Below are 1,153,433 nucleotides of genomic sequence, written 5' to 3'. Positions count from 1 at the left end.
TTGTATTATCGTCATAACATTTATTCATGCAACTACATCATGTAACTTCATCACCCATCCCATCGCAGTCAACACATCTTCTTCACCATCACCTCTGTGGTCCATTGCTATGTATGTGAGGAGCCATATTTAAAAGGTCCTACCAGCTGGAAAACTAAACCTAAGGGGATAAAAACAAACTTTTAAGTGTGTCCTTACTGACATGCTTAGAAAGTACAATGCCAAGAGTATAAAATACCAGATTATAAGTGGCGACCCATGTGTCTTTCCAACAAATTGTGGTGAGGAACTCAACACAGCCAATACTTAGAGTCAGATCTTCATCCTGGACATCTGTAGGAATGAAAAAAGTTTTGCCTTGGATTATTTTCATCTTAAATGTGTGAAATGAAGCTTGCAACTACTATATAGTCCATTATATAGGGAATGATGTACGAGATGCTTTCTTAGGATCTCCAGCTTGGCCGAGGTTGGTGAACATGGTGCTCATTATACATGTTTTCTATAATGTAGAAACTATTGACAATGTCTCTTACAGACTCTAATTCTTCATACATTAGTGCAGGTACCCAAAGTAACTGTTCACAGAAGAAGACAGTGATAGAGAAGAGCTAAGCATCACTGAATAGACTTAGGCACCTGTATCCTAAACAATGCAGCTTCTTCGTGGCCTCGGGCAAAGTCTACCAGAGTCACAAGGTGTCAACCTCAACTGAATAGCAGGTGGAGAAGTTACTGAGAAGTCAACAACATGATGAGCGCCTGCAGCCTTCCTCTATGATAGTGATGGGTCAAGGCTCTAGTGTAATTTTTCCTTGTTTTAAAGGTTTAAAGTTTAGACTTGTGTGCCGATAAATTATCACACAAAGTGTCGAAAAACTGTTTGAGATGTTAGAATCTGAAAGATTTGGATAAAAGAATCTGGAAATGTTTCTAAGTAAGAAATACCAGATTTTGTAGATACAAAGAAAATCATCACATTATATTTGAAATGTCCTAATTATGATTTCGAGGTTGATTTGATGTCGGGGGTGGAGAGATGTTATCACTGACTTTGTCAGCCATGAAAGTGACTGATTAACAGGACCTGAGTGTAATGATATAGAATGTCATTTACTATCCCTTCATACAAAGAACCCTTTATATATTAAAGCATTAGTGTTACATACCTGTGTCTAATGGGATTGGTCTTCTCTTGAAGAGAGGTGGGTAGCAAGAAAAAAAAGACTCTGGTTCCAAATTCTAGTTTTAACTTGTCTTAAATTTTGAGAATTCTGCACCATTTTTTCCTGTAAGTTATATACTATACTCATTAAAGTCTTATTCATTATTTGATTTGCTTTATATAGAGGGAAAAATTAATCAAATGACCCATACTTGTCAAATCTAAAAGAGTATAAAAATAATAATAATAATAATAATAATAAAATACAATTTCAAGTTTCTCCTCCCCATTAGGGCTTATTCACACAACCATATTTTCAGTGACCAATTTTATTTACACGCTTCACGTCGCGATCAATTTTAGTTTTTTTCATTCATTTTTTTTCCTCCCATTCTTTCGAAAGAGTCATAACTTTTTTTAATTTTTCCTTCCACACAGACATATCAGGGCTTGTTTTACTTTTGATGGAGACCATTAGTTTTATCATGTAATTCACTGGAAAGCAATACAAAAAAAATCCCAAGTGTGTTGAAATTGCAAAAAAAAATTCCAATTGGACAATTGTTTTGGGGATTTTTATTTACCATGTTCATGATATGAGAAAACTGACCTGGAATTATGATTCTCCAGTTTAGTACAATTACACAGAAACCAAACCTAGTTTTTTTGTTTTTTAAATTTAAGTGGTGAAAAATAAATTTGGAAAATTGGAAAAACAAAATTTTGCTCATGTCGTGATGTTTCAAAACCCATAACGCTTTCAAATTTTGGAATATGGGCCTGTGTGAGGACTTAGTTTTTGTACTGTGAGCCGACATTTCTAATGATACAGTTTTGGGCTAGATATACTTTGTTCGCCTCTAATTTGTCTAATTTGTTCGCCTCTTTTTGTTACACCATTCACAAATCAGATTCATTTATTTTGATAGACTATACTTATACAAACTCAGCGACACCAACGTGTGTTTTTAATTTATTTTTAATTGCTTTATTTTTAATGGGGCAAACATGCGATGATTTTAACTTTTCTATATATATTTTTTCATTTTTTTGCAATTTTTTTAAAACTTTTTACTGTATTTGTTAGTCCCCTTAGGGGACATGGAGCTGTAAACATCTAATCGCTTTTGCTATAGATAAAAATTCTATGTATAGTGAAAATCACGATCTTCTATAAATGCCAGCTAAACTCGTTCACCCTTTTCTGCAACTCTGAATGATTTTTCTATACACTTGCGTGAACCTACCCTTTAAACAGTAAAAAACTGACAGCACGCAGATGATACACGGATGGCGTCTGTGCGCTCTACTTTTTTTTCCCCCACGGACCCATTGATTTGAAAGGGTGAGTTTATTTTGTGACACTGATTAAATAATTTTTTTTTTTTGTGTTTTATTTTGCAGCCATTCGGTTGCCAAAAACACAGACATGTGAACAGCCTCATAGAATTTAAAAGGTACGTGTTCTATATAGACATATGAATACAACATGTATGTGAAAAACTAACGTCTGAATGAAGAATAACCCCAGATTTTGCAAGAAAATTAAAAAAAAACACTGGGTTTGGAGAGTCCAATCAGTTATACCATGTGTGGGAAAGTATAAGTAAGTATTCAATTTCTTCACAGCACCCCAACAGGGGAAACAAGGAATTACAGTCTACTTGTAACGCATGAACATACTGAGTCCTGCACAATGAGATGTTTTCTTATTGCCATCTTTCACTCTTGCTAATAGATAAGTGTCCTGCAGTTCTGACTTTTTAAAGAAAAAAATTTGCGGAAAACTTCAGTTTCTCGAAGAAACCCCAACAGATTATTGGGAGGGGCTGGTGAGGACCCAGCGGTCATGGTGCACATTGGCACTAATGACAAAGTTAGAGGTAGGTGGAAGGTCCTTAAAGATGATTTCAGGGAATTAGGCTGCAAGCTGAAAGCAAGGACCTCCAACGTGGTATTTTCCGAAATACTGCCGGTACCACGTGCCACGCCAGAGAGGCAACGGGAGATTAGGGAGGTTAATAAGTGGCTCAAGAATTGGTGTAGGAAAGAGGGGTTTGGGTTCCTGCAGAACTGGGCCGACTTCTCAGTTGGCTACAGGCTCTACGCTAGGGACGGGCTGCACCTCAATGGGGAGGGTGCAGCTGTGCTGGGGGAGAGAATGGCTAGAAGGTTGGAGGAGTGTTTAAACTAGGAATTGGGGGGGAGGGTATTCATTTTATAGGAGGGGAAGATAGTGCAGACAGAGTCCTGGGCACAAATAAGGAAGTTGGGGGTGGCGGTGGCATGGGGGGTGGGGTCAGAACAGTTTATAATTTAAGAAATAGAAGTACAGAGAGGAACATAAAGTGCATGTATACTAATGCCAGAAGCCTCGCCAACAAAATGGACGAATTAGAACTAATGTTGTTGGAGCATAATTATGACATGGTGGGGATATCTGAAACGTGGCTGGATGAGAGCCATGACTGGGCTGTTAACTTGCAGGGCTATAGCCTGTTCAGAAATGACCGTACAGATAAGCGAGGGGGAGGGGTGTGTCTATATGTAAAATCATCCTTAAAACCCATCCTGCGCGATAATATAGGTGAATTTAATGAAAATGTAGAATCCCTGTGGGTGGAGATAAGGGGAGGGGGAAAAAATAATAAATTACTGATAGGGGTTTGTTATAAATCTCCAAAAATAATGGAAGCAATGGAGAATATCCTCGTAAAGGAAATAGATGAAGCTGCGACTCAAGGAGAAGTCATTATTATGGGGGACTTCAACTACCCTGAAATAGATTGGGGAACAGAAACCTGCAGTTCCAGCAAAGGTAATCGGTTTTTGACAATTATGAGAGACAATTACCTTTCACAACTGGTTCAGGACCCAACAAGAAGGGGGGCACTGCTAGACCTAATATTAACCAACAGGCCAGACCGCATATCAAATATAAGGGTTGGGGGTTACTTGGGAAATAGCGATCACAAAATAATACGTTTTCATGTATCCTTTAAAAAGATGTGTAGTAGAGGGGTTACAAGGACACTAAACTTCAGGAGGGCAAATTTCCAACGGATGAGAGAGGATCTTGGTGCAATTAACTGGGACGATATCCTGAGACACAAAAATACACAGAGAAAATGGGAGACGTTTATTAGCATCCTGGATAGGACCTGTGCACAGCATATACCGTATGGGAATAAACATATTAGAAATAGGAGGAAACCAATATGGCTAAATAGAGCTGTAAGGGGCGCAATAAGGGACAAAAAGAAAGCATTTAGAGAATTAAAGGGAGTAGGTAGTGAGGAGGCATTAAATAAATACAGAAAATTAAATAAATTCTGTAAAAAGCAAATCAAGGCAGCAAAGATTGAGACAGAGAGACTCATTGCCAGAGAGAGTAAAAATAATCCTAAAATATTCTTTAACTACATAAATAGTAAGAAACTAAAAAATGATAGTGTTGGCCCCCTTAAAAATAGTCTGGGTGAGATGGTGGATGAGGATGAGGAAAAAGCCAATATGCTAAATGACTTTTTTTCATCAGTATTTACACAAGAAAATCCCATGGCAGACAAAATGTCTAGTGATAAAAATTCCCAATTAAATGTCACCTGCTTAACCCAGCAGGAAGTGCGGCGGCGTCTAAAAATCACTAAAATTGACAAATCTCCGGGCCCGGATGGGATACACCCTCGAGTACTGCAGGAATTAAGTACAGTCATTGATAGACCATTATTTTTAATCTTTAAAGACTCCATAATAACAGGGTCTGTGCCACAGGAACGGCGTATAGCAAAAGTGGTGCCAATATTCAAAAAGGGAACAAAAACTGAACTCGGAAACTATAGGCCAGTAAGCTTAACCTCTACTGTGGGTAAAATCCTGGAGGGCATTCTAAGGGACGCTATACTGGAGTATCTGAAGAGGAATAACCTCATGACCCAGTATCAGCACGGGTTTACTAGGGACCGTTCATGTCAGACTAATTTGATCAGTTTCTATGAAGAGGTAAGTTCCGGATTGGACCAAGGGAACCCAGTGGATGTAGTGTATATGGACTTTTCAAAAGCTTTTGATACGGTGCCACACAAAAGGTTGATACATAAAATGAGAATAATGGGGATAGGGGAAAATATGTGCAAGTGGGTTGAGAGCTGGCTCAGGGATAGGAAACAAAGGGTGGTTATTAATGGAGCACACTCGGACTGGGTAGCGGTTAGCAGTGGGGTACCACAGGGGTCAGTATTGGGCCCTCTTCTTTTTAACATATTTATTAATGACCTTGTAGGGGGCATTCAGAGTAGAATTTCAATATTTGCAGATGACACTAAACTCTGCAGGGTAATCAATACAGAGGAGGACAATTTTATATTACAGGATGATTTATGTAAACTAGAAGCTTGGGCTGATAAATGGCAAATGAGCTTTAATGGGGATAAATGTAAGGTCATGCACTTGGGTAGAAGTAATAAGATGTATAACTATGCGCTTAATTCTAAAACTCTGGGCAAAACCGTCAATGAAAAAGACCTGGGTGTATGGGTGGATGACAAACTTAAATTCAGTGGCCAGTGTCAGGCAGCTGCTACAAAGGCAAATAAAATAATGGGATGCATTAAAAGAGGCATAGATGCTCATGAGGAGAATATAATTTTACCTCTATACAAGTCACTAGTTCGACCACACTTAGAATACTGTGCACAGTTCTGGTCTCCGGTGTATAAGAAAGACATAGCTGAACTAGAGCGGGTGCAGAGAAGAGCGACCAAGGTTATTAGAGGACTGGGGGGTCTGCAATACCAAGATAGGTTATTACACTTGGGGCTATTTAGTTTGGAAAAACGAAGACTAAGGGGTGATCTCATTTTAATGTATAAATATATGAGGGGACAGTACAAAGACCTTTCTGATGATCTTTTTAATCATAGACCTGAAACAGGGACAAGGGGGCATCCTCTGCGGTTGGAGGAAAAAAGGTTTAAGCATAATAACAGACACGGATTCTTTACTGTAAGAGCAGTGAGACTATGGAACTCTCTGCCGTGTGATGTTGTAATGAGTGATTCATTACTTAAATTTAAGAGGGGACTGGATACCTTTCTGGAAAAGTATAATGTTACAGGGTATATACACTAGATTCCTTGATAGGGCGTTGATCCAGGGAACTAGTCTGATTGCCGTATGTGGAGTCGGGAAGGAATTTTTTTCCCCAATGTGGAGCTTACTCTTTGCACATGGGGTTTTTTTGCCTTCCTCTGGATCAACATGTTAGGGCATGTTAGGTTAGGCTATGGGTTGAACTAGATGGACATATAGTCTTCCTTCAACCTTAATAACTATGTAACTATGTAACTATGTAACTATGTTATGTTTTTAGGATTTCAGTTTAGCATGCAGTTTGCTTATATAGTACAAATGAATATCTTATCTTAGGTTTTGTCTGTTAAATGGCCACGGTATGAACGTGCTCTTACGCATTTAACTAATACCAACTTATGTTCCGGCTCATTTTTTTTGGTTTTGAGTAGTTTTTTTGTATATTGTACAAACAGTACCATGACTTTTATGCCTTGTTGATGAAAATACTGTTAAATAAGTACGTATGTTAAACAACAACTAACGTGAGAAAAGCTCACTATAATGTATCAACATTAGTATAGAATATTCACGGAAAACAATAGTAAACCTACTCAGAAATAAGTGAAGAAAACAGAAGAAAACAAATAAAAAATAAAGTTTTATTGAATCATGATATTTAAAAACATATAAGATGCGGGAAGCCAAAGAGCAGCATCAAGAACCATAGTACAGGATAATTCATTAGTGGGACTACTGACCAAGTAGCATGATTACATATATTGAAAATTCCATATAAATTATCTATATAGTGCAAAAAATCTATTAGACAAGCATGTAAAGTAAAGTGCATACAAAGCATAAAGAAAAGGGATACTCATACTCCTTGAGAAAGCCGCTGGGCAAAACGTGCGTTGGAGTCACAGGTGCCATGGGTTACTGACTACTGGTAGATATTAATATATCATATCCCTTTTCTCTATGCTTTTACACAGATATATACAGTATATAGTATAACATCCTTGGCTGCAGATGCCTCTCAGAAAAAGGGAGGTTTCATAAAAAGCCACAGCACCACCCATAGGCAAGAAAGTGGCACTGTTGTACAAGGACTTTATTAGGCTAGGGGTACTCCAAAACTTTTTTTTAGCACAACTTTTATATATATATATATATATATATATATATATATATATATATATATATATATAAACTAAAAAAGGATCAAGTACCTATTCAAATGATATTCTTATTATTCCATGAAGGAAAACATATATACTACTTTTTATAAAACCTCTCTAAAGTGAGCAATTTTCAAACTACTCAATGCATTTCTATGGATAGTGATTTGTGAGTGTTTTTTTTTTTGTATCCTTAACCCCTTAACAACCAGAGATATTTTTGTTTTTGCATTTTCCTTTTTTGCTCCCCTTCTTCCCAGAGCCATAACATTTTAACGGCGCTGAGAAATAAGGTTAGAGCGCCCCCCCCCCCCCCCCCACCAGCGTCAGAAAATCTCGGGGGTCTCGGCTACCAGGGGTAGCTGAGACCCTGTAAAACAGTGTTCCCCAACTCCATCCCTCAAGGCCCACCAACAGATCATGTTTTCAGGATTTCCTTTGTATTGCACAGGTGATGCAATTATCACCTGGGCAAGACTAAGGAAATCCTGAAACCATGACCTGTTGGTGGGCCTTGAGGACTGGAGTTGGGAAACCCTGCCATAGAACATGATTCTGGTCGGTTGTTACTGTCTCCAGTCTCGTGATCACCGTTATTCACGGAATAACGGCAATAGCAAAATAAAAAGTCAGATTTTCCATTCATTTCTCTCTCCCCTGATATGATCCGGCATATCAGCGGAGAGAGAAATGGGGTTCCTCAAGCTACCCCATGACCTTCGGTATCCCTGCACCCTCTGGCTCTGGTCCCCGGCGTCTTCTTCCTGGAAGGAAATGGCTGGCGCAAGCACAATGCGCCTGCCGAGATCTGCCGGCTGGCACCCGGCAACAATAAAAGATTTTTTTCCTATTGGTTAATTTTGATCACTGTGATAGACCCTATCACAGTGATCAAAATAAAAAAATAGAAAATCAAACCCCTCCTTTGTCCCCTTTAGTTAGATAAAAATAATAAAATAAAAATATATATTTTTTCCATTCTTTGCAGTCAGGGTTAGGGTTAGGGTTGGGGCTTGGGTTGAGGTTAGATCTAGGGTTAGGGTTGAGGTTAGAGCTAGGGCTAGGGTTGGGCTAGGGTTGGGGTTAGGGTTAGGGTTATGGTTGGGGTTAGGGTTAGAGCTGGGGTTAGAGTTGGGCTAAACTTAAGTTTAGGGCTAGGGTTGGGGTTAGAGCTAGGGTTAGGGTTGGGGCTAGAGCTAGGGTTAGGGTTGGGGCTAGTGTTAGGGTTGTGATGGGTTTATGGTTGTGTTGGGGTTATGGTTGTGGTGTTGGGGTTAGGGTTGTGTTGGGGTTATGATGGTGTTGTATACACATTTGACTGTTGAGCGATCCAATTTAATCAACCAAATTTAATGGAAGCCTTTCCCCAACTATTCCCTTCTCCTAGACTGCACTATATTGCCGGAGCTTTCCAAAAGTCTGCTGTATAGAATTTTAGAGTTGGAAGGGACCTCCAGGGTCATCGTGTCCAACTCCCTGCTCAATGCAGGAGTCACTAAACCATCTCAGACAGATGTCTGTCTAGCCTCTGTTTGAAGACTTCCATTGAAGGAGAACTCACCACCTCTCATGGCAGCCTGTTCCACTCATTGATCACCCTAACTGTCTAAAAGCTTTTTCTAATATCTAATCTGTATCTTCTCCCTTTCAGTTTCATTCCATTGCTTCTCCTGTTTCCATGTGCTAATGAGAATAATGATGATCCCTCTACACTGTGACAGCCCTTCAGATATTTGTAGACATCTATTAAGTCTCCTCTTAGCCTTCCTTTTTTGCAAGCTAAACATTCCCAGATCCTTTAACTGTTCTTTGTAGGACATAGTTTGCAGTCCGCTCACCATCCTGGTAGCTCTTCTCTATACTTGCCTCAGTTATAGTATACCAACAAGTTTTGGTAACCACATTTTAAGGAACAACTCTTTTTGCCTGTTTTCCATACATTTCTTGTATGATTTGTTAAACCATTTTCTGTCAGACATGAACAGTAGACAGCAAAATCTATGCAGGATCTCTGGTAAGATGAGCATTTAAAGAGCAGTGACGTACACAAATTGTAACCATAAAGTACATGTTGGTCCTAGGAGAATTCTTTGATGGCTACGAATCTGTGACAACATTTAGTCAACTCATAGGAGCTGAGCAGCAGTACCAGGGAGCGCCCAATAACAGCGTCCGGATCTGCCCTGTTCTGCTCCGACTCCCACCTCTCTAATATTAATGATCTATTGTAAAAGTAGGTGATCAACATCAAACTGGCGAACAACCCATTTAGATTAGTATGGCGGACTAATCCAGATCAGAAAGGCAACTGCCAGCCCAATTTACACACGTGGACTTGAATGCCCCAAATTACTCTTACGCGAAGCATCAATTTAAGTTGTAGTTACACTTTTCTGCTACACACAATCATAGTATAATTCGGTCTACTTAGAAGGGATTGTCATGTCATACGATACCTGCCCACCTGCCAGAGGATTACCTGGTAACACCATGTACAAGAGACCGAGCTCATTGGCAAATTGTCACAGATCCACTTCATTTGTTCAATTAATTGCAGAGATATGACGGTAAAATCCTCAGCCTCTTATTTTCAGCAAGTGAAGCGTCACACATTACAGAGCTGAGCTTACTACTCGGCCATCTGTTGGGTATGGATACCTGGAAGCGGGAAGTGTCTGCAAAGACCCCAGTGCTTGGATAATCCTTACTAAGTAATGATGAGTTTCAGAAACTTTTATCAAATAAATCCATGATTCTTCTTGTCTCAGGGAATGGACTAATAGACTTTCTGTGTTGCATATATTGTGTTCTATCTATCTATCTATCTATCTATCTATCTATCTATCTATCTATCTATCTATCTATCTATCTATCTATCATCTATCTTTCTATCTATCTATCTATCTATATATTAAAGTACTGTAGATACTCAGTTGTGCAACACCAGTGGAAAGAAAAGGGTGCCAAGCCTCGCTGCCAAAAATAATTCTCCAAATATAAAAAAAAATTGTGGTAGCACTCCAATGTAGAAAATTACAAATAACGTGGAAGTCCATAATGAAGATGTTAAGGTCCATATGTGGACCTTTGCCAGGCCTAAAGTGGCCCAAAAAGGCCCAAAGTGCCTAACAAAGGAGACAGTGAATGAAAGGGTTAATCATGGGTTGAGCAAGAATATTTCTGAACCGTCTTTTTAAGACTGCGTTTAAGGTGGGGGCAATGGATTATAGAAGGAGAAGTGACACATGGTGACTTATCTTCTGCCACCTTGTTGAGAAGAACTGCATAGGTATCCCTTTGTCCTGTGAGATACAATGGTTCTGCAGCATTTGATCTTGCAGAAGCTGTCCCAGGAGTATCCTGGGTGGGTGGACCAGATGTTGGACATGGTTGAAGCTTTAGGGCTGTGGGACCACCAACTGCTGATATGAAAACTTGGAAACAGGAAAGAGGTAGGACCCAATAGTACCCCCACCCTCCCTCTGATGTTAGCCCCAGCTCAGTGGTCTATGTGAGAGTTAAGTATGTTCAGACAGTGGATTAGTTCCTTTGCCACATCCCACCAGTTAGGCTACTTTCACACTTCCGTTTTTTTTAATCCGTCACAATGCGTCCGAGCGACGTATCGACGAATGCATCAAAAATAGTGAAAAACGGATGCAACGAATCCAGTATTTCGACGGATCCGCTAGACGGTTCCATCGAAAAACTGGATCCGTTGCATCCGTTTTGTCCGTTTTTACCATCTGTTTCATCCGTTTCTTTGACGGATCCGTTTTCCATGCCTAAAAATGGGAGTCTCCCAAATGTGATTGGCTACTGGAAAATAGGGAAAACCAATATATTGACCGGCTGGCTGTCTTCAGGCTGGCAGGAGTCTTGCTGGCACATTTGGGGGTGACGCCCCAGGCCAGGTTTATATAGATTTTGGGCCTGTCTGGCCAATTGGCTACAAATTCCTGATTCTGAGCATGCTCAGTGTAAAAAAACGGATTCCAGCGCTGGATTCCGTCATACGACATGTCACGATGGATCCTGTGTCCATAGGCTTCCATTCTAGTCAACAACGTATGCCGCAGGATCCGTCGAGACGCGTTTTCCCGACGCAAACAAAAAACGTTACATTGAACATTTTTTCCAGACGACAGTCCGCCAAAACACGACGGATCTGTCACATGACGGATGCGACGTGTGGCCATTCGTCGCGATCCGTAGCTAATACAAGTCTATGGGGAAAAAACGGATCCTGCAGACACATTTGCAGGGTCCGTTTTTTTCCCAAAATGACCCATTGCAACGGATCTGAAAAGACGGAAGTGTGAAAGAGGCCTTAAAGATGTTAGTATTGCTTCCTCCGTCTTTAGGGTTTTTCCAGTAAAGCGGAGAGAGTGAAAGAGGATAATAATAAATAAAGTTGTATTTCTATAGCACAGTGTTCCCCAACTTCAGTCCTCAAGAGCCACCAACAGGTCATGTTTTCAGGATTTCCTTAGTATTTCACAGGTGATGGAATTATTGTCTGTTAAGGGGATGCAATTATCACCTGGGCAATACTGGCCATTCCACTGAGACTGCCCTGACCAAAATTACTAACGACTTACTTACAGCCAAAGCTAACAGACAATTCTCTATACTCCTCCTCCTAGACCTGTCCTCTGCCTTCGACACAGTTGACCACTGCCTCCTACTACAGATCCTCTCTTCTTTTGGTGTCAAATAAGTTGCCCTACCTTGGATCTCCTCATACCTTGCCAACCGCACATTTAGTGTTTCCTACTCCCATACTACCTCTTCATCTCACCCCCTCTCTGTTGGAGTCCCCCAAGGCTCTGTCCTAGGACCTTTACTCATAAGGTCCTATGGCTTCCAGCACCATCTATATGCCGATGACACTCAGATCTACCTCTCTGGCCCAGATGTCACCTCTCTGCGCTCCAGAATCCCAGAGTGTCTATCAGCCATATCCTCCTTCTCTTCTCGCTTCCTCAAGCTCAATGTGGACAAATCTGAACTCATCTTTCCTCCATCACACATATCTTCCCTACCTGATCCAGCTATCAAAATAAATGAAATCACACTTTCCCCTGTCCCCAAAATCCGCTGCCTCGGAGTAACCCTTGACTCTGCCCTGTCCTTCAAACCGCATGTCCAAGCTCTTGTCACCTCCTGTCGCCTCCAGCTCAAAAATATTTCCAGAATCCGTCCTTTCCTCAACCCTCACTCTACCAAAATGCTCGTGCATGCCCTAATCATCTCCTGCCTCGACTACTGCAACATACTCCTTTGTGGCCTACCTTCTAACACTCTCGCACCCTTCCAGTCCATCCTTAACTCTGCTGCCCGACTAATTAATCTCTCTCCTCGCTACACTCCTGCTTCACCTCTTTGCAAATCCCTTCACTGGCTCCCAATTTCCCAGCGTATCCAGTTCAAATTACTAACAGTAACCTTTCTCCTCTGTATATTTCCACACTAATCTCTCAATATCTTCCCTCACGTAATCTCCGGTCCTCCCAAGACCTCCTCCTTTTCTCCACGCTTATTCGCTCCTCACTCAATCGCCTCCAAGACTTCTCCCGAATATCACCCATCCTCTGGAATTCAGTGCCCCGACACATCCGGTTATCCACTACTTTTAGATCCTTCAAAAGAAACCTGAAAACCCACCTCTTCAAGGAAGCTTACAGCCTGTAAAGACCACATGGCCATCTCAACACCATTGGAGCTACTGCAACCCTCGACCTACTATCTCCTTCCCCATAATCCTGTAGAATGTAAGCCCGCAAGGGCAGGGTCCTCTTCCCTCTGTACCAGTCTGTCATTGTTAGTTTTGTTTACTATAAGTGATATTTGTATTTTGATGTAACCCCTTCTCATGTACAGCACCATGGAATTAATGGTGCTATATAAATAAATAATAATAATAATAATAATAATACTAAGGAAATCCTGAAAACATGACCTGTTGGTGGCACTTTAGGACCAGAGTTGGGGAACACTGCTATAGCACCATCATATTCCGCAGCACTTTACATCTCAGAGGAGACTTGTACAGACAATAAAAGTAATTACAGAATAACAGAACTCAGATACAAAAAGAGCGAGGGTCCTGCTCCTCACAAGCTTACAATCTATGAGGAAATAGGGGCGACTCAAAAGGTAAATGGTAAAAAGTGCTTGTATAGAACGGTCCAGCCATCAATATTATAAATAGGGCATTTATCTAATACTGCATGAACCGGTCGACAGCCAGTATGTGTACAGTACAGGGAGCTATTAAGGTCATAGAGGGTGTGAAGAGATGCTACAATGGACCAGATTTGGAAGAAAATTTTGGGAGGGAAAAACTGGAATAGTTAGATAAGTGAGGTGGGCGATAGGCCAGTCTAAAGAATTGTGTTTTTAGGGCACTCTTAAAACTGTGGGTATTGGAATTAATCGAATAGAAAATGCACACTCTGACTGGTAGGACCTGTGGACTCTGGTCATGTTACCGTAATGACATCATCACAGGTTCTTCTTCACTTCTATGTTGCAGCCTGCTTATGACTGGCTAGCGTCATACAAGAGGCAGAAGTACACGCCCCCAGTCAAAACTAATAACACCAACTTGGACTTATCGAAAGTTAAGTAATTAGTTATAATTACAAACAGAATAACAAATCTGCAGGTGGTTGGGCATTTAGGAAATAGCGACCACAATATTGTGCAGTTTCACCTGTCTTTCACTAGGGGGACTTGTCAGGGAGTCACAAAAACATTGAACTTTAGGAAGGCAAAGTTTGAACAGCTTAGAGATGCCCTTAATCTGGTAGACTGGGACAATATCCTCAGAAATGAGAATACAGATAATAAATGGGAAATGTTTAAGAACATCCTAAATAGGCAGTGTAAGCGGTTTATACCTTGTGGGAATAAAAGGACTAGAAATAGGAAAAACCCAATGTGGCTAAACAAAGAAGTAAGACAGGCAATTAACAGTAAAAAGAAAGCATTTGCACTACTAAAGCAGGATGGCACCATTGAAGCTCTAAAAAACTATAGGGAGAAAAATACTTTATCTAAAAAACTAATTAAAGCTGCCAAAAAGGAAACAGAGAAGCACATTGCTAAGGAGAGTAAAACTAATCCCAAACTGTTCTTCAACTATATCAATAGTAAAAGAATAAAAACTGAAAATGTAGGCCCCTTAAAAAATAGTGAGGAAAGAATGGTTGTAGATGACGAGGAAAAAGCTAACATATTAAACACCTTCTTCTCCACGGTATTCACGGTGGAAAATGAAATGCTAGGTGAAATCCCAAGAAACAATGAAAACCCTATATTAAGGGTCACCAATCTAACCCAAGAAGAGGTGCGAAACCGGCTAAATAAGATTAAAATAGATAAATCTCCGGGTCCGGATGGCATACACCCACGAGTACTAAGAGAACTAAGTAATGTAATAGATAAACCATTATTTCTTATTTTTAGTGACTCTATAGCGACAGGGTCTGTTCCGCAGGACTGGCGCATAGCAAATGTGGTGCCAATATTCAAAAAGGGCTCTAAAAGTGAACCTGGAAATTATAGGCCAGTAAGTCTAACCTCTATTGTTGGTAAAATATTTGAAGGGTTTCTGAGGGATGTTATTCTGGATTATCTCAATGAGAATAACTGTTTAACTCCATATCAGCATGGGTTTATGAGAAATCGCTCCTGTCAAACCAATCTAATCAGTTTTTATGAAGAGGTAAGCTATAGACTGGACCACGGTGAGTCATTGGACGTGGTATATCTCGATTTTTCCAAAGCGTTTGATACCGTGCCGCACAAGAGGTTGGTACACAAAATGAGAATGCTTGGTCTGGGGGAAAATGTGTGTAAATGGGTTAGTAACTGGCTTAGTGATAGAAAGCAGAGGGTGGTTATAAATGGTATAGTCTCTAACTGGGCCGCTGTGACCAGTGGGGTACCGCAGGGGTCAGTATTGGGACCTGTTCTCTTCAACATATTCATTAATGATCTGGTAGAAGGTTTACACAGTAAAATATCGATATTTGCAGATGATACAAAACTATGTAAAGCAGTTAATACAAGAGAAGATAGTATTCTGCTACAGATGGATCTGGATAAGTTGGAAACTTGGGCTGAAAGGTGGCAGATGAGGTTTAACAATGATAAATGTAAGGTTATACACATGGGAAGAGGGAATCAATATCACCATTACACACTGAACGGGAAACCACTGGGTAAATCTGACAGGGAGAAGGACATGGGGATCCTAGTTAATGATAAACTTACCTGGAGCAGCCAGTGCCAGGCAGCAGCTGCCAAGGCAAACAGGATCATGGGGTGCATTAAAAGAGGTCTGGATACACATGATGAGAGCATTATACTGCCTCTGTACAAATCCCTAGTTAGACCGCACATGGAGTACTGTGTCCAGTTTTGGGCACCGGTGCTCAGGAAGGATATAATGGAACTAGAGAGAGTACAAAGGAGGGCAACAAAATTAATAAAGGGGATGGGAGAACTACAATACCCAGATAGATTAGCGAAATTAGGATTATTTAGTCTAGAAAAAAGACGACTGAGGGGCGATCTAATAACCATGTATAAGTATATAAGGGGACACTACAAATATCTCGCTGAGGATCTGTTTATACCAAGGAAGGTGACGGGCACAAGGGGGCATTCTTTGCGTCTGGAGGAGAGAAGGTTTTTCCACCAACATAGAAGAGGATTCTTTACTGTTAGGGCAGTGAGAATCTGGAATTGCTTGCCTGAGGAGGTGGTGATGGCGAACTCAGTCGAGGGGTTCAAGAGAGGCCTGGATGTCTTCCTGGAGCAGAACAATATTGTATCATACAATTATTAGGTTCTGTAGAAGGACGTAGATCTGGGTATTTATTATGATGGAATATAGGCTGAACTGGATGGACAAATGTCTTTTTTCGGCCTTACTAACTATGTTACTATGTTACTATGTTAGTTGCCACATTATTAATTGCTAATTAGTGATGAGCGAGCGTGTTATCCGAGCACGCTCGTGTCCTAATTGAGTATTTTCGGCGTGCTCTAAAAAATGCTTCGGCTGCATGTCTCACGGCTGTTCAACAGCCGCAACACATGCAGGGATTGCCTATTAGGCAAGCCCTGTATTAGGATACGAGCGTGTTCAGATAACATCTTATCCGAGCACGCTTGCTCATCACTATTGCTAATATGTCTGCAATGGAAAGGTGAAATGAAAAAAAAATGTTTTATTCCACTCGGCAGCCACTATTACATGGTATGTTCAGCTCAATATGAAAAATTTTAGTAGAGCCAGCACCACCTCACCTACTAAAAAATATATAGTGAAATAGCTGACATACAATAATGCCGGCATTTCCTACTGGTACAGTCTACTTGGATATATACTTGCTTGTGTTCCACAGAGATATATATGATCTTTGTCCCCCCCCCCCCCCCCCCCGCCTCTAGAAAACTGTCAGACAAATAGAAAACAGATTTAGAAAATGACTTCATGCTTAACCCCTCTGTGACCTTAGACGTACTATCCCGTCGAGGTGCCCTGGGCTTATCTGACCCTGGACGGGATAGTACGTCATAGCCGATCGGCCGCGCTCACGGGGGGAGCGCGGCCGATCGCGGCCGGGTGTCAGCTGCTTATCGCAGCTGACATCCGGCACTATGTGCCAGGAGCGGTCACGGACCGCCCCCGGCACATTAACCCCTGGCACACCGCGATCAAAGATGATCGCGATGTGCCGGCGGTGCAGGGAAGCACCGCGCAGGGAGGGGGCTCCCTGCGGGCTTCCCTGAGACCCCCGGAGCAACGCGATGTGATCGCGTTGCTGCGAGGGTCTCACCTCCCTCCCTGCTCCCTCCAGCCCCGGATCCAAGATGGCCGCGGATCCGGGTCCTGCAGGGAGGGAGGTGGCTTCACAGAGCCTGCTCAGAGCAGGCACTGTGAAGCCTGCAGCGCTGCATGTCAGATCAGTGATCTGACAGAGTGCTGTGCAAACTGTCAGATCACTGATCTGTGATGTCCCCCCCTGGGACAAAGTAAAAAAGTAAAAAAAAAATTTTCCAAATGTGTAAAAAAAATTAAAAAAATATTCCAAAATAATGAAAAAAAAAAAAAAAAATTATTCCCATAAATACATTTCTTCATCTAAATAAAAAAAAAAACCAATAAAAGTACACATATTTAGTATCGCCGCGTCCGTAACGACCCGACCTATAAAACTGTCCCACTAGTTAACCCCTTCAGTAAACACCGTAAGAAAAAAAAAAAAAAAACGAGGCAAAAAACAACGCTTTATTATCATACCGCCGAACAAAAAGTGGAATAACACGCGATCAAAAGGACAGATATAAATAACCATGGTACCGCTGAAAGCGTCATATTGTCCCGCAAAAAAAGAGCCGCCATACAGCATCATCAGCAAAAAAATAAAAAAGTTATAGTCCTGAGAATAAAGCGATGCCAAAATAATTATTTTTTCTGTAAAATAGTTTTTATCGTATAAAAGCGCCAAACCATAAAAAAATGATATAAATGAGGTATCGCTGTAATCGTACTGACCCAAAGAATAAAACTGATTTATCAATTTTACCAAACGCGGAACGGTATAAACGCCTCCCCCAATAGAAATTCATGAATAGCTGGCTTTTGGTCATTCTTCCTCACAAAAATCGGAATAAAAAGCGATCAAAAAATGTCACGTGCCCGAAAATGTTTTCAATAAAAACGTCAACTCGTCCCGCAAAAAACAAGACCTCACATGACTCTGTGGACCAAAATATGGAAAAATTATAGCTCTCAAAATGTGGTATTGCAAAAAATATTTTTTGCAATAAAAAGGGTCTTTCAGTGTGTGACGGCTGCCAATCATAAAAATCCGCTAAAAAACTCGCTATAAAAGTAAATCAAACCCCCCTTCATCACCCCCTTAGTTAGGGAAAAATAAAAAAAAATGTATTTATTTCCATTTTCCCATTAGGGTTAGGGCTAGGGTTAGGGCTAGGGCTAGGGTTAGGGCTAGGGTTAGGGCTAGGGCTAGGGTTAGGGCTAGGGTTAGGGTTAGGGCTAGGGTTAGGGCTAGGGTTAGGGCTAGGGCTAGGGTTAGGGCTAGGGTTAGGGCTAGGGTTAGGGTTAGGGCTAGGGTTAGGGCTAGGGTTAGGGCTAGGGTTAGGGCTAGGGTTAGGGTTAGGGCTAGGGTTAGGGCTAGGGTTAGGGTTGGGGCTACAGTTAGGGTTGGGGCTAAAGTTAGGGTTAGGGTTTAGATTACATTTACAGTTGGGAATAGGGTTGGGATTAGGGTTAGGGGTGTGTCAGGGTTAGAGGTGTGGTTAGGGTTACCGTTGGAATTAGGGTTAGGGGTGTGTTTAGATTAGGGTTTCAGTTATAATTGGGGGGTTTCCACTGTTTCAGCACATCAGGGGCTCTCCAAACACGACATGGCGTCCGATCTCAATTCCAGCCAATTCTGCGTTGAAAAAGTAAAACAGTGCTCCTTCCCTTCCGAGCTCTCCTGTGTGCCCAAACAGGGGTTTACCCCAACATATGGGGTATCAGCGTACTCAGGACAAATTGGACAACAACTTTTGTGGACCAATTTCTCCTGTTACCCTTGGGAAAATACAAAACTGGGGGCTAAAAAATAATTTTTGTGGGAAAACAAAAAGATTTTTTATTTTCACGGCTCTGCGTTATAAACTGTAGTGAAACACTTGGGGGTTCAAAGTTCTCACAACACATCTAGATAAGTTCATTGAGGGGTCTAGTTTCCAATATGGGGTCACTTGTGGGGGGTTTCTACTGTTTAGGTACATTAGGGGCTCTGCAAACGCAATGTGACGCCTGCAGACCAATCCATCTAAGTCTGCATTCCAAATGATGCTCCTTCCCTTCTGAGCCCTCCCATGCGCCCAAACGGTGGTTCCCCCCCACATATCGGGTATCAGCGTACTCAGGACAAATTGGACAACAACATTTAGGGTCCAATTTCTCCTGCTAACCTTGGAAAAATACAAAACTGGGGGCTAAAATATAATTTTTGTGGAAAAAAAAATATTTTTTATTTGCATGGCTCTGCGTTATAAACTGTAGTGAAATACTTGGGGGTTCAAAGCTCTCACAACACATCAAGATGAGTTCCTTAGGGGGTCTACTTTCCAAAATGGTGTCACTTGTGGGGGGTTTCTACTGTTTAGGTACATTAGGGGCTGTGCAAACGCAATGTGACGCCTGCAGACCATTCCATCTAAGTCTGCATTCCAAATGGCGCTCCTTCCCTTCCGAACCCTCCCATGCGCCCAAACGGTGGTTCCCCCCCACATATGGGGTATCAGCGTACTCAGGACAAATTGGACAACAACTTTTGGGGCCCAATTTCTCCTGTTACCCTAGGGAAAATACAAAACTGGGGGCTAAAAAATAATTTTTGTGGGAAAAAAATTTTGTTTTATTTTTATGGCTCTGCATTATAAACTTCTGTGAAGCCCTTGGTGGGTCAAAGTGCTCACCACACATCCAGATAAGTTCCTTAGGGGGTCTACTTTCCAAAATGGTGTCACTTGTGGGGGGTTTCAATGTTTAGGCACATCAGTGGCTCTCCAAACGCAACATGGCGTCCCATCTCAATTCCTGTCAATCTTGCATTGAAAAGTCAAACGGCGCTCCTTCCCTTCCGAGCTCCCCCATGTGCCCAAACAGTGGTTTACTGCCACATATGGGGTATCAGCGTACTCGGGACAAATTGGACAACAACTTTTGAGGTCCAATTTCTTCTCTTACCCTTGGAAAAATAAAAAATTGGGGGCAAAAATATAATTTTTGTGAAAAAATATGATTTTTTATTTTTACGGTTCTGCATTATAAACTTCTGTGAAGCACTTGGTGGGTCAAAGTGCTCACCACACCTCTAGATAAGTTCCTTAGGGGGTCTACTTTCCAAAATGGTGTCACTTGTGGGGGGTTTCAATGTTTAGGCACATCAGTGGCTCTCCAAACGCAACATGGCGTCCCATCTCAATTTCTGTCAATTTTGCATTGAAAAGTCAAACTGCGCTCCTTCCCTTCCGAGCTCTCCCATGCGCCCAAACAGTGGTTTACTGCCAGATATGGGGTATCAGCGTACTCAGGACAAATTGAACAACAACTTTTGAGGTCCAATTTCTTCTCTTACCCTTGGAAAAATAAAAAATTGGGGGCAAAAATATAATTTTTGTGAAAAAATATGATTTTTTATTTTTACGGTTCTGCATTATAAACTTCTGTGAAGCACTTGGTGGGTCAAAGTGCTCACCACACATCCAGATAAGTTCCTTAGGGGGTCTACTTTCCAAAATGGTGTCACTTGTGGGGGGTTTCAATGTTTAGGCACATCAGTGGCTCTCCAAACGCAACATGGCGTCCCATCTCAATTCCTGTCAATTTTGCATTGAAAAGTCAAATAGCGCTCCTTCCCTTCCGAGCTCTCCCATGCGCCCAAACAGTGGTTTACTGCCACATATGGGGTATCAGCGTACTCAGGACAAATTGGACAACAACTTTTTGGGTCCAATTTCTCCTGTTACCCTTGGTAAAATAAAACAAATTGGAGCTGAAGTAAATTTTTTGTGTAAAAAAGTTAAATGTTCATTTTTATTTAAACATTCCAAAAATTCATATTAAACACCTGAAGGGTTAATAAACTTCTTGAATGTGGTTTTGAGCACCTTGAGGGGTGCAGTTTTTAGAATGGTGTCACACTTGGGCATTTTCTATCATATAGACCCCTCAAAATGACTTCAAATGAGACGTGGTCCCTAAAAAAAAATGGTGTTGTAAAAATGAGAAATTGCTGGTCAACTTTTAACCCTTATAACTCCCTAACAAAAAAAAAAATTGGTTCCAAAATTATGCTGATGTAAAGGAGACATGTGGGAAATGTTACTTATTAAGTATTTTGTGTGACATATCTCTGTGATTTAATTGCATAAAAATTCAAAGTTTGAAAATTGCGAAATTTTCAAAATTTTCGCCAAATTTCCGTTTTTTTCACAAATAAACGCAGGTACTATCAAAGAAATTTTACCACTATCATGAAGTACAATATGTCACGAGAAAACAATGTCAGAATCACCAGGATCCGTTGAAGCGTTTCGGAGTTATAACCTCATAAAGGGACAGTGGTCAGAATTGTAAAAATTGGCCTGGTCATTGACGTGCAAACCACCCTTGGGGGTAAAGGGGTTAAAAAAAACTGAAATAAAAAATTAAATAAATTAGAATTGATAAGAATTAATGTTTCGGAATTAACAGAACGAGCAAATGAGACCTCGGAAGTTACTTTTCCAGATTCATCATTGGTCACTGATCAGCATACATTCTCATCTTGGTCTGATTGTCTCCTGAGCTCCGTCCAGCATTGATGGGCAGATTGCAGGAATGCTCTGACTCCACTCATTAGTCTAACCTCCTGCCAGGCCCTGGCTCTGGGTGTCCTGCCGAGCCTGCCCTTGATCTGTGATGTATGGGATACAGTGATAGGGCAGACAGACATTATGTCCACATGGAGCCTCCATGACCTATGCTTAACCATTAACTGCGCTTCTTTGAACTGAATATAATCACTCTAATTGCCCTCTCTGATATTTGTATTTGCTTTTATCATTGTCCGTCTTATTATTATCATTCCTAAAAATGATCCCTTTTGGAAAATAATAAAGTTCATTTGATCACTTTTGTAGAAGAGAGCAACCCCCTTACTGGTGAATATCACTTCTACACGCCTCGGATATGTACTGAAATCCCAAATAAACCATTTATAAAAACAAAAATACTTTTATTCCTTACAAGGACCTTACAAAGGACCTGGGGACATTTGTTATGTGTGTATGAATTCTATTCTGGCATCTAAATATAAAAGGGTTCTTTACGGTTAGAGCAGTCAGACTGTAGAATACCGACAACAAGAGGTAGGAATGGTGGACACTATATCCGCATTTACTACATAGAAGGGCTGGATAATTTTCTAATATCAAAGGCATTGTGTGTGTGTTAATGTATGATGTGGAGAAAGGATGAACTTGATGGACTGGTGTATTTTTTCAACCTATATCACTAACATATTATTCATCCACGTACTTGCATGAGTTGTGAACACCCATGGCACCCAGCAACCTGGCCACACTGTCACAATCAATTCCTGGATTTGTAACAGCTCTGGATCTGCTTTAATTTAAACATTGTTTTTTGCTTTCGTGCCAGCAAGGATTAATGTCAGTTTTCCTTGCTGCAAGCTGTTGAGTTGCTAGGTCAGCTGATATAGGTGGTTGTTGTGAATTCTGTGGCAGAGTTCACTCCTGTGGTCACAAGTGGTACTTCGGCTGATTCTCTCTGGGATCTTCCGTTTGTGGAGGAAAGTGGTACTGCAGCTTCTGAGTTTCCTCCCTCAGGTGATCTGGTGAGCTCGTTAGCTTCTTCTCTACTTAACTCCACCTGATGCTTTGATCTATGCTTCCTGTCAATGTTTCAGTGTGGGACTTGTTTTTTCCCTGGATCATTCCTGTGGCCTGCTGCTCTGCAAAGCTAAGTTTTGCTTATGTTATTTTGTTGCTATTTTTCTGTCCAGCTTGCTTTATTGGTTTGTCTCGCCTGCTGGAAGCTCTGAGACGCAGAGGGACCACCTCCGTACCGTTAGTCGGTGCGGAGGGTCTTTTTGTCCCCTCTGCGTGGTTTTTTATAGGTTTTTGTGCTGACCGCAAAGTTATCTTCCCTATCCTCGTTCTGTTCAGCTAGTCGGGCCTCACTTTGCTAAATCTGTTTCATCTCTGTGTTTGTGTTTTCATCTTACTCACAGTCATTATATGTGGGGGGCTGCCTTTTCCTTTGGGGAATTTCTCTGAGGCAAGGTAGGCTTATTTTTCTATCTTCAGGATTAGCTAGTTTCTCAGGCTGTGACGAGGCGCCTAGGTTCTGGTCAGGAGCGCTCCACGGCTACCTTTAGTGTGGTTTGATAGGCTTAGGGATTGCGGTCTGCAGAGTTCCCACGTCTCAGAGCTCGTTCTATTATTTTGGGTTATTGTCAGTTCACTGTATGTGCTCTGACCTCCATGTCCATTGTGATTCTGAATTGCCTTTCATAACAGTACAGGAAGCCAAAAGTACTAATGATTCTCAATAGAGGGAAAAAAGAAGTTCTGAGACCATTTTTTTTTCTTTGCACTGTGTTTTGTCTTTCTTTTCCCCTAGACATTTGGGTGGTTCAGGACACAGGTGTAGCAATGGACATTAAAGGTCTGTCTTCATGTGTGGATCAGCTCACGGCAAGAGTTCAAAATATTCAAGATTTTGTGGTCCAGAATTCTTTGCTTGAACCGAGAATTCCTATTCCAGATTTGTTTTTTGGAGATAGAACTAAATTTCTGAGTTTCAAAAATAATTGTAAACTATTTCTGGCTTTGAAACCTCGCTCTTCTGGTGACCCAATTCAACAGGTTAGGATCGTCATTTCTTTTTTGCGCGGCGACTCTCAGGACTGGGCGTTTTCTCTTGCGTCAGGAGATCCTGCATTGAGTAATATCGATGCGTTTTTCCTGGCGCTTGGGTTGCTGTACGATGAGCCTAATTCAGTGGATCAGGCAGAAAAAAATTTGCTGGCTCTTTGTCAGGCTCAGGATGAGATAGAGGTATATTGTCAGAAATTTAGAAAGTGGTCAGTGCTCACTCAATGGAATGAATCTGCGCTGGCAGCAATATTCAGAAAGGGTCTCTCTGAAGCCCTTAAGGATGTCATGGTGGGATTTCCTATGCCTGCTGGTTTGAATGAGTCTATGTCTTTGGCCATTCAGATCGGTCGACGCTTGCGTGAGCGTAAACCTGTGCACCATTTGGCGGTATTACCTGAGCTTAAACCTGAGCCTATGCAGTGTGATAGGACCTTGACCAGAGTTGAACGGCAAGAACATAGACGTCTGAATGGTCTGTGTTTCTACTGTGGTGATTCCACTCATGCTATCTCTGATTGTCCTAAGCGCACTAAGCGGTTCGCTAGGTCTGCCACCATTGGTACTGTACAGTCAAAATTTCTTCTGTCCGTTACCTTGATCTGCTCTTTGTCATCATATTCTGTCATGGCATTTGTGGATTCAGGCGCTGCCCTGAATTTGATGGACTTGGAATATGCTAAGCGTTGTGGGTTTTTCTTGGAGCCCTTGCAGTGTCCTATTCCATTGAGAGGAATTGATGCTACGCCTTTGGCCAAGAATAAGCCTCAATACTGGACCCAGCTGACCATGTGCATGGCTCCTGCACATCAGGAGGTTATTCGCTTTCTGGTGTTGCATAATCTGCATGATGTGGTCGTGTTGGGGTTGCCATGGCTACAAGCCCATAATCCAGTATTAGATTGGAAATCCATGTCGGTGTCCAGCTGGGGTTGTCAGGGGGTACATGGTGATGTTCCATTTCTGTCAATTTCGTCATCCACTCCTTCTGAGGTCCCAGAGTTCTTGTCTGATTACCGGGATGTATTTGATGAGCCCAAGTCCAATACCCTACCTCCGCATAGGGATTGTGATTGTGCTATCAATTTCATTCCTGGTAGTAAATTCCCAAAAGGTCGATTGTTTAATTTGTCCGTGCCTGAGCACACCGCTATGCGCAGTTATGTGAAGGAATCCCTGGAGAAGGGGCATATTCGCCCGTCATCGTCGCCATTAGGAGCAGGGTTCTTTTTTGTAGCCAAGAAGGATGGTTCGCTGAGACCTTGTATAGATTACCGCCTTCTTAATAAGATCACGGTTAAATTTCAGTACCCCTTGCCATTGTTATCTGATCTGTTTGCTCGGATTAAGGGGGCTAGTTGGTTCACCAAGATAGATCTTCGTGGTGCGTATAATCTGGTGCGAATCAGGCGAGGCGATGAATGGAAAACTGCATTTAATACGCCCGAGGGTCATCGTCATCGTCGCCATTAGGAGCAGGGTTCTTTTTTGTAGCCAAGAAGGATGGTTCGCTGAGACCTTGTATAGATTACCGCCTTCTTAATAAGATCACGGTTAAATTTCAGTACCCCTTGCCATTGTTATCTGATCTGTTTGCTCGGATTAAGGGGGCTAGTTGGTTCACCAAGATAGATCTTCGTGGTGCGTATAATCTGGTGCGAATCAGGCGAGGCGATGAATGGAAAACTGCATTTAATACGCCCGAGGGTCATTTTGAGTATCTCGTGATGCCGTTCGGACTTGCCAATGCTCCATCAGTGTTTCAGTCCTTTATGCATGACATCTTCCGAGAGTACCTGGATAAATTCCTGATTGTGTACTTGGATGACATTTTGATCTTCTCGGATGATTGGGAGTCTCATGTGAAGCAGGTCAGAACGGTTTTTCAGGTCCTGCGTGCTAATTCTTTGTTTGTGAAGGGATCAAAGTGTCTCTTTGGTGTGCAGAAGGTTTCATTTTTGGGGTTCATCTTTTCCCCTTCTACTATCGAGATGGATCCTGTTAAGGTCCAAGCCATCCATGATTGGACTCAGCCGACATCTCTGAAAAGTCTGCAAAAGTTCCTGGGCTTTGCTAATTTTTATCGTCGCTTCATCTGCAATTTTTCTAGTATTGCTAAACCATTGACCGATTTGACCAAGAAGGGTGCTGATGTGGTCAATTGGTCTTCTGCTGCTGTGGAAGCTTTTCAAGAGTTGAAGCGTCGTTTTTCTTCTGCCCCTGTGTTGTGTCAACCAGATGTTTCTCTTCCGTTCCAGGTCGAGGTTGATGCTTCTGAGATTGGAGCAGGGGCTGTTTTGTCGCAGAGAGGTTCTGGTTGCTCAGTGATGAAGCCATGCGCTTTCTTTTCCAGGAAGTTTTCGCCTGCTGAGCGTAATTATGATGTGGGCAACCGAGAGTTGCTGGCCATGAAGTGGGCATTCGAGGAGTGGCGTCATTGGCTTGAAGGAGCTAAGCATCGCGTGGTGGTATTGACTGATCATAAGAACTTGACTTATCTCGAGTCTGCCAAGCGCTTGAATCCTAGACAAGCTCGTTGGTCGTTGTTTTTTGCCCATTTTGACTTTGTGATTTCGTACCTTCTGGGCTCTAAAAATGTGAAGGCGGATGCTCTGTCTAGGAGTTTTGTACCCGACTCTCCGGGTTTATCTGAGCCGGCGGGTATCCTCAAGGAAGGAGTAATTGTGTCTGCCATCTCCCCTGATTTGCGGCGGGTGCTGCAAAAATTTCAGGCTAATAAACCTGATCGTTGCCCAGCGGAGAAACTGTTTGTCCCTGATAGGTGGACGAATAGAGTTATCTCTGAACTTCATTGTTCGGTGTTGGCTGGTCATCCTGGAATCTTTGGTACCAGAGAGTTAGTGGCTAGATCCTTTTGGTGGCCCTCTCTGTCGCGGGATGTGCGTGCTTTTGTGCAGTCCTGTGGGATTTGTGCTCGGGCTAAGCCCTGCTGTTCTCGTGCCAGTGGGTTGCTTTTGCCCTTGCCGGTCCCGAAGAGGCCTTGGACACATATCTCTATGGATTTTATTTCTGACCTTCCCGTTTCTCAAAAGATGTCAGTCATTTGGGTGGTCTGTGATCGCTTTTCTAAGATGGTCCATCTGGTACCCTTGTCTAAATTGCCTTCCTCCTCTGATTTGGTGCCTTTGTTCTTCCAACATGTGGTTCGTTTGCATGGCATTCCAGAGAATATTGTTTCTGACAGAGGTTCCCAGTTTGTTTCGAGGTTTTGGCGAGCCTTTTGTGGTAGGATGGGCATTGACTTGTCTTTTTCCTCGGCTTTCCATCCTCAGACTAATGGCCAGACCGAGCGAACCAATCAGACCTTGGAAAATTATCTGAGGTGCTTTGTTTCTGCTGATCAGGATGACTGGGTGTCCTTTTTGCCTTTGGCTGAGTTCGCCCTTAATAATCGGGCCAGCTCGGCTACCTTGGTTTCACCGTTTTTCTGCAATTCTGGGTTCCATCCTCGTTTCTCTTCTGGACAGGTTGAGTCTTCGGACTGTCCTGGTGTGGATACTGTGGTGGACAGGTTGCAGCAGATTTGGACTCAGGTAGTGGACAATTTGACCTTGTCCCAGGAGAAGGCTCAACTTTTCGCTAATCGCAGACGCCGTGTGGGTCCCCGACTTCGTGTTGGGGATCTGGTTTGGTTATCTTCTCGTCATATTCCTATGAAGGTTTCCTCTCCTAAGTTTAAACCTCGTTTTGTTGGTCCGTATAGGATTTCTGAGGTTCTTAATCCTGTGTCTTTTCGTCTGACCCTTCCAGATTCTTTTTCCATACATAACGTATTCCATAGGTCATTGTTGCGGAGATACGTGGCACCTATGGTTCCATCTGTTGAGCCTCCTGCCCCGGTTTTGGTGGAGGGGGAATTGGAGTATATTGTGGAGAAGATTTTGGATTCTCGTGTTTCAAGACGGAAACTCCAGTATCTGGTTAAATGGAAGGGTTATGCTCAGGAGGATAATTCCTGGGTTTTTGCCTCTGATGTCCATGCTCCCGATCTTGTTCGTGCCTTTCATGTGGCTCATCCTGGTCGGCCTGGGGGCTCTGGTGAGGGTTCGGTGACCCCTCCTCAAGGGGGGGGTACTGTTGTGAATTCTGTGGCAGAGTTCACTCCTGTGGTCACAAGTGGTACTTCGGCTGATTCTCTCTGGGATCTTCCGTTTGTGGAGGAAAGTGGTACTGCAGCTTCTGAGTTTCCTCCCTCAGGTGATCTGGTGAGCTCGTTAGCTTCTTCTCTACTTAACTCCACCTGATGCTTTGATCTATGCTTCCTGTCAATGTTTCAGTGTGGGACTTGTTTTTTCCCTGGATCATTCCTGTGGCCTGCTGCTCTGCAAAGCTAAGTTTTGCTTATGTTATTTTGTTGCTATTTTTCTGTCCAGCTTGCTTTATTGGTTTTTCTCGCCTGCTGGAAGCTCTGAGACGCAGAGGGACCACCTCCGTACCGTTAGTCGGTGCGGAGGGTCTTTTTGTCCCCTCTGCGTGGTTTTTTATAGGTTTTTGTGCTGACCGCAAAGTTATCTTCTCTATCCTCGTTCTGTTCAGCTAGTCGGGCCTCACTTTGCTAAATCTGTTTCATCTCTATGTTTGTGTTTTCATCTTACTCACAGTCATTATATGTGGGGGGCTGCCTTTTCCTTTGGGGAATTTCTCTGAGGCAAGGTAGGCTTATTTTTCTATCTTCAGGATTAGCTAGTTTCTCAGGCTGTGACGAGGCGCCTAGCTTCTGGTCAGGAGCGCTCCACGGCTACCTTTAGTGTGGTTTGATAGGCTTAGGGATTGCGGTCTGCAGAGTTCCCACGTCTCAGAGCTCGTTCTATTATTTTGGGTTATTGTCAGTTCACTGTATGTGCTCTGACCTCCATGTCCATTGTGATTCTGAATTGCCTTTCATAACAGGTGGTGTCCACTCGCACCATACTTTAAATAGCCACATAATGCATCCGCTGACTGTTGCTAATAGAGTTTGCTATGGAGACCAGCTTTGGAGTTGCAGCTCTCTGGTGTCAGTGCTGAATCTGCTACTTCTGTGGATTTGGGATCCTGTTTCCATGTCTTCTGTGGTGTGGAGCTTGGCAGTGGTGCCTGGAGCTAAGTTACTTGTGTGTCTCACGCTTGTCACTATCCCCTGTGCTTGTACCATCTGCGATGGTGATGCTAGCGTCCTTGCCGGCCAGTGAACTAGCCAGGCTTAAGTGAGGTGACAGCTAGGGACCAGGTTCGTGATGGCGACAGGGGGAAGGACCCTCACAGGGCATTAGAGGAGCTTAGGGATAGGAACAGGCTGAGTTAGGAGGTGTTCCATCCCTCGTTCCCTACTATTAGGGACCTCCTCCCCCTTTTCCCATCCCGTTGTTGGTATTTGATGTGCCGTCCGCTGGACTGACCCTTGTGGTTGTGACACACACACCCTGGTTTTCCTATTTCTCTCTATTTATGACTAATGTACATGACAGGAGGCTGCCGAACCTGTTACAAAAAAAATTGTTCGGAATAATGAGAATTTTTGTAGGACCTACATCTGTTGAGAGGCTCCAGAAATTGAAACATGTCCAGACCGGATGCAAGGCTCTTGACCCAACCTCATATATACCTGAGTTCAGGTCGGGAGACTGATGGCCATCCAGACAATGCAGTCAGTACTCAATTTGTAAATATCGGATGTGTGAAAGGAACCAGATGATCCAGGCCATACCGGACATTGTGGTTCCTAAAGCTGTCGTAGCCATGTGCTACTGTATGGTGTAAAGCTTCTGATTTTTGACATATTCTCCCCAATAATCAATGTGTTATCAAAATGAGCATCCAAGATTTGTTTCATATGAAAATCAAGAGAAAAAAACTCTGTGTACATCACCATGAAATTGGAGCTGTGCGGAAGTATAGAGAGCCATTGGCATGTGACCCCTTACGGAGCCCCTGTCAAACACTGTACTGTTGAGATATTTTCCAATAAACAATGTTTTGGAAAACTGTAGTATGTTGTCCAAATGAGCATGCCAGGAATTTTATCTATGTTGAAATCCTTCACAAATGTGCCACTCTTTGACATTCCAGCCGTTCTGAGTTACATGAGGGGCCGTTGACTTCCATTGGCTCTGTAAGACAGTTATCTGTGGTAACATATGAATGGATGCAAATCCTGAACGATTAAGAAACAAGGCAGAAGAAGAATCAACACCTTCTAAGTATGGTGCTGGAGAAAGATGTGATCAGTACCATGGAAAAATAGTTGAAGAGGAAGACCGGAGACCCTATGGCTTGATACTATCAAGATAATGGTGGAGAAGACCCTGGTGGACCTCTCTAGGCTTACACAAAATCGATCTTCCAACAGAGCGTTCATCCATCTTGTCACCATGGCCTCAAGACCGAGCCGAAAGCCGTTAAAAAAATGATGGTTATCTGCGTTATGGAGGTATTCCAGTTCAGGAAATGTATGGCTTATCCGAAAGATGTTTGATAAATGTCGGCACCTAGTGAAGTGGCCTTTGGCTTAGGCCTCCGCTTAATTGTGGCTCGTGACATTCACAAGCTGGTTTTGACATAGACATAGGTGGATAGTAAAGAAAAAGACCACAAGGTATAGTGCACACAAGGCAATAATATATCAAATAAGGCTTTATTACAACAGCAATGCCAAAACAGACAGAAAATTGCAATAAAAAAAAAATTAAAATCATGATGGAGCGACATGCAAGATAATGAAAGGCAGGTGAGTAAGAAATGTGCAAAAATACAGAAATATTCAAGAATTACAAAAGCAGTCAATATTGTAAATACATGACAAATCTGATATAAAAGAAGCAATGAAAGGATTCCCAGGGGGGGAGGTAATATCGGATGTGTATGACTAAGAATAAATATCAATCAAGGACAAAGTGATGTCTATCAAACTATATAATATGTCAAAAAATAAATAAAATGTTCAAATACCTGTCCTGAACCATAGGACCACTCTCCCTGAGAACCAAATCATACATAATTGGGTGCCAAACAGTTGCCGTATACAGAAAATGTATACATGTACAAGTCAAGATATAAAATCATAGACCAGAAGAATGGAAGCAGTACATCGGTGTCTCAAACACACATGTAAACATACTTAGTGTGTATATCACAAAATAATAAGGCAAAAATAGGCCAGATAAAGATCACATATGTGAACAAGTCACCATAATGAGCTGAAACCCATAAAGGTCTCAATAAAGACTGCACAAATACGGAAACATACTTACTAAATCAGCATGCCCTAGCTCTGCCCAACGCGTGTCGCTGCCTCAAAGCAGCTTCATCAGATTCCCCTGTGCACGAGTCTCTGTCTCCAACAATAGTGTTATATTGTCAATAATACATTGTCTAAAAAAAAAGAGTACCAGGATGTTTCAGCTCACTGTTCACCCTGTGTGTAGCTGGAGCACATTCTACTTTCACTTTACAAGCTAGCAGACGAGATGCTAAGATCCCGAACTAGTAAAATAACTTGTAGGAAAGAAGCGCAAATAGTGTCTTATGTCACAAATTATAGAGGATTTACCTGTAAAATTAAATGCTCACCTGATGTAGAATATTCACAAGCATGTATTGCCAGCTGCCGCAGATCCACCGGTAGGCATGCGACCGTAGTTAAATCGCTGAAAAGGAGGATTTGGTATGATCCGCGCTGCCAGCACATCTTTTGGTATTTCCTGAGGAAGGAGTCATGTATACTCCGAAACACGTAGAATAAACCACTGTTCAACTATACAATTGGTCTGTTTTTGGATGTGCTGGCAGCACGGATCATAACCCACAAATCCTCCTTTTCAGCGAAGATCCCAAGCTGTAAATAAGGCGGTGACACGATCCATTTTTGGATTCGTGGCAGCTCTGGTTCCACTTTGACTTAAATGGAGCTGTCCCTTGTGTTGTTCCATCTGTAGTGATGAGGCTACCACCCTTGCAGGCCAGTGCACTAGCCAGGGCAGTGCTAGGTGACAGCGAGGGATGAGGTTCCTGACGCTGATGGGGGAAGGACCCACTTAGGGCATTAGGGGAGTGCAGGGTCAGTCTCAAGTTCGAACAGGAGGTGTCGATCCCTCATTTCCCTATCAGTAGGGCCTTCCTCTCCCCATTTGCGCAGGTAACACCATCATTAGGAGGGCTGCCTGCCTGTCCACTTTATTGGGCAAGTATCCTAATTGGATGAAAATCCTGATACAATATTTTTCAGGCTTTTTCCCTAAATCCAACCCTTCTAAATCACTTAGCACAGCTTGTCCATCACTGGCCCCTACATGTATGTCTTTGAAGCATGGGTGAAGGCCCAGTCAAGCACAGGGAGAACATGCAAACTCCTTGCAGATGTCATCCATAGTGGGATTTGAACCCTGGATTCCCATGCTGCAAAGCACCAGTGCTTTCCACTGAGCCACCATGCTGCTCAGAAGATAACCTTTTTCAAAGTAATTGATATTACTACTGGCACCTATGGGAAGATCAGGAAAAACTAGAGCTGGTCCATTTGCAATTTCTAAAGTAGACCTGTGAGGAGGAATTACTCCAACCTCAGTCAGAGTAGAACTAATGACTCAAGCATTGAAAGGTAAGGGAGCTAACCACTGAGACAGCGTACCATTACCTGATGGCTAGGTCATCAATATGACTATCAATACCCATCAACAGGTCATGAAAAGGAAGAGCAGGTTTCATTTGAGGTCTCTGATTTCATTTTCTAAGATGTGTCTGAGAGGAGAAATCTCATGGACCTCAGTCAGAGTTGAGCTAAGGACCCAAGTATAGGATGGCAGTGGAGATAACTACTGAGCCACTGTGCTGCCTGAGAGTTTATTTCTGGCCAGATCATCAATAGGACTCTCGGCATTTATGGGAAGGTCAGAAGAAACTGACTACAATTTCTAAAATACACCTGAGAGGAGGAACCTCATTGTCCTCAGTCAGAGTTGAACCCAGGGCACCAGCATTGGACAGCAGCAGTGCTAACCACTGGGCCATCATGCTGCTTGAGCACTAAACTCTGGGTAAGTCATCAATATGACTTCCGGCACCTATGGGAAGGTCAGGAAAAATGGGCATAGCTGCCCAACACATCTAACCAATCCGTTCATTGATTTCATTTTCTAAAGTGAGGTGGATAGGTCCCACATATCCTACGCAGTCTGCAATAAATGTTTGTGATGGAACACCCCTTTAAGCATAGTGAGTATATTGGTTTCCTGGGACTAAAACTTTCCAGCTAATGAATGCTGGTTCCAGAAAATGTCAGCTCCTGGTATGTTTGGGCATTGGGTAGACTTCATTTTTGTATGAGTGACCATGACTAGATTACCATTAATTGCTTCTGCTTTTGTCTCTCCCCTAGTCCTCGGCCTTGTGCAACACTTAGGTCAGTGAAGATCAAGTAATAAAAGGTTTGACTTAGCCACTTCTTAGTGGTACAATTAAGGGATTGTAAGGATTAAGAAAGGTAAAATTGAATCGGCCATGTCTGAATCCTGCCTCTTAAGCAAGCTGTGCCATTATGTGCTACCTTTACATGGATTAAGACTAAAGCCTTTGTGAGACGCGTTTCTGTTCTATATCACATGATAAAAACTTAAACAGATTATTTTCTTTGATGCTTTTTGAATAATGTCTTTTATTTTGGCAACTAGACTGAAGATTGCGGCTGAAAACTTTACCAAACTGTTTTGAAAAGTGATGTATTTTCATAATGTTGAGTGATGGGATCTTAATGACTTTATTTAGTAAATGGTGGCCTTATCAGAAAGACTTAGAATCTATCATCTGTGAATGTAACACTACAATGATCGACAACATCTTATGTACTTAAGTTTTACAAAAATATGTAACCTTTGATATAGGAGGCCTTGACATCTGCACAATAATCAGTCAAGGTTACAGTCCAGACTATTGAACCTATCCAAAGGAGAAAGTACCAAAAAATACCAAAAGTGAAAAATATACCAAAGTATACTGATTGAAGACACAAAAATTCCAGATACTGCTATAAGATAAACAAATAAATATGAAATGTTAATCAATAATTATGATTTTAGTAGTGCAAAATATAAAACAAGAATAACATAGCTCGAAGACATGATTAAAAGTTTAGGATCAGCAAAAAGAAGAGGGAGAAATCACCGGTTGCAGAAAATTAATACAATAGTACATATGAATTTAAAAAAATCAGACCAGTGTAGATTGTTCTCAATAAATTATAAGATATGAATATGAAAAAAACATTTGATGTGTGAAACTAAATAAATTATTTAAGAAAGTAATTAAATTTGATATGAATTATAAAATAAATAACTACAATTAATATTAATTTATAATAATAAAATCCAATCTAGGGGCGTGCTGAGCTGTCGGTATGGTGATCGACAGCTTAGCTGTCCAATCAGGGCCAGGGCGTGCAGAGCCTTACTCCATGTGTCTCCTGTTTGTAGTAATTACCTGGTTATTTAGCTGATTCTCCGCTTTACATTTCTGCCAATTGTAGCTTTGATCAAGAGATGTATATTTGCTCTGTGCTACTAGTCTTGTATTCTGTTCTTTGCTGCCCGACCTTGGATTTGCCATAAACCATCCATTTGCCTAACCCTTTTGTCATGATCCTCTACCTTCTTGGACTTCTGACCTCAGACTGTTACCTGACTATGCCTTTGTCTCACCCCTCTGTCTGGACCATACGCTCCTGGCTTTTGACCTCGGACTACGCAGCCTCAAAGCTTGTCACATGTAGCTGCACTCACATGAGGTAATAAGCTAATCACTTTTTTAGGTTGTTTTATTTAGCAAGTATTTTTGGATGCATTTTTGCCCATTCTCTTTTTTATGGTGGAGGCGTGAACACTGACCTTAACTGAGGCAAGTGAGGACTGCAGCTCTGTGGATGTTGTTGTGGGGTGTTTTGTGACCTCATCTTGGGTAAGTGATTGTTGCGCTTTGAGGTAATTTTGGTCGGCCGTCCTCTCCTGGAAAGGTTCACTGTCAATCCATGTTTTCGCCATTTGTGGATAATGGCTTTCACTGTGGTTTGCTTGGGTCCCAGAGCTTGAGAAATGGCTTTATAACCTTTTCCAGACTGATAGATCTCAATTACTTGTTTCTCATTTGTTCCAGAATTTCTTTGGATTGCAGTATTATGATTAGATTTTGAGAATCTTTTGGTCTACTTCACGTTGTCAGGCAGGTCCTATTTAGGTGATTTCTTGATTGAGAACAGGTGTGGCAGTAATCAACCCTGTGTGTGGCTAGGGAATTTGAGCACAGCTCCCCAAAGATGTGGTAAACCACAGTTCCCCTTTTAATCAAACTTGGAATTATCCTGACTGCTCATATAATAATTCAAAGCTGCATTTATAATTCTGTTGGTTGGAATTGGAAACAGTCAGCAAGCTTGTACACAAATATTACCCCTAACAGATCAGCCGATCCCCTACACTACTTACACTAAGAGAGTAATACCCAAAGGACGGCCGCATTTGTAAAGAGTTAAAAAAAATTCTGAATTCAAGGAAGAACTGCAGAATTGTGAATGCAGCTCTGGACTATAACGCCAGCTCAGTATAAGAAAGTATCAGGATATCAGTATGAGAAAAGTGATGCAATTTACTCACAAAGTGATCTAACTTTTTAGGTTCGTTAATTCTTCTGTCTGTGTGGTGCCCTCGCAGTTTCGGTTATTCTTCACGGTGTTATTATGGGGCTAGGAATGAGTCCGATACGATTCTTCGATGAACTGCTGCTTGTATCATTATGAACAAGGCAAGAGGGGAAAATCATTGTATGCTGCTGACGTTTCTCCAGCAGAGAGACTGATGAATGAGGGTCCGAGCTCCCAGTGACATCCCTCTGTCTGCTGTCACTTCGCAGTGTGAGGATTTAGTGGCCTGGGGGCCTCAGTATGTTCTGGCACCAAGTCTATTCAGACCAACCGCCTGTGCCCCTGTCAGACGTCTATCTCCTTCTTCAAGGGATTCTAGAAAGTGGATATGGCCTAGTATGCTATGGAATACGTGATAGACCACAGGTTTCATTATACCGTTATTATGTGTAGCAGAAAAGAAGAAATATGAAATATAAAGAGAGACTGAAGTTATTTCTACCTACAACTCAAAACTTCCCCAAAACTTTCCACTATAGCACCTCATCCCATTGATAGTATCCTTCTTTCTGGTTGATTTTGGCCTCATTTACACTTCAGTTTTTCTCATACAAGGGTGCAGGTTTCAGACACCACTATGCCCATCCCCAGCAGCTCTGCCTTGGGAAGGGGACCAGAGTGGATGTATATCTGCAACAAGAAATGGCAACTCCAGGAGCTGTACCAGCTTCGAAGGATTGAATACCAATGTGCCAGCACAAGACTCAGCTTATTGCTGAGAGTGACTTTTTTATACACATAGAACCTCACACAATTTTTGCAGGATTCACTATGTAACACTAAAGGAGCTGCAGGTCGGTCTCATATAAGTTCAGTTAAGACACGCCCTTCTGCAGCTGGACTATTGCAGGTAAGTGACATTCTTACACAGAAATTATTATTATTATTTATTATTATTATAGCGCCATTTATTCCATGGCTCTTTACATGTGAGGAGGGGTATACATAATAAAAACAATATTCAGAGCAGACACAAGAGTAGGATTAGGTGTTGCCAATACAAAATAATCAATCTCAATGATCTATTCCCAAATAAAGTACCAAACAGTAAACCAATCCACCACTTGTGCCAAAAAGGAAATAGTGAAACCACTACAAGAATGGAGAAAAGCATGCACTGAATATGGATCAAGCCAGAAAAGAAAAACGGATATCAGGGAGTACATAGAATAAATCACTTTTATTTATGTGCAACAGACAGTAACCAAAAATATATATTTATTATATATGTTAAAATAATGTATATGTATACTTTTAAAATACGCTTTTTTTACGTGCACATGTCAAAGAAAATATAACAAATAGTTCGTACTAGGCAGGTCAAACAATGTATATTATTACATAAAATATACTGGATACCCCAAAAGAAATTAGTAAGCATAAAAAATAGGGATCGTATATAGGAGAAAATAATAGTAATAATATGGATCATAAGTGAAAAATAAAATAAAAATTGTAAAAATATGTATGTATAAAAACCTATAAAATATAGAGGAGAGCACAAAAAACACTAATGTAAAAAAATATATAATAACTAATGAGGTGTAAAAAAGTGTGTAAAAAATTAAATAAAGAAAAAAGAGAAAAAATATATCTGTATCACAAATTATTAAAAGTATATATTGCCTCACAAATTACGTGATATAATTCATATATTGTGATATTTACGAAAAGTGCTGCGTGCTAATAATAAGGTGCTATAGGCACATAAGGTGTGCAAAATATAAGTCAGAAAGTGCAATGTGCCATTTTATATCAAGTATGGTATATAGCATGTGCCCAGCAAGGTCTCCTTCAAAGAGAAAGGAAATGCTTAGTAAATATATGATCCAATACTACTTACTTATAATCAGATAGGGTACATATATCCAGGACCGCCAGTAGGGACTGCACAAAAGCTGTTCTACCCTGTATGCACACATGGATTTTTCCTCTCTGAACCCTGTTCACACAGGTAATATACAGATGATCAGGTTTTTAAATACATCAGATAGGGATTGCATACATTAGTTAGGACTGCTCTGATAAGGGTATACCGTGAAGATTGGTAGAGCAGCTTAGTATACATTTTTTGCAAAAAACGTATCAACCAAATACCCTGTTTTTTTACATCTTTTACTAGCACTTGCGGATTACTGCGATTTTTTTTTCAAACTGAGTGTTTTTGGTTTTACTATTCTCTTTTGTGTCTTCAGGTTTCTTGGTGGTGTGTGAACATGTTCCTACAGACTTGTTCACTGTGCAGGTAGCCCATGTGTTCCTGTTTCCCCTTTAAAAACATGCAAAAAGGTTGTGTATGCTTTATGGCCAATGTGAACATGTGTTTATGTGCTTCATGTACATCAACTTAAACCAAGCTCAATTTTTGTGTTTTTTTTCCTTTAAAAACATGAAAATAAAAATTAAGTGGCAGTGCCGTACTCCGTGTGCTGTAGATACTGATGGATCAGGTTTGTACCATATTCAAAGTACAGTCACATACTGTATTTGCCATCAGCAAGAAATCCAGAACATATGACTTTGTGGTCAGGAAGCCCCCCATGGTCAGCAACGCCTGTGTCAAATCTCTAGAGCTACAGGATACAGCAACTGCCTCAGCAATGTTCATGGTTTCAGGATATGAGCAGGCTATGTCAGGTAGGACGCATATCAAATTTGTAGAGTATGTTCCAAAAACCTTGTTACTCACTGGATATTACATCTTCCAAAGTATTTTTTACTTAAATGCATGTGTTTCAGGCAAAAAATAATAAAAAAAATACAAAAAATGTTGCAATACGTTTTCATTAAAAATATTAGATCCTTTGTCTTCTGACGCCTTTTGTGTTTCACAGTACGTAGGAGACTTCAGGATGACCAGCCAGTGAGTCCATCAGTGAGCTCATTCTCACGGCAGGGCCTGTAATTCTTTGAAACAATCTTCTAAGGTGATTTATGACTAAATGATAAATTAGCGTAACTCTGTGGTCATTGATCAGCTTGGAAGAATTTGAGGGAGGACAGAAAAAGGTTAGAAGCTCTGCCGTCAGGTGAGCTCACTGACGCATTGTGTGTGTGGATGGTGCGTCCTACGTCATCCACACAGTCTAACATGGCTTTGCGCTCCTGTTCAGGCGTACTTCTCTGCCATACTGAGAGCAGAGCAAAATACTGTAACGCGCATGCACGGGGAAAAGCCAAAGAGTGTCGGTGTATGTGGGCTACTTAATTATTTGTACTAAATGTCCAACTGGGGGTCTGTATGTGGGGGAGACAGGGCAGAAACTGAGAACAAGGATGAACTCTCATCGCCATACAATAAGAGAAAAAAGAATGGATCTACCTGTGGCAATACATTTTTGTCTCCCCGATCATAGCATTATGGACATGAAATGACTTCTATTAAAAAGGTAACTTCAAATCTCAGAGAGATAGAAGAGTCTGGGAATATAAGCTGATGACGACCTTTGACTCTCTCAGTGCAGGAATGAATGTGTCGCATGGATTTATGTCTTTTTACATCAACTAAGGAATTTTCTCCTCAGACCATGCGGGGTCATCATAACATAGAACCAGACCCCAATCAGAGGGCAATAAAACATTCACACTCGTAATCTATGAACTGTTCCAATATTTATGGACATAACTGTTTATCACTCACATAATGGTAATTCTGCTTCACGTCACCTGTCTTATCTATGGCATTTTTCTGTTCAGTGTTGTGCATAAATATGAGATTCTTCAGAATTTCTATTAGTCTATGCCTGATGAAGAGACCTGTGTAGTCTCGAAAGCTGCAATTTGTTACCATCTTTTCAGTTAGCTATTAAAAGGTATCAACCACTGAGGACTCTCAATTCTAAATATTTTTCTTGCAGTCTGCAATACTTTCCTCTGCATTTGGGAGGGCAGAGAAGTACACCTGTGTAGGAACGCGATGCTGGAGTCACTGTGTGGATGACGTAGAATGCATCATCTACACAAAGGAAGAAGGAGGATGGCATGACAAGAAGAGAGGAGGCGCCGGGTCAAGAACAGCGACTCCCATAGGATCGGACCTTCCTGTAGGTAAGTATAATGAAAGCTATTTTTTGTTTCATGGAGAGCTCATTGGGGCATACAGTATAGACAGCATTCTAGAATAGGGCTTACAGGTCCTGGCCTTACCTTATATGAGATAAACCTGGTGACAGGTTCCATTTAAAGAGTAACTACATTTTCTTCCTGATTTTTCATATTTAGCAAGAACTTGCATTGTCTGCAGATATGTGTGGGTCCAGATCCTGAGTAATCCGGATTGTGTGTGCACTCAGACAGGAACTGTGCTCTCCTGTCTGCTTATCTAGACACTTCTCAGAGGTCTCTTGTGTGATCGATCGGTGAGCCTCTCAGGACCCGGATCTCCAGCAATCTGCAGGCAATTCAAGTGCCTGCTAAATAGGAAAAATCTGAAAAACGTTTAGCTACTCTTTAAGTAAAAAAGTTGCTCCAGAAGGTGTCAATGAAGCAGATCCCTCAGGATGCCGCACATAACCCTGTAACAGTGTTTCCTGAACTCCAGTCCTCACAGCCCCAACAGATCATGTTTTCAGGCTTTCCATAGTATAGCGCAGGTGATGGAATTATTATCGAGGCATCAGAAATGACCACAGGTTCTCTCACTTGAGCAATTCTGAGGAAATTCTGAAAACCTGATATGTTGGGAGCCCTGCGGACTGGAGTTTGGGAAACACTTCATTATAGGTTTGTTTCAGAATTAAAAGCTGTCTCAATTCAATATAAAAATGACCAGGTTGAGCCAAGACCGAAGGGATAAATAGGAGGTAAATGGGACAATTCACTTTTAAGGTACCTAGCTGACTCTGCGACTATATGATCGTTTGATGGACGATATAGTGGCTTCGGTAGCCTAACAACTTACTGAACCCAAACTGAAGAGGAGGTGATGAGCATATAAGGCATACTTGCTAATTCTCCTGGTATGTCAAGTTGGCTCCTGGAATAATGGGAGACGGTTTGGACTCCCAGAAAGTTGGAAAATCTCTGAGGCGCTGAGAATTCCCAAAAATCTATGCTTCGGAATGGTTCTTATGTGTGACGCTGAGATGCCCCTTTTTCTGATGGAGTCCTGGGCTCCAAACTCACACTCACAGGAATGTAGGATACATAGAAGCACAGAGAGGCATGAAAATGTGGAGGGAGCATAGATATAATTACTGATCTGTGCAGATGATGTGCAATGGAAATTGAATGTGGATCACTGGAAGCAAATGGAAAACAAGAAAGCAGAGTGTATGCTAAAATAATCAATTTAGCCAGTTCTGGATCGCCCATAGACTTTAAACGTCAGGACGTTTCACACTTTACTCTACATTGGCGCTCTAAAATGTCGTTTTAGAGTAAGCTGCTTGCACAACATTGACCGACACAGCCAGACTCCGCATAGAGAATGCAGAGATGGTTTATTACCATCTCTGCCTGTTTGTTGTATGCACAGCTCTGTACAAAAGGAGAAAATGACCTGGTTCTGAACTGGTTAATAACCAAAACTGTAGGGGTTTATTGCCAAAAACAGACCCCCAAAAAACAAACAAAACCAAAGGGGTAACATTTCTCCTAGTGGAGAGTGAGGAGCATTGCATGGCCTATTATTCTCCTTACACTGACATGTCCAGGCATGTCACTCTGCATAAGGAGAAATGTTACCCCTTAGAAACATGTAAACATGTATGAAATATTTAGTAATCTAGTAATATGATACCATTTTAATTGTGCTGAGATCACAGCAGTTTAATAATAATAATAATAATAATAATTATTATTATTATTATTATTATTACTAGATGGTGGCCCGATTCTAATGCATCTGGTATTCTAGAATATGTATGTAGTTTATTTATGAAGATTTCAGAATAATGCAATGAATACACAGGATTCGGCCGGCCGGGCGCGACCAATTAGCGAAGCGTGGTTCAAATCCCGCACCAATTCGTGGCCGGACTGCGTCTGTCGCTGATTGTTCGCAGCCGGCCGGGCGCGACCAATTAGTGAAGCCAGGGCTGGATCCAGGTTTTTGAGGGCCCCGGGCGAAAGAGTCTCACAACCCATGTAGCATATAACACAGCCCACGTAGTATATAGCACAGCCATGTAATATATAACACAGCCACGTAGTATATAGCACAGCCACATGGTATATTGCACAGCCACGTAGTATATTGCACAGCCACGTAGTATATTGCACAGCCACGTAGTAAATAGCACAGCCACGTAGTATATTGCACAGCCACGTAGTATATTGCACAGCCACATAGTATATAGCACAGCCCACACAGTATATAATACAGCCCACGTAGCATATAGCACAGCCCACGTAGCATATAGCACAGCCCACGTAGTATATAGCACAGCCCACGCAGTATATAATACAGCCCACGCAGTATATAACACAGCCCACATAAATAGCACAGCACATTTAGTATATAGCACCGCTCACGCAGTATATAGCACAGCCCACATAGTATATAACACAGCCACATAGTATATAGCACAGTCACATAGTATATTGCACAGCCACGTAGTATATAGCACAACCCACGTAGTATATAGCATATAGTGATGTAGTATATAACACAGTCCATGCAGTATATAACACAGGCCACACAGTTTATAACACAGCCCACACAGTATATAACACAGGCCACATAGTATATAACACAGCCCACGTAGTATATAGCAATGTGAACATCATATCCCTCTTAAAAAAAAGAATTAAAATAAAAAATAGTTATATACTCACCTTCCGGCGGCCCCCGGATCCAGCCCAGGCCTTTAGCGATGCTCCGTTCCTAGTAATGCCTTGCGGCAATAACCCGTGATGATGTATCGGTCTCTCGAGACTGCTACGTCATCTGGAGTCATTGCCGCAATGCATTCTTGGGACCGGAGCGTTGCGAGGAGCGGGAAAGGCTGCCGGAAGGTGAGAATATATATATTTTTTATTATTTTTAACACTATATGTTTTTACTATTGATGCTGCATAGGCAGCATCAATAGTAAAAAGTTGGTCACACTTACAGGGGTAATGGAAGCGTTAACGGACTGCGTTACACCGCATTATGCCGCGGTGTAACGCAGTCCGTTTACCGGACAGCTAAAACGCTATGTGGGCGCTGACTGGAGGGGAGTATGGAGGGGGCACTGACTGGAGGGGAGTAGGGAGGGGTCAATTAGCGGCCGGACTGTGCCTGTCACTGATTGGTCGCGGCTGGCTGGGCGTGACCAGTCAGCGACGCGCGATTTCCGTGACAGAGAAACAGACAGACAAATAGACAAAGAGACGGAAGTGGACCTTAGACAATTATATATATTGATTATTATTATTATTATTTTTATAGCACCAGCATATTCTGCAGCATTTTCCAATTTTAAAGGGGACTTGTAAAGACAATAAAGACATTACAGAAAAAGCACAACTCAGGTATCAAAAGGAATGAGGGACCTGCTCGCAAGCTACAATCTATAAGGAAATAGAAGAGACACGAAAGGTAAATGGTAACATGTGCTTATGTTGTACAATATATCCATAATATACTAAATACAGTATCCACATAACGCTGCATGAACTGGTCACCAGCCAGTAAGTGTACAGTACAGACACAGAGGGCTATTAATTGTAAGGAGGATGTGTGAACAGATGATACAGGGATCATTATTTTGAAGAAAATTTTGCATGAGCAATTGTCCTGAGTAGTGCATTCCAAAGAATTGGCGCAGCTCGCGAGAAATCTTGGAGACGGGAGTGGGAGATTCGGATTATTGAGGATTTTAATCTTACATCATTAGCAGAATGAAGGGCATGGATAGCTGTTATGTTTGCTAATGACAGGTGTTATGAAGGCAATCCAGAAACACAGTGTGCTTAGCGATCAGAGCGCACACAGTGATCTGACAAATACCCAAAAATACCAGAACGAGCTCTGAGACGTGGAAACTCTGTAGACTGCGCACCTGATCCTATCCTAAACACAACTAAAAGCGGCTGTGGATTGCGCCTAACAACTACCTAGGCAACTCGGCACAGCCTAAGAAACTAGCTAGCCTGAAGATAGAAAAATAGGCCTGACTTGCCCCAGAGAAATTCCCCAAAGGAAAAGGCAGCCCCCCACATATAATGACTGTGAGTAAGGTGAAAAGACAAAACGTAGGGATGAAATAGATTCAGCAAAGTGGGGCCCGATATTCTAGGACAGAGCGAGGACAGTAAAGCGAACTTTGCAGTCTACAAAAAACCCTAAAGCAAAACCACGCAAAGGGGGCAAAAAAAACCCACCGTGCCGAACTAACGGCACGGCGGTACACCCTTTGCGTCTCAGAGCTTCCAGCAAAACAAAAGACAAGCTGGACAGAAAAAAAGCAACAAAAAAGCAAAAAGCACTTAGCTATACAGAGCAGCAGGTCACAGGAACAATCAGGAGAAGCTCAGATCCAACACTGAAACATTGCAAGGAGCAAGGATAGCAGCATCAGGCGGAGTTAAGTAATGAAGCAGTTAACGAGCTCACCAGAACACCTGAGGGAGGAAGCTCAGAAGCTGCAGTACCACTTGTGACCACAGGAGTGAATTCAGCCACAGAATTCACAACAGATAGCGTGGTAGATGGAGACGATGGAGGAGATGTAGGGTGGTGCTGAACCGTGGAGCTCTTTGTGGGTGAGAGTGATAAGTTTATATCGAACTCTGTATTGGATGGGTAACCAGTGCAACGACTGGAAAACGTAAGAGGCATCGGTGTAGTGGTTGGCAAGGAATATGTGCCTAGCTTAACCTTTGGTTTAACCCCCTTAGATTCTGCCATCTGTATTTCGCAGCATCCATACAGTTTGCCATAAGGAGGTGGCCTGTTGTGAATTCTGTTGTCGGGCTCCCTCCTGTGGTCATGAATGGTACTTCGGCTGGTTCTATCCATGGAATTCCTCTGGTGGCTGTGGGTGTTTCTGAGTTTCCTTCCACAGGTGACGAGGTTAATTCGTTAGCTGGCTGCTCTATTTAACTCCACTTAGATCTTTGCTCCATGCCACCTGTCAATGTTCCAGTATTGGTCTTGTTCACTCCTGGATCGTTCTTGTGACCTGTCTTCCCAGCAGAAGCTAAGTGCCTGCTTGTTTTTCTCTGGTTTGCTATTTTTCTGTCCAGCTTGCTATTTTGTTTGTTGTCTTGCTTGCTGGAAGCTCTGGGACGCAGAGGGAGCGCCTCCGCACCGTGAGTCGGTGCGGAGGGTCTTTTTGCGCCCTCTGCGTGGTCTTTTTGTAGGTTTTTGTGCTGACCACAAAGCTACCTTTCCTATCCTCAGTCTGTTCAGTAAGTTGGGCCTCACTTTGCTAAATCTATTTCATTTCTGTGTTTGTATTTTCATCTTTACTCACAGTCATTATATGTGGGGGGCTGCCTTTTCCTTTGGGGAATTTCTCTGAGGCAAGGTAGGCTTTATTTTTCTATCTTCAGGGCTAGCTAGTTCCTTAGGCTGTGCCGAGTTGCATAGGGAGCGTTAGGAGCAATCCACGGCTATTTCTAGTGTGTGTGATAGGATTAGGGATTGCGGTCAGCAGAGTTCCCACGTCCCAGAGCTCGTCCTATATTATCAGTAACTATCAGGTCATTCCGTGTGCTCTTAACCACCAGGTCCATTATTGTCCTGACCACCAGGTCACAACAGTCGCCCTTGTCAGCCGCCCCATAATGTAACAGCAGTGTGCTGTTGGTTTTGTCACGGCAGCCGGGTGGCCAACTGAAGGTCTCAGTGCCGGTCATGTGAGTAGTCACAAAAGGAGTGGACACAGACAGAAGAGCAATAAAAGGTCTCTTTTCATTCTAAAAGTTCATCATAATGCAAAATTTCATCTGCTTTGGAGGTGGACGAGGGCTCCTTTACCTCTTGGGACCCTGTGCGGCTGCAGAGGTTCATGCACCAATGGTATATATGCCCCTCATCTCAAACACAGCTTGTTTGCAAACTATAAATACACATACATATATATTTCTATAACTACTGCCTATATATACACATGTGTGTGTATTTTGGATTGGTTGATTCCCCTCCTCAGTCCTCCCGCCGGATAATCATTTCTCCTTGGCAGACAATGCCGGCACCCCCAAGTGATTGACTGATGGCACCAAATAAGCTAGGTAAGGGATTTCATTCAATTAAAAAAAGTGAAATTTCCCCTGCCTTCTGCTTGCCCTCATGTCATCAGCACCCTCCTGCCTGGTTTAATCAAACTTCTTACTCATCCAATAAGTTTTTACCAGCAGGTCTCCAGGTGCTTGGAGAAAACAATATAGACACAGCGGGGGACCATTCTGGTAATGTGAGGTCATGCATCCATCCAGCGGACTCCTGAGTTAATCCCAGGATGACAGGAGCCAGGAGGCAGCTGGGGTCTGTGGCCGAGCGTGTGACAGAGCACTGACCTGGGGCTGCGTTCTTTCACTCTTGGGGGCGCTACATTCATAAATCAACTTACATTTAACAGTGCAAACACAGCAATGGTAGATATAGAGATATCTAAAATAATATACGACATTCTTCTATTTTCCATAAGTAGGAAGTAACGAAAAGTTGTGAAAACAGTTATTTTAGGCAGGTAGTGGCTCTCATTCAGGAGACTAGTTGTGATTGGGTCTTATTGGCAATAGTCCTTGGTAATAAAAAAAAACATGCTGATTTGCATATTAAAACATTTGTAAAAGTGCAAGAAAACTAAGCAGTGGCATCGCTGCCAGAGCATGCCTTAACATGTAAAGATGGGCATCCGGCAGGCGGCTATGTCTCCCAACTCCTCCATACACATGAGCACTTGACTTGGCCGAGCGTTCATATGTACTCATTGGGGAGGAAGGAAAAAGCCGCTGTCAGACACATATGGCAGAGGCTTATCTCCCCTGAAAATAAAAAACAGGAATAGAGATTACAAATGCCATATCCTTTCGGATATTGGAGTAGGATCGGGACGCCGCCATACAAATAGTCATCTATCTGGTCTTGCATAAATCAGCAGGTTTGACAAACTTATCCTATATGTATAGTGCTCTACAGTACTAAGTATGTGCTGCTATACAAGCTGAGTAAACATTATTCTCTCATGTGATCAGGTGCATAACGATTACGTTAGCGGAGGGTGCGATCACGACCAAGCCCGTGTGGCATGGGAGCCAGCCGACACCAGCGCCTAATTCACCTGGATGTGCATCTGAGGACCCACATTCAGCCGAAATGTATTGCGGCACAGAGACCCGCTGGCTCCCTGCACTCCAATACACGTCATTGGCCAATCAGAGGCCAGCAGCTGACGTCGGCGTGCCCACCACAGGAGGCACATGGCAGAGACATCAAGCACCGTGCCAGTCAAGTCAAAGTCAGCTGCCCCGCGCATCGTGAGATTTGGGGAAAATAAGAAAAAATTGTTGTTTTTTTTTTTAAATGTGTTGTTATGGAACAGGGAATATCATTACTGGAAATGGCTCAAGATGGAGGACATTATACCAGGGGCTCAGGATGAGAAACATTATTACAGAAAGGGGCTAGGATTGGGGACATTATTATTCAACGTCAAAGAAAATCAGATCTGTAATAGGGAAATTATAAACTGTGTAACATATTATCCCCTTAAAAAATATAATTTTAATTAGATTACCTTAAAAATACCAATACCCAGTGAAACACAAAAAGAATACTCAAAGAATCTAGTAATGCACCTAGCCTAATACAATGACCCTACGCTTAGCTGCTATCCCTTCCTAGCAGTGGAGGTTGGCACTAAAACCAATGTTTTAGTCTCCCCGAGGCCAATCATCTGTGCCTTTATAGCCTTTTTACTAGGCACTGCTCCTAATAGCCAGATTCCTACTCCACACTGATGAGGGGCAAAAACCCCGAAACAGCAGTCTGTGGATGGATACCATGCTTGGCATAGGTGGCTTTCCTTCATAGGATGCTGCCCTTCCCGTGGTTGTTCCTTCCCAGGGAAAGGCCTGGCTATTCACTGCTTGCGTTGAGAAACACGTGATGGTGTCTCCGCAGCTTCTTTACTTGCATCTGCATATTTCCCATAAGGGATGGGGGCAGTGTTCTGGAATCACTGCGTTGAGAAACACGTGATGGTGTCTCCGCGGTGTTGGATGTTTTAGTCTCCCCGAGGCCAATCATCTGTGCCTTTATAGCCTTTTTACTAGGCACTGCTCCTAATAGCCAGATTCCTACTCCACACTGATGAGGGGCAAAAACCCCGAAACAGCTGTCTGTGGATGGATACCATGCTTGGCATAGGTGGCTTTCCTTCATAGGATACTGCCCTTCCCGTGGTTGTTCCTTCCCGGGGAAAGGCCTGGCTATTCACTGCTTGCGTCGAGAAACACGTGATGGTGTCTCCGCAGCTTCTTTACTTGCAACTGCATATTTCCCATAAGGGATGGGGGCAGTGTTCTGGAATCACTGCGTTGAGAAACATGTGATGGTGTCTCCGCGGTGTTGGATGTTTTAGTCTCCCCGAGGCCAATCATCTGTGCCTTTATGGCTTTATATGACTAGAGCTGATGACATCATGGGATACCATCGGATTGTCACGGCACTGGATACGTAGGAATAGAGATGGTACCAGCCTTAACATTCATTGCCTGAACCCAAGTTAGGTGAGTGATACTAAATCTTTGCCCTGGGTAAGAGAAAACCTCGATGTGACTATGACGCCCAGTTCTGTGCTATGGTTAGTGAGACCCCTAAGGGGCTTTTACTGATTGAATGTTAAGCCATCATTCCCGACCATTGCCCATTGTAAATCTGTCCACACATCAAATGAGAAGATTCTTGTTCATTGTTGATCCCATCCTTTGTGGAGTTGCAAACTTGGCATTGGTTGGCAGCACATGCCATCGAATAATCAGGGAATGTGCTGCCGGTAATAATGGAAGTCAGGGGGAAAGGAACCATGGTAAGAGCCCTCTCACAATCATTGTAACATGTAGATGACTGTTAAGACATCTTATAGCTCCTTGAATGAATATCAGATTATTTTAGAAGAGAAGATGATTCTGAGTGATGGAGATTTGGTTTCAGGTGGATGTTTTTATGTGAAATGTGCAGTCCAGGTCCAATTGTAGACAGACGTGTAGGGACCAGTTTAGTAAATCAGAGTAGCCTAATATTGCCCAAAGGGATCACTGGTTACTGACTTAGATGAGAGAATTTTATGTTGCTGCCTTTGACCTACGTGACCTAGATGACCCCAGTTCACATGTTAGGGTCAACCTTCCATGACCCATCCTAGGGCAAAGTCTCTGACTTGGAGTTCATATACAGTACAGACCAAAAGTTTGGACACACGTTCTCATTTAAAAAAATTTCTGTATTTTCATGACTATGAAAATTGTACATTCACACTGAAGGCATCAAAACTATGAATTAACACATGTGGAATTATATACTTAACAAAAAGTGTGAAACCACTGAAATTATGTCTTATATTCTAGGTTCTTCAAAGTGGCTACCTTTTGCTTTGATGACTGCTTTGCACACTCTTGGCATTCTCTTGATGAGCTTCAAGAGGTAGTCACCTGGAAATGGTCTTCCAACAATCTTGAAAGAGTTCCCAGAGATGCTTAGCACTTGTTGGCCCTTTTGTCTTCACTCTGCGGTCCAGCTCACCCCAAACCATCTCGATTGGGTTCAGGTCTAGTGACTGTGGAGGCCAGGTCATCTGGCGTAGCCCCCCATCACTCTCCTTCTTGGTCAAATAGCCCTTACACAGCCTGGAGGTGTGTTTGGGGTCATTGTCCTGTTGAAAAATAAATGATGGTCCAACTAAACGCAAACCGGATGGAATAGCATGCCACTGCAAGATGCTGTGGTAGCCATGCTGGTTCAGTATGCCTTCAATTTTGAATAAATAGCCAACAGTGTCACCAGCAAAGAACCCCCACACCATCACACCTCCTCCTCCATGCTTCACGGTGGGAACCAGGCATGTAGAGTCCATCTGTTCACCTTTTCTGCATCGCACAAAGACACGGTGGTTGGAACCAAAGATCTCAAATTTGGACTCATCAGACCAAAGCCCAGATTTCCACTGGTCTAATGTCCATTCATTGTGTTCTTTATCCCAAACAAGTCTCTTCTGCTTGTTGCCTGTCCTTAGCAGTGGTTTCCTAGCAGCTAGTTTACCATGAAGGCCTGCTGCACAAAGTCTCCTCTTAACAGTTGTTGTAGAGATGTGTTTGCTGCTAGAACTCTGTGTGGCATTGACCTGGTCTCTAATCTGAGCTGCTGTTAACCTGCGATTTCTGAGGCTGGTGACTCGGATAAACTTATCCTCAGAAGCAGAGGTGACTCTCGGTCTTCCTTTCCTGGGGCGGTCCTCATGTGAGCCAGTTTCTTTGTAGCGCTTGATGCTTTTTGCCACTGCACATGGGGACACTTTCAAAGTTTTCCCAATTTTTCAGACTGGCTGACCTTCATTTCTTAATGTAATGATGGCCACTCGTTTTTCTTTACTTAGCTCCTTTGGATGCAATAGTGTTTTTGGTTGTGCAAAATTGCTTCAGATATTGTGAAATTTTCAAAAGTACTAATCTATTTTCCTAGATATAGGTTATACGTTGCCAGCAATAACTTTTATTACCCTGGCCTTGACCTGTTTTCTCTCTAAATAGTCCAGGTACATTAAAAACATGGCAAAAATTGATTTAAAAGTACAATAGTACACATCACAACATGTAGAAACACTCTCCTTCCACTTAGTGTAAGGAAGGACACAGACTAGAAACGTTTTTTATGGTTATTGCTCCATTAAGAGAATTTGAGAAAGTGTTCCCTCCTCCAATTCTCTGGGTTGTTTAGTTGCCTCCAGGTTACCCATAAATGACCAGGACGAGCTGACGACTGACTACAAGTCTCCATTTAAAATGGCACAAAAGAGAAGTGGCAAGTTATGACGCTGAACTAATTGATGACGATCAATCATCTTTCAAATAGAAAGTCTGCTCCGAGGACGGACTGAAAAAGTCTTTTGTTTCAATGATGTACAGAATAATTTTCTATAATGGACCCGTTGCTTGTACAAAAACATGAACTCAAGGCAGATTTCAGATACTATTGAAAAATTAAGGGCGCAAAGAATTTTTCATTCAATACTGCATGATGTACTGCATTTGGCACAGATAGCGTAAGGCTGTGTTCACATCTGTGTTGGAGTCTCCATCACAATTTTTTCCAGTAAAATGATGTAGACCATGATGGAAACTCAGTAGACATTGGATGAGTCAATGAGGTCCATTGGGCACCATTGGAATCCATTATGTGATGGATCCATTACAGAAAAACTAATACCTTAACTATCTCTTCCCTGGTCTTGAGCTACCCAGAAAGACGTGGCTTGAAATGACTCGCTTTGAAAAAAAAATTCCTGTTACTCTATTGAGTGTTAGATATGTGTCTCATAAGAATGTATTGGGTTGGGATAGGTCTTCAATATAGGATTTGAGAGGGTCTGGCAATCAGCACCACCCCACTAACTGGCCAAGATCGGATCTGGTGACGACTAGGTGAAAACAGTGTACAGAGTGGAGCACTACAGCGTTTGATCAATACCTCCTCTTCCAAGAAGATGCTTCATAGTTTGGAAGCGCACTGGTGCTCTCGGCATTTTATGATTATATCATCTTTAGCGGACTTACTAAATCCTTAAAGGGCTGTCTCACCAAGACAACCATTTTTCCTTTCCCCGTCGAAAAGCTCGAATGGATGGAGAAAGTCATACTGTGGTCACTGTAGGACCCAATGAGCAGGGGCTTTTCTTTTACAGAGGTTCTCCTTTTGACCTCATCTCGAACCCCTCCATGATATCCATCGGCTGCAATAGGGCAAAGGGGCGCGAATTGTCATTGTGAGAAACCTTCTTTAAACATAAATAATCCATGTTCCTAGTTGCTTCTTAAGGGTACTTTACAACGTTTGAGCACTGGTTCTCTGACGCTGTTCCTGGTCCTTATTGACATGGCTGCAGTGGTGGTGTCATGACTACAACATTGGACCACTGCAGCCAATCACTGGGCGCAGAGGTCATCAGGTTTGTCAACTTTATTTTTTTTTTCTTTCTCAAAAAATCACGGACAGCCAACTTTTTTTTCAGGGACACATTAGATAGCCATACTAGATCAATAAGATTGTAAGTGACCCATGTCTACAGGCCATAAATCCTTTATGAAGACATCTGCTGCATTCACTGTGAATGGAAAAATGATGAAAAATACAGTCATAAAAATCTGCTCCACTCTCTCCAGCTTGAAAAAACTCACAGATGCATCATTTTGTTTATTACGGACTGGGGAAAAAATGTGCTCTAATTTTACGGACTGTCCAGAAATTTCTGGACAGTCGGCAACCTTGGCGGTGATGCCAAAGTCGACTTCACGAGACTACTGAGCTCAGTGATTGACTGCAGTGGTCATATGCTGTAGTCGTAATTTCGTTGATACAGCCATGTTAACAAATACCGGGAGCAGCAGAGGGATAACACTGGAGCAGCAGGTGGAAAATAAGGCTGATTTCGGTATTTTTAACAGAACCTGTCATTAGACTAAAATATGAATGTGGCATATCCCTTTAAGGGTTACTATAGAGAATCCATATGAACATAATGAACGTTAAGGAATAATCCTATATATCTGTATGTTGTGCTCACGATTCTTGAAATGAATCTACAGCATGGAGTATGGCATCATTGATCAGTAATTCACTGGGTATCCATAGACCCACCACATCCAGACCAACACTTTCTCCTTGATCGGTTCCTCCGAGACACATGGTATTATTGTATATGATTGTGCTTTTTTATGTTACCTACTCAGATTTATGACCTCCACGGTCAACACTGTTATGTTTGCTCAGAGACTGATTTATTGGTACTGCCCAGCTGACCCTGATGGTGAACATTATTCTTATGGACCTAAATCTATTAGATTGGCTTGTGTATTTGGGATTTCCCGCAGTACAACATAATATATCTAATTTATGATGCCTCAATGGGTGAGATTCGCTAGGCACCAGTGTCAGGCCTCACAGCATGTCCATGATGCATGTCATTCAGGGATGGTTTGTAAGATATTGCCCATCCCGACTAACAAACCACCCAATGTCATCATGCAACAATATAATTCATAGGTGCATGCCAAGATGAAGGACAGAAGATGACCTTTCTGTGGCAAGAGAATGTTGAACTTCTTGGCACTGGTAAACGTTCTTTATAATTGTAATATATAGTCTTGCATGTTGGTGGTAAACGAGAGAGGTGGAAAGTTTACAGGGTTATGTAGAGTTGTACTAGGATTCCACACTTTACATAATGATCTATGCTTCATATGATATGATCCTACAAGATGGAGAGGACCTTCAGATACAAGGAAACATGAATCTAGCATCTAGGAGAAGGCAAACGAAAGTGTTATCTTATCTAGGGGCATATTTAAAGAACTGGTGGCAATCTATTAGAAATTTGTCATGGCTTTTTTAGGGTTTCAATGCAATATCTGTGATAGGATCCACCACCTACTGAAAGATATTAGGGGAACACTCAACTGACACATCAGATTTCAATGATAGCAAGATTCAAGTTGATAAACTTTGCTTATATAAATTGTGTACTTCGTTGAGAACAAAATGACATGAAAAGGTCAACGAACACAGTAAATCCATCAGGTAAATGATGGCTGGATCCAAAGCACTCCAAAAATCTACGGTAAGTAAAAAAATGGAAATAAGCGGATTGAAGTTGCATGAATTTCATCACGTCAACTCATAGTGTGACTCTGAAGTGTATATGGCCGCCACGTGCCTGTATGCAGTTATCACAATATCTAGGTATGCTACTGAGGAGATGCAGAAGAGATGGCACCCAATGAGTGCAATGCTATAGAACCTTTGTGGGTCGCTGAGGATAAGGTCTAAAGGATGATAGGTCAGCAAATGGTAAAAAATAAATTAATGACAGATTAAAAAATGACAGCAACGTGTTGCAGCAAATAGATCAATGGCTGCACTCAATTTTACTGTACTAAAGCAAGGAAATGTGCGATACATGAAATGTGAATAGCATAATGGCTTGTGAAATCTATGAAAAAACACATGAGATGCTTAGCACAAGAATTGGCCAAAAATTGTGAGCCCATTCACCAAACGTGAAGAGGAAGATCATCTGCAGCCACGACTTCCTCTTCATGTTCAGTTTGTCCAAAGGCGGAGACAGTGACGCCACCGCTGACTGGGTGCTGGCGTCACGTTCACAACACTACATCACAGCCCCAGGGAGAGCTGGAATGGCCCGGGAGGTGAGTATAGACTTTATTATTTTATTGGGGCAGAACGTTTAGTTTAAGAAGGGGTTGTCCTAGTAGTGGACAACCCCTCTAAGTTTCACCCTGGAGTAATTTTATGTACGTCATACAGTTTTCTATGAATTTTACAAAGTCGAAACATATGACTTTATTCACTAAAAAGGTACAAAACAGGTTAAAAACAAAAATGCATTTTTATTTTGCACAAAATCCAACCACACGTACAGTTTTTTTTAAATTGAGCACAAAAAAGTCAATGAAGACCACAAGAGAAAAAAGTAAAAAGTTATTCAGATGCATGATTTCTGGACAAGATCTGATGTATGGATCAGTTTATTCTACGAGTGAAATGAGAGGGTCGTGGAGATTTCACGATGACGGTCCGGCCGGGGGGCAGTGTTTTCTGTTTATGTCAGATTCTGACGGAGCCTGTGGTGACCACTGTGCTTTACAATAAAGCTGAGATTGGCAGGGTCGACATAAGTTCTGTTTTATGGTGGTACTGCTGTGCTGCAGACAGACACTGGCTCTCCTGCGCTCCTGCCAAAATGAGAGGCATCTAATTAGTCGGCATACCTCCTCCAGACTCGCACAGTAATTGAAGTTGATAGCGCACTGAACAGTTCTTTTTTTTTTAACAGAATTTTTTGCTGTTCCCTCAGGTTTCCACGGATTCAACAATTACTTTTACAGCTAATTATGTTGTGCTGGATCCTTCTTAACCAGATAACTACTGGATAGGCCTGTAACCCGACAGAAACGTGGGGTTTGTAGCACGAGATAAGGTCTGCAAATTCCATACGGAGGCGAAAATTCTCTTCCAAGTGATAAATCCTAGTTACGCAGTCAAGTTTCAAGACTTTTGTATCTCATTCTCCGGTATCTCTAAACATAATATCTTAGTATACCCCATATCTGTAGGTTGTGTTAAAGGGGTTATCCGGCGACACTCACTTGCTAATCAGAAGTAAGAGGTTCTGATGACATTTCGAAATGCGTTCACGGTCAACAAGTATGTGTAAGTGCAGGGGCGGGCATATCATTGGTGTAAGCTGGGGCCCACAAGATAAGGGGACCACTACCACCTCCAAAGCAGGTGGAATTGTGCCTTATGATGAACTATTGGACACTAAAAGGCCCATATATTGTGCTTGCAGAGGGGCCATTTTCTCTCTGTGTCCGCCAGTGTGCATGTGTCTTGTTCGTTAGAATAGGACATGTGCACAATACCATCTATTCATACACACGTCCCAGCAGGTGTCACGTAGAAACATCATCAGTGACGTTCACTTCTGATGTGGAAATGGATAGTCCCTTTATATGTCGGGACTCTTACCTATTGGGCATACTAGCCAACTCTTAGAAATTGTTGGCAGAGACAATTGTGAATGTGGCACATGAAGTATACCACAAAATTTAATAATAAATTAAATGCCCATTTTTCATAACGGAAAGGGATGTGGACATGACACCGGAGCTCGTGACGCCTTTAAGTTTCGGGACTCAAACCTATTGAGCATACTAGCCAACTCTTAGAAATTCTTGGCAGAGACCACCGGGAATGTGGCACATGGAGTATACCACCAAGCTTTATAAAGCATTAATTGCCCATTTTTCATTCCCGAAGGGAAAGGGTTGTGGAAAATGATGCCAGGGCTCATGACTCCTTTAAGTTTCGGGACTCAAACCTATTGGGCATACTAGCCAACTCTTAGAAATTCTTGGCAGAGACAATCGTGAAATATATCACCAAATTTAATAAAGAATTAAAGGCACATTTTTCACGCTAGAAGGGAAAGAGATGTGGACATGACACCAGGGCTCATGACCCCTTTAAGTGTCGGGACTCTTACTTATTGGACATACTTGCCAACACTTAGAAATTCTTGGCAGAGACCATCGGGAATATGCCACATTTAGTATACCACCAAGTTGTATAAAGTATTAATTGCCCATTTTCAACTCTTGAAGGGAAAGGGATGTGGACATGTCGCTCAGTCTGATATTGAAGCATCTCAGAAATGACTCAGGTAGCGCTGTTTTCCTGGAGAATTGTGCACCACTAGGGAAATATGTCAATTATTTCAGGAGTCTTCCATTTTTCTCAGAGCTTCCCACATGTTTTGCTGACAAGAATGATAATAGGTGAATAAATGGGCATCTAGTGGACCATGTGTCATCAAACAGAAGAATGCACAAACTGACTGAGCTCAGATTTTCTGAAAGGGCTCCGGGCACAAAGCCTGAGGTCAGGAGCTACAGTAATATGTATGAGTTTGGGGCAAATGGTGGTAAAATAGAGGCCTGGGCACCTTAACTGAAACCCTATAATTGTTCCATACACAACAGACCCATAATATGGCCGTATCCCAGGAGCATACTTTAGTTACTTGTACCACAAATGTATTTTTGGCTTCTATATGTTGCATTGTTTTCTTTTGCAGATGGATTGTAACACAACTTCACACAGCATATTTCAGGGAAACATGCATTTTCAGGGACTTTTTTTGTTTAAAAAATGCATTCTCCATCTTGACAGTCCGTGAAAATTCAAATTTAGACGGGCAGGCGTACTTTTCTACCCTGACAGGGGAAGAACAAAGTACTGCAGTGCGCATGCGCCACTAAAGGTCAAAAAGCCCAGGTGCCTGCGCAGTGCAATACTTTACTCTGCCCTAGTCAGGGCAGAGAAGTATGGCTGCGCCGAAGCGCTGTGCCGAGGAGACTGTGAATGACGTAAGGACGCATCATCTACACAAAGCAAGAAGGAGGACGACATCGCAAGAAGAAGGGAGGCGCCAGATCAAGACCAGTGACACCCCTCGGTCCAGACCACCCCGCAGGTGAGTATTATGAAAGCTGTTTTTCTTGTCTTGTAGGTCGGATCGGAGGCAGATATACAGCAGTATAGAAAGCTGTATATCAGGGCTGAAATGTAGTGGCCGTATCTCATATTGGTCAAACTTGGTGACGGATTCCCTTTAAGACTCGGGGTATGAAATTCCTTGATAAAGTCTCCCCTATCATTTTAAATAAATTCAATAAAAAAATGCCTGCAGAAACATTGAAAATTTTTCATGCATTTGTAAAGCTCAAATAAGTGAACTAAAAAGAACTAAAAAGAAGTTACATCTATTACATCTAAGCTTTACTTTTCCAGTGCATGGTAATTAGTCAGTAGAGAAATCAATTATCGAGCAGTAGTAGAAAACTGATGATAAAGTGCTTGTGAGTCTTCAAATGAAGCGTATAATGTGCAAACGCCGGGACATTACCATTTTCAGAAAATCAATCGCTTTAAAAGGCAGTAATTTCATTTTTGTTAGGTAAGATGAAAGGGCATTGTAGGAGCAGTTACCTGGTGTGCAGGTGCCTCGGGGCCGAGAGTGGCAGCGCCGAGCGCTGGGCTTTTGTCTTGCACCTTTGAGCGTGGAGCATTTCTCCTCTGGAGCAGGGGCCACGTCCTGCTGAGAACTACTCAGTGCTTACTAATAAAAGTGCACATATTTAATACCAGCCCGAGGTCTATCACTGTGATAAAAAAAGACTCTCCAGGCAATGCCCCCGGCCCATGAAAGTGAAAATCTCAGGGAATACACTTAGTCATTTCCACCGTGGGAGCTCATCATGAATTCCCTGCTGATGTTTTTAAACCAATTACATTTTCCTTTAATTTGAGAAAATAAAAATTAAACTCTTTTCAATTAGGACCATTACCATTTACAAGAACGCAAAGTCTAATAGGAACTTAACAGCCTGGCAAATAGGCCTGATGTGATCTGCATCGGGGAAGGCAGAGCAGCAGATTTACTACGGTTTCCTTTTTTTTAAGTTTAAGTCAATTTTAATTTACTGTAATTTTATCAATTTGCTTAAAGTCGTGTTCTCATGTTTAAAAGTTATCCGCTATCCACGGGATAGGATTGCCGTAAGTCGGACTACCGTGACAGCCACTGATTCCGATAAGGGCTCGTGCACATGACCGTATTTTGGGTCTGAGTGCGACCTGGCATAACATCAGATCGCACTTGGACCAATGTCTATGAAGCCATGTAGAAGTCTGAATTTTTCCTCGAACTGAGCCGGTCCAAGCAAAAAAATCACAGCATGCCTGAGTTGAATCTGATATTTGGGTTGCACTCGACCATGCAAGTCAATGAGTGTGTAGAAACCATTGGACTGCACTTGTATGACATCTGACTGTACAGGAATGAAGAAAACAGCCACCAGCACGCTATCAACCAACGCAAAGTCGAAAGCTCCAAAGAACCCACTAGAAGATAATCCAGCTCATAGAATCTCACGGCTTTCAGTATAATTTCTACACAGATCTGAACCAAATATCACCTCCCTACTAACCAGAATCCCACAATGTCTGTCTGCTATTTCATCCTTCTTCTCCACTAGATTTCTAAACCTTATTATGGACAAAACAAAATTCATCATCTTTCCCCATCTCACTCGACCCCCACAATGGACCTATCCATTAAAGTAAATGGCTACTCACTCTCCCCAGTGTCACAAGATCGCTGCTTCGGGGTAATCCTCAACACTGATCTCTCATTCAAACCACATATCCAAGCCCTTTCCACTTCCTGCTGACTTTAACTCAATAATATTTTACGGATCCGTACATTCCTCAATCAAGAATCTGCAAAAACCCTAATCCATGCCCTCATCATCTCCTGCATTGACTACTACAACTTCCTGCTCTGTGGCCTCCCCTCTAACATTCTTGCACCCCTCCAAACTATTCTAAACTCTGCTGCCCGACTAATTCACCTGTCCCCGCTATTCCCCGGCCTCTCCCCTCTGTCAATCCCTTCACTGGCTCCTCATTACCCAACGACTCCAGTTCAAAACCCTAACCATGGCATACAAAGCCATCCACAATCTGTGTCCTCCATACATCTGTGATCTCTGACCCTCACCAGATCTCCTTCTCTACTCCCCTCTTCCCACAATTGCATACATTATTTTTCCCGGGCATCCCCCCTACTCTGGGACTCTCTACCCCAACATATCAGACTCTCGACTAACATAGGAGCCTTCAAAAGGAAGCTGAAGACCTACCTCTTCCAACAAGCCTACAACCTGCAGTAACCACCAAACTGCTGCAAGACCAGCTCTACCCTCACCTACTGTATCCTCACCCATCCCTTGTAGATTGTGAGCCCTCGCGGGCAGGGTCCTCTCTCCTCCTGTATCAGTAATGACTTATTGTTTAAGATTATTGTACTTGTTTGTATTATGGGGTGCATTAAAAGAGGTCTGGATACACATGATGAGAGCATTATACTGCCTCTGTACAAATCCCTAGTTAGACCGCACATGGAGTACTGTGTCCAGTTTTGGGCACCGGTGCTCAGGAAGGATATAATGGAACTAGAGAGAGTACAAAGGAGGGCAACAAAATTAATAAAGGGGATGGGAGAACTACAATATCCAGATAGATTAGCGAAATTAGGATTATTTAGTCTAGAAAAAAGACGACTGAGGGGCGATCTAATAACCATGTATAAGTATATAAGGGGACAATACAAATATCTCGCTGAGGATCTGTATATACCAAGGAAGGTGACGGGCACAAGGGGGCATTCTTTGCGTCTGGAGGAGAGAAGGTTTTTCCACCAACATAGAAGAGGATTCTTTACTGTTAGGGCAGTGAGAATCTGGAATTGCTTGCCTGAGGAGGTGGTGATGGCGAAATCAGTCGAGGGGTTCAAGAGAGGCCTGGATGTCTTCCTGGAGCAGAACAATATTGTATCATACAATTATTAGGTTCTGTAGAAGGACGTAGATCTGGGGATTTATTATGATGGAATATAGGCTGAACTGGATGGACAAATGTCTTTTTTCGGCCTTACTAACTATGTTACTATGTTACTATGTATACCCCTCCTGACATGTAAAGTGCCATGGAATAAATGGCGCTATAATAATAAATAATAGTAATAATCCTGTTGTCTCACCCTCTCCCACGCTCTTCAACCAAACTTTTAACGAGAACTATCTCATTTGGTGTCCTCTGCAATAGGTTAATTCACAGCATTTTCAGATGTAAGCTTCCGAGATATCCTTAGGCTGCATATTGGGGCAGTTGTACATTTGGCACCCTATGCACCCACTGCCTAAAGCCCTTTATGTCAGTCTAATTCACAAGTGACGCTTTAAGACAGTGGGATTAAGAAAGTTATTTGCTTAGTAAATAGCCCCCCATTTGCCTTTCATACACTGCTATTTGTACTCCTTGCATCGGCAGCTACATGTATCATCTGTTTCCATGATATATTTGCCTGTGAATTGTGCATGTCACACAGTAATTAGGTCCAGGTTTCCTTGGAGAAAGGAAAAGCATTTGTAATTTTGGACTTTGGTGCCTTTTAGTGTCAGTCCCCCCTCCTTCAATCTGTCCAATAAACTTGTTTCTTCACCTCCGCATAGTGGGAGTTGGTTATTCCCGATGGGGGCTACACCTAGACCCAAACTAGTGTGAGTGATATGGTATTAAATCCCTGTTGATAGGGTTCAGTGGGATTGAAAGAACTACATGCCCTCTGGTAATTTGCAGTTTGTCAAAGCTGAGTTGACATTTAACTGAACTCGGGGAATCAGCGGGGCAGCGGGGAAAGAATTTATTCTGCTGGTACAATACTGCAGGCATTGGGATCACAGCTAATGGCTGGCATTCTTTTCGACTAGGCAGTTTCTTTACAGCATTAACCCCTGCTACATCAGCGCAATTCATTAGTGTTGGATACCCAGCGCTCAGAGTTCCCCACAGTCATTGGCCAGACACCGGGGTTTATAAGGGGGCTTGAAGAATGAACATTTTTATAGCCAGTCTTACAAATGTTTCTTCTACTTTGCAAGTAAACCAGTGGTGATTCCTCTCCACAACTCGTCCTGCTCTGTGGGTAAACCTCGATTACAAGCTGCAAATTGGGAAAAGGTGGAATAGCGACCAGATTAGATGGCCAGAATTAGATAATAGGACACACATAGGTCTGCACAAAGACTGGAAGCGCAAAACAGGTCTGCATTAGGACTGCAAGTGCAAAACGGGTCTGCATTAAGACTGAGTGCAAAACGGGTCTGCACAAAGACTGCAAGCGCAAAAGGGGTCTGCATTAAGGCTGCAAGTGCAAAAGGGGTCTGCATTAGTACTGCAAGTGCAAAACGGGTTAGCATTAAGACTGAGTGCAAAACGGGTCTGCATTAGGACTGCAAGTGCAAAACGGGTCTGCACAAAGACTGCAAGTGCAAAATGGGTCTGCATTAGTACTGCAAGTGCAAAATGGGTCTACATTACGACTGTAAGTGCAAAACGGGTTAGCATTAAGACTGAGTGCAAAACAGGTCTGCACAAAGACTGCAAGTGCAAAATGGGTCTGCATTAAGACTAAAAGTGCAAAACAGGTCTACATTAGGACTGTAAGCGCAAAACGGGTCTGCATTAAGATTGTAAGTGCAAAACAAGTCTGCATTTAACACGGTAAGTGCAAAATGGGTCTGCGTTAAGACTGTACATGAGAAACAGGTCTCCAATAAGACCGTAAGTGCAAAACTGGTTTGCATTAAGACTGTAAGTGCAAAACCAGTCTGCATTAGGACTGCAAGTGCGAAACAGGTCTGCATTAGGACTGCAAGTGCAAAAGGGGTCTACATTAAGATTAAGTGCAAAACGGGTCTGCATTAAGACTGAGTGCAAAACTGGTCTGCACAGACTGCAAGTGCAAACTGGGTCTGCATTAAGACTGAAAGTGCAAAACAGGTCTACATTAGGAATGTAAGTGCAAAACGGGTCTGCATTAGTACTGCAAGTGCATTAGGACTGCAAGTGCAAAAGGGTCTACATTAGTACTGCAAGTGCATTAGGACTGTAAGTGCAAAACAGGTCTGCATTAGAACTGCATATGCAAAATGGGTCTGCATTAGAACTGTAAGTGCAAAACGGGTGTGCATTAAGATTGTAGGTGCAAAACAAGTCTGCATTAGGACTGTAAGTGAAAAACAGGTTGCCAATAGGACCGTAGGTGCAAAATGGGTCTGCATTAGGACCATAAGTGCAAAACCAGTCTGCATTAGAACTGCAAGTGCATTAAGACTGCAAGTTCAAAACGGGTCTATATTAGGACTGCAGGTGCAAAAAAAATTGTGAACTCAATTTGCAAAATGGTTTCATTTTTTAAATTCTGGATGCCTTAGAGCAAAAAAAAAATAAACTAAAAAGATGATTGTTTGCAAAGGTATCTAAAAAAAGAGCTGTTATTTTTAATTGCAGTAATTTTTAGCCAAGAGGTCAGTTCATTGTCTTGGCTATGGGGAAAAACATCACCCCCTTGCTTGTAAACTGTGCAATTCCTGTAAAGGAAATTCTTGCAACAGTCTACCAACCAAAAACAAAGGCAATGGCAGCCGATATTGGAAGTGTTGTGGAGAGCATCCTAATGTGGGCTAAGGTGGGTAGAATGGGGCCACATTTCCAACTTTGCTTTAGGATGTCATGGATACTGAACAGGTTATTCTCATTTTCATAAATAGGTATTATCGGATAGTGCTTGTAAATACAAGCAATTTTGCCATTTACCGCTTATTAACATTCTCAGCCAGTCTTGAGATATTAACACTTTTCTTTTGTTTACAGCTCTTTGCCTTGAAGAACAACCATTGCTGCTAGACAGCAGAAAATATGCAGTGCTTACAAGCTCTCTTCTGTTGAGCTTGGAAGCACTTTTTACAGCTAGTCAGGGTCGCTGGAGCACTGTTATCTCCTAATTACCTGCAGCTTCAGTACAGTGCTTACACGCTAGACGGCAGCAGTGGTCGGTCTCCTAGGAAACGAGCCAAACCCCAACACCCGCAAGTTGTCATTTGCTGTCCACATTCCAACTTCAATCCTTCATTATTTTCTGTCCCCCATCCTCAATCTATCATTATTTGCTGTCCCCATCTCCCACCACCAATCCATCATTATTTGCTGTTCCCCATCCCCCATCCTCAATCCATCGATATTTGATGTCCCCATCCTCCACCCTCAATTCATTCTTTGCTTTCCTGTCCTCTACCCCCAATTTATCATTATTTGCCATCTTCCACCCTCAATCTATCATTATTTGCTGTCCCCATCCCCCACATTAAATCCATAATCATTTGCTGTCCCTGTCCCCACCCTCAATTCATCATTTACTGTCCACCACCCTCAATTCATCATTATTTGCTGTCCCACATCCTTTTAATTCATTTTATTAAAAAAAAAAAGTTTTCATACTTACCTCTGCTACGATCCCCTGCAGCTCCACATCTGGCATCCTCCTGACACGTGGCGTGCATACATGCCAGAAAGTACGCGATGACATCATCACATACATGAGGTCACCATTGCATTACATAAGAGGCGGGGGTACTCCCTTGGAACTACATAGCTGTTCTGAGGACCTCCAGGAAGCCTACTTGCTCCAAGATATGTGCTGCTCATGGTTGGGAGCCAGCACAGACTACATTATTATACCCTGGAGCCTGGTGAGCCAGATCCTTCTCTCCCATGATGTCACGATCCTTTTTTGAATTTGCGACAGCTCTGGTTCTGCTTTAATTTAAACATTGTTTTTTGCTTTCCTGCCAGCAAGGGTTACTGTCAGCTTTCCTTGCTGCAAGCTGCTGAGTTGCTAGGTCAGCTGATGTGGGTGGTGACCACTCCCACCATCCTTTAAATAGTCACATGACGCATCAGCTGGCTGTTGGTAACAGAGTTTTCAATGTATGCCAGCCTTGGAGTTGCAGCTCTCTGGTGTCAGTGCTGAATCTGCTACTTCTGTGGAGTTCGGGGTCCTGCTTCCATGTCCTCTGTGGTGTGGAGCTTGGCAGTGCAGACTGGGGCTAAGTTGCTTGATTATTTACCTTGTCTGTCTCACGCTTGTCACTATTCCCTGTGTTTGTACTATCTACAGTGGTGAGGCTAGCATCCTTGCCGGCCAGTGCATTAGCCAGGGTTTAGTGATGTGACAGATAGGGACCAGGTACGTGACGGCAGCGGGGGGAAGGACCCGCATAGGGCGTTAAGGGAGCTTAGGGATAGGCACAGGCTGAGTTAGGAGGTGCCCCATCCCTCATTCCCTTCTATTAGGGTCTTCTTCTCCCTTTTCCCATCCCGTTGTTGGTGCTTGTTGTGCAATCCGCTGGACCAATTCTTGTTGTCATGACATCATGTGTTGGAGGGGAAGTTAGGAGGCCCCTAGAAACATCAGAGGATTCGCTTCAATTAGCAAATTCAGCCAACTTTTATCCAATGTCTGTGGGCCTTAAAAGATCCTTTCCCAAAATGTAGTAGGTGTAGTAATACTACTACTACTACTACTAATAATAATAATAGCAAATACCTCCAGTTAGAAATGTAGTATAGATCTTCTGATTCGTTATGTCACTTACTCAATGTACAGGGCATTGCAGTAGCTAAGATATCCATGATTACGGCCACTCTCAAAGTGACAGTTAGTTGTTAGTGGTCATAGCCATGGATATATTATCTACTGCAATGCTTGAATACGGGGTAAGCAACATAGTGAATCAGAAGAACTATACAACATTTCTAATTGGAGCCATTTGCTAATCTTATTATTGTTACACCTACTGTATATTGGGACTGGATCTTGGAGCTGGGAAGATCAGATAACACCAGGCCAGTTACATCCAGGACTTTGAGACAAGTGGATGAGAAGCGAGTCAGCATGTGACCACCCACTCAAGATGGAAAAACAGGGGAATCATGATAGCATGCGCATTACTCAGTGTCACGATTTGGCAACTTATGCACAGAAAAACCCTTAACTGTGCGCCCACGATGAGTTTTTGGTGAGTGCTTCTTTTTTTACTCAACGATAACTGACCTGCAGTGCTTGTTTCAAATCCGCAACATGTCAATTTCTTTTGTGGGTAAACTGAGTTTTTTTGGTGCAGATTTCTCTCCTAGACTTGTTTTATGCGTTTTTAGTGCGTTTCCGTGGAGGAAATGCATAAAAACGCATATAATCAGCACATGACTGTATCAATAAAGTTTTGTCAAAGCCAAATACCAAGAAGTATAAAAAAGTATTTAAAAAAACTGCTTTATTTAAAACATGACACAAAAAAATACAAAAATCTCTGTGTCAAAAGTGCAATAAAACTTCATGTAAAAAACACATTGAAAACACAATGAAAAATAGGGGCAGAAATGGTAAAAGCTAAATAAAGCTGTCTTGTTTTTGATACTTCCTGGTATTTGGCTTTGACAAAACTTTATTGAAACCTGTGAATTATCCGCACCTAATGTAAGTCAATGAGAAAGATCTGCACTAAAAAACTCTACGTACCGGCAAGAGAAACTCACCGAAAACCCAACGCGGGCACACAGCAACAGAACCAGGCACAGCCATAGATACAAACATGTCCTTCTGTATTGGAAGGGAAGGCTATAAATGTATTTTCCTAGAAATCACTTTTTTTAAGAACCTACAAGACAAAAAAAGGAAACAAATAGGGAAAATCCGATGTTCTCCATACTGGACAGATGTGGTTCTAATGAAACCCGGCACCGCTAATTTAATGATGGGCTTCTTGTGATGGAAGAGGAGTGAAGAAAATGAGACCAGACAGGGTCAGGAGGAAGAGCGAGAGGTGAAATAATTACTGCGGTGCTGTCACGTGAATGAAGGTTTTGGCTTCCTAACGAGTCGTTGAGCTAATGAGATGCTACATGATGAGGCTATTTCCCCCCAATACTCTGCATTATCTCAGCGTTACATCTGAGTGTATTTATCACTAAATGGTTGAAAAAATGATTTTAGGCACCACAAAAAGAAAATAACCCTCTAAAATATAACTTTTATTAATATAATCCTAAAATGTCAGACTCAGGGTGACGATAATACTCACAAATATCCAAAAAACATCACATAACTTTGTATACTTAAAGTAATAGGAGGAGGGGGATTCCTTTCACCCTAATGGGCCCTAAGGAGTCCCTATCTGTCTGCGGAGGTTGGCAACCTCTTAACGGGGTATTCCCATCTCCAAGATCCTATCCCAATATGTAGTAGGTGTAATAATAATAATATTAGCAAATAATTCCAATTATAAATGTAGTATAGTTCTTCTGATTCGCAATGTCGCTTACCTCATGTAGAGGGTATTGAAGTAGCTTAGATATCCATTGTTATGTAACTTACGACCACTAACAACTAATTAACTATCACTTAGTGAGTGGCCATGACCATGGCTACTTTAGCTACTGCAATGCCCTGCACATAGAGTAAGCGAATCAGAAGAACTCTACTACATTTATAATTTGAAGTATTTGCTAATATTATTACACCTACTACGTATTGGGATCGGGTCTTTAAAGGCCCACAGTAAAAGGGGTATTCCCATTTCTAAGATCCTATCTCAAGATCTAGTAAAGTAGGTGCAATAATAATAATATTAGCAAACACCTCCAGTTATAAATGTAGCATAGTTCTTCTGATTCACTATGTATTTTTCCTCATGTGCAGGGCATTGCAGTAGCTTAGGTAGTTTCTGATGTTGCAGATTTTCCGCGCCATTTCTACACCCATTAAGTAGAATAGGTTACATGAGTTTTTTTTAATTTGCAGCGTAAAAACTCACCAAAAACTCATCGTGGGAGCGTAGCGTCATCTGATTCAAGCAGCTTAAACTGCGTGCACCAGGAATCAGGGCCGGGCTGAAAGACTGCAGCCAAGCACATTTTTCTCAGAAACACTCCAGCATACCCGAGAAGGGATAACTTGAAGAGCCAGCTGGAGACCAGTGGAATAAACATAGACTTAAAGCTTGTGGTCCCCAATGCAAAATCTTCACCAGGGGCCCTAACTATCATGGGTCTTTAATAATAGTGGTCTTTTAATATGGCAAAGATATCAGTTGGGCCCTCGTAGGCTCCAGAGCCCAGATACGAGTGCAACTCCTGCACTTATTATAGTAACGCCCCTACCGGGGACCAATGGCGGAGACAAGACTAGTCCAGTGCCAACCCCCGAGGGCTCCAGAGCCCAGATACGAGTGCAACTCCTGCACTTATTATAGTAACGCCCCTACCGGGGACCAATGGCGGAGACAAGACTAGTCCAGTGCCAACCCCCGAGGGCTCCAGAGCCCAGATACGAGTGCAACTCCTGCACTTATTATAGTAACGCCCCTACCGGGGACCAATGGCGGAGACAAGACTAGTCCAGTGCCAACCCCCGAGGGCTCCAGAGCCCAGATACGAGTGCAACTCCTGCACTTATTATAGTAACGCCCCTACCGGGGACCAATGGCGGAGACAAGACTAGTCCAGTGCCAACCCCCGAGGGCTCCAGAGCCCAGATACGAGTGCAACTCCTGCACTTATTATAGTAACGCCCCTACCGGGGACCAATGGCGGAGACAAGACTAGTCCAGTGCCAACCCCCGAGGGCTCCAGAGCCCAGATACGAGTGCAACTCCTGCACTTATTATAGTAACGCCCCTACCGGGGACCAATGGCGGAGACAAGACTAGTCCAGTGCCAACCCCGGCGGGCATCTCCCGGCACCACTCCAATTGACTAGGTATGTGCGCACAGTGGAGAGATCTGTCAGTCACGTGGAGCAGAGGCGGGGAGAAGACACATAAAAGGATATTTTGTCTGAAACATCAGAGTTTCAGAGAAAAATCTACTTGGCTCCAACCAGACTGATATATCCAGCCCGTTCTTTGGAGAGCAAGAATCAAGTAACAGGTTCCCTTTAAACCCCTCGCGTACCCAGCTATTTTGGGCCATAAATTCAGACTACTTTTATTTGTCTTTTTCTTTCTTTTATTGTTTTCAGAAAGACATAATAATAATAATATTCATCTAACTATATGAGGACTTCTTCTTTTAGGTATCAAACATTTTATTAACTTTTTTTTTGGTGGGGGGGTAAATAATTCTATTTTTTTAAAACATATAAAAAACATATAAGATTCTTACCTTAACTTACCATTTTTCTATAAGTCAGTATGATTATGGCAATACCAAATATATACAGTACAGACCAAAAGTTTAGACACACCTCATTTAAAGATTTTTCTGAATTTTTATGACTATGAAAATTGTACATTCACACTGAAGGCATCAAAACTATGAATTAACACTTGTGGAATTATATACGTAACAAAAAAGTGTGAAACAACTGAAAATATGTCATATTCTAGGTTCTTCAAAGTAGCCACCTTTTGCTTTGATGACTGCTTTGCACACTCTTGGCATTCTCTTGATGAGCTTCAAGAGGTAGTCACCGGGAATGGTCTTCCAACAATCTTGAAGGAGTTCCCAGAGATGCTTAGCACTTGTTAGCCCTTTTGCCTTCACTCTGCGGTCCAGCTCACCCCAAACCATCTCGATTGGGTTCAGGTCTGGTGACTGTGGAGGCCAGGTCATCTGGCGTAGCCCCCCATCACTCTCCTTCTTGGTCAAATAGCCCTTACACAGCCTGGAGGTGTGTTTGGGGTCATTGTCTTGTTGAAACATAAATGATGATCCAACTAAACATGAACCGGATGGAATAGCATGCCGCTGCAAGATGCTGTGGTAGCCATGCTGGTTCAGTATGCCTTTAATTTTGAATAAATCCCCAACAGTGTCACCAGCAAAGCCCCCCCACACCATCACACCTCCTCCTCCATGCTTCACGGTGGGAACCAGGCATGAAGAGTCCATCCATTCACCTTTTCTGCGTCGCACAAAGACACGGTAGTTGGAGCCAAAGATCTCAAATTTGGACTCATCAGACCAAAGCACAGATTTCCACTGGTCTAATGTTCATTCCTTGTGTTCTTCAGCTCAAACAAGTCTCTTCTGCTTTTTGCCTGTCCTTAGCAGTGGTTTCCTAGCAGCTATTTTACCATGAAGGCCTGCTGCACAAAGTCTCCTCTTAACAGTTGTTGTAGAGATGTGTCTGCTGCTAGAACTCTGTGTGGCATTGACCTGGTCTCTAATCTGAGCTGCTGTTATCCTGCGATTTCTGAGGCTGGTGACTCGGATAAACTTATCCTCAGAGGCAGAGGTGACTCTTGGTCTTCCTTTCCTGGGGCGGTCCTCATGTGAGCCAGTTTCTTTGTAGCGCTTGATGGTATTTGCCACTGCACTTGGGGACACTTTCAAAGTTTTCCCAATTTTTCAGACTGACTGACCTTCATTTCTTAAAGTAATGATGGCCACTCGTTTTCTTTACTTAGAATTTGTATTATGGCAAGAAAAAAAGCTGCTAACAGTGTATTCAGTAGGACTATCAGCTGTGTATCCACCAGACTTCTGCACAACACAACTGATGGTCCCAACCCCATTTATAAGGCATGAAATCCCACTTATTAAACTTGACAGGGCACACCTGTGAAGTGAAAACCATTCCCGGTGACTACCTCTTGAAGCTCATCAAGAGAATGCCAAGAGTGTGCAAAGCAGTCATCAAAGCAAAAGGTGGCTACTTTGAAGAACCTAGAATATAAGACATAATTTCAGTTGTTTCACACTTTTTTGTTAAGTATAAAATTCCACATGTGTTAATTCATAGTTTTGATGCCTTCAGTGTGAATGTACAATTTTCATAGTCATGAAAATACAGAAAAATCTTTAAATGAGAAGGTGTGTCCAAACTTTTGGTCCGTACTGTACATGTTTATTTTTTTTAGAGATGAGTGATTTGCACAGCACTTTATAAGAGGTCGTGAGCTGTGGTCACACGGACACAGGACCTCTGTTCTTGGAATTGTTAGGGGTGTCTGCGGTCAGAACATTGTCCTGTGGATAATATGATAAATGATAATTGTGGGATCACACCTTTAATTCTGCATGAAGCATAATCTTATCTTGGAAAAACCTCTATGAAAAAGTTGACATCTCACACATAATCTAAAAAAGTTTGTCATCTTCTGTCCTACATGAAGGTTAACAATGAAGTTTAATCTACAACCCCCTGGAATCCACAGACTAAGCGGATGAAACGTTCACCTTTCACCTCTGGAACCACTACTCAATCCAGTTTATGGTTGTAAAGTAATCTAGTTTTATGGGTTTCATCTCTTCACCCTTTTGGGAGGATTGTGCACATCAATGGGCATGGTTAGATCTTCCTGCAGAGGCTCACACAGAATGAAGTCTGTAGTCCCCAGAGAGGTTTCAAGGTCGGGTTTGAGGTCACTGCCGCAGGGAGGGTAGCTTCTGACTTTTTCATAAGGCTTCTTTACTTGTATCTGGACAATTGAACCTTGGGCTTCTTTTGTGTTCCAAAGTTGGACCCAAGTAGTTTGAAGCTGCCCTTACACTCCCACAAACTCTATGTATACTGTATGTACTGTATATACTCGCTCACTTTATAGCGGAATATATATGTTTGTACCGTGTTAGCCAATAGATAGAAAAAAAATTAAATTTGAGAGTCCTCAGTGGTTGATACCTTTTAATGGATAACTGAAAAGATGGTAACAAATTGCAAGCTTTCGAGACTACTCAGGTCCTTTTATCAGGCATAGATGCAAGTGCCTGAAGAAAAGACCTGAGTAGTCTCGAAAGCTCGCATTTTTTTTAACATTTAATAGCTAACTGAAAAGATGGTATCAACTACTGAGGACTCTCAGATTTTAATATTTCACTTTATAGCCAAATTCATATATTATTTTCCATCTGATTTCTCCATCAGTCATCTTTTCTTTTTATATAACAGGTTGAAAATGTACCGACGTCCATCAGGTTCGCCCGTCTGATCTCATGCAGTATATTCACGGCACAAACTATTGCTACTCTCGTTTCTATTTTGTTATTCATTTCTGATCACAGATGAGACCCTATAGAGCTTTTTACTAATTTTATTTAGTTTAATAATGGGCCCATGGAGGTCAAAATAAAATAAAAAAACTCTCAGCAACCAGACCCCCTTCCGATCCTCTACACCGCAGCCAGGGTCTTTTGGCAGTTTCCTGGATTCCTTTTCCAGCAGGGAGCGGTAGGTTACTGCTGCAGTCAGTGCCCTCTGATTGGCTGCAGCGGTTACAAAGCAAGAAGAAAGTAGTAGCAGATTGTTTCTTCCAACTTAGGCAGAACATGATCTTGCAGCCTATCAATGATCACCGATTGGCTGCAGCAGTCACTTGACTCTCCTGCCTTCCCCTTGAAAAGGCAGCCAGGAGACTGGTGGCGGACAACAGTGGCAGTATGGTAGAGCGGTGATGCTCTGATAGGTAAGTTTACATTTTGTTTGATCCATTATGGGCACATTTTTAAGTAAAAGCAGTGGATAACCCCTTTTATGGCAGGCAGTTGTCCAAAATGTACAGTTACTTCCTGGATTGGCTATGAGGGACCTTGTTTACCCCTAATTTGAACTGTCATACTGCAGGAAATAGAGGGAATGTGAACAAGTTCTGATCTGCTAGAGGACAAGTTTTTAACCCCTTTCTGCCATTAGACGTACTATTCCGTCCATGTGACCCGGGCCCTACTTCCCATGGATGAAATAGTATGTCATAGGTGATCGCCGCCGAGTGTCAGCTGATTATTACAGCTGACATCCGGCACTATGTGCCAGGAGCGGTCAAGGACCGCTCCCGGCACATTAACCCCCAGAACACTGCGATCAAACATGATCGCAGCGTTCCGGCGGCATAGGGAAGCATCGCGCAGGGAGGGGTCTCTCTGCGTGGTTCCCTGAGACCCTCGGAACAACGCGATGTGATCACGTTGTTCAGAGGGTCTCCTACGTCCTCCTCCCTGCAGGCCCCGGATCCAAAATGGCCGCGGGGCTCCTTCCGGGTCTTGGCGGGAGGTGGCTTGCATGCGCCTGCTGAGAGCAGGCGTCGGCAAGCCTGGGGCACTGCCTGTCAGATCGCTGAGCTGACACAGTGCTGTGCAAAGTGTCAGATCAGCGATCTGACACTATACAACCATATCCCACCCTGGGACAAAGTAAAAAAAAATATATATTTACAAGTGTAAAAGAAAAAAAAAATTAATGTATGCATGGCTCCCCCTGGCCCATCTTGTATGCATGGCTCTCCTGTCCCATCTTGTATGCATGGCTCCCCCTGTCCCATCTTGTATGCATGGCTTGGCTCCCCCCTCCCATCTTGTATGCATAGCACGGCCCCCCTCCCATCTTGTATGCATGGCCTAGCTCCCCCCTTAAATCCTGTATGCATGGCTCCCCCATCCTCCTTCTCCTCCCCATCCTCCTTCTCCCCCCATCCTCTTTCTCCTCCCCATCCTCCTTTTCCCCGTCCTACTTCTCCTTTTTGTCCTCCTTCTTCTCCCCCGTTCTCCTTCTCCTCCTCCGTCTTTCTTCTTCTCCCCGTCCTCCTTCTCCTCCTTTGCCCTCCTTCTTCCCCGTCCGCCGTCATACTCACCCTCCTCACACCGCGCTGAATGGACTCCCTGCATCTCTTTCCCAACTCCCGACGCTGCAGCTTCTTCCTGAGTGAGCGGTCACATGGTACCGCTCATTAAGGTTATGAATATGCGTCCATATTTATGACCTTAATGAGCGGTACCACGTGATCGCTGTGAGCACAGGACGAGCTGACGGCGCTGAGACCAACGGAGTTGCAAGCATCGCTGGAGGAGGGTGAGTATGTCGTCTTCCAGGAGGGGGGAGGTAGGGGGAGTGATGGGGGATGGTGGGTGTACGGGCGGTTGCCCAGACCTAATTAAAAAAAAACTTGCTCAGGTGCCGCCCCCCACATCCTGCCACCCTAGGCATGTGCCCTCACGTGCCTAGTGGCAAATATGGCCCTGACTATAGGTTTAGTGTTATGTCACTTTAATAAGATTCATAAATGCTCACAAAAGTGATTTCAATTCTGGGGTATAAATGTTATATTAATGGAGGGGGAACTATCGCTTTAAGGGGTTAAAGTTTGGTCGAATTGTGGGGGAAATAAGCTGGAAACCGGAAAGACCTATTATGAAATTCCACAATATAAACCATTTACGTTATTTAAAAAAAAAATGTAAGCCCCAATGAGATGAGAAAATGAATTCAATGTTAATCGAATTTGTGGCAAATTTTGGAAATTTGCTGAACTTGATGAATTCAAACAAATTGCCAAAAAATAAACATTGCAGAACATTGTGAGTCGCCCGCCAGGGCTGTGGGGCACTTGGTACCGGGTCCTGTCTTAAAGGGGATGTCACGGTGGCGGCGACCCGGTCTGTGGCCCTGGGCGTCCAATTAAAGGGGAAAGGTCTTTTAACGGGATTTGTGGATAAAGTCTATTGTTCGTGACGCCACCTGTGGTTCTCGGTCAATAGGGACTGAAGCTGCTTATAGGGGTCCTCTGGGGTGATGTTGTTGCAGCAAGATGGTAAAGCTTTCCACAGGTGCAGCGGGGTCCCCAGGGCTTCCCAGGTGTAGGGCACCGATGGTGTGATGGATGGTATGGCGAATAACGAGGACACAAGTTTGCAGTCTTTACCTGGTTTACTGTAGCTCAGGCAACCGCAGTCCAGCGCACCAGGTCACAGGACAGGCAGGGTCCGGCCTGCTTGGGAGCAAATCCAGAGTCCCCTTTACCAGGTGGAGATCAAAGCCTTCCTCCAAGTGCGGTGGTGATGTGGTTCCTTACTGCCTAAGGCTTCACATAAGGTTAGGACACAACCCGTATGACAGGTGAACTGGGCCTTTTTACAGGGTCTCTAGGATGACCCAGGCCCTATAATTATCACTGTATTTCATGGGTATAAATGCAGACAGGTGATGTACAATCCAGCATTCCTGTCGGTTTCTGCTATGCCACTATAGAGTTCTGCACGGCCATGGTTTTCCGGCTACCGGAATCTGCACTAGCCAGGGAGGTAGCCTCTTCTCAGCTCTGCTCCACTGGCGTTTCTCTCCTGTGTTTTTTCCCTCCTGCTCTCTTTCTATAAGCTGTTCGTGTTTTCTGTTTCCATGCTCCAGGAGCTGTAGTTCCTCGGACTACACGCTCCTTCAGACTTCCTGGCACTCACTGCCGTCTCCTCTCTTCAGGTCCCCTGACAGTCTGCACTCTCTGCTGTCTGGGACGAACTGTCTGCTTCTCTGTCCTATGACAGACTGCTCTCCAACTTCCTCTCCAGCCAGAATTTATAAGGGAGTTCACCCTGAATCCGGGTTCAGAGATCCCCCTTCTGGCCTGGAGTGTGAACGTGTTGTACGTGAGATTTACCTGGTGAAAGATATCCTTCATCGCTCCCAAGCGTGACATCCCTCTCCCCAATGGGAAAGCAATGCCACTGTGATGACCAGGACCCTGGGGATCCACAATTGCATCAGCCATAGAAAAATACAGCCAATCAGGAAGGATTGTAATAGTTTGTGCTTGTATAAAAGAGAATTCAGCAGCCATATTGTGGTGAATCTGGACAGTGACAGGACGTCACAGCTCAGGTGCAAAGATAGGGAGAGAAAGACACACTAGACATTTTACATTTCTAGGGCTGGGTTTGTGTTAAAGATGAAAGGGGTTGGATACAGTCCTTGGAGACCTCAGAGTGCTATTCATGTCTTTTTAGGACAATTAGAATATTTGTGATTTGCAGCAAAATGATACGCCGTAAATCAAATTACCGTATTTGAGAAAAATTTCTTGAAGCAGGTCAATTCTAATTTTAAAAGATTCACTCATCTGTTAAATTCACATCAGAATGGCTGTATGATCCTGATATTAACATGAGCATTTTCTGCGTACCTCCAGCTGTAAATTTTAATATCAAGAAGAAAAAGTAAGTAAGGCTAGTTCACATTTGCGTTGTTGGGCGCAGCGTCAGCGACGCGACGCAACCAACAACGCATGTACACAACGCAGTGTTTTGCGACGCATGCGTTGTCATAAGATCCTACAGATCAGGAATTTCGGCGCAGCGAAAACGCTACAAGTAGCATCCTCTGCGCCCTGTCTTGTGCGTCTATATGATGCATGCGTCGTAAAACGCAGTACACATACTGGCGCATGTCTATGCGCCCCCCATGTTAAAGATAGGGGCGCATGACGCATGCGTCCCCGACGCTGCGCCCAACAACGCAAATGTGAACGTAGCCTAACCCAGCTCCTTCGAGTCTAAGGTATTCATTTAATAATACATTCAGTTTTTGTACAGCAAAATCTGGTGACAGGTCCTCTTTAAAATACACTGGAGGGATAGAATGATTAGAACGTTTGCAAAAAGATTATGTAAAATAATCTGGATTCAAGAAATTGTCACATGAAGCATGCATTTGATTTTTGGACATTAAAGAAGTTGTCTATGACTTGGACATCTCCTTCTCATAACCCACACTTGGCCCCGATAAAATAATAAAGCTATTACTCACCTTACCGTGCCGCGGTGTTGGCACTCGCTCTTACCATGCTATAGTTATGGCATGTGAGCCCAGCACCCAATCAGCGCCAGCGTCACTGTTTCTGCTTCCTATCGAATTGAACACGAAGAAGAAAGCAGAGATCAGCCACAGCCCGGACATTCTCTTCATGTTCAATTTGACAAAAGGCAGAGACAGTGATGCCAGCGCTGATTGGGTGCCGGGCTCAGGTGTCACAACAACCGCACTGGAGCACCAGGGAGAGTGCGTTCTGACAGCACAGGAACAGTGCCGGCACGGTAGGCCGACACAGCCTTTTTTCTGGTGTTGCTTTGATTTATAGGATCCTCTGGGGCGTGTCTATAGGCTGCTCTACATTATTACCCAGTCAGCCGCACCCACTTAGTAAATACCAGAAGAATTAACACTAAATAAAAAAGCCCATATCAAATATAGAGGTCATTCTCATCCCCAAAATCATCTATTGGGGAATCACAGGAATTTCTGGGGCATGTCTTTAGGTTGTTCTGCATGTTATCCACACCCCCTTGGGAAAGACCAGAAAAATTAACACTACCGTAAATAAAAAGGCCCATATCAAATAATAATCTCTTCCCCCAAAATCTTTTAGAGAGTTGTGAGGCTCCCATACACATTAGACTGTTAAACCAAAGAAATGGGCCGGATTATAAGCTGGTATACATGCAAAGTGTATGAGCGCATTCAGACTGTGGCCATTTTAGAGACAAAAAAAAACAAAACAAAATGAGCCCATACCCTAGAGCAAATAAATAAATAATAGTAATAGTACATGTAAATAGCATTGGGCACTTAGGTAACTATTTTGATCAAAAAAAGCATAAAATCCATCCCACCGCGACAAGGTGTATCCAATCGGGGTGGTCCTACCCTGTCTCTAGTATTAAAACCTCACCATGTGTCAGCCAACCTCAATATGAATAAGGGCCGAGCAGGACCAGGTCCAGACTGAGACAACCGTCCATGGGAAGCTATGTAGATGACATACGTAGCTCAGAAAATTGGGTCATGCCTCTGTTTGTACAAAGTGCAAGACATTACAACAAAACCAAAAGAAATGAGCCGGACTATAAGATGGTATGCATGCAAAGTGTAAGAGCATTTTCACACTGTGGCCACTGAGGGTATATGCTCATTTTTTTTAATTTTTTTATTTTATTGGGTTTTGACATTATACTGTTATTCGACATCGGCAGGTTTGGCTGACTTTTATTTAATCTGTGTGGGAGCATCAAACAATGGCATCATAATGTCAGACTTCTTTATGCGCTTTTTTTTTGCTTTTTATGCAAGTTATCTGGTGGAGCTGCTTTATTGCAAAAATAAAAATAATAAAGGGGTTGGTATAGAATCCATTTGGTCACAGGTATACAGTTGACGTAAAAAGTCAAATTGATATACATTATTTATTACGGATGAGGAACGCAGTAGGAATTGCACCTCGCTTACACTGAGGTGGGATTAGACCTCCTTCCTGAGCTTCTCATACTCATTCTTCTTAAGGAATTTGCAATATTTTCAAGCACACTCAGCAATTTAACTTTGGCTCCAGCCTGGTAGACATAGTCCTATTGAAGAGGTGGCATAACATCTCCAAGCATTGTGACCTGCAGACGCCATCCCACTGCTTGGGGATGAGCTACTGGAAGGGTCATTGAAAAAAAAAGTTGGCAAATATTTCTGGTACCAGCTGGTGCTTTACGAGGTAGGCAAAGGTTAGATGTAATGCTGGAAAGAGAACAAGAAGGTCTGGAGGTCACAGACTAGAGAAACAAAACCTAAACTAATGTTGGGAAAGCATTTACACACCAATCACTGTATCCATGGAGAACGCTGTAAGGGTGCGTATGTGTCCTGGAGCCCCAATGATTGATGATCAATCTGATGAGATGCAAGGTATTACTTTGTGGTCAACCACCTAAAGGGGACCTGAAGGGGACGGACTGTCTCCTCCAATTGCCGTTTCTTGATTGATTCTGGAATATTTTTCTTTTTATTCTGCATTCTGTATTTATTCTCCATTCCAAAGTTATACGCCCCAGTGATAAAGGCGCAAATTTTCCCTTCAACCAACTGGGCGTCTACTACGGGACTTCTCTGTGGGCGTTTACTTATTCTCCTTTGATGTTGGCCAATCGAAACACAGCCACGCTTACAGAAGTCTTCACAAAAGATGTAGAAATAGGGCGATATATATATTTTTTTACTTATTTTACTTACTCATTTTTCTTGTAAGATGCATTCGACCAAGAAGAAAAATTGGTTTTGCAGGAGGACATAGCTTAAATTTGTCCACTTTTGGGGACTTTTTTTTTAAGGCATGCATTTGGGGATAAAAATCTAGTTTGCAATTGGGTTTCATTAATAATTTTGCACCGTTTAGCTTTTGCAGACTGTTTGCTTTCCTGCACACTCAACTTTGTAGGGTTCTGTGATAAGCTGAGAGGAGCTCAGAGAAAGACAGATAAGGGCACTGGCGGACATAGACAGAAAAGGGCCCCTGTGCAAGAGCAGCAAGAGACCCCTCTACAGTCCAATAGCTCATCATAACGCACAGTTTCTCTTGTTTTAGAAGTGGATGTGGCCCCCTTACCTTTTGGGGCCTTGTGCTCCAGCACAGGTTGCACCTATGCCATGTTTGCCTCTGGATAAAAGTTAGGTTAAGTTCCCATTATGAGTTTTTGGTGAGTTTTTTGACACTGAGCAAAAAAAAGCATTTTACAGAATGGAAGGGATTTATAGAAATCTCTTGCCCACTGTACTTTTTTTTTTTTTTAACGCTGCCTAAACTGACCTGCGGTGTGTTTTTTTCAGTCAGTTTCTTTTGTGAGTACACAGAGTTTTACATGCAGATTTCCCACATAGAATTGCATTGGATGCAGAAAATCTGCAAGTAAAAAACGCATGTAATCCACACATGACTGCAGGCGGGGCAGTGTTTGCGCAGTAGCGTCTATCTGTAAAAGGTGGATGCTAATGCGCAGGCGCCACCGCTGGTGCCATTTTTCTGGATGTACATTTTATTTTTTCTAACACCACAATATTATATGCATTATGTAAAATAGTAGTCGGCGCTGTTATACTGATTAGGGCTCCTTCTCACTTGCGTAAAATACGTCCGAGTCTCGCAGGTTAAAACCCGGCTCTGCCGCCGACACTCCAGAGCGGAGCGTGCGGCCGCACAGCAATACATGGAGCTGCACGCTCCGCTCTGGAGTGCCGGCGGCAGAGCCGGGTTTTAACCTGCGAGACTCGGATGTATTTTACGCAAGTGAGAAGGAGCCCTAATCAGTATAACAGCGCCGACCTGACACTGTGTGTAGGTTACTCAGCACAATCTTGCTGACAGGTTAGCTTTAAGGGCAGTCTCACACGTCCAGATAATTCCGGTACCGGAAAAATCGGTACCGGAATTATCCGTGTCCATGTGCCCGTGCGTTTCTGTGGCACATCAGTGTGGCACACGTGTGCCGCCCGTGTGCCGACTGGGTACCACACGGAGCGTGCAGGAGACAGCGCTAGAGATAAGCGCTGTCCCCTGCATCTGGTGCTGAAGCTGCCAATCATATCTTCTCTGCAGCAGCGTTTGCTGTAGAGAAGATATGAAAAATCCTTTTTTTTTTGTTTCTTGTGTTTAAAATAAAGATCCATGTGCTGCCCATTACAGTAATGAATATGCGGCTCCACCCCTATGGAGGTGGAGCCGCATATTCATGACTTTAATCGGCGGCCCCACGTGACCGCTCATACAGGAGAAGGTGCGGCGAGGACAGGACGCTGCGAGGGAGCTGGGTGAGTATTTTATTAACAGCGGGCGGGCGCACAGGGGGTGGGAGGGGGGTGGGGACATGGATCTTTATTTTAAACATGAGAAACAAAAAAAAAAAGGATTTTTCATATCTTCTCTACAGCAAATGCTGCTGCAGAGAAGATATGAATGGTGGCTTCAGCACCACGTGTGGGGGACAGCGCTTACTGTAGCGCTGTCTCCTGCACGGCACACGGACTGCACACGGACAACGTCTGTGTGCGGTACGTGTTTTACACGGACCCATTGACTTTAATGGGTCCGTGTAATCCGTGCGCTCCCACGAACACCGACATGTCTCCGTGTTTTGCACACGGACACACGGTCCGTGAAAACACGCTGACATGTGCAGAGACACATTGATTTCAATGTGTCTACGTGAGTCAGTGTCTCCGGTACGTGAGGAACCTGTCACCTCACGTACCGGAGCCACTGACGTGTGAAACCGGCCTAAAGGAGTTTTTCAGATTTGGACTGAAAAGTCTGCAGTCGCTCTAGGTGAATCCTTAGGCTATGTGCACATGTATTCTTGAGGTCTGCCGATTTGAGAAATCCGCAGGTAAAAGGCACCATGCGTTGCCGGATCATTTTTACTGCACAATGCATGTCGTAAAAATTAAATCTCAAAAACTTTTTTTTTACAGTAAAGTGAATGATGTTTTTCAAAACTACAACTTGTACCACAAAAAAAAATTCACCTGCCTATGTCGACAGAAAGTTAAACAGTTCAAAAGTTATGTCTCATGGAAGAAAACAAGGAAACAACGAAAGAACAAAAATACAAAATGGCCGCAGTGGCATGGACCAGCAAATAAGTTAATATGGTGTATACTGTATGTATTCTTAATAAGCGAGCAGTTTGCAATTCTTGGCTATAAAATAACAAAAAAAATAATACTATGAGAAACGTGATTCACCAGGATGCCCCTAGTAAATCAAAGTCACCCTCCTGCACGCATGGTACTTGAGGTGAAGACATGGTGGAGCACCAGGATGCCCCTAGTAAATCCCAGTCACCCTCCTGCACACCTGGTACTTGAGGTAAAGACATGGTGGAGCACCAGGAAGCCCCTAGTAAATCCCAGTCACCTTCCTGCACGCCTGGTACTTGAGGTGAAGACATGGTGGAGCACCAGGCAGTGGCGTATCCAGGGGGGGCAGGTGGGGCATTTGCCCCGGGCACAGCTGACAGGGGGCGCCAGCGGGGCCGCCTGAATTGATGATGTGATGCGGCATTGCAGCCGGCGCCGGCGGCAGCTGTCGAAAGCCCGAACCTCCTCGTCGGCGCCCGGCACATTCTGCCGCCCGCGGCCCGCCCCCCGCAGTGAGATAATCCCATGTTGTTGTCATGTGTGCCTGTGCGTGCTGCCTGCTGCGCTCGCCGCTACTAGTACAGTGATGTGCTTCAAGGAAGGAGCCCCTTCCTTCTCAGTCTAAGTGCCAGGCCGGCTGCGCCCCGCCCCCTGACAACTGCTGAGAGAGGCACAGGCACTGACCGCTGCTGGCTGGAACTTCCACATCAGGGAAGCGCCAGCAATGGCTGCGGCTGACGTCAGTCTGAGTCTGACTGAGCGTGTGACACATCACACAGGCTGCAGCCTTCGTTGGTCGTTCGTTGCGCCCCAGCGCCGGTGACTGTCTGAAACTCGGTTCGTTCGTTCGGGGTTCGTTCGGCCCGGGTGTCGTCGTGCAGTGCTCGTGTAGAGTAGTCACTCACTGTAGGAGGAGGGAGAGCCCGAGCCGGGGAGGGAGCGCTCAGCAGTGGCCAGGGCAGAGGCAAGTTGCAAACTGGGTATGTGACGAGAGTCGAGACTGTCAGACTCACTCACTCACTGTTGTGAGAATGAGTCTGAAGACTGTGATGGGAGCATAGATCAGGACAGTTAGTATGGGGGCACAGATCTGGACATTATGGGGGCACAAATCTGGACAGTATGGGCCAACCCATAATGTCCAGATTTGTGCCCCCATACTGTCCAGATTTGTGCCCCTGGGCCCCATATGTCCAGATTTGTGCCCAGATACTGTCCAGATTTGTGCCCCCATATGTCCAGATCTGTGCCCCCCCCCATACTGTCCAAATCTGTGCCCCCATACTGTCCAGATCTGTGCCCCCATAGGGGGCACAAATCTGGATAGTATGGGTATGGGGGCACAAATCTGGACAGTATGGGGGCAGAAATCTGGACATATGGGGGCACAAATCTGGACAGTATGGGCCATAATGTCCAGATTTGTGCCCCCATACTGTCCAGATTTGTGCCCCCATATGTCCAGATTTGTGCCCCCATACTGTCCAGATTTGTGCCCCCATATGTCCAGATTTGTGCCCCCATACTGTCCAGATTTGTGCCCCCATATGTCCAGATCTGTGCCCCCATACTGTCCAGATCTGTGCCCCCATAGGGGGCACAAATCTGGATAGTATGGGTATGATGGCACAAATCTGGACAGTATGGGGGCAGAAATCTGGACATATGGGGGCACAAATCTGGACAGTATGGGCCATAATGTCCAGATTTGTGCCCCTATACTGTCCAGATTTGTGCCCCCATACTGTCCAGATCTGTGCCCCCATACTGTCTTGTCATACAGTTTCAATAGACTTAATGTTCAAATGGGGGAGGGGGGGGGGCGCCAAACTGATCCTTTGCCCCGGGTGCAGGAAAGGCTAGATACACCTCTGGCACCAGGAGGCCCCTAGTAAATCCCAGTCACCCTCCTGCACACTTGGAACTTGAGGTGAAGACATGGTGGAGCACCAGGATGCCCCTAGTAAATCCCAGTCACCCTCCTGCACGCCTGGTACTTAAGGTGAAGACATGGTGGAGCACCAGGAAGCCCCTAGTAAATGCCAGACACCCCCCTGCACACCTGGTACTTGAGGTGAAGACATGGTGGAGCACCAGGATGCCCCTAGTAAATACCAGTCATCCTCCTGCATGCCTGGTACTTGAGGTAAAGACATGGTGGAGCATCAGGATGCCCCTAGTAAATCCCAGTCACCCTCCTGCATGCCTGGTACTTGAGGTGAAGACATGGTGGAGCACCAGGAAGCCCCTAGTAAATCCCAGTCACCCTCCTGCACACCTGGTACTTGAGGTGAAGACATGGTGGAGCACCAGGAAGCCCCTAGTAAATCCCAGTCACCCTCCTGCACGACTGGTACTTGAGGTGAAGACATGGTGGAGCACCAGGAAGCCCCTAGTAAATCCCAGTCACCCTCCTGCACACCTGGTACTTGAGGTGAAGACATGGTGGAGCACCAGGAAGCCCCTAGTAAATCCCAGTCACCCTCCTGCACGCCTGGTACTTGAGGTGAAGACATGGTGGAGCACCACGAAGCCCCTAGTAAATCCCAGTCACCCTCCTGCACGCCTGGTACTTGAGGTGAAGACATGGTGGAGCACCAGGAAGCCCCTAGTAAATCCCAGTCATCCTCCTGCATGCCTGGTCCTTGAGGTGAAGACATGGTGGAGCACCAGGATGACCCTAGTAAATCCCAGTCACCCTCCTGCACGCCTGGTACTTGAGGTAAAGACATGGTGGAGCACCAGGATGCCCCTGGTAAATCCCAGTCACCCTCCTGCACGCCTGGTACTTGAGGTGAAGACATGGTGGAGCTCCAGGAAGCCCCTAGTAAATCCCAGTCACCCTCCTGCACCCCTGGTACTTGAGGTGAAGACATGGTGGAGCACCAGGAAGCCCCTAGTAAATCCCAGTCACCCTCCTGTATGCCTGGTCCTTGAGGTGAAGACATAATGGAGCACCAGGATGCCCCTAGTAAATCCCAGTCATCCTCCTGCACACCTGGTACTTGAGGTGAAGACATGGCGGAGCACCAGGAAGCCCCTAGTTAATCCCAGTCACCGTCATGCACGCCTTGTACTTGAGGTAAAGACATGGTGGAGCTTAGTTTCATGATCCAGGGTTAAGGAGAACTCATCAGTCCTTTATAAATTGCGTTTCCGCTGTCTGAGCTCGGAACAATAATCTATGGAATTCCGCCAAGGAATTTACACATCATTTCCAGATTCTTAAAGGAGACACAGCACGTCTGCGATACAACAGCCTCACCTGTGCAGGGCAGGAGGCCGGAGTCCAACTGGAACTGGAAAATAAGATTAATTGGGAAGAGATTTAAGTTCCAAGCTGTGAGTTAAATATGAACAAGAGATTATCCCCCAGCATGTAGGGTCCCTTCATCAGACATCAAGTCTCATGTCACGCTGCTTTAACTACCTGATATGAGCAGAATGTGTAAAATATGGACGAACAAGGGACAAGGCAATTATACAAACATTTCCATGCTTAGTTCCATCCCAATAAGTCCTTCCTGATCCCTACAGTGCGTGTTTCCTGACGATTCCTGCCCTGAAAAGCTTTGTGGAAATCCTGTAAAGACTAATCACTAGTTATATTATGTGACATCCAGGGGGATCTCACCTGGAAGCGCTGCGCCAACTACAAGGTCTCGGGAAAATCCATTGACCGCCAACGTCAGCGTTCAGGATTTACAAAACCAGCCAAAAATGGCAAAAAATCAAATGGTCATAGAAATCCAGACGATAAGGAACTTTTTCTCCCTCCTGACATTTTTTATACCCTAAGGCTATGCTCACACTAGCAGTATTTGGTCAGTATTTTACATCAGTATTTGTAAGCCAAAACCAGGAGTGGGTGATAAATGCAGAAGCGGTGACGTGTTTCTATTATATTTTTCCTCTGATTATTCCACTCCTGATTTTGGCTACAAATACTGATGTAAAATACTGGATGTGTGAATGTGGCCTCATGCTGTTAAATTGTTTCTGGAACTGCTGTAAGGCTGTGTTCATATGTTGCGTTTTTGCTGTGTGTTTTTTTCTGCAGGAACAACCTCCTCAAAGCTGCTACAAAAAAGCAGGTTTTGCTGCATCTGGTGCATGCTGCTAAAGGTTAGTTCCCCCTAAAAAACGCGGCGAAAAAACGCGGCGAAAAAACTGAATGAAGTGAAGCTGCAATTTCCAAGAACATATTCTTTCTATGTAACCTTATGTGCTTGTTCCCACAAGTAGCAAAATTAGGCCGGAGTCACACTATACCGCACTACCGTATAGTATGGCCGAGTGGTATGCGATAAAACATCACATGGCGCTCGTCCCAGTGTTATTCTATGGGGCAGCTCAGATCTGCCATTATATTCTATTCGGATCTTTATATATATTATATAAACACAATAATGACAAAATGCAAGCAGAAAAAATTGAGTACTACAGGTAATGAAAAACGGCGGATATCATCATAGCAAAAATAGAACCGTATTGGAGACCTTGCTGTAATGACAGTAAATGAGACCACGAGGGGGTATCTATTGCACTTAGATAATAAATATAATAAAAGGTAACAGCATAAGTGAGTATAATATTAAGGCCGGGGTCACACTTGAGTGAAACTCGCACCTCAATACCTGGCACTGCCACTGGCACTCAGACCGAAGCATTCAGCTAAATAGAAATACATGCAGCCGCACACTCCGCTCCCGAGTGCCGGACATTGAGGTGCGAGACTCGTTGACCCCGACCTTAGTATTAAGTATAAGCCACCCACATAGTAATACAAGGCAATAGGAGACTATACGGTAAAAAAATATCACATTGTATACGCACATGGCTCAATAGGTACCAGAAGAAGGGAAACGCGCGTCGGGGCGGCGCGGTTTCACCATCTCCCTGGTTCATTAGTAGGCGCACTTTCGTTAATGACTTGGACACATCTTGCTCCAGCACACACATCCTTCACCAAGACTGCTGTATAAAACATCAATCTTGATTAATTGGGGCCACTGCATTCTTTAGGGTAAGTTCACACTAGGTGTTTTTGCAGCATTTTTTTAATGTGTTTTTTTAATGCAAATTTTCAGCTGCGTTTTACAGTACCAGAAAAGTCTATGAGATCTCAGAAATCTCATGCACACAGTTTGTTTTTTGTCATCAGTGTTTTGTGGTTTTTTTTGCACTTCTTTCAGCATTTTTCACCTATTGACATAAATGGGTGTTAAACAAAAAGGCTGAAAATCCGCAGCAAAAATGCAGTAATCAGGTTTTGCTACGTTTTTTGTGCCATAAACTGATTCTGTGGAACGGGAGTTTAAACTTTATCTGTATGCACAAGGGACAAATCTAGTAAGCACAAACCGCAGCAAAAAACACAAGAAAAACCAAGGAAAACATGCTTTTTCTGCAGCTTATTTCCTGCCACGTGATCAGGTTTTGATGCTGAAAAAAAATGCCTAGTGTGAACTTACCTACATCATAAACCTGCTGCGTTTCGAAAAACAAATACCTAGGACCCAAATATCGCACGCAAAATTTGAAAAGGATACCGCAAAAATTATAACATTTGCTCACAGCATTATTTTTTTTTTAGCCAAAGAGAAGTAGAACTCCTTTATACAAAGTTTTAGAGCCTGAGAAAACTTTACAAATATGTTGGTTCAGAGTACAAAACCTATTGTAAGGCTGCCACCTGCTGGTAACCTGCAGTATCAACAATTTTAAAAACTAAAATAAGGCTATGTTCACAAGTCGCAAGTTTGCTCCTTTTTTCCTTCAGGCAAAACCTGCTCTCTTGGCAGTAAAGAAGCTGCTTACAAAATGCAGATTTTGCTGCGTTTTTCAGGATCCCAAAATTCACCTTTGCTTCCACCGTAGAAGCATGAACACAGGTCACTAATGCAAGACATATGTGAAACCATAAAACCATTTTTTGGAAAAAAAATGGCAATTTGATCAAATTATTTATTGGAAAAAGATTTTTATGTGTGAAAAAATAGTGACTCTTCTGAACAAAAAATGTGAGTTGATGAAAAAATACACAATTACAAATGTAACAGCGGGGAGAGGTGAATTTGTCAGGTACAGTTTACCTAAGGCTACTTTCACACATCAGGCTTTTTGTTTCAGGCACAATCCGGCAACTTTTGAAAAAAAAATGGATCCGTTTTTCTGTACGCCGGATCCGTGTTTTTTTTCCACAAAGAGTTGTATTAGCGCCAGATTGTGCCTGATGGCCAGACGTTTTATCCGTTTTTTGCCGGATCCGTTCAAATAGTCATTTCCGGCGGACGGAGAAAACGTCCACTGCAACGTTTTTATGTCCGGCGGAAAAAAAACGCACAGTGACGGAATCGGCAAAAAACACATGAAACGGAGGTGTGAAACAGTAATCCGGCGTCCGGATCAGGTTTTCACAGCATTTTCAATGCAAATCGTAGGGATTTTCCGTTCTGGGGTCTCTCTCTCTCTCTCTTCATTTCAATTCAAATGAGCTTTATTGGCAGGACTAAGTACACGTTAGCATTGCCAAAGCATATGGTAAAAATAGGGGGGTGGGGGGTGGGGTAGAGAGGCATATGGAGGTCCAGGGTATATCAGATTCCTTTTAGAGGATAGGGGATGTTTCCAGGGTGGGGTATAGGAGTCCATGACATATCAGGCTCTTCAGTCGGGGGATAGGGATAAGTCCAGGGTTGGGGTATAGGAGTCCATGACATATCAGGCTCTTCAGTCGGGGGATAGGGATATGTCCAGGGTTGGGGTATAGGAGTCCATGACATATCAGGCTCTTCAGTCGGGGGATAGGGATATGTCCAGGGTTGGGGTATAGGAGTCCATGACATATCAGGCTCTTCAGTCGGGGGATAGGGCTATGTCCAGTGTTGGGGTATAGGAGTCCATGACATATCAGGCTCTTCAGTCGGGGGATAGGGATATGTCCAGGGTTGGGGTATAGGAGTCCATGACATATCAGGCTCTTCAGTCGTGGGATAGGGATATGTCCAGGGTTGGGGTATAGGAGTCCATGACATATCAGGCTCTTCAGTCGGGGGATAGGGCTATGTCCAGTGTTGGGGTATAGGAGTCCATGACATATCAGGCTCTTCAGTCGGGGGATAGGGATATGTCCAGGGTTGGGGTATAGGAGTACATGACATATCAGGCTCTTCAGTCGGGGGATAGGGATATGTCCAGGGTTGGGGTATAGGAGTCCATGACATATCAGGCTCTTCAGTCGGGGATAGGGATATGTCCAGGGTTGGGGTATAGGAGTCCATGACATATCAGGCTCTTCAGTCGGGGGATAGGGCTATGTCCAGTGTTGGGGTACGGGAGTCCCGTATATGATGGAATATAGGCTGAATTGGATGGACAAATGTCTTTTTTCGGCCTTACTATGTTACATATCAGGCTCCTCTTAGTCTGTGGCAGGCACTGACATATTCCGCTGCTACGGCCGCTGCACTTTCCTCTTCCCCCAGTATTATCGGCAGTTTCTCTTCCTCCTCCTTGGAGGTGAAGTCTGGGAGGAGATCAGACAGTCTCTTGAAGTGAGTGTTCCTCCCTGCGGAGTATTTGGGGCACCTCAGCAGGAAGTGGGCCTCATCCTCCACGGCCTCCTGGGGGCACTGCTGGCAGAGTCTGTTCTCTCGGGGCTTGTAGTTCTGTCGGTGCCGCCCGGATTCGATGAGTAGGCTGTGGGCGCTCAGTCTGTACCGGCTCAGGATCTGTCGATCTTTGGGGTTTTCTAGTTTCTCTAGATATGGGGCCAGTTTGTACTCCCTCTGTAGATTCCGGTATATTGTCAGTTTCTGGGATTTGTTTATGTCGTTCCTCCAGATGCTGAGATATTCCTCTTTGACTTTGTGTACCATTTTCTGGATTTCACCTTTTGTCAGGCCATGGAGGTTGATGGGTTGGTCAGACTGGCTTTGGGTACTTTTACTTGGGAGGCTTCCTGAGGCTTCCTGGTGTAGGAGGGCTTTGTGATGGTAGGAGCTGGGACTGCTACTTTGTAGAAGATGAGCCTTGAATGACAGCGCCTTCTTCTTTATTGCGATGTGTAGTGGGAATCTGCTCGGCAGCCGCTATTTGATGTGCTCCGATGGACTTGGAGAAGATGCTTGCAGAACTATGGGTGGAATATTTCTGTCGGCCCAGCGTCCCACTTTGACCAGTTTGGGTATGAGACTGGGCCCCAGACCTCACTACCATATAGAAGGATTGGGGCAATGATGGAGTCAAAATTTTTTAGCTAGACGGTTACTGGTGCCTTGAGATGGTACAGACACCTTCTGATGGCATAGAAGGCTTTGGATGCCTTGTCTTTTAGTGACTCTATGGCTTGCTTGAAGCTCCCTGACTGGCTGATTTCTAGGCCCAGGTAGGTGTACCTGTTGGTTTCAGTAAGTGGACGGTTGTCTATCATAAAGGTAGAATGGCCAGTGGGTTTCTGCTTTCTTTTCTGGAACACCATGATCTCTCTCTCTCGTCCCCGGAATCAGGAAGTCGCAAAAATATCCATGCACATTAAAGACGACCGGATCCAGCTAAAAAACAGATCCGGCGCATCAGTTTTCCACAATTTACGTCGGATCTGTTTTTTTAAACATTGGCCGGATTTAGCCTGAAACAAAAAGCCTGATGTGTGAAAGTAGCCTAAGACATTGGCAGAGCATTGAAATTGTAGGACACTGTGTTTACTTTCACACTTTGGTCATCCCTTAACTTGATCAGGTATTGTTCAATCTCACACCTTGGTCGGCCAATTTTTACTTTACACATATCGCTAATTTAATTAAACTGTTACTAATCCTGACTGCCATTCTCAGGTGAGGAGGCCAAAACATTATGGTTTAAAGTTGCTTTTTTCATTAAAAACGCAGCAAACCCTAATACCTGCGTTTTTGTCGTTACTCATTGCTTTCTATGGGGGAAAAAAACGCTGCAAAAACACTGAAATAATGCTGAAAGTGACTGTTGCAGTTTTCAAAAAAGCAGCTGTTTTCCAATTCAGTCAGGGAAAAAAAACCAACGTGTGTGCATGGGATTTCTGAAACCTCATATCTTTTGATGATACTGTAAAACAGCTTTTAATTTGCATAAAAAACACAGCAAGAAGACGCAGCAAAAACACAACGTGTGAACATAGCCTTAAACTACTTTTTCTCCCACCATGAGATCAGACTGCTTCATAATAATTGTACTTTTTTTCAAGTTATGAAAAGAATAATGAAAGTCAAGATGAACTATATGTGTTATACATCCTATAGCAGGAATATTAATGCTATTATTAAATGTTTGCAAAAATGCAAGCTCATATCTCATTGTGCATGGGATCTAAGGGGTAAAGTTTCTCCTTGTGAAGAGTGACAAGCCAGGCCTGCAATGTCAGAATGAGGAGACTTATAAGCCATGCATGCTCTTCTGGGAAATTAAATATGCAAATTGCTTCTTCAGAGAGGAAGAGGACTAGAACTCTAGCGCCACCTATTGGAAGTTGCTCATACAACTCTTAGAAACCATTAGAGCCATATTTTATTGAACCAATTAGAAGTCACCGACTGATAGGAATTTTCGCAGAGTTTTGCATTTTCTTTTACTCGTAAATTAATCTGTTTTCCATAATAAAAAAAATAGATTTGTGACTATTTACTTTAGATCTGGTAGGGATTTTGTGTATATATAAAGTACCGGTAACTCATGCCATCTAGGAATATTTCAGTGATTTCTATTAGTTTGTCTGCATAATCTCCATCTTCTTATTTTGAGCCTATATGTCCTTTTTTATAGCATTTTTGTATGCCATACCATAACTGATAGGTCACTTTTATCAAACTTTCTAAAGTGATACACGCCTGCCATCTAGTGGTGAAGAGGAGAGTAGCACACAATGTTTTTGATTGCTAAAAGGACCCTTCTTAATAGATTCCCTGCTAAATCTGGATATCTCTGACAAATTGTCACGTAATATGCCGTGATATAATCTTGCATGCAAAATATCCTGCAGTATAGACACAAAACGTCTGCGATATCACATTGCAAGAAATCTAATGCAGTGCTGCAGTATAAAAAATAACTATTTCCTATTAAGCCCAGCAATAGGAAACTCCTGTCCCTCCATGCTTTAAGTGCCACTGTTAGAACCTGACAGTTGCATTTAAGGGGTCAACAGTTACAGGTGGAGCTCCGATCTATTCGCTGCTGTCAGAGGCAGATGATGGCTGTGCAACAGAGCAATCATCTGACGGGTACGATCTCGTATCATACAAAAGGGAACAGACATTGTCGGGAAGGGGTTAAAAGATTATTAATAAAGCTCTTAGACCTGATGAGGCTGGGGTACTTACTTTGAAAAATCAATGTCCGAACAGCTTTGTAATTCTGATATTAAGAGAAGCATTTTAGGAGCCCTACTAAAGGGCAACAATGGGTTACTATGAAAGCAGGAGGTCTGCTGAAGGCCCCTGTCTCCATTTTTGTCTTCTTCTGTAGCTAATCTATATCTTGACTGAGATTTACACTATATACAGCAATAAAATAGCATCTCAGTATATAATACAATCAATCGGACATTTGCAGCTTCAAGTCCCCACAGGGGACTAACCAAATAAAAAGATCCTATATATATATATATATATATATATATATATATATATATATATAAATTTAAAATGACCTCCTTTTCCCTCATTACAAAGAAAGTAATAAAAAAATGCACATTAGTGGTTCTGTCGTGTTAATAAAAGTCCAATTTATCAAAATATAAAAGTAATTAACCCAATTAGCAAACTGCCATGGTGAGAAAGAAAAAAAAAAATCTAAACTCCAGAATTGTGTTTTTTCAGTCCCCCCACCACACCCCTTAAAAAAATGTAATAAAAAATAATCAAAATGCTGTCTGTACCCCAAAATTGTATAAATTAAAATGTCAGTTCACCCCCAAAAAAATAATCCTTGATACTGCTCCATTGATGGAAAATTAAAAATGTTACGGATCTCGGAAAAAGGCGACACAAAAAAGAAAATCTTAATTTTTTTTACCACTTAAATTAAAAGAAAAATGAAAGTTTTGTGCGAAACCCCAAAAGTAATGTCAGAGTTGCATATTTTTCACCGTTTCACCCCACTTGGAATCTTTTTCCCGTAATTCAGTACATGACGCAGTATTTCAGGACCAGCAGTCAGTCCCCAAACACAAAAGCCTCCTTTGTGCCTATCAGGCCGTTGGTTCTGGTCCAGAATTTGTGGTCCGAACACAAACCATGAAACCGACCTTTAAAATTTTGCAATCCTCTGCCTCCACCCACAGCATTGTTTAGTGAGCACCCGATTCTACAGTTCAAAACGGCATACATTAAACTGATATCCAAGACCTGATGAAGCAGGTGTACTTACTACAGAAATCCAGAAAATAGCCATATAATGCTTTTTGAAAACCTCCCTGCCTAATATTGAAATGACCATGTTATAAGTCCAGATTTCAGTAGGCTCATAAAATGCTTGTGTGGAGATCAGAATTTGGATGGTCTCACATTTTTCATCTGAGACGCTTGATTTTGTAGCGTTTTCTGAAAAGCGCATGAAAAAGAAGCACAACTCTGGTGCAATATCTGAAAATTTGCATTCAAATAACTATAAAAGGGTAGGTTCAAAGTAAATACACCTGCTTCATCAGTCCTAAGAACTCTTTTTAGTTATGGGTTATGGATGTATAAATTGATCTTTTGAGGATTTTTTTTTTTTTGGCCAAATCTCATCCACAACATTCTAATTTGCATAATATATTTTCTTAAAAAATCCAAACGGCAAATACGCTGCGTAGCCGACCCGTGTGCACATGCCCAAGACTGAATCCCATATCAATCAGCACATGTCACCTCTGCATTAATTAGGGGCTAAATAGAAGGGTCATCTATCAGAGGAAGCCGGGGAACAGATCCCCTGCCCTTCTAATAGGACCCGAAAGTGGGGAAAAAACAGAATGATCTGCCTCTCAGTCCTTTCTTCCATTCTGTTTGATTAGTTTCCTTAAACCTCCCCCCAATTCCCTTCTCCTCCCTCTCGTCCTGCCTCTTTTCACAAGACCCCTGACAGATGGAGTGGAGAGCTGATACAGAAATACCAGCCGGTTTCAATGTGGCACGTCCAGGGGTTTATTGATCCTGCCACCCATTGTGTGTCTTCTTCTCCTCTGTTCACTTGTGACAAGGGTCTGGGAACAAGTGCTGCATGTCTGGGGGTCTCTCTTGTAAATACCTGCTTGCAACCCACTATTGGGTGTACAAAAGATACCGGCACTAGTGATGGGCCACAGGAGACAAAAACCTATTGAGTTGAAGTTCTCGGTGGAATTAGGTTCCTTCAAGCTTGGACAAACCGTCCAGTAAAACAATGCTTTGTTATATTAGTTATTAACTACGTTGGTGTTACTGAAGTCTGGAAGACAAGTTCTGACCATAGAGGAGGACAATGGTGGTAAACCACACACGAGCAAGTCAATGGCCTGGAATTTTGGTGTGGATTGTCTTAGATGGACGTAGATGAAAACTGATGGCTATAGGTGAAGCATTGCATATGAACATAGAGGAACATGTCCATATTCTGCCCGGCTTCTTATGGTGGTCTACTCATGAAAAAACTGGAAAATTTTTATTTTTTTCTGTTTGTCCCTACTGTTTTTCTTCAGATATGTGGCGTCGTAGGTGTGTAGCCCTCTAGCACTTCTTCAGCTTGAGCAAATTTTACTAGCGAATGTCACTGGGGAAAGACCAAATTAGAGGAAGGAAACTTCAAGAATGGCAAATCTGAGAAGTAAACTGAAGCCTTTCCCATACACAATAGACAGCTGGCTCGGCCAACTGCTACCTCTCCCGACACCCCCCATTCACAGGAACGCTGACTTCCCAAGTTTTCCCTTGTTCTCTATGAAAAAGCCACTGCCAGGCTCATCTGTCCACAGCTAATCTCAACGGAAAACAAAAAAATTGGCCAACCGAAATGGACATCCCGGATCCTTATCTCCCTCAACATCGCTTGTAGGAGAGAATCAGAAGGTCCCCAGATCATCATCTTTTTTTGTTGATATCAGCGGGTTCAGCCAGTGTCAGTTTAATGTGAACGGGGACCATAAGACACAGTCTACACAGCGAGAAAATGCTGGACTTACACTTAAGATAGCTGTTCGATGATTATTTGTTCTGCCAATGGTGGTTTAGACCTGCCAACAACACTTCCATGGACACGGGACGGTCATTAACACAATTGTTCTGTGCCCATAAAATATCATTGTTCTTGGTAGCACATGTCCTGTTTACATGGGACAATGTGCTGCCAAGATTACTGATTTTCAAGCAAGCTTAAAAAACATTTCACCTGATGAGCTACCATTTTGTGGATGTGCTGTAACCAATGAGAAACTGGGACATGCAGCAGTGCTATATTCGGTATTCAAACATACAGCATATCACATGGCTGGACTTAGAGGTGTATGGTTGCAATGAACGCATAGTCACTAATGAAGGGGGCAACAATAATCCAGATGACCTGGGCCCCAAGGCCCAGTGGATCCTGCATTTGGTGCACTAAGTTAGGTAAAGGCAACCAACCAGAATGGAGCGAATTTTTCTAATGTCTGGACTAATGGCAGACGCGTGAAAATCCACGCGTGCGCTGTCAACATTTGCCTGTGCCAGGAGCGGGTGGTCATGTGACTGCAAGTATGTAATTTGCATACTTCCAGCCACAGTCTGACCAGACATGTCTGGCCTCGCTCAATGTATTTGTATTGAGAGAGGTGGCACACGTCTAGTCGGCACGTGACCACATGTATGCAATTCATAGACTTGCGGTCACTCGCCCTCCCGCTCCCAAGGATTCACAAATCTTCAGACACAGAGTGAGTGCAGACTTGAGCCCCAAGCCTGGACACCCCCATTTAAGGCTTTAAGAAGACTTCTGGACAACCCCTTTTAGGCTTTAAGAAGACTTCTGGACAACCCTGCTAACAGTCAAACTGCCTCAATCTTAATTCTTCCAACATCATTTTTGGTGGGAGAGAGGGGAGACCCCAAAATAAATTAGACTGTCTGAAGATTCCATTGTTATAGTGCAATGTGTATGGGGGATGTAAGGCTAGGTTCACATTGCGTTAGGGCAATCCGTTTAGCGCATACGCTAGCGGATTGCGCTAACGCAATGTCCCAAAAGGGACAGCGTCCGCGGTCTGTCCGAAATTAATGGGACATTGCTAGCGCATGCCAAAAATGGCATGCGCTAGAGATCCGTTAGCACATTGCAGTCAATGGGTGCGCTAACGGAACCGTTACATAGCGCTAATTGCGACAATTGCGCCATGTAACGGAGTCCGCTAGCTGACACCCATTAACGCAATGTGAACCTAGCCTAAGTCACTGGCAAGATTGGCCAAACGCAGTGCTCCAGCTCCCCCTACATAAGCAAATGCCGAATCAGTCACCCACCTGGATAACTGCAAAATGCAATACATAAGATGCGGTTGTTCTTGGCAGCGCGAGTGCTGTTTACACAGGATAATGCGCCGCCGAGCGCACAAAGATCATTTCACCCAACAAACGAGCGTTTTGCTGATTTATCGGGCGATCGGCATCCTGTTTACACTCCAACATTACTAGGAGCTGGTAATGGATTATCGTGGATTATTAATCTCAACATCTTAACATCATATTAACTTCCCGGACCTGGATGTTTTGTATGTGTGATGCTGAGCCATTGGATGCTAATCCTGGCTTCGCTTCCTCCATTCATCTCAATGGCAGCGGCTTCAGATATTGGCCTGGGTGATCCAAATGGTGGAGTAATGATCTCACCAGTGCACGTTGACTGCCACATGTGAATGAGCCCTTAATGATGCTTAATCCCACGTGAATATCATTATAACTGGAGCATTTGTAACCAAGGTTGTTAATCCTATAGGCAGTGGAGATTTTTCTTTGCCTCGGGACGGACTTTTCTCCCGCCCAGACTATTAAGTACACTGCCTAAAATGGGTATTATCAGCAAACAACCTACCACCCTGTGACGTCTCAGGTCATTAATCCTTGTATTGGCCAAATAAAAATCTTTCAATTAACTCATCGGAAATCTTTATGCAAAAGCAGGCGCCTAGGCAGCCAGCATGCAAATGAATGGTGATTAGCCAAGTAAGTGTTCACTGGCTTTATCTCCAGGTTTATTAGATGGGATTATAATGAGCAGCTATCATCCTGTTAGGAGTTTAGGTGGCAGTAGTAATAGTGCCAAGTGTCCGGGAGCTAATTAGTCACTAATAGTGTCTCTACCTACTTATCCTCTATGCTACATGTTATAAAGAGAGAATTACATAGAAACATAAGAAAAGTCAAACTACATACTGAGGGAGTATAGAATACTACAAATATAAAACACAGGTTCATCATTTGCTAATTATGCAAATTGTCTCTTCAGAGAGGAAGAGAGCTAGAACTCTAGTGCCACCTATTGGAAGGTAGCCATCCTACAAGTCAATGTTGACCCTTTAACGAGCCTTGTCACTTGACTTAGGATAATAGCCAAACCAGAATCTGCGGCTTTAAGTGTCCTCATCTCGGCATGCTTAGTATGTCGATCTCCGCAAGGAGAAACGATACTTCTTGGATAACGGTCTGACGCCTCTCACAGAGCCAAACCAGATCACCGCTTTGCACTGACGAGGGACAGTACCCCCGAAACACAGTGTCTGCAAATTGAGATTCTGGTTTGGCTATTATCCTAAGTCATGTGACATGGCTTGTTAAAGGGTCAACCTTGACATGTAGGATTGCTACATTCCAATAGGTGGCACTAGAGTTCTAGCTCTCTTCCTCTCTGAAGAGACAATTTGCATAATTAGCATATTACTCAGAGGAGCAATGTGGCTTTAAGTCTCCTCATCTCGGCATGCTTAGCATGTTAATCTCCGCAAGGAGAAGCGATACGTCTTGGATAACGTTCATCATTTGAGAACTTTTTACAGTTGCGGCCAAAAGTTTTGAACCCAATACAAACTTTGGTTTCCACAGTTTGCTGCTTCAGTGTTTTTAAGTCGTTTAGTTGGATATTTCTTCGGTTATTTACAGTATATCACAGAAGTGAGTACACCCCTTACAGTTTTGTAAATATTTTATTATATCTTCTCATGGGACAATACTGAAGATCTGACACATTGATACAATGTAAAGTAGTCAGTGTACAGCTTGTATAACAGTGTAAAGTTGGTGTGCTATCTAAATAACTCAACACCCAGCCATTAATGTTAAACTGTTAGCAACAAAAGTGAGTACACCCCTAAGTGAAAATGGCCAAATTGGGCCCAAAGTGTCAATATTTTGTGTGGCCACCATTATTTTCCAGCACTGCCTTTACTCTCTTGTACATGGAGGTCACCAGAGCTTCACAGATTTCCACTGGAATCCTCTTCCACTCCTCCATGACGATATCACGGAGCTGGTGGATGTTGGAGACCTTGTGTTCCTCCACCTTCCGTTTGAGGATGCCCCACAGATGCTCAGTAGGATGTAGGTCTGGATACATGCTTGGCCAGTCCATCACCTTTACCTTCAGTTTCTTTAACAAGGCAGTGGCGGTCTTGGAGGTGTATTTGGGGTGGTTCTAATGTTGAAATACTGCCCTGCGGCCCAGTTTTCGAAAGGAGAGGATCATGCTCTTCTTCAGTATGTTACAGTACTTCTTGGCATTCATGGTTCCCTCAATGAACTGTAGCTCCCCACAGCCGGCAGCACTCATGCAGCCCCAAACCATGACACTCCCACCATGCTTGACTGTAGGCAAGATACGCTTGTCTTTGTACTCCTCACCTGGATGCCGCCACACACGCTTGACATCAACTGAACCAAATACGTTTATCTTGGTCTCATCAGAACACAGGACATAGTTCCAGTAATCCCTGTCCTTAGTCTGTTTGTCTTCAGCAAACTGTTTGCGGGCTTTCATGTGAATCATCTTATCATCTTTAGAAGAGGCTTCCTTCTGGGACAACCAACAGCCATGCAGACCAATTTCCTGCGGTGTGTGGCACATGGTCTGAGCACTGAGGGTATGTGCCCACAGTCAGTAATCGGTAGCGCTTTGGATGCAGCACATGCTCGCTGCGTCCTAAGCGCTGCCGGCTTTTGAGCGCAGGTGATTTCGCATGTGTTCATTGAGCCGTGCGGATTCACTGTGTCCAAAACATTGTACGGGTGAAATTTATCTTGCGGAGACTGAACGTGTCAGCAAGATAAATTCACATGCTGCGGTCTGGAAAGACGCACCGCATGTCCGTCTCCGCGGGTGATCCACAGGCATCAGTGCACGCTTAGTGGTCATGGGAGTTCTTAAAATCCCATCCACTTTGCTGTACCCTGAAAGGCTGACCCCCTTCCTCTGTAACCTCTGCAGCAATGCTGGTAGCACTCATACGTCTAAAAATATTTACAAAAATATGTCAGAGGTGTACTCACTTTTGTGATATACTGTAAGTACGATTATAACTATTTCATAAGTTTTTACACTTTTATTGACAAATACTTCAAGTCTCTTATTTTTGAAGACTTCTGCCCTTCACTCTGGCAGCTGGATATCAGATTCTGGGCCAAGTCCTGACTGATGGCCGCCCATTCTCACTGTTTGGAGTTATTACAATTTTTTTGTTTGTTGACTCGCTTTTTGAGAATTGATCATGGGCTCTCAGTGGGATTGAGATCTGGGGAGTTTCCATTTATGGCTCCAAAATGTCAATGTTTTGTTCATCAAGCCACTTGCTTATCATTTTTCTTTGTGACATGGTCTTTATCATGCTGGAAAAAGCATTGTACGTCACCAAATTGCTCCTGGTTAGTTAGGAGAAGTTTCTCGTGTAGGAGGTCTAGGTTCCATTCTTTATTCATGGCAGCGTTCATCGGAAAATTATGGATCAATGTCCTCTGGATGTTTTACTGATGTCATGACTCAGGACTAATGATAGTGTTCACCTTTTCTTCTCTGGACAATCATACTTCCATATGTCCCACGCCGTCTGAAGGGGGCTTTATCAGAGAAAATACCATATTAATATACCATCGAAACATCTGAGTACGAGATCTAAAAACACTGAAGAAGTAAACTTTGTGAAAGCCAAAATTTCGGCCAGCCTCAAAACTTTTGGCCCAGTCTACAAGTCCAGGCCCAGGTTCTCATATTGGGCCTGCTTTAATTCCTGCATATGGAAGCCCATTCACACCAGTAAAATCAATAAGCGGAGGTCTGTCCCCCTCTCTGCACATTGCCATGTGAATGATTTGTGATAGGCAAGGGATGCTGATCCATCCAGTGTAAAGAGCTGAATAGATGCCCATTAATTTCCATTTTCAAGAACAATGGATTATTTCTGCATGTGTAAACCACACAGAGGAGGTGAAGAGGGGGTAGTCGTTATGTAAGTACAATGTTCTGCTTAATTAGGTAATGGTATTTAACGAATTACTCTCCTTACTCATTTGCATATCACCATGGAGGGTAAGAAGTCTCTTTTGCCTTCCGAAGTGTCCGCAATTCTGCACAGCAAATTACGCACTCCGGTGAGAGACTCATCCTGAAAATAAATAAGTCGTCATGTAATTAGCAACAGTAATTGAAATGTATGCCAAGAGCATTCATCCTGTTAGCATCCTCTTGAGCATGTCTCCAAATGAGAATTGTATTATTCTGTTAAAATAAAATCTATCTATTAATCTATTAAGTAAATGTGAACAGGTGCAAAGCTGACTGACTGCAAGAAAAAAATACAAAAAACAGGCAGCAGTGTAAACAGGTTATTAGGATGCAACAGGCAGACAAGGACAAGGACATAGGAGCGACGCCCTAACATCCCTTGTGTAATAACAACTAAGCGTGGCGCTCACAGCTGTAAGGCAACACAAGAATGTCTCTTCAGCAAAGAAGATAGAAAAGCGTTTTCCAGTTCCCCTTTCCTCAATTTGAAATGTAATTAAGAAATGGCAATTAACAAAAGCAGTGGAGATCAAGATAAGGTCTGGAAGATTAAGCAAAATTTCAGTGCTCATAGTATTGTTAGAGAGGCAAATCAGAACCCCTGCTTGACTGCAAAAGACCTTCAGAAAAATGTATCAGACTCTGGAGCTGTGGTACATTGTTTTACTGTTCAGAGACACCTCCACAAACATGGCATTCATGGAAGAGTCATCAGAAGAATAACTCTCCTGCGTCCTCACCATAAAATTCAACATCAGAAGTATGAACAGAACAGCTAAACAAGCCTGATGTATTTTGGAAACAAGTCCTGTGGACCGATGAGGTTAGAATAGAACTGCGTGGCCAAAATGATCAAAGGTATGTATGGAGAAAAAATGGCATAGAATTTCAGGAAAAGAACATCTCCCCAACCATTAAGCATGGTGGTGAATCACTTTACTTTGGGGTTGTGTTGCAACCAATGGCAAAGGAAACAATTCACGGGAAGAGGGAAGAATGGATTTAATTAAATTTCAACAAATTATTGATGCAAACCTTACACAATCTGTAAAAAAGCTGGTTGAAAAGAGGATGGCTTCTACAAATGGATAATAATCCTAAACACACGTTAAAATCCACAATAGAAGACCTCAAAAGGCGCAAGCTGAAGGTTTTTCAATGGCCCTCACAGTCCCCTGATCTGAACAGCATTGAAAATTTATGTTTAGACCTCAAAATAGCAGAATATGCAAGATGCTCCAGGAATCTCACAGAACTGGGAGAATTTTTCAAGGAAGAACGGATGAAAATCTCTCAAACAAGAATTGAAAGACTCTTGGCTGGCTACAAAAAGTGTTTACAAGCTGTGAGACTTGTAAAAGAGGGTGTTACTAGATACTAACCATGCAGGGTGCCAAAACTTTTGCATCACCTATTTTTCTTTTGTAATTTTTAAAATCTAAAAGATGAAAATATATATATTTTTTGTCTAAAATACATAATTTTAGGTTTTTTTTAGAGATCATTTCATCTTCAACTTACTTAACTGTTCACAATAACAGTCATTTTGATCAGGGATTCCCAAACTTTTACATGTCACTATACGTATATCAAAGAATTCATTATGAAATCACAATGAGGTCACAGACTTGGCCTGAGTTGAGGACTGGTGTCAGCGTGATTTTGGACAGTATCACAGCCGAGCATGAAATGTGTCTTAACAAATCATTATTAGAATATATATTTGCACGGTGAAGTTGCGAGGAGCAGCAATAATACTATACCTGTTAGAGATTTATGCTGCGCAGTAGAGATTGTCATTTAATGTCAGCAAATGTCATATTAAAATTAAAAGAAGATGGAAACAAATGGTAAATTTCCCTATTTGTCATTAGAATTTTGGGATGTTTAATATATGTTAAATATTTTGTCCACGGAATCAGAAAATGCTTCTAAATTTGATTTGAGAAATGTGTAATAGAGAATTTGGAACCTTTCGTTAATCAATGTCATCCTGTGATTTACATGCCTCCTCCCATGATCCCTTTCATATGTACCAAATGTCAAAGTAGACTGATGCTCCAGCATGTGGAACAGCCTGGGCTGTCACTTCTAAATGATCACACAGACACTATCTTGTTCTGTTCCTGAGGGATTCAAACTAATGCCAAAGTCAACAGGAAGCCTGTGATCCATTAGTGGATATGTGTCACCTGATAAGGGATGAGACAAACCAAGCAGAAGACCTGTCTCTTGTGATTGACAACAAGTCCTGCTTATTATCATGGCATCTGATAGGTTATCATCCCTCCCGCTCCTGGAGAATTGTCGATGACAGGGCACAGGCTCCTAATATTTACTCTCTTAAGGTACCGTCACACATAACGATATTGTTAACGATATCGTTGCTTTTTTGTGACGTAGCAACGATATCGTTAACAAAATCGTTATGCGTGACAGCGACCAACGATCAGGCCCCTGCTGGGAGATCGTTGGTCGCTGGGGAATGATCAGGACTTTATTTTGTCGCTGATCACCCGCTGACATCGCTGGATCGGCGTGTGTGACGCCGATTCAGCGATGTCTTCACTGGTAACCAGGGTTAACATCGGGTTACTAAGCGCAGGGCCGCGCTTAGTAACCCGATGTTTACCCTGGTTACCATTGTAAAAGTAAAAAAGAAAACACTACATACTTACATTCCTGTCACGTTCCCTCAGCGTCAGCTTCCCTGCGTCCCCCAGTGTCAGCGCCGGCCGGCCGTAAAGCAGAGCACAGCGGTGACGTCACCGCTCTGCTTTCCGGCCGGCGCTTACACAGTGCAGGGAAGCTGACGCTGGGGGACGCGACAGGAATGTAAGTATGTAGTATTTTTTTTTTACTTTTACAATGGTAACCAGGGTAAACATAGGGTTACTAAGCGCGACCCTGCGCTTAGTAACCCGATGTTTACCCTGGTTACCCGGGGACTTCGGCATCGTTGGTCGCTGGAGAGCTGTCTGTGTGACAGCTTTCCAGCGACCACACAACGACTTACCAACGATCACGGCCAGGTCGTATCGCTGGTCGTGATTGTTGGTAAATCGTCAAGTGTAACAGTACCTTTACTGTCCCTTTTCCTTCTGTTTAATTGATGTCGTGTTGCCAAACATATGGCGTAAACCTGTAAATGCGTCATAAAGGTGCCCATAAGACTTCGCCTTCGATCGCTGTTGGCCGACAGCTATTGCTCTTGACTAGTGATGAGTGAACATGCTGGGATAAGGTGTTATCCTGGCATGTTCTGGTGCTAACCGAATGACTTCGGCGTGCTCGAAAAATGTGTTCAGGTCCCAGCACCTGCATATCATGCGGCTGTTAGACAGCCACAACACATGCAAGGATTGTCTAACACTAACAAACAGACAATCCCTGCCTGTATTGCTGCTGTTGAACAGCCACGAGACATAAAGCCGTGGGGAATCGAACATATTTTTTGAGCATGCCAAAGTCACTCGGTTAGCACACAAGCATGCTCAGATAACACCTTAACCAAACACGTTCGTTCATCACTACTCCTGAACACCTCGTACACATGATCAAACGGCTTAGCTGAGCGTTCATTAGAGCCGAGCACACCAGTTTAGATGCAAATTGAATATGTCAAATATTTGAGAATTGATTGAAGATGGGAAATTTGAACAATAGGCAACTCGCATTGTGCAAATTGTGTAAAACGGGGTGTCAAATTTACACATTGCAGAACATGATATAAGAACAAGCATGTGCATTCACTGAGCAATGGAGAGATGCAGAGAAGTCAAAGGTTGCATTGACAGACTTGTTTTGAAGCCCAATGGACTGTGCACACATTGTGGTTTTGTGATTGATACAGAGGGGCGAGGACCCTGCCCTTGCGGGTTTACATTCTACAGGATGGTGGGGAAGAAGACAGTAGGTTGGGGGGTTGCGGCAGCTCTAGTGTTGGTGAGGTAGTAGCTCCGGTGGTGGTGAGGAGGCAGCGGGGTCATTGCAGCCTGTAAGCTTTCCTGAAGAGGTGGGTTTTCAGGTTCCGTCTGAAGGATCCGAATGTGGCTGATAGTTGATGTGTTGGGGCAAAGAATTCCAGAGGATGGGGGATATTCGGGAAAGGTCTTGGAGGTGGTTGGGTGAGGAGCGAATAAGTGTGGAGGAGAGGAGGTCTTGGGAGGACCAGAGATTACGTGAGGGAAGATATCGGGAGATTAATTTAGAGATACACTACTGTGTAAAAGTTTAAGGTCACTTAGAAATTTCCTTATTTTTGAAAGAAAAGCACAGTTTTTTCCAATGAAGCCAACATTAAATGATTCATAAATACTCTATACATTGTTAATGTGGTAAATGACTATTCCAGCTGCAAACGTCTGGTTTGTAATGTAATATCTTCATAGGTGTATAGAGGCCCATTTCCATCAACCATCACTCCAGTGTTCTTATGGTACTTTGTGTTTGCTAACTGTGTAAGAAGGCTAATGGATGGTTAGAATACCCTTGAAAACCTTTGTGCAAATATGTTAGCACAGCTGAAAACAGTTTGGCTAATTAGAGAAGCTATAAATCTGACATTCCTTTGAGCTAGTTGAAAATCTGGAGCGTTACATTTGTTGGTTCCATTAAACTCTCAAAATGGCCAGAAAAAAACAACTTTCATGTGAAACTCGACAGTCTATTCTTGTTCTTAGAAATGAAGGCTATTCCAAGCAAGAAATTGCCAAGAAACTGAAGATTTCCTACAACGGTGTGTACTACTCCCTTCAGAGGAGAGCACAAACAGGCTCTAACCAGAGTAGAAAGAGAAGTGGGAGGCCCTGCTGCACAACTGAGCAACAAGACAAATACATTAGAGTCTGTAGTTTGAGAAATCGACGCCTCACAGGTCCTCAACTGGCAGCTTCATTAAATGGTACACGAAAAACGCCAGTGTCAACGTCTACAGTGAAGAGGCGACGCCGGGATGCTGGCCTTCAGGGCAGAGTGGCAAACAAAAGGCCATATCTGAGACTGGCTAATAAAAGGAACAGATTAATATGGGCAAAAGAACACAGACATTGGACAGAGGAAGATTGGAAAAAAGTGTTACGGACAGACAAATCCAAGTTTGAGGTGTTTGGATCACACAGAAGAACATTTGTGAGACACAGAACAACTGAAAAGATGCTGGAAGAGTGCCTGAAGCCATCTGTCAAGCATGGTGGAGGTCACGTGATGGTCTGGGGTTGCTTTGGTGCTGATAAAGTGTGAGATCTGTACAAGGTAAAAGGGATTTTGAATAAGGAAGGCTATCACTCCATTTTGCAACACCATGCCATACCCTGTGGACAGCTCTTGATTGGAGCCAATTTCATCCTACGACAGAGCAATGTCCCAAAGCACACCTCCAAATTATGCAAAAACTATTTAGGGAAGAAGCTGGCAGCTGGTATTCTATCTGTAATGGAGTGGCCAGCGCAGTCACCAGATCTCAACCCCATTGAGCTGTTGTGGGAGCAGCTTGACCGTATGGTGCAAAAAGTGCCCATCAAGCCAAACCAACTTGTGAGAGGGGCTTCCGGAAGCATGGGGTGACATTTCTCCAGATTACCTCAGAAAATTAACTGCTAGAATGCCAAAGGTCTGCAATGCTGTAATTGCTGCAGAGGGAGCATTCTGTGACGAAAGCAGAGTTTGAAGGAGAAAATTATTACTTCAAATAAAAAAAATGTTTTTGAACCTTGTCAATGTCTGGACTAGATTGTCAATTCATTTGGCAACTCATTTGATTAATAAAAGTATGAGTTTTCATGGAAAACACAAAATTGTCTGGGTGACCCCAAAATTTTGAACGGTAGTGCATATGGAAGAGACAGGTTATATATTTTGTAGGTCAGTATTAGTAATTTGAACTGGATACGCTGAGGGAATGGGACCCAGTGAAGAGATTTTCAGAGGTGAGAAGCAGAGGAGTAGCGAAGACAGAGATGAATTAGTCGGGCAGCAGAGTTAAGGATGGACTGGACAGGTGTGAGGGTGTTAGCAGGGAGGCCACAGAAAATGATGTTGCAGTAGTCGAGGCGGGAGATGATGAGGGCATGCACAAGCATTTTAATAGATTGAGGGTTGAGGAAAGGACGGATTCTGGAAATATTTTTGAGCTGGAGGTGACATGAGGTAGAAAGAGCTTGGATGTGCAGTTTGAAGGACAGGGCAGAGTCAAGGGCTACTCCGAGGCAGCGGACTTCCGGTACATGGGAAAGTGTGATGTCATTAATTGCGATAGATAGGTTAGGTAAGGAAGAACTGTGAGATGGAGGAAGATGATGAATTCAGATTTGTCCACATTGAGTTTGAGGAAGCTAGAGGAGAAGAAGGAGGATATGGCTGATAGACACTCCGGGATTCTGGACAGCAGAGAGGTGACATCTGGGCCAGAGAGGTAGAGCTGAGTATCATCAGCTAATGCACACGCTGCTTGTTTTCTCCTCCAGATTTGGAGCATTTTTCAATCTGCAGCACGTCAATTCTTTTAGCGTTTTGCTGCAGATTTCACACATAATTATGGAAAAATCTGCAACAAAAACGCATGTAAAAATGCAACAAAAACAATTAAAATTTGCACATATTTTAAGCAGTGTTCTTCCTGCTAAGATGTGTAAAAATGGTGTATAAATTTCTGCTGTAAATCCTTCCTGAACATGTGCACACACCCAAAGAGTCAATTTACAACTGTGCAATTCACAGCGCAAAATGACTACCGACCTGGAACATGTTTTGGGCTCATTAGTCAGGTGATCTTTAGCCTGTTTAGACTGCACGATTTTCAGGAAATTAGTGTCCTAGGTACACTCGTTGAAGGTCCATTTGCACAGCAAAATTACCATGAAGGTCATATCTGGGAGTTTCTGAAAAGCAAAACATGTGCCTAAGCACTAACAAGCAAGTAATTGTTACTTACCTGCCTGTTTGTGGCTGGAACCATTCTTCCTCTGCACAGACCGCTCTGGCCGAGGATTCAGCTGCCTCTGCTGACATCACGTCATGTCTTTTAAGCCCTGCTCTGTCGACAGGGTGGGACTTCTAAAATTATTCTGATTGACAGCCGGATTCTAGCTGCCTAACTGGGGGAGTCTTCTATCAACCAAAATAAAGTCAGAAGTTTTGCCCTGTAAACAGAGCAAAGTGTAAAAGAATTTGCCACTCTGTCAACGTGACGTCAGCAGAGGCAGCTGAATCACAGGCAAGAGCAGTGACAGACCGCTCTGTGTCGGGAGGAACGGCACCAAGCACAACAGGCAGGTAGGTAGCAACTACTTGACTGTTAGTTCTTAGGCACACTTATTGTTTTTCAGAAAGTCCCGGGTATAACGTTGAAGGTCCATTTATAGTACATTATAAAGTGTAAAGTGAATTGAGTCGAATTCAAAATTACAAGTCATCCTGCCAAAAAAAACAAGCCCTCATACGGCTTTGTTGACGGGCAAATAAAAAAACGTTATGACTTTTGGAAGAAGAAGAAAAAACTAAAACGCAAACACTGCCTGTCGTTAATGAGGTCGGATGACAATAATCTAATGTGTATGGGGGTTTATGCCTCTCTTAGACACCTCCAGCATCAGATTATCCTCTTTGGGAACAAAAGGATTGGGCAATTAAACTCAATGTGCCCAATCATACTAATGGTAAAAATGTCGGAGAAAGACAACATTCCTCTGTACACACTAGAATATCAGGGGGTCTAGTCGAAATCAGTCAGATAATTAATGTGTATAACAAGTTTATGACTTGTGATTGATAGTGTAATAATTATCGGGTTGGTGCCACTTATTACATAATATCACAGCTTTCCTCTTGCAGTAGTTTACATACAAGAACCTCCATTGCTGGTCAGACTATTGTGACCATCGTCTCCACGTTCTCAAGCCCCTGGCTCCATATCGAACAAATAATGCCTCTTTATAAAAGCTCAGGCTTCACTTTCATAATTTTTCGCTTCATTAATAGAGCGAGCTTTCATCCTGCCTGACCTGGTCACTGAGTGTATGGGTAGATGCTTGTCCAGTGGGGGTGGGAGTCTGTCTGACCTTTGTCATACAGCCACACGTGCTGCCAAACCGACTATACATGATAAATGTAGGACGCAGAGGAGAAAGTGACTAACATCTGTGGATGGCCTGAAGAAAAGGTGTTTACTTAAAAGGGGGCTGAAATAAGAAAGAAAAATTGAGCAGTACCAATAGCCAGACAAAGCTGTTTAACAACTGCTTTGTATGCGGAAAGAATTGCTTCTTTTTATGTGGAAGCCAGGAGGGTGCCCAAACGATGTCCAACGTCTTGTTCTCATCGCCATCGCCATTTTATCATCGTCCTTTTCTTTACATCTCCTTAATGGATAGCATACAACATAAAAACATGCGTATCGACAGATAGAAATGTCCCAGCCGCAGGTTTTCCCAGCAAGGACAGGGTTGAAAAGTTTACTTCAAAGGCTTGCTGCTGTTCCATATATTTTGGGGCAGTAAAAGATCCTAGAATATTTTAATTTCACATTTCTTTACATACAAAAAAAATGCCAAACTATTGTTATTTCCAATACTGGGGTTATCTTCAAATTGCTTTGGACATCAAACAATTAAGGGGATTCCTATACTTGGGACAAGTGGTGTAGGTAGAGATCAATGTGCCCCGATGCTAAATTTTGACCTGGACCCCACCTGCATGTTGGTTAGATGTATGGGCCCTTGTAGCATTCTAGATCTCCTATTAAGACATTTGTGTTTGCCCCCCCCGTGTAATGATATCCCCCATCCTGGCAGCTTCCTGTAATAATCTCCCTCATCCTGGTATAATGTCCCTCATCCTGGTATAATGTCCCTCATCCTGGGCTCCTCCCTCATATAATGTTCCCTATCCTGGCCCCTTCCTATAATAATGTTCCCCATCCTGGACCTATTCCAGTAAAAATGTCCCCATTCTGGTCCGCATTCTTGAGGAGGAGATGTAGAGTGGTGCAGCACTGTGGAGTGGACAAGTAGGCAGTAGACAGAGATGAGGAGCAGATGTAGGGCAGTGCAATCCTGTGGACATGATAGGTAGGGTGGTAGACAGAGATGAGAAGGAGATGTAGGGCAGTTTAGTATTGTGGAGAGGATGGGCCAAAGTGGTAAAGACATTAGATGGAGCACTGCGGAGAAGACATGTAGAGTCGTAGACAGATGAGGGAGGATATGTAGTGTGAGGTAGCATTACAAAGTGGCCAGATAGAGTGGTAGACAGAGATGAGGGGGAGATGTAGGGCAGTGCAGCACTGTGGAGGGGATGGGTTGGCTGGTAGACTGAGATGAGGAGATGTAGGGCAGTGCAGCACTGTGGAGAGGATGGGTAGAATGGTAGTCAGATGAGAGAGGAGATGTAGGGGTATGAAGAACTATGGAAAGGATGGATAGGGTAGTAGACAGATGAAGAAGAGATGTAGGGTGGTATACCACTGCAGAGTGGACAGGTAGAGTGGTATACTGAGATGAAGAGCAGGTGTAGGGCAGTGCAGCACTGCAGACTGGGCCAGTAGGGTGGTAGACTGAGACGAAGAGGAGATGTAGGGCGGTGCATGGCTCTGGAGGTACATATGAGTTGGAAAGTGTGAACTGTGGATGGATAAGGGGCCACATATCTGGGGGCTCCATTTTGGCTGTGACTAGTTATTCCCTTCGTGAATTCTCTAACTGAAGTTTATTAGTTAAATATTATTTGTTGGTCTGTTTTCAATGGTAGTAGAATATTGAGGAATAATTTGTTGCACTAAAAATTAATATCAGAACTATTTTTCTCTTTAATCCGATGCACAACAATCAATCATGGGGATGAAAAATAAGCCAGATTCTCTTAATTATTTCTACATTAACTCACCTTTCCAGTGTAGAAAGATATTTCAGTAATGTCATAAACTTTTCCCTGCATTGACTTCTCGTGGAATCCAGCATCTATAAACCCCACAGGCCACCACTTAGGGACCCTTTTATTTCTCCATATGGTCTCAAGCCGCCATGCTTCTTGCCTCCAACAAGGAAGACATCTGGGGACAGAAGGTGAACAGCCGCACTCAGCATTGCAATGTGCATGGCATCACGGCGAGGATGAGGGATCAGCGGCCAAAATTCCATCACCTTGGAAACAGAAGCCTGGAAGAAAAAAAGAACACAAATGAGGGGGGTCCCTAAACTGAAGTGGCCGCTCTCACCCTCCTCCCCTTGTTTTTTATTTTACAGAGCTGAGAGCTGTGGTTCATTGAGCCCATTGTAAGTTTATTATCCCCGACAATAGTGAAAAAGGGCATTGTGCCCAGCTGGTGCACTGACTTATGGCTATGCCTGATGCAAGGTGTTCCTTCGTCCCAGCAGAAAATGCTCATAAAATAGTCAGGGGTCACCGCAGATACAAAGAATTAGGCTGATATAAAAAAATCTATCTGTGGCCTGACTGAAGACATTTCCCCATTTACATGGAAAGGACCATGTAATAAATCAGATAAAGAGGTGAGAACCGTTTCGGGAGTTGCATCTGCATTTTCACTATTGAATACGAAGATTAGGAAAGGCAGGCATGAAACCAGAATGTCATCCTGGCGCCCGACGACTTCAGATTATTTATGTTATTTATTCGGTGAGAACATTTTCACTCGATATTTGTGGAGGGATTTCATGCACCTGAAATAAGATGCAACATATTTAAAGGAATTCTATACAGATAAAAGGGTTTTCTAGTGTTTAGCATAATAAACTTTGATCAGTGTATAGTAAAAAGTTTTGAAACTTTCTAATACAGTTTGAACTTAATTTTGTTTTCTTCCATAAACAATATTGTTTCATTTTACTATCTAGTTCAGATTTAATCTGTAATTTTCCATTGTAACAAAGCTTAAAAGGGGGTGTCCGGAACTTTAACATTGATGGCCTTCAATGTCTGATCAGTGGGGGAGCAACACCTTGGGTCACCTGTTGATCAGTTGGTCCCGGGGGCGATGGCGGACAGAACTGCTCAGTCAACTGTATAGTGGTGGCGGCCGGGTACTGCACATCCGCCATCTATTCAAATCAGTAGGGGTTGGATGTGTAGTACCTGGCCACAGCCACTCTGCATTCTACGGAGCGGTGCAGCTCCGCAACTTAGCAGTTCTGGCCACTGCCGACACTGGGAACAGCGGATCAATGGAGGTGCAGAGTGTCACACCCCCACGATCAGATATTGATGACCTATCTTAAGGATAGGCCATCAATGTGAAAGTCCTGGACAACCCCATTTAAAGGTCTTGTTTAACTTTCTATCTTCAGTAGTGCACACCCACCCAACCAGCGGCCTGGTTTTTGTATTTTCCAGAGGAAGGCAGTGTTCTCTTCAAGAGAGACAGTCCGGACAGCGGAGTGCCCAAGCTCTGAAATCGCCCATTCTTCACATTCATACAAGCAAAAGCAACTTTGCTCCTGCAGCTTAGGAGGAGGAACTGAAGATGCATGCGATATAAAAAGCAAGAAGCTTGCATGCATCCTTGCCTAGAAAATAAACCACCTCTGATAGATTGCAGAGGTGGCTGGTAACCTAGACTACGAGCTGTAAATTATAAAATTTAAATATCCCTCCGTTCTTGAAAAGAGAGAGGATTTTTATTAAGAGGTGAATTGCACAGTTTTTCACATTTAGCCAAGATGAGTTAATCCCCTTATAGGGTTGTCCGGTCCAAATTGATAAGTCAGTGGTCACTTTGCGTAACTGCAGACTTTTGAATCCCTGCACCGTTCTCTGCGGGGAGTCACCGGTTTCTGACCCATGACCGGAGGGTATGCATAAGTTATACATACTCTCAGCCAGTGGGTGTGGCCGCGCTCTCCATACACTGTGCTTGCACTGTCAGAGCATGTGTAGCATGCTGTGGGGTGGTAGCCACAGGCGAGGCACTCATCTCCTGTTACGCCATGGCACACCACATGAAAGAGTGGGTTTATGCTGGGTGTTGGGGCTGTGAGGGCCTTGCGGCCGTGTAGGCCGCCTGTAACCGATGGTGTTGGCTGGCCCGGACCATAGTTTTCAGAGTTCAATAACGGAGACTACCTTTCTTAAACACAGTCTTTACTGAATGGTGACTTGGTAAGGGTTATGTACGAGGGATAGCATCTTATGGACGTTTCCTTCACAGTATAAGGCATTTTCACACACACAGTATCCTTTCTCAGTAGCCTACATTAGGGCCTGTAAAGTACACTGTTTCCCCCTACTTCGTCACAGCCTAGCTTGTCGCCACAATCCTGTTCAGCAAGTCTCTCTACCTGTTTAGAGTCCTATATCTTTCAATACTTGTTCCCTTGATCTACTGCTCGGGACCAACCACTAGTCCCACAAATTCATTCCTGTTTAGCTCCATTACCTTGGTGTTACCTCTTTAAGGTGGAAGGCCACTCTGTCTCGTCTTCAATCAGTTCCAGGCCGCACTATTTCCCTGTCCCTTGGTCTCATTTCTGTAGTAGTTCACCCACAACAGCAGAACTACTAAGAGACACTTCCTACTTCAACTTGAACTTCTCCCTATCTAACCATCTACAGGAAGTGGTCTATTTCACTAACACTAAGCCCTTCCCACTAAGGGCTAGTCCCGAACATTAACACAATCTTACCCTAATGTCACTATCTAACTACAGTCACTGTCTTATACTACCTATCTTGTGTCCCACATCCTTGCCTATGTCTTATCCTATACTGTACGCTATATCGTACACTTATGCATTACCTCCACATTACTGCATCACACAGGAACATATCACATGAGACAATATACAAAAAGACACAAGACATAATACACATTACAATGCGATTGGTATCTCAGGGGTAGGAACGCGACAGTCCAGTCCACACTCCTTATGCATGCTTTAGGATTTGGTCCTCATAGATCCACATCTTGCATTTTGACCTATCAATTTGGATAACAGACTGGAAAGGTTGGTCATGCAATTAACATAAGGGTCTAAAGTAAAGGTACCGTCACATTTAGCGACGCTGCAGCGATCTAGACAACGATGCCGATCGCTGCAGCGTCACTGTGTGGTCGCTGGAGAGCTGTCACACAGACAGCTCTCCAGCGACCAACGATGCCGAAGTCCCCGGGTAACCAGGGTAAGCATCGGGTTACTAAGCGCAGGGCCGCGCTTAGTAACCCGATGTTTACCCTGGTTACCAGTGTAAATGTAAAAAAATGCCGGGGGACGCGACAGACACCGGAATGTAAGTATGTAGTGTTTGTTTTTTTTTACATTTACACTGGTAACCAGGGTAAACATCGGGTTACTAAGCGCGGCCCTGCACTTAGTAACCCGATATTTACCCTGGTTACCAGTGAAGACATCGTTGAATCAGCGTCACACACGCCGATTCAGCGATGTCTGCGGGAGATCCAGCGACGAAATAAAGTTCTGGCCTTCTAGCTCCGACCAACGATGTCACAGCAGGATCCTGATCGCTGCTGCATGTCAAACACAACGATATCGCTATCCAGGACGCTGCAAAGTCACGGATCGCTAGCGATATCATTGTTAAGTTGTTCAGTGTGAAGGTACCTTAAGTCTGCTTAGCAAGCTTTATCTGACAGAGACAAAAAGTGAATCCATGAACTTGAAGCTCATTGGCCCCAATACAAAATCTCCAACAGATCATCTACCTATCATGCGCCTTTAATAATATTGATTTCATATGAGCCAAATGGCCCTTGTGCCTACACCTAATTTGGCCAGAGTCCAACTGCAACCTCTGCAGATACTATAGTTACTCGCCAATCCATGAACCCTGCTCAACGTGTGCAGGATAACCTGGGGACATTTGTGCTCCCTATCACTGAAGCTACTGTAAAGCTGGCCACAAACACGTTCGTCACTCCTTTGGGGGTGTCTTTGGGAGCAAAAGGAAATGTTGAAATCCAATAGTCCAACTCTTCTTTCTTCTCAAAGAGAGGGGTCACAAGAGTATTTCTTAACACCCCATACACATTAAATGGTTGGCCATAATTTGCTGATTTAACCAACATTTATGTAAAGTGTATGTCATTTTACCAGATCACAACATTGTAGCCTATCCACAAGACAGGTCATGAGTAACTGATTGTTGGGGTTCTACCAGTGGGACTTTCACCAATCATGCTAATGGAGGTCGCAAATACCACATTAGAAAAAAGTGTCGGTCATGCTGTTCGATTTAGGCTACGTTCACATTAGCATCTTTGGGCGCAGCGTCGTCGACGGATACCGACACATGCGTCATGCGCCCCTATCTTTAACATGGCGGCGCATGGACATGCGCCGGTATGCATTGTCAAGCGTTGTACGACGCATGTGTGACGCCCAGGAGACCGGGATACCCAGCACCGGACCAATGGAGTCTGTCTCTTGAGGGGGATGTCACGGGTGACTTGACCCGGTGCTGTGGCCTCAGGCAATGCACAGTGTAAGGGGTATCATGAGGGGACAGGCACTTACTTGATCAGCAGCAGGTTCTCCCAGCGGTGACGATCTCGATCCTGGATAGATGGCTATTGTCCAAATGAAAGACTGAGGCACTGAAGCGTTTAACCAGTTTACGTTAACATAAAAGGACTTACAACCAGTCCTGTCACCGGAGTCTGTATGGGAACTCTGAGTTACTTTGACCCTGCCGGGGTCTTCGCCTCTTATTGTGCGCAATATCTGTGTGGCCCTGCTACTGTATGTGAACTGGCTGCCGGCCCAATCTGTCCCCTCCGGGTCCTGGTTCGACGGGCAACCCGAGTCCTTTTATCGGTTTACCCCCTCTGGGAGTACCGCTGAACTCTGTGTCTGTTGCTGCATCCGACCCTAGTGAAGCTGATATCACCTCACGTTTTTCCGGTTGCTGTATTATATATAATGAATACAGCCACGGATCCGGTATCCGTCTTTGCGCCTGTTCTGGGTAGTGATTAATGCTACCCGGTTCTCACAATGTCCTTTTTCTCTATCCCTCTTCTCCTCAGGCCGGTGATTTAGGCCTGGTAACAGTCACAGGGCTGTTAGAGATTCAACTGTATGACCTCTCACTATCAGCTCCTTGGCCCAACTGCCATTTCTTCTCTCAGACCAGAATGGATCAAGGGGAGTCTCTGGAGCTCCCCCTTCTGGCCGGAGGTGGTAGTGCAGTCTTGCTATTTTAGCATTTGTACTTACTGTCAGTAACTATTTTTGTGGCAAATACCCCTAGGGGTGCCACATTCCCCCTTAGTTAAGAACAGTACTCCGGGACTGTGGGACAATAACATTTTGAAATAACAATTAATATGTACAGAGTCTTAAAAATGAAAAGTTACAAAAACCACTCAAGGAAACAAAAATAGAGTTCTGTAAAAAGTCACTTCAAATAGCGTCCATTAATACAGTTCTATCCTTGAAGGTATTAGGAACGGCACTGTACTTAGTGTCCAGGAATTTAGTTCCATTTTTCCAACGGAGTTATCAATATAAAGTCTAAAGAAAGTTCAAAAAGAGCAAAAAGCAAAGTTCAAAAAGCAGTCTTTCCGGAGCTTTGATTTAGTGCCTCCGGGCTGATAAAAAGTTCAAGAATATGCAATAAGTTCATACAGACAAGTCTCTGTAGGCACTGGGCTTAAACGTTGCAGACTGATAGCAATGACTATACTACATTTTCTGTTTAACTATATACGGCATAACATATATACAATTCACATTATGAGCTTTATAGTTGGTAATCTGCATACCTGGCCGGTAATTGACCCTGGGTACTACGCTGTGATCTACGTAATAGCGGTGTCTCTTCATGTGGTGTACTACTGTCTACTGCGGATGTAGTATCTGCCCGCTCTGCTAAAGATAATTCCACGACTATGGACTTGGCAACTCCACCGTGAATGGGATTACTCTGACCAGGAATCTGTTCTTCCTGGCCTGGAACCTCCTGTAGTACGGGGTCAGCCTCTTCCTGTCTTGGGACTTCTGGTATTGGGTTCGGTGTTGGGTAAAAGGCCACCATGGGAACCACTACTGCACCATGGTATGTTAGTAGGGTTTTGGGAAAGTCTCCTATACAGGTGTGATACACTTCCTCTTCTTTTTCCTTTACTGGTTGAACCTGTATGGGTTGAATAACTTCTGGTTCTGGCTGGACAACGTCTGGCTCTTTCAATGCTTCCGGACATAATTTAAGATTGTCTCTTGACACTAGTACAGATGTTAAGCCTCCGTTTTTGCTAATGAGACACATTTTAGGATTATCCACTCTTGTTGGTAAAACTGTGTAGGGTACGGCTTCCCACTGATTGTCCAGTTTATTGGTTCGACGATTTCTCTTGAGCACTTGGTCACCCGGTCTTAATGGGGTCGCTAGAGCATTCTGGTTGAAAGTTCGCTCTTGTCTTTCTCTAGTTTGCTGAAGGCTTCTTTCCATACTCTCTTGCACTTGGCGATACTGCTTTTGCCGTATGATATCCCAATTGGAGTCTTGAACTTCTGCGTCTGGTTTCAGAATTCCCATTTCTAGATCGATTGGTAATTGGCCGGGTCTTGCACGCATAAGGTAAGCTGGGGTGCAGTTGGTGGAGCTCACCGGGACATGATTATACAGATCCACCAAGTCAGGCAATTTCTCTGGCCATTGATTCCTTTCTGTCTCAGGTAAAGTCTTTAGTAGGTCTATTACAATATGGTTCATCTTCTCGCATAAGCCGTTTGTTTGTGGATGATAGGCCGTCGTCCGGATCTTTTTGCAACCATACATATTACAGAATTCTCTGAAGATCTCTGATTCAAAGGCTGTACCTTGGTCGGTGAGAACCTGTTCCGGATATCCATGGGGTCTACAAAAGTACGTTTGGAACGCTTTGGCTGCTGTTTTTGCTGTCAGATCTTTTACGGGTACTACTACCAAGAAACGTGAATAATGGTCCACGATGGTCAAGGCATAGACATAGCCGGACCGGCTTGGTGTCAACTTCACGTGGTCCATGGCTACAAGTTCAAGTGGTTGTTTGGTGATTATGGGCTGCAGTGGTGCTCTTTGGTTCTTTTGATCGTTTCTTCTGAGGTTGCACGGGCCACAATTTCTGCACCACTGTTCGATTGATTTTCTCATCCCGACCCAATAAAATCTTTCTCTTAGAAGTACTTCTAACTTTTTCCAACCGAAGTGACCAGCACCATTATGGTAAGCTTCGAGGACCATCTTCACATCTTGTTTAGGCACAATAATCTGCCAAACCAATTCATGTGTTTTCGGATTGGTGTATCTTCTACAGAGCTTCCCTTGATACAGGAACATTTTGCCTCTCTCTTTCCAGAGTTGATGCGTCTCTTCTGGGGCATCCTCATAGGGATATGCACTTTGCTCAGTCAACAGTTCCTTCACCAACTTCACAGCCGGATTGCTGTCTTGGGTGTCAGCCCATCTATGGTGTGCTAACGGATTAAAATTCACCTCTTGTTGTTTCTGATAGGTACTTGACTGATGATGTTTTGCCTTGGGACGATGGAAGGCTGGTAGTTCAATTTCTTCAAGCTCCCCCGTTTCCTCTTCTACATCTCTCAAGTGTGGCATCCGGGATAGGGCATCGGCATTTCCATTCTTGCGACCTGCTCGATACTTGATTATGAAGTTGTAATTAGATAACCGGGCTATCCATCGCTGTTCTAACGCACCTAATTTGGCTGTGTCCAGGTGGGTCAACGGATTGTTGTCAGTATAGACAATAAATTCTGCAGCGGCCAGATAGTGTTTGAAACGCTCCGTCACAGCCCAAACTACTGCCAGTAGTTCCAATTTGAAGGAGCTGTAATTTTCTGAATTTCTTTCAGTAGGCCGGAGCTTTCTACTTGCAAAGGCGATGACTTTCTCCCGACCTTCTTGCTTTTGTGACAGCACCGCTCCTAGTCCCACATTACTGGCATCGGTGTAGAGGATGAAAGGTTTATGGTAATCTGGGTATGCCAGAACCTCTTCTCCGGTTAGTGCCTTCTTTAGTTGTTCAAAGGAGTCTTCCCTTTCGTCGTTCCACTGAAAAGGAGGGTTTCGGTTTGAAGGTTTCTTCGTCTGCCCTACCAAGGTGTCTTGCAAGGGTGCTGCCAACTTGGTAAATCCTTTTATAAATCTGCGATAGTAACCCACCAATCCCAGGAATTGTCTCACTTCTTTTGCGCTGGTAGGTCTTGGCCAATCCCTTATGGCGCTTATTTTCTCGGGATCTGGTGCTACTCCCTCCGAACTCACGATGTGTCCCAGGTACTGTACCTTTGGCTTGAGAAGGTGACATTTGGATGGCTTGACTTTCATGCCATACCTGGATAAGGCTTCGAACACTTCTGCCAGGTCTATTAAGTGTTGTTCGTAAGTCTTTGAGTAGACGATCACATCATCTAGGTACAGGAGGACGGTCTCGAAGTTCTTGTGTCCGAGGCAGCATTCCATCAGCCGCTGGAAGGTACCGGATGCGTTGCAGAGTCCGAACGGCATGCGATTAAATTCACATAGACCCATTGGTGTGGTGAATGCCGTCTTTTCCTTATCTCTCTCAGCCACAGGGACTTGCCAATACCCGCTTGTTAAGTCTAAGGTGGAAAAATAATTAGCAGATTTCAAAGCAGTTAAGGACTCTTCTATCCTAGGCAAGGGGTAGGCGTCTTTATGGGTGATGTTATTAATCTTCCGGTAGTCTACGCACATTCTCATGGTTCCGTCCTTTTTTTTGACAATCACTAGAGGGGCCGCCCAGGGGCTACAGCTGTCTCTTATTACCCCGGCCTGTTTCATTTCCCTCAGCATATCTTTTGCACATTGATAGTGAGCGGGCGGTATGGGTCTATATCTTTCTTTTATTGGGGGATGGTCACCTGTGGGGATTGTGTGTTCTACCCCTTCTATCCGTCCGAAGTCCAATGGGTGTTTACTGAAGACTTGTTCATATTCCGTCACTAGCCTATACACCCCTTGTTTTTGATGGGTAGGTGTTGAATTTATGCCCACGTGTAGCTGTTGGCACCAATCCTCCATTTCTCCATCTGAGCCATTGCCTTCCACCTGACAGGTTGGTTCTAAGGGCTCAATGGTTGTGATGGCATTGTTGTCAACAGTATATAGCTTTGCCATTGTAGCATATCTTGGCAAAGTGACCTCTTCCTCTCCACAGTTCAAAAGTCGTACCGGCACTCGTCCCCGGTGTACCTCGACTATCCCTCGTGCTGTGAGTATAGTGGGCCTGCTGTCGGTGTACACTGGTTCTATTAAGGCTTGATAATCTCGTCCCTTAGTACCAATGGCTGCTCTACACCATACCAGCATTTCTGTTTTTGGTGGGATTACAATAGACGTTGGATCACTTACCCTCACACTGCCGATTTCTCCACCTGCAACTTCTACCTGTTGCCTTAACATCAATACTTTTATTTCCCTCCGGAGAACTCTCTGCTGGCAGGATTGGGCAGTTTCAGCAATTTGCTGTAAGACAGAAATGACTTCGGAAAAGCAGTTCTCTAACACATTCATTCCTATCAATACAGTTGGTTCACAGTTCCGCCGGTCAACATCAACAACAATTATACCCTGTTTCTTCAGTTCTACTTTACCAATCTTTATGGTCATCTCCCTGAATCCTAGTTTCGGTACCAACTTACCATTACTGGCCCATATATCTAGTTCAACATCAGAGGGCCCTTTATCAATATCTGCATCAGCCCAGTACCTCTTATAAAGGATATACGGTATAGATGAAATCTGGGAACCTGTGTCCAGCAAAGCGTTGAGGGGAATTCCGTCCAGCACGATAGGGATAATGGGTCGTCCTCCGATGTACCTGTCGTGCCAGGGTGTTGGGCCTTGAAAGTTCATTCCTGCGAAGCGGCCCGCATTCCCAGGGGATTCCCGTTTAAATCACAATCTCGTGCAAAGTGGCCCGGCTGCTGGCAATGGCGGCAAATGGGCTGTCCATCCGGTTGGTAGCGGTCGCGGGGTCGTCCTCTCCATGTCGGGTATCTCCGGGGTCTCATCCATGGAACATCCTCTCTACAGTTTGCCAACTCCATCTTGTGTCCTCTCATCTCCTGCATGGTTTTAGCCATTGAAGCAACAACATCAGCTAAAGAGTCAAGCTTTTGTTGAAGAGCCTCATTAGTACTGGGCCCCAGGGGCTTAGCAATGGCCCCAGACATAGCTGATGTCACTGGCACTCCCTGTTGTTGAGGTGCCTCTGCCATGGGTTGCGCAGGATCCTGATCCCGAGGTGCCTCTGCCAGCTGGAGACGTATAGCGCTCTCCTTTAATTGGGCAAATGTCAATTCAGGGTTCTTAAAAACAAGCATGCTCACATGCCCCCGGTGAGAAGGGGTGTAGAGTCCCTCAATAAATTGATCTCTTAGCAGTTTATCCGCTCCGGTGTTAAAAATGGGTTCAGCCAGTGTAAGTGATTTAAGGGCTTCCTGCAGGTTTAAGGCAAAGTCTCTCACGCCCTCATTAGCTTTTTGTTTGCAACTAAAGAATCGTATTTTAGCTTTGCTGCTGGCCGTGGTTTCAAATGTAGCTTTTAATCCAGCAAATATGCGTTCAACAGTGCCTTTTAGATCAGCTGCCCATGCTGTGACTTCTCGCTTAGCATGGCCACTTAACTGCATCATCAGGAGACTAACACGCTGAACTTCACCCACAGGGAACATGTCAAAATGGGCCAGCATCTTTTCTCTGAAATCGTCAAGGGTATTAGGCTCACCTTCATACATTGGAAGCCATGGGCCACCCGGGGTATATGGCATCAGCACCGGCATGATGGGCGCCACTCCTTGCACCGCTGCGCTGCCGGACTCTCTATTGACACTCTGTCTTTCAGCTGCATTAGCGTTGCCGAGTGCTGCGGCGTCTCCGTGCTGCGACATACTGTGCCCCCTTAGTTAATCCGGACCCTTCCGGTCCTCCGCTTCCGTCGGGATAGTGTAGATTCGTTCCGCTGTGCAGCAGGATCGATTTTCCCCTTGCTCTGATGTCAGAGCGCTCAGCTTGGTGCCGCCCACAATGACACGCCCCCTGCTGCTCCCACCCACCGCGCTCTGTAATGGCGGATTCTGAAGTTTTTCAGTTAGACTGGGGCTCAGGTGATGGCGTAGCTCAATTAACAGTCTCGTGCCTAACGGTTATGAAGTGATTACCTCAGGGGATGGCGGCCATCTTTACTCCATTATAACCAATGGGGAAAAGTCACTTTCAATAGTTTTCAATGGGGAATGGATTTTTCTTTAATAAAGTCAATTTTCAAGATTTTTCATCCCAGTTTTCACAGTTTTGGGCTCCAATCACGGCACACAATACCCGGTATACGGGCTGGCTAGATCCTGTTCGTGACGCCAATTGTGACGCCCAGGAGACCGGGATACCCAGCACCGGACCAATGGAGTCTGTCTCTTGAGGGGGATGTCACGGGTGACTTGACCCGGTGCTGTGGCCTCAGGCAATGCACAGTGTAAGGGGTATCATGAGGGGACAGGCACTTACTTGATCAGCAGCAGGTTCTCCCAGCGGTGACGATCTCGATCCTGGATAGATGGCTATTGTCCAAATGAAAGACTGAGGCACTGAAGCGTTTAACCAGTTTACTTTAACATAAAAGGACTTACAACCAGTCCTGTCACCGGAGTCTGTATGGGAACTCTGAGTTACTTTGACCCTGCCGGGGTCTTCGCCTCTTATTGTGCGCAATATCTGTGTGGCCCTGCTACTGAATGTGAACTGGCTGCCGGCCCAATCTGTCCCCTCCGGGTCCTGGTTCGACGGGCAACCCGAGTCCTTTTATCGGTTTACCCCCTCTGGGAGTACCGCTGAACTCTGTGTCTGTTGCTGCATCCGACCCTAGTGAAGCTGATATCACCTCACGTTTTTCCGGTTGCTGTATTATATATAATGAATACAGCCACGGATCCGGTATCCGTCTTTGCGCCTGTTCTGGGTAGTGATTAATGCTACCCGGTTCTCACAATGTCCTTTTTCTCTATCCCTCTTCTCCTCAGGCCGGTGATTTAGGCCTGGTAACAGTCACAGGGCTGTTAGAGATTCAACTGTATGACCTCTCACTATCAGCTCCTTGGCCCAACTGCCATTTCTTCTCTCAGACCAGAATGGATCAAGGGGAGTCTCTGGAGCTCCCTCTTCTGGCCGGAGGTGGTAGTGCAGTCTTGCTATTTTAGCATTTGTACTTATTGTCAGTAACTATTTTTGTGGCAAATACCCCTAGGGGTGCCACACATGCGTCATTTGGGCGCACCAGACAGGGCTCGGCCGACGCTACATGTTGCATTTTTCCTGCGCCAAATTTCCGGTAAACAACGCATGCAACGCACTTGCGTCGTAAATGCGCCAAAAAACACATTAGAGTCTATGTAAAATGCATAGGGCGCAGGTGCCTGCGTTGACCCGCGTTGTTCGACGCATGCGCCTTTTGAGTAAAAAACAAGTGATGAAGTGTCTAGACAGTGACAAGAGCATAAGCCAAGGCAAAATCCAACTCCATATTCATGTAGATACTCTCCATGGGACGCTCCATCTTGATGCTGGAAACACAAGCAAAATGGGAGGAATTCATCTCTGCAAGGGTATATATACAGTACACAAATTCCATTACACCCACCCTCTTCTATCCCATTGGTGGTCTTTCTCTTTATAGTGTCTAGACACTTTTTTGGGCGTTTTTTTTATCTTCAATTGTGTCAAGAATAATAACATTTTAGGACAACGCATGCGCCAAAAACCACTGCGTTGTGTATGCAGTTTGACATGCGTTTTGGGTTGCGTCGACGACGCTGCACCCAAAGACGCTAATGTGAACGTAGCCTTACAGAGACTGACGAAGATAGACTCGTGATCTTGATAAACCCCTTTAAGGCTGTAAAAATTGAGCAACACAAATACAAGACTCTGCAACAAGAACATTATCTCTACTGGAGACCACAACAATGGCATCTGTGCGCTAACATTTCACTTCTCTTCAGATACACTTAAGGTACCGTCACACTCAGCGACGCTGCAGCGATATAGACAACGAGCCGATCGCTGGAGCGTCGCTGTTTAGGTCGCTGTAGAGACGTCAAACACAGCAACTCCAGAACGATGCAGGAGCGATCCAGTGACGTAACGGCGACTCACTTATCGTTCTCGCTGGTTGTTAGCTCCATGTAAAACGTTGCTGGCATCATTGCTTTTGATGTCAAACATGACAATACACGCCGACCTGACGTCGAAATAAAGTTCTGGACTTCTAGCTCCGACCAGCGATGGCACAGCGGGATCCAGATCGCTGCTCCGTGTCAAACACAACGAGATCGCTATCCAGGACGCTGCAACGTCACGGATCGTTGTCGTTCTCGTTGCAAAGTTGCTGAGTGTGACGGTACCTTTAGAGATATAGAACAGGGTGGACAATCAGTAGCTCTAAACATCGAAAGTGCAATTGTCTGGTACAAGAAACTGCCAGCGTGTTAATACAAAATCAGCATTAATTGCCATCTGCAAATGTTGTTAATTTTCAACCTCCATTTCTGCTGATTTTACTGATTCGGACAAGTCAAGGCACAGCAAGTAAGTCCTATCAAGTTTTCTTTTATTGTTGACCATCTCGTCATGCTGCTCACAGATGTGACCTATTATTCCATATCCCAAAGGGCAATAGAAAAACACTGGTAAAGTTGCAACAAGCAGAACCAGCATAGTGGACAAAGGGGGGTGAAACCATCCAGTATCCCGCTTGTGCTTCTAATCATTGACATCTTGATATATCAATAAGGTGCTCTGGTTCTCTGTGACAAAGGAAAGCTGCAAGCAAAGGCCAAGGGTCATCCATCCCCTCCATTGTCCACTACTGAGGCTGCACACTCCTTCCTTTAAGATCTGCTCTGTCCTTGCTTTAAAAGGAGGAAAATGGAAAGAAAGAAATTTCAACAGCAGGGTCAGGACCGTAGCTTTTGTAACACCCATAGATGGTTAACTAGAAAGCAAGAGAAAAGTATATCTGTAGAGTGAATAAGGCTGTCCTTCTGTCAAATTATTGCAGGACTAATGGCTGCCCTGACCCCAGGAATAAGGGAACATCTTCCCCTTAGTATACATACATGCTTCATCCTATTGTAGCTACTGCCAAGATGAACCAACTGAGCCCGTTAGTAGTCACCTAGGAGCCAAATGTCAAACCTATAAATAAAGTAGAGATCAGCGTTAGTGCCATGATTGATTGGATTCCGGAAAGATATATATCTTGGTACCGTGTAAGCCAGAAGATGGAATCATATTTGGAATTGAGAGTCCTCAGTGGTTGATGCCTTTTAATGGCTAACTGAAAAGATGGTAACAAATTGCGAGCTTTCGAAACTACACAGGTCTCTTCATCAGGCAAAGACTAAAAGAAATTCTGAAGAATCACATTCTGAAGAATCACATTATTCACAAAATGATTGGATTCCTTCAACTTTTATGCATGTTTTTTTTTGCTTGAGAATATTGAGACATACTCGGAAAATGTGATATAACTTTTACATGGACCGATCATATCGTAGACAAACGTTTATTGTTGACTATTGATCATCAGCACTTATATATCTTCATTCCAGGCAGATGATCCTGAGAATAAAATGATCTGGCATGTTGAAAAGCAAGTACCGATCCTTCCCCCCCCCCCCCCAATATCTACTAATGATGAAGATTCTGAAAGTCCACATACAAATTAGATGGATGTTGAAATCAGAAAGTCCGGACAAGATGTGCATCATGTACATGTCATGTCCCTAGAATCCCCTACAAACCTGTATTTATATTAGCAGAATAATATATTGATAGGGAGGATTTCCACCACCAAGTCATATTCATATTAGACAATGGATACATAAGCTGGAGCCACCCCTGATTCTTAATCCAAAGAAGTTCCATGGTTCAAGGTTAGGGAACTAAGCCCCAAGATTTCTGTCTTTCCAAATTTCTAGTAGCATATTCATATTAATTTAAAAGTTAACATTTTGTTTGGATTGGACAAAATGATACTCTAAAAGGGGTATTCTGTTTTTGACAAGTTATTGTCTATTGGCGAGATAGGTGAAAGCTGCTAGATCAGTGATGATCCAACTGCATTGCAAGTGGTGGATGGCACTAGATGACTACCGTACTTAGCTATAGTCCCCTAGACATTGTCTTTTCTCCTAAGTCATGAGGCAAGGCTAGAGGGTCAATATTGACTTTTAGGATTGCTACTTCCAATAGGTGGCGCTAGAATTCTTGTCCTCATCCTCACTGAAAAGAGAATTCCCATAGACATGAAATGGGGCATCAGCTTATGCATGCGCAACCACTCCAATCGAATGGGGAACACAGAACTACTCAAGTGAAGGCTGGGGATCCCAGTTTTCTGGCCACCACTGTTCTAGCAGCTATCAAATCTTCTATAGGTAGGTGATAACTTATTATGAGTGGAATACTCATTTATGGTACATAAGTTGGAGGAGCAATCATTCTAATACGCACATTTTTGATTCATTATTAAAGTATCACAAGCTGGAGTCTAATATGCAGTTATGAGCCTGACAGACAATATAGCAAATTTACAGATGCAAGGCCTGACTCAATATGAAACCTTCCAGATCCACTCATCTTTTTCTGACGCCGGCATGATTGGCCAATTATAGTCATTGGCCAACCCTGCAGCCCTTAAAGAAACCCAAGAGAAGATAAAGTGGCATGGTGTTTCATTGGCACCGCTGCCACTTCATTCTAGCAAACAACTTTTCCCGAAGGGTATATGCACATGGCAAGAATTGTGGTGGAGGAGTTGGCTTGCTCCTGTCCGACACCTGGTCCTTTACTGCAATCCCGCTACTACCCTCCGCTACTCTTCCCTCGTTCGAGGTGCACTTCGTCCACATCTATTCCCCCTCCAACCTCCAGCTGGCTGTCATCTACCGCCCCCCAGAACTAGCCATCTCCACCTTTCTCGACCACTTCACCACCTGGCTACTTCATTTCCTCTCTGCTGACATCCCCACTATCATCATGGGTGACTTGACTTCAATATCCCCATTGACACTTCCACCTCAGCTGCCTCTAAACTTTTATCACTGACTGCCTCCTTTGGCCTCACTCAATGGTCCTCTGAGGCCGCCCACAAAGATGGCCACAAGCTGGACCTCATCTTCACCCACCTCTGCTCCCTTACTAATCTCATTAACCCTGTCTGACCACAACCTACTGACATTCTCTTCCCTCTCCTCTCATAGTGTGCAACCCCCACTCCGCAAACTCACTCACCCTCCCAGAAATCTCAAACACCTCAACCTACAATCACTCTCTGAGTTCCTTCTCCCTATTACAGACATAGCCTCCCTTCATGACACAGATGCTGCTGCCACTTTTTATAACACCACAATAACAGCAACACTGGATTCGGCCTCAACGCTCATGCATAGCAAAACTTGTACACTCAACAGGCAGCCCTGGCTGACCAGCCTGACCAAAGAACTGAGACGGGCTTCCAGGATCGCTGGGTGGAGATGGAAGCGATCCCGCTCTGCCGACCACTTCACTGCATACAAGCAGTCCCTCGCCAGCTTCAAATCCACGCTCACTGCTGCAAAACAAACTTACTTCTCATCTCTCATATCCTCCCTGTCTCACAGCCCTAAACAGCTTTTCAACACTTTCAATTCTCTACTCCGTCCCCCCGCACTCTCTCCCACCCCTCTCATTTCTGCTGAAGACTTTGCCTCTTTCTTTAAACAGAAGATCGATACGATCAGAGAAAGCTTTGGCCCACAGCGTCTAATGCCCCTCTTAGCTGCTCAACCCTGCTCCTCCAAAACCAGCTTCTCCACCATGGCAGAAGATCAGCTCTCCACCCTCCTGTCAGGATCACACCTCACCACCTGCACACTCGACCCGCTCCCATCCCACCTCATCTCTAACCTTGCCATGGTCTTCATCCCAACCCTAACACACGTCTTCAACCTCTCACTCACAACAGGTGTCTTCCCCTCATCCTTCAAGCATGCCAAGATCACACCCATCCTCAAAAAGCCCTCCCTCCACCCATTCTTTGTGTCTAGCTATCGCCCAATATCTCTTCTCCCTTATGCCTCCAAATTACTGGAACACGTCCATCTTGAACTGTCCCCCCACCTCTCCTCCTGCTCCCTCTTTGACCGGTTACAATCTGGCTTCCTACCCCATCACTCAAATGAAACTGTCCTAACTAAAGTCCCCAACGACATACTAACTGCCAAGAGCAAGTGACACTATTCTGTCCTCCTTCTCCTGGACCTGTCTTCTACGTTTGACACTGTGGACCATACCATCTGCTACAGATCCTCTCATCTCTTGGCATCACAAACTTGGCCCTATCCTGGACCGCGTCATATCTGACAGACCGAACATTCAGTGTCTCCCTCCCCCACACCACCTCCTCACTTCACCCCTTGTCTGTCGGTGTTCCTCAAGGCTCTGTTCTAGGACCCCTACTCTTCTCCATCTACACCTTCGCCTGGGACAGCTCATAGCATCCCACGGTATGCAGTACCATCTCTACGCCGATGACACGCAGATCTACCTATCTGGACCTGACCTCACCTCCTTACTTACCAAAATCCCACACTGTCTGTCTGCAATTTCAGCCTTCTTTTCTGTTCACTTTCTAAAACTGAACATGGATAAAACAGAATTCATCATCTTTCCCCCATCTCACTCTACCCCTCCACCAGACCTATCCATCAATGTCAATGGCTGCTCATCTCCCGCCTTGACTACTACTGCAACCTCCTACTCTCTGGCCTCCCCACTAGCACCCTGGCACCACTCCAATCCACCCTACACTCTGCTGCCCGACTAATCTACCTTTCTCCCCGCTATTCCCCAGCCTCTCCCCTATGCCAAGCCCTTCACTGGCTTCCTATCGCCCAGAGACTTCAGTTCAAAACCCTTACAATGATATTCAAAGCCATCCACAACCTGTCTCCTCCATACATCTGTGACATGTTCTCCCGGTTCTTACCTACACACAACCTCCAATCTTCTCAAGATCTCCTTCTCTACTCCCCTCTCATCTCTTCTTCCCACAACTGGATCCAAGACTTTTCCCGTGTTTCCCCCTACTCTGGAACTCTCTACCCCAACACATCAGACTCTCGCCTACCATAGAAACCTTCAAAAAGAACCTGAAGAATCACCTCTTCCGACAAGCCTACAACCTGCAGTGATCCTCAACCTACTGAACCGCCGCACAACCAGCTCTACCCTCTCCTAGTGTATCCTCACCCATCCGCTACAGAATGTAAGCCCTCGCGGGCAGGGTCCTCCCTGCTTATGTACCTGTGTGCCTTGTTTTTTGCTGATGTTTAATGTATGTGTCTATTTTTGCCCCCTTTTCACTTGTAAAGCGCCATGGAATAAATGGCGCTATAAAAATGTATAATAATAATAATAACATGGCAACAGCGATCGTTGTCCTGAAGAGTCTTTGCCAGCAATTTTGCTGTCGTTCTTGCAGCGGTATCTTTTACTCTATACTGTCAAGTTTAACGAGTGGGTGGCTTCCTGGTGAAAGACGCCCAAAGAATGAGCATGTCACTTCTCTTAAAAGTTTCCGAAAAGACTTGACATGAGACAGAACATGTGCACAGCAATGTGATTTTGACATTGTTCAGTCTATGGGGAGCTTTTGCAGACGCCTTTTGCATATATCCTAATTTTGAAATTCCTGGAAGAGCGTTGGTAAATGCTACCATTGTAGCTGGTCAAGAAAATTAGGATTATGTCACCATAAGTGTAAATCTAATCACTATGCTCTGGTTACATCTGGTTGAATCTGATCTTCTTGTTACTACATACTTTTTGGGGGTCATAATTTAATTGTATTTTTATTCCATATCCGAATAATAAATCTGTTACTTAATATACAGTATATTGATAAAATAAAAAATAGATTATTTATAGAAAATTCAGAATCTTTTACTGCCACTATCCAGCATTTTGAATACAGTAGATAAACTATGGTATATGCTATGTATAAACTTTGTTGGATGTAGACAGCAGTAGAGATACCTGTCGAGGATTATTGCATTTAGCCTGTGGCTGTGCCATGGTTTTTGGGATTACCATTAAAATAAAGCAGGGAGAGCGCTGGCAGGAGCCAAGAAGGTATTTTCTATTAAAGAGCTACACAGGATTATCCGGATGTGTTCCTGATGTTTTTAACCCCTTATTTCTAAAGAAAGTTTCTCAAGATGTTGACATTTTTTGTGGTACGTGCTCTCCTGAGACTCCTTTCCTCAATAATGAATTGTCTCATTGTCGTGGTCTACTTAAATGAAGAGTACCGTACTTTAAATTACCGTAATTATATTTAATGGAAAAATCAAGATTTTTTTACGCTCTATGTCACCTTGTGGTAGATTAAATATCAAAGAACCTGGAACTCAACTTAAATGCTTAAAACTTGGGTTTATTCTGTAGTACCAACAAACGTTTCGGTCTATTCGACCTTCTTCAGTAACGCATACGGAATACATATGATGAATGTGCCTGGAAGTCAGCGGGCCAGAATAAATCTATGAAGGGGGGATGTAGTCGTGATATGCGGAGAGAAGTACTGTAGGAGAGTCGGGTAAAGGCATGTATACCGCCAAACACGGAGTCCACCACTTGTCTGGCGGTATACATGCCTTTACCCGACTCTCCTACAGTACTTCTCTCCGCATATCACGACTGCATCTCCCTTTCAGAGATTTATTTTGGCCCGCTGACTTCCGGGCAGATTCATCATATGTTTTCCATATACATTACTGAAGAAGGTCGAATAGACCGAAACGTTTGTTTGTAGATGGATACCATGCTTGGCATAGGTGGTTTTCCTTTATTGGATGCTGCCCTTCCCTTGGTTGTTCCTTCCCGGGGAAAGGCCTGGCTATTCACTGCCTGCGTTGAGAAACACGTGATGGTGTCTCCGCAGCTCCTCTACATTACTGAAGAAGGTCGAATAGACCGAAACGTTTGTTGGTACTACAGAATAAACCCAAGTTATATGCATTTAGGTTGAGTGCCAGGTTCTTTGATATTTATGCTATTAGGGTGTGGGAACCTACCTGTGCACCACTTTAGCTGTGCTCACGTTCTATTTTGTCTACCTTGTGGTAGTTGTCTTCTTTCATACTTTTTACTGAACCTGGTTTCAGATCTTTTCCATTAATTACTTTGTCATGGTAGAGACTGCATCAAAGGTTAATACGATTCTTGTCCGAACTGCTTGCACTCAGTTATATTAACTGTAGGTCTTCAAAGCACCACAAGAACATAAACAGTTGGCAAATTTGCCATTAGTTGGATTTCACTCACTTGGCTATCGCCAAACTCCAAATGTCAAGCATGATTTTGGAAAGTACCAGTACTTGTTTTTCTCCTGTAAACAGGGATTTTGTATGGTAGCCCACTCTGTGTTATGGAGCCATGGACACTTGGCTCAAGCTTATTTGTTGTCTTAGTATGATAATAATGTATTATCTGTAAGCCATGTTTTTAGTTAAAGGCGTTCTTCAGGACTTTAACATTGATTGCCTATCCTTAGCATAGGTCATCAATGTCTGATCGGTGGGGTGTAACCCCCTGCACCCCCGCTGATCAGCTGTTCCTGCTGTCGGCCGCAGCTGGAACTGCTCAGTTGCGGAGCTGCACAGCCCCACTGACTGTGGCCAAGTACTACACATCCACCATCTATTCAAATCAATAAGGGCTGGATGTGCATAACCCGACCGTCGCCACTGTTCTGTCAATGGAGCTGTGCAGATCCATAACTGAGCAGTTCCGTCTGCCACAGACACCAAGAACAGCAGGGTGTCGTACCCCCACTGATCAGACATTGATGACCTACCCTAAAGATAGGCCATAAATTTTAAAGTCCCAGACAACCACTTTAAGAATCCCTCCATAATAGTACATTCAATACAGGTTGATATTTACACAGAGATGAAGAAAGGCCCGATAAAAATCAATGGGCGCAGACAATATTATGCCGATGTTACCTTTTGTAGGTGTATTAGTGTATGTGTATCGGCGTCCTATAGTTATGGGGGTATTTGTTCTAATTAAAGAGATCTAGATGATGTATGAAGACTTACAAGTATTGAATAGAGTAATGACTGGAAGTCTCCATACACCAAAGTCATTTAATCCAGTATGCTCACCTGTTGTCTCGTTTGGCCAAAAACACTGAATCCGCTGTCTATAGTTGAGTGTCTGGTTTGGCTGATTAGAGAAAGTTCTCTTCCTTCTAGCGAGAGGTAATTTTCATTATCTTTCCCATGCCTGTAAGTAAGGTTCTTCAATGCCTGCCTGTAAGTTTTCCACCTTTCAATGAGAATAAGTACCCTCGAGATCTGTGTTAAAGACATCTCATCTAGCTAACCTGTACTATTCCCTGCATAAAACATAATATAGATGTCTACAAGGAGCCAAGCAAAGGTGAGAAGGGCAGCCTTACCCACCTGGGGATCTTTTTTATGTCTGACTGTTTGTTGGACTCTGCAAATGAAGAGAGGCACTGCGGGCTGGTCTATGTCTCGCTTCTCCACTGGGACATATGGGACAACTCCTAACATAACAAGTGGATGACTCCATAGTTCTGCGATGACTTTGTCTATTTGGTGAGGAAGAACCAACTAGATTGACTTAACTCTGACTTATGTAAACCCTAAAACATCCACAAGCTCATCAGAACCAAGGTCTTGATAGAGTCTATTTTAGGAATCCCTGCCAACAAAGACTGTATGGACTAATATGTCTTTCAGCAGGTTGACCAACGGGCAAAAGGACTTGTCATGGATGGAGATTCAAGGTGGTCACTCTTGCACAACCATAACCTGTTAAAACGTTTCTACCTAGGGTGCCTTTATCCTAATTTTTTTCCTTCTGGAGGAAAGCTAATTTGCACAGTGGTACGTAATATCAGGCATTCCATGCATTTGAGGGTTTTTCAATACTCCCCCGATAGAGGATGGTTTGGGAAAAAGGCTTGGGTACGTTGAGTTTCAACGGCAGATACTTTTGTTTCACCGGAAGATAGAGATTTTTGGGGGCAGTTTACTTCCCTCTCCCTTTTGAAATCCCACACTGAGCATGTATGTGTATGGGGAAGCTATTATTTTCACGAGGACCCTACTATCACTCGAATAGTTTCCTTTCGTAGAGAAAAATAGTAACAAAATTTGCACCTGTTCTCTTTTCTAGCTTTCGGGCAACCACTCATAAGTGAAGTTTAAATTGACTTATGTCTTATCAGTGCTGGTCATTTCCATTTGCTACTCAGAATTTTTTTTTCCATTGCCTCTTACGCTTTGTGGAGAGAAAAGCATGGCTTTTCCCCCTCTGATGGATTTAAGCTCCTCTCGCATTGAAGCGTCAAAGCATTAGAAACAGTATCTTTTCTTTCTTAGCTTTGGAAAGGACACGGTGCTCTCTGTTCTTCTCTGCCTGTGAAGAAAAATTTCTCACACTGAATGACCTGCCGCGCTCTCGAAAAAAAAAAAAAAAAGTGCCTCTCCATTAAAGGTTTCCTATTGAAACCGGTGAATGAAAATTGTGCCATGGAATTCAGTCACTGTGAATGGCCGGGGTCTTCATGAAATGTGAAGGGTCCAATAGATTTCCCACAATATTTGTACACCTCCTTTTGTAAGGATTTTTCTCTCCATTGAAGCAGAAATCGTTAACACATCCGCTGCAAGGCGTCCGTTCTGCTGCTCATTAAAGGGGCGGAGAAGGAGAAAAGGGGGGCAGCTGGGTGAGCCCCTCCACAATGCTGTGCTGAAGGGTTCTCATGTATTTATAAGAGGAATTATAGGAGATATAATGACCACCTGCTTATATTCATTCTCCTTGCAACATACACAGTCTAGCTGTCACACCGAACGATTTCCATGAATTTTAGATTACCGGCGGTGGAGAAGGTCCAGGAAGACAAAAAAAGTGGGCGGCCATTACAAAATAAAATTTCAACTATAAACAAAACTGATTCACAATGTAAAATAGAAGCAAAAGAGCATGACCACATGTCAGCTAGCAGGGATCATGATGGTCCTGGTAAGAGCATACAGATGTATGTCTACAAACTTTTTAAAAGTTCCATTGCCACTGCCAGGTGGGTGTTTCAAGCACCTGGTGTGCTGACCGTGCAGAGGTCTGACATTAACACCGACAAAACAACTTTCTTCTATGAGATTTTATATATTTTTATTTTTATTTAACACCATTAATTCCACAGCGCTTTAGAGACATTATCGACACTGTTCCATTGGGGCTCGCAATCTAGATTCCCTATCAGTATGTCTTTGGAGTGTGGGAGGAAACCAACACAAACACGGGGAGAACATACAATCTCCTTACAGATGTTGTCCAGCGCTAACCACTGAGCAGTTAAGGTACCTTCACACATAACGATATCGTTAAGGATATCGTTGCAACGTCACGCTTTTTGTGACGTAGCAACGATCCCGCTAACGATCTCGTTATGTGTGACAGCGACCAACGATCAGGCCCCTGCTGGGAGATTGTTGGTCGCTGGGAATGATCAGGACCTTTTTTTGGTCGCTGTCATCGCTAGATCGGCGTGTGTGACGCCGATCTAGCGATGTGTTCACCTGTAACCAGGGTAAACATCGGGTTACTAAGTGCAGGGCCGCGCTTAGTAACACGATATTTACCCTGGTTACCATTGTAAAAGTTAAAAAAAAAACCACTACATACTCACATTCCGATGTCTGTCACGTCCCTCGCCGTCAGCTTCCCTGCACTGTGTCAGCGCCGGCCGACTGTAAAGCAGAGCACAGCGGTGACGTCACCGCTCTGCTTTACGGCCGCCGCTAACACAGTGCAGGGAAGCTGCATTCCCTGTCCTGGCACTGGACACTTCCCAGCACACAGTGTAAACTGCAGGCTTGTAGCTTAAGGCTTGACAACCCCTTTAAGAGCAAAAGAAGATGGGGTAATGGTAATTTTTTTATGTCTATTATCAATGAACATGCATATTCCATTTCAATTGTCTGCTAAAATCCTCCTGCAGTCATTCTTCGGATTGTCTTTCTTAGGCTAGGTCTTTGTACGTCAATCACACTAATATAGCGTCTATGACATTACTATCTCTGTTATCATGAATAGAGAGGCGAACGATTCTTTTTCCATTCAAAACATTGAATAGGAAACATTTCAACTATTAAATGAGCTCAATAGTTTGAATGAACCAGAACTAGTTAATTCATCACCATATTCCAGGCACAAACAAAAAATCCAGTTTTATCAATTTTGGTTTAATTCGCAACCCAAATACAATAAATATTGTGTACATTGTGATATATACCATGGAATTCATTTCAATTAGAGTAATTGCAATTTCCAAAAGTTTCTACTGCTCAGTAAACTTCTCAAAGAGTTTAGTGTGGGATAGTATGCCATTTGTCTGGACTCTCACAGCCATCAGGATATTCTCTCACGGTGGTCTGAAGAAAAGCTCTCTAAGAAACTCTTCAACATTTCTGTTCAAAAAAAGGGGGCTGGGTAAGAAAGCATTTATAAAAAAAAACTTTTTCGTTCTTTGTATGACAAAAGAAGCTTGGGATATTCCAAAAGTGGAAAATGCCATTGTAACAGTGCTGATTGTTCACCGGTTTTCGTAGTATTGAGCTTCTCACCTAAACAAATGGACCCAATTAAGGACCCACGTTGACAACACCCAAAGCCATATAAAAATGACAGGTCGTTCTGACTACCCAGACTTCTGTCTGAATATTCTCAAGGTCGGGACAAATACCTTTAGACATTTCCATCTTTATTCCTACTTCTCCTCCTCTTGAACTATTCTTCTTGATGAACAGTGTAAGGACCTGTTGAAGTGCAACACAATGGAGTTAGAGGCATGATTAGATCACTTGACTGGGTGCTAGTACTATGGCTCCATACCTTGTTGTTTAAACTCCGTCAGAAGAGATATATGATACATATTTAGTTTTTTTACGGCTGAGTTCTGCCTCCATATTCAATGCATTTTTTTTAAATTAAAAACTAATGGTCCTAATTAGAGAGAGAATTTAAAAGACCCTACCAGACTTCCTAAATTATCTTATTTATTTTTAGAGTTTTTTTACTTTTTAGAATAACCTGTAAAAGAGTCAATATGATTACAAACTCGTGGTCACCAGGTTTTTGCTATTTAGTCTAAGAGAGCCTAGGATAAGAGCAAATTGTGCAAACACTGTGCAGAAAGTAAATGAAATAGTAATAGTACATGTGCAAATCATAGGGGACTTAATTCACAATATTTTGATCAAAAGAGCGTAAAAACCACTGTGCGAATATGCACTTACACATTGCATTTTAGACCAACATATGTTACGGCTCATTTTTTTGGTTTTACTTGCGTTTTTTTGTACTTTGTACATACAGCAGCATATCTCTCCCTTTTTGGGTGGTTCATCTTGGCTATATACCTTTCCAGGGCAATAAGGTTTGGGTCCTACTCTGCCCCCCGTCTATTTTGAGATCTTCTGGCACATAGTGAGGTGAACTACAAGAACTAGGGTCCACCTTTTCGCGGTGGGATGACTTTTATGCTCTTTTGATCAAAACAATGTTGATTTCTCTTTTGTTCATTCGCTTTGCATTTTGTTCATTGATAAAAACAAAACTATTAACACTTCTATTTTTAAAAGCATTCTTGATTGGCAGCAATTTTTCCGCACCTGCCTAAAACTTTTGCACTGTACTGTATATTTTAGCTTGTTAATAATATTATAACTCTAAACGACTGTGGAGGGAGGCAGAGAGGCATGCTAATTAGCTACGCTGAATTAATAGCCAATTGACATATCCCTCACCCGCTCCTATACATTCGCTGTGGTGGCGGCACCAGGATTTCTGTACCGAAGGCAGATTCATACCACAAATGCTTTTATTTTGCATGTCACATGAGATTTTCATGAAGGGATAATTAGCCTGTACAGCAGTGCAATCAACGATGGGATTTGATCTCAGTTACCATCAGTCACCCTTGTGACCAAGCAGGAGCACAGACAAAGGAGATATCTCACTGTTTGATAAATCACTCCATGGGCCACCATCCTTTGTGCCCAAGTAGGCTATCAATCAGTGATGACATGCCAGGACTGTGAACCTGATTCTCTGGCTCTGATCAGCTCAGCTCCTTGCTCCTGCTGGGATCCTCAACCTCTTAAAGCAAATCCTTGGTGTTTCCTTTACCTCCAGATGTCCACCATGTGCTGTGATAAGAGCCACTCCTCAGGACACTGTCCAACATATGGAAAGACCCAGCTTCCTTCTGTAGCCTGAAAACCTCTCCAGATGCCAACATCCCTATTTTTGTTTTATCAGCAGTTTATTATCGGAGCCTTTTTGTCTTCTGCAGCTGCTCCCCAGACATTGTGCATTCTCCTTCCTTCGCCACTGATAGTCTCCATCAGGTCTCTAACATAAATACAGCATTGAACATACAAACACAACACAAATACAGAACTTCAGTTATGAAGAAGAACATCTACGGTAAACCAAATATCTCTTCTGTAGTTCTAGTGACCAAGAAAGAGAACAGACCCTTCCCTCAGGGAAAATGTAACACCTAAATTATTGGCCGCCGTCACAGAAAGTTGTTTGGGGCGCCACTAAAACTTTACTTATTAATACTGAGGTTGGCTGACACAAGATAAGGTTTTAATACCAGAGACAGGATAGGACCATCCCGATTGGGTCACCTTGTCGCGGTGGAATGGCTTTTATGCTTTTGTTTTAAAATCAAAGTAGCATTAACTAATTACCCTATGTTAGTTACATGTATAATTACTACATACTTACCGTATTTACTTACTACAGGGTATATACTTATTCGTTATTTTCTTGGGTTTTGTCTGTGAAACGGCCATAACGTGATTGTGCTCTTATACAGTGCACGTAGAACAACTTATGCTCCGGCTCATTTATTTGGTTTTGCTTTAGTTTCTTGTACTTTGCACAAACAAAAGCGTGGTCACCCTTTCTGAGCTAGGCATCTCATCTTTATAGCTTCCCATGGACAGGTGTCTGGGCAATCAGGGCCCTAGTCCTGTTCTGCCCTTACACTTAGGTTGACTGATACAAGGTGAGGTTTTAATACTAGAGACAAGATAGGACCATCCCAAATGGGTACACCTTGTCGCGTTGGGATGGATTTTACGTTTTGTTTTTCAAAATAGCGTTAACTAAGTACCATATGATATTTACATGTATTAGTACTATTTTCTAATTTACTATAGGGTATATGCTTGTTAATTTTTTTTCTTTTTTGTAATTTAAATAAGTGGAAAACAAGAATGAAAAACCAAGTGCATCCAGTAAACAAAGCCTAAAATAAATTGACTACTAGTAAAAAGGGTTTGTGGGATTAAGATGTCCGTACACCACATACCTTCCAATTTCCTTTTACGCATGAAGGATCAGCTCAGCTGAACCTTCAAGTCTGTTCAATAGGTGAAGATAGTCGCTGCCAGACACCTCTGTTTGAAGCTGCTCTTCTAGAAAAACAAAAGGACAGAACATTTGAATTGAAACTGCCCGATCCTTCTCTTCCCCAACAACACCTATTAAGGTAGAGCGGTGACTATACACATTGAATGGACAGCTAGTCCTGGCAAAATCATGGGATTCTCCTGTCCCGGCTCAGGCATCGGGTTTTGCTTCCTTCCTTATGTCTGGCCCTCTACCGTATGTTCTAGTTCTCACCGGGTAATTTTGCTCTGACATCAGGACCCAAGGGCTTTAAAGGCCGGTTCAGGCAGCCATGTGCTGTCTGAGTATTGAGAAAGCATTCCTTTTGGTTATCATGTGTGTGTCTGGAGTTTCTTCCCCATCTGCTCACCTCAACTTCAGTCAGGTGCCTCATTATATCCAGATTGTCTCTTCAGAGAGGAAGAGGACTTGAACTCTAGCGCCAGCTACTGGAAGTAGCAATCCTAAAAGTCAATATCGACCCTTTAACGAGCCTTGCCACGCGACTTAAGATAAAACCAAACCAGAATCTCAATTTGCAAATGCGGGTTTCGGGATTTTACTTAATTTCCCAGAGGAGCACTGCATGGCTTATGAGTCTCCTTACCCTGGCATTTCAGGCATGTCATGCTCCACAAGGAGAATCATAACCCCTTAAAGTCAATATCTACCACTTGACAAGCCTTGCCACATGACTTAAGATAAAAGCCAAACCAGAATCTCAATTTGCAAATGCACGTTTTTGGATTTTACTTTAATTTACTTACTTTTTACTTACTTTTACTATTTACTTTCCCAGAGGAGCATTGCACAGCCTATAAGTTTCCTTACCATGGCATGTCAGGCATGTTACTCTCCACAGGGAAAAATATTATCCCTTAAGGTACCGTCACATTTAGCGACGCTGCAGCGATCTAGACAACGATGCCGATCGCTGCAGCGTCGCTGTGTGGTCGCTGGAGAGCTGTCACACAGACAGCTCTCCAGCGACCAACTATGCGAAGTCCCCTGGTAACCAGGGTAAACATCGGGTTACTAAGCGCAGGGCCGCGCTTAGTAACCCGATGTTTACCCTGGTTACCAGTGTAAATGTAAAAAAAAACAAACACTACATACTTACATTCCGGTGTCTGTCCCCCGGCGCTCTGCTTTCCTGCACTGACTGTGAGTGCCGGCTGGCCATAAAGCACAGCGGTGACGTCACCACTGTAATCTGCTTTACGGCTGGCCGGCGCTGACAGTGCAGGGAAGCAGAACGCCGAGGGACGCGACAGACACCGGAATGTAAGTATGTAGTGTTTGTTTTTTTTACATTTACACTGGTAACCAGGGTAAACATCGGGTTACTAAGCGCGGCCCTGTGCTTAGTAACCCGATATTTACCCTGGTTGCCAGTGAAGACATCGCTGAATTGGCGTCACACACGCCGATTCAGCGATGTCAGCGGGTGATACAGCGACAAAATAAAGTTCTGGACTTTCTGCTCCGACCAACGATGTCACAGCAGGATCCAGATCGCTGCTGCGTGTCAAACACAACGATATCGCTATCCATGACGCTGCAACGTCACGGATCGCTATCGTTATCATTGTTAAGTTGTTCAGTGTGAAGGTACCTTTACTGTATATACAGACAAGGTACTGCACAAAGGATCGTTATGAGATCTGATTTCTGCTGAGAGTTGATCGGGTGCATTCGATTTTTCGGCTACTTGCCAGAAATGGTTTGTGCATAGCCAACTTCACTGCCAGCCTGCCCCTCCAAACAGAGATGTCCCCTTATCTTCAGCCAGGATTCTGGAAGAGGAAAACCATTATTTGTGGTTAGATAGTGGAGATGCTGATAAGATAAGAGCCATGGGGTATTTTTAGGAGCTGGTTATCTGTGAATTCCTTGGTCTGTGTGTGTACTCCTTCCATGATGGGCTGTGACTAATCCAGACAACCCACAACTAGATTTTATGGCCAATGTATGGGGCAGGTATAGGGGAGGACATAAGCGTTTCAACACTTGTTCTTGCACTCATTCTTTACAATCATTTGATCACTTGAGATTTATGATGGCTTCAGAATGGTGCATTATGGTAGATTTCGTCTCCATTTTCAAAGTCAGGTAAATGTCTGCCCCCTTGTGGCTGTTATGAGGCATAGCGCACAACTGTCGTGTATCCTGAAACCTTCCCTTTCTTAAAAACCGTTCCAAGGCCGCGTTTTACACGTTCAGTATTTGGTCAGTATTTCACATCAGTATTTGTAAGCCAAAATCAGGAGTGGGCGAAAAATACAAAAGTGGTGACGTGTTTCTTTTATATGTTTCCTGTGATTGTTCCACTCCTGATTTTGGCTTACAAATACTGATGGAAATTACTGACCAAATACTGAACGTGGGCCAACAACGACTCTTCACGCGGTTGCGTCGTGTTTTGGCAGACCGTCGGCAGCAAAAAACGTTACATGTAATGTTTTTTTGCTGCGTCGTGTCCGCCATTTCCGACCGCACATGCGCGGCCAGAACTCCGCCCCCACCTCCCCACAACTTACAATGGGGCAGCAGATGCGTTGAAAAACTGCATTTGCTGTCCCCGTTGTGCGGCGCTTGCACAGTATGCGTCGGTACGTCGGGCCGATGCAGCGCGACGGCCCCGTACCGACGCTAGTGTGAAAGTAACCTTAGAACTGCAGCCTTGCAGTGCTTGAGTCCTGGGTTCAAATCTCTCCCAGGACAACATCTGCAAGGAGTTTGCATGTTCTCCCCGTATTTGCGTGGGTTTCCTCCAGGTTCCCTCCGGGTTCTTCGGTTTCCTCCCACACTCCAAAGACATACTGATGGGGAATTTAGATTGTGAGCCCCAATGAGGACAGTGATGATAATGTCTCTAAAGCGATGTGGAATTAATGGAGCTATATAAGTGAGTAAAATACAAAATAAAATAAATAAAAGTATATTGTGTGCCCCAATGTAGAGGTGGATGATGAAGTCTGAACAGTGCTGCGGAATATGATGGCGCTATATAAGCAATGCATAATAAATAAATACTGAGATTCCATGCAGAACATCTGATACAGCTGTGAATTTATCCCACGTTATGTTAGAATTTGCCAGTCGTGCCTGCACTGCCATGTGAAGAAAGTAAAACCCATGTAGACTTTCAGAAGCCCTAATCCCTGAAGAAAAAGTATGAGTACATGGTTGGGTCAAGCTCTTCCAGTGTCAAAGGTTCCCCGGGTGTTTGCTTAGGGACACAGTAGTTAAGGCGGCTCACTAAGAAAGTGACCCCAGTGCCAGCTATAGAGTTGGGGTGTATTTTCTGGATAGCCCGAATCTGATGCCCATTCTTGCGCTTGAGCTCTATGCTATACTTTCGGCATTTGGCAAACAGAATGGCGTTGTACTCCCCTCAAGTGGAGAATTGAAAAAATGCACTTGGATTTGTATTTTTGGGGAAAAAAAGTAAAGAAAAGTATATTTGATATGTAAAATTTAGTTTTTTATCACTAAAAAGCATAAGGTGCCATAAGGAACTTACACAGTAGTTCATGCACCAAATTCTAGAATTGTCAAATTTTGGCAAATTTCTGTCTTCACAAATACTTGTAATAATTACTAACCGTAATAATGATCTAAGAAAAGTAGAGTATACTGTATGTAGATGATTAGCAGGGAAGGTTACATTGTATTTAATTATCGGTATAGTTTTTGCAGAAATTAATATTCATCATCTGAAATCTTTAAGCATTAATGGGAAGAATCATAAGAGACATCATAAGTGGAATTTTATTGTATGGCTTGTATAATATATAAAGGCACAGATGATTGGCCTCGGGGAGACCAAAACATCCAACACTGCGGAGACACCATCACGTGTTTCTCAACGCAGTGATTCCAGAACACTGCCCCCATCCCTTATGGGAAATATGCAGATGCATGTAAAGAAGCTGCGGAGACACCATCACGTGTTTCTCGACGCAAGCAGTGAATAGCCAGGCCTTTCCCCGGGAAGGAACAACCACGGGAAGGGCAGCATCCTATGAAGGAAAGCCACCTATGCCAAGCATGGTATCCATCCACAGACAGCTGTTTCGGGTTTTTTGCCCCTCATCAGTGTGGAGTAGGAATCTGGCTATTAGGAGCAGTGCCTAGTAAAAAGGCTATAAAGGCACAGATGATTGGCCTCGGGGAGACCAAAACATCCAACACTGCGGAGACACCATCACGTGTTTCTCAACGCAGTGATTCCAGAACACTGCCCCCATCCCTTATGGGAAATATGCAGATGCATGTAAAGAAGCTGCGGAGACACCATCACGTGTTTCTCGACGCAAGCAGTAAATAGCCAGGCCTTTCCCCGGGAAGGAACAACCACGGGAAGGGCAGCATCCTGTGAAGGAAAGCCACCTATGCCAACCATGGTATCCATCCACAGACAGCTGTTTCGGGGTTTTTGCCCTCATCAGTGTGGAGTAGGAATCTGGCTATTAGGAGCAGTGCCTAGTAAAAAGGCTATAAAGGCACAGATGATTGGCCTCGGGGAGACCAAAACATCCAACACTGCGGAGACACCATCACGTGTTTCTCAACGCAGTGATTCCAGAACACTGCCCCCATCCCTTATGGGAAATATGCAGATGCATGTAAAGAAGCTGCGGAGACACCATCACGTGTTTCTCGACGCAAGCAGTGAATAGCCAGGCCTTTCCCCGGGAAGGAACAACCACGGGAAGGGCAGCATCATGTGAAGGAAAGCCACCTATGCCAAGCATGGTATCCATCCACAGACAGCTGTTTCGGGGGTTTTGCCCCTCATCAGTGTGGAGTAGGAATCTGGCTATTAGGAGCAGTGCCTAGTAAAAAGGCTATAAAGGCACAGATGATTGGCCTCGGGGAGACCAAAACATCCAACACTGCGGAGACACCATCACGTGTTTCTCAACGCAGTGATTCCAGAACACTGCCCCCATCCCTTATGGGAAATATGCAGATGCATGTAAAGAAGCTGCGGAGACACCATCACGTGTTTCTCGACGCAAGCAGTGAATAGCCAGGCCTTTCCCCGGGAAGGAACAACCACGGGAAGGGCAGCATCCTGTGAAGGAAAGCCACCTATGCAAAGCATGGTATCCATCCACAGACAGCTGTTTCGGGGTTTTTGCCCCTCATCAGTGTGGAGTAGGAATCTGGCTATTAGGAGCAGTGCCTAGTAAAAAGGCTATAAAGGCACAGATGATTGGCCTCAGGGAGACCAAAACATCCAACACTGCGGAGACACCATCACGTGTTTCTTAACGCAGTGATTCCAGAACACTGCCCCCATCCCTTATGGGAAATATGCAGATGCATGTAAAGAAGCTGCGGAGACACCATCACGTGTTTCTCGACGCAAGCAGTGAATAGCCAGGCCTTTCCCCAGGAAGGAACAACCACGGGAAGGGCAGCATCCTGTGAAGGAAAGCCACCTATGCCAAGCATGGTATCCATCCACAGACAGCTGTTTCGGGGTTTTTGCCCCTCATCAGTGTGGAGTAGGAATCTGGCTATTAGGAGCAGTGCCTAGTAAAAAGGCTATAAAGGCACAGATGATTGGCCTCGGGGAGACCAAAACATCCAACACTGCGGAGACACCATCACGTGTTTCTCAACGCAGTGATTCCAGAACACTGCCCCCATCCCTTATGGGAAATATGCAGATGCATGTAAAGAAGCTGCGGAGACACCATCACGTGTTTCTCGACGCAAGCAGTGAATAGCCAGGCCTTTCCCCGGGAAGGAACCACGGGAAGGGCAGCATCCTGTGAAGGAAAGCCACCTATGCCAAGCATGGTATCCATCCACAGACAGCTGTTTCGGGGTTTTTGCCCCTCATCAGTGTGGAGTAGGAATCTGGCTATTAGGAGCAGTGCCTAGTAAAAAGGCTATAAAGGCACAGATGATTGGCCTCGGGGAGACCAAAACATCCAACACTGCGGAGACACCATCACGTGTTTCTCAACGCAGTGATTCCAGAACACTGCCCCCATCCCTTATGGGAAATATGCAGATGCATGTAAAGAAGCTGCGGAGACACCATCACGTGTTTCTCGACGCAAGCAGTGAATAGCCAGGCCTTTCCCCGGGAAGGAACAACCACGGGAAGGGCAGCATCCTGTGAAGGAAAGCCACCTATGCCAAGCATGGTATCCATCCACAGACAGCTGTTTCGAATCTGATGCCCATTCTTGCGCTTGAGCTCTATGCTATACTTTCGGCATTTGGCAAACAGAATGGCGTTGTACTCCCCTCAAGTGGAGAATTGAAAAAATGCACTTGGATTTGTATTTTTGGGGAAAAAAAGTAAAGAAAAGTATATTTGATATGTAAAATTTAGTTTTTTATCACTAAAAAGCATAAGGTGCCATAAGGAACTTACACAGTAGTTCATGCACCAAATTCTAGAATTGTCAAATTTTGGCAAATTTCTGTCTTCACAAATACTTGTAATAATTACTAACCGTAATAATGATCTAAGAAAAGTAGAGGATACTGTATGTAGATGATTAGCAGGGAAGGTTACATTGTATTTAATTATCGGTATAGTTTTTGCAGAAATTAATATTCATCATCTGAAATCTTTAAGCATTAATGGGAAGAATCATAAGAGACATCATAAGTGGAATTTTATTGTATGGCTTGTATAATATATGTGATAGAATATAATGAAAAAGTCTCAGCTGCTGGTAAGACCTTAAAATACACAAGATAAAGTTCCAAAAATAAGTAGCATTATGGCCATACAGTAACTGCCGGAGAAGAAAAGGAATCAATATACCGTAATAATAAAACTGAATTTACACCGGTGTTTCTCAGAAGTTTGTGTAAGCAATGGAGACGATCAAAGAAAATTTATGGAAATCTAATTACAGTTTAGAATCTTGCAAACACGAGGCATTCCTGGAGTTTTGGGTTGAATAAAAAGAAAACTAATATTAGGGATTCTAAGTTCTTCACCATTAACCCTCGCAAGGAGGCTTGGATATTAATGCAGCGCCCCAGAGTCCTGGTCGTTGCAGTAATGTCGTTCTTCCACCAGGGGGAGCGATGTTACGTCTGATGGCACCAAAGGACTTCACCCTGCCAGGTATCACAGCCACACACACACTTCACACGCCGGCCACCAGGGGGAGCAAAAGGTTCTATCTATTAGGCCACTCCTCACATTTGGGTAAAACGGGGGGTTGGTTAGGAAGTGAGGGAGTTCAGTAGGAGGAGAAGGAGGGAGAGCTCCTGGCTGGGGACCAACGAGGAAAGGTCTCCAGGTCGAGCTGGCTGGGGTGATCCCTGGTCAGATCCAGACTGTAGTCTGAGGAGGAAGGAAAGAAGGACACGGAGCTGCGCCTGCAACCCATGCGGCAGCCTCCTAAGAAAGGACACGAAAGGAAGTGTGCCGTAGTGAGTGAGCACAGAAGTCATAGCAACAGGAGTGAAACAACAGTGGGAGACCAGCTAGAAGCAGGCTGCCTCCCTCTGAGCGCAGATCCGGTGGCCGGAACACCGAGGGAGTAATAGACTCTACGCTTTATTTCAGAGATCGGCAGGGCAGTCGATTCCAAGTTGGCTGTCTGACATAAACACCTAAGCAGACAAGGTGGCAACGCGGAGGAGGGGCATCTCTAGGGTCCCTATAAAATAGCCTCAGGCCACCACCGTCATACGGGTGATGTCCTATCCATCTGGGGGACAGAGAGAGAGAGAAGTAACAAGAGTGAGGACCTTATGGGAGCTAATACAAGTAGGGACCTACTACGTTACTGTGCGCAAGGGGAAGGCTACTGATTTCCACCTGGATAAGGGGACTCTGGAATTGCCATCAGACCGGCCGGACTCTGCCTACCCTGTCATCCGGCACTCTGGACTGTGGATGCTGAAGCATCGTTATTTGCCGCACCTTACATCATCCACCATCACCATCTACACTTCTGGGAAGCCCTGGGGATATACTTCACCTGTGGGAAGGTATACTATCTAGCTGCCATTCCATCACCCCAGCGGACCCCTAAGCAGCGTCGGTCACCCTGACCGAATACCACAGGTGGCGTAATGAACACTACCATTATCTACGAACTCTGCCTTTTATTGGGCGCCCCTCATAGGGCCACGGTCCGGGTCGGGCCACCGTGACATCCCCGCCGAGGGAACTGAAGGACCCGGTACTGAGTATCCCATTGCCCTTACGTGGGGGTGATCCATTAACACATGGAATTATAAAACCAGTTAATTAGGAATGAATGATGGGAGGATGTACAGATGTTTCTCTTTACTGTACCGTGTCAATAGATCTAGTAGCAAACGTGCAAAAGGTGAAGGCTGCTTGAGCTCAGTCAACACTGCTAACAGGTAGATGGGTAATGCCAAGAAGGGCTAGACCTTAGTACACAACAGCAACCTCAGAACCCTATTGCCCAGGCAGTGGGTGATGGGGGTAAGGGTTCTTTAAGAAATCTAGGGTGGCTGGACATTGGCAAAAGATGGAGAACTCTAAGGCACTAGAGACAGGAGCAGTGATCCCAATAAGAGGTCAATGACAGTGAGAAGAAGACTGTTCCTGGAGATCCAAAAGGAGAGCAAAGATGAGGAGCCCATTGGTGGCCAAGAAACTAAAAGCAGCATTACTTTGATTCTATCACTGGTATTCATTATACCTTTAACCCCTTCATGACCTTGGGATTTTCCTTTTTCCGTGTTCGTTTTTTGCTCCCCTTCTTCCCAGAGCCATAACTTTTTTATTTTTCCATCAATATGGCCATGTGAGGGCTTATTTTTTGCAAAACAAGTTGTAGTTTTGAACGACATCATTGGTTTTAGCATGTCATATACTAGAAAGCGGGAAAAAAATTCCAAGTGCGGTGAAATTGCAAAAAAAGTGCAATCCCACACTGGTTTTTTGATTGGCTTTTTTACTAGGTTCACTAAATGCTGAAACTGACCTCCAGGTCATTACGAGTTCATAGACACCTAACATGACTAGGTTCTCTTTTATCTAAGTGGTGAAAAAAAAATCCAAACTTTGCTAAAAAAAAACAATTGCGCTATTTTCCGATACCTGTAGCGTCTCCATTTTTCGTGATCTGGGGTGAGGGCTTATTTTCTGCGTGCCGAGCTGGCGTTTTTAATTATAGCATTTTGTTGCAGATACATTCTTTTGATCGCCCGTTATTGCATTCTAATGCAATGTCGCGGCAACCAAAAAAACATAATTCTGGCGTTTCAAATTTTTTTCTCGCTACGCCGTTTAGCGATTAGGTAAAACCTTTTTTTTATTGATAGATCAGGCGATTCTGAATGCGGCGATACCAAATATGTGTAGGTTTGATTTTTTTTATTGATTTATTTTGAATGGGGTGAAAGGGGGGTGATTTAAACCTTTATATATATATATATGTTTTTTTCACTTTTTTTTCACTTTTTTTTTAATTTTGCCATGCTTCAATAGCCTTCATGGGAGGCTAGAAGCTGGCACCACTCGATCAGCTCTGCTACATAGCAGCGATCATCAGATCGCTGCTATGTAGCTGAAATACAGGCTTGCTATGTGCACCGACCACAGGGGGGCGCTCACAGCAGGCCGGCATCAGTAACAATAGAGATCTCAAGGATCTCTATGGTTACCATTCTGACGCATCGCTGACCCCCGATCATGTGACGTGGTCGGCGATGCGCTCATTTCCGGCCGCCCGGCCGGAAGCACCGGTTAAATGCCGCTGTCAGCGTTTGACAGCGGCATTTAACTAGTTAATAGCGGCGGGTGAATCACGATTTCACCCGCCGCTATTGTGGGCACATGTCAGCTGTTCAAAACAGCTGTCATGTCCCGGCTTTGATGCGGGCTCACCGCCGGAGCCCTACATCAAAGCACGGTATCTGATGTAGCATGGCTAAAGGTTGTGTAGTCGACGGGAGATATGTCACATAGGTGGCTTGTCGCTGTAACATAACCCTGCCTATCTATGTGTGTTGCAGGACCTGTGGTGATGTCATAACCACATGACTAATTATGTGATGGGTTCCTGGGTGTGGTTAGTCCTATAAAAGAAGGGCTAATGTTTAAGGCTTTTTTCACACTTCAGTTGTTTGGCGTCAGTCACTTCCGACATAGTGACGGATCGACGGATCCGTCACAATTGTTGAGAAAACGGTTCTAACGGATCCGTTTTTTTTACGGATCCGTTACTTGGGGGTTGTCTGGGAAAAGTATCTACTTTTTGGAGCATGCGCAATTGAAAAAGTGGATTGGGGCGACGTATCCGCATTACAGGATGCTGTAGATAAGCCCCTGATGCCAGTGGGCTTAGCTCATTTTGGGGGTGACAGGTTCCCTTTAAAATACTTGAACCAAGCTAATTATATAAATACAGCACCAAAACCATGATGACAATAATGGTGCACCAGAACCAAGCTGATAGAATGATGCAAAGCTCATTAAATATATAAAGCACCAGAACAGAACTCATAACATGAAGACAGCACCAGAGCTAACCTCATAACGTAAATACAGTAGCAGAACCATGCTGAAAACATAATAAATACACATTCAAAATCAAGCATATTACATGTATACAGTACCAGAACCAAACTTAGTAATTCTGACAAGATGAAAATGAGCAATGCTATGGTTTTCTCCTATTTTAGGGCAGTGAATGGAGTCATGGGAAAACACAATATGTAGGCAATGAAATAAAAATATTCTTTATGGAACATCTCATTATATTTAACTAGCTATTGAACCCATTCTACTTCCGGGTGGCGAGCATTTATATTGGTATATGGTCCCCATCCTGTCATGTGCTGCTCCATCCTGCGTCCCCATCCTGTCATGTGCTGCACCCATCCTGCGTCCCCATCCTGTCATGTGCTGCACCCATCCTGCGCCCCCATCCTGTCATGTGCTGCACCCATCCTGCGCCCCCATTCTGTCATGTGCTGCTCCCATCCTGCGCCCCCATCCTGTCATATGCTCCTCCCATCCTGCGCCCCCGTTCTGTCATGTGCTGCTTCCATCCTGCACCCCCCATCCTGTCATATGCTCCTCCCATTCTGCGCCCCCGTTCTGTCATGTGCTGCTTCCATCCTGCACCCCCGATCTGTCATGTGCTGCTCCCATCCTGCGCCCCCGTTCTTTCATGTGCTGCTTCCATCCTGCACCCCCGTTCTGTCATGTGCTGCTCCCATCCTGCACCCCGTTCTGTCATGTGCTGCTGCCATCCTGCGCCCCCGTTCTGTCATGTGCTACCCTATTCTATCATGTGCTGCTCCCATCCTGCACCCCCGTTCTGTCATGTGCTGCTCCCATCCTGCGCCACTGTTCTGTAATTTGCTGCTCCCAACCATATGCCCCATACGCTGCTCCATAAAGGTTTATGGCCCCCATAAGATGCTCCATAGTATATGCCCCGTACACTGCTCCATAAAGGTTTATGGCCCCCATAAGATGCCCCTAGTATATGCCCTGTACACTGCTCCATTATGGTTCATGGCCCCCATAAGATGCTCCATATTATATGCCCCCGTACACTGCTCCATTATGGTTGATGACCATCATAAGATGCTCCATAGTATATTCCCCCGTACACTGCTCCATTATGGTTGATGGCCCCCATAAGATGCTCCATAGTATATGCCCCCGTATACTGCTCCATTATGGTTGATGGCCCCCATAAGATGCTCAATATTATATGCCCCCATACACTGCTCCATTATGGTTTATGGCCCCCATAAGATGCTCCATAGTATATATGCCCCCGTACACTGCTCCATTATGGTTGATGGCCCCCCATAAGATGCTCCATTGTATATGCCCCCGTACACTGCTCCATTATGGTTGATGGCCCCCATAAGATGCTCCATTGTATATGCCCCCGTACACTGCTCCATTATAGTTGATTTTGAATTTTTATTTCCAGACCCTTTCAAATCTGGCATACTACCACCTTGTAACCTTGGAGCAAGAAAACAAAATGTAGATTGATGCCCTCAACCACCTTCCACTTGTCCCCGCCATTCTGTAAAAAGGGGCAGAGGGGCTGATTACATTTTTTTTTCTTATTTTTGTTTTCATTACATTATAGAGAGATGGCCTTTTGAAGTTAATATGCTAATTTTCCCTTAAAACAAGGGGGTATTAGCAGGGATTTGTCTCTGGGGCATTTATATTTTTCCCCTATGTGAAGCTACCCAATAGTGAGAAGGAAGCATCATAAAGGGGAATTAAGAACAAATACCATAGGGAATGTCAAAACAGGATTTATAAGTGTAATCTGGTGAGACTGAATGCTGAATGTGTTTCTTCTTGATCAAGATTGAGAACGCCTCACTCCTGTTGTTATTTGTCATTACAGTGCCTGGAAAGGAGGGCAGCATTGTTGATGGACAAACCTCTGGATGTCCAGGTTCGGCAGGTTCAGCTGAACAGTTAAAAAAAGACTCAATTCACATGAATGGGGGACCCGAACATCCAGTGTTTATCGTCTGATACAAGTGGCGGCTAATGGGAGTATTCATCAGCCTATGCTGTAAATAAATATATATTTTTAAAAATTATGTGGGGGGCCCCTGTATTTTTGATAACCAGCCAGGCAAAACTGACAGCTGTGGGCTGCTACCCTCAGCTGTCAGCTTTACCAAGTCAGGTTATCAAGAATAGAGGGATCTCCACACTGTTCTCTGAAATTATTTAAATAAATTATTTTAAAAAATGACATGACATGGGATCCCCCCATTGTTGACAACCAGTCTGGCTGTGTTTGTTATTTTTAAATTAAAAAGTATAAGTTTTTTTTTTTATTTCAAATAAAGGACTTTTTTCTGGCTGTGTTAATTTACAATATAACTATAGGATTAGTAATGGATAGGTGTCTTATAGATGCCTCTCCATTACTAAGCCGTGCGCTTGATGTCTGCTGACAATACAAAGGTGATATTAACCCCACAAAAATTAATCGCACTTGCCACCACCACAGGGCAAGTGGGAAAAGCCAGGTAAAGCACCAGAATTGGCACATCTAATAGAAGATAGTGTGGGACCCTTCAATTCTTGATAACCAGCCTTGCTAAAGCTGACAGCTGAGAGCTGCAGCCCACAGCTGTCAGTTTTGCCTGGCTGGTTATCAAAAATACAGGGGAACCCATTTTTTATTTATTTATAGCACAGGGACTGGCTGACAAATACACCCATCAGCCGCCGCCTGCTCTCACTGTTATCAACGACAGCAGGCAGAGGCTGATGGGTGTAGTAGTCCTATCAGCTGACACCTATGATCAGAAGTAAACGTTTTACCTCCGGTCACAGTTGGGGGCTCACACTGTCATCTTACAGTGTGGGAACCGCAGCTCTCTGACCAGTGGTAATGATCTTACTGCCGATCTGAGCCATCAGTGTTTCACACAGTGTTTGGGGTGCCAAACCCGAACAGCAACACAGACTTCATGGTGAAGTCCGTGTTCTGGGTCTGTGCCCTAATAGCAGGTGTTCGGTGTGGATCCCAAACTTTACTGTTCAGGTTCACCCATCTCTAAATACCATATCTCACATAAAATGCTCTGTATCTACAAACATCCATGAGCATGTGTTAGCATTATATGAGAAAAGTAGGATATTAAAACAATCATAATGTGTACTAGTGTTAGAATCAAAGTGGTGCTGCTGTTTGGTTTTTTTTCGGCCACCAGTGGGCTTCACTTGATTGCTCTCCTTTTCGACTTTCTATTGGGATCATTGCTCCCACGTTATAGTATTTTATGATTTTTTTCATTGCTGCTGCTGAACTTCTTAATTTGTCTTCTAGGTCTCTACTGCTGATGAGATGTATTTATTTGGAAGGCTTTTATTTCTTTAATGCAGCATTTATTTATTTTTCCATGACATATTACCATTATGTCCATGACCTGTTAATAGAGTACAGCAGATTTAGTTGAAAAGGTGAAGCAAGTCAGTAAGAAAGGCTGAGGGAAGAGAACTGCAGCACTCAAGAGAAGCAGGGCGCTGCTGGAAAATGTAGTTTTAGCCGCACCGCAATGGTCGTGGTTTGTTTCTATTTAGTTTGCACCATATGGCAATATATATCTGGGCATGATTTAGCACTATTAATATGGTAGCGCCAGTTGCATGTTTAATGTGTTCAGGGAATGTGTCCAGAATGAAGCCAAATCCAGAGGAACTTACTGTAGTGCCATATGCCTTGCTAATGTGTATCAATTGTCCCTGTATTTTTTCCCACAATGTTGGCTAGTATACAGCTTTATTTCCCCAAAATACATGAAGTCATCACTGATATAAAGTATTAGCGCCTGACACGCCATTCAGTACCAAAAGCTATCACTAGATGGCAATCTTCTGTAAAAAATCTCAGCATTTAATTAATGCTGATCGCCCTACAAGCTTCAACATAGGGTTAAAGTGACCTGTGCACTTCAGTGAGCTGCAAATGCATCCTAATATTGCAGCTCTCCTGGTAATGACCCATAGGTAATGCACAATTTTATGATTCTTAGTTTAGTCATTTTCTATCAACCATGAGACCATATTTATCCACTTGTCCATGTCTATGCTTATGCCCAATTTTGCCAGCATTAAGCAAACTGTCTTATAACAGATCTAATATTCTCAGCATGGTACATGGGTCCCTTTTTCAGCCTTTTAAAACACCATGAATTTCAGCATTTTATATATTAATGTAGTGTTCTGGTGATTTATAAGTCATATATAGAAGCTTTTGGGGAAAAACAACTTACTCAGACTGTTTTTACAAATATCCACTGACTCAAAAAAACTAAAACACTATGAATTAAAATGTGGTCTTAATGGAGGGTGATTCCTGAAAAAAAAAGATAATTAGTATGTATGTACGCACCCTGAAGAAGAGTGGACGAAACGCGCGTCGGGGTTGAGGGACACGGCACCAGCCCCACACATTGTGAGTATATCTATCACTTTCTCAGAGAACATTACCACATCTAATATTATCACATCTAATGTTGAGGAGCTGGAGATTGCTGTGACACATGAGGATTAGTTACACCTAGATATCATAGCATAAGAAACTAGGATTATACTTGGCTATGCTTGTAGATATCAGTTAGGTGCAGTGTGTCCTTTTGATATTTTTGCCGGGATGCAATGACTTGTCTCCTTAACTATTCAATGTGGGCTGTTTTTGGTGATTTTGATACTTATTGAATCTGTGTGTTTAAAGGGGCTTGTAGCCTTATGTGTCCCTCACATCTGAGGTTACTTTGTTTTTTGTTATTCCCTATTTTTTTTCTATTTTTTAAAGAATTTAATAAAATACAATTTTATTACAATTTAGAATTTGTGCATTTCTGTTCACTCCCTTATGGATGTTGCAGTGTAACGGATGGAATTTGACAGCATGCTTAGCACAATAAAATTGATGGATCATTTTTTGATAAATGTGTATGTAAACTATATTTGATATACAGTTAAACCCAAAATTTGTAGTAAGAAATCTTGTCTTGAAAGTGACTGAGGCCCTACAAATGTTTGTGCATGTTGGCATATCCTGATTTTTCGATCATGATATTCTTTACCCTTTTTTGGATGGAATATAGAAGAATTTGCTTATATTAGCGTCTGCTTTAGTTGTAGAACTGCATGGAAGCATAAAGCAATGATAAAACTTTACATTTTTTGAAGACAATAAGAAGCATCACAAGAAGACTAAATGAAGGGTCGTCGTTGGTCAGACCCATTGACGCGTAGTAGGGATGAGGTCAGTGCTTTTCCTTTAGTGAGAAAGTTCCCAGAGATTACAACAACTCCTGTGTCCTCCACCAGTTTCCCAGAACTCATAATTGCATCCTGTTTCAATATCTTATCAGGGTGATTATAGATAAAAGTTCAGCATGAAGTAACTGCTAAGAAAAGTATTCTCATGTTGTATGCCTTTTGGACCTCCCAACACCCCCTTGACCAGTGGTGGTTTTCTAGAACTTCCATGCACACAGAAGCATCAGTAATCTAATGTTTCAGTCCCTACAGAGCATCAAGTTCTCGGCAGCTCATGCCCTGTTTACACAGAAAGATGCGCTGCCGAGATTGATGATTTTAAAGCAAGTTTAAAAATCACTTCACCCGACGTACGAGCATTTTGCTCATTCATTAGGTGATTGACAGCCGACAATCAGGAAACAATAGAAGCTCCTAGAAGTTCTCAATCTTGATAAGTGCCCCCTAAAGGCCCCGTCACACATAGCGAGATCGCTAGCGAGATCACTGCTGAGTCACAAGTTTTGTGACGCAACAGCGATCTCAGTAGCGATCACGCTATGTGTGACACGTACCAGCGATCAGGCCCCTGCTGTGAGATCGCTGGTCGTGTCGGAATGGCCTGGGCCATTTTTTGATCGTTGAGGTCCCGCTGACATCGCTGAATCGGCGTGTGTGACGCTGATTCAGCGATGTCTTCGCTGGTAACCAGGGTAAACATCGGGTAACTAAGCGCAGGGCCGCGCTTAGTAACCCGATGTTTACCCTGGTTACCATCCTAAAAGTAAAAAAACAAACGCTACATACTTACCTATCGCTGTCTGTCCTCGGCGCTCTGCTTCTCTGGTCTGGCTGTGAGCGCCGGTCAGCCGGAAAGCAGAGCGGTGACGTCACCGCTCTGCTTTCCGGCCGCTGTGCTCACAGCCAGACCAGAGAAGCAGAGCGCCGAGGACAGACAGCAGAAGGTAAGTATGTAGTGGTTGTTTTTTTTTACTTTAACGATGGTAACCAGGGTAAACATCGGGTTACTAAGCGCGTCCCTGCGCTTAGTTACCCGATGTTTACCCTGGTTACCGGGGACCTCGGGATCGTTGGTCGCTGGAGAGCTGTCTGTGTGACAGCTCTCCAGCGACCAAACAGCGACGCTGCAGTGATCCGGATCGTTGTCGGTATCGCTGCAGCGTCGCTATGTGTGACGGGGCCTTAAGCCTGGGTTTTCATAGATTGTCCTTGTTTCACTGGGTTCCTGCCATATTTCTGAAATTATCATTCCTAAACTCCTGCAATTTTTTAAAGGGGTTCTCCAGTCCTCAGTCTCTCACTTTTACATCACGAGGTGAGTGGCGCAGATGATGTTGCATCTCATGTGCATGATCGACACTAGAGTTCTAGTCCTCTTCCTCTCTGAAGAGACAATTTGCACATTTCCCAGAAGAGCATTGCGGCTTAGAAGTCTCCTCACTTCGGCATGTCAGGCTTGATATGTCACTTTCAGGAAGGAGGGACATTACCTCTTGGATCCCGGTCAGACACCTCTCACCCAGTCAAAGCAGATCTCACACTTTGCACTGATGAGGGGCAACATCCCGAAACACAATGTCTGCAAATTGAGAATCTGGTTTGGGCTTTTCAGTCATGTGACAAAACTCGTTAGAGAGTCGATATGGACTTTTAGGATTGCTACTTCATATAGATGGCACTAGAGTTCTATCTAGACTGCAAATTAGGTGCACAGATGCAGACTGTAGTCTAGGTGCACAGATGCAGACTATAGGCTAGATGCGCAGATGCAGACTATAGGCTAGGTGCACAGACGCAGACTGTAGGCTAGGTGCAAATGCAGACTGTAGGCTAGGTGCACAGATGCAGACTATAGGCTAGATGCGCAGATGCAGACTGTAGGCTAGGTGCACAGACGCAGACTGTAGGCTAGGTGCAAATGCAGACTGTAGGCTAGGTGCACAGATGCAGACTATAGGCTAGATGTGCAGATGCAGACTGTAGGCTAGGTGCACAGACGCAGACTGTAGGCTAGGTGCAAATGCAGACTGTAGGCTAGGTGCACAGATGCAGACTATAGGCTAGATGCGCAGATGCAGACTGTAGGCTAGGTGCACAGACGCAGACTATATACTAGGTGCGCAGATGCAAACTAGGCTAGGTGCACAGACGCAGACTGTAGGCTAGGTGCGCAGACGCAGACTGTAGGCTAGGTGCACAGAGGCAGACTATAGGATAGATGCGCAGACGCAGACTGTTGGCTAGGTGCGCAGACGCAGACTAGGCTAGGTGCGCAGATGCAGACTGTAAGCTAGGTGCACAGATGCAGACTGTAAGCTAGGTGCACAGATGCAGACTATAGGCTAGGTGTGCAGATGCAGACTGTAGGCTAGGTGCACAGATGCAGACTATAGGCTAGATGTGCAGACAGACTGTAGGCTAGGTGCGCAGATGCAGACTGTAGGCTAGGTGTGCAGACGCAGACTGTAGGCTAGGTGCGCAGATGCAGACTATAGGCTAGATGCGCAGACGCAGACTGTAGGCTAGGTGCGCAGACGCAGACTGTAAGCTAGGTGCGCAGATACAGACTGTAGGCTAGGTGCACAAATGCAGACTATAGGCTAGATACGCAGACGCAAACTGTAGGCTAGGTGCGCAGATGGAGACTGTAGGCTAGGTGCGCAGACGCAGAATGTAGGCTAGGTGCGCAGACGCAGAATGTAGGCTAGGTGTGCAGATGCAGACTATAGGCTAGATACACAGATGCAGACTGTAAGCTAGGTGCGTGGATGCATCCTGTAAGCTAGGTGCGTGGGCGCAGATTGTAAGCTAGGTGCGCAGATACAGACTGTAGGCTAGGTGCACAGATGCAGACTATAGGCTAGATACACAGATGCAGACTGTAAGCTAGGTGCGTGGATGCATCCTGTAAGCTAGGTGCGTGGGCGCAGATTGTAAGCTAGGTGCGCAGATACAGACTGTAGGCTAGGTGCACAGATGCAGACTATAGGCTAGGCGCGCAGACGCAGACTGTAAGCTAGGTGCGTGGATGCATCCTGTAAGCTAGGTGCGCAGATGCAGACTGTAGGCTAGGTGCGCAGATGCAGACTGTAGGCTAGTTGCACAGACGCAGACCGTAGGCTAGGTGCGCTGACGTAAACTGTAGGCTAGGTGCGTAGATACAGACTGTACCCAACCTACACTTGCATACTCTACTACTTCACTCTTTATAGCCACAACTTTATGCTCTGTGTGGCAATGAATAACCCGTACGCTATTTTTTTCTATTAATTTGCTGATACTACAAAGAAAATAATCACTTGTCATAATTTCATTTAAGTTGGAGGATTAATCCTTTCACGTCTAAGCGATGTCATTTAACATGCGAACAGTTGCTTACGACGTCTGCTTGAATCGGAGAAGTTTATGTTTTCTGCTTGATGCGCAGCTTAAGAATTAACAGCAGGGATTTTTCTCTGTTTTGTCTCGGATGATACATTTTGATTCCAGCAGCAGGTGGGATGTGGCATATAACAAGGCAGACAGTATTTGATACACCGTATGTTGTATTTTACTTGCAGATTTCCAATGATCTGAAAAAAAGTGCCTAAATTCCTGCATTCAAAAATTTCCCTCCTCCATCATGTCATTAAACGCTTTAGTATCCAGCATGCAAAGATTCTGGATTGTTCTGGTGTGAAATTACAAGTTCCAACATACGTTGATAGCATGCATCTTACAGCCAGAGAGTAAAGGTACCGTTACACTAAACGACTTACCAACGATCACGACCAGCGATACGACCTGGCAGTGATTGTTGGTAAGTCGTTGTGTGGTCGCTGGGGAGCTGTCACACAGACAGCTCTCTCCAGCGACCAACGATCAGGGGAACGACTTTGGCATCGTTGAAACTGTCTTCAACGATGCTGAAGTCCCCGGGTAACCAGGGTAAACATCGGGTTACTAAGTGCAGGGCCGCGCTTAGTAACCCGATATTTATCCTGGTTACCATTGTAAAAGTAAAAAAAAAAAAACAGTACATACTCACATTCCGATGTCTGTCACGTCCCCCGCCGTCAGCTTCTCTGCACTGACTGTGTCAAGCGCCGGCAGTAAAGCAGAGCACAGCGGTGATGTCACCGCTGTGCTCTGCTTTACGGCCGGCACTGACAGTCAGTGCAGAGAAGCTGACGGCGGGGGACGTGACAGACATCGGAATGTGAGTATGTACTGTTTTTTTTTTACTTTTACAATGGTAACCAGGATAAATATCGGGTTACTAAGCGCGGCCCTGCACTTAGTAACCCAATATTTACCCTGGTTACAAGTGAACACATCGCTGGATCGGCGTCACACACGCCGATCCAGCGATGACAGCGGGTGATCAGCCACCAAAAAAAGGTCCTGATCACTCCCAGCGACCAACGATCTCCCAGCAGGGGCCTGATCGTTAGTCGCTGTCACACATAACGAGATCGTTAGCGGGATCGCTGCTACGTCACAAAAAGCGTGACATTGCAACGATATCGTTAACGAAATCGTTATGTGTGAAGGTACCTTAACAGTTTGCAGATCACTTAAATAACTCCTCTTCCTCCTTCTCCCATCAAAGTTTTTATCCTCTTAGTCATCATATTATACAGCACTGTGTAATTACAATTGCTCATTTTGCCTTTTTACCCAGCTAATTCTTCTCTTTTTCATTATGCCTATGTCATCACATAATTAAAAACACACTAGCTGAATCCTTCTAAGCTCTATATAGAATGCATGTGTCATCATTAGAACTACAATTCTATATCATGGCAAATGGGCAAAAAGCGGAGCAGTTGGGTTAGAAGTTGAAGAGGGGTGGAGCTGGGCTGCCAGTGACTTTACAGTGAGTAAATTTGTAGTTCTAATGATTACTCATAAGGGGAAAAGCGATTTATGTCATCGATCTCATGGAAAAGAGAATAATTAAATGGGTATAGGGGCAAAATGAGCAATTGTAAGGACACATATAATATGATGAATGCAGTATATAAAGAGGATAAAAACATTGATGGGAGGAGGAGTGCTTCTTTAACCCCTTTCTGACATTGGGCATAATAGTGTGCCCATGCTGGACTCCCCCCACTTTATACAGCTGACATGTGCCCGCAAAAGTCACGGGTGTAATCGCGATCCACTCGCGGCTGTTAACTAGTTAAATGCCGCTGTCAATCTCTGACAGTGGCATTTAACTTGCGCTTACCGGAAGCATGTTGCTAGTCACATGATCATTGGTCACCGATGGGATGGCATGACAACCAGAGGTCTGCAGTAGACCTCTATGGTTGTCATTGCCAGATTGCTATGAGCGCCGCCCGGTGGACGGCGCTCATAGCAAATGAGCATTTCTGCTATACACAGGCGATCTGGTCATTTTCTGTGTGTAGCAGAAGCGATGAAAGTATTGCAGCTTCTAGTCTCCCATGGAGACTATTGAAGCAAGCAAAATGTAAAACAAAAATGTTTTTAAAAATATAAAAAAATAAAAAATATATATAAAGTTCAAATCACCCCCATTTCACCCCATTAAAAATAAAGCAATAAAAACATTAAATATACACGGATTTGGTATCGCCGCTTTCAGAATTGCCCGATCTATCAATATAAAAAAGAATTAACCCGATCACTAAACCGCGTAACGAGAAAAAAATTAAAAATGCCAGAATTTCATTTTTATGGTCGTCGCTACATTGCAATAAACGGGCGATCAAAGGATCGTATCTACCAAAATGGTATCAATGAAAACATCAAGTCGGCATGCAAAAAAATAAGTCTTCCTCCAACCCCAGATCATAAAAAATGGAGATGCTACAGGTCTCAGAATACGCCGCCTTTGGGATTTTTTTTCAACACTTAAAAAAGAACCTAGACATGTTTGGTATCTACAAACTCGTAATGACCTGGAGAATCATATTGGCAGGTCAGTTTTAGCATTTAGTGAATATGGTAATAAAAAAAAAACCTGTGGGATTGCACTTTTTTTGCAATTTCTCTGCACTTGGGAATTTTTTTCACTTTTTCCAGTACACAATATGTTAAAACCAATGGTGTTGTTCAAAAGTACAACTTGTCCTGCAAAAAACAAGCCCTCACATGGCCAGCCATAGTGACTGAAAAATGTAAAAAGTTATGGCTCTGGGAAGAAGGGGAGCAAAAAACGGGAATTCAAAAATTGAAATACCCCTGGTTGTTAAGGGGTTAAAGCATACATGTCATTTCAGGTAAGCTGTCATATGTGTACAGGAGGAGGAGCACTCTTTATGTATCCTGCATATTCAGTACCTTTAATTTGTCTCTGAGCTAGTGGGTGAATACTATTTGTAATGATGTCTGTCATATACAGCGGATGTGAGAAATTCATGCTTTTCTCTCTATTTGTAGCATATGTTCAGAAGCAGAAGCATGGGGACATTCTACAGCAGTGTAGCTGTGAATCCAGCTCTGAAGTTATATAAATCGCTTACTAAAAGACAATCTGCCCATGCCTCTTTTTTTCACTCCTCATTATTTTCCACTAACAACAGCAATTTGCACCACGCTCTGTTGCGATTCAGCAGTCTGCAGTTGTGTCCCAAGTAGTGATGACCAAACGTGCTCCGATAAGGTGTTATCTGAGCATGCTGAGGTGCTAACCAAGTGTCTTTGGCGTGCTCAAATAATATGTTCGAGTCTCCACTCCTGCATGTCTTACGGCTGTTAGCAGCAACACATGCAGGGATTACCTAACAGGCAATGTCGAACAGCCGTGAGACATTCAGCCTCCGCGACTCAAAAAATAGTATTCGAGCATGCCGAAGTCACTCAGTCAGCACCTGAGCATGCTCAGATAACACCTTATCCGATCACGATCGCCCATCACTATTACCTAATTACCTATATAATCAATGCAGATGTTACTCTGTCAATTTAATTACCAACCTGTAATCGCTATAGTAAATGACACCTCGTTCCCTGAATCTAGATACATTAATGAATTTCAATATGCGTTAGAGACTGTTGCCACCAGACGCTTATGTAAGCAACTTTTTACGCATTTCAGTATCAATCAGCAATGTATATATATTGTTGGTCCACATTTTCTTCTTATTTCTTAACCAACTTTTTAGATTGTTTTTTTTTTCCTTTTTAATTTTACGCTAGATTCAACCGTCAGATTTGATTCGATGTGAATAAAATTGATCCAAAAACAAAGTGAAAATGTGTTTATTGTGTTCTAAGGTCTCTATAGGCCCCAACACTTAATGGATGGAGGGGATAGAAAAGGTTGAGAAAAAAAACATACCCACCTGTCCCAGGTGTTGAGGCCTCTCCATGTCATGTGGGAGGTGACACATGTCATTGACACTGGAAGACGTGTGGAGGACCGAGGAGCTGCGGAGGTACTCGGTACCGGGTCCGGTACTTAACCCCTTTACCCCCAAGGGTGGTTTGCACGTCAATGACCAGGCCAATTTTTACAATTCTGACCACTGTCCCTTTATGAGGTTATAACTCTGGAACGCTTCAACGGATCCTGGTGATTCTGACATTGTTTTCTCGTGACATATTGTACTTCATGATAGTGGTAAAATTTCCTTGATAGTACCTGCGTTTATTTGTGAAAAAAACGGAAATTTGGCGAAAATTTTGAAAATTTCGCAATTTTCAAACTTTGAATTTTTATGCAATTAAATCACAGAGATATGTCACACAAAATACTTAATAAGTAACATTTCCCACATGTCTCCTTTACATCAGCATAATTTTGGAACCAAATTTTTTTTTGTTAGGGAGTTATAAGGGTTAAAAGTTGACCAGCAATTTCTCATTTTTACAACACCATTTTTTTTTTAGGGACCACATCTCATTTGAAGTCATTTTGAGGGGTCTATATGATAGAAAATACCCAAGTGTGACACCATTCTAAAAACTGCACCCCTCAAGGTGCTCAAAACCACATTCAAGAAGTTTATTAACCCTTCAGGTGTTTAATAGGAATTTTTGGAATGTTTAAATAAAAATGAACATTTAACTTTTTTACACAAAAAATTTACTTCAGCTCCAATTTGTTTTATTTTACCAAGGGTAACAGGAGAAAATGGACCCCAAAATTTGTTGTCCAATTTGTCCTGAGTACGCTGATACCCCATATGTGGCAGTAAACCACTGTTTGGGCGCATGGGAGAGCTCGGAAGGGAAGGAGCGCCGTTTGACTTTTCAATGCAAAATTGACAGGAATTGAGATGGGACGCCATGTTGCGTTTGGAGAGCCACTGATGTGCCTAAACATTGAAACCCCCCACAAGTGACACCATTTTGGAAAGTAGACCCCCTAAGGAACTTATCTGGATGTGTGGTGAGCACTTTGACCCACCAAGTGCTTCACAGAAGTTTATAATGCAGAACCGTAAAAATAAAAAATCATATTTTTTCACAAAAATTATATTTTTGCCCCAAATTTTTTATTTTTCCAAGGGTAAGAGAAGAAATTGGACCTCAAAAGTTGTTGTCCAATTTGTCCTGAGTACGCTGATACCCCATATGTGGCAGTAAACCACTGTTTGGGCGCATGGGAGAGCTCGGAAGGGAAGGAGCGCCGTTTGACTTTTCAATGCAAAATTGACAGAAATTGAGATGGGACGCCATGTTGCGTTTGGAGAGCCACTGATGTGCCTAAACATTGAAACCCCCCACAAGTGACACCATTTTGGAAAGTAGACCCCCTAAGCAACTTATCTAGAGGTGTGGTGAGCACTTTGACCCACCAAGTGCTTCACAGAAGTTTATAATGCAGAACCGTAAAAATAAAAAATCATATTTTTTCACAAAAATTATATTTTTGCCCCAAATTTTTTATTTTTCCAAGGGTAAGAGAAGAAATTGGACCTCAAAATTTGTTGTCCAATTTGTCCTGAGTACGCTGATACCCCATATGTGGCAGTAAACCACTGTTTGGGCGCATGGGAGAGCTCGGAAGGGAAGGAGCGCCGTTTGACTTTTCAATGCAAAATTGACAGGAATTGAGATGGGACGCCATGTTGCGTTTGGAGAGCCACTGATGTACCTAAACATTGAAACTCCCCACAAGTGACACCATTTTGGAAAGTAGACCCCCTAAGGAACTTATCTGGATGTGTGGTGAGCATTTTGACCCACCAAAGGCTTCACAGAAGCTTATAATGCAGAGCCATAAAAATAAAACAAAAATTTTTTCCCACAAAAATTATTTTTTAGCCCCCAGTCTTGTATTTTCCCTAGGGTAACAGGAGAAATTTGACCCCAAAAGTTGTTGTCCAATTTGTCCTGAGTACGCTGATACCCCATATGGGGGGGGGGGGAACCACCGTTTGGGCGCATGGGAGGGCTCGGAAGGGAAGGAGCGCCATTTGGAATGCAGACGTAGATGGAATGGTCTGCAGGCGTCACATTGCGTTTGCAGAGCTCCTAATGTACCTAAACAGTAGAAACCCCCCACAAGTGACACCATTTTGGAAAGTAGACCCCCTAAGGAATTCATCTTGATGTGTTGTGAGAGCTTTGAACCCCCAAGTATTTCACTACAGTTTATAACGCAGAGCCGTGCAAATAAAAAATATTTTTTTTCCACAAAAATTATATTTTAGCCCCCAGTTTTGTATTTTTTCAAGGTTAGCAGGAGAAATTGGACCCTAAATGTTGTTGTCCAATTTGTCCTGAGTACGCTGATACCCGATATGTGGGGGGAACCACCGTTTGGGCGCATGGGAGGGCTCGGAAGGGAAGGAGCATCATTTGGAATGCAGACTTAGATGGATTGGTCTGCAGGCGTCACATTGCGTTTGCAGAGCCCCTAATGTACCTAAACAGTAGAAACCCCCCACAAGTGACACCATTTTGGAAAGTAGACCCCCTAAGGAACTCATCTTGATGTGTTGTGAGAGCTTTGAACCCCCAAGTATTTCACTACAGTTTATAACGCAGAGCCGTGAAAATAAAAAATATTTTTTTTCCCACAAAAATTATATTTTAGCCCCCAGTTTTGTATTTTTCCAAGGTTAGCAGGAGAAATTGGACCCTAAATGTTGTTGTCCAATTTGTCCTTATTACGCTGATACCCGATATGTGGGGGGGAACCACCGTTTGGGCGCATGGGAGGGCTCAGAAGGGAAGGAGCATCATTTGGAATGCAGACTAAAGGCCCCTTCACATTTAGCGACGCTGCAGCGATACCGACAACGATCCGAATCGCTGCAGCGTCGCTGTTTGGTCGCTGGAGAGCTGTCACACAGACCGCTCTCCAGCGACCAACGATGCCGGTAACCAGGGTAAACATCGGGTAACTAAGCGCAGGGCCGCGCTTAGTAACCCGATGTTTACCCTGGTTACCATGCTAAAAGTAAAAAAAAACAAACACTAGATACTTACCTACAGCCGTCTGTCCTCCAGCGCTGCGCTCTGCTTCTCTGCTCTCCTCCTGTACTGTCTGGGAGCCGGAAAGCAGAGCGGTGACGTCACCGCTCTGCTTTCCGGCTCACAGCCAGTACAGGAGGAGAGCAGAGCACAGCGCTGGAGGACAGACAGCGGTTGGTAAGTATGTAGTGTTTGTTTTTTTTTACTTTTAGCATGGTAACCAGGGTAAACATCGGGTTACTAAGCGCGGCCCTGCGCTTAGTTACCCGATGTTTACCCTGGTTACCAGTGAAGACATCGCTGGATCGGTGTCACACACGCCGATCCAGCGATGTCTCCAGGGAGTCCAGCGACGAAATAAAGTTCTGGACTTTCTTCAGCGACCAACGATCTCCCAGCAGGGGCCTGATCGTTGGTCGCTGTCACACATAACGATTTCATTAACGATATCGTTGCTACGTCACAAATAGCAACGATATCGTTAACGATATCGTTATGTGTGAAGGTACCTTTAGATGGATTGGTCTGCAGGCGTCACATTGCGTTTGCAGAGCCCCTAATGTAACTAAACAGTAGAAACCCCCCACAAGTGACCCCATATTGGAAAATAGACCCCCCCACGAACTTATCTAGATGTGTTGTGAGAACTTTGAACCCCCAAGTGTTTCACTATAGTTTATAACGCAGAGCCGTGAAAATAAAAAATCTTTTTGTTTTCCCACAAAAATTATTTTTTAGCCCCCAGTTTTGTATTTTCCCAAGGGTAACAGGAGAAATTGGACCACAAAAGTTGTTGTCCTATTTGTCCTGAGTACACTGATACCCCATATGTTGGGGTAAACCCCTGTTTGGGCACACGGGAGAGCTCGGAAGGGAAGGAGCACTGTTTTACTTTTTCAACGCAGAATTGGCTGGAATTGAGATCGGACGCCATGTCGTGTTTGGAGAGCCCCTGATGTGCGGAAACAGTGGAAACCCCCCAATTATAACTGAAACCCTAATCTAAACACACCCCTAACCCTAATTCCAACGGTAACCCTAACCACACCTCTAACCCTGACACACCCCTAACCCTAATCCCAACCCTATTCCCAACTGTAAATGTAATCTAAACCCTAACCCTAACTTTAGCCCCAACCCTAACCCTAGCCCTAACCCTAGCCCTAAACCTAGCCCTAACCCTAGCCCTAACCCTAGCCCTAATCCTAGCCCTAACTCTAGCCCTAACCCTAACCCTAGCCCTAACCCTAGCACTAACCCTAGCCCTAACCCTAACCCTAGCCCTAACCCTAGCCCTAATGGGAAAATGGAAATGAATACATTTTTTTCTTTTATTTTTCCCTAACTAAGGGGGTGATGAAGGGGGGTTTGATTTACTTTTATAGCGAGTTTTTTAGCGGATTTTTATGATTGGCAGCCGTCACACACTGAAAGACGCTTTTTATTGCAAAAAATATTTTTTGCAATACCACATTTTGAGAGCTATAATTTTTCCATATTTTGGTCCACAGAGTCATGTGAGGTCTTATTTTTTGCGGGACGAGTTGAAGTTTTTATTGAAAACATTTTCAGGCACGTGACATTTTTTGATCGCTTTTTATTCCGATTTTTGTGAGGAAGAATGACCAAAAACCAGCTATTCATGAAATTCTATTGGGGGAGGCGTTTATACCGTTCCGCGTTTGGTAAAATTGATAAATCAGTTTTATTCTTCGGGTCAGTACGATTACAGCGATACCTCATTTATATCATTTTTTTATGTTTTGGCGCTTTTATACGATAAAAACTATTTTACAGAAAAAATAATTATTTTTGCATCGCTTTATTCTCAGGACTATAACTTTTTATTTTTTTGCTGATGATGCTGTATGGCGGCTCATTTTTTGTGGGACAAGATGACGTTTTCAGCGGTACCATGGTTATTTATATCTGTCTTTTTGATCGCGTGCTATTCCACTTTTTGTTCGGCGGTATGATAATAAAGCGTTGTTTTTTGCCTCGTTTTTTTTTTTTTTTCTTACGGTGTTTACTGAAGGGGTTAACTAGTGGGACAGTTTTATAGGTCGGGTCGTTATGGACGCGGCGATACTAAATATGTGTACTTTTATTGGGTTTTTTTTTTATTTAGATGAAGAAATGTATTTATGGGAATAATATTTTTTTTTTTTCATTATTTTGGAATATTTTTTTTAATTTTTTTTACACATTTGAAAATTTTTTTTTTAACTTTTTTACTTTGTCCCAGGGGGGGACATCACAGATCGGTGATCTGACAGTTTGCACAGCACTCTGTCAGATCACCGATCTGAGAGCAGTGCAGGCTGCTTCACAGTGCCTGCTCTGAGCAGGCTCTGTGAAGCCACCTCCCTCCCTGCAGGACCCGGATCCGCGGCCATCTTGGATCCGGGTCTGGAGCAGGCAGGGAGGGAGGTAAGACCCTCGCAGCAACGCGATCACATCGCGTTGCTGCGGGGGGCTCAGGGAAGCCCGCAGGGAGCCCCCTCCCTGCGCGGTGCTTCCCTGCACCGCCGGCACATCGCGATCATGTTTGATCGCGGTGTGCCAGGGGTTAATGTGCCGGGGGCGGTCCGTGACCGCTCCTGGCACATAGTGCCGGATGTCAGCTGCGATAAGCAGCTGATACCCGGCCGCGATCGGCGGCGCTCCCCCCGTGAGCGCTGCCGATCGCTATGACGTACTATCCCATCCAGGGTCAGATAAGCCCAGGGCACCTCGACGGGATAGTACGTCTAAGGTCACAGAGGGGTTAAAGGGATGTGTACCAGCGGCGGTGACCCAGTCCGTGGCTCTGGGCGCCCAAGTAAAAGAGACGGTCTTTAAAGGGTTTTGTAAAATAAATGTTCGTGACTCCACCTGTGGTATTCGGTCAGTGATGACCGACGCTGTTTAAAGGGGTCCACTGGGGTGATGTTATGGCAGCTGGGATGGTATGGCTTCCAACAGGTGAAGCGGGGTCCCCAGGGCTCCCGGGGAAGTAGGGACAGATGGTAGATGGTGTAGAAAGAAACAGAGGACACAAGTTGCAGTCTCTTTACCTCTTTACTGTAGAATTCAGGCAGCCACAGTCCAGGGTACCGGATCACAGGTACTGGTATAGTCCGGCCGGCTTGGAAGCAAATCTGGAATCCCCCTAACCAAGTGGGGTTGGTAGCCTTCCTTCTAGCGCTGTGTTGTTGTCCTTTGCTGCCTTACGCCTCACACAAGGTCCTCACGTTCTGTCCCCCTTTAGGTAGGACACTAACCCACATGACAGGTAACTGGAGCCTTTTTACAGGATCTCTATCACGATCCGGGCTCTATCTGCTACTGTGTTTTTGGGTGTTAATGGTGGACAGGTAACTTGCAATCTGCTGTCCGCCAGTTTCTGCCGTGGGGCATAGTTACACCCACAACCTCGGTTTCTCTGCTACCGGCAGCTTCTCTCTCCAGCTCTTAACTCTGCTTTGTTCCTTTTCCTCCTTCACGCTCTCTACTGCTCACCTCATGTGGCTGCATGGCCCCTTTGTCTTCCTGACTCTCTCTGTCTCTTCCTCTCTCCTCACTCCTCTGTGACAGAATATATATAGAATAGCCACCCACAAACTTGATCAGAGCTCCCCCTTCTGGCCTGGAGTAAGAACATTTTGCGTGTTTGTGAATACCTGATAAAAGGGATCCTTCCTCGCTTCCAAGCGTGACATCACTCTCCCTGTGAGGAAAGCAATGCCACTGTAACAACCAGGAACCTGGGGTGTTACACCAACATACTCCACAGCTCTTTACAATTTTAAAGGAGGCTTGTACAGACCATAAAGACATTACAAAATAACACAACTCAGATACCAAAAAGCTACAATCTATGAAGTCCTCTTCCTCTCTGAAGAGGCAATTTGCATATTTAATTCTCCAGAGGAGCATTGTAAATCCTATAAGCCTCCTTACACTAGCAAGTCAGGCAAGTCACTCTCCACAAGGAATGACTTTACTCTTTAGACCCCAATGCTTTTTTGGGTCAGTGTTACTCACACGTCTGTTTTACGTGACTCCTTCATATCTGGAGTGGAGCAGTTGGTCCCATACAATTTTCCTTTTGATAGGTCTAGTGGAGGGAGACTGTGTGGCCATTAGATTTTGCTCCCCTCTGACCCCTGGCTCTCCTTTCTCGGAAGGGGAACCAGCCATCAATGGCTCCTAGTTCTCGCTTGGGTGGGAGCCCCGACAGATGCTAGGAGTGAGGCTTTGGCTAGGGAAGGCTACTAGCCCCTAACACTTGCTGTGGTCTTCTGGCTCAGATTGATGGGGAACAGTCTTTCTGGGGCCTTTTTTTTTATCGAGAGGGCTATGATTGACTGCATCCTAGTGCACTTTTTTGTGCCATCATTTACTCACTGTTTTACCAGACCAATTTTTCCCATGCATACCTGAGATCCATGTGGAAAATTGCTCTTATGCACCAGTTCATGGGATAAAATTGGTCCGTTTGTGACCCTTTGTGGACACAGCCAGAAAAAAAAAGTTTGTGTAAATGTTCCATATACCGTAACTTCTGCGCCTTTAGATATTTAACATATTTTGAGATCTGCATTTTATCTCTTCTGGATCTGACGTCCCATTTCCCACTAATACTATGCATATTATCATAAATTAAGACCAAACCATTTTGACACAACTAAGAAAGTGCATTAGTTAATATATCCCATTCAATCAACATTTATCTGCAACCCATCTTGCAAATGAAGTTCTTTAAGCAGACGGCAGGAGAAGATGGGGAGCAGGAAAATGCCAGCGCAATAAATGTGATCGATACAAGCAGAAGCAGGAAAATTCACGGAGGCACTTAATTTAATTGAATGCTGCTCTGGAGCACGCCAAGGCGAACTCATGCAGCGTCTCCTGCGGAGCCAAGTACGACCCACTGCAGCAGACCAGGACTTGGCAGCGTGCTTCCACGCATTAAACTTCATGGATTTTGCTGTGTAATCCAAGTTTTCGCTTTCTTACAGATCTCATAGTGCTTCTCTCAGTCACTGTCACAAACGGCGATTAGCAAAGTGGTGCATAATAACGATGCATCAAGAATTAATATTCTCGGCTCATCTCCATCAGCAAAGTGCTATCATAGTAGTCAACACTTTACTACAGATACAGGAGTATTATCTGTTCTTACAATAGCACCATCATATACTATAGCGCTGTAAATACGTAGTATCCATGCACATTATAAAAAATTAATATGCATGCGTACAGTTGAGAGAAATGTGATTACTTCCTTATGTAATTAGTATTGCGGATCACTAATGGCGCCCTGTTCTTGGCTCACCTGGTAGTGTGGCCATTGAATGGATTGCCCTCCAGTCAGTGCCCTCATAGTGGTTTAGAAGTCCGTTAAATGGACTGCGTTACACGCGGTGTAACGCAGTCCGTTAACGCTGCTATTAACCCTGTGTGACCAACTTTTTACCGCATAGGCAGCATCAATAGTAAAAAGATCTAATGTTAAAAATAATTTTAAAAAAAATCATTATATTTTCACCTTCCGGCACCTTTCCTGCTCCTCGCGACGCTCCGGTCCCAAGAATCCATTGCGGCAATGACCAGAGATAGCGGTCTCGCGAGACTGCTACACCATCACGTGTTATTGCAGCAATGCATTCTTGGGACCGGAACATCGCGAGGAGCATCGCTAAACGCCTGGGCTGGATCCAGGGGGTGCCGGAAGGTGAGTATATAACTATTTTTTATATTTATTCTTTTTTAACAGGGATATGGTGCCCACATTGCTATATACTACATGGGCTGTAATAGATACTACGTGGGATGTGTTAATAACTGCATGGGCTGTGTTATATACTGTGCAGCTTGTGTTACATACTACGTCTCTGTGCTATATACTATGTGGACTGTGCTATTTACTATGTGGCTGGGCAATATACTACGTGGCTGGGCAATATACTATGTGGCTGTGCTATATACTACGTGTGCTGTGTTATATACTACGTGGGCTGTGTTATATACTACGTGGCCTATGTTATGTACTACGTCAATGTGCTATATACTACGTGGGCTATGCTATATACTACGTGGCTGTGCAATATACTATGTGGCTGTGCAATATACTACGTGGCTGTGCAATATACTACGTGGGCTGTGTTATATACTACATGGCTGTGCAATATACTATGTGGCTGTGCTATTTACTACGTGGCTGTGCTATATACTAGCCCACAAAAAAATCAGTGAGCAAGATACAAGGATATCCAAGGAAGCATACCCATAGACCATGCAATAGAACCTGGTAGAGCGATACCTAGACAACCATGTGGTGGGGGAGCCTGTGGAAATGTTGGACATTTCCAGAGGCTCCCCCACCACATGGTTGTCTAGGTATTGCTGTATCGCTCTACCAGGTTCTATTGCATGGTCTATGGGTATGCTTCCCTGGATATCCTTGTATCTTGCTCACTGATTTTTTGTGGGCTATGACTCAGTTCCCATAGGTCTCCCTCTATTAGAGACTAAGGGTCCCGTTCATATTGAAGCCCCCATTATTTGTTTATGGCCTGTATATAGAATACTGGTATTTTCATTGCTATTAGGCTTGTCTTATTCTCATATTGTTACATGCATTGCTCTGTATTTGCCATTTACTGTGTGGTCTGCTTTCTTTTTGCCTTATTATAGGAATACAAATTATTCATTGTATGGTTTATAAACCTAGCCTTGCATGTATCTTTGATACTGTGACACCTTGGGTAGGGGCCTTGTTGGCTCCATTTTGAGCCATATGTACTGTGATTATGTCACGTTTGTGACTTTTTCAATATTTTTACAAGTGTGGTCTGTTTTGTACTTTACTAAAAAAAATATTCTAATGATTTAAGGTTGATCCCTGGTATCGGTCAATAGCTTTCTTCTTTTGTTATTTCTCTTTACTTGTTGTATTGACCTCAGGTGTATCCCTCAGTATTGGTGTGGTGCCCTCTATAGATTAATCACGCCGGCTGTGTTATATACTGCGTGGGCTGTGCTATATATAACTATACTACGTGGCTTGTGTTATATACTGCATGGACTGTGTTATATACTGCATGGGCTGTGTTATATACTGAGTGGCCTGTGCTATATATAACTATACTACGTGGCTTGTGTTATATACTGCATGGGCTGTGTTATATACTATGTGGGCTGTGTTATATACTACGTGGGCTGTTCTATATACTATGTGGCCTGTGCAATATACTACGTGGGCTGTGTTATATACTACGTGGGCTGTGTTATATACTACGTGGGCTGTGCTAGATACTATGTGGCCTGTGTTATATACTATGTGTGCTGTGTTATATACTGTGTGGGCTGTGCTATATACTACTATACATATTCTATAATAGCCGATGCGTTAGAATCAGGCCACCATCTAGAATGAAATAAATGCATAGGCGCACAACACTTGTATTTCTTATGTCCTGACTGGTTTTGGAGCACATGCATGTGTTATTTTTATGCAGAGAGCTCCTATGGGGCCCACTTCCACCTCAAAAGCAGCAAACAGCTTCTGTTACAGATACATTATTGGACTGGAAAGGCCCCATATATTGTTTTTGCTCGGGGGGGGGGGGGGGGCTCTTATGTGTGCGTCTGCCTCAGAACCAATGGGATACAAGCCCCAAACAGAAACCCACTCCTGTATTCATGTTTGAGGAAATCAAAGTGACAGCATCCATGACTGAGAGAGGAGAGCTCCACCCGAGACAGAGCAGCATGATAGTTATGATTATAGTCCTCTGAGAAGGATTTGACCTAACAACTGTCAGTGGACAAAGAGTTACAGAGGAGGGAGACACACAGTGGCCATAAATTCAGGACAGTTTTACAAGGGATTGACAACATTTTCTATAAAGTGATTTATAATTTTGTTATTCAGTTTATAAGTTTATTGAAACAACAGTGACCATTTACTATTGATATCCTCACCGATCCGTGGTAGATTTTGAGCCCTCGCGGGCAGGGTCTTCTCTCCACCTGTAGCAGTCATGACTTGTATTGTTTAAGATAATCGTACTTGTTTTTATTATGTATACTCCTTTTCACATGTAAAGCACCATGCAATAAATAGCACTACACTAATAATAAATAATAGTAATAATGATGAGCTATCATTAGGATGAACTATCAATATCAGATTGGGGATCTAATGATTAAAGTGTCCATGGTGCTCCAGAAGAAGAACAGTGCCATACATTGTGCGGTGGCTGTAAATGGTACTGCAAGTACTCTCCCTAAAAAGTGAACGGAGAGGAGCTTGTAGACACCCTCTGTCTGATCACCAACACTTTGTCCATGTGTGGTAAATACCAATGGCCACTTAACTTATGGCTCTAGTTCAACCACTGCAAAACAATACCTCCGCCAGCACCTTCAGAGGTCCATGCCATTGTGAACCAGTGCGGCACAAAGGAACCTATATAAAGTATAAGTTTCCAGCACAGCTGCAATGTAATGCGTTATTTTCAAATTCTTTTAAAGCAAAACAAACTTGGCTGTTCACTAGGAAACGTTTTTATATATTTTCCCATGTTTAATAACTCCAAAATATCTGACAATCATGCAACTATTGAGTCTCAAATAATTAGTTCAGCACCTGTCTACATCTGTACCAGCGCACTTCACAATACTATCTATCACTAATCCCACATCGTTACACGTGGGAAGAAGAAGCGATCCCATAAAATTAAAACCAATATTTATTAAATAATTATTTTAAAATAACAAAATAAAATGACGCCCCCGGAAGAAGCAGGAGGCGAAACGCGCGTCGGGGTGAGGGGATGCCATTCTTGCAAGGTATACATACTTTTTCCGCCTGACATGTTATAGGTATTTGCGCTGGGTTTACTGTGATGGATATCTCTGGCCACATATATCTTTATTAATGTTGTTGCCTAGGTTTAAGCCACTGTGCTGAGTATTTTAATTTATATTTTTATTTTATATTATATTATAACTTCATGCTTCGTCTTTTTTGCTGGGATATCGCTAATTGTTGGTGTATGTGTCAACATTCCTCCATTGTATCAGTCTAGATATTTACTCATGTTGTTTGGTGACTATTCAGTACTTATCATTATAGTTACAGCCTTGTAATATGGTGTCCCCTACGGTCCATTTTGCTTTTTTATTTTGTTATTTTAAAATAATTATCTAATAACTATTGAGTCCCATCAACGCTTGGTTTTTCTTTATCAGCTGATAGGAACTCGGTAAAAGGCAGATAAAGAGTTACAAATTCTATATCGGAACGAGATCATTGACTAATTCTTAGATCAATTATTCTGCAGCTGCAATGAGCAGGGAAACAAGCAACCTTAAAGAGGATCTGTCACCAGGTCTGAAATAACCAGCTTTTACCCTTTATTTTATTCCCGCCGCTCTCCTGAATAGTTTTTGTGTGTGTGTGTTCTTTAAATCAGCCATACAGTTACAGACATATGGACTTTTTTTATTGAATGGTCTTTAAAAAGGGGCGGTGCTCTCAGGGTAATAATACAAAGCAGCCTAAAGACACGCCCCAGAGGATCCCTTAAGCACCGCCCCCTAGGTAGAGACCATAAAAATGAATATTGGATATCTCTGGAACCATATGGCAGATTTTGAAAGAAAAAAAAGCATAATTTTTTAATGATCAGCAGGAACAAAATAAAGGAAGAACTGGCCACTTTTGACTGAATTCCGATTGTAAAAATTATTAACTCACAATACAGACATTTAAGTTAAAAAATGCACTGAAGATTTCTAAAAAAAAAAGTAATGGCCAACTAGATTTTTTAGAACTTGCCAAAAAAGTGTAAATGCCTTCATAGGAGGAGATGTTGAAGAATGACCCCAGAATGTGACAAACAGTGAAAACAGAATGACTGATTCTTAGTAAGACTGAATTCCAGAGATTTCTCAGAGTGTAAATATTTATATCTAGAACAGCAATAAATTCTGGAAAAGGAGCAATCAAGGAGATTTCCTCACTTCTGTTAATTCTCAGCAGTTGAGCAAATTTGTTTTAGGACTTGAGATATTTTAGGAATCTGCTGTAAGATAACCTGGAGATTACCAGGAACAAGGAAGTGTAAGATCCAGGGCTCCGAGACCATTTTTGATATCCAGCCTTCAGCTGCAGAAGCAAATTACAGTAGGTGGTGACCCCCTGAGCAAACAGTTGCACCTGGCCAGCAGGGGGCAGGCATGTCTAAGGTAATGTACAGATTACACCTTTGGCTGGGTAAGGAAAAGCCTTTAAAATAAGTGTGCTACATGCAGGGCCGGCGTCAGCACCCGGCACACCGGGCAAATGCCGGGGCCCTGGGGAGAGAGGGGGGCCCACTCAGGCAGTCATAGATACAGCTGTGAGAGCAGAGCAGGAGAACATGCTCTCTCCCCCCACAAAGTCACTGCTGGCTGCATTCTCTTAACCCCTATGTGCCAGCTCTGACACAAGCATCTTCTCACTCAGTCAGTGCAGCCAGGCAGGCACACATAGGGGTTAACAGAAGGCAGCCAGTGTGACATTGTGGGCGGAGAGAGCAAGTTCTCTGCTCTCCCCCCTGGGTGGCTGCAGACAGTGCTGAAGTTTATCAGGCAGATTCCGGAGGAGCCTGAGTGAGTGCAAAGGTATCCAGCAGTGGTTGCAGATGGACTTGTGGCTCAGTCTGCTGCTGTCTGTCTCCGATGCCTAAAAATGTGGGTGATGTCTGGAGGAGCAGCTGGTGGGGTGCAGCCTGTAGCCGCCCAGCTCACCCAGAATACATGCATGCTGCACCAAACCTGCACCAGTGGGGTAGGAAGAAGCTTAACCCCTTCCCATCTGTATGAAGGTTATTGCTGAACCTTAAAGATAACAATCCGACCCGCATAAATGGGGTTAACCAGATGCCAGGAGGAAGGGGAGCTGCTGCCATGGATAAATCTGAGCTGTGGGCTGTAGGTTGGGGCCCCGTGGCCCCAGGCTGGTGACTGGAGGGACTCTGCCCAGTGCTGGCATGTGGGTGATTTCTGCTCCGGAGTCTCAGCTTCTCTCCTCCAGGTCACACTGTGCAGTCACAGCAACATTGGTTGTCTCTGTCCAGGTCCCAGCAGCTGCCACTGCTCCCACCAAGGACATGGCATCACTTAACCCTTCCCCTGCAGCCACCGGCAACAAATCCACATTATTCCTTGATTAAATCAGGTTCCAACCCAATAGAGGAACAGACATTTCCTGCTGCCATTAGGGTCCGGGAGGGGGTGACATTGGCTGCCCTGCTACTCTGTAGTGGGGGGTGACAAGTGTAACATGGGGTAACGGTGACAGAGAAATGCACATGATAATAGTGAGCGCGACAGAGGGCAGTGTATGGTATGGAGCAGTCAGGGGGTGGGCTGCAGGATCCCCCCATACTGTACATGACTGCTCGGGACAGGGAGGCGTTTAATGAGCTTCTAATGACAGGGCACTAATTGGGTCAGTAGGGTTTGTGGAAAGGATTCAGCATCAGGTCCCTCATTAATGCCCGAGCCGCCTGTTACTTTGTAGCACAGATCTGTTGGGGCCGCAAAACCAAACAACGTTGTTTATGTAGAAAAGTCTTTGTATCATAGAAAAACTCAAAACAGAAAAGCACCTCTCCTGTATATATACACTGCACAGCACCTTTCCTCCTGTATATATACACTGCACAGCACCTCTCCTGTATATATACACTGCACAGCACCTTTCCTCCTGTATATATACACTGCACAGCACCTCTCCTGTATATATACACACTGCACAGCACCTTTCCTCCTGTATATATACACTGCAGAATCTACAATAGCTGTCACTCATGTAAGAAGTGAAATCTGGCATTGTACTATACATTTCTCTGCCGTATCTGTGCATCATAAATCGGGGTATGTGTTAAAGGGGGGGGGGGCCCACTGAGACTCTTTCGCCCGGGGCCCTCGAAAACCTGGAGCCGGCCCTGGCTACATGTACAGTAAATTACCTGTAAATTACCCACACTGTGTTCCATACTTTGCTGCACGGCTGCATTTAAATAGAATTTATAATGTAACATTTTCATAAATTTCTTGATAAATCGCGGTATGTATTTAGATATATCACTTATTATTAAAAAAAAAAAAAAAAAAAATCTGACTTTGCAAACTCAGGTCTTTTTATTAAGCCCAAGAGAACAACAAAGTTTCATACTTTATTTTTGATTCATTCTTTAATGTCCAGCTAGTTTATTATAATTTTTTTAAAAAATTTTACTCCCTTTTTTCAGCAGCCTTAAATTATTTTTCACTGACACTGCTGTTATTTGGTTTAGTTTTTTTTTTTCATTTATGGTATATACTTTTTTACTGTTTACATTTCACAACAAATAACCTGTGTGAAATAAATTCACCAGGTTGTTATGATTGTTTGGTTACCGTTTTCATTTTCCTTTTGTTACACGGAAGTAGTAAAATGTAATTTATAGGCAAGGAATCTGATTTTTTTTATGACTTGTTAAAAATAATTAAAAAATGCAGATATTTTGTATGTGTAGATATTTTTTTTTACCTAAGTTCTACAGCAAGAGATCATAAAAGATCCATGGGGAACATATTTTTCCAGTATTGATAATTTTTTCCCACTGTAACTGGGGCATCTATATTTGCCTCAGTTACAGGGGAAAACAGCCCATTACAGTGACATAGGTTACTAAGAGAGCTGATCTGGGTCTCATAGGACTCAACAGTTTTGTTATGCTAGTAGAGATCCAGCGATCACGTTTGCCAGGTCCTACAAAATCATAGGTTTGGCCGAAGCTCCTGTACATTAACCAGTGCTCAAGCTGTCTAGGCGATGAAATAGAAGTGAGAAGCAGTAATAATCTGCTTTTGTCTTCTTCCCAGGGTCTCCTGTGTCTGAAAACTGAAGACCATACCAGAGAGCAGAAGCTTTAAGTTGGCATGGAGTAATGTCAAGGACCTGAAGCCATATATGTATATCATTTGATCATTATGAGGTTAAAAGTATTACTTTTTAAAGACACAAACTGTTTAGTTTTTTCTAAGGATTGCTTATTTTTGGCATGCTCGACCATTAGTAATATGTTACATTTGGGTGAAAGAAAGTCCATGTCATCTAAAGATATTGTCAGGTCAGGGAAGTTTTGGTGTAAAAGCAAAGCAGCTTTTACAATCCTCGACATGCTGTGGAAAGTTAAAGGGGAATCTGGGACTTAACAAAAAAAAAGGCATGTAGTCGCTAAGAGAATCAACTACCTGCCTGTTGTTCCCGCTGCCGGTCATTGACCGCTCCTGCCAGAGATTCAGCTACTCCCCATCAACACTGCAGCAGTTTCTCTTCCTATTGGTAGGGCGGGATTACTGGTGTCACGCTGATTGACAGCATGTTCTCTGCTGCTTAATTGGTGGAAGCCAGCTGTCAATCAGCATGATACCAGTAGTCCCGCCCTGTCAACAGGAAGAGAAGCTGCTCTCTGGTGAGCAGCTGAATCTCTAGCAGGAGTGGTCAATGATCGGCGCCAGGTACAACAGACAGATAATTGCCTCTGTTAGTAACATGCCTTTTTAAAAGTCTAGGATATCCTCTTTTATGCCACATACTTCAAATAACATCCTGTAAAAAAAAAATCTGCTTTTCAGTGTGGAATGTCAGAACGCATCCATTAGGGCTGTGGAAGAGAAAGAAGGACTAAGTACTTGTCCATCCCATTTCTGGAGAACCTGTGCAATCCTTTCCTGTACAGAGGAAAAGTACCCATAGTAAATAAGTCAGGAGGTATACGCCAAAGGGTTTTGGAAAAGAACATGGAAGCAAGCAAATACCAGACACTTCTGCCCTGGAAAGCAAAATCCAGCATCATGATTGTGAGTAGGGATGAACGGACCCATGGAAGTTCAGGTTCGGCCGACCTTTAGTCCAAAGTTTGGTTCGGGTACCAGAACTTGACCCTGGACCAAACCAAACCCCATATAAGTCAATGCGGACCTGAACTTTGGTGCTGCAAAATGGCTGTAAACTGGGTGTAATAAGGGCTAGTCGGGTGAAAAAGAAAGCAAAATGGGAGTGAGAGCAGGACAATTGCCCTGCAAACCAATGTGTATAGGGAATTTGCTTAAAATAACATATTACAAATATATAATAATAATCTTGAACCAGTTTGCGGAGGTCCAAATGGAGGAGTGGAGCAGTGCCTTGTGTGTAACATTACACTGTTGACTTCAACCTCACAATCCCATTACCCCAATTGTCACTGCACCAGGGCAATCGAGAAGAGCCATAGCTAAGTGCCAAAATTGGCGAATCTAATGGATGTTCCATTTCTAGGGTGGTTGAGAGCTGGTCTTATTACGTTGGGAAGAGGCCAATGTCCGGTGCCAAACCCAAAAGCGGAATTCTTACTGTACTGTGTTCCTGTACAGGTTCAGCAGCCTAATAAAGATTGTTGAAAGGCTGGATTGCAGCCAAGCAACAAGTTTTAAGGCTGTGGGCACTTCTGGACCCATCACAGCCATGCTAAGTAATGGCATGGCTGTAATTGGCCAGAGCACCACGTAACCCAGCCTGACAGTGTAAAATAAATAAACAATTTTAAAAACACGACGTGCGGTCCCCCGTATTTTTCATAACCAGCCAAGGGAAACCAGACAGCTGTGAGCTGGTCTTCTTATGCTGGGAAAGGGCTAATCTCCATAACCCTTCCCAGCCTATTAATATCAGCCTGCAACTGTCTGCTTTGCCTTAGCTGGTTATGAAAATTAGGGAGGACCCCACGTAATTTTTTTTAGGGTCCACTTTAATAACCAGCAAAGGTAAAGCAGACAACTCGTGGTGGATATTAATTGGCTGGGATGGTCCGTGGAGATTGGCCTCTTCCCAGCATAAGAAGACCAGCTCACAGCTGTCTGTTCTCCCTTGGCTGGTTATTAAAAATACGGGGGACCGCATGACATTTTTTAAAAATTATTTATTTATTTTACAATGTCAGGCTGGGTCACGTGGTGCTCTGGCCAATCGCAACCATGCCATTACTTGGCATGGCTGTGATGGGGCCAGAAGTGCCCACAGGCTTAAAACATGTTGCTTGGCTGCACTCAAGCCTTTCAACAAGCTTTATTAGGCTGCCGAATCTGAACAGGAACACAGTACAGGAAGAAGTCCGTTTTCACGGTTTGGCACTGGAAAACTGATTTCTACCATTTGGGTTGGCTTCCTAGTTGTGAGCCCAAATACACAATGCAAATTATTTGAGGTTAGTTGTTATGGCCCCCCCTCTCCTCACCCTCCAAAATCTTCAAAAAGAAACAATTCTAAAAATGTGATTTCTTCGGAAGCCATTCGTAATGGACGCTTGGCTTGAAAGCTTATACTAGTTGGAAACAAATTGACATATTGGGATTTGCCTGTTGTCAAAGCCAATATGGAGCGCTGTGTAACATGCTTCTATTGCTATTACGTCCATGGAAATCTAATCCGCAGTCCATTTTAATATCTACTGCCGGCTGCACAATGTTGGTAAGATCAGGGAGATTGGATAATTGATTGAGTTAAGCTCAGTGATTTATATTTGCCGTGTTCTCTCTTCCATTTCATAGCAGCACGACTGTGATCCAAATTGAAATGAAGCATCTGTCTTGCGGTGATTGTTTTCTTTTCCAATACCCTGAAGTACGGTTCACGTCAATATAAGATTCAGGGACCGTACGAGACGAGTCCATCAAAGTTACAACTATTAATGAATATTTGACTTGTGCAATACATAGAAACAACTATTCAATGTATACAGTATATAAGGTATATCTTCGAATATAACCCCGACACAACATATAGAAAACTACAATTATACTATTCGTGATCAGCTGGTGCATCTGGATCCTGGTTAGGATGCTGTTATGCTATGGCTACGTGATATCTGACTACTGTAGATTGGATATCTGCATTGCAGCTGCAGGATGGCTAGCAGTGCATCAGCCAGACCACCTATATATAGCATTAGGGGTACCATGAGTCTATTGTATCACAGCCACATGGCAGCATTGCACAGAGTTAAAGACTAACCTTCTAAAATGGAAACTCTTAGGAAGTAGGTAAAAAACATTTACCCAACAAAGTCTTGTCAGTCTGTACATTGGAAGACACATATGTGCACTTAAACATTCTACAATTAACTGGTGCCTTTACTAAAATCTGTCAGCAAGATTTGACACCCCAAACTATTTATATGTGCCTGTAGTGCCTTCAAAGCCTTATCTTTATATGGCCAGTCTGTTCCTCTGTTACTGAGAAATCAGAGTTTGAATTGATAAGAAAATGGCTATAGTAGATCTGAAGCCTCTGTCACTCCAGCTCTTGACTGACAGCTGCTTTGCCCGAAGCTGGGAGGGGAATAGAGCTGAAGTGACAGAGGCTTTAGATCTACAATAGTTCTACCTCCTCATTTTCATATCAACTCAAGCACTGATTTCTCAGTAACGGAGGAACAGACTGGTCATGTAGGTGTATTGCTGAACGCGTTTTTGAAACAGCTACCTGAGCATACATATAGTTTGGGGTGAAATCCTGCTGACAAATTCCCTTTAAACAAAAGAGTCCTATTTTTTTACAGCTCCTGGAAGACTAGCCTCACACTTAGAACATGCCTAGCATAGGACAACTCCTCCTCCATTGCTTATGTGTCTTACGAACGGCTCGAGGAGGTAAGAGGTGCAATATACAGAAGACTTGTGCATTAGCGATGAACGAGCGTCTTCAGATAAGGTGCTATACGAGCCCATTCGTGTCCTAATCGAGTATTTTTGGCGTAATCTAAAAATATGCTTGAGATGCCACGGCTGCATCTCTCGCAGCTGTTTGACAGCCACAACACATGCAGGGATATCCTGTTTGTTAGGCAATCTTTGAATATGTCGTGGCTGATGAACAACAGCCTCCGCAACTCTAGCATAGTATTTGAGCACCCCAAAACGCTCGATCAGCACTCGAGCACACTCGCTCATCCCTACTGGGCATAATAGGATTTGGACGGATTCAGTATAAAAAAGTGTGAGTGGACTAAGGTGGGTCATGGGACAGAAGTAGTAGTTAGGAGTAAGGGGAGAAGTGTCAGCTTTATCTCTGGGGAAATAAGTAGTGGATTCTTGCTATTCTCACTAGAGCTATAGCAGCAAACAGCCCACTTGTCAAATACATAAGCCCCTGGTAGTGGAGTGTGGGCTTTTATGGCACCATTTTGTTTGAGCAGAAAGAAATTTGGCTCCAGCATAATGACACCAGTGGCGCATGCTTTGTAGAATCTATCGGCAAACGATAGATGCTGCTGCACATGCGCCGCCAGCGCCATTTGCTGGAGTTGGAGTTACTACAAGAACCAAGAGATGGCTACTCTTAGTAAGCACTTCATCGCACCTGATTTATGTTTGGAAGTGACAGTTAGTCTTTTGATATTTGTATATATAGGCGCTCTGACTAACAAAGCCATCCCTTGGCGTCAGGCATTTTTAGTTACAGCAGGATCCTACCTTCCCATATGAATGTAGGATTCTGCCTAAGAGAGCATTCACTTTAGGCAGGTTCCCAGCAACGAGAATCACCTTATCGTGGCTGCCGGGTACACATGAATCGATCAATTTATGGTCTAATTATTCTCATTTATTCTAATTTTGTAGAGCAGTAATGCAATTCAAATTTCATATATTTCATGTTTGCGTGCTATAGTGCTACAGAGTACTACCTTTATTTGTTGGTAAAAGTATTATTAGTTATTATTAAATTTTATGTTGGTTTATATAAAAAAAGAGGCTGCTGTGACCATTATCTTTTGTCAAGCAGTGTCCAACTAATCTTATTTATGTGGCAAAAGGGGAATCTGCAGATCACTTTTGTGATGCTGAACACTACTCATTGACAAGCTGTGAGATGGGGTAGTCTGAGGCCCGGGGTGAAAAGCCAAGAGAGCACGTCATAGATAGGGGGTGAAACAAAGGCGTAGTCAGGTAAAGGTACTGTTAAGGACCGGCGGAACGCACCAAGTAAAGATGATATGAAACTAGGTGCGTTCGCAGTCCGAGGTCCACCGTGCAGGTAAAAGACCCTGCTGCTAGTAAGACGGACTATATGGCGGTATTAAGAATACACACATGGGTTAACTTCACCCTGCGTGAAGGAAGCGATCCTGTTGCGTCACAGGGGCACAGTACCGCACATAGAGCGCGAGCAAGGAGTCAGCGAACTCAACCCCTACACAGGATTGAAGTCCGATTAGACACTTGCTGGCACAACACCGCAACTGGGTGTTTAAGGAAACTTATTAAATAGAATCTATAGGCACGAGAGTGCGTGCGGTGCCACACTGACGGACGCCACCAACCACCCAGGCTTGGGTAAGGAAAGCGCAGAGGAAGCGCACGGCGCCGTACTGGCGGACACAGCAACAGGACGCTGTGATGTGTGTTATGTGAAGATGGCTAGTCGGGCACTAGATAGCTACCATCATCCGCGAGCAGTCAACAGCTCTAGGGAGGGATACTTAGGAGCTTTCATCCATCGACATACATCCATCTACACACACATATAATATCAAGACAATACTAGCGCATGGCCGTGCGGTCATGCGCAGTTTATATAGTTGCTGCACAGGAAGCAGCTACAGAAGTTTTGCCCTTTCAGGACCTGCCAAGAGAACCAATGGGATGTGCTGCAGTGCCTGAGCATGTGACCCTCGATCTCCAACGGGAGATCTTGCCCTGGGCATGCTCAGTGTGTGCAAATAAGGACTTAGTCCCAGAGAAGCCCGCTCACCGCAGATCAGTGCAGGGTACAACAGGAGAGCCAGAAAAGGCAGCAGTAACCTCCTGCACAGAATCAGTCCCAGCAAGACGTTGGGAGCGACGCCTCCGCTGAGCAGAGCCCACTGCGGCCGAAGCAGAATGGGAGACCGCAGCAGACACGGATGGATCGAGATTCCCCCTGTGCAGCAGAGGAAACTCGACTCCTAACAGGTACAAGGTCAATATTCCAAGAGGGATTGGATCATGACAAAAGGGCTAGACAAATTAATGGTAAAGACAAATTCTAGGTCCGGCAGCAAAGATCATATTACCGGACAATGAGCACAAAGTAAACACCCACCTCTGGAGCAAAGCTAAAGCACTAAGGCAGAGAGCTGCTTAAATAGTCAGGCAATTACTCTTGACAAGAGACACATGGATGAAGCCCTGACACATGCTGGTCCTGATTGGAGGGCTAAACTGTCACTCCAGACACTGACTGCTCAGCACCCCCAGCATCCGATATAACTGCTGAGCTGTTCACCACCATACTGACAGCTCAGCAAGCCCCATTCCTAGATTGGATGGCAGAACTGTAATTCTCTGCTCCAGACACAGATTGGAGGAATCATATCAACTTTATTTAAAAATTTGGATTTCTTATTGTAACCATTAAATGTGCCTTTTCTGTGTAACTTGCTGTCCCCTGTTATGACCTGGTGGTTAGAAGCACCCGACCTGATAGTTAAACTCATACAGGACGAGCTCTGGGATGTGGGAGCTCTGCTGACCGCAAGCCCTAATCCTATCGCACACACTTGAAATAGCCGTGGAGCGCTCCTGACGCTCCCTAGGCGCCTCGTCACAGCCTAAGAGCTAGCTAGCCCTAGAGAAGAAAATAAAGCCTACCTTGCCTCAGAGAAATTCCCCAAAGGAATAGGCAGCCCCCCACATGTAATGACTGTGAGTAAAGATGAAAGTCACAAACGCAGAAATGAGATAGGTTTCAGCAAAGGGAGGCACGGCTTACTAAATAGACAGAGGATAGGAAAGGAATTTTTGCGGTCAGCACAAAAACCTACAAAAGACCACGCAGAGTGTGCAAAAGGGTCCTCCGCACCGACTCATGGTGCGGGGGTGCCACCCTGCATCCCAGAGCTTCCAGCTAGCAAGACAAAGTCAAGATAACCAGCTGGACAAAGAAACAAGAACAATAATAACAATCAGGAACTTAGCTTCTGCAGGAGAAGACAGGACACCAGACAGATCCAGGAGCGAACTGAACCAATGCTAAAACATTGACAGCTGGCATGGAGAAACGATCTGAGTGGAGTTAAATAGAGAAGCCAACCAAAGGATAAACCACGTCACCTGTGTAAGGAACCTCAGAAGCAGCAGCTCCACTCACAGCCACCAGAGGGAGCCCACGGACCAAACTCACCGAAGTACCATTCATGACCACAGGAGGGAGCTCGACAACAGAATTCACAACAGTCCCCTCCCTGTTGTCAAGTGTAATCCGTCTCCAACAGAAGGTACAACAAGAAGGATTACAGGAAGTCAGGTCAGGTCTTTGTCACCGTGCTTGTCTTGATTTCCTGTCTGCCAAATTGCATGCCGCTTTAACAGAGAGGTTCGCATTTAGTTCAGGACAGGCTATTGTGCTGGTATAATATTGATGAATAGAAACTACCCATTCAAAATGAATGGATGTTAATTTACATAGCATGAGATTTGCGACAATTTCAGGACATATTAGACGGGCGCGTACACCAAAAACAGTTAAACAGTTTTATCTTGTGGTAGTTGAAAGCAGCAAGATCATGTTTTTCTACAGGTTTTGTGTAAAAGGACAGGTACTTTTTAACTTGCTGCATTCCCAGAAAATTATTCATGACCTTGTTCTTCAATTGTCTTTATTAGCCAATTAACTAGCAAAATAAAATGAACTTACGGTATGTAAAATATAGCTATAAATCCTGTTATCATATACAAGGGTGTGCAGCAATGAATGAGGAATATTTAGCAATAAAAATTTGGGGCGTAAGAAAAAAAATTTTGGGGACTTATTTGTTAAGTCTAGAAGAAGTCCTCAAAACGTACATTACTCTATTAACTTCCATTACTAGCTGAATGGCCCAGTGTGTATATTAAGGGATAAAGTTAATGGTCCTTTATCTTACTAACATCAGCTCCGGAAACAATCCATTTACAATATAATGAGATTTATGGCCAGTAATTTCTTACTTAAACAGCTCAGTTGGGTTATTTTGGCCCTTTGCCAGACCTAGAGTAATCATATATTTTAGAGGGTTTGGAAGAAAGTATTGCATCTCTAAGCAGTGTAGGCGTTTTCCTAAAATGTAGGTAAAATATTCTGGACACTTACCATTACTAATATACTTTAAGCAATTAAGGTCATTAAGGGAAGTCTGTCAGCAGAAAATAAACATTCAAACCAAGACCAGATTTTTTTACGCACAGAACAATTGCTAACATATATCATTTTTATCTGTGGCATATATCTGCTTTACTCACAATGATGTGCTGCCAAGAATAACCCATTTGTGCAAAATTATGTAACTGTACATCCTGTGCTGGGGTCTGCAAGTGTGGAAGGGGCTCAGGAGCTAATCTGTCTCTACACCTGGTAGTTGCCAGCTACATTATATAGCTGAGCTCTGATCATTGCTGTTAATTTAGATGCTGCTATTAATGATTTAGATGCTGCTAATAACGATTTAGATGCTGCTATTAACGATTTAGATGCAGCTATCTTTGACAGCAGCATTTAAATGGAAAGCACACCAGCTCCTACTGCTCCCCACAGTGAGATCATGAGGTACCAATGGATTACCGTGGCATCCGGGGGTCTACTGAAAACCACGGTCACTGCCATCTTGGTACTCCTATAAAGCCCTACCATAGACTGCACCTCTTAGGAGACCATGATTTTCTCTGTATACTGCAATATTGTTGCATTGCAATGAATAGTACAGGTGATCAAACAATTGCAGGTTCAAATCCCCTAAGAAGACTAAGAAATAATGTAAAACATTTAAATAAAATGTAATTATACAGTATAGTAAGCAATGTAAAAATTTAAAATGCAAAATTTAAGGTTTTTCTAGCACCTCACCTCCCTAAAAATACAACAATCAGCTATGACACCGTGTTATATAAACCAAAATGGTGCTAATGAAAAATTCAGCTCACCATGCAAAAACAAGCCCTCTCACAGCTCCATCAACAGAAAAATAAAAAACAACACGGGGCATCACAAACTATTTTTTTCCATCACCGAAATAAAAATAAAATAGGTGCAATTTGCCAATCGGACGTACCCAGAGAATCACACTGACAGGTCATTTTACTATGCAATGAACACTATAAAAACAAGACTCAAAAAGCAATAGCGGAATTGTATTTTTTTCACCATTTGATTTTTTTTTTTTCCTGTTTCCTCCGTACATTGTTTGGTAAAATGAAAGGTGTCATTCAAAACTGCAAATGTCCCCTCCAAAAAACAAACCCTCATTTGTCTGCCGACACAGAAAAATAAATCAATTATGACTCTTGGAAGAAGAAAAATGAGAGGGCAAACAAAAAGAAAAATCGATTTGCCATAAAGGGATCTGTATACTGGCATGAGAGATGCAATCACCCAATGAATGAGCATTACGTGATTAATGTAATGTTTGCACAAGCTTATAAGTGTTCTATTAATTCATCTAAATGGATTTTTAGTGAGCCGGACATCTACTGTGCAAACTGTCTCTTCAGAGAGAGAGAAAGGACTACAGCTCTAGTGCCACCTACCGGAAGTAGAAATCCTAAAAGTCAATATTGACCCTTTAAGCTTTGCATTATGACTTTGGCTAAAAGCCAAACCTGAATCTCAGTTTCCAGACAAGTGTTTTGGGGTGTTTCCCCTCCTCAGTGCAAAGCAAGATATCAGATTGGGCTGTATGAAAGGCCTCTAACTGGGGTTTAAGGGGTATCGTTTCTCCTTATGGAGATTATCATATCTGACATGCAAGGTTAAGTAGGCCTATAAATCCAATATAACAAAAAAACCTGATGTCTCCGGTAAAATCTTGGCAGCTTTAGTACATTTCCAGTAAAATCAGGTCATAAAGAGGACAGTGTTCTGGTGTTGACACGTTTTGACTTTAGCAGTCTTTAAGTAGGCTTATAGGCCGTGCAGTACTCCTTTGGGAAATTAAATATGCAAATTTTCTCTCCAGACAGGAAGAGGACTTGAACTTTATTGCCACATATTGTAAGTAGCAATCCTACAAGTCACTATTGACCCTTTAACGAGCCTTGCCACATGACTAAAGGTACCGTTACACTAAACGATTTACCAACTATCACGACCAGCAATACGACCTGGCCGTGATCGTTGGTAAGTCATTGTGTGGTCGCTGGGGAGCTGTCACACAGACAGCTCTCTCCAGCGACCAACGATCCGGGGAACAACTTCGGCATCGTTTAAACTGTCTTCAACGATGCCAAAGTCCCCGGGTAACCAGGGTAAACATCGGGTTACTAAGTGCAGGGCACTGTGTAAGTGCCGGCCGTAAAGCAGAGCGGTGATGTCACCGCTGTGCTCTGCTTTACGGCCAGCCGGCGCTGACAGTCAGTGCGGGAAACTGACGCCGGGGGACGTGACAGACATCGGAATGAGAGTATGTAGTGTTTTTTTTAACTTTTACAATGGTAACCAGGGTAAATATCGGGTTACTAAGCGCGGCCCTGCACTTAGTAACCCGATATTTACCCTGGTTACCAGTGAACACACGCCGATTCAGCGATGACAGCAGGTGATCAGCGACCAAAAAAAGGTCCTGATCATTCCCAGCGACCAACGATCTCCCAGCAGGGGCCTGATCGTTGGTCGCTGTCACGCATAACAATTTCGTTAACGATATCGTTGCTACGTCACAAAAAGCAACGATATCGTTAACGAAATCGTTATGTGTGAAGGTACCTTTAGGGTAAAAGTCAAACCAGAATCTCAATTTGCACACACTGTGTTTCAGGGTGCTGCTCCTCCTCAGTGCAAAGCAAGAGATCAGATTTGGCTAGGCGAGAGGCTTCTGACTGTGGTTAATACATCCAATCCATATAGCTATTTTCACAAATTTGATCTCACTGATATAGATGATGCCTTATCACTGGAGAACAATACCAAGTGCCTTTAAGTAAATAGGTAAGTTTTTAAATTTTGCAAATAGTTATTAATTTGCACCATCAAAAAGCAATCAATCATCTATATGAATATAAATATGCAGTGAGATAATGATTACATATCTTATATATTAACAACTATACTGCACGTATTAATAAAGTGAAATTAATTGCATAATTAACATCTTCATTTTAGACAATGAGACACTGTATGGCAGCATATGTAATCAGACTATATGGTGTATAACATTATATACTCTAACTATATATTTTGGGAGTAGACATTTTGGCTCTGGTGTCTGACATATATTGACCGGGAATGTGCGCCCCATGTCCATTGTCTCAGCTGAGCTCGCAGAGAAAACAATCTATTTTATTTCATCTTCATAGGATTCAACAATTGTAAGGGAGCATTTCCATAGACAAGTAATATGTGTGTCGCAGCAAGCTAGGATGAAGCAGGCAGGAATACTGATTCTTCTTCTGAAAACCCGATTGTAAGCTTATTATTACTAACTAGATTGTGGCCCGATTCTAACGCATCGGGTATTCTAGAATATGCATGTCCCTGTAATATATGGACAATGATGATTCCAGAATTCGCGGCAGACTGTGCCCGTCGCTGATTGGTCGAGGCAACCTTTATGACATCATCGTCGCCATGGCAACCATTATGACATCATCGTCGCTGTGCCTGGCGGCCTCGACCAATCAGAGACGCGGGATGTCTACGTCCTTTATGACATCATCGTCGCTGTGCCCGTTGCTGATTGGTCGAGGCCTGTCGGCCTCGACCAATCAGAGACGCGGGATTTCTACGTCGATGCTGTGCCGGTCTCTGATTGGTCGAGGCCTGGCGGCCTCGACCAATCAGAGAGCCGGGATTTCCAGGACAGACAGACAGACAGACAGACAGACGGAAAAACCCTTAGACAATTATATATATAGATTATTCTTAGCACAATAGAGACATTCATCTCTTCACTGGATGAACCCAAATTCTCTTTGTTAATTATGTCCAAATGGCCATAGGGCTAAAAAGGACCTAACAGACAACTGTATAAAGAAAAGTGACCTCCATAAAATTGTAGTAACCTATAAATTACTCTTTGGACCATACAAGATATTACTAATTCATCAAGCACTAGAACTGAAGACTCATAAAAATAAAAAAAAGCTTTGTCTAATGTTTGTGCTAATTAACAACTTTCAAAATATATTTTAACCCCGCTGTTGTCTTCGGTCTGGGGTGACCTATTTTGAACTTTGGTATTTTTTAGGGTGTTCAAGATGCGGTTCTGAAACTTGTGGTTGATTGACTTAAATGAGGATGGGTCGGTCGGCCACGGGTTTCAGAGCCGCATCTTGAATATTTTAAAGAATATTGAAGTTCAAGGTCGGTCGTTTTTGACCGAAGACAACAGCAGGGTTTTAAAGACATCCATTGAAAACCCAAACAGAGCAGTGTGGTCATACTACACGGTCTATTATGAGCATAATACAACATTTATCATAACAAATGTAAAAATCAAATGGGTGGGTACCAGTTATTTACACTCAAAAATGGTAAAAAATGAATAGTATAATTGCATAAAACATTATATCAAACATAGCCAACCAATCAGACAATATAAATGTGACAACAGATTCAAAAATATCAAAGGACCTTGTTTCCCACCCACTGACTGCCAAGTATATAGATCTTGTGACACATACTGACTAGTACCCTGATGAGCATTTAGCTTAATGCTTTAGCTGCGGAATATGTTGGCGCTATATAAATAAAATTATTATTACTTATTATTATTATCAGGGGCCTATACAATTGTGCCTTACTTCTAGCATTTATTAAATATACCTACCGGTATAAATAGTCATGGACAAAAGTTTTCAGAATGATACAAATTTTGATTTTCACAAACTTTGCTGCTTCAATGTTTCAAGATCAGCTTCTGGGCCAAATCCTGACTGACAGCAACCCATTTTTAATCAGTGCCTGCAATTTATCACAACTTCTGTGTTTTTGCTTGTCCTCTCATTTTTTCAGGATTGACCACAGGTTCTCAATTGGATTGAGTTCTCTGGAGTTTCCTGGGCATGGACCAGGATTTGGCCCAGAAGCTAATATCCAGATGTTGGGGCGAATTTCAGATGTCTTGAAAAACAAGGGTCAACACCATATATATTGAGTTTTTAAATAAACTTGATGTATTTGTCAAAAATTGTGCTGATCTGTGTGCATCCGGTTTCCACTAGAGATGCAAACCACTGCTGGTAGTCGGACCCCTACCAATCTGATATAGATGATCTTTCCAGAAGATAGGTCATCAATTTATAAGTAGTGGTCAACCCCTTTGAATTTGTGCTTTTTAAATTGAGACATTTTTAAATTGAGACATTTATAATATGTTTATGATGGAGTACGTCTACGTCTACGTCTGTAGAAGGACGTATCAACCAAATACCCTGTTATTTACATCTTTTACTAGCACTTGCGGATTACTGCAAACATTTTTTCAAACTGAGTGTTTTTGGTTTTACCATTCTCTTTTGTGTCTTCAGGTTTCTTGGTGGTTTGTGAACATGTTCTTACAGACTTGTTCACTGTGCAAGTAGCCCATGTGTTCCTGTTTCCATGATTGTTCTCTTGTGTCTACAAGACTGGGGAGTTCCACCACTCCTCTTGGGCTAGCTGCACAAAAGCTGTTCTGCCCTGTATGCACACATGGATTTTTCCTCTCTGAACCCTGTTCACACAGGTAATATACAGATGATCAGGTTTTTAAATACATCAGATAGGGATTGCATACATTAGTTAGGACTGCTCTGATATGGGTATACCGTGAAGATTGGTAGAGCAGCTTAGTATACATTTTTTGCAAAAAACGTATCAACCAAATACCCTGTTATTTACATCTTTTACTAGCACTTGCGGATTACTGCAAACATTTTTTCAAACTGAGTGTTTTTGGTTTTACCATTCTCTTTTGTGTCTTCAGGTTTCTTGGTGGTGTGTGAACATGTTCTTACAGACTTGTTCACTGTGCAAGTAGCCCATGTGTTCCTGTTTCCATGATTGTTCTCTTGTGTCTACAAGACTGGGGAGTTCCACCACTCCTCTTGGGCTATCTGCACAAAAGCTGTTCTGCCCTGTATGCACACATGGATTTTTCCTCTCTGAACCCTGTTCACACAGGTAATATACAGATGATCAGGTTTTTAAATACATCAGATAGGGATTGCATACATTAGTTAGGACTGCTCTGATATGGGTATACCGTGAAGATTGGTAGAGCAGCTTAGTATACATTTTTTGCCAAAAACGTATCAACCAAATACCCTGTTATTTACATCTTTTACTAGCACTTGCGGATTACTGCAAACATTTTTTCAAACTGAGTGTTTTTGGTTTTACCATTCTCTTTTGTGTCTTCAGGTTTCTTGGTGGTGTGTGAACATGTTCTTACAGACTTGTTCACTGTGCAAGTAGCCCATGTGTTCCTGTTTCCATGATTGTTATCTTGTGTCTACAAGACTGGGGAGTTCCACCACTCCTCTTGGGCTAGCTGCACAAAAGCTGTTCTGCCCTGTATGCACACATGGATTTTTCCTCTCTGAACCCTGTTCACACAGGTAATATACAGATGATCAGGTTTTTAAATACATCAGATAGGGATTGCATACATTAGTTAGGACTGCTCTGATATGGGTATACCGTGAAGATTGGTAGAGCAGCTTAGTATACATTTTTTGCAAAAAACGTATCAACCAAATACCCTGTTATTTACATCTTTTACTAGCACTTGCGGATTACTGCAAACATTTTTTCAAACTGAGTGTTTTTGGTTTTACCATTCACTTTTGTGTCTTCAGGTTTCTTGGTGGTGTGTGAACATGTTCTTACAGACTTGTTCACTGTGCAAGTAGCCCATGTGTTCCTGTTTCCATGATTGTTCTCTTGTGTCTACAAGACTGGGGAGTTCCACCACTCCTCTTGGGCTATCTGCCCAAAAGCTGTTCTGCCCTGTATGCACACATGGATTTTTCCTCTCTGAACCCTGTTCACACAGGTAATATACAGATGATCAGGTTTTTAAATACATCAGATAGGGATTGCATACATTAGTTAGGACTGCTCTGATATGGGTATACCGTGAAGATTGGTAGAGCAGCTTAGTATACATTTTTTGCAAAAAACGTATCAACCAAATACCCTGTTATTTACATCTTTTACTAGCACTTGCGGATTACTGCAAACATTTTTTCAAACTGAGTGTTTTTGGTTTTACCATTCTCTTTTGTGTCTGTAGAAGGACGTAGATCTGGGGATTTATTATGATGGAATATAGGCTGAACTGGATGGACAAATGTCTTTTTTCGGCCTTACTAACTATGTTACTATGTTACTATGAGTAGACAAGTTGGTTTTGAAGAATGAAAGAAAAAAATGCATGGGTAGTTAAACATTTTGCTCAGATATTTTTTAAAGTAGACCTGTCTGTTTTCCTGTCATGGTTGTTCAACTGCTAGTTTATTCTCCATGAAAAACTTTTCTGAAAGCTCAGAAACCCAAAACCACACAAAAATTATACAAATACTCATTTAGTATAGACCTATAACACATCTTTCATTGCCAAATGTATCACCTGTCCTCCTAAGCCAGCTAAGTTCTTCCTCTTTCTCAGCTATCCAAAATATTTGTCCTTCATCCCATCTACTCCCCGACAATGGCCATGGCCATTCTGTGTCACTCATTCGCATTATTTTCATCCATCACTGCTTCCTATAAGAAGATTTTTTTTTTATGGTTGGTGGTTTCCTACAGAAATCAGTGCAGAGATCCCTTTGATGATGGGAAAGAAGCTAGTAGTGAGCAGACATGACAGGCAATGTAGTCAGGTGTGAAGGAATTAGCTCTACCTTCCAGGTCTCACATCAAAGCATGGATCAGTCCACAGTATATAATCTCGGCTTTCAATCACAGCCATCTCTCACACTTCACAAAGCACAAAAGAAATAAGATATTTTCAGGATCCTTATCAGACTTGGATCTTTTCTCTCATCTCTTCTTGGGAGAGCTGCATGGTCTTGATTTTGGAAAAGTTTAGGAACAATGGCGAGGACAACCATGAAAGTTCTCATATTAGAGGACACCATCTACGGCCTTTATTTCACTGGACTGAAAACTAGCGAGATATAGCCCCTACATGTCATCAATCTGTGTGGTCTGGCCGTACTTTAGAGATGATAACTAAATCTTTATTTACACAAGGTGATTTTATCTCCACTTTGGATCCATATTTTCTATCAATTATATGACCTCTTTTGCATTAAAGCAGATCTGTCATTGGACTATGCTTCCTTATGTAAGGTCTGCTCTCCTACTAGACAGAATGGAAAAAATAAAAAATAATTATGACATTTGGCTAATCACATAATATACCGTGTTATGAAAGGCAATTCAGTACCACAATGGACATAGCGGTCAGAGCACATACAGTGATCTGACAATAACCCAAAATCATAGAACGAGCTCTGAGACGTGGGAACTCTGCAGACCGCAATCCCTAATCCTCTCCAAACAACACTAGAGGCAGCCGTGGATTGCGCCTAACACTGCCTATGCAACTCGGCACAGCCTGAGAAACTAACTAGCCTGAAGATAGAAAATAAGCCTACCTTGCCTCAGAGAAATACCCCAAAGGAAAAGGCAGCCCCCCACATATAATGACTGTGAGTTAAGATGAAAAGACAAACGTAGAGATTAAATAGATTCAGCAAAGTGAGGCCCGACTTTCTTAACAAAGCGAGGATAGAAAAGGTCACTTTGCGGTCTACACAAAACCCTAAAGAAAACCACGCAAAGGGGGCAAAAAGACCCTCCGTACCGAACTAACGGCACGGAGGTACACCCTTTGCGTCCCAGAGCTTCCAGCAACAAATTAGACAAAGCTGGACAGAAAAAATAGCAAACAAATAGCAAAGAAGAACTTAGCTATGCAGAGCAGCAGGCCACAGGAATGATCCAGGGAAAAGCAAGTCCAACACTGGAACATTGACAGGAAGCCAGGATCAAAGCATTAGGTGGAGTTAAGTAGAGAAGCACCTAACGACCTCACCAGATCACCTGAGGGAGGAAACTCAGAAGCCGCAGTACCACTTCCCTCCACCAACAGAAGCTCACAGAGAATCAGCCGAAGTACCACTTGTGACCACAGGAGGGAGCTCTGCCACAGAATTCACAACAGTACCCCCCCCTTGAGGAGGGGTCACCGAACCCTCACCAGAGCCCCCAGGCCGACCAGGATGAGCCACATGAAAGGCACGAACGAGATCGGGAGCATGGACATCAGAGGCAAAAACCCAGGAATTATCTTCCTGAGCATAACCCTTCCATTTAACCAGATACTGGAGTTTCCGTCTGGAAACACGAGAATCCAAAATCTTCTCCACAATATACTCCAATTCCCCCTCCACCAAAACCGGGGCAGGAGGATCAACAGATGGAACCATAGGTGCCACGTATCTCCGCAACAATGACCTATGGAATACGTTATGTATGGAAAAAGAATCTGGAAGGGTCAGACGAAAAGACACAGGATTAAGAACCTCAGAAATCCTATACGGACCAATGAAACGAGGTTTAAACTTAGGAGAGGAAACCTTCATAGGAATATGACAAGAAGATAACCAAACCAGATCCCCAACATGAAGTCGGGGACCCACACGGCGTCTGCGATTAGCGAAACGTTGAGCCTTCTCCTGGGACAAGGTCAAATTGTCCACTACATGAGTCCAAATCTGCTGCAACCTGTCCACCACAGTATCCACACCAGGACAGTCCGAAGACTCAACCTGTCCTGAAGAGAAACGAGGATGGAACCCAGAATTGCAGAAAAATGGCGAAACCAAGGTAGCCGAGCTGGCCCGATTATTAAGGGCGAACTCAGCCAAAGGCAAAAAGGACACCCAGTCATCCTGATCGGCAGAAACAAAGCATCTCAGATATGTTTCCAAGGTCTGATTGGTTCGTTCGGTCTGGCCATTAGTCTGAGGATGGAAAGCCGAGGAAAAAGACAAGTCAATGCCCATCCTACCACAAAAGGCTCGCCAGAACCTTGAAACAAACTGGGAACCTCTGTCAGAAATGATATTCTCTGGAATGCCATGTAAACGAACCACATGCTGGAAGAACAATGGCACCAAATCAGAGGAGGAAGGCAATTTAGACAAGGGTACCAGATGGACCATCTTAGAAAAGCGATCACAGACCACCCAAATGACTGACATCTTTTGAGAAACGGGAAGATCAGAAATAAAATCCATAGAGATATGTGTCCAAGGCCTCTTCGGGACCGGCAAGGGCAAAAGCAACCCACTGGCACGAGAACAGCAGGGCTTAGCCCGAGCACAAATCCCACAGGACTGCACAAAAGCATGCACATCCCGCGACAGAGACGGCCATCAAAAGGATCTACCCACTAACTCTCTGGTACCAAAGATTCCAGGATGACCAGCCAACACCGAACAATGAACCTCAGAGATAACTTTATTGGTCCACCTATCAGGGACAAACAGTTTCTCCGCTGGACAACGATCAGGTTTATTAGCCTGAAATTTTTGCAGCACCCGCCGCAAATCAGGGGAGATGGCAGAAACAATTACTCCTTCCTTGAGGATACCCGCCGGCTCAGACAAACCCGGAGAGTCGGCCACAAAACTCCTAGACAGAGCATCCGCCTTCACATTTTTAGAGCCCGGAAGGTACGAAATCACAAAGTCAAAACGGGCAAAAAACAGCGACCAACGAGCCTGTCTAGGATTCAACCGCTTAGCAGACTCAAGATAAGTCAAGTTCTTATGATCAGTCAATACCACCACACGATGCTTAGCTCCTTCAAGCCAATGACGCCACTCCTCGAATGCCCACTTCATGGCAAGCAACTCTCGGTTGCCCACATCATAATTTCGCTCAGCAGGTGAAAACTTCCTGGAAAAAAAAGCGCATGGTTTCATCACTGAGCAATCAGAAGCTCTCTGCGACAAAACAGCCCCTGCTCCAATCTCAGAAGCATCAACCTCGACCTGGAACGGAAGAGAAACATCTGGTTGACACAACACAGGGGCAGAACAAAAACGACGCTTCAACTCTTGAAAAGCTTCCACAGCAGCAGAAGACCAATTGACCAAATCAGCACCCTTCTTGGTCAAATCGGTCAATGGTTTGGCAATACTAGAAAAATTGCAGATGAAGCGACGATAAAAATTAGCAAAGCCCAGGAATTTTTGCAGACTTTTCAGAGATGTCGGCTGAGTCCAATCATGGATGGCTTGGACCTTAACAGGATCCATCTCGATAGTAGAAGGGGAAAAGATGAACCCCAAAAATGAAACCTTCTGCACACCAAAGAGACACTTTGATCCCTTCACAAACAAAGAATTAGCACGCAGGACCTGAAAAACTGTTCTGAACTGCTTCACATGAGACTCCCAATCATCCGAGAAGATCAAAATGTCATCCAAGTACACAATCAGGAATTTATCCAGGTACTCTCGGAAGATGTCATGCATAAAGGACTGAAACACTGATGGAGCATTGGCAAGTCCGAATGGCATCACTAGATACTCAAAATGACCCTCGGGCGTATTAAATGCAGTTTTCCATTCATCTCCTCGCCTGATACGCACCAGATTATACGCACCACGAAGATCTATCTTGGTGAACCAACTAGCCCCCTTAATCCGAGCAAACAAATCAGATAACAATGGCAAGGGGTACTGAAATTTAACCGTGATCTTATTTAGAAGGCGGTAATCTATACAAGGTCTCAGCGAACCATCCTTCTTGGCTACAAAAAAGAACCCTGCTCCTAATGGTGACGATGACGGGCGAATATGCCCCTTCTCCAGGGATTCCTTCACATAACTGCGCATAGCGGCGTGCTCAGGCACGGATAAATTAAACAGTCGACCTTTTGGGAATTTACTACCAGGAATCAAATTGATAGCACAATCACAATCCCTATGCGGAGGTAGGGCATCGGACTTGGGCTCATCAAATACATCCCGGTAATCAGACAAGAACTCTGGAGCCTCAGAAGGGGTGGATGACGAAATTGACAGAAATGGAACATCACCATGTACCCCCTGACAACCCCAGCTGGACACCGACATGGATTTCCAATCTAATACTGGATTATGGGCTTGTAGCCATGGCAACCCCAACACGACCACATCATGCAGATTATGCAACACCAGAAAGCGAATAACCTCCTGATGTGCAGGAGCCATGCACATGGTCAGCTGGGTCCAGTATTGAGGCTTATTCTTGGCCAAAGGCGTGGCATCAATTCCTCTCAATGGAATAGGACACTGCAAGGGCTCTAAGAGAAACCCACAACGCTTAGCATACTCCAAGTTCATCAAATTCAGGGCAGCGCCTGAATCCACAAATGCCATGACAGAATACGATGACAAAGAACAGATCAAGGTAACGGACAGAAGGAATTTTGACTGTACTGTACCAATGGTGGCAGACCTAGCGAACCGCTTAGTGCGCTTAGGACAATCAGAGATAGCATGAGTGGAATCACCACAGTAGAAACACAGCCCATTCAGACGTCTGTGTTCTTGCCGTTCAACTCTGGTCAAAGTCCTATCGCACTGCATAGGCTCAGGTTTAAGCTCAGGTAATACCGCCAAATGGTGCACAGATTTACGCTCACGCAAGCGTCGACCGATCTGAATGGCCAAAGACATAGACTCATTCAAACCAGCAGGCATAGGAAATCCCACCATGACATCCTTAACCCCTTCCCGACCCATGACGCCACGTAGGCGTCATGAAAGTCGGTGCCAATCCGACCCATGACGCCTATGTGGCGTCATGGAAAGATCGCGTCCCTGCAGATCGGGTGAAAGGGTTAACTCCCATATCACCCGATCTGCAGGGACAGGGGGAGTGGTAGTTTAGCCCAGGGGGGGTGGCTTCACCCCCTCGTGGCTACGATCGCTCTGATTGGCTGTTGAAAGTGAAACTGCCAATCAGAGCGATTTGTAATATTTCACCTATTATAACTGGTGAAATATTACAATCCAGCCATGGCCGATGCTGAAGTATCATCGGCCATGGCTGGAAATACTAATGTGCCCCCACCCCACCGATCGCCCCCCAGCCCCCCGATCTGGCCGGTACACTGCTCCGGCCCCCCTCCGTCCAGTGCTCCGCTCCCCCCGTGCTCTTGTCCGCTCCCCCCGTGCTCCAATCACCCCCCCGTGCTCCAATCACCCCCCCTGCACTCCGATCCACACCCCCCGGTGCTCCGTTCCACCCCCCCGCACTCCATTCCAGCCCCCCCGTGCTCCGTTCCACGCCCCCCGTGCTCCGTTCCACCCCTCCCGCGCTCCGATTCCCCCCCCCGTGCTCCGATCCCCCCCCCCCCGTGGTCCCCCCCCAGCCCATCATACTTACTGATCCAGCCGGGGTCCCGTCCGTCTTCTCCCTGGGCGCCGCCATCTTCCAAAATGGCGGGCGCATGCGCAGTGCGCCCGCCGAATCTGCCGGCCGGCAGATTCGTTCCAAAGTGCATTTTGATCACTGAGATAGATTATATCTCAGTGATCAAAATAAAAAAAATAATAAATGACCCCCCCCCCTTTTGTCACCCCCATAGGTAGGGACAATAAAAAAATAAAGAAATGTTTTTTTCCACTAATGTTAGAATAGGGTAGGGTTAGGGGTAGGGTTAGGGGTAGGGTTAGGGGTAGGGTTAGGGTTAGGGGTAGAGTTAGGGCTAGGGGTAGGGTTAGGGTTTCGGTATGTGCACACGTATTCTGGTCCTCTGCGGATTTTTCCGCTGCGGATTTGATAAATCCGCAGTGCTAAACTGCTGCGGATTTATGGCGGATTTACCGCGTTTTTTTCTGCGCATTTCACTGCGGTTTTACAACTGCGATTTTCTATTGGAGTAGTTGTAAAACCGCTGCGGAATCCGCACAAAGAAGTGACATGCTGCGGAATGTAAACCGCTGCGTTTCCGTGCAGTTTTTCCGCAGCATGTGTACAGCAATTTTTGTTTCCCGTAGGTTTACATTGAACTGTAAACTCATGGGAAACTGCTGCGGATCCGCAGCGTTTTCCGCAGCGTGTGCACATACCTTTAGAATTAGGCTATGTGCACACTGTGCGGATTTGGCTGCGGATTGGCCGCTGCGGATTCGCAGCAGTGTTCCATCAGGTTTACAGTACCATGTAAACATATGAAAAACCAAATCCGCTGTGCCCATGGTGCGGAAAATACCGCACGGAAACGCTGCGTTGTATTTTCCGCAGCATGTCAATTCTTTGTGCGGATTCCGCAGCGTTTTACACCTGTTCCTCAATAGGAATCCGCAGGTGAAATCCGCACAAAAAACACTGGAAATCCGCGGAAAATCCGCAGGTAAAACGCAGTGCCTTTTACCCGCGCATTTTTCAAAAATGGTGCGGAAATATCTCACACGAATCCGCAACGTGGGCACATAGCCTTAGGGTTAGGGTTGGAATTAGGGTTGTGGTTAGGGGTGTGTTGGGGTTAGGGTTGTGATTAGGGTTATGGCTACAGTTGGGATTAGGGTTAGGGGTGTGTTGGGGTTAGTGTTGGAGGTAGAATTGAGGGGTTACCACTGTTTAGGCACATCAGGGGTCTCCAAACGCAACATGGCGCCACCATTGATTCCAGCCAATCTCGTATTCAAAAAGTCAAATGGTGCTCCCTCACTTCCGAGCCCTGAAGTGTGCCCAAACAGTGGTTTACCCCCACATATGGGGTATCAGTGTACTCAGGACAAACTGCGCAACAATTACTGGGGTCCAATTTCTCCTGTTACCCTTGTGAATCTAAAAAAATGCTTGCTAAAACATAATTTTTGAGGAAAGAAAAATGATTTTTTATTTTCACGGCTCTGCGTTGTAAACGTCTGTGAAGCACTTGGGGGTTCAAAGTGCTCACCACATATCTAGATAAGTTCCTTGGGGGGTCTAGTTTCTAAAATGGGGTCACTTGTGGGGGTTTCTACTGTTTAGGCACACCAGGGGCTCTGCAAACGCAACGTGACACCCGCAGACCATTCCATCAAAGTCTGCATTTCAAAAGTCACTACTTCCCTTCTGAGCCCCGACGTGTGCCCAAACAGTGGTTTACCCCCACTCATGGGGTATCAGCGTACTCAGGAGAAACTGGACAACAACTTTTGGGGTCCAATTTCTCCTGTAACCCTTGGGAAAATAAAAAATTCTGGGCTAAATAATTATTTTTGAGGAAAGAAAACGTATTTATTATTTTCACGGCTCTGCATTATAAACTTCTATGAAGCACTTGGGGGTTCAAAGTGCTCACCACACATCTAGATAAGTTCCTTTCGGGGTCTAGTTTCCAAAATGGGGTCACTTGTGGGGGGTTTCTACTGTTTAGGCACATCAGGGGCTCTGCAAACGCAACGTGACGCCCACAGAGCATTCCATCAAAGTCTGCATTTCAAAACGTCACTACTTCACTTCCGAGCCCCGGCATGTGCCCAAACAGTGGTTTACCCCCACATATGGGGTATCAGCGTACTCAGGAGAAACTGGACAACAACTTTTGGGGTCAAATTTCTCCTGTTACCCTTGGGAAAATAAAAAATTGCAGGCTAAAAAATCATTTTTGAGAAAATAATTTTTTTTTTTATTTTTATGGCTCTGCGTTATAAACTTCTGTGAAGCACTTGGGGGTTCAAAGTCCTCACCACACATCTAGATTAGTTCCTTTGGGGGTCTAGTTTCCAAAATGGTGTCATTTCTGGGGGATCTCCAATGTTTAGGCACACAGGGGCTCTCCAAACGTGACATGGTGTCCGCTAATGATTGGAGCTAATTTTCCATTTAAAAAGCCAAATGGCGTGCCATCCCTTCCGAGCCCTGCTGTGCGCCCAAACAGTGGTTTACCCCCACATATGGGGTATCAGCGTACTCAGGACAAACTGGACAACAATATTTGGGGTCCAATTTCTCCTATTATCCTTGGCAAAATAGGAAATTCCAGGCTAAAAAATCATTTTTGAGGAAAGAAAAATTATTTTTTATTTTCATGGCTCTGCGTTATAAACTTCTGTGAAGCACCTGGGGGTTTAAAGTGCTCAATATGCATCTAGATAAGTTCCTTGGGGGGTCTAGTTTCCAAAATGGGGTCACTTGTGGGGGAGCTCCAATGTTTAGGCACACAGGGGCTCTCCAAACGCGACATGGTGTCCGCTAACAATTGGAGCTAATTTTCCATTCAAAAAGTCAAATGGCGCGCCTTCCCTTCCGAGCCCTGCCGAGTGCCCAAACAGTGGTTTACCCCCACATATGAGGTATCGACGTACTCGGGAGAAATTGCCCAACAAATTTTATGATCCATTTTATCCTACTGCCCATGTGAAAATGAAAAAATTGAGGCGAAAATAATTTTTTTGTGAAAAAAAGTACTTTTTCATCTTTACAGATCAATTTGTGAAGCACCTGAGGGTTTAAAGTGCTCACTAGGCATCTAAATAGGTTCCTTGGGGGGTCTAGTTTCCAAAATGGGGTCACTTGTGGGGGAGCGCCAATGTTTAGGCACACAGGAGCTATCCAAACGCGACATGGTGTCCGCTAACGATGGAAATAATTTTTCATTCAAAAAGTAAAATGGCGCTCCTTCCCTTCCGAGCCTTACCATGTGCCCAAACAGTGGTTTACCCCCACATGTGAGGTATTGGTGTACTCAGGAGAAATTGCCCAACACATTTTAGGATCCATTTTATCCTGTTGCCCATGTGAAAATGAAAAAATTGAGGCTAAAAGAATTTTTTTGTGAAAAAAAAGTACTTTTTCATTTTTACGGATCAATTTGTGAAGCACCTGGGGGTTCAAAGTGCTCACTATGCATCTAGATAAGTTCCTTGGGGCGTCTAGTTTCCAAAATGGGGTCACTTGTGGGGGAGTTCCAATTTTTAGGCACATGGGGGCTCTCCAAACGTGACATGGTGTCCGCTAAAGAGTGGAGCCAATTTTTGATTAAAAAAGTCAAATGGCGCTCCTTCCCTTCCAAGCCCTGCCGTGCGCCCAAACAGTGGTTTACCCCCACATATGAGGTATCAGCGTACTCAGGACAAATTGGACAACAACTTTCGTGGTTCAGTTTCTCCTTTTACCATTGGGAAAATAAAAAAATTGTTGCTAAAAGATAATTTTTGTGACTAAAAAGTTAAATGTTCATTTTTTCCTTCCATGTTGCTTCTGCTGCTGTGAAGCACCTGAAGGGTTAATAAACTTCTTGAATGTGGTTTTGAGTACCTTGAGGGGTGCAGTTTTTAGAATGGTGTCACTTTTGGGTATTTTCAGCCAGATAGACCCCTCAAACTGACTTCAAATGTGAGGTGGTCCCTAAAAAAAATGGTTTTGTAAATTTCGTTGTAAAAATGACAAATCGCTGGTCAAGTTTTAACCCTTATAACTTCCTAAAAAAAAAAATTTTGTTTCCAAAATTGTGCTGATGTAAAGTAAACATGTGGGAAATGTTATTTATTAACTATTTTGTGTCACATATCTCTCTGGTTTAACAGAATAAAAATTCAAAATGTGAAAATTGCGAAATTTTCAAAATTTTCGCCAAATTTCCATTTTTATCACAAATAAACGCAGAATTTATTGACCTAAATTTACCACTAACATGAAGCCCAATATGTCACGAAAAAACATTCTCAGAACCGCTAGGATCCGTTGAAGTGTTCCTGAGTTATTACCTCATAAAGGGACACTGGTCAGAATTGCAAAAAACGGCAAGGTCTTTAAGGTCAAAATAGGCTGGTTCATGAAGGGGTTAAGGGCTTCAGAGAGACCCTTTCTGAACATAGCTGCCAGCGCAGATTCATTCCATTGAGTGAGCACGGACCAGTTACTAAATTTCTGACAATATACCTCTATCTCATCCTGACCCTGACAAAGAGCCAGCAAATTTTTCTCTGCCTGATCCACTGAATTAGGTTCATCGTGCAGCAATCCGAGCGCCAGGAAAAACGCATCGATATTACTCAATGCAGGATCTCCTGGCGCAAGAGAAAACGCCCAGTCCTGAGGGTCGCCGCGCAAAAAAGAAATAACAATCAAAACCTGTTGAACTGGATCACCAGAGGAGCGAGGTTTCAAGGCCAGAAATAATTTAAATTATTTTTGAAACTCAGAAACTTAGTTCTATCTCCAAAAAACAAATCAGGAATAGGAATTCTTGGTTCTAACATAGATTTCTGATCAATAGTGTCTTGAATCTTTAGTACACTTGCCAAGAGCTGATCCACAAATGAAGACAGACTTCTAATGTCCATCGCTACACCTGTGTACTGAACCACCCAAATGTCTAGGGGAAAAAAAGGCAAAACACAGTGCAAAGAAAAAAAAATGGTCTCAGAACTTCTTTTTTCCCTCTATTGACAATCATTAGTACTTTTGGCTTCCTGTACTGTTATGAAAGGCAATTCAGTACCACAATGGACATAGCGGTCAGAGCACATTGTTATGAAGGCAATCCAGTAACACAGTGTGCCAGTAATCAGAGCACGTACAGTGATTTGACAAAAACCCAAAAACAATAGAACGAGCTCTGAGACGTGGAATCTCTGTAGACCGCAATACCTGAACCTATCCTACACACAACTAAAGGCAGCTGTGGATTGCGCCTGACACTACCTATGCAACTCGGCACAGCCTGAGGAACTGACTAGCCGGAAGATAGAAATACAAGCCTGACTTGCCTCAGAGAAATACCCCAAAGGAAAAGGCAGCCCCCCACATATAATGACTGTTAGCAAGATGAAAAGACAAAACGTAGGGATGAAATAGATTCAGCAAAGTGAGGCCCGATATTCTAGATAGAGCGAGGATAGCAAAGAGAACTTTGCAGTCTACAAAAAAACCCCAAAGCAAAAAACCACGCAAAGGGGGCAAAAAGACCCACCGTGCCGAACTAACGGCACGGCGGTACACCCTTTGCGTCTCAAAGCTTCCAGCAAAAACGAATAGACAAGCTGGACAGAAAAAACAGCAACAAAAGCAAAGAAGCACTTATCTAAGCAGAGCAGCAGGCCACAGGAAAGATCCAGAAGCTCAGATCCAACACTGGAACATTGACAAGGAGCAAGGAAGACAGAATCAGGTGGAGTTAAATAACAAGGCAGCCAACGAGCTCACCATAACACCTGAGGGAGGAAGCCCAGAAGCTGCAGTACCACTTGTGACCACAGGAGTGAATTCAGCCACAGAATTCACAACAGCACATACAGTGATCTGACAATAACCCAAAATCATAGAACGAGCTCTGAGACGTGGGAACTCTGCAGACCGCAATCCCTAATCCTCTCCAAACAACACTAGAGGCAGCCGTGGATTGCGCCTAACACTGCCTATGCAACTCGGCACAGCCTGAGAAACTAACTAGCCTGAAGATAGAAAATAAGCCTACCTTGCCACAGAGAAATACCCCAAAGGAAAAGGCAGCCCCCCACATATAATGACTGTGAGTTAAGATGAAAAGACAAACGTAGAGATTAAATAGATTCAGCAAAGTGAGGCCCGACTTTCTTAACAGAGCGAGGATAGAAAAGGTCACTTTGCGGTCTACACAAAACCCTAAAGAAAACCACGCAAAGGGGGCAAAAAGACCCTCCGTACCGAACTAACGGCACGGAGGTACACCCTTTGCGTCCCAGAGCTTCCAGCAACAAATTAGACAAAGCTGGACAGAAAAAATAGCAAACAAATAGCAAAGAAGAACTTAGCTATGCAGAGCAGCAGGCCACAGGAATGATCCAGGGAAAAGCAAGTCCAACACTGGAACATTGACAGGAAGCCAGGATCAAAGCATTAGGTGGAGTTAAGTAGAGGAGCACCTAACGACCTCACCAGATCACCTGAGGGAGGAAACTCAGAAGCCGCAGTACCACTTCCCTCCACCAACAGAAGCTCACAGAGAGAATCAGCCGAAGTACCACTTGTGACCACAGGAGGGAGCTCTGCCACAGAATTCACAACAATACCGATATATAGTTTGAGTCCAGTGTATTCAAGAGAAGAGCACTATGAGTTTGGTTAGTGGAATCATGAAGGTCTGAGTCTTATATCTGAACTAAGGTGTCCATATACAGTAGATGCACGTTGGTGAAACCTTCCAGTATCAGCAAAAACATCCATCTATGTAATATGTATAGACAGGCTTCAATCTTCCCAGACATCAGATCGCAGTGAAAAGACGGATCAGACATGCCGATCCATTGGTTCTTCTTGAGATAAGCAGCTGCCTCAGAAGGTCCCTATATGCTCAGCTGAGTGTGAATGTCTATGAGCGAGTTTAGATGAATAAATGACAGCCTAATGAGTATTCAGCTGGCCTACGCATTAGACATTATGCCAAACCAAACTAGACAATTTCAGTTCGTCCGGACAACCATGTAATGTGTAAGAGGCCTCAACTGGCAGGAAAGACAAGGATCAAAAATGTTTAATTTCAAAGCCTGATCCTTTTGTTTCTTAAGGAGATAAGTCAACCCTAGAGTTGTCTGACAGCGGAAAGTCTGGTAGGTCCAAGGAAGGTGAGGAGATGGCCAAGACTCATGGAAGAGTTGGCAAATCTCCTGGATGTCACAGAATCCTCTCAGGAGCCTTTCTTGTGTGTGCCAGTGAGATGATTCATTTTCAGAAAGAGCCACCGTGTCCAGACATACACTTGGGTGTAGAAATGGAGGCGTGGAATAGAACTTAGTCTATAAAAGGCACCTGCAATTCATATGAAGGAAAGGTCCTTAATACTGAAAAGTATGTTGGCATGAGGAGTCCTACGTAGGCACAACGGCTGTCCAACATCCTATTGACTGATAGCTAAGGTGTATGGCCAGCTTATAGCACACATACACCTGTTAAATTAGACTGAACACTGAAATCTTAGCTATTTTGGAATTCAGAGTTTCAGAGACAAATATGTCCTTCCTACCACAAGTTCTGCTACTTTGGAGCATTTTGTGGTTTAACATGTGTTCTAGATTAAAAACCAATTCAGTTTCTGTGGGAAAACCACAAATATCAGACGGTTCATTCATTTCTTAGGAGGATCATATTATAAGGCTTAGGAAGTCCAGGCATAGAGTAATCCTCAACCTGAACATGGGTAGTTAAAGAGAACAGTTTGTATCAAGATACATTTAAGGGGGATGTCCACTATATTACTTTAAACGGTTGTTTAAGAATAAAAAAACACATCTGTTTGACCCCCTCGACTCGTTTGAACTGCTGACATTCTGGCTTCCTTTTGCAGTGGTGCGCATCAGGTGACCACTGCAGATAAACAGTGATTGGCTGCAGTGTTCATGTTTTGTCTGAGCCAAAAGAAAGATTAAGGAGACTACATAAGGCCGACGCGAAGTGCACCAGTCTTGATAGAGTACAAGGAGCTGAATTCATTAAGAGGTGCATTATAAGTGGCGTGTGCCACACCAGAAAATGCTAGTCCATTCTGTCCAGAAGTAGCAGTTCTGGCATACAAAACATCATCACATTTAATAAATTGGATGTGTGGTGTGGCCATGCCTATTCCCTACCCAGCTCCTCCTAAATTCACCCATTTTGTCGGAGCTTATGCAAACTGGCAAATAGAACTGACAAAAATCCCCAAAATGTTGACTTTTCAATGCTTTTACACTGCTTTTCTGCCGTAAAATGACTCAACCTCTATATTTCCTGGCTCAGATAAAATGTGGCTTTTGCATTCATTCAGTGGCTTCCAATCGCCTAAAGCTCCACCCCAGAGTAGGAAACCAGAAGACCAGCAGGGAATAACATAGGCTTATTTTTTTCTATTTATATAAAATAATGGACAACTCCTTTAAATTCTACACATAAACATGTTCCAACCAATTAGTTTCCACTTTACTCCACAAACTAATAAGTCAAAGTGATGTAGAGTTAACATTGATTTATTCCTTAAGAGTAAGCAGCATGTATATGATAGAGGATAGTCTGGAGAGCTTACAGTGGCATGTAAAACTTTGGGAACCTCTCGTCAAAATTACACTAATTGTGAACAGTTAAGCAAGTTGCAGATGAAATGATCTGTAAAAGTGCTAAAGTTAAAGATGACACATTTCCTTTTTATTTTAGGCAATATATATATATATATATATATATATATATATATATATATATATACATATTGCTATATTTTACATTCTAAAAATTACAAAAAGGAAAATGGGCCTATGCAAGAGTTTGAGCTTCTTAGCAATTTGTGTGCTCAGATAACTTTGAACAACATTTCAAACCTTATTTAGCCTATTAGGGTTATGACTTGTTCACTATTATTGTTAGCAAAGGCCAGGTGATGCAAATTTCCCAGCTTTATAAAAACCCAGCCTCCTCTAACCTTGTGGCAAAAACAGCAGCCACGGGTTCTTCTAAGAAGCAGCCTAGCACTCTGATAATGAAAATGTTGGAGGCCCACAAAGCAGGAGAAAGATATAAGAAGATAGCAAAGCGTTTTCAAGTTGCCCTTTCCTCAGTTTAAAATGTAATTAAGAAATGCCAGTTAATAGGAACAGTGGAGGTAAAGATAAGGCCTGGAAGACCAAGCAAAATATCAGTGAGATGCTCATAAGATTTCAAAAGAGGCAAATCAGAACCCCCGCTTGACTCCAAAAAGACATCAGATTCTGGAAATATAGCACATTGGTCTACTGTTTAGAGACACCTGCCCAAATATGGTCATCATGTAAGAGTCATCAGAAGAAAGCCTCTCCTGCATTCTCACCATAAATTTCAGCATCAGAAATATGCCCTCACAGTCCCCTGATCTGAACATCATTGAAAATCTGTGGCTAGATCGCAAAATAGCAGTGCATTCAAAACGACCCAGGAATCCCACAGAACTGGGAGAATTTTACAAGGAAGAATGGATGAAAATCTCTCAAACAAGAATTCAAAGATGCAAAAAAAAGAGAGAAAAAGTCAACTCACCTTCACAGAGATTAACACGCAAGAGACCTACAGTGCTGCAGTCAAAGGAATCATGGAGAAAAATGGGGAAAAATTCAGCGTACTAAAAATAGAAGTCTTTATTCAAAATGATCCATAAAAGTTGCACCAATGTGCATGCGAAAGACAAAGAAATATGCCAATCAGATTGGCGTATTTCTTTGTCTTACCCATGCACATTGGTGCAACTTTTATGGATCATTTTCAATAAAGACTTCTATTTTTTACTATGCTGGATTTTTCCCAATTTTTCTCCAAGAATTCAAAGACTCTTACTGGCTACAAAAAGCATTTACAAGCTGTGATACTTGCAAAAGGTGGTACTACTAGGTACTAATCGCACAGGGTGCCCAAAGTTTTGCATAAGCCCATTTTCCTTTTTGTAATTTTTAAAATGCAAAAGACAGGTCACTTCACTTCATCATTCTCACCTGCCAGTAGGTGGCGATGCACTAACAGAATATACGTATATCGGCTTCTGTTCTAGATATATTTATAATCGATCATTTGTTACCATTATATAACAGTTTATAAAGGCACACAAGACAAATAATTAGTAGAACAGTAGGCAGCTACTGATAAGTTACTTAATGCTGCCACTACTGCGCTGTACCTGATTACTACGCTTTCATCTGGAGAAGAAAGTACAGGTGGGTCCTCACCAGATGGCTGGGTCTTGCAGTTTTTCTTGTCTGCTTCAATAGAAAAGACACAGCTTTGGCTACAAAGTGATGAGCAGATGAAACAGAACTGTAGACATGAAAGCTTCCAGGAGAGTTGTCAGTAAACACTGCGGAACCATGAGGGACGCGGAATAAGGCACAGGGCGCTGCTTGCAGGGTTTCGCAATTTTGCGATCGGACCTTTTCCATGTATATCAGATGCACTCATTCCGGCAGGAGTCAATGTTTTATGAGCCAAAGATTTATTTTGCCAAATTAAATTAAATATTCAAAGAATGAACTCACGCTACAGTAAATCTTTGGATCGGAAGGAAAACTAAAATTTTTCAGAATTAAATTTTGTATAAAACTAATTTTTTGGTCAAGGGAAATTGCAGAGTAACATCCCAGACTTCTGGTACAAGCACCCAGTCATAAACTTACCCAGAACAGAAAGTTGGCAGAAATCGGTCTCAGATGAAGGGGTTTATCATTCTATATCTATTAGATATTCCAAAGCTATGTAATGATTTTAGAAACTTACCTTGCCAGTTTTACCGCCAATCGCCACTGTTGAGAGCAGCGCTGGAGTCCTGGGTTCTAATCCCACCTTGGACAACATCTTCAAGGAGTTTGTATGTTCTCCCCGTGTTTGTGTGGGTTTTCTCCGGGTTCTCCGGTTTCCTCCCACGTTCTAAAGACATACTGATAGGGAATTTAGATTGTGAGCCCCATCGGAGACAGTGATGACAATGTGTGCAAACTGTAAAGTGCTGCGGAATATGTTAGCGCTATCTAAAAATAAAGATTATTATTATTAACCACTAACTCGGTGGCACTGTCAGGGCTGCGTAGAGCAAGCACAAATGCCTGGTCATCCAGCCAGACCTACTGGTATTGCTTCTTGCCAAGTTTAGTGTCCATCTGACTGGAGAACTTAGTAATCCAGTTAATACCCCAATAGCAGAATGAGTTCAGCAGCCAATCATAGTTTCTGGCGACCTATATAAATTTCTACTCCTGGACTCTAACCCAGCTATTGCCGACTGGGTGTTGCAGAAAAGCAGTAGGTAAAGTCCTGGATGGCAGGTATGTGTCACCGAGGTTTCTGGCCTCAGAAAAGAGTGCTCGGGTAACAATAAGTTACTGAGAGGAATTTTAATGGACCAGATTTCAGGTCCGGGATTAAGGAGCGACCAAAAGAGCTTGAGTGGGAAAAATCGCTCTCATATATTCCGGTCCATTGCTTGCAGGTCCTGTATAAGATAGCTTGGTTGCCTCTGGTGTGCTCTGTAGTGTTGGAGAGGAAAAGATTAATGGTGAACAGAGTGTACTTGAGGATAAGCGTTGCCTGTACTGCTCTGTGGGTGCGACCGCACTACTTTATTGTGCCTACCCCGAGGAAAGACAGTTTTTTTGTTATTTAATATTTTCAACTGAAGAAAAGCTGTTTACGTTATGCTGAAAGTTTATGTAAAAAAATAAACTTTACCCCGGTGTTTCTCAACTCCAGTCCTCAAGATCCACCAACAGGTCAAGTTTTCAGAATTTCCTTAGTATTGCACAGGTGATAATTGCATCATCTGCACAGGCAATAATTCCATCACTTATGCAATACTAAGGAGATCCTGAAAACATGACATGTTGGTTCTTGAGGACTGGAGTTGAGAAACACTGCTTTAACCTGTTGGACACAGAAACTCATACCTGTGTGGACCTCACCGACTACCAAAGAGTGTGAACCCCTACAGTGTTTATATCCAATTCTGTCCTAGTTATTGTCTCACTGTTTCTGACTCTGATATTTTTCCCTAAGTTCCCTCCACCAGTCAGAAGCTACTCCATGGACACAACCTGAGGAACCTGGGGGTCTTTTCAAATCAATACGTGCATGTCTTCCACGGCTTGCATGACAGGTCCTCCAAATCAATAGACACTCTTTACAACCACTCTGAGCAACTGATGTGGATCCTGAACAGAGGATGAACTCAGAATTCCTTAATTAAGTTTACGAAAATGGATTCCCTAAACTGGACAGTCCAGTATATTTGCAGATATCAGAGAAAATGCCTCAAAGAGATTTGTTGGGTTCAATGTTTCCTCATTAGGAACTGCACCCCAAATAATCACCTGATATCTTGGAAATAAACAGGGATCTGAACACTTTCTTTATTTTGGGTCTGAAAAATTGTCTTTCGTGACAGATTTTGGGCTTTCTTGACCCCATGTAAAATCTCGGCCTGGCTACTTTGATATACATCTCATAAGACTGTCATTATCAGTAGTCTGTTTTCATTCATCCTGTCAGATAGAAAATGAGCAGGGTTAAAGGACTTATTTATGGAAAATGATTTGTAGGTAGCAGAGGAGTAGATGTGATGACAGCAGCATGCAAAGAAGCTGTCTACATGTGCATCTGACCATCCAAGAAAATGCTTATCCTGAAAGCAATTGCTGCTATAAGGGTATACGATTTATTAGTGCCGTGAGCAGCACTCAGCTCCTTCATTATCATTAGCCATCAGTGCTCGTGGCTGTGTGGCACCATCAATTTACCATTAGTCCATGTGACACAGTCAGGAATTGTCATCTGCTCTCTGGAGAAAAGCAAATGCCACCAATAATAATAATAATAATAATAATAATAATAATCTTTATTGGTATAGCGCCAACATATTCCGCAGCGCTTTACAGTTTAAAACACAACAGTCATAAGTAACAACGTTAACAATACAATAATTAAAGCGAAATAAGACAACCCTGCTCGTGAGAGCTAACAATCTACAATGAGGGGGGGGGGAAAGGAGGTACAAAGTACAGGTGTGTATTTACAATGATGTATTTACAATGATGGTTGTTGTGAATTCTGTTGTCGAACTCCCTCCTGTGGTCGTGAATGGTACTTCGGCGAGTTCTGTCTATGGGCTCCCTCTGGTGGCTATGAGTGAAGCTGCTGCTTCTGAGGTTCCTTACACAGGTGACGTGGTTTATCCTTTGGTTGGCTGCTCTATTTAACTCCTCTCAGATCGTTACTCCATGCCAGCTGTCATTGGTTCAGTTGGCTCCTGGATCTCTCTGGTGACCTCCCTTCTCGTGCAGAAGCTAAGTTCCTGATAGTCATTATTTGTTCACTGTTTTCTTGTCCAGCTGGTTATCATGATGTTGTCTTGCTAGCTGGAAGCTCTGGGATGCAGAGTGACCCCTCCGCACCGTGAGTCGGTGCGGAGGTCTTTTTTGCACACTCTGCGTGGTCTTTTGTAGGTTTTTGTGCTGATGGCAAAGTTACCTTTCCTATCCTCTGTCTATTTAGTAAGTCTGGCCTCCCTTTTCTGAAACCTGTTTCATCTCTGCGTTTGTGACGTCCATCTTTACTCACAGTCAATATATGTGGGGGGCTTCCTTTACCTTTGGGGAATTTCTCTGAGGCAAGGTAGGCTTTATTTTCTATCTCTAGGGCTAGATAGCTCTTAGGCTGTGACGAGGCACCTAGGTCTGGTCAGGAGCGCTCCACGGCTATTTTTAGTGTATGTGATAGGATTAGGGCTTGCGGTCAGCAGAGCTCCCACATCCCAGAGCTCGTCCTGTATGAGGTTTAACTATCAGGTCATTCCTGGTGCTCCTAACCACCAGGTCATAACAGATGGTCCAGCTGGGGGTGGGGGATAGATGGAGATAGTGAATGGGCTACACACACAAGCATAAAATGACTTTGATTAGTGAACATGATAGGCCGCTCTGAACAAATGTGTTTTGAGCGAGCGCCTAAAACTATGCAAATTGTGGATGGTCCTAATATCTTGGGGTAGAGCATTCCAGAGGATTGGTGCAGCATGGGAGAAGTCTTGGAGTTGGGAGTGGGAGGTACGGATTACTGCAGAGGTTAATCGAAAGTCGTTTGCAGAGCGCAGCGGTCGGCTAGGCCAATAGACAGAAATGAGGGAGGAGATGTAAGGGGGTGCCGCACTGTGGAGAGCTTTGTGGGTGAGAACAAGTACTTTGAATTGTATCCTGTAATGAATGGGCAGCCAGTGTAAATACTGGCGAAGAGCGGACGCGTCCGAGTAACGATTAGCCAGATGGACGACCCTGGCTGCTGCATTAAGGATGGACTGGAGAGGGGAAAGTTGAGTAAGGGGGAGGCCAATTAGTAGAGCATTACAGTAGTCCAGTTGGGAGTGGATCAGGGCGACAGTGAGGGTTTTTGTTGTTTCTATAGTGAGAAAAGGGCGGATTCTAGAGATGTTCTTTAGGTGTAAGCGGAACGAGCGGGCAAGAGATTGTATACGGGAGGTGAAGGAGTCAAACATAACACCAGACAGCGCGCCTGCTGCCGGGGTGTTATTATGGTGCCACCCACGGAGAGGGAAATGTCAGATTTAGGGAGGTTAGTAGATGGCGGGAGCAGAAGAAATTCAGTTTTGGAGAGGCTGAGTTTCAGATAGAGAGCGGACATGATGTTGGAGACTGCGGACAGACAGTCAGTGGCGTTCTGTAGTACAGCGGGGGTAAGGTCAGGGGATGACGTGTATAGTTGTGTGTCATCAGCATAAAGATGATACTGAAAGCCAAATCTGCTGATGGTCTGTCCAATTGGGGCTGTGTAGAGGGAGAAGAGAAGGGGGCCAAGGACTGAGCCCTGAGGTACCCCGACACTGAGAGGAAGAGGAGAGGAAGTGGAGCCAGAGAACAGAACACTGAAGGAGCATTCCTTGGGGCATCTGTGAAGCTATAGGGGGTGCAGACGTAGCAATAGAAACTGAGCTTTGTTAACTAAGAGGTGCCCCTATGCTATATAAGAGGACACCCGTACAGTGTTCATTTTAGGACATGATCATATATCAAAGTCTAACATCCGAAATACTCTGATACCTGACTCTGATACCTGACTCTGATACTGGACATGATCATAAACCAAAGTCAAACATCAGAAATACTGTCTGATACCTGACTCTGATACCTGACATGATCATAAACCAAAGTCAAACATCAGAAGTACTCCGATACCCGATTCTGATACTGGACATGATCATAAACCAAAGTCAAACATCAGAAATACTGTCTGATACCAGACTCTGATACCTGACTCTGATACTGGACATGATCATAAACCAAAGTCAAACATCAGAAATACCTGATTCTAATACTTGAGTCTGATAACTGATTCTGATACCTGACTCTGACACCTGATTCTGATAGATGAATTCATCTGAGTGCAGCAGAGAAAACTGAGATTCTATCACAACTGCTGCGCTCATTAAGCTAAGTGATACATCGCTAGAATCCGGATCTTTGACCCTACATCATGCTGATGTCAGATTACATAGCAAAAAACTGTGGACAGATTCCTTTTAAGAGTTAATGGAGAAAAAGGTATGCAACAAGGAGGATAGCTGATAAAAAAGTGTCCATTTCTCTTGGATGGTAACACTCACATAGATGTGTGAATGTGACCCTACTAAAGGTGGATTAAGCCCTTAGAGGGAAAAGCATTGACAAAAGCAAATTACAGATGTCTACAATATAGAGATTTATTACTGTCATTAAACATTATGTTTTTTGTGACTTCAGTTTCCTGCAAATCAGTGGGGTCAAGGTCCTGAGACCCCCACCAATCACTCTTTAGATCCCTATGAAGTGCACAGCTAAAGAGACAAGAGCTCACAGCTCTGGCCTAAGTGTACGCGTAGAGTACAGATTCAATAAAAAGCTTTTCATTGGGATAAAAGTATATTCTCCAAATTCTGGAGTGTTACTAAGTTACATGGAACTCTTTATCAAATTGGGGAAAGATTGGAGTCCCGACCCGTTCCATTTAATAGGGTCATATAGAGATACAGTATGACCTTCCTTACCTTTTCTCAACATATCCCAAGATAAGTGGAAGGTTCCGAATAGCTTTGAAAAAAAACATGATTTTGTGATACTTTGTCAGGAGATGTTTATGCTATTTGTGTCTATCTCTGGCCGCCAAGTGGTTGTGATGTGAATTGCAAGGTTACTCTGCCAGGAGATGTTTATTCTGTATGTGTCTATATGTGACCACCCAGTGGTTGTGATGTCAATTGTAAGGTTACTCTGCCAGGAGATGTTTATTCTATATGTGTCTATATGTGGCCGCCCCGTGGTTGTGATGTCAATTGCAAGGTTACTCTGCCAGGAGATGTTTATTTTACGTGTCTATATGTGGCCACCCAGTGGTTGTGATGTGAATTGCAGCCTGTTGAGGATTTTTGTAGCCTGTGGCTATAATGTATTTACTTCATACTGTGAGAAGAGAAACAGGAGTCCTTAGAGGAATTAATGGAAAAGGTAACGGTGAATACATCTGTGTAGCCAGACAATAACAGTTCTGAAGCTATATAAACACAAAGTAGAGAACCAGGTCAGAACTGTAGAAGGAACATGAAAACATGTCCATGCCGAGGGCTTAACATATTTGTGTTATGTGATCACCATCCTGTTTAACAGGATTAATATGTGTCAAAACCCACCCCAAAAATCCTCAACCTAGGAAGTAGGAAAGTCAATGCCGCAAAGAAAACTTTACTAGGAGACACTGTCATGAATAGGTTCCTTGTTCCCATAGGTTCTGAACTTTACCGAGAAGTCGGTCCTTCCGTTGTTTGAGCGAAATAGTTCTGACTTGTCTATTTGCTTTGTAATGAAAAAAAAAATAGCAATCACGGCGGAACACAAAAAGAAAAATTCCCAATTCATCCTTTGAATCCAAATCTGGTTGAGAGAGCGAGTAAGAGGCAGCACTCGAGATGCCATGCTGCATTTGGAGAGCCTGTCACAGCCTGCTCTTAGCGAGTGTGCCGAGGACTGAAATACCTTGTCATGTTCTAGGAAAGATAGAGTGACCCGGACTTAACCCCTTCAAGGCAGATCCCATTTTTTTTGCATTTGTGTCCACGCTTCCATTATTACAATATTGTTTTTATATCTATATATGGTTGATAAAATGCTTCACCATTTACTCCATAAATACAATAATTGAAAAGTAACTACAATAAGGATTTATCACACGTGACATTATACCTTTTTATTTTTTTTTTTTGAAGATGTACCTTTTGTAGGTTTCTAGCCCGGATAACTAAGCTTACACAGCTATTGTGAGATGAGTGAAATTATGAAAACCGTGTCTTCAGAGAAGAAGAGGACTTGATAGCACCAGGGCTGGCTCCAGGTTTTTGAGGGCCCCGGGCGAAAGAGTCTCAGTGGGCCCTTCCTTTAACACATACCACGATTCATGATCGCATATAAACACAGCCATGTAGTATATAACACAGCCCACGTAGTATATAGCACAGCCACATAGCATATAACACAGCCATGTAGTATATAACACAGCCCACGTTGTATATAGCACAGCCACGTAGCATATAACACAGCCATGTAGTATATAACAGCCCACCTAGCATATAACACAGCCACGTAGTATATAGCACAGCCCATATAGTATATAGCACAGCCACATAGTATATAACACGGCCCACGTAGTTTATAGAACAGCCATCTAGTATATAGCACAGCCCACGTAGCATATAACAGCACACGTAGTATATAACACGGCCCATGTAGTATACAGAACAGCCATGTAGTATATAGAGCACCACCTATTGGAAGTAGCAAACCTAAAAGTCAATATCGACCCAATATGCAGACATGTGTTTTGGGGTGTTGCCCCATCCTCAGTGCAAAGCATGAGATCTGGTTTCACTGTATGAAAAGCCTCTGACTGGGGTCTAAGGGGCAATGTTTTTCCTTATGGAGAGTAACATGCCTGACATGCCACTGGTAAGGAGGCTTATAGGCCGTGCAATTCTCATCTAGTAAATTAAAAGGACTCGGTCATCATAAAATGACTTTTCAAACCAAATAGAGAAGCTCGGTGCTTCACGATGGGATCAATCATTAAAATACACTTTCCCACCTGCATGTTGCTGATAGAATCTCTTTAAATATGTACTGAGGAGGGGCAATGTCTCAAAACACATGTCTGCATATTGAGATTCTGGTTTGGCTTTTATCCTAAGTCATGTGTCAAGGCTTCTTAAAGAGTTGATATTGACTTTTAGGATTGCTTTCTATAGGTGGTGCTATAGAGTTCTAGACCTCTTCCTCTCTGAAGACATATTTAATTTCTCTCAAGAGCATTGCATTACCTATAAGTCTCCTTACACTTGCATGTAAGCCATGACACTCTCCATAAGGAGAAACTAATAAACAAGATTAATTCTTTGTAACACTGCCATATAGAAGCTTAGTAGCTCTTTATGGAGCTTCTAGGGACTGATTTTGCACAACCATCTCCGCTGAATAGGTCCTGAGGGAACCCTGGCCTTCACCTTTAAACCCCTATCCATGCATCTGAGCCTATGCAAGGCCCTATGGTTACCTCTATGTAGTGGATGCTAGCCGTTAGAGCGAGCTAACAGAGGAGGGTCATCTTAGCCGAGTCAAAACCAGAGAGGGCTGAGGCTGAACAGAACCAACAGTAAGAGATGAGGTCCAGGAATTGCCAAGATCAATACCAGGAGGTCAGAGTCAGAAACATGAAACAGTCCAGTAGTAATGGTCCAGGCGCCACCCAGTGACATAGGCACAGGTCATAGAAGAGGGTTCAGAATCGGACATAACATTCTTAATCACATCTACCACAATTTTTAAAGAATTGTTCTGAAGATCCATGGTGAGTCTGAAATTAAGCCAACATCTTGGAAACACCTAGAAGCCGTATTAAATCCCTCACACATTGAAGAAAAGTTTCAGGCTTTTCTAGCTCTTGGGAATGTTTTTTTTTACGTTGTGTGTAAACACTCTAGATATTTGTGACAGGTTCCCCTCATATTGGCCTCTCTCACCTATATATGAATTAATATGTTGCTTTGGCTTTCAGGTAGGCCTTTTAAATCCCTTTTTAATCCTTTCTTCACAAAGGTTAATCTCTGCTAAACATGCATGGGGAAAAAAAGGCCACCAGACCAAGCTTGGAATAACATTTTTTATCCCGTCAGTTGGCTGGCTTAGCATCTTAATCCAAGAGAAATCTCAAGTACTGTAGTGTCGATACTGTGCGTCTGCCCCAGCTGTTTATTCCGTGCCCTTCTTTACTATAATCTTTTAATTTTAGAAACTGTTAAATCGTCCTTCCACACTACCCATAAAAAATAACTAGGCCGTTTGCTTCGCCATTTCCCTACTAACCTTCATTCTTCTTCCGCTGCCACATCCTCCGCTTCCGATGTTGCAGTCCTCTCCAATATTTCCAGTGGAGATTCAATGAGAATGTAGTGGTGAATCTAAACTATGCCTCCCATGTCTTTTTGTAAACTGGTGGATATACACGTGATGATGACGTTGGCGCATGCCGTGTACCGGCCATGTCAGATTGAAGAGTACCGGAACGTTAGGTGCAGAGGAGGCGGCAGTGGGAGAAGATAATAGATGAGCTGGAAATGTGAGTATTTATGCAAAATGTATAGTTACTGTTTAGAGATAGGTTGAAGGGTTGCATTAAAATACTCCTTTAGCTAATTGTGAATTATTATGGGGTGTCTTCATTTTAGGATCCCCTCTATTCATAAGAGTGGAAGGCACCTACCATGGGCATCTCTTGCTCTGGAGAATCTAGTACTTTTGTGCATGATTACAATAGACACCATGAAAAGCTTCACATTCCCTGCAGGGATGCCACAACTGTTAAATTTAACACTTCCTGAGGAGATCCACAACCAATTACAGCTAATAGCTCGTGATTCCCTGCAGTGAGACACCTTGTACTTTCAGGGTATGTGCACACGATGCGGATTTTGCTGCGAATCCGCAGCTGTGGATCCGCAGCAGTTTCCCATGAGTTTACAGTACCATGAAAACCTATGGGAAACGAAATCGCAAGCGCACGTGCTGCGGAAAAAAACCCGCAGAAATGTAGCGTTTTATTTTCCGCAGCATGTCAATTCTTTGTGCGGAATCCGCAGCGTTTTTACACCTGCTCCAATAGAAAACTGCAGATGTAAAACCACAGTGGAATCCGCAATAGAAACCACGATAAATCCACAGGAAAAACTGCAGCGGTTTTGCACTGCGGATTTATCAAATCCGCTGCGGAAAAATCCTCAGAGGGGCTTTCTACGTGTGCACATACCCTAAGTTTTCAATGGGGAACCCTTCTAACAAAAGAAAGGATAGATAACTTCTATAAAGGGAACCTGTATTTTTTTATGGTGGAACAAACAGCATTAAGTTATCTCTTAAACATGTGCTTGAAAAAAATCACCAATTTTACTATGCCGGATAAAATGACGGAATTGCTCAAACAAGAGTCAACAAGGCAGTGACTGACTGTTATAGAAGAGTCATGGTATCCTGGCTGTTAGCATGGCCATTCCACCTTGGTTGACATCCCACTGGGTGTATGAAACCAAAGATAGATTTGCCAACAAGACTTTGATCAAGATAGAATGGTGGGCGCTAAGAGCCAGGACAGTATGACTCTTCAGCACCGCCCAAGTGACTATTTTTGAGCAACAGTAATAACTTAAAAAAAAAAAATAGGCATTTCCTAAAGTTAAAATGTAGCGTTTATATATATATATATATATATATATATATATATATATATATATATATATATCAGTCTGTTTTAAGGGGGTTTGTACCTGTAATTATATAGTAAATACAGTATTAGTTAAAGTGGTTTTCCAGTCTACAAGACTGCAGTCACATAGAGCAGAGGTGTCAAACTGCATTCCTCGAGGGCCGCAAACAGGTCATGTTTTCAGGATTTCCTTGTGTTGCACAGGTGATAATTTAATCACCTGCACAGAATGATTCCAGCACCTTGCGCAATACAAGGAAATCCTGAAAACATGACCTGTTTGCGGCCCTCGAGGAATGCAGTTTGACACCTCTGACATAGAGTGTTGTGAGGATTGTCTGGTGCTGACGCCGGGAGTGGGTGGTCATGTCAACTCAAGTATAGGACTTGCATACTTCCAGCCACATTCAGACTAGACGTGTTCAGGGCCACGCACGTCTAGTCAGCATGTGACTACATGTATGCAAATCACACCTTGTGGTCAGGCACCCGCCGCTCCCGGCGCTGGAGAATCCTCATATCGCACATAGATTGACTGCAAACTTGTAGCCAAAGGCCGTACAAACCCTTTAAGATAATCTGAAGTCAATGACCACTCAGCTGTGTGATGTGTCAAAGGTTCTGAATTGTGTGAAGGCCTCCCTGGTAAAGCTCGAAGTGAATATAGCCCCTCCATCGGTACTTTAATTCATTAATGCCATTTGTGTTTTGTCCTGTCTTATGGGACCCCAGCCTCTGAGATTGCAACATATGACACACTTATATTTTTTTATTTTTGGGGTTCGTCACTAAAGGTTTGAATTGTCTAATTCTGAAAGCATTCCATCATATTTAAGTTGGAGCGTGTTGGCCAAATAAAAGGTTCTGAATTATAAAACATACAGATCAACAATAAGGAGGCTTCGGGCTGCAGAATTTTGACTCTTCTTTCTAAAAATGTTTGGGGTATCAGCTCATACTTTGTCTATACCAATGTTACTTTCTGCCGTGTAAATCTTCTTTAAATAAAGTGAGCAACAACAATACCAGTACTTTCCCACATACTGTATGTAATATGCTAGATTTTTGCCTCCAGATATTACTGTCTTTTTGCAATTTGAAAAATTAACAAAATTAATAGTAAAAATGTGCTCATGACTATAAAGGTGAACTTGATAATTCTTTAACGTTTTGTCTCTAAATGACCCTCGTTTAAGTTTTTGTTTTGCTCTGTTTTGTCTTCCCTTTGATGAGTTTCTAGAAGAAAGGATGGCTTGGACTTTGTTTTTTGCCGATGATACTTAAATAGGGTGTTTACAAAAAATATTTCTTAAATAGACAAAACACAACAGCATCCATCAACTCCATTTAAAGGTGGTGAGATTGTGTCACCATGTTCTGACGCAGTCCTTATGATAATCATTATATTTTATAGTCAAGTGATTTGCGTAGTCACAGGAGTCTGATGGAGGGTGATTCCCTTCCAAGTCGCCAATCTACGTTTATTTAATCAGGCAAACATAAATGGGCCCTAAAAGTTGTCAACCTTGATATTTTTCATCTATGATCAGTTTGAAATGAAAAAAAGTAAGGGATTCATCCTTGATTAGCAACCACAATTTTATGGAGAACCATAGGGTGTAGTCATCCATATTATTTACTTTGGATTACTTATTATGAAAGAAAAACTAACAGGTCTGTGAGAGCCAGAATCCTTGCTGGTTGGTAGGTGATCAAATACTGATTTCATTCAATAAAATGCAATTTAATTATTTCACAATCATACAATGTGATTTTATAGAATCCACAGATTCTGTCTCTCACAGATGAGGTACAAATTACAGACCTCTCCATTCTTTGTAGGTGGGAAAACTTGCAAAATCGGCAGCGTATATTTTCCCCGCTGTAGTCTTGTAGTGCTGGGCTTGTCCAGAATTGTTGTGATATCTGTGCCAATGCCTGTACCCTCTATGTCTGCTCCAGTAGACAGGCGACAATACAGTCACCTTGTTTTACTCCTGGGACTTATGACTCTGCCCAGCATAGAAGCTTGAGCATTAATTCCAGGCTAGCTTTTGTTTCTCCCTGCTGTAAGCACTAAATGTGGTTACTTTCTATGCCAACATTCTTGCTTTGCCTGTAGTTACCTTGTTCTGTCCTCTTCCCATTTTCTGACGATTCTCAGTTCTCACTGCCACCTTGCTCCACTGGCCAGCAGCCTACTCCATGATCCCAACCCAAGGGCCCCTGTGTAAGTCCAGATTCCTGTACTGAGTTTAAGGCTATGTTCACACGTTCAGGATTTCTCGCAGAAAATTCCTGAGAAAAACCGGACATTTTCTGCAAGAAATCCGCAAGAAAACTGCATGCGTTTTTGCTGCGATTTTGCAACGGTTTTGCCGCGGTTTTGATGCGTTTTTGCCGCGGTTTCTTCCGGACACTTCCCAATGCATTTTGTAGTGGGAAATCCGCAAAAAAAACGCAAAATTAATGAACATGCTGCGGTTTTTACCGCGATGCGTTTTTTTCGCGGAAAAAAATGCATCATGTGCATAAAACATGCGGAATTCACTCTAAATGATGGGATGCTTATTGTATGCAGTTCTTTTGTGATTTTATAGCGTTTTTATCGGGAAAAAACGCGGAAAAAAAAACGCACACAGCCTAAAAGTTGAATGTCAGGGGATCTAGTAGATGGAGCCTCATTAACAACTTCCACAAAGAGTGCCCCCATAACAATTCTAAAGAACTTATTAAGTTTACCTTTCAGTTGAATATGTGTTTTTTTACTTGGTGAAAATGCCTTACTCGGTGAAGATGGGACCATATCTTATGAAGAGGAAACAGGAACAAAAGGAAAACATTGTTGGATTCAGTAGAACAGCGGCATTTATACCAGGTACATACATTCCATATTTAGTGAAAGTATCGGGTCCTCTTTAGGGAACAATTTGGATGTGCATTTAACTTAAAAATACTTTTTTTTGTCCCAGGCAGCTGCATCTCATTGTGGATATGTTGTTGTCTTATGGCCAAGAAGTGAAATTATTGTACAATGGGCAGTGTGTAAAGTTCTTCATTTTTTTTTCTTTAACAGCTGTGATGTTCTTCAATTTCCTGTCTAAGAGCATGTCTGTCCGACGAGCTTTTTTTAGATGATGTCCCAGCAGAGACCTCTGTAAGGACGGATGCAGCGGTGGATCGTGTGAGGTGCTTTCATATTTCATGAATTTTTTTGCTTTATTTGGCTTCTCCACAATTAGATCTGAAGCGGACTCCACTCCAGGAACAGGGCTGTGCAAATGCAATAAAAATTGGAGTCTTTCATTTCTTGACTATTGCATTTTGTTTTGTAATTACTTTAGCTGTATTTAGGCATTTTTAGGAATTTAGTATTATATTCAATGAAAGCAATGTATGATAATATCACATCATATTGTTAGTTTCCTTATAATTGTACACATAGGACATATAACTAATACAAATGAAATATTTGTGAATCATCTCCTAAAAAGGGTTGTCCAGTGAGGAAAAGTTATCACATATACACAAGACCTTATAGATTTTGGGGGTCTGACTTTTGAGACCTGCACCAATCAACATCAACAATCAGCTCTTTTAACACCGTGAGGCCAAGTGCACATGATCCAATAAAACATTGGATTGTACTCGGACCAATGTTATTCTGTGGGGCCATGCACATGTCCATTTTTTTCCTCGTACCAAGTTGGTCTAAGGGAAAAAAAATCACAGCATGTCAGAGTTTGATCTGATATTTGCACTCGACCATGCAAGTCACCGAGTGCATTGAAACCGTCGGACTGTAGTACTTGGATTACATCTGAGTGCAGTCCAATATCCGAACAGTGACACAATCTAGAAGATGGAGAAATCTTGTTCTCCATCTTCTCTTCATCCAAGAAAATGGGATCATACTATGATCAATCTTTGATCAGACTTTGATCACAGTGTAATTTGCATAATCGACCCGATCCTCCCGTCTGCACCTGCTGTTAGAGTAGAGCAGCTGTGCACAAGCCCGATCGCTGCTCCATTCATTCTCTTTAGGGTTGCCATAAAAAGTTATGCACAGCACTTGGCAGCTCCGACGGGAATTATTGGCGCTGCAGTCAGGTATGTGCACTATGACCGGCAGGTAATATGCACCCGTTCTATTCATTAGGATATCGTCCACGGGCTCCATCTAAGCACAACTGAAATCTATGATCATACATGAATATCAATGAACACTGACCTTAGAGACTATGGGGGTAGATCTTAGCAGTAGTTAACAGAGAAGATTCTCTTTAGACCATCTCTTTTAATAGGGTTAGCTAACTATCAAAGGGAACTAGTCAGGATGTTTTTCTTATGAAACTAGTAGTAGAACGACTGTCCAGACCCCCACAAACATGATACTTTTAGGAATCTGATGTGCTAATACTGAGAAATCAAGCTTTGAAGCAGCCTAGAGGAACATCTGGGGCATGTCAATGCTCCAGGAGTACATTGAGATACCCCAAATGTATTTTGAGGAAGATCTTTGAGTGGCTTCAAAGCTTAAAGGCTTTGTACCAAGATATTAAGCTAACACCTATCCATAGTACTGGTGGACCAGCCAGAAGAGGGACTCTATGCAAGAACAATATAAGGACCCTTTGCAGCCAAATAGCTCATCAGCTCCACCTGCTATGGAGATGCAAATGGGCCCCTTTACCTCTTGGGCCCCTTTACCTTTTGGGCCCCTGCGCAACCGCATAGTTTGCACCGATGATACGTTCACCCCTGATCACTGGCAATCCAAATATTGGGAATGGGGCTCATAAGAGCCCAGACTGAATGGTGCGGACACTTTGCATGTGCACCTCCACTCCAATCACTTTCAGTGGGAGTGCACAGCATGCATCTATCTCCAGCATGCCCATTGAAATTGGTTGGAGCACAGCCTCCAATCGATTTAGACGGAGCTCTTCAGACCTCCGGGTTCAAGATTGTTGGAGGTCCTAGTATGTTATCTCCTATCACATCTTGGTACAAAGCCTTTAATTTCTCAATGATGGCACATCAGATTACTGCAAGACATGTATCATTTTTCTTATTGTTTTACCACCCATACAGCCATACCACTATTTTCTATAGTAAAATCATCCTTTTAAAGTATCTTCTGTAGTTTTACTACTATAAACCAGTGCATCCAACCTGTGAGAGTTGTAGTTTCCCAACAGCTAGAGAGTTGCCTCTGCTATATGAAGAGCTTGCAGCAATATATTCTGATCCTCAGGTAGAACCTTCACTTCCAGGGGAGTTCTACCACGAGACTGAGCGGTTTCATCATCCGTCACACTGTATACATGTCAGAAATCTCATATAATTGAGATGAGTAGCGACAGGACTGCAAGAGCCCCGGTACTTAAGGAATTACTAACCGTATGGTAAATGTACTTTGTGTATGAAGCCTCACCTTGACCCTGTGGCCCCATAGACTATGGCCATAAATCTATACAGAATAAACTGCTGCCATACTCTGACAAGGGGTGGCTGAAAAGGTTATGCCATAAATTCTACATACATCTTAAAGTAAGTTAAATCTTTACTAGTAAATCTGGATGAAGGCCCTAGAGTCATCCATCATTGTTGGAACTGTATACATTCCCAGCTCATGGTTCGAAGATTCGTCGTAAATATTTTATTAAAGTAGTGTGACCGGTAATAGAACAAACTACAGAGCATCTAGTATGTAGCTGCCTCAGTCTGTCCGCAGCAAGATATTTCTCTATAGAGAGCAAATATTCTCCAGTGTTTTAATTAGTGTTCTTAGTGTGGACACAAAATCTGATGAAAATCTTTCATTGTCTCGCGATTGTCCTAAATTCTGGCCAGTCTTGGCTTTTACATATTGTGTGATGAATATGATGACAAGAATTCCACTCGTCATAAAATAATCATAAACCCCAGATTACCTGTAGGCTGAAATGGCCTTGCAGAAAATATCCACCGGGCAATTCTCTTGTTTGATGGTAGCATTGTTACCGATGTGCTAGTAGAATGTAATTTTTTTTGAACATGTATGTTACGGTGATTGCATCAAAAAGTGCAAGCACATCACCTGAATAGTGAAAAATGTATATGTGTTGGTCCTACACAACTATTTTGATACTAGTATCAGTTGCATGATAAATATTGCAAATGTTTTCCTAAATTTTTACTTTATTTTATCCCATTTTCCTTCCTTTTCTTTATTCAGTAGCATACACAAAAGATGAGTAGTACCAATGCAAAGATTAAAATTATGACGCTCATTATTGGAAAGAGTTTTCCAACTAGGATAGAAGGGCCACTTGTTGGTTGTTCTGCCCCCAGTCCAGAAACCTTTCATGACCTAATTCTCTACCAACCTGTGCAAAAAAAACAACAATGAAGGACTTTTGAGGGAGTCCAGGACAGGTTCTTGCCACCTTACAACATAGTGTATAGGACCAACCAGAGCTTGGCACCCTCTTTTTTTAAGAGTCCCGTTGACATCCTAATGGTCTGCCTCTATGATAAAGTCACGCCTGATCATGATGAAAGTAGTGGATCTAATTTATTGATTAAATTTTGTACCGTAACGATTGAGACCCTAATGATAGACATCACTGAACTTGAGGCTTCAGATTCTTACCATGCCTTCTCCTGTGCTATTTTGCCTTCTGAAAGCACCAGTACCAACTGTTGAACCACAGTTGTTGGTACTGTTGTCACAGCGTTCAATGGCGGTGTTCTATAACTTGGCATTTCAATTGTTGAAAATTGCTACTCCCATTTTGCCTTGACAAGCATGCTGCCTTGTAATGTTATTCAATCCAAACCAGTTTCCAACCTTATCACACACTACAGAAAATAAATGAAATGTGTCTCTTTTTTCAAGGGCTCGTAAAGACACAGAAGTTAGTCAATTTCTTCTACTTATCCTATAAACACGTCTAAATGTTAATCACTTTTACCTCTCAACCTCACTCATCACCTCCTCCTCTCACTTCGAGAACTGTTCATGCTATGGAATTTCCTTACTCCCTTTACTCCCTAATACACCACTAAAGAATTTAATGATAGATGAAATGTTTGAAAAAAAAGAAGTAAAAGAAAGAAAAAGATGATATAATCACTAAAAATATAAATCCCTGAAGTTGTAAGTTCATTTAATGCTACTAGACTCTGTTCTCCTCATATTTGCGTGGGTTTCCTCCAGTTCTCCGCTTTTCTCCCACACTCCAAAGACATACTGATAGGGAATGTGGATTGTGAGCCCCAATGGGGACAGAGATGATGATGTCTATAAAGTGCTGTTGAATATGATGACGCTATATAAGCAAAATCATAATATATAAGACAAGCATTATAATCCCATTAATTACTCCAAGCAAATGCTTCACTTCTATAATTCCAAATAGATTATGGTATGTTCATATAAGATAATGTATTGACTTCCTAGAAAGTCTCCTCAGATATATTGGTTCCTCCTTTTTTTAGAGCTCAAGCAGCCCATAAGATTTTGTTTAGTAGAAAATGCTTTGGGGCCTCGTTTCTGAGAAAAATGTTCTTGGTCAGTCAGTTGGACAGACATCTTGTGCATTGTTGTATTGTGTTTCCCATGCTGGGTATCTACCAATACTTTACAGCAAATCCCTCCACTGGCTCCCAGTTCCCCAACGAATCCAGTTCAAACTACTAACACTGATCTACAAAACCATGCACAACCTGTCCCCTCCCTATATCTCTGAACTAATCTCCCAATATCTTCCCTCACGTAATCTCCGATCCTCCCAAGACTTCCTACTCTCCTCCACACTTATTCGTTCCTCACACATCCGCGTCCAAGGCTTCTCCCGAATATCCCCCATCCTCTGGAATTCCATGCCTCAACACGTCCGACTATTGACCACTAGGGTTGAGCGAAACGGGTCGAAAATTTTCAAAAGTCGCCGACTTTTGGCAAGGTCGGGTTTCATGAAACCCGACCCGACCCCTGTGTGGGGTCGGCCATGAAGTCGGCGATCTTTTGAATCTGGAATCGGAATTCCGATACCGATTCCCGATATGTTTAAGATATCGGGAATTGGTATCGGAATTCAGATTTAAGTGTAAAATAAAGAATTAAAATAAAAAATATCGCAATACTTACCCTCTGACGCGCCCTGGTACTAACCGGGAACCTTCCTCCTTCGAATCAGCGCTTCCAGGACCTTGCGGTGACGTTGCGGTGACGTCGCGGCTTGTGATTGGTCGCGCGGCCGCCCATGTGACCGCTCGCGCGACCAATCAGAAGCCGTGACGTCACCGCGACGTCACCGAAGGTCCTGCAAGCGCTGATTCTTAGGAAGGAAGGCTGTCGGAAAGAAGCAGGGCGCGTCCGAGGGTGAGTATATACCTAATAGGAATATACTCACCCTCGGACGCGCCCTGCTTCTTTCCGGCAGCCTTCCTTCCTAAGAATCAGCCCTTCCAGGACCTTCGGTGACGTCGCGGCTTGTGATTGGTCGCGCGAACGGTCACATGGGCGGCTGCGCGACCAATCACAAACCGCGACGTCACCGCGACGTCACCGCAAGGTCCTGGAAGGGCTGATTCGAAGGAGGAAGGTTCCCGGTTAGTACCAGGGCGCGTCAGAGGGTAAGTATTGCGATATTTTTTATTTTAATTCTTTATTTTACACTAAAATATGGATCGCAGGGCCTGAAGGAGAGTTTCCTCTCCTTCAGACCCTGGGAACCATGGAAACCCAATGCACTGCATTGGGTTTCGGCCGACCCCGACTTTTTTATAGGATCGGCCGATTTCACTCGACCCGACTTTTGAAAAAGTCGGGATTCGTGAAACCCGACCCGATCCTATAAAAGTAAAGGTCGCTCAACCCTATTGACCACCCTCGGCTCCTTCAGATGGAACCTGAAAACCCATCTCTTCAAGAAAGCCTACAGCCCGCAATAACCATTCTGCCACCTCGCCATCGCCAGAGCCGCTGCCTCGCCCCTACCTTCTGCCTCTTCCCCACTATCCCATAGAATGTAAGTCCGCAAGGACAAGGTCCTCTCCACTCTGTTCCAGTCTGCCATCACTGTAAATTTGTTTACTGTAAATGATATCTATAACTCTGTATGTAACCCCTTTACAGCACCATGGAATTAATGGTGCTATATACATAATAATAATAATAATAATAATAATATTTTTGACAATGTTTGCTCACATTGCCTTACTTACAAACTTAAGGTACGCGTGCTCTTGAGTCCACGGCTGTAGTAGTAATTGTAATATGAGCCAGAGCAATAAACTAGTGCAAATTTCCAATACTAAAGAAGGACACAGATTACATGTTTTTCTTAAGATGGCCATAGACATTTAATAGCTGTTCAGCAGAAATAATCCACTACCGAAAGTGAATACTAGTGGCTTTAGGTGCCCATATGCCTTCAAAGTCTGTAAGCGGGACACTCGTTTGTCAGTCAGCTTTCTACTCCTGATCTTCCATCCCCCATCTTATTGTGCATTTATTTTCTGTGGGGAGAGAGGAATAAGTTGCAGTCAGACATCTTTGGTGGCTGTTTTCTTCCTTTACAAAACCAAAGTGCCACTGAAATTCAAGATGCTTAAGTCTTCTCCTACCTTCATCTATCAGGAAAGAGTTGGGAGGTCCCCATTAGATATTGGGCCCGTCCAACAGAAATGGGGTGATTTGGCAAACTTTGCACTAATGTGCGTGAAAGCCTTAGCTCCCCTCTCTACATTTATTCATGTACCTGCTAGCATCTATGATGTTTCATTGCACAGCAAATGACTGCTGAGGCTGGTGGTTGGCTTTAACAGTCATGTAGGTGTTGAACGACATCATTGCTGCAGAACAGTACAGTGGGGCAGCATAGGAGCAGTGGTGATATAATGGTTGCAGATTTATTAGGTAAGTAACATGTATTTCTCTATTTTAAGTAATATGCTCCTTGGCCCAAATCTGAAGAAGTCAGAATACCCCTGTGCATTATACCTGAAACTCATAGGTGCGCTTGAGGCTGTCAGAATACTATTGTCTTTGTATGGGCTCCTAATCACTTGCGCGAGATGCGGATGAGTCTCGCACAGCAATACCTGGCACTGCACCCGGCAGTCCTATGCGGCCGCACTCTCCGATCTGAGTGCCGGCAGCAGAGCAGGGTTTTAACATGCGAGACTCATCCGAGTTGCTCGCAAGTGAGTAGGAGCCCTACCAATGTAATACAGAAGCATAAGGACCACAGAGAAGAGGAGTTAGGATGAAATGATAGCTTAGAAAAGCAAAGCATCTTGACATTTCCGTACCTGCACTGATGTTAGGTTCTTGTCATGTCATATAATTAAACTTGAAAGAAGAGTGCTCTTAATCTTAGTTACCCAGTCAAAACAATCACATAGAATTCTTTGACATGATTGCTCTAAACTGAATTGATGCTGGTGGAAACAATGAAGACTAGAATGAGGTGGAAGAGAAGACTCAGATTATCCAGAAGGGTCACTGGTATTGTCTCACAAAAGACAATATGTTACATTTTTGCTTTTAAAATAGCTATAAGCCAGTTGGTCTTCTCTCCCATTTACTATCATAATCTTTGCAGTGCTTGGTGCATGCATGTTTAGCATGTTACCTTTTTTAGATAAAGCTTCAGTCATTTTTAATTCAAATACGCATGATGAGATATAGAGCTTGGTCCACTAGGTCGGACTGTTATAACTTCTTGCGTTCTGCCTGCTGTAATTTATAGCCATTGGTTTGTTGTTTTTTTTTGTATATGGCCTTTGTCTCGATCTTCAGCCATGGCAACATGATGGATGAATGATCTATAGGAAGTTCGATCTTATGCAAACCTATATAGGTCCACCAAAGTGTTCTCGCTATTTGATGGTATCAAGCCATCGGGTTGCTGGTCTTCCTCTTCGCCTTGTTCCATTTATTCTATTGATGTCCTCCAGTGATTGCTACCTTCGTATGATGTGTCTAAAGTAGTTGCATGACATAGCTTGGTGATCCTTGCTATGAGTGACATGTCTGGCTTGAATTGTTCGTTCCAAAATTGATTTACTTGTTCTTCATGCCATCCATGGTATTGATAACATCTTTCTCCAGCAGAATATTTTGAAGGCGTCAATTTTTTTTCTGTCTGGTTTCTTTATCGTCCAGGTTTCACATCTGTATGCTACCACAGAAAAGATCAAACTATGTACGAGCCATCTTTGTTGCTACTGAAATGTTCTTCGATTTGAGGACCATTAGATGAGAATAATGCAGTATCAGCCTTCATAGACCAATCATATGTGGCAAATACATTTGAAAAGTGTCTAAAATCTGAGACATATGACTAACTTTATGCCAAACCTATTTGGTCAAAACGTACAGGGGTGGGAGGTTGGAGATCAGGGAAAGGTGGTGGGAATGGGATTGTCTCTGATGCTAAATTTTAATTCTTACAGTGTAATGAAACTGGTTTGCCTTTCCTGGTAAGATACAAATGACTTTGCTGACATCAAGTTTGGAGGCTACACCCAGAGCATTTGTCAGGTGGATCTCTCAGCTGAAGAGTGGGCCACTCTATTGACATATAGTTGGAAACATCACAAGTAGGGTCCAATTATACAAAAACACATATTGCGTGGCATACTTTATTTTACTGTATACCTTTGTACAGATTAGTGTAATCTCCTACATTATTTTACACCACACAAAAAAAGGCATGCTGACTTATACTGGGCCAGTGAAAGCCAAAATGACCAGATTTCCCAATAAATCACAAAAAAAATGACTTACTACTTTACAGAATAAAAAACCCATACATACAAAGGCTTATTATGTAGCAGCATCATACATATCACACATGTATATACACATTACACACACATGTATTACATAAATACTACACAAATACAAAACATATTAAAATCACACGCATATTATGCAAAATATGAATAAAAATTACACACATACAATGATGAGCAAAAGGGTAACAATGTTTTCAACTTTTGATTTTCAGGCTCCATATCTCACCATCCACTACTGCTTTGAACATGAGACTACCATCATTTTATCATCTTGGCTATCTCATACATAAATTTGCCTTGCAAATATTTAGCATATGATTAGTTATGCAGATTTAAGAAATATATATACATTACACAGATACATATTACACAGATAAATACACATTACACTTACACATAAGTGTTACGGATCTGCAACACAGGACTAAGGTAGAAGGGGGAAAACTGACCCTGCATTATGACTAGGCTGAAACCCTACGATGAAGTGGGAGACCCATTCCTTGCAAATAGACCCACCGATAATCCTAGGTTAATCTCAAGAAAAGACCTATAGATAAGGGGAAGGGGTACCCTAAAAGAACTAAGGACTGGGTACAAAAACAGGTAACCTCCTAATAGAAAACACAGAGAAGGCTGCAGAAACCAATAGAAAACAGAAACTAAGGCTAGTAAAACCAGAGGTACCAGTACTGCACAAATAACACACACAGAAGACAAAGCAAAGCACCAAGCTAGAGCTGAAGCAGATTAACACTGTTGTCCAGCAAGGACTGGGAGACAGGTGCTGGTTAATAAAGAGTGATACAAACACCTGACCCAAGACAAACCCAGCACCAGAGGAAAAAGGCCAGCAGCCAGAACTCCACAAGAAAATGGGGGATAGTCACAAACTAAACAGATTCTAACAATAAGCAGGGTAGAGCTATATTAGGCAGGCTTCAAACTAGCGTTTGGCAGGGCTGCGGCTAAAAGCCTTCTTCCTCCGTGAAGCCCCGCCCACTGCCACACCTCTGGCGTCAGCTCCGCCTACGTCTGCATGCGTTCTGCATACCCTATGTTTAACATTGGGTACGCAGGCCATGCGAATGTATGCGGATGCCTTCGCATGCGTTGTCTTGACGCTGCGGAGACCTGTGTCAAACGCAACATGCTAGGATTTTGCTGCGGTTGACACAGCTTCAAATGTTAAAGATAGGGTACACAGAACACATGCAGACGTAGGCGGAGCTGAAGGAAGAGGTGAGGCAGTGGGCAAGGCTTTACGGAGGAAGAAGGCTGCCGACTGCCCCTCATCAGTGCAAAGCATAAGATCAGATTTGGCTAGGTGAGAAGCTCTGGACTGAGGTGTAAGAGGTATTGTTTCATATTTCAAGGCTCATTAAATGGTTGATAGTGACTTATAGGATCACTGCTTCCAACAAGTCATATTTCAAGGCTTGTTAAAAAGTTTATAGTGACATGTAGAATTGCTGCTTCCAACAAGTGGCGCTATAGAGTTTTAGTCTTCTTCTTCTCTGAAGAGGCAATTTGCATATTTAATTTCCCAGAGGAGTACTGCAAAGCGAACAAGCCTCCTTACGTTGGCATGACAGAGCCGGTATGTCACTCTCCACAAGCACAAATGTTATGCCTTATACCTAATGCAAATCGTAAAATTCAGCTTAGATCCAATATAAATCCACAACATAAACATCAGCCACCTGACATGTCAGCCTATCAGGTCATACATTTATTAGTTGTATCAGAGTCGAGTGGAAAATATTTGAGCAGATAACGCCAAGATCTGTGAAATGGTTGACATTCCACAGTAAGTAAGTAACATTTATAATGATTTAACTGAGTACCAGGAATGTAAGTGGATTAAAACATTTGGTCTGAATTTCATGCTCTGCTTTCTCAGTAAAGAATAAATAAGTATTGATGTAGGGAGCAGAGCGCACAATAGGGTGATACCCCATAGATGGAGTGTGGGTAAGTGCTGGTTATGCTCACCTGGTGGACGTGACAGACACAACCCCTCCCTAGGCATGAAGAATAACAGATGCTGCTGCTCCGTAGCTAGTGGATGAAATATTGGATCCAGTTGGATCCAGGTAGGGTGGGCTGTGCTGCTGGAGTAAATCGATTCTTCAACAGTGATGATGATAATGTTTTTTTATGCACGTTTCAACACCTTACCAGCGTTTTGATCAGGTGGAAATTTTTTTTTTACTTAATCAAGATGCCAGTACAGTGTTGAAATGCATGTGAATAAAAAATGTTATTATCATCATCATTGTTGAAGAATGAATTTACTCCAGCAGTGCAGCCCACCCTATGTGTTTCATCCTACGCGGATCCAATATTTCTTCTGTCCCGGGACTGTGCTTTGCTTCCCTAACCCCAGTCCCCTAGACTTTCTTATGCTCCCATATGTTAAATTTCCTAGGCCTTTATAAGTCCTTCCAAGACACACACTTGGTCCATGGTATTAAAACTTGTAAGTAACTCTTTTGTCTGTTCACAGTACCTGTCAGTGATCTCCAGGACTTCCCTGTTTGTCTGCGGCTTCCTGTAACTCCACTACCTGCCAGTGGTTTCCAGGACTTCACCTCTTTTTCTGCAGCTTCCAGCAAACCTGCTTCCTGTCAGTAGTCTTCAGGACTTCATCTGTTTGACTGTGGTTCCAGTAACCCTGCTTCATGTCTGCCTGTGGCTTCCAGGACATCTCCTGTCCATTTGCAGCTTCCAGGACTTCATTAAGACTGTTAGTTTGCCTTTGTATGATTCTGCATGCGGTTTCCAGGGTGCACCCGCCTGCAGCACGGATACCCATAGCCCGTGTGCCTACATAAACTTTGGGCTTAGAGGATCCACCTAACCCAGTGAGCCCGCATTATGTAGCAAAGATGAGGTCACGTGTTCTGGTTAAATGCATTTTGTGTTGTGATTTTTTGCAAATCACAGTAGAATCCATGCCATAGGAGAGAGAAGCTTAGAGCCTGGCCCAAACATCTTTATCTCCAATTCCAAATATCAAAAGTTATTTCTAGAGTGATTAAGTACTGGAACTCCCTCTCTGCTATAGCATCATTTTTTGTGTTGCAGGGATTGTAGCCAACCATTTTTGCATCTCAGGAATAGTGTTTTTTTGTTTATTTTTTAATTTATTAAAAGGTACTTTCCCAGATTTAAAACCCTTCACTGCAGTACTGTCTATGCCAATGAGGCTTGGCCCTGTACCGTAGCTCAATAGCTACCATTTCACTTGAATGGGTTGAACTGCAGTAGAAAGCTCATCGATACTAGTATGGTCATCACTGTGCCGGGTACTATAGTGAATGGACTGGAGCACAAAGGCTTGTCACTACAGTCTATAGGGGACTGCTAATGCAGGGAGAGATGGTGCAAGCAAAACAGTTTTTTCATTTTTAAATGCCAACCTTGCATCCTACCTAAGTTACGTTCACATTTGCGCCTTGGGGCGCAGCGTCGTCGACGCATACCAACGCATGCGTCATGCGCCCTTATCTTTAACATGGGACACGCATGGACATGCGCCGGTATGCGTTATACTGCGTTTTACGATGCATGTGTCATATAGACGCACAAGACAGGGCGCAGAGGACGCTACTTGTAGCGTTTTCCCTGCGCCAAAAGTCTTGATCAATAAGGTCTTATGACAACGCATGCGTCGCAAAACGCAGCATTGTGTATTTGCGTTGTTGGTTGCATTGCGTCGCCGACGCTGCACCCAACAACGCAAATGTGAACGTAGCCTTAGATCTGGCAGGTTTTCAGCAATGGCAGAATCTCCATAATGGAAGGAGTAAAGGAACTGTCTGTGTTCTCGCCCTCCATACGGTAGAGCACATAGAATACCAGTCCAGACTGGTCACTAGTGTATGCAACGCAGTGTGTTCCTGCACCCTTTCCGATATAATAATGCCCAGCTCAAAAGAAAGGCAGACCGGCCACACCTTTATATACACATGATGCAAACAGATAATAATAATAATAATAATAATAATTTTTATTTATATAGCGCCAACATATTCCGCAGCGCTTTACAAATTCTAGAGGGGACTTGTACAGACAATAGACATTATAGCATAACAGAAATCACAGTTCAAAATAGATACCAAGAGGAGTGAGGGCCCTGCTCGCAAGCTTACAATCTATGGGGAAAAGGGGAGACACGAGAGGTGGATGGTAACAATTGCTTTAGTTATTCGGACCAGCTATAGTGTAAGGCTCAGGTGTTCATGTAAAGCTGCATGAACCAGTTACCTGCCTAAGTATGTAACAGTACAGACACAGAGGGCTAATACTGCATAAAGTGTATGAGAACATGATGCGAGGAACCTGTTTTTTTTTTTTTTTTTTTTTATTATAAATAGGCCACACAGGGATCGTTAGGTTAATGCATTGAGGCGGTAGGCCAGTCTGAACAAATGAGTTTTTAGGGCACGCTTAAAACTGTGGGGATTGGGGATTAATCGTATTAACCTAGGTAGTGCATTCCAAAGAATCGGCGCAGCACGTGTAAAGTCTTGGAGACGGGAGTGGGAGGTTCTGATTATTGAGGATGCTAACCTGAGGTCATTAGCGGAGCGGAGGGCACGGGTAGGGTGGTAGACTGATACCAGGCAGGAGATGTAGGGTGGTGCTGAGCCATGGAGTGCTTTGTGGATGAGGGTAGTAGTTTTGTACTGGATTCTGGAGTGGATGGGTAGCCAGTGTAATGACTGGCACAGGGTAGAGGCATCGGTGTAACGGTTGGTGAGGAATATGATCCTGGCTGCAGCATTCAGGACAGATTGGAGAGGGGAGAGTTTTGCAAGAGGGAGGCCGATTAGTAGAGAGTTACAATAGTCCAGACGAGAATGAATAAGTGAAACAGTCAGAGTTTTTGCAGAGTCGAAAGTAAGAAAAGGGCGAATTCTAGAAATGTTTTTGAGATGCAGGTAAGAAGAGCGAGCCAGTGATCGGATGTAAGGGGTGAATGAAAGGTCAGAATCAAGGATGACCCCAAGGCAGCGGGCATGTTGCTTTGGAGTAATGGTGGAACCGCATACGGAGATGGCAATGTCAGGCAAAGGTAGGTTAGTAGAGGGAGAGAATACGAGGAGTTCAGTTTTTGACAGGTTTAGTTTCAGATAGAGGGAGGACATGATGTTAGAGACAGCGGTAAGACAATCACTGGTGTTTTCTAAAAAGGTTGGTGTGATATCAGGAGAAGAAGTGTATAATTGGGTGTCGTCAGCATAGAGATGGTACTGGAAACCAAATCTACTGATTGTTTGTCCAATAGGGGCAGTATACAACGAGAAGAGAAGAGGGCCTAGGACTGATCCTTGAGGAACCCCAACAGTAAGGGGAAGGTGAGAGGAGGAGGAACCAGCAAAACATACAGTGAAGGATCGGTCAGAGAGATAGGAGGAGAACCAGGAGAGAACGGTGTCCTTGAGGCCGATGGAGCGGAGCATAGTGAGGAGGAGCTGATGATCCACAGTGTCGAATGCTGCAGAGAGATCCAAGAGAATTAGCATGGAGTAGTGACCATTAGATTTAGCTGTTAGTAGGTCATTAGAGACTTTAGTGAGGGCAGTTTCAGTAGAGTGTAAAGAGCGGAAGCCAGATTGAAGAGGGTCGAGAAGAGAGTTATCTGAGAGATAGCGGGTAAGACGGGAGTGGACCAGGCGTTCGAGGAGTTTAGAGATGAAGGGAAGATTAGAGACAGGTCTATAATTAGCGACACAGTTTTGATCGAGGGATGGTTTTTTAAGTAATGGATGTATGATGGCATGCTTAAATGAGGAGGGAAAAATACCGGAAGTGAGGGAAAGGTTGAATATTTTTGTTAGGTGAGAGGTGACAGCCGGGGAAAGGGACTGGAGGAGATGTGATGGAATGGGGTCACTGGTGCAAGTGGTCGGGTGAGAAGATGCAAGGAGCCTGCTTACTTCTTCTTCTGTAACTGCTTCAAAGTCAGAGAGTGAACTAGATGCAGTGGGGGAGGGAGGACAGTGCATGGTATGAAGAGATTGGGAGATGATTTCCTGTCGAATGTGGTCAATTTTTTCTTTGAAGTAATTGGCCAGATTGTCAGCACGGAGATCCGTGGTTGGGGCCTGCTCTCTTGGGTTGAGTAGGGACTGGAACGTGTCAAAGAGACGTTTAGGGTTATTGGACAGGGAGGTGATGAGGGTGTTGAAGTAGGTTTGTTTGGAGAGGTGAAGGGCAGAATTGTATGTCTTTAGCATGAACTTATAATGGATGAAATCTTCGGGTAGATTAGATTTTCTCCACAGACGTTCTGCGCACCTGGAGCACCGCTGCATGAAACGTGTTTGCAGCGTGTGCCACGGTTGTTGCCATCTGTGCCGAGTTGTTTTATGTATAGGAGGAGCAGCTTCATCCAGAGCACTTTGCAGGGTTTCATTGTAATGCTTCAATGCAGAATCAGGACATGAGATGGAGGAGATAGGGGCCAATGAGGACTGCAAGTTCTTCATAAGTTTCTGGGTGTTAATGGCCTGTATGTTTCTATAAGTGTGGAAAGTGGGGGTGACCTGAGCAGGATGGCAGTTCTTGATAGAGAATGAAAGAAGGTTGTGGTCAGAGAGCGGGAGAGGGGAGTTTGTGAAATCATCCACTGAGCAAAGTCGGGAGAAGACCAAGTCAAGGGAGTTTCCATCTTCATGTGTTGGAGAGTTAGTATGCTGTGAGAGGCCAAAAGAGGAGGATAGAGATAAAAGGTGAGAAGCAGATGGGGAGAGGGGAGAGGCAATGGGGATGTTGAAATCACCCATGATAAGGGTGGGGGTGTCACAAGAGAGAAAGTGTGGAAGCCAAGTGGCAAAGTGATCCAGGAACTGATGAGAGGGGCCGGGAGGACGATACACCACCGCCACTCGCATGGAGAAGGGGACGTAGAGTCTGACCACATGGACCTCAAAGGAAGGGAAGACAAGTGAGGGTACTTGGGGGATAACTTGGAAAGTACATTTGGGTGAAAGGAGCAGGCCAACGCCTCCACCTGCTCTGTTGTCTGATCTTGGGGTATGAGAAAAGTGTAGTCCACCATATGAAAGAGCAGCAGCAGCAGTGGTGTCTGACTAAAAGATAAAAGGTATGAACTGGGATATTAGTGATCTGGTCTCCCTTGGTTGTGGTTCCACTAGTTGGGCTCAGTCCCTCTAAGCCCTTATCTACATGCACATCACTTGACAAATGGTAGAGTTTTTAATATTAGAGTTAGGGCTGTCCCAATTACGGTCCCCGTGACGAGGCGGGATCACATTCTTTTCCAATCAAAGAACATGTTGCCTAAATACCGAATATTATTTTCATGCACTATGCTATTTACTTATTTACTATAGGGTATTTAATCATTATTTTTCAGTTTTTTTCTGTTTAGTCGCCAGTGTGAACGTGCCTTTACATGCTGCATGCACACCAGTTTATATTCCAGTTCGTACCTTTTGGTAATTTTAGATATTAATAGTGAGGAAGTTTGTGGTTAAAATTTCAACTCTAAGAAACAAAAGCAGGATGATTTAGGAGTTATGTTTCCAGAAATGATGGTGCTGCTTCAGTTTGTTCTAATTTATTTACTCAAAGTAAGTGATTTGGATGTAGGACAGATTGTTCCAGATTTAGGAGACTGCCCCTTGAATGATTTATACTTTATTTGGTGTATTTGGCAAATCTCCAGTGGAAATGTTATAAGAATGACAGCCCAATATAATTACTTATGAAGTGATTGTCGAGGAGCAACCCGAGACTGATCATTGAATTTTCTCACATGGAAGACCCTTTTCATATTTCTTGCTTTCACAGTTTTTCTCTTTATGCATTTTCCTGGATATATATAATATACAATACAATTACATTTAATCTCCCCAAAAAATTGCAAATTTGGAAAGTAGAGATGTGCTGACGAGAGCAATGACATTCGCATAAATTGATCTGTTACCGATGGATCTGTGTGCATCAGAAGTGCAACATGCCTGTATAAACGTGGTGTAGATGAGCTTTAGTCCTTTCGCTGTTTTATACAATTGTCAGCTATTTGCAGCAAAAGAATTATAGGGATAAACAACTGTTTAAAGTGTTCAGTGCTGGTATCATCTTATGTGTCTACAGAGCTTTATAATTATGCCCAGAATTTCATCTTAATTCTGGTTTCCTCATTTTGACCAGCATTCTAAAGTTTACAAGAACAACTCTGACAAACCATGAGTAAAAACAAATGACAAATTGTCACAAATTGTAAGTGTCGGTACACGGACTCCAGGTGTTGGTGCTGCTGGCACGATAGGACATGGGGGGTAAGGACATGGCAGACATAGGGGTCAGAGGAGACATAGGAGTTTTGGAGGCAGCAGGACAGATCAAGTGAAGTATGCAGGAATGAAAGCAGGTTAAGCACAAGCCTAGAGTCTTGAATAACAATTGACACAGGTGTGTGTCCTCATGGGCTTTGAAAGGTCTAGGGACATGATTTCATAAATCTAGGCAGCAAACCAAGAAAAACGGAGCGAAGATTAGCTTTGATGTCAAGCAGTTGCTTATCACAATGATTATTGCAACAAACATAGAAGTTTGACTCTTGTTCCTGTTTGTGATGACATAAGGCCACTTCTGGAGGAAGAACCTTCAGTTTTTGGCTGATAGCTGACTATTAATGGTTAAGTCACTTTGTTCAAACTTTGTTGCTGCACTTATTTCTCTACCTTAGCTGTTTGAACTCGAAAACTTCAGGGGCCCTCTGTTATGGCTACAAGACTATGGGTGATGGTGTCGGGTTATCAAATTAGAGCATCCCCTTTAATCCTGGCATGCTATGCCTTCTGATTACTTCAAAGTTCCCCAACCCTTGAGCAGGGGCGGACACTGACAGCTTGGGGCCCCTGTGCAAGAAATGTGTCTGGGCCCCCTTCCTTCTATTGTGACAAAGCTATACATATATATATATACATAGTAGAAAAAACTTTGATGGTGCACCACCACATTATGGGTGTCAGGTCCGAGCATTCCTACATGAACAGTTTCCTGGAAAGTGGATTGGTCGTCATGGGCCAGTTGAATGGCCACCAAGGTCTCCTGATCTGACCCACTTAGGCTTTTATCTTTGGGGTCATCTGAAGGCAATTGTCTATGCTGTGAAGATACAAGATATGCAGCATCTGAATCAACGGATACTGGAAGCCTGGGCTAGCATTTCTTCTGTGGTGTTGCTATCAGTGTGTCAAGAGTGGGAGAAGATGGTTGCATTGACAATCCAACACAGTGGGCAGCACTTTGAACACATTTTATAAGTGGTCATAAACTTGGAAATAACTCATGAAAGAATAAAGTTACCGTATATACTCGAGTATAAGCCGACCCGAGTATAAGCCGACCCCCCTAATTTTGCCACAAAAAACTGGGAAAACTTATTGACTCGAGTATAAGCCTAGGGTAGAAAATGCAGCAGCTACCGGTGAATTTCAAAAATAAAAATAGATGCTCCATACCGTTCATTATTGCCCCATAGATGCTCCATATACAACTGTGCTATATAGAATGCTCTGCACCGTTCATTATTGCCCCATAGATGCTCCTTATAAAGCTGTGCCATATAGAATGCTCTGCACCGTTCATTATGGCCCCATAGATGCTCCTTATAATGCTGTGCCATATATGCTCTGCACCTTTGATTATGGCCCCATAGATGCTCCTTATAATGCTGTGCCCCATATATGCTCTGCACCTTTATGGCCCCATAGATGCTCCTTATAATGCTGTGCCATACATGCTCTGCACCTTTGATTATGGCCCCATAGATGCTCCTTATAATGCTGTGCCATATATAATGCTCTGTACCTTTGATTATGGCCCCATAGATGCTCCTTATAATGCTGTGCCATATATGCTCTGCACCTTTGATTATGGCCCCATAGATGCTCCTTATAATGCTGTGCCATATATAATGCTCTGTACCTTTGATTATGGCCCCATAGGTGCTCCTTATAATGCTGTGCCATATATGCTCTGCACCTTTGATTATGGCCCCATAGATGCTCCTTATAAAGCTGTGCCATATATGCTCTGCACCTTTGATTATGGCCCCATAGATGCCCCTTATAATGCTGTGCCATATATGCTCTGCACCTTTGATTATGGCCCCATAGATGCTCCTTATAATGCTGTGCCATATATGCTCTGCACCTTTGATTATGGCCCCATAGATGCTCCTTATAATGCTGTGCCATATATGCTCTGCACCTTTGATTATGGCCCCATAGATGCTCCTTATAATGCTGTGCCATATATGCTCTGCACCTTTGATTATGGCCCCATAGATGCTCCTTATAATGCTGTGCCATATATAATGTTCTGCACCTTTGATTATGGCCCCATAGATGCCCCTTATAATGCTGTGCCATATATGCTCTGCACCTTTGATTATGGCCCCATAGATGCTCCTTATAAAGCTGTGCCATATATGCTCTGCACCTTTATGGCCCCATAGATGCTCCTTATAATGCTGTGCCCCATATATGCTCTGCACCTTTGATTATGGCCCCATAGATGCCCCTTATAATGCTGTGCCATATATGCTCTGCACCTTTGATTATGTCCCCATAGGTGCTCCTTATAATGCTGTGCCATATATGCTCTGCACCTTTGATTATGGCCCCATAGATGCCCCTTATAATGCTGTGCCATATATGCTCTGCACCTTTGATTATGGCCCCATAGGTGCTCCTTATAATGCTGTGCCATATATGCTCTGCACCTTTGATTATGGCCCCATAGGTGCTCCTTATAATGCTGTGCCATATATGCTCTGCACCTTTGATTATGGCCCCATAGATGCTCCTTATAATGCTGTGCCATATATGCTCTGCACCTTTGATTATGGCCCCATAGGTGCTCCTTATAATGCTGTGCCATATATGCTCTGCACCTTTGATTATGGCCCCCAGGGCCGGCTCCAGGTTTTCGAGGGCCCCGGGCGAAAGAGTCTCAGTGGGCCCCCCGCCCCCTTTAACACATACCCCGATTTATACAAAGAAAAAAGATGATTCACGGCCAAAGTATTAGCAAAAGATGTATAAACTTTATTAATATAAAAAATACACAGGTGTATGGGAAGTGATATGAAAACATGGCGCCACCAAGCTGGACGCTGCAGAAAAAGCAACCGGAGGCACGTACACAGAGAAGACAGTCCACATAATATACTAATCACATACTGCCTATCATAATAAAAGCCAAATTGCACTAAACCAGGAAAAAACCTAAAACATAACAATAATAAATACGGCTATATGTGGCAGAAACCCATTGGAGTGGGAAATCAGATTATCGGCGGTGATACCTACAGGCTACAGTCCCAGGGATACTAATAAATAGTGCAGAATAGTATAAGTGTAACGGGACCTAGCACTGCCTATCAATACAATAATAGTTAAATCAATGATACGACCAATAGCAAATATCACCGAATAGTACCCACCGCAATGTGGACTGAGGTTCCTGGGGACGTGCCTCCGCCCCAACGCGCGTTTCGGTGCTCACACCTTCGTCAGGGGGCAGATACTGGACGTGAACAACGGATTTAAGAAGAGACGACCCCGGAAGTGTAAGACGGCGTGAACCGGAAATCACCGCACAGCGTCATGGCAACCACAACGCCGGCACACACCGGGAATAGCCGAAGGACGCCGAAGAGCACAGGGGCCCCATGTGATCCAGAGCGTCCAACGACCGACCCGGACATGCGCAGGCGCACTATCACCAGACAGCCTGCACGGAGTAGACAGCCACAATAGGTAATACAGCACTTTGCGATCTGAGGACTTAGTAAGTGAAACAACTCTGGGCACAATACATATCGGGGCACACATAAATAATGCAAAACAGCAAATGAGAGTGCTATAGACCGGACATATATATACATGAAATGCACCAAAAATAAATAGGAATCATTTTAATAGCAAATACAAATAGCTGCCACCAAGATCGCGTACCCAAGAATAGAAACTGAATAAATGGAAGAAACAAACATACAGTCTTATAGACCCAACACAGACATCAGTAGGGAAGATCACAAGTAATCAAAGCTGCCTACATACCCGGTAGACCTTACATATATACTATAAGTCTAGATGCCCCAGACAACTCCCTCCCCCACATATCAATGGAACACCACCAAAGCATAATACATCCACCAATGCGATACATATAGGGAAGAAGTCCATGCAGATCCTCATATTGAAGGCATCCTAATCACGGGGATGATTTCCTTTGCTGGTAGGCAAGACTTGATCCAGGGGATAGGACTGCTCAGGGCAGAAGCAAATCCATACGGAGTCAGCTAGTACTAAAAGAAAATAACAGCGGTTAAAAACAAAAATTAAAAACAATACTAAAAAGCAGCGACCACACCATGGCGCCACCTCAGCAACACCAATGACTATAGGAAAGGGGCATAACTGATGTTATCATTAAGACCTGCCGGCTGGACCGTGTTGAGCGTCCAAATCCACCGTGACTCAACACGGGCCAGCCGCTGGAAAGTACCCCCTCCACGGATACCCACCTCCAAAATATCAATCCCCCTAGCCCTAAGGAGGCCGGCATCACAGCCATGGAACCTTTTAAAATGGCGTGGCAGTGTTTTAAGAGTAGTAATGTCCTCCACCGCGGCCGCCGCGCCAATGCCCAATACATGCTCGCGTATATGTGTCTTAAGATGGCGAGTAGTCATGCCAACATACATCTTTTCACACGGACATGTCACCATATATATAACGTTCTTACTAAGACAGGTGATTTTCTTCTTGATTTTATATTCACGCGTACCATCAGAGCTAGAAAAAGTCATAGCCCTCTCGATGTTTGGGCATGCGATGCAGCGGCCGCAGGGAGAGCATCCCACTCGAACAGGCATAGCGTCCAGGAACGTGCCAATACCCTCGCCGGTATAATGGCTATGAACCAGCATATCCCTGAGGTTCCTAGAACGTCTAGCCGCGATGCCGGCCCTCTCAGGTAAGTAACGAGCAATGACAGGGTCCGCCAGTAGGACATGCCATGATCTCTGGAGGATCCTTTGCATCATTGGGAACTGGGAATTAAACGTAGTGACGTACCGGACAATATCATGTGCCTGTTTATCTTTATTTTGATAGAGTAGTGATTCCCTCGAAGTATGCCTCGCTCTATTGAAGGCTCTTTTAATACTACGATTGCTATGCCCTCGAGCAACCAACCTATTTTTTAGGTCATTAGCCTGGCAGAGGAAATCAGCTTCTGTAGAACATAGTCTCCGCAGGCGGAGGAACTGACCCGTAGGGATAGCCTGGATGACATGGCCAGGATGTGAGGAGGAGGCGTGCAACAAAAGATTAGTAGACGTAGGCTTCCTATAAATAACAGTCTGCAGGCATCCACGAACATCACGTCTCAACGTGACATCGAGAAATTCGATGGTGTTACTATCAAATTTGAAGGTCAAAACTATATTACAAGAATTATTCTTGTCTTCCTGGAGCAGAACAATATTGTATCATACAATTATTAGGTTCAGTAGAAGGACGTAGATCTGGGTATTTATTATGATGGAATATAGGCTGAACTGGATGGACAAATGTCTTTTTTCGGCCTTACTAACTATGTTACTATGTTACTATGTTATTATTGAGGGATGTCATGAACTCCTGCAGACCATCCGTGGAACCCTGCCAGATCATCAAGACATCATCAATGTACAGCGTCCATAACAGGACGCGGCACATTGACTCAGGGCGATCTAGCAGGGGGAGGTCCCTCTCCCACAGCCCCAGGAACAGGTTAGCATAAGCAGAGGCAAAAGGAGCCCCCATAGCTGTTCCCTGGAGCTGCAGGAAGAAGGACCCCTTAAAAACAAAAAAATTGTGAGTCAGGGAAAACTCCAGTAATTTATAGATCAAATCTCTAATTTCAGCCGAAAAATTGGATGTATCCAAGAAGAATTTAATGGCTCGGAGACCGTCCTGATGCCGTATACTAGTATAGAGTGATTCGACATCAGCCGTCACTAACAGGTCACCATCCTCAAGGTGCACCCCATCAACACGTCTCAAAAGCTCACCAGTGTCCTTGAGATACGAAGGTAAACTCTCCACCAATGGTTGTATTTTAGAGTCAATCCATTGGTTGACCTTCTCGAGGTAGTTCCCTCTCCCGGAAATAATAGGACGACCAGGGGGCGTCCTCATGTCCTTGTGGACCTTGGGGAGAAGGTAGAACGTAGGGATAGTGGGATCACGTACAACCAATGCTGATGCCAATTCACTGGTAATGGTCCCCACATCCCTCGCCTCCTTAATAATAACATTAAGTTGTTGTACATAGGCGGACAAGGGGTTAAACGTTAGCCTCTTATAGCACTCTCGGTTATTAAGTTGTCGAAAGGCTCCCTTTTCATACATGGCATTTGGCCAGATGACCATGTTGCCCCCCTTGTCCGCCGGTTTGAAGACTACATCCCCAAGGTCCTGAAGGACACGAAGACGCTCCCTCTCCTCCCTTGACAAATTATCCCTATAGATGTGACGGGGAATCTTAAGAAATTCCTTGGTCACCAATTGGACGAATAAGTCCACATTTGGACATGTGGAGAGAGGAGGAAATTTTTTCGACTTAGGACGAATAGAAGCAGGAATCATACCTCCTTCAGGTGTATCATGTTCTGCAGCCATTTCTTCTAATATGCGTAGGGCTATCTGTTCTTCCTCTGTAGGAAATAATGCAGCCAGATTACCATTAAAGAAATATTTCTTGAAGACCAGTGATCTGGCGAACATATGGAGGTCCTTGACAGCCTCAAACGCATCGAATGGTGCTGCAGGAGAGAAGGAGAGACCTTTCTCCAATAATTTGAGATCAATATCAGTAAAACAATGTGAACTGAGATTAATTACCTTGTTATTATACTTTCTGGGCTCAGAAGAGTAGTCTTCCCGTCTATAAGGATGGAACACAAAGTCTCTCTGGTTCCGTGTTGCCATTCTTGACCTGGTGGTCATAGACGAGACCGAACGATCGGATGTGTCACTAGCAGACGAGATTGACGTATGCGATGGTACACGTCTAATCTGACCGTCGGACTGTCTGCTTTTTCTCCATAGATACTCTCTTGCCCTCATAATCTTGACGATCTCGGTTTATTTTAGTAGATTGAGTATCCTGAATCTTTTTGACAACGTTCTCAAGTGTTTTCTCAATCTGTTTGTTTGTTGTTATTATTAAGGAGGCGAGGGATGTGGGGACCATTACCAGTGAATTGGCATCAGCATTGGTTGTACGTGATCCCACTATCCCTACGTTCTACCTTCTCCCCAAGGTCCACAAGGACATGAGGACGCCCCCTGGTCGTCCTATTATTTCCGGGAGAGGGAACTACCTCGAGAAGGTCAACCAATGGATTGACTCTAAAATACAACCATTGGTGGAGAGTTTACCTTCGTATCTCAAGGACACTGGTGAGCTTTTGAGACGTGTTGATGGGGTGCACCTTGAGGATGGTGACCTGTTAGTGACGGCTGATGTCGAATCACTCTATACTAGTATACGGCATCAGGACGGTCTCCGAGCCATTAAATTCTTCTTGGATACATCCAATTTTTCGGCTGAAATTAGAGATTTGATCTATAAATTACTGGAGTTTTCCCTGACTCACAATTTTTTTGTTTTTAAGGGGTCCTTCTTCCTGCAGCTCCAGGGAACAGCTATGGGGGCTCCTTTTGCCCCTGCTTATGCTAACCTGTTCCTGGGGCTGTGGGAGAGGGACCTCCCCCTGCTAGATCGCCCTGAGTCAATGTGCCGCGTCCTGTTATGGACGCGGTACATTGATGATGTCTTGATGATCTGGCAGGGTTCCACGGATGGTCTGCAGGAGTTCATGACATCCCTCAATAATAATTCTTGTAATATAGTTTTGACCTTCAAATTTGATAGTAACACCATCGAATTTCTCGATGTCACGTTGAGACGTGATGTTCGTGGATGCCTGCAGACTGTTATTTATAGGAAGCCTACGTCTACTAATCTTTTGTTGCACGCCTCCTCCTCACATCCTGGCCATGTCATCCAGGCTATCCCTACGGGTCAGTTCCTCCACCTGCGGAGACTATGTTCTACAGAAGCTGATTTCCTCTGCCAGGCTAATGACCTGGCTGCTCGAGGGCATAGCAATCGTAGTATTAAAAGAGCCTTCAATAGAGCGAGGCATACTTCGAGGGAATCACTACTCTATCAAAATAAAGATAAACAGGCACATGATATTGTCCGGTACGTCACTACGTTTAATTCCCAGTTCCCAATGATGCAAAGGATCCTCCAGAGATCATGGCATGTCCTACTGGCGGACCCTGTCATTGCTCGTTACTTACCTGAGAGGGCCGGCATCGCGGCTAGACGTTCTAGGAACCTCAGGGATATGCTGGTTCATAGCCATTATACCGGCGAGGGTATTGGCACGTTCCTGGACGCTATGCCTGTTCGAGTGGGATGCTCTCCCTGCGGCCGCTGCGTCGCATGCCCAAACATCGAGAGGGCTATGACTTTTTCTAGCTCTGATGGTACGCGTGAATATAAAATCAAGAAGAAAATCACCTGTCTTAGTAAGAACGTTATATATATGGTGACATGTCCGTGTGAAAAGATGTATGTTGGCATGACTACTCGCCATCTTAAGACACGTATACGCGAGCATGTATTGGGCATTGGCGCGGCGGCCGCGGTGGAGGACATTACTACTCTTAAAACACTGCCACGCCATTTTAAAAGGTTCCATGGCTGTGATGCCGGCCTCCTTAGGGCTAGGGGGATTGATATTTTGGAGGTGGGTATCCGTGGAGGGGGTACTTTCCAGCGGCTGGCCCGTGTTGAGTCACGGTGGATTTGGACGCTCAACACGGTCCAGCCGGCAGGTCTTAATGATAACATCAGTTATGCCCCTTTCCTATAGTCATTGGTGTTGCTGAGGTGGCGCCATGGTGTGGTTGCTGCTTTTTAGTATTGTTTTTAATTTTTGTTTTTAACCGCTGTTATTTTCTTTTAGTACTAGCTGACTCCGTATGGATTTGTTTCTGCCCTGAGCAGTCCTATCCCCTGGATCAAGTCTTGCCTACCAGCAAAGGAAATCATCCCCGTGATTAGGATGCCTTCAATATGTGGATCTGCATGGACTTCTTCCCTATATGTATCGCATTGGTGGATGTATTATGCTTTGGTGGTGTTCCATTGATATGTGGGGGAGGGAGTTGTCTGGGGCATCTAGACTTATAGTATATATGTAAGGTCTACCGGGTATGTAGGCAGCTTTGATTACTTGTGATCTTCCCTACTGATGTCTGTGTTGGGTCTATAAGACTGTATGTTTGTTTCTTCCATTTATTCAGTTTCTATTCTTGGGTACGCGATCTTGGTGGCAGCTATTTGTATTTGCTATTAAAATGACTCCTATTTATTTTTGGTGCATTTCATGTATATATATGTCCGGTCTATAGCACTCTCATTTGCTGTTTTGCATTATTTATGTGTGCCCCGATATGTATTGTGCCCAGAGTTGTTTCACTTACTAAGTCCTCAGATCGCAAAGTGCTGTATTACCTATTGTGGCTGTCTACTCCGTGCAGGCTGTCTGGTGATAGTGCGCCTGCGCATGTCCGGGTCGGCCGTTGGACGCTCTGGATCACATGGGGCCCCTGTGCTCTTCGGTGTCCTTCGGCTATTCCCGGTGTGCGCCGGCGTTGTGGTTGCCATGACGCTGTGCGGTCATTTCCGGTTCACGCCGTCTTACACTTCCGGGGTCGTCTCTTCTTAAATCCGTTGTTTACGTCCAGTATCTGCCCCCTGACGAAGGTGTGAGCACCGAAACGCGCGTTGGGGCGGAGGCACGTCCCCAGGAACCTCAGTCCACATTGCGGTGGGTACTATTCGGTGATATTTGCTATTGGTCGTATCATTGATTTAACTATTATTGTATTGATAGGCAGTGCTAGGTCCCGTTACACTTATACTTCTACTCTGCACTATTTATTAGTATCCCTGGGACTGTAGCCTGTAGGTATCACCGCCGATAATCTGATTTCCCACTCCAATGGGTTTCTGCCACATATAGCCGTATTTATTATTGTTATGTTTTAGGTTTTTTCCTGGTTTAGTGCAATTTGGCTTTTATTATGATAGGCAGTATGTGATTAGTATATTATGTGGACTGTCTTCTCTGTGTACGTGCCTCCGGTTGCTTTTTCTGCAGCGTCCAGCTTTGTGGCGCCATGTTTTCATATCACTTCCCATACACCTGTGTATTTTTTATATTAATAAAGTTTATACATTTTTTGCTAATACTTTGGCCGTGAATCATCTTTTTTCTTTGCGTAGTTGGTATGCGTTTGGTGATAGGCCGTTTAGGTCTTGGTGCTACTAGTGGTACAGATTTCTGATTTCTATTTTCGTTACCATGCTAGTTGGCTATATTGTTTGGTATATACCCCGATTTATGATGCACAGATACGGCAGAGAAATGTATAGTACAATGCCAGATTTCACTTCTTACATGAGTGACAGCTATTGTAGATTCTGCAGTGTATATATACAGGAGGAAAGGTGCTGTGCAGTGTGTATATATACAGGAGAGGTGCTGTGCAGTGTATATATACAGGAGGAAAGGTGCTGTGCAGTGTATATATACAGGAGAGGTGCTGTGCAGTGTATATATACAGGAGGAAAGGTGCTGTGCAGTGTATATATACAGGAGAGGTGCTTTTCTGTTTTGAGTTTTTCTATGAAACAAAGACCTTTCTACATAAACAACGTTGTTTGGTTTTGCGGCCCCAACAGATCTGTGCTACAAAGTAACAGGCGGCTCGGGCATTAATGAGGGACCTGATGCTGAATCCTTTCCACAAACCCTATTGACCCAATTAGTGCCCTGTCATTAGAAGCTCATTAAACGCCTCCCTGTCCCGAGCAGTCATGTACAGTATGGGGGGATCCTGCAGCCCACCCCCTGACTGCTCCATACCATACACTGCCCTCTGTCGCGCTCACTATTATCATGTGCATTTCTCTGTCACCGTTATCCCATGTTACACTTGTCACCCCCCACTACAGAGTAGCAGGGCAGCCAATGTCACCCCCTCCCGGACCCTAATGGCAGCAGGAAATGTCTGTTCCTCTATTGGGTTGGAACCTGATTTAATCAAGGAATAATGTGGATTTGTTGCCGGTGGCTGCAGGGGAAGGGTTAAGTGATGCCATGTCCTTGGTGGGAGCAGTGGCAGCTGCTGGGACCTGGACAGAGACAACCAATGTTGCTGTGACTGCACAGTGTGACCTGGAGGAGAGAAGCTGAGACTCCGGAGCAGAAATCACCCACATGCCAGCACTGGGCAGAGTCCCTCCAGTCACCAGCCTGGGGCCACGGGGCCCCAACCTACAGCCCACAGCTCAGATTTATCCATGCCAGCAGCTCCCCTTCCTCCTGGCATCTGGTTAACCCCATTTACGCGGGTCGGATTGTTATCTTTAAGGTTCAGCAATAACCTTCATACAGATGGGAAGGGGTTAAGCTTCTTCCTACCCCACTGGTGCAGGTTTGGTGCAGCATGCATGTATTCTGGGTGAGCTGGGCGGCTACAGGCTGCACCCCACCAGCTGCTCCTCCAGACATCACCCACATTTTTAGGCATCGGAGACAGACAGCAGCAGACTGAGCCACAAGTCCATCTGCAACCACTGCTGGATACCTTTGCACTCACTCAGGCTCCTCTGGAATCTGCCTGATAAACTTCAGCACTGTCTGCAGCCACCCAGGGGGGAGAGCAGAGAACTTGCTCTCTCCGCCCACAATGTCACACTGGCTGCCTTCTGTTAACCCCTATGTGTGCCTGCCTGGCTGCACTGACTGAGTGAGAAGATGCTTGTGTCAGAGCTGGCACATAGGGGTTAAGAGAATGCAGCCAGCAGTGACTTTGTGGGGGGAGAGAGCATGTTCTCCTGATCTGCTCTCCCAGCTGTATCTATGACAGCCTGAGTGGGCCCCCCTCTCTCCCCAGGGCCCCGGCATTTGCCCGGTGTGCCGGGTGCTGACGCCGGCCCTGATGGCCCCATAGGTGCTCCTTATAATGCTGTGCCATATAGAATGCGGCTGCAATAAAAAAAAAAAAACACATACTCACCTCTCTTCTCAGGACGCCAGCGCTTTCAATAATTACCTGCTCCTCGTGCGGATCCGTCTCCAGCACTGACGCTCAGCAGAGGGCGCGCACTGACTACGTCACCGCGCCCTCTAACCTGAGCGTCACTGCTAGAGGACGCTGCAGACGGAGCCGCACCGGAGCGAGGAGCAGGTAATTATAGCGCTGCGCTCCCCTTACCTGCTGCGGCGTGGTCCCTGCAGTCCCTGGCTTCTCCGGCGCTGCAGCTTCTTCCTGTAATTGAGCGGTCACATGGCACCGATCATTTACAGCAATGAATATGCGGCTCCTCCCCTATGGGGGTGGAGCCGCCTATTCATTTCTGTAATGAGCGGTGCCATGTGACCGCTCAATACAGGAAGAATCTGCAGCGCCGGAGAAGCCAGGGACTGCAGGGACCGCGCCGCAGCAGGTAAGTATGACTACACAGCCCCCGCTCCCCCTCCCCTGCCAACACCCGGGTATATGACTCGAGTATAAGCCGAGAGGGGGACTTTCAGCCCAAAAAAATGGGCTGAAAATCTCGGCTTATACTCGAGTATATACGGTACATTAAAACCAAGCACACCATTGTTTTTCTTCTGAAATTGTCAATAAGTTTGATGTGTGACCCTCTTCCCATTGAAAAAAATTAAGTTGGATCCAAAATGGCCAACTTCAAAATGGACGCCATGGTCACCACCCTTTTTGAAAAGTTTTCCCCCTCCCATATACTAATGTACCACAAACAGAAGTTAATATCATCAACCATTCCCATTTACACATGCCGGTATATATATACAGTGGGGCAAAAAAGTATTTAGTCAGTCAGCAATAGTGCAAGTTCCACCACTTAAAAAGATGAGAGGCGTCTGTAATTTGCATCATAGGTAGACCTCAACTATGGGAGACAAACTGAGAAACAAAAATCCAGAAAATCACATTGTCTGTTTTTTTTATCATTTTTTTTGCATATTATGGTGGAAAATAAGTATTTGGTCAGAAACAAACAATCAAGATTTCTGGCTCTCACAGACCTGTAACTTCTTCTTTAAGAGTCTCCTCTTTCCTCCACTCATTACCTGTAGTAATGGCACCTGTTTAAACTTGTTATCAGTATAAAAAGACACCTGTGCACACCCTCAAACAGTCTGACTCCAAACTCCACTATGGTGAAGACCAAAGAGCTGTCAAAGGACACCAGAAACAAAATTGTAGCCCTGCACCAGGCTAGGAAGACTGAATCTGCAATAGCCAACCAGCTTGGAGTGAAGAAATCAACAGTGGGAGCAATAATTAGAAAATGGAAGACATATAAGACCACTGATAATCTCCCTCGATCTGGGCCTCCACGCAAAATCCCACCCCGTGGGGTCAGAATGATCACAAGAACGGTGAGCAAAAATCCCAGAACCACGCGGGGGGACCTAGTGAATGAACTGCAGAGAGCTGGGACCAATGTAACAAGGCCTACCATAAGTAACACACTACGCCACCATGGACTCAGATCCTGCAGTGCCAGACGTGTCCCACTGCTTAAGCCAGTACATGTCCGGGCCCGTCTGAAGTTTGCTAGAGAGCATTCGGATGATCCAGAGGAGTTTTGGGAGAATGTCCTATGGTCTGATGAAACCAAACTGGAACTGTTTGGTAGAAACACAACTTGTCGTGTTTGGAGGAAAAAGAATACTGAGTTGCATCCATCAAACACCATACCTACTGTAAAGCATGGTGGTGGAAACATCATGCTTTGGGGCTGTTTCTCTGCAAAAGGGCCAGGACCACTGATCCAAATACATGAAAGAATGAATGGGGCCATGTATCGTGAGATTTTGAGTGCAAACCTCCTTCCATCAGCAAGGGCATTGAAGATGAAATGTGGCTGGGTCTTTCAACATGACAATGATCCAAAGCACACCGCCAGGGCAACGAAGGAGTGGCTTCGTAAGAAGCATTTCAAGGTCCTGGAGTGGCCTAGCCAGTCTCCAGATCTCAACCCTATAGAAAACCTTTGGAGGGAGTTGAAAGTCCGTGTTGCCAAGCGAAAAGCCAAAAACATCACTGCTCTAGAGGAGATCTGCATGGAGGAATGGGCCAACATACCAACAACAGTGTGTGGCAACCTTGTGAAGATTTACAGAAAACGTTTGACCTCTGTCATTGCCAACAAAGGATATATTACAAAGTATTGAGATGAAATTTTGTTTCTGACCAAATACTTATTTTCCACCATAATATGCACATAAAATGTAAAAAAAAACAGACAATGTGATTTTCTGGATTTTTTTTCTCAGTTTGTCTCCCATAGTTGAGGTCTACCTATGATGTAAATTACAGACGCCTCTCATCTTTTTAAGTGGTGGAACTTGCACTATTGCTAACTGACTAAATACTTTTTTGCCCCACTTTATATATATATATATATATATACATATACACACACAGTCTCCTTTATTACGTATATTGCCGTCTCTTATTATACAGTGCCCTCTCGTTATGTACAGTACCGTCCCTTACATATTGGATTATATAAAGCTCTGTTTTCTATTACATACCGTCCTGTCTTGTTAGATGTATAATGCAATGATGGCTGATGGAGCATATGATAGCTTCTTTTCTAATGGAGGAGCTAATGGACTGGTCATCTGGTCACCAGCACCTTCATCAGCAGTCATTTTATATCTAAAAAGAAAGGAGACTATGTAATAAAAGAGGGCGCTGTGAATAACAAAATTAACAACAATACACTATGTAAGAGACAGCACTGTACATAACAGCAGAGAAAGCTATATAATAAGGGATGGTATCATATATAACTAGAGAGGATAGTCCATAATAAGGAACAATGTTATACACAATAAAAGAGGAAACTATGTAACTAAGGATTTTGTTATACAGAATTAGTGAGTACACTATATATTAAAGGACTGTGTTATACATAAGTACGTACAGTATATACTAAGGGACTGTGTAAGACATTGTAAGTAAGTACAGTATATACAAAGGGACTGTGGTAGACATAAGTGATAATAGTGTCTTCCTTCACCTCCCCCTGTTTCTAAGTCCATTATAATTCCCCCTTCCTCCCATCCCAATCCCCCACACCCCTCATTGTACTCCTCCTTCCACATCCCATTATTGTCCTCTCCCCCACCCCATCATTGTCCATTCCACCACCTACTTTATTACCCTTTCCACCACCACCATCATTGCATTCTCCCCCATCACCCCATCATTGTTCTTTCCACCACCTCCATCATTGCTTTTTTCGCCACCATCCCATTATTGCCCTTTCCACCACCTACAATCATTGCTTTCTCCCCATCACCATTATTGCCCATTCCACCAAGTCCCTCATTTCCTCCTGTCCCACCATCCCCATCCTTGCCCATTCCACCACTAACCATCATTTCCTCCTTCCCCACCACCCCATCATTGCCCTCTCCATCACCCCATCATTGTCTTCTCCCCATTACCCCATCATTGCCCTCTCCTCCACCTACACACAGAAACACACACAGCACCACTCACCTCTCTGCACATTCCCCCGCAGTGCTACACATGCATGCACACACACACACCACCAATAATCTCTACACACACAACACACATACATACATAGTTACATAGTTATTAAGGTTGAAGGAAGACTATAAGTCCATCTAGTTCAACCCATAGCCTAACCTAACATGCCCTAACATGTTGATCCAGAGGAAGGCAAAAAAAAACCCATGTGGCAAGAGTAAGCTCCACATTGGGGAAAAAAAATTCCTTCCCGACTCCACATACGGCAATCAGACTAGTTCGCTGGATCAACGCACTATCAAGGAATCTAGTGTATATACCCTGTAACATTATACTTTTCCAGAAAGGTATCCAGTCCCCTCTTAAATTTAAGTAATGAATCACTCATTACAACATCAAACGGCAGAGAGTTCCATAGTCTCACTGCTCTTTCAGTAAAGAATCCACGTCTGTTATTATGCTTAAACCTTTTTTCCTCCAAACGCAGAGGATGCCCCCTTGTCCCGGTTTCAGGTCTATGATTAAAAAGATCATCAGAAAGGTCTTTGTACTGTCCCCTCATATATTTATACATTAACATAAGATCACCCCTTAGTCTTCGTTTTTCCAAACTAAATAGCCCCAAGTGTAATAACCTATCTTGGTATTGCAGACCCCCCAGTCTTCTAATAACCTTGGTCGCTTTTCTCTGCACCCGCTCGCAGCGTTCAGCTATGTCTTTCTTATACACCGGAGACCAGAACCGTGCACAGTATTCTAAGTGTGGTCGAACTAGTGACTTGTATAGAGGTAAAATTATGTTCTCCTCATGAGCATCTATGCCTCTTTTAATGCATCCCATTATTTTATTTGCCTTTGTAGCAGCTGCCTGACACTGGCCACTGAATATGAGTTTGTCATCCACCCATACACCTAGGTCTTTTTCATTGATGGTTTTGCCCAGAGTTTTAGAATTAAGCACATAATTATACATCTTATTACTTCTACCCAAGTGCATGACCTTACATTTATCCCCATTAAAGCTCATTTGTCATTTATCAGCCCAAGCTTCTAGTTTACATAAATCATCCTGTAATATAAAATTGTCCTCCTCTGTATTGATTACACCAACAAAACACACACACACAGCACCTCTCCGCACGCTTTTCCACAGCTGAAGCATCACCATCGGCAGCCTCCTCTCTCCGACACAGCCAGTCGCTGAACGATTACATCCCTGCAGTTCCGCTCCATCACTATTTTCTCTTGTAGGCAGCGGAGCTGCAGGGATCACTCCCTGCCCACCGCACATGAGGGCAATCTGGCCAGGGGTCCGGCGGAGCCTTGGGGCCGGATAAACAGGCCAGATTGCCCTCATTATTAATCACCCTGCAGGGGCCCCCCTCCACCTCCGGGCCCCGATGCAGCCGCACCGGCTGCACATGCGGTATGTCCGTCCATGCTTGAGAGGAACATTCAACTGAGAATTGAAGAAGACACATATTAAGTATGTTTCAACAATTCATGATTTCTTCACATTTAATTGTCCAATGTCTAATATCATTCTAAATTGGCACTGTTTGGTTACCCTACGTCACTGCAAATGGCCAGTACATATGAAAACAGCCCCTTCAGAGTGGAAGTTGACTGGAACGGAAGTACCACTTACTGGAAGTAGCAATTCTTTAAAGAATCTTGTCAAATTACCAAATAAGAAAATCTCTTTGCAGACACAAGTTTTGGTGTGTTTACTCCTCATCAGTGCACAGCAGGAGAATTGGTTTGACTGGGTGAGAAGCCTCTGACAGGTGTTCTAAAGGCCCCTTCACATTTAGCGACGCTGCAGCGATACCGACAACGATCCGAATCGCTGCAGCGTCGCTGTTTGGTCGCTGGAGAGCTGTCACACAGACCGCTCTCCAGCGACCAACGATGCCGGTAACCAGGGTAAACATCGGGTAACTAAGCGCAGGGCCGCGCTTAGTAACCCGATGTTTACCCTGGTTACCATGCTAAAAGTAAAAAAAAACAAACACTACATACTTACCTACAGCCGTCTGTCCTCCAGCGCTGCGCTCTGCTTCTCTGCTCTCCTCCTGTACTGTCTGTGAGCCGGAAAGCAGAGCGGTGACGTCACCGCTCTGCTTTCCGGCTCACAGCCAGTACAGGAGGAGAGCAGAGCACAGCGCTGGAGGACAGACAGCTGTAGGTAAGTATGTACTGTTTGTTTTTTTTTACTTTTAGCATGGTAACCAGGGTAAACATCGGGTTACTAAGCGCGGCCCTGCGCTTAGTTACCCGATGTTTACCCTGGTTACCAGTGAAGACATCGCTGGATCGGTGTCACACACGCCGATCCAGCGATGTCTCCAGGGAGTCCAGCGACGAAATAAAGTTCTGGACTTTATTCAGCGACCAACGATCTCCCAGCAGGGGCCTGATCGTTGGTCGCTGTCACACATAACGATTTCATTAACGATATCGTTGCTACGTCACAAATAGCAACGATATCGTTAACAATATCGTTATGTGTGAAGGTACCTTAAGGAGTAAAGTTTATCTTTGTGGGCCAAGTGTTCAAAGGGAGACTTAAGGTACCTTCACACTGAGCAACTTTCCAATGAGAACGACAGCGATCCGTGACGTTGCAGCGTCCTGGATAGCGATCTCGTGTTTGACACGCAGCAGCGATCAGGATCCTGCTGTGACATCGCTGGTCGGAGCTAGAAGTCCGGAACTTTATTTGGTCATCAGGTCGGCGTGATTCGTCATGTTTGACAGCAAAAGCAATGATGCCTGCAATGTTTTTTCATGGAGCGAACAACCAGCGAGAATGATAAGTACGTCACTGGATCGCTCCTGCATCGCTCAGCTGTTGCCGGTGTTTGACGTCTCCTAGCGACCTAAACAGCGACGCTGCAGCGATCGGCTCGTTGTCTATATCGCTGCAGCGTCGTTAAACGTGACGGTACCTCTAGGGGCAATGAATACCTACCATGGAAATTTAAATATGCAAATAGGATGAGAACAAAAAACTCTACTGCCACCTATTGGAAGTGCAATGGGGAGTCACTCAGTTGGATGTCACAAGTCACATTTAGCTCACAAGTCACTGGTTGGGGACTGCCGGTCTACGTCCTCTTTCATGATATTTTGTATTAGGAAGTCTATTTAATTTTCTGCATAATGATGTTTAATAAAGATGAGCTCACGTTCACTTCAGTGAATACATCTCACAAATCCATTCCCATACATTGGCGGAGGCTATAGCTTGTTTTAGCGTTATTAATCTTTGACGACGTTAGTATTCGAGGCCTGAATTGATCTTCTGAGTAAGCATTTTCTTCTCTTTCGTAATTAATCCTGTCTTCCCAGTGATAAATTCAGAGCAGAAATTGGATGTGATTTCTGCTCAGATGATCTCGCTGATAGAGCTGGGACTGCACCAAGAAGATCCAGCTGAAATGTACGGTGTGAAAGCGAGAGTATTGCCAGTCCTGGCGTGAATCGAACCCTTATCTTATGGAGTTCTTTAATTAGAGAATAGGTGTTAGAACTTCAAAGCTTTTCAATCATATCTCGCAAGTTCTTCTTGCTTTCTGAGATGAAATACATATTAGACCTTTCATCTTCCTCTATCCCTCAATAAAAATGTTCTGCTTTACCCAGAAAGTCCAAATTTCTTGCACTTAACCTACAAAAAGAACTATATGTATTAATGTTGTAATGATCATTTCTCACTTTTTCAGCTGCTTGGTAAATTGTAAAGACTAGAGATTTTATGTACTTGTACTCCTAATGGAGGCAAAGTTGGGCCCTAGGCATAGAAAAAAGTCATCAGAAGATTATTAGATATGCTGTTCATCTTTTCTAGCCACAAAATACATTTCTTATTGTTTAGACCACAGGAAGGGTTAGGTTAGTATTAGTATTTTTTTCTTTACTTGATGGATGAACGATCTGTAGGAACAATGATCTTGTGCAAGCTTAGAAAGGTCCACCAGGGTCTTCTCCACTATTTTCTTAATTGTATCAAGCCACCAGATCTGGTGGTCTTCCTCTTCGCCTCGTTCCTTCTGTTTTCCAACCATGATGTCCTTGTCCAGTGAATGCTCTCTTCGTATGATGTGTCCAAAGTGGCAAATCATAACTTGGTGATCTTTGTGTTTAGTGACATGTCTGGCTTGATTTGTTCCAAAATTCATTTGTTTGTTCTTCGTGCCTTCAATGGTATTAATAACATCCTTCTTGAGCACCACTATTTGAAGGCATTGATTCTTCTTCTGTCTTGTTTCTTTATTGTTTGTTACCACATAAATACTAATACGTACAGTACAGACCAAAAGTTTGGACACACCTTCTCATTTAAAGATTTTTCTGTATTTTCATTAATATGAAAATTGTACATTCACACTGAAGGCATCAAAACTATGAATTAACACATGTGGAATTATATATTTAACAAAAAAGTGTGAAACAACTGAAATTATGTCTTCTATTCTAGGTTCTTCAAAGTAGCCACCTTTTGCTTTGATGACTGCTTTGCACACTGTTGGCATTCTCTTGAAAATGGGGCTATGGCTAATGGGGCTATGGCTAAAGCTATGGGGCTGCATTATACTACTATGAGGCTGCATTATACTATGGAGCTGCATTATACTACTATGGTGCTGCATTATACTACTATGGGGTGCATTATACACCTATGGGGGTGCATTATACCACTGTGGGGCTTCATTATACTATTATAGATGACTATGGGGGCATTATGGAGAGACATAGGGGCAGTATGGAGAGACATAAGGCAGAATGGGAGGACACGTGGTGTCCAGAAAGTGGAATATTATTACTCTTGGGGCCAATTAAATTATATTATTTTTGAGGATACTGTTTTCGGTGTGCGGGAAGAGAGGTCCGCTTACTGTGCAGGGTGACACAGTCACTTTTTTTCCTTCATCTGGCGTAGTGTAGAGGTTGGGGAAAAATTGGAGAATGTGCTCTAGATAACTGTTATTTTCTGCAGAGACGAGTCTGGGCTGGAAGAAGTGATGGCAGTCTGAACTGGATAAAGATAAGTGAAGATGAAGGACTTCAACTAGAGACGTCACCGGTGAGTCAGTGTATTACCTGTACACTTACACTATATACAGAGCTCCTGTGTATAATGTCACTAGTGCTCACTGTATTACCTGTACACTGACTCTGTATACAGAGCTACTGTGTATAATGTCACTGGCGATCACTGTATTACCTGTACACTATATACAGTGTTCGTGGGTATAATGTCACTGGTGATTACTGTATTACCTGTACACTGACACTATGTGCAGTATATAGAGCGCCCGTGTATAAAGTTACTGGTGATCACTGTATTACCTGTACATGAACACTATAGACTAAGTACAGATCTCCTGTGTATAAATGACATTAGTATTGTGGGTTTTTTTTAATCAATGATCAGTATTGTAGTATTCGGTCACTATGTGGTGGTAATATGTGGCCTGGTCATAGTGTAGCAGTATTTGTTCCTTATATGTGGTATATTCGGTCTCTATGTGGTGGTAATATGCAGTCGGGTCATGGCGTGGTGGTATTTGTTCCTTGTATGTGGTATTATTGGTCACCATGTGGTGGTAATATGTGATTCGGTCATGGTGCGGTGGTATTTGTACCTTGTATGTGATATTATTGGTCATTTTAAAAATTGAAAAGTAAATAAAAATATACCTAAAATTGTATTGGATATTTTAACAAATGTTTAATAATTTACAGTAGAGTAAAGCCTGGCCAAAAGAGTCTACCTTGTTGCGGTGGCGGATTCAAAAATCTTTTTTGGCCAAAACAAAAGCTGCTGGCTATGTATGTGATCTGGTGATGGGAACTGTTAATGTGTGATTGGTGAAGACGTGCTACAGAAGTGGTGTTTTTCCAAGTGAGGGTGGTGGGACTTTGGAAGGTTTGAGGGGTGGAGTTGGGGTTAGGGTGGAGCCTGGGCAGAGTTTCAAGGGGGCTCTGAAAATTTTGCCAGTATGGAGCCCTGAAATTCCTAGTGACAGCCCTGTCTATAGGTACACTGCTGCTGCAACCTAAAAACAAAAGTCCTTTTCAGGACTACATATTATCTGCACCCTATTTATACCAGAAAGTTTGCAGGTATATATTATACACTTAATTTAAAATGCGCAATTTGTGCAGTAAGGGACAGGTAAGGGGGCTTGCTGCTGATGGTGCACGCAGAGTTCATGGGCCAGGTCAAACTGTGCCTGTTGCAGGGGCACAACAAAAACGCTCATCCACAAAATCTAGCTTCCTGTCCAACTTTGCAGGTTGGTGCGGGACACCACTCTTCAAGCCAGAACAGTGTGAACAGGTGGTCAGTTGGATGATAGATAATGCTTCCAGTATGTTTGCCACACCACCCTGTCTTCCACACAGTCCAGTCTCACTAGGCAAGAGTCTGGACCACATAACCCTCACACCGATTCTGCTTCCTCCCACCATGACGAGTCCCAGGAAATAAGTGATCCCAGACTGTTTTTTTATTTCCTGAATAAGAAGTGGGTTATACTTTGAAACCCATAGAAAAATAAAAATAAAATATTTTCTATAATACCCTGGCATTTGCAGTCTCTTTACAAACCGTCAGCACAGATAGGAACCACAAACTCTCCATGTTTTATTTAATTTTTTGGTATTATCACCCATGGACCAGAAGCAGCTGTATAATCCTGGATAAGGTCAGCATATAGCAATATGATTCTTGTTATTTATCAACAAGATAAGACCCTATTTTATGCTATATTTTTTCTCCTCAGCTTTTTTGCAAATATTTGAGCAGCCACGTTCAAAAGAAGATGATGGAAATTAGTGTCTCAAGGGGTAGATGATGATGAGACACAGTTGCCAACAAGTAATGTTAAGTCAACAAATCAAGTGGACCAAAGTGCGGAAGTGGAAGACGAGGTGGTGGACGATGACATTACTGACCCAACCTGGAAAGGTGCCATGTAGAGCAAGGACTGCAGCGCAGAGGGAAAAGGGATTAGCAGCACCGTAACAGTGAGGTTGCCAGAGGGATAAGGCGGGCAACTGTTGCCCAGAGCACCCACACGTGGCAAGTTCCCAAGCCAAGGGTTAGGTGTTCCCCAGTCTGGCACTATTTTAAAGAAGGTGTGGACGATAAAAGAACGGTCATTTGTAACCTGTGCCGTACCAAGATGAGCAGGAGGATGACCACTGCCAGCCTGACCAGGTCATCAAACCACCCTACTAGGTGAGCAGAAGGCCTGGGTCCACAATCAGTGGATGCCTCCTGCCCTGCATGTGTTGTTGCATATTTGCAAGCACCGGTGTGCAGTGTAACCATACACTGGGACTCTACATTGCACAAGATGTCAAGACTTTATGAGCAGCAGAGGATAGTAGTAGAATACCAGCTTCAACATGCCCGTCAGTATTCTGGTCAGCCTCTACACATAACAATAGACAAGTGGGTATGGATGTCTGACATCTGTGAGGTTCAACAAAACATTGAGGAATCAGCTAAGATGGTGAGAGGTGATGTCGCCATAATCAGCATAACAATTCCGCTTCTGTTTCTACTCAAATGCTCACTGCTCACAATTAAAGAGGAAGTTTTGCATGTGGACCAGGTGAAAATGGAGGAGATGAAGAAAGTTCACAGGATGATACCACCCAGCCAACCTCATCTCATCTTTTCAGCGCAGATTGGGTGATAATGAGGATAAGGAGACTCAGGAGGAAAAAGAGGAGATGGATGCCAGTGCTGCAGAAGGTACAATGCACACCATCTTCTGTTCAGCGTGAATGGGCTAAAGAGGAGAAGAGGGGAAAGAATGAGATGGAGAGTCGACCTCCTGGAGGAGACAGGGAAATGTTGCCTTCCGGAGTCTGGTGCGCATGGCTAACCCTCGCGTTATATGCATTTTTGGCAAACCTGATTACTAGTTGTTCTTCTCAACCCACGTTAACATTTTTTCCCCGTAAAATCCATTCTATCTTCGGTTTTGTATGTTTTATTGTCAGTCAGTAAAAGTGGAGAAATACTCTGACAACATTGTTCCCAGCAGCAACCTGGGAGTCAGAGATGCATCCAGGCATCTTCCCCATGCGTTTCCAATTCCAGTTAAGCACTGTTTCCATCCATTTTAGAGATTTTCCTGCCTCCTGACTTTTCCAGCCCTCCTGTTAGGGTCTTCTGGACAAATGCTTCAGTTTCAGATTTGATTTCCATTATACTCGATACCTAAGTCGAGCCCATCCTAGAGTCTGACCTGCTCCATTCGAATACCGAGAACTCAAGCTGTTTACTGCTCGATCATCACTAGACCTTAGTTAATGTGCACACTGTATTTTTTGCTGCAATCCCTGCTGCCCTACTGATTTTGCTGCATTCATCCTTCTTGCTGTCTCGCATACTGCTGATTGTGCCTTGTTGCTCCCCAAAGGCCATTCTGCCAACTACAGGGGATCGTATACCCACCCTGACATGGGCTTAGTGGGTCTAAATCACATAGTGAGCTTAACAGACTGATATATGCTGCTCGTGGTTCAGGCAGCATGTATTCACTATCTGGTTCCTTTGAAGTCTCCGGGGCTCACTGCCTGGTTAATATCTCCTCAATGTCACAGCAGTGGTGATAGGAAAGCCCCATGTCACTTTGATGGCTCATCTCTAGGGGAGTAATTATAGGGGGTGCAGAGTCTGCAGTTGCCTGTGGAGCCCATATGACTCTCTGGCTCATATGAGAAGACCAATACTTCAATGCCACATGATAACTGGAGGCCCTGTTAGAAATATTGCATTGGGGGAGGCCCGGTTGGAGATTTTGCATAGGGCGGAGGCCCTGTTGGAGATTTTGCATTGGGGGGAGGCCCTATTGAAGATTTTTCATTGGAGAAAGGCAATGTTGGAGATTTTGCATTGCGCAGAGGCTCTGTTGGAGATTTTGCATTGGGGGAGACACTGTTGGAGATTTTCCATTGGGCAGAGGCCCTGTTGGAGATTTTCCATTGGGCGGAGGCTCTGTTGGAGATTTTGCATAGTGCAATAGTGCAGAGGCCCTATTGGAGATTTTGCATTAGGCGGAGTCACTGTTGGAAATTGTGCATTGGGTGGAGCCTAGCTAGAGATTTTGCATTGGGCGAAGGCCCTGTTGGAAATTTTGCATTGGGCGGACGCCCTGTTGGAAATATTGCATTGGGCAGAGGCTCTGTTGGGAGATTTTGCATTGGGCAGAGGCTCTGTGTGCTGTTCCGTGTAAGTTATGTTCTTCAGTTTTACGTGTTTTCATGCTATGTATGTTCTTACATTTCTGCTCTGCTGCCACCCAATGGCCTTTTTCCATATGGCAGCGTGTTATTAATTCTTGTGGGCATGTCTTCCACTTCCAGTTCAGGGGTCAAGTCTTCTCTTCCTCTGGCAGCCATTTTAATTTTTAGTTTCATGCTGTTGTGAGAGGATCTTGAACCGGGCTTAGGAAGGCATCAGTCTTTCGACCTCTTGATGTTCACTCTTGCTGCTCACTTGCTGTACCTGACTCAACTGTGGAGAAGTTACTGTATACCATCCTATGCTGTATGTCCAGATTTCAAATAAACAAGTCTGGATTGCACAATCCCTGGTGTGCATCATCTCTCCGGACGCTGAACAGCATTGGTCCTGTCTGCCTCACATCGAGGAAAACTGAAGGTACGAATCTCTCTCACAACCCTTAATAGTCAACCACACCTCCATTCGCCTCATGTGGGGACAGAACACTCTGTTGGGAGATGTTGCATTGGGCAGAGGCTCTGTTGGGAGATTTTGCATTGAAGGAGGCACTGTTGGAGATTTTGTATTGGGCAGAGGCCCTGTTGGAGATTTTTTATTGGGTGGAGGCCCTGTTGGAGATTTGCATTGTTACACTGGCAATTTCCTATCAATATCATAATATAAAAAATCTATTCTGTAAATCCATGCTAACCCATTCTCCTTTTTTTTGCTTCCTTTTGTCACCTTTGTAAACAAAATAAATGTGCCAAAAAATTCAGCTAAAGCAAGGCAGGACCAGCAAATATAGCCTGAAAATGCAACATGTTTGGGGAATCTGAAGCCCTGCTATATTAGGTGTGAACATTTTATTTTTTTTTTGCCGGTTAAAAGGAAAAAATGTTTTATTATGCAAATATTTATACTACTTTATGCAAATGTTTGGTTCCAGATTATTTAAAATGGAACTAATATAGAAACGTCATTTCACAGGGTAATCGGCTCTCTTTGTACATAACAAGTGCTAGAAATCAAGACATTTGCATTCAGGGCATTTTTGGGATCTCATTTAGAGTCATAGGAGCTAAGTATTTGAAAGTAATAACTGTAAGATGAATATTTAACATCAATCTGCGACATATCGTGCATGCACGAATGTCTCCTAAAGTAAAATGAGATTATGTAGTTGTCCTAGGGAATAAACAAATGTCCGATCTATATCATGAAGGGTCCATGCACACATCTAGGCAATGTGCATGAGCTCCGATAGTAAGAAAAATAGAGCCATCCCTCTAACATTTCTTTACGTCCTTTAGTCCCTTCGTCAGTTCACCTCTTCTCAGGTTACTTTAGTAAGTAATGTTGATGGATAGCTTAGCAATATGCGTCCACCTGGAGCTAACAACTTTGGAAATTCCAGCAAGGAAGTAAAGCTGCATATTCCATCTTCAGTGACACAATGGAAACATTACTTAAAGATAACCACAATGCTCATTCTTCGGAACGAAAGCAAGGCGGTTGCAGCGGTGACGACCAGGGCGCGTCGGAGGGTAAGCATATCAATATTTTTTATTTTTATTCTTTATTTTACACATTAATCTTAATCCCGATAACGATTCCCGATATCACAAAAATATCGGAACTCGGTATCGGAATTCCGATACCGCAAATATCGGCCGATACCCGATACTTGCGGTATCGGAATGCTCAACACTAGTGGTAATGTGATCATCTGCACAGGTGATGGTTCCAACCCCTGTGCAATACTAAGGAAATCCTGAAAACCTGCACTGTTGGCGGCCCTCGAGGCCTGGAGTTGGGGACCACTGGTGGTAGAGAAACGCGCGTCAAGGCTGTGTGGGGTGTTCCATCTTCACCACAGTATGGGTAAGTAGCAGACTTTATGATGCATTCGGTGGGCATGTCAAAACGACGCACGGGGATGCATCCGCATACAACGCATGTCCCTGCGTACACAATGTTAAATATAGGTAGGTACGCAAGAGGCATGCAGATCTATGCGCAGGCCTACATTGTGCACAGAAACGCTAACGTGAAACCGGCCTTAATGACATTTTCGTCATAGATCACTGAAGAAAATAGTTACACAAGCGGCACCTGCAGCGGCCGGAGCGCACTCTGATCACTAAAACTCTTTAAATGCCGCTGCCAATTTCTAACACAGGCATTTAAAGGGAGTCTGTCACCCCCAAAACTCCAATTAAACTGCTAGTACAGTCATACAGGGGACTTGGCCCCTATCAAAATTTCTCTATATCTTAAAACACAGTAGTATTACAGTATATAGTATAAGTGATTGATCGATCGCGGGTTCAAGTCTCCGATCTATCAAAATATATAAAATTATTCAGAATAAATTAAACGGCAAAAAGAAAACCGAAAAAACAGAATTGACATTTTGATGCACTTTCCCCACCAAAAAGATAATAAAAAAAAATCAAAATGCCATATTTACCCCAAAATGGTATCAATAAAATATGTCATTTCCTGGCACACACAACCCCCCTTCCAAGCCTTCACTTAGCTCCGTGGCCGTAAAAATGCCAAAAAATGCATTTATCATAAAATGGCGACACAAACACTTATTTTTAAATTTAGACATTTTTTTTTTACCTCGAAGTTTTGGTATCGCCGTCATCGGACCGACCCGGAGAATCACGTCGGCAGCTGATTTTTACCTCACGGTGATCGCAGTGAAAACTACGCCCAAAAAATAACGCCGGAATTGCACTTTTTTGTTCGTACTTTCATTACATTTGGAATATTTTCCCTATTTCTGTACAATGTTAATAAAATAAATGGCGTTATTCAAAACTACAACTTGCCCCTTAAAAAAAACAACAAAACAAGTCATCATATGGCTGAAAAATAAAAGTTCTGGCTCTTGGAACAAGGGGAGGAAAAAAACAAAAATGCGCATGACAATAAGGGGTTAACCAAATCTTATAAATATACTGCAAAAAAATAAATAAATTGGAAATTGATCTTTGGTGCAGTTCCTGAATGCACAGTATGGATGATGATGATGATTTTCACCCTTTGCAGGATACTTTCCCCAAGAAGTCAGTGAGTAGCGCCCTGATCACACCTGCAGCACTGCACGGGAGAGCAGGACGAGTGCTGACCAAACAGGAGAGAAAGTGAGGAAGGTGAGAAGCTTTCCATGTGGAGCATGAGTCTGTTCTGCAGATTATGGAGGCAGCACAGTGGTTCTGTCAGTGTGTGCTGTGATAATGGCGCCCACAGGCATCTAGCAGCACAGTCCTGTCAGGTACCGGCCTGTGCCGAGCAATGAGAGGAGGAGGAAGAGGTTATAGTTACTGTGAGGATACACTATATGAGGGGCTCATACTGTGAGGGATACACTATATGAGGGGCTCATACTGTGAGGATAGACTATATGAGGGGCTCATACTGTGAGGGATACACTATATGAGGGGCTCATACTGTGGGGGATACACTATATGAGGGGCTCATACTGTGGGGGATACACTATATGAGGGGCTCATACTGTGGGGGATACACTATATGAGGGGCTCATACTGTGGAGGATACACTATATGAGGGGCTCATACTGTGGGAATACACTATATGAGGGGCTCATACTGTGGGGGATACACTATATGAGGGGCTCATACTGTGGGAATACACTATATGAGGGGCTCATACTGTGGGGGATACACTATATGAGGGGCTCATACTGTGGGGGATACACTATATGAGGGGCTCATACTGTGGAGGATACACTATATGAGGGGCTCATACTGTGGGGGATACACTATATGAGGGGCTCATACTGTGGAGGATACACTATATGAGGGGCTCATACTGTGAGGGATACACTATATGAGGGGCTCATACTGTGGGGGATACACTATATGAGGGGCTCATACTGTGGGGGATACACTATATGAGGGGCTCATACTGTGGGGGATACACTATATGAGGGGCTCATACTGTGGAGGATACACTATATGAGGGGCTCATACTGTGGGAATACACTATATGAGGGGCTCATACTGTGGGGGATACACTATATGAGGGGCTCATACTGTGGGAATACACTATATGAGGGGCTCATACTGTGGGGGATACACTATATGAGGGGCTCATACTGTGGGGGATACACTATATGAGGGGCTCATACTGTGGAGGATACACTATATGAGGGGCTCATACTGTGGGGGATACACTATATGAGGGGCTCATACTGTGGGGGATACACTATATGAGGGGCTCATACTGTGGGGGATACACTATATGAGGGGCTCATACTGTGGAGGATAGACTATATGAGGGGCTCATACTGTGGGGGATACACTATATGAGGGGCTCATACTGTGGAGGATACACTATATGAGGGGCTCATACTGTGGGGGATACACTATATGAGGGGCTCATACTGTGGGGGATACACTATATGAGGGGCTCATACTGTGGGGGATACACTATATGAGGGGCTCATACTGTGGGAATACACTATATGAGGGGCTCATACTGTGGAGGATACACTATATGAGGGGCTCATACTGTGGAGGATAGACTATATGAGGGGCTCATACTGTGGGGGATACACTATATGAGGGGCTCATACTGTGGAGGATAGACTATATGAGGGGCTCATACTGTGGGGGATACACTATATGAGGGGCTCATACTGTGGGGAATACACTATATGAGGGGCTCATACTGTGAGGATAGACTATATGAGGGGCTCATACTGTGGGGGATACACTATATGAGGGGCTCATACTGTGGGGAATACACTATATGAGGGGCTCATACTGTGAGGATAGACTATATGAGGGGCTCATACTGTGAGGATAGACTATATGAGGGGCTCATACTGTGAGGATACACTATATGAGGGGCTCATACTGTGGGGGATACACTATATGAGGGGCTCATACTGTGAGGATACACTATATGAGGAGCTCATACTGTGAGGATAGACTATATGAGGGGCTCATACTGTGAGGATAGACTATATGAGGGGCTCATACTGTGGGGGATACACTATATGAGGGGCTCATACTGTGGGGAATACACTATATGAGGGGCTCATACTGTGAGGATAGACTATATGAGGGGCTCATACTGTGAGGATACACTATATGAGGAGCTCATACTGTGAGGATAGACTATATGAGGGGCTCATACTGTGGGGGATACACTATATGAGGGGCTCATACTGTGAGGATACACTATATGAGGGGCTCATACTGTGGGGGATACACTATATGAGGGGCTCATACTGTGGGGGATACACTATATGAGGAGCTCATACTGTGAGGATAGACTATATGAGGGGCTCATACTGTGGGGGATACACTATATGAGGGGCTCATACTGTGGGGATACACTATATGAGGGGCTCATACTGTGGGGGATACACTATATGAGGGGCTCATACTGTGAGGATAGACTATATGAGGGGCTCATACTGTGGGGGATACACTATATGAGGGGCTCATACTGTGAGGATAGACTATATGAGGGGCTCATACTGTGGGGGATACACTATATGAGGGGCTCATACTGTGGGGGATACAATATATGAGGGGCTCATACTGTGGGGGATACACTATATGAGGGGCTCATACTGTGGGGGGATACACTATATGAGGGGCTCATACTGTGGGGGATACACTATATGAGGGGCTCATACTGTGGGGGATACACTATATGAGGGGCTCATACTGTGGAGGATACACTATATGAGGGGCTCATACTGTGGAGGATAGACTATATGAGGGGCTCATACTGTGTGAATACACTATATGAGGGGCTCATACTGTGGGGGATACACTATATGAGGGGCTCATACTGTGGGAATACACTATATGAGGGGCTCATACTGTGGAGGATAGACTATATGAGGGGCTCATACTGTGGGGGATACACTATATGAGGGGCTCATACTGTGTGAATACACTATATGAGGGGCTCATACTGTGGAGGATACACTATATGAGGGGCTCATACTGTGGGAATACACTATATGAGGGGCTCATACTGTGGGGGATACACTATATGAGGGGCTCATACTGTGAGGATACACTATATGAGGGGCTCATACTGTGGGGGATACACTATGAGAGGCTCATACTGTGGGGGATACACTATATGAGGGGCTCATACTGTGGGGGATACACTATATGAGGGGCTCATACTGTGGAGGATAGACTATATGAGGGGCTCATACTGTGAGGATACACTATATGAGGGGCTCATACTGTGGAGGATAGACTATATGAGGGGCTCATACTGTGGGGGATACACTATATGAGGGGCTCATACTGTGGAGGATACACTATATGAGGGGCTCATACTGTGGAGGATACACTATATGAGGGGCTCATACTGTGGAGGATACACTATATGAGGGGCTCATACTGTGGGGGATACACTATATGAGGGGCTCATACTGTGGGGGATACACTATATGAGGGGCTCATACTGTGGGAATACACTATATGAGGGGCTCATACTGTGGAGGATACACTATATGAGGGGCTCATACTGTGGGGGATACACTATATGAGGGGCTCATACTGTGGGGGATACACTATATGAGGGGCTCATACTGTGGGGGATACACTATATGAGGGGCTCATACTGTGGAGGATAGACTATATGAGGGGCTCATACTGTGGGAATACACTATATGAGGGGCTCATACTGTGGGAATACACTATATGAGGGGCTCATACTGTGGGAATACACTATATGAGGGGCTCATACTGTGGGGGATACACTATATGAGGGGCTCATACTGTGGGAATACACTATATGAGGGGCTCATACTGTGGGAATACACTATATGAGGGGCTCATACTGTGGGAATACACTATATGAGGGGCTCATACTGTGGGGGATACACTATATGAGGGGCTCATACTGTGGGGGATACACTATATGAGGGGCTCATACTGTGGGGATACACTATATGAGGGGCTCATACTGTGGGGGATACACTATATGAGGGGCTCATACTGTGGGGATACACTATATGAGGGGCTCATACTGTGGAGGATACACTATATGAGGGGCTCATACTGTGAGGATACACTATATGAGGGGCTCATACTGTGGAGGATACACTATATGAGGGGCTCATACTGTGGAGGATACACTATATGAGGGGCTCATACTGTGGAGGATACACTATATGAGGGGCTCATACTGTGGGAATACACTATATGAGGGGCTCATACTGTGAGGATACACTATATGAGGGGCTCATACTGTGGGGGATACACTATATGAGGGGCTCATACTGTGGGGGATACACTATATGAGGGGCTCATACTGTGGGGGATACACTATATGAGGGGCTCATACTGTGGGGGATACACTATATGAGGGGCTCATACTGTGGGGGATACACTATATGAGGGGCTCATACTGTGGGAATACACTATATGAGGGGCTCATACTGTGAGGATACACTATATGAGGGGCTCATACTGTGGGGGATACACTATATGATGGGCTCATACTGTGAGGATACACTATATGAGGGGCTCATACTGTGGGGGATACACTGAGGGGCTCATACTGTGGAGGATACACTATATGAGGGGCTCATACTGTGAGGATAGACTATATGAGGGGCTCATACTGTGGATGATACACTATATGAGGGGCTCCTACTGTGGGAATACACTATATGAGGGGCTCATACTGTGAGAATACACTATATGAGGGGCTCATACTGTGGGGGATACACTATATGAGGGGCTCATACTGTGAGGATACACTATATGAGGGGCTCATACTGTGGGGGATACACTATATGAGGGGCTCATACTGTGGGGGATACACTATATGAGGGGCTCATACTGTGGGGGATACACTATATGAGGGGCTCATACTGTGGGGGATACACTATATGAGGGGCTCATACTGTGGGGGATACACTATATGAGGGGCTCATACTGTGGGGGATACACTATATGAGGGGCTCATACTGTGAGGATACACTATATGAGGGGCTCATACTGTGAGAATACACTATATGAGGGGCTCATACTGTGGATGATACACTATATGAGGGGCTCCTACTGTGGGAATACACTATATGAGGGGCTCATACTGTGAGAATACACTATATGAGGGGCTCATACTGTGGGGGATACACTATATGAGGGGCTCATACTGTGGGGGATACACTATATGAGGGGCTCATACTGTGGGGGATACACTATATGAGGGGCTCATACTGTGTGAATACACTATATGAGGGGCTCATACTGTGGGGGATACACTATATGAGGAGCGACTATATGAGGGGCTCATACTGTGGGGGATACACTATATGAGGGGCTCATACTGTGGGGGATACACTATATGATGGGCTCATACTGTGAGGATACACTATATGAGGGGCTCATACTGTGGGGGATACACTGAGGGGCTCATACTGTGGAGGATACACTATATGAGGGGCTCATACTGTGAGGATAGACTATATGAGGGGCTCATACTGTGGATGATACACTATATGAGGGGCTCCTACTGTGGGAATACACTATATGAGGGGCTCATACTGTGAGAATACACTATATGAGGGGCTCATACTGTGGGGGATACACTATATGAGGGGCTCATACTGTGAGGATACACTATATGAGGGGCTCATACTGTGGGGGATACACTATATGAGGGGCTCATACTGTGGGGGATACACTATATGAGGGGCTCATACTGTGGGGGATACACTATATGAGGGGCTCATACTGTGGGGGATACACTATATGAGGGGCTCATACTGTGGGGGATACACTATATGAGGGGCTCATACTGTGGGGGATACACTATATGAGGGGCTCATACTGTGAGGATACACTATATGAGGGGCTCATACTGTGAGAATACACTATATGAGGGGCTCATACTGTGGATGATACACTATATGAGGGGCTCCTACTGTGGGAATACACTATATGAGGGGCTCATACTGTGAGAATACACTATATGAGGGGCTCATACTGTGGGGGATACACTATATGAGGGGCTCATACTGTGGGGGATACACTATATGAGGGGCTCATACTGTGGGGGATACACTATATGAGGGGCTCATACTGTGGGGGATACACTATATGAGGAGCGACTATATGAGGGGCTCATACTGTGGGGGATACACTATATGAGGGGCTCATACTGTGGGGGATACACTATATGAGGGGCTCATACTGTGTGAATACACTATATGAGGGGCTCATACTGTGGGGGATACACTATATGAGGGGCTCATACTGTGGGGGATACACTATATGAGGGGCTCATACTGTGGGGGATACACTATATGAGGGGCTCATACTGTGGGGGATACACTATATGAGGGGCTCATACTGTGGGGGATACACTATATGAGGGGCTCATACTGTGGGGGATACACTATATGAGTGGCTCATACTGTGGGGGATACACTATATGAGGGGCTCATACTGTGGGGGATACACTGTATGAGGGGCTCATACTGTGGGGGATACACTGTATGAGTGGCTCATACTGTGGTGGATACACTATATGAGGGGCTCATACTGTGGGGGATACACTATATGAGGGGCTCATACTGTGGGGGATACACTATATGAGGGGCTCATACTGTGGGGGATACACTATATGAGGGGCTCATACTGTGAGGATACACTATATGAGGGGCTCATACTGTGGGGGATACACTGAGGGGCTCATACTGTGGAGGATACACTATATGAGGGGCTCATACTGTGAGGATAGACTATATGAGGGGCTCCTACTGTGGATGATACACTATATGAGGGGCTCCTACTGTGGGAATACACTATATGAGGGGCTCATACTGTGAGAATACACTATATGAGGGGCTCATACTGTGGGGGATACACTATATGAGGGGCTCATACTGTGAGGATACACTATATGAGGGGCTCATACTGTGGGGGATACACTATATGAGGGGCTCATACTGTGGGGGATACACTATATGAGGGGCTCATACTGTGGGGGATACACTATATGAGGGGCTCATACTGTGGGGGATACACTATATGAGGGGCTCATACTGTGGGGGATACACTATATGAGGGGCTCATACTGTGGGGGATACACTATATGAGGGGCTCATACTGTGGGGGATACACTATATGAGGGGCTCATACTGTGGGGGATACACTATATGAGGGGCTCATACTGTGAGGATACACTATATGAGGGGCTCATACTGTGAGAATACACTATATGAGGGGCTCCTACTGTGGGAATACACTATATGAGGGGCTCATACTGTGAGAATACACTATATGAGGGGCTCATACTGTGGGGGATACACTATATGAGGGGCTCCTACTGTGAGGATAGACTATATGAGGAGCGACTATATGAGGGGCTCATACTGTGGGGGATACACTATATGAGGGGCTCATACTGTGGGGGATACACTATATGAGGGGCTCATACTGTGTGAATACACTATATGAGGGGCTCATACTGTGGGGGATACACTATATGAGGGGCTCATACTGTGGGGGATACACTATATGAGGGGCTCATACTGTGGGGGATACACTATATGAGGGGCTCATACTGTGGGGGATACACTATATGAGGGGCTCATACTGTGGGGGATACACTATATGAGGGGCTCATACTGTGGGGGATACACTATATGAGTGGCTCATACTGTGGGGGATACACTATATGAGGGGCTCATACTGTGGGGGATACACTGTATGAGGGGCTCATACTGTGGGGGATACACTATATGAGTGGCTCATACTGTGGGGGATACACTATATGAGGGGCTCATACTGTGGGGGATACACTATATGAGGGGCTCATACTGTGGGGGATACACTATATGAGGGGCTCATACTGTGGGGGATACACTATATGAGGGGCTCATACTGTGTGAATACACTATATGAGTGGCTCATACTGTGGGGGATACACTATATGAGGGGCTCATACTGTGGGGGATACACTATATGAGGGGCTCATACTGTGGGGGATACACTATATGAGGGGCTCATACTGTGGGGGATACACTATATGAGGGGCTCATACTGTGGGGGATACACTATATGAGGGGCTCATACTGTGGGGGATACACTATATGAGGGGCTCATACTGTGGGGGATACACTATATGAGGGGCTCATACTGTGGAGGATACACTATATGAGGGGCTCATACTGTGGGGGATACACTATATGAGGGGCTCATACTGTGGAGGATACACTATATGAGGGGCTCATACTGTGGGAATACACTATATGAGGGGCTCATACTGTGAGGATAGACTATATGAGGGGCTCATACTGTGGATGATACACTATATGAGGGGCTCATACTGTGGGGGATACACTATATGAGGGGCTCATACTGTGGGAATACACTATATGAGGGGCTCATACTGTGAGGATAGACTATATGAGGGGCTCCTACTGTGGGAATACACTATATGAGGGGCTCATACTGTGGGGGATACACTATATGAGGGGCTCCTACTGTGAGGATAGACTATATGAGGAGCTCATACTGTGAGGATAGACTATATGAGGAGCGACTATATGAGGGGCTCATACTGTGGGGGATACACTATATGAGGGGCTCATACTGTGTGAATACACTATATGAGGGGCTCATACTGTGGGGGATACACTATATGAGGGGCTCATACTGTGGGGGATACACTATATGAGGGGCTCATACTGTGGGGGATACACTATATGAGGGGCTCATACTGTGGGGGATACACTATATGAGGGGCTCATACTGTGGGGGATACACTATATGAGGGGCTCATACTGTGGGGGATACACTATATGAGGGGCTCATACTGTGGGGGATACACTATATGAGGGGCTCATACTGTGGGGGATACACTATATGAGAGGCTCATACTGTGGGGGATACACTATATGAGGGGCTCATACTGTGGGGGATACACTACATGAGGGGCTCATACTGTGGGGGATACACTATATGAGGGGCTCATACTGTGGGGGATACACTATATGAGGGGCTCATACTGTGGGGGATACACTATATGAGGGGCTCATACTGTGGGGGATACACTATATGAGGGGCTCATACTGTGGGGGATACACTATATGAGAGGCTCATACTGTGGGGGATACACTATATGAGGGGCTCATACTGTGGGGGATACACTACATGAGGGGCTCATACTGTGGGGGATACACTATATGAGGGGATACACTATAAGAGGGGCTCCTACTGTGGGAATACACTATATGAGGGGCTCATACTGTGAGAATACACTATATGAGTGGCTCATACTGTGGGGGATACACTATATGAGGGGCTCATACTGTGGGGGATACACTATATGAGGGGCTCATACTGTGGGGGATACACTATATGAGGGGCTCATACTGTGGGGGATACACTATATGAGGGGCTCATACTGTGGGGGATACACTATATGAGGGGCTCATACTGTGGGGGATACACTATATGAGGGGCTCATACTGTGGGGGATACACTATATGAGGGGCTCATACTGTGGGGGATACACTATATGAGGGGCTCATACTGTGGGGGATACACTATATGAGGGGCTCATACTGTGGGGGATACACTATATGAGGGGCTCATACTGTGGGGGATACACTATATGAGGGGCTCATACTGTGGGGGATACACTATATGAGGGGCTCATACTGTGGGGGATACACTATATGAGGGGCTGATACTGTGGGGGATACACTATATGAGGGGCTCATACTGTGGGAATACACTATATGAGGGGCTGATACTGTGGGGGATACACTATATGAGGGGCTCATACTGTGGGGGATACACTATGAGGGGCTCCTACTGTGGGAATACACTATATGAGGGGCTCATATTGTGAGAATACACTATATGAGTGGCTCATACTGTGGGGGATACACTATATGAGGGGCTCATACTGTGGGGGATACACTATATGAGGGGCTCATACTGTGGGGGATACACTATATGAGGGGCTCATACTGTGGGGGATACACTATATGAGGGGCTCATACTGTGGGGGATACACTATATGAGGGGCTCATACTGTGGGGGGATACACTATATGAGGGGCTCATACTGTGGGGGATACACTATATGAGGGGCTCATACTGTGGGGGATACACTATATGAGGGGCTCATACTGTGGGGGATACACTATGAGGGGCTCATACTGTGGGGGATACACTATATGAGGGGCTCATACTGTGGGGGATACACTATATGAGGGGCTCATACTGTGGGGGATACACTATATGAGGGGCTCCTACTGTGGGGGATACACTATATGAGGGGCTCATACTGTGAGAATACACTATATGAGTGGCTCATACTGTGGGGGATACACTATATGAGGGGCTCATACTGTGGGGGATACACTATATGAGGGGCTCATACTGTGGAGGATACACTATATGAGGGGCTCATACTGTGGGGGATACACTATATGAGGGGCTCCTACTGTGGGGGATACACTATATGAGGGGCTCATACTGTGAGAATACACTATATGAGTGGCTCATACTGTGGGGGATACACTATATGAGGGGCTCATACTGTGGGGGATACACTATATGAGGGGCTCATACTGTGGGGGATACACTATATGAGGGGCTCATACTGTGGTAGAATCGCTGAACCATGGGTTCATACTGAGGAAGATTGACTCTATGAGGGGCTTATAGTTAAGTGGAGTCACTGTATGGAGGCTCATATACTGTGGATGATAAACTGTAAGCGCGCTCACACTTTGATGGATTTACTGTGTAGGGGGCTTATACTGTGGGGGATTCAGTGTGTGAAGAGCTTATACTGTGTGGGATTTACAGTCGGTGGGGCTTTTTCTGTCGGGAGATTTACTGTGTGAGGTGGTCATACATATCGTGGGGGATTCAGTGCGCGGGGAGCTCATACTGGGAGGATTTACTTAATGAGGAATCGTACTATAGGTGATTTAGTGTGTGGGGATACCATACTGCTGGAGATTCACTGCGTGGGAGGCTTATACTGGTGGGATTCACTTCATGAGGGGCTCATATGTAGTTCAGGGGAGGAAATATTTTTTCTGCCAAGGACCATTTGGCTATTTATTCTATCGTTCGGGGTCGTATAAATTGCTCTCTAACTCTGCCCGCAAAGTAAGTCCCTACACTGGTGTCAGGACTTATTTTTCATTGCACGCATCTCCGCGTTCTGTAGTGAACACAGAGCAAGACAAAATGAATGGGCTGGCCGCCGTCAAAATACAGCTGCCGGCCCAAGCACTGTGGTCTCCAGTAATCTGCCCGTGGGTTGGATAAAAAGTCATAAAGGGCTGTCCGCGAGCCTAAGATTCCCCACCCCTGCTGTAGGTGATTCAGTGTGTGGGGGTGCCATCCTGCCAAGGATTCACTGCGCTGGAGGCTCATGCTGTGGAGGAATCATTGGGCTGAGAGTTATAAGGTTGCTAAAAATATGGAGTGGTACTTTGTATGCGTTGTTTGGTCCAGAATGGGACTATTTCTGTGGGCTCTGCTTGGCTCAGTGTTGGTGCAGTTACTGGATCAGTACATTATGTATATCTTGTTAGGACATGGCACACAATACATTGCCGATTGCTACCCCCGTGTTAGAGAACAATACACTGAAAATGATAATATCTGCACATAATACTCTTACATAACCATGTCTCGTGCTTTGCCTCATCGGGAGGTAACTTCAGAAGAGAAGCCCCACAATTATCATCATCTCCTTACCACGGCATCTTCACCTGCTAGACCTTAAATTATGACTTTGCAAAAACTGCGAACCTGAAAGCATCAAGAAAAAATAGACTTCTTTAATAGCTTCTTCCCTGGAGCAATGGATAATTAAGCCTAAAATCTGACAACTATGGACGTAGCTTAAATAAATCTGCCAAATAAACGCTTCGGTAACACATTTAGTAAAGATCTGGTTAGACAGAAACACTTTACATAATTGTGATCTGTGGCTTCCAGTTGTCAGAACCTGCAGGGAATGGCGGAGATTCATATTAGAGCTGAGCAAAAAGATTCACAGGACCCTGATCCAACAGCGCGTTGATGGTCAGTGGAGCCGGACCAGAGACCTGCAATCTACCTATTACCCTTGCCGGCATTTCTTGGTGGCTCTTCTAATTAACCAGCATAATGTCATCATTGCAGTATGATACATGCATTATGATGTACCAGGCATGTCGGCAGTAGGAGGAAGTTCATGGGGCTCTGGTCCAGTGACTATGAAATGACATTGGTGCTGATGCTGTTATGACCCTGCATGCCTGCTGAGACGCATGCACAATCGGCAGGTATCGGGCACTTTTTCTGCTCGTCAGACTAGGACACGGGACGGATACATGCCAATCATTAACGCATCTCAACAGATGGGTAGGGTGGTAACACTGGCACTAGTCACTTTCTATGTTGAAGTAAGAGGTAACAGATAAACGATGACCTACTCTTACATCATTATAACTATACTGTTTTCCACAAGTTGATGTAATAGTATATCATGTTGATGGCGTGGTCAGTCTGCAGTACCAGGGTGAGCTACAAGAGTATGGTAGTCGTATTGTGTGCTATGGCCCTGTTGCTCAGGATGGAAGTCAGCCATCTAAAGGATACTCTATCAATTTTAAGGGGAACTTCTCACTATGAAAATGCAGTCCTATCTGCAGGCAAAATGTTGTAGAGCAGGAAGTGCCAAGTATACTTGGCACTTCCTGCTCTACAACATTTTGCCTGCAGATAGGACTGCATTTTCATAGTGAGAAGTTCCCCTTAAAATTGATAGAGTATCCTTTAGATGGCTGACTTCCATCCTGAGCAACAGGGCCATAGCACACATATATCTATCTATCTATCTATCTATCTATCTATCTATCTATCTATCTATCTATCTATCTATCATATTTTTTTTTTTCTGGGAATGATTGATTATAGACTTTGTTTAATTCATTAACACCTCTGCTTCTTCAGGGGTTTTCAGTCAGGTGGGTGTTGAGTCCTCTTCCGTCCCTGGCTTCCTGGATTGAGGAATCCAAGTAAATGACACGCAGCACAAAGGTTGTGTGTTCATAAACAGGGGTAGCCCCGGAGCACACCTGCCTCACTGGGCGCTGCCCCTTCTTTATATAGTAAGAAGTTAGGCATTTACAGACATGCGCACAAGCGCTCATATTTCATAATCACTTACAAAGCAAATCTATACTAGTGAAAAGTTACAATATCTGGTATGTGGGTGAAAGGCTACAATATCAAGGAGAAATGCGCGCGTGATTACTTCTATAAAAGGAAATGTCAAGTTTGCTGTGCAGAAGCAGATTTCATCTGGGAGACAAAATGGATCCTTTGGTTCAGTCTGGTCTCCACAATTTCCCCCTTTGACATATTCTTTTATAATTTGTCATAAATTTTTGCATGAAGCTTGTGCATTTTCTTCTTTATGCGGCAGTATACTAAAATATAAAAGAAAATTAGTACGGCAATAATAAACTTTATACTCTTGCATCTATTACACAAAATTTATTTGTGCATACTGAGATACCCTTGAGTACAATCTTGAATAACACATATATGATTACAATAATCATAACTATATGTATTATGCTCTGCATAATCCCGGCAACCCACCCACCGATCCCTCTGAACCAGTTGGCTGGGTTAAGAAAAGAAAAGGTATCTGACCACCAGCTATCCTTATTCTGGTCATTGTCTTTGTCATACTGATCTCTGAGTCGTTGTACGTCCTTTAATTTAAATGTCATACTCATAGTACTATTCGGGTCTATATAATGACAGCAGGTGGGTCCAATGATTTGACACATACCCCCTTGTGAGGCAGTTAGGTAATCCAATACCAGGGTATGTTGGTTGACGACTATTATAAGCTGATTCTGTACAGCTACACTAGTGTTTAGTATATCCAATATATCCCAGATCTGATCATCTAGATAATCCGTGGCTCTAACTAATTTATCCCACATTTGTGTTAACATAGGATAAATAAAAATGGTACTAGCAATTTTGTTGGGAATTCCCATTTGTACTATATGCGGCCTCCCCGAGGGACGTGGTGAGTTATCTGCAGCTCTTTTATATAGTGTGTGCTTGGGTACGGCTTGCATATTCACTTGTTTATTTGAAATTATGAAAGTAGCTGGGGTTAGGCGTCCTAATGTACAAGTACCCTTTATACCTACGGGAAGCCATTTATATGCTCCTTCTCCGCATATCCAAAATGTACCCTCAGGCAGATCCCATAGAGCTGAGTGCTGCAATACCAATCTGTGAGCCAAATCCACAAAACTAGATACATTCTGAAGCATACACCAAGAGGGTTTTTGTCCCAAGAGGCTACAGTACCCGGCTGCGGGATTACCACATACATGCATTCCGTTGACATACTCATTGGATTCATTACAAACCAGGTTCCCCGGCTTACTTGTACAACTGTTATCATCACCTTGGGGGAACAACTCAGAATGTTCCCATTTTCTATTATGTATGTATCTTTCCAATACTACAGGTTTGAAAGCATCAGAGGGAGGGGCGGTTGTACTGAAACTGAGCTGTAGATTTTCTGTGGGGACCTGTCCTAAATTAGTTAATCCAGTCTTATTCCTAGGGACCCAGGCTCCACCCTTATAGGCCAAATATTGTAGATGTGTACTACTCCCTGAGAGATTACCCTGCCACCAAGGAAATTCTACCCATCCCACAATTGGTATGGCGATTGTAGTATTCCATAGCCTAGTATTGCCAGGTTGGTTGTTGGCCAGGTTGTCTGAACAATTAGGCCAAGCGAATATTTCTTCTGCTGATACGGGAACTGCTAGAAAAGGTATACTTGTGGCTGATACCGGCGAATGGGTACAGATCCAACAATCTGTCAGGGTTTGTGTATTGTTTAACAAGTCGTGCACTAATTTTCTATGATGTTGTACGAATCTATTGTTCAAAGGGGCTAAAGAATTTAGTCTTTCCCATGCCTTCGTTGTGGTTAACATTATTAACATCAATATCATGAGTTTTATACTGCTTTTTTGCAATGGCTTGCATGTATCCATGATGCCTTTCCTTCAAGCTTGACTGATGTAGGTGTTGTCAACAGGACTTGGAAGGGTCCGTCAAACCTTGGTTCTAGAGCCTTTCTGGTGTGTCTTTTTATATAGACTTGATCACCTGGTTCCAACTTGTGACTTCCTTCAGTGTTATCAGGATCTGGAAGGGAAGCAAAAACTTGTGCATGCACCTTAGTTAATTGTTTCTGAAGATTTTGCACATAGGAAGTCAGTGATTCAATATTTAACACAAGTTGCTGTGGAAAGTAACATCCTAAATTGGCAGTTCTGCCAAACAAAATTTCATATGGAGACAGTTTAGTCTTACCCCTTGGGGTATTGCGTATTGAGTAAAGGGCCAGTGAAAGGCATTCTGTCCAAGGCTTTCCTGTTTCAGCCATGGCTTTCTGTATTTTTAATTTTAAAGTTCCATTCATGCGTTCTACCTTACCAGAACTTTGAGGATGATACGGAGTGTGTAACTGACTTTCAACACCCAACATTTTTAGTACATTTTGAAATATTTCTCCAGTGAAATGAGTACCCCTATCTGACTCGATCACTTCAGGGAGACCATAACGGGGCACCAGTTCGGTAACTAGCTTTACAGCAGTGTTTTTAGCTGAAGCCTTCCGAACTGGATAGGCCTCTGGCCACCCCGAGAACATGTCCACACACACCAACACATACTCATACCCATTACTCTTTGGCAGCTGGATAAAGTCTATCTGCAACCGTTGAAACGGGTAGAGAGGTCGGACGTGGTGCTTCATAGGGGTCTTTGCTGTCTGTCCGGGATTATGTGTCAGGCATATAGCGCATGCAGCACAATAGTCTCTTGCGTAGTTGCCAAAACCTGGAGCCAACCAGACTTGCTTTGCCAGTAGTATCATTGCATTTGCAGACACATGCGTAGGGTGATGTAATCCACCAACTACTATCGGGTACCAGGCTCTAGGTAGACATATTAGTCCATTTTTCTTCCAAATTCCCTCTTGTTCTTCTGCCCCTTCCTTTTTCCACCTGTCCCTCTCCTCTTCTCCTGCATCTTCCTGTGCTTGTCTCAGTCTATCTTCAGTATTTTCTGTGAGGTTTACAGTATGGACCTGTTGTAAGGGTTTGACTGCTGCTGCTTTGGCTGCTTTATCAGCCCTATCATTTCCCCTAGATTCCCTAGTGTCGAGTCTCACATGTGCAGCTACCTTGATTACTGCTACTTCTTTTGTTTCTTGTGCAGCCTCTAAGATCTGTTTGATCAGAGAAGCATGTTTTACAGGTTGTCCTGACGCTGTCATGTAACCTCTAGCTCTCCAGATTACTCCAAAATCAAACACAATACCATGTGCATACCTAGAATCAGTGTATATATTAGCTGTCTGGTTCTCAGCTATTTTTAGAGCTTCAATCAATGCTGTTAGTTCTGCTTCTTGTGCAGATTGTTTCGGTGGAAGCGGTTCTGCTTTGAGAGTTTCAGATCCTGACACAACTGCATACCCTGTATGGAAGTTACCTGTGTCATCTGCAAACCTACTACCATCTATAAACAGCTCTAAATCTGGATTTTGAAGTGGTGTTTCGGATACATTGGGTAAGCCTACCGTTTCTTGTAAAATGAGCTCTGTACAATCATGTGTGTCTGTAGGGAAAAAATTTGTGTGTGTATCAGTGTCCTTATTCCCCCCTTCAGACTCGAGAGGTAGCAGTGTAGCTAAATTGAGAGTCTGAAGCCTTGCAAATGTGATAGTGGAGGGTAGCAGCAAAGAACACTGAAGCCGCAAATGTCTGGCCATGGAGATGTGTTTTGGTTGTACCTGGTTTAATATCCCATAAACATCATGTGTAGTTTGAACTGTGAGTGGATGCTCTAGGACAATTTCTGATGCTTTGTCCAACAATAGTGAGACAGCAACAACTACACGTACACAGGTTGGCGCTGCTCTAGCTACGGGATCTAACCTTGCTGAAAGATATGCAATTGGTCTTTGTTTCCCTGCATGCTTCTGGGTAAGAACTCCTGTAGCATGGGAATCAACTTCTGCAGCCATAAGCTGAAATGGTTTGGTGTAGTCTGGTAGCCCTAACGCTGGAGCTGAAACAAGGGCATCTTTTAATTGTTGGAACGAAATCTGACCTTCTTTTGTCAACAAATAAGGTTCACTTTTTACACAGTCATACAGTGGTTGCATTAGTTGACTGGCATGTATAATCCATTGTCTACAATGAGACACTATTCCTAAAAATGCTCGTAGCTGTTTATGATTTCTAGGCTCATTCATCTGTCTTATTGCTTCAGTTCTTTGAGGTGTAAGATGCTTTTTACCTTGAGAAATGCAATGACCTAGAAAGACCACTTTGGTCTGACAAACTTGTAGCTTTTGTCTATTCACTTTACACCCTTCTTTTTCTAGGAAACATAATAAACTCACAGTGGACCTTTCTGCAGTTTCTAGATCTGGGCAGCAAAGTAGTAGGTCATCCACATACTGCAAAATTACTACCTGTGGTTCGGGTTCAAACCTCTGAAGGACTGTTTGTAGGGCATTTGAATAAAGAGTAGGGGAGTGTATCATTCCCTGTGGAAGGCGTGTCCACGCCAACTGTTTGCCCTTAAATGTAAATGCAAACAAATGCCAACTGTCTTGGTGTAAAGGAACCGAGAAAAATGCATTTGAAAGATCTATTACAGTAAACACTTGAGAACTGGCTGGTATCTGTGATAGTAACGTATGAGGATTGGGTACAACTGGGGTGATTGGATCTAGAACTTTGTTTATTTCTCTTAGATCATGTACCATACGATATTTGGGCATAGAACCCTTATCAAGAGTTCTCTTCTTGACTGGATACAGAGGAGTGTTAGCAGGTGATTGTATCTCTACCAAAACCCCTTTCTCTCTATATCCCTCTATCTGTTTTGTAATCGCTAGTTCCTGCTGGGCACTCACAGGGTATTGTCTGAGCTGTGGGAGAACAGTTCCTGGTTGCACAGATAGTTTTACAGGAGAGATATGCAATAATCCCACATCAGTGTCACCCTGTGCCCACAGTGTTTCTGGGACTGTTGAGAGGTCTAGATCTGTGGTGTACTCTTTTTCTTCAGTATAATCCTCAAAAGCCTGAATTCTGACATATTGTTCTAATGTTTCCGCATCATCAGGGATAGTCAGCATGACTGTGCCATCTTCCCTAAAATTGATGTTAGCTTCTAATTTCTTCAAGACATCAGTTCCCAACAAACATGTTGGGGCACCTCTGGCATACAAAAATCTGGATGCAAAACATTTAGGTCCTAAGGAGACCTCTAGGGGCACAGTGTATGGTAGTGTTTGAATTACCCCATCATAACCCTCAGCAAAAGTTGTTTGTTGTGAAATATCTTCCGGGTTTGGAAGAAAATCTTGATTAAAAATTGAGGAAGTTGCACCTGTATCTATTAAAAATGGAATCTCTCTTCCCCCCACATTCACCTGTATTATAGGTCTTCTAGCTGGTAGGGAAGTTTGTAACACATTGAGTCAATCTGAGTCTGGTATGGGACCATCCACTATGGATGTCTGTTGGATGTCTGAGGGCTTATTCTTTGGTACAAATTTTCCTGATTTTATGTCTGCCTGCTTCTTTCTACATTCTTTCTGGAAATGTCCTGGTTTCTTGCAGTAATGACAGGGAAAATTATGTCTTGCCCTTCCACCTGTTGTGTTTGCTTGCGCTATTCTGACAGGCTTATGATTTTCTCTTAAATCCAACTCTATCCCTACGGCTTTTTGCCTGGCCAAGTGTGGGTCTTCCAAGGTTCTCCAATCAGGAGTTGCAGCCTTAAGTTTTTCCTTTACTTTTGGAGACAATCCATCTATAAAGGTTTTTGTAATTAACCTCATCATTCCTGGAGCGGTTAGATCTATTCCTTCATCTCTAAAATTATTCTCTACCCCTAGATAATATTCATCTACCGATTGTCCAGGTCTCTGAGCCACCACTCCCGTTGTTCCTCTCTGCCTCTGTTTCTGCCTCATGAAAACTATTAAATGGTCTACAAATTGTGTTCCTGATTCTATCGTTTGTAAGGCACCTTGTCCCGCTTGTCCCTCTTGTAGCTCCTGTCCCACCTGTGGCCTGTGTCCCTGTAGATGTGTTAGCAGTTCCTGGAAGAGACCAGGAGTCATTTTCATTCTACATAATTCCTCTCCATCTGCCCAGACTCCTGCATGAGTCTGCATAATTTGCTGTATATACTGTGCGAATCTAACTGGGTACTGGGTAGGATCTGGTGCATTATGTAGAAGAGACATTCCTTCAGCGGGGGACCAAGGGAAGTATTGTCGGGTTTGGTGATATCTAGTTGCCATTGCTCCATCTACACCAGTTTCTCTGAAGGGTTTCGGTACTATCCTAACAGGAGCTAACAATTGATGACCTCTGGGGGCCCCACAGGCAGAACATTCAGTTCTCCAGTCTGGATTCTGCTGGCCACAATTTTTGCACACCCATCCTTCCACCCCATTTAACCCAGGATATAAATTTGGTTTGGTTTGTCCTCCTTCAGAAGGTACAAATGGTTGAACATTCGGATCTAGGTAAGGAGGAGGAACTGAATGAGTCGTGGCACAACATTTTCCCGTACCCATACTCCATTTGGAAGTGTCTGGATCATACTTCCAATTCTCCTCTTTAGCTGTTTTTGAGACCTTTATCATACAGTGTATGATTTCTTCCCACCCATTGTCTTTGATAATTCCACCTCGTTCTTTACTCAGTCTTTCCCATTCAGTGCTAACCATAAGTGCTTCTGAAATTCCCAATTTTTCTCTTACCCTTCTGATCTGCCTTCTGACTGTCTTTCCACATCTTTCCTGTATGATATCTTTTGCTTCTACTTGTCCTAAGACGGATTTTGTCTGTTTATTTCCCATTTTTCTTTTCAATAATAGCTGTATCTACCCTAGGTGACGTTTGGACAACCACCTCTCTGGAGTGATGTCTCGTTGCCTTCTTTCCTAGGGAGCTAAGATATTGAAGGGCTGATCTGCTCCGTTCTTTCTAATGTGCAGAATAAACTTGATTCCTACAATGCACGCAAACAGGATCAGCAACACCAAACAGATCACCAAACTCTCCGTCTCTGTTATCATACTTGTCCCAGGCTCATGGACTCGTGTCCTGGGCTCATTCTATCAAACTCTTATCCAAAAATGAAGGAACAAGTTTCTCAAAGAGAGTCAAGCATGGGCGGAGGTCTCCCCGAAAGGACGCAACCACATGACCCAGTTAGGCTGACTTCACTAATAAGACTTGTCCTAACAATTTCGGCTTATTGTTCTACGTACTTTTATCCTTCTTTCATAACATGCCACAACCTTCACACTTGTTCACACACTGCCAGGGACAGGACTCATAAATCTATACAATATGGTAACCCGAGTTTTATAGGTATCTACTCACTACTAGACTAACCCAGCGTGACACGGCTCGTAGAGATCTTTCGGATAATACAGGGCAGATAAAAGAGAACTAATAATGTCTCTTACCTGGCCAGGTTTTTCAATTCATTTGCCGTCCATTATCCCAGATCTCCGTTGTCCGTATCCGCAGGTGAATCTCGAGCAGATACTCTCGCCTCGGGTCCCTGTTTCGGGCGCCAAGAAATGTTGAGTCCTCTTCCGTCCCTGGCTTCCTGGATTGAGGAATCCAAGTAAATGACACGCAGCACAAAGGTTGTGTGTTCATAAACAGGGGTAGCCCCGGAGCACGCCTGCCTCACTGGGCGCTGCCCCTTCTTTATATAGTAAGAAGTTAGGCATTTACAGACATGCGCACAAGCGCTCATATTTCATAATCACTTACAAAGCAAATCTATACTAGTGAAAAGTTACAATATCTGGTATGTGGGTGAAAGGCTACAATATCAAGGAGAAATGCGCGCGTGATTACTTCTATAAAAGGAAATGTCAAGTTTGCTGTGCAGAAGCAGATTTCATCTGGGAGACAAAATGGATCCTTTGGTTCAGTCTGGTCTCCACATGGGCGGTCCAATCAGTGACTGACAACTGTCTTTTTATGCCCACTCAGGCCCCCTTCACATATCAGTATCTCTCCTTTGTTTGGTGACAGTTTTCACACATACCGGACAACCTTACACATGCACATCCGTTATAATGTATGGGGCCGCTCACATGTCCAAGTGATCCACAAGTCGACATGTTCGTTTTTTTTCTGGCAGTATGGATGTCAATACGTCCCGCACATGTGCACATGGATGACATAACATGTGCCCCATCCGTGTAACACATGCCGTAATAGAATGCAGAATAGAAATGACAGCTGTTTAGGTTTTAAAGATGTGCATGGATAGAGATGGATAGCTATATAAATATCTGAGATATATAATTAGTGCTTTGCGTGTGTAGTTTTCTGTAGATGTATTAACCTAATAAATATATAAATGAAAAAAAAACGTGGTCCCCCTCATTTTTGATAACGAGCAAAGGTAAAGCAGACAGCTGTGAGCTAATATTATCAGGCTGGGAAGGTCCATGGTTAATGGCCTTTTTCCAGCCTTAAAATACCAGCTTCTGCTGCCCCCCTGCGCTGCGCTCAGCGAGACCCTGCGGTTCTGATGAGCGTTGTCGGCAACACCCGGCGCCTGTGAATAGCGGTAAAATTCCTGATATTCACAGACGCCGGAGCTGGATTTGGTGAACGTGGACTAAATGGTAGCTGCGTGGGAACATTTTTGCTAATAAATTGGTGAACGAGAGACTTTCTCTTGTACTTATTTCTTTTTTATGTTTTTCAGGTATCCATTTCTGAACTACATCAGATTCGGTGAACTACGGCGGAGCCATGTGGGAATCTGTCAGCAGATTTTTAAAATGAAATCTGAAAATGTCATGAGGTAGGGGTTAAAACATAGATTTCAGTGATGCCTCTCTTATCAAGCTCTGAGGTTTTGTTTGCTTCCAATGATTGTTTTAGCACCAGTAGCTTATCATTGCTGTGACTAAAGGTACCTTCACACATAACGATATCGTTAACGATATCGTTGCTTTTTGTGACGTAGCAACGATATCGTTAATCAAATCGTTATGTGTGACAGCGACCAACGATCAGGCCCCTGCTGGGAGATCGTTGGTCGCTGAATAAAGTCCAGAACTTTATTTCGTCGCTGGATCTCCCGTGGACATCGCTGGATCGGCGTGTGTGACACCGATCCAGCGATGTCTTCACTGGTAACCAGGGTAAACATCGGGTAACTAAGCGCAGGGCCGCGCTTAGTAACCCGATGTTTACCCTGGTTACCATCCTAAAAGTAAAAAAAACAAACAGTACATACTTACCTACTGCTGTCTGTCCCCGGCGCTGTGCTCTGCACTCCTCCTGTACTGGCTGTGAGCGTCGGTCAGCCGGAAAGCAGAGCGGTGACGTCACCGCTCTGCTTTCCGGCCACTGTGCTCACACAGACAGTACAGGAGGAGTGCAGAGCACAGCGCTGGAGGACAGACAGCGGTAGGTAAGTATGTACTGTTTGTTTTTTTTTACTTTTAGGATGGTAACCAGGGTAAACATCGGGTTACTAAGCGCGGCCCTGCGCTTAGTTACCCGATGTTTACCCTGGTTACCGGCATCGTTGGTCGCTGGAGAGCTGTCTGTGTGACAGCTCTCCAGCGACCAAACAGCGACGCTGCAGTGATCCGGATCGTTGTCGGTATCGCTGCAGCGTCGCTTAATGTGAAGGGGCCTTAAAGGTACCTTCACACATAACGATATCATTAAGGATATCGTTGCAACGTCACGCTTTTTGTGACGTAGCAACGATCCCGCTAACGATATCTTTATGTGTGACAGCGACCAACGATCAGGCCCCTGCTGGGAGATCGTTGGTCGTGGGGAATGATCAGGACCTTTTTTTTGGTCGCTGATCACCCGCTGTCATCGCTAGATCGGCGTGTGTGACGCCGATCTAGCGATGTGTTCACCTGTAACCAGGGTAAACATCGGGTTTCTAAGTGCAGGGCCGCGCTTAGTAACCCGATATTTACCCTGCTTACTATTGTTAAAGTTAAAAAAAAAAAAACAGTACATACTCACATTCCGATGTCTGTCACGTCCCCCGGCGTCAGCTTCCCTGCACTGTGTTAGCGCCGGCCGTAAAGCAGAGCACAGCGGGGACGTCATCGCTCTGCTTTATGGCCGGCGCTTACACAGTGCAGGGAAGCTGACGGCGGGGGACGTGACAGACATCGGAATGTGAGTATGTAGTGGTTTTTTTTTTTTTTTTTTTTACTTTTACAATGGTAACCAGGGTAAATATCGGGTTACTAAGCGCGGCCCTGCACTTAGTAACCCGATGTTTACCCTGGTTACCCAGGGACTTCGGCATCGTTGAAGACAGTTTCAACGATGCCGAAGTTGTTCCCCTGATCGTTGGTCGCTGGAGAGAGCTGTCTGTGTGACAGCTCCCCAGCGACCACACAACGACTTACCAACGATCACGGCCAGGTCGTATTGCTGGTCGTGATCGTTGGTAAATCGTTTAGTGTAACGGTACCTTAACTGGTTGTGGGAATCTTTATCCAACACGCCCCCTCCTGTGATAGGCACCTTACTTTGTACATAGAGTGCCTGGTTTGAGCGGGATTAGCTGTGGTGTGGATGGGGTCATCTGTGGCGTGGGCGGGGTTATCTTTCTCAGCTCTGCTTCATTGCTAAATCTAAAAACTTTGATTGCGTGAGAATGGCTGTACCCAGTAATGTAAGTGCTACGTCTTTGGATTCAGCTTCTCTTTGCCTATATCATGCTGCTCTCAGATGAGGTTGCAAAAACCCACTGACAAATTCTCTTTAAGGGATTAGTACCTTATGTAAGTTTATGGCCGCACAGCAGAGCACAATGAAGAATAAAGGAGATACAGTAAGAATAATAAATCAGTCAGTGGCTACTTGTTGATGGATTCCTCCATGATGACTTACGTGTTTCCCAGGTGTGTTTTTTACTATTGTTTAAAGTCAAAATACAGACTAAAATAGGCAAAAACGTCAAGAACAAGTGACCTTTAATGTCGTACAGTTCTTTTCCCATATGCTAACGTGAACTTTTTTTTCTAACCTTTAATTGTAGCTTGTGAACAATATAAGAAAGATCTGCCAGTTCTAAAAATGATTTTATGCCATGGAGAATGCAGAAGAAACTGCAGTCTGGTCCCCCATACTTCTTTTTCCATTATGGGTGTTGATTTCGCTGGGATATGTGAATGTACCAAATCCAACATGCCGGATCCTTCTTTACGTTGACGTCTTCCCCATAGGGTGCTGTCATATTATCCTAATACACATTTAATCACTGCTAACTCCCATGACTCATTCAGGATCTGCAATGCTGATGTGGAAGCATCAACCTGATTGATTGCTCTGGGCAAATCCAGAACTTGTCTTTGGCACTTTTTTAATCAAGGGTCAGCACTTTTCCCTCTTCCTTCACACCGTCTCCACCGCTGTTATAAAGCCAGATCTGTCAATCATGGAAGAAGAGGGCGAGATAAATGGAAATTAGGTACATGGGATGGTGAACTGAACTGTTTGAGGGTGCACCGAGCACCTGTGCTTGGTTTTATGTGAGCTGACAGTTTCCTCCGTTTGGTATCCGTTTTATTTTTTTCGCGAATCCCACACGTTCCTATTATAATCTATGGTGCTGTTTTTTTCCAGCAGCACAGATGGTAAGGGCCAATACAAGTCTATGGGTCCATGAAAAATACACAATGGACACGGATGGCTTCAGCGTACGGTCCACGTGCCATCTGTGTGCTGTATGTGTTTAAAGGGAACCTGTCACCCCCAAAATTGAAGGTGAGCTAAGCCCACCGGCATCAGGGGCTTATCTACAGCATTCTGGAATGCTGTAGATAAGTCCCCAATGTAACCTAAAAGATTAGAAAAAGAGGTTAGATTATACTCACCTGGACACACCGATGGAACACTCCAATGACGCTGGTACTGTTTTTTTCATGAACATGTTTTATACAGATGTGTGAAGAAGGCCTAAGGCCTCGTTCACACATTCAGTATTTGGTCAGTATTTCACATCAGTATTTGTAAGTCAAAACCAGGAGTGGGTGATAAATACAGAAGTGCTAACGTGTTTCTATTATGCTTTTCCTCTGATTGTTCCTCTCCTGGTTTTGGCTTACATATACTGACCAAATTCTGAGTGTGTAAACGTGGCCTTAGGCCTTCTTCACACGTCTGTATAAAACATGTACATAGAAAAACAGTACCAGTGTCATCGGAGTGTTCCATCGGTGTGTCATCCGTGTGTCCTTTTTTACAATCAGTGTTTTTCTGCTATGGATAAACCAGCAATATTTACCACTGGAATCTACCCCTGCTCCAGTTCTGCGGCTCTGATGGTCCTTGATGTGTCAGGAGAGATGACATCCCGGCCACCAGCCAGCTGACCCCACAGCCAGACCGTGGCCACGGCGGTCGATCCCTGGTGGTTGAGACTGTCAGAGCATTACCTTTCTTCTCCGTTTCCAGTAATGAAGATTAATATTCATCACCATTTCTTATTAGAGCTGCAGCATTAAATGACACCGGCGTAACGATTTCTAAGAGATACCTCGTACTTAGAACAATTTATTAATTTTACAGCTGCTTGAAAGTGGAGACGTTAGAGAAAACGTGCTAGAATGGGTCGAGTATTTATTCAGCCCTGGCTAATGCACAGGTTGAATTGTAAATGAGGGTCAGCGTTCTATATTGATAACTGCATTACAGCCTGCCCTGCGCCCACAACAATTGCATTAATACATTAGTTATTTGGAAATCTTCAGACAGTCAGATAATAGGTTGCACTAACATCCATACTGATCAGAGAAGTAATTACATGCAGAGAAATGAACATTATACAGCAATGTGGACAGTAGAAACACAACATTACATTGATATAGACTTCTTGTGTACCAAGACCATAGGTCCAGCATATTTAAAAGGGTTGTCCGGCTTTAGGCTACAAGCCTTCATTCACTTTATGTGACTGCAGACTTGTGAATCCTCATATTGCGCGCACTGTACACTGTGAAGATTCTCCAGTGCTGGAGTTGTGACTGGCCGGCGTATGATTGCAAGTATGTGACTTAGCATACATGTGGTTTTGTGCCGACTAGACATGTGCAGCCTCGCTCAATACGAGTGTATTGACACATCAAGTCAGAATGTGGCCGGAAGTATGCAGATTGTATAATTGCAGTCACATGGCTGCCCCGTGACTTAGAATCCTCAAAGCGCAGCAAGCACAAGATGTAAGGATTCACACGTCACATAGAGTGGTTGCAGACTGGTAGCCTAAGACCGGACAATCCCTTTAATGGGCAGTATTTGTAAAAATGAGAGACTTTGAAATTTACTTGTTATTAAAAATCCTCTCAGTTGTAAAGAACAGAGTGATTTTTCATTTTGTGTGCTTTTAATTGCCTAGGTTACTGCCACTGTTGTTCCGAGTATATCAGCGGTGGCTGAACATGTGCAGTGTTTCCAAGCTCTTTCCTATAGAGCTTGTAAAAACTGCTCTGAAGTTTACTGGATCGCTGGAACACCAGTTAGCTCTCAATCTAGCTAGCTTCAGTACAACTGCACTCCTTCTACGCTGCAGAGGCAGCATCATAAGAAAGCGCACACTTCGGACCAGTGGTGCTGCAATGCTGCTTGTCTGAACTGTCACTCAAGTAGGGGAGCAGTTTGTTCCAGCAGAAAAAAAGATACAACCTCTTTTTCACACGACAGATGTGAGCAGAACAAATAACGCCTGTTCGTACATCAATCAATCCTCTAGACTAGCGCTACACAGTGGCTTTGCACTCAGTGCAAATGCTACATTGCAGCCTAATGCAGGTGCACTCGGTTGCATTGAGACTCCTAGGCTTCCACAACAGTGACAAGCAATTTGCAAAAAGTGTCAACATCAGTAGGATTTTTCGTGACTTACTTGTGATGCAATGCAAGCCCATTCCGCATTACGCTGCAATGTAGCAGCTGCACAGAGCAATCTTTGACTGCGTGACCAAAGTCAACATCTAACTGCAGCCTTAAAGATACTTTTGAAGCTGCCCATACACATTAAACTTCTGTCGGTAACTATCCAAATCCTGTGTTAGACATGTAGATTAGGAGAGCAAGCTGTCAGTCTTTACATGTCTCCCCCTGGTAACACCCCCTTTCATTTATAATTATCTCTGTAGGCAGATTCTCCGGGAGCTCTACGTACGGCCCATATATCTTAACAGCTCATTTACATATAAGAAAAACGTGGATTTCTCTGAAATAAGACATCGGATCACAGATATGTAGGTATTTTATTCAATGTTCTATGACCTGCATGCCCATATAGACACCTTAAAGGGAATCTGCCAGCAGGATTAACCCTCCTAAATTATGTATTGAAGTTGCTTCCATGTTTCTTACAGCATCCGATTCTTGCATCTGATTTTTTTTTTTTTATGAAAGCTCCCATGTCACAGACATCATGATATCAGATGACTGTGTATCACTTTAGAGTCCTAGCCTTAGTGACATCACCACTGGTCTGAATCCTTTGGGTCTAAACCATACAAACATTTCCATATCTATAGTCAATATCTAATATTGTCTCTTCCCAGCGGCCAGAAACCGTTATGCTCAAGGGAAATGCAGTAAATTTGTGGATGGACAGATCTGGAAGAGTTTAGATGAAGTTTCTGCTTTGAATGACAGCAGCCATTGATCTGTAAAACTCATATAGATGATGTATTTCTGGTTTACAGGGAAAGTAGCAAAAGTAAACTAAAAGTTAATTCATCAACCTGACTGTGAGATCGATAATTGTTCTGCAGAAGCAATACAACCTTCACTGTCATGTCCCTTTCGTCTTATATATTACACTGAGCTGCAGTCCAGGATAACTGATTTCACTGCATACAGAGTTTTTCAAAGGGTTTTTATTTTTAGTGAATAGCTTCAAAAATACCAAACTAGTCTGATCCACTCAACCATTGATGGAGCCATTCAGTAAAATGGCGCTGACGGGGACAGCACCTCATTATACTGAATTGCTCTGTTTAGCAAAAGTTAAACTGAAACCTGGATGCAGTGATCAGCATAAAGATATACATGAAAGACAGTCTGTAACGCTGGTGGGTGTGCACTCACTGTGCCACGGGTCAGGCTTACCGTAGAGCGGAGTATCTAAGTGACTACCAGGTATTGACTAGAAACCCTGAGAGGGTGGAAAGGCTTTGCCTCTGGTAGTCGGCTACCATTCGAGAGCAGTCCCCGGATCTTCAACAGCTGACCGGAGGATCAGAGGTGTAGTAAATGGGGTACAGAGGGGCAAGAGAGATAGGCATAGTCAGACGGTCTGAGTTCGATGCAGGCAGCATAAGATCAGTAAACGTAGCTGAGGTCAGAAGTGGAGAGGTCAGTTGGGATGAGAAAACAAACCGGGTCAAAAACGAGAGAGTCAAAATACAAACAAATAAATGGGATGTTAGCAGATGGGCCGACTAGGAACCAACGTTAAGTCGAAAAGTGGTAAGAGGAGCTGGCTAATAATGGCCTTGCTAGCATGGGATTGGCCGGGCAACCTGATTTCTGCAGGACACAGCAGGGTTAAATTCCTGCAGAGACCAGCTAAGCTTCCCTAAGTCTAAATAAATGCCACATGCAGACTCAGCGGGACGGCCTGATGCGAGGAGAAACAGCACAGTGAGCAGAGAAGCGCTGAGGAAGCATGCGGTTTACTGCCATGACAATCCTACAAGTATTGGTACAACATATGCCTAATACAAAGGGTAGCTATCTACTAACTCCATTATTTTGGTTGAGGAGTAGGCTAGTGATTAATTATACCCAAAGAAAATATGCCTCAAATAAGAATGGTATGTATTTAATAGACAATTTATTAGTCCTTATGGTATGCCTGGGATGGTTCTCAAAATACTACACACTTAAAGGGGTCATCACATCTTTATTAATGGGTAAAATTGCAAAGTGCTAGCAGCTTTTAGCTGCTCCTTCACGGTAACGGTGGCTATTATTGTCCGCACAGTAATAATGTCTTGCATAGTAAAAATGTCTAAATTGTGCTCCTCACATGGTTCAATTTCCCCTTTTAATATTGTTGGCTTATCCTTAGGACAAGATATCAATATCTGATTGGTGGGGGTGAGACTCCCGGCACTCCCGCTAATCAGCTGTACATCCTCCACCTATTCAAATCAATGACTCTGCCCTCAGCAGGGTAGATAAGTATACCTGCAATGCCGGGGAGAGAAGAAACAACAGGAGGGCGGCATCATAAGAAGATGGGAGGCGGTTTGATCAGGGACTTATCTACAGCATTGTAGAATGCTGTAGATAAGGCTGGGTTCACACTGCGTTGTGTGAACCCGTTTAATGGACATTTAATGTAGTCCGTTAACGCCGCTATTACTTGTAATGGCGAACGCATTGCTAGCGCACGCCCACAATGGGCGTGCGCTAGCGATGTTCCTTCATTGAGTGACGGACTCGAGACGCAGCCTGCAGTCACTCCGTCACTCCGACTCCAAAGTCGGCACTTGCGTTAGTGCAGTCCGTTTAACGGATTTGTTGAACGTACTGCACAATGCAAGTGTGAACCTAGCCAAAGCCCTGAAAGGCAGTGGCCGCATCTTATATTGGCCAAACAGCTGACAGGTTTCCTTTAATTTATTTACTAATCCAAATCTGCATGCACCATGGTATAGTGCAAGGTCCTATCAGTAATTGACAGCTATCAGAAAGCTGTCAGTCACTGATAGGACCACCCACTGGATTGAAAATCCCAGAAAGAATAGAGGATTAAATGACTAAAACACAGGATATACTGAACTTTTTCTTACAAAACAATATATCAATTTGCTCAACGCCTCCTACTCGATAGCGGATCACCTGCAAATTGTACTGCATTTTCATGGTGACAGGTTCACTTTAAATATGATGGTCAGTTTTGGCATCCAATCCATAAAACAGTTGTCTGAGAGTAGATGATGCTTCAAGGAAAGATAACCAAATTTATGCAAAGAATGGAAAAAATCACTTATAAAAGGTATGAAAGAAATTATAGAAAAGTTTATTAAACTCAGTTAACTTCAAAAAGTGAAGACTGAGGAGGATATGGTAACCATATGCAAAAGGTCCTTGCAATAATTTATACAATAAATACTTTTTTTGTTGTTGCAGAATCAACAGTGAACACGGGATCACTGCTCATCGTTAAAGAAAGTGCATTTTCTTCTCCAAGTTCAAAAGCATTCGCTTCCTATCTGACCTGTAAACTTATGGAACACGTCCCCAAGGAATTGGTAATGACAGAAAGTGTAGACAGATTTCAGAAAGGGTAAGATCTCTATCTTGGAAAACAATATACAGACTACTGGTATTGCTGAGAAATGATGATCCATGGACCTATCCACGAACAGATTCTTCAATTAAAGGAAATATTTTTTGCCTTCCTCTGGCTCAACTTGGGTTTGTAAGTAAAAATAAAATTGATGAGTTGGTGGACTTTGTTTTATCCCACTGTGTAACGTGTAACTATGTGTGCGAAGACTTTGCTGATGTAAAGACAAGTAATGAAATATTCTAAATTTGCAAGTGCAAAACAAAAGTAAAGGTTTACATTAAGTGTATCTACTACTGGAAGAGGGAAAAAGTGTATATAGAAATTCATATAAAATAAAAATGTGTGTAATCCATGCACATGTCGATGGTGCACTATGTAAGGAATAAAAACAAAATGAGCATATACCCTATAATAAGTAAATGGTAACATAGTTAGGAAGGCCAAAAAAAGACATTTGTCTATCCAGTTCAGCCTATATTCCATCAGAATAAATCCCCAGAGATTTAGAATAGTGCATATAACTAATATCGGATACTTGGCTAACACTATTTTAATTAAAAAGTGAAAAAGCAATGCTACCGCTACAAGGTGTACCAGTCGGGACGTTCCTATCCTGTCTCTAGCATTAAAACCTTACCTTGTGTCAGCCGACCTCAATGTAAATAAGATGCAAAAGTGTTCAACAGATTTATTGTCATAACAAAAAAAAGTTGCTACAGGGTAAGAAGAGCAGTACGTGTGCAACGAAACCAACCCAACGTTTCGACCCACCAGGGTCTTATTCATAGGGTTACTTGGTTTCCAGAAGTGCGTACACAAGTGGCAAAGGAGGAAAGCAGGAGGACAATCCCTTTAATATAAATCCTCTCTCTGTGATAGATAAAATAGCAGGGCACGGGAGCGCCGCTCTTGCTGGGGACCCAGGACATCGCAGAAATCTCAGACATCGCAGATCCAACACTCCTGGTGCAACAATACTATTGTGGACACGCAGACCCGCCTTCCCCCTTTATCTAGGGACACCGTATCGTACTTGGCACATATGTGCCACTACTCAAGGACTCCGCAGGTCCAGCAATCTTGACACAACTCTACTTCTGGCAGCACATAAACCCACAATCTCCCCTCATCATAGTACACTACATCCTACTGGACACGGGAGCGCTGCCTTTATATGCTTTCCAGGATACTACAGGCCCATCACAATTGTAACGGCCATCCGCCTTGAATTTCTACTACTAATTAGGATTCTCACGTCCCTATATCAAGGTATATAACTGATATTATCTACCTGGGTACATCTACATTTTCAGTAATACATATTTCTATATGGTTATCTATATCCGGGTCTCCTAGGCTTATACCACTTTATTCTTTTTGATAATGCTACCAAGTAACCCCATGAATAAGACCCTGGTGGGTCGAAACGTTGGGTTTGTTTCGTTGTACACGTACTGCTCTTCTTACCCTGTGGCAACACTTTTTGTTATGGCAATAAATCTGTTGAACACTTTTGCATCATATCAAGTCTGAGTGTGTGGTATTTTTTGGTATATGACTTTGTGGGCCACACGGTCCTTTTTACCAGCACCTCTATTATTTTGACCTGAGTGCACACCATTATTCTCCTCTATATCTCCTCTCAATGTAAATAAGGGCAGAGCAGGACACTTCATCTGTTTAGCTTCACATGGACTAGTGTCTGAACAGTCGGCCCCTGTCCTGCTCTGCCTTTATTCACATTAAGATCTGCTGCCATAAGGTAAGGTTTTAATACTAGAGACAGGATAAGATCTTGCCGAATGGTACACCTTTTAGTAGTGGGATGGCTCTTATGTTTTTTTGAACAAAATAGTGTGTTAACAAAGTACTTTATGTAATTTACATGTATTATTACTGTTTACTTAATATAGAGTATGTTATCATTTTGTTTTTTCTTGGGTTTTGTCTCTGAATTGATCACGGTGTGAACGTGCATTTATGTGTTGTACGTATTCCAACTATTGTTCTGGCTCATTTCTTTTGTTTTGCTGTAGTTTTTGTGTACTTTGTACAAACAGAGGTGAGACTCCCCCTTTCTGACCTATACATCTCATCTATATAGCTTCCTATGGACATGTCTGAACAGTTGGGCCTTGTTCTGCTATGCCCTCATTCGCATGGAGGTTGTCTGACACAAGGTAAGATTTTGATGCTAGAGACAGGATTGGACTGCCTCGACTGGATACACCTTGTCGCGGTAAGATGGATTTTACACTTTTTGATCAATATAGTGTTAATTTAGTACCCTATGTTATTTACATGTATAATTATTATTTACTCACTATAACGTTTATGCTTCTGTTGTCCTTTTCTTGCATTTTACCTGTAAAATGGCCACAGTGTGAACGTGTTCTTACGCGCTGAACGTATACAAACTTATGCTCCTGCTCATTTCTTTGGCCTTAAGGTACCGTCACACATAGCGACGCTGCAGCGATACCGACAACGATCCGGATCGCTGCAGCGTCGCTGTTTGGTCGCTGGAGAGCTGTCACACAGACAGCTCTCCAGCGACCAACGATCCCGAGGTCCCCGGTAACCAGGGTAAACATCGGGTAACTAAGCGCAGGGCCGCGCTTAGTAACCCGATGTTTACCCTGGTTACCATCCTAAAAAGTAAAAAAACAAACGCTACATACTTACCTTCCGCTGTCTGTCCTCGGCGCTCTGCTTCTCTGGTCTGGCTGTGAGCGCCGGGCAGCCAGAAAGCAGAGCGGTGACGTCACCGCTCTGCTTTCCGGCTGACCGACGCTCACAGCCAGAGCAGGAGGAGAGCAGAGCACAGCGCTGGAGGACAGACGGCTGTAGGTAAGTATGTAGTGTTTGTTTTTTTACTTTTAGGATGGTAACCAGGGTAAACATCGGGTTACTAAGCGCGGCCCTGCGCTTAGTTACCCGATGTTTACCCTGGTTACCAGCGAAGACATCGCTGAATCGGTGTCACACACGCCGATTCAGCGATGTCTACGGGGAGTCCAGCGACGAAATAAAGTTCTGGACTTTCTTCCCCGACCAGCGATCTCCCAGCAGGGGCCTGATCGCTGCTGCCTGTCACACTGGACGATATCGCTAGCGAGGACGCTGCAACGTCACGGATCGCTAGCGATATCGTCTAGTGTGACAGTACCTTTAGACTATGTAAGGAACCCTATGAAGATGTACGTTTACCATCTATGATTTATTCACATATTTAGATTAGCACATTTTTTTTAGGCAGTAAGTGGATTTTGCTACAAGATCAGAGGATGAATTAAATTGACATGAAAAGGAGCAAACACCTGCTTGGTATTACTAAACTAACTTGTGAAAGCCTATTAGTCTGCGATCAGTCTGTCTCATGTTGGATTAAGAGGGAATTACCAATCTGACACCACTGTTTTTTTGCAGTTGAGGTCCATGTTATCTTACCCAATATGCCATCTCTGATGCATACGGCAGTTGATCATTGTCTGATTCTGACACATGGTAGAAAGATTGACAGAAGAAAAAAAAGACCTGTTCTCTCTAGTCTGCTCTTATATTATTCCCTTTATTTTTATTTTAGGATGGATGTAGTTGATCCCAGAAATCTTAATTAACGTATTGTTCATATCTGAGCTACATCTGCTGGAAACTTCTGCAACCATTCACTTTCAGTAAAATTAATTTATTTTCAGATATTTCTACTCATATTCCGAAGTAATGTCACATTGTACTTCTTTGTTCATGTGTTTACTTTCTTATAAAATATAGTTTGCTCCTTAACCTGTTTTTAAATGTTCCAATGTCATGATCACAACAAGTCTATGTGGATTGAGACCTTGTCTCCTGAGTGACAGGCTGGTGTACTTACCACTATACTAACGAGGAAGACCTACAGATTGTAATGTTTGTCATCATGTACAGGGTTGCCAAGTTAATTTTTTAGTTTTTCTGTACAGCTTCACAAAAAATCATGGACTATCCAACTTTTTTAATGATATTTTAGATGACCATAATAAATCCTTAAGATTATAAGTGATACATGTCTCCAGACCATAAATCCTATATGAAGACATTATCTGCATTCGCTGTGAATTGTAAAAGAGTGATAAATACAGTAATAAAAATCTGTACAAGTCTGTTCAGCTTCAAGAAATAAGGACGGATCAAAGTTCTTTTAAGGACAGTGGAAAAAATGCCCTCATTTTTTATGGACTATCCAGGAATTTCTACAGTTGGTGTTATATGCGAGAATAACTACTCTGTAGCGAATCTCATCGGACCAGCCAAAGCGCAGTCATAGATGGAATTTGCGCACGCCACCGCTGCCTGGCAAGTCCTTAAGGATATTCTTCACCCACTCCGAAAGGGCAGAGGGGCTTTTCAGAGCCCTTCCCAGACTGCTGTCGCAGGATAGCTAGCATCTGGTGATGTGAACAATGTGGCATAAGGTACAGGAGTCCATTCAAAGTTAGCAGCATGAAAACCAAAGGGAAACCCAGAGACAATCGCTAATAAAGAAGAACCAATAACGACCATGAGCAACTGCTGAGCAGCAACCAGAACCCAACCAAGAAGCACTCATCGTACCACTACGTAAAGGAACTGAATAAACAGCACTGAACTGGATTAGAAGCAGGCCTTAAATAGCCAGCCCAAATCTAAGGATAACAATCAAGTGATGCATTCCTCCCAGTCATGTCCAAGGAGACACTCTCTGCTCACCTGTACAGCAGAGTACACACATTCCTACTATTGGCGCCCTGCGTTGTCTGACAACTGAGAGGCAGCGTCCCAAGTCTCCTGGGCCGTGAAACAAGTGGGATGCACGGTGTTCTATGTTCCCACATCGCTCACAACGAGGCACTGCCAAGTGCGCGCTTGCTCCGCCCCTAGCACGGACAGACCAGCAGAGCAATCTGGAAACCGGAGGAGGATGATTGCGTCCACAGCAGGTATTCTTAGCAGTTGGCAACCTTGATTGTGTATGTGCTGCTTATCAATCTATCTATATTTGTTTCCATCCACTATCTTCCTGTTGTCTTTCTATAGAATAGATAACATATACTATTATCTATCTATCTACAGCAGCACTCTGTATGTTTAAAGATATATGTATAGTTGAGTTTGGGAAGTGTGACCTGCATTACTGCTATATAGACTATACTTATAAAATGAAGGTACCGTATATACTCGAGTATAAGCCGAGATTTTCAGCCCAAACAAATGGGCTGATAGTGCCCCTCTCGGCTTATACTCGAGTCATGGTTGGCGGGGGGTCAGCGGGTGAGGGAGAGCGACGACTGTCACATACTCACCTGCTCCTGGCGCACCTGACGTGGTCCCTGCATGTCCCATGGTCTCCGCCGCCACCACCTTCCTCTGTTCAGCGGTCACGTGGTACCGCTCATTAAAGTAATAAATATGGACTCCACTCCCATAGGAGTGGAGCCACATATTCATTCCTGTAATGAGCGGTACCAGTGACCGCTGACAGAGGAAGAAGCTGCCGTGCCCGGAGACCATCTGTCCGGGAGAAGCAGGGACCGCTCCGGGAGCAGGTGAGTATTTCATATTCACCTGTCCCTTGTTCCAGCATTGGCGCCGCTCAGTCGTCCTCTGCAGTGACTGTTGAGGTCAGAGGGCACGATGATGTATTAGTGTGTGCGCCGCCCTCTGCCTGAACAGTCAGTGTGGAGAGACGGGACGCTGAGGAGCAGCAATGACAGGGGACTATGTCATTTTTTTTATTGCAGCAGCAGGAGCATTATATGTGGCACATTGTTATATGGAGCATCTATGGGGCCATAATGAACTGCATGGGCATTACATGTGGCACATTGTTGTATGGAGCATCTATGGGGCTATAATGGGCTGCATGGGGCATTACATGTGGCACATTGTTATATGGAGCATCTATGGGGCTATAATGGGCTGCATGGGGCATTACATGTGGCACATTGTGATATGGAGCATCTATGGGGCCATAATGAACTGCATGGAGCATTATATGGGGCACATTGTTATAGGGAGCATCTATGGGGTCATGATGAACGTTATGGAGCATTATATGGGGTATATTTCTATATGGAGCATCTTATGGGGCCATAATGATCTGCATGGAGCATTATATGGGGCACATTGTTATATGGAGCATCTATGGGGCCATAATGAACTGCACGGAGCATTATATGGGGCATATTTGTATATGGAGCATCTTATGGGGCCATTATGAACTGTATGGAGCATCTTATGGGGCCATCATGAACTGTATTGAGCATTATATGGGGCTCCTGATTCAATATATTCAAAAACACTTAACCTGCTGATGTCTCAATTTTACTTTTATTGGTATCTATTTTTGACATTTACCGGTAGCTGCTGCATTTCCAACCCTAGGCTTATACTCGAGTCATTAAGTTTTCCCAGTTTTTTATGGCAAAATTAGGGGGGTCGGCTTATACTCAGGTTGGCTTATACTCAAGTATACATGGTACTTTGCAAACAAATTGGCAAATTCATGTGTGCCCCAAACCTCGACTAGGTGTACATTTCTCTCAAACGTGCCTCTCCTGGGCTAAAAGTCTAGAAATTAAAGGGTATGTGGAATCCAATGCTAATTTAAAATATCTTTCTATTATCTATTATCAATTTTCTATCTATATCTATTTATATATGTAATCTATTATCCTATCATCTGCCTATCAATATATTTATCATCTGTTTATCTCATACTTTTCTATTTGTCTATTATCAGTATCTATTAGCTATCTAAAAATGAAAACGGCACCAGTCTCCCTGTGTAATGGGGGCCTTGTTACTAGAAACTTTTACAACATGTATCCACAAAAAAATCAACATTACAAATTTCAATGCAAATTCTGACTTTCATCAGCCCACAGATGGACGTTTCGGCTCTATACACAACCATTTTTTTCATGCTTGAGAAATGCTCATTGGCATAGAGTCGAAACATCGTCACATCTATAGGTTAATAAAAGTCTTGACTTTGCATTGAAATTTTGAGTGCTTACTTTTTTTGTATTATTTATGAAAACCTCTTTTAAAAAGAATGATTACGCTATGTAATGGATTACATCATGGTAACTACATATTTCTGCTCGTGTCACTGAAACCTTTGGACCTCTCATACGTAGGTGCTCGGTTGTGGCTGTAACTTCTGTTCCTCTTAAAGATGCACAAATACTGAATCTAGGCATAAACAAAAAGTTTCATTTTTTTGTCTATTCTCATCTGTCACTTGACTTCTCCATCCAGAAAAGCATTACCTTAGGTGATCTGTGCCCTCCTGGCCATCTGGCTCCATCCCTTGCCTAGGGCAGTATAGCACTATGTTAATCTGTATGCTGCCTCCTGTAATGTCCAGTAGGGGGCATATTTCTTATTTATAACCTTCTAATTTTCAGGTTTTTGACTTGCAGGACATTTTTTGTGGCTGAGAAATACTTAAAAACTGGCATGTTGAATCCAGACCAGTGTCTTCATTATATGATTAGAGCAGCATTGCTAATTATCCATATGGCTGCACTGCACTGTTGGTAAGTCATATAACACTTTTATGTACATTTCTAAAACCTATTTGTTCCTTACATTTGTTTTGTCCATTCCTCTGTAGTGGATCCTTTACTAAATTTTACTTTGTGTTTCAAAGGTCTTTGTAATTATATACAATGGGGCATGTTGCCCACGTAAAGATTCTTGATTGAAAAATACTATGGTAATCTAAAAAGTTCATGGGAAGAAATATCGTTGAACTGAAGCTTCCCTTCTATGCAAGGGGTGTTTCTCACTATTATGATTATCATCATCTGCAAAATCAAAAGTGTCTGGAAGGTTGGATGTGGCTGTATCTCAGTTATCCCATTTCCCATGGTTTATTTTGAATCATTTGTACACAGTAAAGGCCTCCATAAACATTTGATGATGTCAGGAATCAGGATCATGCAAAATGTGTATGGGACCTCGCAACTCTAGCCCAAAATCATCGGTTAGGGAAGAGTCAGCAGGTCTACATACACATCAGTTGACTGTCTCATCCTGTCGAATTCATAAAAATTTAAATGCCCAATCTTTCTGTCTTATCCTAAAAAGGCCAAGACCATGGGAGCCTGGAAGAAATTATTTCCTCTGGCCCCATAGAGAACATATAACGCCAAATGTTCTTGTCTGTGGGGGTGTCTGGAGAAATGATTGTGAAGACATGAGATGACATTTGCCCAGCAGACAGCTACCTCTCCTGACTGCCACAGACATGAGTTCTTGGCCAAACGTTCATGTGTTTTCAACTGGGAGACAGGAGAAAGAAACTTCCTAAACCAGTGGATTATTTCTACAGAAAATAAAACTATAAGCAATTTTGATTTTCAGTGCCTGATCCTTCTTTTCCCAACATCATCTGTCAGTAAAGTCAAGAATCCCTCTACACAATAGATGGTCGGCCAGTCATCGAATGTGTTTGGGCACCTTAAGACCAATACCATGGAAAAATAATTCAAGTAATCTAAATATGTTTTTAGAATGTGGGAGGAAATTAAAGAAAATACAGACTCCGTACAAATAATCTTTAAATGTTTAGTCTGATCACAGTTTGCAATATTGCATTTTTAGAAAAACACTGGTAGAGTTGAAGAGTTAGGATGCTTGTAAATCCAGCATCCTCCCTATTGAATGCATGCCTGCAGTGCAGATACAGAGTGCCCTTCCTTACTATTCTTCCTCCCAATGCAGTCCCCTGAGCGCTGGGATCTAAGCCAACATATTCAGAAAAGGCTTCACTTGCAACAACGGCATTGTTGCATGTGTACCTTTAACAGGCAGATCACGTTGTGCTCCTGATTATCCATTAACCTGATTTGAGCCGCATTTCCTGGAGGTGGCGTTTTGCTATACTTTTCCCCTAAGAGCTATGCATTAAGGAAACCGGAATCAGCTATAGTCAGAAAGGGAGAACAGGGCCACCACTACCACCCCCTTGTGCTGATCAGCAATTCAGATTGCATGCAAATCCCCCTCAGCCCTTGTGAAGAAGACCTCACATCACTCCCTTTGCAGAGTAGCACTAATATCTCCTCCCTCCCCCTCCCCCTCCTCCTGAGTGGGTTTGTCTTTTCTCTCTAAGTGGAAAGGCTTTCCTTGCTGTTACAGCAGCAGAGCCAGGGGGAAGCCCTTGTATTAGTGCACATTTTTTGGTGAGCTGCCCTCGCCTTCTCCTCTGGTCTCCTTTGCCTTGGATGCACCCTTCCCTCTGGACATGGGGAGAAGGTGGAGGGCTTCAGCCATGCCTCTGTGGACTTTAGCAGTACTGGTGGCTGCACTTCTGGGGAACAGCAAGGGACATTGTCCTGAGAGAGAGTTGGAAAAGAGAGAAGAGGAGGCAAATATTGTGCTCACCGGGACAGTGGAGGAGATTCTAAATGTGGACCCTGTGCACCACACCTACTCCTGCAAGGTAAAAGCGGGGAACCGTCTAGTACTAAGGCTCAGGAGGGGCCAGGGCATTCAAACTTCACAAAACTAGTAAAATGGCTTCATTGAACGATTAGATTACTAGCATCATGACTGCAATCCGGTAGCCTGTGCACCAATTGTCTGTGACAGCAGTCACATTAACCGATTTAAAGAAGGGCACATGGCTACCGGCTCATCCACAAGTATGTTACACTATATATTACGTGTTACATATGAATGTGTAAATATTTATACAAGGAGATAAATCACTTGTTGCTTTGTCTGCCATTGATGCAATGAAATGACTCCCCTTAACTTATGGCCAACCTGCTGGCATCCTTGTTACAGCAGTGAAGAAGTTAACCATAATGCCTTCCTATGTAATATATCAGATATTGTGGATACTTTTTACATTGTTTTCACTGGGCAGACCTTGGTTTAATTTACGTAGTGGCCTGAGGCTCAGAAGGAATGGCGTTTGATGATTATGTGGCGGCACTAAGATCACGTCTCCAGTCCTGGGAACATGGGGAAAACCTAAAGTTTCTTTTGACCCTCAGGGCTTTTTCATTGTTATCAATAGTTACTTAGCAAGAAAGCAAAAAGTTTGCTCAAGCAGGTGCAGGGAATAGGAAACGGGCTACAGCAAGAAAGATAGTAAAATATAACCTAAATGTAAATGTAATTTAATCCGGAGAAGTGACAAGAATCCAACAGAAGAGCCATGTTTTAGTGGCATTATGAGCACGGATAATACCATATATCACGCTGTATCATTTCACCCCCTGTGGTTTATGATATGTTTAGTTCCAGATTGGTATTGTCATATATCTTCCAAATACCGTAGTTCAAAGGTGGCTTCACCTCCTTGCCGCTCCTTCAAGACGTATTTGCGTTTAACTCTCTCCCTCCCAGCTTAGCCTTTTACATTCTTTGAGGATAAAAGTTCTAGCGTACAATCGTATACTTGTTCCATGCCTCTTTAATAGCATTTATAAGCTCGCCGAGCACTTAACAGCAGCATGAACATGTGTTTTCTGTTGTGATTCTGCACAGAAGCGTGTAATTTTGATATTTTTAGCCAACTGAACATTTAAGTTTAAAAGATTTCTGTCTGTCATATCTTCCCAGAAGGGAGCCTACAGTCTGTTATTAGGGTTTCAGAACTTTATAGACAAGTGGCCATTTGGTAAATACATCTATTTCAGCAGCTTTGTATTGTGAACACTTGCAGTTATTGAATTCTCAAGGCTGGCCTCGGGCGGCATTTTTTTCCTCTTTTTGAGTTTTAAGACTGTAGTGGAGATTCTTGATCAGTTCAGAACTCATGTCTGAAAGATTACAGCAGACTTAACCCATTGCAGCAATGAAGGAATGTGTCTGTGCATGCTTGCCATTTTGAAGATTTTAGCAGCTGGAAAAAAAAGATTTATTGCTTTGCAAACAAGTTTCCTCTTGTCACTAATGTGGGAGAAATCGATAGGAAATCTGAAAGGATTTAATGGTGCTGAGTATTCTAATGAGTGCCAGGCTAGGGGACAAATTAGACCTTAATTAAGGATTTTGGCTGCCATCAAGTTTTTCAAAGATAAGCAAAGGCGTTAACTTAAAAAATCTTTGAAGTGGAATATCTGGTATATTGAATCACACGACTGATGTAAATTGCTTTGAAAGCAGATCCTGCTTAGGCTGGGTTCACATTGCGTTAATAGCAGCCCGTTAAACACATACGTTAACGGGCTGCTGTTAACACAAGTGCCGTTATGGCATCTGCTAGCTCTATCTGCGCTAGCGGTGACTGACCCGGAAACGCTGCAGCCCGCATCTCGGGGTCCGTCACTCAATGACGGTACATGGCTAGCGTACGCCCATTGTGGGCGTGCGCTAGCGATGCGTCCGACATTGCATTTAATGGCGGCATTAACAGACTACGTTACACCGCGATATGCCGCGGTGTAACAGTCTGTCTAACGGATGCCCATAACGCAATGTGAACCCAGCCTTAGCCACCTCCATGGACCCCTGCAGTATATGACAATCTATGTAAGTTATTCCTCTAATGCAGGGACTGGCTACGAGCCGTATTATGACAGCTTCATGTATTTCTATAAGGCTATCACTCTGGTTGGCAGAGATGCGGCAAGTTCATGCATTGCGGCCTGAATTCGGGCTGATGTGCATGGACATCTGAATAAGTCCTTAAGGTATATTTACACATGCCAACCACAGTTGGTAAATCACTGTCAATCGGCTGTGTAGAAGTCGATTGGAGGTCATTCAGTGGCCTTTATAGACAGGCCAACCGATACTCTTTGCACACAGAATGATTATATATGACCATTCTGTCTTCATAAAATGTTATAGCTATCAGCAGTACATCTCCCGCTTACACAAGATGGTGTGCTGCCGACAACGATGGTTTTAATGCCAATATGAATGATCCAATCACCCTATGAAATAGCGGTTTACTCATTTGTTGGGCGACTCTCGACATGTTTACATAAACTGATTATTTGCAAATAAACATTCTGATGACTGCTCATTCCCAATTACCAACTCATCTAATTGGACCTTTAAAACTGTTTTCTACATTTTTTAGAAACCGATTATTGTACTTTCCAATAACTGAGAATTACCAGAAAGTGAAGAAACTGTCAGGTTTGTGTACTAGGGCCTCAACTTGATGGCAGAGCAAAAGTGCCATAGGAGTAATAGATTTACATCCTTGGTTAGGAAGTGGTCATATTACTTTGGAAATGCAACCCATTTCATTGGGACTGTCTTCTCTGTGAGTTTTGTAGCCATTGTAATATTTGGTGAAGAGCCTGAACTGGGCCCAATATTATCCTCCCTGCTTCTTCTGGACATTACTGTAAATGTATATTTAGTAGTCCAGGGTCCCTGTTCAGATTTTATATGAAGGCCAAGAAGTTTAAAGTTATGCCTCACGGCATCATTAGACGTTTCATCTGATGGATACCTATGAACATTGGCTTCTGATGTGTCTCAACAAAATGTCAGACAACTTTAGTAGAGTGTCCCATTAAGGAAAACCTTAGATTATTACTTATCCTGCAATCTTGCTGTGGTAGAATAAATGGCAATCTCTGTCATAGCCTAAAGGTACCTTTACACTGAACGATATCGCTAGCGATCCGTGACGTTGCAGTGTCCTGGCTAGCGATATCGTTGGGTTTGACAGGCAGCAGCGATCAGGATCTTGCTGTGCCATCGTTGGTCGGCGCAGAAAGTCCAGAACTTTATTTCGTCGCTGGATCTCCCACAGACATAGCTGAATCGGCGTGTGTGACGCCGATTCAGCGATGTATTCACTGGTAACCAGGGTAAACATCGGGTTACTAAGTGCAGGGCTGCGCTTAGTAACCCAATGTTTACCCTGGTTACCAGCATAAACGTAAAAAAAAACAAAAAACAGTACATACTTACATTCCGGTGTCTGTCCTCTCCGGCGCTCTGCTTCTCTGCACTGTGTAAGCGCAGCGGCCGAAAAGCACAGCGGTGACGTCACCGCTGTGCTCTGCTTTCCGTCCGGCGCTTAGTGCAGAGCAGAGCGCCGGAGAGGACAGACACCGGAATGTAAGTATGTACTGTTTTTTTTTTTTTTTTTACGTTTACGCTGGTAACCAGGGTAAACATCGGGTTACTAAGCGCAGCCCTGGGCTTAGTAACCCAATGTTTACCCTGGTCACCAGGGGACTTCGCATAGTTGGTCGCTGGAGAGCTGTCTGTGTGACAGCTCTCCAGCGACCACACAGCGACGCTGCAGCGATCGGGATCGTTCTCTAGATCGCTGCAGCGTCGCTTAATGTGACGGTACCTTAAAGGTCCCCATCCACAAAAGATAACAGATGAATAGCTGTTCAGCCGACGGTTATATTGCCCAGCCACATAGTATATTGCCCAGTCACGTAGTATATTGCCCAGCCACGTAGTGTATTGCCCAGTCACATAGTATATTGCCCAGCCACATAGTATATGGGCCAGCCACGTTGTATATTCTAACGCATCGGGTATTCTAGAATATGCTTGTCCACGTAGTATATTGCACAGCCCACGTAGTATATTGCCCAGCCACGTAGTATATTGCCCAGCCACGTAGTATATTGCCCAGTCACGTAGTATATTTCCCAGTCACGTAGTATATTGCCCAGTCACGTAGTATATTGCCCAGTCACGTAGTATATTGCCCAGTCACGTAGTATATTGCCCAGTCACGTAGTATATTGCCCAGCCACGTAGTATATTGTACAGCGACGTAGTATACAGCACAGACGCGTGGTATATTGCCCAGCCGCGTAGTATATTGCCCAGCCACGTAGTATATTGCCCAGACACGTATGTAACAGGTTAAAAAAGACTTAATAAAAAATAAACATATACTCACCTTCCGAGGGGCCCCTTGTAGTCCTGGCACCTGTGTGCGGTGCACGCGGCAGCTTCCGGTCCCAGGGTTGGTATGAGCGCAGGACCTGTGATGACGTCATGGTCACATGACCGTGACGTCATAGAAGGTCCTCGCATAGCATCCTTGGCACCGGAGCCTGCCGCTTGCACTGCCGAGGACACCGCGCACGTCGGAGGGTGAGAATAACTTTTTTTATTATTATTTGTAACAAATCTTTTTACTATTGATGCTGCATACGCATCATCAATAGTAAAAAGTTGGTCACACAGGGTTAATAGCTGCGTTAATGGAGTGCGTTACACCGCGGCATAACGCGGTCCATTAACGCTGCCATTAACCCTGTGTGAGGGCTGACTGGAGGGGAGTATGGAGCGGGCACTGACTTGGGGGAGGAAGGAGCGGCCATTTTGCCGGCGGACTGTGCCCATCGCTGATTGGTCTTGGCAATGGTCGTGAGCGTTTTGCCACGACCAATCAGCGACTTGGATTTCCATGACAGACAGGCCGCGACCAATGAATATCCATGACAGAAAGACAAAGACGGAAGTACCCCTTGGACAATTATATAGTAGATGTCAGCCATATTTATTAATGACAGGTTTAAATTTCACATAGTCCTGTAATGCTGACCACCATATAATAGAACTACCCAGTTCATAGTAAATTTCCTGAGGCTGCCACAGTGACAGTATACCACTCACAAAAAGAAAAAAGTGCCCTTAATAGCAAAGTTGCTTACCCATGATGAAAGTGACTTGATGCCTAGGAACCCAGTCCACCCTCTGTTGTGGAATAGGTGGATGACCCTTATACATATTAGGCTGTTGGAAAATCCCACTGATATTGGTGGGTTCAGCCAACTTTAGTCTAATGTGAAAGGAGGTGGTTAGAAGTGTTCACAATTTCTATAAGGAATAACAGATTAGTTTGTGCCGATATCTATAGCTATCGCTTGCCATTATATCACTATTGATAGATGTAATTGCATCTAGTTAGGACATCATGGGGCATCTGTTATCCTATTATGTTCAGCTGGTGATCATGTTCCTTATGGGTCTGGATTGTGTTTTACTTTGGTGGTGTGTGGTCAGATGTTGCATCTGGTTAGAATACAACATTTACTAAGCAGATACTTGACATTCCAGAGTTAAGAGAGTGGAAGTGAAAGAAAATTAAGAGTAAAGACAATGATAAATGTAACGAAGAGTAAAGGTTAATAGACTGAATGACGCAGATTGCCTTTATGGTAATTCTAGGTAGGCAGCTGTCGTGTGTTATGTATCTACACCTTATCAGTTAGTCCACCCAGTCATTAGTCAGTTGAATAAAGGTTTGAAGGTATTAACCTAAGGCGCTGGTGTCCACCTGCACTGCAAATGATTGAAGTGTTACTGGCAAACCATTCAACCCCGCTTGTTGGTGTGGTGTGGTGTTTGGCATCATTCTGCAGTCACAATGGAGGACCATGCCTTTTAAGAATTGATGTAAGCTTCTATGTATATATAATTGTCTAAGCGGTACTTCCGTCTGTCTGTCTTTCTGTCGGCAACTTCCGTCATGGAAATCCCGTGTTGCTGATTGGTCTCGCCAGCTGCCTGTCATGGCTGCCGCGACCAATCAGTGACGGGCACAGTCCGATTAGTCCCTCCCTACTCCCCTGCAGTCAGTGCCTGACGCCCGCATACTCCCCTCCACTCACTGCTCACACAGGGTTAATGCCACCAGTAACAGGCCGCGGGTATCGCATTCCATAACCGCTGCTATTAACCCTGTGTGACCACGTTTTTACTATTGATGCTGCCTATGCAGCATCAATCGTAAAAAGATCTAATGTTAAAAATAATTAAAAAAAAAACAAAAAACCTGCTATGCTCACCTTCCGTATTCCGACGATGCGCTCGCGGCTGCCGCCAGCTTCTGTTCCCAGAGATGCTTTGCAAAATTACCCAGAAGACTTAGCGGTCTCGTGAGACTACTAAGTCATCTGGGTAATTTCGCAATGCATCCTGGGAACGGAAGATGGCGACAGCCGCGCGCATAGGGACAGCTTCGCTGGATCCAGGCGGGAGAGTATATAACTTTTTTTATTTTAATTATCTTTTTTTAACACGGATATGTGCCCACACTGCTATATACTACGTGGGCAGTGTTATATAGCGCGTGGGCTGCGTTATATACAGCGTGGCTGCTATATACTATGTGGCCAGTGTAATATACTATGTGGCCAGTGTAATATACTACGTGGGCAGTGTTATATACCGCGTGGGCTGCATTATATACTATGTGGGCTGCGTTATATACTATGTGGGCTGCGTTATATACTATGTGAGCAGTGTTATATACCGCGTGAGCAGTGTTATATACCGCGTGGTCTGCGTTATATACCTCGTGGCTGCTATATACTACGTGGCCAGTGTTAGATACTATGTAGGCTGTGTTATGTACTGCGTAGCCTGTGCTATATATTACGTGGCCACTGTTATATACTGCATGGCCTGTGTTATATACTGCGTGGCTGCTATATACTGCGTGGGCTGTTATATTCTATTTGGGCTGTGTTATATACTGCGTGGCCTGTATTAACGCATCGGGTATTCTACAATATGTATTATTATTATTATTAATTGTTATAGCGCCATTTATTCCATGGCGCTTTACATGTAAGGAGGGTATACATAATAAAAACAAGTACAATAATCTTAAACAATACAAGTCATAACTGGTACAGGAGGAGAGAGGACCCTGCCCGCTAAGGCTCATAATCTACAAGGGATGGGTGAGAATACAGTAGGCGAGGGTAGAGCTGGTCATGCAGTGCTTTGGTCGATCGGTGGTTACTGCAGGTTATAGGCTTGTCGGAAGAGGTGGGTCTTCAGGCTCTTTTTGAAGGTTTCGATGGTAGGCGAGAGTCTGATATGTTGTGGTAGAGAGTTCCAGAGTAGGGGTGATACGCGAGAGAAATCTTGTATACGATTGTGGGAAGAGGAGATAAGAGGGGAGTAGAGAAGGACTTCTTGTGAGGATTGGAGGTTGCGTGTAGGTAAGTACCGGGAGACGAGGTCACAGATGTATGGAGGAGACAGGTTGTGGATGGCTTTGTACGTCATGGTTAGGGTTTTGTACTGGAGTCTCTGGGCAATGGGGAGCCAGACATGCATGTATGTATGTATATAGCAGCCACGTATATAGCACAGGCCACGTAGTATTTGCTATATACTACATGGCTCCTATATACTACGTGGCCTGTGCTATATACTATGTGGCTGCTATATATATATATATATATATATATATATATATATATATATATATATATATATATATATATATATATACATATTCTAGAATACCCGATGCGTTAGAATCGGGCCACCATCTAGTTATTCTACAGCACTTACTTATATATTGTTGCCCATTAATGGCATGTAAGGCTGAGCCACAGGAACCACTAGCGGTTTCTTTAGAACTTGCTATGCCTGCACTTGCCAATTGTTGCAAGTATAGGTACAGGATGGAAGTTAGAGGTAAGCCATTTGCTGTACCCATGGCTCGGCCACAGGACTGCCTGGGCTGCATTACAGCTTCTGTTCATCAATAGACATCCTATCATAATATTAATTTATTGTTAGCTACACAATTTCTGCAGCTCAAGGAAGCTGCATAGGACACACAGGTCAGACTTGTACTCTTTTTAGCACTGGTGTCTACTTCTGCTCGGTAGTTGGCCCTTTTGTTTGCAGAACATTGATCATAAAGTTGGAGTATGCATATTTTTCATGTCAAGGTCTTCTAAGCTACAATATAATTGATTGTCAGAATATGAAAATATAATATACAGTACAGACCAAAAGTTTGGACACACCTTCTCGTTTAAAGATTTTTCTGTATTTTCATGACTATGAAAATTGTACACTGAAGGCATCAAAACTATGAATTAACACATGTGGAATTATATACTTAACAAAAAAGTGTGAAATAACTGAAATTATGTCTTATATTCTAGGTTCTTTAAAGTAGCCACCTTTTGCTTTGATGACTGCTTTGCACACTCTTCGCATTCTCTTGATGAGCTTCAAGAGGTAGTCACCGGGAATGGTCTTCCAACAATCTTGAAGGAGTTCCCAGAGATGCTTAGCACTTGTTGGCCCTTTTGCCTTCACTCTGCGGTCCAGCTCACCCCAAACCAGCTCGATTGGGTTCAGGTCTGGTGACTGTGGAGGCCAGGTCATCTGGCGTAGCACCCCATCACTCTCCTTCTTGGTCAAATAGCCCTTACACAGCCTGGAGGTGTGTTTGGGGTCATTGTCCTGTTGAAAAATAAATGATTATCCAACTAAGGCTACGTTCACATTTGCGTTCTGCCGGGCTGCGTCGAGCGCAGCCGCAGTGACGAATACGCCATGCTCCCCTATATTTAACATGGGGGCGCATGGACATGCGTTTTGCGATGCATGCGTCTTTTTTGCTGCAACCGTTAGGGCGCAGAGGACGCAGCAAGATGCATTTTTTTGCGTCCAAAATCCGGCAAAAAAAGGATGCATGCGTCGCAAAACTATGTTCTTGTTTGCGTTGTGCGTTGCGTCCCCGACGCAGCAGCGCACAACGCAAATGTGAACATAGCCTAAACGCAAACCAGATGTACACCAACCTGACGTGTAGTACACCACACATACACTACGCCACACACACCGTCCTGACTATATGACACTACACACCAACCTGATCACCCTCCTGCCCCGGTGATCACCCTCCTGCCCCGGTGATCACTGGCAGCAGCAGTGGGCCTTATACCAGCTGGCTGGCAGAAGCAAGGCACCAACCGGTGGGTGATCACAAGGCCGGAGGTTGATCATTGGGGCGGGGGGTGAACACCAGGGCAGGGGGTGATCATCTGGCTAGGGGGAGGGAGTGGAGGTCGGGGGTGGAATTGGACGGCGGGGGTGCGGAGAGCAGCAGAGGGGAACGAATACCGTGTGGCGGCAGATCACGGTTGGCGGCAGCAGGGCAGCTCGCTCTTCAGCTTCCACGCTAGCTCCAATCAGATCTGGGGGGTGGTGACACAGAGGTCACCAGAGCGATCGTAGCCACAGGGGCACAAAGCCACCCCATTGGGCTCAAGTACAAGTCCTCACATACCTGCAGGTTGGGTGACATTTCAGTGACCACGTGACCCGCAGGAACGCGATCTCGCCATGATGCATACGCTGCGTCACAGGTCGGGAAGGAACCTTATTTCATGACGAATACGCTGCGTCACAGGTCGGGAAGGGTAAAAACCTCATTTATATAGTAGGCCATTTTCTGTTTATAGCTTATCATAAAGTTACAATGATGGAAGACAAGGACATTTAAAAAAAAAAAATACCAAAACCGCTTCTTTTTGCCTCACAGCAGCGTTATATACCTTACTGCAATTTATTTTTATTTTCTTAACTTAAAGAGAATACAATTTAGGTTTTACTCACATGTCCAGTAATGATCCGTTACAATGGATCCGGCAGCAATCCGATAGCAAAACAGGTGTGAAGGCACAACTTTTTAGTCCACTTTTAAATAAACTAAACTCTGCTGAATCTGTTTTTTTTTTTTTTACATTGAGGTCTATGGAAAGTGGATCTGTTAATTAGCCATCCGTTTTTCTTTCATTTGTAATGGATCTATTTTTTACTTACTGGATCCATTACAAATGGAAGGAAACAAATGGTTAATTAATGGATACATTTTCCATAGACTTTTGAATTCAGCAGTGATCAGTTGTTTAAAAACGGACTAAAAAGTTGTGTGCACTTTTTTGCTAACGGATTTGGCAGTTGTATTCTTCAAGGTCTTATGCCAAAGTTGAGAAAGTATAATTCAGTGAAAGGTTGTTTTTCCCCACTGTGGAGGTCATTTATACCATGAGAACAGAACACAAAACACTATTTACAGAGTGCAAACATTAGCTCAGTGATGTATGCAATACCACTGTGATCTTTTGTCAAACCTGCCAACATTTATAGAAGATAATTGTTGACCCCCACCTCACTTTTTTTTGTATATTACACTTTGATCTAACAGTGCCCACATTTTATGTTGGGTTTTTAAGAGTTTTGTACTAAACCCATTTTGAAAGTGTAATTTTGGAGTATGGGTTAAGTGTCATTTGTTTCTTTTGGAGATTTAAAACCATGTCTTTGAAGTATTCAATCTTCATCCTGACTTCTTAAATGTACAGAAATACTTGTTTATACTCCAGTGCAAGCAAGTTCTTTAGTTGAAAGGGGAATTACATTTTGCATCCACTTCATTTGTATTGCCTCAGTGCATTAATAATAATAATAATAATAATAAAAAAACAGGAATCAGCTAATCAGCTTAAATGGGCTATCAGCTCTATTTAAGGGCTCATGCCAATGACTGTACTATTATTCCTAGTGCGATCAGACGAAACAATAAATCGCAATCAGAACAATGTTTGTGTGCAATGGTTCACATGTCCAATGTTTTCCTCGGACAGTCAATCCAATGAAAAAATCTTTGTGTATCCGAGTTTGATCCGATATTTGGGTCGCACCTGACCATGCAAGTCAGTGAATGTATGGAAATCAGACTTTATTTGGATGACATCAGAGTGCGGTCTGATTTTCACGCGCTGACACAATGGAGAAGATAAGAGAATTCTTGTTCTCCATCTCATCCAAGAGAATCAGATCCATGCTATGCTGACACTGATCAAACTCTGATAAGAGTGTAATTTGCATAATTGGACCAATTTTCTCGAATGAAAGAATCTACAGTCGTTTGCACCATCCCTAAATTTTACAAGAGGGTAGGGATGAAGCAAGACATATAAAGTAGCACCCCATACTTGCTGTATCTTGCTAGACTGGAAATGATTACTCCCCGACCAGCAGTGTTTCAACCACTAAAGGTCCCTTCACATTAAGCGACGCAGCAGCGATTCCGACAACGATCCGGATCGCTGCAGCGTCGCTGTTTGGTCACTGGAGAGCTGTCACACAGACCGCTCTCCAGCGACCAACGATGCCGGTAACCAGGGTAAACATCGGGTAACTAATCGCAGGGCCGCGCTTAGTAACCCGATGTTTACCCTGGTTACCTTCCTAAAAGTAAAAAAAACAAACACTACATACTTACCTAACGCTGTCTGTCCTCCAGCGCTGTGCTCTGTTCTCCTCCTGTACTGTCTGTGTGGGCACAGCGGCCGGAAAGCAGAGCGGTGACGTCACCGCTCTGCTTTCCGGCTGACCGACGCTCACAGCCAGTACAGGAGGAGAGCAGAGCACAGCGCTGGAGGACAGACAGCGTTAGGTAAGTATGTACTGTTTGTTTTTTTTACTTTTAGGATGGTAACCAGGGTAAACATCGGGTTACTAAGCGCGGCCCTGCGCTTAGTTACCCGATGTTTACCCTGGTTGCCAGTGAAGACATCGCTGGATCGGTGTCACACACGCCGATCCAGCGATGTCCACGGGAGATCCAGCGACGAAATAAAGTTCTGGACTTTCTTCAGCGACCAACGATCTCCCAGCAGGGGCCTGATCGTTGGTCGCTGTCACACATAGCGATTTTATTAACGATATCGTTGCTACGTCACAAAAAGCAACGATATCGTTAACAATATCGTTATGTGTGAAGGTACCTTAACGCAACCGATTGGCTGCAGTGTCAATGGATTGGTCATCACGTTTAGCCTGCTGAGACAGTCCGAACAACTGCTGGAACGGGGGCAGATTCCAATGGTCAATATAGTTTTACACACACCCCTTATACATTTCCCTTCATTTTTTTCTGAGTTACATCTGACTACAAATAAAATATATTCTAGATTTCTTTACTGTGTGTGCTTATGGCGATCCAAAGGTCTACATAGGAGTTGTGTTCACAAATCAATTTTTCTCAAGTTTATTTGCAAAGAGGCCAAGTTTTTTACTTTTAGATGTCAAATATGTCATTAGCATATACAACAAAAAAAAAAAAAAGCAGTCTGAAAGTTTTGTTATCCTTATTCTTTATATATTGTTATTGTCCTTTATTATTTATATTGTTTTTTGCCCGTTTTCTGACGCCACTTAACTCTTCTTCGGTCTTACGCTGTCTGAATCAAACTCCAAGTATAACTTTATAAATAAGAAATGTTCACAGCCTCAGAGGACAGAACTTCACAATCCCATGTCCTTGGCCTAGAAATGAGGGAAGGCCAGATGCATTTATCCAAACTGACTTGATCATGATTGTAATAAATGGGCTATTTCATGTAATTCTTGCTCTGACCTGCTAATAAAATGGACTAGCAGCAGTTCTTGGCTGTGCGTCATAACAGTGCAGTGGTCTGTAGTCAGAAAGTACCAAAATTTCTTACAGTAGTTTTCTCACCGTATACAGCCACAGGAAAAGTCAGAAGAATAGTATAACGCATACATTTATTGCAAAGACATCATCATGGCAATCATCTTAATCCATGTAACATAAAAATAGGAACAATACAAGAGACACATTAGACCAGAGATCAGGTAGAGAGCAGCGTGTGCAACCCTATTATATCATGGTGTTACATAGTAAAGTGCATAGTGCAATCCTATAGTATGGAGAGAAAGAATGAGGTAATAGGGTGGTAGATGTATGTGGTAGTAATAGTAGTATCTATAGCATAAGTGCCCTAACCCAATAAGACCACCCAATATCCTGTAAATTCTTACCCATGGTAAGGTTTATTGGGTCACACACCACACAGCCCCAACGCACTTTTCGCGTTGGCTTCCTCAGGGAGCTATGTATTGCGTGTGACACCATAAACCTTACTGTGGGTAAGAATTTACAGGATATTGGGTGGTCTTATTAAGGTGGGGCACTTCTGCTCTAGATACTACTAATACTACTATATACATCTACCACTCTATTACCTCATTCTTTCCCTCCATACTATAGGATTGCACTATGCACTTTACTAATGTAACACCATGTTATAATAGGGTTGCATACAGTGCTCTCTACCTGATCTCTGTCCTAGTGTGTCTCTTGTATGGTTCCTATTTTTATGTTACATGGATTAATATGATTGTCAAGATGAAGTTTTTGCAATAAATTTATACTTTTTGTACTATTCGGACTTTTGCTCCACAGACTGGATGATGTTGAGACCAGGGATCTGTGGGGCCAGATCATCTCTTCCAAGAAATCTTGTTCTTAACGTTGAAGATAGTTCTTACTGACATTGGTTGTATGTTTGGAGCTGTTGACTTGCGGCAGAATAAATTTGGAGATTAGACACCTCCAAGATACTATCTTCAATGTAAAGAAGAGCAAGGAGTCCTGGAAGTTATAATATGACCCTTCACAGACAACAGAGCCCTGATCTCAACTTCATCCAGTCTCTCTTTAGATTGCATGAGACAAAGGGATCTGTACAAGTGACACCCTCAGAAGATCTGTAGTTCTACAAGATGTTTAAACAACTTCAGAAACTATAAGTACCTACAAACGTGGTCAAAATTGTTGGTATCTCGCTTAATTACAGAAAAACCCACAATGGTCACAGAAATAACTTGAATCTGACAAAAGTAGCAATAAAAAAATACAAAAAAAACATTGCTTTTCAACCATGCTTCCACAGAATTTAAAAAAAATAAAACTCATAAAATAGGTCTGGACAGAAATAATGGTACACTTAAACTTAATATTTTGTTGCACAACCTTTTGAGGCAATCACTGCAATCAAACAATTCCTGTAACTCAATGACACTTCTGCAACTCTCGACAGGTATTTTGGCCCACCCCTCAAGAGCAAATTCTCCAGTTGTCTCGTGTTTGAAGGTTGCTTTTTCCAGACGGCATGATTCAGCTATTTCCAAAGATGCTCAATAGGATTTAGGTCAGGGCTCATAGAAGACCACTTCAGAATAGTCCAATGTTTTCCTCTTAGCCACTCTTGGGTATTTTTAGCTGTGTGTTTTGGGTGATTATCCTGTTTCAACACCCACGACCTGCGACTGATACCAAGCTTTCTGACACTGAGCAGCAAATTTCTCTCTAGAATCCCTTGATAGTCTTGAGATTTCATTGTACCCTGCAAGGATTCTAGACAACCTGTGCCAGGTGCAGCAAAGCAGCCCAGAACATAACAGAGCCTCCATGTTTCACAGTAGGGAGTGTTCTTTTGATATGCTTCATTTTTCCACCTGTGAACATAGAGCTGATTTTTCTTGCCAAAAAGTTACATTTTTGTCTCATCTGTCCATAGGACATTCTCCCAGAAGCTTTGTGGCTTGTCAACATGTGGCTTTTTTATGATTTTTTTGTTTTTCAACAATGGTGTCCTCCTTGGTTGTCTCCCATAAAGTCTACTTTGGCTCATACAATGACAGATGGTGCGATCTGACACTGATGTTCCTAGAGCTTAAAGTTCACCTTTAATTTGTTTAGAATTATTTTCTGAGCTCTTTTGTTACCATTCGTATTATCCGTCTCTTTGATTTGTCATCAATTTTCCTCCTGTGGCCACTTCCGGGGAGGTTGGCTACAGTCCCATGGATCTTAAATTTCTGAATAATATGTGCAACTGTAGTCACCGGAACATCAAGCTGCTTGGAGATGGTCTTATAACTTTTACCTTTAATATGTTTGTCTATAATTTTCTTTCTACTCTCCTGAGACAATTCTTTCCTTCACTTCCCCTGGTCCATGTTGAGTGTGATACACACCATGTCACCAAACAGCACAGTGAGTTTCTGTAGCCCTATATACAGGCCCACTCACTGATTCCAAGATTGTAGACACCTGTGATGCTAGTTAGTGGACACACCTTGATTAACATGTCCCTTTTGTCACATTATTTTCAGGGATACCATAGTTTCTGTCCAGGCCTATTTCATGAGTTTTATTTTATTTTTTTAAATTCTGTTGAAGCATGGTTGAAAAGCAATGTCTGACTTTCATTTGTCCAGTTTCATAGATCTTTTATTATTACTTTTGTCAGATTCAAGTTATTTCTGTGACCATTGTGGGTTTTTCTGCCATTAAATGACGGGCACCAACAATTTTGACCACGTGTGTAGAATAAGTGATTAAGACAGAGCAGTCACACCAAAAATTTATGGCATTTAGATTTCTGGCATTTAGATTTCTCTTTTTTATTCACTTGTGATCTAATCGAGTATTTGTGGTGTGCTCAAAAAATGCTTGTCACAGCGGCTGTTCAACAAGGATTCCCTAACAAGCCACGAGACTTGCAGCCTTCTGAACTTGAGCGCCGAAAATACTCGATTAGGACATGAGTGTGCTCGGATAACACCTTATCAAAGTATGCTCGCTCATCACTATTTCCAAACCTTTTATTTTTATTTTTCTGAGCTCCTCAACAGCTATTTTTTTTTTATTTGCTCAATATATTTTTATTTTGCAAGACTAATTGATTCATTGATAAAATGACCTTGGGGGATATGATGTCAACATTCTTACTCATTTTCTTTAATCTCTTTGTTAGATTAGAGTATGGCGATATCTAAAGGGCAGAGAAATTGTAACCAATGAGATCCTACTGGATGGAGGAAACAAAGTGATGGTTGGAGGTTTTGGAGATCCCACAATATGTGACAACCAGGTATCCACTGGAGATACAAGAATTTTCTTTGTCAATCCTGCCCCCCGATACATGTGGCCTCTTCACCGCAATGAACTAATGTTAAATTCCAGTCTCATGAGGATAACGCTAAGAAACCTTGAAGAGGTGGAATCGTGTGTGGAAGGTGAGTGCTTCCATCTATTTGTATCTAATGTCACAAGAAATCTACAGTGCAAAGTACGGTATATCTCAAGAACAAACTGTAAATTAAACAGTAGGGCTTGTGCCCACATTGCAGATTTGGTGCGTTTTTGCCATGCAGATTTTCTAGAAAAACTTGAAGCAATCCTGATGCCAGCAAAGTGAATGATAAACCTGAAGTGTCATGCACACATTGTTTTTTTTGACTTGCAGATTTAGTGCAGGAAGTAATCTGCAGGATGTCAATTATCTGTGCGTTTTTGCCCTGTGTTTTTTACCACTCCACTCAAATCAGTCAAAAAGTCAGAGCAAAAACGCCCCTAAAAAGGGCATTTTTGTAGCTGTGTTTTTGTAGATGCTGAAATCATGCAGAAATTTTACACAATATGTGCACATACCCTTAATATACAGGTTACAGGATGTATGTGATCTAACAAGAAGTTCTTACATCTTGTAACTTACAGGGAATGAATCAATAGAGTGGTTTTGTTTTTTATTTTTACCTATCTGGCAATTGTTTTTCACAATCTTTATTAGAAAACAATATTAGGCTATGTGCACACATTGCGGATTGGGGTGCAGAATTTTCCACACAAAATCTGCATCTCCTGGCAGAAAATGCTGGTGCGGATTTGCCACGGATTTTATGCAGATTTTGTGTATTTTTTAAGCGGATTTTGTGCGGAGTTTCTGCTTTTTTTACCCCTGCGGATTTCTATCATGGAAGGGGTCAGAAACGCTGCAGTTCCGCACAAAAGAAGTAGCATGCTACTTTTGTTCCGCAGCAGGTTTCATGCGGATTTTTCCCCACCATTAGCACAGCTTTTTTCCCATTGATTTACATTGTACTGTATTGAAGTATTTCTAACTTTTTTATAATACATTACCTGAAATAAAAATAAAATCACACACAAACCTGATAGAAACAATACCTGTAGTTCATTTTCTCATTACTCGTTCTTTTAATGAGCCAATAGGATGCCAACTTTAGGCAGTGAAAGTTGGCATCCTATTGGCTCATTAAAAGAACGAGTAATGAGAAAATGAACTACAGGTATTGTTTCTATCAGGTTCACAAAAATGTAAAAGGGCATAAACGTTGGAAACTTATTTGATGCCCTTTTACATTTTTGTTCAAAATGCTAATTGTATATTATGTTTATTTTGAATATTTTGCACTTATTTTGCACCTTCAACATATCTAAGACATTTAGATTTTCTTAAAAAAAAGATGTCGCCTGTTCCTTTACCACCCGGAATGGAATGCAAAGGTCATTTGGAAGGTTAAGCCTTTATGGTTTCAGCATTGTGAAATAATGCAGATTATTTTTGCTTGAAACTTTCCTGTCGATTGTATTTAAATGCGCGTCTGACTTCTGTAATTTCCCTGGCAAAGCATGTAGTTTACACTTGTGCATTTTGTGTGGTGGATTTCTTCATTCTAAATCACTATTGTATAGATTTCAGTAACTTTCAGACATTGTTATTAGGAAGATATATGGTGGAAATGTTTTTTGAATGTGAACTCAGTCCTACTTACAGTGACTGTTATGGTTAAATATGTGCTAGTGTTTCATGTTATCAGCCATTACTGGCTGGGGAGAGATTGATTAGTGCGTTCTTCAGGATTCTTCATGGGATGTCCGAAAAGTGTGAGTCCTCATAATCTCTCCAATGTCTCTACATCTGGGACCTTCCATAAATATGTATGTGCTTATCTATGGATTGTATGTAGTTTTATGAATTATAACACTAAAAATGAGCTAATAGCTCTTCCATCATGCGTGTTAAGAGTAAAAACGTATAGTCCCCAAAGGAGAAACTGATAGAGCATGTTTTCTTCGAACTGTCAGTTTTGCTATTCCTTTGTTATTCTTTTTGGAATTGTGTGATGAAAGTAACAAATGGTTTTTTCTTTGCCCTTCTCCTTACACAGTCTGACCCCATCAACATTGATTGTCATACCGTATTGATGAGGGGAATGAAAACACCAAGTTGTCCTTTTACTTACACATTTCCAGGGTGTATAACGGGAAAACCAAAATGCCAAGCCGAATATTCCTCTGTATGGGGGAGACGTGAGAGATGGCTTTTGGCCAAACAATGCTCACAATAGCTACCTAATGTGTGTGTGGGGGGGTCTAAGACAATATGACTTTACAGACATCACTTTCCCCACTGAGGCTTGCACTCTAAATTCCTTTTCAATGTGTATTTGGAATGTGGGACGAAACATGAGAACCCGGAGAAAACCCACGCAAACATGGGGAGAACATACAAACTCCTTGCAGTGTCAACCTTGGTGGGATTTGAACCCAGGACCCCGTGCTGTAAAACTACAGTGGTAAACACTGAGCCACCATACTGCCATTTGAACAGTTACCCCTTTCTAGCAATGCAAATTGCCTCTTCAGAGAGTAAGGCCTCTTTCACACATGAGTTTTTTAGAATCCGTCACAATCCGTCAAAGTGTTGAAAAGACGGATCCCGTGCAGATTGTAAAAAAGCTGATGCACTGGATCCGTTTTTTTGATGGATCCGTCGAAGCAGTTGCTGCCGTAATTTAAATGAACAAAATTCTGGAGAGATTTTTTTCCCTGAATGCAAAAATGGGTTAAATTACAGGAATTAGAAATTCTTCCAGGCATGCTCAGTTTAAAAAAACAGAATTCGTTACTGGATTCCATCTTTTGACGGACAGCGAAGGATCCTGCGTCCATAGGCATCCATTATAGCCAACGACGGACAGCGCAGGATCCGTCGCTGTCTCATTTTTCGACGTACACAAAAAACGTTACTATGTCCGTTGTCTCCGGGCGACGGACACAGAATTTACGACAGATCCATCAAACGACAGATGAAATGAAAGGCCATCCATCACAATCCGTTGCTAATACAAGTCTATCTTGATAGTAGAAACATGAAAAGAAAAGAATGAACGGCACTGTCTAAAAAACCTTAATGGTTAAAAAGCCGGTGTGTTTAGTAAGTCTTAATGTAAGACAGCCATATCCAAAATGATCACGGGTGCAACTCCATAATGACAATTGTAATCCATATGATGAAAGAGAAAAAAGCGGAATGCACTCACCAATCTTCAAAAAATAGCAGCTTTATTGAGTCTTCAATAAAGTGCATGCAGACCCGTTGAAGCGCTAGCACTGCGCGAAACGGCTGTCGTCTCCTTCTGCTTGCTCGAGCTCCACTCCTCTTCCCCCGGCCATTAAGTTTTTCTTATGAAGACTCAATAAAGCTGCTATTTTTTGAAGATTGGTGAGTGCATTCCGCTTTTTTCTCTTTCATCATATGTAATACAAATCTATGAGAAAAAAAAGATCCAGCAGCAACCTCTGCTGGATCCGTTTTTTTCACAAAATGACGGATTTTGATGGAAACAAAAAGACTGAAGTGTGAAAGAGGCCTAAGAGGACTAGAACTCTAGCACTACCTATTGTAAGTAGCAATCCTAAAAGTCAATATCGACCCTTTCATGACCCTCGCCAAATGACTTAGGATAAAAGCCAAACCAGAATCTTAATTTGCAGAAACTGTTTTGAGTTGCCGCCCTTAACAGTGCAAAGTGTGAGATCTAGTTTGGCTGGGTGACGGGCATGTAACCGGGATCCACATTGGCATGCCAGGCTTGGCATGCCACTCTCCACAAGGAGAAAGTTACCCCTTGGATACCTAACAACTTATAAGAGTGTTATTCCCAAAATAGTAAGCTATCTCCTATCTGCATGGATCTGACTGCTGGGACCCTAAGCGATTTCAAAAACACTGCTCTGCCTAGTCCCATCTTGAATGTAGGGAGGTGTCCATGCTAAGTTTCTTCACCATTCATTACCTATGAGACTACCCAATATATTGAACAATTGTAAAGGACAAGCAGATAAAATTAATATCTGTGCACGTAATTCCTCACCAATGTGACCCTCATCATAGATAGATGTATGTCTGCATGGATACATCGATTAGACCAAACGGAAAATACACCAAACCAATAAAGAAACCAAAAAAAAAGGTCAGTGGTATGAGATAACAATACCTTTATAGTAATGGGGTATATAGTGGCAGCAAAGAAGAGAAATCACGCTCAATTAATATAAAACCATTATGCAATCCCTAAAAGGGAGTGTTAGAAAAGAGGTAAAACAATTAGCACAGAAACCCCAAGCAAAGATAAGAAGAAATAGAAAGAAAAAAAGTGGCAAGGATATAGCATTGACTATACATATAGACGTAAAATTAACCCCTTCCCGACCCATGACGCCACGTAGGCGTCATGAAAGTCGGTGCCATTCCGACCCATGACGCCTATGCGGCGTCATGGAAAGATCGCGTCCCTGCAGACCGGGTGAAAGGGTTAACTCCCATTTCACCCGATCTGCAGGGACAGGGGGAGTGGTAGTTTAGCCCAGGGGGGGTGGCTTCACCCCCTCGTGGCTACGATCGCTCTGATTGGCTGTTGAAAGTGAAACTGCCAATCAGAGCGATTTGTAATATTTCACCCATTATAACGGGTGAAATATTACAATCCAGCCATGGCCGATGCTGAAATATCATCGGCCATGGCTGGAAATACTAGTGTGCCCCCACCCCACCCCTCCGATCGCCCCCCCACCCCCCCGATCTGGCCGGTACACTGCTCCGGCTCCCCTCCGTCCAGTGCTCCGCTCCCCCCCGTGCTCGTGCCCGCTCCCCCCGTGCTCCAATCACCCCCCCGTGCTCCAATCACCCCCCCTGCACTCCGATCCACCCCCCCCGTGCTCCGTTCCACCCCCCCGTGCTCCATTCCAGCCCCCCCGTGCTCCGTTCCACGCCCCCCGCGCTCCGTTCCACCCCTCCCGCGCTCCGATTCCCCCCCCCGTGCTCCGATCCCCCCCCCGTGGTCCCCCCCCACCCTATCATACTTACCGATCCAGCCGTGGTCCCGTCCGTCTTCTCCCGGGCGCCGCCATCTTCCAAAATGGCGGGCGCATGCGCAGTGCGCCCGCCGAATCTGCCGGCCGGCAGATTCGTTCCAAAGTGCATTTTGATCACTGAGATATAATCTATCTCAGTGATCAAAATAAAAAAAGTAATAAATGACCCCCCCCCCTTTGTCACCCCCATAGGTAGGGACAATAAAAAAATAAAGAATTTTTTTTTTTTCCACTGTTAGAATAGGGTTAGGGTTAGGGGTAGGGTTAGGGTTAGGGGTAGGGTTAGGGTTAGGGGTAGGGTTAGGGGTAGGGTTAGGGTTAGGGGTAGGGTTAGGGTTAGGGCTAGGGTTAGGGCTAGGGTTAGGGTTAGGAATGTGCACACGTATTCTGGTCCTCTGCGGATTTTTCCGCTGCGGATTTGATAAATCCGCAGTGCTAAACCGCTGCGGATTTATGGCGGATTTACCGCGTTTTTTTCTGCGCATTTCACTGCGGTTTTACAATTGCGATTTTCTATTGGAGCAGTTGTAAAACCGCTGCGGAATCCGCACAAAGAAGTGACATGCTGCGGAATGTAAACCGCTGCGTTTCCGTGCAGTTTTTCCGCAGCATGTGTACAGCGATTTTTGTTTCCCATAGGTTTACATTGAACTGTACACTCATGGGAAACTGCTGCGGATCCGCAGCGTTTTCCGCAGCGTGTGCACATACCTTTAGAATTAGGCTATGTGCACACGGTGCGGATTTGGCTGCGGATTCGCAGCAGTGTTCCATCAGGTTTACAGTACCATGTAAACATATGAAAAACCAAATCCGCTGTGCCCATGGTGCAGAAAATACCACGCGGAAACGCTGCGTTGTATTTTCCGCAGCATGTCAATTCTTTGTGCGGATTCCGCAGCGTTTTACACCTGTTCCTCAATAGGAATCCGCAGGTGAAATCCGCACAAAAAACACTGGAAATCCGCGGAAAATCCGCAGGTAAAACACAGTGCCTTTTACCCGCAGATTTTTCAAAAATGGTGCGGAAATATCTCACACGAATCCGCAACGTGGGCACATAGCCTTAGGGTTAGGGTTGGAATTAGGGTTGTGGTTAGGGTTAGGGGTGTGTTGGGGTTAGTGTTGTGGTTAGGGGTGTGTTGGGGTTAGGGTTGTGATTAGGATTATGGCTACAGTTGGGATTAGGGTTAGGGGTGTGTTGGGGTTAGTGTTGGAGGTAGAATTGAGGGGTTACCACTGTTTAGGCACATCAGGGGTCTCCAAACGCAACATGGCGCCACCATTGATTCCAGCCAATCTCGTATTCAAAAAGTCAAATGGTGCTCCCTCACTTCCGAGCCCTGACGTGTGCCCAAACAGTGGTTTACCCCCACATATGGGGTACCAGCATACTCAGGACAAACTGCGCAACAATTACTGGGGTCCAATTTCTCCTGTTACCCTTGTGAATCTAAAAAAATGCTTGCTAAAACATAATTTTTGAGGAAAGAAAAATGATTTTTTATTTTCACGGCTCTGCGTTGTAAACGTCTGTGAAGCACTTGGGGGTTCAAAGTGCTCACCACATATCTAGATAAGTTCCTTGGGGGGTCTAGTTTCTAAAATGGGGTCACTTGTGGGGGGTTTCTACTGTTTAGGCACACCAGGGGCTCTGCAAACGCAACGTGACACCCGCAGACCATTCCATCAAAGTCTGCATTTCAAAAGTCACTACTTCCCTTCTGAGCCCCGACGTGTGCCCAAACAGTGGTTTACCCCCACATATGGGGTATCAGCGTACTCAGGAGAAACTGGACAACAACTTTTGGGGTCCAATTTCTCCTGTAACCCTTGGGAAAATAAAAAATTCTGGGCTAAATAATTATTTTTGAGGAAAGAAAACGTATTTATTATTTTCACGGCTCTGCATTATAAACTTCTATGAAGCACTTGGGGGTTCAAAGTGCTCACCACACATCTAGATAAGTTCCTTTCAGGGTCTAGTTTCCAAAATGGGGTCACTTGTGGGGGGTTTCTACTGTTTAGGCACATCAGGGGCTCTGCAAACGCAACGTGACGCCCGCAGAGCATTCCATCAAAGTCTGCATTTCAAAACGTCACTACTTCAATTCCAAGCCCCGGCATGTGCCCAAACAGTAGTTTACCCCCACATATGGGGTATCACCGTACTCAGGAGAAACTGGACAACAAATATTGGGGTCAAATTTCTCCTGTTACCCTTGGGAAAATTAAAAAATTCTGGGCTAAATAATTATTTTTGAGGAAAGAAAACGTATTTATTATTTTCACGGCTCTGCATTATAAACTTCTATGAAGCACTTGGGGGTTCAAAGTGCTCACCACACATCTAGATAAGTTCCTTTGGGGGTCTAGTTTCCAAAATGGGGTCACTTGTGGGGGGTTTCTACTGTTAAGCCACATCAGGGGCTCTGCAAACGCAACGTGACGCCCACAGAGCATTCCATCAAAGTCTGCATTTCAAAACGTCACTACTTCACTTCCGAGCCCCGGCATGTGCCCAAACAGTGATTTACCCCCACATATGGGGTATCAGCGTACTCAGGACAAACTGGACAACAATATTTGGGGTCCAATTTCTCCTATTATCCTTGGCAAAATAGGAAATTCCAGGCTAAAAAATCATTTTTGAGGAAAGAAAAATTATTTTTTATTTTCATGGCTCTGCGTTATAAACTTCTGTGAAGCACCTGGGGGTTTAAAGTGCTCAATATGCATCTAGATAAGTTCCTTGGGGGGTCTAGTTTCCAAAATGGGGTCACTTGTGGGGGAGCTCCAATGTTTAGGCACACAGGGGCTCTCCAAACGCGACATGGTGTCCGCTAACAATTGGAGCTAATTTTCCATTCAAAAAGTCAAATGGCACGCCTTCTCTTCCGAGCCCTGCCGAGTGCCCAAACAGTGGTTTACCCCCACATATGAGGTATCGGCGTACTCGGGAGAAATTGCCCAACAAATTTTATGATCCATTTTATCCTACTGCCCATGTGAAAATGAGAAAATTGAGGCGAAAAGAATTTTTTTGTGAAAAAAAATTACTTTTTCATTTTTACAGATCAATTTGTGAAGCACCTGAGGGTTTAAAGTGCTCACTAGGCATCTAAATTAGTTCCTTGGGGGGTCTAGTTTCCAAAATGGGGTCACTTGTGGGGGAGCGCCAATGTTTAGGCACACAGGAGCTATCCAAACGCGACATGGTGTCCGCTAACGATGGAAATAATTTTTCATTCAAAAAGTCAAATGGCGCTCCTTCCCTTCCGAGCCTTACCATGTGCCCAAACAGTGGTTTACCTCCACATGTGAGGTATTGGTGTACTCAGGAGAAATTGCCCAACACATTTTAGGATCCATTTTATCCTATTGCCCATGTGAAAATTAAAAAATTGAGGCTAAAAGAATTTTTTTGTGAAAAAAAAGTACTTTTTCATTTTTACGGATCAATTTGTGAAGCACCTGGGGGTTCAAAGTGCTCACTATGCATCTAGATAAGTTCCTTGGGGCGTCTAGTTTCCAAAATGGGGTCACTTGTGGGGGAGCTCCAATTTTTAGGCACACGGGGGCTCTCCAAACGTGACATGGTGTCCGCTAAAGAGTGGAGCCAATTTTTGATTCAAAAAGTCAAATGGCGCTCCTTCCCTTCCAAGCCCTGCCGTGCGCCAAAACAGTGGTTTACCCCCACATATGAGGTATCAGCGTACTCAGGACAAATTGGACAACAACGTTCGTGGTTCAGTTTCTCCTTTTACCATTGGGAAAATAAAAATATTGTTGCTAAAAGATAATTTTTGTGACTAAAAAGTTAAATGTTCATTTTTTCCTTCCATGTTGCTTCTGCTGCTGTGAAGCACCTGAAGGGTTAATAAACTTCTTGAATGTGGTTTTGAGTACCTTGAGGGGTGCAGTTTTTAGAATGGTGTCACTTTTGGGTATTTTCAGCCATATAGACCCCTCAAACTGACTTCAAATGTGAGGTGGTCCCTAAAAAAAATGGTTTTGTAAATTTCGTTGTAAAAATGACAAATCGCTGGTCGAATTTTAACCCTTATAACTTCGTAACAAAAAAAAATTTTGTTTCCAAAATTGTGCTGATGTAAAGTAAACATGTGGGAAATGTTATTTATTAACTATTTTGTGTCACATATCTCTCTGGTTTAACAGAATAAAAATTCAAAATGTGAAAATTGCGAAATTTTCAAAATTTTCGCCAAATTTCCGTGTTTATCACAAATAAATGCAGAATTTATTGACCTAAATTTACCACTAACATGAAGCCCAATATGTCACGAAAAAACAATCTCAGAACCGCTAGGATCCGTTGAAGCGTTCCTGAGTTATTACCTCATAAAGGGACACTGGTCAGAATTGCAAAAAACGGCAAGGTCTTTAAGGTCAAAATAGGCTGGGTCTTGAAGGGGTTAATAAATGATGCTCACATTGAGTAATATATACCACAGGACAGGTAGATATTTATTTGTTAAAGTTAAGTGTAAATAACTTTATCCTGTTTGGGTAAGAAATAGTATCTATATTATGTATGGGCATTGATGTCAGTATGTCAAGTTAAATATTGGCAAGTAATATATAGCTATTGCACTTGCCCATAGATATAGTGACAATCCATCACCTATATTGTTGACCGTACATATGAGGAGGTATGTATGGATGTATGGAATATAGATTGTGAGCCCTCGCGGGCAGGGTCCTCTCTCCTCCTGTACCAGTTGCGACTTGTATTGTTCAAGATTATTGTACCTGTTTTTATTATGTATACCCCTCCTCACATGTAAAGCTCCATGGAATAAATGGCGCTATAATAATAATAAATAATAATAATATAGGAGAGATAGAAAGGGGCTTTACTTGGTCCTAGTGGGATCTTTCTTGGAGTACATTGCTCACCTCTTTCCATCAGTCTCATTGATGATACGGGGCTGCAGAGCTTGATACTTGGATTTCAGAACCCCATTTTTGGAGTTGCTGGAGGTCCCCTAAGAATAAGGTCATAACTGTCTATTTTGGGAATAAACCTTTAAGCTTTGGCAATGTAGCAGTAGAGCATGGTCACGCATGTTCAGCCATGGCTCCAATTAAATTAGACACTTGAGAATTCCATTCTTGACATTGTTGGTGGTCCCAGCAGTCAACTTTTGGATAGGTGTTAATATGATAAAGTAGAAAAAAAACTTGTAAGGCGCTTTACTCCTTTAACCCCTTCCCGACCTTTGACGCCACGTAGGCGTCATGAAAGTCGGTGCCATTCCGACCCATGACGCCTATGCGGCGTCATGGAAAGATCGCGTCCCTGCAGATCGGGTGAAAGGGTTAACTCCCATTTCACCCAATCTGCAGGGACAGGGGGAGTGGTAGTTTAGCCCAGGGGGGGTGGCTTCACCCCCTCGTGGCTACGATCGCTCTGATTGGCTGTTGAAAGTGAAACTGCCAATCAGAGCGATTTGTAATATTTCACCCATTATAACGGGTGAAATATTACAATCCAGCCATGGCCAATGCTGAAATATCATCGGCCATGGCTGGAAATACTAGTGTGCCCCCACCCCACCCCTCCGATCGCCCCCCCAGCCCTCCGATCTGGCCGGTACACTGCTCCGGCTCCCCTCCGTCCAGTGCTCCGCTCCCCCCCGTGCTCTTGTCCGCTCCCCCCGTGCTCCAATCATCCCTCCGTGCTCCAATCACCCCCCCTGCACTCCGATCCACCCCCCCCCGGTGCTCCGTTCCACCCCCCGTGCTCCATTCCAGCCCCCCCGTGCTCCGTTCCACGCCCCCCGTGCTCCGTTCCACCCCTCCCGCACTCCGATTCCCCCCCCGTGCTCCGATCCCCCCCCCCCCCCGTGGTCCCCCCCACCCCATCATACTTACCGATCCAGCCGGGGTCCCGTCCGTCTTCTCCCTGGGCGCCGCCATCTTCCAAAATGGCGGGCGCATGCGCAGTGCGCCCGCCGAATCTGCCGGCCGGCAGATTCGTTCCAAAGTGCATTTTGATCACTGAGATATAATCTATCTCAGTGATCAAAATAAAAAAAATAATAAATGAACCCCCCCCTTTGTCACCCCCATAGGTAGGGACAATAAAAAAATAAAGAAATTTTTTTTTTTTCACTAATGTTAGAATAGGGTTAGGGTTAGGGGTAGGGTTAGGGTTAGGGGTAGGGTTAGGGTTAGGGTTAGGGGTATTGTTAGGGGTAGGGGTAGGGTTAGGGCTAGGGGTAGGGTTAGGGTTAGGGCTAGGGTTAGGGTTTCGGTATGTGCACACGTATTCTTGTCCTCTGCGGATTTTTCCGCTGCGGATTTGATAAATCCACAGTGCTAAACCGCTGCGGATTTATGGCGGATTTACCGCGGTTTTTCTGCGCATTTCACTGCGGTTTTACAACTGCGATTTTCTATTTGAGCAGTTGTAAAACCGCTGCGGAATCCGCACAAAGAAGTGACATGCTGCGGAATGTAAACCGCTGCGTTTCCGTGCAGTTTTTCCGCAGCATGGGCACAGCGATTTTTGTTTCCCGTAGGTTTACATTGAACTGTAAACTCATGGGAAACTGCTGCGGATCCGCAGCGTTTTCCGCAGCGTGTGCACATACCTTTAGAATTAGGCTATGTGCACACGGTGCGGATTTGGCTGCGGATCCGCAGCAGTGTTCAATCAGGTTTACAGTACCATGTAAACATATGGAAACCAAATCCGCTGTGCCCATGGTGCAGAAAATACCACGCGGAAACGCTGCGTTGTATTTTCCGCAGCATGTCAATTCTTTGTGCGGATTCCGCAGCGTTTTACACCTGTTCCTCAATAGGAATCCGCAGGTGAAATCCGCACAAAAAACACTGGAAATCCGCGGAAAATCCGCAGGTAAAACGCAGTGCCTTTTACCCGCGGATTTTTCAAAAATGGTGCGAAAATATCTCACACGAATCCGCAACGTGGGCACATAGCCTTAGGGTTAGGGTTGGAATTAGGGTTGTGGTTATGGTTAGGGGTGTGTTGGGGTTAGGGTTGTGGTTAGGGGTGTGTTGCGGTTAGGGTTGTGTTTAGGGTTATGGCTACAGTTGGGATTAGGGTTAGGGGTGTGTTGGGGTTAGTGTTGGAGGTAGAATTGAGGGGTTACCACTGTTTAGGCACATCAGGGGTCTCCAAACGCAACATGGCGCCACCATTGATTCCAGCCAATCTCGTATTCAAAAAGTCAAATGGTGCTCCCTCACTTCCGAGCCCTGACGTGTGCCCAAACAGTGGTTTACCCCCACATATGGGGTACCAGCATACTCAGGACAAACTGCGCAACAATTACTGGGGTCCAATTTCTCCTGTTACCCTTGTGAATCAAAAAAAATGCTTGCTAAAACATAATTTTTGAGGAAAGAAAAATGATTTTTTTATTTTCACGGCTCTGCGTTGTAAACGTCTGTGAAGCACTTGGGGGTTCAAAGTGCTCACCACATATCTAGATAAGTTCCTTGGGGGGTCTAATTTCTAAAATGGGGTCACTTGTGGGGGTTTCTACTGTTTAGGCACACCAGGGGCTCTGCAAACGCAACGTGACACCCGCAGACCATTCCATCAAAGTCTGCATTTCAAAAGTCACTACTTCCCTTCTGAGCCCCGACGTGTGCCCAAACAGTGGTTTACCCCCACTCATGGGGTATCAGCGTACTCAGGAGAAACTGGACAACAACTTTTGGGGTCCAATTTCTCCTGTAACCCTTGGGAAAATAAAAAATTCTGGGCTAAATAATTATTTTTGAGGAAAGAAAATGTATTATTTTCACGGCTCTGCATTATAAACTTCTATGAAGCACTTGGGGGTTCAAAGTGCTCACCACACATCTAGATAAGTTCCTTTCGGGGTCTAGTTTCCAAAATGGGGTCACTTGTGGGGGGTTTCTACTGTTTAGGCACATCAGGGGCTCTGCAAACGCAACGTGACGCCCGCAGAGCATTCCATCAAAGTCTGCATTTGAAAACGTCACTACTTCAATTCCAAGCCCCGGCATGTGCCCAAACAGTAGTTTACCCCCACATATGGGGTATCAGCGTACTCAGGAGAAACTGGACAACTTTTGGGGTCAAATTTCTCCTGTTACCCTTGGGAAAATAAAAAATTGCAGGCTAAAAGATCATTTTTGAGAAAATAATTTTTTTTTTTTTCATGGCTCTGCGTTATAAACTTCTGTGAAGCACTTGGGGGTTCAAAGTCCTCACCACACATCTAGATTAGTTCCTTTGGGGGTCTAGTTTCCAAAATGGTGTCATTTCTGGGGGATCTCCAATGTTTAGGCACACAGGGGCTCTCCAAACGTGACATGGTGTCCGCTAATGATTGGAGCTAATTTTCCATTTAAAAAGCCAAATGGCGTGCCATCCCTTCCGAGCCCTGCCGTGCGCCCAAACAGTGGTTTACCCCCACATATTGGGTATCTGCATACTCAGGACAAACAGGACAACAATATTTGGGGTCCAATTTCTCCTATTATCCTTGGCAAAATAGGAAATTCCAGGCTAAAAAATCATTTTTGAGGAAAGAAAAATTATTTTTTATTTTCATGGCTCTGCGTTATAAACTTCTGTGAAGCACCTGGGGGTTTAAAGTGCTCAATATGCATCTAGATAAGTTCCTTGGGGGGTCTAGTCTCCAAAATGGGGTCACTTGTGGGGGAGCTCCAATGTTTAGGCACACAGGGGCTCTCCAAACGCGACATGGTGTCCGCTAACAATTGGAGCTAATTTTCCATTCAAAAAGTCAAATGGCGCGCCTTCCCTTCCGAGCCCTGCCGAGTGCCCAAACAGTGGTTTACCCCCACATATGAGGTATCGACGTACTCGGGAGAAATTGCCCAACAAATTTTATGATCCATTTTACCCTACTGCCCATGTGAAAATGAAAAAATTGAGGCGAAAAGAATTTTTTTGTGAAAAAAAAGTACTTTTTCATTTTTACAGATCAATTTGTGAAGCACCTGAGGGTTTAAAGTGCTCACTAGGCATCTAAATAAGTTCCTTGGGGGGTCTAGTTTCCAAAATGGGGTCACTTGTGGGGGAGCGCCAATGTTTAGGCACACAGGAGCTCTCCAAACGCGACATGGTGTCCGCTAACGATGGAAATAATTTTTCATTCAAAAAGTCAAATGGCGCTCCTTCCCTTCCGAGCCTTACCATGTGCCCAAACAGTGGTTTACCCCCACATGTGAGGTATTGGTGTACTCAGGAGAAATTGCCCAACACATTTTAGGATCCATTTTATCCTGTTGCCCATGTGAAAATTAAAAAATTGAGGCTAAAAGAATTTTTTTGTGAAAAAAAAGTACTTTTTCATTTTTACGGATTAATTTGTGAAGCACCTGGGGGTTCAAAGTGCTCACTATGCATCTAGATAAGTTCCTTGGGGCGTCTAGTTTCCAAAATGGGGTCACTTGTGGGGGAGCTCCAATTTTTAGGCACACGGGGGCTCTCCAAACGTGACATGGTGTCCGCTAAAGAGTGGAGCCAATTTTTGATTCAAAAAGTCAAATGGCGCTCCTTCCCTTCCAAGCCCTGCCGTGCGCCCAAACAGTGGTTTACCCCCACATATGAGGTATCAGCGTACTCAGGACAAATTGGACAACAACTTTCGTGGTTCAGTTTCTCCTTTTACCATTGGGAAAATAAAAATATTGTTGCTAAAAGATAATTTTTGTAACTAAAAAGTTAAATGTTCATTTTTTCCTTCCATGTTGCTTCTGCTGCTGTGAAGCACCTGAAGGGTTAATAAACTTCTTGAATGTGGTTTTGAGTACCTTGAGGGGTGCAGTTTTTAGAATGGTGTCACTTTTGGGTATTTTCAGCCATATAGACCCCTCAAACTGACTTCAAATGTGAGGTGGTCCCTAAAAAAAATGGTTTTGTAAATTTCGTTGTAAAAATGACAAATCGCTGGTCAAATTTTAACCCTTATAACTTCCTAACAAAAAAAAATTTTGTTTCCAAAATTGTGCTGATGTAAAGTAAACATGTGGGAAATGTTATTTATTAACTATTTTGTGTCACATATCTCTCTGGTTTAACAGAATAAAAATTCAAAATGTGAAAATTGCGAAATTTTCAAAATTTTCGCCAAATTTCCGTTTTTATCACAAATAAACGCAGAATTTATTGACCTAAATTTACCACTAACATGAAGCCCAATATGTCACGAAAAAACAATCTCAGAACCGCTAGGATCCGTTGAAGCGTTCCTGAGTTATTACCTCATAAAGGGACACTGGTCAGAATTGCAAAAAACGGCAAGGTCTTTAAGGTCAAAATAGGCTGGGTCATGAAGGGGTTAAGAAATAATATGGAAACTCTGTACTTATTTTAATATTGCTAAAGGTTAATATTAAACCATCTTCCATTTACAAGGGTGTTTGGACGTGGAAGTGGGCCTGGCCACTACTCTCATGCCAACATACTAGTGCTAATTTCCACAGAGAATCGGTTCTGTGACTTAAGAACACAGTCACCTCCTTAGAACTTTGATCTTTATTTTGGTGTATCGGGAGGATAGAGCTGGTGACTGAGCGATTGTGAACTTTGAAGAAGTTCCTCCCTAGATTGTTATGGATTGAACAAACATTTGGACACAATGGATTTTACATTAATGAGGTTTTCCTGTTTTAGATGTAGATCAACTTACTACAGCTTTAATGTAAATTAGTTGTCTGTGCAGAATAGAGCAAAGTGGTCGTTCTTTGATTTTTATTTTTTTCTACTCCTTAAGATTAATCCTATACATAAATTTACTCATTTACCATAGATTTGAATATTAAAAAAAGTTGTTTGAGACAGCAAAAAACGTACAAAGAAAATAAAAAAAAAAACAGTGCCACTCTAGGCTGTGTTTGGTATTGTAGCTTAGCCCCATTCGACAACATGGGGTTTATCGGCTATACATAAAGGGGTTGACCGCCTTTTTTTGTTTTTACATAAATCTGTATTTTGGACTAAAAAAATGTTTTTGCAGTTGGAAATATTAAAAATTTTATTTGTTTCCCTGCACATCCAACTTCAATCTGGTGTTTGGTCATAAATTAGCTGGAAGGAGCTAAGAAAAAGTTACAAACTCTCCCGTTAGACTATCAGAAGGAGCTCATTGATGGATTCTCAGTTAACTGTTTCTGCAGCTTTCAATAGACAGTACAACACAGAGGTGATGGAAGCCAAAAGGTGCAACATTTTTAACCCCTTTCTACCATTGGACGTACTATTCCATCCATGAATACGAGGGGAGCGCGGCCGATCGCGGCCGGGTGTCAGCTGACTATTGCAGCTGACATCCGGAACTATGTGCCAGGAGTGGTCACGGACTGCCCCAGCACAATAACCCCTGGCACACTGAGATCAAACATGATCGCAGAGTTCCGACAGTATAGGGAAGCATCGAGCAGGGAGGGGGCTCCCTTCGTGCTTCCCTGAGATCCTCGGAGCAACGCGATGTGATTGTGTTGCTCCGAGGGTCTCTTACCTCCTCCCTGCAGGCCCGGATCCAAACTGGCCACAGGGCTGCATCCGGTCCTGCAGGAAGGTGGCTTCCAAGCGCCTGCAGGCGCCGGGAAGCCTTCCTGCTGTGCATGTCAGATCGCTGATCTGACAGTGCACAGCAAAGTGTCAGATCAGCGATCTGTCACTTTACTGTGACGTCCCCCCTGGGGCAAAGTAAAAGAGTAAAAAAAAATAATAACAAAATATTGTTCCAATAAATACATTCCTTTATCTAAATTAAAAAAACAATAGAAGTACACATTTAGTATCGCTGCGTCCGTAGCGACCCGACCTATAAAACTGTCCCACTAGTTAACCCCTTCAGTGAACACCATAAAAAAAGCAAAACAACGCTTTATCATACCGCAGAACAAAAAGTGGAATAACACGCGATCAAAAAGACGGATATAAATAACCATGGTACCGCTGAAAACGTCATCTTGTCCCACAAAAAACGAGCCGCCATACAGCATCGTCAGCGAAAAAATAAAAAAGTTAGTCCTCAAAATAAAGCGATGCAAAAATAATTATTTTTTCTATAAAATAGTTTTTATCGTATAAAAGCGCCAAAACATAAAAAATGATATAAATGAGGTATTGCTGTAATCGTACTGACCCGAAGAATAAAACTGCTTTATCCATTTTACTAAATGCGGAACGGTATAAACGCCCTCCCCAAAAGAAATTCATGAATAGCTGGTTTTTGGTCATTCTGCCTCACAAAATTTGGAATAAAAAGCGATCAAAAAATGTCACGTGCCCGAAAATGTTACCAATAAAAATGTCAACTCGTCCCTCAAAAAACAAGACCTCACATGACTGGACCAAAATATGGAATAATTATAGCTCTCAAAATGTGGTAACGCAAAAAATATTTTTTGCAATAAAAAGCGTCTATTAGTGTGTGACGGTTGCCAATCATAAAAATCCGCTAAAAACCCGCTATAAATAGTAAATTAAACCCCCCTTCATCACCCCCTTAGGGAAAAATTAAAAAAAAGTATTTATTTCCATTTTCCCGTTAGGGTTAGGGCTAGGGTTAGGGTTGGGGCTAAAGTTAGGGTTAGGGTTTGGATTACATTTACGGTTGGGAATAGAATTGGGATTAGGGTTAGGGGTGTGGTTAGGGTTACCGTTGAGATTAGGGTTAGGTGTGTGGTTAGGGTTACAGTTGGGATTAGGGTTAGGGGTGTGTTTAGATTAGGGTTTCAGTTATAATTGGGGGGTTTCCACTGTTTAGGCACATCAGGGGCTCTCCAAATGCGACATGGTGTCCGATCTCAATTCCAGCCAATTCTGTGTTGAAAAATTAAAACGGTGCTTCTTCCCTTCCGAGCTCTGCCTTGCACCCAAGCAGTGGTTTACCCCACATATGGGGTATCTGAGCACTCAGGACAAATTGTACAGCAACTTTTGGGGCCCATTTCTCCTGTTACCCTTGGTAAAATTAAACAAATTGGAGCTGAAGTAAATTTTTTGTGAAAAAAAGTTAAATGTTCATTTTTCTTTAAACATTCCAAAAATTCATGTGAAACACCTGAAGGGTTAATAAACTTCTTGAATGTGGTTTTGAGCACCTTGATGGGTGCAGTTTTTAGAATGTTGTCACACTTGGTTATTTTCTGTCATATAGACACCTCAAAATGACTTCAAATGAGATGTGGTCCCTAAAAAAAAAATGGTGGTGTAAAAATGAGAAATTGCTGGTCAACTTTTAACTCTTATAACTCCCTAACAAAAAAACATTTTGGTTCCAAAATTGTGCTGATGTAAAGTAGACATGTGGGAAATATCTCTGTGATTTAATTGCATAAAAAATTCAATGTTGGAAATTTGCGAAATTTTCTAAATTTTTGCCAAATTTCAGTTTTTTTCACAAATAAACACAGGTAATGAACGTGCAAACCACCGTTGGGGGTAAAGTGGTTAATGACATCCAATTCCAGAGATGATTGCCCGAATATATGGATTTAAGCAATAAAAATATATCCCCAAAGGAGGACAATCTCTTTGATGCATTTCATGAGCAAGAGCAATAATGTCTCAGAAAGAAAGCAGCCATGTTTTTGTAGCCTCATATAACTTTTGAGAACCAAGACAGAAAAGCAGTAAAAACCTAACTAGAGGAGCTGTAAAAGGCAGTAGTCAAAAATCGTGACCCTTTAAAATGTAGAAGTCTTAAAACCTGATGGCTTCAGCCATCAGAGATACTATTCTCAACACTTCAGCCAAGAAGATAATTGGACAGGGAGTTGTCTAGTTGGGGTAGTTCATTCTTTCTCAATGATTGCTCTACTGGGAGCAATCCTTCTATGAAGAGTGTCAGAAAGGCTAAATGGCAAATCTCTTCATTAGCTCCTATGGTCAGCAACACGTGGCAGATTACTACAAACCACTTCTAGCTGTGGTATTCACAAGGGAATGAGTGTTCGTGATGCCAAAGAAATTGTCATACGGGTAGATTATCATGAAAGTCAAAATTAGCACTGCATTCTGAAAATCACTTCCATCTTGTAACCATGGTTTGTGCCGGTGGCTACAGAGAATGAGAAATACGCTTGAATTGCATTGTTAAAAGAAATTCTATCAAACAAAAGACATCAAAATGAAGATAAAAAATATATCTTTTAATCTTTATTTTGATATGTATGCTTAATGGGGTTGTCCACTACTAGGACAATCCCTTCTCGATCTAAATGTTTGGCACACGATAAAATACAAAAGCTTATACTCCTTTCTGTTTCTGGTGCCGTTCCAGCGGCTTCGGCACTCACTGTCCTGGGACTCTCGTGTGGTTGTTGTGACACGTGAGTCCGGGGCCCAATCAGTGTTGGTGTCACTGTTTCCGCCTTCTGTTTAATTGAACATGAAGGGAAGTCAGGGCTGCAGCTGATCTGACTTCCTCTTTCGTTTTTTTGTACGAAGGTGGAGACAGTGATGCTAGAGCTGAATAAGCTCCAGGCAGCACATGTCATGCAACCGCACGAGTGTCCCGGGACCGTGAGTGCCGACACAGCTGGAACATTGCCTGAAAGGGAAGTGAATACAGGCTTTTTTGTTTGATCAGGGCCAAACCTTTAGATCGAGAAGGGGTTGTCCTAGTAATGGACAACCCCTTTAAATCCCTGTTTACTCGGTTAAAAAATAAAAAAAAAAATGCAAAAAAAGTGTATTTCTGTAAAAATCCTGTCTATCAAAATATACATTTTATATTTAATTGTATATTAAATGCTAAAAAAAGTTGAAACACCAGAATTGCTGTTTTTCAGTTGCTGAACTCCACCCCCCAATGACATAAAACAGAGATGAAATAATCTTATATATCCCATATGGTATCAATAAAAATGTCAGCTCGTAACCCAAAAATTAATCCCTTACAAAGCTCCATCCGTGGAAAAATATACTTATGGGTCTCAGAAAATGTTTTTATTACAAGATTCAGAATTTTGTTAAGCCACACAAATATTTTTTTTAAAACGTATATCAGATTTCACTGTTATTGTAATGATCTGAAGAATAATGATACCAGATCATTTTGCCAACAAATTCAACAAAAACCCCAAAAATGATGGCTGAATTGTAAAATGAAAGCGCAAAAACAAAAAAATTCCCTTGAAATGGTTAAGCCAGCATTGCGTTGGTGCTTAATAAATGATTTGCCAGTGTCGATATGCAGTCTTTTATTTACACCTCTGGGCTGGTAGGGTTATAGCAAAATAATTACACAAGGCCATAATATGTGCAGCTTGACAATGTAAAAATCATGGGAAATGTGGGGGAAGAGCGTGTAAAATTAATTGAAATGCCACATTATTGTGAATTACCCAACTATGCATCTCCTCAATATAACTGTTGCAATATTGAAATCTATACATCTGACACAGCTGCAAGAAATGTGCACGGCTCTGGGATTTTGCAGTCATTGTCATGTTTCTAGGATTGTTATAACCACATTTCTAAGGTTCATAAATGTATTGTAATAACATATAGAATTATAAAAAAATAAAAAAAAATTCTTTGCACCTTATGTGATTATTGTAACATCAAGATCTGACCTGCAGTTGCCCTTTTCTATTCTTTTTTTTTTTTCCTGCTTTGGCACTTTTCATCCGCCCAGGACCTAATTATGGCTGGTGGAGGCGCCTGCCAAAAAAGTTTGATGTGGGCACCTCCCATATAAGGCCAAATTGAGACATCCAAAACACATTGTCCAAGTGTTGTTCATGATGATTGGACTGGGCATGGATCTCCTGGCCAGAAATTCACCTCCTTATATATGCCTATAACCATATTTTTGGTCCGAGTGCGATACAACAAAACATGAGATCGCACTAGGACCAATATTGTTCTGTGGGACCGAGTCAGACCGATTAAAAAAATCGCAGCTTGCCCGAGTTTGACCTGATATTCAGATCACATTCAATAAAACGGTGCAGTTAATGTCGCATGCACAGATTGATCTTCTGGCAGGCTTACTGGAAAAATGGCGCTGGTGGTGAAGCATGCGCAGATTAAGATCTTGCCTCGTCATTGATTTGCAAATTGGGCTGAAAATCTGAAGCCTCTCTCCAGCCCTATTCCCCACCCAGTGCCGCCTTCATCTGCTTGACTGACAGCCTCTATGCTGTGTGACTTCAGGCAGAGGAGCCTCAAGTCAAACAGGAGAAGGCGGCTCTGGGCAAGTAATAGATCTGGAGTGACATAGCTCGTCAGTTTCAGTTGCATATCAATTCAAGCTCTGATTTCTCTGTAACGGAGATACATTATGGCCATGTAAAGGTATTGCCGGACTTGTATTTGAAAGCGCTACATGTACAAATAGACAGTTTGGGGTGTGAGATCCTTCTGACAGATTTTTTTAAGAGGGATGTAGCCAGCTACCCTGTACTGCGCTGCTACAAAGGCATGTCCCTATCAAATTTTCCAATTTAAGAAAAATTGAAATACATTTTTTTCTCAAAAAACAATTCTGTGTTCAGCCATTATATAGAGAGCAAAAGCTCTCTGTACTAGAAAAAGAAGGTACTGTTGATGCAAAACATAGGAAACGGAGTTCGTGGTCTCCTTACACAGCAGTGCAGAGGCCGCGGAACATGGAATATTATGTCTTAGACCTTTGTTGACATAACCACTTTATCTTGAGCACTCAGTTGTCAGATTTGCTCGGATCATCATCACTCAACCACAAAGACATTCATCATAAGTTGTTTGTGTCTACCCAAAGAAACGCTTATTTCCAGGAGGAATTGATTGGTTTAGAAAAAAAAATCTAATTTTTGTCTATAATTTTGTTTTCCATTGTATTCAACTCAAATTGACATTAATATTTTAATATATTTTAATCTACTGTAGATATTGGCTTGGTACGTCCAAGGCTGATGAACTCCCACCCCCTTTTTTGATAAACATATGAAAAAAGACTACATCTTTAAAATTGTAATGAGGGATATACAGTGGCATATAAAATATTGGGCACCCCTGTTCAAAATACTGGTTCACAATAACTAATTTTGACCAGGGGTGCCCAAACTTTTACATACCACTGCAAGTAAAGATGTACTTACACTAGCGAACATGCAGCATTACAAGATCACCAGTATTCTACATACAAGCCCATTTGTGGCAGTTTAATTGCCAGTTTAGAAGGACCGTCCAGAATTCTATGCGCACAGAATGATCATTAGCACAATCGTTCAGCGCACATAGAATATCATTATCGACAGCACATCGCCCGTTTATACAGAATGATTTGCTGCCGATAACGATGATTTCAATGCCCACCCAGCGAACGAGTATTTTGCTGTTAAGTTACGGTCAAATGACTGTTTTCACGACCTCTGAGAAAATCGGCACGATTATGCTAGTGGTAATCACACTATTGATCACATTCTGTTCATGTGTGTGGGGGCAGCACGGTGGCTCAGTGGATAGCACAGCAGCCTTGCAGCGCTGGAGTCCTGGGTTCTAATCCCACCCAGGACAACAAAGAGTTTGTATGTTCTCTCCGTGTTTGCGTGGGTTTCCTCCGGGTACTCCGGTTTCCTCCCACATTCCAACGACATACTGATAGGGAATTTAGATTGTGAGCCCCATTGGGGACAGCAATGCTAATGTGTACAAACTGTAAAGCGCTGCAGAATATGTTGGCGCTATATAAAAATAAAGATTTATTTATTTTATTTAATGTGTGATTCAATGCTCTCAGAGGTGGAGAGGAGAAAATGAAAAGTTTCTCCACCTTCTCTATATTGTCGGATCTCATCCGAAGGCTGTTGTTTTTTTTTCATTTACAGGGACCCATAGAGTTGAATGGGCAAGTATCCTATTCTCAGAGACCAATTGTGTATGCTGCAATTTTTTCCTTGGCGGCCGGCTTAGTCTGAAGAAAAAAATCATATATGTGCCCAACTCATTAGAATAACATGGTGATGAGTGCTATCCATCAAAACCATGTCCAAGTTATACATTCATGTGCACAAGCCCTTACATTGGATGATTTCCAGCATGTTTACACAAGCTAATACTCGGCAAACGAGTCTTCTAATGAACGCTCTTTTCCAATTATCAGCTTGTCTGAATGGGCCTTAATCCAGAAGTTGGAGACTAGCAGTTATCGTACATTATTGGCAGGAGGTCAATGGTATTTTTATATATCATGGAGCTAAGATTCCGATCTTGTGCTGCATGTGTTAAGTGGAGTGACATGACCGAGATACAAGCCTTCAGCGTGGCATCTGTCTGTGATAATGTTAGCTTTTCATGATGTCCTTCAATCCCCTGGAATCCCCTGCAAAACACTTTGCCATTGATTTTCTTTGCCTTCAGGGGAGTGACATTATTAGACAGGGTTTTATTTCTCCTTTTACAGATGAGGCTAATAACCGGGATGAGCCGAGGTAGAGGCTAAGTGACAAAGTGAGGACGTGCTCTTTGACATTTATATGCGTCTCTTAAAGGGCATGTAAAAACACTGTAGCGTAGTGAAGAATGCAACAGTGTATTAACTGCAAAAAAAGCCAGAAAAACACCATTTTTATATAAAAATAAAACACTGAAACCACCCAAAAGAACCGAGAGCCTTCATTGGTTTAACAAATAAAGCTTAAAGCGAATCTGTCATCAGGATTGTGCTCAGTAAATCTGATACCGTCAGTTTGACTCTGTTATACTGATTACAATGATACCTGGGTTGAAGAAATCAGTCTTGTGGTTGTTGTTTAACCCCTCTGTGACCTTAGACGTACTATCCCGTCGAGGTGCCCTGGGCTTATCTGACCCTGGACGGGATAGTACGTCATAGCCGATCGGCCGCGCTCACGGGGAGAGTGCGGCCGATCGCGGCCGGGTGTCAGCTGCTTATCGCAGCTGACATCCGGCACTATGTGCCAGGAGCGGTCACGGACCGCCCCCGGCACATTAACCCCTGGCACACCGCGATCAAAGATGATCGCGATGTGCCGGCGGTGCAGGGAAGCACCGCGCAGGGAGGGGGCTCCCTGCGGGCTTCCCTGAGACCCCCGGAGCAACGCGATGTGATCGCGTTGCTGCGAGGGTCTCACCTCCCTCCCTGCTCCCTCCAGCCCCGGATCCAAGATGGCCGCGGATCCGGGTTCTGCAGGGAGGGAGGTGGCTTCACAGAGCCTGCTCAGAGCAGGCACTGTGAAGGCTGCAGCGCTGCATGTCAGATCAGTGATCTGACAGAGTGCTGTGCAAACTGTCAGATCACTGATCTGTGATGTCCCCCCCTGGGACAAAGTAAAAAAGTAAAAAAAATTTTTTCCAAATGTGTAAAAAAAAATAAAAAAAAATATTCCAAAATAATGAAAAAAAAAAAAAATATTATTCCCATAAATACATTTCTTCATCTAAATAAAAAAAAAACCAATAAAAGTACACATATTTAGTATCGCCGCGTCCGTAACGACCCAATCTATAAAACTGTCCCACTAGTTAACCCCTTCAGTAAACACCGTAAGAAAAAAAAAAAAACGAGGCAAAAAACGCTTTATTATCATACCGCCGAACAAAAAGTGGAATAACACGCGATCAAAAGGACAGATATAAATAACCATGGTACCGCTGAAAGCGTCATATTGTCCCGCAAAAAAAAAAGCCATACAGCATCATCAGCAAAAAAATAAAAAAGTTATAGTCCTGAGAATAAAGCGATGCAAAAATAATTATTTTTTCTGTAAAATAGTTTTTATCGTATAAAAGCGCCAAACCATAAAAAAATGATATAAATGAGGTATCGCTGTAATCGTACTGACCCGAAGAATAAAACTGATTTATCAATTTTACCAAACGCGGAACGGTATAAACGCCTCCCCCAATAGAAATTAATGAATAGCTGGCTTTTGGTCATTCTTCCTCGCAAAAATCGGAATAAAAAGCGATCAAAAAATGTCACGTGCCCAAAAATGTTTTCAATAAAAACGTCAACTCGTCCCGCAAAAAACAAGACCTCACATGACTCTGTGGACCAAAATATGGAAAAATTATAGCTCTCAAAATGTGGTATTGCAAAAAATATTTTTTGCAATAAAAAGGGTCTTTCAGTGTGTGACGGCTGCTAATCATAAAAATCCGCTAAAAAACTCGCTATAAAAGTAAATCAAACCCCCCTTCATCACCCCCTTAGTTAGGGAAAAATAAAAAAAAATGTATTTATTTCCATTTTCCCGTTAGGGTTAGGGCTAGGGTTAGGGCTAGGGCTAGGGTTAGGGCTAGGGTTAGGGCTAGGGTTAGGGCTAGGGTTGGGGCTACAGTTAGGGTTGGGGCTAAAGTTAGGGTTAGGGTTTAGATTACATTTACAGTTGGGAATAGGGTTGGGATTAGGGTTAGGGGTGTGTCAGGGTTAGAGGTGTGGTTAGGGTTACCGTTGGAATTAGGGTTAGGGGTGTGTTTAGATTAGGGTTTCAGTTATAATTGGGGGGTTTCCACTGTTTCGGCACATCAGGGGCTCTCCAAACACGACATGGCGTCCGATTTCAATTCCAGCCAATTCTGCGTTGAAAAAGTAAAACAGTGCTCCTTCCCTTCCGAGCTCTCCTGTGTGCCCAAACAGGGGTTTACCCCAACATATGGGGTATCAGCGTACTCAGGACAAATTGGACAACAAGTTTTGTGGACCAATTTCTCCTGTTACCCTTGGGAAAATACAAAACTGGGGGCTAAAAAATAATTATTGTGGGAAAACAAAAAGATTTTTTATTTTCACGGCTCTGCGTTATAAACTGTAGTGAAACACTTGGGGGTTCAAAGTTCTCACAACACATCTAGATAAGTTCATTGAGGGGTCTAGTTTCCAATATGGGGTCACTTGTGGGGAGTTTCTACTGTTTAGGTACATTAGGGGCTCTGCAAACGCAATGTGACGCCTGCAGACCAATCCATCTAAGTCTGCATTCCAAATGATGCTCCTTCCCTTCCGAGCCCTCCCATGCGCCCAAACGGTGGTTCCCCCCCACATATCGGGTATCAGCGTACTCAGGACAAATTGGACAACAACATTTAGGGTCCAATTTCTCCTGCTAACCTTGGAAAAATACAAAACTGGGGGCTAAAATATAATTTTTGTGGGAAAAAAAATATTTTTTATTTGCATGGCTCTGCGTTATAAACTGTAGTGAAATACTTGGGGGTTCAAAGCTCTCACAACACATCAAGATGAGTTCCTTAGGGGGTCTACTTTCCAAAATGGTGTCACTTGTGGGGGGTTTCTACTGTTTAGGTACATTAGGGGCTCTGCAAACGCAATGTGACGCCTGCAGACCATTCCATCTAAGTCTGCATTCCAAATGGCGCTCCTTCCCTTCCGAACCCTCCCATGCGCCCAAACGGTGGTTCCCCCCCACATATGGGGTATCAGCGTACTCAGGACAAATTGGACAACAACTTTTGGGGTCCAATTTCTCCTGTTACCCTAGGGAAAATACAAAACTGGGGGCTAAAAAATAATTTTTGTGGGAAAAAAATTTTGTTTTATTTTTATGGCTCTGCATTATAAACTTCTGTGAAGCCCTTGGTGGGTCAAAGTGCTCACCACACATCCAGATAAGTTCCTTAGGGGGTCTACTTTCCAAAATGGTGTCACTTGTGGGGGGTTTCAATGTTTAGGCACATCAGTGGCTCTCCAAACGCAACATGGCGTCCCATCTCAATTCCTGTCAATTTTGCATTGAAAAGTCAAACGGCGCTCCTTCCCTTCCGAGCTCTCCCATGCGCGCAAACAGTGGTTTACTGCCACATATGGGGTATCAGCGTACTCGGGACAAATTGGACAACAACTTTTGAGGTCCAATTTCTTCTCTTACCCTTGGAAAAATAAAAAATTGGGGGCAAAAATATAATTTTTGTGAAAAAAATATGATTTTTTATTTTTACGGTTCTGCATTATAAACTTCTGTGAAGCACTTGGTGGGTCAAAGTGCTCACCACACCTCTAGATAAGTTCCTTAGGGGGTCTACTTTCCAAAATGGTGTCACTTGTGGGGGGTTTCAATGTTTAGGCACATCAGTGGCTCTCCAAACGCAACATGGCGTCCCATCTCAATTTCTGTCAATTTTGCATTGAAAAGTCAAACTGCGCTCCTTCCCTTCCGAGCTCTCCCATGCGCCCAAACAGTGGTTTACTGCCACATATGGGGTATCGGCGTACTCAGGACAAATTGGACAACAACTTTTGAGGTCCAATTTCTTCTCTTACCCTTGGAAAAATAAAAAATTGGGGGCAAAAATATAATTTTTGTGAAAAAATATGATTTTTTATTTTTACGGTTCTGCATTATAAACTTCTGTGAAGCACTTGGTGGGTCAAAGTGCTCACCACACATCCAGATAAGTTCCTTAGGGGGGTCTACTTTCCAAAATGGTGTCACTTGTGGGGGGTTTCAATGTTTAGGCACATCAGTGGCTCTCCAAACGCAACATGGCGTCCCATCTCAATTCCTGTCAATTTTGCATTGAAAAGTCAAATAGCGCTCCTTCCCTTTCGAGCTCTCCCATGCGCCCAAACAGTGGTTTACTGCCACATATGGGGTATCAGCGTACCCAGGACAAATTGGACAACAACTTTTTGGGTCCAATTTCTCCTGTTACCCTTGGTAAAATAAAACAAATTGGAGCTGAAGTAAATTTTTTGTGTAAAAAAGTTAAATGTTCATTTTTATTTAAACATTCCAAAAATTCCTATTAAACACCTGAAGGGTTAATAAACTTCTTGAATGTGGTTTTGAGCACCTTGAGGGGTGCAGTTTTTAGAATGGTGTCACACTTGGGCATTTTCTATCATATAGACCCCTCAAAATGACTTCAAATGAGACGTGGTCCCTAAAAAAAAATGGTGTTGTAAAAATGAGAAATTGCTGGTCAACTTTTAACCCTTATAACTCCCTAACAAAAAAAAAAATTGGTTCCAAAATTATGCTGATGTAAAGGAGACATGTGGGAAATGTTACTTATTAAGTATTTTGTGTGACATATCTCTGTGATTTAATTGCATAAAAATTCAAAGTTTGAAAATTGCGAAATTTTCAAAATTTTCGCCAAATTTCCGTTTTTTTCACAAATAAACGCAGGTACTATCAAAGAAATTTTACCACTATCATGAAGTACAATATGTCACGAGAAAACAATGTCAGAATCACCAGGATCCGTTGAAGCGTTTCGGAGTTATAACCTCATAAAGGGACAGTGGTCAGAATTGTAAAAATTGGCCTGGTCATTGACGTGCAAACCACCCTTGGGGGTAAAGGGGTTAATCTTTGCAGTTTTCAGTTCATGAGATGCTTGAGCTTCTGGGGGGCCTGTGGGCAGGGATGGTTTTTTTTGTATTCTGGCATCGTCAACATTCAGGCTTAAATGACAGGTCACAGTAACTTGCCTCCTAAGTAAAAGGAACAACATCCAGTCCAGGTGATAAAAGAATCCAATATCTTTATTCTGCCATAATGCAGCATTATGGCAGAATAAAGATATTGGATTATTTTATCTCCTGGACTGGATGCTGTTCCTTTTACTTTGAAGACTGTTTATTTCCAATTGGTTCGTTGGACTGGAGCGTGCATCCCACTATTGTGCTGTCGGCTGCCTTCCTTTTTTAATCAGTAACTTGCCTCCTATCTTAAATGCTGTGCTTGCACAGTTTATAGTGTGGTCTATCACAAGTCAATAGATGCTACCGGCGGCATTTTGCTGGAGGGAAAACTTTTTTTTTTGCTCTAGCAGTAGCATCTATCTGCAAGCAAAGCTCTCAATCTGCTCAAGTGCCGCCCACCAAACTGCAAAGGTTAAACAACAACCACAAGACAGATTTCACCACAGGTATCATTTCAGTCAGTATAAGGGTGCCAACCTGACACTGTAGTTCACTGATGAAAATCCTGATGACAGGTTTGCTTTAAATTATTTTTTTAGAAGAAGAAAATAAGGACATCATCTGCAAGGAGTTTGTATGTTTGCCCCGTGTTTGTGTGGGTTTCCTCCAGGTTCTCTCTTTTCCTCCCACACTCTAAAGACAAACTGATAGAGAATCTAGATTGTGAGTCCCAATGGGGACAGTGTTGATATCCGTAAAATCCTGCGGAATTAATGGCGCCATGTAAGTGAGTAAAATAAATAATTAAATAGTGTTCTAAATGTTGATCCAGTTGATCAACACTCAAGAAGGAAAAACTTAAAACTTATTTTTTATTATAGGCTGGGTTTTGCACTGTAGAATACACCATTCATTTTATCCTTTCCCATTCCTCAGTTGAACTTGATTTTTTTTTTCAACTGCAGTATATAACTAAATGTATTAAGAATTTTTTTAAGCATTTTTTGGGGGAGGTAGAAAGATTGATTTTTCTTAGCATCTTTTAAAAATCAACAAATTCAGGCCTTAAATATATTAAAATATATAGTCGGCTGCCTAGCTTTGTAATGAGAGACTCGTTGGCTAATTACAAGAGTATTAGAGTTATATAGTAGTAATTTTGGTTATTATTCAGCGTTCCCTGAAACAATACCATTCAACAGGGACAGAACAAGATTGAGTTTTTTAAATTCATAAATTGCCCTTTTTCTATTGTGCAATAGGCAGCTTCTTACACAGCCTGTCCCTCGTTCAGGCCATGACATGATTTTAGTTTGCCGGATTTTTTTATTTCAGTAAGTGTTAACCTTTATTTCACTGTCAAGGCTCTTTTAGACCAGTGCGTTATACACACTTGTGAGGTCCGTGTTACAATCAGCACACTGACCAATGTTTATTGAATAGGACTGTTCAGATGAGCGGTTTTTCACAGACCTTGTGTCCATGTGGGAAAAAAAGGACCATGTGTCGTTGTGAAAAAAAACTCAACATGTGCTTGTCTCTTCCATATTTTGGATGCAACTCCGTTATTCAAGTTTACTGTAAGTGCAAAATAGTGCGAATCATTCATGATGCATCCAAATTTGATGGATACATTGCAGTTATAACAGGAAATTTGTATTTTTTTTATAAATTTCACTAAATGCTAATAAATAAATATGGACATCATACAGATGAAAAAATGGACACATGGATGGAGTGAAAATCATCCATTTTTACTGGATGAAAATGGGCGATTTTTCGTACTCGTATGAACCCGATCTTGTTTGTTTTGGAATACCTTGTATATTTTATTACATGTATTATTCATTTTATATCTAGAACTTATACAGCATATGATTTTTGTTGAATCTGAATCTTCTCATTAGCATTCATTCTAGGTTTATGTTTTTATTAAACGCCTTCTAAGGCTACAGTTAAGCTCTTGAGGCATGTATAATGAGAGCCATCAAGATATAAATGTATCAGTGTAGCAGGAAAGCCTTTATCCTACAGGACTGTGCATTTTATTGGAGCGGTGGGAAGTGACAGAATCTGCATGCTGTATAGTTTAATGCATTACCTGTGGAGCGCTCATGGCAGTCTCAAAAGCATTCGCTCTATGCAAAACGCAAATCAGACTGTCAGAGTGTACCAACTGAGACAGCCAAATGTAGGGTAACTGGGCAGTATTTTATACATATTTATGCTGCTGGGACTCATAATTTATATGGCTTATACTTTTATGTAAAAGATTGCTAAGGCTACTTTCACACTGGCGTTTTTTGCCAGACGTCACAATGCGTCGTTTATGGCAAAAAACGCACCCTGCAAAGTTGTTTGCCGGATGCGTTTTTGCCCCATAGATTAACATTGGCGACGCATTGCGACACGTCGCAACCGTCATGCGACGGTTGCGCCGTGTTGTGGCGGACCGCCGGGAGCAAAAAACGTTAAATGTAACGTTTTTTGCTCCTGACGGACCGCTTTTTCCGACCGCGCATGCGCGGCCGGAACTCCGCCCCCACCTCCCCGCACCTCACAATGGGCTTCAGCACCCGAAGACTGGGACTGCAGGGACAGTGTCAGGAGCCCCGGAAGCAGGTAAGTATGCCTCAGACCTCTCACCCGCCGACCCTGCCGCCGACCGTAACTCGAGTATAAGCCGAGAGGGGCACTTTCAGCCCAAAAATTTGGACTGAAAATCTTGGCTTATACTCGAGTATATATGGTACTTTATAAGGAACGTGATCTGCTCTAGCTATATAGTAGTGAATTGAGCAAAAAAGGACGGTGAAGATGCCGCTCGAGAAATACACTCAGACTAGTTCCCACTTTGCTGCTGCACTGCAGATAGATACTGCATTGTTGCCAAAAACCATGACAATTTGTACTTGAAAGCATTGCAGTTTTTAATTAACAGTAGATAAAAACTGCCTTTTACTGCAAAATTGTAGCTGTAAGTCTCAGTTCACACGTTGCATTTTTGCTGTTTTTTTAATGCAAATTTTAAGCTGCTTTTTACAGTACCAGCAAAAGCTATGAGATGTCCAATATTTCATGCACACATATTTTTTTTTCCCAATTGAGTTGGAAAATGTCTGTGTTTTTGTAAACTGCAGCATGTCACTACTTTCAGCATTTTTGCAGCATTTTTTCACCCATACAAAGCAATTGGAAAGGCCACAATGCAGCAAAAAAAAAAAAAAAACGCAAGTGTCAGGGATTTTTCGGGGGAAAAAACCCAAGGAAGTTTCATCATGTTTTTTTGGGAGGGTACTAAACTTTATTAGCATACACCAGAGACAACAAATGCAGCAAAAAAGCAGCAAATACTCAGGAAAACAGCAAAAAAACGCAGCAAAACCTGCTTTTTGTAAGCACCTTTGCTGCCAAGAGAGCAAGTTTTGCCTGCAGAAAAACCCACAGCAAAAACGCAATGTGTGAACATAGCCATAAATGGAATATTTCACTAGATTTTTTGCTGCCCCACCTGAGAGCACCATGATGTAGCAGAGATGCTGATTCTTGCGATGTATCACTTACTGTGCTGTCTGCTGTGGTTTTGATAAAATCACTATTTTCTCTGCTGCAGAAATTTTAGCTCTGTATAACCCCACCCTCACCAGTGATTGACCGCTGTGTACACTGTGCATAGGCAGAAAGCTGCCAATCACTGGTGACAGTGGAGTTACATAGAACTCATGACTATGGAGAACGACGTGGCAGCAGGTTTACTCCTCCTGATTATACAGTGATTTTATAAAAAGTACAGCAAGCAGGCCAGTAAGTGGCACATTTCTGCCCTGTGTATTCTACTCTCAAATTAAAGAGAATCTGTCACCATGCTTTTGCTATTAAGAGTAAAACTACATTTAACTGCAATTAGAATCTGCATGTTGGCAGTATCAGCTGCATGCAGGGCACACCTTGGCCCCTGTTTGGCTAAAGGTTTTTGAACCCAGTCCAAGCTTTCAATGTTAGGCTAATTTCACTCTGAGGCCGGGGTTACACTTGCAATTGCAATGCGAGAAACTCACGAGTCCCTGGCATCAATACCCGGCACTGCTGCCGGCACTCGGGAACAGAGCATTCAGCTGCATAGAAATACATGCAGCCGCACGCTCCGGTCCCGAGTGCCAGTGGCAGTGCCGGGTATTGATGCCAGGGACTCGTGAGAGTTTCTCGCATTGCACACGCAAGTGTGACACTGGCCTTATACAGTGACCCAGACTGACTTCTATCCTGTCAGTAGTCCTCTTTTTCAGACATGTGCTGAAATAATGAGGTAGCCCTTGTTTTGTGCATATCTGAAAAAATATATACTGCCAGACATTGTCTCCATCAAAAGAAACCCCAAAGTAGTACTTTGTGGAGATAACTGTATGAGTGTAAACATAGTTTTAGGAAGCCACACAGCTGTCTCTCTAGACTCCTCCAGACACAGGAACACTCAGTTTGCCTTAGCATTCCTGTGTTCTCTGAGAGAACTGCTGCTAGTCTTCTGGAAGTGATTTATTTCTGCGTCAAGTAAAAAATTTGGACATTGAAATTTAACGGACTGGATCTTTCTTTTTCCCCAACATCATCTGTCAAAGGGGAGTCTGGATGCAATAATCAGCACTGTGGTTCAGTGGTTAGCAGTGCATGGTGGCTCAGTGGTTAGCACTGTTGCTTTGCAGAGCTTGGTTCCTGGGTTCAAATCCCACCAATGACAACATCTGTAAGGAGTTTGTATCTTCTCCCTGTCATTACGTGGGTTTCCTCCAGGTTCTCTGGTTTCTTCCCACACTTTATAGACATACTGAAAGGGAATGTAGATTGTAAGCCCCAATGAGGACATTGATATCTGTAAAGCGCTACAGAATTAATGGCTATATAAGGCTGGTTTCACATTTAGCTGGTCTGCATATGGCTGCGTACATCTTCCCTTAAGCTCCGCCTACTTCTGCATGCATCCTGCGCCGTCCTGCATACCTATCTTTAATATTGGGTGCGCAGTGACATGCATAGTGAGTAAAATAAAAAAAAAAATTAATTAAAACAGAAATTGAATAAGTTACCAATTATATTTTTCAGGCAATGGAATATGGATCTAGTGATTACTGATTTTATAACATGATTGGTTTGTTGAAAAATTGTCCCTCCCCCCTCGCAACAGGGAGAAAAGTGTCTTTCTGAATATAGGATAATGAAGGATACAGTTTGGGTAGCAATGGCTTATCTTTTGTGTGAGAACTGACCATTTCCTGTTCCTGGGGAGTCATCAGGCATTTTAGGTCTATGGGCCGCTAAATCCAGACATAATTTAGACTAAATACAAGCACGGATGTATATATAGGACATACAAGTGCGCACACAGTCACATGTGTGGGCACATTACAGCTGCTGTGGAAGAATGACACATTTTCCTGGGCAGTCATAAAGCTAGTTATCAGCCTGTGAGTGGTAAACAGATGTAATTGATAACATCCTCTGGGAGAGTGCAATGTGCCAGTTTGTTACAGTAACCTTTCAGATCTTTATTATGTGTGTGTGTGAGTGTCTTCTTTCACTTTGATCACGTTACTACGCAAATGATTACATTACTACACAAATGCAAACAGATCAGTGTGCTTTCCATGGGGGAAGGACAGGTGGAATATAAGGAAAGGTCACCAAGGTTAAGCCAGAGGTGACCCGAGGTTTTAAGAAAAAACTCTGCTAGTGATTAAAACTTAGCAAAAAATTCATCTGTTCAATGAGAGTAAGGCTTCTTTCACACTTCAGTTGTTTGGCGTCAGTCTGCTCCGACATAGTGACGGATCCGTCACAATTGTTGAGAAAACAGTTCTAACGGATCTGTTTTTTTGACGGATCCGTTACTTGGGGGTTGTCAGGGAAAAGTATCTACTTTTTGGAGCATGCGCAATTGGAAAAGTGTATTGGGGCGACTGGTCCGCCGAAATGACGGTCGCGACGGATCCGTCGCCCATAAGCGGCCATACTATGGAATGGCGGACGTGACGGATCCGTCGTGAACCGCCATTTTGGCGTAGACAAAAAAGTTATAATGTCCGTCAATGTCTAAATGACGTCCGCCAAATCTCGACGGATACGTCACATGGCGGATGGAACGGACGACTATCCGCCACAATCTGTCACTAATGTATGTCTATGGGGAAAATAGCGGATCCGACAAAAAAAATGGCGTATCCGCTATTTGAGGAAAATGGCGGTTTCAGACTGACGCCAAAAGACTGAAGTGTGAAAGAGGCCTAAGGGGCCCAAAACACACTGTCTAATGAACCCACTGATAAGGATGGATCGAGCCAACAGACTAAAGGTACCTTCACACTGAGCAACTTTAGAACGAGAACGACAGCGATCTGTGACGTTGCAGCGTCCTGGATAGCGATCTCGTTGTGTTTGACACGCAGCAGCGATCAGGATCCCGCTGTGACATCGCTGGTCGTAGCTAGAAGTCCGGAACTTTATTTGGTCATCAGGTCGGCGTGATTCGTCATGTTTGACAGCAAAAGCAACGATGGCAGCAATGTTTTTTTCATGGAGCTAACAACCAGCAAGAACAATAAGTACGTCACTGGATCGCTCCTGCATCGTTCTGCTGTTGCCGTGTTTGACGTCTCCTAGCGACCTAAACAGCGACGCTGCAGCGATCGGCTCGTTAAACATATATCGCTGCAGCATCGCTTAATGTAACGGTACCTTAAGGCCAGGTTTACACTGCGTTAACAGCAGCCCGTTCAACATATGCGTTAACGGGCTGCAGTTAACGCAAGTGCCGATGTGTCATTGCGCTAGCGCAGATAGAGCTAGCAGATGCTCTATCTGCGCTAGCAGTGATGGACCTGGAATCACTCCAGCCCGTGTCCCAGGGTCCGTCACTCAATGACGGCACATCGCTAGCTAGCTAGCGATGCGTCAGACATAGGACATAATGGCGGTGTTAACGGACTGTATTACACCGCGTTATGCCGCAGTGTAACGTAGTCCATCTAACAGACGCCTATAACGTAATGTGAACCCAACCTAATGCATATGGAGGTCACCAGATCTTCACCAATGTCAAACATCCGACTTGTCTAATTTTAGACTGACAATCATTTTGTCGTCGTTGCCGCCAGAGGAACCTGACAGTTGATCCTCAGAACACAGGAGCGCTGAGACTAGTGAGTTCTGTGTATGGAGGAATCGGGCAAGATAGCTGCTGGCCAACAGTCATCTAAAAAATATAGGGAGCTTGAGCAATAGTGAATATCATGTGCGGCAGCCTGAAAAATATTTCCAATGGTCGCTGGTTTAGGAGATGGACACACTAAGGTGTAAAATAATAGGACTTGTTCACTTAAGTTTTTTTTGTAAGCATCGCAAATGGTACACCAGTAGTGAGGATTGAGCAGTGAAAAACTCGAGTGCTCGTTACTCGAATCAAGCACGTTTGATGTTCAGACATGCTAAACTTGACTAGTTGTAAGAATTGAAGTGAATGGGAAGCAATTTTTCCCGAGGCTCCTGACTTGAGGACTGATGAAACCCAGAGAGTCTCTGTGTCTCTCTCTCTTTAGTGCTCGATACTCGATTGAGCAGTGCCGTGCACACTCGCCCATTGCTTGACACCAGCAAAAAGACCATATGTCTTAAAATAGTGCAATTAGGATTAAGTCTATTATTTGATGGATTTTTCCCGTGATGTAAAGACGAAAACTCATGCATCAGACCTTGTTCACAGTAGTATCAAAACTTCCATTTTTATAACACAACCTTAAGCTATGTGCTAAATTTGATTTCCAATGGATACTGTGTAGTGATAAGCGGATGTTCTCAGATAAGGTGTTACGGTGGCGCAGTGGATAGCACAGCAGCCTTGCAGCACTGGAGTCCTGGGTTCAAACCCCAACAAGGACATCTGCAAAGAGTTTGTATGTTCTCTCCGTGTTTGCGTGGGTTTCCTCCCACATTCAAAAAGACATACTGATAGGGAATTTAGATTTTGAGCCCCATTGGGGACAGTGATGATAACGTGTGCAAACTGTAAAGCGCTGTGGAATATGTTAGCGCTATATAAAAATAAAAATTATTATTATTACCTGAAGATGCTTGGATGCTATCCGAGTGTCTTCAGTGTGCTCGAAAAATATGTCTCGCAGCTGTTCGACAGCCACAACACCTAAAGGGATTACCGTATATACTCAAGAATAAGCCAATACCCCTAATTTTGCCACAAAAAACTGGGAAAACTTATTGACTCAAGAATAAGCTTAGGATGGGAAATGCAGCAGCTACTGGTAAATTTCAAAAATAAAAATAGATACCAATAAAAGTAAAACTAATTGAGACATTAGTAGGTTAAATGTTTTTGAAAATACATATTGAATCATAAAGTTCATGATGGGCCCCATAAGATGCTCCATACAAAGAATATGCCCCATATAATGCTGCACAAAGGTTAATGATGGCCCCATAAGATGCTCCATACAAAAAAATATGCCCCATATAATGCTGTACAAAGGTTCATAATGGCCCCATAAGATGCTCCATATTAAAATAAGCCCCATATAATGCTGCATAAAAGGTTAATGTTAAGGTTAAGATTATCCATAGAATAATATGCCCCATATGCTGCTCCATAAAGGTTGATGGCCCTATAAGATGCTCCATAGAATAATATGCCCCATGAGATGCAATTTAAAAAAATGACATACCTCTTGTCGACGCTGGCTCAGATCCCCCATCACTTGCGATATTCACCTGTTCACGTTCCAGCGCTGCTGTGTCTTCTGGTTCTCTGCAATGATTGTTCAGGCAGATGGCGCCCACTAAACAGGTTATCACTCCCTCTGACCTGAATGTCACAGCCAGAGGACGTGGAATACAGCTCGGCGGTGGAACGGGGACAGGTGAATATCGCATGGCTCACTCTCCTGGTGCGGTCTCTGCACTTCCCTTCTTCTCCGTCATCCCGGGGCCGACATCTCCTTCCAGTGCTGAGCGGTCACATGGTACCGCTCATTAAAGTAATGCATAGGCGCTCCACGCCTATGGGAGTGGAGTCACGTCCATATCCAAGTGATCGCTGAGCACAGGAAGAGCTGCAGGCGCCAGAGACCATCTGAGAAGCAGAGACGTGCAAAGACTGTCCCGGACGGGGGTAAGTATGATGTGACAGCCGCCACTCCTGCCGCTTCCCCTCCCCCACGACCCCCTGGGACAATGACTCGAGTATTAGCCGAGAGGGGCACTTTCAGCCTAAAAAAAATAGGCTGAAAATCTCAGCTTATACTCGAGTATATACACTACCTGTTTGTTAGGCAATCACTGCATGTGTTGTTGCTGTCCAACAGCTGGGAGACATGCAGCCATGGGGACTCGAACATGTTTTTCGAGCACGCCAAAGACAGTCGGTTAGCACCCGAGCATGTTCAGATAACACCTTATCCAATCACTTTCGCTCATCACTGATGAGTCACAACATATCTGATTGACTTTAGAGAGTCTTATAAAGCATTGCAGAAAGTAATTTTAACAGCAATAATAAAAAAGTGGGTTATAGTAGTTTTGCTACCAGATCCCAAGAGGCTGATGGATGCCATGACAAATGTTAAACAGTCCTCTTCAATACTATTTTTGCCGAGATCTGTATACAATGTAATGTCTCGAAGCAGTGCGGTAGGAAAAAGGATTAGAACTGAATTTCCCCCTGCCCCATCACCAATTCCTGATCATTCTGTACCTCCTTGAATAACAATATTGAAGCTGATCGCAGCAGAGAGTTTTCATAGAATTGATTATTTTCTTTACAGTTCTTTCTATGGCTGCAGCAATATAGATGATGAGAGTTCACCATGCTCTGTCTTGTGAGGTCCAAGCAGAAAAAGTTTGAGAAACCCTACTGTATAGCTAGCACAGATGGAGTCACTGTCTCCTATATGGGTCGACTGGAGTAAAGTATTTGCCCCTTCCCCCTTCAACATAGCTGATGAATTTATGCAAGGTTTGCCCTTTTTTAAAACCGTGCAACAAAAGAAGAAAAAGTGGCCATCTTTCCTGCAGCAGATGGAAATAAATGGGCAGCTATCAAGCTCCAGACAAATAATGGGAAAAAGAGAACAAAAGTGAGAATTGGAGCCAAAGGAAGCGTGCCCTTTGACGTTGGGCAGCTGAAGTCTATGGAAGACTCATGTTTATTGCTATTGCACTATTTCACATTGTACAACATTTTCTATTAGACAGTTCAGCACTTTCAAGGATATGGTGTGAATTACAAAATTTTAGGATCTGTAGCTTGGCATCTGCCCCCACCATAGTGAGAGTGAGAAAAGTTCATGGCACATGTGAATTGTTAGCACACTGCTAGTAGAGTGCTTCTCGTGAAATCCTATTGCCACCTCCATGTTACCCTCTGTTGGCTCCATCTAAGTCAAACTTGGTAAAGGAATCCACTTTCTCATATTTGCCAGGCCAACAGTACATCACTCACAGTCTTGTCTTCCAGATCGAGACATGGGGACATGTGTTTCCCATCCTGAGCTCATTCGACATGCTTGTTTGTGCTCCTGTTCTCCATCAAGATGACTAAATACTTACATGTCTTGTCAGACTCTAAACTAACTGGCAGCATTTTTTCCAAATGCATTAGTAATGATTGACTATCTGTATTAAACCACAACATCACAGCTAGAATGTCAGAAGTGATATCGCTATCAATAGTTAACTTATTAATTCTATTTTGGCTTGTCTTTATGCCTCAACATCAATTATGTCTGTGCCTAAAGGAATGTGGGTTTTATAGGGATTCACAATTAGGCTGTTTTATTGCTGCTTTCTTTTATGCAAAATGTAAGCTGCATTTTAATGTACCATCAATAGCTATGAGATTTCAGAAATCTCATGTACACACATTGGGTTTTTTTTCCTGACTGATCTGGAAAACTGCGTTTTGGCAAACTGCAGTATGTCAATTTTTTTCAGTGTTTTGTATAGTTTTTTCACTCATAGCAATGGGTAAGTGCAAAAAAAATGCAGGTATCGGGTTTTGCTGCATTTTCAGAGCAAAAAAACGTAAAGAAGTTAGATTATGACTTTTTTTTATGGGGTTGCACTAAACTTTATCAGCATGCACAAGAGACAACAAAAATGCAGCAAAACCACAGCAAAACCTGAGTTTTGTAAGCAGCTTCTATACTGCCAGGAGAGCAAGTTTTGCCTGCAGAAAAAAATGCAACCACAACACAACATGTGACCATAGCCTTACATGTAGAAAAACTTTATGCGAAGAAGGAAGAAATGATCCAGCTTCGTACGTAGTGGATAAAACCTGTGATTTATTCCATCATAAAATAAAATGTCCCCCCAATTTTTTTTTCCTTTTTTTTTTATTAATCAACATTCATGATCGGAAAAATGGGGGAAACATGGGAGGAATAAAGAAGGGACTACTATTACCAGGCGCGTTTCAAACAGCATGTTCTTAGACTTGGTGTGAAGAGAACTTTAGACAGGGTCTTCTTGTATAATGTTTTCTTTAATGGTGGTGACACTTTCCTTGTCACTTCACCTCCCATCAGATGCTTCATCCTCAGGTCATTGGAGTGTTAATCAGATGCTGAATTGAGTGACAAGAACACAAGAAGTCTAGGAAGTTTAGTAGCAATCTGTAAAGCAAATATTAGAAAGTGAAGGGTAAACTGCACCATGTGTCACTTTCACAGTGAGGGGGGAGAATCAGTCAAACTTACATAGTATGCATGGGTTTATTGCTCTTTCGTGATAATTTTTTTGATTTTCTTAATATTGTCTTTCCTCCAAAAGATGTGTAAGTTTAATGTATGCAGAGCGATATTATTGTTAAACAGATTGCTGTCCAACTTCCCAATATATCTTGTGTTTCAGTTTCTCAAGATTTCTATTTGCTGTCAGTGAATGAGATCATTCTTGGTCACTTAGTGGCTGAAAACCTCTACAGATCTAATGTTTCTCAAAATATAGGGCTCGATTAATTAAGATTGATGTTTTGAACTCCAGTTTTAAAAGGGTTGTTCAGGACTTTAACATTGAAGGCCTATCCTTAGGACCTTAGGATAGGTCAATGGAGGTGTGACAGCCGCCACCTCCGTCAATCAGCTGGTGTTGGGCGGCATCCATAACTGATCAGTTCCAGCTCTGTGGACTATCCACCCCCCACCAATCAGACATTGATGACCTATCTTAGGGATAGGCTATCAACGTTGTCCCAGACAACCTCTTCAATGAAGGGAGCACTGGAGTAAGATGACTATTTAATTAAGAAGCACATGATGTCTTTTAGACAACGGCGCACCCGACGAGTTTTCCAAGGCAAACGCTTTTGGAAAATGAAAGCAGTGTTTTTCCTAAGACATCTTTGTTGGCTTTTTTTAGTCAATATTTTTAAAATGCCTTTTATTTTCAATGTAAATTTTAAATATTGGGCTTGGAAGCCACCCAAAGAATGATCATTCTACTTTTAACCACTTCCTGACATTTGAACCTCAAAGCAGTTAATAGAAGTGACAAAAGACGGAACACAAGCACAGCAATGTTGTTTTTACATAGCTGTGCATTAAGTTCATTTTTTGTAGCTGTTTTTACCCAGTTTCCAAGCAGAAGTCACCTGAAAAAGACATGGTGTGCACATACCTTTTGATCATTTAGGCGCATCTTACAACTGCCACAAAAAAAATTTATTTCTGGCAAAATTTACACCATTGAAATCAACTGATTTTCAGCAGTGTGCTGGATCAGTTTTAATCCGGGCATAATAAATGTCTCTACCAACAGTACTTTTCTTGTATGGCGAAAGAAAAAACTCAAACCCATTGCAATAAAAAATGGACTGGATACTGATTCCTTCCATGTGCTTTCTGTGCTTATTCACAGACCCGTAGAATTTTGTGGACGATGATCTAAAACGGCCAAGTCTCTGTGATTTTTTTTTTCTGTGGACACACAACCTTTATGAAACATCGACACGTGAAGAATCCCATAGATTATAATAGGTACATGTTCTACCCGTGAATAACATGGACAGAACACATGGGGAACACGGTAGTCCTAATTGCCAGGATTAGATTTGTGTAATTGCCATTTACCATGCCACCATTCAAATGTGGACAATTTTTCAATGCATGAACAAGCCAGGTCCGCCATAATAGGAGCTTCTCTTACATTGTAAAATTGGCAGAAATAATTGCCGAAATTGTTTTTACGGAGATGCTGAAATCCACCTATTACAAAGGCTAAAATCCAGTGTGACATCTGTAGCGTTAATTTAAATGTAACCTTTAGCACTGGTTGATTCATGTTATAGATATTCTCAGCAAGATTTACATAGGATTTCTTAGAATGACATTACTTCCACAATGTGCAGCAGTAGTTCTGCAAATACTCCCTATATGCACATAACCTAAATGCTGTATTGTTTTTCTTATCTTCCACTCCGGTAACTGCTTTGAAGGCGTTTATGAATAGTACTAGTCATACTATATTGTAAGGAAGGTATAATGTAGGTTCAGAAGCCCTGTAGACGATATCCATATTCAGCACAGAATAATCACAACCAGTAGACACTAAACTGGATAAACACCTCCGCATAACCCACAACTTCTCAATAAATATGTCAGCCGGCTCTCGAATGTGCTGCAACCAATTAGAGAAAATGACTGGCTGCTATTGTCTGCATGTGGTTTGCAGGAACCTAATTGCTCTGTAATTTATACTCAAAGTTGTATTTATTTCTGTATACATTAAGTGAGAAAAATAGTCTGCATTTATAAAGTCTCACCATGCTCAGCCTGTGGTCTGTATAGCCCACTGCTGTTTGTCCAGTTTAGTCTTATGTGTCTCTAAATGTCTCATGTCACAGAATAATTATGTAATTTGTAAGAAAAGCACGCTATAAGAAAACACTTCCTCAACCAACAATTTGTTTGTGTAATGTGTAGTTAGAATTAGGGTGGTAATTTGCATCTTTTGGTTATGAAAAATAGTCTCAGCACCCACTGCCGATGACGAACTCCGTCTGGCACAAGGAGCTCATTGAGGTTTATTAGTACTAAGTGTGGAGAATATTATTTCACTATATAGATGCAGTTATAGAATTGTGTCATCTTGGTTTTAGAATTGTGAATCTTAGTTTGCAATCTTTCGGCTAGAAGTTTGATATAGCAAGTCTTCTCAGGCTTTTATTGTACTTTAATATTTGCAAGATTACTCGTACATTTTTTAAATACCATAACTATCCATATTTGAGCTACCTCAGGACATCCAGTGGTGTATGGGAAACACCCTATATTGATCCAGCTGGACAGCACAAAAACAAGTCCAGACTGGATGGCACTGCAGGTCCTACAGACCCAAATCTAAGTGGCTGGACAGAGCCTGCGGCGTTCAGAACTTTTGGTTCCATCGTTTTTTCTATAACCATCGCCGCCCACAGAATGAATAAGGCGGCTTCAGCAACAAAAGGAGGCGTTGTAGTAGAAGGTCTTGGTTCAGTTGCGACAGACACCTCTTACGCTAGTGCAGTCTTCATCAAACCTGGTGTGCAAAACAGATCAATCAGGCTATGTATCTATAGAAAATTTACAGTGGAAGACTCCTATAGATCAAGGTTATACAATAATACACTTCTGAGGTAATGAAATATACTAAAGCATAAATGAAAAGTTTTAAGGCAATTTCTATCTAACAATATGAATGGAAAATAAAGTTATTTTCTGTGAACAGTAATGTGCGGCACAGGTAACATTTGCAAATAATCTGTCATGTAAGCCCTATGGTCTGGAGACAGATTTGGAAAGCAACGAGAGCTGGAGCCAGGTCGCCTCTAAGCCTCCTGAATAAAAGATGAAGCAGAGCTTCATGTATTTGTTATGTGAACAAATATATAGCGTATATTTTATTTATCACCAGCGCCAGCCGGAAATTTCCACTTGTTATGTAGACATATATTGTTACCGCTCAGAACACTTGTTGAGTTTGTCAGTCCTGTTGTGTTTTTGAGTATCAGGATTAAACTTTTTGAGAGTTGAGTTTCTTCAGTAAGCAAGTAGAATTTATTTTATTGGCATGTGGTTCTACTTCAACTGCTCAATCATTTTTGTGTTCAAGAATCCAGAAAACTTACATATTGTTGAAAATTCCTTTTTTTCTATCAAATTTTTTTTATATTTTCCAAGGATAATACATACTCAAATACAAAATTCGGGTTAATTACCAATGTTTTGAACTGTCAATAAGATGTTCAAATCAATGCTTAATAAGAAGAGAAAAAGAAAAAAATGAAAAGGGGGTACATGCCACAAGACAAGGCATAAAATACAAGGGGAGGTTTTGAGCAAAATAAATCAAGGAGGAAGGTGTTAGGCCACATTCACACGTTCAGTTTTTGGCCAGCATTTTGCATCAGTATTTGTAAGCCAAAGCCAGGAGTGGAACAATCAGAGGAAAGGTATAATAGAAACATGTCACCACTTCTGTATTTATCACCCACTCCTGGTTTTGGCTTACAAATACAGATGTAAAATACTGAATATATGAACATGCCTTAACCCCTTCCCGACCTGTGACACAGCGTATGCGTCATGAAAGTCGGTGCCAATCCGACCTGTGACGCATATGCTGTGTCACAGAAAGATCGCGTCCCTGCAGATCGGGTGAAAGGGTTAACTCCAATTTCACCCGATCTGCAGGGACAGGGGGAGTGGTAGTTTAGCCCAGGGGGGGTGACTTCACCCCCTCGTGGCTACGATCGCTCTGATTGGCTGTTGAAAGTGAAACTGCCAATCAGAGCGATTTGTAATATTTCACCCATTATAACGGGTGAAATATTACAATCCAGCCATGGCCGATGCTGAAATATCATCGGCCATGGCTGGAAATACTAGTGTGCCCCCACCCCACCGATCGCCCCCCCAGCCCCCCGATCTGGCCGGTACACTGCTCCGGCTCCCCTCCATCCAGTGCTCCGCTCCCCCCCGTGCTCTTGTCCGCTCCCCCCGTGCTCCACCCCCCCGTGCTCCAATCACCCCCCCCGCATTCAGATCCACCCCCCCGTGCTCCGTTCCACCCCCCCATGCTCCGTTCCAGCCCCCCGTGCTCCGTTCCACGCCCCCGTGCTCCGTTCCACGCCTGCCGCGCTCCGATTCCCCCCCGTGCTCCGATCCCCCCCCGTGCTCCGATCCCCCCCCCGTGGTCCCCTCCCCACCCCATCATACTTACCGATCCAGCCGGGGTCCCGTCCGTCTTCTCCCTGGGCGCCGCCATCTTCCAAAATGGCGGGCGCATACGCAGTGCGCCCGCCGAATCTGCCGGCCGGCAGATTCGTTCCAAAGTGCATTTTGATCACTGAGATTATATCTCAGTGATCAAAATAAAAAAAATAATACATGACCCCCCCCCCTTTGTCACCCCCATAGGTAGGGACAATAAAAAAATAAAGAAAATTTTTTTTTTCCACTAATGTTAGAATAGGGTTAGGGTTAGGGCTAGGGTTAGGGTTAGGGGTAGGGTTAGGGCTAGGGCTAGGGGTAGGGTTAGGGGTAGGGCTAGGGCTAGGGGTAGGGCTAGGGTTAGGGGTAGGGTTTCGGTATGTGCACACGTATTCTGGTCCTCTGCGGATTTTTCCGCTGCGGATTTGATAAATCCGCAGTGCTAAACCGCTTCGGATTTATGGCGGATTTACCGCGTTTTTTTCTGCGCATTTCACTGCGGTTTTACAATTGCGATTTTCTATTTGAGCAGTTGTAAAACCGCTGCGGAATCCGCACAAAGAAGTGACATGCTGCGGAATGTAAACCGCTGCGTTTCCGTGCAGTTTTTCGGCAGCATGTGTACAGCGATTTTTGTTTCCCGTAGATTTACATTGAACTGTAAACTCATGGGAAACTGCTGCGGATCTGCAGCGTTTTCCGCAGCGTGTGCACATACCTTTAGAATTAGGCTATGTTCACACGGTGCGGATTTGGCTGCGGATTGGCCGCTGCGGATTCGCAGCAGTATTCCATCAGGTTTACAGTACCATGTAAACATATGAAAAACCAAATCCGCTGTGCCCATGGTGCAGAAAATACCGCGCGGAAACGCTGCGTTGTATTTTCCGCAGCATGTCAATTCTTTGTGCGGATTCCGCGGCTTTTTACACCTGTTCCTCAATAGGAATCCGCAGGTGAAATCCGCACAAAAAACACTGGAAATCCGCGGAAAATCCGCAGGTAAAACGCAGTGCCTTTTACCCGCGGATTTTTCAAAAATGGTGCAGAAATATCTCACACGAATCCGCAACGTGGGCACATAGCCTTAGGGTTAGGGTTGGAATTAGGGTTGTGGTTAGGGTTGTGATTAGGGATATGGCTACAGTTGGGATTAGGGTTAGGGGTGTGGGGGGGTTAGTGTTGGAGGTAGAATTGAGGGGTTACCACTGTTTAGGCACATCAGGGGTCTCCAAACGCAACATGGCGCCACCATTGATTCCAGCCAATCTCGTATTCAAAAAGTCAAATGGTGCTCCCTCACTTCCGAGCCCTGAAGTGTGCCCAAACAGTGGTTTACCCCCACATATGGGGTATCAGTGTACTCAGGATAAACTGCGCAACAATTACTGGGGTCGAATTTCTCCTGTTACCCTTGTGAATCTAAAAAAATGCTTGCTAAAACATCATTTTTGAGGAAAGAAAAATGATTTTTTATTTTCACGGCTCTGCGTTGTAAACGTCTGTGAAGCACTTGGGGGTTCAAAGTGCTCACCACATATCTAGATAAGTTCCTTGGGGGGTCTAGTTTCTAAAATGGGGTCACTTGTGGGGGGTTTCTACTGTTTAGGCACACCAGGGGCTCTGCAAACGCAATGTGACGCCCGCAGACCATTCCATCAAAGTCTGCATTTCAAAAGTCACTACTTCCCTTCTGAGCCCCGACGTGTGCCCAAACAGTGGTTTACCCCCACACATGGGGTATCAGCGTACTCAGGAGAAACTGGACAACAACTTTTGGGGTCCAATTTCTCCTGTAACCCTTGGGAAAATAAAAAATTCTGGGCTAAATAATTATTTTTGAGGAAAGAAAACGTATTTATTATTTTCACGGCTCTGCATTATAAACTTCTATGAAGCACTTGGGGGTTCAAAGTGCTCACCACACATCTAGATAAGTTCCTTTCGGGGTCTAGTTTCCAAAATGGGGTCACTTGTGGGGGGTTTCTACTGTTTAGGCACATCAGGGGCTCTGCAAACGCAACGTGACGCCCGCAGAGCATTCCATCAAAGTCTGCATTTCAAAAAGTCACTACTTCAATTCCGAGCCCCGGCATGTGCCCAAACAGTAGTTTACCCCCACATATGGGGTATCACCGTACTCAGGAGAAACTGGACAACAAATATTGGGGTCAAATTTCTCCTGTTACCCTTGGGAAAATTAAAAAATTCTGGGCTAAATAATTATTTTTGAGGAAAGAAAACGTATTTATTATTTTCACGGCTCTACATTATAAAATTCTATGAAGCACTTGGGGGTTCAAAGTGCTCACCACACATCTAGATAAGTTCCTTTCGGGGTCTAGTTTCCAAAATGGGGTCACTTGTGGGGGGTTTCTACTGTTAAGCCACATCAGGGGCTCTGCAAACGCAACGTGACGCCCACAGAGCATTCCATCAAAGTCTGCATTTCAAAATGTCACTACTTCACTTCCGAGCCCCGGCATGTGCCCAAACAGTGGTTTAACCCCACATATGGGGTATCAGCGTACTCAGGAGAAACTGGACAACACCTTTTGGGGTCAAATTTCTCCTGTTACCCTTTGTAAAATAAAAAATTGCAGGCTAAAAGATCATTTTTGAGAAAATAATTTTTTTTTTTTATTTTCATGGCTCTGCGTTATAAACTTCTGTGAAGCACTTGGGGGTTCAAAGTCCTCACCACACATCTAGATTAGTTCCTTTGGGGGTCTAGTTTCCAAAATGGGGTCATTTCTGGGGTATCTCCAATGTTTAGGCACACAGGGGCTCTCCAAACGTGACATGGTGTCCGCTAATGATTGGAGCTAATTTTCCATTTAAAAAGCCAAATGGCGTGCCATCCCTTCCGAGCCCTGCCGTGCGCCCAAACAGTGGTTTACCCCCACATATGGGGTATCAGCGTACTCAGGACAAACTGGACAACAATATTTGGGGTCCAATTTCTCCTATTATCCTTGGCAAAATAGGAAATTCCAGGCTAAAAAATCATTTTTGAGGAAAGAAAAATTATTTTTTATTTTCATGGCTCTGCGTTATAAACTTCTGTGAAGCATCTGGGGGTTTAAAGTGCTCAATATGCATCTAGATAAGTTCCTTGGGGGGTCTAGTTTCCAAAATGGGGTCACTTGTGGGGGAGCTCCAATGCATAGGCACACAGGGGCTCTCCAAACGCGACATGGTGTCCGCTAACAATTGGAGCTAATTTTCCATTCAAAAAGTCAAATGGCGCGCCTTCCCTTCTGAGCCCTGCCGTGTGCCCAAACAGTGGTTTACCCCCACATATGAGGTATCGGCGTACTCGGGAGAAATTGCCCAACAAATTTTATGATCCATTTTATCCTACTGCCCATGTGAAAATGAAAAAATTGAGGCGAAAAGAATTTTTTTGTGAAAAAAAAGTACTTTTTCATTTTTACAGATCAATTTGTGAAGCACCTGAGGGTTTAAAGTGCTCACTAGGCATCTAAATAAGTTCCTTGGGGGGTCTAGTTTCCAAAATGGGGTCACTTGTGGGGGAGCGCCAATGTTTAGGCACACAGGAGCTCTCCAAACGCGACATGGTGTCCGCTAACGATGGAAATAATTTTTCATTCAAAAAGTCAAATGGCGCTCCTTCCCTTCCGAGCCTTACCATGTGTCCAAACAGTGGTTTACCCCCACATATGAGGTATCGGCGTACTCAGGAGAAATTTCCCAACACATTTTAGGATCCATTTTATCCTGTTGCCCATGTGAAAATGAAAAAATTGAGGCTAAAAGAATTTTTTTGTGAAAAAAAAGTACTTTTTCATTTTTACGGATCAATTTGTGAAGCACCTGGGGGTTCAAAGTGCTCACTATGCATCTAGATAAGTTCCTTGGGGCGTCTAGTTTCCAAAATGGGGTCACTTGTGGGGGAGCTCCAATTTTTAGGCACACGGGGGCTCTCCAAACGTGACATGGTGTCCGCTAAAGAGTGGAGCCAATTTTTGATTCAAAAAGTCAAATGGCGCTCCTTCCCTTCCAAGCCCTGCCGTGCGCCCAAACAGTGGTTTACCCCCACATATGAGGTATCAGCGTACTCAGGACAAATTGCACAACAACTTTCGTGGTTCAGTTTCTCCTTTTACCATTGGGAAAATAAAAAAATTGTTGCTAAAAGATAATTTTTGTGAATAAAAAGTTAAATGTTCATTTTTTCCTTCCATGTTGCTTCTGCTGCTGTGAAGCACCTGAAGGGTTAATAAACTTCTTGAATGTGGTTTTGAGTACCTTGAGGGGTGCAGTTTTTAGAATGTGTCACTTTTGGGTATTTTCAGCCATATAGACCCCTCAAACTGACTTCAAATGTGAGGTGGTCCCTAAAAAAAATGGTTTTGTAAATTTCGTTGTAAAAATGACAAATCGCTGGTCAAACTTTAACCCTTATAACTTCCTAACAAAAAAAAATTTTGTTTCCAAAATTGTGCTGATGTAAAGTAAACATGTGGGAAATGTTATTTATTAACTATTTTGTGTCACATATCTCTCTGGTTTAACAGAATAAAAATTCAAAATGTGAAAATTGCGAAATTTTCAAAATTTTCGCCAAATTTCCGTTTTTATCACAAATAAATGCAGAATTTATTGACCTAAATTTACCACTAACATGAAGCCCAATATGTCACGAAAAAACAATCTCAGAACCGCTAGGATCCGTTGAAGCGTTCCTGAGTTATTACCTCATAAAGGGACACTGGTCAGAATTGCAAAAAACGGCAAGGTCTTTAAGGTCAAAATAGGCTGGGTCATGAAGTGGTTAATGTCATGACTTTATCAGGAGTCAAGGAAGTTGGTTGTGACATCATAGACATCTTAGGGGTCCCAGGTCTGTGCAAATTTGTCCATGGTGTTGAGGGAGGTTGTAAGGAGCTCTAGTGAGTGGACTTCCTTCAGGCGCCCATCTAAATCTAGATGATGGGGGTGCTGTTGGTTTCCAACCTTTAGCTATCAGAGACTTAGTAGCTGTACAAATGTATTGGGACAGCATGGCCAACTTTTTATCCAGTCTCCTTGGGGGAACATTCAGTAAGTAATTTAGGGTGTCCAGTGGAAGGCAAATGGATAAGTGACCACATTCAGACTTCCTGCTTTTCTCAGCATTCTATTGAGAGAAGATAATCTAATTGGCACACTTCTAGTCATGTGACAACCACTCAATCAAACAAAAGTGTGGAATTCTGGCAGTGTGCACATTGTCATTCAGTTATCTGTGCAACAGTCATTGCAGTAATTTAGGTTTTGTTCAGAAAAACCCTTTAAAACATTTGCTAGGTGAGCATATGGTATCATGAAAAACAGCTACCAAATAATTTTTTTAAGTCATCAGTTGGACCTCTTCTCGGTTTCATGTTGGAACATTCAAACTTCTCTACACCTTGGCAGAGATTCTTCATTGGTCGGTGAAATAACGCAATAATAATGTAATTATGCCTAGTGGTTAAACCACAAATTAATAATGCTTGTTCTTAGTATCTTTTTATGCAAGTGTAAAAATTGTTTTTCATTAGTGATGAGCGAATGTACTCTGTTAAGATACTATCCAAGCATGCTCGAGTGCTAATACAGTATCTTCGGCATGTTTGAATAATATGTTCAAGTCCCCTTTCCTGCACAAAGCACATGCAGGTTTTGCCTAACAAACAGGCAATCCATGCATGTGTTGAGGCTGTCGAACAGCCATAAGACATGCAGGTGCGGGAATCAAACATATTTTTCAAGTATGCTGAAGACACTTTGTTAGCACCTGAGCATGCTCTGATAACACCTCATGTGCTGCCAACAATCACGTAAAATGTACAAGAGAAGGGAAAAGAAACCAGCTCTCTGAGTGGTACATCTGCCCATGTACATTGAGTCTTGGGCCAGATTCACATACCTGTGTTTCGCAGTCTGAGTACGATCAGGCTACGGGTCGCTGATCCCGATTTCTCCCAATATTTTGGGAGTTAACCTCACATATTAGATTGGCTGATGTTACCGAAATCGATTGGTTTGGATTACTTAACTTTAACAAAATGTGTTTGGTAAGGCAGGTCCAAGTCATCCATGATTTCCTTTCTTAACTTCCCTGCTCTGAGCCCATTGTGAGAAAGGAACTTTACAAAACTTTGTTGCTGTTGAATTAAACTAGAAAATTGCTCCGTGCTGCAGTTATTGCTTACTGAGCAGAGTTAATTAATTGATGGAGACAAATTGCTTTTAGTTTTTTCTTTTAGAAATCTGAGTTATAACTCACCTTGTGTCTGCTTGCATACATCTTCCTTCCAGTTGTGTAAGCCTCACATCCTTGCCTTTTACATGATGAGTGAATTACTAGTTTCTGTGAACAAGTCAGAACAGAAAACTATGGATTTTTTAACTTTTAGTTCACTTGATATTAATATATAATGTGAATATTAATATAATCCTCCTAGTGTTGTCAAGTTTCTACTGGTGTGGGTATTATTTGCCTTTCTTAAATTTCCCTGTTCATTTATGCATGTCAGCTTCTGATGGCAGATCAAAAAGGTCCAGATAGAACTACATCAAACCACAAGCACTTGGTGCAATTCCACTATGTAATTTTAGTTAGGCTGCAATCTCTACATAATATGCCAGTGGTACAAGAGAAGCTCTCATATTGCTGTGTCATGTCCAGGCATTAAATGTAGATTTTTGTATTAAACAAAAATGTACAAGAGAGGGGAAAAGAAGCCAGCTATGTGAGTGGTACATCTGCCCATGTACATTAAGTCTTAGGCCAGATTCACATACCGTATATACTCGAGTATAAGCCGAGATTTTCAGCCCAAATTTTTGGGCTGAAAGTGCCCCTCTCGGCTTATACTCGAGTCAATGTGGGTGGCAGGGTCGGCGGGTGAGGGGGTGAGGGCGCTGAGGTATACTTACCTAGTCCCAGCGATCCTCGCGCTGTCCCTGCCGTCCCACGGGCTTCTGTGCTGCAGCTTCTTCCCCTCTTCAGCGGTCACGTGGGACCGCTCATTAGAGATATGAATAAGCGGCTCCACCTCCCATAGGGGCGGAGCCGCCTATTCATTCCTCTAATCAGCGGTGCCGGTGACCGCTGACAGGAAGAGCTGCGGCACCGAAGACCAGGCAGAGGGACAGCGCGAGGATCGCCAGGACTAGGTAAGTATAGCATATTCACCTGTCCTCGTTCCAGCCGCCGGACGCCGCTCCATCTTCCCGGCCGGCGCCTCCATCTTCCCGGCGTCTGCGCTCTGACTGTTCAGGCAGAGGGCGCGATGACGCATACAGTGTGCGCGGCGCCCTCTGCCTGATCAGTCAGAGCAGAGACGCCGGGAAGATGGAGGCGCCGGAACGAGACGCCGGGAGCTGCAATCAAGGGAGGTGAGTATGTGGTTTTTTTTTTTTATTGCAGCAGCGGCGGCAGAGATTTCTATGGGGCACAATGAACGGTGCAGAGCACCGTATATGGCACAGCAATGGGGCACAATGAACGGTGCAAAGCACCGTATATGGCACAGCAATGGGGCACAATGAACGGTGCAGAGCACCGTATATGGCACAGAAATGGGGCACAATGAACGGTGCAAAGCACCGTATATGGCACAGCAATGGGGCACAATGAACGGTGCAGAGCACCGTATATGGCACAGCAATGGGGCACAATGAACGGTGCAGAGCACCGTATATGGGCACAGATATGGGGCACAATGAACGGTGCAGAGCACCGTATATGGGCACAGATATGGGGCACAATGAACGGTGCAGAGCACCGTATATGGCACAGCAATGGGGCACAATGAACGGAGCAGAGCACCGTATATGGGCACAGATATGGGGCACAATGAACGGTGCAGAGCACCGTATATGGCACAGCAATGGGGCACAATGAACGGAGCAGAGCACCGTATATGGGCACAGATATGGGGCACAATGAACGGTGCAGAGCACTGTATATGGCACAGCAATGGGGCACAATGAACGGTGCAGAGCACCGTATATGGCACAGCAATGGGGCACAATGAACGGTGCAGAGCACCGTATATGGCACAGCAATGGGGCACAATGAACGGTGCAGAGCACTGTATATGGCACAGCAATGGGGCACAATGAACGGTGCAGAGCACCGTATATGGCACAGCAATGGGGCACAATGAACGGTGCAGAGCACCGTATATGGCACAGCAATTGGGCACAATGAACGGTGCAGAGCACTGTATATGGCACAGCAATGGGGCACAATGAACGGTGCAGAGCACCGTATATGGCACAGCTATGGGGCACAATGAACGGTGCAGAGCACTATATGGGGCACAGCTATGGGGAAATAATGAACGGTGTAGAGCACTATATGGCACAGCTATGGGGAAATAATGATCTATTTTTATTTTTGAAATTCACCGGTAAATGCTGCATTTCCACCCTAGGCTTATACTCGAGTCAATAAGTTTTCCCAGTTTTTTGTGGCAAAATTAGGGGGGTCGGCTTATACTCGGGTCGGCTTATACTCGGGTCGGCTTATACTCGGGTATATACGGTAACTGTTTTGTATTCTGAGTACCATCTGGCCACTAGTCTCCTGACCTGAACTTAGCAGCATTTTAGGAATGTTTGAGACTTTCCAGTTTGGGTCATGAAACCCCTGCTGTTCCACACAGAACCATGGATATGTGAATCTGGCCTTACCATGGAACCATTTGCAGTTTATCTATAGTAAATCAGTAGAGCATTCAGGTTTGCACACCTCTCGACTCCTGGGCTCATGAAGTCTTCTGCTACTGCTACTCCTGTATGAGAAAGGAAAGTGAATGCATTATATAATAGGATTAAATACATTCAATATTAAAAGGATATGTTCACCTTTTCAACTACACTGTGTGCAGAATTATTAGGCAAGTTGTATTTTAGAGGATTATTTTTATTATTGATCAACAACTATGTTCTCAATCAACCCAAAAGACTCATAAATATCAAAGCTTAATATTTTTGGAAGTTGGAGTGTTTTGTTTTTTTTAGATTTGGCTATATTCGAAGAATATCTGTTTGTGCAGGTAACTATTAGTGTGCAAAATTATTAGGCAACTTAATAAAAACCAAATATATTCCCATCTCACTTGTTTATTTTCATCAGGTCAGCCAATATAACTGCACAAAATTTAGAAATAAACATTTCTGACATGCAAAAACAAAACCCCTCAAAATTAGTGACCAATATAGCCACCTTTCTTTATGATGACACTCAACAGCCTTCCATCCATAGATTCTGTCAGTTACTTGATCTGTTTACGATCAACATTGCGGTGTAGCAGCCAACACGGCCTCCCAGACACTGTTCCGAGAGGTGTACTGTTTTCCCTCCCTGTAGATCTCACATTTTATGAGGGACCACAGGTTCTCTATGGGGCTCAGATCTGGTGAACAAGGGGGCCATGTCATTATTTTTTCTTCTTTTGAGACCTTTACTGGCCAGCCACGCTGTGGAGTAGTTGGAGGCATGTGATGGAGCATTGTTCTGCATGAAAATCATGTTTTTCTTGAACGATACTGAGTTCCTGTACCACTGCTTGAAGAAGTTGTCTTCCAGAAACTGGCAGTAGGTCTGGGAGTTGAGCTTCACTCCATCCTCAACCTGAAAAGGTCCTGAAAGTTCATCTTTGATGATACCAGCCCATACCAATACCTCGCCTCCACCTTGCTGGCGTCTGAGTCGGAGTGGAGCTCTCTGCCCTTACTGATCTAGCCTTTGGCCCATCAGGAGTCACTCTCATTTCATCAGTCCATAAAACATTTGAAAAGTCAGTCTTAAGATATTTCTTGGCCCAGTCTTGACGTTTTATCTTATGTTTCTTGTTCAAAGGTGGTCGTTTTTCAGCCTTTCTTACCTTGGCCATGTCCCTGAGTATCACACACCTTGTGCTTTTTGTTACTCAGTAACGCTGCAGCTCTGAAATATGGCAAAACTGGTGGCAAATGGCATCTTGGCAGCTTCACTTTTTTGCCCAACACGCTTCTTGCGACCCTGTTGGCTATTTGCCATGAAACGCTTGATTGTTCGGTTATCACGCTTCAAAAGTTTGGCAATTTCAAGACTGCTGCATCCCTCTGCAAGACATCTTACAATTTGGGACTTTTCAGAGCCCGTCAAATCTCTTCTGACCCATTTTGCCAAAGGAAAGGAAGTTGCCTAATAATTAAGCACACCTTATATAGGGTTTTGATGTCATTAGACAACACCCCTCCTCATTACAGAGATGCACATCACCTGATTTACTTAATTGGTAGTTGGCTCTCAAGCCTGAATAGCTTGGAGTAGGACAACATGTATAAAAAGTATCATGTGATCAAAATACAACTTGCCTAATAATTCTGCACACAGTGTATTTTTGTATTTCTCTGCAGAAAAAATTAAGCAAAATTGCAATAAATCTACTTGATAAAACTACAAACAAACCCTGTATATTCTGCAGTCCTACCTTTTTCCTTCTGTTTCCAAATGTTTACTAATATGCAATTTAATAGATTAGTGAGAAGTATTGAAATAAGTGAGTTGTACTACGCCTACAGGATCAGACTTCACAGGATATGTTTGTAGTTTACACAGGATCCATAGAGCCAATGTGGTAGGATATTTTTAATAACGTCAGTTTGAAAACTTAATTCATTGTAGATGCATTGGACCAATAAAAATGTTTGCATAAGTGGACCTTCACTTTATAGGGGTTAAATTGTTAAATTGAGTGGTGGCTATTAGTGATGATTGAATGTGCTCAGATAAGGTGTTATTCAAGCATGTTCGTTTGCTAACCGAGTGCTCAAAAATATGTTTGAGTCGCAACACATGCAGGGATTGCCTGTTAGGTAATCCCTTCATGTGTTGTGGCTGTCGAACAGACGCAAGACATACAGCTTTTGGAACTCGAAAATATTTTTCAAGCACTCCGAGGACACTCGATTACAACACAAGCATGTTTGGATAACACCCCACATACCTGCTGATAGACTTGCGAGATTGGTAGATATCGTGCATATGTCCTGTACATTAAAATAGGCAATGTTCATGATACCACTCACTTTTGGTGGGAAAGCGAGCGTCCCTGGATAATTTGTTTAACCTCTTCTCTGAATCTCAAACATGCAAGTTGCGTACACCAGGAAATATATATATATATATATATATATATATATATATATATATATATATATATATATATGCAGTTACCCTCTTGGGATGAAAATTGTTTTCTAAGAAGAATGATTCCCTCAGAGAAAAAGGTCACTTGGATAGTCTAAATTTACAAATATCCAAATCTGGACTGTTAAGGTTTTCTTTTTTTTTTTTTAAAGTGGTCTTTTCTAAAGTGGATTTACTATATATGCATATTTATATAAACTATACTATATCTCTCCATCAGCGATCAGAGATAGAATTATAGCCAAGTATGTACTGGAATCCAGTAGTCTGAAGGACTTTTTTTTAATGGTGCCCATGCTGGTGAGAATTATTGGATCTTAGAGGTTACCAGATGTGATGAAGCTGACATCCTCTGTGTATTGTATTCCTGTTTCTAGCAGTGCTGTGAAACATGAACTCTTTTCATTTCAACACAGGGTTTAATAGCTCTGTAAAATGTAAGAGATTTCCAACTGAGAGCAAGAAAAATGCAAGATTTGCCTTGTACACCACATGCTGCTTACCTAATCCTAAACAGCTATTTTGATGGATGATGCGCTAATGACTGACACCTTTACTAACATTGGTTTGTGGGGTCACTTAGTTCCATAAAGCACATTACCATCCTTAACCATTATTAGTAACATGTGTTCAATTGAAAAAGATCCAAAACAAAATAAGAACTTTTACTTAATTTTTATTATTTATTTTAAATATTTGGATTTTTTTTGTGTGGCTTTTGTTCTAGTTTTCTTCAGAGAGATATACAAAGGAGATATAATCTAAAGCAGGAATATCAAACTCAAATACACAGAGGGCCAAAAATAAAAACTTGATCAAAGTCGCTGACCAACCTTGTTATTTACTAAAAAGTCTACAATCCTTCTTTCCTTATCATTTCCTACAGTATAGTGGCCTCACATAGAGAACCATACTGTATAATAGTCCCACATACATTATAATGGACCCACATAGTCCTCCATACAATATAATGGCCCCACATAGTCCTACATGCAGAATGGGTCCCACAAAGTATCCATACCATATAATAGCCCCACATAATGCGCCATACAGTATAATGGCCCCACGTAGTCCTCCATACAATATAATGGCCCCACATAGTCCTCCATGCAGTATAATGGGCTTCACATAGTCCTCCATGCAGAATAATGGGCCCCACATAGTCCTTCATACAGAAAAATGGACTGTACATAGTCCTCCATCCAGTATAATGACCCCCACATAGTCCTCCATTCAGTATAATGGGCCCCACATTAAAAATAAAATTAAATACCTCTAGCATGTCTTCTGCAGCTCTTTACTGCTCAGATTGAGATCTTGGTGGCCATTTTCCTGAAGCTGAGTGCCCTGAGATTTCATTCTGCACAGGCGTGGCCTCCGGCAGCCATTTTCCTAAAGCCTCCGGCAGACCACGGCTTCAGGAAGATGGCCGCAGAGAAATCGTTGATGCACTCTGCTCACCGTAGAAACCGGGTCACAGTGCCACCACATTTCTGATCCTGAAGAAGGGACCCTGTTCAGGTGCACTCTGCACTGCTCACCACCAGAGCATCGCCACACCTCTGCCACAACCAACCGGTAAGCCTGCGTTCGCACTATAAGACGCACCCCCATTTTCCTCCCAAATTTTTTTGGGAAAAAGTATTTCTAATAGTCTGAAAAATACGGTAAGTCTTGTTTGCCAGATTGATAAAATACTTATTTCTCACTGCAAAATGCAAATTCCTATAATTTGTACAATGTCATCTTCTGGATTTTATTTTTGATATTCTATCTCTCAATATTAAAATTAACCTATCCTTAAAATTATAGACTGTTCATGTCTGTCAGTGGGCAAACTTACAAAATCAGCAAGGGATCAAATACTTATTTCCCCCGCTGTAGATATACTTATGTGAACTCAGTCTGTTGTCCATCTCCTGTCTACTTAGAGGCTTAGAATGCTATATCGGTTGACCATGCTTTACACTGCACAAGCATATCATCTGGTCTATACTAAATAGTTTCCAGCAGTTTCAAATTTGTGGAGACTGTCCTAGTTTTCTTTAAATAATTATGAGAAATTTTAGAGCTGTTTTCGATCAAACGGGAAAGTGATTACACTCTCCTTTCCCCATGCACACATAAATGCCTGGACTTTGTGGGTGGTCTGGGGTGGAATTGCAGTCCCATTCAAGACTTAAAGGGAACGAATCTTGCCTTTCGCAGGCGTGTACTACGGAGGACAGAGAATGAACTTCAATCCAATATTGCGGCCAGCATGCAGCCATTGGGTAAGGAAAGGGTGAATTGAACACCTGAAAACTCCGCCCATATGACCAAAAAACGGTCCCGCCAAATTCAGGTGACAGGTTCCCTTTAAAGGGATTATCCACTTTTTGGGATATTTTTTGCTTATATGCATGTATTTTTGGATTAAAAATATTTGCATTGGTTGCCTTCTGTAGTCTGTGTTGCACTGACTATTGCAAACTGCAGAATAAGTTAACTGAGAATCCATCAGTGAACTCATTCAGATGGTCCAACAGGAGAGTTTGTAATTCTTTAATATATGCTTTCTTCAGCTTTCAGCTGATTTATGAAAACAAATCACATCAAGGTTTTTGTACAGAGAAAACAGGAGTAATAAAATCAAAATGTTGCAAAACATTTTATGAAACTACCGTATTTTTCGGTTGATAAGACACTCCGGATTATAAGACGCACCCCAAATTTTGAGGAAGAAAATAAGAAAAAAATATTTTTTAATAAAATGGTGGTGCTTCCTATTTTCCATGCGTCTTATTGCTTACCAGGGTGGTGGGTGTGGTGAAGTGTGGTCCCAGGGTCGCTGCTGGAGGAGACAGGAGTGGGGTGATGCTGCAGGCTATGATGAGGGGGCTCTGATGTGCGGCACGCTAGTGCGGGGGTCTTGTGCTGGTGCATGTGTCTCCAGGTGCCTGGCGGTTACTGTCCGGTGCTGTAGGTTTCTCCGGTGCCCAGCTGTGCTGCGTGGGTGTCTAGCGATGCCTGGGGCTATGCTGATATTTTACGACAGGCTAGAACCCTGGTAATTCCACGGTTCCCTGTGCGTGTGCGGTGGACTCCAGGAATATGGCTGCCGCCAGGGGCGGCGCATGCGCAGATGGCGATCTCGGGACCAAGATCTCGAGAGATGAGAGCTCAGCGCTGAATTCTCATCTCTCAAGATCTTTGTCCGGAGATCACCATCTGCAAATGCGCCACCCCCGGTGGCAGCAATGTTCCTTGAGTCTACCGCACATGCGTAGGGAACCGTGGAATTACCAGGGCTCTGGCCTGTCACAAAATGTTGGCAGATCCCCGGGCAGCGTCGGACACCCACGCAGCACCTAAGACACCCGCAGCATCGGCCAGCAACCGCCGGGCACCTGGACACCTCCTCATCCCAGCCTGTGGCCTACACCCACGGTATCTGTAAGGCATGTATGCTTTGTAAGACGCACCCCCAATTCCCCAATTTTCCCCCACTTTGGGTGGGAAAAAGTGCATCTTACAAAGCGAAAAATACGATAAATAAGAACAATTCTTAGCCTCAAATATATGTATGCAAATACAGTAATAATAATAATAAAAAGAAAACTCCACATAGGTTATGAACCACTTTAACCCTTTAGTGACCTCAGATATAATAGAATAGCATCCTCATACAGGTGACAATCCAGCAGCTGTTGCCTGTACACTATAGCTGACAACTTTCTGCATTAGCCACGATCAGTGTTGACACCATCTATAATAACTGTTTAGCCCCTTAAATGCTGCTGTCAAAATTGACTACATCATATAAATGGTTAACAGAGTGTGGGGGCTTTCTATTTAAAATGTTCAGCACCCAGAGATCAATATTGTGTTGTCCTGATATTTGCCATGGCAGTTCTCAGCCAAATAGCGACCTTAGAGTCTGCTGGCTATAGCGGCATGTTCAGAAGTTAGCAACATTTAGGTGGTAAGAATACACTTTTCCATTTCTGTTATGCCATTTTGCATTAATTCCTGAAAATCATCTGAAGGGTTAAATAACTACCTGACAGCAGTTTTCAATATGTCGAGGGGTGCAGTTTTTAAAATGGTATAGATATATATGACCCCCAAAGTCACTTCAAACCTGGATAAGGCCGTAAAAAATAAATTTAATAAATCTTGAAAAAATGAAAAATTGCTTGCTACATTTTTAAACCTGAAATGCTAACAAAATAAAATCACACTTTACAAATGGTTCTGATGCAAAGCAGACATGTGGGAAATGTTATTTATTAATGTTTTTGTGTGGTATGACTATCTGGATTAAAGGGACAATCATTCAATGTTTGAAAATTGCACATTTTTTTTACATTTTTGTACATTTTCTATCATTTTTTATAAATTAAACACAAAACATATCAACTTAAATTTACCAGAAGCATATATTATAATGTGCCACAAAAAACAACCTCAAAATCACTTGGATTTATTGAATTGTTCCAGAGTTATTACCACATAAAGTTACTCTGGTCACATTTCTAAAATTTGGACCGGTCACTAAGGGGTTAAATGTTTCTACATTGCCGCAATAATTGTTGGCCAGTATAATAGGGAACAGAGCTGATAATAATAATCTTTATTTATATAGCACCAACATATTCCACAGCGCTTTACAGTTTAACAGTTTCAAACGCAACTCATAAATAACAACGTTAACAATACAATAATTAAAGCAAAATAAGATGACCCTGCACATGAGAGCTTACAATTAGTGATGAGCGAATATACTCGTTACTCGAGATTTCTCGAGCACGCTCGGGTGACCTCCGAGTATTTTTTAGTGCTCGGAGATTTAGTTTTCATCGATGCAGCTGAATGATTTACATCTGTTAGCCATCATAAGTACATGTGGTGGTTGCCTGGCTGCTAGGGAATCCTCACATGTAATCACGCTGGCTAACAGATGTTAAACATTCAGCTGCGATGAGGAAAACTAAATTTCCGAGCACTAAAAAGTACTCGGAGGTCACCCGAGCGTGCTCTGAAAATCTCAAGTAACGAGAATATTCGCTCATTACAATTTTCAATCTATATATATAATTGTCTAAGGGGTACTTCTGTCTTTCTGTTCCAGAAATCCTGCTTCGCTGATTGGTCTCAGCAGCTGCCTGTCATGGCTGCCGCGACCAATCAGCGACTGGCACAGTCCGATTAGTCCCTCCCCTGCAGTCAGTGCCCGGCGCCTGCTCCAGAATCCCCTCCAGTCACCGCTCACACAGGGTTAATGGCAGCGGTAACAGGCCGCGGTGTAATGCACTCCGTTACCGCTACTATTAACCCTGTGTGTCCCCAACTATTTACTATTGATGCTGCCTATGCAGCATCAATAGTAAAAATATTTCATGTTAAAAATAATAAAAAAACAAAAAACCTGCTAAACTCACCATCCGCTGCCTTTCCCACTCCTCGGGACGATCTGGTGACCGCTCCATGCAAGCGGCAGGTTCCGGTGGCAAGGATTGTATGTAACAAGGACCTGCCATGATGTCACGGTCATGTGACTGCGACGTCATCACAGGTCCTGCGCTCATACCAGCCCTAGGACCAGAAGCTGCTGCTTGCAATAGAGCGGTCACCAGAGCGGGAAAGGCGGCGGATGGTGAGTATAGCAGGACTTCAGCGGGCCGTCTCTATACTACGTGGCTCTGTGCTGTATACTCCGTCGCTGTGCAATATACTACGTGACTGCAATATACTACGTGACTGGGCAATATACTACGTGACTGGGCAATATAATTCGTGGCTGGCCAATATACTACGTGGCTGTGCAATATACTGCGTGGCTGTGCAATATACTGCGTGGCTGTGCAATATACTGCGTGGCTGGGCAATATACTACGTGGCTGGGCAATATACTACGTGGCTGGGCAATATACTACGTGGCTGGCCAATATACTACGTGGCTGGCCAATATACTATGTGGACAGGCATATTCTAGAACACCAGATGCGTTAGAATCGGGCCACCATCTAGTATATATATAATCTCCCTCTGTGGCCTTCTCTCTCGATGGATGTATACAGCCCTGGCAAAAATTAAGATACCACTGCAAAATTTTCAGTTTGTCTGATTTTTCTCTTTATAGGTATATTTTGAGTGAAGTGTAAATTGCTCTTTTATTCTACAGGGTGGGCCATTTATATGGATACACCTAAGTAAAATTGGAATGGTTAGTGATATCAACTTCCTGTTTGTGGCACATTAGTATATGGGAGGGAGAAAACTTTTCAAGATGGGTGGTGACAATGGTAGCCATTTTGAAGTCGGCCATTTTGGATCCAACTTTATTTTTTGTGTGACGCATCAAACTTATTGAGAATTTCACAAGAAAAGCAATGGTGTGCTTGGTTTTAATGTAACTTTATTCTTTCATGAGTTATTTACAAGTTTATACAATTTTTACACTTATAAAATGTGTTCAAAGTGCTGCCCATTGTGTTGGATTATCAATTCAACCCTCTTCTCCCACTCTTGACTCCCTGATAGGAACACTGCAGTAGAAATGCTAGCACAGGCTTCCAGTATCCGTTGTTTCAGATGCTGCACATCTCGTATCTTCACAGCATAGACAATTGCCTTCAGATGACCCCAAAGATAAGTCTAAGGGGGTCAGATCGGGAAACCTTGGTGGCCATTCAACTAGCCCACGATGACCATCATGATAATGTGTTGCCCTCTTTATGCACTGAACATGGCACGTTCCCTGTGTTTTTCAGCAAGATGGTGCACCACCACATTAAGGGTGTCAGGTCTGAGCATTCCTACATGAACAGTTTCCTGGAAAGTGGATTGGTCATCGTGGGCCAGTTTAATGGCCACCAATGTCTCCCGATCTGACCCCCTTAGTCTTTTTCTTTGCCACTCTGCCCTGAAGGCTAGCATCCAGGAGTCACCTCTTCGCTGTAGATGTTGACACTGGCGTTTTGCGTGTACCATTTAATGAAGCTACCAGTTGAGGACCTGTGAGGCATAGATTTATCAAACTACAGACTCTAATGTACTTGTCTTGTTGCTCAGTTGTGCAGCGGGGCCTCACACTTCTCTTTCTACTCTGGTTAAAGGCTGTTTGTGTTCTCCTCTGAAGGGAGTAGTGCACACCGTTGTAGGAAATTTTCAGTTTCTTGGCAATTTCTTGCATGGAATAGCCTTCAAATGAAGGCTTGTCTAGGAACAAGAATAGACTGTCAAGTTTCACATGAAAGTTCTTTTTTTCTTGCCATTTTGAGTTTAATGAAACCAACAAATGTAATGCTTCAGTTTCTCAACTAGCTCAAAGGAAGGTCAGGTTCATAGGTTCTCTAATTAGCCAAACTGTTTTCAGCAGTGCTAACATACTTGCACACGGGTTTTCAAGGGTATTCTAACCATCCATTAGCCTTCTTACACGGCTAGCAACCACAAAGTACCATAAGAACACTGGAGTGATGGTTGTTGGAAATGGGCCACTATACACCTAGGAAGATTTTGCATTACAAACCAGACGTTTGCAGCTAGAATAGTCATTTACCACGTTAACAATGTATAGAGTGTTTTTCTGAATCATTTAATATTAGCTTCATTGGAAAAAAACAGCTTTTCTTTCAAAAATAAGGAAATTTCTAAGTGACCCTAAACTTTTGAACGGTAGTGTATCTATATCTCTCTCTGGCCATCTCTCTCTCTCTCTATATATATACATTTCTCTCTCTCCCTCTCTATATCTATATCTCTCTAGCTCCCTCTCTCCCCCTTTATCTCTCTATGGTCCTCTCTATATTTATATCTCTCTTGCTGGCCCTCTCTCTCTTTCTCTATATCTCTCTCTGGTCCTCTCTCTCTTCGACTTCTCGGCCGTCGAGTAAAAATCTGCAAGAAAATGCTTGACTTCTTCATTGTCGTGCATTGGGCTCAGTACTTGGATCGAGCACCTGAGCATTCCAAAGTGCTCGGGTACCAAGCACCCGAGCAGTTTACTGCTCACTCCTCACTTGTTGCTTACCCAAATTTTTCAGTCGGCTATTGTCACAAGAGGTTATATTACCCTAGTATTACACTGAGTGCTGGGAAGCGTGATTAATGGGAAATCACATTGGTATAAGAAAAACTAGCTGAAGAAATTTGTGTAATTTAGGTAAAAAATGCAGAATAAGTGTCAAGTTTGAGCTTTCTAGCCTTCAGAAGACAGTCTGTCTTAATCTGCTAACCTTGTACACATGCTTCAGAGAACTCATTCTATGTTGACTTCAGGTCTTCTTCCATGAATGACACACCCAATCACACATATATGTATATATATTATCCCAAACTGGGAGGGACTCACTAAAAAGCCTTCTATTGGAAGGACGAGTATCTACTTGTCCCTTGCTCAAATCGCCCAGAAAAAGGAATTAATAAGGAATAGTTCAACAGCTGTAACTCTCATCTGGGAAAAAAATACCTAAAATTACAGTGCTCGTTTTAGACATTCGTCTGTAAAGGAGAATCTGAGAAAAGTGTCTGCCCTATTAAATCAATAGTGTAGAATGTCTTGCACCCCACACCCACTACTTAATGAAAGACATTGACACAGGATAGAGATGCGTTCATCTCTAAACCAGATATTGTATTGAAAAAGACAAGTCTTAACCTCAATGTGTAAAAATTCAATTACCCTATAATCACATTCCTGCACTTTTCGGGTTTGAAAACTCCAATTAGATCACTTTTAGTTGTAGGTGTCCATCATAGTGTTACTTGATTAATTTGAAAAATGGATTGTGCGAATGGGCCTTAATGTTAAACAGTGAAATAATATTCAAGGGGATTAAAGAAGTTATTCATTTTAGAAAACAATTTTCAAATACCTTATCAGATGTTTGGGCCTCAAATCATACAGATGGTAGGGTGGCTGCATAGACCATCTCCCTCTAGAAGACCCACCATGTCCAGGCAGCCTTTTGAATTCAATAGGCTCTATGTAATACTTCATTTTGCTTTAGGTGGTGCTGTAGGGGAATTAAACATTTTGTTAGGTTTCCACTTGGATCGCAGCTGATCTCTGAACATAAGGTGATCTCTATATTTTTTAAATCTTTTCTACTAATGGATTTTTAAAAACCGGTAAATCCTTTAATAAACTGATTTTTTAGAAAGTAATTACAATGTTTAAAATTACTTTTACATTGCTTTATTATGTAGGCTGACAAGATACAGTGCCTTGCGGAAGTATTCAGCCCCCTGGAACTTTTCAACCTTTTCCCACATATCATGCTTCAAACATGAAGATGCCAAATGTAAATTTTTGGTGAAGAATCAACAAGTGGAACACAGTTGTGAAATTGAACAAAATTTATTGGTTATTTTAAATTTTTGTGGAAATTCAAAAACTGAAAAGTGGGGCGTGCAATATTATTCGGTCCCTTTAACTTAATACTTTGTTGTGCCACCTTTTGCTGCGTTACAGCTGCAAGTTGCTTGGGGTATGTCTCTATTAGTTTTGTACATCGAGAGACTTAAATTCTTGCCCATTCTTCCTTGGAAAACAGCTCGAGCTCGGTGAAGTTTGATGAAGATCGTTTGTGAACAGTTTTCAGCTCTTTCCACAGATTCTCGATTGGATTGAGGCTTGGACTTTGACTTGCCCATTCACTTGCCCATTCTAACACCTGGATATGTTTATTTGTAAACCATTCCATTGTAGATTTTGCTTTATGTTTTTGGATCATTGTCTTGTTGGAAGACAAATCTCCAGCCCAGTCTCAGGTCTTTTGCGGACTCCAACAGGTTTTCTTCAAGAATGATCCTGTATTTGGCTTCATCCATCTTCCCATCAATTTTAACCATCTTCCCTGTCCCTGCTGAAGAAAAGCAGGCTCAAACCATGATGCTGCCACCACCATGTTTGACAGTGGGGATGGTGTGTTCACAGTGATGAGCTGTGTTGCCTTTACGCCAAACATATTGTTGTCAAAAAGTTTGATTTTGGTTTCATCTGACCAGAGCACCTTCTTCCACATATTTGGTGTCTCCCAGGTGGCTTGTTGCAAACTTTAAATGACACTTTTTTGGATATCTTTGAGAAATGGCTTTCTTGCCACTCTTCCATAAAGGCCAGATTTGTGCAGTGTACGACTGATTGTTGTCCTATGGACAGTCTGTCTCACTTCAGCTGTAGATCTCTGCAGTTCATCCAGAGTTATCATGGGCCTCTTCGCTGTATCTCTGATCAGTCTTCTCATTGTTTGAGATTAAAGTTTAGAGGGACGGCCAGGTCTTGGTAGATTTGCAGTGGTATATTCCTCCTTCCATTTCAATATGATCGCTTGCACAGTGCTCCTTGGGATGTTTAAAGTTTTGGCAATCATTTTGTATCCAAATCTGGCTTTAAACTTCTCCACAACAGTATCACGGACCTGCCTGTTGTGTTCCTTGGTCTTCATGATAGTCTCAGTCTCAGGGTTCTGTTTGAAGCACAGAGAGCATCACAGCAGGTGCATTTATACAGAAACTTGATTACACACAGGTGGATTATATTTATCATCATTAGGCATGTAGGACAACATTGGATCATTTAGAGATCCACAATGAACTTCTGGAGTGAGTTTGCTGCACTGAAAGTAAAGGGGCCGAATAATATTGCACGCCCCACTTTCAGTTTTTGAATTTCCAGAAAAATTTAAAATAAGCAATAAATTTAGTTCAACATCACAATTGTGTTCCACTTGTGGTTGATTCTTCACCAAAAATTTACATTTGGTAACTTTGAATCATGATATGTTGGAAAGGTTGAAAAGTTTTAGGGTGCCGAATACTTTCGCAAAGCACTGCATCTCTTATATTAGATTTATTTATTATGATTTAACGGCCTTCAGTTGGATCTTGAGCCATGTCAACTTGATGGTTGAACACTCTGTAGGAAGAACTTGTGCAAGCCTAGATAGATACTAAACAAATCCCCTGGAATAAATAATAAGGACCAAAGAACTCCAAAAGTACAGTAGCAACAACAGGTGAAAAGACACCAAAAACGGAGTATAATCCTCAATGTAATTTTTATTGAGACACAAACGATAATAAATACATTATATATATTAAAATAAGAACCACTGGAAACCAGTAACAGGACACAACATTACCAACATACAAAAGCCAATAAATATATATAACAAGTAGAAATTCAATGCTCCATGGGATGCCAATCTAATACAATGTCACAGTATATCAGCATATGCTAAAACAACTAGATGCATTGCATGGCGCAGGTAAGTGCATAGTGCAAGAAAGATAATAATAATATAATAATTTTTATTTATATAGCGCCAACATATTCCGCAGCGGTTTACAAATTATAGAGGGGACTTGTACAGACAATAGACATTACAGCATAACAGAAATACAGTTCAAAACAGATACCGGGAGGAATGAGGGCCCTGCTCGCAAGCTTACAGACTATGAGGAAAAGGGGAGACACGAGAGGTGGATGGTAACAATTGCTTTAGTTATTCGGACCGGCCATAGTGTAAGGCTCGGGTGTTCATGTAAAGCTGCATGAACCAGTTAACTGCCTAAGTATGTAGCAGTACAGACACAGAGGGCTAATACTGCATAAAGTGAATTAGAACATGATGCGAGGAACCTGTTTTTTTTTTTTTTATATATAAATAGGCCACACAGGGATCGTTAGGTTAATGCATTGAGGCGGTAGGCCAGCCTGAACAAGTGAGTTTCTAGGGTATGCTTAAAACTGTGGGGATTGGGGATTAATCGTATTAACCTAGGTAGTGCATTCCAAAGAATCGGCGCAGCACGTGTAAAGTCTTGGAGGCGGGAGTGGGAGGTTCTGATTATTGAGGATGCTAACCTGAGGTCATTAGCGGAGCGGAGGGCACGGGAAGGGTGGTAGACTGAGACCAGAGAGGAGATGTAGGGTGGTGTAGAGCCATGGAGTGCTTTGTGGATGAGGGTAGTAGTTTTGTACTGGATTCTGGAGTGGATGGGTAGCCAGTGTAATGACTGGCACAAGGTAGAGGCATCGGTGTAACGGTTGGTGAGGAATATGATCCTGGCAGCAGCATTCAGGACAGATTGGAGTGGGGAAAGTTTGGTAAGAGGGAGGCCGATTAGTAGAGAGTTACAATAGTCCAGATGAGAATGAATAAGTGAAACAGTAAGAGTTTTTGCAGAGTCGAAAGTAAGAAAAGGGCGAATTCTAGAAATGTTTTTGAGATGCAGGTAAGAAGAGCGAGCCAGTGATCGAATGTGGGTGGGTGAATGAAAGGTCAGAATCAAGGATGTCCCCAAGGCAGCGGGCATGTTGCTTTGGAGTAATGGTGGAACCGCACACGGAGATGGCAATGTCAGGCAAAGGTAGCTTAGTAGAGGGAGAGAACGCGAGGAGTTCAGGTTTTGACAGGTTTAGTTTCAGATAGAGGGAGGACATGATGTTAGAGACAGCGGTAAGACAATCACTGGTGTTTTCTAAAAAGGTCGGCGTGACAACAGGAGAAGAAGTGTATAATTGGGTGTCGTCAGCATAGAGATGGTACTGGAAACTAAATCTACTGATTGTTTGTCCAATAGGGGCAGTATACAACGAGAAGAGGAGGGGGCCTAGGACTGATCCTTGAGGAACCCCAACAGTAAGGGGAAGATGAGAGGAGGAGGAACCAGCAAAACATACAGTGAAGGATCGGTCAGAGAGATAGGAGGAGAACCAGGAGAGAACGGTGTCCTTGAGGCCGATGGAGCGGAGCATAGTGAGGAGGAGCTGATGATCCACAGTATCGAATGCTGCAGAGAGATCCAAGAGAATTAGCATGGAGTAGTGACCATTAGATTTAGCTGTTAGTAGGTCATTAGAGACTTTAGTGAGGGCAGTTTCAGTAGAGTGTAAAGAGCGGAAGCCAGATTGAAGAGGGTCGAGAAGAGAGTTATCTGACAGATAGCGGGTAAGACGGGAGTGGACCAGGCATTCGAGGAGTTTAGAGATGAAGGGAAGATTAGAGACAGGTCTATAATTAGCGGCACAGTTTTGATCAAGGGATGGTTTTTTAAGTAATGGATGTATGATGGCATGCTTAAATGAGGAGGGAAAAATACCGGAAGTGAGGGAAAGGTTGAATATTTTTGTTAGGTGAGAGGTGACAGCTGGGGAAAGGGACTGGAGGAGATGTGACGGAATGGGGTCACTGGTGCAAGTGGTCGGGCGAGAAGATGCAAGGAGCCTGCTTACTACTTCTGTAACTGCTTCAAAGTCAGAGAGTGAACTAGATGCAGTGGGGGAGGGAGGACAGTGCATGGTATGAAGAGATTGGGAGATGATTTCCTGTCGAATGTGGTCAATTTTTTCTTTGAAGTAATTGGCCAGATCGTCAGCATGGAGATCCGTGGTTGGGGCCTGCTCACTCGGGTTGAGTAGGGACTGGAACGTGTCAAAGAGACGTTTAGGGTTATTGGACAGGGAGGTGATGAGGGTGTTGAAGTAGGTCTGTTTGGAGAGGTGAAGGGCAGAATTGTATGTCTTTAGCATGAACTTATAATGGATGAAATCTTCGGGTAGATTAGATTTTCTCCACAGACGTTCTGCGCACCTGGAGCACCGCTGCAGGAAACGTGTTTGCAGCGTGTGCCACGGTTGTTGCCGTCTGTGCCGAGTTGTTTTATGTATAGGAGGAGCAGCTTCATCCAGAGCACTTTGCAGGGTTTCATTGTAATGCGGCAGGGACCGAACTCTTACCGACTCATTGCCACAGCTACTTGGTAAGTATATCATGTCTCCTCCTGCAGTTTACTTTATTGTCAGGTCTTAGTTAGACCCATATCTTTCTTGCACTATGCACTTACCTGCGCCATGCAATGCATCTAGTTGTTTTAGCATATGCTGATATACTGTGACATTGTATTAGATTGGCATCCCATGGAGCATTGAATTTCTACTTGTTATATATATATTTATTGGCTTTTGTATGTTGGTAATGTTGTGTCCTGTTACTGGTTTCCAGTGGTTCTTATTTTAATATATGTAATGTATTTATTATCGTTTGTGTCTCAATAAAAATTACATTGAGGATTATACTCCGTTTTTGGTGTCTTTTCACCTGTTGTTGCAAGCCTAGATAGGTCCAACTGTGTAACTATATTTTGTTCCTATGTATTATACAACTTGCATGATTACAAGGGTCATGGTTCCTTGTGAGTAAGGATACAAAGTGTAACAGAATTATAGGGGCTGTCTATTATTGTAAATTTCTTAAATGTGCCTTATATACAATGTAAAAATAACCCTATAGTTGCCTTCCAGACCCCTTCAATGTCGGCGCTTTGATTCTAGATAGTCATGCAACATTGTCTGCAGCGGTCTTTCTGTATTCCCTCCACCGATTGGCTGCAGCAGTCACGTGACATAACAATGTCATGGAAAGCCTGGAATCAATGCCAACATTATAAAGTGGCAGTCATTCCAGGAGTTTGATATATTTTGTTTTATTAAATATGGGGCACTTAAAGAGGTCCACTACTTTTTGATTGATGGCCTATCCTTAGGATAGGTCATCAATGTGTGATCGGTCATAGTCCAACACATGATGCTACTGCCGATCAGCTTTTCACATTGTCAGAGGCTTTAAATGCTAACTTGCAGAGCTGCTCCGTATTCTGATAGTGACCACAGCATGATATTACACATCTGCCTCCTATTCAAATCAGTAGGAGGTGAATGTGCAGTATCCAGCCGCGGCCACTATCAGAAGACAGAGCAGCTCCGCAAATGAGCATTTCCAGCCGGTGTTCGCCGACTCCGAGAATAATTGATCGGTTAGTGTGTCATGTGTTGGACCCTGATCGATCAGACATTGATGATCCCAAGGATAGGTCATCCATGAAAAAGTAGAGGACAACCTCTTTAGGCAAGTAAAAATGGGTTGTCCAGTATTGAAGAATTAAATGGCATGTTGGGCTGGGAATTTTCTCTTATTTTGTATTGAAGTGCAGATAAAAGACAGGTTAACCCCTTAATGACTGCACAATATGTCTTTTTACTGGCCTGAGATATAAGAGAATAGCATCACCATACAGGTGACAATCCAGTAGCTGTTGGTTGTACACTATAGCTGAGAACTAGCTGCATTAGCCACGATCAGTGTTGGCACCATCCATATCTGTTTAACCCATTAGATGCTGCTGTCAATAGTGACTACATATAAATGGTTAACAGAGTACGGGGGGTTCCCCTTTAACCCCATTGGCACCCTGAGATCTTGATGGCGTGGTCCAGATGTTTGCCATGGCAGTTCACAGCCAAATAGCCGCCTTAGTCTGGCGGCTATAGTAACTTGTTCAGAAATTATCAACATTTTTTCATTCCTGTCATGTGACTGCATTAATTCCTGAAAATTACCTGAAGGGTTAATAAACTACCTGACAGCAGTTTCCAATGTGTCGATGGGTGCTGTTTTTAAAATAGTATGACTTTTGGGGAGTTTCCAAAATATAGGACCACCAAAGTCACTTCAAACCTGGATAGGTCCCTAAAAAATTAATTTTGTATATTTCCGTGGAAAAAGGAACCATTTCTGCTACATTTTTAAACCTCCTAAAATGCTAACAAAATAACATTTTACAAATGATGCCGAATGAAGCCAACATGTGGGAAATGTACGGTAATGTAATATTTTGCTATGGTATGATTATCTGGATTAAAGGGATAATCATTAAAAGTTTGAAAATTTCATTTTTTTAAATATTTTTGTCAAATTCCTGTTATTTTTATAAATGAACACAACCTAAATTTACCATTATCATAAAGTACAATGTGTCATGAAAAAACATTCTTTAAATCAATGGGATATATTAAAGTGTTTCAGAGTTACCACATAAAGTGACACTGGTCAGATTTAAAAAATTTGGCCCGGTCACTAAGGGGTTAAGATAAGAGCTTCCTATGTTTCAGGGCACTCTACTTTCCTGTGTAGTCATCTACTATATAATTGTCTAAGGGTCACTTCCGTCTGTTCTTCTGTCTGTCTGTCACGGATATTCATTGGTCGCGGCATCTGTCATGGAAATCCAAGACGCTGATTGGTCGCGGCAAAAAAGCCACAACCAATCAGCGACGGGCACTGTCCGGAAGAAAATGGCCGCTCCTTACTCCCCACAGTCAGTGCCCGGTGCCCGCATACTCACGGCTTACACAGGGTTAATGCTGGCGGTAACGGACCACGTTATTCCGCGGGTAATGCACTCCGTAACCGCTGCTATTAACCTTGTGTGTCCCCAACTTCTTACTATTGATGCTGCCTATGCGTTATCAATAGTAAAAAAAAAAAAAGTAGTGTTAAAAATAATAAAAAAAAACAAAAACCTGCTATTCTCACCCTCAGCCCGCCAAGCCGCACGCGCACAGCTGCCACCATCTTCCGTTCCCGGCGATGCATTGCAAAATTACCCAGAAGACTTAGCGGTCTCGCGAGACCGCTAAGTCATCTGGCTAATTTTGCAATGCATCCTGTGAACGGAAGATGGCGGCAGCTGTGCGCGCATCGCCAGAGTTTTGCTGGATCCTAGGGGATGAGTATATAACTTTTTTATTTTAATTATTTTTTTAACAGGGATATGGTGCCCACAGTGCTGTATACTACGTGGGCTGTATTAAATACCGCGTGGCTGCTATATACTACATAGGCAGTGTTATATACTACATGGGCAGTGTTATATACTACGTGGGCAGTGTTATATACTACGTGGGCAGTGTTATATACTATGTGGCTGTGCTATACACTACATGGGCTATGTTCTATACTGCGTGCTATATACTATGTGGCCACTGTTTTATACTGCGTGGGCAGTGTTATATACTACGTGGCTGCTATATACTGCATGGGCAGTGTTATATACTACGTGCCTGCTATACTACGTGGCCACTGTTATATACTGCGTGGGCAGTGTTACAGTTGGGTCCATATACAGGTCCTTCTCAAAAAATTAGCATATAGTGTTAAATTTCATTATTTACCATAATGTAATGATTACAATTAAACTTTCATATATTATAGATTCATTATCCACCAACTGAAATTTGTCAGGTCTTTTATTGTTTTAATACTGATGATTTTGGCATACAACTCCTGATAACCCAAAAAACCTGTCTCAATAAATTAGCATATCAAGAAAAGGTTCTCTAAACGACCTATTACCCTAATCTTCTGAATCAACTAATTAACTCTAAACACATGCAAAAGATACCTGAGGCTTTTATAAACTCCCTGCCTGGTTCATTACTCAAAACCCCCATCATGGGTAAGACTAGCGACCTGACAGATGTCAAGAAGGCCATCATTGACACCCTCAAGCAAGAGGGTAAGACCCAGAAAGAAATTTCTCAACAAATAGGCTGTTCCCAGAGTGCTGTATCAAGGCACCTCAATGGTAAGTCTGTTGGAAGGAAACAATGTGGCAGAAAACGCTGTACAACGAGAAGAGGAGACCGGACCCTGAGGAAGATTGTGGAGAAGGACCGATTCCAGACCTTGGGGAACCTGAGGAAGCAGTGGACTGAGTCTGGTGTGGAAACATCCAGAGCCACCGTGCACAGGCGTGTGCAGGAAATGGGCTACAGGTGCCGCATTCCCCAGGTAAAGCCACTTTTGAGCTACAGAGAAGCAGCACTGGACTGTTGCTAAGTGGTCCCAAGTACTTTTTTCTGATGAAAGCAAATTTTGCATGTCATTCGGAAATCAAGGTGCCAGAGTCTGGAGGAAGACTGGGGAGAAGGAAATGCCAAAATGCCTGAAGTCCAGTGTCAAGTACCCACAGTCAGTGATGGTGTGGGGTGCCATGTCAGCTGCTGGTGTTGGTCCACTGTGTTTCATCAAGGGCAGGGTCAATGCAGCTAGCTATCAGGAGATTTTGGAGCACTTCATGCTTCCATCGGCTGAAATGCTTTATGGAGATGAAGATTTCATTTTTTAGCACGACCTGGCACCTGCTCACAGTGCCAAAACCACTGGTAAATGGTTTACTGACCATGGTATTACTGTGCTCAATTGGCCTGCCAACTCTCCTGACCTGAACCCCATAGAGAATCTGTGGGATATTGTGAAGAGAAAGTTGAGAGACGCAAGACCCAACACTCTGGATGAGCTTAAGGCCGCTATTGAAGCATCCTGGGCCTCCATAACATCTCAGCAGTGTCACAGGCTGATTGCCTCCATGCCACGCCGCATTGAAGCAGTCATTTCTGCCAAAGGATTCCCGACCAAGTATTGAGTGCATAACTGAACATTATTATTTGTTGGTTTTTTTGTTTGTTATTAAAAAACACTTTTATTTGATTGGATGGGTGAAATATGCTAATTTATTGAGACAGGTTTTTTGGGTTATCAGGAGTTGTATGCCAAAATCATCAGTATTAAAACAATAAAAGACCTGACAGATTTCAGTTGGTGGATAATGAATCTATAATATATGAAAGTTTAATTGTAATCATTACATTATGGTAAATAATGAAATTTAACACTATATGCTAATTTTTTGAGAAGGACCTGTATATTTGGACAGAGACAACATTTTTCTAATTTTGGTTATAGAAATTACCACAATGAATTTTAAACAAAACAATTCAGATGCAGTTGAAGTTCAGACTTTCAGCTTTCATTTGAGGGTATCCACATTAAAATTGGATGAAGGGTTTAGGAATTTCAGCTCCTTAACATGTGCCTCCCTGTTTTTAAAGGGACCAAAAGTAATTGGACAATTGACTCCAAGGCTATTTCATGGCCACTTGTGGGCAATCCCTTCGTTATGTCATTCTCAATTAATCAGATAAAAGGCCTGGAGTTGATTTGAGGTGGAGTGCTTGCATTTGGAAGGTTTTGCTGTGAAGTAAACATGCGGTCAAAGGAGCTCTCCATGCAGGTGAAACAAGCCATCCTTAAGCTGCGAAAACAGAAAAAACCCATCCGAGAAATTGCTACAATATGAGGAGTGGCAAAATCTACAGTTTGGTACATCCTGAGAAAGAAAGAAAGCACTGGTGAACTCATCAATGCAAAAAGACCTGGGCGCCCACGGAAGACAGTGGTGGATGATGGCAGAATAATCTCCATGGTGTAGAGAAACCACCTCACAACAGCCAACCAAGTGAACAACACACTCCAGGAGGTCGGCGTGTCAATATCCAAACCTACCATTAAGAGAAGACTGCAAGAAAGTAAATACAGAGGGTTCACTGCACAGTGCAGCCGCTCATAAGCATCAAGAATAAAAAGGCTAGACTGGACTTTGCCAAAAAAAAAATCTAAAAAAGCCAGCACAGTTCTGAAAGAACATTCTTTGGACAGATGAAACCAAGATCAACCTCTACCAGAATGATGGAAAGCGAAAAGTATTGCGAAGGCGTGGTACAGCTCATGATCCGAAGCATACCACATCATCTGTAAAACACGGCAGAGGCAGTGTGATGGCTTGGGCATGTATGGCTGCCAGTGGCACTGGGTCACTAGTGTTTATTGATGATGTGACACAGGACAGAAGCAGCCGAATGAATTCTGAGGTATTAAGAGCCATACTGTGTGCTCAGATCCAGCCAAAGGCAGTAAAACTGATTGGTCGTTGTTTCATACTACAGATGGACAATGACCCAAAACATAAAGCCAAAGCAACCCAGGAGTTTATTAAAGCAAAGAAGTGGAATATTCTTGAATGGCCAAGTCAGTGACCTGATCTCAACCCAATTGAGCATGCATTTCACTTGTTAAAGACTAAACTTCAGACAGAAAGTCCCACAAACAAACAGCAACTGAAAACCACCGCAGTGAAGGCCTGGCAGAGCATCAAAAAGGAGGAAACACAGCGTCTGGTGATGTCCATGAGTTCAAGACGTCAGGCAGTCATTGCCAACAAAGGGTTTTCAACCAAGTACTACAAATGAATATTTTATTTAAAATTATTCAATCTGTCCAATTACTTTTGGTCCCTTTAAATACAGGGTGGCACACGTTAAGGAGCTGAAACTCCTATATCCTTCATCCAATTTTAATGTGGATACCCTCAAATGAAAGCTGAAAGTCTGAACATTAACTGCATCTGAATTGTTTTGTTTAAAATTCATTTTGGTAATGTCTATAACCAAAATTAGAAAAATGTTGTCTCTGTCCAAATATATATGGACCTAACTGTATATACTACGTGGCTGCTATATACTGCATGGGCTGTACTATATATTGCATTGCCAGTGTTATATACTGAGTGGCCTGTGTTATATACTACATCGCCTGTGTTATATACTGCATGGCTGCTATATACTACGTGGGCTGTGTTATATTGTACGTGGCTGTGTTATATACTGCGTGGCAACTGTTATATATTGTGTGGCCTGTATTAACGCATCGGGTATTCTACAATATGTATATATGTATATAGCAGCCACATAGTATATAGCACAGGCCACGTAGTATTTGTCTGTTATATACTACGTGGCCCGTGCTATATACTATGTGGCTGCTATATTCATACATAAATACATATTCTAGAATACCCGATGCATTAGAATCGGGCCACCATCTAGTCTTACATAACCAGATATTTGTTGTGTATGTCATAATAATTTTCATTATGGTTTACTACCTAAAAAAACCCACAACCGATTTAGGATACATGACATTATTTGCTCACAGGCACATGTGGTTGTGTTATTACTAAGTGTTAAAAAGCAAGTTAGATGTGTTGGTAAAATTTAACTTTTAATAGATCCAAGATAAAATAATGAACCCTTATGGTCCACTTCAAATAGGACAATACATACAACACACAGAGAAGTCACATAGAGAGCATCACTTGAAGTAGGGATGAAAATAAATAGACATGGGTAGGGGATATTAATATGACAACATTTTACCCCTAAAAACCTTAACCAGCAGGCAAGATCCCTTTTAGAAAATGGTATATAACCATTCAGTTATTGCCCTGGTGAGTATTATAAAGTGACAAACAATCTCACCCAGTGTTGCTATTCATTCAACCAGATTCCATTTCAGAAAAAATACTTGAGGACCTTTTTGCCCAAGTTCGGGGGAGGCCATCGCATGTGTCCATGCATTACCCCACCATAAGGACCAGTCACAATTGTCTCCAAAGTTCAGCTGGGAGCTCTCCACTGTACAGATTCTCAGATCTCATGTCAGTCTTCGACTCTCCTCTTTCAGTGAGGACACCATGTGACAAATGCACCCACTTTTCTTCATATAGACATGATTGGTGCAATCACTGGCTGTTACAGTGACATGTTGTTCACTAGTGAACGAATTTGCTCAGAACTTAATCGTGTGCTGAGTGTCTTTAGAGTGCTCCAAAAATATGTTTGAGTCCATGCAGTTATTCGACAGCCACAACACATTCTAATCAGACTCTGATCAGTGTTTGGTAAGGGTATGAACCAATCCTTTCGGATGTGGAAAGTTAAAAATTAAAAAGTTTTTCCATCTCCTCTATAATGTCAGTGTCATCCGAGTGCAGTGTGATGTTTTCAACCTACCCATAGACACGAATTGGGTGAGTGGCATCCGATTATTGTAGGCAAATCAAGAATGGTGTGATTTTTCTTTTTATCAGAAAAAAATTGAATATGTGCATGGCCCCAAAAGAACAACATGGGGACGAGTGCCCTGCATCAAAATCACAGATAGCTCTTGTCCAAGTTATACGGTTGTGTGCAAGAGCCCTAATATTAACCCCTCAATGACCGCGAATGCGTCTTTTTACCGACCTGACATATGAGACAAGCATCCCCATTTGACAATCCAGCAACTGTGGTCTGTTCACTATAGATGACAACTTGCTGTATCAGCCACGATCAGTGTTGGCACCATCCATATCTGTTTAACTCTTTAAGTGCTGCTGTCAATAGTGATTACATCTTATAAATGGTTAGCAGTGTGAGGGCTCCCTCTTTATCCCCTTTGGCACCCTGAGATCATTATTGTGAGGTCCAGATTTTTGCCATGGCAATTCATGACCAAATAGCGGTCTTAGAGTCTGATGGCTATAATGGCCTATTCAGAAGTTAGCAACATTTAGGTGGTAAAAATACTCTTTTTCATTCCTGTCATGTCACTTGCCATTAATTCCTGATAATCACCTGGAGGGTTAATAAACTACCTGACAGCATTTTTGAATATATTAAGGTGTGCTGTTTTTAAAATGTTATCACTTTGGAGGCTTCCAGTATATAGGACCCCCAAAGTCACTTCAAACCTGTAAAGGTCCCCAACTAAAAATAATTTTGTAAATTTCCTTGGAAAAAGGAAAAATTACTGCTACATTTCTAAAGCTTCAAAAATCAAAATAAAATAACATACTACAAATGGTGCTAATGTAAAGCAGACATGAGGGAAATGTTATTTACTCATGTTTTGCTGTGGTATGACTCTGGATTAATGGGATAATCATTCAAAGTTTGAAAATTTGTATTTTTTTCATTTTTGTCAAATTTCTGATTTTTTTTTTTAATAAATAAACAAAAATCATATTGACCTAAATTTACCATTATCATAAAGTATAATGTCATGAAAAAACAGTCTCCAAATCAGTGGGATATGTTGAAGTGTTCCAGTGTTATTACCACATAAAGTTAGACTGGTCAGATTTCAAAATTTTGGCCCGGTCACTAAAGAATTAAGAAAACTTGTTAAAGGTTATGAGAAACTGCAAAATTAAGTTTTTTTTCAATACGATATTGTTAAAAAGTTGGAAAGAATGAATTATAATGGCTAAGGCAGTGACATTACGCAGAACACAGGCCTTTATGGCATCCTGTATATTGTTAATGCCCCATACTCCCTAGCTAGTATTTATGCTTTGCATAATTTCAATTCTGATGTTAAAGATTAGCACCTTAAATTTGTATCCTCCCATGTAGTGAAACAGCAAGTCACACCATACTGGACTATTCATGTAATTGAAAAAGGTCATTATCAAATAAACCTGTTACTGTACAGCCATAAACTGTGAGCCATAAAGCCTACATGGCAGCAAGATGTACTGATAAATGGGCCATAATCATAGCTTTCAGTATGCTTCTGCAGCAGGCCATTTGTGGTCATAAACCTCCCGAGTTGCTTGGCCAGCTCTTGTCAGTCTGACAGAAGGTTTATAATGAGCTCCTTGATTTGCACTATTAGACTGACACAGACATTTTAGTTTCTTCTATTTAAGAGGCAAAACTTTTTTTTATTTCTTGAATCTATTCTTAAAGAAAAAGGTATTCAGATTTTGTTTCATTTGGTATTTTTTGTGTTTTTTTTAAACGCAGTTCCATGGCATTTTTTATTTAACAAAAAGTAATTTTAAAGTATATTTCATTATGAAGGTATATAGGGTTTTTGAGATATTTATATTGCAGCTAGAGAACCTGTTCAGAGGTGAAAAATGTCCAGTTTTTATTCTTATTATATTCCTGCTGCTCTCTGATTTGGGCCTTTATATGCTTTTTTTATTAAGTATGCAAACACACCCTAGAGGATACTGTGAGCAACTCCCTCTTGTTAAAATCTATAATCGATAACACTAAATGAAAGGGCAATTAGCTCTGGAACATACTCAGAGGAACAGTGTGAATAAAAGACCAAAACTGGTAAATTCTGTCCTATTTAAGCTTGACGTCATCGGCCAGTTCCCTTCTTTTGATGCGGGTTCATGCACTGAGGCCCCATTCCCTCACTTGATGACTGATTTAATTAGCCCTCAAGTGCCTCTTAAGGTACCGTCACACATAACGATATCATTAACGATATCGTTGCTTTTTGTGACGTAGCAACGATATCGTTAACGAAATCGTTATGTGTGACAGTGACCAATGATCAGGCCCCTGCTGGCAGATCGTTGGTCGCTGGGGAAAGTCCAGAACTTTATTTCGTCGCTGGATCACCCGCAAACATTGCTGAATCGGCGTATGTGATGCCGATTCAGCGATGTCTTCACTGGTAACCAGGGTAAACATCGGGTTACTAAGCGCAGGCCCGCGCTTAGTAACCCGATGTTTACCCTGGTTACCATTGTAAATGTAAAAAAACAAACACTACATACTTACATTCCTTTGTCTGGTCACGTCCCTCGCCTTCAGCTTCCCGCACTGACTGTGAGCGCCGGCCGGCCGTAAAGCAAAGCACAGCGGTGATGTCACCACTGTGCTTTACGGCCGGCGCTCAGTCAGTGCGGGAAGCTGAAGGCGAGGGACGTGAGCAGACACCGGAATGTAAGTATGTAGTGTTTGTTTTTTTACATTTACAATGGTAACCAGGGTAAACATCGGGTTACAAAGCGCGGGCCTGCGCTTAGTAACCCGATGTTTCCCCTGGTTACCCGGGGACTTCGGGATCGTTGGTCGCTGGAGAGCTGTCTGTGTGACCGCTCTCCAGCGACCACACAACGACTAAACAGCGACGCTGCAGCGATCAGCATCGTTGTCTAGATTGCTGCAGGGTCGCTAAATGTGACGGTACCTTAACAGCCACTGGTGAATCTGAGATCCACCTGCTACTGATAACCAGCTAAATGCCACTGTCAATCAGTGACAGCGTCATTGTCATTTAATACTAGTCGTCCAGAAGCACGTCACAAATCCTGACCATCAGCACCCCTGTCACATGATGACAGGGGGCCAATGGGTTGTTATGACAGCCTGCAGAAGATCCCCGTACCAGTCTTACGATCATCCTGTGAACGCCAGCTCAAAAGATCACAGCTTCAGGCTATGTTCACACTTTGCGGATTTTGCTGCGGATCCGCAGCGGATTTGACTGCTGTGGATCTGCAGCAGTTTCCCATGAGTTTACAGTACAATGTAAACCTATGGGAAACAAAAAACGCTGTGCACATGCTGCGGAAAAAAACGCGCGGAAACGCATCGGATTACATTCCGCAGCATGTCACTGCTTTTCTGCGGATTTGCACCTGCTCCAATAGGAAACTGCAGATTAAAATCTGCAGAAGAAGCCGCAGTAAAAACCGCGATAAATCCGCAGTAAAAACCGCGACGGGTTTTCACTGCGGATTTTGGAATTCTGTGTAAAAATCCGCAGTGGAATCTGCAAAGTGTGAACATAGCCTCAAGTCTCCATTAGGGACTATTAGTCCACAGTAAAAATAAAAAAAAAAACAAGTTGAAATCACCCCCCTTTTAGCCCCAGTAAAATTAAACCACTAAAAAGAAATACGCATATTTGTTTATTCCTTCGTTCAGAAATATCCTATCAAAATATAAAGTAGATTAATCCAATTGGTAAACAGTGTAACGAGAAAAAAAAATCTAAAAAGACAGAATTACTTTTTTTGGTCGCCGCAACAGTGCGATACAATGCAACAAGAGGCGATCAGAACATCTTTTCTACTCCAAAATGGTATTAATGAAAACATTAACTCAGGTTGTAAAAAATAATCCCTCACCCAGCCCCAGATCCTGAAAAAATGGAGACACTGCAGGTCTCGGAAAATGGCAACAAGCGCCAAAACTTTTTTTGATGCTAAAGTTTGGAATTGTTTTCACCACTTAAATAAAAATAAACTGTACATGTTTGCTATCTGTGTACTCCTGACCTGGGAAATCACAATGCTGGGTCAGTTTTACCATAGGGCACATGATACATTTTAAAAAAAAGATTGTGGAATTGCACTTTTTTTTGCAATCTCACAGCACATGGATTTTTTTCCCCCCATTTTTAATATGGTAAAATTTATGGTGCATTCAAAAGTACAACTAATCCCGCAAAAAAACAAGCCGTCATACAGCTATATTAACGAAAAAGTAAAAAAGTTATGGCTTTTGGAAAAAGGGGAGTAAAAAGAAATTGTAAAATGGCCTAGGGATCAAGGGGTTAAAATGCAAGAAAACCTGTTAAAAGAAAAAACAACATTAAAACACTTTAAAAAATTGTCAAAATGCATAAAAAAGCTACTGAAAACTGCAAAAAAAATGTGAAAACAGCTAAAAGGGGTTGTTCAATACTAGGACTTTTCAATCTGAATGTTTGCCACCATTGATATAAAAATATTTATTTTCACCTTGTTCTCCAGCAATACACCGTATTAAGAAATGGGGTATGTGAGCTTTTGATCAGGGTCATTTAGATGTTTTGGGTTGTTATTATGATTTAAAAAGAGAAAACACAGAAGTTTGACAATAAGTGGCTTCACCCAGCCACTAACCATGAGTGGACAAAAAGTTTTGATGTTATCATTCATATTCTCTGAAAAAGACCAAAAATTCTGCCGGAGTATGTAAACTTTTGAACATAACTGTATGTCTGTTCTATTCTTGATCTAAGGATCTATTCTTTTATTTGAGATTATTCTTTGCTGCACTTTATGTACATGTTCAGTATTGAGGCAGTGTTGTGGAGTCGAAGTCAGGGAAGTCAGGGAAATTGAGGAGTTGGAGTCAGTGGTGTGGCTTACTGATTACACAGTCCTGAACCTCATAAGAGGAGTAAACAGGGACAAACATTCAAATTGAGAACAGGTTGTCCTAGTAGTGAACAACCCCTTTAAAAAAAAAACCTTTTTGATGAAAGCCTTAATTATGACTTTTCCATGTGTCACTATATACTTTGTACAAAAGTAGCAGAGCTGACTTTGCCATTTAAGTCAACCCATTGTGAAATTAGTTTTTTTGTGATTTTGGCACAGGACTGAAGGTAACCCTGCTGCATGAATTCAGAAACTTTTTTCAATGGAACTACAAAATGTTAAATGACATCTCTACCACTGCTGCATCTTCACACATACAGCAGGTAAAGTGAAATAAGGAAACAAAACAAATACATACAGCAGCTAAAGGAAATAAGGAAACATTTTTTTCTTTCTAAGTTTTATCCTTTTACCAAATATTCCTTTTTTTCTCCCAAATTCTTCATCCCTCCCCCCATTGTATTCTTCCTCATGTACCAACGAGCAGGATCTGGGCCTTTAGCCAGTGCTGCATTCCTCTCATAGCTTCAGCAGGTATGCTCTGACAATAAGTAAGTAGTGTTATTCTGCTTCAGGTGTAGTGTTTCTGTACCTGGGAGGCATAAGAGGTGGAGTGTTTCTTTCTTTTTGACAGAGAACAAATAATGAGATACTTGTTGGCCGCAGTGCTCAATTCCTCCTTGCCCTGGGGCCTTAACTTTCTACTGTGACTATATGGTTTGGTTTTCATTCAGGAAGGCTCAATGTTAGCTCTGCATGATCAACTCATTAAATTCCTATATGCATGGTGTATGCATCCTCAAAGAGTGCAGATTCTGAGCTACTTTGTGATCAGTGCCATTTACCACTTTGTACATGCTTACTGAATAGTGTGTATTCAGTTAGGTTTTGTATCTGGACTGGAGATTTTAGCAGCCACATAAAAAAGTAAAGTCCTATCCTAAGCACAGGTGCAGATGAGCATAATTTTGGTCAAAGTGGTAACTGACAAAACCATCGGATTGCAATCATACAAATGTGATGCTGTGGGGCCGTGCATATGTCAGAGGTTTTTCAGATAGTCTGTTTGATTATAAAAATCGCTGCATGCCTTAGTTTGATCCCATTATCAGATCGCATTCAGCCATGCAAATTGATGAGTCCATGGAAAACATTGGACTGCACTTGGTAGACATCTGAGTGCAGTTTGAATTTCATGGACTGACACAGTAGATTTTTTTTTTCTCCATTTCATCCAATAGAATCGAAGCACACTGTGGTCACACTCTGATCAAACTTTGATCCGAATGTGATTAGCATAATTGATCCATTCTGGTCACTGAAGAGGTATCCTCACAGTCAGGCTGCCGTCACACTAGCAGTATTTGGTCAGTATTTTACATCAGTATTTGTAAGCCAAAACCAGGAGTGGAACAAATAGAGGAAAAGTATAATAGAAACATATGCACCACTTCTGCATTTATCACCCACTCCTGGTTTTGGCTTAAAAATACTGATGTAAAATACTGACCAAATACTGCTAGTATGACGGCAGCCTAAAAGTCAAAATAGTGCAGGTCTATGTCCTCCCTGCAACACTTCACCTGCTAGACATGTACAAATTTTGCAGTAGTTCATTGGAGTCTTCCTAGAGGAGTTGACTAGTTATCCAGAATTTTGCTATAGTGTTAGTGAACATTGGTAAGTTGTAGGGTTGAGCGAAACGGGTCGAACATTTTCAAAAGTCGCCGACTTTTGGCTAAGTCGGGGTTTCATGAAACCCGATCCGACCCCTGTGCGGGGTCGGCCATGCGGTACGCGACTTTCGCGCCAAAGTCGCGTTTCAATGACGCGAAAAGCGCCATTTCTCAGCCAATGAAGGTAAACGCAGAGTGTGGGCAGCGTGATGACATAGGTCCTGGTCCCCACCATCTTAGAGAAGGGCATTGCAGTGATTGGCTTGCTGTCTGCGACGTCACAGGGGCTATAAAGAGGCGTTCCCGCCGACCGCCATCTTACTGCTGCTGATCTGAGCTTAGGGAGAGGTTGCTGCCGCTTTGTCAGAAGCAGGGATAGCGTTAGGCAGGGTCCATTAACCACAAAACCGCTTGTGCTGCAGCGATTTGCACTGTCCAACACCACCCTCGGTGTACAGGGACAGTGGAAGTTTTTTTTTTTTTTTTTTTTCCCTCAGCGCTGTAGCTCATTGGGCTGCCCTAGAAGGCTCCCTGATAGCTGCATTGCTGTGTGTACGCCGCTGTGCAAACCAACTGCTTTTTTCAAAGCACAAATCCTCTTGTTCCTTCCTTTCTGCACAGCTATCTTTTTTGTTTGTCCACACTTTTTATTTCATTTGTGCATCAGTCCACTCCTTATTGCTGCCTGCCATACCTGGCTGAGATTACTGCAGGCAGGGAGATAGTAGCTGCCTGCCATACCTGGCTGAGATTACTGCAGGCAGGGAGATAGTAATTGTAGGACATTCCCTGTTTTTTTTTTTGTTTTTTTTTTGGTGGGAGATTAAGATTGGCAATTTGGCATTTCTGCTAGAGTGCCATCCCTGTGTGTGCCATCTCTCTCACATAGTGGGCCATAGAAAGCCTTTTCATTTTTCTGTATTTTTTTTTGTGGGGTGTATAAATTCTCCCTGATAAAAATACAGTGGGAGATTAATATTGGCCTTTGGGCTTGTGTGCCAGTCCTGAGTGTGCCATCTCTCTCACAAATAGTGGGCCATAGAAAGCCTATTTTATTTTTTTTGGGGTTTTATAAATTCTCCCTGAAAAAAAGGGAGATTAATATTGGCCTCTGGGCTTGTGTGCCAGTCCTGAGCGTGCCATCTGTGCCAGCCCTGAGCGTGCCATCTCTCTCACAAATAGTGGGCCATAGAAAGCCTATTTATTTTTTTTTTTGGTTTTATAAATTCTCCCTGAAAAAAAGGGAGATTAATATTGGCCTCTGGGCTTGTGTGCCAGTCCTGAGCGTGCCATCTGTGCCAGCCCTGAGCGTGCCATCTCTCTCACAAATAGTGGGCCATAGAAAGCCTATTTAATTTTTTTTTTTGTTTTATAAATTTTCCCTGAAAAAAGGGAGATTAATATTGGCCTCTGGGCTTGTGTGCCAGTCCTGAGCGTGCCATCTGTGCCAGCCCTGAGCGTGCCATCTCTCTCACAAATAGTGGGCCATAGAAAGCCTATTTAATTTTTTTTTTTGTTTTATAAATTTTCCCTGAAAAAAGGGAGATTAATATTGGCCTCTGGGCTTGTGTGCCAGTTGTGAGCGTGCCATCTGTGCCAGTCCTGAGCGTGCCATCTCTCTCACAAATAGTGGGCCATAGAAAGCCTATTTAAATTTTTTTTTGGTTTTATAAATTCTCCCAGAAAAAAAGGGAGATTAATATTGGCCTCTGGGCTTGTGTGCCAGTTGTGAGCGTGCCATCTGTGCCAGTCCTGAGCGTGCCATCTCTCTCACAAATAGTGGGCCATAGAAAGCCTATTTAAATTTTTTTTTGGTTTTATAAATTCTCCCAGAAAAAAAGGGAGATTAATATTGGCCTCTGGGCTTCTGTGCCAGTCCTGAGCGTGCCATCTGTGCCAGTCCTGAGCGTCCCATCTCTCTCACAAATAGTGGGCCATAGAAAGCCTATTTTATTTTTTTTGGGGGTTTTATAAATTCTCCCTGAAAAAAAGGGAGATTAATATTGGCCTCTGGGCTTGTGTGCCAGTCCTGAGCGTGCCATCTGTGCCAGCCCTGAGCGTGCCATCTCTCTCACAAATAGTGGGCCATAGAAAGCCTATTTATTTTTTTTTTTTGTTTTATAAATTTTCCCTGAAAAAAGGGAGATTAATATTGGCCTCTGGGCTTGTGTGCCAGTTGTGAGCGTGCCATCTGTGCCAGTCCTGAGCGTGCCATCTCTCTCACAAATAGTGGGCCATAGAAAGCCTATTTAAATTTTTTTTTGGTTTTATAAATTCTCCCAGAAAAAAAGGGAGATTAATATTGGCCTCTGGGCTTCTGTGCCAGTCCTGAGCGTGCCATCTGTGCCAGTCCTGAGCGTCCCATCTCTCTCACAAATAGTGGGCCATAGAAAGCCTATTTTTTTTTTTTTTTGGGTTTTAGAAATTCTCCCTGGAAAAAAAAAGGGAGATTAATATTGCCCTTTGGGCTTGTGTGCCAGTACTAAGCGTTCCATCTCTCTCTCTCTCTCTCTCAGTCAGTGGGCCATAGAACGCCTATTTTTGGTTTTATTTGTTTTCTAAATTCTCCCTGAAAAAATCATTTTATTTTATTTGGTTTCTAAATTCTTCCTGATAAAATCACATTTTTTTTATTATTTTTTTTTCTAAAGTCTCCCTGAAAAAAAAAAAAAAAACAGTGGGAGATTAATATTGGCCTTTCTGCTTGTGTGCCAGTCTTGACTCCTGGGTGCGTCATCTCTCAGTCAGTGGGCCATAGAACGCCTATTTTTGGTTTTATTTGTTTTATAAATTCTCCCAGAAAAAATCATTTTTTTTTATTTGGTTTCTAAATTCTTCCTGATAAAATCATATTTTTTTTATTATTTTTTTTTCTAAAGTCTCCCTGAAAAAAAAAAAAAAAAAAAAAAAAAAAAAAAAACAGTGGGAGATTAATATTGGCCTTTCTGCTTGTGTGCCAGTCTTGACTCCTGGGTGTGCCATCTCTCTCTCTCTCTCTCTCTCTCTCTCTCTCTCTCTCTCTCTCTCCAATTGTGGTCCATAGAAAGCCTATATTTTTTTTCCTTGATTTGGGTTCTAAAATCTACCAGAGAAAATAACTACATCAATCATTGGTAGAAAAATATTGGCCTCTGGGTTTGTGTGCCACTCCTGACTCCTGTGTGCGTCATCTCTCAGTCAGTGGGCCATAGAACGCCTATTTTTGTTTTTATTTGTTTTATAAATTCTCCCTGAAAAAATCATTTTATTTTATTTGGTTTCTAAATTCTTCCTGATAAAATCATATTTTTTTTATTATTTTTTTTTCTAAAGTCTCCCTGAAAAAAAAAAAACAAAAAAAAAAAAAAAAAAAACAGTGGGAGATTAATATTGGCCTTTCTGCTTGTGTGCCAGTCTTGACTCCTGGGTGTGCCATCTCTCTCTCTCTCTCTCTCTCTCTCTCTCCAATTGTGGTCCATAGAAAGCCTACATTTTTTTTCCTTGATTTGGGTTCCAAAATCTACCAGAGAAAATAACTCCATCAATCATTGGTAGAAAAATATTGGCCTCTGGGCTTGTGTGCCACTCCTGATTCCTGTGTGCGTCATCTCTCACTCAGTGGCCCATAGAAAGCATATAGTTTGTTACATTTGTTTTCTAAATTCTCCCTGCAAAAATCTTTTTTTTTTTTTTGGGGGGGTTTCTAAAGTGTTCCTGAAAAAAATAAAAATAAAAAAAAAATAATAGTGTGACATTAATATTAACATTTGTGCTTCAGTGACAGTCCTGCGTGTGGGGCATCTCTCTAATTTGCAGCCACCAAAAAAAGAGTGTGTAACATTGGGCCTGATTTTCGCTGTGGTCTCACCAACCTGTAAAGGGGTAGCTAAATCATACTGAAGTTATAGCTCACCGTGTAAGTTGTGTGACTGCAACAAATAACGTTAGTTTGGTTACGTTTTTAAAACAATGAGGAAGTCTAGTGGAAGAGGTCGTGGCCGGGGGCGTTCATTGTCAGCTGGTAATGAGGGTAGTGGTAGTGGTGGAGCATCAGGTGGTCGTGGGGGAAAAAATATTGCACCTAAGTCTGGAGCTGTGGAGCCAGGTTCGTCGTCCGGCTACACAAGGCCTCGAACGCTCCCTTTTCTGGGATTAGGAAAACCGCTTTTAAAGCCGGAGCAGCAAGAGCAAGTTTTGGCTTATCTTGCTGACTCAGCCTCTAGCTCTTTTGCCTCATCTCGTGAAACTGGTAAAAGTAAAAGCAGCGCGTCGTTAGTGGATGTTCACGGTCAGGGACAAGTCACTTCCTTGTCCTCTTCAGCAAAAACAACAACAGAGAAGAATGCAGCAGGCGACACAACGGGTTACTCCATGGAGCTCTTTACACATACCGTCCCTGGCTTAGAAAGTGAAGCAGTTAACAGTCCATGCCCATTACAAATTGAATCTGACATGGAGTGCACTGACGCACAGCCACAGCCAGACTACTATGCTGGTCCTTTGACTCAGACCACAACATTGCCCTCGCAGGGTGCTGATCAAGAATCAGACCCTGATGAGACTATGTTGCCCCATCACGAACGCTATACCACCGAACGACACGGTGACACAGACGAAGTTGCGCAGGAGGTACAAGAAGAGTTATTAGATGACCCAGTTCTTGACCCCGATTGGCAGCCATTGGGGGAACAGGGTGCAGGCGGCAGCAGTTCTGAAGCAGAGGAGGAGGAGGGGCCGCAGCAGGCATCAACATCGCCACAGGTTCCATCTGCCGGGCCCGTATCTTGCCCAAAACGCGTGGCAAAGCCAAAACCTGGTGGAGGACAGCGTGGCCATCCGGTTAAAGCTCAGTCTGCAATGCCTGAAAAGGTATCCGATGCTAGAAAGAGTGCAGTCTGGCATTTTTTTAAACAACATCCAATTGATCAGCGCAAAGTCATCTGTCAAAAATGTTCTACTTCCTTAAGCAGAGGTCAGAATCTGAAAAGTCTCAATACTAGTTGCATGCATAGACATTTAACCACCATGCATTTGAAAGCTTGGACTAACTACCAAACGTCCCTTAAGGTTGTTGCACCCTCGGCCAATGAAGCTAGTCATCAACGCAACATCCCTTCCGGCAGTGTAGGACCACCATTTAGCGCACCACCTGCTGTATCTGTGCAGGTATCTTTGCCAGGCCAAAGCAGTCAGGGTCAGGGAATCACCAGTTTCGTAGTAGGAAACACTGCATCTAGGGCACCGGCGGCAACAATACCATCTCCCACCGTCTCTCAGTCTGCCATGTCCACCGGCACCCCCGCTAGTTCCACGATCTCCAGCTCTCCAGTCCAGCTCACCCTACATGAGACTATGGTTAGAAAAAGGAAATACTTAGCCTCGCATCCGCGTACACAGGGTTTGAACGCCCACATAGCTAGACTAATCTCGTTAGAGATGATGCCCTACCGGTTAGTTGAAAGCGAAGCTTTCAAAGACCTGATGGACTACGCTGTACCACGCTACGAGCTACCCAGTCGACACTTTTTTTCCAGAAAAGCCATCCCAGCCCTCCACCAGCATGTTAAAGAGCGCATCGTCCATGCACTCAGGCAATCTGTGAGCACAAAGGTGCACCTGACAACAGATGCATGGACCAGTAGGCATGGCCAGGGACGTTACGTGTCCATCACGGCACACTGGGTAAATGTGGTGGATTCAGGGTCCACAGGGGACAGCAAGTTTGGGACAGTTCTGCCTAGCCCACGGTCTAGTAAACAGTTGTCTGTAGCCGTTCGCACCCCCTCCTCCTCCTCCTCCTCGTCCTCCTGCAGAAGCAAGAGCTCGTCCACAGACCGCAGTCGCACAAACACTCCATCCGCACCTGCCACTGTTGCACACCAGGTCTCCCATTATGGGGCAGCTACTGGCATACGTCAGCAGGCTGTATTGGCTATGAAGTGTTTGGGCGACAATAGACACACCGCGGAAGTTCTGTCCGAGTTCTTGCAGCAAGAAACGCAGTCGTGGCTGGGCACTGTAGATCTTGAGGCAGGCAAGGTAGTGAGTGATAACGGAAGGAATTTCATGGCTGCCATCTCCCTTTCCCAACTGAAACACATTCCTTGCCTGGCTCACACCTTAAACCTGGTGGTGCAGTGCTTCCTGAAAAGTTATCCGGGGTTATCCGACCTGCTCCTCAAAGTGCGTGGACTTTGCGCACATATCCGCCGTTCGCCTGTACACTCCAGCCGTATGCAGACCTATCAGCGTTCTTTGAACCTTCCCCAGCATCGCCTAATCATAGACGTTGCAACAAGGTGGAACTCAACACTGCACATGCTTCAGAGACTGTGCGAACAGAGGCGGGCTGTTATGTTTTTGTGGGAGGATACACATACACGGGCAGGCAGTAGGATGGCAGACATGGAGTTGTCAGGTGTGCAGTGGTCGAAGATTCAAGACATGTGTCAAGTCCTTCAGTGTTTTGAGGAATGCACACGGCTGGTTAGTGCAGACAACGCCATAATAAGCATGAGCATCCCCCTAATGCGTCTGCTGATGCAAAGTTTGACGCACATAAAGGATCAGGCGTCTGCACCAGAGGAAGAGGAAAGCCTTGATGACAGTCAGCGATTGTCTGGTCAGGGCAGTGTACATGACGAGGTACCGGGCGAAGAGGAGGTGGAGGATGAGGAGGATGATGGGGATGAGTATATTTTTAATGAGGAAGCTTTCCCGGGGGCACGGGAAATTGGTGGCGTGGCAAGGCCGGGTTCTGGTTTTTTGAGGGACACAAGTGACGTAGATTTGCCTGCAACTGCCCCTCAACCAAGCACAACCGCAGATTTGACAACGGGAACTTTGGCCCACATGGCGGATTATGCCTTGCGTATCCTCAAAAGGGACACACGCATTACAAAAATGATGAACGATGACGATTACTGGTTGGCCTGCCTCCTTGATCCTCGCTATAAAGGCAAATTGCAAAATATTATGCCACATGAGAACTTGGAACTAATATTAGCAACAAAACAATCAACTCTTGTTGACCGTTTGCTTCTGGCATTCCCTGCACACAGCGCCCGTGATCGTTCTCACACGAGCTCCAGGGGCCAGCAGACCAGAGGTGTTAGAGGGGCAGAAATCAGAAGTGGCGTTGGCCAGAGGGGTTTTCTGACCAGGTTGTGGAGTGATTTTTCTATGACCGCAGACAGGACAGGTACTGCAGCATCAATTCAAAGTGACAGGAGACAACATTTGTCCAGTATGGTTACAAACTATTTTTCATCCCTTATCGACGTTCTCCCTCAACCGTCATTCCCATTTGATTACTGGGCATCCAAATTAGACACCTGGCCAGAATTGGCAGAATATGCATTGCAGGAGCTTGCTTGCCCGGCAGCTAGTGTCCTATCAGAAAGAGTATTCAGTGCTGCAGGTTCAATACTAACAGAAAAAAGGACTCGTCTGGCTACCCAAAATGTAGATGATCTAACCTTCATTAAAATGAACCACAACTGGATTTCAAAATCTTTTGCCCCACCCTGCCCGGCTGACACCTAGCTTTCCTATGAAAAGGTCTTGCCTGTGGACTATTCTGAATGACTTTTCCAATCTCGTAATTTTCTTCACCTGATTGTCCAGCATACGACATGTTTCCACCTCACGAAATGGCCAAACTCCCCACACGGGGCCGTGCTATCGCCACTTTGCGCTTGGACCCTTGAGAGTGCTGTTTGTCTGAAGAGGTGGGTGTGGCCGCTTTTGGTCGACGGCACTGCCACTGGGTCCCTCATAGTACAATAAAGTGTCTCTGGCGGTGGTGGTGCGCACCCAACGTCAGACACACCGTTGTAATATGAGGGGCCCTGTGCCTGTAACGCCGGCCACAAGACAGTTCCCCCCCCCAGCTCAAACAGTGCTCTACCACTAGCAAAATTATCTCTCACAGCTTCACCAATGTGTAGTCTAGGCGCTGACATCCTTCAATGCCTGGCACTGACAATACCATTGTTTTGACATTTTTGTTATGTTAGGCCTTCGAAGCCTGTCTGCGGTCCCTTCTTTCTACAACTACTACACTGACCAGGCCACTGCTGGCCGTGTTACCCTGGAACCAATTTAAAGTGCCTACAGCCAGCCCAATTTTGTTATGTTAGGCCTTGGAAGCCTGTCTGCGGTCACTCCTTCCACTAGACTTCCACTGACCAGACCACTGCTGCCCGTGTACCCCTGGAACCAATTTAAAAGTGCCTACAGCCAGCCCAAGTTTGTTATGTTAGGCCTTGGAAGCCTGTCTGCGGTCACTCCTTCCACTAGGCCTCCACTGACCACACCACTGCTGTCCGTGTACCCCTGGAACCAATTTAAAAGTGCCTACAGCCAGCCCAAGTTTGTTATGTTAGGCCTTGGAAGCCTGTCTGCGGTCACTCCTTCCACTAGACTTCCACTGACCAGACCACTGCTGCCCGTGTACCCCTGGAACCAATTTAAAAGTGCCTACAGCCAGCCCAAGTTTGTTATGTTAGGCCTTGGAAGCCTGTCTGCGGTCACTCCTTCCACTAGGCCTCCACTGACCACACCACTGCTGTCCGTGTACCCCTGGAACCAATTTAAAATTGCCTACAGCCATGTGTTATTATTTTAGGCCTTCGATGCCTGTCTGCGGTCACTCCTTCCACTAGGCCTCCACTGACCACACCACTGCTGTCCGTGTACCCCTGGAACCAATTTAAAATTGCCTACAGCCATGTGTTTTTATTTTAGGCCTTCGATGCCTGTCTGCGGTCACTCCTTCCACTAGGCCTCCACTGACCACACCACTGCTGTCCGTGTACCCCTGGAACCAATTTAAAATTGCCTACAGCCATGTGTTATTATTTTAGGCCTTCGATGCCTGTCTGCGGTCACTCCTTCCACTAGGCCTCCACTGAGCACACCACTGCTGTCCGTGTACCCCTGGAACCAATTTAAAATTGCCTACAGCCAGCCCAATTTTTTTATTTTAGGCCTTCGATGCCTGTCTGCGGTCCATTCTTTCAACTACTACTACACTGACCAGGTCACTGCTGCCCGTGTACCCCTGGAACCAATTTAAAATTGCCTACAGCCATGTGTTATTATTTTAGGCCTTCGATGCCTGTCTGCGGTCACTCCTTCCACTAGGCCTCCACTGACCACACCACTGCTGCCCGTGTACCCCTGGAACCAATTTAAAATTGCCTACAGCCATGTGTTATTATTTTAGGCCTTCGATGCCTGTCTGCGGTCACTCCTTCCACTAGGCCTCCACTGACCACACCACTGCTGTCCGTGTACCCCTGGAACCAATTTAAAATTGCCTACAGCCATGTGTTATTATTTTAGGCCTTCGATGCCTGTCTGCGGTCACTCCTTCCACTAGGCCTCCACTGACCACACCACTGCTGCCCGTGTACCCCTGGAACCAATTTAAAATTGCCTACAGCCAGCCCAATTTTTTTATTTTAGGCCTTCGATGCCTGTCTGCGGTCCATTCTTTCAACTACTACTACACTGACCAGGTCACTGCTGCCCGTGTACCCCTGGAACCAATTTAAAATTGCCTACAGCCATGTGTTATTATTTTAGGCCTTCGATGCCTGTCTGCGGTCACTCCTTCCACTAGGCCTCCACTGACCACACCACTGCTGTCCGTGTACCCCTGGAACCAATTTAAAATTGCCTACAGCCATGTGTTTTTATTTTAGGCCTTCGATGCCTGTCTGCGGTCCATTCTTTCAACTACTACTACACTGACCAGGGCACTGCTGGCCGTGTACCCCTGGAACCAACATCAGAAAATATAAAAATAAGTATTTTGCTTATAAAAAAGAAAATACTGGTGAGATATCAAATGCAGACATTTTAACATTAAAAACAAACACACAACTAAAATCTGGTACAGTACTAAAAATGGCCACCAGCTACAATTACTTTCTCCTGCAAGTAGTTAACTGAAAGTTTTTTTAAATTGAAAACACACATATGGCATCCACCGAGTGTTGTCCTGTCGCGTCTTCTTTATATTATTGCCGAGAAGATGCAAAATAATGAAAATAATAAAATCATTAATTACCAAAATAATAGAGAAAGTCAACACCACATTGCAAATAAACATTCATTCCAAATAAAGAAGCAGGGCGCGTCCGAGGGTGAGTATATACCTAATAAGAATCTAATCACCCTCGGACGCGCAATGCTTATTTCCAACAGCCTTCCTTCCTAAGAATCAGCCCTTCCGTCGTGTAGAGAGACGTTGTGTTACACTCCAAGGTGTTCCCCAGGTTGCCTTTCCTGAGCTTCGATCTTCCGGCTCTCGTTTAGTAGTTCTTGGAAACTACACTGCATTAGGCCTTCAAATTGGGTATGGGGTGTAGAGAGAGGGTGTGTTACACTCCAAGGTGTTCCCCAGGTTGCCTTTCCTGAGCTTCGATATTCCGGCTCTCGTTTAGTAGTTGTTGGAAACTACACTGCATTAGGCCTTCAAATTGGGTATGGGGTGTAGAGAGAGGGTGTGTTACACTCCAAGGTGTTCCCCAGGTTGCCTTTCCTGAGCTTCGAAATTCCGGCTCTCGTTTAGTAGTTGTTGGAAACTACACTGCATTAGGCCTACAAATTTGGTATGGGGGAAACATTGGCGCATCTGCGGTCCCTCCTTCCTCTAGGCCTCCACTGACCTGTCTACTGCTGCCCGTGTTCCCCTGGAACCAATTTTAAATTGCCTACAGGCAGCCCAATTTATTATGTTAGGGCTTCGAAGCCTGTCTGCGGTCCCTCCTTCCACTAGGCCTCCACTGACCTGTCTACTGCTGCCCGTGTACCCCTTGAACCAACATCATAAAATAAAAAAAAAAGGATTTTGCTTATAAAAAAGAAAATACTGGTGAGATATCAAATGCAGACATTTTGACATTAAAAACAAACAAACAGCTAAAATCTGGTACAGTACTAAAAATGGCCACCAGCTACAATTACTTTCTCCTGCAAGTAGTTAACTGAAAGGTTTTTTAAATTGAAAACACACATATGGCATCCACCGAGTGTTGTCCTGTCGCGTCTTCTTTATATTATTGCCGAGAAGATGCAAAATAATGAAAATAATAAAATCATTAATTACCAAAATAATAGAGAAAGTCAACACCACATTGCAAATAAACATTCATTCCAAATAAAGAAGCAGGGCGCGTCCGAGGGTGAGTATATACCTAATAAGAATCTAATCACCCTCGGACGCGCAATGCTTATTTCCAACAGCCTTCCTTCCTAAGAATCATCCCTTCCGTGGTGTAGAGAGACGTTGTGTTACACTCCAAGGTGTTCCCCAGGTTGCCTTTCCTGAGCTTCGATCTACCGGCTCTCGTTTAGTAGTTGTTGGATACTACGCTGCATTAGGCCTTCAAATTGGGTATGGGGTGTAGAGAGATGGTGTGTTCCACTCCAAGGTGTTCCCCAGGTTGCCTTTCCTGAGCTTCGATCTTCCGGCTCTCGTTTAGTAGTTCTTGGAAACTACACTGCATTAGGCCTTCAAATTGGGTATGGGGTGTAGAGAGAGGGTGTGTTACACTCCAAGGTGTTCCCCAGGTTGCCTTTCCTGAGCTTCGATATTCCGGCTCTCGTTTAGTAGTTATCGGAAACTACGCTGCATTAGGCCTACAAATTGGGTATGGGGTGTAGAGAGAGGGTGTGTTACACTCCAAGGTGTTCCCCAGGTTGCCTTTCCTGAGCTTCGATATTCCGGCTCTCGTTTAGTAGTTGTCGGAAACTACGCTGCATTAGGCCTACAAATTGGGTATGGGGTGTAGAGAGAGGGTTTGTTACACTCCAAGGTGTTCCCCAGGTTGCCTTTCCTGAGCTTCGATCTTCCGGCTCTCGTTTAGTAGTTGTTGGAAACTACGCTGCATTAGGCCTTCAAATTGGGTATGGGGTGTAGCGAGAGGGTGTGTTACACTCCAAGGTGTTCCCCAGGTTGCCTTTCCTGAGCTTCGATCTTCCGGCTCTCGTTTAGTAGTTCTTGGAAACTACACTGCATTAGACCTTCAAATTGGGTATGGGGTGTAGAGAGAGGGTGTGTTACACTCTAAGGTGTTCCCCAGGTTTCCTTGCCATTGCTTCGGTCTTCCGACTCTCGTTTAGTAGTTGTAGAAAAGTACACTGCATTAGGCCATACAAAATGGGTATGGGGTGGAGAGAGATGGTGTGTTACACTCCAAGGTGTTCCCCAGGTTGCCTTTCCTGAGCTTCTATCTTCAGGCTCTCATTAAATTGTGGTTAAATGGAACAACTGCATTTGGCGTACTAGTTGGTTTGGGGCCTACTATCGGTGTCTGCCACTCCTTGCTGTTCTCCTCCACTGAACAAAGCTGTGCCGCCTGTTTACTACGGTTGCCAATTTTGAACTGCATTTCGACTACTTACTGATTTGGCCCTACTCTCTGTGTCAGCCTCTCATTCCAGTTGTCCTCCACTGCAATGCCCCCTGGTTATTCCTGTGTTACCAATTTTGAACTGCATTTAGCCCACTTTCTTCTTTGGGCCTATATCTGTGTTTCCACTTCATCGTGCCCATTGCCCAGCCAGTGATAGATGAGTCTGCTGGTACATTGACCCATAACGCAACATTCCCCGTGCACGCTACACAACAACATTGTGACCCTGCTGAAAGTCAGGTTGCTCTTCCCGCATACCATACACGGGGACAAAGAGGAAGGTGCAGATGAAAGTGCAGGTTCCTTCATCAGGTGGGGGGAGGAATACTAGTTGGCGACGTCACTGGCACAGGGCCTCTCATAGTACGCAAAAGTGTTGCTGCCGGTGGGAGGCGCCCCCGCCGTGCAAACACACCGCTGTACTTTGAGGGGCCCTGTGCCAGTGCCAATGCCAACGAGTGGGCCCCCCCTGCTTGCTCAGGTTCACAGCACTTGCAAAGTTGAAATACTTACCTCTCCCTGCTCCACTGCCGTGACGTGGTCCAGATTTCCTGGGCCCACTAATTACTTGAACCAGCCCTACCCCCAACAACTTTAGCCAAATGACCCCCAATTTCAAATGCCTTCCAATTATTATAAGGTAAATTACGCTTGACAAGCTTCATTAAGAAGAATGGATGGTTTTGACATTAAAATGGGCACTCTAGGTGTTTTCCTGGCCCCCACTCACTGCCGACTATGCTGCCCCATTGACTTGCATTGGGTTTCGTGTTTCGGTCGATCCCGACTTTACGTCATAATCGGCCGATTTCACTCGACCCGACTTTGGACATAGTCGGGTTTCGCAAAACCCGGCTCGACTCTAAAAAGGTCAAGGTCGCTCAACTCTAGTAAGTTGATAATCTGATGGATCAGCAGCTATATTTGCTAACTATGTTACTATGGACTCAGTCGAGGGGTTAAAGAGAGGCCTGAATGTCTTCCTGGAGCGTAACAATATTGTATCTTACAGTTCTTAAGTTCTTTAGAAGGACGTAGAACTGGGGATTTATTCTGATGGAATATAGGCTGAACTGGATGGACAAATGTCTTTTTTCGGCCTAGCTAACGGTTACTATATATAAAGTCTGAAAGTTAACTTTTGGCTCAATTGATCAGTGTTTGTCGATTGCTGGCACTATATTAGAGGGCGCCATGTGGCAATATTTTAAAGGGAACCTGTCGGCACAGTAACCTACACACAGTGTTAGGTCGGCGCTGTTATACTGACTAAAATGATACCTTTGTTGATGAAATCTATCTTGTGGTTTAATCTTTATTTATTTGCACATAAAACATGCGATTATGTGCAGTGCGGGTACCACGGCTGGCACCTGCCTGAAGTTTTAAAAAAAATATGTACAGATATTCATTATGCAAACTAGGGGGCATGTCAGTGAGGGATCAGTGACCTGTCAGCATTATGAATATCTAATCAGAGCACCACATGCGGACCCCCCTCCAGGCCTGTCTTAGGCCGGTTTCACACGTCAGTGGCTCCGGTACGTGAGGTGACAGTTTCCTCACGTACCAGAGCCACTGACACACGTAGACACAGTGAAATCAATGCATCTGTGCAGATGTCATTGATTTTTTGCGGACCGTGTCTCTGTGTGCCAAACACAGAGACATGTCGGTGTTCGTGGGAGCGCACGGATTCCACAGCCTCATTAAAGTCAATGGCTCCGTGTGAAACACGTACCGCACACGGACGTTGTCCGTGTGCAGTCCGTGTGCCATGCAGGAGACAGTGCTACTGTAAGCGCTGTCCCCCCCACTGGTGCTGAAGCCGCAATTCATATCTTCCCTGCAGCAACGTTTGCTGTAGAGAAGATATGAATAATCGTGTTTAAAATAAAGATCCATGACCCCACCACCCCCTGTGCGCCCCCCCCCGCTGTTATTAAAATACTCACCCGGCTCCCTCGCTGGCTGGCGCTGCTTCCTGTCGTGGCCGCACCCTCCATAGGGGTGGAGCCGCATATTCATTACTGTAAATGAGCGGCCCCACGTGACCGCTCATACAGTAGAAGGTGCGGCCAGGACAGGAAGCAGCGCCAGCCAGCGAAGGAGCCGGGTGGGTATTTTAATAACAACGGGGGGGGGGGGGGGGGAACGGTGGCGGCAGTTGATGTCATGGAAGAGAAGGATCCTCCCACTTGTTGAATTTCTACTGCCAATCCTTCTGTTAAGCTCGAGATACGGAGTCTGGCAGAGGCTCTCGTAAACAACAGGAGCACACGGCTGAATGTTGGGGGAGTTTAGTAGAATTTTTTAGAACACATTATGTACTTATTTTTTTCTTTGGTTTCCATATGAAATATTGAACATGTTTGGTCACAACATTTAATCAAAAGAACGAGATTTCAGGAATTGTACTTAAACCTTGAGGCACTTGGACTCCCACTGCTTGGATGAATCACTTCCTCGGAAAGCATAGGCTCTTCCTATAAAGCTTGTTATTCAGGGGGCTGGTTTCATACCAACTACCTCTTGATCACAGATTCTGTCAGGTGGGATTAACTGAGCCGTGCCCGTGAGGAATGCCAGTTATGTGTTCCCTTAGAAACTTTAAATCCCATTCTTTCTCACCACAGCTTTTCACCAAACTAAATAGCGATGTTAGTTATCGTGCAATGTTTGCTCCTTATATCCTGTTAATAACACGGGACAGGAATAGACTCAGCTCCTAGACATTAATGGGCTATCACATTGAATGGTGTTTGCACATTTGTTTTTAATTTTGTAGAGACCTGTATATAATGTATGAATATGCAGTAATGTGATTGTATTTGGTTGGTATTGTATCCTCAAAGTCACAGATGCCAGCAAAACCTCCTTTTTACTATGACTAAGGATATTGTTGCTTGAAACCCACAAGCACACTCCTCTGTACTGTGTAATTTTTTTGAACCATAATGGATATTGCTTTTTTTTTCAGAAGCCGAGGGCTGCACCCAAAAGACCTGCAATGGAAGTTCTTACCTATGAGTTCATATTGGTGATGAGTGAACGTGCTTGGATAAGGTGTTATCAGAGCATGCTCAGATGCTTGCCGAGTGACTTCGGCGCGCTCAAAAAAGTCCCCTCAGCTGCATGTCTCATGGCTGACAGCCACAACACATGCAGGGATTGTCTAACAAGCAGGGAATCTTCATGTGTTGCAGGTGTTAAACAGTTGTGAGACATGCAGCTGCAGGGACTTGAACATAGTGTTCAAGCATGCCAAAGATACTCTTGGCACGTGAGCGTGCTCAGGTAATACCTTATCCGAGCACACTCGCTCATCACTAGTTCTAATATATGATTTATATTGGCTTTTGGCTCAGTATATGTACATCTCTATGCGAATACTGCAATATAGTAGTAGTGGTTTACGTTTTGCCTTTTTGTAGAATGTTTCCTAATGTGGGTAAACTCATATTTGAGGAGTGCAGCGCTCTGCTATCTCTGGCTGCCACATAGACGGTAAATGCAGTCGTGATGTTCATGTGATGCCATCAGTTCATTCACATCGGGCATTTCAGAGCCCCATTCTTGGCAATCAGCAAGTTATCACGCATCCAGAGAATTGCGAAGATGGGACTAACCCTGTCTAGAAGAAAACTTCTACAATACTGAATTGCTAAATGACTTGATAGCTTGGTATAAAAAAGAGAACACTATCTGCAAATTCTAAATATCTAATACCTGTGAAAAGTAAAGCCCCAATTCTGTTTATTTTAATTAAGTGCAAGGTGGTGCAGCTGCAGCGCAGATGAAGCTGTGCCCGTTAGTGGAGCACCAATGGCTTTGCAATTGTGAAACAGTGAGCATAGTTTTGGTCTCACCATCAGACCATTCTATTAGATTGATGGGATCAACCTGACCCATTGCTTGTTTACAGCAGCAGGATGAGCTGTCGCTAATAGTGAAAGTGTTCAGATAAGTTGTTTTCTGACCATGTTTGTGTGCTAACGGCGTGCTCGAAAAATATGTTCGAGTCCCTATGGCTGCATCACTAGACGCTATGTATAACCATTTAAAGAAATTCTGTACAAATTCTGCCCCTCTTTACAATGTACTCTGATGCTATGAGAATTGATTTAACCTTACAAATGATTATGGGAAGTTTCTTCTCTGAATCATATTATAGAGCTGTCCTCTAAATAGCCACAGGAGGTGAAATCTGGCTTTAAACATCTTGTGAAAATAATGAATTTGTTTCTTGCTCTGGCTGGAGGAATTTTACTCTTTTCATGTGATTTGACTTTTAATCCTCTTACTGAGAAAAAAAAGGGATTGCATCTACTATGTTTAAAAAAAAAAGTTTATCTTTTCCGAGCACTGTGGGAACTAAATACACAGAGATAACTTTGATAGAACGCATGCACAAATTCCTGGATCATACTCAGAATTCTGCTCATAGTCTATTACTATTATGTATATAATCCAGCAGAGATAACCATCTACTGTAATTTTTATATCAAAATAGAGCACATTCCATTGGAATCTCATTAATCGGTATCCGTTTGGTTCTGAAGTTAAGAAATCTGAGAGGTGGGAAAACTTACAGATTCTGTGCAGATGGTGACAGAGAGAGATTTAAGTGCATGACTATTTTGCCACTCCATACAACCCCTGCTAGCAGTGGAGGCGGTGTCCATTTTGGTAGAGTCGGTATAAAATGGACCGACTCTGACTAGTAAAATATATACGGTAATCAAATGGGTTCAGTAGAGCAATGCAGGATGAGCTGTAAATGTGTTCATAGTAATTTGGGAAAGTTATAAAATGTCCTATAAATGTCTCTTCTGTTCCTGATCTAAGCATCTCGGATTTTAGTTGAGATGAATTTGTGCTGGACTTTATGTACATGTTCAGTAATGAGGCAGTGCTGTGGAGTCAGAAGTCAGGGAAATTAAGGAGTCAGGGGTTTGGCTTGCCAACTCTACAGCCTTGCCTGCAAGTGCCTGTACCCCCTCAGTTACATGCACTATCGGCTCGACAAGCCATACATGTATTTCCAATAGGAGGATGGCACCAGGCAGCTCTAGCAACAGTACAACTCCTGTTTGAATATGGGATAGGGCATATTGAAACCAAATATATCCAATACCATCCTGGACACTCCCAATTATATGCTTTGGCAAATCCACCAAAGTGTTAGGATTCAGTAGAGTTTCCTCTACTGAACTGGATAATATGAGTGGTAGATACAACATTGTGTTGGCAGATTTTTGCTTCTGCCAGGTAGTGTACGCAATTGACAGGTTTTGAGTGCCAGCCCAGTTATATGAATGGGACATGTGCATGATAGATCTTCTCTTGTACATGTTTAGTGCTTGGATATGGTACATAACACTTGATTTGAGTGGTCCATTATCTAATCGTAGATGGAGCATCCCATGATCCTTTCCGTACTGGTTGGAACAATACTGGTAGCAAGTTGTGACCACGTATCTCTGTTCTTTACAATGTAGACATGGATGTATGCAATGGCTCTGCTTTCACTATGGAGGCCAAATCGGATGTAATAAAACCTAAATGAGTGTTATGTATTGCAACTCGATATTATTGACCTATATACGGTAATTAGTTTTACCTTTGGATCAACTGTATTGTTTTCCCCTTTGACTTTGTATTTAGCTGGATGTTTTTGCTCAGTGACATTTGCTGCATAGAGAAGGAGCAGACTTTCTATGCACTCTAAATGTTCTCACTTAATCCTTAATTTCCATATTTTACATGTTTTAATTAGTATTTTCTACAGAATATGTATCAGGTTTTGTTTTTTTTAAAGGAATAATGAACAATTTTTCAAACGATTTAAGAGCACAATAAGAAGCACTATTATAGAAACTACCATCCACTGTGGCAAATAATTCCTATAAAATATGGAAGTATGAGCTGGAAAATCTCCACTATAAATAATATCACTTTATGAATGTGAAATGAGGCGTGTAGGAGCACAGCCTGCCGGTGCAATCATATAACTAATGATCAATGCACTACAAGCAGTAATTGGTGACAATTGTAATGTTCTGCTGAATGAAAATCTACAATTTTGAGATCTCAAAAACTTTTTTAATTACTGCACAGAAATAGTATAGAACAGAAAAATAGAACTGATGTCATGTGAAACCAATAGAAGTTTCCATCTTCAGACATCTGGAATATGCCTTTTTCTAATTAATTAGCTTATTTTGCATCTACAAAATAGCCTCCTTATGAATTTGGGGGCCTACAGGTTTTATTTCATGATGGAGTTATGTTTAGAGATAAGCAAACCCAAACTTAAAAGTTTGGAGTTCATACCGAACAGTTAATGTTGGGTGCTAGACTATGAACTCTGACTTTCCCCGGAAGTCCGTTGCAATGATCAGTTCCAAGAGAAGAGATTTTTTTCCACAGTTTGGGTCATCATTGTTTTTAGTGGGGCTCTGGTTCAAATTCGTGTCTGGCACCAGAACTTCCATTGGTCCTCTCATCTCCCTCCTCTCTCTCGCTCTCCTTCCTCCTGAAACTCTGAATATTCCAAATAACTTCCAGGAGAAGTCTGTCTACACCGTTTAGCACCAAACAGGACACAACCTGTCTGGTACGAACCCCAGGTTGAGTCAACTCTAGTTATATTCTTTGCTGCACCAAATACAAACACTCTGGAGTTTAGAAATACTGAATGAGAACATCTATGGGAGCTTTGATGGTGGCCATATACATTTTCAGGCAACATTCCCTGAAAAAATTGTATTTTTCCAACTTGGCCAAAAAGATAAATTAATTAATAAATTATATTTTACTTTATTTGCTAAAAGAGACCTGTTCCTTCTTCTGAAATGTCTGATGGACTAAAATCTTCTAAAATGGTGGAGGAACTTTTCATTAAATGTCTGCATTACACAATTCTTTATTTAGTCCTCCTAAAAAATAGGTTTATCCATATAGTCCAACAGACTTCAATTTGTACCAAAAGTGTCAAAATGACCACAAAATAGCTGAAAAAATGTCAGGCTGTACTAACAATATTATATTAAAATACTCCAAACAAAAGAGAATAAATGAAAACATAAGTAATAAAAATGTATCTTCATTAAATGCAATTAACTTTAAATACAACAAAAAGCACACAAGACATTGCAAACAAACAAGGCTGGGAAAAGAAATGGAATAAATTCATATTAGGATGCTAAAGAGGTATGTCTATAGTATTCAGGCTGAAAAACTCTATTCCCCAAAAGGAATACATATTGATGACTAAAATACAAAAGCAAAAGATGAAAAATGTAGAAGTGCTCAAAAATAAATTGCAAAAGTTAGCATTGCATTATAGCAAGAGTGACCACAGTGAATAGCAAATGAGTACACAGAAACAATCAAGAAACTTTGCAAACTAATGCATAGATGTCTTAATACTGACTTTGCATGATGGAGTCATTCTGTACCTCTTCCATGCAGCACTACGTCTGACGAAAGAGTAAAGGCTGCAGCCAAACAGTGGCCACTGATTGACTGCAGTGATTACATGACTTAAATATGTAGTAGGTATAATAATAATGTTAGTATGCACACATGGAGATGAAAGTGGATATAAAACCTACGCTGTTGACGATGCATACGGTATGGATATGGTTTTATTTTATTTGTCGAGGTGTACAAACCACTTCATCAGGACAAACCACAATGAACTCTTTTATCCCGATGAAGAAATATGATCACCCAAAATGCGTTGACAAAACCACATTCATCCCGCATCTGGTTTCCTATTGTTTATTGGATCCTCTGTATCACAGGTTTTAAATCCACTTTCATCTGCAAGTGTGCTTACTGTTTGGTGGACCTGCAGAAGCCATCTTTGTTTAAAAGGTAACAAACTGGTTACGACTTTCACAACCCCTCAGGGGAGCAAATCATATTTTACTTTTTCCTTTGTAATCCGGATAAGACCCTCTTGTGCTTATTGTCATTCCAGTTTTCATCTAAACATGTGCAAATCATAATGTTATCAAATACCATCAATTTGAAATGTAGTGTAGTTTATCTGATTCACTATTTCTTTTCTCATGTGCAGGCATTGCAGGACCTTAGGTATCCATGGTTACAACCACTGATCTAGTGACAGCTAGTTGCTAGTGGTTGTAACCATGGATACCTAAGGTCCTGCAATGCACATGAGGAAAGAGACATAGCAAATCAGAAAAACCATACTACATTTCTAATTGGAAGTATTTACTAATATTACTAATACACCTACTACATATTGGGATAGGATCTTGGAGATGGGAATACCATTTAATATCACCACCACCTAAAAAAGACCCAAGATAGATTGCATATGTGGCACCAATCCGACAAAGAAGTATACTATTTTTTTTCTTTAGTGTTACAGAGCTGACCTATTAAAAAGGGGTTGTCTAATATTGCACAACCCCTTTAATGGGAGCAGTCAGGTCCTTCATAAATAATCTATCAGCTTTATTTTTCTCCCTGGATGGCAATCAGCTGTAAAATTCATCTTTCATTGAAACTTTTAATGCCAGCTGTGTTGCTTCTTGTATAGTCACGGAACATCACAGTAATTTTTATGTATTAATTTAAGAAAGACTGCCGCCTCTTCTAACATACCTGTTTTTGGAAATAATTTTATTTCCCTTAAGCAAAAAATTATTCTGAGCATCCTTCATTACAATTGTATGTTGTGCCGTTCTTCGATTAGTCCTACTACGAATTTATGAATAAATCGACAACTGGATGTTGCTAATTTTAGGTGTATCCCTGCACACTATGACACTGGTGGTGATCAGTGGTGGCTAATGGTCGGCCTGAGTTTCATCCAAGAGAAGTTTGATCACTGCAGCCCATCAGCAACCTCTGATAGGCTGCAGTGCTCCCATGGCATACAATTTTCATGTGAGCTTCGGGAGACCATGCATCAACATCGTTGTAATGGCATTGGTGCAGGAAGTATGTTATTATTTTACACTAGTATTTTTGACAAGTTTTGGACAATTCCTTTAAATATAAAATGATGGATAAATAGATTAAATTGGAAAGTATACTGTAAAAAATATTTCCATCCGGAATAATATACTGGAAGTCAATGAGGAGCATCAGAGTCATATAATAGATGAAGCCCGGTGCTTTGGTTAAGAAAGCATCTCCCTGTGAGTAGTTACATAATGGCAGCTTTGTTATTGTGCATATGGAAACCTGAATGGATGACCTGCGTTCAGAGCAGAACACTGTTTCTTCCTGTCCCTCTCAGTGTGGAAGGGCCCGCTGTTGGTGAACCTGCCTAGTATGGCGAACCTTTCAACACCAGCGGCTCTCAGTCCCTTTTCAGTCTGGTTCTGGCACTAAAACATTTCCTCGTAGGGAACATCTTAATGTCCTTTTCAAAGCCCTTGGGAAAGGGGGCAGGGAGGAAGGCTTCTTCACTGTAGCTAATGTGCTTGAAAGTCTCGCTTTTTTATTTCCTTTGTTGCTTTTTTATACCCCAAACAAAACCCCCCCCAAGAGTCTGGTCTGACAACATCTATTCAGGATTTTGTGCACACATAAGCTCGGCCTGTCACAATGTGACCTGCCTATACAGACTTTGTGAATCATGGGCCATTTTAAGTTTCACAGAGAAGAAAAGCAACACATTTCTCATGCAAACCCAAATTGTAGCCAGGAAAATCATTTTTTTATTATTCTTTTGTATTGTTGGTATGAAAATAACCACATTTTTATATTGAACATCTTTGTACTGTGTCCCGTGGAGATTTCTATGTAAAAAAAAGGAATATACAAAAGCCAAAATGAAAAGAATGGCTGGATTTTTCAGCAGTCACTTTTCGTAACTGTTTTCCATTCAATAATGGCTGTTAGACAGAATCCTCCCTGTAATTGTAGTTTGCAGATTTCAAACATTCTCCTAAGCAGCGACTTAATTTCAGTATTCTCACTCTTTGCATCTTTATACCACTGATTGGGCTTGTATTTGTTTAGGTTTGGCTTTTTTTGTGACATTGTTCCTACAGATTTGTTGCAGACATTTCTATTGCTAAAACGCAGATCCATTCTTCGGGTTGTTTGTGCAGCCAGTGCTTAGATTTTTGCAATCTTCATTCAGATTAATGGAACAGTCACAACAAAGTCTGCAACAAATCTGCCTTGAGTATACAGATTCTTACAAAAGTTTTTTTTTTGAGAAATCCATCTGTGATTAGCAATCGAGGGTCATCATGATCTTCAAGCAATTGCTCAACAATGAATAATATTTTAGGCATGGATTCTTTTAAAATAACGCAGGCACACTCTCCTAGAAGCAACCCTATGTATCTAGTGCAGGGCAATCCAGATTTCTGCACCAATCCAGGAAGCGATGTCTGCTCCGTTTCGAAGCTATAGCACCTCTAAAGCCTGTGATTTGCTGCAGCAGGTTATTAGAAGGGGGCATTATCAGAGAAGCACCCAATAATGTGCTTTTATAGTCACCTGTCTGCTGCCGCTAATCTCGGGCTTCAGTGGTCCTGTGACTCCTTATTGGAGTAGACATATCTTCCTGAGCCAGGTTAGACTTTCAATGTGGCCATTTCTGGATACAAAGAGCTCATGGGTGAGTATGCCTCTTTTTTATTTTAGAAGCATCGATGCCCCCAAAAAGGTCTGTTGGACAACCTTTTCGAGACCACTTACTTTTTCATGATGGGTTGTATGGTATATTAAAACCCATAGTGCCTACAGACCAGATCTGCATCTATTTCAAGGATGGGGCCATGTTTTGCTATCATTGAATGAAGACATAGCATCTTGCCTGACTAGCTGCAAAAATTTGACTAAAGGTACCTTCACACTAAGCGACGCTGCAGCGATACCGACAACGATGTCGATCGCTGCAGCGTCGCTGTTTGGTCGCTGGAGAGCTGTCACACAGACAGCTCTCCAGCGACCAACGGTGCCGGTAACCAGGGTAAACATCGGGTTACTAAGCGCAGGGCTGCGCTTAGTAACCCGATGTTTACCCTGATTACCATTGTAAAAGTAAAAGAAGCAAACGCTACATACTTACCTTCCGCTGTCTGTCCCCAGTGCTCTGCTTTCCTGCACTGACTGTGAGCACAGCGGCCGGAAAGCAGAGCGGTGACATCACCGCTCTGCTTTCCGGCTGGCTGACGCTGACACAGGATGCAGGAGGAGTGCAGAGAAGCACAGCGCCAGGGACAGACACCTGAAGGTAAGTATGTAGTGTTTGTTTTTTTTACTTTTACGATGGTAACCAGGGTTAGTAAGCGGCCCTGCGCTTAGTAACCCGATGTTTACCCTGGTTACCAGTGAAGACATCGCTGAACACACGCCGATCCAGCGATGTCTGCAGGGAGTCCAGCGACGAAATAAAGTTCTGGACTTTCTGCAGCGACCAACGACATCACAGCAGGATCCTGATCGCTGCTGCGTGTCAAACACAACGATATCGCTAGCCAGGACGCTGCAACGTCACGGATCGCTAGCGATATCGTTGTGAAGTTTAGTGTGAAGGTACCTTAAGACAGCACCTTATAAAGCAGGTACGTACTGGGGCTGAAATTCAGCCCTGGCATTTGAAATCACACAGGCCCATGTTGTCCCCGTCCCCAAGAACCAGAATGGATATATTACTAATATTACCCTGGATGGAGGAAAGAAAGATTTACTACAAGATCTATATTTCGAATGATACCCGTGGCTGCTGGGGTAAGTGACGGAGTCAGCAACTTTGTGCTCCATCACAACTCTTAACAGTATGGGTGTCCTGAGAACATCGAATCTGTTAACAATGTAGCAGAGAAGGCAGCCCATGACCAGACAGGCCCTTCTGGCATTTGCCAGAATTGCCCAATGGCCAGTCCGGCCCTGTTATAAAGTATAGTTACCTATAAGGGGCTCTAGAACCTTATATCGGATAATTCATTTGATTCGTTTACAATACAGCATTAACTGTGAAGCCCCATACACAATAGATAGCTACCGGCTGAAGATGCTTTGTATGATTATTCAGCTGGATGGTATCTCTTCCGACTCTTCGCATTTGGTCGGTTGAGCACTCCTGTGTTCTCTTCGAGAGATGCGCTTCTGGAGTCTTCTATCTGCTTATCTTGGTGAGAACATTAGAGTCTGTAGTTCAAAAATGGAGATGCTGGATTTTTGTCTACCCCGACATAATATGTCGGCCAGCATTAGTCTAATGTGTATTAAGGCTTTAAGATGTTTTTCACCAGTTTAAAAACTGAAAGTCACGCTGTTCAAGAAGAACTTCCTCCTAATTGTCTTTTTTCATGTTTCAGTCCCTATTTTCTTAATATCTTTTTTTATTTTGAGAAAAAAAGCCAAAATGAAAAAAAAGCAAACAATGGTGCATTATAAACTGCAGTAAATAATGCAGTTACTACAGTAATTCTCTATTTTCAACATTAATTTATCTAATTAAATGTATTATTTAAAAAAAACAAATTAACCATAGATCCAAATTAATAAATTTACTTTACACGTTAACTAGATTATCTCCTAGACCTTACCTAATCTGAGATAAGCGCAGTATCCTATAGCACAATTAATAATTTTGAGCCTTTGAGACATAATCCTGCCATATGGTATCTGATGGCGCATGCTACTTATGTTTCTAAAGGCATTCGGAGGAACAGTTCTGTCCCATTGATTTAAAATTTCAGTTTGTGCCTAAAATGTATGTGAATAAGAAAGCTGGCTGATGACTTATCATTGTGTGGATTAGATGTCTGGTCATAAAGTATTTGCAGCTGAACCTAAGAAAACAGAAGAAAGCTGTGTTATGTTTGGATGCTGAGAATGTGTTCATAATGTATATATTGAGGTCAGAAACTGCTGTTTGGTGTGGGAGGGTTAACCGCGAATTACAATTCAGTAATGCCAGTCAAGGAAAAAGCCCAGTTCTGTTGGCATTGTAGAGCAATAAAGTGTCCTAGACCAGACCATATGTATAGTTATGGTTGATGACCCTGTTGGTGGACCACATCAGCTAGCTGGCAACTGATTGGTAATATCAACATTTAAAGGGAACCTGTCATGTTACATATTTTCTCTGATCCACAGGCAAGATGTTATAGAGCAGTAAGAACTGATCAGATTGATACACCGTTTTATGGAGAAAGTTTCATTAAACCTTACATTTTGTTCATTGTGATTCCTGGTGTGTCTATGCATATAAATCTAGTGGGCAGTCCTACTCAATGATTTACAATCTTTCCTGAGACTTAAAGCTGCAATGCTCCTCTGGGTAATATGTTAATTATGCAAATTGTCTCTTCAGAGAGGAAGAGAACTAGAACTCTAGTGCCAACTATTGGAAGTAGCAATCCTACAAGTCAATGTCGACCCTTTTAACGAGCCTTGTCACATGACTTAGGATAATAGCCAAACACTGTTGCGACATTGCGGCTTTAAGTCTCCTCATCTTGGCATGCATAGCATGTCAAACTCCGCAAGGAGAAATTATACTTCTTGGATATCGGTTGGACGCCTCTCACACAGCCAAACCAGATTTCCACTTTGCTCTGATGAGGGGCAGTACCCCGAAACAGTGTCTGCAAATTGAGATTCTGGTTTGGCTATTATCCTAAGTCATGTGACAAGGCTCGCTAAAGGGTCGACATTGACTTGTAGGATTGCTACTTCCAATAGGTGGCACTAGAGTTCTAGTTCTCTTCCTCTCTGAAGAGACAATTTGCATAATTAGTATATTTCCCAGAGGAGCATTGCGGTTTATACCCCCAATGTTAACACAGTGAATGTACAAAAAGTAATAATAAAAAATCTTCCAAAAACCACAACTGCAAGGAGTTTGTCTATTCTCCCTGTTTTTGTGGATTTCAACAAGTAGTCGTGTTTCCTTCCCTACTACAAAGACATACTGATAGGGAATTTATATTATGAGCTTCAATGGGCGCAGTGATGGTGATGTCTGTAAAAACTCTGTGGAATTAATGGCGCTATATAACCAAGTAAAATAGTAAAGTAGACTAAAACATTGGCATCACACACAACCACTTTCTTTGATGTCTTTGCAATCTGTTTGGATGATTTACAGAGGAGAAGGTTATAGCATTGACGAATTTCCTCTGTGACATTAAGAAGCTGTAGAATATTTCCAAAGAATGCTATTTATGAAATCATGGTGACAGGTCCACTTTAAGCGATAAATTATATAGAATGTGGTTGCCAGACAGCATATTTATGGGGAGAAACATGTCGGCAGCTTGATTCTTTGATTAGGAGTAGATTCCTTTATCCTACGTAGACTAAATGTGCTGTAAATTCTGCATCCTAGATAATTTATTGCTTAACACAAAACCGAATGATTGACCATGTTTCTCAATGTATGAGCCAAATGTTCTATATATGGTATTCTAATTTCTGAGAATACTACACTTGTAGATTGTGAGCCCTCGTGGGCAGGGTCCTCTCTCCTCCTGTACCAGTTGTGGCTTGTATCGTTTAAGATTATTGTACTTGTTTTTCTTATGTATACCCCTCCTCACATGTAAAATGCCATGGAATAAATGGTGCTATAATAATAATTTGGAGAAATAGCTTGCATTTGTGTCTGTGCTTATATGGAATAACATGCCAGTCTTCTTTTTAATATAAAGCACAAGTCACCATGAAGGTCTAGGGTGATAATAATTTATTAGGTGGCTGAAAAAGTGCCAGAGCTGCTGCAAAACCTCTTTTAGAAAAAAAAACCTAAAGCTCTTTCTGCCAATTGCTGAACCTGTGTATTTCCCTTAAAAAAGCCACTGCAATCATCCTGGAATACAGCAAATGTATGGCACATGTGCAAGCCAATGTGTGTTATGAACTGGTGATTTAGAACCACAATGGACCTGGTGGTTAAGAGCACTGAAAATGACCTGATAGTTACTAATAACATAGGACGAGCTCAGAGACGTGGGAACTCTGCTGACCGCAATCCCTAATCCCTAATCCTATCACACCACACTAGAGGTAGCCGTGGAGCGCTCCTGACCAGACCTAGGCGCCTCGGGCACAGCCTGAGAAACTAGCTAGCCCTGAAGATAGAAAAATAAGCCTACCTTGCCTCAGAGAAATTCCCCAAAGGAAAAGGCAGCCCCCCACATATAACGACTGTGAGTAAAGATGAAAATACAAACACAGAGATGAAATAGATTTTAGCAATGTGAGGCCCGACTTACTGAATAGACCGAGGATAGGAAAGATAACTTTGCGGTCAGCACAAAAACCTACAAACAACCACGCAGAGGGCGCAAAAAGACCCTCCGCACCGACTAACGGTACGGAGGTGCTCCCTCTGCGTCCTAGAGCTTCCAGCAAGCAAAACAAACCAATATAGCAAGCTGGACAGAAAAAATAGCAAACAAAAGTAACACAAGCAGAACTTGGCTTATGCAGGGCAGACATGCCACAAGAACGATCCAGGAGAGAGCAAGACCAATACTGGAACATTGACTGGAGGCCAGGAACAAAGAACTAGGTGGAGTTAAATAGAACAGCACCTAACGACTTAACCTCGTCACCTGAGGAAGGAAACTCAGAAGCCGCAGCCCCACTCACATCCACCAAAGGAAGCTCATGGACAGAACCAGCCGAAGTACCACTCATGACCACAGGAGGGAGCCTGACCACAGAATTCACAACAAATGTGGCAGGGAAGACAGGAAATGCAACAGGTATGTTACAGCCACATTTACAGCTCATGCAGACTGCCGTAAAAATCGAACAAGTGCTATTCCTTTGTTTTGATGGATAGCACTTGTCCTCATTACTCTATGCACATGTCTTGTCCAATTATTTTTTCACGGGCCGAGTGGTCCAAGGAAAAAAATTGTAGAATGCACAAGTTGCCTCCAGTTATCAGATTGCACACTCCCTTTTATATCTAGGGGTTCATGGAAAAAATTGGTCCGCACTTGGATGATATCCAAGTGCAGCCCGATTTTTAGTAACTGACAGAATGGAGAAGATGAAGAATTATTTTTCTCCGCATTTGAGAAAATTGGATCAAACTACAATTATAGTTTGGTGAAAGTGTGATTAGTATAATTGAATCTATTCTCTCGAATGAGAGAAAAATGGTTGTGTGACCTTAACCTAAGACTAAGAGCAAACTAGTAGAAATGAGGACGTTGCATCCTGGTCAGCTGTCTTTTCGAAATTGGTTATTCAAACCAAATAGGAAAAGGAGCCGTGATTCTTGGGTGCTGCCACAGATTGAAGACAGGGATGTAGATGTATGTTCTCTAGATCCCTATTCATTCATACAACGTGTTTCCAAGTCAGGTCGACTCCTTCATTAGATATACCGTATATATTCTTGTATAAGCCGAGTTTTTCAGCACATTTTTGTGTGCTTTAAACGCCCCTCTCGGCTTATACACATGTCAATTGTCCCAGAAGGCAGGCGGGGGAGAGAAAGCAGCGAGTCACATGAGGCAGGAGTTGGCAGCTCCGGCTGTCACTGTGCCCGCTGCTAAAGAGAAATTAATATTAATTTCTCTTATAGCGCTCACAGTGATACACGCAGCTGCCGAATTCCAAAAGACATCCTACACATCTTCCTGCGCACCCTTATGGAGTCACTGCATCTTGTTTGTTTCGGCGCCAGCAGCATTTCCTGCCAAGTGAACACGTGGCCCCACTCATTAAGGTAATGAATATGCACAGCTCTCTACTCCCATAGGCGTGGAGTGAATATTCATTACCTTAATGAGTGGGGCCACGTGATCGCTCAGCAGGAAAAGCTTCTGGAGCCGGAACAAGATGCATCAAGGCACGCAGGAAGGTCAGGAGGATGTTTTATTTTTTAATATGAAATGTGCATAAAAGGATAGGGGACCCATGCATGCAAGGACAGGAACCAGGGAGCCATGCATACAACAACAGGGATCTGGGAGCCATGCATACAATGACAGGGACCGGGGAGCCATGCATACAATGACAGGGACGGGGGAATCATGCATACAACGACAGGGATGGGAGAGCCATGCATACAAGGATAGGGACGGGGGAGTCATGCATACAAGGATAGGGACAGGGGAGTCATGCATACAAGGATAGGGACTGGGGAGCCATGCATACAGAACAGGCATGAGGGGACAATGCATACCCGGCTTACACTCAAGTCATTGAGGATGTTTTATTTTTTTTTAATATGAAACATGCATAAAAAGATAGGGGACCCATGCATACAAGGACAGGAACCAGAGAGCCATGCATAGAATGACAGGGACGGGGGAGTCATGCTTACAATGACAGGGATGGGAGAGCCATGCATACAAGGATAGGGAATAAGGAGCCATGCATACAAGGATAGGGACGGGGGAGCCATGCATACAGAACAGACATATGGGGACAATGCATACTCAAGTCAATAAGCTTACCCAGTTTCTCATGGCAAAATTAAGTGCCTCGGCTTATACTCCGGCTGGCTTATACTCGAGTATATACGTAACCTATACTAATTTATGCAAAAAGGAACTCCACATAAAAAGTTAATTAATAGATTTTAATGAAAAAGTAACATAAAAATACCATAGATAGTATGAATAGTGAGGTACTAATACAAGCACTAGACACCACAGACCAAAAGGCAGTTGTAAAAAAGTTTCAATCTCCTATTGCCCCAATATTGTTTAACCAAGTGGGTATTCCACTACTCTTGCCTGCAGAGGCATAGGGATCATAACCCACCACTTATACATAAATACGTAAAGCGAGCATAGCGATAGTAATTATAACAACATCACCTCATCTCCATTGCCTTTGGTCTGATGGTGCCACGACCCCAATGCGCGTTTCAGCTGCGTGTGCCTTCCGGGGGAGTCAAGTATATATGGTAGCATGTTGTGGGTCAGCAGTCGGTGCAGCAGCCCTTTATTACAACTAAGGAGTTGTGCCAGGTCACAACCCAACCAGGTAAGCAGATATAATCCATTGCTCGCTATGTCTTATATAGAGGGTATCACACTTAGAGTGCCATTTTTCTTTGTCTTTTCTAAAATTGTGACTATATAATATATAAAAAGAAGGTGCAAGCTCCAGGTGCCCACATCACGGGGGTCACTGGTAATCCCATGTATTTGATTATGCACTCTTAAGTCTAGTCTGACACAATCTGCTCTCAAATCATAATTATTGCTGTCCTGATTTTTGATGCTGAAAATCTAAGAGGAAGACCAGTACTAGTCATCATTTTGGGAGATTTTCATGGACCATCTTTCCTCCCAGTTTATCAATAACTAGATGGTGGCCCGATTCTAACACATCGGGTATCTACTATATACCGTAATTGTCTAAGGGTCACTAACGTCTGTCTTTCTGTCTGTCACGGATATTCATTGGTCGCGGCCTCTCTGTCATGGAAATCCAAGTCGCTGATTGGTCGTGGCAAAATGCCCATGACCATTGCCACGACCAATCAGCGATGGCCACTGTCCGGCGGCAATATGGCCGCTCTTTCCTTCCCGCAGTCAGTGCTTGCTCCATACTCCCCTCTAGTCAGCCCTCACACAGGGTTAATGGCAGCGTTACTGGAGCGCGGTGTAACGCACTCCGGTTACGTAGCTATTAACCCTGTGTGACCAACTTTTTACTATTGATGCTGCATATGCAGCATAAATAGTAAAAAGATCTAATGTTACAACTAAAAATAATAAAAAAAGGTTATTCTCACCCTCCGACGTCGCGTCCTGTCCTCTGCAGTGCAAGCGGCAGGTTCCAGTGCTAAAGATGCTATGCGAGAAGGACCTGCCATGATGTCATGGTCATGTGACCTTGACGTCATCAAAGGTCCTGTGCTCATACCAACCCTGGGACCGGAAGCTGCCACGTGCACCGCACACAGGCGACATCACTACAAGAGTCCCTCGGAAGGTGAGTATGTTTTTTATTTTTTAACCTGTTACATACGTGGCTGGGCAACATACTACGTAGCTGGGCAATATACTGCGTGACTGGCCACTATACTACGTGACTGGGCAGTATACTACTTGTCTGTGCTGTATACTACGTGGCTATGTGCTGTATACTATGTCGCTGTGCAATATACTACGTGACTGGGCAATATACTACGTGACTGGGAAATATACTACGTGACTGGGAAATATACTATGTGGCTGGGCAATATACTATGTGGCTGGGCAATATACTATGTGGCTGGGCAATATACTATGTGGCTGGGCAATATACTATGTGGCTGGGCAATATACTATGTGGCTGGGCAATATACTATGTGGCTGGGCAGTATACTATGTGGCTGGGCAGTATACTATGTGGCTGGGCAGTATACTATGTGGCTGGGCAGTATACTATGTGGCTGGGAAGTATACTATGTGGCTGGGCAGTATACTATGTGGCTGGGCAATATACTATGTGGCTGGGCAATATACTAAGTTGGTGGGACGATATACTATGTGGCTGGGCAATATACTATGTGGCTGGGCAATATACTATGTGGCTGGGCAATATACTATGTGGCTGGGCAATATACTACGTGGCTGGGCAATATACTACGTGGCTGGGCAATATACTACGTCGCTGGGCAATATACTACGTAGCTGGGCAATATACTATGTGGTTGGGCAATATACTATGTGGCTGGCCAATATACTACGTGGGCTGTGCAATATACTACGTGGACATGCATATTCTAGAATACCCGATGCGATAGAATCGGGCCACCATCTAGTTCTAGAATATGTATAGTAGTATTTAGCACAGCCCAGATAGTCTTTAGCACAGCCCACATAGTATATAGCACAGCCCATGCAGTATATAACACAGCCCATGTAGTATATAACAGCACACGTAGTATATAACAGCCCACATAGTATATAACACAGGCCACGCAGTATATAACACAGCCCACACAGTATATTACACAGCCCACGTAGAATATAGCAATGTCAGCACCATATCCCTGTTAAAAAAAAAAAAAAAAAGATTTAAAATAAAAAATCGCTATATACTCACCTTCCGTCGGCGCCCGGATCCAGGCCAGGCTTTTAGCGATGCTCCTCGCGACGCTCCGGTCCCAAGAATGCATTGCGACAGCACGTGATCATGTAGTGGTCTCGTGAGACCGCTACGTTATCATCTCGCGAGACCGCTAAGTGATCTTGAGTCATTGCCGCAATGCATTCTTGGGACCGGAGCGTCGCGAGGAGCGGGAAAGGCGCCGGAAGGTGAGAATGTAATTTTTTTTTTGTATTTTTAACATTAGATCTTTTTACTATTGATGCTGCATAGGCAGCATCAATAGTAAAAAGTTGGTCACATAGGGTAAATAGAGTTAAAGGACTGCGTTATGCCGCGGTGTAGCGCACTCCGTGTAGCGGACTGCTGAAACCCTATTTGCCCGCTGACTGGAGGGGAGTATGGAGTGGGCACTGACTGGAGGGGAGTAGGGAGGGACCAATTCACGGCCAGACTGTGCCTGTCACTGATTGGTCGCAGCCAGCTGGCCACGGCCAATCGGCAACACGGGATTTCTGCAACACACAGACGAAAGTTAGAAACAGACGGAAGTACCCCTTAGGCAATTATATAGATTACAACATATTTAAAAAACTTTTCTTCATCTGCATGTAGAGGTCAGGTTGAGTGACCAAATAGTTTACGTGTCATCTGAAGTTACAGTGAGTGCGGAAAGCATTCAGACAACTTTAAATTTTTCACTGTTTCATTGCAGCCATTTGGTAAATTCAAAAAAGTTCATTTTTTTCTCATTAATGTACACTCTGCACCCCATCTTGACTGAAAAAAACATAAATGAAGAAATGTTTGCATATTTATTAAAAAAAAAATACAGAAATATTAAAAGAGGTCTGGATACACATGATGAGAGCATTATACTGCCTCTGTACAAATCCCTAGTTAGACCGCACATGGAGTACTGTGTCCAGTTTTGGGCACCGGTGCTCAGGAAGGATATAATGGAACTAGAGAGAGTACAAAGGAGGGCAACAAAATTAATAAAGGGGATGGGAGAACTACAATACCCAGATAGATTAGCGAAATTAGGATTATTTAGTCTAGAAAAAAGACGACTGAGGGGCGATCTAATAACCATGTATAAGTATATAAGGGGACAATACAAATATCTCGCTGAGGATCTGTTTATACCAAGGAAGGTGACGGGCACAAGGGGGCATTCTTTGCGTCTGGAGGAGAGAAGGTTTTTCCACCAACATAGAAGAGGATTCTTTACTGTTAGGGCAGTGAGAATCTGGAATTGCTTGCCTGAGGAGGTGGTGATGGCGAACTCAGTCGAGGGGTTCAAGAGAGGCCTGGATGTCTTCCTGGAGCAGAACAATATTGTATCATACAATTATTAGGTTCTGTAGAAGGACGTAGATCTGGGGATTTATTATGATGGAATATAGGCTGAACTGGATGGACAAATGTCTTTTTTCGGCCTTACTAACTATGTTACTATGTTACTATGTAAATATCACATGGTCATAAGTATTCAGACCCTTTGCTCAGACACTCATATTTAAGTCACATGTTGTCCATTTCCTTGTGATCCTCCTTGAGATGGTTCTACTCCTTCATTGGAGTTCAGCTGTGTTTTAACTGATATGCTTTGATTTGTAAAGGCACACACCTGTCTACAGTACAGACCAAAAGTTAGGACACACTTTCTCATTGAAAGATTTTTCTGTATTTTCATGACTATGAAAATTGTAATTTCACACTGAAGGCATCAAAACTATGAATTAACACATGTGGAATTATATACTTAACAAAAAAGTGTGAAACAACTGAAAATATGTCTTATATTCTAGGTTCCTTAAAGTAGCCACCTTTTGCTTTGATGACTGCTTATATAATTCCACAAGTATTAATTCATAGTTTTGATGCCTTCAGTGTGAATTTACTATTTTCATAGTCATGAAAATACAGAAAAATCTTTAAATGAGGTGTGTCCAAACTTTTGGTCTGTACTGTATATAAGAACTCACAATGCATGTTAGACTAAATGAGAATCATGAGGTCAAAGGAACTGGCCAAGGAGCTCAGAGACAGAATTGTGGCAAGGCATAGCTCTGGCCAAGGTTACAAAAGAATTTCTGCAGTACTCAAGGTTCCTAAGAGCACAGAGGCCTCCATAATCCTTAAATGGCAGAACTTTGGGACCACCAGAAGTCTTCCTAGACCTGGCCATCCAGCCGAACTGAGAAATAGTGGGAGAAGAGCCTTGGTGAGAGAAATAAAGAACCCCAAGATCACTGTGGCTGAGCTCCAGGGATGCAGTATGTAGATGGGAGAAAGTTCCAGAAAGTCAACTATCGTTGCAGCCCTTCACCAGTCGGGCCTTTATGACAGAGTGATCCTTCGAATGCCTCGCCTCAATGCAAGACATATGAAAGCCCTCAGAGTTTGCTATAAAACACATGACTCCCAGACTATGAGAAACAAGATTCTCTGGTCTGATGAGATGAAGATAGACCTTTTTGGTGCTAATTCTAAGCGGTATGTGTGGATAAAACCAGGCACTGCTCATGACCTGCCCAATACAATCCCAACAGAGAAACATGGTGGTGGCAGCATCAGGCTATGAGGGTGTTTTTCAGCTGCAGGGACAGGATAACTGTTGCCATTGAAGTAAACATGAAAGCAGCCAAGTACAGAGATATCCTGGATGAAAACCTCTTCCAGAGTGCTCTGCACCCCAGACTTGGCCAAAGGTTCACCTTTCAACAAGACAATGACCCTAAGTACACAGCTAAAATAGGAAAGGAGTGGCTTCAGAACAACTCTGACTATTCTTGACTGGCCCAGCCGAAGTCCTGACCTAAACCTAATTGAGCATCTCTGGAGGGACCTGAAAATGGCTGTTCACAACGTTCACCATCAAATCTGACGGAACTGGAGAGTATCTGCAAGGAAGAATGGCAGAGGATCCCCAAATCCAGGTGTCAAAAACTTGTTGCGTCATTCCCAAGAAGATTCATGGCTGTACTAGCTCAAAAGGGTGTTTCTACTCCATACTGAGTGCAAATGCAAAAATTTCAACATTTGTTTTTTTTCAGTCAAGATGGGGTGCAGAGTATACATTACTGATAAAAAAAAAGAACTTTTTGGAATTTACCAAATGGCTGCAATGAAGCAAAGAGTGAAAAATTTAAAGGGGTCTGAATACTTTCCGTACCCACTATATTGAGATAGCAGGTGTTCAATGGAAACATTATTATGGATCGGTGTAATCTTTCCAGTAATGGTACCACCCAGATGTAATAAGCCTCACATTCGGTATTTTTACTAGATTGTCTTATGTGTCAGTATATTTACCAGTGAACATTCCATAGACATGCGTCATGTTTTTCTAGATTACTATTATTTGTTTTAAAAGGGACTGTAACTGTTCCTCCAGGTAGAGTGAGACACTTGGTTTTTACATGCCAAGACAGGGAGTTTTTTCTGTCTGCAGTTATCTGTACATTTTGCAGTTGTTTAATGACTTCACCCATAGTTTTTATTAAACAGAAAATCAAAGTTGTACTTAATAAACAAGAGTATGTGCACACAGGGAAATTTCTATTTTGAGAACCGCAGCAATAAATAGTCCAGCAGATATCATTGCAAAAAATTACTTAGTGAGCCTTCAGATTGAATTTTTGCATTTCAAAGGCTGAAATCTGCAATTGCATCTGCAGTACAAACTGGCATACAGATTTTAAATCCACAGTGCAGGTCAATTTACATATTGTAGAATATCTGGACACAATAGTGTGGCTGGGTGCACTAGTAAGTCTGGCAAAAAAGATTGACACCATTGAAGAGGAGGTCAAACGTAGCTTAAACTTTCATAACTTATTCTGTGTTTTCCTCAAGTGAAATGTTATATTCTGGGAATATCTGAATACAGTTTTTTGGCTCTTCAGATGTAAGAGTCCTTTCACATTGTGTCCTGGCATCGGTTCAGCGGCCCCTTCGGGGCTTACAGTGGGGCAAATAAGACAAAGACACGAACAGTCTATAATTTTAAGGGTAGGTTAATTTTAACATTGAGAAATAGAATATCAAAAATAAAATCTGGAAAATCACATTGCATAAATTATATACAGTAAATTTATTCGCATTTTGCAGTGAGAAATAAGTATTTGATCCCCTACCAACCATTAAGAGTTCTGGCTCTTTCAGACCAGTTAGATGCTCCTAATCAAATCATTGTCTGCATTAAAGACAGCTGTCTTACATAGTCACCTTTATAAAAGACTCCTTTCCACATAATCAGTCAGACTCTAACCTCTACAACATGGGCTGGACCAAAAAGCTTTATTATATCAGGGATTAGGTCATAGACCTGCACAAAGCAGGAATGGGCTACAAATCCATAAGTAAGACGTTGGGTGAGAAGGAGACAACTATTAGTGCAATAGTGAGAAAATGGAAGAAATACAGAATGACTGTCAATAGACATCGATATGGGGCATCATACAAAATCTCACCTCATGGGGGTTTCCTTGATCATGAGGAAGGTGAGAGATCATCCTGAAACTACACAGGGGAACTTGTTAATGATCTCAAGGCACATAGAAACACAGTTGCCAAGAAAGCAATTGGTAATACATTATGCCATAAATGTTTAAAATCCTGCAGTGCCTGCAAGGTCCCCCTGCCCAATTAGGCACATGTGCAGGCCTGTCTGAAGTTTGACAATGAACACCTGGATGATTGTGTGATTGATTGAGAGAAGGTGCTGTGGTCTGTGGTCCGATGAGACAAAAATTGAGGTCTTTGGCATTAACTCGCCGTGCTTGGAGGAAGAGCAATGCTGCCTATGACCCAAAGAACACTGTCCCAACTGTCAAGCATGGAGGTGGAAACATTGTTTTGGGGGTGTTTCTCTGCTAAGGGCAGAGGACTACTTCACTGCATTAATTGAAGAATGGATGGAGCCATGTACTGTAAAATCTTGAGTGACAACCTCCTTCCCTCTACCAGAACATTAAAAATGGGTCATCCCTAGGTCTTCCAACAAGACAATGGCCCAAAACCTGCAGCCAATGCAACAAAGGAGTGGCTCAAAAAGCATATTAAGGTCATGGAGTAGCCTAGCCAGTCTCCAGACCTTAATCCCATAGAAAACTTATGGAGGGAGTTGAAGCTCCGAGTTGCCAAGCGACCGTCTCAAAATCTTAATGATTTAGAGATGATCTGCAAAGAAGAGTGGATCAAAATTCCTCCTGGCATATGTGAAAACATCATCAACTACAAAAAACATCTGACTGCTGTGCTTGCCAACAAGGGTTTTGCCACCAAGTATTAAGAATTGTCTGCCAAAAGGATCAAATACTTATTTCTGACTGCAAAATGCAAATACATTTATTTATTTATATATATATATATATATATATATATATATATACATACATATATATATATATACATATATACATAATGTAATTTTCTGAATTTTATTTTTGATAACACCTCCAATTCCAGAACCATGAGGTGAGAAGCTAACACTGGCAATCCCTGATTGCCATAGGTCAGTATATATAACAGAGGGGAGAGGCCAACACTGTATAGCTGAGAACCTTCAAGGCAGAAATGCTCTAAGAGCTTTCAACTGAACAGGTTAACCCCTGCAATGCTAGCAGCAACCTGCACTGTTTAATATGATGGTGAATGGCTTCTAATTGGTGCAGGAGTATATGAAATCAGACACCGTGGTCTTCTGGCCCCTCTCTGTTGGGGAAACGCCATGACACCAAAGCTGTGAATCCAGTTTAATAGTCAATTTGAAAATCACAGCAACACCTTGTCATACAACGACTGCATCGCAACTTAAACGCCGTGAATGGTCTTCACCAAACACTTGGGAATTAAGTTAAGCTGCTGCACAAATGGCTTCCTCTTCTTTCTGATTTATCATCTATATATATAATTGCCTAAGGGTTTTTCCGTCTGTCTGTCTGTCCTGGAAATCCCGCCTCTCTGATTGGTCGAGGCCGCCAGGCCTCGACCAATCAGCGACGGGCACAGCGACGATGATGTCATAAAGGACGTAGACATCCCGCGTCTGATTGGTCGAGGCCACCAGGCCTCGACCAATCAGCGACGGGCACAGCGGCGATGATGTCATAATGGTTGCCATGGCAACGATGATGTCATAAAGGTTGCCTCGACCAATCAGCGACGGGCACAGTCTGCCGCGAATTCTGGAATCATCATTGTCCATATACTACTGGGACATGCATATTCTAGAATACCCGATGCGTTAGAATCGGGCCACAATCTACCAATCAGCGACGGGCACAGTATCGACGTAGAAACCCGCGTCTCTGATTGGTCGAGGCCGCCAGGCCTCGACCAATCAGCGACGGGCACAGCGACGATGATGTCATAAAGGACGTAGACATCCCACGTTTCTGATTCAGCGACGGGCACAGTATCGACGTAGATGTCATAATGGTTGCCATGGCGACGATGATGTCATAAAGGTTGCCTCAACCAATCAGCGAATTCTGGAATCATCATTGTCCATATACTACGGGGACATGCATATTCTAGAATACCCGATGCGTTAGAATCGGGCCACAATCTAGTCATTAATAATTGTAAAATGAGGTCCATGTATGTGAGCTCCCATGCCTATAATCATGCCACATGTCTACATATAAAAAATGGACCCTGACTCTAACAGGATTTCTTTGCTCTGAGAACATCTCCTGGCTGCCACAGTGCATTTAAATAGAGAATATTTGTGTAAGGTTTACAGAGTAGTGATAGGGACTCTACACTTATCAGACTTCCTTACTCCTGTATTTTGTGATTGAATCCATCTGGACGGTCAAGGGGTAACATCTGGATCTTTGCTTCAGACATGAGAACTAATCTCGAGGCTGGAGGGGGCCCTGTAACAACCTGACACTGCAGCCAAAATTTGTGTATGCACATTGATGTGTGGTTTGTGTGATTCGACTTTTTCTGTTGAGAAGCCTTTTTCTTGGCAGCCAAACTGCATGCATTATAATGGCTTTGAACTCCTCTGCCATTGACGGTTTGTCCTCCAGCCCTTGTCTGCAAGACGGCTCAGAAGGTGCAACGCCATCTGCTGAGAGTCAAGTCAGACAGATTACATTTTACAAGCTTTGGATGGATTTTACTTCCTCCTGTAAAGCCAAATCTTATTTATTGTGTGCTAATCATGACCTAGCTTCTTGTGATACTTTATCCTGCTTTGTATAGAAGTAGTTATAAACACAGCACTGGCAAAAATTAAGAGACCACTGCAAAATGTTCAGTTTGGTAAATTTGTGAGTAAAATGTAAATTGTTCTTTTACTCTATAAACTTCTGATAACGTCTCCAAATTTTCAAGCATTAAATGTTGGATTTATTTTCTGACAAAGAAAAATGGTCAAAATTAAAAAACAAAACAGTGCTTTCAGACCTCAAATAATGCAAAGAAAACAAGTTCATAATCATTTATAAACAAAAATACTAATGTTTTAACTCAGGAAGAGTTCAGAAATCACTATTTTGTGGAATAGCCATCATTTTAAATCACAGCTTTCATGCGTCTTGGCATGCTTGCCACCAGTCTGACACACTGCTTTTGGCACAAAAATTTAAGCAGTTCATTGTTTGATTACTTGTGACTATCCATCATCCTCTTGATTACATTCCAGAGGTTCTCAATGTGGTACAGGTCTGGAGATTGGGCTGCCCATCACAGGGTTTTGATGTGGTGGTCTCTTAATTTTTGCCAGAGCTGTGTGTGTGTATATGTATGTATGTGTATATATATATATATATATATATAAAGCATACTGCGCGTGCGCCACCGAAGATTGCATTGCGCACGCGCCAACTATGGCGTTCATACTCTAATTCACTAACATATTGCAGAGAACAGGGATGGACGGGGTGGAGAAATTGAGAGGAAATGCCGCCCATCGGACCAGTAAAAACTCATTTAAATATTCTGCCAATTTGAGGTGACAGGTTCCCTTTAAGTCAAATGCCGTCCATTTCCTTGTGATCCTCCTTGAGATGGTTCTGCTCCTTCATTGGAATCCAGCTGTGTTTAATTAAACTAATAGGACTTGATTTGGAAAGGCACACCGCTGTCTTAACAAACAGGATATCCCCGCATGTGTTCTAGCAGTCGAACAGCCACGAGACATGAAGCCATGGTGACTTGAACATATTTTCAAGCACAGTGAAGACACTCAATTGGCACATGAGCATGCTCAGATAACACCTTATCTCCGCATGTACGCTCATCACTCGTCTGTACAGTTAGTACTTAGACTCTGGCACAGAGAATAGTTAACTGTTGCCAGCGATTGCAGAGAGTCATTCAAAGTATGGACAGCTGAGATCAAAGGCATAGTGGCCCACACTGAGTCGTAGAGCTCCAGAGAGTTTGCTGGGAACAGAGCCGTGCCTCCAAGTTATCACAGTCCCTCCACTACAGGTGGATTTTGGCATGCTGAGCAGGTGCTCAGTGACTTCAAAGTCGAGCCATCTGCGTACATTGTGCCCTTCTCTCCAAAACATGTCTTGAAGAGATCAAATCCAGAAGAAAAAAAAATCTGGGCTCCTTCATAACCTGTTCATATGTGTGTTCGCGCAGGCAGCGTCCTCTGTTTGTTCTTCATGTTTAAAAAGCTTTGAATCAATATTTTGCCTCCACTAAAAGTAAAGTTCAACTCTTCAAATTTTGACAGTTCCTATTGTTTATGATGTATGTAGAGGAAATCATGTTTATTCTTAATAAATAGGCTTTTCAGGTATGTAAAATGTATGAATGTTGTTAAAAAAGAATAAAAAATCCCATTTATGAAAGCAGATTATCATAAGTAAAGATTTATTCAGATGTATTGATTCTTATGCTGTGTCTTTTCAGTCTGCTAGATTTAAGGCCGCATTCACACTAGCAGTATTTGGTCAGTATTTTACATCAGTATCTGTAAGTCAAAACCAGGAATGGGTGATAAATACAGAAGTGGTTAAGAGTTTCTATTATACTTTTCCTCTGATTGTTCCACTTCTGGTTTTGGCTTACAAACACGGATATACAATACTGACCAAATACTTATCGTTTGAATGTGGACTAACTGTCAAAGCAATGTGGATGTCCTTTCCTGAAAACTCCTGTCCATTGTGCATTCATAGAGGCTGTTGAACCGTGCGATTTGCTGGTGCATTTTTTTCTCTATGGGAAGCCCTAAAAAAATGCATGTAAGTAAACATTTTTCTGTACTGAAAATGCATAAAAATGGATTGGAATCCACATACAAAAATGCAGAAAAAACCCCACAATATTCAGAGAAGATTGTGACATATTATGGTTTAGGCACCTTCAGAATATATCTAGATTAAAAGCAGCAGAAAAAATGCAGCATTTTCACTACGTGTGAACATGGTCTTTGGAATGCAAGCCCCGAGCTTACCACAGATCTACTGACCACATTGTGATTCTTTGCTTCTCCATTGGAGATCAAGATCAAAAGATGGAAGTAAATAAAATTAATATGTCTATTAAAAATATAAGAAGCTATAGGTGTAAATGAAGTGGGTAGACACTCTGCCTTTTGTGGAAAATTTGCCCGAGGTTATTAGCAGATGAGCAAAATTATTTGCTCAGCCCTTCTCCAGTGTCCAATCCAGTCCTCTGTGCCAGCCAGTCTTCACTAGTGTGCCTGGCATCCTGAATGTCTGTGGCACTTGCTATATCCTGCAATATGATAATGACACGTGGCCTAGTAAGCACCAAGGTGCTGGATAAGGGCAGTGCAAATTGAATTTCTCATCTCTAACAGTTATGAATATTTTTGAGTGCCAAACTTTAGAGGTTCAGAATCTCAATAAAGGGGTCATCTGTGACTTTAATATTGATGGCCTACCCTTAGAATAAGTTATCAGTGGAGGTGCAACTTCCGGTACCCATGCCAGTCAACTGTTTTCACTGTTGGCGGCATTCGGAACTGCTCAGTTGCAGAGCGGTGTTGCACAGCTTCATTGACTGCATTATGGCCACGGCCAGGTATTGCTCATCCAACCACTATTGATTTGAATAGGCGGATGTGCAGTACCTTGCTTTGACCACTATACAGTCAATGTGCTGAATAGCTTCGTAACTGAGCAGTTCCACCCACCGACGACACCAAAAACAGCTCATCGGTGGGGTGCCAGGTGTTGCACACCCACCAATCACACATTGACCTTTTCTAATGGTACGCCCTCAATATTAAAGTCCTGGACAACCCCTTTAACACAAACAACATAATTTTAGAAAAAGACTTGCATGAGAACTTAAATCTCAAAGGCACACTGTGATTCCACCCCTGTAATTATACCAAGTGATAACAGTCGTTGCCTATAATTTACTATGGTAAAAATGTCTAAAAGAGCAGGTTTGAAGCTTAACTCTTACTTACACGATGACACTAGTGCCTGCCATTGTAATGTTCAGTAGTGATCACCCAGATAGTGAATGAGTTAAGCCGAGATACCTGTGACAGAACTAAATTGCATCATTGGAGATGGCAGAATGAGGATTTTGCTGTTGCATGAACTGACGAAGAAGCAGCAACATTTGCATCCATTTCAGTGTTCCTCAGTTTTCCTCCAGAGTAATACATTTATCGAATAACAGTTATTGTGGAAATATAATTTCAGCGGCGTGTAGCTGGAGACATGTAAAGCAATCTACTTTAATTGTAATCGACGATTTTTCTTTCAATTTTCCCTGCTGAATTGCAATTTCATTAATCTCCTGAGCTCTGTGTGAGTACATTGTGGAATTCTCAGCAGACCAAAGTCTATAAGGATTTATAAGTGGACTGCGCTACCCCAAGTGAAAGAACTCTTTAAGCGAAGGGATCCTAGTAGTGATGATCAAATGTTCTTGGATAAGGTGCTGGAATAATGCATGTCTCGCAACTGTTAGACAGCTAGAACACATGCAGGGATTTTCTGTTTGTTAGACAATCCCTGCATGTGCTGCGCCTGCCGAACAGCCACGAGGCATGCAGGCATGGGGACTCGAACATATTATTCGAGTACGCCATAAATGCTCGGGTAGCACCCGAGCATGCTCATCACTAGTTCCTAGGATTTCATAATTTGGTATTTAAAAATCATGAAAAAAAAAATAGAATTTTTGGTGAACTGTGAATGAACCAGAACCCTTTTGCTTTTATTGATTTTTTTTTTCTTACTTTTTACTGGTGATGTGCCCCAGTAATTAATTGTATTAGATGGGCACAAGTTTTCACTTCCACTTCATAAATGTAATGCATATACTACATTTTTCCTTTTCAACTTCTATTCTGAATCCTGAGGATTTTCTTGCTTCTCTGGGGCATAAGTAATTGAAGTTACAGTAATTTCAGGCATGTTGTGGTGGTTGTTTGGCATCACATACCAATGCTGTGCACATCCTTTGATCCTAACACCTAGCTTCCTCCCACGAATTCTGTAACTCCTCGGTGTACAGATACGTTATTGTCTGTTTCTCGATAGAAGTATATTGGGTCTTGGTCGGAGTCCAGCACATTTCTTACATCTTGCAACTGGGTGAAGAGTTGGTTAGTACAAAACTGTTCCACTGAGGATATATGTTCTCTAACTCAGCTGTTCTCTTCCTGTGCAGTTCCTAACATGTTATCTATCTTTTCTTTCTCAGGACCTGCTGAGTGAGTTTATTGATGACACAGCTGTAACTTGTGCTTATTATTTAAGATCAACAATTGAGTTCTCTGATCCATTTTTTTAAATTCCGTTTAGTCCTCATGTCCATGGTTAAGCAATGTTCAGAATCTGTACAGCAGGAGATGATTCCCTAGGGTTCTGTATTAAGGTGGCCTTAAAGCCTAGATAATGGTTGGCTGAACGCTTGTTTGGCCAACGGCTATTTCTTTCTATCCATCCTTTCAATTCCTCCATACTTGCAACACCTGAAGAAGAATAAGCAATTGATGGATTATCTGCCTTTAGAACACAGGATTGGTCATATTGAAACCCAACATGCCCATTCCTCCTTTCAACCAAAATCTTCCATTGGGGAAGAGTCTTACATTAAGTGCTGACTCACATGAGCATTTGATTTGGAAGAGTGCTATCTGATAATTTATCAGATAGCACTCAGCCCAATGTTATATTACGTGGCAGTGCAGATTGGCTTTTCTTTTCTCATGTAGTCTTCTCATGCGAGTGGCTCTGTAAATCAGATCACGCACAACCATTCAAATCTGTGGGTGCATGTAAAACATTGGGCTACACTTGGATGTCATCCGAGTGCAGTCCAATTTGTGTGGACACAGACAATGGAGAAGATTGACAAATTAAGTTCTCGGTCTTCTCTGCACCTGTGATTTCATTCTCTTATCTGAGATGATCAGATCACGGTAAACTGACACTCGGCTCAAACTCTAATCAGAGTTTGAGCCAAGTGTCATTGCCATAATCGATCCGATTCTCTCGGATAAGAGAAACATCGCTCGTCTGAGCAAGCCCTACAAGAAAGTTTACAAAAATGTGCTTCATATGCAAGACAAGTTACTGATAGGACTCTATCATCACATGTGTGTGACAGCACACTGACCGATGCTATTCAGTAGTCTTCTTCAGATGGAAGATTTTTAGAAAAAAGCACAGCATACACTAATTTATTCTGGGTCTCAGATCAGACACATTCCGGTCTATGGGTGCGAGAAAGAAATCGGATCCCAAATGGACCATTAGAGCGTCATCCAATTTTTATGAATGCATTTTTATTATAAACCTAGGATACTGGATTTGATTTTAATGAAGTTTTAGGAAAATGGATTGCATATGGACATAAATAACGGACACATGGATGGCTCATAAATGAAAATCTGATAAAAATTAGAAACAAATTGTCTGAGTGTTCTGGATAAAACTGACAATTTTTCAGACACTTGTCTGCAGGCGCCCATAGTCATGTTGTAACTGAGAAAGATTCTGGTTAGGTTTTGAGAACATGTTTTTATTAAAGGGAACCTGTCACCCCCAAAATCAAAGATGAGCTAAGCCCACCAGCATGAGGGGCTTATCTACAGCACTCTGTAATGCTGTAGATAAGCCCCCGATGTATGCTGAAAGATGAGAAAAAGGTTAGATTATACTCACCCAGGTGCGGTCCCGGTATGATGGGCGTTGTGGTCCGGTCCGGGGCCTCCCATCTTATGATAACGTCCTCTTTCTTCACACTGCGGCTCCGGCGCAAGCGTACTTTGTCTGCCCTGTTGAGGGCAGAGAAAAGTACTGCAGTGCGCAGGCGCTGGGCCTTTCTGACCTTTCCCGGCGCCTGCGCACTGCAGTACTTTGCACTGCCCTCAGCAGGGCAGACAAAGTACGCCTGCGCCGGACCCGCAACGTGAAGACAAGAAGAGGACATCATCGTAAGAAGATGGGAGGCCCCAGAGCAGACCGCGACACCCATCGGACCGGACCGCAGCGGGACCGCCCCTGGGTGAGTATAATCTAACCTCTTTTTCTCATCTTTCAGGATACATCAAGGGCTTATCTACAGCATTACAGAATGCTGTAGATAAGCCCCTGATGCTGGTGGGCTTAGCTCACCTTCGATTTTGGGGGTGACAGGTTCCCTTTGACACAATAGATATGGCCAAGATGTACTATAGGATGCAAGACTCCTTTACTGTAGCATCAAAAGTATCATTGAACTTTTCATCTCCACGGAATTGGGGTAAAATTGCTAAATAGATTGTCATCTTGTCCCACCAAAATCAGTGGGTTTGATATAGGATTATGTAATGTTTATTACCACTTTTACAGATGCGTAGACACCCGGTTTCCTCCATATGATGCCATTCTTCATAATGCTTGTTGTCATGTAAAATACAAGTCTTAATACATTTTGGCAAAAAAAGCTCTTTATGTTGCCATATTGCAGCTCCTTACAACACAAATCCATAATTGTTGTGACCTTCACACGCATCCGATTCACAAACTGAAAATAGATTATATGTGAGTCAATCCATAAAATATAGATCCTCAGTGAAAGTGACTAGTCATAAAGTCCGCTCCACTTATGGTTAGTCTTCTGAAACTTTGGGATTCATTCTTGTGTCAGATGAAGAGGCCACTATAAGGTGTTATCCAAGTGACTTCGCAGTGCTTGAAAAATATATTCAATTCCTGGTGGCTGCATGTCATATGACTGTTCGGTAGCTGCAACACATCCATGAATTGCCTGTTTGTTAGAAATGTGTTGTGGTTGTCGAACAGCCGCAAGACATGCAGGCCCGAAGACTTGAACATATCATTCGAGCATGCTGAAGTCATTCGGATAGCACACGACAATCCTCGGATAATGACTTATCCAAGCACGTTCGCTCATCACTAGTGCCTAAATATGAAGCTTAACTTTTTTTTAATAGAAGCTCCAGAGTTAAAATAAATGTGATGATTCATAATTTCTAGGATTTACACAACTGCTTTATACATGGAAATAAAATAATAGATTAATGTAAAACCAATTACTCTGAGGTTTCGAAAAGTCATGGCTGCATTATTATTCATGAGGAATGCAACATTCTGTGTGCAAAAATCCAATAATGGCCATTTGTAGCTCATGCGTATATCCAGTAGAAAATTATACTGTTAGAAAAACTGCTAGAACAAAGACTTAATTATGTAGTGTATCATTTTATGACGGCTTCTGCTGTTCTGGTCACAGTTTCTGTTTGCTGCTCAGATTCTCGCTGTTCTTCTACATCCTTTTAATATTTGACTGGTCTCCAAGGCTGCAAATCTGGATGCCAGCCATTATCCTTGTGTTGTGGAAGTCCCATAGCTGGTGAATCTCAGTGCAGATTCCCGGGGGTCTTTTACTGATTGGATAGAGAAATAATACAGAGAAAAGGTGGAAAGACTTAGTAAGGGAGCAGAAAACTTTGCAAACCCTAGAAGGAGATGAAGACGTAGAAGTGGGGTCAGCATATTTTGTTTTAGCCAAATTTTATTTTCAAATTCGTGGCTTAAAAAAGCAAAAAAAAAAAAAATTGGTGCATTTTAAAGTCACATGACACTTCACAATGAGGTCGTATATGCACCCTATTTCCATACAAACTGCACAATTACCGTATATACTCGAGTATAAGCCGACCCGAGTATAAGCCGACCCCCCCTAATTTTGCCACAAAAAACTGGGAAAACTTAATGACTTGAGTATAAGCCTAGGGTGGAAAATGCAGCAGCTACTTGTAAATTTCAAAAATAAAAACAGATACCAATAAAAGTAAAAAGAATTGAGACATCAGTAGGTTAAGTGTTTTTGAATATCCATATTGAATCAGGAGCCCCATATAATGCTCCATACAGTTCATAATGGGCCCCATAAGATGCTCCATACAAAATATGCCCCATATAATGCTGCACAAATGTTGATTGTGGCCCCATAAGATGCTCCATACAGATAATTGCCCCATATAATGCTGCACATGGCCCCATAAAATGCTCCATACACATATTTGCCCCCATATAATGCTCCACATGGCCCCATAAGATGCTCCATACAGACATTTGCCCCATATAATGCTGCACATGGCCACATAAGATGCTCCATAGATATTTGCCCCCATATCATGCTGCACATGGCCCCATAAGATGCTCCATACAGACATTTGCCCCATATAATGCTGCACATGGCCACATAAGATGCTCCATAGATATTTGCCCCCATATCATGCTGCACATGGCCCCATACAGATGCCCCATACAGATATTTGCCCCATATGCTGCACATGGCCACATAAGATGCTCCATAGATGTTTGCCCCCATATCATGCTGCACATGGCCCCATAAGATGCTCCATACAGACATTTGCCCCATATAATGCTGCACATGGCCACATAAGATGCTCCATAGATATTTGCCCCCATATCATGCTGCACATGGCCCCATACAGATGCCCCATACAGATATTTGCCCCATATGCTGCACATGGCCACATAAGATGCCCCATACAGATATTTGCCCCATATCATGCTGCACATGGCCCCATACAGATGCCCCATACAGATATTTGCTCCCATATCATGCTGCACATGGCCCCATACAGATGCCCCATACAGATATTTGCCCCATACCATGCTGCACATGGCCACATAAGATGCCCCATACAGATATTAACCCCATATGCTGTTGCTGTGATTAAAAAAATTACATACTCACCTCTCAGGCCCCCGGCACTTGCTATACTCACCTTTCCCGTTCCACCGCTGACCGCCGCTATGTCTTCCCATCCTCTGCGCCGACGTTCAGGAAGAGGGCGGCGCGCACTAATCGCGTCACTGTGCCCTCTGACCTGAGCGTCACTGCGGAAGACACAGCGGCGCCGACGGTGGCATGAGGAGCAGGTGAGTATCGTGCACTGCCCCATCATACCTGCTCCTGGCGCCATCGCTGCAGGTCTGTTCCCCGGCGCCGCATTTTCTTCCTGTAGTGAGCAGTCACCGTTACCGCTCATTACAGTAATGAATATGCAGCTCCACCTCTATGGGAGGTGGAGCTGCATATTCATTACTGTAATGAGCGGTACCATGTGACCGCTCACTACAGGAAGAAGCAGGGACCGTGCCAGGAGCAGGTGAGTATAATTTGACAGCCCTTCTCCCCCTCCCCTGCCGACCCCTGGGTATGTCTCGAGCATAAGCCGAGAGGGGGACTTTCAGCCCAAAAAAGTGGGCTGAAAATCTCAGCTTATACTCGAGTATATACGGTAATTCCTAACCAAGTGGGTCCCTTTATTGGCTCTAGTATTGTATATGTCTGTCTTCATTTCTAATCATTGCTTATCATTCTGCAGGGCACCACGCTAAGGAACTTTATTGTTGTGGCAGAGGATTTGGCTTTGTTCACATGTCCAGTAGTTGTTTCATTGTTTAGATTCATTGTGGTTGACAGAAATAAAACTAAAATATTCAAGTACAAGATCCATTCAATTTGAGTGTGGAAGGAAGTGTTCTAAAATGTCTTCTATATAAAAGTACGGTAATCTATCTGCAGTGTGCTTTTTAACTGGATGAAAAAACATAGCCTGCACAACTTTTTTTGTCCTGACAAAATAATGGACTGCAACTGGATATTTGTTTTTTTTTTTAACATTGAAGTCTATGTGAAATAGATAATCACAGATGGTCATCGGTTATATCATCCAGATTTTTTTAAGCTCTGCACGTTCCCAGAGCAATAGAGATGTTAAGAGACTCGTCCTGAGATCTCGTAGCCAAGATCTGACTGAGCATGTGCTGCCCACAGTGACCATTTTCCTGGAGGCCACTCCATCGCAGCAGATTGAGATCTCGGCAACAAGATCTCAATCTGAACATTTGCCGCCCCTGTGGCCATTTTCCCAGAGGCTACCACATCGCAGCAGTGGATCTGTGGGGGCCTACGGGTTTTCACAAAATGCCGGTGGAGCCCTGCCGCAGCACAGAGCATCACCGCTGCACTTGTCGTAAAATACTGGTAGAGCCCCGCCGAACCTGTCGCAAATATCGGCAGAACCACCGGGAGCCCCAGAGCACCACCATTGCACCAGCCTGGGATGGGATTTACTGGAGGCCACCGCACCATCCTGGACCACAGAACAACCCCTGTGACCATGCTCCCTTGTGACCACTCCTTTACCTGTGCCGATCCCACCCCGGTAAGCTGAATTCGGACTGTAAGACAGACCCCCATTTGACACATTTGTTTTCCCCATTTTCCTTCTGAAAATTTGGAGTGCATCTTATGGTCTGGTGCGTCTTATAATCTGAAAAATACGGTATGCATCTGTTTTTGCTGTGTTTGAAAAAAAATCTAAGTTTGTTTTTACACTGGAACCATTTCAAAAGGATGATATTTGGACAAGCGAATAAAACCTTCAAATGAGAGAAACTAGTGATGAGCAAAAGTGGTCACTACACAACTGAGCATTGGATGCTTGGGAACGCATTAAGTATCACAAGTGCTCGATCGCCATGCTCATGTCCCCTCCCTGCATGTTCATAGCTGTTAAAACAGTCCAAAAAAACCCACTTGGATTGCCTGTGTATGGTAGGCAAATGCTGCATTTTTTTGCTGTCTTAACCACAAAACATGCAGGGTAGGGACTTGAGCATGACACCTGTGATACTTGGTGAGTTCCCAAGCACCTGATGCTCACTTGAGTAGCGAGAACTGTCTCTCATCACTAATGGAAACTTTTGAGAATGTTAGTGTATCTTTTTTTACCTAAATTTCCAACCTGATGATATTTAATTAAATATTTTACCTCTCTATAATGCTCCACTTATCGCATTGTTTTATTCATATACCAAGGTCTTATGCAATAGTAGACACAGACAAGAGTCCCCCCTGTGCAAGAACATTATGAGGGGCCTTTACAATCCCATAGCTTATCCAAATGCACAATTCCACCTGCTTTAAAAGTGGTAATGGGCACCGTTACCTCTTGGAACCATGTACAAGTGCACACGTTGCTCCAATTATATGTTTGCCTTTGGTCTTATTTTCCTGGCGTGGGTTGATTCTTTTGTTGTCGAAACCTCTCGCCTGATATCCAAAAAACTATTTTTGCCTCCAGAAGCAGTTTCATGTCAAGATGCAACCCTTTCTACTGACTATCCCTAGTTAACTTAGATTATAAGCTTCTTTGTGTAAAGCTGTCTCAAAATATGTTTATATTTTTACAGTTTTATGAGCTCTATATGTATTCATCTTTTTTATTGCATTGTAATACACCATGGAGGATGAGAACGCCATATAAATGCACGTTAATTATAATAAAAAGTTAATTATATTAATGTTCCCCTTTAAGCTGAATAATAATAATCGTAATGTTATTAGAATAGATTTTAAGAGCTAATATACTAAAGGTGTACATCTTGTTTAAAAGATACATCTTGGATTGCAAGGCTGGATTAAGGGTCCAATAGCTGAATGAGCCAACAAGTACTGTGTAGTAAACAAGTGAATGGGTGGGGACATAATCCTTATTCTAAAGCTGTCAGTTATCCACACCTCTAAGTTCATACTTGATTGGCCAAGTATGCATCTGGCATGATATCTCAATGATCTCAGTAATTGTGCAGTGTGAATAGTCTTAACCCATTCTTCCCTACTTAAAGAGAATCTGTCACCATGTTTTTCTACCCTATCTGAGAGCAGCGTGATGTAGGGGCAGAGACCCTAATTCCAATGATATGTCACTTGGTTGCTTCCTGCAGATCTACCAGTTCTCTGAGTGCTGAGCTCTGTTTAACCCCACCCACACACACCACTGATTGGCAGATTTCTGTGTGCCCTGTGCATAGGCAAAAAAATGCCAATCATTGGAGGGGTGTAGTTATACTGAGCTCATGAATAGGGAGGACTAAATGGCAGCAAGTTTACTAGTCTTCAAGCAATGAAAATCTGCTTATAAAGTAGTGTTTTTTTAATGCAAACTACAGCAAGCAGCCCAGTGACACATAAATAGAATCAGGGTCTCTTTCTCTACATTGCTCTGCTCTCAGATTAGTTGTCAAAAAGCTGGTGATCGAGTCCTTTTAAGTTACCAATTGGGAAAATGTTTAATTGTTGTATTAATTAGATCTTTGTCTGTGTTTGCTTCTGGGAAATTTATATTTATTATGTTCATAATCGAATATTGAGCATAAACTCATCCCGGGCATCCAAAGGAACTTGACTGCTTGTTACTCTGATCTAACTAAATCAAAGCACCCCACATGGGCCGCATGAATCAGAGCCTGGCTCTACGACTTCAGAAAAGTATATTTCTCTCTGAAATGCTCTGACATTTCAGATAAAATATTCTTTAAAGATCTGGCCAGTGAGCATACCCAGAGAGTCCAGCTGCGCCTCTGTCCTACTCTTTCTAGTGCTGCTGCAGGGGATTTACAGACCTTCCCCCTGCAGAAAGAGCTGTCAATCGCCTGCAGCTGCACTGAGAAGAGCTTGTTGGGGTTAGTCCCAGACTAGTCTCTTCTCTGTCAATAGTCACCACATCTTTAAGGTATATTTTCTCTCAAATGCTGTAGGATTTCAGAGAATAACAAACCTGGCTGTATTTATACAGATTCATGCTGCACGTGGTTTGAGCATCAAAGCGGGACTTCTGACCTCGGACGTACTATCATAGTGACTTTATCATATTGTAGATTTTCATATTCAGTCCTAAAGGCACGTGTGAGAATTATTCACACCAAAAGCATATATCATTTTTATCTTGTTGAAAATTTGAACACCAGATAAATTGCTTATATCATTAGCTTGTTTTACTGCAATTTATGTAATACTAGATGGTGGCCCGATTCTAACGCAGAAAGATCAGTTCAACGAAAAATGCTAATGCGTGCCATATAGGTATGTGTATGCATGCTATTTTGCAGCTCCATATTGTAATCTACTTTATAGAATGAATTATTTTATATGAGAGAGGTCACAATTGGTGCTATAATGAACTTGGCCCCTGGATTTTATACTAAGAGTTAAGACAATTTCCTTTTGGTTCCTTAGACATTTCTGGTTTTTTTCTCATTTAAATTAAATTCTGCCGTATTTCATGAATTTAAAATGCTACCCACGTAAGAAATAATCAAATGGATTATCCTTACAGTGCCTAGCAGCAGACACAGGGAGATAGTGACTAGAGTAGAGATGAGCAAATTTGTTCGGGTCAGGGCTTATTTAACAAACTAGCGCTTACCGAATAATCTGCATAGGGAACCCGGCTTCCTGGATTGCGCCGGCTGATCATCTGTTCGGCACCGCAGCTGCATGTGTTGCGGCTGTGTGACAATCACTACACATGCATGGAGAGCCTGTTTGTTGGACTCTTCATGCATGTGTTGTTACTGTCACACAGCCGCGACACATGCAGCTGCGGTGCCGAACAGCTGATCAGCTGGTGCGATTCAGGAAGCCGGGTTCCCTATGCAGCTTATTCGGTAAGCGCTATAGTTTGCCGAATAAGCCCTGACCCTATTAAATTGACTCATCTCTAACAGTGATCACTTACGATTAGTTTATTGCAGCATATGTGATCATTAGTGATGAGCGAACGTGCTCGAATAAGATGTTATCCGAGCATACTTGGGTGCTAACGGGGTGTTTTCTGCATGCTCGAATAATAAGTTCTAGTCCCAATGGCTGCATGTGTTGCAGCTGTTCAACAGAAGCAACATATGCAGGGATTGCCTGTTTGATAATCACATCACATGCAGAGGTTGTCTGACAAATGGCCGTGAGACATGCAGCCGCTCGGACACGAACATATTATTTGAGCACGGTGAAGACACGCAGCACCCAAGCATGCTCAGATAACACTTTATCTGAGCATGTTTGCTCATCACTAGTGCCATATTTTAAACCCAATTACAGCCTCTAGAATCTTGGAAAAAGATGGAGCCCACTGAGCTTTGGGCCACACCAGAGGTGCACCCAACACACTAATTTTAATATTGATTAACAATGCATACTGATTAAAGGGAACCTGTCACCCCCCAGGGCCTATTAAGGTAAAAGAGCCACCTTCTGCAGCACTAAGGCTGCATTCTGTGAAGGTGGCTCTTATGTTTTTGATCCCTAATGACGCTGACATATTCACTTTTGGGGACGGTGGGCATCAGATGGCTCCAGGCACCTCCAGGTAATTATTATGATTTTATTCAGACACCTCTTGTTCGACTCTTTCTAGATGTGCTAGACGTACACAGCCCTTTTGGAGACTTTGCTCTGGTTTTCTTTACTTAAGATTCTGTATTTTAGAATTACCGTACTTTCACTACTATAACGTGTATGTGTAAACCATTGAGCAACTTATTTAATTCGTAAATACCTGCTGGTGCCTGGTGCTTACTGTGATCCCACATAGGTTGGATTACCTCTTTCTCATTCCTTTATAATCTTGTTTTATGTAATTGTTTAAAATAATGCTTTGATACTTTTATACTTATTGATTCCTGGTGGTGCTTGTCCTCTATGTGATTTTCATGTGTATGGAGCACTGAATCTATCCTTTCCATTCCACACTTTTACTTTGGTTTGTGGATGTAGGCCTTGTGTGTATAGGTTTTATAAATTGCACGCCATTCCTGTATTGAGTCTGAGGGGTACATTTTCTCCCCCTGACTCAGCCTCCTCACAGCCGTCCATCATCCCACTGGGTGCTGCCTCCTCAGTGCTTCCTCACATCACCGGCACCTGTGCTCTGCAATTATTTCTCGGCATGCACCATGCACACTGCCCTGGAACTCGCATCAGCTGATGTACTGATATCGCGCCTGCGCACAGTGCCAGATTCCCAGCCCCGCAGTGTGAATAAATCATAACACACTGCAGGGCAGAATCTCGGGCCTCCGCTATATGCAGGCGTGATATCAGTGCATCAGCTGATCTGAGATCCAGGGCAGCGCGCATGGCACATGCCCAAAAAATGAGAGCACAGCCCCGGGATGATGGATGGCTGTGAGGCGGCTGAGTCGGGGAGAAACATACCCCTCGGACTCAATACAGGTATGGCGCGCAATTTATGAAAGTGAATATTTCAGCGTTATTAGGGATCAAAAACATAAGGGTGGCGCAGTGGTTAGCACAGCAGCCTTGCAGCGCTGGAGTCCTGGGTTCAAACCCCACCAAGGACAACATCTGCAAAGAGTTTGTATGTTCTCCGTGTTTGCGTGGGTTTCCTCCAGGTTCTCCGGTTTCCTCCCACATTCCAAAGACATACTGATAGGGAATTTAGATTGTGAGCCCCAACGGGGACAGTGATGATAATGTGTGCAAACCGTAAAGGAATATGTTAGCGCTATATAAAAATAAAGATTATTATTATTATAAAAGAGCCACCTTCACAGAAAGCAGCCTTAGTGCTGCAGAAGGTGGCTTTTTTTTACCTTAATAGGCCCTGGGGGATGACAGGTTCCCTTTAAATAATTACATATTGATTATACAGTTTCTGGATATTAAAACCAAGGATTAATATTATATAATTATGCTTTTTATACTGACCAAGTCCTCTTTATGGCTATGTGTCAATCAAGGTGAAAGTAAATCCTTACCTTTTTTTGTAGAAAACTATTTAGCTGTTATAGATAAATCATAGCTGAAATTATATGCTAATGACTGTCAAGTGCAGTGGGCTGACCCTGTACTTCCCTGCCTGCCTCCTGTCTCTGACTGACAGGTCACTGAAAGATGAGTGACCTATCAGAGACAGGAGGCAGGCAGTGGGTGGAGAATAGGGAGAGAGGCAGTAGATGTTTAAGTGCAGGGTCCGCCCACTTGCAACTAATTAACATACAATTTGAATTATGAATTTCTATAAAAAATAGATTTCTACAAGAAAGTAAGGAAATTAATCTGCATGAAAGTGCCTTTACATAAATGCCTTGAGTTTGCAGTATACAATCCTGATGACAGATTCTCTTTAAACGCTATTTGCCTTTAGAATACACCAATATCTGTGGATAAATAGCATTCTTGAAATGACAGGTTCCCTTTAAGTAACTTAAGTAACTACATTTCAGCTACCAATTCTAGTTTTATATACAAACTCTCCATACGATGTCATGTATGGAAGAAGCATGTGCACTAAGCCTATATGGAAGCACAAGGAATCCCTATGATTCCTTTTGACAAAGAATTAGTGCTCGTGCCAATATACACTGATGAAATATCTTGGAAATGTTACATGGCATCTGATGCATCACTTCAATCAGTATATTGGAGAGCAAAGCCTTATATGCCTAAGGATGAAATTGGATAAATCGGAGAAACGCTATGCCCCATAGGCTTCTGTAAATGCCATATTATGAACACACTCATTGCCATGTGTTTCAGGTATCGATTTCATCTAACTTTACTTATAATTTCAGATTCCCACTAGTTGCTATGTAGTAGTTTATTAGCCTTTATGCAACAGCTTTTTCATGTCTTTCTGCAACTACATAATTTACTTTTATTAAACTGATAATTACTAGTGATGAGCGAATGTGCTTGGATAAGGTGTTATCTGAGCATGCTTGTGTGCTGAGCGTCTTTGGCGTGCTCGAAAAATATGTTCGAATCCCCTTGACTGCAAGTCTTACGGCTGTTCGATTGTCGCCACACATGCATTGATTTCTTTTTTGTTAGGATATCCCTACATGTGTTGTGGCTCTCAAACAGCCGTGAGACATGCAGTCACGGGAACTGGAACATATTTTTCGAGCACACCAAAGATAGTATTATTAGCACATGAGCATGTTCAGATACACCTTATCCGAGCATGTTTTCTCATCACTATTCATTACAGAACTCTATTAAATTTGGTTCATAATAGATAAATGAATGTTTTAATTAAGGTAGTAACAGGTTTGTGTTTAAAATTTGCAATTATGCTGTCAAAACAATTGTTTTACCATATAAATATAAATCCTCACCAATTGGTAAGATGTATATTATCAGGATGAGAGCAGTATAGCTGGATGTTCATGAAGAGCCTCAAAACGACAGTGGATTTTATGAAGCATTTGCACTGGAACTAAGCAAATAACCAACGTGAAAAGGGGGCCCTAATTTTTTATTAATTGTACAGGTTTTTATGAGAATTTTCAATAATGGTTATGGGAGTGTAATCCTAAGGATGAGGGTAGCTTGTGTACAAATGTAGTGTTACACATAGGGAAGTGTTGTATCAATGATTGGAGGCCTCGCACAATTCTTCAGGAATTCATTTTGTAGGATTCTTGCCATTCTTATACTGTTCATTAAACAATGACCCTCCCAGGGTGCATTGTGGATAGCACGGAAGTTACAGTCATCCTTTTTGACCTTGTCTTTGCACCATAATCCAGAAGCCTTTCTGCTCCTGAAATGATTGTGGTGGGACAAAACATGCTGTGTTGGGATAGTCTTAGTTATGCAGACAAGGGGACTTCAATGATGAGTAGGATGAAAGAGGGCAATGAGTTGGTGGCTGCGTGGAACCACTCTAAAGTCGTCATTCATGTTGAGCCATGGATGATAATTTGTCTTCATGCTTTACGTTGGGAACATGACCACATCTTACTGCATTCTTTGCTTTAGCTCATAAATTAAGATTAATTCAAGCATGTTGTGTGTGGGTTGGGAATACATAATGGGCCCATGTAATATATTCTGCATGATTAATGGCTCATACATAAAAGGATTCCGATAGATTTAAAGCATTAATGAATTGGAGTTTTGAAAAGAAAATCAATTGGCAGAAACATTTTAAGGTCGTGTATTCGTTCTTATTGTTTTATAGTGTTTTAATCTGGATAACATATGGTAGCAATTGGAGTTGAGACAATATTGCGCTATAGACAGGATTGTGTTACATAGTTTTAACGTGAGTGTTAATTTAATAAGATGTCATTAGCATTAATCATAATATCATTTTTAATGGTGACAGTTAAAGGGAAGTGATTATCAGAAAATGATCTATAGTTTAAATCATATTTTTGTTACATGTTTCTTTTTTAAAAAGTCATTTTTTAAATCACTATCTCTATTAAAAATAAAAATTAGTAATCTTGCCATTTTTCACTGGCCACTGAGGCTTCTTTAGATTGATACTTCCTGTCCTTTGGAGAAGAGTTTTCTGCATTTTCATTATCTTCAGAGGCAGGATTACAATGACAGGTAACACGTCTACACACATCTGATACTACAGGATCCATCAATCACAACAGGTAATTTGACAGGTGACTCTGCTCCCCCGCTCTTCACAATGACCTTTCCACAGGCTCATTGGATGCTTCGGGACAAAATATAAGGTCACTGTTCATTGCTGCTAATGTACATGTGTACATGTTAATTTCCTGAAAGAAAAAAGTCTTTAAAAAAAGCCCCAGTGTGAAAACTGCTAAATTTATCTTTTTTTTTAGTCAAGATTGTGTTATGGAAATAATGCAGACATTTAAGAAAACACATTTTACATAAGCATCTGATTTAAATAGGTCATTTTTGATTATATATTTTTTTTAAGACTATTTTTCAACAATCCAAGACATATACACTACATACATTATATAGGGAGACCCAACTGGAATACATAGGGCTCTGAAGGAAAGATTTTCAGGCATAGTTGGTTCCATCTCCTTTCAAAAAAGGTGGCATAATTCATGCAGGATTACCTTGTCCAGAGGATGATAACAGGTAATTTGTTCTGCAAATGCCTTGTAAAATGTGTGGGAAGAAGCAATGTCCAGCATATTAAATAGAAACTCATTTTTATCCTTTTATGTAAACAACTAGAACAATTAGATGTTCGGTCTGTTTATTCCTTAAAAAGTGCAGGCACTCGGTGCACCCTTGGTGTGGCTAAACAGTTCAGTGTGCCTTCCCACCTACTTGTTTTCTGTCTATCTCTGCCCCCCCCGCACTTTATTTGATTGACAGCTCTGCCTTTATTGAGCCCAAGGGCGAAGATAGATGTAAAACAAGTAGGTGGGAAGATGCACTGAACTGTTTGGCCACGACAAAGGTGCACTCAACACTCATGCTCGGTTTGAATAGTGATTTTCGCTGACACACTCCCTATAAAGGAGTTTTTTCAGATTTTTAAAGGTCACCTTGTGGGAGTCTCCGTTGTGGGATGCCCAACGATCAGACATTTATTACCTATAGATGATTGGTTTTGTAGGTGCTCTGGTACGAGTTTGAGACCAGGTTTAAGGATGGCGCTATAGAGAGGAGGGCAGAGGTGATAGATGATTTAGGGCACTAGTTCCTATGGGAGTGTCAGATTTTGCATTTGGGTCTTGGAATTTTAAATTAGACCTTGTAAAGATTTAATGATAATTATTAAAAATGAAAGAGACGTTATCCTCCCAATACTTCTAACAAAAAAAGGCAGGTAGAATTAGGCAACTGACCAGGTCCGTTATATGTGATTAGTGCAATATCATTAGTGCCCAACTACCATACTGAAAATAGTGCACTGTACTAATCAATGGAGGGCATATACTTATCAAGCATAACTGAAAGACTCTGATGGATTTATGCAACACATTAACGTAGCAATTGCCAGGTGAAATGTAGAACAAACGGATGTATTGTTCGGTAATGGTTGTGAGACCCTATTTGAGCAGCAAGAATTTGTCATATATTAAATTGCATAAATAAGTACGTTAGATAATGGATATTGAATTCTATGGCCTGGATTTATCATTAACATTTTCTTTTTCAAATAATTTTTCTTTGGTCTTGTGGTATTCCCAGTTTTTGCACCCACTTCTTGAAAATGATGCTCATATTTCAAAGCAAAAAATTGTTTATTTTTGTCTGAAACAGAAAACTTATGCACTAATCCAAGAACAAGAAGACTAACACAAAAGCAGGGATCACCTTATAACAAAGTAACAAAATATTTTTATTGCACACCAAAACCTACAACTTGGACGTATAAAAACAATTAAAAAAACATTAACGCCGCTCAGTGTGATTATAACAAAACGGGTACATCATATAGCTACATAACACCAAATATTCAGAAAAATATATATATAAAGGACCATTGGGTACCAAAGGTTGAGTACAAAGTAATAGAAAAATTCAAATATATTTTTCCAGCAGCAATTGCAGTATAGTTGATGATTGGCACCAAATATCGGAGAGGGATTTTGTTGTGAGTTCTGTTTTTGGGCTCCCTCTGGTGGTTACTGATGGTACTGGGTGACTTGTGTTCTCTGCGGTCTCTGGTGTCCACCTGTTCCATCAGGTTATGGGTGTTTCCTATTTAACCTGGCTGTTTTGTCATTTCCTCGCCGGCTATCAATTTAATCAGCGTGTCTGTTTGCCTTTGCTCCCTGCGTCTGTTATCTTCTGGACAAGTTAAGTTTTGATTTTCCTGTTCTATGTTTTGCTTACTTTTTGTCTTAGTCCAGCTTGCTGTTATGTGACTCCTTGCTGCTGGTTGCTCTAGTGGGCTGAAATTACTCCTCATGTTCCATGAGTTGGCACATGAGTTCAAGTAATTTCAGGATGGTTTTTTTAAGGGTTTTTCGCTGACCGCGCAGTTCACTTTTGTATCCTCTGCTATCTAGCTTTAGCGGGCCTCATTTTGCTGATTCTGTTTTCATTTCTACGTTTGTGCTTTCCTCTCATTTCACCGTTATTACATGTGGGGGGCTGCTATTTATGTGGGGTGTTTCTCTGGAGGCAAGTGAGGTCTGTGTTTCTTCTTATAGGGGTAGCTAGTCCTTCGGCTGGTGCGAGACGTCTAGGAATCATCGTAGGCACGTTCCCCGGCTACTGCTAGTTGTGTGTGTAGGTTCAGGATCGCGGTCAGCTCAGGTTCCATCACCCTAGAGCTTGTTTTTGTTTTTCTGCTTGTCCATTTGTGATCCCCTGCCATTGGGATCATGACAGGATTTATAACCATAAATTATTAATTATTAAACAGGGAAAATATATCATATGCAGCATACCAATAATGGGTTAAATGCCCATTTGGAAAAAAAAAATCCGTTACACAACCCCTGAAAATCAATTCTTCCTAAGGTTACCATGAAGCCAATCATGCACCAACAAAAATACATTACCATTCATACCGCAGATACAGCGTACTCAAGAAGGACCCCATGCCTCATAAACTCTCAAGACAGTGGAAAGCCATAAAGATGTTTGCCCGACGCATATCGTCACAAACGTGACTTCATGAGGGGTGGATTGGAAATGAAGTAGGTTGCAGTGAGGCTTACCCATATATATCCTTAATCTAATTGCTAAAGTGCAACAGCTGCTGCCTATCCCAATTGGAGTGCTCGTGTACACAGAACAGCATGTGATAGAGACCCGGAAGTGGAGCAGGGATAGGTCACGATCAAACTACGCATGCGTCTACTTTCCCAGAGTGATGGCACGCCATAAAGTTAAGTACTGCGCAGGGCAGTCATGCATTACCCCACGTGCACGTAAGCAGGATTGGAGGCTCCCTGTGAATGTAAATATGTAACCTTTGAGCTACAAATATAGGAAAAATGATCGATAGGACCTGCGTAATAGGTGTCACTTGCGATCATGTGACCATACTCTGTAAGGATGAAGGACTTTTGTACCTTGTGACCCTCAGCACCGGCGTATTGAACGCTTAAATCTTGTGTGTGGGGTAATGCATGACTGCCCTGTGCAGTACTTAACTTCATGGTGTGCAGTCACTCTGGGAACATAGACGCATGCGCAGTTTGACGAATTCGTAGTTTTATAAAACATTAAGCTTAAGATTAATAGGGGTGCCCAAACTTTTTCATATAACTGTATGAATGGTAATGTATTTTTGTTGGTGCATGACTGGCTTCATGGTAACCTTAGGAGGAATTGTTTTTCAGAGGTTGTGTAACGGATTTTTTTCCCAAATGGTCATTTAACCCATTATTGGTATGCTGTATATGATATATTTTGCCTGTTTAATAATTAATAATTTATGGTTATAAATCCCTCTCCGATATTTGCTGCCAATCATCAACTATACTGCAATTGCTGCTGGAAAAATATATTTGAATTTTTCTATTACTTTGTACTCAACCTTTGGTACCCCAAGGTCCTTTATATATATATTTTTCTGAATATTTGGTATTATGTAGCTATATGATGTACCCGTTTTGTTATAATCACACTGAGCGGCGTTAATGTTTTTTAATTGCTTTTATACTTCCATGTTGTAGGTTTTGGTGTGCAATAAAAATATTTTGTTACTTTGTTATAAGGTGATCCCTGCTTTTGTGTTTTAGTCTTCTTGTTCTTGAATTAGTGCATGTATTGTTATAGACTAACTGTAGGTAGATCCCTTTAATTATATATTTAGGATGGTGCCCTCCTTGTGTTTTTTACAGTTAGAAAAGTTATCTGACTTACATAATATCTCTTCAATGAATCAAGAGGGGAAACATTTTGCAACTTTTTAAAATGTTGCAAATGATGAATCAAATGAAAACATCTGGAAACCCTAAACTTCTCCCACAATGAAAAACTAAAAAAATGTATAAAATAGACTTTAAAAGATGCAAACTGAAAGAATTGAATGTAAATAAAAAATACAAACAAGTAGACAGAAAAAGTGCAAATAAATCAAGCCTAAAATGTCTTTGAATCCCTGTCTAAACTAAAATCACTGTCTGCAAATTTAAAGGGGTTGTTGATCAGCGAGGGTGCTGTTTGGACTCCCACCGATTAAAATGAAGAAATTTTTTCCCTGTTATAATGAAGTGGTAGTGTGCATGCTTAAAGAGCACTGCATTTATCCACCATAGGGACTCCGCTTTTTCTGGCATAAATGAATGGTGTGGCGGTTGGGTATGCGCACAGCCACTCCAATCTAATTGGGGATAAAAGTGCCTCACCGATCAATATGTTATCAGCTATCCTGTTCATAGTGATAAAAGGGGTTCTCTAGTAACAAGTTAATTAGCTCTGAACTTTATGTATAAGTGATCTGTATGAATGAAATATGGAGTATATAGGCCTATGCCCAGCTACTAATTTCTCATGTATGTCCTACTAATACAAACAAGTTGAATGCAAATATACACCTTCCTGCAGCCAAAGCGGCCATGAATAGCTCCTGAAAATTGATTTTAACTCAATATTGAAGATGTATTTCAGCTAGTTCAACAGTTATATCACTTTTCCCTTTCACAAGTTCTTATAAATCTCCAGTATGTGCTGTGTTATTCCTTTCTTATTTATATCAAATCATAGAAGGCGAGACCCTTTGTGTAAGGATCCTGCCCTTTTTAACATGTCTGAGAAAAGTACATTTTTCAGCTCAAGCTTTTATGGTTTCCAGCCCAGCAATTCCTCCAACCTGGTCGTAATGTCCATTGACTCTCACAAGGCGCGGCACCCAAACACATATTTTCCTCCTTCTCTGCAATCCACTTTACATGATCCCTTCATGACTCAATGAGACGACTGCAGAACGACCTTGGCAAACTGCTGCAGGAGAGAGGCCTCCACGGCTTCATTAGTTTAAGTGCAATCAATATTGTCATCTCGGCTTTTAGAACAGTTCATTTTATTAAGGCTGAAATTTGCTGCTCTGTTACTGTTTTTAGAACAAGATGAATATGTAATTTATACAGTGGAGTAATAGTAACTTAAGTTTGGTTTTGCCTTTCTATATGTATTAAGAAAATGCGTACATGAAAACAATTAGCAAATTTAGTTGAGGGAAATTATAATACTTGGGCACCTGCAGAGAGCTGTTTTTTTCATAAATATTACATTGTTCCTATACTTATCATGTAATGGGTGCAACTCCCATCCCTAGCATTCCTAGTCTTTATATGGATGCTCATTTCTGCTTTTTAGAAAACTTGTACTATTTCTTCTGCCACTTAATATTCATTAATCTGGACCATCAGTACTTTGGACCATGGGCCTATTTACCATAAAAATGGACTATGGGATTGTGGACTAAAGTCCCACACATCAGAATATTGTTAGCTGAACCTGCCAGAAATAGCCATCCACATCCATCTAATTTTTATTTGGACTTCTTGACTCTTCCCCAACATATGAAATTATGGAAGAGAAGGATAAAATCACCCAAAAATCAGATAGATTTTAGCCAAATGTTTTCTCAGCTGGCAGCTATATTTCCCAACTACCCCATACATAGGAACACTAGGCTCGGCTGAACGCTCGTAAATTATACATCGTTCTGGATTAAAAATCAAACTTTAATTTAAAACCTTTTAAAACTGTAAATCCGAAAATACAAAAAGTGCAAGATGCATAAGACAGACGACATGTAAAGTCTATGAGGGGTACTCACTATATCAATGGGGTAGTTTAATCTCCAATAATATGTTCCTTAAATCTCCAACCCCTATCTTGCCTGTTTGCATAGAGATTCACTTGTATGGGGTATAAAAAATTATTTTATGGAACAGAATAATAAGGGAATGTCCATCCAGGGTCATACCCCTTAGTGCAACCTCCACATATTGAGATAGTCAAACTCCTGTACTCTAGACATCAATATTCAAGAAACCTGAGTCCACAGTATACTTGTGCTCCAATAGGAGTGACCTCCATATATGTAATGGCCCTATAATCACATTTGGGTCTGAATATAATCCACAAATAAGACCTTCATCAAAAACCCCATATATTGTCCCTTAGCGTCAAACAGATGATAAGGTCATCAATATCAAATGTGTGAAGAAACATGTAGTGTTACCTTATGATGCGACTACCTAACAAAATGAGTGCATACTGAAAGAGTCATAGTCACCACTTCCTCCCTTAAACATATTAGGAGATTGACACTGTTGAGACAGTAGGCACATAACAAAACTGGAAAGGTCTCACCTGTACTGATTCCACTCAGGACATAACCTTCATTCAAAAACAGGCAGTGGATCCTATCCAACCCCTTCCCGACACATTTCGCTTTGCTCATCAGGGGATGTACGTGGGGCCAGCATAGTAGTACCGTTACCAAGCCACTGTCATTGTGCTGTATCGGCTGAACACTCCTATCTTCTTTGTGTTAGAGCAGCTTTAAAACTCTTCTGGCTTGGTTTATCTCACAGAGAACAAAAGGACCGACCATTGGAAATCCATCGTGTCAGATGCATATCTCCCTGGCATCATCTGAAGGGAAGAATGAGGAGGTCACCATACAAGTTAAAGCCTCCACACACATTAGACTATTGTCAGCCAAATGTGATGTCGGTGAAAGGAAGAATCTGGCATATACGATTTTGATCTACCAATCCTTTTGCTCTCTAAAGGTACCGTCACACTCAGCAACTTTCCAATGATCACGACCAGCGATACGACCTGGCCGTGATCGTTGGAAAGTCCTTGTGTGGTCGCTGGAGACCTGTCACAAAGACAGCTCTCCAGCGACCAAAGATGCCGAAGTCCCCGGGTAACCAGGGTAAACATCGGGTTACTAAGCGCAGGGCCGCGCTTAGTAACCCGATGTTTACCCTGGTTACCATTGTAAATGTAAAAAAAAAAAACACTACGTACTTACATTCCGGTGCTTGTCACGTCCCCGGCGTCCGCTTCCCTGCACTCCTCCTGCATCCTGTGTAAGCGCCGTCCGTAAAGCAGAGCGGTGACGTCATCGCTGTGCTCTGCTTTACGGCCGGCCGACCACTCTTCTTTTGCAAACTGCTCCAAGTCTTTTATATTGAAGGGAACCTTCTCCCAATAGCAATTTTAAGATCTCTCCACAGGTGTTCAGTGAGATTTAGATATTTCCATTCATTTCTGGGTGCTTCTTGAAGTATGTTTGGAATCATTGTCCTGCCAGACGATCCATGACCTAGGATAATTTGGAAAGCTGCCAACAATTTTGTCCTGCCCATTTTGGGAGTTTGTGTGAAATTATGTCTAACTTGCCTTTTCTATCTTTTTGTGGTCCTCCAATACAAACAAAGGGCATAAACATAAGTAATTACAATACTTTTCTGCAAGAAATACTTAATTTTCTGGAACAATTTCAAGAGGGCCAACACTTTTGGTCTTGACTGTATGTCATTACTGAGGATTGATGCTTGTATTCTGATGAATGAGATATTGGAGAAATCTCAGCCCTATAATGAGCACAGAGTATTATCCTTATATTTGGATTGCACATTTAAAGGGAATCTGTCACCACTTTTATGGCATAGCAGCTAAAAATATAGCCTTATTAAGCATCTGCTATGCATTCCCTACATCATTATAGAACCCCCTGACTCAACTTGTATGAGCTCATGTAATTCATGTACCGGACCAACATTTGCCAGTGCATGCACACTTCTGTTTTTCGGCTTTGCCCACAGTTGGGCAAAGCATATTGCGCAGGCCCACAAGGCTATATTTCTCAGCAGGCGCGAGATGTCGCACGGGGTAAGAGGCGTTATCGATGAAGTAGGACGGCGATCAACAGCCGATGGAGGTGATGTAGAGACCCGAAACCACACTCATCGGACCGGGCTGAGAAATTATACAGCGCGGGACACATTAAAACACATTTTTGTGAGTATACAAGGGGAGTCAGGGGGTTCTATAATGATGTAGGGAATGCATAGCAGACGCTTAATGTGGTATTTTTAGCTGCTATGCCATAAAAGTGGTCACAGATTCCCTTTAAGCCCTCATAGGTTTTATCATTGTTAATGTAATTATTCATAGTTTCACTACACACCTATATACACTCTCCATGCTCCCCTCTGACAAAGACGTTAGCTTTCCTGTCTGCTGTGTAAACAGTTTACATAGCAAGAGTTGGGGCCACTGGTCATGTAAACAGGAGAGAGTCTGCATGCAATGGACATAGCCATTACACACTAAACATCTGCGCTTACATTTAATGGTCTAGAGCAGGATGCTTCAAATAGCGGGAATGCTTGTGTCCCGCCATGTTTTCTGTCTATGATGAATGGTACAAGTATACCAGATGTGCTCTGAACAGCTGTGGACTTTGACACTCGCTAATATTTGAGCTGTGTGAATGTTTGATGTACTTTTTAAAATATCGGTTTTCACACGCCTCCCTCTCAAATGGAACGAAGTATATGAATCCCTGTGAGTGCCAAAAAATGTCATCTATGCAGTCCTCGCTTGGCATTCATCATGTAAACAATGATTTAAAGCAGGAGGTCAAAACTATTACAGAGCTTCCTCATGTAGTCATACTCCCCAGGCTGTCGGAAATTGTAGATCTGAAGCTTATTGTAAGAATTCTCTAGTTGAGGAATTGTCCCAACTAAACAAGTTATCACTTACCATAAGAATTAGTTGATATTGCTGGCCAACACGCCAACATTCTTAAGAACAGGTATCTTTAGTGCTCATAAAACCACTTTAGTCATTGTTCATGGTGATGCTCTTGTATCTCTATTAGTCCCATACACGATGAATGAATGGTGTACATGGCCCACTCTCGATTCAGATAGGGCACGTAAGGACCCCCTGTTCTTTGGATCGCTGTTGGTCCTAGCAGTGGTATCCTCAGCAAACAGAAAGTTATCATCTCTTTTAGGCTGCTGTCACACTAGCAGTATTTGGTCAGTATTTTACATCAGTATTTGTAAGCCAAAACCAGGAGTGGAACAAATAGAGTAAAAGTATAATAGAAAAATATGAACCACTTCTGCATTTATCACCCACTCCTGGTTTTGGCTTACAAATACTGATGTAAAATACTGACCAAATACTGCTAGTGTGATGGCAGCCTTATAGATAGGTGATAACTTGCCCAGTTGGGACAGCCCCTTTAAAGTACCGTATCTTCTGTCTATACACTTTGATTCTCCTATAAAAGGTACCTCTATATGCATGGCATGTGTAAATGGTTAAAATAAAAAATAAATTTTGTTTGTCCTGCTCAATCTGAGAAGATAAAATCATTTCTTTATTAATAATTAGTTAAAATACACATCAAAGTGGTTAAATGGATATCATAACTACCAACATGTTTCAAACACTAATGCATCTTTAATTTTGGAAATAACACCAAGATTAAGGACACATGTAGCTTTCGAAATGCATTGTTGGTTATTATGTTCTGTTTACCAATTTTATATGATTTTTAATGAATTATCAATAAAGAAGCGATTTTATCTTGTTGGCTTGAGCTGGACAAACAACCTTCTTTGTCCACCATATGCTGTATGCCTGCTCCTGTGTAGGGCAGAACCTAGTGCTTTGCTTCATCCATGAGTCCTGTAGATATATATTTTATTCATATTACACTACTTTTGATTTTTTTTATAAGATTAAAGGTACTCTTTCATGTGACATAAATTACACCTCCAAAGTGAAGAGAGGCATGTTATTACTGATCTTCGAGGCTCAAGGAGATGCTATTTTCTATGGCAAAGCTTCCTCCATTGAATTCCCATTGGGGCAGACAAGCACTCAGTCAGTCCCTTGGTATACATGACAGGAACTGTTAACCCAGTTTCTTTAAGCAAGGATGCTAGTATACTACTTGTTTTCACGCCTGGCTTGCGCTGAGGTACATTGTACAATGTCTGAAACACTACCTGCTTCTGGAAGGTTTATGTTCTGGTCTTGTCATCTCTATTGGTTAATTTATGCTGCACTTAAAGAGATACAGCATGTCCTCAGAAAACTCGTAAATCCTTGTATTAACTACTATAATGTCTCTATGAAGAGGGGGTATTTTAACAAATAGATGTGCCACCCTTTTTTTCAAAGGCTTCTTTAATGTTTTGTCGTCACCTCATCTGATACTATTTATAATTAATGTTGTTATTTTTGCTTATTAGTATAAAAAAATTGTCTAAACTACAAATTAGTGATGAGCAAACGTGCTCAGATAAGGTGCATGCTCGGGTGCTAACTGAGTGTCTTCAGCATGCTCAAAATATGTGTTGGAGTCCCCTCGGCTGCATGTCTCGCGGCTGTTCAACAGCTGCCACACATGCAGGGATTTCCTGTTTGTTAGGCAATCCCTGCATGTGTTGAGGCTGTTGAACTGCTGTGAGACATGCAGCCGCAGGGACTCAAACATATTTGAGCACGCTGAATTCACTTGGTTAGCACTCAATCATGCTCAGATAACACCTTATTCGAGCACGTTCACTCATCACTAGTGCAAATACATTCATACAGTATTTACAACTGGTATCCAGACATGAGTAGACCATCACCATTTAAATTTCTTTAAAATGGCCCTTGAATTTCAGACCATGTTTCTTGTGCAAGGAAATTAATTTAAACGTTTTTATAAATGAACACTTTGTCCAGGATAGTCTCCCATCCCTCCATTTTTGAGCCTACCTCTTTTTACAGATTTTGCTGTTCTTTTCGGGAATGTAATCAAGAATCTGGAACATTGTGTGATTCCACGCTTACGAACGGGTTGGGGAGTACTCGCTTGGCAGCGATAAAACACACAGCAGGACTGTATATTCTTCAAAAGTTCAACTGGGTTTATAACTCCATAAACCCAAGCGGCACAAAACAAAGTAGCAGCCTTCAGATTCGGCAAAAAAGTAACAGTAACTCCATCGGGACTGTGACCATACACACTTGGTTAAGTCTAATATTCAAGCTCGCTCTGGAGTCAAACATACACAGTCTGGATTACCTGCTTGACAGCGCTGCAGGTTTTCACTGGCTGACATCACATGGGTCCTATCCTCCAGAGAAGCTGCCTTATGGGGATCACCAGCTTGCCTGGCAGGCATACATCAGTCAGTTCCAGACCCACTGTAAAACGGTAACTTCCCCAACTTCCCCAACACAGTAGCTGTCACCGGCTCTGCAGATCCATGGTCTCACTTAGTGCTCTTCAGGGCTCCGGTCCACACTCTGAACCTCCCAACATGGGTCTTTTCTCTCACAGGACCTTACAGCCAAGAACCATTCAAGTCCATACACTCAGAACCATGTGACCCACACCCTGGTCACATTATGAAGCTGTAACCACCCCCATAGGTAGGCGGTGTATGTGTGGTTAGTCAGACCCGCCCAGCTCTCCGACTAACCCTGCAAGCCTCTCTTTAAAACTAAGCAAATACTTATGGAACTACAAGTCCCAGCACAACAATACCTCAGACTTACAGCGCAGGGTATCTCCTCTGCAGCACATACCGGCCATCTACAATAATGCCGTACGTTGCCTCAACATCACAGTTATGATTGCAACTACCATGCATTCCCATGGCCTCAATACGCTTCCGTGGATACCATACAGCGTTCCCTACCTGTAACAGGGGTGACTACATCACATAGGTCAATATACCCCAGCATAGTGCATCTCAGTTGGGGATTGCATCACAGATTGTATGGGATGATGTGCACTTGAAAAACATCAGGAAACGCAAATCAATCGTAAATTGTATAAGTCTACCTTTGTGAAATGGTCATTTGAGCAACTCTATAACATGAGAACAGATTCTCATGGTCTTTTATGATCACTTGGTGGCTCTTGCCATTTACAGACATCCAACAAAAGTCATTAGATCTTTTTTGGTTCATACCATATACATGGATTTTAAAATCTAGCAGAAGCTGCTTCTGAACTCTATCTAGAGCATTGTTTCCCAAACTCTAGTCCTCTCTTCTCAACAGATCTTAGGATTCCCTTAGTATTGCACAAGAATTAATAGTAATATATTCGAATTATTAACAAAGCATTAAGAATGGCCACATATTCTCTCACCTGTAATGTAATATGTAAATCCTGAAAACATGTTCTGTTGGGGGGGCCACCATGAGAATTAGGAAACTGCTCTTGAGTATAAACTTTTTTAATCTAGACTTTATACTTTTCACTTTCAACTTATAATTTTAGTGCAGATGCCAAACTGACTGGCCTTTCGACACATATCTCGAAGCCTCTAGCTGAAACTTTTAGGGAAAAACACAGTTACTGAAAAATGCATTCTCATAGGTGGCCAAACCATGTGTCCTCCTCAGCAAGCAGTGAGTAAATGTAAGTCATGTGGTGTTTTTTAAAAGGATCATTGAACCCTAAGAAGATTGCAAGGTCCCTTCATACAGGGAATCAGGACGACATAGGGAGAATGCTCAGCAGAGCATGGACGCGTTCTACAGTATATTTACTTTCTTGTGGTCATTGAGCATTCTCTGTCTGTTGCTCTGAGTGACCACATGAATGGCAATTGTGAGTTTCATAAGAATGACAGTTTCCCATTGAGAGGTCTGACAGAGTCACATGCTGAAGGAATAGAGCAATGCTTATTTGGTGGTCATTCACTTTACAAGCTGCATATAAAGGGAATGAGGGCTGGCTGCTGGCTATAGAGTTCAAATATTCCTTACTGAGAGAACCATCGAAGGATTTCTGAAACCTGGCATCTATCTTAATAGTACACTTTGTTTGCCAACTTATGTATCATATTACATTTCTGTTGCTTTGCAGTTGGACATCGTTGAACATTTCTTTGATGGTATTATCCCTATAAACATATTTGTGTGAGGAGGAATGTACGGGGTTATTTCCAAACCAGTGCTTCAGATCAAGGTTAATTAATTCATAAATCTATAACCATAAACCCCAGTGTATTGGAGAGCAAATTATAACCAATTGTTGTCAAGTTTTTTTTATGGACGAGCTCATGTTTCAAATTATATTTTTAAACAGAGCTTCTCAACCTAAACTTAAAACTCTGAGTTTCTGGATGGAACTGGTGCATATTACAGTAGTAGCACAGCTCAAACCAGTACCAAAATGCTATAGACTAGTATAATTTATTATTATTACGCTTTGCTTATATAGCGCCATCATACTCCACAGTGCTTTACAGACAACACTTTTGCTTTCCCTATTGGGGCTCACAATCTATATTTCCTTTCACCATGTCTTTGGAATATGGGAGAAAACCAGAGAACCCGGAGGAAACCTACGCAAACATTAGGAGAACATATAAACTCTTCACAGATGTTGTCTTTGGTGGGACTTGATTTGCTGTAAAGCAACAGTACTAACCACTGAACCAACATGCAGATTAAATAGAATTTTAAATAGTGCGTAAGATCCATATCTATAACATACAAATATTTTCTTTCTCGAATTGCTCTTTAAAAGTTTATAGAACACTAAGGTATCCAAGTTTTAACCACATCCAAACTCACCGTGGCATGTTTTCACATTCAATCTAAATATTATTTGCTAACTAATACTAGTCTTTCAGGTTTTGCCTATGTTAGAAAGATCAATGGATTTATGGCATAAAAGCAACTATCACTTTACATCTCTAACTTCATTAATGTGTAACTTATCTACATCTTAAGGCTTATAATGTCTTGGTTGCTTCCTAACATTAGAGGGAGTTTGTCACTTGCAAAAGGCAAATTATACTAATTAAACAGTTATGTAAGGTACTTAGCCCCTTTAAAAATCATACTTGCTGTAGGTATTTCTTTGTTATTGTTACTTTAAAAAATGTTTTATTCCATATGTGAATTAGAGTGTTTTGGTGCACCCTTGATGTGGCCAAGGTTTCAGTGCCCCATTACGCTTTTTCATTGAGCACTATGAACATGTTCCCTGATTTTAATTTACAATGCTCATACCACGTCCCTGTGCATGCACACCAAATCTGGAGGAGTCAGCAGTGGTGGGCACATAGTATGAGGGCTGGCCCCCTTTCATCAATGCTTGGCTGTCCACTTTCTGCTCACTACATGGATACATATGGAAGTCTAGCAAGTGTCATCACAGAGAAGGAGTGTTCTGTCTTTGCTGCATCACAGAATAGATAAATGTCACCCCTGACCTAGACTTATTTTGTAATGCAGTGAAGAATGGAGGAGCTTGCAAGTGAATCTCTCCTAGTCTCTGGTGCTGCTTGCTACAATTCAGAGTGTATCAGTGTAGTAAGTGGTGGATGCTGACAGGAGGCATTGATGTAAGGTACCTGCCCGTATTTTGTGCACATCACTGACTTTTTAGGACCAAAGTACAAGCACTGTCAATCAGAATCTGGGAATATAATGCAAATCGAGCGGGCATAACAGTGCACTGAGCCTTTGGCCACACCAAGGGTGCGCCAAAATGCCCTCATTTTTATATGGAATGAAACGAGTTTCCAAAATAGCACTAACAATGAAATATGTATTGCAAGTAGGATTTTTATAACTGTTTAATTAGTTTAATTTGCATTTTTGGGGTGCAATAATCCCTTTAAATTAGGGTGCACTAAGTGAAAGTATGGGCTTCCCTTTCCGATTTTATGATCTAATTCCCGACCTTCCTGAAGATGCCATATTTTTATAGCCAGTTTTCCAAAATGCTGCTGACACTTATTGGCCTTTTAGTGTGCTGTAATAAAATGCTTGAATGTGTTTTTATCGCTTTGGAAACAGGAAAGGAGGCTAGAGAAACTGAAATAAAATCAGAGAGCCTTAAAAAGTAATGTAGTATAATCATTTTTAAGCAATTAGGGGCTGTCAAGATTAAAAGATTAGTATAACATGAAATCATTGAACTCTCTGGTGTCTCTCATCTTTGCTGCTGATTTATATTTAATTTAATGTTATTACTGATTTATGTGCCTTTTTTGGTCCTATAAAAGTTGTAAAGTGGGATAAGACTGGGAGTTTCAGGTTTTGATTGTACCACAAGAGAACAGGTGAATTCCCTGGTGGGCCCCCATGAAGGGATGCTAGTGAGCAGTGCTAATATCCTTGATTGATTATTTATGACAAATACATAATTTATTAAATCATTAAATAAACTCACTAGTTTTATAGAAGCAACATATTTTTTGTATTAGAGTAAGTTTATTATTGCATATAGCTGAACAGCGGGCCTCCACAAATAATGTTATTAGTTAGCCTTTGCTACTTAATCCCGACACTGGACAGGTTTGTAATTGATTTTAGCTCCCTCTGTGGGTTATCACTGAGGTTTTCTTCATTCAAATTTTCCCCCAAAACTATTTAAAGCATATTTGACACTGGCTATAAATATGTACCATATTTTATGGATTATAAGACGCACCCCAATTTTTAGGAAAAACATGTTATAATTCGCTTTTGCGGCAGAGGTGGTGGTGCGGGGTCCTAGGTGGCAGAGGTGGTGGTGCGGGGTCCTAGGTGGCAGTAGGTTGGGCCACGGATGCGGGACCTCTGCTGGTACAACGAGGTGTTTGGTGGTGCCGGGGATCCACCAATTTTTTTTTTAAAACATGGAGCCCCACACTTTCCATACACTTCTATGCGTGGACTCCATGAAAATGGTCGCCAGAGGCAGCTGTTGGGCAAGGAGCAGAGATCTCCAAAGATGAGATCTCGGTGCCGAGATCTCAATTCATGCATGCGCCGCCTCCGGCGGCCATTTTCCCAGAGTCTACCGCATAGAAGAATAAATAAAGTGTGGGGCTCCAGGCTTTCATAAAATGTCAGAGCAGCCCCCACACCACCAAACACCTCGTCATACAAGCCTGGGCCCTGCAGTCATCGCCCAACTCCTGCCTCTGCCAGCACCAGAAGGTTCTGCAGCAGTGACCTTTGGACCCCGCTCCACCACAGCCGGTAAGCACCACCACAGCTACAATTCTAATTATAGGATGCACCCACATTTCCCTCAAAATTTTTGGGAAAAATGTGCATCTTGAAAAGTACAGTATCTTATTTGGTGCAAATGCCATTGTTCTCCTCAAACTGAGGAGGTTTTATTTTATTTCTGCACCTCTCTGTTCCTGAGATATGGCCCCCTCTTTCCTGTATATAAACCTAGTCTTGCTAGCTGAGAGGATGTGGTCCTCAACTCTTCTCCATGGGTGTATCCATAAGGGTCACACCCAGTTGGCTAAACAGACAAAATTTATATACACATATGAGGGGTCATATCTCAGGAATGGAGAAGCACAGGTACCAAAGAAAAACACCAGATTCAGGAGGACCGCGTTTACACTAGATGAAAAAATTGTGTTTTCAACAAGTGACAGGTCCTCTTAAGGTAGGTTTTTGAGCATATATAATCTAGAATTGTATTGCTACATCTTGACCAAATTAGTCTTTGTTAGAAAGTTTGCTCCCTCCGCCATCAGCATAAAGAACCACCCACAGCTTCCGATTGTGACCTCCTGCCCCAGTACTTCTCATCTTTCGAGCCATGTTCTAGTTTTGTTCTTTGTTGAATATCTTAATGCACTTGAACTAAAGGGATGCATTTATCAAAAGGAATCTCTCCAAATTTGGAGCCTTTCATTTACCTCCCCCAGTCTTCTCATGTATTACAATAGTATTATTTAGTGCACAAGGATTTTATCTTTCAAATTACACATATAGCCAGGCAAATGCCCAAATTCTCACACTATTATCCTTTGATGCAATTCTCTCATCAAACCATAAGGGCAGGAACAGAGACACAACAGGTATCCCAATGTAAAAACCATATGTGATTTCCTTGATTTCCAATAAATCATGATAGACTACCCATTTATTTCTCAAAGAATTTGACACTTACTAATAGATGGTGATACTTGGCTCTAGGGTTGGCAATGGTCAACCCAACCTCCTAGACTCCTGTACAACTGCAGAGGTTGGACATATGGTGGCAAATTCAATATCATAGCTGTGCCTTTTTAATGTCTAGTTTTGGCATTTTTCACCTGTTTTTTATTTGCGCCTAATGATTTTAGTTGTGTTTTATTTTAAGTCTATTTTATTTGTTTTCACCTGTTTTTTTATGTTGAACCTTTTGAGCACAGTTTAGGGTTTCCAGCTGTTATCAACTGAGTCATCATTTATGATTTTTTTAAAAGATGCAAGAATGATTGCAAAGCTGCTCCAATCCACTCCCCAAAGTTATTGTATGTACACCAGATATTATGGTGCAAATGTTGTACCATTTTGCAAACCGAGTTACTTTTTGTGCTAAATAGTCACAAAAATGGTTGAAGACGAAAAAAGGATAGTTTATTACTTTATGCTAAATTCCCAATCTGCTTGCACCGTTTTGAAGAATTTGGCAGTATATATCACAAGAGAAAAAAGTGACCTGAAAAAACCTGCAAATTATGAAATCGGGAGCACCATGGCCTTTCCACCACTGCACTAGAGAATTTTAAGAGACAAAAAGATTGAAGCAAGATAAACTGGGAAAAGTAGAGAATTTTGTCATGAGTGTCACACCGATCTGTGGGTAAAAGATATATTGTAGACATACTGTAAATTGCAGATCTTACATTTAAACTGTGTGTTTGGATCTCATATTAAATGAGTTTAGTTTCCTTTGGTGCTGAAAAGGTTAACGACCATTTCTATGCTGGTCAGAAACACGCAGCTCCATTTCAGCTGCCTCTGATCTGGTTGTTAATTCTTCTTATAAAACCTGGCCACACTCTCTCTGTGTTTCCAGTGAAAGCTCTGATTACTTGCTCCTGGGAGATACTGTGCTGAATAGGAGTTTATTGTTGCTATTGGAGATTTTTTTCTTCCTGAGCAGTGTGTGTAACCGAAGTGTTTTGGAGACAAGTTGTTGTAGAGGTGTTCTGTTGTACATGTGTGTTTATTATCCTGGTCCCTATTCCCATTTAGTTTATTCCTCCCTGTCCCTATCCTCCTTCCCTATTGTTGGTTGGTACTTTTGTATGATAAAGGGTTTCTGTTATGCCTGTTTTGTCTTGTGTGTCTTATTCATTACATTTTTGCCTCAGGCTCCACAGGGTGGGGAGGGTACAGACCAGGGATTAACAGGAGCACAGTGCAGGTGGAGACTCAGGCCACAGTCTCTACCATCAAGAGTACCCATGGCACAAGGATAGTTAGAGTCCCAGTTCCAGGGACCGTTTAAGGCCCCTCTCCCCTATGTAAGAATGTCACGGTGTGAGAAAATTGTGTTATATAACCATCTTGAAAATAAGTAAACCAAGTGCACTACCATAATATGAATATTAAAGTACGGGGTGCAAGTGAGTGGTAAAACTAAACGACTAACAAGAGAACAGCACCACTCCAATTATGCACACCACATACATGAATATATAAGTAACAATAAACCATATATGGAAAAAAGAGGTTTTCATTGGCACACCACACAATTTAAAACATTTAAAAACCGCAAAGAACACCTTGTCCATATCCAGTGTTTGTACATATTAACACCTATACATATGAAGTATAATAATATATAATGCCTGAAAAACTACCTCTATACCTACTGGCTCATGGGGCTAGCAACAGCATGCTCAATAGCCTACCTAAATGGCAACATAACTCATAGAGATCCCCAAAAAACAAATAAAAGGCAAGGGGTGACTCATATAGCAAATAAGAGCATTAAGAGTCCCAGGAGACCATAAGGCTGAATTACCTAAAGTGCAAAAAGCACAAACCAGGAGGACCCCAGGCAAAGAAGCGAAATGGACCAGGGCCAATGCAACCATCTTCTCTCAAGGGTGTACATACCATAAAGGAAAACCAATTGGCTACTACCGGGCTCCTGGTTATAAGGGACACAGCCTTGGTGGGATCATCAACATTTTAAGCATGAATTGAAGATTTTTTTTCTTCATTGCCACTGAAAAGTCAACAATCAATGTAGTGTAGAATTGATATACTGCTACACGTGGAGAGAGAAAAGATGGCATAAAGAAACAAAGTAATAGGGGTTAAAGAGAACCTGTCAGGTCTGCCATACCCTCCAATCCAGCAGCATTCACTTATTCATGAGTAAATTCCCTGCCTAACCAGCCCTTCCTTTATAAATTAGGTTTAAAAAAGTATTTATATTGCACCTGTTTGCTATGCTAATGATGGCTTTGACTAGTTGATGTAGCGTCTGCTGCCCCAGATTAGTCAGCCCACTATCCATGCTATCATATCCCTGTGGGATAGCATAATTTGCACGATTATCATCATTGTTGCAAATCTTTCGGGCCGCTCATTCCGGCAGCATCCCTGTGTCTCTGAAGCCAGGTGTATGCTTCCCGGTTTCAGCACTGCGCATGACCCAAAGCCATGTTCTAAGCCTTTGGACACACGCAGTGCGCCTCTGAAGTCAGGAAGCTTGCACCCAGCTTCAGAGACACACTGCAAATGTCTGGAAGTTTAGAAGATGGCTTCTAGTCATGCATCGTGCACACCTATGAAGCTGGCAAGTGTACTCCTGGCTTCAGAGATGCAGTGACGCTGTCGGAATGAGCGGTACGCATTCTCAAGATTTGCATGAGTGGCGATGATGCCACTCATGCAAATTGTTATCACACCCACATTGGCTACTCAAAGCCCTCATTATCATAGCAAACAGGAGCAATATAAATGCTTTTTAAGCCTCATTTGTACAGAAAAATGTTATACAGGGATGGCTAGGCTGGTGAATTTACTCATAAATAAGTGAATGCTGCTTGGTTGGAGGTCATGGGGGACCAGACAGATTCTCTTTAAATGTAATCTTTGCTAGAGCATCTAACGTTTAGCCTAGGCAAAAACGAGTACAAAATTCTGATCCCTTTAAGGACAGGAGAATGTTGATGCATCCTTTTCACTTACACAAATGCATCCAATTATTATTTGACAATTAAAAATGTGTTATTTAAATTTACTGAATTCGATAACATATTATATGTGATCCCCATCATCCAATTATGGCTGCATGCATCTGGTTCTCTTTTTTACTTCTGCCTTTATAAGAAAGCGGTCACTTCGCCATACAGATGGATGCCTGCAACCCATTTGCCGTTTACCGCAACAGTAATTCATTCTAATTTAGGCCAATTGGACCCAAGGGAAGTTTCTTTTTTTTCTCTTTAAAACTTAATTGTCAGATTTTGGTGAAATAAAACCACTGCTTCCAAAAAGTTGCTATTTGTCAGCAAGTACAAACATCTATCTGTATCCCACATTAATTAATCTCAGTAAAGAGATGTAAGAAAATCTATGATTCAATTAGCAAGTCAAATACCCATTAGAATGGAATCCATAGGAAACCAGGCTTCATTAGCTTGAGTGCTTATTTCTTGGAACAAATTACTTTTGAAATGAACATGAAGCATCTTTCTAACCGAAGCCTTGAAGGTAGAGCCAAGAAGTACGTTTATCTCTCAGTTTTCTATTCATCCTGTGGGGATCAAAGATACTTATAAAAACCACAGGAATTCCGAGTCTTTTCACTGATCATTCAACTTGTGCTTAAATCACATTTTGAATTTTGGTGCCTCCTAAAGCTACATTCCTACGATGAGTTTTTTTACGCTGCATATTTTAGAGAAAATGTAAGTAACATATTTTACCAAAATGGTGCAGAAAATCGGCAGCATCAAAAAACTCTCCAAAAGCTCATCATAGGAATGTAGCCTAAGACAAACTGACCAAACACTGATGAAACTCAAATCCAAAATACTGATAACCAACTGTCCGTGTTTTCTTGTACAATAAAAATCCACAATGAATGAGTGAGGCCTTAGGATGTATAAAAGAGTGTTCTCAAAAAGCAAACACGTATACACTATTCAGCTACGTTCCCACAATGAGTTTTTGGCGAGTTTTGATGGTTCATATTTTCTGCACGCATTAAGTAAAATAGGTTACTTGCATTTTTCGAAAATATGCAATGTAAAAAAAACTCATGGGAACGTGGCCTAATAGAGTATAGGTGTTTTTGCTTTTGGAGAACACTTTGGTGTATATTCTTAGGCCTTACTCAGGCATTCATGATTTTTGTTATACATAAAAACAGGGACTGTTATTGATCAGTGTTTTGCATCCAGGTTTTATCAGTGTTTGGTCAGAGTGCCAATTTTTCTATCAGTGATTCAGATGGAGGCCCGATGCTATTGCATCGGGAGGGCGGTAATGTCACGATGGGGCAGGCTTTGCAGTGTTGAGAATAGCTTTTCAAGAGTCTCATTTGAACGTTGTCTTCGATGTGCCTTTGCTGCTTTCCTTTCATTGTCATTGGTTTTATTTTTTAGGAGGAGCCATGTTGACGTTGATATTTGCTTTTTAAAGGGGTTTTCCCACAAATGAAAGTTCATTTAAAAAATTGTCTGTGTCTGACCATGTACAGAACATATCACAGCTCCTGGGCAGGGGAGGAAGCAAAAGACAATACTAACACTACTATAGGAGATCGCAGAGGATACATTCTGTGAGGTAAAATATTGTTTAAAAACAGTCAGTGAAATATTTTACCTAACAAAATGAATACTCTGTGATCCCCTGCTGTAATGTCAGTATTATATTTTTGCTTCCTCCCCTGCCAGGGAGATGTGGTATGCTCCGTACAGGGTCAGACACTGACCATTTTTAAAATGAACTTATTGTGGGAAAACCCCTTTAATGTGACCGGCTTCCTCTGCCTGTAGACACGTTGCGCATCTGCTGCTGGGATCAGCCGAATAATTCACTGCACCTGCGCAGAATTCACGCAGGCGCAGTAAATCAGACCACCGCCATCTTTGTACAGACAGATAACGGCAGTCACATTAAAAATGCGCATGCACTCCTGTACAAAGATGGCAGTCGTCAGTGAATCATTCGGCTGATCCCACTGGCGGCGTGTTTGTGACGGTGTTCCGTTGGTGGTACTGCGCAAGAGGCTGTATACGGTGTGTGTGGTGCGTACGGCATATACAGTTTGTGTGTGGTGCGTACGACATATACAGTGTGTGTGTGTGTGGAGCGACAGTGTTCTGCTGGTAGTACCACGCAAGAGGCAGTGCATGGCATATACAGTGTGTGTGTGTGTGTGTGTGTGGTGCAACGGCGTTCCGCTGGTGGTACCGCACAAGAGGCTGGTACCACCAGCAGTTTCCATATTGAGACACCCATCACTTGGGTATCCCAATATGGCGGTGGGTGAACTTCTGCCGCTTGGAATTCAGGGATCCGGACACACCTGGACGGAACAGGATGTGAAGACATTAAAAGGTAAGTATATATTAAGATAAATTATAAAGCTTCTCCTATGCATTTCAGTTATTAATCACAGACATCACACAGCCTGCACACCAATGTCATCTGTGTGCTTTCTATGATTTTCCCAGACCCTTAGATATGTATGATTTATTTTGATCTTTAAAGGGAACCTCTCAGCAGGGTTGTGCACAGTATCCTACACACAGTGTCAGGTCAGCGCCGTTATACTAAATAAAATGATACCTTGGTTGATAAAATCCATCTTATGGTTGTTTCTTAATCTTTATTTTCAGTTTTGTGTTAATGATATGCTCGTGTCCTAAGGCGGGGTTGGTGAATGTGGTGCTCTGATTAGGTATTCATAATGCAGACTGCTGACAGGTAAGCGATCTTTCACTGACATGCCCCCTAATTTGCATAATGAATTCCATCACATACTGAATAAAATAAAAATGCTTCTGCAGGCAGGTGCTGGCCGTAGCACCTGCGCTGCAGCATAATCGCATGGTTACTGTGCATTTAATCCCTTTTTTCAGATTTACATGAGCGAGAGAAAAAAGTCATTTTGAAAATGGTGCTCAGGGTGCCTGCGCAGTAGCAGCTATCAGTTTGTATAGATCCGATACCTGCTCTTGCACAGGCACCGGTGGCGCCGTCTTGCTGGAGAAGAAAAAAAATGTCCTCCACAAATGGTGCCGCCCATGCCTGCGCAGTAGCAGCTCTTGGAGATTGCCAACAGCAGCTATTGGGCATGCGCAGGCAGCACCATCTTCGTGAAGGACATTTTTTTTCTTCTCTGGCAAGTTGGCCCAACCGGCGCCTGCACAACAGTAGCTATCGGATCTGTATAAACTGATAGCTGCTACTGCCCAGACACCCCGGGCACCATTTTCAAAATGACTTTTTTTTCCTTGCACAAGTAAACCTAAAAAAAGGGATTAAATGCATAGTAACTCTGTGATTATGCTGGCACCTGCCTGCAGAAGCGTGTTTTTTTTTATTCAGTGCGTTATGATATTCATTATGCAATCTAGGGGCAGGTCAGTGGGGGATCAGTGACCTGTCAGCAGTCTGCATTATGAATACCTAATTAGAGCACCACATTCACCAACCCCGCCTTAGGACACGAGAATCTCATTAACACAAAACTGAAAATAAAGATTAAGAAACAACAACAAGATGGATTTCATCAATCAAGGTATCATTTTATTCAGTATAATATTGCCAACCTGACAATGTATTTATGTTACTATGCACAACGCTGCTGACAGGTTTCCTTTAAGGTGGATAAAAAATGGACATATCTCCATGATTTATTTTTGTTTTTACACAGGCTTAACCCCTTAATGACCGCCAATACGTCTTTCAACTGACCTGAGATATAAGAGAGTAGCATCCCCATACAGGTACCAATCCAGCAGCTTTCAGCTGTCCACTATAGCTGACAACTTACTGCATCATCCACGATCAGTGTTGGCACTGTCCAAATCTTTTTAACCCCATAGATGCTGCTGTCAATAGTGACTACATCATTATAAATGGTTAACAGAGTGTGGGGGCTTCGCTTTATCCCAATTGGTGCCCTCAGATCATGACTGTGTGGTCCTGATATTTGCCATGGCAATTCACAACCAAATAGCGGCCTTAGAGTTTGACGGCTTTAGTAATCTGTTCAGAATTTAGTGACATTTAGGTGGTAAAAATAGAAATTTTCATACCTGTTATGCCACTTTGAATTAATTCCTGAAAATCACCTGAAGGGTTAAGAAACTACCTGACAGCAGTTTTCAATATGTCAGGGGGTGCTGTTTTTAAAATGATATAACTTTTGGGGGTTTCCCAATATATGGGACCCGTAAAGGCACTTCAAACATGGAGAAGTCCCTAAAAATATAAATTTTGAAAATTTCCTCGAAAAAATTAAAAATTACTGCTACATTTTTAAACCTCCTAAAATGCTAACATTTATTAATGATTTTCTGTGGCATGACTATCTGAATTAAAGGGATAATCATTCAAAGTTTGAAAATTGCTAAATTTTTAATGTTTTTTCTCCAATTTCTTATATTTTTATAAATAAACAAAATATATTGACCTAAATTTAGCATTATCATAAAGTATAATGTGTCACGAAAAAACAATCTCAAAATCACTGGGACTTGTTGAAGCGTTCCAGAGTTATTACCACATAAATTGACACAGGTCAGATTTTAAAAATTTGGCTCCGTCACTACGGGGCTAAACTGGCCTAGCAGAGAACAGGAGAATCCTCCAGTAGGCCCTTGTGAAGGAGTGCTTATGAGTAGTAATATTCCACTTGATTGACAATTTGCATAATCTAATCATTCATTAAACAAGCTAGCCAAGTCAATATTACATAGAAGTAAAAGTCATTTTGTGTACTAGGGTCAGATTATTTTTGCATGTAACTGAACACCGGGTCCCAAGAATCAATATGACCAATGGGCCTTTGCTGACACGTTGGTTAAATCTTCTATCTGTGCAAACCACTGACAGAACATGTGTGATAATTGGACATCTGAATGAATGAGGCCTTGGTCATTTTGCAAGGCTCATTAAAGGATTGAACATTGACTTATACTGAAGCAAATTACTGGGGTGAAACTAGAGCAACAGCTTTTTTAGCAGTTGGAGGGGAGCCAGTTTGCCGATCATTTTGTCAAGGAGCTTTGCTTATCCAATATGTCTGACTAGCCTTATACTAGGATTTGCAAAGAAAAATGTCTTCCATCTAGACCTTTGGAGAAGGTGAAGTACTTTGCTCAGCTATATCTAGACGTGGATGGATGTTTTTTGGTTTAGCTATAATCCTAAATCAAGTTGCAAGGCTCATTAAAGTGTCTTAAGTACCTACAGCTTTCTTCCTCCTGGAAGAGAACTAATTTACATGTAGGAATCTGACATAAAAATTTTTTTTTGAGGCTGAGATCAGAGGCTGTATATTTTTAAAAACAGTGGGACATATTTATCGAACTAAATATGTCAGAATTTTGGCGTAACTTATGTAACACCTTCAAATTTTATCAAAATCTTTGCTCAACAGAAGTTGAGCAAAACCTTTCCAACTATTTGATGTTTTCACGACAGTTTTGGCCAAGTCTGCCAAAGTGGGCAGAACTGGGATAAGATGTTGCGAAGCCCACCAATAAATTAGTTGTGGTGTAATTAATGAAGGAAATGTTACTCCAAGCGCTGTCTATAGTAACATTTCTTGCAATGCACAGGGAGGCTCATGCCAGTTATAAGCTGATCCGCTAGGTTCACATTGCATTAGTGAGTGTCCGCTAACTGACTCCGTTACATGGCGCAATTGTCGCAATTAACGCTATGTAACGGATCCGTTAGAGCACCCATTGACTGCAGTGTGCTAACGGATTACTAACGCATCTCAAACGTATGCCATTATTGGCATGCGTCTGCGATGTTCTGTTAGTTTCGGACAGACCTCGAACACTGCTTGCAGCGTTCAGGGTCCATTCCTCGCTAGCGCAGATGGGGCATCTGCGCTAGCGGGATTGCCGAACGCAATCCCTTTATGGACATTGCGTTAGCGCAATCCGTTAGCGTATCCGCTAAACGGATTGCACTAACGCAATGTGAACCTAAAGTCATTATGTGGTGTGCACCTCTTAATAAATTAGGTGCATTTTACTTCTGCATGCCCATCATTAAGACTGGTATACAAAATACCAATCTTGCTGGATCTGTACTCCTGTTTACAGTATATGTTTGTGATACTTTTTAGGACTTTTCAGACTAAGGGTACCGTCACACTAAAACAACGCTGCAGCGATACGACAACGATGTCGATGGCTGCAGCGTCGCTGTTTGGTCGCTGGAGAGCTGTCACACAGACAGCTCTCCAGCGACCAACGATCCCGAAGTCCCCTGGTAACCAGGGTAAACATCGGGTTACTAAGCGCAGGGCCGCGCTTAGTAACCCGATGTTTACCGTGGTTACCAGCGTAAACGTAAAAAAAAAAAAACACTACATACTTACATTCCTGTCGCGTCCCTCGGCGCTGTGCTTCTCTGCACTGACAGTGAGCGCTGGACAGCCGGAAAGCACAGCGGTGATGTCACCGCTGTACTTTACGGCTGGCCGGCGCTCACCAGTCAGTGCGGGAAACTGAAGGCGAGGGACATGACCAGACACTGGGAAGGTAAGTATGTAGTGTTTTTTTTTTTACATTTACACTGGTAACCAGGGTAAATATCGGGTTACTAAGCGTGGCCCTGCGCTTAGTAACCCAATGTTTACCCTGGTTACCAGTGAAGACATCGCTGAATCGGCATCACACACGCGGATTCAGCGATGTCAGCGGGAGATCCAGCGACGAAATAAAGTTTCAAACGATCTGCTACGACGTACGATTCTCAGCGGGGTCCCTGATCGCAGTAGCATGTCAGACACAGCGAGATCGTAAGGATATCGCTAGAACGTCACGGATCATGCCATTCTAGCGATCAAAGTGCCACTGTGTGACTGTACCCTAAGGGGCATAAACGCTCTGATAATGGATGTGGCTTATCAGAACAGGCTCAGAGCTTAACTACCAACATGCTGTGCCAAAAATGCAAAAAAATTGTGGCTTTTCTGACACAAAAGTAAGCCAACTATTTAGTGGTGTAAATTTAGACTAGATAGTTTTAAATGTATATAAAGGCACAGATGATTGGCCTCGGGGAGACCAAAACATCCAACACCGCGGAGACACCATCACGTGTTTCTCAATGCAGTGATTCCAGAACACTGCCCCCATCCCTTATGGGAAATATGCAGATGCATGTAAAGAAGCTGCGGAGACACCATCACGTGTTTCTCGACGCAAGCAGTGAATAGCCAGGCCTTTCCCCGGGAAGGAACAACCACGGGAAGGGCAGCATCCTATGAAGGAAAGCCACCTATGCCAAGCATGGTATCCATCCACAGACAGCTGTTTCGGGATTTTGCCCCTCATCAGTGTGGAGTAGGAATCTGGATATTAGGAGCAGTGCCTAGTAAAAAGGCTATAAAGGCACAGATGATTGGCCGCGGGGAGACCAAAACATCCAACACCGCGGAGACACCATCACGTGTTTCTCAACGCAGTGATTCCAGAACACTGCCCCCATCCCTTATGGGAAATATGCAGATGCATGTAAAGAAGCTGCAGAGACACCATAACGTGTTTCTTGACGCAAGCAGTGAATAGCCAGGCCTTTCCCCGGGAAGGAACAACCACGGGAAGGGCAGCATCCTATGAAGGAAAGCCACCTATGCCAAGCATGGTATCCATCCACAGACAGATGTTTCGGGGTTTTTGCCCTCATCAGTGTGGAGTAGTAATCTGGCTATTAGGAGCAGTGCCTAGTAAAAAGGCTATAAAGGCACAGATGATTGGCCTCGGGGAGACCAAAACATCCAACACCGCGGAGACACCATCACGTGTTTCTCAACGCAGTGATTCCAGAACACTGCCCCCATCCCTTATGGGAAATATGCAGATGCATGTAAAGAAGCTGCGGAGACACCATCACGTGTTTCTCGACGCAAGCAGTGAATAGCCAGGCCTTTCCCCGGGAAGGAACAACCACGGGAAGGGCAGCATCCTATGAAGGAAAGCCACCTATGCCAAGCATGGTATCCATCCACAGACAGCTGTTTCGGGGTTTTGCCCCTCATCAGTGTGGAGTAGGAATCTGGCTATTAGGAGCAGTGCCTAGTAAAAAGGCTTTTAAATATAGTTATAATTATCAAACTGTGAAACATTGTGATAAATCTGGAGTATTTTAAAACTATATAGTCTAAGTATGCACTGTCCAGGTGGTTAGCTGGCCCTGACCAAGGGTGAAAAGACATGTCATAGATGCTTTGGAATTTATATTTCTATGTATACTGTAATTTGGGTTCTGGTCAAGTAAGACTGGTGTCTGAAAAGGTGGTTGTTGTTTTTTTTGGGGGGGAAGATTTGGACAGTTTTTTATAAATCTACTCCAGTATTTCTCTTTTCCATCGCCATTGGCTGGTATGGAGTCAAAACATCATTCTTTTGAATGTGAATGAGGCAGTTCTGGAAACAGCCCATGGATAGGTTTCCAAATTACAAACTAACCCTACTTTTTACATTTTTTTTAGATAGGTATTATGCTGTAATTTTTTGTTTGCACAAATTGTGGCAAAGTTGACCCTGTAAATTGAGAATCCATAATTCTAATGTCTCAGTTGATGAATACAGATATGGATCAGTCATGTCACAGCATTGTTTTTTTATTGCATATTTCTGAAATCAAAATGAAAATGCTGCAGTTTTTGCCAGGATTTTAGAAAGTGGCATTATCTGTTTGGTTGTCGTCCTCCTTTGGAGGTAGTTTATCTGATCTGTTCTAAGGCTTATTACACAGAAAACGGGTCTCATTGTTCTGTGGAGTGTGCAATTTGTCCTACATGTGACTCTGACACAGAGATTTCTCTGAAGGGGAAAATGAATTTTAATGAAATCTTGAAAGACTTAAAAATTTGATGCTAATTTTAATTATTCACAACTTTCAGGAAACGGCTTTAAAGCTTTATTGAAAATCTATTTTTTTTGGGTTCACAAATGAATCATTAGCATTAGATTCCATTGATGTTGAACAGAAAACATTAAACGACTTCTAAACTTCAGTCATTAAAGGGAACCTGTCACCCCGAAAATCCGGGGTGAGGTAAGCCCACCGGCATCAGGGGCTTATCTGCAGCATTCTGTAATGCTGCAGTTAAGCCCCCGATGTAACCTGAAAAGGGAGAAAAAGACGTTATATTATACTCACCCAGGGGCGGTCCCGCTGCTGGTCAGGTCGGATGGGCGTCTCTGGTCCGCTGCGGCGCCTCCCATCTTCATTACAAGACGTCCTCTTCTGATCTTCAGCCACGGCTCCGGCGCAGGCGTACTTTGCTCTGCCCTGTTGAGGGCAGACAAAGTACTGCAGTGCGCAGGCACCGGGCCTCTGACCTTTCCGGCGCCTGCGCACTGCAGTACTATCCTCTGCCCTCAAGAGGGCAGAGCAAAGTACGCCTGCGCCGGAGCCGTGGCTGAAGATCAGAAGAGGACGTCATGGAAAGAAGATAGGAGGCGCCGCAGTGGACCAGAGACGCCCATCCGACCTGACCAGCAGCGGGACCGCCCCTGGGTGAGTATAATCTAACGTCTTTTTCTCCCTTTTCAGGTTACATCGGAGGCTTATCTACAGCATTACAGAATGCTGCAGATAAGCCCCTGATGCCGGTGGGCTTACCTCACCCCGGATTTTCGGGGTGACAGGTTCCCTTTAAGGCAAAGTTGGTGTATACCTACATGACTGAATTATACTTAAAAGGTGGGATCCAAGAAGTATTGTTTCTCCTTGCGGAGAGTGACATGATAAGCATGTCGAGGTGAGTAGACTTAAGCAAGGAGAAACGATACTTCTTGGATCCCGGTCAGACGCCTCTCAATCAGCCACACCAGATCTCCACTTTGCACTGACGAGGGGAAGTACCCCGAAACACAGTGTCTGCAAATTGAGATTCTGGCTTGGCTATTATCCTAAGTCATGTGACAAGGCTCAGTAAAGGGTCAACATTGACTGTTAGGATTGCTACTTCCAATAGGTGGCACTAGAGTTCTAGTTCTTTTCCTCTCTGAAGAGACAATTTGCACTCACAAGGTGGAAATTTTTTAGTTTGCTACATTTGTTTTGTCATAGCTAGGCTCTATTTTTGTCTATCTTGTGCCCCTGATGGCAAAGGCATGCTGGTTATTTGCACAGGAGTCTGGAGGGCATTAACTGGCACTTAAATAGTACTGATCTTTTAGGGTGCTTTCACATTTTCAGAAGGATATGGCAGCAGCTCTCAAAGAAAACACAGGAGTACTTGTCTGAGCATTCCTGTAAATAGGGGAGTTGGGAGAAAGTTTTTTACCAAACGATCTTTTGGCTGACAGCTATCTAATGATCCTTAATGGGAATCTGTCAGTAGGATGAACCCTCCTTAGCAGTCTATATGGCTATGCAGATCATGGGGACCTGAATAAAATGATACCTTGATATGTGATCTGATACCTTGATATGTGATCCGATACCTTGATATGTGATCCAATACCTTGATATGTGATCCAATACCTTGATATGTGATCCGATGTCTTATTGCAGAGAAATACACATTTTTTTAATATGTAAATTAAAGGTAGGACAGGTCATCAATGTCTGATTGGCTGGAGTTCGACACTCTGCAATGCCGCCAATCAGCTGTTATCGGTGTAACAGTGGCCTGGTGCTGCACCTCCATCTCCTAATCAAATCAATAGAAAGTGGATTTGTAGTACCGTGTGGCGGCCACTACAAGTAGACGGAGCAGCTCGGCAAGTACTTCCAGCGGGCGGCCGCTGTCATCAACAACAGCTGATGAATGTGGATGCTCGGTGTCGGACCCAGCCTATCAGACATTTATGACCTATCCTGAGGATAGGTCATCGATGTAAAAATAGTGGACAACCTCTTTAAGTATTAGGATATATGGGCAGGACATAGATCTGCCTGGGAATCTGCCTCCAGAGCTTATTATAAATGAAAGGGTACATTACGAGTGTGAGACATGTAATGACTGATAGCGCCCACTTTCATTTATAATGAGCTTTGGAGGAAGATTCTCAGGGAGAGCTACTTCCGGCCCAAAGATCTGAACACCTTATTTATATATTAAGAAAAACTTTGATTTCCTTGAAATAAGAAATTGGACTGCAGATATCAAGGCTTCATTTTACGAACATAACATTTGAACACCATACCCAAGCACGTTTACTCATCACTAACACATTTTCAGACCAATTGCATATATTTTAAATTATTCGTCGTGGCAGAATTCTCTTTTCACCGATGCCCAATATTCCATTACTGAGTGTACAAGACATAAGTCAAAAGTGCCTTCTGTTGACGGATCAGTTGTCTGTCCGTGGACCTGTTTTTCCTGACATGTCCATGGCTCATTTTATTTGCCAGCAGAGTAACAATATAAAATCTGTAGCCATGTATATTGTTTGATGACTCCACATTCTGTTATCTTACTTTATACTAGTGTGCTGCTACAACAATTTCTGGGGATACGAGGTGTTCCTGTCTATGTTGATACATCACGGCAATCAGCATTTGCCAATCTATTTCTAGAGCAGTCTCCTTGGCCTCTCCATAAATGAATCTGTCACTGATTATGTGAATTGTCACTTCTGCTTGTGTGTGCAGCAATACAGTGGGGACAGCCACCATGTTCCCATTCATCTACATCCAGCTGCTGTGTTCAAGTCTTATTGGCCTTTGATCTATATGACAACCATATACCTATGCAAATCCAGAAGGCAAAAGGTAAAGGGTCCGAATCATTAGTACATTTGCGCCTATTTTTTGGACTCTTGCTGTGTTTTTATATTGCACCAATTCTTTGTTAGATTGTATCTATTTTGAAGATTTTTTTTTTACTTGTTCATCTGTTTTCTTTCTCTGTTCGCCATTGTTGGTGTGGATTTTGTAAAACTGATGTTTGCGGCCGGCTACAGTTTTGCTCAAATTCAAATATGCTCCAGTCAAACCCCCCCCCCCCCCCCCAGAGTGATTTTGTGTACACAAACACTTTTGCACAAATTTTAACAGATCATGCAACTTTTTGCTCTGAAAAGGTGCAAAAAGAGTGAAAAATAAAGAGCAAAGTGGAACAATGTATCCCCTAAGTGTTAAATGACAAATCCACAAGTTTGTAACTTTCACTTGAACAGTTGTCAGGTGGAACATATGAGCTGTCATGAAGTTTATTTAATCTTTGTGTTCTCCATCCTGCTGCGCTTGTGATGAATCCTCTCTTGGACGTGAGCCCCAGATTTTTTTCCCCTCCTGCTGAGCTCCCTCCAATCTCACATTTCACTTAGGACCAATGGAAAGATGTGAAGCATTCAGCCTTGTTCTTATCTCTCCCTCCTCCCCGTCAGCTCCAGGCTTCAACCCAGCCATACTGGGAATACAAACAGATCCTTTATTCCCTGCTGCCATCAAAATGCCGGTGCTGATCATTTTCCCAGAGGGAAGCATTGCCCCCCTTCAAGAAACATAAGATACCATTGTGCAAACCTTACAGACTGTGAGATTTGCAGCATAAAAAGTGGGTCCACCAGATGGATGAGCCAGATGACCAACAATTTTACTTTATTTTTTATAGGCAGCTATGCAGCACGTGGTATAAGACTGTTTGGTGCTATGAATATTGTGAAAGATATGGAAAACACTTTGGGATAGTTAACTCTTTGAATCTCCCATGTTGTAATCCAGTCCATCACTTGCCCAATATTGGAGAACTAAGAAGTAATATATTAGGGTACTGGGTGCAATATAAGGAAATTGATATTTATGCAGAAAATCTCCTATTGTTTAAATTGCAGATCAGCAACCGTCAGCTGTGATTGTAACGGAGTGGTAGTTTCACAAAAGCTCACATTATTCTCAGAGGTGTGCTATCTTTACAAGAGTGTGGTTTACATGATCCTCTGGGGTGTGTCATCTTTACAAGAGGGTGTGGCTCACATGATCCTCTTGGGTGTGTCTTCAGGCTATTCTTATCCTGTAAACCACTCCCCCTTGCTAAACACATAAAAATGTGCACTAAATAAAATACCTATATTTCTGGAACTCTATGATGGATTTGAAAATGGAAAAAAAAGTAAAGTGGTCTGGGGAGAAGCAAGAATAAAATGAGCCCCCCCAAAATAGACACTTTTTAGTCCTGTTTTAATGATGATAGTCCCAGTGCACAGTGAGTGATGCTGGATCATTTCCACCTCCAGTATTCTGCTCACATCTGATGATGATCAGCTAAAAGTTACTTTCATTCCTGCCTGTGAAATGGATCTGGGCTCAGAGAGCTTAGACCAAAATAACAAGACTGCACATTGCTGCCATCGTCTCCAGTGCCAATCCACTGCCAAGTGATTTGTTAAATAGCTTAATAATAAACATTGTGGAAGGGAAGCCCAGAAGTCAGGCAGGATAATGGTTAACCCATTGAGATCAGAGAAAAAGATTTTATTTAACACTGAATAGTGATACCCAACAGGGTTTGCATTCACACGCAGCCTTGGTAGTTGAGTCAAGCTGAAAGCAGAATATTGGTGTACTATTAAGGGTAGGTTCAGACACAACATTTTTGCTGCATTTTTTTCCCTGTCTCTTAGTGATGCATTATTAACTGCGTTTTAAGGCATTCCTTTTAATGGGCGAAAATTGCTGCAAAGCCGCCAAAAGAATTAACATGTTGCAGATTTGAAAAACACATTGATGGTTTAAAAATGCAAGAAAAACAAAAATTCTATATGCAAATGAAATTTTGGAAATTGTATTCATTATACTGGGACTGTAAAACGCTGTTTTCTTTGCACACAAAGAATGCCGCAAATATTTAGCAGATCTGCCACAAAAGTGAAGAGATTAACAACCATGAAGACACTTTAAGAAAAATACCGCCAGCATTTTCTTTAAGCGTATTCACCTTGGAAAACTCAGAGGATGCTTTGACGTCTATTACAACCCCTGGCAAAAATTATGGAATCACTGGCCTTGGAGGATGTTTATTCAGTTGTTTCATTTTGTAGAAGAAAAGCAGATCACAGACATGGCACAAAACTAAAGTCATTTCAAATGGCAACTTTCTGACTTTAACCCCTTCATGACCTTGGGATTTTTTGTTTTTCCGTGTTCGTTTTTCACTCCTCTCCTTCCCAGAGCCATAACTTTTTTATTTTTCCGTCAATTTGGCCATGTGAGGGCTTATTTTTTGCGGGACGAGTTGTACTTTTGAACGACATCATTGGTTTTAGCATGTCGTGTACTAGAAAACGGGAAAAAAATTCCAAGTGCGGTGAAATTGCAAAAAAAAGTGCAATCCCACACTTGTTTTTTTGTTTGGCTTTTTTTGCTAGGTTCACTAAATGCTAAAACTGACCTGCCATTATGATTCTCCAGGTCAGTACGAGTTCATAGACACCTAACATGACTAGGTTATTTTTTACCTAAGTGGTGAAAAAAATTCCAAACTTGGCTAAAAAAAAAAAAAAAAAAAAATTGTGCCATTTTCCGATACCTGTAGCGTCTCCACTTTTCATGATCTGGGGTCGGTTGAGGGCTTATTTTTTGCGTGCCGAGATGATGTTGTTAATGATAGAATTTTGGTGCTGATACATTCTTTTGATCGCCCGTTATTGCATTTTAATGCAATGTCGCGGCGACCAAAAAAACGTAATTCTGGCATTTCGCATTTTTTTCTCGCTACGCCGTTTAGTGTACAGGTTAATGCTTTTTTTTTAATTGATAGATCGGGCGATTCTGAGCGCGGCGATACCAAATATGTGTAGATTTGATTTTTTTTATTCATTTATTTTGATTGGGGCGAAAGGAGGGTGATTTAAACTTTTATATATATATTTTTTTTCACATTTTTTTTAACTTTTTTTTTACTTTTGCCATGCTTCAATAGCCTCCATGGGAGGCTAGAAGCAGGCACAACGCGATCGGCTCTGCTACATAGCAGCGATCATCAGATCGCTGCTATGTAGCAGAATTGCAGGTGTGCTGTGAGCGCCGACCACAGGGTGGCGCTCACAGCTGCCGAGGATCAGTAACCATAGAGGTCTCTAAGACCTCTATGGTTACCATCCTGACGCATCGCCGACCCCCGATCATGTGACGGGGGTCAGCGATGACGTCATTTCCGGCTGCCCGGCCGGAAATGGTAGTTAAATGCCGCTGTCTGCGATTGACAGCGGCATTTAACTAGTTACCGTATATACTCGAGTATAAGCCGAGATTTTCAGCCCAAATTTTAGGGCTGAAAGTGCCCCCCTCGGCTTATACTCGAGTCACGGTAGCGGTGGGGTCGGCAGGTGAGGGGGTGAGGGCGCTGAGGTATACTTACCTAGTCCCAGCGATCCTCGCGCTGTCCCTGCCGTCCCACGGGCTTCGGCGCTGCAGCTTCTTCCTCTCTTCAGCGGTCACGTGGGACCGCTCATTACAGAAATGAATAAGCGGCTCCACCTCCCATAGGGGCGGAGCCGCTTATTCATTTCTCTAATCAGCGGTGCCGGTGACCGCTGATAGAGAAAGAAGCTGCAGCGCCGAAGACAGGAGGGGACAGCGCTAGGATCGCCAGGACTAGGTGAGTATGTTATATTCACCTGTCCTCGTTCCAGCCGCCGGGCGCCGATCCATCTTCCCGGCCGGCGCCTCCATCTTCCCGGCGTCTGCGCTCTCTGACTGATCAGGCAGAGGGCGCGATGACGCATATAGTGTGCGCGGCGCCCTCTGCCTGATCAGTCAGAGCAGAGACGCCGGGAAGATGGAGGCGCCGGAACGAGACGCCGGGAGCTGCAATCAAGGGAGGTGAGTATGTGTTTTTTTTTTTATTGCAGCAGTAGCAGCGGCAGCACAGATTAATGTGGAGCATCTATGGGGCACAGTGAACGGTGCAGAGCACCGTATAAGGCACAGCTAGGGGGCACAATGAACGGTGCAGAGCACCGTATAAGGCACAGCTAGGGGGCACAATGAACGGTGCAGAGCACCGTATAAGGCACAGCTAGGGGGCACAATGAACGGTGCAGAGCACCGTATAAGGCACAGCTAGGGGGCACAGTGAACGGTGCAGAGCACCGTATAAGGCACAGCTAGGGGGCACAATGAACGGTGCAGAGCACCGTATAAGGCACAGCTAGGGGGCACAGTGAACGGTGCAGAGCACCGTATAAGGCACAGCTAGGGGGCACAATGAACGGTGCAGAGCACCGTATAAGGCACAGCTAGGGGGCACAGTGAACGGTGCAGAGCACCGTATATGGCACAGCTATGGGGCACAGTGAACGGTGCAGAGCACCGTATATGGCACAGCTATGGGGCACAGTGAACGGTGCAGAGCACTGTATATGGCACAGCTATGGGGCACAGTGAACGGTGCAGAGCACTGTATATGGCACAGCTAGGGGGCACAGTGAACGGTGCAGAGCACTATATGGGGCACAGCTATGGGGAAATATGAATGGTGTAGAGCACTATATGGCACAGCTATGGGGAAATAATGATCTATTTTTATTTTTGAAATTCACCGGTAAATGCTGCATTTCCACCCTAGGCTTATACTCGAGTCAATAAGTTTTCCCAGTTTTTTGTGGCAAAATTAGGGGGGTCGGCTTATACTCGGGTCGGCTTATACTCGAGTATAGGTGCGGGCAGATTGTGATTCTGCCCACGCCTATTATGGGCACATGTCAGCTGTTCAAAACAGCTGACATGTCCCGGCTTTGATGCGGGCTCACCGTGGAGCCCTGCATCAAAGCAGGAGATCTGACCTCGGACGTACTATCCCGTCCGAGGTCAGAAAGGGGTTAAGAAGCACTAAAAGAAATCAAGAACAAAAAATGTATTAGGCTACGTTCACATTTGCGTTGTGCGGCGCTGCGTCGGCGACGCAACGCACAACGCAAATATGAACGCATGCACAACGCTGCGTTTTGCGACGCATGCGTCGCTTTTTGCATGGTTTTGGGCACAGGAAAAACTGCATCATGCAGCGTTCCCTGTGCCCTGACGCATGCGCTGCAGCGACGCATGTGTCGCAAAACGCAAATGCAACGCATGTCCATGCGCCCCCATGTTAAATATAGGGGCGCATGGCGCGTGCGTCGCCGCGGCTGCGCCCGACGCAGCCGGGAGCGGCGCAAATGTGAACTTAGACTTAGTCAGTAATGGTTACTTTTTAACCAAGCATAGGGAAAAAATATGGAATCACTCAATTCTGAGGAAAAAATTATGGAATCATGAAAAACAAACAAACAAAAAAACACTCCAAAACATCACTAGTATTTTGTTGCACCACCTCTGGCTTGTATAACAGCTTGCAGTCTCTGAGGCATGGACTTAATGAGGGTCACACAGGACTCTTCATCAATCTGGCTCCAACTTTCACTGATTGCTGTTGCCAGATCAGCTTTGCAGGTTGGAGCCTTGTCATGGACAATTTTCTTCAACTTCCATCAAAGATTTTCAATTGGATTGAGATCCGGACTATTTGCAGGCCATGACATTGACCTTACGTGTCTTTTTTCATGGAATGTTTCCATGTTTTTTGATCTATGGCAGGATGCATTATCATCTTCAAAAATGATTTCATCATCCCCAAACATCCTTTCAATTGATGGGATAAGAAAAGTGTCCAATATATCAACATAAACTTGTGCATTTATTGAAGATGTAATGACAGCCATCTCCCCAGTGCCTTTACCAGACATGCAGCCCCATATCATCAATGACTGTGGAAATTTGCATGTTCTCTTCAGGCAGTCATCTTTATAAATCTCATTGGAACGGCGCCAAACAAAAGTTCCAGCATCATCACCTTGCCCAATGCAGATTCATAATTCATCACAGAATGACTTTCATCCAGTCATCCACAGTCCACAATTGCTTTTCCTTAGCCCATTTTAACTTTTTTTATGATTAGGTGTTAATGATGGCTTTCGTTAAGCTTTTCTGTATGTAAATCCCATTTCCTTTAGGCGGTTTTTTATAGTTCGGTCAGACATCAACTCCAGTTTCCACCCTTACGTTCCTCATTTGTTTTGTTGTGCATTTTCTGTTTTGGAGACATATTGCTTTAAGTTTCCGGTCTTGACACTTTAATGTCTTCCTTGGTCTACCAGTATGTTTGCCTTTAACAACCTTCCCATGTTGTTTGTATTTGATCCAGATTTTAGACATAGCTGACTGTGAACAACCAACATCTTTTGCAAAATTGCGTGATGATTTACCCTCTTTTAAGAGTTTGATAATCCTCTCCTTCGTTTCAATTGACATCTCTCATGTTGGAGCCATGATTCATGTCAGTCCACTTGGTGCAACAGCTCTCCAAGGTGTGATCATTCCTTTTTAGATGCAGACTAACTAGCAGATCTAATTTGATGCAGGTGTTATTTTTGTGTATGAAAATTAACAGGGTGATTACATAATTTTTTCCTCAGAATTGAGTGATTCCATATTTTTTCCCCTATGCTTGGTTAAAAAAGTAACCATTACTGACTACAACATTTTTTGTTCTTGATTTCGTTTAGTGTTTCTTAAAGCCAGAAAGTTGCCATTTGAAATGACTTTAGTTTTGTGCCATGTCTGTGATCTGCTTTTTTTCTTCAAAATTAAACAACTGAATGAACATCCTCCAAGGCCGGTGATTCCATAATGTTTGCCAGGGGTTGTAGATGCTGAGTGCACAAACCCTAAAGGTTTATGGTTTTTCCATGTATATTAGAATGTTCACATTCATTCACAGCAAGCAGAGATCTTGATCATTCTGACGAATTGAAATTTAAAGTATATTAGAAGGCTGCATAACTTTCCTCTGGACAAAGCTCTTCGATTTCCCTTCACTGGAGCGTCTGCTCATAATGAGACATTTCCGATGCGGCATATGTTTTCAGTTGGGATTGTGGAGAAGATCAAACCTCAGGGCAGATTATGTAGTTCCTGTAATCTTTCAGTGAGGAAAAGGGAAAGATATTTCTGCTCTGGGTAAGCAGACAGTATATGTAAGTAAAGAATAGTAAGGAAAGCAAATTGTATCTTTGAAATTAAAGTTTGTTTGCAACTTACAGAAAGGCTTTAAATCAAACATTTTATTTTTATTCCTCAATTTTATTACTTCTACATCACTTAGAATCAATTAACATGTCTGACATGTCAGTTTTTCTCTACTCAAGACTGCAATCTCTGGATTTCCCTTACTTATTACAATCAGGGACCAAGGATTTGTATAGAGAATAGTGATGAGTGAACGTCCTCGAATTAGGCGTTATCCGAGCATGCTCATGTTGAGTGTCCTCAAGGTGCTCGAAAAATGTTCAAGTCCCCTGCACCTGTAAGTATCGCAGCTGTTCAACAGCCAACAATACATGCATCAATTGTCTGTTTGTTAGGCAATCCCTGCATGTGTTGTGGCTGTCAAACAGCAACGAGACATGCAGCCGTGGGGACTCAAACATATTTTTCAAGCATGCCAAAGTCGCTCTGTTAGCACCCAAGCATGGTCAGATAGCACCTTATCAGAGCATGTTCACTCATCACTAATAGAGCTATGTAATCTCTAGAGTATGGAAAAGACAGGTTCTCATTAGTTTTATCATTGGTTCCAACTTTTGTGATATTCATCGAAAGGAAACAGAATTTCACTTATCCCAAGTAAATGGCCTTCATAGTTATTAAGGTCGAAGGAAGACTTTAAGTCCATCTAGTTCAACCCATAGCCTAACCTAACTTGCCCTAACATGTTGATCCAGAGGAAGGCAAAAAAAAACAATGTGAACCCCAACCTTCAGTGAACTTTCTATGACCCCTTTTACCAAAAAAATCCCAAAACTATTCCTGTAAATGTTTGTGTATTGCTATCTCCCCCTCCTTTAAAAATAATGGATTGGACATGTTGAAATTCAACATGCCCGATATTTCTTTTGCCTTAGCAAACCCCTATGCATGTTAGAACTATTCTAATGTGAAAGGCCACTAATAATGTCTTAAGAGGCTGCATATTTGAGTATCCAGCAACTAATAACACATTTTTTTCTAAGACAGCTGTATCAGGACCCTGACCATTTTCAATTTTAAAAAGTGTTTTGCTTTCATTAAACTAACTCTTGAAATATTAATCCTTTAATATAAGGAATGTTTTACCATTCGTAGGCAAAGATTTCAGTAATGCAGGTCTATCGGTCAACACTGAGTAGTGTACATCTGCTCATCAAGAGGACTTACTACTTTCCCTAAATATGTAATTTTTCTTATGCAGTATAAATCCTTCTATACACCTGAATCTGGCATTGTTTTTCTTTTCTTCCTGCTGCTTTCCATTCCCGAGATATGGCCTCATCTTGCCTGTATATAAATCTAGTAATTTTAGCAAAGTAGGCGTAGTCCTCAATCTTTTCTTGTGAGTGTCTAATTGAGGACCACACCCAAGTGGCTAAAATACAAGATGTATATATTGAAAGAGGAGGAGGCCATATCTCAGGAATGTAAAGGCGCAGAGACAAAAGAAATACAACCCCTGATTTAGGAGAACAATGCATTTACACCAGGTAAAAATAAAGATAGATTTATGATAAGTGACAGGACCTCTTTAAGTCTAAAGGACATTTTCTTTGTAATATGAAAAGCTTCCATTTTCATTAACTAGAATAAAATATTAGGTTATTGCCATTTAAACACTTGCGTAGTAAACAGAGTTGAACCTTTGATGTAACCTTTCCCGTAATGCGTGGAAATGATAGATGGATTAGATTCTATTCAAGTGTAACAAGTGAAGAGATGTGGATGAAAATAATCCACAATATTCAATCAGTGCATCGCTTATCTCTGACCTCCGGAACATGTTCCTAGAATAGGACAATATGGTTGAGCTTTCAGTCTTCTCCACAACGTTCTCTGCAGATCACAGCCTCGGAGTCTGAAGATGGATGCGCTTTTTTGTCCATTAGAACGTACGCTAAGCTTTGCTGGTCGATTTTTCTGAAAGATTGATGGTTTTGTTCCTGGTGTCATTGCTGGTGTTACTTTAGATCTTTGTGGCCTGGTGGGGAGACATCTTGCCCCGTACATGTCTGTGTGGGAGCCGGCGTGCATCACTTCTTCATACGTGATTTTAATTAGCCTGTCTAGTTAGTCATACAATGGATGGCTTCAGTTAATGAAATCTGTCACAAGTTGAAGGGGGATTGATGGCTTTAAGGGAAAAAATGTTTATTTATATATGAAGGAATTTGATTTGTCTTTCTATGTAAATGAGAACACTTGGCGCTGTGCCTTCAGGGGGGCATTCCTTGCCGCGGTTATCGTCCTAGATCAGATAGAGCATCAATAGATAGTGACTTGAAATGTGAGTCAGTGACTGGCATTTTTCTTTTTCTAGAAAATTTCGAACTAGGTGATAAAAATCCTTCTATATATATTTCTCCTGTAATTATACAATGACGTCACCGACAATAGTTTGCATTCTTATTAGGCTGGATCACATGACCATGTATTCTCTAATCCAAGAATACCGGTCTGATTATGGTAAACACACTCTAATCAGAGTGTGCTCAGAGTTTAATCCAATTTTCTCGGATGAAGAGAAGATGGTACAAATAAATTCTCCATATTCTCCATTGTGTGAGTCCATCGAAATTGGACCGCACTCAGATGTCATCCGAGAGCAGTCCGATTATTTTTTTTCTTGCAGAACCATTGACTTGAATGAATGTGTGATACGATTTACGGATGTGAATCATGCATGCTGAGATTTTTTCCTTGGACAAACAAAGTTCAAGTAAAAAAAAAATCGCCACCATAAAATAACATTGGTTCAAGTGTGTTTTGTCAGATAGCTCTCAGACCGAAAATACGGTTGTCTGCCTGAGTTGTAAGAGCTTTTAATCAAGAGGAATAGTCGGGAATGATAGTAGGAATGTTTTATAGATCCGGGATTCTGCAGGGCAGGCAATATGCAATTATTACCTGGGACCTCATTCAGACATCAGTGATTTTCACATATTGAACACAATATAGTTATGGGGTTATTTATATGTTAATGTTTGCTGACAGAGCATTCATAAATAAAGGAGTCATGTCTGGCTATGTTTCAAATCATGGATCATACACACCAATGTAAGTCTATGGGTCCATGGAAGTACCGTATATGTGGCGTGTATGTGTCTATAAACTTCCTTCCGGTAACCTATAAAAGTCCACAAAGTTGCATATTTCAGGCTGCACTGATGTCCTTAGGGAAGACTGTGATCCATATTTCATCAAGTCCAAAATCCATATATGATAAGATCTTACTAACTTCCATAAAAAGGATATGTATCCCAGAGCTGTGGTTCTAGATTTCATTAACTTCTATGGGTAGCATACATAGTAACATAGTAACATAGTAACATAGTTAGTAAGGCCGAAAAAAGACATTTGTCCATCCAGTTCAGCCTATATTCCATCATAATAAATCCCCAGATCTACGTCCTTCTACAGAACCTAATAATTGTATGATACAATATTGTTCTGCTCCAGGAAGACATCCAGGCCTCTCTTGAACCCCTCGACTGAGTTCGCCATCACCACCTCCTCAGGCAAGCAATTCCAGATTCTCACTGCCCTAACAGTAAAGAATCCTCTTCTATGTTGGTGGAAAAACCTTCTCTCCTCCAGACGCAAAGAATGCCCCCTTGTGCCCGTCACCTTCCTTGGTATAAACAGATCCTCAGCGAGATATTTGTATTGTCCCCTTATATACTTATACATGGTTATTAGATCGCCCCTCAGTCGTCTTTTTCTAGACTAAATAATCCTAATTTCGCTAATCTATCTGGGTATTGTAGTTCTCCCATCCCCTTTATTAATTTTGTTGCCCTCCTTTGTACTCTCTCTAGTTCCATTATATCCTTCCTGAGCACCGGTGCCCAAAACTGGACACAGTACTCCATGTGCGGTCTAACTAGGGATTTGTACAGAGGCAGTATAATGCTCTCATCATGTGTATCCAGACCTCTTTTAATGCACCCCATGATCCTGTTTGCCTTGGCAGCTGCTGCCTGGCACTGGCTGCTCCAGGTAAGTTTATCATTAACTAGGATCCCCAAGTCCTTCTCCCTGTCAGATTTACCCAGTGGTTTCCCGTTCAGTGTGTAATGGTGATATTGATTCCCTCTTCCCATGTGTATAACCTTACATTTATCATTGTTAAACCTCATCTGCCACCTTTCAGCCCAAGTTTCCAACTTATCCAGATCCATCTGTAGCAGAATACTATCTTCTCTTGTATTAACTGCTTTACATAGTTTTGTATCATCTGCAAATATCGATATTTTACTGTGTAAACCTTCTACCAGATCATTAATGAATATGTTGAAGAGAACAGGTCCCAATACTGACCCCTGCGGTACCCCACTGGTCACAGCGACCCAGTTAGAGACTATACCATTTATAACCACCCTCTGCTTTCTATCACTAAGCCAGTTACTAACCCATTTACACACATTTTCCCTCAGACCAAGCATTCTCATTTTGTGTACCAACCTCTTGTGTGGCACGGTATCAAACGCTTTGGAAAAATCGAGATATACCACGTCCAATGACTCACCGTGGTCCAGTCTATAGCTTACCTCTTCATAAAAACTGATTAGATTGGTTTGACAGGAGCGATTTCTCATAAACCCATGCTGATATGGAGTTAAACAGTTATTCTCATTGAGATAATCCAGAATAACATCCCTCAGAAACCCTTCAAATATTTTACCAACAATAGAGGTTAGACTTACTGGCCTATAATTTCCAGGTTCACTTTTAGAGCCCTTTTTGAATATTGGCACCACATTTGCTATGCGCCAGTCCTGCGGAACAGACCCTGTCGCTATAGAGTCACTAAAAATAAGAAATAATGGTTTATCTATTACATTACTTAGTTCTCTTAGTACTCGTGGGTGTATGCCATCCGGACCCGGAGATTTATCTATTTTAATCTTATTTAGCCGGTTTCGCACCTCTTCTTGGGTTAGATTGGTGACTCTTAATATAGGGTTTTCATTGTTTCTTGGGATTTCACCTAGCATTTCATTTTCCACCGTGAATACCGTGGAGAAGAAGGTGTTTAATATGTTAGCTTTTTCCTCGTCATCTACAACCATTCTTTCCTCACTATTTTTTAAGGGGCCTACATTTTCAGTTTTTATTCTTTTACTATTGATATAGTTGAAGAACAGTTTGGGATTAATTTTACTCTCCTTAGCAATGTGCTTCTCTGTTTCCTTTTTGGCAGCTTTAATTAGTTTTTTAGATAAAGTATTTTTCTCCCTATAGTTTTTTAGAGCTTCAATGGTGCCATCCTGCTTTAGTACATACAGATGTGAGATTTCTTTATTTGCCAGCAGCAAGTTTTCAGGGCTCGGCAAATGCTCTTCCAATGCACCATATTTTTTGAGAATCCCAAATATGTATTTATTCCTCTGCACTATATACCAAAGTATGGTTATTGCTGCCAATTTTGTGCAGTGGTAAACAGTCTGACTGTGCAGCAGTGATTGCCAGTCCACCTGGGGAGCCATGGTTGCCGCTTCTCGTGTGCAGCAGTGGTTGCCTTTCTGCCTGAGGAGCAGTTGATGCCACTCTGCCTGCGCAGCAGTTTATGCCACTCCCGGCTGCCCAGCAGTCGATGCCACTCCCGCCTGCCCAGCAGTCGATGCCACTCCCGCCTGCCCAGCAGTCGATGCCACACTACCTGCGCCACATTCGATGCCACACTGCCTGCCAAGCAACTGATGCCGCTTCCACCTGGCAGCAGTCGATGCCAGTCTGCAAGCACAGCAGCCTTTGCTAGTCCGCCTGCGCAGCAGTGGTCATTTGCACCGATTCTGTCAAATATGAATAGAGACTTGCATTAGACAGCACAATGCTAGCATCTTCGTGCGGTCTGATTTTCATGTTTGTCTGATATGAAAGGTTTGAGAAAACGTCTCATACCAAAAACATGAAACTTTGGTAAAGACCAACACAATGACCAAATTTTGATGAAAATCTGATCCAAAACACTAATGGAAATCTGTCAGTTTTTTTGCTTTTCTGAGGTCTATTTAAACCCTTTCTCAGAGGTGTAATCTGAATCTCTTGGGCCCAAACAAAAAAATAAAAGGTTCCTACAGCTATCATGCATCATTTATGGAACTTGTGTCTTCATATTGGGCAGAGGAACTTTTGGGCTACGTAGGCAAAAGGGCCTAGGTATAACTATATCCACTGTAACCCCTGTAGTTTTACCCCTAGTTTCACAGTTAAATTTGAAGCTGCAATGGCGTGTCAAACCCGGAATCCAATGTATTAATTGCTAATCGTTTGCACTTATTATGTTTCTGACCAATAGGTGGCACTGTAACCAATTTTTATTGTTCCTGATAAAGATTTTCTATACAATTTTTCAAAGGAAGGAGATTAACTAATAAAGGTATTTGGAAAAAGTAGGTGTGTATTTTAGACAGAGTATTGGTATTGGTGCTCAGCTCGAAGATGTTTGACGAATAGGTCAAGTTTTGGGCTGATTTTTCCAGTAAAATAACAAGCACTGTGATGAAAAAATTCATCACGCTGAAGTTCATATGAGTTTATGCCAGCAGGGGGTGCAGCACCGCAAGTCTATGATGCTACGTTCCCCTGCTTCCCATTCATTCCCCAGTTTTTACAGTCAGGGGCGGCTGCATTGGCAGGCTCCTGCTTATAAAATTATTTAACCCTTTCTGATGGATTTACAGCGTGGGACATGACTGAACGACGGAAGGTATGGGATATTGTTGTTTTTTTATTTTAACTTTGTTTCAGGTGACAAGGGTCTTTAACTGGATTGAGCGTTTAATAAACTATTACAACACCCTGTGTCTTTATTTCATTAAAATAATTTTTTTCCTAAGGTGTGTGTGTTTTATTAACCCTTTATTACTATAGGATTAATAATGGATAGGTGTCTTATTGACGCCTCTCCATTATTAACCTGGCTTAATGTCACCTTACAATAGCAAGGTGACATTAACCCTTTATTACCCCATATCCCACTGCTACACGGGTGTGGGAAGAGAGGGGTTAAGTGCCGGAATAGGCTTATCTTACAGATATAATTTTGCTGGGGTGGCTGGGGGCAGATGTTTTTAGCCAGGGGGGTCCTATAACCATGGTCCCTCTCTAGGCTATTAATATCTGCCTTCAGTCACTGGCTTTACCACTCTGGCGGAGAAAATTGCACGGTAACCCACGCCAATTTTTTCTGCGATTTAACCCTTTATTTTAACAGCCCCCAAATTTTGCACACAGACACATCTAACATTACTAGTGAGGGATATGTAAGACAGTAAGGGATATGAAATGGTTTACTATATGTAAACCATGTCTCATATCCTGTCGGGTTTGGGAAGGAGATGGCAAAAGCCGGCAATTGAATTACCGGCTTTTCTGCTATCTAGCGCTGCATTACATATAAATATATATGTGTGTGTAGGCATTATTTTGATTTGTTCTGTTCAAACCTGTCAGTGTGATTTTACTGTACACCGCACTGAATTGCCGGCTTTTCTATAGAACACCGCTGCGTATTTCTCGCAATTCACACTGATGGTCCGTGTGTAATCCGATTTTTTTTCTTACCCCAATAGACTTTCATTGGCGATTCTCGGCCGAGATATGCTGACAATTGCAGCATGCTGCGATTTCACTCGGATCCTGAATACGGCCGAGAAAACAACATACAATAGGAGCTGCCCCATAGATTAACATTGAGCCGAGTGCTATACGATTTTTTATCGCATTGCACTCGGCGATATTACGGTCTAGTATGACTCTGGCCTAAAGGTAAATCTAGAGAAGAAAACTCAGACCTGGCTCCCTAAAAGGCCATCGAGTGTATTACATACCTCCTAAGGAATCGAGGGACAGTACAGCATACGAAATAACTTAACTGACCTAGATACTCAGAAGTACGACTAGAACTCCAAGCAGAATCCACTAAAGTGTATCACCAGAGCAGAGGAGACCAGCAGGCAGAGGTTTAACTAGTTTAACCTGCAGTGTGATAGGACAGGCTAGATAACAAATAAAAAACACCTGCTGTGTCCGAAAGGGATGGATAAAGGCAAAAGGTAATCAGTAATGAGCGAATGTGTTCGGATAAGGTGTTATCTGAGCATGCTCGTGTGTTAACCGAGTGTCTTCGGCATGCTCGAAAAATATGTTCAAGTCCCCACGACTGCATGTCTTGCAGCTGTTCGACAGGCACTCGGGTAGCACATGAGCATGCTCGAATAACACCGAGAATCACCTTTTTTTTCCTGTGACAGAATGTTTTCTTATCATAGTGATGTGCCCATTAAAGAAGCACACTGTCTTCAGACAGTGAGGAGTGTGTTCTTTAGTTTTCATAGTTGGTAGATGATTTATTCAATTAATGGCATTGTCATTTACAAAATAATCAGAGTTGCTCTTTATATGAAATGTATTCTACTTATAAACTCCTAAGAATATAATTAAAAAAATGAGGCTGCACTTCAATAAGATGATTTATTCAGCCACACACTGCTAAGAATAATTGTATGTTCTGATAGATGCAATGTGCTCTACAGTGATGCTGGTAGGTGACATAGCATTTAGATCACCCCATATACACACTAAGTTTTACATCCAAACCATGCAACCTTATTACAAGCAGAATATGTCCCTGTTATCTGTCTTGCTCTGATCAGTCTCCAGTACTCCCTTAGATGTGTCATTTTTAGTCTTATCTGTTTCCCCTGCTAGAAGTTTTACTTATCTTACTTTTTTCATACAAATTAGTGCCACCTAGTGGTAAACATGAGCATTGCAGATATATCTACATTTAGCAAACTAACATATTCAATTGTAAATTGTAATACTAAAACTTACCTTATTGTGGTCTTGAATAAAGTCTTTTTAATCTCTTACTAAAATGATAATTCTTGTTAGCAAAGTAGAATGAATAACTAGTTAAATATGTTGGATGAATAGGTTTAGTTACCATAGGCATCAATGGATAAGTAATACAATTATATGGAATTGTATGCAGAACATACAGTTCTGTATCCTCCTTTCTGATAATCTGAAAGTTAAAGGCAAAGTTGCATATTTCTGTCTGTATTGATGTCTTTAGAGAAGGCTGTGATCCATATTTTGTCTAGTCTAAAATCCAGATATATTTTTAAGACTGTTTTCTTTCAAAGAGAGGATATGTATTGCAGATTTGCAGTTTAAAATTACATTAACCCCTTCCCGACCCATGACGCCACGTAGGCGTCATGAAAGTCGGTTGCCATTCCGACCCATGACGCCTATGTGGCGTCATGGAAAGATCGTGTCCCTGCAGATCGGGTGAAAGGGTTAACTCCCATTTCACCCGATCTGCAGGGACAGGGGGAGTGGTAGTTTAGCCCAGGGGGGGTGGCTTCACCCCCTCGTGGCTACGATCGCTCTGATTGGCTGTTGAAAGTGAAACTGCCAATCAGAGCGATTTGTAATATTTCACCTATTATAACGGGTGAAATATTACAATCCAGCCATGGCCGATGCTGAAATATCATCGGCCATGGCTGGAAATACTAGTGTGCCCCCACCCCACCCCACCGATCGCCCCCCCAACCCTCCGATCTGGCCGGTACACTGCTCCGGCTCCCCTCCGTCCAGTGCTCCGCTCCCCCCCGTGCTCTTGTCCGCTCCCCCGTGCTCCAATCACCCCCCGTGCTCCAATCACCCCCCCTGCACTCCGATCCACCCCCCCGGTGCTCCGTTCCACCCCCCGTGCTCCATTCCAGCCCCCCCTGCTCCGTTCCACGCCCCCCGTGCTCCGTTCCACCCCTCCCGCACTCCGATTCCCCCCCCCGTGCTCCGATCCCCCCGTGGGCCCCCCCACCCCATCATACTTACCGATCCAGCCGGGGTCCCGTCCGTCTTCTCCCTGGGCGCCGCCATCTTCCAAAATGGCGGGCGCATGCGCAGTGCGCCCGCCGAATCTGCCAGCCGGCAGATTCGTTCCAAAGTGCATTTTGATCACTGAGATAGATTATATCTCAGTGATCAAAATAAAAAAAATAATAAATGACCCCCCCCCTTTGTCACCCCCATAGGTAGGGACAATAAAAAAATAAAGAAATTTTTTTTTCCACTAATGTTAGAATAGGGTTAGGGTTAGGGGTAGGGTTAGGGTTAGGGCTAGGGTTAGGGGTAGGGTTAGGGCTAGGGTTAGGGTTTCGGTATGTGCACACGTATTCTGGTCCTCTGCGGATTTTTCCGCTGCGGATTTGATAAATCCCCAGTGCTAAACCGCTTGCGGATTTATGGCGGATTTACCGCGGTTTTTCTGCGCATTTCACTGCGGTTTTACAACTGCGATTTTCTATTTGAGCAGTTGTAAAACCGCTGCGGAATCCGCACAAAGAAGTGACATGCTGCGGAATGTAAACCGCTGCGTTTCCGTGCAGTTTTTCCGCAGCATGGGCACAGCGATTTTTGTTTCCCGTAGGTTTACATTGAACTGTAAACTCATGGGAAACTGCTGCGGATCCGCAGCGTTTTCCGCAGCGTGTGCACATACCTTTAGAATTAGGCTATGTGCACACGGTGCGGATTTGGCTGCGGATCCGCAGCAGTGTTCAATCAGGTTTACAGTACCATGTAAACATATGAAAAACCAAATCCGCTGTGCCCATGGTGCGGAAAATACCGCGCGGAAACGCTGCGTTGTATTTTCCGCAGCATGTCAATTCTTTGTGCGGATTCCGCAGCGTTTTACACCTGTTCCTCAATAGGAATCCGCAGGTGAAATCCGCACAAAAAACACTGGAAATCCGCGGAAAATCCGCAGGTAAAACGCAGTGCCTTTTACCCGCGGATTTTTCAAAAATGGTGCGAAAATATCTCACACGAATCCGCAACGTGGGCACATAGCCTTAGGGTTAGGGTTGGAATTAGGGTTGTGGTTATGGTTAGGGGTGTGTTGGGGTTAGGGTTGTGGTTAGGGGTGTGTTGCGGTTAGGGTTGTGTTTAGGGTTATGGCTACAGTTGGGATTAGGGTTAGGGGTGTGTTGGGGTTAGTGTTGGAGGTAGAATTGAGGGGTTTCCACTGTTTAGGCACATCAGGGGTCTCCAAACGCAACATGGCGCCACCATTGATTCCAGCCAATCTCGTATTCAAAAAGTCAAATGGTGCTCTCTCACTTCCGAGCCCTGACGTGTGCCCAAACAGTGGTTTACCCCCACATATGGGGTACCAGCATACTCAGGACAAACTGCGCAACAATTACTGGGGTCCAATTTCTCCTGTTACCCTTGTGAATCAAAAAAAATGCTTGCTAAAACATAATTTTTGAGGAAAGAAAAATGATTTTTTATTTTCACGGCTCTGCGTTGTAAACGTCTGTGAAGCACTTGGGGGTTCAAAGTGCTCACCACATATCTAGATAAGTTCCTTGGGGGGTCTAATTTCCAAAATGGGGTCACTTGTGGGGGTTTCTACTGTTTAGGCACACCAGGGGCTCTGCAAACGCAACGTGACACCCGCAGACCATTCCATCAAAGTCTGCATTTCAAAAGTCACTACTTCCCTTCTGAGCCCCGACGTGTGCCCAAACAGTGGTTTACCCCCACTCATGGGGTATCAGCGTACTCAGGAGAAACTGGACAACAACTTTTGGGGTCCAATTTCTCCTGTAACCCTTGGGAAAATAAAAAATTCTGGGCTAAATAATTATTTTTGAGGAAAGAAAACGTATTTATTATTTTCACGGCTCTGCATTATAAACTTCTATGAAGCACTTGGGGGTTCAAAGTGCTCACCACACATCTAGATAAGTTCCTTTCGGGGTCTAGTTTCCAAAATGGGGTCACTTGTGGGGGGTTTCTACTGTTTAGGCACATCAGGGGCTCTGCAAACGCAACGTGACGCCCGCAGAGCATTCCATCAAAGTCTGCATTTCAAAACGTCACTACTTCAATTCCAAGCCCCGGCATGTGCCCAAACAGTAGTTTACCCCCACATATGGGGTATCACCGTACTCAGGAGAAACTGGACAACAAATATTGGGGTCAAATTTCTCCTGTTACCCTTGGGAAAATTAAAAAATTCTGGGCTAAATAATTATTTTTGAGGAAAGAAAACGTATTTATTATTTTCACGGCTCTGCATTATATACTTCTATGAAGCACTTGGGGGTTCAAAGTGCTCACCACACATCTAGATAAGTTCCTTTGGGGGTCTAGTTTCCAAAATGGGGTCACTTGTGGGGGGTTTCTACTGTTAAGCCACATCAGGGGCTCTGCAAACGCAACGTGACGCCCACAGAGCATTCCATCAAAGTCTGCATTTCAAAACGTCACTACTTCACTTCCGAGCCCCGGCATGTGCCCAGTGATTTACCCCCACATATGGGGTATCATCGTACTCAGGAGAAACTGGACAACAACTTTTGGGGTCAAATTTCTCCTGTTACCCTTGGGAAAATAAAAAATTGCAGGCTAAAAGATCATTTTTGAGAAAATATATATTTTTTTTTTCATGGCTCTGCGTTATAAACTTCTGTGAAGCACTTGGGGGTTCAAAGTCCTCACCACACATCTAGATTAGTTCCTTTGGGGGTCTAGTTTCCAAAATGGTGTCATTTCTGGGGGATCTCCAATGTTTAGGCACACAGGGGCTCTCCAAACGTGACATGGTGTCCGCTAATGATTGGAGCTAATTTTCCATTTAAAAAGCCAAATGGCGTGCCATCCCTTCCGAGCCCTGCCGTGCGCCCAAACAGTGGTTTACCCCCACATATTGAGTATCTGCGTACTCAGGACAAACAGGACAACAATATTTGGGGTCCAATTTCTCCTATTATCCTTGGCAAAATAGGAAATTCCAGGCTAAAAAATCATTTTTGAGGAAAGAAAAATTATTTTTTATTTTCATGGCTCTGCGTTATAAACTTCTGTGAAGCACCTGGGGGTTTAAAGTGCTCAATATGCATCTAGATATGTTCCTTGGGGGGTCTAGTTTCCAAAATGGGGTCACTTGTGGGGGAGCTCCAATGTTTAGGCACACAGGGGCTCTCCAAACGCGACATGGTGTCCGCTAACGATGGAAATAATTTTCCATTCAAAAAGTCAAATGGCGCGCCTTCCCTTCCGAGCCCTGCCGAGTGCCCAAACTCGGGAGAAATTGCCCAACAAATTTTATGATCCATTTTACCCTACTGCCCATGTGAAAATGAAAAAATTGAGGCGAAAAGAATTTTTTTGTGAAAAAAAAGTACTTTTTCATTTTTACAGATCAATTTGTGAAGCACCTGAGGGTTTAAAGTGCTCACTAGGCATCTAAATAAGTTCCTTGGGGGGTCTAGTTTCCAAAATGGGGTCACTTGTGGGGGAGCGCCAATGTTTAGGCACACAGGAGCTCTCCAAACGCGACATGGTGTCCGCTAACGATGGAAATAATTTTTCATTCAAAAAGTCAAATGGCGCTCCTTCCCTTCCGAGCCTTACCATGTGCCCAAACAGTGGTTTACCCCCACATGTGAGGTATTGGTGTACTCAGGAGAAATTGCCCAACACATTTTAGGATCCATTTTATCCTGTTGCCCATGTGAAAATGAAAAAATTGAGGCTAAAAGAATTTTTTTGTGAAAAAAAAGTACTTTTTCATTTTTACGGATTAATTTGTGAAGCACCTGGGGGTTTAAAGTGCTCACTATGCATCTAGATAAGTTCCTTGGGGCGTCTAGTTTCCAAAATGGGGTCACTTGTGGGGGAGCTCCAATTTTTAGGCACACGGGGGCTCTCCAAACGTGACATGGTGTCCGCTAAAGAGTGGAGCCAATTTTTGATTCAAAAAGTCAGATGGCGCTCCTTCCCTTCCAAGCCCTGCCGTGCGCCCAAACAGTGGTTTACCCCCACATATGAGGTATCAGCGTACTCAGGACAAATTGGACAACAACTTTCGTGGTTCAGTTTCTCCTTTTACCATTGGGAAAATAAAAAAATTGTTGCTAAAAGATAATTTTTGTGACTAAAAAGTTAAATGTTCATTTTTTCCTTCCATGTTGCTTCTGCTGCTGTGAAGCACCTGAAGGGTTAATAAACTTCTTGAATGTGGTTTTGAGTACCTTGAGGGGTGCAGTTTTTAGAATGGTGTCACTTTTGGGTATTTTCAGCCATATAGACCCCTCAAACTGACTTCAAATGTGAGGTGGTCCCTAAAAAAAATGGTTTTGTAAATTTCGTTGTAAAAATGACAAATCGCTGGTCAAATTTTAACCCTTATAACTTCCTAACAAAAAAAAATTTTGTTTCCAAAATTGTGCTGATGTAAAGTAAACGTGTGGGAAATGTTATTTATTAACTATTTTGTGTCACATATCTCTCTGGTTTAACAGAATAAAAATTCAAAATGTGAAAATTGCGAAATTTTCAAAATTTTCGCCAAATTTCCGTTTTTATCACAAATAAACGCAGAATTTATTGACCTAAATTTACCACTAACATGAAGCCCAATATGTCACGAAAAAACAATCTCAGAACCGCTAGGATCCGTTGAAGCGTTCCTGAGTTATTACCTCATAAAGGGACACTGGTCAGAATTGCAAAAAACGGCAAGGTCTTTAAGGTCAAAATAGGCTGGGTCATGAAGGGGTTAAAAGGGGTTGTCCTGAATAATTTTACACATTGATAGCTTATACTTACGATAGGTCATCAATGTCTGGCCGGGGGGGGGGGGGGGTGCGAAACCAGGCACCTCCGCCGACTAGCTTTTCACGTGGTTGTACGGCGGTTGGAACTGCTGAGTTGCGGAGCTGCACAGCACAGCTCCTTCGATGAAATAATGACTGTGGCCACATCCTGCGCATCCACCCCATATTTATTTGAATAGGTGGCAGACATGCAGTACCCAGCTGCTGCCACTATACAGTCGATGGAGCTGTGCTGTGTTGCTCCATAACTGAGTAGTTCCGGCCATTGCGTCACTGGGAACAGCTGATCTGTGGAGGTGCCGGGTGTCCCACCTCCACAGTTCAGACATTGATGACCTATCATAAGGATGTACCGTCAGTGTAAAAGTCACGGACAACCATTTTAACTTCTACGGGATGTCTTTTCTGCGGGATTTCTTTATCTACCAGCGCTAAGTTTTCAGGGCTTAACAAATACTGCAAAAGGCACCAAATTTCTGAAAAATCCCAAATACTTATTTCTTCCTCTGCACTGTATACTAAAAGATGATTGTGATTCTTATGATTCTATATGCATATTAGAAAAACACATTTTGAACGGTTGATCAATGAGTGGAACAGGCTGCCGCAGGAGGTGGTGAGTTTTCCTTCAATGTAATCTTCAAACAGAGGTTGGACAGACATCTGTCTGAGATGGCTTAGTGAATCCTGCATTGAGCAGGGGGTTGGATATGATGACCCTGGTGGTCCCTTCCTACTATAACATTCTAGGATTCTGTGATTTTATTGTTGCTACCAGTTTTGTGCATTGGTTCTTAGTGTGACTGTCCAGCAGTTGTCATCAGTATCCATGCCATCATCTATCAGTATAAACAATGCACATTTCCATGGACCTCACAGGTGGGGAGGAGAAGTTTGAAGATAATCCATCAGAATTCATCCATGCTTACTATGCTAATTGCGCTATTTGACTTCACCCAAGTGAAAAATGAAATCAAGTCATCTGGGAAGAAATCATGGACAGTTTAAGGAAATATGGTAATCGCCAAGAAGCTTGGATAAAGCAAGTGGGTGAATTCCCAGACTCCTGCTGCGCACATCACACTCGATATTTCTCTTCTCTGCTCCTTTCTCCTGTTTCTGCTACTTTTTAAGGTTAATGGAATTATTCTGTGCAATGCATCTTTTAGGAGGCTGCCATTGTCTGTGGCTTTATGCAGTAACGTCCATTGGTAAACCTCCCGAGCGAGTGCAAATTCACTACATGAAAGGCCCAGTTGCTATGATACTTTTTAAAGTGTGGACATTAATTGCCAGTGAGTGATTACCGCCATGAAAAACGCAATTCCATGAAAGCCGAGGACATTGGGTATTTTTATTAGAATTAATATTGTCAGAGTTCTATAATTATTCTTTGTGTGTATATATATATATATATATATATATATATATATATATATATATATATATATATATATATATATTAGAATTAATATTATCAGTGTTCTATTATTCTTTGCGTGTATATATACAGTGGGGCAAAAAAGTATTTAGTCAGTCAGCAATAGTGCAAGTTCCACCACTTAAAAAGATGAGAGGCGTCTGTAATTTACATCATAGGTAGACCTCAACTATGGGAGACAAACTGAGAAAAAAAAATCCAGAAAATCACATTGTCTGTTTTTTTATCATTTTATTTGCATATTATGGTGGAAAATAAGTATTTGGTCAGAAACAAAATTTCATCTCAATACTTTGTAATATATCCTTTGTTGGCAATGACAGAGGTCAAACGTTTTCTGTAAGTCTTCACAAGGTTGCCACACACTGTTGTTGGTATGTTGGCCCATTCCTCCATGCAGATCTCCTCTAGAGCAGTGATGTTTTTGGCTTTTCGCTTGGCAACACGGACTTTCAACTCCCTCCAAAGGTTTTCTATAGGGTTGAGATCTGGAGACTGGCTAGGCCACTCCAGGACCTTGAAATGCTTCTTACGAAGCCACTCCTTCGTTGCCCTGGCGGTGTGCTTTGGATCATTGTCATGTTGAAAGACACAGCCACGTTTCATCTTCAATGCCCTTGCTGATGGAAGGAGGTTTGCACTCAAAATCTCACGATACATGGCCCCATTCATTCTTTCATGTACCCGGATCAGTCGTCCTGGCCCCTTTGCAGAGAAACAGCCCCAAAGCATGATGTTTCCACCACCATGCTTTACAGTAGGTATGGTGTTTGATGGATGCAACTCAGTATTCTTTTTCCTCCAAACACGACAAGTTGTGTTTCTACCAAACAGTTCCAGTTTGGTTTCATCAGACCATAGGACATTCTCCCAAAACTCCTCTGGATCATCCAAATGCTCTCTAGCAAACTTCAGACGGGCCCGGACATGTACTGGCTTAAGCAGTGGGACACGTCTGGCACTGCAGGGTCTGAGTCCATGGTGGCGTAGTGTGTTACTTATGGTAGGCCTTGTTACATTGGTCCCAGCTCTCTGCAGTTCATTCACTAGGTCCCCCCGCATGGTTCTGGGATTTTTGCTCACCGTTCTTGTGATCATTCTGACCCCACGAGGTGGGATTTTGCGTGGAGCCCCAGATCGAGGGAGATTATCAGTGATCTTGTATGTCTTCCATTTTCTAATTATTGCTCGCACTGTTGATTTCTTCACTCCAAGCTGGTTGGCTATTGCAGATTCAGTCTTCCCAGCCTGGTGCAGGGCTACAATTTTGTTTCTGGTGTCCTTTGACAGCTCTTTGGTCTTCACCATAGTGGAGTTTGGAGTCAGACTGTTTGAGGGTGTGCACAGGTGTCTTTTTATACTGATAACAAGTTTAAACAGGTGCCATTACTACAGGTAATGAGTGGAGGAAAGAGGAGACTCTTAAAGAAGAAGTTACAGGTCTGTGAGAGCCAGAAATCTTGATTGTTTGTTTCTGACCAAATACTTATTTTCCACCATAATATGCAAATAAAATGTTAAAAAAACAGACAATGTGATTTTCTGGATTTTTTTTTCTCAGTTTGTCTCCCATAGTTGAGGTCTACCTATGATGTAAATTACAGACGCCTCTCATCTTTTTAAGTGGTGGAACTTGCACTATTGCTGACTGACTAAATACTTTTTTGCCCCACTGTATATATATTAGAATTATTATTGTCAGTGTTCACTACTTTTTTTTATATAGTTTTTTTTTATGTAAAAAGTTTATAAATAATTCCTGATAACAAAGCTTGTGATAACCATTTGTAATTTCATAGAAAAATGGATAGAGTATACTCTTTTTACGAATATGGTCCAAACCACCTTGGTCTATCTTCCATCCTTAAACAGAAATGTATTTCACTCTTTCTTGCTATAAAGAACTGCTGGCAATATCATGTGTCCCATCTTCAGACCCATTTAAAGGTTTATTCCCAAATATCGTCCTAGGCTATGTGCCAACGTTGAGTTTTTTTTAAGTGTTTCTGCTGCGGAAACACTTAAAAAAATGCTTACAAACAGCATCCCATTAATTTCTAATGCATTCCGCAATTGATGTGCCCATGATGCATTTTTTTCAGCGGCAGAAACACATTGCGGTAAAACATGCAGCATGTTCATTATTTTTGCGGAATCACGACAATTCCGCACCCATAGACATGCATTCGAAATCCGCTTGAAATCCACGTGAAAAATGCATGGAAAACACGGTATATACTCAGTAAAAACGCGTCTAAACTGCGTCTATATCCACATGCGTTTTTCCTGCCCAGGGTATGCAGAATTGAAGCAGAAAATTCTGCTGTGATTCTGCAACTTGGGCACATAGCCTTATAGTAATGTACTCAGTCAATTATGCCAATATGACTTATTTTAAAATCTGCCTTATTTTGCACACATCATGCCCAAAAATGCTCCTCTAGGCTCAAATACTCTATTTACCCTTCGAATACCATTGATTCTGTTGTGCTGTAGTCCCAGTGCTCCTGTTCAATCATACACAATGTAGTCTCTCTCAACACGCTCCAGCTGTGCCTCCATCACTGATTGTGCATTTTACCTCTAGAGTACATTTTTTGCTTGTACTCAACCTCTATTCCTGGACAGGACTTTGGATTATTTCATCATCCTCCAGCTATATCAGTATAGATGCCTGTGTGATTTTACATAATTGCTCTATTGGGTGGTTTCCAGCAGAGCACAACTGTCCTGTGCTCTGCCCTGACTGCACAATGTAGCTTGCAATAATGACACAGCTGAGATAAGCAGGGCTGAGCTGTTTTGATGCCTGCAGAAGTAAGATTAGTGATATGAAGCTGCAAATGGCAGAAAATAATCCTCTGCTATATGCATCAACATAGCGGCATTTCCAGTTTCATATCACTGATCTGTCTGCTGCAGGAATCAAATACAGCTCAGCCCTCCTAGTGTCTTAGCTCTGAACTGCCTAGTTATTAAAAGCTCCCTTTTGCACTTAGAGCAATATGCAGAACAGTTGATCTCTGTTGGAATCCAACTAAACAGAACAATGATGAAAAAACAAAGAAGATATCATCTGGCTGGCAGGGTTCTCTACAAGGTTCTAAACTGCACAGAAGAATATTAGATTAGCTTTATGATATGTCAAATATCTGTTGGATGCAGCTGAGTGTAGCATGACAGAGCCGACATGTCTTTTAGCACAGATTTGAGTCATCAACTCAGAGAAGTGGGGCTTGTCAAGAGCACACAGGAAAGGGAATTTGGGAGTGGTCTGCAGAACTGAGGAGAAGCAGGGTGCTGATATGAAAGTGCTATGCAAGAAAAAAAATATGAAACTCTTTGTAGGAATTACTTTCTTTGTACAATCTTTTTTTTTTTTTTTTTTTTTTTAACTACGAGGGGTTACTGATCTCAGTTTCCTACCTATATGCCTCCTTTGTGTTGTAATCTTTGGTGAAACATCAAAGCAAGTTTTCATTTAAAAAAAATTCACTGTTTCTGTAATGTATGGAGGGAGAAACGTTCTTTTGCAACCTCTGCTTGTTGAGGGTCTTTTTAAAGAGGTTGTCTCATCATCATAACTGGGTAAAATTGCAAAATGCTTGTAAAATCCAAGCAACTTTTCAAAGAACCTCTTATTAAAAATGCTCTCTGTTCTCCATAAAGGATGGATTTTTGTTTATGTAATGCTATAGCTTATCGCCAGTTTCCTAGCTCTTTTGACGATGGCCGGTTTCTTAGGCAAGCTCTGTACTATAGAGCTTTATGAATACTCATCTGAAGCTGGTTGGATCACTAGATTCCACATGCTTCTGTGCCATTCGCTCCTCCGCTGCTGCAGAGATAACACTGCCTCTACTTGCTGCACCACGGTTTGGACCAGATGCTCGACCATCCCGTAGACCTGAACTGTCAATCAGGCGTGTGATACAATCCCGAAGACAGGAGAGTAACCCCTTAAATTAGGGACCTCCTCTACTAATTTATCATTTGAGTACTTCAAAACCAAAGTGCAAATGGCAACAGCATTATGATGGAGAAACAATGGTTTGATTCCACAACCAACAAGCTGCTACAAAAGTGCCACACAAACTCATTTACTACAGCTTATTGCATGAAAAATAAAATTGCGGGCCACTTTTTGCCCTTGCCTTTTTATGGAACTTATCTCCCTAAAATGGCTATGAAATAAGGAACAAAAAAAATTGTTTTTCTCTTTTTTTTTTTTAGTTTTCCAAAATCATAACACTTATGTATTTGTTTTAATACAGAATTTTTTTTTGTATTTTGTAGCATAGACCATCAAGTGGACTTGAGTCATTTCAGGGCTTTAGGTCAGTCACTTGTTTCCAGTAGTCAGTTATATGCTGCTCTTTTTTTGACCATGAAAAGAAAGTCTTGTTTGGTTTACATGTAAAACTATTTCATTCATTTAAACTTCCAAATAAACCTATTAGAAGTGTCAGCGTCTGGGGAGTTGTGTTCTTTGGCAAGTGCTTCTTCCTTTTCCTACGGGACATTGCTTTGAGCTTTCAACATATTCAGCTTTGAAACCAGTGGGATTCTATAATCATGAGAATATGAGTGGAGCTTGCCTCACTTGCTTCATGTGTGAGGACATAATTACTCATGATCATGTGAATTTAGTGTGATCTAAGGTTCTTATAATATGAGCCATACTAGGAAGCAGGTCTTCTTTTAACTGGAGTCTGTTTAAAAGGACAGTGTAACGATTCCATGTCTCAGTGCTGAGCTGTCTGTGCAGTGATTGACAGCTTGGTTCAATCTGGTGCAGGGACGTGCTGTGCTGTCTGTTTTGATTGACAGCTCAGACATCCAATCTAAGGCCCGGTTCACACTTGCGTCTGTGTGTGCAGCGTACGATCCACATCGATCCGCATGCATCATGCATACATATCTTTAACATTGTGTATGCAGGGACTTGTTTTTGCATGCGTTCGCTTTCAGATGCGTACGCATGCGTCGTTTTGAGGTGTGCGGCGGGGTCCGGCAAACGTAACATGTTGTATTTTTTGAGGCGTTAAATATTGCGCTATCGTCTGCATGCGGATGATTGCATCAAAAAAATGCATTAGTGTCTATGGGAACGCATTAGTACGCAATGACATGCTTATGAATGCGTTCAATACGCATGCATACTTTAGACTGTGCATGTCCATAAAATGATGTCACCGCCCCCACCATGTGCATAAAAAAACAAATGCATGGCAAAATGCATTAAAACGCATGCACATGCAGCATTTTTGTTTGCATCATGCGCAAAATGATTCGCAGAGGTAAGCATGCTTTGCATGCGTTTTGGCATGTGTTTGCACATGCAGATGATATGCTGTGCACAGAAACGCTAATGTGAACTTAGCCTTAGACCTGGAGTTGCTGAGCTTTCATCAGTTACTGAGTTTCCATAATTGCTCAGCTATTTAAGGAACTGAGCTGGCAGTCCAAGATAACTGAAGCTATGGCTGACAGCTAAGTGTGGTTTGTTCCTCAGTGCCTTGCATTTTGCTCATTGATCTATCTCACTGCCTGACAATTGACCTCATTCTGACCCTTTGTTTAACCCCTTTGCTCTGATTTGCTATCCTCGTATTTTAACCTCGGACCATGACCTGACTACGCATTTGTCTCTTCCCTCTGTTTATGATGTAACCTCCTGGCTTTTGACCTCGGACTCCTGGACTATCTCAACTCACAGCTTGTGGGTCCATCCAATGTGACTCCTCATCAGAGACAATCACTTTTATTTTGGCATATCATAAAATCTAAATGTTATACTAATGTATAAAGCTACTGGCTAAAGATGAGCGAACCCAAACTTAAAAGTTTGTGGTTCGTACTGGACAATTACCATCCGGTGATAAACTCTGAGCATGGACTTATCCTGGATGTTCATGTTACTGTACGGAGTTCCAGAGGAAGTCTAGGGATGAGAGAGAGAGAAACTTTTCCTGCTCCAAAGTTCAGGTTCCCATTGATTTCAAAGGAGTCCAGGTACTGATTCAAGTTCAGTAACAGTTCTGGTAGTCGAACCAAACTTTGAACTAAAGTTTGCATTGGGTACCAGAACCCGAACTTCCACGGGTCTGCTCATCCCTACACCTGACTGTTCTGTTATTATTCATTCAACCAGTCAGCCAAAGAGGTTGTCTCATTAAGATAACCCCTGTCCATATATCCTATTGAGATGCCATGAAGGAGGCACTCCCAATCCTTTCCTACTTTTATAAGCCAGAAAAAGAGCAGCTCTCTGCTAGCAAGTTTTATTTTGGCAGAGTTGAGCCATTCTTTTTTTGCATTGATGGCTATTTACTTCAATGCTGTTGTGGACCACTACATTTTGATTGCTGAAGGGGAATTCAAGGCTAGATAAAGCTTCCCTTGGGTAAATCAATTTTAAAGTGCTATTCCCATTCTTCAAACATGGATATATTTGTATAGTACTTGTAAAAACAAGCACTTTTTCAATTTACCACTTATTCAAATTTGTAGCCATTCTTGACACAATATTAACACTTTTCTTTTGTTTAACCCCTTCCCGACCTTTGACGCATACGCTGCGTCATGAAAGTCGGTGCCATTCCGACCCATGACGCAGCATATGCATCATGGAAAGATCGCGTCCCTGCAGGCCGGGTGAAAGGGTTAACTCCCATTTCACCCAATCTGCAGGGACAGGGGGAGTGGTAGTTTAGCCCAGGGGGGGTGGCTTCACCCCCTCGTGGCTACGATCGCTCTGATTGGCTGTTGAAAGTGAAACTGTCAATCAGAGCGATTTGTAATATTTCACCTAAAAAACTGGTGAAATATTACAATCCAGCCATGGCCGATGCTGCAATATCATCGGCCATGGCTGGAAACACTTATGTGCACCCACCCCACTCCTCCGATCGCCCCCCCAGCCCCCCGATCTGTGGTCCGCTCCCCTCCGTCCTGTGCTCCGCTCCCCCGGTCCTCCTGTCCGCTTCCCCGTGCACCAATCACACCCCCCGCGCTCCAATCAAACCCCCCCGCACTCCGATCCCCCCCCCCGCACACAGCGACCCCCCCGTGCTCCGATCCACCCCCCCGCACAGCGATCCCTCACCCCGTGCTCCAATCCTTCCCCGTGCTCCAATCCTCCCTCCCGTGTTCCGATCCACCCCCCCCATGATCCGATCCACCCCCCCGTGCTCCGACGCCCCCCCGTGCCCTGATCTCCCCCCCTTATACTTACCTGGCCGCCCGAGGTCCGTCCGTCTTCTTTCCTGGGCGCCGCCATCTTCCAAAATGGCGGGCGCATGTGCAGTGCGCCCGCCGAATCTGCCGGCCGGCAGATTCGTTCCAGAGTGAATTTTGATCACTGAGATATAACCTATCTCAGTGATCAAAATAAAAAAAATAGTAAATGACCCCCCCCCTTTGTCACCCCCATAGATAGGGACAATAAAAAAAATAAAGAATTTTTTTTTTTTCACTAAGGTTGGGGTAAGAACTAGGGTTAGGGGTAGGGTTAGGGATAGGGTTAGGGCTAGGGTTAGGGGTAGGGTTAGGGTTAGGGGTAGGGTTAGGGGTAGGGTTAGGGCTAGGGTTAGGGTTTCGGTATGTGCACACGTATTCTGGTCCTATGCGGATTTTTCCGCAGCGGATTTGAAAAATCCACAGTGCTAAACCGCTGCCGATTTATCGTGGATTTACCGCGGTTTTTCTGCGCATTTCACTGCGGTTTTACAACTGCGATTTTCTATTGGAGCAGTTGTAAAACCGCTGCGGAATCTGCAGAAAGAAGTGACATGCTGCGGAATGTAAACCGCTGCGTTTCCGTGCAGTTTTTCCGCAGCATGTGTACAGCGATTTTTGGTTCCCATAGGTTCACATTGAACTGTAAACTCATGGGAAACTGCTGCGGATCCGCAGCGTTTTCCGCAGCGTGTGCACATACCTTTAGAATTAGGCTATGTGCACACGGTGCGGATTGGCCGCTGCGGATCCGCAGCAGTGTTCCATCAGGTTTACAGTACCATGTAAACATATGGAAAACCAAATCCGCTGTGCCCATGGTGCAGAAAATACCGCGCGGGAACGCTGCGTTGTATTTTCCGCAGCATGCCAATTCTTTGTGCGGATTCCGCAGCGTTTTACACCTGTTCCTCAATAGGAATCCACAGGTGAAATCCGCACAAAAAACACTGGAAATCCACGGTAAATCCACAGGTAAAACGCAGTGCCTTTTACCCGCGGATTTTTCAAAAATGATGCTGAAAAATCTCATACGAATCCGCAACGTTGGCACATAGCCTTAGAGTTGGGTTGGAATTAGGGTTGTGGTTAGGGTTAGGGGTGTGTTGGGGTTAGGGTTGTGGTTAGGGGTGTGTTGGGGTTAGCTGTGATTAGGGTTACGGCTACAGTTGGGATAAGGGTTAGGGGTGTGTTGGAGGTAGAATTGAGGGGTTTCCACTGTTTAGGCACTTCAGGGGGTCTCCAAACGCAACATGGCGCCACCATTGATTCCAGCCAATCTTGTATTCAAAAATTCAAATGGTGCTCCCTCACTTCCGAACCCCGACGTGTGCCCAAACAGTGGTTTACCCCCACATATGGGGTACCAGCATACTCAGGACAAACTGCGCAACAATTACTGGGGTCCAATTTCTCCTGTTACCCTTGAGAAAATAAAAAATTGCTTGCTAAAACATCATTTTTGAGGAAAGAAAAATGATTTTTTATTTTCACGGCTCTGCGTTGTAAACGTCTGTGAAGCACTTGGGGGTTCAAAGTGCTCACCACATATCTAGATAAGTTCCTTGGGGGGTCTAGTTTCCAAAATGGGGTCACTTGTGGGGGGTTTCTACTGTTTAGGCACACCAGGGGCTCTGCAAACGCAATGTGACGCCCGCAGACCATTCCATCAAAGTCTGCATTTCAAAAGTCACTACTTCCCTTCTGAGCCCCCACGTGTGCCCAAACAGTGGTTTACCCCCACACATGGGGTATCAGCGTACTCAGGAGAAACTGGACAACAACTTTTGTGGTCCAATTTCTCCTGTAACCCTTGGGAAAATAAAAAAATCTGGGCTAAAAAATTATTTTTGAGGAAAGAAAACGTATTTATTATTTTCACTGCTCTGTGTTATTAACTTCTGTGAAGCACTTGGGGGTTCAAAGTGCTCACCTCACATCTAGATAAGTTCCTTTCGGGGTCTAGTTTCCAAAATGGGGTCACTTGTGGGGGGTTTCTACTGTTTAGCCACATCAGGGGCTCTGCAAACGCAACGTGACGCCCACAGAGCATTCCATCAAAGTCTGCATTTCAAAACGTCACTACTTCACTTCCGAGCCCCAGCATGTGCCTAAACAGTGGTTTACCCCCACATATGGGGTATCAGCGTACTCAGGAGAAACTGGACAACAACTTTTGGGGTCAAATTTCTCCTGTTACCCTTGGGAAAATAAAAAATTGCGGGCTAAAATTCATTTTTGAGAAAATAATTTTTTTTTTTTATTTTCATGGCTCTGCGTTATAAACTTCTGTGAAGCACTTGGGGGTTTAAAGTGCTCAGTATGCATCTAGATAAGTTCCTTTGGGGGTCTAGTTTCCAAAATGGGGTAATTTGTGGGGGATCTCCAATGTTTAGGCACACAGGGGCTCTCCAAACGCGACATGGTGTCCGCTAATGATTGGAGATAATTTTCCATTTAAAAAGCCAAATGGCGTGCCTTCCCTTCTGAGCCCTGCCGTGCACCCAAACAGTGGTTTACCCCCACATATGGGGTATCTGCATACTCAGGACAAACTGGACAACAACATTTGTGGTCCAATTTCTCCTATTACCATTGGCAAAATAGGAAATTCCAGGCTAAAAAATCATTTTTGAGAAAAGAAAAATTATTTTTTATTTTCATGGCTCTGCATTATAAACTTCTGTGAAGCACCTGGGGGTTTAAAGTGCTCAGTATGCATCTAGATAAGTTCCTTGGGGGGTCTAGTTTCCAAAATGGGGTCACTTGTGGGGGAGCTCCATTGCATAGGCACACAGGGGCTCTCCAAATGCGACATGGTGTCCGCTAACAATTGGAGCTAATTTTCCATTCAAAAAGTTAAAAGGCGCGCCTTCCCTTCCGAGCCCTGCCGTGTGCCCAAACAGTGGTTTACCCCCACATATGAGGTATCGGCGTACTCGGGAGAAATTGCTCAACAAATTTTAGGATCCATTTTATCCTATTGCCCATGTGAAAATGAAAAAATTGAGGCGAAAATAAATTTTTTGTGAAAAAAAAGTACTTTTTCATTTTTACGGATCAATTTGTGAAGCACCTGAGGGTTTAAAGTGCTCACTAGGCATCTAGATAAGTTCCTTGGGGGGTCCAGTTTCCAAAATGGGGTCACTTGTGGGGGAGCTCCAATGTTTAAGCACACAGGGTCTCTCCAAACGCGACATGGTGTCCGCTAACGATGGAGATAATTTTCCATTCAAAAAGTCAAATGGCGCTCCTTCCCTTCCGAGCCTTACCATGTGCCCAAACAGTGGTTTACCCCCACATGTGAAGTATCGGTGTACTCAGGAGAAATTGCCAAACAAATTTTAGGATCCATTTTATCCTGTTGTCCATGTGAAAATGAAAAAATTAAGGCTAAAAGAATTTTTTTGTGAAAAAAAAGTACTTTTTCATTTTTACGGATCAATTTGTGAAGCACCTGGGGGTTTAAAGGGCTCACTATGCATCTAGATAAGTTCCTTGGGGCGTCTAGTTTCCAAAATGGGGTCACTTGTGGGGGAGCTCCAATTTTTAGGCACACGGGGGCTCTCCAAATGTGACATGGTGTCCGCTAAAGAGTGCAGCCAATTTTTCATTCAAAAAGTCAAATGGCGCTCCTTCCCTTCCAAGCCCTGCCGTGCGCCCAAACAGTGGTTTACCCCCACATATGAGGTATCAGCGTACTCAGGACAAATTGGACAACAACGTACGTGGTTCAGTTTCTCCTTTTACCATTGGGAAAATAAAAAAATTGTTGCTGAAAAATCATTTTTGTGACTAAAAAGTTAAATGTTCACTTTTTCCTTCCATGTTGCTTCTGCTGCTGTGAAGCACCTGAAGGGTTAATAAACTTCTTGAATGTGGTTTTGTGCACCTTGAGGGGTGCAGTTTTTAGAATGGTGTCACTTTTGGGTATTTTCAGCCATATAGACCCCTCAAACTGACTTCAAATGTGAGGTGGTCCCTAAAAAAAATGGTTTTGTAAATTTCGTTGTAAAAATGAGAAATCGCTGGTCAAATTTTAACCCTTATAACTTCCTAGCAAAAAAAAATTTTGTTTCCAAAATTGTGCTGATGTAAAGTAGACGTGTGGGAAATGTTATTTATTAACTATTTTGTGTCACATAACTCTCTGGTTTAACAGAATAAAAATTCAAAATGTGAAAATTGCGAAATTTTCAAAATTTTCGCCAAATTTCCGTTTTTATCACAAATAAACACAGAATTTATTGACCTAAATTTACCACTAACATGAAGCCCAATATGTCACGAAAAAACAATCTCAGAACCGCTAGGATCCATTGAAGCGTTCCTGAGTTATTACCTCATGAAGGGACACTGGTCAGAATTGCAAAAAACGGCAAGGTCTTTAAGGTCAAAATAGGCTGGGTCATGAAGGGGTTAAAGCTTGTAACCTAGGAGACCGACCACCTTCTGCTGCATTGCTTGTATGCACGGTCCGGGAAACTAGCTGGGTTTAAGAGGCATTAGCATGCCTGTCAAGTTTTAAACCTATGATTACGAGTTAACAAAAGAGATGGTAAGCACTGTGCATGTACTGCTGTCTAGGAGGGGTGGTCGGTCTCCAAGGCAACAAGGTGATAAAAGAAAACTGATAATATCTCAAAAACGACAGAAAATTTTAATAAGCAGTGCTTTATGGGATTACTCTGCAGCCTAATAGAGAATGAAAGGAGCTGTGGTTGGACATGTGCACTGCTGCTCATTTTCTGCGGGGATAAAAGTTTCTGGTTTTGCCAATCAGTACGGGTCCCAGCGGTCAGACCCCCCGATCAATACGTTATTATCTGTATAGGTTCAATTTCTGATTTTCAAAAGCAGAACATTTTATCAGAATTATAGTATCTTGAAAATACATTTGGCTGTCCTAATTTGACCCTTATTCTGGAAACATTAAGGAGAGGAAGGTGGGCGAAGCAGTATGATCCAAAGCAGCAAGATTGAATAGTCACATAGTAATAAACTTGGACCCTTGTATTTGTTGGAAGCATCAATGTGGATGCTTTTCCCACATACTTCACACAAGTATAAAGCTTTCATTGGGCAAAACAGAATCAGGAAGGAAGGATTCAGTTACACAATAATAAAACATATGATCAGAAAATGCTTCTAAATAGGATTTTGAGTCATTTAGGGAAATGGCAGTAAGAACAAGTAAAGATGTGTCCAAGGAATCTCAACAGGGACTTTGGTAGTTTCTTGTTTTTTTATTCAGAAATTTCCATTTCTTCTTTCAGGTCAGTATAACAGGCTATGGGTTCTGCTTTTACTTATCAAACTTTACCATTCTGTAACCATCTTGTACATTAGGGCTTTATTTTTTAGGGTATGAAAAAAAAGCGCCTGAAAATTGCTTAAAAATAACTTTGATGTTTATATGTTCAGTCTTTTAAGCTTTTTTATCCATTTCAGGTTTTGAAATATGCCTGATTAGCAAACAAAAAAACCTAAAAAATTGGGCATGTTGTTTCATTGAAGTGGTGCATTCTGTGTAAACTAAGCACTGTTAAATCAAAAGCCTGCAAAAACTATTTCAGGGGAAAAAAACCCCAAACGCTTCCAAAACTCTAAAACTTCTCAGTAAAACTCTCCAAAATAGAAGTGTTTCCTGAAGAGATTTCTACTTGAAAAGCATCATTTCTTAGTCTCAAAATACTCAGTGTGCGCATAGCCTTTTAATGCAGCTGCTACATAGAGTTGAACAACAAGTAATAAGTTGTAGCTTTACTTTACTCTACTTCACAAGGTTTTTTACTAAAAGTGACATTTCCCGTTAACGTAAGTTGTGTGAAGTGACTTTATTGCAATTACCTATTTAAAGGGAATCTGTCACCCCCTGGATGATCTGTGTGTGCATTGATCTTCGTCGCCTGCGCAGAAGATCAATGCAGACACTGCCGATACATGGGGGCAGACATGGGTCGCATAACCATGCGCATGCATGGCGCATGCACGGGATTACAGTGCCGAACAGGTCAGTGTGACTCTCATGGGAGGGGGATACCATTATAATGAAGACAGAAGGCAGGTATTTCTTCCAGGTACTGCACACCCCATAGCCTGGAAGAAATCATTAACATAAAAGATTTAGAATTAATTTTTCAATATCTACACCGCAGCTATAAGACATACAGGTAAAACTGGTTTAACCATTCAATTACCTGTATGCCCATAGTAATAGCTTAAAATCATCCAGGGGTGACAGATTCCCTTTAAAGTGAATGTCAGCAAGATTGTGCACAGTAACATACAGACAGTGTCACATTGGCGCCGTTATACCAATTACAATGATACCTGAGTTGATGAAATCTGGCTTGTCATTGTTTAATCTTTATTTTCAGTTTTCAGTTAATGTATTCTTGTGCTCCAGGGCGGGACTGTGGGCTGGCGGGGCTTTATATGGTGCTCTGCTTCCGTATTCATCTGTATGGCTTATGACCGGTCACTAATCCCTCAGTGACCTGCCCCCTATTTTACATACTGAATATAATATGTTTTGAAAAACAAAAACACATTCAGCAGGCAGGCGGCGCCTGCGCTGTAGCATAATTGCATCTATAATGTCCGTCTAATTATTTTAATTGGCAGTATACATGTATTCAGAGAAAAAAAATTCTCTTTCAAAATGGCGCCAGCCTGATAGGTGTTACTGCGCAAGCGCCACTGGCGCCATCTTGGTGGAGAAAATTATATTTCCTCTAGCAAAATGACGCTGGTCAGTATGACTAGCTAAGCAGAGTACCACATAACCCCCCTCCACAAGCTGCCTCCAAGCACGAGCATATCATTAACTGAAAAATGAAAATAAAGATTAAACAACCACAAGATGGATTTCATCAACCAAGGTATCAGTGTAATCAGTATAACGGTGCTGACCTGACACTGTCTGTAGGTTACTGAGCACAATCCTACTGACATGTTCCCTTTAAAGTCTTTTGGACTTACTCAACTTTTTATGCAGATTTTCATTAGAAACCCTGCTCGTCATCCAGTAGTGAATGAGCAGAATTAAAAACTATTATTAAAACATGAATACATAAAAACAATTACAGTCTCTTCAATGACCATTGGATACCTGCTGGAAAGTGACCGCTAACATCTGATTTTGCAATACTCCACTGATTTACTTTGGGCATAATATAAAGAAATAATATTCTGCAATCTGCCGCTGGCTCATGGATCTGAGAAGTGATGTATGTGTTCTTCTGCTATCAATATATGTTATATGAATAACTCTTTTTCTTCTCTTCTTCTTCACCTGCTTTCTGTAGAGCACAGGAGGCTTAGTGCTGGTAAGTAATGGGCTGTCACCCTGCATCTCCCATGCTCATTCTTTACCTCCCCATCAGTTTCGTGTAGCATTAAATGTGTCGACTCATCTGTGCTCATCTTCATTTTGCAAATGATGGATCACGATTAGTGATGAGCAAAAGTACTAAGCGAGTGACTTCGGCGTACCCAAAAAATATGTTCGAGTCCCCAAGGCTACATCTCTCGCAGCTGTTGGACAGCCACAACACATGCATGGATTGGTTAGCAAACAGAAATCCCCACATGTGTTGCTACTGTCTAGCAGCCATGAGACATGCAGCCGCAGGGACTCGAACATATTATTCGAGCACACCGAATTCCGTTGGTTAGCACACAAACATACTCGGTTAACCTATAATGGTTGGGAGAGCAAAGTACCTTAGGGCCATATTCAAACAGTGCAGAATTTCCTCCGCAGATCTGGTCACAAATCCACAATAAAATCTGCTAGAGGTATTGTAGCAGATTTACCTTTCACATTACAAAACATGATTTTTATTGCATATTTTAAAGTATATGCATGAGCATCCAACCTGTAGTAAACCCTCCTTATTATAAAATATTTCTCATCTATTCCTAGAAAAAAGCAGAGCTTGTGTACAAGAGCAGTGATGTACAGTACAGACCAAAAGTTTGGACACACCTTCTCATTCAAAGATTTTTCTTTATTTTCATGACTATGAAAATTGTACATTCACACTGAAGGCATCAAAACTATGAATTAACACATGTGGAATTATATATGTAACAAAAAAGTGTGAAACAACTGAAAATATGTCATATTCTAGGTTCTTCAAAGTAGCCACCTTTTGCTTTGATTACTGCTTTGCACACTCTTGGCATTCTCTTGATGAGCTTCAAGAGGTAGTCACCGGGAATGGTCTTCCAACAGTCTTGAAGGATTTCCAAGAGATGCTTAGCACTTGTTGGCCCTTTTGCCTTCACTCTGCAGTCCAGCTTACCCCAAACCATCTCTATTGGGTTCAGGTCTGGGGACTATGGAGGCCAGGTCACCTGATGTAGCACCCCATCTCTCTCCTTCTTGGTCAAATAGCCCTTACACAGCCTGGAGGTGTGTTTGTGGTCATTGTCCTGTCGAAAAATAAATGATGGTCCAACTAAACGCAAACCAGATGGAATAGCATGCCGCTGCAAGATGCTGTGGTAGCCATGCAGGTTCAGTATGCCTTCAGTTTTGAATAAATCCCCAACAGTGTCACCAGCAAAGCACCCCCACACCATCTCACCTCCTCCTCCATGCTTCACGGTGGGAACCAGACATGTAGAGTCCATCCGTTCACCTTTTCTGCGTCACACAAACACATGGTCATTGGAACCAAAAATCTCAAATTTGGACTCATCAGACCAAAGCACAGATTTCCACTGGTCTAATGTCCATTCCTTGTGTTCTTTAGCCCAAACAAGTCTCTTCTGCTTTTTGCCTGGCCTTAGCAGTGGTTTCCTAGCAGCTATGTTACCATGAAGGCCTGCTGCACAAAGTCTCCTCTAAACAGTTGTTGTAGAGATGTGTCTGATGCTAGAACTCTGTGTGGCATTGACCTGGTCTCTAATCTGAGCTGCTGTTAACCTGTGATTTCTGAGGCTGGTGACTCGGATAAACTTATCCTCAGAAGCAGAGGTGACTCGTGGTCTTCCTTTTCCTGGAGCGGTCCTCATTTGAGACAGTTTCTTTGTAGCGCTTGATGATTTTTGCAACTGCACTTGGGGACACTTTCAAAGTTTTCCCAATTTTTCGGACTGACTGACCTTCATTTCTTAAAGTAATGATGTCCACTTGTTTTTCTTTACTTAGCTGCTTTTTTCTTGCCATAACACAAATTCTAACAGTCTATTCAGTAGGACTATCGGCTGTGTATCCACCAGACTTCTGCGCAACACAACTCCTGGTCCCAACCCTATTTATAAGGCAAAAAAAATTACACTTATTAAACCTGACAGCGCACACCTGTGAAGTGAAAACCATTCCTGGTGACTACCTCTTGAAGCTCATCAAGAGAATGCCAAGAGTGTGCAAAGCAGTCATCAAAGCAAAAGGTGGCTACTTTGAAGAACCTAGCATATAAGACTTAATTTCAGTTGATTCACACTTTTTTGTTAAGTATATTATTCCACATGTGTTAATTCATAGTTTTGATGCCTTCAGTGTGAATGTACAATTTTCATAGTCATGAAAATACAGAAAAATCTTTGAATGAGAAGGTGTGTCCAAACTTTTGGTCTGTACTGTACATTTAGATGAGAAGCACTACTAAATTGTGATGCGCGAGTATGCTTGTTGCACGGGTGGTCTCCAAGTATTTATTAGTGCTTAGTTTTTGTTGATAAAGCTGCATGATTTACGACTGCTGGACAGCCTGAGTACATGTGGAGGTTGCCTGGTTGCTAGGGAATCCCCACATGTAGTCAAGCTCTCTAGCAGCCGTAAACATGCAGCTGTGATGACTAAAATTAAATCTCTGGCCACTAACAAATACTCAGAGACCACCCGAACGTGCTCAGGAAAACTCGAGCAATGAGTATACTTGCTCATCAGTACTACTAAACTGAACACTACCTGATCAGCAGAGATGTCATGCATTAGGCTTAATTCACATATCAGTAATTTTGATCAATATTTCTTCAGTGTTTGTATGCCAAAGCCATGAGTGTCTCCAAGCCACAGAACAGGTGGTAATCTTTCAATTATAGTTTTTTTTTTGTAAGTTCCAATCCTGGCTTTGGTAGACAAACACGGATGCAAATACTGATGTGTGAATAAGCCCTTATGATTAGAGATGAGTGGACCAGTGAAAGTTTGGATTCTGGTACCCTACCCAAACATTTTTCCAAAGTTCGGTTTGGGGACCAGAACTTTACCCAAAGTTGAACCAGAACCTGAACCGTATTGAATACAATGAGGACCCAAACTTTTCAGCTAGAACTTAAAAGCACGTTCGCTCATCAGTAATGTTCAAACATTAGCTCTTACTACTTACACACCTATATATTCTCAAATGTTGGTTGTCGGTTGTAGATCAAACCTTCCCTCCAGTGCAAGTGTTCTTTTGAATGTACCACGTCTCATGTGTGATGAAGATTATAGTCAAGGAGGTCATGAACACAATTAGTGCCAATTTCTTGGGTGCACTTGAGTGGAAGGCTGCTGAAGGATTTGTAATTTAGTGAAGAGCTTTCTTAATGACCGCAATCAACTTTAAGGTGAATTTAATCTATGTTTCCTCGTGTAAGATTTATCATTTCCCTCATGGTTTTCCACAGTTAGATGAAATCTATAGTACAGACCAAAAAGTAATACTGACATGAAGTCCAGAAGGATTTCTCGCGGCTATATAATGAATTTTTTTCAAGCTTTTGAAGCCTAAACTAAAGCAACTTAACGGACTCTTGTTCTTTTCACTGTGGGACTAAACACTTATCGACATGTAGTTGTTAACTACCTGCCTATTATGAGCTGCAACAATCTCTACCGGCTCAGAGCAGTCACGGACGCCTCCTGCTGGTGATTTTCCTACTTTCTGTGACATGATGTCTAAAGAGCAGTTACTTCTCTTCCACTGTGCTCTGTCACTGCTGACATGATGCTGATTTACAGCTGACTCCCCACTGCCTAACTGCTGGGAGCTGGCTGTCAATAAGCCTGGTGCCTAAAGTGACGCCCATTGACAAAGCATAGCCTAAGAGAAAGAGCTGCTTTAGTGACATGAGGTCAAAGGAAGCAGGAGAATAGCTGTCTGAGCTGGTAGAGAACCTACCAGAGCATAACAGGTGGGCAGTTATCAACTACCTGCTGGTAACTGCTTAGGGAAAAAATAAGCTCCAGAATAACCCCCTTAAGGCCTTATTAAGATGTCTTTTTCTCACGAAATGAGTCCTTAAAAATCATGTCCGTTTTTGGTCCACATTATAGATCAAAATTTCCCATACAAGTCTATGAGTCTGTGCATTGTAACAAACAGATGCCATCCGTGTGCTGTTCATGATCAACATTGTTTCTAACCCCAAGGTCACAGGTAGATGACCACCTTAAAGATGCAGTTGTAAATTTTTGCAGCAGTGCTACTGTTGCATTAAATATGGCTAAAGCCAGTGCAGAATTGCAGCAGTTTAAATTGCAAAACTATGTCATAAACCCAAAGTTCCATCAGAGATTTCAGAGTAAGGGCAGACGACTGTAGATTCTTTCATCTGAGAGAATCAAGACGATTATTATCACACTCTGATCCCATTCTAATCATAGTTTGATCAGTGTCAGCATGGCATGATCAGATTCTCTCGGTAAATCAGTGGCACGAGCAGCTGCAGCAGGCGGGAGAGAAGTTTGTGAGCACTTTTACACTGTGCGCATGCTGAAGGATTCTTTTCAGCCAATGCTCACTCTGATCAAGGAAGCACTCTTAAGGCTGCCGTCACACTAGCAGTATTTGGTGAGTATTTTACATCAGTATTTGTAAGCCAAAACCAGGAGTGGAACAATTAGAGGAAAAGTATAATAGAAACATATGCGCCACTTCTGTATTTATCACCCACTCCTGGTTTTGGCTTACAAATACTGATGTAAAATACTGACCAAATACTGATAGTGTGACCTCAGCCTAACACAGAGGGATGCAGCAGTTCATGCTAATTGCAGGAGCAAATGGCGTATCGAATCTCTTGACACAGGGCACACTAACTTACATGTTTAATAATGCTTTTAAAGCCCAACAAAGCCAGCGCATAATATGACATTAGAAAGACAAAAGGAGACTGTATTGTTGTTAAACTTCTGTTGTATCAATGGGTTGCCAAGCCTCTGCACAAGTGCATACTCAACAGCTGAAATCCCACAGATCCAGTCAAGGCCACTCAAGTGCTCTGCACCAACACAGGGAGCAAAAATCTCCCATTCTTACGAGATACGAACAGCAAGACCTGAGATTTTACTCCAACGGTCAGATGATAGAGCCACATCTGATGATGCATTATCAGACCACCATAGCCAATCATAAACCTCAGAAGTCAGATTACCAAATAGCGGAGTGCTATTACTTCCAATCCTGTTTCAAACCATTAATGTTGCCTGCTCTGTAACTATGGGGGGGGGGGCAAAGGTGATCAGTATGCCTGATTTTATTTTTTTTTTTAAATCACTCTCCTTGCTTTTCAATTTTGTGTAGAGACTGGACAAGCCCTGTAAGGCAGGCAAATCATTTCTGCCAAAATTTGTCTTACATCTGAGGGGATACCTCATTGATTGAGATGCATTATATGTACATTGATAGAAATGATATAGGCATGGCAAGTGTAGGACATCGCCTTTTGTAGGCCACCCCATAAAGTGATCACAAGCAGCAGTTGGTGAATCGCAATGTCCTCGGTACACTCTGTTAACCTTGATATCGTGGATGACAATGGACTAATGCTTTATTCATAGACTTAAACTTGTGGAGAAGAGATATCAACTATAATTATCCTCTCTTGCGCTTTCTAAACGACAGGAGCCCAGAAAGAGAAAATAAAAGACCTGTTGCCTGTTACGTCGCTACCTTTTGTGGACATCATTAAATATGAATGTTCTCTTGTGTAGAAAATAATGGATTATGCCCACAGATATTTAAATAATACATTGTGGACGGCTTGGGTGTCATCAGACTGTTTGAAAAGCAAAACATGCAGTCAGGAAAGCTTGGGGTTCTATTCACAGAAATTGGCAGCGGATAAGGGAGCGGAGTCATCAAAGAGAAATGTTTAGCGCCGCTATAGAAACATGAAGAACAAAAATTCACTTGCTGGAATTTTTTCTTCCTGTTTTCCCCTTCATTAAATATTCATTAGGATACTGTGCGAGAGACTCGTCTACCCAGCCGGGAGGGAAATCTCTACTTTTGTGTTTGTTTTAGTTGACTTGTTTTCTTCTCCAAAAGTATCATTATCATGGATGGAGCATGGAGGCCTCATGATAGGTACGGGAATGTGATTACTGCCGAGCGCACAATGAGAAGGCACAACAGAATAAAAGTGTACAGGCAATGTTACCCGGCGTTTGTTTTGGAAGGGCTCTGTGGTCAAGTGATGGAGACAAGTTGCAAATGTACTTGAGATATTTGAGTTCCAGTGTATGAATAGCCATAATTATTCCGCCTGAGATGTCATTGCAAGACCATTCATGCTGAAAAGATGAAAACATTTGATTTTTTTTCTAGTTCTGTTCATTCTGGTGGTTCATTAAATAAATGGTCAGATCTATCGAAACATCACAGTGTAAACAACAGCACACTAGCTTTATTTTTATTTTTTATATACAGTTAGGTCCATATATATATTTGGACAGAGACTGCACTCGCAGTTCAATATTAAAGTCTAATGATGTAGGCACAGGGCAAAGTCATCTGCTCCCGTGGGTTCTGCATAATAGCCTTCTTTATCCTGCATTTTGATTAAAATTATTTAATCTGTCCAATTACTTTTGGTCCCTTTAAAAACAGGGTGGCACATGTTAAGGAACAGAAACTCCTAAACCCTTCATCCAATTTTAATGTGGACACCCTCAAATGAAAGCTGAAAGTCTGAACTTCAACTTCATCTGAATTGTTTTGTTTAAAATTCATTGTGGTTTTGTCTATAACCAAAATTAGAAAAATGTTGTCTCTGTCTAAATACAGTGGGGCAAAAAAGTATTTAGTCAGTCAGCAATAGTGCAAGTTCCACAACTTAAAAAGATGACAGGTGTCTGTAATTTACATCATAGGTAGACCTCAACTATGGGAGACAAACTGAGAAAAAAAATCCAGAAAATCACATTGTCTGTTTTTTTAACAATTTATTTGCATATTATGGTGGAAAATAAGTATTTGGTCAGAAACAAACAATCAAGATTTCTGGCTCTCACAGACCTGTAACTTCTTCTTTAAGAGTCTCCTCTTTCCTCCACTCATTACCTGTAGTAATGGCACCTGTTTAAACTTGTTATCAGTATAAAAAGACACCTGTGCACACCCTCAAACAGTCTGACTCCTAACTCCACTATGGTGAAGACCAAAGAGCTGTCAAAGGACACCAGAAACAAAATTGTAGCCCTGCACCAGGCTGGGAAGACTGAATCTGCAATAGCCAACCAGCTTGGAGTGAAGAAATCAACAGTGGGAGCAATAATTAGAAAATGGAAGACATACAAGACCACTGATAATCTCCCTCGATCTGGGGCTCCACGCAAAATCCCACCCCGTGGGGTCAGAATGATCACAAGAACAGTGAGCAAAAATCCCAGAACCACGCGGGGGGACCAAGTGAATGAACTGCAGAGAGCTGGGACCAATGTAACAAGGCCTACCATAAGTAACACACTACGCCACCATGGACTCAGATCCTGCAGTGCCAGACGTGTCCCACTGCTTAAACCAGTACATGTCCGGGCCCATCTGAAGTTTGCTAGAGAGCATTTGGATGATCCAGAGGAGTTTTGGGAGAATGTCCTATGGTCTGATGAAACCAAACTGGAACTGTTTGGTAGAAACACAACTTGTCGTGTTTGGAGGAAAAAGAATACTGAGTTGCATCTATCAAACACCATACCTACTGTAAAGCATGGGGGTGGAAACATCATGCTTTGGGGCTGTTTCTCTGCAAAGGGGCCAGGACGACTGATCCGGGTACATGAAAGAATGAATGGGGCCATGTATCGTGAGATTTTGAGTGCAAACCTCCTTCCATCAGCAAGGGCACTGAAGATGAAACGTGGCTGGGTCTTTCAACATGACAATGATCCAAAGCACACCGCCAGGGCAACGAAGGAGTGGCTTCGTAAGAAGCATTTCAAGGTCCTGGAGTGGCCTAGCCAGTCTCCAGATCTCAACCCTATAGAAAACCTTTGGAGGGAGTTGAAAGTCCGTGTTGCCAAGCGAAAAGCCAAAAACATCACTGCTCTAGAGGAGATCTGCATGGAGGAATGGGCCAACATACCAACAACAGTGTGTGGCAACCTTGTGAAGACTTACAGAAAACGTTTGACCTCTGTCATTGCCAACAAAGGATATATTACAAAATATTGAGATGAAATTTTGTTTCTGACCAAATACTTATTTTCCACCATAATATACAAATAAATTGTTAAAAAAACAGACAATGTGATTTTCTGGATTTTTTTTTCTCAGTTTGTCTCCCATAGTTGAGGTCTACCTATGATGTAAATTACAGACGCCTCTCATCTTTTTAAGTGGTGGAACTTGCACTATTGCTGACTGACTAAATACTTTTTTGCCCCACTGTATATATGGACCTAACTGTAGCGCTAACATAATCCACAGCGCTTTAGTTTGCACATATTATCCCCAATGGGACTCACAATCTTAATTCCCTATCAGTATGTCTTTGGAGTGTGGGAGGAAACCCACGCAAACACGGGGAGAACATACAAACTCCATGGAGATGTTGTCTTTGGTGGGATTTGAACCCAGGACCCCAGCACTGCAAGGCTGCAGTGCTATCCACTGAGCCACCTATACAGTTATGCGTCCATGAACCATCTCTTATATCAAAAAGAATGTTTGCCAAGTTCTATCCTTTTATTTCTGTTGCTAATTGGGTATGAAGGCGTAGTCTGCTACTTTTTCATGTAGAGCATAATAAAAGGTAAATGGACATACACTGGCCAGGGGCTGCCTAAATGCCACACTATTCTGTCCATGAGAACTAAAGATGGTGTAAATCAATTCTCAGGATCAAGTCCATCGGCATCTTCAGTAATGGCTGCCGAAGGGGAGTCCTGAGAACCACTACCTATCTGGCGGGTCTTTCTTTGATTAGTCAGTGTTGCGTTGCGTCACATGTGCATCACCGTAAAGTGGAGTTGTGCTAGACTGGCTAGTCAAAAGAAGAGTCACTCATTTACCTGATGGTTGAATTGTTCATGCCAGCATTAAAATCATTGTTGTCGGCAGCACATTGTCCCATGTAAACAGGTGATGTGCTGCCGATAATGATGAGATTGTATCTGCAGAAAGCAATCATATTAATGGTTGTTTTCTGCACATAGAATTCTAAACGGATCATTCATCGACTGCTGATCGGCTTCTATAGATAATGGACACGGTCGGTGAGTGGAAATGCATGGCTTTATTTTGGATTCAAATGTACCGGTATTTATGTATGTTCAGTTGTTTTAAAAAGTAGCAAACAGTTTCCTAAATCATGATGAAATATGTCCAGGTCTGCTGCAAAGAGGCCCTAGTGTAGAAAAAGTGCCGTCCTTTTAGCCAGTGTAAAAGTTATTCGCAATGATCTCCATTGGTGACGGATTTATCAAACAAAAGCATTTCCATTCATACATTTGTCACTTTGTACAGATGGGTGGGTGTGTAACCGCTGGGACCTGCCCTGATGGACAGAACGGGGAACTTTTAGCCAAAACTGGGCGCTTTTATTCCCAGCTAGAATGGTGTAGCAAGTTGAATGTCTGAACGCCAGTCCATTAATTCTATAAGTGGGGAGAGTAGTATTCATCAGCCCCATAGTTAGTCGATTGAGCATGTGCTCTGTTGCTCCATTCCAACAGGGATAAAAATTCACCAACCTGCCAAATCCGTGAGGTCGAACATCACGGTAAATAAGCTATTAGTGATGGGAGAACATGCTCGGATTAAGGTTATCCGAGCATGCTCAGGTGCTAACAGAGTGTCTTCAGCATGCTTGAATATTATGTTCAAGTCCCCACGGCTGCATGTCTCATGGCTGTTTGACAACCACAACACATGCAGGGATTGTCTAACAAACAGGTAATCCCTGCATGTGTTGCAGCTGTTGAATAGCCATGATATATGCAGCTGCGTGGACTCATATTTTTTCAAGCACACTGAAGCCACTCAGTTAGCACCTGAGCATGCTCAAATAACCCCTTATCCCAGCACGTTCGTACATCACTGCAAGCTATCATTGACATGATAGGTGATGTCTTGTTTTCACCAAATAACCTTTCTGATTTAGAAATTGACTACAGTTATGCCATTTTGATAAATGTGGCCACTGTGCATTGTCATTTTACCAAGTACTCTTCATAAAGTGGCACTGTGTTCTTGTAACATCTGCCGTACAAATTACCAGATGTAGCTTTAGCGAAATATTTGTGTTTTTTCTAAAAAAAAAAGTACAAAGCCAATTTTAAAGCTTGACTTGTTGCTTACAATATATAATATATACAATTTATAAAGGAGGCTCCATACGGCGGCCCATGCAGGATAGAGAAGGCTATTATGCAGAACCCACGGGAGCAGACGACTTTGACCTGTGCCTACATCATTAGACTTTAATATTGAACTGCGAGTAAAGGAGATATTGTACTTTTACATTGCGTTCTTTGTACAAGGACTGTGGTTAAACAAAGACAAAGAAGTGTATCCTGATAAAAAAAAAAACACAGTTGGAGAATTTACCTCCTACAATGTAAAAAATCAGAACGTTTTCCTAAACTACTCCTCAAATAGACGGCCATTACCTGCAGTCAGGAAACAATGGGCAGGATACAGTTATGGGGTGATGGTGACTTTATATTTTCTGTTTGTGTATGTCAATATGTTCTGTGCCTCTAAAATGCCAATCCCATTAGGTCACCTCGAGTGGAGCCGTCTGCAGTAATCGACTCCAACTGTAGCAAAATTCAGCTTTCAAAACCAATTATATTTCCTCCAGTGTAAAGTGTTCAGTAGCGATGGCTGAATCGTCTGAGGTCCTCAGATAGGGGAGAACTGTAAGTCCTGTGACAAGAATGAAATAAATGTATTTTAATGAATTGATGATTGGCTGAGGGTTCATTAAAACAAGTGACCTATGCTATTGCACCCAACTACACTAATTTCAGTTTTTTTTCATGCATGTTAGACCAAAATCAGTCAAACCTGCTGTTACCAATTGGATCGAAGAGTACTGATGAGCAAACGTGCTGGGAATAAGGTGTTATCGAATAAGGTGTTATCTGCGCATGCTCGGGTGCTAACAGAGTGACTTCGGCGTGCTCAAATAATATGTTCACATCTCCACCGGCTGCATGTCTTGCGGCTGTTGGGCAGTCCCTACATGTGTTTCAGATGTCGAACAGCCGCAACACATGCAGGCACGGGGTCTCGAACATATATTTGAACATGCTCAAGACATTGTTACCATCCGAGCATGCTCAGATAATACCTTATCCAAGCATGTTTTCTCATCACTATCGAATAGCAGTCTAATGTGTTACTCTCTCCTGACGGATGATGTCTGGGTTAAGAGAAGGATCTGGGGTGGTGTATTTCAGCATAACTAGCCTTGCTGAAGCTTACAGCTGATGGTTACAACCCCCAGCTATGAGTATTGCCTGGCTGGTTATCAAAAATACAAGGGAACCCACACCCTGTTCTTTCTTTTTTTTTTTAAATTATTTATGCAGAGCGCAGGTGCCGGCTGATGAATACTCCATCAGCCGCTGCCTGCTCTCACTTATTAGCCGCAGCAGCCATCGGCTTATGGGAGCAGTAGTCCCATCAGGCAATGCCAGTGACCGGAGGTAAACTTTTTACTTCCGATCACTGCTGTGGGCTCACGCTGTCATCTGACAGTGTTGGAACTGTGGATCTCTGACCAGCGGTAATGATTTTAACACCGATCAGAAGCAGTGTTTGCCCCGATGCCATGCACATGATAGCGCGACAAACACCCGGTGTTCGGGGGTCCGAACTCGAACAGTAACATGGACTCCCTGGTGAAGTCCATGTTCGGTGTTTGTTACGGACAATGGACTTTACTGTTTGGGTTTGCCCATTTCTACTAGGGCAAGATCTTTTCGTGTCCAAGGCAGGAGTTTTGGGACACCCCTACTTCTTTACCAGTAGCATTCTTAGAATTACAGCGCAGTCAGACAGATCAGAATGCAGTGTACGGACTGTTCGGCAGCTTTATGGACCTGAAACATGACCGCTACGAAGAAATATGTGCATTTGTCATGCTTGGGAAAGCCACTGGTCAATCCATGCACTGCTTTCTGATCTCGGACCGAATTATACAGCCGTTTGACTGCGCACTTTATACATTTCCCTTCATCTCCCATCCCATTTGCTCAATGGAGAGTTGCCAGCAAGCCAACTATGCACTTTCCCTCACCCAAATGTATATCGCTAGACTTAATAAATATTAAAGTGTTTTTCCCAATGCTGCTTTTAGGGTTTTTTTTTTTTGGGGGGGGGAAGATCAGTGGGAATCCCAGTGGTACGATTTCTACTTCTTCGCTATCACATGGATAGATGAGAATTTGCTAAGATTTGAATAAACCTTTAAGAAATAACATGTATTGAGTCAACACTGGAAAGAGCAGTTGTCCAAAGCGAGTGTGCCACATATATGTGGGAGCCACATGGTGGCCCCGGCTAGAACATATGGCACTTTTGATTTTTATGCTTTGTTATAACTTGCAGAGAAGTACTCGTATCTAGACTCTCATACTTGTTCCATTCTGGTTTTGTGTATGTAATCACTAAGAATATGTTTGCAGTAAACTGTAAATCCTGCATTACGGAGCTATTGATTATATATGCGCTCTCTCATTCTCAAGGGTGTTACCGCAATCCCTTGAAGTTGTCCTCAAATAGCATCAGACCTGCCTACTACAAATCAACCAGCAGAGGTCACCATTGTACCAGAATAGTGTAGAGCAGGTGTTCCTGCAAAGTAGCAGTCAAAGGTGAAATTCTGCTTTTCTCATAGAATTCATAGACATGCTGTGCAGGGAGAGGAATCACTGTCCCACAGCATACAGCCGAAAATACTCAATTATGCCAAGCAGTGAGTTACTCATCAGAAGCACCATTGGATTCCAAGTAAAATTTACTTTTACAATCATTGCCTAAATGACTGCGCTGAATCATGTAAGGATTACTACATGCTAATGCGCTGATTAATCAGAGAGCAGGTAATATATTCTCTAGAGCTCCACAGGGGTTTGTAGATATTTTCATATTTTAGTCATTTTTTATTTTTTTCCCTTTCCTTCCAATGTGCACAAAATCCGGTTAAATTTCCAACATTGTGCGATTACATGAACTCAAGCCATGCTTAGACTTGTAGTTCGCACCATCTCTAGAGTTACAGGATGCCTTTGTTATGTTGTAAGCCAACATATAGCAATCATCCCATGATAAAATAGCTGTAAATTCTCCAATATCAGACAGGTGATAAATACATTGTAAGATACATAGGCAATGGAGCGATTTATTCTCTGGGGCACACATGATCACAATACAGTGCAGTAAGTTGTGCCAAATTTAGCAGAGGGTGCATGTGCTTAAAGAGGTTTTACAGAAAAATCACGTCCCTTCTTTGCAATTTATTTAAAAAAACAAAAAGAGCCTTACTCTCCATCCCCTGGTCCAATGCTGAGTCTCCATTGCTACTCTATGGGTCACTTATCTGCAATGCTGATATCACTGAAGCTGATCACTGAGGTCAGTTATTGGCTCCAGTGCTGTCGACGCTTCCCTTAATGTCTGTTATTTTTGTCACTGGACCCGGTGATGATGAGTAAAGAAAAGTTGATATGTCTTTATAAAACAAGCCGCAGCTGGAAAGCGTTTTCTGAAATGAAAACACTTCTTTAATATGTTTTGGGCATCAGTTTGGGCACTGTTTTAATATCAGAAAATGAAACCTACACTTATCTTGTGCATAGAAAATGGTGCAAATTTTTGCATAAAGCTATCTCTAGATATTTGTTAATCATTGTGTAAGATGAGCGTAATATTTGCATTTTGACTTTGTGCAAAAACTGGTGTAAACTGCTTAAATAGGTTGTCCAGGACTTAACAATGAATGACTTATCCCTAGTGTGGCGCCCCAGGGTCCTGGTCGTCACAGTAATGTCACTTTCCTCACGGGGAGAGTGATGCTACGTTTGGAAGCAAGAAAGGATAACTGTAACCAGGTACCACAAACATGCAACACATTTACACTCCAGGCCACCAGGGGGAGCTTTTGATCCTGTTTACTAGGTGACTCCCCATTATATATAACTGGTAGTCTGTAGGGAAAGTTAGTGAGTTCCAGACATCAGTCTGAGGAGGACAGAGGGTTTACGGAGCTGTGCATGCCACAGAGCTGCAGCTTCCGGAGACATTTTAGAAAGCCAAATTGATTGGAGTGAGTGTGCAGGAGAGGAAGAACAGGAGAGGATACCACAAGGGGACCTGCCCCGAGCAGGCTGCCTCCTGCTGAGGCGCAGAAATCCGGTAGCCGGAACACCAAGGTTGTAAGGATCTCCACGCCTTACATCAGAGACCGGCAGGACAGCTGAACTTCAAGTTCCCTGTCCGACTCAACACCCAGGAGGCATGGTGACACCCTTCCGAGTTATCTAAGAGACCCTATGAACAGGCTCTAGTCACCAGTCATATGGGTTTTGTCCTATCCTATCAGGAGGGACAGAGAGAAAGATAACATCTGTGAGGACCTTATGTGAAGCTTCTAGCAGTAAGGGACTACAGCGCAAAGGAAGGCTTCTATTCTCCACCTGGATAAGAGGACTCTGGACTTGCCTCCAAACCAGCCAGACTCTACCTGCCCTGTGATCCAGTGCCCTGGACCGTGGCTGCTGATGTCTTCAGTAAATGAGGTAAAGAGACTGCAAACCTGTGTCCTCGTTCCTTACTGCATCTCTCACCATTCTACCATCTACACACTGGGAATCCCTGGATACCTTTCCGGAAAAGTATAATGTTACAGGGTACATACACTAGATTCCTTGATAGGGCGTTGATCCAGGGAACTAGTCTGATTGCCGTATGTGGAGTCGGGAAGGAATTTTTTTCCCCAATGTGGAGCTTACTCTTGCCACATGGTTTTTTTTTGCCTCCCTCTGGATCAACATGTTAGGGCATGTTAGGTTAGGCTATGGGTTGAACTAGATGGACTTATAGTCTTCCTTCACCCTTAATAACTATGTAACTATGTCACTATGTAACCTGTGGGAAGGTATACCATCTAGCTGCCATAACATCATCCCAGCGGACCCCTTAAAGCAGCGTCGGTCACTCCGACCAAATACCACAGGTGGCGTTACGAAGATGAACTTTATTCCCTTTAAAGACCTTTCCCTTTTACATGGGCACCCTGGGCCATGGACTGAGTCGCAGCCACCATGACCTCCCCCTGTGAACACCGGACCCGGTACCGAGTACCCCACGGCCCTGGCAGGGCGACTCACTAACATAGGTCATCGATATGAAATCAATGGGGGACTGACATTCAGCACCCCCAGGGATCATCTGAAATCTGTTCCAGCAGCAATGAAGGAGGTGGAACATAGCAGCAACGTACTTTACTTACTGTTTGCTGGGAGCTCATCGGTGGATGTGAGGGTGTTGGACCTACATAGACCTCATATTGATGACCTATTACACGGAAAGGTGAGGAATTGATAAGTCCTGGACCATCTCTTTTATAAATGCAGACCTCTGTGTGCCACCATATGTGGCCTGATTTATGTGTCTTTTGTTTTTCTTTATGGACATATGGAGGTATGGCATCACCCATAAGACTTATCAGGGCTGTATTATATATGTGTAACCTATTTATATAGTGCTCAATGTTTATGGCACTTGTTTACTGTCAGACCTCAGAATTAGACGGCCTGAGGCTTTCAGGCCTTGATATTCTGCCATGCAGTGTTTTTCTTGGCAATTAAATAATATTTGTTCTGAAATGAATCATACTATTATAGTGTTGGTGGCGGAGGAGAAATTATTGTATTTCTTTAGGCTGCTGAATATGTGTGAGCTGATAACATTCAATTAAAGGTAATAACAAAATAACTCCGCCATGGATGGAAAAAACAAGTGGCTGGAAATGTCAGCATTCTCTTTTAGGGTACGTTCACACTGGCATATATTCTCATCTGATTGTGCTAATAATACTCGGCTCAAACAGAGTCTGATCCAAATGTCCTCTGAGTGTGATCCAATTTGCTCACATGATAGAATCGTGTAACAGCTATGGAGAAGATGGAGAACTTAATTTCTCCATCTTCTCCATTGTCTGCAGATGTTGAACTACACTCTGATTACATCTCAGTGCAGTCCGATGTTTTACATACACCCACAGATTTGTATGGGTGTGCGTTATCCAATTTTCGGATGCACCCGCAGCATGCTGCTGAATCGACCTGAGAAAATAATCACAGTTCTGTGCTGCCCCATAGTATAACATCGGGCCAAGTGCTATCCGATAAAACATCACATAGCACTCCGCTGTGTTATAGGGCAGTGTGAGCGAGGCCTTATTACTAATGTGGGAATCATCCCTTCCAAGGTGTAAATGGTTTGTGGGAGAAAAGGAGCTAGCGGAGCTGCTGGCACCAGCGGGGACAATACCGCTTGAAGTAGACAATAACGTTGGGATCTCTGCTCCATTACATTTTTTTAAAATTATTAAGATTCCGATTGTATAATTTGGTGAAATGAACTAATTCACGACTTGGGCATGATTTACCATACTCGTCATTTTGCTTCTGCGTTCTGCTCATTTAATTAGCAATTCATTACATTAGTAACTCAGTGACCAACCAACGGCACCCTGATGAGTAAATTGCCATTTGCCAGATAGAACTCAATTAGTGCCTGATTCATTAGTGCATTTGCACCTATTTTTGTCTAGTTTTTAGCTTGCTTAAGATTCATGCCAAATTTTTCTTCTACTTTGGGTCTTTTTGTGTTTTACTGTTTTGTTTTTTGCCATTTTCACCAGGTTTTTTTTTTTAAAGATTTTTGTGCAGTTGCACTCCAGTCAACCCACCCCTTAGAATGATTTTAAGAAGGCCTACATTTTTTGCACAAACTTTACAACATTTTAGCGAAACAACTTTTTTTTTTGGTCTAAAAATACACCAAAAGCAAAAGACAGAAATAAACAGCATTTTTGCTTTTGCAAAAAAATTCATGAACCACTTGGACCATTTTGAAAAATTTGGTGCTAAAATCGACAATCCTCCACAAATGATGAATCATGCCCTTAGGCTATATTCTAACATCTTTTTTTTTTCCTTTAATGGATCCATGTGTCCATTATGTTAAACTAGCTGCATTTCTTTCATAGAAAAATGAAGGAAGACCTCAAATTTTGCCTTTTTTTTAAGTGTTTGTCCTGTGCTCATTGTTGTTTTTTTTTTGCTGATCAGTGAATCGACCAAAATTAAAAATGTAGCTAATTTGCTAGAATGAAGTAAGGAAATTTTAATTTATACAAATTCACTGCAATTTTTATTGATATGATGGTTGCCCAGAGCATTAAACCATGCGTAAAATGAAAAATTATTCTCACACAGTCTTCCTTGATCAGTTGTTACCTTCTCTACTGTCCAGCGCTGTGTCTTCTTTTAGCTCCTATTATCTTTGACACAGACTACTAAGCCCCACGTCATCATTTCACTGTGTGAGGCCCGAATAGCTATGATGAACGTTGCTACATCATAGCCGGCCCAAATGATACCAAGAGGTGGAGAAAGACACCAAACTAAAGAAGACCGCCATACTGGAAATTATAAGACACAATGAGGACTGCACATCAAGTGAGGGCTGGGTGAATATTTTTATTTTTTTTACCGATCTTGGATGTGTAAGGCAGGAAAATCATGTTTGGATGACATTTTGCCGGTGTTACATAAAGCAAATCTTAAAAAATAAATATTTGGATTCAGGCAAATTCAATTTTATTGAGTGTCAATGGAAAATAGAGCAGATGTAAACTAGGTGAGTGAGATGACACTTGAGAGATGAACAGTATTTTGATGTTTTCAATGGATGTTGGAACTGAAATAAATGTGTGAATATAGCATTAGCTAAAGTCAAGTCTCCCTCAGGCATATGCAACGGTTATCGAGCAGTGTGGCCTTGCTTTCAGATTCAGAGAGAATACAATTTCATTTTCTCCCTGTAGTTGCTGCTCTGGTAAGGAAGTCAGTCAGGATTTAAATGTTATTTATCTACAGATTATCCTAAATGTGCAGGTAAATAGTGTTTGTGGAAGTGATCGGTTTCCCTTAAGTGACCTTTGCAGACATTGCCTCTCACCTCTAAAGGTACCGTCACACGTAGCGACGCTGCAGCGATACCGACAACGATCCGGATCGCTGCAGCGTCGCTGTTTGGTCGCTGGAGAGCTGTCACACAGACAGCTCTCCAGCGACCAACGATACCGAGGTCCCCGGTAACCAGGGTAAACATCGGGTAACTAAGCGCAGGGCCGCGCTTAGTAACCCGATGTTTACCCTGGTTACCAGCGTAAAAAAACAAACAGTACATACTTACATTCAGCTGTCTGTCCCTTGCCGTCTGCTTCCTGCACTGACTGCTGGCCGTAAAGTGAAAGCACAGCACAGCCACAGCGGTGAGTCACCGCTGTGTGACTCACCGCTGTGCGACTCACCGCTGTGCTGTGCTTTCACTTTCACTTTACGGCCAGCAGTCAGTGCAGGAAGCAGACGGCAAGGGACAGACAGCTGAATGTAAGTATGTAGTGTTTGTTTTTTTAGGATGGTAACCAGGGTAAACATCGGGTTACTAAGCGTGGCCCTGCGCTTAGTTACCCGATGTTTACCCTGGTTACCAGTGAAGACATCGCTGAATCGGTGTCACACACACCGATTCAGCGATGTCTGCGGGGAGTCCAGCGACGAAATAAAGTTCTGGACTTTCTTCCCCGACCAGCGACAGCACAGCAGGGGCCTGATCGCTGCTGCCTGTCACACTGGACGATATCGCTAGCGAGGACGCTGCAACGTCACGGATCGCTAGCGATATCGTCTAGTGTGACGGTACCTTAAGACTCATTCTTGTAGCAGAATTCCCCTGTAACTATTATGATTGGCGTCGGTGTAAGGGATCATTGAGACGACTGTAGTTTTGGTTTGAGTGCAATCTGTCGAAACGTTGGAGCAGTTACTCGGTGAGGTCATGCAGATGTCCTATTTTTTCTTCAGACCAGATGCAGCATGCACCAACTGCCTCTGATAATCGGATCGCACTCAGCCATTCAAGTCTGTGGGTCCATGAAAAAATTCGGACTCGAGAAGGATGACACTGATGTCATCAGATTGCGTTTTGAATTTTTTTTTTCAATGGACCCATAGTTGGTCTGATTTTTGCAGACTGACAAAATGGAAAATATGTGGAAATTATTATTTTTTTATTTTCATATCGCAGAAACACAGATCCCACTTTGATCAAACTCTGATCAGAGCTTGATTAGCATAATCAGACTATTTTTTTTCGGATGGAGAACATACGGTCATGTGACCTTAGCCTAATATTTAAAGGAACACTGAAATACCCAAGCTTGGTGATTAAAGGAATGGTGCATGACTTTTTCTCTTGGATATTCTTTGAATCCCTGTGTCACGCACCTTCACCACCACTCCTGCACTAGGCATAGCACAGTATCCGCTGCTATGGTAGCTTAAGGGGGTCTTCCAACCAGGGCTGTGCAGTCGGTAAGCAAAGCCACCGACTCTGACTCCAGAGCATGTACATAACCTACAGCATAGATTCATCTCAACTGAAAGCTGAGATCCTTAGATCAGTCATTTATTGGGCATTTCATAACTTTCCCAATTCTTGCAAAAACATTTACAGTGCATCCTGCATTGTACTACTGTACCCAATTTATTATATATTTTATGAGTCGGTCTATTTTATAACGACAACAACTCCGACTGTGACTCCACTGCCCTGCTTCCAACACTAGTTATCTGGTGGCTCAGGAAATTTCTTTTGTGTTCTCATCAACATACTATGGACTGCAATCTTTGGTATCCTACAGTCTGTGTCAGATATTAGGCTGGCCCGGTCTTGAATTTCCCTAGGCAGAGTCACTAGTTTCGGAAAACCAAAGGGAACGATTACAATAATAACATTATATTAGCTAATTCATTACTTCCAATGTGCTTCCTTCAGATAGATGTTTTGCAGAAATGGAGGAGATCTTGTTATCACTCCACACTCCATGCGGCTCAATCCATCCTTAGAGATTGCAACACATTGCGTCCCGGTGTAATAACATGGAATTACTCCCGTATTTCTCAATTCTTTTTTTTTATTTCCTTGTTTTGCTGCTCCATCGTCTCCCCGGTCTATTCTCAGCAGGGGTTAAGTGCAGTGCTCTGCCAAGTGTTAAATGAAAATAATTAGAATCCAGAGCGGGATCTCCTTCACTCCCTCCCATTCAGATACCATTATTGTCAAGTAAATCGGTGCGCCATAAACCTTTAAGGGAGGGAGGAGGGACAGCGGCACAAAGCTCTCATACTGTGTAGTCTCAGATATATATCAATTAGCCAGCAGCGTCTGTGCGCTGCGCGCATACAAGGGACGGCGAAATACATCTGAGCCAGGATTAAAAGTATTTTTTAAGTTTCTCTTCGCAGCTACGACTGGCATGTGTTTGTATTTAGGTTTTGTTTGCAGTTTGAAAACATTTGCTAGCAAACACCAATTACTCCTCATCTCGTTAATTGGCATCTTCTCTCCTCCTTCCAGCCTGCCATCGCAGCGCGCGCCGTGGCACCGCTCCCGACTTGTATATTTATAGATATGAAAGCCCCCTCCTCTTTTCTCCTTTTTAGTGTCTCATGTTGCTCCTTATATTTCCAGATTTGACACTTCATTTTTATTTTGCCTTCACATTATCTCCTGTGCATGGAAAAGCAACGCAAGTTGTCAGCCCTCTAAGAGGCATCAATGTAATACATATATGGGAGTCATCGAAAGATAACAGAAGCCAGATGACTTGTACATAAAGTACCATGAGCATTTTCCTTCCATTAGACAAATATTTCTCAGGTCTCATTAAAGCACCTTTTTTCACCTATGTGTTCTATCCATGGAAAACATGCATAGAACACATACACATTACAGTGTGTGGCTGTTATTGTGTCTGGTGGCCACTCGGTCCACAAAAAAGAAGACCTGTTAATTTTTTTTTATCTGAGTCACTGATCAAAATCACCCATACAAGTCTTTAGGTCCATTAAAAACACAGGCAGCACACGGATGGCAACAAAAGCTTTGAATTTTTTTTTTCTACATCACTATTCACTGATAGTAAGAAAATTGACAAAATGGCCAAACAATTATGAAACTCTGATACAAAACACTGATGCAAATAGATCTTTTTTTCACTTGCATGAAAAATTGGATGTCTGAATGAGGCTTAAGGCCCCTTCACATTAAGCGACGCTGCAGCGATACCGACAACGATCCGGATCGCTGCAGCGTCGCTGGAGAGCTGTCACACAGACCGCTCTCCAGCGACCAACGATGCCGGTAACCAGGGTAAACATCGGGTAACTAAGCGCAGGGTCGCGCTTAGTAACCCGATGTTTACCCTGGTTACCATCCTAAAAGTAAAAAAAACAAACAGTACATACTTACCTAACGCTGTCTGTCCCCGGCGCTCTGCTTCTCTGCACTCCTCCTGTACTGTCTGTGTGAGCACAGCGGCCGGAAAGCAGAGCGGTGACGTCACCGCTCTGCTTTCCGGCTGACCGACGCTCACAGCCAGTGCAGGAGGAGTGCAGAGCACTCATGGAGAGGGAAACGTCAGATTTAGGGAGGTTAGTAGAAGGTGGGAGCAGAAGAAGTTCAGTTTTGGAGAGGTTGAGTTTCAGATAGAGAGCGGACATGATGTTGGAGACTGCAGACAGACAGTCAGTGGCGTTCTGTAGTACAGCGGGGGTAAGGTCAGGGGATGACGTGTATAGTTGTGTGTCATCAGCATAAAGATGGTACTGAAAGCCAAATCTGCTGATGGTCTGTCCAATTGGGGCTGTGTAGAGGGAGAAGAGAAGGGGCCAAGGACTGAGCCCTGAGGTACCCCAACAGTGAGAGGAAGAGGAGATGAAGTGGAGCAAGAGAACAGAACACTGAAGGAGCGGTCAGAAAGGTAGGAGGAGAACCAGGAGAGAGCAGTGTCCTTAATGCCTAGTGACTGGAACCTAAACTGTAGGAGAGGGTGGTCAACAGTGTCGAAAGCTGCTAAAAGGTTGAGGAGAATGAACAGAGAGTGGTCACCATTACATTTTGCTGTCAGAAGGTCATTGGTCACCTTGATGAGTGCAGTTTCTGTCGAATGTAGGGGGCGGAAACCAGACTGTGAAGGGTCTAGAAGGGAATGAGTGGAGAGGTAACGGGTAAGGCGGGAGTAGATCAGGCGCTCCAAGAGTTTTGAGAGTTTTGCCGTAGATCAAAAAAGATTGTTTCCCAAACTCCAGTCCTGATAGCCCTCACTATAAGATCTTGATTTCCTTAGGATTGCATAGGTGATGGGATTATTATCAAGGCATCAGGAATTGCCACAGGTTCTTTCACTTGTGCAATACTAAAGAAGTGTTTAATATATTATCTGTTGGTCGATCGTGAGGACTAATTAGACCGCACATGGAGTACTGTGTCCAGTTTTGGGCACCGGTGCTCAGGAAGGATATAATGGAACTAGAGAGAGTACAAAGGAGGGCAACAATATTAATAAAGGGGATGGGAGAACTACAATACCTAGATAGATTAGCGAAATTAGGATTATTTAGTCTAGAAAAAAGACGACTGAGGGGCGATCTAATAACCATGTATAAGTATATAAGGGGACAATACAAATATCTCACTGAGGATTTGTTTATACCAAGGAAGGTGACGGGCACAAGGGGGCATTCTTTGCGTCTGGAGGAGAGAAGGTTTTTCCACCAACATAGAAGAGGATTCTTTACTGTTAGGGCAGTGAGAATCTGGAATTGCTTGCCTGAGGAGGTGGTGATGGCGAACTCAGTCGAGGGGTTCAAGAGAGGCCTGGATGTCTTCCTGGAGCAGAACAATATTGTATCATACAATTATTAGGTTCTGTAGAAGGACGTAAATCTGGGGATTTATTATGATGGAATATAGGCTGAACTGGATGGACAAATGTCTTTTTTCGGCCTTACTAACTATGTTACTATGTTACTATGTTACTATGACTACAGTTGGCCATCGGAATAGATGATCATCCATGATGTTTCAGTTTGACAGTGTCAGTGAATTTGCATTAATGGGTTGTTCCAGACCTTATATCTAGGCTGTGACAGACCACACTTTTATTTTTTTTTCGTAAAAATATTGATTTATACAATATATTCATTTATTCTCACATTTTGTTATTGCTTTTTATAAAAGTCTACGAATGAGGTTCCACCACCAAAAAAATGATGTTTATTTGGTCCATTGTGCTCAAGTATTGTACTGTTTTTGGCCCTGTTGGGAGTTTGTATTTTTTTTTCAGTGTCAGGCATGGGATGTTTCTTAGTCTCCTGAACATTTAATGTGCTCGTCCTCGATGGTATCCCCTCCTTTCAATTTTCTTCCTATAAACGTCTCTAGTGTGTTTATTTCCAAGCACTCCAGCAGCAGAGGCAGCTGCCTCCAGCACGCAACTCTCTCCGCCTGCTTTATTCCTTTCTTGGGTAATTATTATTAATTTAGGTTTCTACAATCCTAGGAGATTTAATGGCTTGGAAAAAAAATGGCCCACCTCTAGAGCGAGCTGGAAATGCAAAGAGATATGGATTTGAAAGTTAAGTGCCATCTGGAGCTGAGAAAGACAGGAGGAGGGAGAGTATTACACATTGATCAATGCAGTCATTATACTGACCAAGGAACACACACTTGGTGAAGGCACCAGTTATGACATAAAGGGACTGTAAGCTAAAGAAAATGTCATACCTGGGGAGCAAAATACATGCTGAAGTAAGACACATCAATTTATAGTTCACTTCTTACATGAAACCACAAATCCTGGTGGTATACTTTCTACATTTCGACTGTAGGTTTATTTTTGTAAGTCATATTGAAAATTTAGAGGGGTTTTCCATTAGTGAACTTGGTGGCCAAGTCCGTAAAATAAAACCACTTTATTCTTCCCTACTAGACCAGCGATATTCCTATTCCCCAGTGGCCATATGACATTGTCACATGACTGCTACAGTCAATCGGTGACTGCTGATTTGCTGCAGCCTTCAGTATTATATGAGAGCAGAACTTGACTCTGAAAAAATACTGCAGACTATCAGTGATTTGATTTGCCAAAATCCAAATTTTTCAGGATTCAGTTTGCAACAATCCATCAAAGTAGTGGCCAGCCGGCTTCCATATTTTTGGATCCTTTGTAGAGCCAGGAAGGGCTTAAGAAATAAACTTATCTCTCCTAGACTCGCCTGTCTTTCCACTGCTGCTCCGCATCCAATCCTCCGCTTTCATTAGATAGATCCTCTCTTTGGTCTCTCTTCCTCTGTATTTTTTCTTTGCTTGCAAGACTAACCAGGCCTCATATTTTAGGCCTTACGTGTACACATTATTTTATTATTAATATTATTATTTATATAGCACCATTAACCCCTTAATGACAGCCAATACGTCTTTTAACTGACCTGAGATATAAGAGAATAGCCTTCCCATACAGGTGACAATCCAGCAGCTGTTAACTGTGCACTATAGCTGACAACTTGCTGCATCAGCCACGATCAGTGTTTGCACCTTTCAAATCTGTTTAACCCCTTAGGTGCTACTGTCAATAGTGACTACATCATTATAAATGGTTAACAGAATGTGGGGGCTTCCTCTTTATCCAAACTGGTGCCCTCAGATCATTATTTTGTGGTCCTGATGTTTGCGATGGCAATTCACGACCAAATAGTGTCCTTACAGTCTGACTGCTGTAGTAATCACATTTTCATTTCTGTCATACCACTTTGCATTAATTCCTGTAAAGCACCTGAAGGGTTAATAAACTACCTGACAGCAGTTTTCAATGTCAGGGGGGGACCAAATGCAGAGTTCCATACGAAAAATATATAATTACCTCCTCCTAAAAACAGTCTAGTCCTCCAGGTACAGAGCACCCCGATGTGCGTTTCGGACTGTGTCCTTCATCAGGAACTCTGACGAGTTCCATTTTTCGTATGAAACTCTGCATTTGGTCCCTTGGTCTTTGGCTTATGCTGTGTCATTAACGCCCGCCATTGACCTGGTGTATATTTACACTGCACTTTGCGCTTGTCTTCTTGCCTCACATCTTTGGTTGCATATACTTGGCTGTGCACTACATCTTGCTACTATTTTCACATATACAAATACATATATATATTTTTTTTAATTATATGGACAGTGTACTCTATGTTGGTATTTAGGCGCTGCATATTTTACTGCGCAAAGTATTTACCCAATCATTGCACTAATCTAATTTGTTTATATATAAATTTATATATATATATATATAATTTTATTTTTATTTTTTATTATTTATTTTTTATTTTTTGCACAGCTCACTTTATACATATGAGTTATTTCTAGTTTAGTTCCCACATTTGGTTGTACACTTGATTTTGCACATATATTCAGTTGCCTTAATTAGCACCTTTTTGGCATTTACCCAGCATATGCCCATTTTTTATATTCAGCACTTTTATAGTGTGTTGCACACCTTTCTTTCACACATATATTTATTATATACACAGTATTTATATGAACTTTTTTCTGTATTCCGTATAACCTATGCAGAGCGCTTCTACCTCCAGCCATTATATAGTATTTTAAATCCTTTATATACTTACCCTCCTTTTACGTCCGTTTCATTATGGCCATGTTTTGCTTCAATTTTGTATATTCATTCCTCCAGTTGCAGGCACATTCTGTTGCTGCCATTTGTTGCTCTCTCTATATATATATATATATATATATATATATATATATATATATACAGTGGGGCAAAAAAGTATTTAGTCAGTCAGCAATAGTGCAAGTTCCACCATTTAAAAAGATGAGAGGCGTCTGTAATTTACATCATAGGTAGACCTCAACTATGGGAGACAAACTGAGAAAAAAAAATCCAGAAAATCACATTGTCTGTTTTTTTATCATTTTTTTTGCATATTATGGTGGAAAATAAGTATTTGGTCAAAAACAAACAATCAAGATTTCTGGCTCTCACAGACCTGTAACTTCTTCTTTAAGAGTCTCCTCTTTCCTCCACTCATTCCCTGTAGTAATGGCACCTGTTTAAACTTGTTATCAGTATAAAAAGACACATGTGCACACCCTCAAACAGTCTGACTCCAAACTCCACTATGGTGAAGACCAAAGAGCTGTCAAAGGACACCAGAAACAAAATTGTAGCCCTGCACCAGGCTGGGAAGACTGAATCTGCAATAGCCAACCAGCTTGGAGTGAAGAAATCAACAGTGGGAGCAATAATTAGAAAATGGAAGACATACAAGACCACTGATAATCTCCCTCGATCTGGGGCTCCACGCAAAATCCCACCCCGTGGGGTCAAAATGATCACAAGAACGGTGAGCAAAAATCCCAGAACCACACGGGGGGACCTAGTGAATGAACTGCAGAGAGCTGGGACCATTGTAACAAGGCCTACCATAAGTAACACACTGCGCCACCATGGACTCAGATCCTGCAGTGCCAGACGTGTCCCACTGCTTAAGCCAGTACATGTCCGGGCCCGTCTGAAGTTTGCTAGAGAGCATTTGGATGATCCAGAGGAGTTTTGGGGGAATGTCCTATGGTCTGATGAAACCAAACTGGAACTGTTTGGTAGAAACACAACTTGTCATGTTTGGAGGAAAAAGAATACTGAGTTGCATCCATCAAACACCATACTTACTGTAAAGCATGGTGGTGGAAACATCATGCTTTGGGGCTGTTTCTCTGCAAAGGGGCCAGGACGACTGATCCGGGTACATGAAAGAATGAATGGGGCCATGTATCGTGAGATTTTGAGTGCAAACCTCCTTCCATCAGCAAGGGCATTGAAGATGAAACGTGGCTGGGTCTTTCAACATGACAATGATCCAAAGCACACCGCCAGGGCAACGAAGGAGTGGCTTCGTAAGAAGCATTTCAAGGTCCTGGAGTGGCCTAGCCAGTCTCCAGATCTCAACCCTATAGAAAACCTTTGGAGGGAGTTGAAAGTCCGTGTTGCCAAGCGAAAAGCCAAAAACATCACTGCTCTAGAGGAGATCTGCATGGAGGAATGGGCCAACATACCAACAACAGTGTGTGGCAACCTTGTGAAGACTTACAGAAAACGTTTGACCTCTGTCATTGGCAACAAAGGATATATTACAAAGTATTGAGATGAAATTTTGTTTCTGACCAAATACTTATTTTCCACCATAATATGCAAATAAAATGTTAAAAAAACAGACAATGTGATTTTCTGGATTTTTTTTTCTCAGTTTGTCTCCCATAGTTGAGGTCTACCTATGATGTAAATTACAGACACCTCTCATCTTTTTAAGTGGTGGAACTTGCACTATTGCTGACTGACTAAATACTTTTTTGCCCCACTGTATATATATTTTAATAAAGGCATTTTATTATATTATACCTTTTGTCTTCATATATATATATTTCTTAATTTGGTTACTATTATTCGTATATAGTATGTGTGTATATATATATATATATATATATTTATTTATTTTTTTAATTATTATTATTATTATTTTTTTTTTTTTCCTCATCCAATATTTCTTTTTCCATCTTTGTATATACGTATTGTTTTCCATACATGGGGTTCTATGCTGTATTTAAACACCGAATGGTCTGCCATTCATCTACTAGGTAGTGGGCTCTCTCTTACGTCACTTGGACATATATATAAATTCTGGTCCTTATTATTACTATTGTTTTTATTTTTGTTCATTTGATTTATTATTGTCCGCTACTCCTTCCGTACTATCTGGATTAAAGGGGTAATCATTCAAATTAGGAAATTGCTAATTTTTTTAACATTTTTCTCAAATTTTTGATATTTTTTATAAATAAACACAAAACGTACTGACCTAAATTTATCATTTTCATTAAGTATAACGCGTCACGAAAAAACAGTCTCAAAATCACTGGGATTTGTTGAAGTGTTGCAGAGTTATTACCCCATAAAGTGACACTGGTCAGATTTAAAAAATTTGGCTCAGTCACTAAGGTGTTAATTCCATGTTGCTGTACATGAGAAAGGGGTTACAAACAGGGTTATAGATATCGTTTACAGTAAACAGGTTTACAGTGACAGACTGGTACAGAGGGGAGAGGACCCTGTCCTTGCGGACTTACATTCTATGGGATAGTGGGGAAGAGACAGAAGGTAGGGGTGAGGCGGCGGCTCTGGCGGCGGTGAGGCGGCAGCTCTGGCGGCGGTGAGGAGGCGGCTCTGGCGGCGGTGAGGAGGCGGAATGGTTATTGTAGTCTGTAGGCTTTCCTGAAGAGACGGGTTTTCAGGTTCCATCTGAAGGATCCGAGGGTGGTGGATAATCGGACGTGTTGAGGCATGGAATTCCAGAGGATGAGGGATATTCGGCAGAAATCTTGGAGGCGGTTGTGTGAGGAACAAATAAGTGTAGAGGAGAGTAGGAGGTTTTGGGAGGATCGAAGATTATGTGAGGGAAGATATTGGGAGATTAGTTCAAAAATATAGGGAGGGGACATGTTGTGGATGGCTTTGTAGATCAGTGTTAGTAATTTGAACTAGATTCGTTAAGGATTTGGGAGCCAGTGGAGGGATTTGCAGAGGGGAGTAGCGAGGAGAGAGGTGGATTAGCTGGGCAGCAGAGTTGAGGACAGACTGGAGTGGTGCAAGAGAGTTAGCTGGGAGGCCACAGAGGAGGGTGTTGCAGTAATCGAGGCAGGAGATGATGAGAGCATGCACAAAAGGATTGATAGATTGTGGGCTGAGGAAGGAACGGATTCTGGCAATATTTTTGAGTTGGAGGTGACAGGAGCTTGGACGTGCAATTTGAAGGACAGGGCAGAGTCGAGAGTTACCCCGAGGCAGCGGATTTCAGGTGCGGGAGAGAGCGTGATGCCATTTAACATAATAGATAGATCGGGTAGGGGGGATACGTGAGGTGGGGGAAAGATGATGAATTCGGTTTTGTCTACATTGAGTTCTAGGAAGCGAGAGGTGAAGAAGGAGGATATGGCTGACAGACACTTCGGGATTCTGGACAGCAGGGAGGTGACATCAGGGCCAGAGAGGTAGATCTGTGTGTCGTCTGCATACAGGTGGTACTGGAAGCCATGGGACTTTTAGTTGTCCTAGGCCAAGGGTATAGATGGAAAAAAGTAGGGGCCCTAGGACAGAGCCTTGAGGCACTCCAATAGAGAGAGGGCAGGATGAGGAGGTAGTGTGGGAGTGGAAAATGCTAAATGTGCTGTTGGATAGGTATGAGGCAATCCAGGACAGGGCAAGGTCTTTGATGCCAAGGGAAGAAAGAATCTGTAGCAGTAGGCAGTGATCGACTGTGTCGAAAGCAGAGGACAGGTCAAGAAGGAGGAGGATGGAGAACTGTCTGTTAGCTTTGGCTGTGACTAAGTCATTAGTAATTTTTGTCAGGGCAGTTTCGGTGGAGTGGTGGGGGCGGAAGCCAGATTGGAGGTTGTCAAGGAGAGAGTAAGATGAGAGGTGGGAGGAAAGTTGAGCATGGACATGCTGCTCAAGGAGTTTTGAAGCAAACGGGAGCAGTGATATGGGGCGATAGCTGGGTATAGCAGTTGGGTCAAGGTTAGTTTTTTTGAGGATGGGTGTGATGGTGGCATGTTTGAAGGCAGAGGGGAAGGTACCAGAAGAGAGCAATAGGTTGAAGAGATGGGTTAGGGCTGGAATGAGCATGTTAGTGAGGTTGGGGAGCAGGTGGGAAGGGATGGGGTCAAGTGCACAGGTGGTGAGGTGTGATTTGGAAAAGAGGCGAGTAAGCTCTCCTTCAGTGATGTTGGAGAGGGAGGTTATTACGATACGATACGATACAATACACTTTATTGATCCCGTGGGAAATTATGGTATCACAGCAGCACGACTTAAATCATAAAAATCATAAAGGAATTACATAGTTGACATGACAGTTTGTTGACAGAAGAACATTATACATTAGAATAGGACATACACAACAAGTGAACTGAAATGTAGAGAAATAAGTAGACATTCACCTTGGTGGTTTAACCCTAATGTTATTGTTGTACATTCCCATGGCAGTTGGCACAAACGATTTCCTATATTTTTCCTTCTTACACCTCAGAAGTATAAGCCGGTTGCTGAAGGTGCTCTTCTGTCTCATGAATAGCTCATATAGTTGATGTGCATTATTGTTCATAATTGCCATACACTTTCTCAGAGTTCTTTTCTCCACTACCTCCCCAAAAGAGTCCAGATTGAAGCCCACAGCAGAACTTGCCTTCTTAATAATCTTATTCAGCTTATTAGCATCAGAGGCCCGCACACTACTACCCCATCACGTGATTGCAAAAAAGATGGCACTTGCCACCACAGATTGGTAGAACATTTCTAACATTTTGCTACACACATTAAAAGACCTCAGTTTCCTTAGGAAATACAGTCTGCTCATCCCCTTCTTGTAGACAAACTCTGAGTGGCATCTCCAGTCCAGTTTGCTATCCAAATGGACCCCCAAATATTTGTAACTCTCCACCTGCTCTACCTCCTGACCAGCAATAGTGATCGGTAAGCATTCCATCTTTATCCTGCTATAGTTGGCCACCAACTCCTTACTTTTCTTAACATTTGGTTGTAGATAGTTACCATTGCACCAATCCACGAAATTCGACACCACCCTTCTGTATTCCTCATCCCCCTGATCTCCCCTAATGCATCCCACAACCACAGAGTCATCCGAAAATTTTTGAAGGTGGCAAAGTTCAGATTTATACTGAAAGTCTGAAGTATACAGTGTGAATAGAAAGGGCGCAAGCACCGTTCCCTAGGGGGCACCTACACTGCTCAATAATCTGCTTGACACCACTGCTCCCATCTGTACAAACTGTGGCGGATCTGATAGGTAGTCAGTTATCCAATTTCTCATCCCCTCCTCAACCTTCATATCAGTCATCTTTTTGTGTAGTAAAAGTGGCTGCAGGGAGTTAAATGCACTCGAGAAATCGAAGAACATCGCTCGCACTGTGGTTCCGTCAGTCTCCAGAAATGAATGTACCCTATGTAACAGAGAAAGAATAGCATCATCCACCCCCAATCTATGTCGGTAAGCAAACTGAAGGGGATCGATAAAAGCATTGACCCTCGGTCTTAGCACTAATCTTTCCAAGGCCTTCATAGCGTGAGATGTTAAGGCTACAGGACGATAGTCATTTAGGGTTGCAGGAGAAGTCGTCTTGGGTACCGGCACCAGACAGGAAGTTTTCCATAACACTGGTACCCTCTGTGTTTGCACAAACTTTAAGGACACGTGAGCTGAATCCATCTGGTCCTGCAGCTTTACCAATGTTAAGTGACTTAAACTGCCTCCTCACATCATTTTCGGATACTCTAAAATTGGTCTGCTCATCCTTCAATATTGATGTTGCAGAATTTGCACCCAGTTCCCATCCACTATCAGTTGGCATTACACATGTACTGCTAAATCTATTGAAATACTCATTCATCTCATTAGCCTTGTCCATTGTTCCTGGATCATTTTCAGGCCTCACTTTAAGCCCAGTCAGTAATTTCATTCCTGACCAAACCTCTCTGGTATTATTGTGGGACAGTTTCTTTTCAAGTTTAATTCTGAAGGCTTCCTGGGCCTCCTTTATTTTATGCTTCAATTCATGCTGTATCATTTTAATTTCCTCTTTGTCACCCAGTTTAAATGCCTTTTTTTTCCTGTTGAGCAAATGCTTCAATTCCTTTGTTATCCATGGCTTGCTGTTTGCAAAACACCTAATCTTTTTAGTCGGGAAGAGCAGAGGTCTGGTATATGGAGTGGTTGGGGTGTGGACAAGTAAAGGTTTGCCTTGTTTGGTCGATCTTGTTTTTGAAGTAGATGGCAAAGTCCTCGGAAGAGATGAAGGGAGTTGGAGGTGGCAGTGGTGGGCGGAGGAGAGAGTTAAATGTGCTGAACAGTTGTTTTGGGTTGTAGGATAGTGAAGATACAAGGTTAGTGAAATAGAGCTATTTAGCAGAGGTGAGTGCTAATTTGAAGTCAAGTGTAGCTTGTTTGGAAGCAGTGAAGTCATCTAGCAGGCGTGTTTTCTTCCAACGCTGCTCCGTGACCATGGATACTTGTCGAAGTTTTTTTGTGAGATTGTGATGCCAGGGTTGCCTATTGGTTCTTCGCACTTCGCCATGCACGAGAGGGGCGACTGAGTCTATGGCTGATGTGAGGGTGGTGCTATAGAAAGCGGTGGCGCTGTCCGTGTCATGGAGTGAAGATATGGAGGACAGGGGTAGGAGAAATATACAAAAAAGGTTGCCCGGCGCGCACAGGCCCAGAGTGACGGCTGTGCTGCGTCTGATTAGGAAGGAAAGACCCGCCTCCCTGGCGATTTCAGGGTATGAGGGGGTACATTTTATAAACGTTTATTTCAGTGTGTGCAGGCATCATAACTAAAAGAGCTACCTTGTCAGAATGCAGCATTTATGCTGCTCAAGGTGGCTCTTTTAGTTACAAACGCCTGAGGGGGGTTTCCTCTAATGAATCCCATTGTCAACTTGGCAGTGATATATCATTACAATTTGGTGAATATTTGTCACTCGGCCGTCATTTTCATTAATTTGTGTTTTACATTATTTTACTTCTCTTGTAAAGCAGGGGAATTGACAGCTTAAGTCATATTAAGGCATCAATGTAATAATAATAATAATCTTTATTTTTATATAACGCTAACATATTCTGCAGCGCTTTACAGTTTACACACATCATCGCTGTCCCTGTTAGGGAATTTAGATTGCGAGCCCCATCAGTATGTCTTTGGAATGTGTGAGGAAACTGGAGAACCCCACGCAAACATGGAGAGAACATACAAACTCTTTGCAGATTTTGTCCTTGGTGGGATTTGAACCCAGGACTCCAGCACTGCAAGGCTGCTGTTCTAACCACTGCGCCACCATGCTGCCCATGTAGATAAAATAGATCCACTGCTTGCAATTATATTTTCAGAAGTGTATAAAGTAAAAGCCTATATGGCTATATTTATATCAGATTTGACCCCTTTTTTAATGAGGTGCATTACAGATGTCAATCACATTAATTATGTTCATAGTAAAGCCGTAGCTATCACATTTCTCACAAAGTAAAGGAGAAAATAAATTTCCAAAGTAGAGACGGTGTGACTTTATTCGTACATCCCATTCCATTGGTCTATGGCAGCCGCATGGGAGCGGGAGTACCACCTCTTACTTGCCACCATCCGTGGCTCTTCTTTGATTAGCCGGTCTAACGTGACGGTATGGGTGTGAGACACAGTTTTATTTTTCGATAGTTTACATAAATCTGTCCAATGGTTAGTGTAACGTTATCTTATACAATATATAATATACTTTTTCATTATTACAATGGAAGTGAAAAGTCAAAGTATACCACTATAAGCATTTACAGTAGCCTACTCCCGCTCCAATAAGTTTTCGACAGACCACTGTCTTGGCCAATGGAATGGGATGTGTGAATCTACTCTATTGTGATAAGTCTTCATCGTTCTGTTATTTTTGGCTCATCATTCATTTGGTAAGGGGCTTTCGTACTTTGGGATTTAGGAGAAATAGAAAGTTTAAATGAATTTTTTTCAGAAAAGTTTATCCCTGGTTAAAAATGGTTGCAATAAAAGACCATACACACTTCTCTGTCCTTGAATGGAAATTAATCGGTTATACATCTAGTTTTACATTGAAAATTAAATTACTGTGTTAGGTACTTTCCTAAGTGGAAGGAATACTAAATACAGACAATATCTAAAAATAAAAAATGGAAAATCTTTCACCAAAATTGATGTCCCCAACTCATTGTTCCATCCCTGATTTTAGTTTTAATTTACTATAAAATAGAGTAAATGCATATCAGACACATTTGTTGCCCAAACTTCTGTAACTGAAAATTCATTTCTTACATCATAGATGGGTTGTTTCCATATCCGTAAAGGCTTTCTAAATTGTCTTTTAAACCCCCCATAGTTATTGTGTTAGGTTGAAACCCCCCACATTCATCGCTTTAAAGAAATCAATAATAGGTCTGCAAAATAAATGGCAGCTGTAGGGATCAGAATAAATACATAGTAAGTAATTTTATATCTCATCCCTGGGTCTGAATCCATACAGTTACCAAAAACAGAGTTTCGTAGTAGAAATTGTCTTTAAAGGGAATGTGTCATCCGAAAATGACTTATTGTCTAAATTGGGTATTTCTGATAAATAAATTATATGTTAAACAAATTTATTTTGGGGGGAATTTGCCAATTTTTTTTAAAACATTTGAAATCTTGCAATTTGCAGTATGACCACTAGGGCTTTTATTTAGTCTTCTACTTTTTGTTTTAGGAAATTCTCATGTACATTAGCATCAGGGTCGGTGTCCGCACCCGGGCAAGTTCTGGGGCCCTGGAAAGACAGGGGACCCATTCACGGTATGGTACACTAAGGCTCCAGGGTGCCCCTGCAGGCAGAGCCGGCATTAGGGTCAGGGAGCTGCGTAGGTTCCCCGCTCCCCCAGGGGCCCTCAGCTAGCGGCACATCATGCAGCCGCTATGGGGCCCCTGTGAGGCAGGGGGGCCCACCTGCCACCAGCACCGACTCCCCCTCCGCATTGAACTATACCAGCGTCTGCCGGTACAGTTCAAAGCAATGATGGAGGAGAGAAAGTCAGCTGACGATACCTCTCCCATCATTCCACGCTCTGCCTCTGACACTGCGGGTACGCGATGATGTCATCGCGCACTCACTGTGTGCCAGGCAGTGCAGCCGCTGAGACAGGAGCAGGGAGCAGCGCGGGCACGAGGAGAGGTGAGCAGTGTTTTTTTGTACTATAACAGTGAGTACTGGACTGTGGGGTCATTCTCGGGGGGGGGATGTGGGCTGTGCTATATACTACATGGCTTTGCTATTTGCTATGTGGGCTGTGTTATATACTACGTGGCTGTTATATGCTATGTGACTGTTCTATATACTATGTGGGCTGTGTTATATGCTACATGGGCTGTGTTATATACTACGTGGGCTGTTTTATGTACTACATGGCTGTGCTATATACTACATGGCTTTGCTATTTGCTATGTGGGTTGTGTTATATACTGTGTGGCTGTTATATGCTATGTGGCTGTTCTATATACTATGTGGGCTGTGTTATATACTGTGTGGCTGTTATATGCTATGTGGCTGTTCTATATACTATGTGGGCTGTGTTATATACTACGGGGCTTTGCTATATACTATGTGGGCTGTGTTATATGCTACATGGGCTGTGTTATATACTACGTGGACTGTTTTATGTACTACATGGCTGTGCTATATACTACATGGCTGTGCTATATGCTACATGGGCTGTGTTATATACTATGTGGGTTGTTTTATGTACTACATGGCTGTGCTATATACTACATGGCTGCTATATGCTACATGGGCTGTTATATACTACATAGCTGTGTTATATGCTATGTGGCTGTGATATATACTATGTGGGCTGTGTTATATACTATGTGGGCTGTGTTATATACTATGTGGGCTGTGTTATATACTATGGGTGCTGTGTTATATACTATGTGGGCTGTGTTATATACAAGGTGTGATGTGTTATATACTATGTGGCTGTGCTATATACTACGTGGCTGTGCTATATACTACATGGGCTGTGTTATACTATGTGGCTGTGCTATATACTACATGGGCTGTGTTATACTATGTGGCTGTGCTATATACTATATGGCTGTGTTATATACTACGTGGGCTGTGCTATATACTACGTGGCTGTGCTATATACTATGTGGCTGTGCTATATGCTACCCATTTTGCACTTTTACAAATGTTCTACATTAATACTTTCTAATGTTTACTTGAAAAAGTTTTCCATTAAAAAATTGTCATTTTCAATGTATGCAGTTTTTTCTTTGCAGCAAGTTCAGCTAACAATAAAATGCCTACTGGTAACTGAGGAAGAGGAAGTATGTCACAAAAATTGGCATACAAGGGGTTGACTGATATAAAGCCCCTCTGCTGTATGGTATTGTAGAATTTACCATAGTTATCACTCATGTAAGAATGGAAATCTAGCATTGTACTATACCTATATTTCTCTGCTGTATCTGTGCATCATGAATCGTGGTATGTGTTAAAGGGGCCCACTGAGACTCTTTTGCCCGGGGCCCTCAAAAACCTGGAGCCGGCCTTGATTAGCAGCAATGAGTTGCTATGTATTGAAGCTTTTCATGAGCATATACAAAGGTCATTGTAAAGGAAGGGGGTACTGTAACATTGCATACTGCGAATAGTGGATCCTTTATCATCTGTGTATAGAGGTATAACATGTCATTGTAATATTGCCTCTGATAATAAGAAGTCTGCTGAAAACTTCCCGAAAGGTCAGAAAATAGGGGTTCAAAATCTAAAAAAGAAACCCAGTGTGAATATGTCAAGATTACTAATTTTGTATAATGTATATGAATAAACCTGATATAATTGTAAAAAAAGAAATAACTGCATCTCAGAAACCTGACAAACATTACGTCATTTTTATTACATATTCTATTTAAGACTTAGAAGGCTCAAATATATAAAAAAATGTCCATTTTTGGCGTTGATTCATCATTTGTTCATGCTTCTTCTCAAGATTTTTTTTCCGACCTGCTAGAGCAGTTCCCAAACACTTAATACTAAAGGGTTTAATGTTGCCAGGAGATTCCCAACATATGAATGACAAGATTGATCTTGGGAATGAATATTTGGCTACCATTTGTTTTTCACGACTTGTCAATTATGCGGAAATGTTGTGACTTCATTATTTTTTCAAGAGTTGACCCGGAGCATCTCCATAGTGACGGAACTGTGGTTATTATTTCCATCACCAACCCCCAACCAATACTTCCCATCACTATTCCTCACAAATCAATGTGCTATAGACTCGGAAGAGCACAATAATGGCTGCAATTGTTTGCAACATGCATTGAATCCAGCAGTCCCTGCAAGGTCATACGGTATGAGCAGGTGGTTGGAAGAACCTGCCAAGAACATACCTGAGAAATTGGCAATAGCAGAATGTTCTACTGGAACAATCTGTTGTGTATTCCAGTAGAGAACCTTTTCTTAGCAATTGGTTTTGAGTTAAATCTTAGCAATTTAGAAGTATTGAATGTCCTCTGACCCACAAATGTTGAAGTCAGAATGAATAAATTTGACTGCTAAATTCAAATGAACACATTAATTGTCTTACCCTCCATTGAAATGCACAAAAATCTTGTGTGATTCTTGTGATGACACCCCATGAGAAAGGATGAGTTTACCAACACCTAGCAACTCTTGTCACTCTTGATAATTAATTGTGAGCTCTGCTACTATTCCCTGTGGGCCATCACACAACCCCCATTCTATTTTAAACCATGTTCTTTTCTCCTCCGTCTATGGCTACTATGTGTCACAAGTGCCCTCCTGTCGCTTTGGAAGCTTTAACATGTTTTTTTTTGTTCTTTCCTTGCAAGCTTCACAAAGCATAGTACATAAGCTCACCCACTACATTGCACAAAGAAAGCTGGTTTCCTAATTGAGCATTTCTTCGTCTTCTCCCTGGGGATCCCAGCAAACTGCTTTTTAAAAATAATCAATAGTTTATGTAGGAGATTGGTTGTTTGCACCAAAACCAGGACTGGATTTTTTTTCTTTTTCATCAAGGCTGGCTTTATTTTTGAAGCAATTTTGGAACAATATTCGCACTATTTCAATCTACTTACAAAGAACCTGTCATCAGGTTTTGCCGATATGAGATACGACCACCACCTTTCAGGGATTATAAACCGCATTCTGTATCTCTGCACCCAACCCGACCTGTTAGAGGGGAAAAAGAGCTTTTATTGTACTCACCTGTGGGGTGGTCTGACTGAGGGGTGTTGCTGGTCTTGATCTGGCACCTCACTTATTCTTGCAACACCATCCTTCTTCTTGGTTTATATGGGTGACATGTTCCTATGTCATCCACACAGTGTCCCCTGCACCACGCTCCTGCACAGGAATACTCCTCTGCCCTGTTGAGGGCAGAGCAAAGTACTGCAGTGCACAGGCGCCGGGGTCTTTGACCTTTCCTGGTTCCTGCGCACAACAGTATTTTGCTCTGCCCTCAACAGGGCAGACGAGTACACCTGCGCAGGAACACAATGCTGGGTACACTGTGTTGATGACAAGAAGAGCAGCGCCCATCAGACCGGACCGCTCTGCAGTTGAGTGTAATAAAAGCTCTTTTTGTCTTGCAGGTCAGGTTGGGGGCAGATATACAGCATTATAGAATGCTGTAGATCAGAGCTGAAATGTGGTGGCTGTATTTCATATTGGTCAAACCTGGTGACCGGTTCCCTTTAAGCACAAAACACCTACTTGGAGCTATAGAAGAATGATGATGATGTAGATGATGGCAATGAGTGAGCAACTTCATTTTTAGCTTTTGTGTTACATAGCAGAACAATACATTACCGGCCCCTGGAGCTGTAGAAACATTACAAGAAGGTCTTACTTTAGAACTGAATTGTCTCGTTTTCCCTCTTGAGAAATAATCTGTGAATGTAAATTAAATTACTTCACCCTTCTTGTAAAACTAATTAAATTGCACCAACTAAGATGCTCTTAAGATTCCTTCTTGCTGTCAAAACGAGAGATTTCTGCATGGCATTCATAATCTGTGCCGTAGGGTGTGGTGCTATCATTGGGTTATCTCGTCAACATTGATCCACAATATGAGAGCACGGAGAACCACGTCTTCCCGAGTAATAGACAATGACAATATGGCCACTCTGGTTTATAAAGATTGGATGGGGATTTGCCATTTGATCTTTTATAGGGGGCTCAGCTGGTGCAGATAAAAAGCTCTGATGCATACATGATGGATTTTAGCTACATCCAAGTCCCAGAGCCTAGGAAGTAATCTCTTTAGGGAGCCATGGGGTATGACACAGAACTGTTAGCTAGAGATAATTCATTTTGTTCCTTGAAAGCTCAATGCATTTCTGTACTAATTATAAGGCAAAAAGGATTACAAATCGTGATGAGCAAAAGTGATCGCTACTCGAGTTTGCATTGGGTGTGTACCGAGAATTGTGGGTGCTCATGCGACCTACTCTAGTTCCCGCGGCCGCATGTTTTGCAGCTGTTACACAGCCACAAGACATGTATTGATTGCTTGACATACATGGGCAATTCTGCATGTTTTGTGGCAGTGTAACAGCTGCAAAACCTGCAGCCGCTGGGACTCGTGCATGTCACTTGAGCACCTGCGATACTCTGTGCACATCCGATCACCCTTGACAAACTCGAGTAATGAGCACTTGCATTCATCACTAATTACAATCAATGTAGTGGTATGAAAATATGTGATGCATATGTTGTGATATATGGCTACGTTCACATTAGCGTTGCGCGCTGCTGCGTCGGCGACGCAACGCACGACGCACGCAAAAACGCGTGCAAACGCACGCAAAAACGCTGCATTTTGCGACGCGTGCGTCGTTTTTTGACGAAAATCGGATGCAAGAAAAATGCAACTTGTTGCATTTTCTTGCGTCCGACGCTAGCGTCAAAAACGACGCACGTGTCGGAAAACGCAACGCGAAAAACGCATGCGTCCCCCATGTTAAACATAGGGGCGCATGACGCATGCGTCGCCGCTGCGTTTCCCGGCGCAGTGTCGGGAAACGCTAATGTGAACGTAGCCTAAGGGAATTGTACTAGAAGTGGGCATAGTAGAGGCACAATGACAGATCGTGCCATTATACAAGCGCTTTATGATTGGCTCTCATACAGCACATATATGGTTGCTCATGGTATCATTGGCACAAGAATATTGAGCTATTACATGTTGTCTTGCGGTCAACAAACTTAGTTAGGAATATGTTCCATTACCTTTTTAATATAGGCAGGTTATGATGGAAAGTTGAGTCCACCATTTCTGCAAAGTTTGTCTGGTGGGGGGATGAAGGTTGATGCATGAAAAGGGTAAAGTGTTAGGGTAGGGGGGATTAAAGTAAATTTGTTCCCATTTTTAGGTAAAAAAAAATCTAGCTTTACTTCCATCCTTATATCTGCAAGAAAACTCTGATAGTCCGAGAAGCAGCTGCTCTATAAACTTCAGCCGGCTGTGGAATAATGGTAAATGTAGTTCAGCACATTTATAGTACAAAGGTTCCCCATAATCGTCACAGGAGCGGATCAGCACCCCCAAATCCAGATGTTTAATTGCTTTTAATTTCTCAACTACAATGTTGCAAAACACAACAGGACCACTAAGGGGCACTCACATTATTATAATGTTCCTTCCGAAAATAGTCATTTCCTCCATTCCTGCGCATTTGTTGTAGTCAAAGGAGTTTTCCCAATTTTTTTATTCTTGTTGTGATGCATTTATTTCCATAACAAAAAGTGAAGGACAGCATCCAATCCAGGTGAAATGTAGAAAAATCTTTATTGTGCCAGATGCAACGTTTCAACCATAGAAGGTCTTTTTCAAGCATTCTATGCCTTCTATGGTTGAAATGTTGCATCTGGCACAAAAAAGATTTTTCTACATTTCAACTAGATTGGATGCTGTCCTTCACTTTTTCTTCTGGTACAGTATGTACTTTTCCATTTGGGTCCAGTGGAACTAGGACGGGCATCCCTTTATCGGTTGTGCTGTCGGCTACTCTTTTGATGTACGGGCATTTATTTCCATGTCTCTTCCACATTCATTTGCTTTAATAATTACATCTTCACCATAGTTCCATAATTCTACATACAGCTCTTTATATACATACCTTTTATATAGTAAGTTGTTAAATTAACTTTCAGATTACAACTCCAATCAACCTTCCACTTTCTTGCTAAATTTAAAGGCGTTTTCTGGTTTTGGAAAATCCCTGTCGCCTTGCTGCAATTTGTTTAAAAACAAACAGTTCTTTACTCTCCCTCCCCGGGTCCAGCAGAGAGTCTCTGCCGATGCTCCTAGTGTCTGTTATTGTCTGCAGAACTGACATCATGTTGACAGCGCTGCAGCCAATCTGTGAGCTCAGCAGCAGAATTAGTTTTTCAAGGTTGTCAGTGCTCCCGCTCTGACAGGTAGTTTGTAACTCTTTTATCTGTCTTTTATTGAGCTATTATCTGCTAATTTATGACCAAATAGAAGCTCCGCTCTCCTTTTGAGGTGGTGTGTGGTCATAAATCAGCTGAAAAAAAGCTCAGTAATAGACAGATATGAATTACAAACTACATGTCGGTACCAGCTCACTGACAGATTCTCAGTTAATCCCATTCTGCAGCCAGTACTATGCAGAGAAATTGAGTCTTAGATGGGTAATCCCATCTCAAACATCCTATCCCAATATGTAGTAGGTGTAATAATAATAATATTAGTAAATATTTCCAATTATAAATTTATTATAGTTTTTCTGATACTCTGTGTTGCTTATTTCATGTGCAGGACATTTCAGTAGCCTAGGTCACTATGTGAGCGGTCGTAACCATGGATATCTAAGCTACTGCAATGCCCTGCACATGGGGATAAGTGACATAGCTAATCAGAAGAACTATACTACATTTCTAATTGTAGATATTTGCTAATATAATTATTACACTTGCTAGATGTTGGGATAGGATCTTGGAGATGAGACTACCCCTTTAAAAGCCTGACTGCAATTTTTTTTAATTAAAACCAATTTAAAAAAAATAATAATTGTAAGACCAAAATACATAAAAGGAGAAAAAAAATTGATGTGAAGGTGTTCATACAGTTAGGTCCATATATATTTGGACAGAGACAACATTTTTCTAATTTTGGTTATAGACATTACCACAATGAATTTTAAACAAAACAATTCAGATGCAGTTGAAGTTCAGACTTTCAGCTTTCATTTGAGGGTATCCACATTAAAATTGGATGAAGGGTTTAGGAGTTTCAGCTCCTTAACATGTGCCACCCTGTTTTTAAAGGGACCAAAAGTAATTGGACAGATTCAATAATTTTAAATAAAATGTTCATTTTTAGTACTTGGTTGAAAACCCTTTGTTGGCAATGACTGCCTGAAGTGTTGAACTCCAGGACATCACCAGACGCTGTGTTTCCTCCTTTTTGAAGCTCGTCCAGGCCTTCTCTACGGTGGTTTTCAGTTTCTGTTTGTTTGTGGGCCTTTCTGTCTGAAGTTTAGTCTATAACAAGTGAAATGCATGCTCAATTGGGTTGAGATCAGGTGACTGACTTGGCCATTCAAGAATATTCCACTTCTTTGCTTTAATAAACTCCTGGGTTGCTTTGGCTTTATGTTTTGGGTCATTGTCCATCTGTAGTATGAAACGACAACCAATCAGTTTGGCTGCATTTGGCTGGATCTGAGCACACAGTATGTCTCTGAATACCTCAGAATTCATTCGGCTGCTTCTGTCCTGTGTCACATCATCAATAAACACTAGTGACCCAGTGCCACTGGCATCCATGCATGCCCAAGCCATCACACTGCCTCCGCCGTGTTTTACAGATGATGTGCTATGCTTTGGATCATGAGCTGTACCACGCCTTCGCCATACTTCTCTCTTTCCATCATTCTGGTAGAGGTTGATGTTGGTTTCATATGTCCAAAGAATGTTCTTCCAGAACTGTGCTGGCTTTTTTAGATGTTTTTTTAGCAAAGTCCAGTCTAGCCTTCTTATTCTTGATGCTTATGAGTAGCTTGCACCGTGCAGTGAACCCTCTGTATTTACTTTCATGCAGTCTTCTCTTTATGGTAGATTTGGATATTGATACGCCGACCTCCTGGAGAGTGTTGTTCACTTGGTTGGCTGTTGTGAGGGGGTTTCTCTTCACCATGGAGATTATTCTGCGATCATCCACCACTGTTGTCTTCCGTGGGCGCCCAGGTCTTTTTGCATTGATGAGTTCACCAGTGCTTTCTTTCTTTCTCAGGATGTACCAAACTGTAGATTTTGCCACTCCTAATATTGCAGCAATTTCTCGGATGGGGTTTTTCTGTTTTCGCAGCTTAAGGATGGCTTGTTTCACCTGCATGGAGAGCTCCTTTGGCCACATGTTTACTTCACTGCAAAACCTTCCAAATGCATGCACCACACCTCAAATCAACTCCAGGCCTTTTATATGCTTAATTGAGAATGACTTAACGAAGGGATTGCCCACACCTGTCCATGAAATAGCCTTGGAGTCAATTGTCCAATAACTTTTGGCCCCTTTAAAAACAGGGTGGCACATGTTAAGGAGCTGAAACTCCTAAACCCTTCATCCAATTTTAATGTGGATACCCTCAAATGAAAGCTGAAAGTCTGAACTTCAAATGCATCTGAATTGTTTTGTTTAAAATTCATTGTGGTAATGTCTATAATCAAAATTAGAAAAATGTTGTCTCTGTCCAAATATATATGGACCTAACTGTATCTTTTTTTGGTGTAAGATTTGAGGTAAACCCATTTTAAGCAATTAGCAAGACATGTTGAACCCCAGATACCCACTGTTTAGGTTGGATGTTATGAGGTGTACTCATAAACTCTAGACCTGGAGGTTGGAGAAGCTCTGGGGTCCTTTGTTCAGATCCCACCAAGGACGACATTTGCAAGGAGATTGTATGTTCTCCCTGTTTTTGCGTGGGTTTCCTCCCACACTCAAAAGACATACTGATAGGGAATGTAGATTGTGAGCCCCAATGGGGACAGTGACTTAAAGCGCTGCGGAATATAATGGTGCAATAAAAGCAAGAGTAATACATAAAAAATGAATTGTGAGTGAAGTTGAAGACATTACTAATCTTGTGTACAAAAAGCTGGAAGTAACCTAGTCATTATACAGAACAGAATGAGGTCATTGGGGCAGATTTTTATTAACTATTGACATATAGAACTGTCGCTCATCAGATTGCAGCTTATATTTTATCCAAGCAGTTTAAGAAATTAAATTTGAGCTCATATTGGTGGCTAAGGTCAACAAAGTTTTTCTTTTACAGAGTTTTGACAAATGCAGCTCATTGTGTTTACAGGAGCATAGGAGGCCTAATATTGTCCATAAGGCACATGGGAATAGGCCTGAGATTTATTATCATGTATGAGGGAAACATGCATAGCTTTGTGCATAGGGAGTACAGAGAGTTGGGAATAGTGGAGATGCCATCGCTCACGTGCTATGTGACCCTGTGGTTTGATAAAGAACTCTAGTTATCAACACGCCCGCTTTTCACAGGCACCAAAATCTCACTCACACCTCCTTTCCCTTATCTATAAATTCTGGCACAAGTTATTACAGTGTGACAGCTGATCAGCAGCTCCTATGTGACTGGAGTCTGTGAGATTTGTTCCTCGCTTGAAAGCTGCTGTTAGAATCAGAACTATCTTAACTCTTTGTGAAGCTTGGCACAGCAACAGCAGCATAACAGTCCTTGCACTGTGATGGTTTGTGAGCCTTTGTGCCGCGAGGCTTGGCGAGTCCTTGGGCTGCAAGAGTTTATAAGCCCTTGAGCCACAAGGTTTTGTGAGTCTTTTCAAAGCGAGGCTTTGTGAGACCTTGAGGCACAAGGTTTGGCGAGTTCTTGCGCTGCAAGGTCTTGCAAGTCCTTGCGCCACAGGATTTTGCACTCCCTTGCTCAGTGACGATTTGCAAGCTCTTGTGCCATCAGAGTTTGGAGCCCTTGCACCATGAAGGTTTACAAGCTCTTGTATCATGGGTGTTTGTGAGCTCTTGCACCCCAAGGGTTTGTGATCCTTTGTGTCTTGAGGGTTTGCGAGTCCTTATGCCTTGAGGGTTTGGAAGACCTTGTGCCTCGATGGTTTGCGAGCCCTTGTGCCTCGAGGGTTTGCGATACCTTGTGCCTCGAGGGTTTGCAAGTCTTTGTGCCTCGAGGGTTTGTGAGTCCTTGAGCCACAAGAGTTTGAGCCCTTGAGTCACAAGGTTTTGAGAGTCCTTTCAGTGCGAGGCTTTGTGAGACCTTGACTCACAAGGTTTGGCAAGTCCTTGTGCTGAAAGGTTTTGCAAGTCCTTGTGCCACAGGATTTTGCATTCCCTTGCTCAAGGATGATTTCCAAGAACTTGTGCCACAGGGTATGTGAACCCTTGCACTATGAAGGTTTACAAGCCCTTGTATCGGTGTTTGTGAGCTCTTGTGTCTCAAGGTTTTGCGAGTACTTATGTCTTGAGGTTTTGTGAGTCCTCATGCCTTGAGAGTTTGAGCCCTTGTGCCTCCATGGTTTGCAAGCCCATGTGCCTCCAGGGTTTGCAAGCCCATGTGCCTCCAGGGTTTGTGAGCCCATGTGCCTCCAGGGTTTGCGAGCCCATGTGCCTCCAGGGTTTGCGAGGCCATGTGCCTCGAGGGTTTACAAGCCCTTCCGCCACAAGGGTCTGTGAGCTCCTGAGCCAAGAAGGTTAACGAATCTTTACACTGCAACAGTTTGTAAGTCCTTGCATGGTGTATGTTTGTGAGTCTTTGCACCAGAAGTTTTTTTGGAGTCTTTGCGCGGCGAGCATTTGTGTCTATGCACGGGGAGAGTTTTAACTCATGTATAGCAATTGGAATGGTTATTGACCATTCCAATTCTACGGGCTCTATGGGTGAAATATATGGAGACTGGAGTATTGTCTTAGTGTCACTAAGATACTGAACAAGGCATCTCTGCCATCAGTGACGTTAATAAGAGTGTCTAGGACAGAGGAAGGGAGTGATTATCATAATATTTGTGTGAACAGGTAGAAGGACAGTTTAATGTGGACAGCTGTAATATATATAACAAACAAGTAGGTGTGCATGTAAATTCATAGAGGACACGTAAACAATACAGAAACAAATAACACCATCTGTAAATATACACCTCTCATATTACAAGCATATGGAGGGATCAAAGCAAAGTGATCCCAGATGAGACCTCATTCACACATCAGTTTTGGTAATATTTGTTCTATCAGTAATTTTCACAAATATTCTTTCTATGTTCATGTGAAAAAAAATATAAAAAGCAGAGATGTCCATTTTTGATCTGGTTTACAGGTCAAATTCAATCATTTAATTGAATGGGTCCATGAAAAAACTCGATAGCATCAGGACGTCATACTTGTGACATCCTAGTGCTCCCTGTTTATACTGTCTGGATAGTAGAAGCTTGAATTTATTTTTTTGCATGCAAAAAAAAAATGGATAATTTTTTCTTCCTCTTTTATTTAGAATCATATTGGGCAAATTTATAGACCATCATTCAAAATCCTCTTGTTCACTGTATTAATTATATTATAAATGTAGATGAAAATATATCACAAAAAACAATGAATATTATGCAAGCCAAAAGATAATTTCATCCCATGAACAAGCATTTTTCTATTTATTTGGGGAATTGGCAGCCTATTTACATTGCCAGATTATCAGATAGCGAGTTTTCCTAGGAACGCTTATTCTCGATAATTTGTCAGTGTAAATACGGCCTCATAGGTGATGATTTAGTTTTATTAGAATAAAACCTATTGTAATCCTCCTCATCTGTCATTATTAGTGAAGAGAGAACGTGCTGGGATAAGGTGTTATCCGAACATGCTCATGTGCTAATCGAGTGTTTTCCGCGTGCTCAAAAATATTTTTGAGTCACCACAGCTGCATGTCTCGTGACTTCGACTGCTGCAATACATGCAGGGATTGTCTAAAAAACAGGCTACCCATGAATGTGTAGCGGCTGTCGAACAGCTGCGAGACATGCAACTGTGGAGTCTCTAATATATTTTTTGACCACTCTGAAGACACTCGGTTAGCACATGAGCATGCTCGGTAACACCTCATCTGAGCACATTCATCACTAGTGTTTATTATCTATTTGCGTGATGCTGGTCCATCGGCGAGGTCAGTAGTCTCTACCTGTTGGATGGGAGACTCGCGAATCTCTTACATTCCGGGATCCCTGGAGTAGCTTTTGATTAGTTGGACCGGTGTGATATCATCTACGCGTCACACTGAAATGATGACGTCATACCAGCCCTGGCTAATCAAAAGCCGTGTTGGGGATCCCGGAAAGTAAGAGACTGAGGAGATTCTCATCCAGCGGTCAAAGACTACTAACCTAGCCAAAGGACTGAAGTCCTGCAAATCAATCCATCCATCTCTAATTATCACCCTAAAATAAAATGTTTTATATTCCATATATTGAGAATAGATTCAGTTAATTGCTAAAATCTTGATGGACAGACAAATTTTAAAGCATAACCGATCCGTTTTCTGTTTAATGAGTTTCAATTAGATCAACTAGCCATTTACCTACCATTTTAGATTGATGTTGGTCTGATTAGACACCAGGTCTGATATCTCTGTATGTAAAGGCGCTCAAGTTTTATGGCTTAAAGGGGTATTCCCATGTCCAGTGTCCAAAATCCTATACCAATATATAGTAAGTATAATATTAATGATAATAAATAATATTAGCAGATACCTCCACTTAAAAATGTAGTATAGTTCTTCTGATTAGCTATATCGCTTATCCCGTGTGTAGGGCATTTCAGTAGCTTAGGCATCCATGGTTACAATGACTCAAATAGTGTTAGTTGATAGTGGTCATAACCATGGATATATAAACCACTGCAATGCCCCGCACATGATGTAAGCATTATAGCAAATCAGAAGAACTACACTACATTTATAATTGGAGGTATTTGCTGATATTATTATGAGTATACCTACTTCATATTGGAATAGGCTACATGCTTGACTAGGTCTTAAGCTGTGCACGCTCGCTCGTGTCTACAAGGTTGTGTGTTTGAACAAACATTAAAGGGTGAGTGCTGTGAGCCCTCCATACTACTGATCTGTTGGGGTCTTGGTAGTCAAACTCCCACCAATCACAAATTATTGGTCAATTCTAATAATTAGTTATCAATTTTTTTACGTATAGTAAAGCCCCTTATTTATGTTGTAGATTATAAATTCAGCTTGGCAATATAAACAATATTTTTTTCACCCATGATGAGCCGTGACCTGAATGTTTGAGCCATTGACCATATTCATCCATATAATAATAAACTTTATTATTTATAGTTATATACGTATTCTGCAGCGCTTTACAGTTTGCACACATTATCATCACTGTCCCTGATTTGGTTCACATCTTTAGAATGTGGGAGGAAACCGGAGTACCCAGAGGTAACCCACGCAAACACGGAGAGAACATACAAACTCCTTTCAGATGTTGTCTTTGGTGGGATTTGAACCCAGGACCCCAGCACTGCAAGGCTGCAGTGCTAACCACTGCGCCACCGTGCTGCCCTTAATAAATGAAACCTTAATATAGTATCTGCAAATGTTTTCTAGTTCAGCTGTTTTTACTACAACTCCCACTCTCCTTCTTGAAGGTAATTATAGATCCCATTCTCCTAAGTACTTGATTGCTAAATTCTGTCAATTGAGATATACACGGAGTATAAGGCATCTAAGGAAATTGGAAATTTGACAGCTTTTTAGCCATTTGGAGATTAAAATAAGATTTCCCGTTGGCTTATTGTGGAAAAATGTCTTCGTAATGATGGAAGAAAGTGCAAAATCTGAGTAAACGACATGAGTTATGTGGGGTCTTTTCACAATGTATCCACGACCCCCAACTCTTGAATGGAGATGGGGAAGTATATACTACCCTGATATACACTTAGCTCTTCCAGCCCAGGTAATAATGACATGTTCCTGGCACTGAATGTTGCAGCAGTCATGCACACAGATAGTGGGTAATAAGATCCATTGTGTTCCTACATTTCTTCTCCCTCCCATTCCATTCACCAGTATGTGGAGGATTTGCTTTTTTCTGAGCCTGCATGTCTAGTATGCATGTACATAGCGAGCGGAGATAAGATGAACACTTATCTGTGCCATTTAATTGTCCGCACACAGCAGTCTTCATTTTACAGGTCCCTGCTGGGGCAGGAGGATCTGTTTTCATGTAAGATAATGGACCTGTAGGGTCCCCTATTACAGGTCCTTCTCAAAAAATTAGCATATAGTGTTAAATTTCATTATTTACCATAATGTAATGATTACAATTAAACTTTCATATATTATAGATTCATTATCCACCAACTGAAATTTGTCAGGTCTTTTATTGTTTTAATACTGATGATTTTGGCATACAACTCCTGATAACCCAAAAAACCTGTCTCAATAAATTAGCATATTTCACCCATCCAATCAAATAAAAGTGTTTTTTAATAACAAACAAAAAAACCATCAAATAATAATGTTCAGTTATGCACTCAATACTTGGTCGGGAATCCTTTGGCAGAAATGACTGCTTCAATGCGGCATGGCATGGAGGCAATCAGCCTGTGACACTGCTGAGATGTTATGGAGGCCCAGGATGCTTCAATAGCGGCCTTAAGCTCATCCAGAGTGTTGGGTCTTGCGTCTCTCAACTTTCTCTTCACAATATCCCACAGATTCTCTATGGGGTTCAGGTCAGGAGAGTTGGCAGGCCAATTGAGCACAGTAATACCATGGTCAGTAAACCATTTACCAGTGGTTTTGGCACTGTGAGCAGGTGCCAGGTCGTGCTGAAAAATGAAATCTTCATCTCCATAAAGCATTTCAGCCGATGGAAGCATGAAGTGCTCCAAAATCTCCTGATAGCTAGCTGCATTGACCCTGCCCTTGATGAAACACAGTGGACCAACACCAGCAGCTGACATGGCACCCCACACCATCACTGACTGTGGGTACTTGACACTGGACTTCAGGCATTTTGGCATTTCCTTCTCCCCAGTCTTCCTCCAGACTCTGGCACCTTGATTTCCGAATGACATGCAAAATTTGCTTTCATCAGAAAAAAGTACTTGGGACCACTTAGCAACAGTCCAGTGCTGCTTCTCTGTAGCCCAGGTCAGGCGCCTCTGCCGCTGTTTATGGTTCAAAAGTGGCTTTACCTGGGGAATGCGGCACCTGTAGCCCATTTCCTGCACACGCCTGTGCACGGTGGCTCTGGATGTTTCCACACCAGACTCAGTCCACTGCTTCCTCAGGTTCCCCAAGGTCTGGAATCGGTCCTTCTCCACAATCTTCCTCAGGGTCCGGTCTCCTCTTCTCGTTGTACAGCGTTTTCTGCCACATTGTTTCCTTCCAACAGACTTACCATTGAGGTGCCTTGATGCAGCACTCTGGGAACAGCCTATTTGTTGAGAAATTTCTTTCTGGGTCTTACCCTCTTGCTTGAGGGTGTCAATGATGGCCTTCTTGACATCTGTCAGGTCGCTAGTCTTACCCATGATGGGGGTTTTGAGTAATGAACCAGGCAGGGAGTTTATAAAAGCCTCAGGTATCTTTTGCATGTGTTTAGAGTTAATTAGTTGATTCAGAAGATTAGGGTAATAGGTCGTTTAGAGAACCTTTTCTTGATATGCTAATTTATTGAGACAGGTTTTTTGGGTTATCAGGAGTTGTATGCCAAAATCATCAGTATTAAAACAATAAAAGACCTGACAACTTTCAGTTGGTGGATAATGAATCTATAATATATGAAAGTTTAATTGTAATCATTACATTATGGTAAATAATGAAATTTAACACTATATGCTAATTTTTTGAGAAGGACCTGTAAATGTCACATTTGTGCAAAAAATTTTCTTACCAGGGTTGTTTAGCTGAGTGTTTGCAAAATTAAACTGACACAAACGTCTTTTCAATCAATATGAGTCAATCTATTAATTGGACCCAAGGTTTTAGTTGATTAAAAGGATCAATTTATTTATTTTTTCCGTTCACTAATTCCACCAGTTGATCAAAATCATTTCAGCCAAAAAAAGGTCAAACAAATAAGTAAAGACTAATGTCCGATTCGGTCTGTTTAGGCTTTCAAGTTAATTATGAGTTTCAAATGTCAGGCTGTGGTTTGGAGACCTCGTTGCTTTAGTCATTGTGATTTAATAATTGTAATGTAGATATTCGTGATGACAGAGTGCTCAGATAAGGAGTTATCCGAGCATGCTCTGGTGCCAACAGAGGGTCTTCGGCATGCTCAAAAAGTGCGTTCGAGTTCTCACGACTGCATGTCTCTCAGCTGTTCGACAGGCGCAACACATGCGGGGGTTGTCTAACAAACAGGCAATCCCTCCAAGTGTTGCGGCTGTCTAACAGCTGCGAAAGAAATATATCTTGGTACCGTGTCCACCACTGGCTAACAGCTGCGAGGCATGCAGTCGTGGGGACATGAACATACTTTTCGAGCACTCCGAAGACAATCTGTTGGCACCAGAGCATGCTCGGATAATACCTTACCTGAGCACGTTCGCTCATCACTAGTAGATATGTTACCTATTCTACATATTAGAGATGAGCTTTATTGAAAACCACAAACAGTAGATCAGTTGACCGTACCAAACAAGGAGATTTTTGTAGAGTCTATTTTGGAAATGAAAGAAGCAATCTGATCGGATACTGTAGAGAATTCTTTCATTTTGGAACCATATTTTAAAACGTTCCGTTTTAAAAGGGATTCTTGAGACATATGGTAATATCAGATTTGTGTTGCTCCGAAACTTGATACCCACACTAATCAGCCTTTCATTCCAATGATGGCCAGAAAGAAACATTGAACAGAGATGAACTGCACATGGTGCCATCTTATTCACTGCTTACATAGATTAGAAGCTAATCGGTTGGGTGCCAGACCACCACCAGTCTGCTATTGATGACCTATCCTGAGAATCCATTTATTCTGCAAGATTATTGTGAATGAGTATTCGTAGGATTTTGCCATCTGATAATTATCCAAAATGCTTGTTCGTCAGGTGAAATGATTTCTTGTGATGCAGAAAATATCATGGTTTTTGACAGTGCATGTAAAAAGGACTTAAGCTGCTGAGAATAATCGCAGCCAATGCAAACTGCATGGTCTATCCCACATCATTCAGTGAGCATGGTTAAGAGAGATCTGCCTGTGTAAACAGGCTGTTAAACGCATATCAGCGAAGAACTTAATAATTTTGTGTAAATGAATCTTGCCATATAATATGCTTCAAATCTAGCTACTTTTGCTTTGATATTTATACACTATTTTTGGGAATAGGTGATAAATGTTTATAGGCCATCCTCTTTAATCCATGCTTCATGGGTCAAATACTAACTCGAGGTGCAATAAAAATGTGCCCATATCACTGCTGTGGTTTGTCTTATATTTTTTATTCAATTGTGACAACATGAAATTGGAATCTACGGTTTATGGCAAATCTGGAAATTGTGTTTCCACACTACTGCAAATGTCATGCTTTTATCCATTAACTGGTATATGTTGGGGGACAATATTAAGCCTAAAGCCTTACAAAATTACAAACTAATTATAAAGAATTTGTAGAAGTCAAATGTAAATCAAGGGGAAACCTTTGTAGTCTATTTCCCTGCTAAAAGTAATATATTTATACATCATTATTGATATTTGGTTACAATTGTGGTGGTGGGATTTGCAATATATATCCTTAGTTGTCCACACCCATTGACGGTCTAATGTCCATGGGGGCCTCCTGACTCTCTCCTGACAGATGATATCGGTAGAGAGAAGCAATCAAAAAGAAGTAAGAACAACGTCCAATCCAGGTGAAAAGGTTGAAAAAAAGAGCTTTATTCCGCCATGATACGATATGACGTTTTGACCAGTAGTAGGTCTTTGTCATGTATTGACAAAGACCTACTACTGGTCAAAACGTCGTTCCATATCATGGCAGAATAAAGCTCTTTTTTCAACCTTTTCAAATGGATTGGCTGCTGAAATTCCTATCGATTTTTGCTATTTTCTGAATGTTTTCCTTGGATCAAGAGTGGGTGTCCTGACTTAGTGAGTGCTGTCAGCCTACTTTTTATGTATTAGTGGAGAGAAGGACCCAACCATTGGAATTTCAAGCACCTATCCTTTTGTTCAGTGGGGAGAATGTCACAGCCAGACTCCTCAGTGATGAATTTTTTCATAGAGCACGCTGGAGTATTTGCCTGTGCCAAGTATTACAGTGCACAATGGAAGTTGGGAAAAATAGCTGTCAGCGAATAGATATCTAATGTACATGGGCACCTTAAGCCTCTTAGGTTGTTTGTTTAGTATAAAGAGAAATAATACACTATTATGGGTGGCATTGAATGCTGAAAAAATAGGTTTTCCAGAATTTGAAGTCCAATTTGGAAATCTTAGGAGGGATCCTGAAAATAATTTATATTATGATGTTCTTCAATATTGCTTACATATAAGTCTTTTAGTATTGTATTCAATATGCAATAACAAATGACCAATGATGACTAAAGTATTCTCGGAGTGATACCTTTATTGGCTAACCAAAACCATATTTGCAAAAAGATATATTATTTTTTGGCTAGCCAAAAAATGTATCACTCTGAGAATACTTTTGTCATCATTGGGCATAAAAGTATTCATGTCAGTATTGTATTCACTAATTAATAGTAAAGTGAGCGGTGGCTAAAATACAATTGTGTCATCTCTGAAGACATAAATACTACAGAAGAGACCTGTGTAGTCTCGAAAGCTTGCAATTTGTTACCATCTTTCCAGTTAGCCATTAAAAGGTATCAACCACTGAGGACTCTCAATTCTAAATATTTTTCTATCCACTAGCTAACACGGTACCAAGATATATTTCTTTCCTGTACATAAACTCTGGAAATTTTATGGAGAGATTGATATTACAGCACCGAAAGGGTTTTAAGTGGTGCCTCAAAAATGAATGGAGCTCATTAACCTCTTTCTGACCTCGGACGGGATAGTACGTCCGAGGTCAGACACCGCGCTTTGATGCAGGGCTCCGGCGGTTTTGAAGAGCTGACATGTGCCCGCAATAGCGGCGGGTGAAATCACGATTCACCCGCCGCTATTAACTAGTTAAATGCTGCTGTCACACGCTAACAGCGGCATTTAACTGGCGCTTCCGGCCGGGCGGCTGGAAATGAGCGCATTGCCAACCCCCGTCACATGATCGGGGGTCAGCGATGCTTCTGCATTGTAACTATAAAAGTCCTTGAGACCTCTATGGTTACTGATGCCGGCCTGCTGTGAGCGCCACCGTGTGGTCGGCGCTCATAGCACACCTGCATTTCTGCTGCATAGCAGCGATCTGATGATCGCTGCTATGTAGCAGAGCCGATCATGTTGTGCCAGCTTCTAGCCTCCAATGGAGGGTTTGAAGCATGGCAAAATAAAAAAAAAAAAAAAAAATGTGAAAAGATAAAAGTTTAACCCCTTCCCGACCTTTGACGCATACGCTGCGTCATGAAAGTCGGTGCCATTCCGACCCATAACGCAGCATATGCGTCATGGAAAGATCGCGTCCCTGCAGGCCGGGTGAAAGGGTTAACTCCCATTTCACCCGATCTGCAGGGACAGGGGGAGTGGTAGTTTAGCCCAGGGGGGGTGGCTTCACCCCCTCGTGGCTACGATCGCTCTGATTGGCTGTTGAAAGTGAAACTGCCAATCAGAGCGATTTGTAATATTTCACCTAAAAAACTGGTGAAATATTACAATCCAGCCATGGCCGATGCTGCAATATCATCGGCCATGGCTGGAAACACTTATGTGCACCCACCCCACTCCTCCGATCGCCCCCCCAACCCCCCGATCTGTGGTCCGCTCCCCTCCGTCCTGTGCTCCGCTCCCCCGTCCTCCTGTCCGCTTCCCCGTGCACCAATCACACCCCCCGCGCTCCAATCAAACCCCCCCGCACTCCGATCCCCCCCCCGCACACAGCGACCCCCCCGTGCTCCAATCCACCCCCCCGCACAGCGATCCCTCACCCCGTGCTCCAATCCTTCCCCGTGCTCCAATCCTCCATCCCGTGTTCCGATCCACCCCCCCCATGATCCGATCCACCCCCCCGTGCTCCGACGCCCCCCCGTGCCCTGATCTCCCCCCCCTTATACTTACCTGGCCGCCCGAGGTCCGTCCGTCTTCTTTCCTGGGCGCCGCCATCTTCCAAAATGGCGGGCGCATGTGCAGTGCGCCCGCCGAATCTGCCGGCCGGCAGATTCGTTCCAGAGTGAATTTTGATCACTGAGATATAACCTATCTCAGTGATCAAAATAAAAAAAATAGTAAATGACCCCCCCCTTTGTCACCCCCATAGATAGGGACAATAAAAAAAATAAAGAATTTTTTTTTTTTTCACTAAGGTTGGGGTAAGAACTAGGGTTAGGGGTAGGGTTAGGGGTAGGGTTAGGGTTAGGGCTAGGGTTAGGGCTAGGGTTAGGGTTTCGGTATGTGCACACGTATTCTGGTCCTATGCGGATTTTTCCGCAGCGGATTTGAAAAATCCACAGTGCTAAACCGCTGCCGATTTATCGTGGATTTACCGCGGTTTTTCTGCGCATTTCACTGCGGTTTTACAACTGCGATTTTCTATTGGAGCAGTTGTAAAACCGCTGCGGAATCCGCAGAAAGAAGTGACATGCTGCGGAATGTAAACCGCTGCGTTTCTGTGCAGTTTTTCCGCAGCATGTGTACAGCGATTTTTGGTTCCCATAGGTTCACATTGAACTGTAAACTCATGGGAAACTGCTGCGGATCCGCAGCGTTTTCCGCAGCGTGTGCACATACCTTTAGAATTAGGCTATGTGCACACGGTGCGGATTTGGCTGCGGATCCGCAGCAGTGTTCCATCAGGTTTACAGTACCATGTAAACATATGGAAAACCAAATCCGCTGTGCCCATGGTGCAGAAAATACCGCGCGGGAACGCTGCGTTGTATTTTCCGCAGCATGCCAATTCTTTGTGCGGATTCCGCAGCGTTTTACACCTGTTCCTCAATAGGAATCCACAGGTGAAATCCGCACAAAAAACACTGGAAATCCACGGTAAATCCACAGGTAAAACGCAGTGCCTTTTACCCGCGGATTTTTCAAAAATGATGCTGAAAAATCTCATACGAATCCGCAACGTTGGCACATAGCCTTAGAGTTGGGTTGGAATTAGGGTTGTGGTTAGGGTTAGGGGTGTGTTGGGGTTAGGGTTGTGGTTAGGGGTGTGTTGGGGTTAGGGTTGTGATTAGGGTTACGGCTACAGTTGGGATAAGGGTTAGGGGTGTGTTGGAGGTAGAATTGAGGGGTTTCCACTGTTTAGGCACTTCAGGGGGTCTCCAAACGCAACATGGCGCCACCATTGATTCCAGCCAATCTTGTATTCAAAAATTCAAATGGTGCTCCCTCACTTCCGAACCCCGACGTGTGCCCAAACAGTGGTTTACCCCCACATATGGGGTACCAGCATACTCAGGACAAACTGCGCAACAATTACTGGGGTCCAATTTCTCCTGTAACCCTTGGAAAAATAAAAAATTCTGGGCTAAAAAATTATTTTTGAGGAAAGAAAACGTATTTATTATTTTCACGGCTCTGCGTTATAAACTTCTGTAAAGCACTTGGGGGTTGAAAGTGCTCACCACACATCTAGATAAGTTCCTTTGGGGGTCTAGTTTCCAAAATGGGGTCACTTGTGGGGGGTTTCTACTGTTTAGGCACACCAGGGGCTCTGCAAACGCAATGTGACGCCCGCAGACCATTCCATCAAAGTCTGCATTTCAAAAGTCACTACTTCCCTTCTGAGCCCCCACGTGTGCCCAAACAGTGGTTTACCCCCACACATGGGGTATCAGCGTACTCAGGAGAAACTGGACAACAACTTTTGGGGTCAAATTTCTCCTGTTACCCTTGGGAAAATAAAAAATTGCGGGCTAAAATTCATTTTTGAGAAAATAATTTTTTTTTTTTTTATTTTCATGGCTCTGCGTTATAAACTTCTGTGAAGCACTTGAGGGTTCAAAGTGCTCACTACACATCTAGATTAGTTCCTTTGGGGGTCTAGTTTCCAAAATGGGGTAATTTGTGGGGGATCTCCAATGTTTAGGCACACAGGGGCTCTCCAAACGCGACATGGTGTCCGCTAATGATTGGAGATAATTTTCCATTTAAAAAGCCAAATGGCGTGCCTTCCCTTCTGAGCCCTGCAGTGCGCCCAAACAGTGGTTCACCCCCACATATGGGGTATCTGCATACTCAGGACAAACTGGACAACAACATTTGTGGTCCAATTTCTCCTATTACCATTGGCAAAATAGGAAATTCCAGGCTAAAAAATCATTTTTGAGAAAAGAAAAATTATTTTTTATTTTCATGGCTCTGCATTATAAACTTCTGTGAAGCACCTGGGGGTTTAAAGTGCTCAGTATGCATCTAGATAAGTTCCTTGGGGGGTCTAGTTTCCAAAATGGGGTCACTTGTGGGGGAGCTCCATTGCATAGGCACACAGGGGCTCTCCAAATGCGACATGGTGTCCGCTAACAATTGGAGCTAATTTTCCATTCAAAAAGTTAAAAGGCGCGCCTTCCCTTCCGAGCCCTGCCGTGTGCCCAAACAGTGGTTTACCCCCACATATGAGGTATCGGCATACTAGGGAGAAATTGCTCAACAAATTTTAGGATCCATTTTATCCTATTGCCCATGTGAAAATGAAAAAATTGAGGCGAAAATAAATTTTTTGTGAAAAAAAAGTACTTTTTCATTTTTACGGATCAATTTGTGAAGCACCTGAGGGTTTAAAGTGCTCACTAGGCATCTAGATAAGTTCCTTGGGGGGTCCAGTTTCCAAAATGGGGTCACTTGTGGGGGAGCTCCAATGTTTAAGCACACAGGGTCTCTCCAAACGCGACATGGTGTCCGCTAACGATGGAGATAATTTTTCATTCAAAAAGTCAAATGGCGCTCCTTCCCTTCCGAGCCTTACCATGTGCCCAAACAGTGGTTTACCCCCACATGTGAAGTATCGGTGTACTCAGGAGAAATTGCCAAACAAATTTTAGGATCCATTTTATCCTGTTGTCCATGTGAAAATGAAAAAATTGAGGCTAAAAGAATTTTCTTTGTGAAAAAAAAGTACTTTTTCATTTTTACGGATCAATTTGTGAAGCACCTGGGGGTTTAAAGGGCTCACTATGCATCTAGATAAGTTCCTTGGGGCGTCTAGTTTCCAAAATGGGGTCACTTGTGGGGGAGCTCCAATTTTTAGGCACACGGGGGCTCTCCAAATGTGACATGGTGTCCGCTAAAGAGTGCAGCCAATTTTTCATTCAAAAAGTCAAATGGCGCTCCTTCCCTTCCAAGTCCTGCCGTGCGCCCAAACAGTGGTTTACCCCCACATATGAGGTATCAGCGTACTCAGGACAAATTGGACAACAATGTACGTGGTTCAGTTTCTCCTTTTACCATTGGGAAAATAAAAAAATTGTTGCTGAAAAATCATTTTTGTGACTAAAAAGTTAAATGTTCATTTTTTCCTTCCATGTTGCTTCTGCTGCTGTGAAGCACCTGAAGGGTTAATAAACTTCTTGAATGTGGTTTTGTGCACCTTGAGGGGTGCAGTTTTTAGAATGGTGTCACTTTTGGGTATTTTCAGCCATATAGACCCCTCAAACTGACTTCAAATGTGAGGTGGTCCCTAAAAAAAATGGTTTTGTAAATTTCGTTGTAAAAATGAGAAATCGCTGGTCAAATTTTAACCCTTATAACTTCCTAGCAAAAAAAAATTTTGTTTCCAAAATTGTGCTGATGTAAAGTAGACGTGTGGGAAATGTTATTTATTAACTATTTTGTGTCACATAACTCTCTGGTTTAACAGAATAAAAATTCAAAATGTGAAAATTGCGAAATTTTCAAAATTTTCGCCAAATTTCCGTTTTTATCACAAATAAACACAGAATTTATTGACCTAAATTTACCACTAACATGAAGCCCAATATGTCACGAAAAAACAATCTCAGAACCGCTAGGATCCATTGAAGCGTTCCTGAGTTATTACCTCATGAAGGGACACTGGTCAGAATTGCAAAAAACGGCAAGGTCTTTAAGGTCAAAATAGGCTGGGTCATGAAGGGGTTAAATCACCCCCCGTTTGCCCCATTCAAAATAAATCAATAAAAAAATCAAACCTACACATATTTGGTGTTACCGCGTTCAGAATTGCCCGATCTTTCAATAAAAGAAAGGATTAACCTGATCGCTAAATGGTGTAGCGAGAAAAAAATTCAAAACGCCAGAATAGTTTTTTTGGTCACCGCGAAATTGCATTAAAATGCAATAATGGGTGATCAAAAGAACGTATCTGCACCAAAATGCAATCATTAAAAACGCCAGCTCAGTATGCAAAAATTAAGCTCTCACTCGACCCCAGATCATGAAAAATGGAGACGCTACGGGTATCGGAAAATGGCACAATTTTTTTTTTTTTTTTTTTTAGCAAAGTTTGGAATTTTTTTCACCACTTAGATAAAAGAGAACCTAGACATGTTTGGTGTCTATGAACTCGTAATGACATGGAGAATCATAATGGTCAGTTTTAGCATTTAGTGAACCTAGTAAAAAAGCCAATCAAAAAACAAGTGTGGGATTGCACTTTTTTTGCAATTTCACCGCACTTGGAATTTTTTTCCTGTTTTCTAGTACATGACATGCTAAAACCAATGATGTCGTTCAAAAGTACAACTCATCCCGCAAAGAATAAGCCCTCACATGGCCATATTGACAGAAAAATAAAAAAGTTATGGCTCTGGGAAGAAAGGAAGCAAAAAACGAACACGGAAAAATGGAAAATCCCAAGGTCATGAAGGGGTTAAAAAAATGGACAGATATTGTGGACATTGACATTTTGTGAATGGAGTTGCGCATGATTATTAGGATATATCACATGGATTAAAAAAAGTATGTGGCACCGGGTTGGAGCTTTCGACGTCATGCTGTTACCGACGTTGGTGGAGTTTGTGTAGTTTGCACTTATCAGCCCCTCTATTTGCATGGTCTACACTCTTTGACCGGTGGCTGGAGCACGTTGTGTGAGTGGAAAGCATTGGTGAAGCAGTGCCCCCCTCCGCCCTCTGTCACCGAGCAGCTCAACCCCCCTCCTCTCATTTTGCTTTTGTATGCACATGCAGGGACCCTGAGGAGGCTGCAAAGAGAATTCCCTAAAGCCTTTACTCTTTGTCTAGTACTGTAGTGTATCCAGCTCTGTCTTTGCTTCAGTCGCCCACAATTTTCCAGCTTTATAGAGAGAGCTAGTTCTCTGAACAACATCGGGTAAAATCTAACAGTCTTGCCTGTTGGTGGGAGTAGTGGACCTGTCTGGAATCTAACCACCTTGCTACCCAAGCACTTTGCTTCCAGAAAGATAATCTGAACATTCTGCATCAGCCTTTTTTGGATACTGAGAAAGCGAATCAATTTGCAAAGTCCTGGAGATCCCATATATCTTGCAACTATCTTGGAACAAAATCAGGTGAATTCAGAGAAGGATCATATATATGGAATGACCATACAGAGGAGTCCACAGTACTGAGGAGAAGCACTGCAGGTGAGACCATATTTACCTATACAGAAACTTGCCTCTATTCGCAAGGCATGTTGCAATCGAGAGCTTGCATTTAGCTGCAAGCGGCGGTCCTTTATCATACATTTTTCCGATGAGACTCTAGTTATCTTCCAGCCCTCCTCCTGCAAGACATTGCCCCTGGCTTCTTTCTCTCTTAATTTTCTGTGCCTGCCTGGCTGATGAATGGGTGAACGTTCTTTCGCAAGGACTGGCATTTGATGATCCACGGGAGCCTGAACTCTCTTTTTTTTCTATTCTTTTTTTTAAATTTCCATTGACGGTAGATATTGAGAGATGGTTGTTAAGCTGCCTGAGAAGACCACTGAAGAACGCAGTGACGAAACTGTGTGCTGGTGTTGAAAGAAGTGGGGGTGACACTAACGGAGGGGGTGGGCGCCACTTCTTGTGTTTGAGAGAGGAGGCGAATGGGGGAGTGAAAAATAAAGTGGCAGTGTATTTCATCGGAAGAAGGATGGCAATTGTGTGTTGCTGATAAAATGGACTGCCTGGGAATGAAGAAACGAGAAGTATTGACAAGGAACTTTCACGCTGCAAAAGGAAAGGGACTTTTAAGCTCTTATTGAGGCCATGCTTCTTGGAGGAGGTGAAGTTTAAGGTTTAATTCCTCTGTGCTGAGATTGATCAGCAGACGGTGGAAATCTCACCATCTCATCTAGGAGTGAAGGTACCACGGTACTTCGTTACACCCTTTCTATTCTCACGTCTTTGAATGGATTTTTGTTCTGCCTGCAGCTGGAACAGACAATCGTATCTAAAATGCAAGGTTTTTACAAGAGAACTTCGAGAGAGATTTTCTGTTCTGTAAATGTTCAAGCAGGATCTCAACAAATGCAGCAAGGATTTACTTCAATTTTGTCTATTACCTGGATGCATTTCTGATTTACACTTACCGTTGGATCTAGCCAATTTCTTTTTTTTGCATTTTTGGAATGGAATGCTTAAACCTCACACAATCCAAAGTTTTTGAGAACCACTTATGTTTGGGACTTGAGGATTGCCGGAAGGAAATTATTGTTCTTCTTGACCACACGTGGCCTTACTCTTGGTGACAACAGTCTGAGTCTACCATGGTGTCCTAACTGGGAAATGGTTACTTGTAGATTTTTTTTTTGTATATATGCAGCAGATGCATTATTTAGTTGACATGACTGTTAGAAGGAGGATGTAAAACTGGATTGGGAGAAAGCTTTGTGGAGACCATAGATAGACCCCGAAGAGACTTTGCCATGACTGGCTGCCACTACCCTGCGCCAGCTTCTGAGCGGGACCGGATCTACCAACACAAAGTCTCTCTGGTGGTCCGCTACTTCATGATCCCATGTAACATTTGTCTCATTCTACTTGCTACTTCAACGCTTGGATTTGCCGTTCTTCTCTTCCTCAATAACTGTACGTGTGGCCAGTGCCAAAACCCCATCAACCATTCTATGAGCTATCAAGCATTGTGTAATGCAGGCTTATGTGGGAGTGAATGAGACCGATACTCCAGGGTCACATAAATCATTACTCATTCATTGCCTGCCTCTCTTGCAAACTGTTCATGGGTTGTGTGTGTGTGTGTGCAGATACGTATGAACCCTACTCATTAAACCCATCATGGTTTTTCTTTTACCCCCCCAAGTGGCAGGATTTGAGCTTTGCATGGGAGGTGCTTATGCCCTTGGTTTACTGACCTAGTTTCTTTCGCCCGATGCACCACGAGATCTTAAAGGCATTCCATTAATTGAATAATGTTAGCTTGCTCTCTGCCGATGTAGCCTTTCAGGAACCACATTTTGTGTGACCGACTCTTCACAATGGAAGTGTCTCACTATATTCCTAGATTGCCTAACTGTCTGAGACTGGGGTAGTCAAGTCCAAGAAGCATATATACTTCTGTTACCTCATTTTATACCTCATTATTAGGGGAATCATCTGGTTATGTCATTTGAATCCATAAAATATTCTCCTCACTCCTTTTATTTAAAATTTTTCCTAAATAACGACTTAAATAAGTTGATAACCTTATGTTTTTATGTTTACTATTGATGTTTCAAGCTAAAATGACACTTAAGTCATAAAGAAGCCAAAATTGCAGCTTTTTAGTAATTGAATTAACGCAACATTGCACACATAGAAAAATTTACGTAACCCCTGTTATGCCTTCATCGAATACAATACTATGGGTCACCCAGTCAATATACTGAATGAGAGCACTAGGATCTATTCCCTATTGCATCCTATTGGATCCAAGGGATCGGACATGCAGATAGAATTGTGGTCTGGTTCTAGGCATTGGCATTGTTCCTGCTATATTCTGTGATTTACATAAGATTTCCCTCAGAGATCCTTTTCTAAGGGTACCGTCACACAGTGGCATTTTGATCGCTACGACGGCACGATTCGTGACGTTCCAGCGATATATCCGTGACGTTCCAGCGATCTCGCTGTGTCTGACATGCTCCTGCGATCAGGGACCCCGCTGAGAATCGTACGTCGTAGCAGATCGTTTGAAACTTTCTTTCGTCGTCTAGTGTCCCGCTGTGGCGGCATGATCGCATGGTGTAACAAAGGTGTGCACGATATTGTATACGATGTGCGCATAGTAACCAACGGCTTCTACATCGCACATACGTCATGAAATTATCGCTCCAGCGTCGTACATTGCAAAGTGTGACAGCAGTCTACGACGCTGGAGCGATACTGTTACGATGCTGGAGCGTCACGGATCGTGCCGTCGTAGCGATCAAAATGCCACTGTGTGACGGTACCCTAAGAGGTTCAGAACTTATCTGAAATTATATGTAAACATAGAAGGATCCAAATGGCTGTATAAATGTGTGGACTAATGTAGAAAAATATTTAGAATTGAGAGTCCTCAATTCTCAATGGACTAATGTAGCGATTGATAGTTTGAAGTCCCTATGAATAAAACTCAAAATTGGATCAATATTCAATGTTTAAGTATTGTGTGCAGCAAGACCATAGCTGGCATAGAGTGCGCTTCTCTTGGGTGGTGTAGAAGGTGCCAATGAGTAGACCGTAGGGCTGAGAAACTGAGCCTAGCAAAACTGAATTGTTTCCACTTGTGAAAAACCATCTAGTTATGCTCAGATGTGCTCAATGATTTGGAGCAAACAACAAGCTTATATACTTATATGTCTGATACTCTGCGGCTTGGATTCTTCACTTCGCAGGTTTTCATGTAGACCGTGCTTTAATGAGGCTGTTTGATTTGGAAAACCCCTTTTCGTTTTGTCAGTCCCCCAACATCAAGCTGATTACTGGTGCTTGTGCTTTTGGGACCTCTTGAGATCGGCTATTATCTCTGTTGGAACACAAAACTAATGTGCATTTAAAGTCAGTAGGTATCCATTGATTTCTATCCACGCCAGCAGTCCTCCAGAACAAAGAGCTTTTAATGGATTGTATGGTCTGGCAAATAGAAGTGGGTCCAAACTTCCTACAAAAAATGTACAAGGAGGATGTAAAACAATTAAAGATTTAGATTTGTGTTCTTGATGTGATAGATGTATCATTGCTTAGTAAATCTCCTCTCATAGTCATTGTTCGTTCGGTATTGTGAGAACGTAAGGGGTGACGCCATCTAGAATACACAATTTCTCTTTTTATATCTTCTTATTTATTTTTTTATATTAATCAGCTATTGATGAGATCCATAAAAAAGCAAAGTATAATATCAATCATTACCTTTTAAACGGAATCTGTTACCAGGTTTTCGCTCTACCATCTGCTTTAGATGCAGAGATCCTGATTCGACGGATGTATCACTTACTGAGCTGCTTGCTGTAGTTTTGATAGGATCACTGTTTTATCATCTCCAGTTCTGTTGACCGCTGAGCTCTATATAGCCCTGCCCATACCACAGATTGACAGTTTTCTGCCTATGCACAGTGTACACAGAAAGCAGCCAATTATTGATGGGAGCAGGCTTATAAAGACCTCATGAATACAGAGCACAACTTGGCATCAGGTTTACTAGTCCTCTAGTGATAATGTCCGCCTGATAAAATGCAGATTTTATAAAAACTACAGAAGGTAGCAAAATGATCCAGACCAAGAAACGGAAACTGTGCGGCACCAGGTCAGCGAATCTTCACAGGTAGTTCAACAGGCGGAGGCAAATAGACTTAAAACACTATCCAGATTAAAACAGTTGGGGGTGGTGCGCAAAGGATATCCACAGTGGATCAGAGACTTCACTTGCAGTAGTACAATAAAGAAGATATGGCACTCACCCCAGCGATGCTGTGATTAAAGTCCTTTATTCGCTGTGAGCAGCATTCGAGTCTACATGGAGAGGCTGCAGGGAATGAACAGGAGAGGGTGCGGGGAAACAGGTGAGGACAACGGCCGTTTTGCGCTGTGCGCTTCAACGGGTCAAAGACTTGGACCCGTTGAAGCGCACAGCGCGAAACGGCCGTTGTCCTCACCTGTTTCCCCGCACCCTCTCCTGTTCATTCCCTGCCGACTTGGACCCGTTGAAGCGCACAGCGCGAAACGGCCGTTGTCCTCACCTGTTTCCCCGCACCCTCTCCTGTTCATTCCCTGCCGCCTCTCCATGTGTAGACCCGAATGCTGCTCGCAGCGAATAAAGGACTTTAATCACAGCATCGCTGGGGTGAGTGCCATATCTTCTTTATTGTATGGTAGCAAAATGATACATCGCTGAAATCTGGGTCCTGGTCTCTACATTGTTCTGCTGTCCAACTGGGTGGCAAAAACCTGATGACATATTCCAATGATAACCAACATCTTCTATGTGAAAATGGAGAAGATATCCGAGTGATACAAGTGTTCCAAGAGTCCATAAGGAAGTGTCCAGTTTCCCTGCAGCACCCCTGTAGGGCAAATGAAGCATTGCACTGTGCTGCTTAATGAGAACCTTTCAGGAGATTCTCATTGTCTGAAATGGAGGCAGAATTAATCAGTGTGGCTGCATTATTGCAACCATGTATGATTTACTCTGAAATGCTGCAGCGTTTCAGGGAAAATATATTTTGCAAAGCATTAGTGATGAGCGAATATACTCATTACTTGAGACTTCTCGAGCATGCTCGGGGGTCCTCCGAGTATTATTTAGTACTCGGAGATTTAGTTTTTCTTGCCACAGCTGAATGATTTATATCTGTTAGCCAGCATAAGTACATGTGGGGATTCCCTAGCAACCAGGCAACCCCCACATGTACTTATTCTGGCTAACAGATGTAAATCGTTCAGCTGCGGCAAGAAAAACTAAATCTCCGAGCGCTAAAAAATACTCAGAGGTCACCCAAGTATGCTCGAGAAATCTCAAGTAACGAGTATATTCGCTCATGGCTACAAACCATGTGAGATATTATGCAACTAGAATAACTAGGTCCAAGGCCAGTCCCCCGGCTACTTCTCCCAGCCTCTCTTTCCTAGACTGACAGGTCTTTCCTTGTGCGTATGGGGAGAAGGCTGTCAGTCTAGCGTAATGCATCTTGGACTACTCATCCAAGACGTATCAAGTGGAGGAAAGGCGATTCTGGCAGCTAAATAGGAAAGGGTTCTTTACAGTTAGAGCAGTCAGACTGTGGAATTCCCTACCACAAGACGTAGTAATGGCAGATATTATACGAGCATTTATAAAAGGGCTAGATTCTCTTCTCATGATCGGTAGCATTGGGGTTATAAATAATCAAGAGAGAGAGAATATAGAATTGGTGGAGAAGGGTTGAACTTGATGGACCTGTTTATTTTTTTCAACCATTTATAACTACATAGGTTCTCTTTAGGATATATAGACAATTTATGTGGTGTATGTAGGTGCTGGGTCTTCCAGATTGGGAGACACTACCTAATAGTTAAGTTTCTTAAGGGTGCTTTCACATTGCGTCTAGAGTCACATTCATTGGTACTTAAGACCGAACACCCGCAAAACGGAATCCAGACGTATGCGCTGACGGGGCCATTGATTGTAATGATGATGGTAGAGCGAAAGTACGCTCTGACATGCATCATTTTCAGGAGTGTACACCTACATGAGGCAGACACTCAAACATAGTAGACCGTGTGTTGGTTCTGCCTCCGGTAGACATACACTCCTGAAAATGATGCAAGTCGGAGTGCACTTTCACTCTGCCGTCACTATTACAGTCTATGGCCCCATTAGCGCATACATCCAGATCCTGTATTGTTGGCGGTTTGGACGTCTGGTCCGATAGGACCAGCGAACATGACCCTTCTTATAGATTGTAATTCCCTAAATAGGTTCCTTATCTGCATAATCACATGTATAATATACGGTACATGGTTATGTAGTTACATAATAATTTAGCTCACATTTTGTACAGATGCACATTTTGTACGACCGTTATATTCATGCCCATGCTATTGTCGGTAGGAAATCTAATAGTACGGGATACTTAAGCAAACAAGCACTTAGCTCTCCATAATCACGATCCACACAGTAGCAGTCTCTTGGCAATCTTTGCTGCTACTGTACAATAATATCCTTAGAGATACAGGAAAAAAAACACTTGTTACATAAAATAAAAATGGATTTGCCAGAGAAGTTTTCCAAAATAGTCACAGATCTCTTTCTGACAAGGCAGTCTCGTGCTGTAAGACTTGGTCTACGAGGGGGAATGCGTGCATATTATTGAAGCAAATTGTCTCTTCAGAGAGAGAGAGGTGACAATAGATTCCTGCTAATTCCAGTAGGTGGCACTAGAGTTCAAGTCCCTTTGAAGAGACAATTTGCATATTTAATTTCCCAGAGGAGCATGCAAGGCGTTTAAGTCTCCTCATACTGGCATGTCACTCTCTACAAGGAGAAACTTTACCCCTTAGATCCTATTATTAAGGCATCTCATCCAGGTGCTTTGTTTCCCAATGAGAAACGAGACGCTTGTATCTCTTAGATGGTGGGAATTTAAAGGGGTTTTCCGAAACATAGAATAAAATTTACAAATTGCTCCAAAACTTTGTGATTTGGGAAAACAAATATAAGGAAGCACTTTTTTCTATTGTTTTTTTTTCCCGGGAACAAAAGTGTAGCAGTAAGTGGCAGTGGCCAGTAGACAGGAGAGAATGGGCAGATTCACTCTATTGTGGCCAGGAAATTCAATTTTAATTGATGCAAATTGGATTTGCCATTTAAAGACATTTACTATCATTTGAGGTTTCTCCAGACGTCTAAACATAATAAACGTAAGATAAAAAAAAGATAAAATATGTAATACCTCTCCTTAGGCCTCTCCTGTCTTGCCGTACAGCTCCCTCTGGCACTGGTTAGTCTTGAGGTCTTTTTGGCATTTCCGCCACTGATTAGGCCTCATAACATGAGATGACACATGTTACCTCCTTGTTCTGCAATGTCATGATGTAGTGAGGTCGACTCAGCACTAGAGGCAGCAAATAGCACTGAAGAGCAACCAGTGCAGACCACCATTTTTGATGAATCGCAAAACAAACCAAACAAAAAATTAATTCTGGCGATTCTGAAATTTTTTATGAAATTCAATGCAAATTTGTTTATGAGCAAATCAATCCTCTCATCTTGTAAATAAATCCTGCACATTTTCCCATGATTTTGGCTGCAAGACAAAGCTCTATACCATATCCACCCTTAGGCCACGTTCAGTATTTGGTCAGTATTTTTTTTTTTTTTTACTTCCCACTAGAAGGCTACTCTTTAATGAAATTTTGGTTATCCAAATAAAAAAAAGAAAATCCATTTTTATATACCTGATATTAGAATTATGAATTAAACAAGTGAAGTGGGGGGTCTCATATTCTGTATCATCAGTAGAGAGTCATTGCAAAACCCCAGAACTTGCCCTGCCCTGAATTACAAAAAAAATCAGTAATTTACGCAGTGTAATACTTAATTTTCCGGTTGTGGTGCTGTAGGGAAATTGAACGCTTCTTGTCAGGTTTCCCCACAAATTATAGCTGCTCACTGTGGGTCTAGGTAAATGTACATTTTGTGATCAGATTATTGCCAAGGGCCTTGTATTGTCCAAATCAGAGAAATCCCAAACCTTCTTAAAGGGAATCTGTCACCAGGTTTTTGCCACCAAATCTGAGAGCAGCATAATGAAGGAAAAGAGACCCTGAATTCAGTGATTTATCTATTACTGGGTTTTGATGAAATCACTGATTTATCAGCAGGAGATTATCCTTAGAGGACTAGAAAACTTAAGGTACCGTCACATTTAGCGACGCTGCAGCGATCTAGACAACGATGCCGATCACTGCAGCGTCGCTGTTTGGTCGCTGGAGAGCTGTCACACAGACAGCTCTCCAGCGACCAACGATCCCAAAGTCCCCGGGTAACCAGGGTAAACATCGGGTTACTAAGCGCAGGGCCGCACTTAGTAACCTGATGTTTACCCTGGTTACCATTGTAAAAGTAAAAAAAAAACATTACATACTTACATTCCTGTCGCGTCCCTCGCCTTCAGCTTCCCTGCTCTGTGTAAGCGCTGGCCGGAAAGCAGAGCGGTGATGTCACCGCTGTGCTCTGCTTTACGGCTGGCCGGCGCTGACACTGGGGGACGCAGGGAAGCTGACGCCGGGGGAGCGTAACAGGAATATAAGTATGCAGTGTTTTTTTTTTTTTACTTTTACAATGGTAACCAGGGTAAACATCGGGTTACTAAGCGCAGCCCTGCGCTTAGTAACCTGATGTTTACCCTGGTTGCCAGTGAAGACATTGCTGAATCGGCATCACACACGCCGATTCAGCGATGTCAGCGGGTGATCCAGCAACAAAATAAAGTCCTGGACTTTCCCCAGCGACCAACGATCTCACAGCAGGGGCCTGATCGTTGGTCGCTGTCACGCATAACAATTTCGTTAACGATATCGTTGTTATGTCACAAAAAGCAACGATATCGTTATGTGTGATGGTACCTTTACTGCCATGTAATCTTCCTGCTAGCTATAAGCTCGCTCCACCACTGATTGGCAGTTTTCTGCCTTTGCACAGTATACAAATGCTGCCAATCAGTGATGTGGGTGGGGTTATACAGAGCTCTGCATTCAGAGAACTGCTAGATCTGCTGCAGATAAAACAATGTTTTTTTAAAAACTGCAGCAGACAGCCTATTAAAGGTAACCTGTCACCCCCAAAATCGAAGGTGAGCTAAGCCCACCAGCATTAGGGGCTTATCTACAGCATTCTGGAATGCTGTAGATAAGCCCCGATGTATCCTAAAAGATGAGAAAAAGAGGTTAGATTATACTCCCCCAGGGGCGGAACCGCTGCGGTGGGCGTTGGGGTCCGGGGCTTCCCATCTTCTTACGATGACGTCTTCTTCTTGTCTTCACGCTGCAGCTCCGGCGCAGGCGTACTTTGCCAGCCCTGTTGAGGGCAGAGCAAAGTACTATAGTGCGCAGGCACCAGGAAAGGTCAGAGAGGCCCGTCACCTGCGCACTGCAGTACTTTGCTCTGCCCTCAACAGGGCTGCCAAAGTACGCCTGCACTGGAGCCGCAGCATGAAGACCAGAAGAGGACGTCATCTGATGAAGATAGAAGGCGCTGTACCAGATCGCGACACGGATCGGACCAGACCGGGACCGCCCCTGGGTAAGTATAATCTAACCTCTTTTTCTTATCCTTTAGGATACATCGTGGGCTTATCTTCAGCATTCCAGAATGCTGTAGATAAGCCCCTGATGCTGGTGGGCTAAGCTCATCTTTGATTTTGGGGGTGACAGGTTCCCTTTAAGTGAGATATAGCTGGGATCCAGGTCTCTGCCCCTACATCATGCTGCTTTCAGAAAATCTGGTGACAGATTCCCTTTAAACAGGAAGTTAGGAAACCAATATAGTGGACTGAACTTGAGTTGGATCTATCTTTATTTTCAGCTCTTCATATAAAGACAAAGTAAAATGTAAGTTCACCTGTCTTGGGTACTGTGCCCAAGAGAATAGCAAAACCCATCAATGTTTTATTTGTTGTGTCCCATCATCTAGTTTGCTGTGTAATCGCCAGTTACAAGCCTTTCCCTCTCCAACAAGGGACTTCCAGGAGTCGCTTTGGACTATTATGTCACAAGACAAAACAGTATTACCTTCCATAGAACGGAATGTAATGGAATGCTGGGAAATAAGTGCATTAATAATGCATTCGTCATTACCTCTCATTTCTGAATATGAAACTCTGAACGAAACAGAAGCATCACATAATGGAAATTGTAGCTCCATTTTCTGTAGACACAAAACAGAGACGAAATATTGTGTTGCATTGAGAGTTAGTTGTGAAATGAAGGATTCATTTCTGAACTAGACCATAAAAACAAATCCGAATCCTTGTTTGCAGCTTGGAAAAGAACACAATTAAAAATGATATCACCATTATCTCCCCTCCTGGCTGGCAAATAACTTCTTAAATAGCTGATTAATATCTGCCAGAAATATTTATTTTCCTCCTGCCTTCAATAATCATTCGATCATAATAAAAGAGTGACTGTGCACTGGCACAATGCCTAGCTTACCCCCACCCTACCCTGATGGAAGATTTTCCATATCTCTTTACAGCCAATACAGAAAATTCTGAATATGCAAATATGTTGTATTTTTTTTCTTACTCCGCTGCTTTACATAGGATCAGTCCAAGTAAGACTGATTAAACCAGCAGTCCATCCTGAGATTTCCATTTTTTTGAACAGTAGGTAGTGCATACCTCACTTAGCATTTTCAAAGGTTCTGATGAAATATGGAATAGTGAAGCCGGAAAATATCTTACTGCTTTGTTGAACACTGATTTTTTTTTTTACTTTCTATTTATTTATTTTTTTTTTACTAACCTCGATGCCCGTCTTGGTTCACAGATTAGCGGTGTCTTGCGGTAATGTCACTCCGAGATATTAAGTGCTGATATTTCTGCAACACAGTACATTATTATCATTTTTTTTTTCCTTCTAATCAGCATTATGGTATGAGACTGTTTTGCTGGTGTGACTGCCCACCAATTTAGATTTCACGCATAAACATACTATGTTTTTCTCCTGCTTCACCCCTGCTGGCTGGCCAGTTGGACTTCAGATACCCACTAGCATGGCTTTAAATAGAATATTTACTAAAGTATCTCCTGCTGAGGAGCTTTAAACACAGAAAAGAACACTGATTTTTTTTTTTTAGTCTTGCAGAAGAACGGGCAATTTTCCAAGTTTTGAATGGTTTCTTTTGACTTAGCCATTCTTACTATTAGGGAACGTAAAGATGACCGTATATATAGTCCAAGTGCTGTCTGTCAAAAAAAATAGATCGCACTTGTACTAAAGTTATTCAATAAGGCCATGCACTTGTCCAATTTTTTTTCCTCGGATCAAGTGCTCTGATAAAAAAAAAATTGTAGTGTGCACGATTTGGATGGCACGTCTATGGATTCAACCCAAAAAATCGGACCACACTTGCATGACATCCGAAGGCGGTTGATTTTCACAGACTGAACATATGGATTAGGCAAAGAAACGTTTTTGTTTTTTTTTACTCTTCACTGCCGAAAAAAACAGTGATCAACCTCTGATTAGAGTCTGACTAGCATAATTGGACCATTTTTGTCAGATGGAGAAATTACGGTTGTTTGAACCCAGCAATGTTAAAATTTGGCTTGACTGGGGCCAGTCAGGAAGTTTTCATAGCATAAGATGGTTGACCTGTCCAGCCCAAATCGGGATATTTGGCCGATTTTCCCTTAGTGTGATGAAGGGCTTTTCTGTGAGCACCTAGGGCATATGCACCTCAATACCCACTACACTGTAGCTCTATCTTAAAAATATAGCATGCTCACTGGGATTGTGTGAATTCTCTACAGTCTATATATGTATTTGGTTTACGTAGTGGCCTTTTTTAAAATATTTTGTTTGCAAAATGTATAATAATTATGAATTCTTTTTTACTTGCTTTTCAGATAAACCAGGCAGCCTTTTTGATCCTCCAAAATCCACGTTACATGATGGTGAGTAGCACAATTCTTTCATTCTGTTCAGAGTTGTGGTGAGTAAAGGTGCTCGGATAAGCTGTTACCGAAGCATGCTTATGTGCTAACCGAGTGTTTCCGACGTCCTCGAAAAATATGTTTGAGCCCCCACGGTTGCATGTCTTGCAGCTGTTCGACAAGACACTTATTAGCACACAAGCATGCTCAGATAGCACCTTATCCGAGAATGTTCAAGCATCAATATATAAGATATATATCACTGACCTCAGAATAAAGTCTTAGGCTGGAGACCCTTTGGTTCCCAGAATAAATAATTAAGGTGTTCCAATATCAAGCTATGCGGAACACCAACATGCCCATGTTGTCCTGACACATTGAGGTCTTATTATATAATTCTGACTATTGTAAATCAACCTACAATATATAACTATAGATTGCAGTGGCAATTGAGTCATGTTCTGATAAGATGGTTTTCTGAAGAGCGGTTGAAGCACTGTTGTGTTATGGCCTGAGCTTATGAATGTGTCAAAACCATGGCCTACCTGAGAATTTTTTGGTACTTCCGTGGACCAGTCTACGTTGTATACATATAGTAACTTACAATATTAACACAGAAGTCTTCTTGATAGCCTATGAGCACCATTTTCCAAAATGCCTACACATGTGACTTAATATGATAATGGTATGCATGCATTTGCTAATTAAATTCTATATGCTAATGCAATGCCATTAAAAGGTTTGTAGGATGTTTGCAGCATATGGTGGGATGATTGAGAGCTGGTATGTAATTGTGTTTAAGAATGAACATAGATTTGAGCTATGAAATAAATTAATGAAATTGGATGACTCTATTGATTTTAAAGAACCATTTGTTTTTCATTCTTTTTTCAAATGAAAGTCAAATCAATTATTCCCAGTAGTGATAAAGTTACCTATTATTGGCCCTACAAATAAGACAAAAAGCAGTATCATTAAGTAACCATTTTCGTTATTACTTTTCCAACCAGAGAGCCATTTATTTCTCATCTGACAATAAGGAAATCTCTACTGAAGCCTGTGAAGAAAGCAACATGGCTGCTTAAAGTTCTAGTTAGAATTAAAGGGACACTGTCACCTGAATTTGGAGGGAACAATCTTCAGCCATGGAGGCGGGCGTTTTGGGTGTTTGATTCACCCTTTCCTTACCTGCTGGATGCATGCTGGCTGCAATATTGGATTGAAGTTCATTCTCTGTCCTCCGTAGTACACGCCTGCGCAAGGCAAGATTACCTTGTGCAGGCATGTACTACGGAGGACAGAGAATGAACTTCAATCCAATATTGCAGCCAGCATGCAGCCAGCGGGTAAGGAAAGGGTGAATCAAACACCCAAAAACCCCGCCTCCATGGCTGAAGATTGTTCCCTCCAAATTCATGTGACAGTGTCCCTTTAATGGAGAAAAGTTGATGATCATATTTTTTTGGCTTTTGTTTTTACTTTTAAAATATAGTTTTGATTCACTTTGTATGGTACATTAATTGAAGTCAAAGCTAGTAATTTTCTAATTTGATCTATTACTTAATTCTTACCACTTCCTCATCCTGCAAGGTTGTCAGATTTTGCTTGATTGAATACTGAGCAATTAATCTCACACTATATTTTAAAAAATATAAAAAAAAATCTCTGCCAAGTGTCTCTCATACCCGGGGGGATGATGACTAGTCCTAGACTCTTGACTGCCATTGTCTGGGCTTTGCATCTTGACCAACTCAAGTCTGGTCTTCAGGCCTTGACCTGCGTAGTCTCGTTTTGGAACTTGGCTTTCCCATGTCTGGTCTTTGGGTTTTGACAGACGTTGTCTGGGTTCTGGAACTTGTCTGGTGCTGTCTGGGTTCTGCTTCCAGGTGCGCTACAACCCCTCTGGTTCAAGCTACCTGTCATGGCCTGGCAACCTGGCCTCAGTGTCTTCCTCAAAACACATCCTGACCATCCCTTCTATTGGCACCAAATCTGCTCTTGCTTTGATGTGCTGGCCTCTTATACCAAGGAACTGTGTCATTAAGGTCATCTGACCTGGTGCTCCCTCCTGAAACTCTCCCTCTAACGATTGGTTCCACTGGGTCACATTTGGACAGTAGATTTCAGCACTCATCTACAAATGCCGCACAGCACTGGAGATTCTTATCCTTTGTCACACCCTTTTACAGAAGAGATTCAGGAGGTCTCCATATTGCAATAGATGGTAGGCTGGACATGCCAAAATTTGCAAGCTAAACCAACTCTAAAAGCCCCTAAATGCCTTAGATTGATGTTGGCCAAACTCCCTGATATTGTTGAGATTGGGCATCAGTCTATTGTAAGGCTCTCCCCAACAGATGATGTTTGAGAAGAGAAGGATGCAGCATATCGGCTTTCCAACGGCTGATTATTTTGTTCTTTGAGAGATAATCTGCAACCAGAGAAATACGGCAGCTACCATGTCGGCCAAGCTGAGCATTCCTGTATGTGTAGGGGGGAGTCAAAAGAGTTTGGCAGTGGCTATCTGTTGTGAATGTTGGGCTTAACATTTATAGGCTTACTTAGTCTACAGCGTTGGAAACTAACTCTGGCCCTCATGTCACAAATGTAAAAAATTTTTTTTTGAAAGGGTTTATTTGATTTTACTGATCTGTAGTTTAGAAATGAGAGGTCTTTTCGGAGGCTTTTAAGAGTTGATTTTCCTATTCATGATAAATTATTTCATGAAGCAGATTCTTTTTGTCTCTTTAAAAAAAGTAAGGCTTTATATGAAGCATTTCTGCATAATGTCTTTCCAAAACAATTAAAAAAACTGCACATGTTCCTTTTGATTCGATGCAGAATTTGGTCTTGGTTGTTTGTATGGATTGTGCTAGCACTTTAAGGCATTCACTAAGTGACCAAACATAAAAATGTTACCATGATGGTGGTAGATTTTCAGTGCAGTACCAGCCAGTAATGACTTGTACTTTGCAAACAGGGAGGCACTGGTTCACCTGGGATTGATTTATTTGACCAATTATCCTTGAGATGAATTTACTCCAAATAATCATCCCAGCAGAGCTGAGCTCTATCCCTCTATACTGCTATCTTCAGAGTGATGATAGGGGTTGCTCAGTGCTCCTGTTGGTAGACGTTCCCTAGTGATTGTCTCCGATTCTATATCACTTGTGTGCCGGGATGCTCCTTAGGGAGATATTATGATTCTGTTGTTTTTTTTTTGGGGTTGGGGGTAATTTACAGTCTGGATTCTTATTGTTTCAGCAAGTGCTGACAAACCTCTTTCAACATTTTAAGGCGAGGCATATTGTATGGCCTATTTCATAGTAACACATAATGCTCCAAAATACTTGCAAAAACCTAATTGTGTTATCCGTGACAAATGATTATAGCACATTTATGGAAGAGAGCCTTATGCAATGGCTTCATTATATCGATATGGGATGAATAATAACTGAGCAGATTGCTTGTAGAGACACAGAGGACCCATTTAACCACTCATACAGTGCAGGTCTTAAAGATAAATTCGAAAATCCTCACATTGTTTTTTTTTTTTTACAAAACGCAAAATGACTTGGGTTGTCTGAGCTCTCAAACCACAGTTCTAGTTAAAAATGGTGTCTTTATTTTAAAACATTAGCACTTAGACTTTTATTTGATGAGCCTACTGTTTTATTTAGGGGTGGGCGCGATTAGGTGTGCGCAGTGACCACTATCTTTATCTACGGGTATGTACCATTCATATGTTTATGCTTTATAGCGATGCATGTCACTTGACTGTTATATGTGCTTACTGAATGGGCTGTATATTATGCCTTGTATGGGATATTCTGCTGCACACCTATCTGTGCCCTTTCTAGATGTGTTGAGGCTATCATGGGGAATCCATTCCCTGCTGTCTGTTCACCTATATTCTTAATAAACATTTTTGATATTTTGCATATAATTGGACTTTTTGGACTGCTTTTGTTCTTGTGTTTTTTTATTGTATTCTGAATTGCAGTCTGTCCACTATAAGTCCTTTTCCAGTGCCTGAACTCTACGATTTATGATCTTTGAATATTGATTATAGGCGCTGGTATGTGTTTTCTTTCGTATAATTGTTTTATTTAAATGGGTTGTCCACTACTCTGACCACCCCTTCTTGATCAATCTGTTTAGCCCCCATAAAATAATAAAGCCTGTACTCCCCTTCTGCGTTGGCGCCATTACCTCGGTGTCAGCACTCATGGTTCTGGGGCAGTTGTTATGACATGTGATGCAGGCAACCAATCACTATTCAGACGAATTGAATATGAAAAGGAAGTCCAGGCTGCAGCTGCGGCCCTGACTTCCTCTTCCTGCTTAATTTGACAGGAGGTAGAGACAGTGATGCCAGCGCTGATTGGGTGCCAGCCTCATGTCTTATAACAGCAGCATGGAAGCCCCAGGAGAATGAGTGCTGACACCACGGGAACGGTGCGAGCGCGGGAGGTGAGTATAAGCTTTATTATTTTATGGGGGGCCAAGCGAGGGGTATGACAAGAAGTTGTCCAAGTAGAAGGCAACTTCTTCAAGCTCTCATCCTTTCCTCTTTGCTCCATTGGAAGTGAGATAGTGTAGACATGGAGCACATGCCTGTCAAAATTTAATCATGGAAAGATATATCGTGAAGCAAGCATTAGATACTCTTTAAGGGCTCATGTAGATGCCCATATTTTGATATGAGTGTGATCTGACAAAACATTGGAACGTGCTTGGGCCAGTGTTATTCTTAGGGGCCATGCATATCTCTGATTTTTACCTCGAACAGTCTGTCCAAGGAAAAATATTTCAACATTCAAGATTTGCATCAAATATTCAGATCGCACTCGACCATGCAAGTCAAGGAGTCCATGGAAAAATCGGACTACACTCAAATGACATCTGAGTGCAGTCCGATGTTCACGGACTGACAGAATGGAGAATATGGTGAGTTTTTTTTCTTCTTCTTATCCGAGAAAATCAGATCACACTATGTTATGCATAATTGGACCGATTTTCTCAGATGAGAGAAAATATGCTTGCGTGACCCTAAACTAATGGGAGTATATGAAAAGATTACACGGCACTCTGTAGGAAAACCGGTATAGGTGCTCAAGTAGGGTTTCCAACCCGTTCAGTCAAATATGTAGAAAAACTTGGCACTCAAAGATTTCTTGAAGATTTATAAAGTCATTTCTTTCACATCCAGACAAACAGATCAATTGCTGCTGCTAAACGTTTTGGGTCCCATATGGACCTTCCTCAGAGCAAGTTTATCTGGAGCGCTGGGTCTGGGTATGTGGTTAAATAAATGAACTTTCTGGTGGAACATATGGTGGCCAATTAAAGAGCGTTATGTAGTGACTTTGACGTCAAGCAGGGGCAGTGCGTTCTCCCCAGCATCCCGTGATATAGAAGATGCTAAGCACAGCCTAAATAGGGGAGGTGCACAGTCATAGGTGCCCAAACCTGAACGTATACAATATAAAGTGACTAGCACTCCCCAGCATCCCAGCACACCACCATCGCTCAAGGCACACAAGCGTGTGCAGTGTGGGCTCACCACCACACATTCAAGCAGCGATACTTGCTTGAGGTCAAAGTCCCTACATAACGCTCTTCAATTGGCCACCATACGTTCCACCAGAAAGTTAATTTATTTAACCACATACCCAGACCGAGCACTCCAGATAAACTTGCTCTGAGGAAGGTCCATATGGAACCGAAAACGTTTAGCAGCAGCAGCAATTGATCTGTTTGTCTGGATGTGAAATAAATGACTTTATTCTTCTTCAAGAAATCTTTGAGTGCCAAGTTTTCCTAAACTAATGGGAGTCAGTCAGCACAAAATGACTGTACAAGCAAAGCACAGGCGATTGTTCATTGGTGTGGTCAAGTAGTTCAGCATACTATTCTACTTGTTTTATATCTATTGCCAGCCTTCTCTTCTTTGATTGACAGCTTTGGCTTTATAGGAGCCAGAAAAGGGCAGAGATAGATGGAAAACAAGTAGATGAGAAGGTGTACTGAAAAGCTCAGCCATGACAGTCCTCTTATTTTGACCTGCATATATGCGTAATAGATCATGTATGTCTTGGTGGTGCTGATCCCAGTGGACTTCACTTCTGAGGGTGCACTCAGTAATCCATATAAATTGGCATGAGATCGGACCTCTGTTGTGAATTCTGTGGCTGAATTCACTCCTGTGGTCACAAGTGGTATTGCAGCCTCTGGGCTTCCTCCCTCAGGTGTTTTGGTGAGCTCGTTGGCTGCCTTGCTATTTAACTCCACCTGAGTCTGTCTTCCTTGCTCCTTGTCAATGTTCCAGTGTTGGATCTGAGCTACTGCATCTTTCCTGTGGCCTGCTGCTCTGCTAGATAAGTGTTACTTTGTTTTTGTTTCCGTTTTTTCTGTCCAGCTGTGCTATTCTCTTTTGCTGGAAGCTCTGAGACGCAAAGGGTGCACCGCCGTGCCGTTAGTTCGGCACGGTGGGTCTTTTTGCCCCCCTTTGCGTGGTTCTGCTTTAGGGTTTTTTGTAGACTGCATAGTTCTCTTTGCTATCCTCGCTCTGTCTAGAATATCGGGCCTCACTTTGCTGAATCTATTTCATTCCTACGTTTTGTCTTTTCATCTTGCTAACAGTCATTATATGTGGGGGGCTGCCTATTCCTTTGGGGTATTTCTCTGAGGCAAGTCAGGCTTGTATTTCTATCTTCAGGCTAGTCAGCTCCTCAGGCAGTGCCGAGTTGCATAGGTAGTGTTAGGCGCAATCCACTGCTGCTTTTAGTTGTGTGAGGATAGGTTCAGGTATTGCAGTCTGCAGAGATTCCACGTCTCAGAGCTTGTTCTATTGTTTTTGGGTTATTGCCATATCACTGTATGTGCACTGATTACTGCACACTGTGTTGCCTGATAGCACAGCATAACAGTACAAGGAGCCAAAACCAATGATTCTCAATAGAGGGAAAAAAGAAGTCCTGACATCATTTTTTTTTTTTTTCTCCTCAGTTCTGTCTTCAGTTCTTTTTTTCCCCTAGACATTAGAGTGCTTCAGGACACAGCTGTGGACATGGATATTCAGGCTCTGTGCTCCTCAATGGATAATCTCGTTATAAATGTACAAAAGATTCAAGATACAATTGATCAGAAATCTATGCTAGAACCAAGAATTCCTATTCCTGATTTGTTTTTTGGTGACAGAACGAAGTTCCTGAGCTTCAAAAATAATTGTAAACTATTTCTGGCCTTGAAACCTCATTCTTCTGGTAATCCTATTCAACAGGTTTTGATTATTATTTCTTTTTTGCGCGGCGACCCACAAGACTGGGCGTTTTCTCTTGCGCCAGGGGACCCTGCATTGAGTAATGTTGATGCGTTTTTCCAGGCGCTTGGATTGCTTTACGATGAGCCTAATTCAGTGGATCAGGCTGAGAAAAATTTGCTGGCTTTATGCCAGGGTCAGGATGATGTACAAGTATATTGTCAGAAATTTAGGAAGTGGTCAGTACTCACTCTGTGGAATGAATCTGCACTGGCGGCTTGGTTCAGAAAGGGTCTCTCTGAGGCTCTTAAGGATGTCATGGTGGGATTTCCTATGCCTGATGGTTTGAATGAGTCTATGTCCTTGGCCATTCAGATCGGTCATCGCTTGCGCGAGCGTAAATCTGTGCACCATCTGGCGGTATTGTCTGAGAGTAAACCTGAGCCTATGCAGTGCGACAGGACTATGACTAAAGTTGAACGGCAAGAACACAGACGTCTGAACAGGCTGTGTTTCTACTGTGGTGATTCCACTCATGCTATTTCTAATTGTCCTAAGCGCACTAGGCGGTTCGATAGCTCTGCCGTCATTGGTACTGTACAGTCCAAATTCCTTCTGTCCATTACCTTGATATGCTCTTTGTCATCGTATTCTGTCATGGCGTTTGTGGATTCAGGCGCTGCCCTGAATCTGATGGATTTGGATTATGCTAAACGTTGTGGATTTTTCTTGGAGCCTTTGCGGTGTCCTATTCCGTTGAGAGGAATTGATGCTACACCTTTGGCCAAGAATAAGCCTCAGTACTGGGCCCAGCTGACCATGTGCATGGCTCCTGCACATCAGGAAGTTATTCGCTTTCTGGTACTGCATAATCTGCATGATGTGGTCGTGTTGGGGTTGCCATGGCTACAAACCCATAATCCAGTATTAGATTGGAACTCTATGTCGGTAACCAGCTGGGGTTGTCAGGGAGTACATGGTGATGTTCCATTTTTGTCGATTTCGTCATCCACCCCTTCTGAGGTCCCAGAGTTCTTGTCTGATTATCAGGATGTATTTGAAGAGCCCAAGTCCGATGCTCTACCTCCGCATAGGAATTGTGATTGTGCTATCAATTTGATTCCTGGTAGTAAATTCCCTAAAGGTCGATTATTTAATTTATCCATGCCTGAACACACCGCTATGCGCAGTTATGTGAAAGAATCCCTGGAGAAGGGACATATTCGCCCATCGTCATCACCATTGGGAGCAGGGTTCTTTTTTGTAGCCAAAAAGGATGGTTCGCTAAGACCGTGTATTGATTACCGCCTTCTTAATAAGATCACTGTTAAGTTTCAGTATCCCTTGCCATTGATATCTGACTTGTTTGCTCGGATTAAGGGGGCTAGTTGGTTTACTAAGATTGATCTTCGTGGTGCGTATAATCTGGTGAGAATCAGGCAGGGAGATGAATGGAAAACGGCATTTAATACGCCCGAGGGTCATTTTGAGTATCTGGTGATGCCGTTCGGACTTGCCAATGCTCCATCTGTTTTTCAGTCTTTTATGCATGACATTTTCCGTGAGTATCTGGATAAATTCCTGATTGTTTACTTGGATGACATTTTGATCTTCTCTGATGATTGGGAGTCTCATGTGAAGCAAGTCAGAATGGTTTTCCAGGTACTGCGTGCTAATTCCTTGTTCGTGAAGGGATCAAAGTGTCTCTTCGGTGTGCAGAAAGTTTCATTTTTGGGGTTCATCTTTTCCCCTTCTACTATCGAGATGGATCCGGTTAAGGTCCAGGCCATCCAGGATTGGACTCAGCCGACATCTCTGAAAAGTCTGCAGAAATTCCTGGGCTTTGCTAATTTCTATCGTTGCTTCATCTGTAATTTTTCTAGCATTGCCAGACCATTGACCGATTTGACCAAGAAGGGTGCTGATTTGGTTAATTGGTCTTCTGCTGCCGTGGAAGCTTTTCAGGAGTTGAAGCGTCGTTTTTGCTGTGCCCCTGTGTTGTGTCAACCAGATGTTTCTCTTCCGTTCCAGGTTGAGGTTGATGCTTCTGAGATTGGAGCAGGGGCGGTTTTGTCACAGAGAGGTTCTGGTTGCTCAGTGTTGAAACCATGTGCTTTCTTTTCCAGGAAATTTTCTGCTGCTGAGCGTAATTATGATGTGGGCAACCGAGAGTTGCTGGCCATGAAGTGGGCATTCGAGGAGTGGCGTCATTGGCTTGAGGGAGCTAAGCATCGCGTGGTGGTATTGACTGATCATAAGAATCTTACTTATCTCGAGTCTGCCAAGCGCTTGAATCCTAGACAGGCCCGTTGGTCGTTATTTTTTGCTCGTTTTGATTTTGTGATTTCGTACCTTCCGGGCTCTAAAAATGTGAAGGCGGATGCTCTGTCTAGGAGTTTTGTGCCCGACTCTCCGGGGTTATCTGAGCCGGCGAGTATCCTCAAGGAAGGAGTCATTGTGTCTGCCATCTCTCCTGATTTGCGGAGAGTGTTGCAGAAATTTCAGGCTAATAAACCTGATCGTTGTCCGGCCGAGAAACTGTTCGTCCCTGATAGGTGGACTAGTAAAGTTATCTCTGAACTTCATTGTTCGGTGCTGGCTAGTCATCCAGGAATCTTTGGTACCAGAGAGTTAGTGGCTAGATCCTTCTGGTGGCCATCTCTGTCACGGGATGTGCGTGCTTTTGTGCATTCCTGTGGGATTTGTGCTAGGGCTAAGCCCTGCTGTTCACGTGCCAGTGGGTTGCTTTTGCCCTTGCCGGTCCCAAAGAGGCCTTGGACACATATTTCGATGGATTTCATTTCTGACCTTCCCGTTTCTCAAAAGATGTCGGTCATTTGGGTGGTCTGTGATCGCTTTTCTAAAATGGTCCATCTGGTGCCCTTGGTTAAATTGCCTTCCTCCTCTGATTTGGTGCCTTTGTTCTTCCAGCATGTGGTTCGTTTGCATGGCATTCCTGAGAATATTGTTTCTGACAGAGGTTCCCAGTTTGTCTCGAGGTTCTGGCGAGCCTTTTGTGGTAGGATGGGCATTGACCTATCTTTTTCCTCGGCCTTCCATCCTCAGACTAATGGCCAGACCGAACGAACCAATCAGACCTTGGAAACATATCTGAGATGTTTTGTTTCTGCTGACCAGGATGATTGGGTGTCATTTTTGCCGTTGGCTGAGTTCGCCCTTAATAATCGGGTCAGCTCGGCTACCTTGGTCTCTCCATTTTTCTGCAATTCTGGGTTCCATCCTCGTTTCTCTTCAGGACAGGTTGAGTCTTCGGACTGTCCTGGTGTGGATTCTGTGGTGGACAGGTTGCAGCAGATCTGGACTCAGGTAGTGGACAATTTGACCTTGTCCCAGGAGAAGGCTCAGCTTTTTGCTAATCGTAGACGCCGTGTGGGTCCCCGACTTCGTGTTGGGGATCTGGTTTGGTTATCTTCTCGTCATATTCCTATGAAGGTTTCCTCTCCTAAATTTAAACCTCGTTTTATTGGTCCGTATAGGATTTCTGAGATTCTCAATCCGGTGTCTTTTCGTCTGACCCTCCCAGACTCCTTTTCCATACATAATGTATTCCATAGGTCGTTGTTGAGAAGATACGTGGCACCTATGGTTCCATCTGTGGAGCCTCCTGCCCCTGTTTTGGTGGAGGGGGAATTGGAGTATATTGTGGAGAAAATTTTGGATTCTCGTGTCTCTAGACGGAAACTCCAGTATCGGGTCAAATGGAAGGGTTATGCTCAGGAGGATAATTCCTGGGTTTTTGCCTCTGATGTCCATGCCCCAGATCTTGTTCGTGCCTTTCATGTGGCTCATCCTGGTCGGCCTGGGGGTTCTGGTGAGGGTTCAGTGACCCCTCCTCAAGGGGGGGTACTGTTGTGAATTCTGTGGCTGAATTCACTCCTGTGGTCACAAGTGGTATTGCAGCCTCTGGGCTTCCTCCCTCAGGTGTTTTGGTGAGCTCGTTGGCTGCCTTGCTATTTAACTCCACCTGAGTCTGTCTTCCTTGCTCCTTGTCAATGTTCCAGTGTTGGATCTGAGCTACTGCATCTTTCCTGTGGCCTGCTGCTCTGCTAGATAAGTGTTACTTTGTTTTTGTTTCCGTTTTTTCTGTCCAGCTGTGCTATTCTCTTTTGCTGGAAGCTCTGAGACGCAAAGGGTGCACCGCCGTGCCGTTAGTTCGGCACGGTGGGTCTTTTTGCCCCCCTTTGCGTGGTTCTGCTTTAGGGTTTTTTGTAGACTGCATAGTTCTCTTTGCTATCCTCGCTCTGTCTAGAATATCGGGCCTCACTTTGCTGAATCTATTTCATTCCTACGTTTTGTCTTTTCATCTTGCTAACAGTCATTATATGTGGGGGGCTGCCTATTCCTTTGGGGTATTTCTCTGAGGCAAGTCAGGCTTGTATTTCTATCTTCAGGCTAGTCAGCTCCTCAGGCAGTGCCGAGTTGCATAGGTAGTGTTAGGCGCAATCCACTGCTGCTTTTAGTTGTGTGAGGATAGGTTCAGGTATTGCAGTCTGCAGAGATTCCACGTCTCAGAGCTTGTTCTATTGTTTTTGGGTTATTGCCATATCACTGTATGTGCGCTGATTACTGCACACTGTGTTGCCTGATAGCACAGCATAACAGACCTCAATGCATGGACTGGCCGGCAAGTCTACCGAGCTGAGCATGACAGCTTCATATATTTCTATGCAGCTGTCATGCTTGGTTCAGGAGACACGCCGGCCAGTCCGTGCCTTGCAATCCGATTTTGATCCTATCTCTATGGTTGTCTGAATGTACCCTAGCTTAGGGGCCAGTCATGTCTTTAGGGAATGTGAAATATTGTAGTAAGTGACGAGGCTGAGTTCTTCAGATATTAACTTTGTTAGTAGCTCCTTATTTTTTCCATTAAGGTACCTTCACACTGAGCGACTTTAGAACGATAACGATAGCGATCCGTGACGTTGCAGCGTCCTGGATAGCGATATCGTTGTGTTTGACATGCAGCAGGTATCAGGCCCCTGCTGTGACATCGCTGGTCGGAGCTAGAAGGCCAGCACTTTATTTCATCGCTGGATCTCCCGCAGACGTCGCTGAATCGGCGTGTGTGACGCCGATCTAGCGATGTCTTCACTGGTAACCAGGGTAAATATCGGGTTACTAAGCGTAGGGACGCGCTTAGTAACCCAATATTTACCCTGGTTACCAGTGTTATTGTAAAAAAAAAAAAAAAACACTACATACTTACATTCCGGTGTCTGTCGCATCCCCCGGCATTCTGCTTCCCTGCACTGTGTAAACGCCGGCCGTAAAGCAGAGCGGTGACGTCACCGCTGTGCTCTGCTTTACGGCCAGCCGGCGCTGACACAGTGCAGGGAAGCAGAACGCCGGGGGACGCGACAGACACCGGAATGTAAGTATGTAGTGTTTGTTTTTTTTACATTTACACTGGTAACCAGGGTAAACATCGGGTTACTTAGCGCGACCCTGCGCTTAGTAACCCAATGTTTACCCTGGTTACCCGGGGACTTCGGCATCGTTGGTCGCTGGAGAGCTCTCCAGCGACCACACAGCGACGCTGCAGCAATCGGCATCGTTGTCTAGATCGCTGCAGCGTCGCTTAATGTTACGGTACCTTTAGGGTTAGGAGTCAGAAACATCCTCTGTCATGCCCGTACACCCCAAAAAACATATTGGTAAGAGTTTGACAACCCTTTTAATTTCATAGCTTAATGTTATGCAGCATAAAAAATAAAAAGTCTTTATGACCATAATTTCTCCCTAATTCTATGCTCTAGTGCTATGTTATAGGGCCATTCTGAGCTGCCCTTCTTTATATACGGTAATAATTGCCGTAGGCTATTACAAGTACCAATATTTTGGCAGGTAAGAAATCAAGGTGAATTATGAAAGACCACATGCTGGTTGGCTCAATGTGAACCGCAGGTAGAACTGTTTTCAGGGGATATTATGCAGTAGGTTGAATTAAAATGATATAAAAGTAATCGTTTTCTAGTTCATGCCACATTGTCCTTGGCATTATGAGCACTTGTACCATCATTCGCGATTGCAAGACTATGACATTTATTTGCATACTTTTTCTGGCAGTATCTCTTCACCAGTCAGGTCGGCTATTGAGCAAATGGAGGCATTGCTGTCTGAGATAATTAGAAAATTTCATCGTTTAGTGAGAGTTTCTCTCTGCTGTTAAATGACTTTGAAAATTCAGTGCAATCTCTGTTATTAGAGTAACTAGAAGACGGCCATCTCCAATTCTTTCCTCATTACAGTTTGCTTTCTGTAAATGCTTAAATTGGGATTATTAACTCATTATTGACTTTGTCCACTATTTCCCTTACATTGATCCTAAATGTTTGTCTTACATAATGACCACTTTTAGAGATACAAATGTGCCATGTCTATATTTGTTGTTTGGATCTAATAAGTTGGATTGCAATGGTGGTAGTAGGAGTACAAAGGTAACAGTATAAGAGCAATAGTAGTACTAAAAGCAGCGCACTCTCACAGCACACTCTTTGGTAAGAAGGAATCATTATAAGACTAGGAACACACGTTGAGTAAAATTTCTGCATCTCTTGGCAGGAAAAACGGAGCTGCAAAAATTCATCTTTTTGCCATGTTTTTGGTGCATTTATTATTATTATACATTTAAGTAGCGCCATTTATTCCATGGCGCTTTACATGTGAACAGGGCAAATATAGACAAGTACAGTAAACATGAGTAAAGCAAGACACACACAAGTACAGGAGGAGAGACGACCCTGCCCGCAAGAGCTCACAGTCCATATTTTTGACTGATTTAAGTGGTCAATTGTTAAAAAATGCACAGGGAATTGACATACTGCGGATTATTTTCTGCACCAAATCTGCAAGTCAAAAATACTCTGTGTGTATGACACTTTACGTTTCTAATTCACTTTCCTGGCATCAGGTTTTGTCATAAATCTAAGCAAAAAAACACATCAAAAACGCACCAAATCTGCAACTTGTGCACACAACTTTGAAGAGGAATTCAATCTGGTTGTCCGGCAATGGACAAGCTGACTGTAGTGTCATTCAAGTCAGGGCGCAGTCAGACAACCATATAAATTGGACAGAGATCGGAACGTAGTGCTTGGACTGGCAGGAGACTCTCCCGACTCGGCCATCACAGCTGCATAAAAATTCATGAAGCTGTCATGTTCACATCGGGAGTCCAAGCATTGTGTTACGATTTTCGTCCTATTTATATAGCCATCTGACTATATCCTAAAGAATAGGCAGCATCTTTTAGGGTAAATCTGGCAATTTACATTAGATTGCTGTCGGCTAAATGCATTACCCAGTATAAAGGTACCGTCACACATAACGATTTCGTTAGCGATATCGTTGCTTTTTGTGACGTAGCAACGATATCGTTAATGAAATCGTTATGCGTGACAGTGACCAACGATCAGGCCCCTGCCGGGTGATCGTTGGTCGCTGCAAATGATCAGGAGCTTTATTTGGTCGCTGATCACCCGCTGTCATCGCTGGATCAGCGTGTGTGACGCCGATCCAGCGATGTGTTCACTGGTAACCAGGGTAAATATCGGGTTACTAAGCGCAGGGCCACGCTAAGTAACCCGATGTTTACCCTAGTTACCATTGTAAATGTAAAAAAAAAAAAAAACACTACATACTTACATTCCGGTGTCTGTCGCGTCCCCCGGCGTCAGCTTTCCTGCACTGTGTCAGCGCCGGCCGGCCGTCAAGCAGAGCACAGCGGTGACGTCACTGCTCTGCTTTACGGCCAGCGCTTACACAGTGCAGGGAAGCTGATGCCGGGGGACGCGACAGACACCGGAATGTAAGTATGTAGTGTTTTTTTTTTACATTTACAATGGTACCCAGGGTAAACATTGGGTTACTAAGCGTGGCCCTGCGCTTAGTAACCCGATGTTTACCCTGGTTACCCGGGGACTTCGGCATCGTTGGTCACTGGAGAGCTGTCTGTGTGACAGCTCCCCAGGGACCACACAACGACTTACCAACGATCACGGCCAGGTCGTATCGCTGGTCGTGATCATTGGTAAATCGTTTAGTGTAACGGTACTTAAGTCAGGAGACCCCATACACTTAACTGGGGTCAAAATTGCCCAAATAAGGAGGTTCAGACAACTTTTATATAGTGTGTATGGAAACCTTAACATCTTCACCACTTTGAGGTTTTAAGGTTTTGAGTTTTCGGTTTTAGCTCCCCTTCTTCCCAGAGCCATAACCTTTTTATTTTTCCATAAATATTTCCAATTGAGGGCTTGTTTTTTTTCTGGATGAGTTGTACTTTTGAACAACACTATTGGTTTTACCATATACAACCCCTGGCAAAAATTATGGAATCACCAGCCTTGAAGGATGTTCATTCAGTTGTTTAATTTTGTAGAAAAAAAGCAGATCAGAGATGGCACAAAACTAAAGTCATTTCAAATGGCAACTTTCTGGATTTAAGAAACACTAAAAGAAATCAAGAACAAAAAATGTGATAGTCAGTCGTTGTTACGGTTTTTAACCAAGCATAAGGGAAAAATTATGGAATCACTCAATTCTGAGGAAAAAATTATGGAATCACCCTGTAAATTTTCATACCTAAAAATAACGCGTGCATCAAATTAGATCTGCTCGTTAGTCCGCATCTAAAAAGGAGTGATCACACCTTGGAGAACTGTTGCACTAAGTGGACTGATATGAATCATGGCTCCAACATGATAGATGTCAATTGAAACAAAGGAGAGGATTATCAAACTCTTAAAAGGGGGTAAATCATCACGCAATGTGAGGTTGTTGACAGTCAACTGTGTCTAAAATCTGGACCAAATACAAATAACATGGGATGGTTGTTAAAGGCAAACATACTGGTAGACCAAGGAAGACATCAAAGCATCAAGACCGAAAACTTAAAGCAATATGTCTTCAAAACAGGAAATGCACAACAAAACAAATGAGGAACGAATGGGTGAAAGCTGGAGTCAACGTCTGTGACCGAACTGTAAGAAACCGCCTAAAGAAATGGGATTTACATACAGAAAAGCTAAACGAAAGCCATCATTAACACTTAAACAGAAAAAGACAAGGTTACATTGGGCTAAGGAAAAGCAATCGTGTACTGTGACTGATGACTGGGATGAAAGTCATATTCAGTGATGAATCGCTAATTTGCATTGGGCAAGGTGATGATACTAGAACTTTTGTCTGGTGCCGTTCCAATGAGATTTATAAAGATGACTGCCTGAAGAGAGCATGCAAATTTCCACAGTCATTAATGATATAAGGCTGCATGTCAGGTAAAGGCACTGGGGAGATGGCTGTCATTACCTCTACAATAAATGCACAAGTTTATGTTGATATTTTGGACACTTTTCTTATCCCATCAATTGAAAGGATGTTTGGGGATGATGAAATAATTTTTCAAGATGATAATGCATCCTGCCATAGAGCAAAAACTGTGCAAACATTCCTTGAAAAAAGACACCTAAGGTCAATGTCATGGCCTGCAAATAGTCCGGATCTCAATCCAATTGAAAATCTTTGGTGGAAGTTGAAGAAAATGGTCCATGACAAGGCTCCAACCTGCAAGGCTGATCTGGCAACAGCAATCAGAGAAAGTTGGAGCCAGATTGATGAAGAGTCCTGTGTGACACTCATTAATTCCATTCCTCAGAGACTGCAAGCTGTTATAAAAGCCAGAGGTGGTGCAACAACAAAATACTAGTGATGTTTTGGAGTGTTTTTTGTTTGTTTTTCATTATTCCATATTTTTTTTCCTCAGAATTGAGTGATTCCATCATTTTCCCCCTATGCTTGGTTGAAAAAAAAGTAACCATTACTGACTACCACATTTTTTGTTCTTGACTTCTTTTAGTGTTTCTTAAAGCCAGAAAGTATCCATTTGAAATGACTTTAGTTTTGTGGCATGTCTGTGATCTGCTTTTTTCCCTACAAGATTTAAACAACTGAATGAACATCCTCCAAGGCCGGTGATTCCATAATTTTTGCCAGGGGTTGTAGTGTACTGGAAAACGGGGAAAATAAATCAAGTTGCAAAAAGCGTGCAACTCAACAGCTGTTTTTTTTTTTGTTTTCTTTATTATACCATGTTCACTGAATGCTAAAACTGACTGGCCATTATAATTCTCCAAGTCATTACAAGTTTGTAGATACCAAACATGTATAGGTTCTTTTTTATTTAATCCCTTCAAGTCACAGCCCTTTTTTTTGCATTTTTGTTTTTCACTACCCTCCTTCCCAGAGCCATTACTTTATTTTTCTGTCAATATGGCCATGTGAGAGCTTATTTTTTGTGGGACAAGTTGTACTTTTGAACAACACCATTGGTTTTACCATGTCATTTACTAGAAAACAGGAAAACAATTCCAAGTGTGGTGAAATTGCAAAAAAAGTGTAATCCCACACTTATTTTTTGTTTGGCTTTCTTGCTAGGTTCACTAAGTGCTAAAACTGAACTGCCAATATGATTCTCCAGGTCATTACGAGTTCATAGACATCGAACATGTCTAGTTTCTTTTTTATGTAAGTGGTGAAAAAAAATTCCAAACTTTGCTAAAGAAAAAAAAATTGCTCCATTTTCCGATACCTGTAGCGTCTCCATTTTTCGTGATCTAGGGTTGAGTGAGGGCTTACTTTTTGCTTGCTGAGCTGACGTTTTTAATGATACCATTTTGGTGCAGATACGTTCTTTTGATCGCCCGTTATTGCATTTTAATGCAATGTCACAGCCACCAATAAAATGTAATTCTGGCATTTTGATTTTTTTTGCTACGCCGTTTAGAGATCAGGTTAATCCTTTTTATTATTGATAGATCGGGCGATTCTTAACGTGGCGATACCAAATATGTGTAGGTTTGATTTTTTTATTGTTTTATTTTGAATGAGGCAAAAGGGGGGTGATTTAAACTTTTTTTTTTTTTTATATTTTTTAAAACATTTTTTTTACTTTTGCCATGCTTCAATAGCCTCCATGGGAGGCTAGAAGCTGGCATAACCCGATCAGCTCTACTACATAGGAGCAAAGCTCAGATAGCTCCTATGTAGTAGAATTGCTGCATTGCTATGAGCGCTGACCACAGGGTGGCACTCACAGCAATCCGGCATCAACAACCATAGAGGTCTTCAAGAGACCTCTGGTTGTCATGCTGATGCATCGCTGACTCCCGATCACGTGACGGGGGTCAGTGATGCACGCACTACCGGCCACGCGGCCAGGAGCGCTTGTTAAATGCCGCTGTCAGCGTTTGACAGCGGCATTTAACTAGTTAATAGCGGCGGGTGAATCGCGATTCCACCCGCAGCTATTGTGGGCACATGTCAGCTGCACAAAACAGCTGACCTATCCGGGCTTTCAGGTGAGCTCACCGCCGGAGCACACTTCAACGGGGGAAATGTTACATGCGCCGTTCTAGTACTGCGCATGTCACGAAGGGGTTAAGTTGTGGAAAAAAATCCCATGTTTGTAAAAAGAAAAAAGTTGCCATTTTGCGTGATCTGGGGCTGGGTGAGGGCTTATTTTTGCTTGCCAATCTGACATGTTTATTGATACCATTTTGGTGTACATACAATCAATCTCTTAATCTCCCGTTATTGCATTTTAATTCAAAGTTGTTACCAAAAAAGTAATGCTAGCTTTTTGATTTTTTTTCTCATTACGCTGCATACTGCTCTGATTAATTCTTTTGATATATTGATAGATTGGGCGATTCTAAATGCAGCAATTCCAAATGTGTGTTCTTTTTATTTTTGTTAAATATTTTGTTTTACTTTTTACTGGCTTCAATAGTCTACTTAGAAGACTTGAAGCAGGGATCTTCTGATTGCTTGTGCTACACACAGCAGGGCTTCAACAGCTGTGTGTGCCTAAAATGCTCATCAGCTGTGAATGCCGGCTACTAGGCGGCGCTCATAGAAGTTCGGTGATGACAATCACAGGGGTGTACTGCAGACTCAGAGTTGTCATGCCCACCCATTGTCAACCCGCAGTCATGAGACATGGACGCCGATGGGTGAAGTTTGGGACACTCCTTCCTCACGATCATGTTAAATGCCGCTGTCAAGGATTAACAGCACATTTAACATGTTAACAGCCATAGGTGGATCACGATTCCACCCACGTCTGTTAAGGGCACATGTCATGTGATGAAATCAGCTGACATATGCTAGAGAAGTTACGGGTTCTGTCCTAAGAATAGTGCATTAATGTCAAATTCCTGGCCAACCTCTTTAAGTGTATAGGAGCATTAGGGGCTAATATATCAAGACTGTAATTTCTATTTCAAAATCTGCTTCAATAAGATTGACAATTTGAGAGGTGCATTTCTCGCAATGAATTTTTTCACATATTTAGTCCATCCACAATCAGGCCATTTAGTTTTTTTTAATTAATATTGTTCACAGTATGAATCCGTATTTGCTGGTGTTTTCCTTTTAGAATTCCCCTGTAATGTAATTTGTAGATGTATTATACAGTAGGCGTCTCCATTAACTGATTTATTTAAATTGGTTTTGCATCTTGCATGTGCAGTAAAATGCACCTGTTCTGAATTAGCTTTCAATTTCCAGACATTTGTTTTTAATTTAGAATGGCTGCTTTAAAATTCTCCTCACCAGACCAGGTGCAAATTAAATGACGTCGTAAAGACACAAGGATTTTCACTATGGAGGTTAATCAACGGAGCTGCCACACCTGCTCATCGGAACTAAAGTGGCATGAGGTGGACATAGTGAGCCGGCTGGCTTGTCTAATGTTAGCATCTTCTGCAAATCAAAGGAAATCAGAACTCAAATACAAAACATTTTTCTTCTGAAAGAGCAAGTTGACAAGTCAGGACTTTCTGTCAACCACCTGGGGAAGAGATGTTTTGAACATGTTCTAAGCCATTAAAACAGGAGATTGCTGCTCTGTGTTCTCATTTAGGGGTCATTTTATACACCGTGGTAGGCTTTGTCACCGGCATCAGAGTATTTGCAGGCTCGACAAGATCATAGCTGTGCATTTGAAGACTGACACTTGTGGTCAAGTTGGGTTTTTGAAAAAAGATGCATATTTACACTGTATTAAAATATTATTTTAAGCCAGTAAATAGCGACTTCTTTCATTGTTATGCCCAAGGAGGTGCATGTAGTAGTGGCAAATCCTTGGCTGCTACCAAAAAACTGTGGACCTATGTCAGGATGGAGCCCTTCTTCTTTCCCATGAGCTGTGGGGACCTGCACAGGGTTTATAGTCTTCACAGTTACCATATACCGTAAATGGCAAACAAAGGGAATCATCCTGAGGATCATGCATGACTTCTTAGGCTGAGTGTACAATGAGGTTGTGGAGTATTTTTTTTTAGCAAATCCACTCTAAAATCCTCTGTTACACAACTATCATGGGCTCCACTTCCTTTCCCTGGGTTTGCTGCCCTTTGTTGTATTCCATGTTGGGTTGCCCAGCTTGGATCAATTACATTATCTCCTTAGGCCGGCGTCACACTCAACGTAAGGAAATACGGTCCGTATTTTACCAGTGTAATACGCAGGAATGATCCCAAAACAGTGATCTGTATGTCATCCGTAGGCAGGGTGTGGCTGCGTATTTTGCACATGTAAACCTCCATATGTAATCCATGTGACATCCGTATGGTGAGATTTTCTCGCCGGTTTGCAAAATGGACATAGACTGTATATATGTTTACACGAATATTTGAGCCCATGGATCCATTCTATGTGTGTATATATATATATATATATATATGCATATGTGCATATATATAAATATATATATACTAGATTGTGGCCCGATTCTAACGCATCGGGTATTCTAGAATATGCATGTTCCCGTAGTATATGGACAATGATGATTCCATATGGACTGTGCCCGTCGCTGATTGGTCGAGGCAACCTTTATGACATCATCGTCGCCATGGCAACCATTATGACATCTACGTCGATACTGTGCCCGTCGCTGAATCAGAAACGCGGGATGTCTACATCCTTTATGACATCATCGTCGCTCTGCCCGTCGCTGATTGGTCGAGGCCTGGCGGCCTCGACCAATCAGAGACACGGGATTTCCAGGACAGACAGAAAGACAGACAGACAGACAGACGGAAAAACCCTTAGGCAATTATATATATAGATATATATATATATCTATATATATATATATATTTATATATTTCTATTTTATACAGCGCAAGATAGCAGAAAAGCCAGTAATTCAATTGCCAGCTTTTGCCATCTCCTTCCCAAACCCGACAGGATATGAGACATGGTTTACATACAGTAAACCATTTCATATCCCTTTTTTTACAAATTCCTCACTACTAATGTTAGAAGTGTCTGTGTGTAAAATTTGGGGGCTCTAGCTGTTAAAATAAAGGGTTAATTCATGGAAAAAACTGGCGTGGGCTCCCTTCGCAATTTTCTCCGCCAGAGTGAGAAAGCCAGTGACTGAGGTCAGATATTAATAGCCTGGAGAGGGTCCATGGTTATTGGCCCCCTGGCTAAAAACATCTGCCCACAACCACCCCAGAAAAGGCACATCTGTAAGATGCGCCTATTTTGGCACTTAGCCTCTCTCTTCCCACTGCCGCGTAGCTATGTAAGGTGACATTAAGCCTGGTTACTACGGAGAGATGTCAAAAAGACACCTATCCATTATTAATCCAATAGTAGTAAATGGTTAAAAAAACACACACATTAGGAAAAAAGTATTTTATTGAAATAGACACAGGGTGTTGTAATAGTTTATTATACTCTTAATCCAAATGACGACCCTCGTTCTGTAAAAGAAAAAAAAGAAAAAAGTCAGTCACGTCCCAACGCCAATGTTAGATACCAGTTTACCCATTGAGTTTTTCCAGTCTTAGTCCTTTGTGATCATTTTGCCGCTCGCTTTTTTTTTTTAATTGTATGCATAAATAGTGAGCGGCTTCCAAGTGTAAGTTTTGAGATATTCAGGTCTAGTGATGAGTGAATGTGTTCGGATAAGGTGTTATCCGATCATGCTTGTCTGCTAACCGAGTGTCTTCTATGTGCTTGAAAAATATGTTTGAGTCCTTGCGGCTGCATATATCGCAGCTGTTCGACATGTTTGTTAGGCAATCCCTATATGTTGCAGGTTTTAAACAGCCGTGATACATGCAGCCACAAGTCATGTAGGTGCTAGGACTTGAACATGTTATTCAAGCATGCCGAAGTTGCTCAATTAGCACCCGAGCATGTTCGGATAACACCTTATCTGAGCATGATCATCACATGTTAGGTCTCTTCATTTATCTACCTTGCCGTTTTGGAAGCCTGAAGGGGTTAAAAGAAGTTCAGAAAGACTGAACATATGCATAGCAAGACGTTTTTACATGGCATGTTAATTCTCTCAGGAATTTTTTAGTACTTTTTTGGGCAGGTTCTGTGTAGAATCCATTTTAAAGAGACAATGTGTGCATAGATTATAGAGCCTCTTCAAAACTCCCCAAAGAGGGAAGTTTCCTAAAGCTGTTTATACTTTAAAAAAACAAACAAAAAAACAACTTGTGTAATTTGAGCAACTCTTTTTTACACTTTACCAAAACGAATGCTACAAAGATTGCAAAAAAAATGAGTCTACCACACTGTAAGTAGCAAAACAACCCACTATTTTTTTTACATATGAGACATCTTAAACTGGCCTTACTAGAAACCCTTTGAAAATGGTTGGGGGATGACATTGAATGGTCACAAGATTAATAACCTATGTTTATATGCCCAGTTAGGAGTTTCACACTCAGGATCCATTTTTATGAGCCAAAGAAGGGAGCTACTGATTAAAAGAGGCCCCTAGTACAAAGAAGGTCATTCATGTAAATGGTCAGCAAGGGATGTCATGCCAAGCATTTCTACTGCTCTGACTGCCACAGGGCAAGTGTATGACCATAAAAAAACTTGGTCTCTCCATAGCAGCTGATGGCTACGATTCCTTTATTTACAGAGGGTATTGTCTTCTTGAGGTATCCTCTTTAAGACTTCTTCTAAATTGCAGTATTTTGGATCAATATTTGTGAACCCAAACCAGGAGACTATTGCAGAAAGATTTGCACCTATTCTCAATTTATTAACTCACTTCTGATTTTGGCTTGGGGCTTGCGCACATTGCCGTCTTTTCTGTCCAAGTGCAAACAGACAAATCATCGGATTTGGTAATGATCTATATTGGTTGCTGAGCAGTAGGAGAAAATATATTTAAAATAAAACACAATAGAGTGTAAAACAATCAGTGCGGATACCAATATGGAGGTAAATTGGGCACAACAATCCCCATATCCACACTTCTCTCCGTATTTAAACTGTATGTCAATATAATCACATACATGAGGCTTTAAGCCCAGTGTGACCTTCCATTTAATCTGATACCATAATAATAGCGCTCTGTGATGTATAATAATTGTTTTCACTTCATCGTATTGGGATTTTCAGATGAAGAATGTCATACAGGATATAAAAAAAATTCTGGAACTGCTCTCGACAGAATTTAAAATGCGTTAAGTTGCCATCATTTTTTCATCACATGTTTGTCAACGTCCTCTGCTGTGTCCCTAGAAATTATGTCCTGGTAATTGGGATATCACATTAACAACCATTACCTCCAACGCAATTCATTGTATAATGTCACCTGCCATGACACAGAGTCAGAAGTTCATGCTATCTCCATTGATGCATTCCTCATTTACATGACCACCAACAAGCAGGCTGAAAAAATTTTCACGCGTAAATGAGAGTCTGATAAAGAAATCTTTCTGATTTCTCGTAACTTTTTTTCTTTAACCATCCTTAAAGGAAAGAATAGAAAAAAAATTATTTCAGTGTTGGAGACACATAGGAAGATATTAAAAAAATTCCAGCCATTCTCCCATGCCGTCAGCCTTAGAGCCAGAAAGCAGAAGGCTTGACAATCCGCCATGACGGCCTCATTAATTAGGAATAATGCTGCTTTTATAAACAAACAAGGTGGATGCCTAGAAAACTTCTCTCTTCTTCAGCAAAACATTGATTTATGAAATGGCAGCTCGCGGGCCCCTCCCAACTTGGGTAGAGCATTAATAGCGCTTGTCATCACACCACTGGCCCAGTAATTAATCCCCCCTGAAGTACTGCTGAGAAATGTCAGAGCAGCCAGACAGAATTTAATTATCTTAATATTCCACTTATTTATGGGGTTTTTTTTTCCCCGTAACCTGGTCTTACCTTGACTTCTACTCTGCAATCTATATTCATCCCCTACACACGATCTATTAAAAAAATCACCTATTGCCCTTACTCGACTGACATCTATAGTCTTGCCTCAACCAATACCAATGAGAATTTATTTTGAGCAATTAAATTAAAACTAATACAACACAAACCATGTGATAACATTTTATCAGGTAGGAGAAAATGAAGAGGGGTGTTGTGTGCTGCGGGTGAGGATCCAAATGAAAATTCAATAAAAAAAAGAATAGTAGAACTGCGGTTTATTTTAAATATGTCTCGAAGTCATCCAACTTCTTCATCAGGAAGAAGCACAACATTTAATTTCCTGATGAAGAAGTTGGATGACTTCGAAATGCCGTGGAAATAAGCTTGAAACGCCTTGAAAATAAACCGCATTCCTTGTCTTACTGAATATTTGTTTGGATCCTCCCCAGCAGCTCAGTGCACTCGCCTTGCCTTTCTCCAATCTGATATTAAGTTGGTTTCTTAACCTGTGGTGCTGGCAAAGCTGAGATTTACCTTTAACCCCTTTACTCTGCAGCCAATTTCTGTTTTTGTGTTTCCGTTTTTTCTCCCCTTCTTCCCAGAGCCAAAACTCTTTTATTTTTATGTCCACATAGATATATGAGGGCTTGATTTTTGCAAGACCAGTTGTACTTTTCAATTTGGTTTAGATAAAAACTGAAATGTCAATAAGTGCAATAGGGTCTTATCCGGATTACAAACAAAAGGGTTAAGGTACCGTCACACTGAACGATATCGCTAGCGATCCGTGACGTTGCAGCGCCCTGGCTAGCGATATCGTTCAGTTTGACACACAGCAGCGATCAGGATCCTGCTGTGATGTCGTTGGTCGCTGCAGAAAGTCCAGCACTTTATTTCGTCGCTGGACTCCCTGCAGACATCACTGAATCGGCGTGTGTGACGCCGATTCAGCAATGTCTTCACTGGTAACCAGGGTAAACATCGGGTTACTAAGCGCAGGGCTGCGCTTAGTAACCCGATGTTTACCCTGGTTACCAGCGTAAAAGTAAAAAAAACAAACAGTACATACTTACCTTCCACTGTCTGTCCTCGGCGCTGTGCTTCTCTGCACTGGCTGTGATCGCCGGAAAGCACAGCGGTGACGTCACCGCTCTGCTTTCCGGCTGCTGTGCTCACAGTCAGTGCAGGAAGCAGAGCGCCGGGGGACAGACACCAGAATGTAAGTATGTAGTGTTTGTTTTTTTACTTTTACGATGGTGACCAGGGTAAACATCGGGTTACTAAGCGCGGCCCTGCGCTTAGTAACCCGATGTTTACCCTGGTTACCGGCATCGTTGGTCGCTGGAGAGCTGTCTGTGTGACAGCTCTCCAGCGACCAAACAGCGACGCTGCAGCGATCGACATAGTAGTCGGTATCGCTGCAGCGTCGCTGAGTGTGAAGGTACCGTAAAACTTGATTTGCTCAACTGGGGGAGTTGTGTCACAACCACTTTATTTGCTTTTAAACAAAAACAGCTGCTGTAGATCCACCAAACAGATAGTAAGCACACTTAAGGTACCGTTACACTAAACGATTTACCAACGATCACGACCAGCGATACGACCTGGCCGTGATCGTTGGTAAGTCATTGTGTGGTCGCTGGAGAGCTGTCACACAGACAGCTCTCCAGCGACCAACGATGCCGAAGTCCCCGGGTAACCAGGGTAAACATTGGGTTATTAAGCACAGGGCCGCGCTTAGTAACCCGATGTTTACCATGGTTACCATTGTAAATGTAAAAAAAAAAAAAAAACTGTACATATTCACATTCCAGTGTCTGTCATGTCCCCCGGCGTCAGCTTCCCGCACTGACTGTGTCAGTGCGGCCGGCCGTAAAGCAGAGCACAGCGGTGACGTCACCGCTGTGCTTTACGGCCGGTGCTCACAGTCAGTGCGGGAAGCTGAAGGCGGGGGACGTGACAGACACCGGAATGTGAGCATGTACTTTTTTTTTTTACTTTTACAATGGTAAACAGGGTAAATATCAGGTTACTAAGCGCGGCCCCGCGCTTAGTAACCCGATATTTCCCCTGGTTACCAGTGAATACATCGCTAGATCGGCGTCATACACGCCGATTCAGCGATGACAGCGGGTGATCAGCGACCAAAAAAAAGGTCCTGATCATTCCCAGCGACCAACGATCTCCCAGCAGAGGCCTGATCGTTGGTTGCTGTCACACATAAAGATTTTGTTAATGATATCGTTGCCACATCACAAAAAGCAACGATATCGTTAAAAAAATCGTGTGACGGTACGTTTAGGGTATGTGCACAAGTTCAGGTTTTTTCTCGTTTTTTTGCGATAAAAATTTGATAAAACCGTATTAGAAACTGCAGACATATGCATCCTATCATTTAGAATGCATTCTGCAATTTTTGTGCACATGATGCGTTTTTTTCCGCAAAAAAATGCATCGCGGTAAAAAAGCAGCATGTTCATTAATTTTGTGTTGTTTTCACGTTTTTCCCGCTATTTTATGCATTTGGAAAAAACGCAAGAAAAACAGCGCAAAAAACGCATCAAAAATGCGAAAAAAAACCACATGCGGATTTCTCGCAAAAATGTCAGGTTTTTGTCAGGAAAATTTCTGCCAGAAATCCTGACGTGTGCACATAGCCTAAGAAATTAAAGTGGATATAAAATCTGTGCTGCCGAGGATCCAATATACAAAAGGAGGCCAGATGCTGTATGGAGGCAGATTTGTCAACGCGTTTCAATTATATCATACCTCCTCATCAGGACAAACCACAATGATCTTCTTTTGAATGAGAGTAAAGATAGAAAGGGGCGCACCAATATATAATGTCACAGTCACCATCAAGGGGTGCAATACTTAGTCTATAAATAGAATATGGGATATGGTGGGTATAGGGATTTGTACATTTGTTTTTAAATGTTTTTAACATGTTTTTTGAGGTGTTTAATAAAGGTGTTTTGCTTTATGGTATTACCGATTGTCTCTATATTTTGGGTTGTGCATACTATTTTTAGTCTACCCTTTCTCTTTTCGTTTGTCTTCTTTTGAATGACACCATTCATTTTATCACACAGTGTCCTCGAAAATGAGAAAAAAATTCTAAGTGCGGTGAAATTGTGAAAAAATTCTGACATTGTTTTTTGGGAATTGTTTTCGTGCTGTACAGTTTGTGATAAAAATGACCATGCAGTATGATTCCCCTCATCAATATGATTACGGCGATGCTCAACATGTTCAGTTTTTCATTATTTTAGTGGCGAAAAAAATTACCAATATAGATTTTATTAGAGCCATTTTGGAATAGATTTGACTTTTTGAACTTTTTGTTACAGCATGTTTTGTGGAATTGCGGCAACAACAAAAAATTAATTTTGATGTTCTTGAATTTTTTTCCATTCATTGAATTTACCAATTTGATTAACTGTTTTTATATTTTTGGTGGAGTGGACATTTCTGAAAACAGTGATACTGTACCATATGTGTATTTTTTAAAATACCTTTATTTTCGAAGTGGGAAAGGAGGGTGATTTGAACTTTTTTTTTTACATTTTTTCCCCCACTTTTCTTGTTCTTGTTACCCACTTAGGGGGCTTGAAAATGCAGTCATCTAATCGCTTGTGCTATATACTGCGAGGCCTCAGCATCACTGCATACAGCAAAAAATCACGGTCTCCTTTGAAGCTCGGCCACAGACAGGGTTTAACAGACAGGATCATCAGCTGACCCCGACTGTCATGACAACCCATTGTCGACCCCCAATCATGTCACGGGCATGCCGATAGGCAGAGTTAATGACACAAGCGCACCGCACGTGTTAAATGCCGTTGTCAGAGATTGACCGCGGCACTTAACAAGTTAACAATCGCAGGCAGAGCACTGCTCCACCCACGATTATTAACGGCAGGTCATACACAGCTATCATCAGCCGGGTATGGGCGTGAGCTTGCTGCACGAGCCCACTCCATACACCTGCTTCCGACATGCACCGTACAAATATGGTGGATGCTGTGAAGAAGTTAAATGTTGTGTATCACACAACTGGACCAGGTGAACATTACCAATTTATGACTGTGACTGGTTTTTGGATAAAACCCTATTGCGCTGTCTTGTTCCCATAAGCCAAAATGTGAAGGAAACAATAAGAATGTGCTTGATTTTTCAATCCTCATCTATTCCTTTTCTTCCCCTCCTTCCAGTGCCAAAACATAAGAACAATAAAGAACAGGAAGGGGCTTAGGCTGCATCGTCTGAGCTTAGCATATCCACTTTTGTTTTAGTAAGGTTAAACTCATTCATTTATGTTGTATCTATTCAGAATAACATGTCCTCAAATTTTTTTCCCTCTCTTTCCTATTTTGTAATTTTGACCTACTAAACTGACAAACTGAATTATTTTATTATGGGGTCAAACTTTATACAATTAGGGGACCTGAGTGTTGGGAATTGGGAAAAGGAAGATTTTTTTTATTAAAGAACTAGAGCCACTTTTTTCTTTGGGCTGTGTCTAGTAGTTCAGCTGTAGGGTTAGCTTCACACATCCATGTGTTACCATCCGAGATAAGCGGAACTTTTTCTTAAGATGTCATCCTAATTTTTTTTACTTGTTTTTGTCACTGTAGCATGTAGACTTCTTGAACTTTTTTTATCCATTGACACATAAGTGTATTACTTAAAAATGGATGAAACTCAGATGGAACTCTGAAGTACAAAGTATTTCTTCTGTCTGTCATCCATTCTACACAGATCCACATAGGCTTTGAAGGGAATCTATGGCTACGTTCACATATGCGTTGTTGGGCGTTGCGTCGGTGACGCAACGCACAACGGATGCAAAAAGCATGCAAAAACGCATTGTTTTGTGACGCATGCGTCCATTTTTGGCTTGATTTTGGATGCAAAAAAAATGCAACATGCAGCGTCCTCTGCGCCCTAACGCACCAGTCACCAGTGTGACGGACTCAGTGCTACAGGACCCTTGCAGACTTCGCCTACTCCAGACTGCTTCTGCACCTTTTCTACCCTCCATTAGAAGTGTGGTTTTGACAAAGACCAGCCTTGGTCGAAACGTTAACCGTAACTTAAAGTATCCGTCATTTTCTCTGAACACTAATAAGCATTTGGTGATGCCTGTACTAATAATAAAAAATAAAACTTTCACGTAAAAACCTGCAAGTCTTGAGTGTGCGGCTGTTTTTTCTAAAGCCATCTATATGGGCATGTAGGTCATAGGTAGCTGAATAAAATGATACCTTGATATCTGTAATCTTATATTTTATTCCCAAGAAATCCACATTTTTCCTAATATGTAAATGAGCTGTCAAGATCTATTGGCCGAACATAGATCTCCCTGAAAATCTGCCTATATAGTTTATTTTAAATTAAAAGGTGTGTTACCAGTGTGAGACATGTAGACTAGTAACACTGGTAACATCCCTTTTCATTTATAATAATCTCTGGAGGCAGATTCTTGGGGAGATCTATGTCCGGCCCATAGATCTTAACATCTTATTTACATATTAAGAAAAACGTGGATTTCTCTAGAATAAGACATCGGATCGCAGATATCAAGGTATCATTTTATTCAGCTTCCTATAACCTACATTACTATTATTATTTATTTATATAGCACCATTGATTCCATGGTGCTGTACATGAGAAGGGGTTACATACAAATTACAGATATCACTTACAGTATGCAAACTAACAATTACAGACTGATAGAGAGTGGCGAGGACCCTGCCCTTGCGGGCTTACATTCTACAGGATGGTGGGGAAGGAGACAGTAGGCTGAGGGTTCCAGCGCTCTGGTGGCCATGGCCATATAGATGGCTTAGGAGGCTTGACCCTACTCATAGACTCCATTTAATGACTTGTGTCTGATCCACAAAATGGATGAGTATAGGACATACTCTGAGACTCACAGACCAGTTTTTAAAACTAAAGTGTTTACGGTATATATGTCCCATGGATATCTAAATGCAGCATTATTGGGCAGAAGCTGGGACACCTGTCGACTTGCAGTCCCTTTGTTCTAATCGTGAACCATGAGAGTGAATGTCATTGTAGAAGACTATTACTGCAGGTTTACCTTCTACTTGATTCTCAACAGAAACATAACTTCACTTTTTGTACTTTCTCATTTTAGAACACTCATTTGTCTCCCCTGCCAGTCTAAGCCTGACACCCGTCCTTCCACAACAGTCACATGTTTGTTATCCTTGACCCACAGGCTTGCTCTCACTAGGTGCAAAGAAAGCGATAAATTTCCTTTGGGATTCTTTCAGACTTCATGTTCTGAATCTGTGCCGCTTGTACTTTCTAGAACTTTTGCCAGATAAACTTTGTTCTCTGTTGTCAGACTTCTTTTTCTCCCCACCAGCTTTTTTCAGTCTTAAAATACCGTGTCTGAGCCATAGCTGGAAACTGACACAGAAAAATCCGTACCAATTATACATCCTTGATCCCTTCCAATGAAGCTTCGACTGCAGAAATAAAATAATGAAATAAAGTAAGAAAGAATGGGAACAAAATCTATTATTTTAAAAAGACTTTGTACTTTGTACTTCTAAAAACCCTTATTAGTCCCTGTGAACACTACCTTTATGGGGGGTTGTACCTTTCATGGAAGCAGCATGAAAGTTTTCCTATACATGCTATAATAATACATACTCTTTCTATGGCTCAAAAAGACTTCTAGCTTTGAAAAAAAGATGATTTAAATCCTTCAGTAGCTTTCTTATCTCTTTGCTGCCCTTGCAAAATGAAAGCGTTCAATGCTTTTCCTTTCTGCCAGCTTCTAGATTACTTGCAGAGAATTCACATTTTCAAATCGCTGCTCCCTGATACATGTTAAAATAGATCATTGCTTCTGCTCATGCTAGAGATAAATGCAAGTGGATGCTCCCTTAAAAGGTATATCTGGGACTTTCTGAAAAAAAAAAATGTGCCCAAGCATTAACAGACCGCTCCTGCCGGGGATTCAGCGGCCTCTGCTGACTTCAAGTCAACAGAGTGGAGTCTTCTTTTCCGCTCTGCTCTGTTGACCGTGCGGGACTTCCAACATAATTTTGATAGACAGATGGATTTATGCAGCCTAACTTAGGGAACCGGAAGTCAATTGGAATGATGTTGGAAGTCCCATCAGAGCAGAGCAGAAAAGAAGCCTCCGGACTGTCAACATGACGTCAGCAGAGCCAGCTGAATCCCCGGCAGGAGCGGTCTGTGTCAGGGAAGAACAGCGCGGGGCATAACAACCAGGTAAGTAGCTACTACCAACCTTTTAGTGCTAAGGCATATTTTTTGTTTTTCAGAAAGTCCCGGATATACCTAATGTTAGCGAGTGGAGGATTTATTGCATGAGTAGCCACATGGCCCGTGTAGTGCATAGCATCTATTTAGTCTCTGACCCGCAAATGAGATTTAAAGAAAATGGTGTTGGATATTTGCTAGTTTATCAAGATTGGATTTTAGAATCCAGCTATGTAGCCTTTTATATTGTTTGGTTAAAGTTGTTTTTCGAGAAGTGGCACACCAAAGCTTCCATAAGTGACCTCTTAAAGGGCGATTCCCATCTTTACATATTGGTATTGTTGGATAGTGCTTGGACATATAAGCAATTTTTTAATTTATTTCTTATTTACATTTTAAGTCATTCTTGAGATATATTAACACTTTTCCTTTGTCGACAACTCATTGCCTTGGAAACTGACCACCACTGTTAAACTGCACAATGCTTGCAAGCTCTTTTCTACTGAAATTATAACTGGTGTTTTAAAGCTGGCCAGGATCCCTGTAGCATGTTGTTAATTCTGAATACTGGACAGCTTCAGTGCAGTGCTTCCAAGCTAGACCGCAGTTAATATCTCAAGAACGGATGCAAATTTTAACAAGCGGTAAATTGCAAAAAGTGCTTCGTTTTTGCAAGTACTGTCCAACAATATCATCTATGAAGATGGTAATGACCCTTTAAAGAGGACCTATCATCTGTGTGTGGCTGCCTTGTATTAAGGAAATCATCATATATCCATATGAGGCTGTTGAGAACACACTATTGGACTGGTGGCCAGTAGGGACACTGATTGAAAATGTTTTATGTACAAACTATCCTCACATTGATTAAGCGCCATCTAAGATGACCCAACTTTCTTGCAAAACCCAAATCCAAACTTCCAAGTTGTTATATCCCGGTAGGCAAAGCAGGATACCACCATCTTCAATGCCAGTTTTACTGTTATATAAGATTTTGCATCTTATGGAGAGATCTTGCATTTTTAACGAAAATACTCAATCCCTGAGTTGAATCTCCTGCTGGATTTGTATGAGCAGGGATTAAAATCAATAAATTCCAAGGTTATATTGAATATTATCTTTTAGGCTATACTTTCTATATAAGTTGTTACAACATGGTTAATATAGAGAATTCTTCATTTTTCCATGAAGTATGAGCAGCACATTATGATACAATACTTTTATTGATGGCTGACTGATTGTGACAGTCTTCCTTGTAGAGCATTGCTAATTTTGTTAGTTCTGCGCTGTGTCCTTACATGCACTGTTTAGCTTGTATTCAATGCCAGACTGATATCAAGATATGCTTTGATTTTTCTATGACTTTTACAAGAAAAACTTTTTCAATCTAGGAAAGACCTTTTACAACATAGTTACATAAGTTGAAAAAAGACCTAGGTCCATCAAGTTCAACCTTCCTCCACCAGATGTACATATTGTCATTAATTTAACTGTAACCCACAATGTTGTGTTCATGACACACCTTTTTTTACATTTGGCAATGAAGAACAGCTGGTGATCATACACATTGAGAAAGTTGGACTTGTTCAATGTAGACATGCCCAACCTAGAGATAAAAGAATAAATCTTTCAAAATTTGGATCTACAAATTTCCTCAAATTCATCCAGGAAATTAATTTGTGTTGAATTTATTTGATGCAAATCTAATTACTTTATAAGGTCTTAAAACTGTAGAACATTAGTACATGTAGAAGCTAAATAATAAAACTATATCATACTAACTTGTCCTAGTGCTGCAGCTTTCCGCCTAGCGCTCCGTTGTTTTGCTTCCTCCCTCTGTCTTTATTTTTCATCACTGTTTGCCACCTCCAGCATTGGAGATACTGAAGAATAAAGATGAACAAGAAGTCCTGAGGGAGGAAGTAAGCCAAAATTTGGAGCTGCGTTGCAAGGATTGGTAAATGGGCAAGATAAGTGTCCTTTTTTTATTATTTTAACCCCTCTTCAACCCTAAAAAAATCAATCGAAATGGCCATGAGCAGTCCTGCATTTTGCTGATTCAAGCAAATCAAATTGTAAAAAATTTTTGAATCTAAATTTGTTTGTGAAATTTACAAATTGTCTCTTCAGAGAGGAAGAGGACTAGAACTCTAGTGCCACCTATTGGAAGTAGCAATCCTAACAGTCAATGTCAACTCTTTAACGAGCCTTGTCACATGACTTGGGATAATAGCCAAACCAGAATCTTAATTTGCAGACACTGTGTTTCGGGGTACTGCCCCTTGTCAAAGTTTGGCTATTATCCTAAGTCATGTGACAAGGCTCGTTAAAGACATTGACTGTTAGGATTGCTACTTCCAATAGGTGGCACTAGAGTTCTAGTCCTCTTCCTCTCTGAAGAGACAATTTGCATATTTCCCAGAGGAGCATTGCAGCTTTAAGTCTCCTCACCTCGACATGCTTATCATGTCACTCTCCGCAAGGAGAAACGATACTTCTTGGATTTGTGAAATTTAAAATCAAATTCAAATTGTTTTGAATTTGTATGCTCATCTCTAGGCTGAATCCTTTATTCTAATGGAAGATAAATTACTTCCAGAAGTGTCTGACAGCTACATAATCTGCTCTCCCCAATGAAAACTCTATAAATCTCAGTCAAGATTAAGCAAGAAATAACCGTTTACCAAACAAGCTATCTAATGTGTATGGCCACCTAAAATCCTACATGGGCCAAGAATTACCTGTTCCATCTTGTCCAAGTATCTTCACTATGCCCTTACTTCGAAGGAGTCAAACATCCTATCTGCTTTTAGTATTTGGGTTGGCAGGTAGTGGATATTATTATTTATTATTATAGTGCCATTTATTCCATGGCGCTTTGCATGTGAGGAGGGGTATACATAATAAAAACAAGTACAATAATCTTAAACGATACAAGTCATAACTGGTACAGTAGGAGAGAGGACCCTGGATGCGAGGGCTCACAATTTACAAGAAATGGATAAGGATACAATAGGTGAGGGTAGAGCTGGTTGTGCAGCGGTTTGGTGGTTACTGCAGGTTGTAGGCTTGTCGGAAGAGGTAGGTCTTCAGGTTCTTTTAGGGCATAGGAGAATTAGGGCATTATTGCTGTTTCACATAACTGTGGTTCAGTAAATATTCATAATTTGGGGGGATTGTCAGGACTTTGATATTGATGACCTTTCCATAAGTTCGGGTGTCAATATCAGATAGCTATTGGTCTGAGACCTGACTGCACCACCGTGCTGTAAACCGGTTGAGCAGCTGCTGAAGGTAAACTATATCATCATACACTGTGCAGTGGCCATTTTCTGGTATTGCAGTCGATCTCCTATTAAAGTGAAGGGAAGCAATTCTTGAAATTAGCCCCTGCTGTTTTTGTTTTTGATGATCAGGATCTTGGGACCAGGCAACATTTTAATAGTTTCTTTGTAATATCTAGTGAAGATATTGCCTGACGCGTTGTTAGAATCTTGCATTTACATGATTTGATCTGGTAACAGCGTGACATTTTGCTACAGTCAGCTGATGCATGTCTCGATCATCATAGAACAGGCCCATTAGTTTGCACACGCGGTGAAGTACAGTGCCTTCCCATGGCAGCAATAGTCACTTTGCAGCCTCATTAACTATGTATCAGAGGCTTTACAGTCAGATATTTCATATAGACCCCTTATTGACAACAGTGCGTGGTACAGTTCTTTAGCAGTGCATCATTTTTCTTGCCACATCATTTTATATTGATTTATTTGTTTGGCTGGTTTGTATAGATTTAGCTACAGAAACCATTTTAAGGTGGTTTAATTAAGCATAACAGGAAAGAGAAATCACTCCCGACTGTGGCTTACGTGTGCTGCTGGGCGGGGGAGGCCGTTCAGTCCTCAGGAGGCAGATGAGATTAAACTGATCTTCCAAAGTGCAACCACTGACAGATAAGTTCAGCAAGCAGTGCTCAGATCAACCAGAGCTTAATAATCCCGATATTTGCTAGTCTGAAAAGCAGAAATGCTGAACTATCTACAGTGTGCTCTGCTCACATTAAGTTGGAATTTTCAGTATTTTTAGCTTTAGGATGGAGGATTTATGGAATTGTTCTGTGCTTCTGAGGATTAAAGACATCAGATGCCAGCAAATAGTATCATGCAGTTTATTCTATGCTTTTTGAAGTACAACACACTTCTTCAGGAAGTAACTACATAGGCTATGTGGTTAGTTTCTTAAGAAGTTTGTTGTACTTCGAAATGCGTTTAATAAAACTGCATGATACTATTTCCTGGCATCTGATATCATGTGGTTTTATTCGAAGTACAACATAGTTTTTCTTCAGGAACTAACCACAGAGCCTATGCAATTAATTCCTGAAGAAGTGTGTTGTACTTCGAAACGCGTCGAATAATGCGTCGAATATTATTTCCTGGCATCTGGTGTCTTCAGTCCTCAGCAGCATGGAACAATTCCACAAATTCTCCATCCCATATCTAAAATCAGTCCGACGACCCATAGATTCACAGCAGCTGACCAACATTTCCAAGCTCATATTTTAATGGATCAGGTTAAAATAGTCTGTTTTTAAACTAAGTTGAAGACACAAAAGAGCATAGTAGAACCAAAAACACTCAGTTTCAAAAAATCACAGTAATCCGCAAGTGCTAGTAAAAAGATGTAAAAAACAGTGCATTTGGTTGATACGTTTTTTTGCAAAAACTAAGTTGTTGGATAAGACCCTATTTGCACTGCTTTTTCCCCAGCTTTCTCTACACAGTATTTTTAGCATAATTTCATGTGTAAATTGGCATGCTGTACATGTATAATGCCATTCTACAGACCTCCATGCACATTAGACTGTCAGATGAACCCACAAATATTGATTGGTTTGGCCTACAGTATCATGTGTTTTTCCGTTGACCACTTAGCTGGAGGAAAAAAAATCACACTTGTGCACCGCCCCAAAGAAAACCACGGATAGCACTTGTATGAGAAAATTGATCATATACATAAGCCCTTATAGAGAACACAGGAGCACCCATTTAAGGGAGAATTTCTGTACAGTTGCATGTAAAAGTTTTGGCTTCCCTGGTGAAAATTACTGTTATTGTGAACAGTTAAGCAAGATGAAGATGAAATTATCTCTAAAAGTGCTAAAGTTAAAGATTATTATTATTTATTATAGTGCAATTTATTCCATGGCATTTTACATTTGAAAAGGGGTACAAAAACAAAAACAAGTACAGTAATCTTGAACAAAATGAGTCACTAACTGGTACAGGAGGAGATGGGGAAGCTACCTGCAAGGGCTCACAGTCTACAAGGGAGTGGTGAGAATACTGTAGGAGAGGGGAGAGCTGGTTATGCAGCAGTTTGGTGGAACATGGATTACTGTTGGTTGTACGCTTGTCGCAAGAGAGATTTCCACGGTACGCGAGAGTCTAATATGTTGGGGTAGATAATTCCAGAGTAGGGGAGATGCACAGGAAAAGTCTTGTATGTGATTGTGGGAAGAAGTGATAAGAGGGGAACAGAGAAGGAGATCTTGTAAGGATTGGAGGTTGCGTGCAGGTAATGGTAGATGAGGTCATAGATGTATGGTGGAAACAGGTTGTGGATGGCTTTGTATGCCAAAATTAGGATTTTGAATTGGAGTCTCTGGGAAATGGTGAGCCAGTGCAGAGATTGACAGAGGGGAGAGGCCGGAGAATAGTGTGAGGGACACGTGGATTAGTCAGGCAGCAGAATTTAGGATAGATTGGAGGGGAGGCCACAAAGCAGGAGGTTGCAATAGTCGAGGCAGGAGATCTTGCATGCATGCACTAGTGTTTTTGCAGAATCTTGGTTGAGGAATGGGTGGGTCTGGGAGATCTTTTTGATTTGGAGTCGGCAGGAAGTGGAAAGGGCTTGGATGTGTGGTTTGAAGGACAGATCAGAGTCAAGGGTTACTCTAAGGCAGCAAGCTTGTGGGACTGAGAAAATGGGCAGCCTTTGACTTTGATGGATAGGTCTGATGGGGGAGTTGAGTGAGATGATGGAAAGATGATGAATTCTGTTTGACCCATGTCAAGTTTTAGAAATCTAGCAGAGAAGACAGATGAAATAGCGACAGATATTGTGGGATTCTGGTTAGTAGGGAACTGATATTTTCTCCACAGATGTAGATCTGTGTGTCATCAGCATAGAGAGGATACTGAAAGCCGAGCTGTCCTTGGCCAAAAGTGTGGATGGATAAGAGCAGGGGTTCTAGTACTGAACCTTGGGGGCATCAACAGTTAGGGGGTGAGATGAGGAGGTGGTGTGTGAGAGGGGGATGCTGAATATCCGGTCTGTTAGGTATGAATAGATCCAGGATAGAGCCAAGTCTGTCATGGCAAGAGATGAGAATCTGTAGTAAGTTTGAATGATCCACTGTGCTGAAGGCAGATGACAGGTCCAGGAGGATGAGCAGGATGGAGTAGTGTTGCTTCGATTTGGCAGTTAGTAGGTCATTGGTAACTTTAGTCTGGGCAGTTTCAGTGAAATGGTGGGGTCAGAAGCCAGATTGCAAGCTGTCAAAGAGGGAGCAGGAGGAGAAGTGGGAGGTCAGATCAAAATGGTCATGTTGTTCCAAAAGTTTTGAGGCATAGGGGAGAATTGATATGGGGCAATATCTGGACAGAAAAGATGGGTCAAGGGAGAGCTTTTGAGGATGGGTGTGATCGAGGCATGCTTGAAGCATGAAGGAAAGATAGCAGTTAGTGACAGGTTGAAGAGATGGGTTAGGGTTGGGATGAAGACTGTAATGAGGTTTGGGATGAGGTGGGATGGGATTGGGTCAAGTTCACAGGTGGTAAGATGTGATTTGGAGAGGAAAGTTGATCTTCTGTAATGGCGGAGAAGCTGGTTTTGGTGGACGAGGGTAAGTAGTTATGAGGAGGGACTGTGGAGATATTAGGCAAAAACTTTGTCTTATGAGGTGTTTGAGATTTCTGCGAGGGTGTGCCAGTTTTTGGAGATGGGCTTGTGGACTTAGAGAGGGAAAGGAAGAGAATGCAAGTAGGTTGTGGTCGGAAAGAGGAAGAGGCGAGTTAGAGACGTTAGATAGGGAACAGAGGTGGGTGAAGATGAGACCCGGTGTGTGGCCATCTTTATTAGTAGCTGCAGAAGACCATTGAACAAGACTGATGGAAGAAGGGAGAGATGCTTAGAGACAGCTGAGTGGGAAATGTTAATGGGGATGTTGAAATTACCCATGACAATAGTGGAGATATCAGCGGAAAAGAAATTTAAGTAGCCAGATGGTGAAGTGGTCGAAGCAGGTGGTTGCTAGTCCTGGGGGTCAGTAAAAGACTGCCAGTTGGAGGGGGAGTAGATGCACGCACATTGCACCTCAAAAGAAGTGAGAGTAATGGAGGGAGGTAGTGGGATTTGGTTGAAGGGGCAGGTATCTGACAGGAGAAAACCATGCTTGCTGCTGGGGTGAGGGTGGGGAAAGGTGGAATCCACCATACAAAAGTGCAGCTGGAGAGGCTGTGTCAGAGGGGGGTGAGCCAGGTTTTAGTGATAGCAAGGAAGGAAAGTTTGTTAGTAATGAAAAATTTTGGGTACCCTTGGAGATAACTTTGAAAATTTCTCAAACAAAAATTGAAAGACTCTTGTCTGGCTGCAAAAAGCATTTAAAAGCTGTGCTACTTGCAAAAGGGGGTGCTACTAGATACTAACCATGCAGGGTGCCCAAACTTTTGCATTGGCCCATTTTCCTTTTTGTAGTTTTTCAAATGTGTAAGATGAAAAAAAAATTTGGGGGCCTAAAATAAAAAGGAAATGTGTGATTTTTAACTTTAGGCCTTTTAGAGATAATTTCATCTTCAACTTGCTTAACTATTCACAATAACAGCAATTTTGACCAGCTGCTTATATATGGTCTAGGGCAGTGTTCCCCAACTCCGGTCCTCAAGAGCCACCAACAGGTCATGTTTTCAGGATTTCCTTAGTATCGCCCAGGTGATAATTGCATTACCTGGAAAGGCAAGAATTCCATCACCTGTGCAATACTAAGGAAATCCTGTAGACATGACCTGTTGTTGAGGACCGGAGTTAGGGAGCACTGATCTAGGGGACTTTTGGAGATAGCCGACCTCTGTGCTGCTCGTGATCTGTCCTGATGAAGATGTTATATACTTTAAAATGTGTTGATGAATAAAACCACCTGGCATCCTTTATTTTTCTTTTTCCATGGCAGCGCAGAATAATTCATTTGTTTCTCCAGTTCTATGACCCCTGTGCTTAGACACCTTTGGAATTGCAATAGACAATGACTAAGACTATTATTGCTCATGTGCACTGAGTCCTACATTTTAATGGTGCACTTTAGCGCCTTCATTTTTTGAATCGGTGGGGTCTCAGTGCTTCCTTTGGTTCCTCATTTGCAACTATATGGCCATTTTGCATAAAATTTTGCATGTCAATGTCTCTCTCTGTGAGTTATCTTTTAGATTATCAGGTTATCTTATGTTACTCAGCCTGACAAATCTTCCAAAGTATTCATGCCTGTTGATCATAACAATTAGTTTAGGTATCATTGACGCCAACGTTATTGTTCCAGAGCTCATTGTATTACTGCACCCATTTTAAGTCCCATTATTATGTCCCTTAGTAATTTCACCGACCGTTAATCAATTTTGATGTGTATAACGACCCACATAATGGATTTAAGAAAAGTATAATACTAGCACATATGTGAGCAGTTCATTATCCAGTGTAATTCAGAACTGGAATTTTACGTATAAGGAATAGGCAATTATATTATATTATAACTTTGAATCACACAGTCCTAATTAAAGGTCATTTAAAGGTATCATAGAAAGAAGAACACTTATGTACTAGATTTGTTAAAGATATATGGATATGTGCTAATTACATTAATTACATTGCAATATTTTTCATAAATTTTCATTACAATGATTGCATTCTCATTCATTTCTTCCAAAATGTTCTGAATATCCATTGGAAATAAATGACAGAATTTGTAATTAGTTCCTGCTCCCTGTCCAATGATCCAGACTTATTTTCAGCAAACAATGCCAGACAGCCGCTGTCAAGGCCATTAAAAACAAACTGTGCCAAAGGCAACATTTTTGTCACAATGCTAGTCAATGCCTTATTGGCCTACAATTCTATTTCCATATCTGTTGGTGGATTTACCCAACAGTGATTCAATACCTCCTTAACTCTACAGGAAATATTACTTTCTGGACTTGTGACTTTCTTTTTTTATGAAGTATTGTAGATATCAGTACATCCAAGCTGCTTGAAATGCGTAAAAATAACTCCTAGAATAAAGATGTCCAAGCTTGAGAGTTTAATTCGCAACTTGAAAAACTACACTAAGGTTGAGCAAGGCTTTAACAAACGTGACCAAAACTAACAAAGCTGGAAATAACAAGCGGAGGAGTTCATCATCAACCTATTAGATCTCAGCTTCTATTGTTAAGGCACCTCAAAAAGTGAAGGTAGCATCTTGATTAGTTTCAATGATATCTCCACATTTTTTGCATTTGATAACCCAGAATAAATTTAGATTTTTTTTTTTAATATTTGTCAAAATTTGGGGAAAAACAGAAGTTTTTATAAACTTGTAACCGGCCTGCTTCTTAAAGCCACATTAATATCATGTTTAGATGTCAGGTTTAGAACTATTCTCTCCTTTCACTCTTGGGACTTTTTGTAAAGCTGCCATTGTTAAATCTATCTCTCCGCCTGCCACTTTCGCTGAATCATCTGTTTACTTTCTTCTACAGCAGAGTTTTAGCCCTTGCACTTCTTTCTCTTCTGGTTCACTGCTGGCAATGCGCTCTTGATTCTCTTCTCTAATGCATTAGTAATGCATTTTACATTGACCTTCACATGAGTTGACAATAAAATTAGACACAGGTGAAAAACAAGCTACCTGCGGATTCCTAAATCTCCTTATAGATTGCTGTGATTTGTAAATTAATGCCAGCTAACTACCCACTTCCTCCGAACCGATTTCCATAGGTGAGAAGGGCAGGTTTTCAATTCGGTGAATGCACATACTGTACAGTTGTAGAGAGACCTGGCATAGGCTTTGTACCTTTTGATATTAGTTACATTTTATATACACTTATCTTTGTTGTGGCTTTGTATTATATTGTTTCGGCATGGTCTTTTTTTTCTTACAGCATCTTACATTTCCTTGGCAAGTACAATCCCTTATGTACCACTCACATACCTCATGATTCACGCCACATCGCTCTGGCCAATTACTGCTTTTTTTCCCATGAATATTCTGTAATTACCATTGATCCCTTCAGAACTTGCTGTTTAGTCATATTGAATTAAGCATTCATCAGTATAGATCTTCCACATGGGCTTTTAAGAGAATGCAATTTTAGAGTAGATCAAGAAAAATCAGCTATGTCTTTTTCTAAACAGGAGAAGAATGTCATTGGTTTCCAAAGATGCCAACATTTCATATGTTGTGCACCAGTTTTTCCCAGCTTATAATTTCCAGAGACATGTAGCCTTTATCCTGTCATTACCTGTTTCCATTATCTTAAGACACCAATACAGATTAGATAGCTGTAGACTGAATGATCAATCGGTAGACCATTATCTCTCCTGACTGCTCCATACACAGCAACTGTCGGGGTGGCAGAGCGCTCCTGTGTCCTCTATAAGGCTAGGTTCACACTGCGTTAGTGCAGTCCATTCAATGCATATGTTAAATGGACTGTGCTATTCTTTAACGCAAGTGCCAACTTTGGCACAGCGCTAGCGCAGATGGAGCATCTGCTCACTCCATCTGTGCTAGCAGTGATGGACCCGTAAATGCTGCAGCCCGCTTCTCGGGTCCTTCACTCAATGTCAGACGCATCGCTAGCGCATGCCCATTGTGGGCATGTGCTAGCGATGTGTCCGACATTGCATTCAATGGCGGCGTTAACGGACTACGTTACATCGCGTTATGCCGCGGTGTAACGTAGTCCGTTTAACAGAGACACTGAACGCAGTGTGAACCTAGCCTAAGACAGCCATTGTCAGACTCCTATAGCATTGGATTATCTCCGGGAAGAACAAAGGTATAGGCCATTGAAATTCACCTAGCGTTGGGAGATAGTCAACTGCCCCCCACCAAAAATAGTCCAGTCGAATTTTATCTAATGTGTATGAGAGCCTTTGGAATGGAAACTCCTGGTGCAAAGCACAGATGGAGGAAATGCTAATACAGGGACAGCTAAAGACATTTCTGTTATAGAGGAGGTAACCAGGTTGTAAATATGGTTGTAATAGCCTATGCTTAATGGAGTACCACTTAGAAATGTTTCAGTTTACAACTTGAGATGGGCAAACCCAACACTTACGAGTTCAGCGTTTGTATCTTATAGTTACTGTAGAGTGTGCCAAAGACAGACTTTCCCCGGAAGTCCGTACCAATGTTCGGAGTTCTGTGGTAAGACCAGATAAAGAAAGAGAATTTTTTTTCCCTTTTCCAGTTTGGGTAATCTTTATTTTCAATGGGGCTCGGGTTCTTGTTGAAGTTCGTGTACTGTTCTGATACCTGAACCCAACTTTGAAATAAAATTAGGGTGGGGTACCAGAACCCAAACTTCCACTGGTTCACCCATCCCTATTTACATTGACTATTCGTTATATTAAAAAATGTTCCCTTTTTTGGAAGTTTAACAATAGTTATTGAAGCAGTCTGAATAGTACCATGTTCATGGGTCACAGAAAGATACGTGTGGGAAGGAGGGATTTATGAAGACTGTGAAAAGCCTGTTAGAGCAAGATACTCCAGATATATTAAGAGCTATATGCCTCTTATTAAAGTTTGTGCATTCTTGGGCTATTGGTGTGCCATAAATTGATATTGTGGCAAGATGAGTAGCAGTTAGATACTCCTCTTTAGGAGTAGATGCTGCTACATTTTTCCACAATTATGCAGTGCATCAAATTTTGTGATTTCCTTATGCCAAAAAACTTGTAAAACAAATGCTATTTATTTTCTACTGAGTTTACAGGATCAACATGGGGAATATGAAATTTGTGCTTTTGTAGCTTTCCCTTGTGGCTATCAAGAACATTATGTTTTGTTGATAAAAATTGTTTTTGGGAACCTTAATTCATCTATAAACAGTGTCTTTTTTTATTCCTTGTCACAAACGTAAAGGGTCTTCTACTTCAATTTGACACACAGTTACTAAGAAAACTTCAACAAGTGCTTTGTTAGATGTGATTGTCCAATACTTGTCTTACCAGTAGTGTTTCATCACTTAGAAGCTGTTAATATATCGTTCTGCTTTAGCTCTAGCAGCCGCAATTGAGGATTTGTTGCTGGCACTGTTCCCCATGAGGCATAAGAACGGTATTTGATGTTGTCTTAGGTTCTTTCCATGTTCCTAAAATAAGACCGTTGCATTTTGTTCCAGCTTGTTTTATCCTAGAATCAGAGAACAGGTTCGGTTGCGTGCTCCTAATCCTCAACCTCCTGAGCTTACTGTACTTTGTCCCAGTTTCCCAGCTGGAGGTGGTTTTGAATTGGCAGAAGTGGCTGTACGAGTGTTGCTGAAGTATAATTGTAAAGCACTTGTGAATTGGAAAGTGCCATATAACATTGTACTGTAATTACAAAGATGTCACATTGGAATATTGACTATGTATCAAAAGACATTTCATGTCAGCTGTTATTCATCGCCACATGTTTCTTCTTTATCCTTCTTCTGTCATAGGAGGCTCATGCAAAACAGCATTTTTGTTTTTGGATTGATAGGCGTGAAGAGTTTGGAAATGAAGTAATATAATGTGGCTGTAAACTTCAGTGTATCCCTTAATTTTCAGCTTTGTGAATGTTACTTCATTACTGTTTGTGCAATAATACAACTAGTAGAATTGCATCGAAAAAATGGAGCACCATAGTTAGATACTGGTTCGTGACATCTCATTCTGACAGCTAAAGGGAATAGTGCCCTTTTGGTCCCATTGTTTTACCATCCCTTCATTGACTATACAGCCAAGATGAAAATGGGGCCCCTTTCTATTTCAATGTAAGAGAGTAAGAGAAAAGACATCCTTCTTGAAAAAACTCTGTGTTTATGGAAACTTTATTCCATACATGCTAAACCCAGTAAATACTGATCCTCAAACATCCGACATGCTTCAGAACTAAACTTTCTTATTCATGAAAGTCCCTTATGATGAATACGGAAGTTTACTTCCGAAACGCTTTGAGTATGTAAGAATCTCGTTCAGTGGTTTTAGCACTTATGGAATAACGATACAATAAATATGGCGTTTTCTCAAGGACAAAGTGCCAGCTTTTCTCTTTCTTAATTATATTGACTTGATCTGCTCAAGTTGCCAAGCATGCTAGATGAAGCCATTACAAGTGTGGTGAGCTGTTGTTCTTTTATGTTGGACCCCTTCTATTTCACATCCCTAACTATCTGGATTTAGGATGACTTTTGTGATATTTGAAATAATACTTCACTAACTTATTTGGTAATTATCGGACTGGATTCTGGTCCCCATAGCTACTGGATGAGCATACAGTACAGACCAAAAGTTGGGACACATCTTCTCATTTAAATATTTTTCTGTATTTTCATGACTGTGAAAATTGTACATTCACACTGAAGGCATCAAAACTATGAATTAACACATGTGGAATTATATACTTAACAAAAAAATGTGAAGCAACTGAAATGATGTCTTATATTCTAGGTTTTTCAAAGTAGCCACTTTTTACTTTGATGACTGCTTTGCACACTCTTGGCATTCTCTTGATCCCTTGTATGAGGACTAATTGCAGTTCAACTTTTCAGCCTATTTGAAATTGAAATTTGGTAACCTTAACTTTGGGATCCCCTCTGCGTTAGTTTCTTGCAAGCCACAAAGGTTGACTAGATAGTACTGAAAACCCCCGTAAACATTATATAAAAGTCTGCCAAATGCGACGATTTTTCCCAATGATGTTGGGAAGGTAAGGATTGTGCATTTATTTTAAAATGAGAAACCACTACCATTAGCTATCCTTATTGAAAACTCATTAATGCTAAGCCGAGCAGAACATTCATGTGTTATTGAGTTTTTGGGAGACAAAGCTGTTGATTTTTGATGGGAGAATCAATTCGTAGGACTCAAGTCCAGGTCAGTAGTCTATGACAGCTGAATGGGAACTCTGCAAATCTCCTTACCTCCCAACATTCCCAGCTCTTCTTTCGTTGCCTGATCCAACATCATCATTGTGACATTATGCATACACTACATTACACCAGTCCTTCCTTATTAGAAGAGCCAGGAATGCTGGGAGGTAAGGAGCTTCACAGAGCTCATATCCAGCAGTCACAGATTACTAACCTGGCTGATGGATGGGAGTCCTGCAAATCAATTCTCCCATCTAACGAGAATTTGGCCATCAGCTACAGTTGTGTTCAAAAGTTTACATACCCTGGCAACATTTTTTCAGAGAATATGAATGATCACACCAAAACTTTTTCTCTACTCATGGTTAGTGGTTAGGTGAAGCCATTTATTGTCAAACTACTGTGTTTTCTCTTTTTAAATCATAATGAAAAAACAAAACATCCAAAGACCATGATCAAAGCAAGCATACCCTGGTGATTTTGGCCTGATAACATGCACAGAAGTTGACACAAATGGGTTTGAATGGCTATTAAAGGTAACATCTTCACCTGTAACCTGTTAGCTTGTAATCAGTGTGTGTGTGCATAAAAGCTGAGCGAGTTTCTGGGATCCAGACTCTTGCATCTTTCATCCAGCCATTGACGGGTCTGGTTTTTGAGTCATGGGGAAAGCAAAAGAACTGTCAACGGATCTACGGGAAAAGGTAGTTGAACTGTATAAAACAGGAAAGGGATACAAACAGATGCAGAATTTAGTGCTTCAGATGACCGATTGGGGTTTGATAACTTGTAGGTAACACTACCAGCATATGTTACAGATGAGCTTTGTCTTGCTCTTTCCTGTGAGTAATATTAATAACCAGTTCATATTCAATTGTGTTTTACCATCAGGACTCATTCTGTAAGTTTTCCATTTTCAAGTAATGTCTGTGGATGTAACTGATACCAAAAATGAATGACGCCAACAAGAACATGTCAGTGCTTCTATTCTATATTAATTTCATATTATTCTTTAGGGTCTGATGTTTTCATGAATGTTTATAATTTGAGTAATATAATTTTCCCTTTTTTTGTAATTACAATTTCAGAAAATGTATGAATGTATTGGGTTTATATCTGCAGATTTTATGATATGCAACATATATACATAGATATTAATTCTACCTTATTTTTGTAATAAAGCTGCAGTGGAAGGTCCAGGTAAGATGGATCAGTATATTGTACTTTATTGCATATTTTGTCTATTGTTATGATGGTACCCACCCAATATGATGGTATTGGTGGCACAATATGGTTTTCGGACTTCTGTTATGTGAGATATGCTGATGGAGGAAACAGATGAGTTCAAAAGGATCATAGAAGAACACAAGTTTGTTTTGCTCACAGATCGGAACTCTGCTACATTCTTGCATTAGTATTCTGTATGTAATGCATCCTTCACAGTTTGTGGATGTGGTAGATATGCTCCTTGTGCAACATGCACTAATCCAAACTAATGATGACAGGTCAAGCCGGGTGTATGTTATAGGATTTACTAAAGTGTAAAATGAATTATATCTACTATATGACATTTTGCATAGCCATTATTCTTACCATAGTTATTCTCTACTTTAGTGTATGCTACTATTACTCTTTATTGTAATATTGAATTACCTCCTTCAATTTCTTTTTTAGGGAGGCAGGATTGTGCCAATATATAGTACTTGCTCCAAATTCTTCTACTTCCAGGATCACCATTTTCAATTATTTGACACACCCCAAAAAATTAAATAAAATAAATAATTAAAAACTATAACAGGAAAACACTTATCATTTGTTTATAAATAAAACATGCTCTAATATGCACACTTTTACCACAAATCCCTTCAATGCATCTTCATGAGAATAGAAAACACATTTTTTGCCCAGTTTTGCTTTTGCGCCTTTTTTTGCCCATGGGGGTTTTGCATTTTTTTGAGTGGCTCAAAACTTTTTTTTTTTTTTTAAGTTTATTTTATGTTTTTGCCTGTTTTTCCTGTTATGTTCACCATTGTAAGTGTGGTTTTTGTTTTCCCTATGTTTGCGGTAGATATATAAATTGCGACTTCCTAAAAAGTCACAACATGTTTGCACAGATGTACTCCATTCCTGCTCCACAATTGATTTATTTGTGCTGCACACTTTTTTTGCTTATACTGTAGAGCTTCCTGCAACATTTTAAAAACCCATGCAACATTTTGCAAAAAAAAAAAAAGGTGTAAAAGAAGCTAAAGATAAAAATAAATGGTTTTCTTATCCCTAAAGCGACAACTTTTCCATGAACTTTTATGGAAAGTTAATGAGTTATACTTCTCCAGTTGTATGGAAATTGGATTGTGACTTCAGTCTTGGGACCTTGGGCATCAATGGAAGACTTCACTAAGCTACCTGGACTGAATTAAATCTTTTCTCATTATATGGTGAAGAAGAGTTTTATGCTATGAGTGGTTTTCATATGCTGACTTACAGTATGGAAACATGCGAAGAGCATTATATAAAGTTGGCAGCGCTGTAGAGCAACGTGCCTCTGAATGCCGAAGGGGAGAATCGGTTGGTTTATTTAGTTAATTAAAGCTACATGAAGCACAAAATGAATGGATGCTTCAAGTACACTGCAACATGGACTCTGTTTTAATTACCATCAGCCTGTTGCTAAAAAGCAATAAGTCATGAAGAGTTAAAGAAACCTAAGGTTTATGACCTACCCTGTTGGGATGATGTGTGGCATTAATTAAAAGAATTCTTGGCTGTTAAGTTGAAATGGAATGATACTGGTAAGCCTATATATCTTTGTCAATATGTCCTTTCCCTAAATCCCTAGATAACAAAAAATGTCCTGTCGAATAAGCGATTTGTATCTACGGTAGAAGTGTAAAAAGACATTGCGGAGCCAACTTTAAACATAATGGACCATCATAAGGTCTATTATTTCTACAGTTTAAATACACCTACAAAGAAAGGCACCACACACAGATAATATAAAAGTAATGATTATTAATGACAAAAACAAGTTCAAGCATGGTCATAAAAAGCCAAAACAGGCAAAGGTGAGAAACAACAAACACAGAAAAAAGATGGACAAACCTGGAAGTTAATAATAAAATATAAATACCAGTGTATAAATATAACTCTCATTAAGGTAAAAAGATGGTAGAATTTGAGAAAAAGGACACAAGATGGCTCTTATTAATTGATTCCTAGCCAGTGCTATACACTTTTAACAAAAGAATAAATGTATAAATACCTGCATACAAAAAGGACAAGCATGTGTTGAATATTAATAGATAAGGCTAAATGTGCCATATATACCGACATGCACAATGTCCAAGTACAACCATCTTAAATACGTGTCTAATATAATACATAAAAGAACATACATTTACCAAAAACAATGGAGAGAGTCCAGGAGTCCACCACACCCGACGCAATGAAAGCCTGTTTTGGCTTTTTATGACCATGCTTGGTCTTGTTTTTGTCATTAATAAACATTACTTTTATATTATCTGTGTGTGGTGCCTTTCTTTGTAGGTGTATTTATATTGTTTGGGTAACCATTTAGGATATATTTTAGGTGTTTTGCTTTATTTCTACAGTTTAGTTTACAGTCCTGTTACTTCTCTTACGTTTTCTTCTACTCATCTACGTCATTAATGCTTTTTTTATTAAGTCAAGTTTTATTAAGAGAACAATAACACTATAATAATAAGGCAATATTTTCAAATATCTTAGAATAATGCAAATAATTCCACACAAAAACACACAATTCCATTAAAGAAGGAATGAGCAGAGTGGATGAAAAGGGGAAAAAATGAAAAATAAAAAGAGGGAAGAGTGGGACAGGGATATCCCTTCCAGCCTCTTGCAAACCCATGTATAAACATCATATCTCCTTATGACACTCACTAAAGGGTTGTCAACAATGCTTGAAATGTTGGTAGGTCCTGAAACAAATACCAACTGAACCAAGTATTGGAAAACTGATAATAGGAATTTGGTCTGTTGCCATTATCTCCTTCTTGTGTTTCACAATTTACTTTTAATCATATTAAAGGGAATTTATCATAAACCAAGTATAGAGGATAAATGTGGGGGTCTAACTTCTGAGACTCTGATCGATCCCAAGATTGGGAGGCCGAAAGTGTTACTAGTAGTAGTACTGAACGTACGTGACCACCTCTATGATGGACTGATCAGTGGTCACACATGGGACTTTGGGACTACTGTTCTAGTGATCATGGATAGGTAACAAACGTTTATGAGACAACCCCTTTAAGTTAGACATTCCCAATTCTACTTAACCTTTTTTCATATAAACATATGATTACACTAAACTTTTATCAAAACATTACCAAACGGCATATCCACAACTCATGAGTGTATACAGCGTTACACTCATTATCATTATCCGTCCAGTAGATATACTTATAAATCTTCTCTCTTGCAATCTTTATAGGAATTTAAGTAAGAGCATGGGCACCATAGAGGCAGCCATTGGAGATCCTAGGGGCCCATAGATGATGATGATGTGCAGCTCGTTAGCACAACTACAGCAAATTTACCAATGAAAGTGGAAGGTTGTCCACAGGATTTATTTTCCCAAAGTTGTGCAGTCTGGAAACAAACAAAAATCCCAAACAGGGCAGGCTGCTATTGGGCTTATTTTAAGTGTTTTCTACAGAACAAAAAAAAAGCGGTATGGAAAAAACAGGGATCACCCAAAAATAATAATAAATGTATTTTTATTGAGCATACAACAAGCTACAAAACAGAAAAAACTCAAATTAAAAACATTTTCCCCTGAGGAAGCCCTATCTGTGTGGTGATACACGTGGGGTCTGGTCCCTTTGTACCATACATATGGTGGTGAAGGAACTTAGTAGTCCATTATTGCAAAACACTATCAAGATCTGTGCATGTCAAAGGGGATTGGAAAGGGGCCAGACCCTATGCGTATCGTCACACAGTTATGGCTTCCTCAGGGGCAAATGTTTTTAATTGATTTTATTCTGTTTTGTGGCTTGTTGTATGTCCATTAAAATACATTTATTATTATTCTCAAGTGATCATTGAGAGGGTAATGCTCATGATGGTGGGTGTCATAATGGGGCAATGAGGTGCAAGGGCAGAAAACCACTGGTAGGGTTATATTACCAGATGTCTGTTCATAACTAGCACCAATCATTGATCTAACAAGTTTAGGGCCCCATTTACATGGGCTAATGCAAGCTGAATGAAGACCCAATGATGGTTATTACAATTTGTAAATTGCAGTTTGGAAATTGTCAGCAGCAGATTTGATGTTTGCACAGATAGATGTGCTGCCATGATAATTTCAGGACCGTCTATACAATCCAGTCAGCTGACGGGCAAGATATTTTCTTGTTTGGTGGCTGATTGGTGGCATGTTTGCAAGGTCCAGTGATTGCGAATGAGCAATTTTATGAGCACTTTTTCTGCCATATGAAAGTACTTTTAAATCTTTGCACCAGGTGAATAAAATCCTAGATGCGCCATAATCCTGCATTGGTATAGCTTGGAAGCCATATTTTTGTGCATACCTCTGCATGCAGCCATGATAGTTTATGACTAACCTAGTCTCAATCCTAATTACTGTATTGATTTCATCATCATAAAATGTGCGGTCGACATGTTTTCTACTGGTATATTTCCACACACATTATGCAGTCTCCATTAGGCTACCGTCACACATCAGGTTTTTTGCCGCATGCCGGTTCCGGTGTCGTGCAGCAGCACCGGATCTGGCTTATTTTGTGAAAACCGGATGAGACGGATCTGGTTTTCTGCCGGATCCGGATATTGGATCCGGCAAAAAAACGGATCCGTCTCATCTGGTTGTCATCCGTTTCGTCCATTTTTCCATCCGTTTTTTGACAGATCCGGTTTTTAAAAACGCCCCCTGAGAGGCTAAAAATGCGATTGGCCCCCTGAAAACTATATACACAGTGTTCCTACAGGCCATCAGTGACAGGTTTGAGAGGAGTAAGATACAGAGCAAGATGGACGGCATTATTGCGAAGATTCTGCAGAACAACGTGGATTTCATCGTGGAAGCGAATCAATTGAAAACAATTGTTCTTGAGAAGGAGCGAGAGAGATAGCGCATCATGCATCTGCGCCGCCGCCGTTTGTGGATCCACCCCATCACGGCACAGAGAATGATGCAGGGAGTCTTTTCTACTCTATACATGGAGCTATGAGGAGACCCAGAGAAGTTTTTCAGCTATGTGCGGATGAAAGCGAAGAACTTTGATGTATTGGTCGAGCGGATTGAACATCTAATAAGAAGGAGTGATATATATTGCAGATTCTCCATTACACCGGCTGAGCGTCAGATGGTCACTCTTCGGTAAGCATTCTTTTTGGATGTACTCTTGTAGCGCACTTTCATTGATTAATATTTTGAATTTGCAGTAATTTCTGCCTTGCTTTTGTTCACAGATTTCTAGCTACTGGAGAATCCCTGTCTTCACTACATTTCCAGTTCAGACTGGGAATTTCAACCATCTCTGGAATAGTGAGGCACTGTGGGACTCTCTGCACGATGATTTCATTCCACATCCCACAATGCAGACATGGTTGGAAGTAGCAGATTGATTCCAGGAAGTGTGTCAGTTTCCCAATTGCTTGGGCGCGGTGGATGGGAAACATATCTGTATCGTGAAACCAGCTGGTTCTGGATTTCAACTATAAAATGTCATCTATAAAAAGTCAACTATATAATGTCATTCTTAGGAATGAGCGCGTTAATGACCTTCGATGACGTCGCGGCTTGTGATTGGTCGCGTGAGTGGTCACATGACCGCTCAGCGACCAATCACAAGCCGCGACGTCATCGAAGGCCCTTTACGCGCTCATTCTTCGGAACAAAAGCAAGGCGGTTGGAGCGGTGACGACCAGGGCGCGTCAGAGGGTAAGTATATCAATATTTTTTATTTTTATTCTTTATTTTACACATTAATCTTAATCCCGATACCGATTCCCGATATCACAAAAATATCGGAACTCTGTATCGGAATTCCGATACCGCAAATATCGGCCGATACCCGATACTTGCGGTATCGGAATGCTCAACACTATTTGAAACACAAAAATAAACTTTATTTTGCAGCACACAAAACTATAGATTGGAATAAGTCAGGGTGGAGATAGTGCTGGAGATGCTGTCGGATAGGGACACTTCGACAGTGGGAGTGTGGAGAGAGGAATGTGTTGGTGGTGGGGAAGGATCAATAAATAATGGTGAAGGAGTGGAGAAGGCAATTGAGCGGGTGGACAGGAAAGTGGGATTGGGGTTAGGAATTTGGTAGGATGGAGGGGTGTAGGTGATGTTTTGGGAGGATTGGGAGGCAGAAGCAGTGATGGGTGGAGAAGAGGGTTGGGAAGGAGGTGAAAGAGGCTGTTGGTAGTGGGCAGGGAGAGGAGGCACAGATGAAGTAGATGGGAAGTGGTATGGGTCGGGATCATCATATTGGTGGGAAGGGGCATGGGCGGGAGGCTGGTAGTGTGGCTGGTGGGAAGGGGCACAGGAACGCTGGAAGTGTTGTGGCTGGTGGGCACGGGCACGATGTGGGTGATGGTGAGGTTGGTGGGATGGGGCATGGGCAGGTTGGTGGTACGGGTCAGGAGGATGGTAGTGATACACAGTGGAGGAAGGAGGGGGCAGTTGCAGCATGGGTGCATCTGCTTTTGAGGCAATGAGCGCTAGAGTCAACTGGCAGGATTCCATTACTTGCATCTGCTGAGAAGTAGATAGCGTCTCCATTTGCCCATTTGTTCAAGTACCGACTGTAAAAAAGTGTTGTTCGGTGACTCTCTTGCCTCTGAACGCATCGTTAACAGAAGTGAATGCATCTCGAGTATACTTTTATTTATCAAGTTAAAACCTGTAGCCATTTGCTCGGACAAAACTTTCAGACTGTTCTGGAAGGATGCTTTCAGGTGTAAGAACTCGGGCGCATAATTATGTACCTGACCACTCTGCCGATGGCGCCCTGATGCTACAGGTGTACTAGAGGTGGCAGCAGCAGAGGGGTGGGGTACAGGAAGCGCTATATCCTCACCAGCAGATACATGCAATGGAACCGGCCAGGATGCTCCAGCGCTCGTGGATGGGACAGAGGGATCCGATGTGTGGGAAGGCTGAGAAGGTGTAGAGGGGCCGGCACTGTCAAAGTGTCCCTTGGTGGCGGCCTCCTGAGGGATCGCCCCAGAAGAATTCAACTGTGCTGCAGGCTCCTGAGTGCTGCCGACGGTGCTGTGGAACAAAAGAGAAAAACAAACAATTAATATACTGTAATTGCATGGCCCTGGCTGAAAGAGCAAAGAGGGTTAGACATGTAAAACATTGGTTATCATCACATGTGGTGGGTAATATTTTCCTTCGTGTCACCATCGTTGACCTGAGGAACGACAGGGCTTCAGCATACTTGTATTTGCTCCTGCGTCCTCCAGATCCACTCGGGGCCCGCATCTCTTTATTGAAGTCCTTCTTAAAGCGATCCCTAATCAACCGCCACCGTTTAACAATCTTCTCACCTGTTAAAAAAGGAGAAACATAACTTGGTTAGAGAAAATACTTAGAATGCATCAAGAAAACTGAACAGAGTATACATACCTTCTTGATTCTGGGCCCGAACATCGAGGTCCTCCCACTTCTCTATAAGCTCTTGGCAGACTTGCTCCCAGAGTCGCCGGGTCACGATGATATCAGCATGGTGGCGGTCACCCATGTTCCACAGCGGCTCCCTGTCTCGAACAAGATCGATGAGACATCGATCTCAGCTCATTCTAGGACTTCAGCTGAGGAATGACGTCGCGGCTTCTGATTGGTCGCGTGGCGGTCACATGGGCGGCACGCGACCAATCAGAAGCCGGGACGTCATACCACAGGTCCTAAAGGCGCGCATTTTGAAGAAAGAAGCCGTGCCGGACGCCGGTTCCTCGCGCTGATGTCCAGGGGCCGCCGGAGAGGTGAATATAACAATATTTTTTATTTTAATTCTTTATTTTACACTTCCGATACCGATACCCGATATCACAAAAATATCGGATCTCGGTATCGGAATTCCGATACCGCAAGTATCGGCCGATACCCGATACTTGCGGTATCGGAATGCTCAACACTACTAGTAACTATTCTCTCCGCTTTGTCACTTGTGCTTCAGTGACAATCACTCTGCTTGAAAAAGACTTACCGCATTTTCCGGCGTATAAGACCACATTTTAACCCCCTGAAAATCTTCTTAAAAGTCGGGGGTCGTCTTATACGCCGGGTGTCGTCTTGTACGCCGGGTGAAGGCACCAATGTGTATATGGTGGGTGGGGGGGAGTGGTCCTGATGACGAAGAGGGGGCGTCTCACAGGAAAGTGAGTGGAGTATCCCCCATTACTTAATTGTAGCTGCAGCATGGGGTCTCTGTGCTGGGAGCAGCGACGGCTGCTCTTCTTTGTGCTGTGTGGGTGCTGTGCTGTGGGGCGGCGGCTCCTCTTCATGCAGTGTCGGGGCTCTGTGCTGTGGGGCGGCGGTAGCGGCGTATCTTAGTGCAGAGTCATTCGGGGCTCCTCCGGCATTTCCTCAAAGCCCGGAGGCCCCGGCAGCTCCATTGCTGCGATGCGGTGGCCTCCGGGAAAATGGCCGTTGGGGGCAGTGCATGCTCAGATTCAGATCTCATCCTGAGATCTCGGGAGACGAGAAAGGCACATTAGTCACCAGCCCTATAAGACGACATACGGCGAATAGGAAGACAAAAAAGAAAAGTTGGGGGATCGCACTTATACGCCCAGTCGTCTTATACGCCGGAAAATACGGTATGTCTGCACACATTCTGATACCTTCCTCTAGAACAGCAAAGTCTTCTGATATTGTAACTGATTTAGATATTCAACTATGGTCTCAGCCCTCATTTTTGTTAATTGTAATTGGTGCCATTGAGGCAATGCATTAAAATTTGTAAAAAGATGGCAATACAATACTAGTTAAAAGTAATAAAGCAAAATTAACATAGTCTTAAGACCCCCATAAGTATTTTAGAAGCGTTACCTGAACTCAACAATTTTGCAATCGACTCTTCCCTATTTGATGGTGTCAAGGGATGGTGGATCAGGCATGTTATATTTCAAAGCTTGATTTTTTTATTCTCCCACATTATCAGTGCCTGGCAATGACCTATTCCCCTCTTCCCATTGAAAATTCATGCCCACATGGTTGACCAAACATGCATGTTTATAAACATGGAGATTGGATGAGATGGATGTCAGCCAAACAAGTATTTGATCCGTAGCTATCTAAGATGTCGGCATCTTAACCAATAGTAACCGTCATTGAAAGTCCGAAGATGTCTGCTGTCCATGTGCAATCTTCAATGAAGATTGCATCAGACATGATTCTCTAAGCAACTCTATGTTAAAGTATCTAGAAGGCTGTATAGGAAATAACATGTGTTGGTAGTGTTGGTAAATAGATGTGCAAACCAGTTACTTCCTATGCAGACTACAAATGGCTGATTGCAACTACTCGTGGGTGGTTATTCTTGGCGTGGGCTGCAACTTTGAGTTTGGCAGCTTCAAATTTGCAATGATGAGGGTTAGGAACATATGAGACCTGAGGTCAAACATCAAGGACAACATATGCAAGAAGTTGGTATATTCTCATTGTGATTCCATGGATTTCCTCCAAGCTCTCCGATTTCCTCCCACACTCCAAAGATCTACTGATAGGGAGTTTAGATTGTGAGACCCAATGGGGACAGTGATGATGATGTTTGTACAGCGGTGTAGGATTATTGGCACTATATAAGCAAGTAGAGGAAATAAATATTGTCTTTACAATGTGGTGACAAAGGGCCCACATAAAAAGTGGTCTTATTGGCCAGTTGCACTTAGTAACACATATTCTTTATATCACAGAAAGTGGTTTTTGGAAAGTGGTTGAAATGACCCATAGACTGGGAAGATCAGCACAGTATGGCACTGCTGATGTCTTAAAGTTAGTGATTGTAGAGTAAGGGTATGTGCCCACTGAATCTTTTTGGTGAGTTTTTAAAGCAGAAATTGAGCATAAACTCAAGTTTGCCCACAAAACGTCTTATTTAGGCGAATTCCACCCGAAATCCGCCTAAATAAAAGCACCCTGTAAATTTAACATGGTTCCCTGCAATGTCAAAACGACAGTGCATTGCATATCTTTAATTTTATGCCTTTTCTTTTAACCATTTCAGGGTTTTGCAAATCATAAAGTGGTTAAAAGAAAAACTAAGGCCCCGATTCTTCAATACCGGTAGTGTTCACACTGTTCTTAATAAAGAGGCATGCTAGAGTGAGACTCCTGATTCATTAAGAGGTGCACGTCTGTCGAGTGCCTGACTAGAGTAAGATTTCTGGCATAAGAAATGCCATAGCTCGTCATGAATAATGCGCGCTGTGGAATTGCAATCCTGTCCTGACCCAGTTCTGTTCATTCTGATTGGAGAAACGGTCATGAAAATACCAAAAGTTACAAAATGTTTTCTCAAAAATTGTGCGAGTTTTTAAAACAATTTACACCAGAATTCTGATGAAATTGCAGCGATCAGGCCCCTGCTGGGAGATCGCTGGTCGGGGAAGAAAGTCCAGAACTTTATTTCGTCGCTGGACTCCCCGTAGACATCGCTGAATCGGCGTGTGTGACACCGATTCAGCGATGTCTTTGCTGGTAACCAGGGTAAACATCGGGTAACTAAGCGCAGGGCCGCGCTTAGTAACCTGATGTTTACCCTGGTTACCATCCTAAAAGTAAAAAAACAAACACTACATACTTACCTTCCGCTGTCTGTCCTCGGCGCTCTGCTTCTCTGGTCTGGCTGTGAGCGTCGGTCAGCCGGAAAGCAGAGTGGTGACCAGAGAAGCAGAACACCGAGGACAGACAGCGGAGGGTAAGTATGTAGCGTTTGTTTTTTTACTTTTTAGGATGGTAACCAGGGTAAACATCGGGTTACTAAGCGCGGCCCTGCGCTTAGTTACCCGATGTTTACCCTGGTTACCGGGGACCTCGGGATCGTTGGTCGCTGGAGAGCTGTCTGTGTGACAGCTCTCCAGCGACCAAACAGCGACGCTGCAGCGATCCGGATCGTTGTCGGTATCGCTGCAGCGTCGCTATGTGTGACGGTACCTTTATGGTGCATGTAGATGGGAAGATCTCCACTTGTTAATGAGTACTGGTCAACTTTATACAAGAAGTTCATCATTCATTTACTTACCTGTTTACACAAGCTTCCGAAAACAGAACAGTTGTAAATATGTAGATACAATCATTCTGTCCCCATGTACATCATGTTGTCGGAAGCACATTCCCCCTTTACACGATGTGATGCAATGTCAATAATTTATGATGGCAACAACAAAAAAAAACAATGATCTGATCACTCGAAGAACAAGCATTTTGATTGTTTCTTGGGTGATTGTCGGAATGTCTACATGGGGCATATCGTTAGGAATGAGCACTCTTGTCTAAATTCAACTTGCACTTACACTGAGTTCTTTGCCAAGTCATAGAATGTTGCGGCCACAGCTTCTACGCTTGGATATGTTTTTTTTTTTTTTAAAAGGCCTTTTTCTCATATTCACTACATTCAGATGTTGTGCAATTGTTAGCACAAAATGTTCTGGTTTGTGATCTTACTCGCACGTTTATATTCTTACTATCCTCATTACCTTAAACCTTTCCTTATTTCTCCCTTCAGTCTTGTGCTGCACAAGAATGGGTGCAGTCTTCCTAGGCAAGGGATCATAAACGCTGTTATCTCAGCGCTTGTAATGTGCCCTGTCACTCGCCCTCCCCTCTTCCAACCTTCTTATCCTGTGCAGGCAGAGGCAAGCAGTTAGAAATTGATTGTATTTTAGCACCTAGCGTGGAGCATTGATCCATTCACAGCTTTAATCCGTCCTGTTCATGGCCTCGGGGCCCGTTGAGTTTGTCCTAAAAGAACTAAACCAGAGACATATGGGGTCACGGAGACAAAGATTCATGTTACACTGTGACTGCTCAAGAGGAGAGACATAACACACGGATCACGTGGGAGAAAGAAGTTTAGGTTAAGGATGAAAGTTTAATTCTTCACGAAATTGGTTCAGAATGGAAACTCTCCGAGGTTCTGTCAGATTATGGCGTTTAAATTATTAAGCGGCACAACTGGGGTTTTTTCTGCCTTCGTGTTTTCAAAAATGTCTTCACCTGACTTTTCCTTGAAGAAATAAAAAGCTGTGACTAATCTGATTTTATACAGTTTGATGAAATTATAATGCAGCCCTTGAAAGTCAAGGTATATTGTCTATAGGTATCTACATCTGGTATGTACTGGTAGCCATTATATGGCCATTGTATGGTGTCTTTTGCTTCTTTGAAGCATATATTTAAAAATGAATCACTTGGAAATAAAATTTTATGTCCCACAAGGTTACAGCCATACCTGAAATGAGTATTATTGTGTTTTAATAGGGTTTTCACACATAGTACCTAATTCCTAAATGCAGGTACAGACATTCCTACATAGACCATATCCTAGTTATTTACATGCATGTAAGCAAAGTGGCCCGAAATTAAGAATACAATTAAATACCTGCTTCTTGTGTTCCCAACGCAGACAGTTATGGCATGTCCAGTGCATGGCTACTTTACTGCTTCCATAACTTCCATGGAAGTGAAAATAGAGGGCTGCACACATGATTTATTGATTTCTGCCAGGGTCCTCTCTTGCCTTGACAGAAGCGTTAGTATAGGATCCCTGATCTTTTTACGTGGCTGTGGGACCTCTATCTTTTTTGTCTGGACATGGCATTAGATGAAGATATGTCACACATTTTTGTATTAGTAATACCCCTTTAAATTCATCATTAATTTTGCTTACATCCAAGAAGTATAAACCAATTTACCTTTATGACTATTTTTCAGAATCCCTAAAAGTTATTGCTTTCCAGGGAATGTAGAGTGGAACCCAACACCAGTGCTATTGAGATCAAATCCCACCAAGGACAACATCTACAAGGAGTTGCTTGGGTTCTCCCTGTGGTTGCTTGGGTTTCCTTCATCACTCCAAAGACCATACTGATAGCGAATCTAGATTGTGATCCCAATTTGAACAGTAATTATAACGTTTGTAAAGCGCTGAGGAATATAATGGCGCTATATAAGTTATAGGTTTCTTATGCTAAGACTTACTAGGATTGGACCTTTAAATTAGGACATATGTGCTCTTCAACTATTGCAAAACTTTAACTCTAAGCATACTATAATAGCTACAACTCCATAGCTCCTGATTTACAACTTTAATATAATGTATCAATGCTGGTCAAAATGCTGTGTCTGGGAAAACAATGATCAGAATTTTTGGAAATGAGAACATTTAGAAACATATTTAAGGATAGGTCATCAATGTTTAGGTCCTGGAAAACCTTTTTAAAGGGCTGTCTAACTTTGGGGGATATATAATGTATGAAAATACAGAATAGCGCAGCAATAGCAAAAATTTAAATAGTGGGTGCAAAGCCCCTCAGGCAATTCCAAACCTTAGTAATTTCCAGGCAAAAATAGAGGCGGCACTCCAAGGTAAAAAAATATGAATGATTCATTGACACATTGTGATGGCGACGTTTCGTTCCAAGCCTGATAAAGTTCCTCACTTGGAACGAAACTTCGCCATCACAATGGGTCAATAATCCACTCATATTTTTTGACCTTGGAATGCTGCCTCTATTTTTGCTTGGGGATATATATATTTAGAATATTTTTTTATCTTAAAGGTACAGTATATATTTGGGTTAAAAATTATTTTTGCAATTAAAAAAGTTTCACCTTTTAGACTTTTACAGGCTCTTTGTTTTCCAGCAATTTGTGGTCTGTGGTCATAATTAGCTGAGACGAGCTGAGAAAAAAACAGATAAGCGTTACAAACCCCGTATCAGACCATCAGAATGAGCCCACTGACTGATACTCAGCACATTTTGCAGACAGCAGTTGACAGCGCAACACAAAAGTAAAGAAGCGGTGCAAAAATGTTATGAAACCCAATTGCAAAAATGATTTTTAGCCCCAGCATTCAAGTGAGAAAAAAATTAATTGCCTTCAAAGCTGGACAACCTCTTCTATAGTCCATGCAATGCAGAAAGTCATGCACTGCTTTTAAGAACCGCAGTTTTAACCAATACTGTAGCAGTAATATTTCTTGTTTTTACTATAACATTCATGGGAGCATTAGCTCAGCTCACGGGGGGGTTGTCATTTGTTAACATATCATGTCGGCATTGGTCGATTTGATTGTTATATCTGATGATATTTGGAGCTTTAACTTCGTAATATGTCATATCGTGCTGTTCTTCCATACTTCAGTATTGCAACAGTAGGGCATGACATATGTTTCATTTGTTAATTTACATTTATGCAAATATTTTCTCTCACCATTTATTGCATTTCACAGTCATTTTTTTTAGGATTAACAGTATTGTGCACGTGGAGGAAAAGTGGCAGCGCTGTAACCCAGATCCATAATAATGTATGTTTCTGGGAGATATAGAGAAGGAATTCACTCTGTAACAGCCCCAGGGATTAGTAGATTCCCATCGCATACAGTAAGAGATTGGCGCTCCCCATTCACAGCGCTCCTCATTATCTCCCATAACTGGGGACATTTTTGTAAGGCCTTCAGATTTAAGCCTCCGTGCATAGCTGAATGTGTTGAAATGTTAATTTATAAATCACTGGAGGAAAGAGGTTTAAATAACCAATTTCTGTCTTTACGCTTGCCACAGGCATCCACCCATGTGGTAACTCTAGATATTCTCAGTTAATTGATTATATAGAGGGTTCACAAGGCTTTACAGGTGACTAGGAAACATTTTTTATATTTTTTTAGAGTCGCAACATTGGTGCACTAAATCCATATACTAATGCATGTCTAATAGTGATGACTGATGAGTGAATGTGCCCGGGTAAGGTGTTATCAGAGCATGCTCCGGTGCTAGCAGAGTGTCTTCGGCATGCTTGAATAATATGTTTGAGACCCTGCGATTGCATGTGTTGTGGCTCTTAGACAAGAAACATGCAGCGCGGGGACTGAAACATATTATTCGAGCATGCCAAAGACACTCTGTTAGCACCCAAGGATGCTCAGAAAATAACACCTTGTCCGAGCACGCTCGCTCATCAGTAGTGCCCAACTGTATTTCACACATCCAAATGAAAGTGGTGGCTTTAAAGGATTATAGGATTTATGAATGTAAACTAATGGAAAAGAAAGATAGAGATGTTGCCCTTAGAAGGATGTAAAGACCATTTCCTGAATTTTATCTGAGGTCCTTAGGTTAAAGTTCAAAAGGAAATCCATTGTATTGAGAAGCTGAAATTTTCTTGATATGATGTTACTCCTCGCTCTCGGGATGGGTGGCTCAATTCACAGGACTTGTCAGTGGTCTCTGACCGTTGGATGGGATGCTTTCAAATCTCTTACCTTCTGGGATCCCCAGCATGGCTTTTGATGTTTAACGTCCCAGAGGAGCATTGCACGGCCTATAAACCTTCTTACACTGGCTTCTCAGGCATGTCTCTTTCCTTAAGGAGAAACGTTACCCCTTAGACCTCAGTTAGAGGCCTCTCATCCAGCTAAATCTGGTCTCCTGCTTTGCACTGAGGAGTGGCGAAACCCCAAAACACGTGTCTGCAAATTGAGATTCTGGTTTGGCTTTTATTCTAAGTCATGTAGCAAGACTCATTAAAGACTCAATATTGACTTTTAGGATTTCTGCTTCCAATAGGTGGCGCTAGGTTTCAGGTCCTCTTTTTATTCGAAGAAACAATTTGCAAGAGTACATAAAGGTCTGGCTATTAACTTCTCTGGTTGACACGTGCACCTAAACTCTGAAGTCTAAAGTGAAAAAGTAGAACAGCTATTTTCATGCATTCTCGCGGGGGCAGAAGCAGGTGGACTGTACTGTGTTACGACACCTTGAAAATGCTTGCCGACACCTGCTGTAGCTTTTGCTGTACACAAATATGTTAATGTGATATTTGTTATTTCAAGACCAAATCATTTTTAGCATTTTGTGAATTTATTAGATTTGCATTTGCAGCTTTTTCATAGTTTTAAAAATAGACGGTCCATCCTCACTGTTTACCAGTAATTAACTGCAGTAGACTAAATTAGTACCTATCTATATGTGCGACTAGAAATACAACACATACTTTCAGCTGCTCGGAAGCTACACTATAAATAGACCCTGAGAGATAAATGGATGTGCAATCAATTAGGCTGGAGAGTATCTGCCTGCTCTGTACTCTGCCTTTTTCATGGAAGGGATTAAATTTGCAAAATTAGAAGTCAAAACTTTAGGAAACATTTCAGATTCTTCTTTGCCTGACAGCCAAGCAAATAGAAAATGATTGTGCATCAGGTCTGCGGATCAGACTAGTATCTGATCTACCATGACAATTACCAGTGAACGAATTCAGTACATCTGCAAAATGATGTGTCCTAAGGGGTTTAGATATGGCTTCATGGAGAGAAATGCAAGTTGTAATGATGCTGTTAGCAAATTAATTATATCTATTTTATATTAGCATAAGTACCTATCAAAAACATTCCTTCCAGAGTGTGGAAATTGAAAAAGACCTTAATGTAGACTTTAAAGCAGATGTGTCACAATACAAACTGCATACATTAATAAATCAATCTTTTACACCTGATAGGGCTGGGGTGCTTACTTTCATAACCCATGTCAGAATGACAGTATAATCGTGATATTAAGATGAACGTTTTATGAGTCCATGGCCATGTGCTAATGAGTCCAGATATATTCAGTCTCCACTCTCCCAGCCTGGTTGAAAGCTGCAGCTTTTACTGAGCAGCGTGAGACCTCAAGGAGGGAGGAGGGACACCGAAGAGCTCATTAATGGAAATGAGGGCAAAAAAATAATGGAAAAGGGAAAATATAAGGAATGGACTCTGGGTTTACTCTGAGGTGCTTAAGGAAAAGGGTGTAGGCCAAATTTGGAAAGGAAATTCATTGCATGTTAACCTTGCATAATAACTTGGCATGGAGAGTCAGCAGGGAGGAAGGACACTGTGGAGCGGTCAGTCATGCCGCGTGGTGGAAGATCAAGGTTACCTATTTAGAAAGTATTATGCAGCTTTTCTGATATAGATTATTAAAATAAGCCCACCGGCCTAGTCAGGTCTAAGAGCTCTACGTAATAAAGTAAGCAATTTATAGTGACAAATGTGATGTAATGGTAGATTGTAAGTGCTCTCCCTAAGCATACACTGCAGACTGTGCACCCAATTTTTATTAAAGTGCTTGTCCGTAACTTTAACATTGATGGCCTCTCAATAGGATAGGTCATCAGTGTGTGATCGGTGGGAGTGGGACACCTGGCACCCTTGCTGATCAACTGTTCCCGGTGTCGGCGGCTGGAACTGCTCAATTATGGAGCTGCACAGCTCCGTCAACTGTATAGTGGGCATGGCCGGGCACTGCACACCCTTTACCTACTCAAATCAATAGGAAGTGGATGTGCAGTACCCGGCCGTGGCTACCATTCCATCGATGGAGCTGTGCTGAGCAGCTCCTGAACTGAGCAGTTTTGACCTCCACCAACAATAGAAACAGCTGATTGGCGGTTATTGCGGATGTCGCACCCCCTCCAATCAGACATTGATGACCCATCCTAAATATTGGCCATCAATGTTAAAATCTTGGACAACCCATTTAACTATGGCCAGCAGTAATTAGAGAAGCTGCTACAATGTGAATATAAATCAGCTTTACTCAAAGCAAATAAACTATGAAAGGGATTGCATTAAATAGAAAAAGATGATTCCCATTGCACTGACCCATTTACTAACGATCCTTGGCCCAATTCTACTTTCCTTTGAAAACAGAATGACTTTTAGACTAAGAAATTGGATCATTTCAGGGTGTTTTTTTCAAAAAGTAGTTTTGCTTTTACCGTAATTAGAATAGGTATGAGACAAATTTCACAGCGTAGCTCGACTGGTGAAAAGATCTGTTAGTAGTAGTGCCAAGTAGTGCCGTAATCCTGCCTCCTAATAATGTGTTTTGTAGTGTGTTCCCTTTGTATAAAAAATGCCGTTTAAATATTGCATGCAACAGAGATGTCATGTCTCCCCTTTGTTGGAAAACAGAGTAGACGACCGAATTGAACTCAGCTTATCTCATTCTGTGTAGGATAGCTGCAATGAAAGGAAGTGTGTTAATATTTTATAAGGTAAACTCTTTCCTTGTGCAGAGCACGTTCCAGTGGGTTAAATATTGCCACTCATAGGTCCTGCGACATCATTGAAAGCACCATTACCTCTTTCTGTAAGAAATATTATTTGCTATTATTGTAGGGTAAGAATAATATTTATAAAGGAAAGACTGAGATGATTTTAATTTAATCATTTATAGGGATTTTCCTTCTAAGGTACTGAAAAGAAAGAAAGTTTTATACATATTACATAGCGCGGAGTAAGGTTATTGTCACACCACAGAATTTTTTCTCATCTGAGAGAATAGGGCTGATTATGCTAATTACACTCTGATCAGGGTGTGATTATACTGTGATCATCTTCCTCTCAGATGAGACGATGAAAAAAAAAATGTCTCCATCTTTTCCATTCTGTCATCTGAGTGCAGTCCAATGGGTTCCCACAGACTGACTGAGTTGCATGGCCGAGTGCAATCTGAATATCAGATCAAACTTGAGCACAAAGCAATTTTTTTTCCCAGGACCGATGTGCATGGCCCCATAGAACACAACATGGGGATAAGTGCTATCAGTCAAAACGTCAGATAGCACTCATCCGGTTATTACGGTCGCCTGCGCGAGCCCTTATTCAGAATTTTCCATCAACACTTCCACATTAAAAGTCTGCTTAATAAATACTTTTCCCAAGTACCCCTTAACTTCCTTCTGAAATTTCATGAACAGTAATTAAAACTATAAAACTGGCAAATTCCAAATAGCAAGAACAATGAGAAATTCAAAGATCATGATGTCTTAGGTATTGTATCTAGAGATGAGTGAACCCGAACTTAAATGTTCGGGTTCGTACCGGACAGTGTCTGGTGCAAAGCTCCAAACATGGACTTCTCCCAGAAGTCCGTTTTATTGTTCGGAGTTCCAGGGGAAGTCCAGGACAAGATAGAGATTGAGAGAGATTTTTTTTCTAGACTCAAAGTTCGGATCTGCATTGTTTTCAATGAGGTTCTGGTTAAAGTTTTGGTACAGTTCTGGTACCTGAATCGAACTATGGACTGAAGTCCAGGTCGGGTACCAGAACCTGAACTGTCACAGGTCTGCTCATCCCTTGTTGTATCCTATTTTCTTTCACTGTTCAGAATCAATCATACCTGATGAAGCAACTTCAGTAATCTCAAAAGCTTGTTATTTGTCAACTTTTCATACAGGTGGCAGAAATGAGGAAGACATTCTCAGGGTACTCCCAACAATGTGTGATAGGTGTGATTGCTACCTAAGACGGCAGCAATAACTGAATAGCCCCTTTATAAAAACAGAGGCACACCATGATAGTCACATTCAAGATGAGACTAAATGGTGTCCCTTCTCCCTTAGCTTAAGACCTATATGATTTAGACATTTAAAGGTTTTTTCTAACTAGGCAAAGATATCCAATCCACAGAATAAATGACTTTATGATCCATGGGACCCCTACCAATCTGAATAATGTGGCTCTAAAATACCCTGATAGAATGGAGCAATAATATATAGGGTTTTTTTTTTTTTTTTTGGGGGGGGGGCAAAACATTCAACATAACTTATCATGTGCCCATTTTAATTTCTGTTCTCTGTGGGCCTATGTTTCCAATGGGTGGTCTTAATCAGTGATTTACAGCCTTCCAAACATTGGAGAGCACACAGAGATAGCTGTCAGTCAGTGAGTAGAGCCTTCCCCTGGACTCCTAAATCTAGAAGGTTCAATGAAAAATTACCAGTTGTACTAAATCTTTTCAGACAAAACTATATATCAGTCTGTTCAGCTCATCATGCCCTACAACATGCTGCCATAGATTAGGCTGCAGGTTCAGTGTGATATGTTCCTTTTAAAAGGGTTGTCCAGAAGAATTACATTTTTTTAACTATGGACCTAAAAACTAACAGGCAAGTATTTGCTACCTACCTGCCTGTTGTGCCTGATGACAATTTCTGCAGACACAGAGCGGTCACAGACTGCTCCTGCCGGAAATTCTGCAGCTTCCGCTGACTTCATGCAGTTTTTCTTCCGACAAAGGAAAAGAGAAAGGGTAGACTAAAAAAGGTATGCACAACCCCAAATATAAAGACAATCGGTAGCTACATAAAGCAAAACACCTTTATTAAACACCTCAAAAAACATGTTAAAAACATTTAAAATCAAATATCCAAATCCCTATACCCACCATATCCCACAATAAATGACAGTCCCATAATACAATATGTTAACAGTAAACATATATCCTACCCTAGGTGCACCTAATCAAATGTGCTCTCCTGCAAAATGTGCCTATACAGGCCGCAAAGGACTTGACCACAATATGTCGGTATCCACTGCTAATAACCAGAAAATGCAACATCAATGCCATACATGGTCCTAAGATAAAAATGTGGTGGCATGCTATATAACAGCCGTGGATACAACCTGTCCTGCGTAAATTCTGGTATATGGAGATGCAGCGATGTCAAAAGGCACAGGGCACCACAGGGGTTAAATCCACATAGAGCCAGGGAACAAAAGAGCCCCAAAATGGCCCTGAGGTAGGAGGAGGATATGGTGGGAACGCACCCCACGCGTATCGCTGCCGCAGCAGCTTCGTCAGGGGAAGTGAACATTGTTATTGTGACATTATACATTGGTGCGCCCCTTTCTATCTTTACTCTTGTGCAGCTTTTCTTCCGCTCTGCTCTGTTGATGGGGCGTGACTGCTGACATCATGCTAACTGACAGCCGGTTTTCCACTGCCTAACTGTGGGGAGCTCTCTATCAATCAGCATGACGTTGACAATCATGCCACCGACAGAGCAAACTGGATGAAGAAGCACTCCTCTGTTTACATGGAGCAGGTGAATTGCCAGCAGGTTCAATTGGTGAGTGATCTGAGCCGATGTCGGGTAAACAGAAAGCTAGTTAGTAATTACCTGCCTGTTCGCTTTTAGGCCCCATACCAAAAAAAAACAAAATAGTCTTGGATAACCCCTGTAAAATGCTAAAACATTATGCGGTTGTTTCCTAAGCCTCCTCTAGTGGTGCCCATAGGCATCTATATGTCTTGAACATTTCAACTGTGCATGGGATTTGGAGCATTTTGCTCAAAAAACATTTTTCGACCAGTATAAACAATTGTTGAAGAGGTTTTCCACCTTTTGGGGACATATGTTTAATGGGTAAATGCATGTATTTAGGGCTGAAAATATTTTTTTTAATTGGGTTTCTTTAAAAAATGTTCACTGGCTTTGACAGGCTCTTTATTTACCTGCCTATTCAATTTTGATGTGGTCTGTGGTCATAGAAGATTGCAGAAAAAGGTAGACCTAATGGATACAAAGTCCTAACCTGACTGTCATAGCAAGCTGACTGAAGGATTCTAAGTCAACTCATTCTGCAGCTAACGATAGACAGTGTGACGCAGAGTCTATAGAAGGCAAAATGTTCAATATTTTAAATGAAACTCTATTTTTTAGCTCCAATTACATTCATTTAATGAAACTCTATTTTTTAGCTCCAATTACATTCATTTAAAGGGAACCTGTCACCCCGTTTTTTCAGATTGAGCTATAAATACTGTTAAATAGGGCCTGCGCTGTGCGTTACTATAGTGTATGTAGTGTACCCTGATTCCCCATGTATGCTGAGAAATACATTACCAAAGTCGCCGTTTTCGCCTGTCAATCAGGCTGGTCTGGTCAGGTGGGCGTGTTCACAGCGCTCTTTTCTTCCCCAGCTTTCCGTTGGTGGCATAGTGGTGTGCGCATGTCCAAGGTCCGAATTCCCTGCGCCCACGTAAAGACACAGCGCGCGATCTGCGCTGTAATCCCTTGCATCGGTGGGGGCGGCCATCTTCTTGGGGCCGCGCGTGCGCAGATGGAATGCTCTGCTGCACGGGGCTTCAGGAAAATGGCCGCGGGATGCCGCGCGTGCGCACAAGAGATCGCGGCGGCCATTTTCCCAAAGCCGAGTTTGCATCTCGACTTTGGGAAAATGGCCGCCGCGATCTCTAATGCGCACGCGCGACATCCCGCGGCCATTTTCCTGAAGCCCCGTGCAGCAGAGCATTCCATCTGCGCACGCGCGGCCCCAGGAAGATGGCCGCCCCCACCGATGCAAGGGATTACAGCGCAGATCGCGCGCTGTCTTCACGTGGGCGCAGGGAATTCGGACCTTGGACATGCGCACACCACTACGCCACCAACGGAAAGCTGGGGAAGAAAAGAGCGCTGTGAACACGCCCACCTGACCAGACCAGCCTGATTGACAGGCGAAAACGGCGACTTTGGTAATGTATTTCTCAGCATACATGGGGAATCAGGGTACACTACATACACTATAGTAACGCACAGCGCAGGCCCTATTTAACAGTATTTATAGCTCAATCTGAAAAAACGGGGTGACAGGTTCCCTTTAAGTAAAATATATTTTTACCAAAAAGCTGACAACCCCATTAAGAAATTAGACAGAACAATATGTTAGAACTTAGGTCTTCAAGAACCGTTAAATACTCTATGAATACATCTATATTTTACCATGTATCCCACAAATTGTTTTCTTTTATATGAAGTGGACATGAATATTTTATTCTTGACCAAAAAATTCACACCCCTGAGGTTTCCATTAACAAAACAAAACCTCACATGTAGACATTGATAAAAAGAGGCTCTCTGATTCTATTAGACTTGCCGCTGTCTGCCTTGAGCCAGAACTGACATTACAAAGTGTCCGTGGAAATGCTATTTACATTCACGCAAATACAATTTCAGGACGTGTGGATACAGGTGTAAATTAAACCACAAATTCATTGCTGTCAGATTATACTGGAAGTTGCGGTTTAACAATAGCTGGAGAGCCACAGGTTGCCTTCTTGTGGAAAGGTTAAAGAAATTCAATTTCTCCCTGGCAAAATGCCCGCATTGTACATTTTAAAGAAAGCATTAATCACTGTCATTAGTTGCTTTGCCTGTTCAGTGCTGTTCACTTCCATGCCCTTCTAAATTGCCGAAAGGGAAGGACATGCGTCTTTCAGTCAAATGCATTGTGCCCAGCAGCGCTGCCTCGGAGGACTTTGCTTGTCAATAAGTTCTTATCTCCACTAACTCCAGGACTTTTTTTTCCCTCCTGATTTGAAATCTATCCTGAGATTAGACATTGTTAGAGAAAAGAATGAGGTTGGTTCAGGTTGGGCGATTTCACAACAGGGAGCTAATGGGATTGTGCCAACGTACGCGTGCACGTGCCTCCTCGAATGACGTCGCCTGCATCTCTAATGATTTTTATAGGCCCACTTTTCTAATTAAATTATTGATTTTGGTGTGGAAACTTTTACGGAAGCAACCAATAGAGATTCTAATTAAATGTGCGTGAGATTCCGTGAGCTGAGCCTGTCAGAGGCTGTACATGTGCTGCAAAGAAGTCATACAGCAAAGGAACAGCCAGAGAGCAGAATGGGACTCTCGTCATGAAATATTAATACACCTCCAATCCTTTCAAACCATTTGACACAGAATAATGTCAGCATTGCCCTGTTTTCTTCAGTTTGTCATCTCTAATGATGTTCCCGGAAAAGAACTTGTAGACAAGAATCCAACTTTTTAATACCCATTTATGATTTGTGGTAAACAATTAAAAGATGGATTTTCTTTGTTAAAGATCTGTCAAGCTTTAGTTTATTTTCTGATATTCTCTTAGAGAAAATGTTAACAATTACAATTCATTTATCTCTGCTTTAAAAATTGCCTATTGATATGAGCAAATGCAGGATGCTGGTCCATCGGTTAGGTCAGGATTCCATGGCCGGCGGACAGGAGCCCTGAAAACCACATCTTACTCGTCTACGTCCCTGGCTCCTCTTTGGCTTATTTATCCTGGAACTGTGTTTTGTGCATCATGTTCAAATACTTACATTGTGGCAAGAAGGCTAATCAAAAGTGGAGCTGGAGATAATGGCAGATAGGAGGCGGTCCGCAGGGCTCCCATTCACCGACCACAGCATACTCGACTTGTCACTGGACCAAGGTCCCATGAAAAAAATTCACTCATCTGTAATTGACTTGATAGAGAAAGGAAAAAGCAACACTAATATATATATATTTATGTATATATTAGAAATCTTTGATCATTAAAGGGTATACATGCCTTTGCACATAATTTTCATTGGGTTTGACTGACTGTCTAATATGTATGGGGGCGATGGACAACTGATGGTCAGTAAAGATGTCAATCACAATTTTAGACTGCCAATCACATTGTTCTCCTGGAGATAAACCACCAGCCGACATGTCAGTTGGCAGCTTTCTCATAGCGAACACAGGGGTACTTGGCTGAATGTGCGCTCTTGTGTAAGGTGAGAGTCAGTTGAGATGACTAGCGGCAAAGCCATTGTTCAGCCAACAGCCATGTAATGTGTATGGCCAGATTTAGGCTTCTGAAAAGGGAGTTAGAAGCCTCTCTTCCCTAATAAAACATATTAACAGTTTTGTTTATGGACATGTACTACTGATTTATGCATAAAAAGTAAAATTGGAATGATAGATATACTTGAAATATATTCGTATATATATATAGTACAGACCAAAAGTTTGGACACACCTTCTCATTTAAAGATTTTTCTGTATTTTCATGACTATGAAAATTGTACATTCACACTGAAGGCACCAAAACTATGAATTAACACATGTGGAATTATATACTTAACAAAAAAGTCTGAAACAATTGAAATTATGTCTTATATTCTAGGTTCTTCAAAGTAGCCACCTTTTGCTTTGATGACTGCTTTGCACACTCTTGGCATTCTCTTGATGAGCTTCAATAGGTAGTCACCGGGAATGGTCTTCCAACAATCTTGAAGGAGTTCCCAGAGATGCTTAGCACTTGTTGGCCCTTTTGCCTTCACTCTGCGGTCCAGCTCACCACAAACCATCTCGATTTGGTTCAGGTCTGGTGACTGTGGAGGCCAGGTCATCTGGTGTAGCACCCCATCACTCTCCTTTTTGGTCAAATAGTCCTTACACAGCCTGGAGGTGTGTTTGGGGGTCATTGTCCTGTTGAAAAATAAATGATGGTCCAACTAAACGCAAACCGGATGGAATAACATGCTGCTGCAAGATGCTGTGGTAGCTATGCTGGTTCAGTATGCCTTCAATTTTGAATAAATCCCCAACAGTGTCACCAGCAAAGCACCCCCATACCATCACACCTCCTCCATGCTTCACGGTGGGAACCAGGCATGTAGAGTCCATCCATTCACCTTTTCTGCGTCGCACAAAGACACATTGGTTGGAACCAAAGATCTCAAATTTGGACTCGCCAAAGCACAGATTTCCACTGGTCTAATGTCCATTCCTTGTGTTCTTTAGCCCAAACAAGTCTCTTCTGCTTGTTGCCTGTCCTTAGCAGTGGTTTCCTGGCAGCTATTTTACCATGAAGGCCTGCTGCACAAAGTCTCCTCTTAAAGGGACACTGTCACCTGAATTTGGAGGGAACAATCTTTAGCCATGGAGGCGGGGTTTTTGGGTGTTTGATTCACCCTTTCCTTACCCGCTGGCTGCATGCTGGCAGCAATATTGGATTGAAGTTCATTCTCTGTCCTCCGTAGTATATGCCTGTAGAGATGTGTCTGCTGCTAGAACTCTGTGCCATTGACCTGGTCTCTAATCTGAGCTGCTGTTAACCTGCGATTTCTGTGGCTGGTGACTTGGATAAACTAATCCTCAGAAGCAGATGTGACTCTTGGTCTTCCTTTCCTGGGGCGGTCCTCATGTGAGCCAGTTTCTTTGTAGCACTTTCAAAGTTTTCCCAATTTTTCAGATTGACTAACCTTCATTTCTTAAAGTAATGATGGCCAATCGTTTTTCTTTTTTCTTGCCATAATAAAAATGCTAACAGTCTATTCAGTGGGAATATCAGCTGTGTATCCACCAGACTTCTGCACAACACAACTGATGGTCCCAACACCATTTATAAGGCAAGAAATCTCACTTATTAAACCTGACAGGGCACACCTGTGAAGTGAAAACCATTCCCGGTGACTACCTCTTGAAGCTCATCAAGAGAATGCCAAGAGTGTGCAAAGCAGTCATCAAAGCAAAATGTGGCTACTTTGAAGAACCTAGAATATAAGACATAATTTCAGTTGTTTCAAACTTTTTTGTTAAGTATATAATTCCACATGTGTTAATTCATAGTTTTGATGCCTTCAGTGTGAATGTACAATTTTCATAGTCATGAAAATACAGAAAAATCTTTAAATGAGAAGGTGTGTCCAAATTTTTTGTCTGTACTGTATATATATATATATTGAAAAATCCATTACATTGAAGATAAAATTGCATAACATCACTGATACACAGGTAAAATTGACCATTTAGTAAGAATCCGACAGGCCAGGCAGTGTAAGACCACACTGCAAACAGGCATGATGCCATTCCAATAAATCAAATGTTGTACAAACCAGATACACTGAGAATTTCCTTAGGATGGGTAGATCAATTTCAAAGTAATGCAGCTTACACACATCCTACTGATGATATGTATTGATTTAAATGTCATTCTCTGATTGCTTTGGTGTCTGTTAACCTATATCTCACAGATATTGAAGCAATCACACTAAATAGAATGAACCGTGCCCACCGAGATTGGTCACAGCCTTCCTAATGTATTTTGTTACTAGATTTATAGACCTTTTTTTTTGCAATGTATTTAACAGACTTTAATTTTTACTGTTCTACTGTTTTGATACCTTTAAAAAGGACTGGTTACTTCACTTCCTACTCAAATTAGTAAGATGGAGGAACCTCTACTGGTCTCAAAGAAATATTTGCCCTTCGTCCTTTGAATTTGGTCATGAATAAATTATTTTTAAGACCCAAAACCAAAAAGAAAAAGTGCCCCAATTGTATAAGGTGTCTGGCAAAACACTAATTGTTTAAGCAAATTGAACACATCCGCATATGCCAGTGTTCCCCAACTCTAGTCCTCAAGAGTCATACACAGCTCATGTTTTCCAGATTTCCTTAGCATTGCTCAGGTGATGGAATTGCCCAGGTGATCTGTTGGTAGCTCTTGAGGACTGGAGTTCTGGAACACTGGCGAAAGAAGATGTACTATTTTTCCCATCAAAATGAAACACACCTCAGTGAAATGTATAGTCAAAAGTCTGTGTGGTTCATCAAGTACCCCCGGTGTCTTTTATCCGACAGTACTGAGCCACGATTTCCAATTACATCAGAACCGCTGACACATTTGTAAACAGATACTTACTATGAAAGTTGAGTAAGTCCAGGTTCAGATGGCTATTTTCTAAATAGTCATGTCCGCAATTTGTAGATGTGATTGACTCCATGTGCAGCTTAGTGTGGTTGTCTACAATTCGAATGGGTGCCAGAGCTGCCTTTTATAGTGCATAGAAAAATATTTAGAATTGAGAGTCCTCAGTGGTTGATACCTCAATTCTAAATATTTTTCTATCCACTGGCTAACACGGTACCAAGATATATTTCTTTCCTGTATTTTATAGTGCATGCATTATTCTGGTCCTTAAAACTGAGCAAAGTACTCCATGCTGTGAATTTTTGCATGCATACCATTTTTCCAAGTGGAAAATTGGCCATGTGAGCTCCACATGCGTACCAATAATACGCTTATCTAAACCAGCCCTAAAACTGCAATAACCCCTATCCTTGCTCTAACATCAGATCTCCAAGCACAAAATTCTTCTTAAAAGGGTTCTCCAAGAAATGTAATACAAATAAAATAAATATACACATTTAAATATTAAACATTTTTCTAAGATTTGTTCCTACTCCTACAGCGTGATCTCTGAAATCTAGGATGGCTTGTGATTGATGGCAGCTGCCAACTTTGGATCCTGACAGAGTTCACTAGATAAAGCATACATTTTTTTAATATAAAGGTATTTAGAAAATGTATTTCATATTTAAATGTGTATAATTTATTTCATTATTTTAGTACATTTCTTGGAGAACCCCGTTAAGATGCGGCAGGCTTGTTCTTCTGAAGAAAGAGCCGAATTGTAAAAAATCAACAGTAGACAGATGAGCAACTAATATGACTGGATGTGGCTTTAAGAACACCTCCAAATCCATTTTAAAGGGGTTGTCTCAACTTCTGAAATGGGTAAAATTGCAAAGTGCTTGTAAAAGCAAGCACCTTTAAAATTAGCCTCTTATTAAAATTCCTATCAATTCTCAAAAACAGATTTTTAATCTGTAGTATACTTGTTGACTAGGTTATCAGCCACCTCTGTGGTCTATGTAGTGTGCAGATTCCTAGGCAAGGTGTGCACTCTTGCAAGCTATACTAAACTGTTTGCAAGTGCAGCTCGAACAGTCTGGCAGCTTCAGTACCCCTCCAACAATGCAGAGGCAAAGCTGCATCAGACACACATTGATACACTACAACCCGGCAAGCAATAAACCGGTGAGGTAGAGTAGTGCTACGTGCCTGAAAAAAGAAGAGGGTACAACTTTTTTATACAATGCAGGAGTTGCAGTCACAGGTTAGAGCTAGCTTCTCACTTTATGGTCACGGGACAGTTGAATGGCATGTGGCTGAGAAATGGAAATAGTTTACCCCAAATTGCATAGGTTTTGCAGGTGATGCGAATGTGTTTTACTTTAGTTTTGCTTTTGATGAAGATGCAGTAATTTGCGGCATAGTTTTCTGCCGCGAATCACGCTGCTGCCCATTGGCCACCACATGAGAATCCAGCCTAAGGGCTCGTTCACACGTCCGATTTCTGAGTACAAGTGCTATCTGTGATTTTCACGAACAGCACTTGTACCTTTGATAGTCTAAGGGGCTGTGCACATGTCCAATTTTTTTTTACCTAAGACCAATTGCTCTGTGGAAAATATTCGAGACATGAAATTTTGATCCAAGTGTCAATGCAAGACTATGGATACGTGAAAAAAATCGACCTGCGCTGAAATGACATCCGAGTGCAGTTTGATTTCCATGGACTGTCAGAATGGAGAAGGAGGATAAAGGTTTTTTTTGTTTGTTTTTTTTCCTATCCACATACGAGAAAAACTAATGAAAGTTGGACCAAACTCTGATCAAAGTTTGATCGGAATAATTGGTCCGTTTTTCATGGAAATTATTATTATTATGGAAATTATTGACGTCTGAATGAGGCCTAATGGAGGAGAACCAAGAAGGAGCAAAGCAATAATGATGAAAATTATGATTACCCAGACTTGCTGATTGACATGACGTTTTTCCCTATATACCTATATAAAATTAAAAATGCAATACTTTTCTTTGCATCCCCCTTTATGAGGGCTAGTAGATAAGTTTTGAATGCATTGTTAAAATTATATAATAAAGCATTAATGATGAGCGAACATACTCAGATAAGGTGTTATCTGAATGTGCTCCTGTGCTAACAGAGTATCTTTGATGTACTTGAATACTATGTTCGAGTCCCCGCGGCTGCATGTCTCACGGCTGTTCGACACTTGCAGTGATTGCCTAATGAACAGGTTAACCATGCATGTGTTACAGCTGTCGAACAGCCGCGAGACATGCAGTCGCGGTGACTCAGACATATTTTTTGAGCATGCCGAAGATACTCTACTAGTACACAAGCGTGCTTGGATAACACCTCATCCCAGCACATTCTCTCATCACTATATATATTACTGATTATTTCTTATTTTTATTAGACCCGCTTTCCAGTGTTTGGAATCTACTAATGTCCGCATTCAAGATTTTTATTTATTGCTATAATTTCTGTTGCTGTTGTTTATGATCACTGTTTGGGTAACCGTTGACGTGAGCTGCTCTTTTTTTTTTTTATTGGGGACATACAGTTAATTTACAGGCTGTCAGATTGTGTGTGCGGCACCAAGGGCCTGGTTTAGTTTCCATGGTAATGTACACCTCTGGCTCATGCACAATTCATGGTGACCTTTTTCTTGTTCACACAGAATCCTCCTCTTCCTCACTGTCCATCCAATCTCTTCCATAATCATCTCCCTGCTCGTCGCTTTTCATGTTCTCCTCGGGAGACGAGGCATGGGCCTTGATGCACAGGGAGAGACCGCTCTGTCCTATATACCCTCCCACCTCCGTTTCTCTTTGAAGATTGTTTCTATCATATGAAAGCAGTGCTGAAGATGGCTTTAATTATGCCAGAGGGACTATAAGTCTTCTTTTAAGAAATAGTCTACTGAGAATGGTAGTGCCATTGGCTGCAGATAGTAGATTGTGTTCCCTTAATGTCCCACGATTCAATACAATTTTACAGTTTCATCACGTTGGCTTTTGAAATGAAATAATTACGAAAAAATAGATAGAAATATTAAAAATGGAGGTTATGAGAATATGTAAAAATTAACCGCAGTGATTTCAAGAATGTAAGGGTTGTACAACTTGGTCTTATGACTAAATGTCGGTGTGGCTGATTTTATGGTCCCCGTAGACAGACTAAAGTAGTCCGAAACCACTGATAAGTTATGTCGGGGAGGGTAGGATTTGGCCAATGGAATTTCAATGACCAATCCTTTTACTCGGAACTGAGAAAAGCTGATTGCAGAAGATTCTCCGAGAGAATGCAGGAATGCTCGGTCAAACCAACCATTTCTGTGTATGGTCGAGTCAGGAATGAGAGAGCTGTCGGCCCAATGATTACTCGGCTGACAGTTATCTAATGTGCACGGGGGCTTGTAGATTCTCAAAATCTTTGTAAGTAAAGCAGAATAACATGCCATCTTTACTTTATTGAAATGTCTCCAAAGTATCATAGAGTTACAGAAATGTGTGACCACCAGTACTAAAAAATTTACAGATCCCAGCTCATGACTGTCCATCAATGTTATAATAATTCACAATAACTCAGATAAAGAATTTGACAACTAATATAATTTTACTGGTTTATTCCCATAAATGCGTTATTGTTCACATAGCACAATAAATGTATAATTTATTCATAATATACAGCATAAGCCTCAGCATAAAGTTTTTTCTTGTACCTTTGCGTATTTTTTCATTTCTATGTGCAACTCTGTGCATTCAGCTTCACAGAGCTGAATGGACAGGCCTATTCTTATCTGCTAAAACTACATTTTCCAACAGCACCCTGATTCTCCTCAGTGCTGCAATGCCCCTCCTCCTTCTCATATGTGCCCCATCTCTCTGTTATCATCAACTTAATCCAAGTGTAGACTTTCTCACCCATTTAGTGTACTTGTGACATGGATGCAACTATAAAGAGGTAGTCCACTCACATATCCCAAGAGAATAACAATAAGCTAAGTGCACCCCACTGTCTGTTCACACATTGTAAAAATGACAAAAGTATGAATTAAAAGTTCAAGGAAAAGTGTCCAGCTCCCAAATCCAATGCAGATAAAATTGTGATCTTGTTGTTTTCTGGCAAAACTGAGACACACCTTTATGTTCTTATTGCTCAACAGGGGTTTTCTTCTAGGAACTCTGCCATGCAGGCCATTTTTGCCTGGTCTCTTTCTCATGGTGGAGTCATGAACACTGACCTTAACTGAGGCCTGCAGTTCTTTGGATGTTGTGGGGTCTTTTGTGACATCTTGAATGAATCACCGCTGCGCTTTTGGGGTAATTTTGGTCGACCAGTCATTCTGGAGAAGGTTCACCACTGTTCCATGTTTTCTTCATTTGTAGATAGCTCTCACTGTGGTTCGCTTGAGTCCCAAAGCTTTAGAAATGGCTTTATAGCCTTTTCCAGACTGATGGATATCAATTACTTTGTTTCTCATTTGTCCCAGAATTTCTTTGGATCACGGCATTATACCTAGCTTTTGAGGATGTTTTGGTCTACTTCACTTTGTCAGGCAGGTCCTTTTTAAGTGATTTCTTGATTGAGAACAGGTGTGGCAGTAATAAGGCCTGTGTGTGGCTAAGGGCCCTGTAGGCTTGGATTTCTTTTTTACCTAATTAAGAAGACCTTCATTTAAAAACTGCATTTTGTGTTTACCTGTGTTATCTCGGTTTAATATTTAAATTTGATTGCTGATCTGAAACATTTAAGTGTGACAAACATTCAAAAGAATAGGAAACCAGGAAGGGCGCAAACACTTTTTCACACAACTGTACATAAAAAAAGCAGCATTTGCAGTTTCACATCATTGATCTGTCTTCTGCAGGCAAGAAACTCCTCTCTGCACTGCTTGGTAATTACAAGCTGTGTTGTGGAGGAGTGCAGGAGAGTTGAGCTCTGCGAGAAAACAGCTAACAATTATGTGAAATCACACAGTCGGTTATTCTGTTGTAGATGGAAGAAGATACAATCAGACTGATAGTCTAATGTGCAGGTGTACACAGTGCCTAGAAGCATAGAGTGTATTATACAGGTAGAATTGTCTAAGTCAAAGGTGGGGGTAGAGCTATGCGATCAGAAATACAGCTCTGGCAAAAATTAAGAGACCACCACATCAAAACCCTGTCATGGGCATCCCAATCTCCAGACCTGAACCCCATTGAAAACCTCTGGAATGTAATCAGGAGGATGATGGATAGTCACAAGCCATTAAACAAAGAAGAACTTAAATTTTTGAGCCTGAAGCAGGGTGAACGACCAAGACGCATGAAAGCTGTGATTAAAAATCATAGTTATTCCACAAAATACTGCTTTCTGAACTCTTCCTGAGTTAAAACATTAGTATTGTTGTTTCTAAATGATTATGAACTGTTTTTTGTTGGTTTTTTTGCATTATTTGAGGTCTGTAAGCAATGCATTTTTTGTTATTTTGACCATTTCTCATTTTCAGAAAATAAATGCAAAATTTATTGCTTGGAAATTTGGAGACATGTTCTCAGAAGTTTATAGAATTAAGACAAAAATTTACATTTTACTCAAAAATATACCTATAAAGAGAAAAACCAGACAAACTGAAAATTTTGCAGTGGTCTCTAAATTTTTGCCAGCGCTGTACATCTAAAAGACCCTGCACTGCACATGGTCAACCAGGAGCCTTGGAACTATGGCACATCAGTTTTAATGGACACTGAAGGGTAAATAGAACCTGGAGTAGCAACTTTTACAAGGTGATATATGCAAAATGCGACTGATTTAAAAATGAGTTATATTGCACAACTGAATAAATCTATGGGCTGAAAATCTCGGCTTATACTCGAGTATATACGGTTACCTAAAATACAAATATATGTTGCATAACATTGGTGAATTAAGTTGTGGTGCTATTAGTCATATTTAATATTTTGTGTGACTTCCAAGAGCTTGAAGGACTGCATCCATACGTTTCAACAATGATTCATACAATTTATTAATTAAGTAATCAGGAATAGCAAAGAATGCAGTCTTCCATGCCTCCCAGCGTTCATCTAAATTCTTTGGTTTTGTCTTCCAAGCTTCCTCTTTCATCCTACCCCAAACATGCTCAATGATGTTCATGTCTGGTGACTGGGCTGGCCAGTCCTTGAGCACCTTGTTCTTTTTTGCCTGGAGGAACTTTATTGTAGAGATGGATGTATGAGATGGAGCACCATCCTACTGCAGAATTTGACCCCTTTTATGATTTGGAATATAAGAGGTAGCTAATACTTCTTGATATTTTAGGCTATTGATATTGCCTTCCACCGTGCAAATGTTTCGCACACCCCCCCATACTGAATGTAACCCCCAGACCATGATCTTTCCACCACCAAATTTAACTGTTTTCTGGGTGTATTTTGGATCCATACGTGCTCAAGTAGGTCTCCTGGAGTATTTGCGGTGGCTGTGATGTAATTCTACTGAAGATTCCACCTTCTGCCACTTTTCCAGCATTCATCTGTTTAGCAGGCTGTGGGAATTTGCAAATGCCACACATTTTTTTTATTTGCCTTTTTGTTAGTGCTGGCTTCTGGGCACTGATTCAACATGGAGGCCATTTCGAGACAGAATCCTACAAGCTGTTCTAGTTGACACAGGGACTTGAGGTGACCAGGCCTGTTTGAGCTCTGCTGCTGTGGAAGAGAGGCTTGCTTTGGATTTTCTAACCAACAAACATTCCTCCTGAGCAGTTGTCTTGTGGGGACTGCCGGACCTGGGCTTATCAAACATATCCCCAGTCTCTTCAAATCTTTTTTTAATTCTTTGTACTTGACGCTGAGACACATTAAAGGTGCCACCCACCTCTGCAGTGGATCTGGTCTTCAGCCTCTTAATAATCCAGGCTTTGGTTGCAGGGTGGATTTTTGGCATGTTGCCAGAGCTCAAGATGCAGTTCAAGTGAAGGTCTCGGGTGCTGGGTTTCTTTTTATACACACACACTAATTAACAGATCATTTACTGAGCACAGTTGAGGATGTAAACTAGGAATGGGTGCATTATATGACCAGGTGACAACACTTTGTCTTGCCAAAATCTAACCATTCTGTGTCCATTAACTGATCAATATTTCAGCATTGATGTCAATTTATTTTCTTAACCTAAACCACATTTCAGAGGGTTTCAGCTTTCAAAAGAATAATTTATACAATCAATGGATGAATTTAAATTCAGATTATAAGCTTTTATTTACATAACATGGATAAGCGACATAACTTCTATCAGGGAGTGTAGTGAGTTTGTTAATAACCCTATAGCAACTGTTGTGAATTCTGTGATCAAGCTCCCTCCTGTGGTCACGAGTGGTACTGCGGCTTCTGAGTTTCCTTCCTCAGGTGATGAGGTTAAGTCGTTAGGTGCTGCTCTATTTAACTCCACCTAGTGCTTTGATCCTGGCCTCCAGTCAATGTTCTAGTATTGGTCTTGCTTCCTCCTGGATCGTTCCTGTGGCCTGTCTGCTCAGCATAAGCTAAGTTCTGCTTGTGTTACTTTTGTTGCTATATTTTCTGTCCAGCTTGCTTTTTTGGTTTTGCTTGCTTGCTGGAAGCTCTGAGGTGCAGAGGGAGCACCTCCGTACCGTTAGTCGGTGCGGAGGGTCTTTTTGCCCCTCTGCGTGGTTGTTTGTAGGTTTTTGTGTTGACCGCAAAGCTATCTTTCCTATCCTCGGTCTATTCAGTAAGTCGGGCCTCACTTTGCTAAATCTATTTAATCTCTGTGTTTGTATTTTCATCTTAACTCACAGTCATTATATGTGGGGGGCTGGCTTTTCCTTTGGGGAATTTCTCTGAGGCAAGGTAGGCTTATTTTTCTATCTTCAGGACTAGCTAGTTTCTCAGGCTGTGCCGAGTTGCATAGGGAGCGTTAGGCGCCATCCACGGCTACCTCTAGTGTGGTTTGACAGGTTTAGGGTTTGCGGTCAGCAGAGTTTCCACGTCTCAGAGCTCGTCCTATGTTTTGTGGTTTTTGTCAGGTCACTTGTGTGCTCTGAACTTCAAGGTCCATTGTGGTTCTGAATTACCTATTCATAACAGTACTGGAGGACCAAAGTACTATGCTTCTCAATAGAGGGAAAAAAGAAGTTCTGAGACCATTTTTTTTTCTTTGCACTGTGTTTTGCCTTTTTTTCCCCTAGACATTTGGGTGGTTCAGGACACAGGTGTGGTGATGGACATTAAATGTCTGTCTTCATGTGTGGATCTTCTCACTGCAAGAGTACAAAATATTCAAGACTTTGTGGCTCAGAATTCTATGTTAGAACCAAGAATTCCTATTCCTGATTTGTTTTCTGGAGATAGAGCTAGATTTCTGAGTTTCAAAAATAATTGCAAACTGTTTCTGGCGTTGAAACCTCGCTCCTCTGGTGACCCAGTTCAACAAGTTAAGATTATTATTTCTTTATTACGTGGTGACCCTCAAGACTGGGCATTTTCCCTTGCGCCAGGAGATCCTGCATTATGTAATATTGATGCGTTTTTTCTGGTGCTCGGATTACTGTACGATGAACCTAATTCAGTGGATCAGGCAGAGAAAAATTTGCTGGCTCTGTGTCAGGGTCAGGATGAGATAGAGATTTATTGTCAGAAGTTTAGAAAGTGGTCTGTGCTCACTCAATGGAATGAATGTGCTTTGGCAGCAATCTTCAGAAAGGGTCTCTCTGAAGCCCTTAAGGATGTCATGGTGGGATTTCCTATTCCTGCTGGTCTGAATGAGTCTATGTCTTTGGCCATTCAGATCGGTCGACGCTTGCGTGAGCGTAAATCTGTGCACCATTTGGCGGTATTATCTGAGCATAAACCTGAGCCTATGCAGTGCGATAGGACTTTGACCAGAGCTGAAAGGCAGGAACACAGACGTCAGAATGGGCTGTGTTTCTACTGTGGTGATTCCACTCATGCTATCTCCGATTGTCCTAAGCGCACTAAGCGGATCGCTAAGTCTGCCACCATTGGTACGGTACAGTCGAAATTTCTTTTGTCCGTTACTTTGATCTGCTCTTTGTCTTCCTGTTCTGTCATGGCATTTGTGGATTCAGGCGCTGCCCTGAATTTGATGGACTTGGAGTTTGCTAGGCGCTGTGGGTTTGTCTTGGAGCCCTTGCAATGTCTTATTCCATTGAGAGGAATTGATGCTACACCTTTGGCCAAGAATAAGCCTCAGTATTGGACCCAGCTGACCATGTGCATGGCTCCTGCGCACCAGGAGGATATTCGCTTTCTGGTGTTGCAAATTCTGCATGATGTGGTCGTGTTGGGGTTGCCATGGCTACAAGTCCATAACCCAGTATTAGATTGGAAATCAATGTCTGTGTCCAGCTGGGGTTGTCAGGGGGTACATGGTGATGTTCCATTTCTGTCTATCTCATCATCCACCCCTTCTGAGGTCCCAGAGTTCTTGTCTGATTACCGGGATGTATTCGATGAGCCCAAGTCCAATGCCCTACCTCCGCATAGGGATTGTGATTGTGCTATCGAGTTGATTCCTGGTAGTAAGTTTCCTAAGGGTCGACTGTTTAATTTATCTGTACCTGAGCACGCTGCTATGCGGAGTTACGTAAAAGAATCCTTGGAGAAGGGTCATATTCGGCCGTCGTCATCGCCATTGGGAGCAGGGTTCTTTTTTGTGGCCAAGAAGGATGGTTCGCTGAGACCTTGTATTGATTACCGCCTTCTAAATTAAATTCACGGTCAAATTTCAGTACCCCTTGCTGCTGCTATCTGATTTGTTTGCTCGGATTAAGGGGGCTAGTTGGTTCACCAAGATAGATCTTCGTGGTGCATATAATCTTGTGCGTATTAAACGGGACGATGAATGGAAAACTGCATTTAATACGCCCGAGGGCCATTTTGAGTACCTAGTTATGCCATTCGGACTTGCCAATGCTCCATCAGTATTTCAGTCCTTTATGCATGACATCTTCCGAGAGTACCTGGATAAATTCCTGATTGTATACTTGGATGATATTTTGGTCTTCTCGGATGATTGGGAGTCTCATGTGAAGCAGGTCAGAATGGTGTTCCAGGTCCTGCGTGCTAATTCTTTGTTTGTGAAGGGATCAAAGTGTCTCTTTGGTGTTCAGAAGGTTTCATTTTTGGGGTTCATTTTTTCCCCTTCTACCATCGAGATGGACCCTGTTAAGGTCCAGGCCATTTATGATTGGACTCAGCCGACATCTCTGAAGAGTCTGCAAAAGTTCCTTGGCTTTGCTAATTTTTATCGTCGCTTCATCTGTAATTTTTCTAGTATTGCTAAACCATTGACCGATTTGACCAAGAAGGGTGCTGATGTGGTCAATTGGTCTTCTGTTGCTGTGGAAGCTTTTCAAGAGTTAAAGCGTCGTTTTTCTTCTGCCCCTGTGTTGTGTCAACCAGATGTTTCGCTTCCATTCCAGGTTGAGGTTGATGCTTCTGAAATTGGAGCAGGGGCTGTTTTGTCGCAAAGAGGTGCTGATTGCTCGGTGATGAAGCCATGCGCCTTCTTTTCCAGGAAGTTTTCGCCTGCTGAGTGAAATTATGATGTTGGCAATCGAGAGTTGCTGGCCATGAAGTGGGCATTCGAGGAGTGGCGTCATTGGCTTGAAGGAGCTAAGCATCGCGTGGTGATCTTGACTGATCACAAGAACTTGACTTATCTCGAGTCTGCCAAATGGTTGAATCCTAGACAGGCTCGTTGGTCGCTGTTTTTCTCCCGTTTTGACTTTGTGGTTTCGTACCTTCCGGGCTCTAAAAATGTGAAGGCGGATGCCCTGTCTAGGAGTTTTGTGCCCGACTCTCCGGGTTTGCCTGAGCCGGCGGGTATTCTCAAAGAGGGAGTAATTGTGTCTGCCATCTCCCCTGATTTGCGGCGGGTGCTGCAAAAATTTCAGGCTAATAAACCTGATCGTTGCCCAGCAGAGAAACTGTTTGTCCCTGATAGATGGACTAGTAGAGTTATCTCTGAGGTTCATTGTTCGGTGTTGGCTGGTCATCCTGGAATCTTTGGTACCAGAGATTTGGTGGCTAGATCCTTTTGGTGGCCGTCTCTGTCGCGGGATGTGCGTTCTTTTGTGCAGTCCTGTGGGATTTGTGCTCGGGCTAAGCCCTGCTGTTCTCGTGCCAGTGGGTTGCTTTTGCCCTTGCCGATTCCGAAGAGGCCTTGGACACATATCTCTATGGATTTTATTTCGGATTTCCCGTCTCTCAAAAAATGTCGGTCATTTGGGTAGTTTGTGATCGCTTCTCTAAGATGATCCATTTGGTACCCGTGTCTAAATTACCTTCCTCCTCTGATTTGGTGCCATTGTTCTTCCAGCATGTGGTTCGTTTACATGGCATTCCAGAGAACATCGTTTCTGACAGAGGTTATTATTATTATTATTATTATTATTTCCCAGTTTGTTTCGAGGTTTTGGCGAGCCTTTTGTGCTAGGATGGGCATTGATTTGTCTTTTTCCTCGGCTTTCCATCCTCAGACAAATGGCCAGACTGAACGAACCAATCAGACCTTGGAAACATATCTGAGATGTTTTGTTTCTGCTGATCAGGATGATTGGGTGTCCTTTTTGCCGTTGGCTGAGTTCGCTCTTAATAATCGGGCCAGCTCGGCTACCTTGGTTTCACCGTTTTTCTGCAATTCTGGTTTCCATCCTCGTTTCTCTTCAGGGCAGGTTGAGTCTTCGGACTGTCCTGGTGTGGATACTGTGGTGGACAGGTTGCAGCGGATTTGGACTCATGTAGTGGACAATTTGACCTTGTCCCAGGAGAAGGCTCAACGTTTCGCTAATCGCAGACACTGTGTGGGTCCCCGACTTCGTGTTGGGGATTTGGTTTGGTTGTCATCTCGTTATATTCCTATGAAGGTTTCCTCTCCTAAGTTTAAGCCTCGTTTCATTGGTCCGTATAGGATTTCTGAGGTTCTTAATCCTGTGTCTTTTCGTTTGACCCTTCCAGATTCTTTTTCCATCCATAACGTATTCCATAGGTCATTGTTGCGGAGATACGTGGCGCCTGTGGTTCCATCTGTTGATCCTCCTGCCCCGATTTTGGTGGAGGGGGAGTTGGAGTATATAGTGGAGAAGATTTTGGATTCTCGTGTTTCGAGACGGAAACTCCAGTATCTGGTTAAGTGGAAGGGTTATGGTCAGGAAAATAATTCCTGGGTCTTTGCCTCTGATGTCCATGCTGCCGATCTTGTTCGTGCCTTTCATATGGCTCATCCTGGTCGGCCTGGGGGCTCTGGTGAGGGTTCGGTGACCCCTCCTCAAGGGGGGGTACTGTTGTGAATTCTGTGATCAAGCTCCCTCCTGTGGTCACGAGTGGTACTGCGGCTTCTGAGTTTCCTTCCTCAGGTGATGAGGTTAAGTCGTTAGGTGCTGCTCTATTTAACTCCACCTAGTGCTTTGATCCTGGCCTCCAGTCAATGTTCTAGTATTGGTCTTGCTTCCTCCTGGATCGTTCCTGTGGCCTGTCTGCTCAGCATAAGCTAAGTTCTGCTTATGTTACTTTTGTTGCTATATTTTCTGTCCAGCTTGCTTTTTTGGTTTTGCTTGCTTGCTGGAAGCTCTGAGACGCAGAGGGAGCACCTCCGTACCGTTAGTCGGTGCGGAGGGTCTTTTTGCCCCTCTGCGTTGTTGTTTGTAGGTTTTTGTGTTGACCGCAAAGCTATCTTTCCTTTCCTCGGTCTATTCAGTAAGTCGGGCCTCACTTTGCTAAATCTATTTCATCTCTGTGTTTGTACGTATTTTCATCTTAACTCACAGTCATTATATGTGGGGGGCTGCCTTTTTCCTTTGGGAAATTTCTCTGAGGCAAGGTAGGCTTATTTTTCTATCTTCAGGACTAGCTAGTTTCTCAGGCTGTGCCGAGTTGCATAGGGAGCGTTAGGCGCCATCCACGGCTACCTCTAGTGTGGTTTGACAGGTTTAGAGATTGCGGTCAGCAGAGTTTCCACGTCTCAGAGCTCGTCCTATGTTTTGTGGTTTTTGTCAGGTCACTTGTGTGCTCTGAACTTCAAGGTCCATTGTGGTTCTGAATTACCTATTCATAACAAGCAACCTATCGTTTGCTTGTATAAGATGGAAGTCACACAGTTGAGTGTAGCACATAATACCCATGCCCATTCTTTTAGATCAGTCGGGCTGTCTAGTATTTATATATGTGCACCCCATATGTACAAACATCATATTTTCTGGACCAACATTACTGGTCCTGGCTGAACCCTGTCAAGATGAAAAAATATAGGAAGAATTCTCTTATGTTTTTCCTAAAATATGCAAAATCACAATCCATGTTGACCCATATTAACCCAAATTAACCTTGTTTTTTAAAATACAGAAGATCACAATCCATGTTGACCCATATCAACCCAAATTACTCTTGTTTTATTTTGACTCTCACTAGTCCGCAAAAATGGCCAGAAAATCGAGGACAGTTAATTGAAGATGTTACCCATGTATATGTCGTGACTGTATATTCTGTTATATAGATACTAGATGGTGGCCAGATTCTAACGCATCGGGTATTCTAGAATATGTATGTAGTTTATTTATGAAGTTTTCAGAATAATGCAATTTATACACAGGATTCGGCCGGCCAGCCGTGACCAATTAGCGAAGCGTGGTTCAAATTCCACACCAATTCACGGGCGGACTGCGCCTGTTGCTGATTGTTCGCGGCCGGGTGTGACCAATCAGTGAAGCCAGGGCCGGCTCCAGGTTTTTGTGGGCACCGGGCAAAAGGGTCTCAGTGGGCCCCCCTCTTTAACACATACCACGATTCATGATGCACAGATACAGCAGAGAAATATAGCACAGCCAAGTAGCGTATAACATAGCCCACATAGTATATAACACAGCCCATGCAGTATATAGCACAGCCACGTAGTATATAGCACAGCCCACATAGTAAATAGCACAGACACGTAGTATATTGTCCAGCCACGTAGTATATTGTCCAGCCACGTAGTATATAGCACACACATAGTATATTGCCCAGCCACATAGTATATAGCACAGACACGTACTATATTGCCCAGCCATGTAGTATATTGCCCAGCCACGTAGTATATTGCCCAGCCATGTAGTATATAGCACAGACATGTAGTATATAGCACAGACACGTATATTGCCCAGCTACGTAATATATTGCACAGCCACATAATATATTGCACAGCCACATAATATATTGCACAGCCACATAATATATTGCACAGCCATGTAGTGTATAGCACAGCCACGTAGTATATAGTACAGAGACGTAGTATATAACACTGCCCATGCAGTATATAACACAGGCCACGTAGTATAGAGCACAGCGATGTAGTATATTGCCCAGCCACGTAATACATACCACAGCCACGTAGTATATAGCACAGCCCACGCAGTATATAATACAGTCCATGCAGTATATAACATAGCACATGCAGTATCTAACACAGCCCACGTAGTATATAGCAATGTATATCCCTGTTAAAAAAAAAATTAAAGTATAAAATAGTTATATACTCACCTTCCTTTGGCCCCCGGATCCAGGCAAGATGTTTACCGATGCTCCTCGCGACGCTCCGGTCCCAAGAGTGCATTGCGGTCTTGCGAGATGATGACGTAGCGGTCTCGCGAGACTGCTACGTCATCATCTCGCGAGACCGCAATGCATGGACCAATCACCGAAGCGTCGCAAGGAGCAGGAAAGGTGCTGGAAGGTGAGAATATAATGATTTTTTTTCTTGTTTTTAACATTAGATCTTTTTACTATTGATGCTGCATGGGCAGCATCAATAGTAAAAAGTTGGTCACACAGGGTTAATAGCAGCATTAATGGAGTGCGTTACATCGCGGCATAACGCGGTCCATTAACGCTGCCATTAACCCTGTGTGAGCGCTGACTGGAGGGGAGTATAGAGCGGGCACTGACTGTGGGGAGTAAGGAACGGCCATTTTGCCACCAGACTGTGCCCGTCGCTGATTGGTCACGGCCAGCTGGCCGCGACCAATCAGCGACTTGAGATTTCCCAGACAGACAGACAAAAAGACAGACAGAAAGACGGAAGTGACCCTTAGACAATTATATAGTAGATGAATTGATTACTAAATAACATGTTTTTCTTATCAATCAAATTCATAATATATTCTATGTACGGTAAATGCAATAGCAAGACAGATCCATTCATGGTATGAACTTACACTGTTTACTGACAGAAAAACCTGCTTTACTGAATGAAGGGAGAGGATTATGCAAATATATGTGTATTAATAAAACATTTCAGCGATTGATATGGCGAAGGTCAAATCCTACACTGAGGTGAGACTGTGTTTTCTTTTTTTGCCCTCCCACTTACTTATAAATGGTTATCAACTACCAAGAGACAAGGCATGAATCACTCATGAATAGAGCTAGTTCTGCATAACCTCCTAAGTGTTGTTTCATCTTCTTGTTTCAGGAGCATACAACTCCCCAGCCAACTGACTTTCTGACTGCCGGGGGTGGTGGGCTTTTGCTTGATTGACAACTCGGAGTAGCATTGTTTCACCGTTGGCTTAAACTGTGCTCTCTCAATTATACCTTGTGGAACACCATTTCCCTTGCATCGGAAGCCTAGTGGCACTAGAGCTAGCCAGGATTGGAAGTTAACAGTGCACTCCAGAAATCCCAGCCAGCTTCATTGTCTCTCTTACAAGCTTAATTGAAAAGAGTTTGTAAATAGAGATGAGCAAACCCAAACTTATAAGGTTGTTGTACTACCGGACATCTCCCGTAAGTCCATTACACTGTTCGGAGTTCCCGGGAAGTCCAGGAGGAGAGTGAGAGAATTTTCCAGCTGAAAAGTTTGAGTTATCATTGTTTTCAATGGGGATCTGGTTCTGTTTGAAGTTCGGGTAAAGTTTTGGTCCCTGAACTGCACTTTGGAAAAAAGTTCAGGTAGCAAACCCAAACCCAAACTTCCATCTCTACTTATCAGCACTGAGCATATGCGACTGCTGCTTCTAGACTTCTTTGCTTGCCGATCCCCTACGCAAGGAGCTGTAAAGAACAACCACAAAAAATTGTAATTATCAATAGAATGGCACAACATTTTGTTGAACAGTAAATTGGAAACTTGCTTGCTTTTACAAGTACTTTAAACTTATGACCACATTCTCAAGATATGAATAACCTTTTCAAGAAGCATGTAAGTGTAAAATCTTAAAGGTATCTAATGTCTGCAGCTTATTAAACAATTCTAAAAATAATAGTTAAGAAATATCTTTCCCACATGAGTCACATAAGTTTTTCTGGAGGTTCTGTTAAAAGTATGCCACCGGAATTTGTGGTCATGGGTCACACAAACCTATCTGGGAACAGAGAATTGAGTCATGAGTAGATTTTAAAAACATTGAGTTTTTCTCATACTTTTTTTGTGCTACTAATTTTATAATAGGTGATAGACATTCAACACCTTCTTCATGGCTGCAAAATTTTGATGCTGTAGTCATTCAGTAATTATGAGAGATAGATCAAAATAAGCATAGCTATTATTATTATTTATTATTATAGCACCATTTATTCCATGGTGCTTTACATGTGAGGAGGGGTATACATAATAAAAACAGGTACAATAATCTTGAACAATACAAGTCACGACTGGTACAGGAGAAGAGAGGACCCTGCCCGCGAGGGCTCACAATCTACAAGGGATGGGTGAGGATAGAGCTGGTCGTGCAGTGGTTTGGTTGATCGGTGGTTACTGCAGGCTGTAGGCTTGCCGGAAGAGGTGGGTCTTCAGGTTCTTTTTGAAGGTTTTGATGGTAGGTGAAAGTCTGATATGTTGTGGTAGAGAGTTCCAGAGTTCCAGAGTAGGGGTGATGCGCGAGAGAAATCTTAGACTTCACATATAATAGCTCTTTACATATGACCTAATCGAGTGTAGGGAGCACTATTATTTTAAGATAGGTGTTGAATCCCTTTTCTGCAGGTTCCTTTTATGACTGCGTAGATTGAACATATGGTATATCTATGCCCGATTTGGATAGCTGCCCATAGACATCCCAATTTTTCTGTCTAGTTCTATATTGATGCTACTCATAAATTCTAATAATTATATTGTAAATCTTTGAGCAAGCACTGACAGATGTCAACAATCTAATATGATGGAGCATCGATCTATGGCTGGCTAAATTTGCATAGATAGATTTTCAACATACTGGCCAATTTATACTGACCGCCATGAAAATTTTGCCTTGTAACTAGCTCTCAGTGACGTCACTTTCACAAACAAACATCCATGGCAAAAAATGTCTGCCCTCTCTGCCATATCAGTAAAAACATTTAACTAAATTGCAGTCGTGTTCACTAGTCCAAAAATTATCCAAAACAGAAATGGATCCAATTTCTATTTATTCAATGCATAGGTGACAACAATGTGTAACATTCATTTTAATTAAAAAGTTTCATTAAATAGTGATCCTAGCCATGCTTATCCACTGAAGAAATGTGATAAAGCTCGGCTTGTGGCAGAATAGCGCATCCATTGAAGTGAACATCCAAAGTGGAAAATGAGACAATCCTTTGTTGTAATGCTTACAGTTTTCCATTTTTAAATAATCTTTCTGCTTATACTGAAGAGCAGAATCCAAATATAGCTGGAAGAAAAGTGCAAGATCTGAGCCTTGCCGCCCGAAGAAGGACCCAGAAAGGCCCTATGACGCATTAGAAGACACAAGTGCAATAATTTTATTCCATATGGAACAAAAAATTTGAAGATTTTACATGCAATGGTTTGGAGAACCATACATGTGAATGACATTTCTAACGTATCTCATCAACATGCTTCATAACTATTTCACACAGAAATTGATCTACATTGCAGTTTTAGGAGTAACAGATTTTCCCCATTGACTTCATAAGAAAAGTATGAAATTCCTGTTACAGGAGATTAATGGGGTAAGGATACTGCTTTTTTTTGTTTCCTTAACTAGTATTTGGAATTTTCACAACTTAGTAAATAGGTGACATTTCAGATTTTCCCTCTAGAAGAGTCTTTCAACAAACATGACCCATGTAAATCCAACCTATGTAGCCAGTAGTAGTTTAGAGACCACGATCCAAAGTTTGCATCACGTCCATGGATCTGAAAGAGATGCCTCTTTGTGTTTACAACAGACGTTTGTATTATGCTTTTCTCACAATGGACTCAATGTGCATTTCTGCATGTTTAGAAGATATTAAGAGTTGTATATAGACTGTTGTGAAGTCTATATTGGAGAAACTAGTGATGAGCGAACATGTTCAGATAAGGTGTTATCGGAGCATGCTCGTATGATAACCGAGTAACTTCGGCGTGCTCGAAAAATATGTTTGAGTCCCTGCGGTTGCATGCCTCTCGGCTGTTCGACAGCCGCAACATATGCAGGAATTTCCTGTTTGTTAGACAATCCATGTATGTATTGCGGCTGTCAAACAGCCGCAAGACGTGCAGGTGCGGGACCTCGAACATATTATTCATGCACGCGAAGTCACCCAGTTAGCACACGAGCATGCTCGAATAACACCTTATCCGAGCACATTCGCTCATCACTAGTGTAAACATATATAAATGTATCCTCCACCACCTGAGAAACCTCATCAGGTGAGAACTAAATACTTATACAGTGTACATTACAAAGCTGGGGCAGTTATGGAGTTCTTTCATGGCAGACAAATGGGCACATCATTTCATGTGACCTCAAGGTTGAATGTAGCATCACACAATGAGTGCTAAATTGCATAGACACAAAAAATCAAAATGCGTTAAGGCTTCCTAAGACTTAGTTACTTAAAAGACACATTGACCACAGAGGAGTTATGTTAAGTGCAGGTATTTTCAATTTTTAAGAAAAAGATCTAAGTCTTTTATACAAGACTTTTCAAAAGCTAAGTATGAAAAAGGAACAAAGAAATGCTACTGTGAAGCACAAATGAGACACATGAAGGACATCACGTTTTGTATCCACTAGACTCTTCCTGATTTCATGTGTCCCTTAGGAGACTTTGTCTTTTTATTTTGCACTGCCTGTTCTGAATGGGACATCCTTAATCTTTTCTGTTCATCCTAGATCAGACCTTCTATTCTTCAATTAAATGGCTTTTAAGGAATTTGATTGCTCCTCTTTTCTGCATGGTGGAGGGGTGAGGTGTGCAGGAGTCTCAGCCCCATCATTCATATGTAATTTTAATTGGGCAAAAATGGGAACCAGACATACAGTACAGACCAAAACTTTGGACACACCTTCTCATTTAAAGATTTTTCTGCATTTTCATGGCTATGAAAATTGTACATTCACACTGAAGGCATCAAAACTATGAATTAACACATGTGGAATTATATACTTAACAAAAAAGTGTGAAACAACTGAAATTATGTCTTATATTCTAGGTTCTTCAAAGTAGCCACCTTTTGCTTTGATGACTGCTTTGCACACTCTTGGCATTCTCTTGATGAGCTTCAAGAGGTAGACACTGGGAATGGTCTTCCAACAATCTTGAAGGAGTTCCCAGAGATGCTTAGCACTTATTGGCCCTTTTGCCTTCACTCTGCGGTCCAGCTCACCTCAAACCATCTCAATTGGGTTCAGGTCTGGTGACTGTGGAGGCCAAGTCATCTGGCGTAGCAACCCATCACTCTCCTTCTTGGTCAAATAGCCCTTACACAGCCTGGAGGTGTGTTTGGGGTCATTGTCCTGTTGAAAAATAAATGATTATCCAACTAAACGCAAACCGGATGGAATAGCATGCCGCTGCAAGATGCTGTGGTAGCCATTCTGGTTCAGTATGCCTTCAATTTTGAATAAATCCCCAACAGTGTCACCAGCAAAGCACCCCCACACCATCACACCTCCTCCTCCATGCTTCACGGTGGAAACCAGGCATGTAGAGTCCATCCGTTCACCTTTTCTGCGTCACACAAAGACACGTTGGTTGGAACCAAAGATCTCAAATTTGGACTCATCAGACCAAAGCACAGATTTCCACTGGTCTAATGTCCATTCCTTGTGTTCTTTAGCCCAAACAAGTCTCTTCTGCTTGTTGCCTGTCCTTAGCAGTAGTTTCCTAGCAGCTATTTTACCATGAAGGCTTGCTGCACAAAGTATCCTCTAAACAGTTGTTGTAGAGATGTGTCTGCTGCTAGAACTCTGTGTGGCATTGACCTGGTCTCTAATCTGAGCTGCTGTTAATCTGCAATTTCTGTGGCTGGTGATTTGGATAAACTTATCCTCAGAAGCAGAGGTGACTCTTGGTCTTCCTTTCCTGAGGCGGTCCTCATGTGAGCCAGTATCTTTGTAGCGCTTGATGGTTTTTGCCACTGCACTTGGGGACACTTTCAAAGTTTTCCCAATTTTTTGGACTGACTGACTTTCATTTCTTAAAGTAATGATGGCCACGCGTTTTTCTTTACTTAGCTGCTTTTTTCTTGCCATAATACAAATTCTCACAGTCTATTCAGTAGGACTATCAGCTGTGTATCCACCAGACTTCTGCACAACACAACTGATGGTCCCAGCCCCATTTATAAGGCAAGAAATCCCACTTATTAAACCTGACAGGGCACACCTGTGAAGTGAAAACCATTCCCGGTGACTACCTCTTGAAGCTCATCAAGAGAATGCCAAGAGTGTACAAAGCAGTCATTAAAGCAAAAGGTGGCTACTTTGAAGAACCTAGAATATAAAACATAATTTCAGTTGTTTCACACTTTTTTGTTAAGTATATAATTCCACATGTGTTAATTCATAGTTTTGATGCCTTCAGCGTGAATGTACAATTTTCATAGTCATGAAAATACAGAAAAATCTTTAAATGAGAAGGTGTGTCCAAACTTTTGGTCTGTACTGTAAGTGGTTTGAACTTTGTCCACTCTTTGGTTTCTTTTAAATTGCTAAAATTTTGAATTTTTTGTCGTTGTTTACATGATGATATCTGCCAGCACTTTATGCACCTACATTATTAATTCTGCTGTCCTCAGTTATTTTTCCTCAAATGTTTCCTTACTTTTAGTCATTTAGTTTCCCTGCTGCTTTAAAGATTCTCTTTTTCGCTAATTTATCTTTAATTGTCAATGCATGTTGCTTTTCCCACCAGTCGCAATTTACTTTGGTTTTGAACACATTTGCTGTCATTTAATAATCACATGCAGAGAGGATCAATACAGAGGACTTAGGGGGCAAGATTATTTTCCTGTACCACAGACTTCCTCTCAATTATCCCATTGAAGGACAATGCAAATAACCTTTTTTTGGGGCTTGCTTGCGTGAAATGAATGATAATGGCTGCCGCTTGCCATAAATGACCTAATAAATACAAATACAGCCTCTGTATAGGGAGCCGGTATAAGGATTTTTACATATGCGTTTATAACTTTTACCGCTAGCTCTTTCCTGTTTTGCCTTTTCCCCCGTGACAGGTGATATATTTTTGCAAGTGTTATTGCCATTCTTAAACCGTGCACTCAGCACTTGTTACTGTCCTTATATTTGATCTCATTCAGCTCTTTTTATACATGTGAGCGACTAGAATACAGAGATGTTGGCTGCTGTTACATACACTTTTCTCTGTTATTATTATTCTTATTCAGCGCTGTAACTGGGATCCTGGGCCACGGTTCAAAATACGTAACGTGACCTCCAGCTTTTGTGCCATTTTTAATATTGTAAAAAAAATGGGACCAATGGACCCCTTAGACACCAGGGTCCTGATGTAACTGCTATCTTTTGACTCCCTTACAATAACTATGGAAATTTCAAAGGAAAAAAAACTCCCAAGTAAATGTGGCGCTAAGCACCTACGGATTTTTTTGAATGCATCCACTTCAAGTGAAAAATGTTAATAAAAATTCATTTATTTTCTCAAAATAAAAAAAAATAAAAAATTTGTAAAATGTTTTTAAAAAACAGTACAACGCGTTTCGGCTGCTATTTTTACAGTGCACCCTTCATCAGGTAGCAAAAAAACAAAAAAAAAAAAAGAACAAACAATACAATAAGCACTATAATAGCAGCCGAAACACATTGTACTGTTTTTTAAAAATATTTTACAAATATTCATTTTATTTTTTTATTTTGAGAAAATAAATGAATTTTTATTAACATTTTTCACTTGAAGTGGATGCATTCAAAAAATCCGTAGGTGCTTAGCGCCACATTTACTTGGAGTTTTTTTCCCTTTGAAATCGCCACCTATGTGGATCTGAAGCAGGATCAACACATAGTTCTCCAAAGTGAGCTGCACACCTTATTGGATTATACTACATACGAAGAAGAGTTGCCTAAAGAACTGATTCCTTGAGAATCTCAACGTGCATTTCTTACCGATAGAAGGTGAGCATAACTACAAATAAAAGAAATGTTTTTAACTTGTTGGTAAAAACGTATTACGCTCAGAGGAAGCGCCGCACTTGTCTCTTTTTTTCCCCTCTTCCCCTAAACAAGGGTATTTCTAAATAACTATGGAAAGCAATGGAACCCACAACTGGTACCAAAAATGTAAAATGGCTCCCAAATCCTGTACACACTATCACACATTACTTATTCATTTCTATTGACATTCTATTTCATGTATGGGAAAAGAGCTAAAGTAAGTTGTTTAGGATCACATTCCCCATCCCGAATGTGAATGGGTTTAACCCGATCTTGGACTTCATTTCCATATATCAACTTTATCAGCTTGTTCTTGTAACATCTGTGTCGATTCGTGCCTCTTATGTTTCCGCTTTGATCACTGGGCAGCGGTTTGCCTTTATTGCTTGTGAAGCATGACAGCGACAGTCCTATTTTTTTCCCTGGAACATTCGGTGCTGTTTTATATGGGAACTTTGGACTTAATGTTTGTCTAGGTTTTGACCACTCCTGGGCCCTGACCGAGGCAGTCAGCTATTTAAACCCCTGAAGCTCTGACTTCACTGTTGACTGCTGTGCTCCTGTTTTTTGTTTTGATTATTCCTATTTTCTGACCTCAGTGTGAATTTTGACTACCAGTTAGCTTTACGATTTTGTCCCTGATGTGACCACTTGGCTTTGACCCCCACTTGATAACCCTTCCTAACTCTGGTTCGCTCTTCTGAAGGGCAGCCCTTCCATGGAAGCTATCCACTGTACCCCGGTCTAAGACCAGATTCCTGTATAGTGGTTAAAGGCTGATCGGTGTTCCTCTGGAATCTGCCATATTTAGTGGCTTGCACCAAGTTTATCCGAGGTAGCCTTTTTGAACCCATGGCCTCTGACAGTCAAGACAATTCTGTGGTATATATAACATTGAGTACTCCTCTCAGAAAGAACATATAAACTCCTTGCAGATATTGCCCTTGGTGGGATGGATATGAATCCAGGACCCCTGCTTTGCAAAATTATAGTGCTAACCACTGAGCCACCATGCTATCTATGGGGTTCAAAATAATGTAAAAAAAAACACCAGAAACCACAATATCTACTTTTTCAACTTAATTTTTTCATAGGCGCAAAAAATTAGGCATTTTTTTTGGCAATAACTTTGCCAATTTATTTTTTAAGACAGCCTCTTGTGATCTCACGGCAAGAATAGCAACTACATCAAGTGTAATGCAACATTCCACGTGAGACCAATTTGATATTTTTGACAACAGGAATATATTTATTTTCTTGTTTTCCACTAGTTGTGCATTGTATTGAGAATACTGAGATAACTCTCTTCTCGACCCTCTTCAATCTGGCTTCCGCTCTTTACACTCTACTGAAACTGCCCTCACTAAAGTCTCTAATGACCTACTAACAGCTAAATCTAATGGTCACTACTCCATGCTAATTCTCTTGGATCTCTCTGCAGCATTCGACACTGTGGATCATCAGCTCCTCCTCACTATGCTCCGCTCCATCGGCCTCAAGGACACCGTTCTCTCCTGGTTCTCCTCCTATCTCTCTGACCGATCCTTCACTGTATGTTTTGCTGGTTCCTCCTCCTCTCACCTTCCCCTTACTGTTGGGGTTCCTCAAGGATCAGTCCTAGGCCCCCTACTCTTCTCGTTGTATACTGCCCCTATTGGACAAACAATCAGTAGATTTGGTTTCCAGTACCATCTCTATGCTGACGACACCCAATTATACACTTCTTCTCCTGATATCACACCGACCTTTTTAGAAAACACCAGTGATTGTCTTACCGCTGTCTCTAACATCATGTCCTCCCTCTATCTGAAACTAAACCTGTAAAAAACTGAACTCCTCGTGTTCTCTCCCTCTACTAACCTACCTTTGCCTGACATTGCCATCTCCGTATGCGGTTCCACCATTACTCCAAAGCAACATGCCCGCTGCCTTGGGGTCATCCTTGATTCTGACCTTTCATTCACCCCCTACATCCGATCACTGGCTCGCTCTTCTTACCTGCATCTCAAAAACATTTCTAGAATTCGCCCTTTTCTTACTTTCGACTCTGCAAAAACTTACTGTTTCACTTATTCATTCTCGTCTGGACTATTGTAACTCTCTACTAATCGGCCTCCCTCTTGCAAAACTCTCCCCACTCCAATCTGTCCTGAATGCTGCAGCCAGGATCATATTCCTCACCAACCGTTACACCGATGCCTCTACCCTGTGCCAGTCATTACACTGGCTACCCATCCACTCCAGAATCCAGTACAAAACTACTACCCTCATCCACAAAGCACTCCATGGCTCAGCACCACCCTACATCTCCTCCCTGGTATCAGTCTACCACCCTACCCGTGCCCTCCGCTCCGCTAATGACCTCAGGTTAGCATCCTCAATAATCAGAACCTCCCACTCCCGTCTCCAAGACTTTACACGTGCTGCGCCGATTCTTTGGAATGCACTACCTAGGTTAATACGATTAATCCCCAATCCCCACAGTTTTAAGCGTGCCCTAAAAACTCATTTGTTCAGACTGGCCTACCGCCTCAATGCATTAACCTAACGATCCCTGTGTGGCCTATTTATAATGAAAAAAAAAAAAAAAAAGGTTCCTCGCATCATGTTCTCATACACTTTATGCAGTATTAGCCCTCTGTGTCTGTACTGCTACATACTTAGGCAGGTAACTGGTTCATGCAGCTTTACATGAACACCTGAGCCTTACACTATAGCTGGTCCGAATAACTAAAGCAATTGTTACCATCCACCTCTCATGTCTCCCCTTTTCCCCATAGTTTGTAAGCTTGCGAGCAGGGCCCTCATTCCTCCTGGTATCTGTTTTGAACTGTGATTTCTGTTATGCTGTAATGTCTATTGTCTGTACAAGTCCCCTCTATAATTTGTAAAGCGCTGCGGAATATGTTGGCGCTATATAAATAAAAATTATTATTATTATTATTATTTATTATTCCCCAAAACACCATGTTAAAAGGTAGCAAGAAAAAATAAAGGGAAGCCAAACTATGGTAAAATGACTTCAACAAGATTTGTTTTCTCTGTGTAATCTTTTCCTGTTGTCTCTGAACATTGTAAAAGATTTCATTTTGAGATGGGATGAAATTCCTGACTGCTGATTTCAGTGGATTGTGTTCTTCTAGGAAGGCAAGGACATCCCATCCCTTTGTTTACATTCCTAGGAGATCTCGCTCCAGCTGTCCACAGTCATTCCACACCAGGCATCTGGCCACTCAATCCTCATGTACAAGCTACTCATTATTAAGCATATTGAGAGAGATATATGGTACTTTTTTTCAGCACTTAAGGAAAATTTAAAAATATTCACTATATCCAGTCAGTGGAAAAGATTAAAGGATTTAGATTTGTTCTTTCATAATTTTTAAAATAAAGATTGCCAGCTTGATGTTAGAGGTAACCGGATCTCCAAAGTGCTTTCCTGCCTTGCTCTTCCATCTGTTCATGCCGGCAGGGAAAATATAGAAGGGTTATTTTCATCCAGCTGGTGAGGGACTTGTGTGGATCCTGTGGTGCTCTCGGGTTACTGTTTTGGGCGCTCAATATCATCAAGTCCACTTCTTCAATGAAATGTTTCCAACAAAGGGAAAGTGACATGTTTAGCATCTAGTGTATAAAATATATCTGGTCACTCAAGTCTTCTCAAATGTTGTAAAAATGATTGTCATTGTTAGCTTATAAATAATCATCTAATAAATTAGGGAATCAAAATAACAAGTCATTTGTACAAGACTTCTATTTTTTTGGCCTTAACCAACTTAACATTCCCTAGATCTTATGGAGAAGGTTTTTTGGATAGCGCCACAATGCCATGAAATGTTAGCTTATAGAAGTTTAGTAGATAACTATTGACTGGTCCTGCCAATTTTGGCCTATTTACAGAAAGTCATCATTAATATAGGGTACTTTCTTTGGAATTTACTGGCCAAGCATGTCAAGACAAAAAATGATTAAAGAGTAACTAAACTTTTGTATTTAATTAAGTCTTTGCCTTTGTAAAGGTATCAGTCTTTGAAATGTAGTGCATTACTTTAACTTGCTTGCTTCTAACATCTATGCTGAAACAGGTGTTTTTACTGCCTTGTTCATGCACTGAGAGTAGCTGTTTTGAACTGAATGTCTAGCAAAATCCTTATTCCTATGTGAGCTTCTTTGTTACTCTTCGTCTTGCTTCAACATGGAGGGAGTTTATAATTAATCTCAGTATGGGAGAGAGGAGCCGAGAAACTGACATCACATGTAACACGCCATGGAATAAATGGCGCTATAATAATAAATAATAATAATTGTAAGGATATTTGTTAAATCTGTGGTTCAAACCAGCTATTCTAAGTGCATGAGCAAGGCAGTTAAAACAGCCCTTTCATCATGAAGTTTAAGGAAAGAAGGAAGCAAGAGAGTTCATCCAAAACACAGAAGATATGTGATATATTTTTTTATTATTATTCTTTTCACTCCTGATTTTGTTTTTTTACATATTGATCTAAAATACCTGCTGACCAAATACTGATGTGGCAATTAGGCCTAAATCAATCCTACCATCTTACCATATGCACTTCAATGACCCAAGAGTGGAGGCTAATGAAAATATATTTTATCTTAAAGTCCTCTTAATAATTTAATGGGGTTCTGCAGGGATTCACCGGTGTTTGAGCCAGGGCCGGAGGGTATTTATGTATTATGTATACTCATGGCCAGAATTCGTCCAGTGGGCACCCTCTAGTCGACCATGCCCACTGAATGGCCGCATCTCTAGTTAGGGCACAGCCTCACTCTATACAAGTGTATGGAGTGAGGCCAAGCTCACTAGACGGGACTATGGATACCTCATACATTCCCTCCGGTCACAGCTCAGAAACCAGCGAATCCCCGCAGCGCACAGTGCGTGCGCTGGAGAGATTCATAAGTCTGCGGTCACACAGAGTGACTGCAAATTTATCGATTGGGATCAAACAACCCCTTTAGCCTACATAGGATAGGGAGATAGAAATAGATAGGACTGTCCTATTGCAATTCCTACTCTTCTGCTGATTCAAATATAAATTTGCAAAATTTTGTAATAAAACTTTGAAACCCCAATTTATGTTTAGTGTGGGCAAAATGAAATCTTAAAGAGCTTGACATGATGTTTTGCCGGTCATTTGAGACTATAATGCACTTGGTTGGACATCTGTTCTGAGAACCTAAATCTCCCAAGTGCAGAAGTCCAGGATTAATGAGTAAAGACTAAAACAAACTGACATCCTCTGTGCATATCCTGGACATGAAAGCTAAGGTCTTTTTCTACCGCTATATTTTTGTAGCCTTTTATATGTTGGATATTATTATAGGAGACCGCCAACCTGTAACAGTATAGCTGTACAGTCTTTGCCTTGTATGCATTGCACAGTGGGCGAAATACTGGTTCTCCTTAAAGTGGTGGTCTGACATACAAAGTAATTTTTGTCCTAAATTCTTATTTAATGCAATAATCTAAACCATTTGCTAATCTACTTGAATTAAAAAAGGAGCAGAGGCCTCCATCAGTGACGCAGCCTCTGCTCCCTCCCTGAAATGAAGCATCAGAGACACTCGTTTTAAGGGCTGTGGTAGTCCCTGTGCAATGTACACAGTGACTTTGCCCTCTCTGTTGCTGGCTCAGATATGCAGTAATGAGCCGGAACTGAAGAGTACTGTTAGTGTGTGTTCTAACACTATCCTGAGTGCAGAGACCAGCTCCACGTCTGCAAGTAACGTCACTAGCAGGATCGCCGCTGGTCTCTGCATGCCGGGTATTCTGACATGGAGCAGTGACAGTATGCTCTCCTGCTGGGTCATTACTGCTGAGGTGAGCCTGCGAGAGAGCGCACTGTCATTGTGCACATCACACAGTGCACATCTTGCAAGAACTAGCTCAGCCCCTAAAATAAGTGTCACTGATGGTGCTTCGTTTCAGAGAAAGGTTAAGGCTGTGGCAGTAACACCACACCCTCTGCCCCTGATGATGCTTTGTTTGGCTTTCCCAGCATGCACTGGGATTCTCAGTGTCATCAAAAAAGAAATGGGAGGAGAAAAAGCAGTTAGATTGTGTAACAGTAGCAGTACAGAATTTTTAATTCAGGTATATTAGAAAATACTTTAGATCATGGCATTAAAGGGAATCTGTCACCTGAATTTGACGCAGGCATGTACTACGGAGGACATAGAATGAACTTCAATCCAATATTGCGGCCAGCATGCAGCCAGCGGATAAGGAAAGGGTGAATCAAACACCCGAAAACTCCGCCCATATGACCGAAAACCGGTCCCGCCAAATTCAGGTAACAGGTTCCCTTTAAATAGGTAGGGATTTAAGATGAAAATTACTTTGTATGTTAAACCAACCCTTTAAAGAGACCAAATGATTATTGCAGGCAATAATCTCTAAAAGTCTAGTGGTTACCTATCCATGTAACATATTGTTAATAGCATGCCCTGTGTAAAAAAATATGTACCTTTTTAGGTAGAATAAAAAGTTTATTTGAGCATGACTAATTTGTTTTTAAATTATGGAAAATAAGGAAACAATTCCTAGGATTTGTTTGAAAGTATAGCCCTGGTGGCTAATAGGGAAAAGCGTCATCATGGTAGTAAGAAAACCCTTTTTGTGACGTAGCTGAAATGTGAGTTTTTTTTCTGAATGTTTATATACAATATATAGGAGTTAGGCATTTCTTATCGGCAGCTGTTTGCTAAAGAAACTGCAGGATACAATGTAGCATTGAGTGATGGACACTTCTAGTCATCCATGGCAAATTGATTGAAACAGTCTATGAAAAAATTAGTTATACAAAACTGACTAAATGCTAATAATTAATCTTCTTTGAATTTTCTGGCAAATTTATGTCACTCAATCAGGAATCAGGAATATTCTACAGCTCCAGTGGATGACCCCATTAAATAAATTAAACCATAAGAAGTTTTTAAATAGTTTTAGAAGGTTTGACACATAAATACTCAATGATCGACTTATAAGGCTCCTTGTAGCTGCCGTTCTCCTCATACCCTATGGAAAATTGTGCCATGAATGTAGTAGGTAATGATTTTGCAATAATAGCTGATATGTCGAAGAATGGGATTATGCCTTTACCAATATTCAACTAATGCTATCACTCCTACCAGAGATTATTTGCTGTTTAATACAGAATAAGATAGAATGAATGAACCTAAGATATGAAGAATAAGTGGCAGGCTAGTTTTCTACAATGATAATTATTACCAGTATATATTTTAGTGCAATTACTAATTAATGCATCTAATCTACCTCTTTGCCCACAGATGACAAATGGACAGTTTTTCACAGTTTGGTCTGACCAAATGTATATTTTATGAGATGGCAGAATGCATTCATGTTATTTTTTACTTTGACAAAGACAGACCAAAGGTGGACAGACCATTGGTGCAACCTGTGCAGCTGAACAGGGGCCCAAAAGGTAAGGGGGCCACTACCACCTCCAACACAGCAAGCAGCTTCTGTCATAGACAGGACTCATTGACTGCAAAAAGCCCATATGCTATCCTTGCACAGGGGCTGTCTATATCTGTGTCCTCCACCAAGACAGACCATATTCCTAAAGATGGACTTGGAAACATGGTTGCTTATACTATTAATTGATTCCTTCGAACTATTGGTGTAATGAGATCTGATGACTCTGTTTTTTCTTGTCTCTCGTGTACACCGCAGATCCATGTGCATGTAACCCCTCCAGCTCCGGATTCGGGAGTCCAAGACACTCCATATGTCTATCTATGGTCAAAACCTAAAGGAGAAACAAAATGAACATATACCCTGCTATCAATAAGTAAAAAAGCAATAGTTCATATAAATAATGTAGGGTACTTAATAAACAGTTTTTTCTTTTGAAAAGAGCATAAAAGTCACCTCTCCAGAACCAAGGTTTACCCAGTCGGGACGGTCCTAAGCTCTAGTACTAAAAATCTTACCATTTGTCAAAAATGAAATCAGTGTGAATACGGACTGAGCAGGACTGGGGCACAACTATGTACACCCAGCAATGGGAAGGTATATAAATGTAATGCCCAACTGGGTGTCCATAGTTGGGCCCAAGTCCTGCTCGGCCCTTATTCACATTGAGCTCATTTTTGACACATTTTAAGGTTTTTTTTGAAGAGTAAGAGAGATATAATTACATGCCAATCAACTGGATACTATCCATGTGAAGAGGAGACCGGATGCCTGGCTTAGCAGGTGGTCCTGCTTTAACAGCTCCAAGTGAAAAAAAGTTCACACTCTCTGCAGCCTAGCTGGTACCATTCCCTTCTGGCAGGATGAACCTTTGCTGGGAGCAAAAGCTGCTTAACTGCTTCAAAGAAGCCTCCCCAGACATACTAGAGCCATTATTTTATAAGGAGTTTTGTAGTTATTATGCATCCCAGTCCTATACTGGTTACATTTTCAAGATCTCACGAACAGGCTGAACGCCTGCCTGGGTCTCGATTTGTTCTAGCACCCTGTATTGGGGAGATATTTAGAACGGCTAGTAGAAGCCAGGTAGTGAAGCCATGTTTGGTATTCAAGTGTAACGCGGCCCAACTATGATGACACCAAAACCGTCACCCTATGACCTACCAGAGCCATGGGGAGGGAAACTAGGACCATCCCGAGGGGTGGGAAAGGGGAGTGGCTGACCAAGGGGTTAACTGCCAGTGTGAGGCTGTGGCCCTTTGTTCACTTCTAAAGGAGGTTACGCTGTGTAGCATGCTGAAAGAAAGTATAAAAAGCTGACACCCCACACCTCCCAGGTGGCTGCCAGCATCAAGACCAAACATCATGCCAGAAGCTGACTTTTGTTTAATCTGCTCATACTTATTGTACTACCACCCGTATTTGCATATCTGACTACCATATATGTATATCTATCGTGTATATAGTGTATTGTCTAGTGTGCACTTAAGGCGATTAAATATCCAATTTAACCCTGAGCTGCTCTTTTATCTTGATCTGCGAATATACACTTCTGTGTTCTCAGTTTAATGTCACATGCTACTGAGGCTGATTTCTTGCCCGATAAATTCCCATTAACGGATCGGGCTTATATCTAAGGCTGTGTGCACACATTCAGGATTTTTCGTGCTTCGTGAAAAAAATGCATACATTAAGCATTCTATTATTAGAATGCAATCTGCAGTTTTTGTGCACATGTTTCGTTTTTTTTCGTGCTAGTGAAATGAGTCCTTTAGTCTGTTAGGGTTGTAAACGGGTGTTGTGCCACACCAGCCATTGTATGGGTCACGCTCTTTCACTCCCCTTGCCTCCTTGTGCGATGTGGACAGGAGTTGTCTCTGCAAAACTGTGCTAAGCTGACATTACGTATCCCCAGGGCGTGCGGAACATCACATCGGCGAAAGTGGGGAGACCGTACAATGTGACCATTCCCTTCCCCGATGTATTAGTTGCATCAGGGGGGGTTATGAGTTTCTGTACTCCCAGTTTTATTAGGACCGTCCAAACTGGCTACATCTTGCTACTGGTAGGATGGATTTTATTCCTTTATCAAGGTTAAAAAACCTGTTTTATGTAGATATTTTACTTGGTAGACTGCTGTAACTAGTTAATGAATATATTACATCACTATTTCTGGAAATACTTCTGGAATTCTTCAACTATTGTGTTTAATATGTCACATGTAGAACTCATAGTGAGTGAGATGATTACTGCAAATGAATTCAGTCGTTCGCACCCTCCTCGCCTCCTCTTGTGCACTTCTCAGTTCCTGCTTTAGCTGTGATAACCCAACAGGTTGCTGCTGGAAAAGTCTAAACCTATTCTAGCAGAATCTATAATCCTACACTGGACCACAGCCACCTTTTCCTTCCTCTTACAGAAAATTCTTAATTTGTGTTGGTGGTGCATATCCAACTTCTCTAATACTATGTGACCGATAATGATTGATCTCCATAACAGTGTGGCAATGTCACCCTTGATACGTGCCATGTTATTAAATAAGGAAATTAAATGCACAGAAAAATTCTAAATTTGGGACAGAACAGTAACTCAAAAGTTCAGAAATGGATGGGCGCAAACTCTACCAGATCCTCACTCTGGAGTTTCCAAAAATCCACAAAAATAGCAATAGAAGCAGAACAACAATATAAAGAAGTCAAACTTTATGTTATCCATGTTTCCCAGCTTGGTGAGCATTGGTGAATAAACCTCCTTCTGCTGTTTTCATGGCATTTAATGATGCCATCAGTGTAAACAAACTAGAGATTGCTCCCTCTCTCTAAGGACCCCATAGTAGACACATGATCTGCCTCTATGGTGCATTCTCAATTTGTTAAAGTCAACTTGACAAGTGATACGTGGGCAAGGTGTATTGTTCACTGTACAGTGGGTAGCATGTATCAGCCACTGTACCATGAGCAGCATGTATCAGCCACTGTACCATGGCCAACATGTATCAGCCACTGTACCATGAGCAGCATGTATCAGCCACTGTACCATGAGCAGCATGTATCAGCCACTGTACCATGGCCAACATGTATCAGCCACTGTACTGTGGGCAACATGTATCAGCCACTGTACAGTGGGCAACATGTATCAGCCACTGTACCATGAGCAGCATGTATCAGCCACTGTACCATGAGCAGCATGTATCAGCCACTGTACCATGGCCAACATGAATCAGCCACTGTACCGTGGGCAACATGTATCCGCCACTGTACCGTGGGCGGCATGTATTGGCCACTGTTCTGTGGGAAGCATGTATCGGCCACTGTACTGTGGGAAGCATGTATCGGCCACTGTACAGTGGGAAGCATGTATCGGCCACTGTACAGTGGGCAGCATGTATTGACCACTTTACCATGGACAGCATGTATCGGCCACTGTACCATGGGCGGCATGTATCAGCCACTGTACCGTGGGCGGCATGTATTGGCGACTATACCGGAGGCAGCATGTATCAGCCACTGTACAGTGGGCAGCATGTATCGGCCACTGTACAGTAGGCAGTATATCGGCCACTGTACAGTGGGTGGCATGTATCGGCCACTGTACCGTGGGCAGTATGTATCAGCCACTGTACCGTGGGCGGCATGTATTGGCCACTGTACAGTGGGCAGCATGTATCGGCCACTGTACAGTGGGCAGTATATCGGCCACTGTACAGTGGGTGGCATGTATCGGCCACTGTACCGTGGGAAGCCTGTATTGGCCACTGTACTGTGGGCAGCATGTATCGGCCACTGTACCATGGGCAGTATGTATCAGCCACTGTACCGTGGGTGGCATGTATTGGTGACTATACTGGGGGCAGCATGTATCGGCCACTGTACCGTGGGAAGCGTCTATTGGCCACTGTACCGTGAGAAGCATGTATCTGCCACTGTACCGTGAGAAGCATGTATCTGCCACTGTACCGTGGGAAGCATGTATCGGCCACTGTACCATGGGAGGCATGTGTTGACCACTGTACTGTGGGCAGCATCTTTTAGCCACTGTGCCGAGGGCAGCATGTATCGCCAGTCAGATTCTCTGTAAGAGCCATAGAGCCAATGCAAATAGAGTTGATAAAAAGGATTTACAGGACCCTAGTTAAGCAGTAATGTCGGTAGTCCATGGCTGCTAGACCAGAGCCCTGCAAAATGTCTTACTTGCAAAAATCCCTGTTTTGATTAATAGTCCCAGTGTGACACATACGTGACATTGCACCAGACCTACAAATCAAAAAATCATCTGGGATATTGGCAGGTAGAAGGAGGTTTGCAGATCTCCGATCTGGCGGTCACTGGCTCCCGAATTGGATACTGCAAATCATTTTGCTCCTCTCTAATTACATTAATTAGGACGTATGGATCTACAATATGTATATGGGATTTTGCTTTTCATCATTGTCTTTGATTTGTAAAACATGGACATTTTAGACTCTTCTGCAGTCTTTTTTTTAAATAATAATGTATTTTTGTCAGCAGGGATTGTATGCAACTTGGATCTGAATATATTTCAAAGCACGAAATATCATAACACGCTACATTGTATTCCTGAGCAGAACACATTATTTCAAAAATACATGTGTATATCCAATTTATTTCATCTCCGCTCATCCTTTCTTTCTAACATGTAGGTGGCATCAATTTCATCCTTTTTTTTTCCTTGTCCAATTGTTCCCTCCCTCCTTGTTCTACCTTCATATGAGAAAGTGACAAAACTGGGTTGCTGGAGCTGTCTAAATAATTAATAGAATCCTGTTCAAGCATCTTGGGGTCTTGGCTAGTGGGAGAAGGCCATGATGGCAAATAGTCTTCCTCCTGCAGTAATACTGGATGTGGAATGTGTATCTAGATGATAAACTCAGTGCTTGGCTACTTTGTCTTATGTCATACAACCAGTTTTGTGCATCTTATCTTGTATTTCAGATGTCCTGTAAAACATACATGTTGACATCTTATTCACACTGTTGCACAATATTGTCTTTAGCAGAATTGTGCTTCTCTACAGCTTTTTAGCTTTTTATAATAAATCTACAAGTATGGTTGTAATCAAAACACATATGCCCCAGATTGTCAAGTTTCCTTCATTTGGAACAAGCTTCACTCAGGGGAAGGCTGCCTTTAATCATCAAAGTCAGATTGGATTTATGAAAATGTGCTATTCTGGGCAAGAACCTCGAAAATTGTCTGATTCCTCTCTCTAGATGCTGATAACTGTGATAGCCATTGTCTCTAGGGGATTGGGTGGTGAACCTCAAGAACGCAATACTGTAGGTTTTCTTTTTAATGTATGATCACATTTATGTTTCAACGTTGTCTTCTTTTGCGGTCTTCATTTCTAAAAGAACTTCAATATCTCAGCTTGTGACAAATGTCTTATAATTATAAGAAACCCAGAGATGCGTTATAGAGATACGTGAGGCTCAGGATGGAGATGGATTTCGCAAGAGTGGAAGTAATGCTCACAAGGACAATATGGAACACTGTTGAAGTAATTTACATTAAAAACCACCGATCATGACCCTTTTGACACCTCAATGTCAGGAAGGTGCAATAAAGGCAAATTACTTAGGTCATAGTGAGCAGAAATAGGTACTGTTAACAAATAAATATACAGGGTGGGCCATATATATGGATACACCTAAATAAAATGGTAATGGTTGGTGATATCAACTTCCTGTTTGTGGCACATTAGTATATGGGAGGGAGAAAACTTTTCAAGATGGCTTGTGACCATGGTGGCCATTTTGAAGTCAGCCATTTTGGATCCAACTTTATTTTTTCCAATGGGAAGAGGGTCATGTGACACATTAAACTGTTCAACAGCCGCAACACATGCAGGGAGTTTCTGTTTGTTAGGCATACATGCAGATGAGGGGACTTGAACATATTTTTCAAGGATGTGGAAGTCACTTGGTTAGCACACGATCATGATCCGATAAAACCTGATCCAAGAACATTGGCTCATCACTAATAATTAACCCTTCCTGAGCATTGGGAGTCAGCTGAGGACTGTGCACACATTGTGGTTTTGTCACATTTTTGTCTTGTTTTTCTGCTCAGATTTGTCTTAAAACCCGTGGGGAATCCTGATGCCAGCAAACTGAATAAGATCCCTGAAATCTCATGCTCACGTTGCTTATTTTTTCCTTAAATCTGCAACATGTCAATTCTTTCCGCGTTTTTGCTGCACATTTCACCCATACTAATGAATGGGGAAAATGCATCAAAAACGTGTCAAAAACACATGTATTATGCTGCTTTCTTCCTGCCAACGTATCAGTATTTGCAGCAGATTTTTCATTTTACCCATAAGTGGCTATTGTGAGAAAATTTTACTTTAAAGCAGCAATGTTAACTAAAATATATTAGAATGGTTTCCTGTTGGACAGAGACAGTTTGAAGCATTGTATGAGCATTGGAATTCTGGAAACCTGGATAATTTGATGCGCTTTCTTATTGATCCATCCATGAATACCTTAACAAAGTATGTGTAGTTGTATGCATGAGTGTCTTTGTGTACTGTATACGATTGTAGAAACGTACAGAAATGTATGCATGTGTTGTATGTGAAAATTACCTCTTCGGAAGAGGACTAGAACTCTATAGCTCCACCTATTGGAAATAGCAATCCTACAAGTCAATATTAACCCTTTAACGAGTCATATGACTTAGGACAAGCATTGTAAGAATGTGTGTATGTATTGTATACAATTATTGAATGCATGCACCATATACAGTTGCATGTATGGCATATTTCGATGGCATATTCCTTTTCCTAAAGGAAAAGGCTTGTTGCTTTCTTATGTTACTTGTAAGTGTTTGGATAGTTTTGAATGCAGCCAAACTTAATATTCAATGATAACACTGATATCCTGGATTTCTCCCTTGTTACTGACAGCTAAACCAAATGGTGTGTCTTCTCTGGATGTAGTCGTAATGATCTTGATTGGCATCTTAATGATGCAGCGTACCATGCATGTTATACAAATATCCCCAGCCTACATGGCTCCCAGTGTCCCTCGTACCCCACCATTCTTTCTGGCTGTAACTCGTTTTAATTTTTCAAACCAGTTCTCTTTCTTCAATTTTAAGAGACATTGTTAGCAGCACACCTGCAGAGAAGAAAAACTTAGAATTTAAAAACAGCTCATTAAAAAATGTGCTGCATCCAAAAACAGCCTTAATAAAATTGAAAAATTTGAGACATTTTGCTATACATTTATGTAACCAAGATTCAAGATGAGTGAGATTTAAACCTAATGCATTCAATGCAGTATGTCCATTATACAGCTCCATGCAAGAATTGTTTGGAGCCATAATATGGCACCCACAGAAGTTTATAGGATTTTATTGCACGTCCTTACACCTACAGTTAGCAAATGTTGAGCCATGTCCCATCAGATTTTTTTTTAATTGAAGGCCAGAGATTAGTGCTCTTTTCACCCAAGTACTCTGAAATTGTGAATGGTGCCACAACAAAACAATGCACAGGGATGCTGTCTATCGCACCACACTCAGAAAGGAGAAGGGCCGTCAAAACCATTCTCCATCCCTCTGAGCCAGAAGATCACAGCGAACGTCAGGGACAAATGGCCTCCTCTAGCCAAAGCCAGAGGAGATCCTATCTTGCTCCCAGCATCTGACTGTGTTCCCACCCAAGCAAGAACTGGGAGCCATCCACTGTTCCTCACCTCCGAAGAAGATCCAAGGGTTGTACAGGGAGAAGCTAAACCATATGTCCACACACTCCATCCCCCCAGACGGTTCAGGAAGGAACCCATAAGGGAATTGCATCCCGAGATGTCCTTGTGAAGGGCACACAAGTCAAAAAAGACAAGACACAGTAAAAAAAATGAAATAAATAGTGTTCTCAGTGTAAAACTGCCTTACTGGAAGTCCTGGATTGAAAATGTGTGCTCAACTAAGTGTGAAAAATTAAAGTGCAAGTGCAAAGTGACGAATTTCCAGTGGGGTTCCCTATCCAAGTGAATTATGGCACCCCAGGTTCAACACTCCTGGTGCACTTCATTCACGCCTCGGGACTTCAAACTTACCTAATGACATTGATCCGAAGGGAGCCATGCTTTCCATCCGATGACTTGACTATACAAAAGCCCTCTTGCGTACTAACAAGTGCACCAAACCCAGTGTACATAACTTATCAATATAATAGGGTAGCCTAGGTCAAAGCCATCTTTTTGAAAGATACTACACTTGATCTTAGTCAAAAGGCTGAGAAGACTTTTTGAGAATATCTCTACAATATGACATAGGATGGGGGCACATGAAAATAAATGTTGAATGAGCCAAAAAATGGTGTTTACATATAAATATCAAATGCATAAATTTGTATAATGCAATATAAGGCTAGGGAACCACAAAAAAAAGTTGCATATGTTATCAAAACAAAAATTGCCGGCAAGAATGGTAATGAATCACAGGGAAAAGAAAAAGTAGATAATAGTGATCACTGTGGACCAAGTAAGATCACTCTGATGAACGGCCAATTCCACAAATGCTTGAAGTATGAGAGCAATACAATGGCTCACCCACCATACAGCCAACGCATGTTTCACAAATGCTTCCTTAGGGGGTGTAAAATAACTAAACAATGGAATAGTGATGGAAATGAAGCAAAATAGGGATCGGTAGACTAGAAACTAGATAATAGTAGAAGCGGGAGGCTCCCAACAGTTCCAACACTCCTGAAAGGATCTCAATAGATGTATACAGTTCTGGATTAAACGCTGCTTATATCAAACATACACTCTGTGTGGAGGCATTGATTCTTTTTGTAAGGGAGGTAAAAAGCAATACAAATGCAGCTGTTGACATTTATCGCCAATTGACTACAGCTGTCATGTGACACATTCTGAAAATTAGTTATGAATATATTATTACAGTAAAATAACATTTGTTGGCTTTGTTCCCACTGTGTCAAGCAGAATATTATTCATCTATGTGGTTATAGAAAACTTTTTTTCTTTCATAGCGAGTTCATGGCGCTGGAGGCGATAGATTTTTGAGCAATCATTTTATAAGGTTTAATAAACAGATTCCTACTGATTTGTTACGGAGGTGATACAAACCCTTTGATTGTAACACTTACTATTTTATTTCTACACACTTTGTCTCTTTATCGCATAATACGTGTTTAATCAGAACCGTTATCTTTTGCCAAAGGCTCAGCTCGTGTTGTGCGTCAAACAAAGGGATGTGTAAGTAGAGTTAATGTTCACTTTATTTGCCATAAATGCTCGGTAAAGCATATGAATATGAATCATGTTTCCCAAGGAACCTCATTTATCTGCATATTTTGTAGTGAAATATGAGCCGCGGAGGCCCATGAAATACTGCCCGTAGAGGCCAAATCATCACACAGATGGTAACATGCTGGCTTACCTTTACAAAGCTTATAATAGCTCTGCAAATCAAGGAAGGTTGTTAAATTAAGATGTGTATTAGTTTAACATGCAATAACATAACGAACAAAAATAGGGATCTTTAGAGTGGAAACACTCACGCATGTAATCTAAAACAATAGGGGCGGTACAATACATGCTCTTATACAGTGGGGCAAAAAAGTATTTAGTCAGTCAGCAATAGTGCAAGTTCCACCACTTAAAAAGATGAGAGGCGTCTGTAATTTACATCATAGGTAGACCTCAACTATGGGAGACAAACTGAGAAAAAAAAATCCAGAAAATTACATTGTCTGTTTTTTTTAACATTTAATTTGCATATTATGGTGGAAAATAAGTATTTGGTCAGAAACAAAATTGCATCTCAATACTTTGTAATATATCCTTTGTTGGCAATGACAGAGGTCAAACGTTTTCTGTAAGTCTTCACAAGGTTGCCACACACTGTTGTTGGTATGTTGGCCCATTCCTCCATGCAGATCTCCTCTAGAGCAGTGATGTTTTTGGCTTTTCGCTTGGCAACACGGACTTTCAACTCCCTCCAAAGGTTTTCTATAGGGTTGAGATCTGGAGACTGGCTAGGCCACTCCAGGACCTTGAAATGCTTCTTATGAAGCCACTCCTTCGTTGCCCTGGCGGTGTGCTTTGGATCATTGTCATGTTGAAAGACCCAGCCACGTTTCATCTTCAATGCTCTTGCTGATGGAAGGAGGTTTGCACTCAAAATCTCACGATACATGGCCCCATTCATTCTTTCATGTACCCGGATCAGTTGTCCTGGCCCCTTTGCAGAGAAACAGCCCCAAAGCATGATGTTTCCACCACCATGCTTTACAGTAGGTATGGTGTTTGATGGATGCAACTCAGTATTCTTTTTCCTCCAAACACGACAAGTTGTGTTTCTACCAAACAGTTCCAGTTTGGTTTCATCAGACCATAGGACATTCTCCCAAAACTCCTCTGGATCATCCAAATGCTCTCTAGCAAACTTCAGACGGGCCCGGACATGTACTGGCTTAAGCAGTGGGACACGTCTGGCACTGCAGGATCTGAGTCCATGGTGGCGTAGTGTGTTACTTATGGTAGGCCTTGTTACATTGGTCCCAGCTCTCTGCAGTTCATTCACTAGGTCCCCCCGCGTGGTTCTGGGATTTTTGCTCACCGTTCTTGTGATCATTCTGACCCCACAGGGTAGGATTTTGCGTGGAGCCCCAGATCGAGGGAGATTATCAGTGGTCTTGTATGTCTTCCATTTTCTAATTATTGCTCCCACTGTTGATTTCTTCACTCCAAGCTGGTTGGCTATTGCAGATTCAGTCTTCCCAGCCTGGTGCAGGGCTACAATTTTGTTTCTGGTGTCCTTTGACAGCTCTTTGGTCTTCACCATAGTGGAGTTTGGAGTCAGACTGTTTGAGGGTGTGCACAGGTGTCTTTTTATACTGATAACAAGTTTAAACAGGTGCCATTACTACAGGTAATGAGTGGAGGAAAGAGGAGACTCTTAAAGAAGAAGTTACAGGTCTGTGAGAGCCAGAAATCTTGATTGTTTGTTTCTGACCAAATACTTATTTTCCACCATAATATGCAAAAAAAATGATAAAAAAACAGACAATGTGATTTTCTGGATTTTTTTTCTCAGTTTGTCTCCCATAGTTGAGGTCTACCTATGATGTAAATTACAGACGCCTCTCATATTTTTAAGTGGTGGAACTTGCACTATTGCTGACTGACTAAATACTTTTTTGCCCCACTCTATTAGACAATGCAATGCACACACAAAATAATATGTTTCTATTATCAATTATATACATAATTCACATTCCTTATCAGTATGTCTTTGGAGTGTGGGAGGAAACTGGAGGAAACCCATATAAACACAGGGAGAACATACAAACGCCTTGTAGATATTGTCCTTGGTGTGATTTGAACCCAGGGCTGCAGTGCTAACCACTGAGCCACCGTGCATATATCATTTATGCACATAATACAATCCATCATTCTAGCTCTTCCCTCCTGCTAACTCCTCCCCTCTACATAGAATTTTCCCAGCACCAACTGTCACTTTCCATCTCCGTAATGGAAAATTTATATTCACTGAACACAGATTTTGCTCATGAATTGAAAATGAAAGATCAGTCCAGGAGGGGAAAAAAGCAGATTTTTCTGATAAGATAGATTACAACATTTCTTATTTTCATGTGCATTATTAATACGTGAACAAAAATTTAAACATTGGTTACTTTTCTAAGGTCATAATTAAATATGTACTAATATATAATATAAAAATATTTTAATATATATAATATTACACACAGTTATAATTAGAGATAATTATCGTCTTGAATTAGGCTGAGAAACTCGTTTTGCGTTGAATTTATTTCATACAAATTTAGTTCTTCAAAGAAGTTTGGAAGTGTGTACCCTCAGAGACCTTGTCAAGAAAGGGTTTCAAATCATCCTGTACATCATCAGCTGGCAATCTGTGCCGACAATAGTGTCTATTGTGCGATGTATCTACATATACTTCCAAACTTCTTTGAAGCCTTATTGGACTCCTTGCATCATTTTACCAAGTATTGGCTACTAGTAATGACCAAACATGCAGTGAGACATGCAGCTGTGGGGACTCGAACATATTTTTTGAGCACGCCGAAGTCACTCAATTAGCACCCGAGCATGTTCAGAGAACACCTTATCCCATCACTACGAGCTACATTTAGATCTACGCCCTCACCGGAGTTATCCCCTTTATAGCACAACCATCCAAGGTAATCCTTCTACCGGTCTTGTCTTTCTTACAGTGTTGACATTCTAACCCTATGTGCGCCGTTCTCTTGTTTCTGTTGTATACTCTTTGAATTTATTATGTTCTGACGTCTCCGGCCCTCCAAAGTATACTAAAAGGAGGGGTTGAAAAGTAATAAATATACTTGCCTCATCCCTCAACTGTTTGGGTGATGCGCAACTTCCCACCCTTGCCCTCTACTAGCTCACTTCCTTTCACCGATTCCAGTCTTCTCTTACATCCTCAGTCTTATTCCGTCTTTGGTACTCACTAAGAGTCGCCTGACATAACTTATGGTCTAGTCTGTGCCTAAGGCCACGTTCATACATTCAGTATTTGGTCAGTATTTTACATCAGTATTTGTAAACCAAAACCAGGAGAGGAACAATCAGAGGAAAAGTATAATAGAATCACGCCACCACTTCTGTATTTATCAGCCACTCTAACACTGATGTAAAATACTGACCAAATACTGAACGTGTGAACATAGCCAAAGAGTGAAGATGGAAGAAAAGATTGGAGGAACAGGAGGGAAGAAGCAAGCCAGTCACCGCTCCTGCATGTCTTACAGCTGTTCGACAGCCGCAACACATTCAGGGATTGCCTGTTTGTTAGACATGCAGCCGCAGGGACTCGAACATATTATTCGAGCACGCCGAAGACACTCCGTTAGCACCCGAGCATGATCAGATAATATCTTATCCGAGCACGTTCGCTCATCACTAATGATAACGCAACCCATTTAGTTATATATGCCCAATTTAATAAAATACATAAATGCCTAAATCATATTTTGTACCACTCGTGCAATACACGTGCACACAAGATGTATATAATACAATACACATATGCACTGTAATGCAATTGATACCCAATGTGTATGTTTAGATGCGCGTTCTTATGTATGTTAATACATGTTGGCTATGCTTTGATGCCGCTTATTTAGATCTCATTTAATATGCATTATTTGGCTCTAACAATTTTGCAAATTACACACGCAAGTACGCTTCCCCCTAATAAAACTCACAAAGTGACAAACCCCCATCAATATTTGTAAACAACAATTACGGTAAAATAAAAATGCCCGCAATGGGAAGAAAAATCCCATAAAGTATCCTTTGATGTTTCCTTGCACAATTTTATTTTTTTTACAGATTTATGAATTTCTGGTTTGATTAGAAAAAAAAGGCGCTTCTGTGGAAAGGCCTTTGGGGGTAGGGCAGAAGCAGTTATAAAGATGTGAAGAGGATGTTTATATAAATCCTGCTTTGTCTCTTGGGACCTGAAGCGAGTGACAGTTTTAGTGTGGTTCTAGATGCTAGTAATTTAATGGAAGAAGAAAATGAACCCTTTCTGGGCCATGCGCCTGTTATGTCTTCTACTGGATAGTCAGCTATCATTACTACTAAAGTGCTGCCCCTCAGCCCCCTCGCAACAATAACAGGGCTTTTTAGCAGATCTAGTTGCAAGCAAGGTTTCATAATCCTAGCCTGGGCTTTTTCCACGGTAAATGGATTAATGACTTCACCATCATGCCAAACCTTCAATTATAGGCGGAAAATATTTGGTTGCATTTTCTCACTCCTCCATAGATATGTGCAGCAGGGGCATTGGCTAATGGGAACACATTTACTTCAATTAGATATGAATTAGGCTTCTATATCAGATACGGGGAGTGGGATCCTTTGTTACTGGATCATTTACTCCGAGAGGGATTCTAGTTGATATAAAACCAGTGTGTGAATAAAATAAAATGATATCGCAATGCTAGAACTTGCAGAGGAATAGAATATGTCTACAATGCCTTTACACATGTTGGTGCAAATATGAATCCGCTTTTCAGTTGAGCCATGAGGGATTTTGTTCACTTTTATAATCCATTTTTGCTAAAAGTTCTTCAGTAGCAAGGACTGTAATCAAGTATTTTGTGGAGGCGCGTGCCAGCAAGTCTTTAAAGGGTTATTTCCATCCTGATAAGTGGGTATTGTTGGATATTAATGAAAAAAAAAAATCCATCTTCACGAAAATCCCAAAACTCTTCTCTATTGGTGTGAATAGAAAACACTCCAGTCGGTAAATTAAAATGCCAAGGTAGTGAATAAAACAACTCTTTCAGGTAATGAAACCCTTAATCATGGTAACATGATTAAGGGTTTTCCTACCTGAAACTAGTTGTTTTATCCAATACCATGGCATTTTAATTCACCGACTGCAGTGTTTTCAATTCACACCAATAAAGAAGAGTTTTTGGATTTTTTTTTATTTTTGCGGAGCTGGATTTTTCTTTTTTTGCAATCACTCTCGTCCAAGGCACGGATGCTTCCTTTGCTCCGGATCTTCATACAATGCATATGGGTGAGCTGGATTCTATCTTTCCCTGATTGTTGGATAGTGCCAGTGCCAGGCAGCAGCTGCTAAGGCAAACAGGATCATGGGGTGCATTAAGAGAGGTCTGGATACACATGATGAGAGCATTATACTGCCTCTGTACAAATCCCTAGTTAGACCGCACATGGAGTACTGTGTCCAGTTTTGGGCACCGGTGCTCAGGAAGGATATAATGGAACTAGAGCGAGTACAAAGGAGGGCAACAAAATTAATAAAGGGGATTGGCGAACTACAATACCCAGATAGATTAGCAAAATTAGGATTATTTAGTCTAGAAAAAAGACGACTGAGGGGCGATCTAATAACCATGTATAAGTATATAAGGGGACAATACAAATAGCTCGCTGAGGATCTGTTTATACCAAGGAAGGTGACGGGCACAAGAGGGCATTCTTTGCGTCTGGAGGAGAGAAGGTTTTTTCACCAACATAGAAGAGGATTCTTTACTGTTAGGGCGGTAAGAATCTGGAATTGCTTGCCTGAGGAGGTGGTGATGGCGAACTCAGTCGAGGGGTTCAAGAGAGGCCTGGATGTCTTCCTGGAGCAGAACAATATTGTATCATACAATTATTAGGTTCTGTAGAAGGACGTAGATCTGGGGATTTATTATGATGGAATATAGGCTGAACTGGATGGACAAATGCCTTTTTTTCGGCCTTACTAACTATGTTACTTTGTTACTATGTTATGAATACATATCTAGGTAAGGAGCTTGCACTAACAGGTTGTATGTTTTAGAGCCCGTTCATGTTGCTCTAAAGATGATCAGATAAGGGATGCAATCATCCCGAACCCCTGTGTATCTCCCATGCTGGAGAGGCAAAACTTCCTCTGCTGCCATGACGAAGGACAGTTCTATGACCTAATCATATCGGTTTTTGCCTTGACGCAATATTTTTAATGTGCTTTGATCTTAAGTCATGCTGATAAACTGGTAAAGTTTTATTTCCAAATGGCTGGATACTTTTGCTTGCTTTGTCTGCCTTTGCTAGCAGTGATCTGTGGATGACATAGGATGGTTCATCCATATCAATCAAGGCAGATGGATGGCGATTCTGCAGAAAGAAGAGGCCCAGAGCACAGATCTGTGCTGATTAGCATACAGCATGGGAGACTTATTAAAGATATTTGGGGGGATAGGGAGTTAGTGTAGTACAAGTGTAATAAAAGGTTGTTTATATTGTAACAAACTGATGACAAGTTCCCTTTAAATCAATGTAATAGTTCTTGCAAACAGAGAGATGGTATGGTGGCCATAAATTATGGCAATGATTAGGGGACCCCTTTATTGAATTTGGAATTCCATAATATTTCTGGAGAAGGGAAGCCATATGCCACCTAATGTCTCTTGGTATGCATCTTTTGTTGACGTATTGTGATATATTCTCTAAACAAATCCTCAATAACAGCCTTTAGCAGGGATGTCTGCGAGCGGGGCTTTTCTCAAAGGTTTAAATCATATATAATGTAAAACTCCCAGCAATACATGTCCTAAAGCAATGCAATTTATTCCCTAACACAACTTTACAAACTTCCGTGACACTAATGCTCAGAAAGGTCTCATGGCTGGCCATCAGTAATTCTAGATAGCTATCAACTTTATGTACTTTTCAGCAGAGCAAGCAGTGACATTTTTGCCCAACAAGCAATAATATGTGGCTGGGGAGGTCATAGATATGCCAAGATGTTGACACAATTGCTCTCCTTAACAGCCAACCTGTAACCTCATTACAAAATGTTGACCTGGTCACCGCATCTTGTTCACACAAGTGTATTCAGGTCACAACTCTTCCGGACATCGTTTTGCATCATTTATTTGTACTGCAGAAGTTACGGATGGAGGGGCCGCCGCTGCGCGTCAGTAGAAGTGCCTCTGGAAATGATTTTCATTATGCAAAATTACAATTATTTCTGTCAAAGAGCAACAGAGTAGGAAAAGTCAAAGGGATGTAGCTAGCTAGTTAATGACTGCACAAACCTATGTGTATGCTAATCACGTGGAAATGCAAAAAAGGAGAACATTGTGGCATTATTTATGTCGAATTATCTGAAAGTTGGATAGAAGATTTGAAGATTTGAAAAGAAGTAGCCAAAAGTAATAAATGTGAACGTAAGAGGGCAAAATTGTGGGACAATTGTGGTTGACAGCTGGGCAGTGGTGCCGTCAGGATGAATTTTTCACTGTTGCCGGCAGACTTTATTTCACCCATCTCAAAGATTCATATACCCACCAGCTCTGTAATTAAAAACTCTGGCTAAGGCTAGGGTAACACAACAGTATTTTCTCTCATCCAAGAAAATCATTCTGATTATGCTAATGAAGGCTTGTGCACATGACTGTATTTTATGTCCAAGTGCGATCCGACAAAACATCAGACCACACTCGGACCAATGTTATTCTATGGGGCCATGCACATGCCCGATTTTTTTTCTTGCAGCTTGCCCGAGTTTGATATGATATTCGGATCGCACTTGGCTATGCAAGACAATGAGTTTGTGGAAAACATTTTCACAGACTGACAGAATGGAGAAGATGGAGATTTTTTTCCATTTTTCTCCTCATCTGAGAATATTGAATTACACCGACAAACTCAGATCAGAGTTGGACTAGAGTGTAATTAGCATAATTGGCCCTAATCTTTCGGTTTAGGGAAAATATGCTGGCGTGAGCCTAGCCTTAGTTAGACTGGTTCTTTGACACCATCCCAGCACCTACCATATGGGGCATATTCCATAGTTTATGTGAACCAACGAGAGTAGAGTTGAGGTCTAACTTAGTCATCTGTTTTGGAAAAGTGAGCTGCATTCCAGTCATTCGATAGTTTCCAAAATCTTAATTCAGTTAAACCTTTTTGGTTCATTGGTCATTGTGGAAGGGGCAGGGCCAGTTTTAGAGAAAGTGGGACCCTGGGCAAAAGTATAAAGTGGGGCCCCAAATGCTCACATATTCCACATCACACAAATATTTTGGTTGTATTTACAGGTGCAGAGTTCAGGCCGTTAATCGAGCATGATCGACAATAATTAAGTTGTTCAACACTTGTTCCCGAGTTTCTTGACACCGACTGAGGAAGAATGATGGGGACAGATAGTCCTTAATACAATATAATGCAGGTCCCATATAGTACATATAGTATAGTGCACTCCTCATGGTCCTTGATAGAGTATACTACAGCCCTCCTCAGAGTATACTGCAGCCACACACACAGTATAATGCAGCCCCCCACACACACGCAGTATAAAGCAACCCCCAACACACACGCAGTATAATGCAGCCCTCCACACACAGTATAATGTAGCCCCCACACACACAGTATAATGCAGCCCCCCACTCACAGTATAGTGCAGTTTCTCTCCACACACAGCATAATACAGCACCTCCTCACACACATAGTATAATGCAGCACCTCCACTTGCAGTATAATGCAGTCCCTCCCCACTTACAGTATAATGCAGCCCTCCACACAGTATAATGCAGCCCCCACACACAGTATAATGCAACCCCCCCCCACACTGTATAATGCAGCCCCCCACACAGACACGGTACAGTGCAGCTCCCCAACACACAATGTAATACACCTCCTCTCAACACACAGTACAGTGCAGCTCCCCCAACAGTACGATGCAGCTCCCCAACACATGGTATGGTGCAGCTCCCCAACATACAGTATGGTGCAGCACCCCAACACACAGTACAGTGTAGCTCCTCCAACACACAGTACAGTGCAGCTCCCCAACACACAGTACAGTGCAGCTCCCCCAACACACAGTACAGTGCATCTCCCCCAACATACAGTGTAATGCAGCTCCCCCAATACATAGTATAGTGCAACTCCCCTCAACACACAGTACAGTGCAGCTCCCCCAACACACAGTACAGCGCAGCTTCCCCAACAAAGAGTATAGTGCAGACCCCAACACACAGTATAGTGCAGACACACAGTATAAAGCAGGGGTGTCAAACTGCATTCCTCGAGGGCCGCAAACCATGCGTGTTTTCAAGATTTCCTTAGCTTTGCACAAGGTGCTGTAATCATTAGGTGTGTAGGTGATTAAATTATCACCTGTGCAGTACAAGGAAATCCTGAAAACATGACCTGTTTTCAGCCCTTGAGGATTGCAGTTTGACACCTCTGGTATAAAGCATACATTCACACACACAATACTCACCCCTCCTCCTTGTTCCCTGCTTTGCTCCAGGCTGTGCTCTGGTCTCATTGGCTCCACTGCTGGCACAGCATGGCGCATGATGAAGTGACATCATCGCACACCCGCTGAGTCACAAGCAGAGTGGGAGTGATGGGAGAGGGAACATCATCTGACTCTCCTCCATCACTGTTTTCAACGGAATCAGTGTCTATGATGCCGATAAGTTGAATGAGCGATTGGGGGGGGCGGTGCTGGGCCCCTCTTACTGCCGGACCCCGTTGCGGCCATGTGGTATGCCACGAATAGTGGCATGCCACTGGCTGGGGCCCCTGGAGGATCGGGGGCCCTAGGCAGCTGCCTGGTCTGCCTGCCCCTAATGGCAGCTCTGGGTAGGGTATAAGTAAAACCAGGGAGAGCTGAAATCCACCCTAATCATCTGTTTTGGAAAAGTGAATGGGATCCTAGTTAATGGATATTTTCCAAATTAAAAATTCTATTCAATATTTAGTCTTATTGGATGGTGTGGTGTAGGACCAAGGTTGGTAGGACAATTATGGTTGACATCTGGGTAATGGTATCTTCAGGATATATATTACACTCTCAGGCAAACAGTTTGGAAGGCAATAGTCAACAGTAATAAGTTAGTTAACTTGTCAGGTCAAAAGTAGATAGGATTATTGTGTTTAATATTGTGGGACTGATGCCTTCAGGAGAAATTTGTTTTCTCCTATACTAGTCATATATATACAGTAATATCCTGGCTAAGAAAGCATAGCTTGTTGGCCTAAATTCTAGTTGAAGAAGTCCTGCTAGCATTCCACTAGTTATGCCTCTATATTTTACCATAGTTTCTGTCGATTAGGGACTATCTGCTTCTTGTTTTTGGGGTATCTTAGTCCATCAGCAGATTGCAAATTCATAATTCAGTACAACATTTGCTGTTTTTGGTCATTGCAGACTAGAAGTGTGCATAAAAGTATGAAGGAAATTTTTAAGATTGTTACTCTTTACTTATCATGTTTTTGCTTTGTATTTGGCATCTCCTGGCAGCAGTGGTCTCAAAAAAATGTCTGCACGACTTCATGAGATTTTATTTCAGCTTCTAATCATCCTTCAAAGGGCAATGCTGTTGATTATTATTTTCCCTTTTCCATCGCAACCTGCAGGAGGTAGGTTGGCATCAATGAATCATGGTTTTATCTCTGCTCTTGAGCTACGAAATCCTCCTTTTCTCTTATTATCTTTTCACGGTTCCCCATCACATCCTTTTCTGCCCCCTCTCAGCTGTTTGATGCCTTCCATTTATTTTGGTTTTCACTACTCTTATTCCTATGTGAAAAAGAAAAAAAAAGTAAATGGCAAAGTAAATTGGAAATAAAATACAGCTTCATTAATATGATAATTATCTCTCTCCTGGTAGGGAAAACATGGTGTTACCCGGCAGATAAGAAAAAGCCGATAAACATTGGAATAAGGCTGAGACTTCTGTGAGCTTACAGATGAATTTATGTTTAATCTTCTTGGTCCATTCACAGTTCCAGTCTATGCAATCCATTGCTCAAGAAGATTAAAGTAATTGTTGGGTTATGTTTGATAAGTTTAAGTAACTGATAAATAAGCTCAGACAACAGCATCTGCGTACAGTGTTCTTTTCATGCACTTTTTAAGCAAAAATCCAACCAAAATGAAAAGACTTTGGTGGGAATTTATCTTTTCAAGCCATCCTCAAAACTTTATTACCCATTTCCGAGGTAGAGTTGGGCAGGTTGCATGATCCAATTTTAGAATCCAAACATCATTGTTTGAAATATATTGGTGCTATGGGTGTAACTAGAAGATCGAAGACCCTTTAGCAAACTTTTGAATTCCCCCCTCTCCTGTAGCTGGCCTGTGACAACTAAGGTCAGCATGACTATCTTCTACGAAACTAGACAATTGAGGAAAAAAAATCATCAGAGTTTTCTGGTGTTCTGATCTGTTGCTCCGATCTTCAGAAGATCAAAGTAGAGTACTATGCCTCTCCAGTTAAGGCCCCTTCACATTAAGCGATGATGCAGCGATACTGACAACTAGAGTTGAGCGACCTTGACCTTTTTAGAGTCGAGCCGGGTTTTGCGAAACCCGACTATGTCCAAAGTCGGGTCGAGTGAAATCGGCCGATTATGACGTAAAGTCGGGATCGACCGAAACACGAAACCCAATGCAAGTCAATGGGGCAGCATAGTCGGCAGTGAGTGGGGGCCAGGAAAACACCTAGAGTGGCCATTTTAATGTCAAAACCATCCATTCTTCTTAATGAAGCTTGTCAAGCGTAATTTACCTTATAATAATTGGAAGGCATTTGAAATTGGGGGTCATTTGGCTAAAGTTGTGGGGGGTAGGGCTGGTTCAAGTAATTAGTGGGCCCAGGAAATCTGGACCACGTCACGGCAGTGGAGCAGGGAGAGGTAAGTATTTCAACTTTGCAAGTGCTGTGAACCTGAGCAAGCAGGGGGGGCCCACTCGTTGGCATTGGCACTGGCACAGGGCCCCTCAAAGTACAGCGGTGTGTTTGCACGGCGGGGGCGCCTCCCACCGGCAGCAACACTTTTGCGTACTATGAGAGGCCCTGTGCCAGTGACGTCGCCAACTAGTATTCCTCCCCCCACCTGATGAAGGAACCTGCACTTTCATCTGCACCTTCCTCTTTGTCCCCGTGTAAGGTGGTATGGTATGCGGGAAGAGCAACCTGACTTTCAGCAGGGTCACAATGTTGTTGTGTAGCGTGCACGGGGAATGTTGCGTTATGGGTCAATGTACCAGCAGACTCATCTATCACTGGCTGGGCAATGGGCACGATGAAGTGGAAACACAGATATAGGCCCAAAGAAGAAAGTGGGCTAAATGCAGTTCAAAATTGGTAACACAGGAATAACCAGGGGGCATTGCAGTGGAGGACAACTGGAATGAGAGGCTGACACAGAGAGTAGGGCCAAATCAGTAAGTAGTCGAAATGCAGTTCAAAATTGGCAACCGTAGTAAACAGGCGGCACAGCTTTGTTCAGTGGAGGAGAACAGCAAGGAGTGGCAGACACCGATAGTAGGCCCCAAACCAACTAGTACGCCAAATGCAGTTGTTCCATTTAACCACAATTTAATGAGAGCCTGAAGATAGAAGCTCAGGAAAGGCAACCTGGGGAACACCTTGGAGTGTAACACACCATCTCTCTCCACCCCATACCCATTTTGTATGGCCTAATGCAGTGTACTTTTCTACAACTACTAAACGAGAGTCGGAAGACCGAAGCAATGGCAAGGAAACCTGGGGAACACCTTAGAGTGTAACACACCCTCTCTCTACACCCCATACCCAATTTGAAGGCCTAATGCAGTGTAGTTTCCAAGAACTACTAAACGAGAGCCGGAAGATCGAAGCTCAGGAAAGGCAACCTGGGGAACACCTTGGAGTGTAACACACCCTCTCGCTACACCCCATACCCAATTTGAAGGCCTAATGCAGCGTAGTTTCCAACAACTACTAAACGAGAGCCGGAAGATCGAAGCTCAGGAAAGGCAACCTGGGGAACACCTTGGAGTGTAACACACCCTCTCTCTACACCCCATACCCAATTTGAAGGCCTAATGCAGTGTAGTTTCCAAGAACTACTAAACGAGAGCCGGAAGATCGAAGCTCAGGAAAGGCAACCTGGGGAACACCTTGGAGTGTAACACACCCTCTCGCTACACCCCATACCCAATTTGAAGGCCTAATGCAGCGTAGTTTCCAACAACTACTAAACGAGAGCCGGAAGATCGAAGCTCAGGAAAGGCAACCTGGGGAACACCTTGGAGTGGAACACACCATCTCTCTACACCCCATACCCAATTTGAAGGCCTAATGCAGAGTAGTTTCCAAGAACTACTAAACGAGAGCCGGAAGATCGAAGCTCAGGAAAGGCAACCTGGGGAACACCTTGGAGTGTAACACAACGTCTCTCTACACGACGGAAGGGCTGATTCTTAGGAAGGAAGGCTGTTGGAAATAAGCATTGCGCGTCCGAGGGTGATTATATTCTTATTAGGTATATACTCACCCTCGGACGCGCCCTGCTTCTTTATTTGGAATGAATGTTTATTTGCAATGTGGTGTTGACTTTCTCTATTATTTTGGTAATTAATGATTTTATTATTTTCATTATTTTGCATCTTCTCGGCAATAATATAAAGAAGACGCGACAGGACAACACTCGGTGGATGCCATATGTGTGTTTTCAATTTAAAAAAACTTTCAGTTAACTACTTGCAGGAGAAAGTAATTGTAGCTGGTGGCCATTTTTAGTACTGTACCAGATTAGAGTTGTGTGTTTGTTTTTAATGTTAAAATGTCTGCATTTGATATCTCACCAGTATTTTCTTTTTTATAAGCAAAATACTTATTTTTATATTTTCTGATGTTGGTTCCAGGGGTACACGGCCAGCAGTGCCCTGGTCAGTGTAGTAGTAGTTGAAAGAATGGACCGCAGACAGGCATCGAAGGCCTAAAATAATAACACATGGCTGTAGGCAATTTTAAATTGGTTCCAGGGGTACACGGACAGCAGTGGTGTGGTCAGTGGAGGCCTAGTGGAAGGAGTGACCGCAGACAGGCATCGAAGGCCTAAAATAATAACACATGGCTGTAGGCAATTTTAAATTGGTTCCAGGGGTACACGGACAGCAGTGGTGTGGTCAGTGGAGGCCTAGTGGAAGGAGTGACCGCAGACAGGCATCGAAGGCCTAAAATAATAACACATGGCTGTAGGCAATTTTAAATTGGTTCCAGGGGTACACGGGCAGCAGTGACCTGGTCAGTGTAGTAGTAGTTGAAAGAATGGACCGCAGACAGGCATCGAAGGCCTAAAATAAAAAAATTGGGCTGGCTGTAGGCAATTTTAAATTGGTTCCAGGGGTACACGGGCAGCAGTGACCTGGTCAGTGTAGTAGTAGTTGAAAGAATGGACCGCAGACAGGCATCGAAGGCCTAAAATAAAAAAATTGGGCTGGCTGTAGGCAATTTTAAATTGGTTCCAGGGGTACACGGGCAGCAGTGACCTGGTCAGTGTAGTAGTAGTTGAAAGAATGGACCGCAGACAGGCATCGAAGGCCTAAAATAAAAAAATTGGGCTGGCTGTAGGCAATTTTAAATTGGTTCCAGGGGTACACGGGCAGCAGTGACCTGGTCAGTGTAGTAGTAGTTGAAAGAATGGACCGCAGACAGGCATCGAAGGCCTAAAATAAAAAAATTGGGCTGGCTGTAGGCAATTTTAAATTGGTTCCAGGGGTACACGGGCAGCAGTGGTGTGGTCAGTGGAGGCCTAGTGGAAGGAGTGACCGCAGACAGGCATCGAAGGCCTAAAATAATAACACATGGCTGTAGGCACTTTTAAATTGGTTCCAGGGGTACACGGGCAGCAGTGGTCTGGTCAGTGGAAGTCTAGTGGAAGGAGTGACCGCAGACAGGCTTCGAAGGCCTAACATAACAAAATTGGGCTGGCTGTAGGCACTTTAAATTGGTTCCAGGGGTACATGGGCAGCAGTGTATGGTCAGTGGAAGTCTAGTGGAAGGAGTGACGGCAGACAGTCTTCGAAGGCCTAACATAACAAAATTGGGCTGACTGTAGGCACTTTTAAATTGGTTCCAGGGTAACACGGCCAGCAGTGGCCTGGTCAGTGTAGTAGTTGTAGAAAGAAGGGACCGCAGACAGGCTTCGAAGGCCTAACATAACAAAAATGTCAAAACAATGGTATTGTCAGTGCCAGGCATTGAAGGATGTCAGCGGCTAGACTACACATTGGTGAAGCTGTGAGAGATAATTTTGCTAGTGGTAGAGCACTGTTTGAGCTGGGGGGGGGAACTGTCTTGTGGCCGGCGGTACAGGCACAGGGCCCCTCATATTACAACGGTGTGTCTGACGTTGGGTGCGCACCACCACCGCCAGAGACACTTTATTGTACTATGAGGGACCCAGTGGCAGTGCCGTCGACCAAAAGCGGCCACACCCACCTCTTCAGACAAACAGCACTCTCAAGGGTCCAAGCGCAAAGTGGCGATAGCACGGCCCCGTGTGGGGAGTTTGGCCATTTCGTGAGGTGGAAACATGTCGTATGCTGGACAATCAGGTGAAGAAAATTACGAGATTGGAAAAGTCATTCAGAATAGTCCACAGGCAAGACCTTTTCATAGGAAAGCTAGGTGTCAGCCGGGCAGGGTGGGGCAAAAGATTTTGAAATCCAGTTGTGGTTCATTTTAATGAAGGTTAGATCATCTACATTTTGGGTAGCCAGACGAGTCCTTTTTTCTGTTAGTATTGAACCTGCAGCACTGAATACTCTTTCTGATAGGACACTAGCTGCCGGGCAAGCAAGCTCCTGCAATGCATATTCTGCCAATTCTGGCCAGGTGTCTAATTTGGATGCCCAGTAATCAAATGGGAATGACGGTTGAGGGAGAACGTCGATAAGGGATGAAAAATAGTTTGTAACCATACTGGACAAATGTTGTCTCCTGTCACTTTGAATTGATGCTGCAGTACCTGTCCTGTCTGCGGTCATAGAAAAATCACTCCACAACCTGGTCAGAAAACCCCTCTGTCCAACGCCACTTCTGATTTCTGCCCCTCTAACACCTCTGGTCTGCTGGCCCCTGGAGCTCGTGTGAGAACGATCACGGGCGCTGTGTGCAGGGAATGCCAGAAGCAAACGGTCAACAAGAGTTGATTGTTTTGTTGCTAATATTAGTTCCAAGTTCTCATGTGGCATAATATTTTGCAATTTGCCTTTATAGCGAGGATCAAGGAGGCAGGCCAACCAGTAATCGTCATCGTTCATCATTTTTGTAATGCGTGTGTCCCTTTTGAGGATACGCAAGGCATAATCCGCCATGTGGGCCAAAGTTCCCGTTGTCAAATCTGCGGTTGTGCTTGGTTGAGGGGCAGTTGCAGGCAAATCTACGTCACTTGTGTCCCTCAAAAAACCAGAACCCGGCCTTGCCACGCCACCAATTTCCCGTGCCCCCGGGAAAGCTTCCTCATTAAAAATATACTCATCCCCATCATCCTCCTCATCCTCCACCTCCTCTTCGCCCGGTACCTCGTCATGTACACTGCCCTGACCAGACAATCGCTGACTGTCATCAAGGCTTTCCTCTTCCTCTGGTGCAGACGCCTGATCCTTTATGTGCGTCAAACTTTGCATCAGCAGACGCATTAGGGGGATGCTCATGCTTATTATGGCGTTGTCTGCACTAACCAGCCGTGTGCATTCCTCAAAACACTGAAGGACTTGACACATGTCTTGAATCTTCGACCACTGCACACCTGACAACTCCATGTCTGCCATCCTACTGCCTGCCCGTGTATGTGTATCCTCCCACAAAAACATAACAGCCCGCCTCTGTTCGCACAGTCTCTGAAGCATGTGCAGTGTTGAGTTCCACCTTGTTGCAACGTCTATGATTAGGCGATGCTGGGGAAGGTTCAAAGAACGCTGATAGGTCTGCATACGGCTGGAGTGTACAGGCGAACGGCGGATATGTGCGCAAAGTCCACGCACTTTGAGGAGCAGGTCGGATAACCCCGGATAACTTTTCAGGAAGCACTGCACCACCAGGTTTAAGGTGTGAGCCAGGCAAGGAATGTGTTTCAGTTGGGAAAGGGAGATGGCAGCCATGAAATTCCTTCCGTTATCACTCACTACCTTGCCTGCCTCAAGATCTACAGTGCCCAGCCACGACTGCGTTTCTTGCTGCAAGAACTCGGACAGAACTTCCGCGGTGTGTCTATTGTCGCCCAAACACTTCATAGCCAATACAGCCTGCTGACGTATGCCAGTAGCTGCCCCATAATGGGAGACCTGGTGTGCAACAGTGGCAGGTGCGGATGGAGTGTTTGTGCGACTGCGGTCTGTGGACGAGCTCTTGCTTCTGCAGGAGGACGAGGAGGAGGAGGAGGAGGGGGTGCGAACGGCTACAGACAACTGTTTACTAGACCGTGGGCTAGGCAGAACTGTCCCAAACTTGCTGTCCCCTGTGGACCCTGAATCCACCACATTTACCCAGTGTGCCGTGATGGACACGTAACGTCCCTGGCCATGCCTACTGGTCCATGCATCTGTTGTCAGGTGCACCTTTGTGCTCACAGATTGCCTGAGTGCATGGACGATGCGCTCTTTAACATGCTGGTGGAGGGCTGGGATGGCTTTTCTGGAAAAAAAGTGTCGACTGGGTAGCTCGTAGCGTGGTACAGCGTAGTCCATCAGGTCTTTGAAAGCTTCGCTTTCAACTAACCGGTAGGGCATCATCTCTAACGAGATTAGTCTAGCTATGTGGGCGTTCAAACCCTGTGTACGCGGATGCGAGGCTAAGTATTTCCTTTTTCTAACCATAGTCTCATGTAGGGTGAGCTGGACTGGAGAGCTGGAGATCGTGGAACTAGCGGGGGTGCCGGTGGACATGGCAGACTGAGAGACGGTGGGAGATGGTATTGTTGCCGCCGGTGCCCTAGATGCAGTGTTTCCTACTACGAAACTGGTGATTCCCTGACCCTGACTGCTTTGGCCTGGCAAAGATACCTGCACAGATACAGCAGGTGGTGCGCTAAATGGTGGTCCTACACTGCCGGAAGGGATGTTGCGTTGATGACTAGCTTCATTGGCCGAGGGTGCAACAACCTTAAGGGACGTTTGGTAGTTAGTCCAAGCTTTCAAATGCATGGTGGTTAAATGTCTATGCATGCAACTAGTATTGAGACTTTTCAGATTCTGACCTCTGCTTAAGGAAGTAGAACATTTTTGACAGATGACTTTGCGCTGATCAATTGGATGTTGTTTAAAAAAATGCCAGACTGCACTCTTTCTAGCATCGGATACCTTTTCAGGCATTGCAGACTGAGCTTTAACCGGATGGCCACGCTGTCCTCCACCAGGTTTTGGCTTTGCCACGCGTTTTGGGCAAGATACGGGCCCGGCAGATGGAACCTGTGGCGATGTTGATGCCTGCTGCGGCCCCTCCTCCTCCTCTGCTTCAGAACTGCTGCCGCCTGCACCCTGTTCCCCCAATGGCTGCCAATCGGGGTCAAGAACTGGGTCATCTAATAACTCTTCTTGTACCTCCTGCGCAACTTCGTCTGTGTCACCGTGTCGTTCGGTGGTATAGCGTTCGTGATGGGGCAACATAGTCTCATCAGGGTCTGATTCTTGATCAGCACCCTGCGAGGGCAATGTTGTGGTCTGAGTCAAAGGACCAGCATAGTAGTCTGGCTGTGGCTGTGCGTCAGTGCACTCCATGTCAGATTCAATTTGTAATGGGCATGGACTGTTAACTGCTTCACTTTCTAAGCCAGGGACGGTATGTGTAAAGAGCTCCATGGAGTAACCCGTTGTGTCGCCTGCTGCATTCTTCTCTGTTGTTGTTTTTGCTGAAGAGGACAAGGAAGTGACTTGTCCCTGACCGTGAACATCCACTAACGACGCGCTGCTTTTACTTTTACCAGTTTCACGAGATGAGGCAAAAGAGCTAGAGGCTGAGTCAGCAAGATAAGCCAAAACTTGCTCTTGCTGCTCCGGCTTTAAAAGCGGTTTTCCTAATCCCAGAAAAGGGAGCGTTCGAGGCCTTGTGTAGCCGGACGACGAACCTGGCTCCACAGCTCCAGACTTAGGTGCAATATTTTTTCCCCCACGACCACCTGATGCTCCACCACTACCACTACCCTCATTACCAGCTGACAATGAACGCCCCCGGCCACGACCTCTTCCACTAGACTTCCTCATTGTTTTAAAAACGTAACCAAACTAACGTTATTTGTTGCAGTCACACAACTTACACGGTGAGCTATAACTTCTGTATGATTTAGCTACCCCTTTACAGGTTGGTGAGACCACAGCGAAAATCAGGCCCAATGTTACACACTCTTTTTTTGGTGGCTGCAAATTAGAGAGATGCCCCACACGCAGGACTGTCACTGAAGCACAAATGTTAATATTAATGTCACACTATTATTTTTTTTTTATTTTTATTTTTTTCAGGAACACTTTAGAAACCCCCCAAAAAAAAAAAAATAGATTTTTGCAGGGAGAATTTAGAAAACAAATGTAACAAACTATATGCTTTCTATGGGCCACTGAGTGAGAGATGACGCACACAGGAATCAGGAGTGGCACACAAGCCCAGAGGCCAATATTTTTCTACCAATGATTGATGGAGTTATTTTCTCTGGTAGATTTTGGAACCCAAATCAAGGAAAAAAAATGTAGGCTTTCTATGGACCACAATTGGAGAGAGAGAGAGAGAGAGATGGCACACCCAGGAGTCAAGACTGGCACACAAGCAGAAAGGCCAATATTAATCTCCCACTGTTTTTTTTGGTTGTTTTTTTTTTTTTTTTTTTCAGGGAGACTTTAGAAAAAAAAATAATAAAAAAAATATGATTTTATCAGGAAGAATTTAGAAACCAAATAAAATAAAATGATTTTTTCAGGGAGAATTTAGAAAACAAATAAAACCAAAAATAGGCGTTCTATGGCCCACTGACTGAGAGATGACGCACCCAGGAGTCAAGACTGGCACACAAGCAGAAAGGCCAATATTAATCTCCCACTGTTTTTTTTGGTTGTTTTTTTTTTTTTTTTTTTCAGGGAGACTTTAGAAAAAAAAATAATAAAAAAAATATGATTTTATCAGGAAGAATTTAGAAACCAAATAAAATAAAATGATTTTTTCAGGGAGAATTTAGAAAACAAATAAAACCAAAAATAGGCGTTCTATGGCCCACTGACTGAGAGATGACGCACCCAGGAGTCAAGACTGGCACACAAGCAGAAAGGCCAATATTAATCTCCCACTGTTTTTTTGGTTGTTTTTTTTTTTTTTTTTTCAGGGAGACTTTAGAAAAAAAAATAATAAAAAAAATATGATTTTATCAGGAAGAATTTAGAAACCAAATAAAATAAAATGATTTTTTCAGGGAGAATTTATAAAACAAATAAAACCAAAAATAGGCGTTCTATGGCCCACTGACTGAGAGATGACGCACCCAGGAGTCAAGACTGGCACACAAGCAGAAAGGCCAATATTAATCTCCCACTGTTTTTTTTGGTTGTTTTTTTTTTTTTTTTTTTCAGGGAGACTTTAGAAAAAAAAATAATAAAAAAAATATGATTTTATCAGGAAGAATTTAGAAACCAAATAAAATAAAATGATTTTTTCAGGGAGAATTTAGAAAACAAATAAAACCAAAAATAGGCGTTCTATGGCCCACTGACTGAGAGATGACGCACCCAGGAGTCAAGACTGGCACACAAGCAGAAAGGCCAATATTAATCTCCCACTGTTTTTTTTGGTTGTTTTTTTTTTTTTTTTTTCAGGGAGACTTTAGAAAAAAAAATAATAAAAAAAATATGATTTTATCAGGAAGAATTTAGAAACCAAATAAAATAAAATGATTTTTTCAGGGAGAATTTATAAAACAAATAAAACCAAAAATAGGCGTTCTATGGCCCACTGACTGAGAGATGACGCACCCAGGAGTCAAGACTGGCACACAAGCAGAAAGGCCAATATTAATCTCCCACTGTTTTTTTTTTTTTTTTTCAGGGAGACTTTAGAAAAAAAAATAATAAAAAAAATATGATTTTATCAGGAAGAATTTAGAAACCAAATAAAATAAAATAATTTTTTCAGGGAGAATTTAGAAAACAAATAAAACCAAAAATAGGCGTTCTATGGCCCACTGACTGAGAGATGACGCACACAGGAGTCAGGAGTGGCACACAAACCCAGAGGCCAATATTTTTCTACCAATGATTGATGTAGTTATTTTCTCTGGTAGATTTTAGAACCCAAATCAAGGAAAAAAAATATAGGCTTTCTATGGACCACAATTGGAGAGAGAGAGAGAGAGAGAGAGAGAGAGAGAGAGAGAGAGAGAGATGGCACACCCAGGAGTCAAGACTGGCACACAAGCAGAAAGGCCAATATTAATCTCCCACTGTTTTTTTGGTTGTTTTTTTTTTTTTTTTTTTTCAGGGAGACTTTAGAAATAAAAATAATAAAAAAAATATGATTTTATCAGGAAGAATTTAGAAACCAAATAAAATAAAATGATTTTTTCAGGGAGAATTTAGAAAACAAATAAAACCAAAAATATGCGTTCTATGGCCCACTGACTGAGAGAGAGAGAGAGATGGAACGCTTAGTACTGGCACACAAGCCCAAAGGGCAATATTAATCTCCCTTTTTTTTTCCAGGGAGAATTTCTGAAACCCAAAAAAAAAATAAAATAGGCTTTCTATGGCCCACTATTTGTGAGAGAGATGGGACGCTCAGGACTGGCACAGATGGCACGCTCAGGACTGGCACAGAAGCCCAGAGGCCAATATTAATCTCCCTTTTTTTCTGGGAGAATTTATAAAACCAAAAAAATATTTAAATAGGCTTTCTATGGCCCACTATTTGTGAGAGAGATGGCACGCTCAGGACTGGCACAGATGGCACGCTCACAACTGGCACAGAAGCCCAGAGGCCAATATTAATCTCCCTTTTTTTCTGGGAGAATTTATAAAACCAAAAAAATATTTAAATAGGCTTTCTATGGCCCACTATTTGTGAGAGAGATGGCACGCTCAGGACTGGCACAGATGGCACGCTCACAACTGGCACACAAGCCCAGAGGCCAATATTAATCTCCCTTTTTTCAGGGAAAATTTATAAAACCAAAAAAAAAATTAAATAGGCTTTCTATGGCCCACTATTTGTGAGAGAGATGGCACGCTCAGGACTGGCACAGATGGCACGCTCACAACTGGCACACAAGCCCAGAGGCCAATATTAATCTCCCTTTTTTCAGGGAAAATTTATAAAACCAAAAAAAAAATTAAATAGGCTTTCTATGGCCCACTATTTGTGAGAGAGATGGGACGCTCAGGACTGGCACAGATGGCACGCTCAGGACTGGCACAGAAGCCCAGAGGCCAATATTAATCTCCCTTTTTTTCAGGGAGAATTTATAAAACCCAAAAAAAAATAAAATAGGCTTTCTATGGCCCACTATTTGTGAGAGAGATGGCACACTCAGGACTGGCACACAAGCCCAAAGGCCAATATTAATCTCCCACTGTATTTTTATCAGGGAGAATTTATACACCCCACAAAAAAAAATACAGAAAAATGAAAAGGCTTTCTATGGCCCACTATGTGAGAGAGATGGCACACACAGGGATGGCACTCTAGCAGAAATGCCAAATTGCCAATCTTAATCTCCCACCAAAAAAAAAAAAAAAAAAAAAACAGGGAATGTCCTACAATTACTATCTCCCTGCCTGCAGTAATCTCAGCCAGGTATGGCAGGCAGCTACTATCTCCCTGCCTGCAGTAATCTCAGCCAGGTATGGCAGGCAGCAATAAGGAGTGGACTGATGCACAAATGAAATAAAAAGTGTGGACAAACAAAAAAGATAGCTGTGCAGAAAGGAAGGAACAAGAGGATTTGTGCTTTGAAAAAAGCAGTTGGTTTGCACAGCGGCGTACACACAGCAATGCAGCTATCAGGGAGCCTTCTAGGGCAGCCCAATGAGCTACAGCGCTGAGGGGAAAAAAAAAAAAAAAAAAAATTCCACTGTCCCTGCACACCGAGGGTGGTGTTGGACAGTGCAAATCGCTGCAGCACAAGCGGTTTTGTGGTTAATGGACCCTGCCTAACGCTATCCCTGCTTCTGACAAAGCGGCAGCAACCTCTCCCTAAGCTCAGATCAGCAGCAGTAAGATGGCGGTCGGCGGGAACGCCTCTTTATAGCCCCTGTGACGTCGCAGACAGCAAGCCAATCACTGCAATGCCCTTCTCTAAGATGGTGGGGACCAGGACCTATGTCATCACGCTGCCCACACTCTGCGTTTACCTTCATTGGCTGAGAAATGGCGCTTTTCGCGTCATTGAAACGCGACTTTGGCGCGAAAGTCGCGTACCGCATGGCCGACCCCGCACAGGGGTCGGATCGGGTTTCATGAAACCCCGACTTAGCCAAAAGTCGGCGACTTTTGAAAATGTTCGACCCGTTTCGCTCAACCCTACTGACAACGATCCGGATCGCTGCAGCGTCGCTGTTTGGTCGCTGGAGAGCTGTCACACAGACAGCTCTCCAGCGACCAACGATCCCGAGGTCCCCGGGTAACTAAGCGCAGGGCCGCGCTTAGTAACCCGATGTTTACCCTGGTTACCAGCGTAAAAGTAAAAAAAAACAAACACTACATACTTACCTACCGCTGTCTGTTTCCGGCGCTCAGCTTTTCTGCACTCCTCCTGTACTGGCTGTGAGCACAGCGGCCAGAAAGCAGAGCGGTGACGTCACTGCTCTGCTTTCCGGCTGACCGACGCTCACAGCCAGTACAGGAGGAGTGCAGAGCACAGCGCCGGGGACAGACAGCGGTAGGTAAGTATGTACTGTTTGTTTTTTTTTACTTTTACGCTGGTAACCAGGGTAAACATCGGGTTACTAAGCGCGGTCCTGCGCTTAGTTACCCGATGTTTACCCTGGTTACCAGTGAAGACATCGCTGGATCGGTGTCCCACACGCCGATCCAGCGATGTCCACGGGAGATCCAGCGACGAAATAAAGTTCTGGACTTTGTTCAGCGACCAACGATCTCCCAGCAGGGGCCTGATCGTTGGTCGCTGTCAAACATAACGATTTCCTTAACGATATCGTTGCTACGTCACAAAAAGCAACGATATCGTTAACGATATCGTTATGTGTGAAGGTACCTTTAGTATGAAAGTTGGATTTTTTTTTTTGTCCGGCGTCCCACGTTCTTATACCTCCGATAAGTATCTTTCTTCAGGTTCTATAAAGAGAATTGTAGTGCGGTAATGTTAGACCTTGCCTACATTCTACATCCACAGATGTTCATTAACCTCATTAGACAATTGATGTATAAGATACACTGGATCATTAACTTTATTTGGCCTTTACAATCTGAAAATACCAATCAAAGGTGCTAGCTGTGAGGCTGGAAACATGGGTAGTTGTCACGCTCGCAGGTGATGCATGGGGATCGTGGACCCACTGTGTCATGGACCAGACTTGCCCAAGTGAGGCATAACTAAGTAGCTACCTTGGTGTTCACTGGAGACTCTGGTGCTGAGGTCAGGCTTGTGCGGCAGGTAGCTGCCAGGTGCCAGTCGAGGGCATTGTCTGGTAGTAACAGCTGACCTCAAGGGTCAGACACGTTAGTACTGATAGAGAGTCCTAAACTTGGGACAAGAACAGACTGTGCAGCTCTGGCTAGAAGACGGGACAGCCACTTGGTACAGGTACAGACACACAGGTTGCGGGAAACGGTTCAGGTGCTGCCGATTCTGCCAAGGGCTTCAGGTTTCACAGACGCAGCTTTAGGGTGACGTATAAACTATACAGGACTACAGGGACATTACAGGATAGGGTATGATTATAATGGACGAAGTACAGATGACCTGGCAACATACAGTAGCACATACCATCACCACTAACAAACTATAGGGGTTGCTCAGGCACCTCCCTATTGGGGAGGGTGCCTTTTATACAAGATGCCTCCTAGCTATTGGCTGGGAGCCATCTTGATGGTGAACTCATTTACTAAATGCCTCCCAGTCATTGGCTGGCGGCAATTAATTATGCACACGCTACCCCTTTTAAGAGCAGGAGAGTTTGTGCACACTCAACATGATGCCAGGAGATGTGCACACATGAAGGGTGAGGAGGAGTGCAAGGATGTTGCTGCACCTGGGGCGGTGAGTATTTTGGTGCCCTGTATGGAGACGGCAGAGAAGCCATGCGGGGACACAGTTACAGTAGACCTTTTTATCTCCAGACTGTGGGTCAGTTATGAAGAGCTGAAAAGCCATGACATGTTGGACTCCCCTATATAGTTTGTATATTCACGTAGCACATTAAGAGATCGATACATATTTTTTTATGAGCCAAAGATATTAGACAAATTATTAATTATTCCTACACTTTTAGAGATGTTCTGGGTTACACGACATGGGGAACATATAGGACTTCATTGAAGTTTGTCATAAGTTCGAGGAAAAAGTTTGCCAAAATATTTTAGAGATATTCAGCTAAATATTCCTTCACTTGATGCAAAAGTTTTAAGTCTAAATACTGTAAATAAGATAAATAGTCTGTCGATCCCCTTGTGCACAGCAATCAGGGAACATACCCAGGTAGAGACTCCAGTCATGCACTAGTCAATGTGGTGTCTTCCATGCTTACCAGGGTACTGGGAGTTTTCAGTGGTCTAATATGACAACATTTGCTGTAAAAGCTTCAAAAGTTGAGTTTGTTTCTAATTGTCTCACCTTTCATAGAACATTTGTCCAAACAGCGATGATGTTCACGGAAAAGCCTGTAGAGAGGTTACACAGTGGTATATAGCGACCAGAGTGTTATAGATGAGAGGTTGCTGATTCAGAGCTGCTGGCCTGTCTACAAAGATTCACAGCATTGGAGTGCTAATGAGTACGCACCTTTTCTTCCATTCTTGGCTTTCATTCTAATTTATGGTTGAACCAGCAATCTGAAGTCCTTATCATGTCAGCCCATCCAGGTGTGTGTTATGTGGGATGAAGAAGTGGGCAAGCGATCTTCTAGGAATTATATTAACCCTTTTGTACACTCTCAGTATGAAATTTTCTGTTTTTTACAGCACAAAACCCAGTAAGACAAGAACAAAAAGTAATGCAATACCATTAAATTAGTTGCCACCCACATAACCGTGTAATAAGAAAATGAGATGTTAGGATTAAGCTATCAAAAGTATGTATAGAGGAATATTTGTTGAGAAGCATTAATATGGATAGAATCTCCTTACAATATAGAAGAAAATGACAAATGCAACGTTGACTTTACAATTAGCAGGTCTCCATTCACGTACAACCTACCATTCACATTTAGCGACGCTGCAGCGATCTGGACAATGATCCCGATCGCTGCAGCGTTGCTGTGTGGTCGCTGGAGAGCTGTCACACAGACAGCTCTCCAGCAACCAACTATACGAAGTTCCCTGGTAACCAGGGTAAACATCGGGTTACTAAGCGCAGGGCCGCGCTTAGTAACTCGATGTTTACCCTGGTTACCAGTGCTAATGTAAAAAAAAAAAAACACTACATACTTACATTCCGGTGTCTGTCCCCCGGCGCTGTGCTTTCCTGCACTGACTGTGAGCGCCGGCTGGCCGTAAAGCACAGCTGTGACGTCACCGCTGTAATCTGCTTTACGGCTGGCCGGCGCTGACAGTGCAGGGAAGCAGAACGCCGAGGGACGCGACAGACACCGGAATGTAAATATGAAGTGTTTGTTTTTTTTTACATTTACACTGGTAACCAGGGTAAACATTGGGTTACTAAGCGCGGCCCTGCGCTTAGTAACCCGATGTTTACCCTGGTTACCAGTGAAGACATCGATTCAGCGATGTCTGCGGGAGATCCAGCGACGAAATAAAGTTCTGGCCTTTCTGCTCCGACCAACGATGTCACAGCAGGATCCAGATTGCTGCTGCGTGTCAAACACAACGATATCGCTATCCAGGACGCTGCAACATCACGGATCGCTAGCGATATTGTTGTGAAGTTGGTCAGTGTGAAGGTACCTAAGTCTATGTTCACACATCCAGTAGTTATTTCTGTTTTGGGATTCATTTTGGGATGACAAAAATGGAAATAAAATGATCCAGTACAGGATATAATCATTTGATTGGGGATTGAAATAACCTTAAGTTTTATCCATTTGACTGCAGTTGTGCTCCAATACATTTTTTAGCTGGATCACAGAACGTAGTCTGCACAATTTTTTTTCCCTGCAAAAAAAAAAAATGGATAGCAACTGGATCTGTTTTGTTAACATTGAAATCTAAGGATGAAAGGACCAGACACCAGATCAAAAGTGGACCATTTTTGTGCTGATTTTACTCCTGCTAGTCCCCTGAGTATTCCAGTTTTTATTGTTCTTAAATTCACCATACGGTTCCAGAGATGTGGCCATTTTTTGTGCAACATTTTCTGGTCTTTATCGAACAGGGTGTGGCTCACAGGGTCCTCTAGGGATGTGCCTGTATATTTACCCTGTGAGCCACACCCACTTTTAAAGACTTGTCACGGGTTTACAGCGATAGATAGGGGCAAGAAGACCATGGTGTCTGATTCCACACGCCCCTGTACTAATTAAAAGCAGTTCATCATATTAAATGGTGTGGGTTTCTGTTTAAATCTGTTCAGTTTAGAGTCTGAAGTTTGCTTGCTTTGAGGATCTCAGTTGTTCAGTGTTGGCCACTCCCCTCAGCTATTCTCGCCTCTGGCAATCTGAATTGTCAGTGTTAGTTCTAAACTGCTTGGTGTGGAGCTGGAGGTGTTTGTTGAGGAGGCATCTGGAGTGGTGATCTAGTGACTGTTGTGTAGTGTTTAGTCTGTTTGATTTTGTAATCGTCACCTATTGGGTTGTTCCTTCCTTTTACTTCCCGGTGTTCCGCTCTGTTGTTTGTGAGTGCATATTTGTACGGTTGCTATTTTCATTTATCCCTGTTTGTTCTCCCTTGTCAGTCTGGTTTGTGTATACTTATATTTCATTTCTCCCTACTTTCCTGGGTGGGGGTTGGTGGGGGGGGGGTTGGTAAATAATGGCCGCTTCAGGAGCTTAGCAAGTTTCGTAGCCCCGGCATCTTTATCATTAGAAGTAATCCAGGGAGCAAGGGTAGTTAGGGCGCCCCTAACTTTATGGATAGGGAAGGAGCCCCTAGCCCCAGGATTTCTAACTATAGTATCATTGCAAGACCATAAAAATTAGCAGTAAATAAAAAGGCCTGTATCTCTGGAACTTAATGGAGGATTTAAGAAGTATATAAATCGGAAAATTCAGGGGAGCAGCTGGAATAAAATGAGAGCAATAACTGGTTACTTCTGACCTGGTCACAGGCCATATTTAAGCAAGGTGTATGACCAAAACCTAGAGGTAACAGAGACGCCTATACAAAAACAAATCTGATACAAAAGGAACAAAAATGGATGCAAAACTGAAACCAAAGCGTGCATTCTTTTTTTGCTCCATTTGTAACAGATCCATGATTTTCTTTAATAGTGATTCCATTACAAACGGATGATAACTGAACACTCCTTAAGCTGACAATACACCTTAAACAGCTGTTTAATAAACTAATATTCTTTTGGCAGACCACTATCTGTCCCACCTACCTTATACATTGGAACACTCAGTTAGGCCCAGAATTCATGTGTTAAGCTGGGGAATAATGCTGCATATGACGCCAGATTACTTTTTACTTTTATGATTCTTTTCACAAGTTACTGTAAACTTCCATTGTGGGCACCGATGAGTTTCTCTTAACACATGCTCTATATGCAGAAGCCTCAGAAGCCCCAGATAATAATGAAGATATATTAAGCCATAAAGAACCTAATAGATTCACCTCGAGCATCTTCTGACTTTGCTTGTTGTGTTTATGACATCATAATTTCATGTTCCTTCACTGAAAACTCTGTGTTCTCTGATGACATTCTATCAATAAAAAGATATATCCGTGTATCTGAATGCACTCCCTTGAAGGTGCGTGTTCAGCTGCTAAATGAGGCAGCTATAGATAAATATGAACCGTACAAGGTACCATTAGTGTAGTGGTGCCACAGAGATCAATAGCAATGCACATGTCTCATAAAGGTGCACCTACAGGACACTCCCAAGCATACTATCGAACATGAGAAAAATAGGGATATAGTCCAATATAGTCAAAATTTGTAAATTTATGAAAGTGTTATACATAGCATATAAATAGATAAAAGTACATAGACTAGGATCGGGTAATGAATTGTGGACAGTATGTCCTGACTACAAATGATCTTATTTATTGGGGTACAAAGGTGCTTACGTGCCGCGAAGACAAACCCTTTCAGTTAAAAGAATAATATATAGTAAGAATACAAGTGTCACAGTGATTCTGGTAAACCACGTGCTACATAGAAGTTAGGACAGGGTTGTACGCTCGCATATGTGCTTACCCATAGGGTTGCTGAGTCAGGACCTGTGTCCACACCGCCACCGACGCGCGTTTCGCCTCTTTATCAAGGTGCGGTAATATGCTGTGTGCCTGACTGCCCTTAAATATCCTCACCATTCTGTGTCCATATGGATGGCGCATGTGTACGGATCCAAGCGCCGGTGATTGCATTACTTCCGGCAAGGTGCGTCAGATATGCGAGACAGGAGGGCGTCACATGGACGTCACTGACCCGCACATGTCAGCACCCAGCGCCATCGGCAATGCCCCGGAACGCACGGACCGCAGACATGCGCACATGGACCAGGAGGTGGTACAATATTGGACAGGGAGGCTGTAACTAGATCTAATCACACAGGTATAACATACTACAAATCACTAGTAATTGTAAGTAAAGGAAACCTATTAAAAATAAAGTTCTCTTTCTTTATTTCTAATAGGTTTCCCTTACTTACAATTACTAGTGATTTGTAGTTTCTGTTATACCTGTGTGATTAGATCTAGTTACAGCCTCCCTGTCCGATATTGTACCACCTCCTGGTCCATGTGCGCATGTCTGCGTTCTGGGGCATTGCCGATGGCGCTGGGTGCTGACGTGTGCGGGTCAGTGACATCCATGTGATGCCCTCTTGTCTCGCATAACTGACGCACCTTGCCGGAAGTAATGCAATCACCGGCGCTTGGATCCGCACACATGTGCCATCCATATAGACACGGAATGGTGAGGATATTTAAGGGCGGACAAGCACACAGCATATTACTGCACCTTGATAAAGAGGCGAAACGCGCGTCGGTGGTGTGGACACAGGTCCTGACTCAGCAACGCTATGAGTAAGCACATATGCGAGCGTACAACCCTGTCCTAACTTCTATGTAGCGCGTGGTTTACGAGAATCACTGTGACACTTGTATTCTTACTATATATTATTCTTTTAACTGAAAGGGTTTGTCTTCGCGGCACATAAGCACCTTTGTACCCCAATAAATAAGATCATTTGTAGTCAGGATGGACTGTCCACAATTCATTACCTGATCCTAGTCTATGTACTTTTATCTATTTATATGTTATGTATAACACTTTAATAAATTTATAAATTTTGACTATATTGGACTATATCCCTATTTTTCTCATGTTCTATATAAATGAGGCAGCTAGTCTTATTCCGCTCAGGTTCTGTGACCCGGCAATCAGCGCAAGATGTCACAAAGGCCGGCCTCGTAATATCTGTAGATGCAGGTTAATCAGGTTTGGTTTCAGTGACAGCTGCCTGTGACCTTGAGTAAATTGCTTTGTGTTTCCTGCACCTCCCTGCAAACGGGAATGATACTGTAAAAGTCTAGGGCATGCCGCTCTTTTTTTGTGTTTGGATGTAAAATGATGTTCTTATTTTGATTGCATAGCTCAGATACATGTATTATTCAAGTAGGGTCATGATTATGAAGGATGAGTTGAGTCCAGGAATAGATAAATAATGCTAAAAGAGGACTTAAAGTGATGAGCGAACGTGCTGGGATAAGGTGTTATCTGAGCATGCTCTGGTGCTCAGAGTGTCTTCGACGTGCTCGAAAAATATGTTCCAGTCCCCACCCCTGCATGTCTCACACCTGTTCTACAGCCACAAAACATGCAAGAATTGCAAGTTTGTTAGACACCCTCTGCATGTATTGCAGCTGTCGAATAGCCATGAGACATGCAGCCGCGAGGACTCAAATATATTTTTCTAGCACGCTGAAGACCCGCTGTTAGCACCTGAGGACACTCAGATAACACCTTATCCCAGCACATTCGCTCATCCCTATTTGTTAGCTCTTCTGACATCTCCATTTTATTCTGTACTCTTGTTCTCTCTCAACTAACCATTCTAGACCATTCTTGTTTAAAACTCTGTGTTGTCCCTTTTCTCTGTTATTCCTCCTAGAAATGTATGATTAAATAGCCAACAGGGTGTTACCATTCATCTTGTCCAAAGGGTGTGTCCCAACCCTTTAGCTCTGATTGGTCGGTGTTTGATTGTGTATGGACACACCCTTAACTGGTAACAACCAGCTATCATTTTATTCGTCTTTTTTTTAAGAGGAAGAACCGCAAAACCTATATGAAAATATCCAGAATTGTTAGTTCATGAGAAACAAAGATATTATCGCAAACCGGTCCTCCTTAAAGGATATAGGCACCTTCAGGGTCATTTTTCTTTCTTAAATGCATGTATATTTTGGGCTTAATATAATATCTGAAACTATTTTTCACAAAAAAAATTGTTTTTAAAAACTGAAGGAGCCATAAACTGTATATACGGTACTTTTTAATCCATTGAATCTACACAATGGATTGGTGAAAAATGGATGAAGCATGAATGGAATTCTGAAATACAAAGGATGTCTTTTTTTTTTTCATCCATGTTAATGGATTATCCATGGACAGATGAAAATAGGAGTTGCTTTGAGATGCATAGATCCATTTGTGTCTATACGGATTAATGAAACTCTATTGTGTGCTGTCCATAGTCAGCAAATGCACGTGTGGAATAGATGTGTGACTTTAGCCTTATTTGCCCCAATTCACAATCGATGAATCTCATGCAAAAAATTTTTAAAAAACTATTTCCCAACTCCTCCAACGCTCCTGTATTTTGTGCCAGAGAGCCACTGCCAGACGCCACTGGGGGCAGCTCAAAAACAATAGGATTGGCAGTCCGAAATTGGACATGGTGGATCCTTCTCTCTCCTTTAATCATCTGCAGGAGAAGATTTGCAAGACGCCCAGACACTTTAAATTGTCTGCCGACCTGCTGATTTGTACGGATTTGGACAACTTCAGTCTAATGTGTTGTGAATTCTGTTGTCGAACTCCCTCCTGTGGTCTGGAATGGTACTTCGGCAAGTTCTGTCTATGGGCTCCCTCTGGTGGCTATGAGTGAAGCTGCTGCTTCTGAGGTTCCTTACACAGGTGACATGGTTTATCCTTTGGTTGGATTCTCTATTTAACTCCTCTCAGATCGTTACTCCATGCCAGCTGTCAATGTTTTTGCATTCGTTCAGTTCGCTCCTGGATCTCTCTGGTGACCTGCCTTCTCCTGCAGAAGCTAAGTTCCTTATAGTCTTATTTTGTCCTCTGTTTTCTTGTCCAGCTGGTTTTCATGATTTTGTCTTGCTAGCTGGAAGCTCTGGGATGCAGAGTGGTCCCTCCGCACCGTGAGTCGGTGCGGAGGTCTTTTTTGCACACTCTGCGTGGTCTTTTGTAGGTTTTTGTGCTGATCGCAAAGTTACCTTTCCTATCCTCTGTCTGTTTAGTAAGTCTGGCCTCCCTTTGCTGAACCTGTTTCATTTCTGCATTTGTGACTTTCTTCTTTACTCACAGTCAATATATGTGGGGGGCTTCCTTTACCTTTGGGGAATTTCTCTGAGGCAAGGTAGGCTTTATTTTCTATCTCTAGGGCTAGATAGTCCTTTGGCTATGACAAGGTGCCTAGGTCTGGTCAGGAGCGCTCCACGGCTATTTTTAGTGTTTGTGATAGGATTAGGGCTTGCGGTCAGCAAAGCTCCCACATCCCAGAGCTCGTCCTGTATGAGGTTTAATTATCAGGTCATTCTGGGTGCTCCTAACCACCAGGTCATAACACTAATGTATGTGGGGGGCTTTAACTTTTTTAATCTCTTTTTTCCAGCTGTTTTATGGTCATAAACTACATTAAAAGAGTGCTAAATGTTGATACAATCATTAATTAGTTTTTAGGAGTTTTTAGAGGAGACTGAAGAGTAAGGGTGCTTTCACATTGTATTCGTGGCTCCCGTCGGGGCATACATCCGAATCCCCCCCCCCAAAAAAAAGTGGTTCAAATGTATTTGACGACGGGACCATAGACTGTAATGGTGACGGCAGAGAGAACGTGCTCTCTGACGTGCATTGTATTCAAGTGTATACGCCTACTTGAGGCAGACACTCAGAATCCGTTTACTATATCTGAGTGTCCGCCTGGGCGTACACTTCTGAGAATGATGCCCATCAGAGCGCACGTTCTCTCTGTTGTCACCATTATAGTCAATGACCCCGTTGGCGCATAAGTCCGAATCCCGTTTTGCGTAAGAGGGTTCAGATGTATGCTCCAATGGGACCCACGAACGCAATGTGAAAGTGCCCTTACAGACACTTTTCATAATGAGCTCACTGGTGTATTTGCAGTTAAGTCAGTCTGCAGCCCGCAATAGGTCACGAAACATAGAAGTTATAGAAAACTAACTAAACCCAATAATCCTAAATAATTTTTAAATCCAAAATATATTCAATTAAATTTAGACACTAACCATATTGTTTCTAGATGATTTTTCCCCCAAATCCATTGACAATTGATTGTAAGCACACCGTCCTCTGGCCTTGAGACTTATGAGTATGTAGGAAAGAACTTGTTTAATGCCAACCATAAGAGTAGACTAATATTGGCTAAACCCACTGATATCAATGGGTTTGGCTGACTGTCTAATGTGGATGGGGGCCCCGGACAATTGTCAGTAAAGTTAAGAATCCGGCATGCCCAATTTTGGAATTCCAATCCTTTTGATCTCCTGGAGATAAGCCACTGCCAGACATTGATGGTGGCTCCTTCATGGAGAAGACATGAGGTGGTCCTGTGTATTGGAGATCCATTAGGGTACCGTCACACAGTGCAATTTTGATCGCTACGACGGCACGATTCGTGACGTTCGAGCGATATAGTTACGATATCGCAGTGTCTGACACGCTCCTGCGATCAGGGACCCCGCTGAGAATCGTACGTCGTAGCAGATCGTTTGAAACTTTCTTTCGTCGTCTAGTGTCCCGCTGTGGCGGCATGATCGCATGGTGTAACATATATCGTATACGATGTGCGCATAGTAACCAACGGCTTCTACATCGCACATACGTCATGAAATTATCGCTCCAGCGTCGTAGATTGCAAAGTGTGACAGCAGTCTACGACGCTGGAGCGATATTGTTACGATGCTGGAGCGTCACGGATCGTACCGTTGTAGCGATGAAAATTGCACTGTGTGACAGTACCCTTAGAGATGACCGCCAACCAAAAGATGGTTCAGCCAGTAGTCATCTGTGTATAACGGGTTTAAGGGGTTGTTCTGACTGTGACAACCTCCGATGTGACATATTGGAAGGGTCGCATTGGTGATGATTGGGGCACTGTGGATGAGAGATTTCCGAGAGGCTCTTACATGGTATTCCAATACTTCAACCCCCAGCCCTCGGTGGTGGGTGCAATTGTTCCCTTTAGCTGTATTTGGGCATTTTGAGGAGAAATCCTCTGTATATGTAGACATTGCGGCGCACACATGATTTTCTACAAGCTATTGGCTGCTTAGAGATATTTCATTTTGGTGACACTCATTTCTCGCATTGATTTCTGCACCCACACATTCTTTTCCTTTGTTTGGCTTTCTATCTATTTTCCTTCCCTTCCTTGCTCTCCTTCTGAGCGAAGCCTCATAATCTCCCCATTGCTAGCAGCTTTTATTTCCCCATATACTTGTCCTTTGGTCAGGGCAATGAGCAGGCTGTATGGATTAGCTGGGTCACATTAGCATAGTCTGCCTGTGATAGAGGTGTTTCTGTATCTAGGAGGGGAAGGATAGCCTGAGCCTGAGGATGTGTAGGATCAGTGGATTTGCATACTGCTCAGCTCATGGCTCTTGTATTAATTCCACTCCAGCTCTCCTGCCTCTGCCACACTAAAGATTTAGCATTGTGTCATTAACTCTTGCATACAAAAGAGATGCTATATGTATCTCAAAGCATCCGGCCGCTTCCTTATTTGTCCGGTTTGGTCAGCGGGAGGTTGTCTTATCCATATCTGTGGGCAGCGCTCAACTAGAGTTCCATGTTCGAAAAGAGGATAGTTGCGGGAAACCAGATAAGTTGCGGCTGAGGTTACATAATATGAACCAAATTTACATGTCATGCAAAAAAAGGTTATTTAAAGCTTATCTGTAGTAACATTAAACTCTGAAATATCTATTGCTAAGTGCTAAGGTACACGTTGGGAGTAATGCTTTCTGAGCAAGTATAGAAAGATTCTCCGGTATCGTTTGGCACCATCCAAAAGTTGGGTTTACACGGGTAGATTTCTGCTTGTAACACTCGCTGATTGACAATATAAGTCATCCGGCGCTTGTTTAAGGCTTTACATAGGCTTTTACTAATGCAAACTGTAAAGGTACCACAATGTCCTTGTTTCGAGGAATATGCTTCTGACAGCTTTTATTGTGGGGCCCGCATAATGGATCCAAATCAGTTAGTGATTGGGCATTTTGGAAGTTCATCAGCAAATCAGTTTTATGCTAACGTGATAATAATTGGGAATATGCATTCTTAAAATCAAAGGCCCCAATATGGCCCTCAACTATCATGGGTCTATATTAGTATTGGTTTTCTAAAATGGCCCAAATTGACCATTTGGACCCTTTATTCTCCAGGACTCGGGTCCATCTGCAACACCTGCATCCATTATAGTTATGCTCCTGCTAGGAGCTTACAGCATGTCTGTAGAAGCATGGACTCAGGTGCAAGAATGCCAGAACTAGATCATTGGGAAAGACATCCTGCCATCAGCAGATGTTTAACACCAATAATGATGAGATCAGATTTCTCCCTTCTGTGATTTTACCAAATATCTGCAGTAAATTCCACGTGATAAATTCAGAAAAAAACACTTTTGAATAAAAAAAACCACTTTGCTTTTTACTGAAAATCATCACTTTTGAGGGAATTAATCAAGACTGGAGTTACATGCAGCAGTCTTCATAAAGTGAAATCTTCCTGGAGCTGGGAGCACCAAATTAATTAAGAAATGCACACCTCCTAATAAATTTGGCACATTTTTGGGCTGCCCATGCACCAGAGAATTAAATCTCCACCAGCTATGAACTAGTGTAGATTTTAGCTACACGTTTTGAATATTTTCTGGTGTACATTAAAGTAAATTTGTCACATAGGGTGTGGTCCTGACCCATTTTACTATACCCCATCCATTATGTAGAAAAATGCAAAAGGGAAAACCATGTTAAATTTGTGTGCAGATTTGCCTTGCTGTGGATAACTCAGCCTTTGTATAATCACTTAGAAAAGTGCTGAATATTTGCTTCTCCTGTATGCTAAATAGAAGCTCCATTTGCTTCCATTTTCCTTGCACGTTTTCCTTTCCTAAGTAACAGACTTCACTTATCATCTCGAGTTCTCCATTTAGGTTTCTTGATTGTTAGCAGTAAATGTGGTGATTTTAATAAATCTGAAATGCAAATAATACACTTTGAGGTTGATGCGTGGAAGGTGGTTTACTCCAATGACTTCAAAAGCAGATCTGGCTGTTTGTTTCAATGTACAAGCTGCATATCTTAATAAATAGATCACTGAGACCTGATGGGGCTGGTTTACTTACATTGAAAATCCATGTCATGTTCACATGGTGTGTTTTTTTTAAATACATCAAACACTGAGTTTTTCAACTGGAAATGGCATCTGAAAGAACCTCAATTTTTGTGGAATTTTTGAAAGTTTTTATTTTCCTGAAGCTTTTCTTGAATTGATTTTTAAGAGTTATAGGATACTTGCAGCCTTTTGATTGAGCATTGCCTAGTTATAATTTATTCCTTCAGGTTCCACTTCAAAGAAGTGACATACACTTTTTTTTTTCCTCCAGACATTTTTCAAAACCTAAAAAAATGCACTAAAAACCCTCATGTGAGCAACAAAGTGAATTTTCATATAAAGGAGTAAGTAGAGTTTTCCAAACATTTTTGAAGTCGTTTTTGAAGACGATTTTGGCTGTATGTACACTGAGTCTTTGTGCTGAGGTTCAGGAAACTGAGCAGAAACTCAGGGTATGTGCACACGTACAGGTTTTTTTGCAACAAAAATGCGATAAAAACGCATTAGAAACTGCAGACCCATGCATCCTATCATTTAGAATGCATTCTGCAATTTTTGTGCACATGATGCGTTTTTTTCCGCAAAAAAAACGCATTGCGGTAAAAAAAAAGCAGCATGTTCATTAATTTTGCGTTTTTTTTTTCGTGTTTTTCCTGCTATTCTATGCAATGGGAAAACGCGTCAAAAACGCGCAAAAAACGTGAAAAAAAACGAATGAAGATTTCTGGCAGAAATGTCCGGTTTTTGTCAGGAAATTTCTGCTAGAAAATCCTGACGTGTGCACATACCCTCAGAGTTTTTGATAAATTTTGCATTTTTAAGGAGCATCGGTAGAGTTCTGGCTCTGTTTCTGCTCAAAAAGCTCAGCAAAAAGACTTGGTATGCACACAGCCATTTACAACGAATCTGCTCTTAAAGAATTCCGAGAAAATAAAAAAACTCAATGGAACCTAACCTTAGAGTGTGTTCACGCGTGAGGATTTTGAAGCGGATTCTCTCCAAAATCCACATAAAAGAGTTATCAAAAAAACATTTGAAGTGGTTTTGGATGTAGGTTTTTGTGCAGATCTGCTTCAAAATCCAAGAACAAAAACTTAAGGTGACCATTCCTTAGATTTAAATCTATCAAACTTTTGTTACACAATCTGGAAGGATTGCATAATCGTAGATCCTTTTTTTCCTAGCCTAATCACCAGCGGGCGCTAGGCTTTTTGGATTAATAGGAAAGGATGCAAACTTTTTTTTAATGGGTCTTCCCTCTTGTGCCAGTGCGATCAGTGTCGGATTGGTGTGTCAAGGGCCCACCAGTAACATGAACTCCGGGGCCCCACTTTTCAGCTGCATGCAAATATGACTTTATCCTCATTCACAAAATTCTATAGCAATAAATTGGTAGATTGTTAGATTTATAAGATGCCGCCTTTGTATATGGTGAATCAAGTGTATTGTGACAGGGTGGTTAACATTCCTGCGTGGGGGCCCACCAGAGGATTCTCCTGTTCTCCTGTGGGCCAGTCCAAGCCCGAGTGTGATAGCACTCTTATCTAATTTGCACCCCTCGCAGCTTTTATTGCCTAATGGAAGGAGGGAAGGTTAGACACATCTTAGAGCTGAACTCATATATTCCGATCTTCTTTAAGTGCTTTGCTTAGTTTCATGCATTCTGGCATCTTGAGCTCCTTTTATTCTAATAACTTAGCTTAAAGATACCTTCTGCCCCTGTTCAGTTTGCCGCTTGCCGTAGAGAGCGGAGAAGATGTTCATTTACACACTGACATGTTAATGCGCCTGTGCTTCACATTAGATCACTCAGTTTTGTAACAAGCCCAGGACGCCTCAATATGGGCCACTTGCCTACCAAATGAGTTCCCGATAATTAGCATTGTGATGCCGCACCAGATGCGAGAGGTTGGGGTAATGGGTTCATTCTCGCAGCCGCTTGTCTCCGATGTTACTTGTGTTGGGAGCTTCTACTTTACAGGCACAATGTATCACCGTTGTTAAGCGCTAGCAGCTTAATTTGTTGCCAGTTTCTGAAATGGAATAAATTAACTTTCTTTAGATTCATCGGAGCGATAGTGTCAAAGCCAGAGGCTGCGACTTGCAAACTTGTGATTTCAGTTACCGATTCAGTAGTGATGGGAACTAATCTATACCTTCCAAGTGAATAAAATAGTTAAAGGGACAGTGTAACATTAATTTTTATTCCTCTCTCTCTCTCTCTCTCTATATATATATATATATATATCCGATCTGCACCTGAATTCATGAATGATAATGACTTCTATTACATTGATTCTCTAGTGTTAATAAATAAATGGCATCATCCATAAAGGCAGCATGATTCTCCCCCTTATTCACTAATCTTCTTGTGCTTGGGAGTTTTTTCCCATTGATTTCAAAAGGATTGTGGCACAGGTTATGCACTGAACTATCCAAGTCTTATGTGTGTAAATAGGGTTTCCAAATGCTAGCGATTCTAAAGGGTAACGTGTCTACTTGCGGAGTATGTCAAGCCAAGCCTTACATGTCAGAGTGAGGAGACTTATAAACCATGCAATGCTCTTCTGGGAAATTAAATATGCAAATGGTATCTTCGGAGAGGAAGAGCACTAGAACTCTAGCGCCACCTATTGGAAGTAGCAATCCTAAAAGTCAATATCAACCCTCTAATGAGCATTGTCATATGACTTAAGATAAAGTCAAATAAGAACAAGTCAATATTGACTCTTTAACAAGCCTTGCAATATGACTTGCGATAAAAGCCTAACCAGAATCTCAATTGGCAGACATGGTGTTTCGGGGTGTTGCCTCCTCATCAGTGCAAAGTATGAGATATGATTTGGGTAGGTGAGAGGCTCTGGACTGATTAAGTCTAAGGCTTGTTTCACACTTCCGTCCGGGGTGCATCATATTGCAGTGAAGTGATGTATCAACGGATGTTGTAAAAATAGTGGAAAACGTGTGTAAAGCATCCAGTGTTATGACGGATGTGTCGAATAAGTTTGTGCCTGAATTTTAAGGTATAAAATTCTAGAGAGAGAGACTTGCTCAGGAAGAAAAAATGAGATACGTTGCTGGATTCCTGTGTTTGACGGGCAGCTACGGATGCTGCGTCCATAGGCTTCCATTATAGCCAACGACAGACAGCGCAGGACCTGTCGCTGAGCGATTTTCCGACGTGCAGAAAAAACGTTCCTCTGAACGTTTTCTCTGCACGACAGACCGCTATTTTCCGACGGATCCAGTGCACGACAGATTAAATGGATGGCCATCTGTCACAGTCCGTCGCTAATACAAGTCTATGGGAAAAAACAGGATCCTGCAGAAGAATTAGCAGGATCCTGTTTTTTCAAAACTCGACGGATTTCGACAGGAGGAAAAAGACGGAAGTGTGAAAGAGGCCTAAGGGGTAACGTTTCTCCTTGAGGAGAGTGACAAGCCAAGCCTGGCATGTCAGATTGAGATTTATAAGCCATGCATGCTCTCCTCTGAGAAATTAAATATGCAAATTGTATCTTCATATCAAATGATGCTAGAGGAAAATTTCCACCTGGACTTTTACCAGTGCCATGGAAAAATTAAAGTAGCATTAGCCCCAGTGAGAATTAGACTTATTAAATGACAATAGGGCTAATCCTTGTGTAGATTTCTTGCGCACTCATAGCACATCCAGGGAAAATCCGTGGTAGGACTTGAATGCCAACCTCGGATTTCAGCTTTAGGACTAGCTGTCAAATTAAATTTGATGTGTGAACGAAGACTAATACTGCCTTACACTGTTAAATAAAACTTTGATACAGTGTCCAAACAACATAGTGATTCGTTGCTCAAATAATTCTACCATATAAAACTAGGGGAACTAGAGCGTAGTATTTTTCCAATAACTGGCTATGTTCACACAAAGTTTTTCTACAAATTTTTGGAGTAGAAACTGAGCAACTTTGAGATTTGGGAGATGACTTTGAGAGTTTGAGCTCAAAGTCTTGAAGAATCTGCTCAGTTTCTGCTCCAAAAACACCACAAAAATACTCCGTGTGCACATAGCCATTCCCATGTTCCTCAAGGGATCCCAATAAAACAAAGAAATGGGGATCCATGGCACTTGACCAATTTGCCATTCTCTAAAAGTCACTTAACTGTATATCAAATAGAGGTTTTGCTATGAACAAACACATATATGTAAATGTTACCCTACCTGTTTCACACATCCAAATTATACAGTCCGAGTTTGCACCACAATTGTCCACACTGACTGCAGGTATCCTAACCTGAACTCAACAGTCTGATAAATGATTGTTAGGGTGCTTTCACATTCTGTCCTGGCACCTGTTTGGTGGCCCCTTTGGGGCATACATCCGAACACCCGCAAAAAAGTGGTTAGGACGTATGTGCCGAGGGGGCCATAGACTGTAATCATGTCTGCAGAACGAATGTGTTATTTGAAGTGCATCATTTTCAGGACTGTACTACTAGGTGTGAGTGTCTGTCTTCAGTGCGCATACACTCCCGAAAATGATGCATGTCAGAGCGCACGTACTCTGCCGGCACCACTACAGTCTATGGCCCTGTCGGAGCAAAACGGGGTTTAGACGTAAACCTCGATGGGGCTGCCAAACAAGTGCCTGAATGCCATGTGAAAATGCCCTTAGGGCTCGTACACATGGCCATATTTACATTTTTGCTGCATTTTATTGTCGCATTTTTTTATGCAAATTTTAAGCTGTGTTTTACAGTGCCAGTAAAAGCTATGAGATTTCAGAAATCTCATGCACACACATTGTTTTTTTTCCTGACTGAATTGGAAAACTTCTGATTTTCTGAAACCAGTAACATGTCACTTCTTTCAGCGTTTTTTTTTTCAGCTTTTTTTTAATTTTTTTTTTTCACACATAGAAAGCAATAACTTCAAAAATGCTGTAAAAAATGAAGTTCTATGGTTTGCGGCCTTTTTAGTGAAAAAAGGTAGGTACAGCAAAATGTGAAACACATTTATTTTTGTGATTTTTCCAAGTTTAAATCATAATGTCTTGGTCTCCTCTCCTGAAAATGGCTGTTAGGATTAGTACAGTTTAATAAGTGAACATTGGCCGACCAAGGTGTGAAACTGAACAATACCTGATCAACTCAAGGACCGACCAAAGTGTTAAAGTAAACAGTGTACTACAAACTCAGACAGACGTAAAATTATTTTTTCACTAAATAATTTGATCAAATTGCCCTTTTCTCCCAAAAATGGTTTCACATATGTCTTGCATTGGTGAACTGCGTTCATGCTTCTGTGGTGGAAGGAAAGCTAAACTTTGGGATCCTGAAAAACGCAGCAAAACCTGCTTTTTGTTAGCAGCTTTTTTACTGCCGAGAGAGCAGGTTGTGGCTGCAGAACAAAACGCAGCAAAAACGCAATGTGTGAACATAGCCTACCAGAGCCAAAGCCTGATGTGTGAAACTTTTTAATTACTAAGGGGTATGATGGAAAATGTTGTTGGAATTTTCTTCAGAAAAATGATTAGTTATACGAATAGCATCTGAATAGTTTATATTAAATATATATTTCCATAAAATGATTGGCTTGCTTGCTACTTATTGTCTCATTCCCATTAGGATGGAGAATTTACTGTATGTAATACTCTGGTACCTCCTAATAGAAGCTTGTTATTTATGAGAGGCAGCAGAGCCTCCTGTAAGTGCTTGTGGACATTTTGATGGCATCGCTAAGCACCATATGTCTGCTATGATCCCAGGCTTTCTCCACCCTACTATCTGAGAAATGAAGGATCATCAGAGCTTTCCAGTGAGCGGGAAGCACTTGTGTCTCCAAGTCATCTAGTTTTGATGATGTCTTATTCATAGACACCACTCTGGATGATTGAGATCCAGTCTAACAAGTGCCTGTCTTAATCAACCTTCTTCTTGACGTGATGAAAACAAGGGACATCTTATTAACCCAGGACTTGAAAGTCATGAAATGCAAAACCTCAAGGACAGTTGCTCCAGAGATTGGCTTGTGGTTAGGTTTGTGTGGTTCAAGAGGTATTTCAGGAGGCTCCTGAGATTGCAAACCCAGAATCTGCATTGCTTCATGTCAATATTCACATTTTATAATATTACTTTAAATCCTATGCTCTACCGAATTGCTTCAGATTTAAGAACATTGAAGCCAGAATTCCCCCTTTAACTTAAGCCTCAATCTATTTGCAAATGACTATACCACCGTTATGCATCCATTGACAATCCAGTGCTGCCTCTCAGATGCTTCCTTCCGGTCTTGATATTATGACCACTGCAGCCAATCACTGCGATCAGTGGTCATCCCAAGGTACACTACCCAATACCATTGAAGCCATGGATTGACTGCAGCGGACAAGTGTTGTAGGCTTGATGTGAACAGTTCCACCATGTCAACAAGCCCGTCAGGGACCAGTGGTGGGGCTGTGCCAGATCGGCAGTCAGTAATTGAGGCTGTTTTTGTTATTTACATACAGATAAAGCCTTAGGATAGCAGGCATTTGATAATGAAACAGCCCTTTTAACTTGTTGGTTCATGAATACTATTACAGAGCTACTGGGTGTAGCACCGTTGGAGATGACTGAGATGGAGCAGGAGGCAGCTATCTCCATAATGTATTTTTTTTACTGGCAGTCTCCTTTGGAAATCCAGCATCTGTTGGACAAGAGTGATAGATGCTAGTTAGACCAAGTAATTTCAGATTGCTTATTTCTATGCTCCTATTAGACATAACATAGCCAGCAAATGTCGTGTAGACAGAAGTTATCACTCTTGATCCCTCATTAACTTTCACGTTCAGCTCAGAACTGCCAACAAAATAAGTAATGGCTATGGTTAACTTAGGTTAAATATCTTTGTGTGGAGTAACACAGCTGGCACTGGTGGTTTAGGAGCCACTTTTGTAGACACTTCATTGTGTTTGCAGCAGGAAGATTTAGAGCTTGCACAGCTGGTCGGTTGACCTCTGACCAGTTGATATAAAAATCAATATCTGAATATCCCTGAAGACCTTATTGACATCCTGATAGTGGAAGTGCCTCTTGGAGTCATGATGTTCTTATTCTAGCAAATATTTTCAGGCTTCCTCTTGTAATTCGCCATAATCTTGAGCAGTATTTTCCTCTTGACAGCATGTTATGGAAGAAACCTCCAACAAATCTATATTCATACAAGTGTTGGGTACTTATCAAGACAAGCTCTGCTGGAGATTCAAGGCACAGCAATGCCTTAGATGAGCATGCCACTGTTAATTAAGTCCAGTAGGACCCTGTGGCGATCTGAGCTCATGGCTCCTAACATGTCACCTCCTGCCTCCCATTGTGCACGGTGGAAGATGGTCATTATATACCTTGACTAATGAGAGAGTATCTGTCATTAAAGCTGTGCTCCACCATCACGTGATTGCTTCCGGTCATCACTTCCAAATATATTATTAATGCATTGCTTTGCTATATTACCCTTGGTTTATTTGGACAAGTAAATTACAGTTAACCATTTGTGATATCACTGTCAGACAGAGATAGAAGAGGGCCCCCGGTGCAAGACCAATATATGGGAACTTTTGCAGCTCGCGGGCTCATCATAACAGACAATTCCACCGGCTTTCGAGGTAGTAGCGGCCCCCTGCTCAGGTTGCACCAATTATATGTCTACCTTTGTCTAATATGCACCATTTTAATTCTTTGTAATTAGTTATATCTTATTGTTTAATCTTATGATCCGGAAGATAACATGACCATTTAGCTAACCTTTTTTAATGGTTCCTTTATTCCAAAAGGACCTGTAAAGTGGAGGTTCAAAATGTATTGAATTATGGTTGCCGAGCTTCACAAAAAACACATTTTTTAGTATTGGGTGCAGTATGAACACTATTAACCGGTAGTTGGCATTTTCATTTCTTATGACCACCATAATCCTAATTGTTCTCTTTCTATGTTCTAGCATGCCGAGGAATGCTTTGTGGATTTGGTGCCGTGTGTGAAAAGAGCAGTACTGACCCATCTCAGGCAACCTGCGTCTGCAAGAAGACCGCTTGCCCATCATTGGTAGCCCCCGTCTGTGGCTCTGACTACTCCACCTACAGCAATGAGTGTGAACTCGAAAGAGCCCAATGCAACCAGCAGAGAAGAATCAAAGTAATCAGCAAAGGACCTTGTGGTAAGACGCCCGCTGTTTGAGACTTATCGGCTGAGGGACCTTTGCATTTCCTTATCCTAATTCATATATGATTTGCACATCTTCGGCTACAGTATTAGTGCCAGCAATATTCCCAAAAGAAGTATAACAACAATCTATATAGTTGTTGGATCGGATGCAGGATCCACTCTTTGCCGCACAGCCCCGTGATTAGCTATGTTATACATTGCTTCTTCTACCTCCTCTCTGTTTTTACATCTCTCTAATGGGATATATAACAAATGGCCTCTTTCCTTTCTGAATTCTACAGCTCCCTGGCCATACATATACTATAATGTGCAGCCGTACTATTACTGCCCGTGCAGTGCCTTCCTCACAGTTGCATTGCATGGATCCCTGGTCCCTTGCTTATACTGATCCTGGATAATAATGCGCAGTATATGGGCACTTTGAATTTCCCTTAGCAAATGTATAACACATGGCCTTCCCTTTTTAGTTATACCGATTCCAGTTGTAATGTATAAAATATGGTCTTTTTTTTTAGTCTTCCCCAATGCCGTATCTTGATTACATATTCAATAAATGGGTTGCTTCTTTTGCACTTCTAAATTTCTGTTACACTTCAAATATCCAAGTGGGATCCATAAAGAAAAAGGGTTTCCGGCTCTTCCATAGCTCCAGAGGAGATGCATTATGTACTGCCTCTTTTCAATGCAAATCCCTGACCAGATAAATAGTGTTAATGCCTTAATGTTTCTGTACGGAAAGGCAAAAACCTCCTCCGACTAGGCTCCGGTTAGCTGCAAAATTAACTCCTGTATCATCCAGATTCAAATGGACCATTAATCCCATCTTCTACGGAATGGCAAACATCACATTCAAGTTCCATGTAGTCCTGGCTGCCCTTAAAGGGGTTGTCTGGTCCAAATCAATAAATCTGTAGTCAGGTTTCAGACGTGGGAATGGAGGGTATGTATATGGTATACATACGCCCGGCCAGAGCCCATCCAGTGGGTGCAGCCTCACTCCATACACTTGTATAGAGTGAGACCACGCCCTCTAGTTGGCCATGCCTACTGGACAGCCACGTCACTAGTCAGGGCGCAGCCTCGCTCCACACAAGTGTATGGGGAGGACGGGCAGGGTGGTAGACAGAGATGAGAGAGGAGATGTAGGGCAGGGCAGCTCTTCGAAGAGGATGGGTAGTGTGGTAGACAGCGATGAGGGATGAGTTATAGGGTGGTGCAGCACTGGAGAGAATGGGTAGGGAGGTAGACAGCGATGAGGGAGCAGATGTAGGTGCGTGTAGTATTGTGGTGAGGACAAGTAGGGTGGTAGACATAGATGAGGAGGAGATGTAGAGTAGTGTTGCACTGTGGAGAGGACTGGTGGGATAGTAGACAGAGGAGGAGTATATGTTAGGCGGAGTGGGACTGAGGAAAAGACAAGGGGGATAGTAAACAATGATGAGGGAGGAGATGCAGGTGGCTTAGCACTGTGGATAGGATGAGTAGGGTGGTAGACAGAAATGAGGGAGGAGATATGATTGGTAGGGTAGTAGACGGATGAGGGAGCAGATGTAGAGCAGTGTAACACTGTGAAAAAGCTTTGTGGGTGAGTAAGATAAGTTTCTGTTGTATTCTGTAGATCATCTGACTCATTGGAAACCTCCACAATACTCACAAGTAGATATATCCATGTAATCCTAAGGAATTATATTTTTTGCTTCAAATGATAGTCATAAATACAGTGAAGCTTCATCAAAAGACCACCTTGTTGAAAAGATGGCACCCCTTCCTAGAAGAACATTTTTCGTGTAGCCATGAAAATTAGGTTTTACTGTATTCAACTATAAACAGATGGTGAATGCGTCTTGGTGGCTATCACATTTTCCAACCTCTCACCTTCCATCTTTTACTAGCCTGATGCCCCAGTGATTTCTCGGCAGTGATCCTGTGATGTAAAATGCTTCCCTACAGCTCACCTTACTGATTACAACACTGTGTTTTTAGTCAATGGCCTCTGATTGCATTGGCACTCATCCCTGGGGTTTCTGCATTATGCATTATATATTTGCTCACATCAATGCTTATCCCCTAGTGGGGTTCACTTCTAATTTCCCTACATCAGGCACATTCACTACAATCAATTTTATTAAAAGCTATATATTTTTGGTATTTTGGATGGAGAACACACAAAGTAGGGAACTGCGTGAGATGAACCTATGGCTTCAGAGCTGTAGGGCTTCCTACTGTGTCTTGATATTGTGTCAGTATAATTAAGACTGCATTGTCATGTACTAATTGTCATTCTGGATTTTCTCATTTGCAGGTTCCAGGGACCCTTGTTCATCTGTGTCCTGCAGCTATGGAAGCACCTGTGTACGCTCGGCAGATGGGCAAACTGCGAAGTGTGTCTGCCCAACCACCTGTGCTGGCATGCCAGAGAATGTGGTCTGTGGCAGTGATGGAAAAGACTACCGGAACGAATGTGCACTGAACAAGCAGGCCTGTGACAATCAGGAGAACCTCTACAAGAAGTTTGAGGGGCAATGTGGTGGGTAGTAATATAAACTATATTATATCATATAAAATATATACAAAATTACTATAATTTCATTTGTTATAGTATTATCCTAGAGTTACTTTACTTTTTCCTGTGAATATAATAAACTATAACTTTACATAGTATTCTATTGATCAAGTTAATGGAGGTCCCACAAATGGCCACTTCTGCCACTTAGCTGATACTTGGAGCTCTGGCCGCAGGATGTTTATAGTGTTACAGAAATGGCATAGCATCGCTCCTGTATACTGGCCCTTGACCATTTACGTATTATGCTTTGCTTATATAGTCCATAGCGCTTTACAGACATCATCGCTGTCCCCAATGGGCCTCACAATCTACACTCCATATCAGTAGGTCTTTGGAGTGTGGGAGGAAACTGGAGTACCTGGAGAAAACCCATGTAAACACGGGGAGAACATACAAACTCCTTGAAGGTGCTGTCTTTGGTGAGAGTTGAACCCAGAACCCCAATGCTGCAAGGCTGCAGTGCTAACCACTGAGCCACTGTGCTGCCCTTCTACAGTACTGTAGCTCAGATCACATTTACTCCAATGGTAGCTGAGTTGCAGCACCCGAAAATAGCTTGGTGTTTTAACAGCGTACACTGTGAACTTCTTCTGGCCACATCTTCAAGTAACGGCGGTATGGCGGCGATGCTGAATATCTAATCATCATCTTTATAATATAGGTAGCGTGTTTTAAGGACGTCATCAATTTCTTAAAGGGATTGTCTAGGCATAGGTGTTTGATGAGTGATTCACAAAATAGTTAATCGATAGCAGATCGGAGGTGATCCAACACCCATTGCCCCCACCGATCAGCTGTTTTTTTGCTCTGGTGGAAGCCATAGGTAAACACTTTGAATGGAGCTGTGGTCAATGGCTCAGTTCAAAGTTTAGTGGCCGCTGCCATCTGTTGCCAGTTCCTTTCTTGGAGTAGTCGTTAACAAGCAAGCAACACACAACAAAAGCCAAGGTAAAAGATAGCAGATTGGAGGGGGTCCAACACCATGTGCCCCCACAGACCTGCTATTGTAACCTGTAAAAAGGTCATCAAATAAGTATCTTTGGACGACCCCTTTATGGCCATCATAGCTGTTGTCCAAATAACTTTTCAACTGACCTCTATCTCCCTTGAAGCTACCATATACAGAAATGCTTGGCTCGGCCGAGCACTCCAATGTTCTCCATGAAGGAGAATCTGCCAGACTCCTCTACTAGCGCTTATCTACTGGGGAACAAATCCAGCAAGCCGGATCCTTCTCCCCCTAACATTATCTATCGGGAGGAATCAAGAGACCCCCATACACATTAAACTGTTATCCGACCTTGTCAATATCAGTGGGTTCAGCTTACATTTGTCTAATGTGTATGGAGGCCCTATAGGGGATATACTCTATGGAACATGGTTCACTTGTTTCTGCATAAAAAGCCACTTTGTACAAGTCATAATTTGTAAATACAAGATGAACACAAATACGCCAACACAAGGCTTTGTTCTGTAATTGCATTGATTTTTGGGTGGGTGATTTTAAAACACTCGGAGAAACCGAACAGAATTCTTTGTGGCTTAGCCAGCACCGTGCAATATACGCACACAAACGTATAGTGACGCCTATCCTAATGACCTCTGTGCGCTCGCATTCCTCTGGTACCTACCAGACCGTCTCGCTACTCTTATAACGAAGCGTATTTATGATTAGGGTAAATCCTCTCCTGGAAGAGCAAAGATTCATGATGGTAACAATCGACGCAGGAATACTGGCGAAGGGACCTCCGTCAAGTAGAGAACATGAATCCCTAAATCCCAGCTTCATTAAAACCTATGTACTATTACCGTTCTAAATAATAATAAATACAGAGCAATTACCAGGCGCAATAATAACACACAATATACACAGGCGCTAGGGATGAATTGTACCCGAGCAAGCTGAGGACGGCAAAGGCCAAATTACCTATGTATCCAAAACGTGACATAGAGATATTCATATACATAAATGGCGATAAAGATATGTTATCATATAATAATAATAAATGGCAGGCTTCCTGTGAGTTATACGCCTGGATATAACAGACTAATAAAAGAAGAAATAATTGGCAAATTGCTCACAGGTGATGGATTTCTGCTGGGAAAAGCCAACTGTCTGCTCCGAGTGAATTGACTGTATCTCATTTAGGGCATATTTTTTGCTTATATTCCCTCAAGACAGTTATACCAATATACTGTGTAGTGAATTTCATCCTTCAAAGTGTGTGTATTGTGTATCTAGATTAATATCTAGGAACACCGAGCCATTGTAAGCGAAAGCTAAATATACTCACTGTGTGTCATTTGTGCGGGTATCTGGGTCAGGAAATTCTTGTTTTGTGCGATCATCAATTCAATTCAGACCTGTAGAAAATAGTCGTATGCCAAAGAAGTACAGGACATTTCCAATAGTCCAAATATATGTGTGACCAGTGCTGACCAGTAGTCACCGTTCGGCCTTTTACTACTGAGCACCCAGATGTCCAGCCAAGATCTGAATACTTAATCTTGGTTGTCCAGCCCCTTTATTTCAGAATATGGGTATGTGTCTACATGAAGTTGCATCTACAACCAATTAGTTCTACTGGACTTTTAATTTTTTTTAAGCTTACCTATACATATATGTATATGCTCTTTAGATAAATATCCCTCCTATTCCTCTACCTAGGACCATAGTGGTAGTCCATAAAGCTCATGGAGGGAAGCTTCATAACGCATTTCGTCTACTCTTCATTAGTTATGAGCAAATGTGCTGGGATAAGGTGTTATCCATGCATGCTCAGGTGCTTAGTGCCTTCGGTGTGCTCGAATAATATGTTTGAGTTATTGCACCTGCATGTCTCGCAGCTGTTAGACAGCCAAAACACATGCAGGGTTTTCCTAACAAACAGCCAATCCCTGCATGTGTCGAACAGTCGTGAGACATCCAGCCGCAGGGAATTGAACATATTTTTTGAGCATGTCAAAGTCACTTGGTTAGCACAGGAGAATAACACCTTATCCAGGCATATTCACTCATCACTAGTCTTGATCCCTATGGTTCCTCTTTCAAGGAACTGTGTTGTAGGCAAAGAAGAGCATGAAAAATGGGCCTCAGGGTCATAGGAAGTGTTTGAAGGAGCAAACAGATGATAAGCCTTTTAGTCTTTTTTCTTTGGAAAATATCACATTCTAAAAGAGAGCCAAGTCCTTACCAGGTGTGCCATGTATTCTTTGCATGCCACTGTCCAGGACTCCTAATATATAGAAAGTTGTTGAAAAAGGTTTGTTTTACATTAGTAACCTGTTAACATTTACTCTATGTTTCTAGACCCATGTAAGAATGCCCTAAATGACATGAATCGGGTGTGCAGGGTACACCCACGCACCCGCAAACTGGAAATGCTCTCACGGCCAGAAAACTGTCCTGCCCGGAGGGATCCTGTGTGCGCCGATGATGGAGTGACCTATGACAATGAGTGTATGATGACCAGGAATGGAAGCATTCGAGGACTAGAGCTAATGAAAGTGCGCTCAGGACAGTGCCAGGCTCAGGGTAAGATCAACACACTTGGCTCCTTGATAATAAAACTATGAGTAGGGTGCAAAGAAGAGGCATGCACACGGTCAGTAATTGACAGCACTTTGGACGCAGCACATGTCTACAGCGTCCAAAACCCTGCCGGCTTTTGAATGCAGGTGATTCCGCATGTGTTCATTGAACCTTGTGGAATCGCGGCATCCAATACATTGTACAGCTTAAATTTATCTTGCGGAGACGTGAGTCTCCGGAAGATAAATTGACATGCTGCCGTCTGGAAAGACGCACCGCATGTCCTTCTCACTGGTGATCGGCATCCGTCGGTGCACGGATAGTGGACATCGGATTTCTTGAAATCTCATCCACTATGCTATAACATGCAGATGTACGCAGGGTCCAACCCACAGCATTTCCTGACCATGGGAACGTACCCTAAGGCTCTTACTCCAGGTTAAGATTTTACATACATTTGTTGACTTATATACACATTTCTTATGAATTTCTTTCAATCTTAGTATCATTGTAATCGCACTGACCTGAAGAATATAGTCGTCTAACCCTTTATACCACATGAAGAATGTCATAAAAAATAAATAAAACCAATTCTTCACCTGCTGTTGATTTGTTCATTTTTTCTCCCAAAGGTTGCAGTAAGGCTTGGCACACATTTATCCTGCGCTCTGTGCTGAGCGCTTGTACCTGGGGTTTCCATGTAAATCTCTTTAATATATGATTCACACGGAACCCCTGGAGGAAGATTCCATATAATGAGGCAGATGCCGTCTGGCCTATGATCCTGCTGTGTCCGTCTTTTTAGATGTGCATACAATTGCGATTGACCACAGTTGTGACCACTACTGAAAAGGAGACCGCTGAACAGAGGCCAGACCGAGTCCAGTCTGCTGCCTCATTATAGTGAATGGATCCTTTGGGGGTTTCATCTGAATCACAGCAATCGGAGATTTAGATGGAAATCCCGATGAGCTTTGCACTGTACCTCAAACGTAGGGTTTTTTTTTTTTACCAATTGCATAGCAAATTGAACCATGAAATTTCTCCTATTATCACTTTTGAATATTAAAAACTTCAGGCCAAATCAACATTTTAGTTAAAAAACTGGCAATTTTCCATTTACTCAGCCCAATGTTACACAATTTTGTGAATCGCCTGAGGCTTAAAGATTTATATTATATGACTAGATGAATTCCCCAAGAGGTGTAGTTTCCAAAATGGGGTTACTTGTGCGAGTTTCTGCAGTTTTGGCATGTAAGGGGCTATTCAAATGTGACATGGCATCTGCAATCTGTTCCAGCCAAATTGCTTGCTCTCAAGAATTCATATGTGTGCCACATATGGCATGTCAGTGTAATCAGGAAAATTTGCCCAACAAATTTTGGGGTCCGTTTTTTTCTGTTACCCCTGTGAAAATTAAAAAAATGGGAATGAATCAACATTTTTGCAGAAAAAATGTATTTTTTCATTTTCACTGCTCAACGTTCTAAAGTTCTATGAAGCCACTGTGGGTTTAAGTTGCTCACTGTACCGCTAGATAAGTTCCTTGGGTGGTGTAGTTTCCAAAATAGGTTCATTTTGGGGGGTTTCCACTGTTTAGACCCAGGTCAATAGTGCTCCTTGCCTTCTAAGCCCCCTGCCGTGCATCCAAGCAGTTCTTTTCCACCACTTATGAGTATTTGAGTACTCAGGAGAAATCAAACAACAAACTGTATGGTCCATTTGCTCTGGTTACCCTTGTGCAATGCCAAAATTGGTGGTAAAGCATTATTTTTGTTGGCAAAAGTTAAATTTAAATTTTTTTTTCTTCCGCATTGCTTTAATTCCTGTGATGCACCTGAAGGGTTAATTACGGTAACTTCTTGAATGTGGTTTTGAGCCTGTGGAGAAGTGAAGTTTGTAAAATAATGTCTCTTTTGGGTATTTTCTGTCATATAGGCCCCTTAAATTCACTTCAATTGTGATGTGATTCCTAAAAAAAATTGATTTTGAAAATTTGTTTGGAAAAATGAGAAATTGCTGGTCAAATTTTAACCCTTCAAATTTCCTAACCAAAAAAGTGCTTAAAAAAATGACACTGATGTAACGTAGACATGTGGGAAATGTTATTTATTAAGTATTTTGTGTGATATAGTGATCTCGGTTAAGGGCATAAAAAGAGCAATTTTGAAGATTGTAAAATTTCGCAAAAATTTAGATATTTTGACAAATAACCCCAAAGACTATTGACCTAAATTTGCCACTACCATAAAGTACAATGTGTCACGAAAAAACAATCTCAAAATCACTAATATACATGTTCCAGAGTTATTACCTTATAATAAAGTGATATTGGACAGAATTGTACAATTTGGCCTGGTCAGGAAGGTCACAGGCTCTGAGGTGAAGGGGGGGGGGGGAGGTTAATGTAATTTGAGCTTGTGAACAGCACATCCAGTGTGTGGCAAAAAATATATATATTTTTTGAGCATCTTGTGGAAGATGGTGCCATTTTTTGTTACACAATACCGTAGAAAAGTCTGCATAACACTGCAGTCTGAAGCAGTAAATCAATGTCTTCCTGACACTGTCACCATCTGAATAGAAGCGTTTCTAACACAAAGAAAATGTTCTTAGAGTGAAATGACACTTATGCAGTCGGGAAACATTTAAATAGAAGTCTGTGTTGGCACTTTACCATCGATTTGTACGACAGTAAGTGTGCTTTTAGAATGCCAAAAAGAAGAATGAAAAGCATCACCGCACAATACAGGACGTTCTTCTGTGGAGACCCTCTTAGATGGACTATCTTAACCTGTATATGAAATTGATTAAACTATTCACAATACATACGCAGAAATGACTTGGATAATCTCTCTCTCTCTCGAACTGTAAAATGGACTTCCAGCACTGGACTTGTCCAGTATGAACCCCAAACTTTTTACAGTTAGTGTTTGCTCATTTCTATTAGTAATCCTTTACATTAGCATTATATATTGCTACATTATGCAATATAAATCTACATATAGATGGTACATTCCCTATACAAAGAGTTCTTGGGTGAGGACAGACTGCCGTTGAAATCATCCATGTTTGTAGTCAAAGGGGCAGGGGTAAAACAGAAAGTTTCTCTAGCAATTCTCACTTCCACATCCAGTGATTAGAGGTTCTGAAGACGTTGTATCGTAAAGTGACTGTCGTGTCTCTTGTATGGGCGGCGTGCATCGCTCATCCCTCACCTCCCGATATGAAAGTGAAATTTGCTCGGTAGCCCCTTTAAATGTGCCTCTTCCATGTTTGTTATCATGCAGCTAACGATAACCCCGAAACTAAAGACCCATCTTCAGGACCCTCACTAATTACAAACACCAATGAAAAAAATCCTTCACACAGGGCCAATTAAAATCCATATATACTTTATTAACAATGGTTAAAAATAGTAAGCAGTAATGGGTATAAAACCACAGCACAGGCAAAACGGTGGGATACCCAAAGCGACAACTCCAAATATGGCAGTAAAAATTATTCCATAATACAAAACATTGCATATAATTGTGCCAAGTGACCATGTACAAACATGCAAAAAATGGATGACAAGTCAATACACGTGTATAAAGTAATAACCAAATAATAATTACCTAAGGAGTGCTCCTGGGGACCCACCACACCCGACGCGCGTTTCGTCCCCTGGACGAAGCATTTCATTGCGAAACGCGGGGTCTGTATGTAGGATACATATAGGTGTTTTCCCTCACTAATTATCGATAGCAGATAGAAAAGGTGTCTCACTCCAAAGGAACCAGAACAACCACACATTACATGGGCTGCCTTGTGATTTTACAGAAAAAAACTGCTCAGTGCTCTCTTTTCCTCCATAATGGCATTGTAGGAGAAATAAATCATTATTGCTGGATTCCCCTACAGATCACAGCTGATTGGTAGTGATGATCCTTTGATTGGATTATCATTTGGGGCTCTTCTAACGTGTAAGGGATGGCCAAAACCCTTCAAACTATGATTTACTTTTTTCCAAAGGCTCCCAATTAGAGTTGATGCTAATTATTAGGAACAGGTCTATCCATGATGCCCATGATCTGTGGCCGCTGGGCAGGAGCCTTGAGTACCATCCCTTACTTGACTGCATCTTTTAAATAGTTGGCCCAGTGTAATGCCACATGTGCGTCATGCCGCAACAGTAACATTATGCCAGACCAGCTAACCAAAAGGAGAACCGTGGATACAGTGAGTTAGGAAGCGGATCTCAGGGCTCAAATCCATAAGCCACATGTTTTAGAAGGTGGCAGCTGGGCCGGGTTTTGCAAATTAATTTGCACCAACTCTACTCCCGCTTCTTTGTATTCTTGGTCTTATATGTTTTTACAACTGTTAACAATTTTAACAGTTTGGATCTTCAAAAAACAAGAATGATGTTTGGCTTAAAGGATATTGGCCACAATCCAAGTCCTACCATTTAGAGATGCAGTGGTGAAGAAGTGTTAAGATAGTAGACCCTTTACATAATGTGCTAAAACTTTTATAAAAGAATGTGAACTTAACTTTTTCCTTCTTCTGTAGATAAGTGCAAGGATGAATGTAAGCACAATTCTGTGTGCCTTAATCGTCGAGGAGTCACACGCTGCTCCTGTGACCGCGTTATTTGTGACGGTGCCTACAAGCCTGTCTGCGGCCGGGACAGCCGCACTTATGCCAATGATTGCGAGCGGCAAAGAGCTGAGTGCATCCAGAAAACAGCCATTCCAATGAAACACAAAGGTCCTTGCGGTGAGTACATACCCCTGACCACCTCCCCTATGCTATATGTGCAATTCTCACAATGTCTATCCGTATATTAAGGTAAGGTTTCCCAATCTCTATCATGTTCCTGTTTTATTAATTTTCCAATTGGAGCGACAATGAGCTTTCCTTCCATAAACGTGCTGGCGGGAGGGAATTTTTAGGAGAAAGTGTGGGGGGTGCTCTTCGTTTCCTTTGCTTCTCCATGTGTTCCCATATCTCCATCTTCATTAAGGTTCTGCATCCTGACATGTGTCGATGTTCTTTGACCTTTTCCTGTGCAATTCCAAGAAAACATATTGATATGTGTGTCTTCTCTCATTCTTCCTAATGTCTTGCTTTCTTCTCTCTGTCTCTGTCTCTCCCTCATAGAAAAGTTGTACAGTGGGTAAATTTCAGCTGGTGACCAGATAAGGTTTGGAACTGACCGAGGACTTCTAGTTCTCATTAAGACAAAACTAAGTGGTGTTAACTTTGCTAATGAAGCCTTATCCCATTCTCTCCCTTGCTACATTGGATATACGCTCCTTTTTTCCTGTTTCTAGACATTTGGCTGGCCTATAATTTTAATCCTGTCCAAGAAGAACCCATAGCTGTAACTTTTCCTTGAAAACATGGGGAGGGATCTGGGTAGGTGCTTATAGACACAGGTTATTGCTTTGGATGCCCCCCACATAATTGGCTGACTTTCTGCTCAATCTAAGACATTATTTTCTCCATGTGTGCTCCCCTCTCCCTGTATTTTGTGTCTTTCTTTTCAGCCAAGGCTCTGGGGCGTAAGGATGGATGAACAACTTGGTTGCTTTCCTCTGTCTGTCTGTGAGGTCTACGGTCTGAGGTCTGCTGTCTAAACCACTTGTCTTCCTCCAGACACCCATTTCTCCTCCCCACTCTTCTCCATCCACAGCTTGCTTTCATTAATTAGTGTGGTCGAAAATCCCTGTGCTTTTCTGAGCTCGCTTCCAGGCTTTTCCACTGGTGCAGCTTGGGCTTCCACCAACCTTTTAGCTCCTTCCTTAATCCACTTGTTTGTGCTAATTCGTTCTGTGCTTGTTGCCTGTTTATGTATTGGTGCTTTGCAAAAGAAAAATCCTCTTAAAATCCTATTCTAAAAATCTGAATTTCTTGAAAAAAAAAATAAAAATCTTCTATACTGTGGCAAAAGAGCTAAGCTCTCAGAAGAACCTTCCTCATAACCACCCATACTCAGCTGCATTTGTAGATATGCATGTCTGCACTTGGATGGCAATTGTGCAGTCTTCAACTCCTGTTGTTTCATAGGAATTGAAGTATTGGATAGTGTATGTTAAAGCTGGAAAAATAAGCCATATGAGCAGAGGCGTAGCTAGAGCTTTTGCCGCCCGGGGCTGTTCCCGAGCTTGGCGCCCCCCCCCCCTCCTTCCCCCCAGCAGGAATAAGACCTCAGATGGAGAAGTTAAATTGTTTCGCCGGTGAATGTTACCATCACATGATCGGGACTGCAAAAAAAAAAACAAGTTCTGCTTACCTGACCGCGCTCCTGCTCTTTCCACGCAGCTGAAACGTGCACTCGCCGGCGACTGACAATGATGTCAGACTCCGGCGACATGCACACTGGGACTGACGTCAGCTGCCAGCCTCAGATTGGCTGGCGGCTGTTAACTATTGACGTGCGGGCGCGGGCCCGCACGTCAATAGCGTTAAACAGCTGCAGCGCCGGCCCAGTGACCCACCCCCAGGGCTGGCTCCAGGTTTTTGAGGGCCCCGGGCACAAGAGTCTCAGTGGGTCCCCCCTTTAACACATACCACGATTCATGATGCCCAGATACGGCAGAGAAATCTAGGTATAGTACAATGCCAGATTTCACTTCTAACATGAGTGATAGCTATTGCAAATTCTGCAGTGTATATATACAGGATAGGAGGAGTGGTACTGTGCAGTGTATATATACAGGAGGAGTGGTACTGTGCAGTGTATATATACAGGAGGAGTGGTACTGTGCAGTGTATATATACAGGAGGAGTGGTACTGTGCAGTGTATATATACAGGACAGGAGGAGTGGTACTGTGCAGTGTATATATACAGGAGGAGTGGTACTGTGCAGTGTATATATACAGGACAGGAGGAGTGGTACTGTGCAGTGTATATATACAGGAGGAGTGGTACTGTGCAGTGTATATATACAGGGGAGTGATGGTACTGTGCAGTGTATATACACAGGGGAGTGATGGTACTGTGCAGTGTATATATACAGGGGAGTGATGGTACTGTGCAGTGTATATATACAGGGCAGTGGTACTGTGCAGTGTATATATACAGGGCAGTGGTACTGTGCAGTGTATATATACAGGGCAGTGATGGTACTGTGCAGTGTATATATTTCAGCAGCCGCCCAGGCCCCCAGCACCTGTCCTGTATATATATTATATATACTGTCATGCAGGCTGTACAGATACAGTATATACATATACAGGACAGGTGCTGGGGGCCTGGGCGGCTGCTGAAGTATATATATATATCAGCTGTGGCCACCCCAGGTCACCCAGACTGTCAGAATACAAAGATACATCGCACTCACTCAGGGCGGCAAGGAAGGAGCTCCTCCAGAAACTGCCTGTCCTGATATGTGTTCACTTCACAGCAGCCAGCGAGGGGCGGGCGGAGGAGCAGAGCAGGAGAACTCTCCGCCCACAAACAAAGTCACGCTGGCTGCATTCTTAACCCCGATGTGCCTGCACTGCCTGGCCCTGCACTGAATGAAAAGATGCTTGTGCCAGCAGGGCTAGATGCCCGCCCCCCCCCCCCCGCACCCCTCTTCCTACGCACCCCCCTTCCTACGCCACTGCATATGAGCTGATAGAACGTTTATAATTTGAGAGCCAGGAATGAAATCATGACTTGACACTAGACAGTCCAATGGGGCAGGTATATTACCTACTTATCTTGCAGCTTATATTTTTCTGGTTCGGACTCGCACAAATACACTGTCACGCACAGTGTAGGAAAGACTAAGTGCAACACAATGGGATAAGGGGGGTCCAACTCTAGGGAAGTGGGGAATGGAGAACCCTAGGCAGATCTAACATCACCCTGTCTGCCCTAAGAGACCCTAAATAGGTTTCGCACCTATCGCCGAGCAGGATAACCTAGTCCCTCCCAGACCCTAACGGTAATCCCTGCTTAGGGAAGGAAGGGGTGAATGCTTGTCGAACCCCACTAACAACAAAGACAGCTAGGATACACAAAACAAGGGGAAACTTAGCTTGAGTAGTCTCCGAGAGAAAAACCATCGTCCTTCAACTCCAAAGAGGATGCTTGCTGGCTGCTGAAGCTCCAAGCCTCAACAGGGAAGTGACAATAGAAAATATCACCCACAACTCCCAACAGCAAGTTGGGATTCATAAACACACAGATACAGGTGTGACCATTAGAGCCGGGAGAGGTGGTCAGTCACTGGGTCCTAGCATCAGAAGGACTAGGCAGAAGTCTGCAAAGCAAACTGCTGAGACCTTCTGCAGATAGATGCAATGCAACAGTCTGCAGCCTCTGACACATCCGTGACATACACATGGTAGAGCAATATACAGGAGGGTGCAAAAATGCATAAATCAATAATATAGGATAGTTGACAACATTCCTGGGGAAGGTTCAGCCCTATTCCAAACTTCGCCTCCATCATTACTGGCACTGGCAGACAGTTAGAAGAGGGCTCCTGGGCAATATCAGTATTTGGGCCCTTTGCAGCCTAATAGCTCATCATAATGCACAATTTCAACTTCTTTGGGGGTTGAAATGGGCCCTTCTACCTTTTGGGCCCCTGTGAGGCCACACAGGTTGCACTAATGATATGTCTGCCATTGCTTATAGGTAACGTCACCTACTACTACCGCATCATTTACTTTTGGGCTGCTTTTACATAAGCTCAATCTCCTTTCAGAACAGGAGTCCCATAGAGTTGACAGCTTTAAATACAGTTAGGGCCAGAAATATTTGGACAGTGACACAAGTTTTGTTATTTTAGCTGTTTACAAAAAACATGTTCAGAAATACAATTATATATATAATATGGGCTGAAAGTGCACACTCCTAGCTGCAATATGATAGTTTCCACATCCAAATCGGAGAAAGGGTTTAGGAATCATAGCTCTGTAATGCATAGCGTCCTCTTTTTCAAGGGACCAAAAGTAATTGGACAATGGACTCTAAGGGCTGCAATTAACTCTGAAGGCGTCTCCCTCGTTAACCTGTAATCAATGAAGTAGTTAAAAGGTCAGGGGTGGATTCCAGGTGTGTGGTTTTGCATTTAGTAACATAGTAACATAGTTAGTAAGGCCGAAAAAAGACATTTGTCCATCCAGTTCAGCCTATATTCCATCATAATAAATCCCCAGATCTACGTCCTTCTACAGAACCTAATTGTATGATACAATATTGTTCTGCTCCAGGAAGACATCCAGGCCTCTCTTGAACCCCTCGACTGAGTTCGCCATCACCACCTCCTCAGGCAAGCAATTCCAGATTCTCACTGCCCTAACAGTAAAGAATCCTCTTCTATGTTGGTGGAAAAACCTTCTCTCCTCCAGACGCAAAGAATGCCCCCTTGTGCCCGTCACCTTCCTTGGTATAAACAGATCCTCAGCGAGATATTTGTATTGTCCCCTTATATACTTATACATGGTTATTAGATCGCCCCTCAGTCGTCTTTTTTCTAGACTAAATAATCCTAATTTCGCTAATCTATCTGGGTATTGTAGTTCTCCCATCCCCTTTATTAATTTTGTTGCCCTCCTTTGTACTCTCTCTAGTTCCATTATATCCTTCCTGAGCACCGGTGCCCAAAACTGGACACAGTACTCCATGTGCGGTCTAACTAGGGATTTGTACAGAGGCAGTATAATGCTCTCATCATAATTTGGAAGCTGTTGCTGTGAGCAGACAACATGCGGTCAAAGCAACTCTCAATTGAGGTGAAGCAGAACATCCTGAGGCTGAAAAAAAAGAAAAAATCCATCAGAGAGATAGCAGACATGCTTGGAGTAGCAAAATCAACAGTTGGGTACATTCTGAGAAAAAAGGAATTGACTGGTGAGCTTGGGAACTCAAAAAGGCATGGGCGTCCACGGATGACAACAGTGGTGGATGATCGCCGCATACTTAATTTGGTGAAGAAGAACCCGTTCACAACATCAACTGAAGTCCAGAACACTCTCAGTGAAGTAGGTGTATCTGTCTCTAAGTCAACAGTAAAGAGAAGACTCCATGACAGTAAATACAAAGGGTTCACATCTAGATGCAAACCATTCATCAATACTAAAAATAGACAGGCCAGAGTTAAATTTGCAGAAAAACACCTCAAGAAGCCAGCTCAGTTCTGGAAAAGTATTCTATGGACAGATGAGACAAAGATCAACCTGTACCAGAATGATGGGAAGAAAAAAGTGTGGAGAAGAAAGGGAACGGCACATGATCCAAGGCACACCACATCCTCTGTAAAACATGGTGGAGGCAACGTGATGGCATGGGCATGCATGGCTTTCAATGGCACTGGGTCACTTGTGTTTGTTGATGACATAAGAGCAGACAAGGGTAGCCGGATGAATTCTGAAGTGTACCGGGATATACTTTCAGCCCAGATTCAGCCAAATGCTGCAAAGTTGATTGGGCGGCACTTCATAGTACAGATGGACAATGACCCCAAGCATACAGCCAAAGCTACCCAGGAGTTCATGAGTGCCAAAAAGTGGAACATTCTGCAATGGCCAAGTCAATCTCCAGATCTAAACCCAATTGAGCATGCATTTCACTTGCTCAAATCCAGACTTAAGACGGAAAGACCCACAAACAAGCAAGACCTGAAGGCTGCGGCTGTAAAGGCCTGGCAAAGCATTAAGAAGGAGGAAACCCAGCGTTTGGTGATGTCCATGGGTTCCAGACTTAAGGCAGTGATTGCCTCCAAAGGATTTGCAACAAAATATTGAAAATAAAAATATTTTGTTTGGGTTATGTTTATTTGTCCAATTACTTTTGACCTCCTAAAATGTGGAGTGTTTGTAAAGAAATGTGTACAATTCCTACATTTTCTATCAGATATTTTTGTTCAACCCTTCAAATTAAACGTTACAATCTGCACTTGAATTCTGTTGTAGAGGTTTCATTTCAAATCCAATGTGGTGGCATGCAGAGCCCAAATCGCGAAAATTGTGTCACTGTCCAAATATTTCTGGCCCTAACTGTATGTAGCCTTAGAAAATTTATGCGCTCCATGCACCAGCATTTGGTGCTCCATAGAGCTCGGTGCTACAACCATTGTTTTTCCCTAGAAAAAATAGGGGAAATGAACTAATAATATCTAATATTTAGGCAAACTGTTCTTACACTAAATGCTATACGTTAGACACTTATCTCCTCACGCCAGCTCAAGGCTGGATTTTCAGAAAAGAAGGGTTGGCTTACTTTACACCATTATTTTGCGCGAAAAAATTTGGTGCGCGTCATTTGTAATCTGGCACTTTTGAAAATTGCCTAGCAAAGAACAAAACACATCAAAAAGACATAAATATAGTTATTACATTTGCACAAGTTTTTTGGTGCATTTCATTCCTCCGTTCTGGCATTGTTTCACACATCAGTCTTTTTCCACTGACTGCATGTAGAATCATTGATACATATGAAGGAATACCAGGAACATGTCATACTTACCTGTTCAAGTGATTGAATCAATGACAAAAAAAAAGAACAAAACAAAAGCAGTGAACACATGGTAAAAATGGACGTGTGAAACCCAGACTGCTGAAAAATGTACCATCACATGGATGAAGGAAATATTATTTTTTAGGCATACAAAATGGTCATGGGTGCTTGAAGAATGCCTAAATCTGGCCCAATTCTTCTTCGAAAAAATAATAATTCTGAAAACATGCTTACTTTTCTTGATTACTGACCAATGCCTGATATAAAGACTATGTCTCCAAGAATACAAATTTCTATTACGAGCTCTTTACAGTAACTGAAGAATCTCAGGAGTACTGGCTCTGCTCTAATTCTGCTGTAGCTTTGCTCTATCTCTTCTGTAGCTTTGCTTTAGCTCTGCTCTAGCACTTCTCTAGTTCTTCTCTAGTGCTCTATCTCTGCTGTAGCTTTACTTTTACTCTAGCTCTGCCCAAACTGTTCTGTAGCTTTCCTCTAGCTCTGCTGTAGCGCTACCCTAGTTCTGCTCTAGCTCTTCTGTGGCTCTTCTGTAGTTCTGCTCTAGTTCTCCTCCAGGTCATCTGTAGCTTTCCTCTAGCTCTGCTGTAGTTCTGCTCTAGCTCTTTTGCAGCTTTGCTCTAGCTCTTTTGTAGCTTTGCTGTAGCTCCGCTGTAGCTCTGCTCTAGCTCCTCTGTAGCTTTCCTCTAGCTCTGCACTACTTCTCCTCTAGCTCTTCTGTAGCTCTGCTCTAGTTCTGCTCTAGTTCTCCTCTAGCTCCTCTGTAGCTTTCCTCTAGCGCCTCTGTAGCTTTTCTCTTGCTCTGCTCTAGTTCTCCTCTAGCACCTCTGTAGCTTTTCTCTTGCTCTACTCTAGTTCTCCTCTAGCACCTCTGTAGCTTTCCTCTAGCTCTGTTGTAGCTCTGCTCTAGCTCTTCTGTAGCTCTGCTGTAGTTCTCCTATAGCTCCTCTGTAGCTTTTCTCTAGGTCTGTTGTAGCTCTGCTCTAGCTCTTCTGTTGCTCTGCTCTAGTTCTCCTATAGCTCCTCTGTAGCTTTTCTCTTGCTCTGCTCTAGTTCTTCTCTAGCACCTCTGTAGCTTCCCTCTAGCTCTGTTGTAGCTCTGCTCTAGCTCTTCTGTAACTCTGCTGTAGCTCTGCTCTAGTTCTCCTCTAGCACCTCTGTAGCTTTCATCTAGGTCTGTTGTAGCTCTGCTCTAGCTCTTCTGTAACTCTGCTGTAGCTCTGCTCTAGTTCTCCTCTAGCACCTCTGTAGCTTCCCTCTAGCTCTGTTGTAGCTCTGCTCTAGCTCTTCTGTAACTCTGCTGTAGCTCTGCTCTAGTTCTCCTCTAGCACCTCTGTAGGTTTCCTCCAGGTCTGTTGTAGCTTTGCTCTAGTTCTGCTGTAGTTCTGCTCTAGTTCTCCTATAGCACCTCTGTAGCTTTCCTCTAGGTCTGTTGTAGCTCTGCTCTAGCTCTTCTGTAGCTCTGCTCTAGTTCTCCTCTAGCGCCTCTGTAGCTTTTCTCTAGCTCTGTTGTAGCTCTGCTCTAGCTCTTCTGTAGCTCTGCTCTAGTTCTCCTATAGCACCTCTGTAGCTTTCCTCTAGGTCTGTTGTAGCTCTGCTCTAGCTCTTCTGTAGCTCTGCTCTAGTTCTCCTCTAGCGCCTCTGTAGCTTTTCTCTAGCTCTGCTCTAATTCCGCTGCTTTAGCTCTAGTCTTTTATACAAACTAAAACTTTGGATCAGTACAAGATAAATAATGCAGTACGTTTACAAAGCTGCTCTACTTCCAGCTTTGAAAATATTTATTAAGGTGTATGCTTTAGATCTGCATTTGTCAGAAATATCAACCTGCCAGGGATATTGAGTGATGCAAGCTGGGAGGCTGTGCTAGCCATTTCTCTAATGCTCAGATATAAGCAGATTTCCATACGTGGTCGAGTTTCCACTCATGCTTGCCGTGTATTACAGCTGCAGCAAAACTCACAAATAATGGGTCCAACACCACCGAATCAGAATACTGTATTGACACCCCATTAGCGGGACTCCAGCACCTGTGCTTATCCCATATTTTTCCTTCCTTTTCACACCTTGATAAAATGCTAATGCACGCCCTCATGCACATATGCTACGATTGCGTTCATCAACGGAACAGTACCGCGTAGCACACCTGGAACGCTTTCTTCCCACCTGAAGATATTTTTAGTGATGTTTTGTAAAGTCTATTTCTGCTTCTAGTTGATGCAGTAGCTGTCTGTCGGTCCATACGCACACTTTCCGAGAGTCAGTACATAGCTTTACAGGGTTATATATAATATATACTGTTCAAATACAATATTCTGATATAACGTAATGATGTGTAGGATGTGTATTGCTCATGTCACAGGGCACATTTATCTATACACATCCATCCATCAGAGCCACGAGAAGGACAGGACTAGGAATCTGCATAAAAAAAAAATAAGAACAGGTGGGGGTGTGCCATATGTGCTCTATAATCAGCCGGCATTCTGTGACTATGATGGATGCATATAAAGCAATGCAATGAACACCTTCTGGTGGGCTTCAGGTCCTGGAGCACTCCTCATCTAACACATTCATCATTTTAGATTAAGAGAAAAGGGGGCAGATGTTGTTAGTTTTGCTTCATATGTGAGTTTACCATCAATATCTCTTTCTACATTAGATTATTTGTATACATTGCTTGTGTTGCTTTATTATGAATTTGATACCAGAATGCTCTGTAAAATTAGAGTAGAAGTATATTTTTACACTCTTCTTACATAGTGTTTCTCCACTACTTTAATATCCTCAGAATAGGTTTACAATATAAGATCGGGAGGTGGAGACCCACTGCTCCCCCAACAACTTTTCTCATTGGCGGTAACTGCAGTTGTGGAGCTGAACAGTACAGTTCCATCAACTGTGTAGTGGTCACTGCCGAGTACTGCAGATCCACTCATGTTCTGTGGAAGCTGATGGTGCTGATTGGATCCCCACTGATTTGATATCAATGACCTCTCCAAAGGATAGATCTTCAATATAAAAGTTTTGGAGCAACCCTCTAAAAAAATATTACATTACCTAGAGTAAGTTCTTTGCACCTTTATTACAGAAGTAAGGATTTCCTGTGGTTCATCACTTAGAGGGCCACAGATTCTTAATAGTGAGTAGCAAACGTGCTCAGATAAGGTGTTATCTGAGCATGCTCGGGTGCTATCCAAGTATCTTCACTGTGAGTACCCACCCCGGAAGTTTAGCGGCTGTTTGACAGCCGCAACACATGCAAGCATTGCCTGATTTGTTAGGCAAGCACGGCATATGTTGCGGTTGTTGAACAGCCGCTATACATGCAGGCGCGGGGACTCAAACATATTTGAGCATGCCTAAGTCATTTCGGTTAGCACCCTAGCATGCTCGGATAATACCCTATCCGAGCTCATCACTAATTCTTAACAAATATCACCTGTATTATGGTCGTCTAAAAAAATCGGACATCTGTTTTTTTAGGTGTGTGCTTTGTTTTTTTTTCGCAAATCGAACATGTTCCATCTAGGGGGCTGCTTACGTGTTATTTTTTTTTTCGGAAGACTAATTGTCCATAAGAAAAAAATCAAAACACAAAAACATGTCCATTTTAATCTGATTTACGGTTCAAAATCACTCATCTGATGGTGTTTGTTGTTAACCGTTTAATGAGGGAGAAGATTGGAATGTTTTTACTCTTGCATGCAAAAAAAATGGAGACCAAAATCGGGTGAAAACTTTATCTATCACACTGGAAAAAAAAAACTTTTTTTCTTTCTTTTTTTTGCCAAAAAAGTGGACATCTGAGTTAAGCACAAAACTCATTTGCTTGAGTAAATTTGCTCCAGTTACTTGATGTTCATGTTTTTTTGATTGGTGCGTTACTCACTTTCAGTTGAGACTGTGAGGATGGTTTTTATGCTCAGTGGACAGTCATGTTGGTGAGAGCAGCAACCAGAACCAACGCGTAGAGAGGAGGTGTGTCTCCCCCCGTAGAACCTGTAGCTAAACTGTAGTCACAGATCAGCACACTGCTGTAATGAAGTGGTACTAAATAGCAGCCAAGGAGCACGATATGAGAAAAGGGGGAGTGGTGGGGCAGAGTGAGAGAATCAGAGTCACACAGACCTATGCTGCTGCTTTTCAGTATGTGGTGTTTCTCCATATAGAGCTGGATTCACAGCTATACTGCTTAGTGCTGCTGTATAATGTTCTCCATGCTGCTGCTAAATCTGAACAGGTGGTACATTAAAACAGGTGAGCAGGGATACCTCATATCTGTGAGTGCTGTATATGGCAGATATCACAGCTGCTAATCTCTACCCACAAGGTCAAAGAGAACTGATAATTAAAGCAATGCAGAGGCAGGAGGCGTGTCTTAGACTACTGCAGATTCCACATAGACACTGTAGTCAAGGTACAGTCACAGATAACTACTTTGCTCTAATGAAGTTGTACTAAAAATCAGCCAAGGAGCACGATGGGAGGGAAAAAGGAGGTGCAGAGTGACAGAATCAGAGAAACACAAAGCTATGCTGCTGCTTTCCATTAAGTGGTTTATCTCCCTGTAAAGCTGGATTCACAGCTATACTGCTTAGTTCTGCCGCACGGTCCTCCATGCTGCTGGTGCTTCTGAGGGTGTGCTACATAGAGCAGGAAACTCTGATGTGTGAGTGTTGTATATGGGAGATATCACAGCCGCTAGTCTCCATCCACTAGCTCAGAGACAACTGATGATTAGAATCTGCAGAAGGGAAAACTAATGAAAAATGCAGATTACAAGTCATATAATAGCCAGAAATAGTGTTATTCTTCATGAACACACATGACATTCTGAAGTCGCCTGAAATGACAGCTACAAGTAATTCCCTTATATGCTGTAGTTCCTGATTCTGCACAATATACAGGGAGGCAAAGAACTTTTACATCATCACCTCCAAAATTTAGCACACTGTATTATAGTCCTGTAACATCAGACACCAATCACAATAGTAGAGATAAGGCTTTGGTATCAGTAGGTCACTGTTGCAGCAGATAATTAAGTATATGGGTTTTTTTTTACAGAATTTAAGACTTGTCAATTATCCAGGAAAAGCTCCTTCTTTATATATTAGAAGTACAGTTTCTATGGAATGTAAGCCTTCAGTTCATCTGAAACATTTGGGGAACAAAGAAGCTCTAATGGGCTCCCATTCATTACAGGTAGTTACGCCGCTCTTGCAATGACACTGTGCAGTAAAAGTCGTGCTCCAGTTCAGTTAATTGCTATTAGTATTTTTTTCCTGTAGGGAACAGTCGAATGTTGCTCTATTATGTTCTTGGAGAGCAGCTGGAGAGAATATGTAAAAAGGAAATATTGACTTTAAGTTCTGCCTGCAGAATTACACGAGTCTGAGGATTGTTCCCGGGCTGTTAGCGCAGTACATGGCTGAACAGAGTTTTCAGCAGGTGGATGTGCCGCACAGACTCCCTCCATTGCTGCTAATTTCACTCCTCATACTTACCGTACATAGTTATCTGATAACCTAAATCTTAAAGATGGATGGGAGTATCCTCTGCAGGATTTCTTTTGCTTGTCGGCTTTGGATTTACTTTGCAGAATATCAGGATACTGCTAAAACTCTACTCACTTGTCCATTAGTTATTTCTGTTTTTGGATCAGTTTTTTTTTTATCGTAAAAACGGAAATAAAATGATACAATATAGGATTTTTTTAAATCTTGGATTCATTACAGATAACAATTGGAAATGTGAGCAGTAGAACTTCTTTTAATTGATTATCAGAAGTGAACAGTCATAATTTTAAACCCCTGTGCCTCACAACAAAATCTGTATTATTTGCTATTTCTAATAGTGGTATCCCAAGACCTCGTATGACTGCCACCTCTCCATCCCCAGTAGCCACCTCTCCATCCCCAGTAGCCACCTCTCCATCCCCGATATCCACCTCTCCATCCTCAGTAGCCTCCTCTCCACCCTTGGTCGCCTTCTCTCCATCCCCGGTAGTCACTTGTCCATCCCCGGTAGTCACCTGTCCATCCCCAGTAGCCACCTCTCCATCCCCGGTAGCTACCTCTACATCCTTGGTAACCACCTCTCTGTCCCCGGTAGCCACCTCTCCATTCCCAGTAGCCATCTCTCCATCCCCAGTAGCCACCTCTCCATCCTCAGTAGCCTCCTCTCCACCCTCGGTCGCCTCCTCTCCACCCTCGGTCGTCTCCTCTCCACCCTCGGTAGTCACCTGTCCATCCCCGGTAGCCACTTGTCCATCCCCAGTAGCCACCTCTCCATCCCCGGTAGCTACCTCTCCATCCTTGGTAACCACCTCTCTGTCCCCGGTAGCCACCTCTCCATTCCCAGTAGCCATCTCCATCCCCAGTAGCCACCTCTCCATCCTAGGTAGCCTCCTTTCCATCCTCGGTAACATCCTCTCCATCCTTGGAACCCCCCTCTTCATCCCCAGAAGCTATCCTGCCATGTACAGTAGCCACCTCTCCATCAGCGGTAGCTACCTCTCTGTCCCCAGTAGCTATCCTTCCATCCCCGGTAGCTATCTCTCTGGCCCCGGTAGCTACTTCTCCATCCCCATTAGCTACCTCTCCGTTCCTGGTAGCCACTTATTACTCCCCGGTAGCTACTTCTACATTTCCGGTATCCACTTCTCCATCCCCGGTAGCCACCTCTCCATACCTGGTAGCCACTTCTTCATCCCCGGTAGCCACCTCTACATTTCTGGTACCCACTTTTTCATCCCCGGTAGCCACCTCTTCATCCCCTGTATCCATTTCTTCATCCTCAGTATCCACTTCTTCATCCATTGTAGCCACTTCTTCATCCCCGGTAGCCATTCCTCCATCCCCATTAGCTACCTCTACATCCTTTGTGCATCAGCAGTCTAAATATATTGAAGGGTTGTAGTTTTCCTCCTTATTTCCTTCTCCACTATCCTAGCACCCTCAGGAGCCTTGCAATGGTTTTCCTTTTCTCTGAGAAATGGCTGCTCACAGATCATGCACAGATGAAATTAAACTGCATGGCAAAAAACACAGATTTTATGTTTATGCTACGTGGGAACATGGCTTTAGGAAAATCTCATCCACTCGCCTTTTACTGTCATTTATGACTGAATTTTACCCGGGCAAATTTTCCAGTAAAAGCCCCATCAGATTTGGCATATGTGAATTCACCCTATAGATTTGAACGCTTTAAAGGGAATGTGTCATCAGAAAATCATCTAGTGTTTAGTTTAGCTTTTTGTATTAAATGTATGAAAAAAAGTTTTTTTTTTCCATCTCACAATCTAACCATTAATAACCTCATTGATAGCAGCCAAGGCTTTAAGTGCGCGGAGTTCTGCACGTGGCGCTCATACTCCATCCTGATAAATCAAGATCATCATTTGCAGATCATTACGTGTCTAGCGATCCTTTGAATTCCATAACTCCATGACTTTCCCTTCTTGATATTGCAATTTCAATGTTGAGGAGCATAGTTTATATATGTGCTGCGTTGTTTCAATGGTTAAAAATCCCATTTTGTTTCGATGGGAAGTATCCCATTGTATCACCGCTAAAAGATGCCAAAATGACTAAAATACCGCCATTCGTTGCGTAGAGTCCGTGCAGTGATTCAAGTGCCGCGTTTTTCATAACGCTTTCTTAAATCCAAACCCAGTTTGTAATCGCATCGTGAAGAAATGTGACAGAATAACAGATTTCCATTATCCGCACCCGTCCTGGAGTGTTGCCTTGCGATATGAAGCCTGGCAAGATTTCTCTGCTGAGCTTATTGGTTTGCGGAAAGGTGGCACAGGTTGCAATGGCCTTTGCAGCGAGGGAAAGCATTTGTCATTTATAATATACGGTTGTAATAACATCAGAAATAGTACCCGATAAATCTACCTTGCCTATGTCTCATATATATTGTATGTAAAGCTGTTTTGCATGCACAACTAGAGCTGCCATAAAAGATTAAAGGAGCACCGGCCCCTGTACATTAGACACACCATTTGCACTAGACGGAAGCGAGCGCCTGCGCTTATACACCGGGTGCAGTCATCTTTAATTATATAACATAACTTGCTTGGCTGGAAGTATGATATTTAAAAGGAAATGCTACAAAAAAAAAGCATGAAAATGATGTCAGCTTCTGAAAAAACAAACTGGGTGCCACGAGCAACAGAACCTGCAACGTGTCCTCCAAAAGGCTTAAAAACGAGCACTTTATGAAGCCGCGATAAGAATTCTCATCGTGTCGCATTCTGAGGCGTTCTGATCTGCCGCAGGGCTGCACATAGGACTTTCGCACGTCACTGGAAGTCCCGGAGTATTTCTCAAGTCCCTAAAGTGCTGCGGCAAATCAATACTTATTTCCAATATCCATATTGGCTGGATGATGAGGGTGAAAGCCTGGACTAAATGGTCTCAGTGGCTTCAAACAATTCCTTCTTTAAAGGATTTTGTCATCATGATTGGATAAAAGTACCACGTACTTGTATAATGAAAAATAGAGGGATCTTTAATTTTGTAGTGTACTTCTTTTTGCCTAGGATACCGTCCACCTGTGAAGTCTACCAGAGGTGGCTAGTTTCCTAGGCAAGGAGCACGCTCTTGGAAGCTGTTTACTATACAGTTGCAAGTGCAGCTCTGAAGCTGGCCGAATCGCTGGATGGGGTTAGATGCAGAGCCGCTCCTAATGCTGCTGAGGCAAAGCTTAATCTGATGCAACATTGGAGAAGCGAACAGTTCACACCAGCGGAGCCGCACTGCATCTGAACCGAACTATCATTTAGGAGCGCACTGCTTTAACCCCTTCCCGACCTTTCACGCATACGCTGCGTCATGAAAGTCGGTGCCATTCCGACCCATGACGCAGCGTACGTATGCGTCATGGCAGAATCGCGTTCCTGCAGGCCGGGTGAAAGGGTTAACTGTAATTTCACCCGGCGTGCAGGGACAGGAGGAGTTGTACTTTAGCCCAGGGGGGGGGGTGGCTTCACCCCCCCCCCCCCCCCCGTGGCTACGATCGCTCTGATTGGCTGTTGAAAGTGAAACTGCCAATCAGAGCGATTTGTAATATTTCACCTAAAAAACTGGTGAAATATTACAATCCAGCCATGGCCGATGCTGCAATATCATCGGCCATGGCTGGAAACACTGCACTCCGAGCACCCCCCCTGCACTCCGATCCACCCCCCCGCACTGCGATCCACCGCCCCCGCACACCGATCCACCCGCCCGCACACCGATCCACCCCCCATGCTCCAATCCCTCCTCAACGTGCTCCGACGCCCCCCCGTGCCCTGATCTCCCCCCCCTTATACTTACCGAGCCTCCCGGGGTCCGTCCGTCTTCTTTCCTGGGCGCCGCCATCTTCCAAAATGGCGGGCGCATCCGCAGTGCGCCCGCCGAATCTGCCGGCCGGCAGATTCGTTCCAGAGTGAATTTTGATCACTGTGAAAAAACCTCACAGTGATCAAAATAAAAAAAAAAACAGTAAATGACCCCCCCTTTGTCACCCCCATAGGTAGGGACAATAATAAAATAAATAATTTTTTTTTCCCCCACTAAGGTTGGAGTTAGAACTAGGGTTAGGGTTAGGGGTAGAGTTAGGGGTAGGGGTAGGGTTAGGGGTAGGGTTAGAGTTAGGGGTAGGGTTAAGGTTAGGGGCAGGGTTAGGGATAGGGTTAGGGATAGGAATGTGCACATGTATTCTGGTCCTCTGCGGATTTTTCCGCAGCGGATTTCATAAATCCGCAGTGCTAAACCGCTGTGGATTTATCGCGGATTTACCATGGTTTTTCTGCGCATTTCACTGCGGTTTTACAACTGCGATTTTCTATTGGAGCAGTTGTAAAACCGCTGCGGAATCCGCAGAAAGAAGTGACATGCTGCGGAATGTAAACCCCTGCGTTTCCGTGCAGTTTTTCCGCAGCATGTGTACAGCGATTTTTGCTTCCCATAGGTTTACATTGAACTGTAAACTCATGGGAAACTGCTGCGTATCCGCATCGTTTTCCGCTGCGTGTGCACATACCTTTAGAATTAGGCTATGTGCACACGGTGCGGATTTGGCTGCGGATCCGCAGCGGATTGGCCGCTGCGGATCCGCAGCAGAGTTCCATCAGGTTTACAGTACCATGTAAACATATGGAAAACCAAATCCGCTGTGCCCATGGTGCGGAAAATACCGCGCGGAAACGCTGCGTTGTATTTTCCGCAGCATGTCAATTCTTTGTGCGGATTCCGCAGCGTTTTACACCTGTTCCTCAATAGGAATCCGCAGGTGAAATCCGCACAAAAAACACTGGCAATCCGCAGGTAAAACGCAGTGCCTTTTACCCGCAGATTTTTCAAAAATGATGCTGAAAAATCTCACACGAATCCGCAACATGGGCACATAGCCTTAGGGTTAGGGTTGGGTTGGAATTAGGGTTGTGGTTAGGGGTGTGTTGCGGTTAGGGTTGTGGTTAGGGTTACGGCTACAGTTGGGATAAGGGTTAGGGGTGTGTTGGAGTTAGAATTGAGGGGTTTCCACTGTTTAGGGGCAGCACGGTGGCGCAGTGGTTAGCACTGCAGCCTTGCAGCGCTGTAGTCCTGGGTTCTAATCCCACCCAGGACAACATCTGCAAAGAGTTTGTATGTTCTCTCCGTGTTTGCGTGGGTTTCCTCCGGGCACTCCGGTTTCCTCCCACATTCCAAAGACATACTGATAGGGAATTTAGATTGTGAGCCCTCTCGGGGACAGTGATGATAATGTGTGCAAACTGTAAAGCGCTGCGGAATATGTTAGCGCTATATAAAAATAAAGATTATTATTATTATTAGGCACATCAGGGGGTCTCCAAACGCAACATGGCGCCACCATTGATTCCAGCCAATCTTGTATTCAAAAAGTCAAATGGTGCTCCCTCAATTCCGAGCCCCGACGTGTGCCCAAACAGTGGTTTACCCCCACATATGGGGTACCAGCATACTCAGGACAAACTGTGCAACAAATACTGGGGTCCAATTTCTCCTGTTACCCTTGAGAAAATAAAAAATTGCTTGCTAAAACATCATTTTTGAGGAAAGAAAAATGATTTTTTATTTTCACGGCTCTGCGTTGTAAACGTCTGTGAAGCATTTGGGGGTTCAAAGTGCTCACCACATATCTAGATAAGTTCCTTGGGGGGTCTAGTTTACAAAATGGGGTCACTTGTGGGGGGTTTCTACTGTTTAGGCACACCAGGGGCTCTGCAAACGCAACGTGATGTCCGCAGACCATTCCATCAAAGTTTGCATTTCAAAAGTCACTACTTCCCTTCTGAGCCCCGACGTTTGCCAAAACAGTGGTTTACCCCCACACATCAGGTATCAGCGTACTCAGGAGAAACTGGACAACAACTTTTGGGGTCCAATTTCTCCTGTAACCCTTGGGAAAATAAAAAATTCTGGGCTAAAAAATTATTTTTGAGGAAAGAAAACGTATTTATTATTTTCACGGCTCTGCGTTATAAACTTCTGTGAAGCACTTGGGGGTTGAAAGTGCTCACCACATATCTAGATAAGTTCCTTTCGGGGTCTAGTTTCCAAAATAGGGTCACTTGTGGGGGGTTTCTACTGTTTAGCCACATCAGGGTCTCTGCAAACGCAACGTGACGCCCGTAGAGCATTTCATCAAAGTCTGCATTTCAAAACGTCACTACTTCACTTCCGAGCCCCGGCATGTGCCCAAACAGTAGTTTACCCCCACATATGGGGTATCACTGTGCTCAGGAGAAACTGGACAACAAATATTGGGGTCAAATTTCTCCTGTTACCCTTGGGAAAATTTAAAAATTCTGGGCTAAAAAAATTATTTTTGAGGAAAGAAAACGTATTTATTATTTTCACTGCTCTGTGTTATAAACGTCTGTGAAACACTTGGGGGTTCAAAGTGCTCACCTCACATCTAGATAAGTTCCTTTCGGGGTCTAGTTTCCAAAATGGGGTCACTTGTGGGGGGTTTCTACTGTTCAGCCACATCAGGGGCTCTGCAAACGCAACGTGACGCCCGTAGAGCATTCCATCAAAGTCTGCATTTCAAAACGTCACTACTTCACTTCCGAGCCCCAGCATGTGCCCAAACAGTGGTTTACCCCCACATATGGGGTATCAGCGTACTCAGGAGAAACTGGACAACAACTTTTGGGGTCAAATTTCTCCTGTTACCCTTGGGAAAATAAAAAATTGCGGGCTAAAAAATCATTTTTGAGAAAAGAAATTTTTTTTTTATTTTCATGGCTCTGCGTTATAAACTTCTGTGAGGGGTCTAGTTTCCAAAATGGGGTCATTTGTGGGGGAGCTCCAATGCATAGGCACACAGGGGCTCTCCAAACGCGACATGGTGTCCGCTAACAATTGGAGCTAATTTTCCATTCAAAAAGTCAAAAGGCGCGCCTTCCCTTCCGAGCCCTGCCAAACAGTGGTTTACCCCCACATGTGAGGTATCGGTGTACTCAGGAGAAATTGCCCAACAAATTTTAGGATCCATTTTATCCTGTGGCCCATGTGAAATTGAAAAAATTGAGGGTAAAATAATTTTTTTGTGAAAAAAAAGTACTTTTTCATTTTTACGGATCAATTTGTGAAGCACCTGGGGGTTTAAAGTGCTCACTATGCATCTAGATAAGTTCCTTGGGGCGTCTAGTTTCCAAAATGGGGTCACTTGTGGGGGAGCTCCAATTTTTAGGCACACGGGGGCTTTCCAAATGTGACATGGTGTCCGCTAAAGAGTGCAGCCAATTTTTCATTCAAAAAGTCAAATGGCGCTCCTTCCCTTCCAAGCCCTGCCGTGCGCCCAAACAGTGATTTACCCCCACATATGAGGTATCAGTGTACTCAGGACAAATTGGACAACAATTTTCGTGGTTCAGTTTCTCCTTTTATCATTGGGAAAATAAAAAAATTGTTGCTCAAAGATCATTTTTGTGACTAAAAAGTTAAATGTTCATTTTTTCCTTCCATGTTGCTTCTGCTGCTGTGAAGCACCTGAAGGGTTAATAAACTTCTTGAATGTGGTTTTGTGCACCTTGAGGGGTGCAGTTTTTAGAATGGTGTCACTTTGGGGTATTTTCAGCCATATAGACCCCTCAAACTGACTTCAAATGTGAGGTGGTCCCTAAAAAAAATGGTTTTGTAAATTTCGTTGTAAAAATGAGAAATCGCTGGTCAAATTTTAACCCTTATAACTTCCTAGCAATAAAAAAATTTGTTTCCAAAATAGTGCTGATGTAAAGTATACATGTGGGAAATGTTATTTATTAACTATTTTATGTCACATAACTCTCTGGTTTAACAAAATAAAAATTCAAAATGTGAAAATTGCAAAATTTTCGCCAAATTTCCGTTTTTATCACAAATAAACACAGAGTTTATTGACCTAAATTTACCACTATCATGAAGCCCAATATGTCACGAAAAAACAATCTCAGAACCGCTAGGATCCGTTGAAGCTTTCCCGAGTTATTACCTCATAAAGGGACACTGGTCAGAATTGCAAAAAATGGCAAGGTCTTTAAGGTCAAAATAGGCTGGGTCATGAAGGGGTTAAGCAAGGAGAAAGTCAAGTTGCTGGCTTTTAAGTTTTTTTTTTTTATCTTGGTGACTTACAGCTCTGTAAGTGGCTCTCCCCTTGTCTTTTCCTATTTTTTTGCATAATAATATACAATTTTTTTTTGTTTCTTTCGTTCTTTCTTTCTTTCCTTAGTTCATTTTTTCTCTTTCCTCATTTCTTTTTATATTTTTCTTCTCTCAATTTCCTTCTTTCTTTCATTGTTTTTTTCCTTCTTTATTTTTTATTTCCTTTCTTTTACTTTTCTTTTTTTCTTTCCTTCTTTCTCTCCCTCTTTCTTTCCTTTCTTCCTTCCTTTCTGCCTTCGTTTATTTTTTTTTTCATTTATTAGTTCATGTGTTCATTCTTTCTCTTTCCTTCCTTCTCTCTTCTATTTGTTTCCTTCTTTCTCGCTTTCTTTTTTCTTTCCTTCTTTGTTTGTTTTTTCTTTTGTCCTTTCCTTCTTTCTTTAATTTGTTCTTTATTTTTGTTCATTTTTTATTTTCATTTATTTCCTTCTATTTCTTCATATTTTTCTTTCCATAATTCTTTCATTTTTTTATCTTCCCTCTTTACTTTCCTTCCTTCTTTAATCTTTCTTTCTTTCTTCCTTCCTTTCCTCCTTACAATTCCTTCCTTTCCTACCTTCTTTCCATCCTTCCTTCCATCCTTACATTTTCTTCCTACCTTCTTTCCATCCTTCCTTCCTGCCTTACATTTCCTTCCCTTCCTCCCTTCCTCCCTTTCTTTCTCTACTTTCTCTCCTGCTTCTCCTTTTCTCTTTCTCCCCTTTTCTCTATGTGCGTGGCTGAAGCATTATTTTAAGAGGAAATTTCTCCCAAAACAAAAAAAAAAACCCATGCAAATGAAAGTGTATAAGAAGTAACGATAAAACCAGCGCATTGCAAAAAAAAAAATGAAAAAACAAAACAGAAACCACAACATGTTTTCCTGAATAATAGATATTCCAAATGGTTGAAAAGCGAGCACTTTATGAAGCCGACATAAGAATTCTCATGATGTCGCATTGTGAGGCTTTTTGATCTGCTGTATTTCAATTTCTAAGCATTGCAAAAATTTACATTTAGAAGCAAAGGCCTACAACCACTAATATCGCCATGGAAACCAGGATCTCCGTGGATAAGGAGAGGGGGAAAAAAAAGCAAAACCTCACAATAGCGTTAATTTCAGACTACACTTTCTGTGAGGAAAAAAAACTGTTTGCAAAGTGAAGAAATGAAACAATAACAGATGTTATTTTTCATAAACTTGTCAGGGTTTTTGCAGGCTGCTTTTAACTCAGTCTTGCCCGGAATGGCGTATATTTCTAGAAAACCGTCCTGTGGTAATAATAACACAAGCGCTGTATAAATAGGTCAAGTCATGAGGGAAAAGGCAGCAATTACTCTCTGTAAGACAAGATCTATGGTTCGTCGAGGACTTGGTTATCGGCTTGGCGCAGTCTGGGGGTAACGCGGCTTGTTCTGTGTTGACGTGTTTGACTTTTGTTGCTCCGGATCAGAACACGAAGGTGGGTTCAGCTTGGGCCCAGATGGCACAAGGAAGATGGCCGTACATGCAGGTAGTCGTGGTGTTCGGTGCCATGTGGTGGGCACACAGATCCTGAACATTGGATGTGACCCCCTGAGCTTTGCTTCCTTCTATTCTGAATTCACCTCTGCTTTTGGATTGACTTATATGTTTGCTTATATGTCACTAACACTATTTTTTTGGTCCTGTTGTCTAAAAATGCTGCACAGATGTCCATTTTACTCATGCAATCAGCCTGCGTACCTTGCAATGGGGCAAAGCTCTGATGATATTTTTCCATAATTTTATATACCAAAATATATTTACCATTTGGCATTTATGGGCCCCTAGATATATAGAGCCTGGTCTAGGTTGGCCCCATCATTTTTGCTAATGGATGTCAAAAACCAGTGTAAGGTAGGGTGAGTTGGTCGAAGACGTACAGAAACTGGTACTGCCTATCTGTCCTCTGTGACAAAGCCTGGAATCCTAATAGAGGTTCCATTTTGGTAAGACCCCCCTCTGTTTTCTGTACGGTACTGTAATCCATTTTAGGAGTGCACACTGATGATTTTCTCAATCTAGCACTATCCAGATAGCACTCATGCCTATGATATTCTATAGGACTGTGCACATGTCTGACTTTTTTCCTCGGACCAAGTGGTCCACGGAAAAAAAACGAAGACCGATACAATTTTTATCCAAGGGGTTGGATCAAGATCAGCAATGGGTCGGTAGAAAAAAAATCGGACCACACTCAGATGACATCCAAGCGTGGTCCGATTTTCACGGACTGTCAGAAAAACTGATGCCACTCTAATCAAAGTTTGATCAAAGTAATTGGTCCGTTTCCCTCTTATTTGGAGAAATCGGCCATGTGAACTTACCCTTAAGGTGGATCTGTCACCAGATTTGGTAATACGATTTGCATACATCAATAAATAGATCTCTTATACTTGATGGAGCCTGGTGTACTTTCATTGAAAACAAGTCAGAATTCCAAGATAATGCTCCTGAAAGGCTACCTGCCTGATAATAGAATAAGCATTTCACAAGTTTAAGGCTAGTTTCACATTGCGTTAGGGCAATCCGTTTAGCGCATATGCTAGCGGATTGCGCTAACGCAATGTCCCAAAAGGGATCGCATTTGGCGATCCCGCTAGCGCAGATACCCGATCTGCGCTAGCGAGGGACGGACCTTGGACGCTGCAAGCAGTGTCCGCGGTCCGTCCGAAACTAACGGGACATCGTTAGTGCGTGCCAAAAATGGCATGCGCTAGCAATGCGCTAGAGATCCGTTAGCACATTGCCGTCAATGGGTGTGCTAACGGATCCGTTGCATGGCGTTAATTGCGACAATTTCGCCATGTAACGGAGTCCGCTAGCATTAACCCATTAACGCAATGTGAACCTAGCCTAAGCTGGACTTCTAAAAGGCTCATCGTAATATTAGGATTACACACCAATTCTGATGTGGATCTTCAAAGTCAGTCTTTGCAGGTCTAAGAGAGCTATTTACAACTGTGTGTAGGTTCTTTCGTGAAGTCTACTGACAGATTGGCAAAGGGAGTGCAAATCACGGAACACTCCTGCTATTTATCTACTCTGTTTGGGAATTGCTGGTTATGCAGTTCTCCTGAATTTTAGTATAGAAAACATGTAGAAAAAAGTGATGTGCGCACTATTTAAATGAACTGGAACTTTATGCTATGTATTTTTAACTAATAGACCTTGAAATAATAATAAGTTCCATAATTGGATATGTTAAAAAAAATGTTCCTGTGCTGGGATAATCTTATAAATATGCCCATGCTGTGTACTGTGTAATGGCTGTGTCCAACCATGCAGAGCTGCTCCAGTTCATGGTCGGCACGAACCGCAGCTCTTGGCCAGTGGGGAAGGAGAATAAGTCACTTACGATAAGACAAAGCCCAGGACAAGTATGATGCTGATTTGTAGCCTCCTTTACCCATTGCAAGTTCCAGTTCTTGGCTTCCTCCTCCGTAACCCTGCAATCATGTTGGACTTAAAAGCAGCATTTTAGAAACTAGCTACCAAAAACAGCCATTGTATTTGACTTGTAGCAACGTAATTCAGGCTCTGCACATTTCAAGAAGGGCATGCCACCAGGTGTCCACTAAAATCTGAAATGTTGTAGCACTCACAGGATTTGCTAAAAGAAATCCATTTTCTAACATGTGCAATATTAAAAACATCCATCTCGTATTTTATAACACAAAACTTTGCATTACTGATTCATGTAACGCTATGGAGTGGTCGAAAGCTAAATTCTGTGAGTGCTCACAATTTTGTGATGGTGTTTGTATCTGTATATTACAGCTTTTATTCTATCCAGAATGGCAGCAGTGCTGGCGGGTTACACGTGCTCAATCAGCTTGACGTTCCCTTCCCTCCTCTAGGGGGCAGAGTATGACTAGCATGCAATACTTCCTCCCTGCTTGCCCTGCTTGCAGCTCAGGGAGCGCTTGTATATGTGCTCTCCGCACAAGCCTTTGTATAGCGCATCCATAAACTGACCAATGTCTTTCTCTATCTCTTACAGATCTTCACGTTCCCAGTCCTTGCCTGAACACGGAATGCCGTTTCGGAGCATCATGTGTTGTGAAAAACCAGCAGCCGGTCTGCGAATGCCAGCAATTGTGCCAGAGCGTTTATGACCCTGTCTGCGGCAGCGATTCGCGCACTTACGGCAATCCATGTGAATTGGAGTCTACGGCTTGTGCACTTAAGAAGGAAATTGCTATTAAACACAAGGGGCCCTGTGGTAAGGGAAATCATCTGAGCTTCATACGCTATGTCTATTAATCCATGTATTGAGCCTACGGGTGTAGAAGACCTCAATTTATTCCAGTAGCAATACCAAATGCATATGATTCTTACATGGGGTCTGTCAGCAGAATTCACATAAAACTGCATACATTATTAGGTAGATCTTTTATAACTGATGAGGCTGGTGTACTTACTTTAAAATCAGTTTCAGAATGGCTGTACATTCCTTTTTTTTTAAGTTGACTCAATTTCTCCCCACCTAACCTTATTTGTAGAACCTTAGCATCCCTCCTTTTTGCTGCTGCCAAATCTCTGTCCACCTAACCTGATTGTCAGTTCCTCAGTGATCTCCACCCTGCAGTATCTTCGCCAACCTTAAATGATTGACAGCTCCTCATTATTTTCTCCAGTACGGAATCTTCGCCCTTCTTAAATGATTGACAGCTCCTCAGTGTTCTATTCCCTGCATTATCTTTGCCCACCTTAAATAATTGACAACTCCTCAGTGTTCTCCCCCCTAAGGAATCTTCGCCCCCCCCTTAAATGGTTGACAGATCCATAGTGTTCTCCCCTATGTAATCTTCGCCCACCTTAAATGTTTGACAGCTCCTCAGTGTTCTCCTCCCTAGGGAATCTTCACCCCCCCCTTAAATGTTTGACAGATCCACAGTGTTCTCCCCTATGTAATCTTCACCCACCTTAAAAGATTGACTTCTCATTAGTGTTCTCTCCCGTACAGAATCTTCACCCATCTTTAATGATTGACAGCTCCTCAGTGTTCTACTCCCTGCCTTATCTTCGCCCACCTTAAATGATTGACAGCTCCTCAGTGTTATCCTCTCTGCAGTATCTTTGCCCACCTTAAATGTTTGACAGCTCTTCAGTGTTCTCCCCCCTAAGGAATTTTCGCCCACCTTAAATGTTTGACAGCTCTTCAGTGTTCTCCCCCCTAAGGAATTTTCGCCCACCTTAAATGTTTGACAGCTCTTCAGTGTTCTCCCCCCTAAGGAATCTTCGCCCACCTTAAATGTTTGACAGCTCTTCAGTGTTCTCCCCCTTAAGGAATCTTCGCCCACCTTAAATGTTTGACAGCTAGTCAGTGTTCTCCCCGATGTAATCTTCGCCCACCTTAAATTATTGACTTCTCCTCAGTGTTCTCTCCCGTACAGAATCTTCGCCCATCTTTAATGATTGACAGTGCCTCAGTGTTCTACTCCCTGCCTTATCTTCGCCCACCTTAAATGATTGACAGTGCCTCAGTGTTCTCCTCCCTGCCTTATCTTCGCCCATCTTAAAAGTTTTACAGCTCCTCAGTGTTCTCCTCCCTGAGGAATCTTCGTTCGCCCACCTTAAATGTTTGCCAGCTCTTCAGTGTTCTCCCCCCTAAGGAATCTTCGCCCACCATGTTTGACAGCTAGTCAGTGTTCTCCCCTATGTAATCTTCGCCCACCTTAAATGATTGACTTCTCCTCAGTGTTCTCTCCCGTACAGAATCTTCACCCATCTTTAATGATTGACAGTGCCTCAGTGTTCTACTCCCTGCCTTATCTTCGCCCACCTTAAATGATTGACAGTGCCTCAGTGTTCTCCTCCCTGCAGTATCTTCGCCCACCTTAAATGATTGACAGTGCCTCAGTGTTCTCCTCTCTGCAGTATCTTTTCCCACTTTAAATGATTGACAGCTCCTCAGTGTTCTTCCCCCTATGTAATCTTCACCCACCTTAAATGATTGACAGCTCCTCAGTGTCTCTCTTCCCTGCACCTCCTGAATCTCTACCCAACTTGCCTGATTGAATGCTTCTCAGTGTCCCTCCTACCTGTCGCTGCTGAGATCTCGCAATGTCCAGTACAAGCTGCAGCTATCAGACTGGCTGGGTTGGCGGAGACTGGATACACTAGGACTTTTGGTGGAAACTGGGTACGCTAGAACTTGTGACCTCTCTCCCTTTTTAGTTACACTCATTCTAATATCAGATTATTCACAGTAGCTACACCAGCCTCATCAGGTCTACGCTATCTAAGTAATAACGTATGCAATTTGTACTGAGAAATCTGGTGACAGATCCTCTCTCAGTAACGGCAGAGGGTCAAGATTTAATAAGGCTTTATGCTTTTCCATCTTTCTATGCATGAAATATCTTTATAGAGATGCAGACAAGCACGCCTGCAAATCTTCAGAGAAAGTAGAAGATATCATCAAAAATTGTTAGTACAGTCAGCAAAGGGCACAATCCCTAGTACGAGCGCTGAGAGATTTAGAGGGAATGGTCCACGTTTATAGGTCAATGTGGGGTGTTTCCTAATTTACTGAAATGTGTCTGTGTGTATATATGAGTATCTTACAATACATAGCCACAGGCACAGGGTGTAAATAATTAATCATGAGTTAAGATGCTGCAAGCTGTACAGTATTCATAACTATCCAGGGATACAGTAGATGGATTTGCTTAAAGAGATACACACAGACTGCGCCTGTTAATATATTTGGTGCTGCTTCTATCAAATGCAATGTATCCAACCACGAAAAATGTCAAGGACTGGCACACATTACTATCAGAAATTTACCCCACTTTTGTAGGATAAATTATACTGACTTTCTTGGGTGCGCCAGTCCATTCCCCTTCCCTAACAAATATTGCTAACTTAAAAAAAGAAAAGACTAAAAAAAATGCCTCTACAATTTGCTCTAAAATTTTGCAACATCTGAAGCAATTTTTATACCCAAAAAAATTGTCATAAACTGTTTAATAAATCGGCTTCAAAAGGGATAAAAGTAAATTGAAATGCCCCATTTGACCATATTGTTTGGAAATGATAGGGGAACGATTGCTCGAATGTTTGCTTTGCTACAAATGTGATGTGTCAAGATGGATTTATTTTGGCATTTGTTAGCTAAACAAAGGCATGTTGTGTGGCTGAATGTCATCAATCCTTTCTGAAACCCACTATGTTGTAGTATGTTCTTTTTTATTTTATTTATTTTCCTTCTAATCTGCTAGTTAAGTCTGGAGTTTTAATGATCTGATTTGCTCATATGAACGATCTGATGGACGGTTGACCATTCCTGATGATCATAGTCTTCTATATATGGCCAGTTTAACACCATATACAAGGGGTGGAAAAAATATATTTATACCAGTCCAGTAATTAACTGGACTTTTTTTTTAGTAGCCAACAAAAAGAACCTTCCTAGAATATAATATAAACAACCCAAAAAATAAGATTATTTACGGTATATTGATACTGTCTAAAAATTATCCAGCCCTGCTATGTATGAGCAGCATGCCTTAGAAATGGGGATCAATGACCTATTTAGGATACTATGCTTCTAAGATATGAAGGTTGTTCTTTAAAGGATTGGAAAGATTCATAATAATGGTGTACATGCCATATAGGAAGCTTCTTTATCTTCAGTGATGGTGCCTATGGGAAAAAAGGGACCTTGTTTTTTTAATGGTGGGAATTTTGGAAAGCTTCTCCTAGAACCAATCAATGTTTTGATAGTAAGTATGATCCAAGAAGTATCGTTTCTCCTTGCGGAGAGTGACATGTTAAGCATGCTGAGATGAGGAGACTTAAAGCCAGAATGCTCCTCTGGGAAATATGGAAATTGTCTCTTCAGAGAGGAAGAGAACTAGAACTCTAGTGGCACTAGAGTTCTAGTCCTCTTCCTTTCGGAAGAGACAATTTCAATAGTAAGCAAGGAAACCCCACATTGAGGAGAACTGTTCCAATCCATAGGGAGGGTGCATAGGATGAGATCTGGGATTAAGCAGATGCTGGAGAGGGTTGAGGTGGCATAATATCACACTAAACCTCTGACTTCTCCTCTTTGCCTCCTTATTATTATCATTTTTATATCCAGTATCTTCTTCAGTGGTCGGTTTGGGACTTCAGCAAGTTCTTCTGCTTAATTCTTAAGGCCGCCATGCACATAAGTCATCTAAACCCACCAATATCAGCGAGATTGGCTGACAGACGAATATGTATGGGGGCCTCCTAACTATGATGTCAGGGCATTGTTGGATTGTTGATCCCCTTGATTATTCGGTAGATAAGCCATCATCAGAGGAGCCTGGCAGCTGCTCTCTAGTAGGGAAAATGGGAGCCTCAGTCGAATTGTGCTTTCCTGTGTTTAGAGGGATAGCTGACGGCTAAACAGTTGACAGCTATCTGATATGTACAGGGGCCTTTCAATCTGCCTACATTTACCCAAACTTAGATTTCTAGTTGTGTGCCTCCAAATCTGAATTCATGAACATCTTCTGCTGCAGAGTGAAAGGGTTAATAGTTTGCTTCCCGCATGGTATTGTTTTATTGCTAGATGGGATTCTGGGTCCTGGTAAAATGATGAGATCTTGGAGTTTGCTCCTTGTTGCAAGTAATGAAAGTGCTGAGCGTCGGGGAGCGACAGGTCAGAGACTGTGCACTGTTATTAGCTTTGGAGGCTCCTGGCTTTGTCCCTTCTCACAAGCCTCGGTGATTCGGTGCATCATCGTAAACCACACACACTCTCCGGGCACACGCATGTTTATCATAGCACTTTTCCCCAGTCTGATAAGCAATTTGGGCAGTTTGTATTGCCTGTCTGTACACATTACCTAGCTGTCATTTCCAATCTGTATGATCCAGTACCTCTCCTGCTTATTCTGTTTTATCAGTGAATGCATTATGAGTCATTTCGATGAGCGGGATAGTTCTTTTTACGACTGCTTATGTGGGAATGTGAAATCCTGCATATTCCGGTAGCCAATTGGCAATTTCAAGAATTTTTTTTTTCTTAATTTGCTTTGTTGCAAGTTCTGTCTTCAGGAGCCCACCGCTCCCTGGCTTCATGCTTGTCTGGTAGCTGTGCTCTGGATGATTGAGAGTCAGAAACAGCATCATGAACTCACCACTGGCCTGAATTGTGCTCTATCCAATTCTGCAAATAGATGCATCTTTGACCCATGCGGCATTGGATTGGCACAGGGACACTGAAGACTGTCAGATCCGGCAAGCTTCTTAGAATAGCTTACAAGCTCTATTTGACAGAGCTAGCAAGTGCTGCACTCATTGCTGTAGACTGGAGAGATGGGCAGTAATCAGTGGCGTAACTAGAGTCCTATGGGTCCTAGTGCAAAATTTTGACCGAAGCCCCCCCTCCCATGTTCGTCAGATATAAGGGCCTTTGTAGCATTCTAAATCCTATAAAGACATACGGGTGATAATTCCCCCATCATGGCACCTTTTTGTAATGTCCCCCATCGTGTGGCAAGGCTTGCTAGATAATGACTTTTAGGATTGCTACTTCCTACAGTTGGCACTAGAGTTCTAGAGACAATCTGCATATTTCCCAGAGGAGCATTGCGGCTTAAAAGTCTCCTCACCTTGACATGTCAGTCTGCAAGGAGAAACGTTACCCCTTGGATCCCATATAAATCAAATTACACATACCAATGAATAGACATACTCTGCATAGTACATACGTGTGATGTCAAGATAATCAGTTGTGCCCATTAGGAATCTATTGTAATAGAACATATTTGAGTATCTGCACACAGAGTGGATACATAAGGAAAGCTGCAGTGAATCCGCCCAAAAATCTGCTTTGTTACATACAGATTTTGTTTCAGATTAGCCCACAATTTCACTCTTTACATAAAGGGTGAAATATGGAACAATGTCCTCTATAAGGAATTGACATGCTGTGTATTTCAAAATTCGCACCGTGTATACATTTCCACAAAGTGTGGAGACGTGAGAGTTACAAAATACTGTGAGTCGTTATGTCCTGCTGTACTACAGAGATATTCTGCCCTGGAGGCAACAATTCTGTAATACGACATTTATTGGAACATGACACATGACATTGTATAATAATAAATAATCTTTATTTTTATATAGCGCTAACATATTCCGCAGCGCTTTACAGTTTTGCACACATTATCATCACTGTCCCTGATGGGGCTCACAATCTAGAATCCCTATCAGTATGTCTTTGGAATGTGGGAGGAAACCGGAGTGCCCGGAGGAAACCCACGCAAACACGGAGAGAACATACAAACTCTTTGTATGAAATGAGATGCATAGAGATGTGCACTTACGTCCCATAAACTTTTATAGGAGCTGTATTACGGAGTCGTCGCATGGTATTGTGCATTAGCCGTTATACAAAAATCACCAATAATTTCCATGCATCAAAGTGGAAAAATTACCTATTGCTTAGATCAAGTTTTGTCTTAACCCCTTTCCGACGTTGAGTGTAATAATACGCCCACATTGGACTCCCCCCTGTTTGGTGCGTGCTTCGGTGCTGAGCCGGCACCCTTCCGGGCACATGTCAGCTGATCTATACAGCTGACATGTGCCCACAACAGCTGCGGTTGGAACCGCGATTAAAATGCAATAACAGGCGATCAAAAGATCATATCTGCACTAAAATAGTACCATTAAAAACGTCAGCTCGGCACGCAAAAATATGCCCTCACCCCGCCCCAGATCACAAAAAAATGGAGACGCTATGGGTATCGGAAAATGGCGCATTTTTATATATATATATATACATATATATATATATATATACATACTAGATTGTGGCCCGATTCTAACGCATCGGGTATTCTAGAATATGCATGTCCCCGTAGTATATGGACAATGATGATTCCAGAATTCGCGGCAGACTGTGCCCGTCGCTGATTGGTCGACGCAACCTTTATGACATCATCATCGCCATGGAAACCATTATGACATCTACATCGATACTGTGCCCATCGCGGAATCAGAAACGTGGGATTTCTACATCCTTTATGACATCGTCGCTGTGCCCGTCGCTGATTGGTCGAGGCCTGGCGGCCTCGACCAATCAGAGACGCGGGATTTCCAGGACAGAGACAGACAGACAGACAGACGGAAAAACCCTTAGACAATTATATAGATAGATATATAACAAACTTTGGAATTTTTTTCCATCGCTTAGATAAAAAAGAACCTAGACATGTTTGGTGTTTATGAACTCAAAATGACCTGGAGAATCATAATGGCAGGTCACTTTTAGCATTTAGTGAACAGCAATACATCTTTACATTTCTGTGATATACTTTGGATACTGGACGTCTTCATGTATTGGACAGCGACGGTACAATATCCGGAGTGTTCCCTCTTTGTACTTATTTCTTTACGTCTTCCATTTCAGACTCTATAAACGTTTTTGCTTCACGATGCGATGAAAATAAATGAATATTTTCATAAATGAATTGTATTTTCAATTACAATAATAATAAAAAATGTTATTGAAAGCCGGAACATATTTGCTTGGGGCAAAAGTTAGAATTCAGTTGAGAACCGAGCGAGAATTAAACTTTTGCAAATGGCGTGGTTGCTTGCTGATTTGCCGAGTCTTGTACAAAATCTAAACGCAGCAGCGGAATGATGTATTAAAATTCCCTCGCCCATTCCTTTTTACAATTCGCATGAGATGTGACATTTTTCCCCCCGAGAGGCGCATTGCAGACAGGATTTGATGAAGTAAATTAGTCACCCACATTACAATGAACGCTACATTTTTTTTTTTAATGCATTTGTCCCTTTTCTACCCTCTGACCTTGTCAGAATGCCCAAGGACAGGCTGTTGAGTTAACAGCATCTGATGTATCACTGCTGGGTGGCAGGTCAATTAATTAAAGCGGGTGCAGGTGCATCCAAGCTATCTTTGGAGGACAGACGAGTGACATACAAAACGCAGCTGGAAAGCAGAGTGGCGGCATTTCGAGCTTTTTATCATGACCCTTTGTGATGTTCTTTATTGCAGATCGTTGCAAAAAATGTCAGTTCGGAGCCATTTGCGAGGCCGAGACTGGACGATGCGTGTGCCCTACGGAATGTGTACCCTCGGCTCAACCTGTGTGCGGCACGGATGGCAACACCTACGGCAGTGAATGCGAGCTCCATGTACGAGCGTGCACGCAGCAGATTAACCTGCAGGTGGCGGCACAGGGAGACTGCAGTAAGTAGATGGGGTATCTGTGACTGTATTTTCCGGTACATTGACATTGATGCTACCTCTAAAAGAAAGACGAAAAAAAAAGTGCTCCCCTGATAAAATGAAAGGATAACCAGTAGAGGGTTATGAGAATTACTTTTGGACAAAATTATGTCCTCTATGAGTGCACTAGATTATCAATTTTAAAAAAATTAACTTTTTCCTAAATTTGATTAAGGACCCCCAAGTTCTCATTAAACAAATTCAATACATTAGCACGACATGTTAGTATACACACTACTCCCCTCGCAACTCCTGGGTGGCCACACCAAGACACATAGTAGAGTTGAGCAAAAAAGGAGCCACTGGTCCTTGTCCAGCAGCCACACTGATAGTCCTGAAAATCTCATCCTACCTATCTGCATCCCCGGCGCCTCTTCTAATTAGTAGGTCCCTGAGACATCTCCGCGTTGCCCTCGAAGACTGATGAGAAGACAGGAATCCAAGTATTGCTGTTCATTTGTTAATGTGTTTCGAAGTACATCCAGATTGCATCTTACCTCCTACCGCTATGCACCAGCTCGGAGGCACCAATTAAACAACCTGGCCTATAAACTAAAAAAAAAAAAAACTATCCAAGGGCCCTCTAATCCCTTCCCCAGGATTTAACACCCGTCACCACTTAATTCCACCTAGAGGGGGTTCCATAACCTCCTGAGATTCTCCTGCCCCCCACGATCCACAATTAACCAAATCCACCAACTTCGAGGACCACCCCATGCCTGCTGCTATGGCAAAAATTATATATAATCAATACAAAGCAGACAAATTCACGACAATTCAACATTACTGTGACCCATAACCCATTTTCAGAACATAATAATGGAGGACGGGTGGGAGATCCTTTCTGGTTGCTGGTAACCTAAAATGGCTACCCAAACCCAAATAGCTGTCCCTTATAAATCCTAGTCCTCCTTCCATGATGTCTCCACCCCTTGATGACCACAACATTCCCTCCTCCATTCCCATTTAACACTAGGACTACTGGTATAGTCATTTTGACTACTTACTTGCAGTAGTTCTAGTCAGGGTTCACGAGTTCAGTAGTTCTAGTGTTAAACCTGACACTCCCAGCAAAACATCAGCTCCCTATATAATTCCCGCTCATGCCGGTCTCCCTCTAAGGCCCGTGGTCGAGTACGACCTTCCTTGTAAATAACATGGGATACTAAGTTATAAGTATTTTGATCAAAACTGTGTAAAAGCCATCCCATTGCAACAAGGTGTACCCAGTTGGGACGGTCCTGTCTAAAGTATTAAAACCTCACTATGTATCAACGGACCTCAATGTGAATAGAGCCTGACATGCGAACATGCTGTTACCCTTTACAATTAGGCCAACTTATGCTCATTTCTTTGGTTTTGCTGTAGTTTCTTGTTTTGTTCTTGGGTTGTGTAACGTATAGCTGAAAAATCTCCCGACGGTAGCATGAATATTTTTTTTTTTTTTTTAAGATTTCATGTTGAACACAAGGAGAGACACATATGTATATCTGTGATGATCTGGAACAAATAAGAAAAGTGCATTTATTGAGTTTCCGCATTTTTGGGAATATTCCCATTCATTAGATCAAAATCTAATTAAAAAAAAATGTCTCTTTTGATCTGATGATAGGGAATGTTCCCTTAAACACGCAAGCCTTTGCATATTTTTTTTTTTTTTGCTTAGAAAGCGGAAATGTCTGAAGTCCCCCTCTATGGAAACATATTGTTCAAAGAAAGCGAAATTAAAAATTGCAGTAACCGTAATAACCAGTAGGTGTCACATTGCCATTCACTCGGGTTGTGATTATACCCTGCAGTAGTTTGTACGCTAGTCTATAAATGGGTAAATATACAATATCTTTCCAAATATCTATGTCTATCAGACTGCAGTGCAAAAAAATTACTTCATTGCCATTATTATTTGTGGACACTGAACATGGCCAGAATATAGATGTTTGCCAAGAACCATGAACTGCTCTGTGTATGTGACAACACCAGATCTCCGTGCTTCTTAGGAGACCATTATTGTAGTTTGCAATTGTACCATAAAGCTGGAGAATGTGAATGATGCAGACCTTCAACTTCTGTACTCAGCTGCTCAGAGACATACCTTCTGTCAAACGTCTAATTAAAGAATTAAGGAAAACCTCTCCATAGATTGAAATCATCAGAAAAATACTTATTGTTTAAATCAGGTTTGTTTGTTAATTTTTTTGGGAATTTTTTTTTTTTTAACTTATCACAATATTTATTAGAAATACAAAATAATAGAAATTTTGATATTTTCACACTGGCCACTGGGGAATTTTTTTTAGACTTCTGCACATGTACATTAGCCACAGTGGTCAAACTCCTCCCCTATCTTTTGCATCTAATGAGCATGTGCAAAGGTCATTGGAAAGAGGACCTGTGACATCTCCTATTGTGATTGATGGATCCTGTGTATAGAGATGTAATCTGTCATTGTAATCCTGCTTCTGATGATAAGGAGTCTGCAGAAAACTCTTCCAGGAAGTAGGAGTCAAAAAGAAGCCCCAGTGGCCAGTGTGAAAACCACAAAAAAATTTTTTTTAATAAAGATATGATAAAAAAAAATTGCCAAATGAAAAAAATACATGTGACACAAAAACGTGATTCATACACTGGGTCATTTTTTGATGACAGCTTCTCTGAAAGTTCAACTGAAGATAGGACAGACTTCTTCTCGGCAGACAGGACATGTAGCGCCAGGACTTTTGTTGAGGAGAGCCATAAGATCAAATACTTAATTAATCTCAAGACATAAGAGGTTGAGAGAAGCAACCCATAACGTGTATTGTTTAACCTTACTTAAGCTTTCTCAGATCAAAAGTGAGACACTAAAGATGGCTGCCATTTCCTGTATCAGCAGACCATGTGCTGATATCCAAGGTAATGCCCACCCTGATGACCTCATGGATCCGCCCATGGACTTGCTTATTGCCCAACCCGCTAACCAATGGAATGCATCTGATCACTCCCATTTTAAAGCTAACCGAGCGCCCCTTACAGGGGTTATATAAATCTGTGTTCTGACTTAATAAAGCCCTTGGAGCTGAGCCATAGATTGATCAAGGAGAATTTACATCTGACTGTGTGTTGTCATATGTTATTTCTTCAGTGCGCACTTGATCAATATCCATTAGGCCAGGAGTAGACAACTAGAGAGTGAACATTTTATTAATTGTTCAACCCAACACTTTATTTTAAGATTTTTCTCCAGCATCAAACACTCGTACATTCTGAGATTTCACTTTCTTCGCAATAGGTAAAAATAATGCAAACCGAGCCGAGAGCATTTCTTCCACATTTATTTTTAAACCTCTCAGCTGTGGAAGGGGCAGACATGGACGCAGCATTAATCTTCATAGTCTCGGCGATAGAGTAATGTAAGTGCCCGTACCTTATAAATAGGAGAAAAAGGAGAACACAACCAATCAAAGAATTGGACTGACTGTGTCGCCGGCAAATGACTCTAGTTTCTAGACTTGCCAGACACCATGTGAGTAGCAGTGAATTACTGGGGACATTAGCGTGAAATGTTACCAAGACCTGCAATTTTCCATTTTTCACAATGTTTTTTTTTTATGAGTTTCTTAGTCATACTTTACAAATGTCCTCCGGGGATGTGGTAAAAATAACATTGTTGTTTACGAGGAGTCGGCATTCGCTAGATGAAGCTGTCGGCAATTCAACCAGCAATAGTTTTCTTTTCATCTATTGCATGCGGAGCTCGATAAAGACTTTCTTCATTTACAGCACGGTACCTCTGATAGGACCCGTCATGTCATTTATTATGGTGAATGATTCGAGCCTCAGTCGTTACTCCTAGAGGCTCAAAAATAAAAGTAATGAAAGTTTATTATGCCCGAAATACTTGGAAACATTGGTGATTTAAAGGGACCTGGTGGTCAGGATAGCCTAAATTCATGGGATCAACACCTCATAATGACCCCTCGTTGGTGTCCTCTTCTTTCCTTTGGAGAAATGGCTGCACTGTGGAGTAAAAGAAGTCTCGATATTATGTGCAATTTTCACCTTCGCTGCTAATGTTCTTTTACAATAAATGTGCATGAAATTTCAGATTTAGCATTTCTGTCAGCAGTACAGGCAACTGCAGAGTACAGGCTGTTGTAAAGTAGCTTGTGCCTGCTGAATGGTTTGGGGCTCATGCAGATGGACTTAGTTTTGGTCCAAGAGTGATCTGAGAAGCATCGGATCGCACTTGGGCCAATGTTATTCTATGGGGTCTTGTACATATCTGATGTTTTCCTCGGACCGAGGTGATCCTGGGGAAATATCGCTGCATGTTTGAGTTGTGTTCAATCTTTGGATCACACTTTTTCCATGCAGGTCAATGAGTCCGTGGAAACACTGGACTGCGATCGGATGTCGTCTGAGTTCAGTCCGATTTAGACGGACTAACAGAATGTAGAACATGGAGCAATTTTTCCTCTATCTTCTACTCATCTGAGAAAATCTGATTGCACCATGATCAATCTCTGATCAGAGTGTGATTAGCATCAGGCCGATTCTTTCGGATGAGGGATTGCACGATCGTCCGCACCCCAGCATAATAATCGCAGGGAATCTGTATTCTTCCAAAGGTGAAGGCGCCATTCCAACAGATTATTGGCGAAGTGCCATTTAATGGAGCTGTACCATCTGGACAAACACTTTGTGAAAAATGAGGTTGTGGCTATTTCTTCCCTAACACACTGCAATCAAATGTTATTTTCGCAGAGCAATTTGCACAACCATTTATTTTCCCCATAGCATATGGGCTACCTTTACAGTGGGTCTTCACTCTCACTGGCTTCAAACCATTTACCCCCCCTCCATAATGTCAAAATGCCTCAAAGAGGTTGTCTTCTTTGAGAAAACGTTCCCCTATATGCATGGATTGTTGAAAAACAAAAATTAACAAAAATGTAAGGGATAAGGGGAAATAGGAAGCTGTGTAAGTCTTCACATGGAACCGACCAGGACCAGGACAGCAAAGAAAAAAATCTCCAGGGAAGAGTCAGATGGATAAAACTTCAGAATTTATTTAGATATCATAAAACGCTAGCGGTTCCTCCAGTGGTCTCCAACCAACGCGTTTCGACTATGCGTTAACCATGAGTAAAGCGTAGCCGAAACGCGTTGGTTGGAGACCACTGGAGGAACCGCTAGCGTTTTATGATATCTAAATTAATTCTAATTTTTTTTTTATCTGACTCTTTGCTAAAAATTAATAAACTGCTCACCCTCCCCCAGTCTAGTGCACTGCTGCTTCCGTCTCTGTTGTTTGGCTGCAGCGGTGACATTATGTTGACGTCTCTGCAGCCAATCAATCACCGAGCTCAGCGACTCTGCTCTTGTAGATGGCATGAGCCGCTGAGTTCAGGGAGTGGTTGCAGCAACGCCATTATGGTATCACCTCTTCAGCCAAATGACGCAGACGCTGCAGTGGACCCCGGTAAAGCACAGGTTTTATTTGTTTTTCCAATGAAATGGACATATAGGGAAAAGTTTTCTGAAAGGGGACAACTCCTTTAGTAACTTTATGCCCGACCTAACTATATTCATGTAGGTTTACCGATGGTGCAGCGAATACTATGTTGGTACTTTTGAAGCTTGATGCTTAAAAATAAATAAATAGAATTCTTAATAAAATGATTTTAAAATCTGTGAGTTTGTGTGCCGTCAACCTCAACCCATGAGTAATGACTTTGCTCATACTTTCTTTGTATAATGCCTGCCCACTGGTGATCCGTAGGCTGTCTGTGTCTTATTTAAAAAAATCTCTGGAATTCTTTTATAGAATATTACGCCAACAAATAAGTGGAGCTATTGTCTAGAACTTCGGTGAAGAATAAAAGCTTCAGTACGATCACTCACTGTTTGTCCAAACTGGTTTTAATACACAAAACTCTGTATTAGTTGCTGAATCTAGAGCAGGGCAGGCATGTTGATACGATTACTTTACATAATCATAGATGGGTGTTGTCGGATTCGAATAAGGCTTGTAAACGCAAGCAATTTTGCAATTTACTGCTTATTAAAATTTTCAGCCGTTCTTGAGATATCGGTGCTTTTCTTTTCTTTCCCGCCTGATACCTTGAAGACCGACCACTGCTGCTAGACAGCAGAGCACGCGCAGTGCTTTCAAACTCTTTTCTATTGAGCTTGCAAGCATGGTTTAGAAGTTGGCCAGGATCGCTGGACTGCGCTGATGTAACACTCCAGGTAACCGGTTGTTACAGTGGCATTGCTTTCCTCACGGGGAGAGTGATGTCACGCTTGGAAGCGAGGAAGGATCCCTTTAACAGGTATTCAGCACATACAACACCATTCTAACTCCAGGCCAGAAGGGGGAGCTCTGCGCCCGACTTCAAGGGAGCTGCTCTCTCTGGTTGGGAAGAGGAGTTAGTTGCTAGGCAGTTGGGGAGAGTTAGTCAGTTGGTGAGAAGACAGCGAGGAGTGAGGAAGGAAAGCTGGGGCCGTGCAGACGAGTGATTCTGCAGCTCCTGAGAAGGAAAAAGAGAGCAGAGCAACTTGTAAATATATTGAAAGGAGGAAGGAGCAAAGGCGATTTGAAGAGCTGGAGAGAGAAGATGCGACTGAACTTCCTCCACGCTGAGTGCATATACCGGTAGCCAGAAGACCGAGGTTGTGAGTAATAACTTCATGCCCCACAGCAGAAACCGGCGGACAGCTGATTGCAGGTTTCCTGTCCACCATTGACACCTGAGGACAAAGTAGCAAATAGAGCCCAGGTTGTGATAGAGATCCTGTAAAAAGGCTCGAGTTACATATCGTATGGGTTAGTGTCCTACCTAAGGGGGGACAGAAAGAATGTGAGGACCTGATGTGAGGCCTAAGGCAGCAAGAGACTACAACAAAACAGCACTAGAAGGAAGGTTTCCAACTCCACCTGGTTAGGGGGATTCCTGAGACGCTTTCAAGCCGGCCGGAACATACCAGTACCTGTGATCCGGTACCCTGGACTGTGGCTGCCTGAATCATACAGTAAAGAGGTAAAGAGACAGCAACCCTGTGTCCTCTGTTTCTTTCTACACCACCTACCAGCTGTCCCTACTACATCGGGAGCCCTGGGGACCCAGCTTCACCGGTGGGAAGCCATACCATCCCAGCTGCCATAACATCACCCCAGCGGACCCCTTTAAGCAGCGTCGGTCACTCCCGACCAAATACCACACGTGGCGTCACAAACTTTTATTATTCAACTAACCCCTTTAAAGACCTTCCCTTTAGCATGGGCGCCCAGGGCCACGGACCGGGTTGCCGCCACCGTGACACATCCCTTTAAGTACCAGACCTGGTACCGAGTACCCTACGGCCCTGGCGGGTGTTCCACTGACATCTCCTAATCCTTGACAGCTTTAGCGTATTCCTTACAAGCTTCTCAGCAGTGGTGGTCGGTCTCCTAGACAACAGGCTATAAACAAAACAAAAAAAAGGAGTTAATATCTCAAGAACGGATGTAAATGTAATGAATGCTAAAGTTGTACTCTCCAACAGTATATATTTATGATGATGGGAATAACCTTTTCAGAGGGGCCGGTAATTAGAGCAATTGTTCCTGATCATTGGTCTATAAAGATATGTCACCAATCACTAAAACTCTTGATCATTGGCTGAGTGGATTGTTTATGCGGACTCTAAATCTCTTTATGTAAATGGAGGATGTGTTGCATTAACATGCAATACAGGGACAGAAAAATTTGTATTTCCATATGTTAAGGGGCCCTAATTAAAAGATAGCACCAATCAACTTGCTATATCACAAATTGGCCCATATTAAGTCACCTTTAAATGACATGATCGAGAATGAAATAGAATCTTTGCCCCATGTAAAATAATCCTTAGCGATAACTTTGTTCTCTCAATGGCCCATAGTGGGTGACCGGGTACTCTGTGTATTTAAAGGGAATCTGTCATCAGGTTTTTGCTACGTAATCTGAAAGCAGCATAATGTAGGGGCAGAGATCCTGATTCCAGTGATGTCACTTGCTCAGCTGCCTGGTGTAGTTTCAGTACAATCAATGTTTAATCAGCAGCAGATTGTCACTGCAGGACTAGGTGTCATGTGCCAGGCAGTCCAGCTACTCTGTGTAACCCCGCCCCCACCACTGATTGTCAGCTTGTTGACAATGTGCAGTATAGTTCCCAATCAGTGTTGTGGGCGGGGTTATACACAGCTCAGCATTCTGAGCACTGCTATATCTGCTACAGAGAGCATGAGGATTTTATCAAAACTGCACCAAGGGGTTCAGTAAGTGACACATCACTGGAATCAGGGTCTCTGCCCCTACATGATGCTATTCTTAGATTCCATAGAAAAAAAATCTGTTTTGTAAACCAGTATTGCACCATTCATGATGAAACTTGATCTTGCTTTATCAAATGATTGAAAATTTAGCAGCATCTTCTCCTCCTAGTAGTCAATTTTATGTATTTTTTTTGCTTTCTGTCTCATTGTATTTCAGAGACTTGTGGAAACACCATCTGTGGCTTTGGTGCGAAGTGTGTAAACAACCAGTGCGTCTGCCAGCCTTGTGAGCGCCAGCCGTACCTACCAGTGTGCGGCAGCGATGGAGTCACTTATGACAACCGGTGTGCACTACAAGCTGCATCCTGCAAGCAGAAGAAGAAAATAGATGTTTCTCGAGCCGGGTCCTGTGAAGACGGTAATTCAATTTCCCATCTGAATTTCCTGTTGTTAGTTTTCTATTAGAAAGGGAGGAATACAAAATCTATCATGGGGTTTCGGAGTGAGGTCAGATTTAGTCACACTCCACAAGATTGTCTCTGCTTTAGAATCAAGTAGAAGTAAGCAAGGGAAAAAATGATGCATGCACCAGTGATTAATACCTCCCATGATTTTAGGGTGTATTTTCACCAGGGCAAATTTGGTGCAGTTTTTAAAGTTTACTTAAGTACATTTTCAGACTAAGTTGGTAGGAATAAATGAGGAATAATACCATTTCTGGTCATTATATGACTTGTATACTACATTTTAACCAAGCTCCATGTCACGACTCTGTTGTCGATGTCCCAGGACCAGGGGCTCCTTCCCTGTCCCTAACGCTAGTTGCGCCCTAGCTCGCTCTGTTCCCTGGATTACTTCTGATGGTGAAGATGCCGGAGCCACATACCTTGCCTTAGCTCCTGAATCCGCCCTCAGTCTGTACCCCTTCCCCCACCAAGGGAAGAGCGGAGTAGTAGAGTACCATAATACACCAACCGGACTAACAAGGTAATACGAACAGGGATAAAGGAAATAACAAACATAGAAATATACACACATAAACAATAGAGTTACTTTCATCTTCAAAACGTACGGCACATGGATGTTTGAAACCCATTCATATCACAGACCCATTCATTGAATCCCTGAGAATTGAACTAAACTGGTGGAACATCTTTGCTTTTTGTTTTTATTTTGCTCAGTTGCTCATTGACACTATACAATTCCTATCGGTATCTTTGGCGTACAACCCTCTCTGGTTTTTGGAGATCTAGAAAAAGTTGATTCAGATTTCAAATGTCATTTATTTGGCCGGAAAGATTAGAAGTTTACTTGCTTGTCGCTCCTCAATCTTCCGCTTGGTCTTTAGGTTACATAATCCTCTTGTTCCATGTTCTTTTCACGTCCCGGATGCATCACAAGCCTCATCTTCGTGATCTCTGAATTTTCTAATTTTCTAATGAGTTTTAGTTGGGAAGATGGTGCAGGTGTGCGGATAATAGGAGTATTACAGCACCGCTGGCTTCTGTTTCTGGTGTGCTGACACATCAATACTACTCGATGGAGCTCAGCTGCACGCAAAGGAAACTTGCTGGAATTTGCAGAACTGTTCACATACCAGACACTCTGTAGAATTGTAATCATTTCTGGAGAAATTATGTATATATATATATATATATATATATATATATATATATATATATATATTTACAGATTAGGTATTAATAACCACAAATGAAACCGCTGAAAAGGTTATTGTAGACGTGTCAGGCTTGAAATCTACCCATCCCATGACATTATGCGTCCTATTTCAAATTAAGACACTGGGCGATATTGGAAAAGTAACGGCCATAGCAGCGTCTTGTTCATTAAAGGGGACGTCTAATTCCGATTTAACAACATAATGACTAATGCTAATTTTTTTTAAATCTCACGTGTCGCTCTATATGGCTTTAGCTCTGGACTGTTTCAACATATCCTAGTGAATCTGAGACTGTTTTTTCATGACGCGTTGTACTTTATGTTAACGGTAAATTTACGGTAGGTGGATAGGTTTTGCTTTTATTTATAAAAAAAAGTCTGAAGATCACAAAAGTGACAAAAATTAAAAACAAATTAGCAATTTTCAAATTTTGAATGATTATCCCTTTGATCTAGATCATCATGCCACACAAATTACAGTAGATAGTAAATAACATTAACCTTAATAGTACCGTTACACTAAACGACTTACCAACGATCATGACCAGCGATACGACCTGGCTGTGATCGTTGGTAAGTCGTTGTGTGGTCACTGGGGAGCTGTCACACAGACAGCTCTCTCCAGCGACCAACGATCAGGGGAAAGACTTCGGCATCGTTGAAACTGTCTTCAACGATGCCGAAGTCCCTGGGTAACCAGGGTAAACATTGGGTTACTAAGTGCAGGGCCATGCTTAGTAACCCGATATTTACTCTGGTTACCATTGTAAAAGTTAAAAAAAAAACTGTCACGTCCCCCGCTGTCAGCTTCCCGCACTGACTGTGTCAGCGCCGGCCGGAAAGCAGAGCCAGAGCACAGCGGTGACGTCACCGCTGTGCTCTGCTTTACGGCCGGCGCTGACAGTCAGTGCAGGGAAGCTGACGGCGGGGGACGTGACAGACATCGGAATGTGAGTATGTACTGTTTTGGTTTTTTTTTACTTTTACAATGGTAACCAGGGTAAATATCGGGTTACTAAGCACGGCCCTGCGCTTAGTAACCCGATATTTACCCTGGTTACAAGTGAACACATCGCTGGATCGGCGTCACACACGCCGATCCAGCGATGACAGCGGGTGATCAGCGACCAAAAAAAGGTCCTGATCATTCCCCACGACCAACGATCTCCCAGCAGGGGACTGATCGTTGGTCGGTGTCACACATAACGAGATCGTTAGCGGGATCGTTGCTACATCACCAAAAAGCGTGATGTTGCAACGATATCGTTAACGAAATCGTTAGGTGTGAAGGTACCTTTAGTCTGCTTTACATCAGCACCATTTGTCAAAGGTCCTTTTACCTTGTTAGGCTGTTAGAAGGTTTAAAAATGTAGCAGTATTTATTTTTTTTAGGAAATTTACAAAACATTTTTTTAGGGACCTATTCAGTTTTGAAGTGACTTTAGAGGTCCTATATATTGGAAGACCTGTGAAAGTGATACTTTTGTAAAAGCAATACCCCTCAACATATTGAAAACTGCTGTCAGGTAGCTTATTAACCTTACAGATGCTCTTCAGGAATTAATGAAAAGTGGAATGGCAGGAATGAAAAATGTTATTTTGACCACCTTAACTTCTGACCAGGTCACTATATCCAGCATACTCGAAGGCCATGACATGACAGCCATCATGACCACACAATCATGATCTCAAGGTGCCGATGGGGTTAAAGAGGAAGACCCCACACTCTGTTAACCATCTAGATACTGCAGTTACTGTCGGCAGCAGCATCTAAGGAGTTAAACAGCCATGGTCAGTGCTAACGCCGATCGTGGCTGATGCAGCAGGGTATCTTCTATAGTGATGTTCTCTTTTATCTCAGGTCAGTAAAAAAATACATATTGTGGTCACTAAGGGGTGAGTTAAAAAAAAACCCAATGCTAATGCAAATAAAGCAATACTTGCCCTACTCACCCTCTATGATTCTTCTTCTCCGACTCTCGTGTCTCTACCAAACTTCATACTTCCTTAGTCTGGTCAAACGTGTGACCAAAGCATTTCACCGCTCTGGGCAGTGATTGACTGCAGCAGTCAAATGCTCATCCAGACCAAGCAGGAAATATGGAGACCGATGTGAGAGCTTGACGTCTTTGGAACAGGAGTGATAGGGGTTTGTTAAAGGCGTTGTCCGCTACTGATAATCCCTTCTTAATAGCTGCAGTCTGCAGGAAATAAAAAAAGTGCATACCTACTGGATCGGTGTCACTCCTGCTATCTCCCCGCCATCTGTCCAGGTGGTCATGTGACATTATGTCACATGGCTGTTGATCGGCTGCAGCCTTTCAGCATTCCGGCAGAATAGAAGTCTGTTCTAATGGAATAGAGGAGGCTGCAGCCGATCAGTGGCTACGTGACAGAACAATAACATTGTCCTTTGATACCCGCAACCCGATCGATCAGCTATTTTCTGTACCAGCGGGATTTAAACCGTAAATAGAGCCAGAACTAGACAATTCTGGACACTGCATAGTGGATGTTAACAATAACTTCAGCTCAACACCTATTAAAGTGAATAGAAGTCTGGATCACCCCGTTAACGTTTGCTGTCATAGAAATCAATATCTGATCGAGCTGGTGTGAATTGATTTGCACGTCTCATTTCATCGGCCATGACAGCGGTCTGTGATCGCTGCATGGAAGATGGAGTACTGACTTTCACCTTCCGGCATCCCTGCCTCTTCTATTGATTACCTTCCCTGGCCCAACTTAATCGTTAAGGTGTGATAATCAGAAGAGCCACAGATACATCCAGATAAGAGGCGGTCCTCATTATCCTGGTCCAATGGCCAAAGAAAATTCTAATGGCCAATGGAATGGGATTTGCAAATATATTTGCACCAACTCGAAAAACTGATATATATTATTTTCGTTTTGCATATGATTCCAAGCGATGTAAGGGTGCAGTCAAGTCCATTTATTGAGATTGCCAAGTTAACTCCATCTTAAAACCATACATTTTTTCCTCTTTCTCTTCAAAAATTACATGATGCTCTGTAAATGCGCAAGATTTGGTTTTTCAAAGTGACTGTGCACTTTTCTCTTCTGCTCAGCTAGCCATTTATAATGCACTTGTTTGGCACGGGAAGGTGGGCACAGGCGAGGAGAGGTTTGGGCAGCTGTTGTTTATGCGGCACCGGTGAGGTAGCACCTGAATATGAGTCACTTGGAAGGACATCTATTCCTGTTCATATTGTTGAAGAGAATGACGCTGTCATCGCCAGCTCCGAACCTCATCCCCAGAGAAAGAGACCTTGGCAAACATCCTTTTTTGTGTCTACCGCTTGTGCTCTTCATGAAGTGGCGATTACAGTCCTTCCCAGGCCCGAGGTATAAACGACAGTCATGTCTTTGACTTCTTGAGGGTTATTAGGGGCGATTACCAGCACATTACAGCAGATTGATGGCTTTTAAGATCAATGCTGGAGCTGAAGACCCTGAAGATTAGTTAACTAGTGAGCTGATGATGGAAAACAAAGCTTTTAACCATTTTTTTCTTTCATAAAACCATATTTATTTTCCATTTTTGTGGTTTATTTTAAGGTCTCAATACACATTAGCTAGCTGTCGGCATAACAATCATTCAGCTTGCTTTTAAGGGGAGAACGGTGCTGCCAAACAGCTCTGGTAGGGGCTTATCTCCTACAGAACAAAAGTGTCAATGAATTTTATAGTGCCCCAATATCACCTGTCAGAGGAGAATCCGGACCCCCGTGCACATTGCCCAATCCCATTATTATCGGAGACTTTAGTCTACTGTGCATGGAGAACTTTAGCTTTTTAACAAGCACGACCAACGCTGAAGAAAATTTCCTAATAGTGGTACATTATGGAAATGCTCTAGTGTCTCTCGCTCAAGTAGGGTTCAACAAATTCAGCCATCTTTTGACCTGGACCTTCACCCTTAGGGCACAGTCAGACGGCCATGTAAATTGGACTGAGATCAGAATGCAGTGGAGGAACTGGCCGGCAACGCTTCCGACCTTAGCGTGACAGCTTCATGGATTGCTATGCAGCAGTAACACTTGGGTTGGGAGAGCATCCGGACAGTCCGTGCACTGTATTCCATCCCGGTCTGATTTACACGGCCGTCTGACTGCGCCATTACACATGCACGCTTGGCTCAGTTGATCACTATGTTGAGGTCTCTCTTGTGGTCTGTAAGGGAGCTACTTTCTGAAGGCCATAAAAAGGGGTTCAGAGGGAGCCATTGAGTATAGTGAGTTCAAAGACTGCAAATTTGGACTCCGTTTGACCTATTTTTTCTGGAGGTATCTTTCTTTTATACTGGGCACAATAGCATAGTCTGCTGTTAGAAGAGAGGGGTCAGCATAGCAACTAATATAAGGGTCTCCATCCTGAGAGATATTTGGCCCATTCCTTACTTGCAAGGGTTGTAATGTCTGTGGTGGTGGGTGTCCTACATAGGTTCACAGTACTAAGGGGAATAGGTAGACGAGGTTGACCACCCTACATGCCCCAAATAGCCTGCAGGATCTGACTGTCTGTACTGACTTAAGGTACCATCACACTCAGTGATGCTGCAGCGATATAGACAACAAGCCGATCGCTGGAGTGTCGCTGTTTAGGTCGCTGTAGAGACGTCAAACCCAGTAACTCCAGAACGATGCAGGAGCGAACCAGTGACGTACTTATCATTCTCGTTGGTTGTTAGCTCCATGTAATACATTGCTGGCATCGTTGCTTTTAATGTCAAACATGACGAATCACGCAGACCTGACAACCAAATAAAGTTCTGGACTTCTAGCTCCGACCAGCGATGGCACAGCGGGATCCAGATCGCTGCTGCGTGTCAAACACAACGAGATCGCTATCCAGGATGCTGCAACGTCACGGATCGCTGTCGTTCTCGTTGTAAAGTTGCTGAGTGTGACGGTACCTTTAGACTAATGTCACCTGAATCCCCCAATATTGACAGATTCAAAAGACCCTGGACAGATGGTCAGGGTAGGTAAGGATCCAGCATGTCTGATTTCAGATTGCCGATCCTTTGGTCATCCCATATATATAGAAAATGCAGGAGTCCTCTACAGAATGGGCTCTTCTGTTTTTGCCAAGACGGCTGCCAGCTGAAGAATTGACCAAACCATTGTTTGGTCCATGGGTACCTAATGTGTAAGTTGGGCTTTAATGTAGGCATACCATGTCAAAATTATTCTGTGTATACAGCATGAAAAATTAATCCAGACAGTACAGAATAATACGTATCATAGCTAGCCCACGAACAGAAATCGAAAAGTTGAAATACCAGTTTTATTTCTGACATAGAGGAAGACACGGATAGTGTTAACACGATATCCTTCAATTCCTTCATCGGAATCACTTCGAACAGATCTGTATTTTTAGTACTTTTTGAAGGCGACAAAATAACTAAGTCTGTACGTTTCAGCACATCTGGTAGACCTAGGAAATAGAAAATCCTGCCTTTTCGATGAAAGTAAACGACTGTGTATTTTTGGTCTCTGCACACTTCTGAAAGCAAACATTGACCCAATACGTTCATCGTAACAGCCGCCATTGGGTGACGGAGAGATGATGATTTTGGTGTAATGTCTCTGTTGTATTCTGCGGCGTGTTGGAAAGTGACGAGGATGAACATTTTGGTCCTGCAGATCTGCTCCGTCTTTCTCCGGAGAGCCGCACAGTGCCAGATAATAAGGGTATATTTGACTAGTCTCCTAGCAACGCTCGGAGGGTGATTCCGGCTTTCGGGTGATCGGTTATGAGCGCAGCCTTTAATATCCCGTCTCATATTCAGCGCAAGTGTAATTACCATGAGTTCATTAGCGCAGCATGACTTGGATGAAGCTGGGGATGTGCAGGAACGGAGTATGGGGGTATAAAGAAGACGAGGCTGCTGGCTTAGAGAAGACTTGAAAGACAGACTTTTATCGGCATCCCTTGCTTTCATCTCCTGATAACTGGTGATCGCTTTGCGTAAATAGACCAGGGAGGATTGAAACAGTGACGCTTTCATTTCACACTTCACATCCTCGCAATATCGGATTCTCATGTCCCAGAATATTTCCTCCGGTTGTATCTTACGATCTCTACTTCTCTAATTATTATTATAGGTAACAGTACGCTTTGAAAATACCCATGGCGTCGTGGAGATTTTTCTACACAATCAGCACATCCGTTCAAGTAGCTTTGTTAATTAGGAGTTCTGAGCGCTTCTGCTTATGCCGTAAACCCCTGGCGTCAATGTGAATGCTGATGACAGGCGAGGTCCAAATGGACCATGTAGTTTGCTCATTTTGTCTGTAATTTCTTCATTCTCAGAAGTTTTCTTTTGTTCCTTTTCCAAAACAGTAATTAAATACATTATTATTTTAAAGGGAATCTGTCAGCAAGATTTTTCCATGTAATCTGAGAGTACCATGATATAGTGTCTGAGACCCTGATTCTAGTGACGGGTCACTTACTAGGCTATGTGATGATGTTTCATTAATATCAGAGTTTAATCAGCAGGAGATTATCACTACAGGACTAATTGTCTTGTGCTCCTAGTCCTTCTGCTCTGTATAACCACACCCCCCACCACTGATTGGCAGATTTTTCCTTAACATACAGTCTACACAGGGAGCTGTCAATCACTGGTGTGGGCGGAGTCGCACAGAGCTCAGCATTTAGAGAACTGGTAGATTTGCAGCAGAGAAAACAGTAATTTTATCAAAGCTGCCCCAAGCAGATTAATAAGTGACACATTGCTGGAATAATAATAATAATAATCTTTATTTTTATATAGCGCTAACATATTCCGCAGCGCTTTACATTTTGCACACATTATCATCACTGTCCCCGATGGGGCTCACAATCTAAATTCCCTATCAGTATGTCTTTGGAATGTGGGAGGAAACCGGAGTGCCCGGAGGAAACCCACGCAAACACGGAGAGAACATACAAACTCTTTGCAGATGTTGTCCTTGGTGGGGTTTGAACACAGGACACCAGCGCTGCAAGGCTGCTGTGCTAACCACTGCGCCACCGTGCCGCCCATTGCTGGAATCATGGTCTCTTCCCCTACATCATGCTGCTCTCAGATCAAATAGCAAAAACCTTGTGACAGATTCCCTTTAAGGTTAAAGAAGCCTTCCTACTCCCATCTAAATTGGTATCCTCTTAGTATATTGCAGTCATCATATTATATAGCATTGTGTACTTACAATTGCTCATTTTCCCTTTCTACCCAGCTATTTCTTTTCTCTATTCTATGTATAAACAGGAAGTTTTCCCTCCATGAATCATTCCCCTCTTCACCTCCCACCCAGCTGCTCCCGCCTCCCTCTGCCAGGGACTTTTGCAGTGATGACTCATGCAGGGGAAAGAGACCTCCTGTTTTATATAATAATAATCTTTATTTTTATATGAGCTTAGAAGGATTCAGTTGTTCAGTTTTTAATCAATTGATGTCATAGGCCTAATGGAAAAGAGAAAAATTAGCTGGGTAGAAAGGCAAAATGAGCAATTGTAAGTACACGGTGCTATAAAATATGATGACTTTAGAGCAAGAAAATTTTGATAGGAGGAGTGCTTCTTTAAATAAATGGGCGACCATGTGGCCAAAATGGGAGCTGCTCTGCCTTCAAAGATTTTTACTGTGCCCTATGGAGGAGTGTTTCTAGGACCTCTCCGGCTCATTAATATGCTCCAATGGGTGTATGGGCTGGAGCTGTTTTCATGTTCTTATTCTGGACATACTTTTTATACGCTCATTTGGCCAAAAGCAAATCCTCTCTACCCCGAAGACTGCTGCGAGTGCGACCTATGTCCCACAAGAACAAAAGGATTGGCCATATCGAAATGAAAAATGCCTGATCCATTTTTATCTGTCCTATAAACATTAGATGGTTGGATGATCCTTACGAAAATGCTGTGTTGGGTCTACATCAACCTAATGTACGGCCACCTTTAGTGTGATGTTCACGATTTCTAGGACTACTTGACTCCATATTGTTCCTGCCAGATATTTAGTGATTTTCTTTGAGTTCAGTTGCTTCTTTTCAGACATGTTGAATAGGCATATATATTACAAGCTGCCATAGAAAAATACATGTTCCCTCACTACAGGTCCGGATGTCCATTGATGTCGCCCGTAACCCTTCTGCTTTGTGAATTATACTTTCATTGTCGGGGCAATAAATGAAAGAGGTCAATGAATGGGTCGGAGGTTAAGACTCTCCGTCGTACACTTTGAGAATAAAAATTTTGTGTTAATGAAAAAAAAAAAAAGGATTTTACCCTATTGTGTGCTATTCATGTAGACTGACAGCAGAAAAGCGATATTTTTCTCCCGGTCGTGAAGATGCTTGCAGACCTGACGTCTATTTAATAGCGTTTCTCATGCTAGGAACTCATTATACAGAGACCCATTGACTTTAGATGACTTTTTCTTGTATTGTCTGCAGGTTCCACTTCCACTAAAAGTTACTTATTTTAATAGCAAATGAAGAAGGGTTTTGAAAAGAGACCAACAATAACCACGTTACATTTACTGAAAGAGCCGTAGTGACGGGTCCGAGTCGTTCGTCGCGAGGGGCGAAGAGCATGAATGCGCCTATTTATTTATAATTGAGGGTTGTGCTCGGCGGATGGCTCCGATTGAGACAATTGGTCACTACATCAGCTCAATGATTTCAAAGCTTCGATTAGTGCAATTTTCTATGTATTTGTTCAAGGTCTACTATTACATCTCTTACATGTCTTGCCATATCTTAGAACTGCCACTATTGCAATAATGGAAAGGCTAAGAGCAAGACTTTTTAATTGTGCACCTCGTTTTACGAATGCCTTCACCTTGTGAATTTATCCAAGTAGGCACACACAAAAAAGACATAGCAGAAAACCGTGGATTGAATTAATGAGGTTATCATCAATCTTTTAAGGACTTTTTAAAAAAATAAATAAATAAATGCATGTATTTATGAAATGTGGTGTCATTACATTTTGCACCCATTGACTTTTATAGGCTACTAGATGGTGGCCCGATTCTAACGCATCGGGTATTCTAGAATATGCATGTCCACGTAGTATATTGCACAGCCCACATAGTATATTGCCCAGCCACATAGTATATTGCCCAGCCACGTAGTATATTGCCCAGTCACGTAGTATATTGCCCAGCCACATAGTATATTGCCCAGTCACGTAGTATATTGCCCAGCCACGTAGTATATTGCCCAGACACGTAGTATATTGCCCAGCCACGTAGTATATTGCCCAGCCACGTAGTATATTGCCCAGTCACGTAGTATATTGCCCAGCCACGTAGTATATTGCCCAGCCACGTAGTATATTGCCCAGCCACGTAGTATATTGCCCAGCCACGTAGTATATTGCCTAGTGACGTAGTATATTGCCCAGACACATAGTATATTGCCCAGTCACGTAGTATATTGCCCAGTCACGTAGTATATTGCCCAGTCACGTAGTATATTACCCAGACACGTAGTATATTGCCCAGACACGTAGTATATTGCCCAGTCACGTAGTATATTGCCCAGTCACGTAGTATATTGCCCAGTCACGTAGTATATTGCCCAGTCACGTAGTATATTGCCCAGTCACGTAGTATATTGCCCAGCCACGTAGTATATTACCCAGCCACGTAGTATATTGCCCAGACACGTAGTATATTGCCCAGCCACGTAGTATATTGCCCAGCCACGTAGTATATTGCCCAGTCACGTAGTATATTGCCCAGTCACGTAGTATATTGCCCAGTCATGTAGTATATTACCCAGACACGTAGTATATTGCCCAGCCACGTAGTATATTGCCTAGTGACGTAGTATATTGCGCAGCCATGTAGTATATTGCCCAGTGACGTAGTATATCGCACAGCGACGTAGTATACAGCACAGAGCCACGTAGTATATTGCCCAGTCGCATAGTATATTGCGCAGCCACATAGTATATTGCCACATAGTATACAGCCACATAGTATATTGCCCAGCTACGTAGTATATTGCCCAGCTACGTAGTATATTGCCCAGTTACGTAGTATATTGCCCAGTTACGTAGTATATTGCCCAGTGGCGTAGTACATCGCACAGCGACGTAGTATACAGCACAGAGCCACGTAGTATATTGCACAGTGAAGTAGTATACAGCATAGAGCCACGTAGTATATCGGCAAGTCACGTAGTATATTGCCCAGCCAGGTTTGTCACAGGTGAAAAAATAAAAAATAAACATATACTCACCTTTCCGAAGGCCCCTTGTAGTCCACGGCAGCTTGCGGTTCCAGGGTTGGTATCAGAGCGCAGGACCTGTGATGACGTCGCGGTCACATGACAGTGACGTCATGGCAGGTCCTTCTGCCATACCATCTTTGCCACTGGAAACTGCAGCGGAAGATGGCGGCCGGCGGGAGCGGCTCAGCGGACTACGGAGGGTGAGTATAGCAGGTTTATTTTTTTATTTTTTTATTATTTTTAACATTATATTTTTTACTATTGATGCTGCATAGGCAGCTTCAATAGTAAAAAGTTGGGGACGCAAAGGGTTAATAGCAGCGGTAATGGAGTGCGTTACCCGCGGCATATCGCGGTCCGTTACCGCCGGCATTAACCCTGTGTTAGCGGTGACCAGAGGGGAGTATGTGGGCGACAGGCACTGACTGCGGGGAGTAAGGAGCGGCAATTTTCTTCCGGACTGTGCCCATCGCTGATTGGTCGCGGCAGCCATGACAGGCAGCTGGCGAGACCAATCAGCGAATGAATAACCGTGACAGAAAGAAGGACAGACAGACAGAAAGATGGAAGTGACCCTTAGACAATTATATAGTAGATTTGCTTTCTTGAACATTCAACTTTGATGTGGTATGTGGTCATAAATCAGCTAAGAGGCGCTTAGAAAAAAAAAAGATCTAAAAATTCTCCCAGAAGATGCTCAATGACAATGACTGTTAACTCATTCTGTATCCAGCAATAGACAGTACAACACACGGGCAAACCGTGCAACATTTTTAGTGGAACCTAATTGCGAAATCATTTTGAGCCCCAAATACATGCATTTAAGTTAAAAAAAAAAGAAAAAAAAAAAGTCCCCAGTAGTGTACATTCCCGTTAAGGTTATTGGGGGTCCCATCTTATATGACCCCTTATGACAGTCATACTTACTGTAGGAGAGATATTGGTGCATGCACATGGCCGTCTTCACTAAAATATTGTAGAAATGAAGACAAACCAATTCCCTTAGACTTTAATGGCCTCCTCTTCACTCTTTCATGGGTAAAATATAGACATATCCATATAAAAAGCTCCCCTGTACCCACTGGATAACTGTTTCTCCACATCCGGTTGGGATCAGAAAAACTGGACAAGAAATAAAGTGTAGAGGGGTTCTTAGGACCCCATTCAGCAGAGGTTCTGGGCAATTTCCCACATTGCCCTTCCTATAATCTAGCCCTAAGAATAACTGTAAGATAGAAGAATGACTTACATGGGCCGGAGATCTGCTTAAACCCAATCTGCTCTTGCAATCTGTAGCAGCATGCTTAGTTGTAGGTGACAATTTCCACGGTCTGTCCTACAATACTTTTGTTATTTTTACTCAACCAGTTAAAAAAATTTTTTTTAGATTGCTTACCACGACCACTGTCCCTTTCACCTTTTTCTCAACGGTCCTCCAAATACTAAAGAGACACTTTTTTTTTGTATCTGAACACTATATTATTTGGTGTTTTCATCATCTGACTCATCTGACCAGTGTCGTGGGGTTTACTCTTTTGGAACGGAATTAAGAAATTGGTGGCAAATGTTTTCCACATGGAAGAGTCAATGCTGTCCAGTTGTATGGAAAGTCAATCTTCACTTGCATTAATCTACTATATTCACTCTTCTAGAATGTGGATCTGGAGCTGCTGGATCAGGGTCTGGTGAGGACAGCGAATGTGAACAAGATCGTTGTAGGAGATACGGCGGCTCGTGGGATGAAGATGCTGAGGATGATCGCTGCATCTGTGATTTTACCTGCCATGCTGTGCTGAGAAACCTGGTAAGCATTCAACCGAAAGGCATTGCAGAAGATCCTATAGACCACTACATTTCCATATTAATAATAATCAGTCCTAATTTGTAGCATGGTTCCACCACCACCATGGAGAGACGAGAATGGAGGTTTAATGGGAATTTGCCAATTCATTCCACCCCTTGCTTAGGAATTTCCCATTAGATAGCGTTAAATCAGAATGATCTCCCCTTGGATATGTTTCTTTTATAGTAGATCATTGCTATAGGTATGTGGTTTAATGCTGAATAATCCAGTATAATGAATTGCGTTAGTGACCGGACCACGATGCCGCCATACATAGTCATGGGTCGCTCCTCTACCGTATCTTTCATAGGTGTGTGGCTCGGATGGTCTAACTTATTCTAATGACTGCGAATTAAAGAAAACTCGCTGTGAAAGGCGCCAAGACCTATACGTGGCTGGACAAGGTCCCTGCAGAGGTGAGAGACAGGATTATTATAATTTTCCGTTTCCACTAATCCCTTCCCTACTGGGTTTTTTTTTTTCCCTCTTGATTTCTTCTGATCTGCGATAAGATCTCTGACCATTTACAAGCTTTGCAGATTCATGAGCCAAATCTCTTGGCACAGAATTGACTGCAGGATTTGGATTATTGTCATACAGCTGACAAATGATAGTAAGCAGATGAGAGGCTTATTTGCGCGAGAAGTCTTTAAACATGAAACTCAGTATTAAAGTTCTACAGCGACTACTGAAAGTCTCGTGGCAAAGTGCTGACAAAGTTTCCTTGCACCGTTTCACTTTTAAAAAAAAATCATATTGGAATATTTGGTGGTCTCAGTGGTGTAACTAGAGCCCGATGGGCCCTGGTGAAAGATTTTTGATGTGCCCCCCCACAAACCCAACCCTGCACCCTCCTGGTATATATGTCCCCCATCCTAGTATATCCCATCCTAGTATATATATATATATATATGTCCCTCATTCTGGCCCCATCTTGGTGTGTGTGCTATCAAACAGGCAATTCATGCATGCAGGTGCGGGGACTGGAGCATAGTATTCGAGCACGCCAAAGTCACTCCGTTAGCACACCAGCATGCTCAGATAACACCTTATCCCAGCAGGCTCGCTCATCACCTTATCAGAGCACATTCCCTCATCACTAATTGTAACCTAAAGATTGTTGGAATTATTTGTTCATTTAGTGGGGGGCACATTGACTCCCTCATAGTTTCTGCAAGCAAGGGCACACAAATTATAGTGGCGGAGCATGTGACTTCATGGGGTACTAGCTATGGTTGGGCTCCACACCCTTTACTTTTGGGTTGTGAGAACTTATAGAGGAACTTCATTGTTGGCAAAGGATAAAATATTGGTCCAAGAGTCATGGAAAGGACACCATAATGGGAACCCATCTCTCTCCTTTGCACGCCACTGTGTGGGGTCTACGGACCATAAAACCTTCATTGCGATGCAGTGCTTCATCACACTGCAGAAAAGGGCCGTACACATGGTCCTTTATATTAAGCGCTTGCATTGTGATTTAGATTAAACTCTATTTGTGCTAGAAAATGTCTTTTTCTTTTAATGGATCTTTGATGCATACAGTTTTGGTGAGATTAATTCATTAAAATTTATGATGTGCATTCAGTCAATTGGCAACAGTGCGCCAATAATTTACTGGGTCAAAATCATCAGTCAGCTGTAACCTCTGGCGGGTACTGAAAAAAAAAAAAAATCTTTTGTTAATGGCAGCATTTTACGACAACACAGGGAACGGATTTCATCAAAGTAAAATCAGATTTATTTAGTTTTTAACATTGTGCAAATGAGAAGTCTTCACATATTCTCGGGCCGCAGTGCATTTCGAATAAAGCCGGATGTTACATGGATGTGGTGCAATCGAGAGAAGGTTAAAAGAGCTTTACACAGGCAATCATAGACTCCAACTTCATACTTTACATGTCCTAACATATAATCATGGACTCCTTCCTGGCTGTAAATTGCAGAACGACCAGGACAAAGAGTCGCATTACCGATAAATGTAAAATTCTTCTCGCGTGCCTTATACTGTATGAGCATGTGACAAGTGATCCCAGCTACATGTAATAAATATAAATTGTAATTATGCGCAATAGTTCCTCCAACTACAAGTAACATTTATCTCCCCAACCATAAACCATATCCCTTTATAATAGCCATGTAATACAAACTAAATTCTCACTAACCATGAATAATAGTTTAATCCACTGCAGAACATAACGTTTCCACCAACTCTAATCCTATCAACCAGACGTAATAATTAAACAAACTTGTAAAAGTAAAAGACTCAACAACTATTTGTAATAATTATGTCAGCCATTATTAAGAATTAAAACTATAACTAATTTCCTTTTTAACTCCTTTAACCCCGAACGTGGTTTGTACATTAATGACCAGGCCAACTTTAACAATTCTGACCACTGTCACTTTATGAGGTTATAACTCCCGACCCGAGTTGAAATTCCGTGTTGCCCAGTGACAGGCCCAAAACATCAGCGCTCTAGAGGAATGGGCCAACATGCCACCAACAGTGTGTGCCAACCTTGTGAAGACTTATAGAAAATGTTTGACCTCTGTCATTGCCAACAAAGGATATATAACAAAATATTGAGAAGAACCGCCAATGTATCCCCGCTAGGTAATGCCCTGACAGCTAAGCAGACTGCACTCTCCCTCCTACCTTAACAGACACATTGTCAAGACAGGAAAAATATTCAGAATTGAGAGTCCTCAACTCAATTCTAAATATTTTTCTATCTACCGGCTAACACAGTACAAAGATATATATATTTTCTGTATCAAGACAGGAAAGAGATTTGCACTATTACAGTATTTAACTCACAGAGGATTGCATAGACTGGATTCACTGTGTCCTGCTTCTCACAGATGAGGGGTAGTTATTATTAAGGACTCTTTATTTTTCCAAATGAAATACCTTATTTCTAGAAAGCTGCCATTATTCCCAAGGGGTGTCATCCACATAACCACCACTCCCGACATAGTACTGCAAAATCTTCTATTTTTTTTTTTTTAAAGCCGGTCATCTGGTGCCATCTGCCTCAGGATGACAGTATGGAGTCCAAGTATAATATTGAAGAGTTTTCCTCCTATTCAGGCTGAGGACACATAAACAGGACTTGTCACCAGGTCAAAAGTGCACAGTCTCGGCGCTTATTTTTTTCCCGCTGCTCTCCTGAATATTTCATTTTTGTTTTTCATTTAAATCTGCCTTTGGTTCCTGAGATTTGCATCTTTGTTTAAAGCTAAATTGTGTGATCTTTACAAAGTGGCTCACTGGATCCTCAGGGGCATGTCTTTAGGCTGCTCTGCATGCCACAAGTCCATAACAATTAGCCGCAAATAAAAAGGCCCATATCTCTGGAACCGTATGACGGATGTTAAAAAAAATAGACACTGGACACTTCTGACCTAATGGCAGGTTCTATAATTCTATAACTTTAGACAATGGCTTTAATAAGGTTAAATTGAGTGCTAGCTCCATTCGCATCAGGTACTCCACTATATAAAAAAGTCAACTCCATATAATTAAGATGTATTTTTTGTGCCCTGCTATACACATGCCTATTACATAGACATTGCATTGTAATTCTTCCACACTTTTACTTTGGTTTGAAGCATTCACCGGTCTTCCGCTGCTATGCAAATGAGAAAAGCGCCATCTCCCCATCCTGAATACCTAACGACAATACGGATGATTAAAGACAATGATCTGCCTCATTATTGTTACATCCTCCTGGTAGCGCTCGTCTGGCGATGCATAAAGAATCCAACGAATCCATCACTTATGTCTTAATCACCCTGGTTCTCATTCTGTTACACTACACATCTCAGGATATACCCCCATAGGACGGCATTGGGTTATGGTGGCCATTTTACAGTCCCGCATTTATAAGATTAAGGCCTGTCAATATCCTATCCCTCCCATGATTACTGAGAAGTTCATGAATATTTATGAAACGAGGGCTTCTAGATAATTGATAGTCATGTGTATCCGTTCAGGCCACCGAATGGCGGCTTTCAGGACGGCGATATGATGGTAGTACTTTAACATAATTACGCCCACCCTCTTATTTGACAGAAATCAAAGCCCACGTTATAACGAATCCTAAATAGATCTATGTTTACTGAAGGGACTGATCTATAATTCTCCACTTACGTCGTACGTTCGCTTTGGACGTCTTCTTAATCAGTTCCCTATAATCATCCAGATTCTCCTCTCTCCGCCTGTAACACACAATCACCTCAATCTCTCGCAGGGCATTTTGATTTAGTGAAATTGCGGCAGCTTCATCATTTTAATGTGAAAATGCGCTTTGTGTATTTTGCTTTCACATTGCCATGTGTTATCCCAGGCATTCTGAGTTCTGTCACATAGATCTGCCACCGAGAGTGAAATGAGCCTTGAGAGCGGATTATTGCAAGGAAATGTATCTCCTGTGGTGCTTTCAACCTCGGTGCCCTCATCTCATTTTTTTAAAATATTTTTTTTCTTGACAGCTGCCTCCACTAGCGTTCCTCCTGTGGTCCCGCATTGCATTCACACGGTGTATGGCTGCTGTCCCGACAATGTCACCGCTGCCCTTGGAGTTGGTCTGGCCGGATGCCCAAGTAAGATGCACTTATTATTTGTCTTCTCGAGTAATAAGTGATGTTTAAAAAGTGATTCATAACTCTTCAAAAAGGACTCGAGTACTAGCAAGTCCAGAAACAGCACCTGGCAAATCCAGCTTCGGGGGCATACTCAATCTAGGTTTCCAAAGATGAAATTTGCAGTACTTGCACAGCAGAAGATATCCACCGCTCTCTCAAAGGCATCAATTGCAAGGTGACTTTATTCAGTAATGTATATACTGAGATGTAAAGTAAATTCAATTGTACAGAGATAGATCCAGTAGAACAGAAGCGACACTTTAAGATAAGACGTTTCGACCCATTGTGGGTCTTTGTCAGGAGTCTTTGAGACTTCCTGTAATGGCGCGTGATGCACCTTCTTACTTATGCGTGACTTTGAACCAGCGTTCTAGAACATTGCATACAACGCACACTATAACATTCAAAGAGCTATTATGTTCAGTCTCAGCGACTCCTGACAAAGACCTGGGACGGGGCGAAACATCTTATATTAAAGTGTCACTTCTGTTCTAATGGATTGGATTTATCTCACATCTATGAATGTGCATTATTGAACATAACCACCTCACAATTGATGCCTTTGAGAGTGTAGTGGATATCTTTTACATGCATTAATTGGTAACCGCCTACTCCCCACCCAGTAACTCTCTTTTTTTGAGTGCAGACCATTTTTTTAAATTTTGTGAGTTTCGTTGGTGCGTTAGGCTAGGGTCACACTGCGTTAGCAGCAGCCCATTCAGCACATACGCTAACGGGCTGCTGCTAACGCAAGTGCCGGCGCTACATCACGCTAGCGCAGATGGAGCTTCTGCTAGCTCCATCTGTGCTAGCAGTGACGGACCCGGAAACGCTGCAGCCAGCGTCTCGGGTCCGTCACTCAATGACGGTGCATCACTAGCGCACGCCCATTCTGGGCGTGCGCTAGGTGATGCGTCCGGCATTGCATTCAATGGCGGTGTTAACGGAGTACGTTACACCGCGTTATGCTGCGGTGTAGCGTACTCCGTTTAACGTTGCCCCTGAACGCAATGTGAACCAAGCCTTATACAGCCAGCATGTGGGTTAAAATACTAGTCCTCATCACAGCAGCCAGTTTAACTTCTTAGATACCTCGGTCAATCTTGACAGTGGCGTTTAAGAGGTTGGAAATGGGGGAAGATGTCCTTTTTTTATCCCATCAGCTCCCTGCAGCACAAATGCAGGGTGCCCATGGCATTGTCAGAGCAGCCGTTAAGACTACTAAATGCCCCTGTGTCTGCATGTTTGTACATCTGTGGGTAGGCTTCAATTTCCCAGGATTTGGATCACGTGCCAATAAAAATTGTAAAATATGTTTTTTAAATCTTCAAAAGTTCATTTTGCACACTGTTTTCAAGCAAACATAAATAAAATAAAAAAAGAAAAATTTACATATTTGGAATGGTTGCATGTATAATTAACTGAACGAAGAAAAATATCATAATATGCTGTGAGCACCGAAATAAACATGAAAAAAAAGTGATGATAGAATTGCTGGTTTTGGTCACTTGCCAAAAATAAGGAATAAAACGAGATCAAGAAAATGTTTCTGATAAGAACTGCAGCTCAACAATAAAGTCTTCATACGACTCCACTGCCTGAAAAATAAAATGATAGTTTTTGGCAGGCTAGGAGGAAAAAAATCTAATGTGAAGAGGGGCCCTATGGGACTGTGTTACCCAAGGGCCCGAATAAACTGATTCTAATACAGCCACTAAAAGGACTATGTCACCTTTGTGTCCTATAAATATGAACTCTAAAGTTAAGCAAATACAGGAATACGTTGAAGTGGAAAGATTGGAAGCAGAACGTCAATGGCATATGTTGTTGCCATGAAAAAATAGTATTGAAGACAGTAGAACTATGAAACCACACGTTAACACATTTCCATCAACCATTTTAATGTGTAATCATGAGAACTTTGCCCAATACCAACACTTATGACCAGCTTCACTGCCAGATATCCCGTTGTAGAATATTTTGCAGTTATGAACAGCACAGAACATGGAGGTTGAACTTTAGATGTAATGTCTCTTTACAAAAGCCAGGGAGACAAAAGCTGCAAGTTGCCAGCACTCGCCTTGTAGGCGCTCAGACTGATCACTGATCCTTCAGCTTCATGAGGCTTTTGGTGAATTTCCGAGTGAGTTTCATCCAACCGATCATTGAGGACGACCGGTAGCTCAAGAACAAAGGGAAGGGGGCAAAAGATAGGGGCTGGAAGGTTGTGGTGGAAGTGACAGCTCAGATTGCCCATCTAAACAGCTCCTGACCCAAAAATAAGCAGACAGTTGACTCTAATGCTCGCCAACAAGGGAGCTGCTCCCTGTAATAGGCCCTCAACCCAAGCTCAGAAGTTACATCCCTATCCCAGATCTCTTCAGTCCAGGATCACTGCTTTCCTACAGATCATCATTCACTTTCACACAAGGACTGGTGTTTAGAGGAGTCTGTGGGCAAAAAATGACTGATCAGACCACGCTCTGGTGTTTTTTGCACCCTTGGTGTGGCCAAACAATTCAGTGCACCTTTCTATATCTCTGGCATTTTTAAAGCCAGAACTGTCAATCAAAAAACTGGGGGAGATAGATGGGAAACAAGTAGGTCGGAAGATTCACCGAACTTGTTGGCCAAGCCATAGGTGCACCAAGAGCCTGTGGTTGCTTTGAACAGTCATTTTGTGCTGACAGATTCCCGTTAAAGCATGTCTCCTCCCTTAATATTAAAAATAAATATGGTGTTCAGAAAGTTGAGATAAGGGCTATCAAAGAGAAAGACCATGTGACTCCCATGGGCGACTTGAGAAGAGGAGGACTTAATCTTCTTCCAGAATACGTGGAGTTCTTTACTACACTGTGTGCAGAATTATTAGGCAAGTTGTATTTTGATCACATGATACTTTTAATACATGTTGTCCTACTCCAAGCTGTTCACGCTTGAGAGCCAACTGCCAATTAAGTAAATCAGGTGATGTGCATCTCTGTAATGAGGAGGGGTGTTGTCTAATGACATCAAAACCCTATATAAGGTGTGCTTAATTATTAGGCAACTTCCTTTCCTTTGGCAAAATGGGTCAGAAGAGAGATTTGACGGGCTCTGAAAAGTCCAAAATTGTGAGACGTTTTGCAGAGGGATGCAGCCGTCTTGAAATTGACAAACTTTTGAAGCGTGATCACCGAACAATCAAGCGTTTCATGGCAAATAGCCAACAGGGTCGCAAGAAGCGTGTTGGACAAAAAAGGCGCAAAATAACTGCCCATGAATTGAGGAAAATCAAGCATGAAGCTGCCGAGATGCCAGTTGCCACCAGTTTTGCCATATTTCAGAGCTGCAAAGTTACTGGAGTAACAAACAGCACGAGGTGTGTGATACTCAGGGACATGGCCAAGGTAAGGAAGGGTGAAAAACGACCACCTTTGAACAAGAAACATAAGATAAAACGTCAAGACTGGGCCAAGAAATATCTTAAGACTGACTTTTCAAAGGTTTTATGGACTGATGAAATGAGAGTGACTCTTGATGGGCCAGATGGATGGGCCAGAGGCTGGATCAGTAAAGGGCAGAGAGCTCCACTCCGACTCAGATGCCAGCAAGGCGGAGGTGGGGTACTGGTATGGGCTAGTATCATCAAAGACGAACTTGTGGGACTTTTCAGGTTGAGGATGGAGTGAAGCTCAACTCCCAGACCTACTGCCAGTTTCTGGAAGACAACTTCTATAAGCAGTGGTACGGGAAGAAGTTGGTATCGTTCAAGAAAAACATGATTTTCATGCAGGACAATGCTCCATCACATGCCTCCAACTACTCCACAGCGTGGCTGGTCAGTAAAGGTCTCAAAGAAGAAAAAAATAATGACATGGCCCCTTGTTCACCTGATCTGAACCCCATAGAGAACCTGTGGTTCCTCATAAAATGTGAGATCTACAGGGAGGGAAAAATACACCTCTCGGAGCAGTGTGTGGAGGCTGTGGTGGCTGCTGCACACAATGTTGGCCGTAAACAGATCAAGCAACTGACAGAATCTATGGATGGAGGCTGCTGAGTGTCAGCATAAAGAAAGGGGGCTATATTGGTCACTCATTTTTGGGTGTTTTGTTTTTGCATGTCAGAAATGTTTATTTCAAAATTTTGTGCAGTTATATTGGTTTACCTGGTGAAAATAAACAAGTGAGACGGGAATATACCGTATTTGTCTTTTATTAAGTTGCCTAATAATTCTGCACTGTAATAGTTACCTGCACAAACAGATATCCTCCTAAGATAGCCAAATAAAAAAAAAAACCTCACTCCAACTTCCAAAAATATTAAGCTTTGATATTTATGACTCTTTTAGGTTGATTGAGAACATAGTTGTTGATCGATAATAAAAAAAAAATCCTGGAAAATACAACTTGCCTAATAATTCTGCACACAGTGTAGTTCTGAAAGTATATATGCTATTAGCTCCCCCTAATGGTGGCAGGATGCATCTAGATTTTTATCATTTAGCTCTTTGACTTTTTTAAGGAAGAGAAGGGGACTTTGAGCTCAACTGTAAAAAATGCATTTCTCACCCAAATTAAGATATTGAACTTATGGCTTGCATTAAAGGTTTACACCCACCTTCAAAGATGGATATTATCGGATTGTGCTTTAAATTTTTTTTTACTGTTTATTAAAGTTTGTAGTTGTTCTTGTGATAGTAACACGTTTCTTTTATTTAGAGCTTTTTGCCTAGGAGACTGACCAACACTGTACGCACTACACTACAGCAGGCCAGGATTAGGAGATAACAGTGCATGCCAGCCATCTTGGCTAGCTGCAAAACTTAGAAGCTCGAAAGAAAAAACCTTGTAAGTAGTGATGAGTGCGTGTGCTTAGATAAGGTGTTCTCCGAGCCTTCTCGTGTCCTAAATGAGTATTTTTGTCGTGCTCAAAAAAAAAATGCTCGAGTAGCAACGGCTGCATGTCTCGCGGCTGTACGACAGCCTAACAAGCAGGCATTCCTTGCATGTGTTGCGATTGTTGAACAGCCAAGTGGACTTGAACACACCGAAAAGATTAGGGCACAAGTGTGCTCGGATAACACCTTATCCAAGCACGTTCGCTCATCGTTACTTGTAAGTTCTACACATGTTCTTCTGTCTATCTTGGGTGGTCGATCTCCAAAGCAATAAAATATGAGCAAAAGAAACATATTAATATTTTAACAGATAAAAATGTTAATAAGCAGTAAATTGCAAAAAAATGTTTTTATTTACAAGCATTATCCAACAATACCCATTTATGAAGATGGGAATAACCCTTTAATAATAAAAAAAAAGGTGACATTTGGCAGAGCGATCAGTGACTATGGGGCTCACATTCATTGCGTATGCCCTGCTATATCTGACAAAGTGAATAAGACGAACAAAAACATTGACGTCTTCGTTTCAAATCTCTCCAAAACGTCGACCTCTCAGAAATAATTTCCACTGTGCGCCCTCTGTATCACAAGCGAGACGATAGAGCAGCCCTTAGATGTGAGAATTCGGCTGGATGAAGCAGCACCCTAGATCTGTGCTCCCTGGATATATTGCAAAGTGTGAGATCTTCATTATTTCTATAAATATACCAAAGTTCCCGTCGGCTGAAATCACACACGGAGGCGCCCGTGCACATTCTGTTTTAGGGGCCATGTTCCTGCGAGAAGAAAATCCACTATATAATGCAAGAAATGTTCCGTCCCTCACAACCCTCACCCCCAGTAGCTTTCTGGAAATGTCAGCCAGTGCACCCAGCACCTGTTAGTTTGGGCTTCAGACAGCTGCTTTCTCCGTTGTCCCTGCATTCGGAAAGAGAGGGCAATATGGCAAGCTTAATCCATCTACCGCTCCGTCTTCTTGGCGTCGGTGCACTTTTGCCGGCTGTGAACGGAGACCCAAACCCGCTCCACACGAGATGTTTCCAGCAGTCGCCTGAAGATTAATTCACTCGTTCCAAAGTCACGGCGAATCCTAGGAATTCATCTTGCCATTTCTTTCATTCCCTTTTTTTTTTCTCCACACCTCTACAGATGGAAATGGCTGCATCCCGTGCCAACTGTTCTCGCCCCATGTTGTCACCTGCTATGTTACCGTGCGAGGGTTATTAATAGTAGAGTGATCTAAATGCAGGAAAATACACGGTGACATATTGCTCACTGTATCGTCAGTGTGGCCTCCAACTGATTAACCATTTATTGTCCATGGCAAGGGCTTAGATCCTGCTATGAATCACGGGCAGCATTTTCTGCAAATAAGTCATCATTTTGCACGTAGGTGATAACATTTCGAGTCTTCGCTGGGGGCTTGACTGGTCCTGGGGAAATATTTGCTCATTGATTTAATCACTTACTGTGATAAATAACCAGAATAACTAAATAAAAAGAAGAGGCGGAATCACGGTCTGTTATTGCCACAAGTTGACGTCTTTGCCTCGTGCGACTCGCCTGGTATTTAACACCGTGGGGTGCAGCGCAAACAGTCATGATAAGTGATCGTTCCAAACGATAATAAGAGGATTGGATTGTAACTATAAATCTCTCGCCATGAACGGACAAGGTTAAATAATGTCGCTCGAATATATCCCCGATATGGCGTCCTAGGACGTTCTTCAATGCAGGGACTCGTAACCTTTTTATTACCGTCCCTCGCACGGCCGCACACAATGACACACTGGCGGTGGAGTATGCCATATGGAACTACTTAAAAGATTTAATGTCTCACTACATAGCGCATAACTTTATGTGTCTTCTTACCTTTGGCTGCCAGCTGGAGTTCCAGTTTGGCAGTGAAACGGATAATTAAAATGACATGATCGCCTTACAGGTCATTGACACAGATTCATTCTGCTTTTTCCTGCAGGCAGCTGCCAGTGTAACGTGCACGGTTCCTACGGGGGCACTTGTGATCCCACCACCGGCCAGTGCTCGTGTAAACCTGGCGTAGGTGGGCTGAAGTGCGACCGATGCGAGCCCGGCTTCTGGAATTTCCGAGGAATCGTGACGGATAAGAAAAGCGGCTGTACACGTGAGTGCGATCCAGAAACGATAATATCGTTGCAACATTGGAAGGAATTGGGCTGAAAAATTCTAGATTCAATATTAATTTATTACAATGTAAAAAGCTAAATCTATAAGAATAGCGTGAAATATGTTAATAAAATCATGGATATTTGAGGGAGAGGGTAAAAACTAATGTTAGCAGCAGCACAAAGGGTTTCGGCTACGGCATCAAAGCTGATAATTGCAGGGCATTACTGTGATTTTTACTAGATTGACTCTCTTTAGCTGGGGGAGAAATTTACAACTTGTGTCCCTTCCGCTTCCAGGACACGGCATATGCAATAGCTAACATAAGTCTGCAGCAAAAACATAGGGCATCGGTACAAAAGTGCTAAGCGAAATGCTCGGATGAAGCGTTGTCTGAGCATGCTCGTGTGCTAACCGAGTGACTTCGGCATGCTTGAAAAATATGTTTGAATCCCCGTGACCTCATGTTTCAAGACTGTTGGACAGCCGCAACACATTATTATTATTTATTTATATAGCACCATTGATTCCATGGTGCTGTACATGAGGAAGGGTTACAAACAAATTACAGATATCACTAACAGTAAGCAAACTAACAATTACAGTCTAATACAGAGGGACGAGGACCCTGCCCTCGTGGGCTTACATTCTACAGGATTATGGGGAAGGAGACAATAGGTTGAGGGTTGCAGGAGCTCCAGTGTTGGTGAGGCAGTAGCTTCAGTAGTGGTGAGGAGGCAGCGGGGTCAGTGCAGACTGCAGGCTTTCCTGAAGAGGTGGGTTTTCAGGTTCCGTCTGAAGGATACAAATATGGTTGATAGTTGGACGTGTTGGGGCAAAGAATTCCAGAGGATGGGAGATATTCAGAGGTCTTGGGAGGACCAGAGATTACGTGAGGGAAGATATCGGGAGATTAGTTCAGAGATATATGGAGGAGACAGGTTATGGCTGGCTTTGTAGGTTATTATTAGTAATTTGAACTGGATAAGCTGAGGGAATCTGAGCCAGTGATTTTGCAGAGGGGGAAAGCAGAGGAGTAGCGAGGAGAGAGATGAATTACTCAGTCAGCAGAGTGAAGGATGGACTGGAGATGTGCAAGGATGTTAGTAGGGAGGCCACAGAAAAGGATGTTGCAGTAGTCAAGGCGGGAGATGATGAGGGCATGCACAAACATTTTAGTAGATTGACGGTTGAGGAAAGGACGGATTGTGGAGATATTTTTGAGCTGGAGGCGACAAGAGGTGGAAAGAGCTTGAATGTGCAGTTTGAATGACAGGGCAGAGTCAGAGGTTACTCCGAGGCAGCGGACTTCCGATACGGGGAAAAGCGTGATGTTGTTGCGATAGATAGGTCAGGTAAGGAAGATCTATGAGATGGAGGAAAGATGAGGAGTTCAGATTTGTCCACATTGAGTTTGAGGAAGCGAGAGGAGATGAAGGAGGATATGGCTGATAGACACTCCGGGATTCTGGACAGCAGAGAGATGTCTGGGCCAGAAAGGTAGATCTGAGTGTCATCAGCATAAAGGTGGTACTGGAATCCATGGGACTTTGAGTTGTCCCAGGCCAAGTGTATAGATTGAGAAGAGTAGGGGTCCTAGAACAGGGCCTTGGGGGACTCCAACAGAGAGAGGGTGGGATGAGGAAGTAGTGTGGGAGTGGGAGACGCTGAATGTGCGGTTGGAAAGGTATGAGGAGATCCAGGATAGGGCGAGGTCTTTGATGCCAAAGGAGGAGAGGATCTGTAATAGGAGGCAGTGGTCAACTGTGTCGAAAGCAAAGGACAGGTCTAGAAGGAGGCCGTACAGAGTATTGTCCTTTAGCTTTGGCTGTAAGTAGGTCGTTAGTGATTTTGGTCAGGGCTGTCTCAGTTGAGTGATGGGGGCGGAAACCAGATTGTAGATTGTCAAAGAGCAAGTTAGATGAAAGGTGGGAGGAAAGTTTAGCGTGGACGTGCTGCTCCAGGAGTTTGGAAGCGAATAGGAGCAACGATATTGGGCAATAGCTGGACATAGCTGTTGGATCGAGGGTTGGCTTTTTAAGGATAGGCATGATTGTGGCATGTTTGAAAGCAGAAGGGAACGTGCCAGAAGTTAGTGATAAGTTGAAGAGGTGGGTTAGGGATGGAATAAGAGTGGTGCTAAGGTAGGGGAGGAGGTGGGATGGCTTCGAGCGCACAGGTGGTGAGGTGCGATTTGGAGAGGAGACAATTAAGCCCCCCCTTCAGTGATGTTGGAGAGGGAGGTTATGGGGTTTGGGCATTGGTCTGGTATACAAAGTGGTTTTGGTGGTTGAACAATGAAGACTTGCCTTGTTTGGTCAATCTTATTTTTAAAGTATGTGGCAAAGTCCTCAGCAGAGATGAGGGAGGTTGGAGGGGGCAGTGGGGGGCGGAGGAGGGACTTAAAGATTTTGAATAAGTGTTTGGGGTTGTAGGATAGGGAATATATGAGGGTTGTAAAGTAGGCCTGTTTAGCAGAGGTGAGGGCAGATTTCCTATTTGTTAGATAATCCCTGCATGTGTTACTGCTGTTGAACAGCCGTGAGACATACAGACATGGGGACATGAACATATTTTTAGAGCACCTTAACTGAGCACATTCCCCCATCACTAATAACTGTGTCTGTATGACATACAGTGGGGCAAAAAAGTATTTAGTCAGTCAGCAATAGTGCAAGTTCCACCACTTAAAAAGATGAGAGGCGTCTGTAATTTACATCATAGGTAGACCTCAACTATGGGAGACAAACTGAGAAAAAAAAATCCAGAAAATCACATTGTCTGTTTTTTTATCATTTTTTTTGCATATTATGGTGGAAAATAAGTATTTGGTCAGAAACAAACAATCAAGATTTCTGGCTCTCACAGACCTGTAACTTCTTCTTTAAGAGTCTCCTCTTTCCTCCACTCATTACCTGTAGTAATGGCACCTGTTTAAACTTGTTATCAGTATAAAAAGACACCTGTGCACACCCTCAAACAGTCTGACTCCAAACTCCACTATGGTGAAGACCAAAGAGCTGTCAAAGGACACAGGAAACAAAATTGTAGCCCTGCACCAGGCTGGGAAGACTGAATCTGCAGTAGCCAACCAGCTTGGAGTGAAGAAATCAACAGTGGGAGCAATAATTAGAAAATGGAAGACATACAAGACCACTGATAATCTCCCTCGATCTGGGGCTCCACGCAAAATCCCACCCCGTGGGGTCAGAATGATCACAAGAACGGTGAGCAAAAATCCCAGAACCACGCGGGGGGACCTAGTGAATGAACTGCAGAGAGCTGGGACAAATGTAACAAGGCCTACCATAAGTAACACACTACGCCACCATGGACTCAGATCCTGCAGTGCCAGACGTGTCCCACTGCTTAAGCCAGTACATGTCCGGGCCCATCTGAAGTTTGCTAGAGAGCATTTGGATGATCCAGAGGAGTTTTGGGAGAATGTCCTATGGTCTGATGAAACCAAACTGGAACTGTTTGGTAGAAACACAACTTGTCGTGTTTGGAGGAAAAAGAATACTGAGTTGCATCCATCAAACACCATACCTACTGTAAAGCATGGTGGTGGAAACATCATGCTTTGGGGCTGTTTCTCTGCAAAGGGGCCAGGACGACTGATCCGGGTGCATGAAAGAATGAATGGGGCCATGTATCGTGAGATTTTGAGTGCAAACCTCCTTCCATCAGCAAGGGCATTGAAGATGAAACGTGGCTGGGTCTTTCAACATAACAATGATCCAAAGCACACAGCCAGGGCAACGAAGGAGTGGCTTCGTAAGAAGCATTTCAAGGTCCTGGAGTGGCCTAGCCAGTCTCCAGATCTCAACCCTATAGAAAACCTTTGGAGGGAGTTGAAAGTCCGTGTTGCCAAGCGAAAAGCCAAAAACATCACTGCTCTAGAGGAGATCTGCATGGAGGAATGGGCCAACATACCAACAACAGTGTGTGGCAACCTTGTGAAGGCTTACAGAAAACGTTTGACCTCTGTCATTGCCAACAAAGGATATATTACAAAGTATTGAGATGAAATTTTGTTTCTGACCAAATACTTATTTTCCACCATAATATGCAAATAAAATGTTAAAAAAACAGACAATGTAATTTTCTGGATTTTTTTTTTCTCAGTTTGTCTCCCATAGTTGAGGTCTACCTATGATGTAAATTACAGACGCCTCTCATCTTTTTAAGTGGTGGAACTTGCACTATTGCTGACTGACTAAATACTTTTTTGCCCCACTGTATATACAACCTGTGCATCTGCACAAAGATAAGGGGGTCCAATGCTACCCTAGTAGCTTTAAGGCTATGTGCTCACGTTGCAGAAATGCTGCGGAAATGTCCGCAGCATTTCCGCAACTCCTTGCTGCGGGTAAAATGCATGCACAATTCACAAGTGTTTTACAAGCATTTTTAGCTTGCAGAATGCTTGCATTTTCCAAGTGATTGACAGGTTGGTCACACTTGTCAAGCATAGTGCTTGACAAGTGTGACAAACTTTTTACTGCCTATGCCGCATCAATAGTAAAAGATAGACTGTTAAAAAAAAAATGGTTATTCTCACCTTCCGACGGCCCCTGATCTTCTCAGCGGCGCTCCCGATACCTTCCGTTCCCAGGGATGCCCGTTCCCAGGCCCTTTGTGACGTCACGGTCGATTGACCGCAACGTCATCCCAGGTGATTTGCGCAATGCATCCCTGGGAATGGAAGCCGTAGCGTGCACCGCTGAGAGGCGGGAGGACTCCGGGGGCCATCAGAAGGTAAGCATATCCCTATTTTTTATTTTAATTTTTTTTTACAGGGATTTTGTACCTAGGGCCTGGAGGAGAGTCTCATGCGTAAAGTGAGCATTTCAATGCAATCCTATGGCTACGGAATCACCGCGATTCCGCAGAAATAATGAATATGCTCTGGATTTTACCGCTATGCGATTCCGCAGCGGGAAAATCCGCAGCATGGGCACAACAACTGCGGAATCCCATAGATTGCATGGAAATGTGTTTAAGAGTTTTTTAGCATTTCCGCTGCGGCAAAAACCGCGGCAGAAACGCATAAAGCGCAATGTGGGTACACAGCCACAGGATTACGATACCCGCTGTATCTCAGATGAGCTAATGAGCAGAGTTGGCGAGAATTCATATTTGCCACATCAGAAATCTATGTCCGCCAGGATAGGCGCGGAAGAACCGCCTCTTATCTGACAGCAACTGTGGCTCTACTTTTGATTAGCCAGCCTGACATGACATCACATGTGAATCATTCCAGGCTGCCAGCTAATCAAAAGAAAAGCCGCAGATGCCATCAGGAATAAAGTAAAGGCTGGAATGACAATGAGTGCAGGGTCTTATCCAGTTTATAGGGAAAATGTGAAAACAGGATTTGCTCACCTGATGACAGTCACAACCCGTGTGTTAGCTTGTTGCAATAGGCTTCTGCACATCCACCAATGCGATAAGATACAAACTTGGATGGAAAGTGGATATGAATCTGCACTGCCAGAGATGGAATATATGATGAGAGACCAGAATAGTATGGTTGTGGTTTCTATTTGTCAATGCGTTTCCTGGTGTTCATACCTATTCATCAGCCTGCACCTGATGCAGAGGTATGAACACCTCGAAATGCGTTGACAAATAAAAACCACAACCATACTATTTTGGTCTCTCATCCTATGTTGCACCTCTGGCAGCGCGAATTCATATCCACTTTCCCTCCAAGTTTGTATCTTAACAGATGCCCTCAGGAAACAGCAGTTCTCAGGGCTTCTGTCCAGTGGCCATAAATTACTGACATGGCTGATGGACTGGGTGCGGCAAGTCAATGCACACCAACTCTACCAATAAGTATGAGATTGGAGAGCAGGGGGTCCAGGTCCACGTACTGTTCTTATTCGGGGGCCTTCAGCCGTCTGTGTCCACCCATTGTATACATCATATCTAATGTTGGTGTAGCCTTGGAGGTCAATTCATAGAGAAGGGCCCTGATGACATCTCCTCTCGCCAGTTGACTGAGAATGAGGTCTGGACTTATTGTTATAAGGCTCCATGTAACCTCATTGCTATGAGGAACTATAATAGAAGATTAGAAAACTATGTGGTCCTACTCTACCTCTTCATGACTCAGATTGCATATAGGATTCTGTATTATTCCTCCAACTACACAGCTTCTGATGTTGGTATTTTTCATGTTTTTTTCCTTTGTATTTTTTTTATTCATGTTTTTTTTTCCATGTTCAAGTGTTTATAGCATATGCAAATGTAGAGTAGTAGTACTTTATCTTCTGATATTAAAACAGTCACATGTTCATACGGTAAATTATCCATTACAGAGTCAGGAGACGAAGTGGTTAAATTTCATGGTAAAGAGCGATTGTTGGACAGAGCAAACCATTTTGGACTAGATTTGCAGAACCTGTGATTCCCGCTGGGTTGTGAGAGCCTGAGGCAAGGATTGATCCAAGCACAAAGCTGAAGGCATGATACTAAATTACAAAATGAAGAGTCGACTTAGGTGTGATGGATGACTGCATGGGGGCATTCACGAACTCAGGCCCCGTCAATAGCATAAGGGGACCCCATCATTTTCGGCACTATGTTGTATCAAGACAGGGCTTCTTTGTTGCTCCTTGTCTGAACATTAAAGAGAACACAAGGGAGTGATATAAACGCAGAAGCGTCCCGCTGTGATGTCCAGCAAAGCCTTGTGGGTCATATCCACCCTACGGGCAGCCACTTGTCAGTTATGTAATGGAAGCCAAGAGTCTGTCAGTTTGGCAGCATGACAGGCATAATGAGCCAGGTAGAAGAAATCACAAGAGCTGCAGGCGAGGAGATAGCTGAGTGCTGACCACCGTACAGCTTATCTAAATAGCATACATGTCATTACATCCTTCAGGTTTTTAATCCAACGCCAGTCTAATGGCCACCAAAGATATTATTACTTATCAAGCAAACCGCAGGCATTACATAAATAGCACATTGTATCCAAAATGCTGACGTTCCTTTCGCATTGTCTTCATAGACATTGGAATAGAAATGACTTTTTGTAAGGTTTTATGGGCTAAGCATAGAATGAAAATCTCATTGGGTTTAGGTGTTAGTACCAAATCGATCAGAACTGAGTTTAATGTAGGCTGAAGAAATATAGGCAACTGGGAATGTGATTTTCCCCATTGGTTTCTTCCAACGGATCATGAAAATTGAAATGCTGAAGATCACTGTAAAAACAACTGAGCAGGTAGACAAGTGTTTGAGGGGTCATTGTACTGTGCTACATATGCTGCCGAAATCTAGGATTTGTAGAGATGATGGATGCAAACAACTGGCTAAGACGATGGTGCAGACAACAAGGATTCGGATTCCTGGACCACGGTGTGAATTACTGGTACGATGGACTCCTCGCCAGAGATGGACTACACCTCAACAAACCTGGGAAACACACATTCGCCAGAAGACTCGCTACACTCATCAGGAGGGCGTTAAACTAGAAGAAGAGGGGACGGGAAGAAAAACATTAGACTTGAACAAAGAAGACCCAGGAAAACATACTCAGATGGGAGGTAAGAACATTTCTAAAGCAATCCACAGCGAGGAGATTGGAACAAAACAAAATCCTCTAAACTGCATGCTCGCAAACGCCAGAAGCCTGACAAACAAGATGGAAGAACTAGAAGCAGAAATATCTACAGGTAACTTTGACATAGTGGGAATAACCGAGACATGGTTAGATGAAAGCTATGACTGGGCAGTTAACTTACAGGGTTACAGTCTGTTTAGAAAGGATCGTAAAAATCGGAGAGGAGGAGGGGTTTGTCTCTATGTAAAGTCTTGTCTAAAGTCCACTTTAAGGGAGGATATTAGCGAAGGAAATGAGGATGTCGAGTCCATATGGGTCGAAATTCATGGAGGGAAAAATGGTAACAAAATTCTCATTGGGGTCTGTTACAAACCCCCAAATATAACAGAAACCATGGAAAGTCTACTTCTAAAGCAGATAGATGAAGCTGCAACCCATAATGAGGTCCTGGTTATGGGGGACTTTAACTACCCGGATATTAACTGGGAAAGTGAAACCTGTGAAACCCATAAAGGCAACAGGTTTCTGCTAATAACCAAGAAAAATTATCTTTCACAATTGGTGCAGAATCCAACCAGAGGAGCAGCACTTTTAGACCTAATACTATCTAATAGACCTGACAGAATAACAAATCTGCAGGTGGTTGGGCATCTAGGAAATAGCGACCACAATATTGTACAGTTTCACCTGTCTTTCACTAGGGGCACTTGTCAGGGAGTCACAAAAACACTGAACTTTAGGAAGGCAAAGTTTGACCAGCTTAGAGATGCCCTTAATCTGGTAGACTGGGACAATATCCTCAGAAATAAGAATACAGATAATAAATGGGAAATGTTTAAGAACATCCTAAATAGGCAGTGTAAGCGGTTTATACCTTGTGGGAATAAAAGGACTAGAAATAGGAAAAACCCAATGTGGCTAAACAAAGAAGTAAGACAGGCAATTAACAGTAAAAAGAAAGCATTTGCACTACTAAAGCAGGATGGCACCATTGAAGCTCTAAAAAACTATAGGGAGAAAAATACTTTATCTAAAAAACTAATTAAAGCTGCCAAAAAGGAAACAGAGAAGCACATTGCTAAGGAGAGTAAAACTAATCCCAAACTGTTCTTCAACTATATCAATAGTAAAAGAATAAAAACTGAAAATGTAGGCCCCTTAAAAAATAGTGAGGAAAGAATGGTTGTAGATGACGAGGAAAAAGCTAACATATTAAACACCTTCTTCTCCACGGTATTCACGGTGGAAAATGAAATGCTAGGTGAAATCCCAAGAAACAATGAAAACCCTATATTAAGGGTCACCAATCTAACCCAAGAAGAGGTGCGAAACCGGCTAAATAAGATTAAAATAGATAAATCTCCGGGTCCGGATGGCATACACCCACGAGTACTAAGGGAACTAAGTAATGTAATAGATAAACCATTATTTCTTATTTTTAGGGACTCTATAGCGACAGGATCTGTTCCGCACGACTGGCGCATAGCAAATGTGGTGCCAATATTCAAAAAGGGCTCTAAAAGTGAACCTGGAAATTATAGGCCAGTAAGTCTAACCTCTATTGTTGGTAAAATATTTGAAGGGTTTCTGAGGGATGTTATTCTGGATTATCTCAATGAGAATAACTGTTTAACTCCATATCAGCATGGGTTTATGAGAAATCGCTCCTGTCAAACCAATCTAATCAGTTTTTATGAAGAGGTAAGCTATAGGCTGGACCACGGTGAGTCATTGGACGTGGTATATCTTGATTTTTCCAAAGCGTTTGATACCATGCCGCACAAGAGGTTGGTACACAAAATGAGAATGCTTGGTCTGGGGGAAAATGTGTGTAAATGGGTTAGTAACTGGCTTAGTGATAGAAAGCAGAGGGTGGTTATAAATGGTATAGTCTCTAACTGGGTCGCTGTGACCAGTGGGGTACCGCAGGGGTCAGTATTGGGACCTGTTCTCTTCAACATATTCATTAATGATCTGGTAGAAGGTTTACACAGTAAAATATCGATATTTGCAGATGATACAAAACTATGTAAAGCAGTTAATACAAGAGAAGATAGTATTCTGCTACAGATGGATCTGGATAAGTTGGAAACTTGGGCTGAAAGGTGGCAGATGAGGTTTAACAATGATAAATGTAAGGTTATACACATGGGAAGAAGGAATCAATATCACCATTACACACTGAATGGGAAACCACTGGGTAAATCTGACAGGGAGAAGGACTTGGGGATCCTAGTTAATGATAAACTTACCTGGAGCAGCCAGTGCCAGGCAGCAGCTGCCAAGGCAAACAGGATCATGGGGTGCATTAAAAGAGGTCTGGATACACATGATGAGAGCATTATACTGCCTCTGTACAAATCCCTAGTTAGACCGCACATGGAGTACTGTGTCCAGTTTTGGGCACCGGTGCTCATATAATATAATGATATAATGGAACTAGAGAGAGTACAAAGGAGGGCAACAAAATTAATAAAGGGGATGGGAGAACTACAATACCCAGATAGATTAGCGAAATTAGGATTATTTAGTCTAGAAAAAAGACGACTGAGGAGCGATCTAATAACCATGTATAAGTATATAAGGGGACAATACAAATATCTCGCTGAGGATCTGTTTATACCAAGGAAGGTGACGGGCACAAGGGGGCATTCTTTGCGTCTGGAGGAGAGAAGGTTTTTCCACCAACATAGAAGAGGATTCTTTACTGTTAGGGCAGTGAGAATCTGGAATTGCTTGCCTGAGGAGGTGGTGATGGCGAACTCAGTCGAGGGGTTCAAGAGAGGCCTGGATGTCTTCCTGGAGCAGAACAATATTGTATCATACAATTATTAGGTTCTGTAGAAGGACGTAGATCTGGGGATTTATTATGATGGAATATAGGCTGAACTGGATGGACAAATGTCTTTTTTCGGCCTTACTAACTATGTTACTATGTTACTATGGATATGAAAAAATTAGCTTATGCATCCTGAATGGACAACATATTCCGCATAGCATTTGGATTACTGACATTCCCCTTATAGGGTGTTTGTTAGTCCCAAAACATGTGTAGCTATGTAGGGGACTTGCCTATAAAAAACAGTGTACTATAAACTGTCAATTCTACTGAAAATCCTCTTTAATCCAGTACAATAATCGAGGTCCTTGGTGCGGCCAAGCCGCTCAGTGGACCATTCCTACCCCAGATTTTGCCTCCCTCTATGTTGATTTTCAGCATTGCGTTGCCCGAAGTGAGTTCTTTCTGAAGAGAGAGCTCAATGCGGGATTGACGGAGCGCATGCACTCACAGCCCTTTGTTTTCTCTGGTGCCATCACTCGCCAGGTTTGCCAACCGTCCAGAAATTCTTGAACAATCAATGCAAATAAGGCATGTTTTTTCCCTGTCCATGATGCCTCTGTGATTCGTTTTGAAGGTGGAGAGACTTGTACAGATTTTTTTTTTTACTTATTTGTCACCCTTTTCCAGTTCACAGTGAATGAAGCTCGTGTTGTCATATAGGATTTATGGTCTGTAGACATGGATCACATGTAGTGTTAACAATATATTATTTTCCTCAAATGTGTCCTTAAAAAAGTTGGCTGTCCGTGATGTTTTAAGAAGGTGCCCAGAAAAAGTACAAAATCAAGTTGGCAACCCTGTCGCTCACTACACCCAGAAATGAAGTGAAGCGGTCTCAGAGAGAGGAGGAGAGGGCTGCGTGGGCATGGGCTCTGGCACTTCTACAGTGAACACATGCCCAACCATGATCTTCAGACAGACCTCCCTGCAGGCAAGACAGCACTGTCAATCAACACAGATGTGGGCAGAGACGGGCATAATATGGTGGTGGAAAGGTTATCTGCCACGCCGTTAATGGCAATAAAGGGGCAGGACGGCATACTGGGACCCGCACCTGCCCTGCCACTATAATGGGGCCCTGACTTTCCCTTATCTCAGGGGTACCTAGGATGGTTAGGAGTCCAGAGCCGCCAGTGTAACCCTGTCTCCTGTGCAGGCCCTATCAGTGGCCCCCTCTCTCCCCCCAGGGAGGAGGACTGAACCAATGTATAAATACAACAATAAACGGTATACAGACAAGGTAACTAAAAGTCTCAAACTCACCAAATGCTCACACAACCACAGAGGTAACGCATAGAAGGGAAGAGAAGGAAAAAACTAGGAAGGAAAACAGGTTTAACATGCAACCAAAACAGCAGACACCAATCTCTGTAAATAAACCTCCAAGCTCCAAATACTATGCTCCTTCAACCTCCAAGCCAGGCAGCAGAACTGATCACTGACAATAGCTGTAGTCCAGGCTGGGTCTATATAGAGATTACAAAATCCACTTCAGCTGAGAGACCCAGCTCACAGCAACTCAGCAGCAAGGTTAGCTCCTGCACTGCTGGCACAAAGCAGCCAGGTCAGAATACAGGAGAAGAGCTTCTGTTCACTGTGTGTGAACGAGGCCCAGAGCGCTGCGGTTCACTGGAACCTCTCTGTCACGGTAGCGCCATGACATTATCATAGTGGCTCATGCTAGATGCCAATCTTGGAGCATCTATGAAGGAGAAAAATATCCAGCATGTTGTTTCTAAAGCCAAGCCAGGACCCACATGGTTAAAACAAGTTGGTGGAAGCATTTTAAGATGCTCTTTGAAATATCTGTTACATATAAAATCTGCATGTTTTTAAGTCTGAAAACCGAGTTCTGGAAATTTTTCTCCTTTATGACTATATGTGCTCATGTGTCTGTGCTCCTGTACTAAAGGGGTAATAAATGCAAGATTAATGAACTAGGAAAATGTGAACTTGAATCCACTGGAACATTTTTAGACATATCTGTCAAATTTCAAACCAAATCTTGGATCAATTATTTTTTATGCAAAATTTCGGGACAATTTGGAGAATGTTTCCAAATTGTTAGCTACGCCCCATTAAGGCCATGCCACACACCGCTTCATTAAGCCACATTCCTTGTAAGAGTGCTGCAAAAAGTGTTTGAGGCATATGATGAATAGGTCTGAAACGAGATGCACCAAGTTGGGGCAAAATTTGGTACATTTTGTGCCGCCTGAGAAGAGCAAATTTGCCCCAATTTTTTTAAAATTTGCTGCACACTGAATTAAATGTGACTTTTTTAAACGCCTATATGATACCCTATAAGACAGAACATATATGGAGATTCCTAGATGATAGTTATCCACATGGTTTGCTTTTATTTTGCAGCATGTCACTGTGATCAGGCTGGAGCTGTGCGTGATGACTGCGAGCAGATGACTGGTCTGTGCTCATGTAAGACGGGAATATCTGGTTTGAAGTGCAGTCAGTGCCCAGACGGAAGTAAACCTGGCCTGAGTGGCTGCGAGAAAGGTAAGGACATCTGTGTTGGTGGTTTTTGGATGAAACCGGTTTTTATTATTTTTGAAGATGTGTTTGAGACGTCTACCACCATCATGTGTTTGAAATGTCTACCACCACCACGTGTTTGAGACGTCTACCACCATCATGTGTTTGAGATATCTATGGCCACCATGTGTTTGAGATGTCTACCACCACCATGTGTTTGAGACGTCTACCACCACCACGTGTTTGAGACGTCTACTGCCACCACGTGTTTAAGATGTCTACCGCCACCACGTGTTTAAGACCTCTACCGCCACGTGTTTGAGATCTCTACCGTCACGTGTTTGAGATGTCGAACGCCACTACGTGTTTGAGATGTGTAGCGCTGCCATGTGTTTAAGACGTCTACCACCACATGTGAGAGATGTCTACCACCACCACATGTTTGAGACCTCTACCGCCACGTGTTTGAGAAGTCTAACGCCACCACGTGTTTGAAACGTCTACAGCCATCATGTGTTTGAGACATCTACTGCTATCATAGCACAGCATGGATATGGCCGTTATATAACCGAATTCTTCTTACCAAGTCTTGATCCGGCCATATTTATGTTCTGTGTCACAGTTTGCTTCAGCAGGTGAAGTGCATGCAGAAACCTTTTTTCCAGATTTTGTATTGAGCCCCGGCACAATCAATAATAATTTACCTTCTTGAGTGACTAAAGGAGAATGAAAACAGATTTGAGCGAGCGTGGAAACACAACAAAATGAAGGCTGACAACATTTTACAATTGATCGGTCCACATGGGCAGCTCATTACCCTATCTGTCTTCTGTCGATATTGATTCTCTCTGTAGTCATATTTAAAGGCACACAGTCCACAGGAGTTTTATTGCGGGCGATTTACTTCTCATTTTGCATAAGCAAAATAATGCCAGATTTGTCAATATCGTAATAGATTTTTATCATCATAGAGATCTAATAATCTTCAGTATTGATTAAGAAAATTATAGTATAAAACACTTAGGATTAGGGACAGACTGTGTTTTCGTACAATATTTGCCATCACAATAGTTGTTATACACCTGAGCTACATTTATAGGGTTCTCCCATTTGAGGCATTTATAGCAAACTAAATGGTGGCCCGATTCTAACGCATTGGGTATTCTAGAATATGCATGTCCACGTAGTATATTGCCTAGCAACATAGTATATTGGCCAGCCACGTAGTATATTGCCCAGCCACGTAGTATATGGCCCAGCCACGTAGTATATTACACAGCGACGGAGTATACAGCACAGAGCCACGTAGTATACAGACTTAAAATAAAAATAAACATATACTCACCTTCCGGAGGTCCGTTGAAGTCCTGGCCCTGTGTGCGGTGCACACGGCAGCTTCCGGTCCCAGGGCTGGTATGAGCACAGGACCTGATGACGTAACAGTTACATGACCGTGACATCATGTCAGGTCCTTCTCGCATACGATCCTTGGCACCAGAACCTGCCGCTTGCATGGAGTGGTCACCGAAGCGTCGCGAGGAGCGGGAAAGGCGGCGGATGGTGAGTATAGCAAGTTTTTTTTTTTTTTATTATTTTTAACATGACATATTTTGACTACTGATGCTGCATAGGCAGCATCAATAGTAAATAGTTGGGGACACACAGGGTTAATAGCAGCGGTAACAAAGTGCGTTACACCGCGGGCCGTTACTGCTGCCATTAACCCTGTGTGAGCGGTGAGTAGAGGGGATTATGGAACGGGCACCGAGCACTGACTGCAGGGGAGTAGGGGAGGGACTAATCGGACTGTGCCCGTCACTGATTGGTCGCCGCAGCCATGACAGGCAGCGGCCGAGACCAATCAGCGACGTGGGATTTCCGTTACGGAAATTGAGGACAGAAAGACAGAAGTACCCCTTAGACAAGTATATATATAGATATGGAAGAAACGTCAAAGATGTTCAATGGATGCGCCTCTCACCCAGGGACCCTCTGCTATCTCCAAAACGGTGCCCCGATGGCTGCATGTGTACCACTTTTTCCATAGGAGCTCACATTCTCTTTCTTCATTTATGAGCGCCCCTCTGTGGCCATTTCTTAAGATAAATGCATTGGACATTTATTGTTTATCCTGTTGATATCCGATAAATGTCCCAGATGATTATCATGTATTGACTGTCAAGCCATGGTCTCTTAGTCTCTGCCCAGGTGGTCAAACAATCAGTCCTCCTTTTAGTCTCTGCCCAGGTGGTCAAACAATCAGTCCTCCTTTACCTAGGGTTAATTGCATTTAACGGTACTCTGTCAGCAGGTTTTTGTTATGTAATCTGTGAGCAGCATGATGTAGGGTCTGAGACACTGATTCCAGCGATATGTCACTACTAGGCTTTGTGTTAGCTATTGCAATAAAATCAGTGTTTTATCAGCAGGAGATTCGCTGCAGGACTAGGTGTCCCATGCCTACTAGTCAACTGCTCTGTGTAACTACACCCCCACCACTAATTCGCTACTTTCTCTCAGTGCACACAGAAAGCAGCCAATCAGTGGTGTGGGCGGGGCTATACACAGCTCAGTATTTTGAGCTCTGCTAGACCTGCAGCAGAGAAGACTGTGATTTAATCACAACTACTGCACCAAGTAAGCTTAGTGATACATCGCTGGAATCAGGGTCTCTGTCCCTTAATTATGCTGCTTTCAGATTACATCGCAAAACGTGCTGACAGATTCTCTTTAAAGGTCTGACCAGTCTGCCGAACACTGCAGGGAGAAAATCAACTGGCTCTGCATTGAGGCCAGCTGTCAGTTAGGATTGGGGCACGATTACAGTCAGTGCTCTGTATACTCAGAGCGGTGACTGATCCTGGCACCACCCCGTGACTGAAACTGGAACACTGCCATGGGGAATAAAAATAATTTTTTGTGAGATTGCATCGCAAAAATGTGCTGACAGATTCCCTTTAACCCCTCTGTGACCTTAGACGTACTATCCCGTCGAGGTGCCCTGGGCTTATCTGACCCTGGACGGGATAGTACGTCATAGCCGATCGGCCGCGCTCACGGGGGGAGCGCGGCCGATCGCGGCCGGGTGTCAGCTGCTTATCGCAGCTGACATCCGGCACTATGTGCCAGGAGCGGTCACGGACCGCCCCCGGCACATTAACCCCTGGCACACCGCGATCAAAGATGATCGCGATGTGCCGGCGGTGCAGGGAAGCACCGCGCAGGGAGGGGGCTCCCTGCGGGCTTCCCTGAGCCCCCCGCAGCAACGCGATGTGATCGCGTTGCTGCGAGGGTCTCCTCACCTCCCTCCCTGCTCGAGCCCCGGATCCAAGATGGCCGCGGATCCGGGTCCTGCAGGGAGGGAGGTGGCTTCACAGAGCCTGCTCAGAGCAGGCACTGTGAAGCCTGCAGCGCTGCATGTCAGATCAGTGATCTGACAGAGTGCTGTGCAAACTGTCAGATCACTGATCTGTGATGTCCCCCCCTGGGACAAAGTAAAAAAGTTAAAAAAAATTTTTCCAAATGTGTAAAAAAAATAAAAAAAAATATTCCAAAATAATGAAAAAAAAAAATATATATTATTCCCGTAAATACATTTCTTCATCTAAATAAAAAAAAAAACCAATAAAAGTACACATATTTAGTATCGCCGCGTCCGTAACGACCCGACCTATAAAACTGTCCCACTAGTTAACCCCTTCAGTAAACACCGTAAGAAAAAAAAAAAAAAAAACGAGGCAAAAAACAACGCTTTATTATCATACCGCCGAACAAAAAGTGGAATAACACGCGATCAAAAGGACAGATATAAATAACCATGGTACCGCTGAAAGCGTCATATTGTCCCGCAAAAAAAGAGCCGCCATACAGCATCATCAGCAAAAAAATAAAAAAGTTATAGTCCTGAGAATAAAGCGATGCAAAAATAATTATTTTTTCTGTAAAATAGTTTTTATCGTATAAAAGCACCAAACCATAAAAAAATGATATAAATGAGGTATCGCTGTAATCGTACTGACCCGAAGAATAAAACTGATTTATCAATTTTACCAAACGCGGAACGGTATAAACGCCTCCCCCAATAGAAATTCATGAATAGCTGGCTTTTGGTCATTCTTCCTCACAAAAATCGGAATAAAAAGCGATAAAAAAATGTCACGTGCCCAAAAATGTTTTCAATAAAAACGTCAACTCGTCCCGCAAAAAACAAGACCTCACATGACTCTGTGGACCAAAATATGGAAAAATTATAGCTCTCAAAATGTGGTATTGCAAAAAATATTTTTTGCAATAAAAAGGGTCTTTCAGTGTGTGACGGCTGCCAATCATAAAAATCCGCTAAAAAACTCGCTATAAAAGTAAATCAAACCCCCCTTCTTCACCCCCTTAGTTAGGGAAAAATAAAAAAAAATGTATTTATTTCCATTTTCCCATTAGGGCTAGGGTTAGGGCTAGGGTTAGGGCTAGGGCTAGGGTTAGGGCTAGGGTTAGGGCTAGGGTTAGGGCTAGGGTTAGGGCTAGGGTTAGGGCTAGGGCTAGGGTTAGGGCTAGGGTTAGGGCTAGGGTTAGGGTTAGGGCTAGGGTTAGGGCTAGGGTTAGGGTTAGGGCTAGGGTTAGGGTTAGGGTTGGGGCTACAGTTAGGGTTGGGGCTAAAGTTAGGGTTACATAGTAACATAGTAACATAGTAACATAGTTAGTAAGGCCGAAAAAAGACATTTGTCCATCCAGTTCAGCCTATATTCCGTCATAATAAATCCCCAGATCTACGTCCTTTTACAGAACCTAATAATTGTATGATACAATATTGTTCTGCTCCAGGAAGACATCCAGGCCTCTCTTGAACCCCTCGACTGAGTTCGCCATCACCACCTCCTCAGGCAAGCAATTCCAGATTCTCACTGCACTGGTTAGGGTTTAGATTACATTTACAGTTGGGAATAGGGTTGGGATTAGGGTTAGGGGTGTGTCAGGGTTAGAGGTGTGGTTAGGGTTACCGTTGGAATTAGGGTTAGGGGTGTGTTTAGATTAGGGTTTCAGTTATAATTGGGGGGTTTCCACTGTTTCGGCACATCAGGGGCTCTCCAAACACGACATGGCGTCCGATCTCAATTCCAGCCAATTCTGCGTTGAAAAAGTAAAACAGTGCTCCTTCCCTTCCGAGCTCTCCTGTGTGCCCAAACAGGGGTTTACCCCAACATATGGGGTATCAGCGTACTCAGGACAAATTGGACAACAACTTTTGTGGACCAATTTCTCCTGTTACCCTTGGGAAAATACAAAACTGGGGGCTAAAAAATAATTTTTGTGGGAAAAAAAATTTGTTTTATTTTTATGGCTCTGCATTATAAACTTCTGTGAAGCCCTTGGTGGGTCAAAGTGCTCACCACACATCCAGATAAGTTCCTTAGGGGGTCTACTTTCCAAAATGGTGTCACTTGTGGGGGGTTTCAATGTTTAGGCACATCAGTGGCTCTCCAAACGCAACATGGCGTCCCATCTCAATTCCTGTCAATTTTGCATTGAAAAGTCAAACGGCGCTCCTTCCCTTCCGAGCTCTCCCATGCGCCCAAACAGTGGTTTACTGCCACATATGGGGTATCAGCGTACTCGGGACAAATTGGACAACAACTTTTGAGGTCCAATTTCTTCTCTTACCCTTGGAAAAATAAAAAATTGGGGGCAAAAATATAATTTTTGTGAAAAAATATGATTTTTTATTTTTACGGTTCTGCATTATAAACTTCTGTGAAGCACTTGGTGGGTCAAAGTGCTCACCACACCTCTAGATAAGTTCCTTAGGGGGTCTTTTTTCCAAAATGGTGTCACTTGTGGGGGGTTTCAATGTTTAGGCACATCAGTGGCTCTCCAAACGCAACATGGCGTCCCATCTCAATTTCTGTCAATTTTGCATTGAAAAGTCAAACTGTGCTCCTTCCCTTCCGAGCTCTCCCATGCGCCCAAACAGTGGTTTACTGCCACATATGGGGTATCAGCGTACTCAGGACAAATTGGACAACAACTTTTGAGGTCCAATTTCTTCTCTTACCCTTGGAAAAATAAAAAATTGGGGGCAAAAATATAATTTTTGTGAAAAAATATGATTTTTTATTTTTACGGTTCTGCATTATAAACTTCTGTGAAGCACTTGGTGGGTCAAAGTGCTCACCACACATCCAGATAAGTTCCTTAGGGGGTCTACTTTCCAAAATGGTGTCACTTGTGGGGGGTTTCAATGTTTAGGCACATCAGTGGCTCTCCAAACGCAACATGGCGTCCCATCTCAATTCCTGTCAATTTTGCATTGAAAAGTCAAATAGCGCTCCTTCCCTTCCGAGCTCTCCCATGCGCCTAAACAGTGGTTTACTGCCACATATGGGGTATCAGCGTACTCAGGACAAATTGGACAACAACTTTTTGGGTCCAATTTCTCCTGTTACCCTTGGTAAAATAAAACAAATTGGAGCTGAAGTAAATTTTTTGTGTAAAAAAGTTAAATGTTCATTTTTATTTAAACATTCCAAAAATTCCTATTAAACACCTGAAGGGTTAATAAACTTCTTGAATGTGGTTTTGAGCACCTTGAGGGGTGCAGTTTTTAGAATGGTGTCACACTTGGGCATTTTCTATCATATAGACCCCTCAAAATGACTTCAAATGAGACGTGGTCCCTAAAAAAAAATGGTGTTGTAAAAATGAGGAATTGCTGGTCAACTTTTAACCCTTATAACTCCCTAACAAAAAAAAAAATTGGTTCCAAAATTATGCTGATGTAAAGGAGACATGTGGGAAATGTTACTTATTAAGTATTTTGTGTGACATATCTCTGTGATTTAATTGCATAAAAATTCAAAGTTTGAAAATTGCGAAATTTTCAAAATTTTCGCCAAATTTCCGTTTTTTTCACAAATAAACGCAGGTACTATCAAAGAAATTTTACCACTATCATGAAGTACAATATGTCACGAGAAAACAATGTCAGAATCACCAGGATCCGTTGAAGCGTTTCAGAGTTATAACCTCATAAAGGGACAGTGGTCAGAATTGTAAAAATTGGCCTGGTCATTAACGTGCAAACCACCCTTGGGGGTAAAGGGGTTAAAGGTCTGACCAGTCTGCTGAACATTGCAAGGAGAAAATCATTGGGGTCGGCTGTCAGTTAGGGGGCACAGTTACAGTCGGTATTCTGTAAACTCAGAACGGTGACTGATCCAGTTCTGGCACCACCCCCATGACTGAAACTGGAACACTGCCATGGGGAATAAAAATAATTTTCTCCCCGTAGCTTTCGGATAAGTGCAGCCTCCGAACAGGTTAATAACACTATTAACCTGTAGATTAACCCCGTATCTGCAGGTTAATAGAGTATTTTCTGATGACCTGTTCCCTTTAATGCCTTAGAAATCCTACAATGTTTTTATAATCTAGATGGCTTATATTTTGTCAGATCGAAAGTTGAATAACTTGTCACTAAATCATTGGAACTAAAATATAATTTTCTAATTTTCTTTTGCCCAGATCCATCAGCTCCTAAATCTTGCAGGGATATTCAATGCCAATTCGGGGCAACCTGTGTAGTAGTTGGAGGTACTGCCCATTGTGAGTGTCCATCACCTCTGTGCCCAGAATCGAATCTAACTAAGGTAAGCCTCATGGTTTATTGTATTCACAAAATATAAGTGCAAGTTCCCCATTTACTTAAAGTAAATCTGGCCATATACATGACATAATTCTTGGCCGAATGTAAGTTTGGCCTGCAGCTATTCTCCCAACTCCCGCGTACACAGGAACGGTCATCTTGGGAAAGAGGAGCAAGTTTTGGCCAGATATCTCAAACCTCTGAGAACTAAAATTCCAACTGCTTGGTCCTTCTTTCCTCTGACATCTCTTGTCGGCCAGAGTTGAAGGCTCTTATGGTCAACCGGTCCAGCCAAAATCGACATCTTCAGCTGACTTTCATGTAATGTGTATGGGGGCCTTTAGATTTTCTTTAGGTTCTAATTTATCTCCCAGGGACTTCTTATATCGTGACCCACTACTGTTGGCCTCTCTGACCAGCATCATTGAGCATGAAGGAAATGGTCCAACCCCTTGTAAAAGTGGCAGATCTACCTTCTGTCCTCCTCCAAGAATTCTTGATCAGTAGCATTCTATGGTGATAATCTGAATGTTAATTCACTGAGAAATTTTATGTTTATCTCACTCATCGTTAATGTTTGGAATGTTCTGCTCTGACATCTCCTGTCGGCCAGAGTTGAAGGCCCTTATGGTCAACCGGTCCAGCCAAAATCGACATCTTCAGCTGACTTTCATGTAATGTGTATGGGGGACCTTAGATTTTCTTTAGGTTCTAATTTATCTCCCAGGGGCTTCCTATATCGTGACCCTCTACTGTTGGCCTCTCTGACCAGCATCGTTGAGCATGAAGGAAATGGTCCAACCCCTTGTAAAAGTGGCAGATCTATGTACTGTCCTCCTCCAAGAATCCCTTGATCAATAGCATTCTATGGTGATAATCTGAATGTTGATTCACTGAGAACTTTTATGTCTATCTCACTCATCGTTAATGTTTGGAATGTTCTGAAGACACGGTTGCCTTTTTCTCTGTAGATATGGAATAAAGGTACATTAGAGGAAGCCAATTATATTGTAAGGGAAAATATCTATTTTTGTTTTTTTATGGGTTATACTTTGACCCTAAAGTAAATTCCCAGAGAAATACCCACAGCAGTCAATTTTAGATTTGCTTTCGACTTTCTCCAAAAGTGTAGGGTCGTAGGGCCTCTCTTTATTCATTGCTGAAATGTCTAAGCTTAGAAATCCTCTGCACTGCTAACGCCAGATGGACGCACGGGGGAAACCTACCGATTTCACAGGCTGATTATATCAACTCGGAAACACTTGACCTACATTCAGAGCACATCCTATTCAGAAAACCACACAGTGTGAGGCCATATCCAACGTGGAGACACAAAAAGGCCCTCTGCACATATCATTACATGAATATTTGATTTCTCCGGTTGACCTTAACATTGCATGGATTTAATGATTTGAACATCACTGAGTAAATATACTTTTATTTTTTTCTTATTGCCATTTTTAGGAAATGTTATTCATACAGTTATGCATCATTATGTTGATTATACATAATAAATATGTGTGTGTTAATATTGAATTTGCAATATTAATATTTTAAATGTAATCTTTGATATTGCAAAATTGTATTTTAATTCTATTTTTTTAATTATTAAACCGTATTCTTCCAGATAGTCAGGACTTGTCCACTACAGGATTCTTCGGTAGACCCAATTCCTGATGCAGTTAGTATAGTGAATGCTCTGTTTCACAGCCCCTGTGTTGATGAAATAGATATTCACATTGCTAATTGCTGTGTGCAGTAAACTCGCAATACATGACTTTTCATAGATCAATGATATAAGCAAGGATAAGAAACTTTGTAGTGTATCATATCTGTGTAATATGCGTCTTTCTCCACTTATGAGCCACTTCTTATCTACCCCCACATCCTTCATTCATTATTCACTATGAAAACTGCTATATTCTATCTTGCTCAAGACCAAACAGATTGTTCGAACAACGAGGGATATCTACACAGCTGCCTATTAAGGGCTATGAAAAGGTATTGTGATGCCGAGCATGAGAGAGACAAAAAGACAGATTGCCCTGATTTTAAGTGTTTAATTTCTCATTGCTGGAATCACAGTTACACTGCTTAATACTGCTGCTTGATGTACTCCGTGCTGCTACTTCTCAACATGTGTGACTTAGAGGCAGGAATTCCATATTGGTCAAGAGCAGCTAGATTGCCCAAATAATGACGGACACTGTGACCTATTATGTGCTATGGAAAAGTGTTGGGAGATAGAGGATGAGAGAGAGGCTGAAAGACACAGATTATCCTTCAGATTTTAAGTGCTTAATTTAATCTCTGTGCTGGACTCACAGCTATACTGCTTAATACGGCTCTTTGATGTCCTCCGTGCTGCTGCTTCTGAACATGTGTAACAGAGACAGGAGAGTGGAAATTCCTTCTTGCTCAAGACAGGCTAAATGTCACAAATAATGACGATAATAATGAGCTCCCTATTAAGTGATACAGCAAGGTGTTGGGATACAGAAATGAGATAGGGAGAGGAAGAAAGACATAGATTGTAATTCTGATTTTAAGTGTTTGTTTCATTTTGACCTCAGTGATGGACTCACATGTACACTGCTCAGTACTGCTGTATAATGTCCTTCATGCTTCTGCTGCTTCTGAACATATGCTACATAGAAACAGGAGAGCAGAAATCCCTCATGTCAGTTTGTGCTATGACTAAAAGACATCATAGCAGCTACTTTCAACAATCTTCTTTTTATTTGGGGGATTTGTCAACAATTTTGGGGGAGGGGATTATAGTTATAGTCAATAAACTGAGGGATAAAAAAAATAAACAAAATGACCTAAAACTTGTTCAATTGAACAAGTAAGTAAGAAGTTATATCCAAAGAAGAATCAAGAGGGGAAAAAAGGGTTAGGGTAAGAGGAAAAGGATGTGGAAGGAAAATTGAAAATTAGCAAAGGTAGAGGGGAATGATCAGGAAAGAAAAGGGCAGAAGGAAAGGTTGGCTCAGAGAAACATGCAGAGTAGGGACAGGGGAACATAGCAGCTGTTTTCCACCCACTAGCTAAGAGACAACTGAAGATTAGAAATAGAGGCTGTAGAGGAGAAAATTGCAGGATACAAGTCATATATGACCAGAAATATTACTTATGTCTACACACAATAGTCTTTTCAGAAAAGTTACCAGAAACAAATTGTACACTGTAGGTATTACCGGAAACAAGTCTCCTTCTTCCACTATAGCCTGCCTGAATAATACATTAGTCCCTGGTGGGCCATTTGACGTCACTCACGGTGGCTTGAGATTAGTCATTAGGCACATATAGCCCTGATTTCAGCGCTGCAATATCTGTGATCTTTAATGATGCTTTTCACTTATCATTTATGTCCCAGTTGACAATATCCAGCATATTGCTCAGATGCCTGTGTTACTTTGCTGTAGGTCTGCGGCTCGGATGGAGTGACCTATGGAGACTGGTGTCAGCTGAAAACAATTGCTTGCAGACAAGGTCGGGCCATTACAGTAAAGAACACTGGACCCTGTCAAGGTATCATGTATTCTGATTTTCTTTATCTCGGCCAGATAATAATCTGTTAGTGCTGTCCTATTACACCATCTTTTTTGACATTATGGCACTTGATAAAAATGTGCAAAAATATTTGATACAGGAAAGAAATATATCTTGGTACCGTGTTAGCCAGTAGAGAGAAAAATATTTAGAATTGAGAGTCCTCAGTGGTTGACCACTGGTTTCAACCACTGAGGACACTCAATTCTAAATATTTTTCTTGCAAAAATATTTGTAAGTTTTGCAAAATAATGATTCACATTTTTATTATGGAGCATTATTAGAAAATAAATGTGTATTTATTGCAGCTTAATTTTTTCTCCTGTATTTTTTTTTTATACTTAAGAAACCATCACCGTTGCCAATCTTCAAACGCTAGCCCCCTCTGGAACCCCAGCACCACCCATTGGCCGATCATTGCCTACGCCGACAACCCCAAAAGCTCGGCATCCCAGCAAAAAAGTTGACCCTTACCCATTAGTTTTGGAGACTGAAAGTCCTCGAAAGCGTTACACCAGCACTCACAGGCCGGTGACACAACCACACGTTGTCCGCACCTCCACAGTAAGACCAGGAGTAACCGTACCCACTAGGCGCCCCACTACAACTCAAATGTACGATGAATCCGGAAGCGGCAGCGGAGATGAAGACCTGGAAGTGAGCGGAGATCAGGAATTAAGCGGAAATGAGCCGTCAAGTATGTAGACAAGTCTTTAAAGTCTTTTTTTCATTATTGAGAGGGTGTCCAGGTACAAAGTTAAACTTCAACAGGTTATTTCATTTATTCTCCTATGCTTTTTTTGTTGTTGCAGAGGATGGATTTGAGGGTGGAGATGAGCAGCAAGAAGAAGGTGAGGAGAGCAAGGACCTTGACACTACCCCAGTCATGGAAAGAGCGAGCTGCTATAATACGCCTCTAGGGTGTTGCTCTGATGGGAAGACACCAGCCATTGATACAGACGGCACAAACTGTCCAAGTAAGTGACCCCTTATGATAATATTGGCTTGTTATATATGTGAGAACATTTAGACATATTTTTGGGGGGTTTATACTTCTTAAGAAACAGAAATATCTCAGGGAACTGCTTGTTAATATTCAAAGCTTTTAGTAGCTGCCAACAGAGTGGTTTTTGGATTATCCTGGCATCAAGTTATAAGTTAGGTAGCGTTCACATTTGCGTTGTTGGGCGCAGCGTCGGCGACGCAACCAACAACGCATGTACACAACGCAGCGTTTTGCGACGCATGCGTTGTCATAAGATCGTACAGAGCAGGAATTTTGGCGCAGGGAAAACGCTACAAGTAGTGTCCTCTGCGCCCTGTCTGTGCGTCAATATGACGCATGCGTCGTAAAACGCAATACAATGCATACCGGCGCATGTCCATGCACGCCCCATGTTAAAGATAGGGGCGCATGACGCATGCGTCAGTATGCGTCGACGACGCTGCGCCCAACAATGCAAATGTGAACGTAGCCTTAGTCACTTTTTTCTATACTGTGCTTAAAGGATTTTGTCATTAAAGACAAATCCTAATATATGGAGGCGTTTTGGAGGTTGACTGATCCCAGCCTCCGTCACTCCAGGCGGCTATTTGTAGTCGGATAGCAGCTCTTGGCTCTGTCGTGTAAAGAGCATATGTGACCCGTTATGACAACCTAATGTCCTTATGGGAAAACCACTTGAAATATAACCTCCTTCCCTCCCAAAAAAATGCATCTTTAAAAAAAAAAAAAAAAAAAAGCATTAATGCTTATCTTGTTAATGTCAAGAATTCAAATGCAATTTTTGGATTTTAGTTTTCTCTATATAGGAAATAAGATGTAGCCCTGCATTGTAAGGTTACACCAGGATACCAATATACCTTGTTGTATTGACATTTCTAAAACCACATAATTATTTTTTAATTAATCCTTTGCTTCCTAAATGCAACTTGCTAAATAGTCTATTTTTAAAAATATTCTACCATTTTGTTACTGCCGAATATCTTCAAGTCTTTTTCTTTGCAAAAATGTTACAAATCCTTCAAAAGTATTGCTCTTGGTTGTCATAGCTTTCCGATTCTCCCCTCTCTTGTCTCAGTGTTAGATATAGCAGCAGAGAGAGGGAATGGGTTGTGCATAGATCGGAGAGGGGAATAAGTATCTAAACTTTTATGGAGAGTAGAAAAATAGGAAAAAGACACATGCAGAGGAAATAAGTGCAGGATAGAAGCTGTGCTGATTGATAAACAAACAGCTTACGTCCAGCCTATATTACTGAGAAAAACGCTCCCAGATGAAAAATGTCTGATACTTTGATCAGGCAACAAATTGGTTATCGAGAGGTGTAAAAATGAATGTAGGAATGAAGATTGCAGACTGCAGCTTAGTGCAATTTTATTCAATAAAGGTAATCACCCACATATGTAAAATATTTTTTGTTCATTTCTAAAAAAACCCATAAAAAGTAACAAAAATCAAAACTGGTAAACATCTATATGCAACAGCTAGTAGGGTCTAGTGCCTGTTTCTCCTTTCTTGTTGGAGACGGTTAGTGTGGACCTCCTTGCATGGTGCAAGACGATGATGACGACAAGGGGATTTGACCAGGAAATATTGAATGTAGAATTAATTAAAAAAAAAATTCTATATTTAATTTTTAACTTTTGGGTGTAATTGTCTAATTTTTCTGACTATTTCGTCCTCATAACTGCCTATTCTTGTTCTTTTTTTTTTCTTTATTGCCCACCTAGTACAGGGTCCGTATTAAGCCGCTTCTAAAGGGAAGTTGTCCTGGCTGGTAAAGTGATGTATTATAACAGGATGGTGCTACATATACATCCCCACTGTAAATCAATTACTAACTTTCCATGGTTCAGCCTTGTGTCATGCTACTAACCCTGCACCAGACACTGGTCATAAAACGTCTCACCTGTCAGATGGGCCTAGGGAAAAGCAGTAGGCAATAGCTGGAAATTTGATGCTAATCTATCATTGCACCATTAATTTGTATATGTATCCTTCTCTTATTTCCCTCCAGAAACAAAAACATTTGAAGGCGTTCTCATTGTTGAGGAGCTGGAAGGTCAAGAGGTCTTCTACACCCCTGAGATGTCTGACTACAAGTCCGAGCTTTTTGGCGAGACGGCCAGAAGCATTGAAAATGCGGTAAGTTTCTCTTGATGTAAAATTACTATCGAGAAGTCAATCATCAAATTCAAGGCTGTTCATATAAATGGGTCTAATAAAGACTAATCTTACATCTAAAAGGTAAAATAGTGTGGGGAGGTGTACCGGCATGGATGAGTATTGAAGCCCTTGATACCAAGGAGATGATTTCTGTAGGACCAATTGCCTTCCTATAAACTTTCAGGTTTAATTTTCAGAGAAATGGAAAATTCCACGCTACAAAATCGAAAACTTCAAAGCTGGATTAGTAGTCAGGCAGACAGTAGTTTTCGCTCAGGCATATTATATGGGTACATCCAATTAGCTTCTAACCAGCTGCTGGCAGGGACTCTCGACAAGGTGCTGTTGAGCCTTACTGAGAATGGCTTCACTGCTGAATATTGATATTGCTGGGTGTTTTACTGTGCATTTTTATAGTTTGACAATGTTATTATGCCCTAATATTACTCGACAGTATAATCTCATATAGTGTTTGGCATGTTGATATTGTAATTCCACTGCGCTTCAGTAGAGTTTGCCTTGTGTGTTTTTCCTAACTTGGACAATTTCTTGGTGTGTCATGGTCTTGATGCAGTGATGCCCATCAAGCATGGAATTTTTTACCCCGAATTTTGGCATCCATTCATAAAAAATATAATTTACTTGTGGATATTACAGCAAGTTTTACATTAATGAAAGCCAATACCCCGCCTTCTGAGTTTTCTCTAAGCGTCACATTCTACCAAACGATGAGGGTCAAAAAGCCCAAAACCAAGCTGTCGACAGATGGGTCTCTGGTGTGACCGGTATGAGTTACTTTGCATATTGTTCCCGTGGAGCATTAAATAAGTCTCCGTAGTTGGGTATTTTCAATGAGAGCCTTGAACCCATTTTACACCCGGCAAAAAATGAGGATGCAAGGGCTACATTTTTATGGGAAGTTCTCCTTGATGAACATCTTTAGTCCTTAGTCACACATCTGTGTAGTTATATGTCAGCAAAAATTAACTGTTTTTCATTTGTGTGCTGGTCCATTTTTCATCTGTGTTTGGTTGGTCCATCCATGTGTCATCTCCCAAGCCTCTTTTAACAACTGGTTAGTGAATAGTTGATGGTGCACAGAGTTGATTTGGGCGAGTTTTGTTAGCAAATCGGACCAAAGTAGGACATGTCTCGTTTTATGTGGCCAGAAAAAAAATGGACATGACAATGACTGACAGATGACTCTTGCCTTTCCCACCCGAGATCTTCCACGGGTCATTCCATGGGAAGGCGGATGCACAGATCGATAATCTGGTTCTCATCAGGACCTTACTGTGCATGCACCGCCCCACAGAATGACGAAAGATCTCTGGCGGGAAAAGTAAGAGTGACCTGAGGCAGGCGGTAGATGGGGAAAGGATGAGAGAGGTCAGGAGAGCCGCAAGTGCCGTGTCACAGTTGGCTGCACTTGCGGCTTATTTGCACACAAAAAATTGCTCAAAGACAAGGATTTCTAAAACAAGGGTATGGAATTAATCAACATTTCAGTGACTTTACACAGATGACATTAGTTTGAGGTGTAAAAACCACCTGACAAGTTCCCCTTAAAGGGTTTTTTCCCTTTCCGATGATGACGTCCCATTGGCCACCACCTGTCCAAATACCCTATAGGAGCTCACAGACGTCATAAAGGCTTCACTGCAGATCTTTACTTAGTTCTGCTCTTGGAAGAGGAACCGCATCCGACAGTGACATTCTAGACGTTGTAATGTGTTGATTAAACTCCACTTGGGCCATGTTTGCAAAGAAAAGGCCAACAGCTTAGAATACAATGAGAACCAAAATAACAGTCTCTCCGCTCACAACCTTGTCAGATCGCAAAGGGCATAATTTAATTAACATCTTGTTAAGCCGAGACGCGGTGGCAGCTGAAAAAAAGTGAAATAATTCTGCTTTTGACATTTGAAAGTAAAGTTCACCTTTTTCTTTCCTTCACTATTTTACATCTCCAATTTGAGACCAATTTATTAGCAATTTTTTTTTTTTTTTTATAGAATCCATATATTTACTTTTAAGTCTGAACATGGAATTTCCGTAATTAAATTTCAGAAACGTGTGTGAAAAGCGTACGAAAGCTCGGCGTAAAGGGTCAGAATATGGTAATTTAGCCTATATCATCCATATGTATATCATTATTGGTAGAAAAGAATAGAAGATGGGATTAGATGGCGGTATTACTTTATTATTACATGGGATAAAAATGGCGCATAAGCAAAGCAATGAACTTCTCTTAATGGGGGTTGAATCATCTAAGTCAATCCCTTTACTATGAGAGCCACCATGGAGATCAGGGGATGGTTATACCAGAATCCTCCATAGTTGTGCCCTAAACAGGAATATAAACAGTTTTTCAGTTGGGACAAAAGCTTAAAAGTCGATAGAGGTCAATATAACATTGATCTAAATTATTTTGTGGTTAAAAGTCATGAAAATGATTTTATATTTTTCTATTTTTGCATAAGAGTTCTGATCTAAAAAATTTGGGACTTTTGATCACCCATCATTATTTCTAAATATTCTTGCCGTAGCACATTATCTGGACTATTTTATATTAATTCCATGTCTGCACTGCTAGGAGTGCACTAGAGAATAAGCTGGGCAAGGCAAATGCTGTTGCTATTCAGTATTCAGCCTTTTGTTTAAAAGGGGTTATCCAAGACTAGTTTGAGATTCTATTAACTATTGAGGCTGTCCCATCAAATCAGTGGTAGATTGGCTGAGGTGGATGACTTTTTTTTATTTGCCAAGTATGGTGCAGCTATAGATTAGCAGGTCAGAGATGTTTCCATTTGTGGAAATGTGTGTAATTTTAGGCAGTAAAGTAGAGGATTGAGTCTTTGTGACGACGGTAGGTGTCATGTGGTTGAAGGCGCCCAAAGTGAAACTTTTACACCAGGAAAACGAGCACTTCTGGTCTGCCGGAAGAATTTATAAACTGTCCAGAAAACTACAGTAAACTCAATGATTATGTTCTCTTAGGATCTTTTCCTATAGATCAGCATAGTGTTTGTTGTTAGGTACATGTTTTGAGGGTAGAGTCCACCATTTGGCTAAGACGTGGCTTTCAAGCAAAGGCAATGCAACGGTTTTAGCACTGTTTCCTATAGGCCTATCCTCAAGGAACCCCTAGAAGTCATGCCTTTAAGGGCCGAGTCCCATGTAGCAGCTGCCATGTGGCTGAGATGACCATCAGGTCCCATGCCGAATAGGAGCTGAGGTGGGGTTTTTCGTCTCTAACCACTAGGGGATTGAGCTGTAGGTGACCCGCGTGCCGAGTGTCAAACCGATCTCATATTGAAGACCTATTCTAAGGGAAGAGTCAGACGGCAGTATAACATGGACGAGGATCTCTGCACAATCCTTGGACTTGCCGTCGGCTCTCCCAACCTGAGTGTGACAACAAGTACTAAGATGCTGCTGTCACGCTTGGGTTGGGAGAGCCACCAGTCAGTCCGAGTGTTGCGTTGCGATTCCCTTCTGAGTTATACAGACTCTACCTTAAGGATAAGGCCTCTTTCACACTTCCGTCTTTCAGTTTCCGTCACAATCCGTTGATTTTTGAGAATGCAGGATCCTGCGCTGGATCCGTCGGAAAATAGCGGTCCGTCGTGCGGAGAAAACGTTCAGAGGAACGTTTTTTTCTGCACGTCGTAAAATCGGTCAGCGACGCATCCTGCACTGCCCGTCGTCGGCTATAATGGAAGCCTATGGACGCAGGATCCGTCGCTGACCGTCACATACAGGAATCCAGCGACGTATCACGTTTTTACCCTCTGAGCATGCCCGGAAGGATTTTCAAATCTGGGAAAAAGTGTTCTCTCTCTCTCAATCTCTCTCTCTCATCTATCCATTGGATGGGGTGATAACTTGTGGGACCCTCTCTGATTGGCAGAGCAGTGAACTTTTTTTTTTTTTTTACAGCAGTACGCATGTTCGACCACCACTGTAATAATATCCAACGGAGCTGCCCTAGCCTTTTTCCAGCAACCCCTTAGAGAATGAATGGAGCAATGGTTGGTCATCTGATTTGCCTCTCGAGTCTAATGGGGATAAAAGTGCCCATCGAGGATCAAAAAAGTCCTAGCTGTTATCACCTACCCACCGGAGAACCCCTTTTCACTCTTGGAAATGTGGAAGATGTGGCTGTTGGGGCTCCGAAGAACCAAACGACAAAATCCCACATCATTGCACGGCAGCTCTAACTTTTTATACTAGTTATATGGGCTTTTAGATCCGATCTCTAAGCATGGCTTCCTAGCTTTTCTCCTTCTCTTCCTCATCACCGTTACATTTCTGTTCTTCTCATCTTTTTTACCGATAGCTGAGGAAGCAGCACCAATGCCTACTGAAGAGCAGATAAGGGATTTGAGGCTGCGCGGTCATAAGAGATAATATTTTAGAATCCCTTCTAAGAAGTCTTTGCCAAAAGGCGCAGAAGAAAAACTTGTCTCTGGGCTTATCCCCTATCTGTTTCATTACTCCTGTGATGTTTTGCTTTATGTGCCGATTGTTCTTTTACTTTTATCTTTTGGTAAATCAATGAAGCTGTGCGCTGTGCGCCAGCTAGAAATGCATATGGTAAAATAATGTAATAATGAGCTGATTTCTGTATGTGAACATGTCCTGCAACAGCTCGACTAATGCGATGGGATGGAAGCGCCCCCTGCTGGCTGACGAGTGGCATTTGATGTTCTGCTAGTAATAATCCTCAATCACGGATGGCTGTCATCATTATTTTTTTTTACCAAAATAGTTGTACTTGGATTATTTCCTTTATTATTATGGATTGGTGCGATTTATCTTTATTATAAGCCACATCAATGGAGCGATTTAATTAATATTGATATCTGCAATATTAGTGGATACTGATGTCAGAGAGTATTGATTACCCATAAAACAAGCTCCGGATCTGACATTGGAGCAGAAGTTGCACGGCGCTGCAGACCCCAATACTTCAACACATCCTACCTAAGCTTCCTCCAATTTCTCTTTTCCTAGCTAATGATGCGTTGACTCGTTACATTTTTGCTGCGTTTTAAATTTTAAGCGGAGTTTGAGAATTCAGAAATCTCATGCACACACTTTGGTTGTTTTTTCCAACTGAACGTTTTTGCAAACTGCACTTCCTTCTACTTTTTGCAGCGTAATTTCACCCATAGAAAGCAAGGAATAAGTGCAAAAACGCAGCAAAAAATGCAGGTGTCAGGTTTGGTGCGTTTTTGGTGCAAAAACCTTAGGAAGTTGCATCATGGTTTCTTTTTTTTTTTTGGGGGGGGGGCGCGCACCAAACTTTATCAGCATGCACAAGAGACAATAAAACGCAGCAAAACTTGTTTTTTTTAGTTAGAAGAAGGCTCTTTACTGCCAAGAGAGCAGGTTTTTGCCTGCAGAAAAAAAAAATGCAGCAAAAACACAATGTATGAACATAGCCTAAGACTGCCTTGTCTGAAGGAGCTTCATCTGGGATCCTTAATGGGATTGTCTAGGCTTACTAAATTGATGACCCATCTTTTAGGTCTGGCGGTGGTTGGATGATACAGCATACAGAGCCAGAACGGTAGAGCTCAGCGCTCCGTGTAGTGGCCATTCCCCAGCACTGCAGCTCCGCTCCTACTCCTTTCAATAGGAGCTGGGAACCAACACAAAGAACAGAGCCGTGCTGTTCTGCTCTTTTTTCATCTGAACACATCGAGAACTAAAAATAGCTGATGAGTGAAGGGTCTCGGACCCCTACCGGTCATATATTGATGATCTATCAGATCAATAAACTGTAGTACAACCCCTTTAACACCCCCTGGAATATACACACCAGTTAAGGCAGAAACATTTTGAAAAAAAGGATAACATGAAAGAGCTGATGTTTTTTGATATTTGTTAATGAAGATATTTAAAGGGCTGGTCATATAAAGATTTATTTACTACATGTCCACACAGGAGAAGTGATAAATGAGATTGGTGGTCTGCTAACTGATTCCTAGAATGGAGGCCCAAAGGCTCCTGTGTGAATGGAGCATTACTGAGCATGTGCAACCAGTGCTCCCCCAAAAGGGTTGTCCCTGCTGTGTGCAGGGGAGCACAGCACTCGGCAGCCCTTTGGGGGTTGAGCATGTGTGCTTTTGCTCCATTCTGAAGGGGTTTAGTGCCAGTACTGCCAATCTGTACCTGTCCCAGCGGTCCCACTGCTGTACCCCCTAGTAATGTCTATAGCAGGGGTGTCAAACTGCATTCCTCGAGGGCCGCAAACCATGCGTGTTTTCAAGATTTCCTTAGCATTGCACAAGGTGCTGGAATCATTCTCTGCATGTGATTAAATTATCACCTGTGCAATGCAAGGAAATCCTGAAAACATGACCTGTTTGCAGCCCTCGAGGAATGCAGTTTGACACCCCTGGTCTATAGGACAACCCCTTTAAAGTCAGTAACAAAAAATAGAAGAGTTGTATATCTGCTCATCATTATTGAAAAATGCCTTGACTGGAGGTTCGGTGCAAGGAGGCTCTCACTTCTGGGTGTATAGCAGCAAAATGGAAAAATCCAGCATCCGCAGGAAATGAGGCAAGTATATTAAAACATTATTTTATTAGCAATATAGTTAAAAAAGGGAAACATTAAAATTGAGAATAAAAGGACACAGATGTACACGTTTCCAGCATAACCATTCGAAACGCGTAGACCCATGTCCTTTTATTCTCTCTGTATGTTTTAATTTTTAATTTTTCCCTTTTTTTCTTAATAAAGTTGCTAATAAAATAATGTTTTAATATACTTACCTAATTTCCTGCGGATGCTGGATTTTTCTTTCAAAGTCAGTCTTGCCTTTTCATTCCACCATAAATGTTCTGCTGCCTCTGGGGCAAAATACCATATTCTATAATATACTCTTCCCCTGCAGCAGAATATTCCTATAATTTATAGTAGGGGGCAACAGTATCCCATTAATTATTTTATTACATTCCGGAATATTCTTGCTTGCCCCCATTTGCAGTCTTACTTTTTAGTCCTAAGTTTTTCAGACCTCGCATCATTTTCTGCACATCCCCCTTGGTACATTGCTGGTATCACTCATCCTTGAAATCACTTTTCTGGCACACAAGGAGTTAAGCCATCCTCTGCTATTTCTATGTTATCTGTGTATCGAATAGAAAACGCACAGCGCCATTGTTATAGCCGTTCTTAATCTCGCTCTTTCCACATTTTTCTCTTTCTCTCCACTCCCACATCTTTTTTTTTCTGCATTCACACAATCCCCAGCTTTGGTCGTACTAAACTTGTGATATATTGGAGGATGTGAACGAGAAAATTAGCATCAGCATTGATTTCCAATGTGCTAGTTATCCATACTAGAAAGAGGGAGATTATAACCGGAGATGGAAAATGCACTTAGCGCGGCATGGAGGAACCAAGCCGACAGATGCGCTAGCTGAACATGCTCAAATATTCATTGTCCTGTATGTTGGGGCGGGGGCTGCTGCTGCCGTAGACCATTGACCACCGGAGAGTGAAAGAGTTCATCATTTCTTAGAGTTTTTCTCCATGCTTGTTACTGTCATGCTCCGATAATCCAATGTGCGCAGCATAGATGTCAATTACCGCCATATAAATGGTTTTCTTGGAAGAGACAGACATGATTTTCTCGTTATATAACCCACTGAGACTCGACTTATGTACCGGGTGGTCAGTTAACTTTCTCCAGCCATTAATTGTTTGTCATGTTTGACCAGTTGCCAGCACATTGTTCCCTGGAAATCTGTTCCCGCTATCATATATGTAAATTCAGGCTTGGACTGGCCTGCAGGAGGAAAGGTGAATCCTCCGGTGGGCCCTTGTGAAGCAGTAATTGACACAGTAGACTTAATGCAACTTGTACAGACAGAGAAAGCTCCTTATTATTCATTTATAAAACTACTCACATTATTTTTATATAGACGCATAGGCAAATTTGTGAAAAATGGTCATGAAATAATCCATCTAGCTGAACAGTAAGCCCCCAGAAAAAATGTCACTGGTGGTCCCCTTGGCACCCCCAGTCCAACACTGTGTACATTACTGTACATTGCAAACATCCACGCTTACCCACTTACCAGCTTATATGTCCGATCATCCACTGGCACATAGAGTAGGAGATGACAAATTTATCATCATGGAGAAAGAGTTGGTGTCAATCAAAGGAGACAGTTATCTTTGCCCTGCGTCAGATGGCGGAAGCGTTGCCCCGTCGTATCCGTAGATCACGCTGAGGAGTACTCATTAAAAGTTGTGCATTTGGTGCAGTGAACGCATGAGAAAGTAAAACCTGGAATAAGACTGGACCAAGACTTGGACCACCCCTGAAGAGCATGTTAGTGGGTTGCAGGTGCCTGGAAAAGATCAAGTCCTTCCGGCTTCTGAAAGAGCGAGAATTAGGCAAGTTTCTCTCTTGAGATTTTTTTTTTCAGGACTTCAAAAAGCATGAGTTTTCAAGTAGAAACTGTTTCAAGAAACTCTCCTTTTTAACGGAGGTGTTGGAAAAGTTTTCTTTTCCCAATTAGTTTGCTTAATGGGTTTTAAAGCGTTTTTGACAATTTCTTTTTCGAGAAGAGCTTTTTGATTTGACAGTGTGTAGTGGCTAGTATGGAAAGAGTTCCTTCAGGATGTGCGTCGAACAAGTGACATGCACCTTTTTTTTCCACCAGGAGTTTTTCAAAACCTCTTCAGAGAAAAAAAAATCTGTACAAAACTCATCATATGAACAGCAGAGTGGATTTGCCATAGAAATTAATGGGAAGAGTTCTCCAAGAGTTTTTGAGTTTTTGAAGCAGTTTTCGGGAGGCTTTTGGAGAGTTTGCACTCCAAAAACGCCTTAGAAAAACTTTGTGTACATATCCTTAAAATGAGACATGTGATAGAGATGAAAAACAAGTTCAGCAACTGGTTTTGTTGAAGGCCATAAGAAACGTATAATTTTTAGGAAGAAAGGACCTTGTCTACAAGGGACCCCCATCATTGGATCACTCATTTGACATCAGTATCTGTAGTTATCCTTCTTCGGCAAGTAAAGAAAGGCACAAGTGACCTGTTTGATCAAGCAAATGTGAGCGTATCTGTCAAGCTTTGAGCCTCATCTAGAGACTGTAACCATCTGATTGTGTTACCTTAAAGTGACAGTACCTGCCAGAATTCCTGTGCAAAAAAAAAAATACAGTGGTAGGATTGAAGTCATATCAGTAACAATTGAAAACATTATGGAAATCTTAATGGAACCCCAATCCACTAAACTGGGCACCATTTGCATCCTTGTATGACCTATTCCATGCAGCATTGTGACTTTTGCTATGAATAGATGCCATGGTAAAGATGTGACCAGAACCTTACCCATGTGCAGTGTCAGGTTGTATTCACACATCCGTGTAACGCAGATCGGCTACACATTTCCCAACCAAAGCTCAATAGCTTTAGGGTGTATAAATCAGACGGAGATTGGAACAGAACATTCAGACTGACCGGCGGCTCTCCCTACCCGAGCGTGGCAGCCGCATAGAAATACAAGAAGATGTCTACCTTGGGTCGGGGGAGCACCGGCGGCTCTCCCTACCCGAGCATGGCAGCCGCATAGAAATACAAGAAGATGTCTACCTTGGGTCGGGGGAGCACCGGCGGCTCTACCTACCCGAGCATGGCAGCCGCATAGAAATACAAGAAGATGTCTACCTTGGGTCGGGGGAGCCGCCGGCCAGTCCATGCACTGTGTTCCGATCTTGGTCCGATCTATACAGCTGTTTGACTACTTCCTTATAGGCATTTCTTAGACTGTCAAGTTCAGGTCAAAACACCCGTGGCCAGGCCGTGCCCAACAACAACTGAACGTGTGAATCTGGCCTTGATGTTAATCTGTCAGGCACAGAAACCGCATTATTAATTATTGGGCCACCTATAAAAGTAAAACAGGTCCAAACAGGAATGCTCCTCGAATTAAAGTCAGCGGGAGTTATTGCATTGTAACGAGATGTTATATAATGAAGTAACCTGTCGATTTAACCCTGTAGTGGTTGATATAGTTTTTTCTTTTTCTTAACTCTTATATAAGCCATGTTCCATATTGCAAGACAGAAGGGAATTTATAAGAGGAACATCAGGATCCGTCCTTTTATTCCTCTACGTGTATTAATATTTTGTTTCCACAGAAACCAGCATAACTAGAGAACTAATGAATACGAGATGCATTCATTAGTCTGCTATTGCTCTAGTTTACCTCCCTAACAATAATTTTATTTATTATTTTTTTACATATCTCTTGTATCTACCGAGTGATTGACTTAAAAGCCATTTTTTAATCTCAGAACAGCAAAAGTGCCATGTTCCCATGCAACCTCTTGAATCCGGCACTTGTCAAGTAATGTGATTTTATCTTGCACATGAAAATGACCTTAACATTCATAAATCTCCAGGAGCACAAGGACCGCGCCATTTATTTTTCCGGAGGAAGTCTGTTCGTTTGGCTTTTGCTTTATTTTTTTTAATCAGATTTTTCTTTTATGTATATCCAAATCAATTTATTGCACATAAAATTTATTGGGATGGATGGCATGCGAGGCAGCCAAGTCTATAGAGCCGACAGCCTCGGCGGGGTCACACCGGTGTCTCTTCTCGTACACCGCAGCTGTCAGCAGCCAGATTCCATTTCTGGATTAAATGTCTCATGCATTTCTAAACGGGTCTAAGAAAAGGAACAGGAGGTGAGCGACTAACTATCGTGATAATAGGGCTTTCTGCTAATCTCAAAAGAAATGCGATGCCCTTTTGGTATTTCTAAAGTTAATTTCAATATCTCTTTTGAGACGTGAAATATAAAGCGCGCCCGTCAATTATAAAACCTCTTTGTGGGCTAATGAGAATACTGACTGCCGAAAGACGAGCTATGCTAGTGCATCATGCATATAAATTTTGCCTGATTGATAAAGGCAGCTAAATTGATAGATGTCTTACCTTGGAATTAATATTTTTTACATTAAGAAGCTACGTCTTTGGGCATCTGAAAGCTAGTGGGTGCACACACGTAAAGGGAGTGTTTCAGCCCAAATTGATAGTATAAACTAAACAGTTTTATAGAGGATACTGCACTTATAAATATTGCACCATTAGCGGTCTAATCGCTGCCTACGTTCTGTAGAAACTAAAGGTTGAATATGCTGGGTGCACCCTGGGTGTGACCAGGAGGCTCAGTGCACCATTCAGCACACTGGCTTTGCATGTCCCCACCTCTCTCACTGGTGATTGACAGTGCTAACTTGCCTGAGCTTAACGCGCTCACGCTAGGTAAACCAGTGACCCAAGGGTCCACTGATGGACTTTGGGACCACCAGATATAGACCAGGGCTGTGATCAGCTGTCTCAAAGATAGAGTAGAGCTGTGCCATTGCTTGCTCAGATGCAGCACTTTGGAGCCCCTTTCTCTGGATTGGTGGGGGTCCCCAACGATTTTATCACCAGTCTTTTCAATAGGCAATTACTTATCAAGTTTGGGCAACCCTGTAAAAGGAACCTGTCACATCAGCCAATGCTGTTTGTCTGCAGGTTAATGGCATTAGAAATATGCCCAGCTTCTGGGAGAAACCAAACTTTATTCCTCCCAGGAGCCGCCAGCTTTAAGTCATAAGAGGTGTGCCGATGCGGCTATAGTCCCTTTTCACAGCACTGTAAGCAGCGACTGTTTTCACGCCTCTGTACTTGAACAAAAGCCAGCTTTTCACTTATACAGCAGTGATTGTAGCCGTGTTGGCATGCCTGTGTGACTGAAAGCCTGCGGCAGCTCCTGGATAAACAGCATTGTCTGGTGTGACAGGTTCCCTTTTAAACGGGTTGCCCAAACTTGATAAGTAAAGGGAATCACTCACATCAGACAATGCTGTTTATCTGCAGGTTAATAGTGTTAGAAAGATGCCCGGCTTCTGGGAGAAAATTTACTTTATTCCTCCCAGGAGCTGCCGGCTTTCAGTCACACAAGCGCGTCAGCATGGCTACAGTCACTGCTGAATAAGTGCAAAGCTGGCTTTTGTCCAAGTACAGAGGTGTGCCAACAATCTCTGCTTACAGTGCTGTGAGTGGTGACCATAGCCACATCGGCACGCCTTTTATGACTTAAAGCTGGTGGCTCCTGGGAAAAATAAAGTTAATTTTCTCCCATTAGCCATGCTTTCAGTACAGCGGCCAGGCACTTTTCAGTATCTCTTTTGATTAGTAGGCTCAGAGAAATTTCATGTGTCCAGCTGTAACAATGACAGACGCGGTGCCGTAATCAGTGGTGGACACAGAGGATGTGCAAGAATAGTATATGGGACCTTTGCTGTCACACAGATCATCATAATGCACAATTACATCTTTTTAGGACGTGGTAGTGGCCCTTTTACCTCTTGGTCCCTGAACATCTGCACAGGTTGCACCAATGATATATCCATCATAAGAGGAGGTTTCCAGGTCCTGTTGTCCACTGGGCACTACACCAGGGTCCTGCTAATCTTTTATTGGTCATCTATGATAGAAACACACACACATTAGTATTATGAATTAGCGTCGACGGCATTTTTTGTCTTTCCGTCAAACATAATGTCCGCCATCTGAACTGTGTCTTTTTCTGTACTGTTGTGAACATCAGAACATGATGGCGAGAGAAAAAACACATTAGTTAATGCCTGAGTTATTTTGGGGGTATTTTTGCAATTTTCTCAGTGCCAAAGGAGAAAGAACTGAATTGTTCTCAATTTGCTTCTTGTTCCCTTAGCAGGGAGGCAGTGAAAATTTTATGGAAATCATACCAGTTTCTCAAATTGTCTTACTTGTAATTCTGTTCTCCAAGAACAGGTCAAGGAAAGAACATACTCCTTTGTAGAAGCTAAAAAAAAGAGTCTTAATATGGTATCCCTTACAGATCTACTACTCCTATAATCCTTAATGCATGCACTTGGAATTCATGGCCAGTCTCTTACGTGGACTATTACATTAGATGTCCTGCTCAATTAATGGCAATCCTGTCTCCTTCTCATTCCTCTAGTTGGATAATCTTCTCAGAAATTCAGAAGTGAAGAGGGACTTCCAAAGCATCCGTGTGCGGGACCTGGGGCCAAGCAACTCCATCAGAGCCATTGTGGAGGCTCACTTTGATCCAGGTTTGTTATTTTAGATACTGATATCTATATTATACCGGGATAATTGTTTTTATCATATTTAGAGGGGTTGTCCACTTTATTTTCCATCTCACGGTACATACCACATTACTTATGTATGTTTTGCTGGTTCTCCTCCTGCACTTAGTATTGTGACCTCCTTCAAACATCTCCTGTTTTCCCAATTGCTGCTGATGGAGGTTCTCGTGACCAGACCTGTCCATCAGTGTTCTCCAATGACAATCATAGCACATATGCTATAAGCTGTTTTTCTATTGGAGGAGGCTGATGGACAAGTCTGGTCACATGATCTTCCCATCAGGAGCCTATTACGAGAACAGGAATACTGCACTGTCTGAAAAATGGAGGACCTGTAATATATCATTGTCACAAAATCATGTCCACAACACATTTGCTAAAATAAAGATTAAGTGTACAACCCCTTTAAATATAATATTGTTGTATTATTCATATTGTATATCTCTTATATACATTTGCTCTCTGCCCAACTCCAATGCAGGAATGTCATCTGGTATGGCTGACAAGCATATGAAGAGTAAGCATAGAAGATATATATATATTGCACAATGATATACTGTGGGAGGGTTAGGAAATCTGCGGTTCACCAATTTCTCTTGGTGCTCAATTCCTGCGAGTCTGACATTAGCATATGGTGTGATGTACTGTAGGTGTAGTAGATATTGGCCTTTTTAAAAAGAATGTGTCATCAAAAAAATAACCTATTGTTTAAATCAGATTTTTCTTTTAAATAAATACAGACCAAAAGTTTGGACACACCTTCTCATTTAAAGATTTTTCTGTATTTTCATGACTATGAAAATTGTACATTCACACTGAAGGCATCAAAACTATGAATTAACACATGTGGAATTATATACTTAACAAAAAAGTGTGAAACAACTGAAAATATATCTTATATTCTAGGTTCTTCAAAGTAGCCACCTTTTGCTTTGATGACTGCTTTGCACACTCTTGGCATTCTCTTGATGAGCTTCAAGAGGTAGTCACCAGAAATGGTCTTCCAACAATCTTGAAGGAGTTCCCAGAGATGCTTAGCACTTGTTGGCCGTTTTGCCTTCACTTTGCGGTCCAGCTCACCCCAAACCATCTCGATTGGGTTCAGGTCTGGTGACTGTGGAGGCGAGGTCATCTGGCGTAGCACCCCATCACTCTCCTTCTTGGTCAAATAGCCCTTACACAGCCTGGAGGTGTGTTTGGGGTCATTGTCCTGTTGAAAAATAAATGATGGTCCAACTAAACGCAAACCAGATGGAATAGCATGCCGCTGCAAGATGCTGTGGTAGCCATGCTGGTTCAGTATGCCTTCAATTTTGAATAAATCCCCAACAGTGTCACCAGCAAAGCTCCCCCACACCATCACACCTCCTCCTCCATGCTTCACGGTGGGAACCAGGCATGTAGAGTCCATCCGTTCACCTTTTCTGCGTTGAACAAAGACACAGTGGTTGGAACCAAAGATCTCAAATATGGACTCATCAGACCAAAGCACAGATTTCCACTGGTCTAATGTCCATTCCTTGTGTTCTTTAGCCCAAACAAGTCTCTTCTGCTTGTTGCCTGTCCTTAGCAGTGGTTTCCTAGCAGCTATTTTACCATGAAGGCCTGCTACACAAAGTCTCCTTTTAGCAGTTGTTGTAGAGATGTGTCTGCTGCTAGAACTCTGTGGCATTGACCTGGTCTCTAATCTGAGCTTCTGTTAACCTGCGATTTCTGAGGCTGGTGACTCGGATAAACTTATCCTCAGAAGCAGAGGTGACTCTTGGTCTTCCTTTCCTGGGGCGGTCCTCATGTGAGCCAGTTTCTTTGTAGCGCTTGATGGTTTTTGCAACTGCACTTGGGGACACTTTCAAAGTTTTCCCAATTTTTCAGACTGACAGACCTTCATTTCTTAAAGTAATTATGGACACTCGTTTTTCTTTACTGAGCTACTTTTTTCTTTTTTTTTCTTGCCATAATACAAATTCTAACAGTCTATTCAGTAGGACTATCAGCTGTGTATCCACCACACTTCTGCACAACACAACTGATGGTCCCAACCCCATTTATAAGGCAATAAATCCCACTTATTAAACCTGACAGGGCACACCTGTGAAGTGAAAACCATTCCCGGTGACTACCTCTTGAAGCTCATCAAGAGAATGCCAAGGGTGAGCAAAGCAGTCATCAAAGCAAAAGGGGTTTACTTTGAAGAACCCAAAATATAAGACATATTTTTAGTTGTTTCACACTTTTTTGTTAAGTATATAATGCCACGTGTTAATTCATAGTTTTGATGCCTTCAGTGTGAATGTACAATTTTCATAGTCATGAAAATACAGAAAAATCTTTAAATGAGAAGGTGTGTCCAATCTTTTGCTCTGTACTGTGTATATATATATATATATATATATATATATATATATATATTTTTTTTTTTTTTTTTTTAATTTTGGCAATTATTTTTTTTCCATGTCACAATTTTATGCTACAAATAAAAACTAGAAATCATGTAATTTTCAAACTGGCCAATGGGGAATTTTTAGCGTCAAACTTCCTGTTGTTTCAGGAAACAATACATGTACATGGGCAGCAATGACCCTATCTTTTGTATTGAGGCATCTAATGAGTGTGGGCATAGATCATGATGAAGGGAAGGGGAGCGGTTACATCGTCTATCATAATTGGTGGACCCTGTGTTATCAGCTGTGTATAGAGGTGTTACCTGTCATTGTAATCCTGCCTCTGATTATAAGGAAACTGTTGTAAACTCTTTCTGAAAGGACAGGAAGCAGAGTCTAAAAAACCATAGTGGTCAGTGTGAAAATTGCAAGATTTCTAATTTATTTTTTATTTATAAGAAATATTGTGATATGAAAAAAATAAATAAAAAAATTGCAAAAATGTTTAGAAAGTACATGTAGCACAAAAGGTCGTGTTCTAACAACACTTGATGATCACTTATACTGTTTATCTTCCTATCAAAGAGAAAACCTCACTCAGTTGGGGTCTGATTAGACTGAGACATCCACATCAGGACGTTTTATCGTAACTAAATAGTATGTGTTGATCGTAGGGTGAAAAGATGTAACATTTCATTGTGTGGCTAAATATTTAGGATATCTTGGTTTTCGTAGAGAGAAATTATTTTGACTGCGAAAAAATAAGCATGTTCTAGAACAGGAGAGGCGTAATGTTGGCTAGCTCTAATCTCTCCGGCACGGCGCGGATAGTCCTCAGGGAGCTGTTCCCACCACAAGTGCAGCATTACAGTATGTTCTCACTTTGCGTTGGGCAGCTGGTGCATGTATATGAGGTAATTGGGAGCGCTTTCTGATGTTTAATGTTGGTATAATACAGTTGGGCCACACTGATTCCTCTTCTCTAATATAGCAACGAGCTTAACTGCTTTGGACGTGCAGAAAGCTTTACTGGCAAGACTCAAGAGCACCAAGAAGAAGGCAATCACAGTCAAGAAGCCAATTCAGGACAACGTGAAGTTTTTGGACTTTGGTGAGATCCCTGGTACATTGTTCTGCTTTCTTCTTAACTCTCGAACCCTCGTAATGTTGAAATGTCAATATTTGCACTTTCCTTTTCTCATTGTAGACGTGATATTTTGGCCCTTGGCTCTTAACAAATGAATGCATATAGAGACATTAATCTCATTGATGAGATGTTGGCTGGTGTCGGCTGAAATACATTCCAATGGAAAGGTCAAGCTATGGTGTCCAGAGAAATAAGCGGCACACTGAGATAGGAGTTTGGCCATGCTACTCTTGTATTCTCCTTAACCCCTTTTGTGATGGAAATGACAATGCAGATACAACTCTATCTTGGAATGGTTGGGAAATGCTCCACTGGTGGTATTCCCGCCTTATGTTGTACTGGGCCAGGATAGGACACAACTTTTTAAAAGGGATATCAAAGAGATGAAATGAAATACAAACAAGATTTAATATAATATTCCCTTCTTTATTTGTATTCCTAATTTTATCTAATTTATCTCTTGATTTAGTCTCTTTATTTTTCCTAAACATGAGTTTAAAGACTGAATATTAGAAACAGAAATATGCAGGTAGAAATGGTAACTGAGGCCTTCAAAAATGAATGTTGTGTAGGGAAAGAGACGTCTTTAGCATGACCATTGGCCCAATCGATTATGGAAATATATAGAGAAAAAGTGTCTTACAAAGTTAACATTCCAAGTTTTGAGTCTGTAGAACAGACTAATGGTGTCTATGCCCATGGAATCAAGTTGGTTGAACCTACCGATTTCAGATTGACCGGTCAATCATCAAATGTGTATAGATCTGTCCTTAATGACTTAATAAATCTTAATAAGTTATGATTTTTTTTTTACTTAGACTGGGTTCCCGCTATGGTCACAACGACTACAACAACAGCAGCAACTACCAGCATCATGGCAACGACCAGCGCAGCAGCAGCAACCACAATGCCAGTTCTGCCTACCACAAACGTGGCCACTACAACACCGAAATTAACAACAACTGTGAAGACCACTCCTGTTCCGCTCCTACAACACCCAGCCACTACAGTGAGAATGACTACTAGAAGGCCAATTACTACCACCAAGAGGCCAATGACTACTGCACCACCTACACCAAGACGGAAACCATCCCGTGGTCCTCTACCTGCTAAGAAACCAACCCGACCCTGCGACTCCCATCCATGCATGCATGGTGGAACCTGTGAGGATGATGGAAAGGAGTTTACTTGCAGCTGCCCAGCAGGAAAGGGCGGAGCGGTCTGTGAAAAAAGTAAGTACAAAGGTCTAGTAAATGGGATGCTGAAAGGGGTTTTCTTGCTGTAGTCAATATTTGATGCTATCCATAGAGCTGTGTCTGACCCTTGGATACTTGTAGACCAGATCTCTCCATGCTACCTGGTTATCCACAGGTTCTTTTAATTGGTTGATATTTATTCCCATGTCATTCTTGATGGTATCCAGCCAATGGCTCTTTGGTCTCCCATTTTCTTTTTACTACTGATGAGTAGTTGTAAATTAACATATATAATTACAATATCTGCCACTGACCAATCAATTGGAAAGTATTGGAGCCCCACTGTACAGGGAATAGCCAATGATCCAGTAGTTCTGTGAACCGCAGGGTCCATGAGGTTGAACACCCACTGATCATAATACTGTAGTTTATCCTAGTGATTTGCTATGAAATTTGAAAAAAAAAAAACCCGTAGCAAATATAGTACCAAAAAAAACAATACTCGACTTTCTAATACCCCACCTCAATACAGTACAGATGCTACAGCAGTGGCCGACACATGACCATTGCAGCCAACAAGTGGTCTCAGCAGTCCTATACCATACTAGTGGCAAAAACATTTTGCGATGGGAGCCATGATGCCAGTATTTCGACCTATGACAGTCAAGACCACGAATTGGCTGCAGCAGTAATGTATCTGCCACCAGTAAACAAAGGCTGATGGGATCTTCTGTGCCAAAATAAGTTGGGGACTGGAGAGCGAAATAGTGTGTTTTTGTTCTTGTTTTAAAGGGAACCTGTAAATTTGGAAAACACTATTTACCTTTTAGATACCGTATAGGGTTAATCTGCAGGTAAATAGGATTTCAATGAAGTGCGGCCAACCATACTAGAAATGCAACTAGCGGCAGAAAATTGACTTATTACTTTCAGATGCTGCCAGCTTTCAGTCATCACATGGAGCAACATCAGTCATCATTGACTATACTGTGAGTGCCAGCTGTAAACAGGCCCCAACACTATGAGTGACAGCTTACTGTGCACAGATGTGCTGCAGAGCTGGCTGTCAATCAAAGTGTCAGGGTGTTTTCAGCCGCCACTTACAGTATATATCACGACTGAAAGCCGGCGGCTCCCAAGAGGAAATAAGTTCATTTTTACCCAGTAGCCACACCATTAGTAAGGCGGTTGGACAGCATTGTGACACTATTAATCTGCAGATTTACCCCATATCAGCAGGTAAATAGTGCTTTTAGAGGTGACAGGATTCCCTTTAAAATCTGACATCCCATTAAGGAATCCATTAACAGAAGATAGTCAAACGGCACCATATATTCTGCTACTATTACTTCTGGTTAAAACCAATCCAGCAAAAATGGTCAGCTAGTAGTATTAGATGCAGGTCGCTAATATAATAAGCTTGTAATTAGTTTTTACCCTAGAAAACAGACAAGTTATGTGCAAATATCTTCATTGAATCCATAAAAGCAACCTAATATTAGACCAAAAGACCAATGAATGGCGTTAATGTCTTTGAGTTTTGTAATATTATTATCAGTATTTTTGAAGCCCTACACAAACAATGCGTTAATATTATGAGATTTCCATAGTAAGATTACGGCTTTTTTTTTTCCTGCATAAAGGATATGAGAGATGTGTTACGCGCGACTTTATTAAAATGCAAAAGAGGCAAATGTTTTCGTAAGCTTTCACAAATCTCTGTTTCTAAAACTATGCAGTAATAATTCAGTACGGGGACTTGTCGTCCTTGCCTCGGTCAAACATTAATATTAAAAAAAAAAAAAAAAATCAAGTACGGTAATAGTTTATGAATTAATCTTTAAACATGTACAAAGTATTGTTAATCCAAACTAATTCAGTGACTTATTATTCCAAATAATAAGACGCACAGGGGCCCAAGATGTAGGGGGCCCATTATTACCATCAATGCAGGTGCATTTTAGGAGCTGTTGGTCTGCAAAGGGCCCATATTTTGTTCTTGTACAGGGGCCCTTTTCTGTCTGTGTTCGCCAGTGCTATAGCAGGAATAGAACGTCATATTTTGATCGCTGGGGGTGCGAATGTCCCCATAACAAAAATCAGATGTACCAATGGTTTAAAGGGAGTCTGTCCCCCACCCACAATCTATATAGTGATATAGGGGGCTTAGCCCTTATAAAAATCACACCAGCACTGTGTTAGTGGTACAGTGCTTGAGAAAAATGCTTTTAATTTGTGTGGAAAAAGAGGGAGCTTCGGTGCACCCTTGGAGTGGCCATATGTTCACCATACAATTACACCCCCTCATTTTGCACATTGAAATCCTTTCCCTGAGTTCTGATTAACAGTGCTTGCATCCAAGAGTGAGCTCTGTCTGAACTCAATCTGCATGTTTGCGCATGCGCACTGACACTGCTTGTGCCCGATCACACATAGTGTGGGCTGGCACAGTCTCCTCATTAGCTCTTCTTTTCAAATGCCACTTGCTACACTTAAGACTCCCGGCCATGTAGCGAGCAGCATTCGCAGAGAAGAGCCAGGCGCTGAAATGTGCGCAAGCGGCTAGGTTCAAGCAGTGTTAGTGCGCATGCATGTATTTCCTGGCTGAGTTCAGACAGTGCTCAGTCTATGTCATCCAGAAGGGGGGAGAGGCAATCAATATGCAATATGAAGGAGCATAACAGTGCACTAAACTCTGTCCCACCAATGGTGCACCAAAGCCCCCTTATTTGCATGCAAATTAAGCGTATTTTTCTCAAGCACTGTATCAACAGCTTGATTTTTATAGAGGCTAAGTCCTCTATATCACTTTTTAGATTGTTTAATATTGATTTTTGGGGATGAGAGACCCCCTTTAAAGGGAACCTGTCACCCCCCCAGGGCCTATTAAGGTAAAAGAGCCACCTTCTGCAGCACTAAGGCTGCATTCTGTGAAGGTGGCTCTTATGCTTAGTATCCCTAGGAATGCTGAAATATTCACTTTTATAAATTGCGCGCCATACCTGTATTGAGTCCGGGGCGTACGTTTTCTCCCCGCCTCACAGGCGTCCATCATCCCACCAGGCGCCACCTTCTTTCGGTCTTGTGCCGTCACCGGCGTTCTGCAATTATTTCTCGGGCATGCGCCGTGCACGCTGCCCTGGAATTTAAATCAAGTGATGTAAGTAGATCTCGCCTGCACACAGCGCCAGATTCCCAGCCCCGCAGTGTGAATAAATCATAACACACTGCAGGGCGGGATCTCGGGCCTCCGCTACACGCAGGCTCGAGATGAGTACTTCAGCTGATGTGAGTTCCAGGGCAGCGCACACGGCGCATGCCCGAAAAATCAGAGCACCGCGCAGGCGATGTGAGAAAACACAGAGGAGGCGGTGCACTGAGGGGATGATGGACGGCTGCGAGGCGGCTGAGTCAGGGAGAGAAAACATACCCCCCGGACTCAATACAGGTATGGCACACAATTTATAAAAGTGAATATTTCAGCGTTATTAGGGATCAAACACATAAGAGCCACCTTCACAGAATGCAGCCTTATTGCTGCAGAAGGTGGCTCTTGTACCTTAAAGGGCGTCGCGGTCCAGGTCTGGTGCCTCCCATCTTCATGCGATGACGTCCTCTTCCTTGCTTCTGTCACGGCTCCTGCGCAGGTGTACTTCATCTGCCCTGTTGAGGGCAAAGTACTGCAGTGCGCAGGCACCGAAAAAGGTCTGAGAAGCCCGGCGCCTGCACACTGCAGTACTTTACGCTGCCCTCAACAGGGCAGATAAAGTACACCTGCGCAGGGGCCGCGACAGAAACAAGGAAGAGGACGTCATCGCATGAAGATGGGAGGCACCGGACCCGAACCGCAACGCCCATCGGACCGGACCGCCCCCCCAGGTGAACATAATATAACTTGTTTTTTTTATCTTTCAGGTTACATCGGGGGCTTATCTACAGCATTACAGAATGCTGTAGATAAGCCCCTAATGGCGGTGGCTGAAGCTTATATATGAAAAAGTAGGTGACAGATTCCCTTTAATAGGCCCTGGAGGGGTGATAGGTTCCCTTTAAACTGACATCTGTAGGTGACTTCCCCACAAAGTAGACATAACACAAATGTGCAAAAAAACAGAGGACCTAAAAACAGTACAAGTGGTGGTCACCAAGGAATAGCAGAAGCCAGCTGACCCAACTTTACTAAATACTCCTTTATGTTTTTAATGCATACAGAACAACATATTCACCTGCGAACATTCCTTTTGTAGATATTCATTACTTTATTCCTGGATTCGGAGGCAAGTCTTACCTGGCATTTAAGATGATGAAGGCTTATCACACTGTACGCATAGCCATGGAGTTCCGCTCTTCGGAGCAGAATGGTCTTCTTATGTACAATGGTCAGGTTCGAGGAAAGGATTTCATCTCTCTGGCGGTGGTGAATGGATTTGTGGAGCTTAGGTAGGTGGATAAACTGTCCTTGTGATTCAGCTTTTTATTTTATTCTCCCATGTTAAAATGACGCTACTAACCACTGTACTGTGCACTGTACGGTAAAAGTCTCCCGTCACGTGCTACAATATCTCATTCGGATTTTCTATGCTTCCCATTCAACTGTGTCCTCGAACTGAATCCCAAGTCTAAGCCTTGTCTTTGTGTTTTCTGTCAGGTTTAATACTGGGTCTGGAACTGGAATAATTACTAGTAAAGTGCCTGTTGAACCAGGCAAGTGGCACCAGCTCGTGGTAAACCGTAACCGGCGTAGCGGTATGTTGTCTGTGGACGGAGAAGCACATGTGAATGGAGAGAGTCCATCGGGTACAGATGGTCTTAACCTAGACACTGACCTGTTCATTGGTGGAGCTCCTGAAGACCAGATGAATGTGTACGTATTTGTTGGAATGAGATAATTTATTTCATATTCGACATGTGTTTTCCTCACTGCTCATGCCAGAGCTCTGCAAACTACGTTTAACCCCTAATGATGCAGCCAAACTTAAGTTTTTGAACTTAGTTTTTAACTCCTCATCTTCCAAGAGCCACAACTTTTTTTATATTTGTCAACGTAGATGTATGTAGCCTGATTTGTAGTTTTAGCAAACCTATACTCCTCTGTCAAAAAACAACACAGGATAACCAAAATAAACAAACCAATACCTACTCAAAAAAGGATACCACACAAAACATTATGAACAGTATAAAATATAAATTTTATTAAATTGGTCACATGGTTCAATCTAAAAAAGAAAGCAAAATCGGAATTAATAGAGTTGCGATCACAAAAAAGCTACAGAGAGCCTTGACGCGCGTTTCGGCAGTTAAAACTTTAGTCAGGAGTGAAACATGCATTGAGAGTCTCTGTGGCTTTATCTGTGCAGCACCTTTATGCTAATATATCTTTGGTACTTTTCTATCTTACTAAGGACTGATATGTGTATATTTGCTAACTGCATAGTACAAATAACAATTTCCTATGAACAGGAGCAATGAGGTGGCAATGATGGGGGACTTCAACACAGGAAAGGCAACCAGCAATTCAACAGAATCAAACAAGGGTGCCGGAAATAAAATTTCCCCCACCAGGATTGCTTCACTCAAATGCTGATGTCAGAGATTTTCAGCGGAATTTAAGTGGCTAAATAACAGCAATCTGAGCTAGCCCCAATCACTGCTGTTAGAAACAGTTACCGGCTGGAATCTGTCCCCAGTGGAGCTCAGGATACACCATCACACTCCCTATGACACACTATTACGTCCTGGGATGGGAAGATGTAAAAAGGCTTTACCGGGGTTTAAAGATATCACATAGTTGTAGGTACAACCACTGGGCCCCCCACTGATCTCCAGAACATGAATCTGATCCCTGTCTGAATGGAGGGGTGCTCAAGCATGCTCACCATTATGCAATACTCATTGTCTATGAGACATACCAGTAAATCTGACGGCAGTCCCTTAGACATTGGATGGAACAGTTCAGCTCTTGGACTAGTGACTTTCTTTCAGACATGGCTCTGTTTTCAGAATCTGTGGGTGATGCATTAGTTCTGTCCAGTGGATTGGTGACAACCTTAAAGCTTGATACAAGCTCTTACATTTTTCCTTCTTGTCGGTTAAATGCTACAATTACATAATTTTTTGCACAGAATGTGCGAGAGATCATTGACATGTCAAGACTAGTCTGACACTGGATCTACTCCTAATGTGACAGAAGTGATCACCAGCCGACCTACGCTCAAGAGCCGGGAGCTAGAACATGTCCTTAGGACAAATGAGTGTACGGTAAATGATGCTTTAGGTGTCAGATCTGATGATGCCGCCACAATGACAGCAGTGATCATACTCCTGTATGTATAGAATATGATAATCGATCTACTGCTCCTGAGATCTGCAGCTTGCACTATAGCACACCACCTACCTGATGCCTGCAAGAAAAATGACTGGAGGCTGTGAGGTTATTACTGTTCCAGATATATGAATAATAAAGTATTTTAGCCCGCAGTAAACTTGGCACACAAGGAATGAGATGATGCACCCTGCTGCATGGCTATTTGAGACGCCTATTTGAATTTCCAATACTCTTCTTCTACTGCTGTTTTTTTTAGCTGTTCTTGAAATTGTTGAGATTTATGTCATAACCGCTTGACTGCCAAGAGACTCTCTGGCCTGTCAGGAAAGTGCAAAGAAGCTGACACGTCATTTATATAACACGCCTTCTTCATGCAGGGTGGCGGAACGGACTTCTGTGTCGACCGGTCTCAAAGGTTGCATTCGAATTCTTGATGTGAACAATCAGATCTACACCTTACAGGAGGATGGAGCAGATGTCTTGTACGGAAGTGGTGTGGGTGAATGTGGGAATAATCCATGCCAACCCAACCCTTGTCATAATGAGGCTTTGTGCCAAATAAAAGAAGCAGGAATGTTCCACTGTCAGTGCCTACACGGCTACACAGGTAATCCACTGACGGCATCTCGTAGACATTAGAAGAGTGGGTGTTATGTCTGGTTATACACAGCGGCCAGTGTTACATTGTGAAACATTGGAAGACCCGGCCAAACCACTCGGTCTCCTGACCCGAGTCAACTGCCTCATAGGCATGTATAAAGCACTTAGATCAGGTCAGGAGACATGGTGATCCGGCTGGGGCTTCCGATATGAGCATGGTCTGTATTTAATGTAGAGTTAAGAAACCGGATTAAGGTTCTATTCAAAAAGCTCTCGGCACAACCCAAATGCATCCACTGGGTACCATTAATTTAACGTCTTTTGTTGTAATTTTTTTTCAATTGTACAGAGTATCATAGTCAACTGTATACCTTTTTTTAATATACACGCCTATGTGCAACAAATGGCACTGAAGGCTTACACTATGGCATCCATTGGAGATGTACATTGGGAAATTTCAGTTCACCTGTATTGAGTGTGTTATTGTAAGACATCTTCCCATTCTTGACAGTGGTCAGCAATCGAGCATAAATAAAAATGTCCAGTTTGGCCATTTGTTAACATTACAATATTTTAGTCTGCGATTCTCCCATTCTTTAACATGGCCAAACCTCAATGGATGTGAACGGTCAGTCTCGAATTGACCATTAAGGGTTTAGCAAACCTCAATCAGGCCAGTTTATGGCCTCGCAAGATGACCCTATACAGAATATCTGTCTTATAATTTTATTAAGCATCTGGATCACACTTTTAGGATGACCATTCAATGTTGACAGGATGACCCCTCTGACCCCTCCCAAAAGTAACTGGGGCATTTTGTGTTCTTGCCCTTTTCTGAAAACTTGGCATCTAGTAGTAAGAACTACACCGTATTAAACACAGGACAGGTCTTTGGAGAGTCCTACACCCCTTTTCTCTTGTGTGAAAATTCGAAAAAACAATTAAACACAAGACTTCATAAAATGTTCACAGCAAGTCAATACATAATGAATACACTTAAAGGTGTTTTCCAGGGTTAAGCTATTGAGGATGTAGTTGTGGGATGGATGGGGGGTCCCACACCGGCAGCCTTACCGATCAGCTGTTTTCAACTCCAGAAACGCCTGGACCCTCAATAATCTGACGGATAGGCTATCAATATAGTAACCTTGGAAAACACCTTTTACTTTATGATTCTTTATTCTACATCACTAGCATAAACATCATCTCCACTGATTGATTTTCTAATCTGACGTAAACGTTCACGCTTTTCTGTGGTTTTAGGACCTACATGTGCAGACGAACGAAACCCATGCGACCCCAACCCCTGCCATGTGTCAGCAATTTGTCTGGTGCTGCCAGAAGGAGGAGCCAAGTGTGAATGCCCAATGGGCAGAGAAGGCGAATTCTGTGAAAAGAGTAAGTTATTAAGGATCTTAAGTACAGGATAGTTACATTTAGGCTGGGGTCACACTTGCAATTGCAATGCGAGAAATTCGTCTCAATACCCGGCACTGCCGCTGGCGGTTCCGACCAGAGTGTTCAGCTCCATAGAAATACATGCAGCTACACTCTCCACTCTGAATCACCAGCGGCAGTGCTGTGTATTGAGGAGAGAGACTTGTGGGAATTTCTCGCATTGTGACACCTCGCAATTGTGACCGCGGCCTTAGGTTCATAGACCGATGCGTACATTCCACCTTTTAAAGGGGCTTTATCATTTGTATAAATTGGTAAAATTACAAAGTACTTCTATGTATAAACAAGCAAATTTGCAATTTACATCTTATTAAAAAATCCCCTCCGTTGTCAGGATTGGAGGGATTTTTTATTCTATAGTTCACTGCTTGTAGTCTAGGTTACCTACCACCTCTGCTGTCTATCAGAGGTGGCCAGCTTTCTATGCAAAGAGCGCGAGCGGCAAGCTCTGTGATAGAGCTTGGTGGCGCTGCTCTGAAGCTGACATAACCACTGCATCCAGCCAGGTCCAGTCCCCCTGTGCTCCTCTGATACTACAAACACAAACTGCCTCCGCTTGCAACATGGGAGATGGCACAAATTGGACCAGCATTGATCCAAACTGTCCACCTTCAGGATTTTATTGCCCCCCCCATCCCCTGCACGCTGGGAATCTGGGGATTGGTGCACTCCTAAAAATTGAAGATTAATAACTTTTCATAAATTTAGCTAAGAGGAAAAGGTAAGGGAGGACGACTCTGTATAAATCATTTGTGGATCTATTTCTGGGCTGGAGAAACATATTGATATAGAGCTTAACTTTATGTTGATTTTAATAGACTGAGTGTCACGTTATCTCGCTCGGCTTTGCATGGGTAAATAATGACACGGAGTATGAGCCGGAACATAATCACACCGGATTAGCGAAACTGTCAAGTTCGATAGCACACCTCTTGACAGCACAAACACTGAACATATATAAGACATTGCACACAAGCACCCTGCAATGCTTGGACGGCAGCCAACCTTTGTGTCTGCAGATGCTCATTCCTGCATGTACCACGTGAAGTCTCATCATATGGTGCAGCAGCGGGTTATACCGGAAGGTTTTGGACCATTTGTCAATGGCAGCTGTGCTTATTTTGTTTTTTTTTCTCTTTTTTTATAGTCCGTGACCAGGATCTAAACCTTCCTTTCCTACCTCATTTTAATGGCTACTCCTATTTAGAACTGAAAGGACTTCAGACATTTGCCACTGATATAACGTAAGTGCCTTTAGACTTTGTTTTGGTTTTTATTTTGCTGTCAGTGCTTTTGTCTCTGGAGTGGATACTTTCCTTCTGGAGAAACCCAGGAGGGTTTATAGATTGCAGAAACAGTCCACTGACTTTATTGACTGCTGTGTAATACTTTATTTAGCCTGCGGTGGCACTGTCGAAAAATCAAACACTTGTTGCTCAATTTCCTCATCGATCACAGTTGATCAGCTCAACAGATCATAGTGGAAAAAATGTGGATATTTGCAAATTGAAATACTGAGATTTCAGCAAGATAATGAAGATTCAACAAAGACAGTTACAGTCTTACATTGACAAAGTGCTGAAGGGGATACAAAGGTTTCAGAAAAGACAGAGGAATAAGAGATGTGATTGCTAACATTAGTTGGATAATGGAAAAGGCCAGATAATGCAACAGGGAGATCTATTTTTGCTTCACCGACTACAGCAAAGCCTTCGACTGTGTTGATTACTAGAAACTTTGGAATACCATGAAGGAAATGGATGTGCCGAACCATCTGATCAGCCTCATAAGGAAATTTACATCGACCAAGAACTAATAGACCGAACAAAACATTCCAACACTTCATGGTTCAAAGAAGAGCGAGGCATCAGACAAGGCTGCATCCTGTCACTATTTCTCTTCAATTTCAATGCAGAAGCTGTTTTTCAGGAAGGCTGGACTTGCTGAAAAAGAAGGAATCAAAATTGCTGGATGAATCATCAACAATCTTAAATATGCAGTCGATACAACACTGAAAGCAACAAGCGTAGATGGAATGAAGGACTTATTACGGAGTGTCAAGATGAAAGCTTGCATATGGGACTGCTACTCAAAATAAAAACAAAGATATTGACTACAGCCAGGTACGACCGGGACACATTTGAGATGAATGGTGACGAACTGGAAATTGTAAAGGACTTCAACCTACTCGGATCGATGATCCCTCAAGATGCAGCAACGACATCGGAAGTCAATAGAATAGCTAATGGCAAATCAACAATTAAGTCACTGGACAAGGTCTTCAAATAATCGAGGAACATTTTACTGGCGATGAAGACACTACTCGTACATAGTTTGGTCTTTTCTGTGGTAAAATACGGATGCGTAACCTAGATGATAAAGAAAAAAGAATCAACTCCTTCGAAATGTGATGCTGGAGAAGGATGTTATCAATACCATGAATGGCAAGAAGAACAAACAAATCAATTTTGGAACAAATGAAACCAGACATGTCACTCAAAGAAAGGATCACCAAGCTGCCACTTGCCTACCTTGGACATATATTAAGGGAGTAATCACTGGAGAAGGACATCACGGTCAGAAGTATAGAAGAAATAAGGTGAAGAGGAAGACCAGCAACCCAATGGCTTGCTCGTATCAAGTTAACTGCGGAAAAGACCTTGTTGGACCTATCTAGGTTGCATAAGATCGATCTTCCTCCAGATCATTCGTCCATCAAGTCATCACGGCTAGAGATCGAGCTGAAGGCCTTTACTAATAGTTAATATTAGCAAACTTATTGTAGATAGGCTAAAGAAACCGTAAATGTTAATATAACCTATGTTTCCTTCTTCAGGGAAAAACTTGCTATGGAAGTAGTCTTCCTTGCCAGCAACCCCAATGGTCTTCTGTTTTACAATGGGCAAAAAACAGATGGCAAAGGCGACTTTGTATCTTTGGCCTTACACGACGGACATCTGGAATATCGATACGATCTTGGCAAAGGAGCAGCTGTCATTAAGTAGGTTATAGACTATTTTTATCACCTGTCCTTAACTAGGAAAGTTTTCAGCTTCATTTTTAATAACATCTCTTTTATTATAATGGTGAATATTTTTGGGGAGAGGTAGTAATCCAAGGCACAAAGTTCCCGGCGCTAATGCTCTTGACTGGAAATTGCCTTAGGTAATTAGGGAAGCAAAGAAAGGAACAGGCAAAACATTTGCCACATGTAATCACTGAAATTATTATAATCAAGTACTCATTAGCACAAAAAGTCCAAAGAATATATGTAACAGTAATTGCAGAATTATGTCTAAAAAGTTTCCTGCACGTAATAATCTCGCATTATATTCAAAACGCAAACAGCTCTCGAACAGAACAATTCAGTCCCCCCGAGAAGCCAGAATGACGTGGGAGGGACAGACTGACTGCTTTTATGTGTATATTCTAAAGCATAAATGACTTAATATGACTACACCGTGTACACACAGTATTCTCCTCCTGGCACAGAGACTCTGGGTGGGAATCGTTTTCTGGACATTCTGAGGACTAGAAACGGAGGCGAAGCATTGGAAGGTTTACAGGAGATCAGTAGGAAGTTATTGAAGGGATTGCTGACATAATATGGGCAGCAGCATGACTAATATTTACATTCGGCTCGTATATAAACCCACTAACATCCGAATGATGTCGCCCAATCTCGCTGAGATTGACTGGTTTGAGAGCCTAATGCATATAGGTGGCTCACAATTTTACTTTCATAGAGGATGTTGGGGAGATAAGAGACAGACATATCCGATTTCAGACTCACAATCCTTTTGTTCTCTAAAGGTACCATCACACTCAGCGACGCTGCAGCGATATAGACAACGAGCCGACCTAAACTAGATCGCTGGAGCGTCGCTGTTTAGGTCGCTGTAGAGACGTCAAACACAGCAACTCCAGAACGATGCAGGAGCGATCCAGTGACGTAACGGCGACTCACTTCTCGTTCTCGCTGGTTGTTAGCTCCATGTCAAACAGCCGGAGTGTACCGATCCGACACACATCTAGGGGCCCTATGATCGTTGCTGGCGTCGTTGCTTTTGATGTCAAACATGACGATACACGCCGACCTGGCGACGAAATAAAGTTCTGGACTTCTAGCTCCGACCAGTGATGGCACAACGGGATCCAGATCGCTGCTGCGTGTCAAACACAACGAGATCGCTATCCAGGACGCTGCAACGTCACGGATTGTTGTCGTTCTCTTTGCAAAGTTGCGGAGTGTGACGGTACCCTAAGAGATGAGATGTTATAGAGATCATACGTTCCTGTGTATAGGAAAGTTGGACATGATAGCTGCCGGCAGAACCATCGCTAGGTTAAAAGCTAGCTAAAATGTAAAAGGTCTAAAATCCAAGGCAACAGATGTTCTCCTATCACTTTATTGGTTACAGCATACACAGAGTAAATAGCATGCAATTTTTTTACCCACATAGGTCCTTTATCAAGTGTACACTTCTATTTAATTATGGCTTGGCAAAGGCCATGTGTGGCCGAAACATCGCATGTTATTTGCTCTGTGTATGGTTTGACGAAGGCCCTACGTGGGCGAAACATTGCATGCCTTGCAAGACTATGTAATGGTGTATGGGAGTCTAACAATTGCAAAAGCTAGCTAGACTGTCTTGGGGGCTTTGGGATGTGTATAGTGACTGTATGTATCGAAATAACAGGTAAATACTGACCGAATATTAACTAATTTTGCTTTTAATGCCATGTGGCATTGTGGAAGAGTCAGGACACCCCATGCATAGCATCCATAGAGACGAAACGCACCGCTAAGGCTGATGGTGATCTAATGTGTGTGGTCGTCTTGATTAACTAAAAAAAACAAATCGCCAACATTTTTGTACCAAAATAAATTACATTTCCATCTTGCTTCATGTTAAATTCATATTTTGCTCCTACACGCTGCATTGTATGTATCTGCGAAGATCTAATATCCATACTTTATATTCTAGGAGCAAAGAAAAACTTCCTCTTAACATGTGGATTAGCGTTACCCTGGAGCGCAGCGGCAGGAAGGGCTTGATGCGCATCAATAACAAGGAGCAGGTCACAGGGGAGTCACCGGTAAGAGATGAGGCTCCTCGCTGAGCATTGCAGGCAGAGGATGCGTCAGGCTGAGTATGAGCGCTGCCATCATCACATCATGCTACATAGAAATCACATGAAACCATCACTGAGCACAGAAGCCATGGGCTTCTCTTCATACATGTCCGATTTATGCCGCGGATGTGCCAGCAGGTTCACATGATGAGGCTAATCTGTAATGGTCTTTGCAGAATCCAAAGCAAATAATACATATGCTCTGGGGATAAAATCAAGAAGTGTTATCATAGGGACTAGGCTCCATAAATCGTGAATGGTGCAGTCGCCGCTCGATTTCAGAGGAGAACGTCAGAGCCTCGTTGTCTTGAGACATTGTCTTACGACCAACCAGTGTAGTGGTGCACAGGAATGTGGCATGCAGCATGTATAGAGATAATACACATCTAATACAACATAGATACATATAATACAGCATATAATATACACACGTAATAGAAATATACCTCTAATACAGCATAGATACATATAATACAGCATATAATATACACACGTAATAGAAATATACATCTAATATAGCATAGATACTGTACACATATGATAATACAGCATCTAATAAAGCATAAATACCCATAATATACATCAATACCTGTGATACATATCAAATACACTTTTTAAAACGCCGCTGCTTTATTGAATTGTATACTTAAAAGAAGCAATTGACACTATGAGAATATATGGTGGCATGGAAAGTCCGATCACAGGGAATCTCATCTGAATAAGTCTTCTTGCAGGGCGTTTTCTAGGGAGATTTCCCTGTACGTGGTGATGACGATCTATCATGTCAGTGTCGTATTAGATATAAACAGAAAGCCGATTATCTGTGCATCTATTGTTACTGAAAACATTTCTATGCTAAACATCAGCATCAGTGTGTCTATGCCACGAGGGCCCCTCAAGCCTCAGGTGGCGCTGGCATTGTGTATTCCTCTGAGTCATTTGGAGCACATATTTGCCTCCTTCTGTGACCATCTCAGATATTTTGTGATCCATTCTTTAATAACTCAATAGAAAACAAACACAACGTTTAGAAATTTTAGTTTTTAAAGTTTCAAAAACTTTTGGAAAGTTCTCACAGGAAACTAGAACTTTTGTAGGCTCAGCCCACATGTAGGAGGCATTAGGTTATATAACCAGACTCATCTTATAAGCAAGAGTCGCGCCCATGAAGTAACACAAAATATACAGTGGCTTGCTAAAGTATTCACCTTCTTGGCATTTTTCGTGTTTTGCAACCTTCACTGTTTTTTTTTTTGAGGGTTTGCATCGATTCCTGTAAAGAACGTGCCTACAACAGTGAACATTTGATTTTCTTTTTATTGTGAAGCAAACAACAAATAGGACAAAATAACAGAAATTTCAGTGTACATAACTATTCATCCCCCTAAAGTCAGTACTTTGTAGAGCCTCCTTTTGCAGTAATTACAGCTGCAAGTCACTTTGGCTAAGGCTAGGTTCACATTGCGTTAGTGCAATCCGTTTAGCGGATACGCTAACGGAATGCGCTTACGCAATGTCCAAAAAGGGATTGCGTTTGGCAATCCCGCTAGCGCAGATGCCCGATCTGCGCTAGCGAAGAACGGACCCTGAACGCTGCAAGCAGCGTTTGAGGTCCGTCCAAAAATAATGGCACATCGCTGACGCATGCCAAAAATGGCATACGTTAGCGATGTGTTAGCGATCCGTTAGCACATTGCAGTCAATGGGTGAGCTAACAGATCCGTTATATAGCGTTAATTGTGACAATTGCGCTATGTAACGGATTCCGTTAGCGGACACCCACTAACGCTATGTGAACCTAGCCTTAGTCTCTGAGATTTCCACATCTTGCCACTCTGATTTTTGGACATTTCTAAAGGCAAATCTGCTCCAGCTCCTTCATGTTAGATGGTTTCCTCTGGTGAACAGCAATCTTCCAGTCAGCCCACAGATTCTCCATTGGATTAAGCCACTCCAAAACATTTACATATTTCCCCTTGAACCACTCGAGAGTTGCTTTAGCAGTATGCTGTGGGTCATTGTCTTGTTGGAAGGTGAACCTCCGTCCCAGTCTCAAATCACTGACAGACTGAAACGGGTTTTGCTCAAGAATATCCCTGTATTTCGCACCATCCATCTTCAATGTTTCCGGCTGCCGAAAAACATTAAGTAAATTTATGCCATTATTTTTCCCACTTCACCAACTTAAACTACTTAGCGCTGATGCATCAAACACAAATCAGATTACAAAAATATGTAAACACAGGTTGTAATATTACAAAATAGGTAAAAAACCATAGAGGGTGAAGATTTTTGCAAACCACTGTAGATCCATCTACGCTCTGTATAGTATGTAGATATAATGGCCACTGGTTTAGAGGCGGACATACCATTACTGTAACCTGTGTGGTGGCACATGGGCCCAAGAAGTTATGGCTGCCACTTCTAACTCCAAAGCAGGTGGAGTTGCGCATTATGATGACTTATTGGAATGAAAAGAGCCCCCCTTATATTGTTCTTGAGCAGGGGCCCTCTTCTGTCTGTGTCCGCTCCTGCCCTGACCAGTAGCCATGCCTCTATAATTATCATGTAAGGCTTTGCTCTCACCAGGTCCATAACAGCCATATTGGATCTGTTTCCAAATTCCGATGGATCCCATTGAGTTTAACTTGGTTTCTTGGGCATTCCTAATACTTTTTTTTTAACAGATTTTGGACTCTATTTATGGTAAAAATTATAGTAACAACCCATGGTCAGAGCCTAAGTAAACGGCTAGACGTATTGAGCAGCACAACATTGTCTGTTTTTCGAGCTTCATTACATTGGGAACGTTCTTTGAAACGTTGATCTATTGCGTTATTTTGAGCTCACAAATCTATTGCCATTGACGTCCGCTGACAAAGAGCCGTTCCTCTCCGTGTCAGCTTCCCGTCTTATTGAAGTGACAGTGATCTATGGGAAGGCAAGACGTTTCCAGTAAATAAAAAAAAAAAAAGAGCATTGTAATTGACGTAAAATCACCCAACAGAATGGCAAGTAGCGCTTGGCACCGGGCCACACAATTAAGAGAAAAGCCGAGTGTGTTGTTTGAGTTAAGCAGTTGTCTCTGGCTTCTAACATGGACTGATGCTTTAATTGCCGCTCAGTGCACTGTAGGGACCGCCGCTACACGCAGACTATTTTCTAACGCTTGCTGAAAAAACTTTGTATTGTGGATGGATGACGTCAGCCGCCCTGCACGCCAAAGCTTTCACAACCCACTGATGACTTCTTTTCTCCCCCTTTTCCTCTTCTCTCTCGTCTTTGCTATTGTTGCACGCTCTGGATTTCAGAAATCCCGTAAGGTAAAGATAAGCACATGTGTTTCATCCCACGTCCCATGTGTACCCTCCATTCCAGTTAATCACCCTTAGACTAGATTATGTCCCGGCTTTTGGTGTCTTTTTCTCCTCTCCTTCTTTTAATTTCTTTTTTTTCCTCTTTCAATTTCTTTTCATCGTACTGAGCATTTTTCCAATAATTTCCTGCCATCCATCTCATAACTCCCGCGAGCATCAAGTACTAATTAATGTAGACTTTTAAATCGATGGGAGGGCGGAGGGGGGTCTTTGTTATTTAGGGAATAGCAGCTTACATTGTGGCACGATAGAGCTTAACAAGTACACGTCTGCACTCTCCGTAATAGCGGGAGGTGAAGGACGAACATCTAGAAGGAATTATGGCTTATGTGGTTAATTTGGGGTTAAGGACACAAAGTTTTTGTGTATCTTTGACTTTTTTGTAGACGAAACTATCTGAATTTTTCGAGAAATCCCGCAGCCTACACATGGCCAGCAGAGGGCGCCCTAGATACAATAAAAAGTGCAGATGATTGCTGCCGGGATTTTTTTTGGGATGGTGTCCTCAGGGTAAAATTGCATATAACTCTGTCATAGCATCGTAAGGCTCAGCAGGTATACATTATAAATACATTGAACTCGCTTTCCATTATTTCCTGTGATACGGCAAGATCAGAGTGCCCTCTAGCATGCTGATGGCTGATGTTCAGAAGCAGATTATCACCCAGGAGAATATAAGGACTATAGCAAAAAATAGGCAGTATAAAGAGTTAGGGGATAGTTTATTGGAATCCCAGATCTGCCTTCCTTCCATGGCGGTAGCGGATAGGAAAGCATTTGCAAAGGTTGAGAGCATCCCATTAGTCATCGTTAATAATAAAGACAGTCGGTGCCCACATTGTGATGCCTCCTTTTAATCTTTCTTTTAGGCTCCGCACACTGCTCTAAACCTAAAGGAGTCCCTTTACGTAGGGGGATCACCGGACTTTAGCAAACTGGCTCGAGCTGCAGCCATATCAACCAGCTTTGAAGGAGCCATCCAGAAGGTAAGAAGCTGTACCGATGACGCCATTGTGTCGGTGGTTGAGTGACCACCACTGCCGACTTGAAACACCTCGCAACTTAAGCTGGACTTGTACGTTAGATATTTGTTGACTGAACCAGTGTAACTGGCCAACCATTTCATAGTCTACTCCTTTGATGGCAAATGTTGAGGGAGATAAAGATCGGGCAGTTGTAATCCCTCTGTTCATTGGGGAAAGAAGCTGCCGCTCGAACAGTCTGCAATCGACTACCTACTCAGAAGACATGCATGCTCGCCCAGGCTGAGCGTGTATGTGTGGGAGGCTGAGAGTGAAGTAATACTATGATCCAGATATATAAAATATATCAAATCAATTTTATTAAGATATATATAACACAGGGAAGATATCAGTAAAAACTGTCATCATAAAATCACGACATAGTGTGGACATCAATACAGAAACAATGAAAGGCAGCAATAGCCCCAATATATCATATGGGTACAAGGTATAAAAGATATATAAGTACTGTAATGCCAAAAATGTATTACATATATCCTAAGGCAGTAATAACAGACACATATTACCGAACCATATGAACTGGTCAATACAAGATAAGTATAGTAGTTGCAATAATAGTCTACATCTACATAAAAACACATGTCACAAAAGGACCACATAGATATATGTGTGTTGCTATATAGTTGTAGCATATGCAAACTATGGAACCTATAATGAATTGTTACCTGTGACTAAAATGGACATAAAAGACCAATTGCTGCACACCTCGACGCGCGTTTCACTGCCACCTGCGGTTTCATCAGGAGGTACTGTACCCTTGTAGACCTTGTTTGGTTACTTTGTGGTGCAGGGACTATAGGAACACACCAGGCTGGTATCCAGGTCAGTAATTTAAGAAGGGCTCGTGAGCACTGGGCTCCAGCACAATGAGAAAATGTTAACATAACTTTACCTGTGCAATTAAAAACATGGTGAGAAAAAGCAAAAGATTAAGGATCTATGAGCTTCGCGTTTCGAGTTTAGCAACAGCTATGAACCTGAAACGCGTAAGGTCATGGATCCTTAATCTTTTTTAGCTTTTTCTCACCATGTTTTTAACTGTACAGTAAGTTATATTTTTACATTTTCCCATTGATGCTGGAGCCCAGTCTTCATGGACACTTATTCTCTAGTTTGAATCAGACCCAATTAATTCTGCATGGGTTTGTATGTTCTGCTTGTGCTCGCATACTCCAAAACCTTGCTCAATCGCTTTTTATAACATTTAATTTATGTCCATTTTTAATCTGTGATGGAAGAGTTCAGTGTCAGATTTTGAAAGTATTATGGGTTCTGTAGAACAAGAAAGCAAAGGAAATAATAAATCAAGCAAATTATGTCTGTTCCAACCATATTTGCTTTTTGCAGATTTCCATTAAGGGTCTTCCTGTACTGAGAGAAGAAAACATTCAAAATGCCATTGAAATCTCTCCATATAATGGGCATCCATGTACCCAGAAACCAAATCCTTGCCAAAATGGTGGACTCTGCTCACCACAGAAAGAGAGCTTCGAGTGCATCTGCCAGAGGGGATTGTCAGGAGGCCATTGTGAAAAAGGCAAGTTCACCAGTTTTACAGGCAATATGGTTTTATAGAAATGTATTGACTTCACTGAACAAGGCCAAGACTGATGATAGGGCTGCCTTTGTTGTGTTAAGATGAGCGCTAGAGTTGGTGCGAATAGATTGCAGGATCCGATCTATTGGCTGCATCAGTAATTTGTGGCTGGGAGTCCTTAGAACCGCTTCCGACCTGACCGCATCCGCGCCTCCTTTCTTGATTAGCCAGCCTCCTTGTGTGACACACATGTGACGTCACGTCAGGCCGGGTAATCAAAAGAAGAGCCGCGAATGCCTGGAGATAAAAGGCAGTTCTAAGGGTGTCTGTCCAGTGACTACAGATTACTAACGTGGCCATTGCATCAGGTCCTGCGAATGGATTTGTGCCAACTCTAGTGATCATATTGTACAAAAATGTAGAATGGGTTCAAAATGGGCTCCATTGCTCTTGCTGCTAGTTCGCACCCTAGTTCTTCCTACAGATCAGTGTACAGTGCCTGGTGTAAAAACTGGACTTCTTCATTTATAAAATTCATTTGTAAAACACGAGTGCAGGTTAAGAACCAAGGAATGTTGGGAGATTACAGCTCTGAGTCAAACACAATTATGAATGCAGCTCTTGATGAGAACACAAGCTGTAAGTCAGACTAATGCCAGGGTCACATTAGCGTTTTTCGTTTCCAATGTGAGAACACTCTAGGAGTGTACAGCTTATTGTGGTTGTATGGACAGATATTCCAGTCTCTGCTTGGGAACTTTGCGGCTCCTTCAGGGTTACCTTTTGGTGTCTGTGCTGTCTCTCTGATTAACATCCTCCTTGTCGAGGCTGAGAGTTTTGTTCCCAGTTCTCACTTGGCAGGTTTGTTGTGGTATCATGCTCTTCCCATTTGATGGTGATCTGGTGGATCATCGGAGATTGTGATTTTTTTTTTTATAACTCAGCCCTGTCTTGTACTTCTCAACAACTTTGTGCCTGATTTATTTGGAGATCTCCTTGGTCTTCATGCTGTTGTTAGATCTCCATGGTCTTCATGGTGTTTGGAGATCTCCTTTGTCTTCCTGGTGTTGTTTGGCTAGTGGTGCCTCTTGATAATGATGTTGCAGCCTCTGTGACCTTTCAGTAAGAATGTGTATATACTGACAGACATGTGACCCTTAGATTGCACATAGGGGGACGTCCTGTCACTAAGCCTGTGACTTATGAATGGATTTCCTTGCACCAGTTTAGGGGCTTCATAACAAAAGGGGCGAGTACATATGCACATGCCAATTTTTAGAAATTATAAGCTAAGCACTATAAATACAATGCAATATGGTCTTTATGGGTTTATTGCCTACACTGAAGCTACATCGCTGCGTTTCTGATGAAATAATACAGTGAGCCATCATTATTTCACCCATAGACCATATTAAAACAGGCACAATGATAGAAGAATGTGCAAAGCAGCCAGGCCAAGTGCTTCCCGTCTACCGTCACCTTCTATTTTTCCACATATATAGTTTCACATTTGTACGCGATGATAATGATTCATCCTCAGGATTCTTACACTTCGCAGCTCACTGAACAGGAGATGGGGAAAAAAAATCGATAAACGAAAAAGGACTGTCAGAAAGATCAAATCTGAGCTTTCCTCCGCATAATACTTTCACCTCCCGCAGTCCCAGAGGATTCAGCGGTGCAGATTGGCTCCTACCTTCGGTGTCCTACTCTTCTAATTCCACCGTCCGACCCCTTCACCTTTCCTTTCCCCCATGACAACCACGCGGATAACATTTCCAACGTCTTTGAGTACTTCCGCAGCCCATTCCCTCCCCAGCTGTGCTGCTGACCCCTCCGGCACCCCGGCGGCACACAGCTCCCGGTTTATAAATATAAACTCATATTAATAATACTCAGCCGTCCATGACACAGCAGCTGTGAGCAGCTCTGACTTGGATATCAGATAGGAATTTCAGCAAGTAATAAGGGTGTAGGGCGTTTAGAAGAGCAGGTATGCTTGAAATCCAACTTGACATGATCCTGACACGATCATGCTGTACTCGCTCTTGATGGGGCACTAAACTTAGAGTCTATCTGATCCAAAATGGATATGTAGTTGTAAAGGAGAGAAACGTTATGTTCTTCTTCTATGAGATTATTGAGGAAGATGTCCTGAAAGATGTCTGCCATACCATATTATACCTTAATAGTGAAGAGCGAGTATACTCGTTGCTTGAGATTTCCCGAGCATGCTCAGGGGGTCTCCGAGTATTTTGTTGCCGCAGCTGCATGATTTACAGCTACTAGCCAGCCTGAGTACATATGGGGGTTGCCTGGTTGCTAGGGAATCCCCACATGTAATCAAGCTGGCTAACAGATGTAAATCATTCACCTGCGGCAATGAAAACTAAATCTTTGAGCACTAAAAAATACTCGGAGGACACCCGAGCGTCCTCGGGAAATCTCGAGTAACGAGTATACTCGCTCATCACTACACCTTACATATCGCTATGTCTAAAGGCCCCATATACATTAGATAAGTCGGCCAAACTTATGCATGGGGCCTTCCAGCTGTCCCCGGGCAGACTGTCAGGGGATATAAGGATTAGGTGGTTGGAGTTCAATAGGCCAATCCTTTTGTTTGGTGGGAAGATAATTCTGGTAGCGTCTCTCTTCTACAGAACAAGAGAACATTCAGTCGTGCAAAGCGTTCCTGTATATGGGGGAATAGGGGGATCTGTTTTCTTATAATCAGAGGCAGAATTAGCATGACCGATAACACCTCTACACACAGCTGATAACAAGATCCACCATTCACAATAGGTGATGTCACAGCTCACCTCCTCCTCCTGTACAATGACTGATAACACCTCTATATACAGTAGATAACACAGCATCCACCATTCATAATAGGTGATGTCACAGCTCACCTCCTTCTCCTGTACAATGACTGATCACACTTCTATATACAGTAGATGACATAGGATCCACCATTCACAACAGGTGATGTTACAGCTCACCTCCTCCTATACAATGACTGGAGTGATGCTCATCTCCTCCAAATCATCTGTCAGGCCGTTTCAATGTGATAATAAAGCCGGTGAGGGTCTGACATTTTTGACACTGGTGATCAGCTATTATTATGGGGGTAACCAGCATTTTCTACAGGGAAAAATGTTACATAATATACCACTCACATGTATGGCCGGTTGTGTAATACCAGGTGGTGCACTAGGGCTGAAGCAGGTCTATGTTCTGGATCACAGAGGTCCAATTTCATGGCGTCCATGTGCCTTTATAGGTCATATGGATGGGATTAATTTACCCTTAATATTAGCTTTCTTTCTGCTGGTACGTTATACCTTGCGTTTTGGTAGTCCAGAGCTTTACCAATTTCGGCACACGAAGTAGGTTACCCTCCGTCATTTGTATCACCACTCACAGATCTTAATTGCCCATGAGTAAACTGCTTGGCTCTCGTAATAGAGGACAACACTGTCGGTTTGCCGTTTCTTTTCCTAAAGATGAGATGTGTGTTCGGCTCCGATATCACGCGGTGAATGGCTTGTGTGGGCCGGAGCAGCAGCGAGCGATTGACATGATGATGTTTCTTGTTATATTTGCTGTCCGTGAATAGCGGAGCAGGACGCCTTTTATTAGACTCCGCTCCTGTTTGGAGTTAGCATTTAAAATGTGGAATAAACAGATTCGTTATTGTCAAATGTTCTATGAAAGGATTGTGGGGAAAGAAAAAAAAAACTATAAATGGAGAATTTGCCTAGAAAATAAACTAGTACTTAAATATATTAAGATTAAGCAGAGCAGGAAACATAATGCAGATAGCTGGAAAAATCTGACCTATAGTAAATGGACCGAAGTCCTGGGATACTACACATTACTCCTACTCGAGCTTTTATGATGTCCCGTTCTGCTCCCATAGACATTAATATGGAGCTGGTCCCCCGTTTCAGATAGAACGGCTTCCACTCTTATCGGAAGGTTTTGTAAAAATTTTGGAGGCTTCTGCGGGAATTTTTGCCCTTTCATCCAGAAGAGCATTTGTGAGGTCAGACCCTGATGTCAGAAGCTCGGCTCACAATCTCTATTCTAGTTCATCCCAAATGTGTTGTATTTGGTTGAGGTCCGATCGGTCATTTTCTTCCCACCAAACTCCCCCAACCATGTTTGTATGGACCTTGTGACTCGGAACAATGGCCTTCCCCAAACTGTTCTCACAAAGCTGTTCATAATGTCTTATGCTGAACTATTAATATCTTCCTGCACTACAAGTACTAGCCCCTGAAACACATCCCCATAGTGTCATCCCTCCTCCATCAAACTTTACAGCTGATCAATGCAGACAGGCAGGTAACGTTCTCTTGGAATTTGCCAAACCCAGACTTGTGATCCGTCGCTCCATGGAATATGTTTTCACTGCTCCAGAGTCTAGTGGTGGTGCCTTTACAACACTCCATCCGAGGCTTAGCATTGTGTTTGGTGATGTACGGCTACATACAGCTGCTCGGCCATGAAGCTTCCAGCGGGGGTACAGTGTTTGTGCTGATGTTATAACAGAGGAGGTCTGGACCCTGCAGTTATGGAGTCAGCAGAACAGTGGTGACTTTTCTGCCCTCTGCTCCTTACTAGCACTCGGCCCCCCTCTCTGTAATATTACGGGGGGGGTGTTATTTTGTGGCTGAGTTACTGTGGTTCCTTCCACTTCTCCTTCTCAATAACATCACTCCTAGATGATGGGGAAGATTCAGGGGAAGAAATGTCATGAACGGACTTACCCCGGTGGCTGCTATCAGGGAGGTCATTAATACCAGTCATTCCTTCACAACGGACGGTTGTTATAGAATGTGAGTAAAAAGGGCGGGATTTAATACACCGTGGGACAATGGGGTCGGAAGTTATGCACTGGGGTGGTAATGAGGATGGATGTTATGCACTGGGGGTGGTAATAAGATCAGATATTATGCACTGGGTGTGGTAATGGGGTCAGATGATGTTATGCACTGGGGGTGGTAATGGGGTCAGATATTATGCACTGGGGGTGGCAATGGGGTCGGATGTTATGCACTGGGGGTGGTAATGGGGTCAGATATGCACTGGGGGTTGCAATGGGGTCGGATGTTATGCACTGGGGGTGGTAATGGGGTCAGATATGCACTGGGGGTGGCAATGGGGTCGGAATGAGGATGGATGCTATGCACTGGGGGTGGTAATAGGATCAGATATTATGCACTGGGGGTGGTAATGGGGTCGGATGATGTTATGCACTGGGGGTGGTAATGGGGTCAGATATTATGCACTGGGGGTAGCAATGGGGTTGGATGCTATGCACTGGGGGTGGTAATGGGGTCAGATATGCACTGGGGGTGGCAATGGGGTCGGATGTTATGCACTGGGGGTGGTAATGGGGTCAGATATGCACTGGGGTGGCAATGGGGTCGGAAGTTATGCACTGGGGTGGTAATGAGGATGGATGTTATGCACTGGGGTGGTAATAGGATCAGATATTATGCACTGGGTGTGGTAATGGGGTCAGATGATGTTATGCACTGGGGGTGGTAATGGGGTCGGATGATATGCACTGGGGGTGGTAATGGGGTCAGATATTATGCACTGGGGGTGGCAATGGGGTCGGATGTTATGCACTGGGGGTGGTAATGGGGTCAGATGTTATGCACTGGGGGTGGTAATGGGGTCAGATGTTATGCACTGGGGGTGGTAATGGGGTCAGATGTTATGCACTGGGGGTGGTAATGGGGTCAGATATTATACACTGGGGGTGGCAATGGGGTCGGATGTTATGCACTCGGGGTGGTAATGGGGTCAGATGTTATGCACTGGGGGTGGCGATGGGGTCGTATGTTATGCACTGGAGTGGCAATGGGGTCAGATGTTATGCTCTGGGGTGGTAATGGGGTCGGATGATGTTGTGCACTGAGGGGCAGTATGGTCGGATGTTATGGACTGGGGTCTGTAGAGCTGTATGTCACACAAAAGGGGCAATGAGAACTAAAGCTTGCTGGTCTGTCCTAAATAGTATGAACTCCAAAGTAAGGGCAGATGAGAATATTTCCATACACTAAATGGTTATTTAGTAAAATGTATTGCTTAGATAAAACATTCACACATATGTAACTCTTAAATTCTGATCTGCACATTCAATACCAGGCAAAAGCAACAGTGAAATGTATAGCGCGGTGCCGGAGCACGATCGTCGGGGATGTCTTGAGTCACCTACCAGTTATTGAGGGCCTAAGGATAGACAATCAATATTACAATCCCGGAAACCCCTTTATACATTGTACTTTTATTCCACGGTTACATTTATCTGCTATAAATTATTGGGTGTCATTTTTTCCACAGTTATCATTGAAAAGGCAGCGGGAGACTCTGAAGCTGTGTCCTTTGATGGCAAGACTTACCTGGAATATCACAATGCAGTGACCAAAAGGTACATCTCTCCCTGGGGTTGCCATAAACATGGAAGAACCATTGTTCGATACTTCAACTGTTCCATTAACATGCATGTTATTTTAAGAAAAACACAAGGCATTACATCTTGTTGGATTCTTGATTTCTTCAATGGCAGCCTTTACTTTGGGAACTACCAGGCCCCATAGCCATAGATTCGGCCCACGAAATTCTGATAATTCTGGGTATCAGCGTTTTATAAAAGGGTCCGCAGCTCTTGTAGACTTGCCTCATATTTTAGATCAGTTAATATAAAGCCAAACAAGCAAAACGCAAATGAAATAAGCATTTTAGATCTCACTAGTCACAAATAACTCAGCCCCTGGCCTAGAGGAACATATCGGATATTACGTAGGATAGGTGGTGTTAAGACTACAAACCATTCCAACTTTGAAGTTTCTCAGATTTAGTTTTCTGACTGTGAGAACAGAAAAAATACAAAGGTATGTGATTCCCAACAATCTCCAGGGAATTGCTGGAGTGTTCCTATATTTTATACCCTTCATGAATATAAGCGTTTTGTACATAACTTTAGGAAGGTTCATACATGATGCCAAACAGCAGAATTCATAGCTGCATATTAAGACTTTGGATCTGTTCCAGTAATAAGTCTTACATGGTGGTAAGGAGAGAATTGAGAATACGATGTCATATAGACATGGACGCTGTGGAAATCTTTTTGTTTTATTTTTACATCCCGTACTTGTCTAGAACCACGTTGTGATCATTTGCTGCGCACTGCAACATATGCCACACAGTATGTGCTGCCTCCCGGACTGAACCATTAAAGGGAATATATCTATACATTACTTTTATTTTTTTGCGTTTTGTTTTTGTGAATTTTTCTTTTAAATGACCATTAAGTAACTTTTATGCTCTAAATATCCAAGTCATGGTGTCCACTAACTGCAGCACTTTAATGGCACGTCCATAAAGGCACCAAGACAGATAATCCAATGTATTTTACAGTGCCAGCATCAAGAATGAAGATTTTTTAAATAATCTCATGCAGATGTTACAGAAAAAAAAAAAAAAGCAGCGCAAATTGCCGGCGCTGCAGATTTATGCTGTAGATATTATGGTGGATTTTACCTGTGCAAAATGTGTAGTTTCTGTATCTCCAGTAGAGTTGTATCAAGCAGTAAAGGAATTGTCCAGGCTTGGAACTCAAGTCTGCAGTCATTCCATGTGACTGCAGACTTGTGATCCCTCACAGTGGTCATTGTCAGGATTCTCCGGCACTGGGATCTGGCGAGCGCGTGACTGTAAGAATGCAAATTGCATACATGCAATCACATGCCAACTAGACATGCGCAGCTTTGCTCAATACAAGTGAGTTGAGTAAGGCCGGAAACGTCTAGTTGGAATGTGGCAGCAACTATGCAAATCGCATACTTGCAGTCACATGTCCACCCGCTTCTCCCGGCGTGAAAAATCCTGACAGCGCGCAATGTGAGGATCCACAAGTCTGCAGTCACAGAGTGACTGCAGAATTTGAGCCCCAAACCTGGACAACCCCTTTAACATGTATGCATGGTCAGCCAACATAGAAATGCTGGTGGTTATGGATGTAGAAAAGGGGGTAATACATGTTCATAGATATTTTATTAAAGGGGCATTTTTGCTCTTTGATCAGATACTAATGGCATGTGCAAAAAAAAAAAAAAAACAACCCAAAAATAAATAATATATTTATATATAAAATAAATCATGGAAATGCATTTTCTCTTTGCATCTGGAGATAATTGGGAGACTTTTTTGTGTTGGATACTTTTCAGAAGCTACAGGTAGTAATATAAGTGAAGCGGTGCTAGAACTTTACACGATCAGTAAGTGATGGTATTCCCTTTAATGTGCAAGTAGATGTCAGTCTGTTTCACACGTCTGTCTTCTGTCTTATATGTGTCCATGTTGTTTCCTTGTTTTCAAGCCACCTGACTAATGAGATACCTGAGTAAGTAAAATGTCCACACATGCCCAATCCACGCTTCACTTCGGGTGTTTTTCGACATTTTGCCTGTTCCATCTCTGTGAGCTTGATCATTGCCTGCACATGTCGGTCTGCAGATGTGAGAATACGTCTCTCATTCATTCCCCATCGCTGTTATCAAATCCATTGTTGGCCACTATTGTTATCAATGTTCATGAAAATGAAGCCGATACATAGACCGCCCCCCCCCGTATCCCCAAATCTTTGTCATCTCCCTGTTACATTCAGCGCATCCATCGATTCTTCCGCTCGTGTGAATCACTGTCATCATCTTAAGTGTAATGCGTCACCTAGTGAATGGGACAATACAACCCGTTATCACGGACAAGCAGTCCAGCGGCGTAATAATGGAGATTATCTCGTGTCCTTGTCTTTCTATAGGGAAGTCTGTGTATCTGGTCTTTGTAAACCTTTTGAATAGCTGTAAAAGGGGTCCTCAATGTTTAAAGGAGAATATGGCTTCTATTAGGACAATACGATATGAATCTATCACCGGATGACGGGTGCTGCAATCACAGCAGATTGTTGAGTAGGAGTCACAAAATGCCTTGGCAGAAGGTTTATAGTAGAGAGCGGCAAACTAACAACCTACTGTAGTACTGATGGTTTGTTAGGGTCTGCACCCGTGGCCATCGTTGAGAATATGCACTAAATGCCCTCTGTGCTCTTGGTTAGTTTTGGCCAACCTCTCGACTACGTTAAGTCTAAACCCTGGAAACATCCTAGTTTTCTAGCACAATTTTAAAAATAGGGTCCGTGACATTCACATGGCAAAGTCGCATGTGCACCTCCTGTAAAATTGGCACTTGGAGCCCCTTTAATTTTATAGTATAGATGGGTGAGCACTCCGTATGCCACCTATGGTGTCTCCATAAAGCTCTATAATCTCCTCTACATGTGGTGCTTCTTGGGAAGAACAAGCCACGTGGTGGAGCTGATCCTTACAACAAGGATATCGCCGGGTGCATGAGTGTATTCTAGAGCTGCGCACATTTTACTATCATAATTTGATGGAAAAGGTTGTATAATATAAAGTAGTTGTACTAAACTGATTTTCCATATTGATCCACGTGAGGGCATGGTCAGATGGCCATAAAAATCAGAATGCAGTGCGCGGACTGGCCAGTGGCTCTGCCGACCAAAGCCTGACGCTTCATAGATTTCTATGCAGCTGTCACGCTTTGGTGCCTATATCGTTTAAAATAAGGTGTCTATATAGTTTAAAGGAGTTGTCCCACGAGCAAAATACATTTTAATCAATAGATCTTTGAATAAATAATAAGTTCCACAATTGGATGTATTGAAAAAAAAATGTTCCTATGCTAAGATAATCTTAAAAATGTGCCCCTGCTGTGTATTGTGTAATGCTGTGTCTGACCATGCAGAGCTGCTCCAATTAACAGTCGGCATATACCACAGCTCGTGGGAAGGGGAAAAAGCAAAAACTAAACAGACATTACAGCAGGGGTTCGCAAATAATTCTTTCAGCTAAAACATTTTTTTTTTTTTAAACCAAGAAGTGAAAGTGCTTTATCTCATAAAAAATAATCCGCTGCGATCCCCTGCTGCAAAGACTGTATACTCTTTTGCTTCCTCCCCTGCCCAGGAGATGTGGTATGATCAGACCATGTTCCTGCACGGTCAGACACAGCTTTTACACATTACACAGCAGATGCACATTTATAAGATTATCTCGGCACAAGAACATTTTTTTTTTAAACACATCCAATTATGGAACTTATTATTATTCCAAGAAGTATGGAAATCAACTTTAAAATTAACTTTGTGGGAAATCCCCCTTAATTAAGATCCCCAAATCAGCCAAAATGTATTCAATACCAGCCACCAAAAAAACATAACCAGATGCCTGACAAGTCCCTAAAGTTAAAAGGAACCTGTCACCCCGAAAATCGCGGGTGAGGTAAGCCCACCGGCATCAGGGGCTTAGCTACAGCATTCTGTAATGCTGTAGATAAGCCCCCGATGTTACCTGAAAGAGGAGAAAAAGACGTTAGATTATACTCACCCAGGGGCGGTCCCGCTGTTGGTCCGGGTCCGGCGCCTCCCATCTTCATTCCATGACGTCCTCTTCTGGTCTTCACGCCGCGGCTCCGGCGCAGGCGTACTTTGTCTGCCCTGTTGAGGGCAGAGCAAAGTACTGCAGTGCGCAGGCGCCGGGCCTCTCTGACCTTTCCGGAGCCGTGGCTGAAGATCAGAAGAGGACGTCTTGGAATGAAGATAGGAGGCGCCGCAGCGGACCAGAGACGCCCATCCGTCCGGACCAGCAGCGGGACCGCCCCTGGGTGAATATAATCTAACGTCTTTTTCTCCTCTTTCAGGTAACATCGGGGGCTTATCTACAGCATTACAGATAATGCTTACCTCACCCACGATTTTTGGGGTGACAGGTTCCCTTTAATCAGACCTCAGAGCAGACAAGAAAATACTTAGCACCGATACACACAGACGGATTTTCGGAGGTGTGATGCTTTGCCCGTGCTTCTACAATGAATTAGGATTATGACGACACGTCTATAGACCTTATCAGTTTAATTTTTGTAATGCCTTTAGAGATTTATCAACTTCAGCGATCACGTAATGCAGGAGATGATGGACTGATGAGTCCAGCCATTAACCTCCATCCCTGAGAGGCAAGTCAAATGTCACAAACAAGATTAGTGAGTCTTCTAGTGCCTCCGGCACAAAATAAAGGCAAAATCCATTTTTCTTCTGCCCAATGGAGTCATTTTGACACATATCCCCTATAGTGCTCCTTTTTTCTACAAAGTAATACAATAATGTTTTTAAAAATGACTGTAATAGTTCTGAATGCAGAACGATAGACAGCGGCCGGGGGTAGCTCAGAGCTCGGTCATGAATCAAAGTCTGCTGTAAGGGAAAAAAAAAAAAGTTTCAGAGTTTCTTGGAAATCTACGATTAAAAACTGGCAAAACTTGATAACGTGTGTAAAGCATTTATATTATTCATAAATTATATTAATGCAATTATTCAGGTGGTGGATTCTAAAGCTATCCACAACGTGCACCTTTTACACTGATGGACATAAACTGTAAGGAGACTGTATGGGGATTATTACATTTGTTCTGTCTCCATGCACTGCATAGTGCCGGCAGCACATCCTCCGTTTACACGGGTGATGTGCCGCCGACGGATATTTTCCGCATAAACGATCCAATCAGCCAATGATCAAAGGTTATGTTCGCTCATCAGCTGGACGGTGGCACATTTACACATGGCAATGATCGGGAACAAGCGTTATTATTAACGCTGGTTTGGCCAATTGTCAATACATTTGAAAGGGTCTTCACGTTGGTTTTCGCTTGGCATGCTGACCTTTCTAATCAGCCAGGAATTAACAGCTCTAATTAATGCATTTTTGGAATTTAAGATTAAATTCCGGCTGCTATGGGAAGGGGAAGGATCTTGCTGTATTGTGTTTGATGCTATAAATGAATTTTCTGCACTTTTCCTGCTGCTGCTTACTGCATGCCTCCCACTTTCTTTCTGCTTCTAAAGTCTTGGTCCAGTGGACAATCCCGATGACCCCAGGTAAGTACCTCCGCTGCCTGCTTTGTATGTCACTGCTTTTTGTATTTGCTGTAAGATGTACCATGTTTTTTCCTAGTTGTGCACACTGTAGATTAAATTAAACAGAATGAGACCACTAGTGATGGGGGACAATTGAGATGTACAATTGTTAAAAGCGATAAAACTAAATGGCCCAAACCATTTAAGGGCTTATTCCAAACTCAGGAAATTGGCTATCTGCAGCTTAGGTGGTAACTGCAATGCTGGCATCCCTGCATGGTTGGTTCCTCTCTCTCCCCTCAACAGAGATGCCGACAAGCTTACCACCACGCTTGCTCAGCTGTGCTACCTGCTCTGGTGTGTGCTCCCCACTTCTTAAAGGGGCAATGTGCAACCTCTGGAGGTGTCTCCAGCTTAAAGCTGGGAGGCATCAGGTATTTAAGGCACCCACCCCTGTAGGGAGGTGCCTGGGCAACTCCAGTATCTAGTTCGTTGTGTACTTACTAGTTCGTTGTCAGGTTCCTGTTCTGCTACCCAATATTAGAATCTGTCCTGTAATCCTGAACCCGCCCTACTAGAACCTAATCCTCTACCTGGACCCAACCAGTCTGAATTTGCACGCGAACCTGAAACCATTTAGTTAGTATCAGCCCCAGTATACATTCTGCCAGAGATCCTGATTCTGTCCTGCTTGACACTCCAAGTTCATACCTGTGTCCTTGACCCTTGTTGTCAGCTGTTGCAGCACCGTGGACTGCTCTGGAGTGGTACCTTGTGGCTATGTGCAACACAAGCGTGACTTCACCATCATAGACTCTAGTAAAGAACCAGGTAGCCGCTTCCGCTTAGTCTCATCCCTCAAGGGTAAGCCCAGCCCGTTGCGTAGTGGATCCACTATCCAATAGTGTGACGATTGTGTTTATTGATGGGGAGGACTACAACTATTTGGACCCATAAACTGAGAATGAGAATGGTTCTCTGAACTTCTCTGTTAGAGTACAGTGCCTGGCTATCTCCTGCAGTCCAATGGACAATGAATGAAGCTGTAGGGTGCAGGCAAAGGTACCGCTCTATTCTACTGGGACATTTCAGAGTCCCGTTTTCGCATTCAGTATATATATATAAAAAATATTATAAATCATATCCAGAGTGCACAACTGGTATTAAACTGTGTTTTACCTACAGACGTCAGGAGATATCTGTTGACCTTTTGCTATATATCACCCAATTCTGCTAACTTGGCATATTAGGTCAGTTGTGCTGGTGTAAGGCATTTTGTGAACCTTTGTGAATGCCCACAAATCAAGCCATTAGCAACTCTTGCTGTTTAAACTGAATGGAAACCCCAAGTTTCTTAAAGGAAACACCGATTTTGTTCAAGTTTTATCATTATCAGCAAGTTTACATCCATGTCTTCGATGATGGACAAGCTTCCCATGGCCATGGGCAATTAAAACACTTTAAGAATTGACTTAATTACATAATGTATATTAACCCCTATCTTTTATGGTTCACTCTTCAATTTGTAAAAAACTTTTAAGCCCTCCATAGACTTTATGAAAAAAAAGTCATCGTAGGACCGGCTGAAAATTTTGTGTGCAATGATAAATGATTCCACTGCTTAATGGGTTTTTCACTTTTATCAAAGTGAACCTGAAATACTTACAGTTCCTCACTCCCTTTCAGGCTTGGACTGACCCACAGTAGAATCCTCCGGTGGGCCCCTTTATACTTAGTGATTCACGTATATTGTGCCAAGAACTGCTCATATAAGAGGATGGTGGGCCACTTTTTCAAACAAAGACAACATCTTTTTCATTTACCAATCTACCCAGTTCATTGTTATAAACATTTATGATTGAGGATAATGTCACGTTTGCATGTGGGGCCCTTGGAGTTGGTTACTGGTGGGCCGTTGCCTGCCCAGTCCAACACTGCTCCCTTCCTCCCTTTTCTATGTGTTGACTGAGGTGGTGCCGTCATGTTGACAGCGTGCATCACCATGACTATCATTGAGTTCAGTGATTGGCTGCATCGTTGATGGACGTCATCTCTGAAGCATCCAGTTTTCCTTTACATGCCTGCAAACGTTTGGGGTCCACTTTGCTAAAAGTGAAAAACCACTATTGTCCTCATAGGAGATAAACTGCCTCTAGACATCGGCTTGTTCTACTCTCTCTTACAAAAGTGAAGGCGTGCTCGGCCAAGCTGAATGTGCACATGTATGGCAGAGACTGGAAAAAAAAAAGCTGTCGGCGAAATAATCACCATTATTTAATACATCAGGCGTCGGTATATAAGCAGAGAAGACCGAAAGCTCCATTCATTGCACAAATCTGTGTGATCTCCTTCTTGGTGCAAATTCACTCCGAGAGATTTTATCTTGTCACTTTGAGCCTAACTTGTATATGTTCCCTTCTCACTCTAAGACACAATGGTGACAGTGAAACTTAAAGAAAAAAATGTAAGTTCTCATAACAGGAACTGTAATAGTATATGAACCCACTGTCCATATCACCCAACCTGGTTTTTCCCTTGGGGAACTTCCCCTGTCTTCTCAGCTGTTGCTGTGTGGGTGAAAGAATCCAGAAGTTTTGCTAATTCCGTCATAAGAAGTATCCCCTAACTATACATATACCAGCCAGCCCTAAATATGGAAAGTGGAGGCGTTTTGTGATATTGTGTCGTTGTCTTGTCAATGTGCTCTCGGTGGTTTGTGCTTGTGATGTGATTCAGTATCGATATTGTACGTATATTCATTGTTTCACCGGGCAGAAGTTTTCTATAGTATTTTACCAAAGCTAAGGTAATGGGCACACCTAAGAAATAAACAAAAAATACATCCCTTATCCCAAATGTCATTTAGGTGATTAGAAGAAGCCACCCCCCAATCTTTGACGTCTAATCGTCTTTACTTGAGGCAGAACTATAGGGAATTCTGTAATGTTAGCCCCTAAATTGTTTAGTGGGTGCCATCACACCCAATCATTCATCGGCAGTAAAAAAAAAATGACATTCTGTAACATGATGAATTAACCATTTTCAAAATCAATTATTCATATGAAATGATTGATCCTCTCATATCGTCCAAATGAATCCGGGCTCTTAGTATTTGACAAACCAAAGATTGTAAATCTATTTCACAATGATAATGCTCGAGGCGAGGGATAACTTACAAACATGCTACATGGGCCATACGAGGCCTCCAAACATGGATACATGGGTAAGTCCTCTATAGATATACTGTAAAGGATTCACAGTTTTAGGCCTAATGATCTTGTTGTACTCAAGGCAAGTGGAGGCCTCAACTTGCTCTATACACATAGGATACGTGAATACTGATTGTGGTTTCTTCCTACAGTGAGAAGGCCCTCCTAACCAACCAGTTTGAGTTGAGTATCAAGACTGAAGCCACTCAGGGTCTCATCCTATGGAGTGGAAAAGGAACAGAACGCTCCGACTACATCGCTCTTGCTGTGGTAGGAGGATATGTTCAGATGACCTATGATCTAGGATCTAAGCCGGTTGTCCTCCGTTCTACAGTACCAGTTAACACCAATCAGTGGATTCGCATTAAAGCACTGAGGTAAGATGTGGTAAAACAAAATGTTAAAAGCATTCATGTGAACAAAAAAAATGAGTGGGAAGGACTCAAAATGGTCAATGGAATAAGGCTGTTTAAAGTTCATCGAAATTTAACCTCGGAAGATCATAGTAGACTTCTGGTATTGGTTAGTCGACGTGGAAATGGGTGCACTGGGTCAAGTAAGCATATGCCTGGAATTATCTCTGAACATTATGCCCTTCACTGCCCCCTGGGATAAGAATAGAGTGAGGCATCTGCAGAATGGCAAACGGGTGGAGAAGCTAACATAGGCGTGCAAGGGCTTGCCTGCTCCGGATTCCAGGGCATTCCTTTGGACTGTTCTCTCTATTGCTACTAACACCATGCAACCCATCATTGAGGTGAAGAAGACATGAATTTGTTCCTGTGTGTACAATGTTGTCTCACCTGATAACCTACAGACCTATGGGAAATCATTTAATAAAGTTCAATGATGAACAATGGGAAAAAATAGTTTGCCAATCTTAATCAAGGGTTTTCCAGATTGTATAAACTAAGGATATCCAGGACTATCTCAAAAGGAGTGGATAAGACTGGTCAACTAATTTGAGATGATTACTGTAAAGATGATCCAAACAATCAAAAGCCTAGGGTAATCTTTATGCTTGGGTACATATAAGGGTTTCTTCTATTTGGCATGTAAGGGGATAGGTGATGTAGGATTTGTACTCACATTACATTCCATGGAGGACAGGACTCTCTATGGGGACTGGTAAGCCATGGTTTTGGATGGCTGCCGCCCATGGGGGGAGGAAATCACTGGGGCTCTGATCTCTCTGGATGCTTCACATGCCAAGGCTGGAGTATGAGGGACACAATGTACTGTGCCATTGCAGAAATTGTAAAAACATTGGGGTCAGGTGGCGGCTGTGTGAATGCGCCAAGAGATTGGCGGATACAAGAGGAATTTGAGATGCAGCATTGGGGTGTAAGTTAACCCTAGTGTAGTATAAATTTAACAACATCATTGACATTGTCCTTTAATTGTGGTCCCGGCATTCTGGTCATTGCTACACTTCATAAAATGTCTTATAAGGTTACTTCATGTCTCCATGTTGTGTATGTCATATTTTGCAGAAATAACAGGGATGGCATTCTACAAGTTGGCAATGAGGCTCCAGTCTTTGGATCATCTCCACTTGGTGCAAAACAACTGGATACAGATGGTGCCCTCTGGTTGGGTACGTATTGGTTCATTCACATGTACAATTGTAAAACGTCGCAAAATTATTGAAGCGGTTGACTGACTGTTCTTTAAAAAGGGGCTGCCACAATCTTACAGATCTTGATTGTGGAAGCCTTGGACCTGAGATGTTTGATACCAGATCCTAATCACTCATCCAGGGTGTCAATAGAAGATCCAGCCTATGACTAGTGTGGTGGGAAGAGATTTCCCTCTGCATTCGTCCTGCTGCAACTGCATGTGGGACGCTACAGAATACAAATTCATTCTTCAAAGATGCAGCATTAGTAATGCATATAAAACATGTTATTTGAAAAAAAAATCTGTCCCCAACTGCTGCTGTAGCGTAATGAGGACAGTCAGGTTCTCTTGAAATGGATATATCCATTGTATGTATATTGCTAAGATATCGAAGCACATTGTGATCAATGGTCATCCAAACTCTGTTACCTGCCATCAATTTATCCCTGCATGCTCATTTTATTATCTGCACTGCAGCATCCTCATCATACACCATGGTATCTTTGCCATGCACAGATGTACCCTTGCCATGCACAGATGAACCCTTGCCATGCACAGATGTACCTTTTACATGCACCAATATACCCTTTCCATGCACCAATATACCCTTGCCATGCACAGATGAACCCTTGCCGTGCACCAATATACCCTTGCCATGCACAGATGAACCCTTGCCATGCACCAATATACCCTTGCCATGCACAGATGAACCCTTGCCGTGCACCAATATACCCTTGCCATGCACAGATGAACCCTTGCCATGCACCAATATACCCTTGCCATGCACAGATGAACCCTTGCCGTGCACCAATATACCCTTGCCATGCACAGATGTACCCTTGCCATGCACCATGGTACCCTAGACACCCTTTCTACTGAATACGACCAGCTAGCGGTCCCTGCACAGCCAGGAGGCCTGGTGTACCTCTTGAGGGAAAACTAAAGGTTACGCATCAATGTCAGCGAGATCTGACATCCATCTAAAGGGAGCCTCATGAGAGTCTCCTCCAACAGACTATAACGGAGGGAAAGAAGGATTGGCGTATGTAAACTGAAATGCTGAAGACATTTGTTTCTACAATAGATAAGTTTATCGCCAAAAGTGTCTGACAGTGGCTTTCTCCCCTATTTCATTGACAATACTTGAACGCTTAGTTCGTAGTAGTCAAGAAAGCGTTCATTCGGCCAACAGTCATCTAAGGTGTATGTGCATCTTTAGAAAGGAGGATGGCTGATGTCCTTTTATTTTCAAGATTAATGTGGTCCAAGAATTAGTACCTCACTGATCATATAGCCATGCCCTATCCTAGCAATAGGTCTTCACTTTATAAGATGGGAATACCCCTTTAATAAATCAATTGTTACAGAGTTTTAGACGTTCTAACAGACCGTGAAAGGTGCAGATTTTTCTTAAGCTAATTTTGACTGTTTTTACGTTCACCCACATTGGTTGAGTGATGTGTTTTTTTTTCACCATCACACAGTACATGCACAGGAGACACAAATTATGTTTGCAGTGAAAATCTGACAGATCAGCACCATTTGTGTCCCCGAATAAAAGGAAAATGAGTCTGAGCGTCTTAGAAGCTGCCGCTTAGCAACAGCTGGACGGCCAAGATTACTCCATTCTCACACGCCCTGATAAATAAAAGCACAGATGCCTCGACACAAAAATTTGAAAATGCAAAAAAAAAATGGCAGGAACAGATCCTGTATGCCATGCGCTTCATATGGAAGAAAGCAGAGTAGATAATTGATGTTGTGCTAAAAGCTTTTGTATCTCTATATTTAATGTTGTGCGCGGCTCAGTAGACTGCAATGATTCGAGTGGAACGGCCAAGTGGTAATTGAGATGAGAGGATAGCTAATCCTGTCCAGTGTTCTTCTACTCATGTTCCATCAAGTCAGGGCAAGCCTGAATGATCCACGCCATTTCATGATCTTCATATAAAAAGAGGGGCTTTCCGACCAGGTCTGCGTAGACATTGAGATAACTGAGGCAACGTGAACTAGTTAATAACATACAGACTATGTAGCGGAATTAGACTCCAACATATCTCCATTTTATGCTTCCAACGGCGATCTACTCATACCGGCCCAAAGTAGACTTTTTTTTTTTTTAGCCAACACTGGGATTTTGGTGGCCACAGGACACGTTCGGCATATACTCCTAATTGGCTAACGAGACTTCAGAAAAGCAGTGCCACAATTATACAGCACTATTCTCGGCTCACTTAGCTTGAGGTTGTGCTACCTTGGCTTAGGCTATGTTCACATGTCCAGTAATCATCCGTCAGAACGGATACAGCCGCAATCCATTTGACAAACATGGTTGTGCACACGCAACTTTTTCGTCCGTTTAAACATATTTCGATTTCAACTGGATCCGGTTTTGTTAACATTGAAGCCTATGGCCAACAGATCCTTTAAATACAGGTCCTTCTCAAAAAATTAGCATATAGTGTTAAATTTCATTATTTACCATAATGTAATGATTACAATTAAACTTTCATATATTATAGATTAATTATCCACCAACTGAAATTTGTCAGGTCTTTTATTGTTTTAATACTGATGATTTTGGCATACAACTCCTGATAACCCAAAAAACCTGTCTCAATAAATTAGCATATCAAGAAAAGGTTCTCTAAGCGACCTATTACCCTAATCTTCTGAATCAACTAATTAACTCTAAACACATGCAAAAGATACCTGAGGCTTTTATAAACTCCCTGCCTGGTTCATTACTCAAAACCCCCATCATGGGTAAGACTAGCGACCTGACAGATGTCAAGAAGGCCATCATTGACACCCTCAAGCAAGAGGGTAAGACCCAGAAAGAAATTTCTCAACAAATAGGCTGTTCCCAGAGTGCTGTATCAAGGCACCTCAATGGTAAGTCTGTTGGAAGGAAACAATGTGGCAGAAAACGCTGTACAATGAGAAGAGGAGACCGGACCCTGAGGAAGATTGTGGAGAAGGACCGATTCCAGACCTTGGGGAACCTGAGGAAGCAGTGGACTGAGTCTGGTGTGGAAACATCCAGAGCCACCGTGCACAGACGTGTGCAGGAAATGGGCTACAGGTGCCGCATTCCCCAGGTAAAGCCACTTTTGAGCTACAGAGAAGCAGCACTGGACTGTTGCTAAGTGGTCCCAAGTACTTTTTTCTGATGAAGGCAAATTTTGCATGTCATTCGGAAATCAAGGTGCCAGAGTCTGGAGGAAGACTGGGGAGAAGGAAATGCCAAAATGCCTGAAGTCCAGTGTCAAGTACCCACAGTCAGTGATGGTGTGGGGTGCCATGTCAGCTGCTGGTGTTGGTCCACTGTGTTTCATCAAGGGCAGGGTCAATGCAGCTAGCTATCAGGAGATTTTGGAGCACTTCATGCTTCCATCGGCTGAAATGCTTTATGGAGATAAAGATTTCATTTTTCAGCACGACCTGGCACCTGCTCACAGTGCCAAAACCACTGGTAAATGGTTTACTGACCATGGTATTACTGTGCTCAATTGGCCTGCCAACTCTCCTGACCTGAACCCCATAGAGAATCTGTGGGATATTGTGAAGAGAAAGTTGAGAGACGCAAGACCCAACACTCTGGATGAGCTTAAGGCCGCTATTGAAGCATCCTGGGCCTCCATAACATCTCAGCAGTGTCACAGGCTGATTACCTCCATGCCACGCCGCATTGAAGCAGTCATTTCTGCCAAAGGATTCCCGACCAAGTATTGAGTGCATAACTGAACATTATTATTTGATGGTTTTTTTGTTTGTTATTAAAAAACACTTTTATTTGATTGGATGGGTGAAATATGCTAATTTATTGAGACAGGTTTTTTGGGTTATCAGGAGTTGTATGCCAAAATCATCAGTATTAAAACAATAAAAGACCTGACAAATTTCAGTTGGTGGATAATGAATCTATAATATATGAAAGTTTAATTGTAATCATTACATTATGGTAAATAATGAAATTTAACACTATATGCTAATTTTTTGAGAAGGACCTGTAGTTCTCTTCCAATCAATCCAGTTAGCAAAAAACAAATCCTTGTCAACGGATTGCTGCTGGATCTGTTCTCACGGATGATTACTGGACATGCCTGGTCTTAGGCTGTATTCACTTTGAGTTATTTCAGAAAATTTGCCTCATTCCAAAATCCATCCACTTTACATACAAGGAGCTATTGAGGGTTTTTTTTTTTCAAAACAATTGGTGGGGGGACAAAAAGGAGTGCATGTTACTTCCTGATGGAATATGGTCCAATCTAGGCACTGCCAAAGAAAATGGCTGCAAAAAATAAAACAAAAAAACACTGAAGGGAAGAAAAATTCTTCCAAAACGCTTCAGGAAAATAAAAACTGCTTCCAAAAAGTGGTCTCCACTTGAACCACTTGTAGTGTTTGAACGCCTCAAAAAACTTGTATAGAGTAGCCTTAGGCCATCTGTGCTGACAAAAACCATTGGTTCAGATCCTATTTTTATGGCTGCTCCCTCTTTAGATGTAGCGATGAATACATTTTATGGTGGTTTTTCTACATGGGTTGTCCTATTTTGGCAAGCTATCACGTAGCTCCATTTGTTGTCTCCGAGACTGATGGAGATAACCGAGCAGTGTACTCGGCTGTCTCGGACATTGGATGGAGCAATGGTGCTCATGCGCTTCCGGGATTACATTCTGATGAGGCATTTCAGACAACTCCTTTAATATTGTCTAACTTTGTTGTATTTTTCTCTGCCTACAGGTGGAATAGAAAAACTGAGCGTCTCATACAAACTACCCAAGGCATACAACACTGGCTTCATAGGATGCGTGAAGGATGTTCTTATTGACCAGCAAGAGCTTCACCTGGTGGAAGATGCACTGAATAATCCCCCAATATTATACTGCTCAGCCAAATAATCCAAGACCAACTTATCTTCCTCCTTTCTGGCCGGCTCCCTTTCCCTCCTCTCCCCGCCATCCACTGCTGTAATTATTTTCTATTTTTGTAAACTTATTGCTTTTTATATTTTGTGTGTGGGGGGAGGAAGGAGAAGGCAATGTCTGTAGATGTGTGGACGTGTCTGACTTCCGATGACGCAACCAGACCAAAATCCCCATGGGTGGGCACAATTTTATGTAACAGAGTTTGTTATTTGCAGGTAATACGTGAGGACCATGCACCTCATAAGGGCCTTATTCAAGACAAATCAGGGATTACTGGGGGGAGATGAAGCAGAATTTTGTATTGAAGTGCTGACCCACATTCATAAGCGGTTGGTTGCATTCATCTTTCCACTGACCCATCCTGACGGTTGCAGTGTTGTTGCCTTGGTGTGTATGAGTGCATGCTTTTTGACCTCTTCTTGTCATTTGTGGTGCTTGGGCCATACACTCTCATTGTGAGAGATACCTGTGTTATGAGGTTTCGATGGATGTCCCTGCTGCTGACTGCCTTGCATGCCTGAGACATGATCTTAAAGAAAGAGAAGGAGGTTTGGAGTCTCTGGTGTAAAAATGTGGCCTTCTTCTACATTGTTCCTCTGTTTTGAAAGGTCTGAATGATTCCTAAACCCCCTACCTGTCAACTCCCCATATCTCATCAATATTATTTCCCCCCCCCATGGATTTCCATTATAAAACCTTTTGGCCTCACATTCCTTGCTTTTTTGTTTTCTTTGTGGTTGTGACCGTGAGTTGTCCATGTTCTTTTTCTCACAGCAGAAGTAGAGGGGAGGAAGGTGGAGGAGAGTAATTTCATGTCCTCCAATTCCATTTGTACATTCGACCTGGAAGGTGGTTGTTTGTTTATTTGGTCCAGTAAAGTCGTTTAGTAATTTCCTTGGCTTATCCAGAATTTTAATGCTAAGGAAAAAACGTAATCCCTTCTAGGACAGGGTGTTTATAAAAATGCTGGAGGACTTTTTTTTTTTATTATTATTACTTTTATTCATTTTTTTATTTTTTAGATGAATTTACAATGACCTTTTTTTTTCTTTCACTCTGCTAACATTTGTTTAATTCTTATTCATAACCAATTTACATCCAGCATCCTTTGGTAATGTTCAGAAGGGTTTTATTTAGGGCAATAAAATAACAACCAAACGTTTTGACATCCCATTTTTGATCCGGGATATAATTTGTCTTCTTAAGCTGGGACTGCTGACAGATTTTCCATCATTCAACTCCTCGGATACGTATTCGATATAAATTGCACATTTCACGTGACTCAAGCTGAATATAAAGTAACATATCTGGATGGAGGTTCTTTATCATATGTACATTATGTCAATATGTACTTTTCTTTTTTTAGGATCGTTGATTTCATTTTTACTCGCGTACAGACAAATATACATTTCACCAGTAGAGCTTCACTGTCATCCATTTCACTACGTAGATAACTCCTTGCCTACCAGGTAACACATACAGTCCCGGTCTTCTTACTGCTGCTCTCCCTAATGTTGGGAATGCCTTTGTTTCCTTCTTGAATGATAGCAATAATGATCTAGGAATTAATGATTATTTTAGAGACCATGACAATGATGGCACCTAAACCCATCTGTGATGCCATAAATGTGGCGTAGAAGAATGGCTTCCAAATAACGGTAGTGACCACTAGGTTATATATTATGTTAACACTGTACATTGACTAAATTACGCAACCCATAAAAGTAGGGTTAAACAAATGTAAAACTTAATTTTAGTTCCAGGAGTGGTGTTCTCCTATGTAGACTATCGGGTCTGGACAGTTATTGGTGTATACCAATTTTCGAAGCCTTTTAGGTGGTGACATAGGTTCTTCCCTCTTGACGTAGACATGGGTGCAGTCTCCTTCAGTCCCTACTGTCATATATGACATTGTATCTGGTAACATAGATTTACTTCTGTAGATTCATTTTTTTTTTTTTTTACTCCATTTTCCATGAGGGTTAGGTTGATGAGATCTTAATCTTGTGCTTGTCTGTTCTGTGCGCCTGATCCTTCTCCCTGGCTTGTCTGCAAATCTACCCCGCGTTCTAGTCTGAAATATATACCTATTAAAATGCAGTAAATTCCTCTTGTATGCACAACGCTTGAGCTTTCTTTATTTTTTGGAGTACAGAAGCCATGTGCCTCTTCCTCGGCATTGAGACATCTTAGGCTTTTTTTTAATTCTTTGAATACATTTTTAGGACTGTGAAATAATACTTGTAGAATATTGGAAAAGCTACACATGTTTTTCCACAGTTTGGCCTCTCAAAAGAGAAAGATTCCTAAGACAGACCAAAAATCCAGATTTTTGTTCTAGATTGCAGCAGGTGGCCATGTCCAGCTGACGTGGAAGCAGAGAGACACTTTGACACTTATTGCATTAAAACAAACTATGCTGAAACCTTTTTTCTTTTTCATTGGTGCTATTCCAAAAGAGACCAAAAGTATTTACAAACTTTTTTTCCCCACTGGAGGTATAAAGGGCATTATAGTAAGAACCAGAAGCCAACCTTTGCGGACTGCCAACGTGCATACAAGTGGAATTGACTCTGTACGGGACTTGTTTCTTGCGTCAGGATAAGGACAGTTCACTTTACCTTAGGAAGAGAATGGTGGGGTAAGCTATGTATTACCGAGGGCTTGTCGTACGTACGCTACTCAAAATGTGCCAGAGAACAAAGAACGGGGCACAGCACAATGGTGCCCCTGCTTAGAAACCACAGAATATGCCCTTTGATGATACTAGTTAGACATAGCTTTTAGTCTTTCAGATGGTCATTTGATAGTCACGCCAGAGATTTTGGGAATAAGAGACCATGCTTTCAGATGTTAACATATTCTACAAATCATTTTTATGCTTTAGTTTACCCATTTTGTTTGCAGTGACCTTAGTCAATAGGTTACATGTCATTTTTTTTTGCATTTCATTCCAATAAAGAACTATTTGTGGGTTTACAAATTCCTTTCCTCGGTCAAAATACAATTTTAAAATCAAGACTGGTGAAGAAGATTGTGTAAAATGGACTTATGCCACCACCATGGATAAAAAAAAAATAGACTCCATACAAGTATGGTGGACAACTTCAAGGACAGCCAGTGGTCATCAAATGAGGGACATGTGACTTGTAGAAGAAGAGCCACGAGCTTTGACGTTGACCACTGGAGCTGTAGAAGATTATTAGACAAGCCCGTCCTGTGTTCTCTACAGCCATATATATGACCATTCACCATCTTACAAAATTGACTTTTGTGTGCACTTACATTTCAGTTACTTTTTTTTTTTTTTTTTGCTTACTAGCATTTATATCCATAATGTACAAAATTGATTTTTTTTTTTTTTTTAATTTATGTCTGTCAATACATCACAATTCTAGGGTAGTGAATCCGCTGTGATCTGCTGTAGGAGTCTCGGAAGACTGTGCACAGTATACAGTACAGCATGTTATAACCATTACTAACTTTATTACTTGTCTTTTGTCCAATCACCACAAAATAAAGTCAAACTATTTAAAAAAAAAAAAATTCTCTTTATTTTTTTGACTGTCTGTATTATGTGGAAGATTAAGAGTAAATCAAAAATTTTAATTTCAGCAAATTTAACTGGTGGCGTTTAAAAAGCAGGTTTGCTGTAAGCAATACATAAAATAAATCTTAGCAGTTTTTTGACTAGGACTCTACGGTCTCATGAAGTTGCCCACAAATGACCATTCCATCCATGATCTCAAATGGGTTACTGTCGCTTCAAATTTTTCAAACTTTTCATAAGTCGATAATGAAAAGAAAACTTTGCCATATATCTCATCATATAATTATTATTCTTTCTTCACTTATGAGCCACTTCTTTTTCCCTGCTACTGCCTCCTAAATAGAGTTGGTGCAAATTTATTTGCAGGACTCTTGAGAATTGTCCGTTATCTGTGGCAGCCTATTGAACCACCTTTTACTGGCTGGTAGCGGCTCATCTATCGATTAGCCGGCCTGCAATGACATCACATGTGCGTCACACCATGACACATGACATTGTGTCAGGCTAGCTAATCAAAAGAGGAGCCGCACATGGTGCCACGTAAGTGGCAATTCAAAGGGTTCCATCCAACAACCATAGATTACTTTAAGCGGCTGTTGGACCAGGTCCTGCAAATCGATTTGCACCATTTTTTACTCTTGAGCTAATCATTCATTCGGAAAAACATCTCCAAATCATCTCGCTCAAGACAAAGGAGCTCACTTATGGATCGGGTTACAGCCCCTTTTGTGTTTCTCTCATCCCAGAGCCGGATTTATAGCTACACTGGACAGTATGGCTGTATAATGTTCTCCATGCTGCTTATGGCCCTGTGCTACATAAAGACAAAAAGAAACAATGGAGAAATGGGGTTCACTGCACGGCCAAAGATACCAGGAGACACGGGTTATTTCTGTGCGGTTTACTGTAAATGCTTTTCAAAGTTAAACTTTTTCATCAGGTTTGTCCTGATGAAGTTTGTTAAATTTGAAATGCCCTGATAATAACCAGCACAGGTATAGCCTCGCAGAAATCCCTGGTGTCTCTGAGTGCACTGTGTACAGAACACATCGTCGTATCAGTTCGTATCCACCCACTAGCTCAGAGACAACTGAAAATTAGCGGTTGAAAATTGGTAAAAATGCAGGATATAATTCGTAAGTTATTCCTTAGGGACACACAACTTTATCTGCAAAGTGAACTTAAACTGTGGGCACACTGGAAATTTTCTAAGGCAAAGTTTAAAAAATTAGAAATACAAAAAACTAAAATTTTGAATTTTTTTGTGAAGGTATGGCAAAAATTTGAGGTTGGATTTCAGGTGGTACAGGAAAATAGAGCCCTATATTTTATGGGGTATTGCATTTATTTATGCCCTATTTTTTCAGTTGTTTTTTTTAAACTGAGGTTGCTTTCACAAAATAAGCATGCAAGGCTCACATCAAGGCTGTCGCATCAATGAGGCTTGTCCACTACCCGTCCAATAGGGGTGCAGAAAAAGACCATTACACAGCCTACACCACATGTCCGCAGATTTATCAAGTCCTGTCTAACCAGAATAATCCTTTTACTACTATTGGGCTTATGAAACTTGTAGTAATTACTGATTCGGAGAAGACGGATGAATTCTGGTTATTAACGTCAAATACGAAGCAAGTAAGTTGGTTAAAAGTGTTTCCGACTCTAAAAGGAGGGTCCTTAGCCTGGAAAACCCACCTGTGGCCTACAAAGGAAAGCCACCAGTAGGAATGGCGCCGGCTCTGATGGACCTGGCATGTTCAACAATTACATAGAATTTAGTTGCATGACTGATACTTACTGCAACATTCAGTCTGATTAATTAAAGGGAATCTGTCAGCAGGTTTCTGATATGGAATCTGATAGAAGCATGATCCAGGGTCAGAGAGCCTGATTCTAGCAATGGGTCCCTTTCTGGGCCACTTTGCGCAGTTTTCATATGATCCTTTTTCCTATGGTGTAAATGTAGCGGTGCTCAGAATGCTGATGTGTATATAACTCCGCCCACACAACAGCAAGCTGCCAATCAGTGATGGAGGCGGGGGTTACAAAGATTAGGCTGACTGCTTGGCACACGACACCTAGTCCTCTAATGATAATCTGATTTGTGCTGAAACTACTGCAAACTGCTGAGCAAGTGACAAATCCCTGGAATCGGAGTCTCTGCCCATATATGTTGCTTTCAAATTACATAGAAAACAAAAGCCAAAAGATTCCCTTTAAATGGAATTTATACTAACTCTATGATGGTTTTCCAGATTGAAAAAGTCACAAAAATTGGTGCGAGAGGTGTGTGTCTAAAGTATTTTGCAACTTTCTGGCTATCCACACCAATTCCAGCACTATTTAAAAAAAAAAAAAAAAAGTGGTCAAGCGCAACCAATAACTGTGCTGCAAATTTGCTATCATATCTAGTGATGAGCGAATAGCATTGCTGCTCGAGTCTCCTCGAGCACTCGGGTGGTCTCCGAGAATTTGTGCGTGCTCGGAGATTTAGTTTTTGTCGTAGCAGCTGCATGATTTACGGTTGCTAGACAGGCTGAATACATGTGGAGATTCCCTAACAAACAGGCAATCGTCACATGTATTCAGCCTGTCTAGCAGCCATAAATCATGCAGCTGCATAGACAAAAACTAGATCTCTGAGCACTAACAAATAGGGTTGAGCGAAAAGGGTCGGCCATTTTCAGAAGTCGCCGACTTTTGGCAAGGTCGGGTTTCATGAAACCCGACCCGACCCCGTGTGGGGTCGGCCATGAGGTCGGCGATCTTCTGAATCTGGTATCGGAATTCCGATACCGAGTTCTGATATGTTTGCAATATCGGAAGTCTGTATCGGAATCCATATTTAAGTGTAAAAGAAAGAATTAAAATAAAAAATATTGCTATACTCACCCTCTGACGCGCCCTGGTACTAACCGGCAGTCTTCCTTCCTTAGAATCAGCGCTTGAAAGACCTTCGGTGATGTCGCGGCTTGTGATTGGTCGCGCGACGGCCCATGTGACCGCTCACGCGACCAATCACAAGCCGGGACGTCACCGAAGGTCCTTTAAGCGCTGATTCTTAGGAAGGAAGGCTGCCGGAAAGAAGCAGGGCGCGTCCGAGAGTGAGTATATTCTTATTAGGTATTAGGGGGTTGCCTGGTTGCTAGGGAATTCCCCCATTTGTATTCAAGCTGCCTAGCAGCCGTAAATCATGCAGCTGCTGCGATGAAAACTAAATCTCCGAGCACTCACGAATACTCGGAGACCACCCGAGCAACGAGTATACTCGCTCATCATTAATCCACTAGAAAGTTGCAGAAATGTTCCTCATTCATTTCATTTTATGGCACAGACGGCCCAAATATTCACCGTATTCGTTAGGAGGCATGCTCTTCTTAATACATTTGCTACATCTTACTCCAGCAGGTTGGTGGTTAAATACTGGCAAGACTTACAAGTATATTTAGGAGTTTAAATAAAGCTCTGTTCACACTACAGATGGGGCTCTACTAGCGGCCGCTGACGACAGTATTGTCACATATGAAAGCGAGATGTCAATGTCGTCAGAGAAACAGACACAGCAATCGAAGGTTGACAGAGACATCGTACGTCAAGGGATCTGTAGTGTGCAAGATCTGCATCAATTGTGGGAAAAAACCTCCTTAATTATAAGGCTACACTCCCACAGTCAGTAACCGGCAGTGCTATGGATGTAGCACATGTCCGCTCCGTCCAAAGCGCTGCCGGTTATTGAACGCAGGTGATCCGCATGTGTTCATTGAACCGTGCGGATTCACCGCGTCCCAGTACATTGTATGGGTGACATTTCTCTTGCGGAGACTAAGCGTCTCCACAGGATGAATAGACATGTTGCGGTCTGGAAAGTCGCTCCACACGTCCGTTTCCGCAGATAAGCCGCGGGTGTCTGTGAACGCATAGTGGACATGGGATTTGTTGAAATCCCATCCACTATGCTGTCACATCTGGATGATGCGGAAGTACAGTGTCCAACCCGCTGCTTTACTGACCGTGAGATCGTACCCTAAGAACCGAAACTTTCATATTATTCACTCTTAAACAGAACGATTCATCTAAAAATGACCTGCTGCTTAAGTCAGGCTTTTATGTTCAGTGTATTATTAAAAAAGTGTTTGTTTTCAATTATATCCATATTATAATAAAAATCTTTATTTTTATAAAGCACCAACACATTCCGCAGCGCTTTACAGTTTTGCACACTTTGTCATCGCTGTCCACGATGGGGCTCACAATCTAAATATCATTATATAAAAAAGAAAATCTGAAATCTTACTACTCTTATACTCACCGCTTGGCCTTACACTAAATTCTTGCTTCTTTTTCGGTTCTGAAAGCTTTCCAGCACTCTCAATATCATGCAAGATTGCAATGACTGATAACACAATATCCACCAGTCACAATAGATGTCACAGCTCACCTCCTCCTCCTCCAAAACAATGACTGTTAACACCTCTATATACAGTAGATAAAGCAGCAGATGATAGCAAGCAGTGTTATAATCCTGCAAAAATTGTTAATGGTGTAACACTGCGTGCTGAATCTTTGCTATAATTCATTTGTTGCGTTGTACTCAATACTCACTGTTGTAAATTCATGGTTGACGTCACTATAGATGTTATCTGGTGAAAGGTGTTATAGCACATAGATGTTGCCAGGTCTAGAGTCTTTGATCATCTATCCACCCCAGGTATGCTGGCCAGCTGGTAATTTATTCCAAACCAGCTCCCACAATCCCTCTCACCTGATCCTCTACTCAGTCCTATAAAATTAGTAGCATTCTAAGGGGTGCACGTGTATGGGGTGCAAGCACGCGTCCCTGCTGCAAAGTACACCTACAGCGAAGTATACAGAAGCTGCAGTCAACTCAACTGCAGTTAGTCATGGCAGGAGTCAGGACCCCACACTAGGCTTCTGTCTCCTTTGGGTATGTCTGCTGAATATGCACTTCTTATTACTTAGACCTAGCTTTTCTATTAACCCATCTAAGGGTACCGTCACACAGTGCAATTTTCATCGCTACGACGGCACGATTCGTGACGCTTCAGCGTCGTAACAATATCGCTCCAGCGTCGTAGACTGCTGTCACACTTTGCAATCTACGACGCTGGAGCGATAATTTCATGACGTATGTGCGATGTAGAAGCCGTTGGTTACTATGCGCACATCGTATACGATATATGTTACACCATGCAATCATGCCGCCACAGCGGGACACTAGACGACGAAAGAAAGTTTCAAACGATCTGCTACGACGTACGATTCTCAGCGGGGTCCCTGATCGCAGGAGCGTGTCAGACACTGCGATATCGTAACTATATCGCTCGAACGTCACGAATCGTGCCGTCGTAGCGATCAAAATTGCACTGTGTGACAGTACCCTTACTCCTTCACCATGTTTACATATGCCCTTACAGTGTTTGCTCCACTAATCCTCACTCTCCTTTGCTATCCCCAAACCCCAGCACCCTCTAACCAAATAATCATCTCCCATTCCCTCTTTCCTCCCCACCTGACCTGCTCCTCAACCTGAGATCTCTCCTAATAAATACAAGCCAGCCACTCTCCTTCTTCCACCTGCTCTCCCTCTCTCTGCTTCTCCTCACGGCTAGCGACATATCTCTCAATCCTGGACCCCCACAGCTAATACCTCCCATTACTACCCCCTACTACTGCTCCCTATTTAATATTAACTACTACAATCCTCCAAATGTAAAGCCCATGCCCTTGACGCCCACCCACCTGCTCTCTGTCTCTGGAGGACTCTAGAATGCCCGTTCCATCTGCAATAAGCATCACGTGATTCATGACCTTTTTCTCTCGCAATCTTGCCTTCCTCGGCCTCACAGAAACATGGCTGTGTGCCTCTGACACCGCCTCCCCTGCTGCGCTGTGTTATGGTAGCCTCCACTTCACTCACACTCTTCGCCCCAGTAACAAACATGGTGGAGGAGTGGGTCTTCTCCTTTCTTCTAACTGCACCTTTAACCCAATCCCACCTCTACCCTCCCTTATCCTCCCCTCTTTTAAAGACCACTCTATCAGAAATCTACTCTTCCTCCAACCTCCAAGTGGCAGTCATATACCGACCTCCGGGACCTGGCCATTGCCTTTATTGACCAATTCTCTACCTGTCTCTCACTTTTTCCACTGACATTCCCACTTTCATCATGGTTGACTTCAACATCCCTACTGATACCCTTCAGTCTACAGCCTCCAAACGCCTGTCTCTTACTTAATCTTTTGGACTTACTCAGTGGTCCTCCTCAGCATCCCACACAGATGGACATACATTAGCCCTGATCTTCACCCGTCTGCTGTCTATCTAACTTCACAACCTCCCTTCTCCCTCTAGCAGACCACCATCTACTCACTTTCTCGTTCCTGTCCTCCTCTCATGTCACCCATGTCCAGCAACATGTGCACCTCGCACACCTAGACACCCACATGCTCTATGACTATCCTACCACTGACATCCATATCCTCACTCCATGACACAGACAGTGCACTGCTTTTCTCTCGCATCAGCTATTGACACGGTCGCCCCTCTAGTTCATGGCAGAGTCCAAAGTATCAATAGACAACCCTGGCACAATAACATCACTAAAAAGCTTCGGCAAGGGTCCAGGGTTGGAGACCGGCATTGAAAGAAAACAAATTTGCAAGATGATTTCACTGCACTCAAAAAAGCAACACTCGCTTTCAAATCTGCCCTCACCTCTGCTAAAGAGGCCTACTTCACAACCCTTATATCTTCCTTATCCTACAACCCCAAACAGTTATTCAAAACGTTTGACTCCCTGCTCCGCCCCCCACTGCCCCCTCCAACCTCCCTCATCTCTGAAAAATAAGATCGACCAAACAAGGCAAGTCTTTATTGTTCAACCATCACAACCCCTTTGTATACCAGACCAATGGCCTTCCACCATAACCTCCCTCTCCAACATCACTGAAGGGGAGCTTAATTGTCTCCTCTCCAAATCACACCTCACCACTTGTGCACTAGACCCCATCCCACCTCCTCGCCAACCTCACCACCACACTAAACCCATCACTAACCCATCTATTCAACCAATCACTAACTTCTGGAACTTTCCCTTCTGCTTTCAAACATGCCACAAAATCACGCTTATCCTTAAAATGCCAACTAACGACCTACTTACAGCCAAAACTAATAGACGATAAGAATAAAATCTCCAAAATTCTCCAGGCAATTATATTGATTTATTCCAAGATCTGGTAGTAAAAGATGTGGAGGCTATCTTACATCGTAAACCCAAGAAGAATTTATCTACCAGTGAAGAACGGGCAATACGAGAAATGCAGCAGTGGGATGACGTAGTCATAAGAAAGGCGGACAAGGGCGGCAATTTAGTCATTTTAGATAAAAACTATTACATCAAGGAAGCGATGTCTCAACTAAACGATAAAACTACCTATATCGCTCTTGACTACAATCCTACTGTTAAATTTAAAGAGAAACTGAGAACGTTATTAAACAAATATGTAGCAAAGGGTACCTTGATGAAAAATAAAGCTGAAAAACTATTACCAGAACACGCTAATATACCACATTGGTATAGTTTGCCAAAGATACATAAAAACGCCACACACCCACCCGGGCGTCCTATAATATTCGGAATCGGATCATTAACAGAACCTTTGTCTAAATTTCTCAATCAGCTACTGAAACCGCTACTGCAGAAAATCCCATCGTTTGTGAAAGACTCTGGGGACTTTCTAACATCCTTACAATCAATAGATTGGCAACCAACTTTTGCCCTAGTATCAATAGATGTAGTCAACTTATATACAAGGATACCCCAAGCAAAGGGCATTGAGGCAATACGAACAATTTTTGGCAAATACCGATAAAGATCAAAATTTTATTGCATTTATTGCAGAAAGCCTAGAATTTGTTCTTTCACACAATGCGTTTAAATTTATTGATAAATGGTTTCTACAATGCATGGGAACTGCGATGGGTACGCCCGTCGCATGTGTTTTTGCTAACCTTTTTCTTGCAGTTTTCGAGGAAAAATATATAACATCAGATGCAAATCCCTTCTTAAAATATACGCGAACGTATTTAAGATTCGCGGACGATGTTTTCATCGTCTGGGACGGGTCTAAGAAAGAGTGATGCTTTTGTGGCCCATCTTAATGTAGTGAACGAGGACAATATGCAATTCACAGCCTGTTTCGGAGGAAACATGGTGGATTTTCTAGACGTGAAAATTGAGATAGTGGATGGTTAGTTTAACACGAAAGTACATAAAAAACCTACAGCAACAAATAACTTGTTGCATTTCAATAGCGCCCACCCGTTTCACACAAGAAATAGCAGACCCTACAGCCAAATGGTGCGGTATAGAAAAATTAATAATAATGAAGTGACATTTCAAGAACAAATTGCTGAGCTGAAAACGAATTTTTGGAACAGAAACTATCCATCTAATATATTGTTAGCAGCCGAACAGAGTGGGGAAGCTCACACAAAAAGATCTGCTAAAAAAAAGGTAAGAAAACTGTACGGCCCCTCCCACATGAGAAGGATCATAAAAAATTTGTATTCACCTTCACGCATAGTCTAATAGATAAAGAAATTTATGTGGCTATAAATAAGAACTGGCATGTGTTACAAAACGATATGGAATTATTGGCACTAACAATAAATCACCAAGATTTGCGTACAAACGTACAAAAAATTTGGGTGACCTTCTGGTTAAAAATCGTCTTCTACCTATGGGAAATCATAGATGCGGTAACTGTAATTTTTGCCATCTCAGACTTCTGGAAAATCCCATTCGTATAGGTTCCATCAATCACACAGTCCGGCAGTTAATCACGTGTAAAACTAAATATGTAGTCTATTTAATTCTCTGTCCATGTTCATTTTTTTATATCGGTAAAACTATTCGTCCAATGGCCACAAGATTCAGAGAACACTATAATTCGATAGCAACTGGAAAAGGCTGCCCCCGATTTATTAAACATATGCGAGACAAACATAATGCGAACCCGAATGTATTACGGTTTGGAAGTAGTAAAATGCCCGATCCAAGGTGGTGATCGCAATAAAATCCTACTCCAACGGGAGGCAAGATGGATTATGGAGACTAATGCGCAAGGGCCCATCGGACTTAACGATAAATTGGACATGGCTATATTTTTGTAAATCTATAGAGTCATAGTATTCATAATATTTGAAGCCTAATGTTTGTTTCTAACTGTGCTCATTAAGCATTATACGATGCACATAACCGTTAAGGTTTTTATTACTTGTTCACATGTTTATGTCTAGCTGTCTAATCCCCTATAAAGGAAATGACGTTTTTAATTGTGCACCTGGACCCGTGGAAGCGCACGAGCACGAAACGGCCGTCGTCCTCCTCTCACTCCCCGCACAATGACTGATAACACCTCTATATACAGTAGATAACGCAGGATCCACCATTCACAATAGGTGATATCACAGCTCACCTCCTCCTCCTGTACAATGACTGATAACACCTCTATATACAGAAGATAACGCAGGATCCACCATTCACAATAGGTGATGTCACAGCTCACCTCCTCCTGTACAATGACTGATAACTCCTCTATATACAGTAGATAACACAGGATCCACCATTCACAATAGGTCATATCATAGCTTAACTATCCACTTCTCTGCACAAAGACTTTTGCTCAGATTAGAGCATGCTCAGAAAACGCTTCTATACCATCAATTTGTTTTTAATTTCTGTACATATCAGGGGTTTCAAACATACGACCAGCATGTGGTCCCTCAGGCTGTTTGATGTGGCCCGCAGGCACATGAGCTCCTGTAATGATGTAGCCCGGTACAGGAGGCCGCCAACGCAATGTGCAGAGGCCAGCTCTCTGTGCTGCAAAACCAATAGCAGCCACCAGCCAATCAGAGGCCAGCAGTGGATGTTGGTCTGCTGACAGCGTATGATGTCACTGTCATTCGCTGTCCCGACTGTGGAAGAAGAGGACGCTGTTCGCCAAGGGAGCGGAGGAAAGCGAGAAGGATTTTTTAAAATGTATAATGTGAAGAGCGGCACAAAGTGGATCATGGCTCCTATATGGGGACAAGGAAGGGGGACACGGCTGGTATAATGGGATTAGCATGGAGGATATTACTACAACTAGATGGTGGCCCAATTCTAACGCATCGGGTATTAAAGAATATGCATGTCCACGTAGTATACTGCTCAGCCACGTAATATATTGCCCAACCACGTAGTATATTGCCCAGTGACATAGTATATTGCCCAGTGACATAGTATATTGCCCAGCTACGTAGTATATTGCCCAGTCATGTAATATATTGCCCAACCACGTAGTATATTGCCCAGCCACGTAGTATATTGCCCAGTCACGTAGTATATTGCCCAGTCACGTAGTATATTGCCCAGTCACGTAGTATATTGCCCAGCCACGTAGTATATTGCCCAGTCACGTAGTATATTGCCCAGCCACGTAGTATATTGCCCAGCCACGTAGTATATTGCCCAGCCACGTAGTATATTGCCCAGCCACGTAGTATATTGCCCAGTCATGTAGTATATTGCCCAGCCACGTAGTATATTGCCCAGCCACGTAGTATATTGCCCAGTCATGTAATATATTGCCCAACCATGTAGTATATTGCCCAGTGACGTAGTATATTGCCCAGCCACGTAGTATATTGCCCAGTCACGTAGTATATTGCCCAGCCACGTAGTATATTGCCCAGTCACGTAGTATATTGCCCAGCCACGTAACATATTGCCCAGTCACGTAGTATATTGCCCAGTCACGTAGTATATTGCCCAGCCACGTAGTATATTGCCCAGTCACGTAGTATATTGCCCAGTCACGTAGTATATTGCCCAGTCACGTAGTATATTGCCCAGTCACGTAGTATATTGCCCAGTCACGTAGTATATTGCCCAGTCACGTAATATATTGCCCAACCACGTAGTATATTGCCCAGTCACGTAGTATATTGCCCAGTCACGTAGTATATTGCCCAGTCACGTAGTATATTGCCCAGTCACGTAGTATATTGCCCAGTCACGTAATATATTGCCCAACCACGTAGTATATTGCCCAGCCACGTAGTATATTGCCCAGTCACGTAGTATATTGCCCAGCCACGTAGTATATTGCCCAGCCACGTAGTATATTGCCCAGCCACGTAGTATATTGCCCAGTCATGTAGTATATTGCCCAGCCACGTAGTATATTGCCCAGCCATGTAGTATATTGCCCAGTCATGTAATATATTGCCCAACCATGTAGTATATTGCCCAGTGACGTAGTATATTGCCCAGCCACGTAGTATATTGCCCAGTCACGTAGTATATTGCCCAGCCACGTAGTATATTGCCCAGCCACGTAGTATATTGCCCAGCCACGTAACATATTGCCCAGTCACGTAGTATATTGCCCAGTCACGTAGTATATTGCCCAGTCACGTAGTATATTGCCCAGTCACGTAGTATATTGCCCAGTCACGTAGTATATTGCCCAGTCACGTAGTATATTGTCCAGCCACGTAGTATATTGCCCAGTCATGTAGTATATTGCCCAGCCACGTAGTATATTGCCCAATCATGTAGTATATTGCCCAGTCACGTAGTATATTACCCAGCCACGTATGTAACAGGTTAAAAAAGACTTAAAATAAAAAATAAACATATACTCGCGTTCCGAGGGCCCCTTGTAGTTCTGGCGCTTGTGTGCGGCGCACGCGGCAGCTTCCGGTCCCAGGGTTGGTATGAGCGCAGGACCTGTGATGACGTCGCGGTTACATGACCGTGACATCATGGATGGTCCTTCTCGCATACCATCCTTGGCCCCGGAACCTGCCGCTTGCACTGCTGAGGAGAGGACGCGACGGCGGAGGGTGAGAATAACATTTTTTTTGTAACATTAGATCTTTTTACTATTGATGTTGCATACGCATCATAAATAGTAAAAAGTTGGTCACACAGGGTTAATAGCTGCGTTAATGGAGTGTGTTACACCGTGGTCCGTTAGCGCTGGCATTATCCCTGTGTGAGGGCTGACTGGAGGGGAGTACGGAGCGGGCACTGACTGCGGGGAGGAAGGAGCGGCCATTTTTCTGCCGGACTGTGCTGGTCGCTGATTGGTCGCAGCAAAACAGCCATGACCAATCAGCGACTTGAATTTCCATGACAGACAGAGGCCGCGACCAATGAATATCCGTGACAGAAAGACAGACAGATGGAAGTGACCCTTAGACAATTATATAGTAGACTAGATGGTGGCCCGATTCTAACGCATCAGGTATTCTAGAATATGTATGTATGTATATAGCAGCCACATAGTATATAGAACAGGCCACGTAGTATATAGGAGTACTATGTGGCCTGTGGTATATTCCATGTGGCTGCTATATGCATACATACATATTGTAAAATACCCGATGCGTTAATATAGGCCACGCAGTAAATAATACAGCCCATGTAGTATATAACACAGCCCACACAATATATAGCAGCCACGCAGTATATAACACAGGCCATGTAGTATGTAACACTGGCCACATAATATATAACACAACCCACGTAATATATAGCACAGCCCACATAATATATAGCACAGCCCACATAATATATAGCACAGCCCACATAGTATCTAACAGTGGCCACGTAGTATATAGCATGCAGTATAGAACACAGCCACGTAGTATATAACACTATATGGTATATATGGTGCATATGGTATATATGGTGTATACACTGCACATGTCAGGCTCCTCTCCACTACACACAGGGACACTGCAGGCTTCTCTCTAGCTGATGCAGGGCTGCTCTCTCTGACCCTTCTATGTACACAGTCCTCCTGATAGCTCATGTGAAATTTCTTATGAAGTGATCAATGTTGGATTTCTTAAGTTTTCCTTTTGTATTTTGTGACAGATTAGGAGAATGAGTCATGGGCTCTTTATTTAGGAACTGCCGCTCTGGAGGTGAGGTGACCTGCTGGCACCTCCTGCTCTGCCCCATACCTGATGCCTCTGTAGCACTTGTTTCCTTGTGCTGCAGATATATAAAGCTGCGAGGTGCCCGGAGGAGGCAGAGCTGCTGCACACAGAGCACGGGCTGCATCCGACAACTCAGAGCGGTCTCGCGAGATGATGACGTAGCTGTCTCACGAGACCACTACGTCATCATCTCGCGAGATCGCAATGCATGGCGCGGTCACCAGAGCGTCGCGAGGAGCGGGAAAGGCACCGGAAGGGGAGTATATGATGATTTTTTTTTTTTTATTATTTTTTAACATTAGATCTTTTTACTACTGATGCTGCATAGGCCGCATCAATAGTAAAAAGTTGGTCACACAGGGTTAATAGCGGCGGTAATGGAGTGCGTTACACCGCGGTCCGTTAGCGCTGCCATTAACCCTGTGTGAGCGCTGACTGGAGGGGAGTACGGAGCGGGCACTGACTGCGGGGAGGAAGGAGCGGCCATGTTGCCGTTGGACTGCGCCCGTCGCTGATTGGTCGTGGCAATGGTCGTGGGCGTTTTGCCACGACCAATCAGCGACTTGGATTCCATGACAGACAGAGGCCGCGACCAATGAATATCCGTGAATGAATATCCGTGACAGAAAGACAGAAGGACAGACAGACAGATGGAAGTGACCCTTAGACAATTATATAGTAGATATGGAGACCAGGATGGAGGATATTACTACAAGATAGGGATATAATTACAAGATGGGGACCAGGATGGGAGACATTACTGCAACATGTTGGCCAGAACTACAATAAGGTGCTAACTGTAAGAAAATATTATTATATTAGTCCAATTGGAGGACATGACAAAAAAATTGTAAAATTAAAATTTGGGAAAAAATATTTTGCCACTAAAAATGGTGTTTTATGCACAAACTAAAGTAAACAAGACAAGTGCACATTTGTGATCGCCACATCTGTATTGATCCAGGCTATAGTATAAAACTATACCATAACCCATACAATGAATGCCATTTAAAATAATTAAAGGGAATCTGTCACCCATGGGACGTTTTTACCTATTAATATGGGCATACAGGTGACAGGACCATTTTATCCATTCTACCTGTATGTCCATACCTGCATTCTTGATGTGCATAAGTCATCTTTTATTGGTTTATGTTAATGAGTGTTTGCAGGCTCCGGGCCTGCGATGCCAGGAAGAAAACTCAGCCTCCGGCGTTCATTATCATAGCACCCCCCTCCCATCAGCGTCGCACTACCCTGTGATGTGTAGTGGTGGCCCCGGAATCCCGCACCTGCACCCTGCAATCGCACCATTATACTTACCTTTTCTACCCTGCTATGGGCATGGGCTTCATTGTTCTTCTTCGGCATATCAAGACTGCAAATATGGGCATACAGGTAGGACTATTTATCCATTCTATCACCTGTATGCCCATAATACTGAGAAAAAACGTCCCAGGGCCAGGAGGTGAGAGATTCCCTTTAAACAAATAACACATAAAAAATCTTTTTTTTAAAAAAAAAGGTAGCGCTAAAAAATGTCATCTCATCCTGCAAAGAATGTGGGTCATCAAATTACTTTTTTTTTTTTTCTATGTTCGGACCCTATACCCAAACTAGTTTTATACCTCGGATGCAAACAGCGATAAAAAAAATGAAAAATATCTGAAAATGTATATTTAACAAAATCCTAATTTGAGTAACAGGTAATTTTAAGATGGCACTTTCCCTGTAACGATACCTCTGGACTTCTTCCACTGTACAAAATAATTTATCACTTACTAGAACATTTATTGAAATATGATCCGTTACAGAATATTAATGTATTTCCTAGAATATCACAAGAAAACAATTTATAATGTTCTCTTCTTCCAAATCAAGAAAGCCTTGACAAGACTCATGGACGAACTGCGGAAATCCCAGTATATAGGATCCTAAGTATGAAAGATCAATTTCACTGCGTTCAGTATCAGATCAAATTCAATTTTAGCTTATGTTAAGACGGGAACAAACAATCCAATAATTTACAGAGGTCCTAAAACCAGTACAGAGGTATAATGTGAAGGGTCCTAATGCATCATACTTAGCAGGGTCTCCACCGATCATGTGCTACTAATAATAGGCGAAACATATCTAGCAGGGTACAAGGAGGTATGAAGAAAACTGGGAATATTCATCCTTTCCTGCAAATGGATGTAACTATATCGGCACCATTGCAGTGTCTGTAGGCCAACAATGACCAGAGTGTCTGCCGTATACCTCAGTTCATCAGGTCCCACACAACAGAGCAAGGGATTGCATGTTCAAGTCCCCACGGAGGTCTACTTAGCAGTGTATATGTATACACTGTGCTCCAAATTATTATGCAAATGATATTTTTCTCGGATTTTCCTAAATGGTCGGTGCAAACCACAGTCAGTCTAATAAAAGTCATCACCCGTTAGATTATACATAAGAATTTTATTGAAGAAGCCTCCCAATGATAACAGTATAATCTCCAAAATGAATAAAAACTCAAAATGCACTGCTCCAAATTATTAGGCACAGTAGAATTTATAAACATTTCATATGTTTTAACCCCTTTCTGCCATTAGACGTACTATTGCGTCCATGTGGGGTGGGCTTTACTTCCCAAGGACGCAATAGTACGTCATATGTGATCGGCAGCGCTCACGGGGGGAGCGCCGCCGATCGCGGCCGGGTGTCAGCTGCCTATCGCAGCTGACATCCGGCACTATGTGCCAGGAGCGGTCAAAGACCGCCCCCGGCACATTAACCCCCGGCACACCGCGATCAAAGATGATCGCGATGTGCCGGCGGTGCAGGGAAGCACCGCGCAGGGAGGGGGCTCCCTGCGGGCTTCCCTGAGCCCCCCGCAGCAACGCGATGTGATCGCGTTGCTGCGAGGGTCTCACCTCCCTCCCTCCCTGCTCCAGGCCCGGATCCAAGATGGCCGCGGATCCGGGTCCTGCAGGGAGGGAGGTGGCTTCACAGAGCCTGCTCAGAGCAGGCACTGTGAAGGCTGCAGCGCTGCATGTCAGATCAGTGATCTGACAGAGTGCTGTGCAAACTGTCAGATCACCGATCTGTGATGTCCCCCCCTGGGACAAAGTAAAAAAGTAAAAAAAAAATTTTTCAAATGTATAAAAAAAATTTTAAAAAAATATTCCAAAATAATGAAAAAAAAATAATTTTATTCCCATAAATACATTTCTTTATCTAAATAAAAAAAAAAACAATAAAAGTACACATATTTAGTATCGCCGCGTCCGTAACGGCCCGACCTATAAAACTGGCCCACTAGTTAACCCCTTCAGTAAACACCGTCAGAAAAAAAAAAAAAAAACGAGGCAAAAAACAACGCTTTATTATCATACCGCCGAACAAAAAGTGGAATAACACGCGATCAAAAAGATGGATATAAATAACCATGGTACTGCTGAAAGCGTCATCTTGTCCCGCAAACAACGAGCCGCCATACAGCAACATCAGCAAAAAAATAAAAAAGTTATAGTCCTCAGAATAAAGCGATGCAAAAATAATTATTTTTTCCGTAAAATAGTTTTTATCGTATAAAAGCGCCAAAACATAAAAAAATGATATAAATGAGGTGTCGCTGTAATCGTACTGACCCGAAGAATAAAACTGCTTTATCAATTTTACCAAACGCGGAACGGTATAAACGCCTCCCCCAAAAGAAATTCATGAATAGCTGTTTTTTTGGTCATTCTTCCTCACAAAAATCGGAATAAAAAGCGATCAAAAAATGTCACGTGCCTGAAAATGTTACCAATAAAATCGTCAACTCGTCCGGCAAAAAACAAGACCTCACATGACTCTGTGGACCAAAATATGGAAAAATTATAGCTCTCAAAATGTGGTAACGCAAAAAATATTTTTTGCAATAAAAAGCGTCTTTCAGTGTGTGACGGCTGCCAATCATAAAAATCCGCTAAAAAACCCGCTATAAAAGTAAATCAAACCCCCCTTCATCACCCCCTTAGTTAGGGAAAAATTAAAAAAATGTATTTATATCCATTTTCCCGTTAGGGCTAGGGTTAGGGCTAGGGTTAGGGCTAGGGTTAGGGTTAGGGCTAGGGTTAGGGCTAGGGCTAGGGCTAGGGTTAGGGTTAGGGCTACAGTTAGGGTTGGGGCTACAGTTAGGGTTGGGGCTAAAGTTAGGGTTAGGGTTTAGATTACATTTACAGTTGGGAATAGGGTTGGGATAAGGGGTGTGTCAGGGTTAGGGGTGTGGTTAGGGTTACCGTTGGAATTAGGGTTAGGGGTGTGTTTGGATTAGGGCTTCAGTTATAATTGGGGGGTTTCCACTGTTTAGGCACATCAGGGGCTCTCCAAACACGACATGGCGTCCGATCTCAATTCCAGCCAATTCTGCGTTGAAAAAGTAAAACAGTGCTCCTTCCCTTCCGAGCTCTCCCGTGTGCCCAAACAGGGGTTTGCCCCAACATATGGGGTATCAGCGTACTCAGGACAAATAGGACAACAACTTTTGGGGTCCAATTTCTCCTGTTACCCTTGGGAAAAAACAAACTAGGGGCTAAAAAATAAATTTTGTGGGAAAAAAAAAAGATTTTTTATTTTCACGGCTCTGCGTTATAAACTGTAGTGAAATACTTGGGGGTTCAAAGTTCTCCCAACACATCTAGATGAGTTCCCTGGGGGGTCTAGTTTCCAATATGGGGTCACTTGTGGGGGGTTTCTACTGTTTAGGTACATTAGGGGCTCTGCAAATGCAATGTGACGCCTGCAGACTATTCCATCTAAGTCTGCATTCCAAATGGCACTCCTTCCCTTCCGAGCCCTCCCATGCGCCCAAACGGTGGTTCCCTCCACATATGGGGTATCAGCGTACTCAGGACAAATTGGACAACAACTTTTGGGGTCGAATTTCTCCTCTTACCCTCGGGAAAATACAAAACTGGGGGCTAAAAAAATAATTGTTGTGGGAAAAAATTTTTGTTTTATTTTTACGGCTCTGCATTATAAACTTCTGTGAAGCCCTTGGTGGGTCAAAGCGCTCACCACACATCTAGATAAGTTCCTTAGGGGGTCTACTTTCCAAAATGGTGTCACTTGTGGGGGGTTTCAATGTTTAGGCACATCAGTGGCTCTCCAAACGCAACATGGCGTCCCATCTCAATTCCTGTCAATTTTGCATTGAAAAGTCAAACGGCGCTCCTTCCCTTCCGAGCTCTCCCATGCGCCCAAACAGTGGTTTACCCCCACATATGGGGTATCAGCGTACTCAGGACAAATTGTACAACAACTTATGGGGTCCAATTTCTTCTCTTACCCTTGGGAAAATAAAAAATTGGGGGCGAAAAGATAATTTTTGTGAAAAAATATGATTTTTTATTTTTACGGTTCTCCATTATAAACTTCTGTGAAGCACTTGGTGGGTCAAAGTGCTCACCACACCTCTAGATAAGTTCCTTAGGGGGTCTACTTTCCAAAATGGTGTCACTTGTGGGGGGTTTCAATGTTTAGGCACATCAGTGGCTCTCCAAACGCAACATGGCGTCCCATCTCAATTCCTGTCAATTTTGCATTGAAAAGTCAAACGGCGCTCCTTCCCTTCCGAGCTCTCCCATGCGCCCAAACAGTGGTTTACCCCCACATATGGGGTATCAGCGTACTCAGGACAAATTGTACAACAACTTTTGGGGTCCATTTTCTCCTGTTACCCTTGGTAAAATAAAACAAATTGGAGCTGAATTAAATTTTTTGTGAAAAAAAGTTAAATGTTCATTTTTATTTAAACATTCCAAAAATTCCTGTGAAGCACCAGAAGGGTTAATAAACTTCTTGAATATGGTTTTGAGCACCATGAGGGGTGCAGTTTTTAGAATGGTGTCACACTTGGGTATTTTCTATCATATAGACCCCTCAAAATGACTTCAAATGAGATGTGGTCCCTAAAAAAATATGGTGTTGTAAAAATGAGAAATTGCTGGTCAACTTTTAACCCTTATAACTCCCTAACAAAAAAAAATTTTGGTTCCAAAATTGTGCTGATGTAAAGTAAACATGTGGGAAATGTTACTTATTAAGTATTTTGTGGGACATATATCTGTGATTTAATTGCATAAAAATTCAAAGTTGGAAAAATTGCGAAATTTTCATAATTTTCGCCAAATTTCCGTTTTTTTCACAAATAAACGCAAGTACTATCAAAGAATTTTTACCATTGTCATGAAGTACAATATGTCACGAGAAAACAATGTCAGAATCACTGGAATCCGTTGAAGCGTTCCAGAGTTATAACCTCATAAAGGGACAGTGGTCAGAATTGTAAAAATTGGCCCGGTCATTAACGTGCAAACCACCCTTGGGGGTAAAGGGGTTAAAGGGAACCTGTCACCCCGTTTTTTGAGATTGAGCTATAAATACTGTTAAATAGGGCCTGCGCTATGTGTTCCTATAGTGTATGTAGTGTACCCCGATTCCCCACCTATGCTGAGATATAACTTACCAAAGTCGCCGTTTTCGCCTGTCAATCAGGCTGGTCAGGTCGGGAGGGCGTGGTGACATCGCTGGTTCTTCCTCAGCTTTACGTTGGTGGCGTAGTGGCGAACAAGCAGCGCACGATCTGCGCTGTAATCCCTTGCATCGGTGGGGGCGGCCATCTTCCTGGGGCCGCGCGTGCGCAGATCGAGTGCTCTGCTGCACGGGGCTTCAGGAAAATGGCCGCGGGATGCCGCGCGTGCGCATTAGAGATCGCGGCGGCCATTTTCTCAAAGCCGAGCATCTCGGCTTTGGGAAAATGGCCGCCGCGATCTCTAATGCGCACGCGCGGCATCCCGCGGCCATTTTCCTGAAGCCCCGTGCAGCAGAGCACTCGATCTGCGCACGCGCGGCCCCAGGAAGATGGCCGCCCCCAACGATGCAAGGGATTACAGCGCAGATCGCGCGCTGCTTGTTCACCACTACGCCACCAACGTAAAGCTGAGGAAGAACCAGCGATGTCACCACGCCCTCCCGACCTGACCAGCCTGATTGACAGGCGAAAACGGCGACTTTGGTAAGTTATATCTCAGCATAGGTGGGGAATCGGGGTACACTACATACACTATAGGAACACACAGCGCAGGACCTATTTAACAGTATTTATAGCTCAATCTCAAAAAACGGGGTGACAGGTTCCCTTTAAAGAAAAGAAAATGCTCATTTGTGGAAATTGCAGCATTAGGAGGTCACATTCACTGAACAAAACACATATTTAACTCCAAAACATCCTAACAGGCCAAGTTACATGGTAACATAGGACCCTTCTTTGATATCACCTTCACTATTCTTGCATCCATTGAACTTGTGAGTTTTTGGAGAGTTTCTGCTTGTATTTCTTCCCTCCCATAGCTGCTGCTTGGATGTGAACTGCCTCCCACCCTCATAGATCTTTTGCATGATGATTCTCCAAAGGTTCTCTATAGGGTTGAGGTCAGGTGAAGATGGTGGCCACACCATGAGTTTATCTCCTTTTATGCCCATAGCAGCCAATGACACAGAGGTTTCTTTGCAGCATGAGATGGGGCATTGTCAGCATGAAGATGATTTTGCTCCTGAAGGCACGTTTCTGCTTTTTAGACCATGGAAGAAAGTTGTCAGACAGAAACTCTACATACTTTGCAGAGGTCATTTTCACATCTTCAGGAACCTTAAAGCATCCTACCAGCTGTTTCCTTGTGATTCTGGCCCAAAATGTGACTCCTCCACCTCCTTGCTGACGTCGCAGCCTTGTTGGGACATGGTGGCCATCCACCAACCATCCACTACTCCATCCATCTGGACCATCCAGGGTTGCTTGACACTCATCAGTAAACAACACTATTTGGAAATTAGTCTTCATGTATGTCTGGGCCCACTTTAACCATTTCTGCTTGTGAACACTGTTTAAGGGTGGCTGAATATTAGGTTTATGCACCACAGCAAGCCTTTGAAGGATACTACACCTTGAGGTTCGAGGGACTCCAGAGGCAGCAGCAGCTTCAAATAACCGTTTGCTGCTTTGTAATGGTATTTTGGCAGCTGCTCTCTTAATCTCATGAATTTGTCTGGCAGAAACCTTCCTCATTATGCCTTTATCAGCACGAACACGTCTGTGCTCATACTCAGCCACAAATCTCTTAACAGTACAATGATAGTGCTTAAGTTTTAGGGAAATATCTAATGTTTTCATCCCTTGACCAAGGCATTGCACTATTTGATGCTTTTAGGGAGCAGAGATCCTTTTTCTTTCCCATGTTACTTGAAAACTGTGGCCTGCTTAATAATGTGGAACATCATTTTTAAGTAGTTTTCCTTTATTTTGATTCACCAGGAAAACAAATTAGCACATGTGTTTAAGATTGATTTCAGTGATCCATTGAACCCTGAGACACAATAACATCCACGAGTTTATTTGAAAAACAAAACAATTAAATGTTTATGACACCTAAATCCAATTTGCATAATAATTTGGAACACAGTGTATACTAGATGGTGGCCCGATTCTAACGCATGGGGTATTCTAGAATATGGATGTATGTATGTATGTACGTCGTGCTCAGCACAGCCACGTAGTATATAGCACAGCCACGTAGTATATAGCACAGCCACGTAGTATATAACACAGCCACGTAGTATATAACACAGCCACGTAGTATATAGCACAGCCACGTAGTAAATAGCACAGCCCATGTAACACAGACAGCCACGTAGTGTATAGCACAGCCACGTAGTATATAACACAGCAACGTAGTATATAACACAGCCACGTAGTACATAGCCCAGCCATGTAGTATATAGCACAGCCACGTATTAAATAGCACAGCCCATGTAACACAGACAGCCATGTAGTATATAACACAGCCAAGTAGTATATAGCACAGCCACGTAGTATATAGCACAGCCACGTAGTATATAGCACAGCCACGTAATATATAGCACAGCCCACATAGTATATTACACAGCCCACGTAGTATATAACACAGACCACGTAGTATATAACACAGACCACGCAGTATATAACACAGACCACGCAGTATATAGCAGCCAGGCAGTATATAGCAGCCAGGCAGTATACAGCAGCCACGTAGTATACAGCAGCGACGTTGTATATAACACAGCCCACGTAATATATAGCACAGCCCACGTAGTATATAACACAGGCCACGTAGTATATAACAGCCAGGCAGTATATAGCACAGCCCACATAATATATAGCACATCCCACGTAGTATATAACACAGCGCACGTAGTATATAACACAGCCCACACAGTATATAACACAGCCCACGTAGTATATAGCAGTGTGGGCACCATATCCCTATTAAAAAAAAAATTTTAAAATAAAAAATTGTTATATACTAACCCTCCTGCGTCCATCGAAGCTGTCCCGATGCTCGCGATGCTGCCGCCAGCTTCCATTCCCAGTGATGCATTGCGAAATTACCCAGCGAGACCGCTAAGTCACCTGGGTAATTTCGCAATGCATCACTGGGAACAGAAGCTGGCGGCAGCATCGCACGCATCGGTGGACGGCGGAAGATGAGAATAGCACAATCTTGTATTTTTTTAATTATTTTTAACATTATATCTTTTTACTATTGATGCTGTATAGGCAGCATGAATAGTAAAAAGTTGGTCCGGGATGGGGCGACTGTTATGACCTGGTGGTCAGGACAATAATGGACCTGGTGGTTAAGAGCACACGGAATGACCTGATAGTTACTGATAATAAGGATGAGCTCTGGGACGTGGGAACTCTGCTGACCGCAATCCCTAAACCTATCAAACACACTAGAAATAGCAGTGGATTGCGCCTAACGCTCCCTATGCAACTCGGCACAGCCTAAGAAACTAGCTAGCCCTGAAGATAGAAAAATAAAGCCTACCTTGCCTCAGAGAAATTCCCCAAAGGAAAAGCCAGCCCCCCACATATGACTGTGAGTAAAGATGAAAATACAAACACAGAGATGAAATAGATTTAGCAAAGTGAGGCTCGACTTACTGAACAGACCGAGGATAGGAAAGGTACTTTGTGGTCAGCACAAAAACCTACAAAAAGACCATGCAGAGGGCGCAAAAAGACCCTCTGCACCGACACACGGTGCGGAGGCGCTCCCTCTGCATCCCAGAGCTTCCAGCAAGCAAGACAACAAATTAAATAGCAAGCTGGACAGAAAAATAACAAACCAAAGAAATACAAGCTGGAACTTAGCTTCTGATGGGAAGACAGGTCACAAGAACGATCCAGGAGTGAACAGACCAATACTGGAACATTGACAGGTGGCATGGAGCAAAGATCTAAGTGGAGTTAAATAGAGCAGCAGCTAACGAATTAACCTCGTCACCTGTGAAACTCAGAAACACCCCCCAGAGGAAGTCCATGGACAGAACCAGCCGAAGTACCATTCATGACCACAGGAGGAAGCCCGACAACAGAATTCACAACAGTACCCCCCCTTGAGGAGGGGTCACCGAACCCTCACCAGAGCCCCCAGGCCGACCAGGATGAGCCAAATGAAAGGCACGAACCAGATCGGCAGCATGAACATCAGAGGCAAAAACCCAGGAATTATCTTCCTGACCATAACCCTTCCACTTGACCAGGTACTGGAGTTTCCGTCTCGAAACACGAGAATCCAAAATCTTCTCCACCACATACTCCAACTCCCCCTCAACTAACACCGGGGCAGGAGGATCAACGGATGGAACCACAGGCGCCACGTATCTCCGCAATAACGACCTATGGAATACATTACGGATGGCAAAAGAAGCAGGAAGGGCCAAACGAAATTACACAGGATTGATAACCTCAGAAATCTTATACGGACCAATGAAACGAGGCTTAAACTTAGGAGAGGAAACCTTCATAGGAACATAACGAGACGACAACCAAACCAAATCCCCAACACGAAGTCGGGGACCCACACAGCGCCGGCGGTTAGCGAAGCGTTGAGCCTTCTCCTGGGACAATGTCAAATTGTCCACCACATGAGTCCAAATCTGCTGCAACCTATCCACCACAGTATCTACACCAGGACAGTCTGAAGACTCAACCTGCCCTGAAGAGAAACAAGGATGGAAACCAGAATTGCAGAAAAACGGCGAAACCAAAGTAGCCGAGCTGGCCCGATTATTAAGGGCGAACTCAGCCAACGGCAAAAAGGACACCCAATGATCCTGATCAGCAGAAACAAAGCATCTCAGATATGTTTCCAAAGTTTGATTAGTTCGTTCGGTTTGGCCATTTGTCTGAGGATGGAAAGCCGAGGAAAAACACAAATCAATGCCCATCCTAGCACAAAAGGATCGCCAAAACCTCGAAACAAACTGGGAACCTCTGTCAGAAACGATGTTCTCCGGGATACCAGGTAAACGAACCACATGCTGGAAAAATAATGGCACCAAATCAGAGGAGGAAGGCAATTAAGACAAAGGTACCAAATGGACCATCTTAGAAAAGCGATCACAAACCACCCAAATGACCGACATCTTTTGAGAGACGGGGAGATCCGAAATAAAATCCATACAAATTTGCGTCCAGGGCCTCTTCGGGACCGGCAAGGGCAAAAGCAACCCACTGGCACGAGAACAGCAGGGCTTAGCCCGAGCACAAGTCCCACAGGACTGCACAAAAGAACGCACATCCCGCGACAAAGACGGCCACCAGAAGGATCTAGCCACCAAATCTCTGGTACCAAAGATTCCAGGATGCCCAGCCAACACTGAACAATGAATCTCAGAGATAAATTTACTAGTCCATCTATCAGGGACAAACAGTTTCTCCGCTGGGCAACGGTCAGGTCTATCAGCCTGAAATTTTTGCAGTACCCACCGCAAATCAGGGGAGATGGCAGACAAAATTACCTCCTCTTTGAGAATACCCACCGGCTCAGGAACACCCGGAGAGTCAGGCACAAAACTCCTTGACAGGGAATCAGCCTTCACATTCTTAGAGCCCGGAAGGTACGAAACCACAAAATGAAAACGGGAGAAAAATAATGACCATCGAGCCTGTCTCGGATTCAACCGTTTGGCAGACTCAAGATAAGTCAAATTCTTGTGATCTGTCAAGACCACCACGCGATGCTTGGCTCCTTCCAGCCAATGACGCCACTCCTCGAATGCCCACTTCATGGCCAACAATTCACGATTACCAACATCATAGTTACGCTCAGCAGGCGAAAACTTTCTAGAAAAGAAAGCACATGGCTTCATCACCAAGCCCTCAGAACTTCTTTGCGACAAAACAGCCCCTGCTCCAATCTCAGAAGCATCAACCTCAACCTGAAACGGAAGCGAAACATCTGGCTGGCACAACACAGGGGCAGAAGAAAAACGACGCTTCAACTCCTGAAAAGCCTCTACAGCCGCAGAAGACAAATTGACCACATCAGCACCCTTCTTGGTCAAATCAGGCAACGGTTTAGCAACAGTAGAAAAATTAGCGATGAAGCGCCGATAAAAATTAGCAAAGCCCAGGAACTTTTGCAGGCTCTTCACAGATGTCGGCTGAGTCCAATCGTAAATGGCCTGGACTTTAACAGGGTCCATCTCGATAGTAGAAGGGGAAAAAATGAACCCCAAAAATGAAACCTTCTGAACTCCAAACGATGACCCCTTCACAAACAAGGAATTCGCACGAAGGACCTGGAACACCATTCTGACCTGCTTCACATGAGACTCCCAATCATCCGAAAAGACCAAAATATCATCCAAATACACAATCAGGAATTTATCCAGGTACTCTCGGAAGATGTCATGCATAAAGGACTGAAATACTGATGGAGCATTGGAAAGCCCGAATGGCATAACCAGGTACTCAAAATGGCCCTCGGGCGTATTAAATGCTGTTTTCCATTCATCGCCTTGTTTAATACGCACAAGATTATACGCCCCTCGAAGATCTATCTTGGTGAACCAACTAGCCCCTTTAATACGAGCAAACAAATCAGACAGCAACGGCAAAGGATACTGAAATTTGACTGTAATTTTATTAAGAAGGCGGTAATCAATACAAGGTCTCAAAGAACCATCCTTCTTGGCCACAAAAAAGAACCCTGCTCCTAACGGTGATGACGACGGGCGAATATGGCCTTTCTCCAAGGATTCCTTTATATAACTCCGCATAGCGGCGTGTTCTGGCACAGATAAATTGAACAATCGACCCTTGGGAAACTTACTACCAGGAATCAAATTAATTGCACAATCGCAATCCCTATGAGGAGGTAGGGCACTGGCTTTGGGCTCATCAAATACATCCCGATAATCCGACAAAAACTCTGGAATTTCAGAAGGAGTGGAAGACGAAATAGACAAAAATGGAACATCACCATGTACCCCCTGGCAACCCCAGCTGGACACAGACATAGATTTCCAGTCCAATACTGGATTATGAACCTGTAGCCATGGCAACCCCAAAACGACCACATCATGCAGATTATGCAACACCAGAAAGCGGATATCCTCCTGATGTGCAGGAGCCATGCACATGGTCAATTGGGTCCAATATTGAGGCTTATTCTTGGCCAAAGGCGTAGCATCAATTCCTCTCAATGGAATAGGATACAGCAAGGGCTCCAAGAAAAAACCACAGCGCCTAGCATACTCCAAGTCCATCAAATTCAGGGCAGCGCCTGAATCCACAAATGCCATAACAGAATAGGATGACAAAGAGCAAATCAGAGTAACAGACAATAGAAATTTAGACTGTACCGTACCAATGGTGGCAGACCTAGCGAACCGCTTAGTGCGCTTAGGACAATCGGAGATAGCATGAGTGGAATCACCACAGTACAAACATAGCCCATTCCGACGTCTGTGTTCTTGCCGTTCAGCTCTGGTCAAAGTCCTATCACATTGCATAGGCTCAGGCCCATGCTCAGATAGTACCGCCAAATGGTGCACAGCTTTACGCTCACGCAAGCGTCGATCGATCTGAATGGCCAAGGACATAGACTCATTCAGACCAGCAGGCATGGGAAACCCCACCATGACATCCTTAAGGGCTTCAGAGAGACCCTTTCTGAAGATTGCTGCCAGGGCACATTCATTCCACTGAGTGAGCACAGACCACTTTCTAAACTTCTGACAATATATCTCCGCTTCATCCTGACCCTGACACAGAGCCAGCAAGATTTTCTCTGCCTGATCCACTGAATTAGGTTCGTCATAAAGCAATCCAAGCGCCAGGAAAAACGCATCAACATCACGCAATGCCGGATCTCCTGGCGCAAGGGAAAATGCCCAGTCTTGAGGGCCACCACGTAACAAAGAAATAATGATCTTTACTTGTTGAACAGGGTCACCTGAGGAGCGAGGTTTCAAGGCAAGAAACAATTTACAATTATTTTTGAAATTCAAGAACTTAGATCTATCACCAAAAAACAAATCAGGAATTGGAATCCTAAGCTCTGACATCGGATTCTGAACCACAAAATCTTGAATGTTTTGTATCCTTGTAGTGAGATTATTCATCCAAGAGGACAGACCTTGAATGTCCATGTTTACACCAGTGTCCTGAACCACCCAGAGGTAAAGGGGAAAATAGAGACAAAACACACTGCAAAGAAAAAAAAAATGGTCTCAGAACTTCTCTTGTCCCTCCATTGAGATGCATTAGTACTTTGGGCCACCTGTACTGTTATGACCTGGTGGTCAGGACAATAATGGACCTGGTGGTTAAGAGCACACGGAATGACCTGATAGTTACTGATAATAAGGACGAGCTCTGGGACGTGGGAACTCTGCTGACCGCAATCCCTAAACCTATCAAACACACTAGAAATAGCCGTGGATTGCGCCTAACGCTCCCTATGCAACTCGGCACAGCCTAAGAAACTAGCTAGCCCTGAAGATAGAAAAATAAAGCCTACCTTGCCTCAGAGAAATTCCCCAAAGGAAAAGGCAGCCCCCCACATATAATGACTGTGAGTAAAGATGAAAATACAAACACAGAGATGAAATAGATTTAGCAAAGTGAGGCCTGACTTACTGAACAGACAGAGGATAGGAAAGGTACTTTGCGGTCAGCACAAAAACCTACAAAAAGACCACGCAGAGGGCGCAAAAAAACCCTCCGCACCGACTCACGGTGCGGAGGCGCTCCCTCTGCGTCCTAGAGCTTCCAGCAAGCAAGACAACAAATTAAATAGCAAGCTGGACAGAAAAATAGCAACCCAAAGAAATACAAGCTGGAACTTAGCTTCTGATGGGAAGACAGGTCACAAGAACGATCCAGGAGTGAACAGACCAATACTGGAACATTGACAGGTGGCATGGAGCAAAGATCTAAGTGGAGTTAAATAGAGCAGCAGCTAACGAATTAACCTCGTCACCTGTGAAACTCAGAAACACCCCCCAGAGGAAGTCCATGGACAGAACCAGCCGAAGTACCATTCATGCCCACAGGAGGGAGCCCGACAACAGAATTCACAACAGGCGACATACTGGCAACTGACTGGAGGGGAGTAGGGAGGGGACACTGACTGGAAGAGAGTAGGGAGAGGCCAATTCGCGGCCGGACTAAGCCTGTCGCTGATTGGCCACGGCCTGCCGGCCGCGACCAATTAGCGACACAGGATTTCTGTTACAGACAGACGGACGTACCCCTTAGACGATTACGGTATATAGATAGATATATACACATACATACATGCAGTGGGGAAAATAAGTATTTGATACACTGCCCATTTTGCAAGTTTTCCAACCTACAAAGAATGAGAGGTCCATAATTTTTATCGTAAGTACAGTTCAACTGTGAGACAGAATCTAAAAAAAAAAAAACACATTGATGATTTTTATATAATTAATTTTCATTTTATTGCATGAAATAAGTAGTTAATACAATAGTAAAACAGAACTTAATATTTTGTACACAAACCTTTGTTTGCAATTACAGAGGTCAAACGTTTCCTGTAGTTCTTGAATAAGTTTGCACACACTGCAGCAGGGATTTTGGCCCACTCCTCCATACAGATCGTCTCCAGATCTTTCAAGTTTTGGGGCTTTTGTTGGTCAATATTGAGTTTCAGGTTCCTGCAAAGATTTTCTATTTGGTTCTGGTCTGGAGACTGGCTAGGCCACTCCAGGACTTTGAAATGCTTCTTACAGAGCCATTCCTTAGTAGCCCTGGCTGTGTGTTTTGGGTCCCCAGCCACGATCCATCTTCAATGCTCTTACTGAGAGAAGGAGGTTATTGGCCAAAATTTGACGATACATGACCTCTACCATCCTCCCTTCAATACGGTTCAGTTTTAATGTCCCATTTGCAGAAAAGCACCCTCAAAGTATGATGTTTCCCAACCATGCTTCACAGTTGGGAAGGTTTTCTTGGGGTTGTCCTCATCCTTCTTCCTCCAAACACGGCGAGTGGAGTTGATACCAAAAAGTTCTATTTTGGTCTCATCTGACCACATGACCTTCTCCCATGCCTCCTCTGGATCACCTAGATGGTCATTGGCGAATTTCAAATGGGAATGGACATGTGATTGCATGCCCTCCAGGATTGTAATCCATGACGGCATAGTGTGTGACTAATAGTAACAATTCAACAGTTGTTGCCTTCTCACCAAGCTGCTTGTTTGTCTATTGTCCTGTAGCCCATCCCAGCCTTGTGCAGGTCTACAATTTTGTCCCTTTTGTCCTTAGAAAGCTCTTTGGTCTTGGCCAGGATGGAGAGGTTGAAGTGTGATTGAGTGTGTGGACAAGTGTCTTTTTTTTTTTTTTTTACAGATAATCAGTTTAAACAGGTGCAATTAATACAAAGGTAATGAGTACAGAGTAGGAGGCTTCTTACAGAAAAACTAACAGGTCTGTGAGAGCTAGAATTCTTGCTGGTTGGTAGGTGATCAAATACTTATTTCATGCAATTTCATTATTTAAAAATCATACAATGTGATTTTCTCTTTTTTATTTTTAGATTCTGTCTCTCGCAGTTGAAATGTACTTACGATAAAAATTGACTGAAAAAAGCAGAAATGTAGAAATTTTTGCAAATTTAATAGAAAAGAAAAACTGAAATATCACATGGTTATAAGTGTTCAGACACTTTGCTCAGACACTCATATTTACAGTAAGTCACATTTCCTTGTGATCCTCCTTGAGATGGTTCTACTCCTTCATTGGAGTCCAGCTGTGTTTAATAGGACTTGATTTGGAAAGGCGCACAACTGTCTATATAAGACCTCACAGCTCACAGTGCATGTCAGACCAAAAGAGAATCATGAGGTCAAAAAAAAAACTGGCCAAGGAGCTCAGAGACAGAATTGTGGCAAGACACAGATCTGTGTTATGACCTGGTGGTAAGGACAATAATGGACCTGGTGGTTAAGAGCACACGGAATGACCTGATAGTTACTAATAATATAGGACGAGCTCTGAGACGTGGGAACTCTGCTGACCGCAATCCCTAATCCTATCACACACACTAGAAATAGCCGTGGATTGCTCCTAACGCTCCCTATGCAACTCGTCACAGCCTAAGAAACTAGCTAGCCCTAGAGATAGAAAAATAAAGCCTACCTTGCCTCAGAGAAATTCCCCAAAGGAAAAGGCAGCCCCCCACATATAATGACTGTGAGTAAAGATGAAAATTACAAACACAGAGATGAAATAGATTTAGCAAAGTGAGGCCCGATTTACTGAACAGACAGAGGATAGGAAAGGTAACTTTGCGGTCAGCACAAAAAACTACAAAAAGACCACGCAGAGGGCGCAAAAAGACCCTCCGCACCGACTCACGGTGCGGAGGCGCTCCCTCTGCGTCCCAGAGCTTCCAGCAAGCAAGACAAAAATCAAAATAGCAAGCTGGACAGAAAAATAGCAAACCAGAGAAAAACAAGCAGGAACTTAGCTTCTGCTGGGAAGACAGGTCACAAAGAACGATCCAGGAGAGAACTAGACCAATACTGGAACATTGACAGGTGGCATGGAGCAATGATCTAAGTGGAGTTAAATAGAGCAGCCAGCTAACGAATTAACCTCGTCACCTGTGGAAGGAAACTCAGAAGCCGCAGCTCCACTCATAACCACCAGAGGAAGCCCATGGACAGAACCAGCCGAAGTACCATTCATGACCACAGGAGGGAGCTTGACAACAGAATTCACAACAGTACCCCCCCCTTGAGGAGGGGTCACCGAACCCTCACCAGAGCCCCCAGGCCGACCAGGACGAGCCAAATGAAAGGCACGAACCAGATCGGCAGCATGAACATCGGAGGCAAAGACCCAGGAATTATCTTCCTGACCATAACCCTTCCACTTGACCAGGTACTGGAGTTTCCGTCTCGAAATATGAGAATCCAAAATCTTCTCCACCACATACTCCAACTCCCCCTCAACCAACACCGGGGCAGGAGGATCAACGGATGGAACCACAGGCGCCACGTATCTCCGCAACAATGACCTATGGAATACATTATGGATGGCAAAAGAAGCTGGAAGGGTCAAACAAAACGACATAGGATTGAGAACCTCAGAAATCTTATACGGACCAATGAAACGAGGCTTAAACTTAGGAGAGGAAACCTTCATAGGAACATAACGAGACGACAACCAAACCAAATCCCCAACACGAAGTCGGGGACCCACATAGCGCCAGCATTTAGCGAAACGTTGAGCCTTCTCCTGGGACAATGTCAAATTGTCCACCACATGAGTCCAAATCTGCTGCAACCTATCCACCACAGTATCTACACCAGGACAGTCCGAAGACTCAACCTGCCCTGAAGAGAAACGAGGATGGAAACCAGAATTGCAGAAAAACGGCGAAACCAAAGTAGCCGAGCTGGCCCGATTATTAAGGGCGAACTCAGCCAAAGGCAAAAAGGACACCCAATCATCCTGATCAGCAGAAACTAAGCATCTCAGATATGTTTCCAAAGTCTGATTAGTTCGTTCGGTTTGGCCATTTTTCTGAGGATGGAAAGCCGAGGAAAAAGACAAATCAATGCCCATCCTAGCACAAAAGGCTCGCCAAAACCTCAAAACAAACTGGGAACCCCTGTCCGAAACGATGTTCTCCGGAATGCCATGTAAACGAACCACATGCTGGAAAAACAATGGCACCAAATCAGAGGAGGAAGGCAATTTAGACAAGGGTACCAAATGGACCATCTTAGAGAAGCGATCACAAACCACCCAAATGACCGACATCCTTTGAGAGACAGGGAGATCCGAAATAAAATCCATAGAGATATGTGTCCAGGGCCTCTTCGGGACCGGCAAGGGCAAAAGCAACCCACTGGCACGAAAACAGCAGGGCTTAGCCCGAGCACAAGTCCCACAGGACTGCACAAAAGAACGCACATCCCGCGACAGAGAAGGCCACCAAAAGGATCTAGCCACCAAATCTCTGGTACCAAAGATTCCAGGATGACCAGCCAACACCAAACAATGAACCTCAGAGATAACTCTACTAGTCCATCTATCAGGGACAAACAGTTTCTCCGTAGGACAACGGTCAGGTCTATCAGCCTGAAATTTTTGCAGCACCCGCCGCAAATCAGGGGAGATGGCAGACAAAATTACCCCCTCTTTGAGAATACCCGCCGGCTCAGGAACACCCGGAGAGTCGGGCACAAAACTCCTTGACAGGGCATCAGCCTTCACATTCTTAGAGCCTGGAAGGTACGAAACCACAAAATCAAAACGGGAGAAAAATAGCGACCAACGAGCCTGTCTAGGATTCAACCGTTTGGCAGACTCGAGATAAGTCAAATTCTTGTGATCCGTCAAGACCAACACGCGATGTTTGGCTCCTTCAAGCCAATGACGCCACTCCTCGAATGCCCACTTCATGGCCAACAACTCTCGATTGCCAACATCATAATTGCGCTCAGCAGGCGAAAACTTTCTAGAAAAGAAGGCACATGGTTTCATCACCGAGCCATCAGAACTTCTTTGCGACAAAACAGCCCCTGCTCCAATCTCAGAAGCATCAACCTCGACCTGAAACGGAAGCGAAACATCTGGCTGGCACAACACAGGGGCAGAAGAAAAACGACGCTTCAACTCCTGAAAAGCTTCCACAGCCGCAGAAGACCAATTGACCACATCAGCACCCTTCTTGGTCAAATCAGTCAACGGTTTAGCAACACTAGAAAAATTACTGATGAAGCGACGATAAAAATTAGCAAAGCCCAGGAACTTTTGCAGACTCTTCAAAGATGTCGGCTGAGTCCAATCATAAATGGCCTGGACTTTAACAGGGTCCATCTCGATAGTAGAAGGGGAAAAAATGAAACCCAAAAATGAAACCTTCTGAACTCCAAAGAGACACTTTGACCCCTTTCACAAACAAAGAATTCACACGAAGGACCTGGAACACCATTCTGACCTGCTTCACGTGAGACTCCCAATCATCCGAGAAGACCAAAATATCATCCAAATATACAATCAGGAATTTATCCAGGTACTCTCGGAAGATGTCATGCATAAAGGACTGAAATACTGATGGAGCATTGGAAAGCCCGAATGGCATAACCAGGTACTCAAAATAGCCCTCGGGCGTATTAAACGCTGTTTTCCATTCATCGCCCTGTTTAATACGCACAAGATTATACGCACCACGAAGATCTATCTTGGTGAACCAACTAGCCCCCTTAATCCGAGCAAATAAATCTGACAGCAGCGGCAAAGGTGTTATGACCTGGTGGTCAGGACAATAATGGACCTGGAGGTTAAGAGCACACGGAATGACCTGATAGTTACTGATAATATAGGACGAGCTCTGGGACGTGGGAACTCTGCTGACCGCAATCCCTAATCCTATCAACCACACTAGAAATAGCCGTGGATTGCTCCTAACGCTCCCTATGCAACTCGGCACAGCCTAAGGAAATAGCTAGCCCTAAAGATAGAAAAATAAAGCCTACCTTGCCTCAGAGAAATTCCCCAAAGGAAAAGGCAGCCCCCCACATATAATGACTGTGAGTAAAGATGAAAATACAAACACAGAGATGAAATAGATTAAGCAAAGTGAGGCCCGACTTACTGAACAGACTGAGGATAGGAAAGGTAGCTTTGCGGTCAGCACAAAAACCTACAAAAAGACCACGCAGAGGGCGCAAAAAGACCCTCCGCACCGACTCACGGTGCGGAGGCGCTCCCTCTGCGTCCCAGAGCTTCCAGCAAGCAAGAAAATAATCCAAATAGCAAGCTGGACAGAAAAATAGCAAACCAGAGAAAAACAAGCAGTCACTTAGCTTCTGCTAGGAAGACAGGTCACAAGAACGATCCAGGAGTGAACTAGACCAATACTGGAACATTGAAAGGTGGCATGGAGCAAAGATCTAAGTGGAGTTAAATAGAGGAGCCAGCTAACGAATTAACCTCGTCACCTGTGGAAGGAAACTCAGAAACACCCACAGCCACCAGAGAAAGTCCATGGACAGAACCAGCCGAAGTACCATTCATGACCACAGGAGGGAGCCCGACAACAGAATTCACAACACAAAGGATACTGAAATTTGACTGTGATCTTATTAAGAAGGTGGTAATCAATACAAGGTCTCAAAGAACCATCCTTCTTGGCCACAAAAAAGAACCCTGCTCCCAATGGTGACGACGACGGGCGAATATGACCCTTCTCCAAGGATTCCTTTACATAACTCCGCATAGCGGCATGCTCTGGCACAGATAAATTGAACAGTCGGCCCTTAGGAAACTTACTACCAGGAATCAAATTGATAGCACAATCGCAATCCCTATGAGGAGGTAGGGCACTGGATTTGGGCTCATCAAATACATCCCGGTAATCCGACAAAAACTCCGGGACTTCAGAAGGGGTGGATGACGAAATAGATAAAAATGGAACATCACCATGTACCCCGACAACCCCAGCTGAACACAGACATAGATTTCCAATCCAATACTGGATTATGGACCTGTAGCCATGGCAACCTCAAAACGACCACATCATGCAGATTATGCAACACCAAAAAGCGAATATCCTCCTGATGTGCAGGAGCCATGCACATGGTCAATTGGGTCCAGTACTGAGGCTTATTCTTGGCCAAAGGCGTAGCATCAATTCCTCTCAATGGAATAGGATACTGCAAGGGCTCCAAGAAAAAAACACAGCGCCTAGCATACTCCAAGTCCATCAAATTCAGGGCAGCGCCTGAATCCACAAATGCTATAACAGAATAAGATGACAAAGAGCAAATCAGAGTAACGGACAAAAGAAATTTCGACTGTACCGTACCAATGGTAGCAGACCTAGCGAAATGCTTAGTGCGCTTAGGACAATCGGAGAAAGCATGAGTGGAATCACCACAGTAAAAACACAGCCCATTCCGACGTCTGTGTTCTTGCCGTTCAGCTCTGGTCAAAGTCCTATCACATTGCATAGGCTCAGGTCTATGCTCAGATAATACCGCCAAATACAGCTTTACGCTCACGCAAGCGTCGATCGATCTGAATGGCCAAAGACATAGACTCATTCAGACCAGCAGGCATGGGAAATCCCACCATGACATCCTTAAGGGCTTCAGAGAGACCCTTTCTGAAAATTGCTGCCAGGGCACATTCATTCCACTGAGTGAGTACAGACCACTTCCTAAACTTCTGACAATATATATCTACCTCATCCTGACCCTGACACAGAGCAAGCAAGATTTTCTCTGCCTGATCCACTGAATTAGGTTCATCATAAAGCAATCCGCGCGCCAGAAAAAACGCATCAACATCACGCAATGCCGGATCTCCTGGCGCAAGGGAAAATGCCCAGTCTTGAGGGTCGCCACGTAACAAAGAAATAATGATTTTCACTTGTTGAACAGGGTCACCTGAGGAGCGAGAGGTTTCAAAGCAAGAAACAATTTACAATTATTTTTGAAATTCAGAAACTTAGATCTATCCCCAAAAAACAAATCAGGAATTGGAATCCTAGGCTCTAACATCGGATTCTGAACCACAAAATCTTGAATGTTTTGTACCCTTGCAGTGAGATTATCCATACAAGAGGACAGACCTTGAATGTCCATATCTACACCTGTATCCTGAACCACCCAGAGGTAAAGGGGAAAAGAGAGACAAAACACACTGCAAAGAAAAAAAAATGGTCTCAGAACTTCGCTTATCCCTCTATTGAGATGCATTAATACTTTGGGCCACCTGTACTGTTATGACCTGGTGGTAAGGACAATAATGGACCTGGTGGTTAAGAGCACACGGAATGACCTGATAGTTACTAATAATATAGGACGAGCTCTGAGACGTGGGAAATCTGCTGACCGCAATCCCTAATCCTATCACACACACTAGAAATAGCCGTGGATTGCTCCTAACGCTCCCTATGCAACTCGACACAGCCTAAGAAACTAGCCAGCCCTAGAGATAGAAAAATAAAGCCTACCTTGCCTCAGAGAAATTCCCCAAAGGAAAAGGCAGCCCCCCACATATAATGACTGTGAGTAAAGATGAAACTTACAAACACAGAGATGAAATAGATTTAGCAAAGTGAGGCCCGACTTACTGAACAGACAGAGGATAGGGAAGGTAACTTTGCGGTCAGCACAAATAAATACAAAAAGACCACGCAGAGGGCGCAAAAAGACCCTCCGCACCGACTCACGGTGCGGAGGCGCTCCCTCTGCGTCCCAGAGCTTCCAGCAAGCAAGACAAAAATCAAAATAGCAAGCTGGACAGAAAAATAGCAAACCAGAGAAAAACAAGCAGGAACTTAGCTTCTGCTGGGAAGACAGGTCACAAGAACGATCCAGGAGAGAACTAGACCAATACTGGAACATTGACAGGTGGCATGGAGCAATGATCTAAGTGGAGTTAAATAGAGCAGCGAGCTAACGAATTAACCTCGTCACCTGTCGAAGGAAACTCAGAAACACCCACAGCCACCAGAGAAAGTCCATGGACAGAACCAGCCGAAGTACGATTCATGACCACAGGAGGGAGCCCGACAACAGAATTCACAACATATCTCCCTGTGGTCACATGCTACATGACACTGTAATTGTAATCTGCCTGTCTATCTTGTACTATACTCCTGACTGTACCCCCCTTTTGCCCCATTCAAAATAAAACAATAAAATAAAATCAAACACATATTTGGTATTGCCGCATCCAGAATCGCCCGCTCTATCAATAAAAACAGGATTAACTAGATCGCTAAACAGCGTAGCGATAAAAAAAGTCAAAAAGGCAGAATTATGTTTTTTCGGTCGGCGCGGCATTGCATTAAAATGCAATAACGGGCGATCAAAAGAACGTATCTGTGCTAAAATAGTATCATTAAAAAGTCAGTGCGGCACACAAAAAATAAGCCCTCACCCAACCCGAGAATCACAAAAAATGGAGATGCTACGGGTATCGGAAAATGGTGCAATTTTTTTTTTTTAGAAATGTTTGGAATTTTTTTTCACCACTAGGTGAAAAAGAACCTAGACATGTTTGGCTTCTATGAACTCGTAATGACCTGGAGAATCATAATGGCGGTCAGTTTTAACATTTAGTGAACCTAGCAAAAAAAGCCAAACAAAAAACAAGTGTGGGATTGCACTTTTTTTGCCATTTCACCACACTTGGAATTTTGTTCCCGTTTTCTAGTACAAGAAATCGTAAAAACAATGGTGTCTTTGAAAAGTACAACTCGTCATGCAAAAAATAAGCCTTCACATGGCCATAAAAAAAGTTATGGCTCTGGGAAGGAGGGGAGCGAAAAACGAAAAAAGCTCCGATCATGAAGGGGTTAAATAGAAACGTAATCCTGGGCGGCTCTTTTAGCTCGATTAACGAATCCCCACGCTCAGTTGGTTATTATACGCTACCCGGGGTTGGTTTCTCACCCGATATAAGCCTGTTGTTGGACGGAGATTATATCTAACAAGGAACAGGTGACGGCCAGGAGGTTTACATATATATCCCCAGCCTGGACTGGTGATATATATCCCCCCCTCACTGTGAGCTCCTCAATAACTCGTACCTATAAGGGAAGCCTCTCTGGTGACTATTTGCCCTTGATACAGTTCCCTGACTGACCTGCGGTAAGTGGTGGCGCAAGAGAGCCGATCCCTGCTGGAGCATTCTCTCCCCTCCTCAGATTTGAGTGAAGGCGACACACCCCTCCCCCTATAGGATCCGTCACAGAAGGATCGAAAATAGATTAGATAATATCACTATTTGTTACATAAATAAAAAAATTGAACAGGGCAGTGTAACAAAAAATGTGTAAAGCAAAGCGAGGTATGCAATGGTTTCTTATCTCTGGGTCTGTTGTACACAGATCACATAAGAGACATTGGAGCTGGTGCATAGACACTTGGATTGGGCATATACATTACATAGGAGACACTGTGGCTAGTGCATATACATCACATAGGAGACATAGAGGCAGGAGAATATACATTACATAGGAAACACTGGGACTGGAGAATATACATTGCATAAGAGACACTGAGGTTGGAGGATATAGATTACATAGGAAACACTAGGGCTCACATAGAAGACACTCGCACTGATATAAATACACAGCACACAGGAGATAATAAGTCTGCCAATTTCATCAGACAGATGGGAGTACAAAGATCATTAACTCCACCCACAAGGAAAGTCCTGATGCTGGCGCTGGCCAGAATCAGGACGTAATGCTTCACTGCATGTGCTGCAGCGATCAGTACCAAAAGCTGCGGGCATCTATGCAGTGTAACTGATGGCTCCTTTGTCTGAAATTACACGGAATATATAACTTCAGTCAAAGGAACCATCAGTCAAGTAGGAGGCGGCGGCTCAGGGTGGGGAATAGAGCTGGAGTGGCAGATGTATAAGATCTACAATAGCCCTTCAGCTTCATTTGCATTTAAATTCCAACACTGATTTCTCAGTAAAGCAGGAACGGATTGGCCATGTAAAGGTATTGCTGGAGTTGTCTTTGAAAGAGCTACATCTACATGCACATACACAGTTGTGTGAAAAAGTGTTTACCCCCTTCCTGGTTTCCTATTCTTTTGCATGTTTGTCAAACTTACATGTTTCAGATCACCAAACCAATATAAATATTAGAAAAAGATAACACAATTAAACACAAAATGAAGTATTTAAATAAAACAGATCCCCTTTTTAAACAAATTAACTGTACAGGTTTGGAAAGCGGAGTTCAAATTCAGCAGCCACAGCCAAGCCTGATTACTGCCACAAGTGTTCTCGATCAAGAAATCACTTAAATAGGACCTGCCTAACAGAGTGAAGTAGGCCAAAAGCTCCTCAAAATCTAGACATCATGCCGCAATTAAATAAATTCTGCAACAAATGAGAAACAATGTAATTGAGATCTATCAGTCAAAAAAAGGTCATAAAGCCATTTCTCAAGCTTTGGGACTCCAGTGAACCACAGTGAGAGCCATTATCCACAAATGGCAAAAACATGGAACAGTGGTGAACCTTCCCAGGAGAGGCCAGCTAACCAGAATTACCCCAAGAGCGCAGCGATGACTCATCCAAGAGGCCACAAAAGACCCCAAAATAACATCCAAAGAACTACAGGTTTTACTTGCATCAGTTAAAGGGAACCTGTCAGCAGTTTTGGCCGATATAAGATACGGCCACTGCCTTTCAGAGCTTATCTACAGCATTCTGCGGTCCGATGGGTGTGCTGGTCTGGGTCCGGCACCTCCCATCTTCTCGCGATGCCACCCTCCTGTTGCTTCACAGGCTCCCCAGCATCACGCTCCTGCGCAGGCGTACTTATCTGGCCTGTTGAGGGCAGAGCAAAGTACTGCAGCGCGCAGGCACTGGGAAAGGTCAGAGAGGCCCAGCTCCTGGGCACTGCAGTACTTTGCTCTGCCCTCAACAGGGCAGATAAGTGCGCCTGCGCAGGAGTGTGATGCCAGGGAGCCTGTGAAGCAACAAGAGGGCGGCATCACAAGAAGATGGGAGGCGCTGGACTCGGACCAGCGACACCCAGCGGATGGGACCGCCACCCCGGGAGAGTATAATAAAACGTATTTTTCTTATCTTTCAGGTTGGACCAGGGGCTTAACTACAGCATTATAGAATGCTGTAGATAAGCTCTGAAAGGCAGTGGCTGCATCTTATATCAGCCAAAACTGCACACAGGTTTGCTTTAAGGTTAGTGTTCATGAGTCCATCATAAGAAAGAGACTGGGCAAAAATGCCCTGCATGGCAGAGTTCCAAGACGAAAACCACTGCTGAGCAATAAGACAATAAAGGCTCATCTGAGTTTTGCCAAAAAACATCTTAATGATCCCCAAGACTTTTTGGGAGAATACTCTGTGGACTGACGAGACTAAAGTAGCAGTGTTTCAGAAAAGGAACATCATACCAACAGTAAAATTATGCAGGCAAGGGAGGGGAAATTGGAAAAGTCAGCTCAGTGTTGTTTCCAGGCACTCTTTGGAGAGGAATCACCGGATGGAACCGCCCTAGTCTGGGACGTGTCCAAATGAAGCCAAGCATAAGAAAAAGTCATCTCCAGTGTTGATAGAAGATAAAACTTTACCTTTATTGATTGTAAGTCTTCTTTTAAAAACAGTTATACCACCGATAACAAAGAATAATCAAACTTATTTTGATTAAAATATCTCATTTATGGTCTATGGACCATGAATAAGACATTTTAATCGAAACGCGTCGGTTTCAACTAAAACCTCCTAAGACCATGAATAAGACATTTTAGTCTAAATGCATCAGATTATTCTTTAGGATCAGTGCTATGCATGTCTTTTTTTAAAAGAAGACTTACAATAAAGGTGAAGTTTTATACCCACAGAGACATCAATAATTCAAATGCAAAGAGTTCAATTTCATGAAGTCCTCTTGGTCTCAATGTGTCAAGATGAAACATCCACCGGTTTTCAGCTCTTGACATTTGCTTTATGAAGTCACCCTTGCGCCAATGTAGCGTTATGGCTTGAATGCCTATTACATCAATGCTCTTTAATGAACCCCCGTGTGTTGTTGCAGAATGTCTTGAAAGGGGGCGTTCAAACTTTTTTTCTAATGTTACACAAGTTTTCATTGATTATTTTGTTCATGGGTCGTGTCGTTCTTCTTACGTTCAACTTACTGCAGGGGCATCGAATGGCATAAATAACCACTTGGGAAGTGCAAGTGATAAAATCAATGATTTGATACTTTTTATCCCTTTTATTATTCACAGACTATTTCTTTATATTTAAATATTTTAAGTTTTGCACATCTTGAATTTTTTGCAAGGAAAAAAATCTTTCAGATCTTGTTTGGAATATCCTTATTGTTTTTGTATATAAGGTTCTCGTATTGATGAGGCGATTATACTGTATTCCCCAAATTACTGGCCTTTTTAAAAATAAATCTAGGGTGGTTTGGTAACTTTTCCCCAATGGTTTTATTGTCTTTTAGGATATGCCAATGTTTTTTTTAACAATTTTCTTTAATATGAGAACATTAGCATTGTACTGGGTAATAATGGGGACCTTGATATACTTGTCCTCTATTGTTTGGTCTGTTTTTCTATTGTTAGAAAGAAGCTCGGATCTAGGGATCAGTTTTACATTATTTTTAGCTTCCAAAAGGAGATCGTAGTTACCGTATTTTTCGGACTATAAAACGCACCGAACCATAAGCACCCCAAATTTTCAGAAGGAAAATAGGGGGAAAAAAAGTGTCAAATGGGGGTCCGTCTTACAGTTCGAATTTGGCTTAGCAGGGAAGGAATCGGCACAGGTGGAGGAGTGGTCACAAGGGTCGTTCGGTGGTCCTATCCCAAGCTGGTGTGGTGGTGGCTCTGTGCAGGGGCAGGGGCTCTGTGCTGGGGCAGGGGGGCTGTGCTCCAGGGCAGGGGCTGTGCTCCAGTGCAGTGGCAGCGGCTCTCTGTGCTCCATGGGGGGCTTTACCAGCATTTTGTCAAAGCCTGGAGGTCCCCGCGCATCCATTGCTGTCATGTTGGGGTGGCCTCCGGGAACAAGGCCTCCAAGAACATGGCCACCGGGCCGGGCTCTGTGGTGTCGGGCTGTGCTCCGGGGCAGTGGCAGCGGCTCTCTGTGCTCCGTGGGGTCTCCACCTGCATTTCGTCAAAGCCCGGAGGCCCCCGCACATCCGTTGCTGACATGTTGCGGTGGCCTCCGGGAACATGGGCTCTGGGAAGATGGCCGCCAGGCCGGGCGCGGCGCTTGCTCAGATTCAAATCTCGGCAACGAGATGTCATCCCGAGATCTCATCTCCCGAGATCTCGGGATGAGATCTGAATCTGAGCATGCGCCGCCGTCGGCCCAGCAGCCATGTTCCCGGAGGCCATGTTCTGGGCTTTGACGAAATGCCGGCCGAGCCCCCCACGGAGCACAGAGAGACGCTGCCACTGCCCCGGAGCACACCACCACAACCACACCACAGAGCCCCGCCACACCACCACAGCCGCGGTATTTGTAAGTACAGTACAGAGCAAAAGTTTAGACACACCTTCATTTAAAGATTTTTCTGAATTTTCATGACTATGAAAATTGTAAATTCACTCTGAAGGCACCAAACTATGAATTAACACATGTGGAATTATATACTTAAAAAAGTGCGAAACAACTGAAAATATGTCTTATATTCTAGGTTCTTCAAAGTAGCCACCTTTTGCTTTGATGACTGCTTTGCACACTCTTGGCATTCTCTTGATGAGCTTCAAGAAGTAGTCACCGGAAATGGTCTTCCAACAATCTTGAAGGAATTTCCAGAGATGCTTAGCACTTGTTGGCCCTTTTGCCTTCACTCTGCGGTCCAGCTCACCCCAAAGCATCTCGATTGGGTTCAGGTCTGGTGACTGTGGAGGACAGGTCATCTGGCGTAGCACCCCATTCGTTGGTTTGATATGAGTGCATGTTTTTATTTTTCTTTCTTCAATATATATGTTCAGACCAAATCCAACGCATTTCGGAAACCTGTCGGTTTCCTTCTTCAGGGAAGGTCCTTGTTGCATAGCAGTCATAAAAAAAAGAAGAACCTATTTTTGAGGTAATAGATGAGATTGAAGACAGCCCCGAACCTGTAGAAATATCGGGAGACGAATTCTCTATACACCCCACATCGGACAATGAAGTGTCACCTTTACCCCATGTAGACCAAAAGAGACATCTTTACAAAATCTACCCTCTTTTAGATCTAGAGAGACATCTCTACAACATTTACTCTCCTGTAGACAAAAAGAGACACCACATACTTTATCTAATAGTGACGGTCCACCATCAGCTCAATTAATACTAATTTAAATTTTAAAACAACAGATAGTGCTCCTACGCCTACTTTTACACAAACTAGATTTGAAGCACTAGAGGTGTTAACTGAATCTCAAACAACTACCCATGAAAGATTAGTCACAAACAACTCAGAAACAACGAGAGAAAAACCATCATTAAATCTCTCTCCTAATCATTCTCAAAAAAGAAGAACGTCAATTAATCGTTTTTTTTTCAGTTAGGCCCAAGAAGAAACGCTCCAGGGGCGGGAAAATCACACAAAAAAATCTTCAAAAAGTAAATACTGAAGGACAAACCATCTTTAATTTACACAAATATACACTAAAACACAATGAAGGAATGCTACTAAGTAAAGGTCTAAAATATGCCCCTGATACAAAATTTAACACATTTCAAGCCTTCATTGGCATAAAACAATTTATGAGAAAACTTTCGATTAAAAAGTATTATATCAAAAAAAGTTCTATTGAAGACCGACAACTACCAACACTCATTCAAGACCACCATCAAGAACAATTCAACCACATCAATCTACGTAGTAAATCTACTTTTCACCCATTAAAAGAGTATTCAGAAGCGTTTGATTCCTTCCAGAAAAACGTAATTGACGACTTGAAAAAAAGTTAGTGATAAAAAGGCGCTAATATTAGATACAATCTCACTAACCAGGAAAGAAAAGCTATACAACAATTATAAGACAATCATAGTATCATAATACGCCCCCCGCTGATAAAGGTGGTGGCATTGTGATAAATGCTCAATATAATCAAGAGGCATTATGGTTAATGGGGGATACCAAAACATATAAAAAATTAAATGGTGATCCCTCAGCAACATTTATAAAGTAAATAAGAAATTGAGTTACTAAAGGACTAAAAGATGGTTTTAAATAAACGAGAAAATGATTTTATCAACACCGGTGCTCAGGAAGGATATAATGGAACTAGAGAGAGTACAAAGGAGGGCAACAAAATTAATAAAGGTGAATGGAGAACTACAATACCCAGATAGATTAGCGAAATTAGGATTATTTAGTCTAGAAAAAAGACGACTGAGGGGCGATCTAATAACCATATATAAGTATATAAGGGGACAATACAAATATCTAGCTGAGGATCTGTTTATACCAAGGAAGGTGACGGGCACAAGGGGGCATTCTTTGCGTCTGGAGGAGAGAAGGTTTTTCCACCAACATAGAAGAGGATTCTTTACTGTTAGGGCAGTGAGAATCTGGAATTGCTTGCCTGAGGAGGTGGTGATGGCGAACTCAGTCGAGGGGTTCAAGAGAGGCCTGGATGTCTTCCTGGAGCAGAACAATATTGTATCATACAATTATTAGGTTCTGTAGAAGGACGTAAATCTGGGGATTTATTATGATGGAATATAGGCTGAACTGGATGGACAAATGTATTTTTTCGGCCTTACTAACTATGTTACCCCACACCCTAGAACAGAAATGTTTTATTATTTGCCTAAAATCCACAAAGACCTTAAAAAAAAAAAACAGGCCGACCTATAATTTCTGCTATAAAATGCCTTACTTCCAATCTATCTTGGTACGTAGACTGCCATCTACAAGATTTAGTACCAGAACTTTCAGCCTACTTAAAAGACCGTGAGCATGTTCTTCAACTTTTGAACAACATACATTGGCAAGGTCACTACATCCTAGAAACTCTGGATATCACATCCCTATACACTACTGATGCAGGATACTTCTTAAACAAAGCTAAAAAAATTCTCCACCACGCAAGTGGATTTTATTAAAGAGTATATGTTGCTTATACTAACACATAACTCTTATAAATACGTAGCAGACTACTTCACCCAAAAATAGGGGACTGCCATGGGGACCAAATTTGTGCCCAGCTACGCCAATCTAAATATGGGTAGATGGGAAGACATTCACATCTAGCCCGATGGCGAGCTGCACCTGAATCTGGTCCTCTGGCAGCATTTATTAATGATATTGCTTTTATTTGGTCTAGCAGTCAAAACTCACTATCAGAATTTCTAGTTGATATTAATAAAAATGTATTTTTATTTACATTTTACTTCTACGACTAGTTTGGAGAAAATAAATTTCCTTGATCTGAACATATATAGGGTGGTCCAAAAGTAGGTGAACAGAAAATGATAATGTTTATTTTGATTTATTATTATTTATTTAGAATTTTTATTCTGTTAAACCAGAGAGTTATGTGACACAAAATACTTAATAAGTAACATTTCCCACATGTCTACTTTACATCAGCACAATTTTGGAAACAATTTTTTTTGTTAGGGAGTTATAAGGGTTAAAAGTTGACCAGCAATTTCTCATTTTTACAACAACATTTACAAAACCATTTTTAAAGGACACCTCATATTTGAAGTCAATTTAAGAGTTCTTTATGGCTGAAAATACCCAAAAGTGACACCATTCTAAAAACTGCACCCCTCAAGGTGCTCAAAACCGCATTCAAGAAGTTTATTAACCCTTCAGGTGTTTCACAGCAGCAGAAGTAACATTAAAGAAAAAAATGAACGTTTTAACTTTTTAGTCACAAAAATGATCTTAGCGCAACAATTTTTTTATTTTCCCAAGGGTAAAAGGAGAAAGTGGACCCCAAAAGCTGTCCAATTTGTCCTGAGTTCTCCAATACCCCATATATGGGGGTAAACCACTGTTTGGGCGCATGGCAGAGCTCGGAAGAGAAGTAGTGACGTTTTGGAATGCAGATTTTGATGGAATGGTCTGCGGGCATCATGTTGCGTTTGCAGAGCCCCTGATGTACCTAAACAGTAGAAACCCCCCACAAGTGACCCCAATTTGGAAACTAGACCCCCCAAGAGTTTATCTAGATGTGTGGTGAGAACTTTGAACCCCAAAAAACATGTTTGATAAATCTCACCCTTTATAACCCTATTACACATACTGTCCACCTACTTTTGGACCAGCCCATATATTGAAGACAGAAAAATAAAAACATGCACTTATATCAAACCAATGGATTTCAACAGCTACATATCCATGAACAGTTGCTATTTACCTAGCTGGCTAATTAATGTTGCCCGTAGCCAGTTATTGAGGGCTCACAGAAATTGTTCTAGCCCAAAAATCTTTGACAAGGAAGCCAATGCCCTCGCAACTAAATTTTTAGATAAAGGTTATAACTATGATCTCCCTTTGGAAGCTAAAAGTAATGTAAAACTGATCCCTCGATCCGAGCTTCTTTCTAACAATAGAAAAATAGACCAAACAATAGATGACAAGGATATCAATGTCCCCATTATTACCCAGTACAATGCTAATGTTCACATAGTAAAGAATATTGTTAAAAAGCATTGGGATATCCTAAAAGATGATAAAACCATTGGGGAAAAGTTACCAAACCACCCTTGATTTATTTTTAAAAAGGTCAGTAATTTAGGGAATACAGTATAATCGCCCCATCAATACGAGAAGCTTGTATACAGAAACAACAGGGATATTACAAACAAGATCCGAAAGGTTTTTTCCTTGCAAAAAATGCAAGATGTGCAAAACTTTAAATATAAAGAAAAAGTCTGTGATTAGTTAGGGTGTGTGCACACGTTGCAGATTTGCTTGTGGAACCTTCTGTGCAGATTCTTCCTCTCTTGCCAGAAAACGCAGGTGCAGATTTGATGCCTTTTTGATGCGTTTTTGTCATGCAGATTTGGATGGTTTTTGAAAGCTAAATAAAGATCTATTATTGAACAAAAACATAGAATTGTGATGTCACTTCTTGTCCAACCTCTTCATTTACATACTCCATTGAAGAATAATGTTTACACAGACAGATAGATAGATCGATCTATCTATCTATAGATCTATCTATCTAGCTATCTATAGATATATAGAAAAGACAGATAGCAGCACAAACTTGAGCAGATTTTAGGTGCCATACTTCCTGAATAACGCAGTTGTCCAACGCAAAATATAAATGGAAAAAAAATCAGGCAGCATTCCAGTTCAAGGAAAAATTGTGGGCTGTAATCCAGCACCAAGTGGTGCAACGTTTTGTCCTCACATCACGGTCTCTGTCACGCACAGTGTTACAATAGAATAATGCACTTTTTATACATATCTCTTCAATTTACCAATATACAAAAATTAGCATACATTAAATACAAGTCATAATCAAAGCGTATAAAAAATTAAATTGCAGTAACTACAAAAACCGTTTTATATATATATATATATATATATATATATATATATATATATATATATATATATATATAGTGCATATTGGAGTGCAAAAAGTTATATAAAACCGTATCTACAATCAGCGTTGCCGGCGAGAGAATGAACATAAGTGACCTCTCTCCCAGCAGCGGCGGAGGGATAACTCGCGGAGGATTACCCCGGCTGTCAGTTCATTGTGGGGCCCCTGTAGAGCGCGGACATCGCCCGATGTCACTGTTCTACACGGGAGATCGTCGTGGGACACTCGTTATTAACTGGACTACGGCGGACAGGTAAGTATAGGTTGATGTATTATGTTATTTCTATTACAGGAGAATCGAGGGCTTCGGAGACTAGGTGATTGGTAAATATGTACTCTATGTTATATGTTATGTGTATGTACTGTATGTTGTATGTTGTTTTTTTTTTACTACTGAAAACAGCCATTGTCTGATGGGACTACTTTCCCATCATCCGCAATGCTGTCACTGTGAGCATTCATTGCCGGATGGGAGCAGTAGTCCTATCAGACAATGGATGCATACACACACACATAGACCCACATTCACGCAGACACCGGAACACATACATACACGCACATACGCCCAGACTCTGCCCACACACTTCCCTCCTCCCGATCTGCAGCGTTTCGTCCGCAGCAAAACCGCAGATCTTTTTTACATCTGCAGGTTTGCTGTTGATGTGCCTGACACAATGGAAGTCAATGGGTGCAGAAACGCTGCAGATCCGCCCAAAAGAATTGACATGCTACAGGAAAAAAAGCCGCGATTCCACACGTTTTTTTCCCGCAGCATGTGCACAACAAATGTCAATTTCACATAGACTAACATTGGCTGTGCACTACACTGCGGATTTGATGCGAATCCATGTGGCCAAAAACACAGAGGAACCACACCAAAATCCGCAACGTGTTGTAGTATAGTGACCTCTGGTACAGCTAGGGGGCGCTGTATGGGCTTCCCAGAGTGCGCATGGAGGCGTATGGAGGCCATAGGAATGCATGGCAATCGCAGATATAAGTGTGGTGATGAGTCAAAGTCCGGCATTAGTGTGAATTGTCGGTATGTGTGTCGCAGAGGGGTACACTCTGCGCTGTCAGTCTGAAGTTATGTTGTGGTCTGGGACCGGTAGTCCTACACGTAAATTGTGTAGTTTAACTAGGGAGGATGGTAGGGCTAGTTCTGAGAGATGGGAGGGTCAAACTAGCCACACACACTCCCATCTAGGGGAGTGGTTACAACTATATAATGTGACTGAGGTTTGGTCACATGGTCTTTGAGTGTGGACCTGAACGGTGTGTGCTGGAAGGTCCTGAAGAGCTCATGTGTTGGGAGTGTCGTCTCCCTGAAGAGCACATGGCGGGGCTCTGGACCTGGCACATGCCAGCGTCTGGAACAGTCTGATAACCGTGGGTAATACTGACCGGGGTCAGTGAGAACATCTGAAGGATAGCTCTGTAGAGGAGAGGTATCAGAGAACCTGTGCGGCACCAACAGGTAAAGGAAAGGGATCCGTGTTACGCTGACCGGGGTCAGAGGAGAAAGACATTGTGTATGGGGCACCTCTGAGGCCAAGAGGTGTCCAGGAACCTGCGAAGGTCGCCAACAGGTAATGGACGAGGTCCGTGTGTTATGCTGATCGGGGTCAGTGATGGATTGTGGTGAAGTTGAATATGTACCGACGGTGTTCAAGCTGTTACCAAGTTCGTGAGGATGTGGTTTATGCTGATCTGAAATAAACCTAAGAGACTGTGTTTTATAAGAAATCCGTGCCTGAGTGCGTTAATCCCACGCCAAGCGAGTGTCCCCCAAGACACGTAGTTGGTGAAACGCTACAGTGTGCACATAGCCTAAAGGCAATAAAAAAATATCTAAATCACTGATTTTATCACTTGCACTTCCCAAGGGGTTATTTATGCCATTCGATGCCCCTGCAATAAGTTGTACGTAGGAAGAACAAAATGACCCATGAACAAAAGAATCAATGAACACTTGTGTAACATTAGAAAAAAGTTTGATGATAACCCCCTTTCAAGACATTGTGCAACAACACACGGGGGTTCATTAAAGGGCATTGATGTAACAGGCATTCAAACTATAAAGCAACATTGGCGCAAAGGTGACTTCATAAAGCAAATGTCAAGAGCGGAAAGCCGGTGGATATTTCAGTTTTGACACATTGATACCAAGAGGACTAAATAATGAAATTGAACTCTTTGCATTTGAATGATTGATGCCATCTTGGATATAAAACTGACCGCTATGCAACAAGGACCATCCCTGAAGAAGGAAACCGATAGATTTCATAGGATCTGGTCCCACTTGCTCAACGTACTCAACCGCATCATACCATGTGACCACGAACGTCACGCAAGTCATGAAGGTCCTGCAAGCATGCATACGCTTGTACGAGCACCGCCGGACTCTGTACACTAGCGCCGGTCACAGGCCGGGACAGCGCTTCAACTTCCCTAAGCTTTACAGCCTAAGACACGGCTGTCGGCAGCAACAACCCACTGCATCTGGCTAACCCTGCAGGAACAAGCCAACAAGAATTTATGCACTACAACATCTTAAGCAGAACGGACCCTCACACAGCATCCTCAGGTAACTCCCTGTCTGCTCACATTTTTTTCCAGAGGGGTCTGTAAATTTCTGGTAGCTAGTAATACCATTGTTGCAATCACTGTTACATCTTGCTCGCACTTTGTCACTATCTCTTCTTGCCCCTGTATCCATTACATTGCATACAGTCATGGCCAAAAGTATTGACACCCCTGCAATTCTGTCAGATAGTACTCAGTTTCTTCCTGAAAATGATTGCAAACACAAATTATTTGATATTATTATCTTCATTTAATTTGTCTTAAATGAAAAAACACAAAGAATTGTCCTAAAGCCAAATTGGATGTAATTCCACGCCAAACATAAAAAAGGGGGTTGACAAAAGTATTGGCACTGTTGGAAAAATCATGTGATGCTTCTCTAATTTGTGTAATTAACAGCACCTGTAACTTACCTGTGGCACCTAACAGGTGTTGGCAATAACTAAATCACACTTGCAGCCAGTTGACATGGATTAAAGTTGACTCAACCTCTGTCCTGTGTCCTTGTGTGTACCACATGGAGCATGGAGAAAAGAAAGAAGACCGAAGAACTGTCTGAGGACTTGAGAAACAAAATTGTGAGGAAGCATGAGCAATTTCAAGGCTACAAGTCCATCTCCAAAGACCTGAATGTTCCTGTGTCTACCGTGTGCAGTGTCATCAAGAAGTTTAAAGCCCATGGCACTGTGGCTAACCTCCCTAGATGTGGACGGAAAAGAAAAATTGACAAGAGATTTCAACGCAAGATTGTGCGGATGTTGGATAAAGAACTTCGACTAACATCCAAACAAGATCAAGCTGCCCTGCAGTCCGAGGGTACAACAGTGTCAACCCGTACTATCCGTCGGCGTCTGAATGAAAAGGGACTGTATGGTAGGAGACCCAGGAAGACCCCACTTCTTACCCAGAGACATAAAAAGCCAGGCTGGAGTTTGCCAAAACTTACCTGAAAAGCCTAAAACATTTTGGAAGAATGTTCTCTGGTCAGATGAGACAAAAGTAGAGCTTTTTGGGCAAAGGCATCAACATAGAGTTTACAGGAGAGAAAAAAAGAGGCATTCAAAGAAAACAACACGGTCACTACAGTCAAACATGGCGGAGGTTCCCTGATGTTTTGGGGTTGCTTTGCTGCCTCTAGCACTGGACTGCTTGACCGCGTGCATGGCATTATGAAGTCTGAAGACTACCAAAAAATTTTGCAGCATAATATAGGGCCCAGTGTGAGAAAGCTGGGTCTCCCTCAGAGGTCATGGGTCTTCCAGCAGGACAATGACCCAAAACACACTGCAAAAAGCACTAGAAAATGGTTTGAGAGAAAGCACTGGAGACTTCTAAGGTGGCCAGCAATGAGTCCAGACCTGAATCCCATAGAACACCTGTGGAGAGATCTAAAAATGGCAGTTTGGAGAAGGCACCCTTCAAATATCAGGGACCTGGAGCAGTTTGCCAAAGAAGAATGGTCTAAAATTCCAGCAGAGCATTGTAGGAAACTCATTAATGGTTACCGGAAGCGGTTGGTCGCAGTTATTTTGGCCAAAGGTTGTGCAACCAAGTATTAGGCTGAGGGTGCCAATACTTTTGTCTGGCCCTTTTTTGGAGTTTGCTTCATTTTCTTTTGTGTTTTTTTCATTTAAGACAAATTAAATGAAGATAATAATACCAAAGAATTTGTGATTGCAATCATTTTCAGGAAGAAACTGAGTATTATCTGACAGAATTGCAGGGGTGTCAATACTTTTGGCCATGACTGTATCTAACCAGCACAAATTATTTTATTTACTTGATAAAATAATTACTTCTTTCAACAAAATCTTTGTTCTCTATCATTTTGGTGCTGAGGTTTTTTGCCTTTTTTAGGAATCAAAGCTATGATGGCTGTGCGAACAAAACTCATTACTATACTTATTAGCGTTCTCGGGATTTTACTGGTACTAGATGCAGTAATTAATCATTGATAAAGTCAGCATCGCGGTTAGTCTAGAAAGTTAATATAGTTAATGAGCATTAAGGCTAAGAGTGCAGGCATTTACTTTTTCCTGAAAGCCGAATAAAATATAATAAAGTCATTGTGACCTTTCAATTCAGTTTACGCCAACGCCGGACAATGATCTGATACATGACACAAGCGCGAAGAAGATATTTCTGTTTTGTTCTCATCAATTTGACCACTTGACAATATGCCGGTTTCTAATATGATGAATCTTGACGTGCTTTTTGCTTTACAAGCTTGCCACGTACAGGATTATATATGGAGCGTGACACATTAGTTCATTTGACCTTTAAAAACTAAGGAGTAAATGCAAAGGTTGCAAGCAGATTTTGATTTCTTACAGTAACCAAGTCTTATTGATCTGCATACAGAGGCAATTCTCTGAACACTCTATTAGCATGCTCACTGGTCAACGGACTCACTTAGTATTTCTCTAAAAGGAAATATAAATGCCTACGATTTTCAGAGAAAATGTAAAACAATGATGATGATGGGCAACCCAGCGAGCGACACTCCAATGAGCAACCCAACAAGCCCCCCCTCCGATGAGCAGCCCAACAAGTCACCCTCCGATGAGCACTCCAACGAGCCCACCCGCCAATGAGAACCCAACAAGCTGTTCTCCGATGAGCACCCAACGAGCCGCCCTCCAATGAGTAACCCAACGAGCCGCCCTCCGATGAGCAACCTCACTAACACTGGAGCTGCTACAGCCTCCATGACTTACTGTCTCTGTCTCACTTACCCTGCACATTGTAAGCCAAAGATGGAAGGGTCCTCTCCCCCTCTGTACCAGTCTGTCACTGTGAGCTTATGTTTATTGTACTTATATTTTACATATATGTATTATGAGTGCAAACCTTCAAATGTACAGCATCATGGAATTAATGGTTCTTTATAGTAAAAAATATATAAAAATATAATATAAACATATAAATGGGAGTAAGAAAAAAAAGGTAATGTCACGTAGGGGCAAGGGACTCTGGGCACCTACCTGATCCCTTGAACTAGGGGCACCCAAGTCTATCCCTGTCCCCCGGTTACCCCGCATGTTGTAGACGCTGGGGTCTAGAACCTAGCTAAGCTCTTAACTTAACCCTTATTTGATTCCTTCCCTACCCAGGGAGGTGAGAGGCTGAATTGTACAAGAAAACATTAACCATACAGATAAAAGAAAACTACAATCATACAAATACACTCACAAAACAACGGAGTGGGAAACAGGGGAGGTATAGGAAGGGGAAACCAAATGTGAGGGAATAAGGATAAATAAGCAAATCAACTCCACGCAGCAATCTCCAGAAAAACTCTCCAACTGCCAACTCCAAACACTGAATTTTCTCCTTCACCACCAAACCAGGAAGTAGAATTATCACTGCCAACTCTCAAGTGACAAGCATATACCAGATGGGAGTGGCAAACACAGAACAGCTGTGGCAATTCAGGTTGGAGAGCTCCAGGAGATCAACTGTACTTATTAACCCTTGTCATGACAGAGCTAGGTAAACCTGCACTGTTTAATAAGATAGTGAAGCAGTTCAAATAACTGCAGGAGTTTGTGCAACCAGACGCCACAGTCTTCTGTCCCCTCTCTGTTGCAGTCTCCCCGTGACAGTACCCCCCCTCCTAAGAGGAACCAAAGGAAGCTCAGAATCAGGGTTATCTGGATGTGAAGCGTGAAAAGATTGGACCAATCTGATCGCATGAACGTCAGACCCTGGTACCCACATTCTCATCTCAGGACCGTTATCTATTCCAAGTATTGAAGAGACCAGCGTACCATGCGAGAATCAATAAACTTCACTAACTGGAATTGCAAATTCCAATCAACAATGACTGGGGAAGGTGGTAGAGAAGTGATTGGTGAAACACATTATGAATCTTTAGGCTGTGTTCAGGATTTTTCGCAGTTTTTCACTATAAAAACGCAATAAAACTGAGAAAAAAAGCATACATTAAGCATCCTAGTCTTAAAATGCAACCCGCATTTTTTGTGTACATGTTGCATTTTTTCAGCGGCGGAATCGCATTCCAGAAAAAAATGCAGCATGTTCATTCTTTGTGCGGAATCGCGGGGATTCTGCACACAGGAATGCATTGATCCGCTTACTTTCCGCATGTGGCCATGCCCACCATACGGGAAGTAAGCGGATCATGTGCGGTTGGTACCCAGGGTGGAGGAGAGGAGACTCTCCTCCAGGCCCTGGGAGCCATGTAATTGTTTTAAAAAAAAAAAAAAAAGAATTAAAATAAAAAATCATGATATTCTCACCTTCCGGCTTCCCCGGCAGCGTTCCCGTTCCTCGAGATGCTTCCGTTCCCAATAATGCATTGCAAAAATGACCTGTGATGACGTAGCGGTCTCGCGAGACTGCTTCGTCATCTGAGGTCATTGCCGCAATGCATTATTGGGACCACAGCATCGCAAGGAGCGGGAAGATTGCCGGGGACGCCGGAAGATGAGAATATCACGATTTTTAATTTTTTTAATTATTTTTAACGTTCTATCTTTTTACTATTGATGCTGCATAGGCAGCATCAATAGTAAAAAGTTGGTCACACTTGTCAAGCACTATGTTTGACAAGTGTGACCAACCTGTCAATCAGTTTTCCAAGCGATGCTACAGATCGCTTGGAAAATGCTAGCATTCTGCAAGCTAATTACACTTGCAAAACACTAGTGTTTAGTGGTAATACGCATGCCAATTCCGCATGAGATATACCCACGGCAGGAGTTGCGGAATTCCCACGGCAATTTCGGCGGCAATTCTGCAACGTGTGCACTTAGCCTAAAAGTGGGTGGCAAAGCAAGGCGAAAAGCTACAGGATTAACAACAGCAACTAATTTATAGGGGCCGATGAATCTGGGTCCCAGTTTACACAAAGGAACCTTCAGCTTAATGATCTTTGAGGACAACCACACCAAATCACCAACACACAGGTCCGAACCCACCAAGCGTCTCCGATCAGCCATACTCTTATATTTGGGTCCCATCTTTCTCAAATTATTAGGAAAACCTTTCCACATTGATGTAATAGACAAATACAACAGTTTCTCCTCAGGTACTCCTTAAGGACGATTCCTATTGAATGAGCAGAATTGTGGATGAAAACCATATGCCCTCAATAACGGGGACTTACCAATAGATTAATGACAATGGTTATTCACAGCAAACTCAGCTAGAGCTATACAAAAAACCCAATCCTCCTGATTCTAGGACACAAAGCATCTAACATATGTCTCAAGATTCTGGTTTACTCGTTCAGTTTGCCCATTAGACTATGGATGAAAGGCAGATGAAAATGAAAGATGAATCCCTAAGCGAGCACAAAATACTTTCCAAAATTTTGAAAAAATTTGAACCTCCTGGTCGGAAACAATATCACATGGAAACTTACCTTATTTTCCCGACTATAAGACGCACTTTTTCCCCTCCAAAAAGAGGGGAAAATGTGGGGTGCGTCTTATAGTTGGAATACAGGCTTACTGGCAGTGGTGTGACGGCGGCAGAGGTGCGGCGGCGGCACAGGTGTGGGGATGAGGAGGCGGTATGGCGTGAGCGGGGTCCCTTCCACAGGTGAGGTGATGCAGCAGCCCGATAAGCAGCAGAGCCGGGCGAATCATGGCGTTATCGGTGGTAGTGGCCATCTTCCTGAGGCCGCGCGTGCGCAGATGGACTGCTCTGCTTCCCGGGGCTTCAGGAAAATGGCCGCGGGAGGCCGCGCGTGCGCAGATGGAGATCGCAGCGGCCATTTTCCTGAAGCCGAGTTCGCAGATTTAGATCTTGGCTTCAGGAAAATGGCCACCGCGATCTCCATCTGCACACGCGCGGCCATTTTCATGATGTTCACTCAAAATTTTAAGAAGGGGGGTCACCGGGACGAACATTTACCTGTAGAACAGGCAGCAGGGGTATCCCCTTGAGCCTCTATAACCTACTTCTCCAGATCAGAACATATAGTAGCAATAACTAAACAACGAGATAAATCATCGGTCTTAATGTTCTTATCCCCTGGCCTATAAGTCATAAAAATGTTGAATCTGATAAAAAACAAAGACAATCTTGACTGTTTAGGTGTTAAGACGTTTGACAGATTCCAAATACAAAAGATTTTTTATAATCCATGACCGGATGAACTGCCCCTTCCAAAAAGCGATGCCACTCCTCAAAGGCTCACTTTATTGCCAAGAGTTTCGTATTACCAATGTCATAGTTTCACTCAGCGGATGACAGTATGTACACGAATACCATTTACTTGGAGAAAAACCCTAGAGAATTCAGCCCCAACCCTCACCTCTGACGTATTAGCCACTTCTACAATGAATGGCTGAGTGATGTCAGGCTGTATAAGAATCGTCGCAGAACAAAACATCTCTTTAAAGCAGAAAATGCCTCACTGGCTGGAAAGGGCCATTTAAAAAAAGTCCATCTCTTTCCTGGTCATATCAGTCAGTGGTTTGGCCACAAGCGATAAGTTCTTAATGAACTTATGGTAATAACTGGCAAACACCAAAAACCTCTGAAAAACTTTTAAGTCTTAAGGACGATCCCAATCCAGTACCACCCAGACTTTCGCTGGATCCATGCGAAAACCGGTGGACGATAAGAAATATCCCAGAAAAAGAATCTCCTGTACCTAAAACATACATATATATATATATATATATATATATATATATATATATATATATATATATATATATATATATATATATATATATATATATAATTTGACATTTATTTATTGTCTCTGAATATTTGTAAGACCTGCATGATATGTACCAGATGTGACTCGAGGTCTGGTGAAATCAGTATGTCGTCCAGATAGAATACCACAAATCTAGCTGCCAGATGACAAAAAATGTAATTTACAAAGTACTGAAAAATGGCGAAAACATTAGTCAACCCAAATAGCATTAAAAGGTTTTTGCAGTGTCCCTCTGGTGTATTAAAAGCAGTCTTCTACTCCTCTCCTTCCTTTATACAGATGAGATTATATGACCCCCTGAGGTCCGGTTTAGAAAACCACTCAGCTCCAACGATCTGGTTAAAGAGGTCAGGAATGAGAGGGAGAGGATAAGATTCCCGAAATGTGATCAAAATTTTTTCACGAAAATCCAGGCAAGGGCGTAACCCCCAGTCTTTCTTCTTAAAGAAAAACCCTGCTGCAACGGGAGACAAGGAAGGCCTGATATAACTCAGCCAGACTTTCTCAGATATAGTCCTTCATGGCTTACCTCTCTGGACTTGAAATAATATGCAACCTGCTCTTCGGCAATTTGGTCCCAGAAATTAAATTAATGGAGCAATCATAAGGATGATGATGAGGAGGAAGTTCCAGACACCCCTTTTCTGAGAACACATCTTCAAAATCAGACAGGTGTTCCGTCAAGGACCGGGCATCAACCCTGGCTAAACGGGTGCTCAAGCAGTGTCTTTGACAGTACTCGCTCCACCTTACTACCTCCCGAGTCAGCCTGTCCACCATGGGATAGCGCAACGTCAGCCAAGAAAGTCCCAGAACCACAGGAGAGGGCAAGCCCAAAAGCACATAACAATTGATTGATTCCAAGGAAAATACCCCTGGCTCAAGGGTGCACAATCAATAATGATAATAGGTATAAGTCTAGACAATGTGTAAAGTTTGAGCCCCTAATCCTGGACGAACCGGCGTCAATTAGATTAAACCCTACCCCACTGTCCAAAAAGGCTGAAATAACCACCTTACTTTTGCCAAAATGGATCTCAGCCAGTAAAAAGAATTGTGACCTACCCATAGAAGAAATATTGACAACTGGGTTGTTAGCCTACCCGCAACCCGGGCTCCTTAGGTTTCCGGCAGCTGTTTGCGGTTATGTGTAGATGGACAAGTGCCAACAAAATGAGCCTGCTTACCACAGAAAAAACATATTTGCTGCACCGAACTACAGGAGGACTGGTAACACGAGTCATCCCTCCAACTGCATGGGTTCCTCAGTAGACTCAGCCATAGGCTCCATTGACCCCTGACCCCCCAAAAATAGAGGGTTTTTTAAGTGGTATGGCTGCTCCTTGGATTTAGCAGTCTGCAGCTGCTTCCACTGATTGTCTTTCTGCTCGGCTATTTATGCCTGGCTCTTCCCTTCAGCCAGTGCCACTTGTCAATGGTTCCTGGTTGAATTCACATCTCTCTTGGATTTCCCTGATATCCTGACCAGTTCAGCAAAGTTAAGTCCTTGCTTGCTCTTTTCTGTCCACGGGTTGTGGACTTATTCGTTCTGTGCTATGTTTTGTCCAGCTTGTCAGTATGGATTAATTCAGTTAAGCTGGAAGCTCTGGGAAGCAGATTTTCCCTCCACACCTTTAGTCAGGTGTGGAGACTTTTGTAATCTCTGTGTGGATTTTTGTAGTTTTTAATACTGACCGCACAGTATTCTATCCTGTCCTATCTGTCTAGCTAGACTGGCCTCCTGTGCTGCATCCTGGTTTCATTCTGTGTATGTCTTTTCCCTCTCCACTCACAGTCATTACTTGTGGGGGGCTATCTATCCTTTGGGGATTTTCTCTGAGGCAAGATAGTTTTCCTGTTTCTATCTTTAGGGGTAATTAGTTCTCAGGCTGTGACGAGGTGCCTAGGGAGTGACAGGAGCATCCCACGGCTACTTCTAGTGTTGTGTTGAGCTTAGGGACTGCGGTCAGTACAGGTACCACCTCCTTCAGAGCTCGTCCCATGTTGCTCCTAAACCACCAGTTCATAACAAAACACACAATCCAGTTCCATGAAGCAATCTCCAGAAAGACTCTCCAACCGCCAACTCCAAACACTGAACTTTCTGCTCCATCACCAAACCGCAATTTTCTGACCCCTCTCTGTTGCAATATTCCCGTGACAGGTAATGCAACTAAAAACATACTTTAGTGGCACTTTGAGCAATAAAATAAAATGTGAGAAATAAAACATTTTTCCCCCCATTGCTTTTTCATCCAATAGATTGAAAAAAAAAAATGACTATATAGATGGATCTTCCACCCATGGGAAAAATTCTGCTTTGAAATATGCAGCATGTCACGTTATCCTATGGATGTCACCTTTTACACTGCAGTATTTAACCCTGCGGATTTCATTAAAGGTACCTACACTGTTGAAAATTTGCTGGGAATTTGTAATTTGTGATCATATCCATACACTTCCTAAAAAAAAAATGGGAATAAATTAAGAAAAAAAGTAGTTGGCTGCTTTGAATACATTGTGATAATATTTTTAGAAATGAGGAAAAATGATCTTGAACTGGTTGAAGTAATGCGCCATGAAAATAGACAATGTACATCAAAACAAGAATTTGTTTGCCATGTCTTACTCCAGTCTTAATGAATCATCACAAATGATTGTATCTGACAATGACCTATCCTAAAAACAGGGAATTAATATCAAAATATTTGTTAACCCATTTAACTTGTGCCAAAAACCTGTATTTGACGCATAATTTTTTTTTTTTTTACACCATCTTGGTTTGGCTTAATTTACATTCATTAAAGGAGTCTGTGACATTATTTCAATTAAATGACTTTTTTCTGGGTGTTTTTTTTTTTTATACAAAATGACTATGGGAATAGTAATGGGGGCGTCTTACAGTCGTCTCTCCATTACTAACCTCTGGGCATGATGTCATCTGATAATACAAAGATTACATCAATCCTCCCAAATATCACCCCACCACTTCAGGGCAAGTGGGAAGAGCAAGGTTAAGTGCCAAAACTGGCGCAGAGCTGATGTTCTTAGTCTGAGAGGGGGCAAATAACCATGGCCTCTTCCTAGTCTATTAATATCAGCCCGCAGCTTTCTGCCTAGCCTTTGCTGATTATTAATTATAGGGGGACCCTACGTGATTTTTTTTAGGGGGCTACCTCCATTTTAATAACCAGGAAAGTACACAGCTGTGAGAGGATATTGATAGCCTGGGAAGCTACATGGGTAGTACTCTCTTCCCAGGCTATAAACATCAGCTCCTCGCTGTCAGCTTTCCCTCTGCTGGTTATATTTCCTTTGAAAACTGTGTAAAAGACAGAATTGCCCTATGTAGACGCTCATGTTAAAATCGCATTGCATTTGGATCGCATTTGCATTTAAATCGGACACTAGGTATTAAAAATCGGATTGTACTCGCGAGACACTTGCATGACACTCGTCCTACTTTTCTGGACCAAAAGAAAGATGAAGAATATGGCATCTTGTATTCCTCAGGATCAAAACTGTAGGACATTAGGCTGACCTAGAACGACTACATCAGTCCCATTCAAGTAGAGATGTAGTCCTACAATGATTTCATTAAGAAAGAAGGTCCTGGCAGGGAAGGACCCAGCTATTTCCTATAATGATGTCTGAGGTGCTCAAGGCTTGTACCAAAAACGCTTAAAAACACATATTGGACGATGGATTTTCTCTGAAAACATAGCAGTTTTATCACTCAAATGTTTTGCCTTCAAATCACTAAAAGATCCCTTTGCACAGGGGTGTCAAACTGCATTCCTCGAGGGCTGCAAACAGGTCATGTTTTCAGGATTTCCTTGCATTGCACAGGTGATAATTTAATCACCTACACAAATAATGAGTTGGTGATTAAATTATCACCTGTGCAGTACAAGGAAATCCTGAAAACATGACCTGTTTGCAGCCTTCGAGGAATGCAGTTTGACACCCCTGCCTTTGCAGACCATTCTGATGTACACAAATGTCACAAGTGGTGTGTCGTTGTACGGCGTGGGCCAAACACAAGAGATGCCGTCTGTGTTATACTGCTCGCGGCCGACTTTCCTGTTTTAACCCTTTAAACGCCGCAGTCAATCTCAGACAGCAGCATTTAAGGCGCACAATTCTGGTATCGTGCCATTTCGGGGACCTATCGGTCTTCCCCCTGAGGTGGGATGCCAATTGGTTGCCATGGCAGCTGGGTGCCTGCTGAAGGTTCCCCCATGGCTGCCATCTTGGTACTCCTGTGAAGAAAGGCTGGACTTCATAGAAGAACATACATTTCGGTACATATAAAAAGACTGTAGTGTTGCCGGAAGTGGGATAAACAATCAAGCGCCTGCAGGTTCAATTCCCCAACGGGGACTAAAAAAAAAATAAAAAATAAAAATTTGAATCACTCCCCTTTTCCAAAATTTAAAATAAAGCATTATGAAGAATAAATATAATTTGGCATCGCCACATCCATAGATGAACCATCTATCGAAATATAAAGCAATTAACTTGAATAATAAATAATGTAAAGGAGGAAAAAAAAACAAGAGAATTGACATTTTTTTAATTCGCTGAACCTCCCACAAAAAAAAAATCTACATGTTGTCTGGTAAATGACATTACCGGGAAAGTTTTACTATACAATGAAAGCTGTAAAAACTAAACTATAAAAAAAAAAAAAAAAAAAATGGTAGAATTGCATTTTTTTCATCACAATCTTTTCGCGCATTAAGTGGTAAATTGAATGGCGCCATTCGCATCTAAAATTAATATCGCAAAAAACAGGGGTATGTTGACGGGAAAAAAAAATAATAAAATATGGCTTTTAGAATAAGAGGAGGATTTAACTAAAGCGCAAAAAAGGAAAGAAAAAAAAATACACGGTTTTGAAAGGGTAAGTAAGCAGAGCGTCGCAGCGGGAGATCCCGCATTCTCCGCGCATCGAGCAGAGCGCGCGCGGTGTCAGGACGGGCGTGCTGCACACGTTGTATTTTTCTGACCTCGGGAGATAATCGTTACGGCCTTTCTGCCTGCCAGGCATTTTCTACGTCCTAATGAACTCCCCTGTAACACATTCAGAAATTGTTAAAAGCAGAGGTCGGAGCCCCGCTGTTGTGCAAGCAGATTTGTGTCTGTCAAAACGCCGGGAGAACTCTATAGAGTCCAATGATTTTCTGTCATAAATTGCTGTTCTGCAGGAAGCTGACAGGTTGCGCCCTAATGGGCCAAACAGAAGGAGATAATGCAGCATCGCTTCTATTAAAAAGGGATCTCTCGTCATTTATCATCATTCGCCAAGTCATAGAGCAATCCAGCGCTAAAACCTAAAATCACTGGCAGCTCCAGCTTTCTTATATGTAGAAAATTGGGCATCCGCAACTTTAACCCCTTCATGACCCAGCCTATTTTGACCTTAAAGACATTGCCGTTTTTTGCAATTCTGACCAGTGTCCCTTTATGAGGTAATAACTCAGGAACGCTTCAACGGATCCTAGCGGTTCTGAGATTGTTTTTTCGTGACATATTGGGCTTCATGTTAGTGGTAAATTTAGGTCAATAAATCACATTTTGAATTTTTATTCTGTTAAACCAGAGAGATATGTGACACAAAATAGTTAATAAATAACATTTCCCACATGTTTTCTTTACATCAGCACAATTTTGGAAACAAAATTTTTTTTTGTTAGGAAGTTATAAGGGTTAAAATTTGACCAGCGATTTGTCATTTTTACAACGAAATTTACAAAACCATTTTTTTAGGGACCACCTCACATTTGAAGTCAGTTTGAGGGGTCTATATGGCTGAAAATACCCAAAAGTGACACCATTCTAAAAACTGCACCCCTCAAGGTACTCAAAACCACATTCAAGAAGTTTATTAACCCTTCAGGTGCTTCACAGCAGCAGAAGCAACATGGAAGGAAAAAATGAACATTTAACTTTTTAGTCACAAAAATTATCTTTTAGCAACAATTTTTTTATTTTCCCAATGGTAAAAGGAGAAACTGAACCACGAAAGTTGTTGTCCAATTTGTCCTGAGTACGCTGATACCTCATATGTGGGGGTAAACCACTGTTTGGGCGCACGGCAGGGCTTGGAAGGGAAGGAGCGCCATTTGACTTTTTGAATCAAAAATTGGCTCCACTCTTTAGCGGACACCATGTCACGTTTGGAGAGCCCCCGTGTGCCTAAAAATTGGAGCTCCCCCACAAATGACCCCATTTTGGAAACTAGACGCCCCAAGGAACTTATCTAGATGCATAGTGAGCACTTTGAACCCCCAGGTGCTTCACAAATTAATCCGTAAAAATGAAAAAGTACTTTTTTTTCACAAAAAAATTCTTTTACCTCAATTTTTTCATTTTCACATGGGCAACAGGATAAAATGGATCCTAAAATGTGTTGGGCAATTTCTCCTGAGTACACCAATACCTCACATGTGGGGGTAAACCACTGTTTGGGCACATGGTAAGGCTCGGAAGGGAAGGAGCGCCATTTGACTTTTTGAATGAAAAATTATTTCCATCGTTAGCGGACACCATGTCGCGTTTGGAGAGCCCCTGTGTGCCTAAACATTGGAGCTCCCCCACAAGTGACCCCATTTTGGAAACTAGACCCCCCAAGGAACTTATCTAGATGCATATTGAGCACTTTAAACCCCCAGGTGCTTCACAGAAGTTTATAACGCAGAGCCATGAAAATAAAAAATAATTTTTCTTTCCTCAAAAATGATTTTTTAGCCTGGAATTTCCTATTTTGCCAAGGATAATACGAGAAATTGGACCCCAAATATTGTTGTCCTGTTTGTCCTGAGTACGCAGATACCCAATATGTGGGGGTAAACCACTGTTTGGGCGCACGGCAGGGCTCGGAAGGGATGGCACGCCATTTGGCTTTTTAAATGGAAAATTAGCTCCAATCATTAGCGGACACCATGTCACGTTTGGAGAGCCCCTGTGTGCCTAAACATTGGAGATCCCCCAGAAATGACACCATTTTGGAAACTAGACCCCCAAAGGAACTAATCTAGATGTGTGGTGAGGACTTTGAACCCCCAAGTGCTTCACAGAAGTTTATAACGCAGAGCCATGAAAAAAAAAATATATATTTTCTCAAAAATGATCTTTTAGCCTGCAATTTTTTATTTTCCCAAGGGTAACAGGAGAAATTTGACCCCAAAAGTTGTTGTCCAGTTTCTCCTGAGTACGACGATACCCCATATGTGGGGGTTAATCACTGTTTGGGCACATGCCGGGGCTCGGAAGTGAAGTAGTGACGTTTTGAAATGCAGACTTTGATGGAATGCTCTGTGGGCGTCACGTTGCGTTTGCAGAGCCCCTGATGTGGCTTAACAGTAGAAACCCCCCACAAGTGACCCCATTTTGGAAACTAGACCCCCAAAGGAACTTATCTAGATGTGTGGTGAGCACTTTGAACCCCCAAGTGCTTCATAGAAGTTTATAATGCAGAGCCGTGAAAATAATAAATACGTTTTCTTTCCTCAAAAATAATTATTTAGCCCAGAATTTTTTAATTTTCCCAAGGGTAACAGGAGAAATTTGACCCCAATATTTGTTGTCCAGTTTCTCCTGAGTACGGTGATACCCCATATGTGGGGGTAAACTACTGTTTGGGCACATGCCGGGGCTTGGAATTGAAGTAGTGACGTTTTGAAATGCAGACTTTGATGGAATGCTCTGTGGGCGTCACGTTGCGTTTGCAGAGCCCCTGATGTGCCTAAACAGTAGAAACCCCCCACAAGTGACCCCATTTTGGAAACTAGACCCCGAAAGGAACTTATCTAGATGTGTGGTGAGCACTTTGAACCCCCAAGTGCTTCATAGAAGTTTATAATGCAGAGCCGTGAAAATAATAAATACGTTTTCTTTCCTCAAAAATAATTATTTAGCCCAGAATTTTTTATTTTCCCAAGGGTTACAGGAGAAATTGGACCCCAAAAGTTGTTGTCCAGTTTCTCCTGAGTACGCTGATACCCCATGAGTGGGGGTAAACCACTGTTTGGGCACACGTCGGGGCTCAGAAGGGAAGTAGTGACTTTTGAAATGCAGACTTTGATGGAATGGTCTGCGGGTGTCACGTTGCGTTTGCAGAGCCCCTGGTGTGCCTAAACAGTAGAAACCCCCACAAGTGACCCCATTTTAGAAATTAGACCCCCCAAGGAACTTATCTAGATATGTGGTGAGCACTTTGAACCCCCAAGTGCTTCACAGACGTTTACAACGCAGAGCCGTGAAAATAAAAAATTATTTTTCTTTCCTCAAAAATTATGTTTTAGCAAGCATTTTTTTTGATTCACAAGGGTAACAGGAGAAATTGGACCCCAGTAATTGTTGCGCAGTTTGTCCTGAGTATGCTGGTACTCCATATGTGGGGGTAAACCACTGTTTGGGCACACGTCAGGGCTCGGAAGTGAGGGAGCACCATTTGACTTTTTGAATACGAGATTGGCTGGAATCAATGGTGGCGCCATGTTGCGTTTGGAGACCCCTGATGTGCCTAAACAGTGGTAACCCCTCAATTCTACCTCCAACACTAACCCCAACACACCCCTAACCCTAATCCCAACTGTAGCCATAACCCTAAACACAACCCTAACCGCAACACACCCCTAACCACAACCCTAACCCCAACACACCCCTAACCATAACCACAACCCTAATTCCAACCCTAACCCTAAGGCTATGTGCCCACGTTGCGGATTCGTGTGAGATATTTTCGCACCATTTTTGAAAAATCCGCGGGTAAAAGGCACTGCGTTTTACCTGCGGATTTTCCGCGGATTTCCAGTGTTTTTTGTGCGGATTTCACCTGCGGATTCCTATTGAGGAACAGGTGTAAAACGCTGCGGAATCCGCACAAAGAATTGACATGCTGCGGAAAATACAACGCAGCGTTTCCGCGCGGTATTTTCCGCACCATGGGCACAGCGGATTTGGTTTTTCATATGTTTACATGGTACTGTAAACCTGATTGAACACTGCTGCGGATCCGCAGCCAAATCCGCACCGTGTGCACATAGCCTAATTCTAAAGGTATGTGCACACGCTGCGGAAAACGCTGTGGATCCGCAGCAGTTTCCCATGAGTTTACAGTTCAATGTAAACCTACGGGAAACAAAAATCGCTGTGCCCATGCTGCGGAAAAACTGCACGGAAACGCAGCGGTTTACATTCCGCAGCATGTCACTTCTTTGTGCGGATTCCGCAGCGGTTTTACAACTGCTCAAATAGAAAATCGCAGTTGTAAAACCGCAGTGAAATGCGCAGAAAAACCGCGGTAAATCCGCCATAAATCCGCAGCGGTTTAGCACTGCGGATTTATCAAATCCGCAGCGGAAAAATCCGCAGAGGACCAGAATACGTGTGCACATACCGAAACCCTAACCCTAGCCCTAACCCTAACCCTACCCCTAACCCTAACCCTACCCCTAGCCCTAACCCTAACCCTAACCCTATTCTAACATTAGTGGAAAAAAAAAAATTTCTTTATTTTTTTATTGTCCCTACCTATGGGGGTGACAAAGGGGGGGGGGGGGGTCATTTATTATTTTTTTTATTTTGATCACTGAGATATAATCTATCTCAGTGATCAAAATGCACTTTGGAACGAATCTGCGCATGCGCCCGCCATTTTGGAAGATGGCGGCGCCCAGGGAGAAGACGGACGGGACCCCGGCTGGATCGGTAAGTATGATGGGGTGGGGGGGACCACGGGGGGGGGGATCGGAGCACGGGGGGGGGGAATCGGAGTGCGGGAGGGGTGGAACGGAGCACGGGGGGCATGGAACGGAGCACGGGGGGGCTGGAATGGAGCACGGGGGGGTGGAACGGAGCACCGGGGGGGGGGTGGATCGGAGTGCAGGGGGGGTGATTGGAGCACGGGGGGGTGATTGGAGCACGGGGGGAGCGGACAAGAGCACGGGGGGGAGCGGAGCACTGGACGGAGGGGAGCCGGAGCAGTGTACCGGCCAGATCGGAGGGCTGGGGGGGCGATCGGAGGGGTGGGGTGGGGGCACACTAGTATTTCCAGCCATGGCCGATGATATTGCAGCATCGGCCATGGCTGGATTGTAATATTTCACCCGTTATAATGGGTGAAATATTACAAATCGCTCTGATTGGCAGTTTCACTTTCAACAGCCAATCAGAGCGATCGTAGCCACGAGGGGGTGAAGCCACCCCCCCTGGGCTAAACTACCACTCCCCCTGTCCCTGCAGATCGGGTGAAATGGGAGTTAACCCTTTCACCCGATCTGCAGGGACGCGATCTTTCCATGACGCCGCATAGGCGTCATGGGTCGGAATGGCACCGACTTTCATGACGCCTACGTGGCGTCATGGGTCGGGAAGGGGTTAAGGGACGGCATATGGTCTCTCTATTCTACTTATCGTATATAAAAAAAAGGTAAAATAAATCACAAAAGAATATTAAAAATAAAAAAAGCAAAATACAATATAAAGTAAACATTTTAAAAAAATATCACGTAGGAGGCCTAAGAAATTGCATCATAGACCCCTTCCCGACATAACACGTTCAACCCCTTAAATGCCGCGGTCACTTACAACGCCGGCATCTCAGTGGTGTGATACGGTGAAGCTGTCAATCACATCATGGGGATCGGAGGATGTTGGCAGCTACGGGCCTACTGAATGCCCCAATATTGGACATCATGTCCTCCTATGAAGATCTGACACAGAAAGGTGTTCAAAATGTCAAATGCGGCTCAAACTGGTACAAAAAAAAACCCCAAAAATCATAAAGCTCCACCCCATAAAAAAAAACCCAAAATCATGAAGCTCCACCCCATAAAAAAAAATTGGTGATACAAGACACATTTTTTAACAGCTTTTTTTTGCTTCAATTTTTGTAGAAAAAAAGACCCAAAAGTATATGTAATTAAAAAACAACAACTAAAATACCTAAACAAAATCTAAATAGGGTATTGCCATAACTGAACAGACCTTCAGAATAAAGTTACCGGGTCACTTGCACCAGATAGTGAATTCAATAAACACGAGTAACAATGGCTGAAGTGATTTTTTTTACCCATTCCACCCCACAAAGAATAATGAAGCTTCTGGTTGGCCCCTTAAAGGGAACCTGTCACCCCGTTTTTTCGATATGAGATAAAAATATGGTTCAATAGGGCCTGAGCTCAGCTTTTACATCGGCACCTTTCCCGATTCACGACCTTTGCTGCCAAAATACCTTAGTAATCTCTCCGTTCTCGTATGTCAATCACCCCGGTCTGATGGGCACTGCATTAGAAACACGTGATTCAGTCAGGCTAATCACTGCATGGGTTCAGGAATATTTCCAGAAATCATTGTCAGTGAGTATAGTCATCTACCAGTGTAAATTAGTATCCATACATCAACATAATCCAGAAATACTGCCGTCTTCTCTCGGCCAAAACTCCTTTGAAATGGAGACTGAGGCAAAGTGGAAAACTGTTCTGTGGTCAGATGGATAAAAATGTGAAATTCTTTATGGAAACCAGGGACGTCATCTTCTTCGGACTCAAGAGGGACCATCCAGCTTGTTATCAGTGCACAGTTCCTGTATCTCTGACTATGGCAGGGGCAACTTACACATCATTAAATGTGCTATCGATGCTGAACATTATACAGAGGTGTTAGAATAACATCTGCTCCATCCTGACAACGTCTATTTCAGGGAAGGCCTTGTATATTTCAGCAAGACAATGCTAAACCACATAAAGCATCCATCACAACAACATGGCTGTGCGGAAGAAGAGTTCGGGTGATGAACCGGCCGCCTGCAGTCCAGACCTTTCACCAACAGAAAACATTTGACACATTATGAAACAAAAAATCCACCAAAGACCCTGGACTATTGAGCAGCGAGAATCCTACATCAGAGAAGAATAGGACAACGCTCCTCCAGAAATTGTTCTCCTCACATCCCAGACAATTGGAAGAGGAGACGCTACACAATGGCAGACATGGAGGGGTCCATTTTTTTTAGATGTGTTTCTCTCATCAGTTTCTAAATTAGTTAATTTTTTTCAACTGAACTGGAAAGTGTCCAATGTTCACCTTCTGATCTGTACAATACATTATGGCCAGAAGAGATTTCCAGATCATTGCATCCTTGTTTTCTTCACATTTTAACACAACTTGTCCCATTTTTGGGGGAATGTGGGTTGTACACTGTACACATACAGTACAGATGATTTTTTGGACACATCTTCTCATTTAAAGATTTTTCTGTATTTTCATTACTATGAAAATTGTACATTCACACTGAAGGCATCAAAACTATGAATTAACACATGTGGAATTATATACTTAAAACAGTGTGAAACAACTGAAAATATGTCTTATACTCTACGGTCTTCAAAGTAGCCACCTTTTGCTTTGATGACTGCTTTGCGCACTCTTGGCATTCTCTTGATGAGCTTCAAGAGGTAGTCACCGGGAATGGTCTTCCAACAATCTTGAAGGAGTTCCCAGAGATGCTTAGCACTTGTTGGCCCTTTTGCCTTCACTCTGTGGTCCAGCTCACCCCAAACCATCTCGATTGGGTTCAGGTCTGGTGACTGGAGGCCAGGTCATCTGGCGTAGCCCATCACTCTCCTTCTTGGTCAAATAGCCCTTACACAGTCTGGAGGTGTGTTTGGGGTCATTGTCCTGTTGAAAAATAAGTGATGGTCCAGCTAAACGCAAACCGGATGGAATAGCATGCCGCTGCAAGATGCTGTGGTAGCCATGCTGGTTCAGTATGCCTTCAATTTTGAATAAATTCCCAACAGTGTCACGAGCAAAGCTCCCCCACACCATCACACCTCCTCCTCCATGCTTCACGGTGGGAACCAGGCATGTAGAGTCCATCCGTTCACCTTTTCTGCATCGCACAAAGACACGGTGGTTGGAACCAAAGATCTCAAATTTGGACTCATCAGACCAAAGCACAGATTTCCACTGGTCTATTGTCCATTCCTTGTGTTCTTTAGCCCAAACAAGTCTCTTCTGCTTGTTGCCTGTCCTCAGCAGTGGTTTCCTAGCAGCTATTTTACCATGAAGGCTGCTGCACAAAGTCTCCTCTTAACAGCTGTTGTAGAGATGTGTCTGCTTCTAGAACTCTGTGTGGCATTGACTTGGTCTCTAATCTGAGCTGCTGTTAACCTGCGATTATTGAGGCTGGCGACTCGGATAAACTTATCCTCAGAAGCAGAGGTGACTCTTGGTCTTCTTTTCCTGGGGCGGTCCTCATGTGAGCCAGTTTCTTTGTAGCGCTTGATGGTTTTTGCCACTGCACTTGGGCACACTTTCAGAGTTTTCCCAATTTTTCAGACCGACTGACCTTCATTTCTTAAAGTAATGATGGCCACTCGTTTTTCTTTGCTTAGCTGCTTTTTTCTTGCCATAATACAAATTCTAACAGTCTAGTCTATTCAGTAGGACTACCAGCTGTGTATCCACCAGACTTCTGCACAACACAACTGATGGTCCCAACACCATTTATAAGGCAAAAAATCCCACTTATTAAACCTGAGAGGGCACACCTGTGAAGTGAAGACCATTCCCGGTGACTACCTCTTGAAGCTCATCAAGAGAATGCCAAGAGTGTGCAAAGCAGTCATCAAAGCAAAATGTGGCTACTTTGACGAACCTAGAATATAAGACATATTTTCAGTTGTTTCACACTTTTTTGTTAAGTATATAATTCCACATGTGTTAATTCATAGTTTTGATGTCTTCAGTGTGAATGTACAATTTTCATAGTCATGAAAATACAGAAAATCTTTAAATGAGGTGTGTCCAAACTTTTGGTCTGTACTGTAGAGAAGACCTGATCCCGGTCCCTCATTGCTAACATACATAACACACATAAAACAGCAGAGTCATGAAAAACATTATACAACAGTACTGAGCAATGTAGCTGTTAATCCAGCAGTGTGGGAAGATAGAACAAGTACTAGATGTCTTTGCATTATTCCCTCTGCAACTGCCCCCTTCTGATCCATAGACTTCCATGGGCAGCAGATGTAACCTAATCTCTCAGTGTACGGATTTCTTTATACGGATTTAATCACCGAATACAGAGAGAATGATCAGGGGCAGCAGGCAGGTTGTGAACAAAAAAGGCATTTTTTACTAATAAGATGTATAGTATAAGGTTTCTTATTTTTTGTTTATATTTTTGACTTAAGGGATAAAATTTTAATTTAGTAATATTTATAATGAAAGCGCTCCCGTTAGGAGACTTTTCCAACTTTGGACAGTGTTCCGTGCTCAAGCAATGATTGATTGGGAGAGAAGTAAAATGCACAAGAAATATATAATAATTAGAATATAGTAACTGATAATATTAATATATTGATAATAATTAACAATAATATATATAAGTACAAATAATCAGACTTACGCGTCCTTCCGGGGATCCAGATCTGAAAACTTGTAAGGTCTGCAAAGTGGAAAATGAAGAGAGTGACTATTGTAATATCACTATGGAAAAAATCTACACGTAGATAAACATTACGACAAATTACATCTTAAAGGAAATGCGTCATCAGAAAATGATATTGTATAAATCAACTTGTTTTTAAGCTTTTGCCAATTATGCTTTTTTTTTTTTCCATTTCATCTTCTGTATTAAAAATAAAATTTCGACATCCTGTAATTTTTTTTTTTTAAAGCCAACATTATATAACAGCCACAAGATGGATTTCTTCAAACAAGGTATCATTAATCAGTATAACGGCGCCGACCTGACGCTGTCTGTAGTTTGCCGAGCACAATCCTGCTGGCAGGTTCCTTTTAAATGAAGCATCATCAGGGGCCAGAGGCTGGTGTCGCTGCTGCAGCCTCTGCCCCTCCTTGAAACGTCATCAATGACACTCTGTCAGGGGCTAGGTTACTCCCTGCACAATGACAGTGCACTCTCTTGTCAGCTCAGATTCGTAGTGAGGAGTCATTGTAAAATTAATACCCGGCTTGCTGAGACCAGCATTTCCCTGCAAGTGACACCCCTTCCGGGGGGGGGCGGCGTAGGTTTCTATAAACCAGGTATTCGTCTTACAATGCACAATGACAGTGCACTCTCTTGTCAGCTCAGATTAGTAGTGAGAGAGTCATTGTAAAATTAATACCCGGCTTGCTGAGACCAGCATTTCCCTGCAAGTGACACCCCTTCCGGGGGGGGGGGGCGGCGTAGGTTTCTATAAACCAGGTATTCGTCTTACAATGCACAATGACAGTGCACTCTCTTGTCAGCTCAGATTAGTAGTGAGAGAGTCATTGTAAAATTAATACCCGGCTTGCTGAGACCAGCATTTCCCTGCAAGTGACACCCCTATCGGGGGGCAGTGTAGGTTTCTATAAACCAGGTATTCGTCTTACAATGCACACTGACAGTGCACGGCTCGTTACTGCTGATCTGAGCCAGCGAGAGAGTGAACTGTCATTGTGCGCTTCACACAGACCCTGAAACAAGCATCACTGACAACATTTTTTGTATCGATGTAACTAAAAGTAGGGGGAGCAGGGTCAGCCGTGACATCGACTAGCGAATCCTCTGTTATCGGCTGTTTATAGAAGTGCTATCAATCGTTGCAGCCCTACCTCATGATAAGGAAACCCCGGAAAAGTCTTCCTCAAAGGACAAGAATTATATGTATAAAAAAATTCTCAGTGGCCAGTGTGAAAATGACAAATTTTGCCCTTTTGTAATAAATTTTGCCAAATTGTCCTGTAGAATGCGGGCTCAGCACCTGGGCCGGCCCCCAGAATCAGACACAGGTCCATCACGGTCCCCATTTCCGGGCCGATTTTCATTATTATTATTGGGGTTTTCTTCGGTGTATTCGCTTGTGAAAAATCTGCTCCGATTTACGGCGTTATTAAGAACCGCCGTGTGCACGGTGCAAAATACATCGTCAGCGCAAACGCACAAGGCCTGCGGCGCGACCTCTGCGGCGCGACCTCTGCAGTGTGTCAGTATTCCGCACGGCTGTGAGGGAGAATATCACCCTGGGCAACAGAGGGTTTATTACTGGCACCAGGAGGTCTGCCCACATTTCCAGGAGGATTCACCGACACAAGCTCTGCACAGTGCAATAGGACGCAATTCAGAGCAGACAGTGCTGGTGCGGTACCGCAACAGATAACAAGACATGTTGGAAGGAGTGTCCTGCCGGCTGCACCGTGAGGAAAGGTGACTGAAGCCAACGTTACCGCAGCACAGCGTTCCCACACACAGGAGCAAATCAAGAGACGTCTTCTGCAGCCGCGGGCGAACGCCGGACTGGAGGAGGATGCCGGGTCACAGCCCCGCCTCTATGGGGGACCCACCTCCTGAATCGCGTACTACATTCAGGCAGCCAATCAGGCCGGCAGAACTTCACGAGGCCCGCCTACCGCAGCGCGCCATTGGTCACAAATGTTTAATGGGCGTGTGCATTTCTGGTGTCTGGGCGGGGTTGCGGCGCACTCCGTGGTCACGGTGGGTGTGACGGTGGGAGGAGCCATGGACGCACGGAGTTACAGGAGCAGCAGGTTGGGGGTGACCGGATCTGTATGAGACTGACGAGGTTGCAGGAGGGAGCGGAGCAGTGCGCGCCGGCGGCCGGGGAGCGGAGCACGGAGACCGCCGCCTCCTGCACAGGCCGGGCAGGCTGCTGACATGACGTCCCGCAGGTGAGCACCGCCGGATCACTGTGTGTATGGAAAAGGTGTGTGCTTATATTACATGTCTATGTGTGTGTATACACTGTGTATACTTATATGTAGGTGTGTATATACAATGTGTATACTTATATTACATGTATGTGTGTATATACAATGTGTATACTTATATTACATGTATGTGTGTATATACAATGTGTATACTTATATTACATGTGTGTGTGTATATACAATGTGTATGCTTATATTACATGTGTGTGTATATACAATGTGTATGCTTATATTACATGTATGTGTGTGTATATACACTGTGTATACTTATGTTACATGTGTGTGTGTGTATACAATGTGTATACTTATATTACATGTGTGTATATACAATGTGTATGCTTATATTACGTGTGTGTGTGTATACAATGTGTATACTTATATTACATGTATGTGTGTGTATACAATGTGTATACTTATGTTACATGTATGTGTGTGTGTATACAATGTGTATACTTATGTTACATGTATGTGTGTGTGTATACACTGTGTATACTTATGTTACATGTGTGTGTGTATATACACTGTGTATACTTGTTACATGTGTGTGTGTGTGTATACAATGTGTATACTTATATTACATGTGTGTATATACAATGTGTATGCTTATATTACGTGTGTGTGTGTATACAATGTGTATACTTATGTTACGTGTGTGTGTATACAATGTGTATACTTATGTTACGTGTGTGTGTGTATATACACTGTGTATACTTATATTACATGTATGTGTATATACAATGTGTATACTTGTTGTATGTATGTGTGTGTATATACAATGTGTATGCTTATGTTACATGTATGTGTATATACAATGTACGTGTGTGTGTATATACAATGTGTATAATTATGTTACATGTATGTGTGTATATACAATGTGTATACTTATGTTACATGTGTGTATATACAATGTGTATACTTGTTACATGTATGTGTATATACAATGTGTATACTTATGTTACATGTACGTGTGTATATACAATGTGTATGCTTATGTTACGTGTGTGTGTGTGTATATACAATGTGTATGCTTATGTTACATGTATGTGTGTGTATATAGTGTATGCTTGTTATGTCTGTATGTATATAAAATGTGTATAATTATGGTAGGTGTGTATGTATATACAATGTGTATGCTTATGTTGCGTATCTGCACACGCAGACACATTGTATATACATGCACACGTGTGTGTATACAAAATGTGTATGCTTATGTTACATGTCTACGTACGTGTGCATGTATATACAATGTGTATGCTTATGGTATATGTGTGTGTATATATATATGTATATTACATTTGTGTGTGTACGCTTGTTACGTGTGTATTTATCTATATAGTATGTGTGTATATATAGTGTGTATACAATGTGTATGCTTGTTTCATGTATGTGTGTGTGTATATATCTATATAGGATGTGTGCGTATATATACAATGTGTATGTGTGTTTGCTTGTTACATGTATTTGTGCGTATACAATGTGTATGCTTGTTTCATGTCCGTGTGTGTGTATATATCTATATAGGATGTGTGTGTGTATATATATTTTATTTACAGTGTGTATGCTTGTGGTGTCCGTGTGTATATACAATGTGTATACTTATGTTACATGTATGTGTGTGTATATACAATGTGTATGCGTACGTTAAATGTATGTGTATATATCTATATAGTATGTGTATATATACAGTGTGTATGCTTGTGGTGTGTGTATACAATGTGTATGCTTGTTTCGTGTGTGTTTATGCATGTAACAAGCATACACATTGTATACACACACATGTAACAAGCATAGTCAGTCCTCCCTTTGTTACTTATTTCACCCATTTATTTCTTGCACCTACTGTTTTAGCGCTATTATTCCTTCCTCCGTATTGCGCCGGCCCGTAGTCGGTGACCGTTCGGCGCTCGTGGCCACAGTCGTTGATCCCAAATCTCCCGCTACATCACTAATAGTCGCGTTTTCACCGTTCCCCTTCATTCATTTGTAAATGTGACGCTGGCACAATCCGTGGCGGGGGTCGGCCGTGTGGGCAGCGTGGTCGTATCTGGGTGAGGGAAATATTAATATACCGGGTATTGGACGGGGCAGAGCGGATCACTTATTGGCTTCAGATCAGGTATACGGGATCTGTTTGTATCGGATCCAATGTGTGTGTTGGAGACGAACCCGTGAAAAGATTGATACAAACCCATAGCAAAGTGTCCATTTTGGAGCGGTTACCTTGTATCTGTTTCTAATGGACTTTTATGTTGATTATTGCAGATCCAGTTGCTCTTTTTGTTTTACTTATTTTATGGATGAAAAGTTGTGTAGACTTTTTTTTTTTCCCCCCCTCAAAAAAACAGCAGCTGGAACAATGTGGTTTGTTTGTTTTGTTTTTTATTATTTTTATTTATTTATGGGAAACACAAGGGAACTTTTTGTCTTCAGCTCTCCCTGCAGTCTCTCCGCTCATTAATTATTTTTGTCATAGGTTTATGGGAAATACCGCTTAGCTTTTTAATGATGTTGGAATCTGGACACTGAAATTGGCAAATCGTCAACAGATTTGTCTCCATCTCCTAGGATCTGTAGACCCGGTAATACTGACTATACAGAGGTCGTGAACCAATATGGGGACTACTGGCTTCATCTTTAGGGGGGGGTACAGCATGGACACTGGAGCCAGTCTGTCATCTGCCAGTGAGCCCCTTATACTGCCTTAAGGGGGTCCCCTTACCATGGGGTATTAAACTGATTATTCAAGTTCCCAAAATAATGTCGATACAAAAAATATAACCCACGAAACCCTAGAATGTATGGGGGAAATGAACTATCTCTATGTCCCCACCCCATACATATAGACCCGCTGTTTTCTCTGGGTTTACATGTGTTAAATGGTAGAAAATGAGTAAGCCACTGCCAGGCGCCTTTGCCAGCTGCTTTATTTTCTGGGAGAGCAAAATTTAAAAATTCTGGATGCCCCCATGCATATCGGAAGGTTTTAGTTTATTTTTTTTTTTTTTGTTTTTTTATGGCTCCTCTTGTCTTGGGACTCGAGAGAACATGTTAGTTTTTCGACATTTATGCACCGTTTTTGTATAGAAGATGTAGAATAACGAACCCCCTGCGCCAAATTATTGTAGGAACATTCTAAAACCGTTGTTCTCACATGGAAAGAATGTATAGAAGAGAGAACCGCACTGTCGGTATAGAGGACGTTACCTTCCGGGCTGTGCGCTACACGTAGATCCATCACCGGTAAAACTCTGCACGTGGCCACCGGGGTCCAGATCTTCACTTTTTTTATTTTTCTTCTTCTCCAGGGACCTCAAACTCCATTTTGTTCATTCTGGGTAACATGGACACCTTGAGATTTTGTATCTACAGGATAAGCTCGTTTTAGGAATTCTATAATAAAAATGGAGGGAGCTGCACATGTGCACTTACCTCTCCGGTCACCGTAGGACGGGGACTTTAATCGCGGAAAGATGGAGTCCCACCTCTGGGCTGAAAGTTGGAAGTACCAGAGCTATGAGCAAAAAAATTAATCACCCAATTTACCTATAATAAATTAATATCGAGGTTAAAAAAAAGTACAAATTGAAATAAAAAAAAAACTATTTCCAATATTAAAAATATTAAAAGTAAGAACAAAGTAAGGTGTTAGGAAAAGTATTACAAAAGGGACGTAATTATATGGTAAACCGCACGAGATGAATTGACACCTTCAAAATTCAAATAAAAAAAATATATATTTGCAAATAGTCCAAGGTAGAGAGGCTATGGAAGTGCTAGATATCAACTGTAAATGCTGCCGGAGAAATCAATTTAAAAAAAAAAATGCCGCTTCCTATACCCAGGACAAATATAAATGCAAATACCGGAAGGTGGTGGGAATTGTTGTGCAAAAATACAGGCACATAAATGGTTAATAAAAATAGAACAGGTGAATATACAGGGTATTGCTGCTGTATTAATATGCCAAGTTAGGTAGGTTAGATACAAAGCCTGGAAAATATACTTTAGACACATTACTGCAACATAGTATTGTACAGCTAGCTGACAACATTGAACAAGAACTGGAAGTGTCAACATATCCATGACAATGTTGGAGTATATTGTACCTGCATTGCTATAATTCTAACTGATAGTGGCGTCCCTCTGCCCCGACGCGCGTTTCGCTGCGCTTCTTCGGGAGCAAACAAACTAAAGATAATCACAAGGCACAAATTAAATATTGAATAAAGTATAAATAAGAAGTAGCCTACTGGAACATTTTTTTTTTTTTTTTTTTTTTTTTCTCTGGGGGGGAAAAAACGTGCATAAGCAATGATGGATTGTGCAAAATACTTAAATTTTTCACCATTTTAAAGATCTCTTCTTGTCTGAGAATTAGAACTTTATATTCGAATCCTCCAAACCGAGACTGAGCTGATGGATCATAAATGCCCTGCAACATTGTAGCAAATAATAAGGAAGTGATTTATGCTGGTGTACGTATACCTAAGGCTACGTTCAGATTAGCGTTTCCCGACGCTGCGTCGGGAAACGCAGCGGTGACGCACGCGTCATGCGCCCCTATGTTTAACATGGGGGACGCATGCGTTTTTCTTGTTGCGTTTTCCGACACGTGCGTCGTTTTTGACGCTAGCGTCGGACGCAAGAAAATGCAACAAGTTGCATTTTTCTTGCGTCCGATTTTCGTCCAAAAACGACGCACGCGTCGCAAAACGCAGCGTTTTTGCGTGCGTTTGCACACGTTTTTTCGTGCGTTGCGTCGCCGACGCAGCGGCGCGCAACGCTAATCTGAACGTAGCCTAACAGAACTAACTACTGTGCAAAATAGTAACCTGCTTTTACGTCCCGTCTATTTAAAAAAAAAAAAAAAAAAGCGCCTCTGGTGGTACTAAAATAATAAAAAAAAAAAATTATACTTGTTTACTGGACCGCCTCCAATATTCCATACCACTGCTGCTGGTGCCACTCGGTGTCCTTTCTTCCTCCTCCAGTAGGGATGGAGCAGCTGCAGCCAGACTGACTGCAGCATTGACTGTTGAGCAGAAAGAAGCAGTCCTAAGTAGGAGATTGGCTGCAGCGGTCATTTGATGCTCCTTGAAGAGGAAGCAGAGACCGGCTGGGGGCAAAGTATGTGTTTTTTGACTTGGCTTAGGACCAACATGAGACTTTTTTTTTTCTTTTTTTTGTCTTAGAAAACTTTCTACGTTACAATTAAGTTGCTAACTTGTACCAACCACAAGCGCCCCCCCCCCACCCCACCCAAAAAAGTATTGATTTTAATTTACTCACTTATATAGCACCATTAATTCCACAGCGGTTTAGACATCTCACTGTCCCCATTCCCTATCACTGTCTTTGGAGTGTGAGAACAAACCAAAAAACTGGGAGGAAACCCACGCAAACACGGAGAATATACAAACTCGTCCTTTTGGGATTTGAACCCAGGACTCCAGCGCTGTAGTGTTAGCCACTGAGCCACCGTACAATGTTAACCACTGAGCCACCATTATTTTATATTTTTCTTTACATAACTTTTGAGGGTTACTAGTGAATAGCTGTGGCGTAAAGGCTTCTTGTGTTTTTTTTTTTTTTTTTTTTGGGTCTGCAAAGTTGGTTAAATCTGCAGCAGTGAGTGCAGAATCCCTGTCTGTCCGGGGCTGAATATTCTTTGGATAGTTGGAAGTGTGTTGGCTCATGCCAGGGTAAATATCTGGCAGCCGCGCTGCAACTTGGAAATCTAATTGCAGAGCTAAACTGGTCTTGGCTGCAGAACGGCTCGAAGGAAACGCTCTGCGTCTGGCCGGGGCGCTTAGTGCTCTTCCAGCAGTTGTTCTTAAAGGACTCTTCGGTCTGAGTGGTCTTATTGTATGTGATTTTTATTTCAGATGGTTCCTTTTTAGAAGGAAGATCTTCTTCTAGGTTCTAAACAACGGGCACTAGTATAACGACTGGTACATTTCTTACACTTGTGGTTCAAGCTGGTCAAGTATATTCCAAAAATTGATCCTGGCTGCACTTTATCTTATTGGTATGACTGGCTGATAGCCTTCACTAGTACAGACCTCGGTTCACTCTCTCTTAGGGTACCGGAGACAATAAAAGAATTTCCGGTGACTCTTTGGATTTTAAAGTGTTGTGCATGCACCTACAGAATAACTACCTCTTCTGCCCATTTTATGATTGTTTTTCACTTTTTTTTTCCTCTCTGCAGGCTATTACACTAGAGATGGACATGAGAAAACCTGTCTCCTTGTAGGCCATGTTTAGAAGCAGCAGCAAGGAGGATGTTAGTTATACTGAGCAGTGTAGCTGAGAATCCAGCTCTAGTGAGTTCTGCTGCATTCTCTTTGCTTGTCTCACTCTACACTTCCCCCTTCCCTTTTTCATTAGGTTTTAAGAGGCAGCGGTAATCTGATCGCTCAGTTAGCTGCTAGTCCATCTTGCCGTGATCAAAACGCATGATAAACGAGTCGTCCATCACTGATTGTGACTTCTTTTTTTCTTTCTCTAGCTTTGTATAGTTTTAAAACAATAAGCAGAGTTATACATGACTTCCAGCATTGTGGTTCTTGCGCAGGTGCCTCTTGGTGGGCACAGCCGGTGCTTCATCTACAGGGGCAATCTAAGTTAAGTATGCCACTGTTTGTTTTAATGCCATCCATGTCTAGAAAAATGTCAGACAACCCCTTTAACAGAATTAACGAGTGAATGATGAGTTCATGAAGCGCTAGCAGAAGTGACTCGGAAGCAAAGCAGCATTTCGCTGAGATCAGATATGTTACAAAGGTTCTTATATTTGCTTTTACTATTTATTCAAAACTTGTTGAGATGATCACTATTTCAAGAATTATTCTCAAATTTAAAAAAAAAAAATTATCCATGTGACAGGGAATAAGCTGCTGATTGCTGTGGATCCCACTTCTGGGACCCCTGGAATCCTGAGATTGAGGCGCTGCAGCTCGGTCCTGACGGGAGTTTAGGTTGTGCACGCGCGTCGGAGCTATGGGACCACAAGTGATGAAAGATATTTCCTATCTTATGAATATAGGATAACTTGTTATTTTGGGAGTAACTTTTAGAATGTAGTTTTTACAATCCCTGTTTGATTAGTAGAGATGTATGAAAAAAAAAAAAAGATGGAAATGAGCAGTAAGTGTCGAGAGCCGGTTTCCTATGTTACTGGTGAGTCTGGATCTGTTGTGCAGCAGTTATTTGCGGTGTTCTGTCAGCAATTTTTAGACATTTCAAGGACTCCTGTGCTCTAATGATACACGGGTGACAGGAAGTGCAATGTGCGTGGAACAATGTCTTCCTTCCTGGTGTCCGTCTTATCTTTAGCTCACAGATGAGAACCTTTATGTCTTTAGTAACCCTAACAGGGTTTCCCCTCTAAGTCACTGATGTGACCGTTTTGTCAGGTGGTGCTGATACCTATAGGGGTCCCAACTAACAATACTACTATGGCTTAATTAAAGGCCTTTTATAAATTGACGAATACGGATGCCGCGTTAACAGATCCATTTACTCCAATGTTTAAAAATAAAAAAAATAAAAATGGATCCGGCAGAGATCAGTTCGTGAATAACCCACTAGAAGTTGTCGGCACAACTCTTTTCCTGATTCCTACTGGATCCGTTCTAATGGATCATTACTGGACATGTGAACATTGCCCAACCCTGTATGATCCGTTCCAGAACGAGCACTTGTAATACTTCTGTGGTAGCATCAGGTTTTTCAGTGCGGCCTTGTTTTATATGCTGGCTCTCGGCTATGCCGTTCTGCAGATTTTGGGGTTGGGCACTGTGCGGACCCTCCTTTTGCTAACATCAATCACTAGTGTTGAGCGAGCGTGTTCAGAGAAGGTGATATCCTCCATGCTCAGGTGCTAACCGAGTGTCTTTGGCGTGCACAAACACTATGTTCCAGTCCCCGCGGCTGCATGTCTTGTTGCTGTTCGATAGGCAATCCTTGCATGTGTTGCGTCTCAGTCTCGGGACATGCACCAGCAGGAACTGGAACATGGTATTCGAGCACGCCGAAGACACTTGGTTAGCACCCAAGCATGTTCAGATAACGGCTTATCCCAGCACGGTCACTCATCACTAATCTGCACCATCGGGCAACTGGCTTACTGTACCCTTTCAGCTCAAAGCCAGAGGGGTTGTAGTATTACCTGCCCTGGGTAGGGCAGAAGGGTTCATTTTGAGAAGTGATAGTGGGAGGAGACCCTGTTGGACATTTTGTATTGGTGCCCAGATAGTTTGGGTAACTTAACTTTCCTAAGCTTTGGTTTTAGTCAAAACTGTAGCCAAAACTATATGGACAGTCCTTCTAATTAGTGGATTTGACGGTTTTAGGTCCTCTCCATGCCAACAAGTAGATACAGACGATGGATGTTAATGGTTCCTCAGAGATCCTCTGTTGGAGACCCAAACATTAGGCTTTGGTTAACTGACGGCAGAATGTATCTCTTTGTCTTCTCCTATGTACCATAGTAAAGGTTTGCAAGAACTTAGCTTGTTGATTAAAATCCATTTTTAGAGGTGGTTCCTGGAAGCCTTTATTATGGTGTTTATGTTGAAACGCAAGAGACCCCACAATGAGGGATTGAATCGCGTTGGTCACTGTATAATGGAAGCGGATTATAAGGACTCAATGCTTCACCCTTCTTTCGAGTACTAAGAATTGGTTTCCAATAAAGTTCATTTTTGAAGCATCGGCCTAACTATTGCCGACTCCACTCTGGTCAAGAAACGGGAGAGGACCCCCAGTATGTCTGGATTATTGTCATTGTGCCCAGAGTGTAAGCTGGTCAGCTAAGCGCATTGTAGGACCTACAGTGTAACCAGACGATATTGCACTCAAGTAAAAAAAAATGTATCTGGTAGACTTGCCCAAACCCTCGTTAAAAAAAAAAAAAAAAATCAAACGTATGAACACCGCGTGGGGGTCTCCTGCTGGGGAACCCTCCAACCTTAGATTTTTAGGTTTTAAAGGAATTTTCTAAAGCGCTGCCAAAGGTGGACCATCCATGATCTTACTCCACACACTGGAGGCCGTGGTCTCCAGTCTCTTGAGAATGGTTATTACAGCTCGGCACGAGTGGGAGGAAGGAGTGGAGCTGCTCATCCGCCACCGCCGGCCCCGCATACATCTCTGAGCTGCCACTTTCTCATCCTGGAAAGCATCTCCTGTTGGCTTTGGTTGGTCCCATCCGCCTGGATACATGGGAAGACCCATGTTATCATTTTCCTATCCTATAACGTCTTACCTGGCTTTTCATTCCCAGGCTGCCAGGGTATTGACACTGCTTGGACTTGTTTTAAAGGCCGGTTTACACAAGCAAACTTCTACCTATTGATGATAGAAAAAGTTAATCGGTGCTTACGGTGTAAAGTGTTCGACGCAAACTCAGCATAAATAAGTAATTTATTTTTTACCCGGTGTAAACGCCGCTGTTCTCCTGAATCCGGCGATGTCTGTCTTTTGTTCCAGCGCCTCTCCGTTCCTGAGATATTGTCTCTGCTTGCTTATTTTTCTTTTCTTTTCTTTTTTTTTCAACTGGGCGTGGACTCCAAGATGCCAGCGGACTTGCGGATCACACCCACTTGGATAAAAAGATGATTTATATACAGGGAAGATGGGGCCATATCTCGGGAACGGAGAGGAGCAGGAACAAAAGAAAAACATCGCCGGATTCAGGAGTACAGCGGCGTTTACACCAAGGGAAATTATCAAAAACCTATATTTATGGAAATTCACCAGTTATGGGCATTATTCCCTTATAATATGAAGTCCAGCTCTTGTATATCATTTTTTTTTTTTTTCAGTAGGTTTCTTCCTAAAAAACAAAAATAAAAAAAACGAGCCCCGGCTCGTGTAACATATGAACCACATTCAGCGATCTCTTCCACCTGTACCACAGTTACTAGAGGACGGATGTCTGCAGAGGCTGCTCGTTTCCATCCTTCCTATCTCTCATGTAGTGTTTTTTTTTTGTTTTTTTCCTTAAGAACTCCAAAAATGAATATTTGTTTCAAGCAGAAACTGCTTTGTTTGAGTGTCTGGAATATTTATTCCTTTATTTTTCTGCAGGTTTTTTTTTTGGACGTTGCTTAGTTTGGAGTAGATTCCTACAGGATCAGTTTCAAAGTGATGTGTTTTTTTTTTTTTGTTTTGTTTTTTTTACCCTAAGAATTAAGTAATTCCAAACCAAAAATACTAATTATAGGAGCAGCAAAGTAGATTTCTCATCGAAATAAATAGGATACGTTTTTCCAAGTGTTTTGGAGCAGGTCAACTTGACCCCCCAATAAACCTTTTTTACACGCTGTGAACGAAGCCTAAAATTTAGTGATCGCTCCTGACACCCCCCTCCCCCCCCAAATTGGTGAACATTAAGCATTGTGTTCTCAATGGGGGGAGTGGAGGAATCCGTTGCCAGACTTGTCCGGTAGCGGCTTCTCTGAATGACGGAAAATGGCTCCAACCTCCTTCTCTCCCGGGACGTTATCGGTAAGAGGAGCGTCGGCTTCAGACAACTTTAGACAACGGTTTATTGTCTTTAAGACTTTTTTTTTTCACTTGTTTTAGCGCTTTTTGCACTTGGTGTTTGTCACAGTTTCTGGGTATAACAATTTGCACTAAGAAAAATTGATAGTTGAAACTGTCGCCTGATACCGGACTTTCTGCTTTTTTTTTTTGCTTTTTTTTTTAAACTCAAAGTGTGTGGGAATTGAAACTCTACGGTAAGAATACTTTGTGCCGCGCGTCACGAGGTGGTAGCCTCCTTCCATAACATTTACTAAGCGCTTATGCTGTTTATATACACAACTTTTATATTTTCGACAGTCACAGATTTCCTAAAACCCCCGGGAGCACGGGATACACAACCTTGCACTAATCCACCGATCGGCAACTTGTATGCAGGTCGGTGGTCATTTAATAGACCATATACCGTTGTCGACCCCACGCGGTGCAGTCCATAACAGATCGTTCAGTGCGCATAGGCTGCCATTGATCTCTGCAGCACAGGTCCTGTTTACACCAGACTATGCGCTGCTGACAATCAAGGTGGTTTTTTTTTTTTCCGAAACCAATTTTACCCCATGAATACTTTACATTTATTTATTTTTAGACCTTTTCAATATAGTTACATTTCCAAAATTTGACTCCTGCTTACACATGAATTGGTACTCTGCGGTGTCTCTTTTTTTTTTTTTTTAACCCCTTCGTGACATGCGCCGTACTAGTACTGCGCTGCCGGCACTGCATTAGTGCCAGCAGCAGTACTAGTACGGCGCACCGATCACCGCGGTCTCGCGCTGAGCGCCGCGGTGATCGGGTGCGGGTGTCAGCTGTATATGACAGCTGACACCCCGCAGCAATGCCCACGATCGGCGCTATCGCCGATCGCGGGCATTTAACCCCTCTGATGCCGCTGTCAGTAGTGACAGCGGCATAGAGGGGGATCGCGCAGGGACGGGGGCTCCCTGCGCTCTCCCACCGGAGCAACACAATGAGATCGCGTTGCTCCGGTGACCCGGAAGGAGTCCCCGGATCCAAGATGGCCGCCGGACTCCTTCCGGGTCATGAAGTGACCTGGCTAGCCGGCGCCTGCTGAGAGCAGGCGCTGGAGAGCCAGCTAAGCTGCCTGTCAGATCGTTGATCTGACAGTGTGCTATGCACAGTGTCAGATCAACGATCTGATCTAATACAGAGATGTCCCACCCTGGGACAATGTTAGAAAGTAAAAGAAAAAAAAAAAAAAAAATCCCCAAATAAAAAAAAAAAAAAAAACATTTCCCAATAAATCCATTTATTTATGTAAAAAAAAACAAAAAACAATAAATGTACACATATTTGGTATCGCCGCGTCCGTAACAACCCGCTCTATAAAACTATCCCACTAGTTAACCCCTTCAGTGAACACCGCAAACAAAGGCAAAAAACAACGCTTTATTATCATACAGGCGAACAAAAAGTGGAATAACACGCGATCAAAACGACGGATATAAATAACCATGGTACCGCTGAAAACGTCATCTTGTCCCGCAAAAAAAGCGCCGCCATACAGCAACATCAGCAGAAAAATAAAAGTTATAGCTCTCAGAATAATGCGATGCAAAAACAATTATTTTTTTATATAAAATAGTTTTTATTGTGTAAAAGCGCCAAAACATAAAAAAAATTACATAAATGAGGTATCGCTGTAATCGTACTGACCCGAAGAATAAAACTGCTTTATCCATTTTACCACACGTGGAACGGTATAAACGCCCCCCCTAAAAGAAATTCAGGAATAGCTGGTTTTTGTTCATTCCGCCTCCCAAAAATCGGAATAAAAAGAGATCAAAAAATGTCATCTGCCCGAAAATGTTACCAATAAAAACGTCAACTCGTCCCGCAAAAAACAAGACCTCATATGACTCTGTGGGCCAAAATATGGATAAATTATAGCTCTCAAAATGTGGTGATGCAAAAACTATTTTTTGCAATAAAAAGCGTCTTTTAGTGTGACAGCTGCCAATCATAAAAATCCGCCAAAAAAACGCTGTAAAAGTAAATCAAACCCCCCTTCATCACCCCCTTAGTTAGGGAAAAATAATAAAATGTAAAAAAATGTATTTATTTCCATTTTCCCATTAGGGTTAGGGCTAGGGTTAGGGCTAGGGTTAGGGTTAGGGCTAGGGTTAGGATTAGGGTTAGGGCTAGGGTTAGGGTTGGGGTTAGGGCTTCAGTTATAATTGGGGGGTTTCCACTGTTTAGGCACATCAGGGGCTCTCCAAACGCGACATGGCGTCCGATCTCAATTCCAGCCAATTCTGCTTTGAAAAAGTAAAACAGGGTTCCTTCCCTTCCGAGTTCTCCTGTGTGCCCAAACAGTGGTTCCCCCCCAACATATGGGGTATCAGCGTTCTCAGGACAAGTTGGACAACAACTTTTGGGGTCCAATTTGCCCTGTTACCCTTGGGAAAATAAAAACATAGGGGATAAAATATCATTTTCGTGGAAAAAAAAAATATTTTTTATTTTCACGGCTCTGCGTTATAAACTGCAGTGAAACACTTGTTGGTTCAAAGCTCTCACAACACATCTAGATAAGTTCCTTGGGGGGTCTAGTTTCCAATATGGGGTCACTTGTGGTGGGTTTCTACTGTTTAGGTACATCAGGGGCTCTGCAAATGCAACATGACACCTGCAGTCCATTCCATCTAAGTCTGCATTTCAAACGGTGCTCCTTCCCTTCCGAGCTCTGCCATGCACTCAAACGGTGGTTCCCCCCCACATGTGGGGTATCAGCGTACTCAGGACAAATTGGACAATAACATTTGTGGTCCAATTTCTCCTGTTACCCTTGGGGAAAAAAAAATTGCGGGCTAAAACATCATTTTGTGGAAAGAAAAAATGATTTTTTAATTTTCACAATGCTACATTCTAAACTTTAGTGAAACAATTGGGGGTTAAAAGTGCTCACCACACATCTAGATAAGTTCCTTAGGGGGTCTTCTTTCCAAAATGGGGTCACTTGTGGGGGGTTTCCACTGTTAAGGCACATCAGGGGCTCTCCAAATGCGACATGGCGTCCGATCTCAATTCCAGCCAATTTTGCATTGAAAAGTCAAATGGCACTCCTTCCCTTCCGAGCTCTGCCATGCGCTCAAACAGTGGTTTATCCCCATATATGAAGTATCGACGTACTCAGGACAAATTGCACAACTTTTGGGGTACAATTTATCCTTTTACCCTTGGGAAAATAAAAAATTTGGGGCAAAAAGATCATTTTTTGTGAAAATTAATATAAATTTTTTTTTTACGGCTCTACATTATAAACTTCTGTGAAGCACTTGGAGGTTCAAAGTGCTCACCACACATCTAGATTAGTTCCTTAGGGGGTCTACTTTCCAAAATGGTGTCACTTGTGGGGGTTTCCACTGTTTAGGCACATCAGGGGCTCTCCAATCGTGACATGGGCTCCGATCTCAATTCCAGCAAATCTTGCATTGAAAAGTCAAATGGCGCTCCTTCCCTTCCGAGCTCTGCCATGTGCCCAAACAGTGGTTTACCCCCACATATGGGGTATCGGCGTACTCAGGACAAATTGTACAACGACTTTTGTGGTCCAATTTCTCCTGTTACCCTTGGTAAAATGAAACAAATTGGACCTGAAGTAAAAAATTTTGTGAAAAAAAAAAAAAGTTAAAATGTTCAATTTTTTTAAACATTCAAAAAATTCCTGTGAAGCACCTGAAGGGTTAATAAACTTTTTGAATGTGGTTTTGAGTACCTTGAGGGGTGCAGTTTTTAGAATGGTCTCACTTTTGGGCATTTTCTGTCATATAGACCCCTCAAAGTCACTTCAAGTGTGAGGTGGTCCGTAAAAAAATGGTTTTGCAAATTTTGTTGCAAAAATGAGAAATTGCTGGTCAACTTTTAACCCTTATAACGTCCTAACAAAAAAAAAATTATGTTTCCAAAATTGTGCTGATGTAAAGCAGACATGTGGGAAATGTTGTTTATTAACTATATTATGTGATATAACTCTCTAATTTAAGGGCATAAAAACTAAGAGTTTGAAAATTGCTAAATTTTCATAATTTCTGACAAATTTTTGTTTTTTTCACAAATAAATGCAAGTCATATCGAAGAAGTTTTACCACTATCATGAAGTACAATGTGTCACGAGAAAACCGTGTCGGAATCACCGGGATCCGTTGAAGCGTTTCAGAGTTATGACCACATAAAGTGACAGTGGTCAGAATTGTAAAAATTGGCCCTGTCACTTAGGTGAAAACAGGCTTTGGGGTGAAGGGGTTAAAGCTTGTTTAGTTATGCAAATTCTTGTACGTTCTTCCTTTTCAGAACAAGTTAATAACAATGCCTGTGACCTCTTTATACATATCCCATAATTAATCAATATATCGGTAATTGCCTCCACATGATTCAGCCACAAAATGAAAAGGTTTTCAATTAATACCTAATTGTGACATAGGCAGCAAACAGTTCATGAGAAGGGGGCATGATGGTGAGGAACAGGGATAAGGAACCTTAAAGATGGAAGTGAAGATAAACAAGTACTGTACCTTAAGTGACCATGGCACCCCGACGCGCGTTTCGCGTTTAAGCTTTTTCCAAGGGGAGTGTGCGTGTTTTAGAAAGAAGTTTGATTATCCATCCTGCCCTTCTCCAACCCCTTTAGCGTACGGTCTGAGAAATCCTACTGTTACTCAGCCGTAGCTTTCTGACAGTACCCAGCATTAAAGGGGTTTTTCATAAGAAAATAACCCCCTCCTGAAAGTGGCGGCTGATATTTGCCGAGGACCCTTCTGCCATCTGAGCATTTACCCTGGCAATAGTTAACATACTATAGAGCCGCCATAAATCATTCTAACTATACCAATCAGTTACCAATATTAAGTAATTTCTCTCCCCCCCCCCAAAAAAAAAAAAAAAAATTAATGTGGAACACATAATATGTAGACACCAAACGCCAAAAGTCTGCACGTCCCCAAATCAGAAAAAAGGAACTGGAAGGGGGCACGGAGTTCACTTTTCTCTATTTGGATATCCTGGTTTTGGAGGCATCATCGATGGAGGGGGGGGGGGGCATTGTAGTAGCGCTCGTCTGGCTGTAGACCACCCACTTGGCACTTGTGACCTTATTCAAATAAACTTTAATGATCTGTTTATCAACATTGTAATCCCCATCAGAAATTTCATAAACATTTCCTGCTGGTACTTATGTAGGGTGACTCTAAGGTACATGTGCGTCAGTCTTGTACCGGCTAAGTACTTGGTTATCGGTGTTACAGGCTGCCGCTGACACATTGGGACACTATTTTTTTTTTTTGCATCCTGTTGCAAAATCATCAATGTAAGACTTCACTAGAAATATGATGATGACTGTTAGTGTTTAGACATCTTTGTGGCTTTGGTACTTTTCTGAGTAAATGTTTAGATCGACCATCTGCTCAGCTTGTTCGTTTTTTGGTTTTAGAGCCTTTTTTTGACTATATAGTGCTTGAAGCATGCAAATAAGGATGAAGGACACCCTGATGAAACTCGTACACGTCTTACTGAAGAGTCGTTAAAATATTATTTCCAACTCTGCACGCCATCGTCAATCCACAGGAGAGATGGTTGGTGGAGATGCAGCCGCTTCTGGGAATGGGGCTTTGGAATGATAAAAGGTGCGTGGTGTTTGAATAATGTTCTAGTCCCCGCGACTGCTACGTCTCGTTCCTGTTGGACACCCGCAACACGTGAGTATTGTCTGTTAGTCAGTCCCTGCATGTGTTGTGGCTGTCGAACCGCCTCGAGACGTAGCGGTCGCGGGGACTAGAACCTAGTATTCAAACACGCCAGAGTCACTTTGTTAGCACCCGAACATGCTCCGATAACACCGGATATGAGTGTGCTCGGATAACACCGGATCCGAGCACTTGCACTCATCCCTAGTTATCACTATCAACACTCCTTAGCCATCTATATTGCAGGTCATAGAAAGCTGAATAAAATGATGCCTGTGATCTGGTAAATGGTTCTTAAGAAATCCATATTTTTCTTAATGTATAAATGAGTTGTTAAGATCTATAGGCCGGACAAAGCTCTCCCTGAGAATCTGCCTCCAGAGCTCATTATAACTGAAAGGAGGCGTTAAGTGTGAGACATGTAGATCAGGAGAGCAGACTGTCAGTCATTACATGTCTCACACTGACACTGGAATACTGTGCCCAGTTCCACATTTTAAGACATTGAAAAACTGAATCAAGTTCAGAGGAGAGCTATGTCCTGCAGGGAACGGTTAAAGGATCCAGGAATGTTTAGCTTGCAAAAAAGGCGAAGAGGAGACTTAATAGCTGTCTACAAATATGTCACAGTGTAGAGGGATCATCATTATTCTCATTAGCACATGGAGACACGAGGAGCAATGGTATGAAACTGAAAGGGAGAAGATACAGATAAGTTATTAGACAAAACTTTTTGACAGTGAGGTTGATCAATGAGTGGAACAGGCGGCCACGAGGGGTGGTGAGGTCTCCTTCAATGGAAGTTTTCAAACAGAGATCTGTGTGAGATGGTTTAGTGATTCCTGCATTGAGCAGGAGGTTGGACACGATGACTCTGAAGATCCCTTCCAACTCTAACATTCTATGCTGTCAAGGTATCCATTTATTCATCTTCCTATGACCTACATGCCCCTATAGTTAAGTAAATAAGGCAGCACACTGCAGCGCTGAAACATGCAAACTTGAAACACGAAATTTGAACTGCATTACTGCACTAGAAATATGAAAAATGAGAGCGTTTAGCGCATAAAAATTTCGTGTTTCAAGTTTGTATGTTCTAGCGCTGCATTGTGCTGCCTTATTTACTTAACTATATACGAGTTGGCGACTCTAGGTTCAGCACCTGTTCACACTGAGTCTGTTTGGATGTGCCAGTCAGGTTTTTGAAATGTATTCTCTAGCCTTCTGATCGTGCACTCCGCCTCCTAGCCACAGATGTTTTAATTACAGCAGGTCCAATACCCCTCCACAGAGAGAGAATTTGTCTAGGAAGAGGTTTCACATGTACCCATTCAGATGGAGACGTTTATTCTCAGCGAGGTAAGGCAAGTGTAGGACCTGGTATAAGAGAGATGCCGTAACGGGGCTACCAGGTACACATAAAATTGGCCATTTTTATGCGCTAAAAGCTCTCATTTTTCATATTTCTAGTGCAGTAATGCAGTTCAAATTTCGAGTTTCAAGTTTGCATGTTTCAGCGCTGCAGTGTGCTGCCTTATTTACTTTATACGAGTTGGCGACTCTAGGTTCAGCACCTGTTCACACTGAGTCTATGTTTGGATGTGCCGGTCAGGTTTTTGAAATGTATTCTACATGCCCCTATAGACTGCTTAGGAGGGCGCGTCCTACCGACATATGCCCTTTAAGAATGGGGATCGCCATGGAGTTTTCTTATCTGGAATATTTCAAAGAAAACCTCACTATTTTTATTTTTTTTGCTTCTATACGTCACATTTACAGTTATTGAAGGTCGGCTGTAAAATAAGACACTGGCGAGTGTCGCGTGTTTGCCAATCTGAGTGGGCCGCCTCTGCTGATTCTGAGGTCGTATTTTAGACCTTTGTCACAGACCTCAGGCCGACGGTCTACACGTCTCCAGCCTTAACCACAGGTCATAGCGCTGGTTCCAAGAAGAAGAGGATGACCTAGTTGTTTATGAAAAAAACAAAACAAAGAGAAGCTTTATAATATTGTTCCTTATGTCCCAGAGTCAAGAAATTAGATTAGCTTTTAGCACGATATATTAGTTATTCAAATTTGGAGCTGGGGCGTCTCTTGGTACGATGAAGAGGAAAAATTGGTGTCCTCGAATAGGAACGGTTGACGCGAGACTTCACTTCTGGCATTGGTTCGCGTTAATCTTCTCTTTTTATGGTCTCGAGATATAATGCAGAGTGTGGATCGTTTGGTTCGTCTGCAGCGCTGAGATGCCCCAGACCTTCTAATCCATGAGTCGATGTTCTCCTGAATCTGGCAATGTCTTTCTCTCTTGTTGTTGTGCCTTTAGATTTTTTTTTTTTTTTTATGGCAAGTGACAAGTCTTGCTTAAATATTTCATTTTTGCATAACCGGTTCCCTTTTAATGGTGATGGGGCAACTGTTTTATGCCGTCATAGGAGACCCGCACCGGCAAATACATGGTGGCAGTGACTGACCTCGAAATAGGAACCTTCCAAGAACGTAGACTTGTGGCTTAACCGGAAATTTTGGTGTCCATCATGATTTACTTGTCCTCACTCGGTGGGTCACGGCTTCACTATGTAAATATGCAGGGTTCAAGGCTTTTACTGTTTCCTAAAAGTTTAGGAACCAAATTATCTCGAGCCCCATTCTATTGAGGAACCTAAGACTTGGTGTCCGTACTGACCACACTTTATAGGACAGTAGCCACTGATACATTCAGCCATTCTCAAAATCTCTTTTTTTTTTATAATTCTTCTTCTCCTCCTCATTCTTTTGACTTTACCCCAGCCAAATATTTGCTTCTAAGTGAAAGCCTTTCCCCTTTTTTTTTTTTTTTTTTTTTTTTTTTTTTTTAGAACATTAAACTTATGGTTTCCTGCAGGTTGGTTTTGCTAGGGGAGGACAATAAAGGGCGGGAGCGAAGCAGGGAAGACGCCTGTGAACAGGATATCCTTCCCAGCTCAGGAGGAAAGAGCCAGAAACTGCTAAAAATATATGTAATAAAGGAAACCTAGAGTGTTGGCTCCGGTGACGACCAGAACAATCCACAGCACATGTAGGAATGATTGTTACTGTTTAGAAAATAAAGATTTTTTTTTTGTAATAGACAATGTACAGGCACGTGCTGCACAACTGCCAATTCCATATGTAATGGTGGGGTCTGCGAAATATTTATTTTTTACCAAATTGTCGGGTTTTTTTTGTTTTTTTTTTTATCCTTTCAGTCACGTGTGTAATATCTTAGTTCAGTTTTCTTTAAAAATGTTGCACCTTTTGTTTTCTTGTCTTTATTTTATTTTGTTGCACCTTTTTGTTTTCTTTTGTTTTATTATTTTTTTGCACTGGCTTCACAATGAGTTAACTGAGAATCCATCAGTGATGGGGAATGTTTGACGCTTTTAACACTTCTATACTGATGTTTTGTTTGTTGTTTTTGTTTTGTTTTTTTGAGCGGAAAATCCACTTTCCAATCCAAAATTTGTAGCTTTTTGGATGGTTTCTGCTGCAAAAACTCAGCAAAATAAACTTGATGTGATTATGCGTTTCTAAAGGGTATGTGCACACGTTGCGGATTCGTTGGCAGATTCTGCGTTTTACCTGTGGACTAACTGCGGACTTACCGTGGATTTTGTGCGAAATTCGCCTGCGTTTTTACACCTGTGGATTCCTATTATGGAACAGGTGTAAAACGCTGCGGAATCCGCACAAAGAATTGACATGCTGCGGAAAAAAACAACGCAGCGTTTCCACGCTGTATTTTCCGCAGCATGTGCACTACGGATTTGGTTATCCATAGGTTTACATGGTGCTGTACAATGCATGGAAAACTGCTGCGGATCCGCAACGTGTGCACATAGCCTTACTATCTGAAGTTATAAATCAGCTGAGCGGAAACCGAGCAGAATGTGCGTGCAGCGAAAAAAATGCAGCTGTAAACAGTGATAGTGTGTAGAGAAAAATCTATCGATCTCAGCACCATGGAAATAATGGTATAATAAAAATATAATTATATTAAAACACAATTTTAATACAGCATGGCCGTAAAAAATGAATTTTGGCCCAAATACATGAATCTTAATTCATTAAAAAAAAAAAAAAATCAAAGGCTAGTTCAAAAGTGGACAGTTCTTGCTGGTGTTTTAATTTATTCCTTTTGCTCCCCCTGAGTGTTTTTGTGTTTATTTTTTATTTTTTTCTACTTGAAAAGAAGGGATCAAATTAAAGCAAAAACGTCCCACATTTGTCCTTGTGACCGGTCTTTTTGTGATGCAGGAAACCCCCTTTGAAAAGAATTGGTCGCCTCTCCTGGTGTCTTTGTGTTAGTAAATATTTAAATTCCCCTAAACTTCGATTTGCTGCGGAATGTTTGACGTTATTTCCTTAAAGAACTGAGCAGGGGCGTTCCTGTCATTTTGGAATCGTAAGATTTAAAGGGAACCTGTCACCTGGAAAGAAGGGGGAAAAAAAAAAACCCTAACCCTAACCATATAGACTTGCAGATATGGGGTAAATCAGCAGTAAGGCTATGTGCACACGTCAGGATTTTCTGCAGAATTTTCCTGAACAAGACCAGACTTTCTGCAGGAAATCCGCATGCGTTGTTTTTTTTTTTTTTTTTTTCCCGCGGTTTTTCCAGAGCTTTCCCAATGCAATAAATAGCGGTAAAAACGTGAAAAAAAACCAGGAAATTAATGAACATGCTGCGTTTTTGACCGCAATGCTTTTTTTTTTTTTTTTTTTTTTTTTTTTTTTGCTGGGGGGAAAAAAACGCAACATATGTTCAAAAATTGCAGAATGCATTCTAAATGATATATGCGTTTTTTTTTAAAGCGAAAAAACACGAAAAATCCTGAACGTGTGCACACAGCCTAAGTGTTCTGAACCTGCTTTGCTGGGATGGAATCTTTTATTTAATAAATCAATAGTCCACCGGGACGGAGAGAAGAGTTCTGCCTCTCGCTCCTCCTCTCACCTCCGCCCTCCCCAGATGACTTTTGCTATGAAGATTCCTTCTGTCTTCACTGAATACGGATTTAAGTAGCATTTTGAGAATAATGGGAAAGAAACAGATTTCTGACTCTTAAGATATATTATAAAAATGTATTTTTCATGTGACCGATTTGATTTGTGCAATAAAAATTACAACAACGCTGGCTCTTTAAGGCTTACAAGGTTCCAGCTGTTTTCGGAGAAGACGTCTCGCGACAAAAACATTTTGTGTAACTTGCTGTCGCGCGATTATTTCAGAATTCTGATTTTTTTTTTTTAAAAAAAAAAAAGGCAAAATTGCAGCCAAGTTGCCTTTTGTGTACGACTCGGATTGTAGTCTATGGTAAGGTGCAACCAGTGTCAGAAAATTCCACACCTTTTGGAAACCTTTGCAACTTTCTTACATTTCGCAACACCGCACCATAGAAAATCATTATATTCAATGTGTTGCTGCAATTTCAATGTCGCATTAAATATGTCACACCTTAGCCGAAAGTGACGAGTATTTTTAAAAATACTCCTTGTAAATTCTAGAAAATTTTGGGATAAGGATTGGGCATGTTAAAATTCGACATGCCCCATCCTCCTTTTTCTTGATTGCAGTTTTTTCTATTCTTCCTACTTGGATAAACCTGCGTACATACTAGTTAAAACCATATCCTAACCCCCCCCAGGATCAGTTGGGACGCTCCACACCGATGAAGTCTATTCTGTCCCCATACAGCATTTTTGTCGGCAGCACATCCTTCATTTTCGCCAGTGGCTTGCCAGCTGTTGCATGCTTTATGATGGGGGTCATATGTCATAGTTCTACAACAGCTGGAGGGTCCTGGGTTGGGGACCCCTGCTGTGTAATAGAGCAGCTTTATACCTTCAGTTTACAGTACTGAGCCCTGGAAATCGTTCCCCCCCCCCTCCCCCCCTTCCTTTTTCTTTCGAAATGTGGTTGCAATTTCCAATTCTTCTGAAGGGAAGAGTGATTTTTACCTTTCCCAGCTCTGCAGAATCGCATCTGGCCGTTCCATAGGAAGGGGACTCCAGAGAGTACAAAGTCAACAGCTTAAAATCACCGTAGGCAGGAAAGTGGTGCAGCGCTGCGGCTGTCACAGCCTGGAACAGGCTCTGCTGCGGCTGGAGTGACGCTCTGGCAGATGCTGCTTCCAGGATGCCGTCAGGGCGGCTCTCGGCAGTCGCGGCTTTTAACGCTGTAATTTCCCGTTTTAGCAGCATGTTTGATCACAGGGTTATCATTGGAATATGGTGATAAATTGCTCAAAGGGGTTGTACCAAGACCGTGACTTAAAGGGGTTATCACTTATCCAAAGGATAGGTGATGGTCTACTTATCGGTGGGGGTCCGACCGCTAGGATCAGCACCAATATGGTGAACTTTTATCCCAATTACAAAATGGAGCAGCAGGTCGAAAGCCCCATCGCGCCTCTAGTAGTTATCTGAGGCTGCTGGGAAAAGAGTGCAGCACTCGGCAGCCCCATAAGGAATGAATGGAGCAGCGACCAGGTGACCGACCAGAGCCCCTCCATGGCAGAACAGGGGACTCGTCCCCAATTGGGTTAAGTGTCAATGATCAGACCCCCATCGACCAACATGTTACTAACTATTGTGAGTAGGTGATTTTTTTTTTTTTTTATTTTTTTTTTTTACCGAACCCTTATTTATTTTTTATCTTTTTTTTTTTTTTTGTAGCATGCCGCCTCTTCATTCTAGAAGCAGATTATGACATCAGGAATCATCTGCTTCATCTCGCTCGGTTTTATTCTGCCTAGTCATGGAGGCTGTTCCAGATACATCTTTACTACGATTAATCCTATTTGGAGAGATTATCTTCTATTTTAGTCTAAGCCGGGTAACCGTTCTCCTTGGAGAGTGATAAGCCTGGCATGTCAGAGTGAGGAGACTTATAAGCCATGCATGCTCCTCTGGGATATTAAATATGCAATTTGTCACTTCAGAGAGAAAGAGGACTAGAACTCTAGTGCCACCTATTAGAAGCAGTGATCCCAAAAGTCAATATCCACTCTTTAACGAGCCTTGCAGTATGACTTGGGATAAAAGCAAAATCAGTGTTCCAGGGTGTTGCCCCTCATTAGTGCAAAGTATGAGAAGTTATTTGGCTAGGTGAGGGGCTCGGAACTGGGGTCTGAAAAGGTAACGTTTCTCCTTTTGTGGAGAGTGATAAGCCAGACCTGCCATGTCAGTGAGGAGACTTATAAGCCATGCATGCATTCTTTTTTCTTTTTTTTTTTTTTTTTTTTTTTTTTTTTTTTCCTTCTTCTCCATGCGACGGTCATACTCTGAATAACTCAACACTTGATGAAATTTTGTTTCCAATTTTTCACCATTTTCAGATCAGTAACACGTCTTTTCATCCCGTGATTTCCAGTATTCCGTGACTTTCTTCTTGGCGTTGCAATCTCATTGTTGAAGAGTATATACCATACAGTTTTTGTATCATACCTATGCACAGGGTCGGTGATTTCTAGATTGTGGGGGTGTCTCTAGTGGAGACTTATCTGCAATCTACCACTTTGATACCCTTTTCGTATAGAGGGATGTGCGTGTGCTAGACCGCCGGATCATTCATTCTTTGTACGCTGAGGTTCTTGGTGTTCTCTAATTGTTCTGTAGAAAATAATTGATGAAATTGCTAAATCGGTCCAACCTCTCACCAGAAGTGGGGCAATTTCTGCCGGGAGGATTCTTGCAAAAGACAAAAACACACATATATATGTTTGGGCACCCCTATTAATCTTAAGCTTAATGTTTTATAAAAATAGTTTTTTTTGCAACAGCTATTTCAGTTTCATATATCTAATAACTGTTGGACACAGTAATGTTTCTGCCATGAAATGAGGTTTATTGTACTAACAGAAAATGTGCAATCAAACAAAATTTGACTGGTGCATAAGTATGGGCACCCCACCAGAAAAGTGACATTAATATTTAGTAGATCCTCCTTTTTGCAAAAATAACAGCCTCTAGTCTCTTCCTGTAGCTTTTAATGAGTTCCTGGATGAAGGTATTTTTGACCATTCCTCTTTACAAAACAATTCCAGTTCAGTTAAGTTTGATGGTCGCCGAGCATGGACAGCCCTCTTCAAGTGATCTGTCACGATTCCCCTGACCGCTGTCACCACTGGGTCAGGATTCACACCGTGACCGTCACCCCTACGTCACGGATCAGGGGGACTTTAGGCCAACAGACGGCTATCACATGTGCAGGGGGGCTTATCTTAGTTATCCCTCCACTGCTAACAATGTGATGAAAAACCACACACAAGGCTATTGACCTCTTAGTTTACAGCAGGGGCTTATTCTAGGTATCCCACTGCTTTTCTATATACCACGAACTGCAGGGATTTATGTATATCCCGCTTACAGTTCCACTTAACACTTGCAGCTCTCTGGCGCCCCCCTTACTCTCAGGTCAGATTAGGTACTGCACCCTGGGTAATTAGTCGCCAGAAAGGCTGCCTGCTATGTACTGGCTATTGGGCACGCTGCAGCGACGCGATAACTACTCCCACACAGGCAGGAACAATAATTATCAAACCCGCAGTTGCTTCAGCATAATCCAACCGTCGGCACACTTTCGCTGCCACCAGCTTCGATTAAACGGGTCCGAAGCTAACCCAACACAACAGTAACAGTAGCGTATTTTCCCTTCAAGAGACTTAGGGTACGGTTTAGAGCAGGAGAACGAACTAATATATAATAGTATATCCCATTCAAAATAACTAGGCAGTGCGTTATCAAAAATAGTTTATAAAGATGTTATACATGAGACAATTGCAAATATGTACAAGGGTAATTATAACATAAAGGGAATAAATGAGAAAAGATAACACTCACATATTAAAAGCATTGCAGGCATCCAGGCTAGTGCAGTTTCCATACATCCCAGTCCATGGGATGTACCAGCTCTTCCAGGACAATAGGACAAAGCAGTCCAGAGGGAGAAATCAGCAAAAAGAGACTCCTCAGAGCCTGCCAGACACTTAAAACATTAAGGCTGTGACATCACAGAAAGGCTGGCTTATCCAGACCCTCCTCTCTCTACATTCTGAGGAAACTTTAAACTATTCTCTCTAATTTCTATAACTTCACTACAAAACATGACAGTCATACCAAACTCATAAATCATCTCGGATTAACGTGGGCATTCTAATGAGATCAAATATGTCCTATCTGGGATACATATTTACAGAGAAAACCCTACTTCTTTACCAGATGGAGTTAGAAGCCCGAGATTCATGGGATGTGTAAATACACGGAGTGAGACTAAGAATATATATTTTCGTATTTCTAGCTTAAATCGTTTGCCTAATATCTAACAAAAACTAAACAAAGAATCTTTCATGAATTTTTGGAGCCATTTTCCTGTTCTAGCTGGAGCGAGATTCTACCCTGGCCGTAAATTCCTCTCGGCCATAAAACTTCCCCCAGTGCAGGGGCAAAGCAGCTCTTGGCTGAATGAAAGGGAAGGGGGGCTTGTTAGCCCACAGCCTTGAGCAAGAGAACTACTTATGATATTTCATACCATATCGTGACATGATCCCACAGATGTTAAATGATATTCCGGTCTGGGGACTGGGATGGCCATTCCAGAACAGTGTAATTGTTCCTCTGCATGAATGCCTGAGTAGATTTGGAGCTGTTTTGGATCATTGTCTTGCTGAAAGATCCATCCCCTGCGTAACTTCAACCTTGTCACTGATTCATGAACATTATTGTCAAGAATCTGCTGATACTGAGAGGAATCCATGCATCCCTCAACTTTAATAAGATTCCCGGTGCCGGCATTGGCCACACGGCCCCAAAGCATGATGGAACCTCCACCAAATTTTACTGTTGGTAGCAAGTGTTTCTCTTGGAATGCTGTGTTTTTTGGCCGCCATGCATAACGCCTTTTTGTATGACCAAACAACTTAATCTTGGTTTCATCAGTCCACAGGACATTCTTCCAAAAAGAAATTGGCTTCTCCAAATGTACTTTTGCATCCCTCAGCCGACTGTTTGTGGCGTGCTTGCAGAAACGGCTTCTTTCGCATCACTCTCCCATACAGCTTCTCCTTGTGCAAAGTGCGTTGTATAGTTGACCGATGCACAGTGACACCATCTGCAGCAAGTTGATGCTGGAGGTGGTCTGAGGATTGTCCTTGACTGATCTCACCATTCTTCTTCTCTGCCTTTCTGATGTTTTTCTTGGCCTGCCACTTCTGGCCTTAACAAGAACTGTACCTGTGTTCTTCCATTTCCTTACTATGTTCCTCACAGTGGAAATTGACAGGTTAAATCTCTGAGACAGCTTTTTGTATCCTTCCCCTGAACAACTATGCTGAATAATCTTTTGTTTTCAGATCATTAGACAGTTGTTTTGAGGAGCCCATGATGCCACTCTTCAGAGGAGATTCAAACAGGAGAACTTACAAGTGGCCACTTTAAGTAGCTTTTCTCATGATTGCATACACCTGGCTATGAAGTTCAAAGCTCAATGACGTTAGAAAACCAAAAAAAGTGCTCTAGTAAGTCAGTAAAAAGTAGGTAGGATTAAGGTTAATAGGGGTGCCCAAACTTTTGTATGTGTGTGTGTGTGTGTGTATATATATCTATCTATATCTATCTATATCTATCTATCTATATCTATCTATCTCTATCTATCTATCTCTATCTATCTATCTATATCTATCTATATCTATCTATATCTATCATGGGCAATCATTGGCAAGCTTCAGTTGAATATTAATTAAAAAAACAACGAACAACTTGTAATGAGAAGAAAAGTCCCAACCATGTTAAAGAGGATCCAGACAGAACATACTTACATTACAAAATAATCACATTCCGGAGCATTTCCATTCTGCTGATCCTCTGTAATTCCTCCTGACATTAAGGTTCTGGCCTTGTGACGTTTGACATGTCAGTGTGGTGACACAGCCCATTTACCAGGGGAATGGTATGCGGATCCCACCGATCTAAAGAAGCTGTCGCTTATAGTGGTGACTTCTTGTAATTGTAGCCCCCTTTAATGCCGCGTCAGGCGTTAATAAAATGTAATTTTGACTTCAGAAAAGATCACTAATGTTTTCCTAACCTAAATGAGCCGATTTGCCGCTGCCTGTGTTCGGGCGTGTCACATCTTTGAAGGTGAAACAATCCGGTCTCTGTTTAGAATCGTGTCCAATTTGGCCGAACAACATCAAAGGGGTTGTTTCCAGATTAAACAGCTAAAGTTGTGGGTCAGCGACTTACACAAGTGCTATTAAATACCCACCGATGAATGTGTCACATGCTGTAAATGGTCACATGACGGCTCCCAAACCATCAGCACCACTGGATATAGTGTATAGATTTTATTTTTCCTAAATATATGTATTTTGGGCTACAGATTATTGTTGCAGTTAGATTCCATTAAGCCTTTTACACCTTTTTCCTTCTATATCCGCTGTGCTGCATTGTCTGTTGCTGGCTGCGGAATGAGTTAACGAAGAATCAATCAGTGAGCTCCTTCTGACAGTATTAACTTAGCTTGCTCACAATGGCATTTAACACGGGTGAGTGCTTTCCGATGTTTTACCGCATAGCAGTCTGCTATGGGCATGCTGCAGGTGCATCTGAGAATCGGACTATGTGCCCCCATACGAGTCTATGGCTGCGTGTCACACATCGGACTGCATGTGTGAATTTCATGGACAGCCTATTGTGGAGATTTTTTTTTTATTTTTTTTTATGCATGTGTTGCTTTTGGAGTGCAGTATGTGAAATCTCTACTTGTAGTCCAACTGGGCGTTTCTTCAGTCTTCTCCAGGGGGTGTGTACTTCTGCTCCTCCATCCCAGATGCAGCCATTCACAGATAAGCTGCTCAGCCACGATTGGGAGGAAAGGGGTAAAAGCGGCCGCCCCCAGGGTTGTGGTTTGAACACCATTCTGAAATTTAGTAATCATTTTAACTTTGCTTTTGTATTTTATTTTCTGTTTTTTTTTTTTTTTTTTTTTTCATTTTTCTATTTTTTTGCATAAATATCTTGTATCCTTGTTTTGTTTTTTTTTTGTTTTTTTTTTCCCCTATTCACTAAACCCATACATGCCATTGCTTCACTCTTATCTATAGTACAAGCTGAACCACGACTAGTATCGGAAGGCGAGATGGAAGCCGCAATAATAGAAATCGATTTTATATAGTCCCTGTATAAATATATAAAAGGCAAAATAAAAATCCTGAATGCGTCATTATCACTTTAAACTGTAAAATATATATATATATATATATATATATATATATATATATATATATATATATATATATATATATATATATATATATATATATATATAGATATAAAGAAACACAGCAGCACATGTATATGAATTTTAGGCCATGTGAAAACACAGACAAATACTCAATATGAATCATACTACTCAAAAATATTTTTTCATAAAAAATTTTTTTCAAAAAAATTTTTTTCATAAAACTTACAGTTATAGATAAAATGAAGATTCTTAGCGCATAAATTGGCCAATTCATGTGTGCCCATCAACCGCGGCAAGGTGATCTCCCTCTGATGGGTCCTACTCTACTGTACATGCCACTCTTGGGCCACCAGCCTACAACTTAGGACAAACATGTCACTCTGGGCTAAACCTACAATTTATGGGCAAGTAGAGATGATTACCGCCACCTGCAAGGTCAATGGGAGGAGTGCAAGATCAGGATGGGTTAGCCCAGAGTGACATGTTTGTCCTAAGTTGTAGGCTGGTGGCCCAAGAGTGGCATGTACAGTAGAGTAGGATGGGCACACATGAATTGGCCAATTTATGCGCTAAGAATCTTCATTTTATCTATAACTGTAAGTTTATGAAAAAAATTTTTTTGGAAAAAATTTTTTATGAAAAAATATTTTTGAGTAGTATGATTCATATTGAGTATTTGTCTGTGTTTTCACATGGCCTAAAATTCATATACATGTGCTGCTGTGTTTCTTTATATCTATATGATACAGCTTGCAGCTTGCATGTGTTCACATTAGGAGTGCTGGTTGGTTTTTTTTCTTTGTTTAGTGTATGGATGTGGCTGCATCCATCCTGATCTTGCACTCCTCCCATTGACCTTGCAGGTGGCGGTAATCATCTCTACTTGCCCATAAATTGTAGGTTTAGCCCAGAGTGACATGTTTGTCCTAAGTTGTAGGCTGGTGGCCCAAGAGTGGCATGTACAGTAGAGTAGGACCCATCAGAGGGAGATCACCTTGCCGCGGTTGATGGGCACACATGAATTGGCCAATTTATGCGCTAAGAATCTTCATTTTATCTATAACTGTAAGTTTTATGAAAAATTTTTTTGAAAAAATTTTTTTATGAAAAAATATTTTTGAGTAGTATGATTCATATTGAGTATTTGTCTGTGTTTTCACATGGCCTAAAATTCATATACATGTGCTGCTGTGTTTCTTTATATCTATATGATACAGCTTGCAGCTTGCATGTGTTCACATTAGGAGTGCTGGTTGGTTTTTTTTCTTTGTTTAGTGTATGGATGTGGCTGCATCCATCCTGATCTTGCACTCCTCCCATTGACCTTGCAGGTGGCGGTAATCATCTCTACTTGCCCATAAATTGTAGGTTTAGCCCAGAGTGACATGTTTGTCCTAAGTTGTAGGCTGGTGGCCCAAGAGTGGCATGTACAGTAGAGTAGGACCCATCAGAGGGAGATCACCTTGCCGCGGTTGATGGGCACACATGAATTGGCCAATTTATGCGCTAAGAATCTTCATTTTATCTATAACTGTAAGTTTTATGAAAAAAAATTTTTTGAAAAAAATTTTTTATGAAAAAATATTTTTGAGTAGTATGATTCATATTGAGTATTTGTCTGTGTTTTCACATGGCCTAAAATTCATATACATGTGCTGCTGTGTTTCTTTATATCTATATGATACAGCTTGCAGCTTGCATGTGTTCACATTAGGAGTGCTGGTTGGTTTTTTTTATATATATATATATATATATATATATATATATATATATATATATATATATAATTTTTTTTTTTTATTTTTTTTTTTTTTTAATGTCCCCATTTTAATTACGGTAACATCTTTTCAGAATCAGTTGTCACGTGTTCCCAAGAAGCGCCACGATTTCTGACCATTATGACTATCCTAGTTTTCTTCACTTTTCCCCTCTGCATGCTCTAGCTTTGGGTTTTTAGTTGTCTCTGAGCCACTGGTGTAGACTAGCTAATGACTGATAGTCCGCTCTCCTGATCTACATGTCTCACATTGGTCACACCTCCTTTCATTTATAATAAGCTCTGGAGGCAGATTCTCGGGGAGATCTATGTCCGGCCCGTAGATCTTAACAGCTCATTTACATATTAAGAAAAACGTGGATTTCTCTAGAATAAGACATTGGATCGCAGATATCAAGGTATCATTTTATTCGTCTTCCTATGACCTGCATGCCCATATAGACGGCTTAGGAGGGTTGATCCTACTGACAGATCCCCTTTAATTTGTAGCATATGGTGTGAAGTGCAGCTGGTCGTGTTTCCTTCGAGATCTTTCTCCCTAGTTGCAGCCGCGTTGTCATTCTAGTTACATTCCAGTTGAAGGTAATCTCCTCGGTACAGGCTTCCTGTATGTCTTACTCGGTGTTATCCAGGAAATGTACATGCATATTTTCAGGCTTTCCCCTCTTCCGCTTTTACAGAGAGAATTGTATTTTAACATCTTGACTTTGTTACAATGTATCATTTTGTAGAACGTTCCAATAGAATTTACCTTGTACCGTGAAACTCTGTCTAAGAAATCCCGTACGATACAATAAATCCAAAGGTGCCAAGTCCGGGCTGGGGGAAATGAATGAAAAGTTTATTAAAATCTTCTCTAACTTTTCACTCTGCAGTGAGTAAGCTCACTATGTGAATTGTCTTTTATTCCTCTACATCCGTGGTTGGAATTTCCATACAAATTAATAGGATTTCCGACCACCTTTTTTCGTTGACTGTGAACACGTTCTCGAAGTTCTCAAATAGTGAACACATTACTGTAAAATAATTTAGATAATAAGCGAGCGACAGAATGCCCTCAATGGCGAAACGTAATAATTGTACCAAACTGTAGTTACATCAAACTCCTCAGTGTAAATTTAATAATCGTATATACTAGAGTATAAGCCGACCCGAGTACAAGTCAATCCCCACTAATTTTGCAACAAAAAACTGGGAAAACTTAATGACTCGAGTATAAGCCTAGGGGGGAAAATGCAGCAGCTACCGGTAAATGTCAAAAGTAAAAATAGATACCAATAAAAGTAAAATTAATTGAGGCATCAGTAGGTTAAGTGTTTTTGAATATCCATATTGAATCAGGAGCCCCATATAATGCTCCATACAGTTGATGATGGGCCCCATAAGATGCTCCATATTAAAATATGCCCCGTATAATCCTGCACAAAGGTTAATAATGGCCCCATAAGATGCTCCATAGACACACTGTGCCACATGTAATGCTGCTGCTGCACTAAAAAAAAAGGCATACCTCTCGTCGCTGCTCCTCAGCGTCCCGTCTCTCCGCACTGACTGTTCAGGCAGAGGGTGGCGCGCACACTAATACGTCAGTCAGTGCAGAGGACGAGGTTGACGGAACGCGGAAAGGTGAATATGAAATACTCACCTGCTCCCGGTGCTCCTGACGCGATCCCTGCATGTCCCATGGTCTCCGGGCACCGCAGCTTCTTCCTGTAGTGAGCGGTCACATGGTACCGCTCATTACTGTAATGAATATGCTGCTCCACCCCTATGGGAGTGGAGTCCATATTGATTACTTTAATGAGCGGTACCAGTGACAGCTGAACAGGGGAAGAAGCTGCCGGGGACCGCGGGACATGCACGGACCACGTCAGGAGCGCCGGGAGCAGGTGAATATTTGACAGTCGTCGCTCCCCCTCACCAGCTGACCATGACTCAAGTATAAGCCGAGAGGGGCACTTTCAGCCAATTTTTTGGGCTGAAAATCTCGGCTTATAGTCGAGTATATACTGTGTATGTATGTGTTTTTTTTTTTTTATTTTTAACATTATATGTTTTTACTATTGATCCTGCATAGGCAGCATCAATAGTAAAAAGTTGGTCATACAGAGGGTTAATGGCAACGTTAACGGAGTGCCTTACACCGCGTAATGCCGCGGTGTAAGGCAGTCCTTGTAATGCTAGGTGGGCACTGACTAGAGGGGGGAGTAGGGAGGGGGCACTGACTGCAGGGGAGGAGGGAGCGGCCTTTTCGCGGCCGTACTGTGCCCGTCTGTGATTGGTTGCGGCCACCTCGCTGCGAGCAATCAGTGACTTAAAGTTTCCGTGACACAGTTACCCTTAAACAATTATATGGTGTATAGTGTGTGTGTGTGGATATGTGTATATATTATTATTCTGCATACTTGAGCACAACACTAATGTAGGGCTGCACCAATCTTCAACTTGCACCATAATAGCACAGAATGTGTGGAAAACCCTCTACCTCCAGGGCGCTGCCAGCAGTCTGAAACTTCCAGATAAGGTGCATAAAATATTTGTTCCAGGACGACGCGTCTGGAGAACAGTTTGTTCTAATTTCGAGAACATAACTTTTTCAGAACTCCTTGTCCTGGAATGAATTTGAGGCACCTCGCTTTACCTGGGCATTGCTGACTGCTGGCAGCGCTTGTTTCTCCAGTTTGTTTTCGGACATTTTCTGTTGTCTGTGAATGAGGGTGACATTTAAATCTTTAAACTACAGCGATCGGCGCAAGCTCTGGTTGCTGCTTGATCACCTCCTAACCCTGCTCCATACACCCTGCAGGATGTGGCAAAAATGTACATCACCTTTCCTTTGATATATATATGTATATATGTATATATATGTATATATGTATATATTCGTCTAAGGGGCACTTCTGTCTCACGGAAATCCCAAGTCGCTGATTGGTCACGACCAGCGGCCGTGACCAATCAGTGACGGGCAGAGTCCGGCCACAAAATGGCCGCTCCCTACTCCCCTGCAGTCAGTGCCCCCTCCATACTCCTGAGACTGCTTAGTCATCTGGGTAATTTCGCAATGCATCTTTGGGAACCGAAGCTGGCGGCAGCCTCGCCGCTTGCGCGCATCGGTTGACGCCAATGGGTGAGTATATAACTTTTTTTTTTTTTTTTAACAGATATGGTGCCCCACACTGCTGTTTACTACATGGGCTATGTTATATACTGCGTGACTGATATATACTATGTGGGCAGTGCTATATACTATGTGGGCAGTGCTATATACTGCACCCCGAACCCCTGACATCCTGTGACCAATCAGCGACAGACGCAGTCTGGCCACGAATTGGCGGCAGATTTGAACCACACTCCGCTGATCGGCCAGCCGGGCGTGACCTATCGGCGATATTGGCACAGAATTTAACCCCCACTCACAGCGCTACATACATACATACATACATACATACATACATACATACATACATACATACATACATACATACATACATACATACATACATACTCTAGAATACCCGATGTGTTAGAATCGGGCCGCCATCTAGTTGTTTGATAAATTTGCTGCATCTTCAAATATAAAACTTTGTCCAATTGCATTCCTTTCTGAAACTTTTTAAATAAGTTGCTTTTTGCTAAAGGATCCGTAAGCCAATGTGAAAAATGGCAGCGTTTTTGCGACGTAATGGCATGTGGCAACATTTACAACTGTGGCAGAAAAAGGGAAATATATTAAGACTTTTGCTCCAGTGTATCAATATCCTTCATCTGCTGGGAAATCCTGCTGAAGGTTTGTCCACAACATATATTTTAAAGATCTAGGTCATCAATATCTGCTCGGTGGGACCCCAAGAACCTGGCACCCCTTAACTATCGGCTGTTACCACCTTCTGGATGCCATCGTTGTACGGAGCTAAACAGCACAGCTCTATACTGGGCACTACAAGATCTTCCGAATGTTGTTTACATGTAGCCGCTAATCAGTGGAGGTGCAAGGGGTCGGACCCCCCCCATCAATCGAATAGTCATGAACTATCCAGAGGAGGGGTCATCTGTCAGTTGTGGACAGCTCCTTTAGCGGAAGACCAGAAGTCACCAATGCATACATTTGTCAGTGAATTCTGCCTATAACTTGTGTAACCATTGACTGGCAGGGTACCCCGGGCATGCTCATATCATTGGTGCAACCACCCAGGAGCCCAAGAGGTATGAGGGCCACTACCACATCCAAAGCAAGTGCAACTGTGCATTATGATGCTCTATTGGACAGAACAGGGTCCACATAGTCTTGTACATGGACCCACTTCCACGATCCCGGTAGTGGCCACAATCTGCGGAAATCAGATTGATTTGGAATTTCGACCGATCTGTTAACACAAGACAGGTGGTACCAAGGTAATGGTGGCCGCTCATCCCACCCTTCATAGAAACAAATGAGCCTTCAGATTATTTCTAGGAGCAGTTGGAGGACAGTGCCAAGTCAGGTCCCCCTGAAAATGAATAAATTGGCAACTAGGCTTTGCCATTCCCCGTTGTATGGGTAGTGTCCCCACACTCTGACATATGTCAGACTTTGCATGGCTAGATCCTATACAACGGGGAATGGCAAAGCCTAGTTGCCAATTTATTCATTTTCAGGGGGACCTGACTTGGCACTGTCCTCCAACTGCTCCTAGAAATAATCTGAAGGCTCATTTGTTTCTATGAAGGGTGGGATGAGCGGCCACCATTACCTTGGTACCACCTGTCTTGTGTTAACAGATCGGTCGAAATTCCAAATCAATCTGATTTCCACAGATTGTGGCCACTACCGGGATCGTGGAAGTGGGTCCATGTACAAGACTATGTGGACCCTGTTCTGTCCAATAGAGCATCATAATGCACAGTTGCACTTGCTTTGGATGTGGTAGTGGCCCTCATACCTCTTGGGCTCCTGGGAGGATTTACAGAGGAACCACACGATGTAAATGCTCTGGGACCACACGATGTAAATGCTCTGGAACCACACGATGTAAATGCTCTGGAACCACACGATGTAAATGCTCTGGGACCACACGATGTAAATGCTCTGGAACCACACGATGTAAATGCTCTGGAACCGCACGATGTAAATGCTCTGGAACAGCACGATGCAAATGCTCTGGAACCGCACGATGCAAATGCTCTGGAACCGCACGATGCAAATGCTCTGGAACCGCACGATGCAAATGCTCTGGAACCGCACGATGCAAATGCTCTGGAACCGCACGATGCAAATGCTCTGGAACCGCACGATGCAAATGCTCTGGAACCGCACGATGCAAATGCTCTGGAACCGCACGATGCAAATGCTCTGGAACCGCACGATGCAAATGCTCTGGAACCGCACGATGCAAATGCTCTGGAACCGCACGATGCAAATGCTCTGGAACCGCACGATGCAAATGCTCTGGAACCGCACGATGCAAATGCTCTGGAACCGCACGATGCAAATGCTCTGGAACCGCACGATGTAAATGCTCTGGAACCGCACGATGTAAATGCTCTGGAACCGCGCAACGTAAATGCTCTGGAATGTAGTATTTTTATGTAATTAATGGCTGGCTTATCTTTAAAGATTATTACTTTTCTTATCTCATTACATTTTTTTTTTTTTTTTTAATTTCTAAAGTTAGTATTCAACTGAAGCTAGCCAATAATTGCCCATGTTTGTGTACAGTGACTTGCACTTTTGTTTTTCTTTTTTTTTTTTTTTGTGCAAGAATCCTCCCGGCTAATTCCATGTCCCGTCCCAGAGCTCTGCACTTGGCTTTAGACCATACTATGAGGTTTGAGGTCCTGGATCGTTGCCAGTAACCATCACGGCTCTTGGGACGCCCTGAAACCTCCACAGCTGCGGACCTGCTAAATACAGCGCACAGAGGTTTTATTTCTGCCTCGCTTTCTCTGATGTGCAAGCGGCGAAAATAACCCTGGCAAAAGCATCAGAGGCACGAGCCCCATCAAGGGCTAAATTCTGCCCTGACACGCTGCCTGCGCCCAAAATAGCCTGGCGTTAATTAGCCGCGATGTTATATCATCCTGCAGCGCCCGGTGCGGTCTGGCAGGGCGACAAGACTGGAGCATGACACGGGTCACTGCGATGTGACTCTGCTTTCTATTTATCTGTGTCTGCAGGTCGGACATTTCCGTGGTGGCGTGATGGAGAACGCGCACATATTCATTTACACGGCCACAGACATTATTGTTACAGCTCTGCACAATGTTCTGGCCGGAGCGTGGAGGACGTATCCTGTTCCCTCGCTTTGTGGTGTAATCCGGCTGCAGCCGGGCTGAGCCGAGGCTACGGTATTTTTTTTTTTCAGTATACCGTAACTATTTTCAGCCTCTCAACCATTATAAATTAATAATGTGAAAAATAATATTATTTAAGATATACATGTAAAACTTGAATTTTTGTTTTTAAGGGATTTTCCATTATGATTTAACTAAGACTTGTTAGGCTTTGGGGTGTTATGATGATGATTTTATTTATGCTTTTTTTTTGTGTATAATTTTTTTGTATATATTCAGACGTGGAGGCTGCAGACGCTGATTGACCGCGGCCCTCAAGCATCCCACTCCTACTAACCTGGCATTTGACATTCTTCAAATGTTGGAACCTTATTTTACAAAAAACAGCTATTAAAAAAAAAAAAAAAAAAGTTTTTTGTTTTTTGCTTTTTTTTTTTTTTTATATATATATATATATATATATATATATGCTAGAACAAATGATCTGTGGTTTCCACTGATTGGTATATGTTACATGCCATCTCCAGTAGTGATGAGGGGACCCATGGTAGCACTATAGAGGAGCAGCGGGAGACCGGAGGAGGTCTAGATTTTTGCATTGTCTAAAACTATGCACTAGCGCTTTAAACTGCAAGATCTGGCCACAGGTAGACCTTAAATTGCTTATATGGGCAAATGGCTGTGTTTGACCTAATGAGGCTGGTGTACTTGTATCAGAATGGATGTAGAAATGTATTGGGTCTTTTTTTTTTAAAAAATTTTTGTCAAGGGTCTCCTTCCCAATATTAAATGGAGCATTTTTTTTATGAAGTGCTGATTTTAATTTGAACCTTTGTGTCTGAATGGCTCTGCAATATTCTAAGTAATGACAGCAGTCTTATCAGGTATAAAAGATCTCTTTACACAGAGCTAACTGCATATGTTGTTAATCTAGTGGTAGATCCCACCCGCCCCAATTTGAAGGAGTTTCACAAAGTAAAGGGAACGGATTAGGACTTGTTATGAAAAAAAAAAAGGGAATTCTGTAGCAGCAGATCTTTGTTCTGCATTTTATTTCAACATGTAAATGTGAGGTTTTTTTTTTTCTATGACTGCAAGATTGATAATTATTCTGAATTATCGATAATTGTCTAGTCCCGATGGTGGCAGACTAGAGGAACTTTCCAGTGGTTTCTTTGTATCTGTTCAAGTAAAGCCGGATGGTAAATGGGGATCACCTTGGCCTCCACCGTGTCTCCCTTGGGGTTTGTCACCAAGCTTTTCGCTGAGTCCATAAAGGAGGTCTGATTTATTAAGAAAAAAGCAAAACTTGGCCATAGGGGGCACATAAGCACGGTTAGAAAATAAATATTACATAAATACAAGTTTTTCTCGCAAAATTAGAATATCCAAAGTTAATTTATTTCAGTTTTCCAATACAAAAAGTGAAACTCATATAGTCATATTATATAGTCATTACAGTGATGTATTTCAAGTGTTTTATTTCTGTTAATGTTGATGATTGACTTTTTGTGGCTTACCCTCCTTGTGGAGTGTGTGACTGCCTTCTAAACATCGGTCAAGTCGGCAGTCTTCCCCAGGATTGTGGAACAGACTAAGGCTATGTTCACACGTTCCTGATTTCCCTGCTGTTTTTTCTGCACTAAAAACCGCAGCTCTTGGCAGAAAATGCAGGTCCTTTTTTTTGGTGCTTTTTTGGTGCGTTTTTTTATGCAGTTTTCTATGCAGAGTCTGTGTTTTCTAGGAAGTTTTTTAGGGTTAAAATGGCTGAAAATACCCTACCCCTAACCCTACCCCTAACCCTAGTGGGGAGAAAAAAAATTTCTTTATTTTTTTTTTATTGTCCCTACCTATGACGGTGACAAAGGGGGGGAGGGGGGGGTCATTTACTATTTTTTTTTTTTTTTTTTTTTTTATTTTTTTTTTATTTTGATCACTGAGATGTTATATCTCAGTGATCAAAATGCACTTTGGAACGAATCTGCCGGCCGGCAGATTCGGCGGGCGCACTGCGCATGCGCCCGCCATTTTGCAAGATGGCGGCGCCCAGGGAGAAGCCGGACGGACACCGGGAGGCCGGGTAAGTATAAGGGGGGGAGATGAGGGCACGGGGGGGCGTCGGAGCACGGGGGGTGGCATCGGAGCATGGGGGGGTGGGATTGGGGCACGGGGGGGCAGCCACACTGCAGCGGTTCTGCACCACAAACCGCAGAAAACCCGCAGATATTTTTTGCATCTGCGGGTTTTACTGCGGGTTTGACCTCACAATGGAGGTCTATGGGTGCAGAACCGCTGCAGTTCCGCAAAAAGTGACATGGTACTTCTTTTTTACCGCGGCTTTTTTCGCGATTTTCCGCAATGTGGGCACAGCAGTTCCTGTTTTCCATAGGGTACATTGTAATGTACCCTGGATGGAAAACAGCTGCGGACCCGCAGCTGGAAAATCGCGGCGGTTCCGCATTAAAAAAAGGATGGTGTGAACATGGCCTAAGGGACCTTTTTTTAAAACACGTAGGGAGCATTTGCATGTGTTTTTTGTTGATTATTCTAATTTACTAAGATAATGACTTTTGGGTTTTCATTGGCTGTAAGGCATAATCATCAACATTAACAGAAATAAACACTTGAAATGCAAGTGTACAAATACGGTTTGTAATGACTGAGTTTCACTTTTTTGTATTGAAGAACTGAAATTAACTTTATGAATTTATTGAGAAGCACTTGTATAACGAGTACAAAATGTTGACCCTAAAAGTGATAAACAGATAAGATGCTACAGCTGGTAGACTACATCTACTACGGAGCCCATCCTATCAATGTGTTAGCCAGTATGTACTGTATCTGCTAGCTGGGCAATTGAAATTGGAGTTTTTGATTGGTAAAAGTTGGCAAGACAAGGCACAAAAATATATTTTAATGTGCTTGGATGAAATCTGTCCACGGAAGATTGTTGTGTTCTAGGTCACCCTTTGGGTGTATAGTCTTCAAGGACATCCTACGTCTCTCCATGTGGGGAGTGGCAAGCCAAGCCTGACATGTCAGAGTGAGGAGACTTATAAGCCATGCATGCATCTCTGGGAAATTTAAAAAATGCAAACTCTCTCTTCAGAGAGGGATGACTGGAATTCTAGGGTTACCTATTGGAAGCTGCAATCTGAAATGTACATATTTTTCCAGAGGAGCATGCATGGCTTAAAAGTCTCCTCACTCTGACATGTTTGGCTTGTCATTCCCCACATGGAGAAACCTAGGATGTACTTGAAGACTATGGATAGTTATCTAAAGTGTATAGGGCGCTTTAAAGGGATGATATTACACTTGCTTTTCAAAGCTTTCTGCACAGAGCTGGCATTAGGAATTCTCGTGGGTGGTTCAGAACAGTCTGAACGCTCCAAAACATTAGGAAATGCATCTTCCTGCTGGCTTAGACCAAAAGCAATCATTCCATTATTTTGATGATATTTGGTAGGAGGTGCATTGAGCAGAATCAGCATAGCCAAGACTTGATACAGTACGAGTAGAGGGTTTGGGGGATTTATAAGGGTGCACTTTTTATTTAAAAATATACCGTATATATTTTTATTAACACTAGCAAGATATAACTAGTTAAGAATAGAATGAAGAGTCCCTGTTATAGAAAATTGAAGCCTCAGCATATTGTCCACCTGACTACTGGAGAGCTGCGTAGGATGTGCATTTAGAGCTTCTTATTTTTCCGATGCTTGATTTGCTTTTTTTCTTTGTACATGCTGGCAGGAGAGATACTAGGTTTGCACTTATTTATTTTTTTATGGAGTGAAGTTTACAACCTTTATTATTGTATTGTTATGATGAACCCGCACCTCTCCACTCAACCTGACGTCCCTATTACATCAGATGGATCACGTAATGTGGTCTCCTCACTTCCACCAATGTGACATTCTGCACCCCCTGAGGACATGTAAGGTCAGCTTGGCACAGTTTTACAGATGCCCCCTATCGACACAGGCCCAGGGAGGCACTATGGAGGAAGTGGCCCACGTAGTCACTGATGTGACACCACACTTGCTCACAACCCTGACTGGCTGAAAGACGCCTTTCACTAGTACCAGTGAAACAGAATACTGCCTGCCCCAATGAACTGCTACCAGTTCCTTGTTAGATATAACCCAGATAACAGAACAGGCTTGTATCAGGCCAGAAACCAGCCCCGGTAGCATGGAAAGTTAAACCGAGAGATAGACGTGTAGATTTAGATCGAGATAATGGAGCATCCCAAGGTTAAATTATAAATTTATTCACCTTCAGGGCACACTAGACAATACACTATATACGCAATGGTTATACATATACAATGGTCAGATATGTAAATATAATAGTGGTAGGATAAAAAATATATAAGCAGATGGATCATGTCAATTACCGGGTTGATGTTTGACCGTGTGTACTGGGCCAAAAGGGGCATGGGCTGCCAGCTGTCTCCATGGTCCCTTCTCAGTATGTTGTCGCGGCCCCCACTTTCGAAGTGACCAAGCATACCAGAGAGGGACCATATGGCCTTACACTAGCTTTTTATTCCCTTTGGGTCACTCCCCTCCTGTCCTCGGAACTGAACCCAAATCCCCTCCCCTTGATTCTAGTAGCTAAAAACTCCAAAACCTAAGATGAGTCATAGCTGTTTAATGGACGGTCCTAGAGAGGCGGTTTTGGTGCGATCAGATATGGCTGGGCCCCTGCTATGCATTGAGACTAAACACATCTTGGCTTTCTGGTTACTATTAGCCATTCTACATATCTCCCCTCCCTGGGGTGTTAGAACGGATCGAGCCCCTGAAGGGCATCTGTCATGTTCTGGGGATCTCGGAAATATACACAAGGTACAGCTAGGACGTATAGCATCTCCATGACTCCTTATTGGATCATGTTTCTAGAATATTCTTTTGGCAACTTCAGCGTGACTATATATTGCAAGCAGCCTTTGTCCTGCTGAGCTGACTCCATGTATGAGATCTGTCACTCACATTGTTTGAGGCTTACTTCCCCCCCCCCCCCCACTGAGCTAGTTGTTCTCAAACAGCTGAATATTTCCCATATTTTTTATTTACGATTGTAAATATTTTATATTTGCTGTATAGCTTCAGTATTATCAAGGAACATCAATATCTGGATTAGTACAAGTGTTTTGCTTTTAGAACTTTTTTTTTTTTTGCAATAATTTCTGATCTTTTGCCATTAACAGCCCCTTATGAAAATACACCTGTACTAATGGAATCCAGAATTAAGATTCCAGCTGGTGTCAAAGGCTATTGTATCTGTATACTTTAACCAGAGGTCCTCCTTTTCCCCCATAGCACCCAGGTTCCATGTCTGTCCCGCATACTCCACCACCTGTGAAGATTGAGTTACGAGTTCCTACTGTTCTGTGTTCACATTGGGTTTAAAGCACCATTCCAGTATTTTTGATTGTTTTATGTCAGTGCTGTAGTGGTGCTACTAATCGAAGTTCTCTGTCCCTAGTTTTATATTTACCAGAAAGTCTTCAGCTCTTCTTGGCGCCACTGCAGCCCTGCGCCGCCATCTTGTGACCGCATCTTCTGACTGTCCAGAAGTCGGACGTAACAGTCACAAGCTCTATGTAAAGCCTCATTCTGTCTCTCATAGTCTTCCATTGAGTTGTGACCTCCGGATTACCCAGCAGACACATTGGCGTGATCCGGCATGTCACAACCTGCAGAAATCCAACTGGACTGACGCCGATAAAAGATGAAGACTGTGGCTGATAAGTATAAGATGAATTACAGGCAGCATAATAATAATAAAAATGACCCTTGCCGTGGGTTTCCAGCTCGTGTTTTTTGGTCAAAATATCGACAAATACCTCATGTATTATATACATCTTTTTTTGCATGTGTTTTTTGTCTTCATCCTGCATAAAGTAAAAAAAAAAAAGTTGTTGAAACTGAAATCTTCACGTACAGATGGAAAATAACCATTTTCGCTGACACTCCTTACTTGGTCAGTAGTTTCTGTATGTGTCACCTCCGCGATTTCCCTACAGCGGGTCATGTAGTTCTTATTTGACTTTATCCTAAGTCATGTGACCAGGCTCGTTAAAGGGTCGTTATTGACTGTTAGGATTGCTACTTCCTATAGGTGGCGCTAGAGTTCTAGTCCCCTTCCTCTCTGAAGAGACAATTTGCATATTTCCCAGAGGAGCATTGTGGCGCAAGTCTCCTCACCTTGGCATGTCAGGCTTGACATGTCACTTTCCGCAAGGTGAAACGTTACCCCTTTTATAAATTTGGCACATTTTTGTGCAACAAACCTGACTCTGCGCTCATCTATGAGCCGATGTAGAATTCCACTATTTCACGTTAGTTTCTGACTTATATGATAGTAAATCTTTTGGGTTGCAGTCGACCCTGACAGTCATGCCCTCTGAACCTAATTTTTCAAAAGGTTTGTGGCTGGTGCAAAAAGTTGCAAAATGTTGCATATTGTGCACAAATGTCTCTCCTCTGCCAGAGTTGATTAATTTCCAGTTCGCTTCTCTTGTTATGGAAACAATTTTTTGGGGGGGTTTGCGTATTTGTTATATAGTATAAATGCATATTTTATATTTTTTTGTTTTCTTGCCAGATGGTTTCACCCAAACATCAATGGATTAGAAGCTGAAACTCTGCTCCTAACACATGGGGTACATGGAAGTTTTTTGGCTCGGCCAAGCAAGAGCAACCCTGGCGACTTCACGCTATCTGTCAGGTAATGTGTCTATACGGTTTTATAGTAATTTTCTAACTTGAAGTGCACGTATAATGTCTGGGTAGGCATTTCTGGCCCAGTAAAAAAAAAAAAAAAAAATTTATTTATTTTTTTTTTTTATTTATTTTCTATTTTAATACTGAGATCTGATGTGCCAGCTGTGAGAAATCTAGCTTATAATCTGAGCAGGCTGGAGGTGCACTGGGGGTGTGTCTGTGCACTTAGACCCTTACAAGTGCATTGGCACACCCCCAGTGCACTGCCAGATTAATTTGCATGTCTTCCACGCCACGTTTCTCATGACTTGGTCATTGGATCACCGCAAAAAAGAAAAGTCCCCTCGTTATTGGGGAAAAAAATGAAAAAATAAAAATCAAGGAAAACATCATTTTTTTTTTTTTTTTCTGCAGTCTTCAATGAAGAAGAGAACACACATACAAACATAACACACATATGTATTTATTTAGATTTGTATTTAGATTTGTATTTAGATTTGTATTTAGATTTGTATTTAGATTTGTATTTAGATTTGTATTTAGATTTGTATTTAGATTTGTATTTAGATTTGTATTTAGATTTGTATTTAGATTTGTATTTAGATTTGTATTTAGATTTGTATTTAGATTTGTATTTAGATTTGTATTTAGATTTGTATTTAGATTTGTATTTAGATTTGTATTTAGATTTGTATTTAGATTTGTATTTAGATTTGTATTTAGATTTGTATTTAGATTTGTATTTATTTTTTTACATATAACAAAATATCTAGAATGCACATATGCCTGAAAATCCAGTTGAGGTCCTCCCTTGACTTTTGGTGTTGCCCCTTACACATGGGTGTGGAGATTATATATATATATATATATATATATATATATATATATATATATATATATATATATATATATATATATATATATATATATATATATATATATATATATATATATATATATATATATATATATATATATATATATATATATATATATATATACACATACACGTACACACACACACACGTACACACACACACGTACACACACACACGTACACACACGTACACGCACACACGTACACGCACACACGTACACGCACACACGTACACGCACACACGTACACGCACACACGTACACGCACACACGTACACGCACACACGTACACGCACACACGTACACGCACACACGCACACGCACACACACGCACACGCACACACACACACACGCACACACACACACACGCACATATATATATATATATATATATATATATATATATATATATATATACACACACACACACATACATACACGTTGGACACAATCACTTTTCGTGCAGGTGTAACCTCCCGTCGTTGACCACCACCCTGTGTGCAGCTTGTGGATCTCCACCTAATCTTGGCCACCACCAGATCTTGGAGAACGTGCCTAGTTCGGCACTATCCGGGACGTCTCTATCTCTAAAATACATGCAGCGTCATGCCCTCCGACTGACTTCACGACCTGTGAACAGATAAGTTTGTAGATGAGGAACATCTCACCGCGCTCAAAATATCGCTCCAGATCTGCCCAGACGGCCCGTCTATGGTGGCCGCCTACTGAGGTCCTGCTCCTCGCGTGTGATCATCGTTCTATTTGTGTCTTCCGGTTTGTTTCTACCTTTATTAGGTCCAGACTTGTTTTTGCAGATGGTTTATATTTTACACAAGCACGTTCACAGGAAGAGGCTGAAGAAGGATTTCTTTCACGAAGGGGGATAAGGGTTTCCCAACTTTAACCAATTTGGGAGCAGATGTAATTAATTTTGCTTTTGGCCACGAATATCTGATCCATGGGGGTTAAGCTCCCGGCATCCCGACCGTCTGCTGTGGTATGTTCACCCCTGCTGCAGATATTGGAAGTGGAGAAGAGGAAGGTTATATCTTGCCATCAATTCATCAGCACTCTGCCAGCATTATAGGTGCTGGACTATTCCCTCACTTCCCAGCATGCATTGCCTCTGGCAGTGTGTAAAAACGAAATGGTTAAAAAAAAACAAAAAAAAACTGCTCTACAGCCAATAACTTTCTGAAAATACTCTATATGTATATTAGAATCCTCATTCTGACAGCATTCTAGGTGCTGGACTATTACCTTGCTTTACAACATGCATTTCCTCTACATACAAATGAAGTAAAGTTTTAAAAAAAATAGGCTCTACAGAAAATAATTTTCTGTCTATTATATGTTTATATATAGAGGATTTATATCTTGGCTGTATATTATAGAGGGGATTTTCAGGAAATTGGCTGTAAAACCTCTTTTAAACTTTGATTTTGTTTTTATACAGTGGCACAAGCAATGCATGCTGGGATGTGAAGGAATAGTCCAGCACCTATAATGCTGACAGTTGATGGCTGCTTACAATCAGCATTATAGGTGCTGGACTACTCTCCCATTTGTCTGCATGCGTTGTTTCTACCAGTGTATTAAAATGAAATAAAGGTTTAAAAGGATGCTTTCATTTTCTATGATAGTATAATCTAAAATAACTAATATAATTAGATATTTTATATAATTATTGTCTGTAGGCTAGAAACTGTTAACATTTAATTTTAAATTGTATACATTGGCAAAGGCAATGCGTTCTGGTAAATGAGGGTGTAGTCCAGCACCTATAATGCTGGCAGAATGCTGATAGTTAATGGCAGCTTTATAGACAGTCAGAACAGTTCCTATACATTCTATACTGGTTTGTGCACCGGACTAGTCTTACCATATTGTGGGGAATAAAGAAAACGAGACTGTGTGCTTTTTACTTTAATTTTGGAAAAATTACGGCTTTACGGTGTTCCCATTTGTGTACGAAATAGATTAAAAAAAAATTCAATTTCAGGAGACAAATATTGTTGCGTGTGAGATGTTGGTGGAACGAGGGCGCAGGTAGCTGTGGGAAGCCGTACGACTCCTCTGTAGATCTTTCGTTGATAAATTCCCTCTCCGTTATGCAGACACAACTGTTTGGCGCGGCCTCGCGTGTGTTTACGGGGGTGGTTTTCCTGTGTCAGTTAATGCTTGAAGAATGCAGCATTTAACCATTTCTTTGTAAACTCTACAAATAAGAATAATCCAGGATGTTACATGTTTTCCCCAGATCTGCAACTGAAAGGTCGTCTGCTTGTCGCCCTTAAAGGGAATGTGCCTTTATGATTTAGATCAATTTCTCAGGACCAAAAATCCTGATTTATGTTTGCACTGGCCTCTCGTTTTTACAGTATATTAATCAGACTCCTGCCTTTCAATGTGAAGAACAAAGTTCCAAGCAATAGACTCTTGCAGATCCTATTTATTTGTGTAGAAGTATAAACTGAGCATGCTCTAATCTGGGCAAAGCTCATTGGGAAGGTGAGCTGTGACTTGTCCTGTTGTCTATGATGGATCCTGTATTTTATACTAAGGTGTTGTCACAGACAGGATTTCCAGTGAAGTAGGAGACTGCTGAAGATTTTTCGGTACAGAAAAAGAAAAAAAATGTTTAAAGGTTCACCATTGAGGAAAAGGTATGTTCCAGCACATGTAGTGCTGGCAGAATGCAGCTTAAGGCAAACTACCAAGAAATATCTCCTGGTAGTTTTTAGCCATGACGAAGTTGACCAGGTTCATTAGACCTCACAAGCCCCTGATTCATCAGACATGTTATCCGTGTTTGTTTTTTCGGTATCTTCTTGTATCAGGTTTTGTTTTTTGCCACCTCTGGTTGTATCACATAAACTCTCGCTACAGATTTCCTCTTAGTCATTAACTTGACATTTACTTTTTAATCAGACTTTACTTTTTTGGCTTTGCTTTTACTAGATATTTAAAGAGACTATTATATATTGCTGTTTTTTGTGTTTTACTAGATATTTCCACTTTTTTTAATATTTAGGATTTTTAGGTAGACGCGTGTAGCTCAGGGTGGTGCCATTTGTGATCAGCCCAAGTATGGGGAAAAGGTGCTGGGACGCCTACAAGTTGCACCTATGCGAGCTTTTCTGACCACCCTAAATCCATAAATGTTAATATGGAATTGGTCCCTTGCGGATAGAACGGCCCTGCTCTTCTGGGAAGGATTTCTACAAGATTTTGAAGTCGTCGGTCAGAATTTTTGCCCCTTCATCCACAAGATCATTTGTGAGATCAGACCCTGAATGTTGGAGAGATCAGGCTCACAATCTCCAAATCTCCATTATATCCCATCCCAGAGGCGTTGGATTTGGCCGAGGGTCAGGCTGTGTGCTACCGGTCATGTTCTCCTTCCTAAATGTCTGTATGGACCTTGTGCACCGGCACAATCATAGGGAACAGGAAAGGGTGAACCCCAAACTGTGTTCACACAGATGGGAGCTGCAAGTGTCTAAAATGTCTTGTGCTGGAGAATTAAGGTTTCCCTTCACTGGGACTGGGACTGAGGAGCCGAGGCCGACTCCTGATGGCAGCCCATAGCATTGTCCCTCCACCACCATCTGTATAGTGGGCACAGTGCAGTGAGGGGGAAACGTCCTCCTGAAATCGCCAAACCCAGACTAGTCGATCAGACGCAGATAGAGACGTGTGATCCGTCACTGCACAGAAGACGTCTCCTCCAGAGTTCAGTGGTGGAGGCTTTAGACCAGGTGTCCCCAACTCCAGTCCTCAAGGCCCACCAACATGTCATGTTTTCAGGATTTCCTTAGTATTGCCCAGGTAATAATTGCATCACCTGTGCAATGCAAAGGAAATCCTGAAAACATGACCTGTTGGTGGGCCTTGAGGACTGGAGTTGGGGACCCCTGCTTTAGACCACTCCATCCGACGCTCAGCATTGTGCTTGGTGATGTACGGCTGCATGAAGCTCCTAGTGATGGCGCAGTGTTTGTGCTGATGTTAATACAAGAGAAGGTTTGGACCCTGCAGCTATGAAGTTAGCAGAGCATTGGTGACTTTCCTGCCCTCAATTCTTCAGCACTCGGCCCCCAACTCTGTAACGTTACAGGGTCTCCACTTTGTCACGGAGTTTCTGCAGTTCCTTCCACTTCTTCTGAATTGTCCCTCATCAACTGAGTGATATTATAGAGTGAGAAAATGTCATGACTACCGATAGGGCGGACCCCTTGAAGTTCAAGTCCTGTGGGTTCAGCCGAACATTTAAATAGTTTGATTGGGGTACCAGAACATTACCTAAACTCTGACCCCATTCAGATGAATGAGGGGCCCAAACATCAGTTTGCTACGCTGTCATTTGCATGAGTGCAGAAAATGCGGTCTTTGATCATAGGAAGATTACCGCCTGTCAGAGACCTGTGGTTCCCATGCTGTCAGGTGACAGCGTGAGCCACCAGCTGTGACCGGCGGGAAAGTTTGTCGGCTGAGAATATTACTCCAATCAGCCAACGTCTGCTGCCTTTAATCACCGTGAGAGCAGGCGCGGCTGATGGGAGTATTCATCAGCCAGTGCCTGTGCAATAAATAGATTTTAAAAGTAAAATGTGGCTTTCTATTTGATAAAACCAGCATGGCAAAAACTGACAGCTTCAGGCTGCAACCCTCAGCCGCCAGCTTGATTATGGCTAGTTATGAAAAATAGAGGGGTCCAATCCCCACAATGTATTTTTTAATTATAGAAATTTTAAAAAAAAGCGTGGGGGTCCTTCATTATTTTTTTTTTTTTTTTTTTTTTTTTTACAACCAGCCAGGCTACAGAAGACAGCTGGGGGTTGTATTTTCAGGCTGGTAAGGGGCTAAAAATAGCAGCCAGCAGTCGCACGAGAAAAGGCGCATCTATTATACACCCAGGGGGGCAATGGAGCCAGAGATTATGAATCGGAGGTGAGGGGAGTAAATGAAAAATTAGGATTCAAGATCTTTGTCCAAATTTTGTTTTTGGCAGACCCTTGGTTCCCACAGAAAGCCCGGCATGTGAACAGTGCCATAGTACATGTATACGTATATATGTAGTACATAATACATGTTTTATCTGCGTTTTTCTAATGGGGTCTGTAATGGGTATGTGATAGACTGACCTCTGCATGGGGCCATACACCTAGAAACGTCAAACGTGACATTGCAGCATCCCCTCTGGTGTAGCGGGCCGATGGTAAGGAGGAGCTTATGCCCGGCTTCCTTTTACAGAAGTGGACGGACTCATGCTGCCGGCAGTTGCGTTACATTAAAAGAAGGGACAGGAAGACACAAGTCTGCGCCCCTGTTTATATATTTTGCCTGTTTTGGATTTTGAGGCTTACTAGGATCCTACGGGCAGAGGACTTGCTTGGACCTTTTTGTACATTTTCCACATTTTGAGTTCCTTTAAGACTTTTATTAGGAGTGGTCTGAACTTGCCGCCTCTAAATCCAGACGTTGCACAAAGCTTTCCCTGTCTTGTCCTATTCCCCTTTGTGCCCTTAACCTCTTCATCACTAAAGCAACTGTCTGCGTATGTCAGAGTCCTCCACAATCGCGGCTTTTGTCTGGGCACAAAGAGGGATTCTCTTCATGCCAAAAGCCTCCGGCAACGCCATCCGGAGCAATGAACTTAGACTTGGTGAGGGGGAATGCTCACATCTCGGCTTCTTTACCACCACGGCTGCTCTGGCTTCTGAGCAGACGGACGCTCCGAGCCCTGTGTCATTTCTTCTACGCTTCATTTATAGGCTTTCGATTTTAGAATGATGCGGCACAAATGAAAATTTTGGATCTGGCTGCAATTTCAAATTGTTCTGCCGGCTGGAAAGGCTGAATGGACTGATGATATCCACATTGTCTTGTCCAAGGTTCTCCGACAGACCTGGTTGATATCAAGGCGTGATAAATTTTTAGTCTCATCATTGAGGTCACAAGTCCGGTTGCATTGGCCAAGGCTTCACCCATTTGGACAGTAGAGCCTGCAATCGCTTGATTATTGTGATACTTTAATATAGGAGACTGCTAATTTTCTATCACCATCAATTAAGTAAGTTCCAGACATGGGAGTGTTTGGGTGGTCTTTACTAACCTCCCTGGATGCCATGATGATTCCGTTGGAACCCTGCAGTCATGTTGGGTGATGGCTAAGAGAAGAGACCACTTTTGCTATTTGCAACCTCTTAGATGCTACTGTCAGTATTGACCGTGGCATCTAAGCGGTTAGGCTGCTATGAACAGAGGCGGGCTCAAAGCGAGCACCATCTGGCATAGGCTCAGGAGCCAGGTCTGCTTCATTCATGCAGTGTGCTCATCCGACGTACTTGGACGTCTTGTCCCTGGTCGTAGAATTTTGGATAATTGCTTTTTTTTTTTGTTTTTTTGAGTCTGCGTCACTAGTCTGCGTCACTAGTCTGCGTCACTAGTCTGCGTCACTAGTCTGCGTCACTAGTCTGCGTCACTAGTCTGCGTCACTAGTCTGCGTCACTAGTCTGCGTCACTAGTCTGCGTCACTAGTCTGCGTCACTAGTCTGCGTCACTAGTATTCATAGTCTGGACTGGTTCTGTGTGTCAAAAAAAAGTCCCTTTTTGGGATTTGACAATTTCTCTATACCCTATATTTTATGTGCTGTATAAATAGATCCAGATCTTTCATTACTTTGCAGAACGTTAGTCATAAGTCGGGGGAGACCCAATCCAGGTGTTGCGAGATCATTTGTAATAAGGATCAAATGGCAGCTGACGTGTCTGGCAGAACCCTGGATCTAACAGCAGATGACAAGTCTGGCAGCCCGCTGTCTAATATTAACCGATCTATCCAAGTGCTGAAGAGGATGGCAGGGAGCCAAACATAAGTCCAGCGCTCTGCCTAAGTAACACTTTACAAGCCTTGATTTGTAGACCCAGGGTAATGATTCATTGTGAACACACAAATTCTAGAAATACTCAGCGCCATGGTCAAAACAGATCTCACGGCTTCTAAGGAAGGGACCTATTGTTTAAATCAGGTTTTTGTATCAAACCAAACTTATTCACACTAACCAATAAAGTTAATATTAGACACCTTCCTGTTCTTCACAGGACTTTTCAGCAGTCTCATTATCATTAGAGACCATATTTGGGAAAAAAAACCTCGAAGTACAGTAGATATCACCAGTCAACTAGAAATGGAATAATAATTTTTGCCAGATCTTGTCCGGCATCGTCATTCCGTTGATGTGCAACCAGAGCCCTACAAACGGCCTCCTACCCTCCGGCAACCTATGCTCCTAATTTGGTCAAGGAGAGTCGGGAATGGCGTTAAGCAGGAGGCGTTTCACAAGGCTCTTGTTTGACAACTGCAGACTACTGACATGGCTGCTGGACCCGGGGTCCTGTGAAACGCCATTCACAATAGGCGGTGACGGCTCACCTCCTCCCTCTCCTGTACAAAGACTAACTGATAACACCTCTATAAACAGTAGATAACACTGGATCCACCATTCACAATAGGTGATGTCACAGCTCACCTCCTCCTCCTGTACAATGATTGATATCACCTATATACAGTAGATAACACAGGATCCACTAATCACAATAGGTGATGTCACAGCTCACCTCCTCCTCCTGTACAATGAAGAACACCTCTATATACAGTAGATAACACAGGATCCATCATTCACAATAGGTGATATCACAGCTCACCTCCTCATCCTGTACAATGACTGACATCTGTATATAGAGGTGTTATCAGACTATTGCTGCTAATTTCTATATGAAAAACAAGAAATGCGAGGCTAAAATTAGACTTTGGCCTAAGTTTTTTTTTTTTTTTTTTTTTTTTTTTTTGTTTTTTCATTTATAATGAAAAATTTTTTCAATATTACAGTAAACAAAATCCTGATTTACACACCAAGCCATGTCCAGAGCATGTTTGCCATGTAACTAGTACATTGTAAGTGGTTTGTAGCTGATCACCCAGTTGAATGTAATGTGTTATGTTTGCTAATGACAGGTGTTATGAAGGCAATCCAGAAACACAGTGTGCTTAGCGATCAGAGCGCACACAGTGATCTGACAAATACCCAAAAATACAAGAACGAGCTCTGAGACGTGGAAACTCTGTAGACTGCACACCTGATCCTATCCTAAACACAACTAAATGCGGCTGTGGATTGCGCCTAACAACTACCTAGGCAACTCGGCACAGCCTAAGAAACTAGCTAGCCTGAAGATAGAAAAATAGGCCTGACTTGCCCCCAGAGAAATTCCCCAAAGGAAAAGGCAGCCCCCCACATATAATGACTGTGAGTAAGATGAAAAGACAAAACGTAGGGATGAAATAGATTCAGCAAAGTGGGGCCCGATATTCTAGGACAGAGCGAGGACAGTAAAGCGAACTTTGCAGTCTACAAAAAACCCTAAAGCAAAACCACGCAAAGGGGGCAAAAAAAACCCACCGTGCCGAACTAACGGCACGGCGGTACACCCTTTGCGTCTCAGAGCTTCCAGCAAAACAAAAGACAAGCTGGACAGAAAAAAAGCAACAAAAAAGCAAAAAGCACTTAGCTATACAGAGCAGCAGGTCACAGGAACAATCAGGAGAAGCTCAGATCCAACACTGAAACATTGACAAGGAGCAAGGATAGCAGCATCAGGCGGAGTTAAGTAATGAAGCAGTTAACGAGCTCACCAGAACACCTGAGGGAGGAAGCTCAGAAGCTGCAGTACCACTTGTGACCACAGGAGTGAATTCAGCCGCAGAATTCACAACAGTAATGTGAATGTTTTGTTTAGTATTTTTTTTTAGCTTTTTTTTTTCATACTTACTAAAATTCCGCTTTTCTTCCCTTGTGATAACTGATAAGCTTTAGTAGAAATCCCATTACAATGAAATCGTACTCCATAATGTGTCATTAAGCTTCGCTCATTAGATTTATTATGTAGGCAGGAAAGAATAATGGAAAAGATAAATCTGCGAAATATGAAAAAAAAAAAAAAAAAATCTATACCCGTTATATTCTTATAAGGACGGATGAAGGAGCCATGATTTTAGGTCCAGTCAAAATCTTTAGAAAATAAATAAATCTTTATCCTTGACTCTTGCACACGCCGAATTACAGGGCTGATGTATCTATTCTGCCTCATGTGATTCTACATTAGAGACCAAAGGAGGTTTTATTTATTTTATTTTTTTTTTTTAATTTATAATTTTCTTCTAAATATTGTCTGTGCTCCATCTGATGGTTCGAACCAGTCACCCAAAAGATCATATGTCAGTACATGGGGCTTTGCAGCTCCGAGTCGTTGTGTGGTGTATGTGAACCTCTATGCTTATGTGTTGGAGTCGAAGTTTTTGGGGGGTTTGTCATCAAAAAAACTATATTAAATGTATTTTTTTTTCAGTATTTTTTTCCCCTTATAGCTATATTTAAAAGAAATTAAAAAAAAAAAAAATTTAAGAAATTCTTGCAATCTCCACATTACCCATAGTGGCCAGTGTTAAGACTCCTTTCCATTGGGCACATGGACATAAGAAACACTAGACTGAGACCCTGTTTGCCCAGATTAGAGATTCCTCAGATGAGGCTGCTATACAAAAAGCCTTCTAAATCGGGAGGTGGGGGGCATGTGAACTGTGAAATCACTTATTGTGAACGATAGATCCTATATATACCGTAGATAGTTTTCATTGTAAACCTGTCTGTGATGATAATGAGGCTGCTGAAAAGCCTTCTCTACAGGACAGGTGGTGTGAGATCCTAGGAAAAGGACTCAACCCCCTTATGAGGAAATTGCATTTTTATTTTACTTTTAATGTGGATGATATGGAAAACTGGAAACCTAACTGGTTCTAAATAGTTACGGTAGTTTTTTTTTATATTGCAATCCATTTTAATTGGGTATTTTTAGGTATAAAAACTAATCACTTCACCACAGGATAGGTGACCAGTATTTTACCATGGAGAGCACCACTGATGGAGGTAAGAGGCCATTTTCCACGTATGAATTGCACAGCGGTTACACATGTGCCGTGCCGCTTCCTGACTTATGGGGATGGTTGACTAAAGCAGTAAGACCTAAAACCGTTTTTTTAGAAGAATTAATGGTGGTGTAGGACCACTCTTGTAGGACCACACTTTAGGGATCCGTTCAGAGGACACTTAATGTTGACTTGGGATGGTTTCATTTGAGGAAACGGTTTGGAGTCTTCGGATGCCTCTTTGTGATGGGTTTCTACTTGGTGACACTGCAGCCTTCATATTAAGGGGTGGTGGAGGTAGCAATCCCAACCACAGTACTTTGATACTTGTGGCCTTAGACCACTTAGTAGATGTACCAGCAGAAATCAGCCGATCACGGGGTGTTTTCTTGAAGGGGTGGTCTTCATGCTACACCCAAAACTCATTCAATGATTCTGATTTTCTTGGTTTCATCACCAGTTGTGAATTCTGCGGGTGGCGGAAGGCAACGCTGGGGCATAGTTTCCATTGGAGGAAGTTGTAACCTCGAGAATGTCTTGTTGTTTAAGCTGGCGCTTTGGAGAACGTGATGTCTGATTAGAGAACTGAATCGGTGAAAGATATAACCTGGGGCATACCACAAACCGGTTTGGGCAGTTCTCAACAAAGGGATTAATATTTCATTTGTATGCGCTTGGTTTTTCTTCTAAAGTTACACAATTCCAACCAGTTACGGAAGGATTTAAAGGGGAAATATTTCTCTTGTTGGGCCCCCTTAATAAATAGTTCATTTTCCATACTGGACACAAATGGGTTATACAACTTGGTTACCGCTACCTATAAATGTTGGCAGCTCGTCACGTGAACAACTCCATATCAACTCCATACTTCTACTCCCCTCTCATCTCTTCTTCCCACAACCGCATCCAAGAATTCTCCCGTGCTTCCCCCATACTCTGGAACTCTCTACCCCAACACATCAGACTCTCGCCTACCATAGAAACCTTCAAAAAGAACCTGAAGACTCACCCCTTCCGACAAGCCTACAACCTGCAGTGATCCTGAACTTACTGAACCGCTGCGCAGCCTGCCCTACCCTCTCCTAGTGTTTCATCACCCATCCCCTGCAGACTGTGAGCCCTCGTGGGCAGGGACCTCCCTCCTTATGTACCTGTGTGCCTTATTTGCTCATGTTTAATGTATTTGTCTATATTTGCCCCGTATTCACATGTCATGTAAAGCGCCATGTAATAAATGGCGCTATAAAAATGTATAATAAATATCAAAAGGTTGGTCAAGATTGTAATGACCAACCCTTTTTTTTTTTTTTTTTTTTTTTTTTTCTTTCCCCTAGATGAATCTTTCTACCCAACAATAAGTTTTACCAGGGAAACTCTTCAGTACATTTCAATGTCAAGGAACTGTATGGGCAGGTCATCAAAAATATCCATGGAGCCAGGTCTTTAGAGTATGGATCCCCCTTGTAAGCTGCGATAGGGCATATGGGCAAGTGATGTCTTCATGATCACAACCCTTTTTTAGGATTTAGGGAAGAAATGCACTAACTGTAACCTCTTGGCATAATCAGCGGTGTTAAATGGGGCAGAGTGAAAGGTTATGAACATTGAAAAATAGTATAACTTTCTCATCAGTGGTCATCTTACCGCTGGGACCACCACAGAGTTTTGAGGATGGGTTTTGAAATGCAGAGTACGGTACTCGGCTATTTCCAGCAATGTCCTTTGAATGACGCATGTGCGCAACCACCGCTTCACGTTGGTGGGACACCTTGGAAGTTCTATACTCAGATCAATGATCACTCAAGATGCAGCAACAACATCAAAATTCAATAGAATGGCTATGGGCAAATCAAAAATCAAATCGCAGGACAAGGTCTTCAAATCGCAGAACAACTCACTGGCGACAAAGACACAGCTCGTACATAGTTTCGTCTTCTATGGGGTAACAAATGGATGCGAAACGTGTATGATAAAGATGCAAGACAGAAGAATCGACTCCTTTGATATGTGGTTCTAGAGAATGCTATCCATATCGTGGATAGTAAAAAGAATGAATCAATTTTGTAACAAAGCCAGACATGACACTCGAAGCAAGGGTCGTCAACCTACGACATGCCTACTGTGGACACATCACTGGAGAAGGACATCATAGTCAGAAGAATAGAAGACCACCAACTCGATGGCTTGATACAATCAAGATAACTGCGAGGGAAAACCCTAGTCTTGCACAAAATCAAATCTTTCTACAGATCGTTCATCCATAGTCGCCATGGCTCGAGATTGAGTTGAAGGCCCTTAAATACAGTAATGGCAATATCTCAGAGCTGGAGGGAGTCCCAGCAGTCAAGCCTCCACTATCAACTATATTGTCGAATAATTATAACATTCAATGATGTCCCAGAGGTTCGAACTTTTGACGTTCCTATCTGACCAAGGGCGACTTTCGCATGGACTTTGTATGTTCTCCCCATTTTTGAAAAAAGATTGCGAACCCCCATTTCTGACTGGGGCTATTGAGTCTGTACAGCACTATGGAATATGTTGGCGCTATATAAGGAATTGAAATATTATATTACTTCTGCACAGTTTACAGACCAAGACTATTCAGGGATCCCACTGTCAGGAGTCCAAATAGCTGAAATAGAAGAGGGCTGCTCCTGAAATTGGATGCAAAACTTGGGACCGTCTGTTCAAGATGAGCAAGTGACAAAAGTAGGGTTGGGTCGATAAATATTAAATAACCAAAGCAGTATCTGGGACATTTGTCCCTCATCTGGTTCTCGTTGGAGAATTGAACATCCATGCTCTCCATTTATGATCCAACAATGTCACCAACACATGTCCTTCATCAGGTTTTTTTGCTTTGCACAAATGGTTTTGAATGGTCCTTGCAGTTTGACGACCCAATCCTATATGATTTTTATCCTAAATAATCTGCATATTCCCTAATCCAAAAAATGTTGTCTTGGTCCCCAAAAATCACTCAAGTGCCAGTAAAGGAAGTGTGGCAGGGTTTTGTCTCTACAAGATATGGATTCAGGTCCTTTTCTATTTTTTTTTTTATTTTTTTTTTTTGTTACTATGTAAATCGAATAATCAGGCATGCACACTCAAGTGACGGAATGAAGGTTCTTGTACATATAGTACTGGTAGAATACAGATGAAGAGGAATCTGCTACATGAAAAGTTAGAGCAAGAGAAACTGGGCTTTTCCTAGACGCATTACACTGCACTTGATGTACTTGTCACCTATTTTGAACAAAAATTTGTGAGAATGAAAATCACCAGAATCCAAGACTTACCGTGTTTTGTTGTTTTTTTTTTTGTTTTTGTTTTTTTAAAGCTTTTCTTTTAAGATTCCAGTATATGTTGTAGTCTTGATGTCTGGCCATTTTTTCTTTTACAGAATAAATGGCTCCATGGACCTCTCTCTGACTTCTTCTGGCAGATGCGAATAGAGTAGCCATTTACGATATTGATTGATCTAAAACCGGAGCTGTATTCTGCAATATCCATTATGTCTTACGCTTATTCTTAGTCGTTTTATATTGGGGTTTTAAGAAACTGAAGGACCAAGTAGTATTAAAAAAAAAAAAAAACTAGGGAGGAAATAAGAGCTGGATCGCACATTTTTATATATTTTCAAAGACCAGTACTTGAGTAGAACCATAAGTGTGGCCAGGTTTAGTGGATTTGGCGGCCCACTTGATTAGACATCTAAAATGATCAGTTCTTGGGGCAAACACTGTTGGGTTGGAGGTTCATTATAATAGCAACAATACTAACACTGCAAGCATTAATTTGAGACCTGATGGAGCTGATGTATTTGCTGTGAAAATCCACGTCAGAATGGCAGTGTAATTCTGTTTTTGACAATTTAATCCCAATCTTTTACAAACCTGAATGATCGTTCCTCAGTGTCCCTCCTTCCTGCTGAGAACTCTCACTGCTCGGTACATGCTGCAGCTGTCAGTTAAGCTGGGTGGGCGCAGACTGATCACCTCGACCCAGGAGCTCTGTCTCATTAGCTGCTGATTTTTGAATGGATGGATTTCCAAAGCAAGGACATCACCCTTGTCGGGTCTAGATTTATTAAGGTACCCAGTCAGAATTGAGAAATCAGGCGATTGATCCCTTTTTGTGGCTTTGAAAAAAAAAAAAAAAACTTGCAAATTTTACTAAATTACCAAACTGAAGCGAAGGTGCTGAAGTGTCGTATCCTTGCTGAAGTTTATTATGTTCGAACATTAAAACTACGGTATTGTGGTTCAGCCCAATGGGGGTTCTAATCGGAGTATAAAAAAAAAAAAAAATCTGTTCCTTGATGAGGCTGGAAACTTGGTCCATAGAAATTCTTTTATCTCTTCCCTATGACTGAGGTGGATCACAAAGTCTTCTCCCCAGATCCCTGGATCCTAAGTCCTATATACACAGAATCTTTTTTTTTTTTTTTTTTTTTTTTTAGGTGATTTTGGTTTTCTTCATAATCTCCACTTTGTGGTCCCTTTTACTACATAATTCATGGCACCCACACCGTGCGTGTACTCATTCACTACCATTAGTAGAAAAATATATAAAATATTCATTTATCAGGCGGCATCTGGACAACACCAATCCATAATATTTCTAACATTATTTCATTACATGTTGTGGGACATTTTTTTTTTTTTCTTTTTTCTTTCCCCCTTCCTGATTTTCCTATTCTTTTGCATGTTTGTTAGATTTAAATGTATCGGATCACCAAACAATGCCAGTATTCGACAAATGAGTAATCACAAAATGCATTGGACTTGCTGGTGTTTGGAATCCTTGTTCTGCTGCGTAACCCAAGTGTGCTTCAGCTTGAGATCACTCCTTCAGGATTTGTTGTTTGACAGCAGAATTCATGGTTCCATTTCTCACAGCAAGTCTTCCAGGTCCTGAAATGGCAAAACAGCCCCAGACCATCACACTACCACCATATTTTACTGTTGGTATGTTGTTGTTTTTTAATGAAAATACTGTTACTTCTATGCCAGATGTGATGGGACATACACCTTCCAAAAAGTTTCTTTTGTCTCGTCAGTCCACCAGAATATTCTGGCAAAAGTCTTGGGGATCAAGATGTTTTCTGGCAAAGCTGAGACGAGCTTTTATATTCTTATTGCTCAGCCGTGGTTTTCGTCTTGAAATTCTGCTATGCAGGCCATTATTGCCCAGTCTTTCTTATGTTGTAGTGATGAACACTGACCTTAACTGAGGCAAGTGAGGCCTGTAGTTCCTTGGATGTTGTGGGGTTTTGTTTTTTTTTTTTTGGGACCTCTTGGATGTCATCTGAGTTCTTGGGTTAAGTTTGGTTGGCCAGTCACTTTTGGGAAGGTTCATCAGTTCCTTGTTTTTGTCATTTTTGGATAATTGCTCGCACTATGGTTCACTGGAGTCCCAAAGATTTAGAAATGGCTTCATAACTTTTTCCAGACTAATAGATCTCAATTACTTTGATTCTAATTTGTTCCATAATTTCTTTGGAGTGAGGGATAATATCTAGCTTTTGAGGAGCTTTTGGTCTACTCCACTTTGTCAGGCAGTTTTAAGTGATTTCTTGATTAGGAACAGGTGTGGCAGTAATGAGGCCTGGATGTAGCTAGGGAATTTGAATTCAGCTTTCCAAAGATGTGGTAAATTTAATTGTAGTTTGTTTAAAACGTGGAGCTATCGCTTTTTCACACAGGACCCTGTAGGTTTGTTTTTTGTTTTTTTTGTTTTTTTTTAATTGCAATTTATCATTGTCAATATTTTACATTTGTTTGGTGATCTGGAACATTTAAGAGTGTCAAACGTGCAAAAGGAAATCGGAAAGTGGGTAAACACTTTCATACCACTGTACATAGTGACTTGTGAAAGTATTCATTCCCCCCCCTGACATTATTCATGTTTTGCTACCTCATGACCTGGAATTTCACTTTTTTTTTTTTTTTCTTTTGCGTGTATCAATTCATGTAGGCATGTTCTTTACAACTTTAAATATTGTTTTTTTTTTTATTGTGAAGCAAACCACATATGGTACAACATAACTGAAAAGCTTAGTGTGCATAACTATTCACCCCTAAAGTAAGTGCTTGGCATGACCTCCTTTTGCAGCACAGCTGTCTCTTTGGATAAGTTTCTGAGCTTTCCTCATCTTATGGGGATTTTTGCTCATTCTTCAAGGCAAAACTGCTCCAGCTCCTTCAAGTTAGTTTCCTCTAGTGAACAGCAATCTTCCAGTCTGACCACCGATTAACAATTGGATTAAGGTCTGGGCTTGGACTAGGCCACTCTAAAACATTTACACGTTTCCCTTAAACGATTTGCTTACTTTAGCAGTATGCTTTGGGTCATTGTCTTGTTGGAAGGTGAATCTCCGTCCCAGTCTCAAATCACTGACAGACTGAAACAGGTTTTGATCAGGAATATCCCTGTATTTCGCATCATCAATCTTCCCTCTCGGCACGGATCATTTTCTACTGTATGTCCCTGTTGCAGAAAAAAAAAATGCCACTGCACAATGCTGCCACCACCATGTTTCACTGTGGGCATGGTGTTCTTGAGGTGATCGGTTTGATACCAGACAGTGTTTACCTTGGTTGCCAAAAACATCAATTTTGGTCTCCTCTGACCGCACCTTCCTTCATACATTTGGGGAGATTCCCACATGTCTTTTGGCAAGTTCAAAATGAGCATTATAGTTTATATGTGTAGGTAAAGGCTTTTTTCCTGCCCACTCTTCCACAGAGACCACCTCTATGGAGTACAGGTCCTTCTCAAAAAATTAGCATATAGTGTTAAATTTCATTATTTACCATAATGTAATGATTACAATTAAACTTTCATATATTATAGATTCATTATCCACCAACTGAAATTTGTCAGGTCTTTTATTGTTTTAATACTGATGATTTTGGCATACAACTCCTGATAACCCAAAAAACCTGTCTCAATAAATTAGCATATCAAGAAAAGGTTCTCTAAACGACCTATTACCCTAATCTTCTGAATCAACTAATTAACTCTAAACACATGCAAAAGATACCTGAGGCTTTTATAAACTCCCTGCCTGGTTCATTACTCAAAACCCCCATCATGGGTAAGACTAGCGACCTGACAGATGTCAAGAAGGCCATCATTGACACCCTCAAGCAAGAGGGTAAGACCCAGAAAGAAATTTCTCAACAAATAGGCTGTTCCCAGAGTGCTGTATCAAGGCACCTCAATGGTAAGTCTGTTGGAAGGAAACAATGTGGCAGAAAACGCTGTACAACGAGAAAAGGAGACCGGACCCTGAGGAAGATTGTGGAGAAGGACCGATTCCAGACCTTGGGGAACCTGAGGAAGCAGTGGACTGAGTCTGGTGTGGAAACATCCAGAGCCACCGTGCACAGGCGTGTGCAGGAAATGGGCTACAGGTGCCGCATTCCCCAGGTAAAGCCACTTTTGAACCATAAACAGCGGCAGAGGCGCCTGACCTGGGCTACAGAGAAGCAGCACTGGACTGTTGCTAAGTGGTCCCAAGTACTTTTTTCTGATGAAAGCAAATTTTGCATGTCATTCGGAAATCAAGGTGCCAGAGTCCGGAGGAAGACTGGGGAGAAGGAAATGCCAAAATGCCTGAAGTCCAGTGTCAAGTACCCACAGTCAGTGATGGTGTTGGTCCACTGTGTTTCATCAAAGGCAGGGTCAATGCAGCTAGCTATCAGGAGATTTTGGAGCACTTCATGCTTCCATCGGCTGAAATGCTTTATGGAGATGAAGATTTCATTTTTCAGCATGACCTGGCACCTGCTCACAGTGCCAAAACCACTGGTAAATGGTTTACTGACCATGGTATTACTGTGCTCAATTGGCCTGCCAACTCTCCTGACCTGAACCCCATAGAGAATCTGTGGGATATTGTGAAGAGAAAGTTGAGAGACGCAAGACCCAACACTCTGGATGAGCTTAAGGCCGCTATTGAAGCATCCTGGGCCTCCATAACATCTCAGCAGTGTCACAGGCTGATTGCCTCCATGCCACGCCGCATTGAAGCAGTCATTTCTGCCAAAGGATTCCCGACCAAGTATTGAGTGCATAACTGAACATTATTATTTGTTGGTTTTTTTGTTTGTTATTAAAAAACACTTTTATTTGATTGGATGGGTGAAATATGCTAATTTATTGAGACAGGTTTTTTGGGTTATCAGGAGTTGTATGCCAAAATCATCAGTATTAAAACAATAAAAGACCTGACAAATTTCAGTTGGTGGATAATGAATCTATAATATATGAAAGTTTAATTGTAATCATTACATTATGGTAAATAATGAAATTTAACACTATATGCTAATTTTTTGAGAAGGACCTGTATATGGCTTATAGTGGTCGTATGGACAGATTCTAAAGTCTTTGCTTGGAAACTCTGCAGCTTCTTCAGCGTTACTGTTGTCTCTGTTCTGCCTCTCTGAATAATACCATCCTTGCCTGTCCTGAGTTTTGGTGGGTGCCCTCTCTTGGCAGGTTTGTTGTGGTACCATGTTCTTTCCATTCAATGTCCATGGATTTGATGGTGCTCCGGGGGTTCACTGGCTACTGGGATTTTTTTTTTTTTTTTTAACCCAACCCTGACTTGCAGTTCTCAACAACTTTGTCCCTGACTTGTTTGAAGATCTCCTTGGTATTCATGGTGTTTGGAGATGTCCTTGGTCTTGATGGTGGTGTTTGGTTAGTGGTACCCCTGCTGCAGCCTCTGTGGCCTTTCATTAATGGGGTGTGTGTATACTGTCAGACGTGTGACACTTGGATCGGACTCAGGTGGGCGTCCTGTCACTAAGCATGGGACTTACAAAGAGAATTTCTTGCACCCAAAAATTATAGGGGCTTTATCGCAAAAGGGTGAATACATACGCACCTTAGTCTATGCATAATTTGTCTAGACTTCATGTTACCAACTTAAGGTACCTTCACACTGAACGATATCGCTAGCGATTCGTGACGTTGCAGCGTCCTGGATAGCGATATCGTTGAGTTTGACAGGCAGCAGCGATCAGGATGCTGCTGTGCCATCGTTGGTCGGAGCAGAAAGTCCAGAACTTTATTTCGTCGCTGGACTCCCGCAGACATCGCTGAATCGGCGTGTGTGACACCGATTCAGCGATGTCTTCACTGGTAACCAGGGTAAACATCGGGTAACTAAGCGCAGGGCCGCGCTTAGTAACCCGATGTTTACCCTGGTTACCAGGGTAAACTTAAAAAACCAAACACTACATAGTCACATTCCGGTGTCTGTCCCCCGGCGCTGTGTTTCTCTGCACTGTGTAAGCGCCGGCCGGAAAGCAGAGCACAGCGGTGACGTCACCGCTCTGCTTTCCGGCTGGCGCTCAGTCAGTGCAGAGAAGCAGAGCGCCGGGGGACAGACACCGGAATGTAAGTATGTAGTGTTTTGGTTTTTTAAGTTTACCCTGGTAACCAGGGTAAACATCGGGTTACTAAGCGCGGCCCTGCACTTAGTAACCCGATGTTTACCCTGGTTACCAGGGGACTTCGCATCGTTGGTCGCTGGAGAGCTGTCTGTGTGACAGCTCTCCAGCGACCAAACAGCGACGCTGCAGCGATCAGGATCGTTGTCTAGATCGCTGCAGCGTCGCTAAATGTGACGGTACCTTTAGACTAGTGCTGATGCGTCACACACAAATCGGATTACAAACATATTTAAACACAGATTATGTAACAAAATGGGTAAAAAGCCAAGGGAGTGAATACTTTCTCAAGTGTATTTTTTGCGTGTATAATATGCATTTTTTTTTTATCCGGTATTCTACATACCAAAAAATTCTAGTTATTTAATTTAAAGTTGGCAAACATTCTAGCCAGGATCTGCAGTTGCAGTGCTACATGTTATTGGAAACGGTCAGTAAGTTTGCTGCAGTTTCCTTCTCCCTTTAAAAGGAGTTTGAAGAAACTGAAACTTGTCAGTATAAACTAAACGCACAGCCTCGTAGGTGATATAGCTCCTATAAATATGGCACTTTTAGCACTCTAAGGCCGGAGTCACACACAGCGAGATACGGCTGAGTCTCGCAGGTTAAAACCAAGCTCTGGCACCGGCACTCCGGAGCGGAGCGTGCGACTCCATGTATTGCTGCACGCTCCGCTCCGGAGTGCCGGTGCCAGAGCTTGGTTTTAACCTGCGAGACTCGGCCGTATCTCGCTGTGTGTGATCCCGGCCTAATCGCTGCCTCCATTATACAGATGGTAAAGTATTCAAATATGCTAATTAGGGTGTTTAATGCACACTGGGTGTGACCAAGAGGCTCCCTGAGCCTTCTCACTTGACCCACTTCCCTCTTTGGTGTTTGACAATGTCTACTTGTTTGACCTTTTGTCTCTCCAGGTGAACCAGCTCTGTCATTCACCACTGAGCGAGGCGGAGTTATGCAAATCCAGTGGGCAGAACATTGTATCAAGCCTCTTGGTTACACCCAGGGTGCACCAAATACCCAAAGTGGTATATTTGATGATTATTCATGATCTGCTGAATGGAGGCAGCGATTATAGCACTAAAAGTACAATTTTTATAGAGGTGGAATCCCCTACAATGTTGTATACTTAGTTTATACTGTCAGTTTGGGCCTGCACTCCCTTTAACAGCTTAGTTATTCCTTTACAACACAGTGGGATGACTAGTTTGTCATAAATCTGCTTGCTTTAATGTCTGCAACTTCATGGGATACAGAGTTGGCAAGGAAAGTTTTAAGATTTCGGCTCGGAAGCCTGCAGAATTGTGAATACAGCTCTGAAGTGTAAAATGGGCCTCTTACTTTTATATATCAGTTAATAGGAGTGAACGCAGCTGCAGGACTTAATAAATGTAGGCTTTGCTATTGTTTGACTTTTTTTTTTTTTTTTTTTTCCCCCCAGGAGACATGATGAAGTCACACATATTAAAATCCAGAATACGGGCGATTTCTATGACTTGTACGGAGGAGAAACGTTCGCCACGTTGGCTGAGCTGGTGCAGTATTACACGGAGCAGCAGGGTCTTCTGCGAGAGAAGAATGGAGACGTGATCGAGCTCAAGTACCCGCTGAACTCGCAGGATCCCACATCGGAGAGGTGAGGGCTGCGGGCGCCGCTCTTCTGCCACACTGCTGCCATCTGTGGGTCATGCCTGGTATTGGTCCTGTGCCAGGAGATGTTCTCACCATCAGCGGGTATCGTTTGTGTCCTAGTCTAATGACCGGTCACATGCACGATATCTGCCGATGGTGCCCTCATCTCTGCGGGTGATCGGGTCGTAACCCAATCGACCTCAGTCTTCTGTTGCGGAAGAGAGCGGTGACTGAGATCCAGTCTAATGCCGGAGAGTGACGGCTACCACGGACTCTCCCGATTTGTCGCAGGAGGCGCCATTTATGTGGTTGATTTAAAGGGCTAGTACTGTGACTAAGCATTCCAATATCCTAGTGAGCCAAAGAAAATATAATGGCAATTTTTCAACTGGAATCATAATTTATTTTTATTTATTTTTTTTGCATAATATACTATATAATGCAAATGATTGCAGGTTCAAGTCCCATAGAGGTCATGAAGAATAAAGTGACATATTTTATTTTAAAATCTTTTTTCCATTTTTTTTTTTTTTTTTTTTTTATTTTAGGTGCATCAACCCTCACCCCCCTCCATTCTCTATTAAAAAAAAAAGTAAAACAAATTTCATATTTGGTATCCCCAAACATGTAAAGAGTAATTTATCAAATTCTGTAAAAGTTGTGGTGGGGGGAGGGTTGCCTTATTTCAGTTGCCTATACTTAATCCCCCCATTTTATTTATCACTAGATGGCAGCCCGATTCTAAAGAATCGGGAGTCTAGAATCCATATATACTTTATTTATTCAAATGTAAGAATAATACAATAAATAATAGTAAGAAAGAACAAAAATAATAGGCAGTATATGGAGAAAACACCAAACAAAAGTTCAAAATTGGTGTGAAAATGTCACTGAACCACTTCACAACTAAATATATATAGTTTTGGTAAATGGTATTATCATTTTTTTGACGAAATTCGGCAGGAGCTTGAAGAGCAACGTCACTGGGCCCGCCTCCACGCAGTAGAAACTTGCTGTGAGGTAAAAATTCAAAAATCACACTAAAATGTCGGGCGGAGTGTGTCACAGTAAGGCACGTTTCTGATTGGTCGCTCGCAGCAGGCGGCAACCAATCAGACACTGGGCACTGTTGACGTCACTTATCTCCGGACATTAGCTCCGGACATTAGCTCCGGACATTAGCTCCGGACATTGGCTCCGGACATTGGCTCCGGACATTATCTCCGCACATTAGCTCCGCACATTATCTCCGGACATTAGCTCCGGACATTAGCTCCGGACATTAGCTCCGCACATTAGCTCCGGACATTAGCTCCGCACATTAGCTCCGGACATTAGCTCCGGACATTAGCTCCGGACATTAGCTCCGGACATTAGCTCCGGACATTAGCTCCGGACATTAGCTCCGGACATTAGCTCCGGACATTAGCTCCGGACATTAGCTCCGGACATTGGCTCCGGACATTATCTCCGCACATTAGCTCCGGACATAGCCACGGAAGTTGGCACAAATTGCAGGAAGTAGTATTCTAGGCAATTATATATTAGATTCATCATTATTCATTATTTATTCATTTTTTTTCTATTATCTGTTCTTTATTTTAATTTTTTTTTTTGTATGACCACTTTTTTTTTTTTTTTTCTTTTTTCTAAACGTTAAACTACATTTATATGATTTTAAATCAATGGTGTTGCTCAAAACTACAGATCGTCCTGTTAAAATCAAGACGTCATACAGCTGTCGGCAAAAAAAGTATATATAAAGTTATGGCTCTTTAAAAAGAGAGGAAAAAAATAAAACAAAGGCGCAAAACGGCGCCACTCTTGTTTACAGGTTGTGTGTGGTATTACTGTACATCTCAGGCCTTTTTTTTTTTTTTCTTTTTTTTTTTTAATTAATTTTAGTGTAGCGGAATTACAATACTAGACACAATCTGAATCCAAAAAGGCTTTTATGATTTCCCGATCCTGGATAATCTTTAATTTTGAGATTTTGCTCGTCCCAGTAACAGATTCCATCGTATGGCCTGTTCTGAGTTAAGGTCTCATGTCCGGCATTTCAGATTTTACCTCTGTGGGTTTTATTATATTTTTATGCAGCGCCTTCAGGTCGCGGTGGTTCGGCGTGAATTGTGCTTGGGGCATTTTCGATTACATTGCCCATTATTGTATAGCGGTCGTGTTGTCTGGCGGCAGGAGCGCATGGTGCGGTCTTCCCCGAAGACTCATCCATCACGCTCTGACTCTTTCCCCAATTTTTCTGTATATAACTTTTTTTTTTTTTTTTTTCTCGCTTCCTGACGAATAAATAAAACATTACAACAATTTAACGAAAGTCCTATATTAAACCTCGTTATTGATCCCGAAGTGGTCGTCACCGCGCCGTCCCCATTGTGCCAGAAAGGAGCAGCGCGAACCCGGCGATCGATGGTCAATAATATTTCTGGAGGAAACCTTTGAGTTAATGCTTTTTTCTGAGTGCTTTCTGGGTAGAAATCATGTAAATGTGCGATGGAAGGAAAGAGCCGTCACTTAGGCTTTAATTTTACGAGTTAAATATTGAGCGCAGCAGATTTCCGCACATTGTTTCTCCGCTTTCCCCACGGAGTAATGTGAAAGCGATCCTCCTCCATCTTCCCCTGATGTACACGAGTTCTGCACTTTTTTTTTTTTTTTGGCCTTCTCGGGTGAATTAACCCTGAGTTAGTTTTATGCTCTTTTAGCTCCTGGGGTAGCAATATATTCGGCTCAGTGGGTATATTTATGCATGTCCGGGACAGACTGGGCCTAAAATTCACCCCCGGCATTTGAAGTCAGGCTGGAGCCGTCCCCGTCCCCAGATTGGGGTCTCTAACTTCTCACATCAAAATATGTACCCTCTTACTATATTGCAGTCATCATATGATATGGCACTGTGTACTTACAATTGCTCATTTTGCCTCCACATCCAGCACCATTGTGCTCCACGTCTCGGTGATGTTACCACCATTCCGCCCAGTTTCAAAGCTCCTCGTGGGCAGGGAAGGCTCCTTCCTCGTTATGGGAGTGGCTTCCCATTTATGCTAATCAAAAAGGTGGTTTGGCAAGTAACATATGTTATATATAAATACAAGAAGATGGCAAATGACGTGTACATGTTTAGTGACTGCTCCTCAGCCTTATCGCAGTGCAAACTTGCTTTACCTGGTGGTTTCCGGTGCAGACCAAGAGGACTAGAATGGTGCATTTGGTGTCTAGATTCCCTTTAAGAGTATTTTGAGATCTTTAAAATGGGGAAACTAATAGAATTTCAAAAAAATTGAATTTTGCAAAAGTTTGCATAAACTAAAAATTTATATTCTTGGAGTGCCCTCTTGGTTTGCTCTGTTTTTTTTTTTTTTTTTTTTTTTTTAAACCTCCTGCGTTGTTGCCTAGCACGCTGAAAACACATTGCGCCGGATTTCGAGAGGCTTAGGATGTCTTTCCGTCTTCTCTCATATGTGATCGTATTACAGACTGGACTGATCTTGGCTGAACGCGTGCAGGTCTGAAAATGGACAGGCTTTCTACTTGTAAAAAGCCAAAAGCATCCTACCACTTCCTCTCCGGTGGTATTTATAGTGGCGGGTCGTTGTCCTCCGTGCCATCATTGTACAGAGTCAAGCTTGATGATTAAAATAGGATTTTACTGGTTGAAAAGGATCAAAATGGCTCGTCGGAGGATTACAGCATCTGCTGTATCCATCCTGTAAAAGAGCGTATTTCTGGGGAGCGGAGCCCTTGGCACAACATGGGTTTCACAACGGGACCCGAGCACAAACCTGTACAAGCAAGACGTGCATGGAATAAATGCCCAAAGGGACGGGGATCTCTCGTCAGATCCTGCTCCAGAAACCATGTTCTATCTTGAAGGCCATCTCAGATTTGCGGTTTGATGAGTGTTGGTAATTGGTTGTATAATTGTCTCCTTTGATGGTAAGAACTTTTACTCCAGATTTTGTCTGCAAGGACACAGCTGCCCAGTCCTTGCTGAGTAGGAACACAAGGTTCTCCAAAAATTAATCCTCAGGATTGTTAGGTGTTGCACATTTTATGTAGAGTTGTTTTATGGTCAGTCGCCGATAGAAAAGTCTTACGAGCCGTGGAATGAGGGCTTCTGTTTGTACAGCTCAACAGAGGGTTCTTGTAGGATGGAAGTGTAGGAGTTTTGGCCAAAATGACTAACTCTGGAGACTCTCCAAAGAGCCTTCATACACGACTTAAGTTTCAAAGCCAAAGTCTTTCGGCAAGTCTCCGAAAAGGGGTTCATATTGACTTTTATGGTTGGTAATTCCTACGGTTGGCACTGAAAACCCTGCTTTTTTTTTTTTTTTTGTGAAGAGGTATCTTACATAGTTAATATCCCAGGGGGAGCATTGAGTGGCCCTTTGTCTCACCATCGCAAATTGGGGTCCTCCATAATATGAAAACCCTTCGACCCACCTCCAGCTTATCTAGACATTTTACACAATTGTAACTTTTTGGGAAAGAGGCTTTTTTTCTGTTCCCCATGACTGTGCCCAGTGGACAGGTTTTACATACATCTATAGCTGGGGGGAGTTTGGTGTTCAAGAACATAACCAGCTGAACAGAGCCCGGACCTCAACCCCATCCAACACCTAAAATAGAGATTGTGAGCCCGCTCCTCTCCTGCAACATCAGTGTCTGCCCTCAAACTTTCTTCTGGATGAAGGGGCAAACATGCCCTAATTTCTCCAAAATGTTGTAGAAAACCTTCCCTAAAAAGCGGGAGCTAATTTTTCACTCCATATGGTCTATGGAAGTCTTGACGCGAATACAAGCTCCTGTAGGTGTGATGTGCAGGGCGACCAATAGTTTTGGGCATATAGTGTTACCATCAATAAGATCTAATAGGAATTTGTGACTCTGTCAAATTCGGAGCACACTAATATGACTGAAGTCACATTATAGATTATTAGATTATGGATCTCCGGCATGTTTAATGTTTGCAGACAATATCTGTAACAAAGACTTGCCGCCTGGGGGAGGAGAGCTGTGCAGCCTGGGGGAGGAGAAGGAGAGCTGTGCAGCCTGGGGGAGGAGAAGGAGAGCTGTGCAGCCTGGGGGAGGAGAAGGAGAGCTGTGCAGCCTGGGGGAGGAGAAGGAGAGCTGTGCAGCCTGGGGGAGGAGAACCTGTAAAACTTAAGATTTTGTGGCACTTACTAATAAATAGTAGTAAGTGTCACAAAGTAATTTCCCCAACCTGTTACGGCAGCCGTTCAGATTGACTTTCTTGCTGTGTGTGCGACGTGCAGCATTTTCTGTAATTTGAGACCAAAGGGCCGGCATTATCCTTTACCTCCAAATAATAAAACCCGCAAATGGCCGTCAACAAGGCCCTTCAACCACTCTGGTAAATGGAAGCACCGCTGGTTAATCCAGGGAAAGTCTCGTCAGTTGCTGCCGGATTACGTGGGGAGCGATTTACCGGCCGCTCGTTCTTCACTTCTGCTTGTTTTGATTTTCTGTTACAATAGCGACTTCCCTGTAAGAGCAGCGTGGGCTTAATCCACTCACCGGGTTTTGGCATCCTTGGGGAATATTATATAAACAGCCTTTAATAGATTTTGGTTTTGTTTTGTTTTGTTTTTTTTTTTTTACAAAGTCATTGTATTCAATTAATTTGCAGCACGTTACTTAATGGAATTGAAAGCATCCAGCAACATAAAGGCCGGTTATACAATTTATTTGGATGTGAAAATGTTCATTTTCTATTGAAAAAGGTGCTATGCTCTGTTAGTAACTGTGGGGGCGGTTGTTCGCGTTGGTTTTAGTTTAAAGATGCTGAATTGATAAGTGCATCTACTGCTTTAGAGAAAATTTTACTTCTAGGCAATAAGTTAAATGGCAATTCCATAATATAAAATTAAAGGAAACATATCGTGTATTTTTGTTTATCGGGCTTGATCCATTTTTATCCTATGATTAAGGATTTGTTTAATATTTTTGTAAGTGAATATGGGGCAGTCATCTTGCCTTTTAACGTCTATGGTGGGTCCTATGTTATCTACTGTATATAGAGGTGTGATCAGTCATTGTACAGGAGGAGGAGGTGAGCTGTGACATCACCTATTGTGAATGGTGGATCCTGTGTTATCTACTGTATATAGAGGTGTGATCAGTCATTGTAGAGGAGGAGGAGGTGAGCTGTGACATCTATACAGTACATAACCCCAGATCCACCATTCACAATAGAAGTCTTATTAGTCATTGTACAGGAGGAGGAGGTGAGCTGTGATATCTACTGTAAATGATGAATCCTGTGTGATCATAAATCTAATGGGTGTCAGGCTCTTTAGACCAAGGCTTTTGATGACCTCTTTTCATCTGTAACTTTAATATTTTCAGCACTTGAATATTTTCTGACCTTTCAAATTTTGTCACATTTTTTTTTTGTTTTTTACTACTTTTTGCTGAATCAAGAATATTTTCAATAAACGGTCATGGTCATTCTTACAGCTCTTTTTTTTTTTTGTATTTTCTTGTTACTTTTTAGGTGGTACCATGGACATCTTTCTGGAAAGGAAGCCGAGAAGCTCTTGCTGGAAAAGGGAAAACCTGGAAGTTTTCTAGTACGGGAAAGTCAGAGCAAGCCGGGGGACTTTGTGCTGTCCGTCCTAACAAGCGAGGAGAAGCTGGAGAATGGAGAACGCAAATCTCGCGTCACTCATGTGATGATCCGGTTCCAGGTAATGACAAGGTTACAAATTTTTTTTTTTTTTTTTTTAGTTTGTAGTTAACATCGATTTATTGATTCCGTCTCATCTGACTCCACATTTCAGCCGGACGGTAAATATGATGTAGGCGGAGGGGAGCGCTTCGATACATTGACCGATCTATTGGAGCACTACAAGAAGAACCCAATGGTGGAGAAGTCGGGAGCGGTGGTGCATCTGAAGCAGGTACAGAGGATGTACAATTAATGGTTACGCCATTTAGTGTCTGTCCTGATACACAAAGGTTTCTGAGTGTCGTTTGTTTCCAGCCATTCAACGCAACGCGGATCAATGCCGCCAACATAGAATCTAGAGTACGCGAGCTGAACAAAATGGCCGACAACACCGAGAAGGCCAAGCAAGGCTTCTGGGAGGAGTTTGAGGTGATTTACGAAAACTTTGGCTCTTCTGGAGATTCTTTTGAGTTGCTGTAGTCCCTAATATAACTTCTCGGTCCTTTAATCGATTTGCATGTGTGTATATAAAATATATGTATCATGGCCAAAAAAATGTTAGCGCCTTTTAATTGTTCCAGCGAAATGAGGCATTGCTCCCAGAAAACTATTGCAATTACACACAGATTTATTTTGCTTGTATTGGAACAGCACAAAAAAAAAAACAAAGGAAAAAGGGCAAATTTGATATAATTTCACACCCGAAAAAATAACGCGGACACAATTGTTGGCACCTTTCTGAAATTGTGGGTAAAAAAAACTGTTTCAGTCCTGTGATGCTGGTTCAAACTCACCTGTGGCAAGTAACACGTGTAGGAAATCTGAAAATCACACCTGAAACCAGATAAGAAGGGGAGACGTAGACTCAATCTTTGCATTGTTTGCGCGTGCCGCAATAAGTATGAAGAACAGGAAGAGAAGAGAAATGTCTGACTCAAATCAAAATTTTTGAAAAATATCAACAATCTAAAGGTTACAAGTCCATCTCCAGAGACCTTGATGTTTGTCCACAGTGTGCAACATAATCAAAACGTTTACAACCCATGGCACTGTAGCTAATCTCCCTTGATGTGGACGGCAGAGAAAAATTGATAAAAGGTTGCAGCGCAGGATAGCCCGGATGATGAATAAGCAGCCCCATTCCTGTTCCAGGAAATTCAAGCTGTCCTGCAGGCTTAGCGTGCATCAGTGCCAGTGTGAACTAACTGTCTACATGTGAATGAAATAAAACACTATGGCAGGAGACCCATGAGGACTCCACTGCTGACACAGACATAAAAGAGCTAAACTGCTGTTTCCCAAAATGTATGCAAGCCAAAATCCTTCTGGGAACGCATCTTCTGGACAGATGAAACCAAGATAGAGCTTTTTGGTAAAGCACATCATTCTACTGTTTACCTGAAAATAGAATGAGGCCTACAAAGAAAATAACACAGTACCTACAATCAAATATGGTGGAGATCCAAAGATGGTTTGGGGTTGTACTTCTGCCTCTGGGTGACTGTACTGTGTGCAAGACATCATGAAATCTGAAATTACCAACAATTTTGGGTTGCAATGTAGTGCCCAGTTGGGTTTGCATCCTAAGTCATGGGACTTCAAGCAGGAAAATTTACTCCAAACGTTCTTCAAGAACACCCCAGAAATGGATGGAAACAAAGCACTGAAGAGTTCTGAAGTGACCAGCAATGAGTCCGGATCTAAATCCCATTGAACACCTGTGGAGAGATCTTAAAACTGCTGTTGAGAGAAGGCACCTTCCAGTACGAGGGACCGGGGGCAGTTTGCAAAAGAACAGTCTTCCAAAACTCCAGCTGAGGTGTAAGAAGCTTGTTGGTTATAGGAAGCAGTTGATTGCAGTTATTTATTGCAAAGGGCGTGCAACCAAATATTAAGTTGAGGGTGCCAACAATTTTACGCGACCCATTTTTAGCGTTTTGTGTGACATTTATGTCCAATTTGCCTTTTTCTTGCTCTTGTAAAACTGCAATCGTTTTCTGGGAGAAAAACTTCATTTGCTGGAACAATTCCAAGGGTGCCAACACTTTCATCCAAGACTGTGTATATACGCGGCATTTCAGGGTAAAACCTGCATGGCTGAAGCCGTACGGCCAGTGCCAGATACTCTGCCGTTGGATCGGACAGCCTGTATCCGCAGACAGTTCCCCTCTTAAGAGTGCATAGGTACCATTTATGTCAAGTGCTTGACCATTATTCTTTTGCCTTTGAGAACTAGAACTTCCAGTACGTCCTGCAACTCCTACGGCATGCTGGGAGTTATAGTTCACCACAGGAGTATTAGTGCTCTTCTTTTTTGCCAACTTAAGTCGAAGGTCTCCCTTTTTCGGGGAGCCTCCGTGATGTTTTGGGATTGTTACCTGGTATGATCCAAAAAATTGAGCACTAAATTGGTTTCCTAGGGTAACGATATTGATGGCCTATTCTTAAGATAGAAGGGTGGTGGACCAATTCTGGACACCCCACCGATGCAGTCACCAAAACTGCTGTGGTTCCCCAATGCTTACAAAGCATAGCTCCTTATGTTTGCTAATGGCAGTGACAGGTATTGCATTTCAGTACAGATCTGTCCCATTTTAAGTGAATTGCAGTTGCCAATGTCACCAACAAGTGTGGAGCGATGTCTGGTAAACAATGAAGAAAAACTCTCCAGTCAGCAGAATTTTTGTCTTGTTCCTACCAATGAAAAAAATAGGCTTTCAATTTTGCTTTCTAATAAGTCTTGTAATTTACGATTATATATCAGGAACATAAAGGCTAAAATTCCGTCTTTCCACAGCTGCCACTAGAGGGCGCTGACTGCATACAGTATATACATTGAACTGAATGGTCGCACTGTACGCAGTTGCTTTTTGTGCTCCCTCTAGTGGCAGTTGCGGAGAACCAGCATGTTCTCTTTGACATCTGTCTATACAGCGGATTGGAGCTTTGCATAAAAAAAAAATTGATATCAGAAAACATTTTTTATAGTTAATATTAATTTACTCAGACTTTTTAGAGCTAAAACACCAGCCCAATCATGAGAGTTGGAGAATCCCTTTAAATCTTCATCTCCTGATGCAGCAGCCCAGGCTGTGATGACACTGAATTGGCTAATTTGATATCGAATCGAACTGTTGTTGCCGTGAAATGTCACAGCGCTATAAATATAGCGTGAAAAGTACCTGGCACATGTCAGAAAATGCCTCGAACGTGCTAAACCTTGTGAAATTGAAGGTGCTATGAATGTTATGGGGGAGGGGCAGGTGAAATGTTGCTGCCAGCATTTTCCGGGTTTTCGTTGGGGGGGATGGGAGATGTATTGGTTGCTTATTATCTGAGAATTTGCTTGTATAGGAGTATGTATTAATAGAAAATCTTATTTCCCATGGGCAGATGCTGCAGCAGCAAGAATGTAAATTGCTTTACCCCAGGAAAGAGGGACAGAGGCCCGAGAACAAGAGCAAGAACAGATACAAGAATATTCTGCCCTGTGAGTATGATGGCTTGTTTTTTATAGTATGGGACTCTAGCCTTATCCCAACCCCTTTTTAAGGAAATGTGTGCCTTAAGAACTCAGCCATGGGCCTCCCTTTTCCTCACATAATCCTAGGTACTGTATATATGTAAGATGCATATCTCATCAAAGGATAATAAAAGAAGCGGCACTCACCAGTTTGCTGAAAAAAGTGTCTTTAATGCAGCCTTAATCCATGCTTACAGGCTATTCAGACACGTTGCAGGTGATTGTGAGGGTGCGAGGAGTGAAGGAGGACGACGGCCGTTTCGTGCAATCAGCACTTCGACGGGTCCATGGACCCGTCGAAGTGCTGATTGCACGAAACGGCCGTCGTCCTCCTTCACTCCCCGCACCCTCACAATCACCTGCAATGTGTCTGAATAGCCTGTAAAGCATGGATTAAGGCTGCATTAAAGACACTTTTTTCAGCAAACTGGTGAGTGCCGCTTCTTTTATCATCCTTTGATGAGATATGAAGATTACTGTTACTTATTGAGCAGAGCACCGTATCCAGTAGCTTTATCTGGAAAACGCAATTGGTATATATCGGTGAAATAAGCAAAGGGGCATAGAACCAGAAGGCGAGCCCTGGTGCTGTTCCAATCTTTATGTTTGTCATATATGTAAGATGACTAACTGCAGCAGGAGCCTCTCCCCTTCCATGTCTGGCCTGCAATAGGCCGCAATCAATAAGCATCGTCCTCTTGACAAAGCTCCGCCCCTGAGCATCACCTGGACATGGAACAGATACAGGTGGTCATTCCCTGCATCTTCTGCAGAGGGCGCCAGTCAGTTTCACGTTCTCTTAAGGTCACAGCTCCGCTGCGTCACCCGCTGAGCAAACGGGGACAATATGAAGTGGGACAAGGCCTAAAAGTAAAGTAACACGTCGTCGTCTTCTTCTTCTTCTCGGCCTTCTGTGCAGTTGATACCACGAGGGTGGCGCTGAGAGATACAGATGACAGCATTCCAGGCTCTGATTATATCAATGCCAACTACATCAAGGTAATGACCTTCCAAGTATCGCGGGTAGCAGGTAAATAACGGGGGTGGGGTAAGAGATCCGCCAGCTGTAGACTATGATCAGTGGAGAATACAAGTGTCCTCATGGAAATATACCATGTCCTAAAGGGGGTTGTTCGGGGTCTGTTGGGAAATTTCCAAGAAGGAAAAAATCAAGTCCGTCCATGGTGTATTCTGGGAAATTGATGGAAAAATAGCACCGCACGCTGCTTGCTCCCCTCCTGGCAATGTGTAGGGTGAGCGCCGCAATACCGACGATGCTTCGAGAATGTCAAGTCATAACCTCCATCGCCCTGTACTTATTATGGATGTACGGCAACGAATCCAGGGCGGCCGAGGTGCTGATCAGTATCCAGAGGGGAGTGGCTCCTTTTTTCTAATATATATATATATATATATATATATATATATATATATATATATATATATATATATATATATACATACATACATACATACATACATACATACATACATACATACATACATACATATATATATATATATATATATATATATATATATATATATATATATATATATATATATACATATACACATATATACATATACACATATATATATATATATATATATATATATATATATATATATATATATATATATATATATATATATATATATATATATATATATATATATATATATATATATATATATATATATATATATACGTATACATACATACCCGATTCGAACACATCGGGTATTCTAGAATATGCATGTCCACGTAGTATAGTGCCCAGCTACGTAGTATATTGCCCAGCCAGGTTTGTCACAGGTTAAAAAATAAACATATACTCACTTTCCGAGGGCTCCTTGTAGTCCTGGCGCCTGTGTGCGGTGCACGTGGCAGCTTCCGGTCCCAGGGTTGGTATTAGCGCAGGACCTGTGATGACATCACAGTCACATGACCGTGACGTCATGGCAGGTCTTTCTGGCGCAGGCACACAGGGCCTGTGATGACGTCGCGGTCACATGATTATAATATGTTATATATACACACGTTACGGCAGCGGACTGGTGCCTTCATCATGAAGTTGAGCTCTAGGTAACTTGTACCTGTAAAAATAGGGAGCACTCGATCGTGTAAAACCAAATGGCAGGATGGGGCTGATGTGTAGTTGCGCAAAGGTGAGGCACAACGTGAACACTGGGTAATCAGATCTCCGGGACGGCTGCTGCTCTACCTGTGGCGCTAACGAAGAGGGGAGGTGCTGGGAATATTTTTTTTTTTTTTATATATATTAATCAGATCCTTTTCATTAAGAAGAAAGCATACATTGTTACAAATATACCATTGAATAATAACTTGTTCATAATTACAGCTTGAGCCTTTACATTACCGTTATGCATTTTTTTTAATCAATTTTCCATATATCCATCTCTAACTCCATATTATTGATTTTATATTTATTAATAAAAATATATATATGCTTTTGTTGTTTGTTGTGGTTTTTTGTTTTTTTATTTTACAACATACTATCCATTTCCAAACTGATCATGCCTGAAGAAACCTGATTGGTTTAGAAAGGTGTAGTATGTTTTAATTCAGTATATATAATATGTATAGATCTTTAGTAATCCTCTTGTTACTCTTACCGCTCCTTACTCCTGTTTTGGATTTTTTTTTTTTCCCTGCTTTCCCATCGCTTCATCAGGTGCTCTGATTGTAGCCGTTCATTGCTTATTGTTCCTTCTTGGAATATCCACATGTTCCCATTTTGTACACCTTCTCCTGATGTACAGTAGTTTCTGTGTACGATCTTCTCTCTCGTATCTGTATATATCCATAGAGTACAGTGGATGAAACCCGCGGGAACCAGCCCTATAAAGTGTATATAGCCACTCAGGGATGCCTGCAGAACACGGTGTGTGACTTCTGGTCCATGGTCTATCAGGAGAACACCCACGTTATAGTCATGACTACCAAAGAGATGGAGCGCTCCAGGGTAAGCGGCCGGGACCTGGCTGGTATTGCTGGATATTGTGGTGCTGATGTGTAGGTTTTCTTGTTTTGTTTTTTTTTTCATTCTTTAAGAACGTCTAAATTTCCTCCTCAGACCTTCGTTGCATAACATCCAGAAGCCATTAACCTAAACCATCAATAACATCTTCACCCCCTCACAACCTTAATTGTAGTTTGGCCGTCGCTGGTTGACGCTCTGTTTTTAGTAAATACCCACGTTCTCTGAGACATGACAGCGCCGGAGCGTCTTCTTAGAATTGTACACGGTGTAGTGTTATTCCTGGAAATCGATAACCGGCGGTCACCATTCTCTGCACCGCACACGTGTACCGATACAGGGACGGGGAACTCCCAGTTCTTAGCTTGTTTTGTATGTTTCCTGGAAGATTTACAGAGGAACAAGATCAAGAAGCTCCAGGATTTTAATTACATCATCAGTATCCGTATTGTCTAAAACAGACGTCAGGAGGGACGGCAGGCCTGCTGTAAAGGCTTGATAAAACCACCGGTTTTGGAAGTTTGTGTCCGCCGATGGCTATGAAGATCCGGAAGTAGATAACGAAAATCTGGGCATTTCTATTCTAAATATCAAAGTAGATCAGACTCCAGATACATGCAGTTCAGTTACAGACAGCTGAACCGTGCCCTGTAAAGGGATTGTCCACGTTTAACAATGGCTGGGCCTATAGTGGCCTGTTTCTTTTGCTGGTCTTCACACTTACTGCTGCTCCCTTCTCCGCCCTCCCTTCTCCGCCCTCCCTTCTCCGCCCTCCCTTCTCCGCCCTCCCTTCTCCGCCCTCCCTTCTCCGCCCTCCCTTCTCCGCCCTCCCTTCTCCGCCCTCCCTTCTCCGCCCTCCCTTCTCCGCCCTCCCTTCTCCGCCCTCCCTTCTCCGCCCTCCCTTCTCCGCCCTCCCTTCTCCGCCCTCCCTTCTCCGCCCTCCCTTCTCCGCCCTCCCTTCTCCGCCCTCCCTTCTCCGCCCTCCCTTCTCCGCCCTCCCTTCTCCGCCCTCCCTTCTCCGCCCTCCCTTCTCCGCCCTCCCTTCTCCGCCCTCCCTTCTCCGCCCTCCCTTCTCCGCCCTCCCTTCTCCGCCCTCCCTTCTCCGCCCTCCCTTCTCCGCCCTCCCTTCTCCGCCCTCCCTTCTCCGCCCTCCCTTCTCCGCCCTCCCTTCTCCGCCCTCCCTTCTCCGCCCTCCCTTCTCCGCCCTCCCTTCTCCGCCCTCCCTTCTCCGCCCTCCCTTCTCCGCCCTCCCTTCTCCGCCCTCCCTTCTCCGCCCTCCCTTCTCCGCCCTCCCTTCTCCGCCCTCCCTTCTCCGCCCTCCCTTCTCCGCCCTCCCTTCTCCGCCCTCCCTTCTCCGCCCTCCCTTCTCCGCCCTCCCTTCTCCGCCCTCCCTTCTCCGCCCTCCCTTCTCCGCCCTCCCTTCTCCGCCCTCCCTTCTCCGCCCTCCCTTCTCCGCCCTCCCTTCTCCGCCCTCCCTTCTCCGCCCTCCCTTCTCCGCCCTCCCTTCTCCGCCCTCCCTTCTCCGCCCTCCCTTCTCCGCCCTCCCTTCTCCGCCCTCCCTTCTCCGCCCTCCCTTCTCCGCCCTCCCTTCTCCGCCCTCCCTTCTCCGCCCTCCCTTCTCCGCCCTCCCTTCTCCGCCCTCCCTTCTCCGCCCTCCCTTCTCCGCCCTCCCTTCTCCGCCCTCCCTTCTCCGCCCTCCCTTCTCCGCCCTCCCTTCTCCGCCCTCCCTTCTCCGCCCTCCCTTCTCCGCCCTCCCTTCTCCGCCCTCCCTTCTCCGCCCTCCCTTCTCCGCCCTCCCTTCTCCGCCCTCCCTTCTCCGCCCTCCCTTCTCCGCCCTCCCTTCTCCGCCCTCCCTTCTCCGCCCTCCCTTCTCCGCCCTCCCTTCTCCGCCCTCCCTTCTCCGCCCTCCCTTCTCCGCCCTCCCTTCTCCGCCCTCCCTTCTCCGCCCTCCCTTCTCCGCCCTCCCTTCTCCGCCCTCCCTTCTCCGCCCTCCCTTCTCCGCCCTCCCTTCTCCGCCCTCCCTTCTCCGCCCTCCCTTCTCCGCCCTCCCTTCTCCGCCCTCCCTTCTCCGCCCTCCCTTCTCCGCCCTCCCTTCTCCGCCCTCCCTTCTCCGCCCTCCCTTCTCCGCCCTCCCTTCTCCGCCCTCCCTTCTCCGCCCTCCCTTCTCCGCCCTCCCTTCTCCGCCCTCCCTTCTCCGCCCTCCCTTCTCCGCCCTCCCTTCTCCGCCCTCCCTTCTCCGCCCTCCCTTCTCCGCCCTCCCTTCTCCGCCCTCCCTTCTCCGCCCTCCCTTCTCCGCCCTCCCTTCTCCGCCCTCCCTTCTCCGCCCTCCCTTCTCCGCCCTCCCTTCTCCGCCCTCCCTTCTCCGCCCTCCCTTCTCCGCCCTCCCTTCTCTTACCACAATGTTAGAAATTATATCAGAAACCTCTTCTGTTCACATTAGTGCAAGAAGAATGCTAACTCTTAATCAATAGTTTTGGGGCCCATAATGTGCTTATGTTTTTTTTTTTTTTTGTGGGGGGAGCATAATAAGCTGGGAGCCAAACATAATCATCCGTCCCTTCGACGCCTCCTCAAAACCTTGTGTCTCTGACATTACAGAAAAAATGTTTTTGTTATTGGCCTAACGAAAACTGCTCCAAGGACTATGGCTGCATCCGAGTATTGGGCCTGGCCTTGCATGAAGAGAAGGATTACATCCTGCGAGAATTACAGATGTCACACACAGACAGGGTAAGACTTTACTGGCTGCTTATTAGCATTGATGCTGCAAAGTGTAACACTTATCTCCTTTTGTGTGAGTGGAGTGGTGGGTGAGCATGCTCAGACTGGAAGAAATAGACGATTTCAGCCCTCGGAGGCTTCAGTCTGCCCTATACACATTTCCTCTTCCATGCTCTAGTCATTAAAGAAGACTTATTCCTCGTTCTCTGAGATCAGATGCTGTGGACAGGCAATAATTGTTTATTTGGGAAAAAAAATGCTTTGGATGCCTGTAATCACCACTAGGGGGAGTTTACTGCTTTCTGACCTATTAAGCTCCGTGTTTAAACAGTATGCAGATGGCTCCCTCTAGTGGTGGCTGGCTGAATATTTTTATTTAATCATACATTTATGCAGGAGATTTAAAGGTTTGTACCTGAAGTGTTTAAAAGGTGATCCTACAAACAGACGATCCCTGCATGTGTTGCGGCTGTTGAACAGCCGTGGGGACTCGAACATATTATCCGAGTACGCTAAAGCCAGTCGGTTAGCACCCGAGCATGCTCAGATAACACCATCGCTCATCACTAATGGGGAACGTAGCCGTGCAATGGTTTGATCTCTTCTCCCATAAACACTTTTTTAACCCTGTAAATGAAGGAAAAAGGCAAAACCACAATCTTGGTAGAGAAAAACCTCAACCGCTGAAAATGTACATTTATTGTGGCTTCAGTAAACGTGAAGAGAAATCATCATGAAAATCTGACTTGTCACGTCTAGGATTTAATTTAATAATTTATTTTACTTTTTTCTTGTAATATTTGCACATAATGACTAGTTCTCCGTTCAGTGTTGTGACACGTGTAGCTGCGCAGTTTTCTCGAGATGGCGGATAGTGACAGCTCCTCTGTAGCAGCGTTCACCCGTGTGTAATCGGGTAATAAACCCATCGGGGGCCGCTTCTCGTCAGACTCCGCGCTGTCGGCAGATCAGAGGAGCCGGGACCTGCTGCCGACATCTCTGATATTTCTGTAATTACCGATATCGCGGTATGGGGGAGTAGAAGGTGCGTGCTAACCCTTATGTCACTGTAGACTAAAACCATCAAAATCCATTTTTTTTTTTTTCCTGTAAAAACAAAGCAAAAACCTGAATCTTTGAAATGGGTAAAGGCTCATTGATGCACAGCCTGTCACTTTATATAAGCCTGTAATATGCACCATTAGACATGTACCCGGTGTTAACCCATAAAGTGTAAATGCACTTGTAGAAACCCTTTTTTTTTTTTTTTTCTTTTTTTTTTTTTACCTTGGTGGAGGTCCGGGTGCTGAGTTCCGCCCATGGATGATAGAGCAGGGACTCTGCGAAATGGAACACTTAGGCTGGGGCTGGATCATGACTTTGGCTGCAACCTGTGGCGCTTCCAACGATTGCGCTGTGCCACCGCTGAGGGCGAATGTGGCTGCGGCATTAAAGGTTCTGCCCCCAGAAAGGCACAAGGAAAGTCAAATCTGGCTTTGGTACTCTTAGAGGGTCTCCGTGCAGTTGGCCTCTTCAGTAGGATGTCCATGGAGGCGCGGAGAGCATCAGCTCATGGGTCAACGCTGTTGCTTAAAGAATTTCACAGTCCAAATTGTATACGTTATTTAAAAGAAAGATCATTTAGACTTGAGGAGGCTGGTGTCTAAGAGGTAGAAGAGCTAGAAAGATGTCTGTCTTGGCACATCTGCCTGGCTAAGGATATTCCGTGAGGGGGACACAGTAGATCGCTAGATCCGTACATATGTGATACTCTATACGGACAATTGTGTCCTAAACACTGAATTCCTGTTTCTCCTTCAGTCCCGGTGCATAACCTCTGAACCCTCACCCCCCCACCAGTGCATAACCTCTGACCCCTCATTTCCCCCCCCCACCAGTGCATAACCTCAGGTCCTGGTGTATGACATCTGTCTTTACTAACATGACAGATTGGCTGGTGGTGCAGAGCTGACTGATACAGCACAGTCCTGTAATAGGAGGGTAGCATGTCCGATCATGACATTTCGTCCCCCATCACCTGTGCGTTATTGCAAACCCCGTAATATTACGAAGCAGCGGGCTTGCTGAAGGCAGAAAAGTCAAAAATGTTCTGACTCCATAACTGCAGAGTCCGGACCTCCTCTGATGTAACATCAGCATAAACCCTGCGCCCCCTGCTGGGAGCTTCATGGCAGAGCAGGTGCATGCAGCCGTACATCACCAAGCACAATGCCGAGCGTCGGATGGAGTGGTGTAAAGCCGCCACCACTGGACTCTGGAGGAGACCTGTCCTGTGCAGTGACGATCACACTTCTATGTCTGATAGATGAGCCTGGGTTTGGTGATTCCAGGAGAACGTTACCCCAATTATCTGTACCTCAGTAAGGTGTCAAAAAAATCTCGTCTGTGAAATAACTGTGAGAACTGAATGTAGAAACCTGATGAAGACTATTTTTTTTTTTTTTTTTTATATTTCCACAATATTTCCTCTCCTAGGAGGAACCTCCAAGACGTATCTGGCATTATCAGTATTTGAGCTGGCCCGACCATGGGGTCCCGAATGAACCCGGGGGTGTTCTGAGCTTCCTAGGAGAAATTAATGCAGCGCAGCAAAGTATTCCAGGCTCCGGCCCTATAGTGGTGCACTGCAGGTATGGGCCGTCGGATGGGGCAGGGGGTCAGGATGTCCTCTCCTCTGATGCCGTATTTCTTTCCCCTCAGTGCTGGAATTGGTCGCACCGGAACAATTATAGTTATTGATCTTCTGGTCGACGTGATCAACAGACAAGGTAGGTCCAGAAATGATAAATTTGTATGCATATTACTTGGGTATACAGATGCCAGAGGGTGGTCTTGTGCCCACGACCCTCCTCTATAAGCCCGTCCCCTCTGATTCTAAGCATTACTTTGAAGGCTAGTCATTTGTGTTATGCCACATTTCACCTGCAGTGGGCGCTGCAAGCAAATGCATAGTCATGAGGCAGACCATCACTGTGTGACTAGAACAGAGTCTTAGTTTTAGCGATTGATGGGGGGGTCTCAGTGGTCGGACCCCCCCCCCCATCCCCCGTGGTCAGGAAGTAACTTCCAAACTTGAGAACACCCCTTTAAGATGGGATACCCCTGTACTTTGTCACATGAGGTTTACCGTGTCTTCCCCATATCCAGGTTTGGACTGTGACATCGACATCCCCAAGACCATTCAGATGGTGAGACAGCAGCGCTCGGGGATGGTGCAGACCGAGGCGCAGTATAAATTCATCTACATGGCTGTGCAGAAATATATCGAGAGCAGGAAGAAGTATCTGGAGGACGAGCAGGTGAGCGCCGTATCTTGCAATAAAGCAGAATTGATTGAGGTAACCAAGCTCCGTAAATAAGAATGACGCTTGGTGGGCGTTAACCTTGTATAGGATTCATGGAAACTGCGCCAGTTACTGTGAGAAACGGCTTTTATGTTTTATATTGGAGGTTAAACGTTCATCCGTTAGAAATGCTGCTTTTCGGTGTCTCGATTTGACCCCCGAATTCAGGAAACCTGGGAAAAGACCTTCTATAGCTGCGTGCCTGCCGTGTCTCACTGTATGGAAAGGTCACCATATAAACCTGACATGAGAGGGATTGCTTGTTTCCTGTGGTGTCCTAGCAGAGCGCCACCTCGTGGCTACAGATGTAGGCTTGGGTATGGGACACGTGCTTCCCTGCAGGGGCTAAAGGGTTATGGAGCACACTGAGCCAGCGAGGAGGCCACTAGTTCGACCACCCAACCCTCCTTACACACATGGTTGAGAAGAGCTTTGAGAAACTATCAGCATTAAAATGGCGAACCTGCAGATTTTGGTAGGAGTGGTTGACCATCTTGTGTCAGGAGACCATCTTTAACTTTCTGTCCAGTCACTGGTCTTGCCATAATCTGCAGGTTTGGCACCTAAATGCTCATGGTTTCTCAAGGCTTTTCGGTGGCAAATCTGCAGATTTCGGCAGGACCAGTGACTGCAAGGCAAATTTGAGATGGCCTCCTTACATAAGATGGTCGACCAAGTCAATGAAAATTTGCAGGTTTGCCATCTAACTGCTGATGGTTTCTCAAGGCCTTTATCCACCATGCACATAAGGATGGTTGGGTGAAAGGTGGGGTTGTTAGATTTAGTATTCCCGATCTATTCGTTCTTAAGGGTCAGGTGTCGGGCAGTGGTATATTCCCATTTCTACGCTCGGTCTAGCTAAGCGTGAACGTGTATGGCGGATCCTGGAGAATAGCCGTTAAGCAATCTAAAGGAAGTAGGAGAAAACGCTTGAAAGGGTTCGAGGTTTTTTTTTTTTCTTTTTTTTTTTTTCTTGGAGGGCATTGTGGGGTGATGGGTAGCAGGGGCTTAAGTGCTTCCTATTGGAGGCGTCGAGTAGAAAGCAACTTTGTTATAAAGTGAATGTAGATGGTAAACTATTGAATCCTCTTAAATTTTAGGGATTTTTTTCCTATATATTTTTACACGGATCATTTTTATTTGTTTTCCTATACAGCGAGGAAGAACAATGGAACGGGAATATAGTAACATTCATTACCCCATTGGGGCAAAGTTAAATGCCAAAGCACCTCCAGTAGCAGCACCTAGTCAACCTAGGTAAGTGCGGGCAAGGATCCGGGAAGGGCTCCGCATCTCAACAGGCATCTGTTTTTGTGCTGAAACTCCTGTTTTGTCTGTTTAGTCTTGGACGATTCCCTTGTATGCTGATGAACTGCAATACTGAACATCGTCCACCTATAAGAGTGGCGCACTTTCTGGAAGGAAAATCCGCTCTTATTTGTTTAATCCCTTACAAATGCTTTTCCAAAGTATTAGTAAATGGGAACAAGCCATTTAAAGGGGACCTGTCACCAGGTCAAAAGTGGGCAGTTTTTGTTCTTATTTTATTCCCGCTGCTGACCCGAGCACTGCGTTGGTTTTCTTTTTAAATTCCGCCGTACGGTTGCAGAGATACGGGCCTTTTAATTTGGTGTTGATTTTTATGGTCTTTACTAGGAGGGCGTGGCTCACGCTCACTTTGTGGGTGTGTCTTCAGGCTGCACTGCATGACTACCCTGTGAGCCACACCCCCTTGTAGACGCCATAAAAATTAGCACTTAATAAAAAGGCCCATATCTCTGGAACGGTACGTCGGATTTTAAAAAGAAAACGAGTAGAATACCCAGGATAACAGCGAGAATAACATAAGGGCAAAAATTGAAGACTTTTGACTTGGTGATGAATGCCCCTTTAAGGAATAGTTTTTTTTATCAAGTGTAATTGAGACAACAATGCTGTAAAAATATAAAGTAAAATCTTCAGATAAGGCCAGTGACTATCAATTATTAGTCCTAAGTAGCTGGAGGAGCACTTCCAATAAATGGGAGAACAATATTATATATCGAAGTTGGTGTTTTGTTATAGATCTTGTAGGGAAAATCCTATGTCTCGAAAATGGGGACGTAGGTTTGATAATGAGGATCATGTTTGGTGTAGCCCTTTGCTGTGAGAGGCCCATTGACTTCATTGGGCACCTTCTAATGGGCTCTTTAGTCTCATCTGGTCGTGAGTGACCCCTAACAGAAGCTGAGGGTTATTCCATTTCTTGTAGACATACTGCTGACCAGATGGTGTAAAATAATGACTTTAATGTGCATATTCCATATTTTTGTGTTTGCAGAGTCAGCGATGATTCCACCTGTGTCTATCAGAATCTGAATATTAGGAGCACGCACAAATCAAGTACTAGTAATGCCGGCAGATAATCCATGGACTTTCCAGATGCACTGATACTAAATGAGTAAGAGCCTTCTCCTTTACTGTTCATGTACAGACTGAATAGTGTTGTGTTCAGTAGTTGAGGATGATTGCACAAAACCTTTTACCAATGACAGAAGTATAATTTTGCTTTTACTAAACATTCAGCTTGTTTTCAGCAGTGTTACTAATGTGCATCATGGTGGTTTTAATCAGTTGTGAATTACAGCAATTCATACTGCGGCCACTAGATGGTGGTGTAGCATATCCTATTTGTGTCTTAACAGCACACCAACTGGTCAGGCATGGTATTGCAAAAAAAAAAATCAAAATTGTTTTAGTATTTGCTCCAATCTGCATATAATGTATTGCCTATGTGGTGGTCTGGAGCATCAGCATGAATAGGCTTCAGTGAATTCCTCATACATGATGCGAGAACCCCACCCAATGTGCTCTTCTGTTATTTCTCTAAGATAGTAACAAAGAGAAAAGGAGTTTGTAGCCAGCTCACCGGTAAATCACCGCAGGTGCACGGAACTCCGCGGTAAATCACCGCAGGTGCACGGAACTCCGCTGCAGGAAGACGATCCAATCATCAGAGAAAAGAAAAAAAAAAAAAAGTTGAATTCCAGCTCCTTAAAACATGACGTTTATTGTATCCAAATAAAAAATCCAAATGTCCATGGTGTGCAACCTCCCACCGGTAAGTGCCTGGGTGGGTGAGTTCACCAGGATTAAAAGGAATTGCAGCTCAGAAAAAGATCTCAAGGGTGAAATCGAGCAAATAGCAAATAAATTAACATATCGACAATACCCTCAATGGACAATTAATCGGGCCAAAAAAATAGTAGCAGGAAAAGATCGTAAAGAACTAGTTACAGCACAAAAGCATAGAAATTTACAAATGGAACAAAAGCCATACATATGCTTTCAATATAGCCCGCAGTTCGCTAGAATTAGAGATATTGTCAACAGATATTTACCTATTTTATATGAAGATCCGCAGCTGTATAACATACTAAATTCTGGCATTAATGTGGTGTCGAGAAGAGCCCCGACCATTGGTAATAAAATAGCCCCTAGCTTGTTCTGCTCCAAAAATAAATCCATCAGAACCTGGTTAAATTATCCAGGATTTTTCAGGTGTGGCACACGAAATTGTAGCACATGTAAATTCGCCAGTATTGAAAAGACATTTTATAATGCGGATGAAACTATCAAATTTGATATAAAGCAGTACATCAATTGTAATTCTTGCAATGTGGTATACAAAATCAAATGTATAGAGTGTAACCTGTCGTATGTGGGCTGTACGTCCAGAAAATTGAAAACACGCATTAGGGAACACTTATATGACATAGGTAACACTCAGAATAATGACAGGAATATATCAGCAGCATCCAAACATTTTGTTAGGCACCATGCACGCAGCACTGTCACTCTTCAGGTTCAGGGCATAGAACGGGTTAATACCCCTAGTCGGGGTGGTGACATTAGACGCCGGCTTCTCACACGAGAAGCATATTGGATTTTCCAATTGAACACCTGTGTCCCAACAGGATTGAATAAAAGACATGAAGTTATGTTACATTATTGCTGAATGTGATTTTAATCCTTTATTTTTGTTATGTTGTTACATATAGAACAATGATTTTAGATGAAAGGACCTGTCAAATTGCCATGTGACTCAAATGAATGATCTGGTTGGGTGAGCCTCCTTATAAGTAGGAGAAGCTGCCTGATCCAGGTATGGCTTTGATAAAGATCACTCCGATCGAAACGCGTAGCCGTTTATCTCTGTCATCCCAGGCACTTACCGGTGGGAGGTTGCACACCATGGACATTTGGATTTTTTATTTGGATACAATAAACGTCATGTTTTAAGGAGCTGGATTTCTCTAAGATCCCTGAGAAGACAGAAATGTCCACACACCTTGGAGGCAATCTTGCCTTCATTGATGAAGCAAAAGATACCTTAGTAATTACAATGTCTGCTCCCTTTTAAGTAATTAAATTAGAAACTGGTGGATATCTTGGCAGAAAAACTTTCTCTTACCGGGGACTAAACACTGCCTAGTCTAAAAGGCTTATACTCTACTGGGCAACCCCTTGTTTATTGCCCCATGGTTCACCTAAATAAAAAAAAATGGCTGCCGACTTGGCTGCCGACTTGGCTGCTGCCCCGCGGCTGCCGACTTGGCTGCCGCCCCGCGGCTGCCGACTTGGCTGCCGCCCCGCGGCTGCCGACTTGGCTGCCGCCCCGCGGCTGCCGACTTGGCTGCCGCCCCGCGGCTGCCGACTTGGCTGCCGCCCCGCGGCTGCCGACTTGGCTGCCGCCCCGCGGCTGCCGACTTGGCTGCCGCCCCGCGGCTGCCGACTTGTACCCCCTTTCCTCCTTGAAAACACTTGTGATCAGGCGATTGTGCCTTTTTATATAGGAATTGGGAGGAATAACTGATATACAGAGAATTTGTGGCAAATGGCTACTGTAATTGTATGGGCAGGTTAAAAGGGAGGATTCTGATCTTATATAGTGACTGCTCGCTTTTCAGATTAGTTCTCCTCTTGGTAAATAGTCCTGTGTGGATGAGCCGCCTAATCTTGTGCTTTGCGATCTCTTTCAGGACTGCACTTTTTTTGTCTCCGTTTCCCCGGCCATGGCGGTCTGGAGTTGTCCTCAGTTCTGCAGCTTACCCCTGCCTCGCTCCTGTGCCGGCTCCAGACGGAGGTACACAAGTGAACGACGAGGGACACGTGAGCGCGGCGCGCGCCTCTGAGGGAGAGCACATGCACAGTAACTTATTATGACCGAACAATCTTTTTTTTATTTTATTTTTTTTTTAATATTGTGCCTGTGTTTTTTTGGCAGAGTATTTATTTAAGTGCCTACGAGAAGCCACTGAGTTTTAGATATTTTTATTTGTCAACTTTGTTTTACTCTGTTTTGTAAAAATGTATAATAAAATGTTGGTCCTACATGAAAAAAAAAAATGTTCGTCTTCAGTCTCTAAGAAGCGCCGCTCTCAGCTAAGTGCTTCTGATATTTACCGATGAGGTTCGTTGTGCTCGGAAACCCACGGATCAAAACTTCTAGTATTGTCAAGTCTTGGGAAAGTTTGGTTACTCCATTTTAGTAAACTCCCTTTTAAGTGGCTTAAAATAATAGAATCTATACCCTACTGATAAAAGTGCTACCCTTACAGCGCCATCACTCCTTACTCTGCTGCGGTAATGACGTCCACATCACCACTGTGGCCAATCCCTGTCCTCGGCTATATTGCGCCATCCCCTGCTGAGGTCTTGTGAGAGAACGTCGTCGATGCAGTGACCGCAGTTGTACTAGGTAAGTGTAGGTTCTCTTGGTAAATGTAATTTAGTTCATACTGTACCAATCTTGGAAAATCTTTTAAAGGGATTGTCCATTTTTTTTTTTTTTTTTTTTTTTTCTTCCTAAACATTGGGCTAAAACATTTTTTCAATTGGGTTTCATTAAAAATGTCACATCGTTTGCCTTCTGTAGCTTTGATGCTGCACTGTCTAGGCTGTAAAATGAGTTAACAGAGAATCTGTCAGTGAGCTCGCTCTGACATTCTGATGAAGTTTGTAAGTTTGTTTTTTTTCTGTTTCTGAGCACCTCTCAGCTGATTTATGACCACAGACCACAAGAACGTTGAATGGCTTTTACAGTATCTGATTTCCTGCATAAAGAAAGCAACGTTTTTAATGAAACCCAATTTCAATAATGCTTTAGTCCCAATTGCATGCATTTAATTAAGACCCCATAAGTGGATATCCGCTTCGCTCGAAGTCACCATTTTACGGTCTCTACACTCGCCCTCCACCCCACAACCAGATGATCTGCAGGCATTTTTTTTCTTAATCATTGCATTCTTGGCAGCTAAAGATAGTGGAGGATTGATCAAATGGAGCAGACAATGAGAATCCCAAAGAGTGGAAATTATTGCATCGCAAATCCAGTCTATACCTGTTTGCTATGGTGCCCTTTAAGGACATCCTTCAGAAAGATTAAAATGGAACCCTAGTTTGGTGTACTCAAATTAGGCTTCTATATGTGAGTGCAGCATAAGATGGGAACAGGTCTACTTTAAAGGCTATGGACACCTTCATTATCGGACCCCTGATATGCAGTTTTTAGCCTGATCCACTCTTGTGGGAGTGTCTCTCCCAGTAATACAGTTTGGATGTCTTGCTGTCATCACTAATTTTTATGTCAGCACAGCTTCTATCGTGCTCTTATTTGCTCGCTATGCTTTCCTCCTTTTCTATAGCTTTTGTCTTCCCTCCATGAGATACTTTCTTCCCTCTCCACTACTGATCTTCTGTACAACCCCCTACTACGTCGTCCTTTCTCGAAAACAGGGAGGTGAAGAGCAGAGAGCTGGCAGAGCGAGGATCAGTAACACTGATATGTAACCTTTCTTTTCAAAAGCATTCGGGCTAGATAAATGACTTCAACATTCGGCAGCCGCAAAATGGCAGAACATTTTTTTCATAAAGACTACTTAGAAAGTTGCTAAAATTTGTATTTAGTAAGAAAATAAACAATAAAAATAACAAATTTGTGCCATGTTGGACATTGCCTTCAATCTCTCCATGCTCGTAATGTTTGTGTCAGGAGGATTTGTGCCGGTTTGCCCCCATTCTTTTCGGTCATCTCCCCACACTAGGTGCTGCGTCTCCTTTCTTCGCTCTTTTTGCCTTTATGCACATACACACTCTTGACTCGTATAAAAACAATGAAGAAATTAGGAAGAAATATTTTATTACAGTTTTTTCTTGGAAAAATGCACAGTCGTAAACAAAATACTGAGAAACCATGATGATGGCAGAATAATGACAGCCGTATGTAAAACTGATTTAACCATTTCTGTTAACGCCGCGGTGTATAATCATCAGATTCTTAAGCCCCTGTGTTTCTCAATTTGCTCTCAAACATGAAGACTTTTTTCACACCTAAATTCATCCATAGTCCAACCTACTGTATAGCAGCCAGAAAGCAATGGGGGAGTGGGGGTCCTTCAGTACAGTGCAGCTGAGCGGAAATGTTTGGTTTTATTTTAGGCAATGCCCTGGTGTCCAGGGGGAAAGGTTAAAATGAGACTCTGTGCAATAACTACCCCTAGGATACTATACGTGGTTAGGCTTCTGGCCCTGGTTAGGCTTCTGGCCCTGGTTAGGCTTCTGGCCCTGGTTAGGCTTCTGGCCCTGGTTAGGCTTCTGGCCCTGGTTAGGCTTCTGGCCCTGGTTAGGCTTCCGGCCCTGGTTAGGCTTCCAGAAGGAGAGCTACTTTTTCACATTCTCTACTTTAGAAGATGTAACACTCTAATAATCCCAAAATGTCTTAATAGGGTATTTTAAAATAACTTCCTAAACCACACAATCCCTTTAAAGAGGACTTGTAACTTTTTCTAACTACTCAGTGTGTTACTTAGTATAAATACCTCTGTTCTCCTGAATCCGGCAATGTTCTCCTTTTCTTCCTCAGCCTCTCCGATCCCGAGATACGATCTTTTTCCAATATGTAAATCTAGTCTTTAGCAAAGTGGGCGGGGTTTTTAAGAGTTGCAGATCACACCCACTTGGATAACAAGACAAGATTTATATACAAGGAAGAGAGGGCCATATCTCCAGAATGGAGAGGCGCAGGAGCAAAAGGAAAACATCGCCGGATTCAGGAGAACAGCGGCCTTTACATCAGGTAACAAAACTACATATTTATGGCGATTGATCAGTTCTCTTTAAAATACTATTTTAAACCAATATATGAACTCGTTCCCTTTTTTACACTCCAACTTTTTCGCCTCTCAGAGCTGTGACCTCTATTTTAAAGCCACGCCGGTCCCGTAATGTGCTTGATGGCAGTAAATGCTTGTTTACAGGTCCATTATTTCTGATTCAGCATCGCTGTGGAACCTGGCATTTTAGAAGCATAAAAATCCAATTCCTCTCTTTAATGATTTTTTTTATTCCACCGATTTTAGGTTATTTGTAGCAAATAAAATCCTACTGGTTTTCCCCCCACCTCTGCTCTACACCAACCTCGTACTCGAGCCTTTTATATCCTAAATGTGTTGTAATTTCACATCCGCCGTTGGGAAATTTAGTTTCATGGGATTAGTCTGCGGATACTGATGGTAGAGAATGGCAAAGGCTAAATAGGATTACTGAATGCTTATAAAAGGTTATTGGTCGGTAGAGTAACTCTCATCCTTTATAGTGCAGCCCAATGGATTTATAGTATATTTTACAATATGTAGCAAAAAATAAGTAATATCCTTCTAAACTGCCTAACTCCGAGTCCGAGCAAGCAGTCTATCATAGAGATTGTTCATATGCCTGGCTTGCGTTAACTGTGGTAGGTAACCAGTGCCCAAAGTAAACTTAATGCTTATTGCAGCCTAAGCATTACGCTGCAATAATCTTTAAAGGAAGTCTCTGCACAAAATGACTGTTCAAATAAAGCACAAAAGCTTGGTGCACCTGGTTGTAGTCAAGCAGTTCAGTCCACTTTTAGTCCTACGTTCCTTTCATACATCTCTTCCTCCTCCTTTAAAGCCAAAGCTGTCAATCAAAGAAAAGGCGGGTAGAGCTAGCTAGAAAACAAGTAGTTGGGAGGGTGCACTGAACTGTTTGGCTACGACAAGGGTGCACAGAGCCCCTGTGGTTGGTTTGAACAGTCTTTGTGCTGACATGGCCACCTCAAAGAGTCTAGATATACTTTTCAGCTGACTCCTATTCCTACTGACCCCAACTAAACTTGTTCATGAGTTAAGTAATGGAAAAACGGAGTGAAGGTCTCCCTACACATTAAGCTAATGTTGGCCGAACCTGCCAAAGTTGATAGGTTCAGATGATGGTCTAATGTGTATGAAGGTTGGGGGCTTAAGGATCCCACATGTCCGATTTTTGTTCTCTAGATATAAGCTGCTGCCAGATATGTCTGACTGGCTCTCTGAGAACATAGAAGGTCTTGGCTGAGCAGATGTTCTTGTGTATGGGAGGTTCGGACAAGGTGGCTGCTGGACAAACGATCGTTTGACCAACAGTTATCTACAGCTGGCAATGGCTTATCTCCTTTGAGTACAAAAGGATCTAGATTGTTGGAATCCAGCTGGCCTGATCTTTCCTGACATCTACCGTCAGTCAGTGCACCTCACATGCCGTAGATGCTCAGCCAGTCTAGCTACAAATTGGTGGGTTTTCTCGACACTGATCTGGTATGTAGGACCAGCTTCTTTGACTTCACCCAATATTTGTAAAGACTGAATACTTTTGTCCCCCCTCAGAGTAAACCTGGTCTTTCATGGAGATTCTATCAATACTTCTGTGTATTCCTAGTGAAGGTATGGATGGATAGGACAAGTATGGCCAGGTTGTGTATGTCGGACATCAACTCCAATTAGCACTGATCAATGGCTAATGTTTTTAAATAAGAATTAATAATCCCCATAGTGCAAAAAAGATTTGATCTACACCATGGCTATAGACCATATAAATGCGATTTCATTTACATATTAAATATTGTAGAAACTGTGACACATTTCACTTCTGAACACTGATAAACCATCCCTTGCATGTGCCAAAGACCAGGCTTTGCGTCAGTGCATTGCCTTCAAGTAATACTGATTTTTCTGATGTTTGAAGGCACAACCCAACTTTTTTTGACACATGCATGTATCAACCGCCCACAGTCACATCAAGTGCCTATGACCGTTCCGAAACTTCTTTAGAAGTTCTACCTTTTCGTCTGCCCTAAAAGGAGATCACAATGCAGTCATGATGTCTTCTGTTTAGTGTCTGTTGAACAAGGTTAAGAACAGTCTACAGAAGACTTGCAAATTTCCACCCATATCAGTCATTACATGAGCGTAGTCCTTCTAGCGTCCCTCCCATAAGCCTTTTGTTACAAGCAAAGAAGAGTGTGGCACTTTGGTTGGTGTGGATTCGGTGGTACAACGTAGGTTTCCAGTCTTCAGGATACACTGAACCGGCCATAAAAGGATGCAGAACAGTATGATCACCATGAAAGCAATGAGTAAGAGTCTTTTCCAGTCGCTGCACCCACAAAAGAATCTATGGAGCCCATTCCGTGGTACTGGGGTTGGTGGTTCCTCTTTTTTAGTCAACCCAATGTCAACACAAATGCACGTGTTCGTTTGATTAGAATCGGACTGTGGCTCCTGCTTATAGCAAAGCTTGGTCCCCTCGATCCAAACTGGCTCTTCATGTTGTAAATGTGGAGGTAGGTTAGACAACAGATCTTTACTTGTTTGTAAGCCCGGGACACCCTGCTGTGGGATTTGGGTAGGCTGTCGACAGAAGGGGCACATGACCTTGTCGTTTTGGCTGTCTGTTGGTAGTGCAGCCACCAATCTTGCCACACACTCCAGGCAGAAGGTGTGTGAACACTGCAGAACCTTGGGAGTCTTGAATATGTTGTCATAGCTGGTGAAACAGATGGAGCACTCGGGTCTACTCTCCACGTTTTCCTCTTGCTCCATCTGTGTATGCCAGACTTCCGGAACTGTATCCATGGCTGGACCTGTTTTAAGACAAAGAGAACCATGTAAAAGATGTTCATTGGTGGCACAATTACCTAATCCTAATGGCCACAATTTATGAAGTACGGCACTTTAGGGGGATGTTTCATTGGCTGTCCACCAATGCCAAACGTATACCAATTGGGGGCTGTCGTATATTTTGATTATGCCAATTTTGTGCTGTAAATTATTAATTTTCCTCCAAGCTATTCCACTTTTCAGAAAGCTGGTGTAGGTGGCAAAGACTTGTGGAAAAATGTTTACATTTTTGCACAATTTTTGAATTACACAATTTTTCAGAGTTTTACCCCAATTTTATTTTAATATAAATCTGCTAACATTTCACCGTAGGATAGGTTTGTTATTACTAGTGATGAGCGAACGTGATCGGGTAAGGTTTTATCCGAGCATGCTTGGGTGCTAAGAGTGTTTTCAGCGTGCTCGAAAAATATGTTCAAGTCCCCGCGGCTGCATGACCGATGCGACACATGCATGGATTGTGTGTTTCTAACATATTATTCGAGCACACCAAAGTTATAACACCTTTTCCGAGCACATTCGCTCATCACTAGTTATTACGGCTCAGACTTGAATGGGGAAGAGTCGCAAGGCTGGCACGATCTTGGTGGAAACCAAACACCCTTGTTGCCTAAATTCCCATCAGCCCCTAAATTAAATCTTACCATTCTTTCACCTATTCAACATCTCAATGAAAAATGTTGAGTTGGCTATGCACATTAAAGTCGTCCACACAAAACTATTAACTTTTGTTTATGGGGTGCTCCTCGACTCGTCACCACCTCACAACAGATGGCTGGAGCCACAGAAGGATTACACTTGTTGACTTTCCTTTCACCCAGGGGAGATATGTTGCTTCAGAGTTGTTTTTCCAACTGCTTCCTCTCCTCTCCCATTGAGAACACATCACGGAAACTGAGCGTGCATCTGTATAGGGGTTCGGAAGGAGCAAACTTCCACCCGACATCTATCGAATGTCTATGACCAGCCTCCAATATACAGCATACAGTCTACATGAACCTACCTGTTCCTGCCTCTTCTATCAATGTACAATGATTCAACCACTCCTTACCCTCTATAAAGAATCGTTGCTCAAGCTGTAAATGGGGAAGGGGGGGGGGGGAGATTTTTGGAAAATGTATAACCTAATGTCGTATTATGACACTCCCCGAAGTCCTAATATAGAAACCGTAAAATGCAATGTCATGATGGCCAACGCAACGACATCCAGGTATTTTCCCAGCAACTGATTTCCTTGAATTAGTAATCACCTCCTTATATTACAACAGATACCATGGCTGCTTGGGGAAGGGCAATATAAGATTGTGATTTGCATGGGGATTTTTTATTTTTTATTTTTTTTTGTGGTTTTAAAACTTTCACCATTTTCCCAAATGGGCGTCCTATTTATACATTTATGGTGCAGTATATATTATATTGTTACAGCTTAGCTTGTGTCCTCCTCTTACATCCGCCGTCATTAAATTGTGCTGTTTATACGAGCTGTATAATACCGCGCATCTCATCACGGGACATCCAACGTGCTCGGAGTAAGCTGGTTTTATAGTCTTTGTCACTTTTAATCTGTTTTTATTTTAGCTGGTGCCTGGAGGTCAGATGCGTATTACCGTGATGGAAGGTGTGGAACGCAATGCTTGCTTCTAGCGCTGCATCCCCGGAGGGCTACAGCCGGCTGGGAAGGGGCGCACTATGAATTGCCCCATTACCGAATTACCTCTTCTATATTGTGTATTGCTTCAGATGGGAATAAAGATACCAGGACCCCTAATATTCTATACACCAGTTGTAGGGGGACTTGAGACCCCCGCTCTTGTAATTAGTGGGGTTCTCAATTTGCGAAAAGGAAATTAAAACTTTTAGTGGTACCCATATTGCCATATTTCACAATGCAAGTGGAATACATTATTAAATAGATCTTCGTCCTGATGAGATTGGTGTACTTATTTTCTGACAAATTTTCAAATTCTATAATACTGAGCATTTTAGGAGTTTAGCTAAAGCGTGAGAGCTTATGTGGCCCAGCGTATTCAGTCTCCAATTACCTGGTCTGACTGGCAGTTGCAGCTTGTACTGAGCAGTGTGAGAGCTCAGCAGGGAGGAGGGTCACTGAACTGTCAAATAAGCTAGGTGGGTGTAGATGCAGCAGGAGGAGGACATTGAGGAGCTGTAATAGGCAAGGTGGGTGTAGATGCAGCAGCAGCAGCAGGAGGAGGACATTAAGGAGCGGTCATAGGCAAGGTGGGTGTAGATGCAGCAGCAGCAGGGAGGAGGACATTAAGGAGCTGTCATAGGCAAGGTGGGTGTAGATGCAGCAGGAGGAGGACATTAAGGAGCTGTCATAGGCGAGGTGGGTGTAGATGCAGCAGGAGGAGGACATTAAGGAGCTGTCATAGGCGAGGTGGGTGTAGATGCAGCAGCAGGAGGACATTGAGGAGCTGTCATAGTGTAGGTGAGTGTAGATTCAGCAACAAGGAGGAGGACATTGAGGAACTGGCAGGCTAGGTGGGTGTAGATCCTGAAGAAGTAGGGAGGATGACATTGAACAAAAATTAATATTGCAGGAGCGTGCACGTCGTTAGCCTGACATTGCTCAAGTATGTAGGCACATTGCACGGCCATTTAACCCTGACATAACTTAATCATGAATGTGTAATGAGTCTTCAGCGGGATGACATCTTTGGCTTATTAATGCGGTGAGTTTCTTACATAAGCATTAATTGGATTCCTGGATAAAGACATGTGGAAGCGTGTGCTTGTGTGTCAGCGCACTCATGTGATCGCCCATTATTGTGTCTCAGCATCTCTCAACACAACCTCATCACGATCAGCAGGGGGAGAGGAGCATGCTGCAGGTCCAGACTGTGACCTCAGCATCTGATGACAAAGGGGCATTCATGTCCCCAAATATAGACTACGATCGATGAACGGCGTCCTGAGGGTCACACGGTGATGGCCACAACAACCTCTAACTCTTCTGGGCCTCTCCTGTCTGGATATATTGGTAGGGAATGGAAATTGTCTTGGGAGAGAAGATGGAACCACTATAGCTGTTGACGAGGTTGTGATTGCCCCCAGGCCCTGGAGTCTAAGGGGGTCATAGGGATCCCTTGCATTATGAGATCATTGCTATAAGTTACACAGTCATAAATACCACCTATATCTGATCATGGTCCCCCAGCAATATTTTGGTTTGGGTTAAGACCAATACATTTCTTTGCATATGGTATTTGCACCTGTCTGTATATCTCCTATATCACTCGCTCTCATCTATCTTTTTTTCTATCAAAATTCATTTGTCGTGTTCTATATCTCCTGCTCTGTCTCTCGCTCTGTCTCTCGCTCTGTCTCTCGCTCTGTCTCTCGCTCTGTCTCTCGCTCTGTCTCTCGCTCTGTCTCTCGCTCTGTCTCTCTCGTCCATCCAGTGTTGGTCTTGCCAGCAGAGGGTGTTTGTCGTATATTCTCGTCTTCAGAATTTATTTTTTTTTTTTATGTAAAACGTTCCCAAGTGCTACTTGGTAGTTTATCTGGTAATAAATAAACTTTATGGATAAGGATCCAAACTGACAATTTTTATCCCCTCACTCTGGGACACTGAGGCCATGTTCACATGCTCAGTATTTGGTCAGTATTTCACATCTGTATTTTCCACCCACTCCTGGTTTTGGCTTACAAATGCTGAAGCGGTGATGTGTTTCTATTATGTTTCCTCTGATTGTTCCTCTCCTGATTTTTGGCTTGCATATATGGATTTAAAATGCTGACCAAATACTGAACATGTGAACGAGGCCTAACATGACGGTCATTTGGTAGGTACGTGTAACGAAGTGCCCTGTAAAATAGTCAGAATGTGTAAGATCTACAGACATATTAATGGTCTTCGTTAACCCTTTGTGCACAATAAATTGCTGGTGAGATCTCCGGAAATGGGTACATGGGTACCAGGCATGCGCTGGTTGTAATATGAATTTTCTAATGAATGATTATATTATCAGGACTGGATGAGAACGGTGATTACAATATGTGAGTTCTGTAAACTGGGAGATCAAATGGAAAATAAAAAATAGTCTATTTCGGCACCATCCATACGTGCCCTGTGTGCTGGCCAGAATAGGGTGCCATCGACCACACTGCCTTGCCCAGGGCTAGGGATGCAGACTACAACCGGTCTGGTCAGTGTTATTGACTTTGACCGAGCTGATGTTAATTGAAAGCCCTTTAAAAATTAGTAACCGTTAAATTGGATGTTTTGGCTTTCTCGATATGTTCGTAAACCGGCTGAATGCAACCCGGTCGGTAATAGAAACTGGTAGACTTCTCGTCGAAACTGGTTCTGAAATGTTCATTCCACAGTCACAAAAGCTGATGGTAGCTGATAATATGTGTGCGTTTGACGTTTATTTTAATGGAGTCTATGTTTAAAGTACAGGTTGATTGTAGAGTTAGCCCTATAAGGGGAGACACGCCTATGCCTCAGGATAATATGGGCCCCTGAGCTTAAAAAGGATGCAAAAGCCAATCAATGACCTATTCTGACGTAACAAAGAAAAAGATGTGTAGAAGGAAACCTTCGCTTTAAGATGAAGATATGACGCTGGCTGCCAAGTGCCACAAACCCTGATAATCCTATATAAAAGACTGGTTGCTATGCAGTGGAGCCATAGCGACCATTTACTACCAGAGTAAGGCCAGACTTAGATGTCTGTGAGACCCTGTCGGAGTACGGCCGGCAGCTTATGAGGCTGCTCGGTTGGGTACAGGGGTACAGGGGATGTCTGGCCGGTCTGAACATCACGATCCGTACTCGGACTGTGTTTCACCAAATTCAGACATCCGTGACACGCTGAGATCCCTCATCTCATCGTGCTTTATTAACCTAAAAATAACTAAAAGGTTAACAAGTACGGGCTGATTATTATTAAAAGTTAAGTGTAAAAAAAAGAAGAATTTGTCATATTGGTTGCCAAGTGACACAAGGCCAGAAGACCCTTTTTTGTAAAAGACTGGTAACTAGGCAGTATAGCCCTAGCAACCGGTCCTTCTGAAAGGAACTGTTCAGCTCAAAGCTAAAGAGGCCGGATTCAGACATCCGTGAAACTGTCAGAATACGGCCAGTGGTGTCCGAAAAGGCCGGCACCTTATAAGTCTGTTAGGTTTCAGTCAGGAGACTTCTGACTGGTCGGAACATCACAATTCGTACTCGTATGTCCCGGATGTGTGAATTCGGCCAAACACTGAGATCCCTCATCTCATCCTGGGGCTACGGAAGAAGCACTCCCCTTTATGGTGTTTTTTGTTTTTTCATTAAATGTGTGCGTATATGTGCATATAATGTAGTGTAATAATATACTCATACTGCCGCCTTCTCCAGTATCCAGTGCTGTTCGTCTCCTTTTTCCAGTGACGTCACCCCTCTTCAGATTCTCCGGGTCACGCTGTGCCCTGCATGACCGAACATCCCTTTTCTTTTTTTTTTCTTTTTTTTTTTATATACAATGTAAGCCTATTGAGCATCTGATTGATCAGGCTTCGTAGACTTACATTGTAAGGGCACGTTCACACATTCAGTATTTGGTCAGTATTTTACCTCAGTATTTGTAAGCCAAAACTAGAAGTGGAACAAACAGAGGAAAAGTATAACAGAAACATATGCACCACTTCTGGATTTATCACCCACTGCTGGTTTTACCTACGAATACTGATGTGAAATACTGACCAAATACTGAAGGTGGGAACAAGGCATAAACGAGACTTCACTCACATTCATAGCGCATAGAATGACCCGGAAAGTCTGAAGTTCGGTGCCGTTACCGAGAAGAGAAGACCGGCACTGGATCCTGGACAAGGCAGCGGCAGATGAGTATAATAAATAATAATAAAAGCGCTAACATATTCCGCAGTGCTTTACAGGTTGCACACATTGTCATCGCTGTCTCCATTGAGGCTCACAATCTTAATTCCCTATCAGTATGTCTTTGGAGTATATTAATATACACGCGATATATATAATGGGAATGGTCCTTTAGATTTTTTTAAAAATTAGATGGGACTGTATAATATATTACTAGAAATATTTTACAAACCAATTTAAAAAAAATTGCAAATTAAAATGAACACGAAGGACTGCTCTGGAGTTGAACCGGAGCCCTCCCGAACTATTAAGTTAATTGCACTTTTGAGTATATATAAACAATCCAGATCAGTCCGGACCTGACCATCCCGTCTCCATCGCTCCTGCTCGAACATGCACTGATTATAGACACTGTATAGCAGGTATTACGTGATTATACTCCTGCTGTGAAGACTTTGAGTCCTGCGTAATCCGTGTCAACCACTCAACGCAGGCCACATCCACCAAGTCACACCTTTACAAGATGGCGGATTACCATTGAAGGATCAATAGAAAGTCTATAAGCCAGAACACCACTCAGCAAAGCAACTTTTTTTTTTTTAAAGAAATCAGTGGAGGTCATAGTCTCTCGTCCACCACTGATCCACAGGATGTATTATAGTGGTAGAACATATTAAAGTGTACCTAGTAGTACTGATCAACTATACACATCTCAATTGGTCCCTTCTTTATAGCCCAGTTCTTACAGATTGAGCCACAGTGTATAGGGACAGAAGGATCATTAATACAATCATGATACACTACATATTATAGGCGACACATCCTTTTCGCATGGTGATATGCTACCGATAACTGATATTCATGTAGACCTAAATGATCCAATCATCGGATGAATGAACATGATCGACAACATCTCTTGAATGGGAAGATGATCAGGAACCAGCGTTTCGAATTGTGTAAAAATTAACCTTTTGTCCTCATTGTTTGATAATTATAGGAATACTGGAATAATTACTCTAGTCCTAGGCAATGTCTATCGCTAGATGCATAACATTACTATCAGTAATGAAGTCTCCATGTGGTTCATACCATATATATGGTCAGAAGAGAAATAAATAAGAAAGGTGAACCGCTCATCTTACCTCGGCTCACAGCCCCCCGAGGAAGCCCAATGCGAAACGCGCGTCGGGGCTGCTGGAGACACACACTGGCATATATTCATGGGTAAGATGAGCGGTTCACCTTTCTCATTTCCCTTCTGACCATATATATGGTATGAACCACATGGAGACTTCATTACTGATAGGGATCCAGCTGCATATATTCTGGCACCTTACCTTGCACTAAGCACCTTTTTGATGTATGCTATACTATATGTATTACTAGGTGATCCGTCCGTTAAGCCCATATTGTGATTACAGTAGTCTGTGTCCTCTGTACATGTACCATTTCTGGACCTTGTGTTGTTACTCTGTATTTATTTCCTTTATTTTTTTGTGATGGTTAATAAAATTTATTGTTACATTTTTTATACTTTTGTATGGGACTATTTACTCCATGGTTTGTTGTAGGATATGAGGTCCTTGTCTGTATGCTACTTTTTTTTTTTTTTTTTTTATTCAGATGAGATTTACATTATATATTACCTATATTACTATGTTGTACATGAAAGATCTGTCCGAGGCTCATTAAGTGAATTTGGGCCGATCAATAAAAAACCGCCCAACTTTTAAAAGCTTTCCATCTAACCATACGAAGCGCATTCCTAGAGAACCCAAACAAGGCAGGATTTATTACAGTCCCATGTGTATCTATATACACTGTACCACACCTCAGATAAAACTTCACACACACCCCAGAAATAAAACACACATCACATGGACTGTGCCAAATAGGATCGGCGAAACATTCCCGCTGGCCAAGAGGCGAGTACAAAGCACGCTCCGTAAATATCAGCTAGCAGAATACACAAACTCTGATGAGTAACTTCTTCTCTAGTGCAACAATGACTAAGAAACACACAGATCTGTCATCTCCGAAAATCTGCACTAACTGTTGTCCTGCCATTCCTTGTGTATGATGTACACATATTATGACATGACAATAATGCCGGCATTGAGGAAGAATGTGGATTCCAGCAAATAATACTCGTACATCATTGCTGATCTAGGGGACCGCAGGGCCTTTCATTCCAAACAGATGCCCTTTAAATGGTGATTGCACAACCGTTCTTTTTAAATGTCACTGCAGTTTTTCGCGTCAAAGCCACAAGTGGATTTAAATGTATGGGAAATCGACTGGATCCAATGGTGGATCCTTATCTGGATGCAAAAAAAAGGCAGCAGTGTTTAAAAAAAAAAACAACAACACAAAAGTGAGGCAGTATGATACACCCTGAAGAATAGTAAGGCGCAGCATAAACGTATATTCCTTAATCAGCTGGCAGCAGCCCATTGTCAACAGCAATTGTAGAAGGGTCTGATTCACACAGGACCGCTTTCCTCCAGAATCCGACCCGCGCTTTGGATTTGAAATCTGCAACGTCAATTTATTCTGTTGATTATCACTATAGATTTCATTCTTTGCAAGGCAGGTTTGTGGCAGCTCTAGTATGAAATCAACACCAGATGCCTGGGCGAAACGTCAAAGAAGTAAAGCTATTAAAAACCTATATATATATATATATATATAAATAATGTCCCGCTATCGATTATTGTGGAAGAGTTTGAGAATATTAGCTTCAAACATTTCAGAAAATACGATCAAGTGGTGAAACGTGAAAATTAGTGTTTAAAAAAGGCGTAAGTATGTAAGAAATAAAGTATAAAAAGTCATAAAAGTAGTGTTTATGTATGTATAATGTGTGTGTATGTATGCATATGAATGTCTGTGTGTGTATATAATATATATAATGTGTAAGTATTTAATTGTGTGCATATGTGTGTAAATATATGTGTATATATATATATATATATATATATATAAAAAAAATTAGTGTGTATATATGTATAAATATATATTATAATGTGTGTATGTATATATTTTATATATGTGTGTATATTCTTGAATATTTCTATATATAATTTAATATATTAAAAATATAAGTTGACATAAAATACCGTAAAGGTTGAATGCGATATTAGGTTTACGACATAGATGTGTGTACTATATGCATATATTATTAAGTACCTGTGCTTCGTTTCCTACATTTTTCTTTAATCACCAAGTTTGGTGATTACTATTTGTCTTATTTTCTGTACGTCTATAGATTGTGATATAGAAATTAAAAACAAAGAATGTCCAAAGAAGCGTCCAACTGGTTACAGTCCAGATATATAAAAGAAGCGGAGGCTGAACTTCTGCATCCAAGTGTCTTAGCTGAAGATCATGTAGAACCTTCGATTCCACGTATCCAGTAATACTTTACAATATGAAGGTTTGCGCCCTATGATGGTCTCAGCCCGGCTACTTTTCTAAAACTTTCTTTTAAACTTACCAGAAGTTCCCCCCAGGTGCTGCAGTTGGGTAGTTTGTATTCCCACAGCTGGATAGCTGTTCGGCCAGGCTGCAGGCGCTCTGCTGCTCTGCTGTGGTTTCTCACTTTCCAATCCCTGCCAGTTCTTCTGTCATTCAGCAGTGTGCAGGTTGGACTGCACTAGACTGGTAACTCCTCCAATGTCAGGTGCTTATGTAGCTTCACAGGGCCAGGTGAGTCAGGGAGGGTGTTCCTCTCATACCTGTGCTTTCTAAGAAGCTGGACTTGCTTATTGGACGAGAGCTTGTTTGTGTTCTTCTGTATGTTAATGAGTGTCCATTTAGTTCTTAAGGTGCAGCCCGAAAACAAAGGCGATGTTTGTTCTCCTTGTCAGATGTGTAAGCTGTAGCAATACATGGATACAGCTTTCATATCTATTTTCTTTTTTGGCTGGAGGCTAGGTCATCAGCAGGCAGATGGTGGGACCCATAACGGCTACACCAAATATTTCAAAACGTTTCAGGAAAAGAAAGAAAACCAATTCCTGGGCCAAAAGGGACTGAGCTTGTTTGCCCCCTCTCCATGTTCTTTTGGAAGAGAGTCGCACCATGGTCTCAAAGTCCTTTCTTCGCTCTCTAAATTTGTAATACTTATTGTGTTGTTGGAGAGTGGTGGTCATCAGAAGGTTTACATGATCTCTGGGCGATGGGTATGATGCCAAACTAATATGAGGCCATCTCCAGGGCATTTTAGGAGTGTTACACAATGGCAGGCGTGCAGTTGTCTAGTATTTGAGGCATTGATTGCAAAGTCTGTAACCATGGGTGTATAGTGGGTTAAAGAGTTGCAGTTGAAGGCCCCAAAAGCTCTCTTGGACCCATACAAGAAACCAATACCATTAAAGACCCATGATAGTTAGGGGCCTTATTGAAGGTTTAGCTTTCAGGGCTGTGAATTTCAAGTTGTGCCACTGTTGAAAAAAGCCCTCACTTACCATCACTTATAACGCTGGAGTCTTCCAATGTCGGCGAGGCCTTTGTGCTCCTTTAGGTTGGAGGTACAGGGATCAGATATTTGCCAAGGTGGACCTCATGTACAAGTTACAAAGCAACCAGATCATATTTGTGAAAGCAACACCGCACAGTGGTCCTCTTTGAGTGATGGCCTTCCCGGAGGAGTGGAAATGTGATGCTCAAAATGGGCTGTTGACATTTTTTTCATAGCCACCATCCACTTCTACAGATCACTGTTCTGCACAACCCTTTTCCTATCCTCCGGATGTGTGATCAGACACCAGATTACCACCGTTCAAGAAACTGCCCAGTAGCGCTGCATTTTGAGAAACGTTTTGTATCTTTTACAGGACTTTGAGTTGTTGTGAAAAGTTGGCAAGTCCACAACAATGGTAGACATATTTTCCAGAATGCTGCATTTCATCTATGTGCTGGATCTGATTTACAGGCATTCTTTGTGGGAATTTTTAGCATTGGTGTAGCAACTGTTTTTGTTGTATGAGAAAAACTATAAACCATAGTCATGAGCAGCTCCATAGACTAAAATGGATATGTGTTCAATCCATGAAAAATGGATATCTGAACAAGCCTGATATCTTTATGTTCAGATCAACTGCTTGACACACCGGTCTCTCTCACTGTTGGGAAGCGCCATTCTACTCATTACGGTTACTGCGCTGCTCCTCCCAGTGTTAGTACATTTCTCTGTGCAGCCTCTTGCAACATTCTAGAACTGCTACAGTCTCTTCCTTGCTGATGAGTTTCCACCTGGCTATAGGGATGAGTGGCAAGCTTCCTGTCAAGGTGTAACTTTGATTAGTCTCCTATATTATAGACCCGTCTTGTCTACTTGTCTATTCTGATCTCTCCATCCATCTGAATATGCTTCTGTCTCATGCCTCAGTACCTCACATTCCTGCTCTGACCCTTGAGTCAGCTGCTGAAGTCTTGGGGACTGCCCTGGAGTGACACCTGGTGCCTACCTGCAGCCAAGCCTATCCTCACCACTAGAGGCCCTAGTGAAAACTAGATAGTCACTTAGCCATGTCCCTTCAGGGTAAGCCTGGCCCATGTCACCATTCTGCCCCCTGTGTCTCCATTCTGCCCCGTGTCTGCATTCTGCCCCAGTGTCTGCATTCTGCCCCAGTGTCTCCATTCTGCTCCAGTGTCTGCATTCTGCCCCAGTGTCTGCATTCTGCCCGTGTCTCCATTCTGCCCCAGTGTCTCCATTCTGCCCATGTCTCCATTCTGCCCCCTGTGTCTCCATTCTGCCCTGTGTCTGCATTCTGCCCCAGTGTCTGCATTCTGCCCCAGTGTCTGCATTATGCCCCAGTGTCTCCATTCTGCCCATGTCTCCATTCTGCCCCAGTGTCTCCATTCTGCCCCAGTGTCTGCATTCTGCCCCAGTGTCTCCATTCTGCCCCAGTGTCTCCATTCTGCCCCAGTGTCTCCATTCTGCCCCAGTGTCTCCATTCTGCCAGTGTCTCCATTCTGCCCGTGTCTGCATTCTGCCCCAGTGCCTCCATTCTACCCCAGTGTCTGCATTCTGCCCCAGTGTCTCCATTCTGCCCGTGTCTGCATTCTGCCCCAGTGCCTCCATTCTGCCCCAGTGTCTCCATTCTACCCCAGTGTCTGCATTCTGCCCCAGTGCCTCCATTCTGCCCCAGTGCCTGCATTCTGCCCCAGTGTCTCCATTCTGCCCGTGTCTGCATTCTGCCCCAGTGCCTCCATTCTGCCCCAGTGTCTCCATTCTGCCCCAGTGTCTCCATTCTGCCCCAGTGTCTCCATTCTGCCCCAGTGTCTGCATTCTGCCCCAGTGATTCAAGTGACAAAGTAACAGCGCTCCATCCAGGTGTATAATTCAAAAGGATAAATTTATTTTGCCTTATAGTAGCACTATACTATATGGCAAAATAAATTTATCCTTTTGAATTATACACCTGGATGGAGCGCTGTTACTTTGTCACTTGAATCTCTGATGGTCCTGGAAGGTTCCCTGGACTTGGACGGGCGCCCCAGTTTGTGAGTGCTGTCAGCCTTCTGTTTTCTTCTTGCATTCTGCCCCAGTGTCTCCATTCTGCCCCAGGGTCTCCATTCTGCCTCAGTGTTTCCATTCTGCCCCAGTGTCTGCATTCTGCCCCAGTGTCTGCATTCTGCCCCAGTGTCTCCATTCTGCCCGTGTCTGCAGTGTCTCCATTCTGCCCCGTGTCTCCATTCTGCCCCAGTGTCTGCATTCTGCCCCAGTGTCTCCATTCTGCCCGTGTCTGCATTCTGCCCCAGTGTCTCCATTCTGCCCCAGTGTCTCCATTCTGCCCCAGTGTCTCCATTCTGCCCCAGTGTCTGCATTCTGCCCCAGTGTCTCCATTCTGCCCGTGTCTGCATTCTGCCCCAGTGTCTCCATTCTGCCCCAGTGTCTCCATTCTGCCCCAGTGTCTCCATTCTGCCCCAGTGTCTGCATTCTGCCCCAGTGTCTCCATTCTGCCCCAGTGTCTGCATTCTGCCCCAGTGTCTGCATTCTGCCCCAGTGTCTCCATTCTGCCCGTGTCTGCAGTGTCTCCATTCTGCCCCAGTGTCTCCATTCTGCCCCAGTGTCTGCATTCTGCCCCAGTGTCTGCATTCTGCCCCAGTGTCTCCATTCTGCCCGTGTCTGCATTCTGCCCCAGTGTCTCCATTCTGCCCCAGTGTCTCCATTCTGCCCCAGTGTCTCCATTCTGCCCCAGTGTCTGCATTCTGCCCCAGTGTCTCCATTCTGCCCCCGTGTCTGCATTCTGCCCCAGTGTCTCCATTCTGCCCCCGTGTCTCCAATCCTGCTCCCGTCCTTGTGTCTCCATCCTGAAACATTGCGGCTTTCCACTTTCAATAAAAATAATAAAAGAACCTTTCTTCTTACCTGGCCATGCTCCTGCGGCGAAGATCCCTCCCGGCATTTCAGCACACACTCACCAGCGAATGACAATGACGTCATATGCCGGCGATACTCGCTGACGTCAGCTGCCAGCCTCCGATTAGCTGGCGGCTTTAACCATTGCTTTGCAGGCCCACACGAGCCTGCAAGGCAAACTGAACCTGCCTCTCGGACGCAGGTTCAATTACCGCTAAAAGCCGCCTGCCGCTGGGGCCCGGGCCCGATGAACAGAAGAGACGGGGCCCGATGCGGGCCCCCTCTGCCCACCGGGCCCCATACGCCAGTCAGGGCAGTAATGCCCTGATGGCGGCCCTGTCTGGCTAGCACATGGAGGGCAGTGCAGCCCTCTAAAGAAATGCCTCCCCACTGACCCACTGCCAAACCGGTCATGCTGGAGGATGTTGCAGGCAGCAGAACATTCTCCACGGCATCTCCAGACTGTCACATCTGTTTCGTACTCCGTGTGAACCTGCTGTCATCTGTGAAGATCACAGTGAGCCAGTATCAAGTCTGCCAATCTTTATGTTCTCTGGCAAATCCAATCGCCCTACATGGTGTTGGGGGTTACACCAATTGCGGATGTCAGGCCCTTATACCACAATCATGGAGTCTGTTTCTGACCATTTGAGCAGACACATAGATGTTAGTGGCCTCCTGGAGGTCATTTTGCAGGGCTCTGGTACTGCTCCTCCTCCAGATCTGAGACAACCTTGGCGTTGGCTGCTTGGCATGCATGAATTGGCCAAATTATGGGCTAAGCGTCTCAGTTTTTTTTCCTATTATCCAGAAGCAGTATTGCTATTCATATTTCATATTGACATGCTTTAGCACTACAGAGTGCAACTTTTTTGTGTACTGCTCCTCCTGTTCCTCCTTGCAGAAAGGAGGAGGTAGAGGCAGCTGTTGCAGATTTGTTGTCCTCGTACAACCCCCTCCACGTCTCCTGGTGTACTGGTTTGTCTCCTGATATCTGCTCCATGATCTGGACCCTGTTCTGACAGACACAGCTACTCTTCTTGCCACAGCTCGCATTGACGTGCCATCCTGGATGAGCTGCACTACCTGAGCAACTTCCGTGGGATGTAGACCCTGCCTCATGCCACTGGTATAGTATCTATAGGGGTGAGAGGAATGACAAAATGCAAAAGTGACCAAAACAGCAGCCAAAAAGGATGAGAACAAACAAATGGTCTGTGGTCACCCCCTGCAGAACTACTCCTTTATAGGGGTTGCCTTGCTAATTGCCTATAATTTCTACTTGTTATGTTTTCTATTTGCACAACAGCAGGAGAAATTCATTCACAATCAGTGTTGCTTCATAACTGGACAGGTTGATTTCACAGAAGTGTGATTGACTTGGAGTGCCACTGTGTTGTTTAGGCGTTCCCTATATTATTTGATCAGTGTACAGTATATAAAATCAGATTAGTGTTTTATATTAATTTCTTAAAAAACTTTCTGAACTTAACTTTCCTTCCTTTTGATGGAGCTTGGTTTTGTGCGTTTTGAGCAGCAGTTTTATATCTTGATAGCTCAGACTTTTACAGACATGGTGATACATACATACTTTTTTTAATTTAATTTGGCCTATTCAATCTTTTTCAAAATGTTTTTTTTTATACTTTTTTAATTTTATATTTTAATCTCCCCCAGGTGAATTGACCTTGCGATTAAATAACTGCATATAGTAAATGCAGCTAAGCCAGGAATCACCAAGGTGGGGAGGACAGTGACCTTCACCAGACTCCCGACTGACATGGGGAACCATTGTGAACCTGCAGTTGAGTCTTAAATCCCATGGGTTTTTTTTTCACAAGGACTCCTTTACATCTGCACCCTCATATATGATTATTTGTAGTTAATGGAAGTCTGTTCTGTTCACTTTTTGGTTACTGAAAAAATGCAGTTGAACAGGACTCTCCATGTTGGAGCCCATTTTTGGGTTGACCATGTTTTCAGAGGAGCGTCTCGATATCAAAACATAATGGTCCATTCATCTCAATGCATTAAAGCTGGGTGTTGGCAAACCGGACTTTTCTGACAATCGCATGCTACCACGATGGGGGTTGTGTATAGTTGACGACTTGCCTGATGTATGATGAATCATTGGTGGGTCATTATAAAGTGGAGGAAGACGGAAGAATTTTAATGTACTCTGACAAGTGTCTTATGAATCATTTTCTTAGTGAAGCCTTTTCCGGCTTGTTGGCAATGGATCAATACTCGTGTAGTTGCCATATACCGGTGTTGGGTATCACTAAAGGGCAAGTTAATGATTTATCAGGTTGTGATATGAATTGAATAATAAGAATTGATGTTTAAATAATGCTTTAGGATTATCGCCATGACAATATTTTATGAGTCATGCTATGACTTGAAGACACTTCTTTTCTGACCCCGACCTTCCTTGTTAATAGTGATTAATTGCTGGATAACACCTACAGATGTCCGTGTTTGCCTCGCTTGCTTCATCGCCGGATGTGCAATCACTGACTTGTTTGGACTGTGCTGGTGGTCATTAGGGATGCCCTCCTTGGGGGTAATGAGGGTGACTTATGTGTGGTCATGGCCCATAGATGTGCCACCCACTGCCATCATTAGCACTAAATGTACAACTTACAGGAAACTGAGAAGTTTATTCCCTCTACATTTACAAGCATGAGTGCCATACACTGGGGCCAATTTTAATTTTGTGCTTTCAATTTTTTTCTTCTCTTTTTCCCAGAGTCGTGCATGTTTGTAATATTGCAGGAGTCCACTGCATAATAACTTCTACATGCTTGTGATCCAGCTATATAATTTACATGTTAAGTACCGTAGTTATTTGCCAATAATGCACCTACACATTACTGTACATACTTGGCTCCAGCGGTTGTGCTTTGTGGAATGATTATCCTATATTACTTAATGTACTGATCTTATCTACAGTATGTTGGCTGAGTAACTCATTAATAACCTGTAAAGCACACACTTTGGTTTGGTTTGGTGTTTTGATGGACAGGCACATCACTTGACTTAATGACTTGAGTAGCAAGAGTGCCAAGTGCTAAGTTATAGCATGTTTCAAAACCTAAGGTTCAAGGTGTTTCAAGACAAGTTTTCTCAGTTTGGACAGACCCAACGCAAGGTAATCAACGTAGCGGTCCTTATACGCTGGATTGGCCTATTAGAAGACCTACCATTTGGCCCTGGCCCCTTCTACTAGAATATCTTCTTCTACTGATCAAAGGACTACCAATGAAATGATCAAAAGGAATAAAATATCCAGCAGCGAATGATCCATATCAATTTCTGATGATAGTAACTAATTGAAGTAGCCATTAAAGAGGAGAGGACCAATACTCCACAGGCCGCAATCAACGCTATGTGAAGGAGATGAGTTGCACAGCGTGAGTCAAACGGTAGTCGCACCAGGTACGGACTGGATATCTGAACCTAAAACCGTAAAACTGCACATTGTAGAATGGTCTTTGATTGTGGACAGCCTAAGGACCAACGGTGCAATAACCATGTGCCTACTCAGCATCTGGATATTCCACACCTGAAAGGAGGATGGGTTATCTTGGCAAAGGAGAAGATCTCACTAACAAAGATTTAGATGAATTTGTGAGCAACATTTGAGAAAAAATGGTTTTTTGTGTCCTTTTGAGTCTTAGATCTTTGCGTTCAGCTTATGAAAAACGAGTGTTGAGTTTGTACTTTTGTTCAGTGTAGCAAGAAGTTTAGTTCCTGAAATATGAAGAAAGGAGCTTAGTTTGCACGTGCGCTTGTATTATGCAGACAACCCAATGATTTCCATAGGAAATTTGTAATCATTGATTTAATCAGTGGTGGATATTGAACCCTTGCTGCACGCTCCCCCACAAATTACAGCTGATCACACCAAATTTGTTAATCATAATAAACCTGGCGCAACTTTTGGGCTTTCTGTGCACCAGAAAATAAAGCTTGGCGTAAAGTTTATAGTGCTGTAGATGAATACATCCCTGTCTAACTATGCCACCCACTTTTTAACAAGGAAAACAATTGTTTTATTAAAAAAAAACTTACACAAATACACTAAATTTGAAATTTTACAACTTTACCCCATAGAACTGGTGTAGAGGGAGTGATGAATCTTCTCCCAAAGTTTACATCACCTTCTGGTTAGGCTAACTTGGAACCAACAATTTGCACCATCTTGGCCCAATTTTGGTTAACAGTGTGGCACTTTACGCCATTCCCCTTTCCCCAAGTCCTGGCCTTTTACATCTAGTCCACACCATTTAGTTAATTTAGTTCAAACTGGTAACAACCAAGCACCATAAATTTACAGCAATTGGGCTTGAGCTTTAGAGAGGTAGTCCACTACTTTATCATTGATGGACCTATACTTAAGATAGGTCATCAATGTCTGATTGGTCGGGGACAGACACCCGACACGCCTGCTCAACAGCTGTTCCTGGTCAATCGGAAATGCTCATTTCTGGTAGTGGCCGTTGCCGGATACTGCACATCTGCCTCCTATTCAAATCAATAAGGGGCGGATGTGAAGTATCCGGCCACGACCATTATCAGAAGACGGAGCAGCTCCGCCACTGAGCTGATGGACACAGACACCCAGAACAGCTGATCGGCGGGGGTGCCGGGTGGCAGACCCCAACCAACCAGACATTGATGACCTATTCTACGGAAGTCATCAATGATAAATTAGTGGACAACTTCTTTAATCCTGCACCATAGTAAACTTACAGCACAGGGTTAAAGCTCCTGTTTCTGCAATCTCGTAGGAGAAGGTCAAGTCTCCATCTGTCAGATCTCCAGCTGGAAATCTTGGAAAGAAGACAGACGTGGCTTATTACCACTTCTGCCTTCTCCATTTCACTATGCAGTGAACGGAACCATCAGCATGGTCTATGTTTTCTGTAAGAAATGGGTGTCAGGATATTGCATTTCTGTAGGCTTGGGGTTTTGTTTTTGTTTTTTGCTATCTGCTAACAAAATAAAACACATACCGCCAGGGGTGTAACAACAACAGGTGCAGGGGTTGTAATCACACCCGGGCCCAGGAGCTTAGGGGCCCTAAAAGTCCCTTTGCCCTATAGAAAAAGACTATTGATATTAAATATTTTAAATATTTGGGGGCCCCGTTGGAGCTTTTGCATCGGGGCCCATGAGTTTCAAGTGACGCCACTGCATACCTGTTTGTCCTCATTGGAAGCATAGTACAGTCTCTTTTCAATTGCAGTTACAATACAGGGATGGCACCAAGACGCCAATAAAAGTGAGCTATGTGTCAGTCTGTGCCAAAGCGCTGGAGATCCATTATTTCAGCTTGTATAACGTCTTATCTCCGGCTGATAGCTTTGTCACATTATACAGTGGCTTCCTCCGTAATACGCTTACGTCAATGTCCCTTGTAAAATTCGTTTTCCTGAAATTTTACAGCCGGTTTCTTGATTGGAATATGGCAGATGCCCTACATTGTGCCATCAGTTCATTTTAATGGGCGAGTGAAAAAAAAGGCGTCTCGTCTGGAGTTTTTTTTTTTTGCTCCAGCGGCTATCATCTCACGTTCTGTATTCTTTGAAAAATCATAATTACATCTCAGAAAAATGATGTATAACCTTCGTCATATGCTGGATCATTTGCTCCTCTCTGTACAGTTATATGGGTTATTAAAGGGGTGTCATGTATGTGTCAAGTCCTCCTGGGACATCTGGGGGTAGCAGATCACTACATATTGTGAATCGCAGGTCTTCCATTTAGCCTGTGTATTTGTGTCCCATATTAAATGGATTTGGATCCTTTGGTGCTGAAGAAGTTAACGACCCTTCCTATGCTGGTCAGAAACTTGCAGCTCCATTTTCATCTGCTTCTGATCTTGTCATTACCTCTCTCTATAAAACCTGTCCAGACCCTCTGCCTTGCCAGTGAAAGCTTTGCTTCCTTGCTCCTTGTGCTGAATAGAAGTTTGTTATTACTACTGGAGATTTGTCTTTCTGTGTTGTGTGCTAAAGCTAAGTGACTGAAGTGGAGTTGTTGTAGTAGTGACCTTTAGTTTGCTGTAGTACGTGCACATTTATCTCCTGGTCCCTATTACCATTTGGTTGGTACATTCCTATCCTTCCCTATATACATCTTTACATTTGGTGAGTGTTTGTATGTTTGTTGCTTTCTGTTATCCCTGTTTCGTCTTTGTGTCTTGTTAACCCTATATTTCTGTTCCATGCCTCCTGTTGTGGGGGAGGGAACAGATCAGGGGATAACAGATGCATAGTAAGGTCCGTGACTCAGGCCTCTCTACCTTCAAGAGTACCCCCGAGACAGAGATAGTTAGGATCGCAGTTCCAGAGACAGTTTGAGGTCCCCCTTCCTTATCGAAGACTGTCATAAGCATGACAAGGGGTTAGATGCTTTCTGAAAACCGCTTATTATAATATTATAATTATATTATCCACAGAATAGGTGATAAATGTTTAAATGCCACTCGTAGATCCACCCCCAAAACATAACAGGACTTCCAAAATCCCCTGTTAGAAAGGAGTATTACAGAGCATGGGCAACCACTGCTCCAATCACTGCTCCAATATGTTCTCTTCAACATATTCATTAATGATTTGGTAGAAGGTTTACACAGTAAAATATCGATATTTGCAGATGATACAAAACTATGTAAAGCAGTTAATACAAGAGAAGATAGTATTCTGCTACAGATGGATCTGGATAAGTTGGAAACTTGGGCTGAAAGGTGGCAGATGAGGTTTAACAATGATAAATGTAAGGTTATACACATGGGAAGAAGGAATCAATATCACCATTACACACTGAACGGGAAACCACTGGGTAAATCTGACAGGGAGAAGGACTTGGGGATCCTAGTTAGTGATAAACTTACCTGGAGCAGCCAGTGCCAGGCAGCAGCTGCCAAGGCAAACAGGATCATGGGGTGCATTAAAAGAGGTCTGGATACACATGATGAGAGCATTATACTGCCTCTGTACAAATCCCTAGTTAGACCGCACATGGAGTACTGTGTCCAGTTTTGGGCACCGGTGCTCAGGAAGGATATAATGGAACTAGAGAGAGTACAAAGGAGGGCAACAAAATTAATAAAGGGGATGGGAGAACTACAATACCCAGATAGATTAGCGAAATTAGGATTATTTAGTCTAGAAAAAAGACGACTGAGGGGCGATCTAATAACCATGTATAAGTATATAAGGGGACAATACAAATATCTCGCTGAGGATCTGTTTATACCAAGGAAGGTGACGGGCACAAGGGGGCATTCTTTGCGTCTGGAGGAGAGAAGGTTTTTCCACCAACATAGAAGAGGATTCTTTACTGTTAGGGCAGTGAGAATCTGGAATTGCTTGCCTGAGGAGGTGGTGATGGCGAACTCAGTCGAGGGGTTCAAGAGAGGCCTGGATGTCTTCCTGGAGCAGAACAATATTGTATCATACAATTAGGTTCTGTAGAAGGACGTAGATCTGGGGATTTATTATGATGGAATATAGGCTGAACTGGATGGACAAATGTCTTTTTTCGGCCTTACTAACTATGTTACTATGTTACTGTCTATGGGAGCGGTGTTCGCACATGCTCATTACTGCTCCATTCACAGAGGGGACTTTGAGACCTCCTGTTCTCCATCTCTCAGCCTTCAAACAAGTTATCAAGCATTTCTACATTTTAATTTCTACATTTTAATTTTGCCCCGTTATATGGATGGACCAGGTCTCCTAGATCCATGGTTAGGGCTCAGGTAGACGGCTGTATAAATTGGACCACAATTCTCCGACTGGCCGACGGCTCTCCCGAGCGTGACCGCTTCAGACATTTCTATGCAGCAGTCAAGCTTGGGTTGGGAAAGCCACCGGCCAGTCTGTACATTATGTTCCAATCTCGCTCCGATCATATGACTGATTCCTCACCACGAATTCAGACATCCGTGAAACACTATTTGAAGACTTTTTTTTCTTCTTGGGTGCTAATAGAGTGACTTCGGCATACTCGAAAAATATGTTCTAGTCCCCGTGGTTGCATGTCTTTAACAAATAGGCAATCCTTGAAGGTGTTGAGCCTGTCGAACAGCCGCGAGACATGCAGCCGTGGGGACTCAAACATATTCTTCGAGCACGCCGAAGACACTCGGTTAGCACACGAGCATGCTCAGATAACACCTTATCCCAGGACGTTCACTCATCACTAATGATTATCCTCCATATCCATCCAATGGAGACACCAGCACTCTCTGTCGTAAATGTGCTTTACTGCTCCGTCCCAAACAATGCAATTGGCGCTATATATCCTTATCATCAATGTCTCCTCCACTGCTGAACTGTAGCTGTAATATAAATCAGTCACTAGCACAGCCAATAAAGAAGAATCCGGCTCAGGCCGGGGCGGTGCAGTCCTGAACAAAGCACAATATATGCAAGACAATTTTTTTTTGTCCTTTATGGTTATGATTAAATGAAGTATTAAAAGCTTAAGTGCCATAAACCTACAGATGCGCTAGTATTTTTTCCTTATAATATAATTATATTATATGGAGAATGGATCAAAATTTTATACCGTTCCATTGTTTAAAAGTCAAATAAAAACATTAATTACACCAGGTTCTGAAGCACAGACCAGTAATATACATATACAACCGCTATAATATGCTGCAGCATTATTGGTAATTACATTAATAATAATCTTGAATGGTGCTGTGCAAACCTGCTAAACCTGCGTCTTGGACTGGCAGTGTTCCTATGATAACAGGAACACATGGGCTACTTGCACAGTGAACAAGTCTGTATGATCATGTTCACACACCACCAAGAAACCTGAAGACACAAAAGAGAATAGTAAAACCAAAAACACTCAGTTTGAAAAAATGTTGCAGTAATCCGCAAGTGCTAGTAAAAGATGTAAAAAACAGGGTATTTGGTTGATACGTTTTTTGCAAAAAATGTATACTAAGCTGCTCTACCAATCTTCACGGTATACCCTTATCAGAGCAGTCCTAACTAATGTATGCAATCCCTATCTGATGTATTTAAAAACCTGATCATCTGTATATAACCTGTGTGAACAGGGTTCAGAGAGGAAAAATCCATGTGTGCATACAGGGTAGAACAGCTTTTGTGCAGATAGCCCAAGAGGAGTGGTGGAACTCCCCAGTCTTGTAGACACAAGAGAACAATCATGGAAACAGGAACACATGGGCTACTTGCACAGTGAACAAGTCTGTATGATCATGTTCACACACCACCAAGAAACCTAAAAACGTATCAACCAAATACCCTGTTTTTTACATTTTTTACTAGCACTTGCGGATTACTGCAACATTTTTTCAAACTGAGTGTTTTTGGTTTTACTATTCTCTTTTGTGTCTTCAGGTTTCTTGGTGGTGTGTGAACATGATCATACAGACTTGTTCACTGTGCAAGTAGCCCATGTGTTCCTGTTTCCATAATTGTTCTCTTGTGTCTACAAGACTGGGGAGTTCCACCACTCCTCTTGGGCTATCTGCACAAAAGCTGTTCTACCCTGTATGCACACATGGATTTTTCCTCTCTGAACCCTGTTCACACAGGTAATATACAGATGACCAGGTTTTTAAATACATCAGATAGGGATTGCATACATTAGTTAGGACTGCTCTGATAAGGGTATACCGTGAAGTTTGGTAGAGCAGCTTAGTATACATTTTTGCAAAAAACGTATCAACCAAATACCCTGTTTTTTACATTTTTTACTAGCACTTGCGGATTACTGCAACATTTTTTCAAACTGAGTGTTTTTGGTTTTACTATTCTCTTTTGTGTCTTCAGTGTTCCTATGATGTCTATGTTGTGCCCAGGGCTGACACCTGGAATTTTGGGGCCCCATATTGGCTACATTTTCAGGGCCCCCTCGAGACTCCGCCCAGGCTCCACCCTAGCCCCGCCTCCACCTCTCAAACCTCCCACAGTCCCACCAACCTCTCTTTAATCAACTCCATCTTTTGCATCACATCCTCACCTATCACACATAACAGTTCCCATCACCAGATCACATACATAGCCAGCAGCTTTTGTAGACTCTTTTGGCCGGGCTCAATTCTACTGTTTTTAAAATATACAATACTCTTTAGGTATATTTTTATTTTTCAATTTTTAAAATGACTAATATCACATACAAGGAACATATACCACCGCACCATGAACAGATCACATATTACCACCACAGTGACCGAATACTACAATACTGATAATTAATTAAAAAAAAAAACCACAATACTAATATCACCAAAAGTGACATTGTACATAGGAGCTCTGTATATAGTGTCAGTGTACAGGTAATACAGTGATCACTGGTGACATTGTACACAGGAGCTCTGTATACAGTGTATAATGTACAGGTAATACAGGGATCACCAGTGACATTATACCCAGGAGCTCTGTATATAGTGTATAGTGTGTAGTGTGCATGAACATCTAATACACTGACTCACCAGTGACGTCTCTAATAGAAGTCCTTCATCTTCGCTTTTCATCTTCACCCAGAACAGACCGCCATCACTTCTTTCATCCAGGACTCGTCTCTGCAGAAAATAACAGTAATCTAGAGCACCACTTCCAGAGCACATTACTTATTTTATTTTCCAACTTCTACACTCCACCAGATGAAGCAAAAAATGGCGACATAGTGTCGCTCTGCATAGCAACAGGACCCCCCATATTGAAAACCTTATTCTCAAAAATAAAATATATCACTGCAATAATAATATCCCTTAATTAGCCCCTACAGTAATAATATTCCCCATCCTCGCTCCCTTGTGTCTCATTCCTGTCTCCAGCCATATAGTCTCCCATCCTGGCCCCATGATCCTGCACCATGTGTCTCCATCCTGCCCCTTCTGTCTCCATCCTGCTCCTTTATGCTGCCGCATAATCCTGCACCATCTGTCTCTATCCTGTCCCATGATCCTGCCCCATTTGTCTCCATCCTGCACATGTCTCCATCCTGCCCCATAATCCTGTACCATGTGTCTCCATCCTGCCCCATAATCCTGCACCATGTGTCTCCATCCTGCCCCATAATCCTGCACCATGTGTCTCCAACCTGCCCCATAATCCTGCACAATGTGTCTCCATCCTGCCCCATGATCCTACACCATGATCTTGCACCATGTGTTTCCATCCTGCACCATCTGTCTCAATCTTGCCCCATGATCCTACACCATGTGTCTCCATCCTGCCCCATGATCCTACACCATGATCTTGCACCATGTGTTTCCATCCTGCTCCATGATCCTGCTCCATCTGTCTCCATTCTGCCCCATGTCTCCATCCTGCTCCATGATCCTGCCCCATGTTTACATCCTGCTCCATAATCCTGCCCAATCTGTCTCCATCCTGCCCCATGTTCCTGCACCATTTGTCTTCATCCTGCACCATCTGTCTCCATCCTGCCCCATCCTGCACCATGTGTCTCCATCCTGCCCCATGATCCTACACTATGTTTCTCCATCCTCCCCATGATCCTGCACCATGTGTCTCCATCCTTCCCCATTATCCTGCGCCATCTGTCTCCACCCTGCACCATCTGTCTCCATCTTGCCCCATGATCCTACACCATGTTTCTCCATCCTCCCCATGATCCTGCACCATGTGTCTCCATCCTTGCCCATTATCCTGCGCCATCTGTCTCCATCCTGCACCATCTGTCTCCATCTTGCCCCATGATCCTACACCATGTTTCTCCATCCTCCCCATGATCCTGCACCATGTGTCTCCATCCTTCCCCACTATCCTGCGCCATCTGTCTCCATCCTGCACCATCTGTCTCCATCTTGCCCTATGATCCTACACCATGTTTCTCCATCCTCCCCATGATCCTGCACCATGTGTCTCCATTCTGCCCCATGACCCTGCTCCATCTGTCTCCATTCTGCCCCATGTCTCCATCCTGCTCCATGATCCTGCCCCATGTTTACATCCTGCTCCATGATCCTGCCCAATCTGTCTCCATCCTGCCCCATCTGTCTCCGTCCTGCCCCATGATCCTACACCATGTTTCTCCATCCTCCCCATGATCCTGCACCATGTGTCTCCGTCCTGCCCCATGATCCTGCCCCATCTGTCTCCATCCTGCCCCATGTGTCTCCATCCTCCCCATGATCCTGCACCATGTGTCTCCATCCTGCCCCATGAACCTGCTCCATCTGTCTCCATTCTGCCCCATGTCTCCATCCTGCTCCATGATCCTGCCCCATGTTTACATCCTGTGCCATGATCCTGCCCAATCTGTCTCCATCCTGCCCAATGTTCCTGCACCACTTGTCTTCATCCTGCCCCATCTGTCTCCATCCTGCCCCATCCAGCACCATGTGTCTCCATCCTGCTGCCCAAACATATTGTGGCTTGCCGCTTTCAATAATAAAAAAAAAACAAAAAAAAAAAAACACTTTCTACTTGCCTGGCCACGGTCCAGTGTCAATGGCCCTTCCATGCATTTCAAGAGCGTACTCGCCGGCAAATGACAATGACGTTATGCGATGTGCGTGCTGATATCATCTTCCAGCTTCCGATTGGCTGACCACTTTTCATTGTGGAACTGTGAAGGCTGCAGGCCACCAAAGGTTGGTGATAGGCTACAGAGCTCACCTGATATAACAATACCCCGCGCATGCATGCCCAGCAGCTGTTACAAAGTGGTAATCCCTGCATGTGTTGCCTCCATCGAACAGCCGCGAGACATGCAGGTGTGGGGACTCCAACATATTTTTCAAGGACGTCGAAGTCACTCGGTTAGCATCAGAGCATTCACGGATAACACCTTATCTGAGCACGCTCGTTCATCAGTAGTAGAAAGTCATTGATGTGGCTGATGCCTCAGTTTCCCCAAGAATCGTGGTATAAACTTATGAAATCTTGCAACATTTTTGTGCTAAATTTTTGCTACTTTTGAAAAGTGGGCACAACTAGATCAAATAGGAGTCATGGCCAAATGCAGAACACAAAAAGCTTAAATTGTCACGCCACCTCTATGCCGTTTTAAGCCACTAATAGATGAGGACGATGTCCCCAAAGTCGTCCAAACAGCCTCTACATCAGCACTGTGCACGCACCAAGAATCACTTTACAATGGGCAGTGGAAATTATGCAGACGCCAATCCTCGGATCAATTAAATTTACAGGCTGTGTGGATGACGTCAATCAGAAGAAAAGGTACAAAGTTAACAGGGTGCTGAGAATGGCCTGGAGACACCTATCCGACCACCTGACCCTACTTAAACTGCATGGGACAAATTAAAGAAAACCTTTCATCTTTATATGAATGCCACTAGTTTGGAATATAAAATCCTGATGCCTGGCTCTCTCTAAATGAAATCTGTAGGTAGGATCAACCCTCTAAAGCCGTCTATATGGATATGTAAGTTATAGGAGCTTGATCTGATCTCTTATTACTGAAAAATCCACGTTTTTCTTTATATGTAAGTGAGCTGTTAAGATCTATGGGCCAGACATAGATCTCCCCGAGAATCTGCCTCCAGAGCTTAGAGTAGGAGTTACCCGTGTGAGACATGTAATGACTGACAGTCCGCTCTCCTGATCTACATGTCTCACACTGGTATAACCTCCTTTTATCTACTATATAATTGTCTAAGGGGTGCTTCCATCTGTCTTTCTGTCCCAGAAATCCTGCGTCGCTGATTGGCCGCGGCCAATCAGCGACGTGCACAGTTCGACCGAGAATTAGCTCCTCCCTACTTTGTCCACTCAGTGCTCGGCGCCCGCTCCATACTCCCCTCCAGTCAGCGCTCACACAGGGTTAATGGCAGCGTTAACAGGCTGTGTTATGCCGTGGGTAGTGCACTCCGTTAACGCTGCTATTAACCCTGTGTGACCAACTTTTTACTATTGATGCTGCCTATGCAGCATCAATAGTAAAAAGATCTAATGTTAAAAATAATAAAAAAAACAAAAAACCTGCTATTCTCACCTTCCGTCTCACCTCGCGAGACCGCTAAGTCATCTGGGTAATTTCGCAATGCATCTCTGGGAACGGAAGCTGGTGGCAGCAGCGCGCGCATAGGGACAGGTTCGCTGGACAATGGCGGGTGAGTATATAGCTATTTTTTATTTTAATTATTTTTTTTTAACAGGAATATGGTGCCCACACTGCTATATACTACGTGGGCTGTGTTATATACTGCGTGGCTGCTATATACTACGTGACCACTGTTATATACAGTGTGGGCTGTTATATACTCTGTGGCTTGTGTTATATACTGCATGGGCTGTACTATAAATTACTTGGGCTGTGTTATATATTACATGGGCTGTGTTATATACTGCGTGGCTGCTATTTACCGCGTGGGCAGTGATATATACTGCGTGGGCTGTGTTATATACTGCGTGGGCTGTGTTATATACTGCGTGGGCTGTGTTATATACTTAGTGGGTTGTGTTATATACTGCGTGGGCTGTGTTATATACTGCGTGGGCTGTGTTATATACTACTTGGCAGTGTTATAGACTGCGTGTCTGCTATATACTACATGGCTCCTATATACTACATGTCCTGGGCTATATACTATGTGGCTGCTATATACATACATACGCTAAAATACCCGATGCGTTAGAATCGGGGCACCATCTAGTTTATAATAATCTCTGGAGGCAGATTCTCAGGGAGATCTATGTCCTGCCCATAGATCTTAACAACTCATTTACATATTTAAAAAAACGTAGATTTCTCTAGAATAAGAGATAGGATCGCAGATATCAAGGTATAATTTTATTCAGCTTTGCATGACCTGCAGGACCTAAGACGACTTAGGAGGGTGGATCCTACCTAAAGATTCTATTTAAAGCTGTTTTACCAGTTATATTAGATGGCAGGTGTGCCATTGACAACTGGTAGAGAGGTAAAAGTAAAATAAATGGGGAAGTAAAAGGTTAATAAAGTAGTGGTTCCAGTTTACAAAAAGAAACCTAATAACAGGTTTGTTTTAAGGAGTGCCAATTACCTCTCCTAATATAACAACGAATTGTCAATTTATTCATACATTTCTAAGAGAAATAACAGAGGGATGGCGCTATGCAGAGTTATAAGAAAAGATGCATGTCCAGGGGTCCTTCTCCGGTACCACACAATCAACAGAGCCAGCGAAGAGTGAACAATCCCAAGATCTTTATTTAGGCAAAAATACGAAAGGTCCATATACGATCCACCACACAAAGGAAAAAATAGTCCAGAACACGAATGCAGTTCAGTAACAGGATAAAAGTCCAACAATCCAGCAGACAGAGGATAGCATAGTCCATATACTCTTCTTTCTCTCTGAGATGCTGTGAACACATCATCATTCCACACAGGACTGATCTGTGTCTCACCTCCCTGATATTTACAAGTCCCTCTCCTCATTTACAGGTCAGGAGGGGGAAGGTCTCAGGGGCTCATTGTTTCAACAAGCTAGGTCAACATGTCATTAGCATATTAGCAAACAATACTGTGGGGGCTGATATCAGATGGCAGCAACAGCCATTCATCAATTAGCAAACAACTCATCCTACAAGAGAACACCATGAAACCAAGTAAAATAGAAATATACACAAAAATGATACCCACATAGCATATCCCACTATCACAATGCAAAATAATTATTTCATGGGCAAATACAATGATTGACTGAGACAGACATATCAGGAGAGGTGATGAGTCGGTTGCCTTCATGTCAGTTGAAGAAAGCTGACCATACATAGTAATCATTTTCTCCACTCCTTCCCTTATCTAGGAGAGAAAATCAATTAATAACAATGAAGTTTTCCAACATTTGTAAGATATCGGGAATTCAGTTACAAGTGAGCAGTGAGCAGATTGGCTGAATGCACGGATCAGAGGACTAGAAATGATAGTATGGAAAGCTCCAGCTCATATTAAACTTTAGATCCATCCTGACAAAGGGTAGACTCTCCACCCAACAAATGTTTTAGGAGAGAGAAGGATTGGGCCATCGGAATTTCAACAGACAATCCTTTTGTTCGGTAGGAAGATGACAAGTCTGGCAGCGGCCATGGAGAACATGGGAACGTATGTACGGGGGAGTCGAGAGATCGCTGTCAGGCAAACGATCATGTGTATGGCCAGCTTAACAGCGCCCCGAATAAAGTTCACCTCAATTAGAGTCAAGAATAGCAAAGAGACTCAGCAATGTTTTGTAGATTTTCATTTTTGGGACGATATATTTTAAGGGCTGCACATGGTAACAAGAGCACGCAATCCTCGAAATTAGATGGTAGGAGTGGCTTGTGCTACCGGCAGTACAAGATCAAAGAAGTCATCTTGTTCCAGGAATGTAGCACAGTTGGCTTCCACTTTTCAGATATATTTATGTTCCCATTAATTATAAATATACAAGACTCCACCCTGATTAATTTATTAGCTTCACAGAATCAAGCTTGTTATTTGGCCGCCATTTTTAGTCTCACGAATCTCCCATATTATGTTGCTGTATTTACCATAAATATTTAATAGGCCTGGCAATGCATATATTATTTCTACTATGCAAGGTCCAGCGTGGTCAATATCTTCTCACTAGTGATGAGCGAGTACACTCGTTGCTCGGGTGGTCTCCGAGTATTTGTTAGTGATCGGAGATTTCGTTTTAGTCGCAGCAGCTGCATGATTTGCGACTGTTCAATTCGGGTAACGTTTCGACCCCAGCGGGTCTTTATCAAAACCTCACTTATGCCAAAGAGGTAGAGGAGAGGAGAAAGAGCCGAGTTCCCATAGGGAAGCGGACGCGGTTCCACACAACTCCACCAGAGCTGCTCTATGGGAACTCTGCTCTTTCTTCTCTCCTCTACCTCTTTGGCATAAGTGAGGTTTTGATAAAGACCCACTGGGGTTGAAACGTTACCGGAATTGAATAGTCCGCCACCCATTTACCTCCTAAAAAAGCACCTGGTGATGTTTATTGTTTGTGTTAATAAAGAAACTACACAGTTTGCTGAACTTTCAACCATTTGAGTGCGGCTGATTTTTCCTATACTTGGACTATTTTGTTCATGCCTGCACCAACCCTGTGACAGTGTGCACATCTTTTTCCTGGATTTGATTTGCGACTGTTGACAGCTTGATTACATGTGGGGATTACCTAGCAACCAGGCAACTCCACATACTCAGGCTGGCTAGTAGCTGTAAATCATGCAGCTGCGGCAACAAAAACTAAATCTCTGAGCATGTACAAATACTTGGAGATCACCCGAGCGTGCTCGGGCAAACCCGAGCAACGAGTATACTCGCTCATCACTACTTCTCACGTTTTAGGACCCAGTTATGATACGGATCCCACAAAGGAGCAGTTACTTCAGAGTGGCCTGCACATTGGAAATTCTTTGACCGATTGCATAGTCATTAAATTAGATTAACATCCACTATTCCTCCATTGCTTGTGGGTCCAAAGTGGAGTTTCTTTTTAGGTCAGTAAACCACCACTTGTGGGCCTCTACAATGGTTGCAAATTGGGGGGCCACTACTTAGTTACAAAATTACTATCCGGTATTTAAGAGGCAATTGGTTAATGGGAAGCGGTCACCAGGTTTCCCAATATAAACTATGGCCACCAATGTTGGCCCACCACCTTTAAGGCCTCTTTTGCCGTATTCTAGTAAGCCATATGCAAGTCTCCAAACTCCTCTGCATAGCACAAAAAATATATTTTTATTTTATCCCTCATACGGAGCGGTCTTGTCTGATGGGTGTCGCTGGTCTTACGTTGGACCTTCTCTGTTGTGGCAAGCTCCTTCTTCCCACTTGCTTCATGTAGATGACATGTCCTACATCATCCACACAGTGCTCTTGTGCAAAGTACTGTAATGTGCACGTGCCGGAAGAGGCCAAAGAGAGCACATGACCCTAAAGTAAAGTCGGCATATATGCACTTTAGTACTTTGCTCGGACCTCAGCTTGCACCGGAGTGCAATTGGGGGTCTCCGTGTGGATGACGCAGCATGTCATCCACATGAAGCAAGGAGCGTGGTGACTGCAATGAGAGAAGAGGCGGCGCTAAGCAAGACCAGTGACGACCATCTGACCGGACTGTATGGGGGCTAATAGAAGGTCTCTTTGGTGCCTTGCCTAGGTGATTGGGGGCTTACATACATCTTCCTAGAATAATGTAAAAGAGGCCTGAAAAGGTGGTGGCCATATTTTCTACTGGGAAAACCTCCTGACCGGTTCCCTTTAAGTTGTTGGTGACTATAATTCTAGTGTTGCTTGTACTGTTCTTATTTTCTGTATTATATCATCAATGCGCTGGCATGGGCTATTTACATGCCAACCACAATTGCTTTTTCTCAGAAAACGTGAGCAATGTGCGGACGGCTTGTTTACGCATCACCACTACACAAATGTTCTTGGCACTTGGCATACTGGTACACGCCGGACAAGTTTCCAACTCTATTCCAGATACTGCCAACAGCAGTCTCAGCTTTACGTCTCTGTCAGGTGTCAATGACCTTGAGGAATTCCCATTTTGGTCACCCCTTTCGAATGAATTGCATTGTTTTTGTACCAAACAGAAGATTTTATTGTTTGTCTCCCGACTCTTGTTGGCCAATTGTCCACTTCGCTGACATCATTTTGTCACCTTTACACCTACTACGTTCCTGTGCTGATAACATACCGGTTCTATCCTGCCCCACGAGTCTCATCCATACCGCAGTAAACTCCTGCTGACGTCTCTGCGATTGCTCGGTCACGTGGCTACAATGTGAAGGGCTTGTTTTGAGCTTTCTTGCATTTTTTTTCCCCCATATTTTTACATTTAGTAATCTCTGAAAATCTAAGCAAACAGCTGACACACGGCACCCATGAATAAGGTCGGAGAATTGTACCCCCCGTGCCTTTTCCGCACTGTGCTCCGTATTCATCACAATACCGTGAAGTATGACGCATACCCCACTCAATTGAGAAATATATATATATTGCCCCTTTGAAAATTGAATATTTCGCACATGGGTACATAGCCTAAAAGTAATTTCTCTAAATTATTTGTTTTTTTTTGTGCTGATTTCATTGAGGATTTCACAGTAAATTTGCAGCAAAATCAACAAGTAACATTCAGATTTAGCTGCGAACGTGCTGCAGAAAAAGCCACAGCAAATGTTACATGTGAAAACCTACACACTTCTACAAAATAACGACTAACTACCCTAAGGGGCTCAGAAATCCAATAAGATCTTCATTCCTGAAGCCTCTTCAGATTGAATATTTTACAAAGAGTGGAGACTCCGGTTTCCCGTCTTTCAGTAGAGGTGTGCCCGGGATGCAGAGTCAGACGGCTTGCAATCTTGGCTGGAAGAAATATCCATCAATTACTACGGAAGTGGAGCACAAATAAAACAAGCCAGATCCGGTGCACAGCTTATCCGGTTTCATAATATCTAGAATTTATTATTAAATATTAATATTCATCATACTCCTGATAAGCCAGATTAATCTCTGTATTAACATACTACCAACATGCACCAATGACTGATAGACCTGAGTGATTCTATACAATTTCCAATCCTGGGACCCTTACCATCTTACTCAAGTGGCCTTTTTGGTTGAGACTCACCTATGAAAGCCCGTCTGGATACCTTTCCCCTTAATTTCTCTGTATAAGTAGCACCATGAGGAAAAATGAGCCAGATGTAGGGCTTCAAGTGTCAAACGGGACATTGGACAGCTACACGTCTAATTGGAATATCTACGTCTTGGGTGTGCTACATACAGTGGAAACTTGGGATAGTCTTTACGAGCAGAGCTTAGAAAGGTTACCCAAGTTCCTCGCATTTGGGATGGCATTGATAGTGATCCTCCTCCTTTGGGCAGAATATGGGCTGCTGTAAGGGGTGGCCTGTATTCTACTGACCATTCATTGGGTAACTGCGGGATCCCACCGCTACCCTAGTCTGCTGATGAGTTGTGGCATGTTATGGAGGCATTGTCCTAATTGCTGCTAGGAAGAAGATGCATTGAGATGAGGCAGTAAGTAGGATAAGCGTGTCTGGCAATGACTCCCTTACTAATAGGTATTTTGTACATTACACACATAGAAATAGTCATCAGCTGAGGTGCTTTACGCATACCGGCAGGCACTGTGCACATTCATGAGTATATATCACACATGCTTCTCAGTTTATTCTAGAATTCATGGGTCATTACTGTAAAGAAAAGCATAACCTGCAGCGTGCTCATCCAGTTTAATAGAACCTGTCAGCACAATTGTGTAAGGTAAAGACATGGCTGTGATGGTGCTGTAATAATGGTCACATTGATACTTTTGGTGAAGAAATCGGCTTTGTGGTTCTTCTTTAATCACCGTTTGAAGTTTTCTGCTAATCGGACTTCGGTGCACAGGGGCCGGACTGTGCACTGGGTCGTCTTCTCCCTGTGCGTTATCACCAGGACCCTCCGCCTGCTTGAAATCTCAGCAGTAACCTGTCAAAGCCTGGAGGCAGCACAGGAGCTGGGGAATCACGGACAGGGAGGAGACAGAGTGCACGGTCCGGCTCCTGTGCACCGAAATATAATTAGCAGAACGCTTCAAATGTTGATTAAAGAGGAACAGCAAAGGGGATTTCTTTACTAAAGGCATCAATGTAATCACATGTGCTTACATTACAAAATCGTATGCGATACGTTGTGCCTGGTGCCCAATCAGCACCAGTGTCACCGTCTCTGCCTCCTGTCGAATTGAACAGGAAGAGGAAGCCAGAGATCAGCTGCAGCCCGGACTTCCTCTTCCTCTATTTGTATAAAGGCGGAGACAGGGGTGGCGGCGTCACCTGTCACAGCCACGGGGAGAGGGCCAACATCACAGAATGGCGTCAGCACAGGAGGGGAGTATAGGCTTTATTATTTTATGGGGGCCAAAAATTTAGTTTAATAAGGGGTTGTCCTAGTAGTGGAAAACCACTTTAACCCTCCCAACCTTCAGGATAATGTGTACATGAGAGCTTTCATAGCTTGATTGTTCCTATACACGCCTTCCACTTACACTCAAAGATACATTGAATCTATAGTTCATGTCCGTGTTCATCTATAGCGGCCACCATTATTAGCCACCAAGTCCTCCCTGAATCATGTAGATGTATATATAAATAATGTGTACTCACCCCTCCGGCGACGTTGGCATTTTGGGGCGGGATTCACATAGATCGTTAACAAAGACGTAACACCCAGTCTCCCTGTAAATTATTTTTAGAAGTAGATTTAATAAAGCCATTGTATAATGATGATATATTTGGAAGCTGCTGATTATACGGTTTCCTAATCTACGGTGCTTTAATCTAAGGTTGATGTCGTGTTCTTCGCTATTAATTGACCTTGATTATTTAGAAATCAAGAAAGGTATTTTTAGAATGAGATTCGTTAACCTGTTCCCAAAAGGGAATGTGCTGGTACGTGATTGTCTGCATGCAGAACCAGTTTATCCGACCTCACCATGCATAATGCTGGCACAGAGAGTTTTTGGCTTTCATAGCATTCAAAATTACGCAACCGTGAAAAGTATGTACAAAAACAAGAAGAGCAGCATTTCAATATGAACGTAAACATGCCAATAGAATTTTTACAAAACGACACGTACAGATCTAAGATTTGATGAGGCTGATGTACTTACTTTGAATAGTCCATATCAGAGTATCTCCTTTGGAGAAATGTTCTCAGATGGTAAAGCTGCCCACTCTTTATGGCAAAAGCCTCCAGTTCCTGTAAATTCCTGGGCTGTGTAGCATGAACTGCGTGCTTGAGATCTCCCCAGAGTTCCTCTTTGATATTGAGGTCAGGAGACAGTTGGCCACTTCAGAACCTTCACTTTGTTCTGCTGTAGCCAATGACAGCTCGACTTGGCCTTGTGTTTTGGATCATTCTCATGTTGGAATGGCTAAGTATGTCCCATGCGCAGCTTCCGGGCTGGTGATTACAAGTTTGCTTCCAGTATTTGCTGATAACGTGCTGCACTCATCTTTCATTCAACTTTGACTAAGTTTCCTGTGCCTTTCTAGCCCACATATCCCCAAAACATCAGCGATCCACCTCCATGCTTGACAGTAGGAATGGTGTTCCTTTCATCATAGGACTTGTTGACCTCTTTCCAAATATAACGTTTATGGTTGTGGCCAAGAAGTCCAGTTTTGGTCTCATCACTCCAAATTAACTTGTTCCAGAAGTTTTGAGGCTTGTTGCTATGCTGTTTTGTGTATTGTAGGCATGATACTTTGTGGCATTTACGCAGTAATGGCTTTCTTCTGGCGACTCGACCATGCAGTCCATTTTTCTTCAAGTGCCTCCTTATTGTGCATCTTGAAACAGTCACACTGCTAGTTTTCAGAGCATCCAGTATTTCAGCTGATGTTATTTGTGGGTTTTTCTTTGTATCCTGAACAATTTTCCTGGCAGTTGTGGATGACATTTTTGTTGGTCTACCTGACCGTGGTTTTATTTTTACAGAACCCCTGATTTTCCATTTGTTAATCACAGTTTGAACGCTGCTGACTGATCTGATCAATTCCTTGGATATCTTTTTGTATCCCTTTCCTGTTTTTATACAGTTCAACTACCTTTTACCGTAGATCCGTTAACAGTTCTTTTGCTTTCCCCATGACTCACAATCTGGAAACGTCAGTGGCTGGATGAAAGATGCAAGAGTCTGTCTGGATCCCAGAAACTCACTCAGCTGTTATGCACACACTGATTACAAGCAAACAGGTGATATATGAGGATGTTACCTTTAGTAGCCATTCAAACCCATGTGTGTCAACCAGGGCTGGCTCCAGGTTTTCATGGGCCCTGAGTTAAAGAGTCCCAGTGGGTCCCTTTAACACATACCACAATTCATAATGTACAGATGCGGCAGAGAAATATAGGTATAGTACAATGCCAACGATTTCACTTACTTCTTACATTACATGAGTGATATCTATTGTGCATTCTACATTAGCTCAGAAACCGGACAGTATAGTCCTCTATACAGAATAATGAGCCCCATATATTGCTCCAAACAGAATGAGCCCCATATATTGCCCCATACAGTATAATGGCCCCATATAGTGCTCCATACAGTATAATTGGCACCACATAGTCCTCTATACAGAATAATGAGCCCCATATATTGCTCCAAACAGAAAAATTAGCCCAATATTATGCTCCATACAGAATAATGAGCCTCATATAATGCTCCATACAGTATAATGGGCACCACAGAGTACTCCATACAGAATGAGCCACATATATTGCTCCATACAGAATTGACCCCATATAATGCTCCGTACAGTATAGTGAGCCACATATAATTCTCCATACTGTATATGAAGGGCCCCATCTATTGCTCCATATATAATGGGCGTCACATAATCCTCCATACTGTATATGATCGGCCCCATACAGTATACGGAGTCCCATATATTGCTCCATACAGAATTGGCCCCATATACTTCAAAAATAATTGGCCCCATAAGATGCTCCATGTATAATGGGCCCCATATAATGCTCCATATATAATTGGCCATATAAAATGCTCCATATATAATTAGTCCCATAAGATGCTTCATATATTATTGGCCCAATATACTGCTCCATATTGAATTGGCCCCATAAGATGCTCCATATTGAATTGGCCCCATAAAATGCTCCCTATATTATTGACCCCATAAGATGCTCGATATAGAATTAGCCCCATATAATGCTCCATATATGGGCCCGTTCTGATGGTCCCCATATATTGCTCCAAATAGTAAAAAAAAAAAAAGGAAATACTCACCTCTCGTTGTTTGACGCTGCTCTGCTCTGGACTCCTCACCATCGGCATCTTCCTGCTCTCTGTGCTGCGACTGCTCAGGCAGAGGGCGCGCACTGGTGACGTCATCGCGCCCTCTGACCTGAACATCACAGTCAGAGGATGGAAGACGCTGCAGCGCTGGAACTGGGAGAGGTAAGTGTTGTGAATTCTGTGGCTGAATTCACTCCTGTGGTCACAAGTGGTACTGCAGCTTCTGAGCTTCCTCCCTCAGGTGTTCTGGTGAGCTCGTTAACTGCTTCATTACTTAACTCCGCCTGATGCTGCTATCCTTGCTCCTTGTCAATGTTTCAGTGTTGGATCTGAGCTTCTCCTGATTGTTCCTGTGACCTGCTGCTCTGTATAGCTAAGTGCTTTTGCTTTTTTTTTGTTGCTTTTTTTCTGTCCAGCTTGTCTTTTGTTTTGCTGGAAGCTCTGAGACGCAAAGGGTGTACCGCCGTGCCGTTAGTTCGGCACGGTGGTTTTTTTTTGCCCCCTTTGCGTGGTTTTGCTTTAGGGTTTTTTGTAGACTGCAAAGTTCGCTTTACTGTCCTCGCTCTGTCCTAGAATATCGGGCCCCACTTTGCTGAATCTATTTCATCCCTACGTTTTGTCTTTTCATCTTACTCACAGTCATTATATGTGGGGGGCTGCCTTTTCCTTTGGGGAATTTCTCTGGGGCAAGTCAGGCCTATTTTTCTATCTTCAGGCTAGCTAGTTTCTTAGGCTGTGCCGAGTTGCCTAGGTAGTTGTTAGGCGCAATCCACAGCCGCTTTTAGTTGTGTTTAGGATAGGATCAGGTGTGCAGTCTACAGAGTTTCCACGTCTCAGAGCTCGTTCTTGTATTTTTGGGTATCTGTCAGATCACTGTGTGCGCTCTGATCGCTAAGCACACTGTGTTTCTGGATTGCCTTCATAACACCTGTCATTAGCAAACATAACAGTACAAGGAGCCTAACTAATGATTCTCAATAGAGGGAAAGAAAAAGTTCTGACATCATTTTTTTTTTTTTTTCTCAGCTCTGTGTTCACTTTTTTTTTTTCCCCTAGACATTTGGGTGATTCTGGACACAGGTGTGGACATGGATATTCAGGGTCTGTGCTCTTCAATGGATAATCTCATTATAAATGTACAAAAAATTCAAGATACTATTGATCAGAAATCTATGTTAGAACCAAGAATTCCTATTCCTGATTTGTTTTTTGGAGATAGAACTAAGTTTCTAACTTTCAAAAATAATTGTAAGCTATTTCTGGCCTTGAAACCTCATTCTTCTGGTAATCCTATTCAACAGGTTTTGATTATTATTTCTTTTTTGCGCGGCGACCCTCAAGACTGGGCATTTTCTCTTGCGCCAGGAGACCCTGCATTGAGTAGTGTCGATGCGTTTTTCCTGGCGCTCGGATTGCTGTACGATGAGCCTAATTCAGTGGATCAGGCTGAGAAAAATTTGCTGGCTTTGTACCAGGGTCAGGATGATATAGAAGTATATTGTCAGAAATTTAGGAAATGGTCAGTACTCACTCAGTGGAATGAATCTGCGCTGGCAGCTTTGTTCAGAAAGGGTCTCTCTGAGGCTCTTAAGGATGTCATGGTGGGATTTCCTATGCCTGCTGGTTTGAATGAGTCTTTGTCTTTGGCCATTCAGATCGGTCGACGCTTGCGCGAGCGTAAATCTGTGCACCATTTGGCGGTACTGCCTGAGGTTAAACCTGAGCCTATGCAGTGCGATAGGACTATGACTAGAGTTGAACGGCAGGAATACAGACGTCTGAATGGTCTGTGTTTCTACTGTGGTGATTCCACTCATGCTATTTCTGATTGTCCTAAGCGCACTAAGCGGTCCGCTAGGTCTGCCGTCATTGGTACTGTACAGTCCAAATTCCTTCTGTCCATTACCTTGATATGCTCTTTGACGTCGTTTTCTGTCATGGCGTTTGTGGATTCGGGCGCTGCCCTGAATCTGATGGATTTGGATTATGCTAAACGTTGTGGGTTTTTCTTGCAGCCTTTGCGGTGTCCTATTCCGTTGAGAGAAATTGATGCTACACCTTTGGCCAAGAATAAACCTCAATACTGGGCCCAGCTGACCATGTGCATGGCTCCTGCACATCAGGAAGTTATTCGCTTTCTGGTGTTGCATAATCTGCATGATGTGGTCGTGTTGGGGTTGCCATGGCTACAAACCCATAATCCAGTATTGGATTGGAATTCCATGTCGGTATCCAGCTGGGGTTGTCAGGGGGTACATGGTGATGTTCCATTTTTGTCGATTTCGTCATCCACCCCTTCTGAGGTCCCAGAGTTCTTGTCTGACTATCAGGATGTATTTGAAGAGCCCAAGTCCGATGCTCTACCTCCGCATAGGGATTGTGATTGTGCTATCAATTTGATTCCTGGTAGTAAATTCCCTAAAGGTCGATTATTTAATTTATCCGTGCCCGAACACGCCGCTATGCGCAGTTATGTGAAGGAATCCCTGGAGAAGGGACATATTCGCCCATCGTCATCACCACTGGGAGCAGGGTTCTTCTTTGTAGCCAAGAAGGATGGTTCGCTGAGACCGTGTATTGATTACCGCCTTCTTAATAAGATCACTGTTAAATTTCAGTATCCCTTGCCATTGTTATCTGACTTGTTTGCTCGGATTAAGGGGGCTAGTTGGTTCACTAAGATAGATCTTCGTGGTGCGTATAATCTGGTGAGAATCAGGCAAGGAGATGAATGGAAAACTGCATTCAATACGCCCGAGGGTCATTTTGAGTATCTAGTGATGCCGTTCGGACTTGCCAATGCTCCATCTGTGTTTCAGTCTTTTATGCATGACATCTTCCGTGAGTATCTGGATAAATTCCTGATTGTTTACTTGGATGACATTTTGATCTTCTCAGATGATTGGGAGTCTCATGTGAAGCAGGTCAGAATGGTTTTTCAGGTCCTGCGTGCTAACTCTTTGTTTGTGAAGGGATCAAAGTGTCTCTTCGGTGTGCAGAAAGTTTCATTTTTGGGGTTCATCTTTACCCCTTCTACTATCGAGATGGATCCAGTTAAGGTCCAAGCCATCCAGGATTAGATTCAGCCGACATCTCTGAAAAGTCTGCAAAAGTTCCTGGGCTTTGCTAATTTTTATCGTCGCTTCATCTGTAATTTTTCTAGCATTGCCAAACCATTGACCGATTTGACCAAGAAGGGTGCTGATTTGGTTAATTGGTCTTCTGCTGCTGTGGAAGCTTTTCAGGAGTTGAAGCGTCGTTTTTGTTCTGCCCCTGTGTTGTGTCAGCCAGATGTTTCTCTTCCGTTCCAGGTCGAGGTTGATGCTTCTGAGATTGGAGCAGGGGCGGTTTTGTCACAGAGAGGTTCTGATTGCTCAGTGATGAAACCATGTGCTTTCTTTTCCAGGAAGTTTTCGCCCGCTGAGCGTAATTATGATGTGGGCAATCGAGAGTTGCTGGCCATGAAGTGGGCATTCGAGGAGTGGCGTCATTGGCTTGAAGGAGCTAAGCATCGCGTGGTGGTATTGACTGATCATAAGAACTTGACTTATCTCGAGTCTGCCAAGCGCTTGAATCCTAGACAGGCCCGTTGGTCGTTATTTTTTGCCCGCTTCGACTTTGTGATTTCGTACCTTCCGGGCTCTAAAAATGTGAAGGCGGATGCTCTGTCTAGGAGTTTTGTGCCCGACTCTCCGGGTTTATCTGAGCCAGCGGGTATCCTCAAGGAAGGAGTCATTGTGTCTGCCATCTCCCCTGATTTGCGGCGGGTGCTGCAAAAATTTCAGGCGAATAAACCTGATCGTTGTCCAGCAGAGAAACTGTTCGTCCCTGATAGGTGGACTAATAAACTTATCTCTGAACTTCATTGTTCGGTGATGGCTGGTCATCCTGGAATCTTTGGTACCAGAGAGTTAGTGGCTAGATCCTTCTGGTGGCCATCTCTGTCACGGGATGTACGTACTTTTGTGCAGTCCTGTGGGATTTGTGCTAGGGCTAAGCCCTGCTGTTCTCGTGCCAGTAGGTTGCTTTTGCCCTTGCCGGTCCCAAAGAGGCCTTGGACACATATTTCGATGGATTTCATTTCTGACCTTCCCGTTTCTCAAAAGATGTCAGTCATTTGGGTGGTCTGTGATCGCTTTTCTAAAATGGTCCATCTGGTGCTCTTGGCTAAATTGCCTTCCTCCTCTGATTTGGTACCTTTGTTCTTTCAGCATGTGGTTCGGTTGCATGGCATTCCTGAGAATATTGTTTCTGACAGAGGTTCCCAGTTTGTTTCAAGGTTTTGGCGAGCCTTTTGTGGTAGGATGGGCATTGACCTATCCTTTTCCTCGGCTTTCCATCCTCAGACTAATGGCCAGACCGAACGAACCAATCAGACCTTGGAAACATATCTGAGATGTTTTGTTTCTGCAGACCAGGATGATTGGGTGTCCTTTTTGCCGTTGGCTGAGTTCTCCCTTAATAATCGGGCCAGCTCGGCTACCTTGGTTTCTCCATTTTTTTGCAATTCTGGGTTCCATCCTCGTTTCTCTTCAGGACAGGTTGAGTCTTCGGACTGTCCTGGTGTGGATTCTGTGGTGGATAGGTTGCAGCAGATCTGGACTCAGGTAGTGGACAATTTGATCTTGTCCCAGGAGAAAGCTCAACTTTTCGCTAATCGCAGACGCCGTGTGGGTCCCCGACTTCGTGTTGGGGATCTGGTTTGGTTATCTTCTCGTCATATTCCTATGAAGGTTTCCTCTCCTAAATTTAAACCTCGTTTTATTGGTCCGTATAGGATTTCTGAGGTTCTCAATCCTGTGTCTTTTCGTTTGACCCTCCCAGACTCCTTTTCCATACATAATGTATTCCATAGGTCGTTGTTGCGGAGATACGTGGCACCTATGGTTCCATCTGTTGAGCCTCCTGCCCCGGTTTTGGTGGAGGGGGAATTGGAGTATATTGTGGAGAAGATTTTGGATTCTCGTGTTTCTAGACGGAAACTCCAGTATCTGGTTAAATGGAAGGGTTATGCTCAGGAAGATAATTCCTGGGTTTTTGCCTCTGATGTTCATGCTTCCGATCTTGTCCGTGCCTTTCATGCGGCTCATCCTGGTCGGCCTGGGGGCTCTGGTGAGGGTTCGGTGACCCCTCCTCAAGGGGGGGGGTACTGTTGTGAATTCCGTGGCTGAATTCACTCCTGTGGTCACAAGTGGTACTGCAGCTTCTGAGCTTCCTCCCTCAGGTGTTCTGGTGAGCTCGTTAACTGCTTCATTACTTAACTCCGCCTGATGCTGCTATCCTTGCTCCTTGTCTATGTTTCAGTGTTGGATCTGAGCTTCTCCTGATTGTTCCTGTGACCTGCTGCTCTGTATAGCTAAGTGCTTTTGCTTTTTTTTGTTGCTTTTTTTCTGTCCAGCTTGTCTTTTGTTTTGCTGGAAGCTCTGAGACGCAAAGGGTGTACCGCCGTGCCGTTAGTTCGGCACGGTGGTTTTTTTTTGCCCCCTTTGCGTGGTTTTGCTTTAGGGTTTTTTGTAGACTGCAAAGTTCGCTTTACTGTCCTCGCTCTGTCCTAGAATATCGGGCCCCACTTTGCTGAATCTATTTCATCCCTACGTTTTGTCTTTTCATCTTACTCACAGTCATTATATGTGGGGGGCTGCCTTTTCCTTTGGGGAATTTCTCTGGGGCAAGTCAGGCCTATTTTTCTATCTTCAGGCTAGCTAGTTTCTTAGGCTGTGCCGAGTTGCCTAGGTAGTTGTTAGGCGCAATCCACAGCCGCTTTTAGTTGTGTTTAGGATAGGATCAGGTGTGCAGTCTACAGAGTTTCCACGTCTCAGAGCTCGTTCTTGTATTTTTGGGTATCTGTCAGATCACTGTGTGCGCTCTGATCGCTAAGCACACTGTGTTTCTGGATTGCCTTCATAACACCTGTCATTAGCAAACATAACAGGTAAGTATCGCAAGTGCTGGGGCCCAGAGCAGGTGGAGATCCACTCACGGGGGCCGGCACTATAGCATACCAGTGTCTCCGACAGTGAGTGGGCCCCCTGCCTGCTCAGGGCCCCGGCACTTGCCCGGGTACTGACGCCGGCCCTGGTGTCAACTTCTGTGCATGTTATCAGGCAAAAATCACCAGGGTATGTGAGCTTTTGGTCAGGGTCATTTGGATGTTTTGGTTTGTCATTATGATTTAAAAAGAGAAAACACAATAGAGTTTGATAATAAATGGCTGCACCCAACTAGTAACCACGAGTGGAGAAAAAAAAGTCTTCGTGTTACCATTCATATTCTCTGAAAAAAGGCCAAGAAAGCAAAAATTGTGCCGGGTATCTAAACTTTTGAGCATAACTGTACATGATGTACTGTGCTTGAGAAAGGCTCATTTGTAGCCGAAACGTCGCCCAGACATGTGGGTTGATTAAACTCTGCACATTTTCCCACTGAAACAATGGGAGTCTGCCTCTTTTTTTGAAGAAAAAAAAAATAAAATATATATATATATATATATATATATATATATCACACACACACTATATAATTGTCTAAGGGTCACTTCCGTCTGTCTGTCTTTCTGTCTGTCTGTCACAGATATTCATTGGTCGCGGCCTCTGTCTGTCATGGAAATCCAAGTCGCTGATTGGTCGCGGCAAAACAGCCACGACCAATCAGCGACGGGCACAGTCCGGCGGAAAAATGGCCGCTCCTTCCTCCCCACAGTCAGAACCTGTCGCCCGCATACTCCCCTCCAGTCAGTGCTCACACAGGGTTAATGCCAGCGGTAACGGGCCGCGTTATGCCGCGGGTAATGCACTCCGTTACCGCCTCTATTAACCCTGTGTGACCAAGTTTTTACTATTGATGCTGCCTATGCGGCATCAATAGTAAAAAGATCTAATGTTAAAAATAATTAAAAAAAAACAAAAAAAACTGCTATTCTCACCCTCCGTCGTCCGAAGATGCACTCGCGCCTGCCGCCATCTTCCGTTCCCAGCGATGCATTGCGAAATTACCCAGAAGACTTAGCAGTCTCGCGAGACCGCTAAGTCATCTGGGTAATTTTGCAATGCATCCTGGGAACGGAAGATGTCAGCAGCCGCATGCATTTCGCCAGAGCTTCGTTATATACTGTTTGGGCTGTGTTATATAATACGTGGGCTATAATATACTGTTTGGGCTGTGTTATATACTGCATGGCCTGTATGAACGCATCGGGTATTCTAGAATATGTATGTATATAGCAGCCACATAGTATATAGCACAGGCCACGTAGAATTTGCCATATGCTACATGGCTCCTATATACTATGTGGCTGCTATATACATATTCTAGAATACCCGATGCTTTAGAATCGGGGTGTGGGTGTGTGTGTGTGTGTGTGTGTGTGTGTGTGTGTGTGTGTGTGTGTGTGTGTGTGTGTGTGTGTGTGTGTGTGTGTGTGTGTATGTATGTATGTATGTATATATATATATATATATATATATATATATATATATTCTACCCCTATATCGGTCATGACACAGGGAAGCCTGTGGCTGATATTGATATATACTGTAATACGGTGTCATTGCTGTATAAAGTACAAGCGAGCAGGCAATTCATTTGCAAGTTTAAGTACCCTAAGAGGATTAACAGTCATAAAAATAGTTTTAAAAATATGAAAATAAATATAAACTTGAATCACCCCACCTTACCTCCATAAAAAAAAAAAAAAAAATATACATGGTATTTTAACCTACATAAAAGTCAGATCCTGAAAATATAAATTAACCCGATCTGTAAAGGCTGTAACAATAAAAAATAAATAACACACAATGCTGGCATTACTGTTTTTCATCTGCCACAGCTCTGTAGGTGGGTGCAATAAGAGGCAATTAAAGAGTAAAATCTACCACAAAATGGTATCGATAAATCAGCTCGCTACTCACAAAATAAGGCGTTATGGGTCTCAGAAAATGGCAACAGCGGCAGAAGAATTTTCACTAATATATTTTTATACAAAATAAAAAAAAAAAAATAAATAAAAAAAATAAAAAAAATAAGGAATTTTGGAAGACATGTACGCATCTGCCTTTGGATTTCCATTTGGACACAAGCCGTCATGCCACAAAAAGTAATAAAAAAAAAAAAGGCCATAAAGTCATCCTTGATGGGAAGGGGCCCGGAGAGCACGTTCCTCATCGGCGGCCTCATCCAGGAGACTCTGATAAGATAAGTACAAGATCTCACATATCTGCGGCATCTGCTGTATAAGGCGACCTGACGGGAAACTTTCCTATGTAACAGTTCTCTGAATGGGTTTACCAGGAAACGCTTTATTATTTGGTGTAATAAGGAAATAAAGGGGGAAAGAAAAAGACAAATTTAGCCAAGAGGCATAAAACCATTTGGAGGTCAATGCCCGATGCGTTAGTTCTCGAGGAGATGAGCACTTTCTGGATGTGCGCTAGTTTCATGCCAGTGGATTAAAGAATGACGGGGGTAATTACTGTTACTTCCGTGGATCCAACGTCGCTGGTAGAGGCAGGTGCAGAAGCCCACTGATAAGAGGGTCCATTTGCATTCTCATTGGTGGATTATCCCACACGCAACTAAAGGAGATAACCGCTCGTTCGTTTGCCGATACGCTGCCGATGAAGATTTTATTGACCCAAACGAGCCAATCACCATGAGCTGTGGGACAGGTATGGTGTTCGATTCTGTGCCCATACAATTCTAGCGATCGATGTGTCTTACATTGAGGGTATTACGCTTGGAGTGCCTGTTCTCAGTCCGTAGGTTTGCCTCTAGTAAAATAATGCAAAAAAAAAAAAATGAGGAGTTGACCGAGAAGTGGACAACCCCCTTAAGCTGAGGAGTCACTATAGTAGGCACCACATCGTCCTGTGTTTTAATGCAACCTTACGACACCACTGAACAACGGGTTTTTGTTAAAAAAAAAACAAAAACAAAAAAAAACGCTGGATTTTTTTCTTAGACTAGGCCATCAATAAGAGATTGGTGGGCGGTCTGACTCTCGACACTCACGCCGCTCAACAGTTCGAAGGAGCAATGGCATGTGTGAGGGCTGGAGCGGAGTGTTCACTCTGTATACTGCGCTACCTGCATGCCATTCACTTTAGTAGTGCTGTATTGCAGCACTATCCAGTTTACTCTATTGCGGTGACACTCCAAGGACCTTCACAACCAAGTAGACAGTAGAGGATGCACTGGAGAGGATGCACTCGAGAGGATGCAGAACTTTTCGTTAGGAAGAGGGTTCCCGAGACTTGGACCCAAACCTATCCAATATTGATTGTCCAATCCTCAATTGTCCAACTTTCAAACCCTAAGGCTATGTGCGCAGGTAGAATGGACCTCTGCGGGTTGTTCCGCAGCAGATTTTAGAAATCCGCAGGTAAAAGGCACTGCGTTTTACCTGCGGATTCACCGCGGTTTTTATGCGGACTCCCCTGCGGTTTTACACCTGCGGATTCTTATCATGGAGCAGGTGTTATCCGCTGCGGAATCCGCACAAAGAGTTGACATGCTGCGGAATGTAACCCGCAGCGTTTCCGCGCGTTTTTTTTCTCTGCAGCATGGGCACAGCGTTTTCTGTTTTCCATAGGTTTACATTGTACTGTAAATTCATGGGAAACTGCTGTGGACCCGCAGCAAATTCCGCAACGTGTGCACATAGCCTTAAAGTTTAAAGAAGAAACAAAAGACTGAGGCTATGTGCAGCAAGTCTTTCGACATCACTGTGCTTTGTTTATTCTTTGTAACAGTTTTTCAGCGAGGATTCCACCTGAAAAAGACGTCGTGTGCACTTACTGTCCATTTTTAAACAATTTTTTTTTTTTTTTTGTTAGTAGTGTTGTGCGAACGTTCTCAGATAAGGTGTTATCCGAGCATGCTCAGGTGCTAATCGAGTGTCTACGGCATGCTCACATTTTTGTCTGATACAGAGCTCTTATATAAAAAATATTTAAAAAGTACAGTTCTAGCATCCTTAGGAAAAAGCTCTTTGTAAACGGTGGACAAATTTACATTACAAAAAAAAAAAAAAGCAGTAGAGGAAATTTTTTTTTTTTTTTTTTTTACACGGGAATGTACCCTAAAATATATTAAGAAATCAATAGGTACAAAGTTCTATTGAAACTATAAAAAGAACAGTATTCAAGGATGGACATGCACGCTAAGGTCGATTTATACATAACAATATGAGTATGATTGATTGTAGCAATTACTGCATAACCTAAATATGTAAAGACGATCGATAATAAACAAAACTATCATTTATCATGGAACAAAGTTCGTTGTGCGCACATAAAAGTGATCAATACTCAGGCAGTAACAAACAAACTGTATACCATCCACTATAGAAACCGATTAGATTTATGAAGAACTTTCAGCTTGTATCTTCCCATCGTCTAGTTGAGGTTCGGTCAATTGCCTACATTCAGGGAAGGTCTTAGGATTAGAAAATCCTTCATAGTGTAGGAGCGCGTGAAATATGGAACCACGAGGAATTCGGAAGGTGTCCTTCACATGGTGGTGGTGGTAGAGGTTTCCATATGCTAGGGCTGGACTAATTCTTCCCCGTGACCAATCTTTCTTGAGAAGAACAGATTTGTCGGTCACCCGGTTTTGTGTGTCTTTATGCAATGCCCATTGGATCATAGAATTCGTATGCCTTCCTACACGTGGTGGTAGAGTTTTCCATTCGTTATGGCTGGAAGTAATTCTTTCTCCGGACCAATCTTTCTTGAGAAAAACAGATTTGTGGGCAACCCGGCTAAGTGTGTGTATCTTTACGAAATGCCCATTGGATCATGGCACACAAAGCCTGGTTACCGACAAATCTGATCCTTCCCCGTGACCAAGAGAAGAATCAGATATGTCGGTAACTAGGCTTTGTGTGCCATGATCCAATGGGCATTACGTAAAGACACACAAAGCCTGGATACCGACAAATCTGATTCTTCTCAAGAAAGATTGGTCACTCACGGGGAAGAATCAGATATATCGGTAACCAGGCTTTGTGTGCCATGATCCAATGGGCATTACGTAAAGACACACAAAGCCTGGATACCACCAAATCTGATTCTTCTCAAGAAAGATTGGTCAGGGGGAAGAATTACTTCCAGCCATAGCGTATGGAAAACTCGACCACCACCATGTGTAGGAAGGAAGCCATACGAATTCCATGATCCAGTGGAGCATTAAATAAAGACACACAAAGCCTGGTTACCGACAAAACACTTGTGAAAACCACACTGCTTATCTCCTTAACACCAAAACGGAGGTTCACTTATTTTTTTTCCCGTACACTGTGAAGGCTTGCTTTATGCGATTAAGATATTCACAGTACTACTAATTTTGGCTTTTTAACTTCGTTCAACTGTGTTTGCCTAACCGTAACGACTCAGGATCACAGAATCGGACCATGCTTAAATCAATGCAAAAATTAAAGTAAGGGGTTCACTTACTTTTTCTTGCAAATATATCTTTACTAATAGTCCTTTGAATTGTATAAGTGCGACAAAGACTGGAATTCGAGGGCCAAATCGTCAACTGAAAATTTGCCAAGGTCTCTTCTAGTGATGAGTGAACGTGCCCGGATAAGGTGTTGTCCGAGCATACTCGTGTGCCGACCGAGCATTTTCGGCGTGCTTGAAAAATATTTTCGAGTCCCTGCGGCTGTTCGACAGCTGCAACACATGTAGGGGTTACTTGTTAGGCAATCCTTGCATGTGTTGCTGCTGTCAAACAGCCGTGAGACATACAGCTGCGGGAACTAGAGCATAATCAGAACTTCACTGGATCAAAGTCCCAAATTATAAAAATCCAGTTCCCGATACACATTATTATTATTATTTATATAGCACCATTAATTCCATGGTGCTTTACATGAGAAGGGGTTACATACAAGTTACAGATATCACTTACAGTAAACAAACTAACAGTGACGGACTGATACAGAGGAACGAGGACCCTGCCCTCGGGCGCTTATATTCTACAGGATGGTGGGGAAGGAGACAGTAGGTCGGGGGTTGCAGGAGCTCCGGTGTTGGTGAGGCGGTAGCTTCAGTAGTGGTGAGGAGGCAGCGGGGTCAGTGCAGGTTGTAGGCTTTCCTGAAGAGATGGGTTTTCAGGTTCCATCTGAAGGATCCAAATGTGGTTGATAGTCGGACGTGTTAGGGCAGAGAGTTCCAGAGGATGGGGGATATTCGGGAGAAGTCTTGGAGGCGGTTGGATGAGGAGTGAATAAGTGTGGAGGAGAGAAGGAGGTCTTGGGAGGACCGGAGATCACGTGAGGGAAGATATCGGGAGATTAGTTCAGAGATATATGGAGGAGACAGGTTGTGGATGGCTTTGTAGGTTAGTATTATATGCAAATTGCCTCTTCTGAGAAAAAGAGGACTTAAACTCTATAGCGCCACCTGTTGGAAGTAGCGATCCTACAAGTCACAATCAACCCTTTAATGAGTCGTGCAATATGACTTAGGATAAATGCCAAATCAGTATCTCAATTCGCAGACACGGTGTTTCGGGCTGTTGGCCCTCGTCAGTGCGAAGCATGAGAACTAATTTGGTTAGGTGAAAGGCTCTGGACTGGAGTCTAAGGGGTATCGTTTCTCCTTATGGAGAGTGACATACCAAAGAGGCAATTGCATATTATATTTCCCAGAGGAGCATTGCACGGCGAATAAGCCTCCTTACCTTGACAAGCCAGAGATGGTATGTCACTCTCTATAAGGAGAAACGATACCCCTTAGACCCCAGTCCAGAGACTCTCATCTAGCCAAATCAGTTCTCATGCTTTGCACTGACGAGGGCCAACAGCCCGAAAAGTCTTTGGACGGTGAGAACTTATTCATCGGTCTCACATAAGTGGCTGTGACATCAGGAAATAAATGGATTATCAGAATTGGTTGGCGAAGTCACTTCCGCCCAGGTATTAGCACCTCACCTGCTCACACAAAGGTTATATAAAACTATCTGAGCCATTTGCCAAGAAGCTTTACGTTGTATTTAGTTCAACATTTATATTGCAAAATCAATTTTATGACTTGGGGGTCAGAAAAACACAAGAAGAAACTTTACAGGCTGCAGCTGCCAAACCTACAGTGAACACGTACTGTACTTCCGAGAGTGTAGAAGTTTGGCTACGTAGCAAAAAAAAAAAAAAAAGTGACCATACTGAATAAACACACATTTAACCCCTTTTTCATGTACAGCACCATGGAATTAATGGTGCTATATAAATAAATAATAATAAAAAACAATAGTTACTTTTCATGAACTTGCTGAATGGTCCAGCCTACTAAAAATGCCAATTTTGCAAAATTTCAAGCAATTAAAAACAGTTTGGACTGCAGACCCCTAATACCTGGATGATAAAAAAAACAAGACAGAAGAATCGAAGCCTTTGATATGTGGTGCTGGAGAAGGATGCTATGAATGCATTGGATGACAAGAACAACAAATAAATCAAACCAGGCATGTCACCGGAAGTAAGGATCACCAAGCTACGACTTTCCTAGCTTGGACCCATCATATAAAGCAAGCAAATCACCGGAGAAGGACATTGTGGTCAGAAGAATAGAAGGAAGAAGGCGAAGAGGAAGACCAGAAACCGATGGCTTGATACAGCAGAGAAGACCCTGGTGGACCTCTCTAGGGTTGATCAAGATCCATCTTCCTAAAGATCGCTCATCAGTCAAGTCACCATTGTTCGAAATCAAGCTGAAGGCCATTAATAATAATATTTTCCAACCATGAAATACGGCCATCTGAGTCCAGCTTTACAAAGACATTATCAGCTAGAAAATGACCCACGTCTGCATTTTCCACCGAAAACGTGTGAACGTGGCCTTAGGTGAACACTCACTTGGCTGATAGTTCTAGAAGATGTATGGGCGCCTTATAGTCTGTAGTTGGACTGCAAATCCCGGCCCAGCCGCGGCTCTACTCACTTGTGCAAAGTTCCTCATAGACCTAATGAGGCGGTGTGTTCAGGTCACTTAAATTGAGTTGTAATGTGCACATGGCCTTACAGGGATGAAGTGCCCCTTTCTGCTAATCTGTGGGGTCCCGGGGATCGGACCCCATCCAATATGAACCTTTCATCACCTAGCCGTGTATAATATGAGGACTTGTTTTCATTCCCTTTTAAGCCCCATAATGCTAACGATAGTGCACAGAAAGCCCCGTCTGACGATCACACCTATGGAAACCAGCAATAAACATCAACTCTGTATTTAGGAGCGAGAAAGAAAAATCAATCAATCGTTATAAACTGGCCAAGGTCCACGTTGATTGATTCGTTTTAACCTTTGCACCGACTCCAACTTACTGTCAAGTGTGACTATTGCGATAAAGCTGATGCACGGCCGATGACTCGACGAGCGCAAAGTAAATCTGTAGGTAAAAGGGCTTCAACTGACGGGACTGTGGGACTAGGAGCGCCCTCTGTCGCTGCCCGGCACCGATCTCTAAGGTCGGCACCGTCAGGAAGAAAAGCGGAGGATTATGGAGTCTAGGGGGTCTGGCTCTAATGAGGTGTCCAAAGAGTACTCCACCAAAAAGGTGCACATTCAAAGGGTTAATTATTAGTGATGAGCGACAGTGCTGGGATAAGGCGTTATCGGAGCATGCTCTAGTGCGGAGTGACTAACTCGAATAATATGGTAGAGTCCCTGCAGCTGCTTGACAGCCGCAGCACATGTAGGGATGGCCTAACAAACAGGGAATCCCTGCATGTGTCGCACCTGCAGGGACTTTAACATATTATTCGAGCATGCTCAGATAACACCTTATCCCAGCACCTTCGCTCATCACTATTAATTAACATTTACGATTTATAGTCACCTCCCGATATCAGATCGGGCATGAGAAAGAATGACTAAGTAGGTTGCGGCAGCGCCTCAGACCCTAGACGACCTGATGTCAGGGGTAGAAGGGTTTTATAGATTAATTCCTCCATTACTATTAATCACCAGGACTATAAAGTTCCCAGACATTGTTGCCCTACCTGCTGCGCTCCATTCCTCCTGCTTCCATCATGGCCATAAAGAGGCATGGCTAATGCAGTAAATGTAAATCATACAGGTAAGGAAGGCCTGGGTTACACTTACAATGGTGGTATCCGTGCCGCTGTAGCCGCCATCTTGAATAAAGGCGGAACGGAACACGGATCTGTGTAAAGGAGGCCAACAGAGCGCCCCATGAAGGGTGACTAACCCTGTGACTGAAACGTGACTAAATGTTTCATGTATAAAGAGGTATTCCCATAATCCAAGATCCTATCCCAATATGTAGTAGGTGTAGTAGTAATATTAGCAAATACCTCCATTTATAAATGTAGTATAGTTCTTCTGATTCTCTAAGTCAGTTACCCCATCTGCAGGCCATTGCAGTAGCTTAGGTATCCATGGTTATGACCATAGTGACAGTTAGCCGTTAGTGGTCGTAACTATGGATACCTAAGCTACTGCTATGCCCTGCACATGAGGTAACTAACATAGCGAATCAGGAGAACCATACATTTCTAATTGGAGGCCTTTGATAATATTATTACACCTACTACACATTGAGTTAGGATCTTGGAGACGGGAATACCCCTTAAACCCATACTATTCTACATCACCGCAGAGGATGCCATCAATCTTCTCAACTATCAAAGACCACCAGGGACGACATTAACCCATACACTACTGTAGACCACCAGGGACATCTGAATTAGCCTGGACGTCTATATCTATACATCTGGATGATAACCACCAAGGATGTGTTTGGGTTTCCATACAGATAGCTCCCATAAAGGTGCCACGTAGAAGTCCGG

At 42.7% G+C, this 1,153,433-nt stretch overlaps 3 protein-coding genes and 1 long non-coding RNA gene across 13 annotated transcripts; 2 read left to right on the top strand and 2 right to left on the bottom strand.

Moving 5' to 3' along the window:
* Positions 1-304,870: 304,870 nt before the first annotated feature.
* Positions 304,871-931,380, top strand: AGRN (agrin). Of its 10 annotated transcripts, none has more exons than XM_069742172.1 (39): positions 304,872-305,170; positions 321,078-321,339; positions 605,618-605,665; positions 652,733-652,750; positions 764,133-764,348; positions 766,659-766,883; positions 770,233-770,457; positions 775,009-775,215; positions 799,579-799,800; positions 807,595-807,789; positions 816,324-816,524; positions 829,692-829,843; positions 830,193-830,298; positions 834,380-834,490; positions 841,396-841,560; positions 854,351-854,494; positions 861,986-862,110; positions 865,535-865,640; positions 866,008-866,358; positions 866,474-866,638; positions 868,682-868,809; positions 881,876-881,990; positions 885,399-885,518; positions 886,373-886,786; positions 890,998-891,190; positions 891,399-891,614; positions 893,453-893,682; positions 894,939-895,073; positions 896,281-896,377; positions 897,970-898,134; positions 900,122-900,233; positions 904,516-904,632; positions 906,037-906,226; positions 912,587-912,674; positions 914,625-914,648; positions 918,222-918,254; positions 921,595-921,819; positions 922,936-923,039; positions 927,812-931,380. In XM_069742172.1, the coding sequence occupies exons 1-39, from the start codon at positions 304,973-304,975 to the stop codon at positions 927,967-927,969; spliced, it is 6,306 nt and encodes a 2,101-aa protein (XP_069598273.1). In that variant the 5' UTR covers positions 304,872-304,972; the 3' UTR covers positions 927,970-931,380. The 10 variants fall into 10 exon arrangements, with proteins under 10 accessions (XP_069598278.1, XP_069598273.1, XP_069598272.1 ...); XM_069742171.1 differs by having other exon boundaries at positions 885,399-885,530; XM_069742173.1 differs by lacking the exon at positions 652,733-652,750 and having other exon boundaries at positions 885,399-885,530.
* LOC138651735 (uncharacterized) lies at positions 897,367-1,003,930 on the bottom strand. The gene is made up of 3 exons (XR_011315524.1): positions 1,003,905-1,003,930; positions 1,002,709-1,002,747; positions 897,367-897,502 (listed from the first exon to the last, which is right to left on the bottom strand). It is a non-coding gene; the product is annotated as an uncharacterized lncRNA (long non-coding RNA).
* An 880-nt stretch (positions 1,003,931-1,004,810) lies between these two features.
* On the top strand, positions 1,004,811-1,094,990 carry LOC138651309 (tyrosine-protein phosphatase non-receptor type 11-like). Its single transcript, XM_069741403.1, has 16 exons — positions 1,004,811-1,004,978; positions 1,048,195-1,048,317; positions 1,070,089-1,070,283; positions 1,076,815-1,077,007; positions 1,077,101-1,077,220; positions 1,077,304-1,077,417; positions 1,080,382-1,080,478; positions 1,081,431-1,081,510; positions 1,083,346-1,083,501; positions 1,086,115-1,086,246; positions 1,088,734-1,088,888; positions 1,088,959-1,089,026; positions 1,089,406-1,089,557; positions 1,090,759-1,090,859; positions 1,091,923-1,092,042; positions 1,094,624-1,094,990. The coding sequence occupies exons 1-15, from the start codon at positions 1,004,965-1,004,967 to the stop codon at positions 1,092,005-1,092,007; spliced, it is 1,785 nt and encodes a 594-aa protein (XP_069597504.1). The 5' UTR covers positions 1,004,811-1,004,964; the 3' UTR covers positions 1,092,008-1,092,042; positions 1,094,624-1,094,990.
* A 4,765-nt stretch (positions 1,094,991-1,099,755) lies between these two features.
* RNF223 (ring finger protein 223) lies at positions 1,099,756-1,113,049 on the bottom strand. Its single transcript, XM_069743020.1, has 3 exons — positions 1,112,895-1,113,049; positions 1,109,944-1,110,074; positions 1,099,756-1,100,562 (listed from the first exon to the last, which is right to left on the bottom strand). The coding sequence occupies exons 1-3, from the start codon at positions 1,113,047-1,113,049 to the stop codon at positions 1,099,898-1,099,900; spliced, it is 951 nt and encodes a 316-aa protein (XP_069599121.1). The 3' UTR covers positions 1,099,756-1,099,897.
* Positions 1,113,050-1,153,433: the final 40,384 nt, after the last annotated feature.

Source organism: Ranitomeya imitator, chromosome 10 (genome assembly GCF_032444005.1).
Source record: "Ranitomeya imitator isolate aRanImi1 chromosome 10, aRanImi1.pri, whole genome shotgun sequence".
NCBI lineage: Eukaryota > Metazoa > Chordata > Amphibia > Anura > Dendrobatidae > Ranitomeya > Ranitomeya imitator.
This window is presented reverse-complemented; position numbering and strand designations above follow the sequence as displayed.

What these genes read in the sequence shown, in the direction of transcription:
- AGRN (XM_069742171.1), top strand. Translation starts at nt 304,973, where the DNA reads ATGGGGAGAAGGTGGAGGGCTTCAGCCATGCCTCTGTGGACTTTAGCA. An exon ending in AGACGGCACAAACTGTCCAA is followed by an intron (nt 866,639 to 868,681) that starts GTAAGTGACCCC and finishes ATTTCCCTCCAG; the next exon opens with AAACAAAAACATTTGAAGGC. An exon ending in AGGTCACAGGGGAGTCACCG is followed by an intron (nt 900,234 to 904,515) that starts GTAAGAGATGAG and finishes TCTTTCTTTTAG; the next exon opens with GCTCCGCACACTGCTCTAAA.
- LOC138651309 (XM_069741403.1), top strand. An exon ending in CGGTGGTGCATCTGAAGCAG is followed by an intron (nt 1,077,221 to 1,077,303) that starts GTACAGAGGATG and finishes GTTTGTTTCCAG; the next exon opens with CCATTCAACGCAACGCGGAT. An exon ending in CGACGTGATCAACAGACAAG is followed by an intron (nt 1,089,027 to 1,089,405) that starts GTAGGTCCAGAA and finishes CCCCATATCCAG; the next exon opens with GTTTGGACTGTGACATCGAC.
- RNF223 (XM_069743020.1), bottom strand. Translation starts at nt 1,113,049, where the DNA reads ATGGAAACACTGAGGCAGAATGGAGACCCTGGGGCAGAATGGAGACAC. An exon ending in TCAGAGATTCAAGTGACAAA is followed by an intron (nt 1,110,075 to 1,112,894) that starts GTAACAGCGCTC and finishes CACTGCTGAATG; the next exon opens with ACAGAAGAACTGGCAGGGAT. An exon ending in GCACCTGGGGGGAACTTCTG is followed by an intron (nt 1,100,563 to 1,109,943) that starts GTAAGTTTAAAA and finishes GTCTTAAAACAG; the next exon opens with GTCCAGCCATGGATACAGTT.